Source organism: Madurella fahalii (assembly GCF_045866475.1).
Source record: "Madurella fahalii IFM 68171 DNA, scaffold_1, whole genome shotgun sequence".
Taxonomy (NCBI): domain Eukaryota; kingdom Fungi; phylum Ascomycota; class Sordariomycetes; order Sordariales; genus Madurella; species Madurella fahalii.
This window is the reverse complement of record NW_027263971.1, coordinates 4,483,285-5,557,779: the sequence shown is the minus strand read 5'-3', so window position 1 is coordinate 5,557,779 and position 1,074,495 is coordinate 4,483,285. Positions and strand designations below refer to the sequence as shown.

At 55.7% G+C, this 1,074,495-nt stretch overlaps 305 protein-coding genes and 4 non-coding genes across 309 annotated transcripts in view; 153 read left to right on the top strand and 156 right to left on the bottom strand.

The window, feature by feature from the left end:
- Positions 1–423, bottom strand: part of MFIFM68171_01693 (uncharacterized protein) — a gene marked incomplete at both ends in the record, with an annotated part of 1,003 nt that extends 580 nt beyond the window's left edge. Inside the window, 2 exons of the mRNA XM_071057115.1 lie at positions 1–117; positions 210–423. The exon at positions 1–117 is cut by the window's left edge and continues 40 nt beyond it. Of these exons, the coding sequence (XP_070913216.1) occupies positions 1–117; positions 210–423 (331 nt within the window). The remainder of the gene's footprint in view (positions 118–209) is intronic.
- A 2,689-nt stretch (positions 424–3,112) lies between these two features.
- Positions 3,113–5,394, top strand: MFIFM68171_01692 (uncharacterized protein; the record flags this gene model as incomplete). The annotated part of the gene is made up of 2 exons (XM_071057114.1): positions 3,113–3,245; positions 3,374–5,394. The coding sequence occupies 2 exons, from the start codon at positions 3,113–3,115 to the stop codon at positions 5,392–5,394; spliced, it is 2,154 nt and encodes a 717-aa protein (XP_070913215.1).
- A 416-nt stretch (positions 5,395–5,810) lies between these two features.
- MFIFM68171_01691 (uncharacterized protein) lies at positions 5,811–6,482 on the bottom strand (the record flags this gene model as incomplete). Its single annotated transcript, XM_071057113.1, has 1 exon — positions 5,811–6,482. One exon carries the CDS (start codon positions 6,480–6,482, stop codon positions 5,811–5,813), a length of 672 nt encoding a protein of 223 aa, XP_070913214.1.
- Positions 6,483–8,657: 2,175 nt separating this feature from the next.
- Positions 8,658–11,050, bottom strand: MFIFM68171_01690 (uncharacterized protein; the record flags this gene model as incomplete). The annotated part of the gene is made up of 10 exons (XM_071057112.1): positions 8,658–8,823; positions 9,094–9,376; positions 9,462–9,627; positions 9,703–9,819; positions 9,882–10,011; positions 10,068–10,164; positions 10,220–10,303; positions 10,368–10,554; positions 10,623–10,751; positions 10,823–11,050. The coding sequence occupies 10 exons, from the start codon at positions 11,048–11,050 to the stop codon at positions 8,658–8,660; spliced, it is 1,587 nt and encodes a 528-aa protein (XP_070913213.1).
- Positions 11,051–13,519: 2,469 nt separating this feature from the next.
- MFIFM68171_01689 (uncharacterized protein) lies at positions 13,520–14,884 on the top strand (the record flags this gene model as incomplete). Its single annotated transcript, XM_071057111.1, has 6 exons — positions 13,520–13,670; positions 13,765–13,830; positions 13,882–13,922; positions 13,983–14,362; positions 14,436–14,531; positions 14,593–14,884. The coding sequence occupies 6 exons, from the start codon at positions 13,520–13,522 to the stop codon at positions 14,882–14,884; spliced, it is 1,026 nt and encodes a 341-aa protein (XP_070913212.1).
- A 363-nt stretch (positions 14,885–15,247) lies between these two features.
- On the bottom strand, positions 15,248–16,081 carry MFIFM68171_01688 (uncharacterized protein; the record flags this gene model as incomplete). The annotated part of the gene is made up of 1 exon (XM_071057110.1): positions 15,248–16,081. The coding sequence occupies one exon, from the start codon at positions 16,079–16,081 to the stop codon at positions 15,248–15,250; it is 834 nt and encodes a 277-aa protein (XP_070913211.1).
- A 996-nt stretch (positions 16,082–17,077) lies between these two features.
- On the bottom strand, positions 17,078–18,211 carry MFIFM68171_01687 (uncharacterized protein; the record flags this gene model as incomplete). The annotated part of the gene is made up of 1 exon (XM_071057109.1): positions 17,078–18,211. One exon carries the CDS (start codon positions 18,209–18,211, stop codon positions 17,078–17,080), a length of 1,134 nt encoding a protein of 377 aa, XP_070913210.1.
- A 634-nt stretch (positions 18,212–18,845) lies between these two features.
- On the bottom strand, positions 18,846–21,617 carry MFIFM68171_01686 (uncharacterized protein; the record flags this gene model as incomplete). Its single annotated transcript, XM_071057108.1, has 1 exon — positions 18,846–21,617. One exon carries the CDS (start codon positions 21,615–21,617, stop codon positions 18,846–18,848), a length of 2,772 nt encoding a protein of 923 aa, XP_070913209.1.
- Positions 21,618–23,123: 1,506 nt separating this feature from the next.
- Positions 23,124–23,674, top strand: MFIFM68171_01685 (uncharacterized protein; the record flags this gene model as incomplete). Its single annotated transcript, XM_071057107.1, has 3 exons — positions 23,124–23,257; positions 23,349–23,485; positions 23,550–23,674. 3 exons carry the CDS (start codon positions 23,124–23,126, stop codon positions 23,672–23,674), a joined length of 396 nt encoding a protein of 131 aa, XP_070913208.1.
- Positions 23,675–24,363: 689 nt separating this feature from the next.
- Positions 24,364–25,781, bottom strand: MFIFM68171_01684 (uncharacterized protein; the record flags this gene model as incomplete). The annotated part of the gene is made up of 4 exons (XM_071057106.1): positions 24,364–24,659; positions 24,729–24,833; positions 25,005–25,281; positions 25,341–25,781. 4 exons carry the CDS (start codon positions 25,779–25,781, stop codon positions 24,364–24,366), a joined length of 1,119 nt encoding a protein of 372 aa, XP_070913207.1.
- Positions 25,782–26,963: 1,182 nt separating this feature from the next.
- Positions 26,964–28,202, bottom strand: MFIFM68171_01683 (uncharacterized protein; the record flags this gene model as incomplete). Its single annotated transcript, XM_071057105.1, has 3 exons — positions 26,964–27,060; positions 27,120–27,267; positions 27,323–28,202. 3 exons carry the CDS (start codon positions 28,200–28,202, stop codon positions 26,964–26,966), a joined length of 1,125 nt encoding a protein of 374 aa, XP_070913206.1.
- Positions 28,203–29,671: 1,469 nt separating this feature from the next.
- Positions 29,672–32,480, top strand: MFIFM68171_01682 (uncharacterized protein; the record flags this gene model as incomplete). The annotated part of the gene is made up of 5 exons (XM_071057104.1): positions 29,672–30,373; positions 30,434–30,834; positions 30,887–31,084; positions 31,149–32,086; positions 32,275–32,480. The coding sequence occupies 5 exons, from the start codon at positions 29,672–29,674 to the stop codon at positions 32,478–32,480; spliced, it is 2,445 nt and encodes an 814-aa protein (XP_070913205.1).
- Positions 32,481–33,573: 1,093 nt separating this feature from the next.
- On the top strand, positions 33,574–34,722 carry MFIFM68171_01681 (uncharacterized protein; the record flags this gene model as incomplete). Its single annotated transcript, XM_071057103.1, has 1 exon — positions 33,574–34,722. The coding sequence occupies one exon, from the start codon at positions 33,574–33,576 to the stop codon at positions 34,720–34,722; it is 1,149 nt and encodes a 382-aa protein (XP_070913204.1).
- Positions 34,723–37,014: 2,292 nt separating this feature from the next.
- MFIFM68171_01680 (uncharacterized protein) lies at positions 37,015–39,065 on the top strand (the record flags this gene model as incomplete). Its single annotated transcript, XM_071057102.1, has 3 exons — positions 37,015–37,260; positions 37,379–38,343; positions 38,471–39,065. 3 exons carry the CDS (start codon positions 37,015–37,017, stop codon positions 39,063–39,065), a joined length of 1,806 nt encoding a protein of 601 aa, XP_070913203.1.
- Positions 39,066–39,895: 830 nt separating this feature from the next.
- Positions 39,896–40,531, top strand: MFIFM68171_01679 (uncharacterized protein; the record flags this gene model as incomplete). The annotated part of the gene is made up of 1 exon (XM_071057101.1): positions 39,896–40,531. One exon carries the CDS (start codon positions 39,896–39,898, stop codon positions 40,529–40,531), a length of 636 nt encoding a protein of 211 aa, XP_070913202.1.
- Positions 40,532–41,161: 630 nt separating this feature from the next.
- On the top strand, positions 41,162–42,976 carry MFIFM68171_01678 (uncharacterized protein; the record flags this gene model as incomplete). The annotated part of the gene is made up of 3 exons (XM_071057100.1): positions 41,162–41,278; positions 41,335–42,452; positions 42,526–42,976. The coding sequence occupies 3 exons, from the start codon at positions 41,162–41,164 to the stop codon at positions 42,974–42,976; spliced, it is 1,686 nt and encodes a 561-aa protein (XP_070913201.1).
- A 208-nt stretch (positions 42,977–43,184) lies between these two features.
- On the bottom strand, positions 43,185–45,212 carry MFIFM68171_01677 (uncharacterized protein; the record flags this gene model as incomplete). Its single annotated transcript, XM_071057099.1, has 1 exon — positions 43,185–45,212. The coding sequence occupies one exon, from the start codon at positions 45,210–45,212 to the stop codon at positions 43,185–43,187; it is 2,028 nt and encodes a 675-aa protein (XP_070913200.1).
- Positions 45,213–46,587: 1,375 nt separating this feature from the next.
- Positions 46,588–47,329, top strand: MFIFM68171_01676 (uncharacterized protein; the record flags this gene model as incomplete). The annotated part of the gene is made up of 2 exons (XM_071057098.1): positions 46,588–46,647; positions 46,733–47,329. 2 exons carry the CDS (start codon positions 46,588–46,590, stop codon positions 47,327–47,329), a joined length of 657 nt encoding a protein of 218 aa, XP_070913199.1.
- Positions 47,330–47,530: 201 nt separating this feature from the next.
- On the bottom strand, positions 47,531–49,815 carry MFIFM68171_01675 (uncharacterized protein; the record flags this gene model as incomplete). Its single annotated transcript, XM_071057097.1, has 4 exons — positions 47,531–48,116; positions 48,178–48,847; positions 48,992–49,278; positions 49,775–49,815. The coding sequence occupies 4 exons, from the start codon at positions 49,813–49,815 to the stop codon at positions 47,531–47,533; spliced, it is 1,584 nt and encodes a 527-aa protein (XP_070913198.1).
- An 835-nt stretch (positions 49,816–50,650) lies between these two features.
- Positions 50,651–52,885, top strand: MFIFM68171_01674 (uncharacterized protein; the record flags this gene model as incomplete). Its single annotated transcript, XM_071057096.1, has 2 exons — positions 50,651–52,100; positions 52,194–52,885. The coding sequence occupies 2 exons, from the start codon at positions 50,651–50,653 to the stop codon at positions 52,883–52,885; spliced, it is 2,142 nt and encodes a 713-aa protein (XP_070913197.1).
- Positions 52,886–54,659: 1,774 nt separating this feature from the next.
- MFIFM68171_01673 (uncharacterized protein) lies at positions 54,660–55,073 on the top strand (the record flags this gene model as incomplete). Its single annotated transcript, XM_071057095.1, has 1 exon — positions 54,660–55,073. The coding sequence occupies one exon, from the start codon at positions 54,660–54,662 to the stop codon at positions 55,071–55,073; it is 414 nt and encodes a 137-aa protein (XP_070913196.1).
- Positions 55,074–56,269: 1,196 nt separating this feature from the next.
- On the bottom strand, positions 56,270–57,115 carry MFIFM68171_01672 (uncharacterized protein; the record flags this gene model as incomplete). Its single annotated transcript, XM_071057094.1, has 1 exon — positions 56,270–57,115. One exon carries the CDS (start codon positions 57,113–57,115, stop codon positions 56,270–56,272), a length of 846 nt encoding a protein of 281 aa, XP_070913195.1.
- A 5,310-nt stretch (positions 57,116–62,425) lies between these two features.
- Positions 62,426–64,220, bottom strand: MFIFM68171_01671 (uncharacterized protein; the record flags this gene model as incomplete). The annotated part of the gene is made up of 4 exons (XM_071057093.1): positions 62,426–63,113; positions 63,216–63,346; positions 63,444–63,751; positions 63,830–64,220. 4 exons carry the CDS (start codon positions 64,218–64,220, stop codon positions 62,426–62,428), a joined length of 1,518 nt encoding a protein of 505 aa, XP_070913194.1.
- Positions 64,221–65,114: 894 nt separating this feature from the next.
- Positions 65,115–66,364, top strand: MFIFM68171_01670 (uncharacterized protein; the record flags this gene model as incomplete). Its single annotated transcript, XM_071057092.1, has 4 exons — positions 65,115–65,133; positions 65,175–65,280; positions 65,374–65,520; positions 65,602–66,364. The coding sequence occupies 4 exons, from the start codon at positions 65,115–65,117 to the stop codon at positions 66,362–66,364; spliced, it is 1,035 nt and encodes a 344-aa protein (XP_070913193.1).
- Positions 66,365–68,254: 1,890 nt separating this feature from the next.
- On the top strand, positions 68,255–70,009 carry MFIFM68171_01669 (uncharacterized protein; the record flags this gene model as incomplete). The annotated part of the gene is made up of 1 exon (XM_071057091.1): positions 68,255–70,009. The coding sequence occupies one exon, from the start codon at positions 68,255–68,257 to the stop codon at positions 70,007–70,009; it is 1,755 nt and encodes a 584-aa protein (XP_070913192.1).
- A 542-nt stretch (positions 70,010–70,551) lies between these two features.
- MFIFM68171_01668 (uncharacterized protein) lies at positions 70,552–71,526 on the bottom strand (the record flags this gene model as incomplete). The annotated part of the gene is made up of 2 exons (XM_071057090.1): positions 70,552–71,249; positions 71,310–71,526. 2 exons carry the CDS (start codon positions 71,524–71,526, stop codon positions 70,552–70,554), a joined length of 915 nt encoding a protein of 304 aa, XP_070913191.1.
- Positions 71,527–73,363: 1,837 nt separating this feature from the next.
- Positions 73,364–74,413, bottom strand: MFIFM68171_01667 (uncharacterized protein; the record flags this gene model as incomplete). Its single annotated transcript, XM_071057089.1, has 1 exon — positions 73,364–74,413. One exon carries the CDS (start codon positions 74,411–74,413, stop codon positions 73,364–73,366), a length of 1,050 nt encoding a protein of 349 aa, XP_070913190.1.
- A 3,859-nt stretch (positions 74,414–78,272) lies between these two features.
- MFIFM68171_01666 (uncharacterized protein) lies at positions 78,273–79,334 on the bottom strand (the record flags this gene model as incomplete). The annotated part of the gene is made up of 1 exon (XM_071057088.1): positions 78,273–79,334. One exon carries the CDS (start codon positions 79,332–79,334, stop codon positions 78,273–78,275), a length of 1,062 nt encoding a protein of 353 aa, XP_070913189.1.
- A 574-nt stretch (positions 79,335–79,908) lies between these two features.
- GLN1_2 (glutamate--ammonia ligase) lies at positions 79,909–81,615 on the bottom strand (the record flags this gene model as incomplete). Its single annotated transcript, XM_071057087.1, has 10 exons — positions 79,909–79,927; positions 79,983–80,251; positions 80,321–80,472; positions 80,528–80,572; positions 80,626–80,632; positions 80,697–80,838; positions 80,907–81,217; positions 81,295–81,331; positions 81,455–81,510; positions 81,568–81,615. 10 exons carry the CDS (start codon positions 81,613–81,615, stop codon positions 79,909–79,911), a joined length of 1,086 nt encoding a protein of 361 aa, XP_070913188.1.
- Positions 81,616–84,008: 2,393 nt separating this feature from the next.
- MFIFM68171_01664 (uncharacterized protein) lies at positions 84,009–84,982 on the top strand (the record flags this gene model as incomplete). The annotated part of the gene is made up of 3 exons (XM_071057086.1): positions 84,009–84,117; positions 84,174–84,444; positions 84,514–84,982. The coding sequence occupies 3 exons, from the start codon at positions 84,009–84,011 to the stop codon at positions 84,980–84,982; spliced, it is 849 nt and encodes a 282-aa protein (XP_070913187.1).
- A 426-nt stretch (positions 84,983–85,408) lies between these two features.
- On the bottom strand, positions 85,409–86,378 carry MFIFM68171_01663 (uncharacterized protein; the record flags this gene model as incomplete). Its single annotated transcript, XM_071057085.1, has 3 exons — positions 85,409–85,674; positions 85,761–85,960; positions 86,035–86,378. 3 exons carry the CDS (start codon positions 86,376–86,378, stop codon positions 85,409–85,411), a joined length of 810 nt encoding a protein of 269 aa, XP_070913186.1.
- Positions 86,379–86,978: 600 nt separating this feature from the next.
- Positions 86,979–88,502, top strand: MFIFM68171_01662 (uncharacterized protein; the record flags this gene model as incomplete). The annotated part of the gene is made up of 3 exons (XM_071057084.1): positions 86,979–87,032; positions 87,084–87,764; positions 87,819–88,502. 3 exons carry the CDS (start codon positions 86,979–86,981, stop codon positions 88,500–88,502), a joined length of 1,419 nt encoding a protein of 472 aa, XP_070913185.1.
- Positions 88,503–88,976: 474 nt separating this feature from the next.
- Positions 88,977–90,359, top strand: RPT4 (26S proteasome subunit rpt4; the record flags this gene model as incomplete). Its single annotated transcript, XM_071057083.1, has 4 exons — positions 88,977–89,187; positions 89,275–89,661; positions 89,720–90,176; positions 90,239–90,359. 4 exons carry the CDS (start codon positions 88,977–88,979, stop codon positions 90,357–90,359), a joined length of 1,176 nt encoding a protein of 391 aa, XP_070913184.1.
- Positions 90,360–92,781: 2,422 nt separating this feature from the next.
- Positions 92,782–95,283, top strand: GFA1 (glutamine--fructose-6-phosphate transaminase (isomerizing); the record flags this gene model as incomplete). The annotated part of the gene is made up of 5 exons (XM_071057082.1): positions 92,782–92,786; positions 92,955–93,025; positions 93,128–93,359; positions 93,419–94,998; positions 95,063–95,283. 5 exons carry the CDS (start codon positions 92,782–92,784, stop codon positions 95,281–95,283), a joined length of 2,109 nt encoding a protein of 702 aa, XP_070913183.1.
- Positions 95,284–95,893: 610 nt separating this feature from the next.
- On the bottom strand, positions 95,894–96,891 carry PRE4 (Proteasome subunit beta type-7; the record flags this gene model as incomplete). The annotated part of the gene is made up of 3 exons (XM_071057081.1): positions 95,894–96,552; positions 96,651–96,798; positions 96,862–96,891. 3 exons carry the CDS (start codon positions 96,889–96,891, stop codon positions 95,894–95,896), a joined length of 837 nt encoding a protein of 278 aa, XP_070913182.1.
- Positions 96,892–97,328: 437 nt separating this feature from the next.
- Positions 97,329–98,473, top strand: MFIFM68171_01658 (uncharacterized protein; the record flags this gene model as incomplete). The annotated part of the gene is made up of 3 exons (XM_071057080.1): positions 97,329–97,394; positions 97,450–97,501; positions 97,554–98,473. The coding sequence occupies 3 exons, from the start codon at positions 97,329–97,331 to the stop codon at positions 98,471–98,473; spliced, it is 1,038 nt and encodes a 345-aa protein (XP_070913181.1).
- A 683-nt stretch (positions 98,474–99,156) lies between these two features.
- MFIFM68171_01657 (uncharacterized protein) lies at positions 99,157–100,374 on the bottom strand (the record flags this gene model as incomplete). The annotated part of the gene is made up of 4 exons (XM_071057079.1): positions 99,157–99,510; positions 99,563–99,687; positions 99,751–100,178; positions 100,238–100,374. The coding sequence occupies 4 exons, from the start codon at positions 100,372–100,374 to the stop codon at positions 99,157–99,159; spliced, it is 1,044 nt and encodes a 347-aa protein (XP_070913180.1).
- Positions 100,375–102,967: 2,593 nt separating this feature from the next.
- MFIFM68171_01656 (uncharacterized protein) lies at positions 102,968–104,717 on the bottom strand (the record flags this gene model as incomplete). The annotated part of the gene is made up of 4 exons (XM_071057078.1): positions 102,968–103,057; positions 103,131–103,204; positions 103,293–104,612; positions 104,690–104,717. The coding sequence occupies 4 exons, from the start codon at positions 104,715–104,717 to the stop codon at positions 102,968–102,970; spliced, it is 1,512 nt and encodes a 503-aa protein (XP_070913179.1).
- Positions 104,718–105,789: 1,072 nt separating this feature from the next.
- MFIFM68171_01655 (uncharacterized protein) lies at positions 105,790–106,878 on the top strand (the record flags this gene model as incomplete). Its single annotated transcript, XM_071057077.1, has 4 exons — positions 105,790–106,003; positions 106,187–106,259; positions 106,329–106,526; positions 106,587–106,878. The coding sequence occupies 4 exons, from the start codon at positions 105,790–105,792 to the stop codon at positions 106,876–106,878; spliced, it is 777 nt and encodes a 258-aa protein (XP_070913178.1).
- Positions 106,879–107,148: 270 nt separating this feature from the next.
- CSN4 (COP9/signalosome complex subunit Csn4) lies at positions 107,149–108,423 on the bottom strand (the record flags this gene model as incomplete). Its single annotated transcript, XM_071057076.1, has 1 exon — positions 107,149–108,423. The coding sequence occupies one exon, from the start codon at positions 108,421–108,423 to the stop codon at positions 107,149–107,151; it is 1,275 nt and encodes a 424-aa protein (XP_070913177.1).
- Positions 107,825–108,442, top strand: MFIFM68171_01653 (uncharacterized protein; the record flags this gene model as incomplete). Its single annotated transcript, XM_071057075.1, has 1 exon — positions 107,825–108,442. One exon carries the CDS (start codon positions 107,825–107,827, stop codon positions 108,440–108,442), a length of 618 nt encoding a protein of 205 aa, XP_070913176.1.
- A 1,463-nt stretch (positions 108,443–109,905) lies between these two features.
- On the bottom strand, positions 109,906–110,787 carry JAC1 (molecular chaperone; the record flags this gene model as incomplete). Its single annotated transcript, XM_071057074.1, has 1 exon — positions 109,906–110,787. One exon carries the CDS (start codon positions 110,785–110,787, stop codon positions 109,906–109,908), a length of 882 nt encoding a protein of 293 aa, XP_070913175.1.
- A 716-nt stretch (positions 110,788–111,503) lies between these two features.
- Positions 111,504–115,276, bottom strand: MFIFM68171_01651 (uncharacterized protein; the record flags this gene model as incomplete). Its single annotated transcript, XM_071057073.1, has 2 exons — positions 111,504–114,087; positions 115,005–115,276. 2 exons carry the CDS (start codon positions 115,274–115,276, stop codon positions 111,504–111,506), a joined length of 2,856 nt encoding a protein of 951 aa, XP_070913174.1.
- A 1,742-nt stretch (positions 115,277–117,018) lies between these two features.
- MFIFM68171_01650 (uncharacterized protein) lies at positions 117,019–120,594 on the bottom strand (the record flags this gene model as incomplete). The annotated part of the gene is made up of 3 exons (XM_071057072.1): positions 117,019–117,628; positions 117,681–117,772; positions 117,826–120,594. The coding sequence occupies 3 exons, from the start codon at positions 120,592–120,594 to the stop codon at positions 117,019–117,021; spliced, it is 3,471 nt and encodes a 1,156-aa protein (XP_070913173.1).
- A 13,492-nt stretch (positions 120,595–134,086) lies between these two features.
- MFIFM68171_01649 (uncharacterized protein) lies at positions 134,087–136,735 on the bottom strand (the record flags this gene model as incomplete). The annotated part of the gene is made up of 7 exons (XM_071057071.1): positions 134,087–134,218; positions 134,281–135,375; positions 135,462–135,662; positions 135,751–135,873; positions 135,937–135,996; positions 136,067–136,334; positions 136,401–136,735. The coding sequence occupies 7 exons, from the start codon at positions 136,733–136,735 to the stop codon at positions 134,087–134,089; spliced, it is 2,214 nt and encodes a 737-aa protein (XP_070913172.1).
- Positions 136,736–138,485: 1,750 nt separating this feature from the next.
- On the bottom strand, positions 138,486–140,694 carry MFIFM68171_01648 (uncharacterized protein; the record flags this gene model as incomplete). The annotated part of the gene is made up of 4 exons (XM_071057070.1): positions 138,486–139,099; positions 139,170–139,462; positions 139,530–140,191; positions 140,335–140,694. The coding sequence occupies 4 exons, from the start codon at positions 140,692–140,694 to the stop codon at positions 138,486–138,488; spliced, it is 1,929 nt and encodes a 642-aa protein (XP_070913171.1).
- Positions 140,695–147,132: 6,438 nt separating this feature from the next.
- Positions 147,133–149,740, top strand: MFIFM68171_01647 (uncharacterized protein; the record flags this gene model as incomplete). The annotated part of the gene is made up of 8 exons (XM_071057069.1): positions 147,133–147,240; positions 147,302–147,414; positions 147,474–148,325; positions 148,387–148,417; positions 148,474–148,529; positions 148,579–148,653; positions 148,709–148,905; positions 148,965–149,740. The coding sequence occupies 8 exons, from the start codon at positions 147,133–147,135 to the stop codon at positions 149,738–149,740; spliced, it is 2,208 nt and encodes a 735-aa protein (XP_070913170.1).
- Positions 149,741–150,100: 360 nt separating this feature from the next.
- MFIFM68171_01646 (uncharacterized protein) lies at positions 150,101–152,203 on the bottom strand (the record flags this gene model as incomplete). The annotated part of the gene is made up of 2 exons (XM_071057068.1): positions 150,101–151,464; positions 151,537–152,203. The coding sequence occupies 2 exons, from the start codon at positions 152,201–152,203 to the stop codon at positions 150,101–150,103; spliced, it is 2,031 nt and encodes a 676-aa protein (XP_070913169.1).
- A 2,473-nt stretch (positions 152,204–154,676) lies between these two features.
- Positions 154,677–160,598, bottom strand: RIM15 (rim15, signal transduction response regulator; the record flags this gene model as incomplete). Its single annotated transcript, XM_071057067.1, has 3 exons — positions 154,677–154,725; positions 154,793–160,053; positions 160,116–160,598. The coding sequence occupies 3 exons, from the start codon at positions 160,596–160,598 to the stop codon at positions 154,677–154,679; spliced, it is 5,793 nt and encodes a 1,930-aa protein (XP_070913168.1).
- An 8,124-nt stretch (positions 160,599–168,722) lies between these two features.
- Positions 168,723–170,394, top strand: MFIFM68171_01644 (uncharacterized protein; the record flags this gene model as incomplete). The annotated part of the gene is made up of 5 exons (XM_071057066.1): positions 168,723–168,861; positions 168,926–169,013; positions 169,070–169,555; positions 169,858–170,250; positions 170,307–170,394. The coding sequence occupies 5 exons, from the start codon at positions 168,723–168,725 to the stop codon at positions 170,392–170,394; spliced, it is 1,194 nt and encodes a 397-aa protein (XP_070913167.1).
- Positions 170,395–170,948: 554 nt separating this feature from the next.
- Positions 170,949–172,843, top strand: MFIFM68171_01643 (uncharacterized protein; the record flags this gene model as incomplete). Its single annotated transcript, XM_071057065.1, has 3 exons — positions 170,949–171,177; positions 171,254–172,493; positions 172,552–172,843. 3 exons carry the CDS (start codon positions 170,949–170,951, stop codon positions 172,841–172,843), a joined length of 1,761 nt encoding a protein of 586 aa, XP_070913166.1.
- A 444-nt stretch (positions 172,844–173,287) lies between these two features.
- pso2 (DNA cross-link repair protein PSO2/SNM1) lies at positions 173,288–176,101 on the top strand (the record flags this gene model as incomplete). The annotated part of the gene is made up of 1 exon (XM_071057064.1): positions 173,288–176,101. The coding sequence occupies one exon, from the start codon at positions 173,288–173,290 to the stop codon at positions 176,099–176,101; it is 2,814 nt and encodes a 937-aa protein (XP_070913165.1).
- A 453-nt stretch (positions 176,102–176,554) lies between these two features.
- MFIFM68171_t8 lies at positions 176,555–176,660 on the bottom strand. The gene is made up of 2 exons: positions 176,624–176,660; positions 176,555–176,590 (listed from the first exon to the last, which is right to left on the bottom strand). It is a non-coding gene; the product is annotated as a tRNA-Met (tRNA).
- A 641-nt stretch (positions 176,661–177,301) lies between these two features.
- On the bottom strand, positions 177,302–178,182 carry LSM2 (U6 snRNA-associated Sm-like protein LSm2; the record flags this gene model as incomplete). Its single annotated transcript, XM_071057063.1, has 4 exons — positions 177,302–177,333; positions 177,397–177,499; positions 177,646–177,793; positions 178,169–178,182. The coding sequence occupies 4 exons, from the start codon at positions 178,180–178,182 to the stop codon at positions 177,302–177,304; spliced, it is 297 nt and encodes a 98-aa protein (XP_070913164.1).
- Positions 178,183–179,853: 1,671 nt separating this feature from the next.
- On the bottom strand, positions 179,854–180,798 carry HAP2 (Transcriptional activator; the record flags this gene model as incomplete). Its single annotated transcript, XM_071057062.1, has 1 exon — positions 179,854–180,798. One exon carries the CDS (start codon positions 180,796–180,798, stop codon positions 179,854–179,856), a length of 945 nt encoding a protein of 314 aa, XP_070913163.1.
- A 13,091-nt stretch (positions 180,799–193,889) lies between these two features.
- On the top strand, positions 193,890–194,885 carry MFIFM68171_01639 (uncharacterized protein; the record flags this gene model as incomplete). The annotated part of the gene is made up of 1 exon (XM_071057061.1): positions 193,890–194,885. The coding sequence occupies one exon, from the start codon at positions 193,890–193,892 to the stop codon at positions 194,883–194,885; it is 996 nt and encodes a 331-aa protein (XP_070913162.1).
- A 2,892-nt stretch (positions 194,886–197,777) lies between these two features.
- On the bottom strand, positions 197,778–200,437 carry MFIFM68171_01638 (uncharacterized protein; the record flags this gene model as incomplete). The annotated part of the gene is made up of 3 exons (XM_071057060.1): positions 197,778–199,848; positions 199,897–200,325; positions 200,430–200,437. The coding sequence occupies 3 exons, from the start codon at positions 200,435–200,437 to the stop codon at positions 197,778–197,780; spliced, it is 2,508 nt and encodes an 835-aa protein (XP_070913161.1).
- A 279-nt stretch (positions 200,438–200,716) lies between these two features.
- On the top strand, positions 200,717–201,665 carry SDC1 (COMPASS (complex proteins associated with Set1p) component; the record flags this gene model as incomplete). The annotated part of the gene is made up of 3 exons (XM_071057059.1): positions 200,717–200,857; positions 201,011–201,423; positions 201,566–201,665. 3 exons carry the CDS (start codon positions 200,717–200,719, stop codon positions 201,663–201,665), a joined length of 654 nt encoding a protein of 217 aa, XP_070913160.1.
- Positions 201,666–202,145: 480 nt separating this feature from the next.
- On the bottom strand, positions 202,146–202,954 carry RPS13 (40S ribosomal protein uS15; the record flags this gene model as incomplete). The annotated part of the gene is made up of 4 exons (XM_071057058.1): positions 202,146–202,319; positions 202,377–202,423; positions 202,655–202,687; positions 202,753–202,954. 4 exons carry the CDS (start codon positions 202,952–202,954, stop codon positions 202,146–202,148), a joined length of 456 nt encoding a protein of 151 aa, XP_070913159.1.
- Positions 202,955–204,069: 1,115 nt separating this feature from the next.
- MFIFM68171_01635 (uncharacterized protein) lies at positions 204,070–206,043 on the bottom strand (the record flags this gene model as incomplete). The annotated part of the gene is made up of 7 exons (XM_071057057.1): positions 204,070–204,096; positions 204,150–204,361; positions 204,425–204,683; positions 204,746–204,936; positions 204,994–205,873; positions 205,930–205,964; positions 206,016–206,043. The coding sequence occupies 7 exons, from the start codon at positions 206,041–206,043 to the stop codon at positions 204,070–204,072; spliced, it is 1,632 nt and encodes a 543-aa protein (XP_070913158.1).
- Positions 206,044–206,441: 398 nt separating this feature from the next.
- OGG1 (8-oxoguanine glycosylase ogg1) lies at positions 206,442–207,978 on the top strand (the record flags this gene model as incomplete). The annotated part of the gene is made up of 3 exons (XM_071057056.1): positions 206,442–206,535; positions 206,671–206,704; positions 206,757–207,978. 3 exons carry the CDS (start codon positions 206,442–206,444, stop codon positions 207,976–207,978), a joined length of 1,350 nt encoding a protein of 449 aa, XP_070913157.1.
- Positions 207,979–208,199: 221 nt separating this feature from the next.
- On the bottom strand, positions 208,200–209,811 carry MFIFM68171_01633 (uncharacterized protein; the record flags this gene model as incomplete). The annotated part of the gene is made up of 2 exons (XM_071057055.1): positions 208,200–208,796; positions 209,185–209,811. The coding sequence occupies 2 exons, from the start codon at positions 209,809–209,811 to the stop codon at positions 208,200–208,202; spliced, it is 1,224 nt and encodes a 407-aa protein (XP_070913156.1).
- Positions 209,812–210,284: 473 nt separating this feature from the next.
- prp10 (U2 snRNP component prp10) lies at positions 210,285–213,944 on the top strand (the record flags this gene model as incomplete). Its single annotated transcript, XM_071057054.1, has 1 exon — positions 210,285–213,944. The coding sequence occupies one exon, from the start codon at positions 210,285–210,287 to the stop codon at positions 213,942–213,944; it is 3,660 nt and encodes a 1,219-aa protein (XP_070913155.1).
- Positions 213,945–223,286: 9,342 nt separating this feature from the next.
- Positions 223,287–224,620, bottom strand: MFIFM68171_01631 (uncharacterized protein; the record flags this gene model as incomplete). Its single annotated transcript, XM_071057053.1, has 3 exons — positions 223,287–223,426; positions 223,504–223,961; positions 224,058–224,620. 3 exons carry the CDS (start codon positions 224,618–224,620, stop codon positions 223,287–223,289), a joined length of 1,161 nt encoding a protein of 386 aa, XP_070913154.1.
- Positions 224,621–238,320: 13,700 nt separating this feature from the next.
- On the top strand, positions 238,321–241,235 carry MFIFM68171_01630 (uncharacterized protein; the record flags this gene model as incomplete). Its single annotated transcript, XM_071057052.1, has 2 exons — positions 238,321–240,510; positions 240,594–241,235. The coding sequence occupies 2 exons, from the start codon at positions 238,321–238,323 to the stop codon at positions 241,233–241,235; spliced, it is 2,832 nt and encodes a 943-aa protein (XP_070913153.1).
- Positions 241,236–242,222: 987 nt separating this feature from the next.
- On the bottom strand, positions 242,223–245,960 carry MFIFM68171_01629 (uncharacterized protein; the record flags this gene model as incomplete). Its single annotated transcript, XM_071057051.1, has 1 exon — positions 242,223–245,960. The coding sequence occupies one exon, from the start codon at positions 245,958–245,960 to the stop codon at positions 242,223–242,225; it is 3,738 nt and encodes a 1,245-aa protein (XP_070913152.1).
- Positions 245,961–248,598: 2,638 nt separating this feature from the next.
- Positions 248,599–249,583, bottom strand: LCL3_2 (putative endonuclease lcl3; the record flags this gene model as incomplete). The annotated part of the gene is made up of 2 exons (XM_071057050.1): positions 248,599–249,051; positions 249,119–249,583. The coding sequence occupies 2 exons, from the start codon at positions 249,581–249,583 to the stop codon at positions 248,599–248,601; spliced, it is 918 nt and encodes a 305-aa protein (XP_070913151.1).
- Positions 249,584–250,182: 599 nt separating this feature from the next.
- On the bottom strand, positions 250,183–250,854 carry LCL3_1 (putative endonuclease lcl3; the record flags this gene model as incomplete). The annotated part of the gene is made up of 2 exons (XM_071057049.1): positions 250,183–250,222; positions 250,286–250,854. 2 exons carry the CDS (start codon positions 250,852–250,854, stop codon positions 250,183–250,185), a joined length of 609 nt encoding a protein of 202 aa, XP_070913150.1.
- Positions 250,855–251,509: 655 nt separating this feature from the next.
- On the bottom strand, positions 251,510–252,466 carry MFIFM68171_01626 (uncharacterized protein; the record flags this gene model as incomplete). Its single annotated transcript, XM_071057048.1, has 2 exons — positions 251,510–252,048; positions 252,118–252,466. 2 exons carry the CDS (start codon positions 252,464–252,466, stop codon positions 251,510–251,512), a joined length of 888 nt encoding a protein of 295 aa, XP_070913149.1.
- A 563-nt stretch (positions 252,467–253,029) lies between these two features.
- On the bottom strand, positions 253,030–254,247 carry MFIFM68171_01625 (uncharacterized protein; the record flags this gene model as incomplete). Its single annotated transcript, XM_071057047.1, has 4 exons — positions 253,030–253,383; positions 253,436–253,620; positions 253,676–253,943; positions 254,008–254,247. 4 exons carry the CDS (start codon positions 254,245–254,247, stop codon positions 253,030–253,032), a joined length of 1,047 nt encoding a protein of 348 aa, XP_070913148.1.
- Positions 254,248–254,929: 682 nt separating this feature from the next.
- MFIFM68171_01624 (uncharacterized protein) lies at positions 254,930–256,481 on the top strand (the record flags this gene model as incomplete). Its single annotated transcript, XM_071057046.1, has 5 exons — positions 254,930–255,047; positions 255,102–255,557; positions 255,609–255,720; positions 255,772–255,827; positions 255,919–256,481. 5 exons carry the CDS (start codon positions 254,930–254,932, stop codon positions 256,479–256,481), a joined length of 1,305 nt encoding a protein of 434 aa, XP_070913147.1.
- A 1,623-nt stretch (positions 256,482–258,104) lies between these two features.
- On the top strand, positions 258,105–260,187 carry MFIFM68171_01623 (uncharacterized protein; the record flags this gene model as incomplete). The annotated part of the gene is made up of 6 exons (XM_071057045.1): positions 258,105–258,330; positions 258,387–258,407; positions 258,461–258,635; positions 258,689–258,850; positions 258,903–259,090; positions 259,148–260,187. The coding sequence occupies 6 exons, from the start codon at positions 258,105–258,107 to the stop codon at positions 260,185–260,187; spliced, it is 1,812 nt and encodes a 603-aa protein (XP_070913146.1).
- Positions 260,188–260,466: 279 nt separating this feature from the next.
- Positions 260,467–261,676, bottom strand: ARC35 (Arp complex subunit; the record flags this gene model as incomplete). Its single annotated transcript, XM_071057044.1, has 5 exons — positions 260,467–260,546; positions 260,597–260,645; positions 260,706–260,806; positions 260,861–261,525; positions 261,615–261,676. 5 exons carry the CDS (start codon positions 261,674–261,676, stop codon positions 260,467–260,469), a joined length of 957 nt encoding a protein of 318 aa, XP_070913145.1.
- Positions 261,677–262,080: 404 nt separating this feature from the next.
- Positions 262,081–265,033, top strand: DIP2 (beta transducin; the record flags this gene model as incomplete). The annotated part of the gene is made up of 2 exons (XM_071057043.1): positions 262,081–262,097; positions 262,153–265,033. 2 exons carry the CDS (start codon positions 262,081–262,083, stop codon positions 265,031–265,033), a joined length of 2,898 nt encoding a protein of 965 aa, XP_070913144.1.
- A 595-nt stretch (positions 265,034–265,628) lies between these two features.
- MFIFM68171_01620 (uncharacterized protein) lies at positions 265,629–265,889 on the bottom strand (the record flags this gene model as incomplete). The annotated part of the gene is made up of 1 exon (XM_071057042.1): positions 265,629–265,889. One exon carries the CDS (start codon positions 265,887–265,889, stop codon positions 265,629–265,631), a length of 261 nt encoding a protein of 86 aa, XP_070913143.1.
- Positions 265,890–266,296: 407 nt separating this feature from the next.
- MFIFM68171_01619 (uncharacterized protein) lies at positions 266,297–266,710 on the bottom strand (the record flags this gene model as incomplete). The annotated part of the gene is made up of 1 exon (XM_071057041.1): positions 266,297–266,710. One exon carries the CDS (start codon positions 266,708–266,710, stop codon positions 266,297–266,299), a length of 414 nt encoding a protein of 137 aa, XP_070913142.1.
- Positions 266,711–266,971: 261 nt separating this feature from the next.
- On the bottom strand, positions 266,972–267,911 carry MFIFM68171_01618 (uncharacterized protein; the record flags this gene model as incomplete). The annotated part of the gene is made up of 2 exons (XM_071057040.1): positions 266,972–267,109; positions 267,165–267,911. The coding sequence occupies 2 exons, from the start codon at positions 267,909–267,911 to the stop codon at positions 266,972–266,974; spliced, it is 885 nt and encodes a 294-aa protein (XP_070913141.1).
- Positions 267,912–268,560: 649 nt separating this feature from the next.
- On the bottom strand, positions 268,561–268,657 carry MFIFM68171_t7. Its single transcript has 2 exons — positions 268,620–268,657; positions 268,561–268,596 (listed from the first exon to the last, which is right to left on the bottom strand). It is a non-coding gene; the product is annotated as a tRNA-Ile (tRNA).
- A 614-nt stretch (positions 268,658–269,271) lies between these two features.
- On the top strand, positions 269,272–271,609 carry MFIFM68171_01617 (uncharacterized protein; the record flags this gene model as incomplete). Its single annotated transcript, XM_071057039.1, has 6 exons — positions 269,272–269,972; positions 270,232–270,445; positions 270,553–270,586; positions 270,644–270,702; positions 271,003–271,067; positions 271,567–271,609. The coding sequence occupies 6 exons, from the start codon at positions 269,272–269,274 to the stop codon at positions 271,607–271,609; spliced, it is 1,116 nt and encodes a 371-aa protein (XP_070913140.1).
- Positions 271,610–276,864: 5,255 nt separating this feature from the next.
- On the bottom strand, positions 276,865–278,818 carry MFIFM68171_01616 (uncharacterized protein; the record flags this gene model as incomplete). Its single annotated transcript, XM_071057038.1, has 2 exons — positions 276,865–277,924; positions 278,025–278,818. 2 exons carry the CDS (start codon positions 278,816–278,818, stop codon positions 276,865–276,867), a joined length of 1,854 nt encoding a protein of 617 aa, XP_070913139.1.
- Positions 278,819–286,755: 7,937 nt separating this feature from the next.
- Positions 286,756–288,507, bottom strand: NOC4 (Maturation and nuclear export of 40S ribosomal subunits interacting protein; the record flags this gene model as incomplete). Its single annotated transcript, XM_071057037.1, has 3 exons — positions 286,756–286,902; positions 286,953–287,835; positions 287,894–288,507. 3 exons carry the CDS (start codon positions 288,505–288,507, stop codon positions 286,756–286,758), a joined length of 1,644 nt encoding a protein of 547 aa, XP_070913138.1.
- A 316-nt stretch (positions 288,508–288,823) lies between these two features.
- ATP4 (atp4 subunit B of the stator stalk of mitochondrial F1F0 ATP synthase) lies at positions 288,824–289,760 on the top strand (the record flags this gene model as incomplete). The annotated part of the gene is made up of 4 exons (XM_071057036.1): positions 288,824–288,854; positions 288,940–289,391; positions 289,444–289,666; positions 289,735–289,760. 4 exons carry the CDS (start codon positions 288,824–288,826, stop codon positions 289,758–289,760), a joined length of 732 nt encoding a protein of 243 aa, XP_070913137.1.
- Positions 289,761–290,870: 1,110 nt separating this feature from the next.
- Positions 290,871–293,475, top strand: MFIFM68171_01613 (uncharacterized protein; the record flags this gene model as incomplete). Its single annotated transcript, XM_071057035.1, has 5 exons — positions 290,871–291,931; positions 291,988–292,245; positions 292,305–292,364; positions 292,418–292,481; positions 292,537–293,475. 5 exons carry the CDS (start codon positions 290,871–290,873, stop codon positions 293,473–293,475), a joined length of 2,382 nt encoding a protein of 793 aa, XP_070913136.1.
- A 1,495-nt stretch (positions 293,476–294,970) lies between these two features.
- Positions 294,971–295,795, top strand: MTQ2 (S-adenosylmethionine-dependent methyltransferase; the record flags this gene model as incomplete). The annotated part of the gene is made up of 1 exon (XM_071057034.1): positions 294,971–295,795. One exon carries the CDS (start codon positions 294,971–294,973, stop codon positions 295,793–295,795), a length of 825 nt encoding a protein of 274 aa, XP_070913135.1.
- Positions 295,796–296,313: 518 nt separating this feature from the next.
- smd1 (Sm snRNP core protein Smd1) lies at positions 296,314–296,944 on the bottom strand (the record flags this gene model as incomplete). The annotated part of the gene is made up of 3 exons (XM_071057033.1): positions 296,314–296,615; positions 296,674–296,723; positions 296,931–296,944. The coding sequence occupies 3 exons, from the start codon at positions 296,942–296,944 to the stop codon at positions 296,314–296,316; spliced, it is 366 nt and encodes a 121-aa protein (XP_070913134.1).
- Positions 296,945–297,531: 587 nt separating this feature from the next.
- Positions 297,532–298,044, bottom strand: PKR1 (SMK killer toxin resistance protein; the record flags this gene model as incomplete). Its single annotated transcript, XM_071057032.1, has 1 exon — positions 297,532–298,044. One exon carries the CDS (start codon positions 298,042–298,044, stop codon positions 297,532–297,534), a length of 513 nt encoding a protein of 170 aa, XP_070913133.1.
- Positions 298,045–300,063: 2,019 nt separating this feature from the next.
- MFIFM68171_01609 (uncharacterized protein) lies at positions 300,064–302,915 on the top strand (the record flags this gene model as incomplete). Its single annotated transcript, XM_071057031.1, has 3 exons — positions 300,064–300,237; positions 300,300–302,144; positions 302,202–302,915. 3 exons carry the CDS (start codon positions 300,064–300,066, stop codon positions 302,913–302,915), a joined length of 2,733 nt encoding a protein of 910 aa, XP_070913132.1.
- Positions 302,916–315,301: 12,386 nt separating this feature from the next.
- Positions 315,302–316,771, top strand: MFIFM68171_01608 (uncharacterized protein; the record flags this gene model as incomplete). Its single annotated transcript, XM_071057030.1, has 4 exons — positions 315,302–315,729; positions 315,795–315,859; positions 315,928–316,390; positions 316,465–316,771. 4 exons carry the CDS (start codon positions 315,302–315,304, stop codon positions 316,769–316,771), a joined length of 1,263 nt encoding a protein of 420 aa, XP_070913131.1.
- Positions 316,772–323,727: 6,956 nt separating this feature from the next.
- Positions 323,728–327,042, top strand: MFIFM68171_01607 (uncharacterized protein; the record flags this gene model as incomplete). Its single annotated transcript, XM_071057029.1, has 1 exon — positions 323,728–327,042. One exon carries the CDS (start codon positions 323,728–323,730, stop codon positions 327,040–327,042), a length of 3,315 nt encoding a protein of 1,104 aa, XP_070913130.1.
- A 6,843-nt stretch (positions 327,043–333,885) lies between these two features.
- On the top strand, positions 333,886–336,558 carry MFIFM68171_01606 (uncharacterized protein; the record flags this gene model as incomplete). Its single annotated transcript, XM_071057028.1, has 4 exons — positions 333,886–335,458; positions 335,515–335,773; positions 335,838–336,123; positions 336,208–336,558. 4 exons carry the CDS (start codon positions 333,886–333,888, stop codon positions 336,556–336,558), a joined length of 2,469 nt encoding a protein of 822 aa, XP_070913129.1.
- Positions 336,559–338,443: 1,885 nt separating this feature from the next.
- MFIFM68171_01605 (uncharacterized protein) lies at positions 338,444–339,927 on the bottom strand (the record flags this gene model as incomplete). The annotated part of the gene is made up of 3 exons (XM_071057027.1): positions 338,444–338,999; positions 339,122–339,738; positions 339,829–339,927. The coding sequence occupies 3 exons, from the start codon at positions 339,925–339,927 to the stop codon at positions 338,444–338,446; spliced, it is 1,272 nt and encodes a 423-aa protein (XP_070913128.1).
- Positions 339,928–341,004: 1,077 nt separating this feature from the next.
- Positions 341,005–343,977, bottom strand: rad17 (RFC checkpoint protein Rad17; the record flags this gene model as incomplete). The annotated part of the gene is made up of 1 exon (XM_071057026.1): positions 341,005–343,977. One exon carries the CDS (start codon positions 343,975–343,977, stop codon positions 341,005–341,007), a length of 2,973 nt encoding a protein of 990 aa, XP_070913127.1.
- A 413-nt stretch (positions 343,978–344,390) lies between these two features.
- On the bottom strand, positions 344,391–345,741 carry MFIFM68171_01603 (uncharacterized protein; the record flags this gene model as incomplete). Its single annotated transcript, XM_071057025.1, has 3 exons — positions 344,391–344,497; positions 344,553–345,194; positions 345,252–345,741. 3 exons carry the CDS (start codon positions 345,739–345,741, stop codon positions 344,391–344,393), a joined length of 1,239 nt encoding a protein of 412 aa, XP_070913126.1.
- Positions 345,742–346,200: 459 nt separating this feature from the next.
- Positions 346,201–347,124, top strand: RPE1 (RIBULOSE-phosphate 3-epimerase; the record flags this gene model as incomplete). Its single annotated transcript, XM_071057024.1, has 3 exons — positions 346,201–346,316; positions 346,398–346,779; positions 346,858–347,124. 3 exons carry the CDS (start codon positions 346,201–346,203, stop codon positions 347,122–347,124), a joined length of 765 nt encoding a protein of 254 aa, XP_070913125.1.
- Positions 347,125–347,400: 276 nt separating this feature from the next.
- MFIFM68171_01601 (uncharacterized protein) lies at positions 347,401–348,788 on the bottom strand (the record flags this gene model as incomplete). Its single annotated transcript, XM_071057023.1, has 4 exons — positions 347,401–347,459; positions 347,520–348,440; positions 348,488–348,621; positions 348,673–348,788. 4 exons carry the CDS (start codon positions 348,786–348,788, stop codon positions 347,401–347,403), a joined length of 1,230 nt encoding a protein of 409 aa, XP_070913124.1.
- Positions 348,789–349,799: 1,011 nt separating this feature from the next.
- NUA3 (putative component of NuA3 histone acetyltransferase complex) lies at positions 349,800–351,877 on the top strand (the record flags this gene model as incomplete). The annotated part of the gene is made up of 2 exons (XM_071057022.1): positions 349,800–349,863; positions 349,923–351,877. 2 exons carry the CDS (start codon positions 349,800–349,802, stop codon positions 351,875–351,877), a joined length of 2,019 nt encoding a protein of 672 aa, XP_070913123.1.
- Positions 351,878–352,896: 1,019 nt separating this feature from the next.
- MFIFM68171_01599 (Pal1 cell morphology protein-domain-containing protein) lies at positions 352,897–354,007 on the top strand (the record flags this gene model as incomplete). Its single annotated transcript, XM_071057021.1, has 4 exons — positions 352,897–353,098; positions 353,214–353,242; positions 353,312–353,455; positions 353,519–354,007. The coding sequence occupies 4 exons, from the start codon at positions 352,897–352,899 to the stop codon at positions 354,005–354,007; spliced, it is 864 nt and encodes a 287-aa protein (XP_070913122.1).
- Positions 354,008–354,805: 798 nt separating this feature from the next.
- Positions 354,806–356,124, bottom strand: MFIFM68171_01598 (Putative trans-sulfuration enzyme; the record flags this gene model as incomplete). The annotated part of the gene is made up of 2 exons (XM_071057020.1): positions 354,806–355,870; positions 355,927–356,124. The coding sequence occupies 2 exons, from the start codon at positions 356,122–356,124 to the stop codon at positions 354,806–354,808; spliced, it is 1,263 nt and encodes a 420-aa protein (XP_070913121.1).
- Positions 356,125–357,039: 915 nt separating this feature from the next.
- Positions 357,040–357,670, top strand: MFIFM68171_01597 (Trafficking protein particle complex subunit; the record flags this gene model as incomplete). The annotated part of the gene is made up of 3 exons (XM_071057019.1): positions 357,040–357,055; positions 357,102–357,246; positions 357,325–357,670. The coding sequence occupies 3 exons, from the start codon at positions 357,040–357,042 to the stop codon at positions 357,668–357,670; spliced, it is 507 nt and encodes a 168-aa protein (XP_070913120.1).
- Positions 357,671–357,824: 154 nt separating this feature from the next.
- RPN10 (proteasome regulatory particle base subunit rpn10) lies at positions 357,825–358,791 on the bottom strand (the record flags this gene model as incomplete). Its single annotated transcript, XM_071057018.1, has 2 exons — positions 357,825–358,430; positions 358,501–358,791. 2 exons carry the CDS (start codon positions 358,789–358,791, stop codon positions 357,825–357,827), a joined length of 897 nt encoding a protein of 298 aa, XP_070913119.1.
- Positions 358,792–359,418: 627 nt separating this feature from the next.
- Positions 359,419–360,685, top strand: MFIFM68171_01595 (Borealin N-terminal domain-containing protein; the record flags this gene model as incomplete). Its single annotated transcript, XM_071057017.1, has 3 exons — positions 359,419–359,620; positions 359,672–359,960; positions 360,016–360,685. The coding sequence occupies 3 exons, from the start codon at positions 359,419–359,421 to the stop codon at positions 360,683–360,685; spliced, it is 1,161 nt and encodes a 386-aa protein (XP_070913118.1).
- Positions 360,686–361,046: 361 nt separating this feature from the next.
- Positions 361,047–362,124, bottom strand: TMA22 (Translation machinery-associated protein 22; the record flags this gene model as incomplete). The annotated part of the gene is made up of 5 exons (XM_071057016.1): positions 361,047–361,241; positions 361,380–361,597; positions 361,730–361,817; positions 361,906–361,925; positions 362,079–362,124. The coding sequence occupies 5 exons, from the start codon at positions 362,122–362,124 to the stop codon at positions 361,047–361,049; spliced, it is 567 nt and encodes a 188-aa protein (XP_070913117.1).
- A 1,827-nt stretch (positions 362,125–363,951) lies between these two features.
- Positions 363,952–367,011, top strand: MFIFM68171_01593 (Verprolin; the record flags this gene model as incomplete). Its single annotated transcript, XM_071057015.1, has 1 exon — positions 363,952–367,011. One exon carries the CDS (start codon positions 363,952–363,954, stop codon positions 367,009–367,011), a length of 3,060 nt encoding a protein of 1,019 aa, XP_070913116.1.
- A 1,021-nt stretch (positions 367,012–368,032) lies between these two features.
- On the bottom strand, positions 368,033–372,532 carry MFIFM68171_01592 (Transcriptional regulator STP4; the record flags this gene model as incomplete). The annotated part of the gene is made up of 5 exons (XM_071057014.1): positions 368,033–371,007; positions 371,059–371,182; positions 371,236–371,882; positions 371,947–372,042; positions 372,151–372,532. The coding sequence occupies 5 exons, from the start codon at positions 372,530–372,532 to the stop codon at positions 368,033–368,035; spliced, it is 4,224 nt and encodes a 1,407-aa protein (XP_070913115.1).
- Positions 372,533–379,847: 7,315 nt separating this feature from the next.
- Positions 379,848–382,038, top strand: PPN1 (Endopolyphosphatase; the record flags this gene model as incomplete). The annotated part of the gene is made up of 2 exons (XM_071057013.1): positions 379,848–379,989; positions 380,075–382,038. 2 exons carry the CDS (start codon positions 379,848–379,850, stop codon positions 382,036–382,038), a joined length of 2,106 nt encoding a protein of 701 aa, XP_070913114.1.
- Positions 382,039–383,701: 1,663 nt separating this feature from the next.
- On the top strand, positions 383,702–384,867 carry MFIFM68171_01590 (Ankyrin-1; the record flags this gene model as incomplete). Its single annotated transcript, XM_071057012.1, has 2 exons — positions 383,702–383,855; positions 383,963–384,867. The coding sequence occupies 2 exons, from the start codon at positions 383,702–383,704 to the stop codon at positions 384,865–384,867; spliced, it is 1,059 nt and encodes a 352-aa protein (XP_070913113.1).
- Positions 384,868–387,564: 2,697 nt separating this feature from the next.
- On the top strand, positions 387,565–388,671 carry RSB1 (phospholipid-translocating ATPase rsb1; the record flags this gene model as incomplete). The annotated part of the gene is made up of 2 exons (XM_071057011.1): positions 387,565–387,905; positions 387,996–388,671. 2 exons carry the CDS (start codon positions 387,565–387,567, stop codon positions 388,669–388,671), a joined length of 1,017 nt encoding a protein of 338 aa, XP_070913112.1.
- A 1,392-nt stretch (positions 388,672–390,063) lies between these two features.
- MFIFM68171_01588 (uncharacterized protein) lies at positions 390,064–390,947 on the bottom strand (the record flags this gene model as incomplete). Its single annotated transcript, XM_071057010.1, has 2 exons — positions 390,064–390,266; positions 390,320–390,947. The coding sequence occupies 2 exons, from the start codon at positions 390,945–390,947 to the stop codon at positions 390,064–390,066; spliced, it is 831 nt and encodes a 276-aa protein (XP_070913111.1).
- Positions 390,948–391,753: 806 nt separating this feature from the next.
- MFIFM68171_01587 (uncharacterized protein) lies at positions 391,754–392,814 on the top strand (the record flags this gene model as incomplete). The annotated part of the gene is made up of 3 exons (XM_071057009.1): positions 391,754–392,047; positions 392,103–392,379; positions 392,498–392,814. The coding sequence occupies 3 exons, from the start codon at positions 391,754–391,756 to the stop codon at positions 392,812–392,814; spliced, it is 888 nt and encodes a 295-aa protein (XP_070913110.1).
- Positions 392,815–394,279: 1,465 nt separating this feature from the next.
- On the top strand, positions 394,280–399,127 carry MFIFM68171_01586 (Multidrug resistance protein MDR; the record flags this gene model as incomplete). Its single annotated transcript, XM_071057008.1, has 4 exons — positions 394,280–394,489; positions 394,645–395,173; positions 395,260–397,447; positions 397,516–399,127. The coding sequence occupies 4 exons, from the start codon at positions 394,280–394,282 to the stop codon at positions 399,125–399,127; spliced, it is 4,539 nt and encodes a 1,512-aa protein (XP_070913109.1).
- Positions 399,128–401,046: 1,919 nt separating this feature from the next.
- Positions 401,047–401,896, top strand: MFIFM68171_01585 (Ubiquitin 3 binding protein But2 C-terminal domain-containing protein; the record flags this gene model as incomplete). Its single annotated transcript, XM_071057007.1, has 2 exons — positions 401,047–401,511; positions 401,636–401,896. 2 exons carry the CDS (start codon positions 401,047–401,049, stop codon positions 401,894–401,896), a joined length of 726 nt encoding a protein of 241 aa, XP_070913108.1.
- Positions 401,897–403,695: 1,799 nt separating this feature from the next.
- MFIFM68171_01584 (chitin deacetylase) lies at positions 403,696–404,532 on the top strand (the record flags this gene model as incomplete). Its single annotated transcript, XM_071057006.1, has 1 exon — positions 403,696–404,532. The coding sequence occupies one exon, from the start codon at positions 403,696–403,698 to the stop codon at positions 404,530–404,532; it is 837 nt and encodes a 278-aa protein (XP_070913107.1).
- Positions 404,533–405,765: 1,233 nt separating this feature from the next.
- Positions 405,766–406,909, top strand: MFIFM68171_01583 (TRAM, LAG1 and CLN8 domain-containing protein; the record flags this gene model as incomplete). The annotated part of the gene is made up of 2 exons (XM_071057005.1): positions 405,766–406,248; positions 406,310–406,909. The coding sequence occupies 2 exons, from the start codon at positions 405,766–405,768 to the stop codon at positions 406,907–406,909; spliced, it is 1,083 nt and encodes a 360-aa protein (XP_070913106.1).
- Positions 406,910–408,483: 1,574 nt separating this feature from the next.
- MFIFM68171_01582 (Actin cytoskeleton-regulatory complex protein SLA1) lies at positions 408,484–412,224 on the bottom strand (the record flags this gene model as incomplete). The annotated part of the gene is made up of 6 exons (XM_071057004.1): positions 408,484–408,509; positions 408,591–408,789; positions 408,898–410,465; positions 410,521–410,584; positions 410,660–411,964; positions 412,027–412,224. 6 exons carry the CDS (start codon positions 412,222–412,224, stop codon positions 408,484–408,486), a joined length of 3,360 nt encoding a protein of 1,119 aa, XP_070913105.1.
- A 1,172-nt stretch (positions 412,225–413,396) lies between these two features.
- On the bottom strand, positions 413,397–416,608 carry AMD1 (AMP deaminase; the record flags this gene model as incomplete). Its single annotated transcript, XM_071057003.1, has 2 exons — positions 413,397–413,901; positions 413,967–416,608. 2 exons carry the CDS (start codon positions 416,606–416,608, stop codon positions 413,397–413,399), a joined length of 3,147 nt encoding a protein of 1,048 aa, XP_070913104.1.
- Positions 416,609–417,435: 827 nt separating this feature from the next.
- On the bottom strand, positions 417,436–418,853 carry YEA4 (golgi uridine diphosphate-N-acetylglucosamine transporter; the record flags this gene model as incomplete). The annotated part of the gene is made up of 3 exons (XM_071057002.1): positions 417,436–418,032; positions 418,093–418,436; positions 418,541–418,853. 3 exons carry the CDS (start codon positions 418,851–418,853, stop codon positions 417,436–417,438), a joined length of 1,254 nt encoding a protein of 417 aa, XP_070913103.1.
- A 2,279-nt stretch (positions 418,854–421,132) lies between these two features.
- MFIFM68171_01579 (Conserved oligomeric Golgi complex subunit 8) lies at positions 421,133–422,461 on the top strand (the record flags this gene model as incomplete). Its single annotated transcript, XM_071057001.1, has 1 exon — positions 421,133–422,461. The coding sequence occupies one exon, from the start codon at positions 421,133–421,135 to the stop codon at positions 422,459–422,461; it is 1,329 nt and encodes a 442-aa protein (XP_070913102.1).
- A 524-nt stretch (positions 422,462–422,985) lies between these two features.
- Positions 422,986–424,061, top strand: MFIFM68171_01578 (Mitochondrial glycine transporter; the record flags this gene model as incomplete). The annotated part of the gene is made up of 2 exons (XM_071057000.1): positions 422,986–423,022; positions 423,088–424,061. 2 exons carry the CDS (start codon positions 422,986–422,988, stop codon positions 424,059–424,061), a joined length of 1,011 nt encoding a protein of 336 aa, XP_070913101.1.
- A 564-nt stretch (positions 424,062–424,625) lies between these two features.
- MFIFM68171_01577 (Reticulocyte-binding protein 2 a) lies at positions 424,626–426,331 on the bottom strand (the record flags this gene model as incomplete). The annotated part of the gene is made up of 2 exons (XM_071056999.1): positions 424,626–424,868; positions 424,976–426,331. 2 exons carry the CDS (start codon positions 426,329–426,331, stop codon positions 424,626–424,628), a joined length of 1,599 nt encoding a protein of 532 aa, XP_070913100.1.
- Positions 426,332–427,970: 1,639 nt separating this feature from the next.
- Positions 427,971–428,508, bottom strand: YDC1_2 (alkaline ceramidase ydc1; the record flags this gene model as incomplete). The annotated part of the gene is made up of 3 exons (XM_071056998.1): positions 427,971–428,136; positions 428,210–428,376; positions 428,458–428,508. 3 exons carry the CDS (start codon positions 428,506–428,508, stop codon positions 427,971–427,973), a joined length of 384 nt encoding a protein of 127 aa, XP_070913099.1.
- Positions 428,509–429,053: 545 nt separating this feature from the next.
- YDC1_1 (alkaline ceramidase ydc1) lies at positions 429,054–430,361 on the bottom strand (the record flags this gene model as incomplete). The annotated part of the gene is made up of 6 exons (XM_071056997.1): positions 429,054–429,208; positions 429,332–429,478; positions 429,546–429,726; positions 429,781–429,920; positions 429,991–430,177; positions 430,269–430,361. The coding sequence occupies 6 exons, from the start codon at positions 430,359–430,361 to the stop codon at positions 429,054–429,056; spliced, it is 903 nt and encodes a 300-aa protein (XP_070913098.1).
- Positions 430,362–431,773: 1,412 nt separating this feature from the next.
- MFIFM68171_01574 (TATA element modulatory factor 1 TATA binding domain-containing protein) lies at positions 431,774–434,598 on the top strand (the record flags this gene model as incomplete). The annotated part of the gene is made up of 3 exons (XM_071056996.1): positions 431,774–431,930; positions 431,999–433,461; positions 433,519–434,598. 3 exons carry the CDS (start codon positions 431,774–431,776, stop codon positions 434,596–434,598), a joined length of 2,700 nt encoding a protein of 899 aa, XP_070913097.1.
- A 180-nt stretch (positions 434,599–434,778) lies between these two features.
- NAS6_1 (putative ankyrin-repeat protein) lies at positions 434,779–436,015 on the bottom strand (the record flags this gene model as incomplete). The annotated part of the gene is made up of 8 exons (XM_071056995.1): positions 434,779–434,829; positions 434,916–435,010; positions 435,127–435,367; positions 435,443–435,456; positions 435,519–435,621; positions 435,678–435,806; positions 435,861–435,886; positions 435,964–436,015. The coding sequence occupies 8 exons, from the start codon at positions 436,013–436,015 to the stop codon at positions 434,779–434,781; spliced, it is 711 nt and encodes a 236-aa protein (XP_070913096.1).
- Positions 436,016–436,474: 459 nt separating this feature from the next.
- PRP46 (pre-mRNA-splicing factor prp46) lies at positions 436,475–438,065 on the top strand (the record flags this gene model as incomplete). Its single annotated transcript, XM_071056994.1, has 3 exons — positions 436,475–437,248; positions 437,310–437,925; positions 437,980–438,065. 3 exons carry the CDS (start codon positions 436,475–436,477, stop codon positions 438,063–438,065), a joined length of 1,476 nt encoding a protein of 491 aa, XP_070913095.1.
- A 141-nt stretch (positions 438,066–438,206) lies between these two features.
- On the bottom strand, positions 438,207–440,591 carry ORC1 (Origin recognition complex, subunit 1; the record flags this gene model as incomplete). The annotated part of the gene is made up of 2 exons (XM_071056993.1): positions 438,207–440,141; positions 440,196–440,591. The coding sequence occupies 2 exons, from the start codon at positions 440,589–440,591 to the stop codon at positions 438,207–438,209; spliced, it is 2,331 nt and encodes a 776-aa protein (XP_070913094.1).
- A 2,133-nt stretch (positions 440,592–442,724) lies between these two features.
- MFIFM68171_01570 (uncharacterized protein) lies at positions 442,725–444,356 on the top strand (the record flags this gene model as incomplete). Its single annotated transcript, XM_071056992.1, has 4 exons — positions 442,725–442,796; positions 442,848–443,437; positions 443,496–443,783; positions 443,834–444,356. 4 exons carry the CDS (start codon positions 442,725–442,727, stop codon positions 444,354–444,356), a joined length of 1,473 nt encoding a protein of 490 aa, XP_070913093.1.
- Positions 444,357–444,738: 382 nt separating this feature from the next.
- GIM5 (subunit of tubulin prefoldin) lies at positions 444,739–445,866 on the bottom strand (the record flags this gene model as incomplete). The annotated part of the gene is made up of 5 exons (XM_071056991.1): positions 444,739–444,800; positions 444,963–445,080; positions 445,276–445,385; positions 445,558–445,713; positions 445,827–445,866. The coding sequence occupies 5 exons, from the start codon at positions 445,864–445,866 to the stop codon at positions 444,739–444,741; spliced, it is 486 nt and encodes a 161-aa protein (XP_070913092.1).
- A 732-nt stretch (positions 445,867–446,598) lies between these two features.
- On the top strand, positions 446,599–448,482 carry MFIFM68171_01568 (Suppressor of anucleate metulae protein B; the record flags this gene model as incomplete). The annotated part of the gene is made up of 3 exons (XM_071056990.1): positions 446,599–447,225; positions 447,339–447,528; positions 447,587–448,482. 3 exons carry the CDS (start codon positions 446,599–446,601, stop codon positions 448,480–448,482), a joined length of 1,713 nt encoding a protein of 570 aa, XP_070913091.1.
- Positions 448,483–450,302: 1,820 nt separating this feature from the next.
- Positions 450,303–452,510, top strand: MFIFM68171_01567 (Exonuclease domain-containing protein; the record flags this gene model as incomplete). The annotated part of the gene is made up of 1 exon (XM_071056989.1): positions 450,303–452,510. One exon carries the CDS (start codon positions 450,303–450,305, stop codon positions 452,508–452,510), a length of 2,208 nt encoding a protein of 735 aa, XP_070913090.1.
- An 866-nt stretch (positions 452,511–453,376) lies between these two features.
- Positions 453,377–455,402, bottom strand: PEX5 (Peroxisomal membrane signal receptor PTS1; the record flags this gene model as incomplete). The annotated part of the gene is made up of 2 exons (XM_071056988.1): positions 453,377–455,173; positions 455,232–455,402. The coding sequence occupies 2 exons, from the start codon at positions 455,400–455,402 to the stop codon at positions 453,377–453,379; spliced, it is 1,968 nt and encodes a 655-aa protein (XP_070913089.1).
- Positions 455,403–456,005: 603 nt separating this feature from the next.
- On the bottom strand, positions 456,006–457,369 carry MFIFM68171_01565 (31 kDa ribonucleoprotein, chloroplastic (Fragment); the record flags this gene model as incomplete). Its single annotated transcript, XM_071056987.1, has 6 exons — positions 456,006–456,474; positions 456,556–456,691; positions 456,757–456,856; positions 456,917–457,136; positions 457,199–457,284; positions 457,340–457,369. 6 exons carry the CDS (start codon positions 457,367–457,369, stop codon positions 456,006–456,008), a joined length of 1,041 nt encoding a protein of 346 aa, XP_070913088.1.
- A 321-nt stretch (positions 457,370–457,690) lies between these two features.
- MFIFM68171_t25 lies at positions 457,691–457,846 on the top strand. The gene is made up of 2 exons: positions 457,691–457,728; positions 457,812–457,846. It is a non-coding gene; the product is annotated as a tRNA-Leu (tRNA).
- A 6,689-nt stretch (positions 457,847–464,535) lies between these two features.
- MFIFM68171_01564 (Hlh transcription factor) lies at positions 464,536–466,145 on the top strand (the record flags this gene model as incomplete). Its single annotated transcript, XM_071056986.1, has 3 exons — positions 464,536–464,662; positions 464,741–465,751; positions 465,811–466,145. The coding sequence occupies 3 exons, from the start codon at positions 464,536–464,538 to the stop codon at positions 466,143–466,145; spliced, it is 1,473 nt and encodes a 490-aa protein (XP_070913087.1).
- A 2,809-nt stretch (positions 466,146–468,954) lies between these two features.
- Positions 468,955–469,898, top strand: MFIFM68171_01563 (uncharacterized protein; the record flags this gene model as incomplete). The annotated part of the gene is made up of 2 exons (XM_071056985.1): positions 468,955–469,673; positions 469,799–469,898. 2 exons carry the CDS (start codon positions 468,955–468,957, stop codon positions 469,896–469,898), a joined length of 819 nt encoding a protein of 272 aa, XP_070913086.1.
- An 8,008-nt stretch (positions 469,899–477,906) lies between these two features.
- On the top strand, positions 477,907–480,602 carry MFIFM68171_01562 (Heterokaryon incompatibility domain-containing protein; the record flags this gene model as incomplete). Its single annotated transcript, XM_071056984.1, has 5 exons — positions 477,907–478,250; positions 478,316–478,468; positions 478,522–479,005; positions 479,062–480,539; positions 480,593–480,602. 5 exons carry the CDS (start codon positions 477,907–477,909, stop codon positions 480,600–480,602), a joined length of 2,469 nt encoding a protein of 822 aa, XP_070913085.1.
- A 6,131-nt stretch (positions 480,603–486,733) lies between these two features.
- Positions 486,734–487,567, top strand: MFIFM68171_01561 (uncharacterized protein; the record flags this gene model as incomplete). The annotated part of the gene is made up of 1 exon (XM_071056983.1): positions 486,734–487,567. One exon carries the CDS (start codon positions 486,734–486,736, stop codon positions 487,565–487,567), a length of 834 nt encoding a protein of 277 aa, XP_070913084.1.
- Positions 487,568–497,560: 9,993 nt separating this feature from the next.
- On the bottom strand, positions 497,561–498,349 carry MFIFM68171_01560 (WSC domain-containing protein-like protein 6; the record flags this gene model as incomplete). Its single annotated transcript, XM_071056982.1, has 1 exon — positions 497,561–498,349. The coding sequence occupies one exon, from the start codon at positions 498,347–498,349 to the stop codon at positions 497,561–497,563; it is 789 nt and encodes a 262-aa protein (XP_070913083.1).
- Positions 498,350–503,034: 4,685 nt separating this feature from the next.
- On the top strand, positions 503,035–504,894 carry MFIFM68171_01559 (uncharacterized protein; the record flags this gene model as incomplete). Its single annotated transcript, XM_071056981.1, has 4 exons — positions 503,035–503,134; positions 503,198–503,423; positions 503,813–504,115; positions 504,177–504,894. 4 exons carry the CDS (start codon positions 503,035–503,037, stop codon positions 504,892–504,894), a joined length of 1,347 nt encoding a protein of 448 aa, XP_070913082.1.
- Positions 504,895–505,510: 616 nt separating this feature from the next.
- On the top strand, positions 505,511–507,696 carry MFIFM68171_01558 (uncharacterized protein; the record flags this gene model as incomplete). Its single annotated transcript, XM_071056980.1, has 2 exons — positions 505,511–505,699; positions 506,206–507,696. 2 exons carry the CDS (start codon positions 505,511–505,513, stop codon positions 507,694–507,696), a joined length of 1,680 nt encoding a protein of 559 aa, XP_070913081.1.
- Positions 507,697–508,402: 706 nt separating this feature from the next.
- MFIFM68171_01557 (Ankyrin) lies at positions 508,403–509,977 on the bottom strand (the record flags this gene model as incomplete). The annotated part of the gene is made up of 1 exon (XM_071056979.1): positions 508,403–509,977. One exon carries the CDS (start codon positions 509,975–509,977, stop codon positions 508,403–508,405), a length of 1,575 nt encoding a protein of 524 aa, XP_070913080.1.
- Positions 509,978–510,908: 931 nt separating this feature from the next.
- Positions 510,909–511,286, bottom strand: MFIFM68171_01556 (CsbD-like domain-containing protein; the record flags this gene model as incomplete). Its single annotated transcript, XM_071056978.1, has 2 exons — positions 510,909–511,109; positions 511,170–511,286. The coding sequence occupies 2 exons, from the start codon at positions 511,284–511,286 to the stop codon at positions 510,909–510,911; spliced, it is 318 nt and encodes a 105-aa protein (XP_070913079.1).
- Positions 511,287–512,344: 1,058 nt separating this feature from the next.
- On the bottom strand, positions 512,345–513,457 carry MFIFM68171_01555 (Endo alpha-1,4 polygalactosaminidase; the record flags this gene model as incomplete). The annotated part of the gene is made up of 4 exons (XM_071056977.1): positions 512,345–512,854; positions 512,909–513,178; positions 513,235–513,407; positions 513,451–513,457. The coding sequence occupies 4 exons, from the start codon at positions 513,455–513,457 to the stop codon at positions 512,345–512,347; spliced, it is 960 nt and encodes a 319-aa protein (XP_070913078.1).
- Positions 513,458–514,494: 1,037 nt separating this feature from the next.
- On the bottom strand, positions 514,495–516,240 carry MFIFM68171_01554 (uncharacterized protein; the record flags this gene model as incomplete). The annotated part of the gene is made up of 3 exons (XM_071056976.1): positions 514,495–514,593; positions 514,661–515,770; positions 515,944–516,240. 3 exons carry the CDS (start codon positions 516,238–516,240, stop codon positions 514,495–514,497), a joined length of 1,506 nt encoding a protein of 501 aa, XP_070913077.1.
- Positions 516,241–516,939: 699 nt separating this feature from the next.
- Positions 516,940–518,751, bottom strand: MFIFM68171_01553 (Transcription factor Sp3; the record flags this gene model as incomplete). The annotated part of the gene is made up of 2 exons (XM_071056975.1): positions 516,940–518,536; positions 518,618–518,751. The coding sequence occupies 2 exons, from the start codon at positions 518,749–518,751 to the stop codon at positions 516,940–516,942; spliced, it is 1,731 nt and encodes a 576-aa protein (XP_070913076.1).
- A 5,131-nt stretch (positions 518,752–523,882) lies between these two features.
- MFIFM68171_01552 (WSC domain-containing protein) lies at positions 523,883–525,217 on the top strand (the record flags this gene model as incomplete). Its single annotated transcript, XM_071056974.1, has 1 exon — positions 523,883–525,217. The coding sequence occupies one exon, from the start codon at positions 523,883–523,885 to the stop codon at positions 525,215–525,217; it is 1,335 nt and encodes a 444-aa protein (XP_070913075.1).
- Positions 525,218–526,199: 982 nt separating this feature from the next.
- MFIFM68171_01551 (uncharacterized protein) lies at positions 526,200–526,823 on the bottom strand (the record flags this gene model as incomplete). The annotated part of the gene is made up of 1 exon (XM_071056973.1): positions 526,200–526,823. The coding sequence occupies one exon, from the start codon at positions 526,821–526,823 to the stop codon at positions 526,200–526,202; it is 624 nt and encodes a 207-aa protein (XP_070913074.1).
- A 1,379-nt stretch (positions 526,824–528,202) lies between these two features.
- Positions 528,203–529,744, bottom strand: MFIFM68171_01550 (Glutamyl-tRNA reductase; the record flags this gene model as incomplete). The annotated part of the gene is made up of 1 exon (XM_071056972.1): positions 528,203–529,744. One exon carries the CDS (start codon positions 529,742–529,744, stop codon positions 528,203–528,205), a length of 1,542 nt encoding a protein of 513 aa, XP_070913073.1.
- A 3,280-nt stretch (positions 529,745–533,024) lies between these two features.
- Positions 533,025–533,979, top strand: MFIFM68171_01549 (Peroxisomal membrane protein 4; the record flags this gene model as incomplete). Its single annotated transcript, XM_071056971.1, has 5 exons — positions 533,025–533,051; positions 533,118–533,233; positions 533,297–533,323; positions 533,390–533,520; positions 533,603–533,979. 5 exons carry the CDS (start codon positions 533,025–533,027, stop codon positions 533,977–533,979), a joined length of 678 nt encoding a protein of 225 aa, XP_070913072.1.
- A 1,528-nt stretch (positions 533,980–535,507) lies between these two features.
- Positions 535,508–536,544, top strand: MFIFM68171_01548 (uncharacterized protein; the record flags this gene model as incomplete). The annotated part of the gene is made up of 3 exons (XM_071056970.1): positions 535,508–536,208; positions 536,348–536,407; positions 536,469–536,544. 3 exons carry the CDS (start codon positions 535,508–535,510, stop codon positions 536,542–536,544), a joined length of 837 nt encoding a protein of 278 aa, XP_070913071.1.
- Positions 536,545–537,456: 912 nt separating this feature from the next.
- On the bottom strand, positions 537,457–538,979 carry NSA2 (Ribosome bioproteinsis protein; the record flags this gene model as incomplete). Its single annotated transcript, XM_071056969.1, has 11 exons — positions 537,457–537,492; positions 537,552–537,642; positions 537,699–537,732; positions 537,795–537,811; positions 537,853–537,967; positions 538,112–538,160; positions 538,214–538,236; positions 538,296–538,327; positions 538,404–538,785; positions 538,890–538,908; positions 538,977–538,979. 11 exons carry the CDS (start codon positions 538,977–538,979, stop codon positions 537,457–537,459), a joined length of 801 nt encoding a protein of 266 aa, XP_070913070.1.
- Positions 538,980–539,646: 667 nt separating this feature from the next.
- MFIFM68171_01546 (SPT2-domain-containing protein) lies at positions 539,647–540,853 on the bottom strand (the record flags this gene model as incomplete). Its single annotated transcript, XM_071056968.1, has 2 exons — positions 539,647–540,792; positions 540,848–540,853. 2 exons carry the CDS (start codon positions 540,851–540,853, stop codon positions 539,647–539,649), a joined length of 1,152 nt encoding a protein of 383 aa, XP_070913069.1.
- A 773-nt stretch (positions 540,854–541,626) lies between these two features.
- On the top strand, positions 541,627–542,078 carry RPP2B (ribosomal protein P2; the record flags this gene model as incomplete). Its single annotated transcript, XM_071056967.1, has 3 exons — positions 541,627–541,785; positions 541,847–541,976; positions 542,032–542,078. The coding sequence occupies 3 exons, from the start codon at positions 541,627–541,629 to the stop codon at positions 542,076–542,078; spliced, it is 336 nt and encodes a 111-aa protein (XP_070913068.1).
- A 1,307-nt stretch (positions 542,079–543,385) lies between these two features.
- MFIFM68171_01544 (Serine/threonine-protein kinase MPS1) lies at positions 543,386–546,133 on the top strand (the record flags this gene model as incomplete). The annotated part of the gene is made up of 1 exon (XM_071056966.1): positions 543,386–546,133. One exon carries the CDS (start codon positions 543,386–543,388, stop codon positions 546,131–546,133), a length of 2,748 nt encoding a protein of 915 aa, XP_070913067.1.
- A 1,646-nt stretch (positions 546,134–547,779) lies between these two features.
- MFIFM68171_01543 (mitochondrial 54S ribosomal protein bL21m) lies at positions 547,780–548,478 on the bottom strand (the record flags this gene model as incomplete). The annotated part of the gene is made up of 1 exon (XM_071056965.1): positions 547,780–548,478. One exon carries the CDS (start codon positions 548,476–548,478, stop codon positions 547,780–547,782), a length of 699 nt encoding a protein of 232 aa, XP_070913066.1.
- A 3,475-nt stretch (positions 548,479–551,953) lies between these two features.
- MFIFM68171_01542 (Disulfide oxidoreductase-like protein) lies at positions 551,954–552,851 on the bottom strand (the record flags this gene model as incomplete). Its single annotated transcript, XM_071056964.1, has 2 exons — positions 551,954–552,276; positions 552,338–552,851. The coding sequence occupies 2 exons, from the start codon at positions 552,849–552,851 to the stop codon at positions 551,954–551,956; spliced, it is 837 nt and encodes a 278-aa protein (XP_070913065.1).
- Positions 552,852–555,454: 2,603 nt separating this feature from the next.
- On the top strand, positions 555,455–556,200 carry MFIFM68171_01541 (uncharacterized protein; the record flags this gene model as incomplete). The annotated part of the gene is made up of 2 exons (XM_071056963.1): positions 555,455–555,652; positions 555,733–556,200. 2 exons carry the CDS (start codon positions 555,455–555,457, stop codon positions 556,198–556,200), a joined length of 666 nt encoding a protein of 221 aa, XP_070913064.1.
- Positions 556,201–556,848: 648 nt separating this feature from the next.
- MFIFM68171_01540 (Ankyrin repeat domain-containing protein 50) lies at positions 556,849–560,409 on the top strand (the record flags this gene model as incomplete). Its single annotated transcript, XM_071056962.1, has 1 exon — positions 556,849–560,409. The coding sequence occupies one exon, from the start codon at positions 556,849–556,851 to the stop codon at positions 560,407–560,409; it is 3,561 nt and encodes a 1,186-aa protein (XP_070913063.1).
- Positions 560,410–562,199: 1,790 nt separating this feature from the next.
- MFIFM68171_01539 (Enoyl reductase (ER) domain-containing protein) lies at positions 562,200–563,467 on the top strand (the record flags this gene model as incomplete). The annotated part of the gene is made up of 2 exons (XM_071056961.1): positions 562,200–563,204; positions 563,264–563,467. 2 exons carry the CDS (start codon positions 562,200–562,202, stop codon positions 563,465–563,467), a joined length of 1,209 nt encoding a protein of 402 aa, XP_070913062.1.
- Positions 563,468–564,098: 631 nt separating this feature from the next.
- On the top strand, positions 564,099–565,207 carry MFIFM68171_01538 (Arabinogalactan endo-beta-1,4-galactanase; the record flags this gene model as incomplete). Its single annotated transcript, XM_071056960.1, has 2 exons — positions 564,099–564,700; positions 564,757–565,207. 2 exons carry the CDS (start codon positions 564,099–564,101, stop codon positions 565,205–565,207), a joined length of 1,053 nt encoding a protein of 350 aa, XP_070913061.1.
- A 559-nt stretch (positions 565,208–565,766) lies between these two features.
- On the top strand, positions 565,767–566,621 carry RPS15 (40S ribosomal protein uS19; the record flags this gene model as incomplete). Its single annotated transcript, XM_071056959.1, has 4 exons — positions 565,767–565,781; positions 565,914–565,990; positions 566,181–566,477; positions 566,552–566,621. The coding sequence occupies 4 exons, from the start codon at positions 565,767–565,769 to the stop codon at positions 566,619–566,621; spliced, it is 459 nt and encodes a 152-aa protein (XP_070913060.1).
- Positions 566,622–567,210: 589 nt separating this feature from the next.
- Positions 567,211–568,319, bottom strand: MFIFM68171_01536 (SET domain-containing protein; the record flags this gene model as incomplete). Its single annotated transcript, XM_071056958.1, has 2 exons — positions 567,211–568,149; positions 568,260–568,319. 2 exons carry the CDS (start codon positions 568,317–568,319, stop codon positions 567,211–567,213), a joined length of 999 nt encoding a protein of 332 aa, XP_070913059.1.
- A 308-nt stretch (positions 568,320–568,627) lies between these two features.
- Positions 568,628–569,601, bottom strand: MFIFM68171_01535 (NADH-ubiquinone oxidoreductase 17.8 kDa subunit; the record flags this gene model as incomplete). Its single annotated transcript, XM_071056957.1, has 3 exons — positions 568,628–568,772; positions 569,128–569,372; positions 569,458–569,601. 3 exons carry the CDS (start codon positions 569,599–569,601, stop codon positions 568,628–568,630), a joined length of 534 nt encoding a protein of 177 aa, XP_070913058.1.
- A 684-nt stretch (positions 569,602–570,285) lies between these two features.
- MFIFM68171_01534 (Nucleotide exchange factor SIL1) lies at positions 570,286–571,674 on the top strand (the record flags this gene model as incomplete). Its single annotated transcript, XM_071056956.1, has 1 exon — positions 570,286–571,674. The coding sequence occupies one exon, from the start codon at positions 570,286–570,288 to the stop codon at positions 571,672–571,674; it is 1,389 nt and encodes a 462-aa protein (XP_070913057.1).
- A 1,011-nt stretch (positions 571,675–572,685) lies between these two features.
- On the bottom strand, positions 572,686–574,577 carry MFIFM68171_01533 (Nuclear fragile X mental retardation-interacting protein 1; the record flags this gene model as incomplete). Its single annotated transcript, XM_071056955.1, has 2 exons — positions 572,686–573,472; positions 573,532–574,577. 2 exons carry the CDS (start codon positions 574,575–574,577, stop codon positions 572,686–572,688), a joined length of 1,833 nt encoding a protein of 610 aa, XP_070913056.1.
- A 763-nt stretch (positions 574,578–575,340) lies between these two features.
- On the top strand, positions 575,341–576,226 carry rpc25 (DNA-directed RNA polymerase III complex subunit Rpc25; the record flags this gene model as incomplete). Its single annotated transcript, XM_071056954.1, has 6 exons — positions 575,341–575,352; positions 575,415–575,513; positions 575,573–575,669; positions 575,727–575,813; positions 575,879–575,942; positions 575,995–576,226. The coding sequence occupies 6 exons, from the start codon at positions 575,341–575,343 to the stop codon at positions 576,224–576,226; spliced, it is 591 nt and encodes a 196-aa protein (XP_070913055.1).
- A 111-nt stretch (positions 576,227–576,337) lies between these two features.
- Positions 576,338–577,359, bottom strand: MFIFM68171_01531 (ER membrane protein complex subunit 3; the record flags this gene model as incomplete). The annotated part of the gene is made up of 5 exons (XM_071056953.1): positions 576,338–576,516; positions 576,577–576,738; positions 576,791–577,151; positions 577,222–577,255; positions 577,313–577,359. The coding sequence occupies 5 exons, from the start codon at positions 577,357–577,359 to the stop codon at positions 576,338–576,340; spliced, it is 783 nt and encodes a 260-aa protein (XP_070913054.1).
- A 352-nt stretch (positions 577,360–577,711) lies between these two features.
- Positions 577,712–578,500, top strand: MFIFM68171_01530 (Signal peptidase complex subunit 2; the record flags this gene model as incomplete). Its single annotated transcript, XM_071056952.1, has 2 exons — positions 577,712–577,754; positions 577,845–578,500. The coding sequence occupies 2 exons, from the start codon at positions 577,712–577,714 to the stop codon at positions 578,498–578,500; spliced, it is 699 nt and encodes a 232-aa protein (XP_070913053.1).
- A 375-nt stretch (positions 578,501–578,875) lies between these two features.
- MFIFM68171_01529 (Dos2-interacting transcription regulator of RNA-Pol-II-domain-containing protein) lies at positions 578,876–582,714 on the bottom strand (the record flags this gene model as incomplete). Its single annotated transcript, XM_071056951.1, has 6 exons — positions 578,876–579,865; positions 579,915–581,549; positions 581,639–582,228; positions 582,280–582,342; positions 582,412–582,561; positions 582,627–582,714. 6 exons carry the CDS (start codon positions 582,712–582,714, stop codon positions 578,876–578,878), a joined length of 3,516 nt encoding a protein of 1,171 aa, XP_070913052.1.
- Positions 582,715–583,690: 976 nt separating this feature from the next.
- Positions 583,691–584,833, top strand: mtd1 (Methylenetetrahydrofolate dehydrogenase [NAD(+)]; the record flags this gene model as incomplete). Its single annotated transcript, XM_071056950.1, has 3 exons — positions 583,691–583,890; positions 583,956–584,688; positions 584,750–584,833. The coding sequence occupies 3 exons, from the start codon at positions 583,691–583,693 to the stop codon at positions 584,831–584,833; spliced, it is 1,017 nt and encodes a 338-aa protein (XP_070913051.1).
- Positions 584,834–585,694: 861 nt separating this feature from the next.
- Positions 585,695–588,646, bottom strand: MFIFM68171_01527 (Cep57 centrosome microtubule-binding domain-containing protein; the record flags this gene model as incomplete). The annotated part of the gene is made up of 2 exons (XM_071056949.1): positions 585,695–587,794; positions 587,849–588,646. 2 exons carry the CDS (start codon positions 588,644–588,646, stop codon positions 585,695–585,697), a joined length of 2,898 nt encoding a protein of 965 aa, XP_070913050.1.
- A 2,584-nt stretch (positions 588,647–591,230) lies between these two features.
- On the bottom strand, positions 591,231–592,560 carry SAM2 (methionine adenosyltransferase sam2; the record flags this gene model as incomplete). Its single annotated transcript, XM_071056948.1, has 3 exons — positions 591,231–591,692; positions 591,749–592,414; positions 592,468–592,560. The coding sequence occupies 3 exons, from the start codon at positions 592,558–592,560 to the stop codon at positions 591,231–591,233; spliced, it is 1,221 nt and encodes a 406-aa protein (XP_070913049.1).
- A 1,290-nt stretch (positions 592,561–593,850) lies between these two features.
- Positions 593,851–594,796, top strand: MFIFM68171_01525 (GPN-loop GTPase 3; the record flags this gene model as incomplete). Its single annotated transcript, XM_071056947.1, has 2 exons — positions 593,851–593,898; positions 593,957–594,796. 2 exons carry the CDS (start codon positions 593,851–593,853, stop codon positions 594,794–594,796), a joined length of 888 nt encoding a protein of 295 aa, XP_070913048.1.
- Positions 594,797–595,331: 535 nt separating this feature from the next.
- MFIFM68171_01524 (uncharacterized protein) lies at positions 595,332–596,026 on the bottom strand (the record flags this gene model as incomplete). The annotated part of the gene is made up of 2 exons (XM_071056946.1): positions 595,332–595,831; positions 595,987–596,026. The coding sequence occupies 2 exons, from the start codon at positions 596,024–596,026 to the stop codon at positions 595,332–595,334; spliced, it is 540 nt and encodes a 179-aa protein (XP_070913047.1).
- A 926-nt stretch (positions 596,027–596,952) lies between these two features.
- MFIFM68171_01523 (DUF962 domain-containing protein) lies at positions 596,953–597,689 on the bottom strand (the record flags this gene model as incomplete). The annotated part of the gene is made up of 3 exons (XM_071056945.1): positions 596,953–597,414; positions 597,470–597,553; positions 597,657–597,689. 3 exons carry the CDS (start codon positions 597,687–597,689, stop codon positions 596,953–596,955), a joined length of 579 nt encoding a protein of 192 aa, XP_070913046.1.
- Positions 597,690–598,825: 1,136 nt separating this feature from the next.
- RPB7 (DNA-directed RNA polymerase II subunit) lies at positions 598,826–599,515 on the top strand (the record flags this gene model as incomplete). Its single annotated transcript, XM_071056944.1, has 3 exons — positions 598,826–599,074; positions 599,128–599,208; positions 599,261–599,515. 3 exons carry the CDS (start codon positions 598,826–598,828, stop codon positions 599,513–599,515), a joined length of 585 nt encoding a protein of 194 aa, XP_070913045.1.
- A 4,119-nt stretch (positions 599,516–603,634) lies between these two features.
- MFIFM68171_01521 (Major facilitator superfamily domain-containing protein) lies at positions 603,635–605,535 on the bottom strand (the record flags this gene model as incomplete). The annotated part of the gene is made up of 7 exons (XM_071056943.1): positions 603,635–603,797; positions 603,875–603,953; positions 604,050–604,252; positions 604,317–604,419; positions 604,496–604,822; positions 604,891–605,369; positions 605,453–605,535. 7 exons carry the CDS (start codon positions 605,533–605,535, stop codon positions 603,635–603,637), a joined length of 1,437 nt encoding a protein of 478 aa, XP_070913044.1.
- A 1,178-nt stretch (positions 605,536–606,713) lies between these two features.
- Positions 606,714–608,486, top strand: MFIFM68171_01520 (L-lysine 2,3-aminomutase; the record flags this gene model as incomplete). The annotated part of the gene is made up of 5 exons (XM_071056942.1): positions 606,714–607,016; positions 607,110–607,276; positions 607,336–607,523; positions 607,581–608,131; positions 608,187–608,486. The coding sequence occupies 5 exons, from the start codon at positions 606,714–606,716 to the stop codon at positions 608,484–608,486; spliced, it is 1,509 nt and encodes a 502-aa protein (XP_070913043.1).
- Positions 608,487–611,360: 2,874 nt separating this feature from the next.
- On the top strand, positions 611,361–614,809 carry MFIFM68171_01519 (Mucin; the record flags this gene model as incomplete). The annotated part of the gene is made up of 2 exons (XM_071056941.1): positions 611,361–612,284; positions 613,268–614,809. 2 exons carry the CDS (start codon positions 611,361–611,363, stop codon positions 614,807–614,809), a joined length of 2,466 nt encoding a protein of 821 aa, XP_070913042.1.
- A 3,559-nt stretch (positions 614,810–618,368) lies between these two features.
- On the bottom strand, positions 618,369–623,035 carry VPS10 (vacuolar protein sorting/targeting protein PEP1; the record flags this gene model as incomplete). Its single annotated transcript, XM_071056940.1, has 2 exons — positions 618,369–619,029; positions 619,143–623,035. The coding sequence occupies 2 exons, from the start codon at positions 623,033–623,035 to the stop codon at positions 618,369–618,371; spliced, it is 4,554 nt and encodes a 1,517-aa protein (XP_070913041.1).
- Positions 623,036–624,309: 1,274 nt separating this feature from the next.
- Positions 624,310–625,642, bottom strand: SUN4 (Sperm-associated antigen 4 protein; the record flags this gene model as incomplete). The annotated part of the gene is made up of 2 exons (XM_071056939.1): positions 624,310–624,363; positions 624,422–625,642. 2 exons carry the CDS (start codon positions 625,640–625,642, stop codon positions 624,310–624,312), a joined length of 1,275 nt encoding a protein of 424 aa, XP_070913040.1.
- A 4,497-nt stretch (positions 625,643–630,139) lies between these two features.
- Positions 630,140–632,065, top strand: MFIFM68171_01516 (Zinc finger protein crol gamma; the record flags this gene model as incomplete). The annotated part of the gene is made up of 1 exon (XM_071056938.1): positions 630,140–632,065. One exon carries the CDS (start codon positions 630,140–630,142, stop codon positions 632,063–632,065), a length of 1,926 nt encoding a protein of 641 aa, XP_070913039.1.
- A 1,177-nt stretch (positions 632,066–633,242) lies between these two features.
- On the top strand, positions 633,243–634,998 carry DGA1 (diacylglycerol O-acyltransferase 1; the record flags this gene model as incomplete). The annotated part of the gene is made up of 2 exons (XM_071056937.1): positions 633,243–633,479; positions 633,532–634,998. The coding sequence occupies 2 exons, from the start codon at positions 633,243–633,245 to the stop codon at positions 634,996–634,998; spliced, it is 1,704 nt and encodes a 567-aa protein (XP_070913038.1).
- A 796-nt stretch (positions 634,999–635,794) lies between these two features.
- Positions 635,795–638,137, top strand: MFIFM68171_01514 (Carboxylic ester hydrolase; the record flags this gene model as incomplete). The annotated part of the gene is made up of 6 exons (XM_071056936.1): positions 635,795–636,122; positions 636,180–636,385; positions 636,460–636,601; positions 636,665–636,870; positions 636,925–637,354; positions 637,455–638,137. 6 exons carry the CDS (start codon positions 635,795–635,797, stop codon positions 638,135–638,137), a joined length of 1,995 nt encoding a protein of 664 aa, XP_070913037.1.
- Positions 638,138–638,267: 130 nt separating this feature from the next.
- MP_IFM68171_r3 lies at positions 638,268–638,383 on the bottom strand. The gene has a single exon (XR_011605972.1). It is a non-coding gene; the product is annotated as a 5S ribosomal RNA (ribosomal RNA).
- Positions 638,384–638,522: 139 nt separating this feature from the next.
- Positions 638,523–641,279, bottom strand: MFIFM68171_01513 (Diphthine--ammonia ligase; the record flags this gene model as incomplete). Its single annotated transcript, XM_071056935.1, has 1 exon — positions 638,523–641,279. The coding sequence occupies one exon, from the start codon at positions 641,277–641,279 to the stop codon at positions 638,523–638,525; it is 2,757 nt and encodes a 918-aa protein (XP_070913036.1).
- A 1,882-nt stretch (positions 641,280–643,161) lies between these two features.
- On the bottom strand, positions 643,162–645,123 carry MFIFM68171_01512 (Zinc finger protein msn2 4; the record flags this gene model as incomplete). The annotated part of the gene is made up of 2 exons (XM_071056934.1): positions 643,162–644,363; positions 644,610–645,123. The coding sequence occupies 2 exons, from the start codon at positions 645,121–645,123 to the stop codon at positions 643,162–643,164; spliced, it is 1,716 nt and encodes a 571-aa protein (XP_070913035.1).
- A 10,836-nt stretch (positions 645,124–655,959) lies between these two features.
- MFIFM68171_01511 (G-patch domain-containing protein) lies at positions 655,960–657,039 on the top strand (the record flags this gene model as incomplete). The annotated part of the gene is made up of 1 exon (XM_071056933.1): positions 655,960–657,039. The coding sequence occupies one exon, from the start codon at positions 655,960–655,962 to the stop codon at positions 657,037–657,039; it is 1,080 nt and encodes a 359-aa protein (XP_070913034.1).
- Positions 657,040–657,120: 81 nt separating this feature from the next.
- Positions 657,121–659,598, bottom strand: MFIFM68171_01510 (Pentatricopeptide repeat protein; the record flags this gene model as incomplete). Its single annotated transcript, XM_071056932.1, has 1 exon — positions 657,121–659,598. One exon carries the CDS (start codon positions 659,596–659,598, stop codon positions 657,121–657,123), a length of 2,478 nt encoding a protein of 825 aa, XP_070913033.1.
- A 342-nt stretch (positions 659,599–659,940) lies between these two features.
- Positions 659,941–661,167, top strand: MFIFM68171_01509 (18S rRNA biogenesis protein RCL1; the record flags this gene model as incomplete). Its single annotated transcript, XM_071056931.1, has 1 exon — positions 659,941–661,167. One exon carries the CDS (start codon positions 659,941–659,943, stop codon positions 661,165–661,167), a length of 1,227 nt encoding a protein of 408 aa, XP_070913032.1.
- Positions 661,168–661,281: 114 nt separating this feature from the next.
- Positions 661,282–662,358, bottom strand: MFIFM68171_01508 (DSC E3 ubiquitin ligase complex subunit 4; the record flags this gene model as incomplete). The annotated part of the gene is made up of 2 exons (XM_071056930.1): positions 661,282–662,047; positions 662,108–662,358. 2 exons carry the CDS (start codon positions 662,356–662,358, stop codon positions 661,282–661,284), a joined length of 1,017 nt encoding a protein of 338 aa, XP_070913031.1.
- A 1,632-nt stretch (positions 662,359–663,990) lies between these two features.
- CPA2 (carbamoyl-phosphate synthase (glutamine-hydrolyzing) cpa2) lies at positions 663,991–667,743 on the top strand (the record flags this gene model as incomplete). The annotated part of the gene is made up of 4 exons (XM_071056929.1): positions 663,991–664,333; positions 664,434–666,115; positions 666,193–667,569; positions 667,636–667,743. 4 exons carry the CDS (start codon positions 663,991–663,993, stop codon positions 667,741–667,743), a joined length of 3,510 nt encoding a protein of 1,169 aa, XP_070913030.1.
- A 1,002-nt stretch (positions 667,744–668,745) lies between these two features.
- Positions 668,746–670,943, bottom strand: NPL4 (nuclear protein localization protein 4; the record flags this gene model as incomplete). Its single annotated transcript, XM_071056928.1, has 4 exons — positions 668,746–669,030; positions 669,106–670,585; positions 670,680–670,804; positions 670,860–670,943. 4 exons carry the CDS (start codon positions 670,941–670,943, stop codon positions 668,746–668,748), a joined length of 1,974 nt encoding a protein of 657 aa, XP_070913029.1.
- Positions 670,944–671,671: 728 nt separating this feature from the next.
- Positions 671,672–672,548, top strand: sec66 (Translocation protein S66; the record flags this gene model as incomplete). The annotated part of the gene is made up of 3 exons (XM_071056927.1): positions 671,672–671,777; positions 671,853–672,154; positions 672,249–672,548. The coding sequence occupies 3 exons, from the start codon at positions 671,672–671,674 to the stop codon at positions 672,546–672,548; spliced, it is 708 nt and encodes a 235-aa protein (XP_070913028.1).
- A 460-nt stretch (positions 672,549–673,008) lies between these two features.
- Positions 673,009–673,593, bottom strand: ORC3_2 (Origin recognition complex subunit 3; the record flags this gene model as incomplete). Its single annotated transcript, XM_071056926.1, has 1 exon — positions 673,009–673,593. One exon carries the CDS (start codon positions 673,591–673,593, stop codon positions 673,009–673,011), a length of 585 nt encoding a protein of 194 aa, XP_070913027.1.
- Positions 673,594–674,276: 683 nt separating this feature from the next.
- On the bottom strand, positions 674,277–676,792 carry ORC3_1 (Origin recognition complex subunit 3; the record flags this gene model as incomplete). The annotated part of the gene is made up of 7 exons (XM_071056925.1): positions 674,277–675,419; positions 675,473–675,746; positions 675,803–675,948; positions 676,018–676,249; positions 676,324–676,400; positions 676,460–676,687; positions 676,742–676,792. 7 exons carry the CDS (start codon positions 676,790–676,792, stop codon positions 674,277–674,279), a joined length of 2,151 nt encoding a protein of 716 aa, XP_070913026.1.
- Positions 676,793–677,771: 979 nt separating this feature from the next.
- MFIFM68171_01502 (PWWP domain-containing protein) lies at positions 677,772–679,966 on the bottom strand (the record flags this gene model as incomplete). The annotated part of the gene is made up of 6 exons (XM_071056924.1): positions 677,772–677,807; positions 677,867–678,406; positions 678,475–678,702; positions 678,755–679,088; positions 679,159–679,651; positions 679,738–679,966. 6 exons carry the CDS (start codon positions 679,964–679,966, stop codon positions 677,772–677,774), a joined length of 1,860 nt encoding a protein of 619 aa, XP_070913025.1.
- An 867-nt stretch (positions 679,967–680,833) lies between these two features.
- brr2 (Pre-mRNA-splicing helicase BRR2) lies at positions 680,834–687,472 on the bottom strand (the record flags this gene model as incomplete). The annotated part of the gene is made up of 1 exon (XM_071056923.1): positions 680,834–687,472. One exon carries the CDS (start codon positions 687,470–687,472, stop codon positions 680,834–680,836), a length of 6,639 nt encoding a protein of 2,212 aa, XP_070913024.1.
- A 553-nt stretch (positions 687,473–688,025) lies between these two features.
- Positions 688,026–689,606, top strand: MFIFM68171_01500 (Up-regulated during septation protein 1 domain-containing protein; the record flags this gene model as incomplete). Its single annotated transcript, XM_071056922.1, has 1 exon — positions 688,026–689,606. One exon carries the CDS (start codon positions 688,026–688,028, stop codon positions 689,604–689,606), a length of 1,581 nt encoding a protein of 526 aa, XP_070913023.1.
- Positions 689,607–689,759: 153 nt separating this feature from the next.
- RFC2 (Subunit of heteropentameric Replication factor C (RF-C)) lies at positions 689,760–691,035 on the bottom strand (the record flags this gene model as incomplete). Its single annotated transcript, XM_071056921.1, has 3 exons — positions 689,760–690,713; positions 690,783–690,861; positions 690,917–691,035. The coding sequence occupies 3 exons, from the start codon at positions 691,033–691,035 to the stop codon at positions 689,760–689,762; spliced, it is 1,152 nt and encodes a 383-aa protein (XP_070913022.1).
- Positions 691,036–692,150: 1,115 nt separating this feature from the next.
- On the top strand, positions 692,151–693,935 carry MFIFM68171_01498 (Ubiquitin-conjugating enzyme E2 Z; the record flags this gene model as incomplete). The annotated part of the gene is made up of 7 exons (XM_071056920.1): positions 692,151–692,183; positions 692,264–692,297; positions 692,364–692,458; positions 692,518–692,539; positions 692,607–692,703; positions 692,840–693,008; positions 693,060–693,935. 7 exons carry the CDS (start codon positions 692,151–692,153, stop codon positions 693,933–693,935), a joined length of 1,326 nt encoding a protein of 441 aa, XP_070913021.1.
- Positions 693,936–694,593: 658 nt separating this feature from the next.
- Positions 694,594–695,745, bottom strand: MFIFM68171_01497 (uncharacterized protein; the record flags this gene model as incomplete). Its single annotated transcript, XM_071056919.1, has 2 exons — positions 694,594–694,940; positions 695,013–695,745. 2 exons carry the CDS (start codon positions 695,743–695,745, stop codon positions 694,594–694,596), a joined length of 1,080 nt encoding a protein of 359 aa, XP_070913020.1.
- A 1,585-nt stretch (positions 695,746–697,330) lies between these two features.
- MFIFM68171_01496 (Mitochondrial integral membrane protein) lies at positions 697,331–699,110 on the top strand (the record flags this gene model as incomplete). Its single annotated transcript, XM_071056918.1, has 4 exons — positions 697,331–698,266; positions 698,329–698,414; positions 698,486–698,903; positions 698,976–699,110. The coding sequence occupies 4 exons, from the start codon at positions 697,331–697,333 to the stop codon at positions 699,108–699,110; spliced, it is 1,575 nt and encodes a 524-aa protein (XP_070913019.1).
- Positions 699,111–700,563: 1,453 nt separating this feature from the next.
- rga1 (Rho-type GTPase activating protein Rga1) lies at positions 700,564–704,341 on the top strand (the record flags this gene model as incomplete). Its single annotated transcript, XM_071056917.1, has 4 exons — positions 700,564–700,998; positions 701,058–701,748; positions 701,820–703,816; positions 703,877–704,341. 4 exons carry the CDS (start codon positions 700,564–700,566, stop codon positions 704,339–704,341), a joined length of 3,588 nt encoding a protein of 1,195 aa, XP_070913018.1.
- A 1,069-nt stretch (positions 704,342–705,410) lies between these two features.
- On the bottom strand, positions 705,411–706,593 carry ERG26 (erg26, C-3 sterol dehydrogenase; the record flags this gene model as incomplete). The annotated part of the gene is made up of 2 exons (XM_071056916.1): positions 705,411–706,043; positions 706,111–706,593. 2 exons carry the CDS (start codon positions 706,591–706,593, stop codon positions 705,411–705,413), a joined length of 1,116 nt encoding a protein of 371 aa, XP_070913017.1.
- Positions 706,594–707,184: 591 nt separating this feature from the next.
- On the top strand, positions 707,185–708,639 carry MFIFM68171_01493 (uncharacterized protein; the record flags this gene model as incomplete). Its single annotated transcript, XM_071056915.1, has 1 exon — positions 707,185–708,639. One exon carries the CDS (start codon positions 707,185–707,187, stop codon positions 708,637–708,639), a length of 1,455 nt encoding a protein of 484 aa, XP_070913016.1.
- A 460-nt stretch (positions 708,640–709,099) lies between these two features.
- Positions 709,100–710,309, bottom strand: MFIFM68171_01492 (uncharacterized protein; the record flags this gene model as incomplete). The annotated part of the gene is made up of 3 exons (XM_071056914.1): positions 709,100–709,213; positions 709,316–709,624; positions 709,698–710,309. The coding sequence occupies 3 exons, from the start codon at positions 710,307–710,309 to the stop codon at positions 709,100–709,102; spliced, it is 1,035 nt and encodes a 344-aa protein (XP_070913015.1).
- Positions 710,310–711,178: 869 nt separating this feature from the next.
- On the top strand, positions 711,179–714,844 carry PRP5 (pre-mRNA processing RNA-helicase; the record flags this gene model as incomplete). The annotated part of the gene is made up of 3 exons (XM_071056913.1): positions 711,179–711,316; positions 711,386–711,742; positions 711,797–714,844. 3 exons carry the CDS (start codon positions 711,179–711,181, stop codon positions 714,842–714,844), a joined length of 3,543 nt encoding a protein of 1,180 aa, XP_070913014.1.
- Positions 714,845–715,371: 527 nt separating this feature from the next.
- On the bottom strand, positions 715,372–715,833 carry MFIFM68171_01490 (uncharacterized protein; the record flags this gene model as incomplete). The annotated part of the gene is made up of 2 exons (XM_071056912.1): positions 715,372–715,524; positions 715,603–715,833. The coding sequence occupies 2 exons, from the start codon at positions 715,831–715,833 to the stop codon at positions 715,372–715,374; spliced, it is 384 nt and encodes a 127-aa protein (XP_070913013.1).
- A 1,084-nt stretch (positions 715,834–716,917) lies between these two features.
- On the top strand, positions 716,918–718,952 carry SUR1 (zinc-finger protein; the record flags this gene model as incomplete). Its single annotated transcript, XM_071056911.1, has 3 exons — positions 716,918–718,421; positions 718,478–718,618; positions 718,678–718,952. The coding sequence occupies 3 exons, from the start codon at positions 716,918–716,920 to the stop codon at positions 718,950–718,952; spliced, it is 1,920 nt and encodes a 639-aa protein (XP_070913012.1).
- A 1,808-nt stretch (positions 718,953–720,760) lies between these two features.
- MFIFM68171_01488 (Dipeptidyl peptidase 3) lies at positions 720,761–723,557 on the bottom strand (the record flags this gene model as incomplete). Its single annotated transcript, XM_071056910.1, has 11 exons — positions 720,761–721,029; positions 721,086–721,197; positions 721,255–721,447; positions 721,500–721,534; positions 721,588–721,751; positions 721,807–721,932; positions 721,989–722,041; positions 722,095–722,122; positions 722,186–722,323; positions 722,453–723,324; positions 723,433–723,557. 11 exons carry the CDS (start codon positions 723,555–723,557, stop codon positions 720,761–720,763), a joined length of 2,115 nt encoding a protein of 704 aa, XP_070913011.1.
- A 4,321-nt stretch (positions 723,558–727,878) lies between these two features.
- MFIFM68171_01487 (Gluconokinase) lies at positions 727,879–728,684 on the top strand (the record flags this gene model as incomplete). The annotated part of the gene is made up of 2 exons (XM_071056909.1): positions 727,879–728,163; positions 728,235–728,684. 2 exons carry the CDS (start codon positions 727,879–727,881, stop codon positions 728,682–728,684), a joined length of 735 nt encoding a protein of 244 aa, XP_070913010.1.
- Positions 728,685–732,715: 4,031 nt separating this feature from the next.
- On the bottom strand, positions 732,716–734,318 carry MFIFM68171_01486 (2-oxoacid dehydrogenase acyltransferase; the record flags this gene model as incomplete). Its single annotated transcript, XM_071056908.1, has 2 exons — positions 732,716–734,064; positions 734,141–734,318. The coding sequence occupies 2 exons, from the start codon at positions 734,316–734,318 to the stop codon at positions 732,716–732,718; spliced, it is 1,527 nt and encodes a 508-aa protein (XP_070913009.1).
- Positions 734,319–734,654: 336 nt separating this feature from the next.
- ATP10 (Mitochondrial ATPase complex subunit atp10) lies at positions 734,655–735,764 on the top strand (the record flags this gene model as incomplete). The annotated part of the gene is made up of 2 exons (XM_071056907.1): positions 734,655–735,019; positions 735,104–735,764. 2 exons carry the CDS (start codon positions 734,655–734,657, stop codon positions 735,762–735,764), a joined length of 1,026 nt encoding a protein of 341 aa, XP_070913008.1.
- Positions 735,765–736,176: 412 nt separating this feature from the next.
- GOS1 (protein transport protein gos1) lies at positions 736,177–736,987 on the bottom strand (the record flags this gene model as incomplete). The annotated part of the gene is made up of 3 exons (XM_071056906.1): positions 736,177–736,680; positions 736,748–736,861; positions 736,922–736,987. The coding sequence occupies 3 exons, from the start codon at positions 736,985–736,987 to the stop codon at positions 736,177–736,179; spliced, it is 684 nt and encodes a 227-aa protein (XP_070913007.1).
- An 883-nt stretch (positions 736,988–737,870) lies between these two features.
- Positions 737,871–738,802, bottom strand: RPL6 (60S ribosomal protein eL6; the record flags this gene model as incomplete). Its single annotated transcript, XM_071056905.1, has 3 exons — positions 737,871–738,023; positions 738,091–738,426; positions 738,689–738,802. 3 exons carry the CDS (start codon positions 738,800–738,802, stop codon positions 737,871–737,873), a joined length of 603 nt encoding a protein of 200 aa, XP_070913006.1.
- A 518-nt stretch (positions 738,803–739,320) lies between these two features.
- Positions 739,321–739,809, top strand: rpl35 (60S ribosomal protein uL29; the record flags this gene model as incomplete). The annotated part of the gene is made up of 2 exons (XM_071056904.1): positions 739,321–739,469; positions 739,578–739,809. 2 exons carry the CDS (start codon positions 739,321–739,323, stop codon positions 739,807–739,809), a joined length of 381 nt encoding a protein of 126 aa, XP_070913005.1.
- Positions 739,810–740,784: 975 nt separating this feature from the next.
- STT3 (oligosaccharyl transferase stt3 subunit) lies at positions 740,785–743,341 on the top strand (the record flags this gene model as incomplete). The annotated part of the gene is made up of 5 exons (XM_071056903.1): positions 740,785–740,914; positions 741,039–741,062; positions 741,122–741,796; positions 741,857–743,003; positions 743,071–743,341. 5 exons carry the CDS (start codon positions 740,785–740,787, stop codon positions 743,339–743,341), a joined length of 2,247 nt encoding a protein of 748 aa, XP_070913004.1.
- A 792-nt stretch (positions 743,342–744,133) lies between these two features.
- MFIFM68171_01480 (GTPase Obg) lies at positions 744,134–746,078 on the top strand (the record flags this gene model as incomplete). The annotated part of the gene is made up of 2 exons (XM_071056902.1): positions 744,134–744,147; positions 744,308–746,078. 2 exons carry the CDS (start codon positions 744,134–744,136, stop codon positions 746,076–746,078), a joined length of 1,785 nt encoding a protein of 594 aa, XP_070913003.1.
- Positions 746,079–747,351: 1,273 nt separating this feature from the next.
- RAD53 (Protein kinase protein rad53) lies at positions 747,352–751,333 on the bottom strand (the record flags this gene model as incomplete). Its single annotated transcript, XM_071056901.1, has 4 exons — positions 747,352–750,054; positions 750,120–750,458; positions 750,532–751,220; positions 751,297–751,333. 4 exons carry the CDS (start codon positions 751,331–751,333, stop codon positions 747,352–747,354), a joined length of 3,768 nt encoding a protein of 1,255 aa, XP_070913002.1.
- Positions 751,334–756,011: 4,678 nt separating this feature from the next.
- MFIFM68171_01478 (CCR4-NOT transcriptional complex subunit) lies at positions 756,012–760,432 on the top strand (the record flags this gene model as incomplete). Its single annotated transcript, XM_071056900.1, has 4 exons — positions 756,012–756,027; positions 756,226–756,666; positions 756,720–756,877; positions 756,938–760,432. 4 exons carry the CDS (start codon positions 756,012–756,014, stop codon positions 760,430–760,432), a joined length of 4,110 nt encoding a protein of 1,369 aa, XP_070913001.1.
- An 884-nt stretch (positions 760,433–761,316) lies between these two features.
- Positions 761,317–762,784, top strand: MFIFM68171_01477 (Protein phosphatase; the record flags this gene model as incomplete). Its single annotated transcript, XM_071056899.1, has 3 exons — positions 761,317–761,891; positions 761,966–762,669; positions 762,729–762,784. The coding sequence occupies 3 exons, from the start codon at positions 761,317–761,319 to the stop codon at positions 762,782–762,784; spliced, it is 1,335 nt and encodes a 444-aa protein (XP_070913000.1).
- A 1,557-nt stretch (positions 762,785–764,341) lies between these two features.
- Positions 764,342–765,377, bottom strand: MFIFM68171_01476 (Retinol dehydrogenase 14; the record flags this gene model as incomplete). The annotated part of the gene is made up of 2 exons (XM_071056898.1): positions 764,342–764,447; positions 764,500–765,377. 2 exons carry the CDS (start codon positions 765,375–765,377, stop codon positions 764,342–764,344), a joined length of 984 nt encoding a protein of 327 aa, XP_070912999.1.
- A 1,972-nt stretch (positions 765,378–767,349) lies between these two features.
- On the bottom strand, positions 767,350–769,320 carry MFIFM68171_01475 (Heterokaryon incompatibility protein-domain-containing protein; the record flags this gene model as incomplete). The annotated part of the gene is made up of 3 exons (XM_071056897.1): positions 767,350–768,613; positions 768,661–768,715; positions 768,798–769,320. 3 exons carry the CDS (start codon positions 769,318–769,320, stop codon positions 767,350–767,352), a joined length of 1,842 nt encoding a protein of 613 aa, XP_070912998.1.
- Positions 769,321–770,640: 1,320 nt separating this feature from the next.
- Positions 770,641–772,451, bottom strand: MFIFM68171_01474 (uncharacterized protein; the record flags this gene model as incomplete). The annotated part of the gene is made up of 5 exons (XM_071056896.1): positions 770,641–770,955; positions 771,016–771,072; positions 771,191–772,052; positions 772,104–772,171; positions 772,230–772,451. The coding sequence occupies 5 exons, from the start codon at positions 772,449–772,451 to the stop codon at positions 770,641–770,643; spliced, it is 1,524 nt and encodes a 507-aa protein (XP_070912997.1).
- A 627-nt stretch (positions 772,452–773,078) lies between these two features.
- MFIFM68171_01473 (uncharacterized protein) lies at positions 773,079–773,623 on the top strand (the record flags this gene model as incomplete). The annotated part of the gene is made up of 2 exons (XM_071056895.1): positions 773,079–773,201; positions 773,399–773,623. 2 exons carry the CDS (start codon positions 773,079–773,081, stop codon positions 773,621–773,623), a joined length of 348 nt encoding a protein of 115 aa, XP_070912996.1.
- Positions 773,624–777,444: 3,821 nt separating this feature from the next.
- Positions 777,445–778,596, top strand: MFIFM68171_01472 (rRNA-processing protein utp23; the record flags this gene model as incomplete). The annotated part of the gene is made up of 5 exons (XM_071056894.1): positions 777,445–777,633; positions 777,700–777,912; positions 777,976–778,035; positions 778,095–778,153; positions 778,212–778,596. 5 exons carry the CDS (start codon positions 777,445–777,447, stop codon positions 778,594–778,596), a joined length of 906 nt encoding a protein of 301 aa, XP_070912995.1.
- Positions 778,597–779,010: 414 nt separating this feature from the next.
- On the top strand, positions 779,011–782,782 carry MFIFM68171_01471 (DUF726-domain-containing protein; the record flags this gene model as incomplete). The annotated part of the gene is made up of 2 exons (XM_071056893.1): positions 779,011–781,221; positions 781,298–782,782. 2 exons carry the CDS (start codon positions 779,011–779,013, stop codon positions 782,780–782,782), a joined length of 3,696 nt encoding a protein of 1,231 aa, XP_070912994.1.
- Positions 782,783–784,708: 1,926 nt separating this feature from the next.
- VMA13 (H(+)-transporting V1 sector ATPase subunit H) lies at positions 784,709–786,341 on the bottom strand (the record flags this gene model as incomplete). Its single annotated transcript, XM_071056892.1, has 3 exons — positions 784,709–785,324; positions 785,396–785,924; positions 786,047–786,341. 3 exons carry the CDS (start codon positions 786,339–786,341, stop codon positions 784,709–784,711), a joined length of 1,440 nt encoding a protein of 479 aa, XP_070912993.1.
- Positions 786,342–787,723: 1,382 nt separating this feature from the next.
- On the top strand, positions 787,724–788,987 carry MFIFM68171_01469 (Mid2 domain-containing protein; the record flags this gene model as incomplete). Its single annotated transcript, XM_071056891.1, has 2 exons — positions 787,724–788,783; positions 788,851–788,987. 2 exons carry the CDS (start codon positions 787,724–787,726, stop codon positions 788,985–788,987), a joined length of 1,197 nt encoding a protein of 398 aa, XP_070912992.1.
- Positions 788,988–789,865: 878 nt separating this feature from the next.
- RPL9B (60S ribosomal protein uL6) lies at positions 789,866–790,849 on the bottom strand (the record flags this gene model as incomplete). Its single annotated transcript, XM_071056890.1, has 4 exons — positions 789,866–789,916; positions 789,990–790,167; positions 790,290–790,593; positions 790,804–790,849. The coding sequence occupies 4 exons, from the start codon at positions 790,847–790,849 to the stop codon at positions 789,866–789,868; spliced, it is 579 nt and encodes a 192-aa protein (XP_070912991.1).
- Positions 790,850–792,025: 1,176 nt separating this feature from the next.
- On the top strand, positions 792,026–793,252 carry vps26 (Vacuolar protein sorting-associated protein 26; the record flags this gene model as incomplete). Its single annotated transcript, XM_071056889.1, has 4 exons — positions 792,026–792,242; positions 792,364–792,836; positions 792,923–793,064; positions 793,128–793,252. The coding sequence occupies 4 exons, from the start codon at positions 792,026–792,028 to the stop codon at positions 793,250–793,252; spliced, it is 957 nt and encodes a 318-aa protein (XP_070912990.1).
- A 387-nt stretch (positions 793,253–793,639) lies between these two features.
- Positions 793,640–797,402, bottom strand: MFIFM68171_01466 (Nucleoporin Nup120/160-domain-containing protein; the record flags this gene model as incomplete). Its single annotated transcript, XM_071056888.1, has 2 exons — positions 793,640–796,710; positions 796,775–797,402. The coding sequence occupies 2 exons, from the start codon at positions 797,400–797,402 to the stop codon at positions 793,640–793,642; spliced, it is 3,699 nt and encodes a 1,232-aa protein (XP_070912989.1).
- Positions 797,403–797,947: 545 nt separating this feature from the next.
- Positions 797,948–799,075, bottom strand: rhp51 (RecA recombinase Rhp51; the record flags this gene model as incomplete). The annotated part of the gene is made up of 2 exons (XM_071056887.1): positions 797,948–798,907; positions 798,983–799,075. The coding sequence occupies 2 exons, from the start codon at positions 799,073–799,075 to the stop codon at positions 797,948–797,950; spliced, it is 1,053 nt and encodes a 350-aa protein (XP_070912988.1).
- Positions 799,076–799,621: 546 nt separating this feature from the next.
- Positions 799,622–800,736, bottom strand: MFIFM68171_01464 (uncharacterized protein; the record flags this gene model as incomplete). Its single annotated transcript, XM_071056886.1, has 2 exons — positions 799,622–800,620; positions 800,683–800,736. 2 exons carry the CDS (start codon positions 800,734–800,736, stop codon positions 799,622–799,624), a joined length of 1,053 nt encoding a protein of 350 aa, XP_070912987.1.
- Positions 800,737–802,582: 1,846 nt separating this feature from the next.
- Positions 802,583–803,473, bottom strand: MFIFM68171_01463 (uncharacterized protein; the record flags this gene model as incomplete). The annotated part of the gene is made up of 2 exons (XM_071056885.1): positions 802,583–803,366; positions 803,451–803,473. 2 exons carry the CDS (start codon positions 803,471–803,473, stop codon positions 802,583–802,585), a joined length of 807 nt encoding a protein of 268 aa, XP_070912986.1.
- Positions 803,474–803,990: 517 nt separating this feature from the next.
- On the top strand, positions 803,991–805,126 carry MFIFM68171_01462 (Fe2OG dioxygenase domain-containing protein; the record flags this gene model as incomplete). Its single annotated transcript, XM_071056884.1, has 2 exons — positions 803,991–804,750; positions 804,858–805,126. 2 exons carry the CDS (start codon positions 803,991–803,993, stop codon positions 805,124–805,126), a joined length of 1,029 nt encoding a protein of 342 aa, XP_070912985.1.
- Positions 805,127–806,158: 1,032 nt separating this feature from the next.
- On the bottom strand, positions 806,159–807,655 carry MFIFM68171_01461 (Transcription factor RfeD; the record flags this gene model as incomplete). The annotated part of the gene is made up of 4 exons (XM_071056883.1): positions 806,159–806,578; positions 806,627–807,052; positions 807,115–807,441; positions 807,542–807,655. 4 exons carry the CDS (start codon positions 807,653–807,655, stop codon positions 806,159–806,161), a joined length of 1,287 nt encoding a protein of 428 aa, XP_070912984.1.
- A 2,486-nt stretch (positions 807,656–810,141) lies between these two features.
- On the bottom strand, positions 810,142–811,317 carry MFIFM68171_01460 (Calcium binding modulator protein; the record flags this gene model as incomplete). The annotated part of the gene is made up of 4 exons (XM_071056882.1): positions 810,142–810,605; positions 810,687–810,993; positions 811,099–811,117; positions 811,277–811,317. 4 exons carry the CDS (start codon positions 811,315–811,317, stop codon positions 810,142–810,144), a joined length of 831 nt encoding a protein of 276 aa, XP_070912983.1.
- Positions 811,318–812,862: 1,545 nt separating this feature from the next.
- On the top strand, positions 812,863–814,111 carry MFIFM68171_01459 (glutathione-specific gamma-glutamylcyclotransferase; the record flags this gene model as incomplete). Its single annotated transcript, XM_071056881.1, has 4 exons — positions 812,863–812,918; positions 812,987–813,018; positions 813,111–813,156; positions 813,472–814,111. The coding sequence occupies 4 exons, from the start codon at positions 812,863–812,865 to the stop codon at positions 814,109–814,111; spliced, it is 774 nt and encodes a 257-aa protein (XP_070912982.1).
- An 869-nt stretch (positions 814,112–814,980) lies between these two features.
- On the bottom strand, positions 814,981–815,891 carry MFIFM68171_01458 (RRM domain-containing protein; the record flags this gene model as incomplete). The annotated part of the gene is made up of 5 exons (XM_071056880.1): positions 814,981–815,072; positions 815,138–815,397; positions 815,483–815,589; positions 815,720–815,792; positions 815,872–815,891. 5 exons carry the CDS (start codon positions 815,889–815,891, stop codon positions 814,981–814,983), a joined length of 552 nt encoding a protein of 183 aa, XP_070912981.1.
- A 6,207-nt stretch (positions 815,892–822,098) lies between these two features.
- MFIFM68171_01457 (HpcH/HpaI aldolase/citrate lyase domain-containing protein) lies at positions 822,099–823,314 on the bottom strand (the record flags this gene model as incomplete). Its single annotated transcript, XM_071056879.1, has 3 exons — positions 822,099–822,355; positions 822,538–823,212; positions 823,269–823,314. The coding sequence occupies 3 exons, from the start codon at positions 823,312–823,314 to the stop codon at positions 822,099–822,101; spliced, it is 978 nt and encodes a 325-aa protein (XP_070912980.1).
- Positions 823,315–823,704: 390 nt separating this feature from the next.
- TVP23 (Golgi apparatus membrane protein tvp23) lies at positions 823,705–824,547 on the top strand (the record flags this gene model as incomplete). Its single annotated transcript, XM_071056878.1, has 4 exons — positions 823,705–823,795; positions 823,879–823,924; positions 824,006–824,289; positions 824,393–824,547. The coding sequence occupies 4 exons, from the start codon at positions 823,705–823,707 to the stop codon at positions 824,545–824,547; spliced, it is 576 nt and encodes a 191-aa protein (XP_070912979.1).
- Positions 824,548–825,289: 742 nt separating this feature from the next.
- On the bottom strand, positions 825,290–826,624 carry MFIFM68171_01455 (uncharacterized protein; the record flags this gene model as incomplete). Its single annotated transcript, XM_071056877.1, has 2 exons — positions 825,290–826,218; positions 826,279–826,624. 2 exons carry the CDS (start codon positions 826,622–826,624, stop codon positions 825,290–825,292), a joined length of 1,275 nt encoding a protein of 424 aa, XP_070912978.1.
- Positions 826,625–828,221: 1,597 nt separating this feature from the next.
- Positions 828,222–829,505, bottom strand: MFIFM68171_01454 (Hepatocellular carcinoma-associated antigen 59-domain-containing protein; the record flags this gene model as incomplete). Its single annotated transcript, XM_071056876.1, has 3 exons — positions 828,222–828,502; positions 828,555–828,988; positions 829,057–829,505. 3 exons carry the CDS (start codon positions 829,503–829,505, stop codon positions 828,222–828,224), a joined length of 1,164 nt encoding a protein of 387 aa, XP_070912977.1.
- Positions 829,506–831,368: 1,863 nt separating this feature from the next.
- Positions 831,369–832,307, bottom strand: MFIFM68171_01453 (uncharacterized protein; the record flags this gene model as incomplete). Its single annotated transcript, XM_071056875.1, has 1 exon — positions 831,369–832,307. The coding sequence occupies one exon, from the start codon at positions 832,305–832,307 to the stop codon at positions 831,369–831,371; it is 939 nt and encodes a 312-aa protein (XP_070912976.1).
- A 2,972-nt stretch (positions 832,308–835,279) lies between these two features.
- Positions 835,280–836,955, bottom strand: PWP1 (rRNA-processing protein; the record flags this gene model as incomplete). Its single annotated transcript, XM_071056874.1, has 2 exons — positions 835,280–836,675; positions 836,732–836,955. The coding sequence occupies 2 exons, from the start codon at positions 836,953–836,955 to the stop codon at positions 835,280–835,282; spliced, it is 1,620 nt and encodes a 539-aa protein (XP_070912975.1).
- A 291-nt stretch (positions 836,956–837,246) lies between these two features.
- PRP16 (DEAH-box RNA helicase prp16) lies at positions 837,247–840,243 on the top strand (the record flags this gene model as incomplete). The annotated part of the gene is made up of 1 exon (XM_071056873.1): positions 837,247–840,243. One exon carries the CDS (start codon positions 837,247–837,249, stop codon positions 840,241–840,243), a length of 2,997 nt encoding a protein of 998 aa, XP_070912974.1.
- Positions 840,244–840,549: 306 nt separating this feature from the next.
- Positions 840,550–842,019, top strand: GCV1 (Aminomethyltransferase, mitochondrial; the record flags this gene model as incomplete). The annotated part of the gene is made up of 1 exon (XM_071056872.1): positions 840,550–842,019. One exon carries the CDS (start codon positions 840,550–840,552, stop codon positions 842,017–842,019), a length of 1,470 nt encoding a protein of 489 aa, XP_070912973.1.
- A 676-nt stretch (positions 842,020–842,695) lies between these two features.
- MFIFM68171_01449 (ethanolamine kinase) lies at positions 842,696–844,093 on the bottom strand (the record flags this gene model as incomplete). The annotated part of the gene is made up of 2 exons (XM_071056871.1): positions 842,696–843,238; positions 843,308–844,093. The coding sequence occupies 2 exons, from the start codon at positions 844,091–844,093 to the stop codon at positions 842,696–842,698; spliced, it is 1,329 nt and encodes a 442-aa protein (XP_070912972.1).
- A 718-nt stretch (positions 844,094–844,811) lies between these two features.
- On the top strand, positions 844,812–847,632 carry npr3 (Nitrogen permease regulator 3; the record flags this gene model as incomplete). Its single annotated transcript, XM_071056870.1, has 3 exons — positions 844,812–845,673; positions 845,731–846,127; positions 846,195–847,632. 3 exons carry the CDS (start codon positions 844,812–844,814, stop codon positions 847,630–847,632), a joined length of 2,697 nt encoding a protein of 898 aa, XP_070912971.1.
- Positions 847,633–848,413: 781 nt separating this feature from the next.
- On the bottom strand, positions 848,414–850,006 carry MFIFM68171_01447 (GLCD beta; the record flags this gene model as incomplete). The annotated part of the gene is made up of 1 exon (XM_071056869.1): positions 848,414–850,006. One exon carries the CDS (start codon positions 850,004–850,006, stop codon positions 848,414–848,416), a length of 1,593 nt encoding a protein of 530 aa, XP_070912970.1.
- A 9,031-nt stretch (positions 850,007–859,037) lies between these two features.
- On the top strand, positions 859,038–862,344 carry MFIFM68171_01446 (HTH La-type RNA-binding domain-containing protein; the record flags this gene model as incomplete). The annotated part of the gene is made up of 3 exons (XM_071056868.1): positions 859,038–860,384; positions 860,468–861,708; positions 861,855–862,344. 3 exons carry the CDS (start codon positions 859,038–859,040, stop codon positions 862,342–862,344), a joined length of 3,078 nt encoding a protein of 1,025 aa, XP_070912969.1.
- Positions 862,345–864,264: 1,920 nt separating this feature from the next.
- On the top strand, positions 864,265–864,641 carry INO4 (Transcription factor; the record flags this gene model as incomplete). Its single annotated transcript, XM_071056867.1, has 2 exons — positions 864,265–864,370; positions 864,439–864,641. The coding sequence occupies 2 exons, from the start codon at positions 864,265–864,267 to the stop codon at positions 864,639–864,641; spliced, it is 309 nt and encodes a 102-aa protein (XP_070912968.1).
- A 66-nt stretch (positions 864,642–864,707) lies between these two features.
- Positions 864,708–864,926, top strand: MFIFM68171_01444 (uncharacterized protein; the record flags this gene model as incomplete). Its single annotated transcript, XM_071056866.1, has 1 exon — positions 864,708–864,926. The coding sequence occupies one exon, from the start codon at positions 864,708–864,710 to the stop codon at positions 864,924–864,926; it is 219 nt and encodes a 72-aa protein (XP_070912967.1).
- A 1,667-nt stretch (positions 864,927–866,593) lies between these two features.
- On the top strand, positions 866,594–868,759 carry MFIFM68171_01443 (DUF3824 domain-containing protein (Fragment); the record flags this gene model as incomplete). The annotated part of the gene is made up of 1 exon (XM_071056865.1): positions 866,594–868,759. The coding sequence occupies one exon, from the start codon at positions 866,594–866,596 to the stop codon at positions 868,757–868,759; it is 2,166 nt and encodes a 721-aa protein (XP_070912966.1).
- Positions 868,760–878,856: 10,097 nt separating this feature from the next.
- NRG1 (transcriptional repressor) lies at positions 878,857–879,735 on the top strand (the record flags this gene model as incomplete). Its single annotated transcript, XM_071056864.1, has 1 exon — positions 878,857–879,735. One exon carries the CDS (start codon positions 878,857–878,859, stop codon positions 879,733–879,735), a length of 879 nt encoding a protein of 292 aa, XP_070912965.1.
- A 1,418-nt stretch (positions 879,736–881,153) lies between these two features.
- Positions 881,154–882,621, bottom strand: MFIFM68171_01441 (putative acetate kinase; the record flags this gene model as incomplete). The annotated part of the gene is made up of 2 exons (XM_071056863.1): positions 881,154–881,661; positions 881,852–882,621. The coding sequence occupies 2 exons, from the start codon at positions 882,619–882,621 to the stop codon at positions 881,154–881,156; spliced, it is 1,278 nt and encodes a 425-aa protein (XP_070912964.1).
- A 768-nt stretch (positions 882,622–883,389) lies between these two features.
- On the bottom strand, positions 883,390–884,840 carry MFIFM68171_01440 (Acetate kinase; the record flags this gene model as incomplete). The annotated part of the gene is made up of 4 exons (XM_071056862.1): positions 883,390–883,619; positions 883,688–884,368; positions 884,418–884,542; positions 884,635–884,840. 4 exons carry the CDS (start codon positions 884,838–884,840, stop codon positions 883,390–883,392), a joined length of 1,242 nt encoding a protein of 413 aa, XP_070912963.1.
- Positions 884,841–886,086: 1,246 nt separating this feature from the next.
- MFIFM68171_01439 (uncharacterized protein) lies at positions 886,087–886,729 on the top strand (the record flags this gene model as incomplete). Its single annotated transcript, XM_071056861.1, has 2 exons — positions 886,087–886,299; positions 886,364–886,729. 2 exons carry the CDS (start codon positions 886,087–886,089, stop codon positions 886,727–886,729), a joined length of 579 nt encoding a protein of 192 aa, XP_070912962.1.
- Positions 886,730–888,207: 1,478 nt separating this feature from the next.
- Positions 888,208–890,689, top strand: MFIFM68171_01438 (Repressible high-affinity phosphate permease; the record flags this gene model as incomplete). The annotated part of the gene is made up of 7 exons (XM_071056860.1): positions 888,208–888,300; positions 888,375–888,463; positions 888,550–888,654; positions 888,729–888,888; positions 888,953–888,974; positions 889,049–890,044; positions 890,172–890,689. The coding sequence occupies 7 exons, from the start codon at positions 888,208–888,210 to the stop codon at positions 890,687–890,689; spliced, it is 1,983 nt and encodes a 660-aa protein (XP_070912961.1).
- An 898-nt stretch (positions 890,690–891,587) lies between these two features.
- Positions 891,588–894,658, bottom strand: MFIFM68171_01437 (Citrinin biosynthesis transcriptional activator ctnR; the record flags this gene model as incomplete). The annotated part of the gene is made up of 7 exons (XM_071056859.1): positions 891,588–892,379; positions 892,438–892,680; positions 892,738–893,401; positions 893,459–893,728; positions 893,799–893,876; positions 893,960–894,305; positions 894,364–894,658. 7 exons carry the CDS (start codon positions 894,656–894,658, stop codon positions 891,588–891,590), a joined length of 2,688 nt encoding a protein of 895 aa, XP_070912960.1.
- Positions 894,659–896,570: 1,912 nt separating this feature from the next.
- Positions 896,571–897,978, bottom strand: MFIFM68171_01436 (THO complex subunit 3; the record flags this gene model as incomplete). Its single annotated transcript, XM_071056858.1, has 6 exons — positions 896,571–896,734; positions 896,803–896,847; positions 896,900–897,275; positions 897,347–897,585; positions 897,698–897,771; positions 897,851–897,978. The coding sequence occupies 6 exons, from the start codon at positions 897,976–897,978 to the stop codon at positions 896,571–896,573; spliced, it is 1,026 nt and encodes a 341-aa protein (XP_070912959.1).
- A 601-nt stretch (positions 897,979–898,579) lies between these two features.
- Positions 898,580–902,078, top strand: RIC1 (WD40 repeat protein; the record flags this gene model as incomplete). The annotated part of the gene is made up of 3 exons (XM_071056857.1): positions 898,580–899,002; positions 899,067–901,247; positions 901,311–902,078. The coding sequence occupies 3 exons, from the start codon at positions 898,580–898,582 to the stop codon at positions 902,076–902,078; spliced, it is 3,372 nt and encodes a 1,123-aa protein (XP_070912958.1).
- A 392-nt stretch (positions 902,079–902,470) lies between these two features.
- MFIFM68171_01434 (GST N-terminal domain-containing protein) lies at positions 902,471–904,738 on the top strand (the record flags this gene model as incomplete). Its single annotated transcript, XM_071056856.1, has 6 exons — positions 902,471–903,174; positions 903,277–903,855; positions 903,919–904,102; positions 904,165–904,245; positions 904,304–904,429; positions 904,493–904,738. The coding sequence occupies 6 exons, from the start codon at positions 902,471–902,473 to the stop codon at positions 904,736–904,738; spliced, it is 1,920 nt and encodes a 639-aa protein (XP_070912957.1).
- Positions 904,739–905,471: 733 nt separating this feature from the next.
- On the top strand, positions 905,472–906,592 carry CKB2 (casein kinase 2 regulatory subunit; the record flags this gene model as incomplete). The annotated part of the gene is made up of 3 exons (XM_071056855.1): positions 905,472–905,528; positions 905,621–905,866; positions 906,059–906,592. 3 exons carry the CDS (start codon positions 905,472–905,474, stop codon positions 906,590–906,592), a joined length of 837 nt encoding a protein of 278 aa, XP_070912956.1.
- A 962-nt stretch (positions 906,593–907,554) lies between these two features.
- MFIFM68171_01432 (PAP2 superfamily-domain-containing protein) lies at positions 907,555–909,156 on the bottom strand (the record flags this gene model as incomplete). The annotated part of the gene is made up of 3 exons (XM_071056854.1): positions 907,555–908,303; positions 908,377–908,819; positions 908,891–909,156. The coding sequence occupies 3 exons, from the start codon at positions 909,154–909,156 to the stop codon at positions 907,555–907,557; spliced, it is 1,458 nt and encodes a 485-aa protein (XP_070912955.1).
- Positions 909,157–910,738: 1,582 nt separating this feature from the next.
- On the bottom strand, positions 910,739–911,934 carry RML2 (mitochondrial 54S ribosomal protein uL2m; the record flags this gene model as incomplete). The annotated part of the gene is made up of 2 exons (XM_071056853.1): positions 910,739–910,923; positions 910,977–911,934. The coding sequence occupies 2 exons, from the start codon at positions 911,932–911,934 to the stop codon at positions 910,739–910,741; spliced, it is 1,143 nt and encodes a 380-aa protein (XP_070912954.1).
- A 1,322-nt stretch (positions 911,935–913,256) lies between these two features.
- Positions 913,257–914,919, top strand: CLB2 (G2/mitotic-specific cyclin; the record flags this gene model as incomplete). Its single annotated transcript, XM_071056852.1, has 4 exons — positions 913,257–913,262; positions 913,359–914,555; positions 914,617–914,755; positions 914,828–914,919. The coding sequence occupies 4 exons, from the start codon at positions 913,257–913,259 to the stop codon at positions 914,917–914,919; spliced, it is 1,434 nt and encodes a 477-aa protein (XP_070912953.1).
- A 1,791-nt stretch (positions 914,920–916,710) lies between these two features.
- Positions 916,711–918,411, bottom strand: MFIFM68171_01429 (uncharacterized protein; the record flags this gene model as incomplete). Its single annotated transcript, XM_071056851.1, has 2 exons — positions 916,711–917,663; positions 918,183–918,411. 2 exons carry the CDS (start codon positions 918,409–918,411, stop codon positions 916,711–916,713), a joined length of 1,182 nt encoding a protein of 393 aa, XP_070912952.1.
- Positions 918,412–919,556: 1,145 nt separating this feature from the next.
- On the bottom strand, positions 919,557–919,841 carry MFIFM68171_01428 (uncharacterized protein; the record flags this gene model as incomplete). The annotated part of the gene is made up of 1 exon (XM_071056850.1): positions 919,557–919,841. One exon carries the CDS (start codon positions 919,839–919,841, stop codon positions 919,557–919,559), a length of 285 nt encoding a protein of 94 aa, XP_070912951.1.
- A 2,487-nt stretch (positions 919,842–922,328) lies between these two features.
- CCH1 (calcium channel protein) lies at positions 922,329–929,004 on the bottom strand (the record flags this gene model as incomplete). Its single annotated transcript, XM_071056849.1, has 4 exons — positions 922,329–923,016; positions 923,076–924,853; positions 924,913–927,288; positions 927,349–929,004. 4 exons carry the CDS (start codon positions 929,002–929,004, stop codon positions 922,329–922,331), a joined length of 6,498 nt encoding a protein of 2,165 aa, XP_070912950.1.
- Positions 929,005–930,417: 1,413 nt separating this feature from the next.
- MFIFM68171_01426 (Zinc finger PHD-type domain-containing protein) lies at positions 930,418–933,130 on the top strand (the record flags this gene model as incomplete). The annotated part of the gene is made up of 5 exons (XM_071056848.1): positions 930,418–930,591; positions 930,676–930,770; positions 930,821–930,938; positions 931,005–931,103; positions 931,175–933,130. 5 exons carry the CDS (start codon positions 930,418–930,420, stop codon positions 933,128–933,130), a joined length of 2,442 nt encoding a protein of 813 aa, XP_070912949.1.
- Positions 933,131–936,124: 2,994 nt separating this feature from the next.
- Positions 936,125–937,975, top strand: MFIFM68171_01425 (Transcription factor ste11; the record flags this gene model as incomplete). Its single annotated transcript, XM_071056847.1, has 3 exons — positions 936,125–936,367; positions 936,424–936,486; positions 936,557–937,975. 3 exons carry the CDS (start codon positions 936,125–936,127, stop codon positions 937,973–937,975), a joined length of 1,725 nt encoding a protein of 574 aa, XP_070912948.1.
- Positions 937,976–938,825: 850 nt separating this feature from the next.
- On the top strand, positions 938,826–939,318 carry MFIFM68171_01424 (Transmembrane protein 32; the record flags this gene model as incomplete). Its single annotated transcript, XM_071056846.1, has 2 exons — positions 938,826–938,881; positions 938,940–939,318. 2 exons carry the CDS (start codon positions 938,826–938,828, stop codon positions 939,316–939,318), a joined length of 435 nt encoding a protein of 144 aa, XP_070912947.1.
- A 1,158-nt stretch (positions 939,319–940,476) lies between these two features.
- On the top strand, positions 940,477–943,214 carry MFIFM68171_01423 (uncharacterized protein; the record flags this gene model as incomplete). Its single annotated transcript, XM_071056845.1, has 3 exons — positions 940,477–941,532; positions 941,598–942,033; positions 942,088–943,214. The coding sequence occupies 3 exons, from the start codon at positions 940,477–940,479 to the stop codon at positions 943,212–943,214; spliced, it is 2,619 nt and encodes an 872-aa protein (XP_070912946.1).
- A 566-nt stretch (positions 943,215–943,780) lies between these two features.
- Positions 943,781–944,515, bottom strand: MFIFM68171_01422 (Extracellular membrane protein CFEM domain-containing protein; the record flags this gene model as incomplete). Its single annotated transcript, XM_071056844.1, has 1 exon — positions 943,781–944,515. The coding sequence occupies one exon, from the start codon at positions 944,513–944,515 to the stop codon at positions 943,781–943,783; it is 735 nt and encodes a 244-aa protein (XP_070912945.1).
- A 722-nt stretch (positions 944,516–945,237) lies between these two features.
- MFIFM68171_01421 (Assembly chaperone of rpl4) lies at positions 945,238–946,428 on the top strand (the record flags this gene model as incomplete). Its single annotated transcript, XM_071056843.1, has 1 exon — positions 945,238–946,428. One exon carries the CDS (start codon positions 945,238–945,240, stop codon positions 946,426–946,428), a length of 1,191 nt encoding a protein of 396 aa, XP_070912944.1.
- A 209-nt stretch (positions 946,429–946,637) lies between these two features.
- Positions 946,638–947,388, bottom strand: GIR2 (the record flags this gene model as incomplete). The annotated part of the gene is made up of 2 exons (XM_071056842.1): positions 946,638–947,257; positions 947,322–947,388. The coding sequence occupies 2 exons, from the start codon at positions 947,386–947,388 to the stop codon at positions 946,638–946,640; spliced, it is 687 nt and encodes a 228-aa protein (XP_070912943.1).
- A 326-nt stretch (positions 947,389–947,714) lies between these two features.
- puf6 (Pumilio y domain member 6) lies at positions 947,715–949,834 on the top strand (the record flags this gene model as incomplete). The annotated part of the gene is made up of 2 exons (XM_071056841.1): positions 947,715–947,991; positions 948,042–949,834. The coding sequence occupies 2 exons, from the start codon at positions 947,715–947,717 to the stop codon at positions 949,832–949,834; spliced, it is 2,070 nt and encodes a 689-aa protein (XP_070912942.1).
- An 889-nt stretch (positions 949,835–950,723) lies between these two features.
- On the top strand, positions 950,724–951,735 carry MFIFM68171_01418 (uncharacterized protein; the record flags this gene model as incomplete). The annotated part of the gene is made up of 2 exons (XM_071056840.1): positions 950,724–951,345; positions 951,407–951,735. 2 exons carry the CDS (start codon positions 950,724–950,726, stop codon positions 951,733–951,735), a joined length of 951 nt encoding a protein of 316 aa, XP_070912941.1.
- A 525-nt stretch (positions 951,736–952,260) lies between these two features.
- On the bottom strand, positions 952,261–952,911 carry MFIFM68171_01417 (DNA-directed RNA polymerase II polypeptide; the record flags this gene model as incomplete). Its single annotated transcript, XM_071056839.1, has 2 exons — positions 952,261–952,382; positions 952,590–952,911. 2 exons carry the CDS (start codon positions 952,909–952,911, stop codon positions 952,261–952,263), a joined length of 444 nt encoding a protein of 147 aa, XP_070912940.1.
- A 1,233-nt stretch (positions 952,912–954,144) lies between these two features.
- On the bottom strand, positions 954,145–955,993 carry CDC55 (protein phosphatase 2A regulatory subunit cdc55; the record flags this gene model as incomplete). The annotated part of the gene is made up of 6 exons (XM_071056838.1): positions 954,145–954,168; positions 954,239–954,822; positions 954,884–955,535; positions 955,642–955,739; positions 955,844–955,884; positions 955,950–955,993. The coding sequence occupies 6 exons, from the start codon at positions 955,991–955,993 to the stop codon at positions 954,145–954,147; spliced, it is 1,443 nt and encodes a 480-aa protein (XP_070912939.1).
- Positions 955,994–957,205: 1,212 nt separating this feature from the next.
- On the top strand, positions 957,206–958,156 carry MFIFM68171_01415 (uncharacterized protein; the record flags this gene model as incomplete). The annotated part of the gene is made up of 1 exon (XM_071056837.1): positions 957,206–958,156. The coding sequence occupies one exon, from the start codon at positions 957,206–957,208 to the stop codon at positions 958,154–958,156; it is 951 nt and encodes a 316-aa protein (XP_070912938.1).
- Positions 958,157–958,774: 618 nt separating this feature from the next.
- On the top strand, positions 958,775–959,742 carry MFIFM68171_01414 (Gpi-anchored protein; the record flags this gene model as incomplete). Its single annotated transcript, XM_071056836.1, has 3 exons — positions 958,775–959,034; positions 959,131–959,435; positions 959,537–959,742. 3 exons carry the CDS (start codon positions 958,775–958,777, stop codon positions 959,740–959,742), a joined length of 771 nt encoding a protein of 256 aa, XP_070912937.1.
- Positions 959,743–960,577: 835 nt separating this feature from the next.
- MFIFM68171_01413 (ML-like domain-containing protein) lies at positions 960,578–964,199 on the bottom strand (the record flags this gene model as incomplete). The annotated part of the gene is made up of 2 exons (XM_071056835.1): positions 960,578–963,431; positions 963,523–964,199. The coding sequence occupies 2 exons, from the start codon at positions 964,197–964,199 to the stop codon at positions 960,578–960,580; spliced, it is 3,531 nt and encodes a 1,176-aa protein (XP_070912936.1).
- Positions 964,200–965,642: 1,443 nt separating this feature from the next.
- MFIFM68171_01412 (PMS1 protein 1) lies at positions 965,643–968,119 on the bottom strand (the record flags this gene model as incomplete). Its single annotated transcript, XM_071056834.1, has 2 exons — positions 965,643–966,869; positions 966,917–968,119. 2 exons carry the CDS (start codon positions 968,117–968,119, stop codon positions 965,643–965,645), a joined length of 2,430 nt encoding a protein of 809 aa, XP_070912935.1.
- A 929-nt stretch (positions 968,120–969,048) lies between these two features.
- On the top strand, positions 969,049–969,831 carry RIB4 (lumazine synthase; the record flags this gene model as incomplete). Its single annotated transcript, XM_071056833.1, has 2 exons — positions 969,049–969,254; positions 969,429–969,831. The coding sequence occupies 2 exons, from the start codon at positions 969,049–969,051 to the stop codon at positions 969,829–969,831; spliced, it is 609 nt and encodes a 202-aa protein (XP_070912934.1).
- Positions 969,832–970,178: 347 nt separating this feature from the next.
- Positions 970,179–972,976, bottom strand: MFIFM68171_01410 (uncharacterized protein; the record flags this gene model as incomplete). The annotated part of the gene is made up of 2 exons (XM_071056832.1): positions 970,179–972,654; positions 972,741–972,976. The coding sequence occupies 2 exons, from the start codon at positions 972,974–972,976 to the stop codon at positions 970,179–970,181; spliced, it is 2,712 nt and encodes a 903-aa protein (XP_070912933.1).
- Positions 972,977–977,069: 4,093 nt separating this feature from the next.
- MFIFM68171_01409 (Cation diffusion facilitator 10) lies at positions 977,070–979,119 on the top strand (the record flags this gene model as incomplete). The annotated part of the gene is made up of 8 exons (XM_071056831.1): positions 977,070–977,410; positions 977,482–978,168; positions 978,220–978,318; positions 978,389–978,408; positions 978,478–978,516; positions 978,575–978,721; positions 978,787–978,928; positions 979,008–979,119. 8 exons carry the CDS (start codon positions 977,070–977,072, stop codon positions 979,117–979,119), a joined length of 1,587 nt encoding a protein of 528 aa, XP_070912932.1.
- A 302-nt stretch (positions 979,120–979,421) lies between these two features.
- On the bottom strand, positions 979,422–985,581 carry STT4 (Phosphatidylinositol 4-kinase stt4; the record flags this gene model as incomplete). Its single annotated transcript, XM_071056830.1, has 6 exons — positions 979,422–980,621; positions 980,679–980,966; positions 981,037–981,243; positions 981,330–983,663; positions 983,727–985,319; positions 985,390–985,581. 6 exons carry the CDS (start codon positions 985,579–985,581, stop codon positions 979,422–979,424), a joined length of 5,814 nt encoding a protein of 1,937 aa, XP_070912931.1.
- A 562-nt stretch (positions 985,582–986,143) lies between these two features.
- On the top strand, positions 986,144–986,992 carry PRE7 (Proteasome subunit beta type-6; the record flags this gene model as incomplete). Its single annotated transcript, XM_071056829.1, has 2 exons — positions 986,144–986,253; positions 986,305–986,992. 2 exons carry the CDS (start codon positions 986,144–986,146, stop codon positions 986,990–986,992), a joined length of 798 nt encoding a protein of 265 aa, XP_070912930.1.
- A 2,516-nt stretch (positions 986,993–989,508) lies between these two features.
- Positions 989,509–991,655, top strand: MFIFM68171_01406 (YTH domain-containing protein; the record flags this gene model as incomplete). Its single annotated transcript, XM_071056828.1, has 4 exons — positions 989,509–990,238; positions 990,293–990,352; positions 990,407–990,942; positions 991,011–991,655. 4 exons carry the CDS (start codon positions 989,509–989,511, stop codon positions 991,653–991,655), a joined length of 1,971 nt encoding a protein of 656 aa, XP_070912929.1.
- A 908-nt stretch (positions 991,656–992,563) lies between these two features.
- On the top strand, positions 992,564–993,217 carry MFIFM68171_01405 (SHSP domain-containing protein; the record flags this gene model as incomplete). The annotated part of the gene is made up of 1 exon (XM_071056827.1): positions 992,564–993,217. One exon carries the CDS (start codon positions 992,564–992,566, stop codon positions 993,215–993,217), a length of 654 nt encoding a protein of 217 aa, XP_070912928.1.
- Positions 993,218–993,899: 682 nt separating this feature from the next.
- On the bottom strand, positions 993,900–994,279 carry LSM6 (U4/U6-U5 snRNP complex subunit lsm6; the record flags this gene model as incomplete). The annotated part of the gene is made up of 3 exons (XM_071056826.1): positions 993,900–993,922; positions 993,984–994,097; positions 994,168–994,279. 3 exons carry the CDS (start codon positions 994,277–994,279, stop codon positions 993,900–993,902), a joined length of 249 nt encoding a protein of 82 aa, XP_070912927.1.
- A 781-nt stretch (positions 994,280–995,060) lies between these two features.
- Positions 995,061–996,430, top strand: MFIFM68171_01403 (Polymerase nucleotidyl transferase domain-containing protein; the record flags this gene model as incomplete). Its single annotated transcript, XM_071056825.1, has 2 exons — positions 995,061–995,510; positions 995,573–996,430. 2 exons carry the CDS (start codon positions 995,061–995,063, stop codon positions 996,428–996,430), a joined length of 1,308 nt encoding a protein of 435 aa, XP_070912926.1.
- A 529-nt stretch (positions 996,431–996,959) lies between these two features.
- On the bottom strand, positions 996,960–1,000,160 carry MFIFM68171_01402 (Inner centromere protein ARK-binding domain-containing protein; the record flags this gene model as incomplete). Its single annotated transcript, XM_071056824.1, has 1 exon — positions 996,960–1,000,160. The coding sequence occupies one exon, from the start codon at positions 1,000,158–1,000,160 to the stop codon at positions 996,960–996,962; it is 3,201 nt and encodes a 1,066-aa protein (XP_070912925.1).
- An 867-nt stretch (positions 1,000,161–1,001,027) lies between these two features.
- On the top strand, positions 1,001,028–1,002,604 carry MFIFM68171_01401 (Alcohol acetyltransferase; the record flags this gene model as incomplete). The annotated part of the gene is made up of 2 exons (XM_071056823.1): positions 1,001,028–1,001,068; positions 1,001,158–1,002,604. 2 exons carry the CDS (start codon positions 1,001,028–1,001,030, stop codon positions 1,002,602–1,002,604), a joined length of 1,488 nt encoding a protein of 495 aa, XP_070912924.1.
- A 389-nt stretch (positions 1,002,605–1,002,993) lies between these two features.
- Positions 1,002,994–1,003,993, top strand: MFIFM68171_01400 (Ribosomal protein L9 domain-containing protein; the record flags this gene model as incomplete). Its single annotated transcript, XM_071056822.1, has 3 exons — positions 1,002,994–1,003,192; positions 1,003,267–1,003,490; positions 1,003,568–1,003,993. 3 exons carry the CDS (start codon positions 1,002,994–1,002,996, stop codon positions 1,003,991–1,003,993), a joined length of 849 nt encoding a protein of 282 aa, XP_070912923.1.
- Positions 1,003,994–1,004,604: 611 nt separating this feature from the next.
- ATG11 (oligomeric, coiled-coil, peripheral membrane protein) lies at positions 1,004,605–1,009,001 on the bottom strand (the record flags this gene model as incomplete). The annotated part of the gene is made up of 3 exons (XM_071056821.1): positions 1,004,605–1,008,693; positions 1,008,759–1,008,870; positions 1,008,934–1,009,001. The coding sequence occupies 3 exons, from the start codon at positions 1,008,999–1,009,001 to the stop codon at positions 1,004,605–1,004,607; spliced, it is 4,269 nt and encodes a 1,422-aa protein (XP_070912922.1).
- Positions 1,009,002–1,012,856: 3,855 nt separating this feature from the next.
- Positions 1,012,857–1,013,388, top strand: NHP6 (Non-histone chromosomal protein 6; the record flags this gene model as incomplete). Its single annotated transcript, XM_071056820.1, has 3 exons — positions 1,012,857–1,012,914; positions 1,013,071–1,013,288; positions 1,013,359–1,013,388. The coding sequence occupies 3 exons, from the start codon at positions 1,012,857–1,012,859 to the stop codon at positions 1,013,386–1,013,388; spliced, it is 306 nt and encodes a 101-aa protein (XP_070912921.1).
- Positions 1,013,389–1,015,611: 2,223 nt separating this feature from the next.
- Positions 1,015,612–1,017,663, top strand: MFIFM68171_01397 (DH domain-containing protein; the record flags this gene model as incomplete). The annotated part of the gene is made up of 10 exons (XM_071056819.1): positions 1,015,612–1,016,054; positions 1,016,109–1,016,185; positions 1,016,238–1,016,308; positions 1,016,364–1,016,434; positions 1,016,501–1,016,575; positions 1,016,673–1,016,899; positions 1,016,955–1,017,066; positions 1,017,152–1,017,279; positions 1,017,352–1,017,513; positions 1,017,575–1,017,663. The coding sequence occupies 10 exons, from the start codon at positions 1,015,612–1,015,614 to the stop codon at positions 1,017,661–1,017,663; spliced, it is 1,455 nt and encodes a 484-aa protein (XP_070912920.1).
- An 823-nt stretch (positions 1,017,664–1,018,486) lies between these two features.
- Positions 1,018,487–1,020,528, top strand: PGM2 (Phosphoglucomutase-2; the record flags this gene model as incomplete). Its single annotated transcript, XM_071056818.1, has 5 exons — positions 1,018,487–1,018,539; positions 1,018,689–1,018,786; positions 1,018,852–1,019,055; positions 1,019,108–1,020,124; positions 1,020,236–1,020,528. 5 exons carry the CDS (start codon positions 1,018,487–1,018,489, stop codon positions 1,020,526–1,020,528), a joined length of 1,665 nt encoding a protein of 554 aa, XP_070912919.1.
- Positions 1,020,529–1,020,684: 156 nt separating this feature from the next.
- rex2 (Phosphatidylinositol 3,4,5-trisphosphate-dependent Rac exchanger 2 protein) lies at positions 1,020,685–1,021,538 on the bottom strand (the record flags this gene model as incomplete). The annotated part of the gene is made up of 4 exons (XM_071056817.1): positions 1,020,685–1,020,808; positions 1,020,863–1,021,106; positions 1,021,243–1,021,399; positions 1,021,464–1,021,538. 4 exons carry the CDS (start codon positions 1,021,536–1,021,538, stop codon positions 1,020,685–1,020,687), a joined length of 600 nt encoding a protein of 199 aa, XP_070912918.1.
- Positions 1,021,539–1,021,958: 420 nt separating this feature from the next.
- MFIFM68171_01394 (Putative oxidoreductase YjhC) lies at positions 1,021,959–1,023,784 on the top strand (the record flags this gene model as incomplete). Its single annotated transcript, XM_071056816.1, has 2 exons — positions 1,021,959–1,022,632; positions 1,022,785–1,023,784. The coding sequence occupies 2 exons, from the start codon at positions 1,021,959–1,021,961 to the stop codon at positions 1,023,782–1,023,784; spliced, it is 1,674 nt and encodes a 557-aa protein (XP_070912917.1).
- A 697-nt stretch (positions 1,023,785–1,024,481) lies between these two features.
- kes1 (Oxysterol-binding protein 4) lies at positions 1,024,482–1,025,913 on the top strand (the record flags this gene model as incomplete). The annotated part of the gene is made up of 3 exons (XM_071056815.1): positions 1,024,482–1,024,544; positions 1,024,652–1,024,971; positions 1,025,046–1,025,913. The coding sequence occupies 3 exons, from the start codon at positions 1,024,482–1,024,484 to the stop codon at positions 1,025,911–1,025,913; spliced, it is 1,251 nt and encodes a 416-aa protein (XP_070912916.1).
- Positions 1,025,914–1,026,437: 524 nt separating this feature from the next.
- MFIFM68171_01392 (Ubiquitin carboxyl-terminal hydrolase) lies at positions 1,026,438–1,028,414 on the bottom strand (the record flags this gene model as incomplete). The annotated part of the gene is made up of 1 exon (XM_071056814.1): positions 1,026,438–1,028,414. The coding sequence occupies one exon, from the start codon at positions 1,028,412–1,028,414 to the stop codon at positions 1,026,438–1,026,440; it is 1,977 nt and encodes a 658-aa protein (XP_070912915.1).
- Positions 1,028,415–1,031,413: 2,999 nt separating this feature from the next.
- Positions 1,031,414–1,032,417, top strand: MFIFM68171_01391 (Putative Trans-aconitate 2-methyltransferase; the record flags this gene model as incomplete). Its single annotated transcript, XM_071056813.1, has 5 exons — positions 1,031,414–1,031,518; positions 1,031,578–1,031,603; positions 1,031,670–1,031,749; positions 1,031,814–1,032,081; positions 1,032,135–1,032,417. 5 exons carry the CDS (start codon positions 1,031,414–1,031,416, stop codon positions 1,032,415–1,032,417), a joined length of 762 nt encoding a protein of 253 aa, XP_070912914.1.
- Positions 1,032,418–1,032,468: 51 nt separating this feature from the next.
- Positions 1,032,469–1,032,860, top strand: MFIFM68171_01390 (uncharacterized protein; the record flags this gene model as incomplete). The annotated part of the gene is made up of 2 exons (XM_071056812.1): positions 1,032,469–1,032,603; positions 1,032,666–1,032,860. 2 exons carry the CDS (start codon positions 1,032,469–1,032,471, stop codon positions 1,032,858–1,032,860), a joined length of 330 nt encoding a protein of 109 aa, XP_070912913.1.
- Positions 1,032,861–1,033,158: 298 nt separating this feature from the next.
- AGR7 (Delta(6)-protoilludene synthase) lies at positions 1,033,159–1,034,484 on the bottom strand (the record flags this gene model as incomplete). The annotated part of the gene is made up of 5 exons (XM_071056811.1): positions 1,033,159–1,033,278; positions 1,033,344–1,033,587; positions 1,033,643–1,033,948; positions 1,034,032–1,034,206; positions 1,034,262–1,034,484. 5 exons carry the CDS (start codon positions 1,034,482–1,034,484, stop codon positions 1,033,159–1,033,161), a joined length of 1,068 nt encoding a protein of 355 aa, XP_070912912.1.
- Positions 1,034,485–1,074,495: the final 40,011 nt, after the last annotated feature.

The window sequence follows — 1,074,495 nt, the reverse complement described above, 5'->3', positions numbered from 1 at the left end:
GACATGCCGTCGGGAAGTTACACGTGGTGGCGCCGATGTCACAGCACGCGGCCCAGGGAGAACCGGGGTCCGAGTCGACGCCGAAGCGCTTCCCGGGCGGACAGGTTTGCGTGTACCCTGCGTGTGTGCTGTGAGTCATTTCATCGCCTCCACCGCAGTCGGGGTAACTGATACTACTAGTAGGTAGTCGCAGCCTCTGCCAAACTTACAGTATCCGGAATGTGGGAGATATCCTACAAAGTCGGGGCCGCGCTGCCTCCTTTCGAGTTGTGCGGTAACATGTACATCGCGAAGCTCGGGCGGGGGCGCCACCATCTCTAGAGACATGGCATCACGCCGGTCGGCGCCGGGTTTGGGTGGGGTATTGTCTGCCCACACGAGCGAAAAGACGCCCAGAAGGATTGGAACAAGGGCATGATGCATATCGGCACGGGTTTAGTGTTGAGGCGAGTCGAGCCGATCCAGAAGAACAACATGCGGTGAGATGAAAACAGGGTTAAGCGGTTGGTTTCGCACCTTTTCATTCCTTTGTCCCACGCAAGACCGTAATCCCACCAAGTTTTTGCGGCGTTTGCCCAACAGGCATTGCGGCTGAGGGTGCAATCTTAGCAGGGAAGTTGATATCCAATGGCCGAGTTTCCCCATGCAAATCGTGTTGCACAATCATGGTCAAAATTGCTCACCTTCCGTCATACTCGCCATCTTGGCGCTTTCCTGCATTGCAAAGCCCCCAATCTGGTCACCGACTTGGGAATTTCCATTTCTTCTTTCAAAACCGAGCAGTTGCTGCCTTAATCCGAGCCAGTCTCAGCCAATCTGATCCAGCCTAACGGGGGGAACGTGTTTTAGGCTACTGCAGCTGAAGCTACCATGACTTTACTCAAAGGATGCCTAAGGTACCTAGTTTTCGGGACACCGGTGAATCGCCGCCTAATCACTTATCTGCTCCAGCTATATATGCACCGGTAAAGTACATTCAAAACAAATACGTAATATAGGTACCTACTGATGCATTCTAAGCTGGAATACCATGTATTGCTATAGCCTTGCCTAATTAGTTTAGGAGGACCTTCGTCGGCTAGCCTAGTAGACCAGTCTCTAACCTGTTTTTTCCAATGTACCTTCTAAGCTTTACTAAGATATTAACTATAGAGATATTCAAGAAGTTTAGAGAATAGATCGAGTTAGTAAATTAGGGAAAACAGTCCCTAGAGGGCAGGGTTCCTCTGATCAGAAGGATGCAGTTACTAGGATAGTGCTCTAGGAGCTAGAACTTGCTGTAGGCCCATTTTTCTTTCGCACTATAAGTAGAGCCGTCCTAGCTATTGCTCCTTAGACAGAACAATCAATTTCAACACTCTCTTTACACTTGTTGCAGGCTTAATTGACAAGCTTTCTTTATGTGCAAAGTGGTCTCCCTCTGACTAGAGAGAGCTCTATCTGCACACATTGTTTTGACTTTGTTTAAGCTGCAGGGACCCAATTTGTGGTGGTGTCGCCTGGCCTATCTTGTCTATCTTGTCTGTCTGGCATTTGGCCGTCTTTGCCCTCCCCCTTGATTTTGGTGGGTATGTGGGTGTAGATGTGTGTTTCTACACCATTTCAATAGCCTTATATCTCTTAAACTGAATAGTCAACTGCTATAGCAGTTGCCTGAGGGGAAATGTCGGATATAAGGGTAGTTTAGAATAAAGTTGTATGGTATTAAGTCTTAGCTATGTAGATAAAACTATATCTATCTAGGGATATGAATTTTCAGTAGAATAAAGCCTATGCAGAATACAATGCAACCTACTCTTTTCTAGCTAAATATACGTTGTGTCTGATAAGTAGGCCTTGCATAGACGGCTGCTATATGCAAATCACAAAGCTATAGACTCTCTTTAAGGCACTAGAAATTGCGAGGGTAAACAGTAATTTAACCATTTAAATAAGCTTATAGGTCTCTGCTCCTACAAAGCCAGTTCAGTCTTGGCATTGTTTTTAACCCCGCTATTCACGTTCATTTCTCAGCTGCTGCCAAACCCAGAACAAACTCGGAAAAATGCTCAGCAAGAGATGAATATATTCTTCCAAGCTTCACCCAATGCCAGCGCTGGGAACGGTGAGTCAGCTAAACCGAAGCTACACAGAGATTGCTTCGAATACAGAGAGATGAGGAGGACCATTACTCACTACAATAGGCCACAGACGTCTACTTCTCGTCGTCAACCGATGTTCTCAGACTTGAACCGTTTGCATCTTGTTGTACACATTTCCTTTTGGGTGTCCAGGAGAATGCAAGACGCTCTGTGACCGTCGGTGGACTCTGAAGGTATCTGTCGAGCATCACACTGCTGGTTGTCTCCTTGTTGGCCCTTCACCAAACTGGGTCAGTCCCATAGTTTTTTTTTTTTTTTACCGTTCCCTTCTCCACTTACATTCTGCTGGCGCTGGTGTGGGATCCTGAGATATTCGCCTTGGTTGAGACGACTTCCTCCATCTTGGATTCGGCGAATAACTAAGTTTATTGTTGGCCGAGCCGTTGTTCTGCAACTACGCATATGAAATCAGCGGAACAACACAACCGGTTCGAAGGCTTGCCTTTTTCTCCAGCTTTGGTGAGAGAGTTAGTTCACCATTTATGTTCCAGTGCCACTTCCCAGCCCGGAAACGCTTCAACGCTCTCACTCTACCCGACTATCCATGCGCGATAGACGCGTTGAACACATTGCGAGATCCCTCTGGGAAGAGGTTGAGCACATCTGCGTTCTCACCTTCAGTGCTATCGGTTCTGAGTGTGATTGGTCAGGAGTTTGGCTTCTGCCACGGAGATGCATCGGGTGGATCCGCACCAACGAAATCAATCAGCACAGTTGTGCTGTGGGGAGCGCGTGCCTAAATTGGTCGGACGCTGATAGTGCGCCCGCAACGAGAGTTACCCGAAAACTTCTCTTTGCCTTCATTGAAGGAGCTGGCCCTAACCCCAAAATACGCAGAGCGACCGGAAAAATGGCAATCTTCTCGCACACGTCGGGGAACGACTCCATAAGGTAGATTGGGCCCTGGTCGATAATGGCCCACCTGTGGCACCAGTACGCTCCTCAATTTTCTCGGGGGGCAGATTTCAGTAATGCCATCTTCGGCAACATCAATACCGGCCTCGCCGAAGGCCTCACTCGCCCCAAAGAGAGAGGTATACAAGTGCCAATTCTGCAACCGCACATTCAGCAGGAGCGAGCACAGGAGCAGGCATGAGCGGTCCCGTATGTGTTTACCATTGCCACCCTTACCTTCTCACCCCATCGCCCCTCCTCCCCCTCCTCCCCCTCCTCCCTCTCTCCCCCTCCTCCTCCCGTCGGGACCTCGTTTTCCTCCTAACCAGTGGATACAGACACAAAAGAGCGGCCCTTCAAGTGCCTGAAGTGTCGCAGCACCTTTGTGCGCCGCGATCTTCTTCTCCACCATGACCGCACCGTCCATGCGAAAGATGGGGGCGTTCCTCTCCACAGCGACGGCAAGCGCCGTGGCGGTCCCGAGACTGCTAGGCCTGTCAGCGGTCCCTCCAAGTCTGCAATCGCCATCGATACTTCCGCTCTTGAGCAAATCGAAGCCAATAGCGTCGGTATCTTTGACGTGGAAACCGCTGCAATGCTTGTCGCTGACTTTCATCAAAAAGCTACCGCAGCGGCTCAGGCCAATGACAGCCACTACGACAGCAGCTCGGGCATGGCCTTCTCGCAGAACGAGTCCTCAGTGATGGAGCCTTCAGTGAGGTACTCCATCAGCGACCTCCGCCCGCCGCAGTGGGACCTAGTTCGCGGAGCGCCGTCACGCTCTACAGTGCCCAAGGATAGCGATAAGGTACCGAGTGAATTCGTCCAGAAAACAAGCCTTGGGGACCACAATTCAGACGGCGGAGCAGAAATCAATGCTTCTGTCGAAAGGAGCGAGCAGGACCCCGTGGGTGGATCGGGCCCGGATGACTTACGACAGTACGACAGCGACGCAGCGGGGCCACTCTCGCCCACGGCTTTAAGCGATGAAAAGTCAGACTGTGCGCCGATTACTTCTGAACCGGCATACTCTCGGGAGTTGTCGGTGGAGACCGGGGTTCTCTCAATGTCTGATGATTCGGAGGATGCCGCTCTACAGTCTCCTCCGGGCCTGGGGAATGAGCTATCCAGGGTCACCGATGTAGTGGCCTATCAAATAGTCCAAGAGTTCTGGAAGATAGGTTCTTCGCGGCGGACGAGCAATTCCACTACTCGCACCAGGACCCCTAGGATAGATGAAGGGCCACCACAATCCATTGATGGCACTTTCGTTTGTCCTCCAAACCCTACCGAGCAGGCACGCAGAACATCCCAAAAGAGAACCTACGCCGAAAAGGAAGATGACGGGTCTGACGGCGAGGGATCGCGAAGGCGGCGATCAAAACGGCCAACACCACGTGCCCCCGATGATAGAAGAACAACCAAATGGCTCGCGTGCCCTTTCTGGAAACTCGACCCGAGCGAGCACCGGGCGTGCTTCAGGCTCACCCTCGACGGCATCGCCCGTGTAAAGCAGCATCTCAGTAGAAGGCATACCCCCGATTTTTATTGCGAGTTCTGCATGGCAGTATTCTCAGACCAGGAAGACCACCAAAGGCACGTACAATCCAGATCCTGCTCGTATCGGTCTTGCAAGTTCACCGGCATAACACACCAGCAACACCGCCAGCTGTCAAGACGGTCGAAGCCCAATCTGTCGGAACAAGAGCGATGGTTTGCCATATGGGATATCGTCTTCCCCAGTCATCCACGCCCCGCTTCGGCTTATATGGATTCCGACCTGTCCGAGGACCTGTGCCAGTTCAGGGAGTTTGCGCAGCTCCGTGGTCCGGCCATGATCCTAGCGGAGATACAGGCAAACCACCGTGCCTCAATGTCGGAACTTACAGAGGCACAAGCCTCCTCAGCTCTAGAGCTGACCATCTCTCGAGGCGTCTTCACCTTGTTCGAGGCATGGTTGGCCGAACATAACAATGCCTCGCCCACACAACCGATAGCGGCATCGACCAGACAGGAATCGTTAAACGAACACCGGGACCCGCAAGGTCAAGGTAATTCGGATTCTCTGCACTCCATACAGCTGGGCATCCCGAAAATCCCGACATCATTTCTCGAAAAAAATGCAATCCTGCACAACACTCAGGAGGCGTCGCGTCCCCCTGGGTCCCACGAAGAAGACGAGACCGGGCCGGCAGCGCCGTCGATCTATGATGAGCAAAACTGGGAAGGGTCGGATGAGCAAAGCTGGGATATGCCCCTCTTTACTGACAACGACTTGTTGGAGGTGGACTGGGCAATGATGGGAGGCACACACCAAGATATGTCAAGTCCTGGGGAAGGATCAAGCGCAAGGTTATAGCCCCGTATATCATGATCGTAGTGGTGTGGAACCCAAGAGGTCAGGTACGGGATATTGAATCTCTTCTGAATGTAAGGCAATGTTGATGCTGTCGGTTGGCTTGAGAGGCTCGAGGAGGAGCCTAAGCTACCCCGCAACCGGGAATCTAGCTTATTTCTGAACCCCTGGAAGCCTGATTCAACAGGGATTTGCCAACGGAAATGCCTTCATTAGAAGTTAAGTCTTCAAGCTAAGTATTGCAGTAGTGCTGAATGGCAGATCAGGACTCCAACAGCTGATACTGTTTAGACTATAAATAATGTGGGGTTGCCCTTCGAATTCTCTCGCATATCGCCCATCACTGTAGGGATCATGTCTTCGCCGCACTCGAGATACATGTCGTCCGACGGGAAAATTACCATCCAGCAGCCCAGCCGTTAGTACAGCGAGGTAGCAGCTAGGCGAACGTACCAGTTCCCGTGCTCCCGGATGATGCCAGTCTCACTGGTCAGGAGGTATTCCTTGCAGACTAGAAGCTCCTCCCACACTTTCACCGACTTGAAGTAGCCGCCCATTTCCCCCGCGAGGACTCGGCCTAGCTTCCCCGCGTCTTTGTCAACTTCATGCCCACATCTGCGACCGATTTTGAACCGCCGGATTCCGTTATGCGAGAGCGGCGTCAGTAGGTCGAGATCGGCAACCCACTTTGCTCCGTCAAAGATGGAGATGAGGGCCTCCCGCAGAGTTATGTGGGAATTGATAGCGCCCGGCGTAGTGACCGGTGGTAATATGTATGGAGTGAATTTAAGATGTAGGGAAGTCTGTTCGAAACGGTCTCGCGGCTCGCCGTCGAATGTTTCGGCCTGCGAGAAACTGGAGTTGACCTGCATAAGGAGTGGATCCGCAGGTGGGATGAGCAAGACGGTTCCAGGGCATCTTAGGCTTCTGAAGATGCGTCCGATGCCTAGGAAGCGACGCGAGCCAGATCTGTCTTCTATGGAAGGGCCATGGATGAGGTACTCGGCAGTATATATCGAATTGTCAGCCGCTAGTGCCGTGACCAGTTCCAATTGGTCGGGGTGGAGGCCGTGCCCACCTGATTCAAGCATTGCGAAACAGGAGAACTTGGTCGAGCGATAGAACAGCGAGCTGTCAAGACCAGGTGAGGGGTTCGTTAGGTTGTCAACCCAATGTTGCTTACTGTGCAGTACGTTACACCTATGCAGCGAGTCGCGCGGTTGTTGGCCACTAAGTCGGCAACCACTCAACCATTGGTGCTACGATACCTCAGTAGGCTCCTCATCAACAAAGTAGTCTAGGGAAGAACTGGACTATCCGCTACAAACCCTCCGGCCCGCGCGCTCGAAACAACGCCCAGCAGGCTCCCGGTGGAGCCTAGGGAGCCCGCTAGTCACACTGGCAATCGTCAACCAACTACTACCAGCAACGGAGGTGTATCCCCTCCTCGACCGTTGTCAACCGACCGAACCTAAGAACGCTCCAAAGCGTTACGATGTGGGAAACCGAAGGCAATGGAGGCAGGAATCTGGGAGGGTTTTGAAGGATATACTGAGGTCATACCTGATTGCCACCAGCTGTAGGCTGTAACCTGGAGGTTCTATTCCCTTCTCGTACTCATCGTCATAGCATCATCGCGGGAACTCAAGGAACCATATAGCATGTTCAATTGTATAATGTCGCGGGGGTTACAGGGATAAAGGTTGTTGAAGGGTCTGTCATGTTTTTAAAATTAGCAGCACTATATAGACCACCGGATCTAAGTTATCTGGTTCTAACATTAGACGAGTCTTACTACTCGACGTCGTAGGGTGCTGCCACACGGCGATTGAGCAGGTCCGAGACAAGTGACCACGCGCTGATTACGTAGGTCTTCAGCATAGCGAGAACACGCCCAAGAAGGCGTTCAGTAATTGTAAACATATAAAGAAAGGTCGCCCCGACATTTGCGATCGGTTGTTGCGAGGTGTTTTCGGAAGCGTTGAGAGGATGGAGAACAATGCCAGAGCTTGGGCGAAGGAGAGGGGCTATACAGGTCGGACGGGAGGTGAAGGAGCTTCGAGGCAGGTCGTTGATTACGGACGGATGCGATTAATAGACAGGCTGGTCTTGATGCGCCTCAAGGCAGCTGGCTCGCACGTTTTGCTTTCGCCTGACGTGGCGTGCCCGACGCGACATGGTCTTCTCGCTCGGTGTCTTGCTTTGTTCCTTGCCGGTTATCAGGTGGGTCTTTCACCACGGTGGGATTAACCCACTCAACAATCTCGCCCTATTTGGACGTAACCAACCTGTCATCAGTCTCGTAGTTCCAGCTTTCAAACGCAGTTGGCCCCATGTCTTTACCCGGCCCATTGTAGTGGATACAAATCCAGAACAGCACCTAGAAGAATGACTCGAGATCGTGCATGAAAGAATGTGGCTCGTCTGCAAGTGCGCCGATGGCTAAAAACGCCCTTGTACCGGTCTTCGCTCTCGCTCCTGAGGCGACTTCCCGTTCTATTCTGCTAGCAAGGCCAAGGTCAATTAAGAATGAAGGCCAAGAAGGATGCTTTTCGTCCTCGTTGATCATGAGATTGTTGAATGAGATATCGCGGTGGAGGAATCCGGCCTTGTATAGGGACTCGTGCCCTTCAACACAGCCCTCCAGTGCGCCAAGCAGAGCAGCCCGCGAGTTCGCCTCGTAGATAGGCTTGTCATAGTCGCGAAGAATAAGGCGCCGATGTATCTGATTTGGCAGTGCACTCCTATCGGCCTTGGTCGAGGACTCTGAGCAGGATCGTTTGCTAGGCGGCAGACGGGCGCCAGTCTGGCTGGATAACCGTTTCTGGCCAGTCTTACTGCTACCATGAGATTTCCGCGAAGTACTAGCACCTGTACTCGGCGTCGAGCGCTCCGGCCGGTAATTACTTGCCTGCGTAATATCCAATCCCTTCCGGACACTGTTCCGAATATCGTCATTGCCATGCACGGAAATAACAGAACACACATTTCTAGACTTCTCCTACACTAGTTGCGGGCTCAATTGAAGAGCTTTCTTGCGTGCAAAACGGTTGCGGCAATTGGTGCCGCTAAATAGAGCCTTTTGAGAGGAATCGATTGGTGTAAGTTGCGGCTGTTTTGCCAGCCTTGCGGGCAAACAGCCCGGGCGACGCGGAAAGAAGGAAGTTTTTGTTCTTCCCTATGCGACATTACGCCTGATCTAGCACATACAAAAGAGGAGGAAATGAAGTGAAGGGAGATAAAAATACAGGTAACTCTCAAGAAGCTCAAGATCGCGGAGTGAAAACCACCATTGTCTTGCTCTTGGGCATCATTGCAGCCCGCCATGTCATCCACCGCGGCGCATCCGGCTCGACTAGCTTCAGGTCATACTTCATAAGGATCTGTCCCACGACAACCTTCATGAAAGCCGAGGCGTAGTATCTCCCTGGGCTGAAAAGGCAGCAGTGTTAGCCATTTGGAGAACCTGAAGGCAAGGGTGAATTTGGGGGGGGGGGGGGGGGGACAAAAAGGAAACGGACGAAAGGAAGAAAGAGAGAAAGAGAGAAAGAGAGAAAGAGAGAAAGAGAGAAAGAGAGAAAGAGAGAAAGAGAGAAAGAGAGAAAGAGAGAAAGAGAGAAAGAGAGAAAGAGAGAAAGAGAGAAAGAGAGAAAGAGAGAAAGAGAGAAAGAGAGAAAGAGAGAGAGAGAGAGAAAAACATACCATGCCATCCTCCCATACCCCCACATGAGAAATGAGCTGTCGATGTCGGTGAACTGAGCTGGTTTCTGCTCGGTTTTGGGCTGTGCTTGCGGTTCAAGCGGGTGATCCAGGTTCCTCAGGACGGCCGGGTCAACGAACCGGAACCCGTCAAACTTGTTGGGAGACGGGAACTGTGAAGAGTCGCGCATCATCGCGCCCGACGGACTGCAGGCCCAGTCGCCCACGTTGAGCGTGGTGCCGTCGCTGAAGGCGAATGGTTGCAGCGCACGCCGGCGGGTGCTCACTTTTCCCCTGATGGTTAGTGCCCGTATTTACGCTTGATTACCCCCTCCGTAGAGAGGTGGCAGAGCCTCAGCGGACCGACGTACTTGACTCGACTGGTGTGAGACGGGCAGATTCTCGAAGGAAGCTGTCGAGCAGCGGGAGGCCTTTGGCTGTGCGCTCAAACTCGGCGTATTCTGATTCGAGTTCTCTGCGGATCGGGTCGATGTACTCTGGGTGAAGGCACAGATCATGGATGGCGTAGACGATAGTCTGCAGGGACCGACTATGCGATTAGCGGCGGCGGTCTTCAACCTTCGGCAGGTGTAATGAAAGGGGCTGGCACACCGTTGTCAGGATATGTACTGAGCCAAACCAGATTGCCATCAGCTCGTTGATTACCCGCTCTGCTGACCATGGATTTTGTTTTGGTGCCGTATCGATAATCCACTGGATGCAGTCGGCCTGGATGCCAAAAGTCAATACCCAGGTCCAGGTGCCAGAAACTTTATCGCGAAGCATCATACGCGTTTGGGGACATCGTGTCCTAAGTTCTTCAGGTCTCTTTCCTGAACGCGCAGCTCAGTAGCAGGGACCAAGCAACCGAAGAACGTCTTTTGCGCGTCGAGTCGGCGGCTGAGGATCGTTCCTACTACCCTGAAGATGGCTGTTACCTATCAGGTCCTCAAAACTCAACAGGTCAAGTCACCTACGGTTTCAGTAAACCCGGCAGAAGTTTTACAACCTCCGATATAAGAAGCGTCTGCTCGACGTATGGCAGGGCGGAGGACATGAACTCGGTGTTGTTCACTAGCAAATGATAAGTATGTTGTTCCCAAAGCGTGGCTCAGGGATGGTTCCCTACCTAACTCTTGGCCGAACAAGGCGAGCGCGTTTAGTTGGACGACCAGTCTCATTAACATTGGATAGACGGGGGAATGCCGGGTGTCTGACATGATACGATGTAGTTTAGCAAAAAGCGTGAACCCGGTATGACCGTGAGGCCTTCGTACCATTGACAATAGGATGGGTCTCAAGTAACTCGTCAAAAACTGTCCTGCTCTTGATGCTCAGATCGGGGAGGATCTGGGGAAGGTTGTTGGTCAGGAGCGTCCTGAGTGTCCGCACGAAGCCGATGCCTTCCACCCCGCGGCGCTCGAACCAGTTAAACCCATTCATCGTAAACTTGGGCTGAAGCATCTGTTAAGATCATGCTGTTAGCTTATCAAGGCGCCCAGAAGCCAACATGATGAGAAGGTCATCCTTACGTGCTTGGCAGCCCCGAGAAGGGAGAGCGCGGCATCCGGAGCATGGTCAAGTTCTTTGATGTGCTTTGGTGACGACACAAATACATAACGGCAATCGGGTGCCGGAACTTCGTAGGGCTCGCCGTGAGACTGTGCAATATTGTGTTAATGCGCATTCAGAATCCGGGCGGAATTCTTTTGGGTCGGTCTACACAACATGCCTTGCGATAGCCCTCCTGAATAAGCCGAGGCCCATTCAACAGATACCTCCATGCCGTTATGCGATTTTGTATGTATTGAGCGACTGGGTTCCAAGACGGAGTTGTTGGCCCTATCAAAGTCGAGAAGAACAGAGAGAGCGAGATGATGCTGAGGATGATACTGATAGTAGCAATTGAGGCATCTCGTGTCAGAGACGCCTGCAACTGTGGAAATTCAAACTTATCCATGGTGATGAAGAGTAGTCTAATCTTGAAAGAAATTCTCGACTACCAGGTCGTACTCTATCAAGGGTTATGACGGGTTACTCAGGGATAAGGGGAATGATGCCATGTTAAGGTACACACAGCACAGGCAGAGTGTGTGTTTGGCCGAGAAAGCACGGAGCTAGCAGGACTTCTGACTCATGGGGCCCAGGTTAACCATACAATGGCCGATGGGATGCACACTTCGGATGGTCAAATTTCTTGGTAGCCTTCGGCACGGGGGAGGACAGGGTGTAACCAGTATCGCAGTCAACCTGAAGGCTGTGTTCCAGGCCTACAAGGGGTGGAGAGTGTCAACTAGATGAAACACACCTTAGCGTGTCCAAGACGACGGATTTCAGGGTTACTACGGCCATACTAATCATTACGATTGGGGGCTATCCGTTGCCGCTTGGCGTTTTCATCACGCAGCAAGCCATGTGAACCAGCCAATAACCCGGCCAGACATCACGTCAATTGCAACCGACGCAGCTGGGACAGCGGTTTTCTCAACAGCTTGGTTACAACGGTGCGAAGCGCCGCATCCTTTTCGAGCACTCCAGTCCCACGCGGCGGGCTGTGCCACATGGCACTGCCGGTGTGGGAACGATGAGGTAACACCACCAGGCGGCTAAACGGTCTGCTCAGGCACCCAAGCCATGGAACCGGGCCCGAGAGAATGCGGGCAAAAAGAAAAATCGAGGGAAAAGAAGGGAAAATAAAGAAAAAAGAGAATAAGAAAAGAAAAAGAACAAGGAAAAAAAGGGGGAAAAAGCCGCTATCGGAGCTGAAAATACTTAACAGCATGAGTAACAGTCATCTGCAGTTTCCAGACTGATACGACTGGTCAAGGAGAATTCGCAAGAGGATTCGAGGCATTGCAAGCTTGGCTGGCAGTACTACCGCTCGTCTTCTAATTACGGCTCAGCTGAATTCACTTGTTGCCGAGACGGTGGTTTTGTGGGGTTCAGGGCGAGAGGCCCCCTGCCGAGTTCCGATTTGCTTACTACCGTAGCCTGCGCCTCAGCGAGGTTGACTCCAGCGACTGACTCGTCGGATTTTTAAAAGAGTTCGTGGCCTCGAAATCGGGATTGTACGGAGCAATTAGAGTCCGCTTTGTTTCAGCCGTTGTCTTATTGTTACGCATCTGCGCATCTCTTTGGCCAGTCAATGTTCAATTTGGGTGCCTGTTGCCCAGAAACCCGATCTAGAACTCCCTTAATAAGACCAAGTCGTGAAGGGCCCGTGGGGACAGAATGTGCTTGCAGTCTCTTATTGGGGTTTAACTACGAAGTAGTCATTCCTTGCTAATTATCCATCACACCACCTAGGTAAGCACGCGAATACATCCGGAGTAATGGTCCCGATGATCCGACTTCGGTACCGTTTTTGCCAAAGGTGGTCCGCTGGGGAACGGCGAGTGCATGTTGAGCGCTGTTGATAACCTGAGATGCCTGGCCAAGCGCCCATGCGCATCTTTTACCTGTTCTTGCAGACGCCGTCACTGACTTTTGCGGAATGCCATTGGTTGCAGGTGTCTTCAAGTGTCAGCTACGCCCCCGTCTCGCGCCCAGTCGTTGCCTACTGCTACCTTTGCCCACCTTGATCAGTAAGCAGGCCATCATATCTGTGTAACATTTGCCAGGTTGTACTGTACATTGCTGTATAACCCCACGGCGATAAGTGTGCCCCGTTCTGACCAGCCCGCCATGTATGTAAGGTAGGTATGTAGTAAGCCCTCAGTACTTCATTCAGGTGGTAAGCAAGCAATTTGCGGATGCCTCGCAACCTTCTCCTCCCCCGCACCTTTTCCCCTTTTTCTTTTATTTTTTTTTTAAAAAAAAAGAAAGAAGAAAATGAATTTTCTTTCTTGCATGATTGAGGAACTGTCGCTCTAGGAATACCAGAGCTGCCCCAAACTTCAAAACGCTTCATCTGAATGAGGCACGAGTTCCCGTGCGGCAGCCCGCAGGCCCCGCGCCGTAGGGCTGCATACCTCCGAGTCCATCCAGCCGAACCCAAGACACGTTTGCCGCTGATAGCACTGCGCCACGCGGCAATATTGCTGTCGGGGGCTTGTCACCCGCTTCCCCAACACCCATTTTGCGCTGCAGCAGTGCAATGCGTGTGCGGTTTACGCTGAATGATGGATTGTATTGGCTGCTTTCACCACCGTGGTAACGTGCTTGTTAAATGCTGGCGAGAATATAAGGCAAACCCCCTTTGACAAATCGAAACCGAGTCGCCGAAGCCTGAGGCAACACTTCTTATTTTCTTGTACAACCGCGACGGATCCGACTTTAGTACCTTACCCAGTCATTATTTCACAGGCGTTCTCCCATCTAGAAGGGGTTTGCGGGGGCTGTCCCTGTGCCTCTTAATCCAAGCGTCCACCGACCTCAACTCGGGTCAGCTGCTTGCTTGTACTGCCCCCCTCGTGGACGCGTCCCGATCATGTCAGAGTCAGAGCAAATCCTGACGACGGCGGTGTCCGCCCAGGACTTTCTCGCCGCAGTCATCGTGTTGGTCGTTGTGCCCGGTTTATTCGTCATTGTACGCGTCGCGACCAATTCTCGCCATGCAAAGGGCCTTTTCCTCGATGACTGTGCGTCTCTGCCACCACTCGCTTACCCGGGCCAGCTTTCTAGCCACTTGACGGGGTGAAGGCATCAGGCATACCCGCTGACACACCCCGGCAGACTTTTCTGTGGTTGCTATAGCTTTCCTGGCTGTCATCTGCGCACTGTACTACAAGATGAGGACGGGTAGGTGACAATGTGAAGCCTCGGAGACAGCAGAGCTGATCGGGACCGCAGTGCTCACGGATCCTACCGCTACGCTTACGTACATCGGAAGGGTATGTGCTCTATAGAGCGCTGGTCATCGACTAGTCTGAGACTGATATCAAAACACACAGCTGACCACTGCGGTTGGTTTTATGGCCATCTTCGCCGTCTACTTCGCCAAAGTCCCCATTTTAATTCTCTATATCCGGATCTTTGGCCTTCACAGCGCGGTGCGCATCACGTCATGGATTCTGCTCACAGTTCCTCTGGTGATGCTGGTGGGCGGCGCCATCTACGGAGCTACCGCGTGTAGCCCGGAGAACCGGGTTGTGGACATGGTGTACCTCCAGGGCTGCATCCAGCCATCTCTGCGCATCGGCGTGTGGAACGGCGCCGTCTCGGCCGCTGTCGACATCATCCTGTTTATCCTTCCACTGCCGATCATCTCCAGGCTGCGCTTGCCTCCACATAAGAGGTTTGGGTTGATGATGGTTTTTCTTGCAGCGTTCTTGTACGTCTGACGACCTCTTGTCCCCACCCTACTATCTCGTTGACCAAACCGGGCTAACTGTTTGCCCATCCAGTGGTATTGCTGCTAGTTGCATCACATTGTACTTCAGAGGCATTTCTCTCGCCGGGCGTGGCTCATCGGGAGCCGAAGTCGGCCAGATGCTGGGCCAGTAAGTGTTTGAGGTACAGTACAATCCTGCGAACAGGCATGCGCTGACAAGCGTTATCCAGGATCGTTGAGTGCTCGATCGCTATCATGGTCGGATGCGTTCCTGCGCTGCGCTCCTTCTGGACACACCACATCATCAACCTGTCGATCTACTCAAGGATTCAGTCAGCGTTCTCTGCTACGAGATCTAAGAGGACGCAGGCATCGGTGGGATCTAAGGCGCGCTCTGGTGCTAGTTCAGAGCACATCAACAGCCCACCCTTCGATGTCGAGCTAAACGAGGTGAAAATTACCCAGACCACACAGGTAGTTAGCACGATGACGACCACGGAGGCTTATAACCGGGGCTGGTAATTCACTCTAATTAGTTTCGCACCGGGAAATGCGCAAATAATAAATTCAATCGATCAAGACTTGTTGTGCTGGTGCTGGGTCGTCTCAATGAGTCTGACATACAAGCCTTTGGCACATAACTCAGGTACCTTGGGTAGGTAATTATCGGGATCGCAGCCATCCCCCCTTTCGTGCAATATAATATACCTTACTCATGGCTCTGCAAACTACGCGCTTGTAATACAATGGTTGACTTGGGACACCGTCTGTAAAACAATGAACCCGTACCATACTAAGTACCTGTCCGGGATACATGTCAGAGAACTCTGTCCCCAGGAGCACCCGACCATGTACCTCCTTGCATGACGCTCCATCTTTTATTCTTCATGCTCGCCGGTACCAAAGCCAACCCGCCGCGACAGCCGCAGCTCCGACAACCAAAGGCGCAAACGTCCTGAAGACACTCCCGTAAAACTTGCCCAACCTCTTTTTCACTTCCTGCTGATGCGCCTCTTGCTCGTTTGACCGTGGGAACGGAACATTGGGCACGGGCACACCCAGAAACTCGCACAGCGGCTCCCACCCGTCCCCCATCTTGTACTCGAGCCGCCTCTCCTCGGGCACGATCCTCCGAATCTCGGCGAAGTACTCATCATACGCCCTGCGGGCGTTCCGATGGGCCTCCTCCTTGCTCCGCGCGTGGAAGAAGCCAAAATGCAGCTTCCTCATGGCCTGGACGGCGCGGATGCCCATAATCTTCCACCCGATCCACCCGTGGATGGCTGCCAGGGGCTGGGTCAAGACGCGGTCGAGCACCTCCTCGCGGAACGAGGGCCACCACTTGTCGAAGTCGCGCTGCACGACGACCACCTTGGCGTCCGGGTACGCCTTGATCAGCTCGACGGCGAAGGGCGACGCCAGGTCCGTCACGGCGTCGTACTTGTCGCCCCACAGCGCGTCCCAGTCCGCCCGCTGGAACGGCGGCCGCGGCCGCGCCTCGGGCACCGACGGCCACGTGGCCTCGGCTGCCTCCTCCAGCTGCGCCCACGGCGACTGCGTCACGTCCTCCAGCAGGCCGTGGTGGGTTTTGAAGCCCAGGATCTGGTACGCGTGCGCCATCGACTTGGTGCCCATCCTGAACAGTGCGGCGTTGATGATCTTCAGCCCTGGTTTGTCATTCCCGCCGGAGCGGGGCGGTGGTGCAGGTTTGGATTCCATCTTGTCGTACTAGTTGTGTTGTGGTTGCGATAGGGTCTGCGGTCAATAAGGTACCGTAATTAAGGTATGGTTGTAGTTGTAGATGGAGACCGATCGCTGACAAGATAGTTTACCAGGAGCAAGTTTTTACAGCTCATGCTCTGGTCAGCCTCTGGTAGTCGAAGAGGCGACCAGGGTGCTGCTCACTGCTGTGGCACAGCCTGGGAGGGGAACAGGAGGCGCATGGCACAGTGTGCAGACACCGCCAGCTCGGCAAAGCGCTTAATTAATCAGCCAATGCCCTCTGGCGGCAAGGCCGGCAAAACTGAGCTGGAGCCGAACCCTTGGGGGGACAGCCGCCTGAAACGCGTCACATTCCAGGAATCCTCCGGCGGGAACAACTGCAACCAGGCGGTTAGGGAACCTTAGGAGTTCTCGTTGATAGAGCCACGTGTGTAGTGCTGATCTTTTGCTGTTGGCTGCGGGCTCAGAGGGAGGCGGCCGGTACAGTACTGTACAATTGGGTGCAGTTACTAAGGTGCTGTCGTAAGAGCCTTGGAAGCTCCAATTGCACTGCAGTTGCCTTTCGACGAATCACGAACCACCTAATGGGTGATCCGCAAGTGCTAATAGACCTGCTAAGAGAGAAGCTGACTACCTACCTTACGTAGCCTGCAACCCAAAATGTACCTTACCTATGTACTGTATTGTACAACCCATGACTGCCTCGACATGCAGTGGCGTTGCCCGCAAACTACCTTACCTAAGGTATGGAGGGACAAGCCTACTTATCTACGGCCGTGACGAATATCTCTCCTCTCTAAGTGGCATAGCGATGATGGGATAACTTCTTGAGCGTAACTCAGAGACATGCCTTATAAGAGCGACTAGAAATGGATCTATATGGATTTATATGGACCGAGACGCTGGCTGGTGAACCATGTCCGCTTTCATGCCGTGGCCTGGGAACTACCTTACTTTTGGTAATTATATAAGAACCCGCCAGCCTTCACTTCTTCACTTCTTCAACAACTTCTCAATATCCTCCGTAATATCTGGAAACGGAAAATGCGTCCTATTCCCCGCCACCATCCCCGGCACCCACGGATCAAAGATAAACCCAATCACCATAAACACCGACGTCCCCATCTGCACCGTCGCCACCGTATTACCACCCTCATATAACTCCCCCTGCGGGATCGGAATTGTCCCCAAATACTCGGCCGTCCTCCACCTCCGGTCCCGACTCCTAAGCACCTGAATCCCCGAATACAGACTCGCCGCCAGCAACACCCGCCCCTCATACATAGGCGGGAGATAAATTGCATCCGTATCATTGTACAGCACCTCCGGGCGAATCGGCACATCCACCGCTCGGCCCCTCCCCCTCGCGAGATCAAACCTCTTCAGCCTCCCATCCCCATCCACCGCCAACATCTCCCTGCTCCCCGTCTCCCTGACCACCGCAATCCCGCTGTACCCCTTGACGGTCGTAGGCGGCAACGGCTCGGGCACAACCCACTCGGCGACCTCGGTCCCGCGCTCGTCCACCCGGAGGATGGTGCCGGGCCAGGTGCCGACCACGTAGGTCCTGCCCCACGCGTCGTGGTCGACGTCCTGGAACCCGCCGTAGCGGCCGCGGCTGGTGCGCGTCAGGTCGACCCGCCACACCACGCGTCCGGGCCCGTCCGCGCCGCTGCCCGCGCCGCCGCGCGGGTCCCACCTGATCAGCTCCCTCTTGCCGCTGACGTCGGCGCCGCCCGTCTCCCACGGCCGCGCCGAGTTGGCCAGGATCGTCACCTGCCCCGTGCGCCCGTCCCACGCCACCCCGCCGATGTGCGCGCTGCCCGTGTGCGAGATGCCCGGGAAGACCAGCACCGACGTCACCCGCCCGCTGTACGGGTCGTATACGGCCGCCGTCGCGTTGAAGACGGAGCCGATCCACAGCCGGCACGCCGAGGCGTCCCAGTCGGCGTTTTCCGGGTACAGTTGGTAGAAGGTCACCACGTGGTCGCCGCGCGGGTCCAGAGGCGGGCAGCCGGGAGGGGGTGGTTTGTGTCTGGGGAGGGGAGCGGGGTGGGAGGGTGGGGAGGCGTGGGTGGTGGGAAATGTAGCGAGGAACCAGGGGAGGAGGGGGAGGAGGGTCTTCATGGTGGTCGATTTGACAGTGTCAGGAAATTTGATGGGAGGAGGCGGCCTAGCGTAGTGTTGATGGTTCAGAGCGAGTTTCCCGAATACTTATACTAGTTAATTACCTACATATGAGCTGCCCGATCCATGCACACCCGTGCTGCCGTGTTGCGCTGTTGGTTGCAACGTGCTGTGAACCAACCGCATATCTCTTGCGATAACGCAAGGTTCGCTAGCGCTCTGCTTTACCGGCAGCCAAGGCTTACATGCCGTTTATTGAGATCCTCACAGCAAGATTTGGCTAAGTGTCATCGGTTAACAAAGATTCAAGCATGCCGCGATATAACCCGGAACGCGGGATGTGCTTGGGTCGGGGAATTGCCAGTCAGCAGTTAACCAATAACACCATTGTCAATATCTAGAGGAAGAGAGAAGAGCAAAGTGAGACTGATCGGTACCAAGCATCCAAGCTCTAGCAGATTTACGATACGAAACATCCCAGTTCCTAGTTTCAGAGAAGCCTCACATCCCAGTACGTAGGATAAGATTAAATTTGAATATACCATAAACGATCTCAATACAGTAACACCAGAATCCAATTGCCTCGCCAAGTTGACCATACAACCCTGGTCGCCTCCACTAACAAACATTGGCCCTATACCTGGATCAACTTCTTCGCCTCCTCAAGATACATCTCCAAGGTGACTCCCCCTTCATTCGCCAGCTCACCCCTCAACCAGTCCGTCGCCTTCTCCGCGAGCATCTCCCACTCGTCCTTCTTATCCGCAAGGTGCAGCTCCAGATACGCCAACACGAGCGCAGTGGCAAGTCTATCAGACGCTCCACCCGGCCGGGCTAGGGCCTTGTCTTTGTCCACTCCGAGCATCGCCATCAAGCCATCTTGCCAGACCCAGGAACCAGAAAAGGTCTGGAGAGCAACGATCGAGTTGAGCTTGTCGCTGGCGGGAACGTCTTCAAGCGGCGAGAATTCGGCCGACACCTCCTCCCTCGTGAACGCTTTCTCGGCATTGCGGCTGGTGACGGGGGAGTACATAGCGTTCGTCGAAAAGGCGAGCACGGCAGGACTGCCGGACTGCTCGCGCATTGCAGGCATGGGCGGCGGCGGCGGCGTTGCCGCAACGGGGGCAGGGTGGCGGCCATAGGCCGAGGCCCAGCTGGCTGAGGCCGAGGTCGAGGCCTTCTTGGCGCGGAAGCCTCCAGCCCCAGCCGCCGCCGTCCTCGCCAGCCCCAAGGGGCTTTGGAAAGTCTTCATTGCATAACCTACGAAGGGGATCGAGGCTTCAGCCTCCCCGCTACGGTCGTACGCGACCCGGTCAGACGTTTCCGCCGCAGGCCCCGAAACCTCCCCATTCGCCTCGACCGCGACAAAGCTGCACCACCTGCCGCCGACCTGGTACTTCACGCCGAGCCTGACGGCCTCCCGCTCCACCATGTCGGCAAAGCGGCCCGCGTGTTTCTCCTTGAGAAGCTTGTCGCCGTCTCTGGCGTGGTGGATCCAGCCACGGCCTTCTTCAAGCTCCTGGACGGCCTTGCGCGCGGCCAGCTGATGGATTGTCTCGCCCTCCTCCGAGAGGACGGTCACGGGAATCTCTAGTTCCAGAGGTCCGTGGGCCGACTTGCCGCGGAGGATGACGGATTTGGGCTGCTTCTGGACCGTCTCTGGCGAGAGGAGCAGATACACGCTGGTGCGGCTAAACGGGTAGAGCCCGGGGATGACGAAAGGCGCTTGCAGGAGCTTCGGCTCGGGGACCGGTGGGACGTGCGAGTACTTGCCGCCTGCGGACTTGTCGAGGGACGCGTCCGCCATCTCGGCATCCGGGTTGACCGACTCGTCAAAGAACGACATCGGCTTCTTTCCGGCGTCCTCCTTCTGCGGCTCCTCGACCACGATGTTCAGTGCGTCCATGACCTTCTCGACCTCGACAATCTCAAAGTCGTCGTCGGCCTGGCGCGGAGCTGCTTTCTCGTACTGGACCTCCAGGCTGTAGTCCCAGATGTGGGGTGTCAAAGCCGCCTTCAGCATCCGCACTGCCTTGCTGTTCATATTCTCATCCTCGCCCACGGTTTGGGAGAAGCCGTTACCAGCACGGGCGACGCCCTCGATGAGCGAGTGGCTGACGTCGCGGCCAATGCCGAGGCTGAAGACGCGGATGGCACCGTTGCTCTCGGCAACCCGTTTGTTCAGACTGCTGAACAGCTGCTCCTGATTCCAAATCTCGCCGTCGGTAAACAAGAACACCTCCAAGTCCATGTCCGGGTAGCGCTTCTCAAACACCTCCTCCAGCGTACGGTAGATTTCGGTGCCGCCAAAGTCCGCGCTGAAGGTATCGACGTAGCGAATGGCCTGCTCGAGGGTAGCAGCATCGTAGGTCTTGGATCCCTCGCGGAAGAGGAACTCATGGCGCGAGCCGAAGGAGCAGATGTTGAACTTGACGCCCACGGGAAGCGATTTGAGGAAGATGTGCAGAGCAGTTTTGAGGTTGACGATTTTCTTGCCCCCCATCGACCCAGAGCGGTCGCAGACGAAGACAATCTCGGGTCGCGATGAGGGAAGGTTGAATTTTGGCACCAGCGTAGCCATCAACGCACGATGGTTAGGGATGGTCGGGTGCGTCTCCAACACGGCGATGGGATTCCCCGTATTGGTTGCTACGACCTGCACTACAAAGTCGCCGCCCAGTTCGGCGGTGGCTAGTGCGAGGGTAGCAGAGGCCTTTTGGAGTGACATCTCCTGGCCCTGGGCGGCGCCGGCTGATGTGTTGCCGACTGTCACCGAGATGGGGTGCGAAGGCGACTGGATGTTCTTAATGTTGGAGCCATTCGGCATCTCGACATCCACTACGATGCGAATTCCGTCGTTCTTGCCGACGGTGGAGGAGCTCAGCAGCTGGCCGGGATATTCGCCATAGCGCGGCGCAATGCGGGTAGGGATGGTGTAGCGGATGCCATCGACCTCGGCGTCGTGCTTCAGCTCGCCCAGGTATGTGATGTCGACCTTGAGGGTTGCACCCGCCGGGACATTCCCGACGGTGGTTGTGAAGACGTCGCTCGCCTGGGGCAGCTGCTCCAGAAGACCGGCAGTCTCGCCCCTGTCGACGGCCTCTTTGAATGTCTTGCGTGCCTCGGCGCGCTCCTTGACAACCCCTCGGATCACGCGGTCGCCGTTGATGGTGCAGACGAAGCCGACGACTGAGACGCCATCGTACAGAGGGAACGCGTACCTCAACTCGGGGATCGCCTCGGACTTGGGGTTGACGAAAGTCTGCGTGAGGGTGGTCCGGCTGGTCGATGAGACAATCTTGGCGTGGGCCGAGAGCGATAGCGGTGGGAGGTACTCCCTCCGAGGTTCCGGCCAGTTACCAGGCACCAGGTAATAGAAGCCACAAATGTGAACGTGGCGTGTCATGTTGACGAGGTTTGGCTTGTGGTCAACAACCGAGAGGGATAAGAAGAGATGGATATGTCGTCAATCCCCAGCAACTGCTTAACTACGTAAGGTCAGGCACAATAAGGTACTTAATTGATGCGCACCGAAGGGTCGTTGATTGCGAATATAATGGGTGCAGCAAATCGTGACCGTCGAGACTTATCGTTGGTAATTTGTTTGAAACGATACTTGCCAGTCCGTAGAGGCTTTTGCCAACTTTTATATCTTTGATTCGCGTTGAGTCAAACTGCTGTGGTAGCCCAGTATGTGTTGCCTTCGAGGAAGACCCAAGACCGCCAGGCAACCAGGGAGGCCCCCCGACGAGTCGGCAGCGAATCAGGTGTCGAGAAAGAGCAAGTACCCCGCTTCCCTCACTCCAATGACGGGGCAAGATCTTGGAGAATGGAAATGCACACTTGAGCGAAACTGCGGGTACAGTACGTCACTGCTGACCGAGCACTTCGGTCGAGAAAGGAGCGGCTCGCACGGGCGGCATAGCTGAGTTCCACTCCATCCCCAGGCGAAAGTGTAAAAACAAAATTTATCGGTCAGTCCCGATCTCCAGGGGGGCGACACACACCGGTATGTAGACTGGATACGTCGTAGACGCCACAGAACTTATGTGGAAGCTCCGCCGAGTGGCGCACACGGCAGTCGTAATCATCGATGGGAAAGGGATGTAAGAATGTATGATACCGTTGATACAGCCTGTGCGTTTGCTAAACGCTGTCAGTCCGCCCGCTGCCCGCAATATGGAGGATTTCGAGCCCATAATTACCCCCGAATGTGGGGGACCAGAGCCGAGTAGTCTCGCCCCATACAGCCGGATATTATCCACTAGCACTTCCCCATAATCCTATCGTCCACGCCGAGACTGAATGGACCGCAGGGAGTCGATGGGATTCCCCAAGAATTGGACAAGCGGCTTACGGTCTTGAATTTCCGGCACACTCTCGGGTCTTGCAATCGATGATGATAGATCGTGAGCCTTAATGCCACCAATGAATCGTAATGACTCGCAAGCCTTACCTGATGCAGCAGTACCTAGGCTATCTGGATAATACCGTACCGTGTGATGAGTTGGAGGATCTGAGGATGTCGAGACTGTTGCCCAATCTTGATTGGCATCGCTTATCAAGGGACTCGAATTGGATGCTGCGTTACTGGAGATATCAATTACTATCCGGTAGTAGTTTTTATTGTGGAAGAGATCAGGTGGTGCTACTACCGCGCTGCAAACGTGCAAGGGCAGTACATTCCTACCTAGGCAAACCTGGTAGCTGTCGGTGGAGTCTAGAGTTTCGGGCGGGCGGAATTGTCGTGATGCCACGAGCCCTCGAATGCTCCGTCAAGTTCCAACGGTCGGAGTTCGGAGTGTCATCTTCTAAATATAAATACCTCACACTATATCCCAGACGTTTATGTGTCTAGGAAACCACTTATCAAGCAATAGCTGCCAGCACACAAGCAACAAAGTCTCATAATATGCACTTCTCGACCCTCGTCACGCCCTTCTTGCTCGCCCTCGGCGCGGTCGCCATGCCGGTTGAGCTCGCGGACGACAAGACAGCACCCGCTTGCCAGAATACCTATCAGCGGGCCGCCTTGTTCGAGATGTGGTATGTCAGAATCCAGGCCGCTTCACCGCCTTTTGCCGCTGTTTCTGGAGCTAGGAGGAGACAGAAGAAAATCATTGACACGGTTGGACAGGACCACCGAGTGCAACGTCGGAAGTGGTCACACCTGGGGTATCAACATCGTCGACCGTGCCTACTCCGGTCTCTGTTTCCCGCTTCCGGATGACACCCACGCGTTGAAGATGAATGAGCTCGCCGAAGGATGCCGCAGTATGTACCAGTACCTCATCTCGCTACCGCCAAGCAGGTTGGTAGCTAATGGAGCCAATCGCAGTCACGGCCTACCGCAGCCCGACGTGCGATGACGATCCCTACGATGGCGCTTACATTAACAAGCTCGGCTGCCTCTGGACCGGCGGTACTGAGTACCGGTCCTACAAGCTGACTTGCGAGCAGTAAGCACTGGCTCAGGGACGGTAAAGGGCCCTTTCCAGCAATACTTAGATACAGGGAACGTTCCAGAGATATCAAGAACTTGGGCCATAGCCGACGGGCGGGAACACCTCCATTGATAATAACAATCAGGGCGTTCCGTTCCGCGCAAAACTTTCTGAAGGATCAGCATTCGCTGCTTCGACCCGCAAAGCGTAGACGCGAACTTTTGTTCAAATTTAAACACCCGACTGATAAAAACAATGCCATTTGCCTAATCATTTTCTATCCGCAAGTGCAATGCAATTTGCCACGCTTAAGGTGCAGTTGCTAGATGAGGACAATTGCGGCGTCGCTCAGGTTTCACACAACACCATCCCATTGTTACAAAGGATAGGAAATCAAGGCTTATTATATCAACGTAGTAATAATAATCTTCAACCGTCTTGAGAATCTTCGGCCTCCTAGCAGGTTAAACCGGGACTTCCTAGAGTCGAGATAGTTAGTCCCACAGGATAAGTAGTAGTTGTCTGGTTACTTGCCGTACCTACACCGGTAATTACACCTTATAGATCCGTATTAGGCTACTTTACAGGTAGATAGTCTGATACAAACTTATTACACTGTACGGCTTGCTAACTTCCTTTATGGACCAGGTATCTGGTCCTTTAATAGGGCTTCCTTCCGGGCCGCCAACCAAACGGTTGTCTTCCCAGTCAGGGCTTGTGTATTCTCAATGAGGCCAAGATGTAATCTTCTAGCGGTAGCAAGTCCAGCAAGAGGCCGTTCATATTCCACGCGAGTAGGTAGGTGTAGCCACCAGCCACCGCGTCGAGGATGAAGTGGTTGGCCGTCGCCACGATGGCAGCAAGGATAAGAGCCGGGTAAGCCATGCCAATGCAGATCATCAAGATACGCCTCCAGCCAATCGCCGGCCGCCTGCTCAGGGGCGCCGTACCAATGGACAGGCCGATGAGGAAGGAGTACCCAAAATGCAGCGAGGGCATGGCAGCTATGGATTGCGATGCGATTATCAGCATCCCTGAGGGGGGGCAAGCATGTCGTGTTCTCGGAGACCCACCGTATTGATTGCAAAACCGGTTCGTAGTCCACACGCTACTAGCGTCATCCTCCCCGTGGACCGTATCGACGAACCCGTAGCTCGTGGCCTCTCTCTCGTGCTCGCCTGTGTAGCCGGGATCGCTGAGCAGCCTTGGAGGCATGCACGGCTAGAATGTGAAGACGACGAAGGCCAAGAGATTGCACATGGCCATGGTCCGTCGTCTTGTCTCATAGAGCGCAGTGGGTCCAAAGGCCAGAGAACACTTCTTCCGATGTTGTGTTGATGATAGGTTACCTTGTTCTTCCTGAGTTTTACACCGCAGCTGTGCCGTCGTGAGATGGTATAGGACGATGAGGAAGAGGATTGTCCCCGGGATGTGGATGAAAGAGTAAATTCTGTTCGTCCACTGCATAAGCGTTGGGTTTGCAAGGAACCATTTTTGCACGGCGGGCTCAAGGAAAATCCCGAGGCGCTGCTCTATATGGATGACCTGGAGCGCGTGTTCTCTTGCGGTATCGATGGTGGACCCCCGTAGAGTTACTGCGGTGAAGGCGCGTCCGAGTTGGTACACCTATGCAACCATCAGGAACTCTAAAAGATGTCGGATTCTCGGAAGTGGCGCCGCCATACCCAATAGATGAGCGCCCAGTACCAGACCTCAACTAGGAAAGGAAACCGCTGCAGAACTCTGCTGAGAAAGCGGTCTTTAAAGATCTCGGTGTTTGGAGTGGCCACCTCCCACTCCCAGCCCAAAAACCGGAGTGTACGCCGCCGCCTTCGCGAAGCCGTATTGCTCAGAGCATCTTCTGCCGATGTCGTACTTGGGCTATTGCTAGACCTGGCCAGGTCAAGCGGTAAGCAGGTATCCTCGTCTTCATTAGTCTTTGCAGTCTCAGGGTCGGCGTAGTAGTCCGCCTCTGGATCGTAGCGGAGGTGTTGCCAAGTCTGGGGACTTGGCGAGGAAAATGGGAAAGAAGATGAAAAGACACGGTTCTTGTTTCGGTTGATGACGGTCCCGAATGCCAGAAGACCAATGACCATGAGGGGCTCCAGAACAGCCCCGATAGCCATAATAGCTGAGAGCGAGTGGATTCAGTTACAAGCCCCCAAAGAGCGGACCCTGGACCAGCCACCAGGAAGTGATGAGACACCAGGTCATCACGAGAATTGGTCTGGGTTCACATTGAACTGCTTGTTCGGCGGCCTGCTGGTAGTTATACATTGAGATGCCTACGAACGCGTGCCATTCATATCGGCTGCATCCGGCGCCGCTATCAGACTTGCTCTCAAGGCAAGCCGTTCTTTCTTCTAAGGTCGCAGCTAGATGTTCCCGCTTGGCTATGCTATTGTTATCTTCGTATCATGTCGTTCGGCTCCCCACTTCTAGTACTGCGTATGAGCTAGGAGCCGCCCGCTACGGTATCATATGCAAATACGGCAGGTTGAGACGAAACAGGTAGAACCTCAGGGGCTTTGTTCTCACTCGGAAAACGAGCAATGAGAGCGCTGAATTCGGACAAATCTTAGCGGCCTTTCCAACCCGTGCCGGATGTGCCGGAGCAACCACGCTCCATCACTAACTGTGAGGTGGAGTCAATGCTGCACACAGTTCATCATCTGGGATTCCAACTGCTTCTCTCGGCGGTCTGCCGACCGCCTGGGGACACCAGCCACGCACGGATATGCTCAATGACGCGACTGCTTACGAAGGAGGACATGCCTGAGATCGGATGAAGCCATCATCGGGGTGTGAGCAGCACCGGTCCGGTTGGCCATCTCGGTGACACGCAACACAAGCCCACAACATAGCTGAGCCCGGAACCGAGACCTACATACTGCCCTATCAACGAAACACGTAGGTAACGCGGCGGGAAACCACGCTGCGCCCCGTTGCATGACGTCCGTCTCCGGAAGACTTTGTGGGGCTAAACTTCAGTTGTCTTCTAGGCGCCGGCTGCGTTCAGGAAACGAGAGTCTGTTGCAGCCCGCGGCAGCGCGGGGATGGGGTGGCCAATTTTGACCCGGATCGGCGCTTCACTGCAGATATCAGACCGAGATCGTGCAGCATCAAACACAACAAGAACTTGGCCAATAGGCCCGTACAAAGTCTAGCCCGCAACTACATAGTACTCCATCGGCCTATCCTGACATTGCGCATCCACTGATCTGTGCGGGGGTTAAGTCCTCCATGTGGAAGCTCGGTGCTAAACAAAGCCCGTCGGACCCTATTTTCACGTGCCCGGTAAGCCGGGACTATAGACCCATCCCGGCGAAGCGATTGATCAGTTCCTCGCTAGCAAAGTCGGACGGCATAATTGTGGCCCCGATAAGCACAGGTACCTGACTGCCGCTAGATCCTCTGGTTAACAGCTGGTTCCTGAACAGGGAAAGGACTGTGGCCAGCCTTACCTGAGATCCTCGACCGAGTCTGCCAGACTGGTCGTTCCTCCGGCAAAGTGACCATGGATATCGTCGATGATCATCTGGAACTGCTCGACCTCTGGTATCCGATCATATGCTTTGATGTCCCCCAATGAGAGTCGTTCAATTTCCGAGGCTGAGATAAGTTAGCGCGGTGGAGTATTACTGTCTCTGGGGCAAGATTTGCTAACGAGAGAACATGGCCGCGATTCCCTGTACAATGACAGAGTCATTTCTCTTACGGCGCCTTAGAGCCAGCAGCATGGCCGTGAGCGGGACGGTCCACCTATCGCCGAAGCAGGCATCTGCAATAGTGATGGCCTTTCGGACCTCAAAATGCGTGGCCGGCGACGCGTCGGCGTATGCGCGTGGCCAGAGCTCCTCGCGGAGGACAATCACGCTATTGGCCAAGTTCTCCCAGAGACGCTCCCGGCTCAGCTCCTTGAGCAGCTCAAACATGCCGAGATCGATGACCTTCTGCATGGTGGTCTGGGCGCACCTCCCCCGGATATCCAGGTCCCCCTGCGAGAGGTACTCGCCGTAGGTGCGGTTTCCCGGCCTCTCGCGGATCTCGACGAGTTTGCGGAGCGTCCTGCGCGGCGCGGTGCCAGCCGGCTCGTGCTCGTGCTCGGCAAAGACCTTGAGAATCTCCATCTCGCTGACAAAGGTGCCGGCCGGAAGACCCCTGGTGTCGAGCACCAGGAGCGAGATATCGGCGAGTGCGGACTTGTCGCGGCTACCGCGGTGCCGATGCAGCGTGTAATGGAGCGCGAAGAGCAGGGAGCTGGTCCAGCTGACAAAGTTGCAATTGGCCTCGTGCGCCTGCACCCACCATAGATGGTTATTAAGGAGAGCCGCGGCGTAGCTGGGCCGCAGGCTGAATAGGTCGCGCGTCTCGCCAGCGCTGCCGCAGCTTGATGCAGGCGGGACCACGGACGATACTGTGGTCTTGCCCGCCGAGGTCGGGGTGTGGACGCGGAAGAGGTATCTCGGAACCTTGTTCGTGTTGAACAATGGCATCTGACGGCGTTGGGACGGGTTCGGCTCAAACGGAAGTGGTTGTTTCAGCATGATGACGAGGAAGACGGAACTGGTGATGTTGTTATTGGGGTCGGGAAGCTTGCCTGGTGGTCCGGCGAAAGGCAAGAGATGCTGGGCTCGGGGATCAACTATGCGACCGCGTCTCCGTCTGCCGTAGTGGCCGGGGCGGACACGCCTGTCATTGGTGCCACGTGGACATTGGGCAGTTGGAGAGCCAACTGCTCGAACGCAGCATGACTCCATGAATTCGTTGATGGAGTGGTATGCGGAACTGCTCAGGGCAGACGGAAGTTAAGTGCTGGGGATTTCCGGGATGTGACCACAACCAAACGTGCTCTTTCAAACACCCGAGCTGTGTAAGGTAGTGGGCTTTCCTATATTCTGAGGTTCTCGGTTTGGTCCTCGGCCACTCGGCGTTGCTGTATTGCAAGCTTCAGTTCAGGCCTCTCAGGACTAAGAATCGGCAGTGTCTGCCGGTCTTTATTACACTTCTAGCTTGGTTGGTCAAGAACGCGGCACCGGTGTTTACTTTTTTTCCGTGGGGATGACTTCAACAAAGACCCCGAAGTTGCTCCCACGCAGCTGTCGTATTTCTGCGCTGTTCAGCATGGGCTATGGCGTGACCAGCGCCATTGACGGACACCAGTATCTTCGCTTGACGTTTATGCAGATGTCCTGTGGTGATGGAAGACATCCGATCCGGAATGGGGCCGTTGCCTTCCTCGGGTAGCTTACTTCGTGTTATACCTACACAAACTATTAATCATCTCACGGTTTTATGCTGGGTCAGCCCCTTGCAGATCAATGCGGTACAAGACGCCAGCCTGCCAGGCTTGCTGAACGTCACAAATTACCAACCGCCCGAGGGAAGGTATACCTTGAGCATTGTAACTATCGCAACGGACAGGTTTGTACCTTACGCATTACGCGATGGCGCCACGGCAAAAGTGGTGTGACGATCTCGGCGGGCTTCAAGTTGCGGCCCAGGTATGTTGTATAAGGAAATTACTAGTAGTAACTTGAGGTGCTAGTAGGTAGTTCTCGCCTTAACGTGACCCAGGCAGCTCCGTGGCAAGGCTCCGCTCCCCGCCTTCTTCGCTGCCTTGACCGTCGAATGTGCAAAACAGCGTTGGGTCGACGCTATTTGTACACTGGCACAGCATTGTTGAACGCCTAAGCTGGGGAGCCATCGCCCTGGCAGACTTTCAACATCCACTAGCCCTCCTAATTGCTAATCGAGAGACTACGGTAGGTTTCTGAGTTAAGCTAGCGTCAGCTAAGGTATCTTACACTACCTTAGGTACAGTACCGATGTACAGTAGGTTAGGACCTTAGCGTGCCACTTCAGTGACTTCTGTGGGGCACTTTAGTGGAGCTCGCGCGATGCGCCAAGCCTGGTGGAAGTCGACTTCGGCGCGTAATAGCGCGTCCCAGATTCCGGGCCACGCAAAAAGAATCCCACGTGAATCCCACGCTAATCCCACGCTGCGCGCCGCCCAATGCTGCCATCGTCAAAAAGGAGCCGTGCCGTAGCCTGCTTGGGGAATGGCACGCCCACTCGGTCAAAACAGAGGCGACTGTCCGACGTCGTTATCCTGAGCAGCAGCGATGTCGAAACGGACGAGGCCCGCGTCCCAGACATGCATGGCCGCGTCGGATCGCGGGGCTTGTTTGAGCAGCTGCAGGAGGACGCCTTTTTGGACCTGAAAACTGACCTCCGCCTCGAATTGGACAGGCTGCACCGGATCGGCGAGGACGACACTTTGGGCTCAAAGGTGGCCGCTACTCCTTCAATTGGGGCTCCTACCAGGGTACTAACTTCGGAGTGCCCCCTAATCGCGGAAGCGGAACAGGACCTTCGTGAGGCGCTACGGAGATGGGTGGGACAACACAAATCATCACGACCAACAAACCACCTCCTTTACAGGCTCGATGCTCGGTTTGCTGATAATTTCTCTCCGGGGGATCGACTTGTCGTTGAGACTCTCGGCCGGTTCACCGCAGAGGTTCCTTTTGAGGCATTCCTTGCCACCCTCGAGCGGGAAGACATAGGGCGACAAGAGCCAACTCCGAGCTATCTAGCCAGCGCTATCCGCGACTCGCAATCGCACCTGCTGATCTCCGATATCCCGGTGGATGAACGAAGCTGGGTGCACACGAAGCGTTCCTTGCCAAAACAGTCTTCCTCCGTGTCCGCGACTGTGAGTACCGGCCTTTTCCAAAGAAAGACTGTTGAGGTGAAGGCTCATGAGGATTCATAGGCTGTTATGCTTATTCCGCGGGACAGTGTGGTTGATTCTTTGGTGGAGTGCGAGGTACCCTCGGCCCTAACCTGCCGCTATTGCCTACAGACCACAGGCGTTCAGAGGTTGGTCGGATACTTTACGGCTCGAATCTCGGAACCGGCAAACCGCGACCGGCTACTCCCGGTCTTTAGGGAGTTCTGTACGAAAGTTTGGGAACTTGATGAAACAAGAGGCCTGGCAGTATTTCCGAGCGATGTGGTCGAGGGGCTTCTCAAAGCGCTGGTTCTTGCACAGGACTGGGAATTCTTCGACCAGGCCTTGTCCAAACTCGGGAGCTACCATCTTCCGACATTTTTCGAGTGGGTAGCAGATCAAGTTGAAGCTGGGTTACTTGCGGTGCGCGACATTGGAACGAGGTGAGTACGCTCTTGGGTCGCCATTAATGAGCCCTAACTAATTGGTTTGAAGACTAGCAGCCACGGGTTTGAGCTCTCCCATTAAATTCCTCCGTCTTCGGCCCCCTGGGAATGGGACACAACTTCTGCTGCGGCAGCTAGCAATCAGCGCTTTAGATGGTGTCGGCATGCAGGCCGGAACTGTTCAGGATGGGCAGCACTTGTCAGAGCTGGTCTACGTCGTGCTCGGCCCTGAAGCGGTAACCTTAACGTACGTCCCTTACAAGATGGCCCTTCCTTGATTCATCGGCATTAAGATATGAATATTTTTTTAGCCTTCTACCGCTTGTCGAGAAGAATCCCGTTTTACATACGTCCTTCGCTCTGGGCGTTTTCGACGGCCTCCGCCAGGTTCCTACCTTCCACCCTTCTTCGCCTTCAGTCTCCCGGGCACTGCTAGCGCGATTTGTGAGGCTTTTCGTCGATTCGCTGGACGTCTCCAAGCTCTGCAAGCCCTCGCCCGTCTCTCCAACTGGCGGGTGCCGGTGTTGTCATCTCATGCCCCAACCAGTGCATCCGGGGAGTGTGGACGCCACTCAACTTTCTTCCTTTGTCTCCGGCATATTGGCTGAACGGATAGATGATAGGATTCTGGCCGTTCTCGCTCTCAAGATTGTCCGAGACGTTGGTTTAATCAAACCCCGGGAGTTTGCCGCGTTCTGGTTGCCATTTCTGCGAGAACTCCTGAGAATCCTCGAAGAAAACCATGTTTGTCTATCAGCGGCCCGGTACCATCACCTCTTCACAGCGATCCTCGAAAAATACCTTGATCGATGTGTCGGTCCGCCGCCGGTGCATTGGATACCGGAATGTCAATGTGTCCCATGCGCTTGCAGACTCTGCTCCCTGGTCAACCGATTTCTCCGAAGCAGCGTGCGCGCTGCCAGCATCTCCTTGGCCTCGGATACAGAGATACTCCATCTCAATTCGTGGTTGTTACCGCACTACGCAAATGTGATCCGGTGCGAGTTCACCGTGGAGAACGGCGTTGTCATCATCGAGAAGCTCATGACCATCGTACAGGGCCCGAGTTTCGATCTCTGGACAGAGAAACTAAACAAGGCAACCGCTGAAATTGACCAGCTCGACCGTGGTCAATTGCGGACGGTGCTTGGCGACAGTTATAACAGCATCATTCGCTTTGATCCTGTTCAACCCCCTAGAAGGTCTCCAGTTGCGATCGAAGAATTGGAAATAGAGATGGAGGAGTCACGTTCCCATACAATATATACAAGGAATAACAGCCAGATTCAGCCTGCGGCCCCAAGTCCGACTGCGATCATGGTCGAATCACACCACCCTTGCCTCGAAGCCGTTGCTGCCTCACAACCCTCCGCGTCAGAACCTGGGTCCCGCTTACGCAGCCTCAATTCCCTCGAAACACCTGAACTTACTATCCAGGCCCCCATCCCGACAAGGCGGGGATGGATGAGCGAATGGGCCCAGAAACATCGCGGTGCGACGGCAACTGGGCGGCGATTCTTGTTAAGCGCAACTCGTACCCCACCGAACAACGTCTCCTGCGCTACGCCCACACGCCAGTCCGCTTTCAGCCCAACGCCCTCGCCGGGAGGCGGATTGCCTTCGGTTTCGCCCTTGGCATTTAACGCGCCGCGTAGGTTGGGAACCACGCAGATCATGTCCAGTACGTGGCAGGGACCAAAACCATTCCCGCTGGCCCCGACGCCACTGGCATCAGTTGCAGCTGCAACTTCCCCAGGTTGCAGGGTCTTGACGCCGGTTTCTTTCAGTCGGATCAACTCTGGGCGCCAACCGAGCAGTCATACCAGGATCAAAATGGAGACTCCGTCTCAATCGCCTTCACGGGGCGTAAAGAAGACCCCGGTCGAAGTCATTGACCTGACAGGGGATGATTGAGTGCACTGCCTTCTGTTTGGGTTCTTCTTGCAGTTCTGGCATACGCGGCTGTGTATAATCGCCTATTGGGCGGACAAACGTTTGGTCAGGTCTTCGTTTGGACGTTTTTACCTTACAGGCGGTCCAGCGTGGGGCTGGTGTCTCGGAACTGAGCTGTTGGTGCCAGAGTGGGTAGCCGCATAACCGCCATGAAATGCAGGCCGCCTGATTGGGGAACTTCCCTGGCGCTCACCCAAAGCGAACTTGAGAATTCAACAGCAGAATGGCGTACCTACCGGTCTCCAATTTTCTTTCGATCCCGCGAACCGTCCGCTTTTCTGCTCTGATGGGCTCCGCAGGGTCATTCTCACGCTCAACTTGCATTCGCTCTCGCACGCTTTGCCCGCAGTACTCGGTACGTCTGGATGACCGCGTCGGCCGCTCATTCGCCCCGGACCGTGGGGCTGCTGTGCGATGGTTCGGCGGGTGGGTGCGATGGCGCCGAGCTTGGCCCGCTGTAGGTTCACGTAGCCGCCAAGGCAGCCAAGACGACATGGGGTGCCGCGTAGGGTTGCACCTCTCTGCGCCTGCGCAGCCCCCGTGCCGCCTTCGCGTGCCAAGTTTAAATGTCCAGCTCGGCTCGGTTCAGATTTCTTCTCATCAACAATCTCATCCAAACGGCGGACCGGAAGCAGATGAGAACGTAGGAGATACACCAGCTGCGGAACGACTCGACCATCACAAGGCCCGCGCCGTGTTGGCTCGCGACGGCAGCAGCACTTCTCCGTTCACGTCGAATCCCGCTAGGTTGGGAGCCCGGTACTTCCCCATTGGCACGGAAAGATGGCGACAGCCTCACCCACGCCCAGCGCCGCGCCGACGGCCGAGACGCCTGACCCCGGGCTCGCACCCGGCGTGGCGAACATCACGGAACCCTTCAGCGGGCTGGCGCTGGAGTGGTATACGCAGCTCGAGTCCGCATCGCTCCCGGTCGGGGAGAAGCAGACAAGGAAGATCTTGAAGATGAAGGGGGGTAGTTCCAAGCAATACCTCCCCGGCCAACCACGCATCCGCCTCGACAGACGCACAGCGGCTGCCGACGGCAGAGACCCCTTGCTCAAGTACCTAGATGAGCAACACACCACCGACAAGCTCGACTCGCTCCTACCCCTCATGCGCTACATCTTCGTGCAGACGCCCTCCTACATCCACATTATGCCCCTGCATCACCAAAAGTCACATGATCGCAAGATCGTCATCGACCAGCACCCGGGCCTGCACTTGCTCTGGTACTACGAGGTCATCTTCATCAAGCCCATTCCTGCCTACTTTTACTCCAAGGCTTTCTGGGAGTACATTAAGAACGCCGATACGAAGATCTACAAGGCATGCCTGGGCTTCATGCGCAGCTACTACTTCCTCATTCAATTCGAGATTGATTTTCTCGAGGCTCTCGACCTCAAGCTGATCCCGAAGAAGGAGGACGGCACTGACCCAACCTACGAAGAGTGGTGCGAGTTTATCGAGCCCTTTGCGCGGGTGGGCGACGACCACGTCAACCGCCGATACCACTACGGCGAGCTCCGCCTGAGCCGCATCAATCGCGCAGCGATTCTCTTCAAGGGCAGCCTCGCCTACTTCCACATCTACCCGCAGTGGGGCTCTTTCCTAGCGCACATACTCGCCCCTCTAATCACCCTATTTGCCGTGTGCTCCGTCGTACTCAACTCGATGCAGGTTAGCCTCGCTGCCATCGAGGTCGGCAGCGAGATCGGCCGCGAGGTTCCGCCGGGGCCCTGGCCACGCCTTCTTGACGCAGCACTATGGTTCCCCGTCATCGTCATGATCAGCATCGCCATCGTGCTTGCCTGTGGCCTCTGTGGCATGTTTTATATGGGTGTAAAGGACTTGTTGCGCGTGAACTATGTCCGACAGAGGAAGAAGCTTGGGGATACAAAAGCGGGAATGAAGACCCACGGGATGATCTGGTAACATCTGATACCTCCGTTCCCGCCCGTCTGGAAAACGCTCGGCGGAGGGAGCCCTCGGTTCGTCGATGCCGTTCATAACCACCCATGCCGTTCATACCCTTTGGTCTTCTTCCCTCCCCACACACACGTAACATCGAACCGCTCGCCCGTCATCATCATCTACGCTCCCGTCGAAAAGCCCGAAACGACAGCATACATCCATCCTTTCCCAATGCCAGTCCAACGTTTACTCACCACCTCGTTTACGAATTCACGCCGCTCGATCACCTCCGTTGCACAGAAGCACTCTCTCCAAGATCTGACGCAGCGGCTTGTCCCCGGGCCACGTACGACTGACGCTCCCGCTCCCACAAGGCCGGATGGACGATCAGCTTTTTGCTCCCGCGAAGGATTCACCCGTTGGGGAGAGATATCCGTGATAAGCTTGGCCTGTTCTCATGGTAACCCCTACACGCTCCATCGTCTCTCTTCTCCTGGGAGCGTATACGACTCTCGTGGTTTATCAAGAAGCTTGTTCGGGTGCCTCGACACAATGTCGTCACGGAACCGCCAGTCTTGCCTCGGTGTTCTGCGTCGTCCTCGGCGGTGGTCACTTAGGCAAGTGAGCGGCTTGTTGGCCAAAGCGGTCTTGTCCCACAGGTACTCCCCGGGAAGATGTCAAGGGTGTCATGAGCAACGCTTGCCATTGTACCAAGCTTCCTCAGGGGTCATTGTGCGCTGTCTCTTGGGGCGTTAGATGCGGGATGGGATCAGAGTGTCGAAGGGACAAGCCGCTCCCTAGGTGAAGGCCTTGTTTCCATGGCCACCACGCGCGATGCAACAAGCTACTGCTGTCTCGCGCTCCATCATCGGTTGTCGCATCGAACCCATCATTAAGTCATGACGTGAACGGCCCGGAATACGATGACTACCGCTGATTCGGTTGTTCTCTTCGTTCCACGGACACTCCGGCACCCATGGCTATTAATTAACCGAGGGATTCGAGTTTCGTACCGGATACTCCCAATGGTGAGACACTAAACCACCCAGCCATCGGTCAGCGGGTCCGATCATCCAGTCGAACCCCGCGGGTGTCGGCCCGTTCATCCTCGCCACGTCCCTCCAAGGTCGCGTCGGTCGACCGATGTTTCCCAATATATGAGGTCAGTCAATATATGAGGTCAGGATCCAAACCTCTCTGAGTCTCAACGGACCGGTACGGTTGCAGTTTGGGTTGGGGGTGTTTTTCGGGTCGGGGGCCGGGGGAGGGGGAGGGGGTGGAGGTTGGCTCCCGCATCCAGATTGGAGAACAGCCAACTGCAAGGTGGCTTGTCCTGCGGTTCTACTGATGTTTCTAATCTATCTTTGGGTTGTTTCGTTAGTTGGATGCATGGAATGTTTGAACCGTAGCGGTGGTGTTGTCAACATGCGGGACATTTCTTGAGCGTTTGGATAAATTGTATCAAATTAGAGACTCCTGGATGCAACCGACGCATCGCTCGAGGGCATTCTTGGCGTTTTCTGTTTTGGGTTCTTTTTGACCATCATTAGTAGTACTGATGCACAATTATGACCACCAGTACAATCGACTTCGACCCGTCTTATATCAAGATTGCCTTCTCGTATGACTCATTCCCGTTATCGCCCACTATGTGAAACCCCGTCCGGAGGCAACACCGAGAGAAAATGAGGCTGCAAACTAACTAAAAATGGAGGCTGCGCCACCGCCGCGGCGCGGGGGACGGCAAGCATCCCAGACAAGGCAGTTCCTCGTCAGAAACGTGTGATGTCTATTGGCGGCCGGCCTCAGCCAGGCCACCCGCTTGCAGCGAGAACTGCATAGTCCTACATAACTGTGCGAATAAGCTGGGAGCGGCGCCTCATAGTGTAATAGTAATTCTTTCAGCTGTCTGTGCTCCTGTAATCTTGTGCGGTCCGACCCGAGTGGGAGGGCGCCTCAAGACGTTTATCCCCTCCCTCCCCTCCAAGGCAGCAGCTGAACCCGGGTCTGTGGTTGCTCTGCAGTTGGCATGGGCCGCAATGCATGGTGGGCAAACTCAAAATGCTTTGCTTCAAAAGAGCGAGCCACCCGTCCATATCTGAGTACGGTGCGCTCTTTTTCTTCTTGAGAAAGACATTATATATCCCCGACGGAACGAGTCCAACTTCGCCACTCAGTTACTCTCCCACGGTACGCGCCTGGAAAGGGCAATAAGAAAACAACACCTCGTCGAGGCACCGACTTGGATCTGTCTCCACTCGAAAACAACATTACTACCTTACTTAGGCAGTACTAGTAGTAGTCAATGCACTGATGAACAGCACCCTGGAGCAACTCTTCCAAGACTTCGCGGGTCACGAGACATGGTTGAGAAAGTGTGCTTCTGCGGTCTACGAAGCGGCCAAGGGTGACGATCTGGATGTGGTTGTCGCAGGCCTTGTAGGGAAGGATGGCGCTGTCGGAGTGGTGGACCCTGGCCGGGATTGGAGAAGGGAGGATATCTGGGGCATCAATATTGCACTCTGCAACCGGTATTGCAGTCGGGAGAGGTTTCCTATGGTGAGTGCATGGCCCCGTTTCTCTTTTGCACATCTAAGGTATCCTCTTCCCCGTTTCCGTCTTTTGCGTTTGGAAGGACAGTCCTGGCTGTTAATTAATTAACCAAGCGTTTGATAAGGTCTTCAACTACGAAATATTCGTCGCGCGTACAACAAACTATCTCCTCCCATGGTTAGCACTGACGGCGCAGCTGCCATACGAAGCCGGCGACATCATCCCCAACATCATGAGCTTCTTCATGGCCGTCGGCAGCCCGATGCTCCTCGCCTTCTCCCTCATGATGACAATCTTCAACCGCCGGTGGATACGCCGCAAACGCAAGCGATTCAACTCCAATTTCCCCGGGAGCCAATTAGCCTCCAGAGTGGGAGACGCCACGGTGCTACTGGAAGCGGCCCAGCAGGCGCCGCTGCGGATGTCTTACAAGAGAGGCTGGCTCGCCAGCCTCGTCCTCCTCGGGAGCAACCGCGATTGGTGGGAGCGGCTGAGCGCACGGCTCCTGGCGACCAAGCGCAAGATGACGCTCGCGCTGGTCGCGCAGCTCCTCGTGGCGGTGACCGCCTGGATCCTGACCACGGTGGGCTCCTTCGGGTCCCAGCTGGGCGACCACGCCGAGGCGCTGGCCTTCTCGTCCAGCGCGCTCTGGACCTGGCTAGTGTCCATCATCTGCGGCTGGGTCATCGTCGGCACGCAGGGCCACGCCGACGACGTGGGCGAGGCGCTGCGCGCCGACGCGGCCTACCGGGCGCCCGCCGCCGCCGGCAAGCCGCTCGTGTGCCGGAAACAGGAAGGCTTCCGAGTGGCCGACGGCGACGACCCCGGCGTGCGCGACTTCAACTTTGCCGGCTTCGGCATCCACGGCGACGAGATCAAGTCCGGCCCTGTGTACAACTACGCGCGCATGTACACGTGGCGGCACATGGCGCAGCAGGTCTTTGATATCTTCGAGGTAGCCGCGGACAAGCTCTACCAGCAGCAGGGTCTCGACGGGAATCCGGCTGCGACGGCCGGAAATGGTGGGCTTACGCTTGAGGCATTGCAAGCTGATCCCATCTTCGACTCTACTAGACTCGCAGCGTACTGGTAAGTATCTATGCATGACTCTCCTGGCTGGTGTCCTCCATCCCCACTACCATAGGGATACGGTAGTGGTTTGAAGAGCCAAACGTAAATAACAATGAGAAAGTGCATAGCTAACACTGTGTCTTAGCGGCTTGGCGGGGCTAGGCGATCGTGAACTGGCGATATGTCCAAGGAGCGACGAGGTCGGTGCCGACTTTCGGTGGCAAGTCTTCGGGGCGACGCTGACGGCGGCGTTTGTACAGTGGGGCAGTACCGGCGCGGCCATCATCATCGCCTACCTAACAGACACAAAGGGGCTCGGCTGTCGCTCCGGGAGTTATCTCCTGTACGGTACGGCCAGCACGGTCGCCTTCTTGTGCTTCGTCCTGTCGGTCGTGTGTTCGCGGCAGGCGCTGCTGAGGGTTCAATATCGGCGGTTCTCGTTTAACCTCTTCAGGGGGTTGTCAGTCGTGCTGAGGCTACTGGGGAGGGTGTTGGTCCTCGGAAACTCGGCGTGGTTGGTGGTGACGTCGCTATTTGAGCTAGTCGGCTTCTTTGATAACTGTTGGTGCGAGGGAGTTGTGTTTGCAAAGGGTGAGGCCGCCGTGGTTGTACTATTCAAGAATGCTGTGGACTTGGCTGAGAACGCGAGGCCGCCGTGGGCTGGTGGGGTAGCATTGAGTGGTGGCGCTATGCTATTGTCAACTGTGTGGTTTGCACTGTTGTGTCGGAAGCCGGGGTAGAAGCGAGTTCAAGTTGCCACTGTGAACACTTTGGAGTTCGATGATACCACCCAACATATCCAGAAATTACTGTTGAGTGGCAAGACAATGTTAAGGTAGTGACTGCATTGCCACCGGCGGGATCCTGGGAGGGTCGATCCAGACAAGCTCACTGGCGGACGCCATTTCCCTACCCGAAGTATTAAACCACACGAGCCGCCAACCCGTTTGCAGCAGATTCACCGGGAGATGTCAATGGTGATCTTGCCATTGTTTGTTGTTGTCCGTAGGTGCAAGTGTTAGGAAGCACCGTTACCATCCTCGCAACCTTTGACACCTGTGTTCCTACACTTGTTAACCATCTTCTTTTTTTTGGGACTGAATGACATCTTCGCTAATAGCTCCCCATTCACCCTCGCTCGCTTTCTTTTCTTTTTCATTTCTGTTTCTGATTGCGTATTTCCTCCTCCTTGCCCCTCTTCCATCCGGTTGCCATTTTCAATCTGCTACAATGCATAGGCCGGTTAAGATGACGTTACAGCCGCTCGTGTTGTTGGGACACTAGTCACACTTCGATTACTAAGGACACAGCGATGCAACTATACGAACTGGCAGCTCCCGCTCATCAGATCCACTTTCCCCCGAGATCCCGGCTGCAATACGAAGTCGCCGCCCTCTGTGTTTGCTACTCCGGGTTTTCGGTCCTGTACTTCAACCAACAGGCCCACCACGACCGAATATAAAGTCGACCCGATCTCACAGTTGCTGTCATCTTACTTCACGTCCCAGCGACACCGCTCGAGTCTCCCCCCGCAGCATTCCCAAGAAACCGCAACGCTCAATCCATCACGATGCGCGTCATTACCACGCTCGGCATGGCGGTTGTCGCGGCTGCCGCCCCCGCAGTGAGGCAGGTTGGGTACCTATCCCAATCCAACGGGTTCTTCCTCGTCGCCAAGGTCACGGACCCCAGCCGGGACCTCAGCCCGTCGGTCGACGGCTTGCCACTTGGCACCATCCACACGGGCGCCGGGCTCAACGCGGCCGTTCTCTCGGGGCCCGGCCGCATCTTTTACCAGAACGGCACCGCCGAGCAGGCGCAGCTCAAGCAGACCAACATCCTCACCGACGGCGGCACCCCCGGTTTCCCCTTCGGCATCTACGTCCAGCGCCCGGCCGAGCCCCAGGACATCATCCCCATCAACGTCGGGTCGGGCACGTACAATACGATCGTCGGGAGCGACGTCCCGGCCCTGGTGAACGGCCTCGGCTCGGGCACCTACCTGGCATGCAACGCGACCGTGCCGTACTACCAGCGCGAGTACATCACGCTGCAATACGCCTACGACCCGGCCGACGACATTCCCGCCGAGTGCGCGCCCATCGCGCTGGTGCCGCAGTGCACGACGCTGAATGACCTGCAGGAGGGGAGCTATTCCAGCCATGAGTTTGCCCAGCAGGTGCCGTGTTACGAGGAGGTGGCTTAATCTGCCGTCGCGTGTTAAGGTGTTTTGGTTACCTTACCTAACTTAAGGCAAATTATGCATTTGCTGGTGTGGTATGGAACCGGGTTGTCGGTGTCTCGCGGCTCGGATGGATAGGATGGATGTGTGCATGAATGGGACGACCTTTGAGACTCGTAACTAGTAATATCATTACTTAGTATGTACAGTAAGTACCTAGTTAATAATATACACGCCGTGTTGTTTCCGGTAGATCAGCGGATCACCTCATCCGCAAAATTGTTTGGGTTCCATTGTTTTTGGCCCCATTTCCTTGGCACCGACTCCGCAACTCTGGATGCGCATTTAGATCAGCAGAGCTTTGTGACGCGAACCCCTGGATCTGACTGCCATCTCGAATAGGAAGTTCGAAGGTGCTGCAGCTCCCGCTTCGCGACCTTCCGCTTTCGCGGAGCTTACTCGACCATCGCCAATCGGCCAGCGGGAATTCGGCATTGAAGCGGCAATTAGCGATCAATTGGTGCCTGGGGCGATCCGGTGCGCGGGTCGCCGGCCATCATACTAGGGTAGACCGCACGGTCGTGTCTGTTCGAGCTCAGGTGAGCGTACTTCTTCCTTGAAGCTGTTCTAACCCCTCGTGCGTCTGAAATCGTGATGGTGATCGTGTCATTTCGCGGGCTCGCCGTGGGCGCCGCATGTCTCGCGCAGCTCGTCAACGGCCTCGAAGGCGCATTCCGGACCTCTTTGACGCTCAAGGATTTCAAGGAGCATGTTAGTACTCCCCCTGTTGAAATTGCCAGTGGCTCGCCGGCTGACCAGCCGTGTAGGTAGCGCAGCAAGAGGCACAAGAGAGCCGCGCGCTCGTGGCTCGGGATGAAGACCTCCAGTTGCTGTACCCGGCACGCACCATCCAGGTGCCCATTGACCACTTCCACAACGACTCCCTGTATGAGCCGCACTCGAACAACACCTTTGGTCTGCGGTACTGGTTCGATCCTAGCCACTACAAGAAAGGCGGTCCCATCATCGTCCTGCAAAGTGGCGAGACCAGCGGCGTCGGCCGCCTGCCCTTCCTGCAAAAGGGCATTGTCGCGAAGCTGGCCCAGGCCACCAACGGATTGGGCGTCATCCTCGAGCATCGCTACTATGGGGAGAGCCGGCCTACGCCAGACTTCAGCACCGAGAACCTCCGGTTCCTGACGACAGACCAGGCCCTTGCCGACATGGCCTACTTTGCCAGACATGTCGTCTTCGACGGACTCGAGCACCTGGATCTGACATCGCCCAAGAACCCCTACATCGCCTATGGCGGCTCCTATGCTGGCGCATTTGTTGCGTTCCTGCGGAAGCTGTATCCGGATGTCTACTGGGGCGCCATCTCCTCTTCTGGTGTGCCCGAGGCCATCTACGACTACTGGCAGTACTACGAAGCACACCGCCTGTTCGCTCCAAGAGACTGCGTCACCGCTACGCAGAAGCTGACTCACATGGTCGACAACATCCTCATCAACAAGGCCGATACCGAGTACGTCCAGCGTCTCAAGACAGCATTTGGGCTGGGCAACCTGACCCGCAGCGATGACTTTGCCAATACGATATCCTGGGGGATCGCAGGGCTGCAGGGCATGAACTGGGACCCCGCGGTGAACAACACCGGGTTCGGAAGCTACTGTAACAATATCAGCTCCACGGCGCAGCTCTACCCGAATGCCGTGGACCTCGAGTCGGAGGCCCGGGAACTCGTCAAGGCAGGCGGATACGGGGACGAGGCGGACACTCTCACGAACCAGCTGCTCAACTACATCGGCTATGTCAACCTCACCACGGTGCAGGGTTGCCGCAACAGGAGCCAAGACTCGTGCTTCACAAACTACAACTCGACCTTCTACCAGCAGGACGACCTCAAGCAGACGTGGCGCCTCTGGTCGTATCAGTACTGTTTCGAGTGAGTCTCTTCAAGTTCTTTTCTCTGTTACCAGCCCGCTCCGCGGCAGCGGACACTAACTCTTGCTCTACAGATGGGGCTACCTGCAGACAGGCTCCGGCGTCCCGGCCGACCAGCTCCCGCTCATCTCCCGCCTCATCGACATCGAGTACCTCTCGGTGGTCTGCCGCGAGGCCTTCAACATCACCGCCCCGGCGCAGGTGGAGCGCATCAACAAGCACGGCGGAGTCCACATCAGCTACCCGCGCCTGGCACATGTCGATGGGGAGTGGGATCCGTGGCGGCATGCTTCGCCGCACAGGATCGGGCTCCCCGAGCGCGAGAACACCGTCAGCGAGCCGTTCATCCTCATCGACGATGCCGTGCATCATTGGGACGAGAACGGACTGTTCTCAAACGAGACGACACCGGAGCTGCCGCCGAAGGCCGTCGCCGAGGCGCAGAGGGCTGAGGTGCATTTCGTGAAGGCGTGGGTGAAGGAGTGGAAGAAGTCAAGATGTAGGAAGGGCACGCGCGGTGCATAATGTGAGTAGTAGTTGCTAACTCGTAGTAGTAGATTCAGACGGGGAAGGCGTTTGGGATGACTTGTGAAGGAGACGCTGCAAGACTTAGTTTTTGCATGAACTAGGAGCGAAGATGGGACTTGCAGCGGAGGGAATTGAGGAGGGGACAATACGCCGCGGTCATAAATCGGGCAAAATCTAAAACTTGAATTGAACACTATTTGGGTATCTACCATTCCAACCGGTCATCACAAACAAGCCCGACGTCAAACCTCTCTTCTCCTCTCCACACCTTCGTGCCGGAATTGCACTTTGCCACGGCGGCCCTCAGATCCGTGATCATTCCCGGCGGACCACTGCCGAAAACGTGAGTCGGACCTTGCGCTACCCCGCCGATAAACTCATTCACGACCTCGCTGACGGCCGGCCTCTGGTCATGACCGCTGCTCATGGAAGAATGGCTCTCAACGTCATCTTCAGAGGATTCGGTCGCCCGCTTCTCGTCCGCACCCTTTTCCCCCTTTGACGGCAGGGAAAGCGGTTCGGCCGTGACAAAGGTCTGGATCTTGAGTTTATGAGCCGCTCCCAGTCTTCGAAGCTCCTCCATCTCCGGCTCTACCCACTCCAGATCCTGCTTCTTCTTCACCGCCCACACCAGCTCAACCTTCCGGTCGGGGTTCGCCCTGCCTCTAACAAGACGTAGCAGCACAGGGAGCACATACGTGATGCCAGTACCGCCGGCCACACAGAGCACGTTGACGTCCCGCGTGAGGCCCTCGACAATGTTCGCGCCGTACGGGCCCTGGAGAATGACGGGGGTAGCGGGCGCCGCAGCGCCGTCCGAAGCCTGCGCAGCCACCTTCTTGGCCACCACGGCAGCAATCTTTCTCGTCTCGCCCTTCTTAGCGCGGAAGATGTACGAGTGGCGCACCCGCCCCGCGGCGTCCGCCACTGGCAGCGACAGCGGCGTGAACGGGTGACACTGCCAGATGCTCCCCTCGGTAAAGCACAAGAAGAAGTGCTGGCCAATCTTCCACGGCGACTGGACGTGGTCGAAATCCAGCCTGACCACATCCCCCAACCCCTCATCCCTCCAGAGCTTCGCCCGGGCGTCGATCGCTCGGAATCCCCACCTCCCCGTCTCGGTCAGGTATCCGTAGTGCAGCAGGCCCGTCCTCACCAACCTCGCGCCGCGGTCGGCCCCCCAGAGCACCAACCCGGGCACCAGGAAACACTGCAGCTGCTGCCAATGCCCGATCAGCGCGCCGATGTACACCATGGCCAGGACGTAATGGGCCTTCCGGAAGAACTCGTAGCCCGTCACGCGGCGGACCACGACCTGCAGCGAGCAGATCCACAGCAGGACGAGCAAGGCGAGGGCGACGAAGCCCCAGACGGCGTACTCCTCGGCGATCCACATGTGCCAGACGGCGGGCTGGGGACGGTACAGCCAGCCCTCGATGAGGACCCAGCCGAGGGTGTGGAGGAGCGACTGGGCGAGGATGAGGTGGCCGGTCCAGCGGTGCAGGAACAGGAAGCTGGTGTAGGGCGCGCCCGTGAGCAGGCCGAGCACCGACTCGCGGCTGGCCAGCACGACGCTGAGCGGCGTCAGCGCGTACGCCAGCACCCCGACCCGGTCCGCCCACGGCCCCAGCGACGTCCGCGTGTTGACCACCCCGGCCGCCTCCCCCTTGACCGGCGTCACCCACGTCGCGTACGCGATGCCTACAAACGACCAGACGGCCAGGTACCCCGCCAGCACCGCCAGCACCAACACCTGCAGCCGCGTTGTGTGGCCGAAGACGCTGCGGAGCCGCCGCGCGGACGGCAGCAGGTGGCGGCGCGAGGCCGACGAGAGGGCGTGCCATGCCCGGGATGAGGTGGAGCGGGGCGGTGGCTGATGGGATTCAGGTTCGTTTCGTAGCTGTTGTTGTTGTTGTTGTTGTTGTTGCAGGGCGGTCGAAGCGGCAGCAGAGGGAGAGATAGTGGTAGTGGTGAGCTGCACAGGTGCAGTAGTGTCGTCCCGCGGGGGAAAGATGCGGCGGCCGAGGGCCCACACGAGCACGATGCCCAGGATGGTCAGCCAGAAGATGCCCGTGTACACCATCCCCCGGTCGTGGGCCGCGTAGACGACGTCGAGGTAGGCGCATGAGCCCGGATCGTTTGTGCACGGGACCGCGCGGTCGGCGTAGCCCCAATGCGGCTCGAGTGCGGCGGCCTCGGAGAAATTCTGTATGTGCCGTGGCGTGAGCGCCATGGTGTGGACGGTGCTGGGCCTCTCCTTGCCGGTTCGTCCTTGCGGGGGGGAAGAATAGTCCCGTCCTACTACGGGCTCGGGGGAAAGCGCCGAGTAGCTCACTCGACAATCATAAGAGTTGCGGCCGAGCTGGCGGATCTATTTACACGGATCTCGCAGAGTGCATGTTTCGTCCCTCTAGACATGTGGCAAAAAGACCGGGGAGACTTGTTCTGTTTATAAACGACCAAGACTGGTTTGTTTCCCGGCCCCGGTCCCCTGCCCTCTCTCGTCTGGGTTCCCGCCGGTTAGCATAGTAGATCTCGGGCGCTAGGCTCCGAATGCCCCCTTACCGTGGCTCCGTAGTTCGGTGGATTGTACAGAGCCGCCAAGTATTTCGGTAAAGGGTGGAGTTGCATTCTGAGCACATTCCATGGCACTGTTCAATATCAAGCGAACGACCGAAGGCGCAAAATGGTAAGGTATGTACGGTACCTTAGGACTCAACGGCGGTAGCTTGTTGCAACCACAACCCAATATTGCTCACAATCGCCGGTAGGTCTTTCTCTCTCTCTCTCTCTCTCTCTCTCTCTTTTCCCCCTTTTTTTTGTTGCTCGTTCTTTTTTTCCGCCCTCGCAATCATCTCACCCACGAGAAAGTGTGAGCATCTTTGAGCATGTTTCTGCATCAGCAGTGGGGATCCAATGGCGCGGTTCGGGCTGGGCCTTGGCACAGAAGGCCAATCGCAGGGCGCCTTCTGCACCCCACGCCCCGAAATCCTTGCCAATTGTGACTCGGGTGCCATTCTTGGCCGCGGGCGGGCAGAGCATATGGGGAAGTTAGCGGATTCTGGCGCATTCCTGCTCACTGAGCTTCGAGGGAACCGGGCTTCGGTAACGCCACTGCGTGCCAACACGCCGTAAGACAAAAGGCTCCGGACGGGAACCTGTCCAACACCATGCCGAGTCGAGCGACGCTAGGAGCCCGGCAGGGGAGATCTTTTCTGGTTACGCACTTCATAAGGCTCCTAATCGCAACCCGGTATCACAAACCTGACTTTTTAAAAAGACGGCAGAGGCCCGGACGGCGAGCACCACACAGAGAACCCGTCTGCGCAACTGGAGTTTCCAAAGGCCGCCGCGCTGCAGATCCCGTCTCCAATAACAGCCAACCAGCCAGACCAGTCGCACGTCACCCACGGGCGTGGGCCTGTTTACCTCTCCACCTCCTCAATTTATCTCGCCGCCATCTACCGGCATCCTTATATTGCTTCCTCCGCCATCTGACCCGGCTGCTCTCTCCCAAGACCATCGCCATCATCTTCCGTCTCGGCGTGCCCCGCATCCGCAGCAAAGACCGGCAAACAAGTCCGCAACATCCGCACCGGCCCCAGAAAATGGACCACGGCGACCATGGGGGCGGGGATTCGTCCGCTGGCCCGGCATGCAAGATCTCTGTACGTCGCATTCCCGCGCCATCTTTTCCCCCGCGTTAAACCCGCTTGACGAGCTCGGCTAATCACCAACCGCGCGCTGCAATAGATGCTCTGGAACTGGTACACCATCGACGCCTGCTTCCTCTCGTCGTCGTGGCACATCACGACGCACGGCGCCTTCGCCGCGACCTGCATCGGCGTCATCCTCCTCGTCGTATTGCTCGAAGGGCTGCGCCGCCTCGGCAAGGAATACGACGAGCACATCCAGCGGGACTTCCAGGCGCGCATGAGCCTCATCGCTAACGGCGGTGTCGGCGGCCCGCGGCAGCAGCAGCAGTCCCCCTCCTCGGCGGCGGCGGCGGCTCCCGTGTGCCCCACCGCCGTGGCTGGCAGTCCTGGCAGCGGCGGCGGGGAGGCGCTCGCCCCGCAGATGGTGACGTTCCGGGCATCCCCCCTGCAGCAGCTGATCCGCTCCGTCATCCACGCAGCCACCTTTGGCCTGGCGTACATTGTCATGCTGCTGGCCATGTACTACAATGGGTACATCATCATTTGCATCCTGATCGGGGCGCTGCTGGGCAAGTTTCTGTGCGACTGGATGAGCAAGACGGTCGTGATTGGCGGGCCCGCCGAGGGAGGCCTGGTGGCCAAGGGCGGGAATGGCGGGACTGTGGTCGAGGACCCGACCGTGTGCTGCGGGTGACTGGGTGACTAAAGTACCTTAATAGGGACCTTTGTACGACATAAGATGCAAAAGCCAGACGTAGACTCATTTTTGAGCATATTAATGATTGATACCCCCCGGCACGCCCCACAAAGCTATTGGGGTTTGCGGACAAAGTTTTGGAGAAAAAAGGGGAAAAAAAAAAAAAAAAAAAAAAAAAAAAAAAAAAAAAACCAGTTTTCACGCTCCAGACACCGACTTCAGTCCCGATAATGCACCTGCTATCTCGTCTGCGAGCGACACGCTGGTCTGGTACGACTTCCTCGTTCCAGCGGAGTCCTTGTGGTCGCGGTTCCACTCGATCACCTCCTGCGTCATACCCTCCAACGTCGTTACGACGCCTCGGTAGCCGAGCCCTCCGGCCGCGGCAGACTGACTTGCCACTTCGTTTGACGCTACCAGGTGCGTGCATATGCTGAAGATGCCCGGTTTGAGATGCTTGACTTCCCCGGTGAGCTCTGGCAGGACCTTCTGCAGAAAGGGGTACCTGACCCGGAGGAGCGTGTACCACTCTATCGGGTACGACAGCAGTACCATGACGATGGGCTGTAGGGGCGAGATGCGGAAGGGGGTGACGGCGAGGGTCTCGATCAGGGAATAGAGATCCCGGTAACTGATGGGTGGGTTCGGGTCCGTAATGACGAACGGACGCCCGGCCTGTGGGGACGAGGCCGACTCGCGTGAGGCGAGAACGGCCTCAAAGTCCAGGTGCGCCACCGCTACATTGCTGCCATGGACAAAGCTCTGGACAATGTGGGACGTCCATCTGCGGGCAAGTATCAGCAACCGTCCGACGTCATACGGGGGGGCAAAGGTGTCTTTTTTACGTCGGAAGAACCGCCTTGGCCAACGCTCCGCCGACAGTATTGTCGGTGGGGTTTCCGTAGACTCCGTTGGCGGGGCGGATGCACCCGGTCCGCATCGCTTCACTGTTGGCAGCGCACACGATCCTCTCGGCCGCAGCCTTGGACGCGGGATAGTTGGCGTAGTACTCTTCGTGCTTGCGCGGGGGCTCAAAGAAATCCTTCTCGTCCAAGACCTGCCAGTAATGGCGCGGCCAGCATCCGCTCGACCCCGGCCACATCCGCCACGGTGAAACCCAGAGCTCGACGGGCCGGATACTGATGCTGCCGGACGTCGTTGAGACCAGCACATCGGCTCCGGCCCGTCGGGCAGCGTCGACTACGTGCTGCGTGCCCCGGACATTGACGGCCTCGCAGAAGCCGTAGACGAGCTTGGACCGGTCGGACGGCACGATGACAGCCGCGGTATGGAAGACGGTCAGGGGGAGGTGCGCAACAGAGGGATCCCAGGGCTTTCTGAAGGCCTTTCCCGTAGACTCGGCAGAGGAGATGTCAGTTTGGACGAAATCGACCTTGGTCGCTCGACCGTGGGACATGTCGGCCCTTCTGGGTGCCCGGAAGTCAAGGATGCGGATGCTCTCGGGAGGCTGCCCACGCTCGAGGAGCTGCAGAACGATGTATCCTCCTACTAGACCTGCCATACGATATCAGGACCCGTGCATGCGAAGTGTGACATCGGCGGGTCCCTGGCTAATTACAGCATCGTCTCATCGGTGCAGCTCAGTAGATCGCACCAGCGCAAGTTGCCGCGCACTGAGGGATCGGGGCGGGGACTCACCTGAGCCCCCAGTGACAATGTAGCGTCTCTCCAACTTTGGGGGAATGCGTTGGGCATAGGTGCTGGTCGTGGTCGGATTTGATTCCAGTCTCTGATATGTCGCGAGGAGCAGGTCCTTGGTCCATCCTCCCGGATTCAGCCGTCTGATCTCATCTGGTGTGCTGAGCAGAAGTTGGTTTAGGCGTGCCAAGTAGGCCACCAAAACAAGTACCAGCAAGACAGTAGCGGTGGCCGCCGATGAGAACGGCCAGTCCGGGGGATGGTCCAACATTAGAGGGGAAACAGCACTGCGCGAACGACGTCCTAGTTATCGTTGGGGCGCAATTGACGCAAAGCGCATTCCTGGTCTCGAATGGTTTGTCAGGTATGCAGCAAGAGGGTGTTGTGTTTCCGAAACTCCGAAAGTTCCGAGGTGGCATCGAGGGGCGAGCCCGAGAACCCGAGTTTGCCTGCCGCAGCAACCAAGATTGCTCCCTCACACATGCATGCTACGACAAGCCGACTTCGTCCTCAAGTAAACATGTCCATCCGTCTTTTGTCTTTTCCTCCTCTTTCACTTTCCTTTCCATTTTCATAAGAATACCGTATCATTCAATTTATCGCATGTTCTCCTATCCATTTTGCCACCATCTCTCTTTTTGTTTTCCTTTTTCTTTGGTACCTCCCAATCATTCAGTTAACAGGCAGCTAAGAGAACGTGCGTGTTTACCTTGATAAATAAGTATAAGGTAACCAGCCGCTCATGCAACTAGGCGCTTCTGTCAAATGGGACGCGTTGCTTACTCAGGGCGCATCGTCTCCGCAGCTAGTAGCACCCAGGCCATTGTGTTTATTAACATTAGTTGATGTTGGTCCTTGGCGGGGCCGTGACCACCGCCATTTTTTGACGGCAGAACTGGGGCACCTTGAAGTTCGGGAGCCTGCGCACTAACTTCGCCGAGGCGGAACGCCATAACCTTTCGTTAGCGACCCCAGCTGCCGTGGCTTTCGTCACTCACCGTGATCCCTGCAGGAGAGCGGTGAGCTTGTGTTAGAAGGATTTTAAAGGTTTCAGCGCGGTAGAATTAGCCTAGCAGAAAGGATTCACCTCCCTGACTCGTTCAATTACCGTATTGTCCCCCCCGCTACTATTGAATTACTATCATTCCTATTTGTGGCAAGCTCAGGCCTCAGGGCAACATCGGCGTTCATCCACCCCTCCTTGCAGTCTCCCACCGCCGCTGAATTTCGGGATTGAGAACCTCGACAGCAGCTTTGTTGAAAATTAAGTACTTATTCAAGAACTTGAAGGTCAATTTCAACTCGTAGTTAGTACCATCTCAAGGCTCTAATTATATGTGTCAACGACCGCTCGCATCCCCATCTCTGGTAGCCACTCACAACTAGTAAGCTCTACATGAGCATTGATATCGATGGGGTCCCGCGAAGCCAGTATCGACCTTCCGAATCCGGGCTTTTAGATAACATCGGTCCATTGTTCAAGGCCCGATGTAGCGGGACGGCATACCTACAAGCAGTCCGAGACCCGCAATTTACTAAGTACCTTAATATGCTTGACTCAGGTGTATAAGTAATATCTAAATAGAATCCAGAAGAGATACCATATCTTGGTGATATGCGACCGTCGCGTTGCTCTAGCTGTGGCCCGCTATCTTCACCATGATGGGCTCGAGAAGTAACGTGTTCACTCACTCTCTACGTCTCTCTATCATCTCTATCATTGCAGCATTCATAACCGCCTCTGCTGAACTCGTCTCGACCGGTCTCTCGGTATCCTTCAATGGCATCTATTACTTCGTCTCCCCATTTTCTTCAGGGAAGGTAGATGTTCCTAGACAGTCACTCCATAGCGTCCCCGACGTCGTTGGCTTCAAACCGGTGACTGTCGTCCAAAACCGACCGACATGGTCAGACCTCGCCCCACTCTTCATGAACTGGACTGCCGTCGATGACGTCTACCAGACGGCCTTCTCAGAAGTCATCTTCCTGGCCGATCCGGAACCGGAAAACGGGCAGCCAAGTCCAAACGTGACAGAGAAGAATATTCTCCACGGCTTCCTATCCTTCGTCATCCCGCTCAAGGATCACAAGATCCCCTCTGGGCCTTACTTTCTCGAGGTAGCCACAGGGTCTTTGCATCCGGTTTATCGTCTCTATGACGACTTTGCCGGGGCTTTCACGGAGCCCCTAATCCCGACCCCGGATGGCAAGTTCCAGCCCATGTCGGCCAAGGTTCCCGGCTCGTCTTCCCTCACCATCGGCGTCCCCTCTAGACTCTATTTCACAAAGACTGTGAACAAGCCTCTGGCCGGTGTCCGCCTCGGCGTCAAGGACATCTACCGACTCGCCGGCGTAAAGGGTTCGAACGGTAACAGGGCTTGGTACAACCTGTATCCTGCCAGTAACGTCACCGGGCCTGCTGTCCAGAGACTTGTCGATGCGGGAGCGCAGGTCGTCGGCCTCCAAAAGACGGCTCAGTTTGCCAACGGCGAATTTGCCACGGCCGACTGGGTGGACTACCACGCGCCCTTCAACCCGCGTGGCGACGGTTACCAGGACGCTGCGTCCTCTTCCTCCGGTGGAGGCGCTTCCGTTGCCGCTTATGAATGGCTCGACATGGCTATTGGTAGTGACACGGGCGGTAGTATTCGCGGCCCCGCCGGGGTTCAGGGTTTATTCGGTAACCGGCCCTCTCACGGCCTCGTCTCGCTCGAGCACGTCATGCCACTTTCTCCAACCCTCGACACACCAGGTTTCCTAGTCCGCGACCCATACCTCTGGGACGCCGCCAACGCGGTCCTGTACGGTAAAAACTACACCTCTTTGGCTAGCACAAGACCCACATATCCCAACAAGATATATACTATCGGCTTTCCCACATCCCCGGACACGCCCGCGGGAAAGTTGCTCCTCGACTTTGCCGACGCACTCGCCAAATTTGTCGACGGCAACACCATTGCGTTAGACCTCGCCTCCGAATGGAGCAGCACCAAACCCGCCGGGACCGGCAACGCCACCTTCTCCGAGTTCTTCAACACCACCTACGCAACCATCATCACAAAGGAGCAAGCCTCACTGGTCCGCGATCCCTTCTACCGCGACTACGCCGGTATGTACACCTCCTCTCGTTCCCCTACCTCCTTTTCACATCGCCTTGTCCTAGCGCGCTAACACGAACACTACCTGCCTTGCCACATGCCAGCGGCCCACCAATCCCGAAGACCATTCGTCAACCCGGTGCCCCTCGCGCGCTGGGCCCACGGTGACTCGCTGCCGCCCGCCGCGCTCTCGCAAGCCTACGCCGCCAAATCCGCCTTCATGGCCTGGTTCAACACTCACATCCTCCCTCCGAGTACCACTCCACCTCCTACCCCGGCCCCCCGCCTCCCCAACTCGGATAGTACTGCTGCTGCTGCTGTTACTGCTCCTCCTACGATCAGGAGCACCTGCTCCTCGTCCCTAGTCCTCTACCCGGCCTTCACGGGCGAGCAGTTCCCGCGGGACGAGTATTTTGGCGCGCTGGGCGTCACCTTCGGGTTCCACCCCACCAAGATCAGTTCCTTTGCCGAGGTGCCCGACTCGGTGTTCCCCCTGGGCGAGGTGGCGGGCTGGAGCCGGATCACCGGGCGGGAGGAGCTGCTGCCGGTCGGGGTGGACGTCATGGCTGCGAAGGGGTGTGACGGGCTGGTGGCGAGGCTGGCGCAGGAGCTGGCGGAAAAGAGGATCGTGAGGGTGCCCAGAGCGGGGGCCACGTTGGAGGGCGGGGAGGTGCTGATGCGGAGGTGGTGGGAAAGGAGGGATGGTGAGGCAATGGACATCCGAGGTGTATGTGTGGGCGAATGCAAGGATGGAGTAGCTGCCTTCAGGGAGCGTCAGAGAGCGGAGGGGCCGTAGCCGGGGTCTGCGCGTTGCTATCACACGCGCGGCTGCTTGCTTGGTTTATGTCGGCTGGGTCATGGCCGGGCGTGCACCCCGAACCGGCCACCATTCACCCCAAACACGGTCATAAGGGGGTACGGTCCTTCTAATTGGTTACCCGAACAAACGGTTTGGCCTGCACACCAATCCCGGCTCAGATTTCAGTAGCGGTTGCACCCATGTTAGCGTATTGCTACTGTATTGTTGATCCACAGCAATTGTACAGATCTTGATCGGCCGCTTATGCACGTTTCCCAGTATCCAACAGTTTAAGATCTGTCTAAGGCAGACTGCGTTCTTTCTTTTTTTTTTTTTTTTTTTTGTGCCTTCTCGATACTAAGTCCTCGTCGATCCGAATCCCGGCTCTGGTAAAAGCTAGGTACGGTGGTAGCATTTACAAACATGCGACTATTTACCAAGCATGTTCTTGGCCAACACTAACAGCGGCCGAGCAGTTGGGCCGAGCAGCAACTACCTGTCGCTGAGAAGCACGGGTCCTGGCGTGTCGTGCATTGAGGTACCGTTCTCCAAGACAAGATGCCTTGCAAGGAAATCAAACAACCGTAGGCTCTTGCGCCTGCAATGTCTCGAACCTACCGGGTGCCTACTTACTTAGCCAGAAAGCAGTTGATGGATGAAGCAGAAGCGCGGAGCGGGTCTGCGGCGGTGGAAAGGAAAAGGATGCTCACTAGTAGCAAACGGCTGGTTTGTACTCACGGCGGTGGTAGGGGGCGGTGGTAAAGGGTGAAAGCTTGCTGCGCGGGGGGCCGAATGAAGAAGAGCGGTGAGCTTCTTTGGCTTACGCCCATGGCAGGAAGGCAGAAGAAGCTGATCAGGCAGGGAACAAAGGAAGACGAACAGCGGGCACTGCACCCTATGGTGGGTGCGACGGTTGGCTCGGCGTAAACGGCTGCTTCAATGTCTGGCGGCTGTGTCCGTCGCATCAATTATTGGAGCCCCTCTAGCGTCTCTAGCGGGAACGTGGTTGAAGTGCAGGTGAACAAGGTCGGCAGCGGCGTGCGCAAGTGTACCTAAATACTAAGTAAAGTACCTACCTAGGTACGCATTCATTTCCACAGACTCCCATTCAGCCGCTCAGTCGAGGCGCGCGGTCATCCTCAGCATTTGTGTTCCCAAAACATTGCTCCCGCCGCCATCCTTGTTTCCCCATGCTTCAATCTCGCGGGTTCCAGCCTACAGAGCAATGAAAGAGTCTAAGACGTAGTACATTGGGCCAACGGGGGCATGATGGGGCACAGTGAGACATAGGCGGTTGATGTAAGGGACAGAGCCCGCAGACGCAGTTTTTATGTTTGGATGGGGTTCAAAAGACGATGGTCGCCCGGCTTACCTAGCCTCCAGCTATTCATTCCTCCACTCTTCGCTACCTTAAGGACATTCAAGTTGTCTCCCGGGCCGCTGCTTCGCAAAAACCCGGTTGTCAGGCACACGCTCTCGGCATCGTACAGAATCCCCATCCACCCCTCAGCCACACGCTCTCCGCATCATAACCCGGGACTCCCATACTCTCATCAACCACACGGCCTTGGCACTTCCATACTCTTTCAGGCACGCGCTCTCCGCATTGCCCAGTTCAATCACGCCCTCCGCTATCTCATCCCCCGCTGGACTCGCTGCGGCCAAGTTGCCCATCACAGCACGCACCAGCACTCGGTCTTGGCGCCGGCTCACTCTCCATCTCGGCTTGCCACTCTCCAATCCCTCCGGCCTCAATCCACCGACATCCATCATGGACATTCACCCAGCTTCTACCCTGAACAACCACGGCTACACTTTGCCGGCCAACGCTTCCGCCAACGATGTCCCGCCCTCTTCCAAAGTCGCATGCCGCCATTGCAAACGTACGGAGCCGGAAGGCTACGAGTACCCGGAGCCCAGCATTTGGTCGTTCTCGATGTGCGGGGGGTGCCCTCTGGTAACACCAGGCATTGGCTTGCTTCTAGGCACCACAGCTCTGGCCGTCATCGTTGGGCTGGGACGCACCAAAGCCTCAGCCATCACTTGGGCTCTGTGCCTGGGCCCCGTGGGCCTCGCCGCCGCCATGGCCCGTCACAAAGTCGTTAGAGGGGTCCTCGAGGAGATTGCCAGCTTCTTCTCCTGGCGGGTTGCCGCTTGGGTGGCGCGCAGGTTGAACGGCTACTAGCAGTGGTTCACACGACGGGTGGGATTGATTAGGTCTCGGCGGCGGGAATGAGCAGAGAGAGATGGGCAGAGATGATGGATGGATACACTGCATTTTTGATTAGTACTTGACCCATGACGTTTGCATTTTTGCGCACCGATTTAGACTAAAATCCCAATCGTCTTCTTCCCCCAAAGTGCTTGCTTAATTAGTACCCGCTCAGCCGAATCGTCCTGTGCTCACTGTGATTGATGTCTTGCGGCATTCAGCAATGATAGGTAGTCTTAAGCTACATACTACTTACTGTTATATACTACCACAGAAGGGGAAGTCTTTCCTGTAATCAAAAGGAGGTCATGCAGGGTTGTCTTCCTCAGTCTCTATGCTTTGTGTTATCGGCAGATTGATGGTATGATGCACTAGCCGGGAAGCTAAAATGGCGGGAGAAGCACCTATCAAACAAAAGGGGGAGGGCAGATGATAGAGCTCCCTCTGGGCTGAGTGAGACTATCTTTACTTTGCACGCAAAGGAAGCTCGTCAACTGAGCTAGCAACGAGTGTGGAAAAGAGTTGCTGTATTAGTTGTCCTGCCTAAGGGAGCAATGGCCAGTATGGCCCTATGTAAGGTACAGAGTACCTTAACTTACCTACTATGGTGCAAAAGAGAAAAACAGGTGGTCACCGGCAGGTTCCAAGGCCCCGGAGCGTCATTCCCAGTAACTGTGACCCTCTGATCAGAAGGACCCTGTTCCTTGGGGACAGTTTTCCACAACTCAATGTCATCGAAGTAACGCTGCCAACATAACCATATCATCACTACCATCAGCACAATGCCTACTCCTCCCTCAGTGCATCCGCGAACCCGTTCCGTCACCTTCGTCCTTTTTGCTAAGGCAAGCGTTGAAACCATTACAGACGGCATCAAAGTACCAATGCCGTATGTATGCCCCCCGAATAATGCTTCAAGAGCTCTAAGCTGTCCGGATTCAAGTTATGGGTCATCGCCACGCCTGGAAATATTAGTATTCATTACCGCACATGTCCTTTTTCTGGAGAATATGTTCTTCAAATTTCTAGTTCTCTAATAGAATAAGGTACACACATCTCTCTCTCTCTCTCTCTCTCTGTGTGTGTGTGTGTGTATTTGTGGTGTGCCGGGGAAAGGATGGTTATAGTTAACGATACTTTAGACTAGGGCGCAACATTTTCCCGCTCTGTTACCTACGGAAGCCGGGAACCTCTGGCTCAGGGACCAAGGATAATGATACCGCTGCTAACCCTTTAAATATAGACCTCATCATCTTCCCACCTGCCCCATCAACTTCGTCCGGGGTATGGTTATACCACCAGCCATCCCGCTCACTCTCTGGCACCAGCTCCTTCCATGAGCTTTTGCCCTTTTGCTTCATCTTGCGGTCTATCTCCCACCACTTGTATTTCATCATGGATGGGGCACGGTTTCGTAGCCACGGAAGCCGGTGCGGGTCTACCGGTGCGTAGCCGTTGGCAATCAGCGCATCTGATAATGCTTTCTGCCAAACTAGTAAAATCGAATCCAGGCCGTCTTTGGGGATGAAACGGCGCTCCGCTGATCTAAGATCACATCGGATCTCTAGGGTTATATCTGCCTCCTCTGTAGAGATCGGGTCTATCAGCGGAAGCATTACCCATTCCCGGGGCGCAAAGCAGGCATCGTCAAGGAGAGCAAAGCCGATAAAGCCGTTATCATCATCCAGTACAATGTTACGCGCACATATCACACCTGGGTTGAAAACCGTGTTGCGATGGTCAAACCCGGCGTATTCCATATTCCGGACGATGTCGTTTTCGGTAAAACGCCTCCCATTCAGGTAGCACTGCTCAACGAAATTCGCATTAAACGGTAGTTTTCTGTCCACACCGCAAACCTTGTTCCCCGTCCACGTAGCCATCTCGAGGATGGCCTTTGCCACCTGACCGGCAACCTTCTCGCAGATCCGCCTCGCCTTCGCGCCCTGGCCATACGGCACTGACTGGGGGTATTGTCTGAGGACATCACGTCCTAGTAAGTCGCCAAGAACCATATCGAGAGTGCGCCACCCGACCTGGGTTGTGATTAGGCATTGATGGTTATGCTTGGAACTGTAGAAAAGAACCGTGGGGCATTGAAAGGTGGTGGGGTTTTTTGCCGCCACCCACTCGCACGTCGTGTGCGGGTGCGTACATTGTTCGCCCCACCACGTCGGTTCTCGTATTCTCAAAACGCGAACCAGAGGTCCGCCCTCACAGATCCGAAAGAAATCCGCCCACTCCCAAGTGGTATAGGGGTACGTTTGCCATACAGCCCTGGCTTGGTCCGGTCTGTCAAGCTCCCAAACACCGAAATAGTACTCGCCATACCTCCACGTAGCCTTGAGATCTTCCCCTTCCCTCAGCGGAAGAAGGGGCTGAAGGGAGCGTCTAAAGGTCCATACCGCCATTCTGGCAACCGATTCTTCGGTCATTTTGCCGTCGTGTCGTCGAGCAAGAGGATGTGCTACAGTTATGTTCGAATTCCTTTTCCAAGTTGTTCTGGCTATAGGATTAGTTGGCTTATGTAGTCGCAACTGCGTGCAGTGGTTATGATGATGTCTGGGCTGGCGAAATTCAAGCCTGCTACGTGCTTGTTAAATATTCAAGTTGGCAACTGCGACACCATCGCGTGCCAAGACTTGGAAACATGTTTCTTTGTCAAGCTGTGTCTGCTACAGACTATACTTTCTCAAAGAACCCGATACTGCAGTGATTGTTGGGCATATCTTAGCTCTAGCTGTACGCCATCTTTGCACAAGAACTCTAACAAAGGTTTTGCTGCAGCCCAGAAATCGCGAACAACGTCAGGGATGTGAGATAAAATGCATATAAAAAGAGTGCTGCGAATACGTAAAGCAAATGTGTCGTACTCGCCATCACCGATTCCACTTGTGCCCCTGTCCACACATTGGCCCAAGCACAACCGAAATTCGAGGTTACGGGAACTTGGAGAATAATAACAACAACCACCCTCTTCACCCTTCCCCTCTCTACCTCTAATAGTTCTTTTCCCACCAGCTCCATGGGACCCTGTTCCACATTCTTGAAACTGTGGCTGATGGCCATCTGCCTCGCGGCAGTTCTGACCATATTCTGCCTGTCATTCCCGATAGGGACCGGGGCCCTGGTCGCCGTCAGTCTAACCGCCGGCGCTGCGATCTGTATGACCCTGATGTGGCTGGCTGGAATAGCCCTATTCCTTATCGTCGCTCTAGGGCTGCTGTGGCTGTTCTGGGCCTGGTTCGCAGTCTTGTTAGCCCTGACCTTCCCTATATGGGTCTGGCTTGCCGCCTGTCTAACTATGCTAGGCCTTTTGAGGATCGCCATGGCTTTAACCTACCTTGTCAACGGCTAAGTGTCTGAGCAGTAGTTTCATTGGTTCGCGTAATGTTGCTCACCTAGCAGGTCTGCTTATGAGTGCTTAAGGGATAATTGGGGGTGGACATGTTTAGTTATTATGGGATTGCCAGCTCGAAAGTATGCGATTTTCCTGAGTTTACTAGTTGAGAATATATTCAGAATCTATTCGTAACACTTATTGCGTGCATATACAGTGGTGACGGGGGGTCTCTTTTAGGGTCCCAAAATTCCGACCCGTGTGCTGTACCGTTCTTCGTACTCGTACTGACTCGTAATGATTTCGGCTCGAAAACTGGGGTAATTAGCTTTAACTCTCACAGCCGTGTGTGCTGTGAGAATGTGGGCTCGGGAACGATATAAGATCAATTCCCGTGGCCAATACGGCGGCATATTTTCAAAGCTTTCGTCCGTCCCTTCATGGGTGGTTTAATTACGCATCAGCACATGTTTGGAGACTGGTGGTAACCGTACTTGAGGGCCGGGGAATCAGCTGGGAAGCAGGGTATATTAAGCAGAAGGCTACGAAACTGAAGTGTCGGCACCTACCAGAAGTGAGTGGTATGAGGGCGATGTGCATAATGGAAACACGCTGAATTGAAGGCCCGTTAGTTTCCTCCGCCCTCCGGCAGAGCAGCAGATAGGTATCTACTTTACCTACACGTCCCCGGATTCACACACGCCATAGGACCTCTTTGTACCTAACCTTGCTGGAAATAACGTGGTTGATAAGCGAGCGCGCAAAACAAGCGAGCGCGCACTTTCACCACCTCAATTGAACCATCGTACAAGATCGCAAATATCTTCACAACAAAACATGCGCCGTGTACGTAATGAGGCACAAATACAGCTTGCCCTTCAAGCTATGGAGCGCGACAAGACTCTTCGCCTTACAGTAGCTGCAGCCAACTACAAGGTACCTCGAAGGTCACTTGAGCGGCGTTTGAAGGGAACACCTCCTCGAGCAGATACTATCCCTAACAATCGGAATCTCGACCCCATTGAAGAGCAGGTTATCGTACGGAGCATTCTTGACCTGTACGAGCAAGGATTTTCGCCAGGGTATAATATGGTAGAAGATATGGCCAACTTGTTGCGTGCGACGTGTGGCGCGTCACGCGTTGGAAAACGCTGGGCTTCGAACTTTGTACGGCGACAACTAGAGCTCAAAATGCGTTGGACGCGTCTATACGATTACTAAAGGGCCTTATACGAGGATCTAGAGGTAATCGGTACGTGGTTTAACCTCGTTTGCAATATAATCGCGAAATATAGGATCGTCGAGTCGGATATCTGGAACTTTGATGAGACTGGGTTTCTGATAGGCCAGATCTCACCTACCCTTGTTGTTACCTCGTCCGAAGGCCGTAGAAGGGTCAAGAAGATCCAACCTAGTAATCGGGAATGGGCGACGGTGATCCAGGCTATACAATCGGGTAGGGATGTTATCCCTCTGTATATGGTCGTTGCAGGCAAAGTTTACCTTAAAAGTTGGTATCGCAACAGCCCTTTTCTACCCGAATAGGTCGTTGATCTTTCAGAAACTAGTTGGACGAATAATAAGATCGGTCTCAAATAGATCAAGCACTTTAACCAATATACTCGCTATCGTACGATAGGTGGAAAGCGGCTCCTAATCCTCGATGGACATAAGAGCTACTATTCGGTCGGATTTGAGAATTACTGCAAAGAAAACAACATCATCACACTTTACATGCCTACGCATTCATCTCATCTACTCCAACCACTTAATATCGGGTATTTTAGTGTGTTGAAGCGGGCGTACGGCAAGGAAATCGAGACGTTGATGCGCAACCACATTCACTACATTACCAAGCCGGAGTTCTTTCTCGCCTTCTTCAACGCATTTGGAGTAACATTTAAACCCGAAAACGTATAAGGAGGTTTCCGAGGGGCAGGCCTTATTCCATTCGATCCGGAAAAGGTGATATCCAAACTGGATATCAAGCTTCGGACACCAATACCTACTGGTCCCCCTGAGGCATTGTACGACAGTTGGGTCTCTAAGACGCTACAGAATGTTACCGAGGCCTCTCTACAATCAACATATATCAAAGATCGCATTACCAGGCATCAAGGCAGCTCACCGACCCCAATTATTCAGGCTCTCGATCAAATTGTGAAGGGTACAACGAAGGTTATATATGAAGTGGTGTTGATGAAGGCTCGTGTACGAGAGCTTGAGGAGGCGAATGCAGCTTTGAGCAAACGCCGGAGAGCTAAAAAAAGTCATATCCGGAAAGGAGGAGCACTGACTATGCAGGATGCAACCGATATTCTAGCTCAAAGGGATGCGAATGCCTTGGTAGAGCAGGAAAGGCGGTCGGGGGGTGGTCGTACGAGGAGCAATGCGTCAGGTTTACGGCACTGTGGCAACTGCGGCAAAACAGGACATAACTCTCGTACGTGCCAGGAAGATGCGCAAATGGATGAGGAATCGGATTCTGAGTAGTTTTAATTGATCTTTCCCTTTGTAGTGTTAGTATATCGTGCGATGGTTCAATTGAGGTGGTGAAAGTGCGCGCTCGCTTGTTTTGCGCGCTCGCTTATCAACCACGTTATGGCAAATAAAACCCCGATAGCCCGAGGGGGGGGGGGATGCCGAGGCGGGAACCGCTTAGTAACTTAAAAGCGGACTTGCCATCATAACCTCCTCCAGGACGGCCATTTTGAAGCCAGAATGGTTTGACCTATCGTTATCGACGTCGTATACACTAGACGGCGATGAGCTCGCTTGGATTTTGGAGTGGTTGAACTGTGCACAAGATGCGGTCCCGAATCTCCCGTTGTTTACTTTAAGCAACCCATCGAGTGCATACCGTACGTAAGGTACAGTACCTAATCTAAAAGCGAAACGGTGATGCAATACCTTACCTTACTGTACAGCCAGTGGGGCCGAAAGGCACGACGGGTCCAGCTCGGCAGACGTGCACGATTGGAGGCGTAATTAGCACTAATCGTTAGCATTGTCGACATTGTTCAGTGTTCTCGTTTGGGGTATGGTAAGTTCGTCAGGTAAACTAGTGGAGTGGATGGAGTTGTTGAAAGAAATCCATTCAAGTTGAAGCCTCCCCAATTGAGACCCCGCTCTGATCGTGTGATTGCGTCACGCTGTGGTCATCCCGTTCTCGAGCCGTCATTACCTACTATAAGGTACCTGTAGTTTACCCAGGTACTTGTCTGGTAGAAGGTGAGGCAAGCCCGTTTGAGACCAGAGCTCAATCACATTGCAAAAGAGACGAAAAAAAACCAAATTAAATTGAATAAAACATACTCTGAAGGCTCCGTTCGAAACCTCACTCCAACCTACCGACAATGTGCTATCGATCGATTTGCAGGAACTGCCGTACGTGCCTCGTCCAAACGCCCGGTCCATTCTACCCATACTGACACGTCGCAGACAAAGCTACCTGGGGCGGTTGTGGAAGCCACATCTCGCAAATCATGGACTACATTCCAAAGGACCAGTGGTGTAGCTGCGAGCCACATGTAGAGTGGCACGGGACAATGTATCCGCGCCAGGGAAACTACCATGTCAGCGAGTGAGTGATTGTTTTGGTCTGGAGGATAGTCCGGTGATGCAGTGTTGTTGATTGGACGCAGCGAGACTTTTTCGGACCGCGATATCCTCGAGATGTACAGTGGGGGGCCCGGGTCGTCGTGATGGGAACTATTGCTCTTGCGCCAAGAACCGCCGTTATATTCGAGGCGAGTGTGTACATTTTAATGCAATAAGTGGTGTTGCCCGGTTCCCGGTTCCAATCCGGGTCCCCACGTGAGATTGAGCAGAGACTCGGGAGCATAAGGTAATTACATTAAGTAAACCATCCATCACCCCGTCATTCCCACCTCAGCCCAATGCCTCTATCCCAAGCCCATCTTGAACTTACAGGGCTAGAGCCACGTCCATCGTAAACGCCTCAACATGTTCAAGTAGAATCCCCTCACATGATAATAGCAAACGCGTCGTCAAAGCACTCGTCCCACCTCCCTCCTCCCCGGGCCCAGTAACGCTCCAGCACCCCCTTGGCGACAAGCGGCGACGCTATTCCCTGATCCCGCGACATGTCCGCCAGCTTCTCCCCGATATATCGCTGCACTTCGCCGCTCGCCCTCGACGCCTCCACCCCGGCCACAATCAGCGCCCACGACATGCGCCGCCTGACCCGGGGCGTCGCGATGGCCCTCTCGAGCTGCGCGAACAGGTACCTGGCGTGCCGCGCCCTGGCGAGCTCTAGCTTGGCAGATGACGACGTCTGCTGCGGGTCTGGGAATGCGCCCGAGCTCTGCAGCGAGAGGATGCAGTAGAGCGCCGTAGCGGCGTGGTAGAGGCCGGATATGAGGAGCCAGTCCTCGTGGAAGGATTCTCGGGTGGCCGCGGTCCATTCCTGCGGGGAGAAAGCTTCGATGCGAGCGAGGATGTCGTTTGCGGACCGGGTGGTTCCCGGGGATGGGGGCTGGGAGCGGAGGGCGCTGGTGAGGATGATTTCTTTGACGAGCTCGCCAGGGCAGGACACCATGGGGTAGAAGGTTTCCGTGTAGAATTTATCAATAAGGCCGATCGTCTCCTCGGTGCTGGCGACTTGGAACTGATTGTCTCTGGGGCTGGTAGTGTTGGAAAAGATGCCCACGCTGCCAAAAGGGGTTAGGCACAGTAGTATGTACAACAGGGACTTTTAGATCAGTGTGTGGGTGGGGGTGGGTGGAGGTGATAAATATATGGGGGTTACCGACATGCACAAGGCCATCATGCCCAGACTCATGCCCGGGAGGGTGATAATCTTGGTAAAAGACCCCCGCAGCTCGATCAGGCTCATGAGGCCGTCGACATGGGTTCGCCAGCGAGGTTCTAATGACTGTTGTAACTGCTAACGGTTGGTACATGCTCCCAGTGAAAATGCGATTCGAAGCCATTCTTTTTTTTTTTTTTTTTTTTTTTTTTTTTGATGATGCTTAACTTACCATGGCGAAGAGAAACGTGTAGACGCTAAGAATTGCAAGCATGCCGCCGCGAGATTGCTCATTGCTCACTAGTACATTGATGGCACGGATTGCATGATCACGATGACGGTAGAGCCGTGTCCAGATGGGCTTCACAAGTTCGTTCCGTCCCGGATCTTCTGCCATCTGTATGATCCGGTGGCTGATGGCCGTTGAAACGAGCGTGTGGAGAATCGGAGGGGGTATCTGGTTCACCGCGTACAAGGGCACGATAAAGGCGCTGGGCCCAAGTTGATTATCCACGAGATCCTGATAGATGCGCGAGTTGTCTAGCCCGTCGGGGTGGCTCGCTTAGCGATGCACTCGATCGGGTTTAGGGGTCGGGGACCAGTTTCCGGGGAACGTACAGTAGATCATGGCCTCAAAGACATCATACGTCTCGGTTCGTAGATCGAATGGGCGCAGAAAGTGCAATGCGTCGTCTGCTTGGCTCAAATCTGTTTGGCCGCCACCCTCGAATTCGTCCAGGCCCTTTGTGTGCCCGCCTTGGCTGCTGCCACCGGCTTTGCGGGTGGGCTTGCCCTTCCGAGTGCGCGAGACCACTTGGCCTGGGGCGAGCCATGTCAATGGTTTCTTGTCTGCATATCCGGGGCAGACGATGCGGGCGGCGCGGCACTTGGTGCAAACCGGCTGCGTCCCATCGCAGACGAGGCGGCGGCGGCGGCATTCCCAGCATTGCATTTGCCGGCAGACGGCGGCAGCTTGGGGGTGTGATGGCACTGACGGGTCGGCGGGCATTGTCGTATGTTGTCGACTATTTTCCTTTTTCGTCTGGGGCCAGTAATAATCAGTCGGGCACGCATTCAACCGGAGCTGCCCATGAGGGGCATACTTTAATGATGGGATGCACGGTGCTCCCCGGTCAAGTATAATCGGGGTCCGGATGGCGACGCGACAGAAATGATGGGCATCGAAGCAGCGTGTGTGCCTCAGGGTTCTGCCTCGCGGCAACGGCGAGGAAGTGTAGTGTACCGTACACTGAGTACAACTACAGTGCATTGCCTCCACCGCCCTATGCATGTACAGGGGAGCCAATCCTTCCCGACAACCCAAAACTGGTCTTGGCCGCTCTATTCTCCTGATCGGGAAGGAAATGTACAGGCTTACCGCTTAGCCGACACGTCTTCCGCCACTCTTCGGCCGTCCAATGGAACGAGGAGCGGACCCACGGCAGCGCATCCATCGTTTTCTGCCCTCTCAGCGAGAGCTGCCCGGCGCGATCGACAACCGTCCGGTGATACCGGTATGCCGCATGGATTATTGTGCCTAGCTGATTAGACATCTTAAGCATCCGTCAGTTGCAGGAGACGCAGCGTGGCGCAGCCCGGCAACTGTTGTCATCAAATGTCGCCGCGACTTGGAATTGCCAGATTCGGGTATGAATCATGATGGAGAGACATCGGGCTGTCCCTGCGAAGCCATGAGCGCTTCGTATAAACCCGCCGAGGTGCCCGCGAGGAGCTGCCATTGCTGTTGCCATCATGCACACGCGATTACGAGTTGGCCACGATAGTGTGTAATCTACACGAATTAACAGCACCGGCACTCCGGAACCTTGCACCTCAATTACCTGTCCCGCTCCGCAGTGGTAACGAACTACAAGCTACGAGCTCAGTGTCTTTCTGGCCCGACATGTCTGATGGTCGACTCGGTATGTCATTGGACCGAATTCGAGAGGACCGAGTCTGACAGAGACAGTACCGGGGAGCATCTGGTTCTACGCTCCGAACCAAGGAGCCCCGGTGTTTTTCACGGTAGCATTTGCAGCATCAGGGATCTTTCATCTCTGGCAATGCATGTAAGTCTTTCCGGCCTTCACTTCCTTCCCAGCCTCTCCAGTGTTCCCTTGGAGTTTTGTTCTCACCAGTTGGTCTGACACGTTCGTCTGCAGCCATTACAAATCCTTCTGGGTGACTTTCTATCTGCCCTTTTGCTGCGCCCTCTTCACCGCCGGGTTCGCGCTCCGCGAATACGGCGCCTTCCACTACGACCATGTCTACGTCTACCTCGCTAGTACCCTCCTCGTCTACATGTCTCCGTAAGTTCCCTCATTCCTGGGACAGCCCAGCCAAACTCGGCGCGTCGAGTCTAACCCAACAATTGATAAAAACCACAACAGCCCCATCCTCGAACTAGCAAACTATCACATCCTCGGCCGCACCCTTCATTACCTCCCCTACTTCTCGCCGATCCACCCGGGTCGGGTCCTCAGCACCCTCGGCACGCTCTCGGCCGTGGTCGAGATCCTTAACGCCCTGGGCGTCGCCTACCTCGCGAACCCGACGCTGGCGAGCAGTCGCCGTGAGCTCGGCCACGACCTTCTGCGCGCCTCTCTGGCCCTCCAACTGGCCGTCATCACGCTCTTTTTCACGCTCGCGGGGCTCTTCCACGCGCGGGTCGCCCGGGCCGGCATCGCCGCCCCGCGCGCGCGCGCCGTGCTCCTCACCCTGTACGCCAGCATGGCGCTGATCCTCGCGCGGACCATCTACCGCGGGGCGGAGCACTTTGGCGCGGCCGGCCTCGCTGTCGGGCCCGGGTCCGGCCCCGGGTCCGAGCCCGAGGCGCTGCTGAGCCCCATCATGCGCTACGAGTGGTTCTTCTACGTCTTCGAGGCCGCGCCGATGCTGGTCAACTCGGTCATGTGGAACGTGAGGCACCCCCGGAGGTATCTGCCGCAGAGCTACAAGGTCTATCTCGCGCAGGACGGCTCGACGGAGCTGATGGGCCCCGGCTGGGGCGATAAGAGGAACGTGGTCATGACGTTTGTGGACCCGTTCGGGCTGGTGGCCATGTGCGAGCCCGGGAAGAAAGGGGAGCAGTTCTGGGAGTCGAATGGGTATCACCATCTGCTGAGGGGAAAGGAGCAGAATGAGGGCGTCTGACGGGTTTGACCGGGGAAACTAGTGAGCCTGGGTAAGGGATGGGATCGGAGTACCGGGTTTAAAAGAGAGATTGGGTATTGTTGGAACGCATGTATTGGGATTAGAATTGCGCGGCGTTGCCAGATATTTAGAGTAATTTAGAGGTAATTGGCTATCACATCAGTTTTTTTTTTTTTTTTTTTTTAATTAGTTGTAGTGATGTAGTGAACAGGACTGATGTCCGCGAACGGCGTATGAAGTGTGTTGTGATCTGGCCCGAGAATACTCTGTGCCCGCTTCAGCTTCCTGCCTGGGGTAATCCCTCAGTGAAGGTGCCCTTAAGCGAAAATCATTTACATAGTAACCCATAGCCGCCTACGGGTATTACACGTAGTCGGTGAGGCGATCGGTCGGCTCTTACCATTTCGCCGGGATTCAGAGTAAGCTACTGTGTGGTTCGAACTTTAGAACCCTGGCTTACCTGGAGAATAAGCCGACGTTGCGGCGTGGGATGGCGTGTGGATGCACTGCTTGATGGGTGTGATTGGGCGCAAACAAAAGCAGCGATCGGATGATCAGGGCGATCACGTTCAGCGGATCCGCCCTACCAGGTAACAGCAACCGACGTCCCGGGGCGGCGTTATTTTATTTGAAACAGTTCTCCTCAATGCGCAATCCTGCCCCACACAGGCAGCCGCGTCAGGACTCCAATGGTGCTAACACGGTTTGCGGGGGTTTCATTTGTCATTCTGTTAGTGTATTCTACAAAGTTCCCAGGCAGACTGGCAAACAGGCCCACTGCTGACGTTTGACCATGAACGCTGTCCTTGGCTGTCGGTTTCAGGGGCGCGAGCAACTGCTTGACGAATGATACTAAAGCTGGGTAGAAGCCATCACCCGTAATGGGTCGTCGCGGCTTCGTTCTCTTTTCGCTTTCCCCGGGCTAGTTTTTCGATTCTCTCCACGACCCCTCCAGGGGAGGGCCCCGATTTCCGGTTTGGACTTTATCGTTCTTTTCAAATAACGCTACCACGAAACCTTTAACGCCATGAAGCCATCAATTCAAGTTATCCTCTTCTTCCTGCTTGGCCTGGTTGCCGGCTTGGTCATTCCCACAACCCAATCTCGGACACTGTTCGCAATTGCGGATTTCTACGGCAGAGAAGTAGGTGAACAAATCCCTGGACTACCGAAACAAAGTCGCCAACTTAACAGGCTTGCCACTCGATATTGACCGCCTGCCGGGCCGACGCGGATTGTTGCACTGGCTTGCGATGCGGGACTTACGACGGCGAATCGCTTTGCACTCCGGGAGGCTGAGACGCGATCAAACAACTTCCAAGGCCTGGATGTTTGGGTGTCTGGGGCCTGGGGCCGGCTAGTTCTCTTCTTGTACATACCTGTTCGCTCGGGGAAAGCTCAGGACATCGGCGTCTAGACGGCATTACTGCGTTCAAGAACTGGTTACCCCTAATCAAGGTACCTAGTGGCAATCTCGACGCGGACCTTGCATCCGTAGGAGCCCGAGAAAAAAAAAAAAAAAAAAAAAAAAAGCCTGCATCATCTTCGTCTCCGTTGACAAGGCGCACCAAGGTTCTCAGTACCAGGCCATACTTCGTAGTAAACGGCCTTCGAGAGTTCTTTGTCGTCACTAAGCGGGATGACAGTGCAACAAGCTACCTGTTTCCTCCTAGTAAATGTGTACTGCTCTGCCTCTATTGACTTCCTGTTTTTATATCTTGTACAATGGGATCAGCTGAGAGGCGTGTAACTACTATAACAATGCCGCTTCCTTGTAAGTGACGAACTTGTGAGGGCAGCAGCCCCCGCTCAATCATCACAACTTCTGCATGCCCCTAGTCGTAGGTTCCCCTCTGCCGCTTGCTTTGTCCTGCCGGACATATCTCAGCCATGGATGCCAAAACTCAACAAGGTAGTTCCGTGGGACACTGTCACCAGGAGCGCTATGCCTACATGTTCAAAGCAGGCAAAAGACGCTTCTTGTTTATTCGCAATCTCGGGTCTGGGATAGAGTCTGTGGCTCAGCTGGTTGAGGATCTTGAGTCCGGTGAGGTTCTGGTTCGTAAAGTGACGGTCAGTCGTCTGGTGCAGCCACACACGTCTGACAAAAACTGGCGGCCGAGAGAACCACGCGAGATCAGGATCCTGCAAACCATTCAAAGCACCTTCCAAGCCCCTAAGTCGGGACTACCTTTTTACATTCCGCAGTGTTATGGCCATGAATACATCAAGTCGAACGATACGGACTCCGTGGGCCGACCCAAGCACAGCTCTGTGTCGTATTGGAAGCTGTGCAACGGAGGTTCGATCGCCGAGCAATGGTTCAAACGGGACCGTCACGGCCATATCGAGGGCATCGAAAGGATGCCCCCGGTCCTCGTCGTTGCACGAATGATTCGTCAGGTCCTTAGCACGCTGAATTATATCTACACAGCCAGTTCCAAGCCCCTATACCATCACGACGTTCATTTTGGCAATATCTGGGCCCACTGGACCTCGGAATCGCTGCTTCCCGACTTTTATCTGGGCGACTTTGCCGAGGCTGGCTTTGCCGATGAAAAGCTGGATTATGAATGGGGATACGGAGGCGATGAGTGGCCAGCGAGGCCGGTCCACGACTTGTACAAGTTCTCGCTCAACCTCAAGGTGTTGATGGACTTTCTCGCCGGGGACAATACTGCGATTACAATGCTGAGCTTCCTGTTGAACGCAATAGACGAGGCGATAACCGAGTGGAGACATACAGGCACAGACACGTCCGCACCGCCCGACTTGGTAGATCTGATCAAAACGGCAGAGGGTTTGGAAGAGGTGTGCAGGGAGGGCGGCGTTTCCGACGAGACGCAGTCGGACATCTACCTCGAGTACGTGAGAGAAGAGCGCAAGAGGGCTCTTGACGTGGACCGGGAACAAGCCTTGATTGTCAGAACAAACATGTATGATGCTTTGCATCCACGAGACCCTGAGAAAGTGGTAGTCCCGGGCCCGTTAGCAATCCACGGGCCCTGGCATCTAGTCCGAGCCGATTGGGTCGCGGCAGAGACAGAGAACGTGACCCATCACCGGCCTAACGGAGAATACGGACGATTGACAGCTGGAAATTCGTCAGACACCCAGGTTCACCCAGGAGAAGTACCGCAGTGGATCGAAACAGCCGACAACTTACCCGATATCGGCTGCTCTCATAGACCCTTCTTTGACTCTAGTCCTCTCCGTCAAAGGCCTACTCCGCGCCCCACTGACCGTACGGTAGCAATAGCAGCGGAGCCGCAGTTCTCGCGGAACCAAGGTGGCAGTCAGTCCGAAGGGTTGGCAAATACCGCAAACAACCCCCCAAAAAGGGAAAGCTGGGATGGGGAGCTGGAGGAAATTCTCTTGGAAGACATGCGTCTTCACGACGAGAAATGCAAGAAAGGCACGGCCCGCGTCAGCGAAGAGCTGGTTACATGGGCCGAAAAGGAGCACCACTGCACCCGCCTTACGGACAACCTTGAGAAGCAACGTATCGTCCCCTCTGGGCCTGATCCCTTTACCCCAGCAGCTCCGGTCGTGAACCGCCAGGACGACGTAACGGCAGCGGCAGTGAACAGGACGCTGGGACCCATACCACCCCCGCTCCCACGACGAATCACTAACGATAGTTAGGGTAGGATGTCCTTCGTTACCGTATGGAGAGAGCCACAATCCACCGATGGCGGCTAAGAGGACGAAAATCAGGCGAACTGAGAGTAAGTTTTAATCCCAATAATGAAAATTAAAAGAATTGCGGAGATGGGAGGCTCCGGCAGTAGGGTATAGGGTGTAGGGTGTACGCATTCCGTGCGAAGGTGCTTGCTTCATTTTAATCCATGTTGGGGGGACAAGACTTGTGTACTAAATTATGAGGGAAAAAAAAGGTTCTATAAGACGAGTAAGCGACCAATACCCAATACATAATTAGTGCTAAAATTACACGGACTTGAACGCCTACCCTAGCAGATTCTATGCCAGGATGTGTGGGATGATGCTAGGCGATGTGAGAATGCTATCTGCGCCTGCGGTAGGTACTTTTTCAAACCAATTCATAATTGATGCGGCAAAGGACGGGAGGATAACGAGTTTAATATAAACACAATGAATACAGTGTAATGGGGTACACAACACAACTCCTATCGAGCACAAAGACAACCACCCCGAAACCCTCTTCTTTACCACGACGTATGACCCCCATCAATCACCAAATTATTCCCCGTCATAAAACTGCTCGCCGAGCTGAGAAGGAACAGCACGGCGCCTTTAAACTCGGTCGTCTCGGCCAACCTGCCCATCATATTCTCGCTCTCCCACGTCTCCCGCAGGCCGGGTACCTCCTCGAAGTTCTTCAACACCATGGGCGTCAGGATGTGGCCGGGGCTGATGCAGTTCACCCTGATGCCGCCCGACCCGTCCTCACGCAGGGGGCTCCACTCCATGGCCAGGTTCCGGGCCAGCTGGATGACGGCGGCCTTGCTCGAGTTGTAGACGGGCGACAGCAGGCCCTTATTGGCCACGAGGCCGGACATGCTGGCGATCAGGCAGATGCTCCCGTGCGTCTTGTACTTGAACATCTGGCGGGCCGCCGCCGTGGCCGTCATGAAGACTCCCGTGTAGTTGATGTCGAGCATGCGCGCCACGTCCTCGGCCTTGTAGTCCAGCGCCGGCGTGATCTGCTGCACCCCGGCCGCCGCGACCACGCCGTCGAGCCGCTGGTTCTCGTCGGCGATGGCCGCGATCAGCGACTCGAGGTGCGCCGTGTCCGACACGTCCTGCTGCCGGTAGTGCAGGCTGCCGCCCCACTCGGGCACCACGCGGGATTGCGCCTCGGCCCATTGCTCGTCGGGGTGGTCGGCGCGGTCGAGGGCGTAGACTGCCGGTTTTTGTTTAGAATCATTGCATGGGTGGCATTGTTTGGGCGGTACAAACATACCTTTACCGCCGGCCTCGACAAGCGCCTCGGCCATTGTCAGGCCCAGCCCCTGAGCACCGCCCGTCACGACAAAAACCTTTCCCGCGACATTGAAGTCGCCGAATCGTTTCCGGCCAATGTTCTCGTCTATCCGCGGCTTGTGTGCATTCGAGGGGTGTTCCCGCGGCGCCGGGTTGCGGGGTTTCGTCTGCTCATTCTGCGGCCTTGACGTGTGCATTGCTCGTGCTGTGAAGAGTCTGGCCGATGTTTGTGGGAGACGGGTGGTGAGGCGTTGGCGGGTTGCCATACGCAGGGCTCTTGCTGCCGTGGGGTTCATCTCGAAACAGAGGTGTAAGTGGGATGCGGCTACGAAAAGTGCTGCAAGGACGTCGAGCTTCCGTAGTTGAGCAACCGGGCCGCTGCTGGCGACGGCTAACAAATATTTATGTGCGTATTCTCTCAATTGGATGACGACCACCGCTCAGACTGTTCTTGTTTCGGAACCCTGGTTCAGATCTGATTTCATGACCGCGCTGCATGAGCATCTATGGATACCGAATTGCTTGGATGCACCGTGGGACGCAAGCGATGATCTCCGACGTCATCCAAGTGGACTGGACAGCCAATTGCTGCAGCCGACACCCGCCCGCTCCCTACTAGAGCCCCGGTCAAGGGTCCCCGTGGCCCCGAGGACGGTGCCGGTAGCCGAGCACCACAAAGCCAGCACCCGTTCCGACGCCCCAGATCAACCGGCCGTCTCAGACGCAAAACCCTACCTCAGCCATATTTTTTATCCCTAACTCTGGCCGCAGTTACATTCGCTGAGAGCTGCTGCATCCAACGCCGAGATGCCCCACCCCGGCGCCGTGGAGGCGCCGATCACTGGCCCGCACATCGGCCATAGCCAAGCCGGTCGCCATGACGTATAAGCGGGGCCGGATCCACAGAATCGATGTGGACAACGGGCAAAGCATTTTCAAACACGCTGCCACAACCAACTGCATGGAGACAATCCTCGCAAGACCCGTGCGAACCGAGCAAGGGTCACTCCTTAGACTATCCATCGGGAATGCCTAGAACGCGGCGAGATCTACGTTGGCGTAGAGGAAACAGGAGGTTTTGTTCCTATCTTATCTCGAATACTCCACTGGGGCTTCACAGCGAAGGTCTTCCTACCCTCAGTCGAGACGCCTCTCGTTCCCCCAATCCACACCGCCCTGGGGACCCAGTAAGCCTTGCTTCAGAGGTCAGAGTTATGAGCACCAGCAGTCTAAGAGCATACATTGGACTCACAAGTAATGTCAAGGTTTGGCCCCCGGTTTGAATTTCAGAGGACGGCGGGGGAGCAGTGTTGAGCTACGAGGATGTACGTAGTTTATTGCTTGCATAAGTACTACATGCTGATGCGAGAGGGGATGGCCCTGCGCATACAAAACTTCTTCCCTAAGCCCAGCTACATCCGCTGTATCCAATGTACCGATGCATCAGCATGCCTATAGCTTGTGTGCTCCACCCCTCGATTTCAGCAAGCGGCATGGAAAATTGGGCGCCCGAGGTGGTTACAAATCGCACTAAATTCGTTCTAGTAGCTTATGACATGACCCGCGGCTCGGTCCGCTCTTTTCCCCCCTTTAAAAATGTGAACAAGTCAGGCAAGACTGGGCAGGAAATAAGGAGTTAGACTTCCGTGTTGACGGCAGGTGTTGTATCCGCAAATCAGATCTGCGTATTTCTAGTTCCTCCTGTAAAACCAATCACGGCCGGGGTCGGGCCGGTCCACCTTGCCGCTGGCTAGCCTCTCTATCTCCAGGTTTGTATTTCACAACAACCGTTGTTGCATGGGTTGCCCGAGAAACAGGTCTTTGAACTTCCCATTACAATAGCAAGATATCTGTTAGATATACATCAATATTAAAGACGTATGTTACCGTCCTTGAAGGTTTAGCCAAACCACAGACATTAACACAACTGACCAGCAGCTGCGCGCTCCCATCCAATAAGTCATAGGTGCCGGTTTCTTCATCAGCCCTAGATGTCCCTTCACAAAGTAAACCGTCCGGTCACCCCTTTACAAATCATAAGCCCATTCTCGCATCCCTCTCTCTCTCCTCCGGCCCGTCCAAAAACCCTTTCCGCTCCACATCCCCATAATCCCCAGCCTCATCCACAACCCACCTCACCCTCCCCTCCTTTTCCCTCCGCCACCCGTAGGCGTACGCCTTCCCCATCCTACAGATCGCCCGATCCCTCTCGCGGGTCGTGCCGCTCGCCCCAGCCGGGTCCAGCCCGTCAAAGCCCCTCGCCATCTCCGTGTCCGCGACGTACGTCATGACGGCCGCGATGGCGTCGGGCCGTCGCGGCAGGTGGGGGCCGTGGGGAGATCGCGACCCCCCGCCGCCGCCGCCGCCGCAGCGCCAGCGCACGACCAGCGCCAGCTGCGCGAGCATGAGCGACAGGATGGCCGCGCTCGCCGCCGCGCACAGCACGAACTCGGCGCGGAGCTGCCGCCCGGCGCGGTAGGGCAGCCCCGCGAGCGCGACGATCAGGAACTCGCTGGCCACGCCGATGGCGGCGACGCCCGCCGCGACGAGGTGGCCGGTGCGGAGGAGCGGGACGACGGCGCACACGGGGCTGGTGTGCCGGCTGAGGAGGATGGTCGCGGCGGGGGGCGCCGGGCCGGAGTGGAGGGTTCGGTAGGGGGTGAGGGTTTGGGCGTCTTGGAAGAGCCGCCCCCAGTAGGCGGAGATGATGATGCCGAGGAGGGCGAAGAGGATTTTCAGCCAGGTTCCGGTGATGTCGAGGGGTCTGCGGAATACCGAATCGGGTCGGTCAACGTGGGCCAGGGCCGCGAGGGAGAGGCCCAGGAGGCCGAGCAGCAGGGCGCCGAAGACGAGGTCGGCAAATAGTTGGTTCAGCTCCCAGCTGGTGAGGAATGAAAGCTTCTCGTTTCCGGCGCTGATTATCCTTCTGGCCCTGCTAAAGAGACCCTGTTTCCCCTGCTCTTCTTCCTGCTCCTCCAGCGTCACCGGCATGATCCCGTATCTTGTGGTTCCAGAGATGGTGGTAAAGGTGCCGAGTTTGAACCGTTGGCCCTTTAGGGCGTCCTCGAGTTGTTTCTTCGACATCTCTCCTGGAAACGACGCGAAAAGCCTTTCTACCTCCGGGTGGCCCATCACTGCTGCAACGCCCGCAATGCTAGTTGGGTCCGCTGACAGTCCGCCTGGCTTCTGAAACCACTTCGCCAGCGAATAAGCAATGACCACCACCTAGATGACAAGCACGGTAATGAGGATATCAAATACCCAAGGATTGCTGCTAATCCTCGGCGGACAGGAGCTGGCACCTGCACCGGTTCCGGTCGTGCCGCAGTAGCTTATGTCGACAAACGTGCCGCCAGCCGAGAAGGCTGTGCCTATTTGGGCGGTGATCAAGCCAATATGACTAGCACCAAACGAGGGCCCGGCCAAACTCGCACCCGGGATACCGGCAGCGCCTTCCATTCGTCGCACGGGGTCATGAGTTATCAGCTGGTTGTAGAGCGCTCCGATCATGACCATGAAGCCCCTTCCAACAATCAGCGGCACATAGCTGCCCACTACCGACCCGGAAATTCCCCAGTAAGGCCATATCCCAGGATCACCGAGCGTTGAGCCTCCATCTTCCGGGAGAGTTGAAGGGGTCGCACCGCTCACGGTCCCGATTGTTGCATGGGATGGGAATCCCGCCGATTCGGCCACCGGCGTCAAGACATCAGCCGTCGTCCATCTAGTCGGAAGACTCGATAGAGGCAAGGTAATAGCTAGGCTCGTAAAACCCGACAGTGTCTTGGTGGCGGCACCTACGACAGACGTGTTCTGTGTCGGACTCGGCTCAGTTGCTGTTGATAACTGTTGCTCCAATGTCATGGTTCTTACCATACCAGTTGATACCGGGGGCAGGTCGGTCGAGCTCTCGGGTTTTATAGCCCAGGGTATTTCGGTAGAAACGGTCCATGCAGTTGTGACAGACTCCAGGACAGAGCTGGAAGACGGAGAGGTCAAAGTTGTCAAAGAAGTCGAACCCGGAGTTACCAGGGAGATTGCTGACGACAGTGCTGAAGAGGTTGCGGTTGTGTCGGTTAAGATGTCCGAGCTTATGCTCAAGTTGGGAATAGAATGTTCAGTGGCAGCTCTTGAAGGTGTCCAAGAACTGAAGTTGGAGATTGATGTTGAGGGATGTGTGTCGGTAATAACCAGAGTTGAGGTAGGGAGAGAAGTCAGCGTTATAATTGAAGAAAGATTTGATAGCGTCGAGCTTGCGAGTTGACGCGAGGAGTTAGCAGAAATGGAGAAAGATGAAATAGATTGACTTGTGATTGGTCTCTGCGACGCCGTATAGATGGACGTTGACGACGTGTTGAGAATGACTGGCGGGCCATATGAGGTTGAACGTGAGATTGAAGAAATCGAGGGACTGATGGTCGACGTGGTCAAGCACTCATGCAATGTGTAGAACGAAGTTTCACAATCCACATAATCCGCTCTCTTCCCACTACGCGCAATGACTTGTGTCGTGGCACAAGATACTGAGCTCGCCAGGCACGTATTCGTGGCCGGTGGCGTCGAACTGGTCGGGGTGATAGTAAAGGATACCGAAGTAGGTGCCGTCGCTACGCTGGGCACAGTAGTAGACGAGCTCAGAGTGAATAAGCAACTAGAAAATGTGTATGCAAAGGTGCTGCAAGCACCTGAACCTTCCCGCTCCATAACAACAGGGCACTCAACCCGTGTCGTTACACATGGGCCAGGAAGCGTGAATAACGAAGATGACGAGGAAAGCGTCGTCAAGGCTGTCAATGTTGACGCGGTGGATGTTGACAGCGAACGGCCTGTTGATATGCTCATCGACGTCGAACTGGGAGGTTGTGGCATTGCCGAGGTGGTCGAGACAGCACGTACAGATGATGTGTCAAGGCCACAGCCAGAAGCTAGGAGAAATGATGTGGTGCAGCGCTCCCGCTTTCCCTCTGGACCATTAGTTTCGCACCAGACCGCCTCCGTCGCGCATGGGCCCGCGCTCGATGTTGTCCAAATAGAAGTTGGGGTGGTACCGCAGCCAGCAACCGACAAATAAGTCGTAGAACAATAAGGCGCGCGGCCCCACAGCTCTCTGTCTCTTCGAATGGGACAGTCGACCTTTGTTGAGACACAGGGGTTGTTACTTATCAGGCTGTGCCCTCCACTGGTTGTTGTTAGTGTTGTTGTTGTTGTGGACAATGGGACTGTTCCGGAGCCGGTGATGGGGGCGTAAGCAGTTGTACAAGAGATGAGCTGGCCTCTCTTGCCCCGTCTATCAGGAACGAAGAACGTCGTGCAATCAACTATCGGCGATCGAGTAGGAACTACCGGTGTCAAAACAATGGTCGGGACGAACGTAAAGACTGGTTGCGGCAGGCGGGTTCGGGTTGATGTGAAAGTGGAAATGATGGTGAAGTAACTGGTCGAACAGTACGTTCGCACGTATCCCTGACGCTTCACGATCCTTCCGGGCACGGCAACCGTTGTACACTCCACAGCACTCTGGATATTCGACAGATCAACTTGTATTGGCGGTCTCGGTGTCACCAGGGGGCCGAAAGCGGTCCCGTTGGCTCGAGGTTCCAGGTTGCCCGGAGCTTCCGGCTTGCCTCTCCGTGGCCGTAATGACCCTGTTGAAGGAAGGCCATAGGAGGATTCTGAGCCGCCGGGAAGAGTCCTCTTGAGGAAGATGATAACACCAACCAGTGCGAGAGAGACCAACAATGCCGTTACCATACCATATATTCGTAAAAAGAAGGGCCTAGAGGTGGGGTTGCCTTTCTCTGTTTTGGTCTGTGAGCATGTGGCCCCGCCGTGTAAGGAAAGGGAAATGTACGTGATAATTTGATTTTCCTGCTTTTCTTCCGCCTGGGCATCCCAAAGGCCCACGGGAGAGCCATACTATTTAATAGCCAATTGCTAAGTGTAAAAAAGAGTGTAAGAGAAGATCCTGGTACTTATCAGATCAACAGGACGACTGAATGAGGGACTAGCAAGCCAAATGACTGGGCCTGATTTGACGAAAAGTGCATGTTGAAAGAGCAAGATCAAGGTCCAATTTGGACGAGGTGTCGCTGCGAATGAGTGATAACCATGTCGAATCAACCACGACATGGTGCCGTGTGTAGGCAGGCAGGCCTAACCGGGGAGAGGGGGGGAACAAACGCCACGGAGAGGCCGTGTCGGTGATGCAGCGCCCCATTTAGACATGGCTGCGAAATGTCTTGCATAACATCTCTATGGCACGAGGCCATCGGAATAGGGATCTGACTCGGTGCGGCTGAGCCTACCGCGATGCAGCCGTGATGCAGCCACAATGCAGGACCGACCACCCAGAGCACGGGGACCGAAGGTTGAGAGAATAAATTCATTCGTATACCGCATCAACCGCCAATCCAGTTCCGCAAACCATGAACTGCCAAGCACCGAGTATGCAAGCCGTCAGACCGTGTCGCGATGGTTTCGATGCACAGTCAGCCCGGCTTGGGAACCTCTGAGGTGGACGATGCCGAGATGAAGCCCCTCGCGGCCTCGTTCTTCAGCCCTACAAGGCTCAATTGGCTTTAGAGGCTTGAAGTGGCGTGATTCACTGTTAATGGGAGTGACAACGGCTAGGGGTAGTATGGATGTATCTACGGTGCAGTCCCTACGCCCTGCGTCGACGATTCTATGGCGACCTACGAGCCAAGAGGTTATCTGGTTGCTCGATTTGCGGGGGGATATTGTCGAAGATTTCACCTGATCTTGCGTTCCTTACCTGAGCGGCCAAACTGAAGCGCTTTCGTAAATGACGAGCTTTTGCGCTTCAAAATCGTAGCTGCCTTTACTCGTCTCTCGCACTTCATCTGCAGCAAGCCCTCTAACAATGTAAATAAACTTCGTTTCCTTTTCTTTACCTGGCATTTGACTCCAAACCTTCATACCTCCATCATGCATCCATCACGGTGCGCGGATCGTCCCTCTGGGTATAGACACCTGTCGAGACGGTATGATACCCCAGCTTTCCAACTCTGAACGTCAACTCGCTCCTCCACTCCTCTCCCCTCGCGATCTTCTCAATCGCTCTCTCAAAAGTATACTCCGGTCGCCATCCCAGCTCCTCGACCGCCCTCCTCGAATCATACACGCGGTCCACCCTGTCCAAAAACCTCCACCCCTTCCTCTCAAACACCTCCGCACAACCCTCCACAGCCTCCCTGAAAACCCTCCCCGCATCCTCCTCCAGGCCCCTCAGCACCGCTTCCTCCCTCCTAAACGGCGTCGGCGCGCTGATCACGTACTTCCCCCACCCCACCGCCCCCTCCTCCATCCTCCTCATAGCCGCCACGCACGCCCCGACGACGTCGCTCACGTCCACCCTGCGGTAAGCCAGCTCGAGGACCTTTAGGTTCTCCCCGCCCATCGAGGCCCTCCTGTCCTCGTCGTCGTCCTCCTCGGGGAAGAACCGGGCCGTGCGGAGGACGACGACGGGCAGGGCCGTCTCGGCGTGCACGAGGTAGCAGATGTCCTCGGCGGCGGTCTTGGTCGCGCCGTAGATGTTCTTGGGCCGGACGGCGGCGGCGGCGGCGACGCCCTCGTCGATCCACGCCGCCGGATCGCCCCGCGCCGGGCGCAGCGCCGACCCAAACGCCGACGTCGTCGAGAGGTACACGAACCCCTTCACCGCCGCCGCTCCCGCAGCCGCCGCCGCCTGCTCCAGCAGGTGGACCGTCCCCGCCACGTTGGTCTGGACAAAGTCGTTCTTCGAGTGCGACCCCACGTGCGGCTTGTGCAGCGTCGCGGCGTGGATGACGTGCTGGATCCTGTGCTCGGCAAAGACGCGGGAGAGGAAGGCCGTGTCGGTGATGGAGCCGACGAGGGTCGTCGTCTCGCTGGGGTTGATGTCGATGCCGACCGGGTTGTAGCCGAGCGATGGGAGGGCGAGCATGAGGGCCTTGCCGAGGTGGCCGGCTGAGCCGGTGACGAGGACGGTGGGCTTGCTGGACGACATTGTGGTAGAGTATTTTGGTGCATAAACGGTAGGAGCGCTGAGGAAGAGTCGTGGTCCGGTTGTGCAAGAATCGACATGTAAAATATCGTTGCTCTGCGGTGAGTCATACCGGCGCGGGCACTAACATCGATGTGTAGAAGTGGGGATAGTTATTGGCAGGCATGATGTTGCCAAGATCTCGATATCTTTTTTCATTGTTGCATGACATACGGCCTGCTGGGCTTCGCAATGTCCTGTAATGGATCGACCCCTGATCCCGCAGCCCCTGAAACTCAGTGCTCCTTTGCAAATGCATCTCGGAGATGTAACCCTTTTGTTATTTTTGTGAGAATTATCGCGCTGTTGATATGTATTCCGTAGGGCTCTAGCTAAGGTTTCTCGCCAAGCTGAGGTCCCTGGACCAACCACCTATCCGTTCTCCCGAGAGATCTAAGATGACCAAAGGGCAAACACAAGACAATCCCCAGTTCGGGGCGGATCCAATCTCAGATCCTGATGCAGAAAGTTCTCCCCTGAGAATCTTCGCACGCCGAATTTCAATTGAGGTCGGCGTAGTGACTATCCACCGGCTTCATTAAACGGCGCCAAAAATCCTACGATATCGTTAGCACGCGATGCCAGGCACATAGACTGGAGGCTGATGCATACGTCTCCATGATGATCCCGGTAATCTGATAAGGATCCGCATTGGATGCCGGGCGGCGATCCTCGAAGTATCCATAACCCTTCGCGGCACACTCCCTCGGAATCCGAATCGAGGCGCCGCGGTTAGCAACGCCGTACGAGAACTGGTCGATGGCGCCGGTCTCGTGCCTGCCTGTCAAGCGCTTGTCGTTCTCCTCGCCGTAGACGGCGATATGTTCCTGGTGGCGGGTTCCGAGCTTCGCAATCGCCTCCTCGATGTATTTCATACCACCCTACAACAGAGTAACAGAGTCAGTAGGCAGTCCTCGAGCAGAGCGGAAGGCGCGGGATTCAATCCTTACCTCCACGCGCATCTCCTTGGTGGAGAAATTGGTGTGCAAACCGGCACCGTTCCAGTCGCCGGGGATGGGCTTCGGGTGAACCGACACCTTGGCGCCGAACTCTTCGGCGATGCGGTGCAGCAGAAATCTGGCGACCCAAAGGTGGTCACCCACTGGATACGAGTCAATGAGGTGTCCTCGGCAGGGTCATCAGGGGTCAAGACTCACTCTCGATGCCAACACACGGCCCTACCTGGAATTCCCATTGAGCAGCTAAGCTGGAGGTCAGTACATGCAACAATAGTAAGACCGGGAGGCCGACATACGCATCACCTGTAGTCGTATTACGTTAGCCTCGGCTAGCAATTAGCTCTTTGAAGACCACCAGGACACGCACCTCTGCATTGGTTCCCGAAATCTTGACTCCAGCGTACAAACAGGCCCGGTAATGCGCCTCCATGATATCACGTTGCACAACCTTGCCGGAGCCAACTCCGCAGTAGTACGGGCCCTGGGGCGCCGGGAAACCGTTCTGCGGCCTGGAATAGGTCCATGTTAGCCCATGTCTCTCTAGTTCTACTCATGGGCTCTGAGTGCAAAGACTCACCAGCCGTAGGGGCGATCGTTGAGATCCAGGAGGGTGTATTCCTGCTCAAGTCCGAACCAGGGCTCATGGGCGGCGTGCGCCTCCATCAGCTTGGCGGTCTCGTGCCGGTAGTTGTACTTGTTTGGCGTGCCATCGGCATCCCAGCACTCGGCGAGCACTAGGATGTTCTTACCGCCACGGAACGGGTCGGGGAAGATGGCTACGGGCTTGAGGTACACATCGGAATTCTCGCCGGGGGCCTGACCAGTCGACGAGCCGTCAAAGTTCCAGATGGGCAGTTCCGAAGGCTGGTAGTCCTTCTCGGGAAGAGTCTACAAAGCAAAGAAAAAAAAAATCAAATCAGATACGGTCAATCCAGGTAATAGTCTTTTAGGAATGGAAGCCTTACCCTCGACTTGGACCGAGTGCCACCCTCGGAATCGATCCTTGGCAACCTTGTTAGCTAGCGTCTCCTGGCCGAGCCGGCGATGTGGGGCGGATGCAAGAAGCGGCAGGGGGCCGGCAGGTTGGCGACCGGGTCCGAGATAACCAAAGTATGGGGTACTAACCAGATGTACTCGGCAATGATGTTGCCCTTCTGGTCGAGGTTGAGGAACTTCTGGAGCTACATTGTCTGTGAGCATAACCGGAACAGACAATCACCGAGGGTCTCGTTGCCTACATTTCCAGAGTTCGAAATGAAAGAAGCGGATGTCGCCTGTGCGAGCATTGTTAACAGGCTGCCGTGGTGGGTTATTGCAGTCCGGCAGGACCGAGCGACGCACCATTGTCCCGGTTGTGAGTGTCGATCCGCTAACCAGCGGTTGCGATCGTCTCCAGCAGCAAGTGTTGGAATCTGTTCTGTTCTGCAGGCGAGAAAGTCAACAAAGGGCGCAGTGGTTTGCTTTAAAGTTTGCAGGAATCCGGGGGGGTCATGCGCTTTAAGTTCGGGCCCCGATAGCGGCGCTCCTGCAGCGAGATAGTGCCACGGTCCTTATCTCGCAGGAGGTCAGTGGTGGGATGGAATGCCCATGTCACTGCGGTGACAGTTTCGTGTGTAAAAGAAGGCGTCGCCCCGCGACTCGGGATAGGACCCCCAAGTGCCCCCAACCGCGTTACGCTCACAGGGCGGTGCCTCCCACAGAGGGGCAATCTTATCGACACCAGCCGATTGGCCAACGCTCCGTGCAGCAGCTGCAGCAGAGGCATTTTTCATTGTTACCCGTTGCGGTTGGGAATGCAGGGTCCAGGCCGCGATCGTCTTCCTCACCACACCTTGGGGCCCCGTTGGCGTCCCAGCCCGGTGAAAGAGTGTCCGCCCCACTCGGGTGCCGGCTGATGTCGCGCCACTCTCGACCAATCATTGCGTCCCGATGATAAGGTATGTAATGTACATTACGAATACTCAAGACACATGCAAGCGGCAGCCTGCACAGCCTTCCCCAATCAGGGTTGCAGACTGTCCCTTGGTGGCAATTCAGATTCCCATCCAGGAACAATACCCATTCCGCCATCTCCGGCTAGGCCAAGCCATTACCTTGTGTCAGTGTAGTGTGAGCGCACGTGTGTGGGCGCGTGTGTACAGTACATTATGACCATTAGACAAAAGAATAGTTCCATTCGAATAATTACTTCACTCTGCTTTAGGATCGTTGTAATTCGGATACATGAGGGATTATCCCTTTTTGGTACATGATTTTGTAGGAAGACATTGGTGTGCTGTAGGCTATTAAGTTTGGGATCCCACCCGATGCGTGATTTTATGCATTTCCCCTAAGGTAAGTGTAGGTAGGTAAGCTCAGGCACACAACGATCATGGCCTAGGTTGTGTTAGAGCGGGACTTACGTTTTACATTTTTACTTTCCTCTCCTCGTTGCTTTTTATCTGTCAATATCTAGATTTTCAAACACTTCGCACGAATGCAGCGTTACGTCCGGGCTTGCCTTGCTAGGCACTCGCAAACGGCTAGCTTCATCTATAATACCTATGACACCAATGTCGTTGTCATAGAATAGAAGACGAGTAAGGGTAGTAATTAGTGTTGCATTGTTCTATCTTGTCGCTTGCAACTAAGATGCCAATATTGCGCTATTTGATCCTAATTGCTGTTGAGCACAGTCCGCAACTCGTGACTTCTTTTCCAGCAGACTCTCAAACCGGTAAAGCACCTGGTCTTCGAGAGCAGACGGATCGGCTAAGTCACCAGCTGCAACCTGTTGAGGCACGCTTTGATGCAAAATGCTGAGCCCGAACGCAAGAATGCGATCAAATGGATTACAATCAATGATCTTAGCTTCGTCAGGCAAGAGAACTATACGAGCCACGGGAGTCTCGCCGTCGCGGTATCGTGGGGAGGGAGGCTTGCTGGATGACAAGCTTTTACGGATGCTGGCGAGTTAAAAATGGCGGCTAAGACAGAGTTCGGGCGAAGTGGTGAAATTAGTGGGCAATCATCGGTCATAAACTTCTTTTGCATGTAATTCTACCTACCCAAGTTCAAGTTGTTTTGTGCCATGGAAGGGGAGAAAGCTCAATGCGGAAGAGCTTCGGTTATGGCCGTGGTGTCAAATTAAAGGTGGAACAGAGAGATGTGCGATATTGTGTGCTTAGCAGCATGACTTCGACCAGGCAGGTGGAATCGCCGTTCGTGAATAGAATCGGGTAAACCTGCATCCTCAGCTGAATCCGGCAGTCATAATCCATAAGGCTTCTCAGCTCAGGAATGGGTAAATCCCGGCTTCGTCGTATGTTGTCTTCTTGCCTGATGCGGTGGGAAACAGCGAGATTGGCCAATCAGACAGTCAGAATTATTTCTGACTTCGGATCGTTCGATGTTGAGATTGGATCACACCATCTCTGCCCCATATGTCATCCTCAGACCACGCCTACTTCCAGACTCCAAACTACGCATCTGAACAAAACTTAAAAAACCACGGAATCCCTCTTTGTGAGATTGCCTTACAGATTCATCATCCACCAAGATTTAGCCAGCGTGTCCGCCTGTGTGTCGTTGCCACTCGTTCCGCGTATCGTGCTGCGCTCCGCTCTGCCACTTGCAGCCCTCGAATCCGCTGAGCACTCTCATCCATCTCCCCGAATTGTACCACGTCAAACCGTTCATCATGTCGACAGCAAGGACTCGACCGATGCAGCACATCGATCGCAAGTCACTCTATACCAACCTCGAGGCCCGTGTCCGTTACTTGCACTCATTCCTCGATTTTGGTGCCAGTAAGCAGACAGAGAGTAATCGTCCAAATGCAACCACATCCGCTAACATTTTTGAGGTGACATTGAGGCGCTCAAATCCGGCAGCAAATATATCCAAGCACTCATTCCAGCAGTCGTCAATATCGTCTACAGAAAGCTGCTCCAGTATGACATAACCGCGCGCGCCTTCCAGACCAGGAGTACCGCGTTTGAGGGGCCCATGGACGAGGAGCCGGACGAACAGAGCCCGCAAATTCTCCATCGCAAGATGTTTCTCAGAGCATACCTCAAGAAGCTCTGCTCGGACCCGACACAGATGGAGTTCTGGGAGTACCTCGACAAAGTCGGGTAGGTTCACAACCACACCCCACTCACGCGGCAACGACGCAGCCAACTAACAGGAACCACTGCGCCAAGCATGATGCACACCGGCATCGGGCGCACCCACCCCCTGCACATCGAGTACATCCACATTGGCGCCGCCCTGGCCGTCATCCAGGACGTGCTCAGCGAGGCCATCCTCTCGCACCCGCGTCTGCACATCGCGCGCAAGATCTCCATCGTCAAGGCCCTCGGCAAGGTCATTTGGATCCAGAACGACCTGTTCACCAAGTGGTATGTGAACGACGGCGACGAGTTCACCGACGGTATCGACTATGGCGAGGTCGAGAAGGAAGGCTGGCTGCACGGGAAAAAGGTCATTCACGCCGAGGAGGCGTCTTCGGAGGGTAGCGATGAGACGGCGTGCCCCGGCCAGCGGGAGGCGGCTGCAGGAGTGTGCCCATTCACCGGGATCGCGGCGTCGGTGGGGGATTTGAAGCTTCGGGACGGCGGGGCGAAATCAAACGGGGAAACCGAGGCCGGGGAGGTCGTGAATGGCCAGTAAGGGCAGCAGCGGCGTTTCGGCCCTTCTGACGATTTCATTTCCCCTAAACCTCCCTGTATTTTATGACTGCTCAGTTTGGAAGCATTGTTTTGGGGTGGGGGAAGAGGAGTTCAGACAATCGAGTCAGTGGCCATCCACGACAGGGATTTGGCCTTTCCAAGGTAGACGATAGAATAAAAAAGAGATCCGACTTCTCGTTTTCGTCCACGCTAACGGAGGCCGATTACTCTTACGTCCGCTTTTGGGATAATCATGTCTATCGCGACGGAGTTGTGGGCGTGCAGCGTACCGGGAATTGATTCGACTGCCTATATGTTGCCCTACCAACCGCTAGGATAGTCACTTCTAACAGTCATTCAATTCCCATCTGATTTCCCACGCCGCACGCCTTGCCTATAGGAGAAGTACCTCATACCCGCATCCGTCTCAGTGCGGTTGCACCACATTCGTCCTCACGCCCGGCTCAAGCCAAAGCACCTTATCCATCACCCCTTCCTTCTCCAGCGCCTTCTCCAACTCCTCCCGCTTCTCAGCGAAATGCCCCCACGACTCAAAGTGCATAGGCACGAGCAGATCAGCACCAATCTCCTTGAATAAGCGCGCAGCATTCGCCCCGTCCATGGTGATCACTAGGTCGCCGGTGGGAAGCGGCGCCGTTGCCTTGCCGATGTTGAGCATTGCCACCGAGATGTCTATTGCCGCATACGGATTTAGTACTACAGGGTACAGAAACGTAGAAGAGGGGCAGAGAGGCCGAGCATTAAGAGCAGAAACGTACGATACTTCTCCTTCATCTTGGCTAGCTCGGGCAGGTAGATGGTGTCGCCCGAAAAGTAGATGGCGTTGGGCTTGCCGTCGGTCTGGCCAAAAGAGGGGTTCGTCAGGATAAAGCCCGTTACTTCGCCCCCCGGAAGGTGCTGGCAAGGCGTGCCAGTGATTTCAAAGCGGCGGGAGCCAATCTCCAGGGGGAGGGTTTCCCTGGGGTTGAGATTTAGCGGTCAACCCCTTTTTTTTTTTTTTTTTTTTTTGGATTCTCTGAATTGGACACCTACCAGTCCTTCATGGCCCTCACGCCTGGCCGCGGTCCCAGCTTCTTCGCGCCGTCTGGCGTCGTAAACACGTGTCTCCCGTCGAGCAGCACACGGCCCAGCTCATCTAGGTTGTCTGGATGATCCTCATGGCTGAGGAGTACCGCGTCAATGTGCGGCAGGTCAGCGAGTTTAAAAGCGGGAGCGTCTTTAATTTTGAGCGTTACAAAACCAAGATCCCACGTGGTACCGGCGGGCGAAAAGACAGGGTCTGTTATCAAGTTGACGCCGTTGAGGTGAATGATGGCGGTTGCGGTGCCAATGTGGGTGATGCCCAGGGGGGCGTCGAACCTGACGATCGGGGCCATTTTATCGACTTCTAACGGGAATGTGGGACGGAATAATGGTGAAAGGAAAGTTGGATCTTGTAAGTGCTGAGTCTCAACTACGAACCTCAAGCACAGCAGGGAAGTATATATACTCGGCCAACGGCTCGTTCCTGTCAACGTGGGATCATGATTTATAAGCCGTGGGCATGATTACGTCGCCATGATCTCAGTCTTGCACCGAGGATTCTTACACGGGCACCCATGGGATGAACAGAATATTCGTTCACATCGGATATCGGATGACAAGGGGTGATCAATGATTCAAGCCCTTTAATGGGGCACCCCGTACTGTTCTGGAACCGAGCTGCATCTCTTGGCGGGATTTGTGTCCACATGCGGTTAGTTCAAACGGCAGTCATCCCGCCTGTCAGCATGAAAGCGGAGAACGCCTGGGTTTACATATGGAAGGGTTGCCGCTGGAACAGTCTCAACTTCAATATTGTCGTTCCCTTTCTGGAAATAAAAGCCGCCAAGCTTATAGATGATTCTACTACCTCGACCCTGCTAATTGTGAACCCGGAGAACCGACTCGGAGCCGAGGGAAAGCGGTGGAAATTGGAACAAGTGAGTAGAGGAGCCATGAAGGTTAGACAGAGGACGATTTGTCAGAACTGCAGGAAGTGGAAGATCGCCGTGAGTTGTGTCTTTATATCGGGTAGTCCAGTCGACTCATACCCCCCGCAGTGTGATGCAAAGAAGCCATCATGCTCCCAGTGTCTTTTGAGAGACGCTTCGTGTCCCGGATACCCGTCAGATTGGATATTCGTTCCTATAACGGCTCGGGATGACGATGGGGTAAAGCCTCGCCACGCGATACCGCGCCAGAAGAGGGTCATGGCGAAGATTAATTGTCAACCTACAGAGCCGCATGATCCTCCAGCGGCCACACCACTTGATGACCTGATCACGGTGATCGTTCGGAATTATGTACCGGACCGGGAGAACTCAGCGGCCATCGGCGGATCCGAGTCATCTCCCCGCATCTGTGGAGCGTGGGTAGAGGTGCTTCCTGATCTCATCGGCAGCGACACCAGCGCAGCTCTCACTTCGGCAATCAAGGCCTTTGCAGTGTCTATCCAAAGTCGAGGTCCGAAACACAGTGTCCCTATATCCGCAGCTCTCGAGGCATACAGCTCGGCGCTCAGTTCGGTGAACGATGCGCTTCGGGTCCCTTATGACTCCTTTCCCGTTGAGCTGGGGGCGGCCGTCATGTGTCTACTGTTCGCTGACCTCTTTTTGTCCACATCGCTAGACAGCTGGACGGCACACCTGCAAGGCCTGGGAGAGCTGATCCAGCTATCTCGGCCGGAACTCTATGCATCCGGGATCACCCATAGGCTCTTTGTCGGCGCAAGGCCAGCTTTGGTGCGTGCCAGAGTATAAGTTTGTCCGTATTGTGGCTGACCGTCGAGAACACAGGTTGTACTGGCGTTGCTGTCTAGAAAGTCGTGTTTCCTTGCGGCCGAAGAGTGGAGAAACAAGCCATTCGAGGAAATAAGCCCCTCACCGGTGCAAGCGCTCATGAGCGAGGCCGCGATTATACCATCAATACTCGAGAGACTGGATAGAGCCGGCTCATCCGGGGACGTGGCCGCGGAAGTGCTGCATGAATTTGAAGCCGTTCTTGGCCGCCTTGACGCGTGGGCAGATTCTTTCCACTCCTCCGCGCCCTCCCCAATATTCTGGCTCGAGCCATCTGTCGACGCTGGGAGGCAGCACATATGGTTCCCGAGTATCACCGTGGCAAATGCCCTCACCCACTTTTGGGCGTTCAAGGTGATTTGTCTCGGGAATATACGCAGACTGAAGGCCGCCGGCGTGGATTCCAGTAACGGGCGCAAGGCGGCACACTGCGGAGAGATCAAGAGTCTCTCTGTGATGATCTGTCAGAGTACCGAATACCTGATGCAGGATAGAATGAGGTTGTTTGGCCCAACATCGGTGATGCTGCCTCTCCGAACGGCGTACGAGGCATTCGAGGTAGAGGGATACGAAAGTTACGAGGAGCTGGAATGGTGTAAACGGCTATTTGCTGACATTCTAGGCCGCGGGCACCGTTTCATGTCTCTGTTCCTCAGAGCCGAGAATGCCCCGAAAAGGTAGACGCGACGCACGAGTTTGTGGTCAGGCGGTTAATCAGGGCGGTATTGGCATTGGCGCAGATATAATCGAATGTGACCAATACGCTCTCAGCTATTCTCGCGTGCGGCGAATCAGCAGAAGTAGGAGACCTTAGATGGTTATCTCCTGTGTTTTCGTGACTCTCGTGACATTACCGACCCACTTTCTGCCCGAAAATCAAGGCACCCTCCTTACAGGTTAGGCAAGGCGGGACGGGACCCACTTCTCACAAGGCAACAGAAAGCTTGGGTAAGCTCAATCGCCTGGCATCGCAACGCTGGAGCCCGCCAGCATCAACCCAAACCAAACAACGGCGAACCCCATCCGCGACCCCATACATCCCACCGCGACATTCTACAGCGAGAGACATCCTGGTGCACCCTGCCGTCGTCCAATATTCATCAACTCGAGAGAGGTTTCGCCGCAAAGACAGCAATAAACCCCCGCCTCGCAACCATGGCGTCCGACCAGGAGCGCGAGCACGCCCTCGAGTCCTTCAAGAAGAAGCTGATTGAGTCACGAGAATGGGAGACGAAACTTAAAAACCTGCGGCTAGAGATCAAGGGTTTGCAGAAGGAGTTTGACCAGACAGAAGAGAACATCAAGGCGTTACAAAGTGTCGGACAAATTATTGGTGAAGTGCTGAAGCAGCTTGATGACGAGCGATGTGCGTCATCCCAGGACTCCCTTCCCTTCCCTTCCCCAAAAAACAACCATTCCCATAGGTTACTGACATATACCGCGACCAATACAGTCATTGTTAAGGCCTCCTCAGGACCACGTTATGTCGTGGGCTGCCGGTCCAAGGTAGACAAGGCGAAGCTGAAGCAGGGGACGCGTGTGGCACTCGATATGACGACGCTCACCATCATGCGCATGCTGCCGCGCGAGGTTGACCCGCTCGTTTACAACATGTCACTCGAAGACCCGGGCCAGGTGAGCTTCGCCGGCATTGGCGGGCTCAACGACCAGATCCGCGAGCTCAGAGAGGTGATTGAGTTGCCGCTCAAGAACCCCGAGCTGTTCCTGCGGGTCGGCATCAAACCGCCCAAGGGAGTGCTCCTCTACGGCCCGCCTGGTACGGGGAAGACGCTGCTTGCCAGGGCCGTGGCCAGCAGTTTGGAGACAAACTTCCTCAAGGGTGCGTTCCGTCTGCTTAACCGCTGCAACACCCACGAGTCGCTGACAGAGCTATGCAGTGGTCTCATCGGCCATCGTCGATAAATATATCGGAGAGTCTGCGCGGCTGATCCGTGAGATGTTCGGCTACGCCAAGGAGCACGAACCCTGCATCATCTTCATGGACGAGATCGACGCCATCGGCGGGCGGCGGTTTAGCGAAGGCACCAGCGCGGATCGTGAGATCCAACGCACGCTTATGGAGCTGCTCAACCAGCTTGACGGCTTCGACTACCTCGGCAAGACCAAGATCATCATGGCGACGAACCGGCCCGACACGCTGGACCCGGCTCTGCTCCGTGCAGGCCGGCTAGATCGCAAGATCGAGATTCCCCTGCCCAACGAGGTCGGCCGGCTCGAGATTCTCAAGATTCACGCCGCGGGTGTCGCAAAGGAGGGCGAGATCGATTTCGAGAGCGTGGTCAAGATGAGCGATGGCCTGAACGGCGCCGATTTGCGCAACGTTGTGACGGAAGCGTAAGTTATTGATCCTGATCCCGGGCGTACCTTGGCGTCCGCTAATACGTTCGTTTTCGCAGCGGTCTCTTTGCCATCAAGGCCGACAGGGATGCGGTTAACCAGGATGATTTTAACAAGGCGGTGCGCAAGCTCGCTGAGGCGAAGAAGCTGGAAGGCAAACTGGAATACCAGAAGCTGTGAAGAAGAGGCGCATCGCGGGAGGATGGAGGGAGCCAGCGGGGGACTGCGTGCATGATGCTATCCGTGAGATAGACACGACCCATGGATGCACTTTTATCAGCGTTGGGACCGACCACAATATTGTAACAGTAGCTGATACGATGAGCCCCTCCCAGAGGGTCGTGAATGTATGGATCTGGCCTCTGACGCCATCGTCTGCGCCTACGCTTTCGGTTCCCCGCGTGCCTGGGAGGATTGTTCCTCACCCGGACATTGGTTCGGAAGATGCATGCCGTCGCGCTCTCTAATCATCCTCGGCAGTGTTATGATGTCGCATGGCTACAACATGCCCTTGGCCTCGCGATAACTGCCTGCGGAGGCTGTGTCCCCATGGACTCTAGCAGGGTGCCAGGTTTGGCACGAGCTTTGTTGCACTATTCGCTCGCACTGCATGACGCTACCGTGTAATCCCGAGGAAGTTCGCATTCTGTAATAAGCGTGTGTTGCGGGAGATCGCCTTGGAAGTCTGGGATGTATTACATGCTGACAGGATTCAGGCCGTGTCTACTATGATTGGCTTATGCTGATGGCGGCCGCGGCTCAGTTCAGATAAGTTGGCCGAGAGGATGTCAAATTTTGGAATTACCATTCCATTCAACCGCCAGTGGTCGATCGCAAACAGGGGACTTTGGCACTGGCGATGTTCGCTTCCTCGTGTTGGAACAGTTGCGCCCCTCCAAATCTCATCCATGATCCATCGTGTCCGGCATTCGGCTTGGTGTGGGGCGGCGGCGAAATGCTAAGAATAGACGTAGCCAAGCAGAGGCCACCCCTTTCTCCTGGGTAACTTCACAGCCGCAAAAAGTGGGCTCTCATTGAGCCCCTGGACGTTGTTGAACTCCAAGCATCCAGTGAATGGGCTCTGACAAGCATTCAAGGGTTGCATTGGCGCTATCGTATTGGCCAGTGGTTCCTGGTCGAGCGGGCTTGCGGAAACCGGATCGGGAGGCAACACCGTGCCCGTCATGCAAAGAGCTGTTGTCAGATGAGGTATGCGAGCGAGTTTGTTGATGATTAGTGTAGGGAGAATGGGCGTTGGACCGACAACCGCCGAGCTGCAGCTAGAAAATTCGGGGCCAAGGAGAAGGGTTGATTTTGATGGACAAAGCAGACGATGGACACAGCATCGGCCCACCACGATACGAAGCTCCCCACTCCCGTGAGGCGAGGGACACCGGGTCCGCCGCGCCAAGACCGGGCCGGCCTGCACTGCGTTGGGCTCTGGGAAAAAGGAGCATCCCGCGAAAGTTAATGACATTACCTTAGTGATCGATGGCCCCGGTGGATGGCGGTGAAGCCAATGCGAGATGCGGCCTCTTGGCATGCACACAAAGGCTCACCAGCAGAGAATGGCTAGGATCTAGACACGTAGATCGGGCAGCCCAACCAGAAGTGCCGAGATGCTGCCAATGGGAGGCCGAAAGGACGTGGGGATCACCGGGTCCCTGTGTCGGGAGAGGAAAGGCCGCATGCTGCTAATGGCGCCATGCGTTTGACAAGGCAGAACGGCCCTCACCATTTCATTCAGACGGTCAACGGGCTTGTTCAGATAACGTTATCCAAAGACGATGGCGGCGCAAGGGAATGGGCAACTCTCAGTCTAGGCTAGCTTGGCAGATAAACTAGTGAGACATGAATAACAATCCGTATTTTGTCCATCTGGATCTGCGGGTTGTGATCAAGTGCCAATACACACCTGAAATAGATGCGTGCTGCATCTTTGCACAATACGATCGATAATGTGATATCAGACGGCCGCAAACGGACAGAGCCGGACAGAGGAAATGGAAAGAGGGAGGGGCAGGGACAGCCCTACCTGAGGGGTGAAGTGCTCCGAAACGCCGCCAACTCCTGGATTAAGACTCAGCTGGGATATGCTATCTCAGAAAAACAGGAACATCAGAACAACAGGCGGAAATCGAAGAAAGGGGCCATGCTCTCCCAACATGTCGATCGCGGCCTGAAGGAGACATCGGACCAGTGGCTGTTCCTTAAGAATGATTGCAGCTTCATTAAGAGTCGTCATTGCTTTGCGTTGTGCAGGGGGGGGAGCGTTTCTCTCGTCCCGCAGTGGCCGGGCTGCGCCTAACCCCCCTGTCTTGTCCAGACGCTAGCTGTGCTCCACATTGCGCCTGCGGCCTGCAGCATTCCTCCCCCCTCCAGAAACCCGACATAAAAGTCAAGCTCCCCAGCGTCCGCAACGGTCCTTCTGACATCGTCCGTCCCATTCCTTTGCAATCATCCTGCGAACTCAGCTGTATCACCGCCAGTTAGGCACTTTGGGGCTTGCTACGTCGGTTTTCGTGATACCCCCAGGCTCTCGACCCCGCACTCGCAGCATCATTTGTTTTGCGTCCCCTCGTTCGCTGGTTGGTCCGTCAACATGTGGTACGAGCAACCCCAAACCCAACCCCGCCTCTGCCAGTGTTTGTGGTCTTTGGGGGAGGGGAAAACGCTGGCGGGGTGTTGGGCAACGCCGCGCTGCCGCAAGGCAAAAGAAAAAAATAAAAATAAAAAAAATAAATACGATGTGGGCTAACAACATGTCTCACCCAGTGGCATTTTCGGTTACGTCAACTACCTGGTGGAAAAGGACCGGAAGTTCATCATTGATACGCTCATCAATGGTACGTGCGGTTGGGCTCTGGCGCAGCTGAAACCAACTCTGCCCCACCACATTCATCCGGGATTGCAGAGGTGCTGACCGCGTGCCTCTTCGCGCACTTTAGGTCTCTCCCGTCTCGAGTACCGCGGCTACGACTCGGCCGGCCTTGCCATCGATGGCAACAAGAAGAAAGAGGTCTACGCCTTCAAGGAGGTCGGCAAGGTTGCGAAGCTCAAGCAGCTCATCGACGAGTCGGAACTCGACTTGACCAAGGTCTTTGATTCGCACTGCGGCATTGCCCACACCCGGTGGGCCACGCACGGCCCCCCGTCCCGGGTGAACTGCCATCCCCACAGGTATGTCGGACGGGGCGCAGAAACGGACTCGGGGACATCGCTGACTCGTCTGCCGCCAGGTCCGACCCGAACTGGGAGTTCTCGATCGTCCACAATGGCATCATCACCAACTACAAGGAGCTTAAGACTCTTCTTGAGAGCAAGGGCTTCAGGTTCGAGACCGAGACCGACACCGAGTGCATCGCCAAGCTGGCCAAGTACATCTACGACCAGCACCCGCATATGGGCTTCACCGACCTGGCCAAGGCTGTTATCAACGAGCTCGAGGGTGCCTATGGTCTGCTGATCAAGAGCGTGCACTTCCCCCACGAGGTGATCGCCGCCCGCAAAGGATCGCCTCTCGTCATCGGTGTCAAGACGCAGAAGCGCATGAAGGTCGACTTTGTCGATGTCGAGTACGCCGACGAAAACAGCCCGCTGCCCGCCGAGACGGCGTCGCAGAATGTGGCTCTGAAGAAGTCGACTGCCGGGAGCTTGCTGTCCCCCGGCGGCCTGCTGGGCGCGGCCGACAAGTCGCTGCTCCATCGCTCGCAGTCGCGTGCCTTCATGACGGACGACGGCTTGCCCATGCCCACAGAGTTCTTCCTGTCGTCGGATCCGTCGGCCATCGTGGAGCACACGAAGAAGGTTATGTACCTCGAAGACGACGACATCGCGCACATCCACGAGGGTTCGCTGAACATTCACCGCCTGAGGAAGGCAGATGGTAGCAGCAATGTGCGCGCGATCCAGACGCTGGAGCTCGAGCTGCAAGAGATCATGAAGGGCAAGTTCGACCATTTCATGCAGAAGGAGATCTTCGAGCAGCCCGAGTCAGTCGTCAACACGATGCGTGGCCGTCTCGATATCGGCAACAAGACGGTGACGCTGGGCGGCCTCCGTAGCTATATCACCACCATCCGCCGTTGCCGCCGCATCATCTTTATCGCATGCGGCACGTCGTACCACAGCTGCATGGCCGTGCGCGGCGTCTTCGAAGAGCTCGCAGAGATCCCGATCGCCGTGGAGCTCGCTTCTGACTTCCTCGACCGGCAGGCCCCGGTGTTCAGAGATGACACGTGCGTCTTCGTGTCGCAGTCTGGCGAGACGGCCGACTCGTTGATGGCGCTGAGATACTGCCTGGAGCGTGGTGCCCTGACCGTCGGTATCGTGAACGTGGTTGGCTCGAGTATCTCGCTCCTGACGCACTGCGGTGTACACGTCAACGCGGGACCCGAGATCGGTGTTGCCTCGACCAAGGCCTACACTTCGCAGTTCATCGCCATGGTCATGTTTGCCCTGTCGCTCAGCGAAGACCGGGCCTCGAAGCAGAAGCGGCGTGAGGAGATTATGGAAGGCCTCAGCAAGATCAGCGACCAGATCAAAACCGTTCTCGAGCAGGACCAGAAGATCAAGCAGCTGTGCGCCAAGACGTTCAAGAACCAAAAGAGTCTGCTCCTCCTCGGCCGCGGCAGCCAGTACAGCACAGCGCTGGAAGGCGCCCTGAAGATCAAGGAAATCAGCTACCTGCATTGCGAGGCTGTCATGAGCGGAGAGCTCAAGCACGGCGTGCTCGCGCTAGTGGACGAGAACTTGCCCATCATCATGATCCTGACCAGGGACAGCTTGTTCAAGAAGAGCCTGAACGCCTACCAACAAGGTTTGTGCACCTCCCCACGGCTCCCCTAACATCACGACACATTAGCTAATGACATGTTCGACAGTCACCGCCCGCGGCGGCAAACCTATCGTGATTTGCAACGTCGGCGATGAGGAGTTCCAAGAGAGCCAGGCCGAGAAGATCGAGGTTCCCAAGACGGTTGATGTCCTGCAGGGTATCCTGAACGTCATCCCACTTCAGCTGATTGCCTACTGGCTCGCTGCCATGGAGGGTCTGAACGTTGACTTCCCCCGGAACCTTGCGAAGTCGGTGACTGTCGAGTGAGCAGCGACGGCTGAGTGAGTGGGCCTTGAGGGTTCGCTTATACGGTACACCAGCAGCCATCTAAAGGGCCCTTTCTTTGGCGTGGACAGCCGAGCCTGGACTAGCATGTATTAATATCCTTTGCCTACAGTCCATCTACAGATTGGGAGTTGACATGAGAGGAAAACGGGACATGGTTCGTGGGGAGGGGAGAGAAAAAAAAAAAACTTTCCTCATCAGCGTCGCGAAAGGAGTCTGAGGTCTAGGCACGCAAGGTTTTTGTGATGGTCTGTTTGGGTTAAAGAACCCAGCGAGCGCGTTAGGTAGCATTGCCACAAGTAATGTCATGCGATAGGCAATAACTTGGGGAAGACACGAAACGAGGCATTCATCGGCATTTCTAGTGTTACAAAGCCTCCTTGACGGATAGGATCCAGCTCCTTATGCATGATGACCATCTAACTGCCCAGACGAAGAAAAACAATCCGCGCTTTGCTGCAGAGTTCAGCGCGAAATGTAGATTTCATGAGCTATCCCCAGACACCCTTGCCTCGACTCCTCTTCTTCCCTTTCCTTTCCTTTCCCTTCCCCCTCCTTTGTTGCCACGAAAAACCCAGCCGCTATGTACAACTCAGACTGTCTGCGTGCCATAACCACGGATCCGCTCGGCAAAGGCCCAGCTCTGCTTCTCGAGCTGCTCGTCCTCGCTCAGCTGGACGCCGTCCTTGGTCACGACGGCGATGCTGTACCGATCCAGCGAGCGGGCGTCGCGGTAGAAGAGCACCTTCATGCACTCCTTGACGACGGCGACGGCCTGGTCGCGGCTCAGTTTGGCCGCGTCCTCGTCCGTGGCCGCGTACCGCCGCATGATGGGCTGCGCGAGCGCCGCGCCGAACCCCGTCGCCAGCGAGGGCGACGTGAAGGCCGTGCCGCGCAGGTCGACCGAGGCGAGGAAGGGCTTGCGCGCGCTGTCGAGGCCCGCCACCAGGATCTGGTTCCACAGCGGGTCGAAGTCGTTGCGCCGCCGGTACATGAGCTTCTGGAGGTACTTGTGCAGGTTGGCCGCGTTGAGCGTGGTGCCCGGGGGCGGGTTGTTGGGCCCGCTGTCGTCCGTGTTGTCGGCGGACGACGAGGGGTCGTGCTCGTAGGCCTCGTCGATCGCGAGCTCCTGCAGGTGGCGGTCCAGGAATTGCATGTCCGAGACGTCCCCCCCGAAGCCGACCACCGAGGTGCCGAGGAAGGTGCGCAGGCGCTTGACGTCCGTGAAGCGCGCTAGGGAGCCGTACGAGGCTGTTTTTGTTGAACAGGATGTTAGTTAACTCGGCGGTGGCAGAGGAGGAGGAGGAGGATGATGATGATGAGGAAGGGAAGATTATGGATGGGCTAACCTAGGTTGTCGGCCGCCATGACGACGCCGTCTTTGAACTTGATGGCGATGACGGAGGTGCCCGTCACGACGGGCGATTGTGTCGCCGTCTTTGGGCCGTTCGTGTGGAGATAGGAGGCATCGTAGGCGCCGTAGACGTCGTCTCTGGCCTGGGGATGGTTAGTCTGCCTGCTGCGATCAGGGTCGCTTGGGAACGATTGGGTTAGACGTACACGACCCCAGGCTTGCGGGCGGTGATCCATGGCTGTGATGGGCTGGGTGGGGTGAACGGGGTTAAAGCCGGACCGCGAGTAGAATTGCGAACTCGGCGAAATTTTATCTCGCGTTCGTTTCCTCGCGTAGGTTCGGTTCGGTATGTTGCTTTGTCGTTGCGGGAGTCGTAAGGGCCGGTGGTTTAGTAGTTTATGTTCGGGGGAGAGCTGGACGTTGGAGTAAGGCGAGGTGGGCTAGAGCTCCCTGTAGCTTCGCGTCCCAAGTGCTGCCTTCCCGGTGCTAGGCTGGCGCCCCGGAGCTCCTGCTGCCTGAGGCAAGGGGACGATAAGATTACTGATAAGGCCGAATGACAAGCCACACGTGATCCCCTTGCTCATCAACCCTGCGGCGAGCAACCCCAACTTTCAAACACCGAAGCAGTCGGAATAACATCTAGTAGTGAAAATTTAGGACCAATCCCAAGGAGATGGGGCTAGTACAGTACGACAGCAGCGACGAGGATGAGGATGTCCCGATCCAGACTCGCCCACCGGTAAGCAGACCATCATCCCGCTCACCATGCAGCACGCTCACATTTCATCTACTAGGCCACCAAACCATCGGCCGAACCTCTTCCCTCAAACATCAATAGCGACTCTCGTAAATCTCACACACCGTTGTCTTGAATCACGTGCTAACCCACACACCCCAGAATCACATCCCACCACATCCACGACAACAGCAGAACCACCATTACCACCACAACCCACACCCCCAGAACCAGGCCCCCTCCTTGGCCCAGCCTTAGGACCCTCCAGACCACCGCCCCAAGCCCTTCAACCACCACCGACAGCAGCAGCAGCAGGAGCAGGAGGAGGGGGAGGAGAAGGAGAAGAGGAAGAAGCAGAAGTCGACCTCTCCTTCCTGGACGCAGACCACCCGACGAACCCCACGCAGCCCGCCGAGCCGCCGCGCTCCCCCTACACAGCGGCCCGCACCCTCCTCCGGGACCTCACCCTGCCGTCGGTGCCCAACATGGACATCCCCGCCTCGCCCCCGGGCTCCCCGCCGCCGGGCCACGACGCCCTCACGGCCAAGTTCGACAGCTTCCTCCGCCTGAAGCGCACGAGGGGGGTGCACTTCAACGAGCGGCTCGCATCGTCGGCGGGGCTGCGGAACCCGGCGCTCATGGACAAGCTGCTCGCGTTTGTCGGCGTCGAGACGGGGTTTGGCGACGATGATGAGGGTACCGGCGAAGGCGACGCCGACGCTGGGGAGGGGGATGGTGGCGGTGGCGGTGATGCTGATGGCGGGTTGCAGAAGGGGAGGAAGGCCGGGGGCAGGAGGGCCACGGAGCAGTACGCGACGGTCTTGTCGGGAGAGGTGTGGGATCCTCATTGTTTCCCCGCGTGGGGGTTCAAGGGGGCTTTGAAGAAGGCGCAGGAGCTGGGGAGGAAGGAGAGGGAGCGGGGCAAGGGCGAGGCGGTTGAGTTTGTGTCGGCTACTACTGCCGCTGACGGTGGTAATGGCACCCCGGCCGAGATGGGGGGTGGAAGCAGGGCTGGAACGCCTGCTGGCGGTGGTGCTGGTGTTGGAGGAGTGGGTAAGAGGAAGGGGAGGTTTGATATGTGATTCATGAGCGTGATGCGGTGTGCGGGTGTGAAAGTAGTCAAAGGCGCCGTGCGTCTGTATTTGTATACGTAGATGATTCTATCGTCGGTAATCATGATACCCGATCAAGGGACGAATGGTAGGGAGGGGTGTCCGCAATGCACCTTAGATCAGTGCACAAACTGTATACAAAGCGAAGATAAGCTTCGAGCCAAGAATGTCAGCAGTGACTCGGCAGGCAGACATGCTGTGGAAATCATTTTTCTATTCCAATGTCGTTGAGAGTATCGACTGTAGTTCGGCCCTGAACGGCAAACCGTCATTGGCGTTCCGCGAGCTTGAACGTCAGGTCGAAGAAAACTTGTGGGGGATGGATGCCCGCACACAGTGGTCAATGCATGTCCTTTTCTCTTCTCTATAGCATTAGGTTGCCCGGCACAAGCGATAGCGATGCAGCCAGGCCCGCATAGAGGTACATATTCGCCTCTCACGCTGTTGGCAACATAAGGTTAGAGAGCCCCCCGGTCCGCTGCCACAGACAGCCCGGTTTGAACTCCCGTCATTCAATAAGATATAACCTCCACCAATGGTCTTCCCATCGTGCCGTTCAATGGTATTTCCCAAGCCCGCCCAAAAGCTGAATAAAAATATTAAAACACAGTAGCAAACAAAGATGTTGTGGTGCTAGCTAGCCAACGGCTGACTTAATGCTCGCCGCCACCACCCGCGTCACTGCACGGGATGGTGAGGCCGAAACTCTTTTCGAGTGTGCCGCCAATGTCGATTTCAAGCGTCTGGTTGGCAGCAGCCAAGGCATCGGCAAAGTAGGAGAGCGGCTGGCCGTGGTTGACAACCGACTTGCCGCGAATCTGGAACGGAAGCACACCCCTGGTCTCGTCGCAATAAGGCCTCTGGCCGAGAGCATTAAGCACGGGGGTCTGCTCGATGGAAGCGCGCATGTCGTAGACATTGTCCATACCGGGCTTGAGTGAGAGGTTGTCGATGAATACGGTACCGATCTCCTCGCCTAAGAGGTAGTTGCGAAAAGTGGTGTTGCCCTATTGGGGTCAGTAAAGAGAAAAAGAAAGGCGAGGAACTTAATCGACTTACCAACTCGAAGGCTACAACCGAGTAATTGGGGATGTAGGCCTTGCCCCAGAAGTTGTCACCCCGTTCGTCTTTTTCCAGAGCGATAGTGGTTTCGTTGACGACGGTACCCGTCAGCATGCGCAGACCTGTTAATAGGGTTAGCGAGACCGACCCGCAAAGCTGCCGCGTATGGGAGGGTTGGTGCGTACCGGGCATGGTAACGGTCTTCCTGAAGGTGACGGGGTAGGCCCTCGAGATGCCCCGGACGTGGACGTGGGTGTCGCCAACGACGGTCACGCGGAGGCTCTCGTTAGCAAGCAACCAGGTGTTGAAGATGGTCAGAGCCTCGACATCCTCAATCTCGAGGAACTGGCTGACGCTGACGGTCTGGTGCGCCTCGCTGGTGGTCTGGGGGAAGTCGATCGTGGCGAACGGAGTGTGCGGGAGGCGATCCTCGAGATACATGGAGCCCCGGAAGGCATCAATGGTAGCATGGACCTGGCCGTCGCTCCTGATGGTGCTGTTGATGGCCATCGTCATGTTCTGGGCCTGCGTATTGGTGACGGCGATGCCATCAATGATGAGCTCGGCGGCATCGAGCTTCGACTGAGCAATCTTGGGGACGCCGACAAGGATGCTGGGAGACAGGTCAGCATCCACAAGCGCTGCCGACGGTAGATGTATGCCGCCACTTACACTAGAGGAACGACGAGGACGGTAATACACACGAGCGCAATCAGATACGCCCACCAGAACTTGGCGCAATGGCCCATGCATCCCCGTCTCCGGGCCGCCTCCGTGTGGGTGACGACCGCCTTATCTGATTCACCCATGGTGGCAATATTATTTGGGCGTTGGTGTTGATACAGACTCTTCTCTCACTCGGACGGGAGTCCAATACAGACGAAGGGTCGACAGAGAAGACGGGGATGGCGAGTCGAGAGAGAGAGTAGGCGGACTGCCAGTGAACAAGAAAGAACAGGGTTGGGCCAACTTATACACTACCTAGTTGAGCAAAGTCCCCGAACCTGCCACACTAATGGATGGGAGCGGACCTGGGCCAGTTGAGCAGGGGACGCTGCCCTGGTTGCGGCTCGAACTGCAAGGCGCGGCAGCCAAGGGATCAACGGCTCCCCGTGAACTTAGAGAATGCGAGACTGGGGAGGGTGCGACCCTTCTGTGCATGCAGTTACCCACTTAGCGGTAGGCCCAATCCGGGGCCCCTCACCAGGGAGCAAGCTAGCCCCCTTTAAGCAGCTTCGCCCGGCGCCGGCTCTGCAACCCACAAAGGGGGAGGCAGCCTCGACCGGCAGAACCCTAACTCTCTGCCCGAGAAAGGGTGAAAGAGCCAACAAAAAAGGAGACAGAGGTCTCCCTGGCGCTTTGCCAGGGGCTCGCCCTTTCCCCGGGGAACGTAGACCCTTGGTAATGACTCGGTGAGTTGGGCAGTCCAAAGCTTGTTCCTGCCCTGGCCCACATGCAAAAATGTGAGTGCGGGGGATTGCGGAGAGAGAATCTGGCAAGCTGGAGAGAGGTGGATAGAACTAGCCACATGCATGCAGATCAGTTGCAGCTCTGCTAGTGTTTGCATAGCCCATGGTTAACGGTGCCCGTTTCCATGACGATGCGTAGCGGTGTCGCTACGGCCATGGATCGTTTATCATGGCATGACTGTGCGCAGCACCGGGGCAATATGTATGCCAGATGCATGCATAGGGACAACCACACCCTCTTACCGACCTTGGGTGGCGATTCTCGTCTCTGGTCAGAAATATTTACCATCTTAAAATTGAGGGCACGCGACGGGCCCAACTGCCCGAAAGGACGATGCCAAGAGATCGTTCTGCCCCGCATCATCTGGGGGTGGCGCTCAGGGGTGCTTTCTCACCCTTGTCGAACTGGGCAAGCTCCTCGGCAACTGATAGAACACATGAAAATTTCTAGCTCCGGAAGCGATTTACGACCGTAAAGACGCCAGATTCGTGCGCCAAGGAACGTCAGAGGATTGCAACTATTGTGCATTGGGACACTCGTCGAACCGTCAATGTCCTGGTGGAGGGGCCGAAGCGAGCCCGAGTACGAGCGGGCACAAGATTAAACTTACATGTGCAAGAGTCGCCGGACGACCCACATGGCCCGACCCGTGATGCACTCTGCAGGGTAGAGTTCGGACCACGAAGTGGCGCATCATATACGGCCTGTGCAATTGGGCCATATCCGACGGGCCTCCAACAGGGGAAAGAATAAAAATATAGTAAAATAAAATAAAGAGGAACAATGCTCGGCTCCACGCAAACCTCGAGCAACAGGCACACAGAAAAACGGTGATTTAATGAAGCCCGTGTGGTTGGGTGCGGGCTGGCGCCACTCGGAAATTTGATTACACTGATGAAGTAGGCTAATGCCCGTCACTGGCCAGATAAAAGACGAAATCTTACACTACGCAGCACCACAGTAATCCCTGGTCCCCAAAATCAGGCGAATTGCAACCTGCGCGTCGAGGCGTTCTTTGCGTTGGAAGTTTGCTGGCTGGCATCGAACAAGCCACAAACCCAGCAGTATAGCCACTCGGTCGTACCGAATGGCCATGAACTGCATGACCTTCACACCATTCCCCCCGAACGCAAAGCCAACGAGCCAATAGCATTCGAAGACGCTGTGTTACCGAGAGCAGCTCCAACCAAGCGAAAGCGACACAGAGCCCCTTCAATTATCGAAAGCCTGGCAATTCTCAATTCTATTCGAACACCCCGCCTGAGAGCTCTGTTCGTGGTCGGCACTAAATCACCGCAGTAGTGCCAGCAGCAGCTGTGCATTCCATTCACTAGTTACAGCAAAACAGTCAATGCGCATGAGGTTGGTCGTCCCAGGCCAGGGACGAGACAACACATCGTTTCGGGGCCATCGAGTTCAGTCGAGATAATGGGCCCAAGTCATCCAAACAACCGGCGTTGTGGACGTTGTCTGGCCGCATGCTTGCAGATGATGCGGAGCCTCACGAGTGACCGTGATCTTAGCAAAATGCTGCTGACCCGTTTGCCGAACGGACTCCATCTCGCCAAGGCGCTCGGTTGGAGTGAATTGTCAGAAATCTGGGGATCCGTGGGGAGCAACATGTGGCTAGCGACTTGATGCTAACAAACTGGCCTCAAAGGGGTATCAGGGCCGGCCATCAGCCCAACCCACAATCTACTTGCAGCTCTAAATAAACTCCTACATCGCGGTTTCATGAAAAAGTCCCTACCGCACAGGATCCGCAGCGAGGCCAGGAACCACTACGCAGCCCCAACGCACGCATGTGTTGGGTTGTCCGCTCATCTTCTCACATGCTAAAGACAACTCACCTCGGCTGGCCATGAGGCCTGCTTGACTGCTAAGATGGTCACTTCTTGGCAGAGACTCGGCTCCCTCCCTCCTACATTTATGTTAGAGTTTAGCGCGGGACGTCCACAGACCCGATTTGTCGAGCCCGGCGCCACCATCGAAAATGTCCCGCTCCACCATTCGGCTGTTGATCTGCGGTCGACCGGGTTAGCGTGGAAACGGCCGTTTGAGGGATAGACGACTGAGCCGGGGGATTGCCACTCACAAAGCGCGGCCCCAATTCCGAGAGGTCCTTGGCTCCAAGCATCTTCATGCACGTCTCGATCTCTCCTTGTAGGACTACACAGGACAAATTGATCAGCGTCTACCGGACGTTTCCAAGGCGGCAGCAGCGGTTGAGAACCGGCGCAGAACAAGACCGACTCACTCTCAAACGTCCTCTCCACCCCCTTCCACCCGCCAGCACCAAGCCCCCAAAGCGCAGCCCGCCCGACGCCAACCGCCTTCGCGCCCAGGCACAGCGCCTTAATAACGTCGGTCCCACGCTTGATGCCGCCGTCCACCCACACCTCGATCGTGTCAAACACCTCGGGGCAGTACTTCCTGATCTCCAGCAGCGTGTGCACCGCGGGCGGCGCCGTGTCGAGCGAGCGCCCTCCGTGATTCGACAAGATGACCGCCTTGATGGAACCCGGGTGCTTGCGCGCGTACTGGGCCGCCAGGTAAGCGTCCTCGTGCGTCTGGACTCCCTTGAGCACAATCGGCAGGCTCGTGTGCTGGGCCAGCCACGGCAGGGTCGTGTCCCAGGTCAGATCCGCCGCGGTGCCGAAGAACAGCTGCTTCCCGACCCCGCTGTTGGAGTCGGGCTTGGCCCTCTCCTCGTCGCTCTTGCTCGACTCGATGACCAGCTGCGCCTCCAGCCCGGCCTTCTCGTCGTGCTCCCGCTTGCTCGGCACGGGCGCGTCGAGCGTCAGGACCACGCACTTGAACCGGTCCCCGAGCCGGGCGATACGCGCCAGCATGGCCTCGCTCTTGGCCCGGTTCGTCTGCACGTACAGCTGCCACCCGAATACCTGGTCCGGCCCGGCCCCCGCCACGATCTGCTCGGGCGACATGCTCGCGTTGTGCGAGATGAGCTGCATCGCGCCGAAGCGCGCGATGCCCCGCGCGATGCCGGCCTCGCCGTCCGGGTGTGCCAGCCGCGCCATGGCGGCGGGCGAGACGTAGAGCGGCGTCCCGACGCGGTGGCCCAGGAGCGTCGTCGACGTGTCGGCAACGGTGCAGTCGACAAAGACACGCGGGCGGAGGAGGATGCTGCGGTAGACGGCGTTGTTGTACGACTTGCTGTAGAGGTCGTCGGCGGCCGAGAAGTAGTAGGCCCAGCACTTGCGCGAGACCTGCATCTTGGCGGCGGCCTCGATCTCGTCGAGGTTGAGGAGCGTGTGTAGGGGCGGCGGCGACGCCTTTTGCTCGTCCGACATTCCCGCGGCTTTCGCGTGGGCGGCACTCAGCCGCTGGAGCTTCTTGAGGCTTTCCGGGTCGACCGTGCCGAGCTTCGCCTCCGGCTTGAGGTTCTCCTCGAGGGTGCCCGGCGGGTGGATCGGGTCGAATTCGGCCGTGGCGTCCCGTCCGGCGAGCTGCAGGATGATTCGGGAACCCCCCGGGTGCTCGGGAAGGAACTCGGTCACATCGTAGACATTGCCGTGGATCACTACCCAGCAGCTGTCGGCCGAAGTGTGTTTTGTGACTGGAGGCGGAAGAGCGGTGTTAGCGATCGTGTCCAGTTTCCGACGTTGGTAGTAGGGGAGTTTGGTGGGAGCATGCCTTCTTCTGCATTAAAGACTTTCGTCATCTTGGGCTGGATACGGGACAATCTCTTGCTATTCTCCGTATTCCATAGAGATCGAAAGACAGCTCAGCCGAGAATTCGAGACCGAGCCGTCTTGGGGAGCATTTTAAGCCGATCGGAAGGTCATGCGGAGTCGGATGCCGATATCAATTGGGAGCTCGGCGATTGGGCCCCGGGCCCCTGAAAGCCCACTGTTGGTGGTCTGCGCCTCGCCGTCCCCGCTGTGGGGTAGCGGATAACTTTGGGGAACCTGAAGCATCGAGAGCTTGGCAGGGCCGGCCACCGAGAACGGCGGTGAGTTCGCTGTAATGCTCACCCGAGAGGTGTGTTTTCAGCTCGGTTTTGGTTATTTACCTGAAATTCGAAGAAGACATGAGATTTACCGAATGGTAAGGTAAGGTATGCGCTACTTCAGGTATAACCCAGTATCTCGGTTTCCTCCCCATTAGGTATGGCTACCCAGAGAAATGATTTAGGGGTGATGGATCCCCGGGAGGATGCTGAGAGACACTAGCCCGAAAGAACCGCCATGAGACTGGATGTTCTCATCTCATCCACGTGTATCAAAGGCATTTATGCGGATCACATAGCATCTCAGTCTGAAGCTGGTCATTGGTTTTTTATACTCCCAGCGAAATGCTTCTCCAGTCTATCTCGCAGGGCCGAGCTCGGGCTCCACATCGGAAGATCTTCCTACAGGGGTTCCATGTCAGGCCCAGACCCAGCCCCACCCCCACCATCCACCTGCTCAGCTGCCTCAGCCCCGTGCGCATCAGGTTGACTTGCCGTTTGACTCGATGACCTCGCGAACCGACCTCACGACAAATCCGCCTACACCTTCTTCTTACTCCCTTCTCCCGGAGAAGTACCCGAAGAAAGAAGAAGTAAGCGACGTCAAAACCAGCCGCCTCCGCCTCCGCCGCCGCCGTAAAACCGACCCTGGCTCACCGGCCCCGCCGCGCACGTCATTCGCGCGGACACGACAACAACACGTTTATTACCGCCGTTCCAAACCCCCTCCTCCCCTCCCCCTAACGGGACAAAAATTCCCAAGCTGGGGTGCGCACTCGGCACGATGGCGGCGGCGCGCCCGAAGCTGCGCATCCTCTGCCTCGGCGACTCGCTGACGGCCGGGTACTCGGCCATGGGCGCGATCCACCACCCGTACACGGCCAAGCTGGAGCAGATGGTGGCCATGGCGTTCCCGCACCTGGACATCGAGGCGGTCGAGGACGGCGTGTCGGGCGCGTCGGTCATGTCTGCGTTCCTGGGCAGGATGCAAAATCAGTGTGGGTGGTGAATTGTTGTTGTTGCCTCTGCTGCTGATGATGTTGATGGTGATGATGATGATGTTGCTGTTGATGATATGGTTCCATCCTTTGTTTTTTTGATTTTTTTTTTTTTTTTTTTTGGGCGCGGCCGGAAAGGAGACAGATGGATGCTGACGTGGATCTGGGCGGCGCTCTTGCTAGTCGGCCCCAGGAACCCGATCAGGAGCGAGGACGGGAAATATTACGACTGGGCTATCGTGCTGGGGGGCACAAAGTACGTTCTTTCTCTCTGCATCCCTCTCCCTCTTGTCTTCCGACGTTCGCTGACGTCAAGAACCATCAGCGACGTCGGCATGGGCTTTCCTCCCGAAGAGGTGTTTGAGAAACTCAAGATCATCTGGAACATCCCCCTCCAGAACGGGTGCAAGGTGCTCGCGCTCACCGTTCCCGAGGCCGCGTTGAGCGGGCCCGTACGGGAGAGGGTCGACGCGCGGAGGAATAAACTGAATGACTTGATAAGGGGGTATAAGAGGAATGGCTTGTGCGTCGGCAAACCCCGGGACTGAGCTTCTCCCCACCCGCAACTGACCAAATATCCCAGCCACGTATTCGACCTCAACAGGGCCGTAACGTATTATTCCATGTCAGACGCCGATAAGGAGAGGTACTGGGACGACAACCTCCACTTCACACCCGACGGCTACGATCTTATAGGCAATAAAGTCGGCATTGCGCTGGTTAGCATCATGGCACGAGAGAAGACGAACGAGCTGTCGCCCGCGAAACGGCGGCGGATGTTCAAGGATGACAATACACTATTTGAGGAGGAGGCCGGTGACCCGAAGGCGATCGACCAGGGCTACATCGTAGTCCGGCGTGCTGACCTGGACTAGGTCCGCAATGACAGAGGTACGGGATTGTAAGGTGATTGTAAGGTAGGGGGGGAAGGGACAGGACGGGCGCTTCGGCGTATTACAGCGCTGATTTAAAGGCTCTGGGACGATGTGGATCTGGGGGGAACGGTTGGTTTCTTGTGTGCTTCTTTGTTTATATTTCTAGACTTGTTATGTTTTTGCCCTACACCCCTGTTGGCAAACGGCTACGGTACCGGGCATTGATACCACATGAATACTGCCATGTCCTGGGACGTGCTATCCGTCCTCTCAAACCTCAATATGAGCGGCCACAAACTCTGGAAACTCTGCTTGCAGGGCATCTGTGACCCGCTCCACATCCTCGGCCAGTGCCTGTACGTTGCTATCCCACCGCCGCATTTCCTTGCCCACTAGCACCTCTGCGCGGCCGCTGCCCTTCTCCCCAGACGCCTCGCCGCCGCTAAACCAGATGATCCTGTCGATCTGGTCGATGGACCCGGACAGCCGACCCTGCTCAATCATCTTGGCCGTCGTATCCTCGGCCTTGCTCCCGTCCAAGCCCAGCAACAGCCCCAGCTCGTCAAAGCCGATGTTGAGATACAGCCGGCTCGCGCTCAGCAGGTTGTGTTCCACCACGGCCCTGGCCAGGACCGTCGAGCCGTCCGACGTCTTGGCCAGCTGGTGCGGCGCCAGCCCCTGCGCAAACTTGTCCACCTCGGCGGCGCTCAGCAGCCTGTCGAAGAACATGCTCTCGAGGATGCCAAACTCCTCCAGGCCGGCCGACCGCTCGTCCTTGTACAGCTGGCCGAGCGCGCGGCTGCGCAGGGGCCCGGCGGGGGCCAGGATGGCGCACTTGATGGCCATGGCCAGGGTGTGCAGGCGCTCCTCCTCGGCGATGGCGGGCGAGAAGCTGATGTCGTGGTAGCTCTTGGCGGCCTGCAGGAACTGGCGGTTCGAGTCCTGGATGCGGGCGGCGCTGAGGCGGAAGTGCAGGTTGAGCTCCGGGTCGTCGACCGTGTGCATGACGTTCTTGAGCTTGTTGAGGTACGTCTCGGCCGCGGTGCTGTCGTCCACCTCGAGGTGGTTGCGCACGATGCGGATCCAGACGGCCGCCTTCTCGGCGTCGGGCACCCGCCGCTGCGAGCTGTCGAGCGGGATCTCGGCGAGCACCTTGGCGGCGTCGAGAAAGTCCTCGTTGGCCTCGTGCGCCGTGGCCACCAGCTCGCGCAGCGTGGCGGCCTGCTCGACCAGGGACGAGGCCAGCGGGGTGCCGCTTGCTATTGCCCGGAGGATGTGCTGGCCGACTTCGATCCACACGTCGTGGTTCTCGGGCCTGCGGAGGGCGGCGATCAGGTCGTCGAGGACGGATCGCGTGGCGACCACGCCGATGGGGTCCGTCAAGATGTCATCTGCGACGGTTATAAGGGCGGTCGCGATGGGTAATTGGGGGGGCAGAGACCCGATATCCGCGAGAATCCTCTTGAGCTCTACCGCCGGCTCGGGATGTGTCCGTGCCTGCTTGAGAGCATTCTTGAGTGCCTCGGGTTTTGCTGACGACGCCATCCTCGAGCCTCAGCGGTGAGACGGGAGGTGGGATGAAAAAAGGAGCAGCAGGACCAGCTTTGATAATTTATAGTATGTGGAATGGCTTGGCGGTGGTTGGTTGGCAGGAGGTGGTTAGGGAACGGGAGTGCTTTACAAAGTGCCTGGCAAGGCTGAGCGATGGTTCGCGATGGATGCTGGGAGCTTGAAGTTGCTGGCTGCAGCCTGGATGTGGGGTTTGGCGGGGTTGATGGGTTGCAAAGATCTGCGGGGACAAGCCGGGGAAGGGCTGTCAATCTAGTGTAGTGTAGCATACATTAGATATCTTACTACAGTGGGTGGGCCTACCTATCCGAGACTTAATGTGTACTGTACAAGCCTAGCTTGAGCTTTTGCCAAGTTCTGTTCAACTGCCGCTCTCAGCGAGGCAGCCATTGCACATCAACCTTATCTACGGAATTTGCCGCTGCAACACTTAAACGATGCTCCGAATAAATACTAATGGAATTGCTCCAGGGATCTCGACAGCGGCCTAACCGATTGTAGAGTTTTGCCTGTCCTCCGATTTTGGCCTCCTGCATGGTTCCACTGCTCTTTCTACGCTTATAGCTCAAGGCGCTCGAGCTCTTTTTTAGGATATCATACTAGCGTTTGCCGGGTTGAAGCTCCCGTCACTGTCTGGTGATCAAAAGCTGGCACCAACCCGGCCTGCAAGGCTGCGCTCTGCAACCTTCCATCTCCTCAGGGAAAATGACAGTGCCCAGCACACTCCTTCTTTTTCCCCTTTTGAGTCTTCCATGGTTCTAGCTCTTCGGCCTGCCCTGTGAGATGGTGTTTCTGATATGGATAAGCCATGCTGATGACCACACTCTACCACGGCATCCCGCAAAACCAGTTTGGCGGCATTTGATGGTGCCAGTTCTGGTTTGCGTCGGCCAAAGAATTGGCACGTTCAGTATTTACGATGATATCTGCACATGCACGGCGTTTAAGGGGCAACAGGGAGTATTGGCACTGAAATAATGAAGTCAACCCGATGCATTATAACAAATCTCGGCTGATAAACTTTTCCAAATTTGCATACTTGGACATGCTCTATCTAGAGGTTCCTCATCCGGGGTCAGGAACGGGAGGGGTAGAGCTTTGGCTCCCACGACGCGCTTATTTACGCTCGACGTCAAAATCGTACGATGGTGGAGGAGGGGGCACAAAAATGGAGGCCAATGCCCCGACCATCTTTGAACCCAGCAATTCCACAAGCTCTCTGCTACTTTGACTGGACTGAGCTTGCCCGTCACAAAAAGCTGCATCTCTGTCTCCTGATATCCTGCCCGATATTATGATATTTGCTCAGCACGGCGCATCCGCGTCATCCATCCACCGACGAGATGGCAGCGAAATCGAGAAGCTCCCCAATTCAAGACTCGACATACCCAACCCCAGTTTCCGAACGTCAGCAGCACCAGCCAAAACCAATCCTCCCCAACCAGGCCCCGGCCGCCGCTAATGCTGCAGGACGACGGGCTTGCCGCGCTCCCAATTATCCACCCCCTCTCTGATGTTGACCCAGTAGCGCAGGCGGACGGCCTCGTCCTTGGCGGCGGGGACGTCGGCGCGCTCGAGCGCCCGGCCCAGCGCCTCCTCCGACTCGCGGATGCGGCCCTCGTTGGCGGCCCGCACCTCGTCCAGGTCCGCCTCCGTCTCGGCCTCCTCGATGGCCTCGCGCGCCTCCAGCACCGTCATGAGCAGCTCCGCATCCGCCGCCGCCTCGGCCCCGCGCTCGTCCGCCTCGAGGTCCACGCCGTGCAGCTCGCGCAGGAGGTACTGCGCCCGGAGCAGAGGCGACGAGAGCGTCTTGTAGGCCTGGTTGATCAGCGCCGAGGTGGCCTCGGCGCGGAGGCGCGCCGGGGATTTGTCTGGCGAGGATGATGACGATGGCGATTGCGAGGAGGGCTCCGCGGCGGCCGAGTGGTGAAAGTCGGGGTGCGAGGCCGCCTGCAGGCGGAGGAACTCGCGCCGGAGGGCGCGGACGTCGATGGCGAACTTCCCCTTGGGCGGAGGGCCGTCGGGGAGGGTTTCTGGAAAGAGCGCGTAGTAGGCTGGGACGGGTGACGAGGAGGCTGGGGGGGAGGTGGTCTGGGGATGCGTGGAGGTCGAGGTGTTACGGGTTTGGGAGGCCCAGCTGACGACGCTCCTCGGTGCGGCGCGTGATACGGCGGTCCGGGGGGTTCTTGTCGCGAACGCTACTGGCGCCACAGCCGCCGTGGAAAAGACGGCTCTCGATACCGTTGCCCGAGCCGCCAGGGCCTCCAGAGCCTGTCTCCGGCACGCGGCGCATAGGTAGGTGGCAGCTCGCCCGGAGCTGGACATCATGGGTGGTTGCATATTACGCTCGGTACCTGTGGTTCCAGCAACGCAGCTACAAGCCGCGTCTCCAAAGTTCTGGTCCGGTCGCGCCCAGAACGAAGAAGTGATCAAGGACAATCAAGAATGGGGCTGTAAGTGTGGTGCTCGCGGGATTGTTCGCACGGGTCGAGGCAATGCGTTCGGAGTCGAGAAACTCGAAGTGGGAAGCTCGACCAGAAGAAAATGACGTCGAGCTTCTAATTGCCGCCGCCACCTCCAATTCCCCGGTAAAGCCGATGGTCAAATAACCCTAACCCCCGTAGATATTGGATCAAGTCCAACTAAAGGAAGTGAACCGGCAACCTGCACCTGAATGGCTCTTCGTGATATTTATACAAATCACGTACCCTTGGAGGTGTGATTATCGCGTCATGTGGTCACTGCTTGATCACTGAATTCGTTTGCTCAAGCGATCGAATGCGTTTCACCAACTCATGGGTCTTCGATCCAAAAGAACCAATATCACTAGGTTGGTACCTTGGTCATGGCGTCGTGAATTACGATAGATACTATGAGCAACAAAGGTATTAATACACCAAAAAGCCAACGAGGGCCCAGTCATAACGTCGTGCAGGGGGGGTTGGGGTTGGGGAGGGGCTAGCACCACAATCTCGCCCAGACTCGGCGCACAACGACCGTAAACACCACCGGACACACGAGCTTCTCCGCCAACGCCGTTAAGAGAGGGTTCCGCCTCACGAAAGCTCCACCCCCCTCCACCTCCCCCGTTCCTGATGCCACCACCGCTCGCGGTCCTTCTTGTCCACGACCGCCCCGCTGAAGGTATTCCACCGGCCCGTGCATCCCTCCCGCGTCCGGACATTCCCGCCTTCCCCGTCCGTCCCCGACCCCGTCCCATCGTGTCCCTTCCCCCTTTTCTTCTTCCCCCCGCCAGATTGCCCCTTTCCCTGGTCGCCGCCGGAACCGCCCAGGACCAGCGCCTCGCCTCCGTCGTCCCGTATCATGCCCTCCACCGTGACCAGGCCGCCGCCCTCGTCGGTGCCGCCCAGGCTCCCCTCGGGCGTGAGGACGTAGCGCACGCGCGACTCGACGGTGCCCAGGAAGGCGCCGACGCCAAACTTCTCGATGACGGCGCCGTGCTCGTCGACCACGTTGACAAAGTAGCGCGGGAACCGCTGCGCCGCCTCGAGGCGCGCCTGCGCGGCCAGCCGCGCCTGGTGCAGGTTGCTGTTGGGCACCGACATCATGAGGAAGGCGTCGGGCGGGGCGAAGGCCGGGCTGGCCGGCGGCGGCGTGCTGAAGCCGGCCGCGCTGCCCCCGCCGTGGACGAAGCTGCTGCGGCCGCCGCCCGTGTGCGTGGACGAGAAGCTCGACGCGTTGCGCGTGTGGCCCGGGTGGTAGTGCGCCTGTCCGCCGCGGTAGCGGTCCGCGGGGTGGTCGATCCGGTCTCGCGGCGCGCAGAGGGTCTGGAAGATGCCCTCCGGGTCGTTCGGCGCGCAGAGGGTGCGGAGCGACGGGAAGCCGCCCGCGCTGATGCTCCGTGCGAGGATGGCGTCGGCGGCCGTAGCGGACGTGGGGAGGTAGGGAATATCCCAGTGGAGTCTGCGGAGGGACTGGGAGGCAAGGTAGGGGTAGAAGATCATGTACTCGTCTGGCGGCATGGCGGGCGCGTACGTCTGCACGATGTTGAACGTTTCGAGGGAGGTGAGATAGGCAAGAATTCTGGCAACGGCGGGGAGCGATTCGACATCCTGATGTATCAGAGTAAGCGTCCTGATAAAGGCGCTGTTCGGCCGCGTCGCCATGCACGAGAGCCCGGCGGTTGTGACTCCGGTGCAGTGGCTCAGCGAGAGCTTCTGTAGCCGCGGAAGCGAGATGAGGATATTGTCGTTAAAAGCTGTATGAGGAATGCGGGAGAGGTAGAGGTTCTGCAGAGACGGGAGGGATCGGATTGTGTCCCGCAGCAGAGCGGCCGGACCCGGATTTGCCCCTGGCTGGCAGTGGACGACAAGCGTCGTCAGTTGTCTCCAATCCCTATGATAATCCAAAAACAACCGACACTTTCTTGGCTGCAACTCTCCCGATCCCCAGCGGGAGATCTGCGCAGCGCTACGCGGCTGGTGTTGCTGTTGAGCCAGCGAAGGCTCCAAGATCCAGTTCATCTCCTTCAGCTTCGGCCGCGTCGATAGAGCCTGAAACAACCGCTGAAATGAGTGGTGGTACGTCGGGTAGAAACCAACCAACCGTTCGAGGTTCGGACATGCCATCACCACCGACGCAACCAGGTCGTTGTACTCGACTACGCCAACACCAGGCGGTAACGCCGGTGGTTTCAATGACCGCACAATGACTGCTATTTGCTCGTTTGCTCTCAACGTCCGGCGCAGTAGGACCAGCCTCGATCCATAAGCCGACTTGGTCCGTTTCTTCATATTCGGTCCCTCGTGCCCGACCAGGTAGACATGCTGATACAGAGCTTCCCGTGCATATTTGAGGAATTTGCGGGCGCTGACGGCAGCTGAACAGCAGTCCCGCATCCAGCACGTCGCACAACTGCTGCTCCCTGGTCGAAGGTGAAGCTTGCGGAGCTCGTCGAGGATCAGCTCCAAGACCTCGCCCGGCAATGCCGCAAACAGTTCCCCTTGTTGAGCCTTTCGCCGATACGTCTTGATGGGCGCCGGTCGCTGCCAGGGGTGGTACTGTCCGTGGGGAGCACCACCTTGCATCTGCCATGTCGGATTCGCGCGCGGGGCCACCCCAGGACTATTCGGCCAAGACTCGATGCTCGTCTGGCTGCTACTGACAGAAACGCTGCGTATACGGCCGTCGAAGCTGTCGCGGCCGGACACGGCACTGCTCGACGCGGTGCTGACGCTGGTATTCGATAACCGCCGCGGCTTGTTGTATCCCCCGGGGCGCTCCTGATTCGGCAACGGATTGTCGGGGAAAGCCGTGGGCATGTGGATCATGGGCACATGGTCCATCTCAGGCGCCTTCCCACCGGACTGGAAGCCCGTGATCTGTTGAACCCTCGCGCTCGCCCGCTGCGTCCTCAACACGAACTCCTGTTCCTCGGGAGGGTACATGGTGATGGGGACGCGGTCCGTCAGCGACCAAGGCTGGAAGGGAAAGCCCTCGAATGCAGGCGCAGCAGTTGGCATCCAAGCCCGCGCCGGCTCGCCGAAGGAAGAGGTCCGGAAACGTGGGGCAGGCGGCTTTAACAGCGCGTCATCGTTGTAACTGCCAAGAGAATACCGCTGCGAGGCAGTGGCAGAGAGGGTGTGCCGATTGTAGCGGTTGAAGAAGGCTGGCGGAGGCCTGTAAGACACCGAGGATATGAATCTCTAGTTAGCGGGCCGGCTTTTGCGTCCTAGAATGAAATAATCTACAAGCCGCGAGGCAGAGGAGAAAGTGTAGGTATGCACAGAGAAGATGTGGAAAAGGAGAGAGAGCCTCTTTTGCGGCGATGGAACGATGGTGGGCCAAGTCGCGATTTTAAAATGACATGCAGATCTCAGCCCCGGGGCCGCCCCGGCGCTCAGTTACGGGCTTCGGGCGGCTTGCCTGCTTTGCTGGATAACGACTGACTCAGAGGCCCAATCTGCAACTTTGCGAGACGGTTGACGACGACTGCCTACGCTGCATCTCAAGCGAGAAGCTGCAAGCGCAAAGGACAGCGTGGGTGCCGAGAAGCCCGAGCGCTTGCTGAGGCCTCGATCGCCAATGGGCTGGTGGTGGGAGAAGCCCTGTCGCTGAACGTGCTTGGAGAACGCCACTAGCACGCGATGGAAATTGCAAAGACGCCTGCTGACAGGCTATTGGAGCGCGTCAAGGTACGTCCTCTTGTTGTTGTTGTTGTTGTTATTATTAAACACTGCCGCCCTCTTCGAGGAGACCGCTAAGCGGCAATCAAGGGTAACGATAAAATGGGTTCGACATCGTACGCCGACGAAAAGGCACCGCGAAGAGTATCCGAGCTTATGGATGGTCGGTGTGGAGAAAAGGGGCTCCTGGGAGCCGAGCGCAGCAATGACACCATGGTGGGACAGGGACAGGGGTGCGGTCACCGAAAGGCGAGGCTCCCGCCAGCTCCCAAAAGACGCTCCGCTGAAGGTGCGAGGCCGACAAATGGCGACGCGACAAGGGGGGAAGCGCGTGGGTAGGTGTGGCAGAGAAGATGAGAGAATGGTTGGGCGAAAGATGGCGCGAAGGTCAGAAGAGACAGGATTGCTCACCGTGAGTGTGTCCTCCGGGTGTTCTTAGATGGGCTAGCACCCACGACAACCGCCTCCTGGTCAATGGAACGACGTTCAACTCGATAAGACGCCAAGAACTCGGCGGCCTTGCTGCGAATCACGTCGGCGCCCTTGGCGTCAGCTGCCGAGAGCGAGTTCCTGGCTGTCGTCACCTCTTTCAGAGAGGCAACGGAACTCTCGCTGTTGCGTCGTCTCGACCTGCTCCTCCAGGGCCATGAAGACCTCTGCGAGGCTGCGGGGCTGCTGCTCATGGTCGGATCTGCAGAGGCTGACAGCGCAGGGTTGCCTAGGCTGTGCGAGCCACAAGCCGCCCTCTTTCGTTGGGGTCCTGAATAGGGAATACCGTGAGGGAAATGGCCGCGATCGGGATCGCCCCGAGGGTTAAGAGTGCTGGTCCCGGGATTCGAGGTCTCAGCCGCATTATCCCTCTCGTTGATCGTGGGGGTTTGGTGGTGCCCCGCTTCGCTATCCGGCACTCATCGAGTTATGATGTCCTTGATCGAAATAGGCCGATGGATGAAGGAGAGGACATGCACCCGGGACGGACCCAGCCTCCTTTTTGTGCGTCTTTAGTGAACCCACACAGGCACAGTCCTAGTGTTACTCGGCGGCTGTCTTTGATGCGGGTGGCGGACGGGCGAAATAGAGAATTGGTGTGCTTGGAGTCGCCGAGTACGTGTGGATCAGGCGGGCGACGACTCGGGAACGCTTGGGTTGCACCCTCAATGCTCGCGTCGGCAGTCGGTGGCAGCCTCGGGGCCGAGCGAGATGATTGGAACACCACGTCGAGGCGTCATGCGCGACGGCACAAGAGATCCGGCAGTCAACCCCCGCTCTTGGTATGATGAAGGCTGCCCTCGTTTTCGAGGGAAAGCGCGCGAGAGAGGGCGGGTGCCAGGGGGGACACGCGGGCTTAAGTGGCATTCCCCGTCGTTGATGGCAACTTGCGTAAAAGCTTTCGCCATGCCATTGCGCACCCACCTCTCGGCCTTCCGTCCAGCCCCGTCCAATTCTCTATCCCTCTTCTGCACCGCCGGGCCGGGAAAACGAGACAATGTCTGTGGTTGGAAAGGTGGCTGCCCCGCAGTGCCCAAGGGCTCAGCCCGAACCAACCGGACAGCAGCTTTCTTGTCCAGATTGTCAGGGTCCGGGCGTGCTGCACCGCGTCGTGTCTCCGAAGTGTTTGCAGATTGCAGATGTGCTGTCCAATAAGTCTCCACCGACTTGGCCGCGCCGTCTTGTCGATCATCTGCGCGGCGCTGCGCAGTGACTTTTCTTAAACCCACGTCAGAAAGACCTTGGAAGGTGCTTGAATGTGTTCTCTGCGCAAGTCTAGACCAGAAGCCCGGGGGGGGGGGCCCGGGACCCGAACCGCGGGGGTTATCTAAGGAATGGTGGGGCATTGCGGTGGCCTACACGACATCACCTAATTCTGTTTCAGCTTCGTTTGCTCAGAAATGCCAGGTCCAAGACATGCGTGGCAAGTCAACGAACACTAGCAACAACAAACTAGGAAGCGCTAATGCACGCTGGTGGGTTTGTTGGAGAAAGGATTTTACCATTGCCTGTTTTCTCAACGAAGTGGGGACTCTTCAACTCGTATCAACACCGGGACGACTCGATATTCCCTCGCGCAAGCCCCAAGTTCACGCTCTACCCTGCTGACAGCGAACATGTTTGCAGCATGCTCTCAACACGTCTGGTACCCTGCAGTCCGGACGGTATAGTGCCCCCGCTGTCTTGGATCGGAAGGACGAAGTGGGTAGAAATACCCTGGTCCGGGGACAACGAGCCCTAGATGAGTGGACGTTGCAGACATCACATCCGCACGTCACGTTGTTACTCGCACGTTCTCATGCAAGACATTTCTGGATCCTCATCCCTCACAGCATCTTGTGTGGATCGGGTAGTTGGCGAATTACATGGCCTCCCTGCCATGGACCTCCGTGCTCAAAGCATGTCCATGATCCCCCAACATGATACGAATTGCGCTTTATCCGCCGCCTTCATTTTCAGAGTCAGCAAACCGCACGCGGGGCCTTCGTTTCGGAGGGCGACCGCCGTCAGCGCTCGGAGTCGCCGGCCTACTCAATCCCGGCGAGCGCCTTTTCCGACCCGTTCCCGTTTCGCCCACCGTAGGCACGGCGTTCTTCTCGCTCCACTTCGCTCCAGACGGACTCTCCACGGCAACCAGATCCTGGTCGGGATGACTGAGTTCTCGTCCAAAACCCCGACCAAAGATAAACTGCGGCGACTGCAACTTAGCCATCTGCTCCGCGCCGGGGAGGTCTTCTCCGCCAGGAAGCGGAAGTATCTTTGCATTCAGAATCCACTCGTAGATGGGCTTGTCATCGAGGATGGACCGGCACTTCCATTGCTCTGCCTGCGTCATCTCGGCGCGTCTCTTGACAATGACCTCCTCCACGCTGCCCCGGAGGACCAACGTCTCGACCGACACGGGCTTCTTTTGGCTGATGCGCCTTGCTCTCCCGATGGCCTGCGCCTCCACTTGTGGGTTGAGCACCGGGTTGATGAAGTAGATGCGCGACGCGGACTTCATGTCAAGGCCGAAGGCTGCCTGGGTGATATCCATGAGCAGCACTCTATAACCCCGTCAGCTGGTGCGCCGCCATGTACCGAGGGTGTAAGCCTTACCGAAACTTTGGGTTGAAGTTGAACGTCGCGACGTACTGGGCCCTCCGCTCTGGGGTTAACCCTTTGGCGTAAATTAGGTGCTGAACTTGGAGCTGAGACTCTCTGTTAGCAAAAGGCTTGGCAAGGGTCACAAAGGGGGACCAACAATCTCGAGAACACCAGCAAGGTAATATGCCACATTATCGTTCTCGTAGAATACGATGATCTGCTCCCGCTCCTGGTATTTGGAGATCTGGTCGATCAAATAAGACAGCTTTGCAGACGCAGTCGAGATGAGCTGGGTCCCCGCGAGCGGTGCTGCGATCCCGGTTCCGTTGGAATCGGCGATGGTGGGCTTTTCCTCTATCTTGGGCGGCCCTTTACCCAGGATAACTGAGCGTCGTTTGCTTGGAATGCCGTTGTCCTGGCCTAGCTGGGCGTTCCCGGCAAGCGTTCTCGAACGGGGCGTCTGCGGCGCCGGTTCGGATGCACCGTCTTGATCATCAATTCCTTTCAGCCGCGCCTCGAGACCACGCTCCGCAAACCGGCCGTTGTCGAACATGATTTGCAGGGATGCAGGTGCATCGACCAGAGGCTGGAGGAACTTCTGGAGCTCGAGGACTATGCGCGAATCCGTACATACCGGGTCGCCCTCCTTTAGATCGAGAGACCACGACTGACCTGCTCCCCAGGGGAAGTTTTGGACGTAGAGTGGGATCTCGTGAAAAAGGTGGGCGCATTTCTTGATGCTGTTCGTCTCCGCTAGCCGGCCCGCTGCAATGGCATCGCGCAATAAGGCGTCATCCTCGTCACTGATTGGTACCTTGCCCTCCCTTAGAAACTCTTCAGCCATTTCAACGGTTTTGCGGATTTCTGCGGGCGAGAAGAAAGAACCTCCAAAGAAGCTCGCCCTTCGAAGATTGGACACGAGTTCTATCAACGCCTTTCTCTGCCGAGGATGGAAAAGGTAATCTTGGTCTTTTCTCTCGGACTGGACAGCGTTGGCGATGATCATCATGGAAAAGAGATTCAGGACAAGGGTGTCTTGATAGGAACCATCCAGGTAGACGATCTTCTCGTCCACGGTTGGTAGAAGGCTGCCGAGTTCGGACAGGCGATGACGGATAATCAGTGACCCAAGAGTGTTCTTCAGACAGTCGGCACGCCCGGCGCTTCGGGACGAATGCCTCGGCTGCATCACATAGGTAGCCCAGTCAGCCTGTGAATCCCCGATGTCAGTTGGTAGGTTGGCCCACGGCCTCATCTGCAAGTAGTAGGTCGCAATGGAGCCGATCCGCTTCAGATCATCCTTTTCAAGGTCCCGGGAAGACTCGGCCTGCCGTCTGCCGGAGTGGCTCTGCTGGCTCTCGCTCTGTGGGCTGGGCGTGTCGTCGACTCCAAACAACCCCTTTGAAGGTGTGCCAGTCACTATCCACTTCGCTGCAATCCGGAGATGGTCAATGAAGAGATGTACGTCGCTCCGCTTGTGCAGGGTAGAATTTCCGAGCTTATGACCTTCGTCAACAATACAGCGCTTGAAGTGGACTCGTGCCAGAGTATTGACGCCTTCCCAAGAGTTGGGGTCCAGGCCTTTCCACATCCTCTCAAAACGCGTTGACGAAAACAGGACAATGTCGTATTCGGCAAGCTCCACCCCCGGCGGAAGTGTCTGTTTCTTGTCAACAACGAGGACCGTGAGACCGGAAGTATGTTTGGCAATCTCCTGCTTCCACTGCTGCACGAGGTTGGGAGGCACAATGACAAGCGAAGCGTGGCTTAGATAGATTCTTGTGGGCGTGGAAACGATCTCTGGTTGGCGGGACTTCCGCCGTTGCGGTGGGGGTACCTCATAGAAGCCCGGGTTCCGCCGTATCGCGTCAACACAGTTGGTATATTCTATGCCGTTTGGTTCGAGGCTGCCAAATACCGTCTTCCAGGGGACCGAGTTCCGAGTGATGCAAGCTGCCGCCATATCAGCAAGGCTGCCAAGGCGGCGGCGAACGACCGGGCTGTCTGTCCGATAAATCTCGGGTATGGAGGAAGGCATATGCCTGGTTGCGAGAATCAGTGCCAGGCATATCAGAGTCTTGCCGGCGCCCATCTCTTCGGCAAGGATGCCGCCACACGGTCTATCGTAATATCTGGGCTCCCGAAAACTGGTGCCTGCGACCGCGTCGTAGTACCACGGGACTCCGAGCTGGTCGACGACTTGCACGAGGCGCGGATCTAGAATCTTCTGCCCCGGCGCCTCTCTCTGAAGCATCAACACAGCAGAACGGCGCTGATACGAGTACAGAGTGGTGTTAAGACCGGCTATCTCACTGTCGATGAGTCTGTAAGCGGCATCACGGGCATCGAAGTCTTGGATGTCGTCCAGCTTCGGATCAGGGGACGGTATGCTGTTGAACATCTGAAGAAGGGACTGGCCCTCGCCGCCGTCCGAGTCGGACGCGGCATCAGGAGAGCCAAAGGCGCGGGGGCTTGGGGACCGAGCAGCGCCCGCCTCGCCTTTCCAAGTCCTCTTTGAGAAGTCCAGCCGCCCCAAGAGAGCCAACCTGGCCTTCCGCAGCGAGAGATCCCAACGGGGTATCCTGAGATTCTCGACGTCATCGGGGAGAAGGTAGACACGGACAACGGCTTTGGCAGGATCATCGAGGCTGACGCTGAGGCTCATGTGGATCCACTGATGGCTCAGGAGGCCAGCATACGGTGAGAGGCATCCGGAAGAGGAGAGCAGGCAGCGCTGCATCTCTGGTGCAAGATACCGGGGCTCGGATAAGCCATTCTGCCTCTCGTCAGCCTCGGTGAATGGCCCGAAACGACGCCACTGCGCCGGCTCGAGCAGCGACCAGACCTCGTGGGGGAAGTTGCTTTCGACCTGGTCAAGAACCAAGCACCCGGCCGCAATGTAATTCGGAAATTCGGCCGACTCCATAGCTCCTGGTTACGGGTTGTGGAGCATTTGAGTTGGCCGTCAGTCCTGGGACACGGTCACGTTGGCGAGAAGGTCCGGTGTTTGCCAGAGTTCGACTCGGTAAGGCTGACGCGAAGTGCAAAGATCCCTGCACTCCGCGAATGGGAAATGGTGGGGGCGAAGCTGCAAGCAGCTGCCAACATCCCACAGTGTATGTTAACTCACTGTGCCTTGCAAACAACGCGACAGCCCACTTCATCAACGGAACCTCCAACTTCTCCTTCTCAGAAACACCACACCACTTGCTTCCTCTACCGCGCCTTCGTAATTCGGACCTTTTAGTTTCACCGTGTGCTTGTCCGTGATCCCGCTGGCTGCCCAATCGTCGAAGTGATGGCCTGGGGACCCTAGTACAGTAGAATAGGGTCTTCCTTACTGTGCGTCTCACTCCCTCCAGCCCAATTCACCGTCATGAGCTCTCCTCTTTATTTTGGCCTGCAGCTGGCACTGAAATAAACACCGTTCAATATTTTCTTGGATGTGTTTAAACTAGGAATCCTGGGCACTTGTGGGATCGAGACGGTCCATTCTGGTGCCCACCGTGAGCACACCGATCAGTATACGGATACACATCGTAGTTTGGGAGACAGATAAACCTGGCAAAGCGCCTTGACGCTACACTGAAGGCTTGAACGATGGTTGAACGTCCGCGCTTTTGGTGCAGCTCAGCGGCTGCACTTAAATAACGTCGCTTCCGAGACAACCCGGCATCAGACGCGGGTCAACGATTCAGACCATCTCCCAGAAGCTCATTCTTTGGTTCGCTGGGAGGCATGGACTCACCTTTTGCCAGCTCTTTCGTCCAAACACCCCCCCCCCCCCCCCCCCCCGGCTCCCCCCCTTGGCTGCAAAGTTGCCGCATGGATGGGACAGACGCGGCGTGCTGTTCCGCTCCAATGACGGGTCCACCCTCTCTACACATGCCAAGACCGCCCGAGGGCCCGGACCGACAGCGCAGGGTCCCATGAAGCTGGCTGCGCCATTCCCGATCTGGACAGGAGTACTTGTCTCAGTGATCGACCTGCTTCCTCAAGCGCCGGGGTCAGTGCCCCGCGACTGGCAACTGCTGCAGTCTCACGGGGCGGGGGGGGAAGGGCGGGCGCGCAAAGCTGTTTGCCTCGTCCAGCTCGCCCTCGACGGCCGCTGCCGGGTCCCTTCGCATTAAGGGCACTGACAGGGACGTGGCTCCATCCCGAGCGCTCGACGACGAACGAGTCCTCCCTCGTCGGGCCTTTCATCTACGTGGTCAAGGGAACCAGACAATTGTCAGCAACGGGTGGGCAAATTAAACTGTTTTTTGTCAACCGCAACGTTCCGCATTGCGGCTGGCCGGCTGTCAAGCGGATTGGCTACCATGGGCTGAGACTGTGCGTCCGCGTGTGCAGACGTCCGCCGTCCATCCGATTCACCCAGATCGAATTGCCATCCCGTGTCCAATAATACACTCGGCGCGGGAGAGCAAGCGCCTCCTCGCTAATCTCTCTGCACCACCTCAGCACACCCACCGGGCCCATGCTCCCAGCTTGAGCCCGGGTTTCCAGGGACCAGTTTGCTCCCTGCAACCCGTCCCAATTCCAGTTTCCTGACTCCCGGCCCTTGTTCGCCCGTCGAATCGCGGATCAGCCCCAATATCAGTCCGAGCTCGTGCACGACATGGAGGCCCTGCTTGCAAAACCGTGCGCTAGCAAACAGGGGGGGAAGGCCGGGGGAGGCCGGGGGAGGGGAGGGGTGCCGCCTGCGCTGCGATGCTTCACCTCTCGGGACGCCTGTTGTGCTTTCCACCACGCTATCCTTTTCCACTAATGCATTGAGCACCGGATGTGGCTGCTGTACAGCCCCCCCTTGGTATGCGCAGAGGTTGCCGGTCTCTGCGATTGGGCACATCCGAAGCCGCACCGAATTGGTGTTTAGGAGAAAGCTCGAGGCCGAGTCACATCAAGCGAAGAAGATCACTGCGAAACCAAGGCAGCATCAACGTCTTTCCTGCAGCTGCCCGCCGGCGAGGCATGCCGGATCCATTTCCTCGAGTCGCGGAGCGGCCCCTATGGAGAGATCGGCCGCTGGTCGTTGGTCGCAGGATCGGGAAGCGATTCGCGCCATGCTGGCTACCCAAAAAGGGAGAGCGACGAGCCCCCGGCGCACCTTGCCCTTAACAACGATTCCAGGCGCATCACTTCTTCTCTCAGATGGGAAACTCCCCGGCACCTTAGCGGGATCGCCATAATAGCAAAAACTCTCCTACCGAATGCGGAACCGCAACGGGTCTCGCTCCCCCCAAACACCTGCCCCGCCCTCCGTGTCCCCCGAGATGATGTGCAGATGTTTTTTATGCACCCCATGAGAAACGGATCTGCGACTTATAGCACCTTCCGGTTTGGAGTCATCCTGGGAGCGCCATCTGTTTCGCTGGCTCACTACGCTGCCCCTATCCGGAGGGCGAATGATGTAGAAGCAGCAGCCGGCCAAGATCCCGGGGCCGGCTCGGCAGCCTTAACACGCCCCCTCTATGGACCCAGTCCTGTCGTGAAGGAGGGAAGGGCGAAGACGTAATGGGTAGGGCCGTGAGGGGAACGTGGGTACTCGACAGCAGGCTATATCTTAGCGCTGCTATACTCCCTCCTGGTCGCCTGCTCAGGCCTTCGACCAGGCGAGCCAACTGCTGCCGTGGGCCATGGCGGTACCGTGGAGAGAGATAGTACTGCCAACTCATCATGGTGCCACCGGGGATGGGGCTCATGCTCCAGGTGGCCTGCCTTCCACCCCCCCGGATGGCTTTCGCCGGCAGCGAAGCGGGGCGGGTGTCCCCTCTCCCTAGTCCTCTCCTCCCCCTTTTCCGTTTCCTGCATGTCATCCACGCCGCTTACCGTTCCACCGCGGCCGCTGAACCACGCCACCTACACTTACGGTTACTCGCTCATGGGATGACTGGTCTGTCTCTCTCCGTGGTGATGCAGACTCCCCAGTGATTGCGTGGTTTGGGGGGAAGGGGGGGAGTTGGGGGGGGGGGGGGGGCAAGGGAACACAGACGTTCGGTGGGCTCCGGCTGGGCCTTAGTGGTTGAGCTGCTGACCACACACAATAACGGGTAGAATCTGCCGCGATATTGGGGGAGTAATCCAGCAAGGCAAGGCTCTGGCAAAGCAGCCCTTGACCGAAGGACCATGGTCAGACACTCTATCACCACGAACTTGACTGGTGAGGGCTATCACACATTCGGTCCCAAGCCACCGTCAGACAGATCAAAACATGATCATGAGGTATACCAAAAACGATTGTTATTCGTGGTCCTTTAGTCCGGGTCGCAGGCTTAAGATATGCAATATGGGGCGCCGGCCTGCAGGACCCGGGGTCGGAAAGGAATCCCAACCTGTCTGTAGGTGGCCACGTTCCCCAGCGCTAAACTCTTCTTGTTTATCCCTCACCATTCGTGGATACCGGCCCATATCCAGGCCCGCTTACAAGAGACGCCCAGCAAAGAGCGACTCGTGTTTCGAGAAAAGGGGGGGGGAAGAAATCCGAATCCCTCCCTTGAGCAAGGTAAAAGATTGTCGAAGGCAATCCGAGGCGAGGAAGCTGCCCTCCTTGTCTGCGACATGACACCATTGCTTACCTATAGTGGCTCTATGCAGTGCAATGTCGTGTCGGCTCGTGTCGAGTCGTGTTGATTACAGATCGGCCGTGCTCGGTAGTGAATATCGCGCAGCAATGACACCATGGATCAGACGGGAATTGAGCATTCCAGCCGCCCAGCCCCCTCGTCTTCCATGCAGCCTTAACCGTTCCGCGTCATACATGTTGACGTACGCGGAGGAACCCAAGGAGGTCAACCCAAGGGAGACCAGTGACAAGACAGCAAAGTACTGTTCGTATTGAACTATGCTCCAATACGCAGATCCAGTCGGGCCAATGCATCATGACCATGACCGTGGTTGTGATAAGAGGTGGATCCCAATGTTTGTCTGACCGACTGTTAGTTGCGGAAGGTGATGAACAAGAAGACATGCTTCTAGGCAACTCTCTTTCTCTTCTCTCCCCCTCGAACCCTCCTGCCTCTGAAGGGAGGGGAGTAGAGTGGAGTGGAGTGGTTGAATACACACACACATACGACTTCACCCGTTATACGTGTTCTTTTTTACGTTCTCCATGCGCCAAGTACGGACACCATAGTACTCAGAACCCCAAAGGGCGTGTGTAGTATGTACGTATGCAGTATGTCATTGCTTCTTCCCCGTGGTAGTATTCGGACTCGGCTCTGGGATCCGAGTGCGTGCCTTGCCCGACTCCCTCCCTAGAGAGCCCCACCTCTTCATCAATGTGAAGAAGTCCTCCATACAGTAGCAGCAGTGTTCGACCAAGGCAGGCCAGCCCAGAACCCCTAAACTCTCCCCCCACCCACCCACCCACCGACCGAAGTCGGCGCCTACCGCCCCCACCGGAAACACACATACACACACGCGCACACACATGCACACACATGAGGCCAGATCGAAGCCCTCCAATCCCTAACGAGCCAAGCGGGCTCTTCCCTTCCTTCCCATTGCCTCGGCACAGCCCGCCCTTTCTCTTTTCCTTAACAGGCTCTCCTTAATCCGAAAAGCCAGCCGCATCCCCCCCCCCCCCCCCCCCCCCTCCCCCTTCTTCTCCCGTTTTCTACTTCCCACGCATGCAGCAGAAAAGCATGCGGTACGATGGACGTTCCTTCTTCTTCCTCCCTCCCTGTAACCCGTTCCGTTCCGTGCCGTGCCGTCTGATGCGTGGAAGCAAGGGAAGAAACAGGGAGAACAAGAGGAAGGAGAGAGAAAATGATGCAATCCTGATTTCTGCCGTTCTCAAACATTTTTTGGGGGGTTGGACCAATTTTGGTAACGACTGACTGGTTGACTGCCGAACAGGTGGGAGAATGATTGGTGTCCCGTCCTGTGTTTTGAAACTTATGCTGGCCCGGTCCGCGGAAACGAGGAAAAACAAAAAAAAGAAATAAAAGAAAATAATAATAATAAAAACAACGCCGCCCGATGTATCGTATGTTTTTGCCCAGTACCGACAACGAAACAAAAAAAAATAAACGAGAATACAAAATGCAGGAAGAAAAAAAGGGAAAAATAAAATAAAATAAAAATAAACGGCCGTTATCGTGTCCGTGCCATGATAGGATGGGTGGTGGTTATGTGTGCTGCGTTTCGTCCTCGTCGGATAAGGAAGTGAAAGCCAGAGAGTCATCGGGGCCACATCGTTTCGTTCAGCGAGTGAAGATCAGGAGGAAAGTTGCAATAAAAACCCCCCCCCCCCCCCCCCCCCCCCCCCACCCTTTTTTGGGGCAATTATCGTGCGTTCATGGTCTTTTTAGGTGCAGTCTGGTCGGATCCGTTTGCTCATTCGTTCCCTGCCCGGGCGTCGCTTGAAACAAACAGGGTTGAGAGGGAAACCCTGTGACAAACTTGCTCGTACAGCAGGCCGAGGTCCCCCGGGTGCGGCTCTCGACGCGAGCTTTTTTCTTCTTTTTTTTTCTTTTTTAAAAAAAAAAAAAAGAATCTGCCTTTTGGCCGACTTCCGGTCAACCGTAGCAGAGAGGGCACTGCCCGGGAAGCATAATGTAGCGTTCATGAGGTCCCTTGGGGCAGGAGCGCTTGCGGCTGCCGTCGACGGAGGTGCGGAAGAAGTGAGCGCCCGGGTCGACGCATGAGGTGTAGATGTAGTAGTTCTTGGTAAAGTCGCACATGGTGACGGCTTGGGCCTGGCTAATGCAGGTGGAAACAGTAGAGTGAAGGTTAGAAGCGGCTTGTCTGGGCTGAGGTTAGCTTGGAGGACGAAAGGAGAGATGTGTGTGGGAGGGGGCCCGGGAGAGGAAAGGGGAAAGCATACAGATAGATATAAATGAAGACGCTGCGGCGGCGGGACGGGTGATGAAGCAGACCCTCCTTGGATGCGACCTCGGAATGTCAGGGAAAGTCAATGAGCTGATGTCGATGACTGAGGCGGCTAGTGCTGGTCGAGGGATGAAGAGGGAAGCTGGTTATCCGCCCCGACTTAAATAAACAACACGACACAAGCGGAAGGAAGGGGGTATATCAGAAATGGGCCCACAAGGAATATGGGCCCCACGCAGAAGAAAGAGAGTCGAAGGGAAAGCAAGGTGAAGCGTGAATCAAGGCAGATTATATGGATCCCAATGCGGTAATAAGACAGGCCCTGACAATTGCGGGCTTGTTTTCTGTGGAGGCCGTGCCGGAAACAAGAAACATGAGCGCCCGAGCGATATCAGAATTGTCAGTTGGCCCGAGCTGATGGAGTGACAAGGCTCGGTTGTGCTCCAGTCGCGGGACTGTAGGGTATCGGTAGCATTTAGGCGCTTGAAGCAGCCCGATCAGCGACCATCAGCTTCGGGAAGGCGAGTGACGTGGATGTCGATGATGTACCGTACACTGGAAGTACAACACATAGCTGGCGCGATAAAAACACCCGGCGAGACGAGAGGGGAGTAAAGGAAGAGGAGGGGGGTGAGCGCGGAAAAGGCGATGGGCTGGGAACAGGGAAATATAATACGTCTTGGCCGTGCCCATCAGCCAAGCGGAAGTGAAAATAAACGGGAACAACCAACCCACGGCCATATCGACCCCAAACAAGAAGCGAATGTGTACAAGACGGCCCAAGTGGTAGACTTCCGGACAAAGCACCCGCAATGGCCTTGACCCTGGGTCGTCGGATGGATCACATGTGGGGCGCAAAGAAAAAAAAAAGGTGAGGGTGAGTGTATGAATGCCCCGTTCTGTCCACGCAGTCCACCTCACCCAAGACCGGGCCCCCTGACAATGCAAGGGGACGACGGATGGAGGTGCGGTATGTATGTACAGCACGATACAATACGGCTACATCCACTTTGGTGGAACAGACCGTTGGAGCGAGCGTAGCAGGCATCAAGGGGCCGTTGCAGCTGCGCTGCTGGATTCCCCTGGGCCGCCTGGGGAGGGGCACCTTGATGGCACGACACCATCTTGGGGAATTTCTGGGGACCAACTACGTGCATGATTGACTGCTCTGCCACACCTCCTCGCCGAGCAACGTGTGCATGCTGCGAGGTAAATCTGACTCTCGACTCACCAGTGCGACCTTGCTGCATCCCAACGTGTCCCTCGCCTGGGCCTGCGCAAAGGGCATTGCTGGTGCATTCGGGGCAAGGGGGGGGGGGAAGAGGTGGGGTGGTGGTGGGGTGACAGGCTAAGAGGACAGAGAAAGATTGCGGAGACCCCTGGGGAGAAGAGGAATGGACCTTTGCTCAGGGAAGCTCCGACATCGTTTTGTCGCTAAATTTTCTGTGATGGAAACACGGCTGCGGTGCTCGAGCAGAACAATCTCAAAGCGACAGTCGAGAGTCGAGAGTGGAGAGTGGAGGATCGAAGAATTGCGAGCCGTGAGCCGTGAGCCGTCAGCCGCGAGCCCCTGCGATCGAGACAAGCACACACCAAGAGCCAAGGGAGGGAGGGGGAACTGCGGATTGCTAGAGAGCTTGGGTGCTCCGGATTGGACGAATGATGGCTGGAATCAAACGACGTGCCAGGAACAGCACCTTGTCAGCGCACTGACGCTGAGGAAACCCGCGACATGGACGACTGGAGCCAGAGTGCGAATGCGTCCGTCTTCTCTTCCCAAAAAGGCCCGGGTCAGGTCCGTGTTGCGCCCGCTACAAGCGACGATCCGGTACTTGGTGGCATTGCACGCATTCAGGCGGGCACTGACTTTGGTGTTGCCTGGTTCTCGGTCTGCGAGAACAGGCAATAAAACTTGGCCGTTATAGCAGTCAGATGGCCAGATGACGGTTTTTCGTTGTGGGGACTGCAATTTCGAAGCTGTCCTGGATAAAGCTCAGCGGAATAAGACGCGACCACGATGGATGGCCCTTTTCCCCGGGCGGGGAACGGAGCGCCTAGCGCCTACGCCGATAAGCGCGACGTCGGCGGGGATCCATAACGACGCTGGCTGAAGAGCCGAGGTGCGGATGTTTGTGTGCTTAAGTCAGGTACGAATACGTACTGTTACTGCACACACAGCGCAAGCCACTAGAAAAGTCCAAACTTCACACTGCAGGCTGGCAATCCATGCCGAAGCACGACATGCCGCTGCGTCCGCGACTCGGAATGGTGGCTTGGCAGGCTGGGAGGGACGTACTGTACAGCACCGCAGGACATACATACAGACTACAGTACTCGTACATAGATGCAACCCCCACACCCTTTGGAGAAGTTCAGATTGATGAGCAGCCTTGGGGGCCCCCACCCCTCCCCAGTTCGGTCCCTTCTCATCATCGGCCGAGACCTGGATACGGAATGCCGTGTCTTGTCTTGACGTTTCCGATGGATGATGGAACCAGAGCACTGGCCTTGGTGATAGTGCCCGCTCCCGCCGCCAAGATCTGACGGCGAGGTCCAAGCACAGCGAAGCGAACGGGCCCTGATGCATTCATGCAGCCACGCCACAGTACCTCAGGAATCAGCATCCGAATCTGGGACGCCCTTGAAGAGAAGCCATTGGCTGGGCCAGCTCGACAGCTCGGCTCCCTTCCCGGAGGGACGAAGCACATTTACGGATACAGCTTCTTGGGGCCTGGCCGTTGGGAATAATACCAATAATAAGAATAATAATAAGAAAAGGAAGAATAAGAGGGGAGAAGGAGAGAGACCGTGACCTTCAACGTCTGGTTGCCGGATGAAGAATGGCCTAACTGCGCAAGGATTCCATGGGGGCATGCGCAAACAGAGTTTGACGACAGGACCGAGCGTAAACACCCACATCATTCATTCTTGCCGAGAATGTTTGGCCGCGCGCAAAGTGTCGAAGATTTGTCCGCTCGAAATGGAGCGCAGGAGAAACGGCATGCAATCCGTGGAAGCGATGCCTCAGCATGCTCGTCGAGGTTGGGGCCGGACTTCCCAAAAGGGCCATGCGATCGGCAGGTCGAGGTGAGAGAAGCAGTAGGCAGCCCCACGCCGATCGTCGAGCTCTCTTGAAACCTCGAAACCCGGGGGCGGACACGCTAAATTATTCCGAGCCTCGGCGAATCGCGACAGAGTCGATCTGCGCAAGGGCCGCTGGTGTGTGTGTGAGTGGGTAGGTGGGTGATGGCGGCTTCCGGAGCTCTCGTCGTCCAAGACGGCAGCACAGCTGTCGCGGTCCCATGGCGATACCATCTCTACTATCGAGCATGGCCCTGCACAGGAAGGCGAGTTTCTTTTCTTAATCCCGCGCGCCAAATGCCCATGCCCCATCCGATGTGCCATGGGCGCGTGTTGTTGCGGGTCCGTGCCGAGTCGAGAGCTGGCGCTCGCTCCATACGGGGAAACTTAGGGAGAGACCCAACAGCGCCTGTCAATATCGTGACCGTTAAGGACCGCGATGTTGGGTGGCAGGGCGCTAATATAGTGATATATCAGGTTACGCAAGCGGTCCTGGCGCTATTTTTGAGCATGCTGTCAACTCCCGTCGCATCCTGTGCCAACCACAACTAGGCGCTTGCTAGTGGCTTGACTCCCTTGGTTCCCTTGGTTCCCTTGATTCCCTTGATGTCCCTTAATCCATACCGTCGCCGGGCGGCCCCATGGCCCTGCTCGCTGCCACATGCGGGCATCCCATTCCGGTCGAGAGGAGCGAAACAAGCAAGATGGCCCTTCCCTTCTGGTCTTTCCTTTGATGGTTTTAGGATGGCCGTTAGGTTTCGAAGCCCCCTGCAGGGTTGCTGCAGCCCTGAGAGCCGCAGACGCCTGCAACGTCTTTTGGCCCCGGATTGGCCCATCTTGTCGCCGTAACGAGCGGCCGAATGTAACCGTCTCGTGTCGCCAAGCAGGCCACCTGATGGGTTGTCGATTTGGACACGGCTCGTGAAGCCCATCGGGCGCGCACAGGCTTGGGGCCCCCGTCGCGGCCCGCGTCCCCCGGCCCCGGACGCCGAGGTCTGAGGGCAACGAGGGCATGAAGCTCGGTGACGGATGCAATCGGCGGTTCCGCGATGGCCCAAACGTCGAGCGCTTCGCCAGCCGAGTCGTCTCGTCACCCCTGCAGCGAGACTCGGGAGAGGCGTTCTGGGCTGCGGGGGGGTCACCCTGTCATGGATCAGCCGGGAGAGTCGTCTTTGCATCGCCATTTGCTGGCGAGATTGGCCATGGTTGAGACGATGCAAAGCAGTCCGAAATGCAATGGGATGGGATACCACACAGCATGGTACAAAGATGCGGCACAGATCGCAGGGTGCATGCCGCGCGAGCAGGGAGGGATCTCGCAGCTGCAGGGATGAAAAGCTGCAATGTAGCCCAGGCACGTTGCTTCTTTTCGGTTTCCTGCAACATCTTACTAGGACTGGCTGCAGACCCTCACCTACATAAGTGCATGTTGCCTACATCACCTACACTGCCTGACCCGGGTACTTTGTATGTCCTGCAGATATGTGCTGTACTGCATTGTATGTACAGGATTGAGCAGGACAGGACAGGACAGGACAGTCTAGTTGTGTCGTTGCTCATACTTGGGGTTAGATGCTGAGGCGCTTCCCCATCCCACCAGTCAAATGGAAACATGACTTGTGCAAAGAACGGCCCGCTATGACGGTACCATACCGATGCTCCGTAGCACTGTACACAGGAATCAATTAGCTCCCTGGTTTGCATAATATGCAAAACATCGCGCATCCCGCACACACCAAAACAGCAATGAATCAACCCCTCACCCCGCTGCTGCTCGGCCAGCCATTGCGGGGTCCGTCTGCGGAGGTATCCAGACTCGCAGAAGCAGCATTGAGAAGTTAGATGCGCTCAGACATTCACACGGTCGAGTTCTCGTGGGCTTTCGGGCCTACTCTGGAGACCGATGGGAAAGTCCAGCGCCTCATCATAGCCACGCCACCCCACCAAAACCAAACCCGAACAAACAGATGCGGCCGAGATCTGCGACGAACAGACAAACGAGATCCCTCAGCCAAAGGCTCCTACCGTTGCGTGTCTCCTCAGCGCCGAGCTTGGTAATCTCCCAACCCAGTCATATCGTGCTGTGTGTATCGTACAGTACAGGCACGTGCTCCTCCGCCAGCAGCACCAGTCTTCAGCCGTTGGCACACACTCCACACCGTCCCTGCCAAGCCCTAGAGACTTGTGGAGACAGAAAGTCGGCGTTTGGAACCACGCCATAATCTTCCCCCAGTCGAAACGTGGGATCTTCCGCGGATGCCACTTGACCTTGTCCACCGGACCATGTCATCCACCACCAAATTCGCAGCCCAACATTGCTCCAATGGCGATCCGCCGACACCTGGGCCAGGTTCCACAGCACAACCGCAGCTCCATCCCAGACTGGTCGGATGGCTTTGCCAATGAACGCCGAGACCTGGGCATTCATCGGCATCAAACAGTACGGAGCCGTCAACGGGGATCGAGGCTCCGACGCAGTCCGTGTCCACCGGGCCCTCTCCCGGGCTCGCGCCTTTGTCGGCAGTAATATCGGCAAAGCCGGGAGGCGCCATGTTATCTCCGTCACATGCCATCAGTCTACGCAAGATCTCTCCTCGAGCGCACGCCCACAAATATCTCATCGAGCCGGCGCCGTCACAACCAAACCCAAAACCGGGTTACCGTGCCCCGCCCTCCAAGCCCGGGACCCGGAGAGGCCGGCCGCTCTACTACGCAGTAGGTTTAGCTTCCCAAACAGAATCATCCCTGCGCCATGCGATCACATCATTACCTAGCAGTATCCTCCCCAGCTTATTTCCTCGCCATTCCCGACTATACTAAAACGCAACAAAAAAAAAACCTCCGAGCCCTTGCTCACAGCGGGGAGCAGAGGGGGACAGTCGTAACCCTAATGTTAGTGTACAAGACGCGGTGCCTTAGTGCACGCTATGGTCCCGCGGCGACTTCGGCAGCGGACCCCTGTCACCCCTTTCCCTTTTTTCTTCCCGCATCACACAACAACCGCGACTGTCTTGCCACTTCGGGTAGGCCCAGTGTCGCGGCAGCGCAATGTACCGTAACAATCCTGTCTGTCCCCCACGTCAGACAAAAGCTCCTTTAGGCAAGCACGTCGGACGAGGATGGAGCGTGGGGGGGGGGGGGAAGGGGGGTGTGTTCTTTTCGGGACGGTGACCGTTGCGCAGCACATGGACAGAAGCTTCTACGCAGAGGAACTGACTCATCGCCCTCTCTTTTTTTGCGCGGCAGAAGCCGACGCCTGCTCTACGTGTAGAAGCTCGAGACGGTCATCTCGCTAACGCCCGCCAAAGGCTTGGATGCTATGGATTTGTGTTAGTGATCTGACCCGCTGTGGCTTCAGGGTCCCTACCCGATCGGTACATCTGGCATAGCGGTAAAGCCCAGTTTCCTTTAATAGCGGAGGATTTTCCGGCCAGGTTCACCCCACCCCCTTATTCCGCATTGACGAGGGCTGATTTTGCTGGGCTCAGCTGTTTTCCCCCATGTTCTTTCTTCTCCACATTATGCCAGGGGCAAGGATAGTGTAGTGTTAGACGGATGAGGAACAAAACACCACTTCGTAACAATCATGGCCCTATCGGAGAGATCCGCATAGTATGAATCCAGCCCATGCCGGGATTCTCCTATTAGGCAGAGGTCTGTGTTGATGTTCCTGCCGGAAGCCGGTCGGAAACAAGAGAGAGGGAGGGGGGGGGGAGAGAGACTAGAGAGAATCGTATCGACTTGGCCGCCGGGTCTCCGTACCCACGCTAGGCAGTATTGGTATAGTAACTACCGTGCTTTAGGCACGTCATATCCAACCCGGAGTGGCCACGCTGACAAGGCAGCGCACCGTCGGTACTTGTACTCCAGTGGGGCACAGGAGGCTCACATGCGCAAAAAATCGTGCCATGAGCCCCATCCGTAATATCCAATCTCTTGCTTAGCCATCAATCCGTCATCCTCCTGTCAAGCGGTGTAGGCGTTACATGCTCGGCATTTGAAGGTTCCGCTTTAGAATGTAATGAGTATGTGTGAAACGGAAAGCTTGTACACACATACTAGTACTTATGTAGGTAGTTCCGGGGGTGGAGGAAAATATCCCATCTCACCCCCGAGAATGAGCGACACCTCGTCTCACTCCAGGTGGTTAAGGGGTGTTGTACCTTTCCATCGAAGTTTTTGTGCCAAGAACCGATTGTGGACGGCGAGCAAAAACAGAACTGCATTCAAACCATGACTGTAGGTTGCAAGTGCGGCGGAATTTTATGCGCTCACGCACAACGCTCTACATATGGCTCATCAAAGTGAAGCACGGTGGTACTTTCGCAAATTCTCTCATCATAATAATGACCGGTTGGCATTTTACGGAATCCCGTACGGCAAAATAAACATGCATGAGGGTATATAATAAAAACGAGTGGCAGTATTGGCAAGCGTGAAGCAGAATATGAAATCTCCTCAGGATGACCATCGACCAACAAGTTCACCCGAACTTCAACGGACTCCTATCCCTCCAACTTAGCAGTGTCGGAATCGTCCCGGGCTCGTGATACAGCTCCGAGTAATATCTGCGACAGCCGGTCCTTGAAAGGTTTATCGATAACCTTTGGGCTGTCCCACGGGCGCGTATCGACAATCTGAGATGGAGAACCGCATCAGTAATTGCTCGCGCCATCACGCATCCCGCATTTGGACTCACATCTCGGACGCCATGCTTTTCCCTCAGCGAGTCGTCCAGCGTTTTCAGCCACCTCGCCGCATCATCGTCCTTGCCAATCTGCAGGAACTGGATGCCCACCTGGCTGGGAAGTGCGCTGAGCTGGTCCAGCCTCTTGGCCGCACTGACAATGACACTCTCCACCCCCTCCTTGTCGTCGGCCGCGCCGTCGGTGATGACGATCAGGTTCAGCATCTTGGGCATCTTCACTTTCGGTTTGGAGCGGTCCCGCAGACTGTTCTTCCACTCCTCAAACCGATCAATGTATGGGACCAATATGGCCCAGAGCGCGTTGCTGACGTAGGTTCCGCCGCCTTGTTCGTCGGGGCCCACCTCCTTCGTCAACAGGTCGAGGACCCGCTGCCCATCGGTGATGCCGTCCTCGTCCTTATGGTCTTGGATGAAGAAGCGGACTTCCACCCCGTCTTTGTCGTACTGGCATACAATATCGACCGTGTGCCGAAGGCTGTCAATGAGTTCCTCCCATCGCGATCTCCCTCCGTCGCTGTCCGTCACCACCATCGATCCCGTATCGTCAAGCAGGAATACTGTGTCAAACTGGCCTAGCAAAGAGAAACTGCTTTTGTGTTTTTCCCCGTCGTGAATTGGCCGGACGAGGTCATCGAACTTGACAGGTGACACATCCGGAACTTCATTCCAGCATGGCTCGTTTGGCCACGCATTCTCCGTCATTTCCTTGGTCATTATGCTGGAGCGAACAACCATGCGTTGCGTTATGTTTACGGATAGCCCCGAGGTCTCGTCTTTGTAAGCAGGCAAGACGGGCTCGGCGGCTTGAAGGAGCGTGCCAGACAACCCTGGATATGGCGGCGGTAACGTGTGGGATTTGCGTAAAGGCTCCGGCCTGAATAAAGGCAAATCTGGACCATTGACGTTCCCGAATGTGATGGGGTCAAGCGCCGGCAGAGTATCTTGGATCAGTCGAATCATGGCTTCCGAAACTCGATGGTAGTTTGTGCAGTGACGGTGCTCAAACTTGACCATGGTCCTATGGTCTCCATCAATCCCGATGGTCCGCGCGTTGAAGGAGCCGGTTGCTGAGTCGGGTTTCGTCACCTAGTTTGTAGGTAGTTGCGTCAGCTATCATTACTCTTGAATCACCACCGAAGGAGCCAGCGACATGGGTTGACGGAAACGCATACAAATTTGATGTTGAACATGGGCGACTTCTCGTACCCGATGATGATAGGGAAGCCCGTCTCAGGATGGCTTCGTAGCTGATTGAATTTGCCCACAAGTTCTGCCAGTACGTCCGATTTTGTTCTCAGGCTGTCGATCAAGGTGTCATTACCGCCGAGCACTTTGACGAACTTGTGCGCAAAGTTTGCAATTTTGGAGCCCTCCTAAATTGAATCAGCTCTCGCCCAACCCATGCCACCCGAAGCTAGACGCCAGCCTAGAAACGCAACCAGTCGAAGATAGACAACTTACAAACGGGGTCCCAAAGAATATTATACCCTTGACCAAGCATTGTCCCTTCTGGAAGAAAACCTTTCTGTAATGGCTCTGCTCTTCGGGTATGGAGGGATCGCCGCGCAAGGCATGAATAAGTGCCTGTGGTAATTAGCTCATCAGCAGCAGCGAACCGCCAACCAACTCTTAGGAATATCTGCACACCTGACAAGTGACGAGTCCACCAAGACTGTGGCAGGCGAAGTACATAGGACGGTCACAATCCTGTTGAAACGACTTAGTTCATCCGAATGGGAATAGCATCGTTTTGTTGCTATAATTAAATCTGCCTTACCTCGGGCCGGTCCGTCCTGACCTTCTCGAGGAGGTCCTCGGCAGCTCTTTCAATGGTCGTTGTCGATGAATGGGTTCGTTGCGCATGAGCGTTGTAGCCGATAGTTGAAATACGAGCAGCGAGCTTTGGGCCCTCCGGGTCATTAGGGCGCCGGGGCCGGTTAGGAATATCCTTAGCAAGAAAGTCTCGCGGCCACATGCGAGGGGGGCTTTTATTCAAAGTCCAGGATCCAAAGGCATGCCCACCGAGGCCGTGGATGAAATACAGACTTGAAGCCGGCGTGAGGATGAATGTCTTGACACGAAAAAGGCGGCGCACAGGGGTGCACACTCACTCAAACTGAGGATCTTCATCTTCGGCCAGGGTTGTGACGCCGAGGAACTCATCACTCACAGCGATTTGAGAGTCGACGACAGCGGTCTTTGGTTTCTGCGGAAAGAATTTTGAGAGGTTGAGACTGTCACGCAACTCACGGCATTGGCTGTCGCTATCCTGCCGCACTGTAACGACGGTATACAGCGAAGGCCTGTTCGGGTCTTTAACCAAGGGGCCAACTAGGGGCTGTGCGTTTGTGAATCGCCGGTTGATGTGATCGCGTACGTCCTGCGCGGTAGTCCCCAGAGGGAGATCGCGCACGGTGAGCGTCAGATAGTGGTTCCGGCCCATCATGAGAACGGTTTAGCAGCTACGAGGAATAGAAGCCGAAAGTTGGCGTTTGAAGAGGTCGTGGAGTAGAGAAGTTATCCAAGGCAGTACGATGTTGACCCGGGCCAGCTTGACTTTTTTAGTTCGGGAGATGATGCTAGAGCCTCATTTTTGTGCATGGCTTCGACTGGTTTCGCATGCGCGGCAGAGAGGGCAATACGGTCGTGTCAGTTCGGGATGCCGGTTCCTAATCCCAGTCCAAGACGTTCAGATGATTTGCATGATAGAGCCCGATTTGATGATCTTCGCGGTCAGATGCTCTCCATAGGTACAGCCAGAGGGACACATCCGACCATGATGGGCTGCTCTGCAGGGTATTTTCCAAGATGAGGAGGAATTGGGGGCAAATCAGGCTGTGCCATGTCACGAGCCTGGACAGTTGCACTGGTTCGTCCAAGTGCCCAAACCACTGGCGCGGGGACTGCGTGGCGCCGCGAGGTAAAGGGCGATGGCTTTGGAGGGTGCGAAGTAAAGCGGTGGGATTGGAAGTGAAGGGTAGCAAGAAAATGCAGAGATTGGGCTGCGGGCAGGATATCCGCTATCTTGTCAGGCATCATTTGACGACTCGAGACAACCAATGATCACGGAAGGCTTGCAGCGCACCAGATATGCAGGGTACCTTGATTGACCACCCAGCCTTGCGGGTTTGTTTTGCAGAATACTTGAGCCGCGGGGGGGGGGGGGGGGGGTGCGAGGACTACGAAGATATTGATACGGTACATCGGTAGGTATTTATGAAGCCGCTCTTCTCCAAGGAACGACCCGAGCCGCTGCAAAGGTACACCCGGTTGCTCGCAGCGCTGCGATTTGTGGAGCAGCGGCTTTTGATGGCACGTGTGCTTTGGGACTTTCCAGATCAGCGCGGTTGCCGACTTATTTTACCATCAGGCAGGGACGACTGTCACGAGGCCTTCAGCTGCCTCCATGTAATTATTAACCTGGGCTTATCTGCCGAGACGGATTGACAGCTCGCGGACCGGACTTGGTCGAGTCGTTGGGCGTTGGCTGCCCAACGCCGACATCAATAATTCGATTATCTTCCTTTCTGGACTGGCTTTTAGCATGTTCCCCCGCAAATCATGTTTGCGCCGAGTTACCGTGAGGCGGCGACGGTGGCTTGATTTGAAAATCGTCCCGTCGGCACGAGGTAGTGCAGTACATCGTCATCATTGCGCCCTCATGCCCGCTCGCCTACCGTCACTCGCTCAATGATTTGCTCATGCACTCCCGTCTGTCATTGGCCCATCACGTCTTCAAGTGAAACATCTCCGCACAGTCGCACCACCGTATTGGGGTCGGTCACTGAGCTCACCCCCGCCAAGCGCCAACACACCGAGCCGGGCTCAGTTCTTACCGTGACAAGGGTTTCCGGGTGCAACGGACCTCTCATTACACTCCTGGCCACGCCTTGCTCCCGAAGGGCTAGGCTAATTGAGCCAACCAGCAACCTAATTCCCATATAAGCCCGAGACCATAATCAGGCGAGTGAGCAAAAACCGAAGTAATAATTTTAATTATAATTTCTTATGTCTTAGCTAGACCATTTTGCAGTTCTTCCTGCGGGCATGGATGCATACGGACGTAGTATTGACTTTGTCTTTGAAGCGATTGAGAATATGTGACCAGGGGCCAAGGGATGGCGGGATAATGAGTAGTGCCGTCGCTCCCTCCCCAGTTGGTATGGTTCAGTGACGCGTCAAATAGTATCCCCTTCCTAATTCCTCACGTCTTCCTCGCGGTCCCCCGTGATGATCGGTTCCCAAGACATAAACATATCCGACATCCAGCCAAGGTTGTTTAGAAAGCCCGGGCTCCAACTAGGATCCATCATGCTTGCGTCAATGTTCTCGGTCGTAGGTGCTGCGGTACCGGCCCGTTCCGGCGCAATCTTCGGCTCCCATGCCGCCCGGATGGAACGGATGGAGATAGCGGCATTGCGCATGATATCCGTACCGTCGAGAAGGTCGTTGATTAAGCCCGCCTCGGCAGGGACGCGGTTAAAGCGTGATGCAATCTCGTCTATGAGTTGGGCCAAGTCGATTGCTTCCCGGACTACGGCCCTATCCCAACCTGGCTCCTCGAGCACGGTCAGACGATAAAGACAGGTCAGCACATGGGAGAGCTGGGACCAGATGAAGAAGCTAAAAAACACGTAGTGCGCCGGCTCTATACGCAAGAAGATGTCGACCCAGGATCGAGCGGTTCCCAAGCAACCGCTCAACATGGCTAACCTCCACCCGTCGGAACCAAGCGACTCAGATGGCGCTTGAGACAGACCGATGCTGTAGATTCCGAGTTCCGTGTCGAGTAGGTTCAGCTGAACGAGGTCTGATAGCGAAAAAGGGGACGGTCAGCGGGTGCCACTTCTCGCAATTCTAGCGTAACGAGGGCCACGAACCGTTGTTTTGTATACTAGCCGGCAGGAGCCGCTTGAGCTCTTCGGTTTGCGACTGAAGGGCCTTGACCTGGAATGTTTGTAGCACCCTGAGCTGTTCTGATGGCTGTAGATGAGGGTATTGCTGCATGCGCGCTTCATTGGCAATCAGCTTCAATCTGGCCATGGCGATAAGTATGTCGTCGAGGGGAGCCTCCTGGGCTGCTTCCAGAACCTTCACGTCTTCGTCCATCTGGGGGGTCCAGCTTAGCGCGTCGACCATCCGGCCAAAGCAGCAGGCCCGAAACGTGGATACCCTGGCAGAATGTGAGAAAACCCCTAATTCCCTCAGCATAGCTGCATAGACATGGGGATTCAACTCACTCCGAAGTGATCAGATATGCTGCAAGGACAGCGCGCCGCATCTCCATTGTACGGGCGACGTTCGTTGGGAATCTCAGCATATACCCTTGTCCCCTAAGACAGGACAATGGATGATACTCGTCCGGCCTTCGAGGGGCTCTGTCCAGGCCCAAGTCCTGCACAACGCCGCTGATGAGGTGGCTAAATATGGTTAAGAACAAATTATGCGGACCGAGATGGCAGTTCGCCCAGCCCATGTAGGCAAGGAGGCCAAGGAGAACATCAAGACTCCTCTCATGCTGGACGATTAACTTTTCGGCGAAAACGCTTCGGATTTTTGCCCCGAGTGCCTTTTGCCGTGATGCCGATTTGGTTGCCATGCCCAGGATGCATAGCCATAGGACCGGGCGATCTTGCCGCATCCGAGCCGCTGTCATCGATGCCGGGATGTACACGAACGGAAAGTGATTCAGCGAGGCTCGGAAAATCCGCAGACACTCTTCGGCCTCTGGTTCCGACATGTCTTCCGGGTTGTCCGATGGTGCCATGGACGCGGGAAAGCAATGGCTCGCATGCTGGTGCGCTGATGCCGCTGGTGCCGCTGGTGCTGCTGGTGCCGCTGTCGTGGGGAGACATGCATGTGTACCTGCAGTCAAGGAGGTATTCGACGCAACAGACTGGCTCTTTTTGCGACAGTCAGTAACCCCCCGGCTTTCTCGTTACACGCCCAGAATGCATGTCATATAGATTACGTGGTAGTGCTTGCGCTGTGAGACACCACTCGAATCCCGGCTTATACGCGAGCTACAAGAGGAATCGATCATACCGAATTCAGGGTCTTATCGCTAGCGGCATCTTGCGGCCTGCCGGTTGCTGACGACTCGGCGTTGCTAGCCGACGAGGTGTTTGATGAGATTGTGGTCGGTAGCGTCGACGATTGGAGCAAAGAGACAAGACTGTCTAGTTTGGCCTCGAGCTCCCTGGTTCGGGAATGGGCCTTCTTGCCGGCTTGTTTGAGCCGGCTACCGGCCGGCGACTTGCAGTCTCGGCCGCGACGGACGCACCTCTCACAAGCGCCGCCGGAGGGCCGACGCATGCATTTGCATTTTGCTCGCGAGCAGTTAGTGCAAGCCTGTCCGTAGGGCGCAGGATTGGTAAACTCCGACTCGCTCCCTAGCGCTTGCATTGCAGAATTGGAGGTGGAGGGTACGCCTACAGGAGTTGGCACGGATTCAAGGAAAACGACGGAAGTCCGAAAGTTTGAGGCGGCGTCCAGTTCTGCTGCGCCTCAAGGAGCATGGCGGAATTCACGGGATTGCGGAATTCCTGGTTGCGGGATTCGCCAATTTCCGGGGCAGGGAACGCTGTGGGCGTGTCTGCCTGGACATCCAGGCTGTGCCGCTCTGCTGGAGGATCGTTGTCTGGGCACTTGGATGGGCGAGCCCGAAGGCGGCTTTACGTCGATCTTGACTTTTAAGATGCAGAATCCCGAAACCCGATAATTGATAGCAAGGAGGAGAAGGGGCCTGAATCCTCAGACGACCCTCCCATTTTGAAATAAGTATGTATAGATAGGACCTTAAGGCATTTAATGCGGCGTTCCATTCTCAAATCTCAATCAACCAAGCTTTGATTTTGTGTGCCCGGGTGTTGCGATTTGATTTCCATCTCGTTTTGTTCGTTTCTAGTTGCGCTCCTTTGTTATCGTTCACCTTCAAAATGAGCGAAAATAGGAACGAAATGCCGTCAGACAAGTGCGAAGCCTCTGGCAGCGACCTGGAAGCGGAGGCGCCTTCTGCCACAATTACTGTAAACGCCCCCGAAGAGCCGGTTAAGGCATCGCCCTCTGGATCACCGCCAGGAGAGTGGTCAGTTCAGCACAAATACATCAGCGGATTGAGACTATGGCTCGTCCTTCTTTCTGTCACTCTGGTCGCGTTTCTCATGTTCCTGGACATGTCGATTATCTCCACTGTAGGAAACGCCACATCTCTCCTCCACGTCACCACGCGGGCTACTGTATGCAATTAGCGCTAAACAGCACTTCACAGGCCATCCCGCAAATTACCACCGAATTCCGTTCTCTCGACGATGTTGGCTGGTACGGAGCGGCCTACAATCTTTGCAGGTGAGTCTTTCCAGCCTCTACACATGGCCCTAATGAAGGAAGCCCCAACTCATGGCCGAGAAACGAACCAGCGCAGCTCTGCAACCTCTCGCAGGAAAGATATATACTTACTTCAAGGCAAAGGTATGTCCACGATTCCGACGTTGTGTGCCGTCCTGCCTCCCGAGCTGACAGAAAATATAGTGGGCGTTCATCTTTTTCCTGTTCCTGTTTGCCCTCGGATCTCTCATCTGTGGAGTAGCAAACTCGTCGAACATGCTTATCGTCGGGCGTGCCGTTGCAGGCATGGGAACTTCGGGCCTCCAAAATGGCGCCTTCACTATAATCGCGAACTCAGTCCCCTTGCAGAAACGCCCTCGTGAGCAATCCACTGCATTATCCGTGACGTCTATGGCCTGTAACAAGAGCTGATACTTTGGTTTTAAAGCGTTGCTCGGCATCTTGGTTGGAGTCAGCCAGCTGGGACTTGTGGCCGGTCCTCTCATGGGTGGTGCAGTCACTGAATACTCGACATGGAGGTGGTGTGAGTGCAGGCTGCATGACAGAGAAGCTGATGGGCGAGATTGCTGAATCAATTCCCGTTCGTGCAGGTTTCTACATCAACCTCCCAGCAGCGGGTCTGGTGACTGTTCTTCTCGTTGCGATTCATATCCCTGAGAATCCCACACGGGTTGAACATGGCCTCATAAAAACCGTACTGTCTAAGCTCGACCTTTCCGGCTTCGTTCTCTTCGCCCCATCAGCTATTATGTTTTTGATCGGCCTCGAATTCGGCGGGAGAGAGCACCCTTGGAACTCGACAACCGTTATCGGCCTTCTCGTTGGTGGGGTTGCCCTATTCATCGTCTTTCTTTTCTGGGAGCGCCGCCAGGGAGCGGAAGCCATGTTCCCATTGGACCTGGTCAGAATAAGGGAGGTTTGGACAAGTATGCTGGCAGGCATGTTTGTGGTTGGCGGCATCGTCATGGTATTCGCATTCTACCTCCCGATATACTTCCAGGCGGTCAAGGGAGCGTCACCCTTGCAGAGTGGTTTGTACATTCTGCCCAACATTTTATCTTCTACCCTAATGGCTATTGCTGGTGGTGTTTTGGGTATGTTGATCCCTGCTTCTCTCCTTGACTGTACTCTGCCTTCTGGCAACCAGCCTCGACAATCCATCTTGGTCTAACTACGAACAATGAGTTCAGTTTCAAAACTTGGCTACTACCTGCCATTGGTTGTGGGAAGCGCGGCACTCTGTGCCGTCGCCAGCGGCCTCCTGTCCACGTTGGGCCCGTCCACCCCAGTCGCCAAATGGATTGGGTATCAAATTCTTCTCGGTTCTAGAGGCTTAGCATTCCAGATGGTAGGCTCTCTCATGCTTAACATCCACTGCTTCCATCCGTACTGACACTAGAGCAGCCATTGATTGCCGTACAATGCGTCCTACCCCAGGAGAGAAACTCGGTAGCGATGGCACTCCTTGCCTTTAGCCAGACCTTTGGCGGCGCCCTCTTCTTGACCGTGACCCAGACGGTTTTTGCCAACAGCCTAAGTTCGCAGCTCTCGAAGGACTTTTCAGGACCTAGAACCAGCGAGATTATAGCAGCAGGTGCTAACGGAATTCGGAATGTGGCCTTTGGTGATGACCTTGGCATCGTGTTGGAGGCATACTCCGATTCCATCAACAAGGTTTTTTATGTAGGCCTTGCGGTAAGCCTTGGTCTTTTTGTGACGGGATGGGGAATGGGTTGGCACAATGTGAGAACGAAGAAACCAGAGGCGGTGCAGAAAATATCTGCCGTTGCCGATATTGAGGCGGCCCCGGCAAAAAAGGAATGAATCTCCGAGACGTTATACACAACCACACCTAAACGCAGGGTAATCATTACGTTGGAAAGAGTTTGTTTTCAGTCAGTTTACTACACACACACATACACAGCCACGCCAGCCATCCAAATTCCACCTTTGAACCTTGATGTTCTGTTTCAATTTAACCGCTATAACGGACTTCGTTCTTGTGAGCCATCCAGTAACTGGTGCTCCTTTAGCCGGATCCATGTAGAGCATACGGGTCGGTCAGCCCGCCTACGACGTGTCGTAGAGCGAGACGCTGCGAGGTTTGTTTTGTAGGGGGGAACAGAATCAGGAGAAGTTTCAGGTTCTTTCGAATGGCGGGGTGGTGGTGGTCTGGGATCCGAGCGCGTTATTCGTTGGGTTGGTCCAAGGGCCATGAGCGGAGGAAGGAGGTGTACGAATATCTTGATGTGCTAGTCGTCCAGCATTCGGAGTATATGGGTTAGGAAGTCCCGGCGAATGTCCTGCCTTGAGAGGAACGTGATGTTGCAGTTGGCGTATCAGAGGATGACAGTGGAGGATATGGAAAAATAAGTGATTGGGCTGAGGGGTTATCCGCTAGAGGTGGGCATTGCTCGAACCTGTCGATGAGATTGTGAAGGCTGTGGGCAAGATTACAATGCGGATTGAATTAGTGCAGGGATTGTGGGGTACAGCACCCGGAAATGTCAATTATCAAAGTGTCGTCACATCGATTTTACATGGGGGCCGTTTATGGAGCGAAACCGGAGCATCCAAGCCGCATGTCGATTTAATTATTTGGGAACGAAGCCACGTCAAAAAATTGAATGATGTCAAGCCTTTTTCTTCTTTTTTAAAGAAGCAGAAAACGTATCTGCGCGTGATCGCCGGTCATGGCAAATAAGGTAAGCTTCTTCAGAGTCGACCTTAAAACACATCTGCCGCCGCCCGAGTTGCTTGAAGGGACGTATCTTACGTCTCATCAATTACTCTATTTTTTTCCTTACAATAAATCTATTCGTGTTCTAATTAAGATCTCAAGGTCCGCTAGTTCAGGTAGAAACACGAAACATCAGGTACCTGAAACTATGTGGTGTGGCGATTTCAGCTCTCTAGTTTAAAACGAGTTCAACAAACCGTGATGCAGTAGTTTATTCATATGATCGTACAGGTCGGGGACCGTGTGGTCAGGAATGAGGACCTAAGAAGTAAGGCAGTATATGTGGATTATGCCTGGGTGGCAATGAAGCCGTAATTATCATGAATACCTAAGGTAAATAACTAACCTGGGAGAGTATAGCTGTAAATTGCACGCTTCTTATTGTGGTAAACTTTAATTCACCGGAATGTACCAGCTACTTGTTAGCCTATTTAATATTGGGCAGAGCTCAATCATCCTAACTCGTCGTCTTCTCGCCTTTCCCGCCAACCTGCAACAACTAAGATACTTTTAGCAACAAGCTCACTTCGCAGCACAAATCTTTCTTCAACAAGTTCGACCCTGATCTTGTCCATTGCAGTATCCTCGGTTCAGAAGCAAGAACGAGTTAACATGGCTCAAAGAAGTATTTCTTCTGATCCGTCCAGGGGCCCGAATGGCAGCAAGGAGATCATCGCATCGACGTCGGCCAACACAACCCTTGACGGCGTCACGGACAAAGTCGTGATGGCTGATACGGTGCCGGATGGGGCCGCGGTCTCCCGGCCTCTTTCCGGGCCCAACAAGCGACAAACAAAAATACCGCGACAAAAAAAGAGGCAGTCGCGTTGACCGCTTCGCCCGACACGGTCAAGAACGGCAAGGCAAGCGTGCCGGCCATATCAAGGGCAAAGTAACCGTAATCAACGAGATACCTCAAGGGAGCAAAGGCCTGGGGGCATCTCGCTGGACACGTCGCTAAATCCGAGAGTTAAGAGTGCGCAAAGTAAGTAAGATACATTCACTTTCATTTATTTACCCTTTTGCTCCTAGAAACTACATGGACCCTACGGTTGGTGTACTGCTTTGTGATTCATTGCAACGATTGGAAGACTAACGGATTGATAGACTGCCCGATATAACACATCAACCACTGATCAACCACTCGTACCCGACGGCTCTGAACCTGGAGAGGTATGCGAGGCATGTGTAATCAGGTCGTTGCGGTTGTGGAATGTGGAGAGGGGGCTAGACTTAGACAAGGCGGGGAAAGGGATCGCCGTCGATCAACGTTTATGGGCGGGCTGTCAGTGCCAAGCGGGTCAGAGCTATAAATAGGATCATGGTTAAATCTCGCCTTTGTTGGCTTAGGTCTCCGGGTCATTGAGTCAATCTGCGGGTGGTAACCGTGACGGCTTCGGTTCTTAGGTCTTACGGCATCGTCATCGAGGTAGTTGACCAAGGTCCTTGCGTGATACGATCTGGTAAAATATCACCATTCCATAATTTATCATGTGTCCTCACAAGACCAACCACCGTCCGTCCCCGTTCTACATGAGACTGGCGTGGTGTCGGTCATCAAGACTGACGTTTCTGACCGATCAGATTGATTAGATAAATCGAGACGGTCCGTGCACAGTGGACTCTCTCTACGGCGACGGATCTTTCCGTCTTCCTGAGCACTTCCTGGCTCGACGCGGTCCCCTCCCAGCTTGCTGCTGGCTGCTGACAATGTCGGGATCTTAGACCGGGAAAATGCCGATTCTGCGAACCAGCAACGGAAGAATGCAACGATGTTCAGGAACAGTCAGTGAGGTCGGTTTTGGCTGGTCGCCTTGTTTGCCTCTTCGGGCAATGATCGCCGCTGCTCTCTTGCGTTGTGAGGGTCGGGGAGTCGCGGTCCGGCGAGGTATCAATCCGCCAACGGCTGTGATGCTATTCTTTCATCCGACCGTGGCGCCGGAAGCTGGAATACCATGACTTCGAGTCGGGAACTATTTCCTCGCCTTGCGTTTTCAGAACCTTTCGCTCTCGCGCTCTTGCGCTCTCGCTTTCTCTCTCTCTTTCTCTCTCCCTCGCTCGCAATGACGAGAATTTCAGACGGGAAAGGTGCCTCCACTTTTGACTGGGCCGTCGACGGACAGCTTGGCATCTCGGCCGCCACGCTCGATGACGTAGCTCCTGGCAGTTTCCAAGGCCCAAGACAACGCGCCTGAGTAGGGCCTCTGGGGGTGTGGCCTCGCAGGTCGTCGCTCCCAGGCCAGCAGGCCAGGCCACTTATCGTGACCCAATCGAGCCAATGCTGTTGAATTCTTCTGCCCGGGGCCCGCTGCTCTTTTTCCTCTCGGCTTGCTGCCCTGCTCCTCTGCCGCCCGCCGACGGCCATTAATCGCCCCGGCATTCGCAACGTCCCGTCCATCTGCAGTGCACTGGGTTGCAAGTTGGCTGCCCTTGCGCTCCTTGGACAGCTTCCCACTCGTGGAACGCGCCCCGGCGTCCCGGCACCCCCTTCCGCGCATCGGCGCTTCCTAGCCGACGGCGGGAAATAGGGAATTTTGTTGATACGCATCCTGTCATGTCTTGGCCGGCTAGGGGAGTCGCTCTGCCTGGACAGTCTTCTCGACGCATGTCCCCCTCCCCTGCCCGCACCCGCACGTGTCGATGTGGCAGAAAGCGGGAACAAAGGCATTTCACTTGACGCATCTGCGGGCCTCGAGAGCCGGCTGACAAGAGCCCCAGGAGCCGTTCAGACGGCTGTGAGGCCGCCTCCGAAGAAGATGAGCGACCTTCCCTCCACGCCCCTCACCCAAAACTCGAATGCCAGCCCCTCAGTGCTCCCCTCGGGCTCGAGTCTTAGAAAGGAGAGGGGTGCAATCGCCGCGCAGGTGCGTCCCCTCCAATCCCTCCACACGATCCTCGTCATTGTCGGGCTGACTCGCCCAAAAGGCGTGCGATACCTGCCGGAGTCGTAAGCAGAGGTGCGACGAGCAGCGCCCCAAGTGCGGCACATGCCAGAAATTCAGGCTCGAGTGCAACTACCGAGAGCCGCAACCGACCAAGTACTTTCTTGTCCCATGCCCGGCATCAGTCGAGGCTGGCAGAACTGACCGCATCGCAGGAAAGACAAGACACTGGTCGAGATACTGGATCGGATAAAGAGTCTTGAGGGCAAGATCGACAACTTGGGCCACCGCGGGCTTTTGTCACTGGCGGTACCGGCATGTGCTCCGCTCCAGACAAACCCCCTGCCGCCCGCTACCCCCCTTGGGCCAACCCGGGGAATCTTGGGGTCATCTCTTCCTGTGTCGTCGTTCCACTTCCCCGCCGCCTCCAGTACGGCATCTGTGGGAGAGGACCACTATCAGTATGTCTCCTCCGTACACCAAATGCTAAAATGGCCGGCGATACAACAGCTCTTGGTCTCGATACAGCCAAAGTTGCACAGCCTTGACCTGTCAACGCTCGAAAGAGAGGGGCCAGCCATCACATTCACCCTCAGCGGTCCCTCTGGCCAGGCCTTGCCAACCGACACTTCACTGCCCCTCGCGCAAAGCGGCGGCATCGGCATCGGTAACCCTGCCGCAGGCCAGGTTCCGCTACCCACTCGAGATCTGAGCTGGGACGCCATGCAGAGATTGAGCAAGGCTTACTTTGACACCATCAATCTCTTCTTTCCCATCGTCAACCGCCAATCCTTCATGTCCGAAACATTGCCTGCTGTGTTCAACCGGGGGTTCAGCGATAACATGTCATCGACCATCGCACTCCTCGTATTTGCCTTGGGCGAGGTGGCGCTCGCAGGATCCGAGGGTCATCCGACTCACGTCTATAACGGACGGACGAGCGGCGTAAAGGGCGGGACGAAGGACCGGCCGCCCGGCTTGGACCTGTTCAATGAGGCCAGACGACGAATGGGCTTCAACCTGACCGAATGCAGCCTCGAAAATGTCCAAATATTTGCTCTTGCAAGGTAGGAACACACTCTTTCGAAAAGCCTGTTACTCTCCGTCTGTGTCTAACTCGGACTCTAGTGCTTATTATGGAGCTTCCTTCCACCCCATGGTGCGTTCATGCCCGTCACGGCATCCCAGCTTGGCCGTCTCGTTGATAGATAATAGGACTTTTGGAGGATGTCGACTTCTGCATCCCTGGCATGCCAAGCGCTTGTCACCAGGTACTCCCTCAGGTTCTAGCGGTGCCGTCTCCGAGCTAACAGCCTACAGCAACCCGAGCAGCCTATCCTCCTCACAGGCTGATTTAATTCGGCGGGTCTTTTGGCATTGCTCAATCATGGAGACGTACGGACCCTATCCTTAGGTCGACCGTATCACCGTCTGACACCCAATCGTCTAGTGCCCTGAACCTCGAACTCGGGTTTCCGTTGACGGGCCTGGAGAGGATGGAATCTGTCGTTGGGCTTCCAGACTTCAGTGGTCCGTTCTCCGAGGAAGACTATATTAGTAACCAAGAGTCGCATTTTCAAGAGCATTTTGCCTCTCAAATTGTCCTGAGACGTCTCTTGGTCGACTTCCATGGCGCATTGAGTCACAGTACGTTTGTGTCTGACCTCATCAAGTGCGATGCTCGCTTCTAACTCGCTACTCTTGAGGTACGACGGCTTCCTCAACATTGGGGCCTGCGTCGACGCCGTTTAGCCCAACCACCGGCCCGGGAATCAACCAGATCACGATACAGCAGCTCGCATTGCAGCTAGAACAGTGGCGCGGTATGCTCCCCCCTCACCTCCGGTGGCACGAAGATACGCCCGGTGCTTTCCCCAGCTCCAGTACCGACTTGTACAATGCCTCTCTCTATACCCCGGCTACCACGCCCATATCGCCCGCCATTCCGACGACGACGACGTCGTCACGATCCGCCGCCTCGACCGTGGCACCACCATTCATGTTCACGACGGATCTGGACGCTATCCCAGCGAGGTACTCGTACGCGCTAGACATCCAGGTCGCCCTCTTGCGCTCACGCTATTACTACACCAAGTACCTGATCCACCGGCCATTTATTTACAAGGCGCTGCATCACCCGGATGCCATGGGACACGACGACGCGGTCGGGGCGGCCGAGTGCCTCAAGGCGATGCTCAAGTGGCCCGTTGCCATGTCCCCCACGTGCCGGAGCAAGCGTCTCGTGCCGTGCTCCTTCTTCTTTACGCAGTGCTTCTTTGGGATCCTGGTGCTGCTGCACTTGACCACGACGGTGCCGATCCTGAGGCGGATCCGCAGCACGCTGTGCGGCGAGCGCTTTGAACTGGACGCGGGCGAGACGGTGGGGCTCTACTTGGACTGGTTGAGGGACTTGAAGGCGGTTGATCCTGGGACTGAATGGCACTGGGAGGTTGTGAGGGCCATCTACGGGTTGGAGGAGTGACGTGAAGCACATGCGTACGCACCTCTGGCGATTGCTATCCTTTGTACGGGCGTATGGGGCGTGGGGAGCAAGCGAGCGAGGCGGTCAAGGTCGGGTTCGGATTCGCAATTCTGCTTGGATCCCGGAGAGTAGGTTGTTGGCTTCGAGTTTAGTTGCATAGCGAATGTCCTCCAGTGTATGGCCATCGTTTTGCGAGAGCACCTAGATAGTGGTCACCATCACATTGGCCGGTGTAGTCGGCCCGGTTGGGGGTGGCTTTATATATCATCGATCTACTCCAGTTCTCTATTCTATCTCATCGGCGTCGTCATCGTCATCATCATCATCAAACATGGGACAACATCACACACACAATGATCGTCAACTTGACGCCCCATCCGACTCAGCCTTCTTCTCACTTAAGCCCGGGGTAGGCGTGGGCGTCGCCAGCAAACCCGCTTCCGTCGTCCTCCTGAAATAGTTGTTTACCTCGTCCGTCCACTCGCCCTCGTCGTCATCGTCCAATTCGGCACCGCCCGTGGGCTCCCCGCCCGTCTCCTTCTCCCGGCGCAGCCTCTCCTTGCCGGCCCACTCCTCGCGCATATCCTCAATCTTCTGCCTGAGATCCAAGGCCGGGTTGTAGTTCTTGCCGACGCCCGTGAGGCGCTCCCACAGTGAGAGATGCTTGGGGTGGATGGCGATGCCGTGGTAATCGGCGTCGCGCCCGGCGCGAATGTAGGCCCAGCGGCGCTCCTGCTCCTTGAGGTCCAGCCCGGTCGTGTCCGGGAGGAAGAGCCAGGTGAGGAGCATGCCGGCGAGGCCGAACCATGGCACAACGTAGAACTTGGTCTGCGTGTCGATGTAGTTGTACAGGACCGAGGCGAGGAGCGCGCCGGCCTTGCCAATGCAGGCGCTGAAGCCGTGCGCTGAGGCGCGGATGGGTGTGGGGAACACTTCGCCGGCCACCAGGAAAGTGACGCTGTTGGGGCCGAACTGGTTGAAGAAGCTGGAGAGGAAGTACATGGCTTGGAAGGCCGTGATGCCCCGGGGCGACGTGTAGTACTCGTAGTTGAAGGCCGGCACGACGAACATGATGAAGCACATCAGAAAGCCGACCTGTTGCATCATCTTGCGGCCGTAAAACTTGTTGTCGATGAGGATCGAGGCGAGATAGTAACCGGCGAGGGACACGATGACGTTGTACAGGTTCCAGATCCAGCCCGTCATGACGGAGCTCGGATTATTGCTGATGACAGCGATGAACTGCGCCTGGAAGAGCTTGTTGCCGTAGAAGAACACGTCGTTGCAAAACCACGTGCCAGCCGTAGCAAGCAGGCGCCCTCCGAAGAATGTGCACGTCAGGCGGAGTGAGTCCACGTCGTAGCCCGTGACATTGCTCTTCTTCTTAGCCGCCGCGAGTTGGCGCCCCGCGTGCGGCATCTTGTACGCGCGGTAGTACACCAGCCACAGGGTGCCGACGGCAGGGATGGCGAAGGACAGGCGCCAGATCCACTGCACAGTCGTGACGCCATACGGGGGGTTTCCGTCGCCGTGGTGTAAGATCAGAAGGAGGAGAATCAGAAAGGCCTGATTGATGAGCTGGCCCCAGCCCTGCATGAGGAAAGCCATCGTGACCTTGCGGCCGCGGTGCAAGCGGTCATCACGCGTCGACAGCTTCCCGGCCGAGACGGCGTTCTCCATGGAGGACGTGGCGGTAATGGGATATTCCCCGCCAACGCCAAAACCTAAGTTGGATCAGTCAGAACAGCGCGACGCCTAAGCATCCCCCCCCCTCTCCCCCCGGGGACCGAACTTACCATAGAAGAACAGGGACCAAGCATAACAGATCACCCAACCGTTCAAGTCTAGGCCCCAGCTCGCCGTGATCATGAGCAGGCCAATAAACATGATGGCGGCGTCCTGAATCAAGCCCCAGCGGCGGCCGATCCAGTCTCCGATGACGCCCACGGCCATCTGGCCGACCATGATGCCGATGACCTCGAGATACGTCACCGAGGCAACCCAATTTGCGCTGCAATCGGTGGGATTCTTGCCCCAACACGTGGGCCAGGCGGCGCGGAACAGCGGCTCGAGGTTTCCAATGCTGAACAGCACATAGCCCTCGAGCCCCAGGCCGGCGCCGGGCAGCACGGCGTTGCGGAAGTACCACGACAGAGGACTGAGGGGGTCCGCCTTCATCATGCGGCCGACCTCGCGCAGCTCCTTCTTTGCCTCGTCATTCTGGACCTTGTTGACAAAGGCGATGCGCTTGCGCAAGGGGAGGTCGGCCCAATAGACGCCGTCGGGGGTGTAGCAGTCATCCGGGTGCGTCAAGTACGAAAAGATGGCGTGCTGTTGGTCCGCCGTGTTGGCTTTGTGGGCGGGGTAGTGTTCGTGCTCGTCGCCCGTGGCTGGGCCGTGGGGGACGGGAATCTCGCCTACGCTGGGGTCGTGATGCCGGTGGTGCCGGATAAGGTCTGCCATTGGCGGTGCTGCGGGAAGGGTGCCTGATATCTGGCACCAGATATCAAGAGAAGGGGTGAGAGCTCGTTGTTTCTTCTCAGTAGAGTTCCAACACAAGGCGAAAGAAAGAATTTAAGGGACGGAAGCGAGGAGATGGGGCGGCGGGGATGGCGCCAACTTGCGGGGTCGGCCAGAGAAAACAGCAAGAAGACCCGATACTCGGACGAATTATAGAAGGAAAGGGCAGGGCAAGGGCAAGGGGAGAGGGAAAGGGGAGGCAATAGCGCCATCACGACGAGCGGGTTTAGAGTCGCCTCCACTAGCCCAAACCGCCGCAGGTACCTCGACAAGATCCTAGCGTCATGTCTCGTGTCTTGCCAGGAACCAATCTAAGTGGCCAAACACGATAAAAAGAGGGGTCCAGCGTCTTCTCCAGTCTGTGCATCAGTTTTCCCGAGACGACGGGACCCTCGGCCAGTGCCGCCACTCTCTTGTTTTGGCAGGAGGTCGCGTGTCACTGGCCCCAGGTCCTTTCTCGTCACATTCCCTCCTGAAGCGGAGCGTCGCAGTTGTTCAAGCGCTTGCCGCAACGACCTTCGACCCGTCGATCCCGACCTGTTCGCGTTCCCTTGCCGTGACAGCCGACATTGTCGCCAAACTCGGGGCCCTAGCGGGGTAATGGTAAAAGTACAGGAACCTTTCCCTCGGCATCTTCACATCTGGAGGAAACAACCCCCTGGCCACCAGCCCGTTCAAGACAAGTGGTGTGTAAGGGAAAAAAAAAAAAAAAAAAAAAAGAAAAAAAAAAAAACCCAACCCCCACTCCAGCCCGTCATCCTTGTCGTTTTCGCTCACCCCACCTCGCCTGATGTTAATTATCAGAGTCCGGTCTTTGTGAGGAAGGGATAAAAAAAAAAAAAGAAGAAAAAGGCTCTCTACTCCCATGCCAAGTCGACAGCCCTATCGCGAGACAAGGAGACAAGCAATAAAACAAGCATTGGCCCTCCCGCCGAACCTCAACCTTGGCTATGAAGTAATCGACGGCCAAGGGAGCTTGGCCCTCTTGGCCCTATTGACATGTACCAGTGTACTACAGTCGCAAGGAAGAATGGTGGGGCTCGAGATCTGGCACTTGCGCACCTTCCCGCGATCCCCAACTCGTTTGGCCAACCAGAGCCGTTCCTGAACACACGTGGTGGAGCGATAGGCTCAGAACTTCCCCATGTTCTTTTTCGCTTTGGTGAGGAGTGGGCGAGATCGGAATTCCGTTCTGTCACGTTATTGGACCGCTGAACCGCAGAGGGAGAAGTTCACAACGTCCTGATTCCAACAAGCCTCGTGCTTTGTTTCCTTGTTGAGAAGCCCCAGAACACGGCCATTGCTCAGTCCCGCTCTCTGGCCCCATGATTTAGCAATTAAGCAAATGCCGAGGACAGATGCCCGTCTAAACTACACCAGACCCGCAAGAACTAACCACGGCTTCGGTATGAACATTCGAGATACGGGGTTCAAGCAATCGTTTTCCACTCGGCTTTTGTCATCATCTCACAAGACGAGCAGCATTAGAAAGAGTGCAGTCTGATATATATATTCAGTCGCTTCCTTAACCAGTTGATATCCCGTCTGGCTTCCGCGCTCAACAATTGTCACTGACTGGTTACCATCTCTTGAGCCTTGTTCTCCCCGATTCAAACCATCCACATCCACCTCCACCATCACCTTCCATTTCCGTTTCTCGTTCTCGAACTAAACTTGATCAAGATATACAGCGGGGATTGACAATACCGACGAGGACGATGACGGCGGCCACATATGACAGCCTGATCGCTGAGAACTCCGTTCTTTCCCCCAGCCAACCTAAGTATAAACCAGGAACGACATCGCCCTAGTCTATCGCGTGCTGTGCTGTGCTGTGCTGTGCTGTGCTGTGCTGTGTTGTAAACAAAAGGTTCGAAATAAAAGAGAGAAACGACAGTTAATAGAAAGCAGAGCAGCAGAGTAGAGTGGCGGCTTGGGGAACCAGATGCCGATGCGCCTATCCCCTTTCCCCTGTCCCAGAACCCCTTTGCACCATCGCCGTCCAACTCAATTGATTCCGGCCGTAGCAAAATTGAATACAACACCAAGCAAAAGGAAAGGCAAAGCAAGCACGTGACGACGACTCATCTTTCTACCCATGTTTCTCCGCGCCATAGTCACCAGTATATCCTCGATTGCCTCTTCACGCCCCTCCCGCCTTTGCGCCACCCTCACCCCGCGCCGGCAGATGGTTCCTTGATAAATTGATGATCAACTCGACAAAGGAAAAAGAAAAAAAAGAATTTGAAGATTCGGGCCATGATTCAGTCTCGGAACGTTTAGTCCGCCCCTTGAACGCCGCGCTGATTGGAAATAAGAAACAGGGAAAGGGGGAAAAAAGGAACAAAAAAGGGAACTGAAATTAAAAAAGAACAGTGGTCTCGTTTGAGCGGTAATATGTTTTGCGTGCGAGGATTCAGATTTGACCAGGGAACGGCGACATGGTATCGTCTCTATCGGCCGTTCTAAACGGGCGGACGCCTCGGAGTTGGATCTTCGTCCTCCACGATAACCGTTGCCCCTTCCCGTGACGAGGTCGGGCGTGGCGTCTCCTCAACGTCCCCCACGTTGGTCATGTCACGATCTCCCGTCTCTAACCCAGGAGGGGTGCTGATAGTTCCAGCAGCTACTGCTTCTCCTTGTCTTTCCACGGCGACATTCAATGATGGCGTTGTCGGATCGGCCGGTGCTTCGTAAATGGGGAATTCGAATCCCAGCTCCTGGTTTGGTGTCACCACTTGCGTCGTTGGTTCCACTGTGCTGGTGCTTTCCGAGCCGCAGATTACGCTATCGTGGCTATTGGCACGCATCATCTCGATTCCGAGCTTTGACGATGGCAGGACCGGCTTGCTGCGGTACTGCTGGTTGGACGGAGACGAGGGGTTGCTGCTGCCGCTGCTACCAGATTGGCTCGGCGTCGCACCTAGGCCCAGCTCGTCATCTTCGTCGTCGGCCGAGTCAACGCTGCCTTCGTATCGGCGCTTCTCAATCGATTCGCGCTTCGCTTTCAGTTTCTCAAACGAACGTTGCGGAACCGGGACTTTGGTTCGGGGCGGAGTATGCTCCATCTGTGCCGGCGCCGATTGCTGCGTGACAAGGTGTGGGGCGGTCGGTAACGCATTGCCCGAACTGATGACCATCTCTTCGGGGCCTGAGATGCCCAGCCCAGCTTCGTCCCATTCGCCCGTAGGTTTCCTACTGATGAGAACTGGAATATCATCAGTTGCAACAGACTCGGTATCTCCAAAGAGACTAGAGGTTATCGAGTCTTCGCGGAAGCTGCCACTAGATCGGATCGCGTATCCGGACGAGGCCGAAGTCGGGCTGTCCTCAAGACGCAGGCTCTCCTGTCGAAGACCGGACGGAATAGGGTGGGGCAATGACAGAGACAGCGAACTGGTCTGGCCTGGTGCCGGAGCCTTCCACTGGCAGAGCGTGCTCAGCACATCTGTCAACTTCGATGAGCTGATAGGCTTTTCAATGAGCGAATCAAAGTATTGAGGCGCAGGCAGCTCTTTCAGGTACGACGTGATGGCGACGATCGGGGTGTTAGTGTTTGAGTGCTTGGTGTCTCGGATCATGCGAGCGACATCGGATCCGGAGAGCTGAGGGAGCCGGAACTCGAGGAATATTATGTCAAATTTGATCTCGCTCATCGCATACCGAATAGCTTCACTGCCTGTTGCCGCCGAGATCGTACGACACCGCAGTTTCTCGAGGAGCTTCTCCATCACCATGCGAGAGACAGGGTGGTCATCGCAAATGAGGACGTCCAGGGGCCGGAAAACGGGATCACCCCCAGCGATATACGACATGCGCCTCGAACTCTGACGGCGTCGTTGAACCCTCAGTAGCGCGTTCGCCTTGTCGGCTTCATTGTCCGAAGACGACGGTGACATGTCGAAAACCTGGCTACGGCGGTTTTTGTGATGAGCCGCCAGAATATCCGACGCCACGGGGCTTCCATCTTGAGAGCCGACGGTTAGCGAACGAGAGCGGCCAGCGGACGAGCCACTGCTGTGTCGCGGAGTAGACATCATGTGAGTTGGTACGCCCTTCTGGGGCGACAGCGGCAGTGGAGCAGGGCCGCCCTTGCCTTTGATGGGTGACGATGTGGCGATCGTGGTGGCTGCCTTCTGGAAACTAGGCGGAACGCGGGAGCCTTCTAGGAATGTCCCTGGTTGCAACGAGTTCCCTGATGGTTGGGACAGGCTCGACGAATTGCTGGATGCCTTGCGTCTCTCGGCCCCCGGACCAGCGACGAACGAGACCAACAAAGGGGATGACGGCTGCGAGACACGGTTTGGAGACGAGTTGGAGTGGCTGAGGCCAGATGGCGATTGTGGCCGTTGGGATGCCTTGGCATTCGAAAGCGTTCTCTGAACCGGATTCGAGAGGACCGGGCTACCTTCAAGGGCTGGCCCTGCAGACGAGACACCCCCTAACGCACCGGGGCTGAGCGGTTTGCACTGCGCCGCTAGGGCTTCAGCTCGGAGCTTTTGTATCACGTCCTTGTTCGCCTTCTCGAGTACGGGCAGGTTCTTGAACGAAAAATTGCCAAAATCATCAGCCGCAACGGGCTCGCTCAACCGCCTGCTCTTCAAATCCCGAACATGCGGGGGAATGTGTAACGGCATCAGGCCACGCTTCATCGAGTTGACCTGAGCCCTGACCCGCGAAAGCGCATCGTGCGGACGGTCAGGATAATCAGCTGCAGGTGCGGTGGCAGGCGGTGAGTGCTGGTCCTCGATCTCCTCGGCGAAGGACTGCAGTGTGGCGCCCCGGGCGTCAAAGTACTCGGTGTCTTCGGGATTCTCGGGTTGCGGAACAAATTGAGGTTCATCTTGCAACAGTGTGTCCCAGTTCACGTCTCTGAACCACGGGTGGTTGCGGATCTCCTCACCCCCGGACTGGAACTTTTCTTCACGGTTCGCTCCGAGTCGTTGCTGGGGGTCTGAGCAGAGCAGCTTGTTGATAAGGTCTTTCGCTTCCGGCGATACCTCGTCCTCGCTAGGATCGGGCCAATGGATTCTGCGAGCAAGAATGTTTTCGAATATTTTGTCTGCCTCGCTAGCATGGAACGGTGGGATCCCGTAGAGAAACTCGTACATGATGCACCCAACGGACCACCAATCGCTTGTTTCGTCTTGGGGTTCTCCCTTGATAGTCTCGGGGGCAAGATAGTCAGGCGTGCCGACAAATCGACGATTCTTATCCTCGGGGTCGAAGAGCGCCCAGTTTGGAGGGGGCATAGTCGGCTGTGGAGGTGTTCCCCTGTTAGAATCCATGCTGTTTTGCGTGGGCGCGTGGGAAAGGGAGGTCAAGTCTGGAGAGCCCTCGGCCTCGCTGCCCTCCCCAGGCGAGAGGATAACCTGCGAATTTATCGCCTGAGGATCGTTCAGGGATAAACCTCCGAGCATCTGCGTCAATGCCTCGCTGCCGCCACTATCGCTGCGATGGTTAGAGACGCGACGCGGCTCTTGGGACAACGAGCCTAGGTTGAAGTATGACGGTTGTCCCATGCCTGCACTGTGGTCGCTGGGCGTCATTTGAGGGGTAGAGCCTGGAGAGTGGCCGCGGCCGTGAAGGTCTAACGATGTGGATCGGGACGATGCCATTGAGGCGGACCGGGCAAACGGGCCCTGCTTGAGGAGATCGGGGGCAGCATCAGCGCCATTATTGAGAGCCCGCTTCTGACGCCCGATCAATCCCATTCGCGAGAGACCAAAATCTGTCAGTTTCAGATGCCCTTTCTGATCGATCAGCAGATTATCCGGCTTCAGGTCTCGGTGGACGATGCCGCGACTGTGCAGGTGTTCAACTCCTAGGATGACCTCTCCCAAGTATTTCTTAACCCAATTCTCGGGAAGCCCTCCGAGTACCTTGATCAGAGCGGCGCAGTCGCCTCCGTTAAGGTACTCCATGACAAGGTACAGATAGTCTTTGCTCGAGAACGTCCAGTACAGTTTCGCAACGAAATCGCTCTCGCCCTGCCACATCATGATGGCCCGCTCCGCCTTGACGTTGGTGACTTGGTTTTTGGCAACCATGTCCGCTTTCTTCAGCACCTTGATGGCAAAGTACTCGCCGGTAGATTTCTTCTTTGACAGATAGACACTGCCAAATGCACCTTTGCTGATAGGTTTGATGATCTCAAAGTCTTTGATCGACGGGGCAACAGCTTTGGCTTGAGGGCCGCCAACAACCGCGCTCAGACGGGGTGACGGCGGAGGCTTCACTCCCAACTCCGCAGGGGTCGCGGAAACTGCGGCGGAGGACTGCCTCCTGTGATGACGGTACGGTTGTATGCTAGGGGACGTGAATTCACCGTTTGGCAGCATCGGCGACGCTTCGGGTGATACCAGGCTATCGGCAGGGAAGGGCAGGTTGCGGGGCTTGTGAATACGGAGAGGCGATGACGGCGGCCCTGCTCTGGAAGGCGACTCTTGTCTCCGCGGCGACACAGCACCCGGTAGTATTAAGCTTCTGCGTTTGTGCTGTCTCGAGCTCGCCTGCCTACGGAGATCGCCAAACTCCGAGATTGGAGAGTCTATCCGTTGTGGCGGTCTAGAAGCTACCGAGGACGACCTTAAGCTCCCATCGCTATCCCCAGCGTCACTCTCGAAAATCATGGACTCCCGTCTAGATTGGCTAGCGCCTGTCAAAACGCCAAGAGCACCACGATTCGACCGCGGAGTCGGACATTCTTTCGGGCTGCTAGACCTCGGAGACGGCAAAGCCATTGACAATCGCCGCTTGTCGGGGTCTTCATTGATATCAGCATTCTCCAACGCCAGCGCCAAAGTGGAAGGAGCATCGAAGGAGCCGGAAAAGATCCCTTCTTCGGCCGGAGGCGGACTCTCTGCTTCCTCCTCATCCTCGGTGGAGTCACTGAGACGGCCAGCAGCGATCTTGGCGGCCTTGCGCAAAGCAGCGTCTATGCAATCCTGGACCATGTAGGCAAATTCGACCCGGATCCGCTCCGCATACTCAAGAATCCTGCGGTGGCGGAAAACGGCTTCAACCTTCTCTTTAGCAGCCTTCTCGGTGTCAGCGCATAGCAAGGCAAGGCCCTGCTCCTGCTCCAGAGTATTCGTGCCCGGCGTTTCCCACTGCATCACCTGTGTGATCCTGCCCTCGGACTGCGGCGACTGCGTGCGGAACTCACCGGGTGCCTGGGACGACTCTTTGATGGCAGGCGTACTGATTTCAATGGCCGTGTCACAAAGATCGAGTAGCAACTCGACTATCCTTGCCTGGGGTCGGCGAACGGCAAAGGATCGGGCTCTCGCATGTCCAAAGCCGGATGATCGTTCTCTCGAACGGCCCGGGGTGGACCCAGGTATGGGGGATGAATTCCCGGGGGACGAAGTCGATGACGTGGGGGGACCGATAGGGAGACCCTTGTACTCGGCCACGGGCAGGATTGCCTGGTCTCCTGCGAGCGAGCGACTGCTTCGTGCCTCGAGGGCATCAAGGACTTTGACAATTGCATGACGGTGCTCGGTCAAGCCTTCCTGGGCCATCTGGACATCCATTTCGGCGCGATGCTCTTGTAGGCACAAGTCGGTGTGCTTTTCAAACCACCATGGCGAGATTTGACGCTCGCATATCCGGCAAAGTACAGGTAAGGGTGGCGGGTGCTGTGCTGGGTCATCCAAGCCCGATTCGGCAAGCTGGGTGAGATAACTCGCGAGCACCTCTGCGCCAGATCCCAATGAGTCAACGATAACTGAGGGCAGGTCAATTTTGATTTCGCGAGGTGCGACCCAAGGACGTATCATCCACATGGTCTAGAACCACAATGTGTCAGCGAACAGCGTAACGGCGAAAAGGATGTGGAAGGAGAACGTACATGGCTTTCACCACCAGAGGCACCGGTGTAGACCATGATTCCTTGAGCCTCAAGGTCGATAACAACAGGCTTGGGAGGCTCGCCAGTTTCGTTGAGCATGTCGAGGGGCAGAAGCTTGGACAGAGGCCCCAGCTTGACGGCAAAGCGGATGAATTGGCTCCGCCTGTCATCCTCCTTCATGCTCTCGGCGACTTCTGAGAAGACGTTCGTATTCTCGCTGACAATGAGGTCGGCGATGGCGGTTCCCACAACCGAGTCCGGCTGTGTCCCGATAACGTCGACCCAGGAGGGGCTGACCCATCGGATTGTCCCGTCGATGTTGAGATCCACGATAACGTTCAAGGTCTGCTCAGCGGCCTCGCGGAGCTCCTCCCTCTCCTCCCGAATATCCTCGCTTAGTGAGCGCTCCATAACGCCAGCCCTGAGCGAGGCCACGGCCGGCGGAGCGAGCATGTTTGGCGCAGTGGTAGGCTCTTCCTCCATTGTAGCGTAATGGCTGTCAAGATGGTCGATTCATCCGACACCATTTGAGACGGCGCGGTAGCGGCAGGTCTCTTATCACACGGCTCTTTGTGTGGCCGAGGTTATTGGCACCGGCGATCAGACCAGTTGTAAAAATAAGCGGGCCGTCAGTCGTCGGCGAGAATCGAAGGCTACGGGTAGAGGCACGCACTCGGGCGCCGCCCTACGGGGCCGGAAGTCGTCGATTCGCGGACTCGGAGGTGAGATGGACGGTGGTCTGGAGGTCCGAGTGGAGCCAGCCAGAAGGCGGTTCTGGCCGAGATGCCAGCAGCTAGAGTGCAGCACGAGTCTGAGACATAATGCAGTTGGCGTGCTGTTTCGCCGTTGGGTATACGACGCGAATTTCTGGCTTGTGCGAACAGGCGGATATCGCCGGTTGCTACACACGCATCGACAACAACAAAGCGCCTCGTTCGCCCGCGGTGGGCCGGGCTCGCTCCCAAGACGGCTGCGAGGTGACCGCAGAGACGCGGCGAGACTTTGTTATCGATAGCAGTCGGCCGTGGAGCAGAGTGGGTGTGCGTCGCTAGCACGGGTGGCCAACCTTAGCCAAGGCTGGCTGCAAGGCTGCGATTCGCCTGGACGTGACAATTCCGAGATAAGGTGAGCAGAAGTGCCACAGGAAAACGTCGCCGGCGCCAGGGCAAGGATGTGCCTGATGGTCGTCGTGTTGTCTGCGGTTGACTTGGCCCGGTAGGTTTTGTTGTTCGAGAAGCCAAAGTTTAAGTGGGGACCGCTTTGTCCGGCTCCGTTCGCTCGCCTGTACGCTGGCGGCCCAAGCAGTAACAGGCGGCAGCGCCAGTGGCTCAAAAGCAACTCGTTCGAAGCTCGGAGGCCTGTCTCGCCCAACTTTGTGTAAATCGTCGGTTGTGGCCCGTTGTTGCTGCCTGGGGATTCGAGACGGGGCAACCGGTCACGCTTCCCGTGCGAGCAATATGAAGAGGAAGAAAAAAAAAAAAAATTTAAACTAAAATAAACGAGCCGGGACCGAGGAAGCACAGTGAATTGCGCGCCCAGCAGAAGCACCCCATCAGCTTGTCAACAGACAACTTCGCAGAAGCGAACCAAGCCGTGGCCCGCTCGTTCTCTCTTGTGAATTGTTCTCGCGTCGTGGGGTGCCGTCGAGAGCGGGGGAAAGGCGCGGGCTGTCCAATCAGCAGTGCGTGACCCACAGATTCTAGGATGTTCCTGGTCTTAGTGCCCAGAATGTGCTAGCGGGTGTTCCGGAACCAAGGGAGCGCTTCTTGTCTGTGTGGCTCGCTGTCACGTCCACGTTCTTTACTTTTTTTAAAAAAAAAAAAATTCTTTTTTCCGCAAGGCTCGCGCGGCTCATTTGGACAAGGTCAACAAAGCGGGAAGGATGCCCAAGGATATCGTATCGTCACCCGGGAGTTTCGGGCCTGAAATGGCAATAAGGGGACGGACGGACAGGAAAACGAAACCCAAACGGCAACGTCCAAGCTGGCAACTGACAACAGTGACAAGCGAGTGCCGGCTCGTTCCGCATTTTAGTCTTGGGACCGTTTTGGTTTCTCCCAAGTGACATCAACTGCCACCCGCAAGACCTGGAACTAATACGCAGTCGGGCTGAAGGATAAAGGCTTCCTGCGGCTCCCCGCCGCCGTTTCTGCGACAACTTTCTGGCATTGGCTGGCTGATTTGCAGGACCTGGGGTGACTGACTGATCACTGATCGTCAACTCAACGTGACCTCGCCCAAATTTCAACGGCTGCGTCGTGAGAAAATCCGACCCAGCTTGCCATGCCGTTCGCATCGAGCCATTCGTTGGCTGATTTCTCCCCTCCTGCATGACTCTCGGGCGCACGAGATGCCCTATGACACAGGGAAGCACAAGACTCGGCAGCGCGCCACGGTCTAGGCCGCCTCCAGCCAATTGGCTTGGCCCGGCATCGTTTCGTTTCTCCCATTTCTTTTGCTAACTGCGTCGTAGAGCAGCAGTGGCAGTGTACTGTACATTGCAGCAGCCAAGGACCCCTCATTTACACGCAGGCCATTGATCCACTGACTGCCCATTTACGGTTTAGTACTGACTCGCATCGTTCCCAGGCCGCAGAGTGACCTCATATCTCCAACAAGGTTGTGTCGGTGATGGTTGCTTGGGTCAGAGCCTTGAAGGTCTGGATCTTCGGAAACACGTAGACTACTAACTCTGTATGGGCTACCGCACAATCCGGGGAGCAGCCATCAAGAAACTCACCATGTCCTGGTGCATCCGCATTCAACCCCTCCACGCGCACCACCGCCATTCCACCGCATCCACCATCCCGCATCCCGCATCCGAAGCCTGCGAGCGATGATGGTTTGACGCAGCCCGATCCCTCCGAACCATATGCTACGTCATGCTAGGTCGGCAAAACAGTCAGTAAGAACAACCCCGGTTGTCTCAATCTCCTCGAGCACGTCTCGCCACGGCCGATGGGGGACGCCTGCCGATGCTTTGCCAAGAACAACCTACAGGACGGTGCGTCTGCGTAAGGTGCTGCAAGGTTGAGCGCATTGGACGACGCCGTCACCGCCCCAGTTTGAGAGGCATTCCGGGCTCGCGAGCTGCATGTCGGGGTAACATTGTCTCACACACATGGCCCCCTCAGGCTGCTGGGTTGAGGTTCACGCCCTGGTGATCATATCCCCGTTGTCTCCTCCCAGAGGGTCAAACGGCCAAGCAATCCTGATGGGCATCCTGCAGTTCGCCGCTTGAGGCTATTCGGCTCATAAGATCCCCTGTGTTTCCACAGATTAAGCACAGATTGGGGGTACCTCTCAGTGGGACGAGACGCATGCAGACTAGATTACAGGTGGCCGTTCCAACAAGGGCTCTTCCCGTACCGTCCGAGCAACGACGTACACTTCCCTCTCCGCGGGACGGCCGCGGCCATCGTTCCAGAGGAAAGCACATAGCGACACAGCAGCCCTCTGCCCCACCTACTCCCGCTTTACCGGATTGCGACTATGGGAAGCCGTCACAGCATACCACGGCCACGTCCGCGCCAAGCTTGCTCTACGGTGTCCCAAGAATACATAATCCCCGGCGTCCGAAATCCATGGGTGCCTATCACGGTCCGATAGATACGGCTGTTATTTTGGTCGATATTGACATCACGAACCACGCCGAGCTCTGTCCAGCGCTTGCAGTGCATCGCCACTGTATCACACTGTTGGAAATCCGTGTCTGGTCTATTCATGGACTGAGATACACAAGCCGCAGCCCAGCTCCTCCCTGACAACCTGGTGTGTATCTATTGTTCGGATTGTGGGAACACCTCCGCGGCCCATTAACTCGCTCCCCGAGGAAACAGAGGACCTAATACATGGGGTAACGAGAGACTTTGCTCTGTCTGCCAAACACAGTGGCCCCCTCGCCACATATCTTGCTCGGGCCAATGCAGAAACTCCTGCGCGACGTTACCTCTTCTCCTCTCAGGCACGGTCATTTCCCCACACACCCTCCCAGCGCCCAGGGAGAACTAAGCAGGACTCGGCAGAATACCACCTGCATCCTGAGCTGCCCGTCATTTGCTGGGAACATTGGCCAAGGCTACTGGTTCCGATTCAGCGACCCTTTACCGGTACCAACATTCGATGGTCTCACCGGGGCACGTTTTGGGACACCTACCACGTGATAGCGATGAGATACCTTCCATAGAATGAGCCGATCTCGATCGTCCACTTTGTGATGCGTCACATCATTCCTCTTTTGCCCCTCCCTTCTTCTCACCAACGAAAGATTTGATGGGTAGGCCTCATGGCTCTGACGTCGAAGTGAGACATAGACCCCGTGACCTGCTAACCCTCCTACCTCTTGTTGGTTTCGCAACCTTTTTGCATTTACCCAGGTCTCCTGGTGAACTCGAATCCCCATGACGGAAGGGCGGGGCCTGCACTATGGGGAGAGCAAAAGGAAAAGCCGGCCCTGCAGTGTCACTCAGCAAAGAGATGGCTAGATGCTAAGGATCATGCTTCCCCATGCATGGTGTCGCAAGCGCACGATCAGCCCGTCTTTGACAAATAAACTGCTTCCAAGGGGTGCCCCGGTTATGTATGCGAGCTAGCCGTCGAGCTTTTTCCCCGGTTGGCCGGCAGTTTCGAAACGCCTCCTCAAACGATTCACCATCTTCTTTCGTGCTCTTGAGGTATCTTGATCACCAAGGGTATATTTCGTTAGCATACCCACGAAGTCCGGCATGGCGTACAATATGGGACCCATACCAAGATTTTGCTAAACCCCCTTTCGGTATTCCTACATATCAAACCACGACAAATAGCTGCCGTCTTGCCCGTCTCGTGAAGTTAATGAAAGGTGTGCCCGTCACACAGAATTGATGTCGGTCAAGTCAAGCTGCGCGCCCACTTGACCCCGGCCTTTGTCAACAACTTCTCAATCCACTTCACTTTCAACCACTTAGCCAATGCTGCGTCATCCTCCGGGACCTCCTGGATGGGGAACTGGCGCACAGGCACTTGGCACCGATACCTTTGGCCTCTGTCCTCCTTGCTCTCGCTCATCCGTGGCGCAGCCAAGCTAGAATTCGTTCCCGCACTAATAGGCAATCGTCAGTTTGTAGGCGGCCTTAACATGTGACGCCTACTGCAGACGATAGGCCAACCCTTCGTGCGAGGATAGAGTAATTGCAGGGGCCATTCCCGGCAAAACTACTCACATCGTTTTCCCTGGAATCGGCGAGGTTTTCAAGGGGTAAGGGACGCGCCTTATGGAAAGGAGACGAGCCACTATCCTTTCCAAACCACATCGATCAGCAGAAGGTAAGTCAAAAGAGACAAAAGCAAAGGGGAGGATTAAAGAGAAAAAAAGGGGAACCAGGATACTAGCCTCACCCATACAATCCCGCCAAAACACCCTCCCCAAAAATCCCGTTAATCCTCCTCTACCTTCCCCCACCAAGAGCATCCTCATAACCCCTGACATCCATCCTCACGACCGAACCACACCAGATTTTGGCCCTGACCCAGCATGCCCTCTGCACGCAGCGACAGCCTGTCCAACAAAAAAAAATAAAAACAAAAATAAAAAGGGGGGAAGGGAAGAAAGAAAAAGAAAAGAAACGAAAGTGCAATCTTCCAGAGCCAGGTGGTTCCCAACCACGACCACCGCGCTCTCGCTCTCACAGGGCAGCTCGTCCTCCCGAGTGGGTTATGACACAGCCACTGAGCTGCTAAAGGATGTGTTCCGCTGAGGCGAAAGGCTGGGGGAATAGCAGAGATACGGTGTTGTTAGGCAAGAGGTTAGGAAGGACGGGTTCACGGTGGGTGGTCAAGGAGAATAAGTAAGTCGACTGGTGAGCACAAAGGCTTCAATTTACTGTTCGTTTACCCCGCTATTTGTTTCCGTTGGATCGTTGGCATGGTTTGTTCTGTCCCGTCCACTCCGGAGGCAGGGTGATTCCGAGTGGGTCCGGCTCCCGGTGGACACGGAACGGAGGAGTCGAGTGGAGAGCCCGGCGCCGGCTTGGCGTCGCATGTGTTGTTCTTCTAGAGCTGCTGGTGATCTGATTTGAGGATGGGTCTGACTCTGTACTACGGGAGTGGCGCACGACGGGGATGTTGAGCATTGAGTGGTTCACCAAGGAGGTGAGTGGAATCGAAGAGTTAGTCGAGAAATACGACGCGCCGCGACGTAGACGTAGCCGACCAAGAACGGAAGGGCACAAAGGACGAGGCCAGGCAAGTGACTGAAGAACGAGCAGTTTAGACAAAGAACTAAGCACTCAACAGAACTATCGTCATGCTGGCGCACTTCTATGTTTCTTGTCGTGAGCCGGAGTACGAACACGGTGTATTATTGGTGGTACGCAGCGTACCGGAGTATACTGAGTGCCAATACCGCCGATCCCGAGATCTAGATGACGTGCAGCAGCTCAAACAGCTTGGCGCACCCGGTAGAGAGGAATACAAATCACAAGTGAGTAGATGATTTCAGTTTGGACAATGTAAATTAACCAGGATAAGGTGTAAGGGGAAATCGACTGGCTGCAGTGCATATGGCGGCGGGCCATGACGATCCTGATCATGCAGATTGGTTAACGTGGTGGGAACCCGGCAGAGACAAACAAAGGTTGGATGGCTACCTTAGCTAGCCCGACCGTTAGCTGGATCATGAGACAGCAAAACTGCCCCAATACAAGGGATGGATTTGGGCATTTGGCCTTCCATTCTCCCACGCACAACCGGATCCGAGAAACCCCTAGCACGTTCAGATCATTGGCAGTAAGCTAGCAGAGTCGCGTTATTTGACTTGGATATAATGAGGCTGAACTGCCTCGTCTCAGGCCACAGGTTGCTCGGTCCGCACTTCCCCGAGGTCGAAGTCACTTAAAGTTACCCTGGGGTTGTCGCCGTCCCTGGCGCATCGCGATCAAACCTCTAAGTGACAGATTCAGGAATTAGTCATTTACTAAACGAGCTGCGCAGGGGTTGCCAGCATGCGGAAACGATCCGCAGGAGGTAATCACGCTGATCTGACCACGGACAGAAAAGAGCGGGATCACCGAGCGGGCAATACGAAGTGGATGACAGTGGGTGTACACTAGGGTCCAGACTTCCCGGTGACGAGACTAGGCAGAATCGACGAGTTGTGTGTGGGCAGTATCAAGTTCGCGAGACGGTTTCTACTACGCTCCGAAAGAAGTGGGAAGATAGTGATTTGAGAATGGCTTCGGCCTTGCTTCCCCTCCATCTGAAGCTGAACCCCTGTAGCCACAAGCCACAGGGGTTTAGTTGGCCCGTGCACCAGCGGAAAGCTGCTACCTGAGGTACAGTAAGGGCTATGCTTCAAGATCCAAAGAGACTGAATGTGAGGTAAGCTCAGATGTCACGCGATCCATTGACTGACATGTCAAGGGCGTCCTCGAGAAAATGGAATTCACTCAAGCCCCTCCACATGGCTGGGCCATATAAAGCTGGGGACAGTTTCCTCGCAAGACGCTAGGGTTTTGCGAAGCTGCTATAATCGTTATTTTGCTATTCTGATCACCTCGCAGCGGATAACTCGATTCCACCCTAAATTTACCAGCGGAGTGCGCTGCTAGCGGCGCGCTTGCAGTACTCATTGGGGGCCATACCCCTGCATGTCAGGACTTGCATGTTCAAGCTTTTTCTACCTTAATAAAGGCAGTCCGAGAGGCGAAGACTGCGGCTTTCTTTCTCTTCCAGAGATCGATATATTGTCCGACCACTTTCCAGCTCAAGCTTTCCGCTACTCTGAAGCTCGGCCCAATTGTATCCATCCGCAGGGGGTCGTTGCTTGTTCAGCGGAGCTAACAGCCTTACCACGCCCCTCCCTTCCCCCCTCACCCCGGAAAAGTCTCAGCGATATCACAGCGCCAACTGTCAGCCACGAAGCAGATCTTTTCTACAACCCGAACAAATCCGCTCGGAATTTCCTCCAGGGCAATTCCAGTCACTGGGACAGTCACTAGCTTAAATTCGATTTAGCTTGTCGCAGCGTCAGAAGAGCCAAGCGGGATCTCAGACAAGGCTCCCTTCGCAACCGTTTCATGATTCCCAAAGCAACACCTCCTCTTCATGCTCGACGCACCCCTGATCTCGTGCCAAGCCGCCACACCCAACGATCCAGCATGAGGCAACAGCCTCGAATTGTCACTGCGAACACACCCATTTGTTGATACTAGCTGTGCAACTTCAACGCCTCTGCCGGACTGCATTGAGTGACTTCCCTAGCCGGGGAATCACTGCTCCCAGGTACGCGCCATGTCTGCCGTCTGATCCCGCATTCCGAGCATTGCCCTCTGCGCCCATCCCCCCCATCCTTCTCGAACGTCTAACCTCTCCCTGAAAAGGAGTGGCATCCCAGTTTCCTGCTGTCTTCTCCACTTGTTGTAACTTCCATGGGCATGCCAGTGCCGATTGATTGATTGATTGATTGTTGTCTTGTCGAACAACGCCGCTCGAGGGCTGTCGAAATTAAGTTTGGTGAAGATGACTGCTGACCTAGGATTGATAGCGCCCGCGGCTTACCCCTCCCCGCCGAATTACTCCTCGTTTCCGCGCCAAAGGCCTTCCGTCGCATCACTCTTCGACCGGGCAGCCATGGCTTCGTCGCTTTCGCCCAACCCGCTTTCTGAGCCCAACTTTGGTGGTAATGGGACTTCGGGCCAGGACAAGAGTCCCCTGTCAACTCTGAACCTCAACTTCCTCAAAACCCTAACGGAAAAGAGGACCACCAGAGGTGTGTTGCTGCGCGTGGTGACCCCCCAGCGCGGCGCCATGTTAAAGCTGACCCCAAAATACAGATGGACAGCCACCAAAGCGACGGGGGCCAAAGCCAGACAGCAAGCCAGCCCTGACGAGGCGACAGGAGCTAAATAGGCAGGCCCAACGGTGAGCTGCATTGTGTATCTCAGTACGCCCCTCTCCAGACTAATGCGCCGGCGCAGAACCCATCGCGAGCGCAAGGAGCTGTACATCAAGGCTCTCGAGGATGAAGTGCTCCGGTTGAAAGAAGTCTTCAGCAACATCTCGCAAGACAAGGAGCGGCTCGCCGAGGAGAATCGGCAGCTCAGAACCCTGCTGAACCAGAGTGGACTTGGAGCGGGAACGGTGACTGGCGCCAGCAGCGTGCTGGATGACACGATCAGCAACCCAAGCGTCGGCTACACGTCGAATGCCAGCATGGCGGGTGGCTATGCGCCGGCGTCCAGCAACACAAGCGCCTTCACGCCGCCGCCGTTGTCAGCGAACGCGATGAGCCAGCGCGGCGGGGGCATTTCGCCAAACAGCGCAACCTACCCGCACAGTCACCACCACAACCAACCACATCCTGGTCCAGGGCATCAGAGCGCGGGATCCGGCGCTGCTGGAGGTCAGCCGGTCCAAAATCCGAACGTGGATTACGATCAGGCTGGCATCGACTTTGTGTTAACGTACGAGAACCCCTCGACGGCTGATTCATCACACACGTTTGAACACTTTTGATGCCCCATCTTGCTACCTGCCCCTCCACTCACCCCCTTAAAACATATCACTACACTTCACTGCACATGCAAAGTTTGGAGAGCGGGGTTTGTGTTGCCGAGAAACAGACGCAGAAGATTATGTTGTTAGAGTTGGGGAAGGGGGGGAAGAGGGCTGAAACCTCCAGCGACGAAAGAGTACAGATATTATCAGTGAGTGAGACGAGCTAACAGAAGCGCCACCTCTCCGCGGCGGCGGCCGGTGATTATAGACTCGAGAAACCATGCATGAACCACATGCCGTGGCTCCTAGAGCGAGGCGTCGAGACGGGCCATGAAGCGTGCGGGCACGCGCTCATGGCGTCGTGTCCACCCGAGCCGTTTACCGACCTGACACCCGATATCCCCTTCGGCTACAGCAACGTGAAGGCCAACAGTGGAAGCAGTCCAAGCGGCGCTACCGACGTCGGTCAGCGGACATGGGAGCTGAGCAAGGCGGATCTCGCAACCCTGCTCGATCTGAGCAAGCGACTCGATCTTGACGGCGAGATCACCCCGGTCATGGCGTGGGGGATGGTGCTTGCGCATCCGAGACTGGGCGAGTTGAAGGCTGAGGATTTTGCGAGGTTGACGGAGGAGCTAGGAAGCAAAGTTCGATGTTACGGGTACGTCTCCGTCACTGATACACCAGATGGGCCACTAACTAAAATCCAACCTACAGTTTCGGCGCTGTGATGGAGGAGTTCGAAGTACGGGATGCGCTGGAGAGTATCCTTTCGGCCAAGACTGAGTATGGCGTTGGCTATTGATGATGGTTGGCGAGGGAATCAGGTACGCAGTGTATGGCTGGGCGGGCACTTTTAGTATACATTGGTCTGCACTCGGGAAAAGGTTGGCGGACAGCTCGGCGAATTTGGTGCTTTTGTGTGTGGCGGGGTGATGTTCTCAGGAATGGAACGACGCGTTTGAAGTAAATACAGGATACCTCACATATAGATACCATTCCTTTCAGCCCAGAACCTTGGGGTCGGAATCAGAGTGGCGGCAGAGCCGGGCACTACAGCTAAGCGTTGCGTCGGAGAGGTGCGTGCTAATGCGCACGGCCAGGGGAGAACGCAGGTCAAAGGCCACACCGAGCCGACCGCCGCGGCAAACCGTTGTAGTGCAGTGTGCCCCACACCACACCACACAACACCCCACCAACAAGAGAATTTCGAACTTTTTGAAAATATCAAGTTGACGCTTGACGATTTAGTACCAACCCCAATCAGCGCGACTCGATTGCCGCGGTCGATCGTCTAACCCCGCATTACTCACATCTTGCAAACTAAACATCACCATCGTCCCAACGACGCGAGCGACTATGGCGGTACCACCGGCCGGCACGTCGGCGCTCGTCGACCTCCTCAATGCGCTGCCCGATCCTGGCGATACCTGGGGACCCCCCATCACCGAGGAGACAACTCTCAACGGTGTTCCTTACGCCCCGTACTCCAAAGGCGACAAGTTAGGGCGTATGGCGGACTGGACCGATTCCAAGGATGGCCGGGACGGTCGTGGCGGCAGACAGCAATACAACCGCAACTATCGTGGTATGTCTTGCGCCGGCTTCACAGCCCATCTTCGGCCCCGACATGCGCGTAGCTGACTTTCCCCTGCCCTACCCAGACCAACAAGTATACGGAGCTGGCTCCGCTTCTCTCTTCGCACCACCCGTCGCCGAAGATGAGGCTTCGTTCTCGGTTGTGTCGAATGTTCGTGACTCAGGCAAGACCCGCTTTGGGCGCGGCGCCGTCTTCACCCGCGGCCGGGGCCAACGTGGCGCTCGCCAGGACACCCGGACCGGCGGCCGCCAGCAGTTCCAGCGCGGGGGCCGTGGCGGTGGGCAATACGGCGGTGGCTATGACGGACGGGGTGGCGGGCGGGGGAATACCGGCGCCCGCGGCCGTCGCTTTGGCTGGAAGGACTATGACAAGCCGACCCGCAACCGTGACGCATCCATCAACGTCAAGGCCGACTGGAAGCTTCTCGAGGAGATCGACTATAACCGTCTCAGCAAGCTCAATCTGGACGCTGACGAGGGCGAGGACCTTGACAGCTACGGCTTCCTGTACTACTACGACCGCTCATACGACAAGCAGCCTGTCAAGAGCGCCGAGCGCAAGCTGGCTGTGGTGGACCGCGCCGTGTACAACGTCACGACGTCGTCCGACCCCATCATCCAGGACCTCGCCGACAAGGATGAGGCTACCATCTTCGCCACGGATAGTATCCTATCGATGCTCATGTGCGCGCCGCGGTCCGTCTACCCCTGGGACATCGTCATCGTCCGGCAGGGCAACAAGGTGTTCCTCGATAAGCGCGACAATGCGGCGCTAGACATGGTCACCGTCAACGAGAACGCTGCCGACGCTCCCCTTGAGGCTTCCGAGGGCTCGCGAGAGACCATCAACCAGCCCGGCGCGTTGGCCGAGGAGGCTACTTACATCAACCACAACTTTGCGAACCAGGTGGTGATCGAGAGCCAGAGCCAAAAGGTCGAGATGGCGCACGAGAACCCGTTCTACAGCGCCTCGGACGAGACGGAGCCGCCCGCCTCCAAGGCGTACAAGTACCGGCGGTTCGACCTCTCCACCAGCGAGGAGGATGGCATGTACCTCATTGTCCGCACCGAGCTGGATGCGGTCCAGAAGAACGCAATCAGCGGCGAGGACCAGTTCGTCACAGTGCATGCCCTGAACGAGTTCGACAACAAGGCCCAGGGGAGCGGTGGTGCTCTGGATTGGCGATCCAAGCTCGTCTCTCAGCGCGGTGCCGTCGTCGCCACCGAGATGAAGAACAACAGCTGCAAGCTGGCGAGGTGGACCGTCCAGAGCATTCTCGCCAAGGCCGACGTCATGAAGCTTGGGTGAGTCTCTTGGGTCAATCTTCGAGTCGTGGATCATCCCCTGCTAACCGTGTAACAGCTTCGTCTCGCGTGTGTCGCCCAAGGTCAACGACAAGCACGTCGTTCTCGGCGTCATCGGCTGGAAGCCCAAGGACTTTGCCGCCCAGATGAACCTGCAGCTATCCAACGGCTGGGGTATCGTTCGTACCATTGCCGACATGTGCCTGCAGCGCGAGGAGGGCAAGTATATCCTCGTCAAGGACCCCAACAAGAGCATCCTCCGCCTCTACGAGGTACCCGCCGGCAGCCTGGATGAGGACGGTGATGAGGCTGGGGAGGCGGAGGAGCAGCCAGAGGCCGAAGAGGAGTGATACAGATCGGGTGTGGAGGCAGTTGTGGGCTGGGATCATGGATGACACCTCTTGTCGGAAGGGGGAATCAAAAGTGTGATTAGACAGGATGAGAATAGTACTAAGTCAGCGCGGCCTGGTTGATGCAATTTGGACGCTATTCATGACAATTGGAACACGATTATCACTTCGAACCGCACCATTGCTGCTCTACTTCAACTTGTCCTGTGCTTTTCACCTTGCCTTGTCCCGCTCTGCGTTTCCGTCTTTTGAGTGTAATTGGCCCCACGTGACAACGCGCAGCTCCGTGTGGCGTCGACCACCCCACCTTTTTTTCCCTGACCGCGTCTTTTGCGCCTTGTCTATTCAATTCTCGTCTTCTAACGCTGCAGTTTGTTCGCTGGGGAACTTGGCACCCCCTTTTTCGTTTGTTTGGGACAGCGGTTGCCTATGAAAGCATACAGTATGGCGCCGTCCGCGAAACTGTCTCTATCTAATGGCAAGGTACGGCGGAAGGGTCCAACCAGCACCACCACTCCCAGGCGCAGCAGCCCTTCCCAGAAGCAGTCCAAGTTGTCGTTCACGCCGAAGACGCCCAACTCTAGCTCTATAAACAACTCGAAAGCAAAGCCGAGAGCGAAACCGAATCAGAGTATCCTCAATTTCTTTAAGAAGGCGCCGGCGGCTGACGAGGGGCTCTTCTTCGGGGAAGGGGGTGCTGTGGCTAAGGTCAATGGGGTGCATGAACAGGATATTTACGATGTTTCTTCAAATGAAGAAGAAGCAAGGTTTAACGAGGCGGGTGGGGCGGTCAAGAGACGGCGCTTGAGTAGCGGCACGACGTCAAGTTCGAGCTCCAGCGAAGAGGATGCAGACAACGGTCTAGGTATCGCGGAGGTCAATCACGCGGCCCCGAGTCCAACTGCGGCTACGCCGGCGACACAGAAAAAGAAACGCCAAGGGAACCCATTCCTGGACGATGACGATTCTTCCTCCTCCGACGAGGAGGAGAGCGATAACCGACGAAACGGTGACACGATGTCCAAGTCCGCGGCCGTAACTACAACCAGGGTGAGATCATCGCAGCCGCAGCAGCCCTTGTTTGATGATGCTTCCGGCGAGCAATCGCCCGGTCGTGAACCTGCCAAGCTTACCAATGGATCGACAATAACCAGGAAGGTACCACTGCTAAGACAGCAGACGTCAGGAGACGAGCTTGGGAATGACAATGAGTGCAGCGGCCCGAAGGACACGCATACAAGCGATCATTTTGCATTTGAAGCCGAGGATTTCACAGGCGAAGAGCTCGATGCGATGCGATACATGGAGGAGCAGGCACGGTTAGAGGCTGGCGAAGAAGAGGAGGAAGATTTCGAAGGGAATGATGTCGATGGAGAGGCCATGACGGAGAACTGTCCAGTCTGCAATGGCAGTTTGGTTGGGGCAACTACGGAACAAGCGACTGCCCACGTTAATTCTTGTCTTGACGGCAATCCGACGCCCCTGCCAAAACCTCCGGACAATGGTGTCGTCGAGGGTACGGCGATGGACAAGCGATTTGCCAAAGCAGCTATTGCGCGGCCAGGACAGGCGAACCCCATCAGTCTCGGGGGGGATTCGGGAGAAGGGCCCTCGGCCTCGGCATTCACCAAGCTCATGTCTGGACACGCTGAGGACGCGGCTTGGGCAACGGCTGCTGCAGCGGAGAATGCGTCAAGGGGCATGCCCGCGTACAAGCGGACCTGCCCGTTTTACAAGATCATGCCCGGCTTCTCGATCTGTGTCGACGCCTTCCGCTATGGCGCCGTCGAAGGCTGTAAGGCATATTTTCTCAGCCACTTCCACAGCGATCACTACATGGGCTTGACAGCCAACTGGACGCATGGCTCCATCTACTGCAGCAAGGTGACCGGGTCGCTGGTCAAATCGCAGTTGAAGACGGCGGCCAAGTACGTAGTCGAGTTGGATTTTGAGAAGACCGTGCCGGTCCCAGAAACCACAGGCGTCACTGTTACGATGATCCCGGCGAACCACTGCCCCGGCAGCTCTCTCTTCCTCTTTGAGAAGGCCGCAGCAGGAGGAAGAACTCAACGCATCCTCCACTGCGGCGACTTCCGCGCCTGCCCGGCCCACGTCGAGCACCCACAGCTGCGACCCGAGACGGTCGACGCCATCTCAGGGCGCACGAAGCAGCAAAAGATTGACGTCTGCTATCTCGACACGACCTATCTCAACCCACGCTACTCATTTCCACCACAGAGCGATGTAATCAGCGCTTGTGCCGAGATGTGCGCTCTCCTAAACAAGGCTCTCGTCGCGGGCGACGACAGCGAGTGGGAAGCGCTACTCAGACGGCAGAAAAGGGGCGGCGCTGGTTCCGCCGGAACAGAGAGCGTCAGGCAGTTCTTCACCACCACCACCGCCGCCGCCGCCACAACCACCGCTGCCACCTCTTCCTTGTCCGCCCTCTCTCTCTTGCCGCCAGAAAAGCCCCCCGCGCCGTCAAACGACGCCTTCGCCTCCCTCAAACCACCCAACCGCAACCGCCTCCTAGTCGTGTGCGGAACCTACAGCATCGGCAAAGAACGCATCTGTGTCGCCATCGCCCAGGCGCTCAACACAAAGATCTATGCCACCCCGGCAAAGATCCGCATGTGCCAGCAGCTCGACGACCCGGAACTCACCGCCCTGCTGACCCCCAACCCGCGCGAGGCCCAGGTACACATGCAGATGCTCATGGAGATCCGCGCCGAGACGCTGGCCGAGTACCTCGAGATGTATAGCGGCTCCTTCAGCCGGATTGTCGGCTTCCGCCCTTCGGGGTGGAACTACCGTCCCAGCACGTCCGCTTCCGCTTCCGCTTCCGCGGCAGCCGGGGGAACCGCGCCGGTGGTGGCGGTGCCGGCGGCGACCAACCTCCCGCCCGCGAGCCTGCCGACGGCGCAGCTCCTCCACGGGCCCGGCTGGCGGACCCGGTTCGCCGCGCGGGACCTCGTCCCCCAGCGGGGCAGCGGCCGAGCGGCCATGTGCTTCGGCGTGCCGTACAGCGAGCACAGCAGCTTCAGGGAGCTGGCGCTGTTCCTGATGGCCTTGAGGATCGAGAAGGTCGTACCGACTGTTAACGTCGGGAGCGAGGGCAGCAGGCGGCGGATGAAGGGGTGGATTGAGCGGTGGCTGGGCGAGAGGCGGAGGGGGGGCCTGGTTAGGGTTCTGAAAGGGGAGGGGGAGGGGCCATTGTGGGACGGGAAGGATGGGAGGGGTGGCGGGGTATATTGGTAGGGATTCAAGGGCTGTGTTCTTGTTTTTTTTGCGGGGGATGGTATGCTCGGGCGGTCTGGACAATCCGGTCCTGGATCACTGTCTGTGTCTCTGGCGAGAAACCTCGCAGAAGAAAACGTGGGTTCTCTGTCGGGATGTTCCATCCCCTTGACATCTCTGACATATACAACCTTAGGTGATAGCAAACAAATATTGCCTACACAGAATCCTCTTCGGTCATTGTGGCGTCCTCCTTGCTCTCATCATTTCTCGATGTCGGTGCTAGACTTTAATGACCAGATAATGACATAGCATCACCCCGCTCCGTCTGCTAGATACGTAGCTAGAGAGGAGTGCTAACCAAGCCGCTCTAAACCCGGGAGATGAAGAAAAACAAAAGGGCAATACAGCCCCCAGCTCATCGAGACGAACAAAAGTATAAAGGCCTATATATATAGGCTGCGTGAATGGTAATGGGAACTGTGAGGCTCGAACTCACGACCTCAGGATTACTCCGATGTTTAACCAGATCATACCAATGTGCATGAGACCTGCGCTCTTCCAACTGAGCCAAGCTCCCCCTGTGGAGTTGGGTTGTTCTGGGGGAAACTGTATTCATAATGGGAGTGGAGCTCGAGGCTCGAGGCACATCCACGCCATTTCGTGCGGGGTCTCTTGATCCCGTGGGTATCACTGAGCTTTGTGCCCTGTCTGACACTGTGTCCGTGGTGATGCGGTGCGGTTCGGTTGGGACTGAGTTGGTGGAAAGGCAATGATTCGGGCGTTCGTTCACCCGGAGGTGCTATTAGTACCGAGCGGGGCTGGGTGCGTAGATTGCGTGGCTGGGTCCGGCGCGGGCATGGCATGAGCGATGGCACAACTGGAGTACTACGGCTAAGGATGAACCCAATAGATCCGTGATATTCGAGGGTATGTCCTTCGCAGGTGTCGCGGCATTGCTCCTCGCGACGAGGAGTTTGGAGCAACACTCGGTCTCTTACCGCAAACGCCAGGCTTTTTTCTTCTCTCTCTCCGAGCCCCTCACCCACTGCGCATAAACTGGTACGCGCCTTCTAGGTGGCCCTATCCGCCCGCGCTTACGCACCTCCCAGCCAGAAACCCAGATGAAGGGGATCTTCCAACCCTACTACGGGCTAAGCCCAACACTCCGGCCCCCTTCTCCCCCCATTGTCGTCAAAGACACCCCTTTTCCCCTTCCATTCATTTCGCTTTGCCTGCCTGGTTTGCAGCTTCTGAGCGGGGGGTTAGCTGCCATCTCCGGTCATAGCCGCGGCCAAGCGAGTGTTGGCACTCACCTCTCCTCGTAGCGTCCTCCAGCAGCGGGACATCTACCGCGCTGGCGGGCAAGTGCACATATCTCACGACAGATCCGCGGATGAAGACGTTCTTGACGGCGCTCTGTTCCGAGTGGGGCTCGTGTCAGCGGGGGTTGACATCAAAGGTTACCGGGTGTTCTCCCCCTCCCCACCCCCTCCCGACATCCCTATGATATGTATATGCAGCCGCGATGAGAAGGAGCAGTTCGGGCAAGGGGAATGCCTCACCAGATGGGGGTACTTGAGCTCCTCCTCGACTTGGATGTTGTCGAGCTTGATGTTGAGGAACTGGTCGACGCTCTTGAGGACGCCGCGGATCCGGATGTCGTTCTTGAGCTCGACCGTGACCTCGTGGTCGATGAGGGTTTTGAAGAAGCTGGGTCGGCGTTGATGGTTAGGCCCGCATTTTTACTACCCGCCGCCTGTGAAAGGCACGTTCATGTTTCCGGAAGACGCATTGGGAAGCCACAGTTTCATCACCATCCTTCACTTGAGAGGATCGAGATACGGAGCCGTCGGCAGAAGCGAGAGGAGTCGGACAGATGCTCGATGTTTATGCGTCGGTATTGTTGCGGTAATGGTGAGAGTGGGCAATACCAGAGTCCCGGCATGCTCCTCTCTCTCCTTCAGTTTGGCGATGCTCAACTCACAACCTGATCAACTGCAGCTCTCGGTGGCCGCATGCAGATTTCAAGCGACCAATGCAAAACTTTGAAATTCGGAATCGGAATGAGGATGACAGCCAACTCACCTAAAGAACAACATTTTTGCACTCTCGCCGCTTACCCCGACAAATGTGACGACTGGGTACTGCGGTTGTGCGATGAGATGCCAGGCCCCGGCGGATGGATGTGTCGTTGCGACAAAGGACCCACAGCAGCAGCGAGGTTAGGTTGGTGGAAGCGTTGTTGCCTTATGTTTTAGGCGCCAGTTTTAGCTCCTGGGCCTGCGGCTTTTGTGTTTGGGCGCAAAATGCTATTTTCCACGGTCCACCAGAAGCCTCCCTTCGTCAACTGGCAAGTGAGAGGACAACAAAAATTTTCCGAGGTGCGCCCGGGCGTAACCGCCTCGATCCGTTCCGTCGTTAGATCTCATTGGGATCGAATCGGCTAGCTACCGACAAGCAGCAGCCTACCCATCCCATGCCGGATCGATCTGCCCTGTCACACACACTCCTGGTCATACAAGATTTCGGGCTAGCCCAATGGGCAGGGCACAAACTACTGGGAAACCAACCGACGGTCCAGCATATACGTGATTCGATTCGGTACTATATCCGGCGACGGATCGGCTATTGAGAAGTCTAACCTCCATAGTAGTAGTGTTCCCCAAATCCAACCAGCCAGTCACCAGCCCCTCAATCAGGAATAAACGCAAGACTAAAAATGTCGGATCTGCAGCGAGCACGTTTCGGGCACTGCGTCCCATCCCACAGCCGTTATACTTCTTTTTGTTCTTTGTCTTTGGTGGTTGCGACTTTTCTTCTCTCCAAGTATTCCCGTTCTCGATATCTCCCCATCTTCGCCCGTATCGTTCTGCCAGCCGGCGGGTAGGGTGTAGGTGACCAGACCATATTCCATCTTTCACTCTCCTCGCTCTCCTCCCTCCCTCCCTCTCTCTCTTTCTCTTCTCTTTCTCTCTCTCGCGCGCGCATGCGCGCGCAAGCTAGGGTGCGCACAAAATGGCCAAATGCCAAGGCATCCTTGCCGAAAGGAAGGGAGAAAAAAAAGGAGGGGGGATATAGATGAGTAAAAGATAAGATGGTAGAGAAGAGGATATAGAAGCGCAAAACGCAAAATCACAAACGCGGGGTATCCTTCATAACCCATTCAATCCGTGATGCGAACAATCTTCCCGTTCCCGTCAGACAGCAACAGAAAGAAAAGAGAGTGCCGTCCCATCCTCTCCGCCCTGCCAACCCATTCCCCGTCCCGCCGCCATAAATCCAGCCAGCCTTCCAAAAAAGGGGCCGGCGTACCCATGATGCTATGTGCTGTAGCTCGCTAGCTGAGATGCTGTGAGGCCAAGTGTATGTGGTATCGATCGGAAAAGAGAGGGAATGCGAAAAGGAGCCGCTTCGCCAACCGAGACAAGACCAAAAGCCACAAATCGCCTTTTATAAAGAGAAAAAAGAAAAGAGCGAGGGCCAGACCGAGACCCGCCGTGCTCACCACGCAACCGCGCTGCAGAACCCGACAGGTAAAAAAACCAAAGGTACGAGGTGTTGCCCAATCTGAGAGAAAAAGTAAAACGCACATTCTCGCCAACCGCCAGACTCCTCGCCAAAAAGTTTGTTCCGTTTGCTCACAATCCCGCTGTAGATAAACAAGAGTAGGGTGCTGTCATAACTTCATGACCTTTCTTGGACATATGAAAACAGGGGGTATAGAGCTCAAACGCATCTCCTTGTCTTTGCTAACATCGCCGGCCGTCTCTTCACTCATCATCGTCCTCCTCCTCCTCGGGGCTCGATGCCACCCTCTTTGTCTTCTTGGACGGCGTGCTAGTTGAGGCGCCTTCGGACTTGCGTTTCGTCGCGCCTGTCGCTGTTTTGGTTGCTGCAGGCTGCTCCGTGGCTTCCGTCTTGGTCTCTCCACCCGCTGCTGCCGCCTTTTCTCTTTCGATCTGGGCGACCTCCTCGGCTGTCAAGAACCGTCCACCAGGGCCACGGGGCCGCCGCATCGCGTGGTTATGCCTCGACTCGTGGAGATAGGGCTTACGACCTTTGCTAGTCAGTCGAAGCGCCTCCTCCAGCCTCTGCCGGGCGACCCTGCGCTTGAGGATCCGGTGAAACTGCTTGGCATTGACATAAAGGGGGGATTCTTCCACGGCGCCAGACGGCATCTCGGGCGACTGAGGCGGGGGCATCTGCTGTGCGGCGGTCATGGGCGGCGGTACTGCCGAGCGAGGGCCGTGGTTCATCATCGCCGGCGCGTTCGGGACGCCGGGACTCGCGACCTGGCTAAGCCGCCGTTGTTGAGGCATGTTGTTGATTTGTTGCGGCGACCGCGGCCCTGCCCTAGAGTCCTTCTTCGCGTTGACGCCAGACATCCTTGGCGATTGCTGCAGGCTCGGGTCTGACGACATGTAGGGGTACGAGGATCCCGACGCAGCAGCAGTTGCGGCCAGGGCCGCGGCCTGGATCCCCGGCATGCCATAGTGCATGTTCTGTTGGGGTACCGTATACTGTGTCTGATACATGTTGTGGGGTTGTGTGGGCGAGGGTTGGTGTTGTTGCGAAGGAAGGATCGGTGATGTTTGGGAGAGGTTGTGGGACGGCGAGGTGATGCTGTTCCCACCTGCAGAGCTCGGATATCCCGTCTGAATGTGTGGTTGTGAGTGTGCGCTTTGCGGTTGCTGGTATTGTGCGTATTCCATCATCCTCGGAGAGGTTCCGACGAAGCGCCGAACAGTGACGCGGAGAGTCGCGTTGCTCTGGTTGCGATGGCGGGAAACAAGCCGATTATGGCGGAGCCGGCTGCGGGGAGCGGGAGCGCTGATAAGGGTTCAATGATGGGGAAGCAACACAGAGAATTACCACTCGGGTTGATCCCAAAGCTGTCCAAGAACCGCTGATAAAGCTTCCAAAGCCCTGATCTATTTGGGCACCCAGGCGCACTGACAATCAGAAAAGGTACTTTGGTACCTGTGAATTGGGCTGGATGTGCACCCAATCTATTGGAGTGATGCGCTGGCACTCGATGAGATGGTAGGGGGGGTGCTGCGGAATTGGTCGCACCGCAGCATATGCAAGCTGATGTAGTCGCGCGGGGCGAAACTTGGGTGGCTCAGTCCAAGGCCTCTCCCGGGGGATGGCGTGGACAAGCGCAGCCACGTGAGGACCGACGGGGAGCGTGAGGAGACACTTTGCTACGTCGCGAGAGACGTTGCCTGTAATCCCGACTGACCGACGCCAGGTTTGGTATTTTGTAGGTCGGAAAGGCTTGCCTACCGAACGCGCCCGACGGGTTTACCGCACCGGGGGCTTTGCCGTGGACCGCTATTGTCTAGGTACCAGATCTACCAATTCAGGGCGTTAGCTCTCTGCTATCAGGCATGGGGTAGGAGAAGCAAGAGGCTTGGATGATGCGAAGGGGAAGGGCGCTGCAGCGGTGGGCAGTTTCGCTCTTGTCGGCGCCTCGGGCCAGGGCCGGTTTGATGCGCTGGCATGCATGACGGAATATGCACGAGCCAGGCCCACCTTGTCAACCAGCACATCGCTCCAAACCAGTCTGGGCAGCAGCGCCAAAAGTGGTATGGAGGGAATTCAACCGGGATAAGACATGAGGGAGCCATCGGGCTTCTGAGTTGGGGAGAAAGGGATTGAAGCTGTGCGGATTCCGACTGCCTATCCACCACTGTAAAGTCGAGGCTGCAGCCCGATGTGTGGTTTGGCCACAAGGCGTTGCAGAATGGAGAGGCTGCTCCGAGGTCTCAGGCGCAGCAAAATCCGCAGCGTACGGCCAACCTTTCCCCCGCTGCTGTTTCTAAAACTGCGGCTAGAGGCGAGTGCAGATGGGGGTAGAGGAAGAGGAAGCCCGGGGCACGACATCGAGATGACCTTTGCCCAGGGGACCAGGGTGGTTTGCATGTAGTGTGCCAAAAATGTGAGGGGTTTGGTGCATCATCGCTCGGGACGGGGACAAGAACTAGAGGCGCATACGCACCGTCTCCGGGATGCCACGATCCGTAGGGTGCCACTGAGCAAGCGGCGTTACACTGACCGTGTAACCGCCCGCTGTCCTGGTCTGAGAGACGAAAAGAAAGGATGGGAGTGACCTCAGACGATGGTGGGTATCGCCGGGTACACAAAGAGGGTAGATGACCTCTTGCACCGGAACGAAGATTGGTCTGGATATGATGTGCAGCCGCGGGAGACCAGACGCGCCGTCCGGAGAAGGAAAAGCAATGTGGGAGAGACGGGAAACAAGCTGCAGAAGAAGAGATACTTACGCCAACAATTGAGGAGCCGCGGTTAGACGGGCGGCTAGGTAGGTCTGCGACGGTGCCGTTGTTGATTGAACACCGTAGAGATGGTCTCAAGTGCCTTCCGCAGGCAGAAGCTATCACGGGACCGGACTAGGGCCAATGATGAGAATATGATAGGTCTCCCGGCTGATGGTGTTTTTGCGGTTCTTGAGGTTGCCTGGACCCTGTGCTGATTTGCTATTCCTGTTGCTCCCAGGTCTTGGGTTGTCGGTTTGCGCGCGCGCGATGACTGGCTGGACAAGGGTGAGCTAGAGCTGCTTTTGGGAGCCCAGTATTTCCCAGGAGTGGGTACAAGGCGATCTTGCCGACCCCGAGTCGATCTAAGCGGCAGCCTGTGACGAGGTGTGAGTGGGCTTGTTGTCTCTCAAATGTGGTTCTGATATCCGCGCAATCATCCTGTTCACGAAAGGGGGCTGGCTGAGAAGCAGGCATGGCGGGGGCTGGGGCTTTGCATTGCATCACGAGCTGGATGTTAGCAAGGCCAGAGCCCCTGCAAAGCTAAACGGGCAGCTAGAACCGCCCTTATGCGCGGCGGCTCCGCCGGATAGTCCCGATGAAAGGATGACAGCCGGGTTCGGACGCAGAGAGGGAGAAAAAAAAAAAAAAAAAAACCGAAAAGAGAAAAGAAAAGAAAGGGCTAACTAAACGTACCTTGTCTGACTTTGTTCCAGAGCTGGCCTGTGCCGCGCTTGTCAAATATTTGAATGTTGCGAGGAAGGCCCACCTTCGCTGTCGTGCGCGTTTGCCGGCGTTTGCACGCGGGCCGATGGGCTTGCGAATCCAACTCGGAGCGGATTAAGAAAATAAGCGACACGAACAAGCACTCGAATGAGCTTATGCAATAAGGTTTTTTTTGGGTCGATGCCTGTGTGCAGTTGCCAGTCCTAATTGGACTACGAAAGCGTCGCCTTTGAGATGGAAGGCGGCCGTTGATTTGATGAAATTTTTGGGCTGTCGGGTCGGCTTTTGCCCCCTCGTTGGCACGCTCGATGGTGGAGAGGGTGATTGGGTGCTTGATTGGTTGTGCGAGTGAAAGGAGGAGAGACGAAGGAAAGCCGAACGATGATTTGAGGGAGCGGACTGACTTCTTTAACGTTAGGATTTGGTTGGATGAATCAGCTAGCGAAAGTGGGGCACCCGAAGAGGATTTTGCAGTGTCAAGGACTTCCCAGGTGGCTGGCGGGGTCGAAGGGTGGGGTCCCGAGGAGAAAGGAGGGTGTCGTTAAGAAAGCGGGGCAAGGCCCGTGCCTGCGAAGGTCGGAAAGCAGGAACCTGAAGGCAGCGGTGAAAATTACGGGCAAACGCGTGCTTCTTCGCCTCCACAGCCCAACGCGTCGACCGCCTCGGAAACGATCAGGAGTCACTAATCACCAAGTCCACATAAATGCAATGATGCGAAAAGAAATCAAATGAGAAGAACGGAAAAGACAAGAAAAACAAGGGGGAAAAAAGAGAAAAGAGAAAAAGAAAAGAGAAAAAGCAAAACACGATACTCCCACGCCAGCGGGATACTGCAGGTTGTCTCGGCCTTCTCCTCTTTCCTGCTGTGATTTGTGTGGATGACGTTTGACGCAAAGCGGTGGGCAAGGCCGTTCGCTAAGCGAGATACTGCCGGCTACGAAAAGGTCGAAGGCGGCGCTGGATACGGTACGTATTGGGCGTAATAAACTGCGGTCTTTCCCCAAGATCTTGGGGCCCGGCTTCGGGTACCGTAACGCGTTCTCCTCGTCGGTAGGAACTACTAGCATGAAAGTTGTTATTACTGGGAACACAGACATCTGCAGCAGCGCAAACTGACTGCCGAATCCCTCCACGTCGGAACCGACAGCGATAGCGCCGGCCCTACTAAGGCGAGTTGGGACGGTACAAGAAGCTGACCGACAGGATCTGCTGGGCCTGGGACAACGAGGATCTTGGCTTCGTCACCGGCGATCGGCATCCAGAGTTTCTTGCGCTCACCTTTCCCGTACTGCTGACGAGCAAGCTCGTGGCTTCCGGCTTCCGGCTGCTGTGCTGCTGTGCTGCTGTGCTGTTCGAGCAAGCCTAAATTTAGCCCGGGCAGCGTCACATAAAGGGCTCGGAGTCCTCAGTTGCGGAGAATCCGGTAGACGCCCGGACTCGTTCTGGGACAAATTGTCAGCCCATTACACTACATTTGGCAAACCCCCCTTGACTGTTCACTTGGAAGTCTGGGGATACTAAACAAGGGCATGAAAGGAATCGATATGGTTGACGTCCACAACTGTGCCCCATAAGGCCGGCTTTGCCACGCGCTGGATAAGGCAAACAGGGGAGTTTGGCCGCAGGTGCCAGACCCGGGGGGGGGGGGGGGGGTGGGCGTGCCAAGTTGGGGCTTGACGAGGCCAGCACATCATGGGTGGTGTAGTGTAGAACAGGCTCGGGACACCAGCCTCCAGCCCAAGAAAGTCGGTGTGGGCCAATGCTGAGAGACCCAGCCGCGTCTGCGGGTCCCACATTTCCACCCGACCACCCCGTCTCACTCGTCGCATGCGCACCCAAATCGGGGCCCAAATCGGCGCGCGGAGGCGGTCAATCGTGCTGTTTGCGCTGTTTGCGCTGTTTCGCGCTGTTCGCCGGTGCTTGCAGAGCCCAGACAAATTCCCACAGTCCAAAGCCATAGCCTACCACTTGGCCAGGTCCCTGTCCTCTGGCAAACGCCCCGAATTTTGCCTCGCCTCAGTACGGATCACCGCCCAAGCGGGCGGCGGGACAGGCTGCGAGGTGGCACCTGGGCCCTCGGCCTTGCTTCCGCATCGAGATGCTTGAGAATGACAAGAGACGGGGGCCAAGAAGGAAGGAACTTTGCTCCACTTACTCGGTGTTCTTATTAATAAGTTGACAATAACATATATCGCAAACACGAAGGGACCCAAGGGCTCCTCTTTTGCATGAATTCCCGATTCCGATCAGGTGACGACACAATGTATCATCCAAACGCAGGATGAGTTGTCTGATGTGTCTGCCGGCCGTGTGGGAAGCTGGTCGGCATAGCCTACGCCACGCCCCCGCAGGACTCTTCGGCTGCTGACGGGCTTGGGAGGGCACGTTGGGGCTTGGCGGGACGATGGAGAGGCGCTCGAAATCCGTTGGAGGAGAAGGCTCCAAAATGTAGGCGTCTGCCGGTTCTGAATGGCTGGAAAATGGCAGCTGAGAGAGGTCGACTGGGCATTTTCCCAGCAGCTCACTGGCCTTTTTATCAACAAATCGTGGGGGAGCTCCGCCATGTATCGACGCGATGCAGCCACAGCGTCTCTTCTCGCGCGGCCTTTGCACACCCCTCCCATCATTCCACAAAGTTCCTCATCGTTTCATCTAGAACCGCCGCGTTCTCGACCGCGCGACGAAACCAGGCGTCGCGGGGGGCACCCTGGTCGATTGTAATGTCGCATTTCCTCACTCCTCGACGGTCTCATTTCAACCCTCATCTCCCGAGGCGCGCACTCGGCGCAACCTCTGCCGTCATAGTCGAGAGAGCGATAGTCAGGTCAGCACTGGCGAGCACTGGCGAGCGGCATTGAGGACAATTTTGGCTCGGTGTAATCTCACTCCCCCACCTCCCTTTCCCTCCCCCGCAGGATCCGGCTTCTTCTCTCCCGCTAAAGTGCCTCGACCGTCTTTTTGCGCAGGACGTCGGCCAGGCGCATGTGCGGGATCGGCCGGCACGCATCGCATGGCGCGGAACCGGGGACTGCCCACTTTTGACGGACTGTCAGCCGTACTGTTGTAATGTACTGTAGTAGTCGAATCTCCTTTCACCAATAGGCATCACTGTCACGTCCGTGTCAAGATCTACGCTTGTGGGACGCTACCTGGTCTTGGCCCCAAGCAGTCTCGGGCACGAGGCTGTTCCCGTTCCCTAGCCTGCACTTTACCCCAGATTTTGTGGATGCAGGGAGCTATGGCGCTCTGTATCCGATGAGACGACGACAGGGTTTGGCCTGTCATCACCATGATGGCCAAGATGAGAGATGCTATGATGTGCGATGACGACCGATGAAGTCGAGCCCAGCATAGTGTAGTCTTGCACGGACCCGTCCTCCGTCCCGCCGTTCATCCCAAACTTGCTTTCTGCCCCAACTGCCGATCTCTTTGTCTTTGATGCCATCTTTCATGTTGGGATGTCTGGGCCTCTTCCGACGACCCATGAGGTCTCAGGAGCTGTTTAGTTTACCTTGCCAATTCGGGCAACGAGCTCACCCCTGTCCGGCATGAAGCTCTTGGGCGAATGAAAGCGTGAAGCTCAACCTCTGCGCTGTTATTCGACCGCAGAACGAGTCGCACGAGTCGTTTCCCCACCGTCAATACTTGGTCTACTCGCCTCCTCCGCCGCCGCCGCACGTTTCCCATTTCTTGGCGGTTGTCGCTTGTCTACGACTCATGATGGTCTGGCCGAGTGGGCATTGGTCGGCGCTTACAACACTGCTCCCACATCCGGGGCGTAGACCGTTTCCGAGTCCAGTCCCGTCTTCTTCTTTTGGACGGCATGGGCGTGTGCTTGCCTGATACGGAAGCCTCGGTTCCCTTCACGTCGATCACAGTCCGCCGCCAAGGCTCTAGATGTCCGATGGGTTAGTCCCGCAAAGCCTCGTCTCAGATTCCTTTGCGCGGTTGGACAAGGGCTAGTATTGCACTAGATCATAAGCCCATGTTAGCACCTCAGCCGCGGCGTGACATGGTGTAATGACCTGATTGGGAATTCCGATGTTGACGGAGGTGCTTCTCGAACAAGAAGGCCGTTTTGTGGTCATGGACTGCCAACGGGCTCGACTTCTCTCCGACTCTGTTGAGCCTGCTGATCTCGGCCCCGCCGGGCATCGGCAAGCCAGTCAAGTGGCCCATGGTGAAGAATGAAGACGCGGCGTCTCCGCATTACACACGATCTGGGGTGCAGGAGGCTAACGACGGAGGAAATCGCCAGTGGTCTTCGCCGCTGGGCAATCTGATCCCGGCAATGAGCGCAAACAACGTTTGAGAGTCGAGAAGCTCCTTACAGTCATGATGTTGCTTAGCCACCCTGAAACCGGTTCTAGCCCTAGTCAGGGTTCAGACGGTTGAAGTAATATGCTTCTCCCAGCAACGGCTGACTTGGCGTCTTTGCAGGCCCAGATGCCCCGTATTGAAGAAGTTCCTAGGCAAGAATGTCCGTATCCAGAGCTCGTACTTGCACTTGACTGTTACGCGGGTATTTCCGTTGCGCGGCCGCTCTTGGGTGTGTAGCCCCTGAAAGAACCACGACAACACGAATCGGCGCTCTGGACCTCTCCGCGTCCTGTGTGCCCTTCCGTATCTACGGCTGAGGCCTTCTTGCGCGATTTACTTCCCGGTACACGCTCCTGGTAGGTAGCAGTAATGTATGCGTATTCTATCACCATTGGAAAAGTCCGAAAGGGGTGACCTTCTGGCCTTAGTCGACAATGGGCGAGTGCCTCGGCCAAAGCCTGCTTCGCAGACACGCATTGGGCCGGTAAACATCGATGCCACTATCTCAATGCGTCCGGGTTTCGTAAGTTCTATCAGCGCCGGTGCCGGAAACAGGTCTCCGTCCTCCAAGGATTCAACACAGCCGATTCTTGGTGCCATGACATGGAGAATGAGGAACTAACGGCATGATTGTCGCGTCCCAACGTCGTGGCCCAAGACTAAATTCATCTACTTGGAGTGCTGTGTGATATTTGATCCTCCACGATCCCCGTTAGTAAAGGGGGGGGTGTGGTATTGGCTGCCCTCAAGAGCACACTCAGGCCGAGTTCGAAGGTGGAAGAGTTTGATGGGAGGTTGCCGCGCACAATTTGATCATTTAGAAACCTCGGCACTGCGAGGAAGGTTATAAACAACCGTCAGCTCCATATCCGTTACCATTTTAGGACCTTGATTATGACAGCTAAATCAGATGACTAGAGCCATCATGCGGGCAACCATCGAGGTGGCGCGCCCCTGATCTTCGAGTTCGACAACAGGCTTGGATTTGGGAGGAGCGGCAACACCATCCGATCTGTTATCTCAGTGGGGTACCTCTGGTTTCACAAGATTTTAAGGCCGTCAATAAAGCCGATATTGCATTCTACGAGTCTGCCCAGGGGTGGTGAAGGCCTGGCCCCTGAGAACCCGGAACGCCGCGGCTGAGAGCGTCGCAAGCACGCCGAGACATCCGTACTCAGGGAACGAGGTGTACGCTGCGTGCACGCTTTCACCGAAGTGGCCCTCTATTTCCAGATTCTGACAAGTAGGGAGGATCCCGACTGGTGGCGGAGTCTCATTCGCTCGCTCGGTGAGGCTGTTGGGGGATTGGCTCGACACGAATGATCATGCCAGTCGAGCGACAGCAATAAGGTCCCCACTATTGCTCAACATTGTCTGATCCATACTATCACGCGTGATTCAGCTCCTTGGCCGCAGCAGTTCCGTATTGAGAGCGACGTCACGGTGGCGGGTTTGATGAACGAGAACACTCCTACGGCCGTGCGCTCGCGCCCAAAATTTCGAGAGCCGTCTGTAGCAACCAGGTGCGTAGTGCCGCATGGAGGCACCCAAAGGTCTAGACTGTTAACGCTAGATGGTGCGTAGTATGTAACAGTGCCGACATATCATGCCTCAGCAAACAGGCTTGTAACTCTCTTCTCCTAGCGAACAGCTCGGAATGACAGCCTGGACTGATTTGAACCAAGCTGAAAGCCACTACGAAGCTGAGTACCTTGCCGTTTTCCGCTTAACATTACCGTACCCATCCCGGACGAGATCCCCAACATAACGATATCGACCAAGTTGTGCCTGCTGGAGACAAGGATCGGCGAGAGAAGTAGGGTATTCCCGACAGTAAAGAGCGCACCTACTTTAGTGTCGATGGCCTATCGTAAAAACGAGCCCCCAAGCTTGACAAAGCATCTCCGAACTACGAGACAGGCACCTGTAGCAACAAACAGGGGCACCTAACGCGAGCTTACGGACGCGGCAAGTCTTAATCGACGAATTGAGTGGAGCAGAGCAGAGGACCAAATGAGCTACGTTGATCGAACCACCAGCAATCCCAGTGACCGGACCAGGATTCGCATTGTCTCATACCTAAGGTACATGTACCTGGGTACCAGGCCTTTGGTGAACTTCAGTTCAAGTTCCCGATGTCCGAGTCTCTGCAGGAAGCTGTTTCCGAGGTCTATCTCACTAACAGACACGGCCATCATGCCGTCCCTCACACAACACACGCGCCACGGGGCACGCTGTCATTTTGTTTCCACTCTGGAAACGTTAGACCCTTTTACCTGCCTCGACTCCAACTAGTGCCTTTGAGGGCCCAGGCTTGCGGACGCGACCATGGAACCTCGGACGCCGCCGACGAGCCCGTTTTTAGGCAGTACATACCATCATGAATGTGCCTCTTCTAACAATGCGGTGGCTGATAGGGACATGGACAGGCATCATTACGAAGCGCACCGCAAAGGAGAAGAGATAGTCGTTTGCCGCACCGACTACCGACCACCCCGACAATCTAACCAAACGGGCATCTCCACATAATCATCATTTTTTTATAACCCAGAAGCCAACGGTTGCAACAGAAAAGACACGAATAACGGGAATCCTTGCTCCGGCCAGGACACCGAACCATGTCATCAGGACGTTGGGCGGGATGGGGGCAACAGTGTCCCAGGACGGTGCCACGGATTCGACCTCCATCTACGTCCCGTTGACGTATCCGGTTAACCAGAACAAACGAGGTGTTTGGGGGTTCAGGTCTGCCGGGGCCCTGGGGGCGGGCGGGTGGCCACTCTGACTTCGCCGCTGTGTTGGTCCACCAGTTTGGCTGGGGAATAAGATACGGTCATCACTGGGCCGCCAGCGTGATGGGATGTGGAAGACACCTTGTGATAAATCGGCTAGTGACCAGGCAGTTTTTGGGGGGTTCCCCGGAGATGCGGGCGACACATCTCACCACGCCAACGCATGGCGGGTTCTCTTCGTTCCCGAGATTCGGCATCCAGCAAAGGGGCAGCGTGTGACCGGAACGCACTCAAATCTTTCAAATCGCGCCATCCGGGTTTCGAACCACGGGTATCAGCAACCGGGACTCCACACTTTCTTCAGAATGTCCAAGTTCTCCAGTAACGGCCCGGAAAGGAGCCAGACCAGAGAGCTGTGGCGGGTTTAGGGGTACACAGAGACCAAGATGTTGGGATGGGAAACACAACGACTACCCGATCTCACATCATTCTAAGCGGAAAATTAGCGAGAGTCTTTGATCCCTGGCACGGCCCCTGGCACGGAAATACCATCTCTACCTCACGACGGGCCCGCGGTGAAGGAGCCTGTGGGGGGAGGGGGCCGATAGGCGTCTACCAACCGTGCATAGCTGGCCGGAATTGTCGGCCTCTGCAGGCCTACACCAGAGAAGCGGTTACACATCCGTGTCCGAGAGCTAGGCGCCCTCGGTTGCAAGCGACGGAGGATGATGGCTTTCCCAGCAAGCGTAGCGATATGCTCCGCCTAGTGAAACTCATACACGGCCTAAAGTGGTGTAGAAAGCCTAAGTCAAGGAGAATGTCAACGAGCAAGGAGCCAGACACACGCGTACTCGAGTTGCCGCCATGTGTACTTCTTGGCTTGGAGACTGCGTCTGGATCCGCCGGGATCCTCCGAGCGCTGCGAATCCGTCTTAACAGAGGGGAACCGGGGATGGATAGCCTCTGGAAAAAGTGGAAGAACTGTGCCACTTCCGCCGCACCGTTTCCTGGAGTCATTAAACACGGGGACGCCGCTCAGAGAGTACGGCTACTGTATCACTGGCATGGTGCAGCCGGGTGGCGAGACGATGTCGGGCAGATGTTCCATGCAGCCACCTACAAACGGCGGCTACCTGTCCGGCAGGCCAATGGAGCTTGCGCATTGAGATGCGTATCGTCGTGGCAAGCAAACCCCCGCCACCCAAATTGACCCAAGGTGCCCAGGCAAAGGGACTGATGTCGTGCCAGACACGATCGGTGGCCAGGATTTGTTGGGACGCTGCACTGGAAGATTGTCAGTGGATGTCATGCTTGGGGACGATGAGGCCGTATCGCAGGACAGCTAGCCAACCGCCATCGACTCAACCGAGTCAGCTTTCCGGCACCAAAAATACGTGTGGACGCAGTGCTACCGTGTTACCCGGGAGGCAGGCGCGCGCTCTATGTCATAATTCCCAGGACTGAAGCAATCTGGGACAGATCCGGATGGCGAGCCAATGGTTTTACTCCTGGCAGCCACACGATACGTACCGAATCTGACAGTCCAAAAGCGCCAGCCAACAGAAGCCGCGGAGCCCGGGCTCGCTCTTGCAAGCGCGTCAACAACCGCGCGGGGTGCCGGGAGAGGGCCGACCAGCGGGTCCGCAATTTACGGGAGCTAGCAATAAGCGCGGTTGCAATCAGAGGTTTCGCGGACTGAGGGCCACTTGGTCTCCCGGCGAGAGGGAGTCGACGAAGCCGGGGGTTTACCCCGCCGGAGATGCGCCTTGATAGCGCGCGCTCCGCTGGGCTTTTTCTGAACGATGGCTGCCGAGTTCGAACGGCATGCAGAAGTTTACCCGCTCACGAGTACGTCTGGGTGCGCCGAGGCGAGCGGGCGGTTATACTCAGGGCCCCCAAGGAAACATAAATGTGTAAGTTCCCATCGCACCGGGCCAACAAGAGAACCGAATTTTCTTGTCCAACACCAACTCGCCCTGCCTCCGGTGCGAATTTGACGCACTGCGCCGCCGGGATCGCAGTTCTAGAAGGGTTGTCGAAGCGCTCATCCACAGGCTGGCCCCTTGAGCATACCTTAATCTCGGCTTCGATCTTTCAGCCCTTCCGCCTCTCCGCCCCGTCGCCGTGGCAGGAAGACCACCAGTCCAGCGCTCATCTCGGCCGTTTACAGTTTCTATTCTCGACGGCGGTCTCCAGAACCCCTTCATCACGGGAATCGACATCGAGAACCTGTCGCTGCCATCAGCTCGGGTTGACGTCCATCTGGTAAGCGGCAAGTCCTGGCCAATCAGGACATCTTGTGCTAAGAATATGACTTTAGCGCCCATCCCTGCTCGGGTTCCATCACTCACCGCCAATCAGACGCGGCATCCCCGACCAGCCCCCCTCCCCGCCGGTAGAGATACCGACGCCGTCACGATCCGCCGTCGTGGCTTTGGTCGCGCGTAGCCAGCACCAAGCATCGTCCACAGTCCTGGGGCTCGGGGAATTTTTTTTTTTTTTTTTTTCTCTGTTGCTCTCCGATTCTGCGAATCGGACGCAACCCACAATTTCCAGTGACGACGGGCGTCCTTTAAGGTTTGCCCATCCCGCAAATCAACAGACTAGCCCATCGAACACACCCGCCCCGTTTACTCGTCTGATCCCGGTCAAGTGGGCAAATTCCCCGTCCCCGTCTTTCCCTCCTCGCCGTGTAGGCCCTCGGCGGCACGCGGGATATTAGACCTTCCCCAGGCCCCCCAGCTCAGCAGGCTGTAAGTGCATGCATTCTCGTTATTACCTCATCTCCAGCTCCTACCCCTGGTCAAGGGCTGCTATCCCCTCTCTCTATTCTTCGCTCTTTCCAAAACGAGTAGAGGCGAAAGAGGGTGAAAAAGCGCCGGGAAGTAGTCGAGGCGCGGGAAAAGGACACGGGCGACCAGCTGCAACCCGAGTCACACCAAAGCAACTCCCACATCTCAGCACACTTCATTGCCGCCCGAGACCCCTGTCGCGTAGTCGCTTCTCGCTTGCCAGCGACCGCCCCACCCTGGCTTCATCTCTCTGATTTGCCCGCTGCTTTAAGCCCCTCGCGACTTGAGGTGCGCTGTCCGCCCATCCCCTCGCTGCGACGCCCATGCCAGCTTCTCGTCCTGACATTTATTTTATTTTTTATTTTACTTTTTTTTCCTGTCACATATCCAGCAGCAAGTTGACCCATCTTTCATAGGTGACACCTTTCGAGCGCGACTGGCTGGCACTCTGCAACAGCCGTAGATCGCTGACGTCTACACCCCACCAAGCGTCGAGGCGGGCCGATTCTCGACAAACGAAACAGCACTGGCTGCTGTTTGACACTCTCGCGGATATTGCAAGCACCAAATAGATCCCAAGCCCTGGTGCGCCAGCCCACTGCTCCGGGATCCAGGGATACAAGGATCACGGCGCCAGGGACCTCATCCTGGCCAGCCACCCGCGGGGGATCACTTCTACATCCTGTTTAGAGCGCGGACCTTCCTCCGTCTGTTCACTCGCTCTGTTCACCCTGTTCATATAATCGTCGACCACCCACCTTCCTGTCACCTTCGGCCTCCCCCCTCCCACCCCTCCCCCCCCAAACTGCCGGGTCTCCTCTCGCCCGCCATCCGCAAGGTGAGCCGACTGGCAGTACGACACACCCCGTCCCCGCCGGCAGAAGACAAACGTCGGCCGTTTCCCCCCCCCTTCCATCCCGCCTACCTTGACATCTGTCTGGTATCCAAAGCCGCCATCATGTCTTCCAAGCCTGCCCTCAAGCTGTCGACGCCTGTCACGGCAAACTTCCCTAATATACCACGGTCGGCTTCCGAGCTCCGTTCGGCCGTGTCGCTCCCCTCGGCGATATCTGGAAACACGCCTCTATCTGCCATCTCACGGACATCAGCATTCCGGGACCCGATCCCTTCCTCCGGTCTGCCTTCAGCCGGGCTCCCCTCTGCCGGGCCCTTCAGCGCCACGCTAAAACTAGAGCATGATCTGCAGAAGACGCCCATCACACCGCCGGTGGCCTACCTGGATTTCCTGAAGGGCATGTCGCTGGTCTCGCCAAGTCTCGCTTCACCACCGCAAACAGGGAAGGCTCTTTTGAACAGGACAAGCACGGCTAGCAGCACGCTCAGCAACAGCAGCACCAGCACCAGCGCCAGCGCCAGCAGCACCGCCAGCACCGCCAGCAGCGGTTCTGTGGAATCAGACGACTCGGAGAAGGAAAAAGGCGAGCAGATCGAGAGCGCGCCATCCACCGCACGGACAGAGGTTAGTTGCGAGTGTGAAGAAGAGGCCAAGGAAAGCACAAGGAGTCCGAAGCCCGCCCCTATCGAGATCAAGCGGCCGCATTCGCCGCGCGGCTCCAGCAAATGCCCCCTGTCTGCGCCGCCCGCGGGGCCTACTGTGTTCCCGAGCATGAAGATCCCGCCCTCACCCGCCATCTCAACCTCGGGCCTCTACTCGCCGCGGTCCCCACTTAGCACCGCGTCGGTGAAGTCAGTCTTCGACTGGGATGCCGCGCTCAAGTCGAGGAGGCTCGCCGAGGCGCCCGGCTCGAAGCGGCCCGCGGCGCCAGACACCCCCACGGTTAGCACCCCCGGACACGTCAAGAGGGACTCGAGGTCGAGCATACGGCACATCCGCGAAGTCGTCACGAGGACGGTGACGTACACCCCTAGGATGGCGCCCGCGCCCAAGGGGAAGCGGAGAAAGATTGACCCTGACACGGCGGTCAAGTCATGAAATTGGCGAGGGAAAGCTTTATAGCGGGACGAAATCGGTCTCGGAGGATAGGATAATTGTCTTGAGAGGCGGGGGAAGAAGTGACGGGCTAACCACCGCGCTGGACACCGCCGCCTTGAACCATTTGAACCAACTACTACTACACTAGCCGAGCGAAATCTCGCCTGCGACACTTTTATTTTTTTCTTTCCCTTTTTTTTTTTTTTTTTTTTTTTTTTTTAACAACAATAACCATAACAACAACATCACCACCACCACCACCACCACCACCAACTACAACACAATACCAGCCTCGTACGGATACAGCCCGCGTGGCGCCCAACGGAGCGAAGAGGGCACCGCAAATTGGAGGCTTATGACGGTCTCTTGATTTTTTTTTTTTTTTCTTTTCCATTTACGAGGCGTCAATGGATGGACAGATGGGAAGGGGGAAGGGCCACAAGAATAAGGAACCAGCGAAAAGTGAGCGAAGTGGAACGCTGCGCTGAAGGAAGGGATTTGGTTGGACTTTTTATTTTTTTTTTTTTTTTATTTACGAATCGCAATGCAATTTGCAAAGGGAGAGAGGATCGGCCAACGGAGTTTTCTGGCGTTGCTGGCGGCGTCTTACAAATCACTTTCACCTCGATTGTGTTTCCCTTTGGTCGTGGTACATGTACATATTCACCACTTGTGGTTGGATGGGATAGCAATTATCGATACCAATGTTTCAGTGAGGGATTTTTTTATTTTTGCTTTGTCTCTCTTTTTTTTTATATTTTTATTTGTATTTCCTCAGATTTCCCCCCCCCCTTTGCTTCGGCTCTCGGGAAGGATGGTTACTTCGGGTAGCTTCGTACATACTGAGCGAGCAAGGAAGAGAGAACTGAGATGGAATTCGAATGGACCATATTGCCAGAAGCAGTCATTCCTGTTGTCGTTGTTGTGCTGTTGGTGCTGTGCCATGCCTTGTGACTCATTGCGATGGTGATATCGCACCGCATGTGTTTTTGTGGTTTATGCAGTTGGCTCTCTGGTACTACTTGATTGTTTATGATTTTGATTGTTTTTCCCTAGTCTGACGTGGCTGTTAGACAGGCCACTCGTTCTCTATTTTGCGTTCATGTTGGCCGCGCTGTTGGCCGCCGTGTCTGTGGGCCTTATGTGTGTGCTTTCTTTTGTGCAGGACACTAGTATGAGGTAGGCAAGGATGGAGGACCCGAGCGTTGCTGCCGGACACGCGAAATTGTGGGATTTACCGGTGGATTGCCTAGATTGCCCAAGTTGATTGCTTGGTGGGATGGCGATCTTGATGTGGCCCGTGAGGCTGCCGGCGCTGGCACAGGCGCAGGCTCAAAGACCTTCTCTGCGAAACAGATCCGAATTCTACTTTTCGAACATCAGCAGTCACGGCAACGGCCACAATTGCTCTCTACACTAGGCGCTCTAGGCGTAGATGCCCCTTCAAAATGGCTGACACAAGCACCAGACAAAGTGGGCAAAAAAGCGAAAGACGGTTTGCCTCCCAAGGATCAGACGCGCGGGCCCGACAATCGTAAAAGCGGCAAGCCAAAGGCGCAACCTCCTGAGTCCTGGGCTGGCCTAGCGCAATCCGCCCGCATGGTCGACCTTGACAGGCCCCGCGGGCCGTGAATGGTCGACCGGTCGCGTTGCTAAGCGCTCACGCCCTGGAGGCGGGGCACATCCCTGCCTTGTCCACTTTCCTTCTGCCGTTTGGTTCGCTGGGGGTGTCGTCACTGCAGTGCAGCGAGACCGGGGCTTCTTCGTGGCCAATGATTGGTGGATGCCTGTGTGGGCGTGACGGGCGGTTAAGCGCCCGGCGGGAGAAGCAGGTTGGGCCTTGTCCGAGTTTCTTCTGTGTGGTGTTGTGCTGCGGATGACGGTGATCGGACTGTGTGTCTTGGTGGCTTAGGGCGAGGACGGAGGGGCGGGATGTTCACGTCCAAGGGAGGTTGTTTGGGAATCAGTGGCAAGGCAGAGATCACGGCGAGACACAGGCAGTCGCTTCACCGGCGAGTCGCTCATTCATTGCCAGTATTCTCACCAGTGAATCCGCTTCTCCCCAAAGGAGAAGACACGGGAGGCCTGCTCCGATGTTGGCTTGGTACCTGCAAGTCCATCAAAACTCCTGCACGACACTTACTGCATCGTGCATCTGACGCCGGCTGACACCGTGTCGTGTAAGAACCTAGGGCAAGGTGAGAAAATGCGGCTGTCGGTGTGCGACCACTTGCAGAGCAGCGGTGGTAGCAATATTGCAGCGCATCCCAGCCAGTAAGATGCTCATGGCAATTAGCACATCCGATTGGCGGCGGCCGATAACTTGGCCGCCCGTTTGCATGCAGAACGCGATCGCGAACCATCAGCCTCAAGCGGACTCAAGGGGGGGAGGAAGGAAGAGGGGGGCATGGCTCGATGATCAGAGCGGGTATTTTGCCCAAATTGTGTCTCCAACAAAAGTTGTGACGCGAAAGTCGCAGGTGACTCCGGGGTCCGGGGGAAAAGATGGTGTTCACTTGATGCATGATTCCAACCTGAAACGCCAATTCGGGGCTCCCGTCACGGCTGGTGTGGGCGGGATGTACACCTGCGCGTCTCGAAGAACGTTTCGAAACAGATTCTTCTGGGGTTCTTCTATATTTGGGATGTGTTTTCAGTCTCCCGCTTTTCCCACGTGCGTGCCCATGTTCCTATGCCCCTGATTAAGGTATTACCAACGAGTGGTCCAGAGTGGTACGGGCCATGGAGATGTCCGTTAAAAGAGACGTCCCAATGAGCGGGGGAGTCTACATGTCGCGGTCAACAGCGGAGTGATACTAATTTTGACGTTGTTGTGGGCTGATTGTCGGGAAAGCCGTCACCCAGCACGAACGAGAAAGATGTGTTCCCTGATCAAGTTACGGCTCGCACCTCTCGCGCTACCGCATTACAGAGGACGACGCGAACCCCTGCCCCGGTTAGGACGTTGATCCATAGGCGTTGTGTGTCACTGAGGCGGTCATTGGCGCTTTTCACTTCGGCAAACATGGCTTCCCCTTTGCGGCCGTTGATGCTGGAGTTGTCGGCTTGCGACTCGCTGCTATCGGTTCGCCATAGGACAAGGTCCGGCACGCCACTTCCACGAGCCTTGTATTCCTGGGCCATGACTTTGCACACGGAAGCAAGCGCCCCGCCATCGAAGCAGTTGACTAGTTCGACCAGGTCTTCGAGATCAAAGTCCCAGTTTAGACCCACGACGCAAGTGCGGCGGTCGTATTCCCGCGAATGGGCCTCCCGCAAAATCCGCTCGGCCTCGCCGTTCCCAATCTCCACGAGCCGGTGGTTTATCTGGCTTGCACGAGCGGGGTAAAAGGCATCCGTGTGCAGGTCGAGTGGGCATGTTTGGTAAGCCGTCTGGAAGACGTTGGGGACGTAGACGAAAAGCACGTCGAAGAAGAGATAGGCGAAGAGGGTTCGAAGAATCCCGCCCTCGCTGTGGTATCCCTTCCAGCCCTGGCTGCGGTAATACGACAGGCACATCTCCTCGACGCTGACCTGGAGGGGTTGGCCGTCTTCTCCTGGACCACCTAGTTCATCAAGCCATATGGTCTTGGTACTTGGCCCGCGACTGGCCTGGCGGTTGGCATCCGGGTCGTCACGGACCAATTGGACACCTTTCACGATGTGCTCTTCGGGCTCGCGTAGTTTCACATGGCCAAAATCATGCTGAAGACGGCGCGGGACACGCAACCTCTTCTCAAGCTTGAGAAGGCGCTTCTGTAGATCGTAGTGGTAGATGAGATGGCAGTCGCGGTCCTCGAGACCGGCCTCGCAGGTAGTCACGGCGATTCGCTGCCAGTGTTTCTTCCGCACATCAGGATCGGCCGAGACAAGGTCTGAATCAACCTGCCACATGTACCGCTCTTCTAGTAATGCTTTGCGCTGGTACCAAGAGCCGCGACGGGCCGGGTGAAAGAGGTGCTGGTTGAGCAGCTCCGTGAGGAGCTCGTGCTCCTCCTTGTATCGGTGAAGACGCCCTAAAACGTGGGCTGCTTTGTGCGCAATTCGTGTGAACGCGTGGCCGGGGTTGAATCGACGCAGATATGCTCCTTCGCCAAATTCGTACACGTGTGCCTCTCGGTGGCTTTCCTCCTTGATAAGCTCTCTCCAGCGGGTCGAAATGCTCGCAAATATGTCCAAGACCTTGCGGAATCCCTCCTCGCCGGGCGGGCCATTGAACTCGAGGATTTTGTCCAACTCAAACTCCTTCCTCATCGAGAGTTCGAATTCGAGGAGATGGCGTCGGGATGTGAAAATGTTAGATGACCGGCACACAATATACTCGGGAAAGTTACGTCTCGCGATCTTGGCCAGAATGATTGTCGTGAGCGACTTCTCCGTCCACTCGGTTGACCGATAAAAGACCAGATGTACACGCTCAAATAGCTTGAAGATCGGCTCCGACAGCCTGATGAGGGGCCCTGTTATCGCAAGTATCTTGTTTAAGAAGCGTGTGCTTCGATTTGCGTCTGGTTTCCCAGGCCTTTCCTCTTTGAATTCGAGGACGCTCGAGTCTGTTGACTCGTTCGTGCTTGACCGTCGCAGACCGTAAGCTACGAGGCCCGGTTGACGGGAAATTGCGCGGCAGAACGCCTTGAGGAGGTCGGTCTTGTTGTTCCCCTGTGCTCTGGCTTCTTTCGCAAGCGTTTTCAGTTCGTCGAGACTCAGCAAGGAAGCAGCCTCCTCTACGTTCTTGATACAAGATTCGGAATTGTCGGCAAAGGTAAATCGGTTACCCAGCGACCAATCCTGCATTGCATCCATATGTTCATCGTCGGATCGAGAACTGGGCCCGTTATCGGGGAGTGGTCGGGGTTCGAGCAGGCAGGCAATGGCAGCGCTGATATCAGAGATATCGCTGTGATAGCCTAGGCGATCGATGCGATGCCACAGGGCAGCCTTGCGCAAGAATAGACGGACATAACTGCAAGTATTAGTCGAGTTGAACAACAAGGGAGACAGGATGACGAACAGATACTGAGCCTCGTAGCTTAAGCCTCTCCATTGCTCAAACACACACTTCTCCTTGCTGTCAAAGAGATGCGCCTCGTCTTCCAGGACGGTGTCTAGGGCGAGGTTAAATGCGTCGACATAAATAGAACTTTTCCCTTGGACCCAGTGACGCTTCTCTGTCTGCGCAGATGCATTATCTGTGCCGTCTTGCGAGGTCTGGGAAGCTCGCATAGCTTCATATTCCTCCACGGCTTCCTTGTCTGTGGCAACAGCAGGCAATGAGCTTTCGAATGCTGTCTGGTGCCGTGGCATCAACGGGCCATCACCATCAACAACCTCCACGTCGCCAGACGCGTTGTCCAGATTTGAGCTGTGCCTCTCGCAGTCTGAACGGTCTTCATCATTGCCATCGGCGGACGTCCGTGACGAGCTTTCATCTGCATCGTCACTATCGTTAAGCTCCGCAAGCCGAGGCCTCTTTATGGGTCGTTGTTCATGGTCCCGTTGTGACCTCCTGTCCGAATGGACTGGACTGCTAGTCTCTGGACAAACCGATCCATTGCTGAAGGGGCAATGGAACGTGGGTGCTCTCATGGTGATTTCCAACGAGCGGCCAGTCACGGTAGGGAGAATCAACCTAGGGCTGACCAGGCAGAAGGGGCACAGCGCGACTGGGTTCTTGTCCAATTCGCTGCCCTGAACGCGATTTCCCGTGACTCCGCGATTCGAAGTGGGGCTACCCAAGCTTCAGTGGGGCTCCTCCGAACCATGTCAAACATCAACTCTCGCATCGCGGGTTTGTCCCAGAATTGTCATCTGTGCTACAGAACCTTGGAATCATGTCAGAACAAGCTACAAACCCGCCTGACGCAGGAACGGGAAATGCAAACATCCAGCCAGAAGCTATCAATGGCGGCCCCGCGCCCCCCGAAGCTGCCGATATCCCCATGACAGATGCCCCCGCCGACCAAGCGACAGCTGTATGTTTTCTTCCAGGCTCCGACAAAGACCAGAGTGCTATCACCCAATTCCCCACCCATACCCTGACTCCTTTATTTCCAGCTTCACCTATCCATCTCGCTCTTCCTCTTCCCTCTTCCCCCGAAACCACAAACTAACAACCCCCCCATCAGGGCCCCTCAGCGCCACCACAACCACACCCACCCACAACCTCCTCTTCTTCCTTAGCAGGCCTGTCGACTACACCAATCCCGATCCCGATCCCAGGATCAGCCCAAGGGCACACGATCACCCCCGTTCCGGTCCCCACCATCCCGCCTCCCAGCGACCAACAGCAACAACAGCAACAACAGCTACTAGTACAGCAGCAGCAGCAGCAGCAGCAGCAGCAGCAGCAGCAACGTGCCGCAAGCACCTCCCGCGCAGCCTCGGCCCACCCCGAGCCCGCAACCAGCACAACCAGCGCCGGCGCGGGCTTCGCGATGCCGTCGGAAGCAGCGCCCCACGGCGCGCCGGTGCGGCAGTACATCAACAGCAAGATTACGGGGGTATTGCTGGAAGGGATGAAGATTGTCGCGAGGGATCAGTGAGTTTTTCCCTTTCCCTGCCATTGAATAGCATGAGGAGGAGGAGGAGGAGGAGGAGGAGGAGGAGGAGGAGGAGGAGGAGGAGGAGGAGGAGGAGGAGAAGGATGGAGGAGGGCTGGTGCTAACTCGAACAAATTACAGGCCAAAGGACCCCCTGCGTGTGCTAGGCGAGTATCTACTCCAGCGGTCGAAGGAGCTTGAGGGTCAAGGGGGAGGAGGCAACCCGAATTCTATGGTGTAGGGAAGCCCGGTTGGACCGTTGGAACTCATGGACAATTCGGATGCGTGATGACTGGGGAAGGCGAACTTGTCCTTTAAAAAGGAAAGCTAGGTCTGGGTAACGGAAAGGAGCGGAGTTTTCGGGGAAAAGAATCGGAGGCTGAAATCACGGGCTTGATGAGATACCACTCCATGGCATGACATAATGCAGTATTGGCATGGCCGGAATAGAGGAGTAATGCAGTTGCATTGTTATGTTCCTCTACGCCATCATCATCATCGCTTGCTATGCTCGCACGCAGCTTCTTTGCGCGAGAGGCAGGCAATATTCTGTGCCCATTGCAGTGCGTTTCTAGAATGCAAGTTTCCTTTCCATTCCCCAACTCCTATGGCCCAGTCCTGACCTGGTGGGCCAAAAGCTGCAAAGAACCAGATGATCCCTTCCCACTGCACCTCGACTACCAACCCGTCTTTCGGCTCGACTTCGCTCCACGCTCCTCGCTTAGGCAACGAGGGTGCTGGCGGTCGACGACTCGTACTTCCAGGTGGGCGGGAGAACACCGACAGTCTTGTAGTAGCGGGCCAGGCGGTGGATACGCGACTCGATGAGAATCAGGCGGAACTTGGAGTCCTTGTCCTTGCGGTTGCGCTCAAGGTGCTTGCGGACGGCGACAGCCTTGGGGTGGTGGGGTTAGCCATATCACCGCATAAGCGACTGACGGACAAGCCATACCTTCTTGATAAGCATGTACAGGTCCTCCGGGATATCGGGGGCAAGGCCTGTCATGCAATCACTCTGTCAGCCTGGTTGACCAAACAGAGGCATAAAGATTCCCGTCTTTTTCTGTCCTTCCGTGACCCGGTACCGCGGCCAATGCGGACGTCGGTTCTGTATCAATCGACCGATCGACTGTCGAAAGGATTCGCGCGCGAGCGAAGGCAACTCCGCGCATCGTGTGGGATATCCATCCCTTGCCACAGTGCGTATCAAGAAAACCACTCAATCCATACCATTGCTCTTCAGAATCCGGAGGATCTTGTTACCTGTGTCGCACCATTGTCAGCGCACCACCCAACCACCGCTTCAAATTCCGAGCAGCAAAACATACCGGTGACGACCTTGACCTGGGCAATGCCGTGCGAGTCACGGAGAACGACACCGATCTGAGAGGGGGTCGCGCCCTTCTTGGCGAGCTTGCAAATCTGGTCGACGACCTGCTCGGGGGTGGTCTTGAGCCACGCGGGCGGGTTGCGCGAGTAGGGGATGGCAGAGCTGGAAATGCCCTTGCCCTTGCTGTGAAGACGGCCCATTTTGTCGGTGGATGTGGAAGTCGGCGATCGGGTGTCGAGATCGTTGGTCGCTGGCCGAAAGGATTGTCAAAGGTTCGAGGCGGCTGGCTTGTCTGCGAAATTTACCACCGATATTCGCTGTGGGCGGAGAAATTGCCTTGGGCTAGGGTCACATTATGATTGGACAGGACTTGTACTGGACTATAATCACGTGATGATAGGTGTGACCTCCAACTTCGCAAGCTCGCAAGCGGTGGGGCAATTCTTGGATTTAATTCGGAAATTTTTCCAGCGACCAAACTCCTGCACTTTCTTTACAGGCAGTCAATCACCAGCTCGTTGATAAAATCGCGGGTCAGACTCTGGTTCCGGGCTGAGGATATTCACGGCTGCATCCCACGTATTCATTGTGACTTACCAAACACAGCTCACGCAAGGATAACTATCTCTCAGAACTGGTCCCTCGAGAGCTCAGCTTCAGCGTAAGTTTCATCCATTACTCCAACAACCTCACCCGCCATATCTCCTGATGATCAACAACCTATTCTCTTTAATTCTGGTACCTCTTATGTTAGGGCCCTTCGGGGTTCAATGAATGAACCGGACTTCTGATTTCTTTGGCATTCAACACTTCGCGTCTTCCCACCCCCCCGAATGGCGCCAAGGCTGACGTGCTTTGACAGATTTTACACACCACGCCTTCCGTAGGGTTAACTCTTAGCGCTGTTTTACTCCGGTTTCTAGCACGTCTTTCGGTTCATTTGTAGACACTCGTGGCAGTTATGTAGCTAGTAACACCAATACACAATAGAATGACACAGTCTCCCTTGTCTCCCAGGTCCTTGTAACGTAGCCTGTTGATGGTGAAACGGTAGCAGGGAACTCGCTGCACCAGCTACTACCCGGCAACCACGAGATTCTTATGCAGTGCAACCAATTTCGCCCGAATAATTGTACATATCGCCTATGGCCCGCCTGTTCGCCAACAACCCTCCCAACGTCCAAGGTCGAAGGACCAGACTCAAGTCCCAATACGCCGAGAGCTTCGCTGACGCTGAGCTGTATTCTGAAGCTGGTTCTCATAGCCCCAGATTACTGGTTTTTTCCTTGTAAAATCCGCCGTCCGTCCGAACCCCTTACCAGGCGTTCACATCGAAATTCTCCTATTGAACTGTCAGTCCTCGAACCGATGCAAGCATATCAGGAGAGGGCTCACCTCGGGAAAGTAGGTCGTAACCACAGTGCGGTCAGCAAACTTCCTACCTGCAAGGGCACGTAGGGCCTTTGTTGCCATGTCCGGCGTCTCGAACTTGATGTAGATCTTGCCAACACCGGCAGATTGTCTGCTGCCACCGACTGGTCGGGGAATCTTGAGCGACAAGATATTGCCAAACTTTTCGCACTCCTCCTGCACGTCGTCACGGATTTCTGTCATGTGGTCAGCAAAGCCCAGGACGGGTTGAGCTTCAGCAATGCAGATGAGCTGCTTACCCTCGTAGTCATCATTATCCATCAACTCGTCCGGCGTCACCATGTTCAGGAGCTGAAGCACCCTGCTGACTCCAGAGTCGGTGGACGTTGTCCCTGCGAGCATGGACATGGCGTTCACACCCATCTCCCCAGCTACCTGCGTGATGCCGATGCTGGCTTTCTGGACATTGAGCGCCTTCTCGCCGAGCATCATGTTGTGCAGGCCCTGGATAGCGACATTGGTCACGGTGGAGTCGGCATACTCGAGGAATGCGATGCCCTGAAAGCACATCAGTAACGCTGTAAACTTATTACCCCTTCCCAGTCTAGTTCAAGGCTTACACGAGACTCTTGCGTTCCGTTGTCTTTGACCAAAACAAACGACTTGAGCTTGCCGAAGCTAACGAGCAGCTCCATCACTTGGTCGTCCGTCAAATAAGTCGGAATGTTGGTCACGCTGATCTTGTTAGGGCTGTCGACGACTACGCTCGATGGCACGTCGGAATCAGGATCGTAATTCGGGTCCTCGACCACTGCGGGCACGATGTAGTCCTTCGGTCGACGGATATGTAAACCGTGGGGGGCGGCACCGTCGCCGTTAGCGCCGTTCGAATCATCCGTCTCCATCATCACGCCATCAAACGCCAGCGCCACCGTCGCATCCGTGCTGTTCCGAAACTCGAGCATGGCAAACGTGCGGTCCGGGGCGATCTGGCAGAGCAGGCAGGGATCTGGGTTCTCGATGACGTTCAGGCCGTTGAGCTGGAGGTTGAAGAAGTTGACCATGCTCTCCTCGGTCGCCGAGGCGGGTAGGTTTGAGACGATTAGGCGTTTGCTCTGTCGGGAGTTGGTGGGCTTGAGGGCGGCACTGTTGACGGCACCGCCGGGCTGGTTCATGAAGGCCTGGAGCTTCGTCGGATCCATAGCTTGCTGCCGGGGAGCGCCGGGGAGAGGGAACATGCCAGACAGCTTGGCCTGCTCAGCTGTCACGTTGTCATATCCGGGGGGTTTGATATCCCATTGCGTCAGGCGCCGTCTCCGCTCCAGAATGGGGACGACATCGGTGAGGTCAGGTGTAGGCTCGCGCTTCTTGGGGGGAGGTGATACGCTTCGCCGCCTCTCCCGGTCTCTTTCGAAATCACGATCACGCCTGCCTCCACGACGGTCGTCAATCAGGTCTCGCTCCGGGCGACGATCCCGCCTATCATCGTCATCGCGCCGACTTCTACCGCCTCGGTCACGCTCCCACTCTCTGTCGCCCCTGTCACCCCCCCGACGGTCGCGCCCCGAATAGCGATCCTCGCGCTCACGGTCACGGTGACTTCTGCTGGAAGAGTAGGCATCGACATCGCCATCCTCACGACGGGATCGGCCACTGCGGTAGTCGGGCGATCGGGACCTCCTGCGTCCACTTCCACGATCTCTGGTATCGCCACGGTCGCGCCTGTCGTCACGGTCTCGCCTAGATGACTACAAATTCTGGTTAGCTTCATTCTCGGAAGAGCGAGCGTTGGGGAGCCGCAAACCTGGTAGTCGCGAGAGGAGCCGTGTCGGCCGCCGTCTGCGTCGCGTCAGAATCAATTCGTGCGCCAAAGGCATCGAGGGCACACACCTCTGGAGGAATAATTGTCTCCGTTCATTGTCGCGGCAGCTCCCTATAGGCCGGTTTTGATGCGATGGATCGAGCCGCAGATACAGAGAGCAGTCGCTGAACCCAGATGCGAGATAGCATTCGCAGTTGATCGCGAGGCTGGAACTTTTTTGGGTGGGCGAGGATGCGGGTGCTGGGTCTGGACTAGCCTGTTTTTGGTCTAGCGCCGCATCCTTGCACCCTTGTTCCTCTTCCTATATAGTAGGGCCCAAGAATGCGCGTTGTGCTGCTGCAACGATCAGATACTGGCCTGAATTGACTCGACTGTCTGGCCCTTCTAGCATAACCCAAGTCGCCCGGCCACTCGTTACGTTCCTTTCTTTGATGCCATTCATTTCATGACTCTTATCAACCGTGATTGTTTTGCTATATTTGTCCGCAAGTTCAATGGGTGCCCCAAAAGTCCAGAATGTTTCTGAGTGGCGGAAACTGCCCCTGAGTCTCACTGAGCTCTGCATCGACACAACTCTCCGCTGTGGACGTATGTATATTCAGATTTTTGCATCCATGTTTCTAGACAACCCGGCAGTGATAGGGGAGAACTTCCACTCAGCTCCCATCCCAGCTTAACTGGCGTGCACTCCATTGAATGCAATTCACTAACATGATTTCCCAGAGTCGTTCCGGTGGCGGAAAATAAACGACGAATGGTTCGTGCACATTTCCGTTCGACGCTGAGACTTTATTCTGACAGCCAAACAGGCATTGCGTACTCCGAGGCCGCATTGTCTCACTCAGACAAGATCCCTTGCATCTTCATTACAGAGTCACATGGCCTAAAGCGGCAGCTGCACTTCCCACTCCTCCAGCATCTCTATCATCAGCCTCTCCTTCACCAGTGGGTAACGATACAGATGCCGGCCACGACGACACGGCCTCTCTGTTGCACAGCTACTTTGCCCTCTCGCATTCTTTGTCCTCACTCTACAAGCAATGGGCCGCCTCGGACGCCAATTTTGCCCGCCGCGCACCGGCTTTCACGGGCATCCGCATCCTCAACCAGGACGCTTGGGAGGCACTGGTTGCCTTTATATGTAGCAGCAACAATAATATCTCACGCATCAGCCAGATGGTTCACAAACTGTGTGTGCATTACGGCCCGTACATCGGCAGCGTCGACGGCCAGCCGTTCCACGATTTTCCGGAACCAGACGCTTTGGCGGGGACCCATGTCGAAGCACATCTTCGAGAGCTCGGGTTCGGGTACCGAGCAAGATACATCGCGCAGACTGCTGAAGTCGTGGCACGTCGCCATCGCCCGGGGTGGTTGCTCGGGCTCAGAAACCCAGCCTGTCCGGCATTCGGGACACCCCAGCCCGGACAGGAAACGGGACACGGCGAAGCCGATGCAGAGCCGACAAGCTACCGGGCAGCGCAGGAGGCTCTCCTGACGCTTCCCGGGGTGGGGCCCAAGGTTGCCGACTGTGTGTGCCTCATGGGGCTCGGCTGGGGGGAAGCTGTCCCGATCGACACGCACGTGTGGCAGATTGCACAGCGCGACTACAACTTCAGAAATGCCGGCAAGACGAAGTCGCTCACAAAGGGAATGTACGACGCCGTCGGCGACCACTTCCGCAAGATATGGGGTCCGCAGGCGGGCTGGGCGCAGAGCGTGCTCTTTACCGCAAACCTCAAGTCGTTTGCCGAGCAAGCTTCTGCGAAAAAGTTCGAAGCCGACGTCGAGGTAGCGCGAGTGGAGAAGGCTGTGACAGTCCAGCAGCAAGTCTCTCCCGGTGGAAGGGAGACGACGGTAAAGGTCGAGGAGAGCCAGGAGACAATCACCACCAAAACAATCAGCCAAACCAAAAAAAGAAGAGCGACGATGGTAGAGCGGTCGATTAAACCCGAGGGAGCGTCCGTCAAGGTTGCCGAGGTGGAGACTCAGTTGCGAAGGAGTAAAAGGAGGAAGGCTGTCGTCAATTAGGGGCTATGCGGGCCGCCAAACCTCTTAATAACATTTACGTTTGGCAACCCCCGCGGAGCACGGATCATGCAGCTGGTTCCGAAATATCGAAGGGAAAGGTAGTGTCCCAGGAGGAAACATGCCCGAATAGGGGATGCCGCTCGTATAGCCACGCCATCTCCCGGTCCTAGACCAAGAAGATATATGACCATTGAGTAGTAATATCATTAACCATGTGTATCTCACACCTTTGGCTCCCATCGCGTCAAAAGGCCAACTTTCCAATCCTTGAACATCCGCTCGGTGGGCGGTAACAACGAGGTACTCTCGTGTAAGTGCTCGAGCACCTTGCTGAGCGCTTGGGCGGGCAGGTTTATCTCCTGGGCCTCGCAGGTTACCGCCTCCAGCATTCGCTCAGCCTCCTCGCGGTGTATTAACCGGTACAAGAGCTTGATGGCCGGCGTGCATCGTACGGAAGTGCTGGATGAATACATGATGGTGCTGTTCAGCACCCAGATGTGGATAACCTTGTCATCGGCTTCTTGGGCAGTGTCGCTTATTGGCGTTATCAATGACTTTGAGGAGCCAGACCGAGATGTAGTTGCGGTGAGGGTGGCTGCGAGGCACTCCGGGATGCCAGGTGCAGCGCCTGAGGCGGACTCGCAAGCGATCTGCCACTTGAGCAGGGTGACTGCGGCGGTTCGGAGATGGAAGAAACCTAATTGGGTACGGCAGGAAGAGCAGAAGACATTCAAGTTGGGGGCTTGGGTGGTTGTGGAAGTTGTCGCGGTTAGGCTCTGCCTATCCGTTGAACCATGTTCATAGCTGGACAGCGAGAACTAAAAGCAGGCGACGAGTCAGCCACTGACTGACTGACCGACCAACCGACCGACTGGAACTGGAATACGTGTATGTCCCTCGATTTATCCCAGATCATTCTCGACTTGCGAATGAGCCGGCGAAATACGGAGGGCTGGCCATCCAGCAGGGAGAGATGAACCATCCCTGGGGGGAGGTTCATAACCCGACCCAGTGGCCTGCGCAGGCAGGAAATTGGGCCAGTATGGTCGATCTGGGGCATTTGTATCGGTAACCACGCCATCGAGGCAGTATAAGCCGGCTGGGCTACCTTCTTGATGCCCAGACATGCAGGCATTCTCCCAAGTGGTGCAGATAGGAGATGATTGACTAGATGGCACAAGGCGCCGTCCGCAGCTAAAAACTTACTGTAAGATTGCGACAGTCACTCTCGGCAAAGAGTAGCGTCGTGAGGTCCACGAAGCCCACGCCTTCTTGGGCAGAAATAACCGATGATGCGCCATAGCCTCTCGCCGCAAGGCTCTTCTCATCAGCCCTTCCAGCATCTTTCTCATGGTTGTGGTCATGATGGTGATCGGGCTTGTGGCAGTGCCAGAATTCCATCATCTCGGCCCAGTTCTCGCTAGGGAGATCCTTCCACACCTTTGCTGCGGCGGCAGGGACCACAACGGCGCTACATCGTCTGCATGTAACCTCAGAGCTGGGTGTCAAGTCTGTTGCTGACCACGACAGAGCATCAAGCGATGGCGATGAGATAGAGGAAGCATCGAGGGGCAGCCGCCACGAGAGGCTTGTGGCACCCTTCTGCTTGTCCTGGACAGGAAGCAAGGTGCTGCCGAGGGCTGCTTTGGCTGGCAGTGTCAGTTGGCGAACACTGCCACGATGCTTCAGTTGGATGGTCCTGCAGTCGGCTGATAATGCGACCTCGGTTGAGGCATCGCTTGGTGAGGGAAGCGATGCAGCGAGAGAGATTTGGCGGATGTTGGCGAGCAGCTCTGCGTAAAGAGAGCAATCTGCTTGTGCTTGCGAGGTCATTTTGATGATGTTTTGTCAAGGGAAATGGAAAATCTCGACATTTCTTAGGACCCCCGTTTCAATCTAGACCTCACAAGAGAATCTGAAAGGAGGAGCCATCGAGCAGCAACGACTTGCGGTTGAGCCCGCGAAGACTGGGGCTGCTTACATAATTACAAATCATTGGGCAATTCTGCCAAGCCTTTTAGTGTGTCAGCCTTGTCCGTCTAGCGCAGGTTGCCGCCGCCAAAATTTCAACTCGCGGCAAACGGCAAGCGCAGCTACACTACAGTCCCGCACATCCACCGTTCACATCAAACGGACGACCAAGCTGGGTTCCCGACGGCGATTTCCATCAACGACTATCCGCCTATCCCGTCTGTCACTCCGTATCGGCATCCCGTCAGCCATCGATTTGAACACCGCGCCTCACGTCTTTGCTACACGTGCCTAACCGAATGGGATGAGCACAGCGCCTCGCGGGCAGCAGCACCATGTCGGACGCCGACTTTGAACAGATCCGGAAGCTCCAGGCTGAGCGTAACGCCGCCGCCGCTGCAAAGAAAGGTTCTCGGACCTTCGATCCCGCCAACCAGCGTGCTGACTCGTCCACCAAGGCCAAGCTGAACGAAGCCTGGGACACGGAGCTCTACGATCGCGAAGATGGCGACAAGTTCTCGGGCTACCACCGCACCTTGCCCGCCGCCGACGGCGACGGCGATGAGGAGATGGTCGATGCCGACAGCTCGCGCCGTCTAGTCGGCCAGTACACGGCCACCCGCGCCCAGATCGATGAGTTTGCGCGCGGAAATGGCGTTGAGGAGGACGATCCCCTTGCCGGCCGCGGCGAGCGCAGCAACCGCATCACGGACCGCGAGACCGACTACCAGAAGCGCCGCTTCGACCGCGTCTTGACCCCCACGCGCGCAGACCCATTCGCCGCCAACCGCCAGGCCGGCGCTGCTGAGGACGGCGCAAGCTACCGCGAGATCATGGAGAGGCGCGAGCTCGAGCGCGAGGAGGAGCGCGTCCGTCGCGCCATCGAGCAGAAGGTAAAGGAGGGTCCCGTCGAGGAGCACAAGCCCATGCTCAAGGAGGCCGGCGACAAGGAGAATGAAGATGCCGGATCGACCGAGACGGCCACGGCCGGCCGCAAGCGCAGGAAAAGGTGGGATGTTGCATCCGCCGATACGGCCGGTGGGCAAGCTGCCCCTGCGCCGGCAGAGCCCAAGAAAAGGTCGCGATGGGACCAGGCACCGTCCGTCCCCGTCATCGGTGCTGGGGAAGAGCCCAAGAAGAAGTCCAGGTGGGACCAGGCTCCGTCTGCTACGCCCGTCGCCACCGCCGGTCTGGCAACCCCTATGCATCCGACCCAGACCGCCGTGCTGCCGACAACCTTCGGCACCGATGCGGGCCGGTACATGCCTCTCAGCGACGAGGAACTAGACGCCATGCTCCCCGGTCCTGACGAGGGCTACAAGATCCTTGACCCTCCGCCGGGCTACGCCCCCATACGAGCCCCCGCTCACAAGCTAGCAACGGCGCCTATGCCGGCAACCGGATTTATGATGCAGGATCCCGACAGTGGACGCATCACCAGCCAGCAGATACCCAAGGAGATCCCTGGAGTTGGCGATCTGCAATTCTTCAAGCCTGAGGACATGGCCTACTTTGGCAAGCTGACGGATGGGTCCAACGAGGACGATCTCAGCGTCGAGGAGCTCAAGGAGAGAAAGATCATGCGGCTGCTGCTGAAGGTCAAGAACGGCACTCCTCCGATGAGGAAGACTGCACTCAGGCAACTCACAGATAACGCCCGCAACTTTGGTGCCGGACCACTGTTCAATCAGATCCTCCCGCTGCTCATGGAGAAGACGCTGGAGGACCAGGAGCGCCATCTGCTCGTCAAGGTCATTGATCGCATCCTCTACAAGCTGGATGACATGGTCCGCCCTTATGTTCACAAGATATTGGTCGTCATTGAACCACTGCTCATCGACCAGGACTATTATGCCCGAGTCGAAGGTCGTGAAATCATCTCCAACCTCAGCAAAGCGGCAGGACTTGCGACTATGATCAGCGTCATGCGCCCCGATATTGATCACGTCGACGAGTACGTGAGGAACACGACCGCCAGAGCATTCGCCGTCGTCGCCTCTGCTCTGGGCATTCCCGCCCTCCTCCCCTTCCTCAGGGCTGTCTGCCGCAGCAAGAAGTCTTGGCAGGCACGCCACACCGGCGTCAAGATTGTGCAGCAAATCCCCATCCTGATGGGCTGCGCAGTGCTTCCTCATCTAAAGCAGCTTGTCGACTGCATCGGGCCCAACCTGAACGACGAGCAGACCAAGGTGCGGACCGTTACCAGCTTAGCCATCGCTGCTCTGGCCGAGGCGTCGAACCCGTACGGTATCGAGAGCTTCGACGACATCCTCAACCCCCTGTGGACCGGTGCTCGCAAGCAGCGAGGAAAAGGCCTAGCCGGCTTCCTCAAGGCGGTGGGCTACATCATTCCCCTGATGGACGAAGACTATGCAAATTATTATACCAGTCAGATTATGGAGATTCTCCTGCGCGAGTTTGCCTCGCCCGACGAAGAAATGAAAAAGGTTGTTCTAAAGGTCGTCTCTCAGTGCGCCGCCACCGACGGAGTTACGGCCGGTTACCTCAAGGAGCACGTCCTAGACGAGTTCTTCAAGAGCTTCTGGGTGCGCCGGATGGCCCTCGACAAGCGCAACTACCGGCAAGTAGTCGAGACCACGGTCGACATCGGCCAGAAGGTGGGCGTCAGCGAGATCCTGGAAAGGATCGTCGGCAACTTAAAGGATGAGAGCGAGGCTTACCGGAAGATGACGGTGGAAACGGTCGAGAAGATAGTGGCCTCTCTCGGCGCCGCCGATATTGGTGAGCGCCTGGAAGAGCGGCTCATTGACGGCATCCTGCATGCTTTCCAAGAGCAGAGTGTCGAGGACATTGTCATGCTCAACGGCTTCGGCTCCGTGGTGAACGCCCTCGGCACCCGCTGCAAGCCCTACCTCCCCCAAATCGTCAGCACCATCCTCTGGCGTCTCAACAACAAGTCAGCCACGGTCCGGCAGCAAGCAGCCGATCTAGTCTCACGCATCGCCATGGTCATGAAGCAGTGCGGCGAGGACGTCCTCATGGGCAAGCTCGGCATCGTGCTGTACGAGTACCTTGGCGAAGAATACCCCGAAGTGCTCGGCTCCATCCTCGGCGCCCTGCGCTCCATCGTCACCGTCGTCGGCATCAGCCAGATGCAGCCCCCGATCAAGGATCTCCTCCCCCGCCTCACCCCTATCCTCCGCAATCGCCACGAAAAAGTCCAGGAAAACACCATCGACCTGGTCGGACGCATTGCCGACCGCGGTCCGGAGAGCGTCAACGCGCGCGAGTGGATGCGCATTTGCTTCGAGCTGCTCGACATGCTGAAAGCACACAAGAAGGGCATCCGCCGCGCGGCCAACAACACGTTCGGCTTTATCGCAAAGGCCATCGGCCCGCAGGACGTGCTCGCCACGCTGCTGAATAACCTCCGCGTGCAGGAGCGCCAGTCGCGCGTTAACACGGCCGTCGCCATCGGCATTGTTGCCGAGACGTGCGCGCCGTTCACGGTGCTGCCGGCGCTCATGAACGAGTACCGCGTGCCCGAGCTTAACGTGCAGAACGGCGTGCTCAAGTCCCTGTCGTTCCTGTTCGAGTACATTGGCGAGATGGCGAAGGACTACGTCTACGCCGTCACGCCCCTGCTGGAAGACGCCCTGATCGACCGGGACCAGGTCCACCGGCAGACGGCGGCCAGCGTGGTGAAGCACATCGCGCTCGGCGTCGTCGGGCTCGGGTGCGAAGACGCCATGGTGCATCTGCTGAACCTGCTCTACCCCAACCTGTTCGAGACGAGCCCCCACGTCATCGACCGCATCGTGGAGGCCATCGAGGCCGTCAGGATGGCTGTCGGGCCGGGCCTTGTGCTGAATTACGTATGGGCCGGCCTTTTCCACCCGGCCAGGAAGGTCCGGACGCCGTATTGGAGACTGTATAATGACGCCTACGTGCAGGGGGCGGATGCCATGGTGCCGTATTATCCAAATCTGGTGGAGGAAGGGATTGATAGGGGGGAGTTGGCGGTTGTTCTTTAGGTTGGCCTTTCTTTCTTTCTTTCTTTCTTTTTTTTTTTTTCCTGTTTTGGTGGGACGGGGATGAGGGATTCTTGCGAGAGAAGCTAGCTTATTATGCGTTCTGTTAATTTGGAGATGGGGGGGAATGGCTTCAACAAACTCGCGAGCCACGTAGGGGCAGGCAAAGCAGACAATAGAAGATGGGATGCTCTGCTCGGGTACGTCGTGTCTAAGGGAGCCGTTGCTGCGCTGATCTGTTGTCTTGGTGATTACGGGTCAGTGTGAGTCTCGTCGCCCTACGCGTTATATTTGTATAGTGCATGTATGTGTTGGGGGTGCATGAACCTAGGAGTCTTATAGTTCAAAATGTTTTTTTGCGTTGGCACTACGTAATGTTTCGTTGGGCTGATGTTGCGGTGGCTCGGCATTTGGTGCTTTGGGTTTGTTTACTTCAGGGGCTGCACGGGGGCTCGTGGTAGGTCAGTGACCGCTGCAGGAGGGACATGCAAGCCCCCTGCCCCTGACGCGGGAGGCTCTAGAAAAGATTAAGAAGCATTCAGATTGTGTTGGGCGAACTTGAGTGGAGGCACTGAAATAGACTGCTACCAACTGCAAACTCACTGCAACTTTCCTCATCTGAACATGGTGTCCCAGCGATGCATTGGCTCAGCAACTAAGACATGTTTCATCTGCCGAGTAACGTCTAAGCATCATGAGTGGTATTTTCCTTTAGATTTGGCGTTGCAAAGTAAGGTTACGAGTAAGAGCTACATATCCTTGGAGTACTGACGTTAGGCTCGCCGAGACAGACCAAGCTCTTCATCTATCAAGCTGGTGGAGCGTTCATAACTACTCAAAGTAAACCTCATGTATTGAGGGAAAATAGTAGAGAATGCGGGTTAGCGGTGGCACGCGTGTTAAGCTCGTCTTGTGTAACCGCCTAGGAAGACACGAGACGAGAGCCGCCATCATTATGATTGCCCTGAGAGGTATCATCTTCTCGGAAACATAGAGCGGCGTAATAGACAGGGAGTCCCCGGCAATCCTTGGTCCGCCGTCCGTCCTCAGGCCCGTACTTCTTGACAGACAATTTGTCACTTGTCGTTGAGGGTACACAGCTCTGACTCGAACGTCAGCCTCCACCAAGCAAGTGAGCACATTATCTCTGCAATAGCCACAACTGCAGGGATTCGCGCGATCTCTCGATGCAGTTGACAAGAGCCAAACCCCTGACCCCCCTGGCCAGGCCACATGGCAACACAGTATCCGATGAGATGAGAGGACAAAGCCCACTGTCATGCAGTGAAAAAAAAAAAAATTTTAACCCAGGGCGAATGAGTAAAGCAACTGCAGGCGGCAACGTTAGGGACACGCAAGCTCTGTGAGACTTGTGCAATGTCAAGCCGCATGTCGGACCATATGTCGGAAAATTTGGTTGATCGGGGGAGGGACGGTTGTGTCACACCGGGGAATTTGCCAGCATCACAGCCCACAAAACGCGGCTTTCTCTTTCTCTGGGGTATTATTGCACTTTTGCACCTGAATCACATGGTCGGGGGTTTGCTCAGACATCCGTTGGATCAGAGCACCGGCCTCTGGAAGAGACGACGAACGTGTCGTTTGTCCAAGGCCTCCATTACCACAGCAGCGGTCTGTGTCGACAATGGACCCGTGTCAACAGCGGGGATTTCTCGATTAGGGGTGCTACAGTACTACTGTCTCGGCAGGTTCGGATGCGCTCACCTAAGCCCATCCGAGTCTCGACCACGGGCGGCTGTCACACGAACCACAAACTTTACCTGCAACACAGCGTAAACGCACCCGGGTGTATTTCCCGGGCATCTCGGGACAGCGAAACTGTCCCAGAGCCATGCCATCGCAGCGCAGCGAAGGCGTACCAACAAACCAGGGGAAGCAGTCCGGCTGCATGCCAGAGAGCCGACAAATGAAGCAGCTTTGCAACCACCCCTAAAATCTCAATCGAGCCTCGTACGGACATCACGCCATCTTCCGAAGGGTCCCCCCTTTCACACGTCGACGTCGCATCAAGGCGGGTAAAATGCCGCTTCTATGCTCAGAGCCCAACTTGGATTCCTCCTCTTCTCCCAAGTCCGGGGTGACACCGGCGGAAGTATAATAAAGCTGGAGGTACGCTTTGCGCAACTTCAGGTTCTAGCTCCGGCCATGATCTAATGGATATTGCGCTCTCGTCCCTCGTAGGGTGGGGGGGCTCGATCCCAATGGCGGACTGGCAAGCACTAACACCGACGCGGAAACAGCTGAGAAGGGACCCTAGGACTGCAGAAACAAACGGCTCGCTGCCGGTTGGTTGGCTTAAGGTCGTAGTTTGCTACTACCGCAGTGTATATGACCGCTACCCCTCTTTGACCGAGCTCCCAAAGGGGAAAACACTTTTTTTTTCTCTCCCTCTTTTTTTTTTTTTTTTTTTTCTTTTTTCTTTTTTTTTTAAAAGAGGAGATGAGAGGTACAATTAGGTACATGTCAGCACCGGCCCTTGGTAAAGAAACTCCGACACATCACACCATCATTTAGCCCACCCAGAGTTTCAATGAGCCGGCATATCTCCGTCTGGCAAGAGGCACGCACGGCACGGTGGCGGACTCGCATGGTACTGTACCAATTGTCGCACGAAACCATTGTTATGGCACCGAGGGCTCCTTTTTTCCAAAAGTACACCTTGAAGTAACTAGATAGTTAGCTTCTCTCCAACTGACACGACTCAATCAGGCAGGACTTGGTAGCCCAGTACATCACCGCCCACGTAGTTGGATGAATACTTCCACATTCATCCCGAGTTGTGGCGAACCGCCCCCCTCCCCTTTATTCTTTTTATTTTTTATTTTTTTTTATCCTTTATCCTTCCTTCCTTCTTATTCATCGCTTCAGTGCATGACATCTCTTTTTGGGGGGGGGGGGGGGGGGGGGTAAACCCAATTAACAAATACCCGGACCCCGTCTAAACTTGCCCGTTTCCTGCGGTCCATACCCTCCACGGCCCCCATAGGAAGAAGCGGTGTGTGTAGTGTAGTAGCATATCGTGAAATGCGTGTGGGCTGTGTGCTGGGGTCAGTTACCGTACTTAGTCATGCAGCTAAGACTAAGTGGAAAAGGGGGGCATGAATGTCCAGCGCAATCAGGAAGGTCATCAACGCTGAAAGGGTGGCTGAGCTGATGAGTTGGGTCCAGCCCTGCCCTGCGAGGTCGGATGCCCTTTTTTTTAGTGCTTAAAGGGAAAAAAAAAAAAAAAAAAAATATCAAAGTAAGGCAAAGGAGCAACCGGGAGAATACAATCCCGAATAACCACCCTGGACTCTTGCCCAACGCCGTACCCATGTGGGGAAGTGGAAACGAGGGGCCTCGCACTCGTCAATAACACCAAATACGTGGCAATAACAGCAGAGCTTGGATTAGGGGTTCGGACAAGCGATGGATTGCCCGGATCAAAATTCAGGGTCCGGCGCGTGGCACAATCCAGGTTGACACGACCGTGGTCCCGATACGATAAATGGAATGGCAAATCTTGTCGTGGGGCATGGCATTCTTGCAAATTCCCGTCCGCATCTTTGCCCGGCCGGATGGCCAACCGGAGCAAGCGGGGGCCAAGACCAGGGAAAAGGGGGGCGGGAGACAATTAATGATAGATTGGACCTCTCTCTGACAGAGAAAAAGCATATTAAGAAACGAGAGAGAAACAAAAAAAAAAAAAAAAAAAAAAAAAAGAATGAAAAAAATATTGGGCAGTGCCTTCAAGATAGGCCAGTCTGCTTAACCAAAGGCCGCGAAGCTCGGATTGGTCCTACGGATACCCCAGAAAATGCACCCCCAGAGAAAAGGGAAAGGATCTCCCGTCATCCAAAAGGGCAGCCCGTCGGCTTGTAAATTGGAGCCCAAGAGGCTAAACAATGCTCCCTCGGCCCTGGTCGATGAGATCATCGCTTGTTTCAGATTCTGCTTGGGTCGCGCGGCGCTGCGCCGCAGTGGAGTTGAAGGTGACGGTACGATGGAACGCTGGCCTTCCCTCAACCCCCCTCCCCCCACCGTGGTTGCTTTGGGCCATGCGGATGACTTCGTATGGGGCGTCCTCTCGAGCATCGAGCTGTTTTGGCGAGATGCCCATAATATTTGCAAATTTCCCCAGCATGCCCACCTGATTAAAAAACGGCGGGATGGGGCGGGTAGCAGCGTGATATCGATACTACTGCGGTGTTTCTCTCGGCCTTTCAGAACCGCTCGCCTTGCGTCCCAAAACCAGGCACTGCTAACTAGAGGTTCAACGGGGGCGGGTTGAAGCCTGGGGACCCCTTGCGTTGCCGATGGCGTCAGCCAAAAGGGACGACAGATTGGTTGGGTTGCACAGGAGAACAAGGACAGGGCTTGATCCGAGTGAGCGTCGAGATTGGCGCCTCAGCGAAAAAAAAAAAAAAAAAAAAATTACATGCGCTTCTGCTTCTCACTCGTGCTAAACATTGTATCTCTGTTGAATCTTGGGACACAACTATGTTTATCCAGCACCTGGCTGATATCTGCAAAAGCGCCAGTCTGGACCCAGTCAGGAGAGAGATTATCAAGTCGATCTTTCACCAGCCACAAACGACCGCCACGACGAAGCGTTCCCGCATTCTTTTTCTTGCCTTGGCGTTGGGAAACGAGAGAGCCACCCAGCGCCCCATGACGTCATAGCACACTGGCACTATTTCGACGACGTTCTCCATCTACATCGTAAGCCTCGCGACAAGGCCTTCCTGGCGTCCACCGGGCAAATGGGCAAAATGTCGGAAAACGGGGCGAGAGAGCCTTGCCGCGTCCAAGGATGCATGGTACTCTTTTTCGAATGGCCTGTGACGTCGTTTGGGGGTTGAAATGGCCTCTTCTTACGTCGACTGTGTCCTTGCATACTGTGTCCAAAGCAAGGCGTAGCCACGGCAGCATCTCGCTATGGCCAGTTCGTTCCTCGTTGGACCGGAGCCTAATGCGGGGGGGGGGGGGGCAAGCCGTGGTGCGAATACTTGCGCTCCACCTTGGAACTGGGCCTCTTCTTGCTGACCACGGCTGGCATTAGTGTGGTCGTCTTTTCCGGCAATTTTCTATCGTAAAAATCTCTCAAATGCATTACCGGCACACCGACCCCCCCGCTGTTCCGTGCCGTTCAAGGCCCATTGAGCTGAGGAGAATTGCCCTGCTATGCCTTGGAACGGACATACTGGATTGGGCTTCGGCTGCATCGTCTAGCAGTTTGCCGCGATAAGAACAAGGGCGTTCTGCGCGTCTCCCCCCCGCAGCCGTGCCCCTCCCAGCTGGTGGCGAGAGGCAGAAGGACCCTGACGATCCGTTGCTGTTGAACCGGTCCCTGGGATCACTGATTGGCTGGACAGGGAAACTGTGGGGAAGCTGTCGCCATCTTGCAGGAACACCACTAAGAAAGTTGTGCTGGCTATGGCTGACGCTGATGGCATCCTTCCGGCTCTAGCGAGAATGGCGGTAACATTGTGAGGAATCCTGCCAGGAAACTGCGGCCAGACTATGCATGCGAGGCGAGCGTGGAATTCCGCTTCATTGACGTTTTCTGTCGGGGTGGAAAGTCGGGCGGTATCGATGTGAAGCCTAATTGGATCTATGCCGCTAACCCTTGCACAACCGACGTCATTGGGCGGGCCCGCTCCACCATGCCGTCGACCCAGCACCAACCGCAATGTGCATCGTGACGTCTGACCATGATATCAAACCTGGCATACCAGGTTGCCTTCCGCTGCCAGAGACAACATGTGTTACAGGCCCCAAAAAGCAGTCGCAATCCCGCAGCTGCAGTCCGTCCCCCGGCTGAGGATCTGCTCTGTTTCAACCGTCCTGGCTACCGAACCGCTCCGGCTCGCCTGCTGTTTCTTCCGGTTTGGATTTTTATCTCCGCCCGGCCGATTTACGAGCTTCCGGTCTACCAATACCGTCGAAAAAGCCGTCTTGCGGTTGCCTGAGAACGCCAAGTTGGTCGATGGGGGCACCGTGGACAGGGCCCATGCCAGGCATACTGTACCTCGGTGGTTCAATGAACAGGTTCACCGCTGTCTCAGTCACCTCCCTTCCCCCCCACCCCGCCTTTCCTTCTCTAACCATTGTACATGTCCCAAGTGCGTCACCATTGTCGAATAGGAGTGCGCTCTGTGGCCGACCCTATCACATTGTTTGTGCTTATTTTTCTGCTCTCGTCACTCTACTCGTCCCGTGCCTCGTCCCTGGCTAAGCAGCCCCGTCTTTTTGTGTTAGCAGATGTCACCTCGCATATGGCCGCCTCCTCATCCCTTAAGCGTCAATGAACACCCGAAGACAGGACTCCGCTAGCGCCAATATCGGTGTAATATCTGAAGCATCCACTCTGATCGCCACGTATGGGGGGTTGTCTCGTTTCCAAGCAAGCCCCGTGACGGGGTTATAGAGATGAACTCAACTTTCGGCTCAGATGAGCTCTTGAAGACGGGCCCCGTGTCTATCACGTGTGAGCCCCGCCACCGCGAACATACCCCCGGCGTCCGTGGCACCGGGGCCGAAAGTGTGCTGCCGATCAGCATGTTCCAGCCCGGCAGAGCGTTCAAGCTTCGCCAATGCTTGTTGTCGTGGCCACTTGCCCTTGGAGGTAATGATCGGACCCGGCAGCAGCCCTGCCCGGAGCCGAATGCACTGATTTGCACATTGAAACAATCCGCAGCGCCCATCAAGGTCCTTTCCACCCAAGGGTCCGCTCCACAACCAACCGCTCCCCGATGTGTCAATTTGACCCAAATGAGAAGTTGAGGCTCTCGCACTCTTTCCACCCTTCCCCTTCTTTCCACGCCTCTCGTCTTCTCACGTCCACTTTCCCCCCCTGTTCGCCTCCCTGTAGGGAATAGCTTCCGAGGTGTATGGTTGTTTTGTTTGCCGGGCGCTGTAGGCTTGCGCGGAAAGCGAACCGAACGGGCAACATTTTTACTCTGGCCCAGGGGGAATAGGTAGTGAAGATCCCCTTCCGATTCCGGCCATTTCTGCCATCCTTCCCTACACCTTCCGAGGCACACGTCCCCCCCCTTCCCCCCACCCACATGAGGCCACCCTCCCAGGTGCGAACCGGCCGTTTGTCTCACGCATCTCGGTGCGGGGCGGAGGTCGGGTCGTTCGTAGCCAGGAGCGAGCGAACGAAATTGGGCGCGGAGTACTTGCTGCCTTTGCCGCACCCACAGTCCGTGATTCTCCCCATCCTTGTTATCCTTGGCCGATCCGCTCGGCCGGCCCTGCCCGTGGTTGGATAACAACGTGGAGAAGCTAACGGGCGAAGTGAGACCTGGCAACCGCCCCCCCTAGTCGGCGTCGTCACCGCTGTCGCCCTGTGGCCGTCGCATTGAGGCGTGACAGGGTTTCGATGATGGGGAAAAGGAAAAAAAAAAAACACAACACGTTTCGTCCCTCCTGCGTCAACGTGAGGCTCGGGAGGACGACTTCCCGTTCGGCTCGTGCCTGTCTCGCCGTCCCCCTCTTCCTGGCACGGAGTGGCCTGTCATCTCTCAAAGCCCGCTTCCCTCCGGGGAGGACACGTAACGCGTACACAGCCGAGCCGGTAGATACCCCTAAAACTGCCTGCGGCAACGACGTGTGTGTGAGAGAGAGCGCGAGCGAACGAGAGACAGACAGAGACAGAGACAGAGTGAGAGTGAGAGGGTCCCTTGTCCGGTGTGGCATCGCCCCGGCTGCGGCAGGGCGGGCTAGCGTAACGCGGGCAAGGGACGCAGTACATAGGTAAGGTCAGATACGGTAGGATACTGCGATGCTAAGGTAAGATGTGCCGATCCCACGCATAGCCGAGCGGCCAACCACACAAGAGCAAAGCCCGGCGTACCCCAGCAGCCTTCTTTGTCGTCCCTTTGCGTCGTCGTAACCGGCACGGGACCATGCTCTTTTTCTTGCATGCTTCTCGCACACGCATGCGGGGCGCCTGCGGTCATCCCAGGCCTGACAAATTGTCTGCGGTACCCGTAGGCTAGATATTGCGATTTGGGGCCGGCGGGGGGAGGAGGGGGGAATGCAATTGTCCTGAAACGACCGCTAGATGAGGTGTGGATATGACCGCCCAGCCGTTATGGCGACCGACACGCCATCTCGCCGAGGCGAAAGAGTAAACTTGAGTTGCATGTTGAGCCGAGTGCGTCATGTGGGCGTTCGAGATCAGCACTACTAGCTTTTTCGTAGGCGCTATACCGAGTATCTACAAATTGTCTTGGATCAGTGACTCGTGGCCAGAGTAGGCCAAGTCTTTTTTACCAGCCTTTGATTCCCTGGGGCCCCAAACTCTTGCGCGTGCCTTGTGGAAGGCAGTCATCAGTGCTAGTTGGAAGTTGGAAAAGGCTCACACGTGAAAAGCGAAGCATTAATTATTGTACATATTATTAGCTTTTAAGGGGTATTGTGTACCTATGTTAACCGAGAGTAGACGTCCATTCCTCAACTCCTCAAGTACAGGTACTAGGAAGTAGTACCCTCCGCTGCCCAAAAAACTGGCAAGGCGGGGTGACAATGGAGCCTACCAATTTCTCCCCCGTCATCATCGCTAGATATATCGGTACCTTAGATATTTATGTTCGTCTCAGGGTACAGCTTCGTCTCTTTGTTGTAGAACCCCCCCAAAATGTGGAAAAACTCCCAAGTTCCCCGAGACCAGACACCCCCAAAAAGCCGTTTTGATGAGGTAATGAAACAACTCTTGATGAGACGCAGCAAGCGACAATAGAGAATGCCGGTTGCGCGCTTATCGACCAGTCGTGAACAAACCAGAGAAAAAAAAAAACCAGAAAAAGCAACAAAGACCGAAACGCCAATCCATGAGGGTATCATCCAAGGGAGGCCATCTTTCCGTCGCCTGTTGGAAGATGCCCAATTCCGCTCTCGACAGAGACCAGACTGAAACCGTTGATTAAAAAACCGATATCGCAAAACGAGTAGTGTAGACGTTGTATAGAGAGAGCGAGGACAGTAGATGATGCCGCAGGCGAGACAACGGCCAACGACTGACGCGGGGGGTTTTTGACTCTCGACAACACAGAACCCAGAAAACCCAGCTGCTCCTTCAATGGCAGCAGTAGAAGATGGCCTTGCCAGAGACCAAAGGCGAATGGGCGCACCCCTAGGCGGAAAATGACCGGGGCGCGAGGGTTTAAGCGTGGTGTTCGAGTATCGATCGGCGAAGCGCATATGCAAGAGAATGATGGAGAATTAAAATGTCGCTAAGTCTATCCGAGGAGTCGTGCGAAAAAAGAAAAGCAAAGGGTCAAATATTGTGAGTTGCAAAAGGCTGCTTCAATGTCGAGTTACGGGTAGCAACGGCGCTCACGGCGACTGGTGTTCTTCTGACCCGGTTTCTGATGGTGTCTCGGCTTGCGCTTGGTTCTTGTGGACTTTCTTGTGTCGACGAAGGTTCGACACGACTGAAAAATGCCGGCCGCAACCTTCCACCTCACAAGAGAACGCTGTAAAGGGGGGGGGGGGAATTCCAGTTAGTACTGCCGCCGGACCGAGCGAGTTGGCAGGTCGATAGATTGCTTACGTTTCTCTCCCGTGTGGCTGTACATGTGTGTTTGTAACGAGCTGGGTCTCGTAAACCGCTTGTCGCAGACCTTGCATTTGTGCTTCTTTTGCGTGCTCGACGACACCTTGGAGCTGAACGAACTCATCATCGATTGCGGCGCAGGCGGCGCTGTGGCCATAAGTCCCTGGGGACGGGGGAGCGTCCGGCCAGACATGGATTCGATGTCGGATCCCGTTGTCGAATAGTCGCTTACTGATCCGTCCACGGAGCCCCCATTATAGTAGGCGCTGAACCCAGTGGATGATACACTCGATGTCGCCGAGTGTGTCGACGGGAACCCGTACGAGTCGTTGGACCCCCTTTGCCTGCTGCGCACATCGTAAATGTTTCGCGGCGTTTCTTGGCTCATGGAGAGCATCCCGTGGCTCGCTTCCAGCGCGTCCTGGAAGCTCCTCCTGTCGTCCGGCTGCAGGCTTCTGCGATCACTGTCAGAGAGTTGCGGTTCTTGAGGGGACCTGCCCGTCGCCCGTCCAAAGGGGGGGCCGGGGTCCACGGGGCTAGAAGCTACTGACTGCTGGGAATATCTCCTCGAACTGTCCTCGTGGCCGAGAGCAAACGTGCCCCGCATTGGGGCCTGCGCGTAGCTTAGCTGGTCGTAGGGCGACGGTGACGTCGCGTACGTTGGGTTGACCGGGGAGGCGGCGCTCGTGTACGCCGATGCGTCATAGGCAGCCGACGTCGTCGGGTGCTGCAGCCGGTTGACGCCTAGGAGATCTTGGGGCATGGGGAGTAAGTCCTGTTGTCTATAGACACCCGCCATGGGAGGGCTACCTGCTGACGCAGCCGTGACCGGGAGGGTGCCATAAGGCGCCATCGAGGCACTGCTGCCGGTCCGACTGCTGTGCTGAGGGTGCTTCGAGAGTGCGGCGAGGTTTAGGTGCGGTAGGCCGGCGTTGTCTTGGTTGTTGATGTAGAGGCTCTGCTGGCTCCCGCTCTGCGGAGCGGGCCCGGGGCCGCCCGCTGACGAGGACGAGCCCCAAGGGTTGGTAAAGTGCGGATGGCCCGAGTACGAAGACATGGTGTCGAAATGTAAGGCTCCGAAGCGATGTTGGTTGTGGTCCAGGGTCATGGTCATGATGGGAGGATATGAGCGGCGCCGCGTCGACGAGTGGTATCTGCCTCTCTCTTCCAGATCGAATAGTTGTTTGGAAGTGAGATGCCGGCCCCCGAGTAGTGTTTGTTTTTGCTGATCAACTTGGAAGACAGTTGGCCAGTCTTAGTTAGGCTCGGGTCTTGGGGTGAAGGGGAAGATCGGGACCACAGGACGAGAAGGGAAGGGGACGGATCAGCGTTCTTAAGTGTGTCTCTGGCGGTGCGGTGCAACAAGATGGGCACGGATGGCATGCGCACAGTAAAAAGCAGTCTTGACTGGTCCTGTTGTAGTCTACTGCGCGCTCGGGCCAATCGCTTCCCGGACCATCCAGAAGTCGTCGTCTGAAGTTAATATCGCCCCCCCTTTGGGCGAGCGGGACTGGTGGGGGAAGGGCTAATGGGTCCTAGTAGAGCCACCTCTGGTGCCTTCCCGGCAAGAGTGATCGACGCTGGAAATATCCCTTCCCACAGACGCAGCCAGGGCGGGTTGCCAATTGGGACGAGGTGGGACTCGGTGGGATGCTGTCTGAACGGCGCGGAGCAGGGCTGGAGGCCGGGCGAGAGACACAAAAGAAGGTGTGAACGCAGCGAGCCACACGCCTTTCTTTTCCCCAGCTGCAAGCGCGATGTGGGCTCTTGAGATCCAGTGATGCTTGATGCTGGCAAAAGCTTCGACCAGGACCGTGGGGTTTCGTACCTGACAAGGCCGCCTCGATATCAAACGGCACCTGACTAGTACAGAAGGGGCTTGGGAACAATCCGAAACTGGGACGTGCTGGGGATGATCCGGAGAATTAACGGTCAAATTTTGGACGTAGTCCAGGTAAGGGTGTGCGCAGGCCGGGCTGACGAACTGCAACGACCATGTGTTTATAAGAAGGGGGATAAGAAAACAAAAAAGCAAAAGCTCACCAGGTCGAGGGAAGAGCGGTCGGGACGAGGGAGACTTTGTTTTAGGCCAAGCTAAACTACACTATGTACCAAGGCGGGAATGGGCTCCTCCAACTGCCCACCACTGTCCACCACAACCCACACGCAATCCACAAGGGGGGGAAGGGGGGGGGGGTCGATGAAGTCAATGGACCAGCCAGACAGTCGCAGCCAGCTGTGTGCGAGGGCGAAACTACGTGACTCCCGGCTTCCTGCATTGTGCAAAGTTGCAAGCCCACCGGCCTGACTGGATGGCCTAGCAGCAGGGTCCAGGGCGGGGCCGTCTCCGCCACGACTGGGGGGGGAGGACTGCGGTGGAACGGGGCCAGGAAACCCCTGCCGATGGAGGGTCGCTGGCGGGGACGCAAGATATTGGGCAATACTTGCTGTGAATAAGCCAGTTCGATAAGGCTGCTTGCTGCCAAGGTGCTGGGGGGCAGGTGGTAAATGTTGCCGGCTCTTGAGAGGTCACTGTGGGCCACTCGAGCAGTCGCAAAGGATGACGACGGCGCGGTGGCAAAAGGTACCTCGTGTGTACCGCGAGTGCGCCATGTACATACAAGTCGTGGCATGCCTGATACGCAGAGCATGTTCATGTCCCGGCAGGCTGGGGTCGTAGTAGGTCCGAACTCGAACGGCGTCCACCCGGTCTGCTGGTGAGCCAAGGGCAGGAACTTGCCGGTGGCTTACTTCTGCTGAATGTTTGTAAGCCATGGCAGCTTAGCCGCCGACGCAGGGTCTCGAGAAGCCAGAGCCAGACTAAAACTTGACCACCAAATTTGACCAATTTCTCGGCCAAATTCAGCAGCATACGTGTGATAACGTTAGGGTCTGCTAATGCCGCCCGTGATGTCTCTCGTGTTGTGGCAGTCGGCTTGGCCATTGGTTTGGCGCCAAGGACACAGCGAAGCGGGCTTGCTATCTCAAGTTCCTGTTTGTTTATTTTTTTTTTTTTTTTTAATTTTTTTTCCTTTCTGTGTTCTGTTCTGTGCATTAGCCGGTTCAGCAGGATGGCGGGAGCGCTCTGGCTGCGGCAGACACGGAAAAAGTGGCGGGATCGGATTGTGTGGGAATTGCATACTGACGAGAATGCTGACAAGAATCGGGACAAGAGCTACCTCACCCAGCTTAACCAGGGGGTTCGCTATACTCACTGTGGTCTAGCCCAAAGGAGCGCCCAAAGCTGTGGGCCCCTCTCGGCATGTGCGAGATGTGCGAAAACCGGGACAGGAGACAGAAGGTACGTAATGTTGTGTGCTTGGCTTCGGGCGCAATTCCGGTCGGCAGTTTCCAGGGCAGCCGGTGCTGGGTGCTGGGTGCCTCTCCAACAGCGTGCCAACCGCCACGATGATGGAGGGGAGACAGCTTTCTGACTTGGAGTGAAGTCATTGCCAGGCGAACCGTTCCCGCACACACTTCAAGGTGGAGGTGCCAGCATCCTGTGGTAGTAGCGCTCTGCCCAGACTGCCGCCGTTTTCCAGGTTGTGGCTCCTACCACCGAAAAGGGTGGATCCTTAATGGGGCGTGCGTTTCCGGGACGCCACGGCCCTACTAGTGAAGTCACCTCAGCGCCGAAACGACCGTACTAGTAGTGTAATTATCGGCCCTCTGGGCTTCCTGTCTTCCTCCGTGCCAGTTGCCAGCTCGAACTACCGCTGCAAATCATGGTCCCGGCATAATATGGGCCAAGAGAGCACATGTTATTCTCGCCGGCCGGCTGGCGTCCCGCTTGACAAAACCTCGAGTCTCTAAGCCCACGGGGCGCTCGCGTCCAGTATGACGCCCATCGGGGTCTCCGCTGATGTGACAGAAAAACCGTTCTCCCGGGGCTGACCCGGAGAGCCCGCCGGGGAAACGGTGCTGCAGCAGCCGATTCGGAACGGAGGCGATTACGCACGCCCTGCTGCTGCCAAGACGCAATTGCACGGCTCTCACCGCTTCCCCGAACAAGGAAGCAGAAAGACGGTGGATCAGGCCCATCCGGCATTGGGGCCAGGCCGCTCACGAACAGGTTGACGTGACCACGTGTGTAGCATGGGGGGTTTAGACATTCCTGCATGTTTCCAGGTATTCCCATCTTGTGCGCGGAACGAGAAGTGTTTCTTGCTCTCACCAACTCATCACTCGCGAACAACAACGCAAAGACCGGAGCCACTGCGACCCCATCTGGATACTCCGCTTCCCAGTCTGCCGTTTCTGTGGTGGTTTAGTGGACTCCGTTTTCCAGGCTGTACCATGGGAGCCTTAACCAAGAAAACACCAGGCACGGCCAAACACCGACAACCGTGATTAATACGAACTCGCAGCAAAGATGTCTCTTATCCAAACTCGGCGGTTACAGCGGTACGGTGCAACTCCGACGATTGTTCCAACTCTTGTTCGGCTTTCGGGGAAGGGGGGGGTGTGGGAGGTTTGACTGCGTTCAGTTGGGCGGGCTGCGCTACCGGCGAACTGAGCAAAGGCGGCCCTTGTCAGTCCGTCACCCACGCGCTCAACCAACAACCGCTAGCACTTCAGCACGGGGGAACCGGGAATAAAAGAGAAGAAGCATAAGTGAAGACCCACCATAATCCCACCCGGCAGGGGTACAGCAGCCTGGCTCCGCAGCACCCCTGCAAGCCAAAGGCAACTCAATGGCCAATGACGGCACATTGGGCGGGGCCGTTCCTTGAGGAATTCCCATCGGCGGACCCTGCCAGTCCGGCAAGTTGGGCAGCCAGAAGGGAATCTGGACATCGACGGATTTGGCCTTGGAGGAGTACTGGGCATGGGGCTCTGGGCACTGGCTGCCCGCTATCGTGTCTAAGTGTCAGCCTCGGGGATCTTGCCACCGGCACCACACACTACGACCGCTGCATATTCTGCCGGGTACTACTCTCAGCCTCTTGCCGCGCCGGCGAGGCGAAAAGGGCCCCGGTGGGAACAAGCTGAAGGGTTGTTAAAAACTCGACAAAAGCCCGCGGTTCCTCAACGACAAGCAGGCGGGTCGTATTGCCTACACAGCGCATGCAGATTTCGCGCGGCGTTACTCTTTTCCCATTTGGGCCAAGACGGAAGGAAGGTTGGGTGAAATCTCTTTGTGCTCGCACTCGTCACTTCGCCGACTCTGTCAAGTGAGGACGGAGGACGAATTCATCACCTCAACAAGCGCGCAGCTGTCTCATTAGCCCAAACCCCGGCTTGTCGAGGAGTGCGATGCCTGCCCCGTTCCCTGTTCCCGTTTTCGGACTATTGCTTAGCGCCTCGTCACGGCCCCTCGTCGTCACACCCGTCGTGAGGGAGACGGTCAAGACCTGCTGCTGCGCAGTCGGTTCCTGCGCAGGATTGCCATGGCGAAGCCTGGAGTGAGAGACCCGCGCGTTGTCGTCGGGATGCGGTGTCACTGCGTCGCTACTCGATCGCTGCTCGATGCGGTCGTTGTCGTCGGTCGCTCCCCCATTGCTTGTCCTACCCTGCAAATTGATCGCCCGAGCTAGGCCGGAACAGGCCACACGAAACAGAATCGACAGGGATTCCGGCCAAAGATGTGGGTAGGTCGGCGATGTCATGCCCGCCAGTCCCGATATTGGCCTTCCCGTCCCGATGGGGGGGACACCACGGCATTTTGGGGCAGTGCTATCAAGACATCCGGTGATACTCCGTACATACGCTGCGTATGATTGCCAATTACTTTGGGAGGAGCATACTACCACAGCGGCATTCAAGCCGCATCTGATTGCCCAAATGAACCGACATGTCTCGGAACCTGCCTGATCAGGGCTCTGACATGACTCGGGTACTGCGGTAAGCCCTCGCAGCTGGGCTGCTGCCCGTTCGTCCATCTCGGCTTCACATGACGGAATGATTGTCAGGTACCAGGCGCGGATCAGGTACCAGGAAACGTTTGGCAACGGGGCCGCCCTCGAGATCGGAAGCCCTAGAACCGGACAATGGTCACGTGTTGTTGCTGCGCGTTTCGAATACCTGTCCTACTTTACGTTTCAAAAACTGACGAGTTTCGAGCTTCCCGAGATGACTGCGGAGCAGCAGACTTGGTCTCTGCAAAAATCCGCGGGTGGCCTGGCGTCGCATTCGGCGATGTGACTCTCTGCATCGCAGTTCCGCGCAATCTTGTTGAAGACTCAACATAACTTCAACATATTTTGAAAGATGGAGGAATCGGTAACTAACCGCCCAGAGGGTTCAGCCCTTACACTAGGTTGGAAAGAAAACTCATCTCAGCATGCTCGGGAACGAAATTGGCAGGACTATGCGTGGAGTGACACTCTACGCCGTCACTGACGGGAAGGGCACAAGGGCCAGGATCGACGGGCAAGGGTGTGTTACAGAATGCACAAGGGCCCCCCCGAAAAGGGTGAGGTCAGATGGACCCTCGAGAGTTGCAAATCACCAAACGCGCACCAAAACAACATAGCAGCGTCCAGGTCCCGGACAACCCAGGCTGACAACGGTGCCGCCCCGTGCTGGACAAGGCATTAACCTTGCAGCTGGGCCCGTTAAATTTGAGCGAAGAAGAGCCGTAAGGAACGCCTCCGCGGAATGAAGATGCAGCATCACGAGCTCTCAGTCAATTTTGAGTTTTGGCGAGCCTCTGTCGTCATCATACCCAAAGCCGACAAGAACGAGAAACCCGCGTAGACGACACTCCAGGCACTCCGCAGCAGCCGACGTCTTTGATGGTAGTCGCTGACTTATCGATCGCGCCCGAAACAAAACGGGCCAGCCAGGACCGTCTCTACCACATTACGTTACCACTTCTGAACGGCGAGACAATATGAAAGGGCCCACCCTGCACAAGCTTCGTTGCTGCCGGCAGCTGAATCGGACCCGGATCCCACCGGGACGATGCATGTCAACAGACGTCCTTCCAGAGCAATCACCCGGAGAGTTTGAGGGCTAGGCGCTCCCGGCGATGGCGCAAGAGCCCTGGGTGATCCGCGGCCGTTGGATGGCCGAGACACGGGGGTTCCAGTTTTGCCCTACCGATCCAGTGCACATCTTCTTGGCCTTTGCCAAGCATCTGCAAAGCCAAGAGACAGCGGGCTGTTCATTTTTCTTCTGCCGTCAATACGAGGCTGGCCGGGTGGTTATGATGGCAATGATGGTGTGGGCGCCAGAAGGGGAAGGGCAAGGGGTCGCACGAGCCAGAACCAGCCGGGCCCCAATGCCAGGGCATTCGACGCTGATCTCGCCCTTCTTTGATGCCCATGCCGCTCGAGAGCTTGAATCGCAATCGCGACAGTGGGATTCGTTGTTGCGGCTCCGGGAATGGGCTCGGCTCCTGGGGAGGAAAGTCACGGGATGGCGTGAGCCCCAGAAGTAAAGGCTTGGCTCTGGAGATGGTCGCCGTTCAGCGGGATCCGGCCGTGCCCAAGCCAGCCAAACGCCACGCTGCACCCAGCCGCGTTGGATTCGGCCCTTCAGCTCCAATAACGTGACACCTTTGGTCATGGCCCACGTCCAATGGCGTATGGCTTGCCCAGTTCTCCGGGCCTCTTGCAGGGAATGGTCAACCCAAGTCCTCGTTCGTCCATTCCAGACATCCCGGACCGGGACAACAGCGCTTTTGCCTCTGAGTACCGGCCATCAAGGTGCCCCCCCTACACCAAGTATCGGGGATGCCACAAGCGGATCGATGACCCCTGGACCGCTTCAACCCCTGCCGGCTCGATTTGGTAGATTCGCCTTTCCTCTTTCGCACGGCCAAGACGCGGCACTGAGTGCGACGCAGATCGACACGCCGCGCATCTGTCAAAATCTGTCGTGCAGCAAGATGGTTTCGTTTCGCATGTGCCTCCACTAACATCTATCGCCCGGATTAACCAGCAGCATCTCGGGCTCTTTTCTTCCCTTCCCCTAATCCCAATATCAACAAGGCCGCATTGGAGAGATTAGAAAGCGCTGAGACCGAGGCCAGTGCGCAGAATGGCCATGATGATGGCAGCTGGCCTCGAGATACCGCCGGCAAAGCCAGGCCGAGTCCAAGAGATAGGGTCTTACGATTTCTTTCTTTCTTTTCTTTTTCTTTTTTTTTTTTTTTTCCCTGTGAGTGTCCTTTACCGACGTGCGCCACGTTGTGTATGTTTCTCGGGCCTACAAACGAATTCCACCAGCAACGCCTTCTGCGCTGGTCTTCCGCATCCTCCCCGCCCAATTAGTTGATGTGTGAGACCTCTGGGTCCGTCCGCCGAAATTCGCCCGTCTTAGCATACAGCGAGGTGCCGCGCGAACACACACCTGGGCCGGGAGATACTCGATAAACTATAGATGGTGGCACAAGCCGCCGGGACGCGACACCAGTTGTTAGCCTCCTCTCATGCGCACGTTTGTGGGGGTGGGGCCTCTGTTGGGGAGAACACGGCACTCTGCTCTGGATACGACGCTACGCTCACCAGACAACGATACAGGGGTCATCTCTTTGGCGATTCTTCTAATTCAACCATGAGTCCCCACCGGCCTCAACCCTTTCCGCCCCAAAGCACAAGAGCCGCTCCACGTCACGATACACTACCTCCATTTCCCGCTTTGTCATTAATGATGAGCATTCCCCGGCCGCTTGGCAAGCGGCAAATTACCGAACCCGAGAGCCGCATCCGATCCCAAGCAGCGGGTGGCCCCGTGCTCTGACCTCCGGACTGTGGTATTCCTCTCAGGGCCACTGCTGTCACGCTACTCCTTTTGGGCCGACGTTGTCAAGACGTGTGGATGGATACCAAAGCGGTGGATGAATGGAACCTGGCAGTGTCTCCCATGACAAAATTTTTGCCCTTTCTCAAAGCGGTTCTGTTAGTGATCGACGCGACGCCCCGCCGAGGATTATGTGCACTACGCTACGGAGCCCCGGGGCGCTATACCCTCGGGAGGTCCCGCCTGGTACGAACCCCGTCGAGCACGCATTCCTCATTGCCTTCACAATGCCGAGTTCTGCCCTACGAGATTCTCCGAGACACTCCGTTCTCACTGGTCATGTTGTCTCAACCCTCGATCCATATCACTTGCCTGCCGCGCTCGGCTCTGCACCAAGCATCAAATCACTGCACGGGGCAAGGCGTGCCAGCGCCTCCGGCTAGCACCGTCCTCCAACCGGGGTCCGTGAGGCTGCTCGCGTTTGTGCTCGGCGCGACGAGAGAGGAAGGTCGTTAAGGGAGCTCTCCAGAAGGGCCCCCCCGCGAGCCAACCACCAAACCCCATCCCCTCCAGGGGGCCCCCTCGCGCTGCTCAACACTGCTGGATGTCGAGCGACCATGAGCTGGGGACTAGCGGTGAGTGGACGAGGACGGCGGGGGGAGTTTTTCGTCGCTTTCTCTCTACTCCTCTTCCTCGCTGTATTCCATAGTCTCATCCCTCGACGGGGTGGTACCGGGATGCAGTGCGAGAATATGCCCAACTCGTACGATTCTGAGACCCATCACTGATCTGGGCCCGGTCCAGTTTGCTAAAGAGTATCTTGCCATCACGTACCGGCAGCCGTTGTAACCCCAAGCTGCGCGTTGTTCGCCGACGCAAGAGACGGTTGTCGCCATCGTCACACATAGGCACACATGCATAGCTCCCCCCTCCCTTCCCCCCCTCTCCTCAGCGTCTACTGGCCCTACCGACGGCCAAAGCCAAGCCTAGAGGGGGATGGGCCCAAAGCATACGTGGTAGCAGTGGCAGAGAAGCAGCACGTTTACGCTTTGGTAAACCAAACAGCCATTCCCGCTCACAGCTACTGCGACCTCTTCCATCCCTTGGCCCCCTCATTACTCCCCTACACCATCCTGCAGCTGCAAGCTTATTCCTTCACTACGCTTGGCAAGTTCGCGCAATCCCACTCTATCACACTCTTCCCGCTTTGGCTAGTCCCATGTTAGTGCCGCCCGGTCTGTTGTCTGCCGGCGGAAAAACTGCCGTGTGTGGCGGTCGTAAGATGCTTAGTCCGACAGGTCTACCGGGACATGTTTCTGTGATCCCACGACGTCTCGGGCCCTCATCCAACAAACCGCCCGTATGCATTTTTACAACAAACCAACGGTCGGTAAGCAGAACGGGGAATGGCGGCAAGCTTAAAGCTCTTACCAAAGGAGAGACAGCTTGGTGTAGGAGTGTAGCCTTGTTCAACAGGCTCAATCTTCGCCTCCGAGCCGAACCTCTCTTCCGATCTTACCCTCCCCCCGGTCTACAGATCCTAATCCCGTCACTGGTCCCCTTCGATTCAGGCGCCAAGTTTTCACTTCCCGGTTTCGTCACGTTGTCCACCCAACTTCCAGATGTGTACTGCGCTTGCTCGCTCGCTTGCCTGGTGGTGGCAAAAAAGCACTCGATCCCTTCCAGTAAGAACTGAAGGAGCGTGGCCGTGGCTGTAATCTTGGCTTGCTTGGACGAACGAAACCCAACGAGAAGGGGCAGTGGTGACGTACTCTTGCTCTCGCGGCCGCCTCCTTCCTGGCTGTGTGTGCTACGGCTTGCGTCCGGTTGCTCCTGGTAAGTATTACGTTAGAGCACATACACAGTACGGCATCGTTATTTTGTGCTTGTTTGGTTGGGCCGAACCGGCATCTCCGATGCCGCATTGCCTCATCGGGATGGGGCAGTGGACGGATGAGAGACAAGCTACTTGGCCCCGGTTCCGCGATAGCGGGGCCGGTACAGGGGGAGAGCGTGAACAGTATGTGCATCCTGAGAGGGAATGGGATTGCAGCATTGGCTGCACAATACATGGTGGGGAAAGGAGAATGAATGTTTGTCGGTGTTTGGGGGTTACTGTTTGGATAGTGTGGGCGTCAAACAAAATCTCGAAATCGGGAAAGGGGAGGATCAGTGATCACTTGTCCAGTGGAGACGTCTGCCCTCCCCCTCCTCGCACAGGAAAATGGGATTCGCCGCAAGAAAGTGTTTGCCCGTGATCAGGAGTGAGAACAGCCGCAAGACTGGCGTGCCCAGTCTACTCCAAGCATCCGGCTTTGTTTTGAGAACAGGGGCCTCCTCGCCAGACCACTCGCGTATCCGGGGGCGGCGGGTTTGAAATCTCCCCAAATCCAGCCACGCAATATCGAAGTTGGGGACATAGAATCGGGACACGGCGATCAAAACAATATAACTTCTGCTTCACCATCTCTGTTTTGTCCCCCTGGGTAATCTCGGTAGATTCATCCGGGGGGACCGGTAGATGGAAGATGATCTTTCCCCGCCACGTGGGTTGGGGCCGTGTAAGATCGTCGTCTACGCGATCTAGTTGAGCATGGATAGACTCCGAATGCCATGCCTTTGAGCGCCGTCACAGATTGAAGCAACTCACACACTGGGAAGAGGGACGGTACCTCTGCAGAATCCTTCCCTGCGTTTAATCTCGGGCGGTTTCTGAAACTATTAGCTCTGACGATGCGAATCCGCTCCCGGCTCGGGGCGACTGGGCTGTGAGATGCAGCTGTCCTTGTCTGTATCTTTTTTGCGATGCTGCTAGCGCTTTTGTTTCGCTTTGCGCGAGCAGTTGTTTCTGGTTCGACTGTGTCCGAGTCCAAGCGCCGAGGGTTCAGGCCACGAGAACGAGAAAAGGGGAAAGGGATAAACGCCCGGGTAAGCCCCCATATTCTTGTCCAATCACCCACGACTTCACGGTGCCGTTGTGTGGCAACCATATGGGCAGTTGTAGATGCTGGGAGAGGATTCATGCTTGGAAGCTTACATTACTACCCCGTCGCCACACGATTCACTCAGAGTCAAGTCCTGGAGGCATACTTTACTGTATTCCTTGCCAGCGCCTGCTTAGCGGGCCATCCGAGCAAGACCTGCGGATGTAGACGTAACGAGCCATAACGAGGACGGTGCAAAACATCCGCATTATCCCGTCCACGGTCAGGAAAGCACCGTGGGTTCTGATCTGGTAGCAATTGCTGGCATTCCTATGGCCTAAACCTGCCCAGCGGTCCTCCAGATGTTTCTTCTCTTCACCGTCAACCAGTGTAAAACACCTGACATTGGGCATAAGCAAAGGAGCAGCAGAGCGTGTTTTCCCAGGAGCATCAGCGATACACAAGAGAACCGCCTCTTTCGGTTCCCAACCTTAAGGTCTGGAGGGGAAGCTTTCTGTTGCCTGGCAATGGGGTAGGGACCGTTCTATAATACCTCGATTTCTTGCATTCCACCTCTGGCATGAATCCAACAACATCTGCCATCCATTTCGAGCACCTCTATGGCGAACAAATGAGAATGTAATGGAAAGCTTAGCCCTTGATAGCGTGCCAGCAAAGAACATCAGCGATGGCGAGAACGACCATCTCCTCCTTCGGCAGTGACTGCCCGGAACCTCGCTCAGCCCCAGAGCCAGCCGCAGATGCGACGAGACAACACAAGACCAAAGTAACAAGTGGTAATAGAAGTTTCTGGGAGTTGGAACAACCAACATCCCGTGTGCAGAATCCCGAGTAAGCCCAAAGAGACGCACGAACAAGCCCAATTAATAATATGGGCAACCCCGTGCAGCAGCAGACATATCGGCACCGCCATCACGCCCAATTTGACTAGTCAACCAGACCCCAGAAACCCCAGAAACAACAGCTTCGGACACAACGACACACGATGGCACCCTGACATTCTGGTGCAACTCGACAAGTACTGGCACAAGATGAGGCAACTCACCCACTCCTAGGCTCTCTTTCCTGCCAGAGACCAAACCCACAGAAATGGGGGTATTAAGCCTTAGTAAGCCTTTACGACCACTTCCCTTCAGGCAATGGCTTCTAGGAGAGAAGGCCGGCGCGAGTCCAGTAGCTACACCCGAAATAGTCCACCTCCGCCCTCGGACAAGACTTCAGACTCCCATTTTACTCCTCCTCCCGCCATGTTCTGTTTCTTTGTCCTGCTGGAGCAAGCCGCCGGGCGCACAAGCAGGGAACGCGTCAACCGACAGAGAGTAGACGGGAGGGAAAAGAGAAAAACGTTGTATGTCTGGAAGGGGAGGCTGGAGGTCCGCCTCCGTCTCAATATGCTGGCTCTTGACAGGTCTTTAACATAGAGATGTCCGGTTTGACACCCCCGGGACGGTCTATTGCACATCTCGACCTGCGTCGTAGCCGTAACTTGATGACAGGTTGGGTGTGGAGTTGTTCGGGTTTTACTATGCTATGCGAGGTTCCAGTTAGCCTCGTGCCGTGAGAAACCGTCAGCGCACATGGAACAGTGGTGTACTGGTACGGTCGAGTGATGTTGGTTTTGGCTGCCAGAGGGTGGTTACTGATTGATATGAGACGTGCGGGGTACCATTGCTGCTCAGACGTATCGTGCCGGCGAGTTTGTCTCCATAGCACCGTAACCATTCACTGTCGTCATAATGCCTCCGTCTGATGGGTGTTTGTTACGGCAATCCGGTTAGTCCTTGGAGGTCAAGTTCGTCCTCCTACCTGCTAGGCCGCCGCCGCTCCCTTTTACTACACAACAGCTTTAGTGCTATGTGCGTACTAATAGCGTATATACCCCGCAGTCCCCTCGTACCACGCACTTTGCCATGAGCAAACAAGCTAGCATGTATCCCGAAGTTCAGGTCTCAGTGCTGTCTTGCCGGTATCCGTTTTTATCGGCCGACTTGCTTAGAGCCGCCCTGGACTTCCTCTCATCTGATGCCCCCACACTCTTGTTATGATATCAAGATTGGGACTTTACAAGCAGGCAATATAGAGATAAGTTCATGTTTCTGGAATGGAAGCTCGATGCGGCAAAAGGGGGTTGGGGATGATGGCCGGTGGCGGTTAGCTTGTTCGGTGGAGGAATGTACTCTCGGCTCCAGCAGCTTGAAGCTGTGTGATAGAAAAAAGGGCTGAACCAGAATTCCGTAGGAAGTAGCTCTTGAGCCAAGGTTTAGGCCTTGGTGTTTAAACGTGGATGCTGTAGAGGGCAACTCTTGCTCAGCAGGATCTCAACTTGAGTATCGGTATATTGCAACCCTGGTACTCCCTTGTCACTAGCGTTGCTAATATAGGCCGGGAGAGCGCGCAGTACGCGCCATTCCATTTTTCCATTACCTGCACTTCTTGTTGGCAACCAGATATCCATAGCTGTAGAGACACAATGAGTCGCCGTATCACAACCCAGTTTTCCCACCCCAACGTGAAGTTGCTATACGGCATAGGACCAGACGGTTATTGCTAGCCTACTACTCCCTGTCTAGCCCGGTCGTTGTTAGTAGTTATATCTCTGCGAGCGTAAAGATACGTGTCCAGAGGCACTGTGTTCAAAGTTGCGCTTGTTTCATCTTAACTACACCAGCCTTCTGCAGATGATGAGAACGGTAAGATGAGCTAACCCTATTACTATCATCAGTTTCGATGCCTATTTCTCCTGAAAGAAGGATAGGAGAGAGTATAGCCATAGATATATTGCAAGGTAGAATATACGGAGTGTATAGTAGTCCCTCCTCCGTTATCATCTAATATTTTGTGAGTAGTATATAGTCTAGACTCCTCGTTCTGGGATGCAGATATCACTACCAATTGCTGCAAGCAGGGCCGTGAAGTGAGCGGGAGCGCTCAGAGAAGTGTGACTCAAGTGTCTTCCGCCCCACCCCCCCTTGATTGGCCTGTAAGCGCATAGGCTCCTTTTCCTGCAAGCCAGTGGCACATCTTGAACACACGCCCAACCTTTCCCTCCGTCTTTGCTCCAGAGTTTTGAATCTCGGGCATTTTTCTTCAACAGCTCGCGCGGAAACGACTCCCTCCTTAATGTAAGCCGAATGCGCATCCACCAACCTTTGTGTCGCGTTTTCTCCGAAACCTGTAGACCATGGCCGGGAATTCGATGATTGGGAGGATGCAAAATGCCCTCATGTCGGCGACGAATGAAGTTGTACTTACGGCCGCCAATTTCAATTTCGACTTTTCCCTCATGAAATTCGACGCGCCACCAGAGTACATGGGCATCAGTAGCGCCATCACTTCGAGTCGTCGACAGGAGGCCGAAGGCGGTGAGATACACATCACGGCGCGACGGCTTGGTGCCCTCTTTGAAGATGTGTGTCCTGCGACGCCGAACCTCATCAAGGCATACGGCACGCGAGCAACAGAACTCGCGCAGCAAGCATCAGCACAGTCGTCGCTGGATTCGTCGAATTGGATCTTTTCGGCCTACAGGGGCATCGATGCCACCTCGCTGTGGGCGGCCGCCACATCGCGTAAGGCTGCCCTGCCAGTTCATCTCCTCGCCTGCCTGCTCGCACGCGTGTGGGACGGCGCCGAGGCCGTATCGCTCTGGGTCGAAATCGTGGCGGAGCGGCGGAAGGAGATTGCCGCCAAGTTTGGCGACGGAGAGGAGATCCCATACTCGCACATATGGGCGGCGGTTCAGGCCGACATCTCCCGCGACCAGTTGGCCAAGTGGGATGCGAGCGCGCGGGCGTGGCTCCGTACTGCTGATGAACTCAAGATGCTGCAGCATAAGCAGCTGCTACTCATCATCAAGAACGTCACTCTCCCTGTGAACGAGGAGAGTGTGACATATCGCAGCATCATCACTGCCTGGGCGTCCGCTCTGGAGACCATGGAGAAGCTCGTTGCCGGAGCGCCTCATCTTGTTCGCGATGGCGCCATTCTCCTGGCCTTGTCTTCGTGGCATCTATACCCCGACATGATCGTGGTTGACGGGAATTCTGGCACTACGGTGGTGACCTTGTCCGATCCTCTTGTCCATCCGGGGGGCGTCCTCACCCTTGGCATCTCAGACGCCGGAACGCGGGCTTCAAAAGGTGTTTATTGGTCCTTGTCTCTGGCGCACCACAAGTTCTACGGTAAACCCGTACGCAAAACAGCCCAAGTCGACGAGTCGGTGTCGCGAATGTCACTCCTTCAGCTTCAGCAGGCCACGGTCGGAGCGATTCTAGCTCGCTGGGGAGTACCTCACGGAGACAGTACCGTCGAGGCCCTGAGGTTTCTCTTGCATTTAGGGATCTTCATGTTACATGATTGCGAACCCGCTGATTCCAGTACACAGTGGATCAAGATGCTTACGGTATCGATCACTGAGTACTTCAAGGATGAGGAGGCTGGCGCGTCCGCTGTCATGCTGGGCAGGCGACGGGATCGGTTCATTCCGCGACGGCGAGACGGCGTCGACCGACCCTTTTTCGGCTTGCTCGATTTCGACACACTGCTAAAGATGATGATGGGTATCGAAGATCGCATCAACTTGCTGTTCAGGATTGGCAATAGGGTGGGGAATTTAGAGGATCGCGAGTGGCTGATCGCTTATTTGGATGGAACAACGTGGTGCTACATGTACGTGTTTCCAAATCTAGGGCCCGACCAAGTCATTGCCAGCCGAAAGAGGCGTCGGTCATGCCGCTGGATCCCCCTAGGCTTCTCTCCGTCCGAGAACACCGGCTCTGAACCTATTGCCAAGTTCAAGAAATCTGCAATAGAGCACACGAGGACCAGGATCACGGACAAGGAAGCAAACAAAACATACGTGTTTTCCTTCGGCGATGAGGATGTTGCCGCAGTATTCATTCTTTCGGATGATATGAGTGCTCCCATCACCGTGCCAGAGGTAAACTACGAAGACATGCTGTGGGCAATTCATCACGACATGATAAAGGCCATTACCATGCGGAATTCCGTTTTTAAGCTGTTAAGAGGCAAGGAGGCCTGCCCCATAATATCTTGCCTTATCCAACTTTCCCTTGCGTCGCATGCGTATTCGAATCTCGATGCGGACGGTGCAACAATCTCCTGTCGGGTGCTGTCTTCACCGTTCGTCATAAAGGCGCTCTCGCGACTTTTCGATATTAATCTGCGACCCATTGGTGAAAACAGCGGAAACAACCCGTGGTTCTTCGATATACTGCCCGATGAAGCGGAGGCTATCTCCATAATAGCCTATTTCGAAACCGGGCACGACTTTATTTCAGGCCTGCCGGACGAAACCTCTGGTCGATTGCTTGGGCTGTCTGTCGGAAATTCAATCTATGTTCCCACAAGGGTATGTAGTCAATAAGTATCCTTGCCCCGCCCTTTGTGGAATCCGGACGTGGTTCAAAGTTCTGATCGAAAGTGATCTCGCAGACGCTGAGCGACCCCCATCACCGCGAGGGGGTGGAAAGGCCGTTCAGCAGGCTCCTGGGGAGTCTGGGAAGACCGGGCTTGACGCTGTTGACATGCCCTGAACGTCCCGAGTGCCGGGAGCAAGAGATTTACAGTTGGCGTGAGAGCTTGGTGTCATTTGATGGGGCAAACGAAGATTGCTTCAACCGGACTACGCTCCACCTCTCCTTGACGGACTGGTGCGCCCCACTCGGGAGTCTAAGCGCTGCGGTCGGGCAGCGGGACTCACCAGGGACACATATAGAAGCGGTGGTATCGGTGATGGATGCGGGCTGCTGGGTGGCCGACGTCGACCCCCTTAGGGCTTTGAAGAGCTCCAACATCTATCAACTGGAGCCACAGACGTCTTGCAATCACACCGAAGCAGAGAAACGGCTGCCAAAGCCAAAGATGGCGGCGCTGGAGAAGTGGGACCAAATTATGGACTGCGATGAGGGTCTTGTCGTCACGAAATCTCATGGAAACTGGGTTGGACGTTTGGCTATAGTCTGTGTGTTAGCGCAGCACTGTCGGCTCCCAGAGCTACGGATTGTCGTTTGCCCCGATACTGTGTGTTGGCAGTGTATTCACACCCCAGCAACGAACACCGTATTTGTCTACTAGGTACCAGAAGTCATTCCAGGATCCATTGGGTCGGGGAAGGATCCCCCCGGCAGTTCAGATCCGAACAAGCAGCAGTGAGAGGTGACAGCAGATCAATAGCTGTAGAAAGATGTGTTGGTAGACTTGCGCATAATATTGGTTTTCCATGTCCCGTAAATCCATTGATCTACGGCATCTTTGCAATTTCCATCGGGGGAATGGGGATCGAGATCCCATGACTGAGCTCCGGTTCCTTCATGGGACAAGTATGAACAGGCCGTGAAAAAAAAAAAAAAAAAAAAAAAAAAAACCGTAAATACGTAGGGTCACAATCGGGAATACCACTTTGTACTTGGATAATACTTAGCTGGGGTACTTGGTTAAACTGTTTTACTGCACCAAAGTAGTGCTGATAATAGGTGCCACGCTTTTTACGGCCGAGTTTGATGTCATATCAAGTCAAGATTGGGGTTGTTCCAGCACCAGGTAAAACGGTATGGCAACTCTAAAAGCGGGCTTGCTCAGATTCGAGTTCAGTTAAACATTAATAAGAAGCTGAAAAAAATGCATCGCCTCTCCTCTGGAGCTGGCTTCCAAGATCATCGTCGATAATGTCCGCCGAAAAGTAAATTAGAGACAAGAAATGAACACCTCGAGAAGCGGGCTCATATTGCCGCACATCTTCCAAAGATACCCTCTCCATCGTACACGCCCTCCCTGCAGCATGTGCCAAACCAAATCGGATGAATGGTTGGTTGGTCCCACGCTATTAGTAGTGACGGTCCCATCATCGTCTCCTACGCTCCGTTTCTCTCTCTCTCTCCCTCTCTTTCTCTCTGCCTCGTTCTCAGTTGGTTGTATGTCGTCGCCAGATGAATCCCCAAACGCCCTCCAGTGCAAATCGCAAACCAGTGGTATAAAAGTTAAAAAACCCCGCCATTTTATGCCTTAGAACGCCAGACCGGACCATGTGATGTCATATCCTCTTCCCCCGTACCTCAACAGACCTCAAACCCTCGGTGCCCCAGCCCTTCCCTTCCCCAAATTCTCCAACAACTCATGCGGCGGAATCCTTTGTATCCCGCTACCCCGGTCATACATAGACGTCGGGGCGGGTACATAGCCCTCGCGCTTTTTACGAAGCCTGTCGAGCACCAGCCCCGCCACTACAATCAGCAGCATTAAGCCAAGCGAGATGCCCAGCGCAATGAGCACGACAAACACCAGTGGCATGCGTCCGTCGCTCTTCATGAAGAAATTGTTGTTCTCGGAAAAGAAGCGGGCGATCGTGCCGTGCCTGTTGTTGCTGTTGGTGGTGAGCGCAAACGGAGTGAAAGTTTCGCCGTCGAAGAGCACCGCCGAGGCGGAGCCGAAGTCCCGGAGGACGATGGAGCCCGTCAGCATGAGCGCTTCGTCCGGGTTGAGAAGGGAATTTTCGTTGTGGGATGACGTGAGGGAGAAGACCTGGAGGCCGCGTATGTCGGTGCCGGGTTGGAGGCTGGTCTGGCCGGCCGATTGCCAGGTCGAACCATCCGACTTCATTAGGTAGAGGTAGCCGTCTGACAGGGAGGTCCCGGCGGCCCAGATCTGGCCGCCATCGCTCGCGCCGGCAGTGAGCACCGTGGCTGGTCCAGGGAGTTGAGTAGCGCCGGGGTAGGCATCCCAGGACTGCGTAGTGACATCGTACCTGGCGAGGAAGGTGGGAACGGTGTCGTTGATGGTAAGGTTGCCGCCGGCCAACAGGATATTGTCATTCGCCCACATCAACGAGCTGACCGTTCCCTCAATGTTCCGTCCGGCCTGGTTCCACTGCGACGCGGTCGGGCTGTAGTAACACACGCCGGGGCAACCAAGGGAACCGGCCATGGTAAAGGATCCTCCCACGTACACATCGCCGGTCCTTGAGTGCGCAGCGATGGATGAGACAGTGCCGTTGCCACCTGACAGGGCTGGCGGCTGCGTGTTGAAAGACCTGCGGGCAAGGTCATACGTGACCATGCCATTGACGTTGTTGCCGTTCACGTTCCCCGTCACTTTGCCTGCAGCATAAAGGATATCCCCTTGTACAGCCAGCGCCACAAAGGTCGAGTTGGAGGTAATCTGGTCGCCAATGCCGAAAACCTGGTCATTGTTGGAGCCATCGAGGATGACAAGGTTGTTGATCGTAGAGCCGTCGGTGGCCGTCGCGGAGAAATGACCACCCAGAATAGTAAGGTTCCTGCCGTTGGTCAAGTCGAAGATGCCCGCCACAACACCACTGCTGTTTCCATTGGCCGAGATACCATCACGCTTTGCCAAAGTGTTCGACTCGGAGGGATCGGTGGATGCCTGGATTTGCACGGGGAGTGGGGCCAAGCGCTCCTGAAGGATTGCTGCACCGGCGGCACGCAGAGCGGACGAAGACAGCGAGCCTGCATAGAGCGATACACCCCCGTCAGTGAGGTCCAGGATCGAGGCTGACAAGACGCCCTCGACCGACTCGACGGGCAAGTCCAGATTCTGCAACCAGTTCCCTTGGGAAGGCACCCAGACACCGAATCCATCCACGGAAACGGCTGCATTATCGCCAAAGGCCAGTAGCTCGTCAAAATCCCCGTTGACACTAACTACAACCTCTGGGGTCGAACCGGTGATGTTCATTGTCATGCCAACGATCCGAAAGACGTGGCCGCTAACCCCGGCGCCGAGCGGGGTCCAGGTGTCGCGTGAAGTGTCATATACGGCAACGTTGTTTAGCCCTTCGGTTGAGTTATCCATCGTGCTCGTGAATCTGCCGCCGACATACAGGCGGGTACCGTTGGCAAACATCGACTCGACTTCGCCGTTGAGCCCACCATCGAGAGACTGGACCGTGGGTTCATTGCCTCTCAAGGCGACAATGTTGCGCACCGAACGCGAGCTGAAGTTCCCGGCGATATAGGTAGTATCACCTGATGTCGCTAGTGCGTTGACAGCAGAGCCGGTCGAGAAGGAGGCCCCCAGGCTGTTGAACGCAGAGTCCATGAGGTTGCTGGCGTTAAAGGCAGCCCCTGGGGTGTATTCATAGAGCGCGTTCAAGCCTCCTGTGCTGTTAATCAGCGTGAAGCTTACACGCTGTGCCACGAACGTCATCTGCGAGAGAGACTGGCCCTCGAGTGGTGTCATGGTGACGCTGGGCCGGAAGCTGCCCGATTGCGCGTCAATGGCGCCAAAATAAATCTGATCGTACTTGTCAAAATCATTGGTCTGGTAGAGGCTGACGTCGATCGGGACACTCCTTGTGGGATCAGCTGTCATTTGCCCCGTAAGCCTGACTTGGCCGCGCGTGAGGCAAGTGTTGTCCTGGCGACAACCCGGGGTGTACAGGTTGACGGAGTAGTGCCCCGACTCACGGATATCAGGGGTAAAGACCATCGACGCCGATGCGTTGGTGATTGGAGCCGCAAGCTGAGCAGTCAGATATTCGGCGGTGCTAGAGAACGAAGGTGTGACAGCCCAGGGGCCAGTCGCGGTCGCCGTTGACGGGTGCTCGAGGCCGGCACACGACGGCTCGTTGAAGTCGCTGATGGCATACGAGATGATGTCGTCGGCAAAGAGCTCGATTCCGTTCAAACCTCCGCCGGGGCCGTAAAAGGCTGAGATGTCAATACGGAATTCGTTCATGCCAATGACATTGACAAAGTGGAAGTCCTGGAAGCGGATTTCTGGATCGTCGCTCAGCGGGCATTGGTTGGTGCAGCTCGCGTTTCGGCCTGTGGTGGGCTCGACATATGTAAAATTCATGATGCCATTGATTGGCAAAGCCGTGAACCGCCATGTCCTGGTCCCCCGCCCATCCTGGTGCGTGTTGTACAGACGTAGCTTGGTGGGCCGGAAACCATATCTGAACGTCGCCTGCCAGAAGCCTGGAGTGTTGTCCTGCAGCAACCACGTGTTTCCTGGCCCATCTACGCCACTCGTCTGGCAAACGATGTTCCTTGGGTCGCTGAACCCCTGGGCGGTGGTCGAAGAGCCGCTGGTAATGCTCGCTGTCGAGAGGTTGATGATCTGGCCGTCCGGCGTGCTCGGCGTGCTTGCATTTCCCAACCCTGTGAAGCTGCCACCAAATACAATATTGCCGTTGGGCGCTTTAGTTATGGACGTAACCGGCCCGTTGAATCCTGCGAATGGCAGATTTGTCCAGCCTTCTGCTCCCCCCCACGCAATCGCATTCGTCGAATTCTCGGCCACAAAGCTTCCTCCCACATACACCATGTTAGCGTCCTGGTCGCAGAGGAGCGCGTTAACTTGACCGGACACGCCCGGCAGCGGCGTAACGGTGGCACTCGTGGGGTCGAATAGCGCTATCCCGTTCGACTGTAAGGCTGCGACGTCCGGGCCGGCAGCTCCTACGCTCGTGAAGTTACCGCCCATCACAATTACCGTGCGGTTGTCTCTGTCGAAGGCACACATTGTCCGAATCGTCGCGTCGGTGCTGGCGATGGGCGCAAAGGCGCCGTTGGGCGTGCGCGCAAGGAGCTGTTCACTGCCATTGGTACGAAACGGGCGCTCGCTCTGTTCCTCGTATTGGTACAAGGATATGCCTGTAAAGTCACCGGCTAGGGCTACCCGGCCGAGCTGGGAGAGGTCGAGGTTCGCGTCGGGGGCCGGCGTGAACGATATCGCGCATGTGGGCGACGCTGCAAATGACGAGAGCGAGAGGACAAGGGAAATCAAGGGAAAGGGTTGCGCGCGAGCGGCGTGGTGCCGCCGAAACGGTAATCGCATCGCGCGTCGGTCGAGGTCCCGAAAGAGTTATCGTGCTTGGTTGACCCCGAGAGCAATCGAGTTGCTCGGTGAGGTGGCGGTCGGCTCCCAGCTGTCAGGTTTCGGATTCCATAGCAGATTGGCGGGTCGGCGTTGATGACGTGCTGCAGAGAGGATGGGCGCTCTAGGTTAAACGACGCCTGTTGCCCGAAAAAAAAGGCCCGGCGGAAACGGCTCTTGCAAACGCTGAATACCTTTAGTAATAAACGAGTGTGGTGAAGAAGGTCGAAAGCCCGGCGGGAGATTATTTATTTCAGCGTTGACCGAAGCAACGAGTGTTGAGCTGTCGTGAGTTGTTTTGTGGTTCAATCAAGGATCGCGAGGTGGCCGTCAGCCTGTTTTCTGGACTAGACGGGTGCTAGCCCAATGATGCTCTAGCGACTGGGAAATTGGGAGATTGGGTGGAGCTGACAAGCCTGCGGCGCCCGCTCTCATTGGCCAGCCCGGCCTTGCTGACCCAAACAGGCTAGGTTGCGTTCCAGAAGGGATGGAAATGAGCTTCTCTCGCCAGGTACCTGGCGGTTTTCTCGGTCACAGCGACGTCAACAGGGTCGAGTTTTCTAAGCAATTCGATGTCAGCAGGAGGGCTTGTCCAAAATAAACCCTAGGTTTTGCCCTCCAGTGCGGTCGCCGGGTCGCGCTCTGGATATATCCCACCCAAAACAGGAGGGCGCGGCACGATATTACTTGTGTAGCGTAATGGTGACGGTGGTTCCCCGGTCGCTGTGCTTGCACATCCGAACCCCGGAAATGACCTCGCTGAGGTTGGTGGCTGCTGTGGAGCTGGATGGGGGCAAAATGCAGCTGACGGTGCACGAACCTTTTTGTGTTGTTCGCTCAGCTGCTACGCAGTAGATGTCCTCCCTGGGCTATTGCCTAGCGCTTGATATTGGATGTCTCGTATCGCCAAAGCTCGTAGGGTTCTCCAAAGGTGGAGTGCCGTTCCCTGTGGATCGCGACGTCAAATGGCAATAGGTCCAACCTAGCAACGCTTGGGTGCGGCTTTCCGTGTCGTACAGCACAAGCCGTCTCGTGGTGCGATTCAATGACCGGTTTTGCGGGCGTTGTGGCCGACTGTGGATCGAACGGTTTCAATGCTTCAAAGTGAATATCGTGATATTTTGGGAAACGCGAATCGCGGAGACAATTTGCGCAGCGATCGGTAAAACGAACGGTAGGGCCCTTGTCAGGCAATTCCTGGTTTTGGGGTCTCGTGTCAGAGACTCTGATCTTGATGGTCTGGGGAGGGTGATCAGGGGCCGCACCCTGACGTGGTCGATTGGAGCAGAATGAGCGACTGTGCAAACGCACAACGAAGGAAAAATAAGGGACAGTAAAGGAGGGGAGCCTTGGTGCTTCAGAATCCGGATTCCCGGGTTCCGGCAGCTGTGTGCACGCCAAAAAAAAACAAATGAATGAATGCCTTGAGGAAGTTGGTAAAGTGGCGGAATAAAATGAGTGTTGACGGTTCCCGTCCGTCTCTATCCCTTCCCGAAGCTTCCTATTCACAACGTCGTCGAGAGGGAAAAGAGAGAAGTGAGCCAATTCCAATTGAGAGGCGAAGGGGAGCGCCGCCGTTCTGGGCCCACCACTCTGCTGGATTTCAGGGGCCGCTCAGGGCACCCGGGGGTTCTCGGTGCAACCACATGGCACAGATGGATGTGATTGGGCCGGATGCATCTCGGCAGGGGCACTCCCAACCTCTTTACTCTCTACCACCTGGTTCTCTCCGGCGCGGCTTTTGATTCCGGAGTTCACGGTCGTTGAGTCTGTAGGGAACCGCGAATCCGCCGTTGCCAACCAATCGCGATACCACATAATAGGCATTCAGCCTCCCGAAACCTTTCCGTCGCTCTAGAGTATCCTGCTGTTCCTATGACCGTATAAACTAAACGGCACGGGCCGGCTTCCGACGCGTCGGTCCCGGTTCCTGACCGCTGACCGTGCCGCGTCAAGAGACTCATGAATACCTCTCCTTCGCAGCCCGCCCACCAGATGCGGGAGACATTCTGAGAGAGTGGTGCTGTATCTCGTAGCAGGTTCCGATTAAGCATGATCTTATACTTCTTCCCCCGGCTGCCGATCGCTAGAACGCGGTTTGATGTTTCTGCCCAAGAACCGATGCTCATTGCTATACGATCGCCCCATGAACCATGCATGGCCTCCGATGCCGATCACACGTCAAGTGCCCTAGTTTGCGCACCCTGATGCCCAGATGGCGGACGTACGTCACCAAGTCATGCCAAACATTGTTTCGTGCTGTTGGCTTGGGTGCGATAAGCGGCCGTAAGATCGGAGTATAGGTTGCGCGAACCATGGGTCCCGTGCTATACACAAGGGTGGCTGATACACATACGATATGCGAGTAAGGCTACGGACCGAACCTTGAGAGATCGGGTACCGAGTGTTTCTCGCTGGGGAATCAAACAAACATCGCTCGTTTCCTTGGAATGGAACTGGATAGCGGGTTGACCGCTTGATGACGTCTTTTTCTGGTGGAGCCAAAGAGTCACAAAATCCGTTTTGTGATGGACGCCATATTCGAGACAACGCGAAAATTTGATTCTAATGGGTATCATGTCGGTTCGTTCATGCCCGTTTACATATTCTGCTTCGAGTCGTCCAACTTCATCCGCTTCTTGAACGCCATCGGCGTTTCAATCTCCTTTGTTTTCCGCGAGCCGAACAATACCGCTTTCCGCGTTGACCACATGCCCTTCCCCTTCTTTTTTGCGACCGCCTCAGCAGCCCTGTACGTCTCTTCCATCTTTGATCCGCCAAACTCGGCGCCCGTCTTGCCTTCGTAGGTAGTCGCCAGCCCGCACTTGAGCAGCTCCAGCCCAACGTCCTTGCGCAGGAAGAAGGGCGGCTTGCGGACATATACCGTTGCCACCACACGCTCGTACTGGTCGCGCTTGTAGATGAAGGCTCGCACGCGCTTGTTGAGGACATAACTCTCCAGCCAGGCCAATGCTTCGGCCGCGAACGGCTGGGCAGGCTTGCCGAAGTGAGCACCCTCTGGAGCGTCTACACCGGCGATCCGCACCGAGATCTACGAGGGGAACGAACACACGTTAGCAAAGGATCTCGTGCTCCTAGCATGCGAAGTAGCGACTCACGGTCCGGCCCTTCAGCTCCTTCCTGTCTTTGGGCACACTTCGCAGCCAACCCCAGCCGGCTAGGCGGCCCCCGGGAGTGTGGAACATGTGGAAGCCATCGCCGTCCCCGACGCTCGTCACCTTCCCCAGAAGGCTGCGGCGGCGGAAGAAACTCGGCGCAATGTGGTGGCTGCCGGGGAAACGGCGCAGGTAGGTGTGGTAAAATGTCCAGAGGCCAAGAGTAAGACCAGCGGCCGTGATCGGTGCGATCCAGTTGTGGGGCTGGCTGAGGTGTTCCCGGATACTGTCCGCCAGCGAGCTGCCAGTGCTCCGAGAACTTTCATTCTTGGTTGTCGCCGGCGGCGAGGCTCTCGGTTGATCATTTGCTGTCACCTGCAAGCTGCTTCTCCTCGACCAGCGCTTTGGATCTCCGTCGTCATCTTTGCCGCCGTCTGGTGTCGAAGAAGACGGATGACCCCATGGCATTGTGGTTCGACCGCCGAGTCTTTGGAGGGCGGCGGGACCTTGTTGATCGGGGTTTGCAGATGTGAGCCTCAAAAAGGGAAAGGATGCAACCCGACATCGCCTGCTGATCGGCTACTTCCGGCCTGGTAGAAGCGCACGGGCCGCCCCCACATCCTCTGTGGGTCTGGCGGAATGAGACCGTATCTTACAACGGTTTAATACAGGAAATGGATGCGTTGGATACTAACGAAAGTAAAGTGAATTAAAGGTACTTATAAGAATGGAGTAAAGAGTAATATGAGAAATAAGATGAAAATAAAATGTGTATACTACCGTCCCAGTTAGCCAAGTCGTACAATAGAGATGATTAGATGCGGTCATGTAACTGGATCAAATGGCTGACGTTACCACAACTTAACCCATCACCACCAAGGAAACGAATACAGATGGAACCCTCCAGCGTAGCCGGTGTGGCATCCAAACAACTCAAAGCATCTACCAAATTTTAACAAAGAGATTTTTTTCGGTGGCAATCGTCGGTTTTCATAGTAGTTTTCCTGTACAAACTTTAGGCCGTCACACAGGATAATAATAGTTGGTAGATCATATACCATGATAGTTTAGCTCGCGAAGCTGTATTCATGTTTGAAAACGTTGTTACTGCAAAATTCAGCATCAGTTGCGTTTTCAAGCTGCTAGCGATGCGCTTCGTTTGTCACCCACCCCTCTGCCGCCTTGTCAGTTAGAGCCCTCAACGCGGCCTTTCTCTCGTCCGTGTCTTTAGCCATCCGCTCGGCGATACGCTCAAGAAGCTTAAACGGCCGGAGTTTGGGGTCGACGTAAGTCGCCTCCGAGTGTACCGCGGAATTCGACTTATCCCAACCATCATCAATCGACGTATCGCGAGTGTCTGTAGTTTCTTTGAGCAATGAACAAGACGCAGCTGTACCATCTTCGATCGTGCTACCCGAGTTTGTGCCAGAATCCGTCTTGAGGTTGAGCCACTCACCATCTTTGGCTACTTCAATCCCTTTGATGTAATCGAGTTTATTTTTGAGGGTCTTGATCCGACTTTTGATCTCTCCCAACCGGGATTTATCGATCGTTATGACTGTCATACACTTAGGGCATTTCTGTGGAACGCGGATTGTGCCATAGCCGTGCGACCACATAACGTCGCAGCTCACGTCTAACCCACCACGTTGGAACGCCTTTTCGTTCTCGCAGGGCTCCAAGATGCCCAACCAGACGAAGTGGCTGCAGCCAAAAATGAGGCGGCGATGGAAACACATACTGTGATTTCTAGATGGCTTAGCAGATGCTAATCACAGCTTCGTTAGTAGGGGTTATTGGAGCACACCCAGCATAAATATTAGACCAGAGTGCGACTGTTCACGAGTATGATAGCTCTCTCTCTATATTATTATTATCATTCATACATCGTTCTACGCCTAGAGGGGGTATCGGTTCTTCTACCGCTAAATACATAGGAAAAGCGTATGTATAGGCCAGTTGAAAAACCTACGTCAAACAAGTAATAGAAAACACCGATGATAACTGTATACTTGTGGGGAAGAAGAAAGGTATTGTACCGCTACTTCTGGAGCTGATGTAACCATGGCGAACGGATAAGCCTCTTTGTTGAAGCTGGGGTCCTTCCGCATTGGACGTGATCGATGGTCTTTGTCTGGGAGGGAACAATACTGCACTCCAGTCGAACATATGTGGTGTAAGGTAACATGTAAAAACGTGTTGCGACAGCTCCTTTGTTCAGAACGGCAGTAGAGAGGCCGGTTTTAGCGTACGAGATTCTGGCTTCGCTAGCAGAGGGCCCAAGAGCGGAGACTGCGTGCAAACGAAACGGTGTGCCGAGGCCTAAGGTTTTCTACGGGCCTAAGATAGGTCTGCTCGGATAGGGCACAACCTAACGACCACTGCGGCGCCTACTCATGCAATCCTGTCCATCACTCCACTCCTTAACACCTCGTCGAAATCTCTCGCCCACGCCAGCCCACGCCCCTCCCTCCACTGGTCAACATGCGGGACGTCAAACCCAACTCTCTTCAGTGTCCGTAGCAGCTTACTTTCTTCCTCCTCCTTGGCCATCACCAACCCAAAGTCCGCCTCAACCAAACACGCTAAATCAGTCGTCGAGTCGCCGAAATACACCACCTTCTCCTCTTCCATCCGCTCCCGCAGCGACTTAATAGCGCGTAACTTATCCCCCGCCGTAAGCAACGGCTCCCCGCCAAGCTCCTTTGGCCCCTTGATCTCCCCGCCAGGGAACCCGATCCCGTTCGCCACGATTCTGTCCTCCATCAATTTGAATGCCCTCCCCGCATGCCCGGACGCGGGACACCCGCTCTCTACCACACCCTTAATAAACCTCCCGGACCAGTTGACGCTGACGACACCGATATCCCAGCCCCCCGCCCCGCCCATCCTCTCCACAAACCGCCCAAATCCCTTCCTCAACCTCACCACCCCTTCGCCACCATCATCACCACCGCTACCACCTTGATCCGAAAAAGGAGAAGAAGAAGGAGGAGACGAACAAGAAGACGAGACCGCCGCCCTTCCCAACCCCTCCAAATCCCTCCCTTCCAACCCAGCAAACAGCCCGGCCCCGCCCACCCTCCCAACCGATCGGCCCTCGACCGCCGCGAGGCTCTCAAGAAAGTCCAGCTCCTGGGCGAGCGTCCTGCGCAGGTGGGCAGGCGGCGAGTAGGCCTCAACGTGCGCGGCGTGGTCGGCGACGTAGTCGCGCACGATGGCGCGCCAGCGGGCCGACAGCTCCGGGCTGGGAGCGCGGGGGTTGCGGTGGGCGAGGGCGAGGGAGACGAGGGTGTTGAGCGTGTCCTGCTGGGTTATTGTGCCGTCAAAGTCTAGGAAGATGAGACCCATATTTTTTATTTTTATTTTTTTATGGGTTTTGGTTTGTATTTGGTTTTATCTTGTCGTTCCCGGCTGTTTGCTGCTTCTTGGATGGAGGGGCTGTGAGGTTGTAACAACGCCTGGGTATGCACGTAAGGAGGCGGTGGGATGGAGAGTCAGGGGGAATGATGATGGAGGGATGGACGTACCTACTGTACAATGGCGTAAAGTTATTTTAACCTGCTAGACCCGGGGATTTGGAGAACCCCACATTCCGTTCGAAAACCAAGGTTCAATCTGCAGGGAGTGTCGTCAGTAAAACTCTGGTTGCGTTGCATCCGAAACCACAGCTACTGGCAGTAACAACAAGGCAACAACCCGAGAAGTGAAAGGAAATCTGCCAGATACCAGATTGTACACCGCCGCACTTCCCCGGCATTACCAAATGCTGTCCAATTTTTTTTTTCTTGATGCAAAGGGTATCTATCGCCTATACTGTCCTGAGAGCCCTCTCTTGTAAAGTGTTACCTCCAATAACGCCTTGAGGAAAACAAAACATGGGCTTTGTTGGGGAAAGCCCGAGGCAACGCACGCTACCATACATCCTCCATCTTGATGTCATCCTCGTCCTCGTCTTCTGAGGGTTCGTCGGCCTTAGGCGCCGCCGCGTCATCCGCGGGCTTGGGTAGGGAGGCCACCATGCTCTGATACTCGGGCTTAAGCGACCAGTGGTTGGCAAAAGTACCCGTCCGGTGCAGGACGGCGATTTTGTCCAACGTCTCCCGGAGATATGCCTCGGGCTGCGGAATAGCGCCACGGAATGCCTTGATGGACCAATACTTGTGCTGCGAGAAGCATTTGGCGATCTCGTCCAGGAGCTTGTTCTCTGGCCAACGCGTCGCCTTGTTCTCCATCTTCTTCGCCTTGGTGGGTTTGTCCTTGGTTTTCTACACCATGTGTCAGGGAGCGCGTGGCGGAAAAGTAAGCAAAGGCACATACGAGGAAGCCCTCCCATTCTTTGAGGTCGGTGATGCCTTGGGCCGGCAGACGGTCAAAGATTTTGACAGTCTTCTCAGGTTCTTGCGACTCCTTTGCACGGTGGAAGAGGTATAGGTTCGACTCAATATTTTGCACTGGAGTGCAAACCACCTCATGCTTAACCTTGCCGGCAAGCTTTGTTTTCTCTAGAGCTTCAAGTCAACGCTGTCGTTTGGAACGAACGGGGAAGGGGGAACCGACTTGGAATGGGCCGGCGTCCATACGGGGCGCCCTTCCTGACCCGGTCCGGCGCTTGCTCTGTCTTGCTATACTGCTTGCGCAAGATGTGGGCAGGTATGCCCTGGGCTAGAGCATTGGCCCTCTCCTTATTCTTGGCAGCGTAGCTCGGCAGGTCCTGTTCGGTGAAGATGAAGGTGTTGTTGACGTCGTGGTTCACGACGTCCATGTTATACTCTTTTGGCAGTCCTTGATGCGCTGGGATATCTGACTTGAGGAGCATTTGCAATTTCTTGGGACGTGGATACGTATGTCAGCGGCAATTTCAAGGCGTCTCTATGGCCGGTAAGACTGACCAGATTCCCATCCTTGTCCGTCGACTGGCGAATCTTTCCAATCTCGATCTCGGCGTCATCATCCAACTTGGACCAAGCCTGCCACACGTAGCTCGGAAGGCGCGCCAGGTACATGCGGCTGTACGTATCGGCCTCGGGCAACTTGTCGAAGAACTCGAGGTCCGGCGTCTCGTCGAGCGCTTCATCCATGAACGGAGAGCCCGCGTCGGGGTCTGGCTTGATTTGTGGTTGCTCTGCCATCTTGGGATCCTCAGCCACAGGCTATCACGGTGTGCGAGTCGAGCCGGAATAGTGAGGGTCGAGGTTCGTGGCTGGGGAGAGCGGAAGATCGCGTAGCGATGGTTTCGGCAACAAAGAAAGCACTGCGTTGGAAGTCCGCCGGCGCTGCTAAGAGCCAAGCATCCCAGGTAAAAGTGGGCCCGCCTGTTATAAAGTACAACCTCCTGCTGCCTTGCCCACAACAACACGAGCCTGTAGTGACGCAACCACGGCTCTATTACTCGTATTTCGCTGAGGGGCGGTACCGGCTTGAGTTAGCCCGGCAGACGAAGATATTATCCAAAGTACGGCACTGACAATTGTGCCTTGGGCGGTCGGAAGTCATTGGCAGCTGAGGAACCCAGGTACTCCGTACGTAACGGTTCAATACATATGGATTGGCTTCTCATCGCTTCCAAGTCCTGATGACGCACCCTTGCCCCCTGTCATCACACCACAACTTAGCGTGCTTTTCCCGTGCCCCTCCAATTCTTCGCACAACATTACGCTCATCGCAATTCGCTTTTCCCGACCTCCGCGTCGCACCGCATTTTCACACCTCGTCTCGCAACTCTCCCAAATTCTATCATCATCTGGATCTCCGTCTTCTTACTCGACACTCTATAAAGACTCTGCCAGATCATACGCCACATCGGTTGCCAAGATGTCGGCAGAAGATCGAGAAATGATGGAGAGAATCAGCCGTTTGGCTGGCCAAATCAATCGCCACAAGAACCAGCAGGCGGGCTTCGCTCCCGCGCCGCCAGTTCGACCGCATCACCGTATGTCAACTAAATCGGTGCATCATGACCTCACCGACATTGACGATCTTCAAGACACAGCCCATTCGAGTGCATGGCGTCGGACTGGGTTCCCTCACCGCGGAGGCCATCACAGCGCGCGGATGCCCGTTTACCGAAACAGGACGCTCGTATTGAACGGCGCTTCTCAGCAAAACCAATCTGGCGACGTCGACTCGGGGGCCACATCGGACGCATCTAACTCGTCGTGGGTAACGAAACACGACCGCCATTTACAACTGATAAACTCGTCCGTCTACAAGAAAGAGGCACCGGCGCGGTCATTGGCTTTGGAGCAGACGCGGCGGCAAAAACTTGCCCTCAGAAACAAACAGGAACGAGCTAAACTGATCAGTCATCTCACTCGCATGGTGGATAGCGGGGATTTCGGGCCAGCTAATCGGCAGACTACATCCGGCAAGTACGAGATCGCTGTGCAGGGCGTCCGCTTCGTCGTCTCCAAGAACGGCAGCAAACTTGTCAAAGTTCCAGGTTCGTCAGGACGATGGGCGAGGCCTACGCAGGAGACTCACGCGAGCGCAGGTGATGGCAACTCGGCAAAAGCGACTCCCAAGATGGCCGTCATCGGAGGCGTCAAGTTCTACCGAAGTAAAAACGGCAACCTGTACCGCCACGGGATTGTGAAGGCGCAGCGGTATGTCTCCCGGCACAGTTTGGCCTGGCAACTGACTCCAGCATCTTGCAGGCAATCGGGCACCGTCAAGAAGGTCGACGTGCCTTGCAAACAATTTTCCATGACGGGTAACTCCTTTTTTTCTCGACCGACGCCCCGGACCGCGTCGAACCGACCGGGTTTCGGTAAGCCAGCGCATACTCACTGACGGGGATACAGGTTCCTGCACCCAAGGCCCTCGGTGCCGCTACGTACACGACCCGCACAAGGTCGCTATCTGCAAGGACTTCTTACAACACGGCAGCTGCCCCAGCGGCGAGCACTGCGATCTCTCGCATGACCCTACCCCCGAACGAACCCCGACTTGCTTGCATTTTGCCCGAGACAGTTGCACCAAGTCTGACTGCAAATATGCTCACATGAAAGTGTCACCAGCAGCTCCGGTGTGCCGGGCCTTTGGCTTCTACGGCTACTGCGACAAGGGCGCCAGCTGCCCGGACCGCCACGTTTTCGAATGCCCAGACTTTAGCAACACGGGGATCTGTAAGATCAGGGGGTGTAAACTGCCGCACCGCGAGAGGGCAAGCGTCCTCCGGCGTGGAGCGAGCGGCAGAGACACGGCGAGCATGGAAGACGACGAGATGGAAGACCTCTCGAGCGATGAAGACGGCGAGTCTATCGACAGCGACGACGTAGACTCGGACGAGGTGGACGAGTTCATCGGCCAAGATGAGACGGGTGGTCTCGACTTCACAGAGCAGAGGGACTTCATCGAACTATGATGCTGCAACCCTTGGGAGCTCTGTCTTGACACGTTCATCTCTTACTTGCATCGCCTATTGGCATTGATACCCCTTTGCATTCTAGCAGCCGTCCGAGGAATCGCCGGAGTTGCCCACATGGGGCGCGTGGCGTAAAACGTTTTAACGGCCCAACGAGGCCGTTCTTGGCCCGACGGCGTCAAAACCATGTTAGGATATAGACGAAGAAGTAACGTTTAGCCTCGGTAGAGGATTTTAATGAAGAAGCATGTAATGAGTTCGGCATATCTGCACGTATGTGGCACGACACTCCTGGGTGTTTTACTGTGTGCATCGCACCACGACCATCTCGCGTGTCGTTCAAGGGGATCCATGGTTTGCCGCCCCGGCAATGAAGTGCAGGCGGGTTCGGTACTGGTGTGGAAGCTGGCCAAAGCCTGACCCGAGTTCAACCCAAGTCTGCACCACGAGTACCCTGCATACGAGGCGCGTTATTGGCATACCCGACCTCATCCACGTAACTTCTCGAATACCTGGGCTTGTTCCAGGCTGTTTCGTTTGGCCATATATCTCGACTGAGAATGTAAAGGAAGGAAGACGGGGAAGTGGCGGAAGATGGATAGGAGAACGATAGCCAGAAAGAACAAGACAGCCGAGAGGTAAACTGGAAACAGAATGCAATGGTGCATTGAATTTCCAGGTTGTGCTTGCTGGGCAACCATGCTAAACAACCTTGTGGAGTATTGGACCGTCTCAAGATGTGTCGATCACGAGGCGGGGATAAAGGGGCAAAGAGGATTGTTACCAGCGACTCGGTAACGATTTTCCACCGACATGCCCGCCCCGCACCCCCAACTCTCCTCAACGTCTTTGCTTGTCTATTCCGCTACTGAACTCCACTCGCACGTTCTCCGCACTCACGTGGCATGGAGGGGAGCTCCGGCACATCAGATGGTTTGATACAGACTCTCATTGACAGCAGTGCCGGGGCGCCGACCAAGCCGGAGATGGAGGAATGAGATGCCGTCCCACGCCCTAGATTCCCTGCTCGCTCATGCAGCCCCCTGCAGTCCACTACGACCGTACGTGCCGGCTATGCGTCACCGATAGCATTACTATTAGATCCCCGTGCTGAGTGTACTCTCTTGGAGGGGTAAGAAACCCAAGCTAAGCGTTGGCCCAGTGATCCAGTGGTCCAGCGACTGGCTGCTAGAGCGCTGTTCCGTCCGGTTAGCTCTCTGGGTTTGTGTAGCGTCAGGGGTGTGCCGGGCCTGCTCTAGCCGACCTTAACTGCTTCTCCGCTTGGAGTATCGGGTGCCACTTTGACGCGTGCACCAACGTTCCGGAACCTGCCGTATTGCATCCCGGCAGCTGGTCGAACGAGTAGGTGGGTATTAGCCGGGCATTTGCTTCAGTATGGTCCGCCACGGGCCAACGTGTGGTAGTGATGGCCAGGGGCCCCGGGAGTGGTGTTATATAAGTAGTAAGGTAAGGATTATGGCTCCAAGTCGAGTGCCTTTCCCATCACTACTCAACCACCTGCCCTTATTGTTGCATACACCGTCCTCGGCCCACCCTAGCCTCCAAGAAATTATAAGCTGTGGTTAGCAACATAGTGCGAGGCTAGAGCATCTATTGAAGGTGATGGCAGCTGTAAATGGGCATTCCAATGAACATGATGGACGGAAGTTCGTTCTGAAAGATGTTCCCGTTGAGAATTTGAGACCACTCAAAGTGGTCGTCGTCGGCGCTGGTTTCTCTGGCATCCTAGCTGCCATCAGAATCCCAGAGAGACTGAGGAATGTGGAACTGGTCGTCTATGAGAAGAGTGAACGTGTCGGGGGAGTCTGGTGGCTGAACAAGTATCCCGGTATGTGCAATAATGCCGGTAACACAATGGGAGGGGATGCTGACTCGGAACCCAAGGCGTTGCTTGCGATATTCCATGTAGGTGCCCTTGCGCAGAAGCTTGGTCAGTAATTCTAACCCATGCGGCAAAGCTCACTCCTACCAATACACTTTTGCCCCCAATCCACATTGGAGCAACCTTTACGCCCCTGGGAGCGAGATACAGCAGTATCTCGAGGGTGTGGCCGAGAGATTTGGAGCAACCAGGTTCATCAAGACGTCGCACAAGGTTGAGCATTGTGAATGGGATGATAGCCAAAAGAAATGGTCGGGTTCGCTACTCCATCCGCTCCCGTGCTGCTAGACTGACGGGGTGCTAGGAAGATCAAGGTCCGAAATCTCATTACGGGAGAGACGTTGGAGGACGCGGCAAACGTTCTAGTAACTGCGCGGGGGCAGCTCAACGATATGTCGTGGCCCGACATACCCGGCCTCAACAATTTCCAGGGAAAGATTATGCATTCGGGGGACTGGGATACGACGTAGGACTCGATATCTTGGGAGGGTGGAAGCCTCTAACTGACGTCTATTTAGCTACGACCTCCGCAACAAGAAGATCGGCATAATAGGCAACGGCTCAAGCGCCATCCAGATCATCCCCAGCCTGCAAAAGGTCGAGGGCGCCTCCCTGACCTGCTTCATGCGCTCCCCAACATGGATATCTTCGGCGTTTGGAGACTCGGGCATGGTTGATCTGGGCCTGGACCCCGCAAACACAGACTGTACGCTGGCCCTTCCCCCCCGTATGTTAGTCCCTTGCACTAATCATCCAAACAAAGTCTCTGAAGAACAACGCCGCACCCTGGCTACCGACCCGGTTAAGTTCCTCGAATTCCGCAAAGTATTCGAATCCGGAGGCAACTTGATCCAGGATAGCACTATCCTCGGCACGGAAATGCAAAAGGCCTTGCAGTCTGACTTCCACAAAGCCATGCATGACAAACTGCAAACCCGCCCCGATCTATTAGCCCTGCTCATCCCATCCTTTGCCCCGGGTTGCCGCCGTCTCACACCGGGGAAAGGCTTCCTCGAATCCCTGCTCGCCCCCAACGTCTCCGTAGTCAGCAACCCAATCCAGCGCATCACCTCTTCCGGAGTAGACGTAGCTACCGTCGCTATCGTCACTACCGCCGCCTCCCCCTCCTCCTCCTCCTCCTCCTCCTCAGAGCCCGACACTAGCATCCCCTTGGACGTCCTCATCTGCGCGACGGGGTACAACGTGTCGTCGGCGCCGCCGTTCCCGATCCTCGGGCGGGGGGGTTTGTCGCTCGCGGCGCGGTGGTCCGAGCGCCCGGAGACGTACCTCTCGCTGGCCGTGGACGGCTTCCCCAACCTGCTGATGATGTTCGGCCCCAACTCGGCCATCGGCTTCGGCAGCCTGACCAAGATGCTCGAGGCCGAGGCCGACTACGTCGTGGCGGCCGTCCGCAAGCTGCAGAAGGAGGACTACGCGGCCATGGAGCCCCGGCCGGAGCGGGTGCGCGACTTCGGCGCCTACGTCGACGCCTACTTCGCCCGGACCGTCTACGTCGGCGCCTGCAGGAGCTGGTACCGCCGGGGCGACAGGATCGTGGGCCTGTGGCCGGGCTCGACGCTGCACGCGCTGGAGGCGCTGAGGGCGCCGAGGTGGGAGGATTGGAACTATGAGAGTGTGGACGGTGGGGAGGGGAATAAGTTGAGATGGCTGGGGAACGGCTCCAGCGTTACCCAGATAGATGGGGACCCATCGTGGTATATCAATCCTGATGAGGTGGAGGTGCCGGTGGAGGGGACGCCTGAGAAGAATCCGAAGTACAAGGCACGGCCGTGGTCGTATTGAAATCCCGTCTTCTTTTCTGTGAGGTTGTGGAGCGGGAGGTGTCCAACACCTGGTTTGACTTGCAATGTTTTGTTATGTTTATCGTCGGCTCGTCCCACCCGAGTTTATCGTGGTGGTTCAAGTGTGAAGTAAATCTGCAGCGTCACAAAATCGCACCTAGGATCACAACCAACTTTGCTGCATTCGCATACGCGAGCTACCCCGGTTTTTAGTTTAGGCCCATACACGCCATGGCCACGTAATCCCAACGCCATGCGCGCAAAACGATGTTGAAGTGTTTTAGCTCCCAACCTTGAAGGTCCTCCCGCTTGCCGTCTTGCGCTCCTTCTCTTCGTTGTCTGGCCTTGCTCTGCGGAGGACTGCAACGCTGTTAGAATTGAGAGGTGGCAGGCCAGGCACAGCTGCTTACCCTGGAGGAAGTCCGCTGTCCGCCGTCGCATACGAGAGTGAATATATGCCTTGGGTTGGAGATAGGTTAGATACACATATACATCCGCATTAGGCGTGAGTTAATATACCTTGGAAGCCTTGATGTGGTAGTGGAAGTAGTCGCGGAAGGTCTGAATGTGCGAGATGACGTCGGGCATCCGCTGGGGGGTGAGATGTCGGGTGAAGAGGACTGCCGTTGTCAGCACATACACAACATAGCACATCTTCACCACCGTCCACATACCAAAAGTAACATAACCAATCTCGCCAGTGCCGGTGTTCTTCACGCCCGGAACGCCCTGCAACTCCAGGGGAGGATCATTACGGAACAGCACCTGGGGCGCATTCTGAATTGCTCGTCGCCGCGCGTCGACGAACTCTTGAATAAAGACCTTGCCAAATACGCGATCCGTCTCTTCCCTGAAGACGGTGCTGAAGATGACGGTGACGCGGTCGTGGCTGGCCTTGACATAGATGGCCTCCTCCTCACGGTAGTGGATCGCCTTGACCTCGCCGCCCTCGCGCACGCCCTGCGGCGCTTCCTCGGATGTGAATTTGGACGCCTCCTGCTTCAGGCGGTAGTGCTCCTCGTAGGCCTGCTCAAAGGGGGCGGCCATGGCGTTGCGCTTCAGCAGGGAGATTTTCTTGACCAGCTCGTCCCGTGCCTCCTTGTCTGCGGGTAGATTCTCCAAATCCACCACAATCGAAAAATCATAGCCCGGCTCCGGGGGGACAACGTAGGGCCCGTACTCGCGGCTCAGCACCTCCTCGGCGCCGTACCGCACGAGATCCTGGAAGCAGCGGATCTGGATCGACACCATGATCTTGGTCTTAGTCTCGGGCGTCGAGATGTGGAAGATGACGCCGTCAAAGTCGGATACGGTCTGGTCGATGGACACGGGCGGCGCCCTTGTGCGGAGATGTCAGCTTGTGTCGAGGGGGGAGGGGGGGGGGGGGGGGGGCGGAGCGGTTGATTTCTGTGCGCATTGTAGACTCACCCAGAGAAGCGCTCCGTGAGCACCGACTGTATCAGCACATTTTGGTAGTCGAGCAGCAGCATCTTGAATGCAGTCCCCTGCCTCAATCGTGTGGTTGACGGTTGCGGTGGTGTCGTCGGCAGCTGTAGTGGGGCCGCGAATGAGTGGCAGTGGGCGGGTTGGGAAGCTGACGTTGCGGCGGGCAGGGAAGCCAGCCAAGGCCGAGGCGCCCTGACAAGGCCCCGGACCCCTGAAGCCTGCCCCGCATCTTCAATCATCGGATCTGAGCCAGCCACAGTTCAACCCACTCAGAGCTGCCTTTTGGTGTGGCTGGTAATGATCGTTGCTTATCTTATCGCAATCCAAAAAAAAAGTTCTGGGAATGGCAAGCACATGCCGCCCTTCACCACGCGCCAGGACGCATTGAGACGGCTTCGAGGCGTGCGCTTGCAATCAGGCTGCAAAGTGACAGTCGCCCATCGCCAATATGGTCAAATCCTACCTGTAAGCTCCAGAATTTCCCAAGACTCTCCCGCCCACCCCCACCTGACTGTCTCAGAAAATTCGAGCCCTCCAAGTCGTTCGGCGTCGTCGCATCCAGCAACTCAAACCTCGTTTGGTCGTCGTCCAAGGGAAAGACTGGTACTGGTGCCGGCCAGGCCATCGTAGCCGCAAATGAGGAGGTTCTGGTCTGGGATATCAAGAAGGGCGAGCTGCTGGGCCGCTGGAAGGACGAGAACTGCAGAGCAAAGGTGACGGCCATCGCGCAGTCCGATACCGATCCGGACGTGTTCGCTGTGGGCTACGAAGATGGGAGCATTCGTCTCTGGGACAGCAAGATCGCCACCGCGGTAGTGAGCTTCAACGGACACAAGTCGGCCATCACCATCCTCGCCTTCGACAAGACGGGTGTGCGCCTGGCAAGCGGCGCCAAGGATACCGATGTTATCATATGGGATCTCGTCGCCGAGGTGGGGCAGTACAAGTTGCGGGGGCACAAGGACCAGATCACAGGCTTACACTTTATCGAACCGGACCCGATGGTCGAAGAGGAGAACGAAGAACAGGCCTTGATGGCCGTCGACAGCGAAGCAGCAGAGGGCTTCCTCCTGACGACGGGTAAGGACGCGCTGATTAAGCTCTGGGATTTGTCTTCGCGCCACTGCATTGAAACACATGTGGCGCAGACGAATGGCGAGTGCTGGGCTCTGGGCGTGTCACCCGACCTTAGCGGCTGCGTCACGGCTGGCAACGATGGAGAGATGACGATATGGGCACTAGACGTAGCCTCTCTGGCTTCTTCAGCGCAAAAAGTCGACATCACACAACCGGTCAACTTCCTCCAGGACAGAGGGACGTTGCACCGGCAGAGCAAGGAGAGGGCGGTTGAGGTCAGTTTTCACCCACGGCATGATTATTTCGCCGTTCATGGTGTAGAAAAGTCGGTCGAGATTTGGAGGATACGGACAGAGGCGGAGGTCAGGAAGAGCCTAGCCAGGAAGAAGAAGAGGCGGCGGGAAAAGCTAGCCAAGGATAAAAAGGCGGATGGGGATACCGCCATGGACAGTGTTGGGGATGAGGCAGACGACATCACAAAGGCCGAAATTTCCGACGTGTTTGTCCAACACGTCATCGTTAGAACTACAGGCAAAGTCCGATCGGTTGACTGGGCCACTAGCCAGGGGAACAAGGATCTACAACTGCTTGTTGGATCTACAAACAATCTGCTCGAGCTGTACACAATCACCGGAAAGGACAAGCTCAAGTCAAAGAGCGATGTGCCCGACTACAACAAGGCCCTGGCCGTCGAGCTCCCTGGACACCGGACCGACATCCGGTCCTTGGCCATCAGCTCCGACGACAAGATGCTGGCATCTGCCGCCAATGGCTCCTTGAAAATCTGGAATATCCGGACGCAAATGTGCATTCGGACGTTCGACTGCGGCTATGCCCTTTGTTGCGCTTTTCTCCCCGGCGACAAGGTGGTGGTGGTTGGAACCAAAGAGGGAGAGCTCCAACTCTACGATGTCGCTTCAGCAGCACTACTGGAGACCGTAAATGCTCACGAGGGGCATGCCGTTTGGTCTCTGCAGGTTCACCCAGATGGCAAATCCGTAGTATCGGGGGGTGCCGACAAGGCTGCCAGGTTCTGGGATTTCAAGATTGTCCAGGAGCAAGTTCTAGGGACCACCAGGACAACACCCAAGCTCAAGCTCGTGCAGTCAAGGATCCTGAAAGTGTCGGATGACATTCTCAGCTTGCGGTTTTCTCCCGACGCGAAGCTGCTGGCAGTTGCCGTTCTCGATAGCACTGTCAAGGTCTTCTTCGTCGACACCCTGAAGCTTTACCTCAACCTCTACGGCCACAAGCTGCCCGTGCTCAGCATGGACATCTCGTATGACAGCAAACTTATCGTCACCAGTTCAGCCGACAAGAACATCCGGATATGGGGCCTTGATTTCGGCGACTGCCATAAGGCGCTGTTCGGCCACCAAGACAGTATCCTGCAGGTCGCCTTCATCCCCCACAATTCGGACGGCAACGGACACCACTTCTTCAGCGCCAGCAAAGACCGCACCATCAAATACTGGGACGCCGACAAGTTCGAACAGATCCAGCGTATCGACGGCCACCACGGCGAGATCTGGGCCCTCGCCGTCAGCCACAGCGGTACTTTCCTCGTTAGCGCGAGTCACGACAAAAGCATCCGCGTGTGGGAGGAGACGGACGAGCAAATCTTCCTCGAAGAAGAGCGCGAGAAGGAGCTCGAGGAGCTCTACGAATCCACTCTGACCACCTCGCTCGAGCAAGACCCGGACGAGCAGGACCAGAACCAAGAGGTCGCGGCCGCAACCAAGCAGACGGTCGAGACGCTCATGGCGGGCGAGCGCATCGCCGAGGCGCTCGAGCTGGGCATGGCGGACCTGGCCGTGATCCGCGAGTGGGAGGACGCGAAGCTGGTCAACCCCAACATCGCCCCGCCCCAGCGCAACCCCGTCTTCGTCGCGCTGGGCAACATCTCGGCCGAGACGTACGTGCTGAACACGCTGCAGAGGATCAAGGCGTCGTCGCTGCACGACGCCCTCCTCGTCCTCCCCTTCTCGGCCGTCCCGCTGCTCTTCACCTTCCTGAACCTCTTCGCCCTCCGCGAGATGAACATCCCGCTCACCTGCCGCATCCTCTTCTTCATGCTCAAGACGCACCACAAGCAGGTCGTCGCCAGCCGGACTATGCGCGCCATGCTCGAGGGCATCCGCGCCAACCTGCGCGCGGCGCTGAGGCGGCAGAAGGACGAGATGGGCTACAACATCGCCGCGCTCAAGGTGGTGGGCATGCAGCTGCGCGAGAAGAACGTCAAGGAGTACGTGGACGAGACGTGGGACGAGGACGAGAAGGAAAAGAAAGCTGTGAGGAAGAGGGCGTTTGCCAACGTTTCCTAAGGGGGGACCCTCTCGTGGTCAAGTCGGGTGATGGGTGGGAGGGGGTTATGATATTGTCATGGTGGTGCTGCTGGTGAGATTAAAAGAAATGAATATATATACTTGAATGCCTCATCTAGTCACGGGATCATTGTCTGTCTGTCTGTCTGTCTGTGTGTGTGTGTGTGTGTGTGTGTGTGTGTGTGTGTGTGTGTGTGTGTGTGTGTGTGTGTGTGTGTGTGTGTGTGTGTGTGTGCGTGCCCAAGAATGGGTAGTTTTCTGTATCCGACTCTTATGATGATAACCCATTAGGCAAGTACAATATGGAAGGGAGTATCAAGAAATAGGCTCTTCCATCAAAGAGGAACCCGGGGTATCAATCTCCCGTAGACGCCGCCTGCCTCTACCTTAGAAATACAACGCGAATTCTATGTGGTACTGTACATATACCCTCTAGAAATATTACTTGGCCATTTTTGTGTTTGTGCTCCGTGGTGCCTCTCCCCATAACTGTTCCATCGAGCAAGAGTTGCCTCAGGTAGACGGCAGCTACGGTACTACTACGTCCGGACGACGGAGTGGAGGATATTTGATCCGTGAAAGAAGGGCAGTCCCGTCAAGTCTCGGGAGCGGATGTCGGCCCGGACACAGTCGGCGTCTCGGTAGGGTCTTCCGACGGGGTACGCAAGGCTGCCGATCTCCCGGGCGACTCGGCAGCCACCTCGGTGTCGATCTCCATACAGGTAGGCGCTTCCACAGAGGTGCTCGTCGGGCCGTCGGCATCAATCTCCATGGGAGTCACCGCAGCAGCCTGAGGCGTGCCCGCAGCAGACGCCGATGCTGCTGATTGTTGACACTCATTCCCTGCTCTGGGCATTCTTCGCCCACTGATAGGCGATGCCCCTGGATCTTGACTCCAGCCCTCTGGGCTCGACAATGCTCGATCGCCCGCAGGTGGTTTCTGGACTCGGGGGGTCGATGTATCCGTACGTTCACCCTCCTGTCGCAGAGTCTTCTCGGCGGCGGCGGCGGCCTCGGCTGCATTAGCCGGCGGGCCCTGGGCTGTAGCCGGTTCTGCGGCCGCTGGTCGATCTGGCTCTGCTGGGGAAGAAAGCAGGTTGACCTGAAACCGCTGCTCGCCAGGTGGCATGGCTATAAGTTGTCGTTCGGAGCCAGGTGGAGACGGGCCCGCCGCTGTCATCGCCTGGGCTTGTGCCGCGTTCGTAACCGGTCGAGGTGGCGAGCCAGACGACGTAGGGCTTGGTGGTGGTTGAGGTGCCGCCGTCAACGGAGGAGGACCAACGTGTACAGGAGGTGGGACACCATGGAGATGTGGCATCTGGACAGCGGCGAAGTTTGGTGGGGCGTAAGGGCCGACATAGCCGGCAGGCCCCACGTAGGGGGCCGGTGAGGATGGTAAGGCATGAGCCCCGTTAGGGGCAGGAGGGCCTGGCGGTGGTGCCACATGTGGCCCTGAGGCTTGGCTCTGATGGAGAGGGCGAGCCCCGTGGGGGTTAGGGAGTTGGCCGGTGCCCGGGGGTGGCCGCGGCCCGTGCGGTACGGGCGGTTGGCCGTGGTACGGAAGCGGATGTGCTCCGTGTGGCCCGTGTGGCCCGTGTGGTCCGGGTGGCCCCGGTGGAGCGTGCTGTCCGGCATACGGAGGGTGGTGCGGATTGCCGTGTACAAGGGGATGGCCATGCAGCGTTGGGTTTGAGGGCTGCGTTTGGCTGGTTGATGCGCCCGGAGACGACGAGAGATTCGTGCCGGCTGGCGAAGCGGGAAACACGGCAACATAACTCACCGGGCCTAGGTGCGGCGGCTGGCCAGCATACACCACCGGCAATACAGTCCCGGGTGGTAGGCAGTGCTGGCCATGGAATGGGCCCGGTTGCGGTCCGGTATAGACGACAAAATAATGTGCCGGGCTGTAGGCGGGCGGCGACCGCAACGGATGCTGGGCTACGTGTGGAGCTGGGGGTGGGTGGGTTGGTTGTGGAGTTGGAGCAGCATGCGAGATCGGCGACCCGGCTGCCCGAATAGGGGCCGGCTGGAGCGGAACTGGTGGTCCCTGGAATGGGCTCGGGACAGAGGGCACCACTGCCGCGAAGAGCGGTTGGCTGACTGGCGTAGCGGGGGGTTGGGCGCCGCTCACAGCATGTGACTGCTGCCCAGCTACGGATGGTGCCGGTTGGGCGTCCTGGGGAAGCTGCGTCCTGTTGGCAGTTGTCGAGGATGTCTCGGCTGGTGCCGGAGCATCCTGAGGTGGGTTCGGAGATGGTGCAAGGATGGGCACTGCCGCCGGTGGACGGCAGTTTTCGGACCCGGGTGCCGAAACCTCAACGCGCCGCGCCTCGCCCACAGAGAACACTGGGGATTCTCCTTCGGGAACTTCCTCTCTCTCCGGCGGCGGTTCCCGGCGCGGGTTCGGGATTGTAGACGCCCCCGCTGCAGCCAGCTGGGCCGAAAGACCGCCCGGACCAACCATGGGCACTTCAATGCCGGTCCCTTCCAGCAGCTTCTCACGCGAATCCCACCATCCTTGGATCGTTGGTGTGGGAATCTTCCAAAACTCGGACGCCTCGGCGTACGTCGGTGCGCGGTACCATACGTATTCGCCCGTCTCGGTCCTCACCATGGGCTGTGTTAATTCCTGCTCATGCGGCTGGCCGATCCGGCGGCGCGGGACCCTGCGCGGGCGGGCGTCGGGGACCCGGTGATTGAGGAGGTACAATAGCACTTCGATCTTGCGCTCGCGAGAGTAGGAGCGCTCTACACGCTTGACTTGCTTCACCGGTTTTGTGGGCAACCGTTCCGCCAGGGGTTTCGGCGTGGGTCCGGGCCGTTTCTTCTCGGCGCCCTTCAGCGTCAACGGGCGTCTCGCCGGTAGCGCGGGGGCCATCGTCTCTCGGAGCGCGGCAGCGAGCGCGGCAGGAATGCGTTCGGCGCGTTGCGTTGCCGGGGCGCGTGTGAAGTGGCCATGGGCGCTCACACTTTGTTGTCGCGAGAAGCTGAGTCGAAGTTTGGGGCCGGGGGCTGCCGGTTGCACTGTGGCTTGCGGACGACGCTCAGCCGATACGAGAATCAATTAGACGGCCCACTTTCTACCCGTTCCTGGCTAGAATCGTCTCATTGCCGTCCGCTGCGCTGGGTCCATCTCGACAGACAGCCGGTGGTTGCCAATCGAGAACTCGGCGTCCAAGTGCAGGATGGAGATTGTTTCCGAGTATGCATGACGCCGAGCTTAATCGTTCAGAGGGTGTGGTGACTCGAGCCATCCAACACCTACACATTGTGTAAATTGCCGGGGTATGCTATGCAGTTCTGTGTTTTGTTGACTACTGTTTGAGTTGTAGATGAAGACGAAGAGTCCCAACTTCGGTCCACCCAAAAGTCTCGTAGTTACCAACCGACTTAACAAACACAATGGAGAGACGATGGCCTGAATGCCTTATAATCAACTAAACATGCTCTACTTGGCCGTGATTTAGCAGAAATGATTTGTCTGAATTGGCTCGATTGAACAAAAAGGAGCACGAGGCCAAAAGGAATGCCCAATAACAGGATTGAACTGTTGACCTTCGCATTACCAAATACGGGTGTGGACCGGTATTAGTACGACGCTCTAACCAGCTGAGCTAATCGGGCTGCTTTAATTGTTAGGTAAGTGCAAATAATTTTCCTAAGTAGTGTCTCGAGAACTTATCGTCTCGGTCCGAGTGGGAGGTCAACACCAATTCCACGTCCATAACCGGATTATGTTTATGGGTACGATCCCCCGACTCGATGCAGCCTTCTTTTCCAATCCACGGGTATGCGTATCCCACTGCATCAGGGGCCATTATGGCCTGTTTCCGTCGGAGAATTGGAGGAGTGCCACAGCCCGCTCACCCCCCCTCTAACAAAAACACTGCCCCGCTCCCAAGCGCGAGTCCAGACGACCCGGACAACGTCCAATCTCAAGGCAGCCCGTTCGACGAGCTGAAGCTTTCTAAAATGGCGCCAAGCGCGACGGAAAGAATCGGCCGTTCAGACAAGTGTCCATGGTCGTCGTCTTTTTGATCTCACTTTCACCATATCATCATTGTTGATTATTCTTACCAAGCTTTTGTTTGTCCGTGACGTGCCGGTGCCCTATCGTGAAGTTCGGTCCGCAGCAGCAGTCGACAACTCGGCCAAAGCAGACGGCTGCTCCCTGCGACCATCTTAATTCGACGCCCAGTAGGTCCTGCGTAGTGCAGCCCCGACACGTCGCCCCCATCATGGGCCTTCGCGATAAGTTCAAGAAGAAGGAGGGTTCGGACAACGAGGGAAACACCGGCCTGTCGACGCCCGAATTCACCTTCATCCGTACCGACACGCACACGCAGGAAGAGATCTATCCCCCGAGCTGCAAGCCCTATGAAGATTCGGGCGCGTACCTGTCGGCCGACACCCAGTCTGGGGCGCGGCCGCGCCGCAGCCTGGACGTGTTCCGGAGCAGCCGTAGCCGCAGCGCCTCAGCCTCGAGCAACCACAGTTCGGGGGCGAAGCGCCTATCGCAACGCCTGCACCTGAGCCGCAGCCCGGCCAGTTCTGAGAACGTTCCACAAGACTTACCCGATATTATCGTGCCCGAGGGCGGCGAAGATGACAAGGACGGCACCGAGTCGCAGTGGGAGAAGCGTGCCACCATGCTGGCCCGCGAGAACGAGAAGCACCGCAGTCGCCCTGGCAGCCCAGTACACGGCTCCGCTCCGCCTGTGATTCCCCAGCTGCGTCTAGGCGATGGGCCAGGCAGCGACGCTTCCGACCCGCAGAGCAAGGCCGTGTCCTCGAAAGCAATCGATGAGGATATCCAGGAGGCCATCAGGTTACACGAGGCAGGGAAGCTGGAGGAGTCGACGGCTCTGTTTGGACGGCTAGCAGATCCAAAGGGAGCCAACAACCCTTTGAGCCAGGTTCTATACGGCCTGGCTCTGAGGTACGTGCTCCAAACTGTTTCGTTGCCAGTCCATGGGGAATGCTCTGCTGGGGTTCCTGCCACCAGACCGGAAGACAGCCCCCCCCTTTCCCCCTCCCCTCCCCTCCTCCTCCTGGGATGCCATATGGGCTTCATGCACCATCATCACGCCGGTGTGCGTGCTTTCTTCGCTCGAACGCATCGTATGGATGCTGCGGTGGCCACGCAATAGCGGAATTGCCCAATGAAGACGGTGATCGCGGACTAACTTCGTGACCAGGCACGGATGGGGATGCAGACCGGATACAGCCAAGGCCGTGAGCTACCTCTCGGCAGCCGCATCCAATGCCGCCGACATTGAGCACCTTGCTCTGCAGGCAGGGCTCAAGAAGGGAGGGGCAGCCAAAGGCGAGCTCGTCTTGGCCATTTTTGAATTGGCGAATTGTTTCCGCCATGGTTGGGGGATTCCCAAGGACCCAATTGCCGCCAAGCAGGTGAGTTCCCCCGTTCAGCCATTGGTGGTGCGTTAGCGATGGGCCTGGATCGCCGTGGGCGGATGGCAAATCTGCCCCTATTCATCTGCTCATTGTCTGGCCTGTAGTACTACGAGACAGCAGCGAATCTGGGAGACACAGGTAAGCCATTCGGCAATTGCGCAGACTCCCCAGAAGCTGACCATTCTACGCCCCCAGATGCGATGAACGAAGTCGCATGGTGCTATTTCGAAGGATTCGGCACTAAGAAAGACAAGGTCAGTTTCTGTCTCAGCCAGACTTGCTAGGCACCATTTCGTACGCGCCACATGAGCATTTTCCAAGAGTTCTCAGCAAGGGGCTTTTGCCAGCTGTCCAGCTCGGCATGCCCATGGGTTCCTTGGAGCCCCTTTCCGCGGGCGACAAGCGATGCCGGCCGCGATTCTGCTGCTAAATCCGGAAGTTGGGCATCAATGAGGCTTTTGGCCGGAGGACAAATCACAGCCCTCTAACGACCCATCTCCCGAAACATATCCCCTTTTTGTGGCTTCTATCACATGAGGCTGACGATGCAACAGTTTGCAGCAGCGAAATACTATCGCCTGGCCGAGAAGAACGGCAACAAAATTATCGGCAACAGTTGGTAAGCAAACCCATTTCCATTCAGACACCAGACCAAAACCCCGCATGGAGGGGGAAGAGAGTGGGGAGGAAAGGGCAGCAGCCCATGCTGGACGAACAGGGTCCCGGATGTCTGCCCGTTGCGAATGACTTGCCGTGCTTTATCTACCACAGGTTTTTCGTTCGCCCTGTTTTTCACTCTTATTTCTTATGTTTGTTTTGGTTTATCCCCCCCTCTTCTCTTCCTGGTTGGCCCCCAGACTGCGACCTGCTCCTGCGGCCTGGTGGCCCTCCCCAAAACTAAGTCTCAGCTTTCCTCGATCCAGCACCTGTTCTCAGATGAGTCGATGGCCGAGGGAGTGCGGGTCTCTGCTGTGGCCGGGCCGCTCCTATTCGCGCCCTCTACGCTGTCGCGTCTCGTCTCGTTTTTTGTCCTGTCTGTTGTGTTTTGCGGTTGTCTTCTTGTTGGTGATGTGAATGGAGCAGATGCTGATGCTGATGCTGATTGTTTCACGTGTCAGGATCTGGAAGGAAAAGTATGACCCAGAGAATCAGAAGAAGTAGGCGCCGGCTCCGGTCGGCCCTCACGGGCACTTTTTGTTAGCCGGCGCTGCCGGCAACGGGGTATTCGTTAGCGACGCGTTTCTGGATACCAATGGAATAGTGGCATTGTTTACCAAAAACTACCATCATCACATCATCATACATCTCGGCATTTGCTTATCCAACCACAAAGAGAGCCGCATCTTTGCATCGCCGCTCGCTCCAGCCAGTCAAAGCGGTTTGGTGTGATGATTGATCTCGCCATCGAGTATTGTCAGGGCCACTGGTTCGCACTCCTGTTCAACTTTTGCCCCTCGTCCCGTGGGGTTATCAGCCAACCCGTCCGGTGAGAGGGTTGAACTTGGCAGTGGGGGAAAAGGGAGAGATGGGATAGGTGAACACGGTGTGATGTCTTAGTTTTGAATGCCCGCTGCACAAGCGGGTGGTGGTGGTGGTGGTGGCGGCGGCGACGACGTCGACGACGATGTGGGATTCGGGGACCTCGATCCCGATCCCCGGCCGGAAACTTTCCGTCTCTCTCTCTCTCTTTCCTCCCTTCTTTTTCCGACAGAGCGGCAGGTAGTTTCAAGTGATACCTACCCGGCCCTTTCTGCCATGCCGCCATGCCATGCCATGCCATGCCATGCTATGCTCTGCCATGTTGGATTGCATATGTCCCATCCGCTTCCTTATTTCCTTCTTGTCGTCTTGACAGGCTCCTTTCTCGCTAAACCCAGTTAGCTCCGGGTTGGGTCTTCACCTTTGGGCAGCAGTGCAATTGCCACTGTGGTCCCTGGCGCTCCATCACATTCCCTGCTGTTACATTCTCTTGCGGTTCTGCAGCCTTTGTTTATGCTACAGCGGGAGCACATTGGTGATGGCTAGATGTTTTGATGGTTTTCGCTCCGAGACACTTCTACCCTCTGCAGTGCCGACGGTGTCGATCACCATGAGCGTGGTGTTGTTATTGTTATTGTTGTTGTTTTGATTGTTTTTGCTGTTGTTGTTTGTTGTTGTTGTTGTTTTATTTTTGGTGGTCATGTTGAGGATGATAGGATAGGGTCAACCTTTGCGATCCATGGGGTACGCAACGCGAGATTCTTACTGCGTACCACTCGAGGGGTATGGGATGGGACTGGTGGACTTGCGGCGGACAGGTCGTGATGCAGGACAGTCATTGGGCGCGAGGAGAAGGTAAGGGAAGCTGGCCCTGAGCAAGTGGTTCGGAAACGGTCCGTCGCCGCCGCTGTTACTGTTTCTTCTTGCTGCCGTGTACGGGTGGCATTGCATTTGCATTTCACATTTGCATTGCAGTGCATCGCAGGATGTGCACGGAGCGCAGTATGAAGTACAGAAGAGTTGATGGAAGTACCGCAGGTAGAAAGGAGCGTTACGGAGCAAGTCGAAAACGGAGGGCTGGCTGTACTACCGTCCCGGGGGGGGTCGGGTTTGGCACCCGTCCGCTTCGGGCCTGGGAAACAAGGCCACCCGGTCTTCTGTCTTACGAGGGCTTCGGTATGGTCCCAATCAGATTTCACTGCCATGCTGATTGGTTTCTCCAGTTCCGAAGCACCCCAAGTGATGTTCTCTGGCAAGTCAATGGTCGGAGTCTTCGATCGGCTCAACAGCCGAACGTGTGATCTCCGCGTAAATCCACAACCTATCTAGTTCCGGTTTGCCCTCACCATCCGACCTTCTACTCGAGTCTTTGTGTGGAATAGCGATCTCCGGATATCTGGAAGGTTGTCCCTGACTGTGACCCACGGGACCGCACAAGAGGGGTTTCCCGTCTTCTGGCCTCACTTGCCATACAGAACCCCCCATGGCGTGTCACGTCGATTTGGGATGAAGTGGACTTTACATGAGACATGCCAGCGCCGACCGGAATCCAACATTCTTTAGACCTGGATCTGGTGTGCTCCTCCGACGCATCTATTCCGTGGAAGACCTGAGCACTGGTTGGGAATCCCCGGAGAACTCCTATTCAGATACCGCTGCACGGTAGCCTCGGTGTCATGGTAACACGCAGCACAACGGTCTGCAATGTCTAAAACTGCTCTGCCATGTTGCAGGACACACTGCGCGATGACCACCCGTTGAACGATGCCCTTCCTTCTTTTCTTCCACTGATGCTGCGCTCAAGCTGCGTGAGACGTTCCCCCGAAGGTAATATGGATGTGGAGTCCCCAGGAACAGGTCGAAGTCGGGTTTGACGGCCAGGGCCAGTAAGGGGATAGATGGAAAAGGGGTGACGCGAAAGTAAACTCATCCTGATAAATCCTAACCTGTTACCTTCGTCCTCTCCAAGTTTACCGCTAAAATAGAGTGAAACATTGGAGCATCAACGAAAAAAGAAAGCCCAGCCGGCAACGGTGCAACCCTCCCCCAGCCCACCAGCCAGCCAATCAGCCGCCCCAGCAACCCCAGCAACCCCAGTCTCCCATCGATGCCCAATCGCCCTACCGCAACAGGCCGGCCCGGGAGCTCGGGGCGTCCCCGGAAAGACATGACCTAAGCCGGCCCTTAGCGCCTAGCACAGCTACAGAATCACCTCTCCGGCTAAATTGCAGTACTGTACATCTGGCTTGCGGTGCCCTTTGGCTTCCCGATCCAGTTACCCGACTGTGTCACCACACCGGCATGCCTCAAAATCTCCTCGGCCGCTTCTCCCTCCTGCCTAGGCGAGCTAGTACTAGTGCTCCCGGCCGGGAGGCTCAGAGGCTACTCTCGCCGAAGGGGCGATAAGGTGAGTGAGCGACTCGATCCCGACCCGAGGGCTTGATATCAGCGTTCTCGACCTTACGTAAGGTTGTGTCAGGGTGTCATGGCCGGATCCAAGATCTCGGGCGTGGGTTATGGTGGTGACGAATTTTAGTGTTGTGAGATCGTAGTGGTGCAGTTTTGGCCTCGTGAGCTGTGAGTTGTCAATTAAAGTCATCCCTCCATCCCTGGCTTATCCCACGGCAACCTACAGCCCCAACTTTCCGGGTGAGAGCAAGAAACCGCGAATGAAACCCGAACATCCATCCCAAATGCGCAGCCGCGCACTTGTTTCCCATCTGCGGCTTGAGCCCGAGACATTACGCTTCCGGCTGTGTGTGTCTTAGTGAGGCATTGAGGTAAGCAAGACAAGCAAAGAGAGAACCCCCCCCCCCGGAAACAACGGGAAAACCAGAGAGGGATGAGGCATGCTCTCATCCGGGTTCCTCCTCCCTTCCGCGATACCACCTCACCTCCAGAAGCCGGCTCAGCCCAACATCCCCCCCCCCCCCCCGCGCCAAACCACAACTGCCGTAACCGTACTGTGGTATGTCATCATCACTAGCCAGCTCATCACATCCAGGTGAAGCCTGACACCCCTCCCTCCCTCCCTCCATCCCCTTCCCCCACTTCCATCCATCCCCTGCAGATACGCAGGTAGACAGAGAGAGAGCGGGTCAGAATTAGTCAGTCACGCACCCAGTCCACCACATGTTATTCCCTTCGCTTTCCCCCCCCATCCGAAGTATCGGGCATCGGCAGATGCCCGTCTTATCCCCAAGAGACCGACGGCCTTACCCCATTCTCACCAAAGTCACGCATCCCCCATCTCCCTCTCTCCCAAGGAGGAGGGACTGGTCAGCACCCCCGCCGTATCCAAGGCAGGATAGAACGATCCTGTATATAATTGCACGTGTAGAGCTGGGTAATCAAAAGTCCAACCTTCTCAAAACATCCCCAAAGTTCCGCTCATGAAAAGCACTCGTGTGGTCCGTTGGATTTCGGCTTCTGATTTGGTTGGCTGGCGGAATTAGGTACAGAAAAAGTGAGGCTTTGGGGGAAGAGGAGCCGTCAGCGCGCGTTTCCGTCTTCCCCAGCTCTGCCGGTTGCTGAATATGCATGCTGCAACTCATGATGATCCAGTATCAATCGCATTGTGCAGCGCAGTAGTTACTATTGGGTAGCGAACAGTTCGACATCTCTCAAGTCACTTGCACAAATTCATCATGTCATGGATCAAATTATCTGAGGCATGAACTGCCTTTCACGTTTTTTTTAGTGTTTTTTTTGGGTCTTGTCTGATGTTCCTACTATGGTTCTCTGCTTGCCTAGCTACAAGATCTTCAGGGAATGTCGCGAGCAGGGGCTGTTCCAAGTCCTCCCGCCGGGGTACAAGTTCCCCTTCTGTCCGTGTAATGTGTGTCTGCCGTGAAAAGTATTCATTCGTTGCTCCAGCCATTGGCGTCGGTCGTGATAATCGTGACAAAAAAAAGTCGGATTCCCCCTTCTGCGAGACTCTCGGCGAGTTGAGATTGCACTTCCATCGGTGATCCCTAAGCACGCCCGAGCCCTCGGCAGCCGAAAGTCTCCTCCAAAAGGCGGCTCTGCGATCCGTTACATGACGGGCAGGCCTAAAGAGTGAATGTGTCGACAAAAGAAACCAAGTGTGTGTCGTCAAGACATGTGGGGTGTCGCAACTGCTGCTCCTTGCTGGGCTCTTCCTCCCACAAAGAATACAACGTGCGAGACATGAATCCATTTTTTTCCAAGCCCATTCCCAAGCCCAATGCCAGCCTGACGTGCCAGCCGGTCTGTGTCAGCGAGAGATTTCTCCGCTCGCCGAGACAGTCCCGACCTTCCCTCAGCGTACATAGGAGAGGAGAAAGTGGCGATGGTGCGCCGCCCGTCCAACTTGATGTTTTAAAACGCAGCCCATAACCGCCAATGTTCGCCGTGTCCGTCCCCGCCAACCTCGCAGCCAGGCTTGCTCGAAAACCATTCCAATACCAGCGCCAAAAAGAAATAAACAAAGCCAGATAAACACGAGATTAGAGTAGAGAGATGCGCCAAAACAAAGACCAAAACAATCATATAAATCAAATGCTCGCTTGCTAATTTCTCAGAAACCCAAAACCAATTAAGAGCAAAAAAAGAAAACTCAAAACGGAAAAGAATAAAATGGAAAAAAAAAAAAAGGAAAAAAGAACCAAAACGGCTGGCGACTCCTGTCCCGTACAGGGCCGCAATGTAGTAACCCTCGGTGCGTGAGCTGCAGATGTCTGTTGTGTCGCGGGAGCGGATGAAGTGTATGTGGGTTAATAGGGAACCTCACGGGTCCAAGGCGTGAGGTCCCAAGAAACGAAAGTGCTCAAAGTGCTGCTGCGCATGCTCAAATTCTTTTCATGCCGGTCGTGAAGGGCGAGGGGGGGAGGCGGAGAAGAGGGGGGAGGGGGGTTGTCTTCGTGGAGTCGTGGGGTCGTGTGGTCGTGTCATAAACGTCATAAAAGTCATTCACATTAGGCCTGGCCTTCGCTTCCGGCCGCGGCGTTGTTACTCTCCGCGACCATCTTGGCAAAGGTCCGGACGACGTCGGCCGGGATCTGGTCCCAGAGCAGCGACCGAGTGTAGACCTCGGCAGCCGACTGCTTGTTCGAGCTGCGCATGCCGGCAAGAGCATCGGCAAGATTGCGTCTGCCTCGGCTCGTAGACCTTTCGGCCGGAGCACTTTGGAGGAAATCTTGCGAGGTCAAGTCGTTATACTGCGCAGCCGACAGCGAGAAGATCTGCTCGTTGGTCTGTTGCTCGGTGGGCTGGGTAAGGGCATCTGCCATCTCGCCGAGCATCGAGGGTGCGACGTTGTCGACCATCGGGGCGGCGATGGGCAGCGACGATCCGGCCGACTGGGCCCAGCTGGCGCCCGAGGGCTGCGGAGCCATCGCCTCGAGGCCCGAGGGGACCTGCGACACACCCGCATCCTTGAGCACGTTCTCCAGCAGAGTCGCGGACGCGGCGCGAACATCCTCCGAGACGCGCGGGATGCTGGGTGTCGACCGGCTGGAAAGCACAAAAGCGCCGACAAGGAAGAGCATGAAGAGGAGTCCACCTTGCTGGGCCGGCTTGTCGCAGTCGGTCGGCAGGGTAACCTCGGTCTTCTTGGCGGGAACAATCTGCATCTCCTGCTTCACCTCGGCAGGCTGCTCCATAGGGAAGTCGCCAAACATTGGCATGTTATCCCAGGAGCCGTCCATGGTGATGCCGTCCATCTCGCTAAAAGCACCGGCAAAGCCTGATGCGGTCGTGGCGGCACCCTCAAGGGTCTGCACGTGGTTGGTCAGGACGCTGATCTTCTTCCGCAGCTCACCCGTCTCAATCGTGTGCCTGCTGATCATCTCCTCCTGCTTCCCCTCCAGCTCGTGAATGTACGACTGGTAGTTCCGGTTGTCCACGGCGAGCTTGGACAGCTCGCCTTCAAGCTTCGCGATCGTCTCCTCCATGTTGGAGATGATCTCGGTGAACTGCTTCTTCTCATCCTCGAGACGCTCCGTGTGCTGCTTCTTGCGCTGTCTCGAGTCAAGGCTGCAGGGGAAAAAAAAAAAAAAAAAAACGGTTAGTCCTGATCCGTCCAGCTCGGAGGGTCCCGGTCCCCCTCAAGGGACGGGGAAAGAGTGGTACTTACGCTGCTTGCCTGTTGCGCAGCAGGCGTTTCTGTTGCTTAAGCTCCTTGATCTCTTGCTCGTCCGTCGACTGGGCAATCAGCTGGTCGATGTTGCTGAGATTGCGCTCGGCCGGGATGTCGAAGCGGGCATTCTTCTTCCGGATGCCGTCGCCCCTCCGCAGGTCGTTGTGCGAGCGGATCAAGGGGCTGGCGGGGCGCGGCCTCTTCATAGCCTGCGTCTTGAGATCCTGGGCCATCCAGGGGTCCTTCTGGGGCGAGGTCGGAATCGACTGGGGTGCCGCGTGTCCGAGCTGTTGGAACATGGCGACCGGGTTGGTAGGGTTGGTGAAGGGCGTCTGGGTCTGCATGGACGCGGACCTGTGGAACATGGCGAGGTTTGACGAGTCATACTCGACCGGCAGGCCGTCGAAGGCCTGCAGCTGAGGAGTTGCGGATCCGGAGCTGGTCATGGGCCAAGTATGGCTTTGGTATGCCGCTTGCTGGTTCTGGTCCATCCGCAGGAAGGGGTTGTTGCTGTGTTGGTCGAGGAAGGGGTTGTTGGACGGAACAGACTGCATCTCCACCGACTGCCAATCCTCTGTCTTGGGCGAGAATAGCGAGGGGGCCACGGCGAACGAGTCCCTCCTGCTCTCCACCATCGGCGGCGACATCTCCAAGCCCGAGTCGAGTGCGCTCTGGTCAAGAATGTTGTCGTCTAGTATGCTCGCGTCCTCCTCCTCGAAGAACTTTTGAGCGTGGGTGTCGACCGTCAAGGGGTTCCTATAGAATGTCTGCATTTGGAATGCTGAGACCATGGTGGGCCACGCTGGGTGGATGTGTGTGTGTGTTTATGTGTGGGTGTGGGTAGAGGGGTCGTTTCCGACTTGAGCCACTGCAAATATTGCAGATATTGTGGCTTCCAAAACTGTGCGGACAAGTCCTGGTATTTGTGTCAGTGGTTGGGGCAATAATCCCGAGGAGCGGTGAGGGACAAAAAAAAAAAAAAAAGCCTGTTATTTGTCGGGAAGGACCAGGGCTATGAGATGCAGGGGATCATGTCCAGAAGTATGGATGGGCCAAGGTGCAACCAAAAAGCCTCACAAAATACGCCTACCCTTCAGACTTCTGAGTGTTGCGTGATGTGCCTTGTGGCAGCGATGAGCATCGCTCGCAGAGGCAGATCCGGCAAACAGTGAGGGGGCATGTAGTTGAGGGAGAAAGTGGGTTGAGAGGCTGGTGGGGGGAGGGGGGGACCAGTGCTGGTGGAGGGGAGGCGGGGATTTTAAACACAAGGGAAAAACCAGGTGGGAATGAAAAATGTCACTCACACTCTATGGTGGAAGTCGCACTGCGTTGCCCGTCTTCTGGAAAGAGGGGTATATCAGACCAGAACCCGGATTTCGTGGGGTGTTGAAGGTGGTGAGGGGTGAGGGAGGCTTTATCAACACAATGATGAAAGGGCCTCTCGTGGTGGAAATGATGGTCAAGAAGACTTCTGTCCAGCAGTTACACTGCTGCTTCTTGGTGCAATGGCAATGCTGATGACTGTGGATGGATGGAGTGCAGACGGGGTGCTTGCTCCTCTTTCTATGTTTTGTACTTGATGGGATGGGTCAGGCCGACTCTGCGGGAGCGTCGCGAAACAAGGTACGTACCCGACACTTGCCCAATGAACGCGGGCGAGCTCTTGGAAATGCAACTGGGCGTGGTACTTGGACTGGATGTTGCGGAGGACCATGGCCTGCGCGGGAACTTGTGGATGGCGAGACATCCCGGAGGGGGAGGGGGTGCGGGGTGCGCGCGAGCCGGGGAGTGCGGCCAGAGACATCCGATCTTGGGAGGGACCAGGGTCCCAGTGTGGACTTTTCTGGGCACCCGAAAAAAGCGACCAGGGAGGAAAAAAAGACAAGACATCGGACAAGAAGCGAAGCCCGGGCCTTCTCAGGCGGCGGGGCGTAACGGACCAGGGAAGCAGAGGCTCGAGCCGGGATTGGATATGCATCGAAGCCGGCGGCAGAAGCATGGCTGGCCAAGGGGACCCCGAACGGAGACACAGGCTCGCTGCTACCTCCGTTTTCTAGAGAAACTTCTTGTGACTGCCCGGGTACATGCAACGGCGCACGAGAGCTAACGGCAGCGCTTCTCTCGGCCAGGACATGGCAGCAAGACAAAGGCACCCTGGGCTGAGCTTGACTCGCACGCCCCCAATAGGAGCCATCAAAGCTCGTCAACCGGCAAGAGAGAAAGCCCCTTGGACGCGCAATGGTAGCAATCCGGGATCGAATCAACGATCGCCCGCCGGGGCCGGGTGTGAGCCTCTCACTGCCGTCGCGGCGCGGCCCAACATGGGTTGGAATCGTCGGCGGATGCATCGACGGGGGGCGTTGCCCGAGTATCACACTAATCGCGGAAGCTCCCAGAGAAGCTCCTCGGGGACGAGAAAAAAGAACAAGGCGGCGGCGTACCCAGCAGGGGTGAGAACGAACTGCGGCGGCGCATAGGACGAGGGCTGCTGAGCATCATGCCCTCATGATTGGACTGGAGGGAAGGAGTGGCCGTGAAAGGCCGCCCTGGCGAAGGTTGGGCAGAAATGGGTCTTGTGGGCATCGATACCCAAAGGCATGCTGCAGTCCAGTGGCCTGCCGCGAAACCGCATTTGCTCCCACACCCGAGAAACGGGCTTGGCCAGGGTTCACCCCCGAGTCCCCGTGAGCAGCGGGCAGATACCCCGTGAAGGCGGACCCCCGTTTCTGGGCGGCGACGCCATTGATAGCAGCCACTATCCGACAAGGCGGGCGAGTTCCTATGCGCAGCCGACCTGTGGGGTGATGATGACTGCGACGACGAGCGCGAGAGGCGCCGTCGGCGCTGAACGCCGTGATTGCTCCTTTGGTGTTAGCAGTTCCCCAATACGTACCGTACATCGATGTACGGACGTTGATACGAGCGATGGCTGGCGCGGGGGATGGAGAATCGACCGCGGCACAGTCCAGCTTCGTCTCAGCACCGCTACACTAAGGTTAGTGGCGCGTGGGGCAGTGGTGATGGTGGTTGAGATGTGGGATGTGGCTGCTGGGCTGCTGGGCTGCCGGGCTGCCAGACCTGTAACCACACAGCGTCCTGTGTGCGGAATGGTCTGTGGGCGAGTTATTCGTCAATGAAGGCTGCTGACGGCACGCAGAATCTGCGAACGGGTTCTCGTCATCGCAGTATGCCGTCCAGTCTCGTTCCTCACCACCGCGGCCAGGCATGCACACCGTGGGCTGTCAGCTGTCGCCGGTGGCGGCTGGCGAGCATGAGGGGCCCTGGCTCAGTGTCCTGTGAGAGCGCTCGATGCCGACCCCGTTCCCAGTTCCCCTAACGAGAGAGGAGCGGCATGCCGTGCTTCCCTCCCCGTTCCAATCATCGTCAGGCCGCTCCATTAATGAGAGGGCAGGTGCCAGTGCAGTTTCCCCCTCCCCCCTTGGCCAAGCCGAGACGGTCGCACCGCTTTCTAACGGTCGACTCACGTGACGTGGCCCAACGTAGCCATTTCCCTCTCCTCCGTGCCGGCGCCTTGCCTTCCCGGTGTTCGAGAAGCCCATCGATCCGACGGGACTTGTCACTGTGCCATTGCGGCGCTCTTCCCCCCTCCCGTCCCCTTCTCCGCACGCAGCACAGCGTCAAACACAACAACAATCACAATTCCACCATCGGGCAAATCCCCCCTCGTCTCTCGCGCGCGCCTTTGTTTTGCAAATCCCTCTTTCGCCGGCAACAGCACAGAAAACGGTTCCAATAGAAAAATGCGGTGGCTGGGCGCAGCGCGTCGCCGGCTTCCCTTGCTCCACCGTCGGCGCGTCAACTGAACGGAGCGCTTGCAGCTGCTGAGGGCTGCTGACCAGTCGCGATGGCTGCCCAGGCCCCGATGTGCTGCTGGCCGCATATTCCGAGGCCCGCGCCATGTCGACCCAAACAAAAGCCCGCCGCCCATACCCAACGCAAAGAGTCGGTGTGTTTCGTTCTCTGACACGCGAAGGAACGCGTCCGTCGGATCTTGAGCCGGTCCCAAAAGCCTCCGCGCGCAGAGCGCACGATCGCACGACCGCCCCACCCTCGCTCTGGCTTCGCCTTGTCTGTGATCACCTGTCAGGTGCCAGTGGCAGTCAGGGCAGCGAGACAGTTCTGGCCGGCAGGCGTCACATTCAGGACGTCCAATGATGCCGGCGACAATTCACCTCACTTCGCCCGAGTCACAGCCGTTCTGAGACGATGGCACTCTGAATTACCGGCTAACTTTGTGATCAACCTGGATTAGGAGAGTGTTTTGGAGATGAGATGCCGCCCTAGGCGCCCGTGAACACATTCCCGGCTTTCTCACAACAAATCCACCGGGCGAGACCCAGGGGCGCGACCCGAAATCGCCCTCTCTCCATAGCAGCCCTCATCCGGCCCGTCTCAGTCTGCCTGTCTCTCCGCGAAGCCGGCAAAACAGGCAGATCATCTGGCGTTTTCTCGGGGGATTTTTTTTCACTATTATTTTTTGTTGCGACGTGAATCCGCCCACACGGCAAACCTGCCGGATGGGCCTGCTTGCGGGCCCAGTTGCAGCACCGCGGCCACTCAAGGGAGCGCAATCCTCTACTGCCAATCACTGTTCCGAGGCTATCGTACGCAGTCCTGCAGGTTACGGGCCCGACATCTTTGGGGTCGCCGAATCAAGTACCATCAGCCACGCGTGACGCCGCCGTACCGGTGTACTGGGAACGTCCTGAATCTCTCCCCCTCCCCCCCCCCCTTTACCCGGAATTCCAGACCTCTGCAACTGCATCGAACCATCCTGCTTTCCTGCTTCATCTGTGTAGGCAAATATTTGTTGGTTCCAGTGTCGAGCTTCAGAGCATCCGGTTCGGCTCCGATAGTTCTTGAGAACTATGCACCTAAATTCCTCTCCGGAGTTGTCACGTCAACCGAGGAGACTTCGACGAGACGCACTCGCCGGGCCGTCAGACATAGCTGCATGCAATATACTAGAGGCATGGCGCCGAGGCGATCAAGGCCCAATATGTAACCGCGACGAGGTCCCTTCATGCCGGCATCCATCTCATGAGCTACGACTGCATCGAACCAAGTGTCAGTTTCCTGCCCAACGGCCGGGTCTGCCAATACAAAGTCGATCACAGATGCGTTTTAGCATGCTCGCGCATGCTTTGTTGCAGCATGGTGACGTTAGGCTGGGAGCTTCGTCGGGAAATGTGAAGCAGCCTTCCTATTTGTCCCCTATTTCTGGGGCAGTATGCTCGCCAGTCGCATCAGGGCGGTCAGGCGAACATCCCGAGGTCGGCTTCCGCTTGTTTGCAGCCTGACTGACTCATAGTTTACCCTCGCTTTCAGGGGCAACCGTTCTCCCCGCTGTGCACAGTTGAGCAAACTTGCTCCCTTCCTGGGATGAAGAGTGCTCTTGGAGAATGAGATCTGAACGTACACCCTCCGAGGCATTCATCCACAGTTTCTCCGAGGCATCCATTCACAGTTTCACTTACGTCCGTTCGTTACACATGGGACCTCGCTACCCGCCCACTCTGATTATGATCCCACACAGAAGCCCCGTCGGGCCGCTTTGAGGAGGGCTTGACAGCATGAGGAAGCTGAGAGGCTGCAACACCGAGGAGGTATGAGTGGCGAGCGGTGAGAGGTTGCGGTTACGGTTGCGGTTGCGATCCCGGCCTTCATCGGCCCCGCGGTGTCTCTCTCACGGCCCACTCAGTGCACCGTTACTCCGCCGGCGTGAGCACCGGAAGCCGAACCATTTGTCTGGAAACCCTCGGATTGCCCCGGCGGTGCATTCCCAGAAGAGAAAGAGAACGACGCAGCCGTCATGATGAGCCCGAGACCCGGCGATTCTTACTCAACTCTGACCAGATTGAGGACCTTGCCGGCGTCGGTCAGCGCCTAGATCCCGGAAGTCTGGGTCACAGGTCCCACGACTCGTGCAGGCTGCTGCAGCAAGGACGAGGAGCATGCAGCTTTATCGGGGCAATGGCGCCGTCGTCGCTTTCTTGCTTGGGCTTGGCTTGCAGCACTGGTGGTTTTTCAGGCGTGCAACATGCAGCGCCAGGGATGGAGGACCCGCGCGGCGGCGTAAGCAGCCGTGTTGCCTCTCGTGATCGAGGAGTCCGGTTCGTGTTTGTTTGTTTTGTTGGCGCCGCGACGGACGGCCGGACAGTTCGGTGTTTTGGGTAAGAGGCGACAGGGCGCAGCGCGGTTCAAGCGAGCAAGCAGCAGGCAAGCAAACGCCAAGCAGGCGGGTTGGCTGTGGAAGGAGTGAGGTTATAACGGACTCTTTTGGTGGCTCTGTTTTTATGTTATAAATATCTTGCCTTGTGAACCAACCCGTCTCATGGAAAGGTGGATCAAAAGGCAGCTATCCTTCTGTTTCACGCGCTTCTCCGTTGGAAATACGGTGCGGAAATATTTTCCCTATTCTCATGAATTCTCTATCTGGTCCGTTCGTGGCCCCGAGTAGCGGTGAAGATAATTCGGGACGGATCCGGAATTAAATCCCAACACGGCGTTTTACGCTACAATCCAACCCCTGACCCTGACTCCGCAAGGAAGCCAAGAAAATCGGCGAATCGAAGAAAAAAAAGAAAAGGAAAAAAAAAAAAAAAAAAGCCCCCTTGCTCGGCTGTGGATTTCTTGTTCCTCGTGGCTGAAATTTCCGATTCTGGACTTCACACACCCTACCCATGCGTCGACATGGCCCCGATCAGGCAAGCATCAAGCAAGCATCAAGCAGGTTGGTTGCATGTGTCTGGGGTGTGGTTGCCGAATCGCCGGGCCCAAGGTCTCCGAGGATGAGTCAAAAGTTCAACATCACACTTGGGGTGGAGGGGGGTAATGGAGGGGGGGACTGAGACAGCAGCTGAGACTATCGGCTAGGGGATGCAGATGCTATCGGTTTTGAGGACTGTTGGTGAGGGGACCGTGGATGCAAAGGACGGTCTGATACTGTATATGCTGCGCTGCTGCTGCTGCTGCTGCTGCTGCTGCACGATTCGGGTTCGGACGGCCGTTGGTGCTGCTCCTGCTGCTGCTGCTGCTGTTGTTGTTGTTCCTCACCGCCCTGCTCACCCTCAAGCTCGGGATTGCTCTTGTTCAGCTTGGGTGTTCTCGGTCGTTCGGTCTGCTAGGCGAGCTAGCGCAAGCCAGGCCAAGCCCATTCCGTTCCGTGCCATGCGGACGGGGGACCGGAGAGCTGAGTGAGTGAGATTGGGGGAGTGAGAATAGACACCGGGCCGGGGGATGTGTGGACGATCGATTTACATGATTACCTCGCCGGCTGGTGAGAGTGAGCCGGCATACGCTCTAGTGCCTGCTCAAGGCCAACCCATGTCTGGGAGTATGGGGCTCAAAATCATGGCTGTGACGTGCTGTGCCCGCTCCTCGCGTCACCATCCTTCCACTATGCTCGCAAGCGAGCAGCGGCTGTTTGAAACAGCCGCGCGTTCCTCCGCAGTCAAACGAGGGCGGTGTCTTGAGTTTCTTGACCGCCAGATGAGGAAAATCCTGCTATCGTTCTCTTCATCCTTACTGCTCCACTTGACGCCTGGTGTGTGCAGGCGAGTAGCTTGCTGGGGTTGGGGAGATAGAGGTTGAACGGACCGGATTGGTTTTTTAAGGGGATTTACTTTCGTACTAGTATCAGACTGGGTCGGACAGGATGTGATGCAAGGCTGTCTCAAGAAAGCGATATCAAGCGGCTAAGGAAGAGTTTCTGAGTGAGATCAGCAGGATACTACACCGTCAGTTCTCGAGGTAGGCATCAGCCATTCGGAGAAGGGACCTCGTGATGGTGCCTAGTCTGCAGGTTTGGTTTCATGGGTGTTCTCTGTGCGAGGGTGTAGACCGCCACATTCCTCGTCCGTCTTCAGTCCTCAATAGCATCACAGGACGCTGCTCAACCGGTACGCAGCAGGCACCTGCAAAGCTGGATCTCGGTGCTTCATGGATATGCCATTGGGTTCAGCGCTCCTGGCGAAAGATGCCTGTTTCGCTGGATTCGGATTAGAAAGATGGAGCATGGGGCAAAGAATGGGTGGTCAGGCACAGCGGGAGCACATATATTTCCCTTGCTAAAGGACCATGAGGGTGTTATCGCTGTTGACTATAGCATGCACCTGCCTCATAGGTACAATATAGGAGCCGAGGATCCTGACTCCCAGGTTTCGGCCAACCCTTTTGCGAAACTCTGTACAGAGACAACTGAGGCTAACCCCGCAAATTTAGCCTGTGACTGACTCCTCTCTTGCAACCTATAGAGCCCCCTATGCATCGTTCCACCCGACTAGTCATGGGTGTGACTGAGGGAGTGAATACCTAGTCGTCCGGGGCGCGAAGAGCTTGTGTACCATACCACTGGTCAGTCTGACAGGAAACAACCCCTCTTGACACAACAATGAGTAACTCCAAAGGCCGCCGCACCCAGACCTTCTCCATTGTGTTCCCATGACACCATGCAGTGATGGGAAGGGTCAGGTTTAACACTCGCAGGCCAACCTCTTCAGCTCATTCCCCGCATCTCAGCAGAGAACCGCCAACATGCCATGCCTACTGCGCAGGAAATGTGCCCTGGGACAGGCATGCCGTATAGACACCACGTGCTCGGCAGACCATGTGACAGCAATGTTCACTGGTTGGTCGGATGCCAGGCTGGGGGGGAAGTATTGGCGCCCATTCTGTGCACATTGTTGTGATACAGCGTCGACATGGCCTAGGAAGACCCAAAGTCCCAGAGACTGACAAGCAGACTATCTTTCTCCTCCGGGCTCGGCCCAGCCTTGGTGAATATCCTCTTGGGAATCATATACTCCACAACAGGGGGCTTCTTGACCTCCTTGGTCATTTCCGCCTCAAGCAGCTGCGGTGATGTTAGTACCGCCACCGAGGTGAGGTGCCTGGAGCACTTACACTGCCGTAGGAGTGGTCCAGAAAGTCCTCCAGGCTGTACGATTGCTTGGTAAACTGCTCCGAGATGATCTTGGCTATTGTCGCGACATTGGGGTGATAGTGAGACTGCAGCTGCACAATCTCCCAGAGACAACTCTCAATGGCACGCGTCTCCATCGGGTCTTGCTCGTCTGGCAAGAACGGATCCTCGATACCCTCACTCTCTAACAGATCTTTCTCTTCTTTTGTCCGAGGGACACGATGCATCATGAAGGTCGTGAGAGGATGCTTCTTGAAGAGATTGTAGAACCATGGCACGATGACCACAATCGCGCTAGGGGGCGCGTTGAGCGCCAGGCGGGCTAGGCGCTTGATGAAACTCGCTACAAGCACTGCGGGAAGATGAGACGACCCGAGAAAGGTGTCGAGGAGGCGGAAGAAGCGCGATCGGTACTTGGAGTGGAGGATGTCGGCGTCGAGCAGCGAGTAGAGTTTGGTGTAGAACTCGGGGTAGTCAAGGTTGCGCTCCTGTATCAGGTAGAAAACACCAGAGAGCGCCAGGAGTGAGATGGAACCGCCAGAGTTGTAGCAATCCGTTAAAAAGTCCATCAGCAGCTCTGGCTTGGTAAACCACGGTGCGATCGAGGTTGCCATGACCTCTAGGACTTTTTTCCTCTGCTCCTTGCTAAGGCCAAGGTGCATCAGCGCTAGCCAAGCCTCCTGAGCCTTGATCTTGTGTTGAGATAAGGAGCGCAGCGGGTGCTTCTTCTTCTGTGGGGGTTCAATATAGAAGTCCTCGAGTGATTCGCTCGAGTCAGGCACATCTTCCATCCCAAGCAACACCCCGAATACGTTATTCCGGACATCTTCGTCGATAGAGTGTTCCCGGTCTGTCAAGAAACCCCTGCTCAGTGTCAGTAAGGTTTCCGAATCCCAAGGTGAATGCAAGAGCGCCTCCGTACTTGATGGCTTCAAACGTGTAGAACCGAATGTCGTCATACTCGTCAATGAACTTCTCGGAGAACTCCTCCCGTAACTGCTCAACTGGGGACTCCAGAACAGCTGCAACAATCTCGGAAAAAAAGTAGCGCGGGAATACCGGTTCCTGCTTGTCGTTGAGGTGATGTGCCTCCGCCTTCAGCAGGGCCATGGCTAGCAGAAGGCCGTTCAGCGCCGACTTGCTGCTCCGGAACATGGACAGCAGAACTTCCCTATAGTCTGCTAGGCGGTCCTGGAGCCATTTCGTGACGGTGGCATCCTTTGCCGACGCATCCTTCTTCTTGACCAGGGTGCCCGAAGCGAGCAGTCGAATGAAGACGCGGCACAGAGCTTCGGCAGCAGCCAGTGCGGTCTTGATATCCTCGGCCTGCTTCTGAGCGAGTTCGATTAAGGTCGCGATGTTATTATAGTGCTTCCTCGACTCGAGTATCTCGTTTTCGAGGTTCTGGATATGCTCCTCGCGCTCGCCGCCGTCGTCGTCTTGGGATTTCCTCCGCTTCTTGCTCTGGGCCCCATTCTCCTGGCGTTTTCTCTTGGCCGAACCCTTGGATGCGACATCCCCTACGGACCCGGGCATTTTGGCTGCCGAGTCAATCGAGCCGTCCTGGTGCTGGCGTGTAATGTTGCGCTTCAATCTTCTCCTCCCACCAATTGCGCCGTACCTGCGATGGTTCGGGGCTTCAGCAAAATTTAAGTGGGGCGTGGCCGATTTGATGGGATTTCGACATTTGCCAAGCAGAAGTGCTCCCTTATCATCAGCTGGCCGTGCACGTGATACGACCACGGCAAAGAGCCGGGCCAACGTATTCCGTTAAAACCTCAATCCGCACTTGGCACTAGCAGCTCCGATCAACGTCAAGCCGTCCACAGACCTTGATATCCTATCTCCCACAATGGCGTCCCGCTTGGCGAGAAGTGCTGTCGGTAAGTCGCCAGAAGCTGCGCGCGGCCAATTGATGCGATGCGGGCGCGAACGAGTATACCTGAGCTGACCCGAGAGCTCTCGCAGGGGCTGCCCGCTTGCGACCGACCATCGTTCCGCGCGCTCTACCGGCCGTCTCGACCCTCGTCACGGCGCGCAACAACTCCAACGTCCCATCCCAGGACCCCAAGACCAAGGCCCAGTCGATCCTCGATGCCCTCCCCGGCAGCAACCTGCTCTCCAAGACGGCCATCCTCTCGTCGGCCGCCGGTCTCTCCATCTACGCCCTCAGCAACGAGTACTACGTCATGAACGAAGAGACGGTCGCCGCCTTCTGTCTTCTCAGCGTCTGGACTGCCCTGATTAAGTTCGGTGGCCCCATGTACAGGGAATGGGCCGAGTCGCAGAACGAGAAGATCAAGAACATCCTCAACTCTGCGCGTGCCGACCACACTCAGGCCGTCAAGACCCGCATCGAGGACGTCAAGCAGATGTCGGGCGTCATTGACGTGACCAAGTCTCTCTTTGCCGTCTCCAAGGTCGGTTGGGTCTGCCCCCTATCACGAAGGCCAAAAGCTGACACGATTCTAGGAAACCGCCAAGCTCGAGGCCGAGGCGTACGAACTCGAGCAGCGGACGGCCCTGGCGGCCGAGGCCAAGAACGTCCTGGATTCGTGGGTGCGGTACGAGAGCCAGGTCAAGCAGCGGCAACAGAAGGAGCTTGCGCAGACCATCATTGCCAAGGTGCAGAAGGAGCTCGAGAATCCCAAGGTCCTGCAGCAGATTCTCCAGCAGAGCGTGGCGGATGTTGAGAGTGAGTCATTTTTTTCCTCTTCTCTCCCGGTGCCGCAAGAACCATCGGTAGCTAACAAGTCGCCGCAGGGATCGTGTCTTCCAAGGCTCAATAGACAGCTTCTCAGACAGAGTTACCAAGCGAGATTCCCTTTGTTGTACCAGTGTCCATATACACCCCTGTGCATTAGCCCCAATACAAAGCTTTGATCTTGCTTCTACGGCTCTGCAAGTATATGTCCCGCCCTTCTATAATCCAAAGCCCAGGACCCTTGTGCCAAAAAGCTACTAGTTGATGTCATTGTTTCGTTTGCCTGTATCATGCCAAGCACAGACCTGCCCCAACCGGTCGCTCGGGGCATCAATTGAATCGATCTAGGATGCATGACGGGGAGTGAAGTCAAGAATGGGGAGGGAAAAGTGGTGATAGACCACAAAGAAGGCCATGTGGGGAGCTGCCCTCGAGATGGGTTGCACTAGGCAGATTTGAACTGCCGTATGGAAAAGGAGGCTGCCAAGCAAGCCCTCAGTATACTCCTTGTGCGACACCAATTCGGGCTCTGGCCAATGGCGCTCTCATGGGTTTGGTGGGTGGGTGCACGAGATAAGCCGTCTCTTAGAGATATCATTGATTCCATAAGCATTTCAATGTTGGGCATGCCAAGTGAGACAGCCCGGCATTGGAAGTGAGCGCTAACCCAGGTGCTAACCCAGGTGCTAACCCAGGTGCTAACCCAGGCACGAGCTTTGCCTTTGTCCCGCGGGAGATTGACAGGCACAGCTTGTGCTGTTGGCCTGCTCTGCTCCCTTGCGCTCGATCGAGTGGGGCACAATCTGGTAAGGCTGCTCTAGACCCCGTTCCGTCGCGGGGATTCTTCACGATCAAAAGACCTTTCGCCCCTCGTCGCATCAATTCATGCAACCTCAAACAGTGATGATATCATAAAGCTCAGTAACCCGGCAGGAACACGAATACCAACCAAAGCGATACTGTATGATAGCCTAGTAAATTCCGCTTGACACTGTGTATTCGGCGTTTTCGCATCAAAGCGGGGATCGTGCACAATCAGAGCATGCGCTCCTGGAGTTCTAATTGAACAATTCACAACTCACAACTCACAACTCACGTCAACACAAGGCCAAGAGACGGTCAATTAGCCCCATAGGCGAAGGGTTGTCATAGGAATTTAAACCAGCGAGGAGCGCACACTCTTGAGGAAAAGGACATGAGTGACGGCCCGGCCCGGCGACCTAGCCACGGCCGCGTCTCAGTCCCCAGCGGCAGCACTACCAGGGAAAGCAGCAACCTGAGCGGCGGCACCATCACCGCCTCCCCGACCACGACTGCCCGGACACGCGCGATTCGCATCCAGGAACCCCCGGAGCGCCGTCCCCTGCTCCCCCAGCGCGCCGCCTTCCCGCATGACCTCGACGGCGACGTCTTTAGCTGCTTCAGCTACACCACCCCCACCACCCACCGCAACCTCCCCGTCTACACTAACATCCACCGCATCCGCCGCGATATCATCTCGGTAGTCGAGGACTACCTGTCTCTTGAACAGCTGCGCGACGTCCGCCTTAACGTGAGCGTCATCCGCCCGCTGGTCGACAAGCTCTACGAGCAGGACGACATCTCGATTGTCTACTGCCTGCTGGTGAACAGGGCGTATTTCTTGAGCGAGCAGAGTCACCTGAGCAACCGGCAGAATGTCAACTTTACGCGGGCGACGCTGTGCGAGTTGATTGCGACGCGGATCCTGAGGCGGTTTAACGAGGATAACGAGGGGCCCCAGAACCTGCTGGTGCTGGCGCATATCCTGATCGCCGGCTTTGAGCCCTTTCAGAATGCGCCCGAAGAGATCCGGCGGGAGGTGAGCGCCTCGACGGCCAAGAACAAGACGTTGCCAGCGCTCGAGGTGGCGATCCTGAGCGAGAGCAGGGTGTTCTTGGCCAGTACGAGCTGTCAGAAAGTGGTCGATGCCATCTACCAGGGCCGCGTCATCTACACGCCCTCGAGCTTCATGGACTTGATCCCCGACCGCTACAAGCAGCGCCCCATCTCGTTATATAACCCAAGAGAGGCGCCCCTGCTCAACCACTACCGCCTCGTCGTGCCGAGGACGAGGCATTTCATCGAGATCATGCAGTTTATCATCCTCCTCACTCTGTATCTCGCCTTCATGACCGAGCGGGACCCCTCGCAGTTCAGCAAGCTCGAGGTCTGCTTCACCCTCTACGCGCTTGGATGGGTCTTGGACCAATTTGCGACGCTCTTGGAGCATGGTTGGTATGTGGACTGGGTAGTAGGTCTAAAGGGCGGCTCTGGCTAACCGCTTCCCCCAGGCACGTGTACGCGCAGAACCTCTGGTCGTTCCTCGACGTCATATTTGCCGTCATCTACTCGATCTATCTACTCATCCGCATCTATGGCTGGCGGATCGGTAGCGTTGAGATTGGTTTGCAGGCTCTCGATGTGCTAGCCACGGGCGCGCTAGTGCTCGTCCCTCGGCTCGCCTTCAATCTGCTCTCGGACAACCTGTTGTTTCTGTCGCTGAGATCCATGATGTCCGATTTCGCCCTGCTGACGGCTCTAGCTATTTGGTGAGCGACTGCATTGATACGAATTGGCGTGGGTACGCTAGGTACTGACTTCACTCAAGGTGTTTCGTCGGTTTCTTGCTGTCGTTATTCTGGCTCGGAAATGGCGGGTTCTCTGCCGCGTAAGTCTTGTCCCGGCCTTGAGCGACATCACAGCTTTACTGACGTACCGTAGAACTATTAGCAAGTGGATGATCTACATCTGGTTCGGCCTGGACGGATCGGGCATCCAGTACTCGGTAGGCTTCATAGCACCTTTGCCACCAAACCAGCCTCAAGCACTAACGCCTCCAGCCCGACCTCCACAAGATCCTCGGCCCCTCTCTAATGGTCATCTTCGCATTCCTCGGGAACACCCTCTTCCTCACCATCCTCGTCTCCATGCTCTCCACCACATTCAGCAACATCGTGAACAATGCGTCCGCCGAGATCCAGTTCCGCCGCGCCGTGGCGACCCTCGAGGGCGTCAAAGGCGACGCTATCTTCGCCTATCCAGTACCTTTCAACATCCTCGCCTTCATCTTCCTCATTCCACTCAAGATGTGTGCTTCGCCGCGCTGGTTCCATAAGATTCACGTCACGTCCGTCCGCCTGGTCAACCTCCCCCTCTTGCTCTTCATAGCCCTCGCTGAGCGCCGCTCCCTTTGGCCCGTCAGCACGTTGGGCCCGCCGCTGTCCCCGGCCCCGTCGCTCGTCAGGCCAACCGTCAAGACGCGCCGCCGGTTCTGGGAGAGGTGGCGCCCCACGTCGCACAGCGACATTTCTACTGTCTTTGAAGTGCCCCCGCCGGATTCGGTGCTCAATGAGATTGCCACCGATGACGAGTTGACTAGGCATCTGATTCGGAGACAGTTTGCTCCGAGGGGGGCTCATACTGAGGTGATAACTCAGCAGCCGCAGCAGCCGCAGAAGTTGCCGCCAGATGAACACCATCAAGGTCAAATCCCTCCGGGGCATCGACCGGTGAGCAGACGGGATAGCATTGCGCCGTTTCCAGGGCTTAGGGCCGAGTTACAGGGCGTGCTTAGCGAGAGTGATGAGGTGAGCGATATCACGTCAAGGTTGGAGACGCTGGAAGAGAGTATGCAGAGGATCGAGGGGTTACTGGAGAAGCTGGTTGGCGGCAGTACTACCAGTAGCAGTGATACCGGGTCGGTAGCCGCAGAAGGGGCTGAAACGAGCGGGCGGCGGCCGACGCTGGTCGAGTTGAACAGGGAAGCTGAGGAAGAGTGAAGAACGGGAATTCCATTCATTGCAGCGAGGTGTTTGGGTTAAGCGTTGTGCCGTTGGTCTAATCATGCCTGGAACTAGAAATAGTAACAAGACAAGGAAACGGATTGTCACCTGCCCTTGTTGCACAGATGATTACGGCATCTTGACTTGAATTCAGATGGACATTGTACGAATGCGTATAGAGCGCCATCTCCGTCTCCAACCTGCCTTCTAACCGTAGCCCTTGATTCTCCTCCCTCCACGCTCTCTTGCGCCTTCCGAACAACATCGTCCACCACTTCCTGGAATCTGGTCCCGATAACCACTCCGATGCCAACCCAGCATAAACACACTCGCTTCTCACGCAGTACCAGTACAAGAGCCCACAAAAAGAATGTGCCAAGTCCACCACTACCGCGACTTCCACTGCCGCCACCGCTGGGCCGTTATCGCCGTGCCGTGCTACCCCGGCATGGGCTTCGATACCTGCCCGGACTTCATCAGCGGCCGGGCAAAGCCCGTGCCGCCTCGGCTTGTTGCCATGGGCGAGCCTTGTCCTAAATGGTAGGGAATGCCTCTTTCCCCCCACCCTGTCACATATCCCATGCAATGCTTGCTGTGGTGACGGGGTTTGTCGAGTCGATGCTTATGTCCTTGTCCCGCGTTGCTTTAGTGACCTCCGAGGCGTGTATGACCGAAACCAGATACGCATGGTCTCAAAGACTCGGAGTGGGTTTCGCTGGGGCCTGGGTCCCAACAGGACGGATCCGGGGTGTGATGTCATGTGTTGCGTGATGTGAGGGTTGGGGTCAATGGAAGAGATGCATGGGAAGGATGGCTTGGTATGAGGGGAGGGATGGTTCGGCGCGAGGGGAGGGACAGGCGATTTGGTTACTAGTAGCTATCCATTATCTGCTTGCTCGGATCATCAGGATGGCGAATCATGAGGAGAGGCTGTCGCTCCCAAGCAATGAGTTCTCATTCAGTGGTGTCTGATGGTTTGATAGGGTGTCGTGGATGGCTTAGCTGCGAGTTGTGAGATGGGCCAGGTTGTGGATGAGTAACTCGGTCGTCAATTTACTAACATATGAAACCAGCTCACAGTGATTCGAGCGTACCATACTGCCCTTGCAATTCGAAAGTCCGGGCTTGTATGAACGAACCATGATTTTGAGGGAAACAGGCTGTAAGAGGCATGTCTACTTGCAGTGGCGTGTCAGGGCCAGCGCCCTGACCCTACTCTCACCTTTCACTCATGCAAGTTAAACGGAATGTCCCTCACAATCGCGAATGCTGCCGTTCTCATAACAAGCACCTGAAAGCTTGGTCTCTCCAAGAAGCGCCAAAATCTTCATCTCTAACTCTCATCACGTGCCCAACCCACCGAATTTTACCAGCATTTTCATACCCCTCTTTTACATCTTCTCCCCTTTCCGCACACACACCCCCAAATCGGGCCCAAAACTGAAGCCATCACCACTCCACCTCTCCCCCCTTTCCCCAAAACCGCCCCGAGATGCTCCCGACCCCGTGCACCTCGCACGTCCCCTACGCCCGCGTCTACGAGCCGGCCGAGGACTCGTTCCTCCTTCTCGACACGCTCTCGTCGGCGGGCGAGACCGCCTTCCTGGCCGGCCGCTTCCCCAGCACCGACTACGGGTGCCCCTTGGTCCTGGAGGTGGGGCCCGGCTCGGGCGTCGTCCTCGCCTTCGTCGCCGCGCACGCCCAGGCGCTCTTCGCGCGGCGCGACATCCTCACCCTCGGCATCGACGTCAACGGGTTCGCCTGCCGCGCGACCGTCTCGACCGTCGCCAAGGCCGTCGCCGCGGCGCACGCCGACGAGACGAAAACGACGATGGCGGAGGCGGCGGGGCCGGTGGCGGGGCCGGGCGGGGAAGGAAAAGGCGGGCACGGCGTGTTCCTGGGCGCGGTGCAGGGCGATCTGACGGGCGCGATGCGGCTCGGCGTGGTCGACGTGCTCGTCTTCAACCCGCCGTACGTCCCGACGCCGGAGCTGCCGGCTCTCCTCCCGGCCTCGACCCCCGCGCCGGGCGGAGGGGCGGCGTTCGAGGAGGACTCGCGGCTGCTCGCGCTCTCGTACGCCGGGGGCAAGGACGGCATGGAGACGACGGACCGGTTGATCGACGCGCTGCCTGCGGCGCTATCGGAGAGGGGGTGCGCGTACCTGTTGCTCTGCGCGCAGAATAAGCCCGAGGAGGTCAAGGAGAGGATTCGGGCCATGGAGCGGGGCGAGTGGAAGGCCGAGACTGTCGGGACGAGCGGGAAGCAGGCGGGGTGGGAGAGGTTGCAGATTGTGCGGATATGGAGGGATCTGGAGTAGCCCCGTGTGGTTTACATCGTACGACGCAAAAATGAACAAGTAACGGGGGTTTATTCTATTGTTGCTTTTGCTGGTCCTGCACTTGGTGAGTAAGACGACCCGACGACGACGTTGTTTTCCTTTTTTCGGTGCCTGCCTGCGAATGCCAACGCGAGAACAGGACCCCCTTGGCATCTTTTTCAAGAATCCATCCTAGAACGCCATATGATTACCTGCCGCCTAAAACTGTGCCGTCCAAACAGAGCAAGCCGGTAAAGTCATGGTCGACTCGTCTAGATAGCTTGTTCTCATCCCTGCGGCTCCTCCCGTTTGCCAGTCCTGGTCGCTAACCCTCATAGAGCCATCCACCGGTGATCCCATCAAACATTAACCAGCAGCCGCTAGCGCCAGAGGATAGAGAGCCGCCGTGACTGATTCCGTTGCAGTGGCCGCTCCGCCAATACGAAGCCCCAGAGTCCGGAATAAGACGCCGTTCCACTTCAACATCCCTCGTGCTGCGGTTACTAGGATCGATTCTTCTAACCCCTCCCCCTCCCGCGGCCACCTCTCATGCCGCGACCCCTCCCGCGGCCACCCCTTCCGCCCCTTCCACCGCGGTCGGCCTCCTTGCGGGCCTTATTCTTGGGCTTGGGCGCGTCATCGATCAGCAGCGTGTCCAGCGGCAGCGAGTCGGGCAGGATAAAGTAGCGGATGGTGCTGCCGCGCACGTTGAGCGTCTCGAGGGGGATGGCGTCCTGTCCCTTGGGCGTCATCTTGACGTTGCGGAGCGCAGTGTTCATTTGCGGCGAGACCGAGGCGATGGTGCCGTGGACAATCGTTCCTAGAGGGTTGGGAATAAGTTCAACGCCGAGGTAAATAAAAAGGGAACAGGGACATACCATTCTTGAGCTCGATTGTCACCGTCTCGTTGGCGCATTTCATCAGGAATCTACATCATGGGCGGAGCGGAAAGGACCCAAATCGTCAGCCACAAAGTCCATCCCTTGCGTCGCAGCGGCCGAGTTTAGGTATGTACGATCAGCTGGCTGGCCTTCTCATTTTGGCGACAGACTTCAGCACGCGTCGTGGAGGAGCAGGCGTGGGAATGAGAAAAGGTGCAGGGGGCGGGCCATCAATGCAGGAAAAAGTTGCTTACCTGACCAGCTTCATCTTGGCTGAGGTTGGGTGGAGACAAGCAGCCTGCTCCTACTGTCAATCCGTGACTTGGATGGGGTGAGACGGTGTCGAGGAGCTGCCGTGGTGGTAAGTTGCTGCTGATATCGCAGCTTCGATAGCGTCTCGGTCGATGGAGCTCACCCAGCGGGCGGCGTCGCAAGGGCGTGAAATTTGAGATCACGTGTTACTGCACGGGTGAAAACTAGGGTCTTGGAGACGCAGAATACCCCGCAATTCTTGAGCAACACCTGAGAATGACGTTGTGGTGACTCGGTTCTCGTCGCGTCGCGCATAGGATCTCATCCGTCTCATGCAAGCGGATTGTGTGGGTTTCACTGCAAACGCGGGCGTGGGTTGAACCACTCCACAAGGTCTCTGCGGCCTGTTTATGTACGTTAGACTGTCTCGACAGCCGCCGGTATCTTGGTTGTTTCAGACAATACCATCGCATGTACAAACATCTTCAGACCAGAGTCCGGCCGACACTATGTACAATCCAAAAAAGCGCTCTGCCGTATGGCGACCCTCCCCGCAGACCAACGCCTGTCCCCCCGCGTGGTTTCCCTGCTGGCATAGCTCCCCTATTTGTCCTTCTCGTTCTCTGACACCTTCTCCCATTCATCCTCGGTGCTGACGCTGCTCTTATGGCCCTGGCTCGGGCTAGTCACTCCCTCGGTGGCCCTAAGCTTCAGCTCCCCTTGCGTCTCTACCGGCTCCACCACTGTGCTGGCGGCCGCAGGCTTCGGAGGCGGCCCTGCCGCCTTGCGCAGGCTTGTGGTCGATTTTGTCCCTTCCACCTCGGTCTCACTCTCGTCTGATGTCGCCGGCGGCGGACGGGCCGTCGGGGCGCGGCGCGCCTTCTCTTCCTCCTGTATCTGGTGTTCCTTCAGCTCGCGCGCAAACCAGTTGATTGCCGCCCAGAGGCCGCCGCAAAGCACAGAGAGCACCATGAAGTGCACGCTGTATGTTGCGAAGAGCAGGCCCGCTAGCACCACCTGAAGGGCGGCGAATGTGACATTTGTAGCCACCAGCAACGTCGGTGTCGGGCCCGGGGTAAAGATAGACTCCCAGAGACCTTGGATGAAGGATGCCATGGTTGCGACCGACTCGGGGCCAAGGAAACACGGGTTCGGAAAGCTTGAGAATTGTGGAGGGCGCTAGTTTTGGTGATGCTGCGTAAACTGGGGAAGTAGCAGGGGGTCGGTTTTTCTGTGCGTAAGATTCTTTTAAATGGTCCGGGTTCTAGATATCGCGTTTCGATTCGCATTCGAGACTTGGGAGGAACAGCATCAGCAAGCCGGTCGCGAGGCCGGAAGGGTCATTTTAAACAGCCGAACAAAAAACTGCCCTGGCGGCGCAGGCCCGAGGAGCGAGAAACAAAAAACACCTGGCAACGACATCTGCATGACACGGTTGCAGAGTCTGCAAGAGGCCATACGGCATTTACTCACCCCAGGCTTTAGGCAACGTGGTTTGTTGGCTTGGGCTGTGAACAGCGTGTCGACCAGTGGCCGATGCAAGGGACGATGCGGTCGGGCACAGATGACGACGCGACAAGGCCGTCTCAGGTAACTGTAGGTAAAAGTGGGCAGCCGCGCCAAGCACCGAGCAGGGTACTGGAGCAACCGGGAACGGGGGGCCAGGGGGGGACGAACACAAAGCGATCCCGGCGCAAGATGTGCTCGAGTCTTAACCTATATACAGTCCAAACAACAAAGCGCACAACACAACACCCGAATGTCGGGTGGGAGGAAGGGTTCAATAAATCAATAGCGCTCCATGCGCGGAGTGCTTGGATTCTGCGGGCGGTCCTGGCCGTCCTGGCCGTCCTGGCCGTCCGGCAGTAACTTGATGCAACGGCGGGGGGAGGAGCATCAGGCGAGCAAAGGTGGAGGGGTATGTACAGTACTTGGCGCCAGCAAGAGCCCAATGTGTAAGAGAAGCCGAACCTATTCGAACTTGAGAACAATATCGGCTTTCCATCTGGTGAGGATAGATAACAGCTTCGACGTTCCGGCGCTCTTCCGGTCAGATAGTCCTTTCCAATTCCCGGAGAAGGGGAAAAGCGATCGCCCAAAACAATCAACGGATCAATCCGTTGGGCTCCATTGCCATGATTGCCTGGGCTTATCCGGCGAGTGAATTGTAAATGACGGCGGAGCGCAATTGAAAATCGTGGGGTGGGGGGGAGACCTCGGCCAGGCGGGGTTCTGCCTTAATAAGTTTAGTTGGTTACGCTAACTCCAAGCAGTGGGTTCTCGTTGTCCCGCCAGCTTGCCGCGGCCGGGGCCGGGGCCAAGCCGGAAAGGTCACGCAGAGCATACTGTAGTACGTTCTGTGCAGTACTGTACATGTTTGTACGTATGTATGTACAATAAATCTGTACGCCGTTGGGCTGCTGCTTGACATGATGATATGCCAACTTTAATTCGTCTCTTTGTGCGACTCGGAGAACCGGGGGTTCTTGTAGTTGGCTCAGTTCTAAGTGGCATCGCAGCATGCGATGGCTGGGGCTGATTGACGATGAGCAGTTGGACTGGACGGGATAAAACAGAGATGTCACTTAGGGTTGACCACCGGCTAGCCCGTTTAGGGATGCAAATTCCCAACCAGAGTCCAGAACAACCTGGAACAATGTCCACTTCTCCCCGCCTCCCGTCGTTGCTGCTGCTGAGCGAGGGACCCATCTCTCCACGAACTCACCTGTCTGAATCCACAGCTTTAATGTCCCAAGACCAAAACATCAACAGCCCTATTACCGACGATCCCCGTGCATGGAACCCTGGCGAGCATTGCAGGCCCGGAAATATTACACGCCCAGCCGGAGGGAGTAACTGCATTACCGCTGTCTGTACCGCTTCCGGTTCCTGCGTCGTCTTTGAAGCTGCAACCGGCGCCGCCTCAATTCCTATCCATTCCCTAAACGGACCCCCCGCATCACACGACGTACTATCGGCAGTGACGGCAGCAACGGTGACGTCGGGCGCCATAAGCATCTTAATCCCAACGTATCGCATCCACCGCGTCGCCACCCAGAAGCACAGCGCGGCGAGCAGCTCTCCCTCGGGCATGAGAGCTCCCTGCATGAGTTGACCGAGACGTGGTCTCTCACCATGGACTCCCCAGCCTGCGCCACCGCCGCCGCGTCGACTCAGGAAAAGACAAGCAAGATCGTGTCGGAATATCTCAAGGGCAAGGACCAGCAATGGCGAGAAATCTACCAGCGCAAGCGCCCTCTGACCCTGTTAGAGCTTCCCATCGACATCCTGCAGCTGATCGTTAAGGAGGCATGGCCCCTCGCCATCGGAATGGCCCAGTATCGCCCGCTAACATAGCCGTTGTACTCTAGATCACGCATACAAACGACCTGACGGCCCTGGCCTTGACCAACTCGGCTCTACACAGCCTCGCCGTCCCCCTGATATACTCGCGCTTCGATATTGTCTGGCCTGATGGGCACATTGGCGCGACCGAGTCTAAGAGCGTCGACGCCCTGACCTATGGCCTTTCGACGCTGTGTCGCGAGAACGCCTTCGCCCGCACAGTAGGCAAAGCGTCTCACTCCACCGCCCGCCGCCTGGCCAAGCTCACGGGCAATAAATATGCCAAGTACACCAGGAAGTTCTCGCTGGGCAATGGGCCGAGCGAGTGGGTCGCCGAATACATGATCACCAAGGAAAGCGGCAAGATGCTAGGCACGCTCGTCACCATCGCCGTCGAGAGGATGAAGAACCTCGAGACCTTCATCTGGGACATGCCGACCGGTGTGCTCACAGACGTGTTCCAGGCCCTGGGGTCCCTAGCCGACCAACCCGACAACGAGTGCAAGCTGAACCGCGTTTGGATACGGTGGCACGATAACTCCGAGCCGCCCATGGGGGCGTCGTCCCCCGTAAACCCCAACGGTATGCCGGCCGCGACTGCACTCGTGCCACAGGGCAGCCAGCTCACCGCCGTCGGCATCATGCTACCTCCCCACGCGAGTCACCCTCCCCCTCGACCCCCTGTTTCGTATTCAGAATACCATTGCGAGTACCCCACCTTCAGCGTCTTGCCGCCCCTCAAGAGTCTGACCGTGTTGGACATTGACGAGGTGGGCTATTTGGACGAGATGGCTGTGCTCATCGAGCGCTCCAAGGACACGCTCCAGGAGCTCAGAGTCGGCATTTCGATCAAGGCCGCCCACAAGGACTTTGCGCAAACGTGGGACGGCCCTGGCCTGAAGCAGATAGACCACCGGGCACGCTGGCCGGGCGAGAGCACCATCGGCGAGAGACGGCTGGGCGGGGTCCTGGGCATCTTGGTGGGGAAGATATACGACATCCGGAAGCGAGGTCCCTCGAAGGCCAAGGATAAGTCGGCCGCGGAGGCTGCTGCCGCCGAGGGCAACTCGTCACCAGCTACGCCGGCATCGACTACCGCTCAAGGCGAAGGCCATGACCCCGCATCGGTGAACGAGCCATCGTCGGCCTTGGACAGCACGGGGACTCTCCAACCTGCCGTTGCCGGAACAACCCCGCAGGGCGAGGCTCAGGCCAAGACCAGATGCGCACCCAAGGCGCTGAAGCCGACCAAACCTTGCTCGGGCGGTAGAAAGAGACTAGAAGGGAAACTGAAGCTGCATACCCTAGAGCTCGAACGAGTTGTGCTGTCGCTTCAGGTCTGCAGGTACGCCATCGACTGGCCAGTTCTGACCAGTCTTACCCTACTCGACTGCGCCCAACATGATAATCTCTGGAAACTGCTCCGCAAGCAGTTTCAACCGACACCCATAGGGACCGGCTTTGGCATCTCATCCAGCAGCAAGCCGCCTCCTGCCGATGCTCCGAAGCAATATCACCTGACACTGAAGTCAATCCACACAGACGCAACCACGCCGTCTCTGATCAGCTTCATCAAAGAGACCCTTGCACCAAACTCGCTCGAGGTACTATTTCTCCAGGATCGCAAGCGTTCCAGCCCCCCACTATTACTTGACATCGTCTTCAAGGGAGCCATCAAGCAGCACCGCTCAAGCTTGCGCAAACTGCTGTTGGACAGTTCTGCCAAGCCCCCACTCCACGGCACGGCGCAGCCTGGTGACAACATCCGGTGGAAGAACTGGACGCTCAGCGGGGACACTTTGCTCTACGTGACGAGTGGGCGGATGGCTAACCTGAGGGAGCTGGCTGTCTCGCTGGAATATAGAGACTGGGTAAGCTCGCGTCTGCCACTTGTTTTACGTCATCAAATGGAGCTGACCTTAAAATAGCATACTTTCCTCCAGCGGTTGCCCAACATGCCGCAACTCCGCTCGCTCAACATCCCCCATATTTTCGAGTATCCTGCCGGGGGGTTCGAGCCACGGGAGCTGGCCCACCAGATGGTGGACATCATTACGCTCCGTCCAGACATTCGCCTCTGCTACGTCGGCATAGGGCCCAAATGCTTCGAGATCCTGGAGACTGGCGACACTCCCGCGAGTGCCGACTCCGGCGCCAGCGGCTTCAGCACCCCCAGCATGGCGCCTCCCCTCGGTGCTAACATCACCCTGAATGGTACCACCTCCAATAATATCAATGGCGCCTCGAGCCTGGGGGATGACGAAGATACCACGGACGATGATGATGAGGATGACGATGACGGCGAGGAAGATGGTGACAATGAGGAGGAAGGGGGCGGCGGCGAGGAAGGGAATTCCGATGGGAATGGCGACGGCGAAGGGGAGGAGGAGGAGGCCGACGACGAGGATGACGACAACACGCCTACTACGGCAACAAGCGACCCGGAGGAGACGCAGAGCGATAACGAAGCGCTGGCGGGCCAAGGAGGAGCCGGTGGGGCCACGAATGGCGAAGACGGCGAGGATGACGACGACGACGGGTTTGTCGAGCCGGGCAGTGGGGGGCTCAAATTGAGGTTGCGGGAGATTTTATTCTATGATGACAAGGTTGCCATTTTCAAGGCGAGGCATGGAAAGTTGTGATTTGGGTCGGTTTTGTTTTAGGGTTCTTGGGGTGGTCGGGGCGGGTAAGGGCAGGACAACTCAGGGCAAATACCAACTTATTCAAGGAGCACGCACGGCTTTGACATTTTGAGTCGAGATTCCGAATCTCTCGCGAGCGGAACAGGGAGAACTACACTACCCGGCTTGATTGGTACTGTACCACCAGGGCCGCCCAGGTATCTTAAATGGAGGGAGTGTTCCCTCTCCCTAACTACCACCTCTTTCCTTCGGCAGAGTTTGTGCGGCCTTGTCCTTTTGGTTCTGGTCTTAGCGGCTGTTGTGTCTGTGCTTGCGCTTTTGTTTGACCGACAACCTATGTAAGGCGGAGTACAATAGCGTCCCACCGGGGGAATGTAAGTTTCTATGTAACAACGCTGACTTTTACTCGACCGAAATCCAGGTGTGACGTGAAGCTTTAGTGTTGTTTAGGAGGGTGGCTAGGTCGATACCCAGGGACTACCGCTCGCTCCTCTTCCTTGTTACCATCAGGAGCATTTTCCGTTGCTTCCTTGTATGCCTGTCTGCCACCATAGCAGTCGTATACTCTAGCTCGGATGCTGGTTTTATGGGACATTGTTCAGGTTCGAACGGGCTCTTCCCGGTTTCCCCTGCTTGTTGGGCAAGGGGGTAGCGAGGTGGCGAGTTGATGTTGTCGCTTACCAATCGCTTGATCAGTTGTCCCATTCAACTGCTTCTACGGGTAGTAAAAGACACGGCGTTTAGTAAGAACTCAAGTCATCAATTGAGGCAAACGGCGGGTGTCTGTCGAACTTGGTGGAAGTTGGGTTTGTCAGCTCTGTGGGTCACGGAGGAACAGGGAGGGACGTTACTTGGGAGTTCGTCGTTTGGTTACCCAATTCTGAAGCCGCCGCCGCCGCTGCCGATGCTGCTGCTATCAGTGACGGCGGGTGTAGCGTTAGAGTCTTGCGCTTCACTCCGGCCGGAGGGGATGCCAGATCAGTGGAGGAAGATGGGATAGCACGGAAGCGAGGCGGTTCGAGCTGCTACTCTGACGGTCATCAGACCACATTCAACTAGCTATTACCGCGTTTGGCGCCTATTGTATCTTAGTGGGATGGTATCTAGGTTCTACACGTGGTGTGTGGTTGGACCGTCGTAGCGTATGGAGTTTCTGGACGGGTTCAAGATTGAATCACTTCCTCGAGCTCATTCAAAGGGCGCCTCTCATCAGCGACAATTTGGCTTAGACTAAAATTATCTCACGACACACACAGGGGAAGACGAGAGTCATTATTCCTCCTTTTCTCCCGCCTTCGACGGGGGATAAACTGGTTATTCCGGTTACGAGTAGAGGAGGGGATGAGCTTCGGTATGAGTGGAATGGAGGCTAAACGCCATGATTTTACAAGAGCGAATCTACCAAACAACTTGTAAATAATGGACATGACCGGGAACTGCCTACCCGTATCACCACCTGCTGGGCTGACTTGGGAAGTCCCCGGCCACGGGGATCGCGCCGGTTACCTTCAACACCGTCACCTTATCGAATCACGACCGACATCATCACGGATAAACTCGGCGCAAGCAGACCAGGATAACCAGAGCTAGTCTACCAAACACACCCTCGAACCGCTCAAGACGAGAACACCATGGGAGCCCGATAAGCGAGCCTGATTAACATGAAGACCATGCAGGCGAGCATGCTAGCCGCCATTCTCGACGCAATCTCGTCATATGGGACAGACCTGCCTCAGTAAAAGGTTGTGGTCGGGGTATCTCCAGTACGCGTCACCCCCTGGCCATGTCGGGCTCCGGCACGGCTCTATACCAACTCCTTGTAGTGTGATATTTGTCCTACCGGTAGCTCTTCCGCTGCAGGGCAAGCGAGCAGCGACGCAAGGCCCGGTCCAACATCTGCGGCCTCCTTATTCAAGACAGAACACAGCCAATCATCGTTATTAGATCAGTGTATGATCGGGAACTCGGCGTGGAGTGGTGGGATACAAGCGCCTGAGGTAGAGACGGGAAGGGGAATCCGAGGCCGAGCAAGGAACCCCCACTGGGGGGAACGAGAGGTGCGTCTGGCGAGACGTCGCTCCCCTGTCCGGACAGCGACCGCAGGTTCTAGAGCATCGACCACTGCCCAGAATCTGCAGAACCAGGACGGGGAGCCGGCTGGCTTGGTTATGCTTGAATCCAGCCCTCCTCCTCCTCACCCATCCTTACGCACAAAGCGTGCAATCGCGCAGATAGCCCTTGCCACTCATCGAGCATTCGCCCCTTGCATCATGGACTGGTGTTTGAGATTTACGCAACATCCTACCAATCCAAGGTTGTGTAGATCTCCCAAAAAAACCCGGGGAAGCTCCCTTCTCCCCCCTTCTGCAGTCTGGCCTGGGCCCCGCGACGGTTCCGACGTTGGCCGCAACCCACGGGGTGTAGGGGCCCTCACCTCGGTCCCGAGACCGGGGAAAAGTGGTGCCAAGGCTGGTTGGTTCAGCTTCGAGTCCGCAACACTCCATAGGGAAATGAAGAAGACGCGTAGAACAAGCCAGCTTGTATCATGAAAATGCCTGGATACAAAAACACGGGACGCGCCTCAAACACAGCGAACTTATTTACCCGGATACTTCCGTTTCTTGTGGGTAAGGGAGCCAGGCAGGCACCGGTCTGGTAGATGAAGCCAGCTCCGAGAGAAGACTGGGGGGGAGGGGGGAGGGGGGGGGGGGACCCGGCCACCTCCAGGCCGGAAACGACCTGACGATGCGTCACTGTTCAGGCCAGGGAGCGCGCCAAGGACAGAGCAATCAGGATATTAACTTTACTTTCCTTTCTCCAGTCTGCAAGGGGACGGGAGTGGCGCGGCGGGACGTCTGATGTCTGCCGCCTCCTGGAAGGAGAAGGGGAAGGAGAGGGAGAGGGAGAGAGAGAGAGAAGGATTCATGGCTGGTATAATATACAAAGGTGGTAGGGGTAACCCCCGGCGCGTTCTCATGACCCCAGAGCGCTCGAACTTCTTTTCTTCGTCTTCCCAAAAATAGGCCGGCATTGCCTCGTGTGTCTCGTTCTTAACATGTCGCCGTATGGTTGTAGATGGACAGAATCTTGTGACGGTAGGATGGAAGAGGGAAAGGTTCAGTAGGAAAGCTGGTGATGCTTGGAGCGATACAGTTCAATGGCTGTGATGCCCTACATGGGGCCGTGATGGCTTACTTCTACCCAACCGGGTTACTTGCCATCATAACGAACATGTACCGTGCAGTGGCTATAGCGGAGCATGCTATTTACTTTTGGATTTCTAAGTCGCCCGTTCGTCCACGCGTCAAACTGTAGTGGCATATTCGCCGTAACAAGCGCGCAGGGGCCCAAAACGGGTTTGGACGGGGGATTGTCTCCGCGGCAAGAGGCGCGGGTCCAGAATCCTTCCAAAGGGAAGGATCGGAAACGCAGGGAGGCGACGGCGGAGAGATATGCAGACAACGAGCTGTTGGCACGAGCGGCAGAGCTCCTACTGTGGATAGTTCCAAGCCTGATCTGCGCGAAACGCGGAAATGGGGACAGAAGGTGTGCGTGTGTGTCAACTTGGCCTTGATTCGACGATGTGAGACGATTCGAATCATGGTTCATCGTATGAGCGAGGAGCCAGGGGACTCATCTCACCCCCCTCCTCCCCTTCCCCCTCCCCCTCCGTGCCTCCCAAAGTTTCTCCCGAATCGGCAACTGGCCAAGGGCGTGAGAGGAGTGATGCGAGGGCGTGTTGAAAAGCAAAGGGAGAACGCCATCATGCCAGAAGAAGGTATAATTCTCGGATAGGGCTATCCTACTGGGTCCGATGATATCGTCAAGCCCGAATGAGACCGAGCAATGTCTCCTTTTGAATGACTTATACCCTGACGTGCTACCGAGCTGGTGGCTGAGCTGCGATGCGATGCGCCGCTAGCCGTCCAGGACGTGCCGAGATGATGAATAAAGTAGCCTTTTGGTGTAATACCCTTTCATATCCGGCAGGGATACCACTTAGTATCCCCTCAGACAATTGCATCTCGCAATCTCGAACCGCGCTCTCGGATGTTTCCAGGATCTGTTGTCGTCACGATCGAAAACGACCTGCCTGTTTCAGCTGGGCACGAGCAATAAAACAGCCCTGTTCTTCTGAGCCACACAATTTTCTGGAAAATTCGCCGTTGCTCGCCTCAGCCCGCCTCTACCCACGCGCGCAAGAAGCCATGAAACCTTGTTCTCTCGGTACCAGGTTTTGCCGAGGGCAGCCATGTGTCTTTTTGTTGAATCCTTCGACCAGAAAGCCGACCAACTTATGCCCGCCCGGCTTTGACGGGGGGGGGACTTGTGTGAGGCGCCGCTGTGCACCTTAATAACTTCCTTCCAATTTGGTTATAGCAGGCTGGCGGTACGCGGTAATAGCACCCCAAAACATGGTGAGATGGAGTCCGAGATGATGTGGGACACGCCCGGCTCCGTTGGGTGTGCCGTTCGGTTCCGCGGGTCAGCTTCGCCACATTTGAATGACTGGACTGGACTGGTGAGGGTTTCCGACGGGATGCCAGGAAACATGATCATGACCGTTGACAGCGGAGCGGGCCATCAGCCAGAGTGCTCCGGCCGGCGGAGCAATGTCCAGCAGGCAACCCCGGCAAGAAAACCTTGTTGGCGATTCGAGATCGACGTCCCCGAGCACTCGGACCGGGAATCGAATAGAGTTGGGCGCCGTACGCGCTCTCGGATTCGGGGACTCCCCACACGTATTTTTTTTTTTTTTTTTTTTTTTTTTTTTTTTTGGTAGGGACAAGTGAGTCCCTTGGCCGCAAGATGACCAATCGTGAACGGACTTTCGGACACAGTCCTGTCGCGGATAGAGAACCGGCCACCTCGGGAGCTTGTGGGCTCGGTTACAATACCTGGCAGGGGGGTAGGACCGCTGGAGTTTCCACAGACACCAGCTGAGTTGCCCGTACAGTAGCTAACTTTTCGCAGATGATCGCACAGACCGCCGTGACGGTTGCGAGCTTGTGTTTCCGTATGTAGTAACCAGCCAGTGCCCGGGCTTAGCGAGGAGCGAGGTGTTGACAGGTGAGAATTATTAGCCATTCCCATGGCCCGGATGGGGCTGATTACTACATGCTGCTGGATACAGTAAGCCCTGTGTGGGACCAGCTCACTTCATCATCGGCTGTCTTTTGTAGGGCTGGGTGCTGAATGCGCCTGATCATGCCGAGACGGCGCCTTGCAGCGTCCCGCGAACGCAAGGCCCAACTGTCGACGCAGCGAGGCGCTTCGATGCCGCACCACGTCCGACTTTCTCGGCAGCGGTCATGTGGCTCTCTCGCAGTCAGAAGGTTGACGTGGACCGAATGTTTGGTGGGGGGGTTTTGCTGTGCTGGTTCTGGCATGTTCCGGAGGCACAGGTGGGTAGACCTGCCCGGGAACGAGATAGCCGGACTCGGTCATGGACGTCGGATTTCCCTTTTTTTTTTCTTTTCTTTCCTTTCCATTCGCAGCCGGGGTGGCTGCAGTCATCATCACAGCAAAAGCGCGGTGCATCGCGACGCCATGTATCGTGTCTCACGCATCAAACAAGTGTTCGCCATCCACGAACGGGCGTGGAGGGCCCGTTGCGGTTTTAGCAACAGCCTGCGGCGTCCCTCGGTCCCAAAGCCCAGATTTACATCTTTTTGATTGACTCAGCCGCTGGCTCGGTTATCCCCGTGGGCCATGTTGTCCTATCCTGTGGCATGTGTCAGATGGGTCAGATGGGGGGCACTTGTGTCCTCGGAAATACATTCGGGTCTAATATTGTCAACTAAAGGGTCCGCAAAAAAAGAACCGCCCTTTTCTGAAGAACTGCATCACCAGGGCAGATGTCCCCGCAGATGATTGTGGTTTAGGGTTGCACTCGCCCAAGCAGAGGTGCTGCAGTGCGTAGGGCTGGTGTTACCAATCTGCTTCGCGCCCAGAGAGGATGCCGGGCTCGATGAGGAATTGATGTTCGGCAACGAGCCCCCCCGGACCGGACGAATCGTTCTGGAGGAGATACAGGACAGATCCGTATGCAGATACAGATGGTGGGGGGGCCGGCCTTGGCAGTCTCCCGTTTCATCCAAAGGAGCAGCATGACTGGATGCGATACGACGCAATCAGTAGTGTCCGCACTTGGAGGCCAAGACCAGGCGGGCCAATCGAACTGGAGAGGCAGATTGATCGAAAATCGAAATGTGCTGCCGGTCGCCCACTGGAGACGACACTAATTGCTCCCTTCCCGCTACCGGGCGGAGTCGTTCGTCAACCAGTTCGGCGAGCTTCCCGAATGAAAACCGGGCATGCCGGGCAACAGTTCAAGGCACGCGGGAGGGGGGGAACTTGGCGGGATGGGTCCAGGCCGCCGGTTCGGGTTTCGGGGGGATTTAAAGGGGTGATCCCCCGCCAGCCACGCGCAAAAGCGCGTTCCACGAGCCCCTGGCTGCCGCCCTACAGGGCTGGAGGATTTTCTCCAAGCTTCCGACATCGACTGGCATCACCACCGCCAGACAAACCAACTGACCGAGAAATTACGTATGGTATGTAGCTGCCGAGCTGACTGCCGCATGCGCCAGAGATCGGTTGATGATTTAAATTGTTTAATGCGCGGCCGGGCAGCGTCCTCAGAGGGGCGGCCCCCAAATGTGTCGCTGCTGGGGTGGGGAGCTTGCGGCATGAGCTGTTGTGGAAATTTGGTTTAGTCATGATGGATCAAGAAGATTTGTCCATGGCTATCGCGGGGTAGCAGCAAGGCACTCTTCACCGCCTTTGCGGTTCGGCTTGCCTTGTTACACACGTGGATACCAGGTGCCCGCGCCTCATAGGGGTGCAGCAGGCGGGAAAGACGGGAGAGGATGCAACCATGGCAGCAGACTCGGCCATCTACTCTGTGCAACCTGAGACTCGAGCGGCCAGTCGCATGGGGCATTGGCAGTCGCTGTTATCATTGTGATGTGGTGTGGTGCGGGGAGGAAAGAGGGGGGGTTTGCGTACCTACCTACAGATTGTAAGGCAGTGCACGGAAGACGCAATGGAAAAGCAGGGACTCGGCAGAAAAGGCTGTTGCTGGAGGGGCGGAAACCGAGTCGGTGAAGCTGACGCGTGCATCGGTAGCGGGCAAAAAACAACCTCGCGCAAATTGACGAACGGGTCGAACCGTCGAGCGAGTCCACCTAATACGAGATAGCCAGGAAACGCCCTCAAACATACCATAGTAGCGAACAGCGGGAGCAGCCCGCCACAGAAGTTGTGAGGGGGGTTTTAGATCTCTCAAGAAACCCTCCTGTTTGTCACGCTGCATCGAAGATGCACAGTTGCGGCACCCAGCGTGCGGAGAAATGACGGTCTGCCACGATTCCCTCTGTGCCGCCGGGCCAGAGGTGCTGATAACCCGCGTGTGACCTGGCCGGCAGGAGCATCATTGGCTTGCCCACTAAGGGCGACTGCCGCAAAACGAAAGGGGGACATGACGAGGTTCCCCTTTAATTTTTTGTCGAGCGCTTCTCGAACGGTTAGTGTAGTTGAGAGGGAGAGAATCTGCCAAGTGGGTGAGCAATTAACTCATTTCAGTAGCTCACTCCAGGACTGGACAAGCCGGCAGTGGCGAGAACGCGAGCTACATTCTCAATGACACCGTGAGGGAGACGCGTGCGCTTGCGTCTCGCTGCTTCAGAAATGACCATTCCTGACCACTGCTTGTGTTCCCATCCGCCTTTTTCTCACGCTCTCACGCTCTCGCCGCCTCAGTCTCTCAGTTTTCTTTCTTTCCTTCCCTTTTATTTCTCTCTCTGTTTTGTGAGGTGTTCGAGGTGCCAGAGTTGAGTCTAGCACAGCCGGCCAGCAATCGTCGTTCTCAAAGCTGGCCCGGTTCATGTCCAATCGGAAGAATTCGACTTCCACAGGGCGGGAGCCGCCCATCCCAGCAAGCCACTTTAGCCCCCACGGTACCTCTACCTAGCCTTGGCAACGGGATCGTCGGAAGCCCGAAGACCCTGTCAGCAGGGTATGCTTGCTGCCTCAGGCATAAACTACGGAATGAGAATGCGAGCTTCTCGTAAAGCACCTTCACCGCCTTCTCATCAGCTGCTCATATCAGCCCCGATGCGGCAGCAGACCATGACGACCTGAGTCGAGATTATTACGACACTATCTTGACATGCGCGCTTGGATCGAGCATTGCTGTTAGCGCGATACGTCAGTATGCGCCGTCGGCGGCTATATGCTGTGATCCGACCGCAAATGGACTTGAGGCCTCGATTGGATTGGGTTAGCCGCCAGCCTGCAGCCACCTCACATGGTGGACAGGAGACCGGGACACCATCAGAACAACTTTGCCGGCGCCTTGCAGGAATCCGGTATCTGTCGCAGCTGATGACGGGGAGAAACCCGATCCCGAGAAATATGAGGTGATGCCAAAATAGAAGACCACAATAACAGAGACGCGAGGTTCTCGAACCAGATTATTTTGAGCATATGCGCCCTGCTTGTCGAGGATCGGACGTCGCCAACGGCGCAGGTTTGGCTTCTGATACAAGCCGAGACGTCCAGAAAGACGCTGCGCCGCCGCCATCTCGAGAATTGGGTTCTCACCGCGCGCAAGTCGCAAACGTGCGAGCTTGCAATTTACCGCGTGGAAAGTCCGATTTCTAAGATCTACTTCCGATTATGGGGTGACTTTGGAGATTGGCATCAGGCAGCAGAATAAAAAGAGAGCTAATCCCAGAATGATGTGGCGTCTCCCGCTTCCCCTGTCGCTTGAGGCTAGGGCCCAAGGGTGGAGCCCGGACAAAATCTTTAAGCGGTAACACCTCCTTGCCTGCCCTGGCCCCCGCCTCTCTTAGGTGGTTTGTGCATCGCGGTGCGGTACATGTGATAATTATCGGGGTCTGTGTATAAGTTAATAAAACAGTGCTTTTTTTTTTTTTTTTTTTTTTTTTTGCTGAAATACGAATCGGGCTGCAGTTTCGCATATCATCCGAGACGGCATTATATTGGTGGAGATATACAGCACCCGAGTGATTCAGGAGTCCGGTATGGGTTCGGGGAAACCGGGTCTGTTGTCTGCGGTAAGGCTGTCTGTCGGTTTCTCTTAGCTACCCCTAGTGCGAAGCGTCGTGTACCCGGGAACACGGTATGAGGGGCCGTGGTTGCAAGCCTCTTCCCATGATGACGGGCTGTGGACCGGCGGGAGAGCCACTGGGACCGCTCTGCGGGGCACTGATTGCACTACACGTAGTTTGCCGGAGATGCGGTTAAAAGCGGAAATCGTGCTACATGCAAATATGCGGTGTTGGGCTGGCCCCGCATGCTCGGAAGAGAAATGAAATCGTCTCTTGCCGTCATGCCGACCGCGCTGCTTGTGGGTTCCTGACTCGTTGGGTGAATTGCACGGGGTAGAGATTGTATCTATTGAAACGTCAAGCAACTATGAATATATCGAGGACTGAATATTGTGTCAGATATCCAGATATTCGGCCATGCCGTGAAACTGCGATCGACATGGCACCCGACCGCGAGACACTCACATGCTTCGCTGCATCGTGGCCGTCAGAGGCGCGAAACCCTTTTTTTTTTTTTTTTCTTTCTCGCGAGTGTGCTCCCCTCTTCTCTATCCTCTCTCCCCTCTCCCATCTTGGATTTCGTGAATCGTGGCCCCCAAATACTTTGCCCGCTCAAGCGCCCACGCTACGGCAAACACGAATAGCGGCGCCGGTGATTGGGTCTTATTTTGCAGCCCAGCAAGGGCAGGTAAATGGCGCTCGGATGACTCTGGACAGCTGTCGTGCAGCGATGGAGAAATGCAGATGTTAACTGGCCCGTCCAATTGCCTGGAGAGCCACTTTCTGGAGACACATTCGGGGCATCCGTGATGACTTTTAACCTCAAGGGTCTCCACGTTGGGCAGGTGAAGCGGCTAGGGGCCACCGTTCTCTTGAGGATGGGATCGGCAACCCGCTGATGGGCAACTCAACGTAATTGCCGTGAAGAAGCCATCTCCGCCAAGCCGCCCACAGCACTGGGAAGCGCCTCCGAGATCCCGTGACCGCATGCGGGCCCGACGTATCGTCTCTCAAACCGACTTGCCTCGCATCCTCTATAGTGGGATCCCCCCCCTTCTGCATGACACAAGTCGATGAGCAGGCTTTGTGACGTCGCAGCAAATTGCGTGGCAGAGGAGAGCCTGTTGGGAGAGAGGCGTCTGTCTGTGGCCATTCAGAAATCGTTCGCGAACGGTGAGACAAGTGGGTTGCGGAAAAAGTGCCGCGCATGTGCAGAGCCTGGCACAGCTGTGCCAGGCCCTGGCAGCGGTCCTGGCTTCCAGAACGTGGAATGGAAAGAAACGCGCTGACGAGGCTCGAGGGGAATAATAACAAGGGCCAATGGCATGGATTTGCGCTTCTTGGCACTCGATGTCCGCTACCTAGGGAAGTAGATGTGCGGTAGGCAGGGCCGTAGCGTGCCGGGGGACGCAGTGCGATGGCGGCCATGGCGTTCAATCACAGAGCGCGAAAAACGCACTTGCGCCATCTGAAAAGCCTTGCGAGAAGTGGCGGCCTGGCTGCGCCTGGCTGACCGGCAACACAGGCGCGCGGGGCTCGTTTGTTAGGCCACTTGCGGTGGGTTCGTGCTTGCCGCCGCGGTCCGTGTTATTTTCGGCCTGAGGCACCAACACACACATCTGTGCTTCGCGACCGCCGAATCAGGCTTATCGAATTAAACGGAAACAGCGACCCGGTGACAGGGTTCCGGATCCTTCAACTGCACGCTTCATCTCTGCGCGAGCCAGGTCACCTCGTCCCCCGCTGCCGCCATCACCTGCCCCCGCTCGTTCAAGGCAATTGACCCTTCTACTATGTAGAGCGCAGCATGACCCAAAGCCTGGAGTGTGAGACTGGAGTCATCAGCCAAGCACAACACCAGAAGCCAGTTGCGCAAGCGCTCACTTCGCGTCTGATGATGGTTGGGAGCTGCCGAGCTGCCCCGGGTCTTTTGCCTCGTGCGCGGCAACTCACTGCGTCGCTGTGCGGGCCGGAGAGGTTCTCCTCTGCTGGTGCCCCTGCCGCTCTGCGATCCTGCCCCGTTATTGCACTACGTTATCCCCGGGTCTCGCGGTTTTTACAATCCCTGTTCCGAGACTGAGGGAGAGGTCTTGCCCCGTTGGCGGACGGGTGGTGGACGGGTGGTGGACGGATCATCAATGGTAGGAACATACGCCAGCCGCGCAAAGCGAGCAAGCAGCAGCCGCGGATGCGGTCGGTGTTGTCTTGGGTTGCCAACCTGTAAGACGTTGAACTATGGCTGCGAGCAGAAGAGTAGAACGCCCAAAAGGTATAGCGTGGTTGCACCACCCATCGCTCTCGGGGTCCGTACCACGCTTGCAACACACTTGTTTGGGCGACACTGTTTGGGTATGGCACATTTTCCTCCACCTGCCTCATAACAAACACAGCGCGGCACAGCTCTCCACAGATGAGCTTGAGAAATGCTGGAGCCTAGGAAACAAGCCATGTTCGTTTCGCCCCCGCTGCTCCGCCGTCCTCGCTCTTCTTCCTTCTGCTCGGGGCGAGGCCCAATCTGCAATCGCAGAGGGCAAAAGAAGCGAGAGCAGCATGGCCGTGCAGGTACGTACACTGCTGCTCGCTTTTCCCTTCACTGCGACTCTCTGGTCCATACCAAGACCAACTTATTACCGCCTAGGGATTAGCGCTGCTCCATATGAACGCTACGCTTTGTCTCCCCGGTAAGGCCGCTGTCAACCCAAACAATCCTTGTCCCTCTACCCACCGCCTTGGGGTAGGGGGCCCGGGGAGGGGGGGGTGGGCTTCCTCGACCTTGCGCCTACACCCCACCACACTCCCCTCCCCTCTCCCCAAAGTCCTCGTCCCTGGTCCATCATCCACCCTTGTCCGGTCATCCACTGAGTACTGTCGGCAAGGTCCTCATCCCAAGGGTTTTTGTTCCCACTTACATGCATGTTCCCTGCCGGCCGCATTCACACTCTAACTATTCAACCCCCGGGCTAACGGTGCTTTGTGCTTGGCCAGGGCTGCCCTCGCCATGCACCAACCGCACCCCAAGCATGGTTCCAGAATTCTTAAAAAGCTAGCTCGTCCCTGCGTTCCCCAGACCAAATTGAGGCTGAGGCGATTCGAAGTTCAAGCTGGCCCAAAGATAGATCCACGGCCTCGTCGAAATCTTGCTACCTGATCTCATCGGCCGTAAAGCCCCATCGACAAACCTCTCGCCGCAGTTCATATAAGTCCAACTCGCAGCTTGGTCACCTACGACATCAGTAGAGCTGCACCAGTCAACGTATGTACCAGTTTGGCCTTCCCCAGACATCCTGTACAAATATTCCGTCCTCCCCGAAGATGGACTCGACATACTCGGACCAGCGCTTTAGCGATACTTACTCACGCAACCCCAGGTCAAGAGCCGGTAGTGGAGTCTCAACAACAGAAGGTCTGCTCCAGAACCTGCAGCTCGCCGAGACTCCGTCCCTCGAGACAGCGTCTTATACCAGCAGCCGACCTCCCTCGTCGCGGGGCTTACCTTCGCCAGCGTACTTAAGCCCGAGCTTGTCCCACTCCCCCGGCTTCCTTTCCACTCCGGTGTCCCAACACCAACAGCAACAACCCTACTCGTCACTGTCGTCGGAAGCCATCCCAGACGCGGACTGGTTTGAGACGGATCATCCGAGAGCTCAAGGTGCACCACTACTCCGACTAGAACCCGCATCCAACCAGCTGGGAGCGCCAGCATCACCGCCTCTGGCGTCGATTGAGCCAGGAACTATGAGGTACGATACATGCGACCCCGTCGCCAGCGGGGCCCACTGTCCGCGGGTTACTGACCGCAGAGCAGCGCCGTTGCCGTTTCGTACGATCCGGGTTTCAGCATGGGCAGCAGATCATCCTTCACCTGGCCAGGTACGTCACTCGCCAGTTTTAATCCCCCTCTATACAAAATGAACAGTCAGTGCTCACCAATCAAGCAGTGCTCGAGTCTGGAAACGGTCTCATGCCGCCCGACTTGCACTACGGGTCGGACGCCAGTCTTACGCCACCGAGCGGGTCTAGATCAGTCACAGCAAGCCCTCCAAGGAGTACGCTCACTCCAGAACAGCGGGAACTAAAACGGCAACGGGACCAGGCGCGGCACAACTCGAAGCTGCAGGCTCGGGGTCGGAGGACAGACAGCGCGTCTTCAGTCTACTCGCCTCCGGTCACATTAGCCGACCTGACGACGAGCGCCCCGAGCATGCCAGTCTACACAACAGCGCCATCGCAGATCTCGCTCCTCGCCGAGCCCTCGGCGCCGCAATATCTGCCGCCATTTTCACCCCCGCTCCCAGACCACAACCAGGCAAACATGTTCACGAGCGCCTATCCCCCGCAGCCGTACATGCCCGACTACGGCTACCCGCCAACAACGGCCCCTAGCCTACCGTCGCACTATGGGTACGCATCATCCCGCAAAGCTGCCGCCGAGCACACTCTAGCAATAACGTCAATGACACTGACACTTTACGCAGCAGCAGGCCGGTCGTAGCAGACCCCAACATGGGGATGTATTCGGTGCCTCCGGTGATGGGGACTGGCCCACAGGATGCAGGCGGGCAAGTGAGAGTTGTGCACAGCCGACCGAAGCCGCAGTGCTGGGAGCACGGATGCAATGGGCGCCAATTCTCAACCTTCAGCAACCTCCTCAGACACCAACGCGAGAAGTCTGGGCAGGCGGCGAAAGCGACTTGTCCTAACTGTGGCGCCGAATTCACACGGACGACGGCGAGAAACGGCCACCTATTACACGACAAATGCAAGAAAAAGAACAGCAACTAGACTGATCGCTTTGGTGGAGTTTGAGAACGAAATGGAAAGCATTGAGAAAAAGGGGTTGGATAAGGAGAAAGGGGGGCGGGGGGGGGGGCGCCACCTGAGCGCTGAAATCCCGTTTTCTCACGATTTTATACGGCACATTCCCCGTTGGGATTCGACTGCGGCTTCTGACACCTCGTTTCCTTTTACTCTTCGACCTTGTACAAAATTTTCGGCATTAAGGACGCTTGTAGCCGCATGGCTGGCTATCTTTCGTTATGGGGAGTTTATATTTGCTATGCTTGGGGGACCTGCTGCTGTTAGAACTGCTGGGGGTCAACATCGGGCTTCATAAGGAAAAGGGGATATACACATATGGGCGAAAGACTTTTACATTTGTAGCCGTTTTTCGCTCATCACCATGAGCGTCATGACGGGGTTGGGGACAAGAGGGGACAATTTTTTGTTTGTTACTGGTATCATATTTTCCGCCCAACAGGTGGGCCGCCGCCACACCTCCTGGACATGGTTCAGAATCTGTTCCTATTATACCCTTAAATTTACAAGAAACATAACAATCAACCAAATCTGGCAAATAACGTTTTGCAATCCCCTTCCTCGCCGCAAAGACGTGTGCTTTATTCACTAGTTTACCTCATGGACTCGTCTCCAAGCTTTGGGTTCAAGGTCGGCGGGTTCTCAGCGTCGTTCCTCTGGTACCTGACGCGGAAGCTGCATTGATCATCGTAAAATTACCAAAGGAAGGGAGATATCTGGGTCCTTCCGGCCTTTGCCCCATCTCATCGAGGGCTGGGATTGACGGGCACCAAAGCTTGCTCCTCCTTCCCGCACAGGCTGAGATCCCGGTGGCGATATTCCGGGGGCTCCGGGCTGCAGTTGTGAATCGAGCACGTTTACAAGGTATCTAATAATCCCTAGATGGGTGGTAATAATCTAGCGCACAGACAAACGGGCCTCTTGACGGCCGCCCTGACAACCATTGGCGGCGCCGGCAAAAAACCTATCCTCAGGCGGCAGGCGCTCAGTTGGGCTCGACGCAGAAGTGGCCAACAAAAGCGTCCGCATAACCCCTCCACGCCGAGGGATCCGAGACGCTTGCTCTCGAGACGGTAATTTCATGCCTGGCTGGGTCTTTGGGTCTCCGAGAGACACATTGCTGCTACAGACGAAGCAGCCGCCCACTTGAACTCCTGTACCGGCTCTCCATCCACACATGGGAAGCTGTCCAATGCCTACGTAGTAGAACCTTCATCAGTTTGATGGTACATTTACTAGAGACGGCGATCAGCACTTCATTGGGAGGGGAGAATGGAGAGGGGGCCAAATGGCAGGCGGGAGCACTTGCCGGGCTCCGTGATCGGCTACGTCCCCGGCATCGTATAATAGAAAGAGGTGGTCCGCGACGCGGGAGATGCTGCGTGGCATGGCACCGACATTCGTAGCTTGCGGGGCCATGTCGAATGGGTAAAGGCCATTACCGCCTTCGTCCACAGGCAGAAATGCCAGATCCTTCAGAGATCTTGACATACATGATCACTTCGAACCCTGCGCCATCTCGGCGTCTGCGACACCACCGAACACTTGGTGCGAGGCGGCATAGCCCATCAATGCCGTATCAAGGCAAACACCACGGGAACCCGGAAGTGGCGACCCGCCCGGTGCCGATGTCAAGACAAGCAACAAGGAATATGGGACAAAAACGCCTCGCTGATGGAGGCTCATGGGGAGCCGCACCGCAGGGCTATGGAAGGTTCACCAATGGCCATTGAGAGAATGCTGTTGACTGAAATTGGCGTTAAGTTGCCCGGGAGGTTTTGTTTCAACAGCAACTCCAATACGCCATGCGGGTTCGCGCAGTAGTTGAAACAGATGCCAACACATGATGGAAGGTTGGCGTGCGGACGACACAGCCGCCCTCGAAATAGCAGCATCGTGCTGGTCAGGGGCCCACCTGGCGTGCAATTGCCCGGACAGGAAAATGGGGACAGGGCTGCGGTTTGGTAGCGGACCATCGCCAATTAAGCGTACAGGGACTCGCCACGCCAAGCCTGCCAACCACAAACCTTCCTCAACAAGCAAACCTCCACCCAGCGTGCCGGGCCCCTTGCCATCTGGCAGCTCCCCTGTGCCGCCTGAACACATCGCGAGATCTCCAGCGAGTTCCGACCAAAGCTGTTCTCTCTGACCCGGCATGTTCAACGAGGCGCCAATTGGCCCGGATCAGGCTCCGTCAAGCTTTCACGTTGGACTCGGCTAACCGGTCCTGTCCTCACCGCCCCGGCACTGATACACCCCAGCATCCGCGTAAAGCGATACGGACAACAACGCCGCAAAATCCGGACTGTCAACACGGCCGGGACCAATGGACAATTCCGAAGAGACAACTTCCGCCGCCTAATAAATCCGAGATGGCATTGGGGCACAGTCGATGATGATCATGTGTTGCGCATGCCTTGACTCTCTCAGTCGTGGAGTTCCGGCACTCGGCTCGAGAAGACTTCGTCTGGTGCGGCACAGACGGTGAAACCCAACATGATTCGAGCGCTTTCTGAGTCTATTACCGTCAACACATGACGTGTCACATGCAGCGGTCTATGCCATGGTCTACGTTATCACCATCTTGAAATCGCCGCGACATGGCAAGACTGCTGTTGGCGGGTCCGCTAGTCTCCGGGCATGCTCGGGCGGGGGTCCCACCGAGCCGCAGCGGCTCCCTGGCCCCGCTCTTCAGTCCGCGTGCGTTGTTGACGGGGGGGTTCTACAGACAGTGTTTGCTCTATTATTTTACTGCATACCGTTGCTTTACTTTTGTGTAAAGAGCATGCCTTGCCTTGCATTGCAAGTGAACCGAAGAGGGGATAAAAGGGAAAGAACAAAAAAAAAAAAAAAGGAAAAGAAAAGGAAAGGAAAAGCAAAAAGAAACCGGGCTTCAAAATCCGAAAACCTCCGCCGTCCTCGCTCGCCGGCGTCGAAGCCCGCCACCCCGGTAAAGGGTTATTTAACTAGCGGGGCCCGCCCGTTGCTTCATACCCGGATTGTGGTTTAACGTTATTGACCTTAACTAATCTCTGCTATAGCCACGCCCTTCTCCAGCCAAACCGGCCACCCTTCCACGGCGCCCTTCCCCCCCTGTTGGTTCAATGCAGCCATGCAGGGGCGATTCTTCCAAGGACCAGAATCTCGGTTGCATGTTGAGCAGGGCCGTTTGGCCAACCCATTCTGACCAAACACGGGCTCTCTCATTGGGAACGTTCGTCATTCGCGGCCTCAACTGCCGCGCCAATGGTGAAATCTGGCCATTAGAGCTCTTGACAACACACAAACGTCCAAAAACTGCGCACTCGGCCTCGTCCAGCCTCTGAAGGTTGATGTAACCCATTCCTTACTACGCAGTATGGCCCACACGGCACCTTCAACATGCCGAACGACACTGACGGTAGCCGCATATCTGGACGTCAAGCTGGCGCGAGAAATGCTGTGGTTGGCTAGTCAATTGCTGTTGTTGGCAGGTGTAGGCCAAGACGTCACTCACTCCAACATGTCGTTCGACATGCCCCGATTTCTGGGGTTCTACAGGTGCACACGGGGTCTGTCGACACCAGAACGCTGTCCCCCAGGCGCTGTGGAAACCGCCGGTCATTGACGCCGTATCCAGACCGGGCTCTATCCGCACCGCGTCCGTCTCTGCGCCGGGCAACATGACGGGAAGGACCCCCTCCCCCACCCCACACTCGGGTAGCGGGGAAAGAAGGCGATGAGACGGCACCAAGACCACGCGCCGGCCGGTGATGTACACGTACGATGTAGGGAGCGTCCTGCTCATTCCAAAATCTGAATCCCAGATGCAGTCCAAATGAAAGCCTGGCGGGGCAGCAGCAGGCAGCAGAAAATGTACCCGGTCGGCAGGGGCTCGCCTTGTCTCGCGCAGCCACAGGACCGTCTTATCCGAGACACAATCGGACCCAAACCAGCTTTTTTTGACAGCTGTCTGCCACAAGTGTGCTTCGACCAAGACAAACAAGAGGCAGGGTTGGGTACCACCGCAGGACGTTGCGAACCAAGCAGGGGGCGCGAACCACCCCCCCGCTTCCCAACAACTTGACCATGACGTGGGGCACCTATTGGCAAACATGGTGGGTCATGATTCGAAACATGGAACACGCGGAAAGACTCGTGGGATGGCGTTTTCGAGAAGCTCTACGCCGCAAGGGGGCATCATAAACTGATTCGATAAGGCCGCAATGGACAGGCCCGCGCCCTGAGGGAAGCGGTTCCATGCGGGCGACGGGACATGGCACGCGTTGGCATGCCTTTTACTGCGTAGGATGCAGGGCAGATTCCCAAGAGGTCACTGAGGCATGAGAATATTTGTGTTCCGCGCCGGCAATCTGCCCTAAGGGAACGCACTCCGAATGGAAGCTTTGGTCCCGAGACTTGGCAGGCCCGAACGCCGGTCTTGCCCGGCTTAAAGGTCCTCGTAAGAGCTTCACAGTTACACCAAGTCGGTGTGCATATCACCGAGTTCGAAAGGCGGTCCCTCTGTTGCTTGAGGGCATTGGACCCTCGAATGAAGATGTGGAGAAGGGAGAAAACCACCTAGATCCTTGTGCCCAAAAAAGACGAGCTAATTGTAGTGTAAGCATTGTATGTGCGTATACACTAGGCGAACCAAGAACAGGGGATCAGATTCAGAGCTGCCCTGGTGATCCACTATGATTGTGATGTATCGGGGTCCATCCTACGCTAAGAGGGCGTCCCGGCGATGACGCCCCTGGGCTAAAATCCTTCCCTTCTTCTCACCTGCCCTACTGGAGAAAGGTTATGGGTCGCTCAGCTCTTGGCCTGCAGATTGCAGCAGGGACGGGGAATTTGGCATCGCCAATCTAGTGGCATCATGGTGGAGCCGAAGACGACACGGACGCTATCACATCACCCGATGGCCCGTCGAACACCCAAGGAAATCAAGACCAAGTAAGGTACCGCCATGGCAGGTGCTCTTGGCTGTTTGGGGGGGGGGGGGGGGGTTCACTGAGGACATTATTCGGCGTAATCCAAACAATCATGGTGTATACCGACGACATGCCTTTAGCCAATGTCGGTCGGGAGCCGGAAGCACGTAGCGAGGGCCGTTCTCGCTGTCCGGCGCAGCAGGGAAGGTGGCCGGCGAGTGCTTGCCAAGGCACAGGGCGATCACCTCCCATTCCCAAGTAGGCCTAAAGCAAGCCCAAAGCCAAGGCGGCACAGCACGCGTATGGTAGCGGGACACCACCGCTGCCGCCGGCCATAGACCGGGGATGCTGTTAACGCCGGAGAATGGCCGGCTTTTTGCGGCACGACTACGACAACTCGTGGAGCGCATTTTTGCTGTGATCACACGGTCCGACGAATGCGATATCCCCAATATTAACATCCTACACTACACTAATGTAGGTGCGGACCGTGCTAGCCGCGGGGAAAACGCCTTACCTGCCTTGCCAGTGTATAGATTGGCACACCATTCCCATCCCTGTCGGTAGATGTGTCGCGATCAAGGGTGAGCCGGAATGTTTGCTGAGGAATAATAGCACCACGACGCTATCTCCGTCTGCGGAGGTGGATTAAATTAGACATTTCAAGAGGAAATTGATAGGTTCACCGCCTTGGTGCAGGGTTCCAAAGCGATTCATGTGTCACCGCAGCAAATGGCATCCATTGCGGGAGGAAGAAGGAGGGAGGGGGGGGTTCCATTTTGTTTTTGGTGCTGTTGGGGGCCAAAAATCATGGAGTGAAGAGAGCCGCTCGGGGCTTGGTAAATATGTAGACATCGAATATCTCAGGTAAATGGAAAGAGGCAGATCCTGCTGCCGTAATTTGCAGCCCCAGTTACCTGCCTTCTTTGAGAGACCAGCCCGATCTACAAAGTGCTGCGCGATCGTCTGAATGTGAGCTGTGGTGAAGCATTGGCCGCTAGCGCGCGTCACTGCGGCTCTGATGCATCTGTCGAGGCCTTGGCCCTGCGTCTGCTGTTCGTTTAATTCGTTGCCCAAACAAGCGCGGATTCGAGGCTAACACTAAGCTCTTGATAATAAACGTCACGGCCGGATTTGGCGGGGTGGTCGTTGCGATTGGCCAGTTCCACGTGCGCACCGCGATCCTGCAGCGCTTAATTGCTGCGGGCAACGTGCCAGGGCGAACAAGGCTTGCAGGTGGCCCGCTGCGACTGCGGCCGCGACTGCAACTACAACCGCAACCGCAGCTAGCTAGTTGTGCAGCGCCAGACGGCAGCTCCCACGGGCACCTCCGTCGCTACCACTGCAGCGCTCTGGTGCCGTCCTGACTGCAACCTGCAGAAGCGGAGGCGCCGTTGAATGTTTCTGTCGACACCGCGTCACACTGAGCCAGCGGAGCCGTGGGCGGGAGAGGGAGAAGGAGGAGGAGCGTTGCCCCGTCAGGCAGGATTTTACCGTTGCGGAAGGAGTCCGCCCCACGTCCCAGTACCCCAGATTCGGAGGGCCCCTCCCCTTGGTACTGCGCAGTGCAGTGCCCTATCCGGCCCCGGCCCCGGCCCCTGCCCACGCTCACCTCAAGGTACACGTTGGTCGAGGGGGAACCGTCAGCCGACATCAGCGGACAGAGGCTCCAGAGCTCTTCGACAGGGGCCGCAACACAAGCAAACCGCCCACGTGCGACCCGTCCGCCAAGGTCGCCGTCTCTCGGCCTCTACGCACCACTCTTCTCGATTGTCTGGTCGAGTTCCCGACCTCGAGGCTTCGCCCTTGCAGACCAGCGGACTCGGTCCCTGGGAAGGCTGCAGGATCCGCGGGCTGGCTAGGCTATCCGGCTCCCTGCCAAGGCAGAGAAAAGTGTAGAAAGTGGGCTGCTGGAGCATTCTCTTCCTCGCAGCCAGTTAAGGGCCACGGTTCGGCAGCAGCCTGGCCCGGCACGCAGCACCGGCCAGCAGAGACTGCCGATAGCCCACCATGCCAGCTGCTCTTGCGTCCCAGTGGAGGGACCGCCGCCGTCTGGTCTTCCAGTCCGTCTTCCAGACTGGGGTCTCGCAGCCGACGCCCACGCCCCAGCCAACATCAAGTAACCACTTCGTGGAACCCGGCCCGTCATTCGTCGGTCACGCAGCGTCGGCAGCGTCCTTGGTCGACCACTCGCTGCAGTCCTCGCGGCACCACCAGCAGCACAACACGCACCATGGCCGTGGGCACACCCTCCAACCTCTAGGCGAGCACCTCGGCGCATGCCACCCCGCCTCCGCCTCCGCCTCCGCGCGAAACACCACTCCTGTGCTGCCACACCAGACGGTAGCACAGCCGGTCTTCCCCTCGCTCACGGCGGCGGCAAATGACCAGGTAGCCTATGACCAGGCATGGCACGTTGTAACCGCCCACATCGCCCTGCCCTCGTCTGCCACCGCGGACGACTCATTTGGCATCCTGGCGGCAGAGTCGCAGCAGGCACCCAGGAAACAAGACGCCGACAGCGGCTTCTACGACGCCTTTGCCCTCGTCGTCAACGCCAGCACTTTGCTGCCCCGTGCCACTCACACCGACGACATCGTCGCTTGGCACCTTCGCCAAGTGCGGGTGCACTTTGCCCAGCACGTGATCCCCCTTTTGGCCGGATGCGTCGCCGATGAGGCTGACGGCTCTGGCGGTGCGGTCGGTGAGCGCGACGACCCCCAGGGGCCGGGAAGGCGAGGTAATTATTATGAGAGGCACATAGTGATTGTCATGAGCAGTATACGGACGCTCGAGGCCGCCTTGCGTCTCTACTTCTACGGCCTCGGCCAGCTCCTCTCGGGCTTCAGTCGCCTGTCCTGCGGCGGCCCAGAGGCGGCCAAGGAGGCCGAGCTGCTCCATGCACGCTTCCGCCGGGACATACATGCTCTTGTCAGCAACTCGGCGTCCGAGAGCCTGATGGCATCTGTAAAAGTTGTCTTGGTTCGCCTCGCGGGGACGATCCTGGGCATCCCTACCCGAGATGAGCCGGGAACAGGCAACGCACAACCAGCTCGGCCGGCGCCGCCGGGACGTGACGATCTGAGAGCCGCGGCTGCCAGAGAACGGCTCCTCGAGTTGGTTCAGCAGCTGAACGACGTGGGGTTAGCCGGAGAGCGGTTCCATGTGCTGTTCGCCGAGGTCATGGACGCCATGATGTCCGAGTTTGTAACCGGGGCCTATGCCGGCGTCTGGTCGGCGCCCGACCCTCGCTCCTTCTCGGCTGCTATGAATACGGTGTCGCGGGCTGCCTCGTTGTCGGCGGCGTCGCCATGTATCCGTTCCCTCAACGACTGGGTCGAGAACCACTTTGCGCAGCTGAGTTTTCAAGTCCTGTCCTGCATCTCGCCCGATCCCCACGGCCCCTTGCCGGTGTCCCTCGGCGACCTCAAGACATTCCAGTCCCTTGCCCTTGGCCGTCTTGCGGCTCTGCGCATTGAGGAGCTGTTCGACATCGTTCTGGCGTGGCCCGCTTCGCGGCCTGCGCTTGACGATCTGCGTGGTAGCATCACCACCGCCGCTCGCCGCAAGCAGCTGACAGATAGCTTCTCGCGCACACTGCAGAGGAGATTGCTGCACCCGGGCTGCAGCACTCTCGAGATCCTGCAGACATACATCTCCATCATCCGCACGCTCCACGCGCTCGACCACAGCAAGGTGCTGCTGAGCCACGTCGAGCCCAGTCTGCAGCTATATCTGTGTCAGCGGGAGGATGCGGTCCGCATCGTGGTCTCGGGCCTTCTGGCCAGTCCCGAGGAGGTGAGGGCCGCCAGAAGAGCTAAAACAGTCTGGCGACGGCAGGGGAAGAAGGGCTCGGGGGATGTAGAGGAGGATACGAATACAGACTCATTCGATATCGCGCCCTTCACCACTCCAACCATGCCCGGGAAGTCTAGCATAATGACCCCGGGGGACCGGAAGCTGCGAGATAGCAGCAGCACGGACGTGCATGACGACCCATACTACGCAACAACCCTCGAGACGGCGCCCGCCCCACGAGCAACCAAGCTCGTCGAACTCGCCATCCTGCTCAACGACCCTTCCCAAACCCGCCGCACCGCCGCTGCCGACGCAGCATCGGCAGCCGACGAGGACATCGACTGGAACGACATGAACTGGGTTCCGGACCCGGTCGACGCCGGCGCAAACTATAAGCGCCCCAAGAGCGAGGACGTCATCGGCACACTCATCTCGGCGCTCGGCAGCGAGGACGTCTTCATCAAGGAGTTCTCGGCCGTGGTCGCCGAGCGGCTCCTCGGCGAGCCCGCCCGCTTCGACCAGGAGCTGCGCGTGCTCGAACTGCTCAAGCGCCGGTTCGGCGAGGCGGCGCTGCAGAACTGCGACGTTATGATCAAGGACGTGCAGGACTCGCGGAGACTCGATACCGCGATATACAGGGCGAGGGGGAGCGGCCAGACGAGGCTGGTTCTGGACTGGGATGCGATGGCTGCTGCGAGCGGTAATCGTAAGGAGGCAGAGGAGGATGTAGAGTACCACGCGAGGATCCTGTCGAGGCTGTTCTGGCCTGGTTTGGAGAGGGAGCATTTCCTTCTGCCCAAGGTCATCGCCGAGCAGCAGAAGCGATATGAAAAAGGGTATGAGGACCTCAAGTCGGGGAGGAAGCTTGCTTGGCTGAATCAGCTTGGTCAGGCGAGGGTGGAGCTGGAGTTTAGCGACAGGACGGTGACGGTGGATTGCACGACTGTAGAGGCCACGGTGATTTATGCTTTCCAGGACGAGGCGGGAGATGCTGATACCGCTACCGCTACCGCTACCGCTGCCGGTGCCGGTGCCAAGCCGGTACGGAAATCCGTAGAAGAGTTGTACGAGCAGCTCCAGATGGATGAAGATCTCATCACGGCGGCCCTCAACTTTTGGGTTGCCAAAGGCGTCCTCATCCACCGCGCGGGGAGTCAGTACTACGTCGCTGAGACGCTCGACGACTCCTCCGCCGCTGCTGATCCGGCCGCCGGCCCTGTGCCCGACCACCCCGCAGCTGCTGGAACCGAAGCCGAAGAAGAACCCGCAGCGACGGAGAATACGAGCGGGGGCGGGAACCTGAGCGCTGGGGAACGGAAGCGCCGCGAAATGTACTGGCGCTATATCCAGGGTATGCTTACCAATGCCAGCGCAACCATGCCGCTGAGCCAGATGGCCATGATGATGAAGGTGCTGATCACCGACGGGTTTCCGTGGAGCAACGAGGAGCTGCAGGAATTTCTGGGGGAGAAGGTCGCCGCGGGGGAGATGGAGATTGTTGGGGGGAAGTATAAGTTGAAAAAGTAAACAGCTTTTCGTCTAATTGATCTCTGGACTGCAGAGGAGGTTTCGGGACTGCGTACGCCATGATATGATACCATGGGGATTGTTCAATGACGGGGGAGAGGAAGACGAGGTGACGCAATCGAGGGTAATACAAGCAACACTTGCTTTGTAGAGTGATGTTTGACACCTGCCTCTGCTGGCTGCACTTACTCCTGGTTCCGAGATGGACACACGAAGAAGTTGGGGGACTATCGTGTATACAACGGTAATTCTGCCCATCCAGCTTGTACCATTCGACCACCGCTTCTGACTGCTCGGCGAGGGTAGGTGCCATCGTGTTGTCTGTCAAGTGGAGAATGGAAAGATGTAGACCGTTTCCGTGTGCTGTTGGACTATAGATGGGGAAGACCTGCTTGGTCCGTTGAGAGTTGAAACGTCCTGCATACCCTTCTACCTCTTATTGTCAAATGAATCTAATTCATCTCTGGCAGGAGCAGGAGCCGTGAGCAAAGACACGGATGAAGAAAGCTTTTCCATTGTCCAATCTTCATCCTATTGGTCTCTTAATTCAAGTCGGAGTCTCGAGGCGAGAAGGCGTAGATCAAAGCGTCAGCTCGTCGAACCGCTTAGGCTCTAATCACGGCAGTAGCCTATTCTTTGACATGCTCGGAACTAGAATCGGTTGCTTGTTTAATGCTATGATGCTGCTGATGATGATGATGACCACGATGGAAACCCACGAGAGATTTGATGCATAACATGGCGTTACGACTAGTACTGACGGCTGGAGTTAGCCAAGCAATACATTCCCTATGGAACGACTCAAGTAGAATTGTCCAGGACCTCAACGGGATGCTGTCGAAACTCTTGTCCACTAGCAAGCTGTGCAAGAGGCAAAGAAAGGGGGACTCGAGAGCTCAAATCCCCCCCACATCTCTGCTCCAGTCCATGCTCCTTGCTTGCTTTGTACTACGATAGTGTAACCCAGACCCATCGAAACACCTTGATAAGCGACGATATAGCCGTATCCATTCAAGGAAGCGCATCCAACGTCATGTAAGCAAGTCATCCTCGCGCCGCTGGGATCCGGAAATTGTGCTTCACTCGGAGGAATCGATGATAGCATGCCCCACTTAACATGACATTGCGCGACTGCCGTCTCCCCCCCCCCCCCCCAGAGTCATCCACGAATTCATAGGAAGGGAAGAGGCATAAGAAGTGGCCAAAAGAGGCCTTTCAGGACATTCTCAAAAGATTATGTGAGGAATGGGGCTGTGCTGGCACCGGGGAAGCGCATCTCCTCAGCATTATGTCGCCCGTTTGCACCTCGGAACGGTGCCTCGTCAAAAATTGCCATTTCCCAGCTCGGAACAACAAATCCACATTAGCACAAAAGATGCTCTTGGAGTCCAAGAGTCCGCGGGGCGGGAATATTCGGATGCATACAAACCCAGCAGCAAAAGGGGTGGAGACGCGCATCACATTGATTGTTGCACTCTCGAGGAGGCAACGATCAGATCCTAGTTTGGTGAGCAGCTCGCATAGCCGAGAGAGAGAGAGAGGAGCGTGCACGATCAGCACCAGTTAGCGTACGTACGTAGCCAGAGAAAAAGCCACGTAGAGGCCTGTCGCGGCATCCCGGGTTGCCTTTTTGCCCACTTGGACAAAGCGTGTCACCGCAGGGTGCGAAAGTCAGTGCGATGGTACGAAGGGAAACGTTTGCGACAAAATTGCCACGAAATTTGGGGTGAGGTGTTCCGGGTGTAGGCCCGGTTCCGGCGGGCTCGGGGGGGTGGTCCCCGGGGCTCCGCTTATCGCCGCGAACCCGGATGGCCGGGGACGAAAAGGGAAATCGCCCAAAAATGGAGCGAGTTGGTTGGTTCGTCGGCGGGGACTAACGTCTTGCCTTCGGATTCCGAGAGGATAAACTGCGCCTGTGTTGCAAAACCCGCTCAAACCAGCCGGGGAGTCGGGATGTGGCAGGGATCAAGCTGGGTCATGTGTGTTCTCGTTCGATACCGGTTGGCTCACTACAACCAGGAGAGGGGAGGCAGAGGGCCGGGGAAAGTGGCCCATATAACACCGCGTGCTGCAACCCCTGGCGTTGCTTGCTCGCAACCCTTCAAGGGGGTGGGATGCTAGGACCGGAACAAGAGCGACGTTTCCGCTGGGGCGGAGATGCGCTATTTGCTGCAAGGATGCGGTAACGAGAGTCGGATGGTGGCAAAGAAACAATAGGCCCAGACAGACAGGGCGTCGAAGTCGGTCCATGTGCTGGGGGTTCGCCCAAACAAAAAATGAACAACAACAACAACAACAAAAAAAAAAAAAAAAAAAAAAAAAATGCCGCTGCGGTGCGGATATATAGCCGTTTTCCGAGGCTATTGCCGCAGGATAAGCCGGTATTTGGTGGCCGACGGGACTGTGCGGGCGTCTCCCAACTGCCCCATCAAGGGCCGAATCGGACAGTTTGTGCCTTTCTTGTTTGTCTGTGTCGGCAAGGCGGCCTGGCAGTCAACCATTCGATGGGTCCCGCCCGGCCAGAGTGTGTGCGCCGGCCCAGGGATGCCGTGCTCGCCAAGCGGAATCGGGGTTGTGCGGGCGGGCAAGCTATTTGACCACTTGGCTCCAGCGAGGCGTTGGTCAGGTTGGTCGGTCAGGCATTGGATCGTGCCACCACCACCAGCTGGGTCGCTCGCCTGGTTTTCTGGCTTGCAGGGAGATGCTGGCTGGAGCCGCTCAGGAGGGGCGGTCCAGGCCCATTAAAATAAAGAGAGGGGCTGAAGAGGGGTAACATGAGCATCAAACACATCAGCGCAGAACCACGGCTCAAGCCATCGACGGCCCTGCGCGTTTTGTTGGCAGCTGCGCAATTAAATCCGCGCAGATTACGACCTGCTCCTCTGCCCGGTATCTCTCTGCATGATCTCTCCGTCCGGCCCTCTCCCAGAGCTCTTGTTACTTGTTAGAGGGCCGCTGTCGTCATCATCGAAATCGTGCCGATAAGAAGCTATTTCATCATCCGGGGCAGGGGTAAGTGATCAACCCCAGGATCTTGATCGCAAGGGGCGAATCAGGACGTGGGGATATCTCCAGGCGATGCTACAGCCAATGGATAAGGCTTCCAGGGGCAGGGATCAAGGCCCAGAACATGCCAGAGCTCGACAGCGCCAAGAGCGGCGTCCGGAAACTCGAAACTGTCGTTTGGCGAGCCCAGGGTCTGCCAGAGCAAGGGGCCGGCTTCAAAACGAAGCGGGCGCCGGCCCTCGCTCCCTGAGGGCGGCGAGAACACAACTCTGCGGCAGTGCTGGCACCATAAATTGCACTATATCCATGCGTGGCATAAAAGCCTGTTTTATTTTGCGAGATCCGAAAAGCAAGGGGCCGGGCCGGGGGAGGAATATTGTTCCTCGGCCGGATTTTATCCCCAACGCTGACCCGCGATGGCGCCGAGTTCGGCAGCCAGCTAGCTGACCGACGGCAAACCAATTTTCATCAAACACAAAAAGCCTCTGCGACGTGCGCTACACTGTTCCGTGGACAAAGGATGATCAGCATCAAGGGCCCGAGAGAATGACCCGCAAGCTCTAGCATATTTGGGCATGGATTAAATTGCAACAAAACTTGAACCTTTATGACACGTCGCCCCAGCGAGCTCACCCGAGCCTGAGGCCGCATCCCATGGCGGATCTCGGGCTGTTGCTCAACCGGTCTTTGTGGACACGGCAAAGTCGGAAGGACGAGGCGAATTTTTTTTTATTTTTATTTTTATTTTTATTTTTATTTTTTTTTTTTGGGCCGATGGCCGACTACCCTGACTGACACGGGAACAGCGGGATTCCAGGACCGAGCCCGAAGAAAAACTGTCTCGCATTTGCTGACGGGAAGGGCGATGCATGCGCTTATACGAGACGTGGTCGGGTGGTATGAGGATTTGCAGCTCTGTACGGCGACAAGTGCCTCACAGGTGTTGCCGTAAGATTGTGTTCGTGATACCCAAGCTGCCTGAAGGGCACTTCGCAGTGTGGCAGAAATGGGCCTCGCATGATGACCAGGACACCTTTTTTTTTTTTTTTTTTTTTTTTATTATCTCTCATTTCATTTGGCGCAGAGTGCGAATGAAGCCGCAGCCTAACCTCGCATTCCGGCAGCCAGAAGCCACGGCAGTGTGATTCAGGGATCAACGCCTTCAAACCAACACGCCCCTCAAACGGAACATCCGGAAAGCCGTCGTATGTGGGCGTGGCGTGCTGGCCCGGGGTCCTTGCTAGGTACACACACGAAGAAAAAGGCCCCCTTGCACAGGAACTGCTGTTGCCTTTTTATATAGTTTTTTGCAACTTTGTAAGCGAGTAACACTCGCCGCCTGCGTACTGCCCGCGGTTCCGGCCGATGACCACAGCATGATGGCAGCGGTGCAGACCCGGGCGGAAACGGGCGGCCAAGGCAATGTACCTCCGGAAACAGTGATGCCTTGCAACTTCATTCCTAGCCTATATACGGCCGCTTGGTTCTCCATTCCAGGCGCCGGAAAGGTATGGAATCATTGGACAGGGGAATGGGCTTGTCCGGACGATCATGGGCAGCAACTCGTTCTGCTCGTTAAGAGGTACCGGCGGCTTTCTCGACACCAGAGATCCGAGTGCGTCGGTTGCACCCCCCCAAGAGGACTTTTGCCCCGGGCCAGCACACAGCGGGCATCCAATCCGACACGTAATGCAGCCTCCGAGGTAGCAAGTTGATCAAGGTTTCCGACTCGAACCTGGCGAATTGCTAATCGAACGGGGACCGAAGGACATGGCGGGGCAAGAAAGAGCCAGAGCAACCCGAAGCACGAAGTAGCAGCGAAGTAAAACGAAAAGACTAAAAAAGAATAAAAATAAAACAAAACGCCCAAGTACGTCGGGCGGCGGACGACTCAGCTTTGGCTTTGGCACCAACACGCTCCCAAGCCGCGAGCGTTTCTCATTTGATTGCCGTCGATAATGCGCGGATGGGCGTCTGCTCACTGCAGGGAGACCCCGCTCGGAAGGGCCTTGGCCGCTGGTGGCCCGGCATGGTGTTCTAGGTAGGTATGTATGTACTGTATGTACAGTACTTTAGTGGGGAAGCACGCCAATGGAGCGAGCCAGCCAGCAAGCCAGCCAGCCAGCCAGCCATCGGCTTGGACGGATGGGAAATGCAAAGGAAAGGGTTGGGGCGGGAAAAAAAAAAGGGGGGGTTTGCTGAAATAAGCCACCGACTCGCACTATGCTTGCCCTGTTCTGTCCCTCCCTCGCGAACTGCGCTCCCCGTCGGGCCATGCTGGCACACTGGACCGGGAGTTGCTGCATCCAGCAGCCGCCCAGCCCGTTGCGCTTTGTTACCTGAATCGTCGTCGGGTTGTTCCCAAGCAAGGCTTGCTGCTTGCTGATTTGCAGCAGCGCTGTGGCGTCGTCCTGCCTTTCTGGCCGTTTTTGTCTGCACGCCCAAGCCGATGCCGCCTCCCTGTAGGTAGCAACCGCATTGGAAGGTTACTTTTGCCCTTCCCACCCCCTGCTCGGCAACCCACTCACAAGGGCGGAGAGTAGCAAGTGATGTTGTCTTTGACACCTCTCGCTCGCACGCTTGCACGCTCACACAAACTGAGCTACCTAACTCGCTCGTTTTCTCCACCGACGCCGCGCTCCACCGCCAACAACGAAGGCCCCCCCCCCCCCCACCCCCCCCCCCCCCCCCCCCCGGCAAGCGATGCGAGACGTGCGAGGATCGCTCTAGCCGTATGGAGCTTCCCAGGTCTTTTTAGTGTCTGCGCTTCCTGCCTGTGACCTAAAGCGAATTGATTACGACGAGACTTGTGACTTTCTTGTGACTCGGTGACCTGACCTGGCTGGGCTCGACTTTGTGAGTGCCTTGCTGTGCTCCGCCCTCGCGCGCCCCCCGTCACCCCTCTCCGGTCCCTGCTGCTGCTTTGCCTTGATGATACAAAACCGACGCCATCCCCAGCTTGGTCCCGGCCGCTCGTTCTGCTTCTCTGCTCGCCTTTCCCGCTCACTTTCCGACCTCGCGGCCATACTGCTTCCCAGCACACCTCATCGCTCGCCTCCCGCTCGCCTCCTACCCACCCCCTGTAAACCCCACTCCGACCCCAGTCGCACTTATCGGCCTCTTATCATTGACAAGTGCCTCTGCCTCGGGGAACGACCGACCGAGGGAGCGGCGAGCGTGCGAGCAACACTGCAGGGTCACGAGTTTTGAGCAGCCAGTCTCCTCGGACCCGAGCTGGGCAGAAGTTGGCTGATTTTGTCCTATTTCGGTCTTGTTCAAGAACAGACCGATCTAGGTCCCATTCACTCTTCCGTGACAAACAGCGACGACAGGCAAACTACCTGCCGACTCGGCCGGCCGATCAATTATCGACTTTTGATGGTTCATTCACCTTGAACTCTACGGATACAGCTTACCGACAGACTGCTCCCCTCCTCGCCCTCTCTACCCCTGGTTACGAGTTTGAGGAAATTGGACCGAGGAGCGCCTTATCGAACCGGGTTGTCTTTGTTGGGCGTTTGCTTTAGAGTTGGGGCGGGTTTTCGCATTTTCGAAGGAGACGGAGAAGAGCTGGCCAGGTAGAAAGCAGCGCAATCGGGGTGCATGTGTGCAGGTGCGCTGGTTGCTTCGGCTGCTGGACACGTTCGCGTCTTGAACGAGCCCAGGACAGCACCACCACGTCGCTGCAGGCGTCGGTCCGCTGTGAACTGCGGTGCAGGGAAAATTCGACAGCGGGGGAATTGCCGACGAGGTGCGGGACCGGCTTAGCCAGGGCCTGAGGTGTTGAAAGGAAAGAAGAATCGGGCTGTCGCGGTCAGACAGCCCGCCCTGAGGGCCATGGACTCGATGGAGTTTATGGTGCAGCAGCCAGAGGCTGCCATGGCACAGCCCCAACACTTCCACGGGCTCCAGCGCCAGCAGCACCAGGGCTGCCCATACTATCAGCAACACCACCAGTCGGGCCTTCCTCCCCCGTTTGTGTCCGACCATCACCCCCATTCACACGCCCACGTTCACGCCCACGCCCACGCCCACTCCCGCTCCCACTCGCACCCCAATAATTACCCGATCCCGCACCAGCAACCATCATCTCCCAACCGAAACCTCTCACAAGAGTACCACCACCACCAGCAGCAGCAGCAGCACCAGCACCAGCACCAGCACCAGCAACAACACCAACACCAACACCAACACCAACAGCAGCAGCAGCAGCAGCAGCAGCCTCCTCCTCGTCCCCAGCAACCCTCACTCCCACACCCACACCCGCATCCGCATCCGCATCCGCAGCCCTACGGCCACTCGCACGCCCACTACGATCCAGTACACTCTGCTAGCAGCTCGTGGAATCAGCACCAGGGGCCCACGTCCGCCTTCCAATGGCCCGGACCCTTCGCGGCGCCACTGGGGCATAACAACAGGCTGCCAGTGCCAGACCAGCTGTATTTCACCAGCGGGGCGGGTGTGCCTACTGGTGCAGGTCAAGGTCCTGTGCAACCTCCATTGATCCCTCCCCCGCACCACGATTCTTGGGCAGTGCAATTGCCTTCCTACCGCCGTCCTCCAGCAACCACCCGCTTCCACTCGACAGTCCCTCAGCAAAATAATCCTAATACCGGCCCCAGCCACAGCCAGAGCAACAATACCATGGATGCCGTTCAAGGCGGGGGAGGCTCTCTGCAGCCCTCGCGTGGCATCAGCCTTCCGTCCCTAAACCCAAATCCGAACCCGACCCCGCCGCTTCCTCAGCCGACACCGGCGACTGCGTCTACCTCTGGAGAGTCTGGCTCGGCCGTTCTCCCGCCCTCCAGCCGTCCCCCGCTCTTTACTGCCCCGGACAACTCTTCGAGACCGCAGGACCGCGGGTCCGGGAACGGTTCGTCGTCGCCGCCTTCGTCGTCTTCATCGTCGACCTCGTCGTTGTCATCGTCGTCGTCGTCGACGGCGATTCCCCCGCCACAGCTGCCGCGGCCGCCTCTATTTGGGGCCATGGAGCCTTTGCAACGGATAGATATTCCTCCCGGCCCTAACAGTGCCCATCCGGCGCCCGAATCCGACCGCCCCTTATTTCCTATCAATCCTGCCATGCCTCACGGCCCTGACCGCCGCCGCTATTATACCACCAGCCGCCGTGTACCGCGGCCGCCGATCCCTACTTCGGTTTCTCAGCACTCCGACTACGACAGTGACGAGGATCTCGAGCAGCTCATGGACGACGCCGACGATCAGACGCTTCATCACTACATAGAAGAGTTCTCGGCTGGCAACCCTCAGTTCCGCGCTCTGACCGAGGACCATGTCCGCGCGAGCCAGATTCTCCGTGGTCAGATCTCCAACAAGCGAGTGGCGTCCAGGAAAGCCCTCTCCCAGCTCCAGAGCGTGGATCTGAACACGCTGCCCGAGAGCGAACGAAGTAAGCCGTCATGGCCGACATGCCTCCCATTTTGCGTTTGCTGACCCGTCCCGCAGCCTGCGTCATCTGCTACAACGACTTTGGCGTGCCGAATCCAGAAGGCATCAACGAGGCCCCACTGCGTCTCCCTGGCTGCAAGCACATCTTCGGCGATCACTGCATCAAGAAATGGTTCGAGGAGTCGGATAGTTGCCCGTACTGCCGCGACAAGGTCCATTCGGAGCCCGTCTTCCCCCCAAGTTACCGTGCCATCCACAACATGTTGCGGTCCTCCTTCCTACGTAACCGGCCGGCACCGGACAGCGGGACTTCGACGTTGGTGTAACCCTCTATCCTCCCTTCTAGCCTTTGGGACTGGCCCTACTTACACACATTCTAGGTTTGGTGACGAGGAAGCCCTTGCCCGGCTTATGACCCAAGACCGCGATGCCGCCCGCCTCATGGCACATCAAGACCGAGGCCCTGACGGGGCTCCCCCGAGAACCTTCCAGACGGGAGAACGGCGGTCGCCGCCTTCTGAGGCTTCAGAAAACCGGAGGAGGACTAGGGCTCGCCACGGCAGCTTCCGTGCCTCGCTGCCAGCCGGCCCGCTCGCCGGCCGTACTCCGGCATCTCATACAGCTGGGGGGCCGGCGCCTCCGCAGCACAGCCCGCCTCGTGAGCGTGTATTACCCCCTGGTCTTTCGCGTTGGCCTCATCAGTTCTCACTGGATCCGAATGGACCACTGACACTGCCCCTCGCAAGCCAGTCTACCTCGGGCAGCCAACGCCCTTTTTTTACCCCTATGATGAACATGGGTCCTCGGCCCAACTTCTTCCAGCACATGGAGCCGCAAGGGGTGGGCCCGAACTCAATGCCGCTCGGACCCGGCACGCTGAACCACAGCTTTAACAACCCACCGTACTCGGTTCCTGGGAATGGAGGCCAGGCCGGCGCCGCCTCCACACAGCCGCCAGCGTACTCCACCGGGCCCCAGCAGGCCGCGACATTCTCACAGCAACTTCCTCCGGTTATGGCACCTCAACAGCCGTTTGCGGTCCCTTCAAACGTCGCCACTGGGCCGCCGGGCACCGTCGGCGGAGAGGGTATGTTGCAGTAGGGCATGGGGGCATCAAATGTCATGACTCCCATCAGCAACACCTCCCCGTGGTACACGGGATTCCCACCTCCCCTAACTCTAGCATTCCATCCGTTGCCCATAACGTCGTCGAGAACGAACAACGCGGCCCCGATTGTTGCCGGCACAGGACGGGCTCCATCTTGGCAGAACATGGGGCCGTGGAATTGCACGGCACTCGGAGTCGGAACGCATTCGGGGTTCCCGGGATACCCAGCGCTGATACAGTGGCACCCTCCACCGACGCGAAACCCACAATTAGCACGAGACTGGAGTGGTCAGGGATCCAAGGGCCCCTCTATCTCTACTTTTAACCATCACGCACTATAGACTTGTCCTTCTCACTGCACACGGTGCGCGCGCAATTCGTTCAACTCATCAGTTTGTTTTTTGATTCCCGAGGGTTTGGTTTGGTTGGTGGAACGGGGTTATGACTCGGCGCCGGCGTTTTCCTTCCTCTCGGGGTTGCATGCAGAATGGGATATGATGTCTCAGATTCACCACTCGTTTCTTTCGCCCGGGACTCCTCTTATCGACGCGACTCAACTACCCGACTACTTGACCCAGTCTTAGGACGATTTTCACTTTCTTCCAGGTTGTTAATGGGGGTTTAATACGGATAAGCACCTGGTGCGGCAACCATCAACGTCATCTGGAGAGCGGATCCGGAGGGGGAGGGAAGTCGTGGATGGAAATCCACTCACCTATTTCCCCTCATAGGAGACGATCAGACAAACAACCTGACGGCAAGGGGCTGGAGCGGAAGATAAATAAAGGAAGCAAAACGAGCGGAACCCCGATGGGGTATTTTATGTCTTATGTTTCGTCATGACGCGGACGCACGACGTGGACACAGCGTGGGAAAAGGAAACGATGAAGCTTAGGTTGGCACATGAGATAGCAGACAGGCAGACAGGGAAATTAGGCATCTGCAGCGCATGCATCGCTTTTATTTTCGACATCCAGGTCGTTTACTCTGTTTACCGTTGTTTTACCACGGGACAGCTAGATACTTTGCACTTGAGTAAACGATACGGAGACTGCCAAGTGTCAGAAGGAGGTTTGGGGCGTGAGGTGATCTTTGAGGGCACGACGGACGGAGAGAGGAAGGACACAGCGGGGGTCTGGGAATCAAGTCTCGGAACAATACAGGCCATTGCCCCCCCGCACCCGTGTATGCCACCTTCTGAATGGGTCTGCTCCTCACCCCTGATTCATTCCATATACTGCTCGCCAGATACCGTGTAGGTTAGCAGGGTAACCGTCGTGATTGTAGTTTGCCTACAACACGGCTCAGCCCGCAAGAGGCAATTCGTTGAGTTATTGGGTTATGACGGGTACATACATACGTACATCCAATACATACGGCGGTCGCGGAAGCCGACAGGGTGAGAATGGGCTAGCCTTTATAAGCGGTGAGTGGATAACCGAACTCTAATAGGAAAAAAAAAAGGGGGGGGGGGGGGCATCAACGCTTAGACTGGCTGAGACTGGCGGGGCGTTCAGAGATCCCGGATTCCAGAGAACCGCGGCTCTGCTGTTTGGGAAAGTGAGTGGGGGCTGGTGTAGGTTTAGAATTTGGGGAGTGGGGGGTAGACTGGTGATGAAGGAGTTCCTATATCGGTGGTGGGACTACCTAGCTCTGTAACATTTCATTACCCAGGTGAGAGGCACGTCTCGAGTTACGGGGGGCTTTAAGAAGCCGTTAGGGATTCAACCAGATGCAATTGCTCAAACCGCTATTCAAACTTCACCATGCCATATCCTTGACTCGACTGGTACGCCAGACAATGCTCCCCAAGACACACCCACACCCACACCCACATACACGCAATATATATATGTATATCTATCTATCCAGTCCCCCTCACAACCTTGATGTCCGCCGCTGACCACGACCATGTCCCTGGCCCTGGCCCTGTCCCTGTCCCTGCCCGTTCCCGTTCCCATTCCCGGCACCCCCGGGCCCCTGGCCGCCGCCTCCGGCTCTGGCGCTCTGCACCAGCACCCAGGCGAACTCGGCCAGCGGGCCCCTCGCGTCGCCGTACCGCCTCGCCTGCTCGCTGCTCGCCTGCCTGCCGGCCTGGCGGGCGGCGATGCCCTGGCAGATGGCCGACAGCCGGAAGATGTTGAAGGCCTGCGCCCACTGCAGCTCGCGGCGGCGGTCCGCCGAGGGCCGGCTGCTGCTCCTGGCCAGCGAGAGCTCCAGGGAGGACGAGGGCTTGGGGAAGGCGGGCGGGGCGTCGACGACGGAGAAGTAGAGCGCCGTGATCTCGTCGGGCGTGGGCAAGCCCCGCGTGGCGCGTGGGAGGAAGCCCGGGTGCACGTTGACGGAGCGCCGGGGGTCGAGCCGCGCCGTGAAGTAGGGCGTCAGCAGGTTGGATATGTCCGAGAGCGGGTGTCCGATCGTCGACATCTCCCAGCTGGTTCGGAAAAAGACGCGCGCGCGCGCGCGCGCGCGCCCCGCATGTTAATGGATGGAGAGGTCGGGGATGGAGGAAGAGAAAACGAGGAGAGGGGGAGGGGGGTTGGGGTTCAAACTCACTCCAGAATGCCAATCACGCGCGGCTCCGTCTTGTGGAAGACGAGATTGTCAATCTTGAAATCGCCATGGATCAGCGTCCCGCGGTCGGCGGGCTGTTGGCTCTCGTCGGCAAAGAATTCCATCAGCTCGGCGAAGTGCGGCAGGTGGCCGACGGGCTCGCGCGTCTCGACGTCGCACACGGCGGCCTGGGCGTTGCAGACGGTGCGCCACGTGTTGACCTGGCGGGTGTAGAAGCCCGTGGGCTTACCAAAGTTCTCGAGCCCGACGGAGCGCGGGTCGATGCGGTGCAGCTTGGCCAGGGTGCGTACGGCGTCGGCCCAGATGGCGCGCCGGTGGTCGGGCAGCACGCTCGGAATGACGGGGTCCTCGAAGATGCGGCCGTCGAGAAACTCCATGATGTAGAAGGGCGTCCCGATCACCGACTCATCCTCGCACAGGCAGTAGGCCCTGGGCACCGGCACGTCCGTGTCGGCCAGGGCGGCGATGATGCGGTATTCGCGCTCGACCTTGTGTGCCGTCTTGGATACCAGCTGTCCGGGCGGCTTCTTGCGGAGGACATAGCGTCTGCCGTCGGGCGCCGTCAATTGGTATGTCGGGTTGGACTGGCCGAAGCCGAACTAGGTGCCGGGCGGGGGATGTGAGCATTTGGGCGTCGATCGGCGGGCACAGGCGTGAAGCGAGCAGAGGTGGCATCCGAGAGACTTTACCTGCTTGACGTCCAGCGGCACCTCGATGGCGGGCACGTTCCTCGAGATCCAATTCTCCAGCGCCCTAATGTTGATGGGCTGGCGCACCCGTCCTGCCATGGCGTCGATGGAAGCTTGTTGCCGGCCCAATGTCGGAGCTGACGGGCGGGCAGTGACAGAGCGAGGGTTGAAGTATGGTTGTGTTGTTGTTCATCGCCAGCCTCCAGGGAGCCCGGCAGCCCAGGATCCCCGCCCACCGCTCCTTGGTTAGCTCGTTCCACCCCCGCAACCAATGAAAAAGGCCGTCTTGACGCCAAATGACAGCACCAAAACACTTCTCGCCGAGTGACGGGCGCGTTGTTGCATTCTCGACTCGACCTGAGACCGAGGTACGGCGGCCGGGTCGGGACATAGCACCCCCGCGAGCCGAGGTTCCTCAGCTTGCATGGGCCTGGGGCCGAAGCCACGGCATCACATTTCCAGCTCCGGACCCCGCACGGAACGAGCCGTGCAAGATGGAGGGTGGCAATCTGCAGGTTCCGGCAATTATGTACTTGGGGGCCGTCTGTATCATCTGGCTTGCATCGTGGGGAATCTCATGTTCAGAGCAAAGCATCCCAATGATCGAGTGTTGGTGATGGGAACGCTGCTGCTCTTATGTATTGCATAATCAATGTATGAGGTTCTGGAAGAGCGGTGCAACGGCGCAGGACATATTCGGTGCATAAGAAATAATCCAGAATGCCATCTTCTCTAAATAAAACGGGACATCTGCGTGTCAAGGGAACCATGAAAAATATGTGCAAAAAGAAGAATCGAATCTGGATGTCCCAGAAGGTTGTTTCCAAAGATTGGGGAATGGAGTATTTTAGGCCAACTCACGGTCACATCCGGTAAAAGGCAGGAAATGAGTTCGGTCTGAGTTAGCCTACTCCGCTGGGAACTGCCGAAATGGAACCTTATAAACCTAGTGTGTGGCCTAGCCACCATATCGCCTTATCGTTATCAGCAATTTGCAAGGACCGAGGATAACCGGCGACCATCAGGGTACACACGGGTAGATCAAGACAACAAGTATCGCAGCATACGAATGACGATTTAATTTGACCGTATCCGCAAATCTGCCCCAATATCCCTATATTACGTGCAACGCCTTGTCCGGACAACAACCTAGTTAATCATCTATCAAGTCCGTCTCTAATCATCCTCGATGTCATCATCACTAATCACCAGGCTCTGCATCGGCAGACTAGCCGCTTCTTCCCCCTCATTCTTGACCCTTCCGGCACGACTGCTCAGAATCGCCCCTAGACCTCTCTTCTTCCGCGGTGTTCCCTCTTCTGTGGGCCGATCCGTGGCCCAGGATTCGGTCATCCCTGAAGCACCTCCACTCTCTTCGTCCGGTCCGTCGTCGCCCTCGTCTTCCCCTACCCCCAGCGGGCCGATACCTTGGAATGAAACTATCCGCTCGAGGTCTTTGGCCCGCATCGTCCCAAACGAACACCGCCGCCGACGAGCAATGTGAGCCATGTACGGGAGCCGCTCGAGAAGAAGCTCTTGACGCGCGGCACTGCCCAAGGAAAGGAGTGGTGTAGAGTATGTATGAGATTGGGTTTCGGATTTGGCCGCCGATCGCGCCGGCCGCGCCGGCAAGGGAATCTGACTACCAGAAAACCCATTACTGCCCGACTTGCGAAACGCGCCTGGTCCACGGTTCGTAAACGTCGACGCCCCCTGTGACTGCGTCTGCGTCTGTGTCTGCGGTGGTCCCGGCCCGCCATCCTCCCCCTTTAACATCTTGGTCGCCCACATGTCAGCCAAACCCTCCAGCTCCTCCTTGGCCCGCCACAATTTCAGATAAGTCGGGTAGAACATCTTGTAGGCGTCCCCGCCGCGCCCCGTAGGGTGCGTCTGCCGTTTCACGGGCGACGGCAGCGAGAACAAGAGCCCTCGCACGGCGACCTGGAACGCCATCTCGTCTTGCCGCAGGATGTGGCTACCAGAGTCCTTGCCACAGTATCCGGCTCCGAACCCTTTGCCGCCGAAGAAGACGTCCCACGAGGGACACAAAAGGTCGCTTTCCGACAGGTAGTCGAGACAGTCGTTTATGTAATCGAGCGACGAGTTCGGATCGAGCGGACTGCTCTGCTCGCAAGATAGGGCGTAGTTCTCGTGCAGAGACGAGATGAAGGTGTGCGTGTCGGTGCCGATCTCATCCATGAGTGTGTCAACCGCCACCTCTGATCGCTTTGGCCTTGAAAGATGGGCCATGTAGTCGGGCAACAACTCTGCCGCCGCCTCGGCTGACCCCGAGGGGAAATCGCTCCTCTTGTTGTAGACAACTTTTCCGACGGCATGGAATATCCCCAACGTTGCCTCCCGTTGTGAGACCAGTTCAAGGCTGTCTTGCTCACCCTTAGTCAGCGCTGGAACATCCTTGGACCCCCGCTTCGGCTTCGTAAACGCGACTTTGGAGCCCCAGTCCGCCTCGTCATCACCCTTGACGCAGAGGAATTCCAGAGACGAAATGGCGTTTCGGATGTCTCCGATCTCGCCCAGTCGCTGGAGAACAAGAGGCCCCGGAGTCCGCCTCCTTCCCGATTTTCGGGCTTCCTTCTGCACCACCAGCTCCAATGCTTTGCTCAAAAAAGTTGGCGCAACGGGGTTGAATTCGATCACGCCGGTGCCTGGGTGTCTTAGGATCTCCGGGCCGAGCAATCGGTGCGCTGTGAAGCTGTCCGCCGATGCCGATGTCGTCGTAAGCAACGTCTCCGAAATGACCATGACGATGGGCGTAATGGGTTCCGAGCTGTGGTCGCTGCCGAACCCCATCAACGTAGGCGTGTTCGCCGCCAAAAACTGCAATATCGCAGTCCTGAACGCCACCAATCCAGTCGACGAGCGCATAAAGGTGTTCGGGAATTCTTCGATCAGAATCAACCTCCTCTCCGAACCCCCATTCATCCCATCCGCAGTTGAAGCGTTCGCCGTCGGAGGCGGCGGCGGCGTTGCCCCTTCCTCTTCGATATCCAATTGCCCGAATTTCCCTCCCCGGCCCAGAAACTCCTCAAACTGCGCCGCCGCCGACTGGTACGCCGGCCCCACCATCCCAAACGAATTAGCCGGATTCCTCCACTCTAGTACCTCACACCTCATATCCCGCGCCAACAGCCGCACTGTCGTTGTCTTTCCTGACCCTGCAGGGCCCTTCAGCACCAGCAACCTCTGCCTCATCCGGCCTGCGAGCACCTCCTCCAACCAACGCCTCACATCCAGCACCTTTCGTTTATGCACTGCCAACTCGTCCAGGCTAACCGGCGCGAACCGTTCCGACCAGGGGCGGGCGTCATTGTCACTGTCGGCTGTTGTCGTCGCTGTAGCTGCTCCCTTTGGCCGCGGCACAGGCGGCTTCAGGAATTTCCCACCACCACCGGCGTTAGTAGTACCGCCTCGCTGAGATCCAGTTCCCGGCCCAGCTCCCGCGCCAGCCCCAGCAAACCTCTTGTGCGCCGCCTTGGCCTTGCCGACTAGACTACTCGATGCCGCAGCAGCCGAGGACAAGTATAGCGGCACGTCGTCGTCATCGTCGTCGGCATCCTCCTTCCCCCCCTTCGCACCACCCCCCTCGGAAATGGGATCGCTGATAATGTTGTCGAGTCGTCCGTGTCCGTGCCCGTCCCTTCCACTTGTACCGCTGCCATGGCTCCCGTCATAGCCGTTGCTATTAAACGAGCCACCCCCGCTCGCAGACTGCGACGAAAAAGAGGATTGGCTCCTCAGCGCCTGCTTCGAAAACAGCTTCAACAGGTCGCCCGACTTCCCCTTCCCCTTATCTTTTTCCTCCTCCGCCTTCCTCTTTCTTTGTGCCCTCGTCCGGGACTTGACTGGGCTCGTACTAGGGCTCCGCGTAGTCTTGGCCGGCGGCTTCGCGACCGAGGCGGCGCGGGTGGTCCGCTTGCGTACCGGGCTCGGGGAGTCAGGTACGGCGGCAGCGGCAGCGGCAGCGGCAGCGGTAGTGGAATTTTCGTTTCCAGTTTCGTTTTTTTTCTTCTCTGGAGACGAGAAGAGGAATCGCTCGAGGGTGTTTTTGCTCTGCTGCTGGACATCGGCATCGTCATCTGAATCGTCGACTATGCCGCGCCTGCGTCGCTTTGCAGGCGGCGGCGCCATTGTGGGCTTTGTACAGGAGGTGATGGAGCATTTGTCACATTTCCGTTAAATAGGGCAGTGCAGGCGGGTACTTTTCTCGTATGCTGCTCAATGGCACGGTTCCGTGGTGCAGCGATGGATTTGTTGTGACGGTCGTCGCGCCAGTCAGGTAAGGCTGAGATTGCCTGGCGTTCCTGGTTCAGCTCTCAGCGGCAGCTCTGCATCGTCCGCTGCTATGCCGGCAGGCAAATAAGAGCAAGTGATAACCCTAACCCTTCAGCACCTCGATCCAGCACCTCGATCTCGCACCCTATCATCACATCGAACATCATGTCTCTTGTCATGAGCAGGGGTTGCATGAGTTCGCCCGATTTTGGGGACTGCAAAAAAATAACTATTACATTCTGTCGCTTCTTTGCATCCGGCCATGCAGATCAAAAAGTCCATCCCTCAAAGTCATCCGCAAACCTAACCGCAGCCGCAAGATACCTCTCATGGACATCCCCCCAAGTTCTCGCTGCCTCCTTCATCGCCCGGATTGCTACAAGTTCATTAACAATTGGGACATCCCCACGATGAACCTAACAGAAACTCACCTTTGACATAATGCGCATCCGTCGCCCACTGAGAGTTCAGCGCCCTCGACTCAACATGCTTCCACCCCTTGCCCTTCAAATCCCCCGGCACGTAGTCGGGGTCGATCTTGGGCCTCAGCTCGGCAATATACACGGCCAGCGCCAGCAACCACCACTGCCTCACCAGACTGATGTGAAACTTGGTCGGCATCAGCGGCAGCAGGATCCTCACGGCATGGCTGGTCGTCAAGACGTGCACTACGAAAAAGTTGTAGGCGTGCGTGCCGGGCGGTACCGTCGCCACCAGCATCGCCACGGCGGCCTCTTGGGACTCGCGGAACTGCTCGATCGGGTCGGCCGACGAGGACAGGTCCCAGGCGTTCCAGTACTCCAGCACGAGGGATTCGTGCTTCTGGAAGAGCGGCTCGATGTTGGCGAAGCCGGGCTCCTTGAAGAGGCCGTCGAAACGATCGTCCGAGGCGAGCTTGGTGAGTAGTTCTAGGGGGGAAGTCGAGGAGAAAGGGGGAGGTTTGGTGTACGAAGGGTCGTCGAGGTACCGGTGGAGGAAGTTGTACTGCGTTGCGGTCAGACCGAGGGCCTCCATGGCAATCTCACGCGAGTCAAACTCGTAGGCGTAGCCGAGGTGGATGAGGGGGTGGCCGACTGTGCGGATGTTAGTGGAGGCGTCTTGGGAGAGAAGAGGGGAATGAGATAGCATACGGCCGCCAATGAGGCAGTTGATCAGGGGCTCATCCCCTTTAAACATATACTCCTCGACCACCTTCTTCCAGTCGTACGCATACTTCATGGCCAGGGCATCCTCGAAGAAATCTACGTAAGCGCGCTGATATCTCTTGTCGCCTAGGTAGTCACGCCAATCGTCCTGAACAATTTCCGAGGGCGACTCCTTCCATGGCTCAAGTTGTTTGGCTTCCTCGTCGTATATATCATAAAGTTGTTTTGGTTCCGCGCCAAGGTGGTAGGCTGAGCACAGGATGTGTGGCATGTGGTTGTCGAACTGCAAGTTGTGGTATAGAATGGAGTGGTTGACATGATTTGCCTTGAGTAAGTGTTTGAGTGTGCGCGGCCTCTTGTCCGGGTTCGCTTCGACATTGTGCACTTCGACGGGCTCGAGGTTGATCGACCTAGGCGCCTCACCGGGAGCCACCAGGCGGTTGACTAGGGGCACGTATGAGAGGAACGATGCCATCTTCTTGTTGTTGCTTCTCTCTCACTTGGGTTACCTCACAGGCATCGTAGTGAGTCTGATAGATAATTAAGACGAGCCGCTTCTTTGAGCGGGGAAGTGTTTTCTACTCTGACCACAGCCAACCACACTCGCTGTCCTCGGTGTGAATCTCGCCAGCCGATTTGTTGAAGATGCCGTACAAAAATTGGAGTGATGTCAGTGCGGTATAACCATTGGCTCACCGCCAGCTGCCCGACAGCCGCCCGCCTACCCCAGCTTGCCAGCCCGGTCCAGTGACGGGCCGCACAGGCCCCCTGTCGGATCTTGGTCCTGCGTCATGCTGCCCCGCCCCCGCCAAATGTCCCCGTTTCGAATTCGCGGAGAGCTCAAACTTCATCCCAAGTCTCAAAGTGCCGCACAGAGCTCAGGCAGCTCTCAAGATTATTTTTATTTCCTAAAAGGAGTACCCTTATAGTAGCAATGGCGCCCAAAGCTATCATCGCGCCGTCCATTCTCTCAGCAGACTTCGCCAACCTCGGCGTGGAATGCTCCAAGACCATCGACCAGGGGGCCGACTGGCTCCATGTCGACATCATGTAGGTCCAAGGCCAGAAACCATAACCACCACCAGCACCGCCAACTACCCCAATGCTCACCAACACCCACCGCTCCACCAGGGACGGCCACTTCGTCCCGAACCTCACCTTCGGCCCTCCGGTCGTGGCCAAGATCCGCACGCACGTCGACAAGCCGACCGAGAGCTACGGCAAGGGCACCTTCGACTGCCACATGATGATTGCCGAGCCGAAGAAGTGGGTCAAGGAGTTCAAGGCCGCCGGGTGCGACCTGTACTGCTTCCACTACGAGGCCGCCGTCAACTCGACCGCCGCCGAGAGCCCGGACCCGGCCGCCGCCACGGACCGCAAGACGAGCCCGCGCGAGCTGATCCGCTACATCCACGACCAGGGCATGCTCGCCGGCATTGCCATCAAGCCCGCGACCAAGGTGGACGTGTTGTATGACGTGCTGGAAAGTCCGCATAAAGAGGAGAGGCCGGATGTGAGTTTCCTCTTTTCCTCCTCCCCTACGTTGGTTTGGACTGAAGATGGGTGGGTATTGATGTTGGCTGCTGCGTAGATGGTTCTGGTCATGACAGTTGAGCCTGGGTTTGGCGGGCAAAAGTTCATGGCGTCGGAGCTGCCCAAGGTGCAGGAGCTGCGAAAGCGGTATCCGGACCTGAATATTGAGGTCGACGGAGGGTTGGGACCCGGCACCATCGACCAAGCTGCCGATGCCGGTGCGAACGTCATTGTTGCGGGGAGCGCCGTATTTGGGGCCAAGGATCCGGCGGGTGTGATCGCGTTACTGAGAGAGGCAGTGGATAAGCGGGGCGGAAAGTTATAGGACTGTCAGTCGGTGTGGAATTGGTCTGATCTACGTCGAAAACGTATCCCACGGTTTGATAGAGATACCAGCGTTTTAGTGTCGGGAATTCGAGCCAGGCTCGTAGCGTATGCTACGTGATGATGCAGAGGTTGTGCTGCATACGAAGTTCAGATTCCAGACAGCCTATCTTGCTTGTAATCTGAGACTCCCTATCGTGACTTGACTTATCAAGGATGCATTGGCGCATCCGGAATCCCATAATACTGCGCGTCATCAAACCAGGAGTGCCGACACTCACTTCCGCCTAGTCAGGACCCTCTCGAGCGTTTCTATAAGTCTCTCTATCTCGTCCACTGCACGATATTAGTTCCACACCGCAAGCACAGGTCAGCTTAGGAGGCCCAGCCACTCACCAGTGTTATAATGCACCATACTAACCCTCACGACACCCTCGTCCCCGAGCCCCAACGTCTCATTCACCAACCGCACAGAGTAAAACGAACCCCACCGGAACCCAAAATTACTCTCCTTCTCCACCTCCTCAACCAGCTCCCTCGACCCCCACTTTTCAACCGTGAAACTAATAGTTGGCACTCTTACGTTTACATCCGCACTCCTCTCCCCCCAAACAGTTACGTCGGAGCGTGCGTTGAGCCAGCGTAGCAGCGTCTCCTGTAGTTTGCTCTCCTGCGCGACGATGCCGTCCCACTTCGGTGTCTCCCCGTGCCCGCCGTCGAGGTACTCCACCACGGCAGGGATGCCGTGCACGAGCTCGTAGCTGGACCCGGCCAGTGCAAGCTTGTCCTCCAGGGTGGAGTGCGATTTGAAGAAGTGGCCGAGGGAGCGGAGAGCGGACTGAGCGAGGGGGCTGGCGTAGAGGATCGAGCAGTGGGGGCCGTAGACCTTGTACCAGGAGAACGAGTACAAGTCGACGCCGAGGTCCTTGACATCGATCTTCCGGTGAGGGGCGTAGGCTACTGCGTCGACGCAAACGAGCGCGTTGGGGTTGCGCGCGTGGACGGTCGCGGCGATGGCCTTGAGGTCGTGGATGCTGCCGAGGATGTTACTTGCGTGGGTGCAAGTGACGAGACGGGTCCTGTCCGTTAGGAGAACTGCGAGGTCTGATGCGAGGAGCTTGGGGTTAGTTTTACCATCAGGGGCGTCGGCGTTAGCCCTCCACCATTTGAGGACCAGCTTTTGCCGCGCGGCGAGGTCGACCCACGGCGCGATGTTTGCTTCATGGTCGAGCGCCGAGACAACCAACTCGTCGCCTTCCTCAAAGTTCAAGGCATAGGATACGTTCCGAAACAGCTGCGTGGTGGAGGGCCCAATCACTGAGCCAGGTTAGACAGTGCTGGAGAATGTTCGGGGGCCGACATACCAATCTCATCCTCCGAAGCACCAATGTACTTTGCCGCCGCAGTGTAACCTTCATTGTAGCGGTCGGTAGCCTTCTTTCCTGTAGCGTAGCTAGCTCCGAGCTGAACATTGGTGTTCAAAAGATAGTCTCGGATGCTGAGGTGTGGTTAACGCGAGCCTTAAGCCCAACAGCCAGGTACTAATTACCGTTCAGCAACTGCCCTGAGGGTTTGGCTACCGCCGGCATTGTCAAGATAGACTTGATCTCTAGCCAATGCGGGGAAGTTTCCCCTCACTTCGTCCAGATCAAGGGACTTGGTCATCGTGGCTAGACTAAGGGCCTTATGTCTGAGAGGAGAATGGAATGGTAGAAGGGTGATACGGAAAAAAGAGAACCGCTATCAAGATCTAGTAGAGTAAACTTTGAGCCAAAGATGAAAACTACAGTTTGTTGGCCGCGAACTATCCTCGGAGCGCCGCATCGGAGTGGAACAGGAGGCTAGATGACCTGCCATGCTCGGTGAGGTGGATAACATGGTTCACCAGCCCCATTGGACGGTGGATCAGCCAACCTGGGCGCCAATTCGGCAGTCAAAGACAGGTTGCCCGAGCATCACGAAAGGGAGATCTCGATGGGTCTCGCCAGGGCGCGAGGGACCGGTCTCACGAGCTCAGCTATTGAGCCGCATGCCCACGGGGGCCAGCTGAAGAGGCATAATTAGCAACGCGACGATCGTACTCCAAAGGGAGAACGGTCGGCGGCTCCATGCAGCTCCTGCTTCTGGTGTTTCAGCGATCTCCAAACAGACGCCACAGCTTAGCAGCGATCGAGGCCAGGAACCTGGAATGCACCAACGGGAGCGCGCACGACTCGGCATGCTGTTAGCACGTAGCGCCAGGGGCGAGCGAAGGAGGGCATATGGCATGAACGATACACAGCGGTACCGTGGGCGCTGCGCTCGTGCCCACTACCAATCCTCCTCAGGTAGCGGAAAGAACAGGCGCTTCGGGCGTCATGCAAGACTTGGGCATGTCCCATTTTGCGTTGTATTGCCCCAGCGGGCGAATTAGAGCAATCATGCGATCGGGAAGGCTGCTCTGTCGGGGGGTTGCCAATCGTGGTGGGGTCTCAGGGGGGGGAGCCATGGTATCTCGAATGGTGGGGCCAAAAAAATCCGGACCCACAGTAGGTAAAATACTATGGAGAGATCGGGGACACTGCATGGTATTTCACCCCGATATCAGCCCACATCTTCAGAGCCTCCCTTCTTCTGCTACATGCGCTCTCGGAGCACGCCGGATTCTTGTTAAACACGCTCAATTGATTGCTTACGATGAAGAGAAAAGCGGAGGCACCTGCCAACGGAAAGAAGCAGGCCAAGAAGCGGTCCAAGCACAGTATTTCGCCCTCAGCTTCCTCGCCTTTGTCGACCCAGCTTGATGCTGACCTACGCTAGCTCTAACCGACGAAGAAGCCAAAGCCCGCTTCCGGACAGGTCTCTTCGACAAGGCCGTCCTCGCCAAGTACACCTCGCAATATGCTTCATCCACACCATACAAGCATGGCGTGATTTCCGAGCTGGTCAACGATGCACTCCTGCGCAAGGTCCGCGCCGAGATCAAGGCCAATGTCCACTTTACCCCCAAAGAGACCGACATCTACAAGATCCACCAGAGCGGCGACCTCGCAAACCTCGACGGCCTGGACGACGAGGCTCTGGCGAAGCTGCCCTCGCTTCTCGCTTTGCGCGATGCCCTCTACTCGCAGGCCTTCCGCGACTATGTCTCCCACATCACCGGCTGCGGCCCCCTGAGCGGGCGCAAGACCGACATGGCCATCAATGTGTACACCCCCGGCTGCTATCTCCTGTGCCACGACGATGTTATCGGCTCTCGCAAGGTCAGCTACATCTTGTACCTGACCGATCCAGATACCCCCTGGCAGCCGGAATGGGGCGGTGCCCTCCGGCTCTTCCCTGTGGTGGATCGTGAGGGCAAGGATGGCGAGGTGGCCAAGACGCCGCTTCCCGACCCCGTCAAGGTCATCCCCCCATCTTGGAACCAACTCTCGTTCTTTGCCGTGCAGCCGGGCGAGTCTTTCCACGATGTCGAGGAGGTCTATCATGCCGCCTCCAAGGAGGAACTGGAGAGGAACGGCGGTCGCATCCGCATGGCTATCAGTGGCTGGTTTCACATTCCCCAAATGGGGGAAGACGGCTGGGTTGAGGGAGCCGAGGAGAAGGCCGCTCACAAGAGCGGGCTGATGCAACTACAGGGTAATCCCGACCAGTACGACCGTCCGGAGGCAAAGCCCGTCGAGGTCGAGAGTGAGGACAGCCGAGACAGCGACGACTTCCCCCTTGACGAGGCCGGTCTCGAGTTCCTTCTCAAGTACATTGCCCCCACATATCTGACACCAGACACAATTGAGCGGATCGGCGACCACTTCGAGGAGGAGTTTAGCATCACCTTGCCCGACATACTACATCCCAAATTTGCCGAGAAACTCCGCCAGTATGTGGAGTCCCAGGAAGCCAAGCCGTTGCCGGAGGACAGCGAAGATATTGAGAAGGGGGCTTGGAAGGTCGCCTGCCCTCCCCATAAGCACCGGTACCTCTACCTGCAACCCGGAGAGCCCAGTTTGGAAGCCTCCCCATTGAAAGAGCTGTTTGAAGTCCTATTGCCATCCAAGCAGTTCTGTTTGTGGCTGCAGATGGCGACGCGCTCCAAGATCCAGAGCCATGACCTGGTGGCCCGGCGGTTCCGTCATGGCAAGGACTACACGCTTGCCACTGGGCACGAAGGCAAGCCTAGGTTAGAGCTGAATATTGGCCTCACCCCTACCGAGGGCTGGGGCGATGTCGACGACGATGACGATGACGATGATAACGCCAGTTCAGAGGTCTCGTCCGAAGATGAAGCGGTTCAAAACAACAAGCGGAGCAAAAAGGGCAGCGCAAACGGTAAGGACAAGGGTAAAGGTAAGGCGGGGCGCAGCGATGCCCAATCCAAGGGTAAAGGCAAGGCCATTGATAAGAGTGTGGGCCCAGACGAGGAAGACGGCGAGGTTGGCGGCCACGAAGTGTACATGGCTGGCGACGACGACAACGACGAGGATGCAGCGATATACAAGAGAAGCGCAGAGGATGACAACATCCTCTTCTTCCAGGCGGCGTCTTGGAACAAGATGACGATCGTGCTTCGTGACAGCGGAACACTACGCTTTGTCAAGTACGTTAGCCGGAGCGCTAAAGGCGACAGGTGGGATGTTAGTGGCACGTTCGAGATTGAAGAGCAGGACGAAGACCCTGACGAAGCGGATATCGGTGAAGGTTCTGGAGTCGGAGTGCTAGACGACTCAGAGGAGGAGTTCAAAGGCTTCTCGAGCAGCGAGGAGAGCGACTCTGACTAAGCCAGATGTTGGCCAAGGGAAATTATTTCGATGCAATGCCATTCTGAGTAAGATGTCGCCTTGTCTCGATTGATGCTTGTGCCGCGGTGATCATGAGGGGCTCGACCTGTGTGTGCTGGTCAAGCTGCCTTGCGACAAACAGGGTCGTAACCACGGGGCCCTCGATACTCCTCGGCAAGACAAGCTCCGGTTCTCCTCCCATCCGAGGTTGGACGGATCAGGTAAATCGGGCTATTGAGTTCTCTCATCGATCGGCGTGGCGAACATACTGTTGGGCTCGGGGCTCAAACCATGGGTTGACAGGGGTGGTCAATATCGAAGAGGGGCAGAAGCTGGAGCGGTTGCATCACAACGTGGCGCTGCCTGCATCCAAGAAGGCACGGCAGACACCGAAAGTCCGACCATGGCCGCATGACCATGGGAATTTGCCAGCCTCGAGATTCGGCGGACAATTCCTAAATTGTGAGTAGGGGTTGCTGCGAAGGTAAACACTCTCGATAAGACCTAAGAGTGCGGCTGCCATGTGCATGGCCCTCGCACTGGTCTATGGGCTGTGGGAACGGGTTATGGCTGGTGTTCGTCTCACCTCGACGACCCTTGAACCAGTCTGCCGGTGCTGCCGGAGTGCCGGGCAACTCCATGATCCGCCCAAATTAGCGGGAACCGCGGGCCCCCATTGCCCAATCTCTGCTGGGAAAATTCAGAGGACGGAGCCCACAGGGGCTGGCACCGCCCGGGCAGGGAGCCAACCAGAGCCACTCCCGCTGCACCTTCCGGCGGGGGATCCCATTGCTGACGAGAACCACGATCGGCCCAAGCCCATCCATCCCGTCCCACTGATCTGGATTCTGCATGCCCCAGACACTGCTTCAATTTTCACCTGATCGTTTTAACTTCCGCCCTGCTCCTTTTCTGTATTGGCTTTGCGTATAAACTTCTGATACCCCGGCGCTTTATTATTGTTGAGAGAGCGACTGCTTTTCTTCTCCTAATTGCCTCGCCGTGTACCCACTGTAACAATGCCGATTCGCAACCCCTTCGCCCGCCGACCCGGCGCCATCGCGGTCCAGGATGAGAACCAGCGCCCCGGTTCGGCCGCTGGAAAGACCGATGCCGCGTCACCAGGGTTTGAGAAAGTGGATACAGTCGGATCAATGGCGTCGGCGGCGTTCAGCATTCGCAGTAGAAGAAGCCAGGACACGGGCGAGTACAAGATGAGTGGTGAGGGTCCCTCCGTCAGCCCCTCCCCCGCCAAACATACCCCTCTCAAGACCGGCCGTCCGCCGCTTTCCCCATCTTCACTAGTTCTCTGGGCTCACATCTTGGTTTTCTGCAGTGGTCAATGACAGTGGAGTCTACCTACCCGTATGTTACATCGCATTGGCCGTAGAATGGCTTTACCGGACAAGGCTGTCTAACACGGAACAAATTTAGCCATCTCCTATAGAAAAGGAAGCGACCTGGCCCAGGCGGTACCTCTCTCGAACGTCAAGTGACAAGAGCAGCGTCAGCGCCAGCGGCGAGATCGAGCACTTTCCCATCTCTCGAGAGTCGTTCGACTCGTACAGGCGTTCATTTGTGTGTTTCACCTCTTCCTTTCTCTCCCATACCGCGAACAAAAGCTGACAAACCCCACCCCAGGACATTTGCGCCAAGAGCCCGGTCATCCAGCCCGTCGACTCGATCCTCCCGCCGCGCCAGAGCCTCGACTCGAAACGATTCCCTGGTGCTGTGCCGAGGTCTGCGCTCAGTCTTGAGCAGCAGCGACTGCGGCAATGGCAATTCGAGCGGGAGCCGCCCACGCCGGAGGAGAATTTCGAGGATGTCGGCTTGAACGATTCGAATGAGAACAAACAGCAGCCGCAGAAGAAGAGGGGTTTCTTTGCCAAGTTTGGAGGGGATGCCGCACCCCCGTCTCCGACGGCGCCACACGATCAGACTTCTGCCGGTGGCGGTGGAACGGCTGTGTCGAGGTTTTTGCCGCTGCCCGGTCGGAAGAGAGCGCAGAGCGGGAGCGGGCAGGGCGCGGAGTTGGGGGCCATACCGGTGATCATGGTCAGTGCTGGGCTGGACAAGACGCCTGCGGCACCCCCCGCGGCCGCCCTACAGTCACAGGAAGTTCAGTCGTGAGTGGCCTGCTCAGCATTGCATCAGTTATTTTTCTTTTCGGCATACGATTTCGGTGGGTCCGGTGCCTTACTGCGGCAGGGCTTCGGGGAGGAGGCGTGTCAGACGGAGGTTTGAATGGTTTCTTTTTGCAGGCATTCATGCAACGATTAGACGGTCAGATTTAATGGTCATGATCACTCGCTTACAGGAGGGATACGAAGGTAACGAAGACTGGAACGGCGTTATAGGTCTGTGGGTTGGCTTGAAGAGATATTTAGGTACTACACTGATTAATGGCTAGTAATGTGAGCAACGATACGCGAGAGAAACCGTCTTCCCGGCCATGGCGTTGCAGAGTTGCTTAGAGGAAGGTTTCGCATTGCGCTGTAATGGGACTCGACTTACACCATATCGTGCCTTCCGGATTCGGACATCGATGCAGGGTTGTTTCACCACAGTTCACAGCAAAGTTGCCTCAAATTCCCTACTTCTGTCCTTACGTTCCCTCACAACACTTCGACTATGATATCCATTCACTCCCATGTAGACTTTTCTTATTTAGTGCAATTTTGAGGTTCCCGCGTCTCCGAAGCCTTGACAGTTAAGGTCACGCGGCCGCTGCCCAGTCAGCTGGAGAAAATTACGCAAGACACAAGTTCGGTCCGATGGTCGACAAGAAACCCACCCAGTTTGTGGCCTCCTCTCTATTTCTATCATAGAGTCGCCCAAAGGTATCTAGCGTCTCACAACTATCTACTATCTACCAGCGTGCTGCCATTGTAACGTTTAGATGGGTTCCAGGTATATATGTATGGACTCTCAGTCCTTCAGCTCCTCCTTTAGCGCCTGTAGACCCTGGAGCAAATCGTCCCTCAAGTCTTCCCAGCCCTCAACTCCAATGCTCACCCGCAACAACCTCTTGTCGATGGCCTTGTCGGTCATGGCACGCCACTCGATCAAACTCTCGATTCCTCCAAGGCTGGTGGCGTGATGGAATAGGAACAGCTTGCTCGGCAGCCGCTTTGCGTGTTGATCAGACTTGAGCCACAACGAAAAGACGGGACCGAAACCGTTCGGCATCTGCTTGCGCAGCCACGAGCCAGCGTCGGACGCCTCGGGCTGCTGGGATGCGTGCTGAATCTTGACGACCAAATCGGATACGACGTTCCCGCCAGCTTTCATTTGCGAAGCGAACCAGTCCACCAGGCGCTGCGTGCTCTCGCTCTGTCTCATCACCCGCAGTTCCAGCGTTCGCAGACTGCGCACCCCGAGCCACCCTTCGAGGCTGCCCATGACACCGCCCAGATGGAGCCGCTCCTCTTTCAGTGATTCAACCCAGCCGGGCTGGCTATCTTTGCCGTGCGCCAGGTCCGGCCGGACCGCTAGCACGCCACTTAGCATGTCGCTGTGGCCTCCAAAGTACTTAGTCCCGCTGTGCATGATAATGTCAACGCCGTGCTTGAACGGGTCCTGCAGGGGCGGCGGCGCAAACGTCGCATCGACGGTCAGATAGCAGCCCAGTTGGTCGGCCTTCTTGCGATAATAGGCCAGGTCGCGTGCCTCGCCCGTCGGGTTCAGGGGTGTCTCGACGTGGATGACGTCTCCCTTCTGTAGCTTGGCCAGGTCGTTTTCGTCCTCGAGCTCTAGTTGCTCAAGGCCGTTGAGCTTGTTTATCAGTTTCAAGCAGCCATGGCAGCCGTGGTAGCCACCACCGATGGCAACACGCTTCGGGTTGAGGAACACAATCATGGCGTAGAAAGCCGCCAAGCCCGATGCGTAGGTCACCGCGGGGCCACCAAGCAGCGAGGTCAGAATCGCTTCGTAACGAGTGGTATTTGGCGCGCTATCACGCGAGTAGATGTGAGAGTCATAGGGGGCGTTGGGCTTGTGACCATGTTAATTACATGCACTTTTCTATGTCTGGTATCTAGTGTACCTACATCGACGTTCAGCCATGGCTGCAGTTCATCCGGATTTCGCGAGTAGCGGAAGGTTGTGGAAACGTGTAGAGGCGGCGCCACTGCTTGGTGATTGTTGATGTAGTCATCGGCGTGGACGGAGCGAGATGCAAGGGACAACTGCTTGCCGAAGGCGGAGGCAAGTTGGTTCGGGCCGGCCTCGGCCGTCGGGGGTGTCATGATGTTCCGTTAGGCCTACGATTTCCGAAGTGACGATGTGGAAAACTCAGCACCTGTAAACCTGAAGACACCGGAGGGACACCAGGAAAATGAGAAGGGAGTTCTCTTTTATTTTGTTTTTTGGCTGCCAAAAGATGGACTTGGTCCCCGCAGACACCACCTGCTCCCTGCCCTCGGGTTCGATATCGGCGCGGGGCAGCCCCATTGCCGTGAATTCGTCATTGCAAGGGCGCGCTAATGCTCCTTGAATCAGACCATCAGACAACAGACATTCCTGATTCAACACGCGCTATAGTTGGAGCTTCTGAAAGCGGCCATCTCGAAGTCCAGTCTGTTCCATCAGAAGCTGTCACTTCCGGATGACTCGGCCGGCACTGTCACACACTCTCTCCGTCACCCTAGAGAAGACGGCATAGCCAAATATCTCAACAGACCCGCCTACGGTTCGCCCATGTTGAGAACAAGGACCCGTCGATGTGGAACTCGGACAAATCCCCACATTGGCGCCGTTTGCATATACAACCCCTGTCCGTATCGCGGCTCAAGGGCACGCTGTCGTAGAATGAGCAACTTTGTCCGTATATGGAGGTGTTCATCTTCCGGCGCTATGTAGTCTTCTCGTTTATGTTCAACTTTACTCTCCATACCTTACATAAGAGGAAGCGCTTTCCAACTCTGGCTATTGAAATGGCTGGCCCAGGGGATTGCATACACATCCCTAACCCTATATTCTAAGCCTTCGGGCCCCACACGGGCCAGCCAACCGGCGATATTCACAACCAGCAGCATCCATCCAAAGGCGACACACGGCGACTCTAGATGTCGCTGCAGATTCCCGAGCCAACGCTGATTGATGCCGACCTCCCCATACGTCTCTAGGGTGGCATTTAAAGAATCCCACCTTAAGCCCATGAAATGAGATTACCGCCATGTACGTCTCATCTCCTCATCCACACTCAATTGAACATCTGACAAAGCTGATGTGAACATCACCAGGACCGTCTTCGCTCTCATCATCATAAACAAGGCGGGAGGCCTGATCTACAACCGAACTTTTCACGAGGGCGGTCTGAACAAGATCAGCACCAATGATTATCTCGTTCTAGCGGGCACTTTCCATGGGTATGGCTCTCACAACTGGCCCCGTTCGTTCCTCATAGTTATCCGTCATCGTGCTCACCCAAAGTCAAAAAACAAAAGCGTTCACGCCATCACAGCTCGCCTGAGCCCGATCAAGAACCCAGCCGCCAACAGGAGTTCAACCTCTTCAGTGGGCGGTCTGACACGGCCGGACCCGCCATCAGGCCTCGAGGTGCTGGAGTCGGAGAACTTCCGCATGCAGTGCTTCACCACGCTCACGGGCATCAAGTTCCTGTTGTTTACCGACACCACGCAGGCAAACGTAGACCTTACCATGAGACGCGTCTACGACATGTACACGGACTACGTCATGAAGAACCCCTTCTACCAGTTGGAGATGCCGGTGCGCTGCGACATGTTCGACCGGAAGCTATCATCGTACATTAGGGAGATCAACAATAGGTAGCATTCCATTTTCGAGGGTGAAAGAGCGTCGTCGAGCAGGAGTTATCGGGCGTTTGTGCCAAGGGAATAATCCTTTTTGTTCATGCCAAGCTGTTGTCTATTTCTACAGAGCTCCCCATTTAACCCTGCCCCATAATGTGCGATCGTGCATCTTATTACGAGGTGTCCATCTTGTCGGCATCGTCTGATTTGCCCCCTTTGTCATCATCCTTCTTGCTGCCGCTCGGCTGGCCATCCTTGTCCAGCAGCGGCGTTGATTCGCCCTCTTCCTTGACGCTCTCTAGACTGTTCTTCTTGGCCGCCTCGGCCTCCTCGCGCGCACGCTTCTCCTGCCGCGCTTTCTCTTCCTCCATGCTCATGCGTAGAGCCAAGGCAAGCTCGGGGTCCTGAGACGGGTCGACGCCAAAGGGGAAATCCTCGGTCGCGGCACCGCCAGCATCACCTCCGCTAGCGGCGCTGGCTCCCTCGCCAAGCATGATGGGCGTCGAAATAAGTTGGTCGCTCAGCAGCTTTGAGCTCGGCGGGATAACAACCAAGTGGGAGCCGTCGGTGGTACCCTTAACCTCGCGGTTGAATGCCTCCAACTTTGCCTGGTTGTCCTCGTCCATATCACCAAAGAGCACAAAGTCGACGCTGGTGGTGTACTTCTTCATCTTCCTGGCGAGCTGGACCAGCTCACGCTCGCCCTCTTCGATAGGGGAGCATACAAAGACGATGATGCGTGCCCTCTGAGACTTGTTCTGCCGGTGCTTGAGTGCGAGCTGTTGGGCGCGCGGCGGGGTCAGCCTGCAAGCCGACATGCAGCATACGTCTCGTCGCTCATCAACTTACGCTTGCCACTTGGATGCCCGTCGTCAGATGAGCCGAGCCGCGGATCTTCTTCTTTGTCCGGTGCAAGCCCTCGAGGATCTTGCCCTGATCGTTTGTGAGCGTCACCAGCACTTCGGGACCCTTGCCCCCCATGCTCATCAACCCGACCGACGACTCGGGATTGCCCTGCGTGACATTCTGAAAGATGATGTTGACCGCATCGCTCTGCGCATCGAAGCGGGTGGGTGTATAGTCGCCGTTTCTGCTGCTCTCACTGTTGTCCACCACGATCATGACCGCCTCGAGAACCATCTTGCCGAGCTTGTTTGGGCAAACAAGCAACGAGTATTTCGTACGGATTGCCTTGGTGGTAGTCGTGCCGGGATTTCTGATCGGATGCAGTCGCCTTGTTACTCCAAGAAATCCGGCGGTCGGGGTTACGTTGCGAATGCTCGTGGGGCGTGGCGTTGGGAAGGGTTGAATGGGATAAGGGTTGAATGGGATCTTGAAGCGACAGAGCTGCCGTCTGCTAAAGGTACGTAAGGCGGTTCAGCCTGGAGGCGCTGAGCCGAGCTGGGCTGGGCTGGGCTGGGCACGAGCACGGACATCGATCGGGGAGCCTCATGTCGCACTGTGCAGTGATTTCACTTGATTGCTGGGACCCACATCCATCAGAGCCCCACCTCTCAAGTTGCTTACCGCAGAGCCAAAATGATCGGCCCCGGCCCGGCGCTCGCTTTGTTTACTTTGCGAAACGCGGACCACTCACATCACAGAGCGCGCATCCCTTTCCACAATTCATCTTCCACTTTTGCAATTATACACCCGAACTCAACAATTTACCCCAGCCAGAGCACTTTGCTTTCAATCGCACAATCGCACAAGCACCGCAATTCGAATCCCCATCCTCAGCGCTGTCTCGGAGACTCGAATCATCTCATGCCTCCCATCCGCGACAAGGAACGCAAGTCGGAGCAATCCATCATGTACAACGAGGAGCAGACGGCGGTCAACATGATGAGCCAAAAGGTCCCAACAAAGGACGGAAACCCCCAAGCCCGGGAGAGCCCGCTCAAGAAGAGGAGGGCGGGGATCACTCTCGCGCAAAAGCAGGCATTGATCGACAACCTCCAGCTCGAGAGTATGTTTGCGCCGTGAAGGGCCCGAGGACGCGACGCTGACAGTTCTGTAGTCACCGAGCGTGCGCGCAAACTCCGAGCAAACTACAACATCCACGCGCAAAGTCTTCGTACGCGGATAGAAATACGCGTCAATCGCATTCCCCTATCATTGCGCAAGTTCAAAATGGGCGATCTCTTGCAGAAATACTCGTCGGAACAGCAGCAAAAACCCAACACAGCTACAGACACCACCAGGGGCCCTCCCGTTCCGGCGAAGGATCCTGTATCGTCACGGCCACCCTCGCAGCGAGCACCCGCACCTGCGGCGCCTCATTCAGCGCGTCCGCCGAAGAGGCTCAGGTTAGCTCGCGTTGCTTTCTACAAAACGAATTACTATGCTAACAATTTTGCGCAGCCATGAAATCTCTGGTGGAGACAAGGAGAATGATGTTGAAAACATTGAGAACCCCAAGAAGAAGGCGCGCAGCAACGCAACCGGCGATATTGGGCGCGGCTATCCAGCCCACGTCCTCTCGCCGACTACATCCAACTCACGAGTAGCGCCCCACCGGACCATTGCGACACCAGGTAGATCCGGCATCGCACGTCCCGCAGTAACCCCTGGAAGGGCGGCGGTGGCGACCAACATTCTCAGCAACATGGTCGACAAAGCACGGGGAGCACGGGCAGCCCCGACGGCGCGCAAGACGACCATTTCGACCACGGCGAGCTCAACCAACGGCACCGGGACGACGGCGGCCAAAAGGAAGAGGGGCGCTACGGTCACAGCAGGAGCCCCTCAACCACCGTCAAGGCCTGCGACGCGGACTGCGCGGCGAGCTAGTGACGACAGCGAGTCCAGCGACGCCAGCACGTCTACGGTGGTGAGGAAGCGGCCGGCGACGGCGCCGCCCGGGGCAGCCCCCAAACTTCCAGGCCCTCCGGCAACAAGCAAAAGGACGGTCATGGGCACCATCAGGAGAGGAGTGACGACGGGCACGACAAGGAAAGTGCCCGCGGCTAAAGCGGGGACGACACCCGCTTCTACGACCGGCACCGGGAGGGTCTTGAGAAAGCGGGCTTGATTGCCCTAGGGCGGTCGCGTGATTTTGCCGGCGTTTACGGGCTACGGAACCTGGTCGGGGTTGTCGTGTATCATTTAGGCGATTGGTCGGGGGCGCATGGTCTGGCGTTTGTCGGTGCTGGAAAGATGATAGGATACGGGATAGGGGCGTCAAAACAGGGCATAATTCACAGGGATGGCCGGGCCCCGGGCTATGGGGGAAAGGAGTCATCGGGAATCATTGCTAGCGAAGGGCGGAATTGTTTTTGTTTACTGTAACCCATTGGGATAATATGGATCCTCTTGGCGGGATGCTTACTCCAAACCACCCCTTTTCCCCAAAACACCACCTCGACCAGCCAACCATCCTCGGCCAACCCACCTCAACCGGCCGTGGCCTTTTTCTTCTTGTCTTCCACAAGCTCGATGTTGTCCTCGGGAATGTCCTTGTATTTCTCCAGCAAGAACTCCTCAATCTCGCCGCTTACATCGCCCTGCACCACGATCTCTTCCCCGCCGCTGGGCGTCTTGGTCACGGACGAACCGGTCGCGAACTTTTTGCCAAAGTCCTTGGCTACCTGATTCTCACGGGCACATTAACAACCGGAATCGTTAACCCCACGAGGGAAAAAACAAGAGGGGGGGGGGGAGGGGGGGGGCAAGGGGAAGGAAGAAAAAAATAAAGAAAAAGGGAACGAAAAATAACAAAGACGGACCTTTTTCAGTTCGAGGCCAAACGCCTCGAGCCCGGACACGGACGTGACAAACTTGCGCTTGTTGCGCTCGATCCGCTTGATGGTCACGACGCTCTTGGCCAGCTTGTCGGCGTGCTTCTGCTCCGCTGCCTCGGCCTTGGCCGCCTTCTTGGCCGCGTCCTTGGCCGCGCGCTCCTGCGCCTGTACCGACAGGGAGGCGGTGGCTGCTTCGAGGGCTTCTGTATGCCGGGGTAAGGGAGAAAGGGCGATTAGCTTTTTTTTTTTTTTTTTTTGTCGAGGAAGAAGAAGAAGAAGGAAGGCGGAGGGGGATGGGTTGGGGTGTTTGGTAAAGCGGGAATGCTAGGACGAACCTGGTGACCATATCCTCTGGTAGAGGTCTGGGTGGTGTTTTTCAAGCCATTCTTGACACTTTTTGGTTGTGCCGCCGTATTCGCAGTACTTTTTTGCGGGGAAGTGTATCAGCAAGTTGGTTGGTTGGATGGATGAAGAGAGTGAGAATTGTAGGTCGGGAGACACGTATTCATACCTCGGGCGGAAGAGTGCACACTGGTATCGACCGTAGATGTCAGTGTAAAGTTGGTTGTCGCAATAGGGGTTTTAGGTGGTGCAGCGACGTCACGCGAGCGGGAGGGTGGGCTAAAGGTAGAGGAGGGGCAGTGTTTCGTGTCTCTCCATCTCTCTCTGTCTCTCTCTACTTACCGCCGCAGTAAACTACCTCGCGGCCGACTGGCGCGGGCTCAGCCATGCCTGGCTGGGTAGGGAGTAATGTATTCGGAAGTGTAGTGGCAGGCGCGTGCTGCTGTAGATGAGGGCGGGTTATTGCAGGAGTCCTGGTCGGCTTGTCGGGGTTGCCCTAGTCGCGCTGCTTAGCTGTTGCCCCTCCTTCGCCATTGGGCCTGCGGGGTGTTGCTTGATGGCGGGGCAGCCAGCACAACGCATCAGAAAGGCGGAGAGCATTGTTTGGCTGGGGCAGAATCTCTCCAATGGCACGCGTCGATAGCCTCCAAGATGATCCACATTACTTCTCAGCATCTGTTTGAGCTGTTCGATGGCGGCAGGCGAGCGGTTCAACTCGTTCCATCTCTGGATGCCCAAGCTTGTTCAGAATTAGATGTAACGCTAGATGTGCTGTCGTCGAATCCCAACGCGCCGGGATTCGGATTCGATCCGCCGTTAATCTCCTCTCTAAATCATTTACGCTTGGGGAGGAGAGCAATATACGGTGTTACCAGCGGTTGCGGTTCAATGCAAGCTGCTCTCAAGCTTGATCTCTGCAGGCACAACATGCCACTCACACTCATTTTCCCCTTCTCATGGACAGGCGCCGGGCATCACCTCACAGCTTGCATTCTAGCAGTAGCGATTATTGCCGGAGAGGAAATGATGGCTCACGATGATGCAGGTAATCAGCCGAGAAAATCCAGCACCCGATGCAGCTTACCGCCTACACACAGTCGGTGCAGCAGAGATGGATGGTGATGTCGCCAGCAGCAGGACGATCTTGTGTCTCTCAACCCCAGACTCTTTTGTGACCGCCGTGTTGGCGCATCAAATGGTGCCAATGTTGGACAAAATAGGAAATGGAGAATGATGGCAGCAACCCAGATGGGGACGACTGTGAACCAGATGAGCGGCTGCACCAACGGATCGGACGACAACACGAACCTAATACCTATTTTCGCGCGACGGATTCGGTTCCTGGTTCATGACTGCATCAACCTTGATATGCATTTCTTGCAGATACTACAGTACACTACGTAGTGTATCCACGACACAACATGCTCCTCACAGCTTGGCATCGCCGACCCGACACTTGTGGGGAATCACGGAAACGGTGTGTGGTTCATCTGCGTCGACAGCCAGCCGGGTCCAATCGATGTGAGAGAGTGCTCGTGTAAGCGCCCGCTCGACCTCCTCACGTTGCACCGGGCCCTCTCATTGGCTACAACTCTCTGCACTCTGCACTCCACGACGTCTTCATTGGCGCGCGCCTTATGTCCGCATGGCATTTATCGATTCGCTCCCAAGCCTTCTGTCGTGGCTGTGTCGATGCTGATTCGCTCGTGGGTGTCGATATCGTCGTGGTGGTGGTGCCCGACTCGTGCTAGTGCGCCTACTCTTCCTGGCTTGTCGCCGCAGAGCACCCGCCAGGGCGAACGCCATGATCGGTCCAGCGTCCCATCTGCGCTTCTCGGGATTCCAGTGCCACGTCGTGTGTGGTCGTGGAAAGAAAGCGGGAACTGGGCGGCAAGCCCATCCGTGGCCGTCCGTTAACCGCTCTGGTGGGTATGGCTCGAATACCTTATTCTTCAATTTGTTTCCTTATATTCTGTCCACTTTCCAGTCACCTGTCTAGGTGCAGTTGGCTCTGTCTATCTTCTTTTCTTGTGCAGTTCCAAGAATAGTGCTTCGTTGAGCGAAGCCGGTCCTGTCGTTTACCTCCTCCCTTTTTTCCTAATTGCCGTTACATTTTCCGGCGCAGGACATACTTCGGGCTTACCTACAGGGTCTATTTCCATGTTTATCTGACGCTATATTCTTACTATATTGATCCAAATACAAACCAACAACCATGTCCGACCTTGTGTTTCTACCGAGAACCACATTCCGGCCGCCTTCCCCGCAGGGCCGGAGGAGGCAGGCTCGGCCACTTAATCCCATAATGGAGGAGCCTGAGCAGACAAGAGACTCGCTCGTTGACCGGAGGAGGAGAACCAAGCAGTCAAGCGATAAGATCGAGCAGTGGCTCTCCCCTTTGAGCGACCACTTCCCCACACCAAGGGGCATGCACTTCCTTGCTGCACCGGTCTTACCTGCGACCCCGTCTTGCGTGTCGAGCGACTGCGAAGCCGATCTTGACAACGACGACGCCAGCTCAGAGGCCTCCTCGACGAACCAATCTCTACAGTGGAATAACGACAACAGGAACAACGACAGCAACAACCGCGAAAGCATGATGACCGATGTGACCGAATTTGACGATCTCTACGATGTCTCTGATGACGAAGTTCAACGAAAGCAACGCCTACAAGCGAATGGCATCGGCCGGCAGCGGAGTTCAAGGAGCATGAGAAGGACCTCGAGGGCGTCCTTTGAGGTACGGAGATCGTTGACTCCGCTCGTCATCCCGGAGGAACCCGAAGTCGTGGTCACGAAGAAAGTTGTGTCGCCAATCCCACCAACACCGCCATCCACAGTTGCCATGTCACCCGCCATCAAGAGCCTCATGGAACTGCGTCAGGCACAGGAGATCCCCCGCATTTCTGCACCGCCGTCTCTCGACGGGAGTATAAATTCGGAGGAGCTAGCGGCAATGTCCGCTCCCCCCACCCCCATGATCGGAGCCAAAGAGAACGTCGATGATGAGTGGTCAGGGGTACGTCTGCAGCCGGGCGCGCTCGAGACCCTCCAGGCGCTCTCCGGCAGCGAATCCGAGTACGAGGAGGAGCCGACGCGGGTCATCGAAGTCCCAAGGGAGATGACCGAGATGCGGCAGCAACTTCCGCGCCTGGTGACCGGCGCCGGCCCCGCCCGGGCCCCTTCTCACCGGCAATCCCTCGCCGAGCTGAGCAAACTTGAGATACCTTCTCCGGGAGGCTTCTTCTCGGAACTTTCATCCGCGAGCCGGCTCACCTGGAATATGGGCAGCCAGCCGGAGGACTCAAATCCTCCTACTTCCACCACCGCAGAGAACTTCTACAAAACTCCCTGGAGCCGGTCCGATGGCAACGTCCCGCCGCCCCCGCCGCCCCCGCCGCGGCCTCTGCACCTTGACGATCTCCCGTCTGCGATTGTCGAGCGCGTCATCGAGCTACCTACTGATGTGAATCCGGAAGACCTTCCGACGGCAATCCGGGTGGAGTCAACTCCGGTGCCCGTCACTGCGATTAGGGTACCTCCCACCCCGAAGCAGCAGTCTGAGGCCCCCGCTTCTGAGGCCGTGGTTGAGGAGCCTTCATCCCCTATCGATGTTAACGAGATTATCACCGAGTACGACCCTGATTACCTCGCAAAGCAGGAGGAGAATGCCTTGTCCCACATGGGCCGTACCGAGATGTGGTTGGCGGCCCAGCGGGCCTACCTGCAGGGTATTCCCGGCTTCTCTGAGGAGAGCGAGGCTGCAGAAGCTTCTGATCAAGAAGAGACCGAATCAGAGAGCAAGCCTGAAGTCCCACCCAAGGACCCGATAACCGAAGTGGAACAAGCCGGGCCCAAGAAGAAGGCGGTCCGCTTTTCTGAAGCCGTTCTCAAAGAGAGCGTTCCCCGCAGCCTCCCGTCAAAGCTCATCCGCCAGGAGTCTGCTTACTACCGCGCCTTCACCGATGCTGCGGTGCGGACCTGCCACAACGATGTCTTTATTCACCGCCAGCCTCGCTTTGAGGCGCTCCAAGCCCAGCGCATCTCGCTCAAGGATGCGCACCGCAACCAGTTGCTCGGCAAGTTTCAGCTTTCGGTGGTGCCCCAGTCGGCCAAGAAGCGCATGAGCACCAATGTGGTTCGTGGCGACGACAACCTCGTCGACGACCCGGAGAAGCTCCGTGCCGACAAGGAAGCCGAGGCCCTCTCCCAGATGAGCATAGCTTCCTGGCAGGTTGCTGCTACCAAGTTGCTCAACGGCGGCCGCCTCATCTCCGCTCCTGTGGCCAAGCGCCTCGCGCGCCAAAGCCGCATGGCGCCCGGCGCCTATGGTGTCAGCCGTGACCGCGCCCGCATCCTAGACCTCGCCGGCCAGGGCGCCTGCGACTGGGCATGGCACGCGGCTTTGCAATACCCCAACACCAAGATCTACACGGTCACCACCAAGGCCATCCGCCAGCTGAGCAACAGTAACATCCGCGGCCCGCCGAACCACAGGCAGGTTGCTGTCGACTCTCTCGCCAAGCTGCCCTTTGCCGACGACCAGTTTGATCTCATCTCGGCACGGGAGCTGCACGCGGTGGTCAAGCTCTTCGGCGAGAACGGCGTAGACGAGTGGAACGCTTGTCTCCAGGAGTGCATGCGCGTGCTCAAGCCCGGCGGCTACCTCGAGTTCAGCCTCCTCGACGCCGACATTATGAACGCCGGCCCGCTCGGCAACGCCAAGGCAGTCGAGTTCGGTTTCGCCCTGCAGACGCTCGGCTACGACCCCAACCCGACGCGCTCTTTCCTCGCGCGCCTGGACGCCGCCGGGTTCGACGACGTCCGCCGCGCGTGGCTCTGTCTCCCCGTCGGGCCCAAGCGCCCGTCCCGTCCGGCCGCCCCTGCCGCGAACTCGAGGGACTCCACCTCGGGCGCGTCGGTCAAGGTGCATCAGCTCGATGCTATCGTCTCGGGATCGACCGAGAACGTGGCCGCCGTCACTGGCGTCGCGGCGGGCTGGAGCTGGGAGAGGTGGCTGCTCCGCGCCGAGATGGAGAAGGCGGCAGGCGAGCTCCGGCTGGCCGATACTGTCAACCCCGGTGAGGCGATGCACGAGGCGGGCAAGATGATCGCCGATGTGCACGCCGTTGTGGAGGAGGGCCGCGGGATGGGGTCCATGTTCCGCATGCTGAAGGGGTACGCGAAGAAGCCCGTGCCGGCGCCCGTGGACGTGATGGATTTGGATAGGAGCGGGTCGATCCGGATCTGCCTAGATACCGCCTCGCTCTATTGAAGCTGGGGCAGTGGCACAGCATGTAATCGGGGGGGGGGGGGGGGTACACAAAGAAGGACACACAGACTGGGTTATATAACGGAGGAGGGGCTGGCATGGTGATACCCTTGAGTGACAACTTCACTTCGTAGTACTTGTTCAGAATTATAACTATCTTTCAAACATTTGCTGCCCTTTGCCGTGTCTCGCTGATCAACACTCCCCCTCGGTTGACTCATCTTTTCCAGACGAGATTAGTAAGTGTAGATCACACAACCCTAACCCCCCTCTACTCAGAGAACAACCATCACCTCACCAGCAGAGGGACATGCAGGGTGGCGTTGAAATCAGAACTACTCTTATACGGAGTTACAATGGTCGCTGGTGATCGCAGACAAGATGCAATAGTTCCATTCACCCAGATAAATTCCGACAATCCGCCCTGCTTTTATGGTCATCAACCCCCCCAACCCCCAACACCCCACCCTCTCCGATAACATGCTGCTCCTCATCCGTCCAAGTAAACAAGAGTAGCCGTCTGTCTCTGCCTAGACCAGACGCGAAGTGATCGCACATGCCCATTAGCTCGTCAGTCTAGCCTATGACAAGCTATACCCAAGGGGCCTCAAGCCGGAACATAAATCCAAACTTCGAGTCGAACGCCTTCCCACGCCAGAAACGGAAAAAAAAAAAAAAAAAGCCGCCGAAGTATGAAATCCGTCTCCCGCATTATACCAAATAAAATAAACTTGCAAGCGCCGTCGCTGGGAAAGAGAAAAAAAAAGTGGAACGTCGTGCATTAGGAAAAATAATAGGATATCAGAGACCCATTCCCAAATATGTGGTAACTATGTACATTACTATGGCCCTCCGTCGAAGCAGAAAGTAGTAGGTGGTAGTAGCAAGTTGTACTCGCAGGCTGAGCAATGCTGCATGCGTGGCATACAACATTGGGCTGGGCCGGACTCTGTCGGAGGGCAGGCGAGCGTCAACGAATACAGGAAACCCACTCTCGTCATCTCATCGCTTTTACAAAAGCTGACTAATCCGTATCCATAACATCAGGCGGTGCTGGTGAGCCAAGCGTCACCTCGGGACGCAACATCTGACGTTTTGCCTCGGGTACTGTGGCAGCGCCAGGCGGCTGCTGATCAGGCTGGCTTGCTGGCCTGCTTGATTCCCTCGCCTCGATCTCCATCGATTCTCCTTCTCTTTCTTGAGGCGAGATAGCGACCTGGATTTCTGATTTCGATTCGGCTTCTAATTCTGGTTCCGATTCTGATTGTCGCTCTAGTTGCCGCTCCAGTTGCCGCTCTTGTTCGTGCGAAGCGAACTGAGCGGACGATGCAGGTTGGGCCTGCGGTTCGGGGTATTGTTTTGGTTGTCGTTGTTCCTCTTCCTCCTCTCCTTCTTCTTCTCGTCGGCTGGTCTGCATCGCCTCCTTCTCCTCGACGCGTGCGGGAGTAGCATCGACGTCCGGCATTTGTTCCTCGTTTGCGCTGCGCTCGCCATCTCCTTGTTCCATGCTGACATCTCGTTGCTGGTAGGAAGGCTGTGGCTGCGAGACCTCCCGGGAATCTTGTGTCTCTGTTTCCATGTCCAACTCCTTGCCCTTCTCCGTGCTCGCAGTCGTCGGCGTCCTCGTCATCGAATCCTTCCTCGTACTAGTGTTGCCGCTTCCGCTACCAGCAGTCTTAGGCGTCGATGGGACAATCACATTCAGCACGCAATCATCCAGGTGCTCATAGAACTCCTGAGCTGTGGCGAACTGGCTTTGGCATATGCTGCACTTGGCTCCGATCCCGCCGGCTCGTCCCGCTGTGGTTAAGATCATCTTTCTGCTGTTGGGGGGGGTCTGTTCCACGTTGTGCACTGCCGTCAGGTGACGCTTGAATACGTCCGCTCGATTGAAGGCCTTCTCGTAAGGGGTTCCGGCTCCCGGGCAAAATGGACACACCATCGTACCCTTGTAGTGTGTCAGCGCATGGCGATTCTTGTCATATTTGCGTGCAAACCCCTTAATGTGGTACTCGCATGTCTCAATAGGACACTTTTCCGGTCGTTCCTCCATATGCGTCAGCATGTGCGCTGCGAGGTCCTTGAAGACGCGACCACATTCAGGGTGAGGACAGCGGTTGCGGACAGACGAGGAGGACGGGCCTGGCGCATGAGGTAGCTCATCACTCTTAAGCGTCGGAGTGGGCGCAAGAAAACCGCTCTGCGAGCTTTGGATAATGATAGGCGGAGGGCCAACAGGGTTGATCCTGTCGAGAGAGGGCGCGAGCAAGGGCGGGCCGTGCGACTGCAAAGGTGCGAGCGGCGCGGGAGCAAGGCGCGGTGCCTCTAGCACCGGTGAGCGGCGATGGGGCGGTGAAATAAAATCGTGGACCGACTTGTAGTCCTGTGCTTCGTCCTCGCCGCTGGACCCGTCGTCCTGGTCTTGCACATCGATCGACTGCCGGACCTCGCGCATCCAGTCTTTCAGGATCGACATGGGCGGCCAGTCCCCACTGGCCTTGCCGCCGCGGTGAGGGTTGAAATGGGCTCGTCTGAGGTGCGCCGCAGCATTGTAGTACGCTCCATAGCGCTTCTGGGTGACGCAGGCTTTGCATTTGGCCAGCGGTATAACCGGCTGCGGGGAGCTGGGCGGATCTGGTGGTTGTGCGCAAACCCACCGCTTCACCAGTGCGGCGTGTTTCGCGTCGTTGTGCCTCCTTAACTCGTGCTCGCCTCGGAAACCCTCTGGGTACTCGTTGCACTTAGTGCAGTAGACTCTCCGGAGCGGTGGGCGCTGATATGCGGTCCGTATCCTCGGTGCAGCAATTGGCGAGGTTAGCATCTGAGGCCCCTGCCTCACAAATGTCGGGCTCCCCGCAACTGTATGCCGTCTTCCGGTATTCTCGATGGCCTGTGGTGAGGTGAGCATCCGGTCTGGTTCTCCCTTGAAGACATATATGTCTCTGTCCGGCTGGCCGTGGAGTGGGGGCCCCCAAGTAGTGGTGAGTGGCCGCATATCTGGGAGTGGCTTTCTCGCTTCCTCTCCTGATTTGGTCATGGGCGGCAGGACAAAAGACCCCTGCCTCATCGGAGGGCGTTGCTTGATGAATCCGTTGTAGAAGCTCCCTTCAATTTCCCCGCTCCCAAGAAACATGAGAAAATCTTTGCAAGTCGGAATACCACGCTCTGCCCATGAGCTCCTGCCCAAGAATACGCCAACAGAAACGAGTAGCTCGCGGTCATCGCTGGACATGTCCATGTCGTGTCCATCCAGCAGCATTGCCGACGATGATGCAAACATGCTGACGAGCGCCTTGTAGACAGCATGCATGGCCGCCGTCCCGGGCTGCGGCGGCGAATTGAAGCGTGGATTTGCCGCTCTGTCGACGAGAATCGTCTTCACAACGCTAAAGATGCAGAGCGCAAAGAAAATGGCTAGCCAATTCTTAGGGTCGAGGGTGCCGGGACGCATCATCATGCCGTCAAAGGACTGTAGAAACTGCGTCATGCAATTGTAGAGCAGGCGGAAGCGCCCGTAAGAGTCAGCATCGTCGAAAATTACGTGCGAGGTTGAGCTGCTCGGCTCGCCGTGGATTGCCGGGTCGGGCTGTTGAAGGTCGTAGAAGAGCGTTTCTCGAAGCAGAAGCTTGGCGCGGTACAGGATAGGGTATGTGATCGCCTCGGACTCGCGGTTCCCTGAAATCACGCCGCTGAGCTTGAGAAGCTGCCAAAAGTTGTACATGGTCCCGCTCATGTTCCAGCTAGCGGCGAGGACGTTGAGAATCGGCGGCGGTCTTTCGATGGCGTCCTTGGAAAAGGAAGCTAGTGTCGGGTTGGACGGCGGAAGGCTAGCAAGATCCTCTGTCCACCAAAAGCCATCATCAAAGTCCAGGTGTGTCTTGACCATCCTTGCAATTTCGGGGGGGATTACAAATGACCTCTCTAAGAAGTCGTTCATGTTTCGACGTATGGCAAGCGGGGATGTCATGGGTGTTTGCGCGTGTCTGGGTGAAATAGACGCTAGACGCCGTTCAGCAAAGCGGCCCGGTGTCCGGGGGGGAGCAGCCGTACCTGGGAGCATTATTTCGGCAAAGTTGACGAGCGAACCTCGGAAGCATCCGAGGGCTTTCCAAAAGTCACTGTCGGGCGAGTTCGTGAAGTCGGGGCAGAACCCACAAGGGTCATTCGAATCACACTAGGTTTTGTCAGCTGGAGAAAGGATCGCACCGGAGTTGATAGCCCACTCACTCCTTTTTTCAACACCCTGCAACGTAAGCAGGGCCCGACATCTCGGAGAAGCCGAAGTTCCTCGATGGACTCGAGCCTAGATTGCCCCACACGGCTGCGCTTCAGCGGCGGCAGTAGCGGATCGACTTCGGAGTCCACCGAGCCTCGGGGTCCCGCAGGATAATCGGACACAAACGAGTAACTCCTAAGCGAATCCCGATGGTCCTTCTGCTGGCTGCTTGTCGCAAGCGGAGCGAGTTGGAAGCTTGCGCCTGGGCGGGGGAGATAGAGTGGTGAGGTCGTCTGCTTAGCGTAATCGGCGCCGTAGCTCCGGTTCGACTGCTCGTTAAATACCAAGGGCGGCGTGCCCCCGACGGAGAGCCCCGAATCCCTTTTGCGCGGGGTAACATGCTCCTTTGCGTGCTGGTCCCGGTCGTCCCGATGTGGATAGCCGTAGATGTAGTGCATACACCGGTCGTCCCAACACTTGTACGAGTGATGGCTGCGGAAGCTCAGGGGTAGGCTGTCCCTCAACCGCAATGCCCGGGCGACGGGATCGTACTGCCCAAGATTCCGGTCCAGCCAAGCCGCGTAGCCTTCAGGGGCCTGGTCCCTGTAATAATGATACTTAAGAGCATCGAGAAACCTGGGGTCCTGGAGGTCGGTACCTAAATGCGTGCGAGAAGTAATGAGTGGCCCGGTCGTGGCGGGGGATGGCGACTGCGCACTTACCCTGGTCAACACAGGCCGTCTCGATACACTCGCACTGGTACTGCAGCGCTCTGGCCTCTTCAATGTCGGACAGAAGCGGGATGTTGTCCGATAATTCTAATCAACGGTGTATCAGACGAGGCTGGCGACGGAAATCGGAGGACGGGACAATCATTGAGGGGGGGGGGGAACATGAGACAGAAGAGAAGCAGAGGGGCAGCTCACGATTGTCGTCGGCGTATGCGCGAAGTACACGGAGCTTGTGGCGCAGCATCTCAAGCTCCACCTTGGTGTTGGGGCCATATTTTTGGGGGAGCAGCACGGCCAGCCTTGCCTGGATCTCGGCCTGCTGGTCCAGCAAGCGCTTGATGGTGGGATCCAGAGACGGGTCATACTGGGGTTGAAGAGAAGGAGGTGGAGGAGGAGGTGGTGGTGGTGGTGGAGCCACGGGCTGCTGCTGAGGTACGGCAGGCGGCGGAGCACCGGGGCCGGTGACGGGGGTGGTCAACACCGGAGGCGACGGCGCGGTCATTGAGTCGCGATCCGGGGGACGGGAGGGGGCTGACAGGGGCAGCAGGGGCGGCGGCGCAACCTTTTCGGCCGCCATGGCGTCGGCGTCGGCGTGCGTGTGCGTCGTCGGCGACGGCGACGGCGACGGCAAGCTGACGCTAGGGCACGGGGCACACGGGGCACGGGCACGGGTGCGGTGCGGTGCTGTGCGGCGCGGCACGGCACGCGGCAACGGCGTTGGCAGAGTTCAAACCCAGGCTTGGGCTGCTGGCTGACGGCAGAGCAACGACCTGGTCGGACGAGGCTGCTCTCGGCGGAGGCGGACGCGCGGCGGCTTGTTCGCCCACCAACCAGCTCCAACGGGGTTTTCTTCTTCGCGCATCAACGACAGGGGATTCGCCGTGCCGGCAGGCGCAACATGGTAGGAGTGTCGATGGGAAAGTCTGTGGCGGTGGCTCGACCAGGCGGAAATGCATCACAAGGCCATGGCGCGCAGTGGCTGATGGCAGTGGGCTGATAAATTGGCTAGCTCGGCTGGCGATGGGCGCTGGCGCTGGCGCTGTCCGGGTGCCATGAAGGTGTGTGCGTGCTGGGCGTGCTGTGCGTGCTGTGGGTGCTGGAGCGTGCTATGCGTGCCGGTGCGTGTCCAGAATTTTCGGTCGTGGATGGGCTTTCGCTCGCCGCTTGTTGGGGAATTATTAAACGGTCAAAGGGCCAATTGGAGAAGTGGGGCGCAACATGGACGACGAGACGATGAAGGAAGGCAAGGCGGAGGCAGGTAGATTAGCAGTTGGCATAGAGGTAATGTCTGGACCGGCCAGCCAAGCCTCTAAGGGCAAGTCACCTCCGGCCACACCTCAGGTTGGCCCTTGTCGCGCAAGTCAACGCAACCAAAGCTGCCCGTACACGGACGCCGCCTCTCATTTTCTCCCTCATCTCCGTCTGCACCCGGTAGCACGCACGCCCTGTGGCCCCAGCTCCCTCGCACCTCAAAAAACGCGCGAGTGGTCTGTCTCACAGCCCTCCCGCGTCTCCGCGTGGGGAGGGGGGCGGATGACAGACCCTCGCTCGGCTGGGAAATCGACTGGACGCCTCAACGCCCCGCAAGGGCGAGCTAGGGCAGAGCTCGGTGCTTTACCAGGCTTGGCATTGCCCAGACGCTAGACAAGCTGGGAGGGTCTGGAAGACCGTTGGAACACCGCTTTCCCTACAAACGTACAGCTTTGGCGTGTTACCGACGGGAATCTACTGCGTAACAGCACCGTTTTGGTCAGGTGCAGCGGCAGCTCTCGACACCTCGCCACTACCGAAGGCTGCACAATACAGAGCTACACACGTACGAACGTTCAGTGCGAAAGCACCATCCCCCCGGCCTCGGGCTGGTCGAAGCGACAAGCGACCGCGACATCCCATCATCGATGGCGGGGGAGGGGGGGGGGGGGAAAGAATGTAACAATTAAAACCTAACACCACCGCAACCCACATCACACAGTACGGGTGTACATCCCCAGCAGCGCATGCGGGCTGGCATGCAGTCCCGGGCCAGCAAACCAGGCGCCATCTCTGCCGACATGGCAATCCCACCCTGACGCGCCGGCTGCCCAATCGACGTCCTCGCCCTCTTCCCTCCTTGCCGAGGATGGTGCGGCCAAATCACCCAAGGCCCCAGCTGATTCGTCGACAGCTAGGTGCGTCTTCGCGAGGCGCACATCAAGGCCCCTTCGTGCTGATGACCGTGCTGTCTTGCCGCGGTGCGAATTGCTCGATGGGACGAAGCGATCGACGCAGCTCTCCCGGCCGCCGCTCCAGCCCAGCCGTGTCCCGAACGTCTTTGACTCAGGGCTAGGTGCCTTGGCCGCCGCTGATTGCGCCATGATCTCGCATGGCCCGCTTTTTGCAACCGCCTTCCTCTCCCGTCCATCGGACTCGACGCCCTTCTCAACGGCGTGACATCGGGCGGCTGCCGTGATTGGCCGAAGCCCACCTTTCCAGATTGCTCTCCCCGCCCTGTGCCATCAGCCTGGCGTTTGCAGCTCCCGCACAGCTCCTGCAGCTTTGGACGTGGCCCGCAAACTGCTGCACGCTGGCTGTCGACACCAGTTTTCCGTTTGGATCACCTTGGTCCGCCTAAAACACGCGCATGGAAACATGGGACATGGTAAAAAGATATCCAGGTCTTTCGGGATCAACGGCCTGTCTCCAGTGCCACACAGAATCGGCCTGATCTGGCATCGCCAATTCGATCAGCTCGACGCCACCGGCAGTTCCCGTGCAGAGCTACTCTGCTCGCAACGCGGCCGCCTAGCCCCGCAGAGCTGGCGATCCCCCCTCCCGCAGCTCTCTGCCGGAGCCTTCGGGAAAGGCAATTTATGTGACGGGAGTCTTGCAGCTAGTGTAACGTGTGGCACCATCTTTGCAAAACAGCGGCTAACGAGTGAGAATTGGCGCATCAGCGACATATTCATGCTGCTCCGCGGTTTCTCACCTGGCTACGACAGCGACCTCCGACGGTCCGACTTGGGAAGGACCTCTAGCGGGATCACACATGGAGCCACGCACGGCCCCTTCCCATGGATGCTCCATCGAATGGCTGTCACCAGCCACCCTCCATCACAACCCCAGCAAAGTTCGAGGCCCTTATCGGCGCGCTTCGTCGCTTCTCCATCCTCACTGGACGGTCAGGCAGAGAGCACGGGAAGCCCTGCCGGCCTCCAGCCACACAAATTCGTCATTCACCAATCATTGCGACCCTAGCCCACAAGTCTAACGGTTCGTTTGGTGTCCTCAGCTCGCTATCAAGGCGCGCACACAGCCCGTCCGCTTTAGGACTAAGGCAATCCGCCTTGCCGCTCAGCTGCCTTCAGCTGGGCAGCCTCATTCTCTTCCCCAGAGGTAGCCCGGCTGCTAAATTGCACAGTACCCGGACGTTAAGCAACCCAGAAGCCTTTTCCCTCTTAACTCTGTAACACATCTTGAGGCACTAGCCCCCAAGTCATACTCCCCACGCCGAAATTGTTGTGGCCGATGCCGTGTTTTCCGAGAACTCTGAACGGTTTCTTGAGCCAAGTTCGAGGCTCTCTGTGTTTTAAGGCATCCGCGCCACAACTTGGTTGTGTTGCAGTGAGTTTAGTTCCCAAAAAATTGGAGGCACTAGAGCCCAATGGCGCCCATGGCCCTGCCCATTCTTGGCGTGGACTACGGGTTCCCCGAGCTCACCTTGAAGGTGACTTGACGAGCCCAATCCGACAACCTATGGATATATTTAATGGGGCTCCGGCGCAGTTCATTCCCTTATCCTTTGCCGTTCCGCTTCAGTGAACTCTCTACAGCCTAACGTCCACATCCACATACACACACACACAAGCAACGCAAGCTCCCAATTTGCAAAGTTTGACAATGTCTCTTCCTATTCCGGCCCTGTTTAACTCCTATCCACTCTTAGTCGCTACCGCTATCAGCCTCGCCCTCCTCTGGCTAGCCCTCACGCTCGTCGCCCGAAAGGGCCCCTTCAACAAGACAGGCAAGTAAAACCCCCATTTTTTTTTTTAATTTTTTTTTTAATTTTTTTTTTCCCCTCCTTTTTAGCTACACTCGCAGATCTCACCTCGCTCAACTAGACCAGTCCTATTCTCTTCCTCCCCCTTTTCACCTCCCTTGACATCTCTAAAGGCCCTCAAACTCTAACCCACACCAGCACCACACTCCAACTCCAAACCCGACCTCGAACCCTCTAAGCCCGTCGGCCTCTCCCCACTTCCGCAGTCTCAAGCCCCGCCCTCAATCTCGACGACGGCAGCCACAGTGCCAACCCAACCCAGGCCCATCCCACCTTCCACGGTCTTTTCCTGGCGCACCTCCTTCGGCTTCACTTCCTCCTCCCCCTCCCTCTCCCTGGCTCCCCCTCGCCTCTCTGACTCGGTCATGGGCCGGAAGGGGTCCTCCTCGGGCGAGAGCTGGACCATGTCGGAGGGCGAGTCGCTGTGCTCAGGCTCTTATACCAGAGAGGGGGTGCTGGATGGGGTTGGGGAGCAGTTTGTGGTTTCGAATGGGAATGGGAGTGGGAATGGGGATGGGGATGGGGATGGGGATGGGGATGGGGATGAGAATGGGAATGGTGGTGATACCCCGGGAGAAAAAAGGGTGGGGAGTTAGGTGGGAAGAGGGAATAGAGTTAGTAGCGGTTCTCAAGGTGGTGGTTTGCGCGCTGGTTGAGTTTGGTTGGTTAGTTGTATGGGTGAATTGGAAAGGTAAGAGGGTGGTACGGTCTGATTTGTTTGGTTGGCGTTGATGGTTGCAAGGGAAGGCTGCAAAGGGTGGTACAAAACAGAAGGTGGCTTGTTGTCTTTTCTGAGTACATCGAGGGTCTTTTACCGTCCCGGGATATGTTGGGTCGTCCACTTAGGGTGCTCCCATGACGGTATCTTGGGATTAGGTCCAAAGACGGTTGTGTTTGTGTGTTGACGAGAGGCGCTTGTAGGATGTAAGGTACAGTACCAGGCGCCACCGGAGATCGCTGGGCCTGCTTTCAGTTTTTTGGGGGGGATACAGCGTTCCGAGGCTGTCTAGGTGTAACGATTGTTAGGGATAGAAGCGGAAATATAGAACTCCATTTGTGTAAGGTCAGTTTCGCTCCATGCCCTTGTCGTTGGCTCCTTGGTGTAAGAGGCCCCTAACCTCACGTGAACGTCGTACCCGTTTTACCGCGGCCGTGTAGAACAACAATCGCCTTCCATGGTCTCTCGAAAGCCGTCCCATGGTAGACTAGACGGGACTTAGTCAAGAACATCTCTCTCTCCCTCCCCCTCTCTCTCATTGTGACGGTCTGCGGAACCTGAGTTGCCCTATAAGCGGTTCCGAAGCACAAAACCATTTGTCCTTCGGAGCGCGGGAAGTAATAGCACATGTTGTCAGTAGCTAACGTCCCTCGTTTGTACGCACAGTACAACCCCCATGTCAACAGGTTGTGCAGCCAGTTCACACAGTATCTGCCAAACAAATTACCAATATGCGTCCGTTCATCAGGGTCTAGTTTCGAACATCTCGTTGCTGGCATAAGTTGCAACTTGTCATTAGCCTCTTTTCCCCAGTTCCATAGCTATGACGGCCATTGATGAGTTGACACGCGGTTAGTAATTCACACGTTGGATTAACAGAAGCATCAAGGGCTCCGGGTGTTTGAACCGGCGCCGTATTATAGGGCATTTTGCTGGACTTGGGAAGCCACGACTTTACCAGCTGGCGGCTCCATCCACATTGTTTGCGAGAACACAGAGACGCCAACTAGACCAGTGCTAAGAATACAGTGATTCAGCCGAAGCGAATGGATGGTGGTATTCGAAATGAGCTCTTAGTTACGGCCGGGCAATAGTGCTCGAGACGTCACCTTGCATGAGGATCTTCAAGTCGTGTCGCAGGGAGTCGGTTAGGCTGATGCGCAATATTAAAGGGCACAGCAAATTAGAGACTATCATCGCAGGCGCACCAAAATCTGGGCGTGGCTGCCATCATCAACTCTGGATAGATGGCGCGGTTCGTAGCTGAGCAAACCCTCGAGCCGCGAATTCCCGCATAACCCCTCCTGTCAAGACCGAATTGGATGTTTCCGGATTGGTCAAACATTATATGCCAAACCTCGGTAGGAGAGCCTACCAGAAACCATACCGGCCAGGCTTTGGCGCATAACAGACCTTGGGCAAGCAGATCTCCTGTTGCACAGCAGTCCTCTACCAAGATTCGGTGCCGCCTCAAACCTGTTCTGCGGAACTGGACACGCGAGCGATTGCCCTAAAGAGAGCGGGTGTGAAATAGCGGAGATGTGCAACTGGGTGACGTGGGGCTTCCCAAGGGAAAGGAATAATACGTTGTTGACGTTTGTTGGGGCACAGTGGTCAGCCTCGATCTGACGTACACGAAGGAAATGATTGAGAATCCAATTCGGAAAGTCGGGCAGTGCAGGCAGGCCGCTGCCATTCGCGTCTGACGCCAGTAGCGAACAAGCGACGCGGCCACATCTACTACGTAGCAGAGACAGACCAATGACGGGGTGGCCCGCTGGGAACCGGTCGTTGATCTTTTTATCCAGAGGGTTGGATGCGAGTCAATGTGGCCGGATTAACCATAGGAAAGCATCACAGCGATGCGCTCTGTATTCCCTCAAACAGACGGCTGTATGATCTAGCAACTAGCTATGAGCAATCACGGGACACGGGAGAAGAAGTCCTTAGATGCGGCGCTGGTTGCGGATGAATGTATTCTAAGAAGAGGAGGGGAGGGAAAAAAATTCTTCGCAAAAATGAAAGACTTCCGGTTAGTCACTGCCCGGCGCACAGTGTACAAAGTTGGTGATCTGCATGGGGACACTGTAAATCGAATTTTCTAGGTGTCCCCGGCTGCGCACGGCCGATTCAAGGCTGATGACTGCTTCTTCCCGCGGCCCAGAACAAGTTTGGAGCCGGGAGCCGAGAGACAAGAGAGATACACTAGGCCGTGTTTCGTCCAGGTCGATCGGCCGTCAAGGTCTTCGGCTCGGCCAATCCGCGTATCTCCCCCGCTGATCCTTTCGCTGCCAGACCCCGAGTGGGACCATTAGAGGGTCTCTTCTGACGTCGTTGGGTTGTTCGATCGTGCCCGAAGCGCGGCCGTCAACGCGGGGTGCGCAACACTCGGAAGGAGAGAGCGGCACAGCGGGGACCAGGTGACGGAGTCTGTTCGTGTGTCCACTCTCACCCGAATGGCCGGCCACATGTCTCAGCCGTGGGCTCTTGAAGCATCTTGGCCTCCACGGGGGGCAACACACGTGGGAACAATGCGCAAAGGATATTGGCTCGTCAACATCCTTCAGCCTCGCATCGACAACCGTAGCGAGCATCCGCTTTGTGACGAAGGGGCCGTATGTACTGCAATTACCGTGACCGTGACGTGGCGGAGGCAGCTTACAGCTGCTGAGGGACACAGTCAGACGCGCCATCAAGCCGTCCTTCACGGCAGCATCTGCTCTTTGGTGGAGCTGCAAAGGACCCTTTAAAAGACAAGCATGCCTCCGCTCTCATGCGCCATGCTACCAAAGCTTGTTGGAGACCCCCGGGATCGACAACCAAGGGCTAGTCGGACCAAGGTGGAGGGCGCAACTGGGCCGCGAGCAGCGTCATCCTGACCGGCTGACCGCCCCGTTGGCCACCAGGGCTTCAAACAAGCCGCAACCTTGAAAAGCGAAATTTCTGCCCTCATAGTCTTCCAGAACATCCCACGCCGGTCCATATTCAGTCCACGGAGACAGCCGACACTCGTGGCGAAGGGAAACTATGTAAAGGCGTGGGCCAACACGAACCCACGCGACTTCGGGCGGCAATCGTTGACTTTTTTTTCTTTTTTATATTTCTGTCGTTCCTTATCCTCACTCAGCCGCCTGCACCATGGCTCTCAGTCGCCTTTTGGGCCTGTCACTGCTGTGCCATGGCGTCATTGCCGGGCCACCGGGTCTAGTCGCGGCAGAGCAGGCGCTGGCGGAGCGCTCTGCCCCGCGGAGGCTGCACGGCAGGTTCCTGCATATCACCGGTGCGTGCGTTTCCCATTTTGCCTGGGCCTTGGCAAACCACCCCCCAAATCCGACTGCCATACTGATGAGAGGGATCTGTGATAGACATCCATCCCGATGAGTTCTACAAGGTGCACTCATCCACCGACCAGGACGGCGCTTGCCACCGGGGCAGGGGCCCCGCGGGCACCTACGGCGCCGAGGCGTCGGATTGCGACTCGCCATTTGCCCTCGTGAATGCAACCTTTGAATGGATTGCCGCGAACCTCAAGGACGAGATCGACTTTGTCATTTGGACCGGCGACAGTGCGCGTCATGATCGCGACGAAGGGCTGCCCCGCAGCCAGGACCAGGTGCTGGGTACCAACACATGGATCGCTGACAAGTTCGTCAAGTTGTTTGCCGACTCGGACAGCAGCGCCATGGCGATCCCCGTCGTGCCCACCTTCGGAAACAACGACATCCTCCCGCACAACATCATGCTTCCCGGCCCCAACAGGTGGCTCCAGTACTACTCGCACATCTGGCGCCACTTCATTCCCGAGGAGCAGCGCCACAGTTTCGAGTTTGGCGGTTGGTTCCACGTCGAGGTCATCCCCAACAAGCTCGCCGTCTTCAGTCTCAACACGCTGTACTTCTTCGACCGCAATGCCGGCGTCGACGGCTGCGCGAAACCCTCGGAGCCGGGTTACAAGCAGCTGGAATGGCTGCGCGTGCAGCTTCAGTTCCTGCGCGAGCGTGGCGTGAAGGCCATCATGATGGGCCACGTGCCCCCGGCCCGGACCGAGAGCAAAAAGCTATGGGACGAGACATGCTGGCAAAAGTATTCGCTGTGGATGCGCCAGTTCCGCGACGTCGTCGTCGCCGGCCTGTATGGGCACATGAACATCGATCACTTCATCCTCGACGACATGAACGACATTGACATTGCTGTGTTGTCGGGATCAGCACCAGAATTTGGCATGCGGGAGGCCATGGACGATGAGCTGACGGTCCAATCTGCGTCCGACTATCTGACAGAACTGCGCGATGACTGGGCAAAGTTAGCACCGCCGCCCACCTTCGCCGGCAAGCCCGACGAGATCAACAAGGACGGGCGGAAAGGAAGGGGAAAGAAGAGGGGCAAGGACCCCTGGGGAGAGCGCTACCATCTCTCATTCGTCGGCCCCAGCGTCGTGCCTAACTATTACCCCACCTTGCGAGTAGTCGAGTATAACATCACCGGCTTGGACAACGTGCCACTGTGGAAAGACATTCCCAAGACCTCGAGCCCATATGGCAACCCCACCGACGACACCTCTTCCCAGAAACACCTCGACCTCCGCCATCTCCCTGCCGAAGAATCCGACTTTGGCGCAGAGGTCGAAGCCGAGATCACCATAACTAAAAACAAGAAGAAAAAGCACAAGAACAAGAGGCCCAAGAAGCCAGCACATGACCCCAACTTGATCATCCCCGAAGGGCCGTCCAAATCGTCCCCTCCGGGGCCGGCTTACTCACCGCAACCGCTTACACTGACGGGCTACACGCAGTACTTTGCCAACTTGACTCGCATTAACAATCTCACCCTCGTCGCTCCGCCCACCTCAGACTCAGACGCGTCCGGGTCGCTCCTCGCGAGCTGGATGCCCGACTGGCTGCTGCGCTGGCGGAACGGGAAGCATGGCGGGAGGAAACCCGCACCCAAGCCGCCGCAGCCGAGGGAATTCGCCTTCGAGGTCGAGTACAGTACGTTTGAGGACAAGATTTATAGGCTGGGGGATTTGACGGTGAACAGCTTCGTCGAGTTGGCGTGGAGGATGGGGAAGTCGTCCACTGGGAAGCAGGTCCAGCCGGCTGCTGGTGTGCCGGAGGAGGACAGTGACTGGGAAGAAGGGGATTGTGTGGATGTGGAAGAGGACGATGACAGCGATAGTGATGAGGATGTGGAGGTGGAGAAGAAGAAGAAGAAAAAGGGCAAGAAGGGTAAGAAAAAGAGGAGGAAGCAGAACAAGACGTGGTTGCACTTTTTGGGGCACGCGTTTGTGGGCACGCTAGAGAAGGATGAGCTGAAGCAGTTTTTTGAGTAGGGATAGGACACAGACGATACTGGGAGGTGTTCTTTTTTATTTGCATTCTTAGGGCTTGGATTGGGTAAGCATTGTTATGGCGTCTTTTTTGTTTGCTTGAGCATCAGCGTTAGGCAGGTGGTCATGGTCGTTTGCGTTGGCGCGGAGGGAGGTTTCTGCATAACGTACTTTTCATGATACCATGATACAGGAAATACCATACGGTTCTCGTTACGATCACAGTTGGCTGTATTAGGTGTTGGTGCCACCACCCGTATCGGAATGGCCTCAGGGGAGCCGGTGTATTGAGACCCATTCCGGCCAAGTAACCAACCCCCGTTGCCCTCCCCACATTCATGCCCGATCATTTCATGAGGGTACCTGGCAAATGCGATCTCGTCGTCAGCCGTAAACCAGTCTTAGCTTGCAGTGATGGCGGCCACGTGGCTTGCAAGCTCAACGCCTTTTTCCTTCCGCTTCTCTATTCAGGGCCTTGAAGAACGTGGCCCGTTTTGGAGTACCCATCGAACCCTACGCAGAAGAGAGAAGTGATTGGCCACGGGCGAGGTCGAGTTGGACTCGTGCAGACTGTAGTCGAGATGACCAGAGGGTTAGTGATGGCATAAACAGTAGGTCCGAATATCGTCGGAGCTCCCCCGGCCGAGACGGGTATGCTGCGTTTCGCAAAGCACGTCATTGTGGGAATATGCATATACAGGATTCGAACCCGAGAATCCGCATTGCCCAGTGTCCAGTCAAGAACCACAACTAAATGACGGAGTAAAGCAAAGGCTGCGCGAGTTTGGAACCAACACAATCGACAATTTTATGTCCGAATCTGGAAAGCTTTCGATGAACGGTGAAACAATACATGCTATGCCGTATACATATGTCTGTGGCCCAAGAGCCCCAACCCCTAACCAATCTCATGGCTCCTTTTAACTACATTCAGCCATCGGGGTGGATCGACCTAAAGGGAACATAAAGCATGTGAACGGCGCAGACATGTGTGACCCAACGATGGTCTGGGATGGCAGACGCGTCGCCAACAACGTGTGGCAACACATTACGCTGCTCACAGTACAACCTCGTTTGTTGTTAGCTGGAGTCCTTGTAACGGGGCCACAGCCAGGCATGCAGACAATCGCAGCTCAACAGCCAAAGCAAATACTTCAACACAAAATTGAACGGTGAGCAGATACCCTGAAGGGCAACCTTATACGGTCCTTCTTTGCGGCAGAGATCGGCCGTTTTGAGCTTGAGATACCGGTCTTGTGGCTTACCCTGGGCTTACCCTGGTCTTTAAGCCAGGCACTAACGAATAAGGCAGGGGAAAACGGCACCACAGTTAGGGCGTCAACATAAGTCCAAATTCGGATCAAAGCACCAGACGGGCCCCAACAGCTGCAAGAACGATCCCTGATTATCCTAATACGACGTAAACCAGGCCCACCTGGTATTGTTCCCATGTCACCAGGCGCCGCCAGTATCCGGCAGCTGCTATTTGGCCTGGCGGCGATGCTGTCGACAGACGACTCCTTCAAGACCAGCTTCAACGATCTAACCCTGCCTCTACTCTACCCCTACTTTATCCCTCGACTTTCATTTCAATATTTTTAGAGGCCGCTTAATGTAGCGCGCAGCATTTAAACTCTAAATAATGGCCACGACTCCCGTACCGGGCATGAATACGGCTCCGGACCCGCGCCGGACCCGCGCCGGCCGTCCACAAAGAAATTCCTACACCGACCTCCTGAAGCCGGGAGAGAGCTGGGACGACCTAACAGACGCGGCGGCGCGAAGGAAAATAAAAAACCGTTTGGCACAACGGGCGTATCGTAAGCTTTTTCATAGCCTTTTTATTTGTTTTATTTTCATTTGAGATACGTTAAGTATTTTATTTTATTTTACCTCCCACTTACAACTCATCTCATGCGCATAAAAGGACGCAACCTGCGCCACAGGACAAAAGAAGTTGAGTTATTGAAGAGCCAAATTGAGGAACTCCAGCAATCGGCAGCTACGAAAAACAATAACAAAAACATCACATACACACCCAACAGCCCTTCGTCGACGGATTGCGGGACATCCGTCTACGGGACGACGTCTCAAGCCGGCACGCCGCCTGGCTTCGACAGGGCGTCGTCGCTACCGGTGTCTATGACGGATCGGGATTGGATGGGCTGCTCATACCTAAACACGGCCCAGCTGGAGCAGCAGCAGCACGAGACATTGACTGTATGTTTGGACTGGACGACGCGCCTGGACCATGGGATCGACGGCGATGACGAGGTAAAAGCGGACTCTGCCTCGGCATCCACCCCGACTTCCACATGTGCCTCTACTATTCCCAGTCCGCTGCCGCGGAGCAGCCTTGGACCCATTCCCCCGGACTGTCACGTGATTCAATGGCAACAACCCCTGGATCCCACCGCCGACGCATTCCTCGGTTCCAGCGTAGGGGATGGCGTGACGATGAACTATATGCCACTCTCGCCGTCACTGCCGGCCAGTAGCTCTACCCAGACATGCATAACAAGGGTGGTGGAAGGTAGCATGCGGAGGTCAGTTTCGGGAGCGACGCAACCATCATGTCCAGACGCACGGTCCGTGGACAATTGTGTGTGCGCGCGGCTGCAGACGCTTTTCGTTCCCGATGCGAGTGAACCCATCATCCACCTCGCCATCGCGCACGGCAACATCGACACCCTGAAGCTCTTGCTGCAGGACAGCCACGTCCCGGTCAACGTGAGGGACAAGGCAGGGTACACGCCGCTGCAGCGGGCCGTCATCATCGGGAGGACTGAGATGGTGGCATTGCTGATCAAGCACGGGGCAGACCCGAGTTGACTCGGGGAGGCAAAAGAAAGAAGAAAATAATTTGAATCTGAATATACAGTACGCTTGAGAGAGACGGAGAGAGAGGGAGAGAACGTAGTGGTACATTTAACAACTGCCACATCCCAGCATTAGTCTTCGATGACTTTGTTAATGGCCCTGCTGGACGTCGAGCATGATGGGCGCGGGCCCAACTAATTGGCTGTTAACCTCGAGAACAAACACAAACTTTGTCCAGGTCGCTGGTCGCCCCATGCCGCGCGGCGCGGTGCGGTGCGGTCAAGCTCGTCACACAACGGTCCCCTGGATCCCTTGCATTACGTCTGCGCCGGGTGGCAGTACACGACCGGGCCCCTATTAGGACGCGAGGAGGGCCAACCCACCCGACGCCACAGGCTCGTGCGTACTTTACTCTGCGTTGACAGCGGCGGCGGCGGCGGCGGCGGCGATGTAATCGGGCAGTAGGTGCTCCGGGAACAGGTGCAAAGCCCGACTCATCCGACTTGGCGAGGTCCTTCGTGACACTGCCGGCCGTGATTGGGGTGGAGCTGGTGCCCGACGCGGAAGTGTTGGTCGGAACCGAGGACCGGGGTAGTACAGTTCTGTGTGAATCAAGGGAAGCAGACTCCGATATGGCCGTGGAATGGGAGGTGTTTGGTCAGATCGGAGACGGCTTGGTCTGCTGTGGCTGTCATTGTGAAGGGGTCAGAGACAATTCGGTGATGGCGATCGCTCGGGCGTATACGCAGCCAAAGGGGGAGAGAGGAGAGGCTTGTGCTTGGAGATTTGACGCCACTTGGTTCATCTGGAATGAATACGGGATCAAAAGCCTTTAAATTCCATGCTCGGGTGGCTGCCCTGGGAAGTATCCGCAAGAATTCAAAAGCTTTCGACAACTAAAAATAGGTGCGATCGGAGGAGACTAAAAGGGGTACCGTGTGCTACCAAACTGGCAAGTTGAGCTCCGGAAAGCGGGAGAGTAAATATAACGTGGGGTCAAGTTATTATTACTAGCAGTACTTTTCATTCTTCTTTCCTTTTGTACCAAGTTCTTGTGTACCTGAGATACCGGGATGTTGAGTCAGTCAGGAGTAAAATTGCATAGTAAACAAATATTCGAGGTCCGTGCGCTTCTCCGCAACAAGTTCCCTCCTCCCGCTATTCTGGAACCGTTACACAGGCAGTCACGGGATGTCCTTAACCTCCAGCCTATCACCGAGTTCAGCTGTGATCAGGCTTGCTTATTACAGGCCATGTAACCTTAGCGGCTGAGCAACGACCTCTAGTGAACGACGTAGCATTTCGTAATGGCGGGGTTGAGAAGAGGACTCAAGGCTGGGATCTAGTAGCAACGTTCTTTTTACCTTGCGCAGGAGTGCTCTCTGTAGTGAAGGTAGGGATGTCATTGCCGAGAAGCGGCGGAGGGTGAAAAACAAAAGTAAAACAAAATGAAAACTAGTGTATGGCCCCTATGAGGATTCATCAGTGATTGTTGCTGAGAGTGACCAATCTCCAGTCCACTCAGGGTCCTTGATAAATGAGACGGCTGTCTTCTCAGTGTTGTTCAAGTAACCCATAGCCGAGTTGGAGCCGGAGATCAACAAACTACCCACGGCGCCGATAGGAACAAGGCGCCGATAGGGCAATTTGGTCGTGGTTTTTGGCGTCAAAAAATTCAGCATGAATGACGGATGGCCAGCTAACGCCACCGAACATTCGGACTGGCCGTGGGCGTTGATGAGCTGCGGGTGCGGCACTTGTGTCTGATAGTATTAGCCTTACGGCGCAGCTCCCTGCCCAGAGCCAGCATCTTGAGGCCTAGTCAAATGCCCTCAAGCCGCAGCAGGTTGACCAGAGAAGGCGTCAGGTCCAGGGTAATTCCCGGCCCGTTTACTATGGGTGCGATATCCTCCGCCATGAGACACTTGACATGAGTGACATAAAATCTCTGCATTTTTACGTTGGGATTGTACAAGGCTAGCTGCATGACGTGGCTGCGGCACGATAGGTTCGACTTAGCTGCATGTTGTAGAGCGCCCGAAGGCTTGGTGCTGCACCAAGCACTGCACCCCTTGGGGTGTCCGGGTGCTTTCCCGATATGTGCAAAAGGAATCACGAATCAGAAATAAAGCATGGCAATTGAATTACCTTACTTACATATAAGCGAACCTACTGTGCAAAGGAATTATATCCATGGCTCGTCCAAGAAGAAGTCAGGATCGCCAAGGTTGCCACCGTTCTGTTGGGAATGGTTACACAAATGTGCAGATTCCGTTCCATCCAATGAGGTTTAATGAAAGGAAGACCATATCTTAACCATAGCCATGATCCTGGTTCCTAAAAACAGACGGGAATGAATCTTGAGACAGCCATTCCTTCGCTGAGGCACAGTACTTGATGACACGCGTACCGAACGCGTGGAAAGTAATCTGCCAGGGTGGTTGGGGGCTGTTTCACAGCCATCCGATGAGCCCCAATGCAGGGACTCAGCCGCATCGCCTCTTCCACAATATCCCCCAATCCTCAGGACCGGCAGCAGACTGAACTATATCTGCTCAGGAGTCCGCAACAAAGTACTTAACATGCACTCACACTCCACCTGCCTCAGTGTCAACCGCGAGACATCACGACCAAGCAAACAACAAGATCTATTTCAACACATTTTAACCCCCTTAACTGAGTGTAGCCAGACACTTACCGGGGGACACGATGGCCTGCGCAACGGGGGCACCCGACTGGAGCGATGTAACGCTCGCGACGTTCAACCAGACGCTCCTCCAAAACCCTATGCTGTGCACGCCGTGTACTTGCCCCCTTGAGATCGATGGCTACTTTCTCGGCGTCATGTCTTACCTTCCGTCACTGGGCGGCAACGCCTTGTTTGCCGCCATCTTTGGCCTCTGTCTGCTACTGCAGGTCTATCTTGGCATCCGCTACAAGACCTGGGGTTTTTTGATTTGCATGTCGGGGGGGATCTTGCTCGAGGTTCTCGGGTACATCGCTCGCGTTCTGATGCGGGATAACATGTTTACAAACTCGTATTTTATCATGTGAGTGCTTTCTTTCTTTCTTTCTTTCTTTCTTGCTTGCTTGTTTTTCATTTCTAGCCTCAGTATCCTAACGTTCCGGCTGCTGGACAGGTACCTCGTCTGCCTCACTATCGGCCCTGCTTTCCTCAGCGCAGCCATCTACCTGAGCCTCTCGCGATTGGTGGTCATCTACGCGCCGGACCGGGCGCGTTTCCGGCCGCAGGTGTACACGTACATCTTTATCGTGTGCGACCTCGTTGCGCTCATTTTGCAGGCTGCGGGCGGCGCCGTGGCGTCCGTCTCGCAGCCCGGCTCGCCCTCGGTTCAGGCCGGCATCGACACCATGGTCGCCGGCGTGGCCTGGCAGGTCGTTGCCTTGGCCCTGTTCGCCGCGCTCAGCTTCGAATTCTGGATGCGCGTGCGCTCCCGCGGCGGCATCCAGCCGCCCCTGAATCCCGCTTTTGCGGACCTGCGGGCGCGGCGGTGTTTCCAGCCCTATTTCATCGTGGCCGTCTTCCTCGCCGGTGTCTTCATCTTTGTGCGATCCGTCTTTCGATGCGCCGAGCTGTCGGGCGGGTTCCATGGCCCGCTGGCCAACGAGGAGGCCACGTTTATGGTGCTTGAGGGGACCATGATCATCCTGGCGTGCATTCTTTTGACGGCCTTCCACCCGGGCCTCATCGTCGGCACTGAGGCGTGGTCGGCCGCGAGTTGGAAGATGGGGACGCACGGGCTGCCAAGCGATGCGGAAAAATCGGGGAGGGAGATGTCAAGTGATAGGGAATAGGAGAATTCCCGCTCTGGTCTCGGGGGATAAAGCATGATTATCACAACAATGTCTAGAGTTTTGAATATCGAGATAGCTTAATAAGTGCTAGATTGAAGAAAGGAAATAGGGACCCAGTTTATGGATGGTCACAGTTTCCTCATCTTTTTTTATTTTTTATTTTTTATTTTTTATTTTTTATTTTTTATTTTATTTTATTTTATTTTATTTTATTTTATTTTATTTTATTTTATTTTATTTTATTTTATTTTATTTTATTTTATTTTATTTTATTTTATTTTATTTTATTTTATTTTATTTTATTTTATTTTATTTTATTTTATTTTATTTTATTTTATTTTATTTTATTTTATTTTATTTTATTTTATTTTATTTTATTTTATTTTATTTTATTTTATTTTATTTTATTTTATTTTATTTTATTTTATTTTATTTTATTTTATTTTATTTTATTTTATTTTATTTTATTTTATTTTATTTTATTTTATTTTTTTAGCTATGCCCTGGAAGACAGAAGGCTTACAGTGGACTCTGCACTGGAAGAAAAGAATTCTATTAAAAGTTGCTTGCTTGCTTACAAGTTGCTTGAGGAAAGAAGAGTAAGGTAGCTATAGCCTATTTACATGAAAAGAGACATTTCTTATAGTTGTTACAGGGCTTCCAAAGCTTTCTACAATGGCAGGTGGCCCTGGAGGGCACAAGAGATAACTATACTACAGAAGTAAAATGGTTGCGTAGGCGTTATGTTCCAGTTGATTCTGTTTGTTGCCCCTTTTGCAGTCTACATGTAGAATCTTCACGACAGCTTGGGTGACGTAAGCGTGGTGTAGATGCCCACAACAGGGGTTGTGACCACTAATGGCTTGGCTCTGGGAGTTGTGGATCACTCCCAGGATTTTAGCAGTAATTAGTAGTAGCTTAGCATAAGTTTTGGTCATAGCCACCACTCGTGCCATAGCACCATAAGTGTTATGGGAGCTTTACTGCAGTGGTTACAGGGTAGTTGTAAGTCCTAGCCCCTATTGCTATTCTAGAGCAAGCTCGAGCATCTAGGGTCACTGATAATATACCCCCTTGCTATATTGCGGGTGTCTACCATGTCGGACCGGCCTAGGCTGGAGTGAAGTGGTAGTAGCAGTGCATACCTTGCTCAACCGCTGTGCAACAGCAGCAGTATGTGGTGGCAACGATAAATATTAAACTCTGAATCTTCTAGGGTACAGGTCCCTCTGTCCCTTCTTATACCATACAGTTGCCTCACAACTATAGGGGTGCGCATGAGACACGCAGTCTCAGCGTATGAGCATGGAACACTCGGATGACCCTTCCTCGAACCCTCATTCTGCAACGGCTGTTGGTAAGCCGGCATGACAGTCAGTCACACGTTGTAAGTTAGTTTTTCTCGGGCCTCCAAATCTGCATAACCAGATCCAAGAACCCAAGAAGTCCAATAAGAAAAGGTATGAGCTGCTCCACAGCAGAGAGGTCCCCAATCTCCACCATCTGGTTCGCTCTGATAAGATACTCGATAACAGCAATACAAATGATGATGAGGGCGACTGACGCCAAAGCCCGCCCTCTTGGCTTTTCATCACCTCTTTGCGCCCAAAAAGAGAACGAAGGTTTCTGAGAATTCTGCGCGCTGTACCATCCGATTCCACCCCGTTCTCCTCGTGGTTTTCCGGCTTGAGTGCTTCTCGTACGCGTCTGACAGTGAGCGTGAAGAAAAATAGCACTCCAATGATACCTGCGGTTTGTGCCAGCCCTCGGAAAGCCTTATTTCCCGTCGTCGCCCGGCCAAAGAAGACTATTGTGTCGCAGTCAGCCCCCCCATCGGAGTCGTTATCAGAGCGTGGCGCAAGCTCGTCGATGCCACCAAACCAGAGCCAGGCCACGTAGCCCGACAACATCGTGTAAAACGCCATCCGCACAACATTGGACAGCCGGATGAGGCGGGAGTCACTACGCGTGAGCGAGGACAAGGCGTCGACGAGGAGCCAGAAGGCAGTGGCAGCGTCGGCAGCCCGCAGTGAGCGTGTGTGTGTGTGCAACAGCATGATGGCAAAGACGCCGACCTGGAGGAGGATGTTGATGGTGCGGTGGAGCATTTCGTGATCGAGCCGATAGTATGTAACCAGCAGCGTGATAATCCACTGGAAGTAGAAGCCCAGCCGGATTCCGATGCCGTACAGATCGGGGTTGCCACGCATGGCGCAAGCGGCCGTGACTAGGGTGTCGTCGGAGTTGGAGCCAACACATTTTGCCGCCCTGTCCATTTTGGCTTGGTCGACACACGCTCGTCTCGTCTGTGGTAATTAGTGGTATTAGAATCCGAGGAAAACCAGGGGCAATAAAGGTAAACACAAGACTCCTCGGGCTGTCAGGGGAGGGGGCAGGCTTGGATTCGAGAGGAAAGAGTCCGAGCGTTGAAGAGGAGCCCTTTTGGTCTCGGTAAGGCAATGAGGCGAAAAAAGGGCTACCGGTATCCCTCTCTGCAGTAATTCGGGGCATTGCAAGTTACAGCTGCGATTGGCAGCGGGTACAGCGGGTATTGGAAATGAAGGTTTTATGTTTGTTCGGTTTTTTCCTTCCGCTGATCAATACCTGATTGCGGCAGGATATCGTATGATCTACCACAGCCTTACACTTGTGCGTAAACTTCATAAGAGGTAAATGTGAGACATTCGCAGTTGGCGTCGCACGATTGGGTCGGGCAGCTACAACTGCAGCTTCGCGCTAGAGTCCCAGCAGCCAATTGAGACTGAACGGGGACCGAAGGGTACAGTACATGTGCAGCCCAGCTGCCCGCGGGCCAAATAGAATCTCGACATCACATACCGTCGTGTGTGCCGCTGCAGCAACCCCTTTTTGCGCAGCAAAGCCACCCCAACCAATGAACAAGTTCAAGCGGCAGTCGTATTCTAATTGAGACCCACGGTATCTGTTAACGATCCTATCAGCTCCAACACGTCCCCGACTCCAAATTTCGCCGTACTTAAACCATTGTGATCTCGCCGGGGAAGTTTCATTGACTTTGAAAGCACTTCAGATATTCTGTTCAGTCCAAGATACCCGACAGACCATGGAGTCTACATGTGGTTTTGAGGGAAACAGCGACCTTTACGGCCTGGGTCTTCGCATTGGGCTCTACATACAGTATGTAGCCCTCGTCTTGGCCAATATCCGCAACTACGATGCCGAAGAAAAAGAATACAAGAAATCTGTGGTGTTCCTCTACTTGCGCGGCGCGGTTCTCGTCTACGTCCTCGCCAACTTCATTAGCATGCTCCACGCGACCAAACACAGATGCATCTACGCTTGCGAGGTGGTTATTTGGCTCCTGGAGCTACTCCCTCAGTTGATGCCTGCAGGCAGGGTGAGAAGACATCCCACTTCCTCCGGTGTCGATACTGAAGCATGAGATTGAGCAGCCCCGAATCAAGCTTCTCGGCGATTACAGGACCTCCCTTAGTATAACCGACGCAATCTTGTATCTCGTCATTCGTGCCTTCATCTTGTACCAGGCCTACTTTTGGTGGCGGGGAGTCAACGTCCTCCCCCAACTGCCGTGTGAGGAGGTTGTGTGGGTTTTTGTGCGAGCCAGGCTCCGCGGCTTCCTCAAGCACTTTCTCAGGTTCCTATTCCTCTTCTGGGCTATCGGTGTTGTGTTTGACTTGGTGCGTTTCTTGTGGGTGGCCCGTAAAATCGGTAAGTCCGTCTGGCTAACTCCCTTACCACGACCACCCACCAATTCCATCAACTTCGAACACGCCTGAGAGCCCGCTCCCCACTGCTAGCCGGATATGTTCTTACATTACCTTCTCAGGTAGCAAGGAAGTGCAGCCCGAGAAGATACTGTGCTTCAAAATTCCATACGATAGGTGGATCAAACCGATTAGCCCGATCTCCACCTTCTTAACTTTCGTATTCTCTGTTGCCGCCATTGAGATGACAATCCGATGGAATGGCATTTCGGGTGTCGATGCCGTCGACTCGGCTGGTCAACTGCTTCCCATTCTTGTTTCGTCAGGGTCGCTCCTCCATGTGTTGTTTGCCGAGAAGGAAGGTGACGGGGAAACTGACACGGGGAACCCGCAGGTACTGTATGCAGCTAGGACTCAGCGAGGGAGGTCGTTTGTGTGACATATCGGAGATATTGCAGACAACTCAGATCAGTGCCAAGATACGTGCGGTTAGATTGCAAATCCAGTCAGAGGCAGTTTTTCCCTTCAGAGTTTGGTGCATGTGGATGGTGCTAGACAAGATTCAAGGGTTGGATCATCCGCAGTAGCATCCATGCGGAATTGTGTTATCTGCACCGTCTAAACAATCTAGCTAGAGCCGGTAGGGTTCGTAGTTTACATCAATCGGCGTAGCTTACCGGAATCAATATGAAGGCCTAATGGTAAAGAAACTGTCACTATCTAGTAAAGTCAAAGAGAGACAATGGCCACCGATGAGCGGTTCGTATCTGTAGAGGCCAAACTTACTTTTGACATAACTAAGGTGTGTTCCGGGCTTGACTGGATAATTTTGGCTTTCCTCATCCCTATAATATTCCAAGCGTTAGTACGGGCACCATGCCTGACTTCTCCATCTGGCAAGTATACGAACCATCCCCTCATCCAGTGGGTAGGTTTCCCGGTAGGTCCGGCAGTCAACTCGCAAACACGCCCCCCTCTCATCGTCCAACATAGCGGTTAGCGAGCACTCCGTCGAATATTTTCAGACCTTTCAACCTTTGGGGTTGTACGTACCAAGTTCACCGCCCTGAATGGTGACGAACTGGTGAGGACTATCTTGGGAAGCTTCTGTATCGAGCACGGTATAATTAGTCTAAGTTCGGATTGTCTATGCTCCGCTGCCACTTTGATCTCTCTTCTGGCGAGATGCTTATCGACGAGGACGGCGTATCTGTGCCTTGGCCAGAGGGTTCTATCGGGGAGATGAATCCCCTCCAAACCCCTACAGCCAGCTGTCAGAGCGTATTCCCCTACCCGCCAGTTCCGATCAACCGAATTCCGTTGTTCGGAGGAGAACGATCTTGCGATGGAGGAATCCGAACTTCGCTTTATAGACAGCTGTAAGGACTTGATCAAGCAGTACAACTTCGAGTGTGAGTGGTAATTACTCAAAAAGAACGGAATGAACCTGAAATAAGCGGGACGGCCACGGGAACATTGTTCCTGGTCAATCTGCACGTCGTCGGCCTTACCAGTCCCACGGCCCCACTTCCCAGAGGGATTCGTCGCGATTCACAAGCACATCACCCACTTAGACCCAAAGCGGTGGTATCCTGGCACGGCCAACACATGCCCCGGATATTGGTCCCCATCATGGGTGCGCCCTTGTGCCGCAGCACCGGGCTGCGCTCATTTCTTTCGCAGCAGGCATTCAAGTAAAATGACACCCCACCGCCGTCGTCAGCACACTTGGGAGCAGAACAGGGGGTACGCGTATCCCGGTCTGTGGAACTCGCGGGTTTTTGGCGCCGTGTTAAAGAGAATTTGGCTTGGTAGTGATCCTTCTTTTCTCTACGTTTTTTTTCTCGTCCTTCTTCCCTCCGCCCTACATTCCTAACCCATATACGCGGTGGGGGATCGCCGTCATGAGCTCCAAATGCCCGATCGAGGTCGAGATCGGATTCGGCCCCGTTGCCGATTGCTATGATGGCTTCGATTTTACCCTCTTGTTTGAAGATTCTATTCTGACTATCATCCCCGCCGGCCTTGTGCTGCTTTTCCTTCCGTTCCTGGTTGGCTGGCTTCGTGACGGCGAGAGAAAGGTCGTAACGACATGGCATCATGTTGCAAAACTGGTAAGATATAAAGATTAATAACGAAAAAGACGAAAAAAAAGAAAGAAAGAAAGAAAAGAAAAAAAAAAAAAAAAGAGAGAGAGAGAGAGAGAGAGAGAGAGAGACAATCAGCTTTAGTCGTTCTAGCATTGATGATTGGATGGCAAACATGACAGATCGGGTGGATCGCGCTCTCGGTCGTCTCACTTGTGCTACTGGTCTTCACCACGCTCAGTATAACGCCCAAGACACGGACCTCGATCGCCGCCAATGCCATTGTTTTCGTTCTAGTCATCAGCCTGACCTTCCTTTCTCATTGGCACCATGTACGCAGTATTCGGCCGTCTGGGTTGCTCGTACTCTACCTGTCCCTCACTCTCGTCTTCGACATTGCGCGGTGTAGGACGCTATGGGCGGTCGAGTCGGCCGAGACTGTCGCCACGGTACTCAGCGTCGCTATCGGCATCAAGGCCGTCTTGCTCATCGTCGAGGCGGTTGAAAAGCGGGGCTCGTTGCTTCCCAAATTTCAAGACCTTCCCCCAGAGGCCACGGCGGGGGAGCTGAATCTGTGGTTCTCGTGGTGGCTGAATCCGCTACTTCTCCGCGGATTCAAGAAACAACTCTCCATGGAGTCACTGTTCGATGTTGACCCAGGCCTCAAGTCCGGCGGGAGGGAGGTCAGTTTGATCGAACCGTGGAAGCAATGTGAGCACCCTTCGTCAAAATATACTCCTCGTGGCATCCATCCATGGCTGAGCCTAACTCGGCCTCGTTGCTCACTCTTTCTCTAGGCAGGTGGAAGCAATGGCGTCAGTCTCTTTTGGCTGTTTGTATGCTTCACAACAGGGTGCTTATCGCCAAAGCGGTCCTTCCGCGCCTCATCCAGATCGGCTTCACATTCGCCCAGCCTTTCCTCCTCGAGCGCACCATCCAGTACATCGAGGGTGAGGGCCACGCAGACCGGCCGGCGGTTGGCAGAGGCCTCATTGCGGCCTATGTCATGGTCTATATCGGAATCGCCGTTTCCACGGCTCTAGCCAGGCACTGGACTTTTCAGATGGTCGCACGGATGCAAGCAGGCCTCGTCGACCTGGTCTACTCTCATACGCTCGACATTCTGCCCACGGCTGTGGAGGAAGCCGACGCCGTCACCCTGATGAGTGCCGATGTGGAGAGGATCACCACAGGTCTCCACACGTTTCACGAGTTGTGGGCCAACATCATCGAGGTCGCCGTGGCCATACGGTTGCTCCAGTGGAAATTGGGCCTAGGCGTGCTCGGCCCGTCGGTCGTTGTCATTGCGTGCACCGGCCTCGCCGTCTGGGTGGCTACAGGAGCCGCAGCGGCTCAGAAGGCCTGGATGGACCAGATACAATCGCGTGTGGCGGCAACGGCAGGCATGCTCGGCGTCATGAAGGCCGTCAAGATGACTGGCCTGACCGACAGGCTGGGTAGGAAGATTGGCGATCTCCGCGAAGACGAGATCAAGGCCTCGTCCGTTTTCCGCTTCGTCCTGGTCAAGCTCGTGACTTTGTCTTTTATCTCGCAGGCCATGAACCCAGTCGCCGCCTTTGGCGTCTACGTCCTCTGCCAGCGCCTTGGCGGCTACGAAATCATGGATACAGCAAAAGTTTTGACGTCGCTGGCGCTTCTGCAGCTCCTGCTGGCGCCCATGGCCTTGCTAATCAAAGCTCTGACCGGCTTCATGGCCGCCGTTGGCTGCTCGCAGCGCATCCGGGACTACCTCTGTACTGAAGTCCATGTTGACGCCAGGGGACACCAGGCATCATCTGGATTGGAATCGCCCAACTTACCGCAGATCCAGCCGCAATCTCGCCAGTCTATTTCCGATTCCAAGTCCGCCATGTACTGCGTATCAAGTGAGCTTCCCCTTTTGGCATGGAACCTATCAGAGAAAGAAGAAGAAACCCAGGCCGCAATCGTCGAGTTTCGGCATGTTTCGGCTGGGTGGAAGGAAGGTGCACCATCAGTTCTGAACGATATCACGTTCCAGATCCCCCGTGGTAAACTTACCATGATCGTCGGCCCCGTGGGCTGTGGAAAATCCACCTTGCTCTACACGCTGTTAGGAGAGACTCGGATTACGGGAGGATCCATCAAGAGCGGCTTTCACGAAGCGGCATTTTGCTCCCAGTCAGCATGGATCACAAACACCACTGTACAACAAAACATTGTTGGAGGGTTGGAGCTGGACCAGAAATGGTATTCAACTGTGATGGAGGCGTGCGCCCTCAACTACGACATGATACAGCTGCCACAGGGCGACCAGACGCTCGTAGGTAGCAATGGGATTGGCTTGAGCGGTGGGCAGCAGATGCGCATTGCTCTCGCCCGAGCCGTCTACTCGCGGAAGCGGACCATGGTCATGGACGACGTCCTCAGTGGCCTCGACGCCACAACAGAGAAAGCCGTTTTCTCGTCTCTCTTTGGTCGACAAGGCCTACTCAACCAAAGCGGCGTGACTGTCGTCCTCGCGACCAACGCGGCCCACCGTCTCCCCGAAGCCGAGTACATTATTGCTCTCGGGCACGATGGCACCGTCGTTGAGAAGGGCACCTTTGACCAGCTATCAAAGTCTCAGGGTGGCTATATCCACAGCCTCGAGGTCCAAGAGCGGCAAGACCACGAGGCGGCCCGAGAGGCCGTCAGCTCCCTCGCCCCCGGAACCACCACCAGAGGTGCCACTAAAGTAGCCATTCCACGAGTTGATGAAGCCGATGCTCACGCTGGCGATCTATCCGCATATGCGTATTACATCCGATGCTTTGGATGGGTCCGGTGGGGGATATTCGCTATAATAACGGCCGTTGTTAGCGTCGCCCTTGTTTTCTCCCAGGTCTGGGCGCAGTGGTGGGCAACCTACAATACCCAGCATCCTAATGACCGGATAGGGTATTATTGGGGTATCTATGCGTTTCTCGGCGGCATGGCAGTCGTCAGTCTGGCAGCCGCATGCCTGTGGGTTCTGGCATCATTTTCTCTTTGGTACTGCTTCGTCGTCGCTGACCTCGGCCTTGTGTGTACAGTTTCTTCGTGATTAGCCTCGGGCCTCGAGTGGCCCGGACACTGCATACCCGACTCCTCAACACCGTCCTGAATGCGCCCATGTCGCTGTTCTACACGACAGATAAGGGTTCTATCACGAACCGCTTCAGCCAAGATCTACAACTCATCGATATGGAGCTCCCTGTTTCTCTCATAGAGACTGCCATGATACTCCTAATCATGGTCGCCCGAACATTGCTCATGGCCGTGACGTCGACTTATCTAGGCATCGCGCTTCCTTTTTGCTTCCTCGCCGTCTACCTTCTTCAGGCATTCTACCTCCGAACATCGCGGACCTTGCGTCTTCTCGATATCGAAGCCAAATCTCCTCTGTTTACCCATTTCCTCGAGACTCTGTCTGGCGTGGTGACAATTCGCGCTTACGGATGGAAAGACGAGTACACTGGACGCAATATTGACCAGATCAACATGTCCCAGAAGCCGTTTTACGCCTTCCTCTCGGTCCAACGATGGCTCGGTCTTGTCCTGGATCTCGTCGTCGCCGGCATCGCCGTCATCCTGGCCGTCATCTGCGTCGAGGCCAGGGGCCAAGTTAACAAGGAGCTAATCGGCCTCGCCCTCGTCAACATTGTCGGCTTCGGCGGCGGCCTCAAGGAGCTGATCACCTATTGGACGCAGCTCGAGACCTCGGTCGGCGCCGTTAGCCGCGTCCGGAGCTTCGTCACCAACGTCGAATCGGAGCATCGGCCGTCCGAGACAGCATCGGTGCCGCCGGACTGGCCGGCGCGCGGCGGGATCGAATACGACGACGTCACGGCGTCGTACAACGAGGACGGCGCCGACCCCGTTCTGAAGGGCATATCCTTCCGGGTCGAGCCCGGCCAGCGCGTCGGCATCTGCGGCCGCACCGGCAGCGGCAAGAGCAGCCTCGTCGCCGCGCTCTTCCGCATGCTGGAGCTGTCGGGCGGCCGCATCCGCGTCGACGGCGTCGACATCGCCACCATTCCCCGCCAGGAGGTCCGGTCGCGCCTCATCGCCCTCCCCCAGGACGCCTGCCTCCTCCCGGGCACCGTCCGGTTCAACGTCGACCCGCTGGGCGAGAACTCGGACGAGGCCGTCGCCGACGCCCTTCGCCAGGTCGGGCTGTGGGACGTCCTCGTCGCCCGGCCCGGCGGCCTCGACGCCCCCATGCAGTCCGACGCCGTCTCGCACGGCCAGCGCCAGCTGCTGTGTCTCGCGCGGGCGGCCATACGCCGGTCGACCGTCCTCGTGCTGGACGAGGCCACGGCGGTCGTAGACGTCGAGACGGATGCCATGGTGCAGAGGATCGTGCGGAAGAGGTTCCGGACGCATACGATTATCGCCGTTGCGCATAGGTTGGACACGATTATGGACTTTGACCGCGTGGCGGTCATCGATGCCGGCCGGTTGGCTGAGTGGGGTGAGCCCGCGAAGTTGCTGGAAGGGGACACGCTGTTCAGGAAGTTGTATAGAGATATGAAGGGGCTAAAGGAGGATAAGGAGACGGAGGGAAAGGGGGAGGATGGGAAAGAGGAGGAGGAGGCGGCGGAGAATCAGAGCGGGACTATGGTGGAGGTGGCGGATGAGGAGGGTCAAACTCATGAGGAATGAGCAGCCGTGGGTCAAAGGAGGAAGGGATCCAGCGAGACCATTCGTGTTAATTCAGGTAATCTTCTTGGTCAGCTAGACTTCCCTTATTAGATTTATTATTACTTAGAAAGCTGAATGGTATCGATCTGAGGCGCCGATATCATCTACGTATTTACGGACTTAGACGGAAAGGGAACGATAGATATGAAAGAAACTATATAGAACCACCCAAGTCTTACATACCATAAAACAAGTACGCTCAAGCTTTGAATCCACTCAAAACAGTGGGCAGTCTAGGACTTTATAGTCACTATCACGCCATCGAGAAGGCAACCCAACTCATGCAGACTGCGTTTAAATACCAGGTGAGGAGTTGTCATAAAATCCCAACATGGCTTCGTCTGACACGGGTTGCAGACTTTGCTCTCCCCACAATCCGCTTCTTACCTCTTGGTGCTAGTAGGCACCGGCGTCTTCCGTGCTCGATCGAGTGTGCGCTTCCATGGCACGTTAACCACAGGGATGTGCAATAACGTTGTGACACACTTGTGTAGTGTTTCTTACATCCAACTTTGAAACCGAAGTCCTTGACGGAGGAGAGCTCCTCTATTACGGCTTCTCGCTACTGTGCCCGCCTTGGCATACTCGGTGATTAGTCAGCATCTGGCGATGGCTCCTTGGGAGCGTTCCTTGCATTTGGGGCTCGTGTCCAACAAATTACCAAGATTTGGTTCTATGTAGAGTATCCCAACATCGCGCACTGGATTCGTGGGTGCCGGAATACCCTAGATGCATCATTGTATGTGTGCCCATGGACCCCTTGGGCAACAGACCCGCCATAGCTACAGGACCAGGATCTAGTTATGCCATCTAAGGATGGAGAAAATCGAGGAGGAGAAGCTTCCAAATGTTTCTACGATCAACCCGAATAGGTACGTCCTCCAACCAGCGGGAATGCTTACCATTAGGTTGGTCTTGGTGTCGTGAATCCATGCTTGTGAACATGGCGAAAGTCAACACCAGACTTGTACGGGCAAGTCGTGTTGTGTTACTACCGGTGTCGGACCTTGAAGGAAGCCGGAAAATCGGGGATTTTTACGTTGCAATGGCTTCGATTCTCGGAACTCCATTACTTCCGACTGAAGATTCATACGGAAGTATCGGCTGGCAAGGGCGTAATGCTCAAGGCATAGAGGTACGAACTAAGAAGGCAAATTCATACGAACTGCACTTCTTTAACGTCAAGAAAGCGGACGCCGGGATGGACATGTTATATCAACGTTGTCCTCAAATTTTATTCTTATTAGTTGGAAGTCCCCTATTCGTGTCTATTGTTCGGTGTAAATCCTGGCCGCAAAGAGAAGTCCGAGCCCCCGGACTGGACGCTAACTTGCTTCCGCCGGCACCAGCGTAACCGCAGATGTAACGTTACAGGACGGATGAAGCGGGATATATACTCGATGAGAAGGAGCACCGATGCCTAAATATTAACATGGGATCGGCCTTCATCACGTCCTAAGTCTATACAGCGGAGGGGTATCTTCAACCATCATGAACAATGCAGCTGAGCGCTCGGTTGAGCAAGAATGACAAATCCTAGGGAGCATTCGGCCCATGCTGCTCCGGATTCTGCTATCAAAAGTTTTCCACGACAGGGTAGACGCGGGGTAAGGTTGCCGGTCATCTATGTGCCCCTGTTCGAACCCGCGATCACAGGAACTCCGGGATACGATTTACGACACGATCTAGATTAGATGTAAATTAGCATGCGCCCGAGTTCAGATGCGTCGGAGAAGGCGGCCTATATTAACTCATCTGTATACCGCGCGCTCGTTCAAGTGCTTCTTCGAAACCCAGTGTGTAATTACGCAGTACTATCTCTAGAGCACCCTATCGATCCCAGTGAGGCGCCTAAGCACTCTCAGAGACATCTCAACACCATGCTATCTCGTTTGCAAATCATCGCCGCCTTAGTGGGCATGACATATGGCCTTCCTAACCCGAGCGCCACGGATGACCCCGTCCGCATTCTCCCCTTTAGCTGGCGCTTCGACATCACTGCTCTCTCAGGGCCAGGTTGTCCCGACTTCGGGCAAACTGTGCCGCCGTACGTAACCCGGCCGACCTTTGGCTCCAACACGGTGGACGGCTCCGAGATATACTATTGGCACTTCGCGTACCCTCACATTCGCGCCAGCGTGGGGCCCGACACAACCGAGGCCTCAACCTGGTGTGAGACGACGTTGAGCTATGCCGAGCTCGACAGGTCGGGGGCGGTAGTTGCGGAGCCGGAGTATCGGCTGAAGCTGCACAAGAATGGCACGGCTGTGATTGCATCGTATGATCTGGAAGAGGGGGTTGAGGCGAAGTGGAAGGTGACTTATTATACGGATGGGGAGTCTGAGGTACGTGAGACGAGCAGCAGTTCCAATGCTTTTTTCAAGACGGCTTTTCCGTGCCCTGGTTGTTGTATCTTCACCCCTTTTCTGCAGGAGGAACCAACTGACGGCATATTGCGTCTCCTTTAAGATCGTTGACACCCTTACCATCGCCGGTCCCCGCGACGCTGGATCGTACCACGACATATCGCCTACGGAGAAGTTGGTGCAGTGGGTTCAGCCAAAGTGCGGAACGGCCACGATCAAGTATCGGACGGAACTTACTGTGTCGGCCAAGAAAGAGGGTGCCAGAGGGACGGTAAGCTCGGAGGAGGTGCAGTACGAGGGAAAAACCGAGTATTATGGTGTGCAACAGGGCGTGAGCTATGATTGGGAGAAGTGTGCCGCATAAGGTCGAGTCCAGTCCGGATCGCCATGCAGGGAGGGAGTACTCATCAAACTGAGGAGGCAGAAGGCTTAGGTTAATATAGTCTCTTATTTACCAGTAGTATGACCCTCGTGATATCGCTCGGTCGTCTCTTAAACGAGTTGTCTTACTGTACCTATGCCTTTCATCCGAAGCCAGCAGCTAGTAAAAACAGCCAACTGCTGATGATATAACCCAAAAAAATGGGGATCGGGCTGTGTAGGAGAAAAAGGCAAGGAGCAGTATTGAACATAGCAGCAGATATTGATTCTTGGCTTACAGTGCTTGCGTTAGCCAAGTCCACTACTTAATTATGAGTGTCGGTGGTGCTCGATTACATAATAGAGTGCTCGCACATGCATTTGTCTTTAGGTGTGTAGGCAGAGGTTGGCGTTGTTATTCTAACGTTAATTAGTTTTTTTTTAGTTTTTTTTTTTTTTTTTTTTTTACTACCTGAACAACGGCTTACTGTAGCACGAAGTTAACCTTAGTATCGTTTGACCTCAGCGCATGGGACCGTATCGGCACATGCCCCCAGCTGATTCTGGTTAACTACTTCATACACGGAAGCCCATCTACTACGGTAAGGAACGGACCGCTTTGTCGTAATAACAAGTTTAGCCTGACTGTGTTCAAATCAATTTTATTGACATGACCACTGGAGGCAGTACTTTCGGTATAGTATCGAATGTCAGTGAGCGTAACGCAGTACAGAGGACCGCTATGTTCACCGCCGTTCTCGAGAGTAGGCGGCATCTTCAGACCTACTGAGTTGTGTCATGTCCGGCCGCCCATGACATCTGCGTCCTGACACCAACGAACCAAAGGGGCATTATTCTATGCAAGTCCCAGCTTAGGGTGCCCATTATCGCCGTAAGCACAGAAACAAGCTTCTCCACCCTTCACATAGGCCCATCTTGGTGTAGTATTGCGGGCAAGCAATACCCAAAGCGCCCAGCCACGGGTAACCGTTCACAGCGTGGGAGTGCATCTTCCAGCTCAACTTCGCCAGAAAGATCCATGATTGGAGAGGTATACGTGACTGATGATAACATTCTCATATCAGCGGAATCTAGGATTAATGCTCTGGACTGCGCTCCAACTAAAGATAGTGTAGTTTTTCCAGAGACACGAGTTTGATTCTCTCAACCACCAATACGGCCCGGCCAGGATGATGCAACAGAGCATGGAACAACTGGAGCCACTATTGTTCAGCTCCGTCATGAGCCTGCAGTACTACCTGGATTCGCGAGTAGCTGGAGCCGCACAGCTACGACAACGGGGAGAAGCCGGCATCTCGTTTAATCTTTTCTGCTCGGGACCTGAATGTTTGGAATGTTACTCGTGGTGTTAATTGGAGGCAAGTCCTGCAGGAGAATGCAGGAGTGGATGCTTTGAGAGTGTGATGGAGTGGAAAGTTGGTGGGAATATAGCTGAGGGCCGAAATGGGGTTGTAGATTGATTCCAAGTCAGTCTCTCCTTTTTTTTTTTTTTTTCTTTTTTTATTGGAATATTTTGATGATTATCGGTAAGAATAATGGCAGGTGGGTCTGGGCTGCCATTTCGGCAAGCCAAAATGCCAGCCCCCAGAATCCCATCTCATCCCTTATCTTATCGATTGATTCAATTTCCTGATCGCCATATCCCTTTTTCCTTTTTCCATCCCAACAATCCCCCCTCCCCCCCTTCTTTCTATTGGAAACCGGAAAATGTGGCAGTCTCTCTCTCGACAAATGCCATCCTAGTAATAAACCAAAAACGACCCCCTCGCCCTTCCCAATTCAATGCTCCCCCATCTCCTCCGCCTCCCTTCCACCCTCCGCCGCCGCGCCCGCCGCCGACGCATGGCCACCATCCTCCTGCTCCTCGTATTGGCCGTCGTCCTCGTCCTGCCGGCATACGTAATCTACAAACCCCCGTCCCCGCTCATCCGCCACCTCTCGCACCGCTGGACCGACGTGCTCTTCCGGGTGTGGCTGCCGCCGACCAAGCCGCTGGTGGCGCTGACCATCGACGACGCGCCGTCGGACCACACGCGCGGCATCCTGGCGGCGCTGGCGGCGTCGGGGGCGCGCGCCACCTTCTTCGTCATCGGCTCGCAGGTCCCCGGCCGCGAGGACGTGCTGCGCGAGATCGTGCGCGCCGGCCACGAGCTGGGCAACCACGGCATGCGCGACGAGCCGGCGCGGCTGCTGTCGAGCGCGGAGCTCGAGCGCCAGATGAGGGAGGTGCAGGGCATGATCGAGAAGGCGTACGAGGACGAGGGGATGCCGCTGCCGTATCGGGACAACGGCCCCGGGGTCGGGCAGGGGGGTGGGTGGGGGAAGGGGAGATACTACCGGCCCGGGTCGGGGTTTTTTAGCGAGAGGATAAGGGGTGTGGCGAGGAGGATGGGGTTCCGGCTTGTCCTGGGCAGCATCTATCCGCACGACGCGCAGATCGGGTACGCGTGGGTGAATGCCAGGCATGTGCTGAGCATGTTGAGCCCTGGGGGGATTATCGTCTGCCATGACCGGCGGAGCTGGACGGAGCCAATGCTGCGGAAGGTGCTGCCCGAGATGAAAAGAAGGGGATACAGCGCTGTGACGGTGTCTGAGCTGTTGAAGGAGGTTACGGGGTGAAGATGGGTCGGGATGAAGATTGGGTACTCTTATCGCTGCATCCTCGCCAGGATGGGAGGTATATGCGCCACCTCCGGCAAGGGAGCGTCGTCCAGTGGCCGAGATTTGCATATAGCCACCAAATCCCAAGGGATGTTAGGCCGACAATCACGAACGCGAAACGCCGACGGACACGGTACGATGGTCTCGCCATCTCGCGAACCGCAACCCCCGACGAACCCTTAGACGGATCCAGACGGCGAGACAAGGTTGAGTCGTGCCAGAATGGGGTAGGGCAGTCTACAGAGCAGTACTGTCGTGTGCTGGATGTGCTTCGGAGCGATTACAGCGGGATAGTGGATGATGGCAGGTTTTGGGAAGTCAATTCAGTGGGTGCATTCCGGAGCCAGCTTGGTTTAAGCTGCCCCGTTTTGGCTAAAACGAGTGTTGGTCTCCCCGGCTGCAAATACGTCTGATAACTGCATCTTGGAGAAAATTATAATTTTCTAGGCACTCACCTCCCTAGGGCTGTTTCTTCGATGTTGTTTGGATGAAAATGCTCTCCTGACTAAGGTGACTAAGGTAGGCAGCTTTCAGTGAGAGCGGCAGGCAGAGACAGGGGTCATGGCCGAAAAGGTTGATCCCAGTACAAGGGTTTCATGTGACAGAGAGCTCCAAGACAGGGCGGTCCTCAGTCCAGGTCATGAACAGTCAGCCCCGCCGGGCACCCAATGGCCCCGCTTGCATGTACAGTGTACCTCGTGCTGTCGCCTTATTACGGCTTCTCAGTGTTCGATCCATGTCGCATATACTTGCCTATCGCGGCCCTGATAGGCGCAGGCGGGCCTCGACCCGCCAAGGTCGGGATTTGGTCCCAACAAAAACGCAAGCTCCAAAGGGGCCCATGATTGATGACTTCCCTCTGCAGCCTGCGAGCTCTTAATACTATACTAAAATCAGTGGAAAGGCGAGCGACGCACGAATGACGACGGAGCACATGGCCCGCTGACCCTGCAGAAGCGCAACCTCTCACCACCTCCCTTCACCGTGCATCACCCGCCTAGCTGCCGGTGCCTGTGCCTGTGCCTGTGCCGTGCCTGTGCTCGTGCCTGGTGACCGCCATCAGCCGCAACCTCGTCATCCGCTCTTCCATCGTTTAGAAAGACGCCGGCCCCCGGCATTAGCTGCGTTTTCCTTCCACCGGGTGCAGCCTTGTTTTCTGCCAAAAAAAACAGTAACACCGGTAATCGAACAATGCGCGATCCGTTCCCATTCCCGCCGATCCCGGCCTTAAGCAAGGCCGTCGAGCCGTGGGCCGAACGGCTCTCGCTGCCGACACTGTCGCTGCACGTTCACGAAGTCGTCGGCGCCGCCCTCCTCTACACCTTCGTCCACACGGTCGTGTCGCCCTGGCTCTCGACATGGCTGTTCCCGCAGTTCTACCCGCGCAACCACCGCGCCAAGAAGGCCAACTGGGACGCCCACGTCGTGTCGCTCGTCCAGAGCGTGCTGATCAACATCCTCGCCCTCTGGGCCATGTTTGCCGACGAGGAGCGTAAGAACATGGACTTTGAGCAGCGTGTCTGGGGGTATACCGGCGCGTCGGGCATGATCCAGGCTCTGGCGGCCGGCTATTTCGTCTGGGACCTGGGCATCACGCTGCTGAATCTGGACATCTTCGGCCTGGGCCTGCTCGCCCACGCAATCAGTGCGCTGGTTGTGTACACGTTTGGCTTTGTGAGTCCCGCTCCGAACCCCCCCCCCTTTCGCTGGAGACAATACTGACTCTTCGTCCCAGCGTCCCTTCCTCAACTACTACTCGCCCGTCTTCATCCTCTACGAGCTCTCCACCCCCTTCCTCAACATTCACTGGTTCTTTGATAAGCTCAACATGACCGGTTCCAAACCCCAGCTCTACAACGGCATCGCCCTCCTCGCCACCTTCTTCAGCTGCCGCCTTGTCTGGGGCACCTGGCAGTCGGCCGTCGTCTACGTCGACATGTGGCAGGCGATCCAGACCCGGCCCTCGGAAGCCTACATCGCTGCTGCCTTCTCCGACCCGTCCACGGCCTACGACGTGGATCGCAACATTATGTTCTTCGCGCGGGATGCGGCGCCGGTGCCCCTCTGGTTGGCCGGCCTGTATGTGGTCAGCAATCTGGTGCTGAATACCCTCAACTGGTACTGGTTCTTCAAGATGATCACCGCCGTCCGCAAGCGGTTCGAGCCCCCCAAGGCTGGGAAGAGGGAGCCGTTGCCGGCTGGCGCGGTGGCAAAGCCCGAGGTTTCCGCTGCTGCGGTGGATAAGGACCAGATGACGCTCAGGCACCGGAGGAGGCATTCCATCGAGGATGTTGTGCCGGATAGCGACGAGTTGCGGGAGGGTACTATCCAATGAGGGTTGAGTGGCTTGTTACCAGGGGGACGGTCTGGGCGTGGTGCTTCGTTTAAGCGGTGGGACCTGAGATGGTGCTGGAGTGGCGCGTGTAAGATGGGGATTCTGGTGTTGAATAGAGTCGCTTTTGTGGCGTACGTGTCGGCATGGATACAGTCAGGCCAGGGAACGGAAGGGAGGAGGGAGGATTTTTTATGACATGGTAGGGCACATCGCAATCGGATCGGATCGGACTGCATGACATTCGACGGATTTTTTGACTCTCCATTCGCTTTCCTCTTGCCGCTCATATCGGACCGAAATGGAACGGCAAAGGTCGGGCTCCCGGTTTTGTCTACTAGCGTTTGCTATTCTAGTACCGAGCTAAATATATAGAGATGAAATCGTCTATGAAGTGCTTCGCTGTTGGTCTTGCCGAGAGCATGACTCGATCACGCTGCGGCGGAAGGGCGGTTGATACAACGGTACGGACTACTTCGTTTGTATCGCCTGCTATTATCATTCGGTAAACGTTTGATTTTCTTGACTCAGCGTTAGCAATGGAGCCGCCAGTGGCCTCGCAAGCGTGGTTAGGCTGTGCGCATTATACCCAGTAGCGAGTGTGATATCCGAAAACAAGTCCCCGACATGACCTGTCAGCCAGCAATGCCCTCGGGAATGGGACCACAACGACTCACCGGGGGAGCTCAGCTCAACCCAGCCTTGCTATCGAGCAAGGACCCCTGTGGAAAACTACTCATTACAAGATAGACTACCTAGCTAAGTATGCAAGTGAAAGGCTAAAATGCAGCGAACCCCTTGCCAGTCGACACCCAAACCAAACAAGCAGAGAGACCAATATCAAACGCAGGAACAGAGCTAATGGCAAAAGCAGGCCCTCTCGCTCGCTTCTAGGCTAGTCCAATCCGATGACCCGCAATATCTATGTACGTAGGGCTTCAACAGCCGCCAAGGAATACCAGGCAGGCCAGAATAGATACCCGCTAAGTACCTAGCGAGGTACTATATTGTTGGTCTCGAGGGAGGGAGGGGGGGGGGGGGGAATCAGACAGGCTGAGCGTGCAGCACTCGTACGATGGAGCGGTGCAGGGTAGTAGTAGTTAGTCCCACTAGTCACGGAGCCGGGTTGATCGTGTTTTCCTTCTGAACCCCTCCCCCCCCAAAAACCCTCCCTTCTTCCTTTCATCTGCGTCACTTCCAAAGCCACTCCCCCCCTTCTAGAACACATATATGATGCTCTCCTCCAGTAAGCAAGCCACAGCAGAATGGAACCAAATCTCGATCGTAACCGCCACACGCTTCCTGTTCTCTTTTGTTGATGGTACAGATAGATGGTTGAATTCCGAACAATGCTGCTGCTGCTGTTGCTGCTTAAGCTTGCCTCCCCAGATTTCCTCAGCCAACACTAGGAGTGCGCCCTGCGTCAGTCCCGAGACCTGTAGGCAGTAACTACAACCATGGATGGCCTGGCAGACCACATCTCCGAGACGTGCTTTGCCGCTGGATGTGTCAGTGCTTAACTACTACCTTGAGTTTCGGGCCCCAAGTCAAGTACTAGTAACAAGACTAAAGGTTGCTCAAAAACCAAACGGATTATCAGGCGCTGTAAACAGTAATAATCCGGTTAGTTACCCAAAAGTACAAACAAATGCTCAGCGAAGAACAGATGAAAGGAGAAACTCACTAGCAGCAGCCAAATTCGCCCTCCTCCCGGTAGGCTGCGGAGCCAATTTCTTCGCGCCCTCGGTAACCCCAAATCTGACCGGCGGCGGCGGCCCCGTCTTCTGCGGCACTAGCGGCTGCATCGGAGTGTGCAGCCCTCCGGTTGTCGGCGGGGTACTCGTCCCAAAGCCCGTCGGCTGAGGCTGCATGGGCTGCATGGGCTGCGGTTGTGGTTGTTGTTGTTGCATCCCCAACGGGTTCATGCCGCCCATCCCCATATTCATCCCCATGCCCATGCCCATCCCCATTGGCCCGGTGGGAGTAGGCACAGCCGTCCGCTGCGGTTCAAGCGGCGCAGGCAGCCCTCCGCCTATTTGTGGCTGCTGCGGGAATTGGCTTATGGGACTGAACCCAGTGGGTTGCGGCTGCAGGCCCATCTGCATCCCCGGCACACCAACCCCGAGCATGCCCGTCGGTTGGGGAGCCATAAACTGGCCAGCAGGCCCAGGCATGCCCGTCATCATAGGCATGAGCGGCTGTTGTTGTTGTTGTTGCTGCATCTGAGCGTACTGCTGCTGCATCCTGGCCTGAGCCACCTCGTTCAGACTCTGTCCCGGCGGCGCGACCTGCGTCTGGTAGCCCGTCATCTGCGGTTGTAAGGGCGGTGGCGCAAACGCGCTCGGCTGCGCCGATTGCGGCGCCGAGAGCGGGCGGGACGGCGGGGGCGGAGGCATCAGACCGCCTTGGCCCTGTGTATACTGTGGTGCCATGGGTCGTTGGCGGGCGATGGCCTGCGGGAGCTGCTGTTGTTGCGTACCGTTGATGGCCGGCGGCTGCATGCCGCTGAAGAAGCCCGGGGTTGCACCAGTAGGCTGGGCTATCTGTGCAGGAGCTGAGGTGGGTGCTGGAGCGGGCGCGGGAGCCGGCGCCAGGTTCAGCGGTGGTGGGACTGGGGCTGGAGGCTGGACTTTCTCGGGGGTGAGTGGCTGCGTGAGCAGAGACAGCTCCTGCATCGATCCGGTGAGTTTCGCGGTGCTCGGCGCGGGGACAGCAGCGGCGGGAGTAGCAGGGGACGCGGCCGGGGCACTGGCTGCCGTTGGTGTCGGCGCCGGCTGTGCGGCTGGTTCCGACGTCTTGGCAGGCTTCACATCCCAGGCGTCATCTTCGAATCCGCCGGTAGGCTTCGTCGCCGCTGGAGTGGTCGCTGCCGAGGTCGGAGATGGCGTTTTGGTCTCACCTGTAGCAGAGGCCTTCTGCTGAGAGAACGCATTCGGATCAACTGTGTTGTTGGTCTCCACGGGAGGAGCAGGACGTCCTTTCCTGGTGTTGTTCCGCAGAGCCCCTCCCGGGCCAGAAAACAGGCCTCCGGCCGCTTCGTCATCGCCGCCGGTGGCCTTCTTACCCCGGCAATACTTGGCGTCCAGGAATCGCGTCACCTTGATGATGTCGCCTTCGCGCAGACCCAGATTTCGCAGCACGGTGGCGTCGACATCGGGGAGGACGCTCTCATCCATCGACTCCCTGGCAAAAGCCTGGGCATAGCGCTCGCAGAGACCCGGTTGGACATCACACGACAAGAAGAACTGGAACCAGTCGTAATCCGGCTTCTTGGGTTGCACAGAAGCGCCAACTTTGATGCCCGATCCGCTTCGCGAACTATCGCCTGCCGCGCGCTTCTTGAGATCGGACAGCGGCTTGTCCTCGTCCAGAGAGATGCCCGTCATCCGCTCGACATATTCCAAGTCCTCGAGCGACATCTTGGCGACGGGGACGGCGATCCTGACGCCGTTCGTCTTGTGGAGGTTGAGCTTGCCGTCCTTGATACCCAGGAACTGTGCGTCGACGGTGAAGGACTTGGTGCGATCCGTCCAAGTGCGGACTTTAGAGGGGTCGGGTTCTGGAGCCGGATTAGCACGGGAGTCCCGGAATTCGTGATACCGAACCAGACTTACTCGACTTTCCATTCGACTTGGACGAGCCCGAAGCCTCGGTCCGGCCGTTCTCGCGTCTGCTTCGCTGTTGCCCCCCTGTGTTACTATTTCTGGCCAACAGACTACTATTCCGCTCTGGCAAAAGCAACCCAGGGCCTACCTCATGAGATCGCGCCTTGTCCCTCTCGCGCTGATCCTCGCGCTGCCCCGCCTTGATAGCCTCTTTGGTCAAGCGGGCCTCTTCCATCCGGTTCTGCTCGACCGTGGATTTGCCGGCATTGACGCCGGAGGTTGCAGCGGGCACGGGGGTGTCGAGGATCCCGGTAACTTCGATGTAGCTGCTCGGCACGACGCCCTCCCTCTGGTTCTTGACACGGCGCACCATCCACCACTCGTCGCTCTTGGTATCGTCGAGCACGATGACCTCGTCCCCAATGCTGACCGTGACCTCGTCGTCCCCCTGTGCCATGAAGTCGTACATGACGACGCCCTTCTTCTGCTGTATCGGCCTCTGGGCCGTAGCGGCCATGATGACCTCCCGCAGCCCTTCAGCGCGGACGGCCCCGGCGAGCTCGCCGAGCATGGCAACAATCTCCTCAGCGGTGTCCTTTGCTCCCGCATGAAAGTCGATGCTCTTGCTCGGCTTAACCAGCTCCATAAACACGTGCTTGCCCTCGCGCGAGTAGTGCGTCATGCGATCGGCCGTCCATTCCATCGACGGGCCGTCTTGGGCGTGCTCGGGGGCGATCAAGATGATGCCTGTCCTCAGATTGATTCCCAGCGTGGTCGGCATTTTCTTCTTCTTGCCCATGATGGACACCATCTCGTTGATGTTGTACATGTGGAAATCACCCGGGGTAAGCGGGGCCGTCCGCGGGGTCCGAGGGCTATCAAATTCAATCCGTCTGCGCTGTTCTGGCGGCGGGGACGGGCGAGCTGGCTCGACTATTGATATGTGAGAGTCGCCGCGTGGCCGGGCGGGGAGCGGAGGGGACTTGGCCTCGGGCTCGGACTCGTCGTCGGCGTACTGCTGCCGGGACGGGAGGTCGAGAGGCGCCGGGGGCTGCTGCGACGAGCCGGCCCGAGCGGCCATCATGCCTGCGATCATGGTCGCCGGGTTGGGCGCGGCCGGACTGGGGGGCGCGGCGGGAGTGCTGGGCTCGGATGGTACCGGGTTCCTGGTGGGGAGGGGCGGGCTCTGGACATCACTGGGCGTCCGGACCGGGAGGGGAGGGGGGGTCGGCATGGGAGGCTCGACCTCATCTTCTTCTTCCTTCCCTCCCCCTTCTCCGATTTCGATATAGTTGGCCGGGACAAAGCCATAGTCTCCGTCGTGTCCCACCAGAATCCAGTCCGGATCTGACGTGTCGAAAACGGTGAGCTGGGCGTCCTCGGGGAAAGACAGCTCCTCGTCGGTCTGCCTCGTGTACTCGTAGAGGGCTCGAGCCTTGGCCTGGGGTTGGACCTGTCGTGACGCGCACGCACTTAGTATAGTCATGGGCCCCATGTTCTCCGGATAGCACGTACCTCCTCAACATAGTTGTTCGGGACCAAACCAACTGGCTCATCGTCATCCTCGGCAGTCGCCTTCTTCTTGACCTTCCACCAGTCATCATCGGTGCTCTTCTCGAGTACGTAGAGCACGTCGCCCTCGGCTATCTGCAGCTCGCCCTCAGCCTGGGGCGCGTAGTCGTAGAGGGCCTTGTAGATGCCGAGGAAACCCATGGTTGCTACTGGTGCGGCGGTCGAGTTCTGTCAGAAGTAGCTGAGACGGGAGAAGCCAGCATCGGCGTCACGGCAACGCGCTGCCGCTGCGGGATTGCGTCTAAGCAACGTGTAGTCGCTGGGTGCCGGCCGTGTCCAGACGGAGTTTTGTAGCGACCTAGTGCGCAGGCAACCTTTTCTCTCTCTCTTTTTTTTTCCTTTTTTTTTTTTTTTCTCCCTTCTTTTTGACGTGCGCGTCGAGACCGGACGTTGGGCTGGGTTCGGAGTGGGACTGGGTCGGGGAGTGCGCTACAAACAGGCACGGGCCCAGTCGGAGGAGACCCCGGGGCGACCAGCCAAATTGGCGCTTTGATGACGAGTCCAGAGAGAGGATGCCAGGCGGCAGTTGTGAGCCCGCTGTCTGTGCACAATTGAGGGCGCGTTGTCTGCCCGTTGTCTGCCCGCAAGCTTGTGTCCGGATTGGAAGTTTGGATCTGCGAAAGGAGGTCGGGTTTGGTGGGTTGGGTCTTGGTAAGGCGGGTAATCTGTATTGTTATCGGCGGACCGGGGGGTCTGGACGAACCACTCGGACCAGGTAGGTTACTGGGGTGTTGTTCTGGGACAAGGGATGCTGATGATGCTGCTTGCGTGTGTCGATTGTCTGGACATGGGCGGATAGAATGACAGTGCCCTTCGAATTCGCATGCATGAGGCGCTCCGGCTATACGAAGGTACTTATGCAACAAAATGCAGAACTGCGGTTAACGCAAAATGTGGGATGATCCCGTCTCACCTCGCTGCTGCTGTGCTTGCACTGTGCCGCACTGTCTGCTCGCGGGGCCGGTTGCACAAATTCTCGGGCCAGCTCGGTGGACCCGCAGTGCCGGAGCATGACATAACTCAGGGTGCTGTACGAGTATTGTATGTACATACATAAAACCTTGGACATTGGCGTGAAGCTATTCTCGAGCATGTCGTCTCCGAGATGTCCCTTTATCTGCTTGTATGATCATTGCAGATATCTAGTGCTCATCACATGCTGTCTCATATCGTCCAGCGAATAGAGCAGAACAGGATGAAGAAAATTCGGCCGCCATTCCGTGTCTTTGCGGCCCGGTCAATTCCTCTATAATCTGCTCCAACTCACTCACCACCCCAGAGCACCACAGCTCCCAAGTCATCTATCTATCCTTTTACTCAGACGGTCCCTCCCTGTACGTATCTCTCCTGCTGGGGGCCTTGCGGCTCCCGCCCTCGTCGCTCTCGTGAACCGAGCTCTGGCGCGTACTGTCCTTTCGCTGGCTGCGCGACACCATGCCGGGGAAATACCTCGGCTCGTGGCCCGAGAGGTGCGGTTCCCGTATGCTGTCCGACTGGGTCCAACTGCCGCTCAGGTCCCTGTCCGACGCGGGCCCCATCATCGGCGACGCAAGCACCGGGCTAGAGTACAGCTGGGACTGGCTCAGGGAGGTGGGGATAGCCATGATGGACGGGCTCCCAGTCCCAACTTGAGGCCCCCATGTCGGCGTCGAGCCCTGCGCGTGACTTTGTTGTTTTGGGTCCGCTGCTATGGTGGTGGCCCTTGACGATAGCGCCGGAGACCGGGGCACCGTGACCGGAAGAGGGACGCTGTTGGGGTCCACGGCGCTGCCGCTCGCGGACGGCACGTCGGTCGCAAGCGCCGTGTATCTTTCCACCCTGTCCGGACGCACACGTTAGATCTGCTATCCCAGAGATCTATTGCAAGCCAAAGCGAAACTTACATCCTAAGCTCCTCCAGGAGCGTGTGGAAACGGAACTCTTCCCGCCGATCGGGGACGTTTGTTTTGACCATCGTGTTGCCCTTCGCCCCCGGTAAGTGGAAATTCGGGCCTAGCCACTGCTGCTTGATGGAGAACTCATAGCCGCTCTGCTTGACCGAGTTCTTTGCCAACTCGCACATGTCCACCGAGCTCAGCTTGTATATCTGTGCCGCGACTGCATACTCCTCAATCAGCGGCTCCTTGGTGAACGCAAACTGGAGCGGGTCGTCGGTCGAGAGCGACACGTTGAGCCCGCGCTTGAAGTACTGGTGGAACGGATTTCGCTCGTACGCCAGGAACAGCGCGTTGTTGCTGAGCGGCGACATGGCGATGCCGATCTGCTCGAGGTAAAAGATGTACTGCAGCAGGGGGACCTTGCGGAGCAGCAACCCGTGGCTGATGCTGTGGCAGCACAAGGCGGCGACTGCAAGGTGCTCGCTGTCGCCCGCCTCTCCGCAATGCGGCCGAAGCACAAATGTGTTAAAGCCCCGCTGCTTCCGCCAGGTGTTCAGCGACATCAAGTTGGCGAACAGATGGTAGATCCAGTACGTGTAAGGCGGGTTCTGCTTCGTATCCCACACCTTTGGCACCGGGAACTTCTTGAACAACCGCCGCTCGACTTTGCTCTCGTCGTCGACGCTGTCGAGACCCACCACCCGCTGCAGGAAGATGTGCAGCTTCGGGTGGCTCGACGGGTCCTTTGTGACCTCAAAGAGTGGCTGGAAAAGATTCTTGATGATCTGCTCGAACGAGTTCATCAGGCCGCTCGACTTGTAGACGTCGTACAGGCGCGGGATCTGGATCAGCCACCGGACGTTGTGCGAGAAGAGTTTATTGTCAATCACCCAGGCCGCGAGCTTGTCCCACTCATCGATCGACTTGCCGTAGATGGAGATGCGCCACTCGACCATCTGGTACTTGCTCGACTCGAGATCGGCAATCACCTCCTTGGTGATCTCGGCCAGGTAGCGGCCCTTGATGAAGTTATCCGTCTTGAGGAAGATGGTCCGCAGCCGCGACTCGCCGATGGGGTTGTACTTCAGGTTGAACTTGTCGAAGCGGTGGAACGAGTCCTTGTGCGCGTGCATGTCTAGCGTGTCGATGCTGAGGTCGTATGCCGTGAGGTTGATGCTCTCAAACACCTCAGCCAGAGTCAAGTGCTTGCCATCTCGGTACAAGACAATCTCGTCGGGATACTTCTTCATCTTGCTCTTGATGAAGCGTAGCAGGTGCTTCTGGTTCATGCAGGCGGAATGATGGACGTGAGTGTCAACCTTCCTTACATTGTAAAAGTCCCGGTGCGGCACCCTCTTGCTGTCGGCCGTTTCCTGGTACTCGTTAAGGAGCACATACAGGTTGAACTTGCCCTCCAGATACTGCAGACGCCGGAACGCAAAGCTCTTGCTGGGGCCATCCGAGGACACGTTCAGGATCTCTTCGAGGTCCAGATAATACTCCTTGATCGTGGGCACATTAACAATCGGCTTGCCCGCCTTGTCCGACTCCGCGTTTTCGTACACCTGATACACGCCGTTGTCGTCAAGCCGGAAAGTCATCTCGCTTGGGCCTGGCATCGGCATCAAGTCGTCCATGTCAAAGTCCTCACCGATATCTTGTCCGGCTTTCCGCCGCTTTACGTTCGACTTACGCGGTGTTTCGGGGAGTTGGTCCGAAGCTTGGTCACCGGGGCGCTGCTTGTCAACATTCAGAACCAAACTGTTCTGCAAGCTGTTGTTGGCGCTATTCTGACCGGTCGTGCTCCGGGCGGCCTTCTCTCGCTCCTCGGTCCACGCCGGTTCTGGAGGCGGGGGGTAGATGTTCCAACTCGGATCATCCTTGGGATTGTCATTAGGCCCTTGAAGTGACAGTCGTATGTACTTGCGCCGGATGTCCAAGACTTTCTGAATGCTCTTGAATATAGTGCTGAGCTCGGCCGTGATTTGAGGGTCTTCATCCGTGTAGGCGCTGTTACCAACGCCCGCGAAGGAACCGGTATTGAGGGGCGTCTGCTGCTGAACTGCCGCGTCTATCTGATTCCCAGACGGCACCGCTGCGTTGTTCACCTGAGCGTAGCTGCCGCGGCTAGGGAGGTTGTCGGCACCAAAATAACTCGTTTCCCTCTTGAGGGGGTGGCCGGGCTCCGGCTCAGGGATGGTGCCTGAATCAAGCTCAGAGAGCCTAAGGCTGCTGAGGCTATTCCCCAGGTTTGACGGAAGGTCGGCAGCCATCTGGGACGAGCCGGGACCCGGACCAGCCGAGAGGAGTGGGCTGCCCTGCGGCGAAAATTGTGCGGATGGGTGCATCGGGCTACGAGCATCAGCCTGGCGCCGCTGGTAGAACAACTTGGCGTCGGTCTGCGTCATCTGCCGCTCTGCGACAAGGTCATAAAATGCCGTCTTCTGGGGCAGGTCTCGGGCAAGCATGCCGTCCTCCATTTCCATATCGGCCGTGCCCGCGTGTTCCCCGCGCGGCTCGTGGCCCTCGTCTGGGCTCTCGCCAGCTTCTATACCGCCCTGCACCTGTCCATCGGGCAGACCATCAGATTCTGTGCCACTCTGGTCATGCGGCCGGTACTCTTCGTCGTCCGATTCGAGCTGTGACATTTGGGTCGCTGGTAGTTGAGGCGACGTCGAGTTCGACAATGGGTCATGTGCGTACGTGTGCTCTGGTTACCGTAATAACAATCAACAGCCTGTTTCACAGACCTGGGAGGGGGCGGAGTGGTCTTGCCCAACACTCGGGGTTTCTGTGTCTGTTTGGGCCGACGCTTGGGTTGACGCTTGGGTTGCAGATGGGTGTGTGGGAAGCTTGTCTTCTCACTGGTTGAGAATATCGAATTGAACTCTTAAAACACTTACCAGTCATGATCAGTGACAGTCACCCCCAAACTTTGTAATAATTTGAACTCGCAACAAAAGTGTTCGGGATTCGCTGCTGCTTGCCGCTACTCCAAGCCAGTCGCGCTGTTTATTGCCACAACAATATAACGCGTCAAAGCCGCCACATCGACGAGTTTAGGATCCTTTTGTGCTTTTGTAGTTGGTTCCCTGTCACTGACTGAGTGAGTAATACTTTTTTCAAGCTCAGATAACCGTAGCATTCCTTCTGCTCATTGTCCCGGAATTCGGAGCTCCCCGTTACTGGGCCGCCAAGCCCCGCTAGGATGTGCGATGTGTCAGCGGCTTTAAGAGCTTGCATACCGGCCCTAGCCGCATCCAGGAGACCCCTGGATTCAAGGCCAACCTCCAGCCTTGGACCCCGCTAAGGGTGGCAGAGCGGCAGTTCGCGCCTATCGGGCCCTTCTCTCTAGGGCGAACCGGCCCGACATCGACAGATCATAAACTTGGCAGGATCTAGCCGAAGCCGTTCAGCTTCTGGTTTACGGCATCTAACTTGAACTCTGCGGCATACATATATGCATGTATATACATCAAGACTTGGCCCCAGCCCCTCTCCTGGCCGGTGGCTTTCGTTTCCCATCCAACGAATAAAGCCCTCCAGCGAAAAACACTATTACGGCGCCTACCAGCGTCCCAAACGCGAGCCGGTTCCCAAACAGCCATATGCTCAACAGTAGGCTGACCAGTTTGCGGATGTTGAGAACAATCGTCACCGTCAGAGCTGACGACGCCGCCGCCAGAAGGTTTACGCCCCGGATGCAAGCGTACTGAGTCAGCACGTTGAGTGTGAGATAGAAGAGCTGGCTTGGGATATGTATCGTTTCTAGAACTCGCTGAAGACCGGGCGGTAGGCTAGGGTAGACGTCGGGAGAGGGAACGGGAAGCGAAAGCGGGGCGCTGTTGGCGAGCTTCATGAACTGCCTCGTCAGGGATGGCAGGAAGGGCAGAAACAGAGGCAACGATAGGAGGTGCGAGTAGAAGAGGTTTTCCTTCCACTGCGGCCCGTAGATGCGGTATGTTTCTTCAGTGTAAAGGCCCATGATTGCCGACAGGACCTGGGCAATAAAAAGAATGGCTAGGCCCGTCCCGAAACTGGTGTTTCCGACTGACTTCTCTGACGTTGACCCCTGATTTTGTACCTTGTCAGCTTTACATTCGCAAGAGATTGCGATCGCGGCATGAAATACCTTGGTTTGCGCGTCGGACCAGGCGGCAGTGATCACACCCACGGTGAGCAGCAGCACTGCGACGACCTGGATCCGCGAGTATTTCTTGCCGTATAGGCTACCGGCGAGCATGGTCGTGATACTGCCGCCGGAGCGCAGGATGATGTGCACCGGCACCGAAATGTCATAGCTGAATGCGTGGTTGTTGAGCACATTGATACTGAAAAACAACACAATGTTGACGAGCCATCGGCGGATCGGGACCCGGTTCGGCTTGAGGAAGAAGGGTGGGCGCTTCGGATCGAATTGCGACGGCAGTCCGATGATGGCGACGAAGAGGAACTGAACAAACGTCAGGAGCGTTCCTGTTGGTAGCATGCCCTGTCAGCCCGCTATCGCTTCAATTTTCTGATTCCCGCAGCACATAGGGGCCTCCCGCCTCCCGCTCCCGCAACGAGCCAGAACATACCGCTAGCAGGCTCGACCTTGATGATTGACTCGAGCGCAAACACATTGGAACAGCAGCCGCCGAAAATCAGCGACAGCATGGCGCCAACGGCCAGCCATTGCGGAATTGTCTCGATGAACATGCGACCGGCCAGCGCCATGGCGCGACTAAAGACGGGCCGGTTGTCGTCGATGCCGTACATTTCGGCCTTCTCAAGCGACGGCGCAGCATTGATAACGCGAGGCGACGGTGCCGACATGGCAGAGGCCTTGTCTTTGGTGTTTGGAGGCGTCTGCTGCTGTTTGTGCAGCGCCGGGCGCCGACGTGCTGTCATGGCCAGGGTGCGGCGCGGGGACCTTGCGACGGGCTCATAAAAAAAAGTCGGGTCAACAAGAAAAAAAAAAAAAAAATAGGGGACGCTGACCGGGTTTGCAGCGCGACCACCAAACACTCGATTCGATCAGGAGGGGCGCAAAACGCAGGTACAGTACGAGCCAAGTTGTCGGCTGCTAGCGGGTGGGCGCCTAGCCTAGGAACTGTCAGCTTGTGGCGGGGCAGGCAACAGGCGCGGTCGAGGTGGGTAGCGACTAAGGCGTCTCGGAATCCTCGGCGTCAGGCAGCGAGGATCAGACTGATGTGAGCTGAAAGAAGGATGCGATCTGGAACTGCTAGCACAAAACGAGATATTCCTTTATTAAGTGGCGGCCACCTCATGGAGGAACCGTGCAGCGGGATTTTACTTTTTTTAACCAGCTTCGCAATTCCCGGGCTACGTTACCTTCTTTCGAACCTTCGGTCCAGCTTCCATGTGGCCACAAGAGGTAAGGGTGGAGATGCCGGGCCCGTGATCACGGCAATCTGCAGGGATCGTGGTAATTGTGGAAATTGGGGTTTCTGGCACAACTTGGGTTAATGGCCGCCGTATGAAACGGACATTTACTACGGCGGCGCAGATCATCGACTGCCTGCAAACTTAGATGCACAATAGGCCACGACTGGTTAGATGGAAGGAAAGCAACAGACGTTTCCATTGCCCCCTCTGGGAACTCTTCCGCCTATATCCATACCATGTCCCACTGCTAGCACCGAGGCCGGTTTAGAGCCTTCCCTGGGCGTCGTTCTCGACATTGGCACGTGCTGGGCTTGTGGCGTTCGTCTTCTTGCGCTACAACTAAGGCAACCTCAAGCATCTAAACCTGTTCGTCATTGTGTTTCTTGACTCACACTCGACAGCCCATACCGGCATCCTCAACATGGGTACCATTCCTTCTCGCACGGTTTATGGAGGCTTGCCGGGACGACAAGCTTGTCTGGCCCACGTCGAGCGGAGCAGCCCATAGCGATTCTACCTTGATCAAGAACGGTCCACACACAACTGGTTCAACAAACAGTTGGAAGTTGGAGGATGACGGAAGCGAGGAGAGTGTTGTACTGCTCGACGAGCGTCATATTTGCCACTGCAATCTCCCGTCAAAATATCCCCGGGATCACAATTCTCAACAGGGGGATGTCGGGTATTTATCTACTTCATCGTGCTACTGGGTGTGTGTAGTCTCTTCATCAAAAACTCTTCAGCGAGAGGTTAGCAGAGCACCTGTTACCAATACATAATGCACCGTTAGGTAAGGTAGATCCAGATAACCACCACCAGGATGGCCGTCTCGTAGGTACTCGTGTGCTTACAAGTATGAAGCAGCCATTATTCGATGAACCGCTGTCATGACCACTGGATCTGATAAGCGTTCGAGAGCTCGCATATCGGGTCTCTTTTACCCGGCTGGGTGCTATACAGTAGCCTGTTAGGTAACTTTGCGTGCGCAGCGCCCGCGCAGGGCGTTCTTCGCGCCCATAATGTTAGCGATTGTGACGTAAAGGTAAGGAGCGTGTGAGACTTGGGGTTCAGAAGGGTACCCAAAACACCAAGGAGAAGAATTGGTGGAAGGGCTTGTGGAGATGTCCCTCCCAGTTTGTAGCGCTGATTGTGCGGCCATGTGGTTTCCATATGGAACAACGAGACGTGACCCATCAGGAGTTAGCGTGCGAATAACAAAAACGGAACGGATGTAAAAAGGAGTAATAAAATCATAGTCTATCATTGACGGTGCCACAGGGCGACGGCGATAACGAACTGGTGGCCCATCGTATCCGAGTCCGCCAACGACAGCAGTGTCAACGGCTTGCCGATACTGCGATACGATCTGCCAAGCTCGTACCGGAATTGAGGTGTTGCGGTGATAACGCACTAACACTTCGCACTGTCTGAAACATTCATTTTAGTTAGTGCTAAATAGATAAGGTAGTTATGCAGTTAAGCAGCTGTGCATGTCAGCGTCCGTGGTAATTTACCTTGCACCAGCCCGGGGCATTCAACAATCGACGCCGACCTGTGAGACCTCATAACGAGAACCACCCAAGGATTCAGAACACCAGCCGAATTAACGTAACTGAAAAGAATATAATATCGATTCACAACACGGTGCTAGACCCGGAATGCTCGGGTTGTGCTGGAAGCAACATCTGGCCTTTCAAGGAGTCGCCGTCGCCGTCGCTTGATGACAGGGACTGGCCGGCACCCGACACCTTTGCGAGCTGTGTCTAGGGATACCGGCAGACATGGCAGATTTGCTTTATGATCTGTTATCGCCGTCAGGGCAGTCGTCGTCTCGGCAGGCGCCAGATTCAAGCTTGCTAGAGTACCTCACGACCTTGGCATCACAACCGCTCTCGTCACTTGCATCGGCCGAACCGCAGGCACTCTCACAATCGTCTCACGGGCTGCTGCTTTCCTTGCAAGGCCTTTCCAAGAAATCCCACAAGCAGATCATCGAATCGGCATCGCACCATGCAACACTACGCACCACGCTGCCGGCCCTCGCAGCAAGCACCGCCGAGCTGCGTAATTCGATCCCTAAACTCGACAGCGAAGCAGTGCGTTTCTCCACGACGTACAACAAGAGCAGCGACAGCGAGGTACTTGCCCGGCGCAAAAAGGCACTACTGCTCTCACGCAATGTTGAGCGGCTGGTCGATGTGTTGGAGCTACCGACGCTGCTGTCGTCGGCCATCTCAACTGCACCCGTCAACTACTCGTCGGCGCTGGATCTGAACGGCCACATCCGTCGACTACACTCTATCTACCCCAAGTCGCCCCTTGTAGCATCAATATCCGCCCAAGCCGACGAGGCCATGCGCGCCATGGCGGCGAACCTCATCTTGTCACTGAAAGCGCCAGGTCTGAAGCTCGCCGCCTCGCTGCGAACCATCAGTTGGCTGCGGCGTGTCCTTCCGGACCTCGAGGCAGTACCGACAGCGGCAGCCGCCACTCCCAGAACCGGAACGGGACACGACTCCCAGGAGCGGGTGCTGGGTGCCCTCTTCCTCGTGTGCCGCCTCGCCACTCTCATGACGATGCTCGAGGCGCTCGAGCCGCTGCGGGAGCTGGCCGACCAGGAGAAGGCGCGACAAAAGGCCATCGGTAGGGGCAATACCTGGTCTGGAGGACAGCAGACGGAGCGGTACCTGAAGCGCTACATTGAAATCTTCCGCGAACAGAGCTTCGCCATAGTGTCCATGTTTAGAAGCATCTTCCCCGCCGTGACGGCGGCGGCAAGCGATGGGCCGGCGCCGCAGAGCAGTGACCCCCTCGAGCCAGTGCCTTCGGCGCTAGCGACGTTTCCGCTCTATCTAGTGGATATGTTGCTCGAGACACTGCGGATATATCTGCCTACGGTGAAAGACCAGGCGGCGAGGGACAGTCTTCTCACCCAAGTATTGTATTGCGCGGGGAGTCTAGGGCGGCTCGGAGGTGACTTTGGGTTATTCCTTGCTACATTAGACGTGGGAGACGAGGCAGAAGAGGAATGGGTTGACGTTGTCAAGCGACACCGGGCTCTGGCTGGACGGCTAGAGTCAATTGTGGGGGAGCAGAAGAAAGGGAGCTGAGATTCGGGCATTTGTGTCTGTGTCTTACACCGAGCTGTGGATTCGTCACTGAATGGGCTTAACCAATGATGGTCATTCGCAAGGTTGTGACTCAATCAATATCAACATTTGCAATAAGCCCGGGAGTGTTCGTCCGCTCTCATCGGGTTCTTCCTCGTTTGTGGCTGGTCCTATGGGCAACCCTGGCCCATCCGCTCGGGTCGAGCCGGCGGCTCCGGGCTCCCGACTGGTGGGCCCAAAGAGCAGAAAAATCGCCATGCCGTCATAGGCCGGCACCGTTCGCATGACCGTTATTTTCCCCGACCACGCCCCAAGCTACGGGGGACCATCTAGCAAAACTTAGCTGATTTTCACTAAAAATGGGCTCGTTGATATAAGCATTTTCCTTCTACCATGGCTGGTCCGCAATTGACACGCACCAATCTCTAGGCGAGACCTTTTTTTGCCTTCTCCGCGTTCGCCGCTTCACTATTCCGCCGAGGGTCACCAGCTTAAGGGGAACAAAACAACCCCCCAGCGCCGCAATGTCCGATGGCTCCCGTACGGCGCTTTCGAAGTCAAGTACGTCCAACCTGCATTACCCGCCGCATATCTGGCCGAACTGACCCCTCTCTGACCAAAACCAGCCTTCCACTTCGGCGCCGGCCTCGGCTCGGGCGTGATGTCGGCCGTCCTCCTCCAGCCCATCGACCTCCTTAAGACGCGCGTCCAACAATCCGGCGCCCACTCGCTAACAGCCGCCATCGCCGACATCCGCGCCGCGCCGCGCCTCCTCCCCGCCCTTTGGCGCGGCGCGGTGCCCTCCGCCCTGCGCACCGGCTTCGGCTCCGCCATCTACTTCACCTCACTCAACGCCATCCGCCAGAGCGCAGCGACGCACCTTCCGTCTCTCGCCCTCCCGTCTCCGTCGTCCGCGACAAAGTCATCCTCCCCTTCCTCTTCCTCCCTCCCCAAGCTCTCCAACACGGGCAACCTCCTCGCCGGCGCCGTCGCCCGCTCCCTGGCCGGGCTGATCCTCATGCCCTTGACCGTGCTCAAGGTCCGCTACGAGAGCACCTTTTACAACTACGGCTCGCTCGCGTCGGCCGCGCGCGACATCGCGCGCGCCGAGGGCGTCCGCGGCTTCTTCGCGGGGTACGGGGCGACGGCGATCCGGGACGCGCCCTACGCCGGCCTGTACGTGCTGTTCTACGAGCAGAGCAAGAAGCGGCTGAGCGGCGCGCTCGCGTCGTACCGCCACCAGACGGCCGGGGAGACGGCGGCGCCGGCGGCGCCGGGAGGGATGGCGCTGCCGCGGGCGGCGGGCATCAACTTTGCCAGCGGCGTGTTCTCGGGCGTCGTGTGCAGCGTCATCTCGAACCCCTTCGACGCCGTCAAGACCCGCATCCAGCTGCAGCCCGGGCAGTACCGGAACATGGTGCACGCGGCGCGGAGGATGGTCGGGGAGGAAGGGTTCCGGGCGCTGCTAGATGGGCTGGCGCTAAGGATGAGTCGGAAGGCGCTGAGCTCGGCGCTGGCGTGGACCGTGTATGAGGAGTTGATTCGGCGGGCAGAGACGACATGGAGTGCTACAGCGCAGCAGAGGAAGGGTCTTCAATGACGACGTGACACGATGCAACGCAATGCAATGGGTGGGTTTTGGAATGGTTTTTTTTATTGTTGGAATGTATGATACTGTACCATCATCGGTCGATTCGCTACCCTACCCTACCCTACCCTACCCTATCCTACCATAGAATTCCCTACTTAAAACGGGACTTGTACATATATACGGCGCCTGAAACGGAAGAACGGCGAGCCAGACTAAGCCAGACGAATATGGAAAGAAGGCTTGGCTCGTCACGACTTGGCTGAGTGGGCGAGAAATGGAGTTGGGAGTATAAAACGTAAAAAGGAACAAATAGATATCAAGATATCTCGACTCGCACCGGAAAGTAAAACAAACAATCCGAACAAAAAGAAATCCTGGCTCATGCTTCTCGTCACATCGTGATCATGGTGTATCTTGCCTTCCCGATTCCATTTCCTCCCAGATCAACCGCCTTCTTCTGGCTTGTTGTCATGGGCAGAAGAACATGACGGTGGTTGTCCACGCAATAGCCTTGAGAATTTGAAGCGGCCGTGTACCGGCTCGCAGCCCGGCGGGGGTTTAAAGCGGCCGCAATCATGCCGGCCGACCACCGGCCAGATACATCAATAGACCGGGCGACTTGCTGCGGCTGCGGCTCTTCTTCTTGCGGACAAACTCGAAATTGTCCTCGCTGCGGTGCCTGTGGTGGTCTTTGATCTTGAGCACCACCTTCTCATCCGGGTGCCGCTCGACGACGCGGATCCTGCGCGTGTGCTCCCACAGCATTTCCTGCTCGTGCTCGGTAAGCATACGCTTGATCAGGACATAGCCCGGTGTCTATTGGCGGAACTTGAGGTTAGCGGCCGCGGTGATGTTATAGAAAGGAGGGAAAAAAAAAAAAAAAAAAAGAAGAAGAAGAAAAAAGGAAGCATGGTTGCACTCACCGTATCGTACTCCCACTCAATCCTATAGTAGTCAAGTGACGCGGGTTCGAGGTGGCGGAGCGCCATGCGCATGTAGACAGGACGGGCCACCTGCTTCTCCTTTTCTGCTTCCTGTTCCCTCTTGATCTTCTCCTTCTTGAGGATGGCCTGGATCTCCTTCTCGTCGAGGCCCGACTCGATCAGCCGCTCCTGCAACAGGCGCTGGATCTCCTTCTCCTTCTGCTCCTTCTCTGCTTTCTCCCTCTCGATGCGCTCGGCCTCCCTGGCCTTATACCGGGCAATCACCTCCTCCTCCTCCTTGGCCTTGCGCATGCGTTCCTCGGCCGCCCGCTTCTCCTCCTCGAGCTTCTTGAGCTCGATCTCGCGCTTGATGCGGTCCTCCTCCTTGGCCTTGCGCATGCGCTCCTCCGCTTCCCGCTTCTCCTCCTCGAGCTTCTTCAGCTCGAACTCGCGCTGAAGACGCTCCGCCTCGGCCTTCTTCTTATGCTCGGCATCGAGCCTCTCCAGCCGGGCCAGAGCAGCCTTGTGCTCGGCTTCGAGCTTGCTCTGCTTCTCCCGCTCTTCCTCCTCCTCCTCGCGCTTCCTGCGCTGCAGCTCCTCGCTCGCCTTGATCAGGTTTTCCCTCTTCTTGCGCTCCTGCTCCTCCTTGAGCTCCTCCTCGCGCTGCTTGATGTGGGCCAACTCGCGCTTGAGGTGCTCCAGCTCAAATCTGTCGCGGTACCTGTCGTCGGCGACACGCTGCGTCTCCTCCCGCTCGCGCCGCTCGAGGTCGGTCCGGAGGCGCGCCAGCTCCAGCGCTTCGCTGTGGAGCCTCTCTGCCTGGCGCTGGCGGTCCCTCTCTTGGTTAGCGATCTGCAGGGCGGCAAGCTGCTCGTTGGCTCGTTGCAGCTCCCACTTGTCCCTGGCGTCGGAGATGAAGCTGTGCGTGCTCGACGACCGGCTGCGTACGCGGCTGTGCGACCGGTGCGGTCTGCGGTGGCGGCGGTGGCGCGAGGAGACGTACGACGAGTCGTCCGACGAATAGTCGGAGTCGCGGTCTCGCCTCGCCGCGGCCAGTGACTGGCTGATGACTACTTGGGGGGGCGGCCCCCCGGGCGGCGGCCCGACTGGTGGGGACCGTCTCTCCCGCGATCGGGACCGGGCCGTGACGATTGTCCGCTCCGGCCCGAGGTGGCCACCGGGCTGGTGGTAGTAGCCTGTGGGCCGGTGATCGCGCACGTCCCTAACGACAGTTTGGATGAAATGCGGGCCCGGAGCTGGCGGGGGCGGGGGCGGGGGACCCCGGCGCAACGGAGACCGGTCGTGGTTCCGCCGCAGAGCAATGTTGATGGACTCATCGTCGCTGTAGCTAGACATCTTGAAGAGGCGGGTGAGACGGAAAGGTCAAGCCCACGCTATCCACTGTCCTGGCTGGGTTAGGTCGAAAGCACCGATATCCTTCTCCAAAAGTTGGGGGCGATTGAGCTGGGACCCTGGCTCAGAGAAATTGTGTCTTTGGGAGACTATGCCTGGGGCCGACTGAGCGATCCCGTTTGTTCCCCTCACGAACAGGGTATTTTTTAGAAAGGGAAGAAAAAAGCCCGAGATGTTGAGAGCGAAGGAATCTGGTCTTGCGCGGCACGGAGAAGGGGGGGTCAGGAGGATGTAAGCCACCAACAGAGCGGGGTGCGATCCACCATTTATTCTGCGCCGCGGCGGTCAGATCGACCCGGACACGAGGGGGGTCTCAGGAATCAGGACTGCATTAGCTGCTGCAGATACATATCTTGGGCCTGCACAGTGCGGAACCCTCCGTGAGCTGCTGGGATGAGAGGTACCGGGAGCCAGCGCATGATGGCAGCCTCTGTGTGGCACCGCTCGGCCAAGCTACTCTGGGCTCGGGTATTGTGTCCTTGTTGGTTCATTGGAGCGGGGGGAGGGACAGGAAGTTTTTCCCACGGTGGCCGCTCTTGGTTGGCGCGGGTGGGGGGACCTGCGCGTTCAGCGGCATGACAAGCCAGGAAAGCATGAAGACGCTAGCTAGGAGCTGAGGATAGGACCAGCCGCTCTCCTGTTCTCCATCTTCGGCTGCTTACTGTGGACCAGCAGCGGAGGGGCTCCCGGGTTGGAGGGTGAACGAGAGAGCCTTGTGCCATGTTGCGCAAGAAGCGACACTCGCCGCGCCAGGTAGTCCCCAGGTTACATTTACGCCCTCGCAACCGCACATATGGGCTTCAAGGCCTGCCAGATCGCGAGCCTCACCCTGGTCCTTAGTCTGTGGGAGACGCCATTAACAGGGCGTAGGGCTAGGTGAGCGGGCTTGGCCAAAGGTTCTTGGCTCGGCACGCAGGGAGCCAGTGACCACTCGGGGATGTCGCTTTGCTGATCGCTGAAAGGGTGTTGGGTAGAAATATTGTCCTCGGCCTTGGGCATGTACTTACCGCGTCGCACATGGCTCCTCCACCTGCTGCGATTTGTATCAGGTTACCGCAGCCGCGGGGGAGCAAGCGCGGTGTCTGGTAGTCATTTGCTGCGGCCGCCTGATTAGCTGAGAACCTACAGAAACGACAAGTCTGAAACTCTGTCTTGGCTTCGGCGGCAGACGAGACGCTGAAAGTTGGGGCAACTGCCCCTCCACGACCGACAACCGTTCTGCCTAGATCCCGCCCCTCATGTGCTGCCGGATTTTCAACAGCGGCCCCACTGCCAAACATACTTCGATAAACCTGCACCGTATGCACTCACACTGTCGGGCCCGACATGGCCTGTATTTTCTCAACGGGGCTCGCCGCCTTCCCTGCGGAAAGAACCAGACTCAAAAAACATGCTCAATCCAGCAAAATGCCATTTTCCTTGTCCGCTTCGCGCGTGTAGGTACCCGAGAGGCTGACCAAAGCATTGTTGACGTGGCTACGCCGGAGACACCCCCGTCAGTTCCATCCCGTTTCCAGCCTTCCCTGGGTTCACCAAGAGACTGCTGTCGGTTGATATCTGCGGGATCTGCCCTTCATCCAGATCATTGACCGCCACCTTTGAGCATCTTCTCGATATGTTCCTGGCTGTTCTTTGCCGTCGTCTCGAGGTAGTGCAACCGCTTTCCCATGGCGTCGACTTCCGTCTCTATTTCCTTGATCTGCGAACCCAACTTGTCCTGGAGCGCTGAGACGGGCAGGGCGACGAACCTGCCAAGGGTGTTATTAACCCGCTGCTAGGTAGGCACAGAAGATGCATAGGTAGGGGTACAATCCAACTTACATTTTCCCAACCCCCTCGTAGACGGCGGTACCGGGGGGCAAGGATGAGATCTCACTACGCGTCAGCTGGGCCAGCCGCATCTCCCGCTGCTTGCTCCCGAGCTGTGTGCGGACCAGACTAATCTGCTGCTGTGCAGCAATGGCCTGCGACTCAATCTCTCTCACCAGCTATTGACATATGTAAAGTGTTAGCATACACTGCATCTGCTATGGATATTGCTCAAGCATTGATGCCTGACTATGAAAGACCGGATAGGCTGTCGCACTCGCCTTTTGCAGAGCCTCGTTCGATATCGACATTTTGGCCGATTTGATTAGGTGCACCGCTGGGATGAGGTGACTAAAACGTCGGTGCAATGACTTGGGTGGGGAGCCGCGCGAATGCCAAAGGACGCAAAGAGTTATGCTTGCCACTTGATGTGTGTGATGTGATTATCACGAGGGTCCGTCCCGTGCGGGTTGTGGAAATTTGGTAATGTAGGGGGCGTACATACAGTGCTGGGAACAATACGGCGCACATGGCGAACAAAAAAGGATTCAGGCTCCAAGAGGAGAATACAAATGTCCGACATGACAATATCCTTTCTTGACAGTTGATGACTAAATGGCCGATGCAGCCCAATACTACCCACTGAGCTGCGGCTCTGAACACGGAGCTTAGGTCGACGCCCATCCTCTCTTACATGCCCTGCCTTGTGTTGCACAGCACAAACTCTGTCCGCAACGGTGCCACTGTGATGTTACCTCCATTTTGGACCTTATCCCATGCACTTACTAAAGTGTAAATTGTGTACAACAAGTCTTGATCGCCTGACGAAGCCTCCCGAAAGGGGGACGAAACCGGCTTACTGGATCTTCTGCCTTGTGCCGTTGGCAGAGGCGCCACGCCTGCGGATAACCTGTGGGACGGACCGCAAAGGCACCCAGTCCAACATGAACTCCTTCTCGCTGCCATCAAGGCAGCGATTTAACCACACCCTCCACAGAATCAAGTGGTATGCTAGTGATGTGGAGACAGTCAGCGCAACGGGGACACACTGGCCACCGAAGAAATTACATACCGCCTGTGTGCTATGTTAGTGCCATCAGCATAGATGAGTGAGAAGAAGAAAAAGAGGCTGACCTAGACCGGTCAAGATATGCCACCAACCGTGTCCCTCCAGTATCACGGACCACGGCAGCAACATCTGTTTCTTGGTGATGGTGAGACGGTGGCAGAAGATGTTGTCCATGTTCCATATAAAAAACCCGGCCGAGAACATGAGGATGCCTTGCCCACAACTTCTCGTGTTAGTGCCACTTGCCGTAAAACACCAAGGCTCTCGGGTGATACGGACCAGTCATGGCCAGCACCCACATCTGCCGCATGTAACGGTCACATTCGGCGGGGTTTCTCTTTTTTAACTTAGGCCTCAACTCCCGCTCCATGACGTAGAAGCCGCGGAAGATGGTTGCCCCCGTCAGTAACCCGTATGCTACCTGATGGAAGACGGGGTTTTTCGCGTAAAGATAGTAAACCTGTCGCAACGGGCTCAGTCAATCTTCCGCCAACTTACCCAAGATAGCACGAACCGTGATGAAGACAGCCAGCCCAATGATTCCTGCTGCAATCAGCAGCTGCAGCTTCATGGGCTTCCTGTACGAGAACGTGGCAAAGGCCATGATGCAGACGGTGTATATCATAGGCAGCTCGTCGGCGAGCTGCATCTCATCTGCGACATGTGGGCGTGAGATGACCCGAGAACAAGAAAGCACAATAGTAGGTAGGCGTGTTGAACTCACACTTGAGCGTAGTGTGGAAGGCCGTGGAGCCAAGGCCAACGACTATGTACCCCAGATAGGCCAGGATAAAGACGGGCGAGTGCGAATACTCGAAAACATTGCGCAGGCCCTTGACGCCAAGCCACAAGAAGATGAAGTTCGTCAGCGTGTTGACTGCTTCGGCGCAGTAAAAGGTGATGTTGTAATCCTAGAGAGTGTGTCGCTGTGAGCATTGGCCATCCGGACGTAACGCAGCACAAACAAACAAATACAACCAACACGGGGACGATTTCTATTACCTCTTCACACCAATTCAGCGTCGACGTCTGCTCGCCCCAGAACCCATCGCGAGATTCCCGATAGGGAATCTGGAACGCCGATATTAATGACATGTTTGTCTGCAACTTCCGTGTTTCGGGGACGGTGAAATGGCTGCGGATGAAAGTGGCCCGCCAAGCACGGAGCTTCAATCGGACTGAGGTGGTTGGTTACAGGAATCCGGGTTCCGGCTCCGTGCGAACGGTTTCGGGCTGAGACGCCCGAACGGCGGACTTGCTCCGTCAGCTTCCTTCCGTTTGATTTTTTTTTTTTTTTTTTTTTTTTTTCTTGCGTGCGTTTGCGCGTCCGTTGCTTGTGTGCCACAGTATTTCCCGCGTCGGACAACTGAGACGTTGACCAAGATCAGTGGCGTGTCTGACTGAGAGAGGCGAAGCTGCAATGCCCTTTCCGATCTGCCTTTTTGCTGGGCGGGATATGCAGTGATACGAGGAAAAGGCGGGAATTTGGGTTCAGACTGATGAGCGTGCCAGCAACCCGGTCAACAACCAGGGGGGTAGAGTGCGACAGCAGCGGATGCGCCGGAAACGGCTGGAGCCGCACACTAACGTATCCGAAAGGAGCACAATTCCGCCAGATTCCTATGGGGAAAGAGAAGATAGAGTAAATTCTAGTTTGAATTGACCAGGACACAGCACAAAAAGAGACAACTCTGGGGAAATGCACCCTTGGATCTCAGTCGGATCCTCGGGGTTTTCTACCTGAATCAATCTATCAGCGAAACATGCCCGTGACGAGTTAAACTCGGTGCCGCTTGTACGCATAGGTATGCTTATATTACCAATACGTAAAGAAAGGCATCCAAACTTGAACTTACTGCCCTATCAACGGTTTTGCCTGGCGAGTGGTTTTCTCGGTGTTCGGCAACCACAACGGCTAGGATTCATTACCTATAATGCCGAAAATCAGCAGCGGGATTGTAACCTGCACAGTACTTCGTTCCCAGGCTGCTGTGGCCTCAAGTGGCCCGTGCATGCCCGCAGCCCAAGGATCGGCCCCACCCGCAAGCTCTGTACCGAATCAGATGCGCAATTGCCTGGCGACAGGGGGGCAGGATGCTGCTGACATCGGTTGCCTGACACTGACGAACTCTGTTACGAGGCTTGGACCACCGACGCCAAGGGACGAAGTGCGCAATGCTAGGGCATGTTCGAGATCGGACGCTGAGAAGCTGACGAGCCCGATTCGGTCCGCCAATTCGATCAATTTGACGCTCTGGCGTTTGGCGACATGCGCCGCGGGGTACCCGTCACTCTCGGGTGCCTATCGGCCTAAAAAGAGAATACTAAAAAAACCTACAGAAGGTTGAGCCAGCGATCCTACCCACGCCTCAACGGCCACGGTCTCGATCCGTCTTCTCTGCGATGCGCCAGACATAACGACCGGCGCACTTACTCACTCTGTCCTCCATCTTTAATGGCTAGATCATATCGGGAACCCGCCACGCATTCCGCTCCATCCATAAGTAATGGCTGCCCCGACTCGGTGGGGCTCGTTCCTGTCCCAGGCCGTGGCCGGCGTAGAGGCCCGCCTGGACACCATCCTCGCCGACAGTGACGACAGCACCGCGCAACAGAAGGAGACCAAACCAACGGCCCCCGCGTCGCCGGCCAAGCAGAGTCCTGGTATGTCTTTGTGCGACCGCCCCGAGCTCGACGCCCGTCGTGTTACTGACGACTCCAACTTCTTGCAGGCCCATCGAGAGCGGCCTCAACCACCCGTACCAATGATCGGCTCCAAGAGAGGCTCGCGCGAGCCTTGGCTGCCAAATCGGCTGGTCAGAAGGTCGACTCAGCCGCTCGATCTTCCACGTCCGCGCAGGGCAGTCCACGTCAGAGCATCGATGCGCCCAGCCGCAACTCTATCGATAGCATAGATCGTGCGAGCCCGACTGTGAAGGAATCTGCGAGAGAGACACCCTCTCCGCGCGGCTCGCAGGATGTTGTACGGCAATCTCAAGACAGCGGCTCGTTAGACTTGAACGCACAAGGTGGCCCAACTAATGGCGAAAGAGGAGTTCAAAAACCGGCAGAGGAGGTAAATGGCGCAAGAAATTCAGCAGATTTACAGGCTTCTGTAACTTCACCCCCTAAGAGTATGCCAATCATGGCAATTCCGACATCTGCTAGAGAAGCAGACTCGCAGCCTACCTTGGACAGCACCAACAATGAAGGACGGACAGTACAGGTCGACAAGGCGCTCCAGGAAACTCAGCTCCAGCATCAGGAGGAGATCCACGGCTATGTGGAGCGCATCGATGCGCTCGAGGCCAAGCTCCAGTTTCTTGCCCGGGAGGCCACTGACTCAGCAAGGAAGGCCGCCTTGGCCGCGCCGGCGGGGAGCGTCGAGAAGAAACTAGCCGAGAAGGATCAGCAGATTGCGCAGTTGATGGAGGAGGGCAAGAACCTGGCCAGCACAGAGCAAAAGCACCGCGCCATACTGAAGAAGCTGCGGGCAAAGGCCGCCGAGGATGAGAAGGCGCTGAACGCGCTGCAGACAGCAAAGGACAGGTCAGATAAGGAACTCGAGACCTTACGAGCCCGTGCCCGCCGAGCCGAGGAGCTCGAAAAGACACATGAGGACCTACAGAAGCGCCTTGACCAAACCCAAAGAGAGTTAAACACGCTGCGGCCCGAGGTCAGGTCCAAAGACGGCATCATCGCAGAGCTCCGAGGCCAGCTGCAGAAAGTTACCGAGCAAGCAGATGCGATGACAGCCAAGGTAAATGAGAAGGCGAGGGAGCAGGACAAACGGCGGATTGCAGACTTGGAGGAGGAAGTAGCTGCACTCAAAGTGGAGAAGAACTTGGTTGCCGACCGCGCCAAAGCGCAAGCCGCAGACCTGCGTGAGAAGGCTGAGCGGGCCAGCGAGCGCGCTCGAGCGCTCGAGTTGGAGCTCAAGGCCGAGGTGCAAGTGATGGAGGGTAAGCTCGAAGCCATGCGTATGCGAGCCGAAGAGGCGTCGTCTGGCGTCGCGGGCGACTCGCAGGCCAAGCTGCTGCGGCAGGTGGAGACGCTGCAGACGCAGTACTCAATAGCGAGCGAGAACTGGCAGGGGATAGAAGCGACGTTGCTGGCGAGGATCACGGGACTCGAGAAGGAGAGAGACGAGGCGCTGCAGAGGGAGTCGGAAATGCGGAAGAAGGCGCGGGAGGCGGTAAGTAATGCGCGGATCCCCCAATCTGGTTGATAGAAAACCGCTGACCCTTTCTAGGCCGCCCGTGCCAAGCGCCACGAAGAAGAGCTGGAAGAGACGAAGACCAAGATTCCCAACATCCAGGAGGACGTTAAATCGTACCAGAGCCAACTCGACTCGCTCAAAAAACGGGCGGAAGAGGCCGAAACCGCCCTCGCCGCAGTAAGGGCCGATTTTGACAAGCAGAAGCAGGCTTGGGATGCAGAAAAGGAAGAGAGACAGTCTCTACGGCAACCCGTAGAGCGGCCCCGATCCTGGCTGGAAGATCTCCCAGGGGGCTCCTTCCTCAAGACCGAAAGCCGGCCGGCATCACCGCAACTCATAGCCCCGCAGCGGACGTTCAGCACCGACTTCCTCGGCATCCAGAGCCTCACGGGCAAGGTGCGAAAGGTATCTGCGCCATCAAGCAACAGCGACGCCGGCGGTGGCGGAGGCGGAGGCGGAGGCGGAGGCGGAGGCGGAGGTGGAGGCGGGTTAGCAGGCCTGGCGGGCGCCTTCCCCTTCAGCCGGCGCCCGTCAGCCCAGCCCCCGGTCCGGCCATCCTTACCCTCCCAACCGGGGGGAGGAGGTAGCAGCGTCTTTAGCCCCCCGGTCTCCGTCTTCAGCCCGGCCTCGGAGGCGCCACCGTCGCATCCGCTGGACAGGGAGGTGCAGCGGGGCGAGGATGCCTTCGAGGGCGGCGAGGCCATGTCGACCCCCCCGCAGCAGTATTCGTCGCAAGGCGGGCTGCTGCAGGACATGGTGTCGGTGTCGACGGTGGCAGCGGGGCCGTCGGTGCAGCTCGTCGAGCGCATGAGCGCGGCGATCCGCAGGCTCGAGAGCGAGAAGGTGGCGGCGAGAGAGGAGCTGGCGAGGATATCCAAGCAGCGGGACGAGGCGCGGGCCGAGATCGTGGCGCTCATGAGAGAGGTCGAGGGTAGCAAGGCCGCGGTCAAGCAGTTGGGCGTGCTGGAGGCCGAAGTGGCCGAGGTGAGGGAGCGGTACGAGACCACGCTGGAACTGCTGGGGGAGAAGAGCGAGCTGGTCGAGGAGCTGAAGGCGGACGTGGAAGATGTCAAGGCCATGTATAGGGATTTGGTGGAGAGGACGATCAAGTGACCGGAGTGGGGCGGCAAACTTTTGTAGCGAAGTGACGACGTTAGCATTGATGGTTGGGAGGTCAAGATACCATGATAAGATTTTGATGGATTTGCAAGCCCTGAGATCTCTATTTTGGTCACCCGTGCTAGATATTACCCCTTAGCCGGCGTCCACTCTGCGGGACTCAACCGACCCAGCCTAGAGCTCAATCCCCTCCTCCTCGGCCTTTCGCTCGATGTATTTACGGACCTGCCGCCTTGTCAGTCATAGCTAAAACCGAGCCGCCGAACGGGCAACAAAAAGGCAGAAAGCAAAAAGAAAAGGGCAAAACATACATCACTCCCCGGCGCCAAATCCAATGCCAAAAATCCATCCACATCCTTCTTGTCGGTCTCGGCCCCGGCCTTTAACAACGCAATCGCCGCGTCACCTAAAAGAGAAGGAAAACAGAGTGTATTTGTCAGCCTTCCCGATCCCTCCCTCTCTCCCTTCATCAGGTTCCCCAGTGGGGGCCCGGGGGGGGTTGGGTTCGGAGAGATAACTTACCATGGCCCTCGGCGACGGCGTGGTGCAGCGGCGTCTGTCCGGCGCTGTCGGTCGCGTTGAGCGGGCTCCGGTGCTTGAGGAGCAGGTTGATCATGGGCACCGAGCCGACGGCGGCCGCCCGGTGGAGCGGGTATAGGCCGCGCTTGTCCCGCGTGCGGGTCGAGGCCGGCGGCGTGTGCGACTCTAGCAGCTTGCGGGCTACGTCGAGGTTGGCTTTGGAGGCGAGGAAGTGTAGGGCTGTCTGTACGAGGGATAAGGGGGGGAGGGTTATGTTAGGTGGTTCAGGGGTAAAGCGGGGAGGAGAATGGTGGCTTACCTGGCCGTTGTTATCTAGGGCGGGTAGATGATTTAGTGAGTTGGGGAAGGACGGTACAGTGGGGTAGTGAACGTACTTGTCTGGTTGACGTCCGCGCCGCGGGCGAGGAGAATGTCTATGACCTTGTCCGAATCCTTGACGTTGGCGGCAATCATGAGCGGCGTCCAGCCGCTGTCGTCCTAGACCCGGGGGTTAGCCACCAGCCAGGCGAAATAGCCCTAAAGGGCTGGCTTACTTCGGCATCTGGATCAAACCCCTTTTGGCTGATCAACAAACTAACAACCTCGGGATGGTTGTATGATACCGCCCAGTGGATAGGCAGCCGGCCGTCGTCATCCTTCAATTGGGCGAGCTTCGGGTTCGCCTAGATCCTTGTCAGGATCTCGGACATCAACATGGCAATGGAGATGAGACGAACACTCAGAAGTGACTCGACGACGTCAACTGGCAAACGGCGACGGTCCGGTCAGTGCTCTCTGTGTCCGTACCTCGAGTCAACTCGGGCTTGAGCAGCCACTCACCCTTCCCCTCCCGGGCTGCGGCGTGGATCGCAAATTTGGATTGGTCCTCCATGATAGCCGCCGTGTCGGTTGTGAAAAGGAGGGATACCTGGGTTGTCTTGTAATACGGGAGCGAATGTAAGCAGTTGAAAGATTTCGAGCGGGCCTAACCCTCCTTGGTACTGTACCTAACTGCTGATGAGCTTTTGCGGCTTGTATGTAAGTGATGCTTTCCGGAACCGAGCTAGGAGCCAGGGTCAGGCAACCCATCCCGCGGACGCTAGGAACTACACACTGTGCGGGTCCTCAACCAGTGAGGCGCGAGGCTCGAGCTTCAGCCACAGCCTGCAGTGGGGCCAGAAATTTTGGGAGCAGATGGCAGCAGATGCAGGACAGCGGATCCATCACCATCCTCCATCATCCAAACGCGACTAAGAGAGCCACGCCATCAATCTTCATGACGAACGCTCACTCGACCACCGATTCCCGTCCAAATTCTAGCGGCAACTACAGCCATCCCACACAACTAACCATGGCGGCAGAAGTTGCCAATGGTGCCGACGTCTCGCGGCTCGCGGCCATGATCCGCGACAACGCGCGCAAAACCAAATCCATCTACGCTAGCACATCCTCGGACCCGTCCAGCAGAAAGCGCATAAAACTCGACCCGGGCCTGGCGTCCGAGGACCCCGACATCACCAAAACTGCCCTCTCGCTCCGCCTACACGCCGAGTATAGCGACGTACAAACCCTCCCCGATGTCATCGCCAAGAAGCTCCCCCCGGCGGGTCCGCGCAAGAAGAAGCCCAAGGCCGCCGAGGAAGCACCGTCGCAGTCAGAAGAGCACGCGCGCAAACTGATAGAGGGCATACCGGCGGGCAAGACTGGCAGCAGCAGCTCGAACGCCCTTGTGCTCTCGCGAAGACCGAACGGGGCTGCTGCACCAGGCGCAAAGCCCGGCCAACGCAACGAACCACAGAACCTTAGTCTCACCCGCCGGCCCGACAGCCTACTAGCGCAGCCACGGCCAGACTGGCACCCGCCGTGGAAGCTGCAGCGCGTCATCAGCGGGCATCTGGGCTGGGTGCGGGCGCTGGCTGTGGAGCCGGGCAACAAGTGGTTTGCGTCGGGTGCGGGGGACAGGACTATCAAGATCTGGGATTTGGCATCGGGCCAGTTGCGGCTGACGTTGACGGGCCACATCTCGACGGTACGGGGGCTGGCCGTGTCGCCGAGACATCCTTACATGTTCTCGTGCGGCGAGGATAAGATGGTCAAATGCTGGGATTTGGAGACGAACAAAGTGGTGAGTAGTAGCCTGATGTTCTGGGGAACCGACGTGATGCTGACAGGGGAACGAATTGCAGATCCGCCACTACCACGGCCACCTATCGGGCGTGTACACGCTCAAGCTCCACCCGACCCTCGACGTCCTCGTCACGGGCGGCCGCGACGGCGTGGCGCGCGTGTGGGACATGCGGACGCGGAGCAACGTCCACGTCCTGTCGGGCCACACGGGCACCGTCGCCGACCTCGTCTGCCAGGAGGCCGACCCGCAGGTCATCACGGGCAGCCTGGACTCGACAGTGCGCATGTGGGACCTGGCAGCGGGCAAGACGATGGGGGTGCTGACGCACCACAAGAAAGGCGTGCGCGCCCTGGCCACGCACCCTACCGAGTTCACCTTTGCGACGGGCAGCACAAGCAGCATCAAGCAGTGGAAGTGCCCCGAGGGCGCCTTCATGCAGAACTTTGAGGGCCACAACGCCATCATCAACACTCTGTCCGTTAACGACCAGAACGTATTTTTCTCTGGCGGCGATAACGGGTCCATGAGTTTCTGGGACTGGAAGTCCGGCTACCGCTTCCAGGCGCTGGACACGACCGCGCAGCCCGGCTCGCTCGATGCCGAGTCGGGCATCATGAGCTCCATTTTTGATGTATCAGGCTCGAGGTTAATTTGTGGTGAGGCTGATAAGACGAGTGAGTATACAGAACTCTCCAATTCTGTGTACAGGACGCTAACCATGATCACAGTCAAAATTTGGAAAGAGGATCCAGAGGCGACGCCAGAAACGCATCCACTCGAGTGGAAGCCGACATTGTCAAAGAGGAAATTCTAGGGCGGATATCGGAGGCCTGTGGCGGATTCCCGGTTGTACTCTATAGCATTGGCGTTGAGCAGTGTGCACAGGGAAGGGATAGAATGAACCATACCACGTTTTCCCTTCCTCATTTCTAGCAGTACCATGGGCATCTCGCTCTTACAGAATAATACCGAGTGCCTTGATCTCCGGATCATCACGAAATGCCAGCCTAACCTCTTCATCTCCCACCGCCAGACGTATCTTGCTTGGCCGATCTGGTTTCTGCGCCTCCAGGTTGATGATGCCTGCCCCGGTAAGATCCACAGCCGCCGCACTCAACCCACTCGGCCGCACAAGCTGTGAACTGTTCTTAGTGCGCGCCGACGACACCATCAATCCCGATTCCGTCATGCCTGGCGGCGGTGTAGCAGCTGTTGCCTTCCGGTCGAGCAACGTCAGCGGCCGGCTCTCCCCGGCCAGCTTCAGCGTCCGCTGCATCTCCTCCAGCACATCGCCAAACGTGCTCTCGGCCAGTCCCGTCCGCTGCGTGCGCATTAGCAGCGCCGTGAGGAGCAGCCGCGACGCGAATGGCAGCGTGCGGAGGTATTGCTGGAGCGGGTTACTCGTGGCCTCGCTGATGGCTCGCCGGACCGTCTCGATGGTGACCCTTCCCGAGAGTGCCTTCTTCTTTTTGGGCGTAGCCTCCTCCTGCTGGTGCTGGTGCTGCTGGCGCTGCTGCTGGCCCTTCTTCCCACGGCCCGTCTTGCTCGGCGTAGCCGGTGCGCCCTCCGCCTCCTCCTCTTTGCTCTTGGCGTCCGCTTCGGCGAGCTCGACGGCCCGCCGACAGATATCCAGCGCCCTCCTGGCGTCGCCGCTCACGGCCGCCACCTTGCGCGCGGCAAACTGCACCGCGTCCGCGTCCACAATGTCCCCCGGCACGCCCTCCAGCCGGCTCTGCACGATGCGCATCAGCTGCTCGTGGTTGTACCCCGGGAAGGTGATGCGCGTGAGGCCCAGGCGGGAGCTGATCTTGTTGCTGAGTGTGCGCTCGGGCAGGTCCATTGTGTTGGCGACGGCCAGGACGATCAGCCGGCTGTGCCGGAGGCCCGGCCAGTTGAAGAAGTTGTACATGACGCCCTGGTTCTTGGTCACCAGCTGGTCCAGCTCATCCATCAGCACCACGCAGGGGACCCGGCGCGGGGACGGGTGGCTGAACTCGCGCTCGAGGAGATCGAGCGCCTGCGCGGGGCTCACGCGCTGGCCCTTGAGAGCTTCCCAGAGTAGGGAGTAGGACTGATGGGGGTCCGTGATCTTCATACCGTTGATCTCGACAAAGATGAAGTCGTCGAGCTCGTCGGCCCGTACGGCCGCGTCGAGGTGCGAGACTACCTCGCGGACCGTGGCCGTTTTCCCAGTGCCGGGTGTGCCCGAGATATAGATGCATGTCCCCGCGCCGTCGGTAATGGCCGCTTCGAGGTGGGAGTAGACTAGGCTGAACTCGGCTTCGCGGCAGGGGAGGCTGGTCGGCACCGATGCGACGTGTAGCTGGGTGCGGGCGAGCTGGTAAGGGGAGGATTGGAGGTGAAGAGGGGAGAGGATACGTGTGGCGAGAGGGGTGAATTCGAGATGTTTCTTGACCAAGATGCGGCGGTGTGAGGAAGGAGTTGCCAATTTGCTACCCGGCGTCTTGCGTTTGCTACTCGGGGTGACGGCGTCTCGCGTGCGTGCTTTCTTTGGGGTACGTGGTCCCCCTGGGGCGTAGTCTTCCGCATCCTCATCTGCATCTAGCTTGTAATCCCGCTCTGGCGATTCATCTCTGGCCGGCCGTCGCCTGCGAGTGGCCTTGGTGCCCTGACGAACCAAGTCCTGCAGAACATCAATGTCCTCCTTTCCATGGTAAACGTCCTCCCACACAAACTCGTCGGTATAGGTGCACGTCCTCGTATTGCAACCGCGGCGACAGATAAACACCTTACCGTACTCCTTCGCCTTGCGCGGGACTTTGCCGTTGGGGTACTTTTTCATGTATACTGCCTGCGACATGACGTGGGCCTTTCCGTTGATCGTCGTCAAGGAGTTGACATCGTACGAGGCTGTGATGTATAGCTCATTCTGGATGCTCCAGGTCAGCCAAAGTCTGTGATCTCTAGAGAACCCTCTACTCACGTCGAGAAAGTCTGTCCGTTTCTTGGCGCTACGAATCTCGCTGTGGGAGGAAAACCACATGAAGTTGGCTGCCTTTTCACCCTCATCGTCGGTCTGGAAGTCGCATATTATGCCGACCCAGGCCTCGTTAGAGCCCTCGGCCTTGAGCAGCATCGTGTCTCCCAGGTAACACTCAAAGTTGCCCATCCTAGCACCGATTATTTGGGCTTGCTGTGTTGCCGTCCTCTTCCTTTTCCTTCCGATTTCCGCAGCCGAGTCTGGGTCAGCTATGTCGGCCTCATAGATCCATTCCCAGGGGTAGTCGTCCGTGCCGAGCTCATCGTCCGAGTCTTCTCTGGTGACGCCGGGAAGGTAACGGGCTGCTCGAGTCGATTGCCCGCCGACAACACCGGGCATTGTTGATTTTTGAGACAATTCGTTACGGAACCGTACTGGGGCTCTTGATTTTACTCGGGCCGGGGTTTGGCGTCAAATCTTTACAATTGCAGGTACCTTGTCTTGCGTTATGCTGTGCGAACTGGGGAGAGAACGAGCTGCACGCGAGACGCGTCCGGGCCCTGCATTTTAGCGCGTCAACCTCATTAAAACCCCTGCTCCTAGCAAAAGCCACATGCTGCCAAGCTTCCTCTTATGCATTTAAGCGATATACTTAGCACAACGCACAGTTACAAACGTCGAGGCTATCGGAAGCCCTTCGCTTTGTTCCTGTTGGTTAAGACGTTTCCCTTCTAATTGTGACTTCGCCACTTCAGAGTTAATGAAAAATACCGGTCCTTTGGAACTATATGGTCACATTGGGTTTCCGGTCTGAGCGCTCATCGGGAGTCGGAGACCGATCGCCGAGTCTACAACCAAGCCACTGAGAAAAATCAGAACAGAAAGCCAGAAAACGACTGGCACATTGATGAGTGAATGATTGAGTAATGTTGCAGTTTACATACTCCTTGCTTTAATCGCAGCTGTTACTTAAGTAGAGATTGCTAGAATGAAGAGCCTCTACAACACTCCTCCAGTCTTGGGGCATCCCACTGTTTGAGTCGAGTTTGGATAGCTCTCAGCACATATGTCCAACAACGTATGAATGTATATCCGTTGCTTCACCGAAAGCTATCTATATTCCTCATTTACATTCCGATTGTGTTCAGGGTTTAACAGTGCAATCAACGACTCAGTCCTCGCCAATCAAGCATTCATCATGTAAATTGTCTCCTTGCTTACAGCCTTTCGCTCTCTAAAGGGCCTTCAAATGTAACATCGGAGCGAAGCGTTCTTGGCATGTACGAAGGAAAAACTCGGCCTGATCAAGAGATATGGCGCTCTAAGCTCGAGCCCTATTCGGAGTCTGCGAGACAACGACTACCCCCACTTCCATTGTGATAGATAACAGGGTTAGATACCGTCACTCACAGATCAGAGCAGATTGCGCAAACAGCCAGTGCGCTCACGCTTTATAAATTTTCCTTGCGTTTACCTCTCGACTTCTGCAACTTTGATCTTTCCACCCACAATCGGCAACCACCCATCCGTACGCAATCAACCACCACAACGAAAGAAGGCACAATCTTACCTGATAAAGAAACTCGGAATAGATCCAGATGGCAGGGCGAAACCGGCGTAGGGGCGCCCGTCGTGTAAACGGCCGCGGGGCCCACGTGGGACGGGGAGTTGGGATTGCGGAACCCGCCTCACCACCAAATCGCACGGCATCCAGGTGCGCTTCTCTTCAAATTTCGATATATTATTGGGCTATCTCTCCTGAGATTTGGCTAGATTTCCTTCGAGCAGTCTTTCCCCGACGACTTCCGGCAGTGCCCAACATCTGGCACCCTAACGGCGGCTCCATCAACCAATTCTGAGCGTCCTTCTCTTGCATTGCATGAAGAAGCTGGCTAACAAAGCGAATCCGCGAACAGTGGCTGCCGTGGAGTAGCATCAACCACCGGGTACGTCCATTTTACTCATCGCAAAGAAAAGTCTGCATCTAGAGCGTCAGTCCACTGTGGCTAAGCAGTCCCCACGATGGTCCTCACCCTGAGAACTTCCTTCCCTGTTGCCGCTGCTGCTTGCCTGGGGTGGCTGGTAGCTCTGAGCCGGGCCCCTCCTGCCTCTTCAACCCTCACCAGCACTGAGGGGAGTTCCGCCCTTTTTTGCGCCTTTCTTTCCTACTATTCGATTGGGGTCGGCAGCTTGTACTAATTTCAAGTCTTGATCAATTCCTCTCGGCCCCATTCAGCTTTTGTCCTTTCCTATCCTTAACTTTAGTTTTCCTGTATCTGACTTCTCTTTTCACACGTTATCAGTTCGCTGCAGCGACCGCCTACCGTTGCCAGGTGAGCCAATCTTCAGCCCTATGGGGTCATCGATGTCCTAATGAAGAGGTGTTAAGCTAACCTTGGAAACAGCTGGTGCCTCGTCGAATCACAAACACAGAGTTCAGTCCCACCTAATTTGGAGCGCCTGGTTTCGCGCCCTCGCCAGTTTTATACTCCAGAAAGCCGTTGGGTGGAGGACCAAAGGCTCGTTGACGCGATGAGGAAAGTGTACACTTCCGGTGCCGACCGTACCACTAAGGCCAAGGCACCGCTGCAAGTCAATGTAACGGTAAGCTGATTACGGCCTTGCCTCACATCGGAAGGAGTTTAACATCCATAGACTCATATCTCGTTGCCGGGGCCGATGCGCGGCTTCAAGGATGTTGACCCGTCGGACGTGAACCTGAAATCAGCGTTTTCAAGTGTCGAAACCGAGCACGAGTGCAAGGTCGAGGTTGGGGAAAGTGGTGCCTCCATTATCGTCAAAGCTGCAAACAGAGAAACGGCCAAAGAGGCGATCGTAGCACTTCGGGAGCTGCTGCTATACCAGCCGGGCGAGGAGAGTGTGTGGCGAACACGGATTCTGATCCACCCTGCACGAAATGGCAAGGGCCACTTCAGAGCAATGCTCCAACAGAGGGAAGGAGGTGTTGGTGTCCGTCCTGTGGCAATAGCGACCCAGGACGTGGAAATAGCGAATCCGGAGGATGTTGCGGCCGCTAAGGCCGAATACAAGCAGGAACTTGGACGTGCCTTGGATAGCACGGTCGCGGTCCTGCGGCGTGATCCAAACGCAATGCGCATGAGGGTGCACTTTGGCAGCATCACTCTGGACGAATGGAAGAAAGGGAAGGTGGAGTATACCTTTGCTGACCTTGGGAGCTTTCTCTGCCGCGCCGGAATCAGAGGCACTGCTCGTATGATCAACATGTGAGTTGCTCCAATTTTTTGTTTACCAGCCGGCTCCCTGACGGCTAGCGCACTTTAGAGTCGACAGGAGTACCGTGGAAGCTCTCAAAGCTCGGCTTTCCAGGGCTGATGGAGACCTGCCCGAGTCGGTGAAAACCTACCTCGACCCGTCGACGAAACCCATCTATTCTCTGCTTCTGCAAACCAAGAACCTTCACGTCGAGACTTCCCTGGACTTGGTCCAAGCCCAGGGGAAGTTGCGAGAGAAGACGAGACAGCTTCAGCAATATACCCTTGGGCCTCTGTCTGCCCACCAGCAAGAGAAGCGCCAGCGAGCGGTGGAAATCTTAACGTTGTGCCCGGAGAGGTACGTTCATCCGAATTTCTCGGCCCGCTATTGGAAACTGACGAGAGTAGTCACCACGATTGGACTCTAGAAATCCGAAAAGCCGCCAACCGATTGGCTGATGGGGCCTCGGCTCCCTTTACCATCCAAGAGTTGCGGGGAAATCTCAGTTTCCCAGGAGATGCTCTCGGCGGCAACTTCCCCAATATTTCCATCGCCCCTGCTTTCATCCGAGCCCATGGGATCAAGACTATTCATGGGAAAGCAACATGGACATACGCACTTAGCTTGCGGTACAACCTCGAGATCACTCTCTTCCACAAGTGGGGTGACAGCACAGGAAGCCCTCCGGTTACTGTTGCTGGACTCACACTGTATAGCAAGGACTGGGATGACGACATGGCTTCTGGGTCTTCACAACCGCGGGAGTGGGATGAGAACTTCGCAACTCAATTTCTAAAGCCGTACGGAGGAGATGAGGAAGGCCCGGGGAGGCGCAGCGAGGCAAACGACCCGTTGGACCACTTCTTGTCTTGGATTCACTGGATCCAAATGATGCTCGACGATGGGTTACGGAGCAGGGCCGGCAACTGAAGGAGCAGCTGCCGACGTAGACGAACTTGCTGCAATAGTTTGCATTGATATGTGTAACTGCTCTGTACAGTCGGCGGTATATTGTTATTGGTTGATCAGGGTGGACGGGGAGGGACGGATCATGCGATTGCGTTTGACTTTTGCTTGTGGTGTATTTATTCCGGGGAGATACGAATGATGGACGCAGGACGGTGGTAATCATGATAATGAGCGAGTGCTCAAGCAAGCAGAGGTGTCTACAAGGGAACTCATATAGCAACTCCTTTCTCAAATAATGCTTGTGGTGTAAATGTCATTGTGGCAGCCAGAAACGAGGATATCTCTGGTGCCATCCATTGCTGCATTTGGCGTCTCTCGATATGTGCAGATAGTTTTGGCCCTGTCATGATGACGACGCCTGTGCTCCCGAGCCAGACCCCGATGCCAACACTTTTTGCCGTAAGACTGAAGCAACTCCGTTAGTTTTCATGATGTGCGCAAAGGCTCAAGTAAAGGGTTGGCTGTGCGGATTCGGGCCGCGAGCGGAAGAAATGAAGAAGCAAAATCGAGAAAATGGGATACGAAAAGAATAACAAAAGGAATAAGAGGAAAGAAGAGAAAACAAACCTTCTTCCACAACCCGCAGGTTGTTGGTCTTGCCTTGCACGATGCTTTCTAGCCCTTGGATGTTGGCGGCCAGCTCCTTGACCTTTGCTTCATAGAATTCGGTTGCGCGTTTGGTATCCTAGAGGAGAACAGAAGAGGTGATATTAGGTTGGGTGGTCCTGGTTGAGGATTGAGATGAGACGCTTTCTGGGTAAGAGCGTTGGGATTGGAAGGGAGGGGGTGGAAGGATGGAAGATTGCATGGATGATCGAGGTGATGGGTGGGGTAAGCTGGGAAGGGGTGGAAGTCGCGGGAGAAGGGAAATGGAATATACCTTTTCGACGTAAAAGCCTGTTCCCACGTCGACGAGCACCTTGTCCGGGTCTGCCATTTGGCCCTTGACGTAGAGGGAGTTTGTGAGAGGGACGAGGATGGATTTGTCTTCTGGTGGATGACAAGGTAAGTTGTTAGTGCGGGAGAAGGGATAGGCCGGTTCAGGGGTTCAGGGGACTCATGATGGCCATGCTCGGCTCACGTCTGCCTCAAACAACAGGATAATTGGACAAGACGGAGAATGAACGGAAATGAAACGAAGGCGAGGGAAACAGTAACGTACTGTCAAACCCGCCTGTCTTGACTACACGCAGACACTCCTTGAATTTGGCCTGTGCCGCGGCAAGCTGTGCGTACGAGGTCGAGAGGTGCTCAACTTCTTCGTCGAGCTGCTTCTTGACAGCACTGAGCTGCTGGGCACTGAGAGACTCGATACTGACTGTGGCAAGTCAATATCTAAGTTTAGGTGCACAGTCCTTGGAGCTGCTGTGGCGGGGCGCGCTGAGGCGGTGCGCAAGTGTCTCTCAGCGCGCCTCGGGATCTAGGACTGACCTGTCTCGCCTCCTTGTTGTTGGCTGCCGCGGCTAGCCATCTTTGGCAGAATTGGGCTTCAGTAAACCTAAAATTATCTGAAGTGACAAGGATTGTCGACGGTAGGACTTGTTGATGGCGGAAAGAGCTTCTGAACCAGCTACTGTGCCTCGAGAGAAACGGGATGGTGCTTGCCCCGCTAAGGTTGGTGCCTCACTGCAATAATGTGGGGGAGCATTTTTGGTGGGGTCCTTGGGGGGACAAGCATCTCTGCAACGAGACGTCACATGAAGTGGGGCTGTGCAAGAACGAGAACAATCATGCACTAAACGAAGGTGGTATGTACTAAGGTCCCTCTGTAGTTTGAAGACGTTGGTGCTATGCCTTAAGCATACCTACGTAGATTGTCTGATGTTCCGTTTTTTATCAAGTGTAGGGAAGTATTTTCAAAGCGCCAAGTTGTTCGTTGTAGGTTACGGAATCTTTTACATACGGCTTATTGATACCTGCGTATTTTCAGGTAAAACCCCCGCTAACTCTAGCCCCACCAGCACCCTTCTCATCATCAAGGACTTCGCACTCTCACAGTTCAGCTCGCATCTCAAGGTACTGTTGCCTGCGGCATATCAACAATAGGACTACGCCCAAGCGGACCTCGGTCATTCTTATATTAGTCCTAAACCCCCACCTTCTCAAACTCAGAATTGCACCTTTAAACCATCTCCCTCCAACCTCCTCCTTCGGCCCAAACTCTACCTCACCTCATACTTAATAAAATACCCTGCTTACGACCATGGCCCCGCAACTACCACCGGGCATTCGCCTCCACCACAACCACGACACCACCAACCCGAAAAGGGGCCGCTCCCTCCACGCAACCCGGCCTTTCCCCGCCGGCACCCCGATAGCGACCTTCTCCTCCCCCTTGCTCGCCCTCCCGGACGGCGCGACAATGCGCACAACCTGCAACTACTGCCTCCGGATCCCGCCTCCCTCTCAGCAGCAGCACCAACAACAACAAGGCGACAGCAGCCAGCAGCCGCTCCGGGCCTGCACGGCGTGCAAGGCCGCCGTGTACTGCGGGCCGGCGTGCCAGCGCGCCCACTGGCGGGCGGTGCACAAGGCCGAGTGCAAGATGTTTGCGCGGGTGCGCGAGTCGGCGGGCAAGGAGTGGCTCCCGACGCCGGTGCGGGCGGTGGCGCAGGTCCTGCTGCGGCTCAAGGGCGGCGACGGGGCGGTGAGGGAGGCGTTCGGCGACGGGCCGGAGGCGGACGGCGCGCTGGAGGGGAACGTGGAGGCGTTTCGGCGGGATAAGGAGGTCTGGGCCGACTTTGAGCTGCAGGCTACTGCGGCGGTGGTGTATGCGGGCTTGTTGGAGGGGGAGGAGACGCTTGCAAAGGCGAGGGAGGTGCTTTGTAAGGTTGGTTTAGGTTCCTTTTTCTCCTATTTTTTTTTTTTTTTTTTTTTTTTTTTTTTTTGGTGGATAGTTTGCTGGACTCCGCAAGGGAGAGGGATGCTGATCAGCGGTTACAGATACAAACGAATGCGTTTAATCGGCTGGATGCGGACACGGGCATGGCGGGCGTCTTCCTGGATGCCGGACTGGCCATGGTTAATCACTCTTGCGTGCCGAATGCCTTTATTGGGTTCGACAAGAGGACTGCGGTCTTGAGGGCGGAGAGGGATGTTCAGGAAGGGGACGAGATTACCATTTCGTATATTGGTAAGTCTGGCCACGGGTGACGGGCGGTTATGTCTGGCTGGCTGACTGGGGTGTATAGACAACACCCTGCCCAAAGCGGCGCGCCACGAGGCCCTCAGGCTCTACCATTTCCAGTGTGACTGCCCGCGGTGCAAGGACGACCTCGACGTCTATGAGGTTTGCCAGGCGTCGCCCACCATCTCCCTCAACTCGTTCAGCCTGCAGCCGGATTTGGAAAAGCTGCGGAATCCGCCTATTGATAGGTCCAAAGCGTCCAAGGCGCAGATTGAGGCTATTTACAAGGCATGGCAGGCTTTACCCAAGCCAGAAGGGGACGATGAGGAGGAGCACTTAAAGGTCTGGCGCGCCCGGTGGGAGCTGTGCAAACCGCTTATCGAGGCTGGAATGTGGGCTGTCGAGCCGGTGCCGACGACGATTCTGGAAGTGGCGCTGCGCTGGCAGACCAGCTACAAGATGGTTGTTTACGCACTCCCTCTGCTCTGCTTTCTCTGCACAGAGTGTGAGCCTTTCAAGCTCGTGGCGCCGTTTATGCCATGGAGAATCAAGGGAATCATGTCCGTCGTCAAGCTCCTGGCCCTGACTGGGGATTTCACTGCAAGCGGCGCGCTTGCGACGAGGTGCCTGCACGAGGGCCTCGTGGGAATCCTAGCATTGGCGGACCAGGTCAGCATGTGCGAAGCCCTGCTGCGCCTCGCTGTCCATCATGGTTCCGTAGGCGCATCTGAGGACTGGGAAGTGCTGCAACAGGCAAAGTCGATGCTGGAAGATGTCGAGAGCCTGGCAGGACGGGAGAAGGAGTCGGCTCTGATCCAGGCGTGGGTAAATGATCCCGAGGATCCAGAAGGCAGCGCGTTCTTCGAGAACGAGGTGCTTAAGCGCATTAAAGGGCTTGCATCCTTCGCCCCCGAGGTGCTAGAGGCAATGCTTGGTGGCAGGTCCCTCGTAAAAAAATGAAAAAGAGCGGCCCGGTAATATCAGGCCGTTATCGTTTACCGAACCTAGTCGGGAGGCCGTTATTAATTGTGCCCTTTTTTTTTTTTTTTTTTTTTTTTTTACTTCGTGTACTTCCTCCCTCCCGACCAGAGCTTTGCCATGCATGGGCTACCACCAGTCTCCGACGAATCTTCTCTGGCTGAGGATACCCCTGGACAAGCTGGTCGACCGGGTGTTGTTCCATACGGTGGGCAACGAACTCCAAATAACTCGGCGGGAATGCATACCGCTTGAAAATAGAACTCTGGCGTGTGTAGGAGGCTCGTCACAATGTGCCAAACAAGTGCCTGCGAATCCAGACATGTCTCCGGGATCGGCGGGGTAGGTGGCCGTCGACCATCGGAGGCTTGCCTACAGATGTCAGGCCCCTCGACTCTTCCCTTCGGAGTCCCAGCTTCATCTGCAAAGTCCCAGCCTGGCTGGCTCTGTTGCCAATTTTACGATGTTTCTTCTAGGAACCTCGAGTTCCTGGAAGGGAATGCTGCCTCGGCATGCTTCAGCCCCTTTTCATGCGCCTCCTCTATTTGTAGTTCGAGTTGCATCATCTCGGCACTGAGAGCCGCTTGTCTCTGGCCTAGCCCCTGTCACTATTTCTATCACTGTTTTCATATCTAAGCTCATGTCTCGTTGCTCTCCGCCGAGTTCCGATTTCAGCTCGGATACATCTTCCCCGAAATTTGGCACCCACTAATATGGTTATGCGCAGTTCTCCGAGCGTGCTATCCGTCAAGGCGAGCTGTCCCTCGAGCTTTGCAAAGGTAATGGAATTCTGGGATTATTGCGTCGTTTCGCTAAGCTCGCTTTTCAACGTTGTTATCTTCTTCCGGGTGGCTTCAATATCATGGAGAAGATTACCTATGGTATCCCTCAAAGCTTCGACATCGCTTTCGATGCCGCTTACCCTTTTGTCCAATACCGAGATAACCTTGGAGACATAGCCATCAGCGTACTTGATATCGCTCATCCGGCTTCGGAGATTGGCCCGAAGCTGTTGTATCTCGATCACTCCATGAAAACCAGCGGGGCTTAATGCTCCGTGTGAGGGGGTCTGGAAGCCTTGCAGTTCCGAGAGCCCATTTAATTGCTTCGAATTCAACTTGCTCCTGGTCGCTAGAGTAATTCTACAGGGGGGTGCCCAAGATGTATTTGATTTGTGGGAACGCTATGTCAGGGCTAGTTGATGAAGCGCACTGCTGCCGACGTCAACGGACTCCCTTTCGCTTCCATTCCGACAGTACCATAGATTTGTGCAGCCACATCATCGTCGGACTCAGCGACTAGGTCAGATAGCTTTGCCGATTCGTGCCCACAAGTTTGGCAAAGCGGCCAATGGGAGAGTCGCACTTATTCCATTCACAAAGACTGATTCCATGATTCGGGTGGTCGTGGCGCACCAAGGAAAACGCTAGAGGGCCGCCCGGCCCCGTTGGAATTTAGCGAGGGATCAGGGTCAGATACTTCGATGTGGGAGAGACCTTGCTAGACTGACTTCTACATTCAAGGAAACGATCCCAATTAGCACTGCAGTATCACCAGTGGTCACGTACCTAAGAGTAGCGTTGTTTGAGTCGAGAGGCGGCAAGGGGTTAGGGTTGCCAGTTGACGGCCATCAAGGTGCTCCTCCCAAAGCAGGCAAGCGCATCGGCTCCACACGGCGGGACCCCGGTCGATAAATCTGGGCAACCTTCTTTTCCATTTGCACGAACGTGATTTTCCTCGACGGCACGCCCCCGATCGACAAGAACACCCGTCGACCTGTGCCCGAGTGCTTTGCCGTCGCCATGGGGAAGAACAAAAAGAACAAGGCGAACCGCGGCGTAGCTGCTGCAATGGCGACCATCGTCGGCCCCACGACCGCAGACGACAGCGAAGACAAGACTGTCGAGCAAGCTGCCTCTCCTCTGACACACGCCTCTAGCGAGTCCTCTGGCAGTCTCAAGCGGTCCAGCACTCATGACGCGGATGATGACGACGGCTGGCAGACGATCGAGCGCGGTCGGCCGGTGAAGAAGGCCAAAAAAGTACCCGGCGCCGAGTCAAGTCGGTATCCCGGCATCCACTTCGCGCAGCAAGCTAGGCTGCAGTCTAAGATCAATGTATCGTCTCTTCGCGACTTGATCCTGTACATCTTCGCCGACGGGCCTGCCCCTCAGTGGGTCTCGGTCAAGCACCGCCCAGAGTTCAGGAAGATTGTCGCCATCATGGTTCCCGGTCTGGAGGAGGCCATGTTCAAGCCAAAGGTCGACTTCTCCACCTACAACGACCTTGCGCCGGATCAAGCGATCGGGCGGAGTGAGACTTCCCCAGATGACTATTATCCTCGCGCGCTCAAGAAGGACTTGCTGCCTCGGTCGCTGCAGCCATTTGCAGACATGTTCCCCCACCTCTGGCCAGTGCGAGCACCGGGCGATGACAAGTATGCCAAGTTGCACTCTCCCATGCACGCAATGCTCACCGCTCCTCTTCCTAAGGAGAAAAAGGGCGGAGTCAAGCCCGTTTCCGAACCCCACGGTTGGAAAGACGAGAGGACCAGGGTCACCGAATTCTTGGCCACTGCAGAAGAGCTGATGGAAAACGGTTTCCCGACACATCCAGCCCTTCTTCCAGAAGGAGGGCCGAAGGAGACTTTCAAGGACCCAGAGGGATGGGTGCATACCAGAGTCAACAACTTTGAAGACGGTGACGTCCCCGAGGCCGAGATTGAGCAGGGCAGTATCACGGCCGGCCGCCAGGTCTTGGCTCTCGACTGCGAGATGTGCATGACGGGGGAAAGCGAATTTTCACTGACAAGGGTGAGCCTGGTGTCCTGGGACGGCGAGGTCGTTCTCGATGAGCTCGTCAAGCCGGACAAGCCCATTATAGATTACGTGACTCGGTTCTCCGGCATCACCAAAGAGATGATCGACCCCATCACAACCACTCTTAGCGATATACAAGCCAGACTCCTGGACCTCTTGCACCCTCGCACAATTCTCCTGGGTCACTCTCTCGAGTCAGACCTCAAAGCCCTCCGTCTATCCCATCCCTTTATCGTTGACACCTCCATCCTCTTCCCCCACCCGCGCGGTCCACCGCTCAAATCTTCCCTCAAGTACCTCGCACAAAAATACCTCAGCCGCGAGATCCAGAAGGGCGACGGTACCATCTTCGGGCATGACAGCATCGAAGACGCCCGCACCTGCCTCGATCTCGTTAAGAAGAAGTGCGAGAAAGGCAAGGCCTGGGCAACCGGCGATGTCCAAGGCGAGAACCTTTTCAAACGCCTCGCACGCGCGGGCACTGCGTACCGCGCCACCGCCGGCCCGGGAGCTACAGGTGGGCTCCCACTGGGCAAGAGCAGCGCGGCCATCGACTGGGGCGACGCGACGCGGAGCGCTTGCAACGCCGCCACGGTGACCATCTCGTGCAAGTCGGACGCCGAGGTCGAAGCCGGCATCATCCGCGCCGTCAAGGGCGACCCGGACGGCCTCGAGGTACCCGGGGGCGGCGTCGATTTCGTCTGGGCGCGTATGCGCGAGCTGGAGGCGCTGCAGGGGTGGTGGAACCGCAACAAGCTTGTTGGAGACGAGCCCGGCGGTCCACCACCACAACTGCCTTCCGCATTCCCTACCTCCACCACCAACGAGGCCTCGACGACGACGACGACGACGACGACGGCAACACAATCATCCCCGGATGTCAACCCCCCCACCAACCCCTCTCCATCACCCACCCCCTTGGAAGAATGCCTCACCAACCTCGCCAACCGCCTCAAGCGCATCCACGACGCCCTCCCGCCCTGCACGGCCCTCATCGTCTTCAGCGGCTCCGGTGACCCGCGCGAGATGAGCCGCCTCCAGGCGGTGCAGGCCCAGTTCAAGAAGGAATACAACACGCCCGGGTCGAAATGGGACCAGCTCAGCGTGCAGTGGACCGACGTCGAGGACCAGGCGCTGCGGAGAGCCGTGAAGGCGGCGCGGAGCGGGATCGGGTTCATCGGCGTGAAATAGCTGAGCTGCGATGTTTGCTGTTAGGCGTGGGTGTTTGTTCAGGCTAGTAGACGGCGTTAGCGGTACGCGTAGTTATGGAATCGTGAAGTCTGGAATAGAGCGTGGGTTGAGGGGATTTGGATGCTCGATGGCCAAGTTTAGTTGAAGCCCTCCACACTCTGGGTCGTGGATGTTGTATGCGTGTTCTATGTAGCAAGTAGAGGAAGCAGGGTGATCATTGTGCCCGCGATGCGCCTGCTCCGCCGCCGCTTCTAAAACACAACACTGACGGGGAACACCACTGGGAGAGAGATGTTCGAGGACGGCTTCGACAGCTTGATACTCGGCATGATTGACACAGTGCCCAAGTCAGCCTCATACCATCATGGATTATTGATCTATACATCCCAACTCTGACAGAAACAAAATCGCGCTGTTATTCTCCCAAATCCAATGAACCTTGCAGGATGTTTTGAACGCTCCGCAGCTGTATATGTTCCGCTGTCTCTACCTTGGATGCTGTCCGAAATATTCTTATGCTGTATTATACAGACCGTAGCAAGGACTTTGTCTTCTACACCTAGCGCAGCCACCCGTACTTCTTTTCGGGGCATTGTATCCTATCCGAACGTTCCCGCAAGCATCAAATGCAACCGTCTCAAATGATCCGCCGTACCGTCCCGCAGCGGCCGAATGAAGAAGACAAGTCTAAAAGACCATCCTCCTCTCCCACACCCTCCCGGATCCATTTAAATGCCACAATCGCTTGCCACACGTCCCACGCTGACATGATGATGGGTGATGGTGATGTGGATAGTGATGGTGATGACGACAACGACGACGATGATAACGCTGTGAATGATCCGCCAGCCTCATCACCTCCCCCGTCAAAAATCAAACTCCCCCCTGAAGATGTCGGGATCCATCCCGGCCACTACCTTCTCAGCCAGATCCCGCCGCCCCATCTGCGTAAACACGCGCCGGAGCGTGTCGTACAGCGTGGTACTCCGGTTCTGGGTCGTCATAGCCTCGATGCGCGCGTCGGCAGCGGGACCGCCGTCATCGCCTAGCAGCTCGCGGGCTTTTTCGCGGCCGCTCTTCTCGACGCTCTTGTGCATGTCGAGAGCGGCGAGCAGGTGGCCGGCGGCCTCGGCGTGGCAGCCGATGTTGATGCACGAGACGCCGAGGTTGTAGCGGGCGCGGACAAAGTTGGGATGGATGGCGAGGGCTTTCTCGTACGCGGCAATGGCCTCCTCGGAGCGGCCCGAGTTGGCGAGGGTGGCGCCGAGGCGGTTCCAGAGCAGGTGGATCTGCTCGCGCTGGTTGCTCGTGCCCAGCTCCGATGAGTGCAGCGCTGCCTGGAAGCAATCGACAGCCTTGTCATACTCCTCAGCGCCGTAGAAGAGGACGCCCAGGCCGACCTGCACGTCCGGATCCATATGGTCGCCGTCGGGCGCCAGGCGGGCGGCCTCGAGGAAGAGGCCCGTCACGCGCTCGTGGAGCTGCGCGCGGTCCGTGAAGCCGAGCTCGGCGGGCGACGATAGGTCCTTGGGTGCGATGATCTGCGGGTACTTGACCGAGAGCCAGCGCTCAAGCGTGCGGTAGGCGGTGCTGTCGTAGCCCTCGTTGGTGTAGGACACGGCGAGGCCCATCAGAGCGGCGAGGTTGTTAGGATCGAGCTTCATGGCGTGCTCGAGGGCGCGGATGGCAGCTTCTTCCTTTTCGTTTTGGGCTTGGGCGCTGCCGAGGTAGACCCACGCATCGACGTGATCCGGGTTCTTTTGCGCGGCCGCCTCGAAGGCGAGCGCCGCCAGCGAGAGATTGCCGCCCTCGTTCATGATGCGGACGCCCTCCTCGAAGGGGTTCGGCTGGTCCTGGAACAGGTTCTCTTCCTCAAACAGGTACTCCTGCACGACCGGGTCCGTGCCGAGCCGGTTATTGAGCCCCCAGTCGTTGAGGTTGTCGCCGCCAAAGTGGGAACTGTCGAAGCGGGCAAAGTCGTCCTCGATATCGTCCATCTCCTTCATGGCCTCCCGCTCGGCCTGGATGCCACGCCAGATGGACTCGAGGTCGCCATAGCCCGTTTCGGAGTGCAGCAGCTTCTCGTCCATCTTGTCCAGCTCAGGCTCCATAGCCAGAGCCTCGTCCTTCTCGGCGACTGACTCGCGCAGCTCCCGATCGTGCAGCTCCATCTGCTTGAACTGCTCTTCCCACTTGTTCTCGTCCAGCTCCACCACCTTCTCCTTGCCCTTGCCCTGGACTTCCTGCTGCTGGGGTTGCTGCTGCTGGGTCATGTGCATCTGCGGGCCGTACATGGGCTGGAATGCGGGGCGCGACATCATGCCGTAGCTCATGCCGCCCATCATCATAGGCATCCGCGGCTGGTTCATCATGCTGCCGCTGGCGCCGGGCATGGGGCTGGCCCGTGAGGCCGACGCTGCCGAGTTGTTCATCTGCTGGAACTTGGCAAACTCATCCGGGCTGAATTGTGTTCCCGGCGGCACGTTGAAGGCCGCCTCCATGGCGGCCTGTGTGTCGGCGGGCGCCCAGGTCGGGGAGAGGGGGGAGGCGGATTGGGCACGGAGGTGGACGTGGTTCTGGTCCATGTGCACATGGCCCATGGGTCCTTGCTCCAACGGCATCTCGGGGAGACCGGGATTCTGGTGGAGGAAGCCGTTCATCATCTATGGGTGAGAGTGTTAGACGGGTCCTTTCCTTTCCCTCTTCCATTCTTCCACTTACCTCGTCCTGGGGAGTATTTTGGCCAGCACTCCTGAAGCCGCCAAGCGAGCCCGCCGGGCCCCTGCCGACGAGCCTATCGTGCTGCAAGCTCTTATCATCCTGGACGTGTTTTGTGAATTGGCTCAGCGGATTTCCCGCCGTCGAGCATTCGGCGCCACCCATGAACGACATGGCTGCGGTGAGGGAGGTTTGAGGGGCCGGGAACAAATGAGGGTTGGAGGCGGGGCTATCTGCAACCAGTTGGTTGGCAGCTGATAAGCGTTTGCTCGGAGGCGCAGGAATAACAATACTTTCCCCAGAACCCAGGCTATGAAGAGAGAGTCGAGTACCTAGGAGCCAGGCAAAACGCGGCGAGGGTTTGCGTTGCTGTTTGTCTAAGGGTGCGGTTGACGTGGGGTTGGGCCGTGTTTGGTCGGAGCCGCCACCTGGAAATGCCGAGGCTCCTTTCCCCAAAACTCAAACCCCCATTGCTGGGGTATTTGGGGGCCGGCACAGCAGGCCCCACACCGAACATGTGGTCGGCCGAATCCCGGGCTGCAGATGCACCGGGCCCGCAAAACAAAAGGACGAGACTGGATGGGAGATGACTTGGTAATTACACACAGTGCTGCCGCGCCTGGCTAGCAACTTAAAGAAGAATCTACACTCTACACAGGATTATACAGTTCCCATGGTACATGGTCTCATGACCCGCCAGCGCCGTTGGCAGGCTTCCTCATTCCAAAGCGACCGCCTGAGCGCTTCCCTGCCAACCCCCCCCAACGCTACGATCCTCTACTCCTCCCTTGGCCTGCCCTCCTCCCTCGACTCTCCGTCTTTGCGTCTCTGTCCCGGGGTCCTCCTCTGGTAGCCCTCAGCATAGTCGATTCTCAGCGTCCTATCGGCGAGCGTGGCCCCTTGAAGCCTCCTGAACGCCTCAGTGGCTGACTCGACATCCACGAAATCGGCGTGCGCAAAGCCACGAGGCCAACCGGTAGTGCGATCAACGGCAACCCGCACGTCCTTGAGGTTCTTGATGTCACGGAAAAGCCGGTTCAGCTCCGCATCGGTCGTCTCATAAGGAATATTGCCAATGAAGAGCTGCGCAGAAGGTGCTGCCGGCGATTTCATACCAGCCGTGCGCCTGGTGCGCTTATCCTCCCGAGGGATGCAAGTGATGCGTCGCCCATGCCAGAAAGAGCCGTTGACATTGTCGCACGCCTGCTTGAGCGCCTCGGCCGTACTAAATTCGACAAACCCGAATCTAGAGAGCGTAGCCTGTGTTAGCTACCGTGTGCGCGCCCGGCGACGGCAATAGCCAAGTAGGGTAAAGAACATGACTTACCCCTTGCTCAAACCGCGAGGGTCACGGGCGATATATGTGGAAACAATGGTGCCGTATTTGGAGAACGCCTGCTCCAGGTGTTCCTCGTTCACTTCGAAGACTAGGTTACGAACAAAAGCACCATGCTTGGGCGGGCCTTTTTGCGCACCACCGGTTAGCTGGGCTAAAAGAAGGCTCGGTCGATGTCGACAAGAAACTTACTGTGCTTGGACTGCTCCTCAGATTGTTGGGGTTCGGGCGTAGGCGTCGTTATATCCTGCACCGCCTCTAGGATGTCGGCCTCAGTTTGGGCAAGAGACTCCTAGGAAGTATGTCAGTAATCACACTCATCTGATATAATCATGGCCGAGCATAGATCTACCTCGACGTCCTGAGCGGCGTCCGCGGACGCTGTCTTCTCCAAGTCCGACTCGGCAGGGCGTTCCGTCTGCGAAAAGAAGCGTACCGCCTGAATCGGCCTTAACTTGGCAACATTGACTCTCTTGAATGCTCCTGCGGCAAGGGGAGTGACGGGCGCTTTGGTTGACAGTGCTCTCGAGGCCGAGATGGCGGATCTCAAAGCAGCGCGACGAAGAGAATGCCTACAGCTTGGTCAATTGGCCGCTCCATGGATTTAAAAGAAAGTACCGAGCAATCAGCTTACATGGTAACTCGGTGGACGATGGGCACGGTGCGGTAGCGATGGTCGGATGTCTCTGGTCCTGGGGCTCGCAAGAGGTGAAAATGTTGCTGAAGTGCGTCTGCGCGATTCCTGGAACCAGAAAATTCTTGCCAAGATGCTGACCGCGAACGAAATTTGGGAACTTAGCCTCATTGGGTGTAGCGGTAAACGATTAACACCCTAACCCTTTCCGCGATCGATCGGAGCTCCAACCGTGCATACCCCACCACTCTCGGCTTGTCTGCTCCTCCACACAACGCACCATGACAGATGCCGAAGCCCCTCACGAAGCCTCATGCAGACACTCCCCTCCGCTCAGATGCGCGATTAACGGCATGCGGAGACAACCAAGCAGCTGGCGCAGTTCCAGTTAATACAAGGCGTGTGACGCAGTTGGGCGTCCCTTAGCATTCCTTCTCCGAGCGAGTGCGAAAGGCCCTGGGTTCGACTCCCAGCTCGTCACAAGTCGCCTATGCGACAGTGGTCTAGTGGTTAGGTGAGCATCTCTCAACCTGTACCTCCTCATCTGGGTAGCCAATCCCGGAGCATAAGACCACCAGTTTGCTAACAAAGACACCAGGATTCAACCCTTCCAAGGTTGAGGTGGGGGTTCGATTCCCTCCTGTCGCATATCTTTTTTCGTCTTTTGGCAGTTTGGCCAGTCAGTTTCTTGCTAGATGTAGACAACGGATGGTGTGATGCCCATCGCCTTGGGTTATCTCAGGCTAGCTTCCAACAACGCTGACTGTGGTCGTCGGTAGCCCTGTCCTATTGCATGCTTGCCCTGGATGCAAACAGCAATCTCCAGCCTCCAAGCAGCCGTCACATCTCGCAACGCCTTCTCCTCCACTCGCTCGCAGCTGCCCTTTCCATGCGACATGCCAGCGTCCTGTCGCTGTGGAATATCCTAAAACTCAACCAGCTCAAGAGAGAAACTCCACTGATGTAGTAGATCAGGAGCTGACTAGTTTATGCTAGGCCCCTATTACGCCCCGTCGGCACCTATTTTCTTTGACGTTGCACCTGAGAATGTGCAGTTCTGAAGAGCATGGGAACACAACGCCGGACCGAGCAGTGAACCAGATCACTGACTTGTCTCCTCTCTACATTTTCAGTGCAAGTCAGCGCTTTCCAACGGAAGCAGAAAGGAATCTCCCCCGACAATGAGAGATGCCGCTTATGCGTGCACTTCGGGTATTATAATCCGACATCCCTCCCAGGGCTCTGAGATCCTCTCACGGCAGGGGCATATCCAGAGACGGCAGGTACTCAACTCCTGGATCTAGTGATTTACATTTAATCATTAACAATTGCTAGCAAAATCCCCTCTCGACTGCCGTCAGTGCCTCTTGCCATTCCGGACAGTGGGGGGTCTTACGTCCAGAGAAAGGTTGACAGACCCATCGTTGCGCTCATCCGTGCTGTCTCCCAAACACCAGCATAGCTCTTGTGCACATATGACCCGACATTACATTCATATCTCCTGCCCATGCCATGTAACATCCATAAAACCCCTGAGTTCCCTCGTTTCACGTCATTACCTTGCACAGCTGCATGGCCTCGGCATGGCCGTGGTATGGGATCACCATGTCACACGATAGGAGAGAGGCAGGTGACGTAGTGAGGTGACGCTGTGCCAGCGTTTGTGTGCGCCTGTGTGTGTGTGTGTGTGTGTGTGTGTGTGTGTGGTTTTTATATACCCCTGATGCATCCTCGCCCAGTCCTGGGACGCTGGTTAACAGGGCAACCAGTGGGGAATTTGCTCGAGCAGAGTGCGCCGCAGGGTTCTCTTTCTACCAAAGAAGGTCGGGCGGGCAAGCGGTCGAAAGCGAAACACGGGCCATGCGAAGGGGGAAAAAGGGCTCAATGAGGATCTACCAAAACATGGAGGAAAAGCGGGCGACATAAAGTTACACCACGACTTCGAAGACAGGAAAGAAACCAATTATCTGCTGCGGGCATCCACATGGAAACCTGCTAATGCAATGCAAAAGCAAGTGCTTAGCCAAGTTACGGACCGGACCAGTCTCTAAGCTTGCAGAGCCGGTGTTGAAGCAGACCGCATATACGAAAACGAGAAGCAGAGAGATGCCAAGAATCAGGGTCTGACCGTTTTCTTGCGCGCCACAGGGACTTGCAAGCTCGTTATTAGGGAGGAGCTAGTGGAAACTAGTGTATGCAGCACGCATGTTAGGTGCCGAGGGTCGGTGTCTCCTGCTTCAGATACTGTAATACCGCATCTCGTCCTATTAAGCGTAACTCGACAAGGGAAAACCTCGTCATGGAGTAAAAAGGGTGTGCCTGCATAGTCGCTAATACCCGGTAACACAGGACAATCGGACTATGGGGGGTGTGCGTACGCAGCAAAACGCAACAAGCAAGGAGAGAAATAACTTCTCACTCACGGCCGCTTGGGGTCATCCCAATAGAGCGGCCGGATTGGGGGACGTGGCAGGATGTCACCCGAGGCGCCCAGCCCAGCCGAGCCGCACGTTATACGGGATGGCTACCGTGATTCGGCCGCATCAACTTCAGATATCCACCATTCGGGCTGTTCGTCCAAGATACATCGGTGTGACGGGCCGAGGTCTCACCTCGGCCCCCCAGAGAAAGGTACGCAAAATCGAAACTGTCTGATGAAACCGGCTGCTACTGGACCGTCAGGAGATGGTCCCTGCCGGGCATCCGGATGGCAGCAACGACTCTTACAAGACCCGCTACACGGAGCGGGTCATGGCAGCAGGATAGCATCTGGCGCCACATATTCACATGCTGGGACTAAAATATGAATTTGGGAGTCTGAGATTAATGTGAGTTGGCCAAAGGGCCAGTGGCGCGCCTTGCTTAAATGCCTTGGCGGCTTTGCGGTGATGCTTCTCGGGGGAGGGGTGTTGGGATTGGGGGTTAACCCTCCCCAACAAAGGGCGGCGAGAAACAGACACGGTCTGGGGTTGACGACAACATTAGCCTCGCGAGCGCCAAGCCTGGCGGTCCGGCAGGGTCATGTGCGATCGTCGAAAATGGACTATTGAAGATTTATACGTAGTCATGAGTTACGGTTGGGAGGGGCGTTGCTCCGTTGGCGATTACTACAACAGTATGGATTATCTTGAACGGGCGGTCGTGTGCGGGGTCTGTGGGCAGTCTATGTATTCCATGCCCGCAGTAGCGTGGACGACTCGCGGCCACGTGGATGTTGGGAAGGCCTTCTCGGGTCTCCACAACACAAACCGACGGCTCGCAAATTCCCGCCGTTGGTCTTTGATGTACAGTAGCTATCTGGAGAGGGCGAGAGATTCGAGGCCACTTTCCCTCGGATACAGTGAGCGCAGCGTCTTGCTAATTTACCCGGGGCGTTTGTGACGGGCAGGTCACTGAGACATATTGAAAGCCGACGGAATTGCGGGATGGCTGCGGTTACGGCTGGTCGATCATGCCCACAGCAGAGACTGGTAACGTTAGTCAACCCCCGGGCAGCCGAAACCTGACATGGCCTCGGAAGTTTCTTCACATCCGTTCGGAATCCGGGTAGGCCTTATATTACTGACGGTAGCTGGAGCGCCGTTTTAGTTAGGAATTGCTGGAAACGTCTGCCCGATCGGCATAATGTTCCCGGGGAATCCTATAATTAGTGTGCGCAGAATCGTGCTTGTCGCAGCAATGTTTCTTCTCAAATTGAGGGTTGGATTGTACAGAGCCAGTTTTGCACCGAAATAGAGTGGGTGCCAGGCGCAAAGACTGCCAAGGCGGGGTGCCAAACTGGTGCCACGAGGCAAAGCAGCGAGACGTCGCAATGAAAAAGACAGAATCAGCCAAGGTCGTGGAGGAAACTCCACTTGTGGATATCCTGGTCAAGGGCCTCCTCAGTGTCTTGGCCCTGGTACCGATTTGGAAGCTGTGACAAGTTGCTGCAGTCACATACGGTGTTTGCCTCGACAAAAGTGTATCTGCATGCCGTAAGCCGTCAGCGCGACCCCAGACCCAGCTGCCTGGGCGGCTTTGTTTCTTTTCTCAATCCCGCCCTGTCCGGTTGTCGATAGACGATTTAAACTTACAGAGTCACCGAGCACGCGGAGAAGTTCGATTCAGGTGGGGCATGATCTGCCGCAACCCTGGATATTATTTGGCCGAGCAAATTCGTCGACACGTGCCGAGCAGCCAATCCGCTATGGACGGGAACGTGGTGTGGTGTGGGGATCGCGATCTGCTTGTCGCTCTGCGCTAGTGCAGAGATTGCAGCCCCGGATCGCCAGCATCCTGGGCCAAGCTCGGACTGCTATGGAGTCCGTGAGGTTTGGTGGTTGGAGAATTCCTCGGTGACGGAAGCGGCCGATGCTCTCGTCGAGAACCGCTGTCGTCGGATTACCCGCGTCGCTGGCGCTGTGCCACTACAGCGCTGTTTTGAGAAGCGTTTGCTCGCCGAAATAAAGCCTTCAGAAAATACGGACAATATTTGGGGGTTTGAGAGTTTGGTCGCATCGGTTTCGGACCCTCCTGCGCTGGAAAGGTTTCCTTCAGTTTCCCCTCCAATGCGACACTAACCTTCTATGTACCGTGTACTGTACAGTACGGGACTCCTAGAATGGATGTGAACAGTGCTTGATGTCCGCCGCTTGCCAGCACCAATCGATTAGTGCCCCTCCCCGGCATCCCAAGAGGCTGGTTCGAGCCCGATGAAGCCAAGATCGTGATAAGGAGCTATTGTGCCATGCACTATGCGGGTCTGCGGGCAGTAATCAAGCAGCGGCGGCTGAGAGTCGCGCTGTCACAGCGAATGTTGGTTTGGGGCGCGGGAGGCTCTCCACTGTTGATCAACGGCACTTTTGACGGCAATTGGCCGATGTTCCCTTTGAGGTTTGGGAATCCCCTGAAAGATTTCGGTGGGTCACCGGACGGGTCTCGGTACTGTACTATACTATGCTTCTGCAGCTTAGGAGGTAGCTAAGCGTTGCATGACCTGAGAAACCGCCGCCTTTGGTTGCCAAAATCACCAGCCTGACCTGGTGCTTGACGGAGCGAGCTGGTAAGACCGGAGAGCAACGGGGGATGGCGGTCCTCGTCCGCTGGCTTTGCCGCAGCGCGGCAACAAGAGCATCGAGCCGGGCCACATCATTTCGGAGCGGTTGTGCCGCATGGAGTTAGGCCGAAGGAGGGTACCTGTGCCAATCTGAGCCGCCTTCAGGACCATTGACGATTATTTTCTGGTTTAATCCTTCCCTGCCCCCGTAGGTAGGGTAGGTACTACGTACGGTACCACTGCCTCGCAAGGAACAGTTCAGGTTGCCAATTTGCTGTGATGACAAGACTTTAAGCTTATGTTTCTGTCAATCTCTTTTTCCGGATGTCAGCAAAGAGCGCCGCTGCCCGCCGCCGGCTCCCTACCCCGCATCAGATTCATGTGGCGGCCGAGATGACTTTTGGGAGGGTGCTCTCACGCTACCCAGGGCGGATCAGTACTAGCCATTCCGATAGGTCAGAGATGCACGCAAGAGCTGCACTCACACACAGCGCTTGAATTGCCGGCTGGACGATGAAGGTGCTTGCGCCTGCGGCTGTTGTTTGCTGGTTACATGGCATGAGTGTCTTGCAGTAAGGTAACGTACCTCGATCTTGCCGGGCAAATCGTTCTCCGGGACACGCGTTTCAACAGTTCGCATGCTTGATTTACCACATGCTGTTGCCGCAGGATAGGGATTTGATTAATTAGCCCGGAGGCCGTGCTACGGAGCGTCACGAACAGCTCCAAAGCCGCCCATCTCGACTTTGAGCGGCCGCCAGAGGCGTGAGCGTAGCACGTCCCGACTACCTTAGCGTATCTGCCCAAGCTCTGCGAGTTCGCGCCTACAAATTACACCCGCGCAAAACGAAACACAGCGAAGTGTATTACCCAGTACCTAATTGTGCGCACAGCCCGAGGGATGCTCAGTGATACGCGCAAAGTCTACACAACATGATCCATTTATGCGAGGCAAAACCAACCGACTTGTAATACCTCCGAGTCCAGTCTGGAAACGCACCGCCAATTCCAAGGATCAAAGTGCTCGTTTCCGCCGGAAGTTGCATCTCCCAACTCCAGTGGTTACGGTATAGGTACACACCGGATACAGTACCTTACCCATACAGGACATGCACCCCAAACCCCATCCCGTGCGCGCCCCCATTTACGCCCCTGGGACCAAGCGCCTAGCCCGGCCGGGGCCCATGGTGATCCATGCCGCCACGTCTCTGGGATGTCCACTAGTGTACCTGCAAGTTAGGGGACTCTTCCACATGGGCTAGCGACCAGGGCATTTCTACATAGTACACACATGCGGCAGCGGAGTTTTTATACTATGAGCTTAACTTAATGCGAAAGGCCAGGTCCCGCCGGGCCGGGTTGCAAACATACAAATTCCGGCTGTAAGTCAAGCGGCGCAACATCCCACTCTGAGCCAGACGAGGCGTTTGTGGCAGTGTCTGGATGTGGTTCGGTGGGCCCGCCGGCGCTGGCCTTACCTCCTGCCGTTTTCGGCCGGCGGTTAGGGCACTTCGCGAAGCAGATGCAGTGGCAGCACGCCGAGGCACTTGCTGGGACAGTGCGGCCCAGCACCGGAGTCAGCCCGGCTTTCGCTGTGCAACCCGGAAAACCCCAGCAGCCATGCTGGGGCGTGTACCGCAGTATGAAGTGAATGTACCACCAGTCCACACTTCGTGCAGCGTACCACAGTACGTAAGACGCTAGGGGCCGATTCCTGTGTGGCCCATGCATTGGACCCACCACTCACACTCGACAATCCCCACGCGAGCCAATCCACATCCGGCTGCCGCTCAGACCCCACCGTCCCCCCCCCCGGTTTGATGCTGGGCTTTCTTTGAAAAACGTGCTGACCCGCCTTGACAGTTACTCGCTCCTGCCGCTCGTCTGCACCCCGTCCGAGCAGGCTGTCGATATTGCATCCGCCCACGCCCACGCACACGCCCACGCGCCCAAAGCTCGTCCCGACTCCTCAAATGTGCACCTCGAGGCTTTACATGCTCCGCGAAATCCACCCGGGTCGTCTATCGACAGTTGTCGCCGTCTAATGCGCGTTTGATTATCTGCATCGGCCGCCGTCGTTCCAACCGTGCGACTCGCCGGCCTTCTACGGAGCTTACTGTACATATCGAGCTGCCATCGTAGCGAAAGCAATTCCCACCAGCCTTCGCGCTTTCGACGCCTTACCCCGATATCCCGTCACGAGCCGCCGCAGGTTGGCGAAGCTGGCTGGGGCTTCCCTGAACCAGACCGTCGATTTCCGACAGCTTTTTGGGTTGGCTGCTCGGCCTGCTTGGCCCACCAGATGTCGACTATGGATCAGCAACGACCCGCATCGCAGAAGTTCCCAGCTGGACTGGCAGGCGTGCTCAACTCGCCTGACGACAACCGGGACTCTGCCTATTACTCGAGCACCGATGCGTCAAGCAAACGTTCGCCCACCCTCCCTCCCGGGGACCCTCGAATGGCGTTAGCGGGAGCCAATTAGCTAATGAGACTGAACCTCGTAGACACCTCTGCCGCGTCCGGTTTGGGCGTGCTGAGCCCTCCCAATTCCGGTTTCCAGACGTCGCCCATCGACAAGACGCCATCCCCGACGACAACGTCTAACCATATGTCGCAATCGCTTGTGTCCCCAACGAGCAGCAGTATGAGCGTCGCTTCGATGGTCTCGCCGACAACCCCAGGGAGCGCGGACCCACGGCGCTTGGATCGCCCGCAGTCGCTGGATTCGGCGCCCAACAGCGCCACGTTTGTGAACGGCGAGCTTCCCGAAGCGCTGTCGCGGAGAGAGAGCGTAGACAGCAGGATTAACCAGGGTTTCAATGACCTGAGGCTAGGCAACTCTCCCTACGCAAGCCACAACCAGTCCACAACCTCGATACACAACACACTGCAGCAGCAGAGGACTCCACGGCCGGGCCTGGATAGCCTCGCGATACACCGCATCTCAAATGGCTACCAACCGAGCGCCGAGCGCAATCCCGAAGGCCACCCAAAGACTATGAGAATCGCACCGGCCATCACCGGACCGGCGACTAGCCAGATTGCCCGTGCGGCCGAGCCGACTAAGGGCCAGGCATGGGCTTTCCCTGAAGAGGAGATTCAGAGGTTGCCGTCAGCTGCCACCCAATCGCTGATCGACTCGAGAAGGAGTAGCATTGCCGAGTCGCTTGCTAGCAGCCAGTACACAGCCGAGTCCAGACTCCCGCCGGGACAGCGGCGACTGGAGGATAATCTAGGAGGAAACGCCTATCAGAGGCTATCCAACGCCTCGGGGGAGTACTCCACAGTCCACCACCACACGCTACAGCATAAGCAATTGGGGGATTTACGAAACGAAGAGGGCGGCTCCCAGGCGGGCACCCAACCTTACAGCCGGACCCCCGAGCTCCGTGTGAGCCACAAGTTGGCCGAGCGGAAACGGCGCACCGAGATGAAGGAGTTGTTCGAGCAGCTCCGAGATCTGATGCCTCAAGAACGAGGTTCCAAAGCTTCCAAATGGGAGATTCTCACCAAAGGTTAGTTGGCCACACAACACCGCCCACGGCGTCACACGCGGCTAACTCTGATTTACTAGCCATTTCGGAACACCAACGGCAGAACGATGTCATCAGGCATCTGCAGTCTCACATAGCCAGTCTCCAGTCCCATATAAACAGCCAGGACGAAGAACTCGCTGCGCTGAAGCAGGATGTTCAAAACTTACGCAGCAGGATGCACATAGCACCGCACCAGCCGGCGTCGGATCCCTATGCTGCTGATCAATACGGCAGACCGCGCCCACCGAACTTGCCCCCTCTAAGGGCCCTTCCGTCCCCCACAGCGTCCGGCGGTCCAGAATCGATGACGGGCGTCCAGTACGAGGCTGCCAGGGCAAACGGGTATCGCCCGCCAGAAGCCGCAAGGTTCTAGCGACCCACCGTGGAGGGCGGAGGATTCGCATCAACGGACTGGTGGAGTCGAGGAAGGGGGACCACCAGCACGCTAAAACTTGCAACCTCGGTCTCTCCTGGCCCAATGCCGTATTCCGAGCCGCCGACCTAACCCCAACTGGCCACCCGAAACTTACTTTTCTACTCGTTTTCTCCCGAGCTAGGGGAGCTTTGCCATATATACTCATTCTGTGGTGTAATCCAAGGTGAAGCTTTTTTTTTTAACCACAAAATGAATCTCGGCGCTTCACGAGACCTTACTTCTTCGACCACCTTTTTCATTTGCTCTCTTGGGTTGTCTTTTTCGTGTGGGTGAGAGCACTGGGACGTATACCATGGGGAGAGATTACCGGGGCCGGAAAAGCGATTTCAAAACTTTGCTCTTTAAACTTTGACCTTCCAACCGTCTAGGTGTGTACTTGGTTCGTCCCTTTTTTCTCCGGTGGAAGAGACATTTTGGTAATTTTTGGGGGGTTGGATTGGTGAGACTTCGTTGGGATTTGGGGCTTGGAGCTCGCATGTCCTTGACACCGCCTTGAAGCTGGTGATGGACACTGGTTGGAAGAAAACCGACGCCAGAAAAAAAAAAAAAAAAACAAAAAAAAAATCGAGGACACTGCTGGCTGGTCACATCTGGCCGTTTGATTTTCTTTTTATATCTTGGCTCTATGTCTTGAATCGTTCTACCTTTGATGAGATTTTTTTTTTTTTTTTTTTTTTTTTTTGCTCTCCTTTCATCGGTCTTGTTGTATGCATATCCCCTTTCAACTTCATGGCTGTTATCTCTTGGCGGTTTAAACTAGATGGAGGCGAGTCCTAAGTGAGGACTGGTAGGGACGGATGGGGGGAATCATTGGTTGGGATTGGGATTGGATGGGATGGGATACGATGGATTTGGGATCCAGGGGGAGTTGGGATAGGACCGGGATGGGGGAGGTCATGGGTGGGTTGCTCGGATGCTGAGGCGGTGCGGGGCGATTTCTGTAGAGATTTAATACCCCGTATTGCCATTTTGTTTGGCTGGTGCTTTTGGAGCACGCCCGGGGATGTCGGGGTTCCTACCCGAGTATTCGGGTGCAGCAGGCGGGTAATTGATTGACCAGAGCATGGTTGGAGCTCGAGGCGTATGATGTCCGAAGAGATATACGGGCCTTTGACCAGCCTGCATCTGATCACATGCCTGTCAATAAGCAGCAAAACTTTGTTCCGTCTTTAGCCCCTTGCTAGTATTCTTAGTAACGCGAGCGAGGGTTGAGAACAACGGCGTCGGAGACCGCGGAGCCTGGACTATGTAGATATCCCCTGGCTCGACACCGCATCGAGTCTGGGGCAAGTAAAGCATGCTGGGGGCGTTGGTTGGCTAGAACAGGCTACGTGATCTACGGCAAGGGAAGGATACCGCCGTCCCCCTCCCCCCCACAAATCCAAAAACCACCCGTGTCCTACATCGTACCTGTCGACTATTTCACGGGCTTATCAACGCGTTTTCTCCTAACATGAATCAGGTACCGGCCGTCTAAATTGATAACGCCGGCTGTCTTAGAAACCAAAACGGTGACATGCGAGCATGTGACCTTGACGGACAAGTGGCGGTACAGAACAAGTTGCGTTGTTCGGTACTAGTAAGATAGGTAATCCCAAGCCTCTCCACGGGACCGCCTGCATCAGGATATGCTCTGAGAAAGTCGCTACGACTGTCTTGCCAATATGTCGACTGCTGCTCCTTCCGTGTCTCGAGATAAGGGGTTAGGGTCAAACAGAGCGGCGCAGAAGGCCTGTGGGTTTCTGGCTGCCAGTGGCGAGAACACACCTGCTGTTTGATTCACCGCCTCACGCTGTTCGGGTAACTTCTTTTCGCCGTTTGGGAACACCGCCACCGCTGTTCGTGCTCATCTAGCGTGCCGACAAGCCGCGTGTGGGGACATCTATTGCAATAGGACCTCCCGCCATTTACGTCCGGTTGTCGTGATCGTCGTTTCCAGTGTTATCGCTCTTCTTGGTCTCCAGAAACCCCATTGAAGACAGGGGTCAGATTCACCGATTCCTGCTCTGCGTTGTGTTGGCATCTACTGGCGACCGAGACGACGGGCATGTGCTTACCGTCTAACACCTGAAGCAGACTGCCAGTACGATCCCAAGGCTGCCATTGGCACGAGTGGAGTCCCCGAAGCCCGTGGCCCGATTAGCATCGGCGCCGGTGTCGATTCAAATTCCAGCCCCGTACCGTTTACTTATCGTCACGTTAATCTACAGCAATGTTTTAGCACTCATGCCATGAGCCCAGCCCAAGCCACAGGCGCTCAGATATGCAGCGACTTCGCCACTCAGCCGTGCCAACTTCTTCGCCTACTATCCCCACGTATCCCCTCCGTGGCCAAGCGATCCTCGCAGAGAATCCAAACACTAGTGTTCGTGCTCGAGCCATTCGCAGGTTTCAGGCACCCACGATGTTGTCGGCCTAAAAGTGAAGTGGGTGGCCAGGCTCCACCAGCGCTCGCCAGCCTGAGCAGCGTACCGATCGGGAGTGTCCACTGGAGCCACAGCACCTGTGACTGGCCGAGGCCATCCCTAACGGATGGAACAGCTACTGTGTTCCGGCCCATACCTCCCTATTCTTGGCTTCTGCAGACGACGTTCCGTAAGCATGACGGTATGGCCACTGGCAAAGTAAGTCTATTTCAAACCTGCCTTCCTCCTTTCCGCTTAAGCTTTCGCCGCTTTTGCATCCAGCCAAACTCACAACTGTCCAGACCGAACTGATACTTGATAATCCACGGTCTGCTGATATCATGGCCGTCAATCATCTGAATTTCGTCACCTTCCCAGCCCATCACCACCACACCCACAGGACGGACAAGCTTGTGGACATCGGAAACGACCTGAAAATGGATGGAGAGGGGAAGGGTTTCCTCGCGGACCAGTTTGGTTTTGGCTTCACCAACGAACAATTTGCCGAAGGTCGCGGGATGCTCTCTCTCTCGGCGGCCAGCACCGCCTCGGGAAAATCCGCCGAGGATATTTCGCCCGTCGCTCAGTTTCTGGCAATTGGCGAGGCGGCGGCCGGCAAGAATCATATCGTCATGGGCATCGACGAAATCAAAGCCAATAAATCGGTGGACAGCATTATCGAGGCCAGGGCCAAGGCCGACACCAAGCCTGAAATCAAGAGCGCGCCCCTCCCTCAGCCTCAGAAGGAGCAAGCCATGACGCCCGAATTCCTCTCGGCGTGGAACAGAAAAATGGGCCTTGCTAGGCTACATGGCAAGCGGTACAAGATGACGGAGGCCCGCCTGCGTGACTTCCGGTGGGAGGACGAGTTCTTCATCGACATCGAGGGAAGGTTGGCGGTTCGGCGGGCGGCTAAGAACGAGCATTTTATCGAACTGGCCAAGACCGATCCCAGGTACAGGCTCCCTGCCTGCCGTTGGTACAAGTCCAAGGTTCTTCGACAGCAGCCGCCCCCAGGCGTGCCCTTGCTGACGGTGACTGACCCCGAGGGCCGAAACTGGTATGTACAGTCAGAACAACCGCTCACCACCTCATTTTCAGCCGTCTCCCGAGACATAGAAGTGGTCTCCGACCCCTTCTCGAGACCACCCAAAATGAAAAGGTTTTTCTGACTCTGTTGGACAGGTATGCGGTCAGATCGCTCTGGTACGACAGCGAAGATGGGGGGGAGTGTGCGGTGGAGGACGAATCAGACGATGACGAGTGGGCCATGCATGAGGATTAATTCCTGATAAGGGCGATGCTGAAGGACTTGGGAGTAAAGAGTCTGCGATAATGGCAGTCTGGGGACCTGTATTCACGGCATGGCCGGCGAACGAGCGATAACTTGGTTGGGGGTTGAGACGATCACTTCCACTTGGCCCCTGAGGCTTTGTATAACAGATTGGTATGGGGTTTGGGATTAGGGATCTGCCCAGTCATGGCTATACTCGCGACACAGTCTCTACCTACAGGCTAGCGGCGGGATTGGCTCCGTCTGGCTGTCCAAGACCTGGGATACCAGGGAGGGAAGAACACTTAATCAGTACCGGATTGATAATTTCCCTCCGGACATATTTTCCTTATTTTGAATTTGAACATGCCGATTTGTGAACCGTGATCTCGGCCGAGGAAATAAACGGAACTCGTCCATGCCATAGGGCTCAGGGCCCATGCATCTCGTATAACCGCAGGCGGGCTATTGATGGCCTTACACAATACCAATTGTAGTACGATATTGATCCCGTCCCCCCGCCAAAACCTCTGTTTTCGGTAGCGCAATGTGTGCGGGCACTGAGTCGAGAGTGAGCTCAGCTTCTAATTACATAGCATTGGCATCTCCCGCTTCCGCATAGTCTCATACTAGGGACGACTGCACTCGTATGCTCCAATAGATAGGTAAGTTGCAGAACTGACAGTCGATGTCCCGTCGCACAGAAATGTACGGTTTCCCAAGATGTTTGTCTGGTGTTGTCCATTCGCCAACTCACTAACCGCCCTAATGTACCTAACCAGCCAGCTGAGACAATGCTTCGGCCCAATGTCCAGGTCTTCATGGCCATGGCCGTCTGGATTTCGAGCGCAGCGTGCAGCCAGTCTCGGGGCTGCTCATACAAACCTCTCCGGCACCGCCCGGGTCTACCTTCCGGGTTCAAAATCAATTCAACTTGACATCAGCAAGGTAGCCTCCTCTAGAAGCACCCCATCCCGACGTTACCCGTGGTGCCTGCGACAGAAAGGGACGTGGCTGTGACGGTAAGCCTTTAGCTACCTCCTATGTATGCTGAGTTGGGGAGACCTGTCCCCAGGGAGAGGGCCACACTTACATAAGGATGACGCTCGGGGACTGGAAACTTACCGAGGGCGCCACTTTCTGTCGCACCACAAGTAGGGTTCGTCTGGCCATTGCTCCTTAGACAGGAGGACAATCCAATTCAGCACTCTTTGTCCACACTTTTTGCAAACTCACTTGACGAGTTTTCTTTGCGTGCAAAAAGAGGAAGCTCTATCTGCACATATTGTTATGACGCTGTCCAAGCTGCAGGAACCCAATTTGTTGTGGGATATCGCCTGGTCTGTTTGTCTATCTTGTCTGTCTAGCATTTGGCCACCCTTGCCCCACCCCTTGTGTTGATGGGTACCTTATGTGGTGTAGATATGTGTTTCTGCCACATTTCGCTGGCCGCGTCGATTGTGTGATCTTGCTGGGCTAGAGTTGCTGTGGGCAGAGCAAGCTGCGAGTACGAAAGGCTGTGCTGATTTACCTAAGGTACCCTTAAGGTACCAAGCTCTCGACAGATATTAAAACTGATGAGTTTGATTGAGGGCCGTAAAAGAGAACGGAATATTGCACTAGATGTCAGCCACGATTAGTATGATTAGTAACTAAATTTTTTATTTATTAGTTGATGCAGCGTTAATACTAGTTTCAGGGGACAGATTACTGTATTATGTAAGGTGCCAATTAGTTAATCAACAGGTAAAAGATCACAGCTTCAGTTGCTACTAATTATTGTGCCAATTGGGTTCAAAGCCGGCAATGAGTGGTTTTATTTTGGTTCGGTAAAGATAGGCATAGCCTTAGGCAATCTCTAAAGGTAAAGAAAAGAAATAGAAAGTAGTCAACCACAGAGTAGCAGTTGTATGCTACACCCTCGCTCTCCTCTCATGTGTCTTCTCAGTTATTGAAGGTCGGCGAAGCACCAAAGCGAACCGTCTTTATAGTCGCAGTCTACGACAGATCGGTGTTAGTCTCCGGGTCCAGAAACGAGACATTCCAAACAGGGTAGACATGGTGCCACTCACACCCGCTGATAGTTCCCGTCTTGTCGGACGGTCCAGCAAAGTACTTGCAGCTGGACCCCTCCTTATAGCTGCAGTTGTTGGGGCAGTTGCAAGCGAAATCTAGGGCACACGAAGCGTTAGCAAATCATCTCCCGAGGCATCATCAGGGCCGGGGCTTGAATGAAAGTGAACGGACATGGGTCGGTCGCAGTGTTGACATCGCGAACCTCGACCGACAATTCTGTGCATATGAACACTCAAACGGCTGTCAGAGAGATCTTGCAGACTAGCACCCAGACTAGCACCCAGACTAGCAGACTAGCAGACTAGCAGACTAGCAGACTAGCAGACTAGCAGACTAGCAGACTAGCAGACTAGCAGACTAGCAGACTTGCAGACTAGCAGACCAAGACGGCAGACGGCCCTTTTGCTTGAAGAGGTGTTGGCGGTGCCATCCTCTTCCGTGGAAATGGGGCGGGGAGCCGGAACGTATAACGTGAGGTCCGGTTATGTCGGTGAAAGACCTGCCGAAGACGTTGCGAGTACATAGCCTGTTTCTTTGCGGCATCCGTTCCACGGAGCCTTTGGAGTGAGCAACGCCCCGATCCAATTCCACTCTGAATGTTTACCGAGACACATAGAATCCATGCCGAGACTTCAGACTCTGCATGCCCAAACAGTCAGATGGGGGGGTGGGGATTGCACAGGGGAAGAGCAAGGTGGCCTTGTATTTGGCTGGGAAGAGTTCACCTTATTGATGTCCGAATGGTTGGTCGGCAAATCCCAGAAAGGGAAAAGGGGTTGAGATCCAGGAGAGGCATCCAGCACGGGGCTTTCTTAGGATGACAAGAATACGCTGCTGCATAGCACCGACTGCTCACGTTAACGGAGATATACGACCAGCTATCCATTCTCGTGGACCAGGAAAGTATTAAAACGGAGGCGGGCGCCCTTCTCAAACACACGTTCCGATCAATCACCGCTCCCGTCTGTTCTTGTAATTCCCTATCAGCTTCGATAAAGCAAACTCTTGTTCACTATGAAGGCCACAACTGCCCTCTCTTCTCTCGCCCTCATGCTCACAGCTGTGACGGGCATCCACGGCGCTGCCGTGAATGTGAATGAACCCCCTAGCCTTCAATCCCGCCAAGCGACGTGCACGGCAGCGAAGCGCGGTGCCAGCGACGAGATTTCCGATGTGTCGGGCAATCAAACCGTCAGCGTCATCCAGAAGCGCCAGTGGGATGGAGTATGTGCGAACGTGATGCCTAGTAATGCCCTGATCTCAAGGTTGAAAGCTCACACGCAATCTCCTACAGTACTGTAACAAAGATAATCAGGTGTGCCAATATTTCTGGAGGGAGGGCAACTTCGCCTGCCGGTCCATCTGCCACTGCCTTGAAACTTCGCCGGTATGTGGCTTAACTTCGTTTTACAGTCGCGTACGTCATGATTTTAAATTGAGACTATACTGACGGTCATACGTGGTACCTACCTACAGTGCACTGAGACGGGAAACTATTGCTTCATTGGCAACCAGGGTACAGGACGTTGCTATTGCACCTAATTTGCAGAATTTCTGCACAGCCGGGCATCTAACACAAAGGGGCGTGTCTGCTTACTTGATGGGATGGTTGTTTGAAAGCAGGATGTGTTAGCCTTAGGGTGGTGGTACTACTGTATGTACATGCGGTGACTTGATTCTCCATTAGAAGATTGCAGTTGGCTTCGAGTGGAGGAATTGCAAAGTATCAAGTCTCGATTTCTGTGTCACTGCTTGTCACATTAGCCGGCTCAGAAAATTAGGATGAAACCTGCTCCTCACGTGCGTTCATGTTCACCCCCTATAAATATACTAAGCTAGGGCCGCCGAATCCGCACTAGCAGATTACCGTTCCCATGGGCGAACTCGGATCCTTGTACCCAGTCACTCCCAGGGCGGACGCAATTGTCCATGACGTATCCTGCGCCACGAGCGACGTCGTTGCTATGGCGGACGGAGAGGTTAACATTTTGGATTTCTTGTAATATTAACTCATGGGGACTTACCAGCTGGACCATCTGCCTGGGCCCCCTCCGTCCTGTGTAATCGCGGCGGTGTTTATTTGGCAGAGCATGTACTCGCGGCAGCTGTCAGGGGCTCTACGGGCAATGGCGTTGATACATGCCACAGCATCTACAATCTAGCAGGAGAAAAGTGTGTGAGTCAGAAAGTGCAGCTGCAGCCACAGGGAAAGAGTTGAATCGGAGAGGCAGAGAGAGGAAGGGGGGCCATGTTTCCATACCAGAGCTTCTGTGTTGGGAACCTCGTAGCAGGTAGCGCGCTTCTCCAATAGGCTTCGGCGGGCCTTGGCTATAATCACAGAAGAGTGTTAGTCTGAGATCTGAAGGTGAAATAGAGCATCTCGGGTCTGAAAGATCGGTCCTATGTACCAGCGGTTGGGACAGAAAACGTGCCACTCTTGAAGGCAGCGACGGCGTCCTCGGGAGACAGGTGATCTCCGTTAGGATCGGCTAGGATGCCCTCAACCCATTCAGAGAAGGATGTGGCTGTCTTCGAGGCTGCTACAGCATGGCCGAAGGCTAACATAGCGAGGAAATGGGGAGTGAAGTTGACCATGATGCCGATGTGCTGATCTCTGCAAGATTGAGATTGACGGAGTGGAAAGGCGACGAAGAGAGTAACGAAGAGGAGGAGAGGTTGCTTCTTATACACGGACGACAGTGGCTATCAGGAACAGAAGATGAGACAAGGTACAGTTAACTACCGGCAACAGCTAATGGAAACGTGATGTTTAGGTGATAGATTTGCGCCGCCGCGGTTGTGCCTTGACTACTACCTTGGGCATGCATGTAAGCATCGCTTATAACTGCGGCGATGCAGAGGATAAATAATGTAACCGTCTAACTAGCTCAGTTCGGTTTGCGTTCACCGCTATTCGAGGGCACCCGTCTTTCGGCCGGGGGTGATAGTTCAGTATAGCCGACTAATTAACCACCGCTATTTGCTGACCAGTCCGTCCGCTAACTTCAAGGGCGCCCAATTCGCTCATCTTTCGGCCGGGGGTATAGTTCTGTATATTCCGTTTGGGGAACATCTAAAATCTCGGTCGTTTGTCCTAGCTAGCCACTGGTGTTTACGAGCACCCCCGAGCAGATGTCAGCATTGGGCCAACACTAAGGGCCGAGGTGCAGTGGTCATCCTGCGAGCACAGGGTCCTACGGATCTTATGCATTAAAGATCGTTGCACGCTGACAAGAGGTGGAGGCTCCTATATCGGCGGACGATGCCAACATGTTATAATTATGAGGCCAAGAAGTTTACGACGACACCCTTTTGAGAGGTGAGGCTTCGATGCCCCGCAAATCGTATAAGTGTATCCATTCACGTTCAATATCCCTCAACATATGTCTCCGTATTGTGCCTTAACCGCCGTCCTTCTCCAAATGCACGGAACCTGTACTCTGCAAATTGAAACCACAGGGACGCGGCACTACACCATTTCAGCATTTTACCTGCCCAATGTGTGGTGTGAGCGTATGCCTTGTTCTTGTGTTTCCACAGCAAGGACAGCGACACGCCCACGTGAACTGCAGGTGGGGTATAGCGTCCCTTGGCTTCCAAGGCGCCATGTAACTCCCCTCTTCTTCTCTACCAGCTATAAGCCGTAGCTGTTGCCGAAATGGAAAAGAGTGACTTGGCGTCTAACTCGTGTAAGCCCCCGCATATGCTAAGGAGAACTGGCGCGTGTTTAACGAACTGTATGTTAGCCATGGTGGTTTCCGGTGCTCAGATCTGCTGGGCGTGAGACGCCGCTGGTACATTTCGGCCCACTTCTTGTAGCTTCAGTTTGATTAGGTAACCAATCAACCCCACAGAGTCATAATTACGCCAGCTGTGTATGTTTAGAGACTCGCACTCTACATTGTCTATAACGCTCGCGCCATAACGGCCTCAATTCCCCCCCTTTCCCCGGCGTCCAAGCGGAAGAACGAGGCTGTACATAGAGACTGGGACCGTTGCGAGCGAGGCGGCCGAGCGACGTCCCCTTCAATGCCTTCAGCTGGCGTGGGTTTTACCGATGCGATTTAAATCATGTAATTGGCTTGTCGAAGTGAACCGAAGGATACAAGCGGTACATGCCTCCACGCCCAGCAGGGCTGAGCAACTGAGACCTACCACAAAAAGACATCCTTTCATGTCCTGCCTTCATATACGAGTAATCAAGAATCGTTAAGGAATCTCATCCCCAAGTGAGGTTATTATACGGCGTCGAGGAAGTATGTAGATCTCGGATGCAAGGCGATATTTAATCGGTAGCCAGTACCTGGAAAGGAAACGTTACCCTATCCATCCTCACCGCTAGCAGCAACCCTGGTCAGCCGTTTTGGATGTCCGCACTGCAATTAGCGCCAAAGCTGGTGAGCCTGGCGGTAGACACGTCTGGCCCTCCGTGCAACCGACGATTCCGAGTCGTTGTCTTCGAGATCGGCCTTCATCTGGCTCGTTTTACCCTCTTATCCTAATTTTCCGATCCGCTCCGGTATCTCAGCAACTCTCTCAGTATTACCCGCCCTCCCTAGCGCCACATATGCAGACATAGAGAGGTGGAGATAGAGAGGCATTGGCATTAACAACCTCAGCGTTGATGCTTGTAGCACGGATAGCGGTTGAGTAGTGGGCGCGATCGTCCGCGCCTTGGAGGGTGAAAAGGAGAGTTTCAGCGCCGGCGCGGTCTTCTGGGCCGCGCGAGGAGGGCTAGTCTTATTTTCCCTCTGCAAAGACTTCCCAGTAGCTACTGTTAGCGGCTAGATCGTCGCCATACTGCGGGCTTTCGCTTACCGAGTCTCCGCGTACATGCTTCATGATGAACTTGATTTGGTCCACGACAACGTGCCAGTCTTCGTTTTGCCAGAACTTGCAAATATTGACGTGTTCTGCTTCTAAGATGTGATATCGCTCTAGAGCAGAGTCTATGCCTCCAGCACCCTGAGCGTGTATTAGCTAGATAGGGGGGAATTAAGGCAGAACAAAACACGAGTTAGTGCATCCTCTTCCTGGTACAAACATTACCAGTGTCTTAAAGGCTGCGGAGATCCTTCCTTTGGAACATTTCCGGTTTACATCTGGTTGGGATAAAGCTAAGGTCTAAATCAAGCCAATCTGTGCCTGACAATCCGCTCAACCGAGATGGCCTGACGCCGTACTTGGCGAGGCTGCGGAATTTCTCTTGGGTGTTCTCCAACATGGTGCTAATTATATATCTCGTTCTTATTGTGGGCGCTGATATCCGTCTTGCTGTTGTATCCATATCTGAGGAGAATTTGTCGTGCGGTAACGGGTGCTTGTCGGATCGCCGGTCTTGGTGACGGGTGTCAGAATGATAGATCGGTTCTAATTTACGGAGCAAGGCCCTAGCTAGGCAAAGAAAGAAGTGGGTGCTGTAAGCCTGCGGCGCTTGCTCCGCGAGATTCCCTCTAGCGTACCTCAGCTGCGGTAGCTTGTGCCACTGCATCGTAGAAAGTGTAGCGACCAATAGGTACTCAATCCTCCAGCAAAATAGCGTTGTGAGGAGAACGAAGCTTCTCCGTTTACGTTGTGTGTATCCACGCTGCGGAGCTCCTAAGCATTAAAGCATTGAAGCTTCAGTTTCATCTAATCAAAATACCTTTCAAGAGAGGCAACTCGCCTAGAATTGCCTTCAGGTTCGGACGAATGAGCAAGCGATCAGAATACCAAAGCGAGTGATCTACCAGGGTGAGTGCCTAAGTGGCACAGCCACTTCCCCTTCTTGCATCACGCAAGGTTGCATGCAACCAGACGAGGCAGCCAACGGCGTTAATGTCGAAACATCGAGCCTTTTAAGCGCCGGGCTGCCGCCGCAGACCGACCCGTGAACTTTCTGCATGAAATTCCTCTAGAATTAATTATCCAACGCTACTCGGGCATTCGTTACGGACGTATCGCAATGGCGTCCAACTCCAAAGTCGCACAACGGCGGCTCATCAAGAAACACAACATTCATTTTGATAATCCGGCCGAGTCCCCCTTTCATTGCCCAGCGCAGTGGCCCGTCGCTCGCGGAACCCTCGTCAAACATGTCCAGACACTTGGGCAGGCGCAGTATCACAGATACCAAGAGAGCATCAGTTGCGACTCACTCCATCGCCCATGGAGAGAGCAAGTCCGACGACGCGCGCAACACATTGCAGATTTATCCCAAAGGTGCCTAACTGCTCGCAAAAACGAGCCTGGCTGGCGATTTTCGGTAGAAGTAGAGGTGATGGCCAGGATGTCCATTGAGGTGGCATGGTAAGTGTTCATCGTATACCTTGTGAATCGCTCGCAAGTGTCAGCAATTAACACCGTATCTAAAGTCGAAAATGCCGTGGGCGGCTTTGGCGGTCTGAGCAGGAGGTCGAACCCAGCCCGGTAACCGAGGAGGCTGAGGTGGCTGCCAGGCGACTCCGACAACGTCAACTGGATCGAGCACCCTGTGTCTGTGACCCCAACGAACCTCAAGGCGACTGGTTAGTAAATCTCCAAGTCCCCACAACTTCTCCCGGGCTTACACTGGTATCAGGTACGAGCCAGGCATCAACCCTTTGTTCGACTGCCATATCGAGGAGGCCATCATCTATCCTCCTGAGCTGCAATCCGAGCTGCCGAAACGCGAAGAAAAGCCGGACAGAGTATACGGGCTGCGGTCAACTAGAAGGCTGGAACGAATTCTGTGTTCTTCGGACAAAAGACTCTCTACCCCCGGCCAGTGCATTGGCGACAGCATCAAAAGCCATCCATTTCGCGAGGATGCGGAGCCCGTCCACTTCCCATTCCTAATACTCGAAGCGAAATCAGAGAAAGGGTCGGATTCCTTTAGCGACGCAGCAAATCAGACAGCGTTCTCCATCAGAGAGCTGCTGATGATTCAAGAAGACCTACGGGTTGCCTCGGGAGACGGTCCAGATTGGGACGCTGGTCCTCTCGTATGGTTTCTTTCTTACAAAGGGGAGGAATGGAAGGTCTGCATTGCGTACATTGAGACCGAAAACGACTGCACACACTTTGTAAGCATTCGTCTTCTCGCATGATTCTTCCAGTTTTTTCGATTAATAGATTTTAGCGTGTCGTTCAAATCTGGCGCGGCGCCGTGAACCTCAAGGATAACGCGCTCCGGCTGTTATTGATTATTGATTACATTTTTGATTGGGCTCGCGATATCTACCGCGAGGCTATCATCCGAAGCCTGAGGAAACTTACAATCTCCGATTCGAGGAGCCTCGCATACCAGGACAGTGACCTCTTCTCCACGACAAACCGAGTCAGAATCTGGATAGCGGCCAATGAGAATGGCGATGAGCTAGGCGGGCCCGAACGGGAAGGAGCCGTCATCAGGGACGCTCTTCGCTCCTTTGACACGAGACATGGCGTGATTCGCGATATTCGCTACATTCAAAGCCGGTTTCTTGGTCTCTATGTTACACGAGAAAACCTTGAGGCCTTTCTCCATTCAGCAAGCACGGAACAAGAGTCCAGGGCATTGGCGTTTTCTCTCCTCGGCTACTTGTTAGAGGGCTGGAGGGTTAAGGGGGAGACCTTAGACGCGCTCGAGTTTGACTGGACGGGAAAGGACCGTGGTAGAGACCATGCGCATCAGGAAACCACTTTCTTGGTTGTAGCATCGGTCGCCGCGTACCTCACACCCGACTGGGAGCAGACAAGAGAGCTATCTTATCTTGCTGTAGAAGAGGGTGCTGTGAGCAGTCTCTTAAAGCATGCCGGCCGGATGCTTGCCGAGGGCCACCAACTGTCCGATCTTCCCTTCGTGGGCAAGGATGCCTTCAGCGACAGCCTTCTGGTTTTGCGCCGTCAATCCGCAGGGAACAATTTGCTGGCTTGTATTTCCAGGGTGTGTCTCTCAACCGGGATATTGTCCACGAAGGAAAGCGAGTACAGCGATGCGCTGTGCGTTATATCGGTGGAGAAATCTGACCAAGGGGTCATCTTCCGGGCGGACACGGTCCTCAAACCTGATACGGCGATAAAGAGGGACTTTGTCCGGACCATCTACGACCAGCACAAGGTTGGCAGGAACGAACCTTTCTGCCCATTTCTGCGAGCCTCGTCGGTGCTTGACGAACTAGGCCTGAGAGAAATGGAAGTGTCTCGCTGGTTCAAAAGGACGCCTGAGATACCCGGAATGCCTGATCACGGGGTCATCATTGCTACCTCTAGCAATCCCATTGCAGGGTCTACCGCGCCACGACTCTGCCTTTTCGTCACAGATCCAGCCGGTGTCCGCATGAGTGGTGCACAATTCCAGGAGCTGCTGCAGTCGGAACCGCCCTGGCACTTCCGGGTGAAGAGATACGACAACAGGCGGGGGTGGTCTAATGGGTGGAACTATGAACTCGAACACTCTGTTATACGATACGAGCCTATCTTGCACCGGCTTACGGCATTTGTGGAAGCGCTCAAGACGCCGGAGGTTCATTCGTCGCAGAGACAGGACGACATTGGCGAGAAGGATGAACAGGCCTGGGCTCCAAAGAAACCCAACTCGTTGTGGGATTTCCTTGTTGCCCCCGATCTGGAATTCATGTCAGACGCAGCGATCATAGATGCACCTTGCGGTCAACCGATCTGGACTGCAGCCGCAAATAATCCCAGAAAGATTCGGCAGGTGAACCGGGAAGATACCCCGAGACGAAGCTTAGAGCCAAAATCCAAAGGAAAAGAACCCGAGATCATCCCAAAAGGGGGCTTTGGCCACTACAGTCAACGGGAAAGCAGCGGTTCAGTATGGACCATGTCGATAAGGCAAACCCCCATAGATCAAGGCTCGAACCGACGGGCCTACGCAACCGGGATTTCCCAAAACCCCCCAAGAGAAAGCGATATAATCTCTGCCATGGGGGATGTTCCCTTCCAAAGAGAGCCGAATACCACAAATTACAACTCTGGTTCATCTTGTTCAATGCGAGCGACACGTCGCGAAAGTCCGGTAGCGGAAGCCTCATTCCCGCCGCCGAAACGGCAGTGCGTTGATAGTCGGGCAGGTTGCTCTGCTGAGCAGCAGCCTAAAGCTGCTCATACCTCATCTTCACTGCTGTCAATTCCACGCGGGGCAGAGGATAAAGACTTGTACCTCGATGACGAAAGCTTCGCAAGATTGCTTGCCGAGGGTTTCTTTTCTTCGGTCGACTGAAACCCTACTGCACCATTGTCGCGCAAAAGCGACGCCGTAATTGCTTGTCCAGCAATTGCACCTTAAGTACGACAACCATATATTAACAGCTCATAATTCCGCCACTGTGCCTGCCAACGCAATCCACTGTAGGCATAGGAAGTAGTTCAAAACGGAAGAAGAGCCAGTGAGGCGTGTAGAAGGTGTGTAGACGTCGTTCGCAAAGCGGCCTTGGCTCGTATATCTGTAACTCCTAAGTACCTATGATGCAAGTATTCCGAATTCCAGCAGAATAGGGCTGTTTCGCGAGCGAGCTGACGCTTTTAAGGCACAACAATCACCCTTAATTTCAAATGCGCTGATGATGCCCAATCCAAGGATATCTTTCTACTACCGTATGTGCCGAAGGGTTTAAATCAGTTGGTCCCTGGTCAGCGAATTATACTGTGCAGGCCCTGTCCTGAATTCAGAGCCCGCGCATTTGTGTGACTTGTGTTGTGAGTGGCAGCGTTAGCCGGAGGCGTATAGGGGAAAGCATTGGACTGCACAGATCAGACACTTGAGAAAATCGGCTGGTGGAATTATCGATGCAGTTTCAAGTTCCCCTTTTCAAAGGACCGAAATTACTCGGTTTATATGCCTCGCATCAAATCCAGGAAGCGGTAAGACGCAGTCGACTGCGCGAGTGAGGAAGCTTTTGAGGTTGAGGCATTCAGGTAAGTCCCGGCATCTCCTACATTGCGGCACAATCAAGCGGATTAGCTGAGAGCCCTTTTATCCGCATAATTTGTCAGCTCGTCCATTCAACTGTTACAATCTCCTGTCCAAAGTTTTCTCATCTGCAGCTTCTTTGCTAGTCCAGCCGAAACTTAGTTCTCTCAAACATTTAGTGGTTCTCTTGAGTCTAGAATCAATACACGATCAACCCGTCTTCGCCCTCGATCATTGGTTCTTCCATGGCGCCACCCAAGGACCATGTCCATAAGTCCCTTTGGCCTGACTGTGGTCAGTCCATCGACTACGCGTGGCAAATCACCCCCACGGATAACGAAGCACCTGCCTTCATGGCCGTCGTCACCGCCATGCTTGCCTATATACAGGTCCTGGGCTTGCAAACTTGTCTGCCTGGCCGTGAACGGGGTTTCGCGGCCAATCTAGCTCTCGGATGAGTCTGAGCCGGCTCTCTGCAGCACCTTGGCCAGAAGATGCTATTTTGTCCCTTCTCATCACCCGACGTCCACAAAGGCGCGTGGTCGGACGCGAAGACATGAAATCGGTGTCGCCCCGGTTTGGTATAGTTGCTCTTGCCAACCTCGTCGTCTTTCCCGCTTTGGGTGCTTTGATACCGTAGTTCTTTGACTGCCGGACTCGAAACTCCGGTAATCCAGTCTAGGACATGGGATGGCTGTTTCCAACATGATGAGTTGAATGACTTGACCGGAAAGGAGAGAAAGAGGCATACCTTGCCGCCATAAACTGCGGAAGTTGCTGGTTTAACATATCGGGCAAGCCGGATTCTGCAGGCGGGCGGAAACATCCTTCTTGACCAGCCGTCCATGCATGCAACCCGAAACATTAGCTGTCCCTTTTCCCCTTCAGCATACCACCCAGATCTCAAACACCTACGACTCGATCACGTTAATTTAACTCGGCGTGACTACGGTCTCGATCCAGATTCTAGTCTTCTTTACAGCCGTCTTACATGCGCACTTCTAAACCTATACACTTTATTACCGCTTACTCAAACGGGGCGCCATTGCTCCTTTTTGCTCGTGTAGACCCCTCTTTTGTGGGAGATGACGGCCTCTATGCTAGACTTTGCCAACCGCTTTTCTGAGTCATGGAAGACGGTGTCTTATCGGAGGCCAGCGACTATCCCCTCCTTCAACAGCTGCTATCCCCTCGCAATGGCTGAAGGCCTCAACCTATAGACCTTGACGTGTTCACTTGGGTGCAAGACAGCGCTCTAGATGCTACTATCTGAGGAAGGCTCGCGGGAGGCTGCGAAATTGGAGGTTTGTATAGCCACGAACTCCATCTAGATTTCAATCAGCTGAATGGAAACGCTTTCGTGGTCACCTTCAATGCCGAAATGTTACGGTATTAACAGCAAATAGACGTTCTGATATACTCGGCACATTTCAACTACAATCGCCGGGGATATTGGCCGATTATAAGTCCACGGCAACAGCTTGTATCGAGCAACTCCAGCTCTGTAACTCGGCCACCTGCAATCAATATGCATGCTAGTCTGAGACGCAACGGCACGTCATCGATCAACATGTACCGCCTACAGAAGAAACAACGACCCAGGAACTCGAGGCTTCCCAACGAATTGGCAGCTATAGGGTCTTGTCCTTTCTGGAGTCAAGGGGTCTCACACCGCTGTTGCCGCCCAGCCAAATATATTGAACTGGCGACACATACAGCTCCACCCTTTTGAGCAGTGGACCCGAGACGTCCGAGCCTGGTTCGAGAGCCCATTCATTCGGGTTCACTTTTTACCTGTCATTTCTGGCGCAGAGTAAACGCATTCGACATGTAGGAACAGATGCGTAGCAAGATTTGCGGCTATGCTCTTCCCCGGACGGGGGCTACCTTATACAGATATTAACTTTCTTGGGCTCATCATCATCCTTACCCCAATAGCTGTTATCTCCATCTACAGCCATCCAGAACAACCACAGAAGTGTCTATTACGATTCTGTGTTTTTCTGCCAACGATATCGATCTTTGGCAGTTGGTATGAGAAGGATTAAACTACTCCGTGTTTCTTTACCACCGCTTCAGAAACCTAGCCTAGGGATAAATTCGGCTGTCAGTCCGTCAGAAATTGTCAGTTCTCAAACCATGGGCATGACTTGGAATTGAACCTTCCGGCTTCTAGAGGGTCGCGAGAGTGTTAAGAATAGACTTTGGGCACTATGATATAGTCTACTCTAGAACTAAATCTACTAGCAAAGACATTGCTTTCTAGTAATGCATATGCAATAGCCTAGGAGGCCTACGATCTCTTCTAGGGATCTTTGTACTAAATGTGAGATGTAGAATTGGCTGGACATTAGATGCGATCCCAATTGATGCCGAGCCGAGCGCCGAATGCAGCGAATGTACCAATCATCACGTGTAAGACCACGTGCCCCGAGTCACCTCTCGCCGGCGATGGTAGGTCCCCACTCGCTGCTCCCCACCATTGATTTCCATTGCTAACTTGCTTTTCCCTCTGGACTTGATAGGGCCCTTCTATATGGCGCAAGCAGCCGACCGATAGAATTACAAAGCATAATTTCTCTACTGCAACTAGCTACTAATTAGTAGCTAGTAATAGGTATAAGAGCGCATTTCGTTATGCAGCTATATAATAAAATCCCAACTCTCAGTTCCTATAAAGGTCTACGCACTATGTCTTCGGTAGCAACGAACCCGAAACAGCCTAACACCTGCTCGAGAGAGAGCCTATCAACCCCTTCACGGCGGGGAACCTCGATTCTTAGCGCACATCCCCCCAGGTAGTATCCGGGCTCTATCCAGAGTTTACTCGGCATACCATTATGCCATACCTGGCTCACATCCCCCTCCTCGTACGTAACTATAACGAAGCCATTGACTTCTACTCCCGCTTAGGATTTGAAGTCTTCATCCCGAACAGCGGAAGAGGTAGGTTACCATCAGGTCCCCGCCTACCTAACCTCTGTCCAGTCGTACCGCCCCTGCCGAACGACAGGCCAGGTCTCCCCCCAACGAGCAGGCCGAATAAGATCCGAGGTTTAGTCCAGTACATGCCCCGTTATAGGGTACTACTATCCTCTTTGCTCGTCCGAGTAATATAGAACAGGAGGCTTTTATAGGAAACCGGACTGGAGGATATATATTCTTGTTTCTTACAACCGATAATTTGGAACGCGATTTCAAGCGGTTTCCCGACGCTGGTATAGAGTAGGTCAGACTGCCGAAGACAGAGGTATACGGAAAAGTAGCGGTATAGAAGGATCTGTATAGCAATACATAGGATTTGATTCAGCATCATTGACTCATGTTGATGTAACTCGGTATTGCCGGTTGGTACTCCCCAATTTGCGATATACAGCTGCCGATCCCGCTGTTTTGGTTAATCGTACTGCAATCCAAGGCAGACCAAAGTTCGCCGTGGTCAGAGCGCCGATACTGCATCGTGTCAGGATTGCGATAGGATTTCTTTCCCGTCCCTCATCGGCTTATCCGCAGATATTCCCAGCTCGCTGCTTTGTATTACCAGACCCATGTGGCGGGCTCCTCGGAAATCTCATGTACGTCTCAAAATGCGATACGGCCACAGGATCGTTTGAATCACTTCTTGCCCGCCACTTTTGAGGCCTGAAAGGAGTGCGACGTAGTACCCGAGTTGAAACTGTCATTGGCTTCCTCGGTTTCCTTTGCCGTAATCGGGCCATTCACATATGGAGCTCGGACGAAGAAATCCGACATCCGCGTAATCCGAAGGCAGTGCGTTAGCATGGTATAATTAGAAAATATCAAATAGCAAAACCACTTGACCTTTAATCCTCGTCCTCGCATTCCTACTATTATGTGTTTCTATGGTGAGCTCAATATAAATACGGAAGAAAAAGGTCCCCTTTCCACGCAAACCCCGCAATAACAGATCGCGTGAAATTCCGTCTCTCAATTCTGCAGCTATATCATAGCACCTACTAGCCGTAACGCTCGACCTTCGAACGCTCTGATTTGATTGGGTTTACGAATCATCTGATCTTCTGATACAATCGGCAAGGCAGGAACATATATGTGCATCTACAATTGTACTACACTAGCGTTCAAGTCTACTAGGCCACAACGGTCTACGTCTTATTCTGGCCGCCCTCGGAACCTAGACCGGGTTAGATCTTGGGCCAGTAGGACCTTATCCCTTCTAGTGTAACTGGTCCGTGTAGGAAGACAAAGCGATTGACCCTGGGCGCGGCGCTTACGGACCAGAACTGCCATACTCGACCGGTTTCTCCTTCGCTGTCCACATGGCGGAAACATACCTCCGTCGTTTCGGGCTTCTATCAAGGGCCCTCCATTAGTATTTCGCTGCTTTCAAAGTTTTAATTGTATGGCTCTATTTGCTTAGGCCAGTTTGAGAACGAGGCCGAATCTCTATCCCGGTCAACAGCCTGAGCGCCGAGGTTAATTGTTTCTAGCCTATGATTAGCCGCTAGTGGAACGTCAAAACGGTGGAGAAGATATCAGAGGCAAGCTTCTTCAGCTATAAAGAGAGCTAATTCTCCCCCCCAAGTCACTGAATTCTTTTCTCGGTATCATCGCAATCATACAATCAGTACTACCGTCCTCTCCATTAAGGCTTCTGGCAGGCCTTATTCTTCTATATTCGTTTCTTACAAACACTATTCCAACTTGCACACTTGTTTTCATCTGGACTTCTGGAAAGTCCTTGTTCTTTCTAGTTATTTGTTGCTAGTGCCTTCTTTCTACTCCGGCTTCAAGCACTAGGTCGTATGTCTCAGCCTCACACTCTCTCTGTGATCTACCCATTAGCTAACGTCGTAAGCCCAGTGATTTCTTTCATCAAACCAACCCAAGGTGCCACGAAACCGACACAACCAACAATATGAAATACACTACTACTTTTATAGCCGCTGTCGGCTTCGCTAACGCGGCTATAATCCCGAGTGCTGAGCAAACCCGGGACGATAACTCTGGATCTGAGCTTGCTCAGCGTGGCCCGAAGGGTGGTGGCGGTGGCGGCGGCTCTAACAAGCCGGGTGTTAATCTCGAAGTCGATCCTCTGGCCCCCCTCAACGCTCTACCGTGGCTCGCCCCACCGCCCGGCGGAGCGCCTCCCCCGCAGAAGCGCGAGCCTGAACATAACCTCGCTCAGCGTGGCCCAAAGGGCGGTGGCGGCGGCGGCGGCTCTAACAAGCCGGGTGTTAATCTTGAAGTCGATCCTCTGGCCCCCCTCAACGCTCTGCCGTGGCTCGCCCCGCCACCTGGCGAAGCGCCTCCCCCGCAGAAGCGCGAGTCTGAACATAACCTCGCTCAGCGTGGCCCAAAGGGCGGTGGCGGCGGCGGCGGCTCTAACAAGCCGGGTGTGAATTTCGAAATCGATCCTCTAGCCCCTCTCAACGCTCTACCGTGGCTCGCCCCACCGCCCGGCGGAGCGCCTCCCCCGCAGAAGCGCGAGCCTGAACATAACCTCGCTCAGCGTGGCCCAAAGGGCGGTGGTGGCGGCGGCGGCTCTAACAAGCCGGGTGTTAATCTTGAAGTCGATCCTCTGGCCCCCCTCAACGCTCTGCCGTGGCTCGCCCCGCCACCTGGCGAAGCGCCTCCCCCGCAGAAGCGGAATATGGAGGCAGTCTATAATGAGCTAATTGCACGCAATCCTGAAGCCGAGCCAATTGTGCGCCCTGTTGTCGACTTCATCACTGGACTCTTTGGCGCCTAGGGGCCCTTTATCATCAAGTGGCCGATGTTGAAGCGACTTTGGACGGGATTGTCGTACACAGCTCCAAGGCCGGCCTGTCCACTCCTTGATCATGACCATCCCCTGGACACCGGGACAGGAAGACGTCCAATGTTGACTAAAACTTGGGTTATCAGACTGTTCAAATGCCCCTTAAGGGCGCGAACGAAGATGAGAAGAGGCGCTGAGTTTCAGCAGTAAGATAGTAAAATAGATATCCTTCCCTCAAACTCACACCATCCTTCAATGGGATTTAAGCTCTGTGTTCACGGAAGAGATTCATGTAAAAACCAGATAGATATACGGATATCGATAAATTACAGCAAAGATTGGCTTTGATGCTGGTATGGACAGTTTACTTGCTAGTAACATTGGAATCTTACTATGCTTTCCTGGTGTTAACCAGGATAAGATTGCACAAATCTTCAATTGTACCCATAGAGTGCAACGTGGGGGATGGGAACTACTTGACGGTTACATTAAAGTACACAACTATACCGGGTGCCAGGTACCCAAGATAGCCAATGTATACGCCTGGACATAATCGCGGTACAACCAGACCACTCCTATTCTTATGTCATTTGGTTCCTGGTTAGCAAATTCTTGCTGTAGGGCATTTAGTGGCCGACATCACTAACGACGGAATAATATCCAGCTACATTAGAGATTCTGTCTAGTTACGGATATCGGATCTCTCAAAGCCTCGAGTTCAAGTTCACTGTTCAGTAGTAGCAGGGATTCTAAGTATTTTGAGATATTTGAGTTTTGCTACCAAACTCAGTTGTGCCCAGAGTTCTATAGAATGCGTCGATACTCTAAAAGCTGTAATTAATACAGCCCCGATACCCTCTAGACGTTCTAATAATCTGCTGGTGTACTATGGCCATCGTGTCAAATCGAAAGAAGGATTGCAGGTGAGAAAAGGAGAGTGAAAGGATGATTCGCATTGTAGGAGCAGCGTCTGCGCAGCTATCGCTTCTAAAGAGGTGGTGGATGACGGTGTTGAACTCTGAACCTTCCAAAACTTCCGGCGAAGCCGGCAATTTATAGGCCTTTGCAGCACCCCTAAACCCAACGTCTATAGTTGTGACCCTGACCCTAGCAATACCCCTCCTGTACCTGACACACCGTTACTTAGTTCTATCGGTAAGGCCTCTGTTGAGAGTTAGGATATAGGGTCTTAACAGTTGTTACGAGGATTCTGTTGTAATCCTGTAACTGGTGACCTCAAGGGTGTTAGTCTTGATGCTGAGGTAGGTACTTTATGAACACTGGTATAATCTATAATAAAGTAACACATAATGAGTTAATTAAGCTCAGTCCTCCTAGGGAGAAATCTAGGGGTCTTTATAGACGTAAGCGATAACCCCTAGGCTGTTATCCCTAACGAGATACAGGCCTAGACACTACGGTATAGTGAATTGGGGAAAATGCACTGGCCGCATAATAGCGCTCTAAGCAAGTGCAGGTCCGGGACGTCGGGTTCCCGGCACTCTGGGCTGGATCGGGTGCTCGGACCGTGGACCCACTTTTTTTCTGTATTTAAGACTGTCCTGACTGTCGGCCTTCGACAGACGGGACATCGAATTCAACACCTCTTTTCTTTCAATTTGCTCGCTCTATTGGGAACCACCTTTACGGCCTCCCTCTGATTAGAGGGAGGTCTATCTATCTTTGTTGTTACCTTGGCCTAAGTCCAGTACTAGGATTCTAGTTTGTTGTCGGATTTGTTACGTAGTGGAGGCTAGCACTGCACAGCAGTGTCTGGGCCCACATCCCGTCAGGGATGACGGCCCAGGGTTCAGTCACCGCTTACGTCTATAAAGACCCCTCAGACTCGTCCCCAGGAAGACCTTCACACAATCAACCTCATCATATCTTACTTTGTCATAGATCATGCCAGTGTTCATGAAGTGCCTACCTCAGCGTCAAGGTTGACGCCCTTAAGCACCAGTTACGGGACCACGACGGAAACCCCGTAACAGGATTTCTTAGTTGTTGTCCCTCCCCCCTTTGTTATCTTGTTATCTTATTGTCTTTGTTAGTGTAGATATGTGTGTCTGCACCATTTCAATAGTGCTAACATCCACTATGTAGCAGGTGCCCCCTTTTTCGGAGAAAGATAATCTCCCTGTTGTCACTATCTACTCTACAAAAGTTATATTTATACCTCTATTAGATATCTCTCTAGCTTGAATTTTCTTTTCTAGGATCGTTATCCTTATCTCTTTAGAGATCGAATAGACTGGAGAATAGTATTCTCTTTTTAGGCTATATATCTACTGTAGAGTTACCTTATATACTCTTATTATTCTTTGCGTATATTCTATCGCCCTAAGTATCGTTTATGTTCATTTTCTTAGGCTGGGGTAACCTGGTACTATAACTATTGTCGGGTACCTTACGTTTATTAATAGAGCTGGGTGTCTCAGGTTCTTAGATCGACCTCAGTATATTCTTCGTCTGCTCTTTCTATAATATCGCCATTTTAGGCAATTAGACTGTTAATCTCTTCGCTACTGAGATTTCTAACTTCAGCCAGCTCTCGAGATCGTTTAAATACTTAGTAATGTCGGCCTTAGCATTTTTAACCGATTCCGCGATCTTAAAGTTAATTATTTTATTAATCATTTCATTAACAGCTTCGTTAATAGCTTTAGCGACTATATCATCAACCTTCTCCTTCTGTTTCGAGTAAATCGCTTTATCTGCTTTAGCTATTACCTCTGTAATTTCCAATATTAGAATAAAATTCTTGTGAGGACCAAAGATCCAATGGTAGTAGGACTAGAGTGTCTGGGTACGAGCAGTGCACGCGCAACGTAGGAGCAGAGTGCTCGTTGGGGATAGGATGGTGGTCTCATTGAACTCTGTCTCTCTCCTAAGCCCTGTCTCCCACCCTCTTCTTTATGCCCTACGATGACAGTGCCTGGGCTCACTTACCCCACTTGCTGCCCCGTCTTCCTCCTGCTTATGCGCCCTTCGACGCTCATCTGACGCTCATCTACGCCCTTCTGGCTTAGCGTTGTTGTTGCTTTTTGGAACCCCGCCGGCGCTGCGGCTTCTATCCTCTAGCCACGGATCTTTCCCTGCGTCAGCAGGAACACGGATCACCCTTGTTGGCATAGGACATAGCGAGTTTGGAAAACAACATGCTTCGTGTATTTCTGAGCATTCCTGCATCCAACGCAGCACCTGCGTAGGGTCGTCGGCTGGCGGGACTGGCCGGGCCCAGATGCCCAATGGCCAATTTGCTGCAGGGGCGTCTAAGAACGACACAGTCGTCAGAACTTTATAAGACATTCCACGAATGATACAAACTCACCGTGATTGCATATCAAATCGACCGTACCAAACCTTGACACCTTAATCCCGGGTGAAACGGATCGAGCTCGGGGAAACCCAGCTTTGATATTCCTCACTAACCTCCTGCCCTTGTTATTTACGTCGGGACGGAGGACGATGGGCCTCTCATCGTCCACCACGAAGCCCTCTGCATCAGGAGGCGCGGTGAGTATCACCGCACAAGCTGCACAACGGTTGGCCGAATTCTGTAGCCCAGAAAGGTCTTGGAGGTCCTATCGTCCATCATTGGGGAGCTCCAATACCACCCAGATAAGCGAGATGTCCACTTCGTCATTCGATACAAAGATACCGGGAAACAGGAATCCGTAGTCAAATGCCTCACACTCTTGACACAGTTGCGTCGGATGTGGAAGAGAGGCCAGCATCTCTGGGGTGATTCCTGTGCCGGTTCTTGTAGAAAGACTTCGATCTCGGTGGGGCCCTTGCCCCCTTTTCCCTTGCGGCGAATCTCCAGCCGACTGTCGGGACGTAGTAGGATGAGGCTGGCGCCTTCTAGGACAGCTTCATCGAAATTGTGTTGGCAGTTGGTCGTGCATGGTGTCAAGATCATGTCTTCCACAATGTCTCCGGGCGCGGTCGAGACCATGCGACTATCTCCCTTCAGATTGAATTGGGTGGTCGTGTCTGCCCTGTGCATAGACGCGGGAATGGAGTGAGAAGCTGTGGCCGAATCTCTCGTGCAATTGCATTATGCTGGGGAAATCGGCGTTGGGCGCCATTTTTTAGATCTGGCATCTTGAAGCCAAGGTCTGATGATGTCGCTGTTGGTGTTGACTACAAGGATAAAAAGCGAGGAATAAGCGGTAGATGGATCAATTCAACGCCGGAGATCAGGCAAGCCGGGATGTGAAGAAGGTAGTTCAGCTGAAGGCGCCACAGCACCGATGCGGTTAGTCAAGGGAAGGAGAAAAAAAGGGGGGGGGGTTTGTCGAGTTCGGACGGGTTATTCCCTAGAGCCTCGTCGCCCGAATTGAGCAGCAGCGGTCTCCTCCCAATTTCATCTCAGGTAGCGAGGGGGCTTCATCAATTTCTTGTCCCCTCCGTCTAAATATAACTTTCTGAGGGTCATTTACATCCCAAAAGCGAACGTCTCCACGTTTCCGTCCAAGACGCGCATCAGCCGAGATGTCGGTAGCGTCACAGCGGCCTTCGTCGCTAGAGCCTTACCACTACCACTTCATCACCACCAACGAAGTGCACGAGCACCGGTCACTCGACTCCGACGCCAACATCCGAGCCTTTCTTCTCCACTCCAAGAAGACAGAATATGATGATAATGTCTTCGAGGAGCCCTCACGACGACATTCTTCGAGGAAGAAATCTCCACTGCCCACTACCGCGTCCTCTGTCCAGTCCCCGGCATCCCCTCACCACCTGAGGGGACACCCAAATTCATCGACACACCGGTAAGCGCCATTCCCATCACTCCGGCATTACATGCCGCTCTAGTCGCGCTCCGGAAGATGTCAACCGCAGACATGTACATGTGGACGCCCGACCTCTGCATAGACAAAACAGCCCAAAAGGAGCAACAAACCAGCATCCGCCGCATCTAGAAAATCTACACCGCTGCCAAAGGGGTAATAGCCTACCTAGGCGACGACGAGCCGGACGCCGGCAACGCCTATGACGTCCTCTTCAAACTCGGCCGTCTTTCCCCCTCATCTATATTCCTCTCACCGTTATGTGAAATCACGGCGGAAGTTGTCCAAACTTGGTTTGAACGCACTCGACTGCCTCGCCCAGGAAATATGGACTGGCAAGCCCTTGATCGGTTTTTATGTCGTCCTTGGTTCCGGTCCTTTGATTGCCTTCCAGCATGTATTTGGGTAAAATCTTTCCGGTTCGCAGGGGCAGGGTAGTCTCTCCCCGCGGATTCTTTCATCACGGCTTTTGTAAATGCCCGACTTGCGCCGTTTCCGCTCTTTGGGTTGGGCGGCTGGTCCGAGGAGATGGAAAGGGGTGCGAAATGTTCTTCTTTCTTTGCTAGGATGCGAGTTCATTGCAATGGAAACGGATGGGAAGGGGAGGTGTGGGTTTGTTGAGTTGCTACGGCAGTCTCAAAGTGCGGATGTGAGCTCAGAGAGGGAGAAGGTGAAGGTGTTGATGAGTGTCTCGTCGCATCGTGAACGGCTCGGTGAGGTTTTCGGGAACAGTAATATTGAAGATGGCAGTGAGACCAGACAGGTTGACGATACCGAGGCCATGTTACTGATATTTGAGTTTCTATTCACCGAGACACAGGAAGAGTCCGAGTTGTTGTCTGAAGCAAGGGGTTGCGCCAACACCGACACCAATATGCCATCTTGGACGCCCGAAACCCAGACTCGCCTCCAACCCCAACTTCCGCACCACTCTATCGAAACTCTTCCCGCCAACACAAACCCCTTCATTCGCCTCCCTTACAACCCAAACCACCTTTTAATCCTCTGCAAATCTCTCCTGTGCGCATGCGAAGGCCACAACACGATATCAGCAACCTCCCACTTCCCCCCGGAAATACTCTCCTCTCCCAACCTGAACGAAACATCCGGCCTACTAGCTCTAATTGCACACTGGCACAACGCCGAGAGCATCCTCGCGGCCTTCTCAAAACCAAGACGGCACCCCCTTTACCAAATACCCCGACACCAACGAGCCAGCGATGGAAGCGTTGGGGATATATTTACAACACTTACGACGCGACGAGGTCACCGTCTAGTATACCACCCGAGCTGGAGTTTCTTTGGCCAATAGCTTCTGCCAAGGCGGTGTTTATGTCTTTGCTGAACGAGGCCGAGAGAGACAAGGCAGAAGCACATTTTCAACAAGCAAATATGGCGATGGAGAAAATGGCGGAGGGGATGGAGGGGTCGAGGTTCGCGGTTACTATTACGGGTATATGGGGCTGTTTCCGCTCACGGCTAGGGAAGGGGATGTGGTGATGGCTGTTCAGGGGGAGTAGGGTGCCGTTTGTTTTTCGACCGATCAAGGGGGATATGAAGGAGTTGGATGGTGATGAGGAGTTCCGGGTTGTGGGTGAGTGTTATTTGCATGGGGTCATGAATGGGGAGAAGATGAGGAGGGGGGTTACTAATTGGGAAACGGTGGTTTTGGTTTAATACCTCCTCAAAATCCGATCCTGGGATGGATCATAGTTATGGATAGGCTCTCGAGAGATTAAAAACTAAAGCATGGTGCTTTTGTTTTTATCCCCATGACGCTAAGGCGGAAGCTTCGGAACACTCCGTCGTAATTTATTCTGTACCTGGTAAAAACAGGGGGAGGACTAGCCGACTACTGAGCCCCTATTCCAGACTACGAGACTTGGTAGCCCTTACACGGAAAAGGCCAGACATGAACCCCAGACTCGGGCCAGTGCGGCGAAGCGTGATGTCCAATTTGTCATTGTATTGCTTGAACAGCTCAGGGTTCGGAGTACCTCCAAAGCTGTTAAGTGTTTGGGTGGCGTTATTGTCCAAGAAGGCCTTGGGCATAAACAACTTCAACGTAATCAGCCGCAATGCTGTTCAGCATCTGTCAGTTTAGAGCCCACACCAAATATGGGCCTGTGTCGAGAAACGTCGCGTTGAAGGTGAACAGAACGCCATCATGTTCTGATACCGTAGAGAGCGGTGAGAAGCCGCGCTCAAACATGTGGAGCCGGAGCTCGGATCCCGCAGATATCTCATTTAACGACGAGGAGTAAGCTTGTGTACAGCTGAAGTTTCCGACGGCAGAGTTGGCCACGTCACAGCCAGGCACTACCTTGGCGCTGGTTCTCCCGAGCGATTGGGGGGGTAGATATCCGGCCAAACCGCTCCGTTGCTGGAATCTGGACTTCCCGCGGCGCAATTTGCGGTATGACCAGAACGGCCGTGGCAGGTCCCATAAGGTTGGTCTCGAGACACAGGATATAGATGAGCAGGACGAAGCACCAGAGGCGAACCGCCGACCTACTGTGCTTGGTAGGCCTGTACGAGGTCTACAAGCTCCCGTCCAGGAGAGACAACAAGGTCACAAAGGTGACATGTACAAAGAGATGGCCTGGCGGAATGCCGTCGAGGCTTGTCGCCAGATACATGGTCACGCTGAAGACAATGCTGGTGGCAATAACGCCGCAGTACACCTTGAGCGTTTTCGAAACAAGCTGGAGAATACCCACAAGTGTCGATCCTCCTCGTTGAGGGCCGCAAGCCTCAGATAGCGCGGGCCTAGGGCGCCAAATATGCCGGAGAAGCGGTTTTCCGAAGGATGGAGTCCCTGACAGCCTGCTCCCGCGCCGACGATCTGGTTGGTGTAGTTGATTTATAGGATAAAAGCGATGGGGATGGTCCATGCCATGCAGACTACGTCAAAGAGGAGCCATCGCAGCGCGTACTTCTCACGGCGTGATGCTCTCAACTTTTTCCATCAAATAGCAAAAGCCCAGTCTCATGCTGATGAATGGGATGACCGACGGGAATCAGCGGAATATTTACACCCTGATGGGGGTAGCCCTCGTCGGCCACGAAGTGGTATCTCGTCGATGGATCCATCCGTGCATTCCGCGGCGTGAGTTGGCGATAGGTGCTGGTGGATGATGATCTGACCCCGCCGTGGGCCAATACAAGCTCTTGGCCTCATATTCCTCATTTCGAAAGCTCGAGTTGGGGGGCGCATGCTCGGAACGATGAAGCTCGTCGGGCTGGTTGATAAGAGTATTAGTGCATGAGGCTTGGGATTACGCGGCTGGGGTGCGATGAAAGCCCATGACTGGCACAGTGGGACATCGCAGCATGAGGGCTGAGTCTGTCGCCGATAGCTTGCCTGTCATTCGCCTGGTCGCTCACTTCGTTGATTAGCCATTGATGGTAGATGTGCCGATGAGAAAGAGGGTATGTGCGCAGCACACGCGCACGCTGATGTGGTTGGCTTTAAGAGGTTGAACGTGACTAGACAGCCTGCTATGAGAAGCTGGCAAGTTTTTTTATGGTGGTGGGGTGCAGGCTTTGAGCTGAATGGTGGCTAGATGATAAGGGCTGTTTGAGGGGAAGGGACACATGAGGTGACCCGGTACCTGCCCGATGTTGCAGGCTGCGTATCCCGCACCTTCCGAATAGGTGGACGGCCCGAATTTTTGCGAGCAGATCGCGTTTTTGTCGGACGTTGTTGTTATTCTTCAGCGGATGAAGGATGGACTTGATAAATGAAGTTTGAGGAGGCAGGTGAAGTAGGTTTGTAGTTAGCCTCTACACGGGATGATGAAAAGTTACAGATGTTTCTCTAGGTATTATACAGACACTAGTGCAGTCTTGCCACCGCCTTCTTCCCGCTTCCTGAGCAACCGAACGCGCTTCCATTGTACAGCCTCTCTAACTTCCGTCAACTTGACCCGACCCCCATGCTGAGAGGTATCATCATAGATGTCCATGCCATAGTACAAAGTGGCCAAGACGGAGCTCTTCCACAGTTCCGTCGTTTTTCGTTTCGGGCGCCACACTCTGCACCAGCAATTCAGTCCGAGTCCAGAACAAGGCATTGTTCTAGCCCCAGAACAGATGTGGCTAGTACGTAACGAAAGGCCTGCGGTTCGGGGTCTTTAGACAGGCTGACGCTTTCGTAAAGGCCCAGCGGTGCCATCACTGCGGCAATGTCAAGCAGTATCTTGGCAATCGGAGTAAGCAAAGCAAGAAGCCTTAACCGCTTGGAATGTCCGATCAATGCCGTGGAATCGGAGTGTAGTACTAGGGCTAGTAAGACGAGTAAAGATGTCAAGCGACAAGGGACCTACGCGGGGTACGAAGTCGGTATTTTTCATAGCACATTGGCACTCTGGTTTATTTACATATCAGGTGGCAGCTGATGCCTCCCCGTTCGTGTAAACCGCATGGCCCAGCACCTCTATGTGGGATATGAGGTGGGACTCGAAAACGATAGGAAACGGAGTACTCCATTGCAAATGTAGTGTTGTTGCTTGGAAAAAGAATTCCAGCCAACAGTAATGTCTGGGATATGCCGCCGTGGCCATATGACAGCTGCCCGTATCCAGTAATATATGGGATACAAAGCGCCAAAGAAAGTAGAGATATTCGAAATTGATTCTCCGGAACCCGTTTACGGCATTGCGCCGTCAAGGTGTCTTGCAACTCTACAAAAGAAACAAAATCGCTTGCTGTCAAACTGTCTTAAACCCCGCGGGAGTATCCTAGGCAACCGCTATACTGCCCTCGCGTCAGCTCTAGGATAGGCTCGACTGGGCAGCAGCCGAGGCGGCAAGGATTGACGTTGGCTAGCCAGAAGCCCAAACCTGTCATTGCCGCTTCAAACGTTATGGTACATGCAACATCTCACATCAAAAAACCCGGCGCGTCCGCCATCACTCCGCCCGGCATCTTGTCGAGCCAGCCATCCGTGGCCTCTTTGACCAAAGGCATCTTTTCACACTTGTTAGCGGCGGGGATGCTCTGCTGCCGCAGTGTGCAGGATGGATCGTCAGGGCAGACCTGCCGGTCGAACATCTTTTGGAGCGTGTCAGCCCGCCACCCGAAAATGTAGTCGCCATGGTTTCCATAACCAAGACGATCGCCGAAACTCCAGAGGAACGGCTGGCGGCTGCTGTTCCTCTTATCGGGCCAGAGGGCGGGATCGTTAAAAGGGCCGCGTGTCCCACCGAATTTCAAGCACCACCTGAGGGATGTTGATGGGATGACTTCCCGGGCAGATGCCGGCGCCAAGGTAACCGGCGCCCTCGACCGGGAAAGCAACGTGGCTGCTGTGGTCAGGGCTGTCGAGGTTCTTACCGTCCCAGCACGTGGGAAAGGGTAGGGTGGTGAGGATCCCCTGAGGACAGGGGTCCTCGGGAAAGCCATAGCTTAAGTGCGTATAGCGCGTGTCGTTTCGTTGCAGGCAGGTGTATGTGATACCGTTCATCAGTTCCGCCTCCTTGCCGACAAGATGCGGTGGCAAAGCGCGCGTGTTGGGATGACCGGTGCGCATGCGGAAACCTGGCGCGAAGGCGCGTATCTTAACCTTTTGGGCTCTGGTGGATGGCGAGAAGTAGTAAACGGTGATGCCGCCGTCGCGTGCCTCGTCGTGGAACAGGGACCCCAGCTGCCTCACTCGCATGTATGACCCGTTGCGTGCCTGGAAATACATGACGCCTGTCCAGTAATTAGAGAAATCGTCAACAAAGGTGCATGTTGTGCAGCTTGACTTCGCCGCGGGATCCTCGGCCGGGCTCATGGTGGCGTTGAAGGAAGAACCGCCGACGATTTGATGGAGGTGCGGCGAGCCCACGATGCCGGGATCGACCAGAGGGTCGATGCGGTCCAGGACCAGCTGGGAGCACGACATTTTGAAAGACACAGCTGGGAGCTCGGTTGTCTGCGCCACGACCGGGGCAAGGCCCGCTAGGTAGATTGCAGCCTTCCAACTCATTTGTTATTCGTATTCGAGATTCGTAAGGCTTGGATTCTAGGCAGCATTAAGTTCAGCGACGAAGATCGCAGTTTTGTGTCAGAAGGCTTACTATATATGTATGCCCTTTCCCTGCCGGGGAATTCATGATACAACGGTGGGGAAGCTTTCATTCATCATACAATATACGGTAAAATATAATTAGGCAGAGAATAGTCGCCAATGGCGCGAGACAAGATCCTGATGTGCCACATGCGTAGATGATAATAGGTCGTTACCTGGTTGATGGTCGATATTAACCACCAAAACAAGAGATCAAAGCACGGCACTCCGCTCCAGGTTTGTTGTCGTTCATACCGATAACGTACATTATAAGCGAGCGACGCAGCTTAACAGCTCCTGGTGGGGCTATATACCTAGAAATGTACGATGCGAAATTGTTATAACCCTTAACAATTTCTTATCGGAATTTAGCGCGCAGCCCTGCTAATATGATAAGGTGCGTCGCTCGCTTATATGCGTCACTCGCTTATAATATGCGTTTCTTAGGAGACTGCGGCAGCGAAAGCTCCCCCTCAGATCAGATGGTGTGTTCCTAAGTTCCGCGGCTCTTTGGGCTGAACAACTGGCCACAATGTCCGCTGAACGCTGCAGGTTTTAAGAAATATTGTAATGCCCGACAAACGCTTAAATGTTTACCGAACACCGCAATGTTTACCGAACGTTACGACGAGAACCCTAGAGCTAGGGCTGTTGCTAATCACCACTTGCCTTCGTGTAGCGCAGTGTCCTACGTTTAGTCGTGCCGTCGCTTCGAGGGACAGAAACCTCTGTCTAACCAGGCCAAGCTGGCTAATCAAATAGAATAGGCGCCTTTAGTGCCAACAAGCACGTATGTTAGCGGCGTAACTGTACTCTGGTTCTGTTAAGTTGTCAAAAGCCTTGCTCGTGTAACTATATGCTACGTGTCGAGCATGATTGTGGTAGAACCAGCACTATCTCCCTCTTACGGCTACCCTACACGTTTTGCATCAACGCAATAGGTGTCAAAATCTGTACCCGAGTAGGCTCAGACTGCAAGGAAGTATGCCGTGGATGTTGACAGTGAGGAATAAAGGTTACCACAAAGCCGGATAGAGACAGGGTTACCGTCACAACAGGATGTTCCACAAAGAGCTTGATACACACCACTCCTTGCCACCTTGCTCAGGCGCTACTCAGACACTACTCAGGACATGATCAAGGAAACCGACAAATATGGCTTAGATAAGTAGGTAGTACTCTGTAACTCAAATGGCAACTTTTCGCGAGGAAACAGTTTTAGGCCACCTATGTCCCAAAACTGGGACCACCCAGGCCCCTCCTCTTCTCTTCCACCCGGGGTCCCATAAAACCCAGTCTCGTCTCCCATTAAGTCTCCATCTCCGTCCTATTATTTATGAGAGTGGGTGAATCCCACCATTTCAAACACACTTAAGTTAAGATACTCCCTAAGCAGATTACTTTGTCTCTATTCATTCGGTTGCTAAACGCGGCCCTCCTATCGCAACCCAGTGGCAGCTGACTCTGGAAATAGGCAAGAAAAAAAGGCAGAGGAGAGAAGGAAGACATGGTAAGGAGAATAGCTTTAATGACAAATAACACAGACGTTAACAACAATCTCATTGTGACGACCCGCAGGTCGTCACTTACATCGGCACGGCCCAGAAGCGACCTCGTGCGCTTGATACAGCGGCTGGACCGTTAACACGAACCTCTGTACTGTGACCTCTGTGGGGGTGACCTTTAAGGGAACAGAAGTTATGTCGGAAAGAAAGGGGTTCAGGGGCCCTGGGCATCCAGTCAACGCCAGAGGCGCTGTCAAGATATTTGTCATTCGAGCTGGTGGTCTGCAAAGGCGGTGAGAGTGTGGCTGGCATACTAGAGCGAAACGGCGAGTTTAGAAGGGCTTTTAGCTAACAGGGGCTTAATGCAGTAGATTCTGACTGCTCCACAATTCTACCAGGTGGGGGTAATGTATCAACCTCGGCGAGGTTGAGCCTGGGCGAGGTTGAGAAGATCAGGCCCTAAGGGTTTCATGCTAGAAGTCTCGTTGATATCGGGCGGCGCAGGCTCCAGGTCAGCAGGGGTTCCCTGCACGTCCTGCCAGAATGGTCTCCATCAAATATATCCGGGGTGCATAGCCTCATGGTCCTCGTCTTCTAAGGCCTCCACAGGTCCAGGGGAGCCTTCCTCTTGTGATGCGACCTGATCGAGTTCGATGGTCAAGCTGGAAGCCGCCATTACATCTTTCGTGCCTATTGCGGCGTCAGCCCATGTTTTTGGCCGTCCAATTCTGGATGGTTATCAGTACATCTCTTCCACCATGCCGGTGACCAGGATTGCCCCCCACCGAAAGATACGCCTCACTCCCAGGGACCTTGTGGCAGGCGTTTGAGCTGGTGACGAATTGGTTAAAATTCTAATCTGTGCAAGGACTGAGATCGGAACTCGGGAGAACAGATACGCGCGATCATGGCCATCCTGAGCGCCTACATCCGTCTCACGTAGCCAGACTGTCCTCTCTGCAAGATATCCAGTTTAAAATAAAAGAATTGGTGCGCGCGGGTTATCGGAGATTGTTCCCGGTAGGCCTGCGCGCGCAGCGCTGATGATTTGTTGACCCAGTGGTGACCTGGCTTGCCTGGCAAGCGGTTGACCAAAATAAAAGAGACTTACTACCTGTAAGGTACCTTGGGCGCTATATAAATTTACTAACTTGAGAGGTCACCCTTCCGTACCAACTCCTTATCATCTGACACCAAGCTGCTAGCACATCACGCACTTGCACTATTAGAGGAGCAACGACTCGATTGACAGTATCCTGACAGCACCTCTCTCACCTCTAGAGATTAGAATCTTTTAACTTAGTTCTAAAGCGAGAATGTAAGTATACATACTTTTCAATAGTTCATAAGTATTTTAAAGTAGAAATCAGCTTGCTTAAGAGTAAGGTATAGACATTTAACATAATGACTTAGAAAATGGTGTACTGAGTAGCCTGATGGAAGTTGGAAAAACTGTTACGTTAGTGTAAGTTTATCACGTGGCCGAATTTGCAGTATCCTTTATTTTGTCAACCGCTTGTCTGTTAGCAGGGTTAGTCACGGCTGCACGTGGCTCGTTATTTTGCCAACCGCTTGCTTGCATAGATCAACACGGTCCTATCGCCGTCCAAGGGCTCCAGCACCTCCGGGCCTCCCTTCCCGCTTTGATCACACCACTACGGTGACCGGGCGTTACGACTTTATACTTCCTCTTGGTGACTGGAACGCCTTAGTTGGAATCGCTTCTTTTGCGACTCTCGACGCTTTCCGACATCCGATTAGCTGAGTTGCTGCCCTGTGCTTTGTTTACACTGGGGTTGTTTACTAGACTTGCATTGGCACTTCCATCGACCTTCATTCCTTGAAAGAGTTGCGGACGGCGTGTCTAATATAATGTCTCATCTCCGTCTTGCTTGCGACACATTGGGTAGGCCTGAAGGGCTAGGGTATGCATTGTCCAAGCCGAAGCCGAAGCTGAGCGAGCATTCTTTGAGAAGGGTATGGTCGGACAACTGTACTTCTTCAGATAAGTATAAGCCTGCCGTCTGCTTGCCGTTACTTGGGCTAATCGCGGTTCCTTTGTTTATGGGGTTACTGGACGAGCTGAAGGCATGGAAGAAACGGAGGAGAGAAAAGGTAGATCAGACAGCAAAGGAGGAGCAATGTCAGTGTATAATGGCGATTAGCAGAGTTTGGGATGATACGGACGGCGTTGTGGGCAATGGCTTGCCTCAGCATCCATTGTAGGCGCATTCCATGAAGGGGATAGACCCCAAAGTAAAAAAAATAAGAGCTCATGGTTTGGATGCTGATGCCCGGACTTTGCCGCGGTTGTGTTTATCGGCCGCATACACACTGTCCAATGCCGTCTCGCGGCGCCAAGCATCCAGACAAGTCGGTGTGAACGTGGCTTCCCGACAAACATCACATTGACTACGCCGAGAAGTAACTTATCGGCGACCCGTTGAACAGACAGCCGCACCGGTGGTGCCTCAGGCACCAGTCTAAACAGTGATCAGCCACGATACCAAGACTGGGGGTCCGGATGGCCGAAAGCTGCCCGTTCAGCATCGGGGCAGCTTGCTTCCTTGCCTCGCCTTGACTTGACACTGTCAGTTTGTCCAGCATGGACGTCCTATGCTGCTTTTAGTTGCTCCTTGCAGCTTTTATCGCCGGATCGGCCCAGTCCCCAGCCCAGACCTCCACGCCGACCGGAGACCCACTACCAACCGATGCCATCCCTGGTCCCGCCGCAAACGCATCTACTGGCCCGGCAGAACGGGCTGGACTTTGTCGGATATGGTTTCATCAATGGAGCGTGTGAGTCGACCCGTCTTGGTTTTGGGATAACATGGAGGGACGCCGACTGATTGCTCCGAACAAAACACCAGGGCAGCCTCAATCTTGCTCGTCCGGACTGTCGTACATGACCGTGGCCAACTACGCCTGCTGCGCTGCCAACGGGTTCTGCGTATACTTTACGACGTGCGCGGCGGGGATTGTCTATGGCCCAGTGACGGCGGTGGATTGGTGCGTTGCCTCTCCAACGGGGTGTCTCTGTTTAGCTGTGCTAATAACCAAGGATAAAATGCCGTCGTGTTTGGCGGGCATTGCTACACCATGTACGTTGTTGCCGAAGGTGCCAGAGAAGTCGCGACGGTGTATGACTGCCATACGGCACTGAGCTCGGCGACGCTGTATCGGAATACGGCGGATGCGCGTAAGTCCACTTACATGTACAATTGACATTTGAGAGAGCAGCCAGCTGACGAGACCGGAACAGAAGCTGTTGTGGAAAGCACTGCCACCACTACCGGCACGAGAGCAATAACAACTAAGACGACCACCGATGGTGGCGGTGGCGGCGGGCCTCCATCAAGCACAAACTCGGGGGACGGCTTGAGCGCCGAGGCCAAGATCGGACTCGGCGTCGGGCTGGCCACGGGGATCCCTACCATTCTGATCGCGCTGCTGACGTGGTGTTGTCCGAGAGCGAGGCAGCAGGAGAGGTTGGCGCAGTTTTTCTACCCGGGTTGTTTCGCTTAGGTGGGTGGCTAGAGAGGCGTTTAGCTATGAAGCCTTAATCTATGTACCCACTGTTTCGGACAGGGGCCGAGGCGCGTAGCTCACACTCCAGAGTTGCGTGTGGGACGGCCACTCAGCCCTCCGGAAGACAACCCGGCTGGCGTCGCATTACCCCAACCTCAGCGGCTTCTTCCGGCATGTACTCCAAATCAAAAGCACTGATATCACTTCCATTGTGTTGGAGACTGCCAAAATACCACCAGTAACGAACTGAGCTATATCGCAACGCTCCTCGGGGCGATATCGACTGCGCTCAAGGACGACCCCAGCAACGCAAATAACGCCAGCCTTGAGCGAGTTAACGTCAATGAAGGTATTTCCGATCAAGCTCGGATGTACTTTGGGGCAGCTTCGACGAGCTCCGGAGCTGCTCGTCAGGCGATGTGTGGTTCATTGTGGACCGGCCGCATCTCTGCCAGAGCTTCCAAGGACTCACTCACCTCCTCGCATTCGACCCCCAGCAGACTCACGGCGTGTCTGACTTCTTGGATTTCTTGCGTCTTGAGGATAGGTTCCTTTCCGTCGCCGCGGCCGGATCGGTTGACGTGAGCGGCGTCACGCGGAAGCATCGTGGGTACTTGAACGCTCTGAGATCAAAAGCGCACATTATCGCGAGGTAAGTAGGCAATGCAGAAAGGGGAACTTTCATCTTTTTCGCGGTTTTGTGCTGAATACAGTCTTCCTACGTTCAGCATCGCCAAAGGTTCAATACATGACAGACAGTACGAAATCTTTCGCGCTATCAGGTCAGCAGACGTGTTCGAGGCGGCACAAGTCATCGTCCAATGGTCAGCCAGGTTTCCCGACGGTTCCGAGATCTGCGGTAGAGTTGTCTCCGGGCGGGTAAAGATCGTCTACGAAAACTCCCAAATATCTCGCCAAGGAGTACCTCGACAGCCTTTGCCCGCCCCTCGAGCTCACCGAAGAGATGACCGTACTCTTGCGAATTCGCGGGACCGGCAGGGCCTTACTTCCCCAGCAAGTCCTCATGGAGTCGAACGTAGCGGTTTTGATCTCGTGCTGGAAGGCCAGGGCATCCTTGTGCGAATCTTTGAAGAAACAGAGTCCGCCGTAGTCGGGCAAGCCTCAACGGATATCGATAACGGCGGACTCTTACCTCACCACGAGCGGGAACTCGGCCAGGCGGCACAAGACAAGATGAGGTTGTTCCTTGCCGAGATTGAACACCTGAAGTCGATCGAGGGCTTAATGGACCGTTCTTGGATGGCCACGCAGACAGACCGTCTATTCTCTCGGATCTGCAGAATCGACGACCAGGACCCGGCTCTCTTCCTTCCCACAGAAGCGCTGGACAGGTACAGGAGGTGCGGCCTCGGTCTTCCCGACGAAAAGGCCACAGTGGTCGTTCCAGTCATTCCGGGAAAGCAATCTTGACTGGAAGAAGAGACATCCTGGCACCGACATCTTGTTCGAGGCATTATATCTTCCAAGGACCTAGACGGTCTTTGTCTCTTCCAAGAACGTCCATAATGTCACCGAAGAGATTGCCTTCCTAGGGGAGTATGCAGTACGCGAGGCAGCCATTCTTCTTCTTATCTCCACCACTGACAAAGCCAGACTATGACCGCATATAGTTCTCTCGACTGCTCGAGCTTCAGCTAGGGGAGGCGATCGCCCACGGTCCACCGGACCAGTGTCCTTCGAACAAAGGCGGGCCATTCGTTCTACGAGAGAACAGACGAGTGTGCCTCGGCGTTTACGATCGACGATGAAAGTGGCCGTTTCGCGCAGATGCTACTGCGCCACGGTTATCAGAAGGCCTCGCGCTGGAAAAGGCGGGCAAAATTTCACATTGACGTCGTGGCAACAGAGGGTGGTTTGGATGATGCGGAGTTCTATCTTCATACTAAGCAGCTCAAAAAGGTGAAGGCCACTGACTTTAGTTGCTGTTATTTCCGTCGTCTCATATCGATGTAAACCTTTCCTGGGCCACTAGGCTAACTGTAGCATTACGCGATTAGGCACAATTTTATTCTCATCGCAACAGATCATGGACGCCGCCTCGCCTGGTGTACAGAACGTACCCATCCTGGTGCGTGTCTCTAGCATTTACGAGAAACCCGAAATGTCCCTCTTCGTTGACCCTTGGAGTATGGTGGCCGATGGCACGGCCTTGCTCCTGAACGGGGCGCATTACGGCTTCAAGTTGCCGGCGGAGCCCCCCCGCATATCGATGTCGGTAAGATCTTGACGCAGACAACACCACCCAACCAGGGGGGTTACAAGTTGGGCATTGGATGGGCGCGGAACTTGTTCGGGGGTTGGGGCTTGGGAGGGGGGAGCCCCTCGCGAGCGTCATCGCTGCGGTCTGTGGTAACCTATGACTACAAACCTTTCGCAGCTTTCGGTAATATTCGACTCGTCATGCTGGCTCCAGGAAGGATGGACGAGCTCCTCACGGGAGAAATCATAGAAGTGGCCCTAGATAAGCCGGAATTGAAGTACAGGGCTCTGTCCTACCATTGGAAGGGGGTGAAGGAGACCCATGGCCGGACTACAGCGGAAGGATTGATAGGCCTCACCGGATCACTGTACCTCGCCCTCCATGCTCTCCGAGACGCCCGCCACAAGGTGACGCTTTGGGTCGATGCGATTTGCATCAACCAAGATGACTGCCAGGAGAAAAAGATCCAGATCCGCCTGATGGGCGAAATTTTCGAACGGGCTAAGAACGTTATCGCCTAGACTAGAGGCGGCACGGAGAGCAGCGACCGGGCTATAGAGGCATTGCTCCAGATACGCACACTTGACCTGAAGCCTTCAATTTGGCCGCCGACGCTCCCTCCCGTTCCGGCATCATGGGCGGGGAAGAAGTGCCCCAGTAGTGAGGATGTGAGCATGTGGGAGGATATTGCGCTCCTTTTCGAACGGCTGTGGTTCAGTAGAGTTTGGATTGTGCAAGAGCTTGCCCTCGCCGCCGAGGTCATCGTCCACTGCGGCCGGTGGAAGCTAAGATGGGACGACGTGTTCGAGGCGCTTCGCATCTGCGTCCAGGAGCAGATCAACTTCCTCGAGGACCACCACCCGAGACCAGGACGACGGGTACACGCTGCCGCCTATGCGCTCGGAATTCTCCGGCAGACCTACCGCAGTCCGTACGTCCATATGCGGTACAACCTACTTCAACTCCTCGAGCTTTGCACGTACGCAGAGTCTACCGAGGCTAGAGACAAGCTTTTTGCGCTCCTTTCTCTAGCGTCCGACGCAGGCGACCCGATGATTGATCCAGACTACGAGTCGCCTCTCGAGGAGGTAATGCTTAGGTACGCCCAAGTGCTTGTGGAAAGGGGCAGCGCCATCGAGCTGCTGTACAGGGCTGGGATGTCCAAAAGCTCCCTTCCAAAGTGCCCCTCTTGGATTCCCGACTGGACTCGGGACGCCCGCCCTAGGACGATATCAACGTGGCGCTGCAGAGCGGCAGGGGCTCGCTTCTCTACCGCGGGAGACACTCCAACCCGCGCTCGGGTGGATCCTTGCGACAAACTTGTGCTCATAGTTGCGGGGTCGTGGGTTGACTGCATCGAACTAGTTGGCCATAGTGCACGACACGATGTCGACGCGATGAAGTACACCACTGCCTTGTGGGCGGCTGTAACTACGAACATGTCATCAGGACCGTACCCCACGGGCGAATCTATGAGCGAGGCGAGGCAGCGGCTCCCTATTGGAGACGTAGCCGGGCCCCACTTGGATCTCCTGACGGATTCCATGTCTACCTACCGCGAACCGATAGACGCACCTTCGCCTCCGGCACAGCCTAACGGCAGCAGCGATGACGGACCCGAGGCTGAACGGCTCTGGACTTGGGCACTGGGGGATACGACGGGTCCCGAATCAATCCATCAAACCCTGTCCTTCTTTCAACAACCACCCGGGTGCCGGCACGGGCTGTGGGACTATAGGCGCACGGCGTCGGCATTCTCTACGCGCCTATCGACAACCCGGTTTTGTGTAACAGGGAGGGGTTATGTAGGCCTCGTACCGCACGACGCCACTGTCGGAGACTCCATTGTCCTAGTCGACGGCGCTGCAGTACCCTTTGTTGTACGAGGGTGCGGAGATAAGGAGACGTCCAACCTCACAACGTTCGTGGGCGAGTGCTACATCCACGGAATTATGCACGGAGAGGCACTAGGATTCGAGGACGCGATGGCGGGTGAAATTTACTTCGTATAGCACGCCACTTACTACCGGAAGGATCTCGCCTGCCTACGCCCGAATTATTGGCGAACGCGTGGAATTGTACTAATAGTGGCGGATCGGCCCTGCGGAGCAAGGCACGACTCGCCCCTTCAAAACGGTGGCTAAGGGCTTGAAACGCCATTCGCAACTTGTGCTAGACCGTCTACACGAAACTAGAGCACTCCTACATTGCAGACACTCGATCACTAGGGGCCATCCCCCGCAGAGAGGAGAATTCTCCATGCTTGTTGAAGGCTTGGGGTGGTGCACCAGAAGTGAAAAGAAGGGTGCAATTGTATGGACGGATGGATATCTTAACTTGGAGATTGGCGGAGCCTATGTGGAAGTGTATCACTCTGGCTTGAGGCAGCGTTGATTGAGTGGAATTGGGATACTGCCAGAACATGCTGGGGGCCGGCGTCTAGGTGCTTAGGAGTTCAGGGCCTGTCACCGCTATGGATCATTTTGCAGGGTCAATAACCGGTATAAGATGCTTATTGCCAGCACTGGGTGATACGATCAGACGCATGAAGTGGATTGGTGTTGGCAAACAACAGACTTTGACATGACCTTGGATTAAGATTGACAGCTTTAGACTAATAAACGCGCAGTAACTTCAGCGTCATCCGACATAGGGGTATCTCAATTAACTTACCACCAATTCTTGCCGAAATCCCGCGACAAGCAAGCGAAGCCGAACTTAGTGCTTGGGGTTGAACCACACCATGATCTCGTGGTATCCCTTTGCAATGGACGCCCAAATCTCGACGAGGATCTTCCCAACCTGCCGCGGTGCGTACCTGGCGAGGTACCACAACACCTTTAAAATCGTAATGATCAGCTTCCCCGAGAGCCCGAACAGGCCGAGGATAACCTTGAAGGTAACCTTGGCGGCGTCCCTAGCGGCCTCCCATACCGCGCGAGGCAGGGTGGCGAAGACGGCGCGGAAGACATCGCAGACCCCGTTCCACACGTCCTTCAGCGTGATGGTCCTGAAGAAGTCGAGCACGGCCGCCATGGCGGTATGCAGCACCGAGACGACCCTCAAGAACACATGGCTGACGGCCTTGCCCACCCTCTTCAAGCTCTCCCAGATGCACGCACACACCGTCTTCATCGCGCCGGGGATCCGCTTCACAACCTTCCCCAACCACCCCACCAACCTCTCCACAGCCCCCGGGATCCCCTTCACAGCCGCCCACGCCTCCCCCGGCATCTTCTTGGCGCTCTTCCAGACGGCCCTGGCCGCCCGACCCACCCTCCCCGGCAGCTCCTGCACCTGCCTCTTACACCAGCCGCCGAACCGGTGCTTGTTCTCCCAGCAGAACCTGCACGCCTTGGCCGCTGGCAGCACCACCACCTCCTTGGGGACGCGCCACAGGAGGAACTTTGGCGCGTACCACAGCAGGAGCTTGAAGAACCAATAGATCTTGCCGGCCGCCCTGCGCGCCCGGCGCACGGCGGCGGCGTGGTGGGTCTTCCAGCGGCGCCAGGCGCCGCCGCGGCGGGCTGGGAGGTAGTCGACGACGTGGCGGTGGGCGGCGTCGGCGGCGAGGCGCAGGGCAAGCTGGCCGTCCGGGGCGACGGCGGCGTCGTCGGCGCCGAGGTCCTCAACCAGCAGCCTGACCAGGGCCAGGTTCCCACGCGCGGCCGCCACCATGAGCGGGGTGCGCGGGGCGGCGCCGGGCGGGGGGCCGCCGTGGGCGCCGTAGCCGTCGACGCGGGCGCCCAGCCCCGCCAGCGTGCACACCATGGCGCCGCTGCCGGCCTCGACGGCGGCGATGAGCGGGGTGCGGCCCGCGAAGTCGGGCACGTCCGGCGACACCAGCCCCCGCGACACGAACAGCGTCACCGCCTCGGTGTTGTTGGCCGCGATGGCGGCGAAGAAGCAGCGGATGATGTGCAATTGCGTCGTGTAGAGCGCCTTCTTCTCCGTGGCGGATAGCCTCGGGTCCGAGGCGTAGCCCGCGTCGTAGCCCGCGGCCGACTGGACCGTCCCGCGTGGGGCCGAGGACGGGCTACAGATTGGGTAGAAGGCCGGGGGACACTGCGTGAGGGGGAGTTGGAGGCGGGCGGAGAGAGCCGGGAGGGTGTCGAGCCAGGTAATGAGGCTGCTTCTGTCGGTTTCGGTGTAGGCGGGGACCGAGTCGTCGTCGCCGTCGTTAGTGTTGCGGAAGGGGTTCTGGCCAAGGATGGCCGGCCAGGTGTCGACGTGTACTCTCTCGCCAGCTTGTTTAGCCATGGTGGATCCCTTGTGTAAGCTTGCGTCGGCCATGATTGTCGACCCAAATCGAAGGACGCGATTTATGAGGATGTCGTGTACGGTCTGGGAACCGGGAAGATGCTTCCTTACTTATCAACGACGAAGGCGAGGCCGCACACGCCTTGGTAGCGGCTCTTGGCGCGCAATCAAACTCGCAGTAAAGTGCCTCGGGAGTTACTTAGAATGTGCCCTGACATCCCGTGTACTTGTGAGGTAAAGAGGTGGCTGAGTCCCGTTAGACTGGTTGGGTACCACTCAATCCGTCTGACTCTGCCACCACAATATTTCAGTCCCTTGCCCGCGCCCAAAGAATGCCTACCGAGCTCACTGCCAGTAAGAGCAACGGAGCCGAGACTTTGGCTTTCATGTGAAAACTCGCTTCTGATTGCTGTGTTTTTTGTTGACGAGTACTCTTCCGATTTGTGCCTTCATTGCGGGCTCAGTGCTAGTTGCCATCCTCGCAGCCAGCCAATCACTCAATTTATGTGTCGCCCAGATTTCCCAGGGCGAAATGAGTGCACACCTATGTCGCACCGCTTGTTGTCGGAATCAGCAATGAATACAGACACGGCTCTGATTCATCTCGCATTGGATCAATCATGGAGGTCTAGCTCCGGTAACGATGAAAGTGACTCTGATCTAGGGCTGTCGATCTGGACGTGTTCAATGCTGTTCATGATGAGGGATAAGCTCTGCTGCCAATTCATATTTGCTACCTAGGATACTCATGCAGCGTCGGACCTTGCCCACTTACTCTTTGAGATGACTTTCAAGTTCACATCTCATTCCAGGCGCCAATTAGTACCCTTCTCAATTGGCCGCGTTGAACCCTACAGGTCGGCTTCCGCAAAAAACCTTCGAGCTGGACTCATCGACAAAAGCTCTGTCATTCTTGTTTGGCTAACATTCACTGTCTACACCCGACAACCCAGAAGGAGCAGGCCTATTTGTTCATGCCCATCGCCTCTTTCATCTGCTCCATCTTCTGTCCAGCTGTACTCGACATGTTTTTTGCGCCCTCCTGGATCTTGTCGCCCATCGTCTGGGCCCCGCTGGAGCTGCTACCCTCAAGACCGCCCTTCTTCATCACGTGAGGCGGCTCACCTTTGGCCTGCGTCGAGTACATCGAGTTGGGTTCGTGGAGCTATTAGTACAGATTTGTCAACACCAGGTTGTTCATGACAACGGGGTCGGAGCGACGTACGTGCGCCTCCTCCTCGGCGCGGTCAATCAGGTCGTGGCATTCCTCGGCCGCTTCGTCGGTGTAGCCGGTCTCGTGCTTGGGCACGACATGGTGCGGCGGCTTGGGATGAGTCGGCATGGTGGATGTTTTTTGGTATACTGGGTTTGGTCAATATCTGGATAGCTTTACGATGGCTCGGTTAAAGTAGGTTTGGGAACGGGGAATTGAAGGAATCCCCGAAGACCACCAGCAGTTGTCCCCTTTTAACGTTCGGGTGGTGGTCCTTTGATCTGCTTGCGTCACTGTCGTCATCCTGATCGCTCGATTGGAGTACGAGTCGCGTGCCTTGGACGTCACTGGCGGGAAATGCAAGCCTCGGAGGCGGCCGACTACCAATACCCCGCATCCTCTGCAACAAAGATCGTCACGGCTGCGAATGTGTAACGGTCAATCTGCCCAACATTTGCAAGCCAGGACTTGGTCGTGGCGGCCCAGAGGCCAAACTGAGGCGGACTTGCATTGCCGTGCCGGCTCCTTCGGCCTGGGTTCCTGGAGGGTGGAAAGCGCCGACGACGTGTAGAACAATTCCAAGACAAGGATCCAGGAATCCGGCGGCTTCTCTGTCATCGAGTTGTTCCTGGCCTACTCCTCACGTTGGAATCGAGACTACTCCCACCCTCAGTGACTGTCTATCTTCAAGTAAAAATGGATGGCTTCCACACAGCATCCAAGTCATAGCTCCCACCATCATTTGAGCTATAGATTCATGCGAGCAACTCGCAGAGGAGTTATTTATTTTCATTGAGTAAAGGCGAAGGTGCCGCCAATTTGAAGTTTAAAAGGATGCCGACATCCTGACACAGGCAGCGTACCTAAGGTCTGGCACTAGCAACTTGATGTAGAACCCACGCACCTATCCTCTAGACCCTAAATCACGCACCATTACAATTTCTAGTACCCGTTAGGACCTATCAGGATCAGGTAACTAGTCACATCCACCCCTTGTCCCTGGATTGGGCCCTTTAGTTGCTGGGGAGCTTCTTTTAAATATGGCCATGTCTGTGTATCCGTAAGTCCAGCCCTCTGCGGCATGAAAGATACCCGGCTACTAGATACTCTCAGATATTTTGATTGATCTAATCTAGCTTTGAGCTAGCTCGGTCTATAAGTTACTATGCCACCTAGAAACAAACCTGTCACTCAGCTTCCGGCGGGCAAGCGATACCATCCAGCGCCGGATCAGTCGCCGTCTCAACCACACCCTCGCCGTGGCCGGCTTCCAGACAATATTGCGTACATCCGTTTAGTTCGCCGATTTCGCCCTGGATCTTGAGGACGGTGCTGAATCTCACGTTCCCCTCGCACGAGTTCTCGTACTCCGTCTCGTTGGCGCCGCTGGGGCTACACGCGCCCGTATTCGGATCGCCGAGCGACTCCGGGTACTCGATGCTGAACACGGGCTTGCCCGCGTCAATGTACGGCTCCTGGTAGTCGACGCAAAAGTTGAAGTCCTCTTCGTCCCGGAGCGTCTTGCAGACCTCGAGCACGGCAAAGTCGAGCACGTCGGCGACGTCGCCCACAATCTCGGGCGCATTCTTCTGCCCGATGAGCATTGTGAAACCGCGCTGCGTCGTCAGGCTGTGGGCGTGCGCGGCCAGCTCGCGGACAAAGGCGATGTAGTCGGCCTGGGAGAGGTTCCATCCGGTCTGCGGTTGCGGTTAGCAGCGATGATACGGCACTGCTAGCACTAAAGAGCGTACCTTGTTTTCACCTTCCTCATCTTGGAGGTAGCCGTCGATGTTGTCGGGGTCAACAGCATCGCAGCCGAGATTGTTGGCCAGTGTGATGCGCCGCTTGACAAGATCTCGGGCCGCCTGACTCTTTATGTTGATCCAGCGCTCGTCCTCGAAGCCTTCATACGGATTTCCGAGAAAGCCGCTGTCCTCCCACCTGGTCGCATAGTCGCAGTCGCTCGTCTGGGCGAGCCCGGCGTTGAAATAGCACATGATGACTGTATTAGGATTGTTCGCCTAAAAGGATCATATTAGTGTCTTGGTCATTACAGTGTCGACTTGAGCTGCCATACGCGGAGATGATCGACAATGCCAGGGTTTCGGGCAAGGTGATAAAGGTCTAGATCCCAAACCAGGGCGTCTGATGGCTCAACCGGCGCGTTGATGTCGATGGTGTTTTGGATCACAATCTGCCACTTCACGTTCGGCTCAAAGCCCGGAGGAACGTTGACCTGGGCGACGAGAGCTGCGGATAGTCAGGCAAGCAGCCAAACGGGAAAGAATTGAACGCTTCATGTTAGCCAGGTAACTGTGTACAGAGCTTGGTTTCCAGAAAGACGCTGCAGCTGCTGTTGTGAGTGTTGCAAACCCGACTCAGAGGTCTGAATGAATGCTTCTTATACTCCTTTAGCCAAGGGTCCCGAGATTACCTAACTGCCACGTTTAACCAGCCTCGCTGCTCCAATACGGCACCCTTGCGCAGTTCATGGGGTAGGTTGTATCAGGTTCAGACATCAGGCAGTCACTGATTTCAACCCCAATAAAAAACCGATCAGCAGATCCTTGAACCAGGTCCGGGAGACCAAAGTCATGCTGAGGCAGTTGCTAGGATGGTTAGTCTGGGGCGCATTACAGATTTGCGATGCACGGTTCTTTCAGTTTGTACTACATCGGACCCCCCGGCTCGAGCAGTCGTGCACCGATCAGCAATAACGGTATATGTCAGTTTACGACTCTCGAGTACGCTGGTAAGCGTACCAAAGATGAGAAATCCAATGGATAGGATCTGTCCAATGTTTGGACTTGACTTGCATTCCAACGTGCTGGGTGCCGGGTTTTCTGTATGGTTTTTTGAAGGATTTTATGCCTGCTTAGCCAGGTGAGCTGAAAGGGTTGGGGCCTTGTAAGGCGCGTGGCGAGGTGGGATTCAGGGCCCGCTGCGCCGCCAGCATGAGATAGGATGGTATTAGCTCGCTTTATGCAAGCCACTGTTCTGGATGAATAACGTAAAAGGAATCCATGGTGTTTACAGTACCTTTCCGGGTTTTCGGCCTGTGTAACGTTGATCGATCTTCGCCACGTCCTGAACAGGAGGTGGCTAGTAGCAAACTGTCGAATGTCGGAAATGCCCTGTCTAATTAGCATCTCAAGCCAGGTGGCTACAGTAGCACATCCAAGCCTACCATTAGGCCTAAAGGCGCCAAGGCAGGTGGCATTGCTGTGGATATCCTCAGCATCATTCTAGCGGTCAATAGAGAGCATTGTTGATAGTGAGTCGAGACCAATTGTTATAACGGGACGGTATTGTTTGATAATTTGTTAGCTTTGCACCATCATGCCTTCACTGCCGCAGTAACCATGACTGGCCGTTCCTCTCCTTCGAATATCCCCCTTTCGAACGTGATGTCTAAACCGGGATCGCACAGTTTGAACTGATGCTGTTAGCAATCCGTGGTCACTAGATGCGTAATGTCCGCCAAAAGCCGTGTTGGCACTCACCTCAAACTTCAACACCAATGTTGGGACAACTTTCTTCATCTCCAGCTCAGCCAGATTCTTCCCGAGACAAATCCTGCTCCCCTGACTCCAGACAAGACTCGACCGCTCCATCGCCTGCCTTCCCTTCTGATCAACCTCTAGCCAGCGCTCCGGTCGAAATACATCCGCATCTCTCCCGAAGTACGCCTCGTCTCGGTGAATCACATACGGTGCAAATCCGACCACCGTCCCGCCGGGCAAGTGGACACCTGCCAGTGTACAGCCCTGGGGCGGCACCTTCCTCTCCAACAATGTCCCGAGCGCGGCGTGCAGGCGCAAGGCTTCCTTAATCACAGCGTCAAGGTACGGAAGCCCCTCCACCTGGTTGTAGCGTATCGGAGACACTGAGTCAGGCGACAGGCCGGCGTCTTGCAGCTCCCGGAGCAGTTTCCGCAGCACTTCGGGGTTCTTCATCAAATAGTAAATAATAACCGACAGCGCGCCCGCCGTGGTATCTGTCCCGGCCGAGATTGTCGAATTCACCAGACCGAAGAGCGTCTGCTGCGGGATGGCGTCAGGATGGGCTCTGCTCCCGTCAATGTATTTCTGTAGAAGATCTTTCCTCCCGCTCGTCTCCAGCGCTTTCGTCCCTTTCCTCGCCTCGACTCTCGCAACTCCCTCACTCGCCCACCGCGACGGCTTCCTCCTAACCAGCCACCCACTCCACATCCAATTCTGGAAAATGAACTTCTCCAACTCCGGCATCGCTTGCCAAGTATACCAATGCATCAGACGCTTGTACGGCAGCCCGGACAACCCCACCATATCCCTCCCCTGCCTCAGGCAGCCCGCATCCTCGCCAAATGCAACCTTCAGCATAGTGTCGATCTGAAAACGCTGCATGTGTGCATAAAGGTTGAACGCCGCGTCCCCGTAACGCTCCAGGCTCTCGACAAGCGCCTCCACCATGGCGTCAACATCCCTCTCATGATCCTCCACCATATTCCTCGTCAAAAACACCCCTCCAACAGCACGTCTGATTGCCTTACTCTTCTCTTCATCCTGTATGTCCAGGATAGACCCGATCGACCGGCCCTTGACAAACGCTCTCATTGTGCCATAGGAATCCGCCTTTTGGGTGGGGGGGAGGGCGTTGGCGTAATCGCAACCAATCAGTAATACATCCCACAACACCTAATTATTCTCACAAGCAGCAGCAACGGCAGCGGCAGAAAAAAAAAATTAAAACATAAAAATAACATGATAAAAATGAATATTTGAAAAAGAAGAAGCAGAACACTCACCTTCACGAACCCTGCTCTCGGATTAAACACCACCCCAATGTCCGCCGGATCCGCCAAACTCACCGTGTTTGGCCCGACCCTCACAACTGGGCCATACCTCTTGTGCAAGTCATGCACCACCGGCTGGATAGCGCCCCTGCCAAAGTACTGGATTCTGAACCGCCAAAAGTTGGTGAAGGCAGCGAGGAAGGGGCCCGGGACGTGCTTGAGCTGCCAGTATCGCCTAATCAGGGACAGCGCCAGGTAGGTAGTTAAGGCGCCCGACAAGGTGACCAGCAAGGCGGGGAGCTGCATCATTTTTCTTGGCTGGGTGTGAATGGCTTGGCAAGTTGATGTAGGTAGGTGTTTTACAATAATCAAAGGAGAACAGAACTTCGAAGGAATGGGAAGAGAGAGAAAGCGACGTAGATATCGGGTTGAGGAGAGGCGTTTACCAGTACGAGCGAGAACCAGATGATCAACGCCTGTTCGGCCGGTTCGGCCGGTTCGGCAGGACTGTTCGGCAGAACTGTTCAGCAGGCCTGTTAGATGCCTCAACCAAAGGTATGGGCTTACTCAGACCCCACGCCCGAGTCTCCCAAAACCCTTGGGTTCTGGCAGGTGGAATGACCATTCAACGCCCAACCAAGGGAGCTGCTCGGTCTTCGCAGTCTATTCCCAAACAGGCAAGGATATCTTAGCGTTTTCGGTACCAACACGGATTCAACGTATAGATGGCTGCGAGATCCATTGAATGCTAAATGCTAACGACCTAAGAAATGAGAGGGTTCGGACCCTACCCTAATTGTGGGTATCTGAGTAAAATGTATCTTCGAGAACAGATAAGGAAAGGGAAAAGAGAAAAAGAAAAAAAATATGCGTTTTGCAATCCGTCGCCGGCAAGCCCTCTGCGGGCGTGTAACGACGTGTTGAGTAGAAACTAGGAAATCTGCGCGCTAGCGAGTGTGTGGTGCGGTCATTAGAACGACTCTCAAAGGAGACTTGCATGCATATAATCTAGAAATGCAACGCCGGCCACAGCATTGAGTAGTCTTCCGCCATGCCGCGGATCTCCGACTCGACCGTATTTGGTCGCCTTTGTTCTGCCTCTTCCTCCATGCGCTCGGCGTAGTCATTTGCCGTTCGCCTCGCAGTTACGGTACCGCCAGCCTCCTCGATCCCGTGCTTGTCCTTCTTGTGTTTTTTCAGATTGTCTAGTCGACTGAACGTTTTAGTGCAGTCTGGCACATCACAAGCCAACCTGAGGCCCTTGTGTGTATTCTTATGTTTCCGGAGGTAACCTTTGAGGTTCTCCCTGACACCCCGAGGTCTCCAATTGCATTCATCACACCGGAGCTCCTCGGTCGACTCCAACCCAGTATTCTGATGGATATCCAAAGGATGGTGATTATGATGAGAATGGGGAGACAGGGCCTCGGCCTGACTTCCATCCGCGACCGGCGTTCCATAGACTGTCGGCGCAGCCAGTTGCATCGAATCATGGCTGACCGCTCGAGGCACGGGATGGCGGGACGGCGGCCGCACTCCAAAAAAGGGGGACGCGTTCCTACAAGGGGATGTTGGACTGGACATGCCGCTGCTGAGGCCCCTCGTCAGGAGCTCCGTCATTGGTGCTTGTAGATTGAAGCCGGTTTCGTGTATGGGTGATGACGGAGCTGGCCGAGGGGTTTCGACCTCGACCTTAGGGCCCCACCAGCCGTTCTCGACACCCGAGGCAGCGGGACGGAGCTCCGTCGGTGACAAGGCTGGTCCGGCAACGGCCATCGGATGATCCACGGACATGGCTGAAGGGGATGGCGGGCGGTTAGACAGAGATCCCATCCCGGTGCCATAAGGCGACTGTGGGGGGAACATGTATTGTTGTGGCGTCAGGGCGTTGGTCGGTTCCTGAGCCGATGTAATAGGAGGCTGATATGTACTTATCCCAGGATTGAACAGGGTCGTCTGCGAATTATTTTCAGTAAGGGATTTGGACGGGCTGTCGTCGACGAATGTTGACGACGTGGTAATCGAAGAGACAGTAGAGGACAAGTCACAGATATGGTCCGCGTTGAACGTCGGCCAAAACATGCCCCCGCTGACTTCTGGAATGCTTGGCGGTAACATGGGCTTGTCCATGTCCGTGAAGCTAGGAGCACGTCCTGAACCGGGGAAGACGATATGATGTTCGATGGTGGTGCTTGGAGTTTCGGAAGCAGCCGTGCTCGGTCTTGAGTCCAAGGGCGGGTTCTGCTTGCGCGGGTCCTTCTTCCTCAGGGTGGCAAACCCCTTCACCTTTGAGCTAAAGCTGACCTTCCGGTTCAGGGGCTGTTGGGGTCTCCATCCTGCCCACTGCGCCCAGTCTTTCTCGTTGGTCGGGAAGCTGTGCAAGCTATTGCACTTGTCGCAAGCAAACTCGCCGTTCACGACATCCTGACAAGACAAGAGGTGCTGAATGAGCTGCAGCGGCGCCTGGAAGGCCCTGCGACACTTCACCATGGGACACCTGTAGCTCTGCTGCGCTTGTCCGCCCGACAGCTGCTCGAGGAAGTCTCGGAGGAACATGAGGGTCATGCGCGCCGCCGTGCCATCGCTGATGACCTTGTCCTCGTACCTGGCAAATGCGGATCAGCCCTGCGGGTCCGTTCAAGAGACAGCAACCGACCTTGTCGGTTGCCAGGGGCTATCAACTCACGGGCATCGGACGAAGTGGTCCATCAGGGCGGCTTGCGGAGGGTCAGCGTGCAAGCCATGGTTGTGCGCAGTGTGGATGGCCGCCGCGTATGGTCCCTCGTCGTGCATCACTAGATTGTCAAGCGGATTCGACATGGAGGCAGGCGCGACGTGGCTGACTGGCTCGCGGGGTGCATCCACTGCATCGTGGAACCAGACCAGGCTAGCGGGGGACCCCAGACAGGAAAGACAGAGAAATGTCTCGGCCTTTTTTAGGGTCTGGGGAAGCACGGTCGACGGGGTTCGAGTAGCACAGAGAACCAGTCCGCCGCGAACTCTCTTTCCGGGATGAAGGGCCTTTTACTTTCTCCACGGCACCCGCCGCCCCGGACGCACGCTCGAGGGATGTGTTGCGGCAGTTGTGTCGCACCCGTCCTCGCTGACGGGCGGGCAAAACCAGGTGAGGAGTCGAGCAGGCCCGGGGCCGACTGGCACGCTGCACGTTAGGCCAGCTCGCCGGGGGGGGGGGGGGGGGGGGGGTTGCGTGGGGGCGGCGCTGGCCGCTCAGGCAGACCGGCGGAATTGACGTCAATTCATCTAGATTGCCATGTAATCAAATTGATTGGATTGGGACGGGCCTTGGCGGCTTGAAACCGGTAGGTACGTAGCGTCTCGGGAAGGGAACAATGTCGGCTGCTTCGAAGCGAAACGGGGGGACGAACAAGGGGGCTACGGATCGGTGGCCGAGTCGACGGGATCTCGAAGGAGAGTAAGACTTTAGTCAGTGTTGCAGATATATCTTCTTGGTTCCTGGGGAAGAAGAGCACCTGCTGGACTTGGCAGACGCTCCCTTGGGAGCTGTATTGAGTGCTACGTCGCTTCTTGGACGACTGTGGGCTACGGCGCGCGTGTGGCAGCCACTGGCAGGTGCAAGGGGCGGCTGGGCCGGTGCCATCAAATCCGGCTGCTCGCCTGCTTCGCGTTTAGATGACCTGAAGATGAATGGGCGGCTTCGCAATAAAGGGCCGCGCCCTCTCCGTTGCTCTGTGCGCGAGGGACAAACTTGCGCAGCGAACGCGGCGCTCTGATTGATTGGGAGCGACTGCCGTTTTGCGGATGACGCGAGGGGGTGGTGTTCGGCCAGAATAGCCGGGAAGCTGCCTGCCGCTGCTGGGCAGAGGCACAAACTCAGGCAGCGGGCGGGTTTCTGTTCAGGTGATTCCCCTTCTAATAAAGCAGTGACCACCTCTCTAATTTGCAAAAAGTGTTTTGGGCGTGTTTGTCGTGCTTCGGTCATCCTCTAGCCTCCGGTCTGCAATCACCATCCCCTGCACGGCAACCGCCATCGGGCATTGTTGGTTACATGTTAGTGGCCTCATGTGTGCCGGTGGGCATTTCTAACATCCTTGCTCTGCCCGGAATCCCCAGCTGGATTTTTTCTCCGTCCATCAAGGTGCCCGCCTCTCGTGGAATGATGGAGCGGGACCAGCTCCCGGCAGAAAGGGTATTCGGTCTGGCGACTCGGGGGTGGGTATCTAGCGCATCTCGGTGCTATTTCTGCTCCCAGCGCAGCCTTCAGGTACGTCAAATCCAGTAGCTTGTTCAATATCAGTAGTTCCGGCGGCCCCCCCCCCCTCTCAAAGCAAGCCGAAGCGATCGCCAGATCGTCTCGATCGAGCCCCGACAACTCGGGACGGAGCAGGAGCGCACCGCCCCTGGCATCGTGGCATCTCCAACGGCAGCCGATGGACATTCAAAACGGCAGCCAAGAGCCAAGCCCTCTCTCCCAGCGCCGCTCAGCGACGCAGACTGGCGGAAACGTGCGAATCTGCAAGGCGTGGGTGGTTCTCTTATCTGCGAGCCCAGCAATATTGCGTCGTGTCGCTGCCAAATTTGGAAGTTGCAGACAGGCTAAAAGCCGGAAAGTCGAAAGCGAGGCGGCCAGGCTAAATTGATCCTGTCGCTAAGGTTATAACACTGCTCTTGGCGGCCACCCTCCGCATGTTCTCCATGTTCCCCATGTTCCCCAGACGGACAAGAGCGCCACAATCCCGTTCCTCGGGAGACAATTCGCCGACTTCGGGGTGTGCGCCCAGGAGGAGTTTTCAACCCCGAGATACCCGACAAGACGATCACGGGGCAGCGGGTTGGCTGGCAGGGGAAGTAATGTATATCCCCCTCGGCGTTGAGGCTACGTTCGAGACTGCCACCCGAATCCTAATAATACATCATCGGTCTTATTGGTGGACGCCCCATTGCCCGCCGGCCTGTGGTGGTGCCATGATCATGTTGGCGAGGGCTTCCACTACTCTTGACAGCCGCTCACTGGGAGGCGCTCCGTCTCAAGTGAGGTTGATAAGCTTGCTACGTTACTACCTAAGATGCCAGAGGGCAGTCGACTATGTAGCTTGCCAAGAGATCTTTGGATCGACCCGTTTCCACGTTCCTCCTGGGCCGGCGTCGTCATGACAAGCAGGACGCCGACATTGCCCCGCGTTCGGATGCGAACGTACGACGCTCGATATTGATGACACCGTCGCATCGAGTTTAGAAAGCTGCGCGAGGCCTCGCGTTCTTTCTAGTGCTAGCTGTTACAGAGTAGAAAGCCGTTTCATGCAGGCTGCGGTCCGCGTCTGCGCTAGGATCCAAAAGCGAAGGGATCACACCAATACGACCTAAGGCAAACTGATAGCACAGGCCAGACCAGTTCTAACAGGCGCAGCTCATGCAGCAAGGACGCCACAGCCATACATTCGGCTGGCTTACCCGACGGTCGTCGCATGCTGATTGGTCTTCGAATATCTATATGCAAGACAAGAGGTAACGGCTCAACAGCTGCTGTGTTCTGGAAACGCACAACGATGACACGGCCTTGCGTCGCTTCGCCCCTGACAGGGAGGGATTGGTTTAGACCAGAGGACCTCGTCAATATCTACAAATTCGGTACTGCGTGTAGGATCCAGCACGCGGTACTGCAGGTGGGCAGTCTAGGTCGCGGAAATGATTCTCCCCGGGGGATAAAGTAGGCCGTGGTGGTAGACCTTGTCAACTCGCTAGGACATCCGGGGCGCAGATGGCTCGTGTTGGTCCCAGGGCATCTCGGTGCTGTTTATTGAGTTTTAGGATCCCAGGACCCTGGGCCGGATGGCTCCGGGTCCGGTGAGCCATGGCAAGGTCGTGATAGGTGAGAGAAAATCCTAGGACCGACTGGAAGTGTAGTGTTTCTCGGTCAATTCTGCCCTACATATGGTAACACACCAATGACGGTAGAACGGGCTTAGTTGGGCGTATCCGGGGCCCAACTTGGCAATCCACCCTAAGCTGCGGCTCCCGGTCATCGCGGGGTTCTTCGGGGCGGATTGACCGCGGTTGTATCCAAGGCCGAGAAGCCCAGATGCCCAAAGACCTCATGTAGCTCTGAGATAGAGACCAATGCGGCGGGGCCATGATCTAGTTTGTGGCTTGTAGGACGGCTTGATAACAAAGAAGGCTGTGCCCGAGGGGGCTGTTCTGGCAGGGAAGAAGGCAGACCCACTAGCAGTCTTACACAGAACTTACTCCCGGTGGTCAGACCATCAGCCACCGCCCGAACAATTGTCTTCATTAAACACATGTCGAATTTGTCCTTACCCTTTATTATCTGCGTTTGTCTCGTACCGTCCAAGATCTCAAAAAGCAGCAGCGTCATCCGAGTGGCTTTTTAAGCGGACGGCGCAGCCCGGAGGCCTGGGTAAAGCAATTTCGCTGGCAATTGAGTGGTATTCAACCTCTTTCAAGATCGGAAAACTGCATTTGTGTGTAGGATTAATGAATGCGTAATGAAGTTGAGTGGATGGCCGGGCTCCATGCGGGTTCCACATGGTCATAGAATACCTTAACAGCATCACGCAAGAGCCCGCGGGCAGTATGTGCTCAGATGCCCTATGAAAATACTAGAATACTCAAGAGAAAGCTCCTTCCCGGATGGACACCCGCAGTCTCGGCAAGTTTTGCTATCGTGCCCTGAAAGACCGGTAATCATCCCAGCATTTCGAATTCGGCCAGTGCGAATACGTTGGTAAGGATGAATCGCTGCTAGACTCGTCTCCTCTGCGCTTCCGCAGCAACCAACTTGAATCTCGATCGTCGGCTGGCAGTGTGCTAGCTTAGCTGATAACAGGAGGTGGCAGTTGCGATGGCATGAGTGGGAATATTCAAGACAGGCGAAAGCCGCGTCCGAGTATCGACGAGCGGCCAGAAACAGGCCATCTTCAAAACAAGAATAAGGCTGCGGGAGGTGACAAAGCACCTACCGAGATACGTGCTCTGGCGAGCGCCGACTAGCCCCGAACCCAGCGGACGCACTGAAAGGGGAGGTCAAGAATGGAGCTGATGTCCGAGCTTGCAAGCTAAAAAGTTGCCAGCTGATTCTGTGGGTCCATCAGCCGCACGTTCGACGGTGTCCCATGACCCTTCAGAGGCTACAGTATACACCAGAAAAGACTTTGCGCGCTGCATCAACATCCATTAGTTACCTGTAGTCGATCCTCAACTTCGTTCGGTTCGGACCCATTTGCCGCTGATTAAACAGCCTGCGCAAACCACATGCAGACATCGGTTCTTCTTTCACAGATTCGCGCGCCACATCACAGTAAACAGGAAATAATATGGATGCGACACACAAGTGCGGGACAGAGGTCAATTGTTGCCGACAACCGAGACCTGTCGCTCATCGCCTCATCGCCTCGACTTGTCATGCTTTGCTTTGGCTTTGACAGCCAACCCTAGCGATTGTAGCGCCCAGCTTGATGCGGCGGCCTGCCGAGTCCCAGGGAATGGCCTCATGTGGCTAGACTTGCGCTTCGAGTAGCTAGCTGAACCACTAGTCTCCTCAGGCGTTCCCCTTTTTGGGCGCACAGTCAGTCGAGCCCTCCGCGTGTCTTCTGGCGCGGATTTTTCCAATAGCGTCTGGGGACGAAGCCACAACAACGTTCTAATTTCCTAAGGCACTCTTGTCATTGGCTGGTTTGCCCTCTCTGCAGGTTCCAGAGATGCGGCTTTGAGGAATGTCCAAGGACATGGTTCGATAAACCGCAAACTCCGCAGGTGCTCCATCAGCCGTCAGGGGCCTAGCTAGACTCCCAATCTCGCTCTCTGCCGCCTCAACCAAAACTATGAGAACAATGGCGCCCAACCCTGACGGTGATAAAAGGGGATGCGCGCCGCCGTGCGCAACTACCCCGAGGAACCAGTGCTCGTCTCCCCGCGTCGTAGCTGTGAAAACAAACCCGTTAGGTTGTCTGGCATCATGGCTTCCATCGGTCCGCTGACCAGCCTCCGGGCAGCTGTCTCGCTCGCCTGCCTTGTGGCTGCCGCCCAGGCATTCCCTCACCAGTCGAACAGGCGGGAAGAAACCCCCTTCTCCCGCGACGGCTGCTTCGTCGGCAGCGCCAACGGGAACAGAGCACTGTCCGGTGCCAGCTACTATTCTGATGATGCCATGACAGTGGAAAGCTGCGCTGCTTTCTGCTCCAAGTTCAAGTACTTTGGCCTCGAGTACGGCAGCCAGTGCTACTGCGGAGACGCTCACTCGGCCCAGGCAGCCCCTGATAGCGACTGCTCCTTCCCGTGCTCCGGCAACAGCGCTCAGAAGTGCGGCGCCGGGGACCGTCTCGACCTCTATACGAACAACCTCTACATTGCACCGGCCCCTGCGACACTCGAGGAGCCTTACTTGGGGTGTTTCGTCGATCAGGGTGCCCGCGCCCTGCCAGATAACCTCCTCGGAGCCGACGACATGACGGCGCAGAAATGCGCCGAGCACTGCGCCAACTACAGCTACTTCGGTGTCGAGTACGGCCGTGAATGTTGGTGCGGCAACAGCCCTCCCAACACCCCAGCGCCCGAGTCGGAATGCTCCTTCCGTTGCGCCGGCGACGATTCCCAGATCTGCGGCGCCGGCAACCGGATCAACGTATGGGGCTCGCCGCTGCCGTCACCCGAAACTGTTGCGGACTTTGAATATTTTGGCTGCTTCACCGACAAAGGTGATGAGCGGGGCCTCAGGGGCAGGGTCACATACGACCCGGCTATGACCTTGGAGAAGTGCGCCTCCGCTTGCAGCGGATACTCCTACTTTGGCGTCGAGTTCGGTTCCCAGTGCTACTGCGGCACCTATCTCGAGGACTCGTCCGTGGAGCGCCCTCAGGCCGAGTGCTCGATGCGCTGCGGCGGCGACTACAACAACGTGTGCGGCGACGCCGACCGCCTCAACGTCTTTGTCAGCAACGACTGCAAAGAGGATCCTGTCAATCCGCCCACCGTCGCCGGCTTCAACTACCAGTCGTGCTGGACCGACAGCCCCGCCACGCGGTCTCTGACGGGCAACGAGTATCGCAGCGACGACATGACGGTCGAGAGCTGCGCCGCCTTTTGCCAGGGCTTCAGCTATTTTGGTGTTGAGTACTCGCGCGAGTGCTACTGCGGCAACGAGCTCGGCGGCCAAGCCGCGCCCGAGGAGCAGTGCAGTGAGATTTGTATGGGCAATTCGAATCAGTGGTGCGGTGCCCCTGAGCGCCTCAACGTCTACGTCGCTGGTGCTGCCCCGACGTCGAGCGCTGCTCCCACGGCGACGCCGGTGTGATCCGGAATACCTCGGTACGGCTTAGTATTTAAGGATGGCTAGATTGGGGAGGGAGCTTCTGTAGAGCGTGTCTCTAATTGACTTGGTAATATACTGTATCATCCGTCGCGTGTGTTCGATGTTCATTATGAAGGTAATGTTACTGGAGATGCACATGGCCGCAAGGCTAACCGTACATTCCCTATCACAGGATCAAATGGAATTAATAATCGGGCCCCCATGACGGCGCCAGGCTCCCTTCATGCCTCGTGCTCCTATCCGTGCGATTGACAAGCTCATCTTTCCAGTTCCACGTTAAGCGCCCAGACTTCAGCTTTTACTCTATTGACACCCGCAGAACTACGTATAATTACTACCAAGATTACCATACATATATCTTAATCGCAGCCGCACATGACAAGCCTATCTGGCGTTGGGTTTCCTTCTCTTTTCCAGCTCTCATACCCTAGTAACCAGCACGCACCCAATCGACGCCCATGACCATGAGCCGCTTCCACGTCGTATCTAGTATTCAAGAAAATATCATCGTACAGCAATTACCATTGCTACATCAGGGACTCACTAGCGCCATATCTCTGATCTAAACAATGGCATTTTCTACCCATATCTTTTTATAGGTACTAAAATGATAGCCTAAACGAGTCCACAGTCCGCCTATACAAAGCTACGCTGTTTGTCCTTTCTCGGAATCTTACCGTCTCGAGATCTCGACGTGTGCGAGCGTTTGGTGGTATTCTAACGAACTATCAGACTAGAGGAACAACACCCCAAACCCCACTGAGGCCAGGCCTCAAGTTATCTAGGACCCGAAATAATAGACTAACGGAGTGCCAACAGACAAAGCCAGAGTACTATCTCCTACCATTCGCTCCAGCTTCGACCAGTACGGCGACGCGTTACCAAATCGGCAATGAAACCCTTAACACCCCAGCAAAATGAATTCGCCGTCTTCCCACCGCACCGCCACCTCGGAACCCCATTCTCATTCCCGCTTCCTCTCCTCCTTCGCCCTCGCCCTAGCCCTCATCTCCCTCGCGCTCAAGACCGAGTACAGCCCCAGCAACCCCCCGGACACCAGAAACCTCCACACCTCCTCCACTCCCTCCCCGCTCGCCAGCCGGGCCCGGACGGCCCACGCGTCCGCCGCCATGCCGATCCACAACTGCGCCTGCCCCGTCCAGAGCAGCACGTCCCTCACGGCCTGCCACCCGCCAAAGTAGGCGTACATGAGCGCGTGGTGCGCCGCGTTGGCCGCGCCGAACCACCGCCACCCCTCGCAGCCGGGGAGGACGCGGACGAAGGTCAGCCAGGGCGTGGTGAGGTGGTGGACGGCGAAGTGGAGGTCGACCGCGTCGCCGGCGGCGGCGACGCTCAGGACGTCGACGTACTCGTAGAACTTGGACAGGTGGTAGAGGGTCCTCGCCGGCGCGTCGTGCCGCGGGGACGGGGAGAGGAGCAGGAGCAGGAGCAGGAACGAGGCGAGCGAGTAGGCGCGGTTGTTGTATTTGGAGAAGGTCGGCGCGACGCTCCTGGAGGGACCCCGGCGTCGGACCAGGAGCGTGGTGGTGAGCCAAAGCGAGAGGTAGACTAGCGATTGCAGGACCATGGTGGTCGGGGTGAAGATCGAGGTCGTTGTGCGCATCGTGCCGTGTCTGGTTCAGTGGGCGGGGATGTGGTGTAGGCTTGTGTGCTGGTCGATGGGTTGCGAAAGTCGCAGTCGCGGTTTGCAGTTGCAAGTTGCAGTTGGGGGTTGGGGTGACTAAACCCAGGATATAAGACGGGGTGAGTCATGCCGGGATGCGTTCATATCCGGGGCATGAGACCAGGGTCCGAGATGCCCCTCATGCTACGCCCGACAGCAGAGAGACTGGATAGGGTTAAGCTTCGGGCGGTAACCCAACGGGAAATAGGGACACTGACCCATGAATCAAGAATTGTATCTAGGCGCAATCACAACAATAGCCACGATAAAGTACATATTCCCACAACTTAACGTAGAACAGTGCCGCTCTACCCAGCTCTTATACATAGGTCCGTGTCCGTCGATTGGCTTGAATTGGTACAGGATCGTCGGGAACGGCCGGGGTGGTATGTAGAGGTTACTGCAACCTATCATTCTATTTGTTGCTAGCGGGGAGTTTGTTCAAGACATTCCGTTAGCGTGTTCTCCTGCACACAAGGAAACAAGAGCAACTATGCCGGTTCATTCTTGTACTATTACTCATGGGATCCTCTGTTGTTCCTGTAAATTGTTAGGCCGTCACCGCTCATATCATTAAGCAATGAGACCATTTCCATCCCAATGCGGAAAGGCCCCATAAGCTGGGAGCCCGCCGGGAAACATTGCCATAGGTGCCGGGGTTGGGAATACAGACGGATGTCGAGTGGTTTGAGTAGAGACTTGTACAAAACACGAGTCCCAAGGTCTGCACGGATAGTTAGATGGTGCAGATTCAATCGTAGGTTTGTGCTAGTTCTCATCCAGTATTAGAAAAAGTATACCCGCGTGCAAAATCCGATGTTCTTGCGTGCGTCTATTTCGCATGCGACAGCACTGGGCATGGCAGGATGCAAAAACACGTTGGTCAACTACTATATATAAAGATTAGAAAGGTATCTCAATTTAAAGGCCTAATGTGGTTCACCCTTAGCAGTCCACTTTCCTACAGGTCCCAGCATCCTATATACAAATCAACCCCTTTTTCCATCAAACCTCTTCGGGTAGTTCTAGCCCGTACTAGCCTTCCTTAGCAACTCTTGTCTTAGTAGCGCCAGATCGTCCTTAGAACCTATAGGCCGTGGGATGCATAGACTGGGAGTGTTTGATGGAAACCCTATTGTCTCGCCCAGCCTCTCTTCGTGGACTAGATGTTCCAACCGTCATCAGACCACCAGACTTGTGTAACACCATTAACATATTCTTACACCCAGCCGTCAAATATGTATAATCCCAATCTCATAGACACAGTACAACAACCTACCGTCCTAATGACCCGATTTCTCGTCCCCATCCGACCTCCACGTGTAATCCTGCATCCTATTGCTCCTCGGCCGCGGCTTGTCGCGCGCTGAATCCAACTCGCTCACCCCGCGCTGGTTCTCCTCCACCCATTTGGGCACCGCCTTCTGCAGGAACCGCATGAATTTCAACACCCCCACTGCATGTTCCGGCGGATCGCCATCGTGACGAAATACCCACTCGGGGAACCCGGCTCCAGCCCCAAACAGCCCCATGGTGCCTTTAGGCCCGATGGAGGGCGTGTAAAACGCGCCAGTAACGCCGTTGAACTCGAATCTCTTGGGCCCGCCCACCCGCGTGAGCGTCGGCCCCAGCAGCGTGTCCGGCATCGTCCTCCTCTTGTAGCCGATGCACTGGAACACGTGGTCAGCGTCGCCGAGGTTGGCCAGGAGTGTGTCGAGCTCGCTGCGCTCCAGGTACAAGCCGAGATGGCCGGGGTAGACGACGCGTTCGACGAGCTTGCCCACTGGTGAGCGGTCGAGCGCGTCACCATCGAGGTGCGTCCGCGCAAACACGGCGGCTTCGCCCTTTAGACCCGTCAGGTCGTTGGCGACGCCGCCCTGGGTAGACTCGTCGGGCTTGGCGAACTTGAGGTTGGGGCTGCGCGGCAGCCAGCAGACTTTGAGGAGCGGGTGGGTGGTGGTGTAAAGGTTGTAGAGGTTCCGGAGGACGAGGACGGCCGAGAGGGAGTCGCCTACGACGGCGATCTTGCGCGGCTCGTCGGATGGAAGGACGAGGCCTAGCCGTGAGGGCGTGAGGCCGATTTCGAGGGTGAGGCTGGATGTTTCGAAGGGGAGCCGCTCGTGTCGGGGGCGTGCGCCGATGCAGTAGACTAGCATGGGCGCCGTCCGCCGAATCGTCTCTATTTGGCTACCAGCGCCGATGAGATCGATTGTGACGCTCCAATGCGGTTTCAAGTAGACCTTCCTCAAATGTTTTACTCTCCGGAAGTGAGGGTGCGAGACTACGATCTTGCGCTGTTCCGAGGTAAACCTCGATTCTGTGACGTTCCCGGTGATGGGTATTACCCGATCGTGCGTAAGCAGACCGTTGGTTATGAACTTGAGCATGTCTCCTGCGTAGCTCAGCAAACATGTCCTATCGGGCCGGAGCGCCTCCAACGCTGTTACCGCGTTGGGCGTCGGCGCCTCATCACAGATCTTCCTGAACGTCGACAGGGCGCGAGCGTATTCCAAAAAGTCACCGACCGCGGTGTAGCTCGGCACCTCGCGCAATAACCTGCCGAGCCGCCCGCCTTCGAACGACTTATCGACCCATATTATCTTGCCGTCCGGCATGGCCTCGAGCAGGTTCCCGACGGCAGCGATGCCAGCGGGTCCGGCGCCGACGACAATGGCGGCCGCAGCCCCAACAGGTTTTTGGTGATGGATCTGTCGTGCAGGCCAGAGCGGCCTGCTGGGGCGAACCCATCGTCGAACAGGACCCGTTGATATTACTCGGCAGCAAGGCCCAGAATGGCTGCACCAGCGTGGTGTTAGCGGATGCATTTCGGGTAACGAATTTGCACGGGGAGAGAGAATGGGGCTGCTGGATTTAGAGACAGATTGAATTTGGTGACCCACTTCGAGGCTCCTATTGGTCCTATGACCTGATAAGCAGATAAAGCCAGCAAATTTGATTTCTTCTGAATCGAATTGACCTTGCATCGATACAATGCTCTGCGCAAAAAGTCACCCAGTTTTACTGTTCAAGCCCCAGCAACCAGGGCTATCGAGATGCCTATGGTGTCTCAGGTCTAGTGAGTCTCGCAATGGCTCGGAAGATCTCAGTTATCGCTGTCTCTGGAAACTCCTAAAACGAGGAAACCTGTCAAACCCCCCAAACGCCGACACAACATGCACAATTTCTCCATGCCCCAGCCAGTAATTACATGGTTCCTCACATCGCGAGAATTGGAGCTCGTGTATAAACAGTTTAGGAATACCAGCCAGTCCAACGGTCGGCAGTAGCTGACATTGACATCTCTTGTCTCGGTTTTCAAAATCCAGTCCGCAGAGTCAGTACAGATGCGATCGTAGACAGCCCAACAGGCGGCGACAATAAAGATGTCTTGCTCGTGAAATGCTCGACGTGCATCAAACAATGAAGTCGGAAAACGTTGTTCGTCTGTTGGACCTTAATTACTAGTCGGTGGCGATCCCACAGGAAGAAGCGAGAAAGTGATGAGCAAAATGGTCATGGCAGGCAGCGTGGGATTGCGCTGTTGCGAGAAAATGGGATTCACACTGCCAACTGTCTGTTGGTGCTGTTGTTCGCTGCCTGTTGCCAACTGTCAGTGTGCTGAGGTGGTCGACACGGAGCCTTGGACACCCTGCTGGGGCGACCAATGACAGCCCCTGGAAGAGCTAGGTCGAGGACCACTTACATGCTGCCACACAGCTTTGGGCGTCAATTGCGAGAATCTCAACGCCGGAAAGGCGAACTTTTGCTGTTCCAATACTAACGTTACAAGTCGTGCTAGAACCATCTGGCTAGATGGAGTGGCAAAGATTGGGTCGGAATGTGAAGCCCTGTCTCGGGCACGACCTGGATTTCAAGGTCCACTTCCTTCACCAGGTTCAGACTGAATTCAATTACATGCACAATATTCGTGAGATTTGATTGTTCTGAATCTACGCCATTACGAGCACTTCGGTATCGGCCGTACTATTGCCTTTCCAAGATGGGCAACGATGTCTCTAAGCCTGCCGGTTCAGGCAAAGAAGCCGTCCCGGCACAAGTACACACTACTCCTCTTCCTACACCAGCGCAAGCCCCGGTGAAGGATCCCCGACCGGATCTCTTGACCCCGGAGATGACTCCCCCAAGGACCTACAGGCCACTCACTCCACCGCCTTCCGGTATCTCGAAGCAACCACCAATCCCAGCACACGCCCGATTTGGATTCCGACCAGGGACACCGACACCCCCTGAAACCCCGGTGACGCCTTCCGTGTCCTTTTCTCTCTCGGACACGCCCGCGTCACTCTCAACCTCACTCACAATCCCCTCTACCGGCAAACACACACCAAGATACACAATCCCCCCGTCGCCCTGCTCCAAATGCCACCGCTCCACCCTCCAATCGGACCCGCACATCCAAGGTTCTCCACCGCGCCCCCTGAAATGCGGCCACACACTCTGCCGCGCCTGCACTCGGGCGTCCTTCCTCGCCTCGCTCGCCACAGACCCCTTCACGCCAGCCGTCTGCTCCTGTTGCGCCTTCTGGCTCCCCGCTTCGAATTCTCCAACCAACCACCGCCTCCAGGATAGCATCTCCAGTCCGGACAGCCACAGCCAGAGTCCAGACAGAGAAGGCGACGAAGATGATGATGGAGAAAGACAACGAGGACGCGAAATCCCCCTCGCAGTACTCGGCACGGTCTCGACCCCCGCCGAGTTCCTCGCGTACCGGGACAAGCTGCGCGAGCGGAAGACGCCCGTCGCGCAGCGCTTGTACTGCCACGACAGGGAAGGTTGCGGCATGTTTCTGTCCGGGGAGTGGCAGCGCCCTAGAACGGGGACGTGTCCATTGTGTGGCGGGAGGACGTGTAAGGTTTGCGGGGGGAGAGCGCATCTCTTTGGAGCAGGAGGCGGCGCCGCCGGTCGGTTAGGTAAGTTTGTGCTCTTGTTTTCTTTATTTTATTTTATTTTTTTTCTTCCCCCCTTCTTCTTGGGGCTTGAGCATGAATATAGGCTGACTGGTTGGCTCTGAATTCAGCGAACAAGAGAAAAGGAAAGCGAGCTGTGGGGTTAAGGAGGAGCAAGAGGACGACGACGGATAGGAAGGGGCAGCTTTGCCAACATCAACTGACGTGAGATGTTATAAAACTATGTGCGAGTTCATGATGTTGGTCGAGATGAGAGCCGGCGACGGGGAGTCGGAAATAAAATGATGCTATGAAACTGTGGGCGACCACTGAGGTGAGATATGGCCCTACCCCATTAGACTTTTCGCTTACAATAACTGACAATCTGGTATTAGGAACGGGAAAATGATAAGAAACATGGTCGAACAGGTTGTATTGTAACATGTGATGGAGCACTGGGCTGCGCGGGTGTTCTCAAGCACAATTCATGTAGAACTTGACCTTTTTGGAAGGTTATGAGCGGTTAATTAAAAAAATAGATGATTACTGAAGAGACTTAAGCGCTTAGTGAAATTTCCCCAGCTGTAAAATGCCAAAGGGTGAGCGTGTGATGTTTCTGGTGTCACTATGAGCCAAAGGGTTAGGGTTGTGCGAGGATTTGCTGGCTCCAGAAAAGTCAAGCTGGTCTGGCAACCTGGAGTGTCTAGAGGAGTGGAGCGTCGGAGATGGTACCCGAAGAAGCTATCGTCAATCGCCTGTGTTCTGAAAGCGACAGGCCACAGGCAACATGGAGACTCATTGGGCTCAGTTATCGGACAAAGGTTTGGGTTGGGAAATCGCTTTCACATGCAAGCTGGACCCCGGGTATCTGCAACCAAGGTTCCACAACGCTCTGCCCCTGCGTCATGTTCGCGGGGAACCCAGCCCGCCAATTCCTCGGGCTACCAGGGTTTGTGCCGATAAGTGCCGTCAGTCCCCGCGGGTTGCACATGCAGCCGCCGAACTTTCCTTATCCGTGCCGCGACAACTTCCAGATCAAACCTCCGAAAACCCGTTTGCCTACCACGGACTGCAGATCCGGCCTACAATACGCTCTGCTCTCCGATGAGGTAGAACCCGTAATTTGTCTCCGAGTGCTCAGTGCACCGAACCTCCGTCGCTCCCTCCAATCATACCATCACCCAATTGCCGAGGCAACATGTCGAGCGCACTCGAAACTCTCAAGGTGACCCAATATGGCGCATGCGCGTGCCGCGTAGGCAAGAACGTATTCTAATCGATTGCAATGCAGGCCGCCGCCGAGCGCATCGTCCTCGACCCGAAATACCACGATCTCCTAGCCGTCATCAAGGGTGCGCGCAATGGCGCCGTCTACGGGACCAAAGTGCGGTTTCCGCACGCCCTAGTGTACGACGTCGGCAGACATACCACAACCTGGAGTGCCGGACGAAGCTGACGGGTTTCACACAGAATGATCTTGCTTTTCCGCTCCGGAACGTATGCAACTCCGATAGCACCCGGCGTGCTCCTGCCAAACAGCTAACCTTCGCGCCTGCGATCCAGTTTCCGCGAAAAAGCAGGGCTCATCTTTCGCGCGACGAGGACACACGCCCGAAATCTCGCCAAGTTTGCGACCATTTATAAGGCTACGTGTTTACTGTTAAAGTGGTATGGGGCGACGCCGGGCAAGGAAGGCAAGACAATCCGAGTTTCTCTCCCCGGGCGCGGTGTATACTCGGGAAACAAATAAGGTTGGCTAACTCTCGGCATCTACAGGCCCCTACGATAGCTTCATTGCAGGCCTCCTCGGCGGCTACGTCGTCTTCGGGCAGCGGTCGAAGCGGTCGGGCAAGATCTCGAGCGTCAACCAGCAAATCGTCGTATACGTCTTCGCCCGCGTGGCGCTGGCGCTGGCCCGCTTGGCTGTCAAGCCGGGCTATGGCCTTCCGGGTGTTTCAGAACCTCAGCGCAGCGCCGCCATCAGCCACTACGCCTGGTCCGTATTTGCTAGTGTCTCGTGGGCCGCAGTCATGCACCTTTTCCGTTGGCACGCCGCCGAGCTACAGCCTAGCCTCCGCAGCAGCATGACGTACATCTACTCGAATGCCGACTCGTGGGATGGGCTACGGAACTTTATATGGCATAACAAATAAGGCGTAGGAACGGTGTCCGCACACATTGTACCGGCGTTAACTGGTTCTGGGGGGTTTAGATCTGGATTAGGTTGTTGGCGCTTTATAGCATTTGAAGCCAACGTACGGTGGTTGCCGTTGGCTAGCGGGTGGCTGATATATTTACACACGCATATGAGTTATCATTCAAGCTTAGTTATATCGAGAAAGCTTGGGTACAGCCACAGTGGGCTGCGCGTTACGTGTGATGCTCAAGCTGTCGGACTGGCAATACCCCTGGAACCGTCCTCGATGGAATGACATCAGGGGTCCCCGGCAATGCGATAAGATAGCGCGCCCAACCCCGCGGTACCGGCACCTTGCAACAAGAACCCAACCCGGACTCGTTTGCTCCTTGGGTTTGTTCCGTGAATAAACACAATCTACAAGTTCTCATTCGGATCTTTGTCATGCCCTACGAAGAAAATCCAAGCATTTGGTTTGAGAATTAACTTCCTGGGTTGCAGTCCTGCTCAAACCGCAACACTCCATCCAGCTGCCCTCTACCTGAAGACCTACGAAGTATCGTTTCAAGCCCTGCGCCACCCTAGTTTCTTGTCTCTTTGGAACAAAAGTCCTTTTAGGGGCTCTGACGAAGGTGTTCCTTCGAATCAATATCGATTCTGGCAGGTAGCTTCCCAGCTCGTGAAGGGAGGCTGGGAACTCGAGGAGATGCCTAGTTGCTCCCACGGTTGGGCCTACACCCTCAGTTGACTCACAGGCCGCGTGCACAGATTCACAAGCAAAGAATTTAGGTTTCCCTTTCATTCTTTCTCACTCTAGACTCCAGAAAATCGAGTTACCGCTGCGGCGAAGCTTCGATTCCTTCTCTTTTATCTCGGGGGCTGGTTGATGCCTTGCGGCGAGCTGTCGCTGCCTAGAGCTTCTGCACGCAAACTTGGTTTCATCCACTGGAACACGCGAAAGCTCGCAAGCTCCAGATCTCATTGTTTATCCGCTTCGTGGTGCCCATCGGGTTTGTCCCACTCTCCAGAACTTTAGCTCTGGGGCTCTGGGGAGTCTCCAAGTGTTCTGCATCTGCGAACCACGCCCTGCCCTGTGTCCGGGGAGAGGTTGGTCGACGAATGACCTTTTGGTTTGTGTCTCGACACGAACCACTGACTCCGCTGCAGCGTCGAGTCACTTGTTGGCATGCCATTTACTTCCTACCTTACCTAACTTTCCGTCCAGTTGTTCATGATCGGCTTCATCCTGGATGCAGTTGGCGAGGGGGCTAGTATATCTTCCCAAGTCCTCGAGCCTCCTGCCAGTTCGCTTTCTCTGCCTCCTCTTCTCTCCCCATGACTTCTTCGATCCGTCCATGACTCCACATAAAACTTCATCATCCTCTGCAAGTCGGCAAAGCAGAGCAGCCACAAGAGACTACCTTAACTAAACTTGCGACTCAATAAGATACCTTACCTTCCTCACCCAACACAGCATCACCCCCACCATCACCACAACCCCTTACTTTACACAACCCTCCCTCCAACAAAACCCACAGCCCACCATGGCAGCAGCAGTAGCAGCAGCACTACCACTACCACCAACCCCCCCGGCAACCGAATGCATCCTCTGCGCCTCCCCCATCCCGGCCTCCCACCGAACCCCGCCAGCCCGCGCCCCCACCCTGCCGTGCGGACACACGCACTGCCTCGCCTGCCTCCGCCGCAACTTCCACATCGCCCTGGTCAGCGCGCCGTTCCAGCCCGCGCGGTGCTGCGACCCGGCCGCGCGCATCGAGCCCGCCCTGCTGCGGGACTGCCTCGGGCTCACCTCGCACGAGGCCCACGCCTACCGCGAGCGGCTGGCCGAGCACGACACGCGCGACAAAGTCTACTGCTTCGACCCCCGCTGCAGCGCCTTCATCCCCGCCATGCTCCGGGCCGGCCGCATGGGCCGGTGCCGCGTCTGCTGGAAGAAGACTTGCTTGCGGTGCGGCGGGCGGGGGCATTTTGGAGGTTGTGGTGTTGCGGATCTGGATGCGGATGGGGATGGGGATGGGGATGGTGTTGGTGTTGACCGTGGGGACGGGACGGTGGCTGTCGGGGGTAGGGGGTTTAGGGAGGTTGCGGAGGGGAATAGGGACGGAGCTGGGGCTGTGGCTGGGAAGGGGACGGGGATGGGGACGGGGATGGGGGCGAAGGGGAAGAAGAAGCCCAGGGTGTCGAATGACGAGCGGTTTTGGCGGTTGTCGAGGGAGATGGGGTGGTATGTTGCCCGTTCTCTTATCATTCTCTTCGTCGCCCCACCTCCTCCCCCTCACTCGCTCTCTTGCTCCTTACTGTCTACTCCCGTCACCGGGAATGTGTGTAACGCGGGTGGAACGTGGCTGACGCTCTTACCGTAGGAAACGCTGCCCGGATTGCAAGCGGTGGGTGGAAAAGACGGACGGGTGCAACCACATCGCGTGAGTGTCTTCCTTCCTTTCTCCCTGCCCTCGCGCGGACACTGTGGCTGACTCCAGGCAGATGTATCTGCGGATGCCACTTCTGCTATCGCTGCGGGCGGGCACCGTACGGGAACCATGGGGAGTGCGCCATGTGAGTGCGCGGCGGAGAACATCACCGTCATGAGATGCGATGAATGACCGTCCCTCCTTTTCTTCCTCTCTTTTGTCCTAGAAAGTCACTTTTCCATTCTCTCTCCTATGTTTTGCATGGGTCGGTGGCCCGCTCAACTTTTGCTTTATTTCAGATCTAGTCGATGACACTCAACGACATACATGCCATCGATCAGGCGTTATAGGATAGGGTGGTTGGGATATACCCCTGGTCGTCCCGCTCTTGAATCTGATTTGCAGGATGATGAGCCGGCAGGATACTTCGGACGGAGTCGGGTCGTCCTTTTTTGTTTTCTTTTCCTTCCTCGTATTCGAGAGGCACCCGCATAGTCCTGCATGGCAAGGGTCTGGTATATGTTTGGGTAGAAAAATTTGCTTTATATCATGGATTGCATAGGTATCTATTAGCGTTATTGAGTCTGGCTGGCTGGGTTGGAGACGCTATCCTGCTGTCTGACGCGGAAGATTAAATGTACTTGACCACTCATGCAAAGACCTAGTATTCCTCTCGTCCCCGCTGTGGCGTTCCATGCATTGTCGTGATGTATCGTCATCGTCTCGGCGGCGCTGCCGGTCGAGGCTACTTCTTGAGGACGGTTGGATCAAGATGCAACTACTCCGGGGGTGGTTTCTCCAAATTGGGAATTCCGGCTGCTCGAGCATGACGTTGCTCTGTACTAGCTGTATCTACGGTTCCACGACCTGCAGCCGAAGGACTACCCATTCCACATTCCGACAGTCAACTGACGACATGGGCAAACGAGAACACATTTTGTGTGATATCAACAACCATCTCCAACACCAAACGCCATTCCCATGCACGAGAAATCTGCAAATTTTTGTTTGCAATCCGCCCCAGATATACTCAGCATTACTAATTCCAATCCAAGTGAACCCTATACTAGGAGAACGGCGTTCAAGCATCCATCGTTCTGTCGGAGGAAACGTCAGGATCCAAAGAGTAAGAGCATCACAACAACGAAGAACATACCTCGGGGTTGTTTGTGATCTGCGCGTAACGGCCCCAGGCGATCTTGCCCGATGCCGTCACGATACCCAGATCGGACACGTTGACCTCGATGCTGCGGCTTGAATTAGAATGCGTCCCAGGGAGGGCTTACAGACGGTGCCAACATACATTGTTCCCTTCGTCAGAACACCCAGTTGGGTATCTTTGTCCTAGTTAGCGCTCCCCGAAGGGACGAGTCCTGGTTGATTGATCGGGGAGACATACAGCTGGTGGCTGTTAGCCTGCAGTTACAGAAAGGGGGCAGCACCAGGGCGCGACTTACAGAGGGTTGCTTGGGTTCTTCTTGACGCCGAGGATGGGGAGCTGTACCGTCACGTTCAGGGTCGGGTGCGTGACGTTGGCCTTTTTGTAACGTAGACCCATGGGCCGGATGAAGCCTGCGCGCCGGTCAGTGCCCGCTGTACAAGCAGTCTTCGGGCTACGGCAAGTCCGGGACATGGATGAGGCAATAGTCGGAACCCTCTCCAGAATCGATATCCAAGACCAACACCTTGCCCGGTGGTGGAGATGATAGGACTCACGTTCGTACTTGACGGGCCGTCTAGTGAAGTCGGGTCCAACAAAAGTAGGCTAAGCAAGGGGTTAGCATTGTCACCGCCGCAACCACATCGGACAAGGCAGACCTTTGTGACAACACGCTTCCACCCTGTTGCCCATCGTTAGCATGGGCTCAACCTAGTTAAGATGGTTGGCGAGGCAACATACCTTTCTTTTGCGTCTTCTTGCCAGTTTTGACGCTGCCCCTCCAGTCAGCACAGTTGTCATCTCTCTTCGGGTTTCCAACCCCACAGACGAGCGGACCAGAGCACGTACACCTTGAACAGCTCTTCCTCGCTGATCCCCTTGACCTTGGGAATGGGCACCGAGAACCTCGCCGCCTTCTCGGCGCGCTTATTCTTGATCTGTGAGCTCAGCGCCTTAGCCGTGGTCGGGTTGGCGCGGTCGAGCAGGTAGGCGGGGATGGGGTCGGAGGGCTCCTTCTCGGCGGGGGCGCCCTTGACGTTGCGCTCCTCGTGCTGCTTGATGGTCTTGCGCATCTGTATCTTCTGGGCGTGCCGCTGCTTGGCGTACAGCTTAGCCCGCAGGCCGCGCAGGTTCTGCGCATTCTCGCTCTGCTTATGGCCCTCACGGGCGGCCTTCTTGCGCGCGCGCTCCTCAGCGTCAAGGCGCTTGCCGTGGAGCTTGCGGTGCCGCTCTGTTTTGTTGTGGCGGCCGCCATTAGATAGGTCGTCCTGAAAGACGGAATGGGAAGGGGTTTGGCATGGATGTCCGGAGCGGTCTGGAAGAAGGGAAGCATACCGATATACTCGTTCTGAGGCTGTATTTCGAAGAGAAGGCGGTTAGTAAGGCCGTCAACTTGCGGAGGGACGAGAAAGGGATACACACCATGGTGAAGCGTGGCTCCTTGAAGGAGAACTCAACCTATCGCTCCGGCACGGTATTCTGACTTGCAAGTTTGCCGCGAGACTGTTGTGTATGCGATTCGATACAGGCACCGTGCTGGCGACGTTTTCCGAACCCACTGATAAAAAAATATCAATGCCTTATCAGTTTTGCAGGTGGCGGGCGTCTTGGTGGGGGCTACAGTGTACGGTCGCCTATTGGTCGATGTCCTGACAGTGGAGATCCAGCTTCCCCCCCCCACGCGGACCCCCGGCAGGCCGATCACAGCTAAACTTCACTACCCCCCATGGCACAAGCGGGAATCGCATGGGCAGGATTTGGGGGACAAGAAGGTGACTGTGCAAGCAGGTAAATACCATTGCTTCGAATAGTTGGGCCGGGTGCATGAAGCACCAAGCGTTATCCTAGACAAGATGCCAGTCCCTAGAACCATAGCAAGCCTTCCGGGCCATGCGTGCTGAGATCTACAGAGGAGGCATACAACTAAATACAGAGCACATGACGTATCCTAATACGCTCTTCCTAACCCATAAACTCCAATGCTAATGCGGTATCTCGTTGGGTGCCCCGTCTTGAAATCAACGCCGTATTCGCATGCTTCCCAGAAAATCACTCTCCCAAAATGCCACCCTGAACGACCAAAATTAGGCTATCAGCGGGCACCAGCCTTGGACCTCGCCGCTTGGAGGAGTTTGCGCTTCCGCTCCTCTTTCTCTCGCTTCAGCCTCCTCTCTAGTGCCTCCTGCTCCAGGTCCTCGCGCCGCGCAAACCGGTCGGCTTCTTGCTCCTCGTCTTCGATATCCGACAATCCGGCCTCCATATCAGACTCATCTTCCTCCGAGCCATACCCATACCCGGGGCGGTTGCCGTACCCGGGTTCTTCGTCCTCATCGTACTCGATGAAGTCGTCCAGGTCATCGTCATCCTCATATCTCCTCCGCGAGCTCGTGGCTGGTGCACCGTACCGAGGCCTGTCGCGAGAAGCGGGCTCGGAACTGGAACGACTAATCGCCGCTGCCTTTGCTGTTGTCGACGTCCCGGGCGGCGGCCGTGCAGTGCCCGTGTACCCCGTTGTAGCCAGAGCTGCCTTCTTAATCTTCTTTTCCTCGACGACTGGACCTGCCTTTTTGACACTGGTCGGGCCAGACGAGAGGCCATTTCGCGAACCTGAGGATTTACCACCATCCCGTAACGGCGTCACTGTAGCGCCGCTTCGGCCAGGGACTGCTGGCCTCGATGCCGCCCTCGACTTCCGTGACTCCTCCGCCTTCATCTCCTTGCGTTCCTTCATAGTCATTGGCCGCCCAATCGTTTTGTGGTGGATCTTGCCCAAAGACTCCCGTTGCTCCGAGTTTGCCTTAGCCCGTGCCATGATCTCCGCGAATGAGCGCTTCTTTGGTGGTGCAGAATCTGTGGGCGCCGGACGCTTGGCAACAGGCCGAGAAGGTAATGGTTTGCTGCTATGTGTGGATGATGACCCTGCGGCGATGGGCTGAGTTGTAGTAGCGCCGGGCCTCTGTGTGAGTCCCGGTTTGTTGACAAGGGGTCGCAACGTTGGCGCGGCCTTGTCGATAGAGTTGCCCATAGGCTTATCCTCGGGCCGAGGAGATGGCTTCGATGGATTGCCATTCGGCCCTGACGAGGAATCCACCATTGACTGGGTGCGAGCCGTCTTTGACCCCGCGATGCGAAGCTCATCCTCGGCTTTCCGCTTGGGTAAGGTTGCGCTGGGCCGCGGTGGCGGGTTCGGCGACGGTGTGGGCTTTTCGCCGGTTATCGACGCAAGCAGGTCGAGAATCTGAGGCAATCAGTCAGCATCAGAGAGGCCGCGCAGAGGACGCGGCAGCGCTCACCGGCATTTTGACTGCTCTCCCTTGGGCCAAGACCAAAAGCTCGCGCTTTGACTGAGCCCTCCCCAACCTCACACTGAGTCTCGGCGTGGAGGCATTGAAAGAGGACGAAGGATCAACCAGTAACCTTGCCACTTGCCGCTTCTGCTCTCGCTGCGCAACGTCCAATACCGCAGATGAGTGGAAAGCGTGATTCGGGGCGAAATTCGATGCTGCGGAGTTCGCCGGAAAACCGGAGGATGGGGCGTTGCAACGAAACGATGGTTTTGAAAGGGGACAAAGAGGTTGCGTGATCGATGGGTGCTTCAACGTTGGCCGACAGCCGCTTTTAAGTGCTAGAGGGGGCCTTAACAATTTTGAAGCGGAGCCTTGAGAGGGCCCACATTGGATGGGAACCCGACTTGCAGGTCAACCGGAGACAAGTGTCACCGATTCCGGCAAACGTGGTCCCCCTAGAGGTGACGATCAGATTATGTCAGCAGAGGCCGAGTTCCATTCTCTGCCCTAACTTCGGCCAGCCAGCAGTCAGGTGACAAGTGGGCCCGAAAAGTGCGGGCTCACAATATTCAGAATTAGCAAATAAATCGGTTCCAAGAACTTCTCGAGAACCAGCCATCACGACGAGAACTAAGAAGAGTCTTTCTCCGCCCAACCCTGCGGTTAAAATCGATTGACATCTCTTGTTCCTCTCTTTTCCCACAAGTGAGGACCACTCCCCGCCGGCTACGCAAGCGACTGATGCAAGGACACGGAGATTGACAAGTCGTAGAAAACCAGACAAGATGAAGCACCTCGCCGCTTACCTCCTTCTCGGCCTCGGCGGCAACGCCTCTCCTTCGGCCGCCGACATCAAGGCTGTCCTCGAGTCCGTCGGCATTGAGGCTGATGACGAGCGTCTCGAGAAGCTCCTTTCTGAGCTCGAGGGCAAGGACATTAACGAGGTGGGAAAAGACGGCGTTCCCGAAGGCGGTTAGGCGAATTTGCTGACATTTAATGTTGCAGCTGATTGCTGAGGGCTCCTCTAAGCTTGCCTCTGTCCCCTCTGGCGGCGGTGGCGGCGCTGTTGCTGCTGCCGGTGCCGCTGCCGGCGGCGGCGCCGAGGCTCCCAAGGAAGAGGAAAAGAAGGAAGAGGGTATGCACACGCGCCTTAAATCGCGCACTGTCCCAGCGGCACTAACATTGAGTAGAGAAGGAGGAGTCGGACGAGGACATGGGCTTCGGTCTCTTCGACTAAGGGTCGTCTTGCCCCGAAATCACCTAACGTGGTTTGGGCTTTTCCGGGGAACCTCGACGATCTATGGGCACGATTGCGACGTTGTTTACATGGCATTGGGCTCGGCCGCGGATATGGAGTTGTCGGGTTTGAGGGGCTCTGCCAATGATGGCGCGCAGCTGCAGATAGACGGAACAATAAAAAGTACCAGGGTTCTCTTCGGCGTCGAGCACCTCACTTGCCCTCGGCCTTCCCGGGCCATCAGGCGCCGTGTCTTGCCTCCTTCCCCCAGCGCAAAGGACTGTCATAGGCAATCCGGCCATGGCGCTTGCTGCTTGGATAAAGTGCCGGTGTACAACATCTTCGTCTGGTATTGAGTGCCCCATGTTATCCATCGTAATCGCACAACATGGATGAATGCATTAAAACTCTTGTCAATACTACCGGGAGTTAGAAACCTTACCAGTTTATCATCGGAAGCAATTGAAAGCAATTTACTGTTGGGCCTTACACTAAGGTTCTTCAACCCGCTCAGGAGTGTGTACTCTTATGACTAATGGTACGGGTAACATACTCGCTGGCCTGTGCTTTCTGACGATCTTCCTTCCATCTTCCCGACAAACCGCTTCTGCGACGGTAATCATGGCCAGCACGCAACGATGCCGCCGGCATGCCTGTAACAATGAGCGAACTAGGAGTGGGGCAGAATTGGAAGACGAATGCTAGAGGAAGCTCTATCCCGAGTAGACTATCTATCCTTACCATCGAGGATGACCCTATGGCCCAGCCATTTTGTCTGTATCAGCAGTGAAGACACCTCGATGCAGCACCCTTAAACCTGTATCAAAGGTCTTCCACCAAAGATCTCGCAAAGGAGTTGCCTTTCCTTGCAGCCGGAGGTCTGGACTCCCAGCTGGTGGGGTGATGGCCTGTGCAGACGGCCTGCAAGGGCGGGACGCCAAGCAAACCCGTACCCCCACAGCCCCACATTTCCATGTCGATCCCCAGCCACCTCGAACGATTGCGCAAAGTCCCCATCACATGCAAGTGGCAATTCGCGAGCTTGGCGATTGAGCTTCTCTGGTTGGCCAGGCAACGAGCGGCATTTGGTGCACGTACCACCGCGTCGCGCGCAGCGCAGTACTTGGTGTTCGTCGGAGCTTCCAACCTCTCTGCTCTCTTCTACCACTCTTTCCAATCGCTCGATCCATCACAATCAGCATTCTGCTTCGTTCTGCATTGCTGCTTCCAACATTTCACACATTCTGAGCTAGGAAAGAAAGAGCTTCTTCATTTGAACTTCCACAATTCTACACAATTTCGACACAATGCACTCGAGCGACTCCTCTGACGAGGAGATCCTCCTGCCACGCCAAATCAGCGCGTTCACCAAGGCGCTGCTTGAGCGGTCCCACCATCCCACCAGGATTCCATCTCCGCCAAGCAACCAGCCAGATGTGCCAGCTGTCCCAGCTGCCAGCATCTCTCACCACAAGAGACGGTACTCGCGGGCCGGTAATCAAGAGTTGCCGCCGTCCCGCATTCCGTCTCCGGTTAACACGCCGGCCCCGCCCGTGAGGACCGTGAAGATCGCCATCGGATCGTCCGGTCAAAAGCCATCGTCATCAGCTGCTGCTACTCGCACCTCATCAAACCGATCTACAAGTCATGGCAATCAGGAGCTGCCCGACCACCCATTCAGTGTCAGTCGCCCAACCGTGGCCAGTTTATCACGCACACGGTCCAATCGGCTCGCCACAGGTCATGGCAATCAGGAGTTGCCCGACCACCCATCTAGCGCCAGTCGCCCAACCGCAGCGGCCACTCTATCACGCAGACGGTCAAATCGACTCGCCACAGGTCAAGGCAATCAGGAGCTGCCTGACCACCCATCCAGTGCCAGTCACCCAACCGCAGCGGCCACTCTATCACGCACACGGTCCAATCGACTCGCCACAGGTCAAGGCAATCAGGAACTGCCCGACCACCCATCCAGTGCCAGTCGCCCAACCGCGGCGAGTTTATCGCGCACACGGTCCAATCGACTCACCACAGGTCAAGACAATCAGGAATTGCCTGACCACCCATCCAGTGCTGCAGCCGCTACATCACACACTAGGCCCAGTCGATTGACAGGTCACGGCAACCAGGAGCTGCCTGACCAACCATCCAGTGCCAGTCGCCCATCCGCTGCAGCCGCTACATCACACACCAGGCCCAGTCGATTGACAGGTAACGGCAACCAGGAGTTGCCTGACCAACCATCCAGCGGCAGTCGGCCGTCGGCCGCAGCACCTTCATCACGCACCCGGTCGAACCGATTCGCGGGTCTTCGCAACCAGGAGTTGCCGGACCATCCTATCAGTGGCAACGGCCCATCCGTGGCGGTCGCGCAAGGCTCAATGCGGCTCAAGAGAGCGGCCAAGACGCCTGGAAGCTTTCTCAGCGGCCCGGCCCGCCGAGGACTGAGACGTCAAAGCGAGGAAGACGCAGCCGCCCAGGGCGAGGGCAGCCCAATCAGCATCAAGGAGCAAGTCAGAGCATATCAGCAAGATCATGAAGACAAAGAGAACAAGAAACCACCAACCGAGCACAAGACACTCGCGCTTTCAACCCGGGGACGTCAGGCAGAGGAGCTTACCTCTGTGGAGATCGACATCAGCAAGGCAATTGCCAGAGCCCGCGCAGGATTCGACGCTGCCCAGAAAGCGGCTCCGTCTTCTCCTCCCAAAGACCCAATTCAGGTCGCCGCACCACCTCAACGCAGAATCTCAATTCAACACACCGCCGCACCCTCCCCTCCCAAAGCGGCAGTTCAGGTCATCGCACCAGTTGAGCATGTCGCCCCACCCACTCCTCCCAAAGCGTCAATCCAGGACATGGCGCTTCCTCCCCCCCCCAAAATGACGGTTGTGGACACCGCCACAACCCCCGCCGGCGCGTCAGCTGCCGGACAGCCAAACAAGAAGAAACAGATCCTGCTGCGGGTCAATGGCAGAGCATACGCTAAGATCGACTGCATTGGACGCGGCGGTTCTGGCAGAGTGTACCGGGTCTCGGCCGAAAGCGGCAAGATGCTGGCCTTGAAACGTGTGCCTCTGGAGCTCCTCGACGAGAGGGCGATCCAGTGCTTCAAGGGAGAGATTGAGCTCCTGAAACGGCTGCATGGAGTCGACCGAGTCATCCAACTCATCGACCACGAGTTGAACCTCGATAAGAAGATGCTCAGCATGGTGATGGAGATTGGCGAACTGGACTTCCACACTTTCCTCTCGGGCCGCCGGGGCGAGCGCATGGACCCCGTGTTCATCCGTCACTGGTGGAAGGAGATGGTCGAGTGCGTGCGGGCGGTGCATGCCAAGAACATCGTGCACAGCGACCTGAAGCCGGCCAACTTTGTCATCGTGCAAGGCCGTCTCAAGATCATCGATTTCGGCATCGCGAATGCCATCCAGACCGATATGACGGTCAATGTGCACCGCGACGTCCAGATCGGCACACCCAACTACATGGCTCCTGAGGCACTGATGGACGCATGCGTCTACGACATCTTGTCGGCGAACCATGGCCACTGCGATTCCGCTGCCATTTCGCGCGCCCAGGAACACATCAAGAGCGGAAGGAGGCTGATGAAGGTCGGCAAGGCCAGCGACGTGTGGAGCTTGGGTTGCATCCTGTACCAGATGGTTTACGGCGTGCCGCCCTTTTTTAAGTTTAAGAACCAGCTCGACCGCGTACAGGCCATCATCAACTGGGCACATGAGATCGACTTCCCGGACAAGACCCACGACGGCGTCCGCGTCCCTCCCAGCCTCATCCGCACCATGATTCGCTGCCTCAACCGCGAGCAAAAGGACCGCCCGACATGCGATGAGCTGCTTGCCGAGACGGATCCCTTCCTCTATCCGCAGGAGTTCCCCTCGGGCGAGGAGTTTGTCCCTCTCACCCAGGACTACCTTGGGCGGCTTCTTCTTCGTGTCATTCAGAAGTGTCGGTCGCAAATGCCGAGTGACGACGAGGTGATGCAAGTGTGGGCCAAGGGCTACTATGAAGGATTGAAGAGGGCGATGAAGTGAGAAGGAAATGAAGTGAAAAGGAATGGAAGTGAGAAAGCATTGAAGTGAGAAGGAAATGGATTGAGAAGGGAAATGAAGTGAGAGAGAAAGCATGTTTATTGGGAGTTTCAAGGGATCGTGGCTTGCTTGTTTACATTGAGGACGTTCAGGGGTTTGTTTGGTTGAGGACATTCAGGGTATTGTTTGGTCGACGCATTCAGGGTATTGTTTGGTCGAGGACGCTCAGGGTATTGTTGCCGAAGACGTTCAGGGTATTTTTTGTTTGCGTCGGGGACATTCAGGGGCGCATTGCTAGGAACATAGATTTATACCCCGGTCAGAATTGGAAATTTTCTTGTCTTGTCATCTTCTCTACCCGCTTCAGCTCGTGACTGTTTCCTATCCCTCCAAGTGCTCCTCTCCTCGCAGTGTTGAGGGTCTTGGTAGTGTGCCTCGCAAGTTCAGCTTGCCAGTGCGGTGGGTAGAGGCTTGGAGGGTGTCGTCGAACAAGGGAAGGCCCCTGTTTCCGAAGGCCTCGCGGAGGGGCCCTGGGGCACACTCATCCCATACCAACTAGGCGCATTTGTGAATGAGATGGCCTGCAAATGCTGGAAGATGCGGAGGAGACACGGTGATTTTTGGCCCAGAAAGGCCCCAGGGGGTGCCATATTGGGCCAAGACGACAAGTTCCCACGACCGTCCAAGTCGCCGAAACATCCCTTCCCGTGGAATTCCGTCGAGTTCTTAATCACCGGACAACCTTGTGTGGCAACTTTGTAGGATATCAAGAACGAGGTCATCAACGTTTAAGAAATAGGCTCTTGCGAATGACCCAAGAGGCCTCTCGGTCAGGCAGTTAAATACGGTTGGACATAAATCCAGCACGCACGGTTCGAATACGAAATTAGAAATGAAGAGTGACTTGATAATTCTCTGACAATTGTTCATCTTGAGCACTCGAGGGAACAACCCATAGCAGAATCTGCCAATTGCAGGTATCGGAAACGGAACTCAGCTGTGTTTGGTTGCTACTTGGCAGCTCTACAGACAGGCACCGGGTGCCAGATGATACCCAAGAGAAAGTTTAAAATAAGATTAAAAAAACAGAGAAACGAGGGAGAATTCGCTGTTGAAGGCTGTCCAGAGAAACCGGTTCGTTGCATTCCCCGCAAGCACCTGTTAAGGAATAGTCTATAGATATCGCTTGTGCTGTTCACGGTTCCTGCACGATCCCAAGGGACGGATATGATACATATACATGACAAATTCTCACTGCTGATCTTACAAGGTGTGTGCGCGTTTTGGCCCTACAAACGCATAGCCGCCATGTTGGGGGATGGTAAACCGGGATGCAATACGCAACCCATGGAGGGAGGGCCACCCAGGCCGCTGCCGTTTGGCGAGGAGAGAGAAGACCCATATCCCAGCCAGCCATCCTCTTCCTAGCAGCAAACAACCGAGTCGTGTCTTTCCCCCCTTACCCTCCCGTTGTAGCAACCCCGCTGTCTCATCCACCTTGTCCCATCCCTTATACTTCTCCCTCCGCCTCCTCCTCCTCCTCCTCCTCTTCTTCTTCTTCTTCTTCTTCCCCATTTTCCAGCGAAGATCGCCTCCCAGATGCAGAGAGTGGGGAAGAGAGCAGCCCCTTCTGCCTCGCTCCCCCCGCCTCAGCTCTCCAGCTCGGCCACATCGCTACAGACCTTGAGCTCGCTGATGCGGAGCATGGTGTAGCGGTGCTTGCTCCGGACGTGCTTGGTGCGGCGGCAGCGGCGCTTCTTCTTGATCTTGACGCGCATGGGCTCCGACTCGGTGCCCGTGACGACGGCGCGGCAGGCGAAGAGGCGCTCGTCGACGTAGGGCGCGCCCCGCAGCGTGAAGTCGCGGCTGCCCAGCGCGCTCGCCCGCGTCAGCCGCAGCACGTCCCCCGGCGCCACCCCGGGCATCTTGAACGGCAGCCGCACCGAGTCCCCCTCCGTCACCAGGTACGCCCGCCCGTGGATGTGCACCGTGATGTAGTGCCCCGGCTGCGCGGCCAGCAGCGGCAGCAGCGCCCGGACCGACTCGCTTATTGGCCCGCGAGGCGCGGATGATGCGGATGCTGAGGATGGTGACGAGGATGACGAGGATGACGGTTGGGTTGGGGGAGGCGGTGGTTGTGTAGCTTGCGATGACGGGAAGGTCTGCTGCGGCGGTTGGGCATGTTGGATCACGCTCGGTTCGGGGTGGGCAGGCTCAATGATCTGGGCCGTCTGGTGTAGGAATCGGGCTGTCGCTACAGCCGGTGTGGCCGTCGTCGTCCTGATGGGTAGGAAACGCGTGACGGGAGTGCGCAGCTCCAAGACGGAGCGCAGCAGTGCCCTGCTCATGGCTGGCTGGATTGGCTGGCGACCAATTGGGCTCGGGGCGAGTGAGGGTTTTGAGTAAGCTGTTGTGGTTCTTACGGTATTCGGTGTCGGCTCCGCGATGGGCTGGGCGGGCGTCGGGACGATTGACGGAGCTGCGTAGAAAATTCGGTGGACTGGGACGAGCAGCTGAGATCGGCCGGCAAAATTAATACGGGCCCGTTGTCCGCACCGCAGGGGCTCTCACCGAGGTGAGCAAGTAAGGTGAGCGGCTCATTGACACGAAGGCCTGGTTATGACAAAAAAAGAAAAATTGTCAGCAGGGTATCAAGTCTAGCCTAACCATTCTAGTCCAGTTCCTCCCTTCTGTACAGTAGACTCGGGTACCTTGAACAGAGCCAGGTAAATTGCTTGTGCCAGTTGCTTCAAGATACCGTTATTGCAATCCGGGCTCCATTGTCTACGGTCCCATTTACGATCACAATGCATAGAGGTCAAGTTTGTCAGTAGAAATTAAGATTATCAGATTACATCTTCTTCAAGACTTGCAATACGACATTCTCTCCTATAGCGCCGTAAAAAGCCTCACTAATCCTCTCAACAAAGGAGGCCACAAAGAACATTACTCCACAACTTACTTAGGCCCTGGTTCTTGATAGACCCCTCTCAACCCGTGCCGCGTCCTTACACACGAAGTTGAAGCTGTCAGTGGAAGGCGACCTCCGGAACATATTGAGAAAGGCACACCTCCTCCTCCTCTTCTTCTTCTTGGGCGGAGCGGTTGGCTTCACCGGCTCCGAGTGGTGTCTTCCGGTGAATGCTACGGGCACCCGAGGGCGGGTATCGACCCGCAGCTGGGGTCTACTAGGCTGTTGCCGCGCCGGTGCTGACGGAGGACTTACCTGGGGGGCGCGCCATGTCTGCGCCGGGGCCCGGCTAGCGAACATGGGATTGGCCTGGTAGCCTTCGGCCACGTTGGGCTCGCGCCTTACCGCTGTCCTATTTTGTACCATCGCAGTTCTGGGTGGACTCACCTGGGCTGGCCGGTTCGCCTGACGGTTAGAAAACAACGGGGCCGGCATGTACTCGGGCTTCATAGAACCATATTGTTGCCGGACAGCTCCACCTGGTTGTGGCCGAGCTGCCGGAGGAGTTCGGGTCACGTTTGGACGCCGCTGCGGCGGTGTGTCCTTTGGTGGGACTGGAGGTCGATATTCGGATCTCGGAGGAACGGAGTCCTTTGGTGGAACCGGAAGTCGATATTCGGTCTTTGGAGGAATGGGGCCCTTTGGTGGAACCGGAGGTCGATATTCGGTCTGTGGAGGAACGGGCGGCCGCTGTGGATGCCGGCCCCTTGTCCCCTGGGACACTTGTGTCCTCAATTGTGGGTTTATGGCATCTGCTTGGCAGGGGCCGGGACGACGCGGTGACTGGAGTGGCCGTCGTGGATCCGGAGGCTCGGGGGGTACGATACCGCTGATTACCGCCCGAGAGGGTTGGGGTAAGGTTGGCCCACTTACCACAACTGGCCTCCTGGAGACGTTTCGTATTACAGGTGGCTCCCAGGTTTGGGGATATCGTCGAACCTGGGCTTGGGCCGCTCGGACGCACGACTGGGGTTCGGCTATGGTGTATGCCTCGCGAGAAAAGAGTTGCGGTGCTTCGTGGCGATCGTGCGAGCCGCCTGGCGCATTCGGGTTCGCTATCGGGTTCATACTCGGTTGCTTCGGTGTTCCCTGTGTGTAGCCACCTTGGAGGCCAGCGTTAGCTTGTCTATCAGGAGGACGGGTGTTTGGGGGGTCCGGGTAACGGGACGCAGCGGGATGCAGCGGCCGGTCCGCGAGCTGGGGAGGCGGACGCTCAGTCGTCGCTCCGTTTACCCTTGGAGCAGCTCGAGCTAATGGTTGATCATGCACCCTCATATCCCGTGGTAGCACCCCATGGGCTGCTAACCGCTCGGCTGCTTTCGGGGTTTGGAGCGTTGGCTGCTGAACTGGTCGCTGTTCCAGCGTTCTGCGGAAATCCGTAGTACCACGCGCCGTCTCCCAGAGCGGTTGGATATGTAACTTACCTTGCTTGTACTTTCTAGCTTCCTTTCGATGGCGTAATGCTTTCTCTTCTTTCCTCTTCTTCCCCTCATACTCCTGGTTAGCTGCCGCTGCTCTCTCCTCTATGTCTCTCCTTCGAACTAGTTCTTTGTCTCGCTCCATCTTCTCCTTCACATACTCTCTCGACTCTTGACGGCCTGCATGAGCTCTCTGCCAATTCTCTCTTTCAATCCGCTTCAGTTCTTTTCCCGTCTTCAATGCCACGGGGCAATGTCGAGAACAGAAGCCCTCGTGATCAACTTTGTAGTATTTGATGCTCCCACAGTCGTGGTAGTTGAAGCAGAATGCTTTGCGTAAGGATTTCTTCGCCTCTTCTTCTTTTGTATAGTACGTTGTGCACTTGATCACCACGCCACTCTTGATCTCGTGGCCACACCTATATTGGGCAATTTCCATAAGACACATCTCGTCTGTTTTAGGTGATCGTTCGTGTTTGGTGTCTGATTGTAGCTCAGTTTGTAGCGTCGCAAAGGCTTCTTCAGCAAATCAGTTGGATTCTCGATTAATCCGCGTTCTGTTTTTCTGCTGCATCGCTCGCTCTGCTGGCAAGGAATTCCAAATTGGTGAGATAATCAACAACAGACAATGGGGGTTGTTAGTCTTATATACTGGAGGTCGTCCCCTTTGTTCGAATTCCCTTGTTCCCTGGCGGGGAGAACAATGCCGTCGTCTAAACACAAGGTTACTATCTCTGGCCGTCTTTGTGACAGCAATACTCACAGCGATGAACAAGCCCCTTGTTCAAGCTACTCATTCAGTTCGGGATGTAACCCTACACCAGCATCTTTCGGATATTGACATTCAAGATTAGAAAATCATGCTGGTGGCTAAGAGGACATGGCGCGTGGCTGATGTTGTGTCGATTGATACTTATTACTCTGCGTCGGGCTGATTTTCTAATCCTACACTATTGAGTCAAGGCCTTGTCCTCCTATCGACTCCAAACCCTAGACGAAGTTGGTCAAACTGTAGTATGCGTCGTCTACCCCTGTCCTGAGGTCGCCAGTTTCATTCTAGTGAATAGCGTCTTGTGTGGTTTGAGCTTCCGGTGGAATTCTTGTTAGCGGCTGCGGCTGCGGCTGCGGCAGCGGCAGAAGTTTCAGCAACGCTTTGGTGTATACGCCGAGTCGGATGGAGCGAGGAGGGATCTGTCCCACCTCTGCCCCTAGAGGTCACCAATTCTTGTGTGTGATGTGAGGTGTCGACCAGCGGTGAAGAGGAGATGGATCGATGGTGCTTGTAGGAGGCCCCGAAGCTGATGGCGCGAGACATTCCGGCTGTCGTCAGTGTTTTCCCCCTTGGCGCCTATTGTGGCACCGCTGAACCGGTTGGGCCCATAATGGTGTATCACTGACAAGTAGATGAGAGTTCGACGTGACGGTGCGTGACGTCTACCCAATCTTCGGGACGCTCCCGACGAAGCGCTCGGCTACCTCGATCCGTGTTCCACCGAGGGATGTGATCTTGGCGGCTAGGGCCTTCTCGTTGTCTAGAGCGGTGATCTCGTCGCCACCACCAATGCTGTTCCCATAAACCATGACGTTGGGGACCGTCTTCCTGCCCGTCATCTCTGCCAGCTTGGCTTGTATTTTTGGACCCAGCGGGTGCTGGTCCAACTCGACCACATGAGGCGTGGGTTCGATGATATACTTCTCCAACAGGATTCCCTTTGCTCGCTTCGAGTACGGACAGTATGACTTGGAAAAGATGATGACTGGTTGAGGGGGCGAGTTAGCAGCTAATACCATGCTGGACGCGGGTTGGGGTATGCTAACCTGGAGACTTCTTCAAGATAGTAGCCAGTTCCGTCTCGACCTCGTGCTCATCATCCGCCTCCAGCACCTTCTTCTTCGCGCTCCCATCGGACGTGCCTTTTTCTTGACCGCTGGCCGAGCTCCCGACGCCAATTATGTCCTCGGGGTTGTCTGGCTTGTTGGGGGCCTTTGCGTTTGCACTGTCCTTGGCTTGCTGCTGGGCTTGGCGAAGCCGCTCAGCCATCTCCTTGGCGACAATGACATCGTCCTCGTCGATGTCCCCGTCCGCGTCAACGTCATGATCGTGTCCGTGGCCAGCCATAATCTTCTGGCCCGCCTCTGCGCCGCCACCGCCGCCGCCAGCTCCAGCCCCGTGCCCTTTATTCATGGCATTCACCGTCTTGTGGTAAAAGTCTTGCAAGGATTGCGTGTCTGCCTCGCGCGCATGGCGGGCCTGCGAGGTGAAGAAGAGCAAGGTGACGACACCAGCCAGGACAAGATACACGAGCACGCGGAGACGCCTTGGGGACGGCATGGCGGGCAGTTCCAGTCGGACTAGAGCGCGTAGTCTGTGCTTTATGTATGCTCCCACAATCAATGGCGTCGCATACTCTAGCACGTCTCACTCGAAAGTACTAATCCACGCAGATGAGAATTTGGAGTCCCCGAGGGCAGCGATGGACGGAGATGCGTTATCGGCGGTATCCGATGTGGCGTCCGGAGATCAATCAGGGATCAAAGCAGCCGCATTGATGCCGATATTTCCACGATCTTGTCGTTCGCATGGGGAAGGTCAGATTGTGGGCAAATGACGCTTCGCGAGCCGCTACGGGAATTACATTACAAAGTCATGTTTTACCGTCCTGAGTGCCAATTCTGGCTAGCCCCGACCCGCTCTTTTCATCACCCCCACTGCGCCATCCTCCACAGGTACCCAGAGCTCGGGCCACCGAGTACCTCTCGGCACTGGGGGTCGACAAGGTGCCAGTTCTGAAGGGAAGTAAATCATCCGGGCCAATCTCTAAAGCGGTACTTGCCGGAAGGGTGGATTAAAGAAAAGCCCTCGAAGACTCTCACGACGGTGATCGCGCTCAGATGCAGCCAACGGGGCGCCGGGCTGATAGCTGTGATTGCTGCCAGGGAGCTTGGCCGGACGACAACTTGGCTATGATCACGCTTGCGTATACCGCTCTTCCACGTCGATATCCTCCCGCAAGTCGAAGCGAATCCGGACGCGTACGCCGACCTACTACGGCCGTAGGCGAGAAACCCCGAGAAAGCGGTGACCACGACGCTGAACTGACAGGCTCTCTCGGCACAGTTGCAAAGCTGGAGGGAGTTCCGTGTCTGGCAGCTGCGCGGCAGGCGGCGGGGCCCGGCTTCGACGAATACCTCGACGGGCACTGGCGCGACTTGATGTACGGAGGCACCACCGAGCACATGGCCGAGGAACCGGATTTCGAGCAGCGGAGAGACGCTGATGCTGCGCGCCGCCCCGAAATAGCTCGGAGTACCCACGGCCAGGTAGAGTGTACATCCCTGGGGCCGTGGTCCAATGATGAGAAATGGGGAACGACGAATCTCGTCTCGCAAGGGAGCACTCGCATCCTATCAGTAGCGCTGCACTTTCGCCCGTTTATGGCCGGCCCTTCACCAACGCCGAGTCCCACAGCCACTGTAGGAACCGGTCCATTTTCCCACCACCATTATAGGAGCCTCGTCCTCCCCATCCTTTCTCTCTTTCAACAGTCATCATTAAATCCCCCAATTTCGTTCAGCATCTATTGCTACTGCGCATTTTTCCCCTCGCGACCCAAACCTCGCAACCTGAGAAACGGTTTGTCACGCCTAAATATCGCCGCTTCAAACAGCATCTTAAAGACCTAGTTTGCAAACTCTGAAGATCTGGTTTGGGATAATGGCAGCTATCTTTGGTATGGCTAAACAAAGCGTCAAACTCGGCGTTTGGACCGATGTAACACCCAGGATCTGAGGCACGGAGATGCCAGGCGCCGGTGCGGAGGCGCCGGCACGGAGGTGCCGATGCGGGGCGGCCGATGCGGGGATGCCGACCCCACGCTTGTGTTCAGAGCGTACATGAAAGGCAGGCTTCAGTTGATCGATTTCCAGCCCCCTACTCGACTAGTGCAAGCCGTCTTGCCAGCGTTACAACCGATCACTCTACAGGGCGTAAAGCAGACACTCCTCCAGGCGAGATGACTAAAGCCAATCTGGAAGACCAGTATTTGATCAGCAAATAGGATACATCCGTGATCCAAGCCCTCGTAATCGTCTAGCTCAGCTTAATCGTACCGTACACACTCCGTCTCAGCTTACGCCTTTTAAAGGACACAAGTCTCAGCCGCGGAGGTCGTTACCACCACAACCTCGCCCTCGCCGTAATTGGCCTCGTTATCCTCGCACCGTATATCGCTCGAGCAGCGGCCATACTCCTCTCGACCTTGGTTACAACAAACAGAGCCGCTATTTGGGCCTCTGGCCATTACGGTCTCTATCGTTTCGAAAGCGATGGAGTAGGGGAAGAGGCCGCTACCCGTGCCGATGTATACGACCGTGCCAAAGAGACGAGAGCCGGAGAATATGCCAAATACTGCTACAACCCAACTACTTTAATACTACTGCGATGTGATTTTTTCTATAAGACCAAGATCTAGTTCAGTACCACGTACCAGGTCCACTATCCCTTTTCCAAGAGAGATATCTGTGTCCAGGGGTCGCCTGCGGTGGCATTCGACACGGGCCTCGTCGACGCCAATTCGATCGGGACTAATAACCTGCATGGCTATAAGCTTCGCCGGTCGGCAACATGTACACCCTTGGATACGGAGCATCTATATATACATAATGAAACCGCCAACGGGACTGCGGCTTTCACCTCCTACTACGGCGAGGAGGGCAGTAGGGGATACACCTTCCGTAGCACCGGTGATCCCTTCAACTGGCTAGTTCCCAACTATGACATCAGGTCAGCAGTTATCCACCAGCGTCTCGGACTCTCTTCTGCACTAGGCACTGACACCGCTACCAGCGTACAATCCACCTCTTAGTACGTCAACATCAGCAACTAGACGCCAATCCCGGCACTCAACCGCCCCCCCTAATACGATACTTACCATCATGTTCATCTCCCCTCTGCACATCCTCTACCTCAAACCCAGCGCCGATCCCATCTTCGTGGCCGACAAAGCATTCTACTACGAAGGCGACCCCATCCCAATCTACTACTCTATTGCCAAACGCCTTGGAACGGCCTTAGTCGCACAGGACGTAATATCGCAGTACACATCGGTGCCACTGAGCGATGGCGACTTGGAAGTTAGGGAGGTTGCCACCCATCGGTCTCTCCCAATGTCAATACAATGGCGTACGAGAATGTCAATATCATCTGAACTAAGAGGGGCATTGGGACGCGACGTTGGGATACGCTACCTGGAATGTCCTGGAAGCACGAGCGGCCTCTAGAGGAGGTGCTTGACGATGATTCCGCCCCTACCCAAGTGAACTCTCCCGAGGACGACAGTCGTGGCGCGGATAGAGTCATATCCATATTTGAGTGCCTAGGATGTAGCGACTCTAGCCAGTACATCAATATTTACCCTAACATGCCGAACCCCCTTCCGGACGTCGAGAGCAATATCGTCTCGGCTTTGGTGTCCGGCACCACTGCTTGTTACCAGATGATTGCCGTCTGCACTTGCTGTGCCCAGGAAGAGCCGATCGACAACTTCATCATGGCATGCATCACCAGTACCAACCAGGGGGTACCAGTCTGCGGCAACTGTATCTACCAAGGCGTAGCCAGCACCTGCGAGCTCACCGGCAGCTACTATGGCGCCGTCTTCTCGGAACCCAGTGTGTACTGACCGGGGGAAAGTCAAAATGCTTGTGTCGAGGGCTGGTGCCCGGAGTGCCATTGCTAGCTCTTCATCGTAGCCGAGTTTATATCTCCCAACTCACTCACCAGGCTGACTACCAAAATATTGGTAGCAGTGATAACAAGGAGACAAGCACCCTATCATATGTAAAACCTCCAGAACGGCCTTGGGGAGTGAGGTGCCTGCGGTCGCAGCTTTCGGACATTGATTGGCGGAAAGCTCTCCCAATCAGCGCCTCCCCCCCCACACGAGGCAGAGGCAGGCAAGGTTGGGTGAGAAGATGTAGCTGGTCACCCAACCTATCACACTTTTCCTGCCGATGCCCAACGTCCTCGGTTGCCTCTCACGGGCGGCATCGGCATCTCTCCGCATTCCGTTGTTTCACTGGGAATACTGGCTCCATAAGCTATATAGGTCACTGGCTCGGTCTCTTGGTAAAGCTCGATGGCGGGCAACTGGCTGAATGTATGCTCAGGCTGACAACCCGTCAGGCGCAGTTCCCCTTCCCTCCCCCGTGGACTTGTCAATCTCGGCAGCGTCGTCTTCGGGGACGGAATACAGCAGCTCATCACTGCCGCCGATCGCCAAAGTCTTTCCCTACCGCCAATAACCCCCTACCCTTAAAGGGCTCTCACCATGGATCCCCTTAGCGTCCTCAGCGCCATCGCGTCCACGATCGCGCTCACCCAGGCCATCTCTTCGACATATAGGGCCATCCAACACCTTAGGGGCCTCCCGAAAGCATTTAACGAAGTGAACCAAGGGCTTCCTCTCGTGGAAAACACCCTGGCTCTAGTCCGCGATCAGCTCGACAGCATGGACCTAGACGAATCATTAACACGGACCATCGGGCCCGTCGTCCGTGGCTGCGAAGAGAAGGCTAGGGCACTACATGACATCTTCGAGGAGGTGGAAAAGAAAAAGGAGGCGAATGATTGGCTAGCCCTCCCCATGTCCCGTTTAAGCAAGGCACGTCAGGTGAAGACCCTGATGCAGGAAATCGAGCGCGACGTAGAGGGCTTGGCTGCCAACCGGTTATTTCGGACGGCAACACAGGACCAGATGGCCAAGTTGGAAAAGGCCATTCAGAAGCTCTCTCTCAGGGCAGACGGCGACACTCGGAGAATCGATATCCTCAAGACCCTCTACACCTCGCCGTATCTGGATAGGAAGAACAGGAATCCAGAGCGGGTCCCGGGGACGTGCGAGTGGTTCGTCAATCACCCGCATTTTCAGCAATGGCGAGAGAGCAGCTCGTCAAGTATGCTCTGGGTGTCAGCCGATCCTGGGTGCGGGAAATCCGTCTTGGCAAGGCATCTGGTAGACTCTGAGCTTCCGACTACCACATCCAGAACAACCTGCTACTTCTTCTTCAAGGACGACTTTAGCGATCAGAGAAGTGTAAAGAGTGCTCTCTGCTGCATCCTATACCAGCTCTTTACGCAGAGAGAGATCCTTTTCTCCAGCGAAATCGTTAAGCGGTTCGAAACCCGCGAAACACACCTGATCAACTCAGTCGATGAACTCTGGGAGGTCCTCATCATGGCTTCGCAGGATGAAAATGCTGGCGAAATAGTCTGTATTCTTGACGCCTTTGACGAATGCGACGACCAGGAGCGAGATATGCTTGCCCGAGCCCTATGCAAGCTATATGGTGCGAGCAATCGCTTCCGCTTGAAGTTTCTCGTAACAAGTCGACCCTATGGCACTATCCGACAAGGCTTCCAGCCTCAAGATATACCGGGGTTGCGTATTGTCCATTTAAGTGGAGAAAGCGAGGCCGAGCTGAGCAAGATTGCCCGAGAGATCGACATCTACATTTACGCCAGGGTTCGAAGCATCCGAGAGAGTCTGAAGTTGAATCAAGAAAAGGAACAACTGCTCTTGCAAGAGCTTTTGCGTATCCCGAACCGAACGTACCTATGGGTTCATCTCACCATGGATTTGATTCGAGGTAAGATGAACATTAATAAAACCGGGATACACGATGTCGTTTCCTCCATTCCGCCAACTGTCGATGACGCATACGAGGGGATCCTGAATAGGAGTCCCGATCCCGAAGGGGCTAAAAAACTCTTGCACATTGTCGTTGCGGCAGCACGGCCCTTGACCCTATCGGAGATGGCCGTAGCGCTAGCTCTCCAACCGAACCACCTGTCGCATCAAGACCTGGACCTGGACCTCGAAGCGGACGAGGGCTTCCGCGAGCACGTGAGAGACCTCTGCGGTCTCTTTATCACCATCATTAGCTCCAAGATATACCTCCTTCACCAGACGGCAAGAGAGTTCCTAATTCACAAGCCTTCGATAGGGTTCCGTCCGGGAACACCCCACTCGAAGGAAGCCCGCCTCAAAATTCACGACAATACACTAAGGTGGAAATCTTCACTCCAACCACGAGAGTCCCACCGTATCCTTTGCCAGATCTGCATCTGGTATCTACTCTTTACCGAGTTTGAGACGTACTCTCTGGATGAGAGCGGGATATCCCTATGCCCTGATCACGTTTTCCTCGACTACTCTGCCAAAAACTGGGCCTCTCACGCCCGCGCGTCCGGTATCAATGATGACGGCGCAATTACGGACTCGCTGCTAGCGATTTGCAATGCCCAGTCAAGGCGTTGTCTGACTTGGTTCAGAATCTACTGGGCGGGCACAAGGATGGATTTCCCTCAGAACTTCACAACCCTTATGATTGCTTCCTATTTTGGGCTCGAGCGGGTTGTGGAATTGCTGCTCAAGGAAGACGATATCCAAGTCAACTCCCTTGACGGTACATATCGGCGCTCGGCGCTCTCTTGGGCTTCAGAGAATGGATTTGATGGCGTTGTAGACCTGTTGATCAGGGGCCCTAAATTTGACTTCAAGCACCTCACCAGATCATTGTTCTCGAAAGGTGTACAAGTCGACGCGAGAGATAAACACGGTCGAACACCGCTATCATATGCTGCTTGGAACGGTCACATGGCCATTGTAAAGCGGCTTGTCAAGGCAAGGGCTCGTGTCGACTCGAAAGACGAAATTGGGGGGACGCCAATTTCCTACGCCCTTTGTAGTGGGCATGAAGCCGTGGCCAACAAATTGATGAAGGAAGCCCCGGCCGACTCAGTGGATGTGATTAGAGGGGCATTACTCGTTTCTGCTGCCACAAAAGGCTATAAGACTATCGTTGAACGCCTGCTCGATGGTAATGCGAATACAGAGGTAGTGGATGAGGAGGGCCGGACACCACTACAGGCTGCTGCCGGGAATGGGCACGAGGCCGTTGTACGGCTACTCCTCGAGAAAGGCGCGAAGATCGAGGCGGTGGGTAAGTATGGCCGGACACCACTATGGGCTGCTGCCGAGAACGGGCACGAGGCCGTTGTACGGCTACTCCTCGAGAAAGGCGCGAAGATCGAGGCGGCAGGTGGTTGGGATGGCCGGACACCACTATGGGCTGCTGCCGAGAACGGGTACGAGGCCGTTGTACGGCTACTCCTCGAGAAAGGCGCGAAGATCGAGGCGGTGGGTAAGTATAGCCGGACACCACTATGGGCTGCTGCCGAGAACGGGCACGAGGCCGTTGTACGGCTACTCCTCGCGAAAGGCGCGAAGATCGAGGCGGCAGGTGGTTGGGATGGCCGGACACCACTATGGGCTGCTGCCGGGAACGGGCACGAGGCCGTTGTACGGCTACTCCTCGCGAAAGGCGCGAAGATCGAGGCGGCAGGTGAGTATAGCCGGACACCACTATGGGCTGCTGCCGGGAACGGGCACGAGGCCGTTGTACGGCTACTCCTCGAGAAAGGCGCGAAGATCGAGGCGGTGGGTAAGGATGGCCGGACACCACTACGGGCTGCTGCCGGGAACGGGCATGAGGCCGTTGTACGGCTACTCCTCGAGAAAGGCGCGAAGATCGAGGCGGCAGGTGGTTGGGATGGCTGGACACCACTATGGGCTGCTGCCGGGAACGGGCACGAGGCCGTTGTACGGCTACTCCTCGAGAAAGGCGCGAAGATCGAGGCGGTGGGTAAGGATGGCCGGACACCACTATGGGCTGCTGCCGAGAACGGGCACGAGGCCGTTGTACGGCTACTCCTCGAGAAAGGCGCGAAGATCGAGGCGGTGGATAAGTATAGCCGGACACCACTACGGGCTGCTGCCGAGAACGGGCACAAGGCCGTCGTACGGCTACTCAAATCTGATCGTCTTTAACTCCCGTAGACTATATCAGCTTAGCCTCCACCCCACCCACCACCTATGTGTAGGCGCTGCTTATATAATGCCATGTGTGGCAATTTAATAGACTGGAATTTACGTCATTCGGCGTAGAAATCATCAAAGTGTATTGGATTTGCAATTACTATTAGGTACCATTTTGCCACGCATTCTTATACGTACAAGCGCAGTCATCAAGGATTCCAAGAGATTGATATCTTAGAAAGACCACCATCGACGTCCCCTGCTACTCGGCTTGCCCCCCCGGCATCTCACCTGTCGGCGGCCCAGGCTCCCCCATGGAAAAAGATAAGGACACTAAACCACCCACACCACCACTTCAGCCATCAAGAACTCAGCCAATTTTGCAGCAAAATAGATAAAACTAATTGTATTCTAATGCCCAGTCATCGCTCCATCTAATTATAAACAGTCTTTGAAGATCTGAGGGATATTATCGACCCAACGGTTGATAGAGCGTTGTTGCAGTTTAGCCCACCCTTGTTCCGCGTAAGTTTGCAAGTCGGTATCGTTCCAAATTGAACTGTTTTGCACTCTTGCTTCGGTAACTGCCAGGCTTTCTCAATAGGAGGAAAATCAGGCGATTCGGCGCAATTAAAGTAGTGTTGGAGGATGTTTTTCGGTGTCCCTATTTTTTTGTCATGGGGGTGGCGGGGCACCTGGAACAAGGACAAATTTTGGGTCCGTGCGCTAAATTATGATTGGCGGATGCCATGGCCAGGCGAAGCGCGGCTGGCCACTCAGAAAACGGAAGCCTCGACGGCAACACATGGATTACAGCTCCCAGAACCGGCACGGCCCCCGATTACACCACTGCAAGCCGACACTGTGCAGAGACCTGTCCAGAAACTTCTGCCGAGGTACAGGCCAAGTTGAATGCTCGCCTGCTAAATCGGACTACACGAACCCAGGTAGATGGCCAAGTACAGAGATTGCCCAGTTCCATAGTTGTGCCCTACGCCGTACTCTCCAAAACGTAGTGGCCGAGCCAGCTGCAACTACGAAGTTGACCTCTATCGATGTCGACATTCTAGCACCGTGCCGGGCCCCACTGTGGGATGGCTGCCTGCGGGGACCTGCAGCGCGGCGTCCCGGCCCCTGCTCACGGCAGCAACTGTTCTGTAATGCACAGAACCAAGGTCACACCAGAAACCTGATTCCCAGGTTGGTGGGATCGATCCTCCCACAATCGATGTGATCGTAATATGCGACCTGCCGCCAGCTGCTTCCAGGGCAGTTACTTCAATCTACGTCAATCGGGTGTACGGATGGCCCGGTTCCGTGTGTTTTGCCCCTACGGACGCCGCATAAAGAGTGTCTTGGACGAAGGCGGCAACTTGGTCTCGACCATGAGGTCGGATAGCTTCCTAATGCCACTAAGCAAATCTGCGGAGTAACAGTCCGGAAATCACATGATACCTTGTGGGAGACGCCCCTCAGCTCGACCGCAGCGTTGCAGCGAAGCTTTGTAATAACTGCTGCTTACAAATTTGGCTCTGCTTTGCTAACACCGACAGTTTCCAGATTCAGGGGTCGTCAACAAGCCAAAAAGTCTCTACAGCAGGTTGGCATTTACAGAGGGAAATAATATAAATACGTTCCCGGGGTCGCAGACAGGTCCTATGAGCCGTGACGAGTCCCCCAATCTCATCGCTGGTCCTCCCCGCGAATCGTCGCTTAGAACAGACAAGTTCCATGAAGTCACGCGTCCCTTTCCTCCGTGAAACCCCCTTCACCACCACCACAACCGCCTTGCCCAAAACACCATGTCTTCTTTACTCCTGCCGTCTGTCCCCCCAACCCACCCGGCCGTAGCCATCACCGCCGGCCCGCGCCAGCCCCTCAAAATCATCCAGCTCCCCACCCTCCCCCCAGCGCCCGCCGAAGCCCTCATCCACGTAACCTGGACTTCGTCCACCCCTCTCGACCTGCACCGCGCCGACGGCGGCCTGCTCATCGACACGGCCGCTCTCGCAACCGAGCCGTTCATAATGGGCGGCTCCTTCGGCGGCACCGTCGTCGCCCTCGGCCCGACCCCCGCCGGGTCCGCCCCGTGCCACCTCAGTGTAGGCGACGCCGTCTTCGGCTTCACCCAGGACGGGCTCCCGGCCGAGGCCACCTTCCAGACCTACATCACGGTGCCCACGTACAAGGTCAGCAAGCTGCCGGCGGGCCTGGCGCTGCGCGAGGCCGTGACGGCCCCGACGAACCTCGTCACGGCCGTGCACACGCTCACGCACGACCTCGGCCTGGCCCTGCCGTGGCCGCTCCCCGACGGCTGGGCCCCCGCCGAGCGCGACCACACCGTCCTCGTCTGGGGCGCGGCGAGCAGCGTCGGCATGTACGTCCTGCAGGTGCTGCGGCATTGGGGGTACCGGAACGTCCTCGGGGTCGCGAGCGCGAAGCATCACGCGCTGCTGAAGGGGCTGGGGGCGAAGGAGTGTTTTGACTATCGGGAGCCGGGCGTCGTGGAGAGGATCCTGGAGTATGTTGATCGGGCGGCGGCGGCGGGGGCCGCGGAGGGCAAGAAGAGCGACGGTCCGAAGGTGCCCTTCATCGTGGACTGTATTGGGTCTAGGGAGGGCACGCTGCGGCCGCTCAGTAAGATTGCAGAGCGCGGGAGCAAGGTGGCTGTTATGATGCCGGTGATCAATGTTCACGCTAGGGAGGATCAGGTGCCAGAATATGAGATGGACATCAACAAGGTCCTAGTGGGGGAGTGGAAGGAAGGGGTTGAGTTGCTCGGCACGAGGACGTTTTTCTACGCCAGGGTATGTCTACCTAGGAGAATAATTGTCCGATCACAAGCTGCTAATTAGTTGCTCGACAGAACGAGTTCCTCAAAGATCATCTCCAGCCAGAGATCATACCTGCCCTGCTGGAACAAGGGGTGGTTAAGCCGAATCCGCAGAGGGTCATCGAGGGCAAGACGCTGCTTGAGCGAGCAGAGAATGCCCTAAGCGTGCTCAGAAATCAGGCTCAGTCTGGAGAGAAGCTTGTGTGGAGGGTGGCGGACGATGAGGACTCAAATTGATGCAAAGAGCGGTAGTGTTAGTGTACATCATGGAAAAGCGTTCCTGGGTGGTTCGGTAATTGTAATTCGCCCCATGTTACTCCCGGAATGAGACGAGCCGAACGTATGTGATTGGTGGCACATTTGCGCCTCGCTGTAAGCGCGCCATTCTCCCGCCTGCTATTTGATGGGCAGCAGTAAAGTTGGTAATTATCATCGGGTTGAATGAATGGCGGATGCAGTGTTTTATTCCCAGGGAGGCCATTCAATTGCGGAGACGCGGATGTGAAGCGATTGGCCGGTTGCCGCATTCGGTCCAGTAAAACACCCTTTCCAGGTCAACCTCCTATGCCTGTTGGCCAAACCGGGACGTAGGTGGCCTTCTCCGTAATTCTAAGGAGTTGGGTATGCTTGGACAAATAGGCCAAGAACCGGCCGTCCCACCAATTCGGACCGCTTCTGGGTTAACTGACCATCTCCCCAAGGACATGCACCCGTTTCCACAAATCAGGGGTGTATCGTTGGACGGCAAATGTCTCCAGCAGCACCTCCTCTGACGAGATAAAGTCTCCGACGACCTAGTTGTTTGGCTGATTCGCGAGTCTCGGTACTTCCGAGTCAAGGTTCGATCAGTTGCGGCCAGGTTCCCAAGATGATTCTGTCAAAGCTGCCGGTTATTCTGCTCGGCTGTTCAGCCGCCAATGCCGCCCTCACTTACAAAGGCGTGGACTGGTCCTCGGTGATCGTCGAGGAGAGGGCCGGTGTCCAGTACAAAAATACAAACGGTCAGGCGCAGCCGCTGGAGAGGATTTTCGCCGAGAATGGTGTCAATACGGTCCGGCAACGCGTCTGGGTCAACCCCAGAGATGGTAACTACAACCTGGACTACAACATCGCGCTCGCGAAGAGAGCAAAGGCTGCCGGCTTGGGCGTATACATCGACTTCCACTACAGCGACACCTGGGCGGATCCCGCCCATCAGACAATCCCCTCCGGGTGGCCGACTGATATCGAGAACCTGTCCTGGAAGCTGTACAACTACACGCTGGACGCTTCAAATCGTTTCCAGGATGAAGGCATCCAGCCGACAATAATGTCCATCGGGAACGAAATCACGCCCGGCTTGCTGTGGCCCACGGGGCGGACCAACAACTGGGGCAACATCGCACGTCTGCTGCGCTCGGCTGCGTGGGGGATCAAGGATTCGAGGCTCAACCCGAAGCCCAAGATCATGATCCATCTAGACAACGGGTGGTAAGAAGCGGGTCCGTTGAGCCTTGGTGAGGAGACGAGCTAAGAAACGGATACAGGAACTGGGGAACCCAGAACAACTGGTACACCAATGTCTTGAGGCAAGGAACTTTCGAACTGTCCGACTTTGACATGATGGGCGTCTCATTTTACCCCTTCTACTCGGCTTCTGCGAGCCTAGACTCGTTAAAGACGAGCCTGAACAACATGGTCAACAACTGGGGCAAGGAGGTCGCCGTCGTCGAAACCAATTGGCCTACGTCGTGCCCCAATCCGAGATACAGCTTCCCCTCTGACGTCCGGAACATCCCCTTCTCGGTCGCCGGACAAGTGACGTATGTCACCCAAGTGGCCAACGTGGTGTCGTCTGTAAGCAAGGGTGTCGGACTGTTTTACTGGGAGCCCGCATGGGTTCACAACGCAGGCTTGGGCTCGTCGTGCGCTGACAACACTATGTTCGCTTATTCGGGCCAGGCCCACTCGAGCTTGTCGGTGTTTCAACGCATTTAGAGACAGCCTAGTTCGAGATAGCCTGAAATGAAACAATGCAGTAACTGCTTCAGAGTGGTGTCGATAGAAACATAAACGAGGTAGTCCTGACAAAGAACTTGGTTCCCCGGCTTGAAACTTTCCAAAATCGCAGAAAATTATATTGTAAAAGATCGACGGTGTGCGTCCGAGTAAAACCAGTATTAGATCCCTCTTCGGACCGACGGAAATCGGCATGCAGATGCCATGTTTGTTGACTTCTCATCGCAAACTTGAGTTCGGGGAAGCTGGTTGAAACCAGCAAACCTTCGTATGTGCTTAGCTAATCTGTCAGCCACAGCAGAGCCACAACAGAGCCCGGGGCACGCCAATCACACCACGGCGGGGTTTAGGAGGGCACATAACCCTACGAAATTTTGTGAGTGGAGCCCCCGACCAAGCGACCCAACCATCCACTGCGAAGTCTGCGAAACCGCCCGCAGTCAAATCCACCCCATCATCGCGACAACTCGAATTTCGCTCTTCGATACGCAGCACTATCGAACAGAGCGAAATCGTGATCACCGACTACACCGCAAATATGGCTGACGAATACGTATGTCTCTCACCCCGCCGATTTCACGCTTCTCAGTCGCCTCGGCCTACTCTCGGCGAACGCCCATTCTCGAGAACACGCATGCTCTCTCAGCTGTGGGGGGAACAATTCAGCTAATCGCGGGAATTGCAGAATGCCGAGGAGGCCGCTGAGCTGAAGAAGAAGAGAGCCTTCCGCAAGTTCTCCTACCGGGGTATCGACCTCGATGCGTAGGTGCCCCCTCCCATTTCCCCAAACGCCATCAGCAATCAAGCAGGACGACGATGCTTTCGACATTTGGCATCGGCCGCAGGAGGAAGAGGAGGAGAAGGATGTGCGGCGGCGAGGGGGCCGGGTCGAATTGCCTATTCTTCATCTCGATCACAAGACAACACGCTGACACGGACCGTCTGCACACAGTCTCCTCGACCTCGGCTCCGATGAGCTCCGCGATGTCGTCCACGCCCGTGCGCGTAGAAAGATCAACCGGGGTCTTAAGCGCCGCCCCATGGGCCTGATCAAGAAGCTGCGCAAGGCCAAGCAAGAGGCCAAGCCCAACGAGAAGCCCGAGCTCGTCAAGACGCACCTCCGCGACATGATTGTCGTCCCGGAGATGATTGGCAGCGTCATCGGCATCTACTCCGGCAAGGAGTTCAACCAGGTGGAGATCAAGCCTGAGATGGTTGGCCACTACCTTGGCGAGTTCTCGATTTCATAGTAGGTTGCCCCCCCCCGGTTTCGACCGAAATCATCCGTGACCCGGCGAAAGTAGATAACTAACAACCTCACAGCAAGCCCGTCAAGCACGGTAGGCCAGGTATCGGTGCCACGCACTCTTCTCGTTTCATTCCTCTGAAGTAAGGGCTGTGGGATATGGGTGGTTCTTGCATTCAGTCAATCATGGTTTCGGCGAAACGGGACACGGTTCAGCTCACGGGGCATATGATCATGTCGCAATGCCCGCTATCTTGGAGGGATATAACGAGATAGTACAAAAGAGCAATTCGAGTGCTGCATTCCGGGGCCAAGCAAAGACGAGGAATAACGCAATGACTTGGGTTCCATGTGAGACCGTTTACCGCTGTTGAGGGACACTCGACTACCATGTAGTTTCAATCCGTTACTGCTTGATAGTCCAATACCAGCATTTGAATAACCATGACTCCGCGATCCTCTATTCCAGCGACTTAGACTGACTATGCGTCAGCATTCAAGCAACTCAATCCCAAATACACCCAACTTGTTCGCACCAAAACGATCCCCCAGCCTGAGAAACGTGCCTCAACAGATCCAGCCAGTCACCTCGCGAGCAAGGAAGAACCCAACCAAAAAGAAAGGAAAAAAAAAAAAAAAAAAACCGGCACTTCAACCGACCACGTCGTCTTTATCACCGCCCCTTGCCGTAGCCCACCCAATCCTTGATGGCCCCCCAGCACCGACGCACCGCCCTTCACAGCACGCGGCACCGGTAGGCCATGCTGCCCAGGCCGAGCAGGCCGGCGTCGCGGCACGTGTCGCACTCGCAGGCGAAGCCCTTGTTATCGCGCTTGCCGTAGTCCCAGGTAAGCTGCTCGCCGGCGCGGATGGCGCGGCGCGCCTGGACGAGGATGTGGCGGGGCCGGACGAAGTGGGCGAGGCCCGAGGGGCCGATGCGCCAGGTGCAGTTGGGGCCGTCGGCCGGCGGGGCGGCGGGAGCGCTGGGTTTGAGCCGGCCGGGCCGCGGCGAGACCGCCGGGGTGCAGCAGTGGTTGATCAGCGAGCCGAGCAGGTAGATGCACGCGTTGCGCGTCGTCGTCGTGCTGCTGCTGCTGCTGGCGTTACTCCTACTGCCGCCCGTGGTGGCGGAGGCGGAAGAGGAGGAGGAAGATGAGGAGTTGGTGGTAGTCTGGGGGACGGCAAAGGCGTAGTGCTTGAAAAAGTCTAGACAGGCCTCGCGGGCGTCGGCCTCGGACGGGTTCGCCACGACGGGCAGACGGGCCGTGTACGACTCGTACTGTTCCTTCGTGATGGTCGAGCCGGCGAAACGGCCGTGGACGAGGTTCCTCCCCATCGCGGCGGGGGACGCCAGCACGGCGGCGGCGTTGTCGAAAGGTGCCGGGGCGATGCCGTTGCGGGCCACGAGCGACGGGAAGGCGCAGGCGACCACGTCCCGGGTAGCGGGGTCGCGGGTGACTATGCGGTAAGCGCGGACTTGGCTCCGCATCAGGTTCTCGTCGGCCGAGAACTTCTCGTTGAACAGGGCCGTCATCATGGGTGCCTCGTGGAAGATGAACTCGTCCTTGGCAAAGTCCCGCGCGGCGAAGAGGCCGTAGCCGATGGTCGGGCTAACGAAGCCAACTTGCACGGCGGGAGCATCTTGCGGAGCGCTGCTCAGGACGCTTGGGGGAGGCTGGAGGCTGGCAGGTTAGCAAGACTGCGAGGTGACGCCGAGGGGCGGTATAGCCGGAGCAATTGAGGCGCCAATTGCCCGGAGAATAGTAAAAGCACTGGGTTACATGCCTTCCCGTGCTTCGCAGCGTCAAAGACTTCGTTCGTAGGCGTTTTCGAAGCGCTCGCCATCAAGGAGATGTCAGCTGAGCTCTCTGACGTTGGGCGGCAATCGGATCGAAGCTGATTCGCGCATGGACCCTGGATTCACCGTGCGGGAAAGACGTGAACTGGAGAGGGACAGAGACCCAAACATAAACCGGGCGCCGTCGCAGGGCGGCAATGGAAAGAACACAGCGCTATGTATAGGAAAAAGCGGAAAGGAAAGGACGTTGGGTTGCAGATGCGATTGCCTCGGCGTCTAAGAGTATGTACAGGGTACGGTACATGTGCCACCAACGAGCGGGTTTTTGACAACTCAGAAGTCCAGCCGCAGCGGTCTACTGCTGGGGAGCCGCGGCGGCCAGTTTCTTGGCCTTCCGCTCCTCGTCTTCGAGATGCTGCTTTTGGTAGTGGGCAATGACCTTGTCAATGTTCACATAGTGTCCTGCCGGGATGTTGAACGGCGATCCGTGTCCGAAGACTCTGTGTCACGTGGTCAGCTTCCATTACACCAATCGAGGCCGGTCCGAGGCGGCGAGTCATGACGCTATGTCTAAGAGGTTGCCCATCTGGAATGCGACCCATCGAGACCTTCTCCATGGGATTCGGGGATTGCTCCGTGAGGAGTTGAAGCGTTCAACGAAGGAGGGAACTCAATTCGGGCGGCCCTGCAGAGGAAGGACAAAATGGCCCTCCTCTGTCCCGCCAGTCCCGATGCCACCCATTGAGCACTTAATTCCCTCTAATTCCAGGATGCACAGTTCCACCCAGACAGAATCCGGGCTCGTTCGCACTATTCCAACAGGGGTATGGCAAAAGGAGTTAGGAAGTCACGTACTCGGGATATGTCAGCTCAAAATGTCTGCCTCGCTCGGCGCCGTAAAAGAGATGCTTGTCGTGAGCAGCCTGCTCGATCGCTGCCGTCATGAGGTGGTTCCGTGTCTCCCAGTCCTTTCCATATTCTCTTTCCATCTTCTGGAACCACTTGTGCATGGTCGAGAGCTCGCCGTTCTGGCCAGGGCGGGAAATCGAGTAGACGAGCATCGAGCCTACAACCACGGCGGAGGTGATATAGAAGGCGGTCTGCCCCAGCTTGAGTTAGCGCATAACTCCGTCTCCTCATACAGGAATCCTCAAGCAGCAATTGCTAAAGACTGTCGAAACCTACACCTAGCGATTCCTCGACATTGTGGGCGGGCTCGTGGTGGCCACCGTGGCTCGAGGCGTACGATCTTGTGTTCCGGACGCCGGCTGGCCGAGCCTGCCGGGCTTGCCGGGCAATCTGCGCCGCTCTCTGTCTGAGTGCCGACATGGCTGTAGTCGCTGCTGGCGCAATCGCGGTCAATTGACGGCAGCTGGGTGCGATGATTTATTGAGGTTGAGGGGCCGCCTCCTTCCTCGGCGAGACCGAACTGATTCCCTCCTGGAAATGATTGCGATGGGACGGCGACCAAGGGGGGGTGCTCGAGGCGAGAGACGGTGCTGTGTTGGGTTCCCCAGAGACAAAGCCGCTAGGGATCGGTGCGTTGGTGAGCTATTTGCCAATGAGCTTGCGTTCGCGATGCTCACATCCCGGAGAGCTTGGCAGACACCAATGCTATCAGCACGTGACTTGCCAGTGCCTTTGTCGCTGGCATTTGTGGCGTCTGGCCCGGACAAGCGCGATGGAGCGCTTAGCGGCACAAGAGCCAATCACCAGATGCCCAGTTAACTAACTTCACAACCTGTGACAGTCCGACTTGAAAGGAGGCAAAGTTAACTGAGCGGTCAATCTGTCCTTTCTTTTAGTTTCTGTCCTTGAGTCATTTCTGAAATTCGTACAATATCTCGATAAAAGGACATGGTGTTTTTGCTCGAAGGGCTCTAGATATTTAATGAATTGACCGTCGGCCTGTTGCATCATCTCGGCTCACACACTCAGTCTCAAGGGTTTAGCACGCTTGAGCTCTTTCCCACTTCAACTTCACGAAAAGGCGTTGCAGACAGGCCAATAAAAATGGTCAGGCACCGGTTAAAGATGCTACCTCTTAATTTGCTGGCTCTTATCGGTCTGATGGCCTGGAGCGCATCAGCATCGTCATCATCACCCGCTGCCGGTGAATCCACACCATCGCCGTCACCATCAGCCGAGGTCGAACTCATATGCCACACCGACAACCCGGCAGAATGCTATCCCAAAGTCTTTCAAGCAACCGATGAGTTCCAAATAGTCCACGACGACCAGGACCTCCCGCACGGCCTCCATGTCCGTCTCAACATCAACACCGGCCAAAAAGAAGCCAAGATCAACGTCCCCGACGAGGACAACCCAGCACTAGAAGGCCTGCCCGTGGATTCATCCGTCGTGATCGTCGAGCGCGATGAGAGCACGGCAGAAGACGACGACCAAATCAGGATCCCCGCCAACGCCCCCGCCTACGACCCGGCAGGCAAGATCAAGAAGCCCGCCTCAAGCGACTCAGACGAGGGCAGCGCCTTCTACAAGTCCCTCACCATCCTCAAAAAGGGACTCGACGTGGACGCAGCGCTCGAGATGCTCGAGGACATCTCCCACGACATCTACTACGGCCTCAAGATCGCCGAGGACTACGACACGGTGCGGGAGCTGTTCTGCCTCTCCACATCGGCCCCGTCCTCCTCGTCCTCCTCCTCCGCCTCCTCCGCCTCCTCCGCCTCCTCAGAAAAGGAACAAGGAGGGGAGAAGCGGGCGCGCCTCGCCGCGCTGACGCTCGCGTCCACCGTGCAGAACAACCCCAAGGCGCTCGCCGAAATCACCCGCCACTGGCCCGCCCTGTCCGAGCACACCTGCCCCGCGTCCGAGTCCCAAGACCCCCTGGGACTGGCCGCCTTCCGCCTAGTGGGCCGATCGTCCGCGTCGACGGCCCCCTCGCCGTCGCTCATCAAGAACCGCATCGCCTCGCTCTCGGGCCTCCTCAAATCGCCGCTCATCCGCTCGCACTTCCTCTCCGCCCACGGGCCCTCCCACCTCCTCCAGGTCCTCACCGGGCCCGCGACACAACAGCAGCAAGAAGAAGGAGGAGAGGAATGGGCCCCTGCCCAGCGCACAGCCGCCTTTCTGCTCATCGACAACTTCCTGGACCAGGACATGGGCGCCACGCTGGGCGAGTGGCCCATCACCCCGCAAGCGTCAGACAAGCAGTGCGCTGCTGCTGCGGCGGCGGCGGCGGCGGCGGCGGCGGGCCAGGAGGAAGGGGAGGAAGTGGCGGTGGTGGCGGTAGAGAAGTGCTGGGATTGGCACGTCAAGGGGTTGTCGGAGCGGTTCAAGAAGGACAAGGAGCATTGGAGCCACGAGCTGCGGAAGAAGTTGGGGGAGCAGAGGAAGGCGAATCTGGCAAGGAAAGGGAAAGGGAAGGAGGAGTTGTGAGTATACCCCGGCTAGAAGGGATGTGGTAATCGGAGGCTTGTGGTCTATATGTTGGGGGTGATCCGATTGTATTGTGTGTGTATGTATTTGAGAGCTCGAAGGTGTACCAATAAATGTTCCGCATATTACCTACCTTTGAAAACGTATCAGTGCCAGCACCCCAGGACCCTAGTGAGGTGAACTTCCCGATGACCTTCGCTGTGAGACCGCCACTACGCTGTTAGTTCCCGCCTCGGGAAAAATAGCAAAGATGGCTCGGGCTTCCACGGTTCGGCAGGGTCCGCGAGAGATTCCTGCCCGCAGCAGAGGGGAAAAGACACGGGCAAAACAAAGCAGAGCAGAGCAGAGCAAAGCTAAACAAAGCAAAGCACGCATGGTTCAGAAGAAAATGGCGAGCAGATAGCACGCGGGAAATCGTGTGCCATGCTGGTCACACTTGTGTGACAACTAGCGGCAAGGCAAGCCGGGCAAGGGCAGGCGCAGCAAACAGTCGTTCAGTGACAGCGGATAAAACGAGAAGAGAAATCGTGTCATTGCCCAGGTACCACACCAATGTCTTGCACCAATCTACCTCTGCGTAGCATGAACGCCCACTGAGGACATCCCTCCAGCCCGAGGCTTCCGGCCACGCGACTACCGTAGCCATGGAGACCTTCAAACCACTCCACAACAACAGCAGACAGAAATGAACACGCACACGCAGAACGACACTTGCGGTCGCACTGCTAATCTATTTCCCAGAAAGCTTATGAGCCGCCCTTGACACTGTCAAGGCACCCCAACGCCCTAGGGTATAACCGTAACCGAAAGTGGTATCAGAAAACAATGCGACTTAAATGACTGGTTTGGTATCGAAGAAACACAGCGCTTCTTTCTCAATGCGTCCCTTCGGAAACTTGTCGGCATTAGGCGGTCGATCCAGCCTTCATACTGAAGACTGAACCTGCCAATTCAAACCGAAAGACATGGGCGGTGTTGCCGGCGATGGCAGCGCGGTCCAGGCCTAGAATACTACTCGGGCCTGACACCTGTATTCCCGAAGCCGCTCAGGTTCCAGCCAGGGTATTTCGATGTCTGGTCATTTGTGGTAACGCTCGGGGGTGGAATGGCTGGGAGGCCGTTGCTCGACTCCTCCTTGGCTGGGTTTGGTGGCTGCTGAGATTGAGATCCCGGATCCGGACCGGATTGGCCGTTCGACGCCTGCGCGCTTGATGTCTTCTTCGGCAGGATACCCTTGTCCTGTAGAACCTTGAGCGTCTCTACAATCGTCAGGTCCTCTTGTTCCTTATCGTTCAACGTTAGGCGCTGCTGCAAAGTCATGCGGCCACCATTCATCTCTCGCTCCCTTAGGGCTGCCTCCCGGACGGCCGAGTCATGGACGAAGCGGCACTTGCCCCGCTTTCCACACGTGCCTCCGGTTGAATAGTACTTGCAGTGCTTGGTCGGATCCGCCTTCTTCGGAGGAGGCGGGATGAAGTTCGACTCCTGACGAGTGGACATGACTTCAGGCTTCTCGTCATCCGACTTGGAGTCGCTTGAGGGCGACGAGCTCAGGTCCAGGTCCCTCATGTCGTCCCCTTCGTCTTGCTGCTCGCGCTTTCGCTTGATGCTCGACTCGACCTTTTCTAGTTGTTTTCTTAGCTTCTCCGCCTTCTGCTCCAGACTGAAGCTTCTGTCTTGGCTAGCATCGGCGTTCTGAGCCTTAGCCACGGCCTTTCTAGCTTCGATCTTGGCCCTCGTAGGAAACCTGGCCCGGCGCTCGGCGATCCAGGCTGCAATTTCCGAAGAGGTTTTGGGGCTATGGATGTTAGCGTCCAAGTAACTGCGGAGCGGAAGCCTGAAGGAGGAAAAACGTACTTGGGAGCATCTGCGCCATACATTTCGTTGAGGCGCTCCTCTTCATTCTCGTCATCTTCATCGGAGTCATCACCCGGTGTTAGACCGAGAGTGTTTGTCTTCCGCTTCTTCTTCTTGCCAGCCGACGGAGTATCAGGCTTCTGATGGTGCGTAGGCGGCGTCTGGGCGGACGATCCTTTATTATGGCTGCGGTTGCGATTCCTGTCACCGCCAAAGGGAGGTCGAGATCTGGGGCTACTATTATGGAAACCGCCGCGCCCATGATGGCGAGGGCCGGGGCTGGAATGGCTATCAAATGACTGCGGCACTGGCATGTAGGGTGCGGGAGGTGGATAGCCCTGGTAGGGCGCAGGGTACGGCCCTAGAGGTCCAGGAGGTCCGCCGTACGGCGGGCCTGGATAAGGAGCGCTCACTGGAGCAGGGGGTGACTGGGAATTGGCGCCATCAAATCCGATCCTAATCGGAGGTCCCATCAGTTGGCCCTTTGGCCCACCTCGGTCATTGTAACCACCGCGCCCGGCTCGGCCGCCTGCACCATATGGCCCCTGACTCGGAGGCTGCGAATGTCCACCCCACTGCTGAGCCGGAGGCCCAGGTGGAGGGCCCGGGGCTGGATAGCCCTGGCCGTACGGCGGCGGTGGTGCGTATGGCGGTTGGCCGCTGTAGGGAGGCTGTTGCTGATACATTTGCGGGGCATAGTTGGGGTGGTAATTCTGCGCAGGTAAAGGAGCGGATGGCGCAACTTGTTGGGGGTGTTGTTGCCCGTGCTCGGGGTGCCATTGTTGCTGCGGCGGCTGAGGATAGCCGGGTTGAGGAGGAGGCGGACCGGAGTAGGGCGTCGGGTTCTGGGGGCTGTATGGGGGCTGCTGGCCGTAGTTGTAGCCAGGGTGCGGCTGGTGATAGCCACCACGATCCGGTCCTCCGCGGCCTCTCCCACTATGACCGCCCCGCGGTGGGCCATAAGAAGGGTAACCGCCTGGGGCACCGCTCGGCGCCGCCATCGGAGGAGCCGGAGGGGGCGGGGGCGGCCCGTAATTGTACGACATGGTTCGGAACAGAGATCGAGAGGCAGGGAGAGGGCGAGGCCGGGGAACTAGACGGCTTCGCAAAGAAAGGCGCAAGGCTAAAGCGCCAGCGGCGGATGGAGAGTGTCTTCACTTGAATCAGTGATCCGCGACAGTGACGAGCGGCAGAATAACGGTCGTCGTACAGAGGCAAAAGACGGCGGGACTGTTGGATGTGGCAAGTTGAGGAGATGTGAAGTTGCAGGATGCCAGCTGCAGTAAGGTTCGACCGTCAGACGGGAATGTTTTAAAAGGTTAAGAGGTTCGGCCCTGCGCCAGCCCGGCCCGGCCGACTCTTAGTAAACGCTAAATTAGCGCACTACCCAAAGGCGGTGAGTGATCTTCGCAGGGTTTACAGTGGCAGAAATGCTGGGAGGTGCAACTGGATTGTCACTGTGGGGTTCCAGCAGGATGAAATTTGTTAACGCAGTCAGGCGTGGCATGCCCTGCACTCACTATACAGTCCTCGTCCTGCTCAACCTAAACGTTCCAGTATTAGTAGAGGTAGTTAGGCAATTCACGGGGTCGATCTCTAAACTAAGAAGTCTATGGAACCATCTGCAGAGTCAAAGTGCGTAACAATCTTCCAGCATTTCGTGATCCGTGCCCATCGAAGCCGCCAACCGTCGCCATTCAGCAGAATTATTTCGTTCGCCTGTTACCAAGCGACTTCGCTAAACAGTCAGCTAGAAGCCCCTCACTGCCTACCCATTTCTCAACGGCAAAGTTCTAGTACGGAGTCAACATGTTCATCTTGGTCGGTCACCCGGTCCCCATTAATTTAATTTCATTCTCCCCGACTCCTAATGATATTCTCAGACCAAGATAGCCGACCTAGTACAGATCGCACCCGATGACTTCCGGAAAGCCAGTTTCGCGGCCATCGAAGATAACATTAACGCCAAGTACGCCAACAAGGCAAGTACTGACTCTGCGTACGCCTATACCCATCTTGTCTAACTGTCTCAACTGCCCAGATTGTGCAAAAAGTTGGGCTGTGCATCTGCCTCTGGGATGTCCTCTGGACGTCAGAAGGCCTGATTGGACAGGGCACTGGGATGGCCAATGTCAATGGTAGGGACGATATCCAAGCGCATTTGCATCGTATTCTCTGGCTAATCTCGGCGGTAGTTGAATTTCGCATGGTAGTGTTTCGACCATACAAGGGAGAGGTCATCATAGCACGCATCAACGACCAGACGGCCGAAGGCATAAATCGTGGGTCCCGTGGCATTGGTCATTAACTGTTGCTATCTCGAGAGCTGACTCCCGCTCCCCCACAGTCGCCACAGAGTTCTTTGAAGATATCTTCATCCCCGCCATCGAGCTCCCAGAAGGCTCGGAATTGTAAGCAACACGTTGAAGGTTAAGGAGGACTGGGGCTGACATGTCCTTCCAGCGAATCGAGCGAGAACCTTTGGGTCTGGAAATACGAGGGGCAGGAATTGTACTTTGACAACAACGAGATGGTGCGCTTCAGGGTAATGGCTGAGGAGTGGCATGACCAGGCGCCCTCGGGGCCAGCCGAAGCCACCGAAGAAGAGTCCCCTCTCACCAACTCTAAACCCGCGTACAGGATTATTGGGTCGATGAACGGTCCCGGCCTTGGTTGTTATCTGTGGTGGGAGTGATTAGGGACTTTTCATCCCTTCTCGAGAGAACTCGGACTGGGAAGGGAGGAGATTCTATTCCCAGGGCAAATATCTTGCATGCTGCGTGGCGGTCTATGTGGCCCGATATGGTTAAACCTTGATACCCTCTAGAAGACGCTGCTCGACGCCGTCTAATACGGAATGGTGCTCGATGACGGCAAGATTCTCGGCCTCGGCGAGGAACTGCTTATTGGGGTCGACACCCGTGCCGAACATCTGCCCTGCTTGCGGGCCCATCTGACCCATCTGCTGCGCCATTTGGTTCGCAGCTGGACCAGTTAGCTAGAGCGCTCAAATCGCATGTCTGAATAGCAAGATGGCTAACCTACCATTGTCACTGCCAAGCAGGAAGTTGAAGACGGACTGCAGACCAAAGATGCACAAAAAATACCAGCTGATGCTCGACATCCACCGGGGGTCCATATCCTTGGTGGCCACGCCAGCCTGCAGCATGCTCTTGAACTTGATGGTGAGAGGGAACGGCAGTTTCACTGGGATCCATGTCAGTCTATACAACGAAATGACCAAGAACAGGAGACGCACTGATAACGTAACCGCTAAAAAAAGCGTTGATCCAGCTCATGATAAGCGTGTTTGGAATAATCATGGCCATCTGATTCTTCATCATGCCCATCATGCCTTCCATGGAGCTGGGATCGCTCATGGGGTTAGGGGGCGCCTGGCCGCGGCGCTCTGGGTCTTTGAGATAGGCGCCCGACTCGTATGCCGTGATCAGCGCGTCCCGTCGCGCGTTGAATGAGCGTTGCGACAGCACATGGAAGTTACCGCGCACGTTGATCCCACGTATCAGTGCCCGCTGCTCGCGCATGGTCTTCTGGTCCACTTTCTTGGGTGCCGAGGCCATCAAGACAGCCGCATAATGTCGAAGGATGCCGGTAAGGATCTAATCGCAACTATGTAAGTCTTTACGCGATATTGATGGAGTGCAGAAGACTCTCGGGGTAGAGACGTACCATCACAATAGTGATCGGGAACAGGATCCAGTAGCTATTCGTGACGTCGTCAGCGATCGGATCTCCAGGCTCGCAGCATTGAGAGGCCTACAATAACTGGGGATCCCTATGGATCGTCTGCACCGGTACCTGAGCCATAACGTCGCTGTAAACAGGAGCTTTTGCGCTGCAATACTGGTCTGTTCTGTGACGGGTTTGACCGCGCCAAAGCGAAGCTGGGAGAGGTGTCGTCGTGTAGACCCGCATAGCACGGGGGGGGCCGAGACCCCTGTCGACCGCTGCTGCAGCTTGGGTGCACGGTCCAACCGAAGCTGACGGCAGCGCAAGCCGCGTTGCTTCAATCCAAAGGCGCAGGTGGCCTTTCCGCGCCGCTGCCATTGAACAGCTCCCGCCAGGCCGACCTCTCTCCCCCCCACAACATAACAACCACTCCAACCTTCCAGCATCTCAAACTCTTCTGGAATTGGGTGTCCCCGGTCACGGCAACAAAATGGCGGTCTCCCAAGAGAGAATCACCGTCTACAACCTAGCAGGTAAGCTGCTCGAACCCCCCCCCCCTTCTCTTAAACCTCTGGAGGTCCATCCAACCCCCTTTCCTAACCACCCCTGCCCTCCTCTCCCAGACCTGAAAAACACCACGGACGACGCCATCCCCAACTACCTCAACAGCCTCTCCTTCCGGCAATCCCACCGCCTCACCGACGTGCGCCTCGCCCTAGGCTACTCGGCCTTCCTCCTCGCGGGCGCCTGTTTCCTGTGGGACTACAAGCTGGGCTTCGAGTCGACCAAGTACCTGACGGCGGCGGCGGTCGCCGTGTACACGGTGCTCAACGGGGCGCTGACGCTCTGGATCCTGTACGTCGAGCGGGGCACCGTGTACGAGGGGACGGCGCCGTCGGGCGAGACGGTCCGCATCTCGACGTCGACCAAGAAGAACGTGCCGACGTACTACATGACGATCGAGATCGAGAAGAAGGGCAAGAAGGAGAAGCTCGAGGTCAGCAGGGCGTTCACCGAGTGGTTCAACGCGGCCGGGCACTTCGTGGCGCCGCCGTTTCAGACCGTGCTGGCGAGTGCCGTGCCCGTGATCGGGAAGCTTGATCCGAAGAGGGTGGCTTCTGCCGCCGAAGGGAAGGACGATGCCGTGCCGGCGTATACGCCCGAGATGCTGGCCATGCTGGCCGAGGCGAACGTGAGCGTTGTGGGGTCTGCAGCGGAGACGGCGGCATCGGGGGCGGAATCGAGCGGTAAGAAGGGTGGGAAGAGGAGGAAGGCGTGATGCAAGGTAAAGAGGAGACTGTTGAGGCATCTACCGACTTTAGGAAGGTTAGGCAAGGGAATTGGCGCTGGTTGGACGTACTTTAGGGGCCGGGACCTAAAAGGCAAATGGAATTGGCGATAAAATGCCCCTGGTTTGTTTGGCAAGTGCATAGGTACCACGTCGGTTCATTTCGAAGGAAACCGGGACAGAGATACCCATGTTCTTCATACTCCTCGGATGCTCTATGCCTTGCCGGGGATGCAATACTCTACACCTTTATCCACTTCTTAGCATTTTTTTTTTCCCATATCCCAAGACACCCGACTCAAGGACTGGCCCTCGCCTTCCCAGGACCGACTTGACATCCAATGTCTTCCTTCGCTCGCTGGCCCCCTAAACCACCTTAGCCCAGTTCGCTCTCGCCATCCGCGCGACCTCCCGCACCTTCCGGACAGGATCTCCACACGCAATAGCCAACATGCGCTGCGTTGGCGGCGCATAGGGAAGCGTATAACGCTCCTCAAACTTGGTCGGAATCGCGCCCAATACTTGCAACGCCAGTCTGCGGCATGTGGTGCGGGCGGCGGTTCCATCAGCACTCTTCTGGCGGCACTCTTGATACACCTTCGTCGTCCCACCGATCATCTCCCGCAGATGGCCCTTCAGGGCGTCCGCCTCGTTAGACAGAATCTCAACCAGGATCTCGAGCGCCGAGATTACCTGCGTCCGGGAGACCTCCTCCGAGAGAGTGCTGCGGTCGTTGGTCAGGGTCAGGGCAGTGACGAGCAATCGTATCAGGTGCTCTAGATCATCTTGGTAGACGCTGAACGGGCAGTTGCTGACCACTGAGAGTATCGCGACGCGGTACCTGTTTGCGGTGTGGGCGTCTTTCGCTCCTGGCAGTGCATCTTCATATAATGGCTTGGCCAGATGGCTGTACACCCACTGCTTGTAAAAGCGCTTGACAACCGCGTGGTTTTCCGGGGTAAGGAGGTTGCTGTGTCGGACGATAACGCCCATGAACTTGGCTACTATCTCGCCGTTGGCATGTTGACTCCTTGTGGCTTGGTGCAGTGCCGGGATCGCACCGAGCACGTTCTTGTCCTGGCGTGCTGCAGCGCCAGCAATGACGCTCATGGCAACTGTGTTAAGCGCGAGGAATGTGTCGGAGTCCACTGGCGCCGAACTTGTTGTTTCTTTCAACCAGTTCCCCCAGAAGTCAAGAACCCGTTTCATCACCGAGGGCTCAGGGTCAGATACGCCTTGATATTTGTTGGCAAGCACAGCCCCGATAGCTGCGCGGATCTCGCTTTCATGTGTTGGGGAGGTGCCAAATTTGGACATGTCGCACATGGACTTTTCGGCAATCCCTTCCGGTCGATACTATGATACTTTGTTAGTCAAGTCCGGCAATGCTCAGAAGGGAGCATACCAATTCAGTCAATGCGCGTGGCTGTAGCCCTTGAAGGATCCCCAGCCTCAGAAGCCCTGCTGAGAGATCTGAAGAGCCCCCTTGCACACACGATTTGGCCGCGCTCCCGAAAAAGTTGAATGCCTCATGAGCCAAGTTGCAAGACACCTGTAGTTTCTCATCCAAGCTCCGTACTACCAGTGCCGCCATCTGTGAGAGTTGGGTAAGAGCTCTCTCGCTCCACGCTTCTCGTGACTCAGTGGCGGCGGCCCGGTAGAGATACCTCACAGTGAAGAGGCTAAGTTTCAGGAATTGGCGATAAACCTCCGGGTCATGCTCCCGTGGAGAACCTAGCGCCTCAATCGCTGCTTCTCCACGATCCAGTTGTGCTAGCCAGTCATCTGCTAGATGTCTAAACTCCTCGAGCCAGTTCTGATCGCTGGAGGAACAGGATGTCAGGACTTCCCGCCCATATTTGGCTTCGCATGCATCACGGAACCACAGCACGGAGGCGTGCAGCGAGGAGATAACGTGAGCGTTTGCCAGAGGCCCTTCCAGCATGCTAGGACTGGCACCAGTTTGAGACGAGAGGGGGAAAAGATCTAAAAGGTTTGCAATAAGGGTGATGAGGTGCTGGAGTGGCGAGTATGGTTTCTGCGAAGGGGGTTCAGCTGCGATGTTGGATGGTATCTCGGAGCAGCCAATAAAGGTTAACCGGGAAAGGAGATCCCTCAAAGCGTTGAGCGAGTATTCCGAAGGGCTGGCCCAGTCGCGCTTCCTAATCTCCGCTTTTGCCCTGCTCGCCAACTCTTCATAGCCATCCCTGTAGTTCATCACGATGGCTCGCAAAGCCAGCACTGCTTCGTCTTCTAAAGCCGTGTCGTCGGTATTGTTATCATTGGAGCTCAGGGTCAACCCCTTCGTAAGTGTTTGGGTAAGGAGAGAGCAGATCTCGGAGCAGACCGAACCGGAGCACAGGAGGACGGCTTGTCCATCCGGCCGTAGGACTTGCTGAGTGACAAGTAGGGCGAGCCCCTGGATGATCTGCTTGAGCACGTCTCTCTCCTCAGAAGAAGGATCCTTTGATTTACCGGTCCAGAGTGGCAGGTAAGCATCGTGGAACAAGGTGTCGAGGTGTGTACGGGACTCCGTTTTCAGACTTTCTTCGTCGTCGGGATGCCCTTGCCTTCTTCCGTTGAAAAGCTCCATGCGAGTCTTGAGGACGGAATTGAGGAGAAGAATGAGGTCTCGTGTATGGGAGGGCGATTTTGGCTGACGCAGATTCTGACGGATAGTGTCAATGTAGCTAGCGCTGTGAAGCATGTAGCCCCTGATATTCGCCCCTATGACTGTCATTAAGAGGAGGCCGGCTTGTTTTGTGTATATTGGATTCGCGAGGTCGTCACGACAGTCCCTAAAAACCAAGTCGACATAGGCTTCGAGTAAGGACGCGTCGAGTTTGTGCGCTTTCGTGCCGTCGAGCCTCCGGGCGATAGCTCGGAGCACCTCGAGCGTCGCATCAATGGTTTCCTTCACTTCGCCATTCCGTACTTCGTACTTGAGCGAGTTCCATATCTTCTCCGTATGCGGGACGATGCTCGCTTGTGGGTTCTCATATTGCTCGATGCATGCCTTGATGGTTTTCAGAACATCAACCTAATAGACATCAGTCTTGACTTCAGGGCCGCGAGTAGTCGAACAAGATGGATCAAGGACCATTGCTTAAAGGAGCGGGGTAGGCGAACCTTGACGGCGACTGTGACAGCGTCTCCCTGGTCGAGTTTTTGTATGAGGAATGGAAAAGCGAGAGCCGCGAGACGTTGGTGTACTGCAAAACAATTTCGCACCGCCTCCTTAAGGTCCTCGGCCGTGATCCCTATGGGGGTAGTAGAGCTCCGCAACGAAATAGGAAAGTAAGCAGAGAAGGCCTTGAAGATCTCCTCCGTCACTTCGGAGGAGGGGGCGTAATCCTTGACTAGGATGGCAAGGATTTTGAACCAGACCATAAGGTTCCTCGGGTCTCTCTCATGCTGGCAGAGCTGAAGGAGGTCGACAACGAAGCCGCAAGAGGAGCCATACTTATGCTGCAGTTCGCTACTCACAGCTGCATCTTGGATGAGCCCGAGGAAGAGCTCGTAGATCTCTAGTCTGGTGACCGCGGTCTGGAGACGGAAATCTTCCTTGATCTTGCAGACGTCGTCAATGACCCTGATGCCCATTTCAGGCTTGAAGCCCTTCATGGCACACAGCTGCCGCAGCGCCTTAGCTGAGGCCGTGATGCCTGCTTTGTGGTCGTAAGAGAACATGGAGCCAAAGAAACCGATAAGCCGGAGGACTGTAGCTTGCTTCAGTAAATCGACGACAGGTAAAAATCAGTGATTCATACCTTGATCGGACTTCAACGCCTTGGGGTCAAGCGCTTCGAGGGTTCCAGAAAGGAAGCCAAGTGCTAAATTCAGAAGGGGTTATCAGCATCGTAACCCAACCTCGACGGGTAAGGAGACCATCTCATGCATACCTTTGGCCCGGGCAATAATATCACCACTGAGCCCTTCATCTCCATCTTCCATCTGGTCGTCGTCGCTGGCATTCGCGGCAGTCATCCATTGCTGAACTGAAGCGGCCCAGTTCCCCACAACTGTGCTGCTCGCACGCGAGTTCTCGATTTCTGCAAATGTTATTAGAAACCATATTTTCAGCCCAAACAACGTCCCGCGGCAGAGGCCCGCTCACCTCGGGCGGCTTTCTCGGCGATTTCCAGCTGCGCCGGCTCATCGTCGGAGAGCACGTACTGCAGTGCCCACTGATTAAACTGAGCCATGCTGGCCGCTAAACTCGTGGCAAGCCAAGCCTACTTCCAGCTTCCACCTCAACAGCGGCCTGAACTAGGTTGGCGCTTGGCCGCTAGATGGCCCGTGAGACCGCGTCGTCCCGTCTTGGATTTTGTCCAGCCTCGGAAATCGGGGGTGTACCGGAGAGCCACAGACACCTTAGCAGCAGGTAACGTTCGCTGCATACAGTTGCAGCGGCCTACACTAAGCGCGATGCGCAAGAGCAACTCTGACGAAGTAGTGCCTCAGGCTTGTCACGGCCCATGTAGCTATTCGCTATACTGTAGTCCAACCGTGAGAAGATGGCATGAGGGCGCCGTTATCGCCCGCTACCCCACGGTGCCCCGCGGCAGTAAAAGCCAATGGCTTGGGCGGTGAGGGGCGATTATGACGCTATCGCTGGAGAGCGGCAGCTTGCTGAAGCCAGGCTAAACTGCAACGGGTAAGAGGGGCAGCATTGTGTTGCGGCATCCCGCCCCAAATTTTCGCGCATCGGCAGAAGAGAAGAAGCAGTCGGCAAGGACCTGACTAGCCGCCGGTGTAGACAACTCCGGAAGCCACCAGGGTGTATATCCGAGCCCGGAGTCAAATTCTCAAGTGAGGTGACTCAGTTGAACTACGTTGTCTTGGGATAGACACGACCACATCTCCTGTTACTTCAACTTTGATTTTCAGAAGCTGCCAATTTACCTGTAAGTGGGGGTTCGCGGGGTAAGACTGCCTCTCTAGCTCAAGTATTTCCAGGTCCGCGTCGAGTCACACTTCTCAGCCGACATTGGCTGCGCTGAGAATGATCCAATTTCCTTTCCCATTCCTCAGCCGCCAAGGGCATTCGTTACCTGATACTCACTCTGGGTCGGGGAGCCATGCCCAATCTCGAGAACACGCCGGCACGCTGAAAGCTCCGCTAATATTGCCGCCAGGCAGCTCAGTCCCCAGTGCATTGACGAGAGATATCAGTTCACCATGGCGTCGCAAGAGGTCCCCAAGACCTGTAAGGTTATTCTCGCCGACACAATAGCCAAGAAGCTGCTGGCGGAGGTCAGGGATACTCTCGCGAGCGTCCAATTTTCTGACAGCAAGCCCACGTTGGTGGCTTTCCTGGCCAACGATGACCCGGCGGCCGGTCAGTACGCAGACTGGTCCAAGAAAACGTGTGAGGAACAGTGAGCGATACTCTCCATCACCCTACCGTAGCTGTATCTCGGACCAGTTGTAACCATGTTCGCAGCGGCTTCAACTTCGATCTCCGCAAGGTCGACAAGGAATCCCTCGAGGAAGCCATCGTGGCCGCGAACCAGGACGACGCCGTTGACGGCATCCTAGTCTATTATCCGATTTGGACCAACAACCAACAACAAGACCGCTACATCCAAGAGACTGTCGCCCTCTCCAAGGATGTCGAGGGTCTCTGCCACACGCACCTCTTCAACATGTACCACAACATCCGCTTCCTCGACCCGCCCACGAACCGGAAAAAGTCGATCCTGCCGTGCACGCCGCTCGCCATCGTCAAGACGCTCGAGCACTTGCAGGTCTACAACCCCATCCTCGCCTACGGCAACCGCCTCTTTGGCAAGACCATCACCGTCATCAACCGCAGCGAGGTCAACGGCCGCCCGCTCGCCGCGCTGCTGGCCAACGACGGCGCCACTGTCTACAGCGTCGACATCACGGGCGTGCAGCTCTTCACCCGCGGCAGCGGCATCCGCGCCCCGCGCCACCAGGTGCACGACAAGGAAGGGTGGGGGCTCAAGGACGTGCTGCCGCTCAGCGACGTCGTCATCGGCGGCGTCCCCACCGAGAGCTTCAAGGTGCCGACCGAGCTGATCCGGGACGGCGCCGTGTGCATTAATTTCTCAAGCTACCGCAACTTTGACGGGCCCGCCGTCAAGGAGAAGGCGAGCATCTACGTGCCGAGCGTCGGCAAGGTGACGATTGCCGTGCTGTTGCGGAACCTAGTGGTATGTACTTGGTCTCTCAAGCTGATGGCGGTGCGGTTAAACTGACACTGATACGCAACAGCGCCTGATTGCCAACCGCCCGCGGCCCGAGGGGATCTCTGACGCTGCGGAGAAAGCCAGGTCTGAGGCCTTCAACGATGCTTAGGGATATTGATGTCCATAGTTGTTGATTTTCCCGGTATTCTTTCGTTGTGCGTCGGTCATTCATATAAACGGCATATAGGGAAGCCAAGAGAGGGCCTGGTAGACATGTGCCCATAGACTAGGGGCAAGCAAGCTCATATTGCACTGTACACAAGACATCACGGTAGACTTGTTCCGTACAATTTGCTGTTGCACACAGCATGGGTGTGCGTGATGCAAAATATACCCGTATCGCATAGCTTGCTATGAAACCCTTTAAAGCAGCACGTACAAGTGATACTTGGTTGCCCGAACCCCTTCCGGTGGCAGGGTCGTCACTGTCAAATGCCGCTTCCCATCTAATTGCTATTTACACCTAAACTATATACTGTGAAGAATAAATAGGGGTATCGAACCAAACAATACGTGGGCGCAAAATACCTGATAGAAAAATTGCCGATCCTGAAAACGCTGGGGAACTGACCACCCATCCAAAAACCGTGGACCTGGCAAAAAAAAGACATAGTAAACAAGAAGAGAACCGCCTCCGCTCGGGTCAGACAAAGAGTTCCTCAAATGTCCTCCAACCAACAACACCCACCTCTTCCAAGATGAACACCCTCCCCTTTCCCCATATCTATCATTACCAATTATCCCCCACCCCTCTCCTTTCCTCGCCTCTAACCCACCCCCAAAACCGTCATATCTCATCGCTTTATAGCAACCTCCTCTTGGACGAACGCCGTTAATAGTCTTCATCCAACCGGCAAACGCAACAGCAACAGCAGCCATCCCGGCCTCCAGACCCCGCAAAATCCAAGAAAACAATAACAACAATAACCAAAAAAAAAAAAAGGGGGGGGAGGGGGGGGATGTAAACGAATCAAACGTCTTCCAACCCCTCCAGGATCCTCCTCGCAGCGTCAATCCGCCGCCTGTACATCCTGCTCTCGGCGCTAGCCCTCCCGTTCTCCGTCAGGCCCAACACACACTTGCCCAGGCTGGCAACGATCCTCTCGACGAGGTACTTGTCCTCTCGCAGAAGCGCATGGAGCGGGTGCGGTCCCGTATGGACCCCGTCACTACCACCAACCCCCTCCGCCTTGTTTGTCTCGGCCCCATTAGCGGCCGCTTCGGATTTGGATTGCTTCTCGCAGACGTTAACCGTCTCGCTCATCAGTGTGCTGGAGATATGCCTGAGCTCTTGATCGGGGGACTCCCGGGGTGTAAGCACGCCGATGCTGTTGGCTTTGATGCTGCTGCTGCTGCTGCCGCCGCCCGGTTTGTTGACGAGGGGGAAGCTGCGGTTTGTACCTGCCGAGTCGAAGGATGAGAACGAGGGCCGATGCATGGAGCCGGAGCTGCTGTAAGTGGATAGAGGCCGGTGAATGACCGAGTGGCGGCGGGGTTGTTGCCGTCGCTGTTGGGAGATGCCACCGGCAGTTCCTTCTTCAGCAATTGGGGAGATGGAGCCGTCGCTATCTCTTGTTGTGTTGTTGTTATTGTTGTTGTTCGATGGGTAAGCGCCAAAGGATAACCTCTTGGCCGTTGCTGTGCTGCCGGACCGGTATCGGTTACTTTGAGCGGACGGAATGACTCGGGAGAAGCTGGTTTCGAATGTGTCATGCGAGCGGATGCTGGCGGCGTCGGAGTTTTCCACCGATCTTTTTGACCTGCCGTCTTCGGCAGTAGCAAATGTCGCAATGGTAGATATCGAATCGCAGCTGTTCCGGCGAGCCCTGGTACGAGACTGATCGGGGCTATGACCGTTCACCATAGGTCCTTTGGTGGTCTCAACTGAGTCTTCCGACGTGAAACTTTCCGTGCTTCTTCGCCTTGCCAGCCGCTGTTGGCTCATGGTGCCCATGGCACTGTGCAAGAAGAAGTGTTCGTAGTCGAATGCGTCTTCGCGGTCTTCGTGCGAGATTTGGTGTTGGACGGTGTCGTGGTAGAGGGACTCTCCGCTTTCGCTCTCGTAATCCAGATCATCTGCGTCGTGGAAGTCGTCCTCCGTATCGCCGTTCTCTGTGAGCATATCAGAGACATCGTCGCCTACTTCGCCATTGACCACCGGCGCACTAGCGGATGAGGCAGGGAAAGGCTCTGATTCGGGAGAGAAGTTTGCGGATTGTTCGGCTTGTCCCCCGTTTTCCACATCGTAAGATACGCCCTTTTCATCGACGTAGCCATCCTTAGATTGGTCTGCATCCTCCTTGGCATCCCCGTCCACACTTGACTCCTCGCCGTTCCACGGGTTCCTTCCAGGAATTGTGCTCGTCGAGATTTGGGAGGTCCGGTTCGACCGAGGCTCCGCATACCATTGGTCTATTTGCGAATGCGTGAATGGGCTGGGAGTCCGGAGGCTCTGCAGGCTGTGCCTCTTAACGCTGTCGGCCCGGGCTTGTTCCCGCAGGCTGGAAATCTTGCCCTTCAGATCCTTCATCTGGTCTTTTATGTCTCGCATCTGGGCCGTCGAAGCAGACCTCCTCACGTTGGTGCCAGTCTCGAAGGACCCGAATGTTGGGCTAAGAAACGCCTCGAGCCTTGCGTTTTGGCTCTCCCTGTCTGCCTCTCCAAGCCTTGCAACTTCCTCCTCCGTTAGTGGCTGCAGCCCATCTTCCCGGGCAGGACTGATTTTGTAAGTAGAGCGACCAGACTCCTCGTCCATCTCCGCGCGAATGTGATCAGCGCTCTTTGACGCCACCAGCGGCTGTCTGTAGCCTCCAGCAGCACCAAGCGCGCTGTGCGACCTCGGCGCTGACACTCGATACGGCAATCCATTGCGCATCGCAATGTCGCTGGCAAGTCTGGCGTGCCCCGGAGACGGGTTCGGAGTAGAAGAACTTGAGCCCACATCACCGTCCCGCGAATACACGGCCGTCGCAGCTCGTTGGAACGGCGGAGACGGTGTAGAACCGTCGGACCCATATGAGGACGTGTAATTCAGCGAGCTTCGAGCCCGTGTTAGATTGCCTTCCATTGTCTAGTCGCAGTTAGCGAAACATCCAAAAACGAAATCGAAAGCCCACAAGCTTACCGTTAGCCTTTTCTTTGCGTTGGCAAGAATCTCCTCCGCTCGCCGACTCAACGAAGTTGTTGAGTACGTTGACAATCGGTCGAGACTGTTGGTTTTGACTCCTAGGCGGCTAGTTTCGACTGCCGCTGTCCCCTCCACGTACGATGACGCGAGGCTCTCTTCGTCATCGCCTTGAAATACGCTGTCACCCACGCTGACAGAATCGTCAAAGTCGGCGAACATTCGGGCTTGCTCTTCGGTCGTGATAGTGCTGGCGCTCTCTATGCTCGACCGGCGTTCCCGTGTGCTAAGTAAATTTTGCTTGGACATCTTCTTGATCATGGCCGCCTGCCCAATCGTCGGAGACGACCGGAGCGCTCCGTCACTCCCACTTCCGTGAGCCGGAGAAAGCGCCCTCCTCGCGACGAACTTGTTCCGTGATGGCGAGGGCCTCCCAACTGTGCTCTCCACTTCCGTAACCTCCCCGATATCCGATAGCATGGTACCATTCCCGTAGATTATGGGCGTAGTGGGTGTGATGGGCCCTGTAGGACCGTAAGGATGATCGGCCGGCTGCATCAGGCCCGTTGCGACGAACATGCGGTGCATATCGGCGCTCGCCGCAGCGGCTTGCGCGCTCTTCCACATCGCCAGCGGCGTGTGACCGCGGTCACCAAGATCGGGATCGGGGGAATCGCTATGGCCGTAGTCTGGCAATATCATGTCGGGGTTCGTGAGGGTCGGCGACGCGGGCAGCGGCGGGCCCGGCTGTTGGTGCCCATTGTGATAATGGGAGTTTGCAGCTTCCATGGCTGCCATTGCGAATGTATTTGCTGTCGAGCTTGGACGGCCTGGACTGTGTTGAAGGATGTGGGAAGCGACGAGGAAATGCCGGGCCCACAGGCCTCGGAGGCCGCGTTCTGCTGGATCAGGGCCGCGACGTGCTTTTCTCTAGCAAATCGGAATGTAGGGTTTCCGTTGGGGAGGTAGCGTGCCTCTGCGGTACAGTACCACCCGAGGCCCAGAAAGGGGGAAGCGAGAATGCGACGCAATTACCCGCGGGGTTCAGTCTGGATTACAACTCTTTTGGGGGGGATACTGTGTAAGGATTACCAGGCAGGCTGGGCTATCGTAGTCGGGTACTGGGCGGATAAATCCCAGCACGGATCGGGCCTCGCTGCGCTTGACTGTAGTGCTCCCGGAGACAGCGCATTGGTGCGTGTCAAGGTTTGGACATCACGAGCCGGCCGGTCATTGGGCGGAGATGGCGTCCGATCTCGAGCGAATGGTTGGCCGCCGGCACAGCATCGACGGAAAGGAAGTCGGAAGAATCGCGTCACCACCGGCCGGCAAGGTTAAAAAGAGCTGGGGGGGTGTCTGCCACTCGCTAAAAAAAGGCGACTTGCCAGGAAGACTCGTGGTCTTCTCGGCGTGTCCAACAGTTGACCACTGCTTAGGAAGGTGGGGGGCCACAATACCGCCCAAAGAGGCCAGGGACCCACAGCTCCAATGCTGTACCTGATTTCTTTGGCGCAGATCGATCGGGGGGACCCCTTTTTGTGATTTGCAGGCCCCAGGCATCTGATTAACTTGTTCAAACTGGACAAGATGAGATGAATAATGGGAAAACCCGCGCCAGACACGCTTTGGACAATGGATTGTTGGCGACCTCAATATGGGTTCCATTGCCCTACTATAACGGCCCAAAAGCTTTTTGTTTTCGTCATTCCCCTGTACTTGTAGAACGTCCGCTAGTCATTAATGGAGGGGGGTTTAGCGCCAGCTTCGTGGTCCGGCCTTCAGTACCATGGAAGATGGGAGTCTTGATTCGCGATAATACCTGTCTCCACCCCCTAGCGCTTGGAATAGATTCGATGCATCTTTCACTGACGGGACCAAGTGGTAAGAGACGGGCAACAAGGAAAATTTGCTCGAGAGCGGCTCGAGAGGGCGGCGACCACCGAACGGACAGAGCGAGACTGCCACACACATCCTTCCCCGAACGGTTTGCGTTTCAAAGCACTAAAACTCCGTCAATTCCATATCAGGGCATTGATAAACCTCAGCCGACAGGGAATATATTTGCCCATCCATGGACCATATGGATCCTTTGGTCAGCAGCAAATTTCGAGATACCTGAGAATTATGCCCCTGACCTAGGCAGAGATTTTCGAATTCTCGACCAATCGGTCATCCACATATCGTGGCATTTCACGCTGACTGCGATTGGCGAGAGAGAAGTCCAAATCCTTCAGCGCGGCAACGGGTTCACCGCTTGCTCACTGTCTCGGAACGGATGACCCGACTCTGCGTGGTCTGAGCTCGAGAGAAGGTATCCAGGGAACATATACTACGCATGCCTCAAGAGTAACCACCAGCGTTGTTGCCAAATAATCGGGGTCCGAACGGGATCCGATACGAATAACCCGAACTCGGCATCGCTACATGTAACCCCGATGCGAATCCCCCGTCTAGAAGCACCGGCGTCAAGCGCGGCCCGCAAATGGTGCGGTACCTTAGTGCTCATACAAGGGTTAGGGTTATTTATGGCTTCCAGTCACATGACATCGATTGATCGAAGTGATGCCGAGAGGACCTGCAGACTCACTCCCTCGTCATTAATCTATACCCAATGATGACCAAGTCCCAACTCTAGCTTCCTTCGAATCGACATTGATTCGATCTAGGCCGCGAGTCGGTGTCAAAGAGGACCGGGCAGCTGCTATTATCTACACCACTCCGTGATAATGCCTTCCCGATCCCATCTTGTCGTTTGCCCTTCCCAAGGGGTACCACCACCCCTCTCGTTTCCAGATTCACTAGTTTATGGCCTGAACTTCGGCCCCTTTCCCTTCCCGCTAAGCCAAAAAGACATTATCGGCGTCGAATGACGCAGGAAAAGAAAAGATGTTGAAGTTCTTTTGTTTTCCCCAAAACGCCGATGTCCGTTTCCTCGTATGCCGTTTCCCCATGGGGTATCGCAATGTCATAAAACTTGGCCTTCTTGGCTCATGCAATGTCTTTGTTGAAAGACGCCTGCCACCGTACCCGCCCGCTTTGACACGGCCACTTTTTTGTTGATCGCAAGAACTCCAAGACGTGGTTTCGTCAACCGAAGAGAAAGAGAAACACAGCAGGTCGAACAGTGCCAACTTCTCCTTGTAGACCCCAACGACGCCATAAGCGTTTACCATACAACCCTAAAACCCAAAAAAAAGAAACGAAACGATAAGGGATATAAGTCTATCCGCCCACCCAGGTTTGTTGAGAACCGTACGCCGGTAATGCTTATCCATTGAGATGCCATGAGAGGAAAAAAAGGGATTAAAGGAAAAACGTCCGAGGACGAACGAGATCATATCAGCAGAGAGAAGTTGAATCTTCTGCGACACTTTTATCTCGCTTAGAACTTGAGGGGCTTGGGCTTCTCCCAGCTGAAGTTCTGGTTGGTGCCAAAGTGGCCGTTCTTGGCCGTCTGGAGGTAGATGGGCTTAGCCAGATCCAGCTCCTTGACAATGACGCCGGGCCGCAGGTCAAAGTTGTTCCGGATAATCTTGACGAGCTCGTCCGAGGTCTTCTCTGAGGTGCCGTACGTCTCGACATAGATCGACAGGGGCTCGGCAACACCAATGGCGTACGAGAGCTGAACGAGGGCACGGCGGGCGAGGCCAGCGGCGACAAGAGACTTGGCGATCCAGCGACCGACGTAGGCGGCCGACCGGTCGACCTTGGAGAAGTCCTTGCCTGAGAAGGCACCACCACCGTGAGCGCCCCAGCCACCGTAGGTGTCGACGATGATCTTACGGCCGGTCAGACCGGCATCGCCTTGGGGACCACCGATGACAAAGAGGCCAGAGGGTTGGATCTATCTCGTTGTCAGTGTCAAAGGGTTTAAACATCCAGGCCAGTCCGCCGACTTACGTGGTAGACAGTCCGGTCATCCAAGTACTTGGCGGGGATGGTGGTCTTGATGATCTTCTCCAGGATCTCCTTGCGCAGCTTCTCGGTGGTGATATCCGGGCTGTGCTGGGCAGAGACGACAACGGTATCGACACGGAGAGGAACAACAGCGCCATTGTCGTGCTTGTACTCAATGGTGACTTGGGTCTTGGTGTCGGGACGGAGCCAGGGCAGGGTTCCATCACGGCGAGCGGCCGACATGGCAGCATTGAGCTTGTGTGCGAAGAGCAGAGTCAGGGGGAAGAGCTCAGGAGTCTCATCGGTGGCATATCCGAACATGATACCCTGGTCACCGGCACCGAGGTTCTCGAGGCGGTCGTCAAGGTGCAGGCCTTGAGCAATATCGGGCGACTGCTCCTCGATGGCGACCAGGAGGTTGAGAGTCTTGTAGTCGAAGCCCTTGGAGGAATCATCGTAACCAATGCCCTTGATGGTTTCGCGGACAACCTTCTGGTAATCGATCTTGGCCTTGGTGGAGATCTCACCGAAGACCATGACCATGCCGGTCTTGGTGGCAGTCTCGCAGGCAACCTTGGACAAGGGGTCCTCGGCGAGGCAGGCGTCGAGGATGGCATCCGAGACCTGATCAGCGATCTTGTCGGGGTGGCCCTCACCGACAGACTCGGACTGGCAAAGGCGGTCAGCACCGACAATGCGCCTCTAGTGGCTGCGTGGCTTACCGTAAAGAGGAAGGTGCCCTCGTTCGAGTGCCTCCACCCGCTCACGCCGTTCCCGTTCGTTCCATTGGTACCGTTGACGCCGTTGGGAGCCATTATGATCTATTGAGAATGGGGACTGCAAAGGACGAGTGTCAGCAGCTGTTTCAGCTCAGTATCAAGTTAGAGCTCGGTGAGCGAAGAAGCTGGCGTTTGCGACGCGACGCCAGGCGGCGGGGTTGATGAAGGCTTCTGGTACGAGAACATTCAAGCAGCCCATCCCCAAGGACGGGGGGAACCATTCGGCAACCGGAAGGAAATCGGCGCTGTGGAAGGAGGGGCAGACAAGCCGGTGATGCTGGATTCCAAAAAGAAAAAAAAAAACCAGCCCCGTGGAAGCACTTACCTTTTGTTAAAAGGAAAACAAGAAAGCAAGGGAAACTGGCTAGAAACAGCGGGCGGATGGGAAAGGAGGGCAGAAAATTGCGCTTGAGGAAAATGGAGGAAGCAGAAAGACTCTTGGGGAGGCGGGAGTATTTGAGGAATTCTGGGGCATGTTCCTGAAGAATGGCCGAGTGTTGGTCAATTTTCACCGCAGGATGGGAAACGCCGGAAAGGCGGGGTACCTGGGCACCGAGACACAGGCCAGCGGCACAAAATAATCGTCAGACTCCGGCCTTTTTTTGGTAACCAACATCACCTCGGGGCCCAGAAGCGGACCGGACGTGTTTACAAAAGGCTTCCTGAGCCGTAAAGGAGCTCTGAGTGCCTTGCTCTGCGATCCTCCTAATTATCCTTTGAGAGATCTGGCTAGTCTCCTGTCACAAGTCGAAACACATATTCTGTACGAGTCGGTACTATTCAGCTGCCGAGTGGGTATTGAGTACTTCGGGCTTGTCTTTTTTTCGACTGATTGCGCCATTGCTTGCCCCCTCCGAATTCCGTCCCCTCACTGCGGTACCCCCCCTGACAGGGTATTGACCAACCCCTGCGTTCCCTATCGGCATACCTCCTCCGGGCCGTTGGCCTTGCGAAAACGGCCGACGAGAGCAACGCCACAAAGGAAAATGAAAAGAGAAAACACAAAGATGGAAAACGGAAAGGAGAGGATGAAAAAGAGAAGAAAAGAGGACATGCAAAATATATACACACATGTGTAATATATATGTCGGGCAAGTTACGAAGCCGGAGGGTTAGTGGAAGACGCCGGTAGGTATGTGAATAGGGAAAAGGAGGGTGTGTTCATAGCCTGGTTCCACACTTATGACGGGCCAAGCTACCATCCCACCCAACGGGGCAGAATCCCGAAAACAAGATCGAACCGCTCCGGCAGCTTGTCGCGCCGAGAGGAATTGCGACCTTCTGTGCTCTCGGCAACCCGAACCTTCCTCGCGAGAATCGCCAATCATGAGCAAGTACGGGGTCATGGTGATGGGCCCCGCCGGCGCGGGCAAGGTACGTCGACTTTGGCCGAGATGTCTAGATCGAGCGTACCTAACCGCTCTTCCCACAGTCGACCTTTTGCGCTAGCCTGATTACCCATCTTCAACTGAACCGGCGTTCCGCATTCTACGTAAATCTTGACCCAGCCGCCGAGCACTTTGAGCACCAGCCAGATCTCGATATCAAAGACCTAATATCGCTCGAGGATGTGATGGACGAACTGAAACTGGGGCCCAACGGCGGTCTGATTTACTGCTTCGAGTTCCTCATGGAGAACTTGGACTTTCTTTCCGAAGCACTCGACTCGCTCACTGAAGAATACCTCATCATCTTCGACATGCCCGGCCAGATCGAACTCTACACACACATTCCCATCCTGCCGACACTGGTCAGGTTCCTCACGCAGCCAGGCGCGCTCGATATCAGGTTGTGCGCGGCGTACCTGCTAGAGTCGACGTTCGTGGTCGATCGCGCCAAGTACTTTGCCGGAACGCTGAGCGCCATGAGCGCCATGATAATGCTGGAGGTGCCGCACCTCAACATTTTGAGCAAAATGGACCTAGTCAAGGACCAGATCCGCAAGAAGGATCTCAAGCGTTTTATCACACCCGATACGACGTTGCTGGACGACGACCCGGCAGCTACTGCGCGGAGGAGGGCCGGGGTCAACATCGACGTGCACAGCGCCGATCCCAAAGACAAGGATGCGCTCATGTCCGGGACATCGTTTCAGCGCCTCAACACCGCCGTTGCGAACCTGATCGAGAGCTTCAGCATGGTGAACTATCTCAAGCTCGACAGCAATGACGAGGAGAGCGTCCAGGCGATCCTCAGCTACATCGACGACTGCATCCAGTACCATGAGGCACAGGAGCCAAAGGAGCTGCCAGAGGAGGAGTTGGAGGAGTAATTGGGGATTTGCGATCGTATGCCCGCAAACCGCCGTTCTTCCTGCGTAAGGGTACTGGGCCGAGGCTGCTCAAATGCGGGCCGACGACCCACCTGCGAAGGTACAACGGGGCGCCGAGTTGGTTAGAAAATTACTGAGGCGTCTTTAAAGAGAGGAAGAGGTGCATCACACAGGACAAAAAAAGGGGGTCTGGCTGGCATTGGTATTTCGGAATGATTTGCTTTGGATTGCTTTGGCGCTCGCCTAGAGACAGCAGCCCTAGGCAGTCCATGTATGCATAGCGATGGCGTCTGGTGATAAAAATGGCTCGCTTGGTTTTGACATGATAGTCCCTTCCGAAGCGCCCTGCAATGAACAAAATATAGACTCTGGTGAACCTGCCCAGGTGGTAATCTAGGCCAAAAAAAAAAAAAAAAAAAAAAAAAGAGAGAGATCCTCTATGTACTCCCATGACTCCGTACCGCCGTCCCCCGATAGGATAGGAATAACAATCCCCACAAAGCCCATCTCACAAACCCAACCCAACTCAGCTCCGTCACCTTCCCCTCGTCCCTTGCCGATACCCATATCCTGCCGGCTGCTGCTGCTGCTGTGCGCCCCTCTGCGCATTCTCGTACTCCCTCAGCCAGACCTCCACCATGCCCCCGAACAAACCGACCGCCCTCCCGGCCCAGTAGATGACATCCTGCACGCTCTCTGCGACCCCGCGCTGCCAGACCATCGACGCCACCACGGCCACGACCGACCAGAAGAGCAGCCGCATGGCGAGCCGCGTCCAGAACAGCATGATCCGCCGGACGATGCTGAGCACCTGCAGCACCACCACCACGACCACCAGGAGGACCGCCACCGCCACCGCGTTCGGCGACGCCGAGAGCAGCGCGACGAGGCGGTCCAGCGCCGTGCTGAGGACCGGGCCCATGGCCGAGGCGAGGGAGGAGAGCGCGGCGGAGAAGCGGTGGATTGGGGAGGAGGGCTCGAGGAGGCGGGCTTGGAGGTCGTGCAGGTGGGTGAGGGTTTCGGGGGGGAGGAGGTCTGGTTTTGGGTTCGTTAGCTCGTTAAGTGATAAGTGTTACGTTTTTTTTTTTTGGGGGGGGGGGGGGGGGGGGGGGGTGATATGGAAGTCCCGGACACGGAAGCGGTGGGTTATTGAGCGACCCGGAAGACGGAGGCCGACAAAGATGGCGCACCTTTCAAAAAGTCTAACGTCCAGTGTATTGGAAGATCCATTGTTTGACGGGAGGTTTCTGAGGCGTCGGGGTTTGGCGCACTGGTTGTCTTGGATTGTTTGGCTTTTCGGGAAGATGCGCGTGGGGGGAAGCGCACCTAGACGCGAGACAAAAAAGATAAGCTGAGGTAAACGCCGGGCGAGTGTTATCAATGCTTCGGTGGATGATGTGTCCACCCTGTCGTGGCAGCCACAACTCCAGGTCTGACAGGACTCACTGTAGACCTTGGGCCGCAAAACCAATGCACAGATGAAGCTGTACGTGGCTGTCTCGTTTTCTTTTTCTTCTCTTCCCTCCTCCCTCTTCCCTCTTCCCTCTTCCCTCCTTTTTTTTTTTTTTTTTTTTTTTTTTTTTTTTTTTTTCAGGTGTTGATTGGTTGGTTTACATCTCTCAATTAGTTCCACAACTTCATCTGTTCGGATGCCAGTGCCCATGTCTAGATGCATTGTGGGACATCAACTACCAAGGAAGCTCATGCTCGCGTGAAGGCTCCCTTTGAAGGTCAAGTGCTAACTGATATGGATACGCCCCGCTATTTGTATTCTTCTAACAAAATCGTACAACTGATGCCTATCCACAAAGGAATGCCCAACGTTTCCCTGTGATAACCATGTAGTCCACAGGCAGTTAAATACCGGTCCGAACCAACAGGCCCCAAGGACTTGAGTTGATGACTGCGACCGTGAAAACAACGCCTGGCAATAGCTTTATATTTCAAATCGTTCATTATTCACCTGTTGATCCAAGATCCATCCCGACCTTCTGAGCCCGAACCTCTTCTATTCCAACCTGATGGAGGGTGCCCTATGTGCTGTGCTTCGCGAAGACCTTTCGTGCACTCGGGGTCATTTCCCAATGGTTGTTTATGGGTCATATGCAATGCCAAACGAGCTGCCTGCACGGTTAACAATAGCCGGTTAAAATAACTCATTGGGCATTCCCAGCCTTCTTGTCCTTTCGTGCCCGGAACTTTGCAATCTCAACCTCAACAGCCTTATCAACACGCCTCTTGAGCTCAGGTCGGTACCCGATCATGAACAAGAGCTCGAGCCAGACGAACAGCGGGGCTAGGAAGATGGCCTGAAACAGGTTGTCGAGCAGAGCAGGGGCCCTGCCCTCGAACTTGCCGTGACCCACGAACTGCAACAACCAGCATACGATGTGCAACGCTATCGCGGTCTGGGTGGTGCTAACCGGATCCTGCTGGCGAAGGTAGTTGGTGCCGGCTGCCACACCGAGGCAAATGAGTGCCAGGGCGCCACCCGCTACGGGCTCAAGGAGAAGGTATAGGCCGCCCCACGTCATGGCTGCAAATGTCCCAAGGTTTGGCTCGAGATAAGGTATCTGGAGCCATGGGGGTAATGTGAAGTATGGCCCATAGTTGGAAGCCTGCGCCGGCTTGAATTAGGGCATGTCCCAGGTGGTCAGGAAAGGGGTCGCGTACAATCTCAAATGCTGAAAACAGAATCAAGGGAACGCAGACTATGTGGATAACGACGTTCACATGGTTATGATGGTAAGCACCATACTGCGGATACACAGTTAGCTCCTCTGTGCTGTGCAACGTGGGACCTGGAACGCCGTGGTATGAACTCGGCCGTGTCGGTTAGATTCTTAGCAGGTTGGCTTACAAAAGTGAGCTGCTTTTCCAGGTCGAGGGACATGGTGAGTTACAAGGATCTGCGAAGAAAAACGGTCTGGCGGACAGAGGAAAGGATGGGGCCGGCTTGATTTGGACGGATGTTAAACTCGGCAATCAAGCGCTATTCGAGTTGGTGCGCCAACAGAAACCGGATCGACGTGATTGGCAGTAAAACTCTGAAGCAGTTGCGGCAGTTGGGAACGAGAGAGCGACGAATATCCTGATCACAGGCGGTGGGACAATGACGGCTGTCAGGCGTGCAATGGCCTGATGACGGGTTGTTTGGCCAATTTACGGCGCGTTGGGTACCCATCAGCTTACGGAATACCTGGGGACAAGCTAAAACTTTGTGCCTCGGATAGCGGGGTCGCTAACAGGGAGAGCCGGGCCCCGACCCCACGGGGCGCAAGAGAGACCTCAAGGGTCTGTTCAAGCTCGACGATGCCACTCCGGACAGGGCTGAAGTATTTTTCGGACCGGTATTAATCTGTGTGTTTATCGGTCTCCAGGCCACTAGTAGTACCTTGCCATGTCTAGCGCGGCAGAAGAGGCGTACAATACAATAGCACCATCTGGGCCTAAAGAAAAGGCGTTAGGTAAGTACTGTACAAGCCCAAGGTTGGGTTCAGTAATACGAGAAATAGCTCTCGGTGCAGGTACTCGTGTACATGCGTGTATGCACGGTACCTATTTACAGAAGTGCTTGTCTGCTAGGAAAGCCCGCGATGCACCGGCAACTGGGACTGGGACTGGGACTGGGGGGGGTTCGCAGGGGGATGCCAAGGCCAAGCAGCGAAGTGGTTCCTGCAGGTTGTGCATGGACCAATACCTTAATCAAGCCGCGACCGTCCATCGATTTTCCCGAAGTCGCGGCCTCCCTCTTCTGCATGCGTCACGGAACCTCGTCCCAAGTGAACCCGATCGAGCTGCCCGCCAGCAACATCAAAGACGGTGGGGCCCGTCTTCCCGCTTCGCAACCTTGCCTTACTGTGTAGCGTTCTGTCCCAGCAGGGAGGGCGGCCAAGTGGGCTGAGTGGGCTGGTGCGCTTGCACTCTTTCTCGGCGATCGCTTCTCGAATTTCGACAACTCGCGACTCTTGCTATCCAGATCGTCCACGAGCGACCTCGGAGCCCGCTTGCGCCCAGTAACCGAGCAATATGTTCTTCCTCCACAACCTCGAGCGGCGCGTCACGCTGCACCCGTCATACTTCGGGAGGAACATGCACGAGCTGGTCACGACGAAATTGGTCAAGGACGTCGAGGGGACATGTGCGGGGGACTACTATATTATTGCCATCATGGACACATTCGACGTCTCCGAGGGGCGTATTCTTCCCGGGAGCGGTCTGGCCGAGTTCACGGTGGGCTATCGGGCTGTCGTCTGGCGGCCTTTCAAAGGCGAAGTGGTAAATACTGGGCCGTGTCTTGCAGTGCGACGCACCTCTGCTGACGTAGCCAGGTCGATGCGATCGTCGACACGGTCAATCAGCACGGCTTCTTTGCCAAAGCTGGGCCGTTGAGTTTATTCGTCTCGTCCCATGTAGGCTTCCCACACGTAACTGTGGCAGCAGCATCGCTAACGTACCTGGCAGTTAATGCCCGATGAGATCCAATGGGATCCTACAGCGGCTCCGCCGCAATTTACCAACAACGCCGACTGGGTGATTGAGCCGGGCACCCATGTGCGAGCCAAAATCATCGGTTTGCGAACAGAGGTTGGGGAAATGTGGGCCATCGGCAGCATCAACGGCGATTTCCTTGGGTACGTTCAGGCTCTTGAGCGCATAGCGTTCGAGAATCGCTGTAATACTGACAATGCTCGCAATCGTAGATGCCTACAGGCGTAGTGTCCTGATACGGAACCAGAGGAGGGAGTTCCGATCGCCCGCCGCCCCCCTTCACAGGTACCCTTACCTCATGCGAAGCATCCTGCCCTGGACGCAAGCGGCAGACTTCACCGCTTGCTGGTCGAAGACTGAGGGCGTGTATTTGCACGATTGCCCGGGTCACGATTTTCGAGTCGTGAATTCCAGGCCGAAGTCTCGGGTGCAGTGGAGACCAAGAGTCCGAGCGGCCAGCGGAGAGTCTGTGTCAAGAGTGAATCATATGGGCATGGATAAAATAGAGGCGGCGGTGCTCGGCCAGTCATGGTTGGATGAAGAAAATCATGTCGTCGCCCGGACGGCAATGATGCAGCTAAGATTTGCGTTAAGAGTTGCGCGGTGCCATCTACTAGCGCGCCAGGCGTATCTGTCCACTGCCCAAAATGTCGGTAGACGATCTTCTCTCCCCGAATGTTTGTATGCTCTGGCCCGAACTTTGGACTTAGGGCAAGTCTAGTGTGATGTCTAATCCCGGGGGATCCCACATTCCTACTTATTTTCGCTCATAGAGTACACTTGTCACCTAGTCTACGACCATGTCTTCCACGATATCCTCTACGGTCTTTTGGCCAATTCTTCTTCCAAGTGCAGCACAACGAGTGCGCGTGTCAAGGATGACCAGCAGCACCAACCCCACCCACGATGCCCCCACAGGTTCTATCGTTCATATATGACCAGACACTGTCGCTTCCCGTCTGACTGGTGTTCTTAACATTTGGCCACGCGGGGGGATTGCATTGGCGATCTGCCCTGGGCCTTTCTCCCTTGGGTAAGCTCGTCTCGTGCTCGAGCGATGAACCAAGAGGCGGCAATGTGGAAGACCTCGCCCAGTATGGCGCCCACTTCGAGCCTCATACTACATCCAAAACGGTCAAAGTCATTCGACGGCTCTTGAGACCCGGCTTCGGGCGGCTAGCTATCTTATCCCACGGGCTCACTTCTCTACTCCGCCGTCAAGCGGAAGAAGGGCGCAGCATCCCGCTGCAGACGGTTCCTAAAAGGGTACATAGCGATGAGGCGGAAAGCAGAGGCTACTAGGGCGATTTCTACATGATGGTTGCAAGATTACCAGGCCGAAGACCTTGGACATGTTCAATTCCCCGAAGAAGCCAATCCCAAGCTAGGAAAGAAGAGAAGAGAGAAAGAACTAGCGCTGCGACCCATTGACAGACTACTCGGAGAAAGAGACTGAGAAACGGTTGTCAATTTCGAGGCACGGGGTTGTTTGACTCGACGAAGCCAACTTTCCCGACTCTCCTTCCCAGGCACGGCGTGGACGGATCCAGGCTCGCCATATTTCGAGGCCCCGGCTGTCCTCCTCAGCTTCCGATGCACGGCTCTTCAACGTGCTTCTCAGACAAATGCAGGGAGCAAAAATCCATCACCAGGCCGCTGTCGCACGGCAACAACGGCTCTCGAAACACCGGCGCAGCACCAAATCCCATGGTTTGAGTGGGGCAAAGCGCCATGGAAAGGAACTAGCGAATCATTACATGCTCAGATGCAGCGTTCCCACTAGGCCGTTCTCACCGCTAAAGTTGGCTTTCGATAAGCGATGTTGATCTTGGACGAGTCGATTATGGGCTTCATGCAAGAAACGCGGCGTTTTTCGGCCAGCCGCATGTGGATACCGCCACCCTTGTCTGCTCCATTCCATATTATCGGGACAGCCGCGTGTTCCGAAGTCTTTTTGGGCATTCCGATCGGCGAGGCTTGAGGGCGTGTTTACACCCCTGGTGATGCCATCACCAACACCCAATATCTCGGAGAGCTGCCCATTTCATCCTGCATAAAATGCCGATGTTGGAACAGAACCATTTCTTGTGCTCGATTCTTATTGTCCTTTCGTGGTTCCGCGCGTATGCGGTGTCATGGAGCATGTGCCTGCCATGCCCACTCATCAGCCTCGTGTTCGTCTTGTTTGCTTCCTCCTGCTTGCTCCCTCCCCATGTTCCAGCCCCAACGGGTCAATTGTACTATTCGTGATGTCACTGCCCCAGCTGCCGCCCCCCCCCCCCCCCCCCTACGCCAACCTTCCCCTAATCACACCAGTCAGACAGCACAAACCGAGACACGGAGGTATGTCCGGCCATACAGGACCACGTTTTTTCCGCTTCACGTGTCTCTCGCGGTCCGGTTCCGTGCCATGGACTGCATGCATATGATACAGTACAAGAGCGTTTGAAGCCACGCGGAATTTCCCCTTTTCGTTCCCTGGTATCCATTTAGAGCCTAGGTGCTAACAACACGACAGGGGGACCACAGTGCGGAGGAAACCATCAAGTCAAGAACCGCAATCTCTGTAAATATTGGGCGTGCGGCACAGCCTTCTCCCTCTCGGACAACTGGGAGGAAATGATGGGCAATGCAGCCGCCATCACAGCGAGCATATACCAGCTGGCTCACAAACCCGGCCTCGTCTCGGTCAACAGCCGCCTCTCTATTCATGCGTACACACCGTATCGGCAGTATGCCTCGATCACAAAGAAGGAGGGTATCACCCTCCCACATATTCACTGGAAATCGGTGGCTAAACTTACTACGGTGCGTTAACGCATGGTCCTTTCCTGCAAGGACGAGGGACGGAGAGGAAGCGTGAAAGGTAAACCCACGACGGCTTGTTCTAATAGGTACTACTTAGCACTGACAAGGAAATAAAACTCGGGAGAACAGGAAAAGACAAAGGACGCTAATGCGGTCAGTGTGTAATACGCATTCTGCACTGGAGGAAGTCCCTGGCCCGGCCCGCTTGGGCATGCTTCCCGGCGGAAGAAGAGCTGAGCATCACGCCCACGCTTTTGGTATTATTTCCTCCGCGCTTGTCTCGCGTGCCTCGTGGTTGCATGCACATGCAATGCTAATTTCTCCAGCTACATTACTTATATGTATGTGCACGTAAGCGTCTATCTTTGACAAGCATCTTTCTTTTGATGGCCATCTTCGTCCAGCTCATACCAATCAAGAACCGGCAACAACAATAACCCCCAACCGGTCAAGGCCGTGGTCCCTACCGGTATGGGGTACATACATGCATGGATCATACGCGTAGTACAGTACAGTGTGCCCAGCAGGCTGTTTTTTTTTTTTTTTTTTTTTTTTTTTGAGGGGGACGGGGAAGGGGTGAAGCCGGAAGCGGGCCCTGGCAGTATGGTACAAACATTCCGGCGTCCCACAAGACTCCCAACCAGTTTCCCCGTCGGTCATGTTGTGAGACATGCAAGCCCCGAGGTAGGCTGCTTCTCGAGGTTGCGGTGTATCCCATCATCATGACCCCATAGACCGCCGCCAAGAAACAAAGAACAAAATAAAAACGCAGATGACTATTGTCAGGCTAGACATAATGAAAACTAACGATGTTGAGACACCTCGATGCATAGTCCGGCCATGTTTGCGACGGAGTCAGCCAACCTATTGTGCGTTATTCTCGGCAGCCTCGGCCGAGTCGGCAAGGAAAATACGATCAATCACAAACGATTAGGCCGCGGGGTGCGGCAGGGCAGCAGAAGGAATTCGGATGACAGCCTGCCGGTAAGTTACTGGATAGGTTCTTCCCAACCCATGAGTCGAGGTCTGTTGTGTAACCAGGGAACGCAGATCACCGCGCTAGAGCCGGAATCCGGAAAAGGAAAACAAACGCAAGTAGTAAATATTCCGCACTACCAATTCTGGATCGCAGCCCCCCCGCCATGTCTCATATGACGTTTTCTTTTTGTTGCGTCCATTGCCCAGCAAACCGCTTCGGCCCTCATGAAAACCAAGTAAAGCGGACCTCCATCAAAAATGTTTGTTTCCTCCGCAAAAGGGCCTTGGCCCTGCCGCCCATGTTAACCACGGACGTTCCATACCAATCAGCAGCAACAGATCCTGCAGGGGGGGTAAAAGCGGTCCCGTTCGGGGACGGCTTCTGAACACCAAGGCTGCTCCGCTCCAGGCCCTGCCATGTCTGCTATCGCGGCTCCCCGGTCGCAGGAGGCACATGATGTCCCCGTGTCCTGTTTCGCTGTGCTACCCACCCCCATGCATGCCCAACTCACCTTTGCGACGAGTCCCCGCGACAGCCAATAGGCTGTCAACGGCCGATCCTCAAACCCTCCCCTTGAAAATCCACCGGCGTCCATGGCAGAGCCACCGAAGAGCGGCGACGCTGATCAGCCCCGAGAAGAGGATGGCGGCGAGGAAGCCAACCATGCCGTTTGACTTGTATCGGGCAAGGATGGCTGCGGACGATGGGTTGCCGATCAGGGTCCTGCCGTATGTGTGCTTGTGCGTCAACAAATGCACCTAAACCCGGGCGACCGGACAAACCGAAACAGGCTTACTTACGCAAACGAGGCGATACTATACGCGGAGCCGAGCCACGTTCCCATGGCTTGTGGAGTGCAAAGCGTATTCACGCACGAAGCTATGATAGCATTAGCAAAGCCGTTGTACCGTTGCGTCGGTAGGGAAAAAGCGTGTGGGTGGGTAGGTGGGTGGGATGGGAGGTGCTGTTCCGTACCGCCAAGGGGGACGAAGCTACCGGTGCCAATTCCCATGAGCACAACTGTGAAGAACAGTGCCGGTGTCGAGGACGCGCCAAAGGGAAGCCATATCACCAGCACGACGAGCAACGTGAAGATGTTCATAATAGTAATAGTGTTGATCGGGCCAAGCTTCCGATCCGACAGGTAGGGGGGAACGGTTCGTCCAACGACAGCACCGCTAGCACCCAGCGACATTCTTATCAGCAGTGAGACGCCACCGGACCAGAAGCAGCTCGACTCACATGTTGTACGACATCATCAAATAGAACTGGACGTCCCCAGCGTTGGTAGATACCGCGTATGAAGGGATCGAGCCCCATTGGATAAAGAGTACGAGCTCGTAGGCTGCGTGGAAAGGGGGGTGGGGTGATTAGGCCATGAAAAAACCACGAGGCTTGTCCGAGGGACCGGAAACACTCACCAAAAATGGCATAGCCGACGAGCCAGAACTTGGGGGATCGCAACATCCCTGATAACCTTGGCCCCTCGGGGCGTCCACCTTCATGCGCTGTGTGATGGACGGTGTTTGTCTCGACCAATACGTTTCCCGCCAGCAAGAAGCTTGCTAGCATGGCTGTGAGCACTAGAGATGCAGCCTTCCATTCGAGGTTCGCGAAGAGAGCCTGGAGGACCAGAGAGAAAAAGATACCGCCCAGAGCCGCACCCAGGGTGACAACCCCCGTCGCAATGCCAGCCCTATCTCTGAACCATTGGCTCACGACGCTGAAAGCTATCGTGGAAGGAATCGCTATGACCGCACCCCCCCATTTGTCAGCCTGGGTGCCCTCGACGCCACTTACTGAATGATCTACCTACCGGCAGCGACGCCAGCCACCGTCATGCAGCCCATGAGCTCCCCATACGTTGACGAGAACACCAGGCCAACGAATGCAGCGATGTATGCCACACTGCCGACCGGGAGCAGCCAGGCTGAGCCGTAACGGTCGAAGAGGATCCCTGCGGGGGACGCAAACAGGCAGTCTAGGAAGCCGAATATGGAGATGATCCACGAGATCTCGCTCTCGGAGTGGTCGTGGAGCATGTGCTCGTGCCAGTACGTCTGGAATAGCCCTATGCTGCTCAACAACCCATATATGGGAACCGTCAGGAAGAAGCAGCCAATCACGACCTTCCAGGGTCTCCAGCCGGTATCGATCCGTGACGATGGTGTGGAGCCATTGGGCCGGCTTGCGGGAGCGTTGCCATATGCAGCTTCCAAGTCCCCGGTGCCCGGTTCAGCGCCGGCTCTTGTTTCTTTTGTCAACTCCCGGTCCAACAGCTCGTGGTCCCCACCGCTAGTGCAAAGAGGCAAATCCGTCAGTTATCATTTTTTTTATTTTCATTTTCTTTATTGGGATGCTTCCCCCGCTTTGCATACGGGTGGATATACACTTGCCTGGGCACAGATGGGTCCTTGTGTGTGTTGGTGCGTGAGTCGGTCCGGGGTTGACGAGCAATCATGGCCGAATCGGTATATAAAGAGGACCCTAACTCGACCTTCGACCGAGGCCCGGAGAAGGTTGTACTATCTTGACAGCGCACCACCGGAAACCTAGGCCGTCGAGCCGAGAACAGCCCTGCCTCTGGAGGTGTCTCTGTGAAAGTGGTATTGGACCAGACGCCAACCTTTGAGTGTCTCGAAGATAAAGCAACTTAGCAGGCTGGAAGCAAGTGCTTGGTTAGCAAGGATCACCCCGTTGGCTCTTAGAAGGAAGTGGTGCGTTCGAGGTTCTAGCAATAGGGAACCCCGCGACTGGTAGGCTTTATATAACCATGTCTCCCGGTCGATGGCATCAACGGAAGTGAAGCCACGAAACCATTGCTGACGCCGCTGGCAGATGACGGCTTTACAGGCCTGTGGCAAAGGCTCCTCGATCGAGGGCGGCAACAAACAATACCTTCCTAGTTGGTTGGAGTTGTAACGCAGACCCCTGGGTGAGACATGGTATAGTGCGTGCCAAACGGGTGAAGGATTAGGATCCGGTAACTCCGCGCTCCGCCCGCCACGATCAGAGAAGAACCCCAACAGACTGACATGGATCCAGGCACGCGGTGACAAAGCAAAAAGACCAGTGCATCGGCGTGGGCCCTGTGTCTCGGCTGGTTGCGTTTGAACGCGCTTTAACGTAGTAAGAGGCTATGTTATTGGCCTGGTGATGGGATCAAAAGGCCGAAGCTGGGGACCGAGAACCGCTAATGACCTAACAACTGGTATCACTAGGAAGGATCTCGGGCGCCGTTTGCTACTTCACTTGGGGACATCCACACTGACCAAACTTCACTGTGGGCACGCAACCTCCTGCCACGGAACATCTTTGGGACCAACTGCAAGGACCCACAACCAACTGCAGTGAGCGGAGGATGACCATATCGCATGGTACCAAACTGGGTAATTCACTGCGACAAACGCCTTCCCCACAGACCTCGTCAAGCTCTCAGGTGAATGAGATGACTCTGGCGTAGGCGAGTATAAGAAGCCACGGCAGAGTCTCCCACTCGGAACCTCTGTGTCTCACTGGAGCAACCCCTTCGAGGACCACGCTCTGAGTTCTCAAACAGCACTTACGTATACACCCACCAACACTCAAGAGACAGGCCTTCGACACTTGCTTGGACATAGAACTCGATCACACATCAACATGATGCGGTCTCTGCTGCCCAAAATGGGGGCACTCGGCCGCGGCCCGAGGGCTTTCCCCAAACTACACTCGGCTCGAGCAGTCGGCTCACTCCCCCGGCTACAGGCCCAGGTCGCCGAGATTCGCAAGGGTCCCGAGGAAGCCGAGAATATTCCGCCGCCGTTCGCCCAGACGCCGGCTCGTGGCACGGTTTCCACGGTTCGCCCGGTGGTGACCGGGATGCCGCAGGGTGACGAGTTCTGGCGCAAGGTGCCGTTGTGGGAAAACGTCTCTGCTGCTGATTTCCTTTCTTATCGCTGGAGTGTAAGTCTGGGCGTAATCCTCCAACAACCCCCCCACCCCGGCCCCCAACGTCCCCATGGATGAGTTATACTTATTTCTGTCGTTGCTCCTTAGGTCGCCAATACCGTACAAGGCACGCCTAAACTGCTCAAGTTTCTCCAGGCTGTTGTCCCCGAGGAGGTACCGTACGACAAGTCTGGCACACGGATGCAGACTCGCGATGAGTTTATCAAGGACGTCTTTGAGGGCGTGACTGCTGCCACTATGGCCATTCGCATAACGTGGGTGACTCCGGCGAGGCCGGCCGAGGACCGCGCTCCTGTTTGCTGATGCTTGGTAGGCCGTATATGATGAGCCGGGTGAACTGGATGGACCCTCGGCACGACCCCATCATTCGCCAATTCCTCCCCTTGAAGTCAGTCATGGTGCCAGATCACCCGAAGCTCGTCCTTGATTCTCTCCATGAGGAGGCGGATTCGCCGGTCAAGGGCCTCGTGCACCGGTATCCCGACAAGGCACTCTTCCTTCGTAAGTCGGATGTCTGCCTCATCCCGGATTGTACGACGTTCGGCTAACGTGCGGCAGCAACTTCGGTTTGCCCGACATACTGCATGTTTTGCACGCGTTCGTATGCGGTGGGAGCAGATACCGACACTGTGACGAAAGCGTCGCTCAAACCAACCCGCAAGCGTTGGGAGGAGGCGTTTGCGTACATTGAGAGCCAGCCTGGTCTGCAAGACATTGTCGTCTCGGGTGGCGACTCGTACTACCTGCAGCCGGAGCAGCTCAGGCTCATCGGCGAGCGGCTGATCGGCATGCCGAACATCAAGCGCTTCCGGTTCGCGTCCAAGGGGCTCGCGGTCGCTCCGACACGAGTGCTTGACGAGTCTGACGGATGGGTGAATGCGCTGATCGACATTTCCAACCAGGCCAAGCGTGCTGGGAAAGCCGTGGCTTGGCACACGCACTTCAACCATCCGAACGAGATCTCGTGGATCTCGTCGGCCGCAAGCCAGAAGCTGTTTGAGGAGGGCGTCATGGTGCGCAACCAGACGGTTCTCCTCCGGGGAGTCAACGACGACGTGGAGACCATGTCGGCATTGATCCGCGGACTTGCCGACAACAAGATCTTCCCGGTAGGTGGCCCTGTAAGATCTCTGGCTGGCATTTCAGCAACTGACTGAGGCACAGTATTATGTCTACCAATGCGACATGGTCGAGCGAGTTGAGCATCTGCGGACGCCACTTCAAACCATCCTGGACCTGGAGGCAAAGATCCGGGGCTCGATTGCAGGCTTCATGATGCCTTCGTTTGTCGTCGACCTTCCCGGGGGCGGCGGAAAGAGGCTGGCATGTTCGTACCAGTCATACGACCGAACCACGGGCATCTCGACGTACACGGCCCCTGCCGTCACGGGCCGCGACAAAGAGAACAAGGTGTACGAGTATTACGACCCCATCGACTCGCTGCCCGGAAATACGCCCCTCTAGATTCCAGGGAATGCTTTCTGTAGTCGTTAGTCCATGAGAGCGCCAAGCGGGGCGGCCAATTTAGCTTAGGTAGTATGAAGGCCCAGTTCTTTTAGTCCCCAGCCGGCTGTTCACACTCCAGACTGGTGCTCTCATGTTGAGGTTGGGCGTAACTGGCGTAGTCCTGAATGATGGCTGGCTGGGGGGAAAGATAAAAATAAAACAAATTAAAAAAAAAAAAAAAAAATTGGCTTTGTAATGTCGAGACGTTAGTTCAGGAGGACGTCAGAGGCGGAGAGGATCCCGATCATTTTCGGAAGCTGTTGGTGAGGGACTGTATGAGAGTGCATATGTCGTCAGCTAAACCGTTCTAGTGTACTGAACGAAGGTAGACGCCCTCCAATCTTGGCTGGCGGGGCACTTTTATGCTTGAATTCGGCAGCCGTGTTATGATTGGCTGCCACATGCCTGGGCCCGTTGTCAAAGTCCCTGCCAAACTCTTGCATCCAGCAAAGACCCCGTGATCACAAGGCAGATTGAAACCCTCTCGGTACCAGTCGTTCTACTAAATGCAACAACTCCAAGACACAGACAAACTGCACACTACCTTAGGTATCCATCGGGCCGACCTCACTGCCAACCTACGAAAACCGTGAGAAACTTATACCAACCTTCTGTCTGCATCCCTCTTTGTTGTTTTTTTTCCAACTATATCATGTTGTTCCAACATCGCTCTCATGAATTGACTATATCTCTTCAAGCATAGCCATATTTGAACATATTTATTACCTTTGCCTAACCTCGGCAACTCGCCTATCAAAAGTGATAGTAATATATTTTATGGTTCCTTTTCCTTTTTCTCCTCATTCTGTAAAGGAGAAAAGTTATCGACTCAGCGGATTCCCAGACGAGGCTCTGTATTGCCACGATGTACTGCGCCCTCTAGCGCTTCACGTGTCTGTGGTTCTTACAGAGGACCCTCGATGCACTTGCTCGATGGATGAAGTGTGGGAGCTGAGCGGTGTATACCCAAAGACATATTGCAACGCTGTCTGACGCCCTTGGACCCCAAGCTTCAACTAGCGCCCGTGAGTCGCCTAAATGGGCAGCCGCATTGAGCCCCCAAACATCGGTTGCAGACTGTTGGAACCTCCCCCGGGTAAACGAAAGGGGTAGCTTGGCAGCACGATCCGAGGTTGGGCAGAATGCGAGGCCGGTCGACCTTGGGTCACACAAGACACTTTCCGTGCCTCTGTCTCGCATATGCCCGCTGCTCGTCTGTTTCCTAATACCTGGTTTGAAAGGAAACACAAAGTCGAACGAGGAACATTGGGAAGCCACCCCTCGGGCCCAAGGCCAGCTTCTACATTAGAAAAAAAGAGAGAACGGCCTGGCCCTGCTTCAACACAGTACAGAATACAGACCGGGGATGGACGTTACACGGAGCTCAGGGAGAAACACACCGAAACTTCGACCCGAGAAATGGCGGTGAGTCCATACTGGGCTCTGTAGGCACAGGCGACATCTTCGGATGAAGACCTCGAGTTTCGAGGATTTGCCCCGGCGGAGACGGCGATGTTTCAACTTGCGGATCCCGCAGCGGTGCTTGGAAGCAGCGGGAAGCAGGCATGCTGCAGGGACTCGGAGAGAGCGTGTCCGGCCACCCCTCCACGTGTTAAGACAACGCGAGCGAAGATCGGACCGCCCCGGCGAGACGAGGACGGGTGCTGTACACTGCGCTCCGGAACCTGGATCCGGCATCGTGAGATCTGTTTCATAGCGCAGCCTCTTTTGCTCACCCTTGCCGGGCACACCATTGCTGTGGGGACATTTTGGGCGGTTTGGCTCCGGCTCGATCGGGCCCCTTAGAGTTCCTAAGGATCGCGACTCCACCTGCCAACTCAGCAAAAGGACGGAGGAACATTTTCCACTTCTGCAAGTCGAAGGAGCTCTGCGGGTCTCCTCCATTAGTGCTGTCTCTCATCCCGCGTGCTGTCCAAACGCGTACGGCATCGGATGCTTGGTTTAGAGCCCTTGCAGCACGGAGAGCCGCCCGAGCGGCCTGGCGGGGGCGGGTCTGCAGCCTCAACACGCCATCGTTCGAGATATACAACAGGCGTGCGAGCCCACCGAGTTGCCCCAAAGTTATAGCTGTACCTTACCTTAGCCGTGTCCCGTCTTGGCTTCGTCAACGATCGCTGGAACGCGTACTGCATAGTAGGGAGGCGCAACCTTGCAAAACACGCTCACACCATAGCAAGGTAACGCTAACTGAAAGGATCAATTTGTGTTGCTGGTTCGCAGAGGGCAGAAAGATGCAGCCCCATCCCAACTGGCCAGCTGGGCTCTTTTGGCCCCGGGACTGCATAGGTTCCGTGCCTCTCCGTGCCGCACAGCTTAAGCCGGGGCTCAGGCAAGCAGCCATCCTCGGATATTTTGGGACGCGCAAACATGTCATGGCAGCGTTGATAAGGCAGCTCGTACCCCAGGCACCTTATTGGGGAATTTTAATTAAGACAAACCCACGCGTGTGCCGTGCACGATACGGTGGACGGAAGCCGCCGCCGAGAAATTTTGGATTTTGCCAAAGAACGGCGGAACAGCTACATATCCAGCTGCTCATCGCCAGACGGTGGGCTCTCCTCTGTCCCGGCACATTGTCGTCCCTAGCGAGACCTCGTCATTATCTCAGAGAAATCGGGTGGATTGGCGCGTTGGAGATGATGTTTACGTGACCCGCATCCGAAAAAAATACGTCTTTTCTTCGATTCCGCGGGTGAGCGCCGACACCCCCCTGGTCGGTCTTCTCCGTCCCACTCTCGGCTGGCTGGGGCCCTTGAAGAAAAGCAGCAGGGGGACTCGGGGCTCCAGTGCTGGTGCCAGCTAGTAGGCGAGATGGGCAACCAAACGCCCCTGGGCGCTGCCCCTGCCGCCCCAGAAGAGGTTCGCCCTATTTCCAGATGGGCGAGTCCAGCGGCTCCCAATGAAGCGATGGGCCCCCTTGTCGACGCCCACAACGCTCATGACATGCCCTACGATCAGTGGATGCCCGGGCTGATCCCGGCGTCAGACGCCAGGGCAGGAACCCCGTCAGGTCATCCGTTGTTGGAAGAACCCTTGACTCCCCAGACATCTATGAGCTTCGATCCCAGCGTTTCCAGTCTGCAGCTTCCTTTCTTCATCAGCGACTCGGGCGAATCTCACTCGGATCCGTCTTCACATCTTCCTCGGCGGCGGACGGCCTGTCAGAACCCTAATCCGAGCATCGCTCCCCACGCCAACTGCCTCCCGCTCTTCTACACCTTTTACCTCTCCCCCTCGGCATCGAGAACGAGCGTGGCTTCCAGCTCGTGGTCGTCGGACCTCAGCAGCAGCGACAGCCGAGAGACGCAGAGCACCATGCCTTGGCCGGCCCTCGATTCTCCGGCGGACCCCTTCGTCACACCGGGCACGGCCGACGGCTCTGCAACATCAGCGTGCGCTCCAGCAGATGCGACGGCTAACAGCAATGCGACTCAACAGCGCCCGCATACGGCGGACAGTGGAAGAAACGAGCGGTCGACCAGCCCTTTAATATTCACGCGCTGGGCAAGACGGCATCACCACCACGGCCACAGCCATCACGATGGGCAGGAACCTCGAATGCTGAAAGGGCCGGGCCGTGGTCTGGCAGAGCGGAAATCGAACAGCAAGAGCAGCCCGAAACGATCGGGGCGCTCGAGATCCAACAGCATCCAAAAGCGACAGCCCCAAGCCGGGACGGTCCCACAGATGACGCGGGAAGAATTCGAGGCTCTGCCACTGGCGATACAACGAAAGGTGTGTGGAAAAACTTTTGTTTCCCTCTGTTATTTTGTCTGTTTTTTTGTTTTTTTTTGTCTTTTTTTTTTATTAGTCGCTTGCTTTTTTATTTTCGTCAATCTCAGATCGTGGAGCACGGTCGCTGCAAGATAACCGTGGTTGGGTGCTTGGACCAAACTCTGTTCTCGACTCGGTTTAGCAAGCAGCCAATGACCCCCCAGAAAAGGAAAAAAAGGAGGAAAAAAAAAAAAAAAAAAAAAAAAAAAAAAAATAGGAAAACCAAAATATCCCACGCCATCTCACACCCACCTCTGCCGCCATTGGCCTCTTTCCTGCAAGTGCTGGTTCCTGCACCTGATTTCACATTTCACACTGCCTGCATCCAATGGGGATCAGCTCTCCTGATTGTTGTTCTCGTGGATGCCACCTTTTACGCGCGACGCGCCTTACTCGCATTGGCGGTCGGCCAGTAAGAGAATCAAGAGGGGCAAGTATGGAGCACACTCGGCACGGGGGGAGCTAGCGGAGAGCAAAGAGCAAAACATCACTTGACGATGTATCCAAGTCTTTTGACTGGGTGACGAAGTCGTCAAGCAGCCCCCCACGCCCACTGTTTCTAGCAAGCCACGCACCGGTCGTCCACCAAGCGGTGACCGGTAACAGTCTGTCGCAGCGGGGGAAAGGCATTGATTCGCCGGGGCTGGTCTGTTGTGCCTGAGAGGGGGGTTGCATGGCGCTCAGCAACCTGCCGCTTCACCGCAGCAGCCTCGGGCCTCTTTGGACCTTAGCACATGCAGGTTCCCCCGCGGACCCCTTTTCCTTCCCTGTCCACCCATCAGCTGCGGGATGTGCCTTGCATCCTTAGCCCGTCGAGCTATGATTAATTGTACTTGATGGGCCCGGGGAAGGTGGGCCAAGTCGGCGACCCCAAATCCCCCCCGGTTTTCTTATCATTGTTGAGCTCTGTCACTAAAACGGCGCTCCTCCCCCCCGGCTTCTAGTACTTCTCAACGCTCGAACGGCTTCGTTTTGCCCAGGAATCCGGCCTCGTCGACGGCATCTCGCAGCACTACGACGACATCTCCAACTTCAAGCGCCGGAAGCCCCGCCAGGACCACCGCGTCTCGGACCATCTCATCGGTCGATCTCGCCGTGGATCCGAGCTCGAGCCTCCGTTTTCCGCCTCTGATTCGTCATCCTCGGACGCCGGCCTGTCGGACGCAACCGAGGCCGAAGGGTTCAGCCGCGAGACACAGGTCGTCCTTGCGAGGCGCCTGCGCGCGAGCGTCATCCTCGACGCTGCCGACGAGGCGGTATATAAACTTAGCCAGCAGGCCAGCTGGAGAGACGAGCCGGCCGCCCTCGACGCGCTCGACGCGCTCGACGCCCTCACCCCACCTCTCTCGCCCCGACGGAACAGCATGGATTCGCTCCAAGGTCTCAGGAAGCAATTCGGTCAAACCGGCGACGGCCATGTGCCCCAGTCATTCTACGACAGCTTTCGGTGGCTAGACGAGGAGGAGGACCTGGACCTGCGCCTCTTCCTAGACGACTACCACGCGAACCTGCGAGAAGGAGTCGCTTCGACGGCCAAGCAACAACGGCCTTCGTTCCGTCGCCATCTGTCAATATCCAAACTTCCGTTTGGTCGAACCTCGGTTTCGCTAAGCAGGCCGGTAACCAAGGATGCCACCACACCAGCATCACCGGCCCACAGCCCGACCAACAGCGTTTCGAACTCCGTGACTCACACTAGGCGCAAATCGCGCGCCTTGTCGCTGATCACGTCAAAACATGCCTCTCAACCGCCCATCACTGCTTTCGATCCCGCGGCGGCACACTATCAGGACCCCGAAGCACGACTGAAGTTGCGGGTATACCTTGCCTCGCCCCAAAAGTTTGACGAGGCCGTCGAGTTTGGGTTCCCATCGGCAGACGTGCTCTCGCCGGCGGCGCAGTTAGGCGGGGAAAGCTCGGCACTTGCTCGTCGGCAATCTAGGCAACAGCAGGCAGATCCCTCTTTAAACATGGGGACGTTCCTGGCGGACGACGACGACGACGACGACGACAATGACGACGATAAACTATCCCTCAACAGCGACCAGCCCTCGCTAGCCGATCCCGACTCTCCCAAGACGCCAGAACCCTTCGAGGGCAAGGTTGGTGGTCTCCGACACACCCGCCTTGCCTCGGCAGATCCCATTTTTGCTAAAGAATTTGGAACGAAGGGCCTGGAAATTGGTGCTTACGCCCAGGCACCTGCATCATCACGTGAGATGACCCTCCGCATGACGCTGACAAGGCCGGACCTCCGCGCCCACGAGGACGAGATTTACGGTTGGCAGCAGAGGAGCGTCTACCAGCAGCACAGCCGACGCCCGACGGCTTTGGCATCGATGGCCACCGAGGCTAGCGGCGCATACCTGGCCCACGGACTACACAAGGAGAGTTTGGAAAAGTTCCCCGTCATGGACCATTGGAATGCGACCACGGCCGATAAGGGCGTCATGAAGCGGCTCTGGAACCGTGTACGGCGTGGCTGAGGAATATCCTACGCCGGTAGGGGTTGTTAGCGTTTCTTCGGCCTATCACTCTTTCTCCTCCTCCCACCTTCACCCCAGGGCCGCACCGTGGTCCAGTTCTCTACCCTCCGTGCAACCGCCTCTCACCACTTTTCCCCGATTTATCGCCTGTCGATATCTCCCGAAAGCGTACGGGCCGCCACTTGGGACACTTTCGTCCGGCGGCCGATTAACTCTGCAATTATTCTCTAACTCCGAAAATGCTCCTGTGCGAAGGAAGCTGAAGTCCATCATATGCATTCCCCTATACTTTCCTAATATCTTTCTCTTCTTTTCTAGCAAGATTTGCAAGGCGTTGGCAGGTTTTCTCATACATTTCGCATGTCATTCTGGTGGATTAGAGCGGTCTTTTGCGTCTTGGTCTTGTTTACACACGTCTAGCATCCATCTCACGATGAGTTTTTCTTCTTTTTTTTATTATATTCATGGAGGCGTTTGCGACATTATCATAGCGAGAGAATAACTTAAAAAAGTTTGGGTATCGGCCGGCCCTGGGTCACATATCGACTTACTCTTCGCTCTGGTCTCCGTTTCCCTCTCTGCGTTCCCCTCTCTGCTCGGCCCCAGGATAATGTTACCTTGTGATGTCGATTCCTCACTCATCCTCACTCATGCACACACTAACACCAATGGAAGGAGGGATGGTCCACGGCAGCAGTCCCAAGCGCAATGCATGCCAAGAGGCTCTGTGAGGCTGCAGGCGGCACTAACATGGAGGCGGCCGGCTCGTGGACTGGATTCCGCGTTCATCAGGCAGGGCGTCTATCCGGGGTGGTTGGACGACCCTAACCACCTTGGCCGTTCCCGCTGTAGCAGCTATGTGATCTTACCGCGTTGCTATCCGAAGGGGAAAGAAAGAAAATAGAAGGCTCGGCACCAAAGCATCATAGATGCTGAAACTTACATACCGGGTATATAAACCGCACTAGAGCCAGCCTTGCGCGGGCCCCCGCGGCTCTCAGTGCCTAGAGTACCTGCAGGTGCCCCTGGGGGGGGGGGGTTGTCAAGTACGGCCGAACCCAGCGCGGCACCATTTGTGAGCTAAACTGAACCTCGTCCCATGAGTAAGCAACTTACAGTCTCATACATCGACAGCACCTTCACATCTTCGAGACCGACTTGGCCTGTCAACCGCTTGGCGATAATCGGAGGCGACGTGCCTGGTAAGGTAACCTGGGGTTACAGCGTAATTCTTTGTGGAAATATATATATCGAGGACGATGCGCCTGTGTGTCTCATTCATCGAGCTCGGAAGCGCAACTTTCAATATCTTAGTTGTTTCCTCATCCCACCAGGTGAAAACCTCCCCGTCAACCATGGTCAACATCAAATCCATCTGGCCACCCTGCTGGCATTTAGCCTCACCCTGACCAGAGCGCTACCGGGTCTGCTTGACCGCGATGAAGCGGCAGTGGAGCTGTCCAGTCGCAACCACACGGACGAGCCGACTCTGGAGGGAAGACAGCAGGCCGATGTTTCGGTCTTGTATTGCATGCATACCCAGTTTGGAAAACCTTGCCGCCAGGCTGTTGGCAACCTATATACATGCTGTAAGTCAAATCCACTCACCGCGACGAGTGGTTATGAACCGCCGTGATTGTACATCCCAGACAATGTCGCTGCCGAGTTCCGCAACCATGGAGGAGCGGAGAAGCCGATTTTCTATGTACCTAGCTTTCTCAGTCAGTGGCCCTTCAAGCCAGTAACCCAGGTGTTCAACACACCCCTTATGCTACCTATACCCATTTCAACGGACTCCGGCGCCGGCTTCGGTCATGGGCCGCTGTGCCGCATGCTCCTCTCCAGCCTCCACTGACGTGACATCAATAGAGCCCTGTGTAATTGGAACGTTGATTGTAATTCTCCGGACATGGTCAGCTCAATCAAACTGTTTACGAGCTGTTACTCGAGAAAGTTTGGGTGCGCCAAGTCACTACCATGCTCCAGCTACACGAGGTGAAGCTGGCCCTTTCCAAGCCGCTGTCAGTGTCACACCAAAAGACGGCGGCTGTGAGATTTGTGGCATTCCACACCGGACGGTCTCTCCCATACTTTGGGCTCAGCGCAGCAATCGATATCGCCCACGACGTAACGGGGTGTCCCGCCCCAGGGTCTGTCACGCGCATTCAGATTTGGCGCTCTCCCCTTCCCATGCCCATTGTTGGGCCATAATACAGCACCAACCGCAGCTTCGGTTAGCTGTCCAATACCACGGAATACATATGAACATTGGGGAAAGCAGCTCCGGGCCAAGAAACCTCCAAGCACGGTTCGTTTGCGACCCCGCGAATAGTCCAGCTATTATTATGCCTGTTTCCGGCGAGGTATCCGCGGTTGCATATCCCCTCCCTGCACCTGTACGGCGTACAGCGTCCAGTCGTGGACAACAGCGCCTGTCAACGTCCATGGGACGGCACGGCGACACACACACAGCCAAGGCTGCTAAAGGTGGACTGACCGAGTTGCCCCTCTATCGCTCCGACGACCTGCCCATGTCTAGCACACACACACACGCCACATACAGACACAACAGCCGCTTCAAAGTAAATATTTGGACCCCCCCTCAGCCAGCCTGCTGCAGTCACACAGCTATACCACCTCGCTGTGCGCAGAGGTCATCTAATCCTGACGTAAGGAAGAACGCAATTTAATCCGGAGGAGAGAGAGGAGGGGGGAGAACGCCGATCCCCAGGCGAGAGGGAGCGAGGTCAAAGAGCTGTGCCGTGACAATCAATCCATCCTGCCCTGGCCATGGTCCCATGGGTGCCTGGCGTCGATCTCGCCGATGCTGATTAATAAGTGTGCGACCTATGAATTATGTTCTGCAACGCTGGACAGGGGCACCCGGAGAGAGAGGGGGGGGGGGGGGGGCAGAGCCATGGGCCGGCGAAGAGACATGCCTGGAGAAGCAGACACAACTGTACTACTATGGACAAAAGATCAAGCACGAACATAACGTTCGGCCAAAGAAAAAAAAAAAGCATTCTCTATTCTCTAGGCAGCATATGCGCCAACCACGTAACATTACTTATATCGTAAGACGGTAGAGGTTAATGTTCTCCGCTTCGTTCCTTGGTAGGTGCCTAATGTAGGCACCTGGATATGCTCTTGGCTTCCCTAATACAGCCCCCCGACAAGTACAGCAAGGAGAGGGTTGTAATGAACAGAACTGGCCCCATACACAAGCTCACGGACAGACACTCGCAGACACACACACACACACACACACACGCACAAGCCAACCGAGCCAGCCGTTGCCAACGCATTCGCTTAATCATATCACTATACATCTATCGCTCCCGCCCAGCCTTCAGCCTCACTCAACAGCAAATAACACATGCCGCTGAATGAAACCGCATGCTCTTTTTCCCACCTGTAGACCCTCTCCAACCGCAAATCCCCGCCATGGTCACTATCCATCCATCCCATCTACATTTCCAAGAGAGAAAAGAAAAAGGAAGAAACCAAGAACCCAGGGTTACTACAAACAACCCAAACCGAAAAAAAAAGAAATCCATCGTCATACCGCCTCCTCATCGCTATCCTCCCCCAACAGCTCCCCCTCGTCCTCGTCAACAATGGCATCGTAGTCGCCGCGGCCCCGCGCAAAACTATCCCTGGTAGTGAAGCGCCTCCCATCGGCGCCATTAAGCCTGCTCCAGGCGCCCCTGCCGCCGCCGCCGCCCGTCACCCTCTCCACCGCGCCCCTCGCCGTCCTCCACACGGCCGCCACGACAAGCGGCATGGACCCGACGACCGCCACCACGGCGCTGAGGGCGATGACGGGGTATTTCACCCAGGCGCGGTCCGAGTCGAACGCCGCCGTGCCGTTCTCGCCCAGCCGGATCTGGCCAAGCTTGCCGTTCCACTTGCGCCACATGTACCACCCGACGGCGCCCGCCAGCGCGAACGGGACCATGACGGCGAGGACGACGGCGACGGGCGACCGGGCGTGGGCCCTCTCGTACTCCTCCTCGTGGCCCTTGCACGGCCGCGACGACGACTGCTTGTCCATGGCGAGCCCGCCGACGCACGTCGTGAGCGGGACGCGGCGGTAGCCCGTCGGCTCGTAGTACTCGACCTCGTCCGGGTGTTCGGCGCACCATGCCTCGGCCGACTTTGGTTCCAGGCCCGGGACGAGGGAGCATTGGCCGAACGAGTCTGGTTCGAAGTTGTAGTCGCTGTGGTAGGTTAGTATCGTACGACACTTTGATTTTGATTCTGATTCGAGATAGAGGTGACGAAGGTAGGTTGGGCGGGAAAGGGGGAAGGGGAGAGGAGAGGCGAAGCTTACCATTCAAAGTCCTCTCTTGTGCACGCGCAGTTTTGCTTGCCGTACAGCGGCCGCAGCTTGAAATCGTTGTGGCACTTCCTGTCCGCCTTCTTGCGTAGGTACTGCGTCTTATGCCCAAACAGGCAGCCATCGGGCCGCAGCGGATGTTCTGGCGACCAGATGTAGTAATCCGATTTGTCTAGGTCGTCGTCGTGTTCGCAGACGCGATCGTCAAAGCCGGAAAAGTCTACGTTGATGGTGAAGGCCTTTTTGCCATCCTTGCCCCAGAGCAAGAAGTTGCGCGAGTTGCCAGACCGTAGAGTGGTGATGTCCCAGACTTCAATCTCCTCGCTCGAGAACTCGTGCTCATTCCAGGTGGCGCCTTGGTCGAAGGAGTAGAAGAGGGTTTTCGTCTTCTTTGACCCTGTCGCCGCGGTCTGGATGAGGACGATAACGGCACCCTGATCGCCGATAGCCCATGTCCATTGCCCTTGCTTGACCCGCTTCCAGGAAATGCCTGCATCGGTGGTCATGAAGGTATCGGCATCCTTGAGCGAGCCCAAGGATTCGCCAACGTTACCCCACGCGAACATGAGGCCGACTGCGTTAAGGGACGAGTAGGTCTTGCCGCGATCCCTACGCTCGGTATAGCCGTGGATGTGCAAGGCGCATCTCTCGTCGCCCTTGGACTGGCAAGGAAACTCGCCAAAGTCGTCGTTGGCCGGGGTGGGCAAATACATCCACCGAGCCCCGTCGTTGTGCGTGATCTTTGTTTGCAGCTTCTTGGGAGCGCTGCCCTTCTCGTCCGGGTTGGCAACCACGTTCACCACGGCGACGCCCTCCATGCCGACCATCTTTTCAAAGTCGACATAGAAACGGTCGTCGCAGTTGACATTCTTCACGCTGATCGCGTACGACGTCCCGTTGGAGTTGCTCTTGAGGATGGTGCCATACGCGCGGCCCTCCGCCAATTCGGTAGCGACAAAGAGGTTGACCGCGTGCGTCGAGCTGTCCAGGACCGTATAAGCATGTTGGTGTGGGACCTCGAAGCCAAACGGGAAGCGGGCTTCGGCATAGGTAATGCCATCAAGACTTGCACTCGCTTGGAGCGTCTTCTTGTCCGTGTCTTCGGTGGCCACCACGATGAACTCGGCCATGGTGGCGAAATCTTTTACGTTCTTGCTGGGCGTCTCCGAATTCTCAAACCAGTCGTTGGACGAGACTAGCTCCAGCGGGCTGTTCTCGGTCTCCTTCTCATGCTTGAGGCAGAGGATCTGCCCCTCCTTACGGCTGGGATACTTGTAGGCGCTCGATCCGGTGAACTCGCAGCGCTGGACGTACCGGCCGATCGTCTCCCAGTCTTCTCCTTCATTCTTGCTGAATGATGCCACTGGGTAGCACTCGTCGCCGTCCTTCTCACACTTTTTACCCATCCAGATCAACCAACGTTTCTTGTCTGGGTGGAAGGTTAGGGGAAACACTTTGCCAGACGGTGCGCTGGGCGCCTTAAAGCTGTGGAAGGTCTTGCCGCGGTCCGGCGAGTAGATGATCTTCTTCCCAGTCGTGATAAAATAGACCATGTCCTTGAAGTACTGGTGTGTGACGATCCACACGATCTTCTCGCCATCCAGCTCCTTCGGGCTTTCCCACGTCTTGCCATGGTTGCGAGTGACGTAGATAGGGCCCAATTCAGTCGGTGCCATCGGCGGCCCTTTCCTTCCACGCATGATGATCGTCTCATCGTCAGCGGAGCTTGAGTCGCCCAGTTCGAGGTAGTGCTTCTCCCACCCATCCCAGTCTTCAAATGACTTGAGTGTTTGCTCGACTTTGTCCGTTGCGGGAGTTGATGGCTTGCCTAGGACATCGGAGCACTTCCTTTCCACGTCCTTGTATTTCTCATCCATCTCCGGAGTCTCGTTACACGTGTTCCCGGGGATCTTGCGGTATCCCGACGTGCCCTTGAAAGTGGCATCGCCGTTCTTGCATGCCCCATCTGGCGGGACGATGGGCCCTCTAGCGACGCATTTGCCGTCGTCGTCCCTCTCAAAGTTGAAATCGCATTCGTAGTCCATGTCGGTGCAGTCGCAATTCTTGGTTTGCGGCACGATGTGCTTGAACTTCTGCTTCACGAAGCACTCGGCCGTCTTCCGACGGCGCGAGAAGCTCTGCGTGTGGCCCATCAAGCAGGTCGGCTTCCCCTCCTCGTCAACGCGGGCAAACCACTCCTCCATATCGTCCTCTTTGCAAGTCGCCTCATTGAGACCACCAAAATCGATGGCAATGATCTGCCACTCCTTTTCGGTCTTGCCAATGAGGATAAACTTGAGGGTGGTCGTGTCTTGCTGGGTGGTGAGAATGAAGGGCCTTATCTTGAGTCCATCAGGCAGAGCCGCCGTTTCCCACTTGATCCCGTGATTGACGGAATAACGAATTTCGCTGACATCGTGGTCCTTCGAGTCGCGCACGGCGACGAGGATGGACCCCTGGTCCCCGAACTCGTACTTGTGCGGGCCGTCCAACGCTTTGGTCCACGTCTTGCCCGCGTCGTCCGAGACATAGAGGTTCCCATCCTCCCAGTAGTCCTTGAGCTTGTCGCCCGTGTTGCCAATAGCCATGACCAGGCCGGGTGCCGCGCTCGAGAACACGCGGCCCGTGTTACTAAGGTCCGTCACCGAGTGAAGGTGGATTTTCTCGCCGTCCGACGTCTTGATAGCCTCGAAGGTCCGGCCATCGTCGAAAGTGATCTCAGACACAACCTTCTTCTTGGCGCTGGACTTCTTTAATACTTCCTCCCAATTCTCAACCTTGTTCACCAGAAAGATCCCTTGGATGCCGGCTATCTTCTCGAAATCGACGTTGCCCCTCTGGTTGCGGTTGGTGTGCTCGATGTTCTCGGTGAAATACCTGCCGTCCGAGTTGCTCGTGAAGATGACGCCCATCGGGTTTGACGGCGGGGTGGTCAAGACGTCGATCTGGATGCTGTAGTTGGTACTCTCAAGTACCGTGTAGGCCTCCTGTAAAACGCGGTGGTCATGGTTGTCATGCGGCGCAGGGAAGACGGCGCGGTGCCACTTCTTGGTGTCAGCAGTAACAAAAAGCGCCATCTCGTCCGTGTTCATCGAGGACGCCGCGGCGAGCATGAACTTCTTGACAATGGCGATGTTCACGATGCCCCTTACTCCCTTGTCACCGTCTAGATCCGGCTCGAACTCCTGGATATCGTCGCTCTCCTTGGTAGGCTTGAAGAAGTTGTCCGAGACTAGCAGGCGCTGGTCCTGCTTGAAGGGCGAGTAGGAATCCCTGACGATGCACAGGATACGGTTCTTATCCAGATCATCAGACCCCGTGGTAAACAGGTCTGAAGACTGGGCCCACCAGCAGCCATCCGTGTTCCGGCGCAGCTCCTTGGCGGGCGACTTGAAGCCGTCGGTTGTGTACATGGCGACCTCCTGGCAGAAAATGCCTTGGCAGATCATGCCGTTGAAGATGATGCGGTCGGGATCGGCGGCGTGGAATTGCATGATGTCGTTGCGGAACATGCTCATCTCGGCCCCGGACTCGAACTTGTCCCACGTCTTGCCGCGGTCGGTAGTGCGGAAATGGTGGGCGCCCTCGGTGAGGATATACGCTCGGTTCGAGTCGTACTCGTGCATGTAGAGCAGCCAGGCCTTGCCCTCGGGGACGCCGTCGACGCGCTCCCATTTCGCGCCGGCGTCGTCGGAGCGGTAGACATTGTTGGCATCGGTGTCCTGAAACAGGACGACGTCCGAGTCGGCAAAGTAGTTGAGATTCTTGGGTATGTTTTCGAACGCCTGTGTGCTGAAAGTCGGCCCATCGTCTTTGGCTGCGAGGGGTGTCGCCCAGAGGGCCGACGCGAGCAAGGCTGCCGCCTGCAAAGCTCCCCTGAACCTCATGGTGCCTGACTGACGACGACTAGGGCGCTCATCAAGAAAGACGCAAGAATATCAAGGAGCGGGTGAACGTGTGATCTAGAACCCAGGAGTTCCGTTGGGGGAGAGGCAGTCAGCACCAGAAAGCGTCGGGCCTTGTGCTTGTGCAACCGGGAGCTGGCGTCAGAGAGCAAGGTAGAGAGATAGGCTTGGCTCGATGGTCTCCGTTGCAGTGGCGTCGATGCTGCTTCAGGGCGGCTGGTTGGAAACGCGCATAGAATTGCAATGCCGATGTAATGGCCGATGGAGGATGGACTGTGTAGTAGAGATGTTGGACGATGCAAGGCTGAGGTGGCTCGGAAATTCTACAGTGGTCTTTTCAGACGTCGCAAGCTGAGACGCAACTCGCCAATCGCGGCATGGCGGACAGGCACCAAGCTGACAATCGACATGCGCCACAGCTGGCCTTGATAACTGCCTGACCTTAGATAAGGTCATCGGAGTGGGACCGCCCAGGCAATCAGTCTTCTTCCAATGAAGTTCGTCCCATTCCCCCCGCCAAAGCAGCCATGTGCCATAAACACTCCGCTCCCAGCTCTTGAGTTTATTAACTACCCAAAAAGCCGGAGTGCCGCATCGGCAATCCCCCTCTTTACTGATCTGTCATCACGCTATGGATACACATGTCACATCGCGCTAGACTCGCCACCAACCACCGGAGGCCAACACCCTCCCTCGGGCCACAAATATAAGACACGATACCAGCGGGAGAAACCAAGGGAGTGGGTATGTACCTGGGCATTGGGAGCTAAGAGGACAGGATAATCGGGCTCCCTTTCACAATACACCTGAGAAGGGGCTTCTGTTAATATCTTGAATTCCGGAAACGCCTGACGAGATAGAAAGGATGCAACGCCGAACAAGTACAACGAAAGCAGGTAATCAGCCGGAGTCTGCACTCCCCTTGCATCTCACGACGGGGAGCGAGAGCTTGACGAAGCCGAACTGATACGAACCAAAAGGCGGACGAGGTGGTTGGCCTGAACGGCTCGGTCCCTGAACCGGCCCCCTCGGATGTTCAGCGCCGACAGGCCGTCTCCCCTCGGGAAATAGCAACTATACACATTCCAGCATTACAATACGATCCCGGATACATTACTCTCCCTGTCATCAATGTCAACGTCGGGAGAGCATCAAAACCTCGAAACCTTGGCCGAGTCGCCGTCACGGGCTGCGGCGACCATGTCTGAATGGAAAATAAACCCCACCGTCCCAGCTCCCCCCCTCGTCCATCACGTTCAAGAGCCGTTCTTGAAGACGATGACAGCCTCGCCGCCAGGCTTCAGGCCGACCTATCAGCGTTGTTAGCCTTTCCTGCCCACGGACGAAATAGCGCGGGTTTGTCCTTACCGTGCAACCATTGTTGCCCGAGTATTGGCCAGCCTTGAGCCAGCACGTCCCCGAAATATCGCCGGTAATCTCAATGTCAAAGTTGAGGACGGCATGGCTGGTAGGCAGGTTGGGGAAAATAGAGATGTAAGTTATGCCCGACTCGCTCTTGCCGACACCAATGTTGACCGGCGCCCAGTTGCCGGCCTCTTGGGGGTACTTCTTGCTCTTCCAGGTGCACGCTTCCTCAACCTCGACACCCTGGTTGTTGACGTAATACTGAGCAGTTGTGGGCATTCCCTTCCACTTGTAGTATGACTTCGAGTCGGGGTTCGTCAGTTCGTAGATCTGGCCCGGGTACGTGTCGAGAGGGATGACCATGGCCTCATTGCCAGGGTAGTCGGTACGGCAGATGGCGGCATTGCCGGAGAGCTCGTTCCGGACAAAGACACCTCCAGCACCCCTCTCGCAGAGCGTCTTGTGCGAGGGCCGGGTGAGCTCCAACTTGCCCTTCTCGTTGCACCACAGGCCACCGACGGATTGACCGGTGGCGCCTTGCGAGTCCTCGGGCCACTGCGTCTTCTGGTAGCCTGCAGGGCAAGCGTACGAGCACATCATCTCAGGCCCGCAAGTTCCGTCGATAGGAGACACAATATTATCAACAGCCACGCCCTTGATCCACTTTCCAAATTTGGCTAGAGTTGTCCAGCCGTGGGTGCCTGTCCACTGGATCTCGACGGCACCGTAATCGGTCGGGACCTTGTCACAGTCCAGTTCGCCACTTGGAAACTCTGCATCAATGCCGGTGACTTTGGGCTTCGGCGGGGGCGCAACCGAAGAGGTTTCTGGGGGCGGAGCCGAGGATGTAGTCGGAGTGGTCGAGGTCGTCTTCTCCAAGAACCGACCTCCATGCTCGGGGCCAGCGGTTGAAGTGCTGACGATTGGCGGAGGGGCACTGAATGAAGGTTTCGTCGAGCCCACGACGACATAGAGGCCCTTCTCAATGCCCTGCTCCGCCTTGGAGGGGTCGACCTTCTGCCCATCTTGCATCACATACTCGATTTTAACAGGACCCTCGACAACCTTGGTGACGACGACGACGGTGTCCTCACGCTTCTCGACTGCCGCATGATCGTACTTCTTGGCATGATGATGATGGTGGCGGTGGCCGTGGTTGTGAGGTTGAGCGGCAGCCCCGACGATAACTGCCGCCGCAACGGCCGTCTTGAAAATTCCCTTCATCTCTTCTGGGTCGAGGACGATATTTACTGGCTGCTGTACTGCCATCAGTCTTTGCCCACCAAAATGCCGGTACCCGCATCACGGCCCGCTTTGCGAGTCTAATGGATGGAGGGGAGCGCCCTAGCCGCAGTAGCCAGCAGAGGATGAGGGTACTCGGCTGTCCTGACTGCGTCCCGTGGGACTCACCTATGGGATGGGATGGGATGAGCGTAAGTCGCTTCACGGATCGGACCGCCTTGGCGCCCTGTGTGTGATGTGTTTGTTGTTCGCACGTTCCAAAAGAATGTGATAGAGAGCCAGAGACTCTCTGTTGGATGGAATGCTCGTCGCGAAAGAGTGTGCGACTTTGAGAGTTAAAAACGAGCGGCCGACAGTTCAAGGGAGGGATGAACTGAAGAAAGGGAAGTTGGGTTCTCTCAGGGGTGGAGAGGTGTGGACGCAAAGAGCGCTGGGGGCGGGCGGCCTAGATCGAAGGGGAAAACGAGCGAAATGAGGGCCGGCCAGGATGTTTAGCCCAGAGCTCGCCAAGAGCCGAGCGGTGGCACGCTTGGCGAGATTGCGTCCCTGAGGGAGACAGGGGCTAAAGCTTGCAAATTTTGGGACGGCGCGGCTACTGCAAGGTACCATTGCCGTTCATGACGCGGATTGGCGGGTTACGGGGAGGGCACGGAAACAAAACGCAGGTACAGTATCGGCTTCTGAGCCAAAGAAACAGGCGGCTCTTGGAAACAATACAAGACGGTCCCATTTTACGACAAACTCGACGGCCAAACGACGTGCCTGTAGTGCAGGTATCATAGTAGAGAAGCCAAGCACATCCCAAGCCCCTGCGAGTTCTCCCATCAGAGCCAAGACGTGCCAATTCGATGCCAAGCTGACCGCGGCCTTGCACGAACCGATTGGCAAAGGCCCAGACCTTCTCTGTCAAACCGTCACAGCTCCACCTATTCCTACGCCTACACCATGGAAGCACTCCTATCCATATGCAATTTTCCACCCTTGTGCCCAAACTCAAACGTACAGGACACTGCATTTGCAGATCCGGATGACGACTGCCACCGACGGTTGTGCTGCGTCGTCCGCTGCTCAATGCTCGATGCTCGATGCTTGCCTCCGATCGTCCCACTGTCAGACCTCAAAATCGGTCAGACGGCGCGTCCCGATGCAGGCTCCGAGGCTCTGGGTGCCTGACTAGGCCCGATCGGGACGAATCACCCTGCTCTAGGCGGCACATGGCTGGCCAGGCAGCTCTAGTGTTTGGTACCAGCTTTGGAAAACATCGAGAAGCTGCCTCCTGAGCTGTAACACATGCAGTGCCGTAAGCTGGACAACCCGACCGGCCGTTTTCATGGAGACGCGCCTCTCCGTCGGCCCGAACCCGCGTGGTTTGGCTGGAGTCGATCCGAGCGTGGGTCTCGGTCACCATGTCGCGAATTGATTGCCGGACAATCCCCACAGGAACGCGGCAACAGCTGTCCCATCGAGATGCTGGCCGCGCTACACGAGGTGCCTCCCGTGTCGTGGTCACGCCCCAATCGGACAGCAAAACATAGCATTCTGCCTGAAGTCCACGTCCAGCCAAACATGGAAGTCAACAACGAACCGCAAAGGTGGACTGTTTTTCCTTGGCTGGAACCTTGCCGCCAAGCTCCGGCAATGAGGGTCGCGAGGCATAGCCACCACCAAGGCGCAACCAGTTGACGGCACCCTATCTCGAAAATTAGGGGGAAGGCTCACCGGATTCCACAAGGCTCGTATCTGGGAAAATGAGCATCTCGAGAATCTTGTTATGAGCCACCGCCTCTGTCGATCCAGCGGCTTATCCCTGCCTCATGTCCCCTACCCCCCTGCGTGCGTGCAAGTTGACCCCGTCGCACAAAGCTAAGAACATATGGACACGAACAAAGCTCCAAGAGCCATGCGGCCATGAGTGCCATGTGCTGTTCGGTTGTGGCCTTGTGCTTTGCATGGGAAGGTAACAAGACAGACCGAGTCAGGGACTCTCCGACAGGGCGTTGTTTGAGCAGCATGACCGGTGCAAAAGCAGGAGTTCGTCATCGTTACCGAGCTAATCCAGACAAATCCGGCCATGCTCCATCATGGTATATCTAACTACACCCAATTGTTCATTGCCAATTTTTCGCTGCTAGCTCACTGAAAAAAAAGCAATAGATTCTCTCTTTATTTCTCTCTCACTCCCCCCCCCCTTCTCTCTCTCTCTCTCTGTGTGTGTGTGTGTGTATATCTCTTTACTTTCTGTTTCCCCCTTTCTTCCAGCCGGTTTATTTCTCCTAGAGTTGTTCGCGCAGCCGGCGGAGTCCGGTTGCAGGGTGACCATGCGTCTCGCTCAACTGCATAATAACTTCTGGCTTCTTACCACAATCCGGATCAAGCTACAGCTCATGGAAAACTAGAAGGCATCATCATTCTCCGTTCACGAAGGACAATCTACGTAAGCTTGGTCAAGTACGGATGGAAGAAGCGATATATCTCCCTCTTTCGAGCAAGACTCTGAGGTGCGGCGTCCTTGGATCAAGCGAGGAAGATACTGCGTCATCGAGATGTTTTGCTTCTAACGGTAGGTATTTTGCCGGAACAGCGATATTAGACTTGTTCGGTTTTTCTTTTTCTACTGTTTCTTCTCCCAACCAAATCGACGACAGAATGACACAACATTGCTGTAAGACTGTAAACATTTTATCAACACACTTAATTGCTGGAGGGGAAGATGAGCCGGTTGGAGATTTGTTAGTACGCTATGAACGAAAAGCCCAACGGTTCATTTATAATTAAGTTGATTAAAAGGCCTTAATACCTTGACTAACAAGGCTGGTTGTGTCACCTCGTTTGAACGGCAGATAGGCCATAGGAGTAGGGCAGCGAAGGCAGCTAGAAAGCGACGGGATCGGTCGCGAGCGTCATTCATTAACAAGCGGGGTCGGCAATCGGATGACGCATTACGCCTCAGATGTCGCCCGCGGCGATCTTCCTTTTGCAAGGATTAGCGGTTCCGGGACGATAGCAGTCCCAAAACCCAGGTCAAAGCAGCCGTTCTCGAGTTGCAACCCGGCTTCGGTGCTCCTGTGCCTCGAACAGCGAGGATCTTTCATGCAGGGACCACAAGTCGACAAAGAAATCGAAGACCATCAAACGCGGGCTTTGGCCATCAAATCACTGTTGTGGCCCTTTTATTTTCTTGGGGGAACGGCGTTGCATGGCCCTCAGGAAACGACGGATCGAGGGTAATGTGCCACAGCCTCAAAGGCACATTTGTGACGGCTGTAGGGTTGTGGAGGGGAGGGTTGCGCCACTTTCGTGTTAGGGTGAGACCTTCTCTCGTGGGTCCACAGCTCAACAGCCATTTAGAGGGCCACAATCCGGCCACCACATCCGCACAGCCCAACTGAAGCTGTGCTGGTCCTTTTCCCCACTTATCCAACAGACACGGCCGTCTGTTGAGACTGCTGCTCGCATATTCGTCTACGGTTAAGTTTCACCGCTCCATTGGATTTATCCATCGTCGAGCAGCCGTAGTGGCTGGGTAGGATCGCTGCGCGGCCCCGAAGCCTGGAGGGTTGTGTATCCAGCCGATTTTCTGGCTCGGGGCGAGGTGCGAGGTGTTTATTGGTGTGGGGATTACAGCCAAGGCATGCACGGATTTATAAGCCATGTGCCGCAGGCTAAGGTAGTGTCGAAGCAGCCACGTTTTCCCAAGCACGCCCACTGGGCGGAATCCCGAATTTTTCAGCTTGCTTCCCTGTTCACACCTCATGAGCAGTTTAGCTACGCATCGCCGAGGAGGGTTCGAGATTGGATCAGTCGACTTGTCTTCCAGGTCGTGTCCTGTTGGCCCGCCCGTAAGCAAGTGAACGCCAGATGGACACGAAGGTGGCTGGGTGGCTTAACTGCCCGGACTGCAAATGGCTAGCGCAGCGAGGCTGGAGAGGCTGGCAGCCTGAATGGAGCTTGGACCTCCCAAAGTATTCCTTAACAGGTCCTCAGGCCCTGGCTCCGGTGCAGCAGCCTGCAAGCGCACCGCTGCGCCCGTTTTTCTTCCGCTGTTCCCCATCGCCTCGCAGCCTTCTTTTCTCGCCTTGAGGCTCTTCTCCCAGGTCACATCGCGCTCACATCCAGAGCAAATCCAACTACCATATTTTGGCTGCATATATTGTCTTGACCACAATTAGAACCAGTCAGCTGTGCACCAGGTGCAGTTCAATTAGTTTTCCCTCACCCCGGCAAGTTTGACGCCTCCCGCGCGCTTCTGCGTTGGCATCCCGTCGGCTTGCACCCTGAAGCTCTCGCCACGATCTCCAGCCACACATCAAAGCCCCGAGCGTCCCATCAGCCCGGGGATGCTTCACTCTGGACGGTGACGCTGTAGGCGCGACAGAAGTGCATTCGGGAACTGAGAGCACAGTCCCGGCCTAGCCCCTCCCCGTTCAACGCTTCCCCCCCCCCCCCCCCCCCCCCAGCATTCCCGTCTTCTAAAACTCCATGGCCTCTGATCGAGGGCCCACCGCGACAGAAGCTCCGCGTGCGGCCTCAACCTCGACCGCGCCGCACGCCACAGCTACTTTTGCACCCATCACTGATTTGTCCCGCCAAAAGTCTCTCAAAAGAACGCGCGAAACGACCCCAGACTCACCCGCTTCGGTCTCTGCGGGCGACATATCGCCATCCAAAATCGCTCGTCTGGTCGGCTTTGCGAGGCAGTCCCACCTGCCCACGGACGGTGCGCCCGCCGAGGACGAGAGAAGCCGGCAGGAGGAAGAAGAGGATCAGCAAATAGCCACCCATTTGAGGAACAGCGGCAGCCACAGCCCGTCGCAGAAAGCGCTCGACGACCTGATGTCGGGCGTCGCGGCAGCCGTGAACCGGCCCCAGGACTTGCCCTCAGAAACGGGCCATTCCGAGATTGAGGCTGCAGCCGCGGCCGCGAGGGCTCTCAGTTCCGCTCCCGTACAGACAGGCAACGCTGCTACCGAGGAGCTCCAAGATGTTAGTCCACAAAGCGGCACGAGCGCGGCGAGCCTCGACGACGGCGAGGGCCAGGTTGTCGACAGTCCCACAGCCATGGATGTTGACTCGCGCGGTGATCAGCGGTTGTACGCGCCACAGCCCGAGGCGCAAATGGAGGACAAAACGGCATCCTCGCTCTCGTACCCGGGGGTGTTGCCAACAGGGAACTCCATGCCGGCACCCGCTCATCCCCAAAGAGGGATGAGCATGCCCATGCCAAGTTCGCAAAACTCGGACCTCACGCCCCGATCGCCCTCTTCCAAGAAACACAAGTGCCCCTACTGTGATACGGAGTTCACTCGGCATCACAATCTGAAAAGTCATCTGCTCACGCATAGCCAGGAGAAACCCTATTCCTGCCAGTCATGTCACATGCGGTTCCGCCGTCTCCACGACCTCAAACGGCACAGCAAGCTGCACACAGGCGAGAAGCCGCACGTGTGTCCAAATTGCGACAGAAAGTTTGCCCGTGGCGACGCGTTGGCGAGGCATAGCAAGGGAGCGGGCGGCTGCGCGGGCAGGAGGCCAAATATGGGTCCGTTCGGCCTTGATGGGTCTAGTGCCGGGACTGCGGACGATTCCGCCATGTCGAATGATCTTTACGAGGGCGGCGGGGGAACAGACATGGCAGAAGAGGAGCGGCGACGTCTAAGTATGCCAAGCATCAAGACGCAGCACGTTGCGGGGCAAGCAGGGCCCGAGGGATACGGGAGTCACTCGAATACGTATCCTCCGGCCGGTCAACGACCCGGGGCTGCCGGTGGTTTGTACCCGCCGAATGCCGAGCGCGGTTCTTCGAGCTCAAACACGTCCCCGAGCGTGCCCAACAGCCACACGCCGCACACTAGCATATCGTCGGTGCCGCTGAGCGCCGGCAGTTCGTCCATGTACTCGCAGAGCGGCATGACGGAAAGTCCCAAGGCACTAAGCCCGGCCGGCGTGCAACCGAACGCAGCCGGTCAGCAGCGTGCAGGTGAGCAACCCCAGGGCAGCTCTGGGCAGCCCCTACCTACCCATGGTATGTCACCAGCGGCCAAGCAAGCCTGGCTCTCCCAGTATCCCCCCGCTGACCGAGACGCAACCAAAGGCAACGCTGCTCCGGCCCAGCACGCAGCCGGCCGTGGTCGCGGTCGTGCCGGCGCTGCTCCCGCGCAGGCCGCCGAGAGCAACGCCTTTGGCGCTTCGGATCCCGGCTTCTGGGCATATTTCCAACACCTAGAGCAGCAAGTCAAGAACCTGGCAAGCCAAGTGAATAGCCAACTGCTGGAAAGGATTACCGTGCAAGACCAACATATCGCTGCCCTGACCGCCGACGTTGCAGCATTACGGCAGCAACTCGCCGAGTCACGAGGGGATGGTGCAGCCGCGGAACCTACCGCGGAACCGGCCGTGCAAGAGTAGTACCTCGGCGGCATTTGTTGTACTATCCATCTGTGACGAGTCATGTGGAGACAACGCCCCTGGAGTCAGGGGTTTCGCCGCAATTACATGGATAGCGTGCGATACTGGGTACGGCTACGGTAGCAGACGGTAGCAGACGGTGGCAGACGGTGGGACTACCGCAGTGATTCATCGTCGCGGTAAAGCCTTGATTCTAGGCCTCGCTGTATCGTCTTGCCCCGCAACGTTCCAAGGCGGTATGGTTCGTTAGAGACATCACACGGGACTTTTCCTATTTGGGTTTCCAGGCGGTTTATGGCGGGCTTTGGTAAAGGCGCAGGGAGGGCGGTATTATGGTGCAATACTGGGAGGACAAGCGTTCAGGCATCCTTTGGTGTTGGGAGCCAGCCGGGGCTGGCTGCCGTTGCAAGCGTGGGCATGTTTCTCGGTGGCGATTGCAAGCGCTAGCCATCAGCTTGGCTACCGATGTGGGTGATTGACTGGGCCCGCTCTACGCGCATGGGGAGGGGGAAGGGAGTTTTGTGCGCCGTAAACCAACTCTATCTCGGATGTATGTACGATATCACAGTATCGGAACCATGTCGCCTTGAGGCACCCAAAAGAAATCATTCATTCAGGATACGACGCTGAAGCATTCTGCTGCGTGCCGCATGCTCGGCGCATATTAGCGATAACCAGCCACTGCGTGGAGCCCCACCTCGTAACGTCATCACCAGCACTGCCAGCGCTGGAATGGCCCGACGGCCTGCATCCATCCCTGCGGCGCAAGACGAAGGGCGGCGGCAGAGGCCAAACATTTCGCGAACAATGGCCCCTCGTCCGATGCCTTAGCTGCCGAGTTTCTGGGACCTTGCGCGCGGCATGCATCAACCTTGAGCTGCCTGCCTAGGCCAGAAGCGATCGGTCACGAGCCCCGGCTTCGACAAAGCGGTGGACACTCCAGGACCCGACAGCTTCCGCGCGCCCGAACCATCCTCCCACTCCAGAGCCGCGCCTGCCCATTCCAGCCAGCACCGATAGCCAATTTGCGACTGCCTGTCTAGAATTCTCCCTGCATTACGCGGAAGCTCTGCCCCAGGCGGGCGGGCACGCTCGAGACCATGTCCGCCCCGGATCTTCTTGTTCCAGGTGAGCAACCTGCCAACTTCATCCACGCTCCCCCCGCCCGCCAGTCAGCATGGAACAAGCTCGAGGGGCGACCCTGGACGACAACCCCTTATACTCCTCCAAGAGCAAGAAGAAGCGCGGTGCGAAGAAAACCCAGAATCGGAAGGCCGCACAGACGGCACCGCACACTCACAGCCGAGACCAGTCTATTGACGCGAGTACAGCTTCGCGACATTCAGGGTCCGCCATGTCTGTGGCGGATAGCGAGATGTCATCCGTGTCATCGTTCGGAGCGAAGAGTGATAGTGTGAGTTGGCGAACTCGGCCCCAGCGATGCTTTGGATGACGGCTACTGACAGAGCGGGCAGCAGAGCCTCGACGGCCATCTGACATCACCCTCCGAGGCACACTCTGTCGAGTCCAAGAGTCTGCAGATAGGGCAACGGGCCGACATGGCCGAGTCGACCGGGGATGTTGCAGAGAAGGAGGCTGAGCATCTGCTCGTCAAAGTGGAGGTCAAGAACGAGACCGGCGACGCGGAGGCGACGAAGAGTGCCACCCATGCGCAAGTCTCCGAGAAGGGTCAACAACGCAATGAAGGGCCACCCGTCCCCGGGCCTCTGCATACAGCATCATCTAATGGGTCGGCTTTACCCGCGGACGGCAACGTCAAGAAACGCGACAAAAGAGGACCAAGAGCAGCCCGAGACCCGGACTACCCCGTCCTCGTCGATCTAGCCAGCATCGACGAGCAGGCAGCGCGGGAGCGAGCCCGAGCATTAGCCTATAGGGCAGGCGGCATCCGACTCGCTCCCTGGAACATACCCTGGCGGCGGCGACTGCAGACGCTGGCCGTCATCATGCACCTGCTCACCATCGTGGTGCTCCCGGCCTTCTTCTTCTTCCTCTGCGCGATCCCGCTCACGTGGCCCATCGTGATCCCCTACCTCCTGCACATGCTCCTCTCCAAGTCGGCCACGGACGGCCGGCTGCGCATGCGCTCGGAGCGCTGGCGGCGGCTCCCCGTGTGGAAGTTCTTTGCCGGCTACTTCCCCGCGCAGCTGCACAAGACGCACGAGCTGCCGCCGACGCGCAAGTACATCTTTGGCTATCACCCGCACGGCATCATCTCGCACGGCGCCTTCGCCGCCTTTGGCACCGAGGCCCTCGGCTTCGCCGACATGTTCCCGGGCATCACCAACACGCTGCTCACGCTCGACGCCAACTTCCGCGTGCCACTCTACCGCGACTACCTCCTCGCCGCGGGGCTCGGATCCGTCTCCAAGGAGTCCATCACCAACACGCTGACCAAGGGCGGGCGCAACGGCGAGGGCATGGGCCGCGCCGTGACGATCGTCATTGGCGGCGCGCGGGAGTCGCTCGAGGCGCGGCCCGGCGTCATGCACCTCCTGCTGGCGGAGCGGAAGGGGTTCGTCAAGATGGCGCTGCGGACGGGCGCGGACCTGGTGCCTGTGCTGGCCTTTGGTGAGAACGACTTGTACGACCAGGTCAGCCCCAAGCGACATTCCAAGCTGCATCGCCTGCAGATGGGCCTGCTGCGGACGCTCAAGTTTACGCTGCCCTTCCTGCATGGCAGGGGCATCTTCAACTATGACGTGGGCTTGATGCCCTATAGGCGGCCGCTGAATGTCGTGGTGGGCAGGCCGATCATGGTCGCGCAGGCTAAGGGCGGGGAGATTGACGGCGCCGAGTTAGACAGGTTGCATAGGGAGTACATGGAGGAGTTGAGGAAGATGTGGGAGCTGTACAAGGACGTGTTCGCACCGGCCCGGAAAGAGGATGATATCTTGTTTTTGAGCAAGTGAGGGGTGCGCATCTCTTAATCTTTCTCCTCTACCCTTTTTTTTTTTTTTACACTTCTGTTTTACTCTACCCGGGGCCGGCTTGTTGGGGTGGCATTCTGTTGTTGTACCCTATTCTTTCTGCATGGCTAAGGTATGGACAACGGGGCGGTCTAATCGGTCATTTTGGTGTTTTTGTTTATAGTACTTATCGGGAGGTGGGGTTCGGGCTGGCATACGGTAGACGGGGGATGGTCAAGTAAGGCGGCAATGATGTGGTGTTTGGTTGAGGGTGTGTGTTTCATGTAATACCACTGCCACCACCTTATTCGAGGGGTGCTGTACGAAGCATGGAACTATACAGGGCAAACAATGCTCTTGGGAATCAATCATGGTGTTTATTTTATTTAGTTTCCGGAACATGTGTTGCTGTATTTCTGCTGTGAGACCCTGAGCCTCGGATGTGGCTGGCTTTCCCGTGACTAGCTTCCAATGCGGTCTGGTTTCAGAGATCGGCGGTCAACGGTGGTGAACCTCAGGTCTCTCGTCGCTGCAGTTGCATTTGTCCATCACGCGCTCCCTTCTTTATGGGCTTTGGGACTCATCGTTGTTCGGATGTTCTAATTTTTGTACTTGCGGTTTATTTAGGACGATACTTCTTTGGTTCATTAGTCGAGTAGCCCCATCGGGTTGCTGATGAATGTTTGCTTCGTTGGTTTCCCTCATCCTCTCACTGACAGTACGGGGGAGCGGTGGAACCACAAAAAAGGAAAACCCGATGTAAGTTCGCCAGACTTTTAAAGCATTGGGAAACTAACCCATGGTCGTAGTGATTGCTCTCTCGTGGCATGGTTTGCGCGGCATCAACATCCTGGGCGGCGCAGTCTGTTCCCAGGAGTCAGCGTCCATGGCCGGACCACACGACGCGGAAGATGCTTGCGAGAGCTGTCCTTTGATTGAAAGCAGCGACCGCATATCTTCCAGGAGAAAGACCGACCATGTTTACCAAACGGCGGGCCCCGCGGTGATACGGCCGGCATCGAGTCCCCCTACTGCTGTCGCCGTCCTCCTAACTCTTCTGGTCCTCGAGCTGCAGCTGGGGATTTTGGTTTTCATTCTCGTTCTTCATGGAGACGTGGAAGAGGTAAGTTTGTTGTCCGGTTTCGGAGAACACGGCCCAGTCAGCTCCCGATGTTGTTTCACAGGACTGATAGCGGCGTGTCGTCCACAGCCAAGTCTCATCGGTACCTGCCGGGTTGACCTCAACTACACCACATATGAGGGAGTCCAACTGCCCAACGGGGTGAATGCCTTCTTGGGCATGCGCTATGCGGCCCCACCCCTTGGAAATCTCAGATGGAGGGCTCCCGTCGAGCCTGCTTGGACTGGCACCGTGGAACAGGCGACTGAGGTGCGCAAACTGTCCTTCCATCATCCGTTCTTGTGAGCAAATCACTAACCACCTCCGTTCCTCCCTGCTTACAGTTCCCGCCAATATGCCTCGGTATCGGGACGAGCTACCCATCTGCCGGCCAGGACGAGGATTGTCTCTTTGTCAACGTCTGGGCACCTTCCAACGCCACCGCTCAGTCGAAGCTGCCGGTATGGTTATTCATTCAGGGGGGAGGTAAGTTCTTGGGCCGCCAGATTTATCCCGTGACCTCTGATCTTTTTGACAATTGCCTGTTAGGATACGTCGCCAACACCAACGCCAACTGGAATGGTGCGGAAGTTGTGGAAAAGTCTGGCCATAACGTCGTCTTGGTCAATTTTAACTATCGAGTCGGTCTCTGGGGCTTCCTTGCGAGCGAGCGAGTGCGAGGAGATGGCGACTTAAATGCCGGCTTGCTGGACCAGCGCATGCTGATGACGTGGGTGAAGGCCCATATCGTCTCGGTAGGCTCCTTGTTCCAGAACCGTCTTCGACAGTTCAGCTGACTAGCCCCTTAGTTTGGCGGAGACCCCGACTATGTAGTGATCCATGGTGCCTCGGCAGGTGCTGGCTCGGTCGCCATGCACTTGATAGCATATGGCGGCCGCAATGATAATCTATTCGTAGCGGGTGTTGCCGAGTCCATTTTCTTCCCGGCACAACCCTTCGTCCGGGAGCTTGAGTATCAGTTCGATCGGGTGGCAAGCCAGATAGGCTGTGACGGTATCGCGCCGGTCCAACAGATGGCGTGTCTTCGCAGTAAGGATGCCGCCTTGTTGCAGACTGCGAACCGCGCGCAGGCGTTTCCCGGCCGCTCAGAACCCCCCATGCCCCTTTTTTACTGGACGCCGTGCGTTGACGGAGATCTCTTGCGTGATCTCCCCTACAACCTGTTTAAACGGAGGCAGTATATCAATGTGCCCTTGTTATTCGGTACATCAACAAACGGTACGGACTTGGTTCTCCCCCTAAAGTGTGATTCATGACCCATAAGGGCCGAGCATCACTCCGACTTGATCCCCTTTATAATTAACATCATCAACTATAGAAGGGTCAGTCTTCGCCGCCAACGCGGCCACCGAATCCGACGTCGCCATCTTCCTCACCAACAACTACCCTCACCTCACCCCGAACGATACCGATGCCATCCTCGCACAATACCCCAGACTGCCCGCCCTGCCGCGACACAACGCCTGGTTCCCCACCGCGAGTCAAGCCTACGGCGAGGCGACCTTCATCTGCCCGCAGACGAACATCCTCAACCTCCTCCAATACGCCCAGCACGCCCAGCACGCCCAGCACGCCCAGCCGCCGCCGCCCCTCTACGCCTACCGCTACAACGTCCGCGACGCGGAGAACGCCGCCGCCGGCCTCGGCGTCCCGCACTTGTTCGACGCGGCCGCCATCTTCGGCCCGGACAGCATCCGCGACGCGCACGTGAGCTACCGCACGTACAACGCGCCCGTCGTGCCGCTGGTGATGGGGTATTACACCAGCTTTGTCCGGGCGTTGGATCCCAACCGGCATCGGGCGCCGGGGAGTCTGGAGTGGCTTCCCTGGGCGGGAGGAGGAGGAGGAGGAGAAGGAGGAGGAGAGGGGGACATGAGGCGGATGGTGTTTGAGACGGGCGGGGATGCGAGGATGGAGGACGTGCCTGGGGACGAGAGGGAGAGGTGCCGGTTCTGGGAGGAGGGGTTGGGGGACCGGCTGGAGCAGCTGTGGCGGGTTTGACGGGAGAGTGGACGTGTTCTGGATGATGGATGGCAATGATACTAGCATACCAGGCAGATCGGGTACTGCGCCTTAGACCCGCTCCAGCGCTAATCGCTTCAAAAGTGGTGTTGCTACTTGTCTCTATCACATACGACCATAGGCAGTAGAGAACTCGGGATCCCGTCCGCTCTCCCTTAGATAAGCTACTGACCGCCGAACTAGTACTCAGGTCGGTGACGACTGGGGAATCCTCGGTGTTGTATGTTTTTTTTTTTTTTTTTTTTCCCTTTCTCGGTCGAAGTGGGTCCTTCCATTCTCTCTTTTTTCAAAGACTTAAGATGATATAAGGACACTCGAGAAACGTTAGAAAACTGACAAATTGCCCCTGAATTGTTTATCCATTTTAAATCCACCGTTCTTCTACGGATCGCTGCTCCCCCCCCTCAAAAACACTTTTATAAACCGTCACTGAGGCGAGCCTCTCTCCCCGGGCATCCCACAATGACCAGCAAGGTACCAACGGGCATAGCCCCTCTACGCGACCACCATCTCTCAACACCTCGGCGTCCACATACCTGACCACCATCGTAGCAAACTCAGGCTCCCCAGATATGCCAGGGCCAGCCTCGGCCAGCTGCCCAAGAGCCGCCTTAGCTAGTTGGCTATGGTCTCTCTTACCGTGACAGCCGAACCTCTCCGCCACAACGGTCTGCACCAAACTGACCCCCGCCCCCATGCTAGTCCCGGTAATAACAACTTGCGATACGGCCACGGCCCCATCACCATCGTCACCCGGCACCGGTTGCACATCACGCACGATAACGCTCCCCGCCTCCGCTTCCGCAACTCCCAGGTGGGCGTGCCACTCGATCCCTGCACCCCTCGGGAGCTCATCCACTTCGGCGACAAACAACTTTGGGACAGCATTCTTCGATGTAGACACAAGCACCTCTCTATCGGGCAACGATTCCCCGCCCTGCCGCGGCAGCCGTTGCTCGCCGCTTGCATACGACATGTACTCGGGGTTGAACCGCCTGTCCCACAGGTCAGGGCCGCTCTCATCCTCGTCCTCCTCGTCCTCCTCGTCATCATCATCATCACCGCCCACAGATGGGGAGCGTCCAGAGCCGTGGGCCATCTCCCACGCCCTAGCAGCAAGCTTAGCCCTCAGGCCCATCCCCTCACCGGGCATCCTCGGGAAATACACCGCGCCGCTGGTCCACCACTGCACGCCCATCTCGACGCCTATCCGCCACAGGTGCTGCAGGGAGAGGGCGATCTGCAGGCGGAGGGCGTCCGCACCGTCACCACCGCCGCCGGGGAGGGCCATGGTAGCCGGGACGAGGGGGATCTGTCCGGCCACCGCGACCAGTCTCGGTCCGGAACCGGCAGCATCTGAGCCGGGCTTGGCGTTGCCGAGGCTCGCGGCGGGGACAGAAATGGCCTGGCTGTACGGCCCGATGTTGGCCGGCGCCCAGTACGAGCGGGACTGCACGTGCAGGCCGCGGCGTTGGGCGGGCTGGAGAAGGGCTGTGTGGACGGCGAGGTAGATGGCGATGTCCGCGTCTGCCGCGGCGGTAGAAAGGGCGTCGCCGCACGAGATGGTGACGCGGGAAGGGGGGTTGGGCGCGCCAAAGAGGCTGCCGTAGATGTTATTTACGGTGGGGAAGTCGGCCATGCGGCGGAGGATGACTGTCGCGCTGAGGATAGCGGAGGGTGGGAGAGAGTGTTGTTGGAGGCGGCGGCGGATCTGCTCGACGATGGACCGGGTTTCCGCTTCGATGGAGCGAGACTTAGCGCCAATGAAGACCCATTGTTGCAGTTTCCCGCTCGTAGGAGGCTGTAGGCTCCCTAACGAGGGGACCCCGGGTGTTGACTGGAGGTTGTGAGGGCTTGAGGCAACGCTCTCTGTGAGCGAGAGGCCATCTAACACGCTAGCAAACTTGGGATCAAGCAGGTCGGGTATCCTGATGCCGGCCTCTGTCCCCTGATCTGTCTTGTCTTCTAGCCTGGCATTCAGGAGCTTGAGCCAGGCGCTTCCCCCGCCTTCTCTGACAACCCTCTGGTCGTCTTCGGCTACTACGATACGCTTCCGGAACAGCGTCGATGGCCCGTCTACCACAAGAGTCTCAAACTCACCCCCTTCACCGATTACCGCGCCCGTCTCGGCCGTCCCAAAGCGCCGCATCGCCCTGGCAATCTTGGCCTTGCCTGCCGGGCTTGCAACATTGGTCCAGAGAAACGAGTCATCCAGGCCGCCACTCGCAACCTTGACAATGCGCGCCTCCAGACCCGCCGCGGACATGTCATCCAGGAGCTGCGCATCGGACCCTATGGCCGGGTCTGCGGACCTCGGAGTTGGGAGCACCGGAAACTTCCATAGGTAAGCCAGGGGTGTTAGCCCAAGCCTGGTTGCTACGGATTCAACGCGCGTGCGCTGGTACGTGCTCAAGATGGCGCCGGCGCAGATGGCGTTAGCCTCGGGATGTGCCGTCTTGATGGCTTCGATCAGCGGGACCATCGATTCGGTCTCATCTGGGGGCCCCGCACCAGCATCACCGTCGCCTTCCTGACCGTCCTGTCCAGTGAGGCCGGGCAGACTCGACGCCGGCCTGGAGAGTTCATAGTGGGAGTAATCCTTCTCATGCTGGGTGGTACAACCGGTGATGGCCCTGCGGTACAGCGGGATGCCCGTGGCCTCGGCATAGAGTGGGATGACCTGGTGGCCCACAGTCTGGTACATGAAGCTGTTGAGGTCGCGCTCATGCTCGTGCTCATGCTCGTGCTCATGCTCATGCTCATGCCCATCCTCATCTGCATCAGGGAGCACCTCATTTCCAGGGACGCCACATCCTTGACCCGGCACGCTGGCCGCAGGCGTCCCATCCTGGTCCGGGCCCTGGCACGCTCCACCGCTAGAGGCTGCCAGCACCGGCGCCGGGACAGCGGCGCCATTACTAGCCCCTGACGCAACGGAGATGGTGGCGGGCGGGGGAGAGGTCTGAGAGGGCCCAAGCGGCAACGATAGTGCCGGATGCAGATTGGCAAGCGCAACAACGCGGTGACCATTTGCTCGGCAGTGGAGGAGCGAGAAGAAGCTGTCCTTGCCACCGGAGACAAGGGCAATCACGTTGAGCCCGCTAGCCCGGTTGGTGGACATTTCGGGCCAGGGGTCTCGAAGGAGGTATCGGGCCCAACGCTACGGGTGTTTGTTGTGTCAGCTTGCCTGCTCGTGTTAGCTAGTTTATGGCATGTAACTACGTGGTAACTACTACATACGATGTAATTACTCCAATCGCCTGCGACCCGAAGCAGAGCAGGGGACAGGCCGGAGTTGACTCCGCCTGTCCGACGATATGAGAAACTCGTGAGGGGAGGGGGGGGGGGGGGGGGGGAAGGGTGTCGGGGTGTCTGTGAGTTCGTACGCGGGCCCCGGGAGTGGTTTCCAGGATCCCACCACTGCAAGCAATGACGGATTCAGCAAAGGGTGGAAATGCCCCCTGGCCGCACTGTGGATGCTGTCACAAAGATTGGCGAGTCATTTTGGCTTTGATTTCGGCGTTTGACAGTTGGGTCGGCCAGAACCAAACGACTAATGCCAGTTGATTGATTCTGAATGTTTGCTAGGAGCTTGTGGTGGGGTTTTGGGCCGGTGCTAGTGCGACGGGGAAGTGGACCTGCCCCGACATTGTGGTTCTCGACGCTCCAAGCAATTTCCTTCTGCAACCCAAGGTGCCCGAGTGGCTTGCCTGGCCCCGAGACGGAGTGGAGGTGATGTTTCTGTCTGTTGTTCGTTTTCTTTTCTGTTGCAACCCTGTACCGGGTACCCTGTTGCCGAGTTGAGACGGTGAACAAAAAAAAAAAAAAAAAAAAAAGCGAAATAAAGGATCCGCAGACGTTCTTTCCACTGATCTGCCGGCTAGTGTCGCCTTCTCTCACCAAAATGGCAAGGCACGCCTTCATGGAGTGGAGATACGGAGTAGGGCGCAAGTCATCGGCAGTTGAAACGAGATACCGCCTCGTTGCCTTGTGCAAGCACAGACAGTTTGACCAGAGAATAAGCGTCTCAGTGCTCTGACGATTCATGGGCCGAGAAACAGTTGGTGGGCATCAAGACTGGCTACATTGTATTGGGCAAGAGTGCTGAACAAGACTATGTAGATGTACATGGGGGCATCGCTATTGAACACGCCGAGGAGAGCTCCCGATGATATGTGACCTGCACACACCGTGCCCTGTCCGTAATGGGTAGCAATCTCGCGAGAAACAGCTCAGAGAGAGAGAAGACAGCCGCGAGTAATCGACTAAATGACACACGCCACAAAGAACCAAAACAGATCCAGAAACAGATCCCACCCCACAGAAAACAAAACACAGGGGATCAGAACCCCCTCTCTTGTCCCCCATCACAAGTCGAATTTTGGAAAGTAAATAAGTTGGTTTCCAGAGCCATGACGGTTGGGCCTGCTGCTCCGCCTGCTGTGCAATTACAACGACCGTAGTGAACTTGGAAAGGCGCTCGAGGCAGGTCGTGCGCGGCGGAAATGATGAAAAATTGATTGCTGTCCTCCCCAATGTGAATGAGCCAACCCATTGCGGCCTTTCGAGTGTCTTGAGAAAACTTTTGGTGGGTCATGACGCCGCCCCCAATCAAGGCAGAAAAAACGCCCAGGTGAAAGGTGTGATGGGGGAAAAATGGTGGTACAAGAAGGGCAGATACCATGCAAATGCCGAAACAGAAATACACCTCGCTCGCTTTGTGTTGCCTATTCCCTCGTGGGAAGCCGCGCCGTGTGAAAGCCGATCCCTGGTCGTCCCGGCGTCTCGTGGAGCGATTCCCCTTTATGCTGTTGGACCCCTCCCCAAGCGAACGTATCCATGCCAGAGCTCGGGCCCGTGGGCGAGGTCCCAGAGAACAAGTCGGTCATCATGGTCATGTCGGGCATCAATGACGACAGCACGTTCCAGTGCGAAAACCATCGTCATCGTGAAGAGTGTGCGGAGAAACGAAGTTGGGCTCCCCAGGCTACTCGAAGGCCCGTCTAGTCAGCCCTCTTGCGCTTCTTCTTGCCGTGGTCGCTCCCCTCATCCGATGACAGTTCGCTGGCGCTGCCGGGGATCTCGGCGGCGACCTGGAACAGGACCTTGCCCAGGGTCTGGTACTCATCCGCGCCAACGAGGCTCGGAGCGCCCATCATGGAGGGGTGGGGGTAGGCAGGATGGACCGCGGCAGCGGCCATGGCCTCCGGGTCGTCGATCAGGTTCATAACAATGGCGCCAGAGCCGTGGGTGCGAGCGTGCTGCGCCAGGTTGTCCGAACGCGAGAACTTCTTACCGCACTCGTTGCACTCGAATGGCTTCTCTTGGGTATGGAGTGACCGGTAGTGGCGCTTCAGGTGCTCCTGGCGGCGGAAGCGGCGACTGCAGAGCTCGCAGACAAACGTTTTCGATGGGTCCTCGGTCAGCGACTGCTTACGCCCACGGCGGCTTGTGGGGACCGGGAGAGGCGTCGTGGCAGCATTGTCAGAGCCCGAGTTTGACTCGGACGCGTTGTTGGCGTCGGGAGCAGCACTCTCCTGGTTGCTGGGTGGTGTCTGCTGCTGGGCGCTTCCAGATTGAGAATCAGCAGCTGTGTTCATGGTGGGCTTGCTGGCGTCCTCGGACTTCCGCTGCCGCTTGTTCCTGTGCGCGTCGCTATCCTGGCACGAGTCGGAGGAAGCGAGGCAGGCGACAGCAAACGAGTCGCTGTCCTCAGAGCCTTCCGAGTCGTCCTCACAGGCGTAGCTTGATTGGCTGAGCGACGCAGCGTCAGAGCTCGAACGTGACCGGCTGATTTCGGTTGCAGAGCACTCGTCTAGATCCACTAGGCCGCTGACAAAGTTATACTCTGAATCAAGATCGGAGAAGTCGTCGAAGCGCAGGTTAATGGGGGCTGGCTGGTCGAACTCGAAAGAGTTCGACGAGATTGCAGGGGCAGAAGCACCCCTGAGCACAAATTTTTGATCCTCGTCCTCGCCCGCGCAGAGAGTGGGCAGTGCAGAGTATTCTGGGGCAAGTGTCGAATTAACACCGCCAACCGTGAGATTGCGGGGATCGCAGAAATCGATGTCGTCCGAAGACACAGATCGCGCGTACGGGGATGGAGAAGGCGAGAGCGACGGGCACGAGGCAGGAGAAAGGAGGTCGCTTGTCTGTGTGTTGAGTGGGGCAACCTTGGGCGCCTGTGGTTGAGGCTGCAGGTACACTGTAGTGAACCCAGGTCAGTGGATCAGCCCCCTAAATTTTTCTGGTTGTTGCCCAACTGTCACCAAGAGCGCAGGGGCCATGCAAGGCAGACCCTCCGTTCATTCACCAACTTCCACCCAAAAATTTCGATACCGTTTTATCGAAACAGCATCGGATACCAAACTGGAGGCTCGGGGGGAAACCGTAAAAGAGGGGAGGAGATAGAAGGGGAGAAAGAAAAAATAAGAAGAAAAAATAAACTCACCAGGCGTCAACGGGGGCGATGCGCATGCGGTCCAGTCCAGGCTGGGAAAGCTCTCCAGCTCGCCGTCCACGTCGCACGGCTCCTTTCCCTCGAGGCCCGAGAACATTGGGTTCAGTGGCGTTTGTAGCATATCGCAGCTGCCCGGGCTGCTGATGACACTTGCAGACGACGATAGCGGAGGGGTCGACGGCGAGTAGACCCCGTCAGCCTCGCTCAGCTCCGTGTCCAGCACGATCGTCGGCTTGTGGCTGACGGGCAGCGGGGATGCCACAGGCGTCAGCGTTTGCGGCACCATCGGGGCACCGGTAAACGGCCTGGAGCATGACGAGCCGGGCCGCGAGTAGATGGGCGTCGAGGGAAGCGGGGCCACGACCGGGAGCATGTTCATGGGCGGCTGAAAGGCCGGGAACTGCTGTGCGATGAAACGGCCATGCTGCCGGCTCTCCGGGTTCGGATCTGGATTGTAGAACAGGAAGGCTGGGACTGTCGACTGGGACATCATCATGGTCTCCATCTCGTCGGTACTGTTGTCGTCATCGTCAGCCATCCCACTCCTGCCACCGTTGCTCCATGGTAGCTGTTACCTACCAGGCAAAGATTCAAGGATCCTTTGGCAGACCGCTGTGTCTCTTGTCTCGGCTTTAGGTATTAAGTATGTATATAGTGGGCGTAATGTACAGGTCCTTTCAGACGTCGTTGTCGGCAGTGGCCAAATGATGGTGTGGTTCGGTTCCGCTGGTAAGGAATGGATGGCAGTTGTGATCGTGGATCAACAACTAACCGGTTTAGTCTCGAAGACAGCTGTTGTAGTTGTTGTACATGGACTCGTCCGAGCGATTATCGTCTTCAGGCGTGCACACACACACACACACACACACACACACACACAGACACACACACCCTTTCTCGTTGTGTCTCTATTGTCTCTTCGCTATCGTTGCATGGAAGCAGAGGGGTATGCGCGGTATCGTGGGCTGGGGGTGTGCGCTCGGCTTGGACAGAGTTGCTGTGAAGGAAGGGAAGGAATGTATTCCAAGAGCTCGAGACCTTAAAAGAAACAGAACCGATATGTAAATGAAGAAGAAAGAGAGATCACGCGTCCAGGTCGACAGATCTGCCCATGTGGAGGGAGCAAGTGCTGAGCCGGGAAGGGAAGCCCTTGCGGATAAGTACGCTACGGGTCCAAGTTGGAGATCAACGGCGGAGGTGCCAGTCGACTCTGGCCCCGCCGACTGGCTTGTCGCTTGGATAACCAGACAAGGGCCGGATGCAACCAGCAGCCAGGCTGCCCAGGACTGGCCGGCGAATCCCTGCCTGCATGTCTGGGGCAACATCAGATGTGTGGGCTTCTTGGCGGAGGATGGCGCAGCGACTAGCAGAAATTCTAAATCGGGCCTGGTCCGGCCGCCATGCACTCGGAAGTACCACAGAAACTGGAGGTACTTGGACCCACAGCGACCCTCCCATCATTCTGTACCTTCATGGCACTGGCGGGCTGTCTGTGGTGCCTGCAGCAGGTCGAGTGGAGGGGGGCTTGGGTCCTCATGTACATCCACCAATCACGCAAGAGAGAGCGGGCTCTCGCCGTCCCCCGCCGTCTCCCTCCGTTACCCTCAAGCAAAGGCAGTGAGGTGGGTGTCTGGTGGGGTGGTTGTGCTCTCAAGTTTCGCGGTGTCGTGTCAAGATGAGGTGATAAGGCAAGCCCCGGCGCCTCAGCTCACATCGTAGAACGCAAAAAATCCGGCCTAGTCGAGACAGGTCCGTACGGACATACGAACTACGCTCTTCGTAAATGAGACTGGAAAGTGACAGCTGTGCAGAGGACCCAATCCAAGCGAGGCAGAAACGCTTGGGTCGCACGCACAACTGGATTTTCGGTGGGCTCAGGCCAGCGCCGCCGGCCAACGGGAGAGGGCGAGCACATGCATAAAGCAGGCCGTGATGGCCTGCGGGGCGCTGATAGGCTGGGGGCCCAGCACGGCCGCCCTCCACTAAACTTGCACACAGAACCTCTAGCCCGAGGTGCGTGTGCTCAACGGTAAGCCGGGCTCACCTATTCGCTCTACCGTGTCAGGTCACATATCGCCGTCCCTGGCCCGCCCCCTCGCCGCCAGCCAGTAGCGAACTGCAGGTGCAGCGCTGCAAGGCACGAACACCCCGAGAGGCCACCCGCATCACAGGCGAGCTAAGAGAACGGCGTTGCGCCGCCTGTTGACACGGCGGATCGAGAGAATGGAGGGACCCAGCGGTCGGCAGTGGTTGGTTTGAGCCGATCACAACCAAGTCGGATGCTTGAGTGATATACTGTGTAGTTAAACAATAATGCAGGCAGACGCCGGCAAAGCCATCATCAATGATCTTCGGGTAGCGAGGTGCGCGTTATGTCATGCCCCGTCTCTTTCTCCCTGGGCGAAACTTGACGAACGGGGTTGCAAGCCGGGCAGTCAAGTCGCGATGGACAAAACGCAACGAATCATGTCAGCTTGCAATCGGGGAATAGCATTGAATTTGGCATCCGGGATGATCCGCCCATCGCCTTCATGCGCTGACCAGGTAATCATGGGACGGCTCGTGCTCTATTTATCGCTGCGTTCCAAGAATACTCCGACAGCGTCCTAAACCAGCAGCAACAGCCCGAATAAAAGCGGAAACATTATTGTGCCACAGCAGCGAGCTGCTGATTATTACCTTACTTTTGGGTATTTCCATATATCAGCTGCATGCGACATGAGTACGCAGAGTAAGCACTTTTGGCTTCATTGTGCCGCTTGGGTCCATCCTACACAACGATGGACGATAGGAAGCAAGCTGCTATGCGAGAGCGTTGAAGTGGGTGGCATCACCCTCTCCTCTCAAATCACACCGCACCGGAGGAAACGCGACATGCACGAAATTCCAACGACACTATTTTTACTGGATTATTTTATTATCCAATGGTGCGAAGGTGCGCCAGCTGCTCTGTCCGCGACATACTTCCGCGCCTAGCCATCCCCGATCGTCCTTGCGTGGCGAATGTACAGAGGCAGCCTTCGCCGGTCGCATCGCCAACACTCCGGGTATTCACATTTTTGTAGTGATGCCAAGGCGTAGAGACCGAAGATTTGTGCTGAGGGAGAACCAACAGCGTCTCACCGTCCCCCTCTTCCACCCTGGTGAGCCTGGAGCCACCCTCTCAACGGACGTCCTAGGCTGTTCAGCGGTCGTGCAAGGAAACATGAAACACCCGAGAGGCTGTTCGCAAGCAGAGAACGGCACGCCGATCGTGACGAGAGGTGACCATTCAGAGCGACAGGCAGATCCGAAAAAATTTGTGCCCTTCAAGTGCCCGACCACTCGGAAGGCGCGAGAAGCGCGTCAAGCTCCCTCCGATATGCAACCACTTAAACAACCCCGCATACAAGTGCCCAAGCACCAGTGTGACAGCAATGCGCCTGGCGGCTGGCCTTACCGCAGGCCCAAGCCCGCCATGAGATGAACTATCGTGAGCTTCGCTCGTTGGGCACGTGTTCAACAGCTCGGGGTACATACACTGGATAGTGAGCGCTGCTGGGAACACGACCAATCCCGATCGGCAGAAGGCACACAACGCTGCTCTCGGTCAACCGAAACAGAACGTCGCAGCTGGAATTACCTCCCACTGGCTTGAGTGTCGTGCTGGCCTAGCCCTACCAGCAGCTGATTTTATCCACGTGTTGCGATCCTTTGTGTTGGAATCAACTTCGCATCCCTAGCAGGTTATACATCGAGGCACTCATTTCGGGATGAGTGCCGCTCACCGCAACAAAGAGCCAGGACAGCAGCTCAGCAGACGACTCGAGCAGGAGCTTTCTGAGCCGATCATAACCAGCTTTCCGGGTATTTTCTTTCGGCAGCCCGAAAACCGCGACAGCCCACCACAAAGTACTACATACCGATATTTGGCTGCTGGAAGATGTTTAAACGAGACATTCCCTTCCCGCGGAGTCGGATGCTCTAGAAGTCCCAGCCGGTTTCATCCTCGACTGCGAGTCGCGGGTCCGAAACGTCACGCAACTCAACCGTTACAGCCCTAACAGCTACAAGAGACCCCAGCCGGCCCGTCTCATCGTCTAATGATACTCCAGCCTTTGCAGTTAGACAAGACACAACGGCACTTTCTTCTTCCCCAGATTCCGGGTGGAAGGAGACCCTCATGCAGCGGACGCCATTCGGTCAAGGTTTTCACCAGGGCTTGGATTGTGCGTTAGGTACCGGTACCTTACTCAAACAAGAGACCCCGCTCATCCCCGGCAGCATTCGTACAGTACATACAGTACAGTACCTGCGATGGTTTCCGAGCTAGGGCCTCCTCCACTGTGCAACCAGGGCTGCCTGCTGCCAGTTATCCACTTAAAACGGAAAAGCAATGCGCCAACTGGCCCGGACCTCGCTCCAGATGAGGCAGCTACCTAAGAAGCTTAAGGGAGAGGAAGGTTATGGAAGTATCGTTGTCTCGCAGACCAGGTCACCGCAACTTGCAACGAAGAATGTTCTCTCCGCTCATCAGTAGTGGCATCAATGCTGTGTCCGGTGATGAGCTACATGCCCGCAGTGTAAACAGGTCTGCTCTACGTGGAGACGGTGGCTTAGGGTTGGATGCGGTCAACTCTCCTGCGGCCAACATGCAGGCCCCGCACTGTCCCAGTCGCATCTCGAAAGCCCCTATCACATACCATCATGGTATATACACGTTAACAATTCCCGTAGGCCGTGGTAAACACGAGTCGTCGATGGCAATGACTCGATATTCTACTCCCCTCGCAACCTGAACTGGCCAACTCTTGCATATTGAGATCCCGCCTCTCAGTACAGGATGTCCGTTCTCGACTCAAAAAAGAACTACATTGGTCTTGGAGGGCCAAGCCACCAGGGTCCTTGAACGACCTGTCACGGAATCCCAAGGACGGCTCCAGATCATGGGCTCTTCTCAATTGATAGTGGGTCCGCTGGTCTCGAACACGGACGACATCCCGAACTAGGAACCATGGTGAGGGCTTTGCCCATCCTCCCATGGGTCCGAACCCTGGCGGGACTGAATCGGAGGTTGGTTGGGCTTTGTGCATCTTGGCAATATTTCGCCACCGCAGGTTCGGGTCGAGGCTAGGCATCACTTCGTTCGGTACGCGTTAACCAGAAAGAGACAAGAGTGTCTTGCCACGGTTGTCCGATTAAGAAATCGGAAAAAGAAAGAGTGCGTCGACAGTAACCGGGATTCGTCAATATCAATACAACGCGAAACGTGGGTAGGCAATTCTCTCAAACCAATTTCCAATGACGCGGGTTGTTAATGCACGTGGGAGCAGCCCACGACATCAAGAAGAAAGCTGTTTGACAAGGACTCCAATCTGATTCCACTCTTGACTTCGGTCGAGTCTTCGGTCTAGTGCTCCTGTGGTACACTTCGGGGGCCTGTTTACACTCTGCACGTGCAGGTGCGCTTAGTGTACATACGTGGAGACACGAAGGTGGTGGCGGTCTGATCATCGGCAACGGCCAATCTTCGCCCAAAGGAAAATACTCCCGCCCCAGGGGACAAGGCGGCCTCTGCCAACCTGGTAACGGACCGTTGGCGAACGGGCCGCGGATAGGACCCGTTGTCAGTCCCAGGGTTTCTGATAACACAGACTCGCTAACACCCAAAAGGGACGTCAATGCCGCGTCAGTGTCCCTCCCCGGATTTGCGGGAAGTGATCGGGGAGCAGAGCCCTGTTACGCATTTCAAGGTTATTCCGCTAGACCGCCGCGTTTAACCCCATATGGCACCACCTTTACCTGGATTGGAAAGGCATGCTCCCACCGCCTTTTCCGGACCACAAACAATGAGACTCTGGGTTTTCGTTTTCTTGGGTCGCTGTCGGTCGTCTCAACCGAGGACATGGGAGGCGAGATGTCCCCAAGGTTCGGAAAATTGGCATTGGCACCTCGATGGCATTCCTCTTCATCCAAAGTTCCATGTCGCGGCTGGCGGAAATACTACACGAGTTTTCTCGAAGAATCGGCTTGTCCAACAAACGATACGACGTTGCACGTTGTAACAACACATCTGATAGAAAGGAAAAAGAAAACGAAAAAGAAAGAAAACCCATGAGGGCCAGATCTTAGGCTCTGCCAGGTCCGTTGGTCATGCAGAGAGAGTCGCGGACCATTCCCCGTTTCTTTGGCGATCAACAGCATTGAGAAGGTCCCCGTCAAGATGCCGTCTCTGAAGAGCACCAGAGAGTTGCCGATGGCGCAATGTATCTGCAACGCGTTATTTCCTGGCTCGGTGATGCAGCAAAGCACATGCATCCAGCCAACCACAGCGGCTGCGCTCCCCCCGCCGTCCCCCACCGTCCCAGCTTCGTTTTCATGAGGACCCACTAACGCAGGAACACGGTCTGGCTTCACCAATGGGCGGTTCCGCGTGCCATGTCGATGGGTCTTCTGGAAGGGTTTCAGGGTCCATTTTTCCTGCATGAGGACGCCACCTCTCAATCCAACACGCAGGAAGACTTGCCATTTCCGTCCTGACATAGTGTTACTGTGGTACCGGTCTGCCAGCAGGCCCGGTTGAATGCCTTCACAATAGACGAAAGTCGGGTTTGTCACAGCGTGGGCGTCGGCACGAATGACTGACACTGACTCGTAGCTACGACGACTACAACGACAAGATACCATAGCCCTCTTATCAGAGTGACAATCCAGAAACGACCGGTAATACCTGCACATACGTGTACTCAAACATATCCATCCTGCAGACGCCGCATTGGGGGTCCGGGGAATGGGAGTGAGCTCCGTGGCCCACCGGCTCCCCTCCCCCCTTCCCCCTCCGCCCCCACTAAAGGTCAAAGATGTTTGATTCTGCTGATGAGCGTCTTTTCATCGCCGTTTGTTGATCCCTCAAGTCGGACGATCGACAGCCGATTTACGTAAGGTATCGATTCTACAGAAGCTAGACCGCCGAGCATGAGACAACACATCGGCGCCGTCAGCGTTAGCGCGAGGAACGGCAGCGAGAAGAGGAGGCGACACCTCGGCAACCCCACAACTTAGAACCTGGATCTCCAGACCCTCGAGTTCGGCATGCCGCAGGGACCTTCGTGGGCAGTGATGGTCGCCGCGGGCTCCGATAAGGTTTCTCCCGTGGGGTTCTGAGATAAGATTTCACAGCCGAGGCGGTTGTGTCAGTTCACATCAAGCTGCTTCCCAGTCATTGGGCTTGGTAGTGTAGGAAAGGTGTCATTATCACAGGTCCCATGGAGCCTAACTTATCTGATAGCTCTCTGCGGGCAGTACTATCGCATTTGAGACAGTGCTAGTTGGCGCGATTACTTTCTTGGTCCGCGGAGATTCTGGGCGGATGGCGCAAAGCACGCGTCTTCTTTCTGCGTTTAATCACTTTTTACTCTGCGATACGGTCACTAAGGAATAATGATGGTCAAGCTGAAATGCGGTCTCTTTGCTTTTTCGCGAATATCAGTGTATCAGACCCGTCGGCGCTGTCTGCGGACGCGGCAGCTGCAGCGACATGTCGCAAACAAAGTCCGGAGCGCGTGTTCGGACGGCCGATGTCCCTAACAGTCGGAATCCTTACACACTGCCAGGAACTCGTTTTCCGTTACACGAAGGATCCGAACGCTGAAAAGTCTTCGTGCACAGATGCGAACTAGAAGTTTTACTATACTGCACTATAGCAGTAGCGGCATGCACCATCCTGCCATGCTGAGCAAGACGGTTCCCGAATGGTCCAATTGCCCTTCCCCCAGAATCCCACTCGTCTCTTGCGTCTTGAGACGGACCCCCGCCACAAACATGCTGCAGCCAGCAGCTCGACCGCGGCTCCGTGTCATTGGTCGGTCGCGGTCCCCAGCCGGCAGCCTCTCTCACTCGTCGCTGCGCCCCTCCCTTCGACGCCGTCCATGCGCAGACTGATCTTCTGTCTTGTTCCACGGTTCCGCCTGCCGTAACGGGATGGCATTCGTCCAGTCCGCGCGTTCAGGAAGAGACACCGAACTCGGCAGTCATCTTCGTCTTACCACCTGCGCCGCAGACCAGGCCAAAAGACCGAGTTCTCCAGACGAGTGCCGGGCCTGTTCAAGTGGCCGGAGAGCCCAAGAAGCCTTGGGATAGGCCGACGGGCAAATGCCGCCGTAACGGGGCGCCAACCCGACGTTCTCGTCTTTGGGTCCTCATGTAGGGTAACTCGAGACGAGACTTGATGACCCGTTGGGTCAGGCGATATACTTTCTTTTACTCCATACATCCTCCCTTCATAAGCTTTGCCATCCAAGCTGGCGACATAATATTGGCATTTCTCTTTCACGCCGGATGTTGTGGGCCATTCCTCACCTTGAATTTTGGGGATCCGAATCCAACTTTGCAACTCTCGTACGTATGTCAGACTGCGGGGAGCCGGCACACACCCCACTATCAATCCAACTGGGATGCCGCCAGAAACAGACGCCCTGATGTGCGTGCGGCGGCCTATTGCATACCCGTACATCACGGGTTAAGCCCTCAACCACCCGCATTCTAAGGTAGGGCCGGGAAATCTGAGCGAAACGCTGGTAGAGCGATGTGACTGGCCCAGATCCCGCCCGGTTGATCCGCGCGGCCTAGCGGCCGAGCCTCGTTCTTTTACCTGCCTGACGTTGGCCCGCGGGCCGCATTGCACGGCCTCTGGTGCCCACCCGGCAATCCCAATCCCACGGCCGTAGCGACTCGCGGGCCTCCCGAGGAGACCACGACGACAGATCCTACAGGGTGCACGGTCGAGGCTATTGCACTTGGCCGCAGCTTCCGGTCTGCAAGACGGGGAGGCCCGATCGCCTCGGTAGACGAGTTGGCCATCATCCCAACATCTGAGTTGCTCTCTCTCTCTCTCTCTCTCCCCCTCTCTCGTACACACCTACACACCATCACCCGTTTAGCATGCGCCAGGAGACATTGTTTGTCGCGGGGTCGCCGTGCACCGCCAGAGCGAGACCGGCAATGCAATGGAAAGTTGAACATGTATATCTCACCGCAAGGTACATTGAATGCCAGCGCGGTACGCAATGCTTTGTTTGCGTTTGTGTGGACCAGCCCCTCGGCAAAAAGACAGCAGCGCCGCTTCCCTTGCGGTCGCCGTCTTCCCCTATCAGAGTTATCGATGTCCCTCTCGCTTCGTCAGCATCCATCCATCCATCCACCTCTATGCGGAGCCGGAACAGGCGGAGGGAAGCGAGCTAGAAAAGTTGGCATGGCTATGGATATGTGCCACTGGCGTGCCCCTCGGCCCCAATGGTTTCGTTCGGCCCCCCGGCCATCCGATTTGAGCATTTGCCGAGAGACTCCAGTCTCGATGTGCCGCCGCGCCGTACCCGCGCCGCTTTCGGGTGGGTAGTACGGAGGGGGAAGGGCAAACGGCTCTATTCGTAGGCCCGTTTTCCCTCTCTCTTATTGTCTGCCCGTTGGCTTGGGGGAGGGTGAGGGCTACGGTAGACTCACACGTGCCCGAGCTTGTCTCTATCTTATCCCACACTGTCCCACACAATCTAACACATACTTGTCACCCTCTTCCCGCTCGGCCCGTTTCGCGCCTCCTTTGCGGCGGGACTCTGACAAGGCAGTGTCTATCTTTCTTTCTTCTTGCTTTCTTTCTTGCTGTCTTTTCTTGCTTGCTTGCTTGCTTGCTTGCTTGCCTGCCTGCTTGCCTCGTTATGTGCCGCAGCCCCATGAAACTGCTAGGATATGACGGGCGTTTGGTGGCAGACGCTGGGGAGAGAGGTGCCCGGAAGGCCCTTACTAAGTGTGATATTGCCTGGCGTGATAAGGTGACTACTTTGTGCTGTCTGGCCACTTGTGATGGCATGTGGGTGGATGACATTGCCAAAGTTGGGGCACGGCACGAGGTCGGGGTGCGTTGCCGTCGTAGGTAGGTAGTATTGGCACCTCCTACGGTATCATCAATACGAGGATGTAGTTACCACCACCGTCTGGAGGGCTCGGGGATATACACCGATGGCATGACATATGCGGCGTACGAATGCTGCTGTATGCTCACGGCCCAGTTATCTGACGCTCGTCAGCACATACATGGTCGCGGTAGACGCTGGAGTTCAAGATGTACGTAGTGGTACTTCAGGTCTCTGAGCGGAAAGCACGGGTCTCCAAGTATGTGAGCGTACCTATTAACCAGTAGTATACTCCAATACTAAATCCGGACATCTAAAAGGTGTTCGGAGTTATAAACGCCGCCCCTTCGATACTCAGCATGGATGCTTACTCTCAAATATCGATCTATATTGTGCTTTCTTCACGTCTTCGAACTACAGTTGTAGTGCTAACAGACGTCTTGAGTTTGCGTAAGGTTTCAGGGACTCCATACGGCATCAGTACTGGACATGGTGAGACTAGCTAGGGTTTCTAAGCCGTGACTATCTATTTAGACTTGTAGCCTCCCATACAATAACTGGTTATGAGATACAGAGAAAGGTTTTTCTTGCAATGCAATACCTGACGTCGGGGCAGTTGCGATAGTCGAAAACCACTCCCTTTTCAACAATCGAACCTTTGAAAACAGCCGCTGCTTATTCACCTCGAGATGTTCCCATTCGCAGCGGACAGAATGATTTCCCCACAAGTTCGAATTTGGCTAAGCTATTCCTATGTACTTCTATTTCTCTTTCGGAACTGAAGCTGGGTACTTACATCAGTCCTCTCAAGCAATATGCTCTCCGTTAGACCTGAGCCTTGCGAGGCAGTCAACCCCACTTCAAGCCGGATCGAGATATAGACATATGAACTCCAGAATAATCCTAAAACTTATATTAGTGTCTGACAATATAAGGTTGTCTCACTTCCTCTGAATCCGACGAGCTTGTATGCACTGGTCAAGCGTGAAAGCTCGCACTGTAATTGAAAACCGAACCACACAAGCACCATAGATAACCCTAACCCGGACACTCCAATCTTGGAAAAATCAAGATGACAGTGGTAACGAAGAGAGATAGAAAATATATGTGACAAAATAAAAGTGCTCTGTTTTGATGCTTTCTATTCATGCGGAAGTAGCGCGACTCAGCACCGTGCTAGAAGAACTCTGTGGTTGGAAGTCGGCGAAGGATGATGAGCGACAACAAAACCTTCAAATGAAACTTAGCATCTCATTCACCGGTTTTGTTGAACTCGCACCAAACACACAAAATACGGGGGCCCTTACCAAGGCAAAAAGCCCGCACCTAATTTGAGCGCCTTTGCTTCTCGATAGCTGGTATCGTTCTTTCGCTGCTCAATACCGTTGCAAGCGGAAACGGCTCTGAGCAGTCTCTGAACCCGGCGGCGAAGTCCCGCCTCAACTGCCAAAGTCACCATGGCCTCGTCTGAGGAAGAAGAAGACTACATGACAATGACCTTCCCCGACGACCCCACCACCACCGTCACCACCACCTCCTCCCTCTCCGGCCGGGGTGAGACCTCGCTCCAGCGGCGGCAGCGCCTCCGCCGCGAGGCCGAAGCCCGCGCCCGGCCCAAGTCCAAGGCCGAGCTCGCAGCCGAGGAAGAAGCGCGCCGCGAGGCCGCTCTCTCGCAGTCGCTTATCGCGTCGCAGCCCAAGAGCAAAGGGCTCGCGATGATGGCCAAGATGGGGTTCACCGGCGGGGCGCTGGGGAAGAAGAAGGAGGCAGTGGCAGTGGCAGCGGCAGCAGCAGCAACAGCAGCAACAACAACTGGGGGGGTAGGGGACGGTGAGAGGACAAGAGCCGGCGGCGGGGGGATCACGGAGCCGATCCGGATATCCATCAAGGACGGACGGGAAGGGATCGGGCTGGAGAGCGAGCGGAAGCGGAAGCTGAGGGAGGCGGCCGAGGCAGCGGGGGAGAAGGCCAAGCGGGCCAAGGCGGACGAGGGGGAGTACAGGGAGCGGTTGCGGCGGGAGAGGGAGGAGAAAAGGTGGGAGGGCCAGGTAGTGGGGGCGCAGAAGGTTGCCGAGAGGATGGCTGCGGAAGCTGAAGAAAAAGGGGAAGGCAAGGACGGCGACGGGAAAGAAGGGGGCCCCGGCCGGGGTCTTGCGTCACGCCCGCTCAAGTCCATCCCCGTGGTCTGGCGTGGTCTGGTTAGGGCCCGCGAGGAGGCGGAGCGGGACCGCAGGATGCGGTACGACCTCGAGCAGGGCCTATCTCGTCTGCCAACGTATGAGGACGCGGAGGAGGATGAGGATGACAAGAAGGCGCTGGGCAAGGCGACGGCCCGCACGACATGCGTCACGGCTGAGGACTTGGATGAGGAGGATTCCGTGCTGGATGAGTTCAACGCGCTGCCGGCTGACGAGAGGCTTCGTCGACTCGTCCTACATTTGCGCGAGAAGCATCACTACTGTTTCTGGTGCAAGTTTACGTATCCCGACGACACGATGGAAGGATGCCCCGGGCTGACGGAAGAGGACCACGACTAAGTATGCGCCAAGTAGGGCCAGCTAGAGAGATGCACGAGAGAAGAGTAGACCAGTTACATGGGATTGTATTGTACAGCATCTCTACAACTGCCCGGACATTTGATTTGCGAGCTTCCTGTGCTTGGCGATCTGGTCGCCATCTTTCAACACCACGATATCATACACGCCCATCTCACGCGCAGCTTCCTCTAGCAGTGGCCGCACATCATCGGGGCTCACATCCTGCGCCTTCGCCTTGAGCAGGACAAGCTTCTCCAAGACGTCGTAGAGCTCCTCGAGCTGCTCCTCGTCTGTCATCTCGACTCCTTTATGCCCACCCTGGATCAGCTCCATTCTGTGCTTCTTCATCAGCATCTCGATTGTCTTCCTGCCAGCCACGAGGCGCTCCATGTTTCGTTTGGTCCTGATCTGCAAAGAGCCGGCTCCCGAGGCTAGCTCGATGAGCAGCGCCTCGGGAGGAATGAAGGCAAAGAGCTCCCTCATCGCCCGGGCGGCGACGATCGTCCCCGCGTAATCCTTTGCTTTGAGCATCGTGAACAGAATTGTCCTAGGCAGCTGCGCGAATATCTCGGGCGTGTCAAAGGCCCAGTCCGCCTGGACCATGTCTGCGAAGAACTGCCGGCCAGAGGTGACGTCCTGCCTCGAGAGTTCCGCATCCCGTTGGATGAGACGGTTGACGGAGAGGCTGTTGAACAGGGTAAGGAACGTGTGACCATCCGGACGGATGTTCTGCTCCCCCGTCATGGTTCGGTAGATATTGACCGCCTCTTTGGCCTCGCCATTTTGGGAATACGACCGAATGAGTTGGTTCATGAGGAACGTAGTCGTGCCGATCTCAGCTTGCTTCAGCACCTCGAACAGCTCCTGGAGGCGGTCGTGGAGCCGACGTGAGCAGTAGTTCTCTGCCAGTAGCGAAAAGGTCTCAGCAGTTGCCCTCGTCAGACAGCGGAACTCGGGCTCCCCTTCGCTCTGCTTCTCGTCCGCTGGGCGCTCGTAGGGGTCGTAGAATTGAACCGGCCCACGTGTCAGGGCCTGGCGCTGTCGTAGACCGACAAAGTCTAGACGAGCGCGGATCATGCTCCACGCTAGAGCCTCGGCCTTTTCGATGTGTTCGACAGATCCCGACCGCAACCAGGCTGCGATGAGGCCGTTGAGTTGGATGGGCGATGCATTGATCCCTTTGCCCTGAGTGAACACAACCACCTTGTATGCGCCGTCCAAATCACCAGCTCCGATGAGTCGTTTGAGCCACTTGCCGATGAAGAAGTGATTACCCACTCTCATGGGTAGCCTCGTCTTGCCCCGGATGTCGACGGCGCTTGAGAGCATCATGTCAACGAAGGCCTGTAGAGCGTGCTCGACGCAGTTAGCAGAGAGAAACAGGCCGATGACTTGGTCGTAGTCCTCGATCTGCATGCTCTCCCCGAGGAGATCCCGCATGTCTCGGTACGATTCCCAAGCCTCGTCGACCGTCGCCTCGTTGGCAGACAACGCCGCGATGATAGGAATGAGAATCCGGGCGTCGGGCCCGTGCGCCGATCTGAGAAGCGTGTCGGCGGCCCTTTGCGCCCGTTCCACGTCTCCATGATGCGAGCACATGCGGACACCAAGTTCCCAATAGGCCTTGAAGGTCTCGGGCTTTGATCCAAGCGTGACAACAGCCTTCTTCCAAGCCTCGATGGCCTCGGCCTGCCAGCCCTCGATGAACATGGCCTCGATGGCAAGGAGCTGCTGAGAGTCCCGTAGAGCCACGCCGGCTGCTTGCATGTCCTTTGCCAGGATGTAGATGTGCTGCATGCGGTTCGGGTTCTCCACGTCTTCCGAGGAGAGGATCATCCATAAGAAATTCCACACCTCTTGCGGCACGTTCTCCCAGGCCGTTGATAGCGTCTTCCGCGCGGCTGAGTAGTATTTCCAGCACTCGGTTATGTCCTTGGGCTTGAGCACGCCACCCTTGACGATGCTGTCGCGCGCCAGGAAGCTGTTCAGGTTCGCAACGGGCCTCTGGCGAGGCCCGCTGAAACCTGAAATGCGCAGCAGCCCATATTCCTCAGCCTCTGGACCAATCTTTCCCTTGTACTGCAGCCGGAGCGTCTTCTTGAACTGCTTCCTCAGCTCGTCGGCTTTGTCCTGCCCGCCCTGCTTCTCCATGCGCTGCAGCATCCGGACCGTATCCATCATTTGTTTCTCCAGTGTGTCAATGGCCGTTTCGATCTGGGTATCCAGTCCGGAGTTCACTTGGCTGAACTCTTCATTGTCGCGCAACCGCCGGAGCTGCCCGGGCGTCGCCTGGTCGAAGTAGTTGACCTTAAGAGACTCCGCGGAGCTGTCGGCGCCGTTTAGATCTTCGGCAAGCGCCCGCTCAAGCTCTGCCGGATCAGGCAACTCCTGCTGTTTCCGGCGGCCTGCTGCTACAGGAACTGGCCGTGCTCTCCGGGCGGCGCTATATTGTCTCGCCAGCCGTGGCGGCGTATTCACTGAACGCAGATTGTCGAGGCACGATTTGCAGACATAGCTGCTGCAGCGCCTGAAGTCGAGAGACAATGTCCTGGGCGGCATTTAGGGAGGAGGGTCGGCAACTATTGTCGACACATCGGGAGTCGGATGAGAACAAAGTAACAGTGTACTGTGATAAAATTCGTTGCTCTGGTTCTTTTCCTCTTTTCCAGAAGTCTCGGGCTGTCGAACGCCCCTGATCCCAGACCTTTTTCCTCGATGCTCCAAAGCTTAAAATCTCTTATCAGCGCGACAGACACCCGCCGATAAGCATGCGGTAGCTGCTGACCGCCCGGCAGAATCACCTGGACCCTCTAAAATTTCTGGGAGACGGACAAGGACAGCGCCAATCCATCCCTCCCGCTGCGATTGATTTCAATTCTAATCCCAGCCACGGCAGTAACCATGTCCGGCTCGAGGCCAGAGTTTCTGCGCTTCACAGGCCACCGAGCCTTCACACAGCGCCTGGTCCTGTCCACACTGACCGGCAGACCAGTGCACATCTCCAAGATCCGCAGCTCGTCGCCAACACACCCAGGTCTGGCCCCGCACGAGATCTCGTTCCTCCGCCTCCTCGAGGCCGTCACCAACGGCAGCGTCATCGATGTCTCCTACAGCGGCACAACAATCACCTACCAACCTGGCCTTATCACCGGCACCGTCCCCGGCGTCGGCGCCTCCCTCGCCGGCGACCTGATCGAGCACGTCCTCCCCGCCAACTGCACGCGGGGCATCACCTACTTCCTCCTCCCGCTCGCCCTCCTCGCGCCCTTTTCCAAAGCGCACATGAACGTGTGCTTCTCCGGGCCGGGCGTCATCACGTCGGCGACACACGCCACGGGCGACCTCTCGATCGACACGTTCCGCACCGCCGTGCTCCCGCTGTACGGGCTCTTCGGCATCCCGCCGGCGCGCATCGAGCTGCGCGTGCTGTCCCGCTCGTGCCCCGGGCCGGGGGGAAAAGGCGGCGGCGGCGTGGTGGAGATGCGCTTCGCGAGCCAGGTGCGCCTGCCCAAGACGCTGCACCTGAACCGGCGGCCCGGGAGGATACGGCGGATCCGCGGCGTGGCCTACTGCACGGGCGTGTCGGCCAGCCACAACAACAGGATGATCACGGCCGCGCGCGGGGTGCTCAACCAGCTGGTCTCGGACGTGCACGTTGCGGCGCAGTACGACCCCGCCCCGCTGGTGGGTGAGAAGGGGAGTGCGCAAAAGAAAAAGACGGGCATCGGGTTTGGGTTGAGCCTGGTGGCTGAGTCGAGCGCCGAGGGTGTGATTTATGCGGCCGACGAGGTGGCGCCGCCCCAGGGAGGCGTGGTCCCCGAGGACATCGGCACGCGGTGTGCGTACCAGCTGCTCGAGATCATCGCGCAGGGAGGCTGCGTGGCCGCCGCGTCAGCGCCGACGGTGCTGACCTTGATGGCCATGGGTTCGGAAGACGTGGGCAGGTTAAGGTTAGGGAGGGAAGTAGTGGGTAGGGAGGAGATAATAGGGCTTGCGAGGGATTTGAAGGCGTTTGGTGCGAGTAGTTGGGGTATACGGGATGCCGACAACGACGAGGCCGCCACTGGCGATCTGGTGATCTCCGTAAAGGGGACAGGAGTGGGCAACGTCGGGCGGAAGGTAGCGTGACGAATCCAAGCTGTTCGGAGGGGCTGGGCCCTTAGATTTACTTGCACATGCATGGGGTAAAAATGACGAGACAAGCTCTGAGATTCCCAAAACGCTATGGTAAGCCTAGGGTTGCTACCTTTGCTGCTCTCGCATCAGCCTACTCCTCCGCTCCGCAGCAAGAGCCGCAAGTGTAGCATTATAACCAAGCGTCCGAATCGAGTAGGCAGCGGCGCTCTGAGCACCGTTCCCAACCGACCGAACGGCGTGGATGACGTGGAAATTGGAGAGGACGGCGTTACCAGACATTATCAGATCCACCATGTCAACACTCGCGGCCGCCGACGAGTACGTGCTCCCAACTCGCTCTATGTCCCCTGGGCTCCGGCTGCTCTCGCGGCTGCCGCCCCTCCCAGAGAGTGGCTGAAGTTCCATCCCGCCATCGTTTATTACATATGTCTCGTCTCTCAACATCCCGCGCTCCTCCGCATCGTGGTCCTGAGTTGTTTCTGCCGCGGCGGTCGGCTCGTTCGTATCGCCGCTGGGACTGAAGGTCCGTAAACCCGGGGAGACAGCCTTCTTCAGTTTTTCCCGCTCTTGGTGCACTGCCAGCATCAAGCATTGTGCACCCAAGATTACCAAATCGAAAAATAAGAAGGCGAGCCTTGTCGTCGGTGGCTTCTGGCCGACGAAGTCTATGATGACGCCTCCGTGGAGGTAGCCGCGCGTGGCTTCACCGGCTTGGGGCAAGGCAAAGAATGTGTGGGCAAACATGCAGAGGACGGTTGGGACGAATATGGTATAGATATGCGGGTGTTCGGCTGGTAGGAGCAGACCGTCCTTCGGTGTCAGGAAGGAATAATGCGGCACGATGCGAAACAGAAAACGAGCAAGCGAGCACCTGGAGAAATACACGCGTCAGGAACATGGTCGATCCGAGAACGTGGGTGACGTTTCTTACTCCATGTAGTAGAGGGTGCAGATGTAGACGAAGACCATCATGTCGAGGCTCTTTTGCAGGTGGCTGATGAGCTCCAGCTTCTTGGCCAAACCCGCCCGCCGTCTCTCCTGCCGCTGTGACGAAGACCCATTGTGAGGCTGGCCGTCACCGCCCTCGTCGGCGCGCCCACCATACTCTCCAGCGTCGTTGTCGGCGTCGGGTCGTGGAGGTGGCTGCCGGGCCGCGGAGCTCGGGCCGGGATCATCGTTCATAGCTCGCCGCAGTTGGGTGAGATTTGGTGCGTCACAGCTGTGGAAACATCACATAGCTGGTGTTATGTATGTGGGCGTCGACTGCGCTTGTCGAAATCCCGTTTATCGGCCGCGTAAGAATGCTGGCCCGGCGCAGACCGGTTAAGGCAATGAGGCACGCATTAGAAGGAGAAATGCAATCGCGCAGACGCTTGTCGTCAGATCCATGATATGGGGGGGGGGGGGGGGCGTGCTTAGCCTTGGCACTCAGGGTCAAAGAGAGGGTTGGAATTAGGGTTAGGGTTACATTGAGGTACACTGGTCGAGTTAATCTCGAGACTGCTCAGTTTCGCGATTCTGATCCAATATGTTCCTCTACTCTGCGTACGACAGAGAGATTAGTATTTCAAGCGGCTGTTTACCAAAGGAGTGGTCTTCTCGGGCTGTAGGAAAGGTCTTACCAGACTGTGACCCCACTTAAAGATGGTTCGTACGCCCACTCTCCCCAATACTGTCAGCCTATACCACTTGTATTATCTCCACAAATCCTTCTATCATCATCAAGACTATAATAGTCTCAGGCCTATAGCCTTGTTCTTCCGGCTTGGTGTTGGAGGGGGGCGGAGATCGTTGTGGCCCAAGGGCTGTAGAGTGTGGGTCAGAAGATATTGCCTTCCTAACAAGTGAGTTTTGTCGATGTAATTTATTGGCTTGTTGAAGTAGGTCTACAAAAGTAGGTCGATAGGTACAAGTAGTAGGTTACGCTTAGCAGGTCTTAGTATCTGAGACTACAAGTTGTAGGTGCCTAGGAAGAAAGCAACAGAAACGGCAAAGGCAACGGCAAAGACAACGACAACGACAACGACAACGACAACGACAACGACAACGACAACGACAACGACCACGGCTAAATTGGCGTGGGTTAGGGCTAAGGGTCTGTATGGTATGTGGGTACAAGCCCAAAAGACCCTGCGACCCCAAATGCATTGACCAATCAGATCTCGCTATGACATCGAGTGTAACTTGGAGGGGCCGAAGCTGGAGCCCTGCGGGGTCCCGCAATCCAGACAGATTTGGCAGCTGTCTCGTCTAAGAAGTTTTGACAGCTTCTTGTTGGTGAGTGACACCAAGCAAGCAGCCCAGGTTTATGAATCTTGATTGTTGCTTCAAGTCTTGCCTCTAGACGTGTTAAGGCCTCTGTACCAAGCCGCTATAGAGAGACTTAGAAGATAATTTGGTGACGTCAAACACGCGGTGAGTCCTGAATTGCAGGTATCTATCGGCCGCTGTTCCTTGCTCCGGCGTCGGAAGGGAAACCGGTCCAGAGGTTTTTTTTTTTTTTTTGCAAAATTTTACAGGCGCGCTAAGGTCCGGTCTCCAAGCCATTGGAGAAGCTAAAGAGTCACATCTTATCTCTTATCGTTCCCCACAGCGGCCGATCTCCCTTTTTTTGGGGCCCAGGAATCCCCATCCCGACTTGTCCAAAATCCCATCTTCTTTTTTCTTCCCCCGCTGCACAATACCGAGAGCTACCTGAAGCTGCCTTCAGCACTGTCAATTGGCAAAGCACGAGGGACTGGAGTGCGGCGCGAGACTACGAAGCGGGTTCCTGACTGAACATCCGCCTTCCACTCTCAACAAAGCTTTCCTATAATGCTGTCGACCGTGTATAAGGCTGGCCGCGCCCCGGCGCTCCTCCGGCATGGTCGACGGGTCCCCGTCGCGCCGTCCCAGCTGCGGCCCCTGACTTCTGGCGCTCAGAACGGCCTCTTCCGCACACAGACAGAATCCCCCTGCGCCAGGTTGAGCCAAAAGCGGCTCCTCTCTGCCTCTACCGCTGGGGCAGCTTCTGGCGCTGCGCAACCCGCTCCGGACCCGAAGGCCTATCTTGAAAGCGGAGTGATAAAACCCAAGGAGCACATCGACGTCAAGAAGGTCCTTGTCATTGGAAGCGGTGGTCTCGCCATTGGCCAGGCCGGGGAGTTCGACTACTCCGGTATGTCTGTCCCAATCGCAAACCCCAGGCGGTGAACAATGAGTCACACGAGCACTAGCCAAAGACGCTTCTTGAGACTGACCGCCCCCCAACCATATAGGATCACAAGCCCTCAAGGCCCTGAAGGAGGCCGGAGTCGCCTCTGTGCTCATCAACCCCAACATCGCTACCATCCAGACGAACCACACCCTCGCCGACGAGGTCTACTATCTCCCGGTCACCCCTGAATACGTCGAGTACGTGATTCAGAGGGAGAAACCCGATGGCATCTTCCTGTCGTTCGGCGGCCAGACGGCCCTCAACCTTGGCGTCCAGATGCAGAAGCTGGGCCTCTTCGAGAAATACGGTGTCAGAGTCCTCGGCACCAGCGTGAGGACATTAGAGCTTAGCGAGGACAGAGACCTGTTCGCAAAGGCGTTGGAGGAGATCAATATCCCCATTGCAAAGTCTATTGCCGTCAACACGGTGGACGAGGCTCTGGATGCCGCTTCCAAGATCGGCTACCCCATTATTGTCCGCGCTGCCTACGCACTTGGCGGGTTGGGTTCCGGCTTCGCAAACAACGAGGAGGAGCTCCGTAACATGGCGGCCCGGTCGCTGACGCTCTCGCCGCAAATCCTGGTCGAGAAGTCGCTCAAGGGCTGGAAAGAGGTCGAGTACGAGGTCGTCCGTGACGCAAATAACAACTGCATCACCGTCTGCAACATGGAGAACTTCGACCCGCTGGGCATTCACACTGGTGATTCCATCGTCGTTGCGCCAAGCCAGACTCTGAGCGACGAAGAGTACCACATGCTGCGGTCCGCCGCCATCAAGATTGTCCGCCACCTAGGCGTCGTTGGCGAGTGCAACGTGCAGTATGCGCTACAGCCAGATGGCCTGGATTACAGGGTTATCGAGGTCAATGCCCGTCTTTCTCGGTCATCTGCCCTGGCTTCCAAGGCCACCGGCTACCCCCTGGCGTATACCGCTGCCAAGATCGGTCTGGGCCACAGCCTCCCCGAGCTCCCCAACGCCGTCACCAAGACGACGACAGCCAACTTCGAGCCATCCCTTGACTACATCGTCACCAAGATCCCCAGGTGGGATCTGTCCAAGTTCCAGCACGTCAAGCGTGACATTGGCAGCGCCATGAAGTCTGTGGGTGAGGTTATGGCTATCGGCCGAACCTTTGAAGAGTCTTTCCAGAAGGCCATCAGGCAGGTCGACCCTAGGTTTGTCGGCTTCCAGGGCGAGAAGTTCGCGGACCTCGACTACGAGCTCCAGAACCCCACTGACCGCCGCTGGCTGGCTGTCGGCCAAGCCATGCTCCACGAGAACTATACTGTCGACCGTGTCCATGAATTGACCAAGATCGACAAGTGGTTCCTGCACAAGCTGCAGAACATTGTGGACTGCAACAAGGAGCTCCAGCAGGTTGGTAGCCTTCAGGGCTTGAGGAAGGAGCATATCCTGAAGTCCAAGAAGATGGGCTTCTCGGATAAGCAGATTGCTTTGGCTGTCGGCAGCACCGAGGACGCGGTTCGCGCTCGCAGGTTGGAGTTTGGCATCCGGCCGTGGGTTAAGAAGATCGATACCCTCGCGGCTGAGTTCCCCGCCGATACCAATTACCTCTACACCACCTACAACGCTTCGTCCCATGATGTCACGTTCGAGGACAATGGTACTGTCATTCTCGGAAGCGGTGTCTACCGTATCGGTAGCTCTGTCGAATTTGACTGGTGCGCTGTCAGTGCGACTCAAGCTCTGAGGAAAATGGGGGAGAAAACTGTCATGATCAACGTATGTACCAGATCGTTCCTTCTTACAACGCCAGATCGGGATCTTCAGTGAGATGAATGCTAACCCTAACCCTGAAGTATAACCCCGAGACCTACAGCACTGATTTCGACACGGCCGACAAGCTCTACTTCGAAGAGTTGAGCTACGAGCGTGTTATGGATATCTACGAGCTGGAGAACGCCAGCGGCGTTGTCGTATCCGTCGGCGGCCAGCTGCCCCAGAACATTGCTCTTCGCCTGCAAGAGACAGGTGGTGCCAAGGTTCTCGGAACTGATCCTCGCGACATTGACAAGGCCGAGGATAGACAAAAGTTCTCCGAGATCCTGGACAGCATTGGTGTAGACCAGCCGGCCTGGAAAGAGCTCACGTCGGTTGAGGCTGCCGAAGAGTTCGCTGAGCAAGTTGGCTACCCCGTCCTTGTTCGCCCCAGCTATGTTCTCTCTGGTGCTGCCATGACGGTCATTCGCAGCAAAGAGGACCTGAAGGAGAAGCTGGAGGCCGCTGCCAATGTCTCGCCCGACCACCCCGTCGTGATCAGCAAGTTCATTGAGGGCGCCCAGGAGATTGACGTCGACGGCGTCGCGTCCGAGGGCAAGCTGATCGTCCATGCCATCAGTGAGCACGTCGAGCAGGCTGGTGTTCACTCCGGTGACGCTACCTTGGTTCTCCCTCCTGCCAGCCTAGATGAGACCACGATGGAGCGGGTCAAGGAGATCGCACAGAAGGTTGCCAAGGCCTGGAGAATTACCGGCCCCTTCAACATGCAGATCATCAAGGCCGAGGACCCCGAGGGCGGGCCCCCGATGCTGAAGGTGATTGAGTGCAACCTGCGTGCTTCCCGGTCGTTCCCATTCGTCAGTAAGGTACTGGGTATCAACTTCATCGATGTTGCCACCAAGGCGCTCGTCGGCAAGGACGTCCCTGAGCCCACCGACTTGATGGCCGTCAAGCGTGACTATCTGGCGACTAAGGTGCCGCAGTTCTCGTGGACCCGTCTAGCGGGCGCCGATCCGTTCCTCGGTGTCGAGATGGCATCGACCGGCGAGATGGCCTGCTTCGGCAAGGACCTGGTCGAGGCGTATTGGACATCGCTCCAATCAGCCATGAACTTCCGCATGCCTGAGCCTGGCGAGGGGATTCTGTTTGGTGGCGAGCTGAGCAAGAACTGGCTCACCACGGTGGTCGACTACCTTGCGCCGCTCGGCTACAAGCTGTACGCCGCGGACAAGGAAGTCAAACAGCATCTTGAGTCTTCGAGCAAACACAAGATCAATGTCGAGGTTATCGAGTTCCCCAAGGAGGACAAGCGTGCTCTCCGCGAGGTGTTCAAGAAGTACGACATCCGCGGCGTCTTCAACCTCGCGCAGGCCCGCGGTAAGACGGTCATGGACGTTGACTACGTCATGCGCCGTAATGCAGTCGACTTTGGCGTGCCGTTGTTTATGGAACCCCAGGTATGTCTCTACCCCCCCTAACATTTGGGGCTTGATAGCAACAACTAACTTTGTTTGACTCGCCAGACGGCCATGCTCTTTGCTCAATGCATGAGCGAGAAGCTGCCTCGTCCCGAGGGCATCCCTTCCGAGGTCCGCCGGTGGTCCGAGTTCATTGGCGGGAAGCCCTTGTAAATATGATGATACCTTTCACCATCGCATTCCCAGAGTTCGGAGTAGTGGAGAAAACAAAACTGGGCGTTTATTGTCGGGGTTTGGATTTTGTTTTAGCGGGCCGAGTAAGGGGGCTTTTGTTTCCAAGGCATCTTTATATTCTTTTTATGTTGGTTGTTACGCTTTGCGCAATTCCCCTCTAGGTTTCGCCGACTAGCTGGTTCAAGTGATTTCGTCCTATGTCGTCATGCGAAGAATAGGGCTACTACTGACTTTTGATTCGTTAAGCGTGCTATGTTAGGACGGGAAAGAAAAAATTGGGTAGCGGTTACAAGCGTATCATGTTAGTTTGATGTTCTAGTCATTTGTCCTCCATGTTGTATTGCAAAAGATATCCACTTGTGTCGTCTAGTTGCACCTCGTCTGTTTTTGCCTTTTTATTTTTTATTTACATTGTTATTTTCTCTTTCTCTTTCTCTTTCTCTTTCTTTTTCTCTTTCTTTTTCTCTTTCTTTTTCTCTTTCTTTTTCTTTTTCGTTTTCGTTTTCGTTTTCTTTTTCTTTTTCTTTTTCTCTTCCTTTTTTTTCTCTCTCTCTTTTTTCCTCTCCTATTACTTTCGGGACAAGATTTGTAAGGAAGTTGCAAGAGAGTCTAGGAGTTTAGCTCACCCTGTCCCGGGGTGGAAGCAGAATAGGGCTAGTGAATTACAAGAAGCTATGTTCATCGCTCACACGACAGGCAAGGCACCACGTAAAATTTCGGTGTGTAAACGGCATGTAACCTCCTTGTTAGGTATGAAACCAATCCCGTAATCAATCATGGATTGTGAGATGCACGCGTCCGCCTACCAACCCACTGCTAAAGCCAAGCAGCCGCCCCGGTATTTCATCATCTATCACCTAGATGGAACCAAACCACAGCCCCACCAGTATCACACCACTCGTCTGAGTCCCCACCCCCCGGTTAAGTCTGCGCTAAACCGCCCCTCTCCCATGCCATATGCGGGCCCCCCACGGTCTCATACTACTTCGGCGGACGCCGGCTGCCGGGCGGTGCAAACGGCGACGGTTCGTTCAGCCTGACAGCAGCAAAACGCTTAGCAAGAGGTTCTCCCGTGTTGTCTTGGGCGAGGGCCACCGCCTCGTCGTCGCCGCCATCAGTGTAGTAGTGTCGGGGACGCTTGGGATTTCGCTCACCAGTGGATTGCAGGATCATGTGCAGCGTCTGCCACCCCGTCGTCGACCGCAGCTGGAAGGACTCGGCGAGGTCTTGCTGCGTGGCCACACGGCATAAGAGGGCTGCTTCCTCCTGGACGAAAGAACAAAAGAAGTCAATGCGAGGCAAGCGGAGAAGGAGGAAAGTAGGCAAGCGAAAAGGACGTACCTTGGACAAGACATCCATCTGGTTGATGAAACAGAGCAGGTGGAAGTCGGAGAGGTTCAGGCCGGCATCCTTCTGGTTCACCTTCAGCACCTTCGCGACGGCCGAGACCTCCTGTGCTTCGCCGACGTGCTCCCTGTTTTCAATGGGGAAGCCGGCGTCTTTGAAGAGCGGCTTTGGTGATTCCGGGAAACCGTGAGTAAGGGTAACGAAGAGATACTCGACCGGGAATGCGGGCTTCGCATTTTCCTGCACGTTGGCTCCGTACTCGTTGATCCTGCGGTAGAAGACCTCGGGGATGTACCGTGTCCTGCTCACTGAGCCATCGTCCTCCTCCTCTTCGCGGACGAGCATCTGGCCGGGGTCAGCGGAGGGCTCGACGATGTCTGCCCTGACCATCTCCACGGCGTCGTTCGACATCTGGTACGCCGAGATGGAAATCTCGCCCTTCTCATTGCCCGAGATAACACAGGTGACGAAATTGGAACCAAATCGGCCCGTGTCGCTCCACTTGGTTGCCTTTGGGTGTTGAGCTTGCATGCGCGCGGCGAAAACAATCTCCTGGGAGGCTAAGAAGTACGAGTCTGCGTGACGCTTGCACACAGCGGTCCCGTCTCCCTTGCCGGCGTCTAGGAGATCGGTCCATATCACACCGACCTGTTCTAGGCCACACAGCTTGGCAACGCGGTTGATCTCTTGCTCGTTCTCCCACGCGTTAAGCGATATACCGTCGACTTCGTCGACCTGTGGCGGCTCATAGATAGCTTCCACCACAGCCTTGATGCCAAGGGGCACCACATCGTACTCAAGATATCTCCCGTAGAGGATGCCTAAGCGTTGTGCTCCAGTCCGCCGCCAAGCGTCGAGGAATTTGTCAATGATTTGTGGCGTGGCAAACTCGACATGGTCTACCATGCGGAAGGTCTGGGGCTGGAGGGTGATGGCGCTGGGTTGGCACTTTGTGCAGATGCCTTCGGGCCACTGCGGGTGGCCTGAGGGACAGTCGCGCTTCACTCGGTAGTAGGGCTCGACAAGGGGCGGGATGAAGGAGCTACCGAGCTCGGGCTTGTTCGTTGCTGAGTTAATCTTTCGCATATATGAGTGCACCGACATATACTTGATCTTCTTCTCCTCGAGGTACTGAGGATTAAAGGGGTCCAAGGGCATGCAGTAGTCGCACATGCCCTTGGGCCCGTGCCGACACATTTTGGTGTCCCGCTTCCTTGGGATCTTGCCATCCTGTTTGTCTAGCCGGTCATCCAGCGGGGACTGCTTGACCACCTCCCACGGGTTCTTGATTCGTTCGGACGGTGATGACACGGGGGGCGGCGGGTCGATGGGGTGGTCTTCTGTGGGTAGGATCGGTTTGCCGTTGAGGCGGTTCGTAGATGATAGCGGGGTTGATTTAGGGGCCACACCGCCAGTATTGCCGTTCGTAACAGCATCCTGGTGTTTATAGCTGACGAATATGAGGTCTCCGTGCCTACCACTCCAGCGTCAGCCTTGACAGCCCATAGCGTATACACCACCCCAGCGCACGACTCAAGGGTTTTCTTTTTGGCGGGTTCTGGTCTTGCCTTAGCCCAATCTGGCTGATCTTGAATTTGGCAATCTCCCCAATATTCTTGGAGTCGCCGCCGTTCGGGTGGTTCGAGAGGGTGATTGTCTGTGGATCGACCGTCGGGGGAAGGTTCGGCACCAGCTAGGCGACGGGTCAGCCTCCTGTTCCTTGATAGACCGCCGCGCCTTTTCAATACCTGACGGGCAAGATCACCAAAAGTATCGTCTTTCTCCACCGTCAGGCGGAACATGCCGTCGGGGGAACGTAGTCGCAGAAGCATCTTGCCTGCGGAAGCAGAGCTCTAGGGGCGAGGGTGGAAGTGTGAGAGGGGCAGGTGCTATGTTGTTTTCTCGATTCCCAAGGTCTCCAACGCCCGTTTTGCCAGCGGCTGGATGAGTAAATTACGGCAGAGATGCTGGAATGCGCGAAATGCGGAGGGAAAAAGGTCAAGTGCAGACGCTGGTTGAAGGAAGGCGTCCAAGCAAGCAAAGCAACCTGGAGGGGAGCTTGCACCAGTAGCTTCAGGCCTTCGTCATACACGCCGTGCCTGGGGCCGAGGGGTACCCGAGCCTCGAGGCCCCACCATGAACGGAACCCACAGCAGCGCAGCGACAGGGCGGTCGGGGCATGTAACAGCAATCAAGGTATCCCGCCATAGTAAACTGTGCGCAAGGGTACGTCTATCTCTGCAGCAGGCTTTGCCTGCCCATTTCAGCGCCCCACTAGCGGCCGCACCCCTGTCGCATCCAAATGCCAAGCCCCCAAAGTTGTCAAGCTGTTCTTTCGGTTCTTGCTCGGTAGGGCGACGTGCTGCAGGGGCCACCTTACTGATTGTTGGCCAACCTTTTTTAACAACAACACATTTGCGCCGCCCCAGGTCTTTGTGCGTTGTTGGGGAAGACAACGCTGCCGACGCTCCTTTGTGTATTCCCTTGCGCCGGCTTCTTCTCCCTTCCAGCACCATCTTGAAGAAGAAGCAGACGCCCTTCGAGGCAACGAGCGGCAGACATGTTTGACATTGACTGGAGGGGGCTCTTGCTGCCCTTGGCCTACTTGGTCGTGCTGGGCGGCGCCCTGATGACATTCTCGACAGTCTACCGGAAGAGGAAAGCCAGTAAGTCTATGCTCGAACCATCCACTGCGCGCATTGCCCGAGAAGTTGCGGTGCTAAAGGGTCTCTCGCGTCTAGTGCAAAGCGCAAACCTCGCTCCGTGGTTCGGCCCGCACCTGCAGCGGAACATCTACCTGTCACTTCTGCACATGGAGCCCGAGGCGGGGCAGGAGAAGGCGCCCAAGGTCCCGGATAGCGTCATCAGGGCAGCGCTGCTGCGCCGCGCCGTCGAGGACATTCACCGCATCATCCAGATCCGGACGGCCAAGGCCGCCTGCAGCTCGCTCTTGCAGCGGGGCAGCGTCGGCGACGACCTATGGCAGCGCTTTCAGCGCGCCGAGAAGGAGATGGAGGACGAGCTGCGGGATGTTGTGATGGAGGTACGGACCTACCTCAGTTTTTACTTATTTATTTTTTTTTTTTAAAAAAAAAAACAAAAACGCCCCGGCATGTTTTGCTGACCAGAATTCCCAGGCCAATGCCCTTGCGCCCGGATGGGGCCAAATAATCTTCCAGTCGGCGAATGAGATTGCCGCCAACAAGGTGTTCCGTGACCGGCTCGAAGAGATCGAGGCGCAGACCGAACAGGAGAAGAGCTGGTGGGAGAAGCGCCGGGCAACCATCAAGAACGACTTCATGAAGGAGCTGGACGAGGAGTCGGAGAAGGCACAGGCCAAGGCCGGCAGCGAGGACGAGCCCGTCCTGGTAGACACGAACACCCCGTCGGCTACTCCATCCGGAGCATCTAAGAAGAGGAAGGGCGGCAAGAAATAGAGACAGGGAATGGTGCGGTGGCACGACGACACCGGCGAGCCTTGAGTTTCCGGGTTTGGTGCTGTATAGTAAAGAGGCTGGGAGTAGCTGGAGCTGTTGACCGCATTGCTGCATGGCGTTTGGGCTACTTGAAGATACGATATTGGTCTTTTGGATCCACTTCTCTGCGACTTCCCACTCTCGTGTCTGTTGGGCTGACACCACGACTAAATAGAATCGATGGCTTAAGGGTTAAGCTTTGCAATCCAGGACCGGGGGGGGTTAACAAGTTTCATCTCGATTACTTCTTCCTCTATCAGTAAATACGTTGATTATGCTAGCAATGCCAAACAGAGATTGCATGCCATTACCCATAAAAGCCAACATGCCCCGCTCGCCATGTCAAAAAAGTAAATCAGAAGTAAAAGAGAAGTACGAGGTGAGAAAGGAAAAAAAAAAAAAAAAAAAAAGGGGGGGGGAATTAGTACCACCCCATCTTCCGCCTAACCTCCTCAACTTCGTTCGTCCGGGGGTCCCTCCTCGCCCTCCTGGCTTCATCGACGATCTCTTCCTCGCTCCGCGCCATGCCCCGCGCCACCTCCTCGCCGACCAGGTCCGCCAGCGGCGTGTCGCACCCCCGCAGGCCGATGAACTTGCCCAGCTTGCGCCGCTTCTCCTCGAGCGTCAGCCCCGGCGGCCACGACACGGGGCACGGGTAGTGGCCCGTCCACCGGCACGGCGTGCGCTGGTGGTAGAAGTGCGCCAGCGCGTCCAGCTGCCCCTCCGTCAGCAGCCAGAACCCCAGCAGCGACCGCGGGAAGTCCGGGTGCACCGCCCCTGTCGTCAGCTGCACGAGCGGCGCCAGCTTGAGGGACATCTGCGTCAGCTTGCGGTGCAGCGCCGGGTTCTTGGCCGCCAGCCGCGTGCTGAAGGTTGTTGTTGCTGCTGTTGCTGTTGCTGCCGCTTCCGCTGCCGCTGCCGCTGCTGCCGTTGTTGTTTCCGGGGTGGTTGGGGAGTTGTTGCTGTTGCTGTTGTTGGGTTGTTGGGGGGACGGGGGTTGTTCCATTTTTCGGTTATTACTCTGTTCTGCTCTGTTGACCATGTCGGTTTCGTGATGGCTGATCAGGTCGGAACCGGGTATAGTTCCCAGACGGAAAGAAAGAGGATGTGCGTGTGAGAAATGTCTGGGTTTAGCACCAGATGACAACTGAAGTGGAGAAGAGGATAGGGAGGCTCTTGAGAAGGAGAGAGAGAATCTTCCTCTGGGTCTACCCAAAGAGGAAGAGAATAAGGAAAATAGAAAGTGAGAGAGAACGCTGTACTTATGCTTGATCGCCGGCGCTGTTAGTTGAGATGGCTGCCAGCAGCAGAATGTAGTAGACTCTTCCGGAGTTGGTCTTCTGTTGCTTCTAGACAACAGGGGGGGTTCGTGTCGGTGGAATGTCAGGGTGACTGGCAGAAGAAATAACCAACCTTCGGCGGGCACTCCGTGCTCTTGTACGTGTCCACGAGAGAGCTCCTGCATCTTTGAGATAGGCCTGTCACCCAAAACCGGCATCCTTCTATTTGTACGTCTCTTTGTTGCGTGGTCTATCTTTGGGCTCTAGGCTACTATAATCCCCCCCTTTGTCCGCTCCCGGAACAATCCAAGACATTGTTGTAGCCATTACGCCGTGAGCATTCCAACAAACCGCCCATTTCTGGAGCATGACAATGCATTCATCCTTCTTCCCCCTAACCTGATTCCGGTTATAGCCACTTCAGCTTCGCAATGTGGTCGACTTTCTTTCTGCTCTGCTTCACAAAGCCCATCATTCTGAGCTCAGCCAGGCCTCGGTAGAAATGGACCAGCGCGGTCCGCTCATCGAGCCCGACGTCGGACTCGTCGCCGACGAGCGCGTAGTAGGCAGACCACAAGTCGGCTACGTTGATGAGGGCGCCTGTCTCCAGATATAGATGATACAAGATGGAAGTCGTAGGCAGCGTCGCGGCCAACGCGCCATTTGCCTTGCCGCAGCAGGCGCAGGCGAGGTAGTCGTGCGGCCGGGAGAGAGCGCGTCCGAACGTTGCTCCTGGCCGGGGGACAAAGACGTCTAGGTAGGGTGACTTGGAGTCGTACACCCAGACCTCGTGAAGAAACACATCGTCAATTGGGCCACAATGCAAGTTCTGCGACAGGAGGCCCGTCAGAGCGTCAATGGCCTTGGTGAAAGCCTTGTCTTCCTCGGTAAGAGTTGCCGTGTCTTGGCTCAGTTGCACCTTTTGCGCCACTACTGTGGTGCGCAGGACCCTGCTCTGAGCGCTGTATTTGCTCTTAAGGGTTGTTCCGTTGCTCTTTGAACGCTCAACCAGGCCTTCGACCTCGTCCCGGATTTCGACCAGAGAGCCGGCAAACTCCTCGGCATCAGATTCCCATGGTTCAAGCCCTAGTTCTGGACTACCCGCTTTCATCGTGGCCAGCACCCGGGATATCAACGATAAAAAGTCTTCGGGGCTTGACCGTCTCACCGCGTCCACCACGGAGAACGTCCCAGAGGATTGGTCGAGATCGACGCCGCCACCCAGCGCTGCTAGGTAGAGCTCCGTGAAGGACGCCGAGCTGAGACTAGTCGAGGCTAAGAGGTGCAGTGAGCGTAGGAGGTGCGTTAGGTACTCCCGCCGTTTTTGCTCCTGCGATGCCACCTGGGCAACGAGATACTCGTCATTTTCCAACAGAGACTGGGCATGGTTCAGTTGTCTCGCCTCCACTGCAGCTTCGGTATGGGCTTTGAATGATTCGAGTGTCCGGATGGCCTCGATGTGCTCGGGCTGCAATAATCCGCCGTCTAAGTGGACGTCGCCAGCGAGCAGAAGACTGAGTGGGTCCGCGTAGAAGTGGCACATATAGGCGTGCTAAGAAGGATAAGCATTGCGCTCTAGCTTTTAGCTGGAGGGACCGGACTTACCTTCAAGGCGCTGATAAACGCCTGGATTCCTGCAACCTGGTCTTGCTGGCGCTCGATTAGACTCCGCAGCAGCGTCGGCCCGATCCTCAAACTGGCCGGGCTGCCCGCCACAGCGCTCTTGACAACGCTTTCGAGAACAGAGCCGGCCTGAACGACGTCGAACTGGGCGCCATAGAGCTGGCGGGCTGTCGACTTGGGCAGTCGCGCCTGGAATAGCTCGACCGATGTGGCGATACCGAACAGCACATCGAATTGGATGCGGCCCTGCCAGGAACTTGTCTACAGTGAGCCAGAGCCTGCCGCATGGGGCTAGAACCGGGGATTTCGTACTGGAACAGAGTGATTAAATCGGCCAACAAGCCGCTGTCAAACGCCTCGCTGTCCTGAAACGCCACAACGACGCGCCGCGACTGCTGTTGCTGTTGGTTAAGAAAGACGTGCAGCGCTTCGAGATCGTAATCGAGATACTTCCGTCCCTGCGGCGCCGACTCTATTTAGTCCCGTATTCACGCTGCGGCCGCTCGGGCGGTGAAGGCAAAGCTTACATCCTGACCGACCGAAACCTCCAAATCATCTTCTTCATCATCGGGCACCTGTGCCGTGGCCTCCCTAATGATCTTCTTCAGGGCGGCCTTGAGATTCGGGGCAGCTGCGGCGCGCAGGCCGACAAACTTTGCTTGGGTAGACGTGCAAAGTGCCTCGGCTAGCTGCTCAAACAGCAGGTCTTGTGAGGCGATGTTTGGGCCCGTGATGATGAAGCCTGCCGTAATCTTGCCGCTATGTAAGTGCCAAGTTAGTTGGCCAGGCTCGAGAAGGGCCGTCTTGGCCCGGCAGGTGAATTAACAGCTTACGTCTCCGCCTCAGCAGCTTCCTGCAAGAAGGACGTGACCTCGTCGAGTGTGTTTCGGTTGGCTTCTCTCAGGACATGCTGCGGCGCTTTAGTAAAACGCCAATGGCTGGAGTAGCGTCGGTATGCCTTTAGCTAACCTGAATACGGCCCTCGAGGACAGGCCATGCCGTCTCGAAGAGCTCCTGGCGGAGCCGGACAGCACGCGGGTTCTCAGCGCCATTGAAGAGCGGCGTAAACTCCGGGCCGATATTCGTTCTCTGTTGTGGCTTGGGCGCATCCTTCTTGGACGCCCTGCGTCTCTTTGCAGGTCGAGTACCGGGCTGGGCGTCGCGGCTGCTCTCACCAGGATTGAAGACGTACACGCCCTGTGAAGCCGTTAGTTGCCAAACTTTGCTCTGATTGGGTGAAAGCTGCAATACCCGATGATCGTCCTCATCGAACGGGACGGTTTGGTCACCAATCTCGGTCATGATTGCTCTTTTGCGTCCCAGCGATGCGTCTATGTATGAGGAGTGTTGCTCGAGTGTTTCGTGTAGTTGCGACTTGGTAGAATGGCGGTTCGGCCACTTTTAAGCGCCACAGGCGTGGCTTTGCAACGTGCTAGGTTATTGTGAGGCAGCTTTACTGGACGCGGTCAAGACGGCTGGAACAGCAATAATCATCCCAAAAAATGCGGCTGTTTATTGATTTCATACTACTGCAAGACTGTGTAGTCAGATCTCAGGGAAATATTGCTTCCCGCGTCCTCGTTCCTTTCCGCTTTTTTTTCTTGTGATTTTCTTGTGTCGACTCCAATAGCAATGAGTTTCAAACCGCTCATTGGTCCCCTGTAATGGGCTGTCCATCCTAACCATGCCCGCTCGTCTACTGACTATCCACGCACCGCCTATTTTAGGGACTACCTATCCTCCTCCGTCTCCTCCTCATCACTGACTGGTTCGACGAAATCAGAAGCCACGAGCGCACACATTTACCATCCCTCCCCCCCCGTCTTCCAGCCAGATCGTATCCTCTGCCAAGCACACAGCAGCTAGGTCCTTCCATTCTGCGCCGCGGTTGTCTGCTCAGTTTGCGGCCTCGCTGCTGTGTTGACCTGGTCCGCGACTTTGTACACTTGGATGCCTTCCAAAATAGGGGTCCAAGGAGAGTCCCGACGACAAAAAGATGAGAAAAAACACGCCTGTAGTGGAACCAGAACACCCCCATTTCCCAAGCAAGAAATATCCCGTGTGCGAAAAAAAAAAAGAAAATCGAAACCCGCCCTTAGTTTTACATAGCTGCGGGGGCCCTCGCTTGCCTCCTTGTTGCCACCTGGATGCTTCATGCGGCCAAGTGACATAGAAGTGGTTCGCCCTTCGCCGGTCGGCAGGAACACTCACGGTCGAGAATGCTGCAGAGGGCCCGGCAACCCAATCTTGTCCCTGCTTCCGATGGCAGAAGAAGGCCAGTCTAAGCAGACGCCTCAGCCGCCTCAGTGGCCTTGGTCTTGCATCATCAGTCAGAGAGCAACTCGCCAAGATGAAGTGAAAGAGTCAGAGCCTCACCTCTTCGGTAGCAGCCTTCTCGGCCGATTCAGACCCCTCATCCGACTTGACCGCCTCTTTAGCAGCCCCCTTGGTCTCGACCTTGGGCTGCACCTTTGAGGCTTCCTCCTTTGAGTCCTCCTTTGGCTCTTCCTTCGACTCCTCTTTGGCTTTCGCAGGCTCCGCCCCTTCAACTTTCTCCTTGACTCCGTTCGTCTTTGATCCCGTCTTGGTTGTGCCGTTGACCGCATTGGCACCCTCGGCAGCCGAGGCCGGGTTTGGCGTGCCATCAACAGCCAGGAGCTTATTCCACTTATCCAGCAGAACCTGCGAGCGAGGCTTGAACTGGAAGTCTTCCTCCTTGGGGATGTTCTCCAACTTGAGGATCGCCTTGAGCACCTTGTTAATTTTGGTTGCTCGGATGATGCTAACTTCCAGGTCGGGGAACCCTTCCAACCTCGCGAGGTGGTCCGACATGAGCTTCATCTCCTCCTCCTTGGGCTCTTGGTCCCGCGTGAGGAGGCCTTTCTGCAGCTTGTGCCTGAGGAACAAAACCTCTCTCTGGGGCACATCTGACATTAGCGATCCGTTCAAACCTCGGGGAGGCACACACGTGTCTGTCCACCTACCTCTTTCTTGGCGTGCCTTTCCGCAGGCGAGAGCTCCGGCTCCTTCGGAACCACGGCCTCCTTGTCGGCCTTCGTCTCATCCGCCTTCTTTGGCTTAGACTTTGCCGTCTTTGGCTCATTCGCCTTGCCCGCCTTCGGAGTAGACGATGCCCCATTGGCCGCCTTGGGGGTGGAGCTGCTCGTAAGCTTAATCTTAGGCTTCTTCACCGAGTCCGAGCGCTGAGGTGTCTGGTACGGTCAGTAGGTGCCACGGCCGCCAATCGTCGTTGCTACAACTTACTTCGGCGCTCTCCTCGGCCTTCCTCTTCTTGGCCTTCTTGTCCTTGGCAGGGGTCTCGTCCGAATCGGCAGCATCCGCCATCTCGACGTCTCCGTCGTCGTCGACAGCCTTGGACTTCTTGCCCTTGGGCGTGGCCGCCTTGGCCGCCTTGGCCTTCTCTTGTTGGATGAGGTCCTCCTGGAAGTTCTGCAGGAGCTCCTTGTAGTAGGACAAGGGGTGGTTCTTCGCTGCCAGTTCATGTGCAGCCTGCAGCGTCTTTCTCATCTTGTCCAACTTGACGTCCAACACGGTGGCTGGATCAAGGTCGATCAGATCGGAATTGGGCACCCAGCCGCTGGATTTGCGCGAGTTTAGCTTTTGCCAAGGGAGAAAGAGGCTGATGCGCGGCGTAGATGCCAACTTACAACTCGTTGGTGTGCAGGTACATGACGGGGAATGTCCGATCCGCCACTTTTTTGCCTCCGTCGGCGTAGTCTTCGCGATAGGTCCCGTCGGCGCGCTTTGCCGTAACGGGGCGCGACTTGAGAAGAGACGCAGGGAGCATGTCTTCGTCGCAGATGATGACGGGCCATTGTGGGAAGCCCTTGAGCTTGACAAAGTAATGATCACCCGGTTTGGCGTCGAGATGCAGGATGCGCGGCTTTGACGCCTTCTTGTTCAGCTTCTTGCCTTTGGACTCACCGCCACCAATCGACTTGCGCTTGCCCGCCGCCTTGGACTTGTCGGCATCGGCAATAGCCGCGTCAGCGGCTTCGCCGGCGGCCTGGTCAGCTTGTTCCGGTGCTGCGGTCTCGGCGGCGTCGGCGGCCCGGGCGGCAGGCTCAGCTGGGGGGGCATCGTCCGTCATCTCGACGTCGGGCTTCTCCTCGGCTTGTTCGGCGGCTTTACCTATAGATTCTGGACAAGAGGAAGAGAAAAACACGTCAGCCGGGCGGGTTCGACCGGGTACGTGGTGCGATTGGGGGCTGTGGGCGTGGCAATACCTTGGGTGGCCTTGTCAGATCCTTCACTCGGCTCGGCAGGCGCAGGCTCGGTAGCGCCCTCGGACTCGGCGGCGGCCTTGTTTTCGGCGGCAACGACTCCCTTCGGAGCGTCGGCAGGAGCGTTGGCGGGAGCGTTGGCGGGAGCGTTGGCGGTCGCGTCCTCCTTGGTCTCGACAGCAGGCGGCGCACCCTCGGCCGGGGGCGCGGTTTGGCCGTTCTCGCCAGACATGGTCGCGAGGGTGGCGATGTGATGTCAGGGACCGCGACTAGGCACCCGGGCGTGAACGTGATCAGTGTTTGTCGTGCAAAAAGGCAGAACTCGACGCGTTCGTCGCGTGTCAGCCGACCAGGGGCCTTGTTGCAGGCACTCGGTTGCGCGTTGCGATGAATCTCGATGGGTTGCGCGGATGGCAGGCTGGGCACAATGCGCAGGCGCTAGACAATGGATGGGAGGTTGCGCCGAAGTTTTCAAGAGCGTTCGCGAGAAGAGAAATTATTTGAGGGCAGCACACGAGTCGGGTTGGTCCGAGCGTCCTGGGCATGCTTGGGAGCTTCTCCTTGGTCTATCACTCAAAGGGGGTCCCGAGTGGGAAGTTGGGAGGAGCTGCGGCATGCGTCAGATCCACGACGCCAACGCCAACGCCAACGTCCACACCAACCCCGTGGATCCAGCCAACCTGGACGCCTGTCAAAGACAACCGGCTTCATGTCCGGGTCGTGAGCTGGTTACCAGCCCTCCACATACCTCTCTCTGCCACCTTCGCAAACCCACCAGACCGCCCCGGCCCCAGGGCTGACCGAGACCCAAGCCCCCCGGGACAGGTGATGCCTTGCCTGTCGAAGCTGATCACAACAAACCGGAACCCCACACAGCCTCCGACTTCAGCCTGATGGCCCCTCCCGTCACACAGAACGCCCCTCTGGCCCAGAGCACGCCTCCTGAACTAGAGTGAACAAAACGGGAAAAAAGAGAGAAAAAAAAATGATGAAAAAAATAAAAAAATAAATAATAGCTTCATTTTTGTATTACCCATCCCAACTCCTCTTGTATACCATACACTGTCCCAAAATTGCATCTCCGCACCGGTCTGACCATTCACTCCCCGCCCTCGTCCTCGTCCTCGTCTTCCTCGTCGACATCCATGCCCTCCTCCACCATGACTGAGAATGTCGGTTCCTGGTCGACTCCAACGTAGCTGTCGCTCATCAAGAACAGCTTCAAGTCGTGCCGACCGGGGTTGGGGACGGTGAATTCCAGCCTGAGATTGAGTTTCCGGCCCACTGTGACCCGCTTGATTGCGAGCAGCGTTTTGGTGCTCTCCTCGCCAACAACCAGCCACCAGTTCTCCGATTTTTTGCCGGGGTAGAACGGCGCGTGCACGGTCGGGTCAAACTCCTCATCCTCCTCGAGCTCGCGCTCGATGCTGATCTTGAGGTACGCTGGTTCGCCCGCCCGGATACTATTCTCATCCTCAACCTCGAACTCGAGCGAGATGTCCGGGTACTTGGTATTCGTGAAATGGGCCGCCTGCGCGAGCTGCGCCTGCGAGAGGCCGAGCTCCCTGACGAGCGATCCGTAATCCGGATTCTCGTCCGGGTTCATCTTCTCCATAAAGTCAAAGATGTCCCCGATGCCGTACTTGTTAGCCACCTTCACCACCTCGGGCGTAAAGTTGGGGATCTGCTTGAGCGGGCTGTCGCGGTCCCACATGGCCTGCACGACCATCTGCGACATCTCCATCGCGTTCATCGCGTTCAGATGACCTTCCGACGACAGGATGTCAACAGCCGCGCTGAGGAGGCCAAGAATCTTGGTCAGGATGACCTCTTGGTCCTTGGCGAGGTCGATTGGCAGGTTCATTCTGGAGAAATGAGCCTGGACCAGAACAAACGCCTTAAAATGAGGCGAGTCATAGACGGGGTCTGGCATCTTGACGGGGACATTGTCGTAAATGCGCCGCAGGATAGCCTCCTCGTGCCGCCTAATCTGGATCGACTCGAACTCAGTTGCTGCTGTCACAATCTGGAGGATGCCCTTCAGCTTCGTCTCTTGCCTCAGCGAGAGGAGGAACGTCTCCATCGTCATGTACGAGATGTTGTAGTAGGCGGCGATCATCGCCGCGTTTTGAGGCGCAACCGTTCCGTCGTCCTCATCTAGGTCGATGATCCGCGAGTCGGCGAGTTCCTTCAATGTGGTCTCCACCATGTCGGAAAGATACTGGCTGAGGCCATCGTGCGTAGGGTCTACCAGGCTGTAGTAGCTCGGGTTGGCCAGGAGTCGCCGGTAGAAGTACGTGAACGTAGCCCAGTTGATAGCGTCCTCGCCCGACTCGATCATCTTTGTACTGATTTCCGTGACAAACGCATCGTGCAGGAAGTGGTGGAGGTGCGACTCGACGGGCAGCGCTTCGTTGAGGAACTTCTTGAAGTACTCGCGCTTCACCGCCGGGAGCATGAGCACACCGCGGCCACGTCCATCTTTGGATGGCTGCACAGCCTTGCCAAACATCTGAAGAACCTCGCTGAGAGGATAGTCGACGTAACGGTGCTCTTTGCCCTCAAAGTATTGCGTACCCATGACGATGACCAGGTGCGCCGTGCAATCAAGCTCCCAGCACACATCACGAGAAGCAATCAAAACTTGGATAGCACCATTGTTGTAGAGATGCTTGACGATACGCTTGTCGCTCTGGCTTAGCGCTTCGTGGTAGTAGCCCACACCATGGGAGAGCGCCTCGGCGAGTGCTTCCTCCTGGACGCGCTCCAGAAGCTTTCGGATCTGGTCAACATCCACGTGCAAGAACCGGTCTTCGTCTTCATCGGCGAGGCAGGCTATGAGTATGTCCCGAGCCGTGGCTCTTGTTTGCTTCCGGCTCGGCACAAATATGAGGGCTGGCTTGTCTGCCGACATCTGGGTGACGGCAAGGTACGTCGGCTTCGCCATGGCGAGCATGAGCGATGGGAAATGAGGCACGGTGTAAGACTGGATATGAAGCTCCAGCGGCACCGGCCGCACATGGGGGCTGAAGTTGTAAATGTCATGCTTCTTGGCGTCAATCCACTCTCCAACGTCGCGTGCATTCGCGAGGGAGACGCTGAGGCCAACAATTCTCATAGGGAGTTCTATCTGTGTGCGAATATAGTGCATCCGCGACACGATGATCTCGTAGATGTAGCCCATTTGGCCGCCAAGCATATGCAGTTCATCCGCGATGAAGAGGTCCACCGTCTGCACATTCTTCCTCCTCTTCCATTGCCGCGATAGCACATCCCATTGAATGGGCGTAGCTAGGATCAGGTCGCCTTGTTCAAGCAACTTCAGGTCGCTGGTGGTCTCCCCAGTGAGCTTCACAATGTCCTTTCCACCTCGGAGATGAGCGAGCCGCTTCTGCCAGTCCTGGAACCGGAGGTCAACCAGCTCTTGGAATGGCGCGATGTAAACGGCACGCCCAGCCTCTTGCTTAGCCCAGTGACGTAACAAAGCGAACTCGGCGCAGACAGTCTTGCCGCTACCGGTGGGAGCGGCCACCAGGACGTTGTTGTCGGTATTGTATAGGGAGTTGAAGGTTTGTGTCTGCACCTTGTTGAACTGCTGCCAGTCGGGATAGAGAGCGGCATAGTCCTTCGCCTTCAAAGCGGTCACGGGAAGAGGCTGCAAGTCGAGCAACTCTGTGTGGGGTGGGAATCGTTCTGGCAGTATGAGCTTCTGGAACGATACCGGCATGCGCGTCTCGGAGTGCATCCACCGATCTGAGATGACCGAGATGAAGTAATTAGGTGGCATTGGCTCGGAGATAGGCACCGTGAACTCCACGGTGTGATCGTTTGTCTCGGCCTCGGCATAATCCTTGCGGAGAATGAACTGGTCGTGGAAGAGTACGTCTTCGCCGTCGCAGTCTTCGACGATGATCCAGAAGCTTTCGGCTAGGCCATGGACATCGACATCCCACTCGAAGTTCGGGGTGATGGTCAGCTCAACGCGTAGAATCGACCTCGTCATGGGCTGCACTTGAGCCTGGATCTCCAGGCGTGGGAACTTGGCAACAAGTGCACACACAGTCTTGCCGGCCTTTGGCAAGCCAAGCAACTCGCCCATGCGAGGAGGGTCTAGGTCGAAATAGCTGCTGAACGGCACCTCCATCCTCTCCGCCTTCCGGACAATCTCGGCAGGACAGGTGGGGAACTGTCTGAGGGGCGACATGGTAGGCCACATCCTCTTCTCAGCCATCTTGCACAGGTTCAGTGCCAGCTTGGCGACAGTAGCCCAACCTTTCTTCAGGGTGATCTCGAAGATGGCCCGGAGAATACGCCCAGCAGACTGGGTGACGTAAACCATATCGGCCATGAGGGCCAGTCCGTCGAGCCGGAGCCGGGAGATGTAAGCCTGAAGAAGGACATTGATCTTGGCAGCCGGCTCCTCGATGCTTTCCTTGACGGGAATCGGGACGCGGGCGAGGATCTTGGCAAGCTCAAGCTTCTCCTCCTGGCGAACCGGGATGTACTTGAACTCGGCGCTCTGTGCGAAAACACGGAAAAGCTCGACGTCGTTCATTGACGGCTGGATCAGCTTGTTGTAAGTATCCATCGATCCGTGCGTGATGTAGTAATGGGAGGCGATGCGCCCAAGCTCGGTGGACTGCATCTTGCCGGTCTTCTCATCGTACTTGATCAAGTTGGACTTTTTCAGGACGGTCGCAGCAGAATGGATCAAGTCCACGCGCTTTTGTTCCAGGGCCTCGTCGTCCTCATACTCGGCACCAACGCTGTAAAGACCGGGGGATCGGAGCATTCGGACGAAGAGATAAGTGTATCCGAGCCACTCAACACCTTCGTCGCGGCTCCGGACATTCCCAAGGACGATCTCGGCGTTAAGGTTGTCAACGAGCTTGCTTGCAAACTGGCTCTCGATTGGTAGCTGTTGGTTGAGCAACGACAAGTAATAGGCAATCTCGCCTTGCGTCGTGATGATGATACCCTCGCCGTATGTGTCAAACTGAGGCCGGCCTGCACGCCCCAGCATCTGTAGGACATCCTGGGGGCTCAGCTCAACCCAGCTACCCTTCTCCGGGGAATAAACCTGCGTGCCCTTGATGATGACCGTATGAGCGGGTAGGTTGACACCCCAAGCGAGGGTTGCGGTGCAGACAAGAACTTGGATGTGCCCGCTGGCGAAGAGTTCCTCAACGTCCGTCCTGTCAGCCCGGCTCATACCGGCGTGGTGGATCCCGAAGCCATAAGGCAAGATGTCCTTGAGATCGGTGTTGTTGACCGAATTAGCCGCTTCGCTCAATACTTCGCGGGTTCCGGCATCGTGCTTGAGAATCTGGTTGATTGTATCCATCTCAAGGGCCTTGTCCCGGATGTACTTTGCTGTCTTTGCCGTTTCCTTTCTGGAGTGGACAAACACTAGCATCTGATTGCGATGTGTGCCAACATGCTCGATGACCTTTTGATAGGTGATGTCATTCATCGTCTTGAGCTGCTTGATGGCTTTCCGGTCTGTGACGCCAATAAACTCCTGGCGTAACGGACATGGGCGATACGAGCCATCAAAGTGGAACATGCCCTTGTTCGGATCGACTCGGAGGAAACTGGCAACATCGCGGTAGTTCGGCAAGGTTGCAGACAGGCCGATGATGCGGACCGGTTCACCCGTCTGCTCGGTGCGCCGGATAGTCCTGCTGACGACACTCTCGAGGACCGGACCTCGATCGTCGTGCAGGAGATGAATCTCATCGATGATGATAAGCCGGACAAGGTTGGTGTAGGAGATGTCGGTTGCCTTTCTGGTAATGACGTCCCACTTTTCAGGGGTCGTCACAATGATCTGAGTCTCAGATATTTGCTGTTTGGTGAGTTGCCGGTCGCCGGTCAACTCTGACACCTTGATGCCAAAAGGCTCCAGCCGCTTCCCAAAGTTTCCGACCTGTTCTTGGACAAGAGCCTTCAACGGAGCAATGTAGACAATCTTGAACGCGTCCAGATCGATCTCGCCTTTGCTGTTCCTGTTCTTCCCAATCTCTCGAAGGATAGTCAGCATGGCAACATTGGTCTTGCCGCTGCCCGTCGGGGCGCAAACAAGTATGTTACCATCTTCCTCAAAGGCCATGGGATAGCACTTGGATTGGATCTTGTTAAGCGATTTGGCTGTGCTGAAGGGAATCTGAGCCCATTCCGGCAACTCGGATATGGGAATGTTCAAGTCGCTGGGGTCATTGCGCCTCTTCGGTGGAGGAACGTGAACCTCCTCATAACCCTTGAAGGTCCGCTTCGTCGTCCCCTCAGGCAATCGCACCCGAGGGTTGGTCATTAGGTGGTTGCCCTGGTCGAAAACAAGATTCTCCAGGTTGATCAGCTTTCTCGGTTGAAGCCCTCCGACCAACTGTCCTTCGGGACGCTCCGGTTTCTGCTGAGGTTGCCCATCTGCGAAAGCGCCCGAGTCGATATCCATCTTTATTTCCATCTTGGGTTTCTTCTGGCCATCTTTGGGCTTGCCGTGGAGCTCGTCAAGAATCCACCGCAGTCCTTCCGACGCCATCTCGCGCTCAATGGTCTCGCGCTCCTCCTGGTTCTCGGCTCTAGCCAGCCGCGTGAGCCAGACGACTTTCTCGCGGTTCTCAATCAGCTTCTGCACAATCTCATGATGCTCGTAATCGAAGAGCTCCATCAAATCGTTTTCAATGTCTCGAAGCTGCTTTTCCTCGCCGCCGGGCTCATCCGGCTCTCCTGATAGGATCTTGAGCGCCAGCAGGGTCTTGTCGTGCTGGACGTGCGCGTCTGGGTAGAGCCGGCCGATCTGGCGTTGCAACCAGTACGCATCAATATCTCGGGCGGGGACGTAGTTCTTCTCCTCAGACTTCGCCTTCTCGTCGGGCGGCGCTATGTCGATTACCATGGCATCGCTGTCTGCCAACCCTGCCTCTTCCTCTACGCGGTCCTGGCCTGCCTCGCCACCTTCGGCCACCTCATCGAGATCCGGGCGATCTTCCTCATCCGCATTATCCTCCTCTTCAGACGATTCGTCCCGGACAACATTGACCATGCCCTCGTCCTCGTCCTCGAAATTAACAGCAACACCTTGACGGCCGTCAATCTCGTCCTCGCCGTCGCGCTTTATATCCTCCATGTCTTCCTCGTCGTCCTGGGCATCGTAATCCGTGATCTTCTTTCCGAGATTTACCAGCTCGTTGAACTGCTTGGGGCCCATCGAAACGCCCAAGATGTCGTCAATCTCCTTCTTCTTATCAAAATCCTTCAGGTCATCGTCCTTGAGGTACTCCAGCGTCGCGTCTGCGGCACTCCGTACGACTTCGTGAGGAACATCACCAAGGTGTTCCGCCACGATGGTCAAAATGAGGTTGAAGGCATCGCGGGTGGGCTGAGTCCTCGGTCGATACCGGATTCCTTCGATCAAGGCATCTGCGCCAGACAGGATCCCGCCGCCGCGCGCCTCGGCCTTTCTTGCCTTTTGCTTCACACCCTTCAGCACGTCGGCGCCTTCCCGCAAGCCCCCCCGCTCAACATTCGGCATGGCGCCGGTCTTCTTCGGCTTCGGCGCTGTGTCGCGGGCGACGCGGGACCCCATGTCCTTGATAGACAAGCGCCCGGCCAGCGATTCTGGGTCCCCAGTGGCCTCATCGGTCCGTCTTGTGACAAAGCGACGGTCCGCCTGGAGGACCAGGTTGGACATGGCCGAGTACTTGTATTGCGAGACATCGCGATGGTAGTCCGACATCTTGGGCGGTGGCGCTATTATTTGTCTCGCGGGACGATGGATATAAAATGCGCGGAGAGAGTAGAGCAATGACCCGCGATCGAGAAGTTGATTTTACCGAATCGCCGCTGCGCCGGTTCTGCTTGCAACTCGGTGGCGATAATCAACCCAACCCCGCCCCAAACCGAATTCTGGTCACTGCGGCAGACAGGTGATGACCAGGGCGGCGCATCGAAGACCGGAGCTCGAGGTGGGAGAATCGACGGGTTTCACGGTTGTCGGAGAGATGTTGCTTGCGGGTCGCGTTTCTGCTTGGATGGATGCTCCGTCGGCTGCTCCAGATAGACCGGAAATTTTTAGGCAGCTAACGGCGGCCTCTCATTGGCTGTTACCAAGGAATGCCGCACAAGGCTTGCTGGGTCTCCCGCTATCAGCCCCCCCCGAAGACCCCTAGGCAGCCCGTGCTCCCACTAAAATATGCTGTAGCGGCCTAACCATCGATACCATCCCGCAGAAAGCTCCAATACAGTCTTATGAAAATACGGAATCCGTGAGTCTGGCGGCATCGTTCACGATGGGTTCGACCGGCGAGGAGACATTCAAATCCATCCAGAAGACCCTCGAACCCTATATCCGGCCCCGAGAAGAGGTTGCGCGTATCAGGCAGATCCTGGCCCTGCACCTCGATTCTTGCCTCGAAGATGCGGCTGCCGTTGGCCCCTTGGCGCTTGTTGACACAGACAAAGCTGCCTGCAGCTCCTCCACCACAGCCCGGGGTCTTCAGAAGCAGTATCTTGAAGCGCTGAACGCCAACATCAAGGCCCGTAGCGAGTTCGCTTCATGTTGTCATGAACAGAGAGGCACCACTATCGAAGCATCCACTATCACCGACGACCATGGGCAGGGCCGTGTGCAAGATCACCTGACCGCTATCCGCCTTCGGAAGAAGTACGAGAGGTTGCAAGCTGTCGAGAAAGGCCTCAACTTGCTTGAGCAAAAGCCGGCCGCGCTGCCCGGTTTCCTAGACCCCGGAGAGATATTTAGGGATTCTCGACCCCTTCCGGACGTACCAAAGGATTTGGTTACCGCCCTTGCACTCGACAAGACAAACCCCGGCCCTCACCTGAAGGACACGATCGATCAGTTGGAAAAGCAGGTTCTCCAGACGAAACTGCTGCTTCGGCGTGAGGAGGAGCTCCTGGAAAATGTCAAGTCTCGGTCCACCGCCAGGCCTGAGAGCATCAGTGGACGCGCCAAGCTCGAGGCTTTGAATAAGACAAGAACTGAGCTCATCAACTGGATAGAGACAGAGCTCAGCAAAGCTTCAGGAGATGACGCCGACACCGAAGGACAAGGGTCACAGCAGAAACCTCGTGCTCCGGCTGGTTCAATCCACCTGGATGAGCAACTGGCCAGTATTAAAGAGAAGTACACGCAGTATCTCGAGGCGCGGCAGGCCCTTCTTCAACTCGTGAGCCAGCACACGAAGCCAGACATTAAACCTCCGGCCAAAGGCAAGCAACCATCTGCTGCACCTCCGGCACCCAAACCCAGGCCCATCACGCACCTTCTCGCTCCCTACCTTGAGCAGCTGCTCTCAATCGCCAAGGAGCAAAAGGGGCTTATTGCCCAGAAATCCCACCTCAGTACGGCCATTACCAACCAGCAAAAGGAAAATGGTCAGATTATAGACCACTTGGCCGAGGAGAGTCAGCTAATTCCGGCCCATCCAATGCCGGGGGCGTCGCGGCGTGATTCAACATTCGCTGACGGCCTCGCGGCCGCCGAAAGCGCCGACCCTCCTAGCCGGGTCAAGCCCTGGGTGTTTGCTGCAGACTCCGCAAAGATCTCTACGCTGGAGGCCGTAGCCGAGAAGATTGAGGAAGGACAGATTGCGCTCGAGGGCACGATGCACGCGCTCGCCGAGGTTGACCAATTGCTGGGACAGCGTCCGAGCAGCCAGAGAGACGACGACGACGGACGAGGCAACGCTGAGGAGGACCTCTGGCTGGCTGAGAGCCGGCCCTCGGGGAACGCAGGCGGTGCGAGGAAGCACACCAGTCGAAAGGCAGAGAAAGCAGACCAACCAAAGTCTGTGTGGGATATGCTGGATGGAAACCTTGGGCTCCTCCGAGCTGACAAAGATCCTCCTTAAGAGTCTATCGACAATGTACAGCGTACCAAACACATTCCTTTACCCGCCCCAGAACGCCGACGGATATTATGACGCTGTTTTCGTGAACCATGGCATGCTCGCCTCGACTTCCCCCAGTTTCCGATTCCCTATGCTCCCTCGATAATGCCCTATTTACCTCCCTACCATGACTCCAGAGATGCGAAGCGCAAGATCTAGTATTGAGAGATGTTCGTCGGCTCCGTCCACCAGCCTCTTGTCGATCTCAGAAAAGACCATGACGATCTTGTTCTTTTGCAGGTCTGGGATCGTCTCATCATAGACGACAGCCTGGTGAAGCTGTGTCATAGTCTGTCCTGCGCTCCATCCGTCGGCCACCATGTCCTCGACCACCTTGGCAATGGCCTGGTACGTCTCACCAGCCGCGCGCGGCCGCATCGCTTTTACGAGCTTCTGGATCGTATCATCAGGGATGACGCCCGCAATATCCTCGATGATCTTGACTGTGACCAGCTTATCGTCCTCGTCCATCTTGTCATCACCATCGCCGTCAGATGCCGAGGCGCCAGCGCCAACCAGTCTCGCAGCACTCTGCAGGAAGGTGATGGCCTTTCTCAGATCGCCTTCGCTGCACCGGATCAGTGCATCCACAGCGCCATCCCCAAGTCCCACGCCTTCCAAGCCCGCGATCTCCTCTAGCCGCCTCCGAGCATTCCCCTGATCGAGACTCTTGAAGCGGAACTTGCTGCAGCGGCTGGCCAGCGGGTCGATGATACGGGTGACGTAGTTACAGATGAGGCAGAATCGCGTGATCTTGCTATACGTCTCCATGGTGCGGCGCAGAGCGCTCTGTGCGTCCTGCGTCATGCTGTCGGCCTCGTCGAGGATAATGATCTTAAAAGGCGGACAGGGGTACCGAGCCTTGTACCCCGGGGGCGGGTTTGTGAGCTGCATCCGGGCGAAATCTTTGACTTTTTCGCGCACAATCGAGATGCCGCGCTCATCTGAGGCGTTGAGCTCCAGCACGCGAGACTTCATGAGTTCTGGGCCATATAACTCTTTGGCTAATGCCAAGATCGTCGATGTCTTGCCTGTCCCAGGCGGCCCGTAGAAGAGCATATGTGGGAGCTGCACAATTCGAATAGGTTAGTCCATGAGAAATGGGCGGAGGTGCCTGGACAACCGAGTTGCACCCACATTAGAGGCTTGAAGCGTTCGCTGAAGAACTGTGATGGTATGATCTTGCGCAGTGACATCGTTGAGTGTCTTGGGTCGACTAATTGAGACCTGTTAGCTTTTGTCCCGCGCATATGAATATCATAGCGACATGCTATTTCTCTACCCATGGTTGCACTCTGGTGTTCTCGTTTGGCTGCTTCTCGGCATTGCTCGCCACCGCCCCGTTTGCGGCAGCGGCCTTGCGCGCCTTGAGGTCAAAAAAGTTTGTCATTGCAATCAGGCAGAACAATCGATGAACACCTTTTTGAGGTACTGCAGGATACGGGGAGGGCGAACAGGACTGGCTAAGGTAATTTTGTTGCAGGCGTCCCGAGGTTGACTGGGAGTCAACATCGGCTCTCAATTGCCCAAGTCCAAGCACTTTACGCGTCGAGCTAGGAAACCGCGCCGGGACCGCGTCGTCCAGCCCCACTTTGCTGAAAGCAGGGGTTCTCCAAATCGAGCCTTGGGAACCCCCACCAGCACCATGGGTACCTAACCCAAGTCCAACTTCAGCCTCGCCAGCTCATCTTACACGGCCAACGGTGCGGTCAAGGTCACCTCGGCCCATCCAGGCAGCCTGCTGTTTAAGTCAACACGAAATAGGTGACCAGAGCAAAGCACTGCACTGTGATGACAGCTGCAATTCCCTTCGGCCAGAGTAGGTTGGGCTTCAGCGTTGGTCCGTGAAATTCTTTTGTTGCGGCTGGAGGCGGGGCACGCCTGCGGTCAGGTAGTGTAGCCAGAGCACCAGCTGCTCCATCCCCTGGCAAACAAAGCTCCGGCATTGCGGGCTTTCATCTGCATTTCCTTTTTGCCTGCTTGAAGTGTTCTCTGTCCAAACCATCACCTGCAACAGGGACCAATCGCAAGGCTGCTGAGAGCGCTGGTTGCCTTCATTGGGCACTGAACGCAACAACAGGGCACGGAAAACTCAAGCCCTGAAAAAGTGAAGTGCTAAATAACTACCTGACCTGAGCTGACCTGACCATCAGGCATCAGGGCAGGCTGCCATGGGGCCAAAGACTTAGGAAACTGATGTCAGGGAGGTGGGATTGTCCGCTGATGTGTTGGTGCGCAAACCAGGAGCCAGTCAGTCACACAGGTTGCCCCGCATTCGAGCTGGGGCGGCAGCCTGAAGTTGCACTCCCTACCGCCTATGAGAAGGCCGTAAATACACGGTCCCGCCTCCAACATCTCCGCCGGACAACCTTTCCATTAGTTGCCCTGCCCGAACCGCCACTACCATCAAATATCAACTCTCTGCACCCCAGCCAACCGGTCGTCCTCTTACCACTTATGACGCTGCACCGCTTGATTTAAAACATCCCTCGGTGACCAACAGCCATGGCGGATCAGTCGGTATTTCGGATCACCAAGGTGGGTCATCGCCCCGTTTGTCGCTGCCATCGCGGGGTTGAAGAGCTAACCATGGGCGGCGACGCCGTTCCCGCCGATAGGAGCTGAGCGAGCTTCAAAAAAACTCGGATCTCTGTAAGCCTTCGCCGACTCCACGCAAGGAGTGGATATCCGGTGCGCGGGGCTGACACTACTTTCTAGCTCTCGCCGTCGCTTGCCGCGATGTCGACGTGCGGAACGTCAAGGCACTGATTATCGGACCCCACGAGACTCCCTACGAGTTCGGATTCTTCGAGGTATTACTGCCAGAGACTGGGCAAGAAAAGGATTCAGCCCCCCGCTAACACGTCGGCAGTTTTCGTTCAAGTTCAACAAAGGCACGTTGGCCCCCCGTCGCAGAGTTGCACTCCGGTCCCTAGCGGTTCAAATGCTGACTGCGCCCAGACTATCCGCGCAAGTCACCTCAAGTCACCGCGACCACAACAAACGGGGGCAGGTGCAGGTTCAACCCAAATATCTATGCCAATGGCCGAGTGTGCTTGTGGGTCAAATTCCGTTTGCCGCAATATGTAGCGCACACTGACAGAGCCCTAGATCAATCCTCGGGTAACCAGCCACCATGTTCCGCGAAGAGCATACATACAAGTGGTGGGAGTCATAGGGCTAATGTGGCTTAGGACGTGGCGTGGAGAGCGGGGAGAGGAATGGTCTGCGGCTCAGGGGCTGGAATCCATTTTGCTGTCCATCCAGAGCCTGATGTCTGCGAACCCGTACGAGAACGAGCCCGGATTTGAGGACGCCAATGAAGCGTCAGACAAGAAGAACCAGAAGGATTACGTGCAGAAGGTGATATATGCTGCGGATTCCGGACGAAGCATCGTGCTGACTGACGCACAGATCCGTCACGAGACGCTCAGAATCTCGGTCATTCAGCGGATGGAAGAGTATCTCGGGATTGGGCCCGATGGCTTAGTTGTGGCACCGTCCACGACGAAGGAGGACTACGAACTTGATATGGACGTCATTGACGACGATTCAAGCGTCCCATTTGAGCCGTTCAAGGATCTGTGCAAGCGCCGATTCCTGTGGTACTACGATTCATACCTAGCTGCGGTCCAGAAGGGCAAGGAAGAGGTCAAGGACGGCCAGGCTTTCGTGCGGATGCCCTTCGAAGGGTCCAGCAATACGATGGAGGGGAAATTCCACTACACCGAACTCGAGCGTCGACTGCGCAACATTAAGAAGGCTCTTGACGATGAGGCCGAGGCATGGGCCGCCGAGGGACTTGTGGCAAAGGCCAAGGAGACGACCGTGGCGGTTAACCTTCAGCGGCAGTTTGAGCAAGTGGTGGAATCCTTCAAGCGTTCCGACACGCCGCACAATCTCGAGTTGGCGGACGGTAATCCGTTTGTCTGGGTCTTGACCTACTTTGGGAAACCAATGACCAACCTCGACGGAGGTTTGTTCAGAGCTAAGCTGCGTTTCAGTCCCCGTTTTCCCGAAGAGCAGCCTCGGATTAAATTCGATACTCGCCTATTCCACCACCGGATCTCAGCCGACGGCACGCCTTGCTACTTCGTACCGATGAACCGCCGGGAGGATGCCAAATCTCACATCGAGGCCGTCATCGAAGCGCTCGAGGAAGAGAACCCGCCCTATGACCCGCGGACCCTGGTATATCCAGAAGCCTTCAAGTTGTACTGGGGCTCACCAGAGGACCGACGCATGTACAACAGGCGCCTGCGCCGGTCAGTCCAGCAGTCGATGGAGTAGGTGATCAACAAAAGAGGCCCATCTCCAACCTCACAGAAGCTAACAAAGCGGCCAGGGACTTCTAAGCCTGCTCAGGACGTTCTCTTGCGGCTTTCCTATTCTCGAATCCTCGTGCATGGCATTGGCTTGCTGGGTCCCTGGGCGTTCGGACACAGGTGCGTTGGTTGGGCAAAGGCAGGACAGATAGGGCGGGAGTTTAAGCGTGACGGTCTGGTTTTCTTTTTCCCTACAGAGTGTGACGATACCGGAGTCTCCAGTTGTTGCGGGGTGCACGCATTCTTTTGCTCGTCTCAGCGCTTCGATAGCTTAGAAGCTCATCGGTAAATCTCAGTTTCGTTAGGACGCGAAGCGTTTAGAATCTGCAAGTAGTATCACGCGACACACTTAAGATTTCGTTGATAGTCCTGTGATAATTCTACACTTCCAGGGATCCCTCTAAAGACACAAACATGATATCAGCCCACCGTCCCAACTACACAAAGTCCCACAAGTCCTAAGTCCTAAGTAGGTTGACCGGGGATATTGAATCCCTCAAACCCCAAACGCCTGGCTATGCATAACATACTGTACCTCATCACTCGTCGTACACTTCATTAAAAAAGGAAAAAAAAAAAAAAAAAAAAAAAAAACTCCTCCAAACTCTTTCCTACAGTTACAATCAGCGCTTCCCGCCCTTGCCCTTCTTCTCCAGCTTGTCCCTCCCCGGCGTATACGGCGCCGCGATCCCGACCAGCCGCCGCGGCTGCTGCTCGCCCGCGGCGGCGGCGGCTTGGTCGCTTCCGGCCTTGAACTCGTAGGTGCCCCCGGGGCCCAGCGCGACCGGCGCGCCCGGCGTCGGCGCCGCTATCTGCTCGGCGTGCAGCTTCTCCAGGGACTCGCCCACGACGCCGTACTGCGCCCAGTTGATGGGCGGGCAGCGCACCACGTTCTGCGGTTTGGGCAGTTTGCGCCAGGCTGGGGAGGCTGCTGCTGTTGCTGTTGCCGTTGTTGCTGCTGCTGGCGGCGCTGATGGGTTGGCTGTTCCCGCTTCTCCGCTGAGAGCAGGGTTGTTGTTGTCATTGTTGGTGGTGGTGTTACTGTTGCTGCTGTTGCTGTTGCTGTTGTTCATTGCGTGTTTCTGTTTGCCTTTGCGTTTCTTCGCTGGGGCTCCGGCGCCGTCCGTCATGGGGGTATCGTCGTCTGCGCTGCCTTTGGTTTTGGGCCCCGTCCCGGACGAGGATGTCGGTTCTTGCCCGTCGTGCTCTTCCCTCTCCCTTTCATCATCGCCGCGGTCCTCGTCGTCACTGTCGTCTGTCCCCAGAAACAGCGGATCGCCCTCCGTCCCTACCCTCCCGGCGGCTAGGTCGGCGATAAAGGCGCTCGGGTCGGCGAGCGCTGCTGCCTTGGCGCGGCTCAGGGTCTGGATATCAGCCGTCGCACGCGCCCTCTGCAACTGCAGGATCGAAATGGCGCTCTTGAGGGCTATCACGTCTGGGTTCTCATCAAAGTCGATGGGCTGCGCCGGCGGGGGTGCGATCGCCACCTGGTCGGGCTGCGTGTGGGTGAAGGCGGGTCGGCCGAGCGCAAAGTCCGGTATGCTATCGTTATTGCTACCGCTGGTGCTGTTGTTGTGTGGCTGCTTAGTCGAGGCACGGCCGCCGGGACCGCCCGTTGTCGGCAGCTGTGACGGCCCTAGCGTCGGGGTGATCGGGCTGACCGGGGGCCGAGGCGGCGATGACGTTCCCCGGGAGTTCGTGTTCACGTTTGTGCTCGTTCGGCGCGCCGACGCAGCCGCCGCGCGGACGTCGGTCGTGATCGTGAGGCCCGGCATGATCGCAGCGGTATTTGTTGGCGGATATGTTGTTGCTGAGCTCACAGTGAGACCACGAGTTCCCTTGGACCACGAAAAAGCTAAGGGTTCGCAGGCAGAAATGGTACCTCTCGCGATCTTGCGTCGTGCAGATGCGGAGTTTAGCGGTGGGTCGATAGTAAGCTTGGTCACCCCCGCCACCGAAACTAACCCCACTGTTGATTGGGACGGTTGCCAAGGCCTTGGCAAAGCCGGGGTCCAACGGCGCCGTGCTGTGGATGCTGAACCCGATGCTCACTGATTAGTTTGGGAAGAAAAGCGAAGGGGAAACAAAAGAAAAAGAGCACACAGCTGAGGCGCCGGTTGACCAGCTGCTGGAGAGAGTGCCGCAGCTCTGGCCTATCAAGGGATTCCAACTCGAGCATCGCAAAGAGTCAACCACGGGAATAGTTCAACCTCGCGTACCCCGCTGCGCAGCGTGAAATGGGAATAACAGGGCCGGCCTCGAGTTTTAGCTTGTTAGTTTTACCGCAAGGCACGTTGTGTGTCTCTAGCGTTCATGCCTCCTATTGGTATTATCTGAGAGACTAGAAGCGTCAAGGATTTCGATTCCTCTGCATATCACAGCCTTCTCCCACCACCATCATCATCACCCTCACCAAGGCGAACGCAAGTGGGTTTAAATGGACAATGAAACCAATAGTATAATCATGGACTTGCCCTGCCGTGGTTAGGTCCCTTCATCTCCGGAGTCAAGTTCCGAGCCATCTTAGACCGGCGATGGCCGACGAGACGCCAAGGCAGCAGGGACCGAGCGGTAACAGAGCCTTGAGGATCAGGTGAGGTACAGTACAGAAGTGAGCAGGGGTACGGACGGAGCTGCTGCCCCTCGGATCGCACACCGACCCGCTCTCTGATGGCATGTTTGGTCGCAGTATGCAGAACCCGGCAACTTGTTATGTTGATTGAATGCCTTTGTTCTTGGTGTTTCGATCCTGTGATTCCAAGAAAAGCACTCGCCTGGGATGGTGGGCAACCCGAACTGATGACAACTGCTTGGCTCGGTCCCTTAGAACGATATCTCTGTGTGGATAGATGACGTCCAAAACCTATGGACCTGCGAAGTTCCACAGAGACACAGCCAGTCTCTGAAGTGTGTAGGAGCCTCCAGATCCCCGTGAGATCTAGAAAACAACTGCTGCCTCACCCACACGAGATTCAGATTATTCAAGGGAACCTAGCAGACTCAAAAGAAATTGGGGGGCCATGTGCCCAGACTAGCGGGCGATCTGCCGCGGTGGCTCCGGCCCATCCAACCAATAGGCGGCCCCCATCAACTACGAACTGGATGAGCCATGACGTCTTCGATGGTGTTTGGGCGTTGTGTAAGGCCAGAGGACGCTTCAAGTTTCCATTGCTTAGAACAGGGGGAATAAGAGACGGAAAATCCCAGGCCAGGAATAATACCAAGCAGGGTCCTGTCAGAAAAAAAGAAATCAGTAAATCCTCCTCCCTTGTCTTACCTTCGTGTAGCGGGCAATATAACCATCGTCCTATAGGCCCGGATCTTGACGTCACTTGGCTATTCTAAAGACCCTTAACCGCCATGAAGAAGTTCTGGCCGCGGCGTGACGCCGATGCGGCCCGGCCCCGGGAGAACCCACCGCCGGGCCGGTCCTCTGAAGACCATCCGCCGGACGAGCACACACGGCTCCTGCCGAACCGTCTCGACAGCACTCCTTACCTTTCGCCAGACGACCCGGCCGTGTCTCCGTACAACCTATGGACCGTCCGTATCGTGCGCTATGCCACTGTGGCACTCACCATCATCACCTTTGTGTGGTGGGTGCTGATGATTGTCTCCGTCTTCATCACCCCCCCCGGTCTGCATGTTCGCGGCTCTCCCTTTTTTTCATTCAGCTACGCGTCCATCGCGCTCTTCACCCTAATCGTGTCGTTGCTGTTTTTCTCCGTCCCCAGCCAACTGGCGAGGGCGCTGAGCATCGTTACTGCCGTGCTACTGCTTGTTGATGCGATCTTGATACTAGCCGTTCCGAAGTTACAGCACGAGGAGATATGGGTCGGGATTGCTAGTGTGATTTGGGCGTCACTGATGGCAATCTGGACCGTGGTCGTTGACCGCACTGTTCAGTGGGGCAAAGCTGAGGAAGAGGAGCGCCTGACTGGTCGGCCAGAGAGCAGACGTACCTTGACGGAGTGGGTAGAGGTCTTGCTATCCACCATCGCGCTGGCCGTCATGACATTGGTTGTGGTTTTGATGACATGCACGCTCACGCTGCGCGCTGTCGATTCAGACTTGGCGCCTCCAGGAGAGCGGTACTGGGTGGATGGGGGCAAATACCAGATCCATTTGTATTGCTACGGTAACAAGACCGACGCTGGCGGCAATAAAACCACGACGGTTCTCTTGGAAGGAGGCGAGGATCCGGTAGAGCGCGGCTTATGGCAGTTTGCCGAGAACGCCATCAAGAACGGCTCCATTAGCAGGTTCTGCTTTGCCGACCGGCCAGGCATGGCGTGGGTAAGTTACGCACCATTCCCGGCCTTTCTTTGCGGCTTGGGATGCTGACGCGCTCGAAACAGAGCGACACAGCACCGTCTCCCCTTTCGGCCAGCATTGCCTCCGATGTCCTGAGCGAGACACTCTCCCGAGCTGGAGAACAGGGACCGTAAGTTATGCGCGCGAATCCGACATATATCTAACCTTTTCCAAAATTGCTGACAAGGTATCGTTTGACAGCTGGGTACTCGCGAGCGCAGGTATCGGTTCCCTGTATTCGCGAGTCTTCAGCTCGCGTCACGGTGACGATGTGCGTGGGATCCTGATGATCGACCCACTCCACGAAGATCTACTCTCACGAGTAGGCAACCCTGGACGCGGCTTCCTGCTTTGGATTCGAGGCGTGGTGTCACCATGCGGCCTCGATCGTATCCTGGGAGCAATGATCAGGGGTAGGCGTGCCGCGGATCGGATCTGGGGCCGTTCGTCCTATCAGTCAGGGACGACCATCTACGCAAAACTTCAGGAGAGTTTGGTAGCGGACTCGCTCACAAAGAGGGATGTGGTGTCGAGCCGGGCTATCCAAGATAAAAACACTCCACTGGTGGTGATAAGTTCGGGGAAACATCTGCGCAGTGACAAGGACTGGGACGACAAGGTAAGCGAAACGTTCCAATTGCCCTCCCGAGAACAAAAACCGGCACTTGGCTGACACGACGGTGCGAAACAGCAACGAGATCTCACCCATCTCACAGCAAACTTGCAGGGCTGGGATATTGTGGACGATGCACCCCACCGGGTCTGGGATACCTTGAGCGGAAGAGAGGCCATCGAGAAGAGATTAAAGAAACTGGTTAGATCCTAGCGGCTTGATGCAACGCCCCAGGGAATATCATCGGTGGCGGGCTATTGGCGGTGTTGAGTTGGCGGAACAGAAGAATGCTGGTGGTTGGGGCCAAAGAGTGAGCTCCACTCGCTTGAGGTGCGAGCCATGATGACCGACTAGGATCGGGGTGGCAGCAGCTTCCGTGATGAGGATTGATTGACGGGCGGATTGTGGATTCGTGCAGTTCGGTGAGCGACGATAGGATTTGTGGGACGCGTAGTGGATTCTGGATGTTGAGTTTACAGCGCTCTGGTGATCTGGTCTCCGTCTGGCAGCACATCGAGGAGGTCGTCTATTAGTGCCCGAATGTGGAAGAGTTGGAGAACAAATATGCAATCAAGGTGTTTTCGGCTTGGACAAAAATTACCAAAGGCCTAGGATTGCTGGCGCCAATCGGCCTTGGGGTTCTGGTTTGTAGTGCTCTTTTTCGTCCATTGGCCCATTGGCCGGGCATAAACCTGGTAATTTCCCCATCCGTGCCGTGTTGACAGGGGAATCCAGCGGGCAGCGGAGCTCTGCGTGGTGGTGTTTTCCAGGGTCGCTGCATGAGGTGGCTCACTGGCTGCTCCGTCCAAAGCAGGTCCCGTCACAGCAGGCCCGGCACGCATGCCCTCGAATCTGAGGTCTCCCTTGGGTTATTTCTGAAAAGCCGCAAGGTACTGCAACTGCAAAGGTATGGTACACGCCGTTGGTATTGTAATCCCAAACTTTCTCCGCTGCCTCTTTTTTTACCATTCCAATTTTGGCCCAGGGGCCCGCTGCCCACTGGACATTTTGACAAAGCTCGCCCACTAGAAACCTGGAAATTGGGCACTCCGCCGTGGCGGGGGCTTGTCGATCGCTGCTGTCTGACCCGACTTTGGAGTGGATCGCACAACCCGACCTCCTGAACACCTCCGACTCTTGTCATCTCCAGCCGACCTCAGCGCACCCGCACCCGGCATCTGCAACGGGCATCCGCACCCAACGGCCGTGCATCGAATTTCGGGTCGGTCTGCCGTCTTCTCTCGCACGCTAGGTAAAGGAAGGGAGGCTGCTACTGCTGCACCAGGCCAAGACTGGACTACGCCGATCGTCACCTCGACGCTTCCCCCTCAGCCTCGAGCGATTCAATCGTGCCTGTTGCGTCGTTCCACACAGCTCTCTGCCGAGAACGACCCAGCTATTGCGCCGGGGCGCTTCTTGCCTGTTCGCTCCCCAGCAGTATCGCGATTTCTTCCTCATTTTTTTATTTCCTCGGTCGCTGCTTGATGTTGAACTAGCTGCTTACCCCTCCCGCTGCCGCTGCCTCTCCCGCTCCGTAACTCCGCGACGCTCAGATCCCGCATTCATAGCATCTCGCGTTCCGAACTACGATAGCCGCTCTCGACACGAGGTTTCCATGGTGCAAGGCGAATGACCAGAAGCGGGCGGATTTGAGGACAAGTCTACCATGGCAGGATACGATTACGGTGGCGGCCCGGGCGGCGATTGGGCTTATGGTCATCCTTTAGCGCCTGGTGGTGGTGGTGGTGGTGGTGGTGGTGTTGTTGGTGGTGGTAGTGGTGGTGTTGTTGGTGGTGGTAGTGGTGGTAGTGATAGCCCGTATCGGATGGACCAGGAGCAAGCCAGCCGGGCGCCACCACCATCTTGGCACAACGGGGCCCATGGGAATCAGACCGGAAGACCGCCAGCATCTCCCGCGTTGAGCGCCGCCGACACGGATACCGAGTCAAGACGCAGCGGGGAGCGGAACCGGTCCCGGCCGCGGGGCTCGAGATCTGCCAGCGGCCAGGTGCGGACATGTAAAAAATGCGGAGAGCCGTTGACCGGGCAGTTCGTGCGCGCCCTGGACGGGACCTTCCACTTGGATTGTTTTAGGTGCCGCGTGAGTCTGCCGCCGCTTGACGCCTCCATCGAGCTTCCTCGCTGACTACCGCGTCATAGGACTGTGGCCAGATTGTGGCTTCCAAATTCTTCCCGGCAGACGACGAAAATGGCGCGGGCCAGTACCCCCTTTGTGAGACGGACTACTTCCGCCGACTCGGTCTGCTGTGCCATCAATGCGGCGGTGCGCTCCGGGGATCCTACATCACCGCACTCGACCGCAAATACCACGTCGATCATTTCACTTGTTCCCTATGCCCTACTGTGTTTGGCGCTCAGGACAGCTACTACGAGCATGACGGCCAGGTCTACTGCCACTACCACTACTCGACGCAGTTTGCCCAACGCTGCAACGGCTGCCAGGCCGCCATCCTCAAGCAGTTTGTCGAGATCTTCCGGAATGGCCAAAACCAGCACTGGCATCCCGAATGCTACATGATCCACAAATTCTGGAATGTCCGGCTTAACCCGCCACAGGGGACGGCCACCCCCATCCAAGACGACCCGGCCGGCCGCGAACTCGTCCGGGAGGAAGAGGAGCGCATGGAAGAGAAGGTCTATCGTATCTGGAGCGTGCTCTCGACCTTTGAGGAGTCCTCGGCCGCCTGCATATCAGACATGCTTTTGCATGTGAGCAACGGGGCCTACGTCGATGGCGTTATGGTCGCCAAGAGGTTCATTTTCCACGTTGACATCCTGTTCCGGTCAGCAGACAGGCTCGACGCTACCATGGCCCAACTAGATATGAAAGGTGGGCATTTGCTTCTGAGAGCCGGGGTACAACTCGGCGTAACGCACCCGCTAACTGTGCTCTATATGTAGGCCTCGCTTACGGACGAGAAGCCAAGCTTCTTTGTAAGAAGATTGTGGCCTTCTTCTCCCTCTTGTCCAAGACCCAGGACAGAGCCGCCCGGAAGCCCGGCGTCACCCAAGAGCTCTTGACCTTGGTAACGGGCCTCGCCCATTACCTCAAGCTTCTCATTCGAATCTGCCTGCAGGGCGCGCTCCGGATAGAGAAAGAGCGCAACACTGCCGATGGTCTCTACCGGTTCCTTGATGACATCGGCGATCTCGAAGCACTCAAGGTTGAAGATAATTCTACCACCACACTGCAGCTGACATCAGGAATGTCCAAGCTCTCGGCCCATGATTCGGATCAGTGCATACTTTGCCGGAAACCCATTGAAGACGAATGCGCAAAGCACGGCGAGAGCAGGTGGCATCTCGCATGCACCAATTGTTCACAATGCGGCAAGGAACTGGGACGGAGCCTCCAGGATGCGCGTCTAAACCCCTACGACTCTAAGATCCTCTGCAATACTTGCGATTCCCGCACCCCGGCGCATGCATCACCGTTCGAGCACGTCACTAAGCTGCAACAGTATGTCTTTCTGCTTCAGGTAGCCCTTGCCAGACTTCTGGAGATATTACGAGCCAGCGGTGCCATCCCGACTGCGTCGGATGATCCGAGTGGGAACGGTTACAATGCCGCCGACGGCCGACCCAAAGCATATGGGGGTGAACATCCACACCATCACCGAGAGTCGTCTTATGAGAGCGCTCTGAACGATGTCCGAAGGTTGAAGAGCACCCGGCTAGACAAACACTTGTCATCGAGCTTTAGGAAAGCTCGCACGTCGCGAATCCTAGATGGGCCCGAAAGCAGCAGCGCGCGACCTGGCTCCTCCGGTGGTGGCGGTGGTGAAGGGGGCATCAACAAAGGCTTCCAAATCGTCGAGGAGAGAGGGATCGATGAGGAGGACATGATGCTGCCCAATCAGGATGCGCTGACGCTGGATGATATTCCTCGGATTGTCGCCGCCGAGCAGGCGAGAGAGCAGCGGCCATACCCCCCCGTGCGGCAGGAACTCTTCCGGTCCCCGGCAACTGAGCCTAGGTCTGGCGGGGGAGGAAGCGGCGGGCACCAGCGCAGTCTTTCCGACGGCAAGGGAGCAGACGCGCGCGCTCCTGGCGACCCTTTGCCTCCGCGCGGCCGGCGATACTTTTCAGAGCTCTCGGCGCTAGAATATTTCATAGTCAGGCACCTTGCTGTCCTTACTATGCACCCCATGGTTGAATCCGAATTCTCGTTGGAGGAGTTGCTGGGTTTCATCGAGAGCAGGAAGCCGGCCACCTTCTGGAAGAACATCGGCAAGGCCTTTAAGAACGACGGCCGGAAAAATGTGAAGAAGAAAGGAGTCTTTGGAGTCCCATTGGAAGTCATTATTGAGAGAGACGGAGCTGAATCGACAGACGGCGTCGGGCCGGGCACTTTGAGGATTCCCGCGGTTGTCGACGACATTATCTCGTCAATGAAGCAGATGGACCTTTCCGTCGAAGGTGTCTTCCGCAAAAATGGCAACATCAAGAGGCTCGGCGAGTTAGTCGAGAGGCTCGACAAGGAAGAGGAAGTGGATTTCGGCACGACCCATGTTGTCCAAGCGGCTGCCCTCTTGAAGCGATACCTCCGGGAACTGCCCGATCCGTTGATGACGCACAAGCTCTATCGGCTGTGGCTGGCAGCTGCGAAGATTCAGGATGAGCAAAAAATGCGGCATTGTCTCCATTTGACATGCTGCTTGCTCCCGAAGCCGAACCGCGACTGCCTGGAGATTCTGTTTTGCTTCTTGAAGTGGGTTGGATCATTCCACCAGGTCGATGACGAGTCCGGGTCAAAGATGGACGTCAAGAACCTGGCCACCGTCATTGCGCCCAATGTTCTCTTCGACAAGAACGGAACTTCCAGCCTCGGCAGCGATCCGATGTATGCTATCGAGGCGGTGGAGGTGCTGATAGCAAACATCGAGGAGATGTGCTTGGTATGGCCGGGCCTCTCAGAGCCCCTACCGTGTTCATTGCGAGTGCTAACGCATGTCTAGGTCCCCGATGATCTTCTTCACGGCCTGAACGACCCGACGCTCGTTAACAGTAACGGGGAAATCACCACTAAGGAGATTTTAAAACGATACGCGGATCGCACTACCAACGGGTTAGGCGCACGGCAGCATGCCGACGTTGCGGAGATTGTAGGGCGGCACGAGATTCCTAGTCGACCTCCACCCAGGCGGATAGAAACCGACCCGGCGACATGGCAGCAAGAAAGCAGTGTCCGGCCAGTGCAAGAACCTTCGGTACCACCTTTTGTCGGGCCCCCGGCCCAAGGGACGCCACCGCCAAAACGTGGACCTTATGATGTCCCCCCGCAGCAGTCTCCGTACGTGCAGGTCGACAACACCGGGACGGGACCACCAGATAATAACAGCCGCAACCAACCCCAGCAACGGGAGTGGAGGAATTCCGGATGGGGAAGGCAAAACAGTGGATTGACCACTGGCACTGTCTAGGAGCCAAGCAGCCCGTGATATTTTTCTGTTCTCATCTTCCCGGTCATACGACTTGGCTGGCTCTTTTATGGGTTCCATCGCACGCGGAGACCACACCACCTACGCACAGGCGTCATTTTTTTTTTTTTTTCTTCCCTCCCTTCGGGTTTTAGGGCTGTAGACGGTATAATTTTTCGATGCAATGCAAGCATGGTTGCTCGGCGTTTGAGACATTCATGTTATTCCCTTTCAGCTACGGAATTTGATACTAAAACTTTCTTTTGTCACTTTTGCTCACATTCTTGGCCACGATTAGCAGACAGTTGCACCAAACAAAATCGATCCTCTCACTTGGCAGATTTATAAATTGCCACAAAGGGGGTGAAAGAAAAAGAAAACGAAAAGAAAAGAAGAAAAAAAAGGAGAGGAGGGGTGGTGGGACCTACAATCGAAGAGTTGGGGATGAGCAAGCAAGCGGTCTTTGGGATTGAAAGACTAGCAAGGGCGCGAGGCGGGAAAGCAAGAAGATCCTCTTTTATTACTTTCTCTTTCCAGGGTCAAAGTGTTGTCCATCTGTTTTGGAGTAAGGCAGTGCTTGATACATGTAGTTAGGTACTCAGATCCTATATACCTCGTGGGGTACAAGCCACAGGCGAATATAAATCTGGTGCAGTGCTTGGTGGTTTCTATGTTTGATTGGAGTTCATGATGGAGAGATATTGTTTGTTGGGATCTTATGCAAAATGATTACAAATATACTAGTTGAGAAGGTAAATTTAAACAAACAAATGTAAACTGAGGCGTCAACCCAAAGGAACACTCCCCGAAGGGAAGAAACCGTGTCCCTTGATGGTATGACCGTTCATAACTGAGATATTGGACTCATCTTCCTGATGTTTACATGATAAGCAAGCCCTCTCCTAACTCTGTCCTTCTTCCGTCCCTAACCTATTACTAACGCCCGGATCTTTCATTAGATATAAGATATGAAGCTGGAAACATACAGGTGCACGCTCGTCATCTGTATCAAACGACGCAGACCTTTCTGTTTCAACCCTTTCCGGAGTCTGCAACTGGATGCTGCTCACTCCTACTTATTGCTTCTTTGCTCTTGTTCCAGAGTCCACTTCACCGACCTTCTCACGCCCTCATCTAAGCTCACTAGCGGCTTATAGCCCAGCCGCTTCTTCGCCTTGGAGATATCGTAGTACCGCGTCATGCAGCTGTAGACGATCCGCTGGCGATTGAACGTCGGTGGCTTGCGGATAATCCAGAAAAACACTTCGCTCAAGTAACCTAGCACCATGCCGAGCTCCCTGGGGAGGACCCTGACGTGGTCGACGCCCAGAGGCGAGCCGGCAGCGGCCCAGACGGCGCGGCAGAAATCCCAGAAGTAGACCGGGCTATCGTTGGTGATGATGAACGCCTCACCGTCCACCCGCTCATGGTCCAGCGGTACTGTGCTCGATGCGGCGGTGACGAGAAGGGCGCGCGCAGCGAGGAGGTGGCCGTGGGCGACGTTTTCAACGTAAGTGAAGTCAAAGAGGTTGTTGTTGTTCCCGACCTGCACGCCTGTCCGACCTTGGCGATAGATGTTGATCATGTGGTATAGCACCATGGTGTCGCCCTCGCCCATGATCCCCGAGGGACGGATGGCGCATGTCAGTAGCTTGGGCGCTTCGGCCGCGCGGTTAGCAGCAAGGACGAGTTCTTCGGCCGCAGCCTGGGATGCCCTGTGTCAGCGGCGAGGCCAAAGCCTTGAGTTGGCTTGGGGATCTGTGGTTTCGTACCTTTGTCTCCGAGTAATACTCGCTCTGATCATTGCCGCGGACCACCGGCCACCGTTCGTCGGCGTTGATCAGATCGCTCCGATTGTCGCTCATGACGCTTGCCGAGCTCGTGTACACCAGGGCCTTGACGCCCGTCGTCTGGCACGCCTTGACCACGGCCGCCGTCCCGTCCACGTTGACCTTCTTGAACAGCGCGTGAGAGACGCTGTCGTTTGACTGGGCTGGGGGCGATGCGGTGTGGACAACTACGTCTGGCCGGACTTTCGCAAAGATGCTCTCGAGTTTTGCGGCGTCGGTGATGTCGGCTTCATAGTAGGCCACGCCGTCCGAGTCGGGTCTCCGATTGCGAGTGCAACGCAGGTCAATGACCGACACGGTACACGTGTAGTCGCGAAGCAACAGACGGACGACATGATGCCCCAGGAAGCCGCAGCCGCCAATTACCATAACAGAGCCTAAATCTGGCTTCTTTTCTGATGCCATTGTCGCCGTTGGGCTCTTGAAGCTTCGGGGGGAGGGAGGGGCTCGAATTGGGCTATGGCCGGAGGCTCAATGGACAGTATCGGCAGACCGTGAACGTGTCAAAGAAAGATGAATCTTCCAGGCTCGCATCTTGGCGTCCCCCCTGGAGTGAAGGCGCTACGAAGTACTGGATGTACCTTTTAGGCGGTCTCCAAGGCCAAAAAGGCCCGTGCTTAGCGCTATATCTTCAGCTTGTGATTGCTGGGCTGGAGCAGCTGAGCAAAGCTGATGCTGGACCCCGCGCTCTACGCGCTCCACGCGCCTCACGTTCGCGGCAAGTCACGTTAACAGGTTCACTTGAACTGTTCTCTAGGGGGGTTGACCAGGCAGCATTTGTCTGCTTTGTTGCCAGCTTCCTGCTACAACTTCATTTCTCCTTTGATTCTTCTACGTATATTTTGCCGTTCTTTGCTCATTCTCCCTTAGTTTGCCATTCTTCATTATTTTGACACAACATCTATAACACTCATCACTACCTTATATCTCCCCACTCTTCAGATCTGCAGGTTTCTGTTCATGGCTACCGGCCGGGACTCAAGCTAGTCTCACAGCATGGACGCAAAGAGCAGACCAGAGACGGAGATTCTGGTCCACATCACAGCGCCGGCGAGGGCTGCCGATGATGTCAAGTACCGAGCACTGGCCGCTGCTTACTTCGATTTTGAGCCAACATCCCGGACATCGGTGACGCCCTGGTTGGGTGTACGAAGAGGTGAAGGAAAGGAGACCGACCATGAGGCAGAGGAAAGCGCAAGGGAACCACCGTGCGGAGACGATGTGCCTGCTCCGGCCAGAGATCCGGGCGTCATCGAGTCCCCAATGCTCTCCTTTCGGAGTGCCATAAACAATCTGGAGTCCCCTCGCTTACGCCGGCCGGAGGAAGCTGCGCTGCCTGAGTCGCAGCTGTCATGGCGGCCTCCTCCCAGTGTTGTTCAGGACTCCATGCCAGACAACGACTTGGCATTCCCACAGTATTGCACGCCGACGAGGATCCTCTCACACTACACATCTATGCTCGACAGCTCCCAGTCGGACCTCTCGCCGGTCGCCCAACGGCTGGTTCGCCAACAAAGAACTCACAGCAGTCAGCCGGGAGGCACGCCACTAGCGTTAGGATCACCATCCAGGGCAAGGAGCACAGGGTGTTTTGGATGGAAGGAGGATACGCCAGACTCACCTGCGCCGCCACAAGATGGCATTGATCAGACAACACCAAGCCAGCGCCCGAAGAAAATCAGCAAGCCGTTCGACCCGGCGCCTACAAAGGACAGCGGTGCCACACTGATCCCTCTATCTCCCGCTGCGGGCAATAAACGCCCCTTGCCGGCAGCACACACGTATACAGACGTGGCTGATGAAACACGAATCATGTCTTCCTATCCAAACCCAGCACACCAACCGTCACCTCCAGACCGGGCCGAGTCGGAACCGCCCCTATCCAAACGGCAGCGGGCGACGCAGGACCCAGAACCGGGCAAACCCCTGGCCAGAAGCGCGAGCGACATTGGCCCTCCGCAAGCGGGGACAACCACACACCAGCCTTCCGTCTTAGTACCCGACTGCCTAGAGATTCTCTCGCCGCCGCCGGCCACGGCGCAGAGAGAACTACGCCCGGAGGACATGATCACTGACGTGCTGGCCCGCCTCGCGCGCGAGCTGAACCTGGACAGGCGGTTCAAGCCGCAGTCGCAAACCCGGGAGCTGCGGCCCTTTGAGAGGGGCTACTGGCTCGTCGACTGCTCGTCGTGGGAGCCGGCCCTGAAGCGGTCCGCCTGGGGCTTCCTCGCCGACTATCTGGGCAAGGGCGCCGCCGGCTGGGGCACGTCGTGCAAGCGGGACCGGGACTTCTCCTGGCTCCGCCTGTACTGCTGGGGCTGCGCCGTCGGGCACATGTACCTTGTGCTCTACCTCATGAGCAAGCGCAAGGTGCTTTACACGGGGGCGTCTTGGATTGGCGCCGAGGGCGGACCCGTCGTTGTCATGGGGGCGAAGCCTGCCGCGACTTGAGTTTTGCACGCGGGGATACGGTTTATTACTTTTCTTTTCTTGAACATCTGGCGGCGCAGTTCGGGCTATGTGTTTGATGCATTGGGTGGCGGCGGACTGGTCGTATATTGGTCGATACCCCCTTTCAGGAGCATGGCGTGGGGTTGGGTTCTTTGGGATAGTTTGCATGTGTGGGTATGCTAATGAATGGTTGCCAATATGTCTAATGAAGTCGGAGAAGATGGTTTGACAAGTTCAGGCCAGAATTACATTGAGCTCTAGACACATCTACACGGTATAGCTGAGCACAGGTCGACGGCTAGCATCGGGTAGTAGGTATTCAGCGAGCAAAGAAACCGGGTGGTTACCCAACCTTGGTAACAGCACAACCGAGCCCTCACCACACAAGTACACAGGCACAGAAACCAAAACCTTTCCCGCGTGTCTCAGATGATTAAAAGTACAAGCCGCAAAGGACGTTTCAAGCTGACTCCGAATGGCGTCTCGAGCGGCGTTTGCGTTGTGCGATAACCCCGGCTGCCTCTTTTTGCTTCACCCATTGGGCTATATCGTTCTGTGCAGCGTCTTGGAAGGGCTGGAATTCATTAGCGATGGACAATGGACAATGGACAATGGCAATGGACAATGGCCATGCGTTGAAGGCAACGAGGTGGATTCGAGCTGGGCTGTAACATACCTTGCGCTCTGCATCGCTGAGATTCCTCCACTCGTCGATGAGCTTCTTCATGCCCTCTGGCACGGACTGCTCGCCCGGGAACTCGGACGAGTTCCACCGCGACTTGATATAGCGTGCAAAGGCGGGGCTTGGCTGGTCGGGAATGCGAGGATCCTTGATGGTGTGCCCGGCAGAAACCTTGTACAGACGCTTGAGGGTTTTGCGGGCCACGTTCGCGTCGTTGATTTCTTGCGGCGTGTAGCTCTCGATCCAAGCCTTGATGGTGATCTCATTGGTAAGCTTGTTCTCGCGGGCCTCCGCAGCCAGTTTCTACAACACGGCGTGTTAGCGGCTGGTGACGCAAAGAGAAAAACACATATGTGCCTAGCGCTGCTCAGCTTACCTCGACCTCGGCGGCCGGCAACGCCTTAAACTCTTTGGCCACCTCGGGGAGCGCCGTGGCGAACGATCCAGATTCGCTTACTGGCCTCCCCGAGAGTTTATCCTTGAGGGCGCGGCTCATGTACACTGCCCAGGCAGTCTCGCCCCGTCTGGTAGGCTCATCGAGGAGTGCTCTCTTCTTCAGGGCCTTGATCTTGCGCTTGACCTTCTCCTCCTCGGTCAGCGCCGCCTCTTTCTCAGCGGCCCTCTTCTTTGCAGCAGCCTTTCTCGCGGCAGCCCTCTTTGCGGCAGCCTTCTTTGCAGCGGCCGTCTTTGTGGTTGTCTTCCTTGCAGTGGGCTTCTTCGTTGCAAGCGTCTTTGCGAGCTCCCTGGGCTTCGGCTTGGGCTTGGGCTTGGGCTTGGCTTTGGCTTCGGTTGATGCGTCGAGCTTCTTGGTGCCGCCGCTCGCCTGGGCGAAGCCTCTTTCGAAGACGGCAGCGACACGGAATCCGCTCGGGATGACGGTCGTGGATTGGCCGGCAACGTGCACAGCGAAACGGGAGGCGCGACAGACGGAGAGCCTGCCGCCGACCCGGAGGTGTCGAGCGGCCGCGAGTCCAATCGCTGACCGCATGGTGATGTCGACTCTGTTGACCGTTGGAGTTCGGGGAATTGGTCAGTTGCTGTGCCCAATCGAGTGTTTGGATCGGATGGGCGTGTCGCGGATCGGGCAGAAGGGCGGAGGCAGAGGGTGCAATTTTATGCGACCGCTCCAGTTGGCTGTGGTTTACTGCTCTCACCAGGAAGAGCTCTCCAGCTGCCTGAGCTTGCTTCCCAGCCTCCCCTGTTTCTGCCGTCCACCGTCTTTCCGTTGCAATGGACAAGGGTGTGTGCGTACTGACTCAACTACCTCGTGCACAGGCCAACCGGCAGCCCGGTCCCTGGAGAACCACGAACAATACAGCATTGTGGGTTACAGGGGCAGAGCTGACCACAGTCGAGAGAAGCCTGGTTTATCAATGGGCCGTTTCATGTGGCAGCTGGATGCCTTGGGAGCTGTGATCATCTACGAATTGCGGGTCTTTTGCAGCCCTAATAGCGATAAACTAGAAAATACCCATTTTCTATAGGTTCCTGAACCAGCAATTAGATGTTGTTCCCGTTCACGTCATCAAACCAACCCGCCCTGCAGGAACAAGAACTGGCCTTCTCGTGTACCGGAAGACACCGTACGGCTGGGGTAATGGTACTGTGAATATCGCACTGTGGCACGCCTCGCCCCAGTTTTGCTGCGCTTGTCCTTGAGTCTTCTCCACAGCTTCTCGACTTTCCAAACTTTCTCCAGGCAAAGTCTGGGAAGGCCGTCTCGTCAACCCCCAGTCCCAGCATTAGATGCCATTCGTCTCCGTGCATGCCAGAATGCGCTAACCTGTGTCGACCGCTGCCAAAAGTACTTCTCACCACAAAAGTGACATTGCTGAGCCACCGTCACTGAAAACAGAAATGGCTCGGCCCAGAGACTCGCGCTCACCATCTCCTGCAGGAAGTCACGCTGCGCGAAAACGGAAAGATGATGAGCGCCGCGACCGCCATGGCCACGATGGCTCCCGCGACCACCGCCGTCGCTCCCGTAGCCCGGATGTAAGTGGCTCCCGGGTCCGCCACTCCACTCATCGAGCCGCTTTTTCTGACACATTTCCTACCCCGCAGCGCCGGTACCGTGAACGTGAACGCGATCATGGCCGCGATGGCCGCGATGGTCGGGATCGCGGTCCGTACCGCTGGCGAGACCGTTCCATAGACCGCCGAGACGATGACTACTACCGAGCCTCACGCCGAGATGGAGGAGCCGCTCGTGACCGCCGCCGGTCGCGCGACAGAGGTCCGGACCGGGTGCGGTCGCCGGACCGCCGTGACCAGCGGGGCGGAGACGGCAACAGAGATTACCGTGGTAGGCGGGACGACTCCCGCGATCGCAGAGGCCGCCGCGACGATTCTGCCGATTCCGCTTCTCGGCAACCTCGAGGTTCACACAAATCGGACGGCGTAGCAAGCAGAGATGGCGAGGTACGCATTCACCTCTCCCCCGGCTCGCGTTGTCTCCAAACTGACGGCCCCCAGAATTCACAGCCAGTTAAGTCTACACCGACCCAAGCGCAGTCCGAGGCGGAGAAAAAGGCTGAGCGACTACGCAAGCTCCAAGCTATGAAAGAGAAGCACGCTTTGAAGGAAGCTAAAGAGGCCGATGTCACCGCCGGAAGTACCCGAATGCTCCTGGCTGAGATGGACCAGAAAGCTAGCGGCACAACTAGCACGAACAGCCCCGCCCCTGCTAGCCCGGCCCCGGCGTCGCCCGCGGCGATACTACCGTACGCCGGCAAGTTCGACCCCAAAGCCATCGCACGGAGTTCCAAAGCGATACGGTCCCATTCTCCTACCAAGCTGGGCGATGTGAAGTTGGGCGCATCCGGAGCGAAGACCTCGAGTATTAGTAATGGGGCAGAGCCAAAGAATGCCGGCCTGCTTCCGGCAAACAGGGCGGTCAGTGCGTTCGGATTTCACAAGAGTACTGACAACCAGAAGTCATCCTCAAAACGCAAACTGGATATGGACGACGAGGAGGTCATCAAACGCAAGCTCGTCAAGCTGCCCGACTTTGCTGTCGAGGCAACCGACGATGTGCCCGCCGCGGACGGTGATGCTGAAGAAGACGGCGAAGACGATTTAGATCTCCTTATGGCTCGGAACGAGGAGGAGATGGCCGAGGCCCACCGCATCCTTCAAGAGAGGCGAGATGAACGGATCCAAAAAGAAGGCATGACCATGGATGTCGATACCGAGGCGCCGAACGGGGAGACAAAGGATGAACAAACGCCGCCGGCCACAGCCATGGACGTCGATGAGGACGTCGACCCACTGGACGCATTCATGGCGGACCTTGAGCAAGCGGGTCCTACAACTAGCGTTGGCTCCGAGCCTAGCAAGCAACAGAGCGGGAATAAGGGCTTTGAGCCGGAGGCGTACTTTAGTGACGATGATTACGGCTACGAGGCGGACAAGGCCGACCCGTCTTCCATTCTCGCCATGGCGGCCAAGAAGAAAAAGAAGGACATTCCGACCATTGACTACAGCAAGCTCGACCTCAACCCCATACGCAAGAACTTCTGGGTCGAGCCCCATGAGCTCAGCCAAATGACTGAAGAAGAGGCAGCTGAGCTAAGATTGGAACTGGACGGCATCAAGGTTTCTGGCAAGAACGTGCCTAAGCCGGTCCAGAAATGGTCCCAGTGTGGGCTCACCAGGCCTATCCTGGACGCGATCGACGGACTGGGCTACGAGAAGCCAACGCCGATTCAAATGCAGGCTTTACCCGTCATCATGTCAGGCCGCGACGTCATCGGCGTCGCGAAGACGGGATCCGGCAAGACGATGGCCTTCGTGCTGCCCATGCTCCGTCATATCAAGGACCAGGACCCAGTGAGCGGCGATGACGGCCCTATCGCTCTGATCATGACGCCGACCAGGGAGCTGTGCACCCAAATCTACTCGGACTTGCTGCCCTTTACCAAAGTCCTGAAGCTCCGCGCCGTCGCTGCCTATGGCGGCAATGCGATCAAGGACCAGATCGCCGAGCTAAAACGAGGCGCTGAGATCATCGTCGCAACGCCGGGACGAATGATTGACCTGCTTGCGGCGAACTCGGGCCGCGTCACCAACCTCAAACGTGCCACCTATTTGGTCCTAGACGAGGCAGACCGAATGTTCGACATGGGCTTTGAGCCCCAGGTCATGAAAATCTTCAACAATGTCCGGCCGGACCGGCAGACAATTCTCTTTTCTGCAACGATGCCGAGGATTATCGATGCGCTCACAAAGAAGGTCCTGCGGGAGCCGGTCGAGATTACGGTCGGTGGACGCAGCGTTGTAGCGCCCGAGATCACCCAAGTCGTCGAGATCATTGAGGAGGGCAAGAAGTTTGTCCGGTTGCTCGAGCTTCTTGGCGATTTATATGCCGATGATGACGACGTCCGCGCTCTCATCTTTGTCGAGCGGCAGGAGAAAGCAGACGACCTTTTGCGGGAGCTTCTCCGGCGCGGCTACGGATGCATGTCGATCCACGGCGGGAAGGACCAGGAAGACCGCAACTCAACCATCTCGGACTTCAAGAAAGGCGTCTGTCCCATCCTCATTGCGACATCGGTGGCGGCACGCGGTCTTGACGTTAAACAACTCAAGTTGGTCATCAACTACGACGCTCCCAACCATCTGGAAGACTATGTCCATCGCGCGGGACGTACGGGCCGGGCTGGCAACACGGGCACGGCGGTCACCTTCATTACCGAGGAGCAGGAGAATTGTGCACCCGGCATCGCCAAAGCCCTCGAGCAGAGCGGGCAGCCGGTTCCGGAGCGTCTCAACGACATGCGCAAGTCATGGAAAGAAAAGGTCAAGAGCGGGAAGGCCAAGGATGCCAGTGGCTTTGGCGGAAAGGGCTTGGAGAGACTCGACAAAGAACGCGAAGCGGCCCGCTTGCGTGAGCGTAAGACGCACAAGGCTGAGGGCGAGGAGGACGATTTCAAGGAGGAAGAGACTGAAGAGGATGCCAAGAAGAAAGACAAAGCCAAGTCGGCCATTGAGGCGGCCGCTTCCGCCATCGTCTCGCGTGAGACGCAGAAGACAGAGGTTGACGCCAAGGTGACGGATGGGGTGGTCAAGGCAGGTGCCGCACCCGGCACCGGGAAAGGCGGGGCCCTGGATAAGGCGGCGTCGGCTATCAGCGAAATCAACGCGCGGCTGGCGCGCGCCGGTCAGCTGCGGCCGGGTCAACCGATCGACAACAAGGGCCCCGACGCCGGCGCGTTCCACGCCACGCTCGAGATCAACGATTTCCCGCAGAAGGCTCGCTGGGCCGTCACCAACCGCACCAACGTGGCCAAGATTCTCGAGGCTACGGGCACGTCGATCACTACCAAAGGCAATTACTACCCCCCCGGCAAGGAGCCTGGGCCAGGGGCGGAACCCAAGCTGTACATTCTTATTGAGGGTGATACGGAACTGGTGGTTGGCAACGCGCTCTCGGAGCTCACGCGGCTGCTGAAGGAAGGCACATTGGCTGCTGCGGACGCCGAGAGCCGGGCGCCCGCCAGCGGTAGATATACCATTACGTGATCCAGAGGCTAACGGTGTTCCTGACCTATGTCGGTCGGGCAGAAAGATTGGAATGCTGGGTGTAGTAACATATACTGCGGTGACAGATGGTCTCGTCAGGGTCGAATTGGGTGTTTCTAGTTGCCGGGACATTGCTATTTGTTCGCATGGGTTATAGCATCCGATTGGATGCGAGTATAAATAGGAAGATTCGTTTTGGTTCCTTGCCTTCTCGCCGGTGTGGACTTGCAAACGTGGCTCGCTCTCCACCGTGCGGAACAGTCTGGCGATGGTGTTCTTCCTGTTCTCCAAGAGCGCAGAACAACTGCGCGTAATCCTGAGGGAAAAGAAAACGTCAAAGATGATAACCCAAATCAGCAGTCAACGCCAAAATCCCCCCCTTACCCGCTCTTCCAAGCACTCCAGTAGCCATCTACCCACGACACTCTTACTTCACCACGAAAAAAAGCCTTTGTCTCATAAGGTGTGAGCATACATGAGATAACGACACGACGCTGTAATAGTAGTAGTAAATAGTAATAGGGGCACTAGTTATGGCTGAGAGCAGCAGTGCTCTGGTCCATGTCCCTCCGCCGGCTCTCTTCCTCGCTGGCCTGCTTGAGGATGGCAGCGTCGGTCTTGCCGCGCTGGGCATCCAGCTGGGCTTTTAGCTTGCCGCCCTGGTTGCGCTTCTGGCGTGCCTGCTTGCCGGTTTAGCATCGCCGGATCGTCGACGTGTAGCAGTGAGCGGGGACCGGATGGTGAGGGGGTTGACGTACCTCGGCTGCCTCGGCGGCTTTCCTCCGCGCATCGTTGGGATCCTGAGACGCTCCCGGCCCGCCGCCGGACCCCCCGCCGAGCGTCCGGGGTGGCCCACCTACCCTGGGCGGCTTCCGGGAGGCGGACGCGGAGGCGGGTACCGAGGCCGAGGCGGGGGCTGTTGGCGTGGAGCCGAGGCGGCGGCCGGGCTGGGAGAAGGGTTCGGATTCGGTGCTGCAGAGGTTCCCCATGGCTTCCACTCGTTCGTGTACGGGCTGGGATGGATGAGTGCGGCAAGAATGTCAGCGGTGTGTCGATTTCATCTGGGAGCTCCCTGGTATATATGTATTGTATCCAATGTTTGGCTGGAGAGACTGTGTTCGGATGGCGGGCGGCCAGCGAGAGGTTGATGTGCCCCACCCCGAGCCTCTTGGCTTGGTCTTGTACAGTACGATACACGAATAACTTGCCATACCCACAGCACCACCGAGCGGCCCTGGAGGTGCACCGAGGTGCTGGGCAACCAATCTCTCCCGTGCCCGGTGAGAGGGCATTCGGTCAGTATTTGACACCGCAGGTCATGTCTACAAGAGACCGAATGCCCTTCCCCCCGCGATACGTAACCAGTGAAGCAACCAATGAAGCAAGCACCCTGATGGGCTGCGGGCTCGGCTGGTGAACCCCCACTCCCGCCGCGGCGAGCAGATGCCCCACCATTTCGTGCTACTGGAAGAAACACCCTCAGGCCGAGGCCACGGACCAGGAATTGTCGGCTTTCACGACTCCAAAGATCAATTGAGCCCTCGGCATATCCAGCCGCGCATCCTACACGCAGCGCAACTGAATGTGCTGGATTATGCGGCCAGTTGGCGCGCCGAATCAGCAGTGAAAGATAAAGAGAGAGCGCGAGAGAGGGAGAGAGAACGGCCAGTGAGAGGAGGAGCGCAGCGGAGAGGCGTCCACCCGGCTGGGCCGTCAAGGTTCTCACGGTGCAAAATAATATCGACACTTGCCCGCTTCCCGGCCCACAACCCTCGCAGCCCAGCTCAATCCTTGAATACGCAGAGCCGACTGTTGCCCATAGCGCTCCGTCTCTTTCTTATCTCGCAGTCCCTGCCGCCACTGCCGCCGCTGCCGCGACTGTCATAACATTTGGCCGTCGATCGCGAGCTTGGGGCTTGCTTGCTCGCTCGGGATTAGGCCGCCGGCGCCAATCATCCACACGGTCGGCTGGTGGTCCGCCGACGAGTCCGCCGACGAGTCCCCCCAGTTGGATCCTCCGCCAGCGGCAGCACTCCCGCCCACAACACCGACCACGCCCCGCCGCCTGCCACAATGGACGGCTCCTTCGAGTCCTCCGGCCGCTTTCCCGGAAATGGCGATGGCTTCCATAGGCATTCGCAGAGCCGCAGCAACCACCTCGACCTCGGTTTCCAGTCCATGATGCCCCCGCAGCTTGGCTCCGGCCCCGCGACATCCAGCGGCGACGTGCCTTCATCCTCGGCCGCCTACGAGTCGCACGACGACCTCTGTGTGGACCACTGCATGGGCGTTGGACTCTACAACGGCTATCAGCAGTTCAACCACCGAGGTGTTCAGCCGACGCCCCAAGCCCGCTGGGCCCGGGAAAACACCGTCTCCCGCTACGACTACTCCATAGGCCTCGCCGCGCTGCCCCTGCAATTCCGTAGCCATCTCGCCCCTCCGGCCTCGAATCCCTACCAGCAGCCGTGGTTCGGCCAACACCTCGATCCGGGCATCCCCTGCAGCGATGACGACTGCCGCTCAATGGGCGACATGAGCTGTTGCGACAGCCAGTGTACCATGACGGGCAAGTGCACCGATGTCGCCTGTGCCGACACCGACGATGCCTGCACCGATCAGAACTGCCCAGAGCGCCCCGTTCCCGTTGCCTCGTCCGAGGTGGTGAGCGGAGCTGCCGCTCTTATTTCGATCAATCACGCGCCAGAGGACGCCCATCACGACTTCAACCTGCAACAGCCGGCCATGGCCGGTATGAGCTTCGACCTGTCCAATAACCCTCAGCAAAGCTACCTAATGTCTTCCAACCTCCTGCCGAGCCCGGTGGGAAATATTACGAACCATCTGCTAGTAGCTCACAGCGATACAAACTCCTCCAACTGCACCAGGCCATGCCCGCTGGACGACCCTCAAAACTACCCCTATTGCCACATACCCTTGTATAACCACCCCTCTCCGTTCCACCAGTACAATTCGGTCGGCTCTGATCTCCAGATGCACCAGAGCTTTGTCGAGTGCGGAGCTGAGATCCACGACCCCGAGTCTTTCCTCGCACACTTCAACTCTCAGCACCGGCCTCACTTTACCGGCGGCACACCCGGCTTTGCTCGCACACCGGGAGTAGAAATGCACGATAGGGCTACAGTGGCTTCGGCTGAGGCAATGTCTCCTCCGGCCACGCCCCTGGATACATCCGATTCCGGTGCATCATCGGGTACACCATCCCCCCTGACGCCGCTCTCAAATAGCGTCGAGATGACCGACGCCAAGCCCGAAGCATCACCCCATCTCCGGAGTACGTCGGTTGTTTCATCCGCAGACGGCTCGGTCAAACTTGGAACCGACGAGGAACACAAGTGCCTGTGGAAGGAGGAAGGGAGTCCCGACGTGTGCGGCCAGGTCTTTCCGGACGCCGAAGAGCTGTTCAGGCACGCCTCGGAAATTCATATCAAGCACGCCCAAAAAGGGGCACAGGGCTTCCGTTGCGGCTGGGACGACTGCCCACGCAGTGAGGCTGGCGCTGCTGGGTTCCCGCAGAGGAGCAAGATTGAGAGGCACATGCAAACCCATATTGGCCGTATGCTGCACTACAGCCCTCCCCGCCACCGTACCTTGCCACTAACAGTATTCTAGATAAACCTCACATCTGCCCGACATGTAACAAAGGGTTTTCGGCGAAGCAAGCTCTCACGCAGCATATGTTCATCCATAGCAACGAGAAACCTCTCGTATGCAACATCTGCCACAAGGCGTTTAGATACCCAAGTGCTCTGAGTAAGCCAAGCTTGTGCCCCTTCCCCTACTCGCCGAGTTCTGACGGTTTTTCCCTTTAGCCATGCATCAGCGTGTCCATTCCGGGGTAAAGCCTTTAAAATGCCCTGTCTGCGGAAAGGGTTTCAGCGAATCTTCCAATCTTTCCAAGCATAAGCGCACCCACGAAGTCAAGGGCCGCTTCACATGCACCGTCCCTGGCTGCGACCGCAACTTTCATCGTCAAGACCAACTACGGCGCCATATGAAGACGCATCAGAAGGACAGTGACAGCAGACGAATCGGGACGTCCGAGGCCAGCCTCGAGGGCATCTATGATCATCTGCCACAGAGTTGACCGAGCCCGGCTCGGAACCTCTTTGTCCTTACAGAGAGTCTTTGTCAGCAATAGCCGCAGCCGAGTTATGGGGAGGATAACTGTGACAGCAGAACAACCAAGGACGGCGGGGCTTTGGGCTTACAGTGCGTCTAGGTGCACTCGCCAGGCCCATCAGACCACAGTCGCAGCATGGGATCTCGAGATACACGGTTGTCTACAGCGGCTGGCTATATATCCCCCCGGGCGGCATCACTGCGGCCAGACGCTGTTCAAACATACCCAATAGGCAGTCAGAGGCGCATCTTCTGCTAGCCCTGTGTATATACACGTGGACCGCAGTGCAAGCGTCTGCGGGAAACAGTACAGGGATCATGAGTTGTATGAGGATAATGCGGCTTGCTGGGGCGGCCCTATGGCAAAAGGCCCCCGAGTTGGCGATCTCGGGGTCAGCGATGAGCAGACCGCTTGAGGTACCGGCGACTTCAGGGGAATAATTCCGGGAATTTCAAAACGAGATGTTACATGTAATTTCCATGATTGGCCAAAGAGAGATGGCCTGGCTGCTGTCTCCTAACTAGAAGACTTAATGCATGACGTTTTAACGGCCGGCGCGAGGTTGTGCCCTTTGATAGTGAGGAATAATTCTACAGCAAACATAGGTCGCCACCAATGAGGCTGCCCGTCCCATCACATGTGTCGCCCGTCCGAGATGACATTTAAACACATCAGAATTGCTCCTCAAACCCGGTCACGAAGAGAGCAACTACCAGCCTTGTATCGCCCTCTCGTCTCCACGGAACCATGGGGAACAGCAACCAACGTTCCTATGGGATACTAGCCAACCCACCGAATGGAAAGACGACCAGGCAGTCCAAAGCACCTAAAAATTTAGTGCGCCCTCATGCCCAAAGCAACCCGGAGCCGGCAATCCGAGACTAGGCGCTCGTGGGTAGCAGCTCGTCATCCGCCATCATCAGCAGAGCTGGCAAGGGATGGAAACACAAGGGTTGAAGCACGCAGGCACAGTAGCGTAGCGTACCCGAGTGAACACGGAAAGCCTACGACGGGCGCAAAACCACAAGCATTGGCTCAAGGGCAGGGCTGCACCGCACCGCAACGCTGAGAAATGGAGCGACCAGCACATTGTTTCCCCGGATACCTCGTAGAACAAGGCGCCTGTAAAGCAGAGCGGAGCTCCTCCGTTCGCCTACTTCCAGTATTCTCTCCACCCGTAAGCAGCAGTCGTTGAGGCTTGAGCTCCGACAATCCTACAAGTACTTTTGGACGGAAGGGCTATTAGTGTAGTCTCTCTCGGGAGGGCTCAGCATCACTCGGCATATCTCAGCCCGCGGCACATGGCTGAGTCTAGGTCGTGCGGTACCGGAAAGGGGGGAAGAGGCTAGGCTTAAACGTCAAGGGACGGAGAGAGCCGCGGTTTTAACTTGTGTCGCTTCTCTTTGCCCATTTTCTTTTCTGTACAACCTCTTGAGTCGCCCGCTCGGAGTACTCCACGGAATGGTGCTAAGGGGGGCCCGGCTTTTCGCATACAAATTTCTGGTTGCATTAACCGCAGGCAGATGGGCTGGATGGCACAAGTACTTTGTTTCTTGACGCCTGCATGTTGTTTTGCTTGTGATTCGCTCAGGTCTTCCTGCCATAACTCCTCCGAGTCCGGCGTCTAGTTTTATTTCTTTAGCCCCCTGATCGACCATTTTTGCGGTAACAACACAAGTCTCGTCGCCAACTACTCCGTTGCCCAACGACGCTCACAGCAACGGCCGATAGCGACGGGACAACGGATGGGCCACGACATACTGGCCGTGCGGTCAAACTTCCCTCTCGGCCCAGCTCTGGATCATGCCCTCGAGAGTAGGCTCGTACTGCTTGAGAGTAACCTTGCCTGTGGCCTCATCCAGGTATGTGTTCGCTTGCACAAACACCTTTCTTGGCTGCTTGTTCTTGAGCACAACATCCCGCACTTTGGTGCCCCAGTACTCTAGCCCGACCGTGGACATGTCGGTGAAGAACTTGGAACCGGCTTCAACGTCGGCGGTCGACTTGTAGATGTGGAGCTTTTGAAGGAAGTCCCCAACGGCTGGTAGTCGGCCCGTCAGTAACGCACGCTATCTTGCCACAGCCGAGAAAACCTACCCTTCCTGCCGCTGGTTAGAATCTTGGACCGGTCGAGTCGGATAGTCAGGTCGGAGAGATCATCTTTCGTATACTCGAGCTTGCAGAAATCGTCCTCAGCCTCTAGGAATGACTATATCGATGCTCGTTAGCAAGACCAACCCCGTCGATTCTACCATCTCGTAAGTACCTTGAGAATCGCGAAGCGAGCCTGGCAATGAGCCTGTCCCCATTTCTGGCTCTTTGGGTCCCAGAATTCGACCGATGTCAGTCCTGCCCTCGCCATGGTTAGATACGAGGCGTAGAGGACATCGCCCGCCTCGCCGTCCATATCAGTCGTGCCGTCGCCAAACCCAAAAATCTTCAAAGCCGAGAACTCGCAGCTTCATACAAGTTAGACGTGACGACAAGTTGACATAATTTCACCAAACCTACCTTAGATGCATGGCGACAAGTTCGGCTCGGCATTCCTAGCTCACGGTGAGTTTGACGGGATTGGGATAGCCTGGATGTATGCACATACCTCGTAGGCAGCAGCGAGGCCGCCGAACACGGAGCCCCATGTTTCGCCGGGCTTATACCACGTCGCAATGGGCTTCCCAGTCAGGGGGCTAACTGGCGGGTTTGCAGCGTCAAAGTTAAAAACGCCAGGTGAAGTCTCCTGGAGGAGTTTGCCGCATCCGTGGCCTAAGCCCGGCGTTAGTAAGTGTTCCAAGCATTCGGGATGCTCGCGTTGTCTAACCGGTAAGCTCGTGAAGACCAACTTGTACCTCAAAGGCGACATCGCGGTACTTCTGATACAGGTCAAGGTCGCTCTCAGCGATAAAAGGGATCTTCTCATCCGGTGCCTTTGCGCTCAGAACATTGCCTGTAGGCTTGTTAGCCTAAGCTCACGCGGCCATAACATTACCGGTGAGTACACACCCAAGCTAACGTTCTTGAAACCCTCCTGCTGTCTGATATCATCGTAATTTGGGCTGTCTAAGAGTCAGTAATAGAAGGTAGTCTTCCGAATTAGCCTGGAGCGTACATGTTGATGCCGGCTGGGATTCCAGTGCCTATACGAGGCGGTCAGCGTTCCGTTGCGTCAGGGTTGAGCTTATGGTGGGGTGGGAGCATACAGCAAAACGACAAGACCTCTAGTGAGGTGAAATCCGGGGACAAGAACTTGTCTTTTTCAAAGTCCTTGGACCAGGGCAACAATGGGATCAGAGCCGGGGCAGACCGTACGAGCTCACTAAAAGCCTTGGTCCTGTCGACTATGGAGTGGTGAGAGTCAGACCAGCAATACCGAATGCCGACCAAAAGGGGGGGAACCTACGGTTGACAACTGCGATGTGGGTGAGCATGTGAACCTTTTCCAGTTCGAACCTTGGCTGGTCGCTTACCTGCAGCAAAGCCTTCCCACTCTCCGCGGATGCCCGCGGGATCGCGGTATGTCTCGATAAAACCAATGTTGCATTCGACCATCGGACCTTGATCACGGATCCAGAACCGCTGGCTGTCTTTGAAGGCCAGAAGTGAGCCCTCGTCGAAAGACTTGGCATACGCGAGATGCATCTTCTCCTGTGTCTCGTTCTCTGCGTTCTCAGCTGCCTTCTTGATGAAGCCGACTATGGCAGCCATCTCTTGCGCATAGTCGCCGTAGACCAGCTTGACGGTTTTACCCGCCAACGGGCCTTCGTCGATCACATACTCGGTTTCCTTTCCAATATCACCGCCCTCACTGGGGATGCTGGCGATCGCCGAGGCAATCAGCAACTCGAAGACGCCTTCCTTGGTCTTGCGCAGCCTGGTGTTCTCCGGGAGAAGGCCCTTGTTCTGCATCCACTTGGCGACTGCGCCAATCTCGTCCTTGGTGATGTCAGGGGAGTCGGGGTAGTAGGTGGTCAGGTGGCCTTCGTCAATGAAGCCGAGGTGCAGTTGACCGGGCTTGTCGGTCGAGAAGATGGCACCGTTGGTGGCCTTGTAGTGCTTCTCAGCCTCGGGCGAGGTCGAAGCGAGGGAAGCAAAGACAGATTCATCACAGCGGGGCACGAACTTGGAGTCCCCGAAGCTCTTGTAGTTGCCGGAATTGCCTAGGAACTGGGCAGCGTACTGCAGGAACGCGGTGAGCCCCTGCTCGTCGACGCCGGCCTTTTGCGCGAGCGCCTTCCAGTCGCCGCCGGCGCTCTTGTGCAAAGCGATAATGAAGTCATAGATGGACTCGGACTCGGGCGAGACCTGGCGCAACACGATGCGGCTTCCGGCAAACGAGGCCCTGGGACCGGCCGTTAGCCTGGGCGGCGTTGTTTACTCGTGGCAATACATGTCAACCTGAGCGGGTTCACCCAGTGGGACCTCAAAGAGACACGGAATCTTTTCTTACCGGCTAATGAAATGGGCGTAGCGCTTCTGTCTGTCCGTCAGAGCAGTGAAGTGCTTCTCGATCTCGAGTCTCACGACCGAGGGCGGGGCATCGGCCAGGTACTGGCTGAGCTCTTGTGCGTTCATGGTGAGAAGACGACGGGGTTGCTCTTTCTGGGTCTGGACGGGACGGAACGGCGCGGGCGCACGGAATGCAAAAGAATGTGCCAAACTCGGAATCCACGAAGGGGGCCTTAGACGGCGAGGTCTGAGGGGAAAGGAGAGACGCATCGGAAACAGCAGAGACGCCCCCAACACCCGGCTGCAGCGGCTCGCACTAACACCTCCTTACAGTACGCCTGTCTGCGTAGCTTCTCCCAACTGCCTGAACTGGAATTGGCAGGTCCATCTGCGTGGCGCATTGCGGTGGCTCGCGTGGGGCGTTACGTCTCGGCAACCTTCGCCAGCCACATTCAAGGCGGGGCACACGAGGGGCGCGCCGGAGCTTGGGCCACCAGATTGAGGGGCCACGACCCGAAGTCGAGATAATGCGACCGGTCATTGTGTGGAGTTGGCGCACTGAGCCGCTATTTCAACGTTGTTTGTCAAAGCCGGCCGTCCTAGAGGATGTTGCCAAAAGCATGCGATCGCCTTCGGGGGTATTTGAGCGGCCCATCTGCATTAAACAGGTCCCGCCAGAGGCGGAGGCGAGGGGTGAGGGGTGAGGGGCGGAAGAAGCATCGCGGGGCAGAGTCCAGATGAACATGCACATAAACATGTTTCTCGTCTCCTACGGCATGTGAATGCGACTCGGAGCCAGCACACCTTGGTGGAAACCATCCTGGCCGCACCAATAACCCACTACCTGATAGATCAAGATAAAACATAGGATTTCACACGATAAAAGATCAGGAGCGATCCAATGACTTCCGCTTGAGAGCTGCGATGTCGGCGATGGGATGACGATGGGTCGCGCTGGCATGACATGTGAGCTGTCCGAGTTTGCACTTTGTACGGAACATGGCCGAATAACTCGTTGGCTGCCTCGAAACACCGCCGGGATTTCCAGTTTGGGTCGAACGGAAGGTCGTTGAAGCCTAACCTCCCTATGCTGCAGGTCAAAGCTTTTTGGTTGTCTATCGAGCAAGAGCTGCAGATTAGCGGGAATTGGGATAGTGCCGGTAAGCCCGTGCCAGAGATTGAGTCGAGGTGCTCCGACCGAGATGGCCGGAGCTTAACAGTGACACGACTCGACTCCTACGCTCCCGCTTCCACGCGTACACTGAGGAACGAATCTCGGGCACGAACAAATTTGTCGGATGGGCCTGTAATTACTGGGATATTACTGGCGGCATTAGCACGAAGTACTACAAGCGGGATTTCTGGGCGTTCTCTTCCGCTGGGTGAGCTGCATGTGAATCGGCCTCAAGAGACGTCATCTGGTACCGGCACAGAGTGCTGGCCAAGTCGAGTATAGTACCTAGCTCATTCAAGCCGACGGAACTGGTCCACGACGCCATTACCCGCTCGCTGGAGTTGCTAGGCTGCTTACAAGGGCGAGTGGAAACCTCCGAGGCATGGCTCCACAAAAGGTTTGTCCTCCCTTGACTGACACGACGCCTGCAATGGACATGTTTAAGAGCCCCGTGACGTGCTGTCTAGCGTACTCGGACCGCTCGCTATTTGCTTCCAAGGGGAGAGGAGTGTCCGACCTTCTGCTGTCCTCGGAAGAAAAGAATCGGACCGGGTTACACGCACGGCTGCAACCTGGGGTTGGATTTGCTTTTGCTGACTGCTTCTTCGCGGGGTTGGTGTCATGCTGCGTGTGCATGGTGCTGCATGGGTTGGCAGACCGAGCATTGGCTCCCCGGGGCTGGTAGGAAATGGCCCTTCTCGTCGGCTGGCCGGTGACTCGGGGACTCTGGTCTGCAAGTGTGTCGATGCCCATGCAGAGACGTAGGCGTGCCTTGCTCCGAGCCCAGCTCTGCAACGTGGGACACGGTGAAGAGAGACGCTCTCACCTATGTGCGGGAGTCCACCCCCCAAAATACCAGACGTCTCTAGTAGAACCGCGATGATCAACCTGCGTGTACGTGAGGCGTCACGTTCTCATGCACTTGGATAGATTGGCGAAGCGTACAGGACGAGCTGGCTTCTTGACTGGCTCACAGTAGGGTCGGTAGCTGTCGCTTCGAGCCTATTTCGAAAGCCGCCGCATTGAGCGGTGAAGGCCTCGTTGACGATTGCGACAAGCCAGGGGGGGTGGAGGTAATGTACAGTACGTCTGGCTACAGGAGACAGGAAAAGTGTTCCCTGGAAATGATTAGTGCGGAACCTGCGAAGCTATTCCCACCTCCCGCCGCTAAGGCTCCCGTTCAGGCCCCCCCCCCCCCCCCCCCCCCTTCTTTTTTAGGGAAAATCCACTCGGGATGCAAGTCTTTGCATGCAGGATCAGGGTTGAATTCAGGTGGAGATAATCGAACTGGTCGGCCCAGCCGACCGCTCGCCAGTGGCACGGGCAATTTTGTCTCGTCAGACTGGTATCGGTTTGCACGAAAAGTTGGAACTGAGAATGAGCAATATGTCGGAGTTGGGCGTCCACATTGTACGCCTCGATCGCTCCGTCCGTTGGACTCCGGATGCAGAGCCGAGCGGGGCCGAGTTCCACCGCGTCCAATTTCCCGGGGCCTGGGGCCGGTGGGAATGAGAGAGGGGCGTAGAACAGGGCACATCACGAGGACCGCGAGGATCTGCCACTTGGGCGGCGCTCAGGTGTGTGATGCTTTGGACTGCCAAGACGGCTTAACTGTCAGTTGGGGACCGGCCAAGAGCAAAGACATGGTTGAGAATATGGAAGTTCCCTTTCGGACTCGTAGACTGCTCGCCCGTCGCGGACTGTACATCCTCGTCGTGGGTTGTCGCCTCTGGAAAAGCTCAGAGTTTGGAAAAGCCGTTTTGTGTCGCGTGTGCTGTCATTGGCGCTTGGAGCCCGATGATGCAAGCCCAGGGGCCTTGCGGCAGAGCTAGCGGCTTCCAGACCTTCGGGGCGAGTTTGGTAGGCTAGGTGAACTGCAGACACTGAATTACGCAAAAACGGTCTAGCAGATTACATTTCTGAGCGATACATCTCGAATGCAAAGGTCTGCGCCGTACCTCTTGTAGGCCACCGTTCGTGAATTGTAACCCACACCCCTCTCCTCGGTGATGCGCTTCGGTCAGCTTCCCAAACCTTTGCTGCGAGACTGCCCCCCACGTCGTGCTCCGCAGAAGTCAGGGCATTGGGGTGCCCTGGACGGGTGCCCCGCCGGTCCCTCGAGGCTCCCGTGTTCCAGTCCCCGACCCCGGGACCTATTCACACTGTAAAGCGCGGCGGGCAAGTGTCAAAACAGACATTAACCTTCAAATGAAAAATGTGTCACTCACATCCCGCCACTTTGATCCAATCTCGAATACTGGTTTCCTTTGGCTACTGCACCTAGGGGGACTGTTGATGGCCGAGCTGCTGTCGCGAGCATCTCGTCCATTCCCTGACCGTTCAACTCAGCCACGCCTCCCCAGAGGTGTGCTTGATTCCCCACAAAGACCGAGTCCCAGGTCATCCCACGTTTTTTCTCCAGGAAAAGCTTCCCCGAGCTTCCAGCGCGAGGTACTGTACTTCGCCCGCGTCTAGTGGATACTTGGTGCATACCTGGCGCTACCACAGCATGGCACACGCCCTCCCTGTCGCCGGTGGATTCTCCTTGTCATGGCAATTGGGTCGACATTGGCCGCCTCTGGTCTGCGCACCAATAGGAACAAAAGTTTGGAGAGATCCTGTCTGCCAAGTGTGTACTGTGCAATGTACTGTATCATGTAAAGTAGAGTACACCGGCCCGCGGCCGTGGCCCCTCGCCCACCCTTTTCAGGTCCTCTCTCAGCGAAGCCCGCTGAAAATTAGTTGGGTGCGCCCGATGGCCCAACCCATCACTTAGTACATACCAAGGCTTAACAGGGGGCACTGAAGTCATTGCTTACCGGGTTGGCCTGCTGAAAAGCTCAGCTATAAAACACCCCACGGTCCGCCATCGGCAAGACTCGTTCTCCTGGCCTCGTCCCCAAGGCTTTTTTCTTTGGGTTTGTTTGGTTGAACTCTCTTTCAGCGTAGCTTTTACCCTTTGATGGGCTGTCACATATCTCAACCCGCTGTGACCCCCCTGCTGTTGACTTACCGGGCTAGGTAGCGCATGCCTCCATTCCCACCGACTTATCACTTACACCACTTATACCTGCACTTGACGCCAACGTTCCCACGTCCCGTCACTGCGACGAGATCCCTAGGGCGTCCCCATCCTAGAACACGAACCGGACATATATATCATTGCAATATGCAATAGCCTCATAGTTCCGCATTCTCAGTGATCTCGTCACCTTACTTCCATTTCAACAACATTGCCATCCGACTTCGCTTGATTCTCCCTCCCTTTTCATCATGCTATCATACGATACCCCTGTGTCGGTCAACGGGCAGACGCCCTCGCCCTCGGGTACCATTTCCGCCTCGCGCCAAAGCATTCCCTCGGCGCAAAAGAGCGTACGACTTCCCACACCGTCCCTCTCAAACGGTACCGTCACCAATGGCGCCGCATCCGGCAATCGCCAGCTGGGAAAGGGACACCACATCTGGCTGGTGACCGGCCCGGCGGGGTGCGGGAAAAGCACAATAGCAAAGTATCTGTCTGATGCCCTTCAGCTGCCATATATCGAGGGCGATGAGGTATGCTCTCCGCGGAACAAGACTACAGAAATAGCTCCCCGAATGCCGTGCTCACCAATGTCTTTTCTTAGTACCACCCACAGGCCAACGTCGACAAGATGAGCGCCGGCATCCCGCTGACGGACGCGGACCGGTGGGACTGGCTGACGGCCCTTCGAGAGGCATCGATCCGCGAGCTGGACCGGGGCAGCGAGGGCGTGGTGCTGACGTGCTCTGCGCTGAAGCGCAAGTACCGCGATGTCATCCGGGTTGCGCCATACTTCACGCCGAACCTCCACCTCCACTTCATCTACCTCGACGCCCCCGAAGAGGTCCTTCTGCAGCGGGTCCTCGCCCGCAAGAACCATTACATGGGCGCGAATATGGTCCATAGCCAGTTCGACATTCTCGAGCGGCCGAAGGCGGACGAGATCGACGTCATCACGATTGATGTCAGTCGGCCAGTCGAGGAGGTCATGGCGGAAGCCCTGGAGAGAGTCCTCCAGACCATGGACGGGATCGAGGCCGATGCCCAGAAATAAGATGGAAGGACGGGACGGCGGGGGGTACACTAGGCTGCATGACAGTACGAGCCGTCCGAAAGAGGAATCAGGGACTCTCCTACACTGCATTGGGATATGGAGTTGGCATTGATATGCACCTTTGCTTTTCATTTTTCCCCCCGGGCTCTGATTTGGCTTTTGTTGTCCTGTTTTCTCTTATTTTTCATCATTTATCTTTGGGCGCACTCTGGGAGTATTGAACGGGTTTGGGAAAGCCTAGGTACCTACAGGTAGGGACGGAGGATGTTGACGACTCGGCTTATCGCGTCCGAGGAGCTTCGGATGCATTGCGGGGAGTGGGCTCCAGAGGCCCTGGCCTTCCGTCGGGGGCGTTCAAAAGGGATTCTACACATGGCAGTAGGATAGGATTTGGTTATAGTGCGAGTATCGCGCCTGGAATACGGCACGCCTGGTTAGATCAACGAATACGTGATGCCATTGGCGCTGAGTTGCAATTTTTGAAGCTCGATTCTAAGCCGTAACTCTGTCTCTTCATTATCTTGCCTTGGGACATTTGGACCATGGAAAGCCTACCCCTTTCCCATGGGCACCGTTGCTCGGGCAGCGGCCGCCGAAGCTCATTTGGTTGACTTCTTGGCACCGACCCCTATTGCCCTTTCTTAGGAGATCACACATCTGCTGCAGATCAGAGAATTGAGCAACCGGGAACGGCCAAAGCACCAAACGACTGCCGAGCTTTTACGTGATGGGTTCCTGCAGGCGAGATTATTGCCATGTACAGTACTTCGCAGATTCAGCCTCCCACTCACCAATCCCTTTCTCCGTAACCTCGTCTCAACCCGCCTCGCCGACAACCGCAAACCTCAGTAACGCTGTATGTAAGTGGGATAGGTACTTATCTGGATTGGCACGCGCCGCGCACGACAAAGCAGCTGCCCCACCAACCTGGAAGCCTCGAGAAAGCCCGATGGTGAGGAGACGGCATGGGGGAAATCCCGCGCAGGTACCGCGGGGGTAGCACGCGTGAGCAAAAAGGACGCAAAAGATTGAAAGGCCTTGGATAGTTTTGGTCCATGTACCACGCCGGTCGCGAAGTACAGTGGACTTGTATCCGCGGGTATTTGACTCGCACTATGATTACAGGAAAAAAGTCATGTTTTTGCCGTCCGGGTGCCAGTTCTGGCTAGCTTTGACCCGCCTTTTTCGGCACCCTCATCAACCACCCTCCAGAGGTACCCAGAGCTCGGGCCACCAAGTACCTGCTAAAGTCTCTTCACAGCTTAGGAACTCCAAAGCGGCACCCTAATTCACAGTTACAGACCATCGTCTTAAAGCTAAAATCCCGGAGCATGGTGCTTAAAGAGATTTAAGTTTGAGATGCTATCCCATTACGCTCATTTTTAGGAAATTCAAGAAAAAAGACAGTTTCGCTACGATTATTCAAATAACTCCCCAAAAAACGTATTCACGCTTCAACATTATCCCTTAAATATTTTACCCTCTTCATTTTGTATTTTACCCCTCTTAGAAAGTATTCCAGACTCTGTGGCTTATTATGGCTGGAAACTATGGCTTAACCACACCAACACAAGCCCCTTAGCTAAATGGACCCTCTCGACCCGTCAAAGATCAACAACTTTGCAAAGAGACGCCCAAACCTAAGCCCTTAAAGGCCAGCACAAATAACGCGTATATCTGTGTCTAGACTACCATTTTCAGCGGGCTCAGACACCCCGGATAAGTACATACCAAACTGGACGGATGTGAACATAGACGATACGTTTGGCTCGCACATACGACACACTGCGGCACAGCGCCTAGCACAGCAAAGGAATCAGAAGCCAGGATCCAGGACTCCAACGGTCATGTCATCGTGTCGTCTTATCTGGCGTCCACCAGACGAGAGCTCGGCCAGAGCGACGTGTGTTCAACACTGCAGCGCGCAATCACCACCTAGCAGAACGTGGTCGCTTGGCCCTTAGCACTGTGGAATCCCCATTCCCCCTTTTTTAACGGCCATCCGTAGTGAAAGCATAACCAGCGCTGCCCGCCAACCCCGATTCGGCGGGCTACGGGTTTAATTCGTCAAAGACAATGGCGACGCCAACGGCCACAACATGGAAACAGGAATCGCGGGCGCTGCAATCGCTTTTTCGGTCTTGTTTCTATCTCATTGTGGGCTCTCTAGTGCTTAACCCCACCACTTACATCCCATCCTCCTTTTCCGCTCCGCCTTCCTCCTCCAGATATCGCTAGTACCGTGATTGACCGTCTAGTTTTACTTAATCTCTACGTGCCTCCCTCAGTCTCTTAACCTCTCAGCCTCCCAGCCCTCAGCCTCTCGACCTCGGTGCTTCTGTCTCTGCGATCCCATCTCTGTAACCGTACCACAACTCTATTCGCAAAAGCCCGTCTGCTGCCCCTTCAGCCGGTGGTGCTGCCCTTGGGTAAAGAAGGTTTTAAATATATACCTAACGCAGGTGCTTAGATGTTGTAGTATCCCCAAATGCCTTGTTTAGAGAAACTGTTCTGGGCGCATCCATTGTCTATCAGGCCCAGTCCCGACAGTAAGGGTTATTAAGTGTATAAATCTACCTTCGCCCGCGCAGTCTATCCACCTGCTACTATAGGCCGCTTTCGCCGGCATCAACTTTGCAACGTAACTGCCCGGCCATTTCTGGTTGCCTTGGTAGGGAGCAGCACCATTCTGATTGCCTTGACCAACTTGATTGACACGCGTTATCTATGCCTGGGTGTAATCGTTGGTTGCGACTTATAACTGGGTGTGGTGGTTATGTTGCGTTTTACGTTACAAATGTGCTGGATGTCGTCAAGGTAGGTTCCGTACCTAAAATAGCTGATCAACGATCTCAAAGACCGCCTTCGGGCAAAACCAAATAGCCTTGTGGCTAAAATGGGTGTCCCAACTCTGCCTCTCTGAAGGCTCTCCATTCGAATCATCACAATCCTAACGAGAGTTTTTAGATGACTTAGTCTCAAGACCGATCAGGGGGAAACTTTTTTTCCCTCTTTATCCCTCCCCTTTTACCATAACTTTATTTCTACCGCCGAACATAGCTTCTGTGCTTGCGCAGGCCACCCCACCTTCTTCAGGTCTGCGCGGAGTGCAGAGTTCCTAGCTGCGGAGCTCTGTTGGGCGGCGGCTCGCCTGACCTGCCCTCGATCGCGAGCGTCATGGAATCCAGGTGCTTACTGCTCGCTGAGACGCCATCTTTTTCTATCAAGTCCGCAGATCTCGAACTCAGTCAAGCGTACCTCCTAACGCAGCCGATCGGGGAGAGTTGCGGATCAAATTCGAAAGGCTCGCGAGACTCGCGCCGACGAGTTTGATCCGTCTCTCAAATGCCGGCGTCGAGGGTGGCGGGTCAAGAGTTGGCCTCGCGATCCAGCAGCTGGTACGTGGGGCACTATAACAAAGAGCATAAGCGAGCAAGGGGGGGAGAGGGGGTTTTGGGCCGACCTGCCCGAGAGCGGCCCAGAGAAACGCTCCTCCTCGAGGTGGAAATGCAACCTGCAACAAGCCGATGCCCCACGGCCACGGCACGGCAATTAAGAGGAGTGACGGGCTGCGACGGCTGCTTGACCGGGCTGCATAGAAGGAAAAAGAAAAGGCGATCGAAGGTCGTGAGTAGAAGAGTTATTGCTCGTCGTGTAGAGCACCAAAGGCTCCAGACCAATGAATATAACCTATCTTAATAACTCGAATACCAAGTGCAATGCACACAATACCGCAAGTCCTGGCGGCCGTGCCGCCTCAGGTGCTATTTGATTGTCTAATGTGTTCGAATTTCCTTCCGTTTGCCAGTCTCTCTCCCTTGCACGGAGACGAGACTGACCCGCTTTGTCTAGTTGTCTCTTAAGTACACAACATCGGGATTTGGTATCGCCGCTTTGCGCCTTGCTTCCTTGTTTGCTTGTGTAAAACCGAGTTAACCGAGAATCCTTACGGATAAGGCGGCCGGATGAACGGGGAACCGATCCTTTGCTGGCTGCATCTGCCGCTCCTCGTACTGCCCGCGACTCCCGCTCTACCTCAGGTGCATGACCATGACGTCTGGCTCTTCAACAATGGCACGCACAATCTCGGCTGCCCGGGCCATTGTTGCGCCGTCAACGACCCGGTGGTCGGCACTCCAGCTAAAATTGCACACCTGCCTCCGTACCACCTTGTCCTCCTCTCCCGGCACCGTCGAGAAGGCGGGCACCGTGCGCATGCGGCCGATGCCTAGGATGGCCACCTCTCGTTCCACCACCACCGGTGACAGGTATGTCCCGCCAATGTTGCCAATGTTGCTGACCGTGATCGTACCCCCTGACATATCCTGCGGCGAGAGCTTTCCTGCCAAGGCTAGACTCTGAAGCCTGGCGAGCTCGGCAGCTATCCCGAGAACGTTGAGAGAGCCCACGTTCCTGATAACCGGTACGAGGAGTCCTGACGGTGTGTCCATGGCGACGCCAATATTGTGTTGACTGCGCAGGACGAGCCTGGGCTTACCGTTGCCGTTTTCGACATCGACCCTGGCGTTAAGAATGGGGTACTTGTACAACGCCATAGACACGGCTTTAATGATGAAAGGAAGGTACGAGAGCTTGCCCACTTGGCTGTCGCTCAAGCCAGACTTGGACAGGACCTTGTTGAGTCGCCCGCGCAGCTCGACAAGCGATGTGAAATCAACTTCGTCGGCATACAGGAAGTGAGGTATACTGAGCGAGCGTGTCATGGTCTTGAACATCATTTCTTGTGTCCTTGTCAAAGCAAGCGGTGTTTCCTGTTGTAGCCCGGTGGTTGACGCCTCTGGCGACTGGAAAATGCCGGACGCTGGTGGGGTAAGGGATGGCTGTGAAGGTGGTGTCTGCGTAGATGTTGCCTTCCTCCTCTCGACAAATCTGTAAATATCTTCCTTGAGGACTCGGCCGTCCTTGCCCGTTCCATCGATTTCTGAGATGTCCACTGATAGCTCCTTTGAGAGATGTCTAACCGCGGGGGTTGCGAGCGTGGCATGTTTCCCCTTCTGCTTCGGCGCGCTTTGCGCTCCATTGTCCCCTAATGCGAGTTCCGGTGCTGGTGTCGCCACAGGAGGGGGGACCATGCGCGGTGGTTGGGTCTTCTGCTCGTCTTCTTTTGGCATGGGCTCCGGCGGTGTCAGAGCCTCCAGGCCCTCGTCCTTGGCATCCCCCTCTACGTCGATGTCGACATAGGGCTTGCCCACCTTGGCCATCTCGCCAGCCTCATAGTATAGCTTCTTGACGACACCGTTGAAGCGACTGGTAATCTCGACGGAAGCTTTGTCGCTTTGGACCTCGCACAGCGGTGAGAATTCCTCGACGCGTGCCCCGGGCTCGACAAACCATTGGATGATCTCAACTTCGACAATGCCTGAGACGAGGGGGTTAGCACAAGTCCAGACAGAGATGGCCAGTTGCAGTGCCAACAAACTGGATATCAAACATACCTTCGCCGATATCAGCAAGCAGCACTGGCTTGACGATGCGGAGATCTCTTGTTGCATGGAAGGCCCTTACCGCCGGCGCGGATAGGGGAGCGAGGCATGCACCCCGCGCATGTCGATATAGACCTCTGTAGAGGCGCCATTGCTGACGCACCGCGCGGGAACTCTGATTCCAAAACATGTCGGACAAGAATGGGCGGTTTCACCAACTTCAGGTTCGCATGCGCTCACATCTTAAAGAGTTCAATTGATCCCCGCGTGGGCATCTCACGAAAGACAGCGTGGTCCAAGGCAATGGCTTGCTGCGGCTTAACCCTGCCCCTGCTGAATGACGTTGAGCCGAGAGACCACCACCGTGGATAGCCGAGCGCCTGGCTACACTTGCTCCGAACCTCAGCTCCAACGATAAGGGCCCCTGGTCAATCTGACAGTGGGGCGCGCCGAGCTTCTCGCGTGGAAATTTCTCGGGAGCCCGAAACCGCAATTCGACGAACATCTGCTCCAACACACGCCCATCATGCTCGCCCGGGCAGGCATCCGAACGGGCACGCAGACAGTGACCTGTATGCTCTGCCAATGGCGGTCCTTTAGTATCACTTACCGCCAGCTGGCCGACAAACCGTCCACTCCGGCTCCCAATGGGAAACCTAGAGCTCCCCCGGTCACCAGTGATGGAGGTGTGTCGGAGGGGCCACTCGCCCATGCGCCCCGCGGATATGGCAAGAAACTCCAGGAATTCACGCCAATGCCGCTGTCGAGGCCGATTGGCATGAATTTCCCTCCGAGCGCGGGCGAGAACACTGGCATCGACACGCGTAGCATTAGACAGCGCAGGGACGACTTTGTCAACTATGAGAAGCACCTGCAACGTCGGGAATATCTGTAAGATACCACATAGCTTGCATATAAAGGAGTGAAAGAAAAAAAGAACACCTGAAGTTAACACGACCCTCCCCCTCAACGCAGCAAATCCAAAATCTCACGCCCTTACTTCCGCGACTGGCGCAACCTCCAATTCCACAAGGGCAAGACCTTCCTCGCCCCGCCACGCCCCTTCCGGGCCGATCTCTCGCTCTACTTCCCCAACATCCACGGACGAACCCTCGCCAAGACGCCGGCCGCCAAAGCCGCCGACACGACACCGCTGCTTGAGGGCCACGCCTCTGTCGTGACCATCTTCAGCAGCATGTGGGCCGAGAACCAGGCTCGCAGCTTCACGGGCATCAAGGAGAACCCGGCGCTGCACGAGCTGCTGCGCGCCAGCGCCGGCCGCACCCAGCTAGTTCAGGTCAACGTGGAGGAGGACATGCTCAAGGCGTGGCTGGTGCGCCTGTTCTTGGGTTCGCTGCGCAGGCGGGTCGGCAAGGAGAATTGGGACAAGTATTTCCTCGTGCGAAAGGGGATCACGGACGAGATCCGCGAATCGATCGGGTTGCTGAACAGCAAGGTGGGTTATACCTACCTCGTGGACCACCAGTGCAGAATACGCTGGGCTGGGAGCGGTCTTGCAGAGGCTGAGGAGAAGGAGGGCTTGGTGAAGGGGATGCAGAGGATATTGGACGAGATGAGCAAGGAAGGCGTTGGGGAGCATTATGTGAGGAAGGCCGTTGCGAAGAAACCGGCGTGAAGTAGACGGACAGAGAGACGGACTGGTTTCCCATTGTGATACCCCCCTTTACTTGTATAACCACAGCCGCTCGTGTATGTGTCTCAGCTTGCTGTAAGAATAGATGAGAAATGAGGGGATAGAAGTAAGGGCTAAATGCCTTTGCATCAGAATTGCATCATGATCTCTCACTGGGGAGTCTTGGAACGGTAATGATCCATTACACCGTCACACATAAATGTACATGTAGCAGTCTGACCCGAAACCATACTCCTGACGCCTCGAAATCCCCGTTCCACGCCATGCTTTCCGAGAGATGGATGAGAACAAACATTAGTCTTAGAGCCTGGTGTGCTGGCCCCCGCCCCTCCTTTCGTCATATTCCTTGCTTTGCAGTACCATCACATCGACGTGTCGTTTTCGAAGGCACCCTTTAGAGGAAGAACCAAAACACCAGAAAGCAAAACGCGATAAACGATCCCATGATGATACCGTCCCTCCGCTTCTTGGCCGATATGCGCCCAATCAGCGTGTTGATGCCCGGCACCTGGCTCGCGGCTAGCGTGATGCGCCGGTTGATGCTGGCCAGGGTTTCGCGCTGCAGCGCGAAGCTGTCCTGCACCGCGTACGCCTGGCTCAGCACGCTGTCGGCCACGTCGTGGCTGCGGTCCAGCCGGGACCGCTCATCCAGCATATACTCGGCCTCGGCCGCCGCCGGGTTGGCCGCCCGGTATGCCGAGATGTCGTCACGCACGCTGCCCAACAGGTTGGCCCGATCGCGCGCCTCCTTGAGCGTCGTCCGCAGGCGGGAGAGGTCGCGTCGGTGGTCGGCGAGCTTGTCGCGCAGCAAGGCGAGGTTGTTTTGTTTCAGCGCCGACGAGGTCAGCGTCGCTTCTGAGTCGAGCAGGCGGCCGAGCTGGGCGATGACGCCTTCGCGCTGTGGATAGGGCAAGGCAAGATTAGCAGGTGATACAGAGCCGGGAGTGTTGTTAACCCGAGCTTGCCTTGTCGAGCAACTCCTGGAGTTTTGCCTCGGCATTCTTCTCTTCTTCCGTCGGCTTCGGGGGGATGCTCGTCTGCGTCGAGAACTGCGAATACGTTTGTAGGAATGTCTCGGTCTGGCGGGCCCGACTTGTTAGCAATCTCAGGCATCTCTTTTCCGAAGCCGACTTCCTCACCTGCGCTTCTAATGCCCTGGCCTGTTGTCTTAGCTGGGCCCAGCCCTGACCTGCGGTTGTTGCCATGTTGCCTGCAGTGACGAGGAACAAGGGGGTAGAATGGCAGCCGACTGCATCCGGACGCTGGGCGCCGAATTATGGGGTCTTCCTGGACGCTTATGCGGGCCACCGATCCCCCAAGCCTCTTTGTGAGGTCAGGCGTGGATACCCTGAAACTGTGGCTTCTTGGATTAAACAGCGCCACAGCCGTGTGTCAGGGCCAAACTTTGGAGTGGCTTATCCTCGAAGTTTGGATTGCGAAGCACAGCAAGGCGGAAGGCGCGGCTCAGAAGATTCTCGTAGTTGTGTAGAGCCAAGGCGTTCACTACTGGAAGCTGAAGAGACGCTGCGACAAGCAAAGGGCATGAGGTCCCTGAGTGTTGGGATCTGCAAGCCTAGCAGTCTGTGTGGCGGTGCTAATTGGTACGTCAGGCCGCCGTCGTCGTCCAAGTGTGACAACTGTCAACAGCTGGCTCGTCGCGAAGTGGCTGAACCAAGGGATCATTCGTTCAAGTCGTCTCACAGAGCCATGATCACTTTAAATGGACTTCCTGACAGTGAGTTCCATGACCCTCGAGCCTGTTTACTCGGGTCGTTTAGGTTGTGTCTTCGGCACTGGAACCCGGGCCCAGGTTGACTGTGCCTCGTTGTATTCAGTCATCCCCAGTGCATTTTCACAAAATACCATGTACAGATCACCCGGGGGGCATCCCATTTGCTCTAAACCCGATTGTTGTTCATGGCTCCGATCCTCTGCAAAGCCCGGTAATTTTGTGATCTTGATGACTGTAAACCCTCATTACAGACGCCGTAATGGACCGAGAACCGTCAAACGTCCAAATGCAATTGGCCAAGCCATTCCGTAAACCGCGCCGCCTGACCTCCCATCGCACCTTCTCGTCTCCCCCCTTTACCACTTCATCTCGTGGGGCTTGTCGCCCTTGCGGAGACTGAAAGAGGCGGCAAGGTAGCTCGCAAGCATGTCGACCTTCTTGATGTTGGCAATCAGCGCCTTGTCGATGGCCTTCTGGTCGGCTGCCCGGCTGCTGGAGACCTCCTTCTTCTGTGCTTCTTGTCAGCCCTGGAGTCCACGGAATGCGTACATCTTTTGGCCCGACTCCGGCTCGTACCTGGGGCTTCTCTCCCTGCTTGAAAAACGCTTCCTCACCGGCCTTCTCCTTGGCCTTCTCTGCCGTGAAGTACTTCGGCCGCGCGATCTCCTCAATCTTGGCCTCGTCGACGCCAGCCAGGTCGACCTTCAGTGATGTGGCGATCACGTATCTCGAGTTGACGCGGCGAAGAGGAACACCGTTGATCTTGAAGGGCCCGGTAACGAGCAGAACACCCTGGTCGAGGGTCTTGAGGAGGACGACGCGCTTGCCACGGAACCGACCAGCGAGCAGAATCAGAACGGTACCGGGCTGGAGGGAGCTGCGGGGGGTCCACGAGCGGATGGCCTTGCGGACCTGAGAATGACTGTTAGAACCAATGCTGTGCCAAAGAGTGCTGATGCAGTGAATCCGGCCGCCGCCACGTCCTTCCATGCTCTTTCACGGTATCCCGATCCGATTCCCGCCCCGTCTCCATATTTCCGCATCAAGATCGCCTCGGAGACGCATGCTGCCCATCCCAGCCAACCGGGACCGAATTGACCTCGAGTTCCACCAAATTCGCACTCCCAGGACGTTCGCAGTGCCGGATATCAGCTTCAAAAATGCAGCCACGTACCTGGCGCGGCTTGGCCTCATCCTCAGCAGGGTACCATTTCTGAGCCTTCTCGGACGGTTGGGGAACCGTCCGAGTCGACTTGCCAAAGGTCTTTGTCGTAGGAGCCGACGACATCTTGAGCGCTTTGGCTGTGTGGTGTGTTAGTAATTTTCGTGGTCGGTCGTCAACTTCTTGACTGCTGCTGCTCGAGATTTTGAAATGAGCGAACGGTTCCGGTTGTGCGCAAGTTCGAAAAGCACCAAACCCCAAGCTAACCGCTTTTGGAATTGGAGAAAATTCACGCCTGAGGCAGAAGTTGGTGCACGGGCCATTTTGCGTTTGTAGGGTTTTCCGCCCTCCCTGCCATTTTGCGCATCCACACCACTCAGATTTTGTTAGACCGAGAGCCCGCAGGAGAGGCTGTTCCCTTCCAACGACCCGAGGACCCGTCGCTGTCAAAGGAATCGTCGCCCATCGCCCATTTGACTCGACACCAAATCTTTCACAATGGTAAGTGTCACACGACCCTTTTGGCGCTGTTTCTCAACAATCGCATTTATCGTCACTACCCCCGCCTCGACCCGTTATCGAAGCCCGTCCGGGTTGTGCGGGTCAAACTTTTCAAGGGATCGCGAGTGCAGTGGCTGACTATCATGTCACAGTCTTCCGGCAAGGTCAAGGCGGGCCAATTATGGTCTAAGAACAAGGAGGAGCTCACCAAACAGCTCAGTGAGCTCAAGACGGAGCTGGGCCAGCTGCGCATCCAGAAGATCGTCTCCTCGGGCACCAAGCTTACCAAGATGTACGTCGATCCCGTCTTCCGGCTCGCTGCGATGAATACTCGAGAACGAAACGATACGCGGGGTAGGGGGTAAAAGACAGCTTTAGCTGACACGTGTCTTTGTCGCAGCCACGACCTCCGCAAGTCGATCGCCCGCGTCCTGACCATCATCAACGCGAAGCAACGGGCTCAACTCCGCCTATTCTACAAGAACAAGAAGTACCTGCCTCTTGACCTCCGGGCTAAGCAGACACGTGCCATCCGCCGCCGCTTGTCCAAGGAGGACGCCTCGAGAGTTCTGGAAAAGACCAAGAAGCGCCAAACGCACTTCCCTCAGCGGAAATTCGCCGTCAAGGTATGAAGCGCCCGGTGGATCGGTTCAGGAGAGGATATTGCCATCCAGGCCGTGCCTGTTGTGTGCTGGGCAATGCTGACAGGGCGTTCAGGCTGCATAACGGAGTTTTCGTGGGTAATGGGACGGGGTGTAACTAGGGCACTAGGGCACTGGCGGCACGGTTATAAAAGATTTCGCACTCCAACACATGGCATCATCCCAGGGAATCATGCTTTCAGGGTTTGGGGGTGTTATACGAGGTCAATGAATTCTCGGTCCGGCTAGGTACCTCCACCGCTGCCGAATGAAAGCGCGACGCTGAAACACCCACATCAGTCCCTCCTTCGGTGATGTACATGGGATGCTGAATGCGCCGGTGGGTGCCTCGGCTTGAATAGCGTTCCGTCGTGGATTGAGCAGCCTGGCTGTGTGAACATGGTTTCTGGCCTTGTTCCCCATCCGGATCTTATGACACAACAGTTGTCCAACCCAATCATGGCCGGTGTCGTCCGCTGCCTGCTTACTCCTGCACTTATTGAAACGCTTGCAAATTCCCAAATGCGTGTATCGTGTTGAGACGCACTCCCAGTACAAACCGCTTGATATATTGGGAACGAAAGGAGCCTACAGTAAGTTCCGAGGCGTGAGGAAATCCCAGAGTGAGGGTGGGAGGGCCGGCGACTCAAATCACTGTCTTTGTCTAAATTCATATCGAATAACACGTAACGGACCCCACCTTCGTAGGAGCATGCCAGCTTGCGCCAAGGCCCGGTGAGGCTGAGGTGACTTTCTGTAGCGTCTTCACCGCCCGGCAGAAGCACGAGAGGCGCCCTGAGTTAGGTGGGTCTGTTCTCCAATCAAGCACGCCAAGGCTGGCCCCTGTCAATGATGCTGAAGCTCCAAACTGTCCTCTCCACACGTTCCAATGCTTCCAATGCTCTCGCCGGCAGCCTCCCAACTTCAACTGGCGAGAGGCAGCACCGCAACCCAACGCAGGCCACCATGTCGGACGATCCGCTTCAGGTCCTTGCCAGCGCGGGGAAGGGGAAGAGCACTCGTGGCGTGCTGCGCGTGATCATCCTTGCCCTCATCGCTGGCGCCGCAATTGCAAGCCGGTTGTTCTCGGTGATTCGTACGTGTCCCTTCTTCCGAGCTGAGAACTTGGGACTGTCGGAATCGCGACGTCCTGGTGCTCAATTGATCTCGCACTGAAAGTTTTGGGGCTTATCGTGTGCTAATCGAGTCGTTCGATACAGGATTCGAGAGCATCATCCATGAATGTCAGTGTTCCCCTTATACCACCGGGTTCCTCCCCCCACACATGCTGACGCGCTGCCAGTCGACCCCTGGTTCAACTTCCGAGCAACCAAGTATCTTGTTGCGAATGGTTTCTACAATTTCTGGGACTGGTTCGATGACCGGACATGGCACCCTCTGGGCCGTGTTACAGGAGGCACCCTCTACCCGGGTCTGATGGTGACGAGTGGCGTCATCTACCACGCCCTCCGAGCGCTCACGATCCCCGTGGATATCCGGAATATCTGCGTCCTCCTCGCGCCAGGCTTCTCCGGTCTCACTGCCATCGCCGCCTATCTTCTCACCAATGAGATGACTCCGTCCTCTTCGGCTGGCCTCCTGGCCGCCCTGTTCATGGGAATTGCCCCTGGCTACATCTCCCGGTCGGTCGCTGGCAGCTACGATAACGAAGCCATTGCCATTTTCCTGCTCGTTTTTACCTTCTATCTCTGGATCAAGGCGTTGAAGCTGGGGTCCATGTTGTGGGGCGCTCTCTGCGCGCTCTTCTACGGTTACATGGTTGCCTCCTGGGGAGGCTACGCATTCATCACATGTCTTCTCCCCCTCCACGCTTTCGTCCTCATCTGCATGGGCCGCTACAGCACCCGGCTCTATGTTGCATACACCACCTGGTATGCCTTGGGCACCCTGGCCAGCATGCAGATTCCCTTTGTTGGTTTTCTGCCCGTCAAGACCAGCGAACACATGCCCGCTTTGGGTGAGTAAACCGTCCAACTAGGCGCTTGGGGGCATCAGTTGACCATCTAACCCAACGTAGGCATCTTTGGCTTCCTGCAGCTGCTTGCGTTTCTGGACTATGTCCGCTCAGCAATTCCCAGCCGCCAGTTCCAGACCTTTTTGTGGCTGTTCGCTGGAGGGAGTTTCGGGCTGGGGCTGCTGGGGCTGGTCATCGCCACCAGCGCTGGCTTCATTGCCCCGTGGAGCGGCCGCTTCTACTCGCTGTGGGACACGGGCTACGCCAAGATCCATATCCCCATCATTGCCTCGGTGTCGGAACACCAGCCCACAGCCTGGCCCGCCTTCTTCTTCGACCTCAATATGTTGATCTGGCTCTTCCCCGTCGGTGTGTACCTCTGCTTCCAGCAGCTTGCCGATGAGCATGTCTTCATTGTCGTCTATGCTCTGTTCGGAAGCTACTTCGCGGGCGTTATGGTCCGTCTGATGCTTACGCTCACCCCGGTGGTCTGCGTTGCCGCCGCCATTGCTGCCTCAACGCTCCTCGACACGTACCTCAATGCCAAGACACCCAACGCTGAGGAAGCCAAGGCGGTCGACGGTTCTGATGGGGCCGGGAAGAAGGCCAAGCCCGGCCTCAAATCGACAGGCAAGCCGGTGGTCGGCGTGTACGGGCTCTGGGGCAAGGGCATGATCGTCAGCGCCCTGGCAGTCTATTTGTTGCTTTTCGTTCTGCATTGCACATGGGTCACCTCCAACGCCTACTCGTCCCCGTCGGTCGTCCTGGCCAGCAGATTGCCCGATGGCAGCCAACATATCATCGATGACTACCGTGAGGCGTACCAGTGGCTGCGTCAGAACACGCGCGAGGACGCCAAGATCATGTCGTGGTGGGATTACGGCTACCAGATTGGCGGAATGGCTGACCGTCCGACGCTGGTCGACAACAACACGTGGAATAACACACATATCGCGACTGTCGGCAAGGCCATGAGTTCTCGGGAGGAGGTCAGCTACCCGATTATGCGTCAACACGAGGTCGATTACGTCTTGGTTGTCTTCGGTGGCCTCCTTGGCTACTCGGGCGACGACATCAACAAGTTCCTGTGGATGGTTCGCATCGCTGAGGGCATCTGGCCCGATGAGGTCAGCGAGCGCGCCTTTTTCACCCCGCGGGGCGAGTACCGTGTCGATGGCGATGCCACCGAAACCATGAAGAACAGCTTGATGTGAGTCTTGACAGAAATCTGCCAGCCCATTTTTTGGTCGCGACGTGCAGGGCTAACCAACCAATAGGTACAAGATGTCGTACTACAACTACAACAATCTCTTCCCGCCCGGGCAGGCTATGGATCGTATGCGTGGCGTCCGCCTTCCAGAGGTCGGTCCAACGCTCAGCACAATTGAGGAGGCATTCACAAGCGAGAACTGGATTATCCGTATCTACAAGGTCAAGGACCTTGACAACCTGGGCCGTGACCATGCGTCAGCGGCGGCGTTCGACCGCGGCCACAAGAAGAAGAAGGCCACAAAGAAGAGAGGCCCTCGGCTCCTTCGCGTAGATTAGGAGGCAAATCTAGCGAGAGGCGTGTGTATAAAAAGTATGTTAGAATCCATTTCCTTATTTTGCTATTCTGAATGGCCGGGGAAAATAGGCCGAGTGTGGCGTGTGTAAAAGGAAGAGCGTGTGAATCTGAAATATAGGCCTGCCATTTTCAAAAGCACTTCTTTCAACTGCCTTGGGTTTGTGCAACTGCGATGCTAGGTGAGGCGTGACCATGGATGTTTCTAGGGGCTTTCTGCCGCGGCATTTCGCCGTTCGATGTGCTGCCTTGTACATGGGAAGCGAAACAGTCGGTAACCGTCGCCGTCGCGAGGCCCCGGAATCGTGAGCAGAACGTTAATCTAAAGTTTTCTCAACGCACACATCCGCTTTTTCTCCATCCCCAACTCCCAATCGGTCGGGTGACCACGGAAAATACAGTGCAAAGGGACAATACTGTTAGGAATCAAGACGAAATTGTAGAAGGAGCTCCGGTGCTCTATGTTAAATTCACTCGGCCCCCTCCTACTTCCTCGCCGTTCCACTCATCTCTCCTTTCTTCCCCATCTCTCTTTTCTTCCCCAGCTCTCTTTTCTTCCCCAGCTCTCTTTTCTTCCCCAGCTCTCTTTTCTTCCCCAGCTCTCTTTTCTTCCCCAGCTCTCTTTTCTTTCCCAGCCTCTTTTCTTCCTAAGCACTTCTTGTTTTTACCCTTCACTCGCTCTCCCTCCCTAAGCCGATCGACATCGTCCGCCTTTATTTTATTTTGGCGTGTATCCAAGATTGTGGCTGTCAGATTCCGGCTTATACAACGCCAGAATGCATATCAGTGTGTAAGTGGGATCCAGAAACCGCCTCGGTTACTTCACAGGTTCGATCAAGGCGATGTGTTTCGCGACACCACGTCGAAGTACAAGCACAGTCATCAGCGCCAAAAGGATGGTCGCGCTTTCTTGCGACGCAATAGTCACTTGCTGACCTTTATATCACTAGCACCAAAGAGACCGGTTGGGAAGGAGACGGCCCAAATGACGGGTTCACGCCTTGCCGCAAGGTCAATAAGCGATACCGCTTCATTCTCGACGTCAGTCTGGGCTCCCCGGAAGCCAGAGTCGGCATCAACAAGGCGGCGACCCAAGTTGAGCGACTGAAGGATTGTCCCGCGATCAATAAACCCGAAGCGCCGGCCAATTTCAAGGAGCTTTGCTGCTACGTCTGCGGCAAGACGCGGTCCGGTCGCTATCATCAGCAGCTCCAGGCAAAGCGCGGCGAGATTACCATTCCCAGCCTCTGCCGTGGGTGCCGCCGTGACCGGAAAGTACGGATCTCTAGTTGTGGTCGTGGTGAATATTGTCATCGCCGCGTCACTAGACGCCAGGCTCATGTCGACAATCGCGAATGGTGCGCGAACTGTGGTGTTCTTCGATCGGAGCGCTACCACGAGTTGTATATATCTGGGAACTTGCCACCCTGGTCCGAAATCTGTGGAAAATGTAAAAAGATGGTGAAGGACGGCGGAGAACGCGAGCTGCGTCGGATGCTCTCGGAAGAGCTAATGAAGAGATGGAGCAGCAAGCAGGAGCGTGGGCACGCGGATCGCCACAGCCAGCGTCGTTCTCGGAACAACCGCGCTGCTCCAAAGCACCATACCTCTCACCACAAGGCGGAGACCGATCGCAACCAGTCTTCCGCAGGTGGCATTCCGACCGATGACAGTCCCCAGAAGAGTCAGGACCATGGAGAGCCCACCGCCGTGTCTGCGATACGGGACCATAACGCCGAGTCTTCTATCTCTACGAAGGGCTCCCAGGGTCTAGAGGCTCAGGAGGTCTCCAAGGCCATGGCCAAAAAGGATACACCGGGTGGTGGCCTTAATCCTGCTTTGGCAGAGCAGCAAGAGCCTCGGAAATCCTCGCAGCCAGAGAAATCAGACGAAGGTCTCAAGCCATGCGAGTCGGAGCAAGTCACCCAACCTCAAGAGAAGCGCGAGCGACCCGGACCTGGTCTCCCCTCCGCTACAGCTGCGGACACCCAACAGCATCAAAAGAATCATGGCCGCCGTCGCGATAGCCACCGACAGCGGGGGTCGGCATCTCAGCCGCCGCCGCCACAGCCTGAGCGTCAACCCCAGCAGCAGCACCGTGACAACTCCAGGCCGAAGCAGTCCCGGCCTATGGGCGTCTCCGACATGTACTGGGCCTCTGAGGAAGGTGCTCGCGAGAGCGGATTCACCCGCGCATTCGGCTTCCCCGGTGTTTACGAGTACAATAGTAACAATAACTGTGGTCACTACCATTACGGCCATGACTTCGACCGTCCGCAGCAGGGCGTGGGCGCCACCTTTGTCGGAGTAGACGGAGCGTTCTCCGCCATGCGCCCTACCAACTACTCCTGCTCCGAGAGCGAGGACGAGGCTGGCCGCTACCGCGCGTCGTCCACCACGGCTACTACTACTTCTTACAGCCAGGGCACCACGGCCTCCTCGTCAAGCAACTCCGGTAGAAGCAGGCGGAGCGTTGCTACGTCCGTCGACACCTCGCCCGAGCTAGGTGGCGCTGCCGCCTTTGGCTACTTCTCTGCCGCATCTACCAAGAAGGGACGGGCGGGCATGCCATCGCCAAACCACCATCGGCAGCAGCGCACCGCGTCGCGGATTTGGGAGATCAACTCGGCCGAGGCAGAGGAGATTGAGAAGGCCCATGTGAAGCTTCTTGGTGTGAAGCGCAATGACGAGAACAGCACCCGCAGCATCACCAGCGAGTAAGGCGGCGGCAGCGGCAGCGGCAGCGGCGACCCCCTGTTACATGTTGATGACCTCTTATTCTCTGCTAAAATAGCAGGTCCGACTTTGTTGTATTCCTCGATTCTTTCGATTACGATGGATGCGGAGTGCCAGGGTGTTCCTTTCTCGTCTCGTCTCTCGTTCTATGCCTTTGTCCATTATGACTGAAGGAGAGTGTGACGGCTCAACGACATTGTGGAGGGATGATGAAAACAGGGATCGGACCGGACCGGAGCGGGCGAGTAGGCAGGAATGGGGTGGGGGATCTCGAGAATCATAAATTAAGGGCAGAAAAGTAGAAACGAGGGAGGGAGAAAGGGAAGATATCAGAAAACAGAAAAAGAAAAGAAGGAGCATGGTTTGTGATGCGAGGGGGAGAGAAAGGGAAGATATAAGAAAAAGGAAAAGGAAAAGAAGAGGCATGGTTTGTGATGCGAGGTCTCGGTTATGTTGTAGCCAGCTCCTTGGTTGTGTCACAGGTAGGATCCCGTGGCCAGAGACTCGAGGTTGTCTTTGAGGTATCCAGGAGGTAGCCTCTTCTATCCTGTCGCTAGATTAGGACAGTCCGTAGAGAGATTGTTGTCTCTCAGCTCTTCCTCCGTGCTGCTCGCGGTCATCGATATGCTTTTCTACCCAACAAGCGTTTATCTCCCCTTGATGCCGGTACCGACCAAGTAAGCGGCACCCAACCACGACAGATGCTAATCTCATCTTGTCTATTTCTGCCCATTTAACTTGGCCACTATAGTTTATCACTGATTTACATACATAGACGCCTAAGATCGTTTTAATCCCCTCACATAGAGCCAAACAAACCCAACCCCCGCCACGTTTCCTTGCCTATCCTATCATCCATCAGGCACATCACGACAAAGTTATCATATCCACTACTCCCGTTAACCATAATGAGCGCCGTTCCGTCCAGTACCTAAAATGGTGGAAGAAGTTTCCGCGCCAGTGCCAGAGCATCCATCTTGCCCAGATGCTGCGGCGTATATGGTATACATGGTGGCCCCTCTTCTTCTTTCCCCGACGGTGGCTCTGGAACGAAACCGAAATAAAGATAGTACTAAGACACAGGACCATTCAGCAGAACGGCGCCGCAAATCCGCTCAAACGTCTCGCCCGCGTTTTTGACCAGCAGTAACGACAGTGTTGCTTTCGGGGCAACGGGGGTATCTGCACCATCGGAAACCTAACTCTGATGGGACTCAAGAATCAGACAGACTGTAGGTAGGCTGGAGGGGGGGCTCGGCTAGCCCCTTCTCGCAGCCCTTAGGAGGTCAAGAGTATTCGGTGACGCATGCCGAAACGTTGGCACTGTTCGACTCCCTGGGACATAAGATGACCAAGGGGTCTGGGTAGCCGACGACTCGCCAAGAGTGATACCGGGTGCGGGACTGACTCTCCGGATTCCCAGCGCTCGGCATGCTTCGAGCCTCTTGAGCTCAAAGACACGAGAGCGCTGCCTCTCGCGATTGATGCCTCTCATTCGCTCATCGACGTCGTGATTGGCCTCCTCCATCTTCAGGTCATGCTCGCTTAGACTACGCATCTTCCGCTCCGTCTTGACGCAGACCTCGTCCAGCTTGTCAGCAAGGGCATCCGGCACAAACGACGGTTTGGATGACGGGCCCTTCTCGGGTCGCGGCTTTGCGCTACCGCCCCAGCAGCATTCAAAGATAAGTTCCGTCATGTGCGATTTATCCGAAGTCTGCCAAATCGAGATGCGGTCCCCGTCGTAGAGGGCCATCCAGTTCCTGGATGGACCATTGGGGTTTTTGCAATCGTCCGAGGGAAGGTGGACGCCGTTGATGTAGATGCCGTTGGTCGCTTTGGTCGAGATGTAAAAATGGAATGACTCCTCGTCGACCTCCGGAGCGCGGTTCCACGGCCGGAAATTCTTGGCCGGGTCGTAGTCTTCCTTCCATAGGAGGATCTTGAAGGCATACTTTGGTACCTTGCACTCGTTCTTGGGAGAGTAAGACCGTGTGTTTTCCAGTGCTCTGCCCCAGGATACCATGGACTCTGTGATCATTACCGAAATCCCCGGAACTGCGGACCCCGGCGCGGACTGTACGCAGGCGACTACCGGCCTACCCGGATCGGACAGCACCGGCAGAATGAGCCGGGAGTCTGTGTCCCGGGTGCCGCGCCGAGTATTCGGAATGCTCACGTCACCGTGGGCTGTGGACGGGATTAAAGCATCTTCTGCACCGCCGTCTCGAGGCCCTCTGGCTCCATTTCTACCGCCCTCGCAATTGGTCGCGGGGAAATACTTCATGGCTAGCTCCCACAAGGGAGTCTTGCCCGGGCCGAACTCCTCGTCCCTGGCTGTTGCGGCCATCTTGAAAGCGTCAAGCTGCAATTGGGTCATTTCCGGGTACCCCAGATGCCATGTCTTCCTGTCTTGCGCCGACCAGTAGGTGGATTTGTGGACCGGGTTATCAATCTGCCGACCGGACTGAGCGCGAAGAATAGATGGCATTTGGGCGAGCAGTTCGTACTCCTCATCTTCAATAACCTTGTCCACCGCCAGGTTGACCGAGCCCTCGGACCGAAGCCTCTTGAGGCCGCGTCGGTCTTCGGCAAACGGTGCCTCGTCTCCTTCGCTGCTGTCGGATGAAGGCTTCCGTTTGCTTGAGTTCAGGTCGCTAGTCCCCGAACGGAGAAGAGAGCCGCCACGCGACTTCATGTTGAGGTGCTCGAGGATTGACTCGGCGCCGCCCAGGCTTTGTGACGCAACATCAAACGTCATGTTGTTGAGCTCGTCAACCGACCTGCTTTGACTGACAGAGCCGATCGAGGCTCCTCGACCTCCTGAAGCGGGCTGCGACTGCGACTTCTTTTGCGACCTTTGCCGAGGGGTGAGGAGGCTCTCATCAGAGTCGAAACTGTCTCTGATTTCGGTTCCGCTGCCCAGAATCTCTGTTGTACCCGTAGAGCCGAAGCTTGCTGCCGATACTGGTAGGTTTAACCGGCTCACTGGAATGGCTCCCGAGCTTCCCACCGCCGAAGGATTGACTTCACCAAAGAGACGCTGCGGCTGGTTCCCTGGGCCGAAAGTGTAATTCTCCTTCTCAGAGTCGTAGCCAGTCGGGTTGTTCCCGATATCTTCTTCCTCGTCTAGAATCTCATCATCGCTGGCGAGAAGCAGGTCTCGGTGCTCAGGACGGTCTCCCCCATCATCCAGACTCAGCTGGGACGCATTCACACGAAGCTCCTCATCCGAGATTTCGTCGAATGATTGAGAATTGTGGGGCGTGCCGGTGTTGGCAATCCATACATGGTTCTGTAGAGACTCAACCGTCGCCCTAGTCTCGGGCCGCCGGTCCAGCATGCGACGTAAAAAGTCAATCCCCTCTTCGGAAACGTTTGCCTGTACGAGGGGTGATACATCCAACGGCCTAGTCATAATTTGGTGGAGGAGCTCCGAGTGGCTAGCCCCATTCCGGGCTGGGAAAGGCGGCCTCTTGGTCAGGGCGTAGAAAAGAACACCTCCCAAGGACCATATATCGACGGCATGGTCGTACCGCTGGCCTGTTGCTGGGCGGAGACGGCGGTTGCGCGGATGGCGTCGGCCATGGTTGTCATACTCGGCGAATTCCGAATAGACCTCCGGGGCGCAGTATAGAAGCGTGCCGCAAAATGTCCGTAGGAATGTCTGCTCATTGTCAATCATTTTGGAAAGTCCAAAGTCGGTCAGTTTCACCACCGGCGGGTTTAGTGAGTCGACAAGGATGTTGTCCGGTTTCACATCTCGGTGGGTGATGTTCATGTCGTGCAGATAGCCCAGCGCGTCCAGCAGCTGCTTCGCTATCGTCCTTGTATCGCTCTCCGAAAATGGCCCGTTTTCCGCAATCAGCTTGCCCAGATCGCCGCCGCCCACAAATTCCATGATTATAATGAGGAGCCTATCGTCCCAGTCGAGGTGTTCGATGTACTGTACAATGTTGGGCTGCCAGAGAGTGAGCGGGGGTGGTCAATGTATTCCAGCAGGTAGTGGGTTGGGGGTTAGCGTACGTGTTTTATCCTCTGCATGATCCTCATTTCGTTTTCTACCTTTTGATCTAACACGCCGTTCTTCATGAACTTCCGCTTGTCAAGTTCCTTTGCTGCGTAAGGGTGGCCGGTGAGCTTCATGGTTACTTTATACACCGTCGCGAAAGCGCCGCGGCCGATCTCGCACACGCGATTGTACTTGTTAGACCCGTTCCACGCTCTTTGGAGCCCGTCTGAGAGAGCACGGCTGTAATTCTGTTGTGTATCGTCTGCTTGGGCCCGGCGAGCCACAGCGAAATTGGTGGCCTTGCGCGTTGGGGCGGCAAGGCGCCTTGGGGGGTTGGGTTTGAAAATATCCACCTAGACGATGCCGTTAGTGTGAGACAAGCCTTACGGGATCTGTTGGCGTGAGATCTGGAAAGGAGAGACGTACATGGCCCCCGGGACCAGGCACGATTGTTTCATTCGCATCAATGACGGGCTGTGCGCGATTGGCCATGTAGGCATCCAAGTTCCGCTGATAGGCCTCATGGTACTGGCCGTCGCGGAGTGGGATTCGAACCATGAAGATGAGGTCGTGGCTCGGGTCGGGCCCCAGGATCTTGATCTTGGATCCACTGCTAAGCGTTCTCTTTGTCTCTGCGGGCGGGTTTGCTCTCAGCTTGAGCAATGTTTCGTCAACCACGGTCCCGTTTGTCGATTGATCCTCCAGCATCAACACGGCCCACTCGTTCAGGTAGATCCTGAAGTGTACGTTGCTCAACCGCCGGTTTGGGTCATTCTTCTTAAGACATATGTCGCAGCGATTAGGGTTCCGGCCGAAAGTGAATCCTTGGCTGGGGTCCTTGACCTGGGCCGAGAACCTCAGAGCTATATGGTGCTCCCCGACATCCGGCAGCGCAAAGTTTCGCGCGTCGTCCTCCAGCTGGTAGTCTAGATCGAGTCCGTCCACGTCGTCCCTGCCAACCATATGCTGCGAGCTCTCGGCGGCAATTTTCCTCAGCTCCTCACGTGCGGCGTTTGAGTACGGCAGAAGGATACATATTATGTCTGAAATGTCTTCATCGGAGAAGCCCGAGTTCTGCTGGCCGAACCGGCGCGGGTCGACGACGGTTTGCGTCGCTGCGCACACGTGTTTTGGTCAGAAAATGCATACCACACATGCAGCTCGCGTCTAATGCAAACGGGACGGACCGACCTTGAGTAGGTTGCGTGAAATCCCCGCCGGAATCCATTGGGACAATCGGCGGCGTAACGCCTCGCGGTCACCGTCACTGGGCGAGAGCGACGTGCACAACACGGTTGTTGAGCTCCGCGGCGGCGTGGGACCGGCGGGGCTGCCAGCGGGGGAGCGAGCGATGCGAGCAAGCCTGGGCGCGCGCTCTCATCGGACCACGCGTGATGTGGAGCGGCAGTTGGCGACGTCTTGCCTGTCAAGCGAAGGAGGAGAGGGAAAGCGGGTCAGTTGAGGAGACGAGACGACGGGACGAAGCAGCGGGTCCCGCGAGCGGGCGACGGTGGTTGCCGGGTGCGCAGCGACGCAGCGAAAACAGCGAAACGGAAGCCTTCCCGGGCGACGGGTCGGTCAGTGACCGCGTCCGACAGCTATTGCCATTCGAGAAATGCAAGTCAGGCGGGGGCGACAGGCGCTCAGATCACAACAGGCGTGATGCTAGAGAGCCTACATAGGGTACGCAGCTAGGGGGGGGGGCCGCCAAGGGAGATAGAACCAGAGAATCCTTGAGCTTGGAAGAAGGACATCACAAGAGGTCGAGTCCTTCGAGTCCCAAAATTTCGTGAGAGCCTTGAATGGGTTGGTCTTGGTTGTCCAGCGCGAGCTGCAGGCGCACGGGGCGTGCCATCCTCCTGGATCTTTCCAGGCGTTTGACTGGCTGCAGCTGTTTCTCGCTCAGTGGTAATGATCGGTAAAGCTGCTGTATCCCCACCCTAAGAATTCAGGGGAGCGGATTTGCTTCCCAGGCTGACGGTTCTGGAGAAGTGCTCGGTCCTGACATGGTGCCCCGGGAGGATCGGCTCGATTCCGGAGCCAGTCTTTCCCCGGAGAAATTGCCGGTGTGAGTGGGCGGCGGCGGCGAAGCCTATCACCCCATTTCCCAGTGTTACTTTTCTATTTCTTTTTTCTTCTTTTCCTTCTTCTACGTGTATTTACCCTTTCTTTTTCTTCATTTTCTTCTTTCAGAGACCTGATTCTGTGGTCCGGCCGACGGTCAATCCGACTTCGGAAAGGAAGACGAGTTTGGTTCTGCCTTGCAGAGGTTAAATATTTCGCCTGTAGCGGGGTCGCCGCAAATCTCCGTTCAGAAGAGCCTAGGATCTCCGAGAGTGGCTGATAAACCGGGTTCGGACGCGCGGGTTTCTTGCCGATCCTACAGCGGAGGTGATGCCGTAGCTGACGGGTGGGCTGGGCAGCGAGACGAGGCATCCACGATCAGTTCAGAGTGTATTACATGCGTCCGTCATGCTAGACTCGTCATCCGCTAGGTCGCCGGAAATACTACGTAAATTATTGTAATTGTTCCGAGGATAGTCTACCGGGTTATGGCACAGATTGGCCATCTCAACACCAAATCTCGTCAGTCAGGATCGTCGAGTGAGTTACCTACGTTACATTACCCGATGTTGGCGGGCCTGATCCATGGTAGTTTGCCAAGAAGTCAATTATGATAGGGCTGTGTTAAACGGGATCCCATTTCAATTGTGTGCCCTGCTGAAGTGTCTTACCTTGGGCAGTACAATCATTCGGGGGAATGCAGCAGTCGGCAGCTGCACATCTTCCATCGTTGCTCGTCGTCATTTGCGATGATGGATATTACTGCACCTCATCCCGTACGATGGGTGGTCGGATTAGGCGTGGTGCAGACGGGGCCCAGCGCACCCCGGACCCCGGGAAGGGATGAAAATCCGGAAGCTCACTGGGGGCACAGCATTTTCCAACGGCGCAGTGCCCGGAAGGCGGGCAAGGAGCTATCTCACCATCCAATCTTGTGCAGCGTCTTGGATTTGCATGCGTACCTTAACATGTCATGAGCGTTTCTGGAGTGGGAGTGTGTGGCCGTTGCCCGGAAGGGGAAACGTCATGGGATCGCGCAAAGGCCCCAAATGGCCCATTGAGGCCGCCAGAAACACGCACCTGCGATAGGGAGCTCAATGTGAAAGTGGGACGATGACGTAAACCCTCTGAATATTTGGGCCTGCAGCAAAGCACTGCTCTGGACCCTTCCAAACCCTCCACGATGAAGCCGGTGGCTGTCGGGCTTATCCGCATCTGCCTGTGACACGGCAGCAGCTGCAGAGCATATGGCCGCCCTGAGCTACTTTGCCTAGTGTGGACATACACGTCTGCGGTCATATTGCAGGCGCGCGCTTCCTGTAAGCAGGTAATCGAGATGTGTTTTCTAGATTGCTGCCGGTAACGTACTCAGTCCTGACAGCGACTCACTTGCTCAGTTGTCGGGTGGAAAAAGAGGTTGCTGCTACCGCCGTCGGCCTCGTCGCCTTTGATCAGGTCACATTTGAGATGGTTTTGGGTTCCATGTGTGGGGGTTCAGGTGAGGTTACAGTTGGTATAGAAGACGTTTCCCGTAGTCTGGCAAGATATCAATGGCCTTTTGGTGCTCGGAGCTCTCGGTGCAATTACCTTACACACATGGCAATTATACCCGAAGGAACTCCGGTACTGTATTCATCATGGGCCAGCTTTGCCTTGGAGCCGTCCTCAGAACCTTCTTGGCTGGGGGCTTGGGAGCTCCACTGTCAGCGGCTAGACCAGACGGAACACGGCGGGTTTTCTGGGTGACTTGAATGCGCCGCCATGGATTGTCTCATCCAGCTCGTATTGGAATGGGAATCGTTTCTGCTGCTGCGCCGAGAGCACGCTTGGCCGAGCTGCACAAATCCTTGGCCCTCCAGCCAAGCGACTTGTGTTTGACTGTCACAATACACTGGGCCTGGGCGACCCCATCCGCATTTCGGCCGTGTCTTGCTCTCGAATGTTCCCTGACGCGCTGTCAAAAGACTGTGGAGTCGGTCGTTTAAGCGCTTCCGGCTGTTCGGCTTGGAGCGGTAGGTTTCAGTTTCAACGGTTGCCGCCTGATCCAGTGGTCATGGACGCAATTGATGTATTCTACGACAAAGCCAACAGCGCCAACAGCGCCAACAGCGCCAACAGTTGCCATGTTGGATATCACGGCGTCTCACCACCAAACGATCGGGGGGGTACTGCTGACGTGTTTGGGAGGCTTAACTGATCGATTGGCGGCAAGGGACTTGCAGCGCCTTCCGTCATCCAAGCATTGTAGGCGGCGGGAAAGACCAATCACATTCTCGGCACCAGACCAGGATGTTGTTAAAACCGCCATCGGTGGATCTCAATTAAGCTGCGAACTCCCGAACATGACGACGCAAGGACTTGAGAAGGGAATGGCGAGACGGAAAGCCGGCTGGAGAGCAGTCTTGATCTATGTCAACCTCCCGCATTACATTAGTAGTGATAGCTGCGCTAAAGTGGTAGAATAACACGCTAGAAGGCACATGAGCCACTGTGGTGCCGGCTCGACCGATGATGTAGTTTGTCGCATGACAAGGTGGCACACACGGCACATTGCCAGACGGTGGTCGGTTGATCTGGCCGATCCAGGGCTGTCCAAGCGCTGCTTTCCTTGATGTCGCTCTCTGGCCTGATCTTGCACATTGGACCTTGATTGCGTGCTTGGGTATTGGCGGTTTGCGCGCAGGAGGCCGTCGGCGCAAGATCTGTAATCTGACTAGAAGGTCTTGGGGAGCTGGCAGTGGATCAGAGAGATACGAATTACGTTTCCTTGGTCCCCGCCAAGTGGAGGGGAGCACTACAAGCGTAATCACCGCAGGGTGCATCTCGTCGTACCCGGCAGACCTGATGGCCCGGAGTTTCGGGCAGGAAAGCAGCTTGGCCCGACTCCAAACCGATATTCAAATACGAGAGGTACCCTGCCGTTGGTCGACGTGCCTGCCTGCCCTACCTGCCTGCCTGTGCGGGATCCCGTCGGACTTTCTAGACCTCTTGTTTCGTTGTGCCCTTTACCCAGATTTCGTTTTAGACGTGAGACCGTTTGGTTGATTGGACCCTTCCTCTATTGCAGTGCCATATCGCAAAGGTGCGTGTGTATTGCGGTAAATATATTCTCCACTGCACTCCCCGGAAGACCCGGTTACCAGAAACGGAAGTCGAGACAACCGAGACCTACCCGGAGCGAAAGAAGAGATTATCCAGGCGACCGGCAGGACTAGGCAAACTTGTGTGGGAAAGGCTGCCATCTCCGCCCGCTTAACGTTAGGTAGTACCTTGTTCTGCGCAAGAATCCTTTGTCCGGGACCCAAGCCGCGAGCTCCATGACGAGGGCATGCCGACATCATCCGTTGTCCATCTCGCACGCCAAGCGGCCTTTGTGCTTCCAACGGTCTTCTAAGCTGGGAGGGGTGTCGGTTTTGCAAGATACTGACTTGCGGGTTCTTTAGCGATTCGCAACTCGGCCAGCAGCTCATCGATACCTGCCACCTTCGACAAGAGCACCTTCCGCGTTGCTCCCGAACTACCTTAGTCCACGATCGGCGAGACCGGTCGAAAAGCGCACAATCGTCCGTTTCGTTCTAGTCCCGAACCTTCCGCACCTCGAGAGACGACCCGGTGACCGAATGGAGCCGCGGCCGACGCTACGGTGACGGGCCCAGACTAGGCCCTTGCAGAAGAAGATACGTGGAAAAGGCCCTCCTCCGCGGAAGACCCCTCCAACCCGCCCACCGCAAACCTTTTTTTATCTGTTGTCTTGTCTAAGAGATCACTGCTCGGCGCTGTGCTGCCAAGTGTCACGGTACTTGTGCGAGTCTAAGCAGGAGGGGGAACACAGCAGCTCCACAATGGGTCGGAACCGAGGTATGTTGCATATCTGCACCGCTCCCGAATTCCTGTCTTCGTGTTCGTGGCTGCAGAAAGTCGTCGCTGGTATGCGTCGCAGAGGTTGCTGTTTATCAAATGGATTGCGCACCAGATGATAAGCACAGCACAGCCCGGAGTAGTGTGATAATCCTCGCCCGATCTGCTGACTTGCTGACCACTGGCGCGTCATAAAAGTCCGCTCGTTTATTGCCCAGTTCTCGGCTCGGGACTCCAAGACCCCTACACCTGCATCATCGCCCCAAACCGACACCTTCCAATCCCCCCGGCCAAAACCGGATTCTGGCCCCGACTCTGACACCACCACGCCGTCGCCTCTTCCACAGCGAGACTTCAGCGAGCCGGCGTCTGCAGCTTCGTCTGCCACATCACCGGCCGAGATCGAGCATGCCGCTGCACCCGCCCCTGTAAATACGTCGCCGTCGTCGAGTCCCGCGGGGAAATCTCAAAGACGAACGTCTCGACCCCTGTCCATGGTGCAGACCTACCATCCGCTCGTCATGGACGTCAACGAGGAGACGCCCCCTGAGCTCCAACCCATCTTCACCCTGCTCAACAGCCATTCGAACAAACTGTACCAAGAGGGCTATTTCTTGAAGCTCGACGACCAGGACATCCGTAGGCACTTTGTCTACCTTCTCCGCGGTTCGCACTTGACTAACGTGACCCAGGAGGAAAACCTAATCCGGATCGGACATGGACCGAATGCTTTGCCCAGCTGGTCGGCACTGTTTTGTCGCTCTGGGATGCCGCCGAGCTGGACGCCGCAGGAGAGGACGGGGAGGTGCTTCCCAAGTTTATCAACCTGACCGATGCGTCGATCAAGATGGTAGCGTGCATTCTATCCGACATTCAAAGGGTGCCCCTAAGTTCTGACGCGATGACGTAGATTGAATCACTCCCCACGAGAGCGAACGACGAGCAGCCGCTGCAGAATATTTTGAGCATCAGCACTGCCGGCCGGAACCGGTATCTGCTTCACTTCAACTCGCACCATTCACTGATTCAATGGACATCAGGGATACGGCTCGCCATGTTTGAGCACTCAACGCTCCAGGAAGCTTATACGGGCGCCCTCATCGCCGGCAAGGGTAAAGGCCTGAACAATATCAACATAATCATGGAGCGGGCGAGGCTGCCGGTTCAAGAATGGGTGCGCGTGCGGTTTGGCGCCGGAGTCCCCTGGAGACGCTGCTGGTGTGTCATTGAACCGCCGAGCGAGAAGGAATACCAGAAGGCGCAAAAAGATCTCAAAAAGCGGTCGCCTTACGACCGCTCTCATGCCCCGGTTTTAAAGGGCGAGATTAGATTCTATGACACGAAGAAGGACGCCGAGAAGAAGAAGAAGCATCAGCGACCGATTGCATCCATCACCGATGCCTATTCGGCCTACGCCATCTACCCGCAATCCAAGGCATTGATCGACGGTTCGACGCTTTTGAAGATCGAGGGAGAGATCACCATTCACTCCGATCCACCGTCATCTACCGAAGGTTTCGTGTTTATCATGCCCGAGACCCCCCCTGCCGTGTCTGGTTTTGAAATACTACTCCGGTTCCTGTTCCCCACATGGGACACATTCGGTCTGTACGGTCGTCCCGGCCGCCTGGTGGCGAGCGTCCTTGACCCGCGCTCCTTGATGTTCGCCATGCCGAAGCACAAGAGATATGGATACCTCGAGATTCTGGACGTGAGCGGACTGATCTTGGCTGATGGGAGCTCGTCGTGGTCAGAACGAGAGTGGCGGAAACGGCTCAAGGAACTGACGGGGCAACGCATGAACGCCATGGAAGAGGAGGGTGAGAACCATAGCCGAAGTGCGAGCCGCAACAGCAAGCGCCTGAGCTATGGAGCCCAGAATTCCGCGTCCACTCGCCCGAGGGTAGGTTTTGCCGAAGACGGTGGCTCTGTCCGCTCGTCTCGATCGGCGTCTGTACCGCGGCCTGGTTTACGCAACGACTCGGCCCCTCCGGATCCAAACCGGGAGCGGGCGCCGTCGGCAATGGCAGGACATTCCAGGCACTCCCGTAACATCTCTGATACCCAGATAGGCGACGTACCGTCGTTTGGTACGGACAGTTCCTATTCGACCCCTCCTGCGATGCGCGCATCCGAACGCGCCAGGACTTTCGCCAGCGACTTGGCCTCCACACCCGAGAGAGTCAGCTCTGAGGACGACAGCCCTGTAAGGGGGACCGCAGCTAATAATCTCCATGGGATGCAGCGCATGGAGACGCCTGAACCGGTCAATGCACCACCGGCATTCTCTCATGGAGCAGGTGCTCGACCCCAACCGAAGCCTTTTCACTCAGCTGAGATGCGTAGAGCGACCAGTCGCTTGTCAAGCTCGACACTGTCCCAACTTGCCAAAGCCGGAGGACTGACGCCTGACGCATTCCCGGATGACTCCCATGAAAGACACGGCAGCGACGAGCGCGCAGGTCCAGCACCTATACACACTGACCACCGAGGTCTAGCGGTACAGCCACAAGCCAGCGCCAACGCCGTAGGAATGAATGCTAATTTCAATGGATCTCGTGAAGTTCTAACCTCTCCGACCAATTCCCACCCGGACCGCCGCTTTCCAGTATTACAACCCTCACCAGACCTAGATTCGGCCCGGAAACGGTCAGACTACCCGGCCGGCAATCCATCTCTTGCATTCCGCCCTAGGCCGCATGACGAACCTGCTCCCAGCGGCAGTTTCCCACCAGGTCCACAAGATGCCGGTATGGGCCACCCGCCTCCGCACGAATCTTATGACGGGCGCGCCCCTAATCAGCCGATAGGGCCGCTCCCTGCGGCTCGTCGTATCCCCCCCGCCGGCCCTCAGCAACCCCCATATCTCCAAGGAGGTTCACCACCCATCCAAAGGAAGCCTCTTCCCCCCCGGTCCACAAGTCTGCCACATGATGGGGATGATGCTGTCTCTCCTGTTTCCCCGTATTCACCTCACAGCAACTTTCCACCGCTAATCCAAGGACAACAACTCCGTCGCCTAGATGACGACGCTGCTTCTACAGCAAGTCCCGACTACGCAAGCACACGGCGCTCCATCGATACCCAGGAATCTGTCGATCGCCCCCGTGCCGGTGTGCTCAAGACGATCGGGGATGACACTGCAGGTGCCTCAAAGGCCAGCTCCGACACCGATTACAAGATCCCGGAAGTAGATTTTGGGCGGACAATCAACTACGGCGCACCTATCATTCCGGGGAGTAAAGCGTCGTCCTCGAGCAACGCCTCCAGGGGCAACGATGTGGTGGGCATGGCCGCTCAGTCCCCACGGACCGTCCCTCCCGCGTCCGGGCGTAAGTCTCCCGGGGCCGGATCGGCATACTCACACTTCCACCAGGGATCAGATGACACCAATCGCCGGAGCGTTGTATGGCAGCCAGGTGCGACTATCGGATTGCCCACGACCGATAACGTTATCTCGCCTGAGCAATTCGTTCAGCAACGTGCGGCCGCCACACCCCTGTATTCGCACCAGCGCAGCGCGTCGGGAAACACTCTGACCGACTTCAGGGCCGCCACGCCGTCCTCGCCTTACAAGCGTCCCGGAAGCCGTGGGCCTTCCCACTCTCGACATAGTTCGGCCGAACTGCTCTCGTCGGGACGCCCCGTCAGCCAGGGCACGGCAGCTGCGTTGTCTGGGGGGGAGGTGTCTTCCCACCTGTCAGCTCGCGAGCAAGAACATGTTGCACGTGTCACTGGCAGCCCCCTGATTGCGCTAGCGGGAAACAAGGGGCCCTCTCCAACGCAGACCGGCCTCGTCGGGGCTATCGAGGCGAGGGAACGCGAGAGAGCACAGATGAGACAGGGCATCGGTGGCCAGGCGGTAGCCCAGGCCATCGACCAGAGGCATCGGGAACAACACCAACAGGCCCAGCGCGCGGCACAAGCTGCGTATGCCCAGCAACAGTCGCAGTTTGTTGCCCAGCAAGCTCAAGCCGGTCCGCAGAGCCCGATGGCCACGGGTATGACTGGCGGCGGTGCTCCTTCCACGTATACTCCAAGCATGGCCGGCATGAGTCCTCGCAGTATGAGTCCCGGTCCCGGTATGATGGGGCCCGTCCGATTTGGTCAGGGCTTTCAGCCCGGGCCCGGCTACGGACCTCCGCAAATGATGCCGCAGCAAGTGCCGTACAACAATGGGCCGCCAGGCGCTCAAGGCTTTCCGTCTGGAGGGTACATGGGCAACATGCAACATCGCCCGGGACCCTTGCCGCCGCCGATGAGTATTGGCGGTGGAATGGTTGGACGGCCCCAATCCCCTGGATTCCCGCTACCGCCGCAGGGCCAATACTCGCCCGCGGGAACACCGGGCGGACCAAGACCGGGAACACCGGGTCGGATGCAGTTCCACGGTCAAGCTTTCTAGGATCATGGATCTGAAGAGAGATTTTGAGTCTGATGGGGGAGCAATTGAAACGGCTCCCAGCAGAGTCACCTCACGGCAGCGTGCAGGGACGATGGAGAACGAGACAAGTGAATGCAGTCACGCTTTGGGGAAGGGAGCGAATGTTTTGTTTCGGCGTACAGCTGGCTGGATAGATCGTGATGGTGTAATGGAACTCCTTTGTACTTCTGGCTTGGATTTTGTTTTCTGTCACTCGAACGGCTTCTCCGGACTGGGATCGTTGCGAGTCTTGGATTTCTTGTTTTGGGTTCACAATAGCCTGTACCATCAGCGATATTGGCGTGATCAAGGCAGTCAGATTCTCCGAGCAGCACATACCTTGACTGTTTTCATTTGACTTCGGGTTTGTTGTTGCATATTACTTATTGCATACTGCATAGGGAGTGGTATCTGGTCTACCGCATTAGCATAGCAATCGCGGCGTAGCGGGTACTAATGTTTCCACTATAGAGCCTCAAATGATAAAAGCTTCCTACTACCGTTGCTCCTTGGCGAGACTTCCCTACGCTATCTGGGTGGGACGGCAATTGCTTCAGGAAGCTCTGAGGGGTGTAGGTAGGGTAAGTTAGTTAGGTCGTGTTTAGTGTATCCTAGGCAATGATAGGGCTAGAATGAAGCAGAAGAGGACCGCTGCCAAGCTGGACTAATGATCAACGTTAGGGAGCTCTCTTGGTGTGATAAGATAAGGCGCTTCTGTTGTCCACTCCTCGATTATGTGCATCCCTGCCACCTCCACCCAACATGCAATCGACCACAAGCCGCTCCGGTATCGCGGCCAACTCATTCTCTTGAATGCTGCTGCCCGCCAGCGTCACGGCACATCAAGTCGCGTGCGCGCCGCTGGAATGAGAAGACCAGCTCTCCGACTGCTAGCCTCAGCACCACACGCAAGATTGCGGGCGACGACGGCCGCCCCAGTCTCCCGGTCCGCCATCGGTATCCCAGCACCGATCGCGCACTCAGCGCCATGGCGTTGCCGACCCTGTCCGCGACAAGACCAGCTGCTGCTGTCGCGGCAGTGCCCGAGATTTCTGACGGCATCCGCGCCGTTTCTTGCAGACGGCCCCTTGGCGCCGCACACCGTGTCGCCGTCGGCCGCATCTCCCCCGCTGGATGAGGACGGACGACTCGACCCGTCAGCGTTCCCTAAACTGCCGTTCCGCTTCGACACGGGCATCGCTCTCTTTGCGAAGCGGACTCCGCGGCCCTTTCCGCCCCCGTTCCTCTCGCCCCCTTCGGGCTCGTTCAGCGACCCGCTCAGCACGCACGACCGGAGCCGGGACCGGCGTCGGGCCTACGTGGACGGCCATCTCATACAAGGATTCACAAACGGCGATGACGCCGTGTTTGCGAGTGATTACTTTGTCTGCGCGAATGACGGCGTGGGCGCCTGGGCCACGAGGCCGAGAGGACATGCTGGGTGAGCAAACCGCTGTTTGAGCCAGTTGCAAAATGGGACGCTTGATGCTAATGAGAAGGCCCATCTGTGTTCAGGCTATGGGCGCGTCTTATTCTACACTTTTGGGCAACCGCCATCTTTGAAGATGCCGCCCGGCAGGGCGGGTCGTACCAGCCCGACCCCGTTGCCTACCTGCAGCGCGCGTACGAGCAGACCATCGAGGCCACCAGCGAACCCAACGACTGGCAGGGCACAACGACGGCATCGGGCGCGCAGCTACACTACCGGCGCCTGAGCGGTAACAGCGGAGGAGCCGGCGGCGATGGTGACGGCGACATCGTGGAACCCCTCCTGTACGTCACCAACCTTGGCGATTCGCAGGTCATGGTGATTCGCCCATCGACGCGCGAGATGATATACAAGTCTACAGAGCAGTGGCATTGGTTCGATTGTCCGCGGCAACTGGGCACCAACAGCCCGGATACGCCGGTGAACTGCGCCGTTGTGGACCAGGTGCCGATCCGTGAGGGAGACGTCGTGCTGGCCATGTCGGACGGGGTGATTGATAACCTGTGGGGCCACGAGATTGTAGACAAAGTCTGCGAGAGCCTGGAAAAATGGCGCGCAGGAGATGTCAAGGCGCGAAGCGTGCCACTGGACGGTGCTGCTGGCGATGACAGCGGGATGGGGTTTGTTGCCGACGAGTTGATGGAGGCGGCCAGAACGATTGCGGTCGATCCATTTGCCGAGAGCCCGTTCATGGAGCATGCCATTGAGGAAGGGCTAGCAAGTGGCGGTGGTGAGTTGTGTCTTTCCTACCCGTGCCATTAGTTCCGACTAACCGGTCATTGAACGCAGGGAAACTAGACGACATCAGCGTCGTGACTGCGCTATGTCGGAGGAACGACGGTTGATGGTAACGCAACCTCCAGAGGGCAGATTATGTGGAAGATACGTATCTCCACGCTTCGGCAACGTCATAAAACCTAGACGATGTAAACCGAGGGCCGCCGCGCGATGGCAACAGATACGACTTGCTACTACTTGTGTTTCCTATTCTATATTCCTTTTTTTCTCCAGGGATTTGGGAGTTGTATCGGTGGGGAGGTTTAGAGCCAAGGAGTAGGTACATAGGGGTACTGCTGTTTGTTTGAAATACCACATCGGCCCCACTTTCTGGGGCCTATCGAGCCCCCCAACAAAGCGTGCAGTTTACAATACCTATATCTCTATACCAGTAGTGCTATAGGGGTTTGCTGAGCCCCCCGGGAGAGCATTTATATTAATCAACCGTCAGGGGTTATTCCTAATAATGCTGAAGGCAGATACATGGTTCAACTACGATTCGTAGAGGAATTGAGTTATGATACACAGCCGCTATCATGACAGGAGACTTCTCCTTAGGCGGTCAGAAGCTGAATTCCCGTGAGGGACTACCTCCGTGTTCTAATACTCAGATTCGTGATGTCATCCCTCATCACTCGGTCAGTTTCGGACCCTGCGTGCATGTCACATGACATCAACCTTCTGTATTATAGTACGTTGTAGTTCTATAGACGCTAGCAGACTACTTCTAACCCTCCCTATGTCGAGTGCGCTGTTCCGTCCCACTTATATACCTCCCGGCAGAAACCATATACGGGAACAAATCCAAGGTCAGAGAGGCAATGCTCTCTCTTCTCCCCCATTATCAGAACCTCGAGGCTTACAATAGGCTAGCTCCAAAGGCACTGGCCTCAGTTGCTCTGCAAAGAGACAGAAACAACCACACAGGACTCAGCCCTACAACCGTAGATTTTCCAAAATTTATTTGAAGCGCACGAAACTAGTACCAACGGGCTCAGCTTGCTACCTCGTGTACAGCCTATTCCTTCCGCAACGCAAAAGATTTCAGGGGCATATTTGCTATGATTATTAGAGACCGAGCGCAAAGATCACGGACCCTTCGTCTCCTACACTAAAGAGCTCCAATTTGTTAATCAAACTCAAGGCCAGTTGCGAGAAAATAAAACATCTTCAGACCAAAACTTTACGGCCACCTGTACTATCCCGCTAAATGGAACGGAAGGTAGGAGACATAAGAAGAATTCCACTAGGTTTGGATCTTGCCGCGGCTCGCGCCCAGCCATCAACCCTCATTCATTTCTCGCGAAGCATATCCCCTGCGGGACGCCGTCTCACTAGTCACCGCCACAACCCTCGGCAAGAGCCCGCATCAATCATGTCAGTCGACTCTTTTTCCCGATGGCTGCTGCTGACGTTGCAGTTTGGCTAGTATGGAGGGCCCGTCCGGCAGAATTAGAGCTCAAGATAGCCCATATCGAGATTGAAAACGACAATTGTATCCGCAACGACACTCGGGGCCTGGTGAAGAGAAAGAAAAAAAAAAAAAAAAAAAGAAAAAGAAAAGGAGCGCATAGCGGCTCTACATGCGGATATCGATATAGCGCACTCCCATAGCCCTACTCGATTCAAATCTCGCCGGAGGGCGCATGGTGGCGGAGGATTCCGAGTATCTCCTGCCACGTCTCCCGGTATAAGTCGTTGCCGCGCTCGCTCTCCATAAACTGGCTCGGCCTACAGGTATATTGTCAGCGAAGTCGCTAGTGTAACTGCGCAGGCTACTTACGGTAGATATTTGTCGTTTGTCCAGAACTTTCCTTGGCTCTCACGGCCAAGACCGGTAGCGCTGACCAGCGTCCGGCTGCCTTGCTCAGCTGACCGGCCAAGAAACAGGTAGAATACGGCCATGAAGATGCGCTGCGAAAGCGGGTGATTGCGGCCCATATTGGTCTTGCACATGCCAGGGCACGAAGCGTTGACGACAACCCGGTCGCCACTAAGGCGCTCCACTAGCCCCCGTACAATAAAGATGCCGGCCAGCTTAACTAGGTAGTACTGGCTAACCTGGTCAAACTTCGACTCGTTGTTCAGCCGCTGTATCAACGTCTCGCCTTCAGCAATCCATTCCGGCTTGACCTCGAGGTGGGCAATACTATTAACAAAGGATATACAGGGGACGAAGCCGTCGGCCGAGGCGGCAGCAGTCTCGCGTAGCTTGGGCAGCAGTAGAGTTGCTAGGAGGGTAGTTGATAGCACGTTCACCTGTAGCGCCATCTCATATCCATCAGGGCTCTTGCCGAAGCCCGGGGTAGAAATGCCAGCAGTAAGCTGGACAACGTGCAGCTGGGGCATACGTTGGTTGATTCGTTCGGCGAACTCTCGGACGGATGCGAACGTCGTCAACTCGAGAATCTCAATGACAAAAATGTCGACGGGGCATTTCGTCGCGCGGATGATGGCAGCCTTAGCCTCCTCGCCCTTCTGTTGCGACCGTACGGCCAGGATCAGCGGTTTCGCGCCGAGCGTAGCGTATTTAATAGCGGCCGCATGGCCCAGCCCAGAATTGGCGCCTGTGACGAGTACGGCCTTGTCTTTGAAGGAGAGGTTTTGAGGGTCCGCGGGAGGGTGGCGTGCCGCCCACCAGAGCTCCTTTAGAGACGACATTGTCGAGGTTTAGCGTGAGAGGGGTTAGCAGGCGATGGCGGAAAAATCGTCGACAACGTCTGATTTATTGCCAGCAGTGATTCCTTGGCTGTTTTTTTATAACCTCTTCCGGTCCAGTTGCAATGCACTTCATGCTGACCAACACGTATAATGAAGCTACCAGATTACGGGGTTTGAATGGTTTACTGTCCAGCCAAGACGCCAAACCCCGGGGGGGGGGGGGGGGCTGCTACGATATCCAAGCATTGTTTACAGTAGCTGCAAATATTGCGATTTATTGTCCCAGCTGCCCTTGTCTATGAACCCCAGTGCTGCGGACGCGGCCAAAGTGGCAGCAGTGGCTTGTGACTCGAGCGCTGAAAGACGATCAAACCTCCCACCTGGCACTTCCTTCGTCAGACCCCCAGCAACTCCCTGGTACTGTACACGTAATTCACCTGCACTAGGTGTAACCTTTCAAACCCCAGAAAGTTATACCAGAACACGGCTAGGCGGATGCCGTCAACCGAGAGAGCAGGCCATCCCATGCTAGGTGTGCTCCCCATTTTGCAGCACATTCATGAATCATTTATGCGGATAGTGTACTAACAGTACTGCTACCCAGCCACAACCGTTATGAGTCCGCACCGTGCCGCCGAGCTCCCCTCTAGTCCCTAGAACCTTGTTCCTGTACAGCACTACACGTAGTGTAGTGTGTTTGGCTTCTAAGCTTGCCGTCCCACGTCTTGGCGCTGTCCCTCAGCCCTACTACGTACGTCTCCACATATCTAGCGTGAGGGGACACAACCTTAAGTTAGTGTCGAAACGCCAGTCCTAATCGGGATATCTAGATATCTACGTGTAGCTCATCCGACTGGTCCACATAGGGATATCAGACCCCTGGCCCCGACCTCAACGCCGATGCCAACACCTGTGGTGACGGCGAAGACAGGCTTCCGCAGCGGTATTGAGCTCGCTGATTCAGTTGACAAACATGGCCTCCATAGGTACCTGGCGCCGGATCAAAGCTTGATGGTATTCTTCCGCCACGAATCTCGGATCGGACCCACGCCGTCGGGTCCGCTCCCCTCACTATCCGTTACCAGCCAGCCTCTGCTCCCAGAAACCCACCGGCGGCTGTCACCGTCAACCCCGTTGATGTCAAGCTTATCGGTGAAGTGGCGACTGAGGGGCCATAGCGAGCAGTGACTGTGCCGGGACCGTTGTGTGCTACGTTTCCATCGTCGGTGATCGTGTCTGCGCTGCCACCACACCCACGCACCCAGTGTCTCCGCGGATCGGGGTCTTCGCCGAGAGTGTTTGCGCGACTGCCGTCTGCAGGCTAAAAAGCCCGATGGCATGTCTTTTTCATCCGCAGCGGCTCTTAGTATCTCTGTCGCTACAATTGGGAACGCCCTGGTCGGGTTCCTGAAGGTGCCCCAACAGAGTATCCTGCCAAAAAAAAAGGCCTAGTACGTCCTAGTTTGCGGCGGCAATTCCTCCCGCCGTACCGGGTCGCGCAAGGGGATTCTAAGATCAGGAACTCTCGGGAACGCCATACTCTCCTGAAGGGCCCGCCGTCTAAAGCATTACAAGACGTCGGTAAAGGAGGTAGAGGAAGTGGAAGAAACGAGAAATAAGTGGTCCGATTTCAAAATCGGCTGAAACGTGTCAACCACGCCCTCTCCCTACTAATTGGTGTCTTTTTTTTTTTTTCTTTATTGTCAACGTTGGTATGGGAACGGAATAATATAGACGAGGGATTCCGTTTACGCCTATGAGTAGGTAATCTGCAGAGCATAACCCCCAGTCTCCCGACTAGCTTGATGCACGGGAGGGCTACAGTGGCTGGTGGGACGGTCGAACGTAGCTCTATATAGTAGAGCGGATTCAAAAGCATACAATAGCTGCTGGAGGTAACGTAATCCAGCTTCTTTGACATTATCATGTTTCTCGGTAATATCCACCGCCTGACGGATTCGCAGCAGACGGCCTATTCTAGCTCAAACACTTTTGCTTCATCCTCACGCCACCAAATATTCTCTCCGTACATCCAGTCCTCTAGGTATGACTGCCCCAGAACCCGGAAACGTCCAGCTGAGGACTCTCGAAGTATGATGGGGGTTCTGGAGCCGTGAATAACGCAGACTAGATCGCCGGGCCGTGAAAGGGGCGGCGACAGCCCAAGAAGTTTTCTATGCCGCGTGGCGTAAAACGCGCGGACAGACTTTCGGTTAGTTTTGCTCGTAAACCGTCGCAGCAGAGCATCTCCAAGCGCCACCGAGCTCTCAAACCCGGCAGATCCGCCACCGCCGTAGTCGTGCCTTCCTGGGTTAGCTTCGTGCACTCTCAGGATTCCCAGGGCTGACTCAAGTTGCTCGTCCCACTGCCCGTCGGTATCGTCAAGCTCTCGATCGTAGCAGAGTAAAACTTTGACTGCCCGATGGTACAGTGCAGCCTCGGGCACGGCTTCCAGCAGGGTGTCCTGCCCGGCGTATAGGTGTAACGCCATCTCGAAAATCCGGTGGCGGCCCAGGCATTTCATCAGCGTGAAGGGGTCTCCGGTTCTCGGAAACTCATGCCCCGTCGATAAAACATCGAGCACATCGACTACGTTGCCACGGACTCGCAATACCCGACCACAGTCCTCCGGCGGGGTCGGACTATACTCGTAATCGCCGCTGGCGCGAAAGCTTGAACCAGCGCTTCCGGCCAACCCGCTCATTGTGCTTGGCATGCGCCAGTCGATAGCCCATGAGGGTACATGCGAGGTTTCGCAGCCAGGCCCGATCGGCGGATACCGTGTGTAAGCAAATATATCTAGGCGCTTACTGGCTGCTGCAAGCGCGGCCGAGGTCTTGATGAAGACGTCCTCGACCGTTAATGCATAGTCAGCCTCAAGATTTCGTTGTTCCCCTTGGAGGGACAAGTATGCGTAGACGCGATCCCGGGGGTCCGTGCAGTCCATGGTTGGACTCAGACGTCCTAGCAGCTGGAGGAAGTCGTGCTGCGTCTGTGCCTTCTTGCTGATCCAACTTTTTCTGCAGTATTGGATGTGACGGATTGCGGCAGCGGCCATCGTCTTAAGCACCGACGCTCCGGACAGGGTCCCTTGGGCCTTCTTGGTGACCGATGCGAGACCAAGGATTGTTAAATCCATTGATTCCCATCGAAACACGTCCTTGGATACGCGGACTGTACAGTCCACTGCGAGGGCAACTTCCTGGATAACCCAAGCTCGCGTGAACCAGGTTGGCCTGTTAGACGGCACGTGGATGCTTAGCAGAGAACGATGAGTTCTTACCAGGCACGGTTCATCAAATTGAGGAGCCCGGGTTCGGTTCGATCCGTCGCGAGCTCTTATTCGCGTAAGCAGGCGGCCGTGTAAATTACCTTACTTACACTCCAGTAGAGGGGAGTGTGTCGCCACACGTTACTCACCAAACCGTGCTTCAATGGTCTCAACGATACTCGGTAAGGCCAGGTGAAGAGGATCGTTTCTGGTAATACCCAGCCGATCGATGTTTCGGATCAGATCAAGTGCTGCCGTCTCGCTATCGCCGGCTTCCCCAAGCCACACCAAAGTCCTACGGCTCTCACGGTATATTGACGCCATCAGCGCAACCTGGCTATTGCGCTCAGGGATGTCCTCCTGGTTGATGCATATTTGATCGGCCCAATATGCCGCTGCATGGTCCTTCTCAAACTCGTCTTCGTGGAGGCGCTTTAGAAAGTTGTTCAAATTCGGCGTGATCATGAGTATCTGGTTTCCGACTTTGATAGGCACCTTGTCGCTCATATTTCCCCATGTGTATGATAGCGCTTCAAAGCCGTCATTGTCGTACAAGTGCGTTTCGATGAGCTGAATAGAAAGGGGATCGCCCTCGACGGTCAATGAGGGACCAAATCTAATCAGGCGAATACTGGAATCGCTTTCCAGTGGTGAGTACTGGTAGCGGCTCATCGTCAACCGTAAAAGTTGCTCAGCTTTGATATCGAGTATCTTTGAAACCAGGTTGTGAGTAGGTATTGTAGGACGTTGGCCGGCGCGGGTCGCCCGTGCGGCAGGTCATATATATCTGAGGCGGCCAATTGGAGAATGGCCAATGGAATTAGGTCCACACACTCAGACACTGCACTCTGGATTGGCTGTATTCATTGCAACTGTGTGGTTGTGTTTACGTAAGGTACAATACTTTCTGCAATTCAGCAGGGTACCTTACCTTATATCAATTGTGTTCACTATTTAAGACAGTTAATTCACCCAAGTACTTGATGTATGACGGGATGTGGAAGACAGGGAAGCTATAAGCAACCGGAGATGAGCAGAAACCCCAGATAGTGACGTGGGGGTATGAAATCAACGGCGCAGCGCCTCGACGCCGGCATCCTGATCATAACGCAAGGGCTCAAGCTCCCTGCTTGGTTTGGTTTGGGTTATTATGTCCTGCTCTCTCCCCTACAGTGCGGCCACGCGGTTGGTCCGGAGTCTCGAACTCCCATGCATATCCCGCAATGCAGTGGCGCAATTCGCGTCCAAGAGCGTAAGCAGTGAATCTAAGTTCACGAAATGACAAAGGGGTTAGTAGCTGCGGGTATTAGTAAATGGGGTTTTACATCGGGCCATATAGTAGTTCTCAGGTGGCTGGCAAAAGCATCTCGATTACGCAAGATTGTGGCTATTTCAAACATCGAATTAAACGCTCAGTCAGGTACCTAGGTATGGTACTTGATCCCCGAATTCATCGTATCGATCCCGAGCCCCGCGCACTCCTTCTCCCGGATTTCAACCAGGCTCTGCGCATCCCCGGCCCAGGTCAACGCCAATACCAATCATAATGCCATTGTCCCACCATGAAAGGCTGATTGTGTCAGAGACTCATCTCCTTCGCACCCTTTACCTAGCATAGGTAGCTACACAGTACTCTTAGGGCTCTCCCCTGCTGCGGGAGCCTTTCTCACAGTGGTAAATATACGACGGAGGAACGGCCCAGTCGCTTTTTCTGTGCTCTCCAGGACGTTGCTGACGGCAAACAATGCGCTAGTGGTAGTAGTGGCCGTATCCTGATTATTACCTCGAGGATCCTCATGTGGAGATGGCGTCTCAGCTGACGGGGGGTCGGTTGAGTAGTTCCTCGAAAGTTCCAATGATCCGTCCAAGAGCCCACCAGCCTCGGGCACGCCTTGGTTTGAGGCTCTGTACAATATCACAGCGTGGTCAGCTTCCGATCTCAGAGCGGCCATCTAGACAACAAGGGGGGGTTGCGAGAAACACAATATCTACTCACAGGTGAGGTTGGATGAGGTGCCACACTGGGTATAAGATCCAGTGCGGTAGCTGAGATCCATTCCCTGACGGATTGTGAGAAATATCCGTCCCGGCGCCGGCAACTCGCCACCATCCCTCTATGGTCACAAAAGTGAGGCCGATAGAGAATGCCAAATAGATCCAGAAATAACCCGAGAACACAGGGGCGTGTGCTTCGGTGCTGCCATCCTGAGGTGCCGGGTCAGCGGAAGGGTCAGCTGCGGGTACTGGTTGATATCTCCAATCCTTCCAGTCGTTCTGGAAGTTGAAGATAGGCATGGCAAATATTGTCTGGATAGAAGAACGGGGCGGGTTAGAAGCTGTATTACGCGTGAAGCGCTAGACTCTTACCGCTACAGAAGTCATGGGTAAATACAGCATGGCGAGAAATGCGATCAGGGTGCCAGTCTTTGCTGTTTTAGCGCTATCGGCAGCATCCCGTCGAGTCAGTTCAGCCATTATCTCCATAACGCAGTTAGCTGCAGTTCTGCAAGTGCGGTCTGAGCGGGGTCTGGGTCGTATTTACCGTGGTCGACATGGAGGACATGTCTTGCACTGAGATGCGGGTCACAGCGATGAGAGCGTCGAGCTGGAGAAAGATATCTTGAAATCGCATCTTTATCTTCTGCTCGACGTAGCTCCTGATATGCTCGTGATCACTGTTTTCGTCGCCGCCATTGGTTGCGTTTCCACGTTTCGTACTGCCGTTTTTCGTGCTGCCCCCTTCTCCCGGGTCATGGCCGTTGTCGTTTTCTTCATGACTCCGGCAGTAAGTTTCCAGTGCCTTTCTCAGGTTGTCTTTCGTAGATTTGACTGCCTCTTCTAACCATAAACTGTCGGACCTGATGGCCTCAACCTGCATAGCATACTCCGTTCCTTTTCTACCGGTAACGAATAGCATATCTCGAGACTTTCTAATCATTTGGATGCATCCGTCTCGCATATCCTCAACAGGATTTGTCAAAAGATCCGACATGAGCTCGGCCGACAGGCCAAGCATGAGGAGGGGGTGCCCGATGGCTTCCTCTGCGTTGCCGAGCAGGTTCTCGATCTTGTCTACCTGCTGTGGAGTGGCGCCTAGGATGACGGCCAGGGTTAAATTCGCATCTTTAAAGTGTGTCGCCGATAACGCAAAATTTTGCCCCGAGGGAACCGAAGTGTTTACCGTACACATTTGCAGCGTGTCGGACGTCTCTCCGTAAGGATCTTCCGCGGAAAGGTGATAGGATGCGATGGTGATCGATGTGAGTTTCTGTCTGATGGCTTTGACTAGCAAGTTGTACAAGCAGAACTTCGTGACGATTTCTTGCCACTGTTCTCTTGTTATAGGCAGGTCCGAAAGTTCCGACGGAATGGTCGGGAAGACATCATTGGCGCGAGGACAGAAGCTGTGTCGTATTTCAGTGACAGTGGACGAATCTGGCATAAGGAGAGCTTACAAGATACAAAGGCCGGAAGGGAGCCGTGACTTCGCGCCGTCAGGTTTATACTTGAATAGAGGTGAGTCCTAACTCCAGTCAACTCTGGCTAGTGCAATCGTACGTGTCGTAGATGATGCTGCTTACCATGAATCGTTTCCAGAAGTCTTCATAGACTTGTTCCGAGGAGCGGTTCTCGGGGGGGGTTTCTTTGGGGGAAGAGTCAAATCTTTCGATTCCACTGTCCGAATCGTCGAGTCCTGGGTTGAACTTTTGGATGACGGTTAGTGGTAGATCGGTCTCAACGCCATATTCGAACTCATCGAGGCCTTCCGCGGCAAGGAACGTTTCGCGTGGAGACCAGTCCATGGTGCCGCATGGAGCGTGTACTCCGCGCTGGAAATCAGGTCTGAGAGGATGGAAAATGAAAGGGGTTGGTCTTCTCGGTCCATGACTCTGGTCTGGCTGGACGAGGGAGGGGTAATCCAGTGCTGTCCAGCCCCGACAGCATCCAGGACCGCCCCGGTGTCTTACTTGATAACATCATTGGTGTTGGGCGTGAGCGGCTTGCACGCTTTGCAGGATAACCCGCAGATGGTGTGGTCAGAGGAGACCGCCCACCTTTGTGGCTTGCCGTGGCGCCAAAGTCCCACGGCCTCTATTGGGCCAACCCCCAGAAACCCACAACAACTGCATCTGCGTGCCAGCATTGGAGGATTCGCAAGAGACCGGCCACTTCATTGTCACGTGGATTGCTCCACGCGCAGATGTCGCCCGACGTGATTTCCAGACATTCAGTAACAAACCACATCTAAGACATGACCACGGCGCAACCGGCCAGCGCATCGCTCGTGTGAAGGGCGAGAAAATACCTTATATACGTCAGCACTTACGGGGGGCTAACACCGACCCTCTCACTTTCTATAACCATTTTATTTCGGTGAACTGATTCAAGCACCTGCAATCCCTGTGATGTTCAATCACCGACCGCTCTCTATGTTCGGAAAACCCACCCCTAAAGGCTGGTTCGAGGTGGAAGTTCGGCCAAACTACAACAACCCTAGGAAACTTAAGAAGATCCTAGATGGAATCTTCAAGCCCAACGAGTACAGAATACAGGTCCGTCTGTTAGGTTCCATTCCCATTAGCCCCCGCCGAAGGGACATCGGCTAATTGGACTGTCATGTCGCATTTTGTAGGCCTACCGAGATCGATGGATCATCATGACATCGCGGAAACTCACCGAAGTACCCATGCCGCGTGTTCCTTACCTCGATGCTTACCCTTTTACCTTTATCGCCATCTAACGTTACTAGGCCCAGATCAGCGAGATCAACAAGCCTCGAGACGAGGCAATCGCCACCCCTAAGGCCAGTTCCAAAAATAGATTGAGGACATTCGCCAACATGCTCAGCGGTATGGGAATCGCAAGGTACAGCGCGAAGCGGGGAGCGAAAGCGAAGGAGGCAAATGCATCCGAAGAGCTAAAGGACCAGAATAAGGCAAAGGATGCCGTCAACAAGACGGATACCGGCAATTAGCGGGGAAATACGTAGCTGTCGTTGGCAGTAACCTTGTCGGGGATGGCCCCCAGTTGATACGTACGGCATCCTGACCCGTGACTGAAATACAATTTTGCGCAACGGGCGAGAGTCTGTCGATGTGGCATCTTTCTACGACACAATATTCTGAAGGGGACAAGGGCTGGATATGTCAAATTACCGAAGGCGTGAGAGTTTGGCCGGTGAGATGGAACACGTAGACATATTATTAATGGCAAAGGGCATTGGGGTGGAACCCTTGATACGCAAGGTCGGAGGGTCTATAGTATATAAAGGTACTAATCTTCTTCTGTTTACTGCTATATCCTCCGCCTGCGTTTCAGCCCTAGAGCCCCCCAGTTGGCCCACCGAGGCGACTTCTGTCAACGGCTCCTCCAGTCTCCCATTTTTCTCTCCTCGATTATTTACATTCTCCTCTCTACATCTTATTCGCTTCATTTGTTGTCTCGCACCTAAGTGGGTCTTAATCGAGTCCTCCGGTTTTACCACATATCATCTTCTGTTATGTTAAGACGGACCCAGGTGCCCGTACCCTGGCGGCGTACCGCACACCGTTATATTACTCTCCCTTGATCACACGTTACTCACACTTACTCACCGTTGCTCACTCTAAACCAGCGCTCTCGGCGAGAGCCGGGCCGTAGGAAGTTAGGAATTGCTCAGCTTCAACTCTAGCCGAGAAGGCTCAAAATTGGTCGTAACAAGAACCAAAAATACTTCCGGCTCCGTCCTCGGAAATGTGCAGCACTGTCTTGTATTCTATATCTCTTCTCCTTCCTATCCCCCCTGACCACTACAAACGTAAACAAGCTATCCCTTGTCCCGTAAGATCCATATCCTCATTTGTTGATAGACTGCTTGGAAACGCCGACGTAATCCTTGTGTAATGGCTTGTGCAGGCGACGCTGTATAAAGATGTCCAAGGCTGGTGCGACTAGTAGGTACCATTCGCCTTAGAAGGCGGCTTTCTACGACTGCGTGTAGCCTTGCGAGGAAAACATATGTAGGAAAGGATCAATACTAGGGCCATAGATCCGGCAAATGTTTAGTATAATTGTTATTGCACGCCACTAAAGTCAGAACGAAGTTGGCGCTCTAGGTAAATGAAGCTTCGCTTCGAAAAGTAACTAGGTAGTGCCAAGTACGGCGTTGAAGTTCTCCGAGTCCAATCCTACAGATGACCGCACACACACAAAAGTATCGACTACCTTAGGTAAGGTACATTGATTAATGCTTTGGCAGGTTAACACTTATCTTGGACGTAGGCAAAGCGGCTCTAAGTGTAACGTACGTGATAAGCGAGTCGTACAGACAAGCGAGTCGTACACTCTAACAGGTTTTAGCGGGGTTGCACGCAAAAATACGCTAAGAAATTGCTAAGGTCGGCTAACAATTTCTTACCGTATTTTTGCCTGCAGCTTCACCAAAACTAGTTGGAGTGTACGTCTCGCTTGTCTGTACGACTCGCTTATCACGCACGTTAACTACTTAGTACTCATCTGCCCGCAATGGTTTTATACCGTATATGGCGGGGCCTCTTGAATGTAAAACGCGTAATAAAACTTGGCAAACGAGAATAGAAGCCCGACGCGACGTGTGTTTTATGTTGGATTGGAGGCGAGTGAAAAAGATGGGACTAAGATTACCGAAGTACTGATGTACGCCTTGATTTTTAGCTACTTCGTTTTACCTAGGTAGGTAGCTATTAATACCTCAGGTACATTTCACCAGCTAGGGCGCCTCCGCAACACACGAATGGTGACGTTAGCTGGTCATTATCTGTTAGAGCCTTGTGGCTTACCAGCCCGGAGGGAAAACTGGTAGGCGGCGGTATGTTCTACGACTTGGGGTCGCTGGGCTCGCATTGATATAGGAGGTGCAATCGGTTTCGTATGATTGGTTCATCTAAAAAATCAAGGATAGAACGCGCCTGTAGATAGCTAGCATTTTGCCGACACATTGTAAGAGGGAAAAGCGCTTGTGCACGTAGGCAGCAACTAAGACTACCAGTGTTGGCTGCGTTTTGAAGAACCGGGTTGGCAGCCGGGTTGCCGGCCTAGATGGACGGGCATCGTGTAATTATCGGATCAATCCGACATAGGCGGTGCGCCGGAGACGGAGCTAGTGGAGCTCATCATCAGGCTCCCGCTGATCTAAAGTCAGTCCAAGTGATCCATGGAAAGGATGGTCCCCCGGGCATTTGTGATCCATGAGCCGGAGTATATACGGACGTATCGGGCTTGATAGATTGTTCTGCAGTACGCAATAAGCAAGTTGTAAGCATAATCACTTGTTGAAATAGTTGACAGTTGTTTGCCGCTCGGGGTCCCCCAGTCCAAGAATATGATCAACGTCATCGTCATGTTAAAAATGATAATGACTAGACTTGAGATCAAAATGCTCATGATGTTGAAGCCCTTGAGTGTCCGGCTAGTTTTGGTTAGGCCTGCAAGATAGTCCGGTGTACTGCATCCTTACCGCGGAGAATATCGCATTCCCTCAGTTTGACGGAGCCGCTTATGAGATGACGAGGGCGGAGCCATTATAGACAATCAAGACCGTCCATCAAGCCATAAGTCGTGGGGAAGAAGGTTGCTTCGGTAGGCACTGATCTGAATGATGTGACACGCCGCTTTAATTAAAGCGCTGCGAGCTGGTCGGTATTCTTGCTCTCATGCACGAAACAACTAGCTGAACTCGCCGCAGCCCCCTCATGTTGAGAAACTCCAATCTGGAAGCTCGTTACAGTCGCTGTAGTAAATGCAGCTCTCATGGCAGCGTATGATCTGCACCAACCGCTCGGTCGTTCGAATCTCCTACTTTCTGTTTTACCCAGGCTATCAAATGCGAGCCGTAGGCAGTTTGTGGATAAGCAATATATGCCACGGCAGTCTTTGCCAAAGGCTTGCAGGCTTGTTATTTTATAGCATGGCTGTGAAGCTCCCATGTGCGTGGGTTAGGAAGGCCATGGTGTGAGTGGGAACAACGACGGAGGTTCTGGGATGTCTCTTTTATGTGCAAGTTTAGTTCCTTGTGTTTGCATCTGTTGTATGTGCGTCCCCTATAGGCTTGGCTTGGCCTAGCGGATATCCGAAGCTTCTATGAGGTAAAATATAGCTAGGTTATACTCATTTTCGTCAGCTAGCCCGGAATGTCCAAGACGTCCTAGAATTGCTTTCAGTCGACAAGAACCTTAGAAACGCGTTTTCGGCCGTTTTGCGTAGTATTTGAGTCTGGCCTATCAAAAAGGGAGGAGGGGAAGAGCCAAAGAGTGGGGCTGACATGGCGTTGCACATCAGGTACTTTTAGCGGGTGTCGGTGGATGAACGGCGTTGTCTCGCTTGCTTAGCGCTGATGGTTCCCTAGGTCCGCAGTGGCATTGCATGCGGGATTGGAATATATTTAGGGAAAATCAGCGCGTAATGTGTCTTCATAGTGCTTGCATTGCAGTTTATCGCACCGTTCTTAGCTGGTATCTTTCTAAGGTACCTGAGGGGAGTCCGGTTCAGTCGTGGATAACGGGTTCAGAACCCGCATTGCTTGCGGGGTCCTGCGGCTGCTAGAAAGCTTGGCTTCGGTGCAGGTGGGGCCATAGCCGCCTGGAAATTTTTTTGGCCTTCAACTCTAGCAAGCAAGCGACCAGGGAAGTCGACCATCTCACAACGCGTCATCACAATTCATTCCCACTTTATGTGTCCAAACCCTGCGCCATAAAGACAAGAGTGTCGCGCTGCACTGGCCTCCATTTCCCCCGACATTTACAGTAACGTCCAGGCCCGCAGAGGGCACGGCCTCTCACCATGGGCAAACGAACGAAGCAGTACAAGAAGCTGATGCGAGCTTTTCAGCTGCTTGGTTTCCGCGAGCCGTATCAGCTGCTTATGACAAGCGACATCATTATGGATACTCTCAAGCTCGATTTGATTGGCTTGTTTGAGAAGGCTCTCTCGACCAAAAATCTAAAACCCATGATCACACAGTGCTGCATTGTAAGCCACGGCCTTGCAAAATACCGTCTTCTCGGAAGGCTGAAGTGCTGACAACGCAACGCGTAGCGATCGTTGTATGCGAAGAACACGGGCCCGAACAGGGATTCCACCGTTGCCGCTGCCATCGACAGAGCAAAGACGTTCGAAAGGAGAAGGTGTGGCCATCTCATGGATGAGGATCCCCTTACTGAGCGGGAGTGCATGCTGTCTGTTGTGGACCCCAAGGGCAAGGGCGAGAACAAGTTTAGATATGTGGTCGCCACTCAGGATGAGTGGCTGGTACGTCACTCCTGGTGTTTTTTCTCCCATGAGAGTCTCCGACTAACCTTTGAGCTACAACAGAGGGAGAGATTACGGTTGGTGGTTCCTACGCCGCTGATGTATGTCAAGCGTAGCGTATTGGTAGGTTGTGGCGTGTCATACGTGATTGCGCGCACCACCTTGCTAACGGGCTGGCGCAGATTCTTGAGCCCATGTCTTCGTCATCGGCACAGGCCAGGGAGCGGGAAGAGCGTGCCAAGTAAGTCGACCACTCACCGAGGTTGTTTTGGTCCTAACGATACTGATTGGGAACACAGATTTATGGACGGCATAATCAGACGGCCCCAGAAGAGGAAAAGGGAGGAGGACGGTTCTGGCGAGGACGATTCCGGCAAGGAAGAGGAAGGCGGGGATAGTGGCAAGGCCGGCCAGGCTGGGAGGACCGGGGAGCAAGACAAGCCCAAGAAAAAGAAGAAACGGTACGGCCCAAAGGCGCCGAATCCGCTTTCAATCAAGAAGCCCAAGAAGGATGCCGCGACAGGCCAAAAGGCAAAGAAAGCTGCAGCTCCTCCGACGGATGCTCCGACAGAGGTCAAGGCAAAGAGGAAGCGACGCAAGAAAACTAAAGAGGCTCTGGGAGCCGCAGGCGGACACGAGGCAGGGAAGGACGAGATATCAGCCGTCGGTGTTTCTGAGGCTTGATATGACACGAATGCAATTATCGGCCAACTGCCGTTTGGACAAAGTTGCCAAATGCTTATTCCGGCATGCATGGCAGGCTGGGCAGCAATCTATGCTGCCGGGATTTTGAGCTGCTCGCATTCCAGAAGCCTGGAACCAGGGTTGCGTGCCGAGCTTATCTTATCGGGGGGGTTGCTTTCAGAGTGGCCCCCCCCTGTCATAACGTCGTAGCAGCCTGTTTGATAAGCCGTGGGCACTAAAACAGGGGCAGCTCCAAAGCCAAGTCTGGTTGGGTTGGACTCTGTGAAACAAAGTTACCAAATCTGACATGCCCATTGTTGCCAGCCCCTAATCGTCTGACACCACCATTCCCCGACGTTTCTCACGGCCCAGCGGCCACGACGCGCATTATCCCCTCGTTAGAAGCAAACAGTCATGCCGGGCGTTGACGGGGGGTCGGCTGGCAGTGACCAGAGCGGCCCATCCCCTACAGCGACGAAAGATGGGTCGCCCGCCCCGAAGCCCGCCGCGATCCCGAAGCCAGAACCCAAAACCGTCAGCGCCATGGCTATTGAGCTTGACGACTTCGGCCTGCCCATAAGGAGGTACCAGGCAGTTGAGACGGAGCGGGGCAGTACGGATACCGGGGCCGTCGCCGACACACCGGACACGCCCGACACACCCGACGCACCCGGGGCGGTGCACAAGAGCGATTCGAGCGATCGCAGCGACACGGTCCGGAAATCCTCCGTAGACAAGCGGAATGTTGCTGCAGCGGCAGGTACCAAAGGTCTAGATGGGACAAAGGACGGCGCAGAATCAGGCAGCGACGAAGACTTCAGTGACGCCGTCTCCCACAACGCCGGCGAGGCTCCGGCTTCGCCCTCAAGGATACCTGCAGACGCACCTAGTGGTGAAGTTATTGCCGGAAGGAAGTCCGGTGCAATTCCGCCGGGTGAAAAACGGCTCTCGGCTGCCAAAGCGGAAGATGCGGAGCCCCAGACCAACCATGAGCCGGACGGGACGGCAACCAAGGTTGAAGACCAAGCCGTATCCGAAGCTAAGAAAACTCAACCGTCAACCGCCGGGTTGAAGCAAGAGTCCAGCGCTGCCAATGGGGCCGGCGGAACCGGTGTTTCCGAGTATTCCCACCAGCAGTTGACATCTCACGAACCCGAGAAGAAGGATGACGATGACGGTGAATGGCAGGTGATGCCTGCCTATGCGCCATACGACATATACGACGACAACAACAAGTTGATCGCCAGGGAGTACAAAGAAGCTGATGACGAGACGTACGGGTACGCGGGGCTCGGTGGGGCAGGCAAGGGGTATACGAAAGTGCTGGTGGATGACGACGCCGAGTCAGCGACCAGCATGGATGAAAATACCCAGTATCTGTTCAAAGAGACGGGCGGGAGCACAAGCATGATGGACGACGATGCTCAGCGGGACGCTGTGAGCCAGCTTCAGGCCACGAAGGAACTCCTGACTGAGGGCCAGAGGATTGCGTACGTGGGACTTACCAGGCTGGAGCTCTCGGCCATGCTGAACGAGGCCGAATCCCTGAAGCCTACCGCCACCAAGACCAAGAAGCAGGTGGCACTTGCAGCCGAGAACATGAAGATGTGGAGCCAGAAGATGATGATCAGGCTCTACACGCACATGGATATCAGCCCGGCCGAGCAGATCATGATTGAGCAACTGAGCTCGCACGGCGTGATGCCCCAAGACCTTACTCCTGTGCTGATGGCAAACGCGCGGGTGCGGAATCCCATGGCTGCCCAGGCGGAAGCGAGGACGTCCCTCTCGAACTCAAGCTCATCGAGGCCCAGCTCGATCGTGAGTCCGCCGACGGAGCAGGCCGCCGAGTCGCCGCCACCCTACTCGGCCGACGACGACGCCGAGCTCACAGCGCCCGTGCGGACTCCGTCACAAATGCCCACGACGCAGAAGATTGACATTGACATACGGTGGACCGTGTTATGTGACCTGTTTCTGGTGCTCATTGCCGATTCGATTTACGATGCGAGATCCCGCGTTCTGCTAGAGAGGGTCGCTAAGGACCTGGAGATATCGTGGCTCGACATCTGCCGATTTGAAAAGAAGGTGACGGACGCTCTCGAAATGCAGCAGAACGCCGAGAGGGAGAACTGGAACGAGGAAGAGCATATGGAGAACCGCCGCAAGCTTGCGCTCAAGAGGCGCTACGTGATGATGGGCCTTGCTACCGTGGGTGGCGGGTTGGTCATCGGCTTATCCGCTGGTCTGCTTGCCCCTGTCATCGGCGCCGGCCTCGCTGCAGGCTTCACGGCAATCGGTGTTGGCGGCACCACCGGGTTCCTCGCCGGTGCTGGAGGCGCTGCTATCATCACGTCTAGCGCAGCAGCATCGGGTAGTATTATTGGCGTCAGGGCGGCCGACCGAAGGACAGGCGCTGTCAAGACGTTCGAGTACCGGCCGCTCCACAACAACAAGCGCGTAAACCTGATCGTGACTGTGTCCGGGTGGATGACGGGCAAGGTCGATGACGTCCGGCTGCCGTTCAGCACGGTGGACCCGGTCATGGGCGACATCTACTCGGTGCTGTGGGAGCCCGAAATGCTGACGAGCATGGGTGATACCATCAACATCCTTGCGACCGAGGTGAGCCGCACCAGCAGCACCAGCAGCGAAACTAACCTTGAGGCAGTTGGGCATGAGCTAACTACCCGCATGTTAGGCTCTCACACAAGGCCTCCAGCAGCTTCTAGGGAACACGATCCTTGTCACTCTAATGGCGGGCCTCCAACTACCCGTTGTTCTCACCAAGCTTTCTTACCTAATTGATAACCCCTGGGCCGTCTCCCTCGACCGGGCCACCATGGCTGGTTTGATCCTGGCTGACTCGCTCATTGACCGCAACCTGGGTACACGCCCAGTCACACTCGTCGGCTACTCTCTAGGCAGCCGTGTCATCTTCTCGTGCCTCCAGGAGCTCGCCAAGAAGGGCGCCTTTGGCCTGGTGCAGAACGTCTACCTCTTCGGCAGTCCCATTGTTGTCAAGCATGATGAGTATGCGTGCGCCCGCACCGTGGTGTCGGGCCGCTTTGTCAACGGTTACAATCGCAATGACTGGATCCTAGGGTACCTCTTCCGCTTGACCAACGGCGGGATCAGGCGCATCGCCGGCCTTGCCCCCATCGAGAACATTCCTGGTGTGGAGAATATGGATGCGTCCGAATTTGTGGTTGGGCATATGGATTATCGGATGGCCATGCCACGTCTCTTGCGCGAGTGCGGTTGGCTGGTCGAAAGCGACGAGTTTACGGAAATTGAAGATCCCGACCCAGACAACCACCAGGAGAGGCAGCGCGAGCTGATCAACGAGATCGAGGAGGCAAGAAGAGAACTGGAAAAGGAAGGAAAGGGGAGCAAAGGCGGCTTTGGCTTCTTTAGGAAGAAGAAGTCCACACAAAAGGCGGAGTGGGAGGTCTACGAGGAAACCAGCAAGGGCGCCAAGAGTAGCAAGACTGAGGATAAGGAAGGGAATAACCACGGCGTGCTGTTCGACGTCGACGCCATCCGGGATGAGCTTGCCAAGGAGAAGGGGAACAATAATGCAAATCTCGACGAGGAGCTCCTCCAAGTGCGGGAGATCAAGAGCACTCTCCCGCCGATAAAGCTCGACCTGAACTCCTCCGGCCCCGTCATCAGCCCTGCCAGCCCGGGGCGGCCTCTGCCAGCACGAACATCGCGGAATAGCCTCCGCGAGACCCGGAGCGCCGATCCCGTCCCGTCCGGTCGCTCCTCAAACGAGGACAAGCTGTCGTGGTACGAATACCGCGCATCGTCCCGCGGTCCTCCCTCCTCTCGAGCGCGCACGCCCACCTTCCCTTCCAGCAAATCCGAAGGCAGCCCTTACCGCCATCAGTACCTCTACGGCCTTGGCGGCAGCAACGGGATAGATGACGGTGACGACAAAATTCAGATGACCTTTGGCACGGGGTTCGATGATGATGATGATGCCGCCGCCGCCGCCAAGCCGCCGTCGTCTTCGTCCGCGGCGCCGGGAATCGCCATCTCCGCCGCGGCAGCGATCGGCTCTGCGCGGCCCGAGATCAAGTCGGCACAGACCGTGCCTAACATTACGCTCGCGGATCCGTGGGCTGATGACGACGACCCGGACTTTGGAAAGGAGAAGGAGATTTCTATGACGTTTGCTTAAGTGGTGGTGTCGGGATCCTGATTCTCGGGTGGGGTGGGATAGCAACTGCGGGGGGTTTTGTCATGTCGGGAGGAAAGGCATGGCCGGGTAGGGTATGTTTATGATAGATAAGGACTTCCCTTGAGTAGAGAAGATAGGTGGGGGGTGAGGTTATATGCATCCTCGGTAGCGTATTGATGGTTTTGACGAAGGGTATCTTTGTACGCGCTGGTTTGGTTGCCATAGGCATGTTCTGTCCGTTATTAGCGGGTTTGGCTTTCTGCGGTTGGTAGTTTATGCCTTTCGGTTGGACAGGGGAGTTAGCGATGATAGGCTAGCGATGATAGTCTAACAGTAATACATGGGCATGAATCAACAACATTGTAGCACTTCATCTTCTGTTTGCCGTCGATATCTGCAATAAAACGGTGAGATATGATTGAGTATCTATAGTATTAGATACAACGCGTTGTATGCTCCTTGCTCGCACGACTGTACCCGCCACCAGCAGACCTGACCAAGCCCGCCAACCCAATAGAGACCGCCAGCTGGTCCCATTGATCCGTCGCCGCTATGAATTAGCCTACAAGACCTGTCGAGGCTTCTCATCATGATTCGTTTTCCGCAACCATTGAGAGAAGCCGCAACTCAACGACGAATTTCAAACCCCGTCTCGCCATCCACGACATCTCTATCTTCCTTCTCCAATTTGACTACGTGGGCATGTCTGGGCCCTTTGCCTACATCCTTTAGAAATTTTGTTATCGAGTCCTCTTCGCCCTGCGCCTCGCCTTCGACCTGTCGGGTTGCAAGAGAGGCTGATCAGAAAACGGTCGCAAGCTCTCATAAAGGATTTGGCGATTGTGTCAGGTGCTGGGGTATACCTTATTGTTATCTGTATTGCGCACCCAGCCGGTGATGCTGTACTCGGTGGCTCGGTGTCGGGTGAAGTAGCTGTTTGTCATTAGCTCAGATGTGATGCTGTGTAAGAGGAAGAACTGGAGGGTAAAGAGGGTGGGATGAAGTCGGAAATAGACCAAAGGACACAAAAGACGAATCTAACGTGAGTTATAACTAGTCTTCTCTTATTCTTTTACTTCCAACTCTTCTAGCGGAAGGAGAACGCGTTTCACTTACCGAAAACCGACCCCTGATGCCCACCTACGTCAGCAATAGATCAGTTGACGAGAATCATATGATTTTGCGGAACAACCCAATAAGCTCCAAGCTCAAGTCCCAAGTATGGTAAAATATAGAGGAAACCGATCGAATGAATGACTCACCTTGCACCATTCCCCCATGCGCGAGGAAGTAGACCTGTTTTGAGCAGCGCATGACCGTGTAAGCGTGGTCGGACCGCTCAGGTGAGAGCCCCTCCTTCCAGAACACCTACTCTCTTGACCATTGTGGCCACTGAATTGCGCTGAGATTTGGGATGACAAGGCTACTTGGCTCTGTGGAAAGGTTCAAGGTAGATTCGTTGATGAGGTGAGATGAGATGAGAACAGCAAAAGCTAGGACTAAAATGAAAAGTAGCCGCATTGCGTTGAGCGCTTGAGGCCTCCGGTGATGTCAAGCGGCATTTGGCAGGATGGGAGCTGTGATAAGATAAAGAGGTGGGGCAAACAAGGCACCTTGATGTCGAGCTTTCTTCCCCCTATTTGAAACATCCTGCAAGAATGGACCCCTCTATGGCCATCCTGCTATATGTTTCTCATGTCGGTTTGCACAGCAAACGATTACAAACAAATGGTACCCAGGCAGGTATACACAAAGCGCATTCAAATACAGATCGTGAACTTGAGCCAGTCTAAAAGCCTTCCCGGATGCCATTCCTCCCGGGCCTGAACAGCCTGTAAAACACAACACAACACCGAGTAAAAAGAGTGAAACCGCCCCATCGGTGCCCAGACCAGGCATGAGCTGCAACAATTCCTAATATTCCCATCACTTCGTGTCGAAGCTGTACTGCAGCCACCCACCCAGCGCCCTCAGACTTTCCCACCGCACGTTCTCGTCTGCCTCACCCATGAGCTCCATCACTCTCGTTTTCAGCCCGAACCGCTCCAGTTGGCGCCTCTTCTCAGGGACCTCGCGCACTAAGCAGCCAATGTCGTTGCAAGCGATAGCGAGCACCGCCTTGTCGTTATCCCACGGCTTCTTCATGATGTCGGCCAGCTTGCGTATGAGCGCGCCGTTCTCGTACTCCAGAATCTTGCGCGCGTTCTCGGCCCAGAAGACGGTGTTGCGGTGCGGAGGGGACCAGCGGAGATGGCCCGAGTTGAGCTCGCCAACATACTCGTCGAATGTGGTCTTGGTTTTGGTGTACTCCTCGAGCAGCTCGCGAAGCTTGTCCATGTCCTCCCGGAGATCTGGATCGGCGAATTGCCTCGTTTGCAGATTCTGCAACAGAGCGGGGAGCCGGGCGATGACCGCCGTGGGGAGCAAGGTGTTCTGGTTGTGCACGAGCAGGTTAAACAGGGTCGAAACGAGCAGACGGGTGGTTTTCTCTTTGGGCGAGAGACGGAGAAGCTGCGTGTAGAGCAGCACTATATCAAATTCACTGGGCCATGTCAGCGGAGACCGGCAAGACGTAAGTCACGGAGGGGGGAGAAGGGGGGGGAGGGGGTTTACTCGTTCAGGTCGTCACCGACAGTAGCAGCCTCAAAGCTGAGCTGCCACATGACAAGTAGCACGCTGTAGAGAAGCTGAAGACCAACGCCGCCACTTATGGAGCCCTCGGAGCCGCTCCTGGTCGTAGCTGTGGCACTGCTCCAGAGACTGGCGGACGCATCGCCGTTGCCAACTCCTGCCGCCGCCCGCAAGATGTCGATTAGGGGCGAGACCGTCTCGCTCCTCTGGTTCCAGAACTGCCGCCTAGTAGCGCGGCAGTATAGGAGCGACGAGTACTCCTGCACGCCAATGTCTTGGAGTCCGGCGTCCGAGTCCTTGGTAAGTGACGACAGGTAGCTGTAGATCAGGGGAAGCGCCCTGTCTACCGCTGCCGGGGACTCGTCCCTGGAACCAGCCATGAGACTGACGAGCACAGTAGACGTAAGCAGAGGAATCGGGTCATCGGTATTGGAGGAGCGCGCAAGGAGAGGAAGGAAATGCCGATAGGGGTCGCCGGTTTGGATCAGCGCCTTGGAAAGTGCGGGTATGCCTGAGACGTCACTAGTCAGCCTAAGCTAACGCAGCAGCCAACAACGTGCGCTACACAGAACTGGTAATCGAGAGGAGAGACAGGCGCGGTGGTACCGGCGGCAGCGGGAGGGAAGAACGTACTGTCAAGAAGATCGTTCAAGAGGACGAGGATGTACTGCACAACGTCCTGGCGCTTGGCGGCCAATTCCAACACGCCCTTCTTCCCGGGCTCTCCCAAAAACAGCGCACGGTAGCCGTCGAGGTCGGCGTCGACTATCTGCTTGCGCCCATCTTTCTTGACTTTGTCGACAGCGCGGATGCGGGCGAGTTGCTCTTCGGTCACTGTCCCCTCGCGTACGGCACCCTCCCAAGGAATGGGCCGTTGGCGGATGTTGCTCTGCAGCGATGCTAGATATGTCGGCGGGTCGAGCGACATGGTGCCGAAAACGGGAAAAGCCCTAAAACCAAATAAAAAAAAACGGGCGTATGCGCTCAGTCTCGAAGCTCAAGACAGCTCTCGCGCAAGTGTCCCGTCTTGTTGAATGTTGGAGCTTCCCAGGGCTTGGCTTCGGGACGGGTTAGTTGGAACGGCCAACCCGAGTTACGTAACTGCACAGCAGGCCCGGCGCGGGGCTTGGCAGCGGTTTTCCTGTCGCTCAGCGAACGCCGCCGCGAATGTACCTTCAGCCCGGTTCTGTTCGCAAAATGTCCCCATACGTGCCCGGATTCTACCCCGGAGGTCTGATGGAGTAAAGCTAGGGATCTTATTGGCAGCGATATGTATTCCGCCTCTGGCTTTTTGGATACAAACTACAAACAGCAAGCCTTGGCTGCTGAACCACAACCCTCAAAGGATTCAACCTGTGACTCTGCGCCACCCGTGCAGGTTCTGGGAGCGAGGGTCCTGAGCCGAGGGATGGCTTGTCCGACTATGGACAAGGTTCCGGGTGGATGATGCAGGGGTTCAATGGCGATAAGGGTGGTGCCGATAACCATCCAGCGAGAAAGCGATGGCGGGGCAAGCTCACCCCTCGCTCTGGTGCTGGCGAACCAACGCCGGCCGAGATGCAGGAGACTGCCAACTCAGACGTTACCCGAGCTGTACCTACAGCAGCGACAGGGCCCGCCATCTGAAAGAAGAGCGGGAGAGACTTGTCAACTAATTGAAACGATGGGCCCAATGATGCAACTGCATTTCGCGCCGTGACAGGCTGTCGTGGGTGTAAAAGGCCCATAAACCGAGAGGTTGGGTCGTCTCCGTTGACAGCTTCGGAGGAGGTTGGGAACCCCATTGCACCCGACCACCACCACCACCACCCTTTTACCAGCCATTAAAAATCCTCAGTAATAAATCCCGCCTTGCTGAATCCTCCGCCCCTTTCCTTCCATTTCCCTCTTGAATCTAGAATTTTTGATTGGAATTTTCCGACGGCATCCTGCCTACTTTTTCTCTCTTTTTTGGTGCCTTTGCGACGCTCACTGCTCCTCCCCAGCTCACCTCAGTCAACAGCGGAGAGCTCGAGAGCTCGAGAGCTAAAAAAAAAAAAAAAAAACAACTTGACGGGAGTTCATTGAGCGAACGGGACGCCGAGCAAAAGGACCGAACCGACTCATTAGGCACCCCGACGGCCGCGGGACGATTTCACCAGACATACCTAGCGCCGACGAAGAAAGAGGAAACGGCACCGTCAGCGCTCGCACGGCTTAGCCTATCGCCCTGAATTCAGCGCCCCGTGCGGGAGTCCGGCCGCCCGGCGCAGGGCCCCCCGTCCCCCACCACATCGGCCAGAGAGCTCGGCCGCCAGAGCGCCGGCCAACATGGCGAGTCTCCACTCGGCCGTCTGGCTTTTGTTCGCCGGTTTCGCTGCGCACCGGGCTACCGCGATCCCTTTCCCAAAGGACGATTTGCACGCAGCCGGCTATGGCTACCTCATGCCGCGCCAATGCGCCGTGTACTGCGGCCTCGACAACCAGTACTGCTGCGAGGCTGGTTCGCAATGCTTCACCTCCGAGGGCATCGCCATGTGCACCGTGGACGGCGGAGGCGGCAGAGCCTTCTACACAACGACATGGACCGTGACGCAGACGTTTACAAAAACGTACGCGTCTGTGATCCCGGCTGCTACCGCTCCCTCGGGCAATTGCATCCCTCCGCCGGGTTCGGGCCAAATCGCTTGCGGCTCCATCTGCTGCGCTAGCTGGCAGTACTGTGCATATGCAGAACAATGCATGGAGAACATCGATGGCGGAGGAGGCGGAGGAGGCGGTGGCGGCGGCGGCGGCGGCGGCGGCGGCGGTGGAGTGATCGTCCCGACGAATACCGCCACTGGAGGCCGGACCATCACAACCCAATTCAGCGCGCCGTACCGCGTAACCAGCGGCACGGCGACGTCGACGGGCACCGCTGCGGGCGCGACCACCACCTCGGGCGCAGTGAGTCCTGGCGGGACAGAAGGCCAGCTGAGCGGCGGCGCTATCGCCGGCATTGTTGTCGGCACTCTGGCGGGCGTCGCGCTACTGCTCCTGATCTGCGCCTGCTGCGTGGTCCGCGGCCTCTGGCACGGCCTGCTCGCGCTGCTCGGCCTCGGCAAGAAGAAGGAGTCCAAGACGGTCATCGAAGAAGAGCGCTACACCCGCCGCGGATCGTCGCACGCGCGGCGAGACCAGCACGGCTCGTGGTACGGCGGCCGTCCCAGCACCGTGGCATCGCGGAAGGAGAAGAGCAGCAAGGGCGCGGGTTTGCTCGGCCTTGGCGCTGCCATCGGCACGCTTGCGCTTCTGCTGGGCCTGAGGAGAGACAAGAAGAAGAAGGCCGCGACCAGGACGAGGAGCGATGTCAGCAGCAGCTACTGGTCGGGTTCTTACACGGACAACCCAAGTGCGTATTTTTCCCATCCATGTCTTCTCTTTCCTCTCTCAAACTTGCGCTAACACCTTACCCGCAGGCTCTGTAAGCAGTGACAGAAGGACCCGTCGCTCGGCGCGGAACAGCAGGGCCGCAAGCAGAGTGACGAGGACAACCCACACCCACACGCGCGTGTCGCGGGCGCCGTCAGCAAGATCACACAGGTCGCCCAGGTGACGGCCCGACTATCCAACCTCCCACAACAGAGTCTGAATAACGAAGCCGACGACGCCCATGTATATTTCACCCGCTCTCAAAACCGCGAGCGTACATTTCCCATACACCACCCCGTATATATATACATCTGCCCCGAGCCCCCCCACCCCCCATTTTCCTTCATTCGACCGGCGTTTACGGAGTTACAATAGATGAAAAGAGAGGTTTTCTGCTAGTTCGTGGATTTTCAGTGCACGAAGGGTACGAAGGGAGGGGGATGATAATGAAAGAACTGAATATGAATCAAGGACACGAAGGAAAGTTTGACCCGCGAGCATTTGCAGAGCGAAAGACGGGCAGCCGCAGAGCAACGATGGGATGGGATGTTAATGAGACGATGAGATACTGTGTAGAAAACGAATCGTGTATCCATGAAGCTGGCTACTGAATCAAATTTGATGGGCTCCTTTCCCTGTGAAGCTCCTGTTTCCCTGGATGCGGAAGAGGTTCACCTGTCTTCTCTTCATTGCAAAGGCCAATTGAGTCATCGAGATGAGTTTATGCCGCACACTGATGTTTCTGTGCGACTTGATCAGGAGAGCGTATCAGGGTATCATGGTATAACATGTAATCGACGAGAATATCACTCAGTCTATAACTGCATCACCGGTATAAACCAGGCTTTGGTCGCAAACGGGTCGACGCATTGGTGTCCATTAGCTTGAGAGCGGTGCATCGCGAAGAAAGTGATATTGGCATACGCCAAAATCCGTGTGGTTCCAAAGGTTGCCCATTTTGCAGTAGCGATTTTTTACGCTACAAATCATGCAAATGCCGATGACCCCTTGCCACTCCGGTGAGACCCATAAAGCACAAAGAAACCCATGGCTGCGTGTCCATCACTCCTCAACGATGTTGCCCTTCTCCGAGACGTAGACACCGTCCAAGAACTGTGCCCCAGTGTTAGCCACCACCAGCGCTTCGGTTATGAGTTACAACCCCAGACAGTCATCATGTACGCACCTTCCGGATATCCTTGTTCCGCACCCTGCAAATCTGCTGGATGTCGGCAGCGCTCTGGGAGACACCCTCGAGGGAGTTACCGCTGAGGATCAGCTCGTCCTTCTGGGCCTTGGAGATCTCGACTTCGACGCCGGGCGCCATGGTAACCCTCCGGACAATCTTCTCGCCGATGAAGTTCCTGTACCGCAACCAACTATCAGCCATCTTCCCTACGCCTGTAGCACCAATTGCCCTGTCCGCCCAAGCCGTCGGTCCCCAGGACCTCCAACCCGGTCGACACTTCCCCCCAGCTGCACGTACCGGATCTCGACCTCCCAGTTGCCCGTCTCGGCGTTCTTCTCCACGTTCACGTTGATCGGAAAGTGAGCATAGACGTATCTCATCTTGTACTTGAAGCCCTTGGTGACGCCAATGATGAGGTTATTGATGATAGTCCGGACGGTGCGGAGGGCGGCAACGTTCTTGCGGCTGCCGTGGTGCATCTCGAGACCGATCACGTTCTTCTTAAGGGCCGAGAAGTTGACGGCGATGTGGCTCAGGTCCTTAGTGAGCTTGCCCCGCGGGCCCTCGACTGTGACCAGCCTCGACTTGATCGAGACCTTGACTGTAGGTAGCAGTACGTCAGTGAACTACCCATATCGCAATTGCCCAAAATCAACTGCCACGGCCTGTGTCCCGGCAGAATCCCGTCGCATTCCCTCTCGCATCCTCCACGGTAGGCTTGTCGATGTTGGTCGTCGATCGCGGGCCACGCCGAATTGTCTCCTCCACTCGTTCTCATCGCGCACGCCGGGGCTGGAATTGGCACACGTACCATTCTCGGGGACCTCGAGGGTCTCCTCACTGTGGATGTAGCGCATTTTCGCGTTGGGACCGGGGAGTGAGGAGGGATGAGGTGTTGCTTCGTCGTCGAGGTGGACGAAGGGTAGTTGCAAGCCCAAGAAAAAACAACGATTTTGCGGCCGTCGGAATAATTCGAGTTGTGCGCCGATCGAGCCTCGAGCTCTGTTAGGGCAGAGGTCCAAGCGCTACGGTGATTGGCCAGACCAGGGTGGTTGGACTGTTGTGGGGTCAATCATGGCTTGTGCTTTTAGCAGCTCACTGAATTTCCTCGAACGCAACTCACCCACTGTCAAGGCCCAAACATGCCGGTTATCTTCATGACTCTTTTCATTAACTGATGTCAAATTACACACAAGGGGAAAGTGCTTCGAGGTAACTCAAAGAGAAGCATATAGGGCAGCGAGAACGCTTTCAAAAGGAGTAGTTGAACCACTTTCAAACCACCTGTATTTATCATACAAGCAAACCAACAAGGCTCTCAGTAGGCTTGATATTCGAACAACATGAGCACCGGCACTGTAAACCAGAGTTGATTAAGGCCGCGATACACTGTAGGCCCAGAACTTGCGAGCATATGCTGAGAACATCAACCAGCATCACTGAGCTCTTACCCAGGTGCGTACCACTTATAAGCCACGATCCGGCACTCAAGCCTCGTCCTGCAAGCACTAAGCGAGCTGAAATACGACAGGAGGTAGATTCCGCAACGCAAAATACATGAGAAAGGGATGCACCTGGGCTTTCTCACGCTCACCATTTCTCACGTCCCTGTCGTAACTGTCGATTGCACCATCTACCGCAGTATGGACCTTGGCCGAGCATTCATAAGAAGGGACGAGAGGCATTGCTGATTACCTAAGCTCCGCCTATGAACTTAATGTGGAGAGGTACTCTTTAACTGGGAACTACCTGTGCCCCACTTCAATGCCATTGCGTGGACGTAGCGGCCGACGCCAAGCCAGGTCCAGGTATCGCATCGAAGCTCACAAGCACCGCTCACCAACTCCCCGCGTCTTGAATCTTTGCAGAGCTTCCCGAGTACAGCATTGAAACGAAGCCCACTTCTCTTTTTCCTGCAGAAGACCGGCCTGTCGCCAGAAATATTTCCAAGGCCCCGTCTCGTTCGGGACCATCGAATTGAACACCGGCCGGCCGCTCTTGCACGTGTCATCCCGCCGCCCAGCTAGTCCACCATGTCGTACTTCTTTGCGACACCGGTCGACATCGACATCGTCCTCGAAGATGCCGACGAACGGTCCATGGTCGATGTCAAGCTAGACAAGAACCGGCGCGAGAAGGCGCCGCTGTACATGGATGGCGAGTCGGTCAAGGGCGCCGTGACGGTACGACCCAAGGATGGCAAGCGGCTAGAGCACACGGGCATCAAGGTGCAATTCATCGGCACCATAGGTACCGCTCCCTCGTCAGGCGGGAATATATATATATATATATAATGACGCCTTTTGCGCCCCGCCGCCTGTCGTCGTCGCCGTCGCCGCTAGCTAACACGGCTACCAAAAAACCTTTGTAGAGATGTTCTTTGACCGGGGTAACCACTACGAGTTCTTGTCGCTAGTGCAGGAGCTGGCCGCGCCGGGCGAGCTGCAGCACCCGCAGACCTTCGACTTCAACTTCAAGAACGTCGAGAAGCAGTACGAGTCGTACAACGGCATCAACGTCAAGCTGCGCTACTTTGTGCGCGTCACCGTGTCGCGCCGCATGGCCGACGTGATCCGCGAGAAGGACATATGGGTCTACAGCTACCGCATCCCGCCCGAGATGAACAGCAGCATCAAGATGGACGTGGGCATCGAGGACTGCCTGCACATCGAGTTCGAGTACAGCAAGAGCAAGTACCACCTCAAGGACGTCATCGTCGGCCGCATCTACTTCTTGCTCGTGCGCCTCAAGATCAAGCACATGGAGCTCAGCATCATCCGGCGCGAGACGACGGGCGCCGCCCCGAATCAGTACAACGAGAGCGAGACGTTGGTGCGGTTTGAGGTACGCGCCCTTACCACAGCAAAAAACCTTTTGCTTTGCCATGAGAAGATACATACACAAAACATGCTGACCCACACCGTGTGCAGATTATGGATGGCTCGCCCTCAAGGGGCGAGACCATACCCATCCGACTGTTCCTGGGAGGTTTCGACCTCACTCCAACCTTCCGGGACGTGAACAAGAAGTTCTCAACGAGATATTACCTGAGCTTGGTGTTGATTGATGAAGGCAGGTTCTCTCCTGTTCCCACCGCTCCCCGCTTTGCTTCCCTGTCCTGACAAAACCCCGTAGACGCCAGAAGGTACTTTAAGCAATCAGAAATCATTCTCTATCGGCAAGCACCCGACGCAGTCAACGGCCAAGACGGATTAGCGTCGCTTCCAGAAAACAACAAGATTGCCGCAGCACCAGCATGATCATCTTCTAGCGAAGGGTGTGTGGGATGGGCGGTGAGTAGCCTGGTACAACAGCGATCCATCGGGTTTGTATGTACGAGTTGGGTGGGCGTTTTCTTTGCTGCATGGGCATGGCGTTGGTTCAGATGTTTGAGAGAGCGACATCTCCATTGGTTTTCTACCCGCTACGAGGTCTACGTTGTGCCGTACTTCTCGTGAACCCACCCTTACCAACAAAACAATGACATAAGCCCACCCCTGAGCACCGCGTATCAGGAGTTATCCTCTTGTCCTTTTTCCTTTCTTAAACTGCCAAGACCCTACAACAGTACACCGAGATCATTACAGCGATGCCCTTGCCTTCTTTTTTACCGGGCGATCTATCCCCCATCTTGACCCTCCTGGCTGTCAGGCCATATCCATTAGATCATCCTCGCCCGTGAGTCCAAATTGGTTGTTCTGGATCGCCACGATCCTGTCCAGCTCCTGCTGGTACTGCTTGCGGAGGTCCGCCAGCATCAGGAACCGTCTGGGCGGGAGCTCCTGCGTGGTCCGCGCAGAGAATCGCTTCATCTTCTCCACTAGCGCCGCCTCATCGTCTGAGACGGCAGCCTCTGCCGCCGTCTGTCCGTCTTCGGCCTCCAGTTTCCGCGCGAGCTCCTCCAGACGGCCTTCCAGATCATCATCATTCCCCCTGTGCTTCTTAGCGTCTCCGTCATCGCCAGACGGCACATCCTCGAGAATGTACGCCTCCTGCGGCGGGACGCAGCTCAGGGCGTTGATGAGCAGCAGGTACTGGCGCGTGACCTGGGTGTCGAGCGCGTCCTCCTGGACGACGCCGCCGCCGCCGACGCTGAGATTGTTGACCTTGTCGCCCTCGCCGGCCCGACGCAGCTTCTGGAGCCGGTCGAGCAGGACCGCCGCGGCGCCGCGGTAGTCGTTGTGGCTGATGCGCCAGGCGTAGAGAACCTGATGATAGGGGACGCCGTTGAGCACGTCCTTGGCGGCGCGGCACTTCTCGCCAAGAATGTCGTCGACTTTGTTTTGGAGACCCGAGAAGGGCAGGCTGATGAGCTCGCTGCTCTGCCCCGTCTCGCACATCTTTTCGACTAGCTTGCGCAAGTAGGACTTTTGGAGGGCTTCGTCTTCCATAGACAGGAGAGCCGAGTGCGCCTCCTCGAAGTGGGAAATCGCTGCTGAGGCGGTGAAGAGACGGCTGAGCATCTCCGTCTTGGTTCCTGCGGTATCCTGGCTGCCGGTCTGGACGAACTGGAGGGCGAGGCGGGAGAAGTCCATGACATACGAGTAGGCCTTTTGCCTGTCGTATAGACTGACGATGTGGGCGTAGTAGTTTGGAAGCCCGCTGTTAAGGAGGTTCCATTCGGTATCGTCAAGAAGTCCTGCACTGTGACGGTCCAGGTGCTTGATCGAAATGCTCAAGCCAATGGCTGCTTTTCTGAAGTAAAAGGCGGCAGTATCGTGATCCCTGAGCGCTAGGAAGACGCGGCCTTGAACATAAGTGGAAAAGGGATCTTGGCCGGCGAAGGGGTTGAGCTCCAGTGCAAGATCCGGCCGGTCCTGCTTGAGTAGCCAGCACTGGAGCAGCCAGGTATCGAGCATAGTTGTGCTGCTGGGAGCACAAAGATCGAGAACCAGATCCGTGATGCTAGAAAGTAAGGGCATGTTATTGCTTTCGGGGAGCCCGAAGAGATGCCCGGTCAGCTCTTCAAGGGCAGTTATCGTATAGTTCTCGTCTTGACCGCGCTTAGTCAAGGTTGGGGAAGAGGTGCCAGAACCGGCCATTCGTGCTGAGATGCTCAATTCCGTTTTGGCCATCCATCTCAGATGCTCTAGCCTCCGCAGAGCGTCGATCAACCGCCTGTATACCGATCCGACGTCGAACCGTGAGTGTAGCGGCGAGGCCTCCTCGCTCTCGATGTCGAACTCCATGTGAACAAGGAGGATGAGCTGGCTAAAGAGAATCTGCCAATGTAGGTCGATCGTCTCCTGCGCGGCGCGGACAACTACCTTTCGCCCAAATCCAGTAAAAGGCTCCCGGAGCTCTTGCGAGTTTGCTTCACTCGTAGCGGTGATTAGGTCGAATAGATCCTCGTACAGCCTTGCGGTCACCATTCGGTAGTTCTGGCCGAGAGCGTCGGTTACTTGGACGCAGTCCTCGTCTGTGACTGAGGTCCAGAACCCCGCGCGGTCCAAGAACAGCTGCATCCGCTCACTGTCGGAGCGAACTGAATTTTCGTACAATTCAGCCCTCAGGGCAGCTCTGCTTAACTGGACCATGCTGTCCGAGAAGCTTTCCACAAAGGTTAGCCCGGCCGATACCAGCGCGGCGACGTCCTCGTCCTTCTTCTCTGGAGCCTGGAGGTTGTGGTAAACACGATCCATATCGCTGCATTGCCTGACGGCCGCGATCAAGTCGGCACACGCTACCCAAATCATGCCCTCTTCCTGGTCGGACACCAGAGATAATGCTTCGCCTCTCTGCTTATCGAGTTCTAGCAGCAGACGCCAAAAACGCATCCATTGGGTCTCACTCGTGCCTCTAAACTGGTCATAATCCGCACCACCAGTAGAACTCCGATCCAGAGTCGTAGTTGATCCTAACGCGGCACAGATGGATTCTGCAATGCTCCTGCTGGCCTTTGAGGTGGTTTCTTTGTAGGTACCGAGGCCCTTCTCGTACATGGCCAGTGCGGTTTCAAGTGTCGACTTGGAGAAGCGCCCGGGGAAGAAGATGAGGTCGAGCCATTTCTCTGCCGAGTCAGTGGGATTCCAAGGGCCCGATGCCCGAACGGCCGGTATGGCATTCTCAATGAATACCGTCTTCCAACCATCGTCGAAAGGCGCTGTGCTATCCCGCGGGCGTACCTGCAGTCTATGCACACGGTAGCTGGTGTTGTTCTTCCACACCGCCCACAGCTCAGGGCCATCTGGCTGCTGAGCAACCGCAAAGTCGGCCAGAGTCCACACATCTAGGGAAGATGGACTCCTCGGTATTAAGTGGGTTCCCGGGAAGCAATCTGCGACGTGGATGGATCCTTGATCGTTTGCCTTGACCTTCCAGAACTTGAACTCGCCAGCGCCAACCGGGGAGTAGGTCACCACTAGACATTGACCGCGGGTGTTGTCTAATATCCGGATTAGGTTGCCCTGAGATGGGTCAACTTTCCACTTGCCAACCTCCTGTAGATCGCGGCTATTGTTTAGGATATCACCGGTGTAGAGGATCTGGCCGGTCCGCACGTCCCATACCCTCATTCGATGATCTAGGCAGATGGTAAATAGAAAGGCCGTATCGGAATGGCCCATGGTGGTGACTGCTGTGGAGGCGGCGGCCGTCAGTTCCATGTTGATTTTGTCGTATCTGATGGTCGGGTTCCGTTGGAAGGGGACCAGCCCGCGCAAGCTCTGACCCCAGCCGGCAACATTGTAGATGGTCTCTTTCCACGGCGCCCCATTTGCTATCGAGGGGTGCGCAAGTCAGTAATCCAGCTCCTTCAATTGCTGCAGCAATGCGGTACATACGTTCATGGGACCTGTTCCGGTCGAACCTCAGGATACCGCCGTCATGCATGGTTACAATCAACTGATCAGGATTAACAACAGCCAGTCTGTGTGGGTGCTTGAACCCGAAGCCCGGCGGTGAGTAGGACTTGCAGGCGTCACCTAGCCCGCCATCTGTCGCAGCCCGCTTCCGGAAGTGATCCGGCCGGAGTGTGATCGAGTATAGCTGATTCGAGTAGTCGACAACAAAGACGCAGAGCGCATCATGATCCTGGGGGTCCGCGAAGCCTATGCAGGAAGTTCGTATCGCGGCGGGAAAGCGCAGATTGAGGATAAGCAGCGCATCGACCTCCTTCTCCTGCTTGCAGACGTCGGCAACGCGGATGCTGAGAACCGAGCTGTTATCCAAGACCCGCCATAGAAATCCCCTCGGTGAGCTGTTGTGTTTTCGGTAATAGATGGATGATGCAGTCGCTAGGTTTTTGGACCGGTATCCCTTCTCGTCATCGGCAACAGCGGTCCGGGTCGAGCTTGACCGTCCGTAGGCGCCTTGAGGTGCGACACGGACCTGGATGATGGATGATGGCGATGCTGGTTCTAAATTGAGTCGCGCCTCTTTGTAGAGTATCTCGTGGTCTCTGACCGCCATGTTGAGCCCGTGCACCGTTTGCTGGCGACGATCGAGAGATCCGGGGCTGATTGTCGCGGCTCGTGGCGTTCAGACGCGGTATTGAGCTTCAAGGGCAGAATTCTGGCCGCCTTTGCAAGTTTGGCGGAGAGGTTCCCGTTGTTGAGTTGACTAGTACAGTAACGTACCTTACTTGCCCATCCCTGCAGCAACCCTGCAGGATGGCGCACAGATCACTACAAGGCCGGCGCACTCGCAAGCTTGTGGGAGCTTCCAACCCCATAAACTTGCCGCGTTGTCCCTCATTCCAGGGGTAAAGAACCGGGTCCACGATAAAAGCCAGTAGTAGGTAACCTATTCGCGCAAAGCTATGTCAAGTATTTCGGTCATATCAAAGCCACTGTCACACACAACGCCGGCCCTCCATCTATGGCCCGACCCCCCGAGATCCCCAAGCCCAACGACATTACTTGTCTATTCCATCCCATAAACCATTCGCTATGCATAGCAAAACCATTTCATGACGACCACCGACCCCGGAACGCAACCCACCAAAGACCTGCCCCTCAGTCCTTCTCCACGTCCTTCTGAGCCGGGTCCCCGATGCCGTCTTCGTTGATGGCGAACAGACAATCGCTCTCAGGCAGGCAAGGGCTGTCGTATATCTTGGCTATTCTGGTCTCACCTCGGCCTTTCTTTAGACTGATACGCGTTGTGCTGGCGTGCGCAATAATGTTGCCACCAATTGGCTTCTTGGGGTCCGGATTGAACATGGCAGAGGGGCCACCGTCGACTTGTGCCACGACTTGGTTGGTTATGACAACAGCAATGCCAAATTCGTCGGCGAGGCGCTGGAGGGTCCGCATGAACTTCGCGAGATGTGTCTGTCTCGAGCTCAGCTCGCCTCGACCCAGGAAGTCTGTCCGGTACAGCGAAGTAGCTGAATCGACGATAAGCAAACTGAAGCGGGTCTCACACATCATGGCTGCCGCTTGGTTCAGCAGCTGCAGCTGATGGTCCGAGTTGTAAGCCCGCGCGTAGGCGACATTGTCAAGTACTTCTTCGCCCGAGAGACCGTAGCGGTTGGCAACTGCCAGGAGCCGAACGGGCCGGAAGGTTCCCTCGGTGTCGATGTACATGCATTTACCCTCGCCTCCGCCCATGTCGAATGGCAGCTGACATGTTACGGCTAGTGTATGGCAGATCTGTGACTTTCCAGTTCGGAACTCGCCGAAGATCTCAGTGACGCTACCCGTCTCAATGCCGCCGGCGAGGAGGGTATCGAGGTTTTTAGAGCCGGTCGTGATCGATATCAGCTCGCTGCGACGCTGGTGCATCTCTGTTGCCGTGGTGAAACCCATTGGGACAAGTTTGGAGGCTTCGGCGAGAATCTTGCCCGCTTTTTGCTCCGAGATGCCCTTGATCTGCTCAAGCACTCTCCGAGGGGTGTAGGCAACAGACTCAACCGTATTGAAGCCCCCGTCAACGATCAGTTGGATATCGCGTTTCGTAAGCCCAGCCACGCCCTTCATAGAGATCAACAGTGTCAGCGACACCCCAATCGCAGACGAGAAGACGCATCCGTGCTGTGTCAAACTCACCTCAAGCGCCGAGAGTGGGGTGGGCGCGCCCGGGTTGGGCAAGCCGCCATCGTCGGCATTGGCAGCATCGTCGTACATCTCGTGTCCAGACATTTCGGATTGTGATTACAGGTAGCGATACCGCTTCGCTCCGGGGATTTTGTAAGGTTGCGCGGGAATGCTCCGGGGATTTTAGATGGTTGTGTTGACAAGAGGCAAATCTGGCATGCATCCGACGCGTCAGGCCTCGCCAAGTAGCAACGCGGAAACCCGTGACCACAGCACCTAAGTAGCGCCCCACTTTCTAGGCTGCAAAGCGGATTGGGCTCCTAGCAAGGCCATGTCCAGGACTGGCACTTCGAAGACAAGACAAGCTCACCAGAGAAATAAGCGTCTTCACAATATCTGTACATTGAAACCCGCACCAAGAGTCTGCCAGGAAATGTTCACACCATCATCATCAAGCCAACTGCTAACATAATGATTTCCAAAATGCGCTCTCTGTCTTGCGCCTCTCTCAGAACGCCATTATACCACTCCAGCCCTGATCTAAAACCCCAAATCGTCCCTGTTTACCTTGGCTTCGCAGATTCCTTCCCCTACTTGTTCGATCGCCTTGAGGCATGGTCATTCTGCTCGGATTCACCGATGTTGTCCAACTCATCCGATAACCCCAAATGTCCCGGCGGGAAGAATCTCGAATCCATCATTGACTCGCCGCGAAGTCTTGTTGAGATGCAAGTCTCCCGGGCCGAAGGTCGGTTCCGGAGTAGACAAATCCTGGTTTGGGAACAGAGACGCATGAGTGTCGCTTTGGGACATCGAAAATCCGCTCGGCGTCCGGGCGGGCGTCTCAAAAGGATCGCGACCCTCTCTCTCGGGCCCTCGCCGAGATACAGCGTCATACCCGGCCCGGCCGCCGGTGGGGTTCCGGGGCATATAAAGCTTCGAGCTCTGCGACGATGTGTAGCTCTTGCCACTCACGGACCGCGGCTGCGAATCCACAGAGTCTCCAGATGAAGATACCGAGCTTCGCTGGCTAGGCTGACGCGGATTTCGCCGAGAAGATGTCGGCATGTAAGTGTCGTAGAGCATTTTCGACTGCCCTTGGCCCTCCAATCTCCGCAGGGTATCCTCGTGTAGGCCACCAGCCGCTCGCGACGACGGCCTCTTGGTTCTGGATGCGAATTTGGAGACGGGCGGTGCGACCGACTGCGTGCTGTCCAGCGAGTCAGAATCGTTGAGCTTCTGGAAGATGGACCCGTCTGATGGGGTCTGCTTGGGAACAGGCCGCTCCAGTTTCACAATGGCTACCGAGGCTGACTTGTCATCGTCCGAGTATCCCCGCACTTTCTTTCGCTGCGAGTCCGAGTCCTGGCCCGAGAGGGTAGTTGAGGAAGCAAGCTTTGCAGCCGCTGTCTCGCTAGGTGTTGCGGGTCTTGAGATCCATATTCCATCGACCTCGACGCCGCTCTGGATTGCTCGAACCCCGAAGGGGATGTCGTTGGGCCGCTTCATAGGAAGCCCTGTCCTACGCATCTCCTCGAGCCGCGCCCGCTTCTCTTCGTCCAGCACTTCCCGCTTCCTCATCAGGCGATTGTTCCACCATAGCTTCGCCAGGCCCGCGCAGAAAACCGCCACGATTGCCATGGCAAGAACCTGAGTCCCCGTCAGCGTATACTAGCCCTAGGGCGCGTGGTGGAAAGGGCAGGGAGTCGTACAAACGTCATCTGCTGCCATAACTCCCACGACACGAAAAACATTCCGTTGGACATTTCCCTCGCTGTCCCGAATCACAGATTTATGCCGAGGAGCGTTGGTCCCGCGGCCAAACTTAGGGCTAGTGAGAGCGTACTTCCAGGCTGCAAGCGTGCTTGGCCAGGTGCGGCAGGATATGGTGAGGGTCAAATGAGCGTGATTTGATGTGTTAGCCTGGCGCCGGGTAGTGAAAGCGAGCCGCCGTACGTTTTGCCTGCCGCGGTCCAAGGGGTTCAAAAAGCGATTTGGATAGAGGAGGAGCTTGGTGGCCTTGCGGGCCCGCTATGTCAACTGAAGAGCCCCTTCGCCTCGCAATACTTCCTACTCCAGTCCTTCTGCAGTCCAGAGTGCCTCGAAGCGGTATACCAGCTCAGGTAGGTCGCGGACAAGGTGGAGGATGCCACGTTTTGACAGCCAAGTCGAAATATTCAAGTACTCAGGCGGATACGAAGGTGTGTAACGAATGACAGCGGCCTCGTGATGGTGTCCCGGCACAAACGCATTTCTCTCATCCCCCGCTGGTCGGATAGCTGCATTGACAGCGCTGGTAATCCCGTTAAGAATCCATGAGACCGGGGCCTAAGCCGACACAGCTGGTGAGATACGAAGTCGAGTAATAGGCACTTTGCTGGTTAAAGAGCTGTGATGCCGCAAGCACCCAGTATTAAGTCAAGTAGCTGCCATAACATGCATACCCTTGGAGTGGAGTCATGCAAACGAATGAAGCTGCGGCAGGAGAGCTGAGAAGGGCATTCGTACCACTCTCAGCAGGAGACAAACATGATAGTTAGCCACACGGTTAGGCGGAGCAGGTTTTTTGTATGATGCCCTCTCGCGGATACCTGCATCAAGCAGGCAGAGCTGGCGAAAAATTAAACCACAAATCGCAACTATCCTGGCAACGTGGTGCAGGCCGCTTTGAAGAGCTGGCGAGTCTGAGCCGTCTGAACCATCTGAACCGGGCCGCTTCATCCATTTCTGCCACCCCCACCATCTATTGCTCTGCTCTCGCCGCGGTTTTCATCCAGACGGCCGACGACTGGTGGGGCGTTCCTTGCAGCGGCTGGAAGCCAGCTCGGCAGGCTAAATGGGTGCAAGCAACGCGATAGATTGATGATGTCTTCGGACTCGCAATTGACCGAGAGAGCCTAGCTCGTGAGCCCCTGGGTGCAGCCGCCCCGGCCAGCACCCGCTCGCCATTCAAGGCGCAAAGGTCTAGAGGAAGCCGTTGCCTTTGCACGGGCAAGGTCATTACCCACGAGACCAGGAAGATAGCGGGTGATTGCTCGTCCAGTTAGTGACGATGGTGGTCCCCAAAGACGCGGGCTGCTAAATGAAATTGCATTCATCCATATTGCCAGTGCTTTCAAGCTTCTAGACCGCATGCCGTACAGCTCGGCAAATTCAGTCCCAGAAGCCGCCGGACCGCGTGTGAGGCGTAGCCGGGCTGCTACAGGTACCAGTCTGTGAAAATACAGTGTGGCGGAGAATGACCACCGGTACGTGTAGAGACCACAGCGCAACTGGAGTGGCTGCCAATACAATCATGGGGAGCTGGGCAAGATGCCAAGGAAAGCTGGAAATGAGGCTGTGTGTTGATCCACGGGGACGGTCCTGTTCAAGCTTTTGCGAACGCCACTCTGCACGCAGGCCAAGCTTGAAGGGGGAAAGCCGCTCCGGCAGATCACCAGGGGCAACCTAACCCCTGTCATTACAGATGTTTTCCCCTGTCAGAAGACGGCCGAGTGAAGACGACCACGAACATGATAGCAGCACTCAAGCGACAGCGTGATCAGCATTGCTATCGTCAACGATCTCGTACCTCTGGGAGCCCATCATATATTTGTCTAGGCTTCCCTTCCCTCAGGCGGCGATGTCTTCGCGCTCTTTGCGCTCTCCGCCCTCCTTGCCCTCCTTGCCCTCCTTGCCCTCCTTGCCCTCCTTGCCCTCCTTGCCCTCCTTGCCCTCCTTGCCCTCCTTGCCCTCCTCGCCCTCCTCGCGCTCTGGACACTTGGCGAGCGCCTCCCGGACCTTGTCTAAGAACTCGTCGTCGTCCTTCATCAAGTAGAGCTCGCGGAAGTTTATCGAGCACACGAAACAAGGAACCGGCGCATCGTCGGGTCCGACATCCAGGAACCTGTGGCCTTTATGCTTGTCCTCAGCGCCGCCATATACCTCCAACACTTCCTTGTCAAGGTCAATGACATAAGCCCACTCGCAGAACAGAGCATCATTGGCAAACTCCAGCTCGAGCCTCACGGGAATCTTCTTCGGCTTATTCTCCGCACTGCTCTTCGCATCGCCGTCCACGCCGTCCTCAGTCGCAGTTCGGCCCGCCCGAGCAATCAGGCCCAAGATAGTGGCTGACGTCTCCCGCGCGAGACTGGGGTAGAGTTGGTTGATGCCATACATGTTCCGTTCCAACCGGACAATTCGGTCGTCCTGCTGATCATCCCAGGCTTCGCACTCGGCGTAGATAGCCGCAAGCTCCGCGTTGGTCGGCTCATAGATGCGCTCCAAGCCGAGTTTGAGTTTATCGATGTTGTGGGCGACCGACAAGAAGTTGAATATCTTGACGCCCTGCCCCTCGGGGTAGCCATCAAATTGACCGTACTGGGCAAGGACCCATTTTCCCTTCCAGAATATGCTGGGCGTCCCTGTTAGTCCCGTTTTCCCTTATCAGCAGCGCATGCGGTACATGCTGCAGCTGCCTTTGCTCGGCAAAACCTACCAGATGAGATGGCGAGTGCCCATTTTTGCTAGTCTATCACCGCGGTCGGCTACTCGCAAGTGGCAGGCTGAACTGGTCTGGAGTTGGGATTGTTCCTGAGATGTCGGAGGGATTTGGTAGACAAGCTCTGTGGTTCGCAGGAGAGGGAGGCCTAATAGCTTCGTTCAGCCGGGAAGGTGCAGCGGCCCAGCGAGCTGCCTTCTCACTACTAAGGCCAGCAGTCCCAGTCTCTGCAAGCATGAAGAAAAGCGCGACCTCAGGCTTTCCAGTGGTTTGCGGCCATCTGAATTTCTATGTGTTTGATGGAAGTCGTCTGCCCCAAATCAACGGCCCAAACCCCGCACATGAGTGCGCTTGCCGACGCCAATGGGCCGGCGACCTCTGCCGTAGCTTCGGGCCTTTGTTTAGATGGTAAGGTACCTATCCGGATGCTAACTCAAAGCTGCACAACCGAAGCTCTCCCTGCACGCAATGTCCGTTCTGCTTGATGCCAACTTTGAACCAAAAGCGCGGCGCATTAAGGTACCTTAGCGAAACACCATGGCCCTGCCACTCAGTCATCTTCCACCATTCCCAGAAGACATCCCTCTTGCCCCCATTGCCGTGATCTCATATCGGAAGCTGCTGGCCGGCGACAGCAGTGAGGCAGCACAAGTGCTCGAAGCCGCCAGGACATATGGTTTCTTCTACCTTGACCTGCAAGGCGTCCCAGAAGGCGAGGCACTGCTGACCGAGTCGGAGCAATTCCACGCTCTCGCTAAAGATGTCTTTTCCATCCCGCTGGATGAAAAGCTACAGTATGCCCTCCAGCGGGGCGTCTCCCTCTTCGGATACAAGCCCGCTGGTACGGTCAAGACGACCGACAAGGACCAGCGTCCTGACACGACCGAGTTCTTCAACATCAGCAAGGATCACATGCACGGGGTGGCCCCGAGCAGGAGCTATCCGCCCCAGATCGGGCGCCAGAGGCCGCTCCTACAGAGCTTCACCAGACACGGCCACGAGTGCGGTATGGCCGTCCTCCGGACACTAGCACAGCAACTAGGCCTGCAACCGGACGAGTTCACCAGGCTGAACCTCTTTGACCGACCGTCGGGCGACCACTGCCGCCTGACGCGCAAGACGCCGCACAGCTCGGACGCGGCCAAAGCGATCGGTCTGCCGAGCCACACCGACTTCGGCAGCGTGACCGTACTCTTCAACTGGCTCGGTGGGCTGCAGATCGAGTCGCGGACAGAGGGCCGGATGGGGGAGTGGGAATGGGTTAAGCCCGTCCCCGGCCACGCCATCATCAATTTGGGTACGGTACTGTACAGTGCATCCCATTCCTACCCGCCAGCCAAGTGCATATATGCCTGGCTAAGTCTTGGTGAACCCTGCCGCACTGACAAGAGTGAAAATTTGCAGGAGACGCAATGGTGACATTCACCAACGGCGACCTCAAGTCGGCCAAACACCGCGTCGTGCCCTCCCCTGGCGAGCAAGGCTCTTTGGACCGGTACAGTGTCGTCTACTTCGTCAGGCCCAACAATGACGTTCTCATGAAACCTCTTGAAAAGTTCAACAAGGACTCCGTCGTCAAAGTGGCCGGGAAATTTTCCGAGGGCCGGGACGGAGATGAAGCTCTGACCGCCGGGGAGTGGGTGGTCCAGAGAGCGATCCAGCTTGGTAATTAGCATAGTACTTAAGTTCCGGGTTAGCTGGGGCTCTATGGGATGCGGGGAGCATATTCCCGGTCTGTTCGCCCGACATACATCCATACGTTGAGCTGAGCTACGGGGTTCTGGAATCTCTTCGGCTCGTCTATCTTGACGCACCTCAGTGGCCACCGCTGCTCCCACTAAGATTGAGGAAATATGGTAGGGCCATTGCTTGAAGCTTATGCTTCATATATATATAGTCTAAGTCGATCAAACCAAGAAAAAGAAAGGAAAAAAATAAAAAAAAAAAAAAAAAAAAAAAAAAAAATCAAGCTGTTGCAAATGAATCCTGTCTACGCTAAAGGAATGACGTGGCCCAAAAGGCCAACAGCCATCAGTACAGCCGCAACTTAACATCATCTCGAGAACCTGCACATACGCAACGAGGCGTATCCTCAAGTCGATAACCAAACCAAAAGCATACAAGCAGCAAACGCCTACAGATTCACGAAATCGGGGGCAATCTAAACCATCACTCAACAGGTCAGGCATAACAAATTGCTCCCTTTTGACCCTTCCAGCAATCAAAAACAAAACAACAACACCAATACGCCCGGCCAACCCATTGATGCAAACAAAACCCTTTACCAGATAGAAACAGTGCCGTGGGTATCCCGAGCGAAGGTAAAGAAGTGAAATGCCGCCCAGGTTCTGCTCCGCGCATGCGGGGAGCACCAGTCGTGTCGTTAAGACGTGTATCGAGAGATTCATCTTCCCAAACCCAAAATAGCAGTCATCCCATTCCAACCCCCCAATCGATAATCGTTAAGACGTTCCGTCTGTTTCATTTCGTGTCGTTGCAAATCCACCAAGAATGCCCCCCGTTGGTGCTGGAAGGACCGCTGTATACCCAACTGCCAACAAGGTTGACGCCTAACCCGTGCGGCCGTAGAAACAAAGGAAAATGCAGGAGGGAGAGTAAAAGGAGGGGCTTCCGAGAAACCGGTCCGGTAATGGTAGAAAAAGGGGGGAGGGGGGGTGGGTGGTGTGGCAAGGGGCTCCGGTGTACTACCGAATGTCTAGCTGGAACGGCTTGAAACGACCCCCTATCGTGGCGCATCGGGGGCATTTTCTGCGCGCTCCCTGCTCGCCCATCAAGACATCGACACACGCTTGGCAGAGGCCGCAGATGCACTCGGTACACGCATACGACTCTCTCAGTAACGAGACTCCCTGGCAAGCGGCGCAGTAGATTTGTGTGTTTTGAGACGAGTAGCTTGGGGACGAATCCGACAAACCCCGCGATTCGATGTGAAAATTTTCTCCGCTTTCGCCACTCTCGACCGACGGGAACGGTTCAGGTGCTTCAGGGTTGTATGAGGGAGGTGTGAGAGCTTGCTGCAGAGGGGATGCTTGGTAGCCCGTGAAGGTAGTTTGAGGGTAAGGCGGCAACGACGCCCGGTGAAGGGAGACGGGAGATTGGGGAACCTGGCTCGTCAGGCGTGGGTCGAACATGGGAGGGAACTTCAGACTCACTGGAGTTCTGTCCTCATCTATGTCTTCCGTAGCCGAGGCCGCTGCGTCAATCAGGTCCTCCCAGCGCTTGCCAAAGTCTCCCGTCGGCTCGGCCGAGAGAGCTTTCCTATCGACACCCCCAGGTCGTAGGAGATCAGAGTTACCGTCGTTCTGGATCCGGCGGAGCCAGTCCGCGCCTGGGCCTCGAGACTTCCTTCTCTGGTGGCTCCTTTTCGAGATGGACTGCTTCCGCGGTCGGCTAGGGCCCAGCGGTCTGTGGAGCGGAGGGAGTGTCGAAGAGCGGCCAGGAGGAGAGTTCGACATAATTGACGGCAGAATTTCTCGCTGAAATGGCACGCTTGTAATATCGGCATTTGTCAGATGAATCGGAGGCAGCTCGATGGATCTCCTCGGCCTCCTTCCCCCCTCATGATCAGAGTGCCAGTCCTGTTCGCCCCGAGTTTAATAAGCATGCAGAAGCCCCACGCCTAGGAGCGGTATCTACTTACGCCGTCCGATTCCCAGCCGTGGTCGCTTTTGTGGTTGCTGTGCAGCTGCGCTAGGGCAGCTGCAGCTGGGTACACGGCAGTGCCAGCATATTCGTCGAGTTTGCGCGGCGTTCCCGGGCCGTTGGATTCGTCTCGACGGAACCCTTGCGAAACTCCCTTAGTCTGACTGGCATGGGACAGGCCCGAATTTGGCTGGGTCTGAGGTCGCTCACTCGGCGGGGTGTTGATCATGAGCAGAAAGCTCTCCTCGGTCGCGGGCAGTTTGGCAATGTAGTGCTCGGGATGCGCTCGACGAATGTGCTCCTGCATTGAGCGATACCGCTTCTCCTGGAATTCCAATCTCGTCAGTCTCCCCGAATGCAGGTTGTGGAGCAAGTCAGAACGGCGGCGACAGGGAGCGAGCCCGGTCAGCTGGGTGCCGACTCACCCCGATGCAGCGCTTGCGGCAGCTGGAGCCATCTTGGTTCTGCAGCGGACAGACAACCTCGTTGTTCGCGTCGGTGATTGAGAAGGACGATGTCAGGGACGAGCGAGGCGGCATCTTGCAAGATCAAGCCCCACCATGCAGCCGTCGAGGGGTTCTGGCGGGGAGGCGTGGATGATAGCTGTCGTTGATAAGATAGGCGGTATCGCTGCGACTCAATTGAGATGACGGTGGCCTGTGATGCCAGGGCTGTTGCATTTGGCCTTTGTTGGCTCGGAGCTTGGGGAGGCGTGCTCCGGGGCTGAAGTCATAGAAAGGAAGAGCCCAAGCTCTTTGTAGGTGTAACGAGAAGGGTGTTTCGAAGAATGGGCGGGTGATGGTGGCAATGTCCTCTGGGGCGGGAACAAGAACAATGGATGGAGCAGCTTCGAATAGGAGGGCGGGGAGGCGAGCGGGGATATCCAGCGACCTCTCAGCAGCGCCAGCAGGCATGTACCTGGGCATGCAGCAACTCGACCCCGACTTGCGGCTTTGAAAGGGGGTCGCAGAGTTCCCATCATTGGCATGTACGGAAGTACAGTACCTCGCTGAGCATGTACCTCGTTATTTATCTACCTTGGATACGCAAGGCACACTAGCTGTTCACGCCTCCACTTCGCCATTCGCCGAATAGACCAGCACACGCAGTGGGCTGCATCAATCTACCTTGGCCAAGGAGGACATATAACGACGGACCTGCGTGTCTATGCCAGTGTTTCAAGGTAGTGAGTTGTACAGGATAGTACCGCACCGATGGAAACGGTCCGAATTTCTGAACTCCCACTGTGCCGGCATAGCTTCGCCTCCAACAGGGGCCTCGGGAGCTGGAAGCGTGGGAGGGACAAGGGGAAGGTAAGGTGCGTCATGCCCTGTTATCAGGGCAGGGCACCCATAGCTGAGGTGTGGAAGGGTGGGACAGTTTGCGGCCTCCGAAGCGTTTGGCGGAGGAAGAAAGCCAGCCGCCTTCACATTTCGTCCCGCTGTCTCATCCTGAGGTATTGCTTGCCTCGTTGTGAGCATATTGGCCGCATTGGCGGTCGGATGGCAAGACTCGGAACTTGACACGGATGGCTGGCTCTCTTGACTCGATCGAGGAGCGGATGGCGAGCGACCGGATGCAGAGGAGTGGGGGTGCTGGCTGTGAGGATTGCTCTGCTTGAAAGGGAAGAGGACATGTCGCCTATGATTGGACGCCAGGTCGGATCGAAGCTGGGGGAAGCTGGGATCTGGAGCTTCCGCCAACAAGCTTTGACCTGCGAAACTCGAGAACTGCCAATGGTTTTGTTTCGCCGAAACCACCGGAGCGTTTCCAGGCGCCTGCCAGGTACGAAAATGAACAAGGATACGGGGGCCCAGAGATGCAAACCACCCAAAGCTTATCACTTCCTTGGGATAAAGCTCCTCTTCGTTTTCCAACGCTTCACAGACGGGAGGCTTGCGCTTCACCGAGCAACCGTACCCACTTTGCAGGCTGCAGGCGCGCCAAGGTGGGTTTGCGGGGAGCCGGGGTGGCTTAACATAGGGTAGGGAATTGCGGGGCTGAGCCGGTCATTCATCCGCTCCCCCCCTTCACCTTTCGAGTCAGATTAGTTAATCAACTGTGACTGTGTCCCAGAGAGGTAAAAACCATATCTAACCACGCTTCGCTTCATAAACAAGAGAGTGGGAACTGTAAGAAGATTAGGGAAGGATAAATTCAAAGAGAAAAAAAAAAAAAAAGGGGGGGGGGGGGGGGGGGGGGAATAAAAATGAATAAAAACAAAAAGTAAAGCTCTATATAAAAAAAAAGACGATCACTCTAGGTAGGCTAGGGGCCAAGGTTAACACAAAAGGGAGGGTTTGAAGGCAATGATCCCTCCAGGGAGATGATTGGCTGATCTGGATCGTTCGCCCTCCCCTCGGCGTGGTAGAGCAGGCCCTAATCGGGCGACACAAAGTACGACAGAACCCTGGAAAAGAGTCCCTGATTGAATACTCGTTGCGCTTGGTTTGGCCAGTCAGAGCCGGTTGTATGGAGTGGCGACAAGGTCTGCCCCGTTTGCCGAGGTTGTGATAGGCGGCAAAAGCATAGAAGCGTTCTAGAAGCGTCGTGTTGAGTTACAGTATCCCCGTAATTAGTATTTGCCTACCTCTCTCTCCCATTTCATACAAAGCCCAACTCTGCTCAACAGCATCAACCGAGGTATAAGACTAATAGTCACACCGACCGTCTTGTACTATGTCACTGTTTCTGCTCTTCCCCTGCTACTAATCTTGGCCCGAGACATAAGCTAGGAGTTGCACCATTTACATCCTTCGAGACAGACAAGCCGCGTGTGATGGCTCGGGGTATCATTTTCATTTGGTTCATCTGTATCCGATGCTACGGCCTCTTCATAGAACGGGAGCTTCTATCCGCCTAGCCAACTTGAACAGAGATCTTGGTCCACCGGAAAGGAAATGACTGTTAACATATCCACCACCGGAACTCGTCTCTCAGAGACCAGCTCCCATGAACCACAATTGGAGACCAGAGCAGCCCCGACTCAATAAAATCACGACAACAGAGCGCATGTCCCAGCACCCTACTTCAGCTGCCGTAGAATCTCGGTCAAAAAGTCCTCAAAGCTCAGCGTGATGTACCCGTCCCGGTCTTCGTCGTAGCGCTTGAACACGTCGGTCATGCGCTTAAGGCTGATGCACGCCTGGACGAACAGGTCGAAGCTCATGACGCCCTCGTTGCGCTTGTCGTAGGTGCGGAATAGCGTCTCGACAAAACGCTCGCTCAGGCGGTAGCGAAAGGCGACGAGCGCGTTGTTGAACTCGTCCAGGCTGATGTTGCCGGACCGGTCCTGGTCGAAGCGGTCAAAGAGGGTCCGCCACGAGGCCAGAAAGGACCACAGCCCGCAAAATTCCTCAAAGCCAATGGTGCCGCTTCGGTCGCTGTCAAACATGCGTATCATCATGCGCACCGTCTGCGGGTCAAAGGCCGTCCAATCGCCGTTGACGAGCGCGGCCGAGAGTTCCTTTTCCGAGAGTTGGCCGGTGCCTATACGAGACGAAGCGGTTAGCAAATCTCAGGAGAGCGGTAGCTGGGGCTTTCAGGACGGATCAAGGCCGGGATACACACCATCCTTGTCTACGGCCCTGAAGAGCGGCAGCAGGGTCGGGTCGCCGGAACCGTCGCGCGGGGAGGGGCTCGGCGGCGGCCGCGAGCTCGCGGGCGGGAGGTTGTGATGGGCCGGTCGGGCAGTGGCGGTCGGGGGCGGGCTCATCCCGTAGCGCTCGGGCGGCGCCGTGTTTCTCGGCGATAGTCGACCAGGGTTGGGAGCGTATCGCTCAGTGTTGCTCCTGTGCTCGAGAGGGCGTGGCGGAGGCGGCTTGGTCTCGTATCGTGAAGAGGGAGCTGTAGAGACTGGAGACTTGACGCCACCTTTCTGCAAATCGCGAAAGACAGAGGGTTAGCTCCCAGGTCTCCTTGAGGGGGGGGCGGCGCGTATGCGCAGGGTGGATTGCGAAGCTGAAACCGAGGGAATTCTCACTTGCTCAGGCTCCGCAAATCTAAAGCAAATGTTAGCCAGGCGGTTCCGGTCACGTTTGCGCGGATGGTGATGATGGTTGTGATGGTTAGGTGTTTCCTAGCATACGCCGGCGCAAACACAGGCAGCAGCAAAAGCTCCCCGGGGCGTGCGACGGTGCGTCCTCCGGCATCCAACTTACCTGGGAAGCTCGTCCGGGTTGTACGGTCTGTTGTACGCCATGGCTGCAAGGGCTTGTTTTGCTGCGACTAGATACGAGATCGTCGCCGGTCGTTCTCCTGCGTGTGTCAGGTCTCGGGGGGTCTGGGTCCCGCAGGATCTTTAGTGTCAGCGAGGAAGCAAGGTATTTAAGCACCGTGATTTGCGCACTGCTTCACTTGCATGCAACCGCGTGTCGACTCAGCCGCAACTCTGCCTACAAAGTCCCTGCCGCAGCACCTTGTCAACCAACAGAGAGTGGAGAAGAGAGCCACGAGAGCGACAAACGCGCTGGGACGATTCCAATCGTCTGTTCGTATTAACCTCGACTCTTCAACTCAAGTGTGCTGTTCAATCCTTCCAAATGGGGTTTGCCCAGAATGGAGGGGTCTCAGGACGCGGTTCCTTGGCAGTGGAAACGGCTGTGCTCTCGGATGGCAAGGTGCCGTCCGACGGCGGCTTGTACAAAGAATCGTTCGGGATCGAAGAGCAGACCAGCAGACAGCAGACGTGGAGCAGACAAACTGAACCTTAATCGTGGCGGCCCAAAGAATGCAGAGTAGGGGACGAGGACGATGATGTTCTCCGCGGGACGCTGTAAATAGGCAGGTTGGAATGCGGTGTAATGCGAATGTAACCCGAATGTAATTACCAGTCATATTTTCCTGCCGCATCTTTAGCCGCTTGTGGTGTATCGCATGTAACTTATCCCACTGTTTTGTCGAAAATATCGTATTTTTCGCACCATGGCATCAGAAGGTGGATCACCCACCCAGAGGTCTGTTGCCCCTCCGCCTCGTGCGTTCCGGGGGTTTACAGGGGCTCAGTTGTGTGCGGGTCTCGTTCAGCTAGCGTTCCCGAGTTTCAGCACCCCGGCCGAGTTTGGCAACTCTCCGCAGATCTCTTGTTCCCTTTTCTGTTCAATCTTATCAAAGCGGCGGTTTGGAGCCCAGGCAGTCTTGAAAGAATGAGCCGGTCACCCAATGTTGCAATCGGGCTCTCTGTGCGAGGCAGCTGTAACTGCCTGACCGATGTGCCCAAAGTCACACGTATCAATACTATCAGAGCTTCATTTTGATGGGGGCCGCAATCTGAACAGCTACGTGCTGGAATGGCTGAAGGACGATGGGGTTCCTGAAGCAGAAACCGAGTAATGTGACAAGGGACAATAGGGACTTTCGAGATGAGGCGAGACGCGGCCCGAAGCACGCTCCCGTCAAAGTCTCCACCGATAGTTCCCACTTGCGATGACTTGCAGCGCGGGAACAGTTTATTGACCGCAACTTTCCCGGCCGCTTCGAGGTTATGTAAGAAAAAGGATACCTGCCCTTGGCTGGCTTCTCGCTCCCATGCCAAAGTCCTTCTCCATTGCAACCATCGGGAATTCGATGTCCGTGTGATTCTTGGAAAAGCGCTTTGTGCCGTTCGCTTGGACACGCAAGGAGGAACATCAAACTCATCGTTGGGCTCCAACCTGGAGGATCGGAGATATTTCCAGAGACGAGATCCTGGGAGTGGCCATCGCAACAGGGACCCTCACATTGTCGAATCGAGCTCCCACTGACCGTCATGTCTGTTGAAGGTCCGCCCGCCCAGACAGACGAGCTCTGGTTGTTTGGCTACGGGTGAGTGCCGTGGACAGGACCTACCTAGGACCACATGAAACTAATCGTTGCTGCCCCTGGCTATGCAGAAGCTTGATCTGGAAACCACCACCGCACTTTGGTAGCTCTACCTGATTCCTCCTTCATCTAAAACCCAGCCCCAACGGGCCGCTCGTCTCCTGGTTCGGCAAGACGGTAACTAACCGGGCCAAGACAGGAGAATCCCAGGCTGGGTGACCGGCTATGTCCGGAGGTTCTGGCAAGTATGTCGGCTTGTAACCCTGCTGTGCCCCCTCAACCCTCTTCTCCTGGCCGCCTTGTTTCCCGCGGACGATATCCCCCTGACTCCCTGCGATCCCCATCTCCCGTTCCTCCGCGCCTTCACCCAGCCCGCCGGCCCCCCGATCGAGTCGCCCCATACTAATCATGTTATAGGCAAGGTACTTCAGCCTCATCCCGTGGTCGCGGCCTCCCCGAGAAGGATGCTGTGTCCTGTTGTCAATACATCGTCTCGAGCACATTCATACCCACCGTGCTTCTCGTCGACCTACTGACGTGTCCCCTCTCAAAACAGCCAGGACCACCGTGGCACTCCCGAAGCTCCAGGGCGCGTCGTAACTCTTATCGAACGTTCCTACTGGGAGCAGCTCACGGACCACCACGACTCGGCACCGGACAAAGTCTGGGGCGTTGCTTACCGCATCCCTCCGGAGCGGGTCGCCGAAGTCAAAGAGTACCTCGACATCCGCGAAATCAACGGATACACGATCCACTACACGCCCTTCCACCCGGCCCCGGGCCTCGATCCCGCCCTGTTGCCGCAGCACGGCTCCTTCAGGGCGCTCGTCTACATCGGCACGCCCGACAACGAGCAGTTTGTCGGACCCCAAGACCCGCAGGCACTGGCCGAGCACATCTACCGGAGTGAGGGCCCCAGCGGTCTGAACCGGGACTACCTTCTAGGACTGGAGAAGGCACTCGACGAGCTTAGCCCGGAGAGCGGGGACGAGCACGTCACGGACCTGTCGAATCGGGTCCGCGCCATCGCGGCTCGGGAAGAGGGGAAGCAGAGCGGCATCCACACTGACAACACAATCCTGAGTCTGCACCCTCCTGTCACTGTCAGTCCGGAACAGGCGGCGCAGCATCATCATCACAACTTCAGAAAAGTCAGCAGCATAGATGAGCAAGAAGAGACAGAGAAGACTTCGTAACGAAGTGAAAAAGAAACATACTCGACGAGAAGAAAGAAACAGCTATGAGTTTCCCCTCCCTCCTCTCCCCTGTTTGGCTTCGGCTTTCAATGGACTAGCCGTCGTTTCTGTTGCTTCCTTCCTTTCCGCATCGACTCCTCCGATATTCACCCCTTGGTGCATGCAGACATCGTCATCTGACTCGGGGAAGGCTCATTCCTCGCCCTAACGTATGAAGACCCAACATCATCATATTTGGATCCCCCATTCATGTCGGCAAGTGTGACATAAAAGAAATACGCCATCATATGGACTCGCCAGGGTTTAGCCCATGGCGCCACCATCAATCCGATAACGTTTCCCATCCGGCCGGGGAAATCCTTCGTTTCCTAACGTTGAAATGCAAAACGAGACTTTTCTCATCAACAACAACAGCAACAACAATAACAACAAAAATAAAAACATTTAAAGCAGGATGGGAACAAAGACGAGAAAAAAATAATGCAATTTGAAAGCACCCAAGACTAGGAGGAAACAAGGGAAAAATAATGACCCGAAATCCCAGGAGAGATATTGGGTCGATCCTGAGCCGACTGACGGCCGCATACAGCCAGGAACAATCAGCCGACCCAGGGAGAACAGAACAGAGCGCGACGGGGGTATATTGCGGGCGGTTCTCACGGAGCAACAAAGCCTGATCGTACAGCACTCCTCGACGGCGAACTTGGGCAGCAACTTGGGTGGACATCTCGAGGTATGTTCGCCTCTCGTCATCGTCCGAAACTCCACTGGTTCGTCGTTCGCTTTTCTTGCTTTTGCTGGCGTTCCTTTTCTGGTTGGGTTTGTGACTCTTCTCGTGGTCAAAAGGCGCCCAACATTGGGGTTCTCCTTCAATATCCGCCCGGGCCAGCCCCTTGGTTTGGCGGTTGGGTCGGCTGTCCTTGCTGAGAAGGGTCGGGGTATCCGTAGGGATTCGCCCAGGCTAGCGGCCAATCGTTAGCACAATCTCGACCATTTGCGTCTTTTGCGTGTTCTTTTTCCGTTTACCTTGGGGAGGGACCGCGTATCCGGCCGGGGCGGCCTGCGCATACGTACGCCCGTACGGCTGGGCGTACATGTTCGGTGGCATTCCGTACGCTTGCTGAGGAGCGCCATACGCAATGCCCTGTATCGGGGAGTTGGCCATCGGCATGGCGGCGAATCCACCGCCAACTCGGCCATAGCCTCCGAGAGCGCCTCCTCCTCGCCCACCGCCCCTAGGACCAGTGTCCGAGGCTTTGTCAACACGGATCTGTCTTCCGTCGAACCTAAACAAAAATAACACTTTGATAAGAACCCGGGCGACGAAGCGGAGCGAGAAAATGGTTGCCGCAAGAGCGGTGGCGTGCTTACTCGACGTTGTTCATAGCCGAGATGGCTTTCTGGGCATCATCCTCGTTGGTGTATCGGACGAAGCCAAAACCTCTGCTGCGGCCAGTGTCGCGGTCCTTAACCACCACCTGAGCACATACGGGTTAGGTTTCTCTCTTCTTTTCAAACCTCTCCACACGCACGGGGCGCTGGCAAAACGGGGATGGAGACGAGGGAACCGAATTGCCGCCCTAAAAAGAAAGCGCATCGCAAACATACTGCTTCTTCGACCACGCCGAATTCCTCAAACTTTTGTCTCAGTGTGGCTTCCTCAGTGTGCCACGCAAGGCCACTGCAGCCCAGTCAGTTGGCTGGTTGCTAATGGCGGGTTGGTGGTTTCGCAAGCGCTCAAGTCTGACGATGAAACTTACCCAATGAATAATTTCGACATCTTGTTTTGGGCGGGTTTTTTCTCAACGCTGCGGGGTCCCGTCAGTTTGTTGAGTTGGCGGAGATTGGTCCTTTTTTTTTTCCTTTTTTTTACTCTCTCTTTGTCTCTCTCCTTTAGCGTTCTAAGGGGCGGCACACGATAATCTCGGCGTGTTTTTTATGTGCTAGGGGCTGCCGAGAGGGGGAGGGTTTCTGATATTGGGGGGGGGGGAAGAGGAATCTCACGAAGGGGGGTGAAGCATTCTAGGAGAAGAAGGCGGGGGGGGGGGGGGGGGGGGTGGTGGAAGACTAACATCGCTTCTAGCGCTCAGCAAGATAAAGGGAGAGGGGTGCTCTCTTGCAGTGAGATGGCTCCTCTTAGCCGGCGATGGTTGGCGATGCCGTCAGACAGGTGGCTTGATGACTTCAGCCGAAGAGAGAGGCCCGTTTTCGATAAAATCGCAACTCTTGATTTCTCCAAGCGAGGCTGGAGAGGATGGTAGGTAAAAGGGAAAGGCCCGACACTGGCCAGGACGCGGTGGGGTGTTAGCGAATCTGGGTTATGTGGTAAGGGTCAAGGGTTCTCCAAAGTCTCCCCTATCGAGCCGGTTGGTTGGTGGAAGATGGTTCTCGGAAGGGACGACGAAGAGCCCGCTGGTATTTGATGCTACCCATCTCTTATATGCCAGTGGGGATTCTCTGGGGAAGGACCAAAATACACCCCTTGCTCGGCCCATGGTACAGTACCGGATTCGCGAGCTCGCCTGCCTTCCTCACTCCCGGGGCAGGGTCGTTATTGCCCCGGCCAATGTTTCGACAAGCATGACGATAGCAGCATGGTCAGGTCCAGACAAGCATCAAACATACCAAAAGAACCACAACCAGGTCAACATCTGACCGGGGCTGTTGCATGGAATGCGACGCTTTGCAGGCCGCTACGGAACGTCTCTGGAAAGCTTCGAGATCAATCTTCCCTGGCAGATTCACGACCGAGATGGCAAGATTGGTCAGCGATTAGACTTGGATTCCAGCACGATTCTGTGGCCGCGGGTCCCCTGTCCGCAGGGTTGTAAATTCGTAGCTTTGCCTGTCTTCGGGTCTGGGGCACCTGAGCTCTCCACAGCTCAGTTTCGTCGCCCTTGCTGTGGTTCACCAGCTGCGAAACATGCTTTGCCTACCCAGATATCCAGGAAGGGGCACTTCTAGGCCTGCGATCCAGGTTTCCAGCGGACGAGAGCCGCGCATCTGCTGACTGTAAAGAAACGCCTGCGCTGTTCAAGGCATTGGTGACGATTTTGCCGGCATTAGCAAATATGCACCTTAATTATGCAACATCATCCATCTTGAGTTCACCAACTTGTGTGTCTGGAGCCTCTATCCCGGCCCCAGACATCTTTCGGGAACGGTGATCGGGAACAGTGACACGGACCCGAAAACCGTCACCTCAGTTGTGCTGGCAGCCCTGCAGACCCGCTATTGATAACGATTAAAACGCCCCGAGAGACCCGGACAAAGCGCTAAACGGAAAAAGAAAACATTTCAGCATCTCAGCCAAGGCCCCTTTGCCGCCCGTGAGAGCACCGCGGCAACCCCCAAGTCAGAACGGGACCGGGACCGGGACTTCTCGCTCTGTGCTCACAGCTAAGTTACATTGGCCGTCTTACGCATCGGTCCTTGAATTCTAGCGAACATTACCAGGGCTGCGATCGACTGCAGCAAGGAATGACTGCAGGAGGGAAGTGGATATCGGCATGAAACGTGATTGAAGATCCCCGCGAGATGCGAAACTCGCAGGGCATTTCGATCGCAGTGCAGAGCCGGGCGGAAGATGAAACTCACTGGATCCGCGAGTTGGCCGCATTCAGCTCGACTGGAAAAGGTTGCGTGTGTTGTTGCTCAGACCCCGAGACTCTCCATTGGTAAAGAAGTCCACGTGTCTCCTGGTCAAATACCACCTCGCATCAGTGGATGATCCGATAATTGACTTGACGGTCGATCCGTCAGCGGAGAGGATGCCGATGGCGATGGGATGAAAAAAAAAAAAAAAAGTCACATCCAAAGGCGTAGGAAGCTTCAAACCCACTCAGCGGTTTCTTTCCAGCCCGCAGTTCGGCATCATCATGTGATGAAACTGGCTCCCTTGTCTTCCCAGATGACTACCAGGACATAAACCGAGGCCCTGGTGCCAGACAGAGAAGTACAAACGTCGCTGGGTGCTTGACTTTGGGGCCTCAAACAGCTGGTGCTGGTGAATGCGGACCCTTGGAGCTGACAAGTTAGGGTATCCCGCCAGGGATTCGACACGCCAGGCGTTCCGTAGGATCTAAGCCTTACGCGGTATGGCACTACGGTGGGCCCTGCTAGTGTAGAACCGGTATCGAAGCCATGGTGCGACCGCCCCGGAGTGGATACCCTTCCATAATCCCGTCGTCGATCACCCTATTAACCGCCCTGTGCGTCTGCCAGAACACGGCGGGAACCGACGGCCGCCATTGCATTGGACCCAAGCTTTGGAGCTTCACACGGAGCTTCACACGGAGCTTCACACGGAGCTTCACTCGGCGGGGTAAGTGCTTCATGGCTCTCTCGAGGTATAAGCAGATGGGAAGTTGCCGAGGACTAAGTAGCTCTGTCTGTCGACTGAAACGCACTCGGCCTCCGAACCCGGCATTGACAATGCTGCTTTCGGTCGGCCGAAGAGACGTCCATGGCGCAGCCCAGCAAAATACATGTACAGCCGAATCCTTCGCCTGCACGCATATCCGCAAAAAGGGTGATGATGATGTTGATAACCACGGCGGATGTAGCCGGACATGGAGTCGCGGAGCCAGAATCTGGCTGCAAGTTGACAAAAGGGGCAAGGGGACGACGCCAAACGATGGACCCACCTCGGTGATGAATCCCACTGGCTGTTTCGGCCGGTGCATCTTTGACATGCAGACTTCGGCTGCATAGATCATCTGGAGAAAGCGCAGAGAGCGCACGGCCGCTTGGTTTCGAAGACTTTCAGGCCGGTCCCGGCAGACAACACTGGAGATGGGCAGACACTACCGCTGTACACTCTGGGCCGGAGCGCAGACTCGTCTTCCGCATGGGCAAGCCTGAAGCCGAGCCCCGTCAGGAGCCGGTGCAGGCGAGAGATCCGACAAGCCTGGTCTCAACCTTGCAAGGCCCTCGACATTGGGTCTCGCGCACCCATCACGGGGTTGGGGAGGCGAATGGCAGCAGACCATCTTGAATCTGGAGGTGCAGCCCGGGATCCTGGTGCTCGTTGATTAGGCTCATTTGGAAGATGATGTTTCGCCGTTGAAAGCGTAACGGAAGGCAACATTAGCCGTGTTGTATTTCCATAATTAGCGCTGCAGGCAGGCTAAGAGGATTAGCATCGTGCTGTCCCAAGGTCTACTTCATCCGCGCGATACCGGTTCGATCTTGGGCGAGCGGGGGAGGCATGTCCGATTCGCGACAGGGATGGGATCGATTAGAGTCGCGAGGCCAGGTGCACAAAGGAAACCTGGGAGATCTGCAGAAGGCGGGACCTCCTTGATCGCCCTTTGCAATTTCTGGCGGCTCCTTCCGGGGCTACGGGGGGACACAGTGGGCGTACTTGTCTCGTGTGTCGGGGTCCAGAACGGGATAGCGTCATAGGTCCAGCGCCCCGTCCGAGTACTCGGTGGAAGGGTCGATTGGTCGGAGTGAGGCTAACTTCGGATCGCGTCAGATCTCGGTCGGAAGGTATGAGCTGCGCTCTTTGTAGAACGCATTTGCATTACTAAAATGCAGCGATCTTCAAGTCGTCCCATTTTGCGCCGACCACTGTGGTAAGCATCCACTTCCCCTAGGTCCATGGAAGGACCATGGTCTCGCCCATCAGGGGCGGCGTCAAGGAGAAAGCACGGCCGCCGATGCAGGAAGGACTACCATCGGCACGATAACCATGTGAAGGACCACACGAGGAGTCCGCAGGGAAGAGCACCACGCGTGTCCAAGGTCGACGGCCCCTTACGATATCCGGAGGGCAGCTCAGATCCTCGTTGCAGGGAGAAGAATGCCCAATTTATCCAGTCCTGGTTGCAACAGACGCAATCCTGTCACTCTCGCCTCCCCGACTCAGACCGCGACGAGATGCCACCACGGCTCTCGGGGCTAACTTGCACTAGAGTGGATACCGGCAGATGCAGAAAGAGGTCGAGGTCCCCGTCCGAAGCCGCTTCCCCGCCCCCGGGGGGAGCTAAACGAGTCCGGGATCGGTTCGAGAAGCGGGCTCGACACAAGACTCGCGGAGACAAGTATGAATACAAGGCACGCGTCGACGGTGCAAAAAGTTCGGATTAGGAACTCCGAGCAAATGGCAGGACAAAAGACGCTGTGCGGAGACAGGACGGAGTAGTTGAAGGCAAAACTAAGGTTAGGAGGTCCAAAGCTGGAACAGATGCAGAAGGCTAAGGGATATGCTAGGAGATTTCACCGTTACCGGATTCACAGGGCTCCAAAGTCATGCCTGGTCATATACTTCGACGAGGTAAGGAGCTTTGGCCACGACTTGTGCGGCCTGTTGACAGAACACAGCGAGCAAGTTGGTTTCGAGGGCCAACCACAGCGTGGGCCACCGCACACGGGAAACGTTAGAACACCATGTCTCGCAGCCAAAGCTCAGCAAGAGCCAAAAGGAGGATAGGGAACTCGAAGAACTCTCCGCCTTCTTCTCACGGAAAATATCGAACAGGAGCGCTAGAGCTGAGCATGACGACTCGGAAGATCGCAGAAGAGAGCTGCGGGATACCCCCTTCGACACCGGGCCCGAGCACAGTCGCAGCCACAGCCACAGCCACAGCTACAGCTCTAGCCGCGGTTTCGGTCATGGAGGCCACCAAGGTTACAGCCCGTCGCATTGTTCAAGGGTATGTTGCAGAAACATCGGCATCGGTAGCAGAAGGGAAGGTGAGCTCCATGATCTGATCTCCCACCCGATCCTGAGCCACGGTTTAGAGCCTGGTGCTATAAGCTGGCCAGGGAGCAACCCGATAAGTACTTCGGCGTGGTCAATACCATATAATGACAACGTTGCGGCAGACGAGTCTGGGTCTTATCAGCCCAAGGCACCCCGTTCCCGGAGGGCCGCCACCGCCAGCCCAAGAGACGCTCTCCATTACGGCAGGACAGCCGAAGAGCCAAGTGACAAAGGGGGCCAAAGTCATACAGAAAAGCCTCAAGTCATCAAAAGAGTAATTCTCAGGGACGCTGGATCGCAGACGGACCTGGCTCCCAAGACAGAGCATCGACCTTTGCGACAGCAAGTGAAAGCACCAAGCGGGTATTGGATGTCGAATGACCGGCCCTTCAATAACGGAGGGAGCTATCACACAATCCAATTATCCAAGGAGAGTATGCAGGAACCCACGAAATCCCCCAGCCACAGAGAGCTCGGAGGTTTGTCTAGATTGAAGCCGAGGGAAGTCCGGTTCAAAACAGGGGCTGGCGCGGATGCTGAATGTGATGGAGGTGATGGTAACATGCAGGGGTATCTGCCCGAGGGTGACCGCTTGCTTATTGATCACGAATTCAGGGATCCTACGTTCATATCGGCTTGTCGACCTGATCAAACTCTCGGGTTGGGCTATAACGAGACCGAGGGATTCAGGATTCCGCGAAATCACCGGACCCTGCGGCAGACGCTTCAAGCCAACAATACACTGCCGTGTTGGACAAGCCGACATTTCAACGGGCACGAGGACTCTCGCGAGACCCAGGCTCCTCATCTCGTCCGAAGAGAAGCGCTTGCCGAGACTCTAGCAGACTATATCCGACGAATAGAAGGGGAAGCATCAGCGGCTTATGGCGAAATTGAGGAGCCCTGGGCGGAACAATCTGTCGGAGTCAGCTGGGCGGACGACCCGATGTCGGGATCGCTTAAGCTGCCGGGAACTGCCAATTTTGGGGATGCGGATTGTGAAGCTATGGTTTGCAATAGAAATTGGTTTCCTCGGGATGCCTACTTCCCATCAACTCCATTTCCTGACGAAGCTGGTACCGGCTATCCAGGTTCACTCCGAGGGCTGGAGCCCTGCCTCATGGAGGAGCAGGAAGTGGGCCTTGCGAGGCTTTGGCAGCAATGAACATGTTTAGGTACTAGGATCCCCGTTAACATGATCATGACCATTAATTATGGGCAGTTCTGGCCGCCGAGATATAGCCATCAGGAACAGTGTCTTGTCATCGACGCTCAACGTTACTCGGGCTCTTGATCCCGCCACTTCTGCTTGATGCCATGGACATCAAACCCGCACCTTTCTGCTTTGGTTACCACGGCGCGGGCCTTGCCGACCACGGGAGCGTCGATCATCTTCCCGTCCAAAGTCCAGGCGCCTCGACCGGCAGCGGAAGCTTTGTCGTCGGCGATGACGACCCTGACTGCCCACTCAACTTCTGCCTCACCGGGCCCGAACATGCGCTGGACAATTTCTACTTGGCTGGGATGAATACACTCTGCGAAGCCGCAGGGCTAGTTAGCGTTACCTTGTCTATTATCATTCAAAGCCTGACGTTGGTTGACTGGCAGCTTCTGCATTATCGGAGTGAAGGAGAAAGAAAAAGGGGAGGGCGCCGCCGGGAGGAGGGAAAAACTATAAAAAAAAAGAGAAAAAAAAAAAAGAAAAAGGAAAACCCACGCTTCCCATTGAACCCCATCTCCTTCCCGTTCCGGCATTCCTCCTCCAGCCGCTTGAGCCCCTCGGGACCTTTATACGAGGTGCAGACCAGGTCGATGGTGCTGGGCAGGTCAAAGGCGCGGGCTGCGGTGGCGATGGCGCTGCGCGCGTAGAGGAACTCGGCCAGGCCCGGCGTGCGCGTCAGCGAGAGATCGAGGGCAAAGTCCTCGGCGGCGAAGATGAGGCCGCTTAGGTAGGGCGACGCTGAGCAGATGGCGCGCAGGTCCATGACGGCCCTGGCCGACTCGACGAGCGCGATGAGGCGGATCGGCGGCGGCCTCCCCGGCGTCGGGGAGGACGGGGCGTGGCGATGCGGCGCCGTGTGCCGGAGGACGTCGGTCACGAAGGTGAGGTCCGAGGGGCTGTTGACCTTGGGGATGACGAGAGCGTCGAGGGCGGGGAGCGAGGCGAGCGCGGTTAGGTCCTCTAGCGCGTACGGCGTCGAGACGGCGTTGATGCGGGCGGCTAGTTCGCCGATGGAGCCGGGCTTGGAGGTGAGGGAAGCGAGGTGCTCGCGGAGGGATGTGCGCGCGGCGGTTTTCATATGGGGGGTTACGGAGTCTTCGAGGTCATAGGTGATGTTGTCGGAGGTGAGGGTCAGTGATTTGGTGAGCATCTTTTGGGAGGAGGCAGGGACTGAGGGCGTTAAGTTAGTAAGGCGTTGTGGTCACTTAGGGGGGAGCGCACAGTACCATAGAGCAATGCGCGCCGGAGGACGGATGAAGTTGAGGCTGCCATTATCATAGGAGTATATTTCATGTGTAATTCGTTCACACTGGCGAATGGAGTTGAGCCTGCTGACTTTCTGTTCCGGCAATTGATATGCAATATGACATTACAAATAAGAGTAGAGGTTTTCAGAGACGCAATGGAATTAATGTCAAGACCAGGAACACGCGGACGCTTCACCAATTGCTTCGTTAATACATGAGCTGTAAGTGCCGACAGAGTAGTGAGAGGGGGAAGGGGAGCTTCGATGTACTGGGGTACACAGAGGTGTCGGGCCGTATCAGCTGTGGGCAACTGCCCACTGATGCTGACCACGTAATTGCATCAACTGGCAGCAAACATTCTGAGGCTCTGGACGGAGCTGTCTCCCAACCACGCAAATCGTCACTCTCCTGAAAAATGGATCAGACACAGCCCGCGCCGGGCTCCCTGAGCTGGCGTCTGAGCTCGCATCCGATAACGCTTCTGACATTTCTGGGCTTTCGAGTCTGTAAGTGCTTTCTTTCGCCCTGCCTGGCTGTGCGGCTTTGCCTCTTGGGACCTTAGTTACTGACGAGGAACCCGCTCCAACAGCTAGTCTGCTAGTCTACCTCTTTGGCCTGCTCTTCACGGACAACATGTAAGGACAGCCGTCGCCAAACGTGGCTCCGAATGCGATATGCCCCGCACCCACGGACAGCTTAGCTAACGACACCCAAAGGGTCATGATCTTCATCATCACCATCCTCCTCCTCGCCGCCGACTTCTACTACCTCAAGAACATTGCTGGGCGCCGCCTGGTCGGTTTGCGCTGGTGGAACGAGGTTGACCCGTCGACGGGCGACTCGCACTGGGTGTTTGAGAGTAGCGAGCCGGGTACCAAGGTCATCAACCCCACCGACAGCCGCTTCTTTTGGATCGCCATCTACGCGCAGCCAGTTTTCTGGATTGGCCTTGCGCTCGTGGCCATTCTTACATTCAAGTTTATCTGGCTGCCGCTTGTCGGTGGGTTTCTCCCCGTTCTAGCCCCCCACCCCTCCCTTTTCTCTTTTATGGTCAAGCCACATGGGAGAAACTGAACAAGCTAACTGTGATCTTCACATTGCAGCCATCGCGCTCGTCCTGACGATTACCAACAGCCTCGCGTTTTCGCGCTGCGACAAGTTCAGCCAGGCGTCGAATATCGCTGGGAGCGCCTTCAGCTCGGGCAATCTTGCGGGGAACATTGCGAGCAATATGGTGGGGAGGTTCTTCTCGAGGTGAAACAGTATGCACTGATCATGCAGGTGATTAAGGACAAATGGTGTCAAGGATCTAGAGTCAGAAGTTTGATATTCTATTCTACCACGACGCAGTTTTGTTCAGGGCCAGTACAGGGCTTAGTGTAGGATGACTGCTTTTAGAGTCTAGGCTTGGTATGCGATGGCGTTCGGAATGACGAAGTGTTGTGGCGGACCATTTTAGTGTATGATTAGTAGGTGCAATCACGGGCGTTTGGGCACGGGGGATGAATTTGTCATTTACCAGTTGACCTCGTATCTAACCACAGCATGACGGCTGGCGTGCCATGAGAAACTGTCGAAGCGTTGACTAGAGGGAAATAAAATTTCTTCCCAACGCCTCTTGGGCTCGCTAACATATGTACAAACAAAGTCGGGCCATCTTCTGCCTTCCCGCCATACCAGACTTGAGGGAGCTTGGACCATATGAGAGTGGTTCTCCCACCATGACGTCTCCATCGCGCCTTCATACGGCCCCTAATTCAAAGCTAGCACCAAAAGCGGAGAGCGGGGGGTTTGTCTGTGCAGTGTCGTGAGTGCCTATAGAACGAACGACGGTCCAATGCCTTGCGCAGTATTCCCTCCCTAACACCATGAACCGAGATGAACTCCGTAGAAGTTCCCAGGGTAACTTTAAATAAACGATGGAACTTTGCGAAAATACGGAATAGGAAGAGAAAAACAAAATCACGGAACGCCCCTGTTGAGACAATTGAGCTGACGACTCAACGTCTTCCTGCTTGCTCGATGGCGGCGTCCAGCTGCCGCTCCTCGTCTTCCAGCCTCCGGATCTCCTCCTCAGTCATGCCCTCCTCCACCAAGTGAGCATACGGCGTCGTTAGCGCGCGCGGCGTCGCCCGGCCCGGGGTAGGACTTGGTATGCTGATGCGTGCCTCGTCGGTCTGAGTGACCGAAGCGGCACGGGTGCTAGGTGTCCCGGCGCCAGCGCCGACGCCGACGCCGCTCGGGCGATCTGAGTACGGGGTGAACGACCGCGGCTGATCCTGCGGGTGTTGACGATGCAGCGCACCAGCGACCACGGTGGCTGCCGGACCTTCTGGGTGGGGTGCGCCGGCCGCGGCACCCCCATCGTCGGAATACGGTGAATGCGGTGACGCGTCGGCGTCGGCGCTGGCTTCCTTCTCGGCTATCAGATCATCGGCGCGGTTGCCGGAGGCATACGAGCCCACGGGCAGCAGAGTCTTCTGTTTCTGGTGCCGGCGCACCAAGAACCATACAAGCGCGAAGACGACGGCTAGGCCAACGATACCACAGCCAACGGCTATGCCGATCACGGCGCCCAATGGTAGCCCGCCGCTCGCGCTTCGCCCGGCAGCCTCGCTGGGGCTACCTACGATGGCCGTCGAGGTACTTGTACCGGTGCCGATACCGGTACCGGTACCAGTACCGCCCGGTTGGCCAACGGTGGGATTCGCTTGGTGGATATTTTCTGGTCTATGACTAGAATCATTTCTGTAGGTCGCGTCGTTGGACCGGGCAAACTCGGCAATGCGATTGGGGTCGGCGAATGCGAAAACTCTGCTGTAGCTCTCGCCACCCGCCCACCTGGCTTCGAAAAACAGCGGCCTCTCTGCCCTGCCTCGGACGAGGTCCTGAGTGATGGTTACGTTGCCCCCCGACTCGTTCGAAGAAACTATCGGGATGTGTCAATATCATCCGCCGATTTGCATCACGGAAGTCAGAAGATACCCACCAACGAGCACGCCAGCGCCCTGCTGCCTCTTCATGTTCTCCTGGAGGTCTTCGGATGGTGTCCCTGAAGGTAGCGGTTCGGGAGGATTCATACTGTCCTTCGAGGATCCCCATCCATTTGCGACTAGCTCCGACACCCCCCCCTCAATGTCCTGCATTAATCTGATTTCGTCGACCGTGATGCCCAAAGTGATCCATTCAAATACCCGTGGAGTGGCGTTCAATTCGAAGATTGCCAGGCCGTTAGGACCGTGGAGATTTGTAAACGTGACGTGATTTTGTCCATTTGTGGTCCCCAGCACCAGGGCAGCCGCCACCAGCCAACACCTCCCCGCTGGTATCCTCATAGTCGCCGGTCGGCAGCTGTGCAGCCTTCGAGGCGTCGCCAAATCTCGAGGTTCGTGTTCTACCGTTCAAAGTCGGGGGATCATGGCACGCCCAGAGTCTTAAAGGTTCGGTCGTCGCTGTGGTTATGGTGGGCCCGTACGCTTTCTCAATGCGGACTTGTCGTCAATCGCGCGGACTAGTTGATGAACGGAATGGAAAAAGTTGTCGACCTTCGGTGGATTGAGGAGACCGTGTGTGGGAAGAGCGACAAGGCTCCGTGTCAGCACGCCCACACACACACACACCACATACACAGAGAGAGAGACAAGACACCCAGTCACAACACGGTACTCGGCCCGACCCCAGCAAGCGCCCAGCTGAGATGGAAGGATTGCGCACTCGCTCCAACCCCAGCAGTGCCACTGGCTGTTCAGGGCATAGCCAAAGGCTGGCGAGGCGCAGCTTCACCAACCAGACGCGCTGCTCGACAACCCACACCTGCCCAAAGTGGCACGACGTCTCGAGAGCTGCATGGTCTTTTTTTTCTTTTAGTCCCCCAACCTGACAACCCCACGCACATGGCAGGGCCGAGCCAACGCTATTGGAAACCTGAGCGAAACGGCCGTTGGCGTCGGGACTGTGAGTTAAGTTATATACACATACAGTGCACAGCTATGAAATTGCAAACAAAAAGCCGTCCCATCTCTCGATTTGCATTTTTTTTTTTTTCTTCCTTCGCTTTTCCTTCTCGGCCAGCTCAGTCCATGACTGGATTGACGTGCTTCGAGTGTTGCACAGCACGGAGTAATCGTACGCGGCGTGTGATCCGCAGCTGGGGCCAATCCTTCTCCCTCCCGGAACCCGCGAAAGCCCCTAATATAGTATCCGCACCGTAATCCGTCCGCCATACATTATGCCGAACGCTGGATAGGCACCAGACGTGGCGCTCGGGGTTATCCCGCTGCAATATAAGACAAACCAACTCGTCAGCAGAAGGACGGACTGTCAAAATTGCCGCGATAAGTACGACGCTATGCACGGTTATTGCTTCTAAAAAGAACGCGGGGAACACAGTGTCGATGAGCTTTGCGCGCTGCGGGGTCTGGTTGTCAGACAAAGGACCCCGGTGGCTGAGCTGTTTCCGGCCCCGATCTTCTTGTCATAGTTATAGTGTACACTAGTGTGCATCGGATAGTTTGGTTGGAGAGGCTGATCTCGGGGTTTTGGCATTAATCTGCGGGTTTGGCACTGGGCTGACTGTCTTGGCACCTTCCAGATCCATTTCGGTCTCCGCCATTCTCACCACGTGATTTCTCCATCGTCTGGACCCCCATGGATGGCTTTCAGCTCCGAAGCGACAGATGGCGCTGCACGACATAGGTTGCGGTATGTTGTGCGAACATGTCGAACAACAAAAGCATCGTTGTTTTGATGGGATGATAAATTTTGAAACGCTGCCCTGGTATGAAATCCTGCCTATCCTGCAAATCGAGTGGGCCACCCAAGTCTGGAAGGATTTAGTCGCCGGCTTTGGCGCCGGATTCGCAACTTGTCCCGAAATTTGGCCCCAGAGTGTCAGTGAGCGCCAAACGTTGGCGGCGATGTTTGAGAGCCGCATCATTTCCGCTTGCTTGCTTGCTCCTTGAGCAACAGATCCCGCATGGCTGCTCTCGCGTTGCGGCTGCCGCCCAGCTTCGGCCCCCGGAGAATCTCTTCGGGTTTCTTGACACCGGGTTTGGTGTTCTGCGTCCGGGTCCGCCTCCGGTTCCGCTGCGCCATAGCTTCCATAAACTCGCGCCGGAATTCTTCGGCGATCCGGTCGTCGGCAGCACCGACGTCCTCCTCGTCTAAACCAGCCGCATTGGCCGCTTGCTCTGATTGCATGTCGTAGACGTCGACTAGAGGTCATGATTAGCTTGGTTGTCAGCATCGGCGAGGTTGGTAGCTTACGTCTGTTCTCACTCAAGAATTCCTCGACGAGCTGGTCTCGCTTGATATCGTCGCTTCCCCGGCGATTCCTTGATCGCAGGGGTTTTCCATCTCGTCCGACACGAGTCTTCCTGGGCCGTCCCTTGCTCTCCTCTTGCTCCTCCTCGTCGATCTGGCCTTGGAGTCGCCTTCTCGCGCGCTCGGTCATCTCGACATTCCGCGCGCGTGCCTCCTCGCCGAGGTCGATTTCCAGGAGCCGACCTTGTAATACGCGCTGGGAGTCGGCTTGCCGGCCGGCAACCGTTAAACTCGCGCCTGGTTGAACATCGGCTGTAGAGGTAAAGTTGTACTCGAACATCTGCTGCTGCTGCTGCTGCTGCTGCTGTTGTTGTTGTGCGGATGCGCCTGCGGCAAGCCGCTTTCGTCTAGCCAACTCGGATTCTACGTATTCCTCCCTTGCTTGATCAGTCACTGCTCGCCTAAGTTTGCCCCGTTTCTGGCCCTTGGCGTGGGTGCTACTCACATATGCTTGTTGACTAGCTCGCCTGCTAGACCGGTCTGCGGTGCAAAGCGCTTGGAGATACCGCCAATGATGGCTGTTTCGGCGCCTGGCTGTGCCTCTGCGTTGTCGTGAAGGACCAATCTCCGCTCCGTGTTGTCTTCGCTTGCGGCTCTGCCGTCGCCGAGAGAGGATGGCACGGCGCGGAAACCAACGCCGCCATGTTTGTGCTTCCTGGCATTCCGAAGGCGTAATACCTCAGCAACTGAGAGGCCCTCCTCACTCTCGTCCTGCTGGGTGGGCGTAACAGGTGTGCTAATCGTTGCGGTCGGGGTAGTGTCGACGGTATTCTCGCCGTTGCTGCTGATTGTGTTTTCTGAGTCTCCCGGGCGCCGGCGATAAATCTTCTTCTTTTTCCCCGGTCGAAACACCACCTGAGATTGAGGTTCAGATTCAGGGCTGGCGGTTGCCATGTTGTTGTTGTTGTTGTTGGTGGAAAGGATGATGGAGGTGGCGCATCACAAAGGGCGTTGTTGATTAGTTGACGAAACCGCTAGACAGAATCTAGTTCAGAGCCGGGAGGTAACCCTAACCCTGAGAATGCCGCAGCGTACGAGCTAGGCTGTCAAACGCCCGAGATAGCTCCTAACCATGACGTTTTTGGGCCAAAAATACTTTCAATTCCAAGCGACGCATCCTGCACACGGCCAACATACAAAACGTCTCACCCATCAACGTTCAGTCGCGCATCAGCATGCCCCGGGTTACAACCCCACGAATGCAGCAGTATCTTCTGCATTGGAGAAAGTATAAAATCTTCCCGCGTAGACTCGTGTATCGAGGGCTCGAGGTAGAGCACGTATGGAACACTGCCAGGTAGCCCAAAAGAGCCTTAACGTTAGTTTATATTGGTCTGGGCTACTGCATGTTGGCCTCTAGATGAATATAATTATCCCATACCGGCGGGTCAGAGCCCGGCCGAACTGATCGATCCAACCGACCGGCCGGATCTTCCGGCCTGGTCGGTGTAAATCCCGGGACCCACCGATCGACCCGGCCGATCCCGACCCGCTCTACGGACCGCCTCACTTGTCTACCGGGTCAACCGCAACACCTTTTATTCCTTTTTGTCATTCTAGAATATATGAATAGAATAGCATCCCCAACCACGGGCTTCCCGCCTGAATGACAGGTGATGGCGACAGGTGGCCGTTTCCGTGGTCCACATGCACAGTACCATTCAACGTTACATGGTCACGCTCGTCACGTCACCGGATTGAGCACGAGGCCACGGACCGGCCGACATCGGTGTTATTCGCCCCCTGCCTCTTGCGATCCAGCTGCCGTGTTCCTCGAGGCCACGGCTTAGTGCCTTATACGTGGCACGATCGGTATCCGTCCCACCATTCCTGTTGAACCTGGAAATCCGTTGTCAGTATCATCTTTATGTAGCTCAGCATGATGCGATGGACTGAGGGCCAAGTTCTTTCATGTTAAACAAGGTGTTTTCTAGTAGGGCTTAGTATTGCGTCTTAGCCGCCTCGTGAGTTGTTGGCATGCGAAGAAATGTAGGTTCTGGTCAGGGCACGCATGTCATCTGATGTTCCTACCAATATCCTACAGGACAAAGTAACGGATGACGGATGAACTACAGGTCCAACTGCAGCCAGCCAGCCTGCAGGATACTATTTTAGTGTACCGGTCCACGATTCCCAAGGCCTGGCCACTTAACGGCCGTATCTGGCTATGTTAGGCTTCATTCACTCTGGCAGAGATCAGCGAGAGCACCTAACTGGTATTACGAAGCATTGCGAATTGCAAAAGCATGGCAATGTTTACCGCCATTCGTTCAGAAAGGCAGAGGGAGTATCTCGGAACTTAAATCAGGTAAAAAGAAAACAAGGAAAAAAAAAAAAAAAAAAGACAAGGAGTAGTCTGTCCAACGCCGGTGCACCACTCGTGTTTTCCAAGTCATGCTTTTATGTAAATGTTGTCCCGCTGAGGACAGCAGAGCACGCGGCTTCGGTCCATGTACCCCTTATCCTTGACTGCAGAAAAGACCCACCCTTCTCCCTTAATGTGCCCCGATACAGCCAGCCAAGATCAAGGCAAACCAACCCAAATATCGTCAGAGATAAGCCTCCCGTTCTCCCTTGCAGCCTGCTGAATGGCCACCCTCTCAAGCAAAGCCCACGACCTGCATAGACCCGTGGGCATGCCAAAGCCTTCCGGCGCCCACAAACACCCATGTAGAAATATGTACAGAGAATTTTGTGTGTCGTGCGTACGCGTAGTGCGGGATATCCGCCGCGCCGGTCCCGTCCGGTACTGCCAAATCAGATCCACCCGGCATTCGGATTCGGGCCCGGTTGCGCCAAAAAGAAGTTGGCAAACATGCCTCGGATCTCACCCAGATACTCTTCAGCGCTAAACTTGAGCAGGCCCTTGTTCAGCATCGACTGCTCTTCCGCGTCGACCACGTTGACCTGCTCCTTGACACCGTACTCCTCGGCAATTTCGGACACCTGTGCCAGCTCTGGCCCAAAGGGATGCTGCGATTGCGAATAGTCTTTCCTGTGCTGCTGCGGTTGCTGCTGCGACTGAGGCGTCGATTTTGCGGGGAATGAAGGAGCAGGCGGGGCGGTAGGTCCGGAAGGCTTGGCCCTATGATGCGGCGGCGGTACCGAGCTATGAGACGTGGCTGTGGTGCTCGTGCTGGTAGACGACGATCGCGAGAAGGTGAAGCTTGCTTTTGTCGAAACGGTGCGCTGCGACTGCTCGGACATTCCAGAGGCAGAACGCTGCCGTCCAAGGGTGTTGTATGGCTTCTTCGCGTGAGAGGGCGCGCGTTGGGGAACCACGGGCGCCTCGGGTTGTGCGGCCGGCCTCTCAACGATCTGGCTAGGGGCGGTAAAGTAGGACGACAGGTGGTTCGGTTCCGGAGAGAGGGACCTCTTGGGGTTTGGAGACCTCTTGGGAGACGACTCGACATCAGGGCTGGTAGGCGGGGTCGAGCCGGTCGTGTGACTGTCCGACATGTCGTCGTCAGATCTATGCGAGGAGCCTGTTGAGGATGCCGTCTTCAGGTTGATATCCGGCGCATTATATGACAACATGTTGGTGGTGTGAATGAGCTCGACCGGGCTCGAGATCTTGTGTCGAATTGAACCGACCGATCCCTTTTTCATGTTGCTCCTTTGAGAGGCCTGCTCTAGATCGGCGGTCTGAAGACTCTGCTTGACCCGCCGGGTCGTGAACGCCCTCGCAATCGACATGTCGCCGAATCCCGAATACAGAACTAGATGTGGTTAAGCGACTAGGCGTGGAAAAAGGCAACGCACTCGGGGCCTCGACGACGAAACGAGGACGCAAATGATATCCCGGATTTACTCGGCCTTCCACTCAAGGAAGAACAAGTAGCCGAGGAGCGCCAACTGGAAATCCTAGGCTGACGAATGTAGGGAAGTGCTGGAAAGGGAGAGCCCAAAGCCGGAGAAGTGGGGTTGTTTCCTGAGTGGACAAATTGTTGGGATGGTGATGGTGATGGCAAGTCTTGTGATGCCGTGTGGGTGTGACGTTGCGCTGGATGAGCTCCTGCCCGTTTCCGTACACACCTCTTGGGGAAAGACTAAAATACTGAGCTCCCACGCCCTATCAAAAAGACTCAAGCAAGTCAGGGCGAAATGCTCTCGTCAAGCTGAAAGAAGTTGTCTGTCCGTCTCCAACCACATGACCGAATTTCCGAGCAGTTGGACCAGTCCGTAGAATATCCTCCTGCTGAATGTGACCGGGTTGATTCAAGAGAATTTTAGTTTAATCGGCCGAGAGCAGCGTATTTGTGTATCGAGTCGACCAAGCGGATCAAAAAAGAAAGTCGCGAATAAAAGCAACGATGATTGTCTCCAACAAAGATCCACGAAAATCCGGGTTTGTTGGGGTGCGCGTCGGATCCAGCCCGTTTCAACGGTCTTTGATGCCGTCGATTCAAGTCCGCGCAAAGGCTTTTTGGAGAGGGAACGTGTGTTGGGCCCGAAGGCGATGATGGCAGGTATGAACGCGGTTCGGTCGGCTCCTCTAGGGGAGAAGCGTGCGAGACGCTTGTATGAAAGGAATGAAACTTGCTTCTCGAGTCCAAATGAGCCCGCGATGAGGAACTCTGAGAAGCGCAGTAACGATTGTTGAAGGAGAGTAACGTGGAGGCAAGGGTCGTGGGATGGGACCGAAGGGAAAGATAGGTAGCATCGTCTGGGAGGGGACAAACATTAAAGGCCCTGTGAGTTGGGGAGAAGCACCAACTCTCGGCGCGGGAGAGCCAAGTGAGTGGGTAACGGATACGGCAGGTTTCGCCTGATGTAGCGCGATAGAGGAAGTACCGGTACACCACGAAAGGGGTCTGCCTCCCACGCGGCCTAGATTTCCCAACCAGGGGATAGGTCCTTGTTGATGCATTTTGCCCAGGCCCCGGGCTGCGTTCACCGGACTGGGATCCCACTGGGCCTGGTCGCGCCGTTCTTCCATTGCCAGCGCCGGCCGTCCAACCAGGCCAATGGAGATTGAGGGGTCCCGGAGTCACTGCACCTTTGATCTCCCATCCCCCTTTCAGGTTTCGGAGGTGGCGACGGATGGCAGTTCAAATTTTTGCTGCTGGTGGCAGCTGGAAAACGATGCGGGAGTGTCGAGCTTGGGGAGGAATATGGGAATTAACCAAGCCTCCCGACTGTGAAATGCCATAGGGAAAAAGAATTTTTTTGTGCCTGGCTTCGCGCCCCATAGCACGCAAGGGTTTGGCGTGCTGCAAGTCAATTGACCGTTAGCTGTTCTCATAGGCCGACTGGGAGGTTAGGACAGGGTTGCGGCATGCGCGGGGTGCGGTTCCTGCGTTCCCGCAAGGGGTCCTCAGGCCGTTCGCTCTTAAGGAGCAAGATCAACGTCGCGTTGTCAACAGCCGAAGGCCTATGATCCATCGTTGGACTCATGGCGTTTCGCCTGCCTAGCGCAAGCAAGGAGAGAAAGCACAATCATGTTTCTCGGTTCCAGGCCTCCGGCGGAAACATGATCGCGGCATTTCAGGTGGGAGAAACGGGGAGACCCGAGCGTTTCGCACGTCATGCAGTCTGATAGGCTGCGCGTTGGTGCGTGACAAGGGCTGGTGGCCACCCCGCCGCTCCCCCCTCGTTGCTGCGTTTTCCCTCCACTGGCATCTGTTCCTGCAGTTGAAACAGAGCTAACATGCTATAGGACTTCTTGATTGGCCAAGTGTTCTCCCCTGGCGGTTGCTTCTGGAAAGTGGAAAGCGTCCCATGCTGAAACCGGCCAAACAGCCATCAGGAGATGCGTGTCTTGTTTCTTCACCGTGCGCGCGCGGCTGTTCTTGGTCCATTCGGGAGTTGAGATGGTCGATCAGGCCTGAAGATTTTCCATAGCGCCGGTCTGTGGATTCACGGGGCCCCGATCAAGCGCTAACTCCCGTCTTGTGGGGGAGCACGCCGCTCATGGATTCCACGTGGAGTAGGCGCTCCTCATGAGGCGCAGAAGCCGTCTCCCAGCTCCGAACGTAAAGAAAACGTCGCTTTCCCATTTAGAACGCCCTTCTTTAAAAAAAACCTACTTGATTGATTATTATATGCTGTGTAAGGTTATATATGCGGCGCAAGCAGTAGCTTATGTCCAGTAACGAGGAATACCACATATTCCTTCAAACCCTGTCTGTGCGCCTCAATCGTGGCGTGAATCAACCGAGGGGGGATGAACTGGTGATCGGAACCAGGCACTCCACACCGGCCAATTAGCCCTATGCCATCCCGACCATCCCCATGGCGAAGTAAGCAATGCAATGCATGAGTTGGCTCCGTCGACTATCCTCCTTATGCGGAATTGTTTGTCAGCTCATTAGATGGATGCTCATTCACGTTCACGGAAAGGAACTTAGTCGGGAACTGGCAGATTCAACCCACTAGTTTGCTGCATTTGCCTGCTTTGACATGGGACACTTGAGATGACCGTGATCTCAAACATGCCGCGTAATGGAGGCTCTATGCTTGGAGATGCATAGAAATTCGGACGTCATTCTCATGCCAGCTTTGCACCTCAAGTATTACAGACGAATATACGAGGGCTTGCCTGGATTATTTTATTCGGGTTGGTCATCTCATAACCGGGGGAACTTCTCCAGTCTATGCTCTGATGCTTGCCTCATCAGGCATTCGAGTTTTGGGCAGACCTGCATTTAGTTGAACCTGAACAGCCATCAGTCTTCGTCTTCATCCATTGAGTCTCCGTCCACCCCGGCTCCACCCTCGCCTTCGTCGTCCTCCTCATCGCTGCTGCTGCTTTCGTCATCTTCCACGCCAACCAAACGATCCTCAACCTCCTTCTCTCCGACAGGCTTGTTGGGAAGTTTGTGAGCAAAAGCTCTCCGGACACCAGGGTTCGTACTTGTATCCCAGATAGACACAGTTCCCTTGCTCCCGGCAACCGCGAGTCTAAAGGCGACTTCTGCGTCAGGGGCAAAGGTAGTGGAAAATACCTTGCCGACATCAAAGTCGCGAGAGACCACAAGGGACGGCCCCTCCGAGTTGATGTTCCATAGCTTGACCGTCCTGTCCGTAGACCCTGTTGCCATGAAACCGGGGATCGCAGGGTTCAGGTCGAACGAGGACACAGACTCATCGTGAGCCTGCAGCTTCCAGACCGATTTGCTAGCAGAGGGGTCTTTGGACGCGTTTCGGATGTCAAAGTAGTGGATGATGCCTCGCTCGGTCGAAACGTAAAAGAAGTTGGGGTCGTGGGGATCCCACCTTACTGTCTCAATGTCGCTCTCCACACCCGCCCTCATAGGCTGCTCGCCAGGCGCGCGCATGTCGGCAATGGCGGCTGTGCGGTCATAGCTACCACTAAGTAGCACCGTCGACTCGACTGAATGCCAAGCCAGCGAGCAAACCTTGTCGGTGTGGTAAGTATACGACTTTGCGCACTTGGCCGTGTGCAGATCCCATAGCTTCACTGTCTTGTCCGCAGATGCCGAGGCTAGCAGATTCCGGTGTTTCCTGTTCGCGGCCAGAGACAGCACGGCATCGACGTGATATTCGTCGTTCGCCTTCTTGGACTTCTTTTTCTTTTTCGTTTTCTTCTTGTCCTCCTCGGCATTCGCCCCTTGGCCCAAGATGGCGTTGGGATACATGCAATCCACCGTGTCAAGGTCCCAGATCTCGATATCCGGGTCGAAGGTGCCGATGGCAACAAAATTTGCAACCGAGTCTTTCTCGACGCCGGGCTTAGAGACCGGAATATCCAGCCACTCGACGCACAGAGGTATCGCGGGAAGCATAATGTCGTGGTGAACGTAGAGGTTGTCGGCCTCGTCCTCGTACACGTAGACCTCTAAATGGGCGAGCTCGTCCTCAACCTTGGCGGCTAATAACAAGTTGTCTGTTGCAAGGATTTGGAGTTCCTCACGCTCCTCTTCGTCATCTTCGGCGTCGTCCTTCAAGGTGATGTACGGGTCGTCCTTATTGGACTCGTAGTAGGCCAGCGACTTGATATTCCCGAACATGCCCATGGATTGGCCTTCCCCCTGGTCTCCATTGTCGTCATCGTCGTAGTGCTCGAGGTCATACTCCTTTAGGTCGTCGTCAATCTCGACGCTGCCGAGCGGTGTCAGCGGAGGCCTCTGAGACCGCAGTGCGCAAGGGGCACGAACTCTGAGCCATCATCGGCTTTGTCCGGGGACTCCTTCTTTTTTGAGACCTTTTCCGACTCTTCCTCTTTCTCTTGCGCCTCTTCTAGGTCCTCCTTTGCGTCTTCAAGCTGCAACTTTGCTAATGCCGCAATACGCTCGAATTCTTCCTCATCGAAGTTGTATTTTGTCGGGAAGGGCGCCGCAAAGCCCCGCGGAACCCAGGCGGTAGTTGTAATCATAGACATCTTGGAAACAAAGCGCACCCACTAACGTCTCGAAGGAGAACGGGCTGTCGCTGGTACCCTGGGCGTAGAATCGAAGATTTCCTCCAACTTTTTAGTGGGACTGGACAGAGGGGCTTATCTTATCGACGTTGGCGGCGCCCCACACAATTTTCTTCCACCCCAGCATTGTTGGACCCGAGCTTTGGGTGTTCCTTTGGCGGTCAAAGTCAACAAGCAACCAATTGTTCGGACAACGGGCCGGAGTCCGCAGATCCAGACAAAACAATCCACATCCCTCGCAACCGTACTGTCATGGGCCGCGACCACGAGGACGACCGCACCGTGAAGCGAAGGAAGCTCGACTTCAACCCCCTCCGTTCAGACGATCGATTCGGCGACCTGCCATCACGCACCCAAAACAGGAGCAATGGCACCTTCAACCCCCGAAGTTCGACCCCTCGCGCTGGGTCCCGGCTTGCGGGAGCCGAGACACCGCGGCAGCGGGGGTTTGACGGCCCGGAGGCCGGCATAGACGACCAAGACGCCGTCAATGCGCTGGATCGCGACTGGTATGGTGGTGACGACGATCTCGGCGGCCACACCTTTGGTGACGACACCCATAACCCCTTTGGCGATGACAGCGGCTGGGCGGCCCAGGAAAGGGAAGCCGCAATGGTGGAGAAGAAGATAGGCCAATTCTCGCGAGGAATGAGCGCGCGACAGATACAGAAACAGAAAGATGTCGATGCTTGGGAGACGAACCGGATGCTCACTTCGGGTGTAGCGCAGAGGAGGGACATGGGCCACGATTTCGAGGATGACCAGGAGGGCACGCGCGTGCACCTTCTCGTTCACGATCTGCGGCCCCCTTTCCTGGACGGACGGACGGTCTTCACCAAGCAGCTCGACCCGGTCCCAGCTGTTCGCGACGCCCAGAGCGACATGGCAGTCTTCAGCAGGAAGGGGAGCAGGGTTGTCAGAGAACGTAGACAGCAGCGCGAGCGCGCGCGGCAGGCTCAAGAAGCTACAAGCATGGCTGGCACCGCGCTGGGCAACCTGATGGGCGTTAAGGAGGAGGACACCGACAGCGCACTTCCCATTGCCAGCGAAGATTCTTCCAAGGCTCAAACCTCCAACAAGTTCAGCGAGCATTTGAAGAAATCCGAGGGTGCAAGCAGCTTTAGCCAGAGCAAGACGTTGAGAGAGCAACGGGAATTTCTGCCGGCGTTTGCTGTACGAGAAGACTTGTTGCGCGTCATCCGAGACAACCAGGTGGTGATCGTTATCGGAGAGACGGGATCTGGCAAGACGACGCAGCTCACGCAATTCCTGTATGAGGACGGCTACGGCAAGAGGGGCATGATTGGCTGCACACAGCCCCGGAGAGTGGCGGCGATGAGTGTTGCGAAACGTGTCGCCGAGGAAATGGAGGTGAAGCTCGGCAGCACCGTCGGCTACGCGATCCGCTTCGAAGACTGCACTAGCAAAGAGACGGTCATCAAGTATATGACGGACGGCGTATTGCTTCGAGAGTCTTTGAACGAGCCGGACCTCGATAGGTACTCATGCGTCATTATGGACGAGGCGCACGAAAGAGCCCTCAACACAGATGTCTTGATGGGCCTTTTCAAGAAGATCTTACAGAGACGGCGCGATCTGAAGTTGATCGTGACGTCGGCTACGATGAACTCGAAGCGCTTCTCCGACTTCTATGGCGGCGCACCCGAGTTCACCATCCCGGGGAGGACATTTCCCGTAGATGTCATGTTCCACCGGTCGCCTGTCGAGGATTATGTCGACCAGGCCGTGCAGCAGGTTCTAGCCATCCACGTGGGGAAGCCAGCCGGTGACATTCTTGTATTCATGACGGGCCAGGAGGACATCGAGGTGACGTGCGAGCTTGTCCGGGAGCGGCTGGACGCTCTCAACGATCCGCCAAAGCTCAGCATCCTCCCCATCTACAGTCAGATGCCTGCAGATCTGCAAGCTAAGATCTTTGATCGAGCGCCGCCAGGGGTTCGGAAGTGCATCGTGGCGACAAACATTGCCGAGACCAGCTTGACGGTCGACGGCATCATGTACGTCGTCGACGCGGGGTACTCCAAACTCAAGGTGTATAACCCCCGGATGGGCATGGATACCCTCCAGATCACGCCCATCTCGCAAGCAAATGCGGCGCAGCGCTCCGGCCGCGCGGGGCGGACGGGTCCCGGCCAGGCGTACCGCCTCTTCACCGAAAAGGCATTCAGGGATGAGATGTACATTCAGACCATCCCTGAAATTCAGCGGACGAACCTGAGCAACACCGTCCTGCTGCTCAAGTCCCTGGGTGTCAAGGACCTGCTCGACTTTGACTTTATGGATCCACCCCCCCAAGACACAATCACGACGTCGTTGTTCGATCTGTGGGCCCTGGGTGCTCTTGACAATCTGGGGGAGCTGACCGGGCTTGGGCGCAAGATGAATGCCTTCCCTATGGACCCGTCTCTGGCCAAGCTCCTGATCATGTCAGAAGAGTACGGCTGCAGCGAGGAGATGGTGACGATCGTCTCGATGCTCTCCGTCCCTAACGTCTTCTACAGGCCCAAAGAACGGCAGGAAGAGTCAGACGCGGCGCGCGAGAAATTTTTCGTACCCGAGTCGGATCATCTCACGTATCTACACGTCTACACGCAGTGGAGAGCCAACGGCTATAGTGATGGTTGGTGTGTCCGGCACTTTCTGCACTCCAAGTCGCTGCGGCGGGCTAAGGAGGTGCGGGACCAGCTGCTGGACATCATGAAGATGCAGCAGATGGAGATGGTCAGCTGCGGCACCGACTGGGACGTCATCCGTAAATGCATCTGCTCAGGCTACTACCATCAGGCAGCAAAGGTCAAGGGCATCGGCGAGTACATCAACCTACGCACCAGCGTCACGGTGCAGCTACACCCGACCAGCGCGCTCTACGGGCTGGGGTTCTTGCCGGACTACGTCGTGTACCACGAGCTGATCCTGACGTCCAAGGAGTACATGTCGACAGTGACATCGGTGGACCCCCACTGGTTGGCCGATCTGGGAGGCGTGTTCTACTCGATTAAGGAGAAAGGGTACTCGGCACGCGAGAAGCGCATCACCGAGACCGAGTTCAACAGAAAGATGGAAATCGAGGCGCAAATGGCGGCGGATAAGAAGCGGGAGGAGGATCGGCTGCAGGCGGAAGAGGAGCTGAAGCTGGTAAAGAAGACGGGGCCGTCCAAGGACAAAAAGACGGTCACGTCGGGCGCCGTGGTAAAGCCGGTCCGGAAGCGGGCTGGCCGAGGGTTCTAGATGCCACCGAATGCAGCTGGGCCAGCCAATCCCATGATCCGCGTAGGTAAATTTCAAGAGGCGCAGACGGTGCAAAGCTGCCTGGCCAGACGACGTGTCTAGGGGACATGGGGGATGGACCGGGAATTTTGGTAGGCCGAGCAACGCCAAGGCCGGGCCGATCCCGGCCCTCGCTCCTCGGCCAAAACCGCGGAATAGAGCGGTGATGAAGTCACACCTTGCTCCATCTTAAACCGGCACTCCCCCTCCCTTTGCCGTCTTCCCGCAAAACAACACAGCGCGCGATTGACAGTCCAATTGGCCGCAATGCAGAGCACAAGGCAGCTCACGAGGGCCCTCCGGGCCTCTTGCCGGACCCAGGCGCACACCGCCAAGCGCTACCAGTCCCGCATCATCCTCCAGCACTCTGCCAGACACCAAGACCGGCCTCTCCCATCCGCATCCGCATCGACGATCCCACCGCGACAACTTGGCCGCGTTGCCCAGAGCCGCAATGCATCCTCCGACGCCAACGCCTCCTCGGACGGCTCCGCCGACAAGGCCCGACTCCAGAAAACGCCACTGTACGATTTCCATCTCGCTCACGGCGCAAAGATGGTCCCCTTTGGCGGCTACTACATGCCGGTACAATACTCGAGCCTCTCGGTGGGCCAGTCGCACGCCTTCACGCGTGAGCACTGCTCCATCTTCGACGTCAGCCACATGGTGCAGCGCATGTTTTCCGGGCCCGGCGTCGCCCAATTCCTTCAGCGCATCACCCCCAGCGGCGTCGCGGCCCTGGAGCCACACCGGAGCACCCTCTCCTGCTTTCTACAGGCCGACGGCTCGGGCGGCATCGTCGACGACACCATCATCACTCGCCTGTCCGAGGGGCGCTTCTACGTCGTCACCAACGCCGCCTGCCGCGACAAGGACAATGCCTATCTCGAACGGGAGAGAGCAAAGTGGAATTCCGAGCCTGGCCACGAAGAACTGCAGGTACATGAGGAGCAGCTCGCTGGCCAGGGTCTGGTAGCGCTGCAAGGCCCGGAGGCGGAATCGATCCTGGCGCAAATCCTAGAGGACGGCGCCGACAAGCTGGACCTGAAGAAGTTGCTCTTTGGCCAGTCGGCCTTTGCCAGGCTCAAGATCCGCGGCGGCGCCCAGATCAGCAGCCCCGTGCTAATTAGCCGCGGCGGGTACACGGGTGAGGACGGCTTCGAGATCTCAATCCCCGGCGACGAGACGGTCGACGTCTCCGAGGCGCTCATGGCCACGGGCGGCCCCGAGAGGGTGCAGCTCGCGGGCCTCGGCGCGCGTGACAGCCTCCGCCTCGAGGCTGGCATGTGCTTGTACGGTCACGACCTGAATGACTCGACCACGCCCGTCGAGGCCGGACTGAGTTGGATCATCCCCAAGGAACGGCGCACGGCCGACGCGGGCTTCTACGGGGCCGACGTGATTGCTAAGCAGCTGGTGCCGCGGAGTAAAGGGGGTGCTGGCGTGCAGTACCGGCGGGTCGGGCTGATCGTGGAGGGCTCGCCGGCGAGAGAGGGCGCCGAGATCCTGAGCCACCCCGAGGACGGCGGGGAGCCGGTCAAGCTCGGGACCGTCACGAGCGGGTGCCCGAGCCCGACGCTGGGCAAGAACATCGCCATGGGCTATATCAAGGACGGGTTCCACAAGGTGGGCACCAAGGTGGATGTGCTTGTGCGCAAGCGGCAGAGGGAGGCTGTCGTGACCAAGATGCCGTTTGTGCCGACGAGGTACTGGAAGGGCGATGGCTCGTCGGCTTAAGGTTGTAAAAGCTGTGATGGTCCGGGGCAAGGGACTAAATTGTTCAACACTGCATTTCACGTAACGGGCATCGGGGTTCTATACATATAGTTCTTCTCAACATTGGCTAGCATTGAGGAGTTGGGGGAAGGTTGCCGGGATAAACAAACGGGGCCGATGTCAGCATCAACTCTTGTACTGACTATGACGCACAATACCTTGCAGATACCGAATTAGCTATCGCAACCATTTCAACCGGTTATTATCTATGACAAAACCCAGTCCTGTAAAGCTGCGGTTTTTGCCCCCTGTACCCATAGTGATTCTAACCAGAACTCAAACTCCTGAATAAATTGTTGAAAAGTATGTATATATGTTCCCATTTCCAGCCGTGCTGCATTTACAGATACCCCATCTACCCTATCCCCTAATTCCTCCCCATTCCTGCCATAGGGGAAAGAAAAAGAAAAGAAAGAAAAAAAAAAAAATCATCTATGAACTATCGTTAAGGGCATATCCGACCCCATGTTGAATGATCGCCCTTTTACCCATGCTAAAAAAGATCCCCACGTGAAGCTGAATGATAATGCTACCCCCTGATGCGCCGACTGCCCTTTCGCGGGCAGAATGCAATCATGCAAGAATTTTGATTCGATAACGAGGATTTCTCAGTTGCCTACCATGGATTCGCATCCACTTACTCCTCCTGGGCCCATCTCCTCTCTCGCAGCGGCATCTCTTTGCCAGAGCGCTGCCGCTCGCCCGTCACCTCGGCCCGCCAGGCGTAGTATTCACCCAGCCTGGTCTCGGCATACGACGCATAGTCAAAGTCGATCTCGGAGATGGTGGCCTGGATCAGGGCCCAGATTCCCCAATAGAAGCCGGGCACGCCCCGGAAATGGTCCACCTCGCTGAGCAGCTTCTCAACCTCGGCGGCCTCGTCCACGCCAGCCGCGGCACCGGGCGTTTTCTTCTCCAGCTGGCTAAAGTAGGCGTGGATATACTCGGTGATGAACTCGCGGCGCTGGGCACGTGTCGGGAGCACACTGAAGTCGCAGTCAAAACCGCCCCACTCGGCAAAGTGGTTCGCGAGGTCGAATGCGGCGGGCGACGGCGTGGCGTATTCGTAGTCGATGAAGGTCACGGTTTCCGTGGTCTTGTCGTCGCCATTTACGGCGTGCGCGCTCTTGGGCAGCACAATCACGTTGCCGCTGAGGAGATCGCAATGTGCAAAGACGAGCTGCCGAGGTGGGGGGCAAATGTCAGCATCCCGTCATGGTCCCGGTTCTCGTAGCTAGGTTCAACTCACCCCATTCACACCGAGGCTCGGCCGCTGACTCAGCTCCGCAACGAGTGTGGTCAGCTCCTGTTGCAGCGCAGCCTGGCGGGCCCGCTGTGCCTCGGTCTCGGTCGGCAGGGCAAATATCCACTTTTGCATCACCGTCCAGACATTGGGGGGCGGCTTCCCCGGAGCGATGCCGTCGAGCGCCTGCTGGAATTCGACATCGCCGAGATTGCTGTCCAGCGCAGCTAGGGCGGAAACCCCGTCGGCCCGCGAATTCTTGCGGCTGTGGCCTGTCCGCCCCGGTATGCAGGGCACAACGGCGTGCCACTGCGCCAGACGGCGCGCCACGGCCTTGTAGATGGCGGGCTTGCGCAGGTCCTCGGGCTGGGTGACGGCGCCCTGGATGAAACGGTACATCATGCCATTCTCAAAGCGCGCAAGAAGCTGCGGGGCCAGCCCGTGCCTCATGAGCAGCTCGTGGTTCTGCGTCTCGCGGTGCCGATCGATGATGACGTCGGTGCCATGGCCGTACGCCCGCAGGAGGATGGCCTCCCTGTCCACCTCGTCCTTGGTGAGGCCGGGCCGCTTATTGACGGCCTTTAGCAGCGTGTTTGTGATGCCGTCGGTGAAGCGGACAAACTCGACGTTCGAGACGGGCTCGCTCCACTCGGGGCGGATCGCTAGCACGAGACGAAGGGCTGATTCGCGAGAATCGGCACCGTCGTAAGAGAGCGGGATGTAGCGGATGTGGTGGTCGCCGCCGTTCAACTCGCCATTCTGGTGGAATCCATTCTCGTTGCAGATAGTCATGGTGGACGAAGAGAGATTCGGGGGTCTTTTGGTGGTGATGAAGGAGGAAGCTCGAACCGTCGAACAGCGGCTGGAGGGGGAGGGTTGGCAAGGAAACTTGCAGGGAAGAGCAAACACGCAAACGAAGGAACGGGAAATGACCGGACTTTAGGAGCCCTACAGCCGTGCTCCGAGTGAGCGAGAGCAAGAGTTGAGAGAGGTAGCAGCTTGGTTCGCGCCCAGCGTCGCTCACACGATCAGTTGCCCCGTTGTCCCTTTTGAACGAAATTCCAGGTGGACCCTCGTCACCCCTCGCCACGATTCCCTTGTTCCCCTGTTCCCCTGGCCAGAAAGGTTAATTTTCGTTGAGCTTGTGAAATTGGCCCAAGCGTCTTGCAGAACCCCAGCTGCCCTGCCGTTGCTTTGGCCCGCGTGTCCCTGCCCATGCCCATGCCTGCCTCGTCTCGGCACTTCAGCCCTCCATTGCATGGCCTGACCTGGCCGATGGTGAGGGGGTTAAAAAAAAAAAAAAAAAAAAAAAAAGAAAGAAAAAGGAAGGAAAAGAAACACCCCCCCCTCCCCCCTCACCCCTCTGGCAGCTCCGGAACGCTGCCGACTCGTCGCGTTGCGGTGTGAGAGCTCAACGAGAGACCCACGCCGGGACCTGCCAGCGACGGGACCAAGTGCCAGCGTTTCCAGCTGTCACGCTGTTGGTGTCACCTGAAATGATCGTGGCATGATGGCACTTCCCGTTCTCCCAAACCCGGACAATTTCCTGGGCGTCGCACTCGTCATCAACCGCTCGCGTGACGGGCCGAGATTCGTCTTCCACTACCCTCCGCGCCTTTTGCCGGCCGAGGGCTCTCGGCGGGATCCCGATGCCGGCAACGATGTTGACGAGGACGACGACATCCTCCCGGGCTCTTTCTCGCGCGATAAAGGTCCCGAGACAGGCGCCGCCTCTGCTCTGCACGCCGCCGAGCTCGCCCAGTGGAATCATGACGACCATCTCGTCACTGAGAGCGGCACCCAGATCGTGCCGTGGGAGCACGTTGCCGGGTTCCCAACCAAGGACCTGGAAAACATCCTGACCCCTGCCCGGGCATACCACAAGCGGCTTTTCCAGGTGTCTCTGGATCCCATTTATTGCGTCTCGTACCCCGTCTACGTGCCCGAGAACGGCGTGTGGCGGAAGCAGAAGAAGAACAAGACGCCGCAGAAACAGCGGCAGTCGCAGGGGGAGGCCGGGCCCGCCAAAAGGGAGGACGAGGATGGCCTTCCGACAGATGCCGGCGGATCAGCCAAGAGCGGCGGCGAGAAGAGCGCAACTGAGGCCGAGCAGATTGAAGCAAGAGACACACTTAAGCCTCTGGCCAAGCCAGCCGAGGAGGCCGAAGACAAAAAGAGCTCCATGACCATGTTCAACCTGGTTTTCTTCCTCAACCCTAGGAAACACGAGGTCAAGAGCCTCGTCGACATAATGTTTACACACATAATCAAGAAGATCAACAAGGCCTACAAGTACTGCCAGCAACGGAGTGATTTTGTCTGGAAGGAGTCCAAAAGGATTCTGGCGCTCAAGGAAAAGGGCCGTGAAGACAGTGCGTGACCCGGCCTCCTCGTCTTACCCAACCTCTGCTGACGGAGGAGCCGTGCAGAAAGGAAAATGAGCTCCCTCTGGGAGGAGATCCTGTCCACGTCGTCCCTAGCAGCGTCGATGCAAGACATCTACGAGGCGGTGTCCCAAAACAAGATTGCCGCCCTGCAGCTAGACACCATCGAAGGCATGGTTACCCATTCAGTCCAGATCCCCGTACCGTTCCACCTACCAGACTTGCCGCAAGATGGCGAGGAAGGCCAGCGCGGCCTCTGGCTAACCACCGCGAACTCGCTAATGGGCGACGAAGCGGCTGAGACGCCGGGCTTCCTTGACAAGAACTTTGCTCTCCTACTTATGATGGACGAGAAGAGGGTCATAGCCGAGCTACAGAGCGACCCTGATGAGACCACGCTCGCCATGATTGAATTTGTGCGGCACTGCAAGCCGACCCTCTCGTAAGTCGCCATACCTCTTATCTAGCCCGACCCCTGAGACTTACATGTTTTCCACTTCTGCGCATAGCTTCTACCAAGTCGGCCAACAGTCTAGCAACGTCCTTACACCAGCCCAGGTGCGCAAATTCGCCCAGCACTTTATCTTTTGGCGGCGTGCCATTGCCATCCCACCGTTACACGCCCGCGATATGTACATCGTCAGCCCCAATTGCGACTTGCGCAAGCTGCCCCAGGCGACCGCCCAGTGGGCACGCCAGTTCCCACTTTCACCGGCGCTCCCCAACTTCCTCGCCGAGTTGAGCGTTGCACCTCGCCCATACAAGCTGCACTGCCCCAGCAAGGCCCACCGCCCAGTCTATATGGCCATGCTGGCCTGGCTGATGCGTGGCGGCTGGGTCACGCAGTTGTGCACCTTTGCCTACGTTATCGTCTGGCCCGAGATCATCTACGAGGTCGAGTACGCGCTGGAAGCCGACGAGATTGCCCGCGCAAAGCAAGTCCAAAACATGGGCCACGAGCCCAGCAGCGTAGAAAGTGACGACGCAGCTGTCGATTCAGTCACGGGCGTAGCAGCGCTAGGCGACGCAGCTGTCGCCGGCTTCGGGTCCGGCTTTCTCCCTCTGCTCTACGACGAAGCCCCAAGCACGGCTTCCGCCTTCCGCGACTTCTCCCTCTCCCACTCCTCATCCATAACGCGAACCCCTACCCGGTCCGAATCTCAGCTCTCTACCGCTAGCACGGCCATCAACAACCCGCCTCCCACTCCCACTTCCCCTTCCTCCTTCACACCGAACAACAACAACACCGTGAGCAGCCCAGAACCACCACCGTCAACGCTGCTCCTATCTTTGACCCCTCAACCCCACCAGCCAACCCCTGCCGAACAGGCCGCCGAGAAGGCCCGTCTCGAGCGCATCGCTGACAAGGCCGCGCGCGAGCTCGCCGAGCGCGCCACCGCCCACGCGCGCAAGGCCCCGCCCCAGCAGACAGCTCATCCTAGCGTCAATCACGCCCGCCACCTCGAAGGCATGACACCGCACATCATCCTCGACGCTAAGAAGGCGACGGGCAAGGAGAGCCTCTATCTGAGCGCCATCGGGCGGCGGTTGCGGGACCGGGCCAACAAGAACAAGGATAACAGCGGGATGTTATCCACCGAGGCGAAAAAGGATCCCTCGGGAGTTACGAGCGGTGGAGGCGGTGGTGGTCACAATCATCACCATCACCACCATCATCATCATCTCCATCATCATCCGCCTCCTTCTCATCATCTCAGGGTTGGCGGCGTGCAACGAGGCGGAGGAGGAGCTAGTGAGAAGGATGCTGCCGCTGGCAGCGGTGACTGGGACGAGCGAGTCGCCAACACGTGGCCCGTTTTTTGGAAGTATTTCAACGGGCGGTCCGCGCTAGAGAGGATTGCGCTCCAGGAGGACATGAAACGCAAGGATGTCTGGAACCTGTTGACGTCAATGAGTGAGTACCTGCTTTGCGTCCGTCACTGGTAAGTGCTCGGATCACAATTCAGATAGCTACGTTAAAAGTTAGGCGGGTGGCTCGTTTCCTCTGCTGTAGGAGCACGCTGTAGGAATAAAAAGGAGACGGAAGGAATGCAGAGGCTTGACATGTAAACCAAAAAATATCCAAGCGGTTGGCAAATGATGTACTTGCTTGTATGTATGGTTGGTAATATTATCACGATACGCTATACGACGGGCCTTGGCTCCGCCAGATGTGTGGCAAGACGATGCAGATAATGAATCCCACGGACCTCGTAGACCAAAAAACGTAGGAAAAAAAGAATAAGAAAAAGAATAAAGGAGAGAGAGAAAAGAGACGAAAATAAAAAAATAAAAAAATAAAAATAAAAATAGCAATGTGCCCTATCCCATCCCAAATTCTCCAGGTATCATCGAAATTGCAAAGAAACGACTGCATGAGGAAGCAAGAGGAAAAAAGAGAAAAAGGAAAAAGAAAAAAGAAAACAGAGATTCCCAACCAGTCTCAAGTGTATGTTTCCCGCTAAACCAGCCCACCCAGTCCAGCCCGACTACGCCCGTGTGCCGAACCGCGCCCCAACTACCATTGATATATGCTGTGACTCCCTAGATGTGCAAGAAATATGCAGATGCAGACCGCGAGACCCGGGTCCCAAAACCGTAAAACCTAAAGGACTCGACGCGAAAATGAAGGAGCGACAAAACGACATTGGGATACAATACATCGGTAACTGCCCGAAGATCACCGAGGAGAGAAAGATGCGCCGGCGCAAAAGCAATCCTCGCATGCCTATGCCGTCAGATCCATGCCGTATTCGTCCTCCTCCTTGAAGTTGACTTCTCCACTGCCGTCGTCATCGTAATCAAGGAAGTCTCCAGAGTCGAGCATATCATGGCCACCGTCGAGGCCCTCCCCGGGACTGACCGACGCGTGGTGGTCGGCCGCTGCATGGCCGTTGCCATTGAGCGGCTCACCCTTGTAATCGGTGTGGTGTGGGACGCGAAGACCCGACCCGGCCGTGCGCGAGTAGGTAAACGTCTTGGGTCTTCCGGTTGCCTCGTCGTTCCTCGCCATGGCCTCCATCAATTCTGTCTGCATTCGCCGCTCATCGTCGGTCAGCTCAAAAGGGAGCTGTCCTCCGCGCTCGTACAGCGCGTTTATCAACTCCTCTTGCTGTTGGATCTTCAAATGGAGCATCCACATGAGATCCCGAGTCCAGCTCACGGCGCCGTTGAGGATATCGCCCTTGTTAGGGCCCTTATCCTTCTCTTCGATGGGGAGACCCGTGGTGATGTTACCGGCCGTGCCACCGGCCGCCCGGCGAGCACCAGGCCCAGCTAGAGCCGATGTGGCCTGCGAAGGAGTGGACACCCCGGCAAGAGTGGGAGACAGCGGCGTGCCGTTCTGGATGGCTTTTCTAATCTTTTCGTCCTCGAGACGGTGCGCTGGCACCAGCTTGCTCAAGTCCTGGATGCGCTCATTGATATTATCCCTTCTGCGGCGCTCGACCAGGTTGTGCGATTCCCGCCTCCGCTTCCGCCTCGCTTCTTGCGATGACGCGGCAGCCGACGTCGCCCCGAGTTTCGCGGGCATCGAAGCGCCTCCCTTCAGGATGATATCGTTGATTTGGTTGCTCTGGAGATTGGCCTGGAGTGGCGACGAGAATCCCGAGCCGGGAAACGAAGAAAGGCTATTGGGTGTCTGGATCCACTGTCCAGAATGCGACTTTTCGTGATGCGCGCCCGTTGTCCTGATGGGTTGAGAGCCAAAGGTGGACTCAGTAGGCATCGACATGCCGCTCATGGTCACCGTCTTGGGCGTCAGGGGCCCTCTGGAGCTTGAGGGCTTGCGCTGCATAGCCTGTGTCATCCGTGCGGCACGAGCCTTGGTACCTAGGAAGTTCGGGTCTTGGTTATCGTTGAGGTCCGAGTTGGCGAGGGGCGATCCTGCATAGGAGAGCGGTGACTGTAACGAGCCGCCGAAAGACTGGGGGTGCTGGATCTGGCGATACTGGCCAAAATTGTGAACGAACGGACTCTGAATCGGATCGCCATCGGGGGTGCTCGAGAAACCGTTGACATGATGTTGATCGATCGGCAGGCCATGGTGGGAGCCGTAGATTCCTTGGGGGTAGCTCATGCCGATGTCGTTCATGGTCCCGAAGTCTTGCCCGTGGTTCTGTATCCCAGCTGGAGGTTCGGTTGGGCTGTTCAGACCTTCGAGCAGCTCATCATCTCCGAAGAGGGCCGAGCCGCTTGAGAAAGCATTGCCGGAGTTGTAGTTGGGCGGCATCGAGCTCTGAAAGTGGCCGGGTACGGCCAGATCGTTGGGGTCGATCGCGCCGCCGCCGTGTCCGCTCATCTGAAAACCATGCTGCGCCATTTTTCCGACGACTGAGTTGTAACGTTGCGAGGCACGTGCAATACTGCCCCTACCGGGAGACTAGCTCTCGAGTTCCAGCGCAAAGAGGTGATGAGTTGACCGCCCTGGCGTCTGGTCTCGGATACGGATGGTGATCTACGCAGTAGGGTGTCAACTATAGCCTTACGATGGCCACAATGACTAGGATGGATAGGCCTGGTTGAGGGGATGGTTTCACTTGTGAACTCCCCGAAGTAGGCCTGGACTATGCGACCGAACCCGGAGTGGTGTGCGATGCTGGGACGACAGCGACGCGCCACACGTACCTAGAGAAACAATAGATGTCTGGTTTGTGGGAGTGCTATGTAGCGCAACTCTCCATCAGGTGAAGGAGTGCGAGGCGAAATGGCAGTCGAATTGAATTGAAAAGATGACTCGAAGAGGAGATGCCGCAGATCGGAGGCTTGGCTGAGTGAGACGGAGACACAAGACGACCGGAAACGCGTCGCACGTCCGGATACAGGGCGGTTACGCCGTAAGTAGGTATTGCCACCTGGAGGTCGACGAAAACCGAGACGATCCTTCTATTTTACCGCGCAGTCGTAAGGCAGCTTTGTGCAGATGTGACTGGCGGGGTGTTGTGAGCGCCGAGTGGTGACTTGTGGCTCGGTGGTGAGAAGTGGTGAAGGCGGGCAAAAGTGGGTGGAGTCGGGCTTAACAATAGTGGCAGCCTAACCGTGTTGGGAAACGGGCCTTTCTAAGTCGCAGCTGGCCAAAGACCCGGGGGACAACCAAGGCCAACCTGACAAAGGGTTCGCGAAACAAAAAATAAAAGAATAAAGAAAAAAAAATGATAAGAAGAAAAACAGAAATAGTTTTCTTGTTTCGGTCGATGCCGAGCAGAGGCAAATCCGCACTAAGTATTTAGCTGCTAATGCCAGGTATGCGCGGGAGGATGAAGAAGTCGGGTATATAAATGCGAGAGTTCTCCGAGGCGGGCGGGAATCAGGATTCGGAGGGAGGTCGATCGCGCAGGGAAAGGCGCGGCGTGCAGACCCTCTGGAGTTATTTTTCTTTTTTCTTTTATAATTTTTTGGCGGGGTTTTCGCTTGCTGATGTTGGAGAAATGGTGCAGTAGCAGCGGGGGAAGCAAGCAGTCGGAACAGATAATTTGGGAGAAAAAGAACGGAGGCCTATGGTGGGCCGGGATGTAAGCCCCAGAAGAGCGGTAAAGATCCAAAGATCCCAGGCCTTCAGCGCGGTCCGGGTCACCCGGGTGGAGCGGCAACGCCGCCGTGGATGCCGTAGGCTGTTTGTTGGAGGGGCTGAAAGTTGACCTGGCGCCAGCACGGCGCTCTAGCAAAGTATGTTTTGCGGTCGACAAACGATACAGGGTGCGCCAAGACAAAGACGGTTGGAACCGCGAAAGGATCCAAGGCCGGGTCAAGGACCAATGTCGATGCGCTGAAGAAGGGAAGGATGCAATATATACCGACTTGGACGCCGCGGAAACAGCGGCTGAGCTTGAGCACTTGATATGGGGTTCGGAGGGCGGGGCATCCGTTAAAGGCGCCTAGAAAGGGTGGGTGAGACCGGAGAGCGGAGTGCGCCGCTGCTGTCGCAAGCTTTAGCGTTAGGCCTCTCGCTGAGTCCACCCCCGCCACGCAGGGGAAGTGTAAGCCGGCGCCGGCGTTCTAGGAACACGAGCGCCGAGGAGGGCAGCGCAGGATTGGGAGGAGCTCACGTTAAAATTCCCCGTTGGGGTTTCCTTTTTCTTTTTCTTTTTGTTTTCCTTTCGGTGCTCCGTGACACGATATCAAAGTTGCCCCTCTTCTCCGAAGCTGGCCGTCAGCGGGGTGCTACTGATGGGATGTATTTGGCAGGACCTGCAGAGCGGCCTCTCCGTCAGACTTATCGCTCAGCTCGGTCGCTTGTGTGTTGTTGGTGTGGTCCAAAAAGCTCGACACTCGTTTGCCCGCACGCACCATGCGTTCCTTGCCGGCAAGGGAGGGAGCCGCCGACTGGAATCTTGACACGTAAACGAGGCGCTCCGTCTTTGGTCGCTCAATCAATACCTAGGTAGACTGCGACAACGAGCGCACAGCGACCTCACGACACACTGGATTGGGTGGTATGAAAAGGCCCTGCAGGCCTGTTCCGACTCGAAGAGGTAGAAAGGGGAGAATGCTGACGGTGACGGCTCCTGAGCTCCAGGGTTGAGTGGACAGTTAGGATTGCCAACACCAACAGAGTTTGTGCTTCGCTCGACTGAGCAAGGGCTGTCCAGCCGTTTGGGTCCAGCCAGCTCCTTTGGGTTGCGTGGTGGCTTCGATCAAACTGACAAAGTCTTTGGCCGTGGACGTTATAAGTGATGTTGTTGCACCTGCCGTGTTTCGATTGGCTGGGTTTTCGAGCTTGTGTGAGCTTGCCTTAGCCTCGTCTGACACGGGGCGATGGACCACGAGGCTGATGCTAAGTGACCAGCAGGCAATGATGAGCGGCGAGCCCCGGTAATCGGAATGTTGCTAAGGAGACCCAGAGTTGCAGAAACGCGAAATTTCCGAGGCAAACGCGGTGCGCGTGGTAGGACGTAGGGTTCTTATAGTCGATACTCAGCAGGCCATCTACACAGTCAGCGCCTTGAGCTGGCAAGTCGTCTGACTCCGAGGCGTCCCGAGATGGTGTGTTGGAAAGGTAGAACCAGGAAAGCACAACGAGGACTTGAATATCTGCGCTTGCTTGGAAATGACTTGCTAGGCCGCCTTAGCTTCCACACCTAGCTTCCGCCCGCTTCACCGAAGTTGTCCGAGGAGTCAAGGACATAGGCACCCCACCTTGAGCCTAGCCATCAGTGTGACTCGAAAGGTGAGACACCAGGGCACGCAAGCGGAAAGAGGGCAGCCATCTTTCTCGAGAACCTGGGCCGGCACTACGTAATGTCTCTGGATTTACAGGCTTGGTGGTGCCAAGGCGTTTGGGATGCGTAATTGCGAACACGACCTCCCGACGGGCCCGATGGAGACTGCAGACGGGTCCAGGAGGATCGAGACAGCATCTGCCGCATCTCGTGGTGCTGTACGCAGCACGCAAGAAATGGATCGGCCCGCGCGATACATTGCACGAGCGCCTGTTCGTCGATTGCCGGGGATGCGCGGTGCATGGCAGGCGGCAGTTGGCCAGTGGGATACCATCCACCACTCCGATCTCTGCATCACGGTTGAGTCCCGAAGAGCCGCGTCGGCACCAAACTGCCAAAGTAGACTCGGTATGGAGTAGGCATCAGAATTCCGGCGTCTGCTTAGGCTTCGGTCTCCAGGCTCCAGGTCCGCCCCGGCAAACCCAAGGGCCTTGGCTTGGAGTTCTATACCTTTCTCAGGAATGCCACCCCGAGCTGTGCCACTTCCCGCGTGTCACTCCGCTTGTATCCCTTCTTCTTTTCTTTTTTACCTTGTCTCTCCAAGTCCTTGTCGGAAGAGGGACAGGTGAGCTTCCACGTGCCAATACGTTCCGTTTCTGCCACCCGCAAGCACACACGTCGATGCCAAGGTGGGTGTCAACTGAGGATGGGAAAAGCTGCATGTCACCCTCTTTCGATGGTCCGTGATCACTGCCCAGTGGGTCAGATCTGGCAGCATGGCCAATCAAGTCCGGATCAGCACCCTCCCAAAACCGTTTCCCATCTGCAAGAATGTCAGGGATGGTGTCCCCACTCTTCCCGGAGCATGCGCCAGCATGAACTCGACAACCAACTTCCTCTCGCACGAATCCCATCCGAAAGCGCCTTCCGACAAGCCCCTCCACACAGCCCACGGAGCCAACTCTTGCGGCCGTGTTCGAAGAAGTTCCGTTGGACGCGTAGGCGCGCCGAAGACGACCTGTTCGAAGTCCGTCGCCACGGTCAGAACTATACCTCAGCCAACAGCGGCAAGGCAGCGCAAACACAACATCAGGGGCAATCTGAGCATCGGATCAGATCATTCTTGTTTCTAGTTGTACGTGGGCTTGCCGCGTGACTTCCCGAACTACATGTCCTTGACTGCTTCGAAGCAACGAAGCTAATGATTCCGCTCTCCCTTGGCAGAACGTCCTTCTGGCGACCCACCTGTTTCCCCCCAACCACACACCATAGCTCCCGATACTATATCAAATCGACTCAACTCGGCTCAGCTCTTAGTTCACGCTCGCATCTCACAGAGTGGTCACCGGTACCCCCACCAACCTCGACGACATCCTGTTTTTTTTTTTTTTTTTTTTTTTTTTTTTTTTTGGACCTCTCCAGCTCGCCGCCCCAAAACGCACAGCGACACGTACAGCGACACGCCCGCTTCTCTGGCATCCCACTTGGCGTATTACAAAACGACAGCTGGAGCTAGACTTGAAGGACCATGGCGTCATCATCTTTTCGCGACTCGATCAACTCTCTCGGTTGGTCGCGCCGCGACGCCGATTTACCAGTAAACACGTCCCAGCAGGGCGGCTTATTGTCATCGTTGAAGTCTCTGAATCCCTTCGGAGACCGCGGCTATGTTCAGCTTCCGACTACGGAAGGCGCGGGGGCGCCTCTGCCGGCACCCAACCGCCGTGAAGAAGAGGAGGGCTGGTTCGCCTGTGAGTCAACTTGCTTTTCCTGATATCTCACCTGCCGCCGTGTTCCTTGTTTGTCTCCCCTTCCATCAGCCTCGCTACCCCTGCAGACAGGCCTAGTCTGCAGGACATGTGCCGTGTCTGCATGCCCATGTCTCAGGCTGCCCCCACATACACGATGATCGCAAATGTCTCCCTCATCTCTCTAGTGCCGGGACGACCTAGTGCCGCCAAAGACTAACCGCGACGCAACAGTGAGTCGATGGGATCGCATGTTGATCTTCGGTGCTTGCAACCTCGGCGCGCTCGCCTGCTTCGTCATCTGCTTCGCCCTCTTCCCAGTCATGTCTCTTAAGCCACGCAAGCTTGCAATTTTGTGAGTGCCATACTTCGTCGAATCTTGTTCCTCTACCGTTGCACCGCCACGAGGAGACACGGCTGGGATCCTGTTAGCTGCACTTTTGACCCAGTGTCCTTTGATCTGGCAACTAGGCTCTACTCCAACTGCCCAGGACGCCTGTTCCTCGGTGACCCGGTCAAGGACAGACCACCGAGAGCGTCCCCGATAGCACTGCCATTGCCCGTTACACTGTCGACAATTACACTAGGCTCACTAACAAATCTCCGTAGATGGACGTTAGGCTCTGTCCTCTTCCTCTCATCTTTTGCCGCCATCATGGGCCCATGGGCATATCTCCAGCACCTGGCGTCGACGCCACGGCTGCCTTTCACTGCAGCATACTTCGGGTCCTTAGGCATGACCCTGTATTTTTCCATCGGAGTAAGTCAGCCCTGTACCCTGGCAACAGGCTAGGAATGCGATGCTAAGCCGCTGCAGCTCCGAAGCACAATTCTCACACTTTTCTCGGGTCTTATTCAGCTAGCTTGTCTTGTATGGTATCTTGTGAGCTACTTTCCAATGGGCTCCAGCAGCTTGCGCCTTGTGAGCGGCTTCGGTGCTCGCAGGGCAGCAGCGTGGATGACTGGATAATAGGGGGACGAGGATTGGTATTGTATCCTTGTTTTATGGCGCTAGATTCACGGGACTCTGGTCGCATTGTATATCATGTACCACATCCTAAGGTGTTGGCTCAAGCGGGATCTGATGCTGGCAGGACCGTGCGTTTAACGACTGGGCGTTCATGGTTCCCGGCGCCTGCCGAGGTGCCAAGGCTTGTGACGAGCTTCCAGTTGAGTCCCTTTCCCCCACCATCGCGGCCATAGACCCTGTGGCAGGTGCTTCACTATACTCTGCATGCTTGCTTCGCGCATTGCTTGTAACCCAGTCATCACGGCTGAAGGCATGGGCGCCAGTCACATTGTGCTGTGATAGGATCTGGACGAACGGGAGCCGTTTGGGTCGTGGCGGGGTTCCCTAATTTGTTCCAAAGTTTTAGCCGGCAACACCTCGCTTGGCTCCCCGTGCTGTTCCACGGGACGGGTTTCTAAGCATCGGCCGGGAGCGTTCCAAAATGCGGAAAGAATGTCCATACCGACTGATAGGCGTAGGCTGTGGGTTCAGAGCCGCATACTATGTAGGGATCGCCTAGGCGCTTCTGCTACAGGCGATGAGGAGACGCTGCCATTCGTAGGTTTGTCCGCCTTGTTCAGTCGATCCATGCTCACGATGCACTCAGAAGCCGTGTTCAAGAAGTCTTAACGTTAGCTAAACACGTGGGAGCCAGGGATTGTGGAGGCACATGAGTGGGTTTGGGTGCAAGGGCCTCACGGGCTGGTGACGGCGTAGAAACCTACTCGACGAGTCTGGACTCTAGAATCCCGTGGAGGCCGCCGCATCCACCTAGTTTTCCAGTCTTTGAGACTTGCCTCAAGGAGTCCAAGCCGGCGGTCATGTTAATAAAGGCAAATCCCGCCTACAGCATCCGGGCTGTCGAACTGAACCCAAAGAACTAGGTATCACAAGACACTTGATGGTTACCATAAGGTAAGCCTGCCAAGACATGTATGCGGGAACTTGCTGCAAGACAACGACAGATTTCACCAAATACCTTAACCTATCTGCGTAAGATCTGTATATCTCCTAGCAATCTGCTCCTTTTTGTGGCGCACTCGTTCCTTTCAGTTGATATTGTGTGAGCGCGGAGATGGGAACCCCGCCTCGGCCCGACCCCTCGCCTCCCTAACAACTTGCATGGCTTTCCACGACTCCCATCGCACTTCGATCCAACGGTAATGAAAGAAAAGCATAGCTTACAACGCACACGTACGAAATATGCTGCAAGTCCATTTGCTGCTGTTCTTAGGCCATATATTCGTGGCAGGTGCACTTTGAGACTCTAGACTGTACGGATTCCGGACTCTCGGCTCTCACGACCCCGCTTCTGCTGGTAAGGCAGCGTTTGCCGCGCAGGAGTGGTGCAGCAGACATCGAGCCATTGCCCGGTTACCGATTACATACCCTACCTGCCTCAACTGGGAAAATTATTACGGCGTGGGCTTCCATATCCGTCTCCAAGTTGCTTTACTTAATGAGGGGCCGCCAATCCTGTCTGGAGGAAAAGACTGGGGCGTGGGCGCTGGTCGTTGGGTGACACACCCCGCCATGAGAGAAGGGCTGGTGGGAGAGCGATGCACGCACAAGACAAGTGCTGGTACCGATCTGTGGCCAGTGAGTCGGCCGTCATTGTCCTACAAAAGAAAGTTGAGTCTCTAGGTCCATGGCCGTCCGGAAGCAGAGCCAGTTCATCGAATCGTAATGGTCTGCTACCGAGGTAGGCAACGCTGTCCGAGACAGGCCGGAACAGGGCGCGGGGAAGGTTTTGTGCAGCCGCCAGGGATTGCCCACCCAACATTGCCAGGTGTGCTGCGTGGAGAGAGAGTCAGGGTGGATAGCTCTGCAGACCGCAGCCGCGTAAAGGCAGGGCCGGCAGGCCGGGTTCCCCTCACACGACCATCATCCAAGATTTGCCCAGCAGAGAATGCAACCAGACGGAAATTGATCCAACTCGTCCCTCCGTATGCCCAGCATCGCCGCAACGGGCTTTCAATAATAGCAGGCGCTGGAACTCGCCAGTGAGAGCGGGGGAAGCTGTTGGTCGCTTACAACACCGGCGTGTTTACCTAATAATCCGGACAGTGCCTGTAACTATTCACTGAATCAGGGTGTCGTGCAAGGAAAAATAAAATGAGCAGCGTAGAATAAAAGGAGCTTTGCCGCAGCTTGGCCCGCCGGCCGTGCTCCGTGTCTTCTCGCGGGCATCGGGGCCTGTTAGTGGATTGGATTCGGAGTCTGAAGGCCGAGATTGATCAGTACCTTACATCCCGAGCGGAACAATTACTGCGCTGGTGGATGGAACATATGTTATCTATTTTGATGGCAGCGAAGTTAAACTAACTCGCCAAACGTCAACAACAAGGAAGGAGGCAACATGCCAGTCCGGGCATATGCCTGACGGCTGGACGAGCCTTTTGGTCAGGTAAATTTTGAATTTTCGAGTGTCTTTTTTTTTTTTTTTTTTTTCCTCCCTCCCCCTCCTCTCCAGCAATCCGGCGGGAACAACCGATTTATATTCGCGCAAACCCCACTGTTCCCAGACCCTTTCTTTCCGGCCTGAGGAGAAGCTCTGGCGGGCGGAACAATGCTAATTGTTTAGGTACCGGGTCTCCTAACTCCACCATCTTCTCAGCAGAGCCTGAGAACCGAGAAAAATTTATTCCCACACACAAATCCAAGTTGCCTTAACCTTCCGCCCTGGTGAAGCATTTCTGCGTTTCCACCCCGGCACATTTTTTTTCTCTTCTTCTTTTCGCTACCCATCCTTTCACTCTCAACCGCCGCATTCTGCCCTCGTGCGCCTAAAGGACACTCTTTCCAGAGGTTGGTCGCTAGGGCTTTGTCTTCGGGTTGTCCGTGGACCTCGAAGGCTTCGGGCTGCTGCAGAACATTTGGTTGCCATTGCCAGTCGACAACAGCGTTGTGCCAACACCTAATCGTGCCGTTTGCCGGTCTCGCTCTTTCCCGACACTTCCGGTCCGTGTCGTTTGACGGCTTACCTATTCCGAGACGTTGATTCCGCGCTCCGTCCGTCGTCGAAACTCGGAGGAATCGGCTGCAGAGTGAACCGGGCAAAGTGCGTGCTCACCACACAAGAAGAACCTTGGCATCCCACGACGAATCGATCGGCCTTCCCCCTCGCTGGAGACAACGGCTGCTTGCTAGATCCCGATTGTTGGGTCGAATCTCACGCAATCCAGATCGAAACTCGCCTCCGTCTCTCACGCCTCGGCGCCGTCAGCGTTCCGTTTCGTGCGGGGAGGTTGTGTCGGCCTCTCCGGACATCGCCTGATTTGGGCGGGCATACTGAGAAAGTTTGGCAGCAGCCAGCGAGCTACTGCTACAAACTCTGACCGACTGGGGTTCCTGCTCGCGCGCGATCAGGCTCATTCGTCCCCCCGTTGCGCGCCGATTCTCGCCTCCATAAGGGCGACTAGGACCTCTACGACGAAGATGTCGACTACAACATTCTCTTACGCGCAAGCCGCGAGAGGCCGGGCCGTGTCCCAGCCGAGCCCGCAACAGGAATCGAGCCCTGCCCCGTCGACGGCGGGCTCTCAGACCAAAGATGAAGCCTCCACCGGCAACACATCGGTAACAGCACCCTCGGTTGCCTCAAATGGTGCCGAAACCCGGGACAAAGATCATAGCATTGAGGCGGATGCCGAAGACGGACTGCCAAGGCAGGATTCCGAGGTCGCCTCTGTTGGCGGTTCGGCCTCTTCTACAGCCTCCGCCGTGGAGCAGAGCGGCAAGACAACCCGGGAGGGAAGCGCGACGCCTGCTGATGCTCAGAGTCATGCCGAGGAGAAGGGATCTCGCTCGACCAGCCGTACTTCACGGTTCAACGACAGTGTTGACGGCAGAAAAGCCCGGAAGGGTAAGAAGGGTCGGGCTAGCGACAAGGATGCCCAGAGTGAGCAAAATCAGGATGAAGACGTTGAGAAGGCCAAAGAGGCCACGAAACCAGTCGTCCTCACCGAGGCGGTACCACCTGCTGTCAACCCCTGGATCAAGCGAATCGAAGCTCAGAAAGCGGCGGCCAAGGCAAAGGTTGCGTCCGCCTCTGATAGTTCCGCTGCCGGAAACGTATTAAAGCAAGGCACCCCACAGGGAGAAGCCGGTGCCCATAGCGCCGCACCAAACGGCGTCAATGGGGACAAGTGGTCGCAGAAGAAGCCGGCTGAGGTGTCGCGGCCCACTGATCAAGCGCCCCGTAGGAGCGTGCCCCGCGGCAGCAGGGCCAACGACAAGGATGAGAGGAGCCCAGTATCGCTACCTCTTGCCACAGATCCCTCGTCCTGGCCGGACCCTAAGTCGGCAGCCGCGCTAGAGCAACCCACTCGCAAGACACAAGAGAAGACTGACGTTGGCGAGAAGGAGGGCCAAGAAGATTCTGGCCCAACCCGCAAGAAGACCTGGGAGAAGCTGGAGATTTCGCACTCTGTTGTTTTCGAGACGCCGCTCCCCGTGCGCGGCTCAAAACCTCGCGGTGGCGCGCGAGGAGGTCGTGAAGCAGGCCCAATGCGGGGCAGCCAACCCAGTGCTGCCAATGCTACCACCGCTCCTGCCTCCAATACGGTGAACGACAAGGCTGCTGCCATGGGAGGATCCATGGTTCACAAGACCGCGACAAATCGCCCGCGGGAGGGAAGCATTCCGGCGCGCGCGGCATCTCAGACCCAGACGTCTTACCCGTCCAAGCGTGCCTCGATTGACGGGGCTTCTAGAGACCAGCGTAAGCCGTCTGTCACAGGAAATACAGACCAGGCCCGCGATACCAACTTTGACGCCTCATCTGTAAGTCCACTTGACGTCCAAACCGCGCTCCCTGGGGATGTCAGCGGCTACTTTATCACTATGTGAGACTAACATGGATGCAGTCGTCAAAGAGAGCTAGTGCCACGCGAGATATCCGGACAGAGAATGGACCGCTTGGTTCGGAGGGTGGACAGCCTTCCGCACGAACGTTCACCCAGGAGCGTACTAATAGCTTCCAGACCAAGGACGGTGGACACGGCGCCGTCAACGGGCAGCAGTATCCTACGCGCGACGGCCGCCCGGAGCGGGGTCGCGGTGGTGGATATCGTGCCCGCGGAGGCCATAATGGATCACATTCTGCGTCAGCCTCATATGGTCCAAATGGCCATTATGCCGCTCCCGGTAGCTTCTCGTCCCGCTCGAATCCCAATGCTCACAGTCCCCCTCTTTTCCCCGGCCAATTCCCCACATCCTTTGGCCACGCATCGAGAGGCAGAGGTAACAAGTGGGCTGGCTCCGGCCAGTCAACGGGACGCAGTAACCCTGGTGCGACTGGGTTCCCACCCAAGGTGACCCCGGTGAACGACTTCGGCGTTGCCCAATACCCGCCTTACATGTATTCACCCGTCTTTGACCCGTCGGTCTCTATTCTCAAGGCGCAGGTTGAATACTATTTCTCGGTCGAGAATCTTTGCAAAGACTATTATCTCCGGCAGCACATGGATGGGCAAGGGTTCGCTCATTTGTCGACCATTACGGGATTCAAGCGTATCAAAGCTATCACTGAAGACCTGGAACTGATTCGCCTCGCTTGCTCACTCTCTGACCAGATTGAGTTTGGTGTTGGCGATGACGGCATTGAACGGCTGCGGATCCGTGAGAAGTGGAATCACTTCGTCTTGCCCGTCGAAGATCGACTTGAGCCATACCGCAACGATGGCCCGGCCAGCTGGACTCCCTGTGTCAGGGCAGACGCCCCATTTGCCTCGTACCCCGGTCCCCTTGTTCCTCAGCCGGCTGGGGCCTTCCCAGGGTTTTCTGAGCAGATCTTTCAGCCGCCGTTTGTCAACGGGGCTCATTATGACCCTACCGTCAACGGCGGGGCAGTGAATGGCCATCGTTTCGGTCAGGAGACCCGGTTGTCCGCCGGTGTACCGGAGTACGCCCCCCCTGAGTCTCCCGTGACTCTGGAGAGCATGACCAACTTCTCAGACGCCCAGGTGGAGAACCTGATGATGATTCTGAGCTATGGAGAAAAGGACGGCGCAAGCTCGCCGGGCGCTGCCGGCGTGGCGGGCTATGTCTCGGAGAATCCCAATCGCGATCAAAACGGTGGCGGCTCCAACTCTGCTGAAGCGCAAAGGTAATTTTTAAATGTTCCCCATCGCCCCTCGCTCCCTTTTCCGTTTCCTCTCTCACCCATTCTCCCTCTCCCCCCCCCCCCCCCTCTCTCTCTCTCTTTTTTTTTATTTTTTTTTTCTCCATGCCGTAAAGCTGACCCGCCAATAGCACCGACGGAGAGGCGGCAAATGCGTCTGTCCATGCTCAACCACTCGGCCAGACGGATCAGTCTGGACCTGGCGTCGTCTGGGTTGATGAAGAAGCATCCAGTGGTTCTACCAAGGCACAGACAGATCGTCGGGCTTACACCGAGATCCGCAAGATCGCGCTCGAGCAGCGCCAAAGCGCTGGACCCGGCGAGACTCCGAAGGAGATGCAGAAGCTTTACGAGTTTTGGTCCCGGATGCTGCTCAAGGATTTCAATGCCAAGGTGTATCAGGAGTTCAGGACGCTCGCTCTTGAGGATGCGTCACGCGATGTCCCTCTCAGATCCGGGTTGAAGTATCTGCTCGAGTTCTACGATGCTCTCCTGCTCAAGACGGACACCCGCAAGCCGTGGCCTAGCGACCGGGCGGTGCCTGAGATCTTTACGACTCATTTCAACGAGGCTGCGGACCTGGACCGCAAGTATGGTGCCAAGGACGTCACGACAAACTGATTTGACTCGAATTCTACTACGCTTGGCCGGCGATCGATCAGACTGCGCGGGACCGGCGGGCATCACCGGCATCATCTTCATTCTAAACTCTTCAAGCTCTGGAACATCTCGGGATATCTACAATCTTTTAAGCAAACCACGAGCACATCACGGTTATTTGTCTCGTGCGTTTGTTTCATTCAGAGCGGTCTCGTTTGGTCAGTTTTCTTCATATGCAGGCGATACACTGGGACAACATCTCTGGCATTAATGCAGTGAAATGGAATTTCCCTGTTTCGGTGTGGGACATGAAGGGCGCGTCTTATCAGCAATACCACCATTCCATAGACCCTCATCGTAGGGGTCTCTCTCAAAAGACGACTCGATCTGGCGAGGGATTCTTTGAAAAGCCCACGTCTAAACGGCCAGTGAGGCAGACTGTCGCTACTTCTGCAAGTGCCAGTCAGATCGTTTTGGCCGCTGCGAAGTGCTGTCGGCCTCCTCACCGAATTGGGTTTGGGCGCATTCTCTTTTCCTTGTTTTTACTTCTCATTTTGGAGTCGGTCTACATATCCTAGGCGGGCGTTCACGAACAGCAGACAGGGGCCTGGGGAGGGTGGGTAGGGAGGAGCGACTATTTCAACGTCGATAAGGGCCCATGCATGACTTGTTTTGGGGCAGTAATTTTGTTCGGTTTTCTTGCGATTTGTCGCCAATCTTGCGTTTCATAACCTCGACGCGTTCCCTTGCAATGATCCCTGGCGTCCATTCTCGCAAGCCTGTCCCCGTTTCTTAGCCGCCAAGTCGGGCATTAGCAGGAGAGCACGACGGCTGTTGCCAAAACATTGGGCGGACATGAGTAGTGGATGACGGATGGGGTAGGGGCGCTTTCCTGGTCACGACGAGGCTTTCGCAAGTTCGTTGGCGAGAATCACGTGTTTGGTTCAGGTTGGACAAAAGATTTCCTAGCGGGGGGAGGGGGGCTTGACGCAGCAGCTAGTTACGACTGTGCATGAGCCGCTGGTGGCCACGAAAGAAGGGGCTTACTTTATGAATGATGGTGTCAAGGAAAAGTTGGGATGGGGGGGGGGTGGGCGAGGGGCCGGGGAGTTATTGACGACGACGTACTAGACTTTGACACTCTGCTCCCGTCCTTGGAACGTCGGTCCAGCGGCAATACCAGATTCTCATTCTCTCTGCGGAAAGACAAAAGCATCTTTGGCTTGTAGGGAAAGTGTATAAATAGAAACAAAAAATCAAAAGAAACGGCGTTGCTTTCCTCATGCATGGTGTGTTTTTCTAGAACTAATTAGGCGCATCACTCGAGGCTGTTGTGGCGCCCCGGACCCATCTTGAAGTAAATACAGTGGTTAAGCTAGTTTCTGATGTATGCTTTTCCGCCAAGGTATTCACAAGCGAAAATTTGTCTGGTGATAGATGATATGCCCAACCCTAATTGTGCCGGCCGGTAGCGAAGAGGGACGACAGTTGGTCGCGAGGGTGGGCCGAGGGTTCCCGAAGCGGCTGGGAACCAGTTTGGCGGGGCTAGTGTTTTGTTCCCTTGAACCTCCATGGGCCACTTATTTTATCCAGCAAACACAAAACAACAAGACGTTAACAACTGAAAGCCACGTTCCTTGTCCGCAGACACCTCGCTCCCCCTTCCCACCTTGGCATCGACATGATCGAGGTTTTCTGACAGGAAGCCCAACTCGCTTTGCTGGGCGGGTCCGCACTGTCGCTCCAACATGCATCGGATTCACAATCACATGCCGATAGCAGTCCGCGGTTTGGACGGACGTTTCAGCCGTCATCTTTTGTAGTGGCTCTGCGTACATATCCATTTGGCGCTTTCCTCTCAACAATCAGCCTCCGCCAGATCCGGGACGACGTCCCAGCCAGCAACACCACGTGGACGGACCTGCTTGTCCAGCGGACGCGATGGCAACGCCTTCCCAACAGGCGCCGCCAGGCCAGAGCCTGGACGATGGGGACAGGCCGCGCCCGCTGACTGAGGCGGAGAAGAAGGCGAACCACATCGCGTCAGGTGAGTATTAGCAGCGTTACCGGACGCCCGACTGGCCAGCTAGCATACACAGTGCTGAGACAGAGCAGAGCAGAAACGCCGGCAGGCGATCCGCGAAGGCTTTGACCGGCTCTCTGAGATCGTACCGGGCCTCAAAGGCCAAGCACGCTCCGAGGCGCTCGTGCTCAACAAGACTCTGGCCTTTGCGAGGCAGTTGATGCTGGAAAGGAAAACCCTGATTGAGGAGCTCGATGCGTTGGGCGAGCCTGTAGATCCTGAAATCAGATTGTGAGCGAGCTAGCCCTTCCCGTCCCCCCTTTCTCGCGCCTCCCAAGACAGGTTTACGATAAGGCATGTGATGAGCGACACGGCTAACTTTGATGCGGTTAGATCTCTGCAGATGCTGCCTCCTGGCTGGCTCGAGGCCGGCTCGGGAGACAACACGGCCCGGTCTACCAAGAGCGAGAGTCGCGAGGAGTCGAGTGAGATTGGCAGCTCGGACCAGGCAAGCGGCAGCGGCAACCGGAGCCAAGCTGCACGAAATGAGGCCGAGGAGGAACTTCAAGCTGCGCGGTGACCGCCGTGCCACCGCAAGCCACGACATGCCGCATTATCTACCACGGCAGATAAACAGGACGGCATTACGAGTCAGTTAGGAGAAGGAACTGGCGCCCTGGGGCGGGAGTTTCCATGTATCCGATGAGTTAGATGAGGAGCGGTTATGTTGATGGCGCTCTGAAGAGCAACTGGACTCGAATACATTGCTGGGAACTGAGTGACTGCGCAGCGAGGGCATTGCCAAGTAGGGCCTGGTACGCCCAGGGATTGTGTGAATAAAAAAAACATAGTTATCATGTCGAACGTTTCAAGGAGGCGTCTCTTCGAATCATCAGGAAGTGTCTCATTCTCTGCTCTCTGGAACCCGAACCCTAAGCTTAGAATAGTACCGACAACCGTGAGAGCCTCGGAATTCCGAGTCCAAGACCATGACATCATAGGCCGAAGGCCACAAAATCCAACGTTGGGCATCGCTGGTTTGACTAATAATCATTTTGAGGTTAGGTACACACATATGCCGGGCTCACACGCGACTATTCAGCCTTGTCTTGTGATTAGTTCTTTCGGCTGATGGGGATGCGTCACTGCGGGCTCCTGCCGCAGGGTCTTGCCCAACTGTGGCGTCGGACACGCCTCGCCCTGCGCCCAACGAGGCCCGTGTTTCTCCCACATGGGTGGGTCACGCAGATGCCCTCCCGCTTCCTGGAGGGGAGGCAACCCAGCCGAGCGGCATCGACGGCAACGACAATGCCGAGATAGGGTCCATTACTGCTCTCTAGGAAGAAGGACAGACGGGTGGAAAGAATCGCGGCCGAGGTTGACTTGTCACAGAAAAGCGCAGGCAGTTACAGTACCTCCCCTTAACAATCTGGAGGCCGGGTTGGAATTGAGGGTGGGGATGTTTTGCGTTGCTGCATGGCCCGCCAACCGCCTTGTCCGTTGAATGTACTTGAAGCGTCACCCCATTTCACGTACGGCAAGAAGCATGGGAATCTGTGATTAGCTGGGGCAGGATCTCTGACATTATACAGGGTAACTCTGTGCGCAGCCAGCCACTGGGACGAACAATTCCAAACACAAGGCCAAAACACGAGGCCCTCGGATGTCTCATGGTTCGATGGCAGCACCTCGCACCCAACCTGCCCTGGAACCGGCAGCCTTCCCGGGTTGCCATGTTTGGCCAACGAGTAGACCAGCCGCCTGCCAGACAGGCCTCCGGGTGTCTGCCTGTCTTGCGCAACTCTGGTCTCTGCCGATTCTCTCGATTCGTCTTCTGCTCCCCGAGCACAACTCGAGAGATCTTCGTTTTTACCAACGCTGCACCCACCCGCACCATACCGGGACTTGTTCGCTGGTGCTGATCCCCGGGGGATACGATCGACGCAGCTGTTTCCCTGATTCGGTCTGATTGCGCCCCGACAGAACCCCAGCAGGCGAACCCACCGCTGCTCACCCCTCCCCCTCCTTACCATTAATACCAGCCCCGCACCCAATCCTTCCATCCACCTCATCCCGCAAGGCAACCTCCCACATCTCACGTTGTTTTACCCTGCCGGCGCTGTTCTCTGTCGCTTCCTCTGACTACTCTCCGCAAAGCCACACGACCGTTGAACAGACAAGAGGCACATAGCCACTAAAATTTTGGGCGCCGTTGGCTAGCTGTGTTGATCACGCGGCCATCTGCTGATGGCTTCGTACGATCCCTACGACGCCCCGGCTCGGGAGCGCACAACACGGCGCTACTACCGGGAAGAGCGCCGCGACGATCGTGACCCTCGTGTTTTTGAGGCCCGCGAGACCCATCTTGGAGTGTCGCCGCGCGCCCTGATCCCGCGCCCGCGGGAGGACAGCGATCTCTCGGTCGAGGAAATCCGCCGCGACTTCCCCCCGCCGGGCTACTCAAACAGAGAACTCCGTCGCGCCGCCTCGGCCGATCCCCGATATTATGATGACTACGATGACCGCCGCTCGCGCCACGGCCGTGACTATGACCGCGATTACGATCGCGACTACGACCGCGACTACGACCGCCGCGCGCGGGGCAAGAAGGGCGAGATGGTCTATTATGACGAGGATCGCAAGAGAGCGCGCATGCTATCCAAGCAAGAGCAAATCATTGCCGCAGTGACGGGTGCTGCCCTTGCCATCGGCGGAAAGGAGCTGTACGACCGCCGCGAGGCCAGCCAGCATGGTACCGAGGTCCAGCGGAACCTCCTAGCCTCGGCCGCTCTGGGCGCTGCTGGTGCTTTTGCTGGCTACCAGGGCACCGAGTTCTACAACAAGCGCAAGGAGAAGGAAGAGAAGAAGGCCCGCGGCTATTACTCGGATGACGAGGAGAGCACCAAAAAGGGACACAAGAACTTCCTGGAGAGCGCGCTCGCTGCTGCTGGCCTAGGTGGCGCCGTCAAGGCGCTAACAGGGGGGAGCGGCAAAGATGACAAGTCGGACACCAGGAGCCGCCGCGGCAGCCGATCCCGCTCCCGCTCCCGTTCCCGCTCCCGCTCGACGTCTCGGTCTCGCGGCAAGGATAAGGACAAGGGCGGCGGCGCGAACAAGGTCCAGAAGGCCGCCATGGCCTCGCTCATCGCCGGCGCCACTGAGGCTTTCCGCATCTCCAAACAGCCAGGGTCATGGAAGGGTGAGAAAGCAAAGCGCATCCTTACTGCTGCTGCCGGCGCTGCCACACTCGACGCGGCCCAGAACCCGGAAAAGGCCGGCAGCAAGCTTGGTTTGGCCGAGGCCGTCGTCGGTGGCCTCCTCGGCAATCGCGTCATCCACGGCTCCAAGAAGAACATTGAGATGGACGAAAAGACCGGCCGGTCCCGGTCTCGATCCCGCGCACGCTCAAAGGACGGCGGCGGTACGAGCGGCCTCGCAGCTCTCGCAACTGCTGGTCTGGGCGCCTTTGGCGCCAAAAAACTTATGGACAGCCACGAGCGATCCAGATCCCGGCGCCGGAGCGTAGACTCGCAAGATAGCCGCGATCGTTCTCCCGACCGGCGTCGCCGCAGCCGCAGCCGAAGCGTCGTGGACTCAGCGCGCCGAAGTCTCGCTAGGGTGGGGATCGGCAACGGCCCGGATGACGACGACCGTGATCGTCGTGACCGCAGCCGCGACCGCAGCCGTGATCGGAGCCGTGATCGGCGACACGATTACAGCGATTACGAGGAGTCGGGTCGCTCGCGCCGGCACCGTGATAGCTACGACGACGACCGCTACGACAGAGACCGGGACCGGGACCGACGCTACGACGATGACCGTTCCCATCGCGGCGGCGGACGGGACCGCTCCCGGCAGCGGAGAAGGGGCTCCGTGACGTCGGATGATCTGGGCGATTCGGAGGACGACGAGAGGCGGGGCAAGAAAATAAGAGGTAAGCAAATTCTCACCACGGGTCTGGCCGCCGTGGCGACCATCCACGCGGCCCACAGTGTCTACCAGAGTATGGAGAAACGCAACCTGCGGCAAAATGCGGTGAAGGAGGGCCGCCTGAGCGAGGAGCAGGCCAAGAAGCTCAAGAAGAAGGCGCTACTGCAAGACGCCGCCGCCGTCGGCATAGCGGCGCTCAGCATCAAGAGCGCCATCTCAGAGGTCAAGGAAGCCCGCGAGATGAGCAACGAACTACGCCAGTGGAAGCTGGAGAAGGCCGAGAGGCACAGACGGCGCCTCGAGAGACAGTTGCGCGCGGCGGGCGGTGACGGCGCCGGCCAGCTCAGGAGACACAGGGCTGACAACTGGTCTTCGGCAGCTCCACCAAGGGCCGACCAGTATGACGCTGGGCCCCGTTATCTTGACGGGAACCCCTACGGTGCTATTCCTGCTCCTTCTGCCGCGTCATCCGACAGGAGGTAGCGGAGGAGCGCCCGCCCGAGCCATGCTGGACTCGTGTCTCTATGTTCTGTCACCGTCCGCCCGACCCACTCTTTCGGATTGTGTGGCACCATAGTACAGCTTTCAACGGTTGAGACACCTCATCTTTTTCTCACCATGCCCGCTTCTCCCGGTCTGTGCCACACATATACACACAAAAAATCACCCCAACCACGGACCTTGCTGTGAGCACCACCTTCGGCTCGGCCGACCAGTCTGTTCGCAACGCACTTCATTGGGCAGGATCACCAACGTATTTGGACGGCATTTGGCGCCTCGTGCGTTTGCCCCTCTCAAGGCTTCGTCTTCTTAGCAGGCCCGCAGTGCCCATCCTATGGATGGTCATCGCAGGGCAGGCCAGCCTATTCTCCCGCCACCCGCTCTGGTTCTGGTGGCTGCTGCTACTGCTACTGCTGCATGGCTCGCTTTCCCTTCTCCCGTCTACGCACACCAATCCATCCCATCGCATTTATTACTGATCTAATTAATCTTTTTGCTTGCGTGAACAGACGACCGTCGCCGCCATTAGATTCGGCCGAGAGGGGCCAGCCGGGAACCAGCAGTACGAGACGTTGACGAACAATCGCCCGGAAGAGGGAAGGGGCAGCGGCATTCTGGGCTCTCCAAAAGCGCGCATGCTTCCAGTGTACATCGGCGATCGGATCATCGGCTTGGGCATTATCAGTTCTGCGGCTCACGCTTCTCCCTCGCCGCTACGCTTACTCTGTTCTTCTCTCGAGTTTGTTTCAGCGCATTTTTGAATTTTCCTGCCGTCGTCTTGCTCTTTATATTCCTTTTCTCCCCCCCCCCCCCCCCCTTTCCCCTTCCTACACCTCTTCGTGTCTTGTCTAGTGCATGACTCCGGCGACTTCGGCAAAATAACTACGTTGGGCTATACCTTTTGTCTTCTCACTTGACAGGTTGGGCTGATTGTGGAATGTACGGGAAGATGTTGCGTGACAGGCACGGTGTTGTGGAATCAATTTCATCGCGCTGTTCTTCACGGGATCAAGCAAGGGTAGACACATACGGGGGAGGCGGCAAGATTGATGGACATGTATTTCCTTTCTGCTTTTTTGTCTCCGTTTTCCTTTTTCCTTCCATTTTGGATGAAGACTATGACCTTGATGAAAGGATGGGCTTTATGACATGATGTTATCCAAATAGCTGCAATGAATGACCTTTTTTTTTTTTTTTTTCTTGATTTCTTTCTTTCCACCCGTGATGGGCCATCGAGGCGGTTGCTCCGTATGCCTCGACGAGTGCCTCAGTTGGTTGCCTGGTTATCTTGGGTGCCGTCAATGTGGACAAGGCAGAAAGATGCACAAGTATCTAGGTAACGCAGTAAATTAGCGAGCTGAATCCGTTTCGGCACCCGTTGGTTTACTCCTGGTAAGCAAAACATAAGATTTCGTCATCAAGTTTCGTCCAAAGCCGGTGCCGTGGTTGGACCGAAAACCCGTTCTGCACCGCATTTCGTTATCCAATCCTCGCAATATAGTCCAGTCACTGTAGATTTTCATTGCCTATAATTCTAACCCTGCTGGGCATTGGGTGCGCCGGGAAACACTCCCTCATCAGAATACGATGCTTAATCCCAGACCTGCCGCTTTCCGTATGGCTTTCCTTGAAGTAGAGAAGAGCAATTAAGTATATCAACACGCCCTGGGGAACTGTCGATGATAGCCTGGGCCACGCGCCCGTCCTTACCGGCTGCCAAGTTGTATATATAGCCTCTTATCATCAATGCCACGGTCGTCTTTGACGCTGAGTGGACTGTTGTGGCTGCAATGCCGAATACGTTCCCGCATATGGCAGGCGCATTGGCTGATACTAGGCACTCTTCATTTGACCTTGAAGAGGCAATGGTCATCATCGGGGCCTAGCATTTGCTCGTCAGACAAGAGACGGCTACCGACCTCTCTTCAGGAAGGAAATCGAGGAAAATTCTCTGACGAGGTAGCTAATCTTATGGGCACATCCTGTGTGTGCAATGATGAAAGAGGTGTTATCCATCCGAGAAGCTCCTGATTGTGAAGAAGGGTCGGGTGCCTTTCTTCAACGCGCGATGTTCCACGTGGACTAATAAAAGGGATAATTGTGCCCTTAGGTACCGATTCGCTAATACGTCGTTGGATGATTGGGATGCCGAGTTGAGTAGGACCTGGGATGATAGTCTGCTGCCATAGTGGGAAGGGTTCTTGATTGAGGCTAGATGTGTGTGGTAGGATACAACTTCTTGTTAGAAGCGGAGGCTTAGAAACAAACAACAGGCGTAAAGACACAAGCGAGCTGTTAGTCGTTGACGTACAGGATGATCTTGGGCAGAACGGTTATATGACAACGAGGCAAGTGAGAATAGTTGGTGCGAGAGATGGACACGTATCTTCGCTGTTCATTGACTCCTCAGCAATTTGTCTTCCATGTGTTGTAGACCTTGGCCAATCATGATCCGACCTTTATTCGCCGTATTCATGAAACCCGCATCCGATTCAGGGTGCCTCGTATGCAGCCTTCAACGGATGCTTTCTTTAGGAACCTATGTTGCATCGCGGCAAGGCTTTAACGTCTTCGAGGCGCTCCTTTAAACAGAGGAAACCGTCAATCCAGGACAAGAACGGGGCCGCAGGCCGCGAGGTTCATCCCGGAAGAGCGGCGGCGGCGACGGCACATCGCTAGGACCATCTGAACATAAAAGAGACCTGACAACAGAACGAAGCCGTCAAGACCAAGTGCAGTGCTAAGCTCGAGATACTCATTCACTCCTATTGTGATTGTTAACTAAGATAAGCCAAGGCCAAGAATTGGCTGCACTTGTTGTTTCAAAACCGCGCATTTGGCCTGATGACATGTTTGACTTCCTCAAGTTTCAGGACGGTGGCGCTCTCAGCTCCCTAGGAGCAACTCTACGTCCCGATGGGAAGTCCAGAAGGTTGGGGGGCAGAAGGCTAAATAAAAGAACCATTGTTTTGCAAAGTAGTTGGTTGCAACATAAGGGAGCCACCAAGTTAAGCGTTTACCGGGAGGCAATAGAAGTAACAACAAAAGGGGCCAGGCGCCCAGACAGCTTAGTAATAAAACATACGTGCTCTAAGGTCCGGAAATGGGATTTCGCTGAGCCCTTTGAGCGCTCAGACAACTTATGCATGTCTGAGATAGCCAAGAGAGGTAGGTTCAGTTCCCAAATGGCTAATCAATGCCTTCCGATGTTGGCTTGGGGCAATGTGGCCATGTAGCTACAATGAAGTTTCAAGTTTTACCTTCGAGAAATTCTCCGTTCGAATCACGGTTCTGACAAGAACTTTTTGGATGACATCTCTAGTGAGGAATCTGAGGCGGATCCAGCCCCCACCACTTCCCTTGAAACAGTTTATGGGTAGTTGTGCTGCGAAGTTCACCGCGTTGTGTCGGTGGCTAAGGCACCACTTACACCTTAGCCGGGGCATCAACTTTGTAACATGATTGCCCGGCCAGTTCTGGGTTGCCTTGGTAGGGGAGCGGTAGCATTCTGATCGCTTCGGTTGGCTCTACCTACACGCATTATCAACGCCTGGGCGTAATCGTTGGTTGCAACCAAAAAAAGTTGGGTGTGGTGGTTATGTCGTGTTAGCTTAACGCTGTCAATTTGCTGGCTTAATGTCTGCGCGGCTGGTAGGTCAGCACCTGCAGGCGGGTCCAGATATCCCAAGTACACAGCTTTAATAATGATTGCGAGCGCGGCCATCAGACTTCATTAACAGTCTTGAGGAGAGCAGTCCTTGAGGGTTAAGACAGCGAGTCATAACAGCTGGTGTGAGGCCGAAAGAGACTCGGTGAGTAGAACGGCTCTGTTGGTATGGAAAAACGGATGACGTGGGCGGATGGAGGCTTCGAGAAGTGAAGGTAAGGGGAGTGAATCTTCTCAGCAGGTTTGGCATTCTCAAAAAAGAAAATTATGCCACGTGCCGCCGCGACAAGCGACTCCGAGCCCAGTCTGCCCGTGGCCCGTCGAAGCCGGGGTCAGTACCCAGCTCATCATACACATACGACTTATCGTCTCTCCACACGAGGAGGACCAGATTCCACCCGTCTGGGCCCTGGCGAACGAAGTCAACAGGTCCTTGGAAGGAACTATTCCTGTTACGCTCTCCACCTGGCCTTTGCGCCCCGTCTTGGCCTGGCACGATCCAACCGAAAGGCGCACGATGATGTCACGATGCCTTCCAGGGGTAGGTCCCTGCAGGGGATCATATTGACGAGTTGTGGCTTTTGATCCTCAATAACCGACCTCGTCATCGTGGAAACCATTAGTGTAGCCGTGGTGATCACCAGCTTCTCGTACGTTACGTAATCACCGGACAAGCACTACATTACCGCAGATCCCATTTTCCTCGACGTTCTCAGGACCAGAAACTTTGGGAATATACCTCAGCCTCTTCATTGACTAGACACCCCTTTGCCCCTTTCTACATACCCTTTCCTCCTAGCAGTCTCGATCCGTACATGGTTACTCTGAACGTTCGCTTAGGTAGTATTTGTAACCCGATACGATTAATCTGTAGTAGAGTATACGAGAGGGGGAGGAATCAAAGAGGAGTGGGGATGGAGAGCGGCGTGTGGACGTGTACGTGTATGAGTGAGGGGTGAGGGGTGAACGGGAAAGGAATTAGAGGGAAAATGGGAAAAAGAATGTCAAAGAATGTCAGAGAACGTAAAAGAGCGCGAATAAAATGACCGAAGAGAAGAGAGATATAAAGACAGGAAACAAGGGGAAGCGAACAAAAGTAAATAAACACCTTGCATGGTGTCAGTTCATACGATCAATTGCATTGCGCTTCCGTAGTCCATAACGCTATGTTCTCATCTTTCATGATGACCGCGGGACTCGCAACATCCTAACTTTTGGGTTCTTCGACGCCAAAGCCCGGGATTGGGAGTATATTGTACTAGAGGAGGTACACGTAACGACAATTGGTTCAGGAAAACCGCTCTACCGTCGAGCAAGATGTCGATGCAGAGTATGGGGTGTGTCTCGATGGAGAGGATTACTCCACCGCCGGGGCCGAGTCGGCATTGGTCACGGTATGCGTGTTTGGCTTGGCTTGTTTGGAGTTGTGTCCTCTTGGTGGTGGAGAAGCCATCACGCAATTACATAAAGTAGGGCCCATGCGCGTACACATGTACAGACGGTATGCGACGGCCACCATCCTGCAACCCGCATCTCTCACTGAATCGGGGCACTCTGCCGTTTTTAGTGCTGCGAGATTTTACTGTTGTAGGTTGAAAAGGTGCAGGTTGCATGTTGTGCCACAACGTCAAAGGACCCGTCAACAGGACGATCGGAAAGTCTAGAACGCTTGGGAGGAGGGGAACGAACCCCGTTAGCGAGCCCCGCACTAGCCATGGCAGCCATGGCATTCATGGAAAATGCCATGTTTCACAATAAAAATGCCATGGCACCCCGAAACCCGTGAGGTTGGGGGATTTCTGCATGTGCCTGCCCGCGCATAATATGGGCTCGCCCAATTGGCAGTTGGCAGCTGGCACCTCAAACGGCCACACGTTTTCATCGCTGCCCATCTTGTCCATTTTCAGGTCAAGCTTGACCAAGTCACGAGTCTGTAGAAAAAAAAAAAAAACGGATGATCGCGCTGAAGGTTGCGTCGCTATATGCAGCTTGGGTTCGGCAGAGGCTAGGCAAGAGGGGGTCCGGCTGCACACTTGTTGCTCCCCGCCGGTGGCGGTGTAGTCCCTCTCGGGCCACGGCAAGGCGTCGGTGGCATCAAAAGGCAGTTCGACCGGAGAGTTGTGTCCCCCTCTGCCCATATTGCGCGCATCATTCGTCGGTGCATCTTTCTGATCGTCTGTTCAGCTCCGGTGGAGGATGGGCTGCGGGCAACACACCCTAGACGATTATAATTACTAGATGGCAGGGCATTGCGTGGCAGTGACTGTTGCGCAACCATACCGACGCTTCGAGAGGCGGGGTTGAGACGTACATGACGTGAACGTTATCCAGACAGCTGCAGCAGGGGATCAACTAAATTTTCTTTGCCCTTGTCTGTCAATGCGGAAAAGGCAACAAACACCCGGACACAACATTGAGCGGGTGCTGATTGCTGCTCGGCCGTCACCTGCCAAACCTGCAAATGTCCCATGTTTCCGGGGCTCCCTTTAGATGCACACAACGCTTCGCTGGCCACCTGCGTGCGCAGTGCAAAAACCTGCGGAATGCAAAAAGTCTTAGGCACGGGTACCGTGCCGTTGGTGTTGACACGGCCAAGCCACTGACATTGCTTGCCGTCCTGTCGAAACTCGCCAGGCCGGAGCGATCTCTCCGGCTGCAAATTTACCCCTCTCGATGGGGCTGCGTGCCGGGATTCGCATCCCTGAAGCCGCCCCATACTACTTTTGATGTCATCATGGGAATTTCTGCGGCGCTGCAGGCTCCAGTCGCGGGACCGCTTCCCACCTTAGCATCCCTCCCGATTGGAACCTCGACCTCTTCTGTCTTGTTTGATTTGGCGGATGTTGCTTCTTGAGGCACGGCTCAACCGCTCACCGGTCAGTGGAGACTGCCCCCGCAAAACCACGCTTCCCCCGATCCAAGCACCAAAACTTCGATCCCGCGATCAGGATGATCGGGGGCCATTCTTGTTCTCTCGAAGCCAGGGTGGAATGGGCCCCTGAATGCGACTTGTCATTGCTCTTCGTCATTGCTCGCTGGTACTACACTACACTAGCAACCCTTGCGACGGGGCGCCATTCTCCATTCTTCTGCCAAGGCAACCCCGAAGCACGAGCAATGCACTTCCACCCTCGATGCATGATATTCTGTGCTGTACTGTGCTGTACTGCACTGTGTAGCAGACTTGGCGGAGACGGCTCCCCGTGCAGTCCGCCGTTGGACTACGGAGCTCGAGCTTTCCAGTTGGCAGAGCGCCGAGTCTCAATCGGGAACGAATATGATTAAGCCACAAGAAACGTTGAGTTGTGAGCAGACCAGGTTTGTTCAGCCACCGGAGCATTTCCCCCTGAGCCTAGCCTTCAGAGACGGTTACCGCCAGCCACTTGAGGCAGAGGTGAGCCCAGGGGTCCAGCGGACCGAGTTTAGCGCGACCCTTACCGATCGCCCCACCCTTCCCTGGTGCATGTTAGCCGGCAATGAGCAACGACCGAGGAATTTCGCCCCGGTAAGTAAACCCGGCCCTACCTTTTGTGTTGTCGCGAACTGGAGCCGTATACACATACATTACGATAATACCACACCAAGTGCGGGCCTGCAAAGCTGCACTAGTGAAGACGCAAAAAAAACCACCATTACAAACTGCGCATCGCCGAATAGTTGTAGGATGGACTGCCGGGTATGAAATTGACCCCCACTATCAGCGATAGCTGTGCAAATCCGTTAGCTAAGCGGTGGCCTGGCTGCCCTTGCGTCCGTTCCACATCTCTTCACACGGTAACGACAGAGCAATATATACCTAAGTTTGGTGGTAAGTACAGTACTGCGCACTGCATTTGCAAGCTTGATACTGTTTTGATTGTGTCGGATGTTGATGACTGTCTCGGAGAATGCAGTGGCCGAATCAAAACAAGCAAAATTGGTGTTATGATAGATGGTGAATCTGCTCAAGCCTGTGCAGGAACAAGCTGCCAATCTGTGGCCCTGGACGAGCGGGAAGTTGGAAGCTTCTAGTCCGAGACAGAACCTCTCCGGATCCACCGGCATATGCGGCCCAGGGTTCAGGGACCACCGTCGAGGATTCCCGATTATTGGACGCCGGATCAGCAATGTACACGTATACACGTGGACACAGTCGATCAAAGTTGATATGGTTTAGGGCAATGCTATTGCTTGGGCAAAGAATGGCATGTCGCTGCGAACACAAAACGACGCCGTTGAACCCCCGCAGAGCGGTCCGAGTGTGGCCCGTCCCAGCCCTGCAAATAGTAACAATGCGAACACGGAGTACAGTACAATATTGCTTGACCGCAACGCAACGCCATTCTTAAAAAGTGCTGGCCAGAAGTATCGACCAGCCCGAATACATACCTGGGCTTGGCAGTACTTCGCAGTAACCGAGATTAGTCTCTCGACGCACTCGACCCTATCCGAAGAACTCTGGCAAATGAACATGCAGAGATGTTTCGGACAGAGTGAACAGAATCAAGATGCGAAGCTGAGCCACCCGAGATTCGGGGTCGCCCCCTTCGGGGCATTTCCTGTATGCTGGCATCAGAATGGAAGAGGCCCCCGCTTCGTATCGAAAAGCGCAACCCGACCCTTGCAACATTTCAAACCGGTTCAGTGAGCCCCTCCGTGGTGGGGAAACAAGCGAAGGAAGAGAGCGCCCCCCTTGCCGCCACTGACGTCATCTCATAACATTTTCCCGAGAGCGCGGGCTTTACTCAAATTCCGCAAGAAAGCTTAGGATCCCGCTTGTAGCTGAAAGTTGAAACAGATCAAAAGGAAAATTAAAATAAAAAAGAAAAAGGAAAAAGATGCCTGAAGAAAGGCACCGGGATGCGGCGAATGATGGCGACAAGGCTCGCGCGCCTTACCATGAGTGCTTCGCCGCCAAGTTGCTGGCAGGTTTTGGTAAGCGAGAGAACCCCGAAGAAGGGGATCTCGGCGGTTCGGCAAAGCTGCCCGCAGCAGGGTCCTATCAAATCCGGCCGAACTGCCCTCGCGCCTTGTCAGATGGCTCAGCGTTCCTGATCTTCCCTGCCGGGGCCCCCGGAGAGATGTGCAACCTAGGATGACCCTTGGATTGATCGTCGCAACCTTTGGTCCAGGCTTCGCACGCTCTGGTCCTGCAACTGGCAGCAATTGGCTCTGCGCGCCCGCAGATTGCGCTCCACGTGCACCAAGTAAAAGTGATGCTCTATTCGTCATGGTGATAGAAGCGCAAAAAGCAGCTTTGCCGCAAAACACGCTGCGACTGGAGAAGCGGAAAGCGGCTACAAGGCTACAGGCTACGGGCCACGGGCCACGGCCACGGCTGCGGCTGCGGCTGCGGCTGCGGTCGAGGAAAGCAGCACAGCGGATTTCGTCATCGAGCCCACTGCTGCCCAGGAGCTGGACCCCAGATGACTCGTGGGTCATCCATACTCGAAACGGCTGCCGAGAAACACGAGATACTTTGGGCGGTTGATGTACACAGATAAAGTAACCATGGTACACTGGCCTACAGGAGAGGTTGCAGCCAAGTCCAGGGGCCGGGAGCACAGGCCGCCATCCAGTATAACGGCGGTTGCAGGTGCCACGCGGTCCCCTAATCCGGACCCAGTGGCTCTCGTTGCCGCCGGCGAAGGAGGCTTGCCGGTGCGTAATGTTGTGTAGTATGGTAGCTTACTTGCTCTGGCCGGAGAGATGGGGGTTAGCTTCGACAAGGCAACGGCTGCAGGCGATGGCAGACACCAGGGACTGGGGTGGGTGTGTGGACTTCCCACTGTGCAGGGCTTCGCAACCAAGGCAACGCCCCCCCTCGCAATCTGGCCCACGCGCTCAGGGATCAGCACGCCTGGCGTCTGCACACGCCCCTCCCTTCCCCGCTCTCAGGCCAGGGGCGTGCGTGCAAATTTCCCATGTCGCGGGCTGCCCTGTTGCGTGCCGGGCCCTGTGATTGCCATGCAGCACCGCGAAAGCGAAAACTGAGGATCCAAGGATGGTGTTTCAATGCATTTCCCAGTGTCTGATACCAGGCAAGTATTATAAGTCGGTCGTTTCCCTCTCCCCTTCTCCAGAACCCCCCCCCCTCCCCTTTTGGATACCTGGTATTTGCACCTTCCCTCTGGTCGTCTCCCCATTGTTGGACTTCTTCAAGTCTGTTTCTATCAAGGGCTGTGTGCAGCGTTTCTTTGTCCTACCTATCAGAAACGGATCTTGGCGGTCGTCATCTAGCTGCAAACGTTTGCATCCCAAACTACGCTACCTCAGAGCTCGCCCGCCTCACTCGCAAACCCTCAATATAGCCGAATCCACCGCCGGCCTTTCCGGGTTTCCACTGCGAAGCTTTTGGCACCGAGAAGGCAATTGTTCCTTCTCTCCGCCGTCTAGACACCCAGATAGCCAACAAGACCATTACATCACCGCCATGCATGCCCGCGACGCCTCCGGGCGTCGAGTATCGCTCCTGAACGACGACGACACAACCTCCACCAGCCACTACCACCCTTCGTACTACGCCGATGGCAGCTATGCTGTGCCGTCGTATTACACCCACGCCCCGCGCAGTGTCTCGTCAACACCAAACACTCCGGAGCTGCTCCGGTCAGACTCGTATGACTCGCAAATGAGTGCCGAGCCTATATCACCCCTCACGCCCCTCTACGACTCGGTGCGGTATGCTCCCGCCGTGGTCGATCCCCGCTCCCAGTACGACGAGTATTACGCAGACACACACGTCTACACGGGCCAGAAACGGCCGGTTGCGCTCCTCGAGAGCCGGTCCTCGTCGTACGAGGACGATGTGGCCGCCGCTTCTCCCCCTAGCGAGAGGCCCGGGAAGCGGTTCCCCTGCCGCTACCGGGAGAGCCACGGGTGCGAGAAGACGTTCACCACATCGGGCCACGCCTCGCGGCATTCCAAGATCCACACGGCTGAGAAAGCCGTCCCGTGCTCCTTCAAGGGCTGCACTAAGAAGTTCACGCGCGCCGACAACATGAAGCAGCACCTCGAGACGCACTACAAGGACAAGTCCCGCGCCTCGTCGTCTCGTCCTTCGGTGTCGTCGAGCGAGAGGCGGCCGTCGACGTCCGGAAAGCCGTCGTCGAGCCGCAGCAGAACCGCAGCCGTGATGACAACCGCCAGCACCGCCAGCAGCATGCCCGCCGCCACGCCATTACCGTCGCCCGGAGGTGCCTGGGACTTGCGCGGTCTGCACCTCCCACTCACCCGGCCATCCGCGGTACGCTCTCCCAGCAGCGGACTGGACGCTCTCGCCATGGCAGTCGCCTGCCAGGAGGGGGCATAAGAACAACCTCCATTTTCTTCAGGGGCCCCCCCAACCATGTGGTTGGTGGCCAATCACAAACCCACTTCTCATTGGGCTTTCGTGGCCTATTATGTTTTGACCTTAATAGTAATCGGGGCTGGGGTCTAATCTTATACGGCGCCGGAGGGCTGGTTGAAAGCGACCTTATTTTTTTCTGCTCATCTTCGCCGGCGCTGGCTGGGGTGTGGGAGATGGGCCTCTTATCAATGTTTTTCGGCGCAGCGGCACTCGTCCCGAGTTCTAAATGAGGGGCGGAACGGGGGAGGTAAAAAAAGGGCAGCACACACACACGGTTTGTGCGCTCTGGGGATATGATACACAAAGAGGGTTCGATTTGGCAACACGGACAGGACTGCATTTCCCGTGAGGGCGTTTCACCGTTATCTGGGTTTTTTGGTTTTTATTATCCGATCCCAGAGCGCGCGGCGCCGGTTGCGACAGTCTACAGGCTGACGGATATTTTCTTTTTTGTTGTTCTCTGCCCGTTCCCTTTGTCACGCCGATCCGCGGTGTCTTATTCCCATTATTTGCTAGGCACTTGGTTGCCGTGGCTTTGCCCGCAAAATGTTGCGGCCGACCAGGACACGAGATCTGTTGTTTCTGGGCGCGATGAGTGGACAGTCTCGAGATATACGAAGAGACGCTGTATCCAAATGGAGTCTTCAAGCTCCGCAAGAGCCGGTCCATGGAGTGGACCAGGTTCATGAAAATCGATCGTCACTTCGCCCAGGGGGGCGAAGGGGTATCTCTCTGCCATGCACGTTAGGCGTGAGAATTTCGATTTTAACATATCTTATGTATGGCTTTGGTGGCAGAGCATAGATACCAGCAACAAGCTGTGCCCCGTTCTGAGCACAAACAGACAGACGGGAGGCGTATGATTGAATAAAAAGAATGCTCAGAACTTCTTGTCATGTTTCCTTTTTGATCGTTTGCTGTGCGCATTTTGAGGCAAGGGCTTGAGCACCGGTTCTCCAAGGCTTGGGTTGCGGTCAACACCAGTGTGTCACGGCTAATGCCAGAAGCATATACTAGGTTGCACAATGACTAGCTCATTCTGAGCTCTGCTTAAAAGCGTACAATACAGTACATCTGCGATCCCTGCAGAGCGCGGGCAGACACTCACAGGTACTAAAACGGGGGGTGAGTTGAGCATTTGCCTAACCTATCCACACTACAACGGCCTCGACCCGGCACCATCATACATTAGTTCTGCAGAATCGGTAAGACAGCCCGGGCTCAAGCGCTCTGTTCAAGTGTTTTGTTTCTTCTAGCAGCCGTCATAGCGGGAGGAGAGGGCCAATGCATTCAGATTTTGTGGAAAAATTCCCGTTCCCAGACGTTCTAAGCAGCTTGCGGGTTCTTCTTCCCCTTTTTTTCCCTTTCTTCCCCTACACTCACCAAAATTCTTCATCCGCAGCACATGCCCTCGCCATCTCGAATTGCTCATCCGTCTGACAGACCAGCACCCTCGGCCGCACGCCTCTCTTCCCAACATCCCGCACGGTCCCCTCCAGCTTCGCGCCGCCGCCGTCCTCGCTATTGACCTCCTCGTCCAGCGCAAACCCAAGACAGCCGACCTGGTCGACGACGGCGCGCCTCAGCGCCGCGCTCTTCTCGCCGATGCCGCCGGCGAAGACGAGGGCGTCGACGGCCCCGCGCAGCGCGACGTAGTAGGCGCCGACGAAGGCGCAGACGCGGTCGGTGAAGAGGCGGAAGGCGAGCTCGCGGGCCGGGTGGTCGGCCCAGGACGAGGCGTCGGCGATGGCGCCGAAGTCGGTGGTGCCCGTCAGCGCCTTCCACCCGGCCTCCTTGTTGAGTATGTCCTCGGCGCGCGAGATGTGCAGGTCCTTGGTCGAGGCCGGCGAGAGCTTGCCGACGTCTGAGGCGTAGTGGAAGACGAGGCTGGGGTTTTTTTTTTTTTTTGACGGGTTAGTCGAAAGGGGGGACTTTTTTGCGGAAAGAAATAAAATTAAGTTAAATAAATAATAAAATAAATAAACGAAAAAAGGGGGGAGAAGAAGGGAGGGAAAAAAAAAAAAAAAAAGAAAAAGAAAAGAAAAGAAAAGAAAAGAAAAAGGACTGGAAAACGAACCTGGGATCAACGCTCCCGCTCCTCGTCGCCCCCGGCAGCCCGGCAAGCGGCGTCAGCCCCATGCTCGTGTCCCAGCTCTTGCCCGCCTTGATGGCGCACGCGCTGGCGCCCGACCCCAGGTGCAGCGCGATCAGGCTAACCTCGTCGGGCGACTTGCCCAGGAACTCGGCCGTCTCGCGCGTGATGAAGGCGTAGCTGATGCCGTGGAAGCCGTACTTGCGCAGGCGGTTGCTCTGCGCGACGTCCTGGTTGATGGGGTAGGTACGGATGTGCGCCGGGATGGTGGCGTGGAACTGGCTGTCGAAGCACGCGACGTTGCGGGCGCGCGGCAACGCCCCGCCGATGCAGAGCTGCACGATGCCGAGGCTGTTCGCGTTGTGGAGCGGGGCCAGGTCGTTGAGGTTCTCGAGGTGGTGGTACGTGTTGTCGGAGATCAGCTGGGGTTTGGTGTAGTCGCCGCCGTGGACGATGCGGTGGCACACGATGCCCACGTCGTCCTTGCTCTGGATTTCGGGCAGGTCGCCGTCTTGGATGAGCGTCTCCAGCAGGAGGCTAAAGGCGGCGCGCTGCCCATCGACCTTCTCATCCACCTCGCGGTCTTTGATGACAACTTTGCCGGCCCTCGCATACTTAAGCGTCGCGGGCGGCGCTGTCAGCCCGCTCACTTGGGCCTCTGCGATCTGCTTGGGCGGCTGCCTTAGCTCGGCGCTGTATACCGAGACCTTGACCGACGAAGAGCCAGCATTGACGGCCAATATGATTTTCTTCATTCTGTCTAGAGCACGGAGATAATTATGTAGCTGTCTTCGCGAACAAAAGGTGAAAATCAGCAACGAGGGGTTTTGGATCACTGTGCTGAGATGGATAACGATGGGAAAAGTAAAGATCGACTTATAAACCAACCTCCTAGGCCTAGTCGTCCGGTCCACGAATGGGCAAATCCTTTCCGTACGTTCGTCTTGAACACGCTAGACTGGACAGACCACTTTACAATGAATCTGATGTCAGGTGAGCTGACGGCGGCGCCGTGATGAGCATAATACGACGGGACCTGGCAGTGCCGAGGGTGGACTGACAAGCTGCCGTCTGGACCTCATGTCTGCATATGACGTCGTCCGATCTTGGCAGCTGAGGGGCATGCGGCGGCCCGCTTGGCGTTTGACAGCCCGGGAGCGGGGCCGTCCGAACTGTCTCGGCCAGAAGGACAACCGGCCCATGGAAGTGGCCATACCGGCCCCGCTAAGTGCACCGATGATGAGAGCTAGGTATATCGCGAGGCGGCATAGTTTCGGTTCAACAGCTGGCTCCCCAGGATCTTGAAAAGCTTCCATCTCTCGTTCCCTACCTATCTCAGATACCGCATGCCTGTTTAATACCCGCTCTGAACATGCTCCGAACACCGTACCAGCCCCCAATTGGGTATATGCTGAAAAAAAAAAAAATATAAATAAAAAAAAAAATTGATCGCAAAAACGCCCGCTGTATGGTTCGCCCCCATAATACAGTGGATGGATAGCAGCCGTATCACAAGATGCATTTCATTGAGTTTCGTCGGAATCGAGGCCATCTCCAGGCTCGGCCACCGAAGGGAGACGACTTCGCCCCGCCAACTCAGGCGACTCCAACTCGGCCACCCCGTTGACTCGTCGTTCCGGCATTGCGTTCAGGTAAGGTGATGGGAGCTCGACATGATTCGTCGGAAACGTCGCGTCGAACTCGCCGTCCGCGAGATGTGCCGTGTCCCACTGGTTGATAAACCTCCTATAATCTTGGCATTGGTCAGCCATGCGGCTCACGTCGTGCGCTTTGCTGAGATAGCGGATCGCCGGCGCTCACCGTCGGTGCCTGCTTGGATGTTGTTGTTCCTTGAGAACTGGATGCCCAGGTAACGGATGTCGGTCGAACTCGGCGCCGACGAGGACGACGAGTTACCATTGAGCAGTGGGGTACTGTGTCTTGAGCGGAAGATGGATGCCGCCGAGAAGCGCCGGCCGTGGCTTTGGCTGCTTTCCGATGCGCTGCCCCTCCTGGCCCCGCGGACGCCCAACTGAAGCCGCCGGTGTCTGTCGTCCCGTTGGCGCAGCTCTCTGTCAAAGTCGTCAAGTAAATACTCCTTCCACCGCCGCCGATGGTTAGCATAGAATGTCAGGTAGTGGAATGTGGAGTATCGGTCCCGCCAGAGCTTCATCCTCTGAATCGTGCCCATGCCTCGGACGCTGCCGTACGAGTCTGTCCTGCGGTGCGTGTCGGACCAGATGACATCGACGTCAAACCAGTCGATGAGGTCTCTGTTCCTGAGATCGCTCTGCAGCTGGATCGAACCCTCGATCGTCGTGAACTCGTATTTGACTTCGATATACTCGTCGTGCACTACGCCGTCGGCAGTCATGTACCGGACGCGGTGCGGTTCGAGGAATGTGAGATAGAGCTCCATTTCTCGCGGATCGCCGAATCGGCGGTGCTGGGCGTGGAGCGTATACGGGAAAAGCTCGGCGGCATTGTCAGACGGCACTGGATCTGCGGTTTAGCGATGCGAATCCCGAGCAACGACAAGCGGGCAACATACAGAAGTGCTCCAGCATCTCGCCCGCATAGCTGCATTGCCATACTAGGCGTCGCGGGCTGGCGCCTATGATCTCCCAGGGGCCGAGGTAGATGGTCGTTTCGCTTGGTGTTCGCTCGTATAGCTTTCTAGACAGCCCGGGTCGTCAGAAGACAGCAACGCAGCGAAATTGGGAGGGGAAGGAGGGGTTAGGAAGAATTTCTGCAACGGCGGTGATTACATTGTCGCGTGGTAGCCCGGCGGGCCGAGATCGAGGGGTGCGGGAGGGGTCTGCGGGGCCGATGACTCGGCAGTCAAGGCCGAAATGGCGGCCGAGGTGGGTGTAAAGGTTGTGTCGGCCGGGCTGGCATGCTGGCCGTGGGGCGGCGGGGCGCCTAATGACGACGAGTTGAAGGATGAAGAGGAGCCGGACCGCCAGGATGCCATGGTCGGGTGGCACAAGGTTGCACCTCTCGGAGCGCAGAGTACACGGCTGTGGTACGGGAGCAGCTGCGGAACCGGGGTCGCAGAGAGCCACAGGAGGCTTGCAAGAGCTTCGCATAAGGTGGTTGATCATCTCACCAGGGGGGGGGGGAGGGATTCGGACTGGCGAAGCGGGAATCTTTTGAAACGTCTAATTTGCAGACGACGGGCTCGGAGATGGAAGGACCTGGCACTTGAATACTCGGCAGGCAGTCCACGGCATGGTGACTCGCGCGAGAAGGCAATGTTGACGACAGCGACGCCGACTGGCGACAGCGGCGTACAGGGCGGATTTCCGACGACGTCAGGTGCCTCGGCTGCAGCGAAAAAAATGTGGGAGGATTAGACCCCCGGGATGCTACGCGGCGGCAAGGTGGGAGCCCGGCCGGGCCAACAGCGGCTGTCGAAACCGTCAGTGGTCTGGACACGGGAATCTGGCCCGACGGCGGCATGCAGAGAAACCCAACAGGCGGGCGACGAGGTTCACCCTATGCGGGGGGGGGCTGAATCCGCGGACCGCAGTGCTGGTGCCATACAGGCACGTCGATCCGGCGCGCGGGGCTGGTTCAGTGCGCGGTGCCATGGCAAAGTGTGGGGGAGGGGAGGCTACGATGGTGGCTGCCAGCTGAGCAGTCGCCGCAAAGGATTGGGCCACGAGCTGCAAAGACGCCCTGGGATTTGTACGATTTGTACAATGCGAAGGGGCCGAGCGAGCAGCGGGATGCAGGGTCTGCAGTGGGCGGCTTGGCGTAGGACCCCCACCTCCTGGTGCGTTGTGTCACGGACAAACACTAGGGGTGGGGGACAGGCTACAGCTCTGCCGGGTTCCCATGGCAATCAAGAAGACCGTTTTGTTGGAACAGGATTGCACTTCGGCCGAGATTTGGGCTCGTGACCTTGTACGTCATGAGGTCTCGGAAGAAGCTCGCGGCGTCGTGTCGTGTCGTGCTCTGAGTTGTGGAGCTTCTGTCAGGTACGATTACAGCGCTTCCGGTTAGTTTGACTTTTGGTAACCTGGACGACCCTAACCCTTACCCTTTGCGCAATCAAAGCACCCGCCCTCGCGGAAAGTTCCGCTGTGCTGAATGCCTCGCCCCACTGTCTGGTCGACAACCTCCCACCGTCCGCAATAACTCCGGCGGCGACGCCGGACATCCAAGTCAGCAAACGGTATGGCAAGCGGCCTTGTTGTGGGTTTTGACTACCGACGATGACGGGAAAGCAGTTATCCGACGACCACCGAGCCATCCTGGCGAAGTTGCTTCAAATCACGAAACTCAATAACCATGAGATTGCCTGGGTGCTGAACGTCGACGAGAGGACGATACGTCGTCGAAGATATGAGTTTGCTGCCACGGGCCAGCTAGCTAAGCACAAAGACGTCAGCCAGAATGCGGCAAAGGTGAAGCCTCATCACCTAGAGGTACGTGTTCACGTGTCGCACGTCGTCTTTGCCGTTAGCTGAAAATGCGGCCACGGCAATGCAGAAGCTGGTAGAGTGGCACAAAGACCACCCGGACGCGCTCCTCGACGACATGCAGCTGTTCCTCAAGAAGAACTGTGGCGTCGAGGTTAGCGTGCCGACCATCAGCAGGCAACTGAAGAAGGCGTACGGCACCTTCCGGAGGGAGGGCCGCTGCGCCAGGATACGGTCGAGGAAACAGAGAGAGGCCGAGGGACGATCCATTGCCTGGGAGATTCAGCAAGGCGCCGGCGGAAATAATGCTCAGTCAGGCGCCGCCGAGCTTTATCAAGATCAGCAGCAGCCAGCCCCGCTACAACAACAGCAGGCGGCTCAACAAGAGCCGCCCCGCCACGAGCTGGGGCTCCATGCTACAGGCGGGGCAGCATGATTATCAAGCCAACTGGACGGTGAGGTGCTAGGCGTTTTCAGCGAATCATGGAACAGGTGGTTTTGTAATTTCCTAAGGAGTGAGAGCGAGTATCTTTGGGGTTTGTCATGCGTGATTCGACATAGGCTCTAAGGATATCGGTCATGTTGGCCGTTTGTTTATTACCCGCTCAAACATGTCCGATTGATCCCCTCCCCGGATAGGGTTTGATGTTTTTAGATCGAATCGTGGTTTTCCTTGAACACGCCAGACGCCGCATTGTCTGTTCCGACTCATTTGGCTGTTAACACTGCCGTCAATGTGATTGACGTGGTCGGCTACGTGCGCCCGGTATTACGCCATGCGCAATCTCCGTACAAACCATACACAGACTCGGGTATCGTGCTAAGACAAACCAACGTCACTCCTGCCTCCCACTTCCAACAGAGAGCCCACCACCGACCCTAACCCTGCCTTGAGAATGCTCCCCCACGGGGGGCTCTGGGGCTGAGGAAATGCACAGACATTTACATGACAATATTTGGCCAATGGGAAGCTTCTGTTCGGGAGGAGGTTCGCTTCCGGCAGCCTGATTGGTGATTCCTGTTTGACACTCCCGCACGGAACAGAATCAATGGTGTGACGGCCAGGCCCAAGCTCCCAAGACCCCACAAAAGCCAGCTTGCCGGGTCCAAGCAGCAGCAGCGACCTACTGCATCGGACGGCGCCCTGGTACAACGGGGCGGTCAATCATGTTTTGACAAAGCAACCGAGCCATGAGCCCTCTGCGACCTGAGTTCTGGGCCGCTTCTAGATCGACATCCAGGCCCCGGATCCGTGTTCTGAAATTGCAGAATTGGGGCCCCTGCCCAGTGCCAAGCCCGCCCCGCTTAATGATCCGCTTGGCGATGCGACGCTCCCATGGATTTGGCTGAGACTTCTGCGGTTTTGCCCGCACCATCGGGCTGCCGGGTTGCCGTTCTCTTCGTCCTGAATGGGTGCATTGGGTGCCTGCTAGAGCTACACGGCAGACAATGGTCATATCTTCCATACTTTCGACAATAACGGCAAGTTCTTGCGGCTCGGCAGTACGTGTGGCGGTGCTCTTTGGGGAGAGAGGGCTTGGCCCGGGAAGAGGCCCCAGTCAGAGGACTTCCCAACTCTTTTCTCGGCGCTGAGGCTGGGCGGTCTTGGGCTCACTAGGCGGCGAGGGGTTGTCTCTTGGTTACTTTGCCGTCACAAGACTCTGCATTGTGCTGAACAGCCCGGCTTTATCAAGCTCGTTGACGGCGTCCATACCATCTGCCTTGACCGGTTTCCCCTCTCGCACACCGTTTCGCCGGTTGTGTAATTACTTCCCCCATTTCGTTCTCCGCACCTTCGGCGCCCCCTAAAGCGTTTTGGTTGTTCCCCCTTATCTTGGACAGCCGTCACATGCTGGAATTTCGACATGTAGAGTCGTCTCCAGTGCGGCCTTCCCACACCTCACCCCACACCCCATGGCCCACGACATGTATCCTGATCCCGAACGGAGAAGGAATCGCGGCTACTTGGGATACGACAGTTCAGCCCTCCCAGCCCGAGACCGCCAGGCAGGTCACCCCACTCTCTTCTGTTTGGCTCTGGCGTCCCGACGACGTGCTGACCCGTCCTGGGCCATTGCTAGGACCGTCAACAACTTCGCTATGAACTCGACCTTAATTCGTGGAATCTGAGGATTTGGGGGGTCGCAGCCTCCGGCTTCCTCACGGATTCGTGCGTTGCCCATTGCACTTCGCGCTTGCCGCCTCGGGCGCCCATGTTATTATTGCAGGCTGTTGTAGCTCACCACCCACTGCCAGGTACAACTTGTTTGCCACGAATGTCATCCTTGCTTCTCTTTCGTTTGTTTATTTTCCCCACGAGAGGTGGTACGGTTTGATAATCAACTTCTTCACCCTGTTCGGGTACGCTTGCCTACTCCCTAAGCCGCTTATGGCCTCTCCTTGTTGACGGGCCCTGGCTGACCAACCGTTGCAAGTTCTGTGTGCGGCCAGCTTCTCTTTGGCTACCTTGCCGATAGATATGGACGGACTCGCCTCTATGGCATCGAACTCGTTCTGGTCATCGTTTCCACCATCGGCGTGGCTACAACTAGCACCGGATATGGCGACATCTCCTTCATTGCCTTGTTCACCTGGGTGTGTATTCTGTCTCCGCCATTGAATGCGCCGGTCGTGTCTAACTGTGCCCGTATTCTTCTAGTGGCGTTTTGTAATGGGAATTGGTGAGCGCGGCCACAGAGAGTGCCTTTGGTATCGCCTTCGACACCTGGGATCCGACCACTGACACATTGCCCAGGAATCGGCGCCGAATACCCGTTATCGGCTGTCATAACCTCAGAATGGGCGAGCACCTCGTCGAGGGCGACAATGTTGTCGTCAGTGTTTCTAATGCAGCCCGTGGGCCAAGCTCTGGCACAGATCGTCGGCGTCTTGGTCCTGCTCGGACAGGATGCCGCCTACGGTCTCGACGATAAACGGTGCGGTCTTGATAAACTCCACGAAGAGGAATGCAAGAAAATCATTGACGGGATTTGGCGCTGGGTTATTGGCTCCGGCGCCGTTCCCGCCGTGCTGGCCATCATCTTCCGCTTCTTCCTCTACGACTGCGGCCTCTACACGCTCGAAGTCAAGAATAAGCCGGGCAACGCTTTCAGGGACACACAACGAGTCTACGGGGCGCCGGTGGCTGCCAATGGCATTTCTATGACACCCCATGGCTTCGCTAACATGTACCCCCCAGAACCCATGCCGGTCCAGTTCTCGCTAAAGGATCTGCATACTTTCCTCATCAAGGACAAGAACTGGTACTATCTCCTCGGCACCTCCATGACATGGTTCTTCCTGGATGTTTCTTTCTACGGGTTCAGCCTCGACAACCGTGGCACCCTCGCCGATCTATGGGCTACGACAGACAAGGCAACCCTCGGCCCTAGCCTCCCCTGCTGGAATTCTAGTCTAGCGAACGGCACATCACTGGTCCCAGGTTGGCTGACGGATGGCCTGCCAACCTGGCAGACAGACGACACTATGCTATGCAACACCATTTACGAGGTCATCATCGAGCAGACCAAGCAGTACCTGCTCACGGTATCCATCGCCTCTATCGCGGGAAGCGTGTGCTTCATCTTCTTTGCAAACCGCATACGCCGACGGCAGTGGCTGACCTCGTCATTTATCATACTTACCGTCCTCTTCCTCGTCACCGGTGGCGTCTACTATAGTGTAGCCCACACCCACCGCGCGCCGGCGACTGTCGTATTTGTGGCTATCTGCCACTTCATGTTCAACTTTGGTAAGCAGAGCAGAGTAAAGCAGAGCGAAGCAAGGCAGAGCAATGCAGAGCAATGCCGAGCAACCTTCCGCAAGCAGCTTCCGTATTCAGACTGACACCTTTTTCCTTCTCACTCTCTTCTCTCCAGGCGCCAACACCCTAACCTTCATCATCCCCGCCGAGATCTTCCCCACCTGCTACCGCTCCACCTGCCACGGCATCTCGGCCGCGGCCGGCAAGCTGGGGAGCATCGTGGCCGTCCTGGTCGTTTACGGCATCAACTCGGGCTACTCGTCGTCGACCCGCCAGGGGCTCATCTTCCTGCTCTTCGCCTCCTTCATGGCCCTCGGCGCGCTCTACTCGTGGGCCTACCTGCCCGACGTCCAGCGGGCCGTGTACGACGGCGGGAAGAAGCGGCTCGAGACCAAGACCCTCGAGGAGCTCGGCGAAGGGTACATGCGCGCGCGCCAGGAGGGGCAGCTGATCACGGTGAGGGATAAGTGGGCGGATGTGAGGATGAGGGTCGGGGAGAAGATGGGGACGAGGAGGAGGGGGAGAGGGGGCAGGAGGGAGTCGGATGGGGCAGATGCAAACGGTGCCGCGCCCCCCGTCGTGCAGCAGCCGGCCGAGATGAGTGCTGGTCATAATGTTGGGAGGGTTGCATGAAGTTTGAAGAAGTAGAAGAAGGAGGTGTAAGGACGGGCGGTCTGACGGGACTGACTTTGCCAAACACACATTTCGTGCGACTGTTTTTTTCTTAGTTTGAATCATGCCGCGGCTCTGTTCGGTCTACACTAGATGGTCTTATTACTTTCTTATGGGTCCGGGGTGTGCTAAATATGGGTTGGGCGTGAGGCGGGACGGGGAGGCAGTGCTGGCGTGCGGAACGCCTGGGGGGAATACCCCTGTCCTTCGGTGATTCGGCCTCAGCTGGACGGACTATCAAAGCAGGCTTATTATGGGAAGGATGTAATTCAAACTCGGCAGGGTTCTAGAAACTCTATTTTTTGTGCAATACTACTCTCTTGTTCTAATATAGATGCGCCGGCAAGGGGGGCATGGAACTTGGCGTCACATGCAAATCTACGGTAACAACCGTATCGTTGATCACAGCTCTCGTCCACCTCACTGTACTGCCAAGAGAAATGATAGTCTCATGAGTGGAATTCTGGCCTGCCTACTCTTCTTTCCCCCCAAAAGCCCAGCCGTAACCACACAGAGCGATTGGTGCTCTATGTAAGAAAGGAGGTAAAAAGCGGACATCAAAATGGTCATAAACCGTTGCCGAGTGTCTCTTTTTCGCCGCCCCCAAACAGTAGTAGTTAGCTAGCAAAGGAGGAACTGTCATAGCCTTTAACGCCCTTAAACCATCACCAAAACTCCCCTAGAGATCCCAGCGTTTGAAAGGAGCGCTAGCAACCCGGTATCACTTCGCTCGGAGGAAAAAAAAAAAGAAAAAAGAAAAAAGAACAATCCACAAAACGCCAGGTCATCAATATCCCTATCCACGCACAAATGTCTAAAGAAAAAAGAAAGAAAAAAATTTGGAATCCCGGCCTTCTACCTAAGGATTCGGGTCCCATCCCAGATCCATCGTATCCATCGCGCCCATGGTCATAATGGACCGCAAGACGCCATCCGCAACGGGCGCCATGTTGGTCTGCTGAGGCATCTCGCCCCACCCGGGCGGCACCGGGAACTCAGCGCTGCCGGGGGGTCCGGCGGGAGCATCAGGCATGCTGAATCGTTGGCCGGGCGTCAGGCCGGCGGCGACACCAGACGGTATGCCGAAGGACGATGGGTCGCTGAAGAAGGCGTTGACGTTGCGGTCGACCTCGCTCTGCGTCGTCGTCCCCCCCATGTTCAGGTTCTGATGCGACACGGCCGGGCTGGTCTCGAACGAACTCGGGCCGGCCGAGCCGCCGTTCATGTGGCCGGGCGTCAGGTTCTGGCGGTTTTCCGATGCTGTGCTCGAGTTGGGCGTCGGCCGGTTCGACTGCCCGCCGTCCGGCGACGCGCCCGACATGTCGTTGGTGCTCCCCGTATCCATATCGGGCTGGCCGTAGCTCGAGAAATGGGGCGCGACAAGTCCATGTGCGGGCATGTATGGAGTGCGAAGGGGTTCGCGGGTGGGGAGGCTGGTGGTCTGCTCGGGGCCGGAGAAGGCCGGCGCTCCTGGATTGCACGAGTCTACGTCGATAATCTCGGGTGCGCTGGTAGGGTTGCCGTCGTCACCGCTCGTTTTCATGAAGTGGCACTCGTTGGTATAGCCGAGGATGCCATGCCGCTTTGGTTTGCCTTGAGTATCGTTGCGTGCGAGCGCGACAAGAACGGGATGCGCAGGGGAGCCCGGCTTCTACCTAGTCAGTGAAACTGCATGGAGGCCGCGCTGGGCGATAAAACGATGTACTCACGCTGTCGCTGCTGCGAGGGAACGCCGTCTTCAACTTGGGAATGCGCACGCCTAGAGCCTCGAGGTCCACATCCAGCTGAACCAGGAACGATTCAGTGAGAGGGTTCCGTCGCTTCAGGGCGTTCATGGCCGACAAGAGAAACCGCAAAGAATCGGCGGTTTGGCTGTCGTCTGGGCGGCTCTTCAGGTACTGGACAAACACGCGCGCTGACACGTAGAGGCAGAACGAGATGAAAGGGTTCATCTGTGCAGCCTGGGTCAGTGTTGCTCTGGGCTATGTTGAGAGACTGGCAATACGTACCGCCGAGAGATCGAGGTGGGAGATCATCCTCATGATACTCGCAATCTCGTTTGCCGCTGTGATGCACCGCACCTTGCTTTCCGAGCTGACCGAAGCAGGTAACCTGTTCTTGTCGGCTTTGAAGATGGCGGCTTGGTGTAGGCAGATGGTGGACGTGTGTATACACATGTTTGTAAAGACGATGCTGGGATTCCCCAGACCGTTTGGCAGCTTCAGATGTGCTGGTAGGCAGAGCGACGTATTGAGGAGGATGTTGTCCATCTGTCGATGCCTCTTCCAGAACTCGCCATTTAGGTCGTGATCTCGATCGTCAACGTCTGGACGATGCAAGTGGACGAGATTGCGCCCGAAAAGACATGCCATGAGGGCGATCCCGCCAAAGGCTGATAGTTTTCCGGCGCCTGCAGGGCTCATAGCGTCTTGGAGCGATGGCGTTTGTTCCGGGCGGCTCAGTTCGAAGGCTTCGTCGGATGCGGGCAGATTGGTCAGGATGTCCTTCTCGTCGACTGTCATGGGCCACCCGGTGCCTATGCTCGCGAATCGATCGAGGCAGAAAGCCATCCAAAAGGTTCTCCTCCTCTCTTCTCGTTCGGTCCAGTCGCGAGGCGGCGGCAAACACTGCTTCACGTCTAACCCAGCACCGTCGAGGCGGTGGAGGCCAATCCTGCGGGGTGTGAGCAAACATTCCGGCGGCTTCACATCGAGGAAATGCGAGGCTTACATCTGACACAGACGCACCCCCGAACCCGTGCTCATCCAGGCCCGGGGGAAGTACATCCACTTGAACTCGTAAGACGCGAGCAAGATGTGAGTCTGAGCGTGGGCGACGGAGATCATGTGCTCTCCATAACCCTTTATGTAGTCCGACTCGACGTATTTCCTTGCGCGCTGGTAAAACAAACCCTTCAGGTTCTGGAACTTATCCGTGACTGCGCAAGCCAGTGTCCACATGGCATACCGCAGACACACTGGTGGTCGCTGGGCCGGAGCGCTATTGATGGTCAGCAAAGCGTGGCGGCCCCGCGGGGGCAGGAGGAAGGGAAGGAAGCCGGGCGGCTTACAGGTTCATGGCTGCTAGATACCGGTATTTGTGTATCATAGGCACCGAAGGGTGGATCTTTTCAAAGTAAATCTGATGTCTGTAACGAGTTGGAGCGGTTAGCCGCTGGTCTGCCGGTGGCACCCTGTAGGTTTTGCTGATATATGGGATGACTGGACTCACAATTCATCAATCGTATCCTGGTGCGGTAACGGCTCCTCCAGCCCGAGACCTATCATTTCCCAGGTGAAATTATTATCAACACCGCTCATGCCCATGCCCATGCCGCTATTGAAGTTGAAGTCTTCCATTGGGCCGTTTGGAGAGTCGGCGTTGAAGTGCCAACGGTCCATGTCGCGGCCGCTGGCGATGCCGATTGACGGGTCCGTGACACCAAAGTTCGCCGTCGCGGCGGCGCGTTGGTTCATAGGCGGCTTCGCACCGCCATCAACCGATATAGACATCCCTTTGCTTCCATCCGAGCCCGACGAGGAAATCTCCTGTGTCTTCAGCAACGTCTCAACTTGCTCTGCACAAGCCGGTTAGTGGACACGGTTTTTTTCGTCTTGGAGACGGGATTCGCGTACTTAGCCGTTCCTCGAGTGCTTTCACATAGCCCCTCTTGGGACCGCTCTTCCTCCTGACCTCGTCGTAGGCGCACGTGTGACCGAGACGCGAACAGGTGCTACAGCTGGGCTTGATCCCGTCGCATTTTAGTTTTCGCTTCCTGCAAATCATGCAAGCCAGGCGCTTTGGCTTGGGTACGCTCATGTTGCCGCCTGTGGGAGCCTCCACCGTGATGTGCTCTGCGTCGGCGCCCCTGTCGGGAACCGGGTCCGACACCATAATGGTATCCGGCGGTGTCGCGGACGAGGATGACATGGCGGGCTGCGACTTCGCCTGAAGGAGGGGAATCCGACAAAGGCACGGGGGGACGGGGGATGCTGCCCGCGTTCTTTCTTCTTTTCTTCGGTAGCGATTTGGACCGGGATCGCGAAGTCGAGAGTTTCGAGGCCGTTGACCGTTGACCGTTGACCGTTCAAGGCTGGAGCATGCTGGGACGTCGACGATTTTCAGCTCGTCGACGGGGTTTGGTTCTGAAGGATCGCTAATTGGCGGTTGCCGAGACCCGCGTGCTTGGTCAAGCAGAGCCGGGGGAACACGCGGTCACACACACAAACACACGGACAGGCAACCAGGGCTGGCACTGTCAAGTGGGAACCACCTATGAGAGTGTGTTCAGAGATCGCGGGGGGAGGGACACGCGGTATACAAATGCCTGGCGCTGCCCTACGAGGCTTCCGAGCCTGAGCTGACCAAAACCGACCGGAAGGCTGTCCGCGGGCAGCGAGAGCCCAGATTGCCATGGGCAGTGCTAACGTTGCACGCTCCCTACCCACCTTTCCCGACAAAGCCATTGACGAGATATACCCTGCAGCTACAGAGGTATTGCGCCCCCCCACAACCGTGCCCCTCTTCTTCCCCAGATGTGGCTAAAAGAGCGGCACCGATTGGCGTTTTGCGATGGCGGGCATCTCTTCGATCTATCTTACCTTGGCTGAGAATCTTGGCCTGCTACGCTTTTAGCAACATGGCGGAAAGCTTGTTGAGTTCGGGAGCTGAGGGGCGCAAACCCGAAAGTGCACGGTATCCCCGGTCGGTTTGAACAAAACAGCGCTGGCGACGGGGGACCAAATGGGACCAATGGGACCAATGGACCAATGGAACCCTTCCCCTTGTGCAAACGGGTAATCGAAGGGTACTTTGAGCTTCTTTGCAGCCCCTTTATTCTTCTTTTGCGTGTCCTGGAAGGCTGCGAGAGACACGCAGGCCCCCGGCGGCCAACCATCGTCGACTGTCAGGGTCGTAGTGATGTGGTACCTGGTCGCATCTGGAATCTCCAGCAATTGGCCCAAAGATTGTCTCTGGCTAGCGTGCATTATTAATAGTACAACCCACCCCCGTCCCACACCCTTCTTTCCACATGTTTGGACCGAGTTTGGACGACGGTTCGAGCAAGCGACCAGCTCCTCAAATTTCGGCTTTTGCGTGGTGGAGCCGCCACGACCGTTTTGTCATCTGAAAGGCTGGACAGCTGCCGCTTGCAGGGGATTAGACGCACATTTCCGTAGTTTAACGAGTTAAACGAGAAATTTTAACGCAATCCCACAATACAGTATTGGGGTAAAGGTTGAGATTTCTTCCTGCTACCTCGTGCTCGGTACTTGTTGGTATGTACCTATATGTATGCAAACAGCTCCCCCCCCTCCCCCCCCAATTATGTGTCCGTGCTTCATCAACATGATGATCCCGCCTTCCGCGTCCACCACCTGTTCCCCGCGCTGTCATGCTCATGTCCACCACGTGGTTCTCGCGGCAAAAGAGATATTTCCGTCTCCCTGGAATTTCCAATGGCAGGCGCACAGCCACATCTATTGATGAAGATCTTGAGCCGCTCCTGCAAGAAAGCCGGCACAGATGGCAGGTCGGAGAGAAGTTCCCCCGTGCTGATAGCCACTTGGTGACGGTCATGCCCGGCCAAAAGCCCCAGCTTTCCGACCCGATCGAGCTTTCCAGTAGTGGCTAGTGTTGGAGTTGCTGCAAGGGCCCGAGGTTAACGGGAATTCCCAGCGACAACCGGCATGATCTCTGCAGCTCGACATGATGAAACCGCCATCACCCGCCACGTCGTTTCTGGGCGACAGCGTGGGGTTGCACCTCGCAGCCGCCCTCGCACTGGAACTCTACATGTCGTTTTGCACTACCCATGTGCTTGGTGTCGGCTGCGGGAAGCTCACTTCCGCTCCGCATCGATGCCCACGATGCGAAGAACTCCTAAATCGCTGTAGGCAAGGCAATATCTCGTAGGGGCCCAAGCTACCGCCTCGCAGGGGCCGGCCGTCTTGAAGGTATACACGTGCTCTCCAGTCTCGGTATGAGTAACCTCCAAACCGGGGCCTAAAAAAAGGGCAAGTCAGTATCCCGCGCTTGTTTCAGAGAAAACGTTTTGAACCTAGCCCCCTTACCTTCTTCGCACCCGCCGACGACATAGCTGCCGTCAAAAGTAAAGCCTAAAATTAGATTAGCATCTGGTTATCCTCTCAGCTCGCCGTGGCGCCGTACTTATGCTGCGGACAGGCCCGACCATGCGGGAGACGGTACGCTGACAGATCCAGTCCTTGGTATCGAAGAGGGCTATGATGGAATCTGCTCCGCCGGTTGCGAGGTATTTCCCGGTCGGCGAGAGTTCCACCGCCAGACAGGACGCGGTATGCCCTTTTAGCATGAACTCTGTCGCCTCGCCGGGCTTGACGGCGTGGTTGACGTGCAGGACAGGTTCCAGCTCGGGATATGACAGGATACGTATCTTACCCTCCCTTGTCGGGAGGAAGACTTTCTCTCCGCTCCAGCAAAAGGCCATTTGGTTCGTCTCGACCGGCTGCTGATGAGACGAGACCACGGCAGACTTGGCCGGCGATATCTGGAAGAGCTCGCCGCTCTGAAGCAGTATTCAGCGAATCAGTCAGTGCATCACCGCCGTCCGGAGAGTGCCTTGGCTTGGCCACCCACCTTATTTCCTACAAGCAGCGAGGAGCCGTCAGGGGCCCAAGCAAGGGTGTGGGCGCTGCCGAGGCCCTTTACCTCGTTCACGCATGCCTTTGTCCTCACGTCCCAGAGCTTGACGACTCCGTCGCTGCTGACGCTGCAGAGTTCTGCATCCTTGACCGGGTTGAAAGCTATCTTCTCGACCCCTGCCGAGTGGCCCTTGAGGTCCGTGGAGAAACGCACATTAGGTTTCTCAGGGTTCCCTACAGACGGCACTGGTCAGCCTCGGGGCACGGTGCGGCGAGCGCGCCCCTGACGCAAGGGGTCTCTGAAACGCCTTGTTTAGGAGACAGACAAGAATGTGAGCAAACTCACAGACGCGTAATGTTTTGTCAGCAGCGCCCGTCGCGACAAGACTCCCAAGGGGATTCCAGGCGATGGAGCGAAGACTAGAACGGCGGCACCATGAGCAAACGGGTTAATCTCTGCCGGCCTGCGGAAGCCGCGCTTATAGCGACGCAACCGTACCTGTGGTGGGACCCGGCGCCGCCCCTGGAGGTCGACTCGTTGTACGGTTGGCTTTTGAGGGGTCCAAAGTAGGCTGGGAACTTCTCTTTCTGGATGCGGCTGTACCGAGGCCGGATCGTCGGCGCCATGATGGGTGAGCGGGCGCTGAAGATCTAGAAGGTCGGGACACAGGTGTAACCGAGGAGACGTATCGGCGTCTGACGAGTTTACAAGAAAAGCGAACCAGAGGCGTCTGTAAGACCCTGCTGTGACACTATAGCTTCAATTGGCCCAATCCAGACTTGAGACTTGCTTTACGGATTCGGCGTAAGAACGAATGGGCCCTTGGAGAGATGAGGCTGGACGAAGCAGGGCATCTACGTACCAGGTAACATTGAAAGTGGACGCCAAAGGGCTGGACGCGAAGCTGTGCGCCATTGGCCAGAAGCAGAGGCCACTACCCGGCGCAGGGTCTGCAGCAGGCTTCCGACCGGCATGTGCCGCTGCCGCCTTCCCCAATCTAGGACAGGTAGCTCCACTAGTACCACCTCGGAGCCCGCGACGCCGACTCGCGAGAGACGCCCCTTGCCCTACATCCCATTATCAGTGTGCACTCAATCGCCGAACCTTCTTTCTTATCGGGGCTCGAGGTAACCCTACGCCTCGAGATGAATTGACGCGAAATTCGAGGAAATCCGAGGCTGCTGATGTGCAGGAAACCGCCGTGAGGGACCCGGCTGTAGAGGAGCCATGTACTGGCCGCTTGGGACACCGCGAATCTATGCGACGAGCAGCAGCATCCGCCAGCAAGGACCCTCCCGGGTTATTTCTCACGATGGCCTCACGCCGCCCGACAGCGGCCCTGAGCCGAGATCGAACAGGAACTCGCTCCTCTCCCCGGGCTTTGCCGGCCCCCAGGATGGCTCGGGCACCTCGACAGCTCCTCTTTCCTCTGCGTCGCCCGTCACTCCGGTAACACCAATGACCCCCCTGACCCCTGGAATCAAGTCTGTCGAGTACGGTTACCCCGACGGCGCGAGCCCGGAGCATTCGCCCGGACCTGCCCCTCCCAGTATCCCTCTCCGCGAGCCCATCGTTGCTCTCCGTGTCGCGCGTGCTGGTCACATCTTTGCTGTTATCACAGCAACTTCCATGACCGTCTGGCAGACAAAGGTGCGAGAATCCGTGTTCCAAATCTTGTCGTCTCTTTCTCTTACTTATCTAACTTCCCCGCCAGCCCACCGTCGTTCTTGCCGTCGTAGTTCGTTCCGAAACCTCCCTTGAGTCCTACGGCACCAACATCAACTTGCTATTGCGCCCAGACTCGGCCATCTTCGTCGTCCATACGAGCTTGGGATACTTGATAACATACTCCCTTGCTACCGATGCAGAATCACGGGTCTACAGACCCCATTTCGCCAACCACATCAACGTCCAACGGAGACGTCAGAGCCATGTCGGGGATCCCGGCCACGACGCTCCGGACCAGATCCTTTGGGGTCCCGGCGAGGGGGCTGGGGTGAGGGATGTTAGTGTTCGCTTCCGGATGGTTATTAAGGTGGATGCCGGGATTGAGTGCGCATTGGCTCTTGACGACGAGTTGGTCGTGGCGACAAGGAAACCCGCCGCCGTGCAGTGCATCCGCTGGTCTCCCGACAGTTCGGGGAGCCAGACAAGCACCGAGTTGCTGAGCCGGATGAGCTGGCTGGGGAAGAGAGCAACAGTCAGGGAGATGACGCACGACAGGCCGATGAACCTTTCAACGTGGATTACAAGCGATGGAAGAGCTTACGCGGTGCAGCGACTAACCGCCGGCAAGCAGGATGGTGGTGCCAACGAGCCGCCTGATCCCAAGAAGCTATTTAAAGGCTATTGCTTCCACACTCCCAAGAACGACCGCGACCATGCTGTGCGGTGCGTCATCAACGCACGCTTCTCATTGATCGCAGTTGGATGCGCCGACGGCAGCATTTGCGTCTATTCGGCCCGCGATTATTCGGGAAACATCCCAGCCTCCCATACTCACCGCATACCGGTGTCCTCAACCGTCTCGGGGAAGCTCACCTCGCTCAGTTACTCGCCCGACGGCTACTGCCTCTTCGCCGGGTTCGAAAAGGGTTGGGCGACGTGGAGTGTTTATGGGAAGCCTCTGAGCAACACATTCCATGCCGACCACGTAATTGCTTCGGCAAACGGCGAAGAGTGGCTCTCTGGTGTGCTGGATGCCGCCTGGATCGGAGGGGCTTGCGACCTGCTGCTCGTCAGCAGAACACATGAGGCGGTATGGCTGTTGGAAATGGCCCGGAGTGCAGTAACCGGGTGCTACAATCCAGCGAACCTCTTCCGAACCGTCCTCCAGAGCACCTCGAGCGTTATGGTATATAGAGGCTACGACTTGCCCGACCTCACGTCGATATCAGCCGAACCCGCCCTTTGGCACACGACTAAAGTCCCCGCCGTCTATCTCCTCAACCAGTGGCCCATCAGGTGTACGGCCGTTTCGCCCGACGGGAGATATGTCGCCGTGGCCGGCAGAAGGGGCCTGGCGCATTACAGCGTCAACAGCGGCAGATGGAAGACGTTCGCCAACGATGCCATGGAGAACGAATTTCAGGTCAGGGGTGGCATGTGTTGGTACCAGAATATCCTGGTCGCAGCCGTCGAGGCCAACAGGTCATTCGAGCTCCGCCTATACTCCCGCGAGACAGCACTCGACAACAGCACCATGGCATATTCACAGCAGCTGCCGGCCCCCATTGTCTTGATAACATCGACCGGCGAAGACTCTCTACTCGTTTACACATACGACAACCTCCTTTACCATTACATATTCGCGCCATTTTCTGGCTCCGTTAGACTGATAGAAGTGGGCCACATCGCCTTTCATGGCATCGTCAGGTCGCCTGCAAGGGTCAGAGGATTGAGCTGGATCCTGCCGGACCAGCAGCTGCTGGAGGGCGATCCTTCCCAAGATGTAGCCCATGCATCAGTCCTGTTCCTGGTGGACGGGAAGCTGGTTCTCCTACGACCTTCGGTCAGCGAGAGCAACCTAAAATACGACATGCGTGTCATTGTCCACAACGTCGAGTACTACATCAGCATGAGGGACCAGCCGCGCAATTCTCACGAACCGGCATTGCAGCGGCTAGGCCTCCCAGCCAACGGCGTGGCAGGGGAGAGTCTGCAGGACTCGCTGTGGATATTTGACGGCAATGAGCTCAAAGTATGGACTGATACGGGGCCTGTCCTGAAAGCGGTATCCAACGAGTCATCAAGAGAGTTGCCCCCAATGGTCTCCATACCCGTTGACTTTTATCCGCTCTCGACCCTTCTTCAGAAGGCAATTGTTCTCGGCGTGGAGTCGGACCTTATCCAGCGGCGTGACATTAGCTTCTCTTTCTTCCGCTTCTCCATCAGGGTAAGTGTCCCACCCGATTGTTCGTTCTTGTTTTGGATGGATTGGCTAAAAAGCGATTTGCAGACACACCTCTTCTTGCCCGACATCTTGCGCTCTTACCTGACCGCGAACAAATCCGCTGAAGCTCTGCGTCTGGCACAACAACACGAGAACCTAGAGTATTTTGCTCATGCTCTCGAAGTCCTCTTACACCACGTCTTGGATGAGGAGGTGGATGCGAACCCCACTCCGGCTCCCGAACATGCCATTCTTCCGCGTGTGCTCTCCCTTCTGTCATCTTTCAAACAATACCTTGACATCGTGGTGCAGTGCACACGTAAGACGGAAGTGCGTTCTTGGCGCACCCTATTTGCCTATCTCCCTCCGCCGCAAGAGCTCTTTGAAGAGAGCCTCCAGCGTGGCAGCCTCAAGACTGCTGGCGGTTATCTCTTGATTCTCCACACATTTGATGAGCTGGCGACGGCGAGCGAGCAAAGCGTGCGGCTGTTAAGCCGGGCGATGCTGGAGGAGGACTGGGACCTATGCAAAGAGCTTGCGCGATTCCTAGCCGCGCTTGACGAGACCGGGGATACTCTCCGAGAAGCGATGGAGATGGTAAACGCCCGCACGCGCCATGGCGGAGAGGTGGATGACAACCCCCTCAGAAACGGATTCATGACGAGGCTCGAGATCCGCTCTGGAGGCGTGTACGCACCCCCCATTGACGGTGCAACGGCAACCGGCGCGAGGAGGATGACAGGAAGTGATTCAGAAGCAGATGGCCGGTCGGGCAGCGATGCTGGCAGCTTCACCAGCGGCAGCCGGTCGGAAATCAAAAGTGACTATGCATAACAAACCCGAGCTGGAGTAGCTGAGATTAGACGGCAAAGGCGGGATTGGATAGAGGGACCGCCTCCTCGATGGATCTGAGCAGCATTTGGGGAGGAGACTACGTAAGTCGACAGCCGCAAGAAGAAGGTCAAATTCGAGGCCCTTCGATAGGTAATACATGACCGATAATCACTTCCTGCGCACCTATGCCGTGCCTCACGCAGCTCTCTCTCAGGGGCATGGGCAATTGGTCTGTGCACCCGAGTCGAATTCGCTCGCCGCTTTTTCCCTTGGTCAGCCAACTGACAGCCTCATCCCCACCCCATTACACACAAAACCCCCGCTGTCCGCAGCTGCCGACCCGCTGACGCTTGCCGAACGATAAAGCAGCAAGCAAACTGTGATTGGGGACCATGGATCCAGCGTATACCAGACAAGCACCGGTCCGCTCGCATTCTACAGCGCATACCCACCACGCGCCGCTTAGCTTTGATCTCGGGCAGCAGGCTCGCCTGCGCGGTGCCGATGGAGCTCATGGGCTGTCATCACTAGGTGTGTCAGGCGTCAATGTCGTAGGCGGCAGCCCGATCTTCCACACCGACGGCCTAAATGACTTCCCAAGCACGTACGACGCTCGGCCTCCCGTGACAGCTGTTGCTGCTGTTCCTCGTGCTGCTGGCGTACCAGATCACAGTTTTAACGGTTCCGAGTCTGTGCTTGCCGGCCAGCGCCAACATGACGATCATGGTCATGGTCAACATCAGCAGCAGCAACAGCAACAGCAACAACCACAGAGGAAGCAACTCCCTGGTCAGCGCCAAAACCAGCAGGATCGGAAACTTCCCCGGCCAACACCGGCGGCCGACACGACGTCTTCTCCACTCGGCCGATTCAGCATCCTGGGTCCAACTCCAGCCGACAGTCCCGCCGTGACTGATGTGGCGCGCAACTGGGGTGCAGAGTCGGGCAGCGCAACCCCTACCCGTGATTCTGCTGGTCCCGAGGCGGCAAACGGTATGCGGCTACCCGTCAAGTTTGTAGAGAACCCTCCGCATCTCGATGAGTGGCGCCAGAGGCTGTTTAATCTAGAAGAAGCTGTGGTTCTTACAGAAGAGCAGTGAGTGGTCCATCCACATCTCCAGCCTTTGCACCTCTCTACTGGTTCTCTCATTTCGGTCCCGTGCCAGGGCATGCTCATCAAAGAAACCAAAACTGCAAGGTTTGCCATCTATTTTACCTGGGTCGACAATGTGTACTCGCACAGGTCGACACAATTGTATAAGCGCAAGTGTATTACCACGCACTACTACGACTGCCGCCTAAAAGGTAGGCCGCCCGGTACAAGCAAGTCCGACAACCCAAACAAGAAAAAGCGTAAGCGCACAGCGCGCGAGCGTGACCTCTGCGACGTTAAGATCAAAATCACCGAGTACCCGGCTGGGTCTGCTTCCGAACTGCAAGCGGGTGGTAGCGTCGCCTTGAGCAGCAGTGCACTTGCCGAAGCGCTGGCCGTCGTCCAGACTCAACCCATCTTTCTAATCCAGCGGACCAATGGCAATGGAACGAGTGGTGGAAGCGATGGTGCACCGACAAGCCATAAGCATTCATTGGAAAAGAGCGATGAGATCAAAAAGAATAGCGTACAGCGCTGGCTACTCCAGCGTCAAAAAGAGATCCGACGTAACCAGAAGCCCCCTTCGCAGAAGCTCCTCCCGTGGAAGCCGACAGGAGAGGCGGCCGCGACGGCGGAAAGGCACGCCAAAGATAGCAACATCAAGTTCTACTCTGCCTGTTTTTGGTGAGAGACTTTTACGAAAAAATCGGCGTGGGAGGCCTCTAGATACTGACTGATATCTCGCAGCCCCTTTTCGCAACGCGTTTGGATTGCCCTCGAAGCTAAAGGGTTCGATTATCAGTACTGCGAGACATACCCGCTGCGCAGACCCAAGCCAACTGAACTTCTCGAGGCCAACCCAAGAGGGCTCGTTCCTGCCATACAGCAGGGCCCATGGGCATGCGCAGAAAGCTCCGTCATCCTCGAATATGCAAGTTACTTCGCCCGCCCAAACGATCCCGACTGCAATCTCTGTTAACCGCATACCTGCAGCTCGAGGACTCGAACAACACGCCCCTGTTGCACCCGACGCTCCCGACGCTCAAGGCGACTTGCCGCTTGTGGATCAATTTTGTGAGGGCTGGCCCAGGCCCCTCCGGCCACTCCTGATTCACTGACTCGAGTCTTACAGATCAACACTAAGATCGTGCCGTCTTTCTACAGTGTCCTAGCTGCAACAGATGACGAGGCGCGGAAGCACAGGATTGAGAAACTACAGGGCGAAGTATCCGAGCTTGTCGAGAATGCAGATGAAAAGGTAAGTTTCGTTTGACCGCCACGGAGTTGAGAATCACACGCACTAACGGCCACCCATTGACAGGGCCCCTATTTTTTCTTCGATCGCATGTGTCTTGTGGACATCCACTTTGCGCCTTTTGCCGTCAGGCTGTCCCGCCTCGGGCAACGTTTTGGGGGATGGGCGCTGCCAAGACAACAGCTACGGTGGCAGAGATGGCTTGATGCAATCGAAAATAACCTGCACGTGCGCAGCACAATGAGCTCGGACAGCCTTTATACCAGATCGGCGGATGACTTGCTCAAGGGCTTCCAGGGGGGGTTGGACTGAGGAGGTTGTCGGCAGGCCACATCAGGATCGTGGTGTTAACTGTGAGGACGACTGTGGGGCGGTATGTGCATACCAGGCATACCACGAAGCCGGAAATGCTGGAATACTCCGAGTGCGCCAGGACGAGGGCAATCCATTGCCAAGGGGCAGTGTGTGCGGCTAGGTGTGACTTGGGAGTTTATATATCTAGGTACATGTACTGTACATATATACCGCACCCCAAGAGCTGCGGGCTGGGAAGCGTAATGCTTATTGTGTGCTTAAGGGTCCCCTCTAATGCGTAAGCATACCCATCGGTTCTTTTCGAGAACGATTTGCACATCGGATCCCCCTATGAATCAGGATTGGGTGATTTAAGACGCTCTACATAGGCATCCGGGACGGAGGCTTGTACAGTAGCAGGCGGGCACTGACCAGGCCCAGGCACCCGGTTTAGGTAGTGGGTCCTCGAGTCCTGCGGGGCTCTTCTCAAGGCTCCCCCACCAAACCACGGACGTGTCCAGCCGCCAACAAAAGGGTCCGATACTTCGGCTGCCGTCTTCGTTGTGCGCCGCGCCGACCATCGCACCCCAAGTGCAGCCGCGCGCACGCCCCAACATCGTCGCCCGTCCGCATCCACCCACTAGTCCCGATCACATCGGTATCAGATCCGGCCGACTTGGAACCCGCCGTTGCCGCCGTCTCCGCGTCACACAAGCGAGCATCGCGGCCGCAGCGCCCAACGTTGCGAACCATGGACGACTACGGCACCGAGTCCGATAGCGACTACACGAGCTACTGGCGGGACTGGGTATGTGATCGGTTCTTCACAGCTTAACAGCACTCCCTGCTTTTTTTTTTTTTTTTTTTTTTCCCGCACCCTAACCGCTGGTTTCCTCCCAGTTCATCTCGTCTCGCGGCAACGAATACTTTTGCGAGATCGACGAGGAATACCTGACGGACCGCTTCAACCTAACGGGCCTCAACACCGAGGTCCAGTACTACCAGTATGCTCTCGACCTAGTGACTGACGTGTTCGACCTCGACTGTGACGACGAGATGCGGGAGACGATTGAGAAGTCAGCACGGCATCTCTACGGGCTCGTCCACGCCCGGTACATCGTCACGACCAGAGGCCTGTCAAAGATGGTTCGTCTCCAACCGGTTCCCTTTTTCACACATTTCTCTCTCCCTCTCTCCCTCTCCCCCTCTCTCTACATTTCCCACTTCGTTCTCTCCCTCCCTCCCTCCCTCCTCCCCCTCTCTTTCTCTCTTTCCACCCCCCCCCTTCTCTCTAGTTCGTTACCTAACGTCTCTTCCTTTTTCCAACCAAAACAACAGCTCGAAAAATACAAAAAATCCGACTTCGGCAAGTGCCCGCGCGTCATGTGCAACTCGCACCCGCTCCTGCCCATGGGCCTCTCGGACGTGCCCAACCTCAAGCCGGTCAAGCTGTACTGCGCGCGGTGCGAGGACACGTACAACCCCAAGTCGTCGCGCCACGCGTCTATCGACGGCGCCTACTTCGGCACCTCGTTCCACAACATCCTCTTCCAGGTCTACCCGGGCCTGATCCCCGCCAAGTCGGCCGAGCGCTACGTGCCCCGCGTCTACGGCTTCAAGGTGCACGCCGCCGCGGCGCTGGTGCGCTGGCAGAACAACCAGCGCGATGACATGCGCCGCCGCCTGCGCAAGATGGAGGTCGAGAGCGGGTTCAAGGACGCCGACGACGACGATTTGGACGAGGACGACGACGACGAGGAGGAGGAAGGCGATGTGCTGCTGGATGAGAGGGAGCTGCAGATGCAGATGGCCGAGTACAGGGGAGCCGCCGGGCCGTTTGCGGGAGACGCGGGTATGGGAAGCGTCGCGTAGGAATTTTTTTTTTTTTTTTCTTTTTTCTTTTCTTTTGGTCGAGTCAAGAAGCGGGAAGGGGGCTTGGGATGTTCCTCTGTCGGGGTGGTTGATAGGGCAAAGCATGATGGTAGCGGCTGGCTGGCTGGTTGGTTGGTCGGTTGGGTTGTGGTTCAATCTTCGTCTTTTTTTTTATTCTTATTCTTCTTCTTCTCCCTCACGCTTCTAGGGAGAATTACTCGCAAGGTTGGGGCGTTGTGCACTTCTGGTTGGCGTTTTTGAAGGCAAAGGGAGGGAAGGGGGGGGATCGAAGAAATGACGGGCCAGAAAGGGGAGCCGTGGAGGGACTGGCGGTCCTAGACCGAACGTGATGCCGTCCGTGGGGCGGTTTGATCGCGCGTTGGGCTACTCTTAATGCAAAGGAATACGAACATAAAAAGTGGTAGATAATACCAATATATAGGTAACACGAACGTCTAGGTCGTCCTTTGTTTTTGCAAGACCCTCCGAGGCTATACCGCTCGCTGAATGGCTGTCATCCTAACTCATCCGAGTCCCTTCAACTGGCTTCGTAGTAGGCTCAGTTTTAGAAGAGTGTCGAGAAATGTTCGATGGACGAAAGAGCGAACTAAACCAGCGTAATATTGTCCTATATCCCCGGTCTCTTCAAGGATTAGGAGTATGCCGAATTACTACGGTATCAGCTTGCTAAACACGGGAACAGACAAATCCACAGCCTGGCCGATTCGGCCTAAAACACACATGCGGCCCCCCCTAGACCCTTTTGTACACGACACAGAAATGCCATCCCTAACGCCTGTTAAACCCCTATAACATCCATGAGTGCACAGTGCACGCACGAACCATCACAAATCATCAAATGCCCTCTAGACAAGCAAGAAACAGACTTCATCCCATACCGCCCAGGAACCAGCAGGTATCCCACGAAAACAACCCAAAAAAATGGACCAGCCGATGCATTTTTAGTTCCCTGGAGCGCCCAAATATGCGGTATCCTGACGATCCCTATCGTCCGAATTACTAGCCGACATCCCTCCCTTCCGCGAAGCCATAATGCCGCCGGCCGGGGGCGGGGTGCTCGTGCTGCTCAACGCGCTGCCGCGGCCGTCAAAGGCATCCGCGCCGTGAGCGCCGCCAAAGGCCTCCTCCTCGTCGCCGGACCGGTGATAGTGCCCGCGCAAATGGTCCGTCGCGTAACTGAAGCTGCCCACGCCGGCCCAGAAGGCCTTGTCGCGGCTGCGCGGGCCCCAGGCCCAGCCGGCGCCGTGCGAAATGGGCAGGTGGTAGTAGCGGAAAGCGAAGAAGGCCGTGATGGTGCCAATCAGGTAGCCAAAGAGGATATCGAAGCCGTGGTGGCGGAAGTCCCACCACCGCGAGCCGGAGATGTAGACGGAGCCGAAGAAAGGGGCGAGGGCGAGGACGAGGAGGTAGATGGGCGGCGCGGCCGCTTGACGGCGGACAGCGGCGACGGCCAGGTTCTGGCGCGAGACGCCCTTGTTGCTAAGGCCCGTGTCTACGGTCGAAGGTGTCGGCACCGGTTGGTTGCGGGTGGGCAACTCGTACGAGTCCGGTCCGGAGATTTTGACGCTGGGGAGGCGAGTGCGCGAAGGGAAAGCTGTGTAAGCAGATGCGTCGGCGGACCCGGCGGGCGCGAGGAATGGGATCGTGATGGCGAATTTGCTCGCGATGAAGAGGGAGAGGTAGATCAGACCTATTTCGCTGTTAGCTCGAAGCCGCCTTATTTCCAGCCCAAATAGAGAAATTCAAAAATAGCCGTTGCATACCTGCAGCCGAAGAGCTCGAATGTCCACTCGGGTAGCTTCTAAAACCGTCGTCCAGAACGTGCCTGTCCGGGTTTTGGCAGATTCGGGGGCTCACGAGCTGTCCATTGTTGGTCGTTGTGACCAAACCGCCAATGATATAGTCCTCAAAGTTCTGAAGATCGGGCTGGCATCGAGAGAGGAGATCGGGGCGCGGCTTTCCAAACAAGTTCTTCATGCCATTCGTGATGAACCAGGCAGCGACTATCGACAAGGCCAGGCCCAACAAACCAGTGTGGATCTCCCACAGCTTTCGCATCCAGATCATGGACTTTGGTGTCCCGCGGGGAACCGTCGCGCCGGGCACAAAGACGAGACAGATGACGACAATGATGGCGGCGGGTGCGATGACGCCGACGATAACCAGTAACCAGACTGGTACTGTCTCATTGAGGGTGTACGGAAAGCTACCGAGGAGCGGTTAGAATCGTGTTGGTTCTAGAGGCGGGCGCAAATGCACGCGAAGATGTCAACGTACGAGATGTTGCGGTCGTCGAGGGAAAACGGGCGTTTGTTCGGCTCGATCTCGCCCAGAATGTAGCCGACGGCGGCAAAGGCGACGAGGATGACCCAGTCGGAGACGTAGGATAGTGTCAGGACCCATGCGGGCTTCCCCTTCCTCCGCACACTACCTCCAGCGAGATCCATAACGTTGTTGTCCGTTCTATCGGGGGTTAGGAATGTCGGCGCAGGAGAGAGAGAGCGGGCGTAGATGAGGGGGCGGATTGATGGGTCGTCGGGCATCGGAAAGCCCCTAGGGACCAGAAAATGGAAGAGTTGAAACAGTGCGTAATCGGGCAGCGGCGAGATGACGGCGCAACCGCTAACGTTATTATTCGGGCCCCCGGCTGCTGCACGGTCGAGATGCGACTCCGGCTGCAAGCAAAATCTACTGAGTAGGATTGCCGCCGGCGTCTAAGCTCTCCAGAAAACCCAGTCAAATCAAAATAAAAGTGGGAGCATCGGACGCGTCATCTGCCCACTTGTTCACCAGATCTCTCCGCAGGCACTGCAAGCCGTATGCTTTTCCCTGCCCCCAAGATGAGACACTAACGCCGAGTGGTAACCGCTGTGCGCAAACCAGAAACCTCCCAGCCCCAGGCCAGAAGAGGAAGTCGTGCACCTGCCCCCTTTTGCCGCCGTATTGCAAAAAGCTCAGCCACACAAAGTTCGAGACTCCCAGCATCCGAGTGGTTGGCCAAGGGCGATCGACAACGTACCACAGTAGGCCGCGCAAATGCGAGTCTCAGGGAGACACGGGAAACGCCGAATGAAACACTTGGGTAAAGCACCGTCACTTGTGAGGTCTCGTCGACGGAAAAGGCTTGAGGTTATAAATCTGCGACAGTTGCTCGGGGCTGCAGTATAAAGAAGCTGTGTAGCTTTATAGGCTGGCCTAGACCACGGTCATTTTCCGAGAGTCTGAAAGGCGCAGGCGGGAGCTGAATTCAAGCCCCATCCCAGCAACGCGAAAAGGGATGTGTGGGCCAAGGGGCTCGGCAGTTTTACGTCGTGGTCCTGATCTTTTGCAGTAATCTCGCCGCCTATCAGCCGCCCATCAGCCGCCAAACGGGTGGTAAGTTACCAAAGATGGCAAGTTTGTTACGAATCAGCTTCGCGTTTGAGAGAGAAGAGTTGTGACGTGTTGTGGTACTGTACACTCGGACGCACTGGCCACCGGGCTTCAATGACGTAAATTACCGACGGGAATCTTACATTTTTTGAAGGTATTGACATCATCAAGAACTCGAGTGATCTTCCTTTTGCGTCGACAGTTGCGGACCAGTGGATCGGCAAATCACCATACCTCGGTTATGTGCAGAGCGAACCGAAGCTCAAGCACCTTCGGACCACAGGGTTAACATGTCCTCCTGGTGCTGACGCTGCTCATTCGCCTCTTGGCCCATGAAGCTCTCGAAGCACCACGACAGCCGCCGATGAACAAACCGGGTGACAGGACACTGAGGATGCACACAGGTGGCTGTGTCCATCCATACACACCACCACCATCGGACTGCGAAACTCGGTCGATTGCGCGCACAATACCGCGTCCCAACCTGCTCGAAGCACCTGACAATACTCCTGCACATAATCAAGCTCCAGATCCTACATGTATAATAGCCATCCGGAGTCCCGGAGCCCCTAACTCTCTCTCTCTTGATGTTAACGGCGACTTCATTTCGTGTACCCCTGCCTGCGAATGAATTTAGCATGGTAGGCAGCTCTCAGATGGTCCTAGGAGGCCTAGAAATTCAGAATTTGGACGGTCTACATAGTGTATAGGATGGATTACGCCCCTGTTCATCCGGTGAAACGGCGGCCGAGTCTATTTCTTGGCAGTGATCTTGTCCCTCCGCTTGCCCATGTTCCGGACACGAGGGGTGACGACCCATTTGTTGACATTGCTCTTCTTGCGCGTCTTGAAGCCGCCCTTTGCCGGCTGGCCCCACGGGCTGACGGGATGTTTGTTACCCTTCGACTTGCCACGGCCACCGCCGTGTGGATGGTCATCTGGTCAAATGTCAGCGGCCGAGTTGACCATGAGGGGGGATCCTGCCACGTACTCGCATTCATAGCCACGCCTCTCACCGTGGGCCTGATATTCAGCCACCGGCTTCTTCCGGCTTTGCCCAACTGCCTGTGCTGGTGCATGATGTTGCTGGCGACGCCAATGGTCGCGCAGGCATCCTTGCTGACCCTGCGCACTTCGCCGCTCTGCAATCTGACAGTAACAAATTTGCCCGTCATCACCTTGGTGCCGTCTTCGCGCGTTTCTTCCTCCTTGGATACAACAGTCGCATAGGTTCCAGCGCTGCGGCAGAAGACGGCGGGGCCATCCGGCCGGGATCCCACGTTGAATACGACCGTCCCCACGGGAATCATGTGCATGGGCAAGCAGTTCCCTCTCCAGGCAGTTTTCGCCGCCAGAATACCGGGATCGATGACGCCTCCCATGCTGTCAAGCAGCTCTTGGGGGATGCCAGCCCGGTAGCTCTGCACCACGTCTCCGGCTCTCATGCCCTCGGGCGCCACGATGTAGCTCTTCTTGCCCGTCGCTTGCTCGGACAACAAGGCGATATGGGCGCTCCGGCCAGGATCATACTCGATACGCTCGACAAGATGGGGCCCTGGCGTCCACCGGTGAAAGTCGACAGTGCGTATTCTCCGCTTGTGGCCACCGCCGCGATGCCTGACCGTGATGCGACCTCTGTTGTTCCTGCCACCCTTCCCCTGTCCTTTCTTGGGGATCGTCAGCGCCAGGTATGGCCTGCCCTTCCACAGGTGGTCGTTGATGGGCCGTTTCAGATGCCGAGTGCCGGGGGTCCGCGGTTTGTAGGTTCGCATCATAACTTGCTCGATGGCGGTCGACGGTGCACCAAACGCGCTGGTGCCACTAGCGGATGCATTCTTGACATCGCTTTGTGCCGGCGTCGCATACGTCCTGATGATGCGGAGGCGAAGGGCGCTCTGGCAAAGGGAGGCCGCCCCCGAAGCCAGGGGCCGGAGCCGCGGTTGCAGCATGGTTGAGGTCTCGTCAAAAGCACAAGCTCAAGCGAAACCGGAGGGAAACCAGCACCGACGAGATGTCAACAATGTCGGGTCATTGAAGCAGAACTCGGTGTCCAGGTGGATTTGCAAGGGCAGGGAGCAGCCAATTGGCTGCGTCGGTCGGGCAGGACTCGCTGGGGTGGTCGTCAAGCAGCTCGTCTTGCCGACTCGATGCGTTGCCGGTTATGATTTTGCGCCTTTGGACGGGAAATTTGCTTCGGGACGGTCAGCCTGCTTGCTCCGTGCACGCTGGGCTGGTAGTGTGGCTAGTGAATTCAGGCTTGACCTGCTGTCGCGCGTAAAGCCACAGCCCCACCCGGCGCGAAAAACGCGGGTGCGGCTCGAGCCCAGGGTAGCCGGGTACGGAGCTGGCTATTGGCCAATCAGAGACCCGTTGCCCCGCGGTTGCTTCTGTTGATTGTGGGTTCCGTGGAAGACAGGCACGCCTTCTCCCTCGCGTCCCCCTGCCCGTCCGAGGTACCTCTGACCTGCCTTCAAAACACAGCTCACTCTCCAGCATCTCTGTCATCTTTCGTCCTCACTTCTTCTCCCCCAAAAGATTGACAGATATTGGCATTTTTCCGGCACTCTTCTACAGACCTCTGGTCTTTCGGAAACCTCCCACGCGAACCTTCGATTAGCGTGCTGCGGCCGGACAAAAGACCCACTGCGCGCAGTTGGACAACTTTGTTGCAGGGCGCGAGCACGGACAGGTACCTGGTACTTATACCCAGCACGTCTGATTTGAGACCTTTGGTTCCGTCCCACACGTCTTCTTTACAGCGTACTTCACCCGCGAACCCTCGAGCCCCATCAGCCTCCACCAACACTTAATAAAAACAAGAGAGCTCCTGTGCACACGCAGCATCCTCTCTCCATATCACGACAACCCTCCGCCCCGTCACCCACCTCCCTCATCGGCCCCTCGGCGTTCCCATCAGATTGTCGTCACCGTCATTCGACCCTGCGTTATACCGATAAAAGACGCGTCGTAGCTCGCGACATAGGCTCGCAGCAATTGACATTGGCCAACGCCGCGTCTCACTCTTCAGTTTTCGAGAGCACCAGCCAGAAAACACGTCATAGTCGTCGTCTCTTAATCACCACATCATTGGTTAGTGCAACTCGTCCATGTCCAGAGCGCCTGCCTCTCCGCCTTCCTCCTTGCCATCGCGTCGGAGCGAGACCGAAGACAGCCTGCATTGGCCCGACTGACCACCGCGTCTCGAGGCTAACAGAGCCATAGCTTTGCCAAACATCCATTTGCGCTCTTGTTATCTACCAGAGACGTCAAAATGGTTGTAAGTAACTCCCACCAACGAGTCTTCCAGCTGTCCCCCGGACGCGACCCGGGTCCCAAAAGCCACACTCAGAATGAACGCTAACGCGACGCGTAGAGGACAAGAAACCCGCGTTCGGTAACGAACGAAAACGACGAGAACAGCAACGCAACAGCACGCGTCACCCGTGCCAAGGCTGCGGCGAACTTGAACGTTGACGAGCTCGCTATGCCCTCCAAGGGCCTGCAGTCAAAGAAGCCAGTTGTCAATGCCAACGCCACGAGGAGGCGCGCTGCCCTCGACGATGTCAGCAACGTGGCAAAGGTTGGGGCAGCAGACACCAAGAAGCCGGCCACCAAGGTCGGCCTCGTTTCCAAGGCCGCTCAGCCTGCGGGCATTCAGAAACGGACCACGACCCGGTCAGCCCTCACATCCAAGGAAGTCAACAAGAAAGTGGAGCCGAAGCGTTCGGGTCCTGGTTCCATTGGGCAGAAGCGTAAAGCTCTGGCACCAGTAATCAGCGCCTCACTTAAAGAAGATAGCCCTGAGGACGGCGAGCCAACCCGCAAGAAGGTACACACACTCGATGCCGAGAACAAGCCCAAGGCAGCTGAGCCTGACCAGAAGGAGGCTGCACCGGAACCAGAAGTCGAGGAGCCTGCCAAGCGCCCTATCCCCGAGAGCGTCGAGGAACTCGACAGGGAAGATCTTGACGACCCCCTCATGGTCGCCGAATATGCCAACGAAATCTTCGAGTATCTCCGGGACCTCGAATGCAACTCAGTGCCCAATCCCCAGTACATGTCGCACCAAGACGACCTCGAGTGGAAGACACGGGGCATCTTGATTGACTGGCTCGTCGAGGTCCACACCCGCTTCCATCTCCTCCCCGAGACGCTCTTCCTTGCCGTCAATATCGTCGACCGCTTTCTCTCGGAGAAGGTTGTGCAGCTCGATCGCCTGCAGCTCGTAGGCATCACGGCCATGTTCATCGCCTCCAAGTACGAAGAGGTTCTGTCGCCTCATATCGCCAACTTCCGTCACATTGCCGATGACGGGTTCAGCGAGGCCGAGATTCTGAGCGCCGAGCGTTTCATCCTCGCCACGCTGAACTACGATCTCAGCTACCCGAACCCCATGAACTTCCTCCGCCGCATCTCCAAGGCCGACAACTACGACATCCAATCGCGTACCGTCGGAAAGTACTTGATGGAGATCAGCCTGCTGGACCACAGGCTCATGGCCTACCGCCCTAGCCACATCGCCGCCGCGGCTATGTACCTCTCGCGGATGATTCTAGACCGTGGCGAATGGGTAAGTCGACTTTGGGACACGGGACAACCCACCCCAGTAGAGGGACTGACTTTGTGTATAGGATGAGACCCTCGAGTACTATGCCGGGTACTCGGAAGAAGAGATCAAGCCCGTCTTTCTGTTGATGGTTGACTACTTGGCTCGTCCCGTCATCCACGAGGCTTTCTTCAAGAAATATGCCAGCAAAAAGTTCCTAAAGGGTACGAAACGCTCCCCGGCCACTCGGCCACTCCGCGGCTCCGTTGTTCCAGATGCTAACGACGTTCTCGCAGCTTCCATCTTGGCACGCCAATGGGCAAAGAAGAATGCTCAGCGGCACAACATCACTGACGTTGACCTTTCCCTCGATGACATCTCAACATAGAGAACCTCGCGCATTGTCACAATGCAAGACACAGAGCACCACACCTCTGGTCTTGCAGAGTCTCAGGATACCACAGTGTGGTTGGATTCGCCGGATTGATGACCCCTGATGATTACAAATAAACGACGCATCTCGTCTCCACGTCTTGGAGACGGGCCCAGTTCTTTCTCGGCATCTTCATCTTCGGCCATAAAATATCCATTGAGGGTTAGGCAGCGTCCAAGGCGTCAATACCAGGTGTCTTTTTGTAGGGGATTTGTCGGGTTTTGTTTTCGTCTTTTAAAACTTTCTCTCATTTTGCTCATTATTTGAGCTTGTTGCGGCGTCCGGTGTCTGTAGGCAAGAGATGGGTTGGGGCTTGGGTGGCTGTTGCTTGTTTGATTTGCACGCCGGATATTTTACTTTCGCATGGGCTTTCCCAAGGCTCTTATGCCGCTTTCCGGTAGCCAGGTTATCCTTTCTCAAGGGAACCGGTGCTTTTATTGTTGCATAATATGGGATGGCGGCGGCGGCGGCGGTGGTGGTGGTGGTGGGAGGCATGGGACGGCTGGGCGGAGAGCAAACCTTTTTGGGAGCAGCCTATTGTGTACCTGTCCCATCTTCGGGGAGGACACGGGCGCCGCGAGAAAGATTTGTACATACTACCATTGTCGGTCTTCCGGGGGTCTCTAGCGGTATATCTAGGCATCGGAATGGGAAAGCATTGCATTGTTCTTGTCGGGGGCTTTATGTCCCTTAGCGGAATACCACTCCCGTCAGCGCTAAACAGCGGTCACTACTGTGCCAAGCAAGAGATTGATCTTCGGCCATGGTAGGCTGATGATGTACTTGCTGTATTACACTTTGTTTAATGGCTACTCGGGGAGTGTTATATGACCCTCACCGCGGTGTCGACGAAGCACTTCACGATGGCCAGGCTAGCCAAGACGAACAATGTAGAACATGATCGTGGCTTGGAGCGTACAAGACGAGCCAGCACGTAAACAGCAGTACAAAGGCAGTAGTTTGGGGTTATTAGTGCTTTATTAAATAGAGATGGGTATGGGGGGAATATTATGGCGTAGTGTTACAGTGCGTGCTATGTATGACCTGGCCAGTTAAACAACCATCCTACCCCTTCTTTACCCCCTTCTCCTGCTAACTGATACCGACCATGAGGTTCGCCTAACGCCTTTCCTTTGTTCCCGTTTCCATCATCGAGTGACTCAAGTCATTGACCGGGTTAACCGCCGAGTCTGGCGGCCGATACCACCGGTTATGGTGGTGTGGTGAGGTAGGGGACCAGGCACAGAGGTGTTAACCACGTTGTGGGCCGTGTTGTCTCGGGGTAGGTGTGTGATGCGTGATGGCGGTCAGGGTGCCTTCGTGTGGTGCCGCTCGTTCCGGGTTGGAGTTGTTGGGTTGGGTGAGGGACTTGTGATGATACATGATAGACGCCGTCCATGCCGGGGTTGTTCACCGCGAGACGGTCAGTTGGTTGTGGGCCTTATGTGCCTCTAGTGTCACGCACAGGTACAGACAGCTTTTGTTTGGGCCAGGTGACTAGCTGACCGACTGACTGACTCTGGCGCAAACAACACTCTCACACCGCTTGAGATCTCTCTAGTTCCTTTGCCATGTTTGCCACGATATGACTTCCCGAGGGTATGGGGAATGTTGCTCGTGCAGAACACAGGCGGCGCAAACAAATCGTCGACCAGTCTAGAGGCTAGACAGTTGGAGTTGTGTTTAGTATGAGTAAACCCCATGCGTGTCGGTTCGTTTCTTTCGTTCTCCGCCGCTCACTCCTGCTCAGTACCCTGAACCAACGGGGACGCACGGGGTAGGCCGGTATTTTTTCACGGGTTCGGCAAAAGCATGCCCAACCGCGTCCCGGCATGAACGCTTCAGCTGACGCATGGTCTGCCGGGCAGACCGGGCTTTGGTGACGATGAGGCGCTTGATGAGAGCCCGGTGCCTGTTCTGCTGCTGCTGCTGCTGCTGCTTCGCGACGTCGCTGGGGAAGTAGGTCGGAATGAGCGAGATGTCGGAGATTATCGAGATGTCGTCGGGGAGGTTGGTCCTGGAGTGGTGGGAGTGCCGCTTCGGACGCTTGGGGAGGTGCCAGAACGGCATGTTCATGGATTCCATGTCGTTCTCGTCATTGCCGTCACCCTCCAGCAAGTCGGCTTGGGATGGGGTCTGGTCGCTGTATGATTCGCGGATCTGGTTTCTGGCTTGGTTTCGCTCAACCGGTGCGGATCCGGCGTCATTGATGCGAGCTTTTGAGGACTTGTCCTTCTCGTCGATCGGAACAGCGTACAGCTGCGGGTTAAGTCCGTTGGGGGTTATGCGCTCATCGTCGTGATTGCGTTCTCGGCTCTGGAATGCCGCCATTCCGCGATTAGCTCGGAATTTTTGGGGCGATCGGCCGACTGAGACGCACTGCGTGTCGTCGAACTTGATATCATCGATATTGAGTTTGTCGGTGCTGTCAAAACCGATCTCAGATTCACCATCGACACCATCCATCAGCTTTGTCCGGAACGAGCATGGTTCCTCGCGCCGACGCGGGCGCCTGCTCAAGACTGGCGAAGACGGGCGATAGTTCAGCGTGACCAAGTCATCCACCGCCTCCGACTGGTACAGCTCTAGCGGCAAAAAGCGCTTCGGAAGCTTGGGAAGCTTGGGGTCGAGAGCGCCCAGCGACTTAGGGAAAGATACGAAGGAGAGCATCGTCGCCGCTGAGAGGACCGTTGTGAGAGCTGTAATGTAATTGTTAGCTACTTCCTAATCTTTGCTTGACCTTTCCTGGCAAATGTGAAGTTGTTGGGGGAGGAGATGTTTGGAAATCGGAATTTGGAAGTCGGGGATTGGAAATCGCGAGAGATGGTAGAAGTAGTTGGTGTTGACTTCTGGCAGAGAATCGAAAAGTGAAGTGAGAATGGGTTTAGCGGCAGTGCCTTTCTCTGTTTCTTTAAAGCCCTCGGTTCCTATCAGTGTCTGCTGCTGTTCACTTGAACAAGCAGGCGGCGTTGTCCTGTCAGACTTGGGACGGAAACGAACAGGCCCTGTGTAAGCCATCACGGGAAAGAAGCCAAACCAAGTGACACTGTTTCTTTCCAGCACACACAGAGCAGCTTGGAGAACAATTGTGAAAAGACAATTGCCCGCGAGATGGAAACTGGGGAGGGAATAACACCACCAAGAAGCACACACATTCACCGAGTCTCTTTTCCCCATCGACTCGTTGATAGCCTTGAGGACTCCGGTTGTTCCCTTACCTCTCTGAAGGTGTTGCCTTGGCGGCCGTTTCCTTTTCTGCCGCTCAATCCTCCCTGTGCCAATCTTCTTGATCATTCTCAGGGCTTGACGGGCAGCGCGGCGTGTTGGCCGGCCTTTGGCGGTATGCCCCGGTGACCAGCCGGTGAGCAATCGTGTCCCGGCGACATAGTGCTTCGCGACGTCGTGTTTCGCCCCATCGCTCTCGGCCTCGTTCGTGTCGAACTCCATGTTGACTGAATCTAGGCGTTGGTAGGAGAGGAGCAAAAGCTGAGAGACGGCCGTCCCATGGCCCATTATTGTAGAAGTTGGGTGCAAACTGCATCCAGCCATGGATCGGGCTGCGTCGTCAGCTCATGAGATAAAAAGCCGGTCAACGATGAGCGTCAGAGGCGACACGCACAAGGGCCTGTGCTCCCGTGCTACCATGATGTGCATGCCTGGGGCCATTTTGATGCCCGACGCCGGATCGTCGGCATGTGCTTGTCGTTGTTGTCCAACACAGCCGAGCCCCTCTGGGTTGCCCGCATCCAGACGCTGCCATGTCGAATCAGCAAGCAGGGCTCACAGTGACGTGGCTTGGCGAAGGCCGCCACGACATGGCGACACCTGTTCGCTTTTCGCAAGGCTTAGCTTGTACAAGTAGGGAAAAGTGGATGGAGTTCTGAGATAGCCTTGACATTGGCTGATAATCCCCCGGCGCTGTGGACGGACCCGCTCCGGCACTCCGAGCAATCGGGAGAGGTCTGGAGGGTCCGGAAGACCCCTGCAACGGGGCCCCTGCTGCTTTTGGGGGGGGGGGGGGGGGGGGGGTTTGGTGACTTCTTGCCGGACAAGTTCGAGACACTGGCGACTAACGGAGCCCAGAACACTTGGGAAATGCGTTTTGCACCTGCATGAACTTGAAGGGTAACATCACTTAATCTGTACCTACATATGCTGCCCTTTACCTTGCATGCAGGTGCGTCTCTCTTGCGTCTACCAAAAGGGGATGAACCCCGCTCACTTTGATGATGGCGGACATGTCACTCTCCAGCCAAAGCGTCAGGTTGAGCCAGCACAACTGTCATTTTTTGAACCGACTAAGATACTTGAATAAACCCGAATATTGGGATGGGGTCGAAGGAATCATTACCGCGTGTTATCCGAAGTCTTGTTCCGAACCCCCCGTCAGCGCCCCATGCTGGCGCCTCTCTTAACGCCATTTGCCAAAAAAACAAAAAAAAAAAAAAAAAAAACCCAAGATAATACCGTCCGTCCCATGGCCATAACCATCGTACTAGTCCATCCTGTGGGTAGAATTACGTTGTGAAAAAAATGGGTTGATGGAGAAGAGAAAATTTGCATCTTTCCGTGACTCCCGACTCGTTCGGCTTTCAGAATGAGGACATGCGTTCCTCGAGACTGCAAAAGGTAGCCGCCGGCCTCGGTTCGAGGATGCTGTGCAGGGACCTGTCGTCGTCGTCGGATTCGAGCATTGACTTTTGACGGAACACAATGCTGTTGATGGTGCTGACAGGCGAGCTCGTCTGAGACGTGAACGAGCCCCGGTCGCTGCGGCTGCTAGCCCGCGACGACGCCGACGAGGACCGGCGGAACGAGGTCCGGAGATTGTGCGGCGAGAAGCGGGCCGTGATGGACTGGAAGCGCGACGAATGCATATTGGCGGTGGAAGGTCTGTAGGAAGGCGTCTTGGGGAATGTGATGCGTGTCGAAAAATATCAGTTCGGTCTGGGCGTGAATGTGTCTAATGACGTATAAATGGACCGGGCCGAGTTGGAAGACGCGAGGCACAGCCTGAGAAGAAGCGAAGTGTTTTAAGGTAAAGCGGTTGGTGAGAAGCGAAGGAATAGAAGCGAAAGGCTTGGTTTCTCGAGGAAAAAGACGGGACGATCTGAGCCTAGCAGAGATCAGAAGGCAGAGGATATGCCAATCGTGGTCTTCGACGTCGTTCAGCAGCAGCACCGGGTTTTGAAGGCCGAGCTCGAGCTAGAAGAGCGAACAGGAGCCGATCTCAATGCCGAGTCGGGCGTTGAGCTCACCTTAAGTAAGATGTTGGAGCTGCAAAAACTCGTATCAAAGACGACGAGGGTGCGGGTGCCGGGAAATCCGCCAGGGGTTTCGGGCACACCAAACAGGGGAAAGGGAGGGCGAGTCGGAACTGTCTTGGGACTGCAGGGGGGGATCAAAACAACGCAGGAGCAGGCACAGCCCAGCTCGGATGGAAGAAAGAATAGAGGATTAGCGGGGGTAGGAGCGTTGAACCACGGGTAATGCAGTGCAGCCGTCATGCGATGCCGGGATGGGAAGTGGGAAAGCCTCCCTTAAAGCAACTCATCACAAGCTCGCCACTTGCACCGGCTCGCCGCCGTTAATGCGATCACCAGCGCCGCCACTTGCTCAGCTGCGCATCAATCCGGCGGAGCCAAGGATCCCCAACGTTCTGACTGCGTGTTTTCCCGCCGAGGGGATGGAGCAGGCCGCGGAAGAGGCCATCGTAGTCCATCCGTGGCCCACACTGAGGTGGCAGTTGAAGAAAGCGGCGGGAGTTGAGATGGCTGCGCTTCGCTGCACTCCGATACAGTGGCAAGCCGAGACGGAACAGCCATCCTCCCCAGGTGCCCTTCGGCTGGAGTCGGCCCCACATTTTCAAGCTGCAAGTCAGCGATGAAACAAGCCCCAAGACAGTGGCTTGGCTTCCCCAGAGCTGGGCCCGAAACCACGACCACGGCGAGACGAGGGAAAGTCTATCAAGTGATGTATGTGCAAGTAACATGCGGAGGCTCCCTTTCAATGTCGACGTGGACGCCGGATTTGCCTCCCGTGATGGTGGAGAAGTCACGCCAGAATCCTCGCTGGCCTTTCGTCGATCGAACTCGTTGACCCAGAACCGACCACAGGGCAATGAACAAACACATCAGACGACACCCCGGCAGCTGTCCTGTGTATGATCGCCGTTACAGGTGGGATGTCCCAATCAGGCCCACTAACCCCGGAGTGCCGGCTACCTTATTGGCATCTGCCCTGCTCCCTATTGCCATGACCTTCTGAGCAAGATAAGCCAGACAAGAAAAATAAAAATGGAAAAAACATAAATTAAAAATTGCATTGCTCGTAACCTGGTTGGATGGGGGTGTTTTGCCAAACACTCCGTGGGTGATGAGAATAGGGAGGAAAGGCAGGTGCTAATAAACGAGCACGCAGCGTGCAGCAAGGGCTGCGTTGAACCCCGGGTTCTGCGCATCAGGGGACATCCCTTCGCCATTTCGTCAGAAGACCCTGTGCACGGCTGTTTCATGGCCTCGCTTTTGCCACACCATTATACATTACAGACAGTTTTCCGACAGTCAGTCAGTTGATGATGCCCACGCCACTTCCTGGTAAGCTTCTGGAACCTCGAGAGAGGAACCAAAAGAGACGATCGGGCTTGTCATCCAAACTCGCGGTGGGTGGAGTTGGATTTCGTAAGTGTAAGAGTGCCTACCGACGGGGCAAGAACACGCGAATCTCGTTTGCCCACTGCCTCACTTTTGGATGCATAAAACTTGTTCCCATTAATACTGAGGCACATTACATGACTGCACCAAACTACCGTCCCGAGACCACCTTGCTGCACCTCTTCGGGGCAGGGGATCTTCAGCAGTGGGCAGTGTCTAACTATCCAATAGACCAATCTAGAATGTCGGGTATTCCGCTCGAGGTCTTCTCATGCAACACATCGCCTTGGAAAAGATATACTCCGCTCCTAATAAACACAGTCCCGTCCCGGCCCGTCCAAGGTAATAAATACTACCCTCACAGATTACCATCAGTACACCCACAAGCCTCGGGTATGGTAGTAGATACACCGTGAAACAAAAAAGTAAATAAATATGAAAATTGCAGAGCCCCCGACAGAGAATCCCATAGCGCCAAATGTCCAGAGTATGCAAAAAGTATTCCCATCACCGACATCCCCCAACCAAAGGGCCTTAACGTCACTCCTGAAACCAAAAACGAACAGAGAAGAACCCAGAAACACAAAACCAGCGTTTCAGACACCAAAACTCCAGCTCTTACCTGCCTCCCAACCCCCCGGGGTTGTACATGCGCCAACAAATAAACCTTCCCCACCCCACCTCTCTTCCTTTTCCACTCCTCCTCCCTCCTCACTTGAAACCGCCTCCTTGTGCACCCCACCCGCTCTTCCTCATCGTCGCGCTCCTCCGGATACTCTCCACCCACACTGAATTATCTAGCATGTCCCTAACCAATGCTGGGTCGACCGAGCTGCCGCGACGCTCGAGCGTCGTCGCCTCGTCGCCGCCGTCTCCCGACGCCTCTCCGGGCTCGGGGAGCTCAAAGCTAAAGGTGCTTAGATGCTGTTCCCGGCGACTGCTCGGCGTGGTAGCGGTAGGACTAGTGGCCTGCTTGGACGACGCCCTCGGCCCGGCAAGGGGGTGGCCGTACGAGGTGTCGTACGACGACAGGTCGGTGCCCAGGCCAGACCAGCTCTTGTGGTGGGGCCGGCTCAGGCTGCTCGACGGCGAGAGCAGAGCGGTGCCGGAGCCCGAGGTGGTGCCGCCCGCTCGCGCGGTAGCGGTGGCCGTGGTGAGGACCGCCGCCGTCGACTTGGCCCTGCCGCGGCCCGCGGCCCGCTGCTCTTCGTTGTCCACTAGAATTTCTGGGACGCCGAGCTGTGGGATTGCCGTCATGCGCGCGGCCCGCTTCGACTCCATGTGGCGCTTGAACTGTCGTGAGTAGTAGAGCATGTCGAAAAAGCCCAGCACGATCCGCCGCCGGACTTCTTCCTCGACGCGCTGTAGCCGCAGCTTGCGACGCAAGAACTCCTCGAGTCTGCATCAGAATGTGTTAGCTACTACCCGTCCAGGCGGAAACGGGATCGGTGTACGTACCGTAGACTCTTGCTGTCGTTGATGATGTTGTAGTGCGCCAGGATCATCAGCACCGTAGTAAATGAAATCCCCCTCTCAGGGTCCGCGGATACCATGACTTCCTCAAAAAAGATGTTGAAGCGCCGGCGGCGCTCGCGGACTTTGGCCACGTCGATCTTCGCCAGGCGCTGATTTAGCTTCTCCAGGTCGACGCCCGTCTGGTATTGGCTCTTGCTGATGATCGAGGCATGCCTAATGCTTGCCGCGTCGCCGTCGTTGCGCACATCTTCGAGGATCGTCCGCACCGAGTCGTCGGCATCGTAGATGCGCATCTCGAACACGCCAGAAAGCTCGCCGAGCAGCCGGGGAAACGCCTCCTTGCTGATGTACCCCGTCCCAGACGGGTCGACGCTTCGCCACGCCTCCTTGAACCGCCGGATCTCATCTCGATCGACAACGGCCAGCCCGCTCGTCCGCTGATACACATACGAAAAGCTCTCGTAAATGAGCGAAACGAACAAGCTGACGAAGATGTACATGCTGATGATGTTCCAGGCGACGAATAGGACCCTGGCCCACGCGGTGCTGCCGCAGTCGCTGCTGTAGAAGCTGTCTCCTTCCACACAGAAAGGAGGCCTGATCTGGGCAAAGTCCTCCATGACCTCGTTCCAACCTTCTCCGCAGCTGAACCTAAACAGGAGGATGAGGGCGTGCGGCACGGTACGGAGGTTGATATGAGCATCCTCTCCTTCTCCAAACCGCGTAAGACTGAAAGTCTGCGTCAGGGCGATGGCAAACACGAGGAAGAACACCAGCCAGGTCGCGATCAAGCTGCCGATCGTCGTCAGACTGGCCGCCGCCGTCTTGAAGAGCTGATCGAGCGCGTCGTTCCGCGGGATGAGCAAAAGCACGACCGCCACCAGGAAGTACTTGTGCAACTGAATGTACGTTGTGTTGTCCCTATCCGTCAGGAAAACGATCGACGTGGCGAACGTGCCTGTGACGGCTACCAGGGAGAACAAATCCCACGAACTCTTCCGGAACCGGGTCCAGCCGAGACCGACGATGCGCACGACTATGTTGACGATGTAGATGAGGGTAAAGACGAGGAAAAGTGTGTCCTTGGCCTGCGTCCACCATATTGGCTCGGTATAGAACTCGGCGAGGAGGAGGACCAGATGGAAGACGAGAACGGTCGTGATGGCTAGGTACCACTTGCCGCGTTTCTCGATTGCCCGCTTGTGGCACCACAGCTTCCATTTGTTCTTCTTGTCGTCGTAGGCGCTCCTGGATGGTGAGATCTGCCGCAAGAGCTTCCGCAGCTCGAGCCAGGACCGCTGCTCGGCCGTTAAAAATGCCACGCCTGTCTGCTCGGTGTAGTTCCTCATAAACACAGAGATAAACAGCGTCAATACGAAGACGGTCGCGAGGAGGTTGAACACGACAAAGAACAGGGCGTTCCCCTGGGCTGGATAGGGCGGGCCGGCCCGTGGTTGGAGGCCCTTGCCGGTGATGGCCTGGGCGGCGAATGACACATCAACCCACCCTTCCTGGCTCACAATCTGGAAGAGGATAAAGAGTGACGATCCAAAGTCATCAAAGTTGAAAAATGGGTTCGCAGCGACCCTCGGCGCCAATACCGGCCAATCGTTGTTAAAAGGGGTGCTGTTGTATTCGCCAACACAGTCAATCAGGTTTACGATGTTGGACCCGTCGTTACACGACACCAACTTTCCGTTGAATAGATTGAGACCGTAAATGGCGAACGGGATCAGCAGGGAAATCGAAACGAAGGCCGCCTGCGAAATGACGGTTAGCAGCGCTCAATCTCGGGAATAATACAGTAACATCGACCTACACTCAGAATCTTCCAGCCGCCCACGATCAGGAGAGAGTGGAAAGTCTCCCTGGCACTGTCACTAACGTTGAGCAGACGCAGCGCCCTTAATGCCTTGAACGCGCCCACGGCTCGGGACACGGCCCCATCATTGGTGAAAAGGGTGATGACGTTGATCCAGAGAGTGATCAACACAATGGCATCAATAATGCCCCAAGTGCTCCGGAAGTAGGCGTTGGGGGTCCAGAGAAAGCCGTCAGCAATGATCTTGACGACGGCCTCGAATGTAAACACAAGAGCAAAAGCCATGTCGGTCCAGACGAACCAGTTCAGGATGCTGAAGCTGTGCTCGTCAAAGTATTCTTTCTGGTAAAGCGGCGTGGTGACGCACGCCAGAACGACCATGGCAACAATCGCGGCGTAGATGAGGGCCGAGAAAATGTACCAGGCATACTTGTTGGGTTGGACCCCGTCGAAGCGCTCGGTGCCTCGACCGGGACCTACGAGCTTCTGGCACAGGCGCCGGATTCGGTTCCGCGGTTTGAAAATGAACAGCGAGACGTTGTAGTTGGGATGGCGCATTAGGTACTCTCTCTGTGCTTTGCGGCGCGCAGCGTTGGCGCTCACGGCCTGACGGGCCAACTCGCCGGGATCTAGAGTGGCGCTGTGGACGCCGAAGCGAATGTTGGAGTAGAAGGGGTTCGGCTCCCGGCCGTAGAAGACCGAAAGCACCTTCTGCCACACAGAAGACAAAAGCCCAGGTCTGACGCCACCTTTGGGGCCAGCCTTGGAGGGCGACTGGTCATCTGTCGCTTCCTCTTGTAGAGGATCCAGTGCCTCGTCAAGAAACTCGCGCACGAATCCTTCTTTGAAGAGAATGTCTATCATCCCTGTGCTCTGGTCGACCGGGTCTCCGCGATACCGGGATCTGCTAAAGCCAAAGACTTTGGACAGGGCAAGATTAGACGAACCGCCTAGCTCTCTGCGCTGCAGAAACGCCTTGACCTGTTCCAAGCGCTTCATGTCCTCTCCCACGTCGAAGTTCTCCTGGATGACGGCGATGAACATGTTGATCAGAATAAAGTAGGAGAGAATAAACCAGCCGATGATGAATACGGCACCCATCCAGGAGGTGTTATAATCGCTCGTGTAGGCTGTCACGTTGTAGAGAATCTCGGTCCAGTTCTCGCTCGAAAGAACCTGGTACATGCCGAGGAAGGAATTATAGATGGTGTTGAAGGGGATTCTGATCCACTCATCGTCTGCATCCAACGCCGGTATCTGGCCCCGGAATAGCTGCGAGGCGAATATCGCCATGAGAAAGGTGATTAGAAAGACGAACAGCATCAAATTCCCGATACCCGTAACGTTTCCCAACACAAGCTGGATGAGCTTCCTCGTCATGGGGATGGCAAGGACGACGCGATACACCCGGAGGATCTGGAAGATGGTGAGCCAATCGTACGGTTCGCCCGAGTTGCGAATGGGCGGAATGAGGATGACGGTGGTGATGACTGCGAGCCCAAGGTCGAAGAGATTACGAAAGTTGCGGTGGAATCTCCGGAAGTTTGTCAGGAGCCGTATGGCAATCTCCAGGTCGAGGAGGGCGGTGACAACAATCTCGGACGTGTTGATGAAGTCCTCCCGGCTCCTTGGCATGGTCGCACTCCGTAAAGACTGGCACAGAAGGCCGTAGGCAATGGTGAGGATCCAAAACCACGACAACTTCTTGATTATCCGCTGCAATGTCGACTGCCGCCGCGGAACCTGCTCCGTGTGAGGGGCAAAGACGGACGGCTCGTCGGCTGTGAACGCGCTGGCCCTGGATTCTTCTCTAATGACCTGGAAGGACGACGTGATGACGGCAATCAACAAGTTGGTCATCCACAGCATCATAATGATGATGCCCGCCCCAAAGAAGAGCGCGGCCGGCAGAAAATCCGAGCTCACGGTGTAGTACATCAGGTCGGTGAACGTGTTGGCGCTCATGATAACGAAGACCAACTCGAGGGAGTGCCCAATGTCATCGAAATTGACCGTGCCGTTGTAGGGATTGTCTTGCTGGAGGCAAATCGATCCTCTCGGACATATGAAGCCCTTGGCGCTCGAAGCACCAGGCTCAAGAAACTCGGGAGACAGGTTCTTTGTCGGCGAGGAGACCCAGGGATCCCAGTTGCCCGTTGTAGCGTTCACGTGCCCCCCGCAAAATGACATACTCGGAGAGTAAGTAGCATCGAAATTGGTGGGATCCTGCGGGTCAAGCCAGGTGCACTGGCGGCTCAAACTTGACTTGAAGCTCTGGACTCCGATGATGGCGAAGATGAGCCAAAAGAACCCCATCAAGAACGAGACCCTGACGAGGAGTGGGGCAGACTTCTTGAGACTCCTGAGGATAATCTGCCATTCTCTCGTTAGCACACGGTTTTACGTCGCTTAAGACAAGCTATGTCAGCTTACAAGATTGCCCTTTGTGAGTGCAAGCAGCCGAATAATACGTAAGCAGCTAAGCATACGGAACACGTAGATGGCGTGCTCGCTTTCCAAGCCGGTGATGGAGAGGACGAAGGATATCCAAAACGAGAGGACCGCGATAAAGTCCAGCCTGTTGAAACCGTGGCGCAAGAAGGCTCTGCGTGCGAGATGGAGCCGCTGCTGTTCCTCCAGCGTGCCTTGGCCCGCAGGCCCGTGCATCATGGTGAATGACCTTGCAAACGTAGTAGGCATGAAATGCTCTTCTTGCCGCTGCTGGCGGGTCGACCTCTGCCGCTGCGGCTTAAAGATGGCCCGGTACTGCTCGACCACCCTTTCCCTGATCCGCCGCTTGCTTCGGGCGGGTTCGTAATCCTCGGCATTGATGATGAGGCCGGACACGATGATCCTGGCTATGATCTCGAGGGTAAAGATGACAAACAGGGCGAAGATGGCCCAGTCGATCCGGGTGCCACCCCAGCGTGCTGGCCTTTCGTTTCCTGCAATGAAGACGTCTGGTGCGGCCTCAACAGCTAGGAGAACCGTCTGGGCGATTATCAAGACTAATATGAACGGCTCCGTCCAGGGGCTGACTAGAACGTCGCAAAGCCGTTTCCTTAACGCATTATCTGGGGGAAACATGCCCAGGGATTTCCCTTTCAGAGGATTCGGAAGGGGCCCTCGCCGACGAGGTGTAGGAGCCGGCCGCTCCGAATAGATGTGGTCGCGATCAGGTCCTTTTTCCGGAGGTACCTGAAAGAGCTGTGAAGGATAGGAAGTATCAACCAGCATCGGCGCAGAGACATGACCCGGCCGACGCCCATCGGCACTTGGCGAGCGTGACCGATCGCGCCGGGTGGCTTGCTCGACAAGGTCGCCCTCTCCGCTGATCATAACGACTCGCTGGGACATGGCCCTCATAATTGAGCTTGCCCGGTACAGAGCGCCGCTTGTGGACGGAGACCGGGATCGGCGGCGGTCAATCGGCGAAAGGTTATCCCCATAGCTGCGGTGGCGATCCGCCATCCCCGGTTCCAGGTCGAAGCCGAGCATTTGTGTGCTCCGCGAGCGAGACGGGGTATTGCCGAGGTCAGACACAGTTTGGAAGCTGTTCCGAGGGGTTGCTTCCCCCTCGGGCGGCTCCAGACGGCCGATGGGCTGTGCTGCAGGCTTCAGGGGCACCCTATCTGACTCCATAGAATCCGTATCAGCACGCTCCTCATAATAAGGGTGAGGGATCCCATATGGATCATTGGCTGAAGTTATGTACTGCGTGGCCGAAGAAGAAGCTGGTTGCTGGCGGATATCGGGAGGGAGCGCAAACTGCAGGCCCGGGTCTATGGGGGAGACGTCGCCGCTGATGCCGCCAAGATCGTTCCCCGGCGGATATGGATTCTCCCAATATGTCGAGAAGCCCGGAAGGTTGGCCGACATGGCAATTGGGGACGGTGCCTCTCCGGCATCCCGGCGGAATGCCCCCTGGGCCGTCCCGCCGCCCCCGACGCTGTGCGCCGCGCCACTTCCACGGCCCGCATCAGTAGTCTCATCGGGTAACCGCTGGAGTTCTTGTAGGGGTATTGACTGCGGGGGAGGCGCCGAGGTAGAAGGGGTTCCACGGGGAGACTGCGACGTATTTTCGTTCATATTGCTAGATCCCTTGGGGGATGCCAGCTGTGGCTTGTTCTCGAATCGGGGGGGCCAAAGTCGGTCGGCGCGCAATGCGCTAACACAGTCGAGGTGTGTGTTAGCCAAATCGTGAATCGGGCATCATGCGAGAAAGAAAAGTAGGAGTGTCTAAAGCATGTGGTGCTAAGTCTAAACTTGATCGTTCGACTCGGTGGGCGCAGCAGGGGCGTCGCTGAGTTCGGCTCTGCTCGGCGGTGGTCTCGAGAAGTTTCGTAAGGCGATACGAAGCACAGATATGTTCAAGTTGAACTCGAAATCGGAGCGAAGTCGGGTAGATGCCCGCAATAAGGGGAAAAAAGGAGCAATGGGAACAGCGATGTAGAGGACGGCCTGCCAAGTCAGTCAGATTTACTGCGCCGCAAATACGGCATGCGCAAGAGACAGCGAGAAATGTCGTACTTCAGCTCGTCCAAAGATGGAAAGCTGAGAGCATCGGCCACAGTGCGTTGACACTCAATCCGGCCATCTAACGGAAGTAGCCAGCGAACGAGGCCCTATCGTTACTGGCCACCTGCAGGCTGCTAGCACAGTGCTAGATCGTGCAGCCGAAGACGGAATAGCAAGGGTCCCCCACTCTCACACACCTGAAACGCTTCCATTCAGCAGTCGGCATCTGCGAGTCGCATGAGCGCCATCCCCTTAACCATGCGTTTGCGTTCCAATATTGGCATCTCTACTATATTCTTTTGTTATAGCTGCTGCTGGATTGTACAGTCGATGTATATTTCAAATATGGGATGGCGTGTTGCTCGATGCGTTAAACCTAACAGCTTCTGTTTAGATGCATGTTATACCGTGGCGCAGGCCAGCTTTGGTACAGCAATACTCTTAACTGCTCGTATCCCCCGAGTATCTCTAAAAATGCTGGAATAAGAAGTTGTCCGCCATATCAATTCGCGGGCCATTACCATCGTGAGGGAGTACTGCGTACGGAAGAAAGAGGCCAGCGGAGATTCGGGAGTGTTCCCAAGACTCTGCACTACATGTATGTCAGTGTACTGTATACGAATTGAGCATTGGCGAGAACTTGCGCCAAGCGGGGCGCGGCTGGATCGAGGCATTCGCGGGGCCCCAGTCGCGTCACGGCGGCCACCGCGCCTTGATTTGAGAGAACCAACGGCGCGCCATCGACTTCCGCGGTCCCTGGCAGAGCTCCAAAATTCGTCCACCAGCAACACTGCGCCAGGGAAACACTCAACTCAATAACTACGTCGCCGTCCTCTCTGCTTCGCTTACAGCTTTGCAGAGGACCTCCGACTTTCTGCGATGAAGACCGGTTTTGTCAGCGCATTTCTGCCAACCTTCGATTCCTGAACCGCACCGTCGCACACTTAAAAGTTCCAGTCACAACTCGCCCATCCACCATCCAACATGCCGGCCGCTCACAAGCGCTCCCTGCAGGCGCACCACTCGGATAACACTCAGGCGCCGAAGCAGCCCTCCATGCTGCATCGCATCAGGAACATGTGGCAATTTGCCAATCTCTTCCAGTTCATCTTGCTATTTGGCAAAGCTCTCAAGGTCGACGACAACCTGGACATCGAGGTGCGCGTTGCCTGTTCTCGTGCGATTTAGTGGTTTTCACCACCCAGCGAGAGGGAAATATTTTCTTACATGTAAGCGCGCTAGGATCTAGAAGCGGAATGCCTCAAGCCGGGCTCTATGGCTTTGCAAGAGATCGGCCTCGGCTTCCTCAAATTTCTCTCTTCGCACCGCGGCCTAACGTATGTTCCGACCAACACCCACTTCCCGGCCCGTTACTCATCTCGCATAGACACGAGTTATTCGACGAATATACACGAAGGCAGTTCCTCAGCAAAGCCCCCGAGAAGAACCCTTTCGGGACCGACGAGACGCCATTAAGGTTCGCGGATTTTGACGTTTTCACCAAGGTATACAACCTTCACTCCCAAACGGTCTGATACTACAGACATACTAACGAGGCATCGGTCTCTCAGATACGTGTTCTGCAGCAAATGACCCAGCTCATCATGATGAACCCTGAACGGCTACGAGAGAAAACCGAAGAACAGAAGGATCTGGATCAGACGAACTGGGTACGTCCGCATGGCAAACAGTTCTACAACGATCTGGCGCAATCCCCATACTGATTTATCTTTTTCTATAGCGCATCGAGCCCTACGGATGGGACCGCCAAGATCGCAGCTACTTCGTCCTGGATGACAATCGCTTGTATCGCCTGACTGACGCCCCAGCGCCCCCTCCGAAACCCAAAAAGAATACTAAAAAGGCTCGAGCGGCGCTGCGGGCTATCAAGAGACGACGTGTATCCTCTGGAGCGGCTAGCGATGAGGACGACGCAGGCGACGAGGCTTCCGAGGCTGGCACACCGGCTGAGCTAGAGGATGACGGCCTCGGTGGTATGAAGTGGGAATGCCTGGCCGTCACCCTGGATGAAGTTCGCGAGTTCTTGTCGACTATCCAAAAGTCAAAGGATGCAAATGAGAAAGTGCTGTGCAGCCAGATACAGGAACACCTGGTCCCCATCCTTGAGAAGCAGGAAGAGTCGAGGAAACGGAAGCAGCTTCAGCGAGAAAAGGAGCTACTCAGCCTGGAGAAGATGGCGCATGCGAAGCGGTCCAGTCGGATTGCGAGCAAGATGGAACACCAGAAGATGGAAGAGCGGGCCCGCGAAGAAGAGCAAAAGCGACGCGAAGAGGAGGCAGCCAGAAGGAAAGAAGATCTACAGCGGATCAAGATGGAGCGTGAGAGGGATCATCGGCTGATGTCAAGGGAACAGCGGCTCAGGGAGCGTGAGGTCCGTCGTCTACGCCACGAAGAGGAGCTGGCCCAACTTTCCGAGGATAGCAAGGCGGCGAGTACTGGATCAGCCCGCATGTCGGAGCGACGGCGGCAAGCTGAGATCGAAAGGAACAAGAAGGCCTTGCAAGAACTCGAAGAAGAGGAGGATGACTGGATTTTCGATTGCGTCTGCGGCGTCTACGGCCAAGTTGACGACGGGACACACAGCGTGGCCTGCGAGAGGTGCAGCACCTGGCAGCATAGCAAATGCCTGGGAATCAAGGAGGAGGAGGCGGACCAGGATGATTTCCACTTCATCTGCAGCTCGTGTCGCCGACGCGAGCTTGAGGATGACGAGGCACGCCCTCGGATTATCAAAATCAAGGTTAATCGCCGTGAACGACCGGGATCCTCTTCCCAGCAGCATCAGGTGGAAAGTAGCACAGCGACAGCGCCTCAATATCAGGCGCAGCCATACGGGGAACCTCAGCCAAGGCCGCCGCCAGCTTTGTCGGATAGCCCCAACCAGCCGCCACCCACCCTGGCCAGCGGCTCGCTCGCGGATGCTACTGCCAAATCTGCCCAGCAAGGGACAGCGTCGAGTCTTCAAGGGGAGACAAGAGAGAGCGCCTCCACCAGTGCTGTCGTCCCTGAGTCCTCCCTCATTCGTTCGTCGCAGGGCAGTAATCCCTTTTCGTCGCCGCATCCGAGTCTGTTACCCCCAACTCGACCGCCCGTCAACTTGGACGCGTCAAACCTCTACCACACCCACCCCAGGCCTACCACGGTTCGCGATGACGACGGACATTCGGAAGCACCCGGTGAGAAGGCAGCTCCCAACGGTTCTCTTTCTGCGTTGGCCGCAAGCGGAAGCGGCTCCTCGCCATCAAAGCACCCACAACGCCCTCCCTCTGCTCCAACAAAGGCCGGCCTATCCGTACCCACCACCTCGGACGGCCCGGTAGCGTCGGTGTCTGTGGGGAACATCGGCGGCATGGCATCTTCCTCTGCTTCGATCGCTTTGCCACACTTGACCCCTACCCCGTCGCGCGAGGCTACTGCCACATTGCCACCTTCTAGCGGCGGGTTGTCTCCCACCAAGCAGTCACCGCCCATTCCCCAACGCCATTACCAAGCCAATGGGAATGCCGGCAGCACCACGATCCCCGCCCCAATGACAGCTGGGGCGTCGAGCCACCACCACCCGGCCGCGGCCGTGTTCCCGCCCGTGGCGGCCTTGTCGCCCTCGCCGAGGCAGCAGATCTTGACGCCTCCGGTTAAACCTGCCGAGCCGGTGAGGGTTTCGCCTCAGCAGCAGTAGCCGTCCCAGCAGCAGGCGCAACGCATACAAAGTCAAACTTCCAAGGTTGTGCAGTCTAGTCCGCTGCTGGATCGTTGATTTAGCGACATGGTGATGCAGCTGGTCTTCCTTTTCTTCGAGGCCCTACGATGGCATTCGTGGCCGATCTATACTTTTCATTGTCCAGCGCTCGGCAAATCACGAGTGGTGAGTGACGAGATACCCCTGGTTGGGATGTTGGGTCCAGGTTGGTTATTGGTTAGGCTCAGCGGTGTGGATAGGTACATACCTACCCTCGCAACAGAAACTTAAATTAGCGCAGTACGCAGTTACAACATCTACCTATTCAGGGGGGGGGGGGGGGGGGGGGGGCATTTCTGCTGGATGTAAAAGCACATAGACTGGCGCCCCGTTGGAGATACCGTGTAGAGCTCTGGGTAATTGATACATTGGCAACTCAAGCATCTCTGACGCAGGGCAACCCTGACTCAATTCGGCGGTGTACGCACATGACAATCGCAGCCTTATGCGTCTGCTGAACCTTTCTCTCGTTGGGAACGCCATAGCCAACAGGCTCCTTGGACAAAGCGCCCACCTGGAACACCAAGTGAGAGGCAGGCGGCCACCAACATCAACCGACGAGTTGACCACACAAATAGCATCACCTCCAGTTCGGTCCCCAACTCCAATACGCACATACAGCTGTCTGGAGATGCGTGGTGTTATCCTGCTACCAGAAGAATCTGGCATCTAGAAATATAAAGTGTGAGACGTTGCCCGGGGAATATCCAATCCGGGGGAGGTATTCCACACCACGAAGCCCCCGCCAGCCCGCACGAACTGTTGGTCTGGGCGCAATGAGACAGCTTCGGGCCAAGACGATACGCGAGATTGGGTTCCTCACCGTGAACTGCGAGACAGAAACGCTTTCTGGCCAAGAGAAAACAGCGGAAAACACTGCGATTGGCTCCCCGGAGGGGGGGGGGATGTGTGGGGTTGCTGGAAGCCTGCAGATTCAAGACATGGAAGAAGCATGCTTGTGAGGGCAGACCGCCGGGTACGTGGCGTGGTACTACACCGATAGATGGTTGGCTAAGGGTAGGTGTGTATATACGTATACCTAAGAGAGCCAGAAGGGTAAATGTAGATACCGTGTTGATTCCCTGAAATGGATAATAACAGTATGCCTTTTTAGCCAGCGAAGAACAGGACGATCGTTGGTCGCTAGCGTCTTCTCATCTTCCACTTGGTACGCGCCCTTGATAATACCAACGCCCGGCCCAAAGCTCGATTCAGCAGTAATTGTACAGAGCAAAGAGGCTAAGCATACTGGGATACCCATCTCCAGTTGCAAGATGGCCGTGGACTTGGTCTCTGAACGCACAGCCGGACCACTCAAAGAAGTGTTGGGAGCTGAGCCCGCCTTTCTGTGCCTTACTGCACGACTAATGTTCAAACAGTCGCGCACTAATGCGGCTACCCGAAGCAACGCACAGGACGCAAGGTCGTCCACCAGTTACGTGTGCGATGCAGCTTTAGCACGGCCATGAGTGGAAGAGGCGTGCTGCTGAACGCCTGACAGCTAAAGTTTGCTTGCCTCTCCTGCGCACGCGTAGGGCCGCAGCCATGTGTACGACGCAACAAGTCGATGAGAAGTAAGGATGGCAGCCATAGGGACAACTGAAAAGGGCCCATTCGGGTCACTGATCAAAGGAACGTAAGCCACCGCAATCTGGCAGTAGCGGGTGGTGACCGTTTCCGGGAGGTACCGAGCGCATTCCAGCGGCCCTCGGGTACCTCAATCAAGCAGCCTCACATTGCTCACAGGGATGTGTACCAACAGGACAAATTGACGAGTCCTCGTTGCCCTTCGAGAAGAAGTAGGTCCGGTTCTCTGCGTGAACATGTGGAGAAGCAGCACAATAAAAAGTGGCACAGAGGGAGTTCGGACGACACACCAAGGGGGTGGTGGTTGGGTTGCCCCCACGCTTCGAAGGGGCTCAACTGACTGCCCCGGGGATTGAGCACACTTATCATCCTTTTAAAGACAGCGGCTTGCTGCCTACGGCAGTGTAGGCCCTGCAGCAGGTCCCCAGGTCTTCTGAGCCGACCGAACACGGATGGATTGCCAACGGGTGAAGTGGGTTCCCCGGGGGTTGCCATCCAAAGTGCACTTTCGCACGCGGTTCCGGCAAGCTTCCGAATGCGTCAAGCCACTGGGCTCGTACGCAACACCGCAACAGCTTTGCTTGGCGCCAGGGCAATGATAAAGAGAATACAAATACAACTCCGGCACCCCTTCCTTTTTCCCTGGCCATCAATAATTTTTGCCTGAGACAAAGCCTGTCCGCCACGTTCATTGAGGCAGCAGAAGCAGAAACCATCAACCGACAGGCGCGCTAGAGTCCCATGCCCTACCATCGAAGAGGAGAAGACAAAGAAAAGGCTACACCGGCACAACATCACCCCACGAAACAGCACCAAAGTTGTGAAGGGTTGTCGGCCATCGCGAAGGCTGCCGGGGACGTCCGCGGAGAGAGACATCTTGCTGAGAAGAACGAGGTTGAAGAGACCCTGATCCAGAGTGCACGATCTTGCGTCGCGGACATACCGCGTCCTGTCGGACATAAGGAACAGGTTGTTCAAAAGGGTTCGTACCATCCATCGCATCCTGTCCATTTTGGCCAAGCGAACTCAGCCATCTCCTGACATTGCCAAGTGCACAATCCACAGCCAGGAAGTGCCCGTCTTTCCCTGAGAAGCACTGTTGCAAAGCTGGTCTCGCCAATCCGTTCCCGACAGCAGTCTCACGATCTTGCTCCCACTTGGCAGCTCACCCACGAACTGGAGACTGCCTTCGTATTCGGAGTATGTCGCTTCTGTCATAGTTAAAGAACTCACCAACTCCGAAAACGTAGGGGGCGACAGAAGGATCTGGAGCCGGCGAAATCAGTGAATTGGCTCGTTGCGCCCTTGGCCAACCATACGCAAAAGAACAAATTTCGCGAATTCAAAATGGACCGCACCACACCGCCGTCCCCTGCGCCGGTAAAAGCAGACGCGCTCCCAGCAGGTTTCAACGACTTGCTGCAACATAATGCGGCAGCATCTTATCCTCGCGAGACTGCAAACACCGAATCCGTCCACGCGGACTCACAGCCGATATCGAGATACGGGACACCGACCCCGCAAGCGCATCATCCTCAGGGGTTCGACACACCGATGGCATACCAACAACGCGGAGGCGGGGGGCAGCTCGTAAGACATTGTCGCATATTTTGGTCTTGGTTCGGGCGGCTAACGCGGACTTGCAGCCAAGTTATCACCAGCAGGCCATGTACCCACAGGACAACAGCCCTTATGGCCCAATTCCAGAAGTGAGTTAACCCAGGTTGCCGATGCTATCAGGTGAGCGGATACTGACACGATTTGTTGGAGGCGGCGCAGCCGTATAGTACCCCCGCAACCTCACCACCAACGCCGTCACATGGATTGGACATCATGGCCGCTCGAAGTGGGAGCATGGCCCGTAACGACATCGGTGCGAAGGTGTTGGCGCCACGAAGTGGCCGCATCGAGAAGGCGGCGCCAAAGAAGAAGAAGGAACGGGCGAAGCCGCCGAAGAACGTGCCGGTCCTCGACAAGCCCATGAGCGAGCTCACAAAGGGGTCGTCGATACCGGTTGCCGACATTGAACAATATGTGAACCGGTCGTCAGAGGTCCGCCAGCAGGAGGTCGAGATGGGCAAGAACCCTGGCAGGGTCAAGAGGCCCATGAATGCCTTCATGTTGTACCGAAAGGCATACCAGCAGCGCGCCAAGGAATGGGCGTCTCAGCACAACCACCAAGTCGTCTCCCGCGTCTGCGGCCTCAGCTGGCCACTGGAACCTGAGCATATCCGGCAGCAGTTCAAGTCGTGGGCTGATATGGAGCGCGACAACCACCAGAAGGCCCACCCCAACTACAAGTTCACCCCGTCCAAGCCACATAAACCGACCAAGTTTGATGAGAAGTTTGACAACCACAGCGACGGATCGGATCTGGAGGACTACGACTGGACCGGCAGGTCTGGGTCTCGGATGCGATCAGCCACGCATACTCCCCACGATGAGGCCGACTATCTCCACAGCCAGGCCGCCTACGCGGCAACCCATCCGCTCCCACACCAGCTGGTGGGAATGCACGGGTTGGGAATGATGCAGCAGAGGCCAGGGTTCGACTTCAGCCAGGGGAAGTCGATGGCTGCAGGGTACGACCATCGAGAGCTGCCGGGACAGTATTATGAGACACACATAGGCAACCCGCAGCAGAGGCACTTGCACTCCGGCATGGTTGAAGACGCTCTGATGCACAAGTCGTCATCTCCCAGCATGGTGTTTCAGCAGCTGCACGCCGGACAACACCTGCACTATGAGCTGGGCCAATTCCAGACTCACGGGCAGGGAGTCGAACAGTCGGCACAGTCGCAGCACCAGCACCAGCACCAGCACCAGCAGCCCCAACACCAGCAGCCCCAACACCAGCAGCCCCAACAGCACAATCCCCATGCTCCGCACTACGAGCATCGCATCGACCCTTCGCTGCTGCCGCATGAGGAAGCCTTGTTCGACAGCAGCAACTACAACAGCATACCGAACTTGTTCGACGGCGGACTTGGGGGTGCGCAGCAGGCCTGGCAGCCGACGCAGCTGGTAGGCAACGAGCCCGAAAACCAGTTCTCGCACGCCTTCTTGGGTCTCGATGAGACACTATCTCTCGAGCAGCATGCCCAATACTTAAGGGGTGCCGACGAGTGGCAGATCGAGCCCCTTCCGGACACGACCCAGTTCGACACGAGCTGGGCGGAACCGAAAGTAGAACCCTGAGCGGCTTTTGAACCGCAAGGGAACGACAAAGGACAGAAGACATTGTAAACGAATACCGGGGCAGGTTCCCGGCACACACAGTGTATGCGTACAATGTATTTTAGATGCCTCATTCGGAGACTCCATTGACAATGGCGTTGGCATTTTGAGAAAAGGAAGAGCCAGCCTGGGTGCTTTGGAGTTCGGGGGAAGGTGCGGGCGGTTCTTCCGGACAATGAGCGCCTCGGGATAAGGAAGGGGAAGCAAGCACATTAGGATACGGGATAGAGAAATACTTAGCTGACCAGACCACAGCAGCAATAGCTTTGGCCATGTGGAGCTCATGGCGTTTCCCCTTATTTCTCGGTTCTCTCGTCAGTCTTGTGGCTTCGAGGACTGCTAACAATGGCTTTGTGCGTCCTGACTCTGTGCGGAGATGGCCGAGTTCCGCCTGCCGTGGGGTAAGATAAAGACTCTAGGTCTCAGCGAAAACCGTTCCGTCACAGTCACTGGTTGTAGCGGGAAGCATTTCCGTGGAAGTTGTAGGACGGAATGGCATGAGGAGGGTGACCGTGAACAATGAAGGCCGGTCGGTTGGTTGGAGGTTAGGAAGCCCGCCCTTCCAGACAAGCAAGTGGGGCGATGGACTCTTTTGATTGGCTAATGCGTAGCCGAATAATGCGCGTTAAGTGAACTGACTATGCAACTTTCAGCATAACACATGCAATAAGTAGCTAGTCAATGTCCCATTAACGCGGGAGTGATCAAAGCTCCCGGTTTCCTATGCTGCACCAAATGGATCCGATTTGAGGCGTCATCATCACCAGGAGCACAAACACGCTGGGGACAAGACGCCTCGGCCTTTTGATCAATGACGTGGATATCCAAGACCATCACCGCGTTCGGCGGTTTGCTGCTTGCCCACGCGTGAGAACCCCCGCTCTGCTGCCAGGAGACGTAATGATGGATCTGACGAGACCCGTAGCTGCTACTCGGCGCATGAGCATTCTGCGCTGCAGTCCTTCCGAGTTTCCGCGGCAGCCACACTCACATCAACGCCATCTGTGGCCTCCTCGCTGCCACTGGATATTATAATCGAGACCATTGTCGCGACCTTCATCACTCTGGTGGGACTGGTGCTGGGAACCCGTCCTTTACGGCCACTCGAATGGCGTGTCTGGGCGGGCAAGATTGAGCGGGAGGGCGAGGAGGGCTTTACAGACAATGCCGGCGAGGTGAATAAGGACTACATGGGCAATCCGTTCAGCGTTCTGGAGTCCAGGCCAAACTTTGTGGACATTCGGAGACAGCGCAAGGAATTCGCCGAATGGGTGAAGAAAGGGGAGGCTCAGCAAGGGAGGTGATAGTCCTCCCGTTGCCGGGTTCATCACGATTCTGTACAAAAGCACCGAATACAAATGCGAGCTCGTTCTACCCGCCCGCGCCCGACCTGCGCTTTGCGGCTTCAAGGAATGTCAAGGAACCTACCAGTCAACTGGGTATCATACCCACGAGTAGGTCGCTCCTTCCCAGTGCGCCTCACCAGTGCTGGTGATGTTGCCTGCCCCGTGCTCGATTCACTGGCATGGGGTTGGCCACCTGAACGTTCCGAATACCTACCTTACTTTTTGCCTGTCTTCCCTTCCCTTCCCTCACGACCGCAACAACCTCAGACCAAGCTAGATTACGCGAAGGGTGCAGCTTCGCCGCACACATATATCAGCAGCTTTAGACCTTCTATCGGAGTACTTATCTCGTGAGACATGTCGAACCGCTTTATCTGTGCTTAACCGATAATTAATACGGCGGCCGTGATACTTAGACCCGAACAGACACCCCACCCAGCAACGATGCCGGCCCAGAGCAGTACTCGCAGCGTCTACTCAGCTGCATCTCATCTATTGTCTCCGCAGAGCCTAGACTCGTCCCAGGGCAGCACCCCTTCGCAATCGGTGTCCCCATCCCTCTACCCGTCGTCTCGGAACTCAGTTGATTCCACCTTCTCACCAGGCGCCTTAAACGATAGGCATGGCAATCTCTTTGCCATTCCTACCGAGCATGTAACACCAACATTAGGATCATTGTCAAGGCCCCTCCCTGGTTCGCCAAGTACTCACGTGGATCGTCCTTGCTCAGCGATACGCCGCAAGAAGTCCAGCATCAACAGGGGCAATGCCCCTTTCCCACCTTTCCCCCGACGTTCAACTTCTAACCCCGGATATCCGGAACGGGAAAGACACGCTTCCAGGCGCTCGAGGACGGCGGCTACCTCCCCTAAGCTTTCGGGCCCCGCTTCCGTACCACCGCCGTCCAACCGATTGGCGAGTCAGGTCCGCTCCGCGTCGAGATCGCCGTATGCGCGGACGATACCATCAAATCACCGCGACTCGCTTTCTAACGTCACGCCGTCGTTTGGTCATGTAGGAATAGGGATTTCAGGATTCGACGAGCGGGCGAGATTCGACTTTACGGACGATGAAAGGAGCGCTAGCCATGGCCAGGATATGCTGAACGAAGTCATCATGGCCCTCGACATGGACAAAGACGGAAAGGTCGGTTGTGCCTATTATAGCGCCATAGACGAGACCCTGTTCCTTGAGGAAGATGTAGCCATGGGCGGCATTGAGGCTGTAGACACTCTTCTGCTGCATGTTCAGCCCACGTCAATCATAATTCCGAAACGAGCACCTGGCAACTTAGTCGAGTTCCTTGAGCGGGATGCCCACCGGTTCGATGACGACGGAGACTCGCGCAGCGAGCAAGGGTCCTACGTTTTGCGTCACGTCGTCTCTGCCCAGTTTGATTACGATGCAGGGAAGGAAGCACTGGGAAAACTCGACCTCGAGCCGTTCAGGCCTGATCCTGTTCATGTTTTCTCGTCGGAAGAAGAGCCAGCCGAGTGTATTAGCTCTTCCAGTCACAACAGGCTCATGAGGTTGGCTGAGAGCATCAACCTGGATAGCTGTTTGTCCATAGGGTGCGTGGGCGCGGTACTCAATGACCTAGAACGTCGCAGGGCTGCCGAGCACCCAATGTCTGGCGAAGAGGCAAGCACAACACTCTGGGTGAGATCTATCAAGATGAATAGCTCTACCGATACTATGATAGTGAGCGCGGATTCATTGGTATCTCTCCAGATACTGCAGTCGGAGCTGCATCCAAACCCTCAGCTCCGATCTTCCAACAGTTCTGAACCCAAAGCCAAAGAGACTCTCTCGGTTTCTGGCCTCCTTCAGGCTCTAGCCAGCACGGCGCAGGGCAAAAAGAAGCTTCGACAGATGCTCCTTCGGCCTAGCACCAATCTAGATCTGATTCAGGAGCGGCAAAAGACCATCGGTGTTTTGCTGCGCACAGAAAACTGCGAGATTGTGAAAGGCATGCGAATGCAGCTAAGGAAACTCAAAAACACTAAGACCTTGCTGCTCCATGTGCGGAAGGGGGTGGATCGGGTACGAGGCGAATTATCCATCCGAATTGGAGACTGGAGGGCGTTGCTGAGGTTTGCAATGGTCTCTGCCCAGTTGAAGCAGGCGACGCACTCGTTGGCAGGGGGTTCAGGGATTGATATTATCTCCAAGGTAAGAACTAAATCTCAGAATGTCTGCTCTTTGCATGTCTCAAGACTGCCAGATTATTGATGCAGAAGCAGATATGTAACGAGATTGACGTACGACCCTTCCTGTACGTCGGCGAGATCATCATACGGACAATTGACTTCCAGCTATCCAAGGAGAGCGGCCGTACCGAGATCCTTCCAGGAGCAAGCGAATGTCTAGATGAGTTGAGAAAGGAATTCACTAACGTATGCCGTACTCTCCCCGACCTCAAACGCTCTGTGGTGCGAGATATTCCCAGAGCAGCAGTCGAACATGTTCACCACTGTACAGTCATGCCACAGCTGGGATTTCTTACCGCAGTCAGGCTCAATCCTAACACTAGGGAAGGAATGTACCATGGCCAAAATTGTCCCAACGACGAATGGATTATGTGCTTTTCCAGCGAAGGCATAGTGTATTACAAGAACCGGTTCATGTTAGACCTGGATTCCCAATACGGAGACTTGCCGTCTCGCATTGCCGGTGAGTAGCAGCATCAAAAGTATTCCCAACAAAACCGCAGCTAACTGAGAATAGATGAGGAGATTGAAGTAGTCATGGGCCTTGCGGCTGCAGTCCTGGAACACGAGGAGGCCATCCTCAGGGCGTCGGAGCTCTTTGGGGAACTCGACAGTCGGCTTGCGCTGGCACTGGCGGCAGAGAAGTACAACTGGGTGGCGCCTACCATGACATCCTCGAATGTGATCGACATCGCTGAGGGACGGCATCCACTTCAAGAGCTCTTGGTACCAGCATTCATTCCGAACGACTGCCATATGGCAGGTGGCTACGGTACCAGTGGCGTGGAGCAAGCCTCTATGTCGGTAGGCAATGACAGGAGGAGGACGAACCCCTCTATGCTGATCCTCACCGGTCCGAATAATTCTGGAAAGACCGTATATATGAAGCAAGTGGCCCTCATTGTCTACCTTGCACATATCGGAAGCTACGTCCCCGCCACGCGTGCCACAATTGGCATAACGGATCGCATACTGACGCGGATCGCCACGCGGGAGACGGTCGTCAACGACGAGAGCGCCTTTCTGGTGGACGTGAAGCAAGCGGCCTTCGCGATGAACTTTGCAACACGGCGCAGCCTGCTCCTCATCGATGAATTCGGCAAGGGCACGACGGCCGAAAGCGGGTCGGCGCTCTTTGCAGCCTACCTGGGTTATTTTCTGGATCTGAGTGCCGAACGGCCCAAGGTCCTGGCCGGAACGCATTTTCACGAAGTCTTTGAGAACGGCCTCATTAGACCCGGTCGAGAAGTGGCATTTGCGCACATGGACGTTCGGCTTGATGCGCAGGCCAGCGACGTGGAGGACCAGGTCACGTTTCTCTACCGGCTGCTACCGGGACGAGGCCCGTCCAGCTTGGGGGTCTTGTGTGCCGCGATGAATGATGTGCCGGGCGAGGTTATTGAGAGGGCTGAAGCCATTGTCGCTTTGCGGGACAGAAACGAGGATCTTGTGACGGCCTGCCTGGAGCTGGCCGAGGAGGATAGAGAAAGGTTGAGACAAGCGGAGCTGGTGGCGAGACGGTTTCTAGAGATGCAGGTCCCCATCACAGGCCGTGGGGAACAGGGTGATGGGTCCATTCGAAGCATTCTACAAGCAGTATTGGCCTCTGACGAGGGGGAGACGACGGTTCGTGACAAATTTTGATGTGGGCGCAACTTTTGAGACGGCATACTGTCCATCCTGTTTGTTACCAGTAGCTCCAAGGCACGGATATCCGTTTTGCTGTATATCTGCTTCAACATCAAAAACCATATGGGGAGGGGGCGTCTTTTCGAACCGTAGGAAGCGTCTCCCCATATCATAACTTTACTTATGCTGCAATACAAAACCTTACACCAAGGTTAAACAAGAATACTAAAAAGCAGAAAACTGCCATCTCGGTCATATTGCAACAATACACAAGCAAACTTGTGTGTTAAACTGAATAATCAACATGGGAAAAATAAAAATAAAAATAAAAATAAAAGGTTCGTTTCCAACGCAATACCCTATGTTGACGTGGCACTTGAGCGACATGGGCCGGATCTAGAAACCTTTGTTAGATTATCAATAATGGGGGTATATTGATGAATGATACAACACCAGCCAACCCATCCTCATGCCCCTGAATCAACACCTCTAGGACTCCTTTCATTAGAACTCATCCATCATCATTACTACATGCATCCCACCGTCTCATACCCGCAATGCCGCGCTCCCAACTTTGTCGGTCACCTCCAGACAATCATCGCAACGATCATGGTGAGCGCCAACAGAGATGAAAATACCCCGGTCTTGGACCCCGCAGAGCTTGGAACTGCAAACGGGTTGGTATCCCCGAAGGGTGGAGTCCCTGGCGGAGGGGAGGGACTGGCGGACGACGAGGGTTGAGTGGCCGCCGGCGGCGGAGGCGGCGGCGAGGCGGCGCTTGTGGTTGGAGCAGGGCGGTCCGCCGTTGACGTCGACCCTCCGTCGTCGTCTTGCTCCACAGCTGAAGTGCTTGACGGAGCGGTCTTTGCCGTCGTTGACGGGATTGTCGGCTTCGGCGTAGTTGTCGCTTTTGCTGTGGTGGAGGTGGGTTTGGGCGCCGCCGCCGTCGTCGTCGGACGCGGCAGTTTGGAGATGTAGCTGCTCGCCAGGCTCTCGGCGTATTCGAGCTTGGACCGGGGAATGTCTCTGCCGCGGTCCTCGCAGCCTTCCTCGATGGGCTCCAGGAAGAGATCCTCAAAGTCGACCAGGTCGGACTTGCAGTTGAAGTAGAGGCAGGTTATGACCGAGTCCAGCAGGAGGGACCGGGCCGCCCGACACATGCATCTCGCGTTGTTTGGTCTGCAGCCCGATGATCTGATGCAGTTCTGGACGCAGCTCGAGAATTGGAAGTCGGATGTTGACTGCACCTGACCAATGAAGGACAGGACCAGCGTCGCGCCAATGAGGACGAGCCGGATGTGGTTTGTGAAGACCATGATTGCGGTCGAGCGTGAGAAGTCGTCACCGGCGAGAAAGAGGTCCGGATGGCGAGGCTTCACAGATATTGAGCCTTGGGCCGAGTCGAGCGAGCAACCCGCTTATCAGAGGTGGGGAGGCCTCGAGGATACATACTTAAGGAGATATATTATTCAATCACATCGCGCCAGGCAGCGCATTGCCGTGCTCCCGAGGCGCCATGTCGGCAGCGCGATTGGGGAAACGCCGTGGTGGTGGCATTGGGGCATTCTGAAACACGACAGACCAGGGTCGTCACTGGATCAAGCCACCTTCAACAGGTCCTTAATTACGTGCTAGGCGGGTTGGCCAATGGAAGGGGAGATCTCGGGTATAGCAGACGGCTCAGCCGCATCAAAAGCGGCTATGGCAAGTTAAATTGTGATGCGGTGATTATCCGAATTGCGTATCGAAGAATACCGCCCTGCACAGTTAGACCTATTGATAGTTGTACGTGTAGAGCGGTTCGGGTACCATTGTACATTTACAAGGGGGCACGGGGGGCAATGGGGCAATGTGGCTGATCCCTGCGTGGCGATTGTTAGCGTTCCGTACCTTACCCATGGAGAAGGGGTTCGGGCGAAGCGGGGTGCTTTATCGATAACCTGCCAAAATTTCCAACAAGCTGTGGATTGGCCATACTCACCGATCACTCGGGAACCTCGAAATCGAGCCGGCCGCAACCCCTCCTCCCAGCAATACAATGGCGCCGACAAAACCTAAAAAGAAGTCACAAAAGGACAAGGTGAGGGACCGGGCTCGGGCCAAGACGGCATCTGCACAACACTCAAATGTCAACCCGAGAGAGCTTCTCGCCCAGGCGACTGCCTTACTTGAGGAAGGCGACCCCGAGACCGCAGCAAGGATAGCTAGCACCGCCTATGAACACATTGGGGAGCGGGGGAGGCAGGCTGGTGCGGCGCTATCGCTTCTGGGCCAGATACATGTTGAGCTAGGCGAGCTCGATAGCGCCCGCGGCTTCTTCGCTGCTGCCGTGAAGGTTGATGAGGATGGATCGCTTCCCGAAGACCTTGGTGGCGGGCCAGAAAAGTTCCTATGGCTCGCGCAACTCAGTGAACAAGGCGGCCATGACAGCGTCTCATGGTTCGAGCGCGGGGCGGCGGCCTTGCGCTCCCAGATCCAGACGCTCACCGAATCACTCGACTTGCGGCCTCTGACGCGCGACCAACAGGAAGTCGTCATCGCCGAGAAGCGGAAAAAGCTCGCCGACACACTCTGTGCCGTTGTGGAGGTCTACATGACAGATCTTAGCTGGGAGGAGGAAGCCGAACAACGGTGCGAGGCCCTCATCACCGAGGCTACCATGCTGGCCCCCGAGGTCGCAGAGACATGGCAAACTGTTGCCAATGTTCGCATTTCGCAGACAAGGACAGAAGAGGCGCAGGAAGCTCTAAAGAGAAGCCTGGCATTGTGGACCCATCTCGCTCCCGAGGATCCCGCCGTGCCACCTTTCCCCTCACGGGTTAGCCTGGTTAGACTGTTGATTGAGGTCGACATGGAGGAACAGGCTATGGAGGTTGCCGAACGGCTAATTGATGAGGACGACCAAAGCGTGGAGGTCTGGTATCTTGGCGGGTATGCCAGGTACAGGTTCGGTGAGAAGCTCAAGAATTCCGGTCAGCCTTCTGACCCTGAGAGCTGGAGAAGCAAATGGCGGTCGTCACGAAAATGGCTTGCTCAATGTTTGCGCATTTTCCAGGCGGAGGAGTATGAAGATGAGAGGTTAGGAGAACATGCGCGGGAATTGCTTGCATCCATGAAGCGCGAGCTTGGGGGGTCTCCAGAAGACGTCGAAGATGAGGATGTATGGGAAGATACTGATGATGACGATGAAGAGGGCGTTGGCGGCGACGAGGATACCGAGATGAAATGATAAAAAGTCTCCGGTCCTGTCTGCGACCGCCCCACGACAGGGAATGATCTCATGACCTCGGTATTTGCGGCATATCCAGGCGTTTCATAAGAAAATTTTGATCGGGGTTTAGAGGCATCGTGCGTATGTGCTAGGGAAAACGGCATGTGAACCCGTGTCTCTCGGCTGTGATGTGTGCCTCAACGCCCGGATTGGGCCGGCTGGCATGCTTAATTATCGCCAACTTTGAGCCGTTGTACATCTTCGGTGGGCACTCCATCTTCATCGGCTTCCTCCTGATCAGCAGCAGCCAGACCCTGCTGCCATAACTGCTTCCCCGTGAGCTTCGCCGGCTCCTTTATCCTTGCTTTCTTCAACTCTGCAGCTCTCTCCTCCTCTTCTCTGATCCGAGCCTCCTCCATCTCCTTCAGGAATGACTCGCGCCACTTCAAAAAAGTCTCGCGGTTGACGGGAGTACCGTGGAACTTCTTGTTCTCCTCACGTTCGGCAGCAAGAACTTCCTCTTCGTGGGCCCTGGCAGCGGCCTCTCTGCGTTCTACCACCAGCTGTTCGGCAGCTTCTTTCAGGGCTGATACTAGAGTAAATACCATGGCCATGCCGAGGTTCTCGTCAATAGTGGCCTCCAGGTCTCGTAGGAGATGTTCTTTGTCGTCGGTAACGTTCAAGTACTGATGAGGAGTTGCGTTGGGGGGTGTGGAGAGTTCTAGCATTGGCGCCTTGTCTGGATAATCCTCGGGATACCGCACGGTAAGAAGCATTACGGGCGGTTCGGCGTCGTCATCAGGGATATCTAGGGTGATGGATATCCTGTACTCGCTCTCTGATATATCTATAGCAACGGGAGACCCGGTTAGCCTATGGCCAACGCATCTGCGAAAGGGAGTCGACTTCACCTGTGATTTCCTCGGGAAAAATGGAGTCGAGAACCTCGCGCTCCTCGATTTGCTCTTCGCGTCCCATTTTGGGCTCGTTGCAACAAATATTGGACTTTTTGAACCATCAAAAGGAGGTTTGCTTCGCGGGGCTTTCAGGACTTTGAACCAACCCAGGACCCAAGTTGAATGCAAGACTGAGGGGCAGGCCTTGGCAGTCTTTGGTGGGGTGTGCCGGGCCCCCTGTTAGCGCAGTTCCTCTCTTACCGCCCGGCAGAAGCAGGGATCTCGTCCAAAGAGCTTCAAAAAAATTCAATTGACAGAGGCGCTGAGCCTCCATCACAAGTCCGCTTCAATACCGATCGCCCAGCATCTGTCTTACGCTTTGGTGCGCACCGTAGAGAAATTCCTACAATGGCGCACAAAACATCAGCGCCTGTTGCGGTCTCGAAAAGAAAGGCATCTGCGAGCGACAGACACAACGGCGACAATCGGGCTAAGAAGGCGAGGATAACAACTGGGCCTAAACACCAGAAATTCGATGATGAGGAGGGCCTAGCATCGGATGATGATAGCAGCGGGTTCTCAGACTCAGGCGATGGTGGCGCCGAACTGAAACATGCGAAGCCTGCTCGGGCGCCAGGCAAGTCTAAGGAGCAATTCAAGACGCCCGGGAAGACGACTGAGCGAGGTTCGTCTCCGTTAAACAGTTCTGAGTCCCCTGCTCTAACGTTATTCCAGCCCAGAGCTCCCGAGAGACCCACGCAAAGCAGAAACAGCTAGCTCAAGAACGCAAGGCCGCGAAGCCCTTGGCCGACGAGGTGCACCGGACGAAGAAGTTATGGGAGCAGCTGCGCAGGAAATCTCACGTGCCCAAGGAGCAGCGCCAGCAGCTCGTAAACGAACTGTACAGCATAATAACTGGGCGCATCAAAGACTTTGTTTTGAAGCATGATGCTGTCCGCGCGGTTCAGACTGCCATCAAGTACTCGACTCCGGACCAGCGAAAGCAAATAGCGAAGGAACTCCAGGGCACCTACGCCCAGCTCGCCGAAAGCAGATATGCCAAGTTCCTGATTGGGAAGCTTCTGACTCAAAACGACGAGGAGATCAGGGATATGATCGTCCCTGAATTCTATGGAAAGGTGCGGAAACTCATCAATCACCCGGAGGCTTCGTGGATCCTGGACGACATCTACCGTGGAGCGGCTACAAAAGAACAAAAGGCACATATGCTTCGGGAGTGGTTTGGGCCCGAGTTTGCCCTCTTCAAGCCGGGGAGCGGCGAGATCACGGGCGATCTGAGCAAGATCCTTGCCGAGGAACCCAGCAAGCGAGCGACGGTGCTCAAGTACCTTTTTGACATGACCAACGGCCTCATCCAGAAGAAGATGACGGGCTTCACGATGCTCCACGACGCCATGCTGCAATACTTCCTTAACCTCAAGCCCGAAAGCGAGGAGCTCAAGGAGTTTGTCGAGGTTGTCAAAGAGGACGACAACGGTGACTTGCTGAAAAATATGGCTTTCACTAGATCTGGTGCGCGGCTCGTCTGCTTGCTGCTGGCTTCGGGAACGGCAAAGGACCGCAAGCAGATCATCAAGACCTTCAAAGACACATTCCAACTGATGTGCGGCGATCCGCACGCTCACATGGTCATTCTTGCCGCCTACGACGTTATTGACGATACCGTGTTGACATCCAAGACGATTTTCCCGGAGATCTTTGGGAAGAACGAGGAGAAAGATATCGAGAACATCATCTTCTTGGCCAATGACCTGAATGCGCGCATCACGGCTTGCTATCTCTTCGAGGGGCCATCCAAGGCTCTATTCCCGGCCAGTCATGCATACGACTTGGAGTTGCTGGCCGAGATTCACGAGATGCGCAAGAAGACGAGCAAGAAAGATCCCGAGGTCCGACGCAAGGAATTGGTGGCAGCAATGTCCCCCCAGTTGCTTGCGGCGGTCACGGCGTCTCCCAAAGACCTCGTAGCGACTTCGTTTGGCTGCCAGTTTGTCACCGACGTCTTGCTGTCGGCGACGGGAGACAAGACCGCAGCGTTGGAGGCCGTGGCCTCGACAGCTGCTGGTAACCCGACGCCGGGGGTTTCGGAGGACGTCGACCCGCTCTATCCGCCTCCTCCGCATGTTTCTCTGACCCCGCATGGGGGCAAGATGTTCAAGACGCTGATTGCCGGAGGGAGGTTTGATAGGGCAGCGGGCACGGTAAAGAGGGTAGACCCCCCGCTCAATTTTGCCGACATTCTCTACCCCGTTATCAAGGAGCATATCGTACAGTGGGCGACTGGGCCGAGCTCTTTCACCGTGCTAGGGTTGCTCGAGGCGCCCGGCTTCTCTTCGCAAAAGGAGTTGCTCAAGACTCTCCGCTCGAACAGGAAGACGCTCGAGACGGCGGCGACTGGCGATTCGATAGGCAAGGCCGACAAAGCAGATGCTAAGAAAGCAAAGTCAAACGGCAAGACTGGAGGGAACCAAGGGGCAAAGCTCTTGCTCGAGAAGTTGAAGGCCTAGAAATACCAACGGGTGGACAAGGGCACGGTTTGGACAACCTTAAGGAGCGAGGATGGGGACACGGCTGCATTTTGTGGAATCCGAGCGTGCAAACTACCGCGTTCTCGTGATACTCGAATGCCCTTTTGGCACTGGCGGTAGGAGAACAATAAGTAGGGCTCGAAGTCCGGTGCTTTGCTTGGCCTGTTGCTTGCGACCAAGACACCACAGTGTGTTAGTCGCTTACCCTACTTTGGGCGACTACGATTCTTGGCTTGTCCGTCCGAATATCTCTTGTATTCTACTGCATAGTGGATCATCCAGCCGATTATCAGCCTCCAGAAGAGGGCCGGCACGGCATCTGTCTGTGCAACATGCGCCTGAAATTATCGGCCGTAGCTGTGAGAGGGATAGGAGAGGGGGTTGTGAAGACGCTGAGAAGCGGAGTTCGAGATAAAATGAGTTGGCAAGGTTGGACAGACAGGGCAAGAAGCACCAGCCCCACCCTTGAGAGTACATTGTGGTCAAGGCCGTGCCTTCTATCTGTATTATCTGAGCACAACACGCTTCGTTGCACTTGCACAAAAACTGGACCATGACCTGCGAGGCTGGACCTCTCTCTTTCTTCTCTCGGATCCCGAACGAGTCCATCAAGTTCGCTTACTGCGAAGAGGCTGGCTGTGATCTCGGCTGCGAGTGGCGTTGCTGCTCATCCTACATTCGATTTCCGGGCTTGGACCATCTTCTTTTCCTCAATCGTCTCATCGCTTTGGCGATTCCACAGATCTTCCATGATCCTAGCGCGCAAATTACCGGAATCTCCGAGTCAGCGGTGGAGTGTTATCAGAGACTGTGGAGCAAGGCTTGACAGGCCTTGGATCCCACCATGGCTTCTCCGCTAGACACGTCCATGGACACGACATCCCGAGTATGTGAGACCGAGAGCGGCTATCTCTGGTATATCTGTACCTGGACACACCCCGACTATAGCGGTTGCTGCCGAGTTGACCCCTGCAAGCGGAATCCTGTCGGCTGCCCCTCGTATGCGCGCGGCGTCCCAGTGACAAGCAGCATTGACACCACTCCGGCCTCCTCGACAAGAACAACAACAGTAGTAGACACGGTAGTCGAGACATCTTCGACTCTGGCTGCCACAGCAACCGCCACGGTGCCTGTCCCGCCGGAAACCTCGTCAGCGCCGGGTCTAGGCGCAGACATACAGCGGTCGGCTGCCTTGTCTGGACCATCGGCCGTCGGCGACAGCAGCAGCAATGGCATGACCCTCTCAGTTAGCGCCCTGGTCGGGATTGTGGTTGGCTGCGCCATGGTCGCCATCTTCATGGCCCTCGCGGCAGGTATGTGGTGGGGACGGCGTCGGCGGGAAAAGGACGAGAAGTACGAAAAGTACGAGCATGCAGAGCGGCTTGCCTCGTCGAGAGGTCTCGACGTGGAACACATGACCCCTGGGCTGGGCTCAGTTTTCAACCCCACAGCTCAGAATGGACCAGGCAGCATTTTCGACCGGGCAGAAGGTATGACGGCCGCGAGAAAGATGTCATATCGGGAACCCTGGCTAATCCTTGTCCATCGCAGGGCGCATGTCCAAAGGGGAAAGCCTTCCAGGGTTCACTCCCGTACCCTGTGGTGGTCACTCGAGCCACCTCGTCAGCCATCTCTCATCAGGTAGCTCTATTGGAGCGGGCCTCCCGTCAAGCCCTTCAGAGTTGGACTCAACTCCAATCCATGGAGATTCGGCGAGGCTGTCAGCGCCGCAAACGGGAGCAGCCGAACTTGAGTCTCACCCCGTCGCCCAGGACGAGACGATACCCGAACCACGGGCTACTTTAAACTCCACCCAGGAAGAACGAAATGCCGGCACGTATGCAAATAGCTGGACAATGTTTCAGGATGTACAGTTGTGAAGACGTCGGTGATGTATCTTGATAGAAAATGGGGTTGTGGACGAGAATGGCCTGGAACATGTAATACCATAGGCAGATATGTGTAGATTGGGAACATTATCTCGGGTTTAGCAGCCCATAGTTATCGATGCCTATGAGGGCAAGGGTCTATGAAAGCAAGGGTGAACTGAAAGACAATGGAAATCCATCTTTCTAGTTGAGTCCATTCTGAACGAAGACAGCAGGAAGAGTGTCTGGGGTATAGCAGTAAACGAAAGAGAGAAGACGAACCAAGATACTCTCACACCGTCGTGACGCCGTGCCATGCATTGTTGTTTTTCTGCCACGCTGAACCACTGTGGGGGGCGGTCGGTTGCGTGCATGCACATCCCGTTCCCGCCCACTGGATTCTGCCAGTGCAAGTCCTTGATCAACCGTGATGGCCTCCAACCGAAGGAAAAAAAAAAGAAATAAATAAATAAAGTAATCACCATGCGCCTGCCCCCGCCGCCTTATACCCAGAAGAATCCGCGATACAACGATACCTCAGGTGCTCATGAGTTTGGCCATCTCGTCCAGCAGCTCCTGTAGGTCCTCGTCGCTAATCTTGTCGGCCAACGAGGGAATCAACGTCTTGCATTCGTCGGCGGTGTCGCAGCAGAGGGAGCCTATTAATAACCAGATATCAGCGTCTCTCTCTCTCTCTCTCTCTCTCTCTCTCTCTCTCTCTCTCTCTCTCTTTTTTTTTTTTTTTTTTTGGCTCCCCCCTCTTTCCCCCTCCTTTTTCCCCCGGTTTTCTTCAAACTAACCCCCAAGCATGAAGGAAAAAGGGAGAAGAAATAAGTATATAAAAAATAAATAAAATGAAACCCTACCAATCTGCGCCCTCTCAAACTTAGTCAGCTCCCCCGCGTGCGCGCTCAGCAGCCGCTCGACGGCCTCGACGTTCTCCTTCTGCTTGAAGCGCGCGAACGCGTCCAGGTAGTCGAGCGTCTTGTTGAGCACGTCGGTCTCGTTGCGGTCCTTGCGGTCCTTGCGCCGCTTCGTCATGAGCGCGTTGATGACCAGCGACGCCTCCGACAGCGTCAGCGTGTCCACGTCCTCGAACTCGCCCAGCTTGAGCACCGCCGACGCCTCCTCCTCGCCCGGCGGCGGCGGCTTCGCGCGCGACGTCGGCGCGTGGCGTTGGTCCGACATCTTTTTCTTTTATTTTCGTTTCTTTCTCTTGGTGGCCGCCTACTTTTCCTTTTTCTCCCCTAGCTAAGCCGTCAGACAGACGGACGGACGGACGGACGGACGGACAGTCGGTCGGTCGGCCAGTCGTTCTGTCGGTTTGGGTGCGTGGGTGCAAATGGTGGGAGAGAGGATCTCCGGCGATGTTAGGTAGGTGTTCCGAGTATTTGATAGTCGCGTGACAGGATAAAACAAACGGGTTTCGCTTGCCAACTGTGTTGCTTGGATATTATAGGCGGTAACAAATTGGTCGAGTCGTTTGTACAGGCTTATCTGCTGTCTGAGCCGGTTATGGTTTGGGTGGACAGAGAGTCGCTTGTGATGCCGCTAGCAGCCGTCTTTTGTTGTCGTCACAGTGCGAGATGCAAGACTGTGGGCCTTTGGTGCCTTCGGGCTGCCAAATTCAGTTAAGCACCCAAGGTGCGGGGATCATCCGCGTCCCTTGCTTGCGGGGCTATTGCGGCTCATCGAGGCAAGCAAGGGGAGAGCTCCCAAAGCTACACTACACTATACACACTTGGGTAACAAGCCTCAAACCAGGCGCCAAGTCCGCTCAGCTGCAGATCAACCATGCACCTCAGTACGTCGAAGTTCTACAAGATCCGTGGTTACAAACAAGCATCAGAAACGCCAAAAAGGCATTCCAAGACGCACGCCGTCTACGCAATCACCATTTTGGCACAGTGATGGCGTGCAAGCCAAATCTCTCGCATTGCGACCTCCCTGGCGCTCAGGAAAATGCATGCTACCTCTAGCCTGTCTTTCGCTGCCTTGCCCTTGCGCAAGCTACGCCGTATGAGACAACGTCTACTACTTAGGTACTAATGCCAGGTCTTGTCCAGATACAACCGCTTCCGGCCAAACCCAGTCTGCCTCCCCAATGCATTTGGTCTACCGCACTGCCAGTCTCCCCTCGCCCCTCCCATGATTTGCTTGTTACTCATCGGCCCCGGCCAACCCCCTCCCCCCGACGTTCGCACAATGCCTGCTCTATCGCTGTTTTGAGGGCCGTTGCCACCATGACGGAGACCTAAAAGACAGCCCCCGAGCAACTTTGTGTCACAACATCGCACGTAGCTGACCGCCGCGGCGTCTAAACGAGCCCATCTTTAACCCTGGCAGCCCGTTTACTCGGTAAGGAACACCTCGCATGGGAGTCACCACTGGGTCCCCTATGAGATCCATCCCGCATTGTCTCTACAACGCGGAGAAGACGAAGAGCTAGGCAGTGAGTTAGCATGTGGAAGCTTCCGGGTTGGGCCACTATTATCGGTATGGGGCGCCCTCTTACATTATTCGTTGCCGCAATTGCAATGCTGTCTTCGAAGGGATGCCAGCTCATGTGGAGAATCTTCTTGTTGAAGTCAATCTGATCCGCGTCCGTCTCCTTGCGCATCCTCTGAGCCTGGCCGGGCGCGGCTGGGCTCCCGGCCCGCGAGCCGCCCTTCTTGCCGTTCGCTGTCGGGCTCGTTGATGAGTTGATGGGCGTTGGCACGCCCACCTTCTTCGCCTTGAAGGCCGATTTGTCCGCCTGCAACACCACCTCGACTTCCTTTTCTGGATCAGACGGGTAGATCATGAAATTGTTGTTGTAGCTTCCCGTCATGACGTTCTTGCCATCCCCAGAGAAGACAACCTCAAACTTGTCAAAGATGCTGTCGTTTTCGTACGTGTCGCATAGCCTCGGCCTGAGGTGCTCATGGATCGGAATCGTCTTGACCGGCTGCCTTTCCATGTTCACATCCCAAATCTTGACCGTCAGGTAGTCGCGCGAGAGGATATATCTGCCATCGTACGAGAAGCGAACATCTGAGATAGACGAGATGATCTCGGAGAAGAAGGATCTCGAAGCGGGATCCTCCTCCTGCTCAAACACTGCTTCGAGTTAGCTGCTAGTTAAAGGTGTGTGATGGGCAGCGCTTGGCAAGACACCTACACTTGGCATGTTGATCGCACAGGGCGCTCTCGCGCATGTCGGCTAGCTTGATGGTACCCTTGGAGCTGGCATACATGAACCAGTTGCAGCTCAAGGGGTGGAACTCGGCTGCCGTGATCACCTCTGTCAGCTCCTCCATATTCGCCGGCTTGATATCCACAATGTTGAAGCTCTGGTCTTGGATGTTGAGGTTCCACAGGTTGATACGCAAGTCGTCACTGCTGATAAAGGTCTCCCCGTCACTGTTTACCGAAATGCTGTTGATGTGGTATGCGTGAGCGTTGGCATACGTCCGCCTGGGGACAGCGGCAACGACAGTGTCGTGGTGGGTGAGCCGGGGCAGCTTCAGGTCGCTCGCGTTGCGAAACTGAATGTTTGGCATGGGGCGTGGCGCGCCACCCCCACCAGCTATATTTGCCGGCGTCAGGTCGTGTGAGAGATTATTCTCGGCCACGACCTTGAGCGACTTTTCAAACACCTTCCATAGCTTGATCGTTTTGTCGTTCGTCGACAAAAGATAGTGCGAAGCGTTCTGCCTCCGGCACCACTTGATCTTGTTGATCTTTTCCTCGATCTCCAGCGACTTGAGATAGTCGAACTCGGGCTCGTGCGACTGGAACTCGGTGTGGAATTTATATTCGCAAGTCTTTTTCTGTCCCGAGTGTGAGCAAAGAGAGGGGTTGGGAGGGGTTGAGGACAGAGGAGGGGTCCGGGAGGGGAGTGGAGGAAAGTTGGGCATGGATCTCAGCTAGACTCACTGTCTCGTTGCGCTCGAACAGAACGACACGTCCGCCCTTGTCACCCGTCGCTAAATAGTTGCCCGTGTGGTCAAACTCCACCGTGGAGATGATATCGGCTATCGGGGCCTACAGTTAGCAAAGCCCATAGCAGAACCCAAGAAAGCCGCACGACCTCATAGGATACTAGGAGCATCCCCGGATCCGGGTTATCCCTCCATACCTTCTGTGATATCCTCGACATCCCCTTTATCACCAAAGCACCTGCGACCCAATGTTTAGCATGACGGGCCCCAAAGAGAGCGGGCTATGGACGAGAGAGGGCTTACTGGGTGAACTTCCATGTCGGCACATTTGCTTCTGTGTCCACCATCTTTACGATTGGGAGACGAGGGCGACGAGGTGCCCCGCTCTGCTACCAACTGCTGCCGAGAGATGAGGGGCGTGGTGGGAGGTGACCGGACGAGCGGGCAACGCGGGGAGGTTAAGATCCGGGGGTGTGAAGAAGGGCTCCCCGCGGTTCGGTGGCACGCGGGATGAAGGCGGGGTTCGACAGCTGGACCGGGCTTCTGGGAGCTGGGCGAGGCTTGCACGATACAGAGGCAGGGGTTTCGGGTGTGGCAGAGACTGAGACTGGATTGGGGACGCTTAGTGGTTTGAACTCGCAGCGTTTGAGTCGGCGGAGGGGGGAGCGGGTAAGGTGCTGTGCCGCCGGGGAAGTATAGACATACGTACGTTCGGCAGCGACAGGAAAAAGGAAGACAAAAAAGAGGTTCTTGTTCCCGACCTTGGCAGGCTTCTTACTCGGGATATGCAAGTGCGCGTGGGGCGTGTCGTCTAGAGTGGGACGCACACCGACCGTGGCTAACTGCTGGAGTCGCTAAAAAGGGCCCGTGGTTGTTGTTTGCGAACAGGTCAAGCTCGAAATGACGGGAGTCGGCGTTGGCGCAATGGACTTTGGTGGTGCGCCCAAATCGGCCAACCTGCTCGGGGCCAAAATGGGGCCCCCAGAAGCACAGGCACGCAGTGCACGGGGCATGCTGTGGTGCGCTATTGATGGGAAGAGTGGGTGACGGGACCAGCGTAGCGAGCGGCTCCAGTAACTTTGGTTTGGCGGCAAGGGGCCACTAAACGTACCCCGTCTCGAGGCCTGACGAATCCCAAAGCCCTTGTTCCTGATCAGTTTCTTCTGATGCAGCGTGACAGACAGAACGGAGTCCGTCTTAGCATATGTACCTCGAGTCTACCTCCATCTTTCCCCACGGACAAAAGCGCCGAGAGAAGCTTCCTACTTTTCTCGCCTCCCCACACCAAAAGCTCGCTGAACCTCGGTGTGAGTCTCTAAAGACCAGCTGCGGCCGAGTTGTGCATCTGTCAGAGTTCTATCCATCGTTTGACCATTGCACTACCGTGCAGCAGGGCTCTTTTCGCTAGCCGGCCACATCATCGCAAATGCAGCAACGTGGACCTCGCTCGTTGATGTATGAGCGAGGCTGCTAATGCAAAGTCGCGTTTGCTACGCATCCCATTGGCCGCAACCTCCTCTGAGCCGCGCTCACAATTGCCACACAGAAAACGGCCCATCATGGAGGATGAGGCTGCTAGACGAGTAGCAAAGGGGAAGGGCAAGGACGTCGAGGCTGCCGAGGAGGCCGGCGCCCCAGGAAGCACTGCTGCGCTAAAAACCGACAGCGGGGCGTCATTACCTCGTATAGCGCAGTCCGCCGCGGCCCTGCCTTCTTTATTGCTGTCAGGACCCCCGGGGGCCGGGCCTGGCGGCAATGAGAAAGGGGAGTCATCACGCGCCGGTGAAGCTTTAGCCAGAGCGGGCGCGAGTGCGGTTCAGTTGCGATCCAACGTCCCGAGCAGCGGCGAGTCTATGAAGAAGGGACAGACACAAGAGCATATTGCTCAAGAAGAAGCATCTTTTGCCGCCTTCCTGAACAGTGACAGGGTGCCGATGCTGTCACAGCCAAGCGGGCTGGAAAGGGCGTGGGAGTCGGCCAGTGCGACCACCCGGATGTCTCCAGCAACAACGACAGCCGAGACGCTCTTACCATCGGTTGTGGAACAGGAAGCGATGGACGGCGCCGACGTTGTTGCGTTGCTCGCTGCTGACGGCGACCTCGACCCCGTCTTTGATCCCAACGAGCCTGCAGCGCACGTTGATCTACCAGGACTACACAAGGCACTATTCGGCGGAGAGGCAGACGACAGCGCTTCGTCCGCGGCATGGGACAATGTGCTCAATTTCATCCCCCGATATTTTCAGAGGCAGACGGGGCCAGAGCATGACCTCGCCATGCATTTGGGTACTACCGACGCCGGCGAGGCCTGGCAGCAGTGGATTGACCAGTGGTCTCGTGTGCTGACGGACTACCAGGACGAGGTCTGGGGCGACCTCAGCGCGCTGGTCGAGGAAGCCCGCACCGAGATCCAACGAATAGAGGAGGCCAAGCCGGGCGAGAAACCCCCTGAGCCGACGGCGCTGCTGAGGCTGAGAGCCATCCTCGGCCACCTTCGGGGCACGCAGTAAACCTCTTCGGCCGGAGGAATATCCCGCGAAACCATCACGGAGGTTTATAGATCATTTGCCCCTGTTCTAGCCACTCGGACACCCTCTGCAATCCCATGTCACGTGCCGGGCATGGTGCTGGCAACAAGTTGCCCCGCGCTGGGGGGTTGCATTTCTACCCCGCTGACGCCCGAATGGGCCAGGGTATTGATATGTGTTGCTGGGCCAGCAATTGGATGACATCACTGCCAGTTTATTGGCTCCTGGTTGGCTGCTACACCCTGCACCAACCTCCTGTCATTCATCCCACCAGCCATGCTTGCTTGCAGTGCTGAGCTGTTGGAATCCATCCCGCCTTCATACACCGCTCGCATTTTGTCCGAGTTGTCGCAGTGCCGCAATTCGGCGCCGCGCCGTTGTTTGCCGCCCGTCTCTGTATATACACGCTGTTTCTGGCCAATTCAGCTATCGATCGATGCACATGCTTACATCGTCTGCTAATCCCGACTGTGAGAAGTTTGTCCGCCGACGAAGCCTGCGTTAGGCGCTATTGTACTCCGTTCTTCGGCGTTGCTGCCCACTGCTCCACGCCTCTGCTGCCATCCGATTCAAGGTCGATTGGAAAACGTCGGACTAAACATGAAAACCAGGCGGCCACTTCCCCTACCAGCGCTTTGGGCTCTGTTATTCCTCGCCCTCATATCGGCCCCGTCCGTCTGCGCTAGCCTTCAGCCCTTCCAACCCGTCGAGACAGCGGCCGTCGTCGCAAAGCGTCAAGCATGCCTGGAGAACTTCTACAGCTGCGCCAACCAAGGACCGGAGTTCAACGGCATCTGCTGCCAAAACGATCAGCGATGTGCGCTCGACGCCAATAACAACCCGGCCTGCTGTCCTAACGGGTGAGTCGTCCCACCCGCTCCCATCAGCGCCGTTTTGCTTCCTTATTTTCCCTCTCCCGAGGATGGGGACACTTCCATACTAACACCCATTCCCAGCGCCGTCTGCACCGGCACCGCCCCAGCAAGCTTCGTGCCCCCGGCCCCGTCCACCACTGCCGTCTCGTACGTGCCCAACACATACTTCTCCTTCCCCTACATCGCCACCTACTTTGCCAACCCGGGCCACTGCTCCGCAGCCGTCAGCCAGTGCAACGCTAACCACGCCGCCTGCACCTCCCAGCTCGGAGGGGCAGGCGCGGGCGGCGGTTATGCCGTGACCATTGTGGTCCCCGGCGGAGGCGGCACCACGGTCACGGCCGGCGCGAGCTTGACGTTCGACGCGGCGTCCGCGACGAGTATATGTAAGTCATGCGCCCACTGACCGGGACCGACCGATGTTTTTCAATGTTTGTTTTTTGTTTGGGGTGGTTTGGGCTGACGACCAATTTTCCTGTGCGTACAGGCAACAGTTTGTCTAGTGAGGCTTGCAGGGGCCTCCAGCCTACCATGTGCACACTGTCCGGTACTACCGCGGGCGGTTTCGTGTTCGGCACGGAGACGGGCAATGCGGCGGCGAGGCCCACGGCTGCACCGGCGGCAGCGGCGGCGGCATGCGCCGGATTGGTCGGTGCTGTTGCGGCTGCGGCTGCTGGGTTCGGTATTTTATGACGGAATGAGCGGTGTTCGGGATTGCGGGTGATGCACTAATGCATGTTTTCTCTTCGATACATTTCCTGTGGGCATTTCTCAGGTTTCAGGCATATGGGCGAGCGGGATCATGGGCGAGTTTGGCATTTCCCCTACTATATATACTTGACCACGCTCCTTACGAAGTGATGAAATAAACGACCCTGATACCCCAAACAATGTCGATCCTCGGGGCGTCTACGATGACCTGGACATTATTGTGTTCATTCTTTATGAGTACGCAGTTGGAACCGAGCCAGCCAAGAGCGGTTGGGCTCAAAAATCAAGGGGTCAGTAAACAGAGGTTAGACAACGTTACTGTTATCGTTCAATTGTGTACTGCCGACATCCAACCTTTTAAGCCCTAACCCGGACATCTATCTCGCTTTGTGTACAGCCAAACATCCATATATCCACCGGAAAACGAGCCCACGAGGAGCAGAGACAAGTGCCGCCTTTCCTATTACACCGCCATACATTTTGAGCGCCATCGCTAAAACATTCAAGCATTTGAGAACCCCCCAAAAATCACAAACCAAATAGACTGTGGTCCCCATTATACAAGCAATCGCGGGGATCTCCAAACAGTGTCCGCCATAAAACCAATGCGCCGGGGCCGGTAAAAGCATTGTCGCCATGCCGTCGTGACTGCGTGCCACCCAAAAAAAAGATAAAATAAATAAAAATAAAAACAATTAAAAAAGGATGTACAGGCGTCATTGATATTAAACTGTCGCGAACGATTATAGCGCCAAGAAAGGAACGTTGCGGGATGTGTGTATATGGTACGCGTTTGGACAGGGAATGTCCCTCAGTATCATCTCATCTCGTCAACTACTTCAGCAGAACTGCCTAGCAGGTCAACCTCGCGGTCGACCCTGCTGATGCTGCCCTGGCTGACATACCCATAGCCGGGAGGTCTCCCGTCGGTGCTATCGGCCCGGTCTTGCAAGTCAACCGGAGTAAGCTCATCGGTAAGCCCTGCCGACGACCCTGAGAGCCTCTTCTGCGAAGGGGTCCGTTCGAATGGTAGCCGGGACGCCGGGGTAGGCGACGGAGCGAGAGTGGAGGACTGGCCCGTCTCTGGTTGCTGTGACAGAGACACAGCCTTGGCGTGTGGGTTATTCCAAGAATTGCGCTTTGAACTCTTCCGGGGCACGTCTGGAACAAGCAAGTCGCCATCCACGTCAGGTTTCGTTGCTGTAGTCGTTTCGCCGACGCCTTTTTCAGTGGTTATCTCGGGCAACAATGTCGGTGCCTGCGTCGTACTCGCAGTGCCAATGTCGTCTGTCTCCTCTGCACCGGGTCTGCTTCCGTCATTCAAGGGTTCCCGCTCCGGTGACATTGCCCCCGTCGGTCGGGTACTCTTATTCCGTCGCCCCTCATCTTCGTCATCCGACTCGATAGGCCCATTCCGCAAGACACCCATCGCCACTGGTATTCCTGCTGGCGGGGCTTCATCCTCAAAATTGCCACCCCCAACACGCATTGCAGGTGGCATTCGAGAGCTTCTGACGACCTCGAAGCCTTTCCCTTTGTCTTTTCTCTTTCCACCGAACTTTTCCCTAAACCAACCCGCGGCGGACGCCATTGGGCCGGTTGGATCGGCCGGGCCGGTTCCCAGCTTACGGCTGGGCGCATCCGAATTCAGCCTCTGACCCCTGACTCCGTAGTAAAAGTCCACCTCGCGAGTCGAGTAGTCGGTCCTGGGGGTGAAAGAAACCGCATACGGTGCGGGCGTGGCGTCCCTAGAGATTTGTGTGCCGAGTTCTGCGGGATCACCTATAGTGCCAGTTCCGCCCTGACTCATGCGTTTCTGGGTCCATTCGCCGGTCGACCACGAGCTCGCCGTCTTGGCCACTTGCGGAGGCGGGTTCTCCAAGGTCGAGCGACGCTGTCTCGGCGGGCGGTAATAGGGATCTGGCGTCTGCATACCAAATGTGCCCTCGCGTCGAGCTGCGTGTTTAGGCGACGGGAGGAAGGAGAAGGTACTAGCCTCGCCTACCGTAGTCGGAGTGAACGAGCTTGCAACACTATAGTCAAGGTTGCGAGGCGGGGCATCGAGGCTCAAATATTCCAAACCAGACGAGCTTCTCTGGCGGTGGTGCATCGGGATGCTCACGCTTCCGGCCGACTCGCTCCGGACACGACCACTAGGCATGACGTATCCGGTTTTCGAGGCTTCATCAGTGTCCAGCATTGCGGAGCTAGACAGCTGACTTTGTCGCGACGGGCCGTGATCTCGCCGAGACATGCGACGAGACAATTGTCGCATCCCAAAGATCTTGGACAGACCACCCCTCGACTGCCCGCGGATATCGTCGCCGCCAGCTCCGAGCATTCGTGCAAGGACCTCGACAATAGTCTGTACGGCATTCAGGAGAAAGCCGAGCAGAAGCACACCGGCGTGGGTGACCAGGATTGCATAGCCGATCCAGCCCTTGGGTCCTTCGGTCACGCCAAGTGAAGGGATAAATGCCACCATCAGGAGAACCGTGATGAGACGGAGAACAGAGAAGAGCGTGTGGTAAGCGTTCATCGACGTAGGCGAGTGGAACGGCCGGAAGGCGTGCAGCGTCAGGATCTGGATCACCTCGCAAATCGCCAGGAGGACAACCTGGGCGACCCCGGAAGGCTGTACAGCCCCAATCGCGATCCCACGGACAAAAGTCAGGAGGACCGGAATCAGCGTGAAAGCCGCGGCTTCGTCAGAGTATGTGTTGTATAGCGGGCCGTAGAGGAGCAGTGTCGGGAGGTCGTCAAAAAGGAACGCCCTCGGTTTTGTTGTGGCAATGAGATATAGCAACCAGGCTGCGAAGCCGATGATGATGACCAGCGTAATGACGGCCAACGCCACCGTGTAAGCTGGCGAGTCGCTGGCAACAACGAGCTGGAATGTCGACAGGGCTACAATCGGGAGCAGAAAATAGTTCAGGACGATTCTGACGACGTTCCCAACAGTGAAGGGAATGTTCTTGGAGCGGAGGTCTTCCTCAGGAATTCTCTTGATGTACCGATAGAGCCACTGTCCGAAGAAGCCTGCGTGGAAGAGGACAAACATGGCACCGATGATGCCCAAGAGCCAGACCATCATGCCAACCCAGATGTCTTCGACGTTGGCCATGCCGGCCAGCTGGGCGAGCTCGTGCAGACCGTAAACGCCGTCAGTAACGTAGATGCCGTCCTGCACGCTGTTCCACGCCGGGTCTTTGCTCACGAAACTCTGGTTGAACATGAGGGCGGACCATGATGCCTGGCCAACAATGGGTTGGTAGTAGCCAGGATAGCTGAGGGTCAGGCCACCTGTCAGGACGGCAAACTGGATGTACTGCAGACAATCTCCGAAGCCCGGTGTGACGAGACGGAGGAGGTCGGGATCGCGCCCGTAGTTGGAACTCCAATGGAAGATGTCTGCGGCCCCCCACGGACTGAAGATGCCGGCAAAGACGGTGGCAGCGCCTACAAAGAGCAACACGACCAGGGGCAAGAAGGTGAGCATCCAAGCCAAGTCCCCCAGGTCTGGTGTCACGGATGCCGAGACACACCCAACGTTGGTGCCTCTGACATCCCCGTAGATGATCAGGAAGGTGGCCGAGAAGGACGTAAAGGCGTAGGTCGAGTAGAAGTCACTGCTCATAGTCACAGACGGTAGGACGTACGGAAGAGGTAGACTAAGCGCCAGGGGAGGTCAGCATCGCTGAGCCTGCTCGTCGTCCCTCACCTGATCAAGCTGCGATACAGTAATGGGTCTTGCAAACTTACCTCGAGTCGGCCTCGGGGAAGGCGGGGCCAAGGGGGCACGAAGCGTTGGTCAATGATGTATTGCAGAAGTTTGTGCTCTCGCTCCAGGGCTCGTACGTGAGGACTTCAATCTTGCTATGGAGTGTCGTGACCTTGGGAAACGGTACGTTTGGCTCAGGCTGGTCCAAGATCTTGCCATCGGTCTTGCCTGGATCAGTCCAGTCCGGGCTTCCAGGCGGCGGCAGCGGAACGTTCGTTGACGATCCCGTCACATTTCCCCACATTGTCACACGCAGGGTGTGCTTGGGATCAGTTGTATCGAACGAAGCGTCGACGAACATGGGGACCCATTGCAGCGGTGTCGGCACGTTGTTGATGTACGACTCAGATAGACAGTTCTCAAAGGGCACGAAGACAGCCGCGGCGGGGTGGAATACGGTAGTCGACCCGACCATTAACCCTGCCAAGGCAGCGAGGCGCAAGAGCCCAAATGGCCCGGAACGAGGCCATCTTCGATCGGAGTTCTCGGGCCGCAAAGCATGATGACATGGTCCGATCCGGTCGGCGGCGGCGGCGGCGGCGGTGGGGGGAGAATGCCGATGTCCACCGGGGCGGTCGCTTCGGTGGGCACTACATCGCTCGGGTGCAAGCTCCGAGAGAGGCGGGAATGGCGGATCGGAAGCATGGACTGTCGGCATGATTGGAGCGAGGCCGGGCCCGGATCGCGAATGCGTCGGCGGCCGGCTGACTCGAGAACACAGCGGAACGAGCGACAGCGACGATAAGAGAATGATCGGCGGCGAGGGCTCAGGCGACAGCGACCTACGTGCTGCGCATCTTGGACAAAACACCTTGAACCACAGCGACTCTTTCGCAGGGTCTTGCTGGCAACGGGAACGGCTCAACCCCCAGGCGACTGCGGGGACGGGGTGTTTGCTTGCGACGGGCCCGGGATTCTCGTAAAAACGAAAAAGAAGGAATGATGATGAAGGGCGGTGTCCACGGGCATGGCGACGCCCACCAGCCAGCCGAGCGATCAGCGGCCCCCGCCGCGCTGGTTGGCTGCGGCTAGGGCGATACGCTGGTATTGTGGGGCCAGACTCTCCAAGCTTCAAGGGTACGTAATAAGGTACAGTACGCTACAGAACTTACGCATGTACAAGGCTGCACTGCTGATGTCTCTGGGCACAGACGGAACCAGATACTGTCAAAGTTAGGCCCTCTTCATGAAGGAACGCTATATGGCTAGAGAACCCGAGCGGCGCGCCATTGCTCGGTTGAAACTTGACGGCTGACCTGTTTCGCCGTATACCCACCTAACACGAGCACCAACCGGGAACCAACTTTTGTGCTGCTGGAACGGCCCCCGCTAACAAACAGTGCGGTGCCAAGCCTCGATTGCCGTTTGTTCTTGTTCGGAACCCTGTGCCTTATTGTGCACTGAACCCGGCTCTTATCAACTGCGGTTCATCAACGCGGTGCCGTCGGCGAAACCTGCTCAGCCACAATCTGGGAATGGAGTGAGTTCGTGTCCTAAATCAGGCAGCGTGTGCGCCCATGAACCCGGGGTTGTCAGCATTATCCGGTTTGCCCCTTCCAACGGAGAATTTGCCTTGGATTCGAAAGGCCGGCCATGCCTGTTGGCCACGAATTGAGGAGCTGCTCCCAGACAATCAAGGCATTGCCCTAGCATCCAACCGATGCCTTGCCGGGTGGGGAACGCAGCTTCAGCTGCCTAGCTTAGTGCCCCCGTATTGACGATGCATATATAGGGCAAACACGCAAGCCGATGCAACGTGGCAGGCCCTGACGACGACGCCCTCGTCTTCTGGAGCGCAGCAACCTCGTTTTCACATGAGCGTGCCCTCTGTTTCACGCTAATGTCGGGTTTTCCACTCCAGAGCGGGATATTCCAGGCCCCCATTCAGTATTTGTAGGGGTCCAGGACTGGACATCAACGGCAACGCTACTCAGCTATTGGAGGTATTTTGCAATCCTACATCTGGGACATATAGCACAAGCTGAGTCTTTCCCTGGATGATGCCTCGCCCGATACCCCAACACTACCGGAGACTTTCCGGTAGTGATATCCCATAGAGCCAAAAGCAAACTTGTTCAGCATTGATCGATGCTGTATATCACTAGTTGGTGCGTTCCAGGAGAGATTTGGCCAACCTGGCCGCGTCCTCGGGGCTTATGCCGTCCCCGAAGCCGTCTCTTAGCTCCCCATCGACCAGGTATGTATCATACCGAGCTGCCCCACTGAGCCGCTGTGTCAGCTCGGAAAAATCAACCATTATTGTCAACAGCAACGTGAATGTCTGGAAATCGCGAGGGATTGTTTCAAGAGGCAGTTGCTCTGTCTTCAGCCGCCTGGGCTTCTTTTGCGGGTTCTCCGCCATGAAACATTGTTGCCTGGCGAGTTGTTCCCTCGGATCTTGGGTTGAGAGATTGTGTCGGGATCCCATTTCATTTTGCCTGTCCTTATGGTAAACGCCTCCATCTACTTCAACCGTATTGGCCATGTCACGCAATGTAGACTTGCGAGGGCCTGGTTCCTGTAAGCGGCTTTCCCGAGGACTGGTACCCGTGGCAGAGGCGTTTGCCGTCACATTATCCACAATATTGGCGCCGGGAAGATGCGATGCTGTCGAAGATCCTTCATTCTGTCTGAGTCTAAAGAGGTTAGGAAACTTCCATTGATTTCCTGGATCCACGGGACTAAGGTGCCATTGCCGTCGATTGCCCCTGTTGAACGAGATCCTGGCCTGGACCAGTCGGCCTGTGGGCTGCAGTGGTCGGCATTGAGCGCTATCCCTGGGGAAGACCTCGTCGAAGCTATGCCCATGAGGCGACGAGGATGGCGGGCTTCGGGGCCCCCGGTGGGCGCGAAGCCCGCCCTGTCTTCTTGACCGTGTAGCAAAAGTCGTTGTTTTCGGAAGTTGTGTGTATTCAAAGATATCCTGCTCAGTGTCTCCCAATGAGGAGGGCTGTAGGATTCGATGATCGAGGCGTTCTGTCGGGCATGTTTGCTGCCTAGACGGCAGCGGCCCTTCGTCAGACGCCGTAACGGCGGTATCACAAGGCCGGGATTCAGCCTCTCGGTGACATTCCTGGATAGACCCGCTTGGGAGCGGTTCGTGCCGCTGGTGTTGACGGGCCAGCTTGGCAATAGACCATGGATTCAGGCCCTCCTTTGATCGCTGTCTATCATCATCTTTATCTGCTTTAGTATTGGAGGCCGTGGGCGTATTCTCATTCGTTCCCTGTTGGTTGGCTTGTTGTGGGGGGTGCTCAATGTCATTTTCATCATCACTTAGACCGTCAAGTCCAGTGGACATGTCAACTCGCCATGGGGAGGCAATAGCCTTTGGATTTCAGCAGTGTCCGGTCGTGAATGTCCATGGAGTCTTACCTGAGTGGCTTCCGGATATTGGGGAGACGCGCCGTTGGGCGTATCAGCATCCATCGCGGTCGTAGGTTCCAAAGGCAATTTGGCTGGCGCCTGATCCTCCGGCGCCGAGTATATGCCTGAGAGAAACGAGCGGAACCGGTCAAATATATATTGTTCCTCCCGGAAGACAACATCGTCCTTTGACGTCTCTACGTTCACATCGTAGTAACCTAATGGACATCGGACATTCAAACTGATAAACGGGTCCTTAGGCAAGTCTGTTGAGTGAGCGTGGGCGGAATGATCTCCAAGACACTCCTTGAAGATGACGTAGAGTTTCTTCGCCGTCCCTCGAGCTGGCGAAAGGGGTCGAGAATCCACAGAAATGAAGGCACTTTTTCCAATTTTCCGGGGGTCGGCCGCTCGTCTTGGTAAAAGTGCCTCAAAAACCGGGCATGTCTCCTCGTCGGAGACATCCAGACCGCTCCAGGTGTTGGAGGGGCCTGTTCGGTGGTCCTTGCTCGAGTATACTTCGAAGATGCATTGGGATGCAAGTTCTGTGCTGAAGAGTTGCATGGCTGCCTCCTTTACACCGCCGTTCGCTGCGGGAACGTATGACCACGAGAGATTAGGGGTTTTGAGGACCGTGAATCTCAGCCTAATCCAATGCCTCGCAAGCGCATACGCCTGCAGAAGCTCCTTCATCCGGGCAAGATATTTTGGTGCTTCCTTGATGGAGACCTGTCGTCTGACAGGAAGATTAGAGAATAAACCAGTAGCACAGACGGTGGTGCCGACTGGGGCGGATGCGTGTCGTTGTGAGCCGATACCTCCTCCTTTGGCGAGGGTTATCACGGTCGCTACCTGTTCGGCCGACGCTCTTGTGGTCAGTGATATGTCCGCTAAATCATTGGCACTCGCCAGCGCAGCGCCACGGAATCCCAGCGTCCTTCCCCCCAGCTTTTCAAGCTCGCCAAACGACCGGAGTTTGCTAGTGTGACCCGGGCGACCGAGGGAGTCGAAGTCATCCTGCTGGATCCCATGGCCGTTGTCTCTGACCTCGATCCTATCAATTGCGTTAAGAGAGACCAGAACATCTATAGAGGTGGCACCCGAGTCAATAGCGTTGTCCAGGAGCTCCTTGAGTAAGACAACGGGGTTGGTGATGACAAGAGTTGAGCCCAGCTGGCGAACTGTGCCTTCGGGCAGGGCTGAGATTGGCATTCTGAGCCTGAACTGTGCCGTTCGGAAATGAATACAAATAAGTAGAATAGGGTGTGTTGAGGAAACTACTGTCTAAAATACCGTGAGGTTGGTGCAGAATTCGTCTCGAGAACGGGCAGCGGAGTCGTGGTCTTGTCGAGTTTTCAAGGCCGTATCTGTTGAGGTTGGGCTCGTATGTTTAGATTCGGACATGACGAAGCAGAAATCTAGAAGCTATCATGACAACGCTTTCTGTATTTTCCTTGCAGGTGGGGTGTATCGGGAGAGAGGGAAAGAGCCCATTGACAGCCCTGGAAACCGCTTGCCTTCGAAGGTAAGTGGGCTGCAGTACAGTACGTACCCGTCCGTAACCTCTTTCCTACACGAGAAAGAGATCATGTTCGTTTCCAGCACCAGACGTTACTCGACTTTACCTTACCGATCAGCATCCCTAAAGCGCCAGCTTGGCTAACCCATCTCTTGTATAGAGCCACGGAGAGTAAACAGTGCTTCGGTCACGGGGTGTTGGGTGCCGCCTGGCAACGTTGCGTGTAGATGCCTCGACCATGTAAGTCGGGCGGTTTTGAAGTTGTATCTTCAGTTCTCACGCTACCGGGGCCATCTTTCCTAGAGTTTGTAAGGTAGATGTTAGCAATTGTCTGTGTAACATCAGTATAAGAAGTCACTGGAGACACGGAACCTCAGCATTGAGAGTGCCTCGGCTTATTAAGCGTGCTTTTGCTTCCGGCAGTGGGGCCATGATCGGCCGCTACCCCTCCATGCCCCTCTTTCGTCACAGGTCCGGGTCCCTAGAGCAGGACGCAACCGAAAGACGCGACGAGACCTGGAATCTGAACCCACTCCTCGAAGCTTCCCTTCTCCGGCTACCCTGGCATACAAGCTCCCTTGGATACTCGTATAAAAGGCAGAGAAAAGAAAGATAAGGAAAGATGGTGCACACCAAAGGCCCAGCCCCGCAGGTCCACGACGGAAGCGCCCTGCGCATCGGCATCATCCACGCGCGCTGGAACGACACCATCATTGACCCCTTGCTTGCCGGCACAAAGGCCAAGCTTCTAGAATGCGGCGTGAAGGAGTCGAATATCGTGGTGCAGACGGTTCCCGGCTCGTGGGAGCTACCAATCGCCGTCCAGCGGTGCGCCTCTCCTCCCCCTCCCCGTCCTCCTCCCTGATGACGACGATCCTCCCCCATCCCCTATCCGCGATCCCCATTCCACACACCCACGCACCCTACATGCGTACTTCGTACATAGTTGGCTGCTGCCCCACTGACACACACCTCCAACGTATTGGACCTGAACCGAAACAGCCTCTACGCAGCCTCCCAAGTTCAATCCTCCTCGGCCGGCAGCGGCAGCTCAGCAGGCGACCTACTAGGCAGCTCGACAGCCGACCTGACAGCCTTTCCGGCGGCTTCCACGGCAGCGTCGACGGGCCCGTTCGACGCCCTCATCGCCATCGGGGTGCTGATCAAGGGGGAAACGATGCACTTTGAGTACATAGCCGAGAGCGTCTCGCACGGCCTGATGCGCGTGTCACTAGATACCGGCGTGCCCGTCATCTTTGGCGTCCTCACCGTCTTGGATGACGCGCAGGCAAAGGCTAGAGCGGGCATCATACCGGGGAGCCACAACCACGGGGAGGACTGGGGTCTCGCAGCCGTCGAGATGGGCGTGAAAAGGAAGGCCTGGGCGACCGGCACGATTGAATAGAGCGAGCGGACCTTGTATTTGTATTGTCAGTTTCGCGCAAGTGGGAACAGTCGGATGCAGGGATAATCGCTTTTCGATATTTCGTATTACTAGATTAGCGCTGCATCTAGGTGCTATGTCTATTGCCACGATCCTCGCAGACCTCCACACACATTCCAAACCTACTCATCCATCCCCTTATACACACCTGATACACCTCCCCAATTAACCACAAGCGTCAAATGAATATACACAATGCGGCGACTTGCTCTGATTCATCCAACACATGCACTCCCCAGACCGAGGTACTCTCCGACACCCAACCCCTCTCGCGTCGCAGCGATGCTCGAGTTGCGACATCGACCTCCTCAGCTGATAAACGCTCCAAGATCGCTGCTAATGGACTGCTTGCTCCGCCACATCGACTTCTTCTTCTCGCGCTTCGCCTTCATGGCTTCCCAGCCCTCCTCGTCATCGTCGTCCGAGGCGCTGCCGGACTGCGTCACCGAGATGCTCGGCTGCTGAATGGCTCCGGACATGGTTGAAGACTTCCTCATATGACCGGGTAGAGCAGGCTGCGCCGCCGGGACGTGTGAGACGGGGCGGTACCGACCCGGCAGACCGATGTTGCTGCGTTCAGAGGGAGCAATCGAAGGGGCGTAGCCAGCGCCGCCCTGGATGCGGATCGAGGGCGCATAACCTCCTGGCTTAGGCGGTTGAATCCACGATGCCGAGCTGGGTTGGACCATGCTCATAGTGCGCATCTGCGTCTCGCCTCGGCCAAATGGCAAATCCAGCATCGAATCGTTGCCGACGAACGAGTGCCGCATCTCGGGAGCAGCTGTACCGGGCATCATCCCCGTGCCAGGCATTCCGCCCATTGCGCTCGTATTGCCGAGCGAGGACGATGACATGTGCCCGCTGCTGTTCTGGTTGGCCATCATCTGCATGAATTGCATCTGCATCTGCATGAACTGCTGCATCTGTTGCGTCATCTGTATCTGTGCTTGGTCGCCGGCCGAGAGCGTTGGCGGGTTTTGATACATCATGTGCGGCGGGATGCCAGCGATAGGATCGAAGTTAGCTGCAACGGACATCCGGTTTTGGCCATCCAGATGCGGACTGCCTCGCCTCAGCGCGCGGCTACGCTCCTCGTTGGCAATGACTCCGATCAGCCCCCCTGGGGGTACCGGTGCGCCAGGTTGCCCGGGCGCACCGGCGCCGCCGCCCAGTGAGAAGCTCTCGCGGACAGAATTGCGAACAAGGCCGGCACCGACAAAAGGGTCTTGGGGTAAATTTCTCGCAAATGCGGGAAGACGGGCATTTCCTGTCGCCGGCATCTCGCCAATGGTCGACACGGGCCGTTGATAGCTCGGCTGCTGGGAGCCGCGGAGGTTGGGATTCGACATCATGGTGCTCAGACGGGTTGGCGGGCGGTTCTTGTTTGGGAAACCGTGTGCCGCGAGGATGGCCAACGGAATCTCCTCATCCTCGTCCGAATTCTCGGATGTGTTGGCAGCCCCCGGCCCAGCCATGGTAGCCGTATCTGGCAGATTCGGGGTGCTGAAGGATATCTGCAGGCTCGATCTCGGCGAATGCGTGTTCCCGGACTCCCCAGTCACCTTCATCATCTGTTGTCGGTACACAGCCATGTGGGCCTCCTGCTTCCGTCTTTGCTTTGCCTGCTGCTTGGCCTTTTCCAGATCATCCTCGTCATCCTCGTAGTTGTCGTCATCATCCTGGTCCCCATCGGGCTTGTCGCTGGCCGCACCGGCCTCACGCTCTCTGTCCTGCCGTTCCTTGTCTTTCCGATACTTTTCGAATTCAGCCGGGGTCATCACCTTGTGGCTTGATGGAGGGCTATCATTCTTTCGAGTAGTATAGCGGCCGGAGTACTTGGACGAGTATGTGCGGCCTGTGTCAAACAGACTATCATTGTCCCCGTCCAGAGCGTTCTCGTTCCTTCGATACCTAGACCCCGAAGGCGAACCCGCCGGCATCGTTGAGCCGGTCCCGGTGATGAATCCGGTTACAGCGGACAGCGAGTCTTTCAGAAGCCTAGCTTCCTCATCCTCTGCCTCCTCTTGCTCAGTGTTCGGCATTGGGGGCGAGAGCAAAGGTCTCTTCGGCCCTACTTCGGGTGACGTGACTGGCCTCCTTTCGATGGAAGGCGATGCGTGGCGGGGAACGGGCGGAGGCACAAACTCTCTGGAAGGGGGCGAAAGCGAGGGGCTGGCCGGTGCAATGAGCTGGTCATTAGAGTGCTGGCTGCTCCATGAATGCGCTGGAGGCTCTATCTTGGTCGTGGTATCGATCTGAATCGGAGCGGGTTGGCTGACTCGGGGTCCCGTGAGAGACCGAGGGGCTGGGGCCTGGCGCGCGTACTGATCGTTTTTCAGTGTGGCTACACTGGCCCGCTTATCGTTTCCAAGCATTAACTTGCCAAAATCGCCCCCCAAATCCAAGTCGAAGTCACCATCAACCCTAGGGGGTGTCACTGTCGTCGAGGTCGAGGTGGTTGTGGCTCTAGATCGGCCGTTCGCGGGCGTTTGCGCCTCTGTGACGGCGGGGCTGGACGGTGGCGACTCGTTTATCACGGGCGGCTGAGGTAAATGCTTCTTTTGCCCGCCAAACGAAAACGTACGGCCGGCAGCTTTCAAAAACCCGGTCGAGGATGATTTCGGAATCGGAGGAACTGGGATATCCGTGGGAGGCTTTCTTTGTGCGTTGCGCCAGTCCTCTTGTATTCCCGTGTCAGCAGAGGATGGGGCTGTCGAGGCATTGCTGTGGCGTGACGAGTTATCGGTTGAAGTAGTCTTGGTTGTATTCGAAGAGCCACTCCCTCTGCAGACCGTTAGCAAGGCGACTAGGCAAGCGGACATAGAGAGTGGGCCGGCACGTCCATATCCGGAACGCAGCATGGTACGTACCGGTTGGGTTTGAGATCGGCAAAGATGTTGTCTTCAGCAGTGACATCGGACCGAGTCGGCCTGTGAAGGGCACGGGTCGTTGTCGTTGTCGCCAGTTTCACGCCGCCGTCGAACGCCTTGGAACCAAGCACCTCGGATCGGTCTAAAACCCGAAAAGACGGTCCCGTCGCCGCGGCATTGTCAATAGCGTCAGCAGTTGACTTCCGCCTGGTGAACGCGACCGAGAATCTAGGCATAGGACTGTGCGCCGGGCGGTTCGAGGAGGGCGATGGATGCGCGGAGACCCGCGGGGGCGACCGTTTGGCCGAGCCGGTGGTGTCTTGGCGTGTCGGGCTGGCCAGAGCCTGTCGTAAGACGAGGCAGCAACCAGAGCGCGGTTTTGGAGGGCGGGTTTAGAAAAAAAACCTATTGCCTGCTTATTTTTCTTCTTCCCTGGTGGGAGCCCGGCTTAGCGCTGGTGGAGAGAGTGTTCTGGTCGACTGCATGATGGCGAGATGAGAAGTCAGCCCCAATGATCGCCAAAGTGGAGATAGGCCCGTTAGGACCCGCAAGCCTGCGCTGCCAGCGTAACCGAAGACTGACGCGGAAAGAAAAAAAGGGGTAGCTAGAACTGTTGACCGACTGAACGGTTGTCCTGTCGAGCCGTTCTTCGCAGCCGAAGGTAAAGTGACTTGAGGTTGGGGCATCTTATTGGAGAAAGGGGCAAATGCTGATCCGATGCGGGAAGGGCTCCAGGGCGGAAAGGGTTTCCACTTACAAGACCAGGAAGCGGCCAGAAGTGTACGGGAAGCTCGTCGAGGGATTAGGACTACGTAGACGATAGACGGCTAGCCCTTTGTAGGTATATAAAGGAGATGCGCTGTCGACGGACCGTGGTAGGTAAACACAAAGTGAGGGATTGTAGTGAAAAAGAGGTGAAGAAACCACACGCTATGAACGATCCGGGGCCAGATGAAATGTAGCTGAAGAGACAGTCGCAGATTAGGGCATCAACAAAACCAACAAAACCGGAATAGCGGGCGAGAGCAAAAGAGGAAAGGCCGTCGTTCGAGGTATAAAAATGATTAGCACCACGGGAGCTGTAGTGCTCTAGGACGTCCTTGAGGGAGAAAGCCGAGATAGGAGGACCAGCAACGAGGACGACGGCACAAGATGGGGAATTAGGAGAAAGAGGCGGTTGGCAGAATTATTTTTATTTCCCTAGCCCAGCAATAAACTACTAAATGGAAAGTGGGGAGCAGCAGATGGCGCTACCAAATGGGTGCCACTGTGCCAGGCCATGGCCGCAATAGTGCCCTCTCGTTGGAGCGCTCCCCCCTGCCCAACCGGGCTTCCCTTCCCCCCTTGTCGACCCAGCTGCCCACCACCGCCGGCGGCTGCCCGGGACCAAGAAGCGGGCACAGCAAAGCCACGACAACCAAAACGGGGTTCAGTACGGCGCCACCGCAACGAGACATGCATGCCTCTCGAGGAATGTGTCGGCGTGCCGTAGGCCCCGCTGCTCCATTTGTCTGTGATTCTGCGAGGTGCGGCGAAGGGGGTAAAAAAAAAAAGAGAAATAAAATAAAATAAAAAAACGAGGTCTTACAGTATGCGAACCAGACACACGCCCAGCCGCCGACCTAAGCGGCGCACTGGATCTCCAACTCAGGGATCGCCGGGAGCATGCGGGCCCCCTTGGACGACGCGTGCAGTTGCTGTTCTGCATGCCTGGCAGGACTCCAAACCGCAGCAATGTTCCGCATGCGAGCTCATACTGTACTGTACCTGTCTGAGGACATTAGCAGCAAGTTTCACAGAAGCCAGCCGAGCTCTGCGCAAGGATCTCGTTTCTCGAGGAGCCGATCCTTCAATGTTTTAATAAACGGCGCTTTCATCGGGCGTGCTACCAACGACGGCCAGAAGTGGCCCCACGTTCCTCTGCTGAGGGCCGCGGGCCCAGATCGGGAAGATTCCCAGGCTTGTCTGCTGATCCCACCCCACTACCAGGACAAGACGCGGCCTCTTTCCCAGTCTGGCTACACAGTGTTTAGTTTCTTTCGTACAATACCGCAACCCGGTTCAGCCAAGCAAGGGTTGGGATCTTGGAGAGTAGTTATTCGTATTTGCTGAATGTTGCCAGCAGAGTATCCCAACCACCAAACCTTGGGTCTGGCCATTGCCTTGCTTTGCCGCTCGTCATCCTTGGCTCCTGCTTCACAAGGTCGCGTTCTGTGTCGGAAACCTGACTTGAAGGAGGAACAGAACAAGCCGTGCCGCCTGCATGCTAGACAATCCATTGTCACCCCATTGCGCGGTGACATGGGTGTGGTCGGCTTTTTTATGATCTGTATTTTACCGCCCATGATAGAAGTCGGAAGAACCACGCTTCGGATGGCTTCGAGGGCTTGCGTTCTGCACTGCAGATTGCGGATTTGGATGCTCTCGGGCACAGTACGTAGGACGGGGCCTGCACACGGCCGCCGGCGGTAAGGCGTTGATCGTCTCTTTTGGAAGAGATGACGTGTACGACAAGATGTTTAGGAGGCACGCCATCACAAGTTGAAATGTTGTATGTATGTACCATGCAGAGCAACAGAGTCGATAGCGTAGACTTGGACGGCGCAGAGCATTAGCGTGGAAGCAAGCTGCCTTGACGCCGTCCGGGCCGTCCAAAGCGCTGGTGCTTTACTGCAGCATACGTAAATGGGGCATTATTCTGCGGTAGACCTGAGCTATTTCGATTCTGCTACCTAGTCAGCAATTCAGCAAGCCACATCGGCTCCGGCTTAGGTGGCCGCTCGGATAAGACCGAGTCCGATCGATGGCGTTAAAGCCTGTCTCATAGCAGTCTAGAGAAATCCGTACATGATGATTAGTCGAGCCTCCACTAAATAGGCGTTCGGTGTTGGCAGCTACATAGTAGAACGAGCCATTGGGAGCTCTTCCTCGGTGATGCACTACGTACTGGAGCGCTGCGTATGGATGGTGTTGACAGTTATGTTTTGAGCTGATTGGGTCCGGACCTCGCGTCGGGGGTTTTGCACTCGTCGCACGCCGAGCCCTGTCAGGAAAGGTCGACATCACACAGCCACGATCACGACCCGAGACCGACCTGACAGCGGATCTTTAAGCTCAGAGGCCAACTGGTCAGGGTGCACTCCTTCGGTGCTGAGCGACGCCCATATTACGAAAGCCAGTAGGGCAAACTTTGCGAAATCTCGTCCTTGCTTCCAACACGGGTAGGTCAAGATGCAAGGGTTACAGGGCTGTAATCAAGGTAACTGCCCCTGACTCTACTCGCAGTAGGCTTACCGCAGTACGGAGTACGGAGCAATGTAGTGTAACCCGGGTAGTAGCATCATCAGGAGAGGGGACGCCGGTGATCTCGAAGGTCGAGTTTCATACTTCGCCAATCCGTCGACGAGGTTGGCACGCCAATTACGGTACCCTGGGTACCTAGCCAAGCGCATCCCCGGACGTGTAGGGCGCCCGCCCCCCCATTCCCGCTATGGATGACATCAATCCGCAGGCTTCGGCGCGGCAGCCCATCTGTCTCTTGGAGCGGATCGGCTGAGGAATGCTTGATGAGATCCCGGTCCAGCCCGCTCTCGGACTTGCCTACCGCACGTGCCAATCGGGCTGTTTTTCATTTAATTATTTTGCGCTCCTGGCTTGAAGCTCAGGCCGCCGAGGGGTGCTTCCGCCTTCATCTCTTGATCTTTCTAGACCCGGCATCCGGCCTACCCCTGCGGCCGACAGCGGAAACATGGCAAAAAGGAAAAAAATCGGCAGTGCTGTTTCAACGTTTCCACGCTCTGCTGTTTCAACCACCAAGAAGGGCGCTGTACAGTACCATGCCGTAAGGGGTGCCGCGTTGCAGGTAGCAGGCAAAGCCTTGGAGAGTGTCAAAGCGGAGCTCTGCGGGTTCGCCACCCTGGCTGAGAACCTCAAAAGAGGTCGCAAAGAGAGAGCAATGCCGTGGAAACAGGGGCTGCGCTATGTCGCACCTTTGACCTACCGCTGACTCGACTAAACCAACGGTAGCAATCGCTGCTGGACCCGGTGCCGATATAAAATCGAACAAGGCGGGTGAAGAGGTCGACTTGTAATCATCATACCCGCCGCCGCCGTCGCTTTTTTGAGAGACTCAAGTAACGGGTCAGCTGTCTGAAAGTGAGCTGTTGTGTGCGGTAGGTCGGCATCTAAGTGCTACCTCGTTGTCGGGGCGCCATTGACGATTGCGTCGGCACTCATCTTGACGCGACCGGACCATCAGAGTAGAATTCCCCTTGCCTGTCACTTATCTCGCAATTCCAGCCGCGGAGCGAAGGGTTTTTCGAAAACACCATGAGTTCCCCAACCACGCCGCGCACCACGGTTCCGCGCGGCTCGTTCCTCCTCCTCCAGGATGAGCCGCCGCTCACACCCAAGGGCCACGGTGCGCTGGCGTCGCTCATCCGACACCACCCTGCCGCCGCGCTTGCCAACCCATTTGGGCGTGAAGGGGAGGACGGTATCGGCGAAGGGCCCGAGGATGAGTCTACACGCCGCGAAGAGCGCCGCATGAGCGCCATCCTCAACAGCTCCCACATGCGTAGCATGCGCCTGATCGGAAACAGCAACCCCCGTTACCGCTGGGAGCGCTACTGGAAAAGCGAGGCCGAGCTAGCCGCGATGCCCAAGCACATGTCAGTCCAGCAATCCACTACCCCCTATTCTGCCTATGCCGGCATACTTATCATCATCGGCCCCTATGCAGCCGCGCGTACCACGAGCGTGTCAACTACCTGGTTCAGCAGTATCTGTACATTGACAGACTTCTGGACTCGTCTCTGCCCCACGATCTGCTCAATGAGTACAATGACATGCCTGTCTCGGCCTTTCGCGGCGTCGAGGTTCCCTCAACTATCGCTGAGGGGTCGGCATTAACACGAGAACCATCGCGCAAGGTCAAGCGGACGCCCAAAGACATCTACTGTCCCACCGAGACCACCCCCTTGTTCTCGGCTCGTTGCGCTGTTGACGATGGCGACGGTGACGACGACGACAACGACCTTGAGAACGGCCATCCGAAACCTGAGATCCCCTGGCTTGAAGATGACCACGTTGACAGTGACGCGCCCATTGTCACACTCGCCATCTACGTTAATTTTGTCGCAAACGCGGTTCTGCTTGCCGGCAAGATTGCTGTCGTCGTCTCGGTCCCCTCCATCTCAGTGCTTGCCAGCCTGGTTGACGCGCTGCTTGATTTCCTCTCCACTGTCATCGTCTGGATCACCACCTGGCTCATCCGCAAACAGGACCACTACCGCTATCCCGTCGGCAGGCGGCGCCTCGAGCCGCTGGGCGTGCTGGTTTTTTCTGTTATCATGATCACCTCCTTTGTCCAAGTCGCCCTTGAGGCTATCCAGCGGCTTGCCTCGCCCAATCACGATATCATCCAGCTGTGCGTGATCCCATTACCTTGTCCCTCGGCGCATGCTGACGGTATCAATAGCGGAGTGCCTGCCATCGCCATCATGCTCGGCACCATTGTCATAAAGGGCATGTGCTGGCTGTGGTGCCGGCTGGTTAACAACTCTAGTGTGCAGGCTCTGTAAGTTTGTTGTATTACATCCCACTCGTTTGCCTGGGCTCGAAGGATGACTGACTGTCCGGGCTTACAGTGCTGCCGATGCAAGTACGGGTAAGCAAAACCGATTTGAGTTAGCCCGCGGCCCTGGAAGCATGCCTGTCGTTTGACACAGCTGTCCAGATGTCATATTCAACGCTGGGTCCATAGCTTTCCCTATCAGTTAGTGCCCAAGGTCACCTCCCACTCTGCCCGTCCACTCACACTGGATATCATATAGTCGGTTTCTACGCCAGGATCTGGTGGCTCGACGCCCTCGGTGGTCTCCTCCTCTCCATCATCGTCATTATCAATTGGTCGCAAACGTCATTCGAACACATCAGGCATCTCTCCGGCTTCTCAGCCACAGCCGACCAACGAAACATTCGTAAGCTTTACCCAGAGGCGCCTCCTCCTCTCTTCCCGAAACCGCTTGCTCACTTCCGACTCAAGTACTTTACCTGACCATGCGATTCGCCAAAACCATCCGGCAAATCCAAGGCCTTCAAGCCTACCATGGAGGCGACAAGCTGATTGTGGAGGTGGACATTGTCCTTGATGCCAGCACCCCCCTTAAGGACAGCCATGACTTGGCGTGAGTTATCACTTCGTCCTCCCTCCCGCTTGCCCTATCCCAATCGACATACTGATCCACTGGGGTAAAATAACAACAGCGAAAGCTTGCAATACGTTATTGAATCGGTCCCCATTGTCGACAGAGCCTTCGTACATGTGGACTACGCTACGTATAACCTGCCCACTCATCTAGCCCAGCAGACGAGCTAGTCTTCAGTCCTTTGATGTGGACACAACACGACGGACGGAAGCAGATCTGTCCTGCCAGGGTCTGAGCCTGGCTCCCTCCGCGCTGGTGCGGGCGATTCTCAAGTCTTGTGTGGCCTCAGCTGCCATTAGACCGGGACATATCAGTAGAAATCAAGCGATTATATGTACATTCTATCATTCTATTACAACTGTTCTATGCGTCTGTGTTGTTGCACAGCGAGCCCGGTCGTGCCCATTGCTTAGGTGTATGTATTTCAGGCTGTCATAACAACAGCTCCAGTCAAGCATGAATGCAAACAATATTAATACGGAATCCCGTTGGTCAACAGCTGGAACTGGTCATATATCCCAGTCGATAAGCTTCCATAGCTGCTCTTGATTAATCCCCTCATGAACTCGGCCGCCTCGCGCTCGCTCTTCTCCAAGACAAACCGCTCCTTGAAGTGCTTGATGGTCTCCGGCTTGAAGCACGGCAGGCCGCTGCCCATCATGAGCAGGACAATCTGCGAGAGCTTCTCGGTGTACGGCCGTGAGGCCAGGAACGCCTTGATACAGAGCTCCTCAAACCACTTGAATGCTTGGTGCTCTGGGCTGCCGCCCATCACAGCAAGCATCTCCGACGTGAGCTTGAACGGCGCGCGCTCAAACTTGATGCCGCCGGGGGCAATGTCGAAGCAGAAGCCAAAATCGATGTGGATGATGTGCCCAGCCTCGTCGATCATGATGTTGCCATTGTGTCGGTCCTTGAATTGGAGGAGAAAAGAGATTACCGAGTAGGCAGCCATGCTCTTGACGAAATTGTTTCGCGCCTGCTGGAAGCGGAGCGAATCCTCGTTGCCGTACTTTGAGACAAAGTAGTCGTACAACCCATTGACAGCCTCACGCCCAAGCATGTCCCGGGAGATGGAGTTAGGGAGGACGTCAATGACACCGCAGCCGGGTGCAGTCGCGGTGACGCGATAAGGGAACACAAAGACGTCTAGCCCGACGCTGTGGAATATCCCGCGGAAAGCGGCGATCATCTGCAGAGCCAGCACATCCTGGCGGCAGTCATCGCCCACCTTGAAGATAGCCGACTGCCACACCTCAATCGTGTTTGCCTGTGCCGCGCTCTTGTTGTTGTCATTGCTGCCTTCCTCGAGCATTTCCTCGGCCTCCTCCACTCCGGTTTTATTCTTCTTGATACGGAAGGTCGCCATGAACGGGGCCTTAGCATGACTCTGCAGCGGCTTGCCCGACTTTCGGTCGATGCCGATGACCACACCGTCCGGGTTGCTAGGCAGATAGACACCGACCTCGACTTTGATGTTTCGCAGTTCTTCCTCAATCTTTTGCTTTTTCTCGGGCTTTGACCGCTTGATGAGCGGCTTAAGCTTTCCCGAAATGCTTGTGACTTCGTCAAAGAACGCAAACTCGCGTTTGTAGAACTCACGGTCAGCTTCAGAAAATCCGTCTACCATGTGGCCCATAACCTTGTCGAGGGTTGGTTTGATGGCATCGGGCTAGGTAGGTAGTGTTAGTGCTGGAGACGTAGTTTATTTAGGGCTGGGCGTTCTTACGATTTGAGAATCGTCGTCCTTGTAAGCATTTGCTTTCATATTCCAGATGATCTGATGGGCGAAGAGCTGCGAGAACTGAGCCGTCTCCAGAATGTAGCGCTCGACGTAGCCTAAGGCATCATATCGGAGAGTCTGGACGATTTGCGGGACGTAAAAGAATGTCACGTCGACCGAATGCGTCTCCAGCGCCCTCATGGCGTACTGGATCAGGAAAGGGTGGTTTCGGTATGCCGGTAGGAAGAGAGTCACCGCACTTATGGGGTTGACTGGAGCCCAGAAGAGTAGGTACTAGATTCATGTAGTCAGTCGGAAGTGCAAAATAAACCATAATAGGAACGTATGGCTTGTCCTGACTTACCTTGAGCTGAAAGCTAACATCGTCGGGCAAGGCACCGTCAACGAGGACGGGGATCGCCTCAGGTTCCATAGCGGCCTTGGCAGGGAAGTTCAACAGCAGCCAACGCACTTCCTTATGGACCGACGGGTATGGGAACCTGCTTGCTAAATGCACCGCCAGAGAAGGATTTTCTACCCAAGCTGTCCGGATGAGCGGCTGAATCGCCGCCTATCGATGTAACGTGTGAGTCGACTGGTACCAGCAGCAAAAATCCCCCAGAACATGAGGGGCGGGCCGGGATCGTTTGTACTTACCTCAAACAGGCTCTCCTTGCTGGGGTGACGGAACGTCGACCGCGGTCCAACAGATTCGATTGGACGAACCCAGACGTGCAGCCGCGATTGCTCACTTTCTAAGAGAACGGAAAGCAACTTCTCTTTTGAAGCGAGGGACTTGATCGAGTCGCCGACGGATTGCGCACCAATATCAGCCGTGTCACTCAAGGCTCGCTGAACGTCTTCCATCAAACGAATCTCGGTCTTCAGTTGGAGAATGTTGCTTCCAAACGACCAGCGTGCAGGGGCATTAAACCAGCCGAGACCTGCCGACAGGATCAGGTCCTTCAAACGATATTGAGCGATGGCTCCCATGGTCGTGCTCGTTTTGAGGACCTTCAAGCCAAAAAGCACAACCTGGAACCGAATCTCCCTGGCCATAGGGTGCGGCGTCGAGTTCTTGACCGCCTCCAGTGTCACGTCGAGAAGACGTAGGAACAGTTGATGCGTGTCAGGGCTTCCCAAGCGAGTAGCGTTGTAGTGGCTGCTCAGAAACTGCAAGAGCCGAGTGTGAGGTGCAAGCAAATTGTGAACATGTTGCTTACGCTTTGACAGGGCTGCACTATCGCTTGGGGCAAAGTCCTGCCTCAGGAAGAAGGGGTCCGGGTCCGTAATGGAAGGGCTGAAAAGGCCGAGCCGTTTCTGAACACTGAATTCCCACCGCTGTACAATCTCGGCCAGGATGCGCGATTCCATCCTTGGGTTCTCGTTCATGACACCGAGCCAGAGCGAGATGCCGAGCTTGATTGACTGCTTGGTAAACATTGCAAACGGGATGCTCACGAGATAGTGGACGATGGCGCACTCATCACGCTCACTTCGGCAAAGGAGCGCGGCGGCGCGGCGTAGGATATCCCTCACGTCCACCAGTGATGTAGGCTTCCGATTGAGGATCCGTCGTTCAATGTGAGAGAGCGCCGTTATGGCATCGGCACTCTCACTGTCAGAGGACGGTAGAAACGAGGCCCTGCGGTCCAGGCGCATGAAGCTGAGCCATTCCAAGCTGTGATCAGGGAGCGCTTCCGAATATCGGTACTCCTGCCGCGTCGTGTACTGAGCCATGAAGTCGGACGCAGTATTAATGGAGTAACCCCCCGGCATGTCAAGCGACGAGAGTCTCTGGTCCGTCGATGGGATGGTCGAACCGACCTCGACTGCGAACGACCTGCCGAGGGACATGTGGCCATAAGCGCTCTCATCGTCAAATTCAGACAGGTACGTCTGCAGCAGCCCCTTGACATCAGCGGGAGCAATATTGATGGCAGTTGCCAGCCAACTCTTTGCTTTTTTGTGTAGACTCTCCAGAGTCAGCTGTCTGAACTGGTAGTCGTCTGAGAGTTCGACAACAACGTCCCCCTTGGAGGACGTAAAAGTAGTCCGAGGCTCGTAGCGATCCGTTTCTGCTTCCAGACAGCTGGACCACATCAGCGAGAGGAGCTCAAGCAGCGCAAAGAGTGATGACCGCTGGCAGAGAGCCGACGGGACCGACTGTATCAGTCGGTCTGCGCAGACAAACGCGGCCTGCTGTACTCGCTCTATACGATGACAACAGCTGCAGAATATCTTGGCTAGTTGGGTCGCCGCGTACTGCGCGGAGAACGTGGGGTTGGTGACATGGATGATCTTATGCAAATACCGGTCCATAACGGCGTTCATGATGCCATCCATGACGCGGCCTACATCTCCTCGCCGCGTACTGGGCTCAAGGAAGTACGACAGCGCCTTGGTGCAGTCGCCGGCATCGGCACGCAGACTCTCGACAAGGTAGGCTGCATGGAGGAAGATGGTTTTGCGATAACTGAGGCCCCTGATTTCGCTGCTCCGAGCCGGTACCAATTCTACAAGGAGCTTCTTCTGTCGTGACTCCCGGTCGGAACTCTCGCCTCTGCGAAGTATGGGGTTGAGGTCGATATCGCTTTCATCCTGTTCGCCGCGTTTCTCCGATACCAGCGGTGGAGAGTGTATGGCCAAAATGCGCAGGTGCTTGATGTTCTGCTTCCCTCGCTCAGTCGCCGGGCTAAAGCCGTGCACGACGATGTTGAACCACGCATCACGAAGCATTGAGCGGGTGTCATCATCCGAATCGTCGTCGAAGGCCAGCTGGTTGGCAGACATTAAGATGGCAAGGGGTGGAAGTAGCTGGGCAATTTCACGCGCAGCCAGCTCTACATCTGATTCCTTAGCGTGGTGGCTCTGCTGAGGGTGTGCATCGCCCTGCGAGATAATGCCGTCCAGCAAGTGTTCCAGGTACATATCGAACAGGGGCGAATCTCGCTGTACGTTGGCAGAGATGTAATTCCGTGCCTTCATGATCTGAGCTAATGTTAGCACGTTCCATGCGCCCGAACGAGCCCCTTTTTTGTCTTGAAAACCTACCGCTTGCAATATGCCGTGATTGTTTTCCAGCACCGCGTCATGTGCAACAACGGCATACCTCTTGAGCAAGTAACGGAATTCCGACTGACCACCGCTGAGGGCCAGGGTAGCGGCACCGGTGATGATACGGGCGTCAATGGGGCTGCTGAGCTTGACAATTTTCTGGGCAAGCATTGACTGGGCGAGACCCGTGATCTTCTCGTCCCTGCAGGCGCTCGCAATCTCGCAGACGGCTTGCACCACGTTCCCCTGGACAATCAATGATTCTTCCTCACCGAATACCTGCAACGAGATGGAACTACCGGTCGAATGCCTGCCGGCGTACACGTGCGAGGCGTCCTGTGTGTCGCCGTTCGTGCCGTTGGTGAACGGCTGGTCGTTTGCGGGACTCAAAACGTTGCCAAGCGTGTACAGCGTAGTGATGACAGCATCCTTAGAGAGCATTCGCAACACAAAGGCGAGAGACTTTGACGCCACGGCGATTACCTGGCTCTGGGCGCCGCTCTGGACTATGAAACGGGGGAGAAGACGGCTGACGTTGATTGCATATGAAGGAGACACCCTGCAGAGCAATGCCATGGACTTAAGGACCGCAGATGCGAGCTCTTTGTCGGCCATGCCTGGGGCATCACCAAGTGCATCCTCGAGCCAGGCCATGAGAACCTCGCAGTCGGCAGCATCTTCATTCAACGTGCAGGCATTGACATAGCTGATCAAGGCGCAGGCCTTGACGGAGGATGCGAGCTTCTGCTTGGCCGGCGAGAGACTGTCAAAGTCGGCGCTCGACTCTAGGTAGTTCATCTGGTCAATAGCGATAGCGGCGTAGAGCTCGACAGAGCGAAAGTCCGCCTCTGCGCTACGGGCAGTCAAGGGCCGGCGCATGCCGTTGCCGGACATGATAATGTCGAGCACATGCGAGTCTCGTAGAGCGTCTTCTTCGGCGACCAAGAGCGATGTCGCAGCCACAAGCAACCTCATGAAGCTTCGCTGCAAAAGCATAGCTCCTAAAGGGCGGCCGACATCATCGTAGTGACGCACCCACCGTTTCCATTCTCTCAGATGACGGTCATAGGAATGCGAATTGCGAATTGTCGAGAAGGCTGCCTCGACGGCAACCAGAAACGGCTGCGAGAGCAGATCCCTCACGCGTGTCACAAGGCCGAGGCGACCACCCGCCTTCCAAAAACCCGCCTGAGCACAGACAGCATTCAAAAAGCCTAACAGAGCAACAGTGATGTTGGCGGTCCGGGCGGCATACTCAATAGCGGCGGGATCATCGTCGTCAGCGCGGGAGACACTTTCGGTGGCGTGGGTACAGGCATTGATGAAGGCTGAAATGTTGTCGGATATGGTCTGTTGCACATCTGCATGATGAGCCCCCAAAGAGAGCAAAGCACCAGTGACGTGGTAGCTCAATGACTCGGTCGGGGACGGCTCGATCTTGCGGAAGAAGGGCGAAGGAGCGAATGCCTGGATGTGAGAGTCCATGAGGTAGGGTACGAGGTGACGCGCGAGCTTCTGGGCGCTCTGAGCGGACCGCAAGGCGGGTGCTGCTTTGCAAAGAGCGAGGAGGACTTCGTATTCGCGGATAGTCTATACACAAAGACCAAAGTCAGCAAACTATGCTTAGCACTGGTGCTAGGGTTATATCAGGTCTCGCTACCATGGGAACTCGGCCAACCTCAGGCCGAGAAAGCGACGCAGCATTGCCATTAACGGCAGAGAAGGGCCCGGTACGGCTTGGGGCGGCTCTGCACAGTTTATCAAGATCCGACTTGTCGAATGAGGTTGTCGAGTTTGTTGCAGCGAGAGCAGCAAGCCGCTGGAGGGCTTGTCCCCGGATATCGCTGGCCATGGCGTTGTCGATGGCCACTAGGCTCAGGTCGACATTCAAGGACTACGTAAGGCGGCCTCTTGTGCCGATGGCCCTGGACAGCCCGCAGAGCGACTCAAAGGGAAATCAGTGTCGTTCTCCAGGACCGGATGCCAATGTCTGGAAAGGCAGCAAGCACGGCGTCGCAAGGCGATGGGCAAAGGAGTGCCAAAAACGTGGACGAGGACCTTGTTGGTTGCAGTTGCGGGCCCAATTATGGACCATTTTTTGATTAACGAATTAAAGCGGCGTGCTCAGGAACCCCTAGTGCTGAGTCATCAAATACATCAACGTACTGCCCAACTCAATGGTCTGAGCTTCTCCGTTAGCTATCAGCCTCAACCCACCTCAGCAATTCGTCCAGGCTGCAGGGCTGACGCGCACAGCAGCCATAGGTCCCCACCTTTCAACCTCCCATCACCACTGCTTTTCCGGCCTGGGACGTGCCCAAGCCCAGCGATTCTCCGAAACTGCATCAAACCCTCAGGATTTCGTTTCCAACTGAAGGGACACATAGGTGCTTCTGACTGGGGAAAGAATTATCATGGCTGCCATGTTTAGCCAGAACCCGCTCATGAACGGGCCCAACTACTCGTTCAACGATGCACCCAGAACCAGTGCGCCTGAGGGCGCTCGGGAACATCGCTTCGATCCGTATGTCTCTCCTCCGTCGTCAGGACGTAAGTAGCTAACAGGCGATTCTAGGTACACCGACAATGGCGGTTCGACCCTTGCTATTGCCGGCGCTGACTTCACCATCATGGCCGGCGACACACGTCTCACATCGGGCTACAGCATCAACTCGCGGCACCATCCCAAGCTGTTTAAGATTGGGGGCACAACGGCGGACCAAAGCGATGCGACTATCGTTCTTTCGGTAGTGGGCTTTGCCGCCGACGGGGAGGCTCTCAAAGAACGGCTCGACGCCATCTGCAAGATGTACCGTTATCGCCACGGCAAGCCCATGAGCGTCAAGGCGTGCGCACAGCGACTGTCGACCATTCTATATCAGAAGCGTTTCTTCCCGTACTACGCATACGCCATCTTGGGCGGCCTGGATGAAGAGGGCAAGGGTGCTGTGTACTCGTACGATCCCGTCGGCAGTTATGAGCGGGAACAGTGCAGGGCCGGCGGCGCGGCTGCTAGCCTGATCATGCCGTTCTTGGACAACCAGGTCAACTTCAAGAATCAATATGTTCCAAACAGTGGCGAGGGCCACGCTCTTCAAGAACGCGAACGGCGGCCTTTGTCGCGGACCGAGGTCGAGGTTTTGGTCAAGGACGCCTTTGACGGAGCGGTGGAGCGGCATATCGAGGTGGGCGACGGTCTGCAGATGATGGTCATCACCAAGGACGGAATTGAGGAGATCGTGATGCCACTGAAGAAGGACTAGACGGCCGGCTAATAAGCAGCTATTTGTCCTGTACAGTAGGCACTGCTTCTCGGGTTTGGATGGCGGGCAGTCAGTCACCAGTTCCGACAGAAGCAGCGGCATAATCGACCAGTGTTTTAGGCAGCAAGCCATCGATTTTGCGGCTTTCCAGGAACGAACAGTGTGGCGGGAGACGTACTTGACTTGCCAAGCCACAAACGAATGTAGTTCTCGGCGGTATGCTAGGTTTGTCAACGTTCATCCTATCTTGCCTCTCACATCGATCCCTACTCGGAGCTTCCAAAATATTCCCCCCACCCCTCATACGAGTTGCATTGGGGATTGTATCTTCATAACGGTGCTCTATTGACGGCACTTGCCTATCAGCATAATGCGTGCATCTCGATAACCTGTATCAACGCGGTAACTAGCCTGAATGTTGTGCCGATCCACACTAGGAGCCAAGCGTCCAATCCATCAGTGATTGCACAGAACAGTTGGGAGGTGCGACTAAGGTTAGGCTCGTGTGCCCTCGCTCGTTCCTACGAAGGGTGATGTTAGCTTCGCTCTATGACGTAACCTAGACCCACAAACAGAAAATCCACCTCGCTTCCTCCGAATCAGAACGAGCGAACGACCAGGGCGATCTTGCAGGTTTGGGCCTGTTTCCGAGACGGGCACTGCGCATATCGGCAGCAACCGAGCCAGACATCCATAGCCAAAACAGGTTGTTCAGTATCACCGCTGCCGTCACCGCACGGCTCTCGGGAACCTTTCCCCCTCGCTGGCCGAGAGACTCGACGATGGCGCCCCGAAACCGATCAGGATTATTCGCAACCCGATGCTCAATCAATAGACTGATGGAGTAATATGCAAATCCAAGGGCCAAGAACCCTGTCAACGATATCTTGCTGTACTAGCCCAAACCTTGAAGGCAACCCCAATCCCGGGTTGTGCATTGTCCGCAATCCCACAATACGATGGCTAGCTAGCTACCTAAAGCTTACAGCATACATGAGAAGAACGGAGCGGCCGATTCCAGTCGTGAGGGTCAGGGGTCCGGAACTTGCAAGCAGTCTTGCTCGTCAGGTAGTGTGGCAAAACAGGCCTTGAATGCCCATCTTTTGCCCGTTACGGTGCTCTAGCCTCGCCCCCCACCGGACCATCCCCTCCATCGACGAGACGTTGGATGTTCACGCGTGGCGCGGCACCATCTACCTTTAGGTCGCTACCTGTAGGGTCAATGGATTCTCTGGTGTTGGCATCCCGGTGTTAACCTGCATCCGCTGTCGGATCCTTAGGGCTTGCCCGATACACTCCCTTTCCGTATCCGCTCGGCAGCTTTTGCCCAGACAGACACCCCTTCCGGACACTCCATAATGTAGTCGCCTCTATTTTTGAGTTCGCCTTCCTCACTTTCTTTTTTCTCTGCGCACGCCGCGGAGACGGGCTGCCAAAATAAAGGGGTGGTTTCCCGCACATCCTTCCGGTGTCCAACCAATCCAGCGCGGTGACGACAAGCCATTGGAGACTGCAAGCCGCCCCCCGGACCGAGTCTCCTTGCCAGAAAGCGGTTCTAGACGCACATAATACCACACGACTCCTGGCCGACCTCTCGTCGAAAGCTGACCCACCATCGCCTCCTCTCGCAAAGCACAGGGACTGAGTCCTACCACGAGTTTTGCCACCCACCGTAAGTGCAGATCCGTGGCATTATCCATTCGTTCCTCGCTCGGGGCAGCCAACTCTTGTGTGATACCGTGAACGGAACCCGAACCGCAAGGCGGTTGAAGATAGGGCGCCGCACCTAAAGGGAGTGGTCATCGCCGCTATGCTATCTTGTAGCACTGACAATACGACGCCCGCACATCACAAATACTAAGCCAGCGCGTATAAGCCAAAAACTGTCTGGCCAGGTGTTACCGTGTGGTATAGGACCTCCAGAGTTCTGCCCAGTAGCTTTCCTTTTCCGATATCGCCACTGCTTGGGTTCCGACTGCTGTTCGCTCGCCCCGTTCCCTCGGTCGAAACTTTCTTCCGCATAACGCCGCCCCTTCCACTGAGAAACGGCCTGCCAGTGCTGGCCCGGGGTGACACATGCCGAAGCATGCTACCCGCCCCCGCCAGCTATCCTATTCGAGCCGTGGCGAAGAGCTGCCGCGTGGGTGTCTCGCCCTCCTCCCAGCGTCTCTCTCCATGGAAACCAGTTCTTCTTTGATCTCCGATCTTTTTTCTCGTTCCTGCCGCCGATTCATCCCACAAGACGTCCAGCTAGGACAGCGCATCAAGGACCGACCAAGCTGACGAACCCTTGCACTCAGTTCGTTGGGCTTCTGGCCTTTGCATTGGACGTACAGGCACACGAACTGTCATTTACCAAGGAGACCCAAGGTAACCAGTAAAGCCTTCACGGGCTTGGGTATACTGGACGTGCTCCTGCGTTCCCAAACCCGCCGACCGAGGAGTTGCTGCGCTAGGACTCGCTTGAGAAGTGGGAACTGTGTCGTGGGCTGAATTGCGCAGCCATCGGCGCACCCATGGGGGACACACCACTCCAGTTTAGTGCTCCAGCAGAGTCCCGTCCACAGGACGCCATTGTTGGACCGCCTCCAGCGTCCGCACCTGCTGGCGCAGGTCACTTCACCCCTGACTATCCGCACGCATTCCCACCAGCACATCTCCGGCAGCAGCACGAGCAACCTGCGGGGCCCCAGCATGCTTTTGTCTCCCAACTAGATATGACACACCAGCAGAGAACGGGGCCGTTCGACATGAACGCCATGGCAAGCGCGCTGCCGCAGCAGCCCTACCGAGCCCAGCCCTATGGCCAGAACCCGCAAAGGTACAACATGACCACAATGCCATCCCCCGGAACTGCGACTCAGATTCCTGTTACTCAGTTTGGAACACCAAATACCATGGGCCCTCTCCTGAGCCAGCAGTATTACGTTCCGCAGCACCCGCATATGGCACAGTTCTACCCTGCCCCGTTATCCCCCCCACCGCCTACTGCGATACCTTCGAGGCCCGATTTGAGTTATTACCCGAGCTCGGTCGTCGTGAACCAATCGCCCCATCCAGGGCCACATTACTACTACACACCAGCAGCCCCCTTCCCCGGACAGCCACCTCATTTACACGGACAGGTTGCGCTCGGGCAATATGGGCCGCCGAACCCTCAACAACATCCTAGCTCGAGACCCCAGCAGCCGCAACCGGGTAACCAAGATGTGAACGCGGCCGTGTCTCCCGGACAGCAGGGGAGTGGTCAGCATTTCTATCCCATGGTCCTCGAAGAGCAGCGTACTGATTACCTTGCAGTGTCGCCCGAGAATCGTCAAAATATCGTCCGTGGGCCCCCCAGGAAGCCACGGCAAAGCGGTGAGTCCGACGCCAACAAGCCGACCTCCCCAGAATTAAGCTAATAGCGGGTAGGCCATGCTATATGGATTGGGAACCTCCCTCCCCAGACGGATCTGATGGACCTGGTTCACCATGTTTGCAAGGAAGCAGAGGGGCTAGAGTCTCTGTTTCTCATCTCGAAAAGCAATTGCGCCTTTGCCAACTTCAAAGATGATCAGTCCTGCTCGGCAGCCCAGCGGAAACTGCACGACTCGAAGTTTATGACAGTTCGGTTGGTAAGCCGGCTGCGGAAAAGCACCGTCGAGGGACCGGCGGGTGTGACGGCCCCGACGGGACCAGCGGCATCGGTCCCGCAGGTAGGGGCCACGCCAGATGCATGCGTCACGGGAGGTGAAGAAACTGCCGAGGATGGGGCCGCGGCATCTGCGCCGACGCCGAGCGTCCCAGAAGCGAAAGCGACAAGCACACCGGCAGACGGCGGATCGTTCCAGAAGGATAGATTCTTCATCCTCAAGAGTTTAACTGTCGAGGACCTCGAATTGAGCGTACGGACGAGCCTCTGGGCTACTCAGTCACATAATGAGGAGACTCTGAACTCGGCTTTCAAGGTAAACTATTACTAGCACATTCTAGAATGGATAAGAGGGTCCTGGCTAACATATTTCGTATCCAATAGAGCTCGGATAACGTCTACCTCGTATTCTCGGCAAACAAGTCCGGCGAGTACTTTGGCTACGCGCGTATGGTGTCGCCGATCAACGAGGATCCTGCGGCGGCCATCGAGTTTGCCCCCACCGCACAGCTGGCGACCGACGTCGACCTACCTAAGGCGATACCTACCGAGGCTACAGAATTCGCGCCGAAGGGCCGCATCATCGATGACTCGGCACGGGGCACCATCTTTTGGGAAGCAGAATGTGATGATAAAGGGTCTGATATTGGGCAGGAAGACGAAGGCTCCGGGGGTTCGGTGGGTGGTGACACAGGCAGCATCCGGAGCGGTCACGACAGCGGCATCGGGGAACCCAGCAAGGCCTGGGGCAAACCGTTTCGGCTCGAGTGGCTATCGACGACTCGCCTTCCATTTTATCGGACGAGGGGGCTGAGAAATCCGTGGAATTCCAACAGAGAAGTGAAGATAGCGAGAGACGGGACAGAACTCGAGCCGTCCGTTGGGCGGAGATTGATTGGCCTTTTCAATAGGGCGCAGACCCCGGCGTTGGGAATGGTTCCGGGCCTAGTGCCTCAGGGGGTTCCCGTGGGACTTCGAGTCGCAGTGCCTGTCACAGCCGGCTTCCCTCCGATGCGGTTACAGTGTTGAGACGCAGCGAGGAAGGCGGCGTCAATCAACCGTTCAATCGCCCGGCTTACTGGCTGATCGAGGCAAAGCCAGGCGACGGCTGAGGGCAAGGTTGTAGCGTATAGGCACCGAGATGCCAAATTGGTTAATCCGGCTTTGCCACGCCCTGGCCGTAGCGAACGTTTATCAATTAGACAATTCTCCCTGCGGGCGCTGAATGGAGAACGGACTCTTGGCCCTAAAAGTAGAGGTTTGATTGACGTCATAGGTCGGACCTGGAGCTTATGATGAATTTTGTGCTACTAACAAAATGCCCAGTAGCCCCCATACATTTTTGTTAGTGACATTTCGATATCCCCCATCACCCTTCCCAAATATCTTCCACATGCAGAGGCTCTCCCTGAGCGCCAAACCCGCTGTCTCTGCGGCCGTAGGCTTAGAAGCTAGAATACGTTGGCTGTACAGGTGTTTGTGCGACCTGTGCAATCACCATTGGCCATAGAAGCTTCTAGGGCGGCGATGATGCTTCCAGAACAAAAGATGGCCTCAGTTCGACGGCAGTGGCAACGTCACCCGCCAGGCGCTCAGAAGCATCCGAGCGTTGGTGGATTAGTCCAGAATTCTCGCTGGTCTTCGTTGCAGATTCGCTAGCGTTCTGTCGATGGCCTCCTGAAGGTTGTAGAATGCGCGACGAGTTTCAACATCATCGAGCCTCACGTCTATATATTCTCCTCGAGATACAGGGCATCCCTCTCCATCTCTCTCTCTTCTGAATTACCAAGAGCAAAGCGAAGTCTACGATAACTCACCACCGGTTCATGCAATCATTCAGACCACTCTCGCGAACACTCTCACGAGTTTCACGGTTTCCGTACAACAAGAGACCCATCACTCTTCGTCACAGAACTCTCTCAACCACAACACCCAAAATGTCGTTCTTCCCGCGCAGCTTCTACTCGTCTGACCCTAGCTTCACCCCTCTCTTCCGCCTCCTGGACGAGTTCGACAACTACACGAACGAAGTCCGGAACAACAACCATGATGGGCCCCGTCACCGGCGCCATCAACACCTCCGGACGTTCAACCCCCGGTTTGACATCCGCGAGACGGACACGGCCTACGAGCTCCACGGCGAGCTCCCGGGCGTCGACCGCGAGAACATCAACATCGAGTTCACCGACCCGCAGACGATCGTCGTCCGCGGCCGCGTCGAGCGCACCTACACGGCCGGCACCCCTCCGGCGGGCCTGGTCGAGGGAGGGGCGCAGATGAGCGGCGCCATTACCGAGAAGGGCGAAGCGGCAGAGACGGCCAAGAATAAGGCCCCCGCGGCCGAGGGCGAGTCGAAGGGCTCGGATGCCACCACCAGCCTCGCGAAGCAGGGCAACAACAACGAGGGCACTGGTGAGGAGAAGTACAAGTACTGGGTGCAGGAGCGCTCGACGGGCGAGTTTGCCCGCACCTTCAGCTTCCCCACCCGCGTCGATCAGGATGCTGTCACGGCGAACCTCAACAATGGCATTCTGAGCTTGGTCGTGCCCAAGGCGAAGAAGCACGAGACGAGGCGGATCGCTATCAACTAAAAGGGTGCTTTGGCCCACTTCCTTCGGCTCGGGGATGGTGTGATGGGATTGTGCTGACAGCTTGATGGCCATGGAGGTATCCCGAGAATGAAACGCGGTTCGGAGTCTGCAGCATGTGTATAGTTAGGTTGGCCGTGGATGCGGTGCGTTGAGTCTGGGAAGGGTGAGTTTGGGGGGCAGAATGCGGTGCGTTCCTTCTTGAGCTGTAGTTTACAACTCTCTTAACAAACTTGTAATAGCTAGATACTCTTCAATTGAGAGAGTATTGATAACTTGTTGAAGGTGGTTGTATTTCTGATGTTGTGATTGCGCATTGTGTCCTGTACAAACCGAGTCCTTGTTTGGTAATCGAGAGCGTCCCACCCAAGGTAAGAGCTGGTCCCTGTAATGGAGCAAGTAGGATTGTAGTGCAATAAGACACTTCCCGCGGTTTGAAAGATGTCCGGGAGAACTGGGTTCACATTGTCATGTTCTTTGTATGGATAAGGCGGGTGTAGCCCGAAGTTAGAGCGTGCATTGCTGGAGATAGTAGGCTCTACCAACCAATACCCTCCGTGTGATCACCCTTTTCTGAGCTGGGCGGATCATCCAACTCGGGGGCTTTCTTTCTACCTCGAGTGCACGACCCGTCGCCTGATTTTCATTTCCAATGAGGGTGCCATATGTTCTGGCCGTCCCCTCGTCAATCAGCAGAGATATACATAACTATACATGGCGATTAGAACTACGAGACAGGTCATATCAAGAGCAAAGGAGAACCACAAACCGTTGTTGCCCCGGACGAATGCATCACCGTAGCTTCTCCGCTTGACGCCGTTGACATACTCTTCTGTCTTCTCAAGAGCGATGTTCATGTATCCGTCCACCGACTGAAGCTCACCTGGACAATGCGAGAAGAGGGTGTCAGTGGATGCTCATAATGGCACTTGTGTTTCAAGGAAGGTACTTGCCCTTGTAGACGACGCCCGAGTTGAGCTTGACGGTGACGGGGTTGCCAATGATCTCGCTCAGGAAGCCAGAGGGGTCCTTACCCTCGCCCTGGGTTACCGTGCCGTTCTCCATGGTCGATAATGGCTCGCTGGCCTGAAACACCCTGCGCTGCGCTCTGTGCTGTTTGGCTTGATGGCGATAAAGGCTGGGGCTGGCGGGCTTAGGGTGTCCACGTTTGGCTGAGCCTCGGTGCCGGGAGCTCTGCCCCACCATTTGTACCCACAGTGCGACTACGCACCGGCCACTGTTGGGCTACGCCGAGAAAGTCACTCACGAAGCCATCGTAATCTTTCATAGAATCACGCACCAGTTGCAGTATGATGAAGGTACCCCACACTATTCATGCTCCGTTTTCGTTTTTCTGCGTCAGATTGCTTGCTCTTGAGCCAAACAACTCACCAGAATACTTGGGTGAAGAATAGTGTGGGCACAAACTGAATGGAGCAAGTGACCCCCGCCCAAAGCGTCCATGTTGCGGGCTTCACCAAGTGTGCCGCCGAAGCTCAAACGGCGCGTGATATCGCGAGGCCACCATCGAGTTGAATGGGTGGAAGCAGGCTTGATAGTGTGTGTCCGACAGAATTGTGTAATTGGCGCTCAACAATGCTTTTGTCAACAGCGTCAACAGTACTTGTGCATGCTAAGTTGCCTTATTGCTTAAACCAAACAACAACACTCTGTTCACGCCCATTCATTAACTCGCTAGACGCCCCTAGCAAATAAGCCTGGCTGCGTTTCTGAATTGTTCTCCGGATTCTGGTCTCCCGACTCATTTCTCTTCATTTCCATCGCTTGAAGCGCTTCTTAACAACTGAAACCACTTCACATCGCCAATCTGCCCCTCGTTTTCGCCATGGGCGGCTCAGCCTTCTCTTCGCTTCCCGAAGCCCCATACACACCCCGCATGCCGCCTCCTGTGTACCAGCACGCAAAGTCCGCCTGCCATGCTGCGTTACGGGAGCTCTTCGTCTGCGTGGCAACACCCATCGAAGGACCCGCGAAGAAGGACCACGGCGACATCGACATCCTCGTCGCTCTCGAGAGGCGTGTCATCTTCCCTCAGAGCCCGGTCCACGACAGAGCCCCCACGTCTCCACATGAGCTGGTAGCAGACATCAAACATCTTCTCAAGGCCGAGTATGCCATCGTACCTCCAGCCGGGACGTCGGCAAATCTCGCCATCAGGTGGCCTTCGGAACTGGACCACCTTGCTGCAGCCACCGGGGATGAGGGCGCCGAGCCGAAGCCAAAGTACATTCAGGTTGACGTCCGCATCTGCCGGGACGTGGACCAGCTTTGCTGGGTAAGTGGTGCTGCCCGGGTCCCCCAGACAACAAAGCCCCCGCGTGTCTAATGGCCCGATAGATACTCTTCAAACATGCGCATGGCGACATCTGGAACCTCATCGGAAGCACAATCCGACCATTCGGTCTCACGGTTGATGAGGAGGCGCTCTGGATAAGGATACCCGAGATCGAGAGCAACAACCGCAACCTATCCAAGGTGTTGCTCACCCGAGACCCAGTAGAGATCCTGCACTTCCTGGGCCTCGCAGTCGAGGGGTTCTGGGAAGAGCCACTCGATTCGGTCGAAGCCCTCTTTGACTATGTCACCACATCGCGGCTCTTCTTCGTCCAGCCGGTCCCGGAGGGGGATGCCGAGGGCGATACGGACGGCGCCGGTCTCGTCGGCGGAGAGGAGGGCAGGAAAAAGCTCAGGGCAAACGACCGCCGGCGAATGAAGGGCCGCCCGATCTATCGGCGGTGGATCAACGAGTTCGTCCCGCAGCTCCGCACCCAGGGGAAGTTTGTCCGTGAAGGGCCGGGGACATCGGTTAGCCAGGTGCGCGCGGCGATCCGGGAAGAAGCGTTTGCCCGGTTTTTCGTCGAAGCAGAGTACATGAGCCGGCTGAGAGACTGGCAGCTGAAGAGGGCTGCCGAGGAGATGAAGACGCTGATCAAGAGCTGGATTCCTGACGCCCTGGAGCCGCAGCGCAGATCGTGTCTGACCTCGGCAATGCTTCGGATAGTTATGGAAGACGACCTGTCATTTGGCATAGCCCCGCCAGGCCCCTTTCGAGGCGAAGATGGATTCTACAACAAGGAAACCGCCCGCCGTTTCGTCCAGGAGAATTGGCAGCAGGTGGGTGGCATTGAATGGAAAAGGCAGAATGAAAGGGCACGGGATGCGATGCAGCTTAAGGCACGTAGCGGGAAGAAGTGACGAGGCGGTTGGGAGGCAGAACGGTAAGGAACGCGAAGGCCCAGGAGGACATCTTGTTAACTTTTGCGTGCTACATGATCATTGTAGGTCTAGACACACAACAATAAGTCAGCGTGCGGCGGACCGGTTACATATGGTCCGAGGCTACCTCAGAGGTCCGGTTCCTTGAAGCAAGAGTGCAATTGTACAGGAAAGGCCCCAGCCTAGGATAATAAAAGCGAATAGCCAGCTTGCCCGTTGTCTGCGGATTGTAAGTCGTGCAATTGAATAACAAAACACAATGTTCTCTCTGCTCTCCCGTAACACCACAAACACCACTTCTCTGTAGCTGCTAATATGTGTACCCCGAGCTTCCGTCATACCATCAAAATGAATCCATCTTGGATGAGGCAAAGCAAAAACAGCCTAGAACGCCCTGCTACCGCGTGATCCGGTATGACAACAGCCCAAACTCCAACCTCCAGGGCCCCTAGTACTGTCGCAATCCAGCCCATTTCTTCATCAGTGAAGACACTTTCTTTGTACTCTGCTAGACTCTTTCATCACCAGTTATACTCTCATCCTCGCCAAGGTCGAACCCCATCTCTCGGGCCGACTGGGCCGTTTCCCTGGCTAACCTCGCTGCTCTCCACGCGCTGAATATCTCCCTGTCCTCTGGTCGCTCTACAAAGCGCTTGTCAAGCCCCTTCTTGGCCAACCGTCTCCTATGCTGTCTCAGTTGCTCCCAGCTATAACGAGAGGTATCCACCGTCGTGATGTCGACCCCCGCGGCGGCGTCCCACAGGTCGGCCAGCCAATCCACCACCTCGGGCGCGTGGTGACGCACGAGTTCCCTGCCGCGTCCGCCGGTCGTCCACTGGTCCAGTTTCACCGGGATCGCGTAGCCCCAGACAGGATCGTCCAGGGTCCAGTCGCAGGGCGTGCCCGGGTAACAGTACTGCGGCTTGCAGTACAAGAAGCACATCCACGATTCGGCGACGTACCATAGCGAGACGAGGAACAGGACAAGACCCAGGAAGGTGAAGCGGAATCCTGGCTGCCGTGACCAGAGGTGAGGGAGGGGCAGGTGGACGAAAGTCGATGTGGGGTACACCGCGGGTTGGCTGCCATGGCAAATGGGACACGACTGGGACTCGGCCGTGGTGTTGTTTCCGTGGGCTGCATGTGGGTGATCCTTGGTTTCGGCATGGGACACCTTGTCCTCAAGCCGCGTGATGCCTTGTTTTGCCGTCCGAATACCCAGGAGGCCGGTCTGGAGCGACCGGATCATCCGGTCATACGAATCGAGTTCTCGCTTCATATCGAGCCTGTCGCTGCCGCTGTCGCTGTCGCTATTCTCGGGTTCCACCTTACCCCGGCTGGGGACAATGTGGTTTGTGCTGCTTTGTTGGCCGAGTAAGTCAGCAATGTCCTCTAGTGTCGAGTCATCAATCTGATTGACGCGATGGATTTCAAGTAGGTCATCTTTGACGGTTGGAGGTTTGACGGAGTTAGTCAGCGGAGCGCGATCTCGGGGTAACGACCTCGCGCGTCGCCGAATCGAGAGTGATGATGAGCGGCTTAGCGACCTCTCCCTTCTAGTTGATTGCGCGTGTCTCGGCTGACGTGCTGCAATACTGTCCCTTCTGCCTCGGAGCGAGGTTTTCGAATCCATGCTGGTGCTTTCTCCCGCCGGCCGTCCCAAACCGGTCGTCTGCGGTTTAGCGTCGCCGTTTTCAACTACCGGGACGGTGGCGTCATCTTTGAGTTTCTCGATCTTGACCGTGGCTGGCGTCTCGACATAGGCGCCGGTAACCCTGGGGGTGGGCTGTGTTAACGGGTCCGGCTTGGTGGTCTTAGGTGTCTTATCAGGAACGTCACCCTCAGGCTCCGGAGATGGAGCTCGCAACGAACCCCTTTCCGATTGGTTCTCCATCGGCGCAAAGAGCTTCATTTCTCCCTCTATACGTTCCGTCGGGTCGGAATCTGAATTCACAAAGCTCATGCGCTTAGCAAGCCCGGATTCGATGGATGAGTTTCTCGGGAGCCCGGCAAATCCTACTGTCGGTCTGGTGTCGCTCTTAGCGCCGCCGCTCAACCTTTTCTGTGTGGTATCCTCCGCCATGCCGCGATCACGGGTCTCGAGCGCTTCGCTACCCGCCGTCACTCGTGGTTCGGGAATTGGACTGGAGCTCGCGGCGACGGCTAGTCGGCGCAAAAGGTCGCGCGGCTCATCCCTCGCCTGCGAGGCGCTACGACTAGTTCTGGGCTTTTCGCTTGTGTCTCGGTTCTCGCCGACGCCCATTGCCTTGGTTTGCGCCGGATCTTCAGCAGAAGAAGGCTGAGCATTTGTATTCTGGCTAGCCGAGGCTGCCTGGCCTTGCGCGAGAGACAACAACCCTCCACTCTCTGTCTCCTGCAGCCTGCCGCCGAGCGGAGACGAGGCCCGTAATGGCTCGCCACCTGATTTCCGCGCCATATCTGGCGAGGGTGGACGTGATGTCCGTGCGGCATCGTTGTCACGGCGTTCATCTAGCTGGGAAGGGGCTAGGGCTTTCCCAGAAAGGTTCCCCAACTCACGCGACCTAAGCTCATCCATCCTGCGCCTCGACCGGCTAACTGAGCGACTGCGCGGTGGCAGATCATCGCCTGTTGTCATGACTTGCTGGGCGTCATTGCGATCCTCCACCGGGTCCTCGGGTTCGTCGCGGAATTTCAGCGCAGTTTCAATTTCCAGGGCGCGGATTTCATCGATCCGGGTGTTCCGATGCCGGAGTCGAGGACTCTCGGGGAGCGGCTCGCGAACCTCGGCCTCCAAGGCCCGAATGTCTTCGATTTTGGAATTGCTGCGCCTCACGGGAGGGCTGCTGGAGATCTGTAGGTCACCGGCTGTGAAGTCTGCGTCGGCCTGCCAAGCAAAGCTCTTGTTTGGAGACGGAAAGCCGGGTGGAGTGCCGCCTGGCTGGGGGAGCTCGTTGGGAGAGTTGTGGTCAGCTTGTTCCGAGCCGGCCGATTCCTGTGCCGAGGAAGCGTTGCTCGACTCCCGTTTCCTCCCGGATAGTCGACGCCATGTGCTGCTTCCCGTAGTCTTGCTTGCACGAGGCGAGGAACCGTCAAGACTGCTCCGACTGGTCTTCCGTACCAGTTCCCTTCCCGTCTCGACAATCTTGGACCCTATCTTCGATCTCGAGAACAGACCGCTGCCGCGGCGAACTGGCTCTTCTGGGTTTGATTGGTCTAGGGCATACTGGCGAAGCTTCTCATCAAAGGTGCTGTCCGAGGTATCGCTCTGTCGCGACTGAAGACCGTCGGCGGCGCTGTCTGGGGCGGAATCTAGGGACGTCCGATTGAGCCCTGGGCGGGTTTGCGACTCGGTAGAGGCAGTGCCCCAGAACTTTGAAGACCTCTTGTCACTTGATTCGCGCCGAGACCGCCATGACCGCGGGGCAGGGCTGGGTGACCCTTGTGCGGCCTCCTCCTCCTCGGCCAACCGGTAGGCATCGGAGAGGGTGAATGTACGTCGGCTGGCGGGGCGAGGGATTCTCGTGTCGTTCGGCGAAGTGGTTTGGGTATCCGTGGGCCCTCCGGAGCTGGTAGGGCGCGCGGAGTCCTCCTTGGGCCGTGGTCGCGAGAACAAGCTCCGTCTCTGAGACGCGCTGTTGATAACGAGTGGTGAGGTGAAGCGCGAGGCCCGCTGTGGGATTCTGGAGTCGGTGCCCGCCCCGGCTTTTTCAAGCCCGTCGCGCTCCATCATAGGCCGGTGTAGCTATTGTTACGTAGGAAACAATCCCGGTCGCAGATGGGGTTGAGAGAGGTGGGGGAAGTCACATATCAAGGGGCCTCGAGGCCTAAAAAGACGCGGTGACCGTCGAGATGTGCGGATGTGCTGGCATGACGGGATTGCAGGTTACAAGGCGCTGATTACGCTCACTAGATAAACCCGAAATGCGCATCGTGCGCCTCATTGTGTAAGGGGACAATTGGAACCCAATGGGAAGAATATGGTGCGCGGGTTGTGTTTCTGGATGCGCTGACAGCACAGCTGCCAACTGGATCGGTGACTTGGCGGAGCCAAGCTCATAATTGGAGAGGCTAGCGGGCCAGCAGCATGTGCGTGCTGTTGGAGCCCAATGAAACCAGCCCCAAATAATCGGTGGGTCAGGTACTGTGCCTGAAGAGCGTCCACTACATGTACTGCATTGTACCTTACTTTAGGTAGGCATCCAGAAACGAGCACCAGGGAGGCTTCGTTCTCCAAGCACCTACAGTCCATGTGCAGCTGGTTAACATCGAGGAGTACAGAAACCAGTAGGCATGCCAGAAGACAGGTCGGAAACAGATTTGCTGGCTTTCCTGCATTTGATGTTGGCTCAGACTTTCTGCCACGCCCCACTTTTTCTTCCTTTAGTCGGTCATTCTGAGACCGCAACTAAACTGCTAAGTGGAAGTTCCCAGCATTCATGTTGGTCGTGACCAATAGCAGGTGGTGGGCTGGTAGGATGGCACGTCGTAATCTGTCAATGTTGTGAATATCCCATCCGCGGGTAAAGATATAACGTGCAACATCTCATTTGGCAAACCGATCCAGTAGTCGCCAGTAAAGAGCCTGCAAGCATCAATGGACTCGTCCGCCCAGCCCGTCCGCCCTCTCGGGCCGTGGTATGTACGACCCCAGCCACCGAGCTTTTGAACGCCAGACCGGCCGGCGAAGCCGAAATTTGTTGCTGACCAAAACCACTACCGGTCAGCGAGATATTCTCGGCGTCACGACACCAGCCCGGTTTCTACAAATGCGTGGCGAGCACATGCCGCTACTCGGTTCCTGTGGAGAGTCTTCGTGGCCAAGCCATTGGAGACGCCCTGGAGACTGCCATTGCCCATGTCGTCCTCGCGCTCCCGTCCTTGCGTGTCGGCATAGTTGGTCAAGAGACTTCCAAACCCTACTTTGTGCAGCTGCCATCCATCAACCTTGACCACCACCTTGAATGCTTGGTGGAACCCACTGCGGACCTCAGCACCCAGGAAGCCGGTCTGCTCGGCATTCTCCAGGACCAGCATGATCGGTCCTGGCCCGAGATAGAGCAGAGACCGCCATGGAAGCTGACCGCTATCGTCCGTCCCCCAACATCTGATGACGGGCTCCAGGTGGTGGATGTCGTATTCGCCGTACACCACGCGATAGCCGACGGGCGGAGTACCACGTACTTTCACAGCAAGCTCCTCGCCGAGCTCAACCAGCAAAATGGCCGACCAGCCCAGCTATCTGGCCACATTCTGACCATGGCCGGCGACGTCAAACTCGACCCGCCCCAAGAAGAGCTCGTAAACTTCACCAAGTCTTGGGCATTTCTCCTCGGGACCCTATGGCGCGAGCTCGCGCCGGCCTGGCTTCAGCGCCGACCACCTCCGGCTCCATGGACCGGAAAGGTCGTCACCCGGGAGCCATGTCGAACGAGACTGCGGCTCGTCACTATCCCGGCGGTTGCTGTGCCTCGTATTCTGGCTGCTTGCAGGGCGCACCAAACGACGCTTACGCCGTTGCTTCATGCCCTTATTCTGGCTTCTCTGGCCAGGCGTGTCCCCCCCGAAGAGGCCCGGGCGCTCCGTGGTTCAAACCCGATTGACATGCGGCCATTTATTAAGCGAGATCCAAAAACCGGGGGAAGCGTGAACCCGTTCGGCAGCTTTGTCTCAACTCAGTCTCATTACTTTGGAGCGCCCACCATCGCAAGGTTGAGGGAAAGCGCTCTAGACGACGAGATCTGGGAACTGGCGGCAGAGTTGCGAGGCAGCATGAAAGAGCACCTGGATAAGATCCCGGCGGACGACATTATGAGTATGCTGGCCTGGATCGGCGACTGGCAGAAATACTGGCTTGCAAAGGTGGGGAAACCACGCCAGGACACGTGGGAGGTCTCGAACGTTGGCTCCATGCCGGGCGTCCAGGATGCGAGCGAAGAGACAATCCAGGGCTGGCGGATTCAGCGCTGCATTATGTCACAAAGCGCGAGCGTCGCCGGCCCTGCCATCGAGCTCAGTGTTGCCGGTATAACCGGGGGGGACATATGTATTGTTCTGGGTTTGCAAGAAGGTATTGTCGAGACGGGGATAGTAGATGGCTTGGCGGCAGACCTGCGGTGCTGGCTTGACCGGCTGGGCCATGAGGGCAAGCTCACTCAAGAGGTGCTTAGCTAGGTTGGGTTCCTACCTAGGTAGTCATTGCAGCCGATCAATCCACGCCAATTAGGTTTCTTTTGAGATGTTACCTGTATTGTGCTACGGCCTTACGGTGGGTTCCCACAACTGGCCCAAATCAACGTGGGGCCCAAGAAACCTTGTATGATGGGCCGCATTTAGGTAGCGCCTACGTGGTGACAAAAGATGCCGGGAGTTGCTTTACCAGAAGGGCGCTCCAGCTGCCCTTCTTGCCTGCCGCGGGCGCGAGACTTGGCGCTTGGGTGCATTGAGTGGACAGCCGAAGATTAACCACAAACACCCGACAACTTCCCCAGACATCGAAATTTTGGGACAACCATTCGGCCAAACTCGACCGCTCGGCTACGCGCCAGTCCCTCGCCAGCATCATGACGGCGTCCCTGGTGAGCAGATCGCCGACATGCCTGGCGTGCCTGCGTAGGCTGGCACAGCCATTTGGTAGCAACAATGGCACTGTTAGCACAGCCTCGTTGGTGCAGACTCGCGCAAAGTCCAACAGGCTACAACCGCGTGACCAGGGAGTCGTCGTCCGCTTGCTCGAAGACATTCCCAAGTTTGGCCGCAAAGGTAGGGCGAACCAATTGCATTGCCGACGGGCCCATTGCTACACGCCAGGTGAAGCTGACGGCGGGCTTCCCAAGCATCCATCTTCCGCGTCGAACGTGGGCGCATGCGCAATGAGTGGTACCCCAGGAAGAAGGCCGAGTACATGACGGCGGCACGCTTCCGTGAGCTCGGTCTGTCGCGAAACGACATCGGCGATCGAGACGCTGCCTTTGGCACGCTGGCAGCAGCTGAGCTCGAGGATATCCAAGCGCAGGCTGCACCCGCACCCAAGCCTGCATCCAAGCCCATTTCAGCTACTGTACGTGGACTTGCCCGCCCTGCTTTCCGCGCTTCCCTCACCGTCTTCCGTGCTGATGGCAACTCATGCAATAACAGCCTGAACAAGCCCATGATTTCTTGACAACGCTAATTCCCGAGACTCTCACGTTCCACCGCAAGCCAATCCCGGTGCCGGCCCCTCCTCCTGCCCCGGAGTCCCGACATGTCTCTCCCCTCGTCGCCGCTCCTTCTGCACCAACAGAGCCTGCACACAATCCCAGCGGCCCGCTAGCCATCTTTGGTTCCGTATCGACCACCGATATTGTGACTCACGTCAAGGGGCTACTGGTGGCGGACGCTCAGGCCAGCCGCATGGTTCTGGAACCTGAACAGATCCGCTTCTTGGGCCTAGAGGAGGACACCGATAGGATCAAGGTTCTTGGCCGCTGGGAGATTGAGATTGCGCTTGGAAACATGTTGGAGCCCGTCCGCAAAGTGGTTGAGGTTCTTCCCCTGGAAGACGCACAGAGTGAGGCTTCATAAGCAGAGCCAACGGTCGTCCGCTGTCCGAGTCCGTCGGGATTCCGCAGCGTACAGGCGGCCAAGGCTTGATTCATTGGACAAATTGCTTGTAGTTTTCACATGTAACTAAGTATTACTGTACACATAGCCCGGCTGCCTTCAGCGACGTCGTCTTATTAAGAATGTTTTCCCCGCGCGCCGCCACATCCAGTCACCAACCCCCTTACGCCGTCTAAACAACCGCTCAATGCACAGCAACTTCGCCAAGCTGGCTCTACAAAGTTGCCCGGAATTGGATGGTCGAATCACAGCGCTGTGCCGCAAGACTATATCTACCATTTGACTCGGTAAGACCCAGTTTCAAGTGTGATTGGAAATCATCACGGATTTCCAACACAAACCCACACCAGAACACTACGCTAGTCCCATTTCCCCCGCCCACTCCGCCGAAACCAAGACAAGCGTCAGAGCGGCTGCCGCCCGCCCTTGTAGTTTACATCCAGGCTCCAGAGGGAATCCCAGACGACGCTTCTTCTGGCCGGACTCAAGGAAGCAGCACTATTCTCGCGCCGTATGTGGGAGCGGGCCTACCAAATACCCGTCAGCAGCTGAAGAAGACCGGTGCAGTCCATTCAGGGACCCATCAAGGAATCCATGTCGTTGCGAACCTCGATCTGTGACTGCGACGGCTGCTGCCCAGGTGCAACATCCGCCGATCCTCCACCACGTCCGCTGCCCCGGGCCGGCGCGGCGGTCTGGGCAGCTGCTTGCGACGGATCGTGCTGTGATGCATTATTATGCACCGCGGCCTGTTGCTGTGTCGGGCTCGTCGTTCCCGGTGTGTCTGCAGCTACGGCGCGGAGTGAATTCGTCTCACTGGCGGCAGCGCTGTCTCGGCCTCGGGCTACTCCCATCGTGAACGGCAGGGCTTTCTTGGAGCCTGTGCTGGACCGGCGGCTCTCGAGGCTCTTAGACAACGTCTTGCTCACTCCTTCGATCCCTGAGGCAACGCCGCCCCGGCCTCCTAGTACCCCACTTTTAGACCCTGATCGTCCATGCGTGTGCATGTCGGCCATTGCCTCCACGTTGTTGGCCGCCACGGTGCTCTTGGCAAGCCCGGGGGTAGACGGCGCACCGGGCTTGTCCTCGGAGGCGTCGATCAGGTACCAGCGCAGGCCGTCTGATAGATCAAAGGGGTTGTCATTCTCCTCGTCGTTCAGCGAATCAGACTCTATCGCCGTGGTCTTCTTCGCCATCCTCGACGGGTGCTGGAGCGATTTAGACAGATCCACGACACGTTCCTGGATCCGCGAGATCCGAGCCAAGAGCCATTCTCGGTTACGCAACCTATGCGCCTCTTGCTCCCGTAGGAAGTAGTGGGGGAAGCCCACATTAAATGCGGCCCAAGCCCCGGTTGTTTGGTTCCTTGTTGGAAGGAAGAGCGCAAGGTCACCTTCTTTGAAGTGTTTGTAGGCGATCTTCTCGTGTGCCTCCCTTTGGAATGCATGGGCCTTCTCCCGGTACGCTCGCGCGTCCCGCTGCAGTTTGCGGGCCATGTGCTCGACATCTTTTACTCGCCGATATACGGCTTCGCAAAAGGCGTCCATATCGAAAGAACCCAACGAGGACATGTAGGCGTCGTACCTGCCCGATTCAGCCTGCATATCCGAACTGTCCATCCAGTAGAGGAGCTCCGCGCCAACGTTTTCAGCAGCAGCACGGCCGTTGAGTGTGGCGGACCGACGGAGCGATGAACTAGGATCCGAATCGTTTGCGTTTTGCGAGGAGCGCTCCGACCGCGGAACTTTCTGGATCACCATGCTGCTGCCCTGGCGAGTCACTGCAAACCCGAGCCGCTCGAGCAGGTGCGCAAGACGCTCGTTCTGCGAATACAGCCGTTGTGTTAGGTCTTTAGCGCGCGCGGTCCGGCCATCGAACCAGACCCCGAGTTCCGCCAGCTTGGTCTGCGACTCATGCAACCTTTCTTTGAGATGCTGGACCTCCTCCTCCAAACTGCCGACTTGGGATTGTCGAGAAGCAAGCTCCTCGGTGACCAACGTGATTCTCTCTTCCTCTTCCTCCAGCCGCTTGCGCAGGGATTCGGAGCCTGTCTCCCCATCGGCGAGCCTCGCACGCAATTGGCTGAGCTGCTCACGTCCGTCTGCCACCTCACCCTCAAGCGCCACTACCTTTGCCTTTTCTTTGCCAAGGATCTCGCGAAGATGAATCGATGCCGTCTCCTCGCTCGCTAGGCGCTCTTCTATGGCTGCCTTTTCTGCCCTTGTAGACCTGAGTGCATTCTGCGCCGACTCAAGTTGCAACCGGAGCAGTGATAAATCGCCATCTAAACCCCGAACCTTAGCCAGAACATCGCTAACCTTCACCACAACTCCCCCGGTGAGATCAGAGAGGTCGTCGGGCACAGCTTCCTCTGGTGAGAGCTGATTCCACAAATCCTGCAGTGCGTTAAGCTGCATGTCCTCGGCCTCGCTCAAAGCCTCTAGCTTCTTGTTGAGTACCTTGGATTCGTCACGTGCAGCCTGAAGCTGTCGTTCCTGTGCCTCAATCTCCTCACATTGGCGTCGTGTTTCATTGCGCAGGTAGTCAAGTTGGCCTTCCGACTTAAGTGTCTCGTCGCGTTTCTCTTTTGTTAGCCGTTCAATGTCAAGCTCCAGGGCGCGGATCTTTTCGTCGTAAGAAGCTTTTTCGTTCTCCCTTGATTCTCCAAAATGCTCCATTTCATCCTCAGTATCCTCCAACCGCGCCTGCAGCCGCTTGATCTCATCCTCAAGTGATTTCCGCTCCTCAGTGAACTCTCGTTTCTGGGCTTCCAGGTTCTCCAACAAATCCTTCTTCGTGGAGTTGACTTCTTCCATTTGACCTTTGATGTCGTTGTGCAACGTTACCCGTGCATTCAGGTCCTTTTCGAACACGGCTGATCGCTCCCTCTCTGCTCCAAGCTCAGCCTCGAGTTGTTGAATCCGTTGCACGAGGACGTCAGTGCTTTCAACAGACCCTCTCCGGTCCTCCGAGGTCCGCGGGGCCTTGACCGAGAAGGTTGAGTCATTGCGATCCGAGAGCTGCTGACTCGGCATCTGAAAAAGATTCCCCAAAGACGGTCGTGATGCTTGAGTCTGTCGGTGGAGCAGGTCCTCGAGCCGTCGCACACGGCTTTCGGCCGTCTTGAGTTTGCTCTCCAGTTTGGACTTGTCATCTTGCAAAGAGCGAAGGAGGTCGTCATCACCCCGGATTAGCAGCCCGCTCCGTCCGAGAGCAGCCTCATGGACACTGCCGTTTTTAAAAGCCTTCATCCTCTTTGACTGTTGCCTTGTGGGGCTGCTCATCTCTACAATCATCTTGCCAACATCGCCAACAATCTCGGGATCGGCCTTGTGGGTCTGCAGAAGCGCGTGGAATTCCTCCAGATCCTTTCTGGTCATGACCGGCCACTGCTCCTCCTCCCCGAGCAAGTTCACTTCCAAACCAGGAACGTTGCTGTCCGAAGCGGGGGTTTCTGGCCCGTAGGCATTACCAACCGACTTGTGCCATCTTCTACGCCTCTTGATTTCCTCCTCTTGAAACAGGGCCATCTCGTTTGCAAGAGTTGACGAGTCTTGCTTGACCTTGTCAAACCATTCGCGGCGTCTGATAGCTTCAGCCACAAAGGACGCGTACATGTAAGGAACTTGCTGGATTAGCCGCAAATAATCAAACGCAGCAAGCTCGTCCTCGGGGCTCACGGCGCTGAGTTGTGACTTGAAGCCATGGCTCAAAGCTGTAATGTCGGTAATGCTGCGCATGAACTCGACCGACTCTGCGGCGAGTGAGTTTCTGGCCTGCGTCGCGTAGCGAAGCATGTCGTCCATTTCGAGAGCTCGCTTGCTCATGCTTGGCAACAAGCGCTCGGTGTGGTTTGCGGCGATCTTGGAAGCCTGCTGAAGGACGTCCCGGGTCGAGGTTGTGTACCCGAGCGCCGTCTGGTAATCCGTGTCTATCTTCTTGGCCACAGCCTCAATATCCTGGATGAGCTGCTGGGATTCGCCAGCGTGTGACAAGGCAGAGCGTCCCACTGTCCTCTCGAATTCGCGGAATAGGTCATCAGCGTCCTGGAACAGGCGGTCGGCGACTTTCTCAAGCTCTGCGGCGCGGCTGTTGAACTTGCGCAGCGCCGCAGGCGCGAGCCGACCGGCTTTCCGGGCCGTATCCAAGTCCACGAGGTCCTCGAGCGTGGGCTGACGCTGCGGCCGTCCTTTGCCACCACCGGCGTCGCGACCGGTCATAAATCGCACCATGGCGGGTGATGCGGGAATGCTTCGCGCAAGGGATAGGTATTGCTCCCATCCTGCCGTCAGCGCGCCATAATCAGCCTGCGCTGTCGGGAGCCATTTCCTGAACTCGTCATACTTGGGATCAAGCCCCTTGATGACAGACTCCAGGTTTATTACGGCCGCGTCTAGGCAGCGCAGCATGACGTCCATCTCGGCGTACCGCTCCTCAGTCGCCGCGGCCATGCGTCTACAATCCTCAACCACTTTGAGGGCCCAGGCCCACCGGGTCTTGAAGAGTTCCTGCCATGATTGGACCGATCTTGCGTCCTCGATAGTATTGGGCGGGTTCGAGACGCTGTATCGCTTGGGGATCGGGAGGTCGGTTCTGGTGGGCGGCGTCGCACCTCCGGAGAGTGCCTGCGTCAGCCGGTTGTCATAAACGCATATTTCCTTCTGCAGCTCGCTTGGTCAGGTTCCAAAGTCGTGAATCGCACAGCCGGAGGCTTCGGGCCACCAACCTCGGTCTGGATGGTCTGGAACTTCAGAGGTTTCCCTTGCGGGGTCAGGGTAATGATGCACTGAGCTGGGATGGAAGTCTGTCGGGCGACAGCGGCTTTGAAATCATCGACTCTGAGAGGCGTTAGCACGTCAGGAAGAGAGCTAGTCGTGGAGGAAAACGAAGGGGCCCTGTACGACGAAAGCTGCGAAGCGTCTATTTGCAGGCGCTGGCCCGTGTGGGCGATCAACACCTGGGTTGCCATGCCCTCGCATGCCTTGCGAGATGGAATCGAGTCCGAGCGGGTTGCGAGAGGCCAAGGAGCAAGCGGCAGTTTAAATAATGATAAAGTTCGCTCGCTGCGTACCTACGTTAGGTCTTTAACCCGTCAGCCTGTCGATCTTGGCGTGGTCGGCCGCACCGATCCTCGTGCGGGAGAGTTGGCAAGGAGGCCCGTACTGCTCGGAGGACGGTGTATGCAGTAGGACGCAAACTGCAAAGCAACAGTCGATTTGTATGCAGTGTCTGGGGTTGCCCAGGCACATGCGCCAAATGGTCATGGGCCCCACTGTGCAGGATGGCTATATTGACAGGGGACAGTCCGTTGTGGCACCAGGCCTCCCGTCCCGACCCAGAATGAACGCGATGTGCCACAGGCACTGTGTAGGTATAGAGGTGCAGCCTATTTATCTGTAGTACAACCCGTAAACTCATGATAGAAAATTTAGTAGGCAAACCGAGATGTTTCACACCGCCGACTAGCAAGGGTGCTAAGGTGGTGTATACGCTCTCCCGGAGGCCTTGGTGACAGCGCAGGCTACGGTAATCCGCGCCACAGCTTGCACTGTATACACGAGGCTCGCATCACCGTCCACGCGGTCCCCGAAATGCATTGCCCTATCATCGCAAGAGAAGCTGGCTGAGATAACAGTGATAGTATACCACTGTGGCTCCTACAAAACTATTCTTCGTAGTATGGCATCCAACCGTTCCACTCCCGCGTTCCCTCTTACGGAGACTGAGTCGCGTGTGTTGGACCTGTATGACAAATTGCATCAACTCCGGCTCGAACTTGCCCTCCTCAAGTCCCGGCAGAACTATGCATTATCATCAGCTCCAGGTGAGAATCCCCACGCCCGCTTACCCTTTGAATCCAAGTGTTTGTTCTAACACTCACCAGGTGATGCCTCGCATGTACTGGTTGCAGAGGGCCAGATGGCCGAGCAGCAGATACGACTTCTAGAGGCAAAAGGGATGCTCTCGTTGCGAGACAATGTTGTGGAAGGGGTGACAGTAGTCAAACCCATCTTGAACGCTGTTCACCATGCTACCGACGCCTCGCCGCTTGAACGGTATGTAGAGAGTTTGCAGCGACAGCGATGAGATGGCTGATCAGAAGGAAGAGATCTGTTATCCTACATCGAACAGCGCGACTTGGCCGCTGTCGAAGCAGCGGCCCTGTGCTCGGGTTTGCAGGCATCTAGAGATCGTCTTGCGGAGCTCCAAATCGAGAGTCTCGGCACCAGTCATCGAAACATCAAGTTGGCGTCGGAAGCACTACAACTGGCGGCCAAAACCCGTGAGCATGGGCCAGAGTTTGTTCAAGCTGAACGGTTCAAAAGCGAGGTGGCTGCTCTGGAACGCCGGGTTAAAACTAGCCTTTATAGATGGCGATTGATGAAGGGCGCAGCAAGTGCCATCGTAGCTGGAAGCGGTGTCGACTGGGTTCGAGACGAACGCTTAAGAGGTCTTGTTCTCGACCCTCCAGACTGAATACAGATAGTAGGAAATGTAGTGCAAGCAAATTCTACATCAACATCATCAGCCGCAACCGCATTGCAACATCTGCACGGGCGTCCCGGGACCGCCAGATCTTGGGAGGGACTGCTGCTTGTGGACTTCATGGGATCCACCAACACCGCGTCGCGCGCCCGGCGGCCAAATTCCCCGCCTACGCGCTCGCTCGGTTCGTGCAACCCTGGTAGCAGCTGCCCTGTGTACGAGCCAATCACAAAATGCCGCTGCAAGGAATGATCCAACCGTACCCACCAAATGATTCATATGATTCCGAAGAAGATGGGGTAGCAGAAGCTAACAGCCTCGCTCTATTCTAGTGGAGATGAGATGTCTACATTCCGAAGCAGCTATGGCTGGTGACCGATTGCAAACTCCTGTGCCTCGATACGTTGCCGCAAGCATCTGCAGGTGGCCGATAAATAGCTCCTGGGCTGCTCTCGGCGGAGGGAAATAGATGGGGGAGCTGCCAGTTGGGGCGACTGGCATTTTCTTGCGACAAGAGCCACCCAAAGAAAGGGTGTGATTGACCGAAAGACCAGCCCCCGGATAAGAGTGACGCGCGGAGGTACGTGCTCATACCACGCTGCGCGCGGGCCACTGATATCCCCCATTGTATGGGGTACTTGGCTCACAGACAATTTTGGTGTCATGTTAGGTACCAACCAAGGATGGCCGAAGTACCTACCATATTTCCAAATAAAGGTGTTGGTTGTCATCCTTCACCTCAAAGCCCCTTTGTGACATCTCCAAGAAGCATTGCAGACACGCTAACATTTTAGACCAGATCTTATCCTTCTTTACCATCCCTTATCAAAACCGCTGGAATGCACCTAAATGTGTTCCGTAGTCAACAAAGCCCCCATTTGCCTATCGTGCGAGGGGAAGCTTACCGCAACAGGTACTCACTCTGTTCAGAATGCTACCAAGCATTTACGCAGTCGCCGGTCCAAGTTCAGCGTCAGCAGTCCAAGAACCAAGCACTTGGAGTTCGGCGCGTCCGCTTGCTCTGGCAAATTCACCGATGCTCGAAGGGACGTGGTTTGGACATCGAGCAACCCGCAATCAATAAGGTTGGCAACATCACGAACACACCCCCAGCACCTGCGAGCAAGATGGAAGCCACATGAGAGTCAAAACTGAGAGAGCAAGGAACTTCGGCTATATTGTATGACGAAGTGTTGAGTCTACACTTAACCTTATGCACATACCACGAAGCAGGGTAAATTTTCAGGTACAATGGTATGTGGTGGAAAGAGCTGAGCCATAAAGTTAGCTAGCTGGCTGTCAAGCTCCGGTACCTAGCAGCTCAGGCAGGTACGGGAGCAGGGCGCCCAAGGGATAGGCACGTGTACAAGGTACACCGGCGCACAGTTCGGCTAGACAAGGACCGAAGTACCCTGTACTTGGCAGGCTTGGTCAGCGACGAACGGACACCCTACCTTACCACACAGGCTGAAGCAGTGTGTGAGTGGACAATGAGGGGGCGGCCTCGCCCCTCCCCCGAATCACGGCCAAAAAATCAGCCCGCCCTGCACCTTTTTTTTGTTGTGAGGCAGGAAGGAGCAGGCCCCCTCCCCCCTTCACTCAATCAGCCGCCCATAGTAAAATACGGGCAGAGGCATCCCCCTCCCCCTCGCAAAATCTCCCTCTTCTTCTCCCATACAAACTGCGCACCACAGCACACAACTTTACATTACCTACACACAACCTCAACCAGTGAGTACTTCTTTTCTCTGCAAATCTCTGCATATTCCCAAGTAACTCGCCCTCGGGCCTGATTGGCCTCGCACCTTCATTGGAGCAATCTTTTCCCCATTTTCCTTGCGTTGCGCGCTCCGTGGCCGTCGCTGCTCCGCGCTGGTCATTGCCTCTTCTCTCCACCCATCGCTTTTGCCTTGCAAGTGCATTCTCGCCGTCGGCTCCGCCAACACGGCTACGCATTTCGAATCCAAACAAACCGCGGGCTTCTTCTAACCAGCGGCGCAACCCCAACAGAATTTCACAACAACCCTTCGCTTTCCTATAGTCCCACTCAAAGTACGTATCTTAGTCGCATTGAACCCATCATGAGCTCCGGGCTGCTTTTTCGCGTCTGCAATCGCGTTTGCGACGCAGTGCGGCCGAGCAAGCGCGCCGCGCAAACGGAGCTCAATCGCGCCAAAGGCCCCCCCGGTTGCCCCTCGCGTTGCTTTTTGGAGGATTGCTGCAATGCAAATCGCTGCGCTAAACCGCCACTTATACTCTTCCCTACCACCACCTATCTCTGTGCATGCAATCTGCTGGCGACGGCGGCTAACATATTTGTAGTCTTCAATCAGTCACCATGCCTAAGGCAGCTAAGGGCAAGTCTGGCAAGGTCGAGAAGCGCCGCAGTAAGAAGGGTAAGTGAGCTTTTGGCGTGTTGGTTCCCTAACCGAAATGGCAAGGAGAAGACCAGATCGTCGGGTGCAGTTGTCTTCTGCCCCACCATCTCCCCAGCTTCTCCAGACGCGTCAAGCGCGTGTCATCCGAGGTCACAGGCTTATCAATCGTCGCAGACCCCAACGCGCCCAAGAGAGGCCTCTCTGCCTACATGTTCTTCGCCAATGAGCAGCGCGAGAATGTGCGCGAAGAGAACCCTGGTGTCTCTTTCGGCCAAGTTGGCAAGATCCTCGGTGAGCGGTGGAAGGCCCTGAGCGATAAGCAGCGGGCCCCCTATGAGGCCAAGGCAGCCGCCGATAAGAAGCGGTACGAGGACGAGAAACAGGCGTATAACGTAAGTCTCCTCTTCTCACACATCGAGCAGTCCGGAGTTCTAACAAGTCATGGCTAACAAGAACGCTCAGGCCGACGGCGACGAGGAAGAGTCTTCTTAAGCGCACTCTATTCTCGCCACCCGTTGCGCTCGCGACAAGCCAGTCTTGATAAGATGACATACAGTCAAACAAGACAATGCGGTCAGCACGAGGCTTTCTTTTACCCTTGTATCTTTGGGACGGACGGTGTTGCTTGGGACAGTGCAATTGGACTTTGGTGCTTTTCTTTTTCTAGCATGGTTTCGCACGAGGTTTACTATGATCTGAGGAAACTGGAGGGCAGGATTCCAGGATTCCTTTGGTATGGATGGCGGTTAGTCCATCCCAGTGGAGATAGGGCGCAGCGTTGGACCCTATGATATGTATAACAAAGACCTATTTTCTTTTTTGATCATATTCGGGAGCATCTGAGGCCCCGGCCGATGCGATCGAATGTTGGATGAAAAGCCGGGTCCGTTATGCGTTTGCAGCCTCTTGGCCCCGTTGCAATGTCCATAGCATGGGCCTCGCAGAGTTCCAGCATTCCCATTGGCATCTTTGAACTTGTAGTGTGGGCCGAAGTCTGGATGCTTAGGGGACTCGTCAATTTCGGGTCCCATCTGGATAGATATCGCCGTGTTGCGTTCGCCGGTTCCCAGCCTCTAGTTCTATCCACAGGGCTTGGGGCTTTGTACCGTTCTACACCTCCACGCGGGGATCCGACAGATACGCACGCAAGGAGGGAGCGGGCTTGAGTCTCTTAAAAGTTGTGAAGCATGCGGGCGACCCTGATTCGCGGTGCATGGGTCGGTAGCCCCATCGATCAAATCACCCATTCTTGGCGCGACGAGAAATACGCAGTAGAACTGCTTGCCTGTACGTACGCGTAATCTTGGGTGATGGCAACTAAAACTATCTGGAGCCATCTTCATCGACGGGGGGCGTTTATCAGGAGGGCCAGCGAGTTCCTCGAGATCTCACCTAACCCACCTTAGGTACGTACCTTTCATCTTGCTGCCCAATGAGGGCTTCCCGGCTGGTTCCGTGACCTCAAATTCCGAGCCGTCTCTAGTTCCCTCCAATATCTTTCACCCGTCGCCGACATCCCCCGCTCCTGATCAATGGCCCCTCACCAGTCAGCGCAATGCAGGAAAGTCGAGGAACTGCAAGGCGTCGGCATGGCCTCGAGCATCTGGGCGACAAACAGAAGGTCATTCTAGGAGCTCCTATACCATGACCGCTCCCGCTGCTCTCTCAAACTGCACGACCCATGCATGTTTCGCTCGATTGGCCCTCTTTTTCACAGTATGGTGCCAACGACCCATCGCTCCCGTAGCTGTCGCCTCGGTTCGCTTCTCAAGCCAAGTGCAGAAACCGTCCTAATGCACGTCTTGGGCCCTCCGCAACAGAGACGATTGGACTGGCTTCGTGGCAGCCTCTGACTCCTCCGGCTGCCACCTCACCTCACATTCTCACATTGCTGCATTGCAGCACCCGTTACGCAGTGTCGCTGTTCTCATTCGACATTCGTCACGCCAGCCTCTCGCATCCCGCGGTTGATCCGGCATAGGCAATCATTGCTGGCCGGTAAACCCCCCACACCAACAATCCCCAGTCCTGGTCGGCTCTGTCGTTTTTGCTTGACGAGCCTCTTCCACTCGTTACTTCGATGCCCAATCTGTGGGCTTGACTTCTCTGACTGCCTCTATCTGTCCCAATGGTACCAGCTTTACTCTCTCGGCAGTCGTAGGTGGTGGTTACCACACCCAGTTTCCCAATGTCCTCTTGGCCGGGGGTGGGCCAGTGGCCGTATCCCTGGGTACGGGCGGTGAAGCCGAGATTCGGGTGATATTAATTTGAGGCTCCGGTTCCCAGCGTGGCATGACAAGTTTCCTTGTCCTCAGCCGGTGGTGTTAGCGTGGCCGCCCCCGGGCCCCATCCCTTCCCAAGTCTTGTTCCCACCGCCGCTTTCTCCTCACTCGTGTCCATGGAGCTCCATCCCCACCCTCTACCTCGTCGTTTCAAAACTCTTGCTCCCTTCCTCGGGTAGCACCAACGCTCTCTTACCTTTGGTATCCGTTATCATGGAGTAAAGCACCCTGCCAAACGAGCAGGACCAGGTCTAAAGAGTGAACAGGGTTCGGTGAAGTAACTCTGCGCAACGCCGGCCGAGAACACGATAAACATGACGTTCGAGGTCCGCCATGGGCCGACACCCTCGATCAGATCCGTCATCCATTGCTATTCGACCCGATATCGCAGTTGACCGTTAAGTCACATCGCAATACGAGAAAAGAGGCAAGGATGGAGCAACTCGGCAACGCCCACGTCTCTGTTGAGACGCACCTCCTCCGAAGCTGCTGCCGTGAGGCCGAGCGGGCCGACATCGTAGCTCTGGGTCTGGACCAGCTGCGTGCGGCGCTCTCGGAGTCGTTCCACGCCCACCTCATAGCCCTAGCCGAGGAGATACGAAATTCAAGCAGGTTCTTACGCGATCTTGCCGATCGATCACAGGTGCACATCGCACGCGTTCCTATCGTTGCCAACTACTTGAACGTCGTGCTTCCCTGTCTATGCCAGACTCTGAAGGATATCACCGCTTATTATGAAGACAAAACTCTATCAAGAGAGATACGGTGGCGCAAGATGTACCATAAGATGACCGAGGAGGCAGGCGGGCTTCCGCTGCCACAGCGCTTCGTGCTCTATAACCACTTCCTCGCGCTGTTGAAGCAGCTCTTGACGAGGTGAGTATGATGATCTAATCAGTCATGCCAACGCACTTTCTAAGCTAATGTAAGGTCACCAATCTTCGACCTGAACACACTCGAGAACCTTCGTACGCGCGTCCTCAAACTGCGGGAGCAAAGAGGGATCCGTAAGCATTCGTAGCTCTTAGTACGGAATGCATTCACTGACATTTTAGATAGCTCCGCCTCCAACTCAAGCTGGCCCTTTGGTCCGTCAAGATCTGATGTCGCTGGCGGTAATACAGGAACCAGTCTGTAACCCCGACGCCCCGTGTACCCCACATGCATAACCTAACATCGCCCCAGAATTCCCACTGGGCTGAGCAGATATTCTCCCTCCCATTACCGTCACGAACAGAGCTGAGACACCTAAAGCCGTGAGTATAGCCATTCATTCTTTTGTACTTCGCATCAGACTGGTATCCTCACTAAGATTTTCCCAGCTCCAAATCGTATGCTCCATTTTACCCATGGGGACATCTGAGTATACCACCAGACTCAAAGATACTGTTCAGGCGGTGAGTCCTAATTCGCCGCCAGGCTCTGCATTCCCAACTGCAGCCGGCCTGTCCATCCCATCCAAAATTACAGCGTCTGATAGCTCGGTTACGACAGACCCTTTGACAACGACTTGATCTCAATCGTAGTGTTCCTGAACTTGGCCAACCAGTCGCCTTATTACTTGATGAGAACCATGAAGGGGGATACTCCATGGTTCTCCCTACTCGGCGCTCATGAGCTTTGTATCGAGCGCGAAGGAAGTGCGCTACAGCTCAAGAGATGGAGCCACTCGGAGCAGTGTAGCAAGCTCTGGGCGGCGTTGTACTTCCTGACCTGGGAAGGTAATTACAGCAGTGGCAACTCCCATTGTTCATGCATCCCGCTAACCAAGCGCAGAAATGGTGCTGTTTTACTGCACATTTGTCGCCCTCAAGGCTCGGAATATGTTGACGGTCCAGATCCACCCGAACGAGTTCAGGCTGCAGAGAGAGAAACGGCTCTTCCAGGCGTACGTTCGATACCTCTTACCCACATTTACAAGACCGACAACGAAGTCTTCTAGTCCATGTTCGACTAACTCGGCGTTTGGTTAGCCAAATAATTGATGACGGCTTCAGACATTCACTCATCGTTTACGAGGACCTACAGACCCAGGGCTTGCGTCTGCATGCCGCCGTGTGGGAAGGCGAGCTCAGACAGTGCCCTGTGTGGACTGCATTTGGTACGGCTTTCCCCTCTTTTTTTCGGCCCTCTTCATATGCTTTTTGGGCGGCTAACGACTCTTGCTTGTCAGTCACACATCAGTCCCGGTCACCGACATGGCTCAGCCGGCGTTCAAAACATCGCGTCTGGCTCAAGGACGTCCAGCTATACGTGTTTTGCAACACATATCGCCAGGAAAACATGCGGCAAAATAAATCAGGCGCCTTCGAGATCTACTTTGACCGCGTCGAAGGTACCGAGACCCCCACTTACAACTCTCTTGTCTGTGATGCTGATATGTTTGGTGAGCACAGCGGCCAAGAGGTTCAGAGAACTGTTCTTGGTCAGGTTGGCGTCACCTGAGTCATCCGAGAACGAGCCTGTCGCCGGACCCTCGGGGTAGAGCCTCCTTCTTAGCCCGGTTATTTTCTACTCGACGCATCAATCTGCTTGCCAGCTACCACGAGAGCAACAAACCTAACGTTAAGGTGCTTGTTTTCTTAAGGAGTGTGGCTTCCCCCAACACGGGTCGATGAATTCTCGGTGCCACGAAATTGCGATAACCAAAGTATAACGAGTCTCTGATTTCTTGGTGAGGGAAGGCATGTATGGAACGAAACTAGGCGTCATTTGCCGAACTAGTAATTAGCCCTCTGCCTTACGTACTTGATGACATCACGAATCCAGTTTGTCGGTGGGTTCCCCTACCCTAGTTGCCTATCGCAAACTTTCTTGTATTGTTCCGTACCCCTCTTTTTTGGCTATCATTCCACAGCCATCGAGGTACTCGCGGCGCTTGCATTACACGACAGGGCGTATTCGCCCGACTCGGGCCAAAACCTAAGTGGGTAGACTCTTTGGATCGGTAAGGGATAGACAGAACAGGACAAATGCTCGCAACATAGGTGGTGGCAAGGTGGGTATACCAGTGAGTGGCCTGGGTAATGCAGGAGGAAGACCAGGTGCCGGTACTGCAGCCTGAAGCGCCCAAGATCACTATGGTCGCGCCACATCACGCCGCAGAAGGAGTGTTGCGGTCCCGTTTCGACGCCATTTAAGAATGGAACGACGGTGGGGCAACGGGTGCACCGCAGCGCTGCGGGTCTTCTACCTACTTCTCCTCTGCCGGACCCAACAACCCCCTTCTCACACCCTTCAGTATAGCACCGTTTTCCAGAACAGCTCTCTGTTGATACAAGAAGCCGATTGAACCCAATTTCCCCAAGATGGAAGTCAAGACGGTCGAGTTCAAGCCGTTCACAGACCAGAAGCCGGGCACGTACGTCACAACATTACCTACCCCGCCCCCGCAGCACCCCGCCACGCCCCGCCATCAAGCTCCTCGAAGCTGTTGGCAATCACCCCTAGTGGTCATGCCATCACAAAGGCTTCATGAGAGCAACGCTGACCAGCCATACCACGTCGTAGTTCTGGCCTCCGCAAGAAGGTCACGGTCTTCCAGCAACCCCATTACAGCGAGTCGTTTGTTGCAAGCATCTTGCTATCGATTCCTGAGGGCGCTGAAGGTGAGACCCCACACAGGTCAACACACGAAGCAGAGCAAGAAGGAGTTTACCAACCCGTCAACAAGGTGCCTTCCTCGTCATTGGAGGCGATGGCCGGTTTTGGAACCCCGAGGTTATCCAACTAATCGCCAAGATTGGTGCCGCATACGGCGTCAAGAAACTCTTGGTCGGCCAAAATGGCATCCTGTCAACTCCCGCCGCCAGCCACGTTATCCGCAAGCGCAAGGCCACCGGCGGCATTCTCCTGACTGCTAGTCACAATCCCGGCGGTGAGCCACCTTCCCGTGTGGGGCAGTCCGAGTGTCTCTAACGGGCATACAGGTCCCCAGAACGACTTCGGCATCAAGTACAACCTTGCTAACGGCGGCCCGGCCCCCGAGGCAGTGACCAACAAAATCTTCGAAGCATCCAGAACCCTGACCTCGTACAAGATTGCTAACATCCCGGACATTGACATCTCGACTATCGGCACAAAGACATACGGCAACCTTGAAGTGGAGGTGGTCGACAGTACGGCCGACTACGTCGATATGCTGAAGGATATCTTCGACTTTGACCTGATCAAGAAGTTCTTCGCCGCCCATCCTGATTTCAAGGTCCTCTTTGACGCGCTCTCCGGCGTCACCGGGCCCTATGGCAAGGCAATCTTTGAAAAGGAGTTGGGCCTCGGCCCGGAGTCAACCCAGAACTGCACGCCATCGCCCGACTTCAACGGCGGTCATCCGGACCCCAACCTCACCTATGCACATAGCCTGGTCGAGGTGGTCGATAAGAAGAACATCCCCTTTGGTGCTGCGTCTGATGGCGATGGTGATCGCAACATGATCTACGGCGCTGGCGCCTTCGTATCTCCCGGTGATAGTCTGGCCATCATCGCCCATCATGCCAATCTGATCCCTTATTTCAAGAAGAACGGGGTCTACGGACTAGCCCGTAGCATGCCCACCTCTGGCGCCGTGGATTTGGTTGCCAAGAAGCAGGGTCTGGACTGCTACGAGGTGCCGACCGGGTGGAAGTTCTTCTGTGCTCTGTTTGACGCTAATAAGCTGTCCATCTGCGGCGAGGAGTCGTTCGGCACTGGAAGTAACCACATCAGGGAGAAAGACGGCCTCTGGGCCATTGTAGCCTGGCTGAACATCATCGCCGGCCTGGGTGTGGCCAATCCGGGGGTTGCGCCGAGCATCAAGCAGATCCAGAAAGATTTCTGGACCGAGTACGGCCGGACCTTCTTCACCCGCTACGATTACGAGAATGTCGACTCAGATGGTGCCAACAAGGTTGTGGGCGTGTTGAAGGACTTGGTGGCTGATCCGAACTTTATCGGCAGCAAAGTTGGAGGTACGTTCATGCTCTTGTCCCCAACTTGACTTCACCTCCAGTACGCCGATGTGTACGGCGCGTGTCCCAGCTAATGCCGGGTAACGCTGACATGCCCGCCATTCCAACCAGATCGCACAGTAACCAAGGCGGGTAACTTCTCCTACACGGACCTGGATGGTTCTGTCTCCTCAAATCAGGGTCTGTACGCCTGTTTCTCCTCCGGGAGCCGGATCGTCGTGCGTCTGTCCGGGACCGGTTCATCAGGCGCCACGATCCGACTTTATGTTGAGCAACACAGCAGTGATCCCGCCACGTATGGGATGGATGCGCAGGACTTCCTCGAGCCTGAGATCAAGATGGCGACTGAGCTGCTGAGATTTAAGGAGTTTGTTGGCCGTGACGAGCCAGATGTGAAGACATAGGCCGTCTCCGGATCGTCAGTACGGGGGACGCACCATGCCGACGAAAAGGAGGGATTGGACCAAAGTCAGGTTTAGTAATAGAATTTTACATTCCATTCTCTGAGCTCACGAAATATCTCCGGGGGCACGGGCACCAGGCGGCATAAAGGGGGCGGATCAGGTCCTGCCAGGTTGGAAAATGGCCGTCTTGTAATACCTCGCCTCCTCGATGCTCTCGAGGATGTCCGCCCTTGCTTCGTGCAGGCATTTCTTGCGGGGAGCGGCCGAGGCAACTTCGGGACTGTTTGACTCGATTAGCGTCTTTGGGCAACAGCGGCCGTCGATAACTACATACCACCATCGCCGTGCAGCCTCTTTCAAGCTGCTGACGTCCAAAATACGGTAGTCTAAGTGATCAAGGACTTTTCTGTAAGGCTCCTTTCGCAAAAAAGCCCGGTCGGCGTGCACGCTGTTGCCAGCAAGGAGTGCTACGCCTCTGGCGGGAACGTGCTTTTGGATGTACGCCAGGAGGTCATCGGCTGCTTGCTCTGGGGTCACCTTCGAATTAATGACAGTCGCGGTAAGGCCGCTCTCGCCATCTGTGACCGGCGAAGCATGTCAGTCGTCCACTCTCTCATGCCAAAAAAAACGCAGAACGAAACATAGCGTAACCGGTGAGGGCGGAGAGCGGAGAGCTCTGGTAGTTCTAAAATCATACGGGAGTCCTGTACGTACGAACGCGGGTGCACCATTCATCCATCTGCTCCATCCGCTCCCTGGTCTGGTGCACCACCGCGCCGAAGCCGGAATTGTCGAGTAGATTCAACTGGCCATCCGTGATGAGACAATATATCTCAATGATCTCTTCCCTGTCTGGGTCAAGGCCGGTCATCTGGACCAAATAGGTAGGTAGTTAGTGATGTCTACCGGCCTGGCCCGGGATAAGGAATAGTTACCTCGCAGTCGATCCAGACCAGAGCATCTTGGCGCGAGGCAGAGGCGGCCCCGAGCCCGGTTTCGGGGGCAGACATTTCCAGTTAAGAGCAGGATTGCAAAGCCTTTGAATAGTACTTGAGGCATTCTTGCAATGGTAAGGTAGGGTGGAGGTCCGGCACCGTGCGTGGTTCGCGTGCAGATATACTGTGGGACTAAGAACACCATGCCGCAGACGATGGTCAACAAAAGCCCACGAGCCATTTGACTGGCTGATCTCTAATCCGAGGGGAGGGGGAGTTAGAGGCCCCCAATCAGAATTCTAACATTACACACCTCGGCTGTACCTACTTAGCAGGTATGTGAGGCACGGCTTGTGTTGAAAGACACGGACAGCCCTCCCCCCCAAACCTCTCTCAAAGCGTCGTTGGAATCAGCAACGTGCTCCTGCTCACTCACCATTCGCAGCGAGCGCGAACATTTGACTAGACGCGCTGTTTCCCCTGTCCTGATTTATTATGCCAGCTGCTGAAGACACCGTGCAGCCGGAAGCCGATGGAGCAGCCCGGCTCTCGCCGCCGCCTCTTCCGGCGAGTCCGCCACGGATCCTGATAATTGGCGCGGGCTCCCGGGGTTTCACCTACGCCCAAGCCGTGCGCTCGTCAAGCAACGGGGCGGTCACCGCTATTGCTGAGCCAGATGACTACAAAAGGAGCCACTTTGGCGAAACTATGATCTGGGGCTCCGGGGCGCCATCCCCCGAGGGGGCTGCGTTCGAGGGCTGGCGTGACTTTATCGCCTATGAGACACGCCGCCGGGCCCGTGTCCAAGCAGGCGAACAAAACGTGCCTCCTGGCGTAGACGCCGCCTTCGTCTGCGTCTTGGATGAGATGCATAGAGAAGTGGTGGTTGCGCTTTCCGAGTTGGGCGGGTTGCACATCATGTGTGAGAAGCCGCTGGCAACCACTCTCGAGGATTGCATCGAAATGTACGGCGCTTTGCAATCCAACAAGCTTGCCGACGGCCAGCAGGCTATCTTCTCCATCGGCCATGTTCTACGGTACAGCCCGCACAACATGCTACTTCGTAAGCTTCTTCTCGAAGACGGCGTCATCGGGGATATCCTGTCCGTCGTCCACACTGAGCCTGTCGGCTGGTGGCACTTCGCCCACAGCTATGTCAGGGGAAATTGGTATGTAACAATGGAAACCCCAGGTTCACGGCTTGGTGTTCTGGTGGCACGGCGGGTGAATAATGTCTCCGGCGGGGGCGGCCTCTTCCTCTACCCCGTGGCCCGACTACACTGGATGGAAAACAAAACGCAGCGGCTAATAGAGTGGCCAGGCGCCGTGAGAGTACTTCGGCCCCGAGCCTACTTACTAAAAGCTGCCATGACATCGACGTACTATTGTGGCTACTGTGTTCGCCGGTCGACTGTTCGGCCCAGGATAGCCACCCTCATCTGCCATCCACCGTCACCAGCAGTGGATCACTGCAGTACTTCAAGAGGAGCCGCAAACCGGTTACAGCTGGTGGTGCTACGAATTGTCTATCGTGCCCTGTCGAGGAATCCTGCAAATACTCGGCGAAGCGCATCTATGTCGGTAAAGAGCTGAGTGGCCTCGGGTCGGGTAATAAGGCGTGGCCAGTTAAGATCGTCCTTCCGGACATCGAGTCCTACGGAAGCGAAGCAGAGGCAACTCAGGCACTACTCATCGAACTTGCCAACGATTATGATACGAGCACGCCATCCTCGCAGGTCGCTCGGCGGAACTGGTTCGGCAGGTGTGTCTACGAGAGCGACAACGACGTGTGCGACGAGCAGGTGGTCACCATCACTTGGGATGACGACCCATTGCCGCGCCCGCCGTCCTCAACCGAAGGATGTGTGGCGCCGGACCAACTTGCTGCGTATCAGCCCCGTCGTGGCTCTAAGACAGCCACCTTCCACATGGTGGCGCATACGAAGAAGATTTGCGACCGATACACGCACCTCTATGGGGTAGATGGCGAGATCTTTGCCGACTCCACCACCATCACCGTCGAGGATTTCCGCACGGGGCAGACAACGGTGCATCATCCCCGCATCGAGAGCAGAGGTCACGGTGGTGGTGATATTGGCCTGACGCGCCAGTTCATCCTCGCTGTTGACAAGGTCAAAAACCATGGGTGGTCTACCGACAGAGCGCAGAGGGAGCTGGTCGGCTGCACTCTAGAAGAGGTCATCCGTAGCCACGCCATGGTATTCTGCGCAGAGGCAGCAAGGCGGGACAGAAAGGTCGTCGGCTGGCCCGAATGGTGGGCAGACGAAGTTGAGGGCCGGCTGAGCAGAGCTCAAGCATGAGGTATCGACCCGCAACCATGCATTTGATGGCACGGTGAGTAGGCGTTGCTCTCTATGGGCTACCGCGCTCCGGTCGGCGGGCTGGACGCCCTCGCCCGGTCCAACTTGCACATGTAGTGTAAAGTGGAGGGCTTTCAGGCAGCCAGCCCGTTTCCCTTGGGTCCGACCGGGTTGAGGACACAAGGCAGTACCTACAATCGTATGCGGATGGCCAATCCGCTCAACCACCGTCCGATGACTGTGTGCCGTGCTCTTGCGTTCAGAGAGGATGATCGTACGTCAAAAGGTGGTGGTGTTGATTTTAGGGCCCCGGTCCACCAGTTAACTTACAGGGGTTTGATACCGGAGGTGCCCTGAATTTCGTCCCGCCTCCCAAACCCCGCCAGCAATGATGCCCCACAACCCCAAGTCCGTATCCAAGTTGCAACCTTGGCTCCGGCATCTTTCGACATCTCTGCGAACGACGAGCCACCGCCTTTGTGCCCGGGAAGCCCTGTTATTGAGACGGCGCGCCGGTATCCCACATGTAGGTTCCCGGTAACCGCGCTTACGCAACCGCCAATTTTCCTTTCAAATCCAACTGTTCCTTGTGACCCATTACCGCTGAGGTCTCCGAAGCCGGTGCCGCATCGCCAACCCCCGCTACGGAGAAAGAGCCCTGCAACTAGACCAAAGACGTTCCGCGTTGGCTGAAGCCATGGAGTCCCCAACACCACCGCAACAAGCTGCTGTAGGGAGCAGTTGGACTGCGTTCCTCAAGGTACGCCAACCTCGAACCCTTCCTCCCTAAGCTAGCTGCATCTTATCCACAGCGTGACAACGCAGTTAACTTGCTGTCGTGCCTGCTAACTCGTCGTCTCGATGCAGTCCATTGCCTCCTTCAACGGAGACCTTTCCAGCCTCACAGCACCGCCCTTTATTCTCTCATCCACCAGCCTGACCGAGTTTAGTTCGTATTGGTGCGAACATCCCTCCGTCTTTATCGCCCCCGCCAAGGAGCCCAATGCCTCCAAGAGAGCGCTCCTCGTGCTGAAGTGGTTCTTGACCACCCTTAAGCAGCAGTACGCCAGTCGGAGCGAGCAATATGGCAATGAGAAAAAGCCGCTCAACCCTTTTCTGGGCGAACTTTTCCTGGGCAAGTGGGAGGACGATGCTGGGACCACTGAACTGATCAGCGAGCAGGTCAGGTTCGTATCTACCCGCCCTTACGTCAGCTCCGGCATATGGCAGTCCTACTGACAACGTGCGCTTTCGAGGACAGCCATCACCCACCGGCGACTGCATACAATATCACTAACCTGCCGAGCGGCGTCCGGCTCGAAGGGTACAACGCCCAGAAGGCATCCTTTTCGAAGACGATCAACATTAAGCAGATAGGCCATGCTGTTCTCACTGTCCCTGTCCCATCATCATCCGATTGCGAAACTTACCTGATCACCCTCCCATCCCTCCACATCGAGGGGCTCATATTCGGGTCCCCCTTCGTTGAGCTAGAGGGCAGCTCCTACATCACCTCCTCGACCGGCTTCACGGCCAAGATTGACTACAGTGGGAAAGGCTGGCTGTCCGGCAAGAAGAACTCGTTCACTGCTACGCTGTACCCCACTGGCAAGGAGAAGGACGTGCTGTTCAACGTCTCGGGCCAGTGGACCAAGACATTCGAAATTCATTCTGGGCCTGCCAAATACAACAGCCAGGACAACCTCGTCGAGATCTGGGATCCTGCCCAGTCGCCTCTGAGCGAACTCAACCTTGCACCGATTGAGGCCCAACACCCCCTCGAGTCGAGGCGAGCCTGGGCCAAAGTGGCAGCTGCCATCGCTAAGGGCGACCTTGACACAGTCAGTGTGGAGAAGGGCAAGATCGAGAATGCGCAGCGTGAGATGCGCGCGAAGGAGAGGGCTGAAGGCCGCACATGGCAGCGGCGGTACTTCACTGCTCGGACAGATACACCCGACCAAGTCCTGGCCAAGCTAGGGCCAGCTGTGGGCCTGGCGGAGCATGGCGACGCTGACAAGACAGGCGGACTTTGGCGGTTCGACCCGGCAAAGGCAGAGGCGGTGCGCAATGAGCCCCCATTGGGCGAGGAGGATGCAGGGAAACTCGCAAGGGAGCTGCTGGGACAATGATAACCCCGTGGCCGAGATGGGTGCCGCGGTGTCGGTAGCGGTGAACTTGGAAGGCAGCCGCACCTTTGGTAGAAACGGTGACGATGTGCCGTTGTCTGCATATGCTGCCGGGCCCCAGCACTGAAGAGATGCCGCTTGTTCGACCCCAGAGTTCGTTTATCAATACACTTTTGACATTTCTATGTGGTTCTCTCTGTCGATCTCCTTCGAGCCATAGGCGCGTGCCAGTCCGCCCGTGGGGCATGAAATATAATATGGCACTTCTCAGTCATGCCGAAACAAGATCTATCACTCCCCACGCCCAATGGCGCGGGCCTTGCGGTCTGGTCTACTAAGCCAATTCCATGGATATGCAATGTGTGTAAAGTTACAAGGACTAAGGCACCCTCCATCACTGTCCGGCCTGGCCGCGCCGGATGTGGAACCCGACCCGCAAGATCTAACGCTTTCTATGATGCATCTAGCATAAAGAGTTCTGATACCGACGACCGGTCTCGAATGGCAGCACAGGAGTGTCATGGCTGCTAGCTTGCTCTTTCGAGCTCATAAAAAAGGAGGTATACCTCCCGCTGCATGCCGAGCACGTCGCGAGTGCTGGCTTCTTTAACCTTCTCGTCGCTAATACGCCACCATCGGGCCGGGGGCTTGCGCTGTTGCTTAGACTTTGCAGCTGGTGCGGGCTGCGCCGGCACAACTAAATCATGGTCGGAACCAGTGTTTCCAGCCGGGGACGGGGCGGCAGAAGGAGCTTTGGAGGGGCCCAGCTGCGGAGACGCCGCGACCGACGCCGGACCGCTAGTTTTATCCAAATTCTTCTCTCCGGCGCCTTGGGCAGCAGAGAGGCATATCGAAGTCGCGGAGTCCCCCCTATCACCTACGTCTGCGTGAACAACACCCGGGTCGCCGGCAGGAGTCGCTGCCGCGTCAAGGGAAGGCCTTGACGAACTGGGTCCGGATCCGGAGGCCAACGAATATCGTGTTGGAGTCAAGGTGTTCCCATCTGGATCTTCGCGCACCGCCTTGATCCGGGGCGTCGACGCTGGACTGGCGGCCTTGCTGTATACCCCAGAAGGCTGGAAGGTGTTTGGGTTTGAAAAAGGCGGGTAGACGTTCTGGCGCCGGAAGGACTCGTAGTGCCCGCTGTGGTGGCTCCCTTTGTGTGTCACGACACCAAGCAGCTTGTATTTTCGCTGCTGGAGCAACCCACCTAGTGGCAGGTGCTCTGGGAATGCCACTTTTGCAGAGTTCTTTAGCGACGTGCGGCTCGCGTCGAATATGGACCTGGACAGATGGATGGCCAGGATCTTTGGGAATCTGGTGAGTCGGATATGCCGTGCTATTCTGCGCTTTGGTGCGTGGCGGATGTCAGGGAGCGCAATGTCCTCGGGCGGTTTCTCGGGATTGGTGTCAATGGCGAGCCGTAACGCTTCCACAGCCGCATGTGCCTTTGCTCTTGCAGATTCCGAACTGGATCGTTGCGCCTCTGACTCGAGGAACGGCAGAGCGTGCACAAGACGACACTTTTCACATTTGAAGTCATCGATATACTCCGTCTTAAACATGCCGTCAAAGCACGCACCCAGCGTGGTTGCCTGGGCCTGCGGCACATTAAGCGTCAGGGTGCAGAACGTTGATTCTGTGGGCCGTGGCTGGAACCCGCAAGTTAGGCACTCGATCTGTGATTCGAACTTGCCCTCAAGAGGGAACCCATCCTCCTCTTCTTTATCCTGACCGTTCGCCTCGCCGGCCGGCGCTGCTCCGGTTGCCAAATCCGGGACCAAAAGCGTCGCTTGGCTCGCGAAACCTTGCAACGATGCATTTGCTTCGTTGCTAGGCTCGATGATAGTTGGCGTCCTTGGAAGTAGCCCATTGTGCAGGACTGTGACTTGTCTGGCAAAAGAACGTGCCCGCCGTCCCGCATGATACTCGTCACACAGCCTTTCCGCCACCACCTGCAGGAACTCCTGCGCGTCCTGCTGCTGTCGGCTGATGCGCTGTCGAAAAGCCTCCTCCAGCGCTCTCACAAAGGGAGCGGCGGATATGGTCTTCTTATATATCGGTCGCTCGTTCAAGGCGTCCAGAATATCCTTCAAGCTCTTCGTCACACTCCCTTTCTGCAGTCCCTCCAGCTTCCAATGTGGTATATCCTTGCCAAAACGCAGCGGGGCTGCCCCAGCCTCCTCCCCAACCAATGCACCCGGTGGCACGGGTTGCCCGTATACTGAATCGTCGTCGAGGCTGCGGCGGTGCACCTCCTGGATCAGGTAGAGGCGGAGGTCCCCTAAGCCAGCGAGCGCTTGAAGTACCGAGTTGATGAAGCAATCGTTTGCAGGGTTCGAGAGGCCCACGACGCCATTCTTTCGTGACGAGAATGCGCCACTCGAGGATTTTGACCGGTCGCTGTCGAGGAAATATGTTGGACCAAATACGTAAACCAATGTGATTGCCGCGAGAGAGGCCCCGGCAGCGTATGTAACTACCCTGAGTGTTTTGTCGGGCATCCTCGGCGGGACCGGAGACACCTCCTCCTTGGATACTCGGTGGAACGATTTGGGCGGTCGACCGATGCGCTTGTACTACGGAGCTCAGTCGCGGTTGGCGAGGAACTATTTGTCGGGATTTGCAGATTAGGCAACCTTGCCGGGTCGCTTGTCAGATGGTAACACTTGCCAATACATAAGAACAGGATTGACAAATGCAGTGGCTGGCCTTGCACTTCAGATCATCCCGTAACCGAAAGTATTGGATACTATTACCAGTTCTCCGATTAGTTAGATTTCTTTTCTTCAGCACTTTGACCACACAGAATTTGGGGAAGAGTGGGATGGGGCACGTAGTTCTTAGTAAGATGAAAAAAAAAAAAAAAAAAAAAAAAGAAACATCCCAAATGCCATGATATTCGGGTCACCAATATTCCCCCGAGGCGTCGAGTCCTGAAAGTCACCGTTGGCCCCGAGTGATGTACTCTGTGAATCCAGCATAAGTTTTGGCGAATCTTACAGCCCGCTTGGCGGCGACGACGATAACGCTGGCGTCGAAACGATCGGCGGGAGCCGGTTGCATCACCACGACCACGACCATGACCACGTCAATGTGCTCTTGGTAGTCGAGCGCAGTGATGGAGAACATCAGGATGGCTACGGAATTCAAGTCACAGAATGGGAGAGAGGAGAGCGAAGCCCCGCCCGACACGGCCTTGCCCACAAGGAACAATGGACCCCTAGGGAAGCCGCCAGTTGCCAGAAGACCTTCACGTAGCGACCAAGGGCTTGCCCTGGTGTTTCTATACAATTGGGAGAGGGGTCGCCCGCCAAACCGCTGGTGCCTACGAACCCCTGTCAGCAACCTCTTGCTGTCTCTGCGGGGAGGATTCGCGAGGCACACAGACCTGGCACTCATGACGTGACCAGGCGCCAGCCAAGACCAGGGACCAGTTTGGCGTCTCTGGGGAGGTACAGTACGTGGTATCATGTATCATGTTTCTCCCTGGCTAGGGTACCCGGCTTGGGGGGGGGGGGTGGGGGGGAATTGCAGGCGGCAAAGTTGCCACCAAAAAAAAGAACGAACACACAAACTTGCATCTTCCTACTTACAAAGTGTTGATATTTGGCATACGTACTATTAGCCGTATGGGGTAGCCTAACTGCGTTCTCGGTTGTAGTCATTCCCAGACAGTAACAAAAAATTGTATGCAAAAATACGATGGTGTCGCATTTGGACCCAGCGGGTAACACTTAGGCATCCCATGCCACGGTGGTGTTCATGATGGCTTTAACGTTATATGACAAGCGTACCTTTAACCCATCGTCTGGAATCAAGAGTTGCCGAGAATGTGGTTTCTAAACTCGAGCCGGAGATATGCATGTCTTCACAAAGCGGTGTCTAGTGGCTGTGCGATGGCGACCAGTGGAGTTTACGCTGGTGTAGATTGTTACTAATTAGGTAGACTTTACTTACTTTGCCCAATGTAAGTCTCAATTTACTAGTATATGGGCAGGGTTGTCTTGCTAGTAACGTGCGCCGGATTGGGCGTCGGAGACGGCCTCTTGGGAGAGGATCGATCCGGCATTGTGGCCTGCGGTCTCTTGGCACCCGTTATCTCGCCGTTGCACGGTGACATTATGCAGGCACTAATCCGTACCCGAGTGCATGTGTAATATGTAGGTTTCAGCCCCAATCCATAAATCATTAGATTCCTAACAGGGTTTTCGGGAACTGGTGAGATGCGGCACCACTACCCATACCCAGCGCACTCCAAACCTTGTTTAGCAAAATCACCATCCCGAAAAAAAAAAAACTACGCATCTATGAGGAACGGGGCGATTGGAAGATCCAGCCGCTCAATATACGCTTTATCCCAATTCTTTTGGGGTGCTGGAACTGCTTCTTCGGCCCGGGAAGATGCGATTTCCCGAGTCTCGGGCTTAGCACCCCTGTGCTTGGACGGCATTAACAAACAGAACAAGTTCCTTTGTGTCTGATTTCGTTTACCATTGACCCACATTCCCCGCTGACGGGAACTTGGCGCCGGAACGGTTCTCTTTGCGGGGACAAGAGGGAAACTCTGGCGCGTTGACAGATCCGCCTACACCACACAACCGAGTCACATTCAACCCCTTCAGCCCGGTTTGGTAACATAATAAAACTCAATGCCTTCGCGCAGAATCGAACAGGGAAGCGCATACTGTGGGCCGCGAGCGCCAACACATTGGCCGGCGCAAATCCCGAACCACGGCGCTGGGTCGGGCTGGGGCAAAAAACCAGACAACGCGAAAAGCTAGCAGCGGTGTAGCTGCGGTCAAGCTCCCAGTCCTCCCTAGCAGTGCAGCCAATGACGGTGAGATAAGGGTGGCTACACTAGTCGAGTTCCAATCCCATTCATGCCCATCCCCATCTCGCAAGCAACACCCACCGGGGCATAGGTGGTGAGAATCCCCGGGCTCCCGTGTAATAGTCACACCGGTCCGCAGTGGCTTTTTTGTCGTGCCCCGGGGAGTTGTCGCAAACGCATCATCTAAAGATCGGCTTCGCGCTGCCGCGTATCCCTCCCTTTGACTCTACATTGCCGAGATCCCACCGTACTGTGACGATGCGTCAAGCAGTGGTCAATTTGGGTAGTATGGGAGTGATTGGAACTCAAGGAGCCGTCGACCGACAGGACCATCTCCAGCATTCAATATCCACGCTAGTTTGTGCCAAGCCATGGCGAATCCCAGCCACTGCGTGCCCGGGTGTGACACGTTACACGCTGGCCCATGGCGCCGGGACACGGAAACGACGCCACGCGCAGCAAAACCCACCTCACCGCCCGGGATGATCAGACGGCATATTCAATACTGGCTAGTGAATGGGCTCGCCGCTTGGGAACCGGATAATTGGGCCCCCGACCCAACGGTCCCAACCCACCGGGTCGACCGTCTCAAATGGGCTGGGCTTTCACCGACTGTCTGGTTTGTCCTCCTTGCATACGTCCACCTCCCAGCCCAGCGGAGCATTCGCGATGGAGAACCTCCCCGGCATAAACCGTCCGTCTGGCGGCAACCTGAACGACTTTGAGTTCACCTTCGAATACTACCTCGATTATTCTGCAAAGATTGAGGTTGATGTAAGTCTCGACAAGTTGCAGCCAGAACCAGGAACGCTCACTGACATTGACGGACACAGTCCGACCCGGATTGTAGGGCATCGGCGTAAGTGCCCCACGCTCTTACATTTCTTCGTCACTGACACGGTGCTGATATACCATGGCGCCACAGAGACACGGCATCCTTATCCGAGAGTATCTTTGAATACTGGAGCGAAAATGGCAGGACATATCACGCATACCATGGTGGCTGTCAGGAGACCCCAGCTCAGCTCTAACTCGCCCCGTCCATGACTGACCACACACTTTCCCACAGCGTACCACTTCCCAAACGACGAACCGGAACTGGACCGACTGAACCTCCAGCATGCCATCATAAAAACTCTATTAGATGGCCGGAATTACCTCGCACCGCTATCGCATGAGAGCCCGCCCCGCAAGATACTCGATATCGCCACCGGGACGGGCCTCTGGGCCATCGAAATAGGGGATGAATTCCCCAACACATCCATTATAGGGACGGACCTATCCCCCGTGCAACCCGAGATGGTGCCTCCAAGCGTCAGGTTCTACGTTGACGACGCGTGCGTCTGTCTTCTCCCGTCTTCCCTACCTGGTGCTGACGTTGCCCCTTTAGCAACGATGAATGGCAAAACGGCAGAGACTGGTACAACATTGACTACATCCACTTCCGCGTCACAATCGGCTGCTGGAATGACATAGCCGCCGTAATAAGGAGGGGGTTTGAGCGCCTGCGGCCCGGTGGTTGGATGGAGTCGCAGGAGCCGCACATCGACGTCGACTGCGATGACGGCCCCGTTCCGGAGGACAACGCGGTAAAGCGGTGGTTCACAGAGCTCTGCGGCGCGAGTCTTGCCGCGGGCCGCCCGCTGCATGTCACACCCATGATCAAGCAGTGATACATCGATGCTGGTTTTGTCGATGTTCACGAGAAGGTGTATAAAATTCCTATGAACGGTTGGCCGCGCGTCCGGAACCTGAAACTGATTGGCGACATGCGGCATCGCAATGTCGACGACGGCATGTCGGGGTTAAGCTATGCGCTATTCCACCGTGTCCGGGGGATGCAGAAGGAACAGATCGAAGTGAGAACCTAGCGAAGTACCTGGCGCATATGGAGGCGGACTGATTACTGACTGCTACCTAGTTTTCCCTTATCGATGTCAGGAAGGATCTGGCAGGCCAGCGGACGCACCTCTACGAGAAGTTTTATGTTGTCTGGGGCCGGAAGCCGGGGGACCCGGAGGATGCGGTTTCGGACCTCAGCTCTCCACGGTCATCGGAGTCACGGGACCGGCGGATGACAGAAACCAGCACGGGCGACAATTTGCAGACAGGATGATCATCGAAATCATGGGTGGTGTAAGTAATTATGCATCAAGCAATGACCAAATACCTTGGAGAAAATATGTGCCCAACCCCTTAGCCTCCCTTCGTGCCAACACGCCAGCTGCCACAACCAGATAACGCCCTCTTCCCGGTCCCTCTTTCCCCCCAACCGCCCCCTTCCCCCCCTCCTCCCCCTCCTTCCTCCCTCACCTCGGCAGTCGAATGGGATGCAAACCCTTAGACAGGCAACGCCCATCCAGTCATCCATTACCCGCTCACAGGCCGACAGATATTGCAACCCGAGCCCACTCCTACATCCAAACCTCCTTCGACCCTCTCTGGCACGATTGCTGGTCTCGCTTCTTGGGAAGCAAAACAATCATCCTCTCCTTCATGATGCGAAGACCATCACTACCGAAGTAGCGTCCTCCCTATTTTAAAATGCCAATCAATACACTGACGGCTACGACGACTTAGGGGTAGGAGGGTTTCAAACCTCGAAACTCCAGCGTTCGTTAGTCCGGACCCAGTTCCCCAGCCCGTACACATACTCACGAATCTCCCAATTGACAGCTTCGTTTTCCTCGGGAAATGAGGGGAGATTCTTGTACAGTGCGAGAAATTCGTTCGCGACCCTGTCGTGATAGCGCCCGATCCAGTCATAGGCTTCTTGCACTGAGAGGCCGAGCTCGTTCATCACAACCGTGACGAGGTTGTGGCCTTCGTCTCCGCGGGCTTGCCTACCAATAACCTGTTAGCAAGAACACCAGGTAGGTACTAAGTGAAACAACCCACTCGACGTTAAAAGAATAGAGATCGTTCCCGATACTAATCATATCGGTACACAGGTCAGTCAGACGCTGGATGGTAGGATGTTCCATGACGTGGTCGGGAATGTTGAAATGGAGCTCGATGAGGGCGAAGGAAGGCAGCGTCCCGATGGTTTCACGCCGGAGAGAGAAGTAACTCTTGATGTCACGGACGTGGCCTTGGTCGCGGTCGGATGACTGACGAACGACTGCATCCGTGTAGCGTTCGAAGTAGCGGATGAAGCGTCTTTGGCAGGCGGGGGTGGCAGTTTTGATGGCGTTTTGCCAAAACCTAGAGAAAGAAGCTTGGGTAAGTCCTCTGCTCGCGGATTCCAGCGCATGGAGTTGTGGTAACGGGGGATGGGGAGATTGTACTGCTGAGCAATCAACCCGCCAACCCATTCACTCTCTGGTCGAGGCTTGTGCGGATTACGGAGAGCATCCATGATGCAGTCTGCTTGGTAACGTGTCTCATGCTCGTCCGAATTGTCCGACTTTTCGTCGAAGACAAAAAAGAGATTCATAAGATCACAGGTAATCCGGCATCCTTCTAGTAGATTGTTAGACCCCGAAGGAATCACGCACAACAGTGTGGGGGCTGGTACCTTTGCCCAACTTCGGATATCCCAATGATGCAAGCAAACCGAATTCACATCTGTTAAAAGCGGCTTGGGCCCTGGGGGTAAAGACGTTGAAGCTTTGGATCCAAGCATCGGACACGGCCTTGCACTCTTCATAATGAGGGTTGATATCTCTCGGCCACGGCCAGTGGGCTAGGGTGTCAGGGATATGGATACATATGTCACCTTCGGCTTCATGCCTCGGCATGTACGGCGTGATTAGGCCCGCAAGGGCAGAGTAGACGATTCCCATGACGAGAGATGGTGATGTCGACAGAGCAGGTAGTAGTAGCCTTGCGGTGGTATGCCGGTCGGTTCCATGGGCTTGAATATGGTGCGTGGGCAGGGCAATTATAGCCGTGGTTGTTTTTCGAGCAAAGATCTCAAAGACCACCAACAAACCATGGAAACATGACTTGCTCACTTTGACCACTCATAGACACTGGGGCCTTGTTACCGGGTTGAGGCCCCCGAGTGAAATTACGCTACAGAGCATGGATCTATGGCCCCCTAGGGTAAGCCGGCACTGACCCAATTACGCCCACCGGGCGGCCTACGATATGTCACGCCTGAAGGAAACGTAACGTGAACTGCGCTATCTGGCTGGGCCGGTACTAAAAATGGATGTGACACCGGAATTCGCCAAAGCCATTTCGGCTTCCCTTTCTCGACCCCCGTTCTCTTGGGAATGGGCCCGCCCGTGTACACGATGCAATACAGCAAAGCCAAAGACCCAATGCTGACTGTACCTCCCTTGTCCTACCCACCCACCTCTCAACAGAGATATCAGATGGCCTGATTCAACCCCGCAAGGATATTAGGTGAGTTGACTCAACCCTTTGAGAATATTAGATGGCCATGATTCAACCCTAATCCATTCCAGGGTCCTCGTCCTTCCTTCCTCATGCGGCTGCCACGACATCACCAAACATTATCTCGTTGCTGGGATCCTGTTCATCCCGGGGTTCCGAAGCCCTTGCCGACTCCGTCCCCACAATATCATGATTAGTGCCAGGTGGCAGTGTCCAACTGAATCTGATATGGTACGAATGGAATACGTAAATGATCTGCTTATAACAAGGTGTGCCGCATGGTTTGAACCCGAAGGAGCTGCTATACTTCCCTAAATGGGCGTCGTGCACCATCTCTTCGGTGTCTAGCTCCGGCTGCATCGTTTTGGCGGTGTAAGTAAGGTTGTCGGCGGTGAAGTCTGGTTATCGGCGCGCGACAAGGCCATGCAGGATTCTCTCGGGGAATTAGACAACCGGCATGACGATGTCCATGCTTGGGATCAACTTTATTAGACAGCAGAAACAACACTTCGATTCCAGGAGGGGGAGGAATCAACGCACTTGCTCAACGAATAATCCGCCAGCGAGTACCCAGCATTCAACCAGTTGAGCCACTGCCATTTACCTGGACCGAGGTCATGGATTCTCACAAGTCAGTCCGAGACGCCGTCTCCTGCTCCCAGGCTGTGACACTGCTGGGCCTGCTCGTTGTTACCGCCGTTATCTTACGCAACTGGTCGCATGGGTCTTGCAAAAACCTCCCGCCGGGGCCGAGAGCCATCCCGATCCTGGGCAACGCGCCCCTGCTCATAGGAGACAGGTGGCTTACCTTCACTGCTCTGAAAAAGAAATACGGTACGGTAATCAGCACCACGCGGTATCCACAGAGAAAATATTGACTTGCGACAGACTCTATCATGCACCTTTATTTCGCCGGTCAGCACATTATCGTACTGAACAGCCTCGCCGCCGCATCGGTTTTATTAAATCAAAAGGCGGCCGTCACCTCCAGTCGCCCAAGGAGTATCGTCGTCGGCATCATGACAGGGGAACTAATGCTACCGTTCCTCAACCCTGGCGGCGTATGGCATTGAATGCGTCGGGCATCCCAAGATGCGCTCCGTCCTGGAGTGACTCCCCTCTTCCAGCCTGCTCTCTACCAGGAGGCTCTTGCGCTCTCTACCCACACTCTTACTGAGCCTACGAAGACAGGGTGGTACGAGCATATTCAACGGGCAGTGGCTGCGTCTACAATTAAGATGGTGTACGGCAAGACGGCAGTGCACCCTGACACAGACCCAGATGTGAAGTCGCTGAATGAATATGTCGGGAGATTGACTAGATCTGCTACACCTGGTGCTCATTTAGTAGAGGTCTTACCATGGATAAAACATCTCCCTTGGTGGTGAGTAGCGCTTACCTCGGGCATTGGTGGCACTGTGTACTGGGCGGATAACCAATTATACGTACAGGATGTCTCCGTGGAAGAGACGCGCCGGGCAAGCTTTTCAGACCGACTCGGCAACCTTCAAGCGCCTGTTAAGCGAGACTCGAAAGCTGATGGTAACAAAACCTTCACTACACAGATTGTGTGCACGAGGATTAAGTTCAGTTCCTGCAGAACCAAGGCGTCGAGTGCCCTAGCGTTGTGAGCACGTTGATCGAAAGATCAGAATCACTTGGCCTCAAGGAAGAGGAACAATATTGGTTGGCTGCCGTGGTGTTGTTCGTCTCAGTCGATCCCCTCGCGCGATATACTCGGCTAATAACAAGTACAATATGTAGCACCGGTGCCCAGACAATGACTGGCGTTCTGAGCTGGTGGCTTATGGCAATGATCTTGTATCCAGAGGTCCAACAGCGCTCACATGAAGAGTTGGATCGTGTCGTAGGTCGGGATAGGGCTCCCAATTTCGATGATTATGAGAGGCTGCCGTATCTACAAGCCATGGTATGTTAGTGCCCATACCTTGGAGGTTTCCACTAACGGTGATGTAGGTTAAGGAGGCCATCAGATGGCGACCCATCGATCCGCTTGGACTCCCACACACAACCTCCAAGGTACAGCTGGGTCCTATTTCTTTCACCAGCGCCATAGATTCTAACAACGTCCTAGGACATCTGGCATGACGGTTACTTCATTCCCAAGGGCTCGATGCTTGTTCCAAACGTATGGGCCATCAACCGTGACCCCGAGACTTTTGGACCGGATGCCCAACACTTTAACCCCGCAAGGCATCTGGATGAAGCGACCGGTAAGATCAAGCCGGCGCCGGGTGATACTAAAGAGGAGGGTCATGTCAGTTTTGGGTTTGGTCGTCGCATCTGCGTTGGACGGCACTTTGCAAACAAGATGCTTTTTATTAACATAGCGCTTCTGGCGTGGGCAACGGATATCTCCGGGGAGCGTGGGCCGGACGGGCAACATGTTGGGCTTGATGTGGACGGATGTATTGACGAGGGCATTGTGGTGTAAGTGCTATTTGTCCGATGGCTCTTGATCGCAACCTGGGCTAATCATCGCTGCAGTCGTCCGGTTCCTTTTCCGTGCAACCTCACATCCAGATTCCCCCAGGCGCTCTCCTTACTGAAACAGGATTTGAGGGAACTGGGACCGCGGGATCACTAACGAATGACGTTATTTAAGAATTCTCGGCAAGGACACTAAATTTCCACATCTCTCATAGTCTATGTACACTAGCGACTTTCTTAACCGTAGCGAACTATTGGTGCTGTTGAAGAGCCGCCGAGCCGCACAACTAGTTGGTGGAGATTAGGAAGACGAGCGACTTCATTGCTAACCAAGCGGGAGTGAAGTCAGTGTCTATTCATGCTCGGCGCGGTCGGCTGGGGGCCGGATCGAAATGTCGTAGAGATCGCTCTTCGCCCACCCGCACGCACAAGAAATTCAAAGATTTCGCCGTCAGCGCATTGCAGTCAGCAGCCGGTGTTTCACGCGTTCGGAACAATCTCGCTCCGGATTCCGGGCAGAGGGCGCACCGTAGACCTACTTATGCTTAGAAAACAACACATGTGACAGTTCCATAACGTGATTGTAAGGAGTTGTTCACAGGTACGTTGAGGGAGTTGGGACACGATGTACCAGTACCGATAAGTTAACGATTATGGGTAGAAGTCTTCACGAACAGCCTCCTTCTATTGACAGAGACTGATCCTTACGGATCAGAAGTTCCCCCGTGTGTGCAGCTGCCACGCAGAGTTCTTATCTACCAGGTAACGTGACATTATTGTGGGGCATTCGCCCGGTCGTCCTAATTCCGTTAAGAGGCTCTCGTTACAGTGATCCACAAGCGAGCGACGCACATAAGCGAGCGACGCAGGGTCCACCGCAACGCGTCTCCTCCACCTTTTCTTACTCTTTCCTACTACAAGCTATGGGTAATCCTTCAAAAGAAGCCAGGCTCATCCTAGCCCTCGAAGCCGTTAAAAACAATAAGATACCTAGCATCCGAGCCGCAGCCAAGCTATATGACGTCCTAAAAGCAATACTTCGCCACCGTCTTAAAGGCCGGCCTGCAAGATATAATACCACGCCTAACTCGCGTAGGCTTACGGATTCCGAAGAGCAGGCTATTGTTCAATATATTGTTGAGCTAGTTGCACGTGCATTTCCACCTAGACTGCAGGGTATGGAAGATATGGCCAACTAACTTCTACGCGTACGCGACGCGTCCCCTGTTGGCAAGAACTAGGCCTCCAACTTTGTCAACCGCCAGCCAGAGCTCAAGACACGTTTTATTCGTCGGTACGATTACCAGAGGGCCAAGTGCGAGGATCTAAAGGTTATTGGTTAGTGGTTTATGCTTGTTCGGAATACTAAGGCCAAGTTCGGGATTCTAGACAACGATATCTACAACTTCGACGAGACTGAGTTTATAATAGGTATTATCTACACGGTTATAGTAGTTACGACCTCCGACAGCCGTAGTAAGGCAAAGCTAACCCAGCCTGGTAATCACGAATGGGTAATAGTAATCCAGGGAGTTAATACTCTTAGTTAGGCTATCCCTCTATTTATCATCTTAGCTAGGTAGTACTATCTTACCAACTGGTATACCGAAGCCAACCTTCTACCTATCTGGCGCACCGCAACTACTAACAATGGCTGGACTACCAATGAAGTAGGCCTCGATTAGATCAAGCACTTCGACTGCTATTCAAAGTCCCGTACAAAGGGCACATACCGGTTGTTGATCCTCGACGGCCACGAGAGCTACTACTCGACCAAGTTCGAACGCTACTGCTAGGATAACAACATCAAGACGCTCTATATACCTGCACACTCTTCCTACAAGTGCCAGCCACTCGATATTAGCTGCTTTAGACCGCTAAAGCAGGCGTATAGTCATCAAATCGAAGGCTTAATACGTATGCATATCAACTACATCAGCAAGCTCGAGTTCCTCTGTACCTTCCGCGAAGCCTTCTTTGCCTCTATGTAACGATATATACTATATACAACCCTAAAAGAGTAGTTAGAATTTATCTAATAGCGAATAAAGAAGTATTATAATAAAAATAAGCTCGAAGGACCTTATCTAGAGAGGGACGACCTAGTCTATCTTATTTTACGAAATTTATATATAAAATAACTAAGAAACTCGACTTTAAAAAAAATTAGGCTACTAAAGATCGAAGAATAAGTTACAATATCTAACTATAGACTATTACTACCTCTAGATATAGAGTTATAAACTAATATTTTTATATCTTACTTCTAAAACTAGTACCTAAAGGTATTTAGCTAGTAATATAGTTCGATATAGAAGATAAGGAGAAGGAGTAGGATATAGAGGAGATCCTTGACTTACATTTCGTCGATAGGTAACTCGAATATTGTAAGAGGTAACGGAAGTAAAGATAGAATAACGAAGCAATCGACAAATGGTAGTAACGTAGTAGGAGCAGTAGAAGTAGGTTGAAGATAGTTGTATTATTCAGAATTGCATGTATATCCAAATCTAAAATCTATCTTCAAGTGGGCTATAGCCGTATTATAGAGCTAGCTTTGGTCTTCTAGAATTTTCTTCTATATGACTAATAGTGTAATTCATCGAATGACTCACTGTGATTTATAATCATTGTAGAGCCTCTAGAACCCTATGGAATCTTATAGAATCCAATGGAATTTCTTTGCGTAATAATTACGTAAGAATATATATTAGTCATATAGTGATTATAAATCAGGTTCCAAGATCTTCTAGATCTTACAAATATCTAGTTAAGTAGCTAGATTTCAAATATAAAGATAATTTATAGAAACTAGTTAAAAACTTAAATTATCTTAAGAAACTATAAGAGTTCTATTAGAGGAACCTAGATCACCCGATAGAACAGATAGAAAGGCTTTAAATAAGCTGCCTAGGTCACCTATAATAGCAATAGTACTAGGAGAGGCCTCGAGTAGCACATTAGTAGCCTGTCTTTTAGACTCTTCTAACTTCGAAATGTCCTAGAGTTCGTAGGATATCACCTTTTTTACCTACTTCTCTAGTAAATAAGTCTAATACTTAAGTTATAGGAATTTACTTAACGTCTTCTATTTCTCCTAGTCTAGTTTCTCTTTTTCCGATATAAAGGAGTAAACTATAGAAAAAAGTTAGATAGGTATATAGAATATACTAAATATATTTATAAATAGAAAGGTTAATTCCCTATATATTATAGAGAAAAGATAGTTAATATAGTTATATAGCCTATAACAGTTAGAAGTACTAAAAGCTAGATACTTAGAACTATTTTCTAGGTAAAAGGAATATTTAGATATTAGAAGACTGATAGTAGCCGAAGTCTTAGTAAAGTAATGATAGTACTAGGTATAGTTTCCTTTATAAATATAGTTAGCTATAATAAGAATAAGGAAAAGTATAGGAAGAAGAATATTTATTAAATAATAATAAATAACGCTAACTATTTTAAAAAATACTAAATTAGTTAACAGGATATCAACCTTAAAGGAGGGATATCATATTACAAATAACACGAAGGAATCCTATATCGGACTTACCTCTAGAGACAGAGCTAAACTAGGTTAAGAGAGCCAATGAGGAGGAGCTTTATCGAGCTCTATAAAAGCTTCAAAGATAGACTAATTAGGAGGATCTTATATAGCTCTATAAGAACTATAGAAAGCTTCAACTCTCTAGGGCTCTAAAAGAGCTATAGGAAGCTACGAGAATCAATATCTATATAAGTCATTTCTTAGTTACTTCTAAAGGACTTAGAGAGTTCTCTAGTAAGCTATATAACTTGTTAACTTTGTTACCTTTGAGATATCACTTATATGATTGTTATGAACCTTCAGACTTCACCGAATCTACTATCCCTTGATTAAGATACCTTGTAGAATCCTCTTAGACATTAGGGACCTCGAAGGATTCGTCACAGTTTACAATAATCGCATAAGTAATATCTCATAGTAATAAAGCTAATAAGGTATATTACTTACTAGAGAACTCCTTGAGTCCTCTAGGTATACCTAAGGAATAACTTTTATAGATATCGTTTGTAGTTGCTTTCCTTGCTCTATATAGAGTGAATAGAGTACTCTGCTCTATCTACTCTGTTCAGAGTGTATAGAGCGCCCTGTTCTGTCTGCTCTATCCGGAGTATATAGAGTACTGGATACGTTTTTCTTGACTAGTCGGTCCCCACCCGGGACCTACACTTTTCTGTCCGCCTTCCGATAGGTCAGTTAGTTAAGTTGTGACATAGAACCATCAATCTGTTACTTCCTATCTCTACCTTATACCAGCGTTTATATCTACTCGAGATCAACCTAAGTATTTATATACCTTATATAGTTTCTATAGAAATGGTTATATAAATTATTATTCTTCCTACACCGCTGTACCTAAAATAGGGTATGCCAGACCTTCTACCACTAAGTACATAGGAAAACCGTGCTGTAAAAGCCAGGTGCAAAATCTATATCAATAAATAATAGGAAAGTAACTATATTAGACGCTAGTTAATTGTAAAAGAAAGGAAGGCTTTATACTAGGCTCTAAAGACTTCTAGTCTTCCACTTCAAATTCGTCTACTATCTCCTCCTCCTCTTCAGCCTCTTCAATTTCCAGTTCTAGCTGTCGAGCTAGGTTGTATTCCATCAAGTGGCCCGAATCCATCAGCTAGCCCAAAACCCTCTTTAATAGCCTAAGGTTCCGGGAGCCCTAGCCCTGTAATATAAGGCCAAGATCCCGGTGAGTTCGAATTCCTGACCTTAGCTAGGCTCTAAACTTCGGTGGTATTGGATACTATATAACAAGGTGTTCTACAGTTTCTCAGCCCTCCCTATAGCTATAGTAAGGAGGAGGGAGGTTCGGAACCCCTTGCTGGAAAAGGAAGTCCCGGAAGCCGATAGTCCCTATCCACGTCTATACTAGTAGGGAGCTCTAGGCTTTAATAAGGTCCTAGTGTTTTTAGAGAGCCTTATTAGTAAACAGTAGTTTAGAAAGACCTTTATCAGCTGGCCTAGTAGGCTAGTCTCTAACATCCTTTTTCCAGTATATCTCCTAAACTCTATTCAACGCCTCCTTAGCTATAAGTCCTTAATTTGGCTCCTAGTCCTAGTTTTGTTCCCTCCCCTGGCTTACCTACTAGCTAATAGTATTAGCGGCTTTTTCAGATATTATCAGCTATTATAGTAACAGGACCTTATAGCCTTGCCTTCGTCTCTAGAACCTCCTATATAGTCTATTATAAGCTCTTTAGATTAGAGAGCTTAGTAGACGCCTTAGGACCTCTAGCCTTACCTAGCCTATAGAAGAGGGGTCTGTAGCTAGACTAAGAAGTTTGTAAGCCTTTTATTGAAATATAGGTCTAGTAGTAGTACCCAAGTCTTTGTTTCGAGATTCTAGATAGGAGTAGCTTTATAGGCCCTAGTTACTATCTTAAGGCTCCTTAACTAGACTTTGATCAACCTAGCTGCTATACCCTAGGGCTAGTTATTAACTATTATAGGCCGGTGATAGTTAGTATAGTAGGTAGCCAAAAAAAAACGCCCAACCCTGCATTTAAGTCGGATATAACACCACATACTCCTAATGTAACGCTTTATTGCAAACGCAAATCTAAGCAAAATCAGTGCAACTTAGTTCAATTGAAAGCTAGAAGTTAGGAAAATACAATGATCCTATCAGTATTTAGTATCCCAACCTTTTACGTCATAGACTGCCTGAACCCGGTTCGGCATCGAATCTATTAAGTCGTCTACCAACTGTTACCCAATATTCAACCATACTGCTGTTGCTACCTCACAGAGCTTCCGAAGACTTTCCTCATTCTTTGGTAACAGGCCCAGATCAGGATATCTCTCAACAATCCTCATTTTCAGGATATGCCATAGATTTTCGATAGGGTTGAGACAGGGGAGTAAGGTGGCCAGTCTAGGACCTCGAACCTCATCTCTCAAAGCCAGTCTTTGAGTAACTGTGATGTATAGATAGATGCGTTGTCTTACATTAAGATAATCGAGGCTCTATGAGCTTAAGGAGCTCTTCTTCCAGGATTTCCTTATAGACTTTGGCCGTAACGCCTCCTCTTTCGAATCAGGGTCCCTATAATTAGGGACAAGCTCACTTATTACTCTAAAGCGAATTGCACCCCAGAACATCTGCGAATGGCGGTTTCTCTTGATATAGGCTTATACGTAGATAGGATCAATCGCAAGAGAACCTGAAAGTACGTAAATCCGTTAGATATTGAGTAAGAAATTTTATCTTAAGATAGAGGTTAGATCTTACCTTTAGGTCTAAAAACCTAGTACCTTCTTCCACCTATTCCACATTCAATTGTCGACTCGTCGGTAAAGAGAATCCGGTGCTAAAATGACTTTGGCTTATCCTTATGCAATTTGGACTAGTCAAATCTCCCGTAGGCGTAGTTTTCTGACAGATATAGACGTGTAGTAGCTAAAGAATAAGAGATTCTTTGAGATTTAAGATATCTTGATAGAGAGTATGACGGGAACGTGAGGGCAGGTAGTACAGTGTAAGGTTTCGACTTGAATGAAGGGATTTTTGGCTACCTCACGCAATATCCATCGTCGATCGCGCTCTCCTAGCTTAGATAGTTGGCCACGGCTAGGTCGAGATACCCCATGGCCCTGGAATTTGAAGCGTTTGATAACGTCCCGCACATGCGATTCAGTAACCCCCTCCCAGAGACCCACGTCACAGGCAGTAATTCCAGATCCGTACCAGGCAACGATTCTATTGCGTTTTCTAGGCGTAGTATGCTTATATTTGGCTTTTTTAATGGGGGAGGTGGAAACAACAGCCACCTTGAAGTTGTAGGTTGTCTGGGCGAAGTTTGGAATTTGGGTGCCAAGTGCGGGGTTGGGCGTTTTTTTTGACCACCTACTGTAGCTTTAAAAGCTATAGCGCTCCGGATATACTTAGTATAGACCTTTCTAGCCTAAATTAGACCTAGTCTCTAGGTCTTAGCTGCTATTCTAGATAGAGTAAAATCCTAGGCTTTCAACTTCTCAACTACCTTTAACTTATGGGCCTTTTAATTGAGCTTCTAGTCGAGCTATACCTCTAGAAACCTTATATTAAATATAGGGTAGACTATAGTATAGCCTTATCTAGCTAGATAGGTAAGTCAAAAGGGGTCGGTCTAATAACCTTAAAGTCCCTAGATTTATAATCTCTATAGACATATTACCTAAGCTTATAAATGAAGATGTGCCTTATAGGGATATCTAGTTAGGGAGGAAAGGCTAACCTCCTTACTAGGTTTCCTATAACTTATAGTCTTTTATAACGAATCCTTTATAGTCCTTAACGTCTAAGCGGATGCTATAAGGTATTTTAACTTAAGGGATAGTGGATTCGGTAAAGCCTATAGGTTTATAACAATCGTGCTGGTAATATTTTAATGGTAGTAAAGCTAATAAGTTATATTGCTTATTGGAGAACTCCTTGAGTCCTTTAGAAGTATCTAAGGAATGACTTTTATAGATATCGTTCGTAGCTACTCTATTTGATCTCTATAGAGCGTATAGAGCGCTCTACTATATCTGCTCTATCCAGAGTATATAGAGTAGTGGACACCCTTTTTTTGACTGGCCGGTCCCCACCCGAGACCTATACTTTTCTTCCCGCCTTCCGATAAGTTAGTTGGTCAAGTTATAATATTTTTATTATCGTTAGATATATATAGAGAGCTATAGAACCCTAAGGTTTGTACCTTAAGCTCTCTACTAGAGGCCTAACTATATATATATAGTTCTCTCTCTTTTAGAAGACTAACGTATATATCTATCCTCTCGAGCCGACTACCCTGCTCTTTAGGAGCAATACTGCCCTAAAGAAGTAGCGATATTATTTAGCTATGCTATAGCCGAAGCACTCTACTAGTGTAATCTATCTATAGCTTTCTCCTATACTCTAACTATAGTCCAATAGATTTACTATCGAAGTAATACCTACGTTCTACCTATACCATGAATATAAGTTAGGACCTCCCTAAAGTTATACCCTGCTTCTAGTCTAATATAGCTGCTACAACCTACTTTCCTCTAGATACAACCCTAGGTTCTAGCTTCCTATTACCTAGCTAGATCTCTGTAACTAAGTCGACTGTATTTTATAGTAATATTACCCTAGAAGAAGCTACTATACTAGTATAGTTCCTAATAGTTCGTCTACTACTACTCTATCTTAATCTATTATTAATATAATTGTATAGTAAATAGCTACTTTTATTACTTTAATTGAACTCTTGTATAATATTGCAAATTTCTCTATAACAAAATATATCTATCGTACGAAATAAAGTATAATATAGCTTACTCTTTAAGTAGTAGAAAGTAATAAGAAACTATCCCTTTCTATAGCTATAAAGCAGATTTAGTACCCTAGAAGACATTTAAGTAACGATATAAGAGAATTCTTTTTCGCGTAGATACTATTACTAACTCTTAGAATCTGGGTCTATTTGAAGAGCAGGTTGTTATATAAAGAGTTCTTAACCCTATATAAATAAGGATTTTTATTGGACTATAAGATAGTAGAAGATATAAGCTAACTTACTATATATAATATATAGTGTATTATGTATTAGGCAATACTAGGCTTTAAACTTTATATGTGTAAAGGGGTTGTTCTAGGAATACGTTGAGAGAGATGGGTTACGATATCTTAATACCGAAAAGACCTGGACTAGTAAGCGATATCTTGGTAAACAGCCTCCTATCAATTATAGAGAGACTGATCCTTATAGATTAGAAGTTCTTTGTATAAGAGGGTTTCCTATAGGTTCTTATCTACCTTATTTGGCTGGTTCTTCTGGTCTTGCCTAGTAGCTTTTATTATAATTTATCCTCCTCTCTATAGAACCTGTCCTCAGATTCACATTACTTGAAATTGGGGAAGGATAGTGGTTGGGATAATATCGGGTAGGTATCGAGTGTTGTTCGAACAGCATAAGATTAGGTAAGGGTTGAAGCGCTGTACTTATAGGGCTTCTTTGCCCTGGAGGTTGTGTATTGAGAAAGAATTATGACTTTGGTGAGGGGTAATAAGTTTTTATATTCGAGAGGTTTTCGGCAAAATCTCGGTTACTGCTTTGGTTAGTAGGTTATACGGCTCTACGGTACCGGTACGCTACTTTCCTAGCTTCGGTATACGTACCGAATTATTATTAAATTATCTGGATCTCTATCCGATTTTATATATTACTCATTTGTAGAACCTGAATAATATATATGCTTTCGCAGCTATATAGCTTATATATAACTGTAAATTATAGATATATATTAACCCTCTTCATTCGGGTATAAATATCCCTCTCCTCTCCTATCTTTTCTAAAATCTTTCTTTTTCATACCCTTTTCTATATATTATTTCGCTTACTTTTTACTCTACTCCTATATATAGCTCGCTACCTGTCTTTACCTCTTTCTTCCTCTCTCTTATTCTCTTTCTTTTCCTCTCTTTCTCCCTCTCTCTTATTCTCTCTCTTTCGTCGTCGCTTTAACTACTTTTCTGTTATGATAAGACGCTTTCGCTGCCTCTACCGCCGAGGTTATATAGTTGTTAGTGTAGTTGTAGGCGGTAGGTAAGGATTTCAAAGACCTAGGGAAAGTGGTCCGATTTCCCCTTTTCCTCGATACCGTAGTAGGAGTATTGGATACCCCCTGAAGCCCAGACGAGGTCGAGTGTCGAAGGCTTACCTCGTTGGTTTCCTCGGGGGACCCGGGTGATAGTACTGCAGGGGGTAATAAGGTCGAGGTCCCAAAAGGCTGATAGTTAGAGCAGGGTTTCGGAATCTAGGTCATACCGGTCGAGCTGATCCCATAGAGGATAGTAGAGGTTGAAGTCGCCTGTAAGGACTACTAGGTAGGCTAGCTTTGGCCTTTCTAGTAGTTCTTTGGGTATTGTCTTGACTGAAGGGGGGTTATATACTGACCAGACCTCGAGGTCTCCCTATCTCCCTGCCTACTAAGGCGTACCCGGTACCAGTATCTAGAAAACTCATATTCCCACTAGCTGATATCGATCCTCTTATTAACGAAGATAGCTACTCTACCCCCTGGTTCGAAGACCAGATAGTATCGGCTACTTTGGGGGCAGTAGGTTGACTTAGTAAAGTTGTTGACCCACGGTTCCTGGATAGCCAGGGGGTCGAATTTGGCTTCTTCCAGCAGCATCTCTAAGGTTAGTTTATTTCCTCCGGTATTCCATAGCAGTATCGTAAATCCCATTGGGGTGTGAGATCGCTAGTGGTTTCTTGCTCTAAGGCTTCGGTAGGTTGGGAGCTGGGCTGGAGGTTTGACTGGGAGTTGGGTCGGGTAGGCCAGTTAGGGACTGCTAGGAAAGGGAGCCGGCCCTGCTTTGGGTCCTGAGAGGCCTATTGGATATAGGTAGGCCTTCTCCGCTTCCGGACCGGACCACCACTTTGATAATAGTTATCTTCAGCGGCGAAGTTGAAGAGAGGGGTTCCGGTAGCCGGAAGGGCAGCTAATTCGAAGGTTCGAGGGCGGTGTAGGTAGGCCTCCTTTGCTATTGTCTTCGCTTTTACCCTTTTAGGGCACTCCTTATCCCAAGCCGGATACCGTCTCCTATAGGCCGGGTACCGGCAGAACAGTCTATAGTTGGTATAGGTAGGGCACTGGGCTTCGCCCTCTCTGCCACCGGGGCCGTAGGCTCCTGTTCCGCATCTTGGGCATAGAGACTCCTTCCTGCAGTACCGGCTTATGTGGCCCCATTTCCAGCACTTGAAGCACTGGGTCGGCTATAAAGGAGCCCAGTAGGGCTCGCAGTTGAAGATCTATACTCTGAAAATTACCCCTGAGTCGTAAGCTGCTTTAGCTTTCTATTGGTTGGTAAGGGTAACTAGAACCGTTACCTAGGTAAGGCTCTGGTCCTTTGGGTACTGGAATTTAACTTTGTCGATTGATTTCAGACCTAGGTCTTTTCGCCGAAACCTTTTGACTAGGACTGCAAAGGTCCCTTAGGCCTCCCTTACCTGGGTTCTGAAGGCTTGTTAGATCCAATTGTTATTATTAGAAGAGTACCAGTCCCGGGTAGCCGGATCCGAGAAAGTAACTACTATATCCCTGCTTAGGAGTTTCCGGGCCGCTACCGCTCCCTTTCGACCTGAGACCTGGTTGATAGCCTAAACTATCTTAAGTGGGCTCCGTTTAGCTAGGTCGGGTAGCAAGCCGTTGCCTTTGACTAGGATCTCTCGGTTTACCTTTACCGGGATTACTTTAGCCGGCTGGGCTGAGGTCAAAGTAGTTGGGTTTCCCCAGGTAACGTCGGCCCAGGTCCGAGTTAGTTAGTCGGCTAGGTAGGTCTCTGAGACTCTCTTAGGCTGTCGTTTGGTGCGGTTGGGTGTAGGACGAGTAGGTCGAAGTAGTCCCGGGGTAGGGGCTGCGGCCGAGGTTGAGGTCAGGGCCGGGGTTGAGGTTGGGGTCGGAGTCGAGGTCGGAGCTGTTGAGGCTAGGGTTGGGGTTAGAAGTCGAGGTCGGAGCTGTTGAGGCTAGGGTTGGGGTTGGAGTTGGCGTTAGGGTTGGGGTTGGGGCTGGGATCTCTTCCCCTATTTCCATTTCCACTTCAATGCTATCTATAGTAGGTAGGAGACGGCTTATATAATCAGGGGGGTGGTTTGTATGGTCAAGGTAGTAGCTGGTGCAGTTCGGGGTGGCTGGTGCGATCGTATGGTGAGCAAGGCCTTTCAGTAAGCCCGATAATTGGCTAGCTAGTTAGTGCCTTATCTGCAAGGCCGTCAGGCCGACAGATCTGCTGCGAAGATTTTGCCAACGGCCAAAGCGTTCGATCTGGCCTGGTTTTTCGGGCCCAACTGCGGCCGCGCAACGAGTGCCGCGTAGCTGCAGTTGGTATCTTTAGATAGAGCTTTCGAGAGGAGTTGATCGGTGTAGGTTGCGGCTGTTTTGCCGGCTTTGCGGGCAAGCAGCCGGCAAAGCAGAACAGAAGAAGTTTTTTCGTCTCGTATTAGTATATAGGTAGTTAGAGGAATAGATAACTAACTGAGATACTAATTCGTATTAAAGTTCTAATATAGAGGCTTAGAGCTAAGAATAAACTGTCTATAGCATACTACCTATAAATAGATAGATAAACGGAATAACTTAACTAAATAGTCAAATAGTATTTAAGAATATTTATAAACTTTCTTTAGAACGACTAAATAGCTTTATTACCGGTAGCATAGCTGGCCTATAACACTATACCTATAGAGATTACTAAAGTCGTGCTATTCTATACGAATTATAGATATAAAGCAGACCTATAATAAGGACCTAATATTATAGTCCCGAGAGTAGTAGTTAAGGCAGGTAAGATATATATACTATATATAACCCTGAAAAAAGGAGTTAGAGTTTACCCGATAATAAATAAAGAAGTATTATAACAAAATTAGGCTCGAAGGACCTTATCTAGAGAGAGGGGACCTAATCTATCTTATTTTACGAAATTTGTATACAAAACGACTAAATAAAAAACTCGACTTTAAAAAGATTAGACTACTAAAGGTCGAGGAACGAGTTACAATATCTAACTATAGACTATTACTACCCTTAGATACGAAGTTATAAACTAATATTTTTTATATTTTACTTCTAGAACTAGTATCTGGGGATATCTAGCTAGTAATATAGCTTGATATAGAAGATGAGTAAGAAGAGTAGGATATAGAGGAAATTCTTAACTCGTATTTTGTCGATAGACAACTTGAGTATCTAGTTAAATAGCTGGATTTTAAGTACGAGGATAATTTATAGGAACTAGTTAAGAACTTAAATTATCTTAAGAAACTACAAGAGTTCTATTAGAGGAATCTGGATCGCCTGATAAAGAGGATAGGAAGGCTTCGAACGAACTATCTAGGTCGTCTATACCGATGGCAGTATTAGGAGAAGCCTTAGTTAACACCTTAGTAGTCTACCTTTCGGACTCCTCTACCTCTGAAATATTATAGAGCTCTCGTAATACAGCCTTATATACTTCATCCTCCAATAAACGTCTCTATTTCCGAAGGCATAGAAGTTTAGCTAGAGTCTCCTCTTTCTTATGGTCCAATTTTTCCTTTTCCGATAAAAAGAACGGACTACGATGCTAGTATCGAAGTAGAAGGCGGAGAAGGAGATAACTGATAGGTACCCTAGTCAACTTCCTAGATATCGTAAGACATTCAGTTGGTAGTAAGACAGTGCTTATACTTTTACGACGAACTAACAATATAGTATTCGAGACCGCATTTATAATAAAGAATAGCCTGGTATAAGGAGCCCTATAGAGGTAGTATATTCGGCTAGGCGAAGGCGATATTGAATGCTAGATGAAGTATAGTTTTTCTTATATATATGGTTAGCTATAACGAAGGTTAAAGAAATAATAAAGAAAAGAGGAGAGGAAGAACCTACCGGAGTCGGGAAATAACCGTTAGGAAATACTCTAGACTAACGACAGTCGTTAGGACGTCGACCTTTGAAGGAGAGGTATTGTATTATGTAAGGAGGTAACGGAAGTAAGGTAGAATAACGAAGCAATCGACAAATGGTAGTAATGTAGTAGGAGCAGTAGAAGTAAGTTGAAGATAGTTGTATTGTTCAGAATTAAATGATATGTTTCAAAATCTAAAATCTATCTTCAAGTGGGCTATAGCCGTATTTATAGAGCTAGCTTTGGTCTTCTAGAATTTTCTTCTATATGACTAATAGTGTAATTCATCGAATGACTCACTGATTTATAATCATTGTAGAGCCTCTAGAATCCTATGGAATCTTATAGAATCCAATGGAATTTCTTTACGTAATAATTACGTAAGAATATATATTAGTCATATAGTGATTATAAATCAGATTCCAAGATCTTCTAGATATTACATATTACAACTTGATAACTAGCCTATCGGAAAGCGGATAGAGGTCTCGGGCGGAAACAACTAGTTAAGAAGAGGGTATCAGCCGCTCTATATGCTCTGGATAGAGCAGATATAGTAAAGCGTTCTATATGCTTTGTATAGAGCAAATAGAGTAGCTATGAACAATGTCTATAAAAGTTATTCCTTAGTTATTTCTAGAGGGTTCGAGGAGTTCTCTAGTAAGTAATATAACTTATTAGCCTTACTAATATTAAGATATTATTTATACGATTGTTGTAAACCTCTAGGCTTTACCGAATCCACTATCCTTTAGTTAAGATACCTTATGGAATCCTCTCAGACGTTAGGAACCTCGAAGGATTCGTTACAATAGGATCTGCGGTAATCGCTACTTAGATTTCTCAGAATACTCGTTTATACCTTCTCCCACACTCGAAGTTAGCTTCTTTCTTAGTAAGTTCGTATAGAGATCTCGTAATATCTCCGAATCCTCTAACGAATATCCGATAAAAGTTAGTGAACCTGATAAATACTCGAACTTCTATAACGTTAGTAAGTATAGATTAGGTACTAATAGTCCCAATCTCCTTTAGTTCTATCTGAATCTTTTGTAAAGAAATTTCGAATTCTAAGAAGATTGTCTTCTAGACATAAAATTCGTTTTTATCTTTTTATATAAATAGTTTAACGTATATTATCAGCGAGTCGTGGGTATCAGCGAGTCGTGGCTTTTCCACTACCCTACAAATACTATCTTCAATTACAACACAACAATACTAGGAACTAACTATAATTACATCAGAAGCAGTTGAATCAGATAATTCTGCACCCTCCTGGCAAGTACGGGCATTATGGCCAGGCTTGCCGCACACACTACAGCACCGAACTTGGTACGATCCCCCCCTACACCAATAGCACCCGATCGCATTTCCTGCTTTACCTCCCCACCTACGGCCTTCTGGTCTAGTAGGTCCTTTGCATCTTGTACAGCAAGTGATCCTCCAAGTCGTATACGTGTTTTTTTAGCTTTCCGGCGCTTGCTTAGCGCCTCGTTGGCCTTGCGAAGCGAAGAGACCTCTGCCTGAAGGAGAGCCACCTGGTGTATTACAGCCATCGTACCCTTTGGTAAGCTGGTCCACAGCAGCCAACATCGAAGTCGGGGAGCTATTTTGATGATTGGTAATACGAGTCTTGATAAGCGTTGACTGCAACTCGGCTTCTCGAGGGTTGTGTGGTGTCTGATAAGACTAGCCCCTGCAAAGCCGCCCTGAATGTTCCTCTCTGTCATAGAGGCAAAGTAGGCCTCGCGGAAGGCACAGAGGAACTCGAGCTTGCTTACGTGGTTGATATGCGCCCGCATCAAGTCCTCGATCTGCCGACCGTACGCCTGTTTTAGCGGCCCAAAACAGCCAATATCGAGTAGCTGGAGTTTATAGGAAGAGTGCGGAGGCATATAGAGTGTAACGATGTTGTTCTGCTGGCAGTAGAGCTCGAATTCGGTCGAGTGGTGGCTTTCGTGGCCGTCGAGGATTAACAACCGGTATTTACCTTTTATCCGGGCCGCTGTATAGTAGTCGAAATGCTTAATCCAATCTAGGCCTACCGCATTGGTAGTCCAGCCATTGTCGGTAGTTGCAATACACCAATCGGCCGGGAGGTTACACTCGGTATACCAGTTGGCGAGGTGGTACTACGCGGCTAAGATAATAAACGGAGGGATAGCCCAGCCAAGGGCATTAACACCTTGGATCACCGTTGCCCATTCGCGGTTACTAGGCTGGGCTAGCTTTGCCTTGCTACAGCCATCTAAGGTCGTAACCACTATACCCGCGCAGATAATACCCATTATAAACCCAGTCTCATCGAAGTTATAGATATCGTTATCTACAATACCGTACTTTGCCTTAGTATTATATACGAGCGTAAACCACTCGCTAATAACCTCTGGATCCTCGCACTTAGCCCTCTGATAGTCATATCGACGGGTATAACGCGTACGGAGCTCTAGCTGGCGTTTGACAAACCGATACGCCCAGAGCTTACCGACAGGGGGCGCGTCGCGTGCGCGTAGCAGTTGGTTGGCCATATCTTCCACACTGCACAGTCTCGGCGGAAATGCACGTGCAGATAGTTCAATTATATACTGAACTATTGCCCTCTCTTCCAGATCTGTGAGCTTACGCGAGTTGGGCGTGGTGTCGCGTCGTGCAGGTCGGCCAGCGCGTCGGTCGCGGAGGGTTGAAGCTGGCACGTCATAGAGCTTAGCTACGGCCTCAAGCTTTGGCCGCTTGTCGTTTCGAAGAGCTTCAAGGGCTAAGATAACCCTGGCTTCCTTTGAAGGCGGCGGCATATTGTGCTGGTAGAGGAAACTGATGTTAGGTAGAGAGGTATGGCGTTGCGCCAAGAAAGCCACGACCCGCTGATACCCACGACTCGCTGATAATGTACGTTATATTAATATAAAGTATTTAGAACTATTTCAATACACCTTTTATACCTTTCGAAGGTGTTAAAGTAGATAAATATATTATCGAAGTAGTAGACTATAAACCTATCGAGGAATAGTCAGATAGTATAATTAACTAAAGTTTAAAAAGTTGTTAGTATATTAGTAAGTCCGAATAGTTTAATAAGATGTTCGAATTGTCTAACGTACATTATCAGCGAGTGACCTATATCAGTGAGTGACCCACTTTCTACGCGACGCGACACCTCTACACTCAACAATACATTTCTCTACCATCCAAGATGCCTTCTTCGTCAAAAGAAGCTAGGATAATCTTGGCCCTCCAAGCTCTTCAAAACGATAAAAATCTAAGCGAACGAGCCGCAGCTAAGATTTATGAGGTCGACCGGAAGACTCTAGCCCGCCGACGCGCCGGCAAGCCTGCACGACACGACACTACGCCCAACTCGCGTAAGCTCACAGATCTGGAAGAGAGGGCAATAGTTCAGTATATAATTGAACTATCTGCACATGCATTTCCGCCGAGACTATGTAGTGTAGAAGATATGGCCAACCAACTGCTACGCGTACGCGACGCGCCCCCTGTTGGCAAGCTCTGGGCGCATCGGTTTGTCAAACGCCAGCCAGAGCTTCGTACGCGTTGGACATGTCGGTACGACTACCAGAGGGCCAAATGCGAGGATCCGAAAGTCATTAGCGAGTGGTTTGCCCTTGTATAGAACGTTAAGGCCAAGTATGGTATTGTAGATGACGATATCTATAACTTCGATGAGACTGGGTTTATAATGGGCATCATCTTCGCGGGTATGGTAGTTACAACCTCCGATGGCCGTGGCAAGGCAAAGCTGGCTCAGCCTGGCAACCGCGAATGGGCAACGGTTATCCAGGGAGTCAATGCCCTTGGCTGGGCTATCCCTCCGTTCATCATCTTAGCCGCGCAATACCACCTCGCCAACTGGTATACCGAGTGCGACCTCCCAGCCGACTGGCGTATCGCAACAACCGATAATAGCTGGACTACCAATGCGGTAGGACTAGATTGGATTAAGCACTTCGACTACTATACAGCGTCTCGGACAAAGGGCAAATACCGGTTATTGATCCTCGACGGCTACGAAAGCCACCACTCGACCGAATTCGAGCTCTACTGCCAGAAGAACAATATTATTACGCTCTATATGCCTCCGTATTCTTTATACCTCCTACAGCCACTTGATATTGGCTGCTTTGGACCGCTGAAGCAGGCATACGGTCGCCAGATTGAAGATATAATGCGTATGCATATCAACCACGTCAGCAAGTTCGAGTTCCTCTGCGCCTTTCGCGAGGCTTTCTTTACCTCTATTACCAAGAGAAATATTCAGGGCGGCTTTGCAGGGGCCGGCCTTGTGCCGTACGATCCAGAGAGGGTACTTTCTAAGCTGGATATCAAGCTTCGTACGCCAACACCCCCGACCTCACGGCCTGGTACTGCACAACCTTGGGTCTTCCAGACACCGCACAACCCCCGCGAAGCCGAATCGCAGTCAACGCTCATTAAGACTCGTATTTCCAACCATCAGAATAGCTCCCCAACCTCGATATTAGCTGCTGTAGACCAGCTTACTAAGAGTACAATAGCTGTGATGCACCAGGTGGCCCTTCTTCAGACAGAGAACTCCGCGCTCCGCAAGGCCAACGAGGCATTAAGCAAGCATCGGAGAGCTAAAAGAACACGCGTGCAGCTTGGAGGATCACTTGCAATAAAAGATATAAAGGATCTAGTAGGTCAGGAGGCCGTGGTTGGGGAGGTGGCGCAAGAAAAGGAGCAAGATAGTGGTAGTGTACGGGAGGGTCGTACGAAGGTTCGGTGCTGTGGTATGTGCGGCAAGCCTGGCCATAACGCGCGCACTTGCCAGGAGGTTGCAGAAGCATCTGATTCAACTGTTTCTGATATGATTATCGTGGGTTCCTAGTATTGTTGTGTTGGAATTGATGGTGGTAGTAGGCAAGGTGGTGGGGGGTGGGTCACTCGCTGCTATGGGTCACTCGCTGATAATGTACGTTATAGGTTATTTAAAATACTATCTTCTATTTATCCCCTTCCTTAATACAAATATAGATATACCTAGTTAGAGAGTCTAGATATATAAAGTATTATACTTCTACTAGCTAATTATATAGCTTCGAAATTAGTAGTAAAGGGTAGTAGTTCTTTATTATCTGCTTATTCAGCTATCGGTAGTCAATATAAAGTTATAGGATTATCCTTTTTAAATATAAAGATTAGATATCCTACTAAAGAAGTCGAAGGTCTAATATATTTTCTAGTAAGATTCTTAATAATATACCTCCTTAACTTAGTAACGTATCGGCGAATGGCACATATAAGCGGATGACACACAAAAACGTGACCACGCGACTTTCCACTTTCATCCAAAACACCTCCTCAGCCAAACATACCACAGAAAAACGACGAAAGTCAAGTAATATTAATACTTCAGGCTATGCAAAATGACCCAAAGCTAAGCGCCCGAGCTGCTAGCAAAATCTACTCTATGGATCACCAAAAACAGAGTCGTTATAAACACAGTATACAACAACAACGTGACACTCCAGCCAATTCACGGAAATTGAACGACCTAGAAGAATCAGTTATTGTTTAATATATTCTCGACCTGGATTCCAAAGGATTTTCTCCCCGCTTATCTGGTATAGAAGGTATAGCCAACCGACTACTTACTGAACGCGTTGTAGGACGTGTCGGCGCGCTCTAGGTATATAACTTCGTTAAACGCTACCCAGAGCTTACTACGCGTTTTAATCGGAGGTACAACTACTAGAGGGCCATATACGAAGATCCAGATATCATATGTAGCTGGTTTGCGCTTGTATAGAATACAGTTGTGAAAGTATGGTATCCAAGAGGCGGATATCTATAACTTTGACGAGATCGGGTTTCTAATAGGCGTTATCTCGACTACGACGGTTGTTACGAGCTCCGAAAGACGGGGTAGGGTAAATTGAAGTAACCTGGTAATCGCGAATAGATAACAGTAATCTAGGGTATTAATATAACTAGCTAGGTAATCCCGCTATTTATTATTGTTAAAGATAAATATTATCTATTATCTTAATACGAAGATAGCCTATTACTAAAGGATTAGGTTATTATTATCTCTGAACACGGCTGGACTACTAATAAAAGAGGTCTAAAATAGGTTTAGTATTTTAATAGATATATTAAAGTTCGAATAACTAGAGTTTATTATAGCCTTGCCTAGCCAGACAAGCTAGTCGAAGGGGATCGGCCCAGTAAGATCGACCTTTGTTGAAGTAGATCAGTTCGCTCTTAGCTAGGTTGAATTCTAGCTGCCTACGCGGGCGGGCCCCGATATTTATTCACCGGGAAGGGTGCATCTATATTATATAGCCTTTCTTTAGGTATATATCCTATCCTCAAGTTAACAGAGGCCACTATAGGAACTGTATTTTCACTAACAAAAAATGCTCCTAGTCCGAGGATAGTGAATAGATTAATATACCGATTTGGAATGTAAGGATATCCTATAACAATATACATCCAACGACGGCTTAGTTCGATCAGCTAGGCCTTAAGATTGTTAGACTTTGATACTGTCATCTGTAAATAGTCTAAAAGATATTACAATGGAATTCACTATAGTAATCGGAAATGAAATAATATTCCTCTAGACAGAGGGGAGAAACGAAAGAAACAGTTATAATAGTTGTAGTGGGGGAGATATAGATAGATCTCCTTAAGGAGATAGTCTAGGCAAGCTGACAGTAAATAACGCTTTAACCTCTATTACTCCTTTAGAACCCCAGTAGTTTTCCTCTTATTAGCCCAACAACTAGTCAAGATTTTATTCGAGGTCGTACCCCACCCCCGTTTTATCTTTTACTTCCGTCTTAGTCCCTTCTAGTCAAAAAAATATCGTTATCTACTTGACCAGTAGTTGCCTATAGGATTAGCAATTCAATAATTTCTATCGTCTTATCTATCCCTAGTATTGAGGCTCTTAAAGTCTATATATTATACTAGTTATACTAAAGGACTTTGACTCTCAGCTTAACTAGATATACCGTAGCCTCTTTCTAAATCGCCTGCCCCTCTATATAGAGGGAGATAATACCTTACTAGTTAAGTAGTTACTACAAAGGTATATTGTTCTCGATTAGGGAGATAGAGTTATATCTGTATACAAGGAAGAAAGAGGTAAATCCTATTGAGTTCCAGATAGTAGTTCTATCTGCTATAAAGATATAAGGCAGAAGACTCTCCTAGTTTTTACTTGTCCCTCCTATTATCTTTACTAACAACGAGATAATAGGTATTATATAGCGAGATAGCTATATATTGAACTAATATCTCCTAGAGAATCTGCCTCTGCCTTAAATTCAGACCCTCTATCGACAATTACCTACATTAAAAGCCTCTAACGAAGTAAGATAGACAACTTAACAAAGTCTACTATAGATACTACGAACTTCCTTATTAAGAAAACTACTTCTATAAAGCCAATAACATTATAGCAAGCCTCTAGAAGGTATCCTATATATTTATTTTACGTTGAATATACTATATACCGAGGTTCCAGATAGCAAATAGCTAAGAGGCTTCTACAATAATATAGATTACTAGATTATCAAAGCATTTAAGTACCTACTTCTAATATTACTTATATAATCGAATCCACTTGTCGATACTAGTATATATCACTCTTCTAGTAGTAGTAGTAGTCTGTAATCTGCTAATATATACTTCCTGTCCTCGATAGCCGACTTTATTATATTATATTAGGAAGATCTTCTACTACTCTACTACCATGTCTATAATACCTTAAGGCCTCTAATCAGAGGAATAAGGATAATGAAATAAGTATCTACCTTCGACAATATACTTCAATACCTCTATCTTAAATCGTTGTCTCTTCTATACAAGTCTAATATAAGTTGGTTCGGACAACATTGTCAAATACCGTACAATTTACCGCGATTTTTCCAAATAGCCTTCAGCCAATTTCTACAGGACAAGACAATTATCTTCATCTACCTCGATAATCGTATAGATAAAGATCTAAGTATCTACCTAATCGTCAATATTACCCTTACTATCCTTCTCTATCTAGTTAGAGAGGCTAAGCAGTTTTCAAGATAAAGAATTTGCTATAGCATTCCTAGACCCTAGAATATACTTGATATTGAAGTCGAATAGACAGTGAAATGGTGCAGAAACACACATCTACACCCACACACCCACCAAAAACAAGGGGGAGGGCAAATACGGCCAAATGCCAGACAGACAAGATAGACAAGACAGGCCAGGCGACACCACCACAAATTGGGTCCCTGCTGTCTAAACAAGGTCAAAACAACATGTGCAGATAGAGCTCCCTCTGATCAGAGGGAGATCGCTTTGCACGCAAAGAAAGCTCGTCAATTGAGCTTGCAATAAGTGTGAAGAAAGGTGCTGAATTGATTGTCCTGTCTAAGGAGCAATGGCCAAGACGGCCCTACTTATGGTGCGAAAGAAAAATGGGCCTACGGCAAGTTCCAGCCCCCGGGGCACCATCCTAGCAACTGTGTCCCTCTGATCAGAGGGACCCTGCCCTCTGGGGACTGTTTTCCCCAACTCAACAGATCTAGGTAATCTGCTGTATAATAAGGGCCTCTAGTATATTACTTACAACTCTATTAAGCTAACTTAATAGATAAGGATTAAAGTATCGGTTTCAATAACAAAATAGATACTAAATAGATATCGATAGAACTGCTTAAAAAGGTATAGTGTGAGGACCGGCTGGGTAAGGTCGGCGTGGGCGTAGAACGGAAGCCCCGAAGCCGCAGCGCCGGCGGGGTCGCAAAAGCAATAACAACGCTAGGCCAGAAAGGCGTAGATATCACGTCAGAGGAGTGTCGAAGGAGCGTATAAGTAAGGATAATGACGAGGTAACGAGCGTGGTAAGTGAGCTTAGATGCTGTTATCCCAGGGTATAAAGAGGAGGGTAGAAGACAGGACTTAGGAGAGAGATAGAGTTCAATAAGACCACTATCCTACCCCTAATGAGCACTCTGCTCCCACATTGCACGTACACTACTCGTACCCAGGCACTCTGGTCCTACTACCCTTGGATCCCTGATCCTCACACCCTAGCGGAGCTGGAACTTGCTGTGGACCCATTTTTCTTTCGCACTATAAGTAGAGCTGTACTGGCTATTGCTCCTTAGACAGATTAATGAATTTCAGTACTTTCTTTACATTTGTTGCAGGCTCAATTGACGAGCTTCTTTGCGTACAAAATGATCTCCCTCTGACTAGAGAGAGCTCTATCTGTATATGTTATTTCGACCATGTTTAGGCTATAGGGACCTGATTTGTAGTGGTGTTATTTGGCCTGTCTTGTCTATCTTATTTGTCTGGTATTTGGCTGTCTTTGCCTTCCCCTTTGTTTTTGGTGGGTATATAGGTATAGATGTGTATTTCTATACCATTTCAAATGGGTACTTTGTTGGGGAGGAGCAAAGCCCTAGGTCCAAATCGGACTACTAGACTTGTTGCCTTATGTCAAATACTATTGATATTGCTTAAGATAGTTCGTTAGAACTAGCCTCGATAATATACCTTTCTAGTATGAATTCCTTTGGTTAGGAGCGGTATCTCGTATTAAAAAGTGTTATCTCCTTCTAACTAGATAGATCTCGTCTCCTAGCTATTGTCGAAGATTGGGAGAGATACTAGGGTTGGAGTAGATTGTTGGTCAAACTCTATAGGGGGTAGTGACCTTAATTCGGAAATTGAGATACGAGTTATAACGCTAATAAGTTATATCGCTATTAGCTAGGAGACTGCCGATATTGCAGTTAAGAATCTAGTAAGGATCCTATTGGCTATCTTAGTTATAGTACTAGGGTATAAAATATTAATAGTTCGAGGACTTAAACGAATTTATAGTTAGGTATAGTAAACAGTCTCGGTCTAAGTACAAGCTATATATTGGGAAAAGACAAAGTTACTTTTATAGGATTATCCTCTCTCTAACCAGAGGGAGATAAAGTTTAAAAATATATTTAGTCTACTAGGAAAGTTAGAAACTGTCTGACAACAGATATTAGATTATTATTGTTAATAGGACTATCGATAATAAGGATAACGTGCATGATAAGCGAGCGGCCGATCTAAGCGAGCGGCCGCTTCCCTACTACAACGCGTCTCTCTCTACATCTTCTACAAAATTTACCACAACAAGCCATGGGGACCCCTTCAAAAGAAGCAAGGACTCTTTTAGCCCTGCAAGCTCTTCAAAACGATACCAAGCTTAGCATTCCGGCTGCAGCTGAGTTGTACGATATTGCAGAAAGAACGCTTCGTTACCGAAAGGCCGGCCGACTTCCTCGACACGACCTTATCGCCAATTCGCGTAAGCTCACGGATTTGGAAGAGCAATCGATTATTCGATACATAATTGAGTTATATACGCGTGCATTTCATCCCCGGCTTTCGTACGTAGAAGATATGGCCAATCGATTGCTACGCGAACGCGACGCGCCCCCTGTCGGCAAACGCTGGGCTTATAACTTCGTTAAGCGCCAGCTAGAACTTCGGACGCGTTTTACACGTAAATACGACTACTAGAGGGCTAAATACGAAGATCTAAAGGTTATTCGCAAGTAGTTTATACTTATATATAATACTAAGGCTAAATACGGTATCCTTGACGAAGATTTATATAATTTCGACGAGACCGGTTTTATAATAGGCATTATTATCCCTACTATAGTAGTTACTACCTCTGATAGCCGTAGTAGGGCTAAATAGGCCTAACCTGGTAATCGAGAGTGGGCTATAGTTATCTAAGGAGTAAATGCCTTGGGTTGGGCTATCCCGCCATTCACTATCTTAGCCGGATAATATCACCTCGTCAATTAGTATCGAGAGTGCAACCTTCCGGCCAACTGGCGTATTGCAACAACCGATAATGGCTGGACTACCAATGAGAAAGGCATAGATTGGATTCGGTACTTCGATTTCCATACAGCATCTCGTACGAAGGGCAAATACCGGCTGCTGATCCTTGACGGCTACGATAGCCACCACTCCGAAGAATTCGAGACCTACTGCCAGGAGCATAACATTATCATACTTTATATGCCTCCGCACTCCTCGCACCTACTTCAGCTATTGGATGTTGGCTGTTTTTCGCCGTTGAAAAAGGCGTATAGCTGCCAGATTGAGCAGTTAATACGGATGAACATCATATATATCAGCAAGTTAGAGTTACTTTGTGGGTTCAGAGAAGCGTTTTTTGCTTCAATTACAGAAAAGAACATCCAGGGTGGATTTACCGGAGCCGGCCTTATACCGTACGACCCAGAGAGGGTGATATCTAAGCTGGATGTACGCATTCGGACCCCAACACCCCCAGCCTCCAGCCTAACTACAGCACTACCTTGGGTCTCCCAAACGCCATATAACCCTCGAGAAGCCACCTCACAGTCAGCACTTATCAAAACTCGAATTTCTAACCATCAAGGCAGCTCTCCAACCTCAATACTAACTGCTGTAGATCGCTTAGCTAAAGGTACGATGGCTGTGATGCATAAGGTAGCTCTTCTACGTTCGGAGGTCTCAGCACTACGAAAGGCCAATGAAGGGCTTAGTAAAAGACGGAGAGCAAAAAAACACGTGTGCGGTTTGGAGGGTCACTTACTGTACAAGAAGTACAGGATCTACTGGATCAGAAGGCTGTGGGTGAGCAGGTAATCCAGGAAATACGATAAAATGGTAGTGGTGTAAGGGGGTCTCGTACGAAGATTCGGTGCTGTGGCGTGTGCGGAAAGCCTGGCCATAATGTACGTATGTGCAAGGAGGCTGCAGAATCGTCTGATTCATCTGTTTCCGATTTAGTTATTGTTATTTCCTAGTGTTGTGGTTGTGTAATTGAGGATAGTTATAGTAGGGTAGTGAAATTTCAGCCGCTCGCTTAGATCGGCCGCTCGCTTATCACGCACGTTATCTAAAATTTTAGCTAATAAAAGGATACGGGGGCTATACTAAACTACTGTACTTCACTATCTCTTAGCGAGAGATATCTAACGAATTGTCTATTAATATACTACTTAATAAATCTTTTTCTAACTAGATAGACCAGGATCTTTTTACTAATATATTACTTATTACGAATATCGGATTCCCTTACTGTAAGGACTTCGGTTTAACTAGCCTCTTTAATAGCTAGAGGATTATAGAGTACTTAGAGTACTTTAAAGACGTCTATAATAACTTCACTATCAAGAAGGATGCTAATAGGGTACGAGGATAGGAACGGTAGTACGATATAGATATATAGGTAATTGTTATAACTTTCTAATCCGAGTCTATTAACTAGGAGACCTTTAAGATAGATCTATATAAGTATTGGAAATACGAGGATCTTTATTAAGATAAGAATATTATACTTATGATTTAGTATTTCTATATAAGGTATATCGAATCGACTATACCAGCCCTAGTCAATACCCTAGTAGAATAAGATTAAGGATATTAAAGCCTTAGCAGTAAGTCTATTCTAGAGCAAGATAAGTAATAATCTACAGATTACTCTCCTAGAACAAGGAAAGTAGAAAAGCGATATTAAGACTATAGGATATACTAATTTCTGTAACTAGTTTCTTAATATCGCTATAGATAGTTTTCTTGTCGATAGATAAGTCTAGAAGGTTAAGCCTCAAGAGACTATTAAGAATGGTATCCTCCTTTGCTATAGCTTTCACTGTAGGCGAGAGAGCTGAAGACGATAAAAATATAGTTATCTCTCCCTCTGATTAGACGGAGAAGGACTTCGATAAAATAATTAACGACTTCAAAGCCCTTACGATTTAGAAAATACAGTTCAAGGAAGTTCAATAACAGCTTAATAGCCTTAGAAATATTAGAGTCTATATCAATACTTGAGAAATCGGAGAACTTAGTTCTATATTCCTTTAGTATTATAGACAGGTAGGGTGGACACTAGTACTTACTGCCTAGGTACAAGAGTTAGGAAGAGTAACTGTTACTACTACAATAAGTTAAGCTATATAATTATAGAATATAATATTTTTAAAGATAGCTAATTAAGCTCGAGGACTATTTATTAAAGTATTAACTATGTAAGATCTAGAAGATCTTGGAATCTGATTTATAATCACTATATGACTATTATTATTATTACTCTTCCTATACCGCCTTACCTAAGATAGGGTGTGCTGGACCCTCTACTGCTAAGTAAATAGGAAAACCGTGCTGTAAAAGCCGGGTGAAAAACCTATATCAACAAGTAATAGGAAAAATAGATGCGGTAGACGCCAGTTGGTTGCAAAAGAAAGGAAGGCCTTATACCAGGCCCTGAAGACTTCTAGTCTTCGGCTTCGGATTCGTCTGCCCTCTCCGCCTCCTCTTCAGCCTCCTCTGCTTCCAGTTCCAGCCGTCGAACTAGATTGTATTCTATCAGACGACCCGAATCCATTAGCCAGCCCAAAACCCTCCTTAACAGCCTGAGGTTCCGGGAGCCCTGGCCTTGTAACACTAGGCTAAGATCCCGGTAGGTTCGAATTTCTATTCTTAGCTAGGTTCTAGGCTTCGGCGGTATCGGACACCACACAACGAGGTGCTCCACTGTTTCCCGGCCCACTCCACAGCTGCAGTGGGGAGTAGAGAGATTCGGAACCCGACGCTGGAAAAGGAAGTCCCTGAGACCGATGGTTCCTGTCCGGGCTTGTACCAGTAGGGAGCTCTGGGCTTTGGTAAGGTCCTGATGTTTTCGAAGAGTCTTGTTGGTGAATAGTAATTCAGGGGGACCTTCGTCGGCTAGTCTAGTAGGTCGGCCTCTAACCTCTTGTTTCTAACGCGCTTCCTAAGCTCTATTTAGCGCTATCTCCGTTGTAGGTCTTAGACCTAACCCCTGGTTCAGGCCTTGAGCTTAGCTCTATCCTTAGCTTACCCATTTGTCGATAGTGATAGCGGCTTTCTCGGATATTGTCGGTTGTTGCGGCGATAGTACTTTGCGACCTCGCTTCCGTCTCTGAAACCTCCTATACAGTTTGTTGTAAGCCGTTTGGATCAGGGAGCTCGGTGGCCGTCTCGGGACTTCTGGACCTTGTCTAGCTTATAGGAGAGGGGTCTGTAGCCGGGCTTCAAAGTCTGCTAGTCTCTTGTTGAGATATAGATCTAGTGGTGGTACCTAAGTCTCAGTTTCGGTGTTCCGGATAGGGGTAGCCTTGTAAGCGCCGGCTACTATCCTGAGACTCCTTGACTGCGCTTTGACTAGCCTAGTTGCTATACCCTGTGGTTGGCCGTCGACTGTTATAGGCCGGTGATAGTTGGTAGCTCTAAAGGCTATAGCACTCCGAATGTACTTGGTATAGACCTCTCTTGCCCTGATCAGGCCCGGTCCCCAGGTTTTAGCTGCTATCCTGGATAGGGCGAAATCCTGAGTTTTCAGCTTTTCTACTACTTTTGACTCGTAGGCTCTCCAGTTGAGTCTCCAGTCGAGCCAAACCCTAAGAACCTCGTGTTGGATACTAGGTAGACTACTGTATGGCGTTGTCTAGTCGGATAGGTCAGTCGGAGGGGATCGGTCCAGTAAGATCGGCCTTCGTTGAAGTGGATTAGTTTACTTTTTGCCGGGTTGAATTCTATCCTATAAGTTCTTGCCTACCGTATATAGGTAGTCCAAGCTCTTTCTAGTTGCTGGCAGTTGATCTTCGAGTTTTTTCTAAAGACTAGGAGATTGGTATTATCAGTAAAGCCTACTAGTCCGATTTCAGGGTATTTCTCCTTCAGTATCCTATATAGCGAAGCTATATAGAGATAAAGAGGATAGGGGATAGGGGTGAGCCCTATGAGACTCTGGCCCTGATATCGGACTATTAGGCTTATTGGCCGTCGAAAAGGAGTATTGCTTTGCGGTTGGTAAGCCAGGCTTTTATCCAGTAGACTAGCTACTATAGAAAGCTGAGGTTACGGAGAGTAGCTAATAGTCGGATGTAGTTGACCCTGTCGAAAGCTCCTATAAGATCTAGCTGCAGTAAGGAAGCTGCAGCTTATTGTCTCCAGGCCTCGCGGACCTGGGCTACTACTAGCCGGATTACTAGCTCTGTCGACCTGTTCTCCCAGTTTCCTATTTGTTCGTCGGGCAGTAGGCCGTAGGCTTCGGCCGTCTCAGTGATCCTTTTTGTTATTACCGCCTCGATCACTTACCCTACCATAGAGAGTAGAGAGATCGGCCTATAACCTCTAGGGGTACAGTAGTCAGACGGCTCTTTTCCAGCTTTCGGAAGTACTATTATAATTGCTTCTTTGAGTCTCTGGGGGAACTATCCTAGCTCGAAGCATCTCTAGGCAAGGAAAGCTAAGATCCTATAGAGTAGCCACCTACAGGCCTTAAGTAGACCTGTAGGTAAATAGTCGTTACCTAGGGTTTTCCAGGGCGGGGTCTCGGATAGTATCTCCTTTATATCCCTAGGGGTAATAGCCTGGCTGATCTCGAACTTCGGCTCCTATACCCGGGACAGCTCAGGGTCCTGGATATCTGATAGGTCGGTTGGAAGGTCAGGAAAGAAGCAGTCAGCCAGAGCTGTCGCTTTCTGGAGGTAGGTTGATAGGGTAGGCTGGCCTGTCGAGTCTTCGAGGGTTAGGAGTTTAGGGGGTTCGGCCGGCTTAAAGCTTTTATACCTAGCCTACCGTTCGAGTTTCTGGAGTAAAGCTGTGTCGTAGGATGCTCCTTATAGAGCCTCTCTCTACGCTTTCGTCTTGGCCTTTCTAACGGTCTTTGAGAGGTCTTTGAGCCTGCAGCTAAGTTAGGTCTTATTATAATCCGTTGGCACCTCTTTTGCTAATAGCTCAGCTTGTCTGGCCTCTTTAACCTTGTTCTGGACCTCTAGAGACTACCAAGTAGCTTGGTACCCTGTATTAGCTTTTCTCCGGAGGATACTAACTTCTATAATCCTTGTTAACTCTCTGACAAGCCTGTTAAAGGCTCTATCCAGCCCCTCGGCTGTCTGGGTTTGGTTAGACAGTCCTGTAGGTCCTCTGTCGTCTAGGCCTAGTATTAAGGGCAGTAGAGCTGCTTCGGCCTGGACTCTCTATCGGTCTATCTTTTTCTAGTTCTACCCTGGGGGTTGTAGTTGTTAGTATAGCTGTAGGCGGTGAGTAAGGATTTCAAAGACCTAGGGAAAGTAGTCTGATTTCCCCTTTTCCTCGATGCTGTAGTAGGAGTATTGGATACCCTCTGAAGCCCAGACGAGGTCGAGTGTTGAAGACTTACCCCGTTGGTTCCCTCGGAGGACCCGGGTAATAGTACCGTAGGGGGTAATAAGGTCGAGGTCCCAGTAGGCTGATAGTTAGAGCAGGGTTTCGGAATCTAGGTCGTACCGGTCGAGCTGATCCTATAGAGGATGGTAGAGGTGGAAGTCGCTTATAAGGACTATTAGGCAGGCTGGCTTTAGCCTTTCTAGTAGTTCTTTAGGTATTATCTTGACTGAAGGGGGGTTATATACTAACCAGACCTCGAGGTCTCCCTATCTCCCTGCCTACTAAGGCGTACCCAGCACCAGTATCTAGAAGACTTATATTTCCACTGGCTAATATCGATCCTCTTATTAACGAAGATAGCTACTCTACCCCCTGGTTCGAAGACCAGGTGGTATCGGCTACTTCGGAGGCAGTAGGTTGACTTAGTAAAGTTATTGATCTACGGTTCCTGGATAGCCAGGAGGTCGAATTTGGCTTCTTCTAGCAGTATCTCCAAGGCTAGTTTGTTTCCTCCGGTATTCTACAGCAATATCGTAAATCCCATTAGGGTATGAGATCGCTAGTGGTATCTTGCTCTTAGGCCTCGGTAGGTTGGGAGCTGGGCTGGAGATCGGATTGGGAGCTGAGCTAGAGATCGGGCTAGGAGCTGAGCTGGAGATCGGGCTGGGAGCTGAGCTGAGAGCTTAACTGGGAGTTGAGCCGGGTAGGCCAGTTAGAGACTGCTGGGAAAGGGAGCCGGCCCTACTTTGGGTCCTGGGAAGCCTGTTGGATATAGGTAGGTCTTCCCCGCTTCCGGACCGGACTACCACTTTGATAGTGGTTATCCTCAACGGTGAAGTTGAAGAGGGGGGTTCCGGTAGCCGGAAGGGCAGCCGATTCGAAGGTTCGAGGGCGGTGTAGGTAGGCCTCCTTTGCCATTGTCTTCGCTTTTACCCTTTCAGGGCACTCCTTATCCCAAGCCGGATGCCGTCCCCCAGGCCGGGTACCGGCAGAACAGTCTATAGTTGGTATGGGTAAGGCACTGGGCTTCGCTCTCTCTGCTACCAGGGCTGTAGACCTCTATTCCACATCTTGGGTACAGAGACTCCTTCCTGCAGTACTGGCTTGTGTAGCCCCATTTCCAGCACTTGAAGCACTGGGTCGGCCGTAGAGGAGCCCAGTAGGGCTCGCAGTTGAGACTTGTGCTCTGAAAATTACCCCTGAGTCGTAAGCTGCTTTAGCTTCCTGTTGGTTGGTAAGGATAACTAGAACCGTTACCTAGGTGAGGCTCTGGTCCTTTGGGTACTGGAATTTAACTTTGTCGATTAATTTCAGACCTAGGTCCTAGCCGAATTCCAGCTCTGTTACCCCCTGAAGGTCTTTTCGCCGAAGCCCTTTAACTAGGACTGTAAAGGTCCTTTGGGCCTCCCTTGCCTGGGTTCCGAAGGCTTGTTAGATCCAGTTGTTGTTATTGGAAGAGTACTAGTCCCGGGTAGCCGGATCCGAGAAAGTAACTACCGTATTGTGAGGGTCAAGGACCCAAGGGTAGTAGGACCAGAGTGCCTGGGTACGAGCAGTGCACGCGCAACGTAGGAGCAGAGTGCTCGTTAGAGGTGGGATGGTGGTCTCATTGAACTCTGTCTCTCTCCTAAGTCCTGTCTTCCACCCCCCTCTTTATACCCTACGATGACAGCGTCTGGGCTCATTTACCCCGCTCGCTGCCCCGTCATCGACCTTGCTTATACGCTCCTTCGACGCTCCTCTGACGCGATATCCTCGCCCTTCTGGCCTAGCGTTGTTGTTGCTTTTTGTGACCCCGCCGGCGCTGTGGCTTCGGGGCTTCCGTCCTGCGTCTACGCCGACCTTACCTAGCCGGTCCTTATAGAGCCTCCCTCCTTCCGGGCTCCTGCCCTCAGGAGCTATCCGGGCTACGTGCCCCTTCGTAGGTGATACTGTCGACAATCTTGTTTGCGGGCCTTGTGCGCACTAGCTGCGTGGTTACCCACCCCGCGTAGCGCTCGAGGTGCTGGATGTTGGATGCCGCCCATTGTGTTTTCTCGCGGTCCTCGAGTTGCCGCCGCGTCGTCTCTTCTTCATTATCTTCCTTACCGCGTAGGCACTTGCAGCTGCAGGAACTTGTAGTTGCGTATGCGCTGCGGGTTGTAAGCGCGGGAGTATCGGGGTCACTGTGTTGTATGGTGTGGTGATTGTTTAGCTGCGTATTGTTGCCCTCCCTTGGTCTCAACAATAGTGTATATACAGCTTCAATAACTTAGAAGTGGGGGAAGGGAGGGGTTTTACTGAGAAAGGAAGTCAGAGTTGGTAGTATAGGGTAATTGCGTTTAAGTTACGTAGTTATAGTATAGAGGCAGCTCTACCCTTACTGATTATAGTTATCCCGGTTCAACTATCTCGAACTTCCTTTATACTGATCTTTAGCCTTATTTTTAGGAAAAGTGGGGCCTCCCCCAGTTCTGGGTATAGAGGGCTTTCCTCCTCTTAGTTCCTTTCCTCTCTTTTTCCCTTATAGTCTTATTCTTATAGGTTATACCCTTTTTACTCCCTTACCTCTCTATCCTTTATCTGTGCCTTCTACGCTTCTCTACCGCTTGTTTTATACTTCTGTAGTTCGGTCTGTTGACTGCCTGGTATATTGTAGTCGCTATCCCCGCCCTCGCTGCTCTCGCTCTACTCTCTTGCTCTACTCTCTATACTCCCCCCCCCCTCTACTTGGTCTACTATATCGGATAAACGCCCTGTAAGTAGCGCCCTCGCTGCTCTTGCGGGGTCTGTATATACTAATCCTTTCTTAGGCTGAAGATAATGAAGAGCCCGGCAGTCTCCCTAAGAAGTCTAAAGCTGCCCCTATATCTCCTAGTTCCTTAGTAGGTTTCTAGTACTCCCTTTTCTTACCTTCGCTGCTCCTAACCTACTTCTCTAGGCCGAAGACGACGTTGTTCCGTCCTCCCTACCCGCCGCCGATACCTCTAAGGCTTGTAACAAGCTCGTTGAAGGCGCCTGCTGTGTTATCCTGTAAGTATTCCTCCCTCGGCTGCTAGCTCCCCGCTAATTATATACAGCTACCACTTATGCCTTCGCCGTATACTGAAGAAGGGTCCCTCTGCTAGCTATAAAAACTAAAAGAGCTCTAGTATCCGCTATTTCCGCTAATATATACTATAACTATATCTGCCTACCGATAGGTCCTCTCCCTCTTATTTTATATTACTCTTGTAACGCTTGTTAGCTAGTATCTGACTGTTTCTAGGTCCCCCCTAATACATTGAATAGGGTAGTCCGGTTTGTAGAAGCCTTCGACTATATAGAATTCCCTGCTGCTAGTAAGGATATAAGTTAATTTTTTTTTTTTTTACTTCTTAGCTATATATTCCTTGCGCCAATAGTGCTTTTCCTTAGGTTGCTAGTCTAGAGGAGGATGTCCAAGAGACTGGCAATACCGCCCTATACACCTTTAAGGATTTCTCTACCCTCCGGCCCCGGTCCGCTGAGGTCGCCGCCTACTGTACTAGCGTTAACCGCACTAGTCGTATACTACGCCTCTACTTGTAAGGAGTTGTTCACAGGTACGTTGAGGGAGTTGGGACACGATATACCAGTACCGATAAGTTAACGATTATAGGTAGAAGTCTTTACGAACAGCCTCCTTCTATTGACAGAGACTGATCCTTGCGGATCAGAAGTTCCTCCGCGTGCGCAGCTGCAACGTAGAGTTCCTATCTACCAGGTAACGTGACATTATTGTAGGGCATTCGCCCGGTCGTCCTAATTCCGTCAAGAGGCTCTCGTTACACTACTGTAATAGCGGTGTTGCTATAGATTCGTCTTTCACTGTCCCTACTACTGCCGGTTCCTCGTCCTTACCCTCAGGCGCTGCTCCTGAGCTCCCCCTCCTATTAGAGGCGCAGACCGCGGTCTTAACCAACATCTAGAAGTGCTCAGACGATATAGAGGCACTACTTTCGTATATCGCGGACCACCTTGCCCCTATTATAGAGGAGGGTAACACTGAGGTTGAGAGTGAGGAGGAGTAGATAAGGCGCTGTTTAGATACGGGTTTCTCGTAGGTTTTTTAATGCCTTTAGATAAATTAAAGCTTTTTCCCTTACCTAATATACTCTTATATACTTATACTCTGCACTGCCTTTACGCCTTCGTGAACCTCATTTCGTATACCCTTAATAGTAGTCTATTATCTAAATGTTCCTGGGGTTCCTAGGTATTATCCTTAGGTAGATAGCCCTTCTATTTGATCAGGAACTACCTATTTCTCGCTGAATCCCTATAGTCGATAATAGCTTCTATCTCGTAATACTGCTCTTATACTTGTTCCTCGCTACCCTTAAATAGCTCGAGTAGGTAATTAGGAAAACTCGATAGATATAATAGCGTTATAGAAGGTCTAGCTCGTATACTATCTTCCTATCGCCGATAACCTTAAGGATCTTAAAGGGCCCTAGATACTTATCTACGAGTTTGCTGCTTAGACGCCGCTACTTAAGGTACTTTATTGAGAGCCAGACCTATTGACCAACCTGGAATGCCTTATCTTCCCGCTTTCGATTATACTACTTCTCGTAGTTCCTATTAGTAGCAACGAGGATATCGTAGAGCTTTTTACGGCTTGCCGATAAACATCTTACTCGCTTATCCATAGCGGGAACTGAGCTCTTAGGGATTATTATAGGGTCTAGGGGATCTCGGGGGTAGAACCTATAGAGAAGAAAGGCTAGTATTAACTGCGTTACCGTATAGTAGAAACCGTTATAGGTATACTCTATAGGGCATAGATAATACACCCAATCCGCTTGATCGTAGCTATAAAACGTATGTAAGTAGTACTCGAGTATCTAGTTCTGACGCTCCGTCTACCTATCTGTCTGCGGATAATATACAGTATTCAGGTACCGTTTAATACCTAAGAGCTTATATAAGGTCTTCCAGAAGGAGCTTATAAACAGGCTACCCCTGTCGGACACGATAGACTAGGGAAGTCCAAAGGGTCGGTAGACGTAGTCGAAGAACAGCTCTACGAAGGCACTTGCTATAAGTATCGCAGTTGTTACGATATAGAGGGCGTACTTCGTAAACTTGTCTACTACGACCAGGGCAGCGTTATACGCCTTGCCTATCCGAGGGTCGACGAGGTTAGTAGGCCCGTAATAAAGTCCACTATAATCATCTACTATAGTCCGTCGGGTACTGGCAGCACTGCGAGTAAGCTGTAAGGGCGGTACATACACGGCTTCGTGCGTTAACAGGTCATACAGTTACCGTTGACGTATACTACTATATCCTCTCTTATAGACGACCAAAGGTAATTGCACCTTAGACGCTCCTACGTCTTCCTAAAGCCTCTATAGCCCGCAGTCGGTACGTTGTAATAGCTCTCAATCAGCTTATGCCTGAGGGATAGGGGAATATATACTCTACCTTAATAACAGACAAGCCCGTCCTCTCCTTCTCTCCAAGAGCCTTCGCCGCTCCTATACCGCTGCTTGTAAGCGTTAGACTGAAGCTATTAATCTTTTAGTTGCTCCTCGAGCAACACTTCTTCTAAAGACAGCTACCCTCCTATCACCTAGGTCCTATGATCTCCGTTTTTAGCACCTACAGCGCCTACGATAGATATACGGTGATCAGATACAGCCTCATCGTAAGAGTTATTCCCTATACGACGGTAGAGGCCCCCAGCACCAAATATAGAACGAAAACTACAAGACAGCCTATCGGAGGGGCTAGCGCTAGCGATACGTATCTGCTTGTTAGCATCCGATACAGCACCTTCGTCCTTATCTGTGGAGCCGCGGCCACGCTTCTCGCCGTAGTCCCAGACCTCTTGGACCACAATATTGCTCTAGCCTTCTTGGCTCAACAGCAACCTCTTGAACTCTTCTCTTTCTTACTCAATAACTTCTTCATCTTCTGCTGTTCTTATACGTAGCGGCAGCGTAACTGTTAGATAAAATGTAGATTTAGCATTCTACGACTAACAATCGTGGAGCTCCCTACCTTTTGGGTGTTTAGTGTAGTTGGTAGTTTGCGACAGCAACTGTAGCAGACGGTCGGAGTAGTCTTCGGGCCGCAGCAACAACAGGGTAGGGGCTAGGGTTCTCTTATTGCCTACGCTTAATCCTGTCCTACAGGAGTTGAAGTAGCGGGTTCTCAGTGTCTTTACCCGCCTCTTCTTCTTCTATATAGTCTGGTCTACACGAAAGTCCATTAGCGGGGTTCTAAATACCAGGGCGGTACTTAATAACGAAGTCAAATGCAGCTAAGTCGTCGCTCTAACGTAGTTGCCGCTAACTCGGCCTCTTCTTAGTCTTCTAGTACTCCAGGTTAAGGTGGTCTATCAGGACTATAACTAGGATCTAAGTATAAAGGAGATACTAGAACCAAGTTCGGAATGCATCGACGAATACAAGCAGCTCCCTATCTCCGGTACCGTAGCACGTTTCTTCAGGCATAAGCTTCCTCGATCTGAAAGCGATAGGGTACCAACGATCCTTATAGAGCTACGAGAGTACTACTCCAATCGCGTGCTTCGAGACATCTATCTGTATACGGATAGGTAGGGAGGGATTAAAGTACCTAAGGATAGGGGCCTCGCCGAATTTATATCTAAGTAGCTCGAACGCCTCGGTTACCTCCTTTATAAGCTCGAATAGGTACTTCTAATCGCTATATAGGAGGTCTATCAAAGGGGTATAAATCTTCGAATAGCTCCTAATAAAGCGATAGTAGAACCCTATAAATCCCAGGAAGACTTAAATATCGTATATACTGCAGAGGAGCGGCTACTGTATAACGGACTCGATACGGGATAGCTCTATAACAATCCCCTCGGGTAAGATTATATACCCCAGGAGCTCGACTTCAGTAGTATAGAATTAATACTTCTTGAGATTAATATAGAGGTCAGCTTTCTCCAATCGATTGAGGACTTCTCTTATATACTGCTTATACATTACTTTATCGTCGCTATAGATCAGAATATCGTCTAAATAGACGATACATATAACGTCTACTAGCCCAGATAGCACTTAGTTGATATATATCTAGAAGGTCACTAGGGTATTAACTAGCCCTATCGCCATCATACAGAACTCGTAATAGCCGTATCGTATATGAAAGGCAGTCTTCTACTCGTCACCCTCGCTGAGCCTAATACGATAGTACATATCCTTCAAATCAATCTTGGTATAGATCTTAGCCGTTAACAGACGGTTAAGGATCTCTCTAATTAGTAGGATAGGTATACAGTTCTTACATGTTACTGCATTCAGCCCT